We start from the raw sequence: 1,141,053 nt of genomic DNA on the forward strand, positions 1-1,141,053 counted from the left end.
GAGCGGGAAGCTTGCCATCTTCCCTTGGCTGACAAACAAGTTCTCAGTATCTGCCTGCTTTCACCTCCCCTGTCCCCCACTCTAGGGTCACAGGATGTGCAGTCAGGCATGGCTTTTTGTGGGCTGGAGATTCAAATTCAGATCCAAATGCTTGCGGAGGGAGCACGCAATCTTATCCAACAAACCACTGCCCCAGTGCCAGGTTTGTTTGCTTTGTTTGTTTTTAATATTAATAAAGTTTTCAAACAGGTTCAAGCTGATAGCCACCCTCCAGTGAAAGGCCCTGCCGAAAGTCTAGTAGAGCCCCACTCCAAGAAATGTGAACTCTAATGGACACAAAATATGTTATTTATTGTCAATTTCTGCAAAGACACATTTAAGCAACAAAATATACATTTTCAACCTTTTAGAATTTGTTTTATACATTAACAAATACAATGTGCTACCATAGCAATAAATTAGATGTACACTATTTACATCACATAGGCAGTCAGGATCTACAAATCACCCCCCTCACTGAGAGGAAGCAAAGAAAAGTCATCGTCACAGGGGTCACTTTCAAACTACACCTCTTAGGTTCTACCACATGGGCATCTCTTCACATGGCAACCCCGGCACCCTGGGAGCTGGAGATCAGGCGGGGACATCACAAGTTGGCATAGACGCTAAGGAGTGGGAAGGGGAATTTCACCCTTTCAAGTGGAAATGTCACAGAACCAAAGACAATGGCAACTGATTCCAGTCTTGCAGCCAAGCGCACTATCCGCTGGGGGTGTTAAGGCCCAGGTCAAAGCCACTGCCCCAGCTACTACTCACTGCAGACGGCCCTTGGCTCTGGGCATCCAAAGAAGCACATAGCCTGGCTGCAAAGAGACACGGGATTGGTGTGGGCAAGCGGCTGGTGGCAAAACAGACACCAGAGTTTCGTAGGATGCCTCAGAAGCCCTCCACCGAGTGGGCGGCAGGATCAGCCTTGTTCATTGTGCCAACCTGTCTTTGTCTTTGATTGAGGGGTAACTAGAAGCTGGGGAGGGAACATGGGGTTCCAGAGTATGGCTAACTAACCTGGTTGCTGCTGGCCCAGAAGCCATATGTTCTATCGGAACCCCAGGACCCAACACACGTACACACAACACAGCTGTCTTTGCAGACCAAGAAACAAAGGACAAAAGGTGATGTTTGAGTTGGCACCATAAAGGGTCAAAGAAAAGAAAATGACACTGGCTGTGCCCTGCCTGGTCACCTGAGCTGGGCTTTTATTACCCATCTCCATTTTAAAACCTGGAGAGGCCTGGGCCTAGACTCAGCGGCAGAGCCCTCACTCAGCATGAGCAAGGCCTTGGGGACGTTCCCAGCACCACCAAAAAATGAGGAAGGGAGGGATGGAGAGAGGGAGGAAGAAAAGATATATCAGAGAATTAGTTCATTTTATCATCTTCTGTCCTGATTTCGAACAAAGAAGTCAAGGGTAGCTAATGCATTTTGTCCAGATGACTTTGTCCCAGTCACTGAAAACCCAAAGAAGCACTTGACTGCAATCCCTCCTCCTCCATTTCCCAAGCCCCCGGGTCCTCACTGATCGAAGCTTGTCATGCTGGAAAAGAGCAGAGGCAGAGGCCCTATCAATACCTCGGACCTCAGCACCTGCCCGCCAGTGCAGAGACCCCAGCTACCAGGCTTCCTCAAAACCCAGGCTCCAGGAAATGCAACTGCTTGCTGTGCCAACAGTAAGTACAGTTGGTATGCAGGAACGGGCTCAAGGCGGCTGTGTGGCCTCAGGCAAGTTCTTTCTGTTCATCTGGAGGATGACATGGTCTGTTGAGATGCAAACAGGGCCTAGGAGGCTTGAGTATCAAAAAGGGCCCACAAAACTGAAGTCCAGATGGTTTTCCAAGAAACACCATTTGACATTCATTATCACAGAGAGAGAAACTCTGGCTAAGGCCTTCTATCTGGAGCCCTCCCACATCTGCTTTAGTGTATCAACAGAGCTGGGGGCATCTGGATGCCTATTAACACCTGCAAAATATAGTTTCCAGAGTTGTGACCAGGAGAACCCCTTGTGGAAGTAACAGTGGAAATGTCCCCCCACATCCAAGCAGAAGTATCGGCTACAGAGGCTCAGTCACATGAAGGGGCCTCAGCAAGGCTCGGAGCCCTAAGACTTGGTACAGCCATGAAAGGAAAGACTGGATCAGAGTGTGGAGGAACAGCCTCCAGCCCAGAGGGCTGAGAGGAGACTGGGCCCTGCCATTATTCTACTCCCGTTAAGCAGAGAACTTGAGCTGGGCTGGCGGTACCTACTCTGGAAGCCACAGGATGACCTATTAGATAGAGAGAGGCATGAGCAGAGGGCAGGGGCATCTCATATCCTGCCCAGAGTACCTCAGCAGCAAACCAAGGGTGAGGACCACAGCCAGGGCCTCTCAGTTCCTCAGCACACAGTCATCCAGCCCAGAGGTAATGCCTGCAGGCAGAGTAGCCAAAGCAGTGGGGACGAGGCTTATAAGGTTTCCAGACAGCGTGGGACAACCTGAAAGCCCCTGAAGAGCCCCAGACCACAATACAACATAGCACAATCACCAAGTGGGGAAAACTGCCCAACACAGAGAAGGGAGCCAGAGTCCTGTAATAGTTTCAAAGAAAACACGGTTTGACCTTTCAAGTTCAAGCAGAAACCTGCCAGCAGAACACTGCCAGAATCCACCCGCCTTCTTCCAGCCCCGGCTGCCGCTACGCTGGCTTTTAATAAAAGATAAACAGATATTCTGTTGACCTTCTAACTAGAACAAATCTTACCAGACTAGTATTTCACGTAAGCAGGTTTCCTAAGTGGAGTGAGGGATGAGCTCCCCCTCCCCTGGCTGCACGCAAGTGCGTGGGGGATGAAGGACCAAAACTGTGCTCAGATGACAAAGGCAGCAGAAACAGTTACTATACCAGCCCCAAAGGCTGTTCCACCCTTCTGTACTTTGGCTTGGGAATAGGAGCCTCTGCAGGCAAAGCACTTGGTTGGAAATTCTTGTCATCTGCTCGATGACACAGGAGCCCAGAACCAAGCAGCCCTGTGCCACAGACCCATGTGTACTTAATGAGGTGGGATCTTCAAGTGCCTGCTGTGTAGAGCCAGCGTTTAGCCTGTTGGATGCTCTATTCTACACCCAGCAGCAGAACCTTCCTGCAAACCTGGAAGACTGAGGAGCCAAAGACAGCTTCTCAGTCTTCAGGATGGGCTGGCTCACCCAGAGAAGGCAGCCATGACAAGGAGTACAGATGGCCTGTGGCTTAAAGCGCAGGCTCGTGGGGTCTGGGCTTCCAGGGGCCCTGAAGATGGGACAATGGCCTAAAAACCTGCAGTTGGAGATGGAAGGATGAAGACTAGGGGACTGAGCCTAGAATCAGTCCCTGGGCAGTACTGGTCCCCTCACGGGTAACAGGACCTCAGAGGTGGAAGAACACTGTATTGATTCCAACACTAAATTCAACCACCACACACTTGGCTGACCAAAAACTGCCAAGACACTCTCCACTACATCTCCCCCCTCTCTCACCTAAGACATGGCTTAAACTATGTCTTTTCCAAATTCTCACACAAGTGGAGACCTGAACCCCTAATGAGCCTTCTCACCCAGAGGCTCCTGCACTGGCCTTGTGTTCACCTTGGACTCCACACTCCTGGATGCCCACTACCAGGGCTCCTCCAACCACATAGATAATCAGCAGCTTGTGTAGAATTAGAAAGGAAAAAACCTTGAGACTACAGTCAAGGGAGCATGCAGCCGGGTTCTAGAACACCTAGCTCTGACTGGGAGCGTCCACCAGCCTGAGCCTCTTGAGGGGGCCCTGGCAGAAGTGACAGAGCTCCCTAGGCCTGGGCTGGCAGATGTGTCGGAAATACAGTAAGATTCAACCCAGAGGATACTGGGATATTCCTGGAAAAGCAGTCCAGGAAGGCACTGCACTGCGACCCAAGACAGACAGTACCCACCCACCATTCTGCAGTTACCTCTGCTCCCCACCACACAACCCTCTCTGTCCCTGGGGCAGACGAGCTCCCTAGCTTCTCGCTGAGCCCCCTGGGACTCAGAGTCCCCCTTGCCCAGATCTTTTCCTGCATGTAAAACAAGATGCTAGTTGACTCAGATAGCCGGTCACATCAGGAGGTCAGAAGCACAGGTTGGGGCTTTCAGGTCTGGAGAAGGATCTGGCAAGGTCATGGCCAGGTCAGGACGTGGAACAGACAGCTGGTGCGCTGGGCAGGTGGCCAGTGAGACAGCAGGCCTAAACGGTCAGAGTAGTGGATGGCACCCCCAAACTGCTGGAATTAGGAGCCTTCTGTAGGCCAGAATCCACACTTCCCTGGGAAGATAAGGAAGGGGGGATGGAGAACAAGCATTAGGTCAAAGAGAGATGAAAACACACTGGAGCCAAAGTAGGGAAGCCACTCAGGGCAAGGAGGCTGCCAAGTGTAAGGGGCCTGGACTCAGTCCCAGAAGCCGTGTGTAAGCATTGTACACCAGAAGCATCCACAGTCCCACACAGGTAGTGGAGGCCAACATCACACTCCCGTTTCCTCTTCTGTTTTCTCAGACATGGGTTAAACATAAAGTGAGCTTAACTCTACCCTCCCTCTTGGTCCCAACTCACTCACACTCCAGGGAGACCTCACTGAGCAGGTGGGGCCAATGGGTCTCAGGTGACCTCACTTTCAGGAGTTCACTGGTATATCATGACAGGAACAGAGACCACCCTGGGGTTGTCCCTCAAAACAACGCTTGGGTAGGGGCATCTCATGTCATATTGGGGAAGACAGATACCAGCCTGGAGCCTTGGCCAAAATACAAGGAGAGAGACTGACTGTAACGGGGAAAGGAAGGGGTAAACGGGGAATTCCTCCCAGGGAAACAAGTGAACTCTTCCGCTACTTCCCCTCCTAACTACTACAACCAGCTCCATCTAGTGTGGGGGTCTACCACAATAACACTGGACAACCCTTCCTGGCCACTGTTCTCAGCCCCGCCCCCCACAAAGGCCTGGAGATGTCCATCAACAGTAGTCCTCCATGTTCCTCAGCTGACTTTCTCTGGCCATTCTCAGGCCATAAAGCCATAGACACTCTGACCTCAAGGGAATAGTCCCCTCTCATGGCCACAGTAAGACACTCACCTTGGATAAGGGAAGGTCTTCACTTTCACATTAGTGACCCTGTATAAGAAACACACAAGATTTTTTTTTTCAAACCACCAGACAACGGCCTCCACCTGCAGCTTTGGTGCACTTGGCTCTTGGCAATCAGAGTTCAGGAAGGGACTTGGGCTTCCAGGGGCCAGCAGAACCCATCTCACCTCTGGGGATGGCTGTGTGCAAGAATGAGGCGCTACTGTAGGATGGAGTGGCAAAGGTGGCTGGAGAGCTCCCAGCCTGGTCTGCACCAAGTAAGGACAGAAACCGTCACCCCCAGATCTGGCAGAGCACGCATCTCTGCCTGCTTCAGGAGACACCCCCACACACACCCCATGGGCACTCTCTAGGTGTTCTCTCTCTCTGGAAAAAGTCTGGCTAGGAGGGGTGCTGGAATGTGGGGTGTAGGGCTCATAGGGCCCTTCCTTAGATGCCCACACCATCCTTACCGCACTGGAGCTAGCATGGCTGAGTTTATCAAAGCGGAATTTCAGGTTGGACCTCGGGGAGTTTCTGCTTTTGGCATCTAAGAAAAGAAAAAGGTTATGGAGCTTAAGGGGTTATTCTAGCAAAGTCAGAGTACTGGATAGGGAAAGAGGCCTCAACCTCTCCCCAAAAGCATGCTCCCTAACAGGTACCCACCCATCAGAAGCAGTACTCGGACTTGGAGAACTGCTGCACCCTACTTATTAAACACAGGTCACTTCAATATTTTCAAAATTAAGTTATGGAATCTCATAAGTAAACAAGCCATATTCAAGGAAGATAATGGATATTCAAAATTTGTCATTTCCTCATTATATTGTGGTGTTTTTGCTTTAATCTGTGTTGTTACATCAGCTGCATTCTTCTATAAGAAATTGGTTAAGGTGGTAGGCTATGCATCTCTCCCCAACACCAAGCCCAGGGATGTAGTGGTGGTGGCTTGAGGTCAGTCTCAATGGAAGCATTAAGACTACTGAAGTTGGCCTATAAATCTGGGCTTGGTTTATGGTTTTGTTCCCTAGATTTAAGAAACTAATGGAAGGGCTGGCAAGATAGCTCAGGGGTTAAAAGCACTGGCTGCTCTTCCAGAGGTCCTGAGTTCAATTCCCAGCAACCACATGATGGCTCACAACCATCTGTAATAAGATACAATGCCTTCTTCTGATATGCAGACATACATGTAGGCCAAACACTGCATACGTAATAAATAAATACATAAATGAAACTTAAAAATAAGAAAGAAACTAATGGAAAGTAATAATAAAGGAACTAAACTTAAAAGCAGGTTGTACCCGGCTGCCGCTACATTGTGAAGACCAGCGTGGGAGACACCTGCTCCCCAGTGTTGAAAAACTACCACCAAATTCAACAAAGAGGTTGTTTGCATCCCTGACAAATAAATGCTGTCTTTCTAGTGCAAAATGTCAATGTAGGCAGTAATATCCATCAACACCCACATGGTAACCAGATTTGACTGTCATCTGCAGCCTTGTACTGGCTACAGGCACCAGAATTAAGTATCACTAAAACTGTCCTATGAGCATCTTATAGACAGAGGACTCAGAGTAAAAGCTACTGAATATTTTGACATTATTTTCAAACTGTGTTTCAGCTGGTAATGATGGTAATGTTGGTAAAGTTGACCATGTCCATGTCTCTCTCTCTCTCACAAACACACACACACACACACACACACACACACACACACGTGCATACATGTACACACACATGCTATTAGACCTCCCTAAGTAACCTGATGATTGATTTCCTCTGTGTCCCCAGAAGCCCAAGTATGAATAGCCAATGACCAGGCATCTGCAATTACAGAAGACTCCTGGGCCATCCCTCTCCTCAACCTGCCTCTCCCGACACTCCCTGGAACAGCTGGAAACAGGTTTCTAGACCCCCAAGTCCATGTTACATGAGGTTAGAGGTCGAAAGCAGAAAATCAGGGTTAAATACAGCCTGGGGGAAGATGCACTTGCTGGGGGTGTAGTTAGCACTGGGAAAGATTGCACGCCTGTTCCATATTTCCTCCTGCCCTGAGTGATCTCAAACCAGTCAGTTGCAGACACTCCTAAGGCCTCCCCTTCACTCAGACCTTGTCCCAGAGATCATTCCTTTTGATTATTTATTTAGTGCCACAAAGGACATGGCTGAGGCAGAAGTGCCGTAGAGGTTGGAGGCAGTGGCTTTCGTGATCCATCTCAGGACAGCTGTAGGGCTGCTGGGTATACACTGGCCATGCTCACCCAGTTTCTCTCCTCAGAGCAGCCAGCCATCCACAACCTCTATCCACCAATATTTATTCTATCCACCAATATTTAACCAAACTTTTTTTAAGTCAGCAAATGTATAGGGCTACTCTATTTTACAAACAGGGAAACTGAGGGTTGGGAGGTGAGCCAGTCAGTGCCACAGCTGAGGTTAGAGTCCAACCTAAGAGCTGCCTGACCATAGAAGAGGGAGCTGTGAACTGACTGTTAGCTGGAAAGCTGTCCACAAAGAGCCATTTGCTTTTTCTCTGGTCTCTGCTCTATCTCATGACATCCTCCTTTTGACATCATTTGGTCTCTACCGCGTGATGACCAGTAGATCACCACCCCCACTCCAGCCACTGTGGAAAAACCAAAAATAACAGTTGATATTGCCGAAGTCCCTTGGGGAGTGAGATTACCCCTGGCTGAAAACTGGCCAGTCCCACAAGACACATTTAGGTTAATGGTTGTATGATTTTTATAGTGTATGCTCATCAAATCTTTATAGGGAGCCTTGAAAGTCCTGAGAGAATGTGTTTTGTGGACCCAGACAGCTATGTCAAGGACCCAATGCCTTAGACCATAGAAATGGCAAAGCCTCCCCTATCACGGTAAAGCTTTGGGCCTCCTCTGGTCAAGAGTGTGAATGTTGACAGTGCATGGAAGTACAAGTGTTTAAAAGAGATTGACCAGTGTGTGCAAAACCCAGCCACTGCCCTTCCTCTTCCAGTCTGTTTACAGCCTAAGACTGCTTGCCTACAAATGCCTCCCACTGAGACTAGCTCACCCTTCCCCCACAGTGCCCACCTGGGTGAAAATCTGTCACATTGGGTACTAGATTGCCCCTGAGAGCCAACCCATTTCCTTTTTCTCCAACCTGGTACTTCCTACTCAGCTCACCTGTAGGTATCCGTAGAGACCCAGGCCCCTATACTCTCCCTAAGCCTGCACTATCAAACCAGTAAGCTCTATACCAGAGCACGCTCTGCCATGACCCTGCCTCCCCTAGGTGCCCACTGTGCCTCTGCAGGTGCCTCCTCCCCAGCTTCCACCGATTCTTTCTATACTCAGCATGCAGCTGCCAAATGGTCTTCCTCAGTGCCAGGCAGCTCTTCCAGAACCTTCCGTGGCATTTACCAACAATGCCCGAGTCCTCCCCAGGCCTCCTGGCAGGCCAGTCATGGTCCCCATAACCCCTGTCCTTTCTCACCTCTCCATCTCCATGACCCCACTGCCCTAAACCTCACACACACACACACAGAACACAGTCTCTCATTCCTCCAGCCCCCTCCACTGCCATTTCCTCTCACTGTCGGGTGCTCAGAATCACTGCTGTGGTAGCACTGGCCCTCGGTGGTAACAGGGTAGAGCAAGAAGTCAGTAGAGTGTACAGCCTTCTTAACTTCTCTACCGTGGGATCAACATGAAATCATTCAATCCTCTGAGCCTCTGTCTCCCCATATATACGAAGATAAGAAGATGATAGGAAGATGGGGTACCCTAGTGGAGGTAACGGGCCTGACAGCTTAGAAAAGGAGAAGTTGGCCCATCAAGCGTGCCTGGGGAACATGCCCTTAGGACTGCAGTCAGGACACAGCTCTGCCCTTCTAACTACATCACGCAGATCCTCACATGCTACTGACCTGTGGGACTCCGGCTCATGATGATGGGCGTGGCGGCAGCCCCCAGGCTGGGGCTCTCGCTGCTCGGGGATGGGCTGTAGGCAAACACCTCCTGCTTGAAGGGCGAGGTTGTGGATGGCTGGCTGCTCTGAGGAGAGAAACTGGGTGAGCATGGCCAGTGTATACCCAGCAGCCCTACAGCTGTCTTGAGATGGATCACGAAAGCCACTGCCTCCAACCTCTACGGCTCTTCTGCATCAGCCATGACTTCAGCCTTTCCCTGACCTCTTTCCTTTCGAGTTGGTGTCCCCCTGGCATAAGCAACCTCCACCACAGCTCTCAAGCATTCTGCTGAGACTCACTGCTCTCTGCTGAGACTCACTGCTCTCTGCTGAGACTCAGTGCTCTTCTTGGTAGCAACAGCTGCAGAGGCCACTCCTTCTCCATGGTATTCTTTTAAAGCAGAGTATGACCAGCTAGGCCCCTGTACTGGGTGTTTTGTGTGGCATTTTCTCATTAGTGATCAAGGGTGGGAGGGCCCCTTGTGGGTGGTGCCATCCCTGGGATGGTAGCCTTGGGTTCTATAAGAAAACAAGCTGAGCAAGCCAGGGGAAGCAAGCAGGTAAGTAAAATCCTTCTGTGGCCTCTGTATCAGCTCCTGCTTCCTGACCTGCTTGAGTTCCAGTCCTGACTTCCTTTGGTGATGAACAGCAATGCGGAAAGTGTAAGCTGAATAAACCCTTTCCTCCCCAACTTGCTTCTTGGTCCTGATGTTTGTGCAGGAATAGAAACCCTGACTAAGACAGCCTCAGAGTGCTGTTCTCTGGTTGACTGAGACTCGCTTACCCCACTGTCACACTCCTCCATGGCCTCGCCCTCCCCTGCTGTGCTGCTGAAGCTGCTGGTGCTGGAGGAGGAGCGGGAGATGTTGGCACGGCCATTCTCCTTCAACTTGATGAAGGGCCTGCAGAGAATTGGAGGCAAGGCAGATGGAGAGAGAGGCAGGTCCACCAGAAAACTGCGCTTGCCCAAGACAGCTCCCCCAGCCTCTGCTTGGTGGTCTTTGTGTTCCAGAGACTTCCAAAGTCAAGAACTGCCACCCCACCCCACCCCACCCCACCTGCCCCCCCCCCCCGCCAGCCTGCCTTTCCCAAAACCCAACTCCCTTACTTCTCTTTGTTGGGACAAATTTCTGGAGAGCTGGGATTTGACGAGGTCTCAGACTTTATCTCCTGAGAAGAGTGTCCGCCATCTGGGGTTTTGGGGGTGCTGGAGGCACTGTCACTGGGGAAGGAGAATAAAGAGAAGTGAAGCTGGAGGCCAGGAGCCTGCCCTTGTCCACCCTTGGCCTCAGTCAGAGCTCAGGCTGCGGGGGCCAGTACACAGAGGGTAGCCGCCTCTTCCCTCCAGACCTGAGCCTCTGAGATTACATAAGACAGCAGAGGTTTCTGCTCCCTACAACAAAGGCCAATTTGAATTCATGGTGACAGTCCAAGGCCACCAAACAGAGCTCCTGATGGCCTCCAGCCAAGTCTATCCCTCTCCCATGCTGCCCATCCCCCCCGGGCAGAGCTATGAATGGAGAGCCGGTCCCATAGTGAACTGAGCGGGGCCATTCAGAAATCAATGCAGTACCCTTGGATTCCTGAGAGGGACTGGGTAGGAGGGGGGGGGAGGGGGGGAGGGGGGACACATGCTGTAATGACCCTTGAGAAGATCCTACATATGACAAGCATCCCTGGGTGCTGGGAAGTGAAGGGATTCCCTAAGCCCAAGGATCCAAAAGCTTCCTTCTCCTGCCATTCAGCAAAGATCACAATTTACCCTGTACCAGGACCAGGACAGCTCTGTCCTCAATTCGCTTGTTTCTTCATTAGTATTTCTGAGCCCCAGGACCACTGATCTCTTTTTCTCTTTAAGCCTTGTTTGTGTACTTATTTATTGTCTATGTGTGTTCGCCTGCGTGTGTGTATGTGCACCACAGTGTACTCATGGGTCTGTAGCCAGCACTGGATCCCCTGGAACTAGAATTACACATGGTTGTGAGCCTCTGTGTGGATGCTAGGAACTGAACCACTGTCCTCTGCAAGAGCAGCCAGTGCTCTTAACTGCTGAGCCCTCTCGCCAGCCCTTCCGTGCACTTCTTGTAATAGCAGCATTAATGAGGCATAATGTACATGTCACATTTTTTAAGTGTTCATGGAATTGTGCAGCCATTGCCACAGTCTAATTTTAGAACATTTTAAGGCCTTTTAAAAAAAAGACTCTGGCTCATCTGCAATCACTGCCCACCCCCACCCCCACCCCTAACCTATTTATTTCTGTCTCTATGAACTCTGCCTAGTCTGGACATTCCACAGAAATGGGACTTGACAGCATACATGGTCTTCGCATCTGGATTCCACTACCTTAACACTTTCAAAGTCTTCCCTGGGCTGTAGCCTGCATCGGCATCTCAGTGCTTGTTATTTGTACATTTTGTGGGTATACTCAGCTCATCTTGCTTATCTAGTCATCGGATGACAGGCCCTTCGATTGTTCCCACTACGAGCTACCGTGAATAATGCTACAATTAATAAATATGTGTTGGTGTTGTGGGCAACTGCTTTCAATTCTCATGGTCTCGTACGTACATACCAACGGGTGGGATTGCGGGGTCTGATGGGAACTCTATGTTTAGCCCTTGGAGGGCTGCCACACTGGTTTCAGAGCAGATGCACTATCTCACATCCCCACCAGCAATGTACAAATGTGCCAGTATCTCCGCATCCTCCATAACACGTGCTATCTACCTTTGCAATCACAGGCACCCTAGAGGTGTCGATGACCTATATAAACTCTGTGTGTGTGTGTGTGTGTGTGTGTGTGTGTAGGTGTGGAGTGGGGGGGAAGGCCTATGCATGTGTGCACAGTGCTTTCAACTGCCTGTGCCTATGGAGGTCAGAAGTCACCACGAGGTGTGCCCGCCACAGCTTTCCTCCTCATTTTCTAAGGCAATCCCTCACTGACCCTTGAACTCACTGATTAACCAGAAAGCCCCAGGGACTCTCCTGTCACCACACCTGGCTTTTTATAAGGATGCTAGGGATCCAAACCCAAGTCCTCATACATGACCAGCAACATTAACCACTGAGCCACTTTCCCATCCCTCCATGCACTTTAGTGAGGTGACTAGTGACCTCCTGACCGTCAAACCACAGGGTTGGGTCACTACAATGAACTTCCCTCCTAGCTTTGGAAACCCCACACACACACACACACACACCATGCAGTCTTCCCAATTGTGCTTGCCAGGAGACCTTCTACTTGTCTGAGTACACTGGGGCTCTGTGCACTCTCTCTGAGCAGTCATAGAAATCTATTCAGTTTCTTTGCATCAGAAACTCTGATCGCTGCCCAGTCAGGACCTCTCTCCTAAACACAAGGAACAGGACATGCAGGCACCTGAAGTGAGGCCGAGGTTCAGGGGAAGCCTGACACTAGGAAAACCTGTGCCCATGCGTGGGCACCTGACAGTTATCAAGGAGAAGAGAGCTGACTGGCCTCACAGCTGGGCTGGCATCCAGGACCTGACAGTTACCATCGTGTCCGGCTGTCTCCCTGGCCTTCAGAGCCCGAGTGCAGGCGGGGGAAGAGTCCCGACCGCCGCTTGATGGGGCTCCGTGACTGGTTCTTCGCGGTTGCTGCGGCCACTGGAGGCTGACGATAAAACCGCCACAGTGAGTGCACACGCCCACCCGGTTCTTCCCACCCCTTCTCTGATCTTCACATGAATCCTTGTCTTGTGAGACCGGAGAAACCAGCAAAGAGCTCAGACCCCGGCACTTGGGCCACTCACGGCCTCTTTCCTGCTCTTAAACCAAGCCTGTGCCGGCAGGTAATGGTCCAACAGAGCCTAGAGCACTTGAAGGATCACCATAGTGGGGCCAGATGCTGAGCTGGTTGAGATGATTTAAATCACAGATTGAAACATCTAGAGGTCCCCTGGATAGTCCAGCGTCAACCTTTCACCTCACTAATTAGAAAGCCGAGGACCAGGAGACAGGGATGTGTCAAGGTCAGCTAGCAATAAGGACCCAGGGCTCCTGAGTTTCCATCATTGCTCGTGAATAAATGGGTATCAATGGACCCAGGCAGGAGTTACAGCAACAGACCAATGAGAGCAGCTGAGCTGAGTCCGGATGCACTGATGGGCAGTCTCCGGTCTCCGGGGAGGAGGGGGACACAGAGGTGAAGGTCTGAGCAAGAAGCCATGGAGCCTGCTAGGTTTCTAACCCCAGCCTCAATGCCCATTATGTGCTGTGCCACTCTGGGAGAATGGTCAGACTCTCTGGGCCTCAGTTTCCCCATCCTCTGCCGCTAACATGACCTTCTGGGAGAAACAAGGTGATATATGTGAAAATATTAGGTAAATCAAGCCATTGCTCAAAAGGCTGTTTATAATAGAAGTCAACACCTTGGTGAGTCTATTCTGTTACTTAATTTTTTTTTCAAAGAAAATTCCACTCTATACAAATCAAAAGCCACTTGCCTTATTAATGGCTGACTATGTGGTTCCCTCCCCTTGTGTGAGTCAAGAGGCCTGAGCTCACAGACCCACAAGGCTGGCTCTCCCCAAGAACTGAACACACAGTAATGAAGAGGCTAAGTTTTCTATCAGGAGGTCCTGCATTCAAAACCCAGACCTTCATCTTAGCTGGGTGACTTTTAGTCAGTTACCTAACCTCTCTGAGCCTCCTTTTCCTAAAGTCAGGAACAGAGAGTGCTCCTGTGTCTACACAGACAACCGTGACAGGGATCAGGTAGGATCTTGGATATCAGTCGCCAGCTCAGTGCCTGGTACAGAGCAAGCTGGTGTGGTCACTGTTACCATCATCAATAATTAGGGTCTACCTCATGAGTCCCCAAGCTCAGTTCTTAAGAAAACTCAGAGAACAATTCATGGTACAAGCCAACCCCAGGGGCGACCTGGCCTAGAAGTACCACAGAGCCACTGTCATCAAGCAGAGGTTGGCTCACCTCCTCAGCAGCTTCAGTGTTCCCCAGCCCATCAACCAGCTTGCCCTGCTAAAGTTGCCTAGCCCAAACCTGGCATGGGATACACCCTTCCTCCCTCCTCCTCTTCCCCCACATGCTGGCTCAGTGTGAAAACACTCACCGAGAAGGTGGTCTTGGTGACCTCCATGCTGTTGTGGACAATGCCCCCGCTGAGGCTGCCAGGGAGGTTCCCGCCATGCAGCTTCCTCTGGCTACCCACCATGGTCTCCATGGAATGGCTGCGCACACGGATGGCCCTCTGTGAAGTGTGAGAAAGGTCTGAAAGTCAGAACCTGGTACTACTGGATGACACTCTGCCCTGGGCTCAAGTGTACACGCATGCACACACACACGAGCAATGAATGTACACACTGTTACAGAAGTCCACGCCTCAGTAATTGGTGTCTACAGAGATCTCTAAATTCTCTCAAGGCAGGGTCTGAGGGCTCAGTGCTGCAAGGTGGGCCAACCTGCTATCCTCGTCTTATGGGGAGAGGAAGCAAGTCCTGCAGCTCAGCAAACCTCAATGACACTGTCCAGTGAGCAACTCTACCTCTCTGAGTTATGGCTTCATTGTCTATAAAATGGGTGTGTCACAATTCCATAAAGGATGGGGGCTAAACACAGGTGCTGAACACTAACTCCTTTTTATTCTGGTGTGTGTGTGTGTGTGTGTGTGTGTGTGTGTGTGTGTGTTGTCTGTCACTGAGGAAAAGACCTAAGATCTCGTTCATGCTGGGTAAGAGCTCTACCACTGAGCTACCACGTCCTCAACCACACATCAGCTCTGTGTTCACAAAGCTAAGCTTCCTCCTAAGTGTGTACTGGACTTCCCTCCCCACTGTGACCACAGGTGTGACTTGTGCAGCTCCATCCACCCTTGATGTAGAACCCTGTAACAAGTTCCTGCTCATCTCTGACCCAAAGCTGCAACTTACCATCCCTTGGACTTAGAGAGCTGAAGTTATACTTTCCAGATCAACACTACAGATCTGCATGGCTGTTCAAAGAGGTATGTGCTCAGACTGGGCACACAAAGGAGCTCCTATGGGTACAGAACCTTGTGTTCACTTATAGCTTGCAAAAAAGCAAAATGTGGGGCAGGTTGGGTGGGTACTGGCCAGCTGTTAAGTGTCTGGCCAATGACAACCAGGACAGTCAGGTTTGTCATGGTGCATGAGAAAATGAGAATAACTGAGCCATAGAAACGGTGACTGGACCCCTAGAAGAGCTGGACCTGGGGTGACAATCCCTCCTCAGACTTCTCTAGAGTGCAATACTGCTTCTGATGCTTAGAACTCAGCTCCAACTACGGCAGGACTTCCAACCAACAAAGTGCTCCAGGATCCTGGCTCCCTGGGATAACACTCTGTTTTGCTTCCATAGTGTTTGAAGTGTAAGTACATTTCAGAGGTTTTCTCCAGTGGCCCCAAGCCCTTACATCATTGCCCTCTGGTCATCTATCTAGTTTCTCAATAAGATGGCTGGACAACACAACTTAGTGGTAGAAAGCACAAAAGTGTTAGACGCTGCTGCCAGGAGTCATGCCTGGGCTCCCTGCTGTGCCCCGTTAGCTGAGAACCCTGCAGGTTGCTAAGCTTCTTTGAGACTTATGTGCAATGGGACAGGGTGTGTCAACACAAGGAGTAGCCTTGAGAGCCTATAAAGCTCTTAAAGGAGAGGCCAGCACATCACACGTGCAGCATCTCATGGTATTGATATTAAGCACAGTGTGCTTGCTGTGTGCTCAGCACCACGCCAGGAACAAGAACTGCAGTACTGAGGCCAAAGGGGTAATGCATCCAAGAGTGCTCAAAACACACTTCTAAGAGGAGGCTAATAATGCAAGACCCAGGGTCTATGATGACGGTCTCTTTGTATCAGTTGTTCTGGGGCCTAAAGAGCAAAGGCTCCTGGATACCTGTACTATTAGTGACTCAAGTACAGGTACCAAACTCCAACTGGCAGATCTCTTGCTGGCAGGACCAACATGCATTCCAATGTCTCCTCCTCCTCCTCCTCCTCCTCCTCCTCCTCCTCCTCCTCCCTGGGATACAAAGTACTCAGGCTCAATCTAAAGCACTAATTTAACTTATCCCTTACTAGAGAAGCTGGAGGGATGTCTGCTGATGGCTTTGGGGAAAGCATCTGAAAGCACTGAAGCCATCGGGGAGACCAAACCTGATGACAAAGCTGGAGAGGCCAGTACCACATGGAAGGAAAAGGGAAAGAACACACGTGCTTTGACCAGCTGTGCCAGAGTCACCTGGACTTCTTGCTACAGCAATTAGTAGATTTTCCTCACCATGGTGTGAGCCTGTCAAGACAGAGTAGTCTCAGAACTTGGCACCAGCCAACATATATGGACTAAGCTGAAGCCGGTGTACCCTTACAGCTGGACTCAGGCCTGTGCATTACCCCTAAGGAATGTCTCTGGAGGAAGAGCGAAGCCCCTTGCTTCCCTTGAGACATCCAGGAAGAGCTTCCACATACATCCATGCAAATACTATTCTTCAGGACCCCAGGGACACCTTAGACACCTTGGAATGGTGAAAGGCCTCATCCTGCCTGCCATTCCACCTGACATGGGACAGAGACTCAGAAAGGCTGCTGGTAGATGCCACAGCCCTCAAGACAAGCCACGAATGAGATGTAGGACTACCACCCTCCAATCAACATCATGTAGCCTCTATTGTCTGCATCAAAGATGCCCCATGAGGGATGAGACCTCTCCCCTCTCGGAACCACAGAAGAGTTGCCTAGCAACAGTGTTCCTGGGACACTGGTTGCTAGAGCCAGAATATTTGATTCATTCTACCACCCAAGCGTCAGAGACTCCCTGGACTCATTGAAACCTGAGGATATGTGCCTGGATGGGAAGAAAGGCTCCTTACATGACACAAATGCTTTGGTAAATGCCAGCACCTTTTTATATGGTTGTTCCCCCTGGCCTGTCACCACCACTGTCACCACCACTTCAAACTCTTCATTTGTGTTCTGATCTAGTCCTCAGTCTCTCATGCTCTGAAAGGATCCAAGTATGAATAACAAGCCCTGTGTAACGTGTCCAGTCTAAGGAGCTTCATACACACAATCTAATGAATCCTTGCAAGGCTGAGGTATAGAGAGAATAGAAAATCTCTCAAGCGACAAATAACTGTCACACACCACTAAGAGACAGAGCTGGGATTCAAAGATAGGATCCCAGACCCCAAGATTGAAAACACAGAGCTGGATATGGGAGTGTGTGCCTGTAATCCATACAACTTGGAAGACTTGAGAAGTCAAGGTTAGCCTGAGCTGTAGAGTGAGACCCTATCTCCAAAAGAAATGGGAGAGGAAGGGAAGGGGTGAAGGAGGATGGAGGGAGAGGAGGGGGTGGCAGGGCAGGGGGAGGAGAGGGAAGGGACGGAGAGATACAGGAAGAGGACGGAGAGATACAGGAAGAGGGAGAAGTGGAGAGAGGTGGGAGAAGGAAAGGATGTGGAGATGGGATAGAGATGAAGGCCAAGATGGAGCAATTCACTGGCTGATGAATTAAAGATGACAGGAAAGCAGGAGGTCTGGGGATCCGACTCTCATAAAAATGTCAAAGGCCAATGTCAGGGAGGACAGTGTCTTCAGATGCCCATGTGCCACTGTCAAAGTCAACAGAAAGAATCTGAGGACCCAATGAACTGACAGAATTCCAGGGCTTGGCAGGGTGTCAGTCACCTGCTCTCCTGCCCTTGGCAACAGGAAGGGTGAAGCCCTGGTTCTCCCATGGTCCCTGGCAGGAAGAGCTGTCACAAAGATGAAATGAGACAGTGTTTGTGTCCAACCCCTGGGATGACATCTGCCCACTCGGGTCAGCTCTCCTGCCCCCATTTTAGTGTGAAGACAAGTGATGGTCATCGCTAAGACCCAAAACAATGCTTGATTTGAATGAAACTGTCCAGTGACATCTAAATAATTTTTCCATATTATGGTCCAATGGGCAACTGAATGGAAGTGCCATCCCTGTCAATCTAGGCAACAGAATCAGAAGACGGGGGGGTGAGTGTGGGGGAACGAAAAGGGGAAGAGGGACGGAGAGGAGAACGGGGTAGTGATAGCATGAGGAAGGCAGTGGGAAGGGCGGTCATGGAAGCCTTTGTATTAGCTTCAGGAGGCTGGGGCACCTGTGCTTGACAAAGCTCACCTGACCCCTGCTTGAGTTCTCCATTCCAGCTCATTCCAGCAGTGGGTGCCCTGACCCTCAGAAAGTCCTGTGTGCAGAGCAGGAATCTCGCCTATATTTCCAACCATGCCATCTTGTGCTGGCCATTTCCCGTGACTGTCCCTTGCCGTCCTCCCGGCCGATCACCTCTAGCTGCACCGATCTCCCTCAGTCCCTGTGGCCCCCAGCCCTCAGCCCACCCCACTGCTGCCTTCCATCCAGCTCTGCTGTGAGGTGACAGAGAAAGAATGTACTGCTTTCTCATTACCCACGAGTGTCACCTCACTGCCCGGCCACCAGCACCACAGCCTCCTTACAAGAGGTTTCTATGAGTTCTTTCAACTTAACAAACTCAACATCAGAGACAAAAATCAAGGAGATTAGCACAGGGTGGGGGTTGGGGGAGAGTGGAAATGCCCATCCAAACCCCAAGAGAAGTAACAGAGGCAGGGCCTCTGACACAAAGATACTACTAGTCTCCTGCCTGCTGAGATGGCTTCAGTCAAGGTCTTCTGTTCTTCCAGCAGGAACATGCTGGTAGCTCACTTAAAGACTATGGCTCCAACCCATAAGCTGAGCAGAGCCAGGCCAAGGCCTGAGCACCCCACTCCTCTCTCTCTCTCTTTCTCTCTCTCTCTCTCTCTCTCTCTCTCTCTCTCTCTCTCTCTCTCTCTCTCTCCTCTCACTCCTTCCCTTCCCCCCTCTCATTGCAATCCATCCCTGGTACCATGACTTCCCCTTCCATGAGCAAAAGGAGTGGCAGAGATGTCAAAGGCTGGGGACTGTGTCTGCCCCATCACAATCCCCCATCCACCATTACTGGTGTCACGCAGGCCTGTAGCTACAGGACCCCCAAAAAGACTTTGCCAGAGATGTCTGTTGGCCTCTCCTGCCACTAGAGGTCAGGTGAGACCAATGCACTACCTACACCAGTTCCTCAAAGGGTGAGAGAAATTAGCCTGCTGCCTCCCTGCTCCCTGTGGTTCCAATTCTGTCCCACTGTCTTCTACCCCTGCCTCCATATTATGAGGACAGTAGAGAGTTGAGCCAGTCCAGTGTTTCTCAAACGAGGGTCCATATGTGCTATACCCATACCACACGGACAAATCAACTGTCATTTTTTTTCTTTTTACTTCATTATAGGTGATCTAGAGATAAATACCTTCCAAAAGGAAGTGATACACAGCTTCTTCATCAGATAAAAACAAAACAAAACAAAACAAAACCTGTGAGGTTCCCAAGAACATGGCCACAGCCACCCCCTTGAGCCACAGAAACATCTTTCATTCAACGCAACACTGCAAAAGATGAGTCTTTTCCATTAGAAATGTGTAGATTCTCAGATTGTCATCTACATGAAAACGAAAACTTCCGAGTGTCAGTAGGCCTGACAGGTCCTGAGATCCCTCCAAGCAGCTTGGTTTCCAAGCAAATCTAGGTGTCCACAAAGCAACCAGTGCGTGTCTCCTGAAGGGGAAGCTTCCACTCACAGCCAGAACTAAAGTGAGGTATGAGTGAACCGTCCGTCCCCATGGGGCGCGCACACAACCCAAGGCCACAGAGGCCACAGCTGGGCCCTCTAGGGAAGACCAGTCTGAAGGGGATAGGAAGTGGGTGTCACTCATCCCTGCGCATCCTTAGCTAGTGCCTGCCTGTGAGAGAACTTTCGAGCCACGCATTTTCTTCCTGAAATCATTGCAAATAACCCTTTATCCTGGAGACATCCCACAGAGGTCTAGGGTTAATCCCCAAAAAAATCAGTAATCCTGACACCACAGTCCTGACTAAGGCACTAGACACAGACTCTTGAACTGGGCCAGGACCATGCCTGCCCCTTGCCCAGGCTTCTCCACATGGGAGACCTGAATCAACAACACTGAAGGGGTTGACAAGAAAAGCCAAGGTCTCCTTCTAGGAAAAGAGAAACTCACTGGCCATGGTCATCAGTGCTCCAGAGGCTCACTCTGTGTGCCTGACCCTCATGGCCCCTTCTATCTATCCCCACAACTTCACAACCTCAAAGGTAGGTATGAAATCTGAATGGAAAAAACGGGTCTGCCTTCAACCACAGAGTTAAAAAACAAGTCCCTGCTATACTGGCTTATAGGCCAGTCATAAAAGAGTCTTGCAGCATGCCCTCGAGTGAAAGCCCCTCTAGGAATACCTCAGACACCTTGAAGTGAAACAAACCAATGGCCACTCCTAACAGATGCAAAAGACTGAGCAAACTGTCCTGGAGCCACCATCCTTCGGCTGTTGAGCCACCTCATCCAGTGGACCCATGGGCAGAATGTCCAGAGCCGACATACAATGTTACAGAAACATTTGAAACCTTAAAAAAATATATAGCTCCTACATACAAAAGAAAACCTGTAGGACTCAAAGCAACCAATGTTCATAGAATGTCTGCAAAGCACAGCATCTTACTAGCTTGTCAACCGCGGCTCGGCACTGATCATGCTACGTAAATTAATTTACTGTGGGAGGGGAGCGGGACACTTTGATAGGTGTGATACGAGGTGGGGCAGAGCCCCTGGAGCCTCAGGAGGACACTAAGTGGCCGCTCCTCTACCTTCCCTTGGCCCAAGCCTGCCTCCTATTACCTTGCCTCATGCTGACCCTCCTCTTGGCAAGACAATCTGTCCACCGTGGCTCCCTCTTCCTTCTCCATTCCTTTCCCCCTCTGTCCTCCACTTTTCTCAAAATCCAACAGAAATAAAGAAGAATCTCACTGTGTAACCCAAGCTGTCCTTGAACTCATCATGTTCCTGCCTTGGCTTCCCAAATGTTGGCCATACAGGCAGGCTCCTCCACACCCAGCTCCTCTTGCATCTAGATTCACCCGGCTTTGGCTTCTCCTCTTCTCACAGCCTCTTCAATCAAGACTATACCAGAAACCCTAAGAATCTCCTAACAGCCTGGACAAGCACCTCGGCTCCTCCCACCCTCAGGAGGAATCTCAGCAGCTGGTTCTAGCTAGGGCCAGCAGAGCTCTGCCTGTTCTCAGCTGTCAGCTGGGCAGTGAACAACTGACCCAGACCTGCCCAGGCCTGGCCAGTATGGGTGGAATCTTCATGGTCAGAAACTGGGAGGGAGTAGTATCATGTAGCTGTTAGGAATTTGGGAGACCTGAATTCAACTCTGTCTCCAGGGTGACCTAAGACTAATTATTTAGTGTTTGTGTCTTTGTTTCCTCACATGTAAAACTATACTTACAATTACTAAAATTGAGTGTGAATTATTATGCCAAAATTATTATAGCCACAATTCCAGCCTTCCACATGGAGCTCTAATGACAGTTGGGAAGTTTAAGTCTTATATGCAACCTACACAGCACAGATAATGGGTGCCCTATTACCACAGCTAAAAGTATTTACTGTGTCATAGGCAATCTGCAATTTCTGGGCATTATTCCAATGAACTCGCACAACAAGGTGACAGAGGTCCAATTTATTATCTCTGGTTCCTTAACAAGAAAACTGAACCTTACGAACTTTAAAGATCTTTCCCAGTATCCTGTAGCTGGGTACTTTTAAAAGCGCATATAACCCCAATCCTAATACCTCAAAATGTCATGTTTATGAATCTCTCTCTAGTGGAAAACCTGGCAGAAACGTAAGCTTAGAGTCAGAAAATCTAGGTGTGAACCTCTGAGGTGCAGGGTCCTAAGACCCCACGGCCTCTTGTAGCCTGCCCTCCAGCACTCACCCACACCCCTCTGTGTTAAAGGAGATATCCAGAAATCACTATCCAAATGTACATGACTATATGTAGTCAGGATCAAATCAGATGCCAATATAAGTGCCGTGTGGACCAACAAGCTTGCAGCCAAGACATGATAATGGAGCCACCTGTGCCCCTCACTGGTTCTGTGGTTATCTGAGTCCTTCTGGGGACAGGAAGCTCATTCTAGGTAAAACTTTTCTTTTTCAAAGCTGGAGAGACTCGCCTGTGGCTCCACCCACTCATCCACCGCCAACCGGGCCCCAGCACCTGCCAGCAAGGAAGAACCACGCAGCAGCAACCGACCTAGCTACTAAATACCCCAAGGCTTGTGACCTCAGAGATTCCTGGGCTAAAGATGGGAGAGAGCATGGAGATACCCCACGCTCTGGAATCAACACTGGCTGCTCCAATCTCACACACCATGCCCCAGCCCTTTAAAAAGTCCCACCCCATCCTGTCACTTCTGACTAGTCCTTGGGTTCTCAGGCTGGATCCCCAATAACGTAGCCATTTTCTTTCTTTGCCCTCTTCCATAGCAACCCAAACTCAGCCTGCGTCCATACCTTAAAAGATTCCAGGAATCCTCCATGGCCCCCATTCTCGAACTTGTCCTCCTCCGGGCCCATGCCTAGCATGACCTGAGTGTGTGTGTGGAGTTCATCATGAAGGTTGTCCAGGAGAGCAGCCCGGGTCCGGTCCTAGAAAGGAGTGGTATATACAGGTGTACAGACACCGACAGCAGAGAGAGACGTGTCCTTTCTTCTCTGGCCCGGATGCCTGGTCTGAGGGCTGCTATTCTGTCACCAGCTCCTGGCCACGGTAGGATTTAGGAGGAGAATGGGCTTCATGCTCACTAATGCTGCAGTTAGCACAAATGTTCCAGGCCTGCCCCCCCCCCACTCTCCCTGCCATACCAGCTCTTCCAAGGCTTACCCTGGGGACCCCCTACCCCAGATCTCAGACCAGGATCTATACGCACAACCCCTCTGCCCATGGTTCTGTAACAGCCAGGTAGCAACCTCCAGGGGGACTCCAGACACAACAGACTGGACAAGCCCTTTCTGCAGGCCACAGTCCTAACAAAGCTCCTCTCCCAACTGTCCCCGCCGAGCCTGAGCTGAAAGACTGAGTCACCCCACAATTCCACTTTCCCTGCCCTTATTTATTTCTAGGAGTCCATCATGTCTTCCCAGTCCAACCTTCTGACAGTGTGATACAATGCCAATCTATAAGAACTTCACAGGCAGTTACCAGGGGAAACGTTCATAATGTTTTATACCTACTGGTCTATGATTTTTGCTTGGACCACACTCATAGCTACCCTGAGGCACATGTGGGTTGCAGGCCTCTGGTTGGACACGCCTACCTGCAGTTTAGCCCAGTGCCTCCTGTGAAGGGTTCACCTTTGTTGAGCCTCTTAGACTCTTTAATCATTTCTAACTGGCCAGTTCCTTTTCTATCTCCCCTTCAACCTCTCCTCCTCCAACTCTAACACCTGCTGGCTAATGATGTCTCTAACATGCGAATCAAACACTTTTAAAAATTTCATAGCGCCTACCACTTGCAAGCCACAACCCTGCGCCATTCAATGCAGCCAACCATCTGCAGTCCCGTCTTCCAGCCACAGGAGGCTGTCATCTGGCCACACCCCCTCCCAACAATGTCTGATTCTATTGGACCTTTGACTGTTCCCTGAGTCTTGAATGACTTTCCAGACTCTCTTCATGCAAAAGCTTTATCAGATGTCAAGATTCATCAGCTCAAAAGCAACCTCCTCCAGGAAGCCTTCCCTGAACACACCCTCCATTATCCCTAGCAGAAGCAGTCACTACCCACTGGCTCCATCATGGCCCATAGTATAATACAGTAAATACACTCTATTATAAATCTTAGCTTCTCTTCTGTAAAGGTCCCTCTACCAGCATGGGCACTACATAGTACAGAAGTGATATCTCACTTATCCTTGGTAACAGAGCAAGACCTGGACATACTACATGTTCAAAAAAAAAAACCTGATGATTGGCAGGTAAGTCCTAGAATCTAGATGAGTTCCTACCAAGGGAAAAAAAAATGTTCCCAAAGCAACAGAGAGCTGAGGGCTTAGGATGAAGCAAACAAGCCCAGAGGAGACTTTCCGTGTGGCCCTCTCACCTCCAGCTTGGCGAACTTGTCCGACTTGCAGCAAGCATTCTCTGCGTTCGTGAGCTTGGTGAGCAGAAACTCCCGGAATTCTGCGCCCTGAAACAGGTGAAAGAGGTTCAGAACTCTCCTGGCCTCTGCTGTCAATCAAACGCCTCCAACCACAGTGACAAAAAGGCAGGAGAACCCCTGCGTTAGCCCTCTCATATCCGGTCATTTCCAGCCAAGGCCAGGCCTGCCTGCTAATGTACCAACTTGAAAGCCAGCTTCCCCAGCGCTGGGAAACCCACCCTCCATAGGGCACCTTGGTCACTGGAGGCAATGCTTGAGGCTGGCTCCTGGGTCTAGAGCACAGTATAAAAGTCCTTCTAAAAACAGGAGGACAACCCTGGCATCAAACTCCCAACAAGGGCCACATTGACCTCAAAGGGTGAGGTGGGAGATATCCAGAAAGGAGATACCCCCAAAGCTATAACAGGATCTCCCCACAATGTTCCCAGTCTACATTCAAGCCCATTCCAACTACTGACACATGGGTACAGAGATCTGGGGTCTGGGATGGGACAAGTATAAAAGAAAAGGTTCTTACCTTCTGGAAAACAGGCGGGCTTGGCAGAGGGGGACCAAAGGCAGGCACATCTTCCCTAGCAGTGACTGATACCTGAATGAAACAATTTCATGTGGACTAAGACAGACTAGGAGTCCCACACCTTACAGAAGACCAACATACCCCTTCCCTCCTTCCCAGAACACAGAACGTCTATGTGAGCATCACCCACGAGCCCCATACGATGCTCCTCTAGTGGGTTGGATGGGATGGAATCCGGCATCCTTCCCTCTGCCTTCCTAAGGGCCAGAAGCAAGTTGGCCAGATGATGCCCTGGGCTGGGGAACCACTGAGACCCTAAGTACAGACAGTGCAGGTGGTGGCCAGGAGGTTTGCCTCCCTACCCCATTACAGCATCCATCCCAGAGAAAGCAACTGAGAACTACTGCTCATTTTACTGATGAGGAAACAGATGGCTAAGACATGGAACAAGCACCCTAAAACCAGAGAAAGGGGCACAGAGAATCCAGACTGCTCCAACCCAACTCTGACTCCCCATTAACCTAGCCATAAATCAAACTCAGAGTGTTTAAAAGGTAACTACTGGACCACAGAAATGGCTCCACAGATTAAAAAAACAAAAACCTGACACACAAGCTTGGTAAGTCCCTAGATTGTCTCTTCTCTCAGTACTTGTGTGTCTGTGTCCCCCCTCCCAACATAACAAGTACACATGTGCACATGCACGCTCATGCACACACATACACATACATACACACACACGCCACCAGTAGCAAAATCAACAACAAATAATTTTTTTAAAGAAACAAGTAAATACTGGTTGCAAGGAAAGCTTGGGGCTCTGCAAGTTGACACAGGCAGTGACCCAGGTCTGAAGCCTGGCTCTACATGTGGAGCCAGTCATTCTGGCTGAGGCTTGGGCACAGAGATACCAAGGGCATTGACTGGGAAAGAGGATGGGGGACATCCAGGCTCTGGCCAGATGCTGAGGCTGGACTGTAAGACCATCCAGAGACTCCAGCACAAGGGTGGTCCTGCAGCAGGTGGCTTCCACTCCTCACCTCCTCTCTTGTGCAAGTACCTAGGTTTCACCTGCTGTTAGCCCCTGAGGCTACAGGGCTCTTGGGAGGCTGCCCTATCCCTTCACTAGCAGTGGCTGACGTGAAGGCCCTGGCAGGCTGCCAACCACTCTGTCCTGTGAAGTAGGGCAGATGCAAGAGTCTGCCAGACTGGGTGAGCAGGCAGCTTGGGGCCCTGCCAGGTCCAGCGGGGAGAAGCAGAGCTTTGGTCAATGGGGCCTTCTTCTTACAAGCTCAAGGCCATTTACATGGCCCAAACTGAGGTACTCAGAGTCTCAAGAAATGGTTTTGTGTTCACTGACAAGATTTCTGGCTGAGCCCCAGCTGCTAGACACAGCCCACCCCCACCCCCAGCCACCAACCATGCACTGGTGGCCCAAGTCTAGTGCACATGTGTACTTGTTATGTTGGGAAGGGGGACACAGACACACAGGTATTGAGGACAGAGACAATCTGGGGACTTATCAAGCTTGTGTGTCAGGTTTTTGGTTTTTGTTTTGTTTTGTTCCATCTCAGAAGAAGAATCTGGCTGCCCACTCTGGGTATCTGGGACATGTGGGACAAAGCACAGATGCCTGCAGGCCCAGCTGTTTCCCTAGCCCGGCCCCTCCTCCTCAGGCCTGCATTAAAGTAGTCTATTCTGACAGGGTAAGGGTCTTAGGAATGCCTTTAAATCCACAGGGCAGCAGGGCAGGGCCCAAGACCTTTCTGGTAATGTCCATCCACGTCCCATCCGTATCCTAGCTCCTCCTCTGACCTCGGTCTCCCCCTCCTCTCGGCTTACAACCAGATGCCCAGGGGAGCTTAGAGAGGGAAGGCTAGAGACCCAACAAAACCCCCATGTCCAGGGATGGCCTGCCACCCAGAAGACTGGCAGGGCTGCTCAGAGGGAGTCAGGATAGGCAAGGGAAGGCCCTCCCCAGCTGCCTGTTTCACAGCCAAGTCTTGAAACCTTGGCAGAACTCCAGGAGTGAGGTGGACTGGCCCCTGCAGGGAGGGATGGGGGAATCCTATTGATTGCTGAGCTGGAATCTCTTTCCAACCTGGAGTGAATGGGAATGAGATAGCCCTACCTGAGAAGTGATTCAATTCCAGCCACACTTCACACACACCCACGGGGCCGGTTTCTCACATGCCCCAGAGGCTCCTGGGAAGACTTCCAGCTCCCGGCTCCCTGGCTCTGCGGCCTCAGCTCTAAGTGCCCTCAGCATCAATCAGCTTCAATCTCTTCCCTATGAGCAGACTAATGGGCCTTGTTAGACTTCAAGAAGACTATCCGAGGGGCTAGAAAGACGGCTCTGTGGCTAAAGGCACTTGCCACCAAACCTAACAACCTGGGTTCAATCCCTAGGAGCCACATAGTGGAAGGAGAGAACTGACTCCTGCAAGTTGGCCTCTGATTTCCATATGCACACGCATGCACACACACACACACACACACACACACACACACACACACAAATGTAGAAGACGAAGAAGACTGCTGTAATGCAAAGCCTGGCCCAGAGCAGAAGCCACCATCAATCACTCAGGTTTTTTGTCTTTACTTTCCCTGTCGACCTACATGTACAAAAGGTCACCTTCATCACAGAGTTCCCCAAACCATCCGGCAGCCCATACCCCATCCTGCCTGTCTCTGCTCCCATAAGTAGCCATGGCTAGAAGGACCCTGAGGCTTTAAAATCCAGATTTCCTGTTTTGCAAAGATAGAAACAAAGGCCCAGAGAGGGAAGGAACTGACTTGCAGTCACACATCAACAAAGAGACAGAAGCAGAGACCCCAGGCTGCTCGGTCATTCTGTCTTCTGGGGTCCCTCCCGCCTTTACTCTCCTTTTTCATTGTTGGCCCTCCTACTTCAGGGTTCAGCTAAGGCCCAGTGTCAGCCAGGGGGCCCTGAGGGAGCTAACCCAGTTCTCCTCACAGTTTATGCATCACCCATAGTGCCTGGGGGGGAGGGGTGCTCTGGGGAGCACCTTAGAAGACACGGGCATCTTTCCAAATTCAAACCCGCCTCAGTAGTGGGAAGGGGTCTTAAGATGCTGGTACCCAGTGTTCTGTGATGCAGGGGACCCTGTGGGAACTGAACTCTGATCTCTCTTCCCAGGAAACAAACAAACAAACAAAAAACAAACAGAAACCAGCACTTGGTTTTACTCACAAGATCTCTGTGGGCTTGGAGACTACCTAGCCCTACCCTAAAATCCCCAGCTCAGCCTATCTCCTATGAGTCCTAGGCCCCTCAAACCAATGGACTACAGAGATGTGCTGCCCTGGGGGGTTATGAGAAAGAAGGGAGGTGAAGAAGCAGCCAGTGAAGAGGACAAAGGAGTGTGTCCTATTTCTGTCTGATGCTGAGGGCTGGGAGCCGAAACAGTCTACTATATCCCATACACCTCCTCCTGTTACAGCAGGTGACCCTTTTCTTTCTCTTTCTCTCTTTCTTTCTCTCTCTCTCTCTCTTTCTTTCTTTCTCTTTTTTAAATAGCGTGTGCTAATTATACATATTAATGGAGTTTAATGTACTATTTACACACTTGCATGCAGCATACCTGACTAAAATCGAACTTCCTTTAATCTCTCTCATCTCCCACGCCCTCCACATCCTCTTTTTATTTATTTATTTTTAACAGGGTCTCAACTATGTAGGCCAGGCTAGCTTGAAACTCCTGACTCCCCTGCCCCCGCCCTCACATCTGCCAGGATTTGGGGATTACAGGCATGTGTCACCAGCAGTGACCAGGATAACATTTTTAGCTTTCATCTTAGAAAGAAAGAAAAGTCCCCGGTCATGAGTCTCACCCAGGTCTTGCATTCTCACCAAAATCTTCCAATTAAATTTGTTTATTTGTCCACACCATCCTGATGCAGAGACCAGGGTCTGTGAGGCCTCTCTAGCCTTCATCTTCTCTTGTCTTCCTCTCCCCTTTCTCTGCACCTCTCCTTCTCCTCCTCCCCTCCTCCTCCCTTCCTCCCACCTTCTTCTCCCCTCCTCCCCCTTCTACTTCTTCCCTCCTCCTCCCCTCCTGATTTTATCCTCCTCCTCCCGTCCTCTTCCCTTTCCCCCTCCTCCTCCCCTCTTCCTCCTTTGGCTTACTCTAGCTAATGCTATCACAGTGGCCAGTGCTCAGGGCTTCTTCACTGTTGTATGAGAAGCTGAAAAGCTACCAGCAGCAGATGGAGACCTCAGAGGGCACTCTCCACCCAGAGCCAGGCTCCAAATCCCAGAAGCTGGGCCAACCATGGGGACTGCAATACTGGTAATGAACTGGTGTCTCTTGCTGTCACTGAGCCCTCCAACCCTAGGAATGTACATGGGCCCATGACTACCCCAATGGAGGCTTTTTCCTTACCTTGTAGGATGGGGTCTCTGTGCCGGGGTTATCAGCCTGAACGACAATGTAGGCATGTAAGAAGTTTGATGCGATCATATCTGGGACAAACGGTGTATTTTCTTCTTGAAAGATGATGGCCACGATATCATTCCCAATATGCCGCTTTCTCTGCAGCTAAACAGAAAGTGCCTCATTGGTACAGAAAATACCTCCTAGTTACGAGAGTTAACAAAACAGGAGAGAGCTCAACAGCAAATTCCTCTTTATCCCACTGTCCATAAACCCTGAATTCTAAGGCTAACTCTTTGGGGAGCTGTTTCTCTCAGTCTGTGGGAATTACCAAAAGGAGAATTGAGAAAGACAGCCATGTTGTTAGGTAACAGCTGGCCTGAGTGCTATAAACAACAGTGTACAGAGCCTGGACTCGGAACCCTGGAGAGAATGGAGGTCTGTCCCTGAGACAACCATAACTGATCCAGAAGAAAGGCAACCACAGGAGAAGTCACCTAAAAAACCCACTAAGCAGTCTGTCAGCCGTGGCTATGTCAGTTGCTCCCTGGCAGGTGACAGCTTTAGGAGCAGAAGCAGTGGCAACACAGCAGAGGGCTCAACAGTTACCCACAAAGGCGTCCTGAAAACACAGGCAGGGTGGTCAGAAGATGTACACAGAGGAGGCAGATCATTTCACCAGAGGTGAGGACAGAGAGCAGCGCAGGTCAGCAAGCTAGAGGAGAACCGATGGACCGGCAGTGCCGGGCGCTTTGCCATGCGCTCTAGGTCACAAGCCCCTACTGTGTGCCATGAAGTGTGAACTGCTATTCATACAGATGATTACCAATATCAATGTCTTCCTGCACGCCAGATCCTGCCTGTGTGTTTGGTCCTTTATTAAACGTATCCTGAAAGCAGGACTTGTGCTCAGCCCTTTCTAATTGATTTTCTCATTTACAGGGTATCTATTAATCTCTGAACTCGGTACTGGAGGCTTTTATGCAAACAACCTCACTTGTTACATACAAGCACACACACACACACACACACACACACACACACACACACACACACACACACACACACCTGAGTTCCCATTTCACAAAAAGAATGAAAGAACTATCATTAATTTGGTCCCTGCCAAGAGTCAAGCTCTGTAGCACATGCCAGGGCGAGATGACCCTGAGGTAAGAAGCCTCGGAGACCTGCTGTGAGAGGGACTGCAAAAAAACAAAAACAAAAACAAAAAAAACAGGGACCAAAGATGAAATCACCAGGGAAAACCCACTCTGGCTACACAACAAATCTCACAGCCATTTGTTTCTGGAACATCCAGTTATTTGGGAGCCAAATCATAATTCGCTTGCCAATTTCTTTTACTCCCAAGGAGCCATGAACATTGTTTATGATTTCACATCCCTGCTCCTAGGCAGAAACAAACAGGTCAAGAGGCCCTCCCGTGTTCCCTGAGATAGGAAGGAGGAAAGAAGCAGGATGGGGTCACTGCTGTCACAACAATCAGGATCAGTTGCCAAAGCCAGACCCACCCCAGGGATGTGCAGCTCAAAGCAGCAAGCCTGGAGAAGGTTGGCTAATGCTGGAGCCACAGGTTAGGGACAGGCAATGAGGCTGAGAGGCTACTCATGCAAGCTTCACAGTCATAGGGCAGCAAAGACCCAGAAGGGCTGAAGGGCCAGGATAGGGGACAGAGGTTCCACAAGAAGCAGGCACATGCCAGGTGTAGATCTCTCAGGAGCCCACTGTTCGGAAACCTAGAGAATATCACAGCAGTGACACAGACACTACTCAAAAGCCACATTCTGAAGCCACTAAGTTGCTGAGAGTAAAGCACTCAGCTTGTTCTACCGGCTTCCAGCTCCCATCTACAGATCTGCTATGCAGCCTTATCAACCTTATTTGCTTTGCCCCCAGCTTGACCCTTCATTGACTTCCCAGGGGAAGTTCTTGGCGTTGATACTAGAGATAGAGCCCAGGGCCTCCTGCCTGCTAGTCAAGTACTGTCCCACTGAGCCTCGAGGAAGTGTTTTAACCGGGTGTGATGTCCATATCTGGCAACTGGGAGGGACCTGTAGCTTGACCCTGCCTTCCTGTGCTGGTTACCTGCTGGGTGTCACCATCCGTAAAGGGCAGCTTGGTAGACACATGGAACATGATCTCCCGGTCCCGGAAAGTGGTGTACACCGACTCCACCCCTGTCTGTCCGTGGGTCACATCCAGGCCTCCTCGGAAACTGGCATAAAACAGAGCAGGAGGGAAGGAGTGAGGTGGGGTGGCATCTTGGTGACACTATGGATGAATAGCAGATAGGTGGGTGAGAAGAGATGAGCTGAGGGCCAACAAGGGTATAAGACAGGGAGGTGTGGAGATCTGTTCTTTTGAACAGCCTAGCCCAGTGTTCCACCATCTGTCATCCATATGAAAGACAAAGTCCAGCCTTGTGGCCTCATGTTGGTAAGCCTAGCACTTTGGAGATCAAAACAAGATGATCCTGAGTATGAGGTCAGCCTGGGCTACAGAGTAAGACTTTGTCTTACAACACAACCAAATTAACTAACTAGTAAATTAAGACAACAAACAGAGCCTCAACTTCAAGACTTTGTTATGCATCCTCCATGGGGTGGTTCAAGTGGGATGACCATCCATTCACAACCCCACACAAACACTTGGCCTAGCTTCCCAAAGCTCCCAAGGCTGAGCCTTTGTTCTGTCCAAGTCATCGGTTAAGAGCCAGGGCAGAGAGTCACTCCACTGGATGTGGGTGAACCCACAGGAGACTGGGAGACCACAGAAGAAGGGACAGATGACTGGCTTTAAGCAGCCAGCTCCTGTAGAGACCAAACCCCTCCATGTTTGTATCATCCCAGGCAGGAAGGAGAAGTTAGGGAGGAACTGATGGCCTTCCAGGAGCCAGCCCTTCCCCCTTCACAGAGATGTGGCTGCCAGCCTAGAACCAGTCTTCAGCAACTGGGAGGGGAAAAAAACAACAAACCCAGATGCATCTCAGACCCAAAGGGCCAAAAGGACGCAGCCAGGCACTCAGCTTCCAACCCTGCTTTGTCTGCACTATCTATTCTAATTCCCCGTGACCTTGGAGGTGCTATAGTGTTATATTTATCTCACTTTCTTATAGATAAGGAACTGGGATCTTCTCCAGGTAAAGTCACCGGCCCGACATCTTAGGGCTTGTGGCGAGGTGGGACTCTAAGCCTGTTGTAGACTGACTCCAGCAACAGTAGTGACTTCAAAACTAAGGAAAACATGGAGCGAAGAGGTAGAAAAAAAGGGAGAAGGAAGCTAAGGAAGACAGTAATTATTTGAACGCCTACTGCAACTGGACTAAGTGTTTTTACACAAGATGTTAGGTGCTGGTTTTGGCTCCTGGGCAGGGGCTGTCTTAGGACTCTCAGCCATATGCCAGCAACTAAAATATTCTGAAATGTTGCCTTTCCTTAGGAAAATCAAAACCAGAGACTTCCAAACAATAGTCCCAATATTCTAGCTTTCTGTCCATTTAATGACCATACACGGTTGTGTGGATTTCTGCCAAGAGGGTTATTATGTTTGCGTGAAGTCTTAATTATCTGTTCTTTGAGCGCTGTCCAAATCGGGTCGTTTCCTTCCAAACGGCCCAGGGTTCTCTTCCGCCTGCCAGGTGAGTGGTAGGGAAGGTGGATTCGTGTTGCTGCCAGTCTGAGCTGAACGTAATTAGAAAGACAAACCGCAGCAGGAGCGAGCTCATCACGCTGCTGAGGCCACTGCCTTTCAGCCAACCTGTCACTCTGGGTTATTCCTAGGACCACTGAGTCTTCAGGAATTCAGGCAGGTACATGAGCAAGGGATCAGAAGATGAAAATGTCCCAGAGTTCCCCTAGGACAGAATGCCCCCTCACCCCCACCAAGGCCCTCAACCGTATATGTTGTGGGCCCTTGACAGAACTCACCCTTTGAAATCCTGCAGTGTGATGGTGTCTCCCAGGAGATCCAAAAACTCCTTGAAAGCTGGGCTCTCCTCATTATTCCCAAATAGCTCCTCCTCCAGGGTCTGGAAGAAACACAGGCCAGAGAAGGAATGAGAAGAGTCGGCTGAGTGTGGAGTGGAAGGGTTGTCCACACTCCAGGTCCCTTTCTCCTTTCATTCTTGTCTAGTACATTTGCTGTAACTGTCCTAAGGTAGAGGATGGGTTAATGGAGGAGGACTCTGCAGGGCTGGGTGCTGGCCCCGAGTAAGGAGGCCTTGGAGTCCAGCAGAGGTCAGAGCAAAGAGCTCTTAGACTTGACACCAAAATCATGACCCAAAGTGAACAACCAATCACGGGCTTCCAAAAGGGCTCTAGAAAGAACTCTCAAAACTCTAAAGTAGGGCTCAGCTGGTAGCACGATCCTTTAATCCCTGCACTCAGAAGGCAGAGGTAGGCAGAGCTCTGTGAATTCGAGGCCAGTTGGGTCTACAGAGCAAATTCTAGGGTAGCTGGGGCTACGCAGTGAGACTCTGTCTCAAAACAAAAGTGTTTATTAATCAAAACTACAATAAGACCTCACTTCACAACCACTAGGATGGGTCTGATGACAAGACCAAGTATGAGTGAAGTTACAGAGAACTCAGGACCAGTGTTCATGGCTCCTTGTGAACAGGGAAGATAACTGTCAACAGTCTGTCAGTTCACCAAAAGGCTAACCACTGAGCAATTCCATCCTGGGTATATATCTACGAGACATCAAAACGTATACACACACACACACACACACATACACACACACACACACACAAACCCACATGTTCATGAATATCAAGAGCAGTACTGTATGTAACCCACAGGTGGAAACAACTCAGATATCTGTCAACCAACAAACAGATTTCTTTTAAATGTGGTATATCTATTCAACGGAACATGATTTGACCATAAATAAAGGGGGAGATACATGTTACAACATAGATGAACCCTGAAAACATTTATCTAAGTGAAAGAAACCAGTCAAAAATGTCACACATAAAATATTCTTCCACTTGTAGTGTTATATATTAGACAAATCCAGAGAACCAGTAAGCAGGTTATTTGGCCTTGAATTTGGTATCTTCCAGGAACTGAAGGAAACACAACAGAGACTGTGCATGGGTGTAGGGTTTCTTTGAAGGGCGGTGAGCACACCCTGCAATTAGATCATTATTGCTGTGGCACTGTGACCACACCACAGCCACCTGTGGACATAATTCTTACTGTTGTAAAGTACACAGTGTTAAGAAATATAGATCAGTAAAGCTGAAATAAAAACCTAGCAGTATGAAAAATCACTATTAGAAAATGGTCAAAAGACATTGGCAGGCATTTCACCAAAGTGGATACACAGATGACAACCAAACACACAGAAAGGTGCTCAGCACCATTAAGGCGGCAGGGAAGTGGAGACTGGACAATGATGTGGTACACCACGCATGCACCAAGAGGGCTAAACTCAAAGCCAGCAGCACTGAATCTGGCTTGGATGCAGAAAAGCTGGATCGCCCACACACTGATGGGAAGACAATCACTCCAGAAAATGGTCTGGCAGCCACACATGCAATTTACCATGAGACCAGAATTTATACTGCTAGGCCATTATCCCAGAGAAATGAAACCATAGTTCCAAAAACCCAAAGCCTACGCAACAGTGTTTACAGAGGCTCTAGTCATAATTCCCCAAAGCTGGAAACCACCCTGACTGATGTCTTAGTGAATGGATAGCTAAACAGAGTGTGTGCGGCCAGACCATGAACTACTTACTACTCAGCAATCAAAACAGTGCCTAAGCCAGGCAGGGTGACATACACCTGCAATCCTAGCACTCGGGAAGGCACCAAGTTCAAGGCTAGCCTGAGCCATACAGTGAGACTCTATCTTATATTAATAGAAGGAGAGAGGAAATAAACAGGGAAGAGGGACAGAAGAAGGGAAAAGAAAGAAGAAACAGAAGGAGAGGGACAAGAAAAAAAGAAAGTCATGACACACTTGAGAAGTTGGATAATCTGCTGAGCAGAACAGCCCCAAAGGTTTTTAACTAAAAAGTTGATAACTTAATAAAGATATGGTATGCCATATCGGTGCAGTGCTATCACACTGTAAAATAAAAACGGAGAACAAATAAATGGTTGCCAACAGCTAGGAACTGGAGGGAAGAGCAGAGGTGGGGGAGCAGAAGACAGGTGTAACTATAAATGTAGGGGGCCTCATAGTAAGAATCTGTTTCTTGACTATGGAACCTACAAATGGATAAAACAGCATAGAACAACATACACACAAACACATACAATATGCATGACACACATATATACATACATACACCACATACAATTAAATCCATGTAAGGGGCCTGTACAATGGCTCAGCAGGTAAGGGCACTTGCTGCCAACCCTGAAGACCTAAATTTAACTCCTAGACCCATGTAGTATATAGGGGACTGACTTCTGAAAGTCATCCTCTGACTTCTGAATGCATATAGCCGAGGGATGTTAGATAGATAGACAGATAGATAGATAGATAGATAGATAGATAGATAGATAGATAGATAGACAGACAGACAGATGATAGATGGATGGATGGATGGATGGATGGATGGATGGATGATAGGTAGACAGACAGACAGGTCCACATGAATTGGGGAAACCAGAGTAATATTTAGATTGGTCAGCAATTGTAGTTGTCACACACACACACACACACACATATACACACATAAACTGCCTTCATTTCATAACAAGGGACAGTGACAATGGCTTTGTAGATAGAGTAGCATTCTAGAATTTCCTTTCAAAATAAAAGCCCCTAGGGGTTTGGAACATGGTAAAACACTTGCCTAGCACATGTAAAACTCTCTGGGTTTGATTCCCAGCACCACAAAAATAAACAAGTCAATGAATACACTTACAGTTTAAAATGTGTTTAGGAAAATGGGAGATAATCGTTCAGCAGTGCAAAGCCTGTGGCACAAAGCCCGAGTGAGGTCTGTAAGTGTGTGTAGTATATAGGGGACTGACTTCTGAAAGTCATCCTCTGACTTCTGAATGCATATAGCCGAGGGATGTTAGATAGATAGACAGATAGATAGATAGATAGATAGATAGATAGATAGATAGATAGATAGATAGATAGATAGATAGACAGATGATAGATGGATGGATGGATGGATGGATGGATGGATGATAGGTAGACAGACAGACAGGTCCACATGAATTGGGGAAACCAGAGTGCATGGACACTGCTGTTCAACAGGAGGGAGGCAGCTAACACTAGCCTGGGAGCCAAGGCTAGCCTGTTTCCTCTCTTCCTAGATAGTTTTATTAGCACACAACCAGCCCAGCTCTTTACATATGTGTGAGTGGCTGCTTCTGCAAGCCAAGTGGAGTGGTTGTGGCAGAGCTTCCGAGGCTCATAGTCTGAAGAGTCTACTACCCTGCAGTTTACTGAGATTACCAATCCTGATCTTCAGCATGCCAGAAAGGTGTTGTCACTCCAGGCTGTGTGGGAGAGCAGCTGCTTCCAGGCAAGCTACATCTCCACTAGGAGACAATCTAGTGTGCCTTCTGGGGCTGGCACCGCTCTCCCAGGATTCACACCCAGCATGGCTAGTATCGTTGTCTTTGTTTATGTACAGCCCTTGAGCTTGACCATACGCTCAGGGAGGAGGCCTTAGTCATCACTGTATCACCCATGGTGCTTAGCACAGTTCATGACAAACAGGACATTTTAGGTGAGGCTTATTAATATCCAAAGTCCAGGGTAGAGCTTTTATGCAACAAATGTTCATATTAAATGTCCCCCAGCTGTTGGTTTGCAAAGCAACAAGCTGCCTGGCATTTTTTTTTTTAAGTATGTTGACTTCCTGGCTTCTCCCCTGCAGCAGCAAAGCACTGGGCACACAAACAATACACAAGCTCCTTATCAGAGGTGGATGGTTAATATTCAATAATTATAACGTTTGCTGAAACACTAGATTGTAATCACCTTGTAAGATATGTTTTGGTAAATTTCACAAGCAAAGAACTTTAATTACAGGGGTTATAGTAGCTGAGATGTATGAAATAAAGATGTTACTTTGTGGAAATCATTACAGTGGCAGCCTGAATCGTCTCCCTTAAATTGTGAGATGCATCTGCGCCAGCCTTTCAGCTCTGAAACTCTCCACCCAATTAGTGCTTTGAAGCAGACCTGTGTCTTCTGTGGTCTGATAGCTCAGACAAAGAAACCAGCTAACCAAGAAAGAGATGGCCATGTAAAAACCCCACAGGACTTCAATGACCAGCCATTAGCAGAGCCTGGGCACTTGAATACCAAGGGGGAATGAGGATGGAATCTCCTCACAAATGAGGAAGACAGTGGTACCTTCAGTTGGCCATCCTGCTTGGGATGTTAGTAAATGCTCATTGTCGAAAACAGGTAGGGGAGACGGAAAGTTTGTGGCCAAATGTGAAAACCACCAAGTTCAACCAAGGTACAAATAGGTCTTTGCCTGTTTAGAATGTTTCTCTGCAACAGTCACCACACACAAGATTTTGCTCAAAAATACTTCACTAGATTGCATGCCCTAGAATCCCACTTTAAGAAAGATGATTTTAGCCAAATAACTCCAAAGAAGCACGTGAGGTGCTACGAGAGACAGAGACAGGCAGCAGTGGGGTGCAGGTGAAACTTTCATCCTTAACTGGCTTTCACAACTGATGTTCCAAGGGAGCAAAGGAAGCCTTGTCCCTTCTAATCTCCATGATGCAAATATCTCCAGCATGGCTGACTTCAACCTGCCAACACCCCACTGAATGAGATGCTTATTCCCCTCGGGGAGAAGGTGGGAAGAGAGTAGCTTAGGCTAACCCATTCATTCCCTCTCTCTTGTTTGAGTTTGCTTGTGGCTGACAGCTCACAGATAAATATAAGATGAAGGAGTGAGGAAGCACTAGGCTATACTGTGTAGAATTAATCACCATCTACGAAACTCCTGGGCCTCTTTGCAAAGTTGCCTCCCTTGAACATTCAGCTCCCTCCAATCCAATTCATGCTTTAAACGTGACAACTGTATTCAGAACATTTAATAACTGCAGAGATACTTACACACCCACGTCTATAACCACACTGCTCACAATAGCCAGGAAATGAAACCAGCCTAGATGTCTATCAACAGATGAATGGGTAAATATCACACAATGGGATTTTATGCAGCGGTAAAGAAAACTGAAATTATGACATTTGCAGGAAAATGGATGCAACAGAAAATCACATGTTAAATAATCCAGACTCAGGAAGACAAATGTTGCAGATGTGCCACCTGAATTTTAAAAATTACGTGTATCTGCCAGGCATGGTAGTTGGTGCACACCTTTAATCCCAGCACTCCCAAGGTAAGAGAGGTAGGCAGATCTCTGAGTTTAAGGCCAGCCTGGTCTATATAGTAAGTTTCAGGCCAGCCAAGGCATAGTGAAACCCTGTCTAAACTAAAAAAATAAAATAAAATTACATGTATGTGTAGACTCATATAGGTGTGTGCTCATATATATGTGTGTGATCATATATGTGTGTGTGTACTCATGTATCTGTGTGTTCATAGTCTTGGAAGAAGAAGCGATCTCAATGAAGGCGGGAAACAGTGGATAATGGAGGATGTGTAACAAGATGGCAGAAGGAAGGCCTGACTGGGAGGTAAGGGAACCAGCTGAAGCCCAGGAGAGCAGAGGGGGACAGAAATGAAGAACAAAATAGAATGACATAGGTATGACAATATCAAGATTAGTTTAGCCTGCTAAGCTAAAATAAAAAATGCATTAAGTGTTTTCATTGAAAAGGGAGAGATGGGTCTGGAGAGATGGTTCTGTGGTTGCTGCGCTTGCAGAGGAATTTAGTTCCCAGCACCCACATCAGATGTTCGCATCATAACTCCAGTTCCTGAGAATGCAACTTCCTCTTCTGGACCCCATGGGCACGTGCACTCACATGTGCACATATCCATACACACACACACACACACACATATGTATACACTCTGAATTAAAAAATAAAACAAACCTTAAAAAAGAAAAGAAAAAGAGAATCTATCTCAGGACTCCTACACTTGGGGTGGGGAGGTAACGCGGTCACAAACAAGAGGCTTCAATGACCAATGTGAACGATGGAACTTACCTGCCTGGCTTTTTGATAAATGACCCCAAACTTGAAAGTATTGTTGACATCATGCTCATCATAGGACACAATCATCTGGGAGGCCTAAAAAAAAAAAAAATAGAAAGAAAAACCCAAGATTGAAGTCAACAGGAAGCAAGGGAAGACAGGAGAGTGTGCCTGCTTCGGCAGAGTGGACCCAGACAAGAGACAGCCACACACGCAGAGGAGGAGAAGCAAAGAGCTCATCTGTGTCAGGATGCTGCTCCAAGACCCTATCCCACTCCCAACACCTCAGCTTCCTCAGCAGTAGCCAACCTCCCATTCGGATCCCATCCAGATGTGCCAGCCACAGCTGAGACATAAGGAATTCACTTTACCCCGCAGTTCTATTTATGCTGAATAATAATAATAATAACAATAAAGCTAAATTCCTATGCAAACAGCCAGTGAGGATGGCTCTGCTCTAATTCAAAATCTTTTCAGAAATGAAAGTTTGAGCAAGTCATTGTTCCTACCCAGGGGTCAGCCCATAAAATGAATGCACTCTGAGAAGATGTTAAAAGGGAAAGAAGAAGAAGGAAGGAGGGACGGAGGGACGGAGGGATAGACAGAGGGAGGGACAAAGGGAGGGAGTTAGGAAGAGAGAGAGAGAGAGAGAGAGAGAGAGAGAGAGCAAGCGCCTGGTCACAGGTTCTAGCTATACTTCCATTTTCCCTCACAAAACTGGTACCTGAGGTCAGAAAACACTGAAGTGTAATTCTGAACCCACTGCTGGGACTATGTAGTATTCAGTGAGCAGCCAACCTCTCTATGCCTCAGCACCTTCCTCTGTCAAAGGCAGATGTGAACTTTCAGAGATGTAAGGAGACCAGGCACAAATACAGTGGCAAGCACCCAGCTGTCACTGTCTTACCTAATCTATGATGGGAATAGCAGAGCTGAAGCCATAGCAGAGAAGACTGCCTGAGTGCTATGGTGGAACCTCTACAACACAAAGAAGGAATTGCCTGTGTGCCATGCTAGAGGAAGAAGCCTGGCTTGGATTGGCTTGGCTTGGCTTGGCTGGAATATGTGGCCCCAGATAGGATGTCATTACTCTTTACTGCTGCAAAGGCCTCAGCTATCTGAGGAAAGGGGTGCTCCTCAGCTTTCCCAGTGCTGCCTGGGTGAGTCAAAGAAGGAAGCAGCAGGGCTGACTGCTTGTCCAGAGGTCCTGAGTTCAATTCCCAGCAACCACATGGTGGCTCACAGTCATCTGAAATGGGATCTAATACCCTCTTCTGGTGTCTGAAGACAGCAACAATATACTCACATACATGAAATAAATAAACCTTTAAAAAAAAAAAAAGGAGGGGTGGGAACAGCTGCCCTGCAGGGAAAAAGCAGTGGGCCATGGAGACCCTCCAAGGAACACTGTAAACTCTGCACATGTGAACACACACATCACACACATGATTCACATTGCAGCTGGACATCAGGCAGACAGCATGACGTATACAGTTGCTCTTCCGTTACCACCAGGCCCCTCGGGTGGTGGTAACGGAAGAGGTATAAATGAGCTCCCTGATGATTGTGACGAGGACCGCCAAACCTGAGTTCAGTTAGGCCCCTTTGATGGGGTTTTATTGGCTGATAAACTAATTCAGCTTTGATTACAAAGGTAGGTCAGCCTGAACGACAGAAATCATTCTCTGGAGTGCAGCCCCTTGCTGGCGTCTACCAGATGCTAAAATGACTGCAAAGAGTCATCTGAGAGAAATGTTCTGTGCAGCAATGGACTCCACCACCAGCTCACCTCCCCCCACCCCCGGCAGACACACAGATGATTCTGAGAGTGTGGTGCCCAGTCGCTGCAATTTAAGATGTGGTCAAGAGTGTTCTGAATGTTGAAGGAGGGTGAAGGTTTTGCTTCCCGACCAGAAATTTCATCTCCACGTTTCCTGGTTGTCAGAGCTGAGACTTGGGAGATAGACAGACCTGACCCCCAGCTGCAGCAGTGTTGACCACAGCAGAAGTCATAGTGGAAGCACATCTCTGCTTCCATTTTTCTCCCCGAGCCTCTGCTAGCTTATGAAGCACCAGTCAGTACTCAAGGTCTTTTCCTATGGGCAATTTCAAGCAATTCTCCACTGCGGGTGATTTAAGCACTGTCACGCTGTAATTGCTGTGGACTGCATTTGTTGGTTTGTTTTGTTATTATTGCTTCTCCCTGTGCTCATCCCCATACTAGAACTGGGGTCAAGATCAGGCCAGTCGTAGGAGGGTGAATATCAGAGAACAGCCGGCTTATTAACTAAGGCCAGCAAGGCTTAGGGGACCTCAGAGCTGTAGTAATATAGGCAATGGGGATCCAAGGTTTGGCCTCTAACTTCCTAATGTGTTTCTTTCTGAGTTCTGTACCCCATACCTCCAAGATGTCAGGGTGACTGGCTCCCCAGGAATAGACAGAATATACCCAAGCCCAACACTGGCCTCAGAGAAGTACATCTGGGGAGAGGCAGAAACTTCAAAGTTACTACCCTCCCCCACCAACCTTCACAGCAGGCCAGGAACCTACTCAGTGGGGCTGAAGCCCAGGAATGGCTGGGTATGATTCCCAGGGTACCAGTTTGTGGGTGGAAAAGAAAGAAATGAGGAAGACATAGGAGACCATCATAGAGATCCCACATGACCCCACCATGATACAAGGAACTCCCCCCACCATGGAGTCCCAGATCTAAGCCAAGCTAAAGAGCTTCGGACAACTGCCCCACAAGCACAAACTACTCACCTTGGGGTACAAAACAGGGTTGAATTTCAGCCCCACTGCATCATCACAGAAAGCCTGAGAAGGTAGAAAAACACACAAGTCAAGAACCATGTCTATAAAGCACACACAGGCTCCTCTGCCCATAGAGAAAGCATCACAAAGCACACAGGGTTCAAATTCTGTTGCTCATTAATATGGACCCAGGACAGTCTACTAGCCTTTCTAGGCTCTCATGATAAAGTAAAGGGCACAAAATGAAGCCTAAGAAACATTTCTATTCTGACTAGAAGACAATACCAAGAAACTGTCACCCTGCCCCCATTCCTATTCTGAGTGGGGCCAGCCAGCCTCCCTTCTGACTCCGTTGTGCTGACTCCATTCCCAAGTTCCCAGTAACGCATGTAGTGGCATGCACCTCTGCCCTGTGACAGTCCCTTACTCTTGGCAGGGCAGGATCTGGATCATGCCATGCCCAGCCCAGCCCCCACTCCTCAGTGAAGGCTCCTTGGCCAGCCCTGCCTTCCTACTTCTCCTGTCTCCCAGGTGGAGTAGGCTGTTCCCTAAGCAGCTTCAGGTGAAAGGATGAGATAGAGACAGGGAGGGAAGATGGAGGCAACTGCTAAGAGCCATCTCACCCCATCTAGGCAAAGACAAAGTATCCTTCCCAAAGTAGAGCCTACACTCCCTCCCCAGAGCTAGCCCTAAGGGGATAGAGAAAGCCACCTTCCTTCCCTTAAATTTTGGCTTTTACCTTGGCAATCTGAGGGACACTGGGCAACTTGCTCAATCCAGCCAAGGGGATTCTCTCATGCACCGTCTTCAGTTTGGACCTGTGTATAGATAAGGGTAAGAAGGGGGCATCCATGAAAGAGTCGGTGGATGAAGTGGCTGAGGTCACACCAGACAGGGCTCCTTGCTTCCATCTCCCTGGGAACAGATCTGCCTCTCCAGTCAGGAGTCCCAGTTCATGAAAACAGATACCACACTGAAGATGAGAAAATGAACTCCTTACTGTGTGCACCAGGGGTTGTAGACACCTAAAGATCACATGGGGGAAATGGCTGATGCAATTAGTTGTTTGCAAGGCCACCATTACTCTTTGGTTTATAAGGTTTTTGTTTTGTTTTGTTTTTAATTCTCCCAGTGCACTGGGCTCAGTTTCTAGATATATTTAGATTTTGACATGCAAATGAACCTGTATGAAAGATAATCTAATATTTGAAAATCTGGATTTACTCAAAATATAAATGGGATGGAATCTGCTTTAGAATGGGATTCAACATAAGACTCTAAATTTAGCCTGTTCCCTGATTCATTTAGCACATTATCAAAGCGCTGAATTTCACGGAACACTTTCTACATCTGCTTAGATCATCATATGATTTTTTAATCCGTTAACCTTGTGGGCTGTAACTCTGTTAAGCCATCTTTTCGTACCATGGGTGAAACTCTGAGTGTTTCTGGTGTATAAATTTTTAATATTCTCCTGAATTTAATTGGTTGTTTATTTAGATCATCACATCTATGCTCCGAAACAATGCTGGCCGCTGCCACCTCCTCCTCCTTTTCCTCCTCCTCCTTCTTCTTCCTCCTCCTCCTCTTCTTCCTCCTCCTCCCCCTTCCTCCTCCTTCCCCTTCTTCATACACCTCCCTTGCCAGGATTCCATAACAAGGAAACAAAATAACAGGATAGCTTCCTGTCCTTTAAATGGTGTGTATGATGCATGAATTATATTTTTTTTCCTTATTCTGTTTGCTAAAGGTGTGCTACACTGTTTGTGTGAACTTTCTTGGACACCTATCCTCTATAAGAGACCCCTTTACAGTGGTAAACATAGAGATTTCAACTCTTTATTGAATCAATTTGGATAATTTAAGTTTTTTCATCCAAGTGTTCATGACATGCATTGATATGAAGTTGTCTTATGATCTCAGGCTTTATTGTTAGCAGCTGCATCCCTCTCACATAGCGATAACCTTGTCTAATCACAGGTAGTTTTCCACTTCATTCTGCAGTGCCATGAGGCTGGACCCAAGCTCTTAGACATGTTAAGTCAGCACTCTGGCAACCAGGCTACACCCATCACCCACCTACTGTCTGTTCTTAGCTGAGCTTTACCCGTTTCAGCCTTATCACCTTTACTACACATGCTTTCTGCTCCCATCTTTCTGACCTCATCTTTCTCATCCCCTTCTTTCTCTTCCCTGCCGTTATTTTTTTTCCTGGCTTACCAGCCTGCATATGTATTCATTTTGTCTTTCTTCTTTCTTACAAACACATCTGCAACTCTGCGTCTGTGTGTAAGCCCGCTTCAGCTGCATCCCACACGCTTTGATAGGTAGTGTTTTTATTGCCATCTTGTTCCAAATATTTTGTCAGTTCTTTTGTTGATTTCCTTTTCAGCCTACGGGTTATTTAAAGGGGCTTTTAAAAAAATTCCAAATACAAGATTATTTTCCCCTCTAGTGTTTTATTGTTGGTTTATAAATTAATTGTCATATTCGAGGAGCATAGTCTATATTGTATTATTTTAAATTTGCAAACAATACAGAGGTCTTTTTATTCTCCTTTCTTATAGTCCATGTGGGTTCATTCGAAAAGGATGTATTTTTTTTCTTTTGTTGAGAGCAAACATACAAGATTGAATCTATTTATTGTAGTGTTCAAATCTTTTATAGGCCTTGCAATTTTGTTCTGTCTTAGCCATTATTTTCTGAGAGATTTTTTATCAGAATTTTCTACTAAACTGGGGTTTTTGTCTACTCCTCCCTAAATGTCTTTCAATTCTTGCTTTGGAGTTTTTGTTGTTGTTTTGTTTTCTTGCAAGGGGCTTTGCACATGCTAAGCAAGGCTTCTATCATGAAGCACCACTGCAGCCCAGGTTCCTCCTTTTTAAAGTTAAGACTACCTTACCAAGTACACAGCCACAACAATTAGTACTCAGGGACCTGTCCTCTTTTTTATATTATATATATATATACTAAATGGGTGTTTGGCCTGTCTTTATGTCCATGCATCAAATGCATATAGTAGCAACAGAGTCCAGAAGGAGATGCCAGATCCCCTTGAACTTGAGTTACAGATGATTTTGAGCTGCCATGTGGGTGCTGGGAATCGAACCCAGGTCCTCTTAACCACTGAGCCATCTCTCCAGCCTCCTGTCCTCTTAACTAAAAGGTAGCAAATAGCATCATTCCGTACTCTATCCTGAAGAAACTCAAAACAAACATAGTAAGCAGGAAGACTAGACAGTGAGGCACTGAAATCATTCCTCTGTTGCTGACAAACACCTAGTGAGAACACACAGTTCAGTGTGACCATGAAACAGACTTAGCCAAGTCTCAGAAACTACCTACATCACAGGTACAGTGAGGCAGGGCCAAGACTCCTCCTGTGGAGGCTCAGGAGAAAACTCCATGAGGAAAGGGGAGAAGGAACATAGCTGTACATCAAGTTCTTGCTCCAGAACAAAGCTATGTGAAACAGGGGAAAGAACCGGGAGAGCCAGGAGTGCAACACAGCAGTGTTCCTACTACACAGTGGAAAACCCTGGGAGTGGGGAAGAAACATTCCCAGGTGACATAGGCATGCTTCTTTATGCCTGGTGCTTTTTAAGTAGACTCTATACTGCCTTGTTTTAATAGTGCCATGCCACCTTTCTTAGTTATTATTTCCCTAGTGTGTCTTTACCCATTCCCTTACTCTAAGCCTTTTCATGCCATTGTTTTCTCAATGTCTCTTAGAACAAACTATAGCTACGTTCTTAATCCAATCTGATTTTCTAATATTTTAGTGGCTAGCTTAATCTCTTTGTATTTATGGTAATCACTAACATGTTTGGAATCGCTTTGAGTCTGTCCTTTTATATTTTCTGTGGGTTATTTTCTTATTTCTCCTCTCTAGCATTCCACTGAATGAATGAGGCCCTGGTGTTTGTGGGTTTGTTTGCTTGATTTGGTTTTACTATTCTTTTTATCCCTCTGTATCCTGCATCTCCAGGTATAATACGTGTTAACCTCCCCTCCCTGCACCCCCACCCTCTGCAGCCTCTGGAACTTTGTTGCCTGTAAGCTTCATCCACTGCCGCCTTCCCTCCTGACAGCCTTTCTACTTTTGTTATAAATAAAGTTCAGCCTTCCTTTTAAACTTGCCAAAGCCACTGCTTTGTGCTAGTCAGCAACTGGACTCATCAATACTATTTACCTATTTCTCGTTACTTTTTAATTGCACCTCTGCTTCCAGGTTCTCTTTTCTCCTGGCTAAAGTGTATCCTTTGGTAACTCTTCCTGGGAGACTCTGAGAAGCACACTGCTCAAATAACTTTTAATGTTTGAAAAGTTTCATTTTATCTTTAATGATAAATGATAACATGGGTTAAAAGAGTTCTTGTTTGCTGTTGCAACACTTTAAAGATGGTATCCCAGTGCCCAACAACTATTAAGGGCCAAGGGGAAATCTGTTCTCCACCTAGATGCCAGCACCTCAGAGATGCCAGCACCTCAGAGATGGCAGCGCCTCAGAGACTGCCTTTAACTAAGTAGCATCACCTTAGACTAAGCTTTGATTTCTGTTGTTTCATTTAAACATGTCTACTGGTATTGCTATATTTTTGAAACCATGATCTGCAGTATATCTGTGAGCTTTCTCCAGCTCTCACATAGTCACAGCACTGACTTCTGGGTAATTATTCACGACCGTGTCTACTCTTCCCTCAGGAACTCCCAAGACAAATGCAGAGAGCTCCCAGCCTGATGTCCAGTCTTCTCTTCTTTTGTTACATTTAATCTCTTCATCTGCGCTGGATCCTGGGTGGATTCTGTGGGACTCCCTCCCAGCTCACTCTCTGAACAGATTAGATTTTATCCTGTGCGTTACGATTATGTCAACAACTGCTTTTCGCTCTGATAATTCTAATTGTTCTCTAGATACACCCATGCCATCCTGATTCAATTCTCCCAGCAGCAGTTTATGGCCCAGTTGAAAGACGCTCTTTATTCTTTGCCTTCTTTTAAGGCCTTAAATGTGTTTAAGTCATTCTGAAAGCACACCGTTATTTGCATTTCATCAGCAGTAAATCCCTTTCCCATTTGTTGACATTTTGGCTGTCTCTTAATGTCAGTTCTCCCACGTGTTTGAAACTACCCACCCACTTTTCTCTATTCTCAGCACAAGCTACCATGGCTTGGTTCCCACCACGGCTGCCAGTCTGTACAGCTCTGGAGGAGGCCACTCGTATTGTACAATGGTAGCCTGGATCATAACCTGCACTTATCCAGCTCTGCTCAACTTAGCAGCCTCCTGACCCACCTCCCTGCTGGGGTCTTTCCTTTGTCCCAAACCATTCTCCTCATCTTAGCCAGTTCATTCATTCTACATACCTGATCATGATATGCTCATTCATTCTATATACTTGATCATGGTATACTCATTCATTCTACATACCTGATCATGGTATATTCATTCATTCTACATACCTGATCATGGTATACTCATTCATTCTACATGCCTAATCATGATATACTCATTCATTCTACATGCCTGACCATGATATACTCATTCATTCCACATGCCTGATCATGGAATACTCATTCATTCTACATACCTGATCATGGTATACTCATTCATTCTACATACCTGATCATGATATACTCATTCATTCTATATGCCTGATCATGACATACTCTCCTCTATAGTCTGGAGATTAAGAAGACAAACAAGCTTCCAAAATTTACACATAATCTAGATTGCCTCTACTCTCTAGGACAATCTTTTGATCCTACATCCACTCTGACACACATCACACGGGCTTTGAACTATTATCACTAGCTATCTTTTATGCCACCCCAAGAAACCTATGAAGATCTGAGTCCACAGAAAGGAGATGAGTAGGATTGAGAGGAATAAGAATATTCAAAGCAAGCGCTGCAAGTGAAGTTCAATGGCAGAGTGCTCGCCTAGCATGCACAGGCCATGGGGTTAATCCCCAGTACTCTGGCACATACCAAATGCTGATGAAACAGGCATTGAATGAATAATGCTATAACTATATAGCATATAGCACAGTAACCATTCTTTACATTGCTAAGTAATTCTTTCTTGACCATCATAAGTATTCTTTATATTCTGCAAAGATTTGGGTTTCTCTGACCAATGCTTTGCTTAAAATATTCTTTTGTATTCATAAACATTGGACCCTATTTTTTTTTCATTTTTATAAATTGGCCTTTCACTTGCCTGTTTGTTTGAGGATCTTCTAAGCATTAACAAGTTAGCTGAGAAGCCTTCCATATTTTTCTATTTTCTTGAACAGTTCAAATAACACAAATCTGTTCCCTTAAAGTTTAAAATATCTACCTGTAAAATCTTCTAGAGCCAGAAACATCTGGAGAGAGAGAGATCTCTGAGAACTTTCCTAACTTACACCACAGTTGTTGGCACATTTGGATTTTTCATCTCATGGTCTTGAGAAGACACTGGATCCCATGAGGCTGGATGGTTGCAAGCTGCCACATGGGTGCTGGGAATCCCAAATCTTCTGGAAGAGAAGCCAGCTCTTCTTACCACTGAGCCGTCTCTCTGGCCCCAACTATGTCTCCTTTAGGTCTCATTTTGTTTACTTTCATATAATATAATATAAATCTACATATTATTTACATTGAAATATTTTGAATGTTTTTATCTCTCTGTGTGTGTGTGTGTGTGTGTGTGTGTGTTGTGTATTTTATCTATATGGAGAATGAGATACAGTCCTTATGTATCCCAGGCTGGTCTCCAACTCCACTCATTATAGGCAAGAGTAAGCTTGAACTCCTAGTTTTCCTGACTTTACCTCCCAAATGCTGGGATAACAAATATGTACTACCATGCCTGGCATCTTTGTCTCTATAATTGTCCAGATATTCATCTATCTTGTTTTGCTTTCCCTGGTAGAAGCTGCGATTTGATAACCAAGACTTACATTCTTCCCATTCTAATTATTTTTTCCACATTAATCTTTGTTCATCCCTTCCTACTGCCTTCTTTAGATAACAGTATTGATAATCAGGAGGCCAGCTATCATTATCATGAAGCTATAATATGTGGGGCCCAGACTCACTAGTGCACATAAGTACTCAATTATTTTAATAATTTCCTCATGCATAAGGGGCCTGAAACACCAAGAAGTTGCTAATAACAACTCTCTAGTCACTTGCAATTATCATTTTTTATTCGGCAATAAGCTGAGTACAGCAATATATTTTCTTCTAACTATGGCTTTGAATACAACTTATATCCCAATATTATAAATGGCATTTCTTTTTTTTTTTTAATGTGTCTGCGTGTTTTGCTTGTGTGTATGGCTGTGCACCATGTGCATGCCTGGGACCTTGGAGGCCAAAAGAATGTGTTAGAAGGTCTGGAACTAGAGTTATAGGCAATTGAGAGCCACCATATGGGTACTGAGAATTGAACCGGGATCCTCTTGAAGAACAGCCAGTGCTCTTAACCTCTAAACTATTACAACCATTAAATATCATTACTTTATACATATTCCACTACCTTGTGGCTTTGACTTCCTCTCTGGTCTAAAAAATACTTAGAAATTTATTGAGATTATTCCTAAATGGGTAAGTGAATTTTCAAAGGCATTATTTTGTTATGAATTTCTAGTTTTATTGTCAGAATCTAAGTGAATGTGTGCAGCAGAGAGCTCACATTTTGAAACCCATTTAGACTTACTCTATACTTGTCAGAACTGCTTACAAGACTTTTAAAATAGGAATGTCAAGCTATAACCTAATTTAAAAATGAACAAGCCTTATGAACAGAACTCATAGCAAATAAATACAGGTGGTCCTTTAAATACGAGAAGAGATGCCTGTGATGGGTGGGTAGCTCCACAATAGACAGAGGCTGTCAGCATGCTTGTCTCATATTTTAGGCTGGAGAGCTGGTTGCTAAAAATTCCAGACACCAAATGAAATAATCCAGAGGTCTACGCTGGGACAGTCGTCACTGCCAGCAAGGGAATGTCACCCCTGCCTAAGTCCTTCTCTGTGTCCAGTGAAGCTGCTAAGCCATGAAGCCAATTTTTCCTGCCTAGCTTCCAACTGGCCTGGCAATTAGTCCAGGTCCATGCTGCGACTGTCCAGCTTCCTGGCTGGTGTGAAGCTTCTCATTGCCTTTCTACCCACTGACTTTCTGTGGGAGAGCCACATTTCTGTTTCCTGGGTTCCTGGAGTTACTGGTTTCAAATGCTATAGGCTTAAAACAAAAATAATTCTACGGAGAAAGATATCTGGCTATTTGTCCCTAAAGAGCACCAGATTCTTCTAGAATCTCCTATGGAGACTCACTATGTAGCCCAGACCGGCCTCAAACTCTTGGCCTATGAAGTGCTGTGATTACAGGCATGAGCCACCAGGGCCCAACTCAGAGTCTCTAATTATATCTGTTCCATTCCATTGCTTTCTGAGAAAGGAAAATCAAGATTCAACTCTATCTCACCCACATTTTGGTCCTAACTGTCCTGTAGGATATACCTTTTAAAAAATTGTGTGTGTGTGTGTGTGTGTGTGTGTGTGTGTGTGTGCCCAACACCTTTCTCTACCTTCTGTCCCTGGTAAATATTTCATCTGGGATATATGGGATATAACACTAGAAAACAGAGCTTTGGAGAGCTAAGCAAGGTGGTTCACATCTCAACACTCAGGAGCTTGAGGCAGGAGGATTGTGAGTTAGAAGCTAGTCTTGACTACACTGTGAGCTCCAGGCCAGTCTGGACTACAAACCTTGCTTCAAAAAAAAAAAAAAAAAAAAAAGTCAGGAAAGAAAGAAAAATTAAAAGGTCCTTATAATCAGTTGTCGCCTCAGAAACCCCATGAAATCTTGGGGTTTTGACAGAAGCTCATCTAAATGGAGATCCTGTTTAGAGACCAGGATCCAGGAACTGCCCACTCGTGAAATTCTAACTGACTCTTCCATGCCTTGCAAAGCTGTTGTCTACCCAGGTCAACACGTGCATAGACAATGGCTTCCTTTCCAAATAAGTAAATAAGGTCCTGCTTAGTTGGCAAAGAACGGGCCTCAGGTGTCCAGCCCCAGGGGCTCGTTCCCCAGCATCACCAAGATGCAAACAGAAGCTGGGCATATGCTAACAACTTCCCCAAATATCTCCTCCAAAGCAGGGTTATATATTTCCTTGTATGTTCCCATATTGAGAGCTTAAATTTTGAGAGGAAAAAAAAAAGAATCAAAATGTTATTTCTGGGGCTGAGGAGATGGCTCAGTCTGTAAAGTACTTGCCACTCAAGCAATATGAAGCTGATTTCAGATTCCCAGCACCTGAATAAAAACCTCGGCATGGTGGTACGTGCCTGTATCCTGGTGCCAGGGAGGATCCCTGTGGCTTACAGGTCAGCTAGACCTGATGTGGTGAGCAGATTCAGTAAGACCCTATCTCCAAAACAAAGCGGTCAAGAAATACAGGAAGATAAGCTGGGGGCAGTGGTGGCGCACGCCTTTAATCCCAGCACTTGGGAGGCAGAGGCAGGCAGATTTCTGAGTTCAAGGCTAGCCTGGTCTACAGAGTGAGTTCCAGGACAGCCAGGGCTACCCAGAGAAACTCTGTCTCGAGAAAAGAGAGAGAGAGAGAGAGAGAGAGAGAGAGAGAGAGAGAGAGAGAGAGAAAGGGGTAGAGGAAGGCACCCAACATTAACCACAGGCTGCACGTACACATGTGCACACACACATGTACACCCATACACAACAAGCACCCAGAAAAGAAGGCTGTTACCCCTACCTTCAAATACCCCCAAGTGTTTCTAATTACACTCAACACAGTTCTTCCCAACTTCACCACAGGGACAGAGATAAACACACAGATGCATCCGGGCTCCTATAGCATCCTATGCAAATGACCAGAATAACACTTGTGACATATATTAAAATTCTGTTTCTCTCTTGTGAGACTGTAAGCCTCTGTAGAACAGGAACCAAGACTCAGGCATGGCTGTGCCTAGCACTATTCACAGCTTCTGGTTCAAAGGAACTTAGCAAACTGTATTAATTGAACGAAATGAAAACCAGTTCTAGTTCTCTCACTTGAGATTCAGAAGGAAGGACCCCAGCTTCAGTATTCCTGCTGTGGACAGCACTCCAGCCCAAGGACAAGAGCACACACAACCTTCCCTAGGTGGATAGCAGGCCCTGGCCAACTCTCTCCCAGAACATGGGGCTGTGACCCACCCTGATGAACCACACTGAGCTATCCCTATTCTGTCCTTCATCTCCTCAGAGTCACAGCTCTCCTAAGAAAGACAGGAAAGCTCCAGAAGTTCTGGCCTAGGTGACCCTGAGGCTCAGACAGGAACACAGCCAGCAATCTCCTGCTGCCTGACAATATCACAGCTCCCAGGATTCCAGCAGGTCTGGCCCTCCTGTACAACCAGATCAGACTGGTCAGTCTGGTATTTCTCTCCCCTCCCCCACAACCCTCATCTTCCTTTATGCCAGCTCTGCCTGGGAGAGGCATGGTCTCTGCTAGTGTTGCTGCCCTACCTGAGGATGATCCGAAGGTACTCCATGCCCTCAGCTTCCTCGCATTTGATGGACAGGATCAAATTCCCCAGGCTGCTGCCAGTACAGTAAAAGTTTAGATGATCCTAGAAACAGAAATTGGATGTGAGCCTCCAGACATGGCCCCCATATCACCTCCTTCACCAGATGGGAGAAGTCCCACAGAAAGGAGGAAAAGAGGGATGCTACTGCTACAGCCATGGTGACAATGATGGTGACAGTGATGGTGACGGTGATGGTGAAGATATGATGATGATGAAGATAACATTAATAGTTGCCAACTACCAAGTCCTCAAGATGTGCCAGGCACAATCTCATGACCTTAGTACCCATTATCCTCCTTAATCCTAACCACAGCTTTGTGTAGGAGACAATGTTACCATCCCCATTCCAACCACACAGCCAGTCGCTGACAGAGCCAGGCTCAACCCCACATCTGGCTGGACTCTCAAGTTCTCTTCACCGCCTGATGCTGAGTTCACTTTTTCACCCAGAGGACAACCCTAGCCAGTCAAAACTGTGGAAGAAACTGAGGAGGAATCCATGCAGAATGCAGAATGACAGTCCCTCTTCACAAGGGGGGGGGCTCTCACTGGCTTCCAGGAGCCCACCTCCCAGGCCCTCCACATTCACAATAAGGCCATGGGAGTTGCACTTAAACTGCATTCCCTCACGTGCAGTGAGGTTCGGATACAACCTCTTTCGTGTGAGACTGCAAAGCTATCTTAGGCTAGAGATCTCCAAAAGCTTCCCTTGGGACTGTGGGGAATGTATCAAGTCTGAACAACAAGAGCGTGTTAAAGAAAATGTCACTTTGTCCTTGTTGAACAATCAGTCTCACAGGACACCATCCAATCTGAGTACTCAAGAGACCACCCTGAAGAGAGCCTGAGAGATGGGCCCTGTGCAAATATAAACAGAGCCATTCAAGCAAGGAGGGCATAGTTTGCCATGAGCGGTTAAAACTCTGTCACATCCTCCTGCACCCCCAGTACAACCCATCCCATCACCTCATAAAGCATTTACTGGAGGTGGTCTCCAAAAGGGCCCCTCACTGGGACTCTCCCATTCATATGACTCTAAGTAACACAGGTACGCAGTGAGTAGGAGAGAACTTGGGAAGAGAAGACCGAGGAGCCCTGGAACAGAGATCCATGTCCCCCTCCCCAAGGCAGGGCCAACTCTGCAAGGGTCCCTAGGCTCACCTTGCCTAGAAAGTGCCTGCGGTAGGCCCTGGCTTCACCCCTGCACTCGAGCTTGTAGCCGAATGTGTTGGGGCTCAGGCTGTCCTCTTCCTCCTCCTCATAGACGCTGCTGCCCAGTGACGTTGGAGTACCCACGTTCTCTGGGTCCTCAATCCAGTAGCCTCCAAACTGAGGCAGGATGATCAGAGGGTATGGGCCTCCCTTCTCCACAACCTGGGGGCAGAGGGAAGTTCTTGCCATGAGGCATAACCTGGCCTGCAGTCGAGAGGAACCCCACCCACCTCCAAACTGTTCCAAGAGGGAGGCCCTCTATCTCAGGTCAAGGGCATCTCTAGCTTCACTGGGACTCTGGGTTTTACAAGGGGACCCCCAAGTTAAACCTCAGAAAAGTCACAAGGCAAAGACAGGAAGGGCATTAGGTCCTCGAGTCTTAGGCCTCAGATCTCCCATGTGGGGCCTCAGGAAGGGATCCCTGAGCAGGATGTAGTAGAGTCAGAGAGTTCCTACCTCATCAATGCTGGGGTACGGGATATAGTCATCCTGCAAGAGAAAGCACAGGACAGTGCCATTAGCTCCACACGTGGCCATGACAGTCCCACTTCTGCTTGCATTTGCTCACCCAGGTCTAGTGAAGGGATGAGTTAGGGGGACCTAGTAAGATGCACCAGGATTTCAAGGGAAGCTGAGTCAGAGAAACTTCTGGCCACAACTTGAAGGACTCAGCATCCCGTGCCCACTGAACAGTAGACCTGAAGGCAAACCCAGCCAACAAAAGATGTAGCACACAAAAGGGAGGCCCTGGTCACCGCCAAGACACTAGCTTGTCATCCCATGGGGCTAAGACAGAAAGAGAGCTGGGCGAGTCGGCACACAATCTCAGCACTCTGGGGGCAGATCAAGATTGAGGTCATCCTTAACCACCCAACAAAAGACAAAAAAAAAAAATATCCTAGTCCCTCTCCTCTCTGTCCCTCCCCACATCCTCTTCAAGTTGACTAGGCTGTAGACACAGAACTTGAAGCTAAGACCTGGTGGCCCATCAGAATCCAGAGCCTAGCAACCCTCAACACCGTGTAGGTGCACAGAAAGAACAGGAAGGAGCCAATCCGGGCCTCCGATCCTTCGGTCTCACCTGAGGTCTCCACTAGCCTGATGGGAAGCAGCCCTAAGACACCGAGCCAGGGTCCCTTGGCCACCCACCAGACATGAGTGTAACAAGAGTTCAGTCATTAATTGGCTCCTAGTACAAAGCGGAGTTGGTGTGCATACGAGGAGAGTCCAACACGCTCCCTGATCCTCCTGCCCTCTTCCTACACTGGCCCCTCTACTGCCTATCCCACCTTGTTCTTCTGGGGTCCTGGCCTCTGCTCTTCAAGCTTGATTCCCTGCGGAAACAAGGAAGAGAGGATCCGCATAAGCATAGGTCACCGCTCATGGGTAGGAGCATCTGGGCACTTAGCCATCTGATGGGTACTGGAGCCTCTCGACTCCCACACTTAGCAGTTGTCAGTCCCAACACCAACCTCAGATAAGGGTGTGGGGGTGGCCAGTTAAGACTATAAATAGACTTGAGCCATGTCACCTGGGCTCAAATCCCAACATTGCCACTTCCTAGACTGGTGACCTGGAACAAGCCACAGATTCCTCTGTGTGACTCCTGTTGTCAGCTGTAAAGTGGAGAAGGTGACAGTGGCTTCCATCACAGCCCAGGTTAAAGGCTGGTGATGGGCTATGCATTTCAAATGCCAATGGTGTACACTAAAGGCTGTGCGTAGAATTAGTGAAAATGAGTAGTATTAGCATCTCTGTGTCTAAACCCCTTCCTGAAAGCCATAGGGCAGTGAATGGGAAAGATGAACACCCACATCTGCAAGTGTCAGAGCCAGCACATCGGTCCTCCTGCCTTCTAGCTCCACCTTTTTCCTTGAAGGAAGAGTGTTTGATTGACAGGCAGGAACTACGGTCCTTCAGGTCCTCATTCCACTTCCTATTTGTAACCAGGAAGTCTCCCTGGCTACATATGTAGAAGGAGGATTAGACCTCAACCCAACACCTGCATCTTCCAGATTCAAGGACCAGGGTTGGAACAAAGGGCTTTGCCTACAGTTGCTGAGAATTCACTTCTGGGAATAACCCCCTTGTCCAGCAACCCTGGTTGGGTTCTGGCTTAACTGGACTGTGCAAAAGGAAGGAAACACACAGCCTTTTCAAGACTGGATGCATTGGGTGATAGCATGAACCCGGAGGGCGTCTGGGAATTGCATCCGAAGCTGGGTTTATAATAAACACCCTGCTCCCCGGACAGCAGGGCTCCTGCTAACTGGGTGGAATCTGAAACAGCTTCTCTGGACTGCTGGACTGAGTCATGCTCCCAACATTGTTCAGGAGGGCGTGGGAAGGTCCCTCCCACTGACAGGTGCTTCTCACAAACGCCCGAAGGAAGCTGCCTGGGTGGCCCTGCAGACCCCGTCCAGGTTGGCACACTGGGTGGGTGGGGGAGTGATGTCAGAGTTTGTTTTGTTTGTCCTGCATTAGTCATCCTGGTCTGGGAACAGTCCTCAGGGCAGGAGTGCAACCTTGCCCCAGCCTCACTGACTGACACTCCACCCCCACCCCCCACCAGGGAGCCCCATCCTCAGCCGGGTCCTCCCTCCACCAAGCATTACCCTCTGCAGAAGGTACTGTCTTCCCTTCTCCCCGTCTCCAAGAAGAAATGGAAGTTCAGAGGGGGAAATGACTTGACCAAGGGCACTCAGCTAGAGGACATTCAGTTCAGATCTGTATCTGGGCCGGGAGTCTCCAAAGCATGTGTCCCCAAAGCATGCCTGGCTTCAAATTCCTACACTAGGACTGGGACCGGAGATCTTGGATCCCAGTTTTGGTGCTTCAGAACTAGCAATGTGGCCCAACCACATAACTGCTCCAAGACACAGTTTCCACAATGGCAAAATGGAGAGAGAGGAAACCCACGCCTGAGGATGGAATCCAGCCACATCGTGCAACATTCTTTCTCTGCTCCCTATACGCAAGCTCCAACCAGGAAACTGAGTCCACTAGTATGCCTGGAGCACACATGAGTGCATCTTACACACCACAATTTTGCTCCCCGCCATTTCTACTGAGGTTCATTTGGGAAGCCGTGATGGGAATCACTGTCTTTGACATAACGAGAGACTAAAGACAGAGTGGCTGGGAGGGCAAATTCAGACAAGCAGAGGGGTCCAAGAGTCAGTCCACAGGGCTGGGTTCTATGGAAGGAGGCAGGGACTTAAGCTGCAGGTGAGGATGGGCGGGCTGAGGAGCAATCACAGGGAAGGCAGAGGGAGCCACCAGTCTCTCCCAGTGAGCTGAGATCTCATTGGCTAGCAGGAAAGTTCCCCAGCTTTGCTCTGCTGTTGAACACTTAATGATACCCTGTCTCCCGCTACGCTGCGGTGCCATAGCTTGTTTCCGCAGCTAGATTATGAGTTCCCCCTAAATGCGAATAAAATGAGTTTATAGTCCACAAACTGCTGGGCGCAGAGGAGAACTGAACAGTTTATTTGTAGTAATGGCACGACTACTAACAATTACTCTCCCTTAATGCACCCTTCCCTTCCTTCCCTATCCTCAGGGAAACCTGGCAGTACCTTCTGCTCTGAATAACAGGACCACCCTGGACCCTTTCTCTGCCCCACCTCCCAAAGCTGACAGCCCCTTATTTCAAACCTTCCTTCTGAAATAAGAATAGAAAGAAGAAACTAAACCAGACTCTTCCTCCTCTGGAGCAGAAACGAGCATCATGCTTCCCAGTGCTCTTGCTGGGTGCTGTCCCCTGTGGCATGGGGCTGGGAGGGCAATGGGATATGTAGCTCTGAAGTCCTCATAAGGACAAGACAGCCCCTGTCAATCTATGATCCCAGAGAAGCGCCTGGAATATGTATGCCATTATCAACTGCTCCATCACAATCCTGTCACCAAGCCCGGACCTCAGCTGACCCCAGTGTGGACAACAGAACAGCTTCTACCTGTGAACCCAGGGTGGGAGACACTGGCTCCAGAGGCACATGGATAGGAACAACCCTGGACACTCAGTTCTCTATGTTCAGTGGCACGGTGCCTGCACAGAGCATGCTCACATCCTGCTGTGTCCTCCGTGCCATCGCTAGGTGACTTACAATCCCTAACATGATAAATAGTGTTGCTGCCTTGTCCAGGGAAGAATGGCAAAGACAATGTCTATACATGCTAGGTACAGCTGTTATAGTGCCTCAGTGATTACATCCACAGTTGTCTTAACCCACAGAGCTGGATCTGTAGATACAGACTGTGACTACAATAGGGCCCTCACATCCACTCCAAACATTGACTTTCGTGGGGTGCCCCCCCCATCATTTCCATATAGGATCTCATTTCCTCTCCAACACTGTATCAATGGGTATTTTTTTCTCTTATTTGGTTTTGGTGACTTGGGCAATGGCCAGCAGGTTGTACTAGTAAGTGGCAAATGTAGGATTTGAACTCAGATCTGCATCTTACTTGTGGCTCTGTCTCCCTGACTCCACATAACTTGCCCCTAGGTGGGGCTTGCTTTTTCAACTCCTTCCAAAATCAACAGCTTTACTGAGCTGTCCCCGTATCCCAAGGGTTAATGGTACTGGGCTAGCCCTCCATGTTTCAAGGCAGGAGTCTACCCAAGAACTCAGTGCCACTCACTCAACAGCAAAGTGACCTAAGTTGTTGGGGCTAAGGGTCCCTTCCCTCTGAGCCACCTCCTGGTATTGAGATCCACAACCCTGCAGCCTCCACGCCCGAGGGCGGGCTACTGCACCATTTAGGGTACTCACCTGCATTTTCTCCAGCATCTCGAAGAACTCCGCAGACTGAAAGATATAAAGGGGTTGGGTGTTCAGTAGGGAGGGCTGCTGGGAATCTCTCCCTTAGGAACCCTCTAGAAACTGAGTCCCGGCCTTCCTTCCCCAGGGACAAGATTCATTTGGGTCAAGAGAGATGATAATGTGATTTTTGCCTTTGCAGGCCTGCAGAGCCAGAGCATTCCAATCAATCAAAGAAATAAAACAGGCCCGGGGTTAACAATCGGTCCTGCAGAGTGCGGCCTTGCAGGAGGAGGGTATGTGGTCCCCTGGAGAAGACCCAAGTCACCCCAAATGCCTGGGCAGACCCACACTCCAGAAGAATCGGTGTTTCCAGCCATCAGCAGTGCTGACATCACCAACACTCATAGTTGTCTGCCATATGTAACATCATGGTCTTTTCTGTCTCCTATAAAATCTCACTCAGGACCTGACAGAGAGAGAGCCAGCAAACACACAGCTGCTCTAGCCTGGGCCTGATGTGGCCCTATGTCCCCAGCTGTGCTCTGAGGCACAGCTTTGAGACCTACAGCAAGTTGGTGAGGCAAAGCTCCAAACGTCCTGGGCCTCCAGGTCCAAGGATGAATTATTTTTCAATGCTCCAACAGCACCAGTCTAGACCTTTAACCTACTTTGGTATCACCTGTAAGCTCGGGAGGGGGGTGGGAGCATCAAGGAAGTCAGCAAGACTGCTAAGGACACAAAGACTTCTCATACATCCCCCAACACCACTGCCCATGTCTGAACTCTGGCATCTGTAAGTCAGCGAGTGCCCAGAGCAGACACGCCCTTCATGAGAAAGGGCTGCAGTGATGAGTAAGAACACGGCTCACCACCCAACACTCTCCAGGCTCTGCAGACACCAGTGAGCTAGAGCAGCCTGTGGCCCTACTGCCCTTAGAATCCTTCAGAAGGGAACTACCAATGGGAAGGACTTTTGGCAAGTCACCTGGAGAGGCTCATTCCTGCTTCAGGTGCCAATCATCTGGCAAACTATAAAGCAGGCCTGCTAAAGAGGCAGAAAGCCTGAGACCTATATTAATCTAGGACGTACCGTCTGAAACCCGACATAGCAGGTACAGGAGGAGGCCTGAAGCATCCACATCCAGCACCCATGGCCACAGGAGCCACCAAACATCCAGACTCCAAACCTGGCCTTTCTACACACTTTAAGTGCACGCTACACAGTGCTCTTTCCACCTCAGTCTTCAGGGCACTGGGACGGCCAGACACAGAACTTACACAGATCAATAAAGACAGGGACAAGAGGACAGAGAGAGCCATTGTTCATTTAAATAGACTCCTGATCCAACAGCTACACCCTAGCAATCTATATCCTAACACATGTACACTATATCAAGCACTCGTAAAAATGCTTATCACTGCACCGATTATTACAGTAAAAAACAAAACAGCTCCAATGCTGATCTATAAAAATGTTTCAACTAAGTTACAGCCATAGAACAAGAATGCAAATACTGTATACAATTGTATGACAATTTAATAACTTACATGAAATGGGAAAATTCACAGGAAACCACAAACTATGAAAACTGACTCAGAAAGAAACAGAAAGTCTAAAAAAGAAAATCAAAACAAATAATGATTTAAAAATTACCCACAAAGAAAGCCCCAGGGCCAGATGGCTTCAACTGTACATTCTACCAAATATTTAAATAAGAATGAATACTAATCTTCATGATCACTGTGAAAACACGGCCCACAGACTAAGACTGTTTGCAAGCCATGTATCTGATAAGAGATTGTATATAGACTATGTAAAGAATGCTAACAATCCAGTAATAAAAAAGACAAATAGTTCCATTTAAAAATAGCAAACGTGGGGCTGGGAAGATGGCTCAGCAGGTAAAGGGCTTGCTGTGCACGTGTGAGGATCGGACTTTAGATTTCCAGAACCCGTCTAAAAGCCCAGTTGAGCAGAGACCTATCAGTAATCCTGGGACACAAGACCAAGACAGAGAATCCAGAGCCAGCTAGACTAATTGGATCATTGGTGAGCTCTGAGTTCAGTGGAAGACCCTTCCTCAATATATAAAGTAGGGAGCAATTAATGAAGATTCTGGATATCAGCCTTGGGACTCCATTTTCCTTTGTGCAAGCATGTGAACATGGACACACACCACATACATATATGCCATACATGGACATGCATCACATACATATATGCCAAAAAGCACAAATGCCTGTATAGACACGCCCCGACCCTGAGACACAGATGACTCGCTGTGTCATTATCAGGAAACAGAGCAAACCCACAATGGGACTCCATTCACATTGTTCAGATGTCAAAAACAAAAGATGAGGGAGGGGAAATCTGAGAGGACTTAGGGGGAGGAGCAGGGCTGGTCAGAGTCCAAATACACTGTATGAAATTCTCAGAGTTCATTATTTTTAAAAAGAACGACAGAAGGGGAGGTAAGGACACAACGACACTGGGGTTCTGTGATCTGCTGGCAGGATGTAAAACAGCACACACACTGTGGAAAGCAACTTTTAATTCCTAAAAACAAATACTAAACATGAAACCAAGTAAAGTGGCTCATGCCTTTAATCCCAGCACTGGAGAGGCAGAGGCAGGAGGATAGCTGTTAGTGTAAGGTCAATGGAGTCTACATGACAAGTCCAGGCCAGCCAGAACTATACAGTGAAAGCCCATCTTAAGAAAGAAAAATTACTATATGAAAAAAATCTATTTTCAATAAAAAAGAAAAAGATTAAACATAGAGATGTTACCTGACCTGGAAATTCTATTCTGATGTATACACCCTAAAGAACTGAAAATGGGTACTCAAATATTTACACACAAGTAGCATACCAGCATTTTTTCACACTTGCCAATAGGTAAGAAACCCCAAACATCCACCTGGGTAAATAAAATATGACCTATAGATACAATGGAATAGTATTCAGCCATAAAAAGGAAAGAAGTATTGATTTGTACTATCATATGTATCACTGGTTCTCAACCTTCCTAATGCTATGACCTTTTAAAACAGTCCCTTATGTCGTGGTGACCCCCAGCCATAAAATTATTTCGTTGCTTCTTCGTAACTGTAGTTTTGCTGCCGTTGTGACCCTCGCCATGGATGAGGCTTGAAAGCTACCGTAAGTACAAAAAGGCAAACACAAAAGGCTACATAGGAAGTGGCTCCGTCTATGAGCTTATGAAGTGTCCAGAATACAAGTGTCTGCACACTCAGAAAGTAGGTCAGTAGTTGCTGAAGGAGGAAGGGTCAGGAGACTGGAGGGTGATGGGCAAAGACCATGTGCTTCTCTCTGAATGAATACGTAGAACTTCTCTCCTATCACTGCTGCAGCAATGGCTGCACAACTCTGTGGCTATATCCAAGACATTAATTTGTATCGCAATAGATATATTTTTATACCCTGCACAACAATTCAAAAATAAAAACAGTTTATACTGTTCAGGAAAGAACACAAGTCAGAGGACATCACATTGAAAATGTTCTCATGCAGCAAACACACATCATTTGTACAAATCATTTTTTGCGAGGAAAACAGAAAAATGCACAAAGGATATGGAGCATCCACTAAAGGAGAAATAGAACTGACCACGGAGCAGACAGACGAACATCCGGTTTCCTAGACATTAAAGGAACAGAACTATGAATAAGACGACATCATTCATCTAACGAGTTGTCCAGTATTGACAAGGATATGGGGTGATGGGCACATGATCCGTAGGAATGTGTGTAACTGCGGTGTTCTTTCTGAAGGACATTTTGGTGCTCAGTGTCCAAGGTATTAAAAACGTTCACAGGTTTTGGTCCAATAAAACTGCTCAGGGAAACTGACCCTAAAAGAATATGTGAGCAACTGCACATGGACAGGCGTGCACACAGCCTAAACAGTTTAAAAAAAAAAAAACACGGAGATGGTAAGCATACACAGACTAGAGAGGGGAGGAGCAAATAATGAGAAGGGCGTGCCCATACAATAGCAGCCCACAAGGGCTGGGCAAAGCACAGCACTCAGGAGGCTGAAGCAGGAAGACCAGGAATTCAAGGTCATCCTTGACTACATACTGAGCACAAGGCCAGCCTGAGACACAAAAAAGAAAGAGTCCCACAAGAGAAAACCATGGGAGTTCTGTCCACACAGATTCACAGTGCAGGGCTAGCTGAGGAGAGAGCAATGGAAACAAAACAGGAAGGTGGGACCCTGCCATAGCCCTGGCTGTCCTAGAACTCACTCTGTAGACCAGGCTGGCCTCAAACTCAGAAATCTGCCTGCCTCTGCCTCCCGAGTGCTGGGATTAAAGGCATGCACCACCACTGCCCTGCTCTTCAGAATTTTTATAAATTGCTTTTAATGTGTAATCAACATTTTAAAGATTTTGACATATATGTGGGGGCTCTGGCAGACCTTTTTTTTTTTCTTTCTTTCCCTAAACCCAGCTTCAAGTCCAACCCACAGCTTCACATCAGGGAGCTGCCAGGACACAGGTCACACAGTCTTTGGCACCTACAGAAAGCTCTAGATTCAAGCCAACTTACTCTCAAGTACACACTTAGCTCTGTGTATCATTGACTAGGATGCTTCCCTGAGTCACCCATAAACCCAGCTTACTCCCAGCTGCTCATCTGCCTGGTAGCCAAAACCTCTTCAACAGTTCCCTCTTATGGATCACTGAACCCCAACTGATAAAACACTTTGGAGATGTGAACAGGACGCTAGAAATACCAGGAAGGGTCCAACTGCCCAGGAACCCGATCTTAACTGTGAGACAAAGCTACGCAGGGTTATGCTGATATGACCAGTTCACATTGCTCAGAGGACACGTGAGGCACTTCTTACCACGATCCCAAATGTGCTCCTCTCTTCCTGTGTAACAAATCACTCCAGAACCTAGTGGTTCTAAACCATTTATACAGTGTGCATTCAGGAGTCAAAAAAGATAGTTACCCGAACAGCCACGCTCACAATAAGAGGAAGCAATGCAAGAGAGGGCACACACAGAAAAGGCAGTATCATACTGCTCTATTCAATCTGAAATCATACACCATCATGTCCACATTATCCTATTATTGGAAGTAATAAATAGGAAATCCAGCCTACACTTGACAGACAGGCAGCTGATTTCTACCTCTTAAGTTGAGAACTATGAAAGATCATGTGGCTGTAAGCCAGGCAAGGTGGTTCAATCAGTTAACCGCTTCCCCCACAAACACGTGGACCTGGATTCAAATCCTAAGCATCCATGTAAAATGTGAGGTGCTGCAGCAATGTGCCATAATCCAGGCACTGGGGAGATCGCAATGTGTATTCCAGAGGCACACTGGACGGCTAGCTAGCCAATCGCAGAGCTCTAGGTTTAGTGAGCTATCCTGTCTCAAAAACAAAAACAAAACAACAACAAGAAAAAAAAAAGCAAGGTAGAGAAGCAACTGAAAAAGACATACCTGATATAGAACTCTGGCCTAAACACCTAAACACACACACACACACACACACACACACACACACACATGCAGTGCGTATGTGTAAATAGAAATTAAAACCAGTGGTGGCGCACGCCTTTAATCCCAGCACTTGGGAGGCAGAGGCAGGTGGATTTCTGAGTTCAAGGCCAGCCTGGTCTACAGAGTGAGTTCCAGGACAGCCAGGGCTATAAAGAGAAACTCTATCTTGAAAAAAAAAAGAAAGAAAGAAAGAAAGAAAGAAAGAAAGAAAGAAAAGAAAAGAAAAGAAGAAAAGAAAAGAAAAGAAAAGAAAAGAAAAGAAAAGAAAAGAAAAGAAAAGAAAAGAAAAGAAAAGAAAAGAAAAGAAAAGAAAAGAAAAGAAAAGAAAAGAAAAGAAAGCGGGCGGGCGGAGGGGGAGGGGGAGGGGGAGGGGAGGGGGAGGGGAGGGGAGGGGGAGGGGAGGGGAGGGGAGGAGAGGAATCAAACATTTTAAGGTTGAATGGAAAGGACAGCTGGGATATAGACCTGAGAGACTTTGAACCCCAGAACTCAGGCTTCTTCTTCAAACGGTTGGTTGCAGCAGGAGGATAGCAGCAGAGCTCAAGGTTGGGGACCAGCCATCCTGCTACTACCCAGCTATGTGGTAAAAGTGTATGCTACACTCTCGATTTCCTCCACTGAAAACTGAATCAAATAATCCTTGGCTTCCAAGGGTCTTACACAGATTAAGTAAAAGGCACCCAGCTAGCGCCTGCTCCACAGCAAATGCTAAGCAGACAGCAGCCACAGGCAGACAGGGGCAGAAAGCTGCCAGAACACTCCTTTGCCTTGCTGAGAGATGCTCTAGCGGCTTTAGAATATTCTGCTATTTGTGACTCCAGTAGCCTCCCTACAGATGGTGTTTCTGGATGACTATTGCAAGTGAGTGTCCCATGGCCCTGAAGCTGGCATGGAAGGTAAAAGGAGCCATGATTCATCCTCAGCTGTGAGTAACACACCAGGTGGAAGATTCCTTTGTGGACGGTGCCGCGGATCAGAAACTAGCCAATGCAAGCTGGACTCCACTGGGCTGGCCCGACTTGTCAGTGACTCGCTGAACTTTCCAATGGGACAATTCCACCCTTGGCAAAGAGTAGGTCTCCTTTCCACCCAGAAGCAAGGTGACTCAGGCCAGCCTAGAACTACACTGTGGACATTTGGACCCACCCTCATCTCTCTGAGAATATTCCACCCAGCCAAGGACATACAATGCCATAAAGGCTCACTGACTCCCTACATTTTCCCATATACAGTACACATATATGTGTGTGTGTGTATACATATATATATATATATATATATACACACACATACATATACTGTAGGATACAAGAAAGCCACGGCCAAGGCATCCTTAGGAAGGGGATCTCCTTCCACTGAGAAACCAGGCCCCTGGATTTCACTGAGGAATGTGATCCAATAGCAGTGTAAGCTCAGCTGTGTATTTTATTATTAGCAACAACTGTTGCCACCCAAATGGGAGCAGTGGCCAGCATTTCCCCCTGGGCCCTGCTTTCACAGTCAGTCAACTAGGCCATGAAATAATCACAGAACCAGCCCAGCCGGGAAAGTCACAGGCTGGGCCCCAGGGTTCCATCCATTCAATCCCTGTCCTCTTCACCTCCCAATATAGAACCCGTCTGGTCTTCCCTCTGGAGGCCCAAGCGAGCCCTTGGGGAAGGTAATGCTGGAGGAGGTCAGAGGAAGCAGGAACAGGCATAGGCAGGGATTGTGGGGAACTGTTTGGGTTTAGGAGATCATGCCTGAGTTTTTCCCTGCCAGCTCCCCACTGCCCAGGGAGTGAAATGAATGGAAGATAGCATTTGTATGAGACAGTTGTACCCTGGTGTCTGGACAGGATTGGTTCCAGGACGGTCTGCATATACCAAAATCCACCGATGTTCAGGGTTCTTATATAAACTGTCATAGTATTTACATATAATCTACATGCGTCTTCCCATGTACTTTAAATCCTTTCTATTTTATAATATCTAAGGCAATGTAAATGTTTTGTAAGTGGAAAGGGATATATGTATGTTACCAATAGAGACATATGTTTTTGCTCTCTTGTTCACTTGCTCTTTGTGTGTGTGTGTGTGTGTGTGTGTGTGTGCGCGCGCGCACTAGCATCTACACATAGAGCCTTGCATATGCTAAGCATGCTCTCTATCACTAAACTCTATCCCCAGCTTTTAATGGGTTTTAAGACAGGTTCTCACTAGATTGCCCAAGCTAACCTTGAACTCATTCTGTAGCTTGACTTGGTGAACCTCCTGCCTCTGCCTCCTGAGCAGCCAGGATTACAGGCATGCACTACCAGATCCAGCCAGACATACATTTAATTTGAATGCTCTTGATCGAAGGTGAGTCAAATCTGTGGCTGCAGGTCCTGTGGGTCTAACTGTAGAAGATAATCAATGACAGCCACTTCACCCCTCAGTGCCCTTCCCATCTGCCTGCCTCCCTCTGGCCCAGGGAAGCCCTACATTGGCATGGCTTCTCTGTGCAAACAGTCTATTTTTCTTTTTCATGCTCCCTAGCCCATGGAACGTCTACCAGCATCCTTCCTCCTCACTTCTGCTCCTGTTATACTTGGAGAAATGATACCCACTGCTGCCCACCTACCTGCTCAGCATGTCCTACTGAGCCACCTGCCCCAGTTCTGGGCCCTGCTCCACACTCCTCTACTTGAGGAGGGGTATTTGAGAATCCTTGCGATCGTTAACTCTCAGGAGTGCATTCATACACACACACACACACACACACACACACACACACACACGGACACACACGGACACGGACAGTTCACAGAGCAGGACCCTGTACTTCAGAATGGGGCTGGTCAGAACCACATGAGCTAGTGTGTGCACAGCAGAGCCCAGCACCAACACAGACTCAGTGCCCAGCAGCACAGGCCTCTGTAGCCCTGCCCTCTCTATCCAGGCGCAATCTGCAGGGACAAAGTCATGGTCAGTAGCAAAGAAAGGATGTGTGAAGAAATGTTTTTATCTACCCCAATCCTGCAAAAGTAAAGTGGAAATGCTGGACGCACAGTGCTCAGGAGGCGGAAACCCAGGGTCAGAGCAGGACTCTGATCTTCAAAGGGATGGACATTTTAAAAAACAAACAAAAAAGCGAGCTGGGGAGATTATGACTCAATGGGTAAAAGTGCTTGCCACACAAGTGTGAGGACAGGAGTTCAGCTCCCCAGAGCCCATGTAAATGCTGAGTGGGCACAGCGGTCTGTCTGTAACCCCAAACACACGGGAAGCAGAGACAGGATTCTCAAAGCAAGCAGGTGAGTTCAGTGTTCAAGTGAAAGACTCAGCCCAAATACATACTGTAGAGAACTACTGAAGAGGACACTTGACTTCAATTTCTGGTCCCTGAATGTGCGCGCGCACGCACGCGCGCGCGCACACACACACACACACACACACACACACACACACATACAACATACACATAAAATTAAATACTCTCAGAATTTTGACAGTGGGTTTATATAAATCTGGTAGAGCTGGACACCAGAACACACACACTCCCAAAGCATCAGATGTGCCCCCACGGTATCAAGTATATCATGCCATCCTGGTCTACTGCTTCTTCATCAGTGCCCATCCACAGGATGGTCAGGATAGACAACCAGGGCTGATGGCCTGGTTTCCTGGGCCTAAATATCAGGTGCTCAATCAAGCAGCATGAACTGAAGGCTCTTCTGACAAAGGCAAAACTGAAGCAAACTGTGGAACCTGAGTCCTAGGCCTTGGAGTGGCCAGGACTGACTCCTTGGAATGCCTAGATTAATCTGGATTGATCTAGATTCTAGATAGCCCAGAGCTCCTGTCCCACAGAGCTGTGTGTTCTCTGACATATAACTGCACTCCTCCCCAGAGAAAGGCCAACTCTATCGCCTTGTAGAACAAAGTCTTGTTCCCCCACACACACCATCGTCACCACCCCCCACTAAGACACCTCCATTCCTGCTTCTCTTTCCTGTCCTTGATCCTCTACGGCACCCCACACTGGGGCCAGCCCCTCTGCCCTTGTATGCACTCCTTCACTCTGTCACCTGAAGTCTAGAGCCTACAGATCTCTGGGAGTTTTGTCAAAACTTGGAAGATCTGCTAAGATGCAGCTTCCTTCCATCCACCCCTGGGCATTTCTGATCCTTACCCAGATGATCTGCATTTCTAACAAGGTCTCAGGTGGTCTCAGACCTATGGGTTGTATCTAAGGAGGAAAGTACATAGTCGGGAGCATTGCTGAACAGTGAGACTGCAGCAGAAATGGAACAAGATCCAGAGGGTGGGAAGATGATGCGGTTTCATATAGAGAACATGCTAAGGGTTAGGCAGACATGTTAAATCCCTGGGACATGACTTAAAGATGCAAAAGCCTGCCAGGGTAGCAGCCAGGCCATGGAGGAGTAAATGGTAAGAAGCAAAGAGGCTGAATCAAAAATTTAAGAACAAGGAAGTCCAGACTCCATAGTGAATTCTACCAACCACTTAAAGAGGAGTCCACACCAATCTCCTGAAACGCTTTCCAAAATAAAAGAGAGGGGAATGCCTCCTCCCCACTCCCTGAGACCTGAATTACTAACATCAGATAAAAGAAAATCACAGACCAATAACCCTAATGGACACAGAAGCAAAAATCCTCAGCAAAATACAAGCAGACCAAATCTAACAGCATATTAATTATATACCATGTTGGTCCCATTCCAGAAATGCAAACTTGGTTCGACATAAGAAAATTTATGCAGTATATGACATTAATAAAAGAGGGAAAAATAACTATTTCATTTGATGCAGAAGTGTTTGACAAAAAAAAAAAAAAAAAAACCAATCCTTTTCATGATGAAAAATGTTCAGGGACCCAGAGATCCCCCAAACAGCACAGGCTACTGTCATTATTATTGGCTGACCACCTACTGCTTGAAGACATAACACACTATGGTTTCAAGACAGAGAAATCAATCTTGAACTGGTCTGGACAGCCACCTTCCTGCCGGAAATTTTCATAGTGGTGGAAGGGATTATGTCACTCCCAGGGAGGATGGGGGAGTCATCATTGGACTTACCTGGAAGTGAACCCTACATACTATAATACTGAACTAAGCAGCAAGGTATGCCTAGTGATGCCACAGTCGCTATTAGAGGGGTGACCAACACCTCTCAGCTTGGATTTGAGGTCTGTTCCACAGAAAGGAATTCAGACCTTGAAATGTATGCCTCATCAAACACACATGTCTGGGGAGGTCATAAGCCATGGGGGTTGGGGGTGGGGTTCTGCTGCTGTTGTCATTTTACTCTACAGACATGTTATCAAACTGACTCCTAAATCTTTGTTTATACCTATGCTCTCAACCTTGGTCAAAGAAACTTCTTTTTGCTGTGGGCATCAGAGACTCAGAACAGCTCAGAGTGCTGAGAATAAGTGATACCAGTGTTCAACTCTAAATGGGACATTTATGTCAATTCCTCCCATGAGCTCAGGGGACACTGAAGAAGAAGGGGTGGAAAGAATGGAACAGCTGGAAGATGGGGGAGCCAGGCTGAGAAATGTGGCCTCTGGATGTGACATGGTTGCTGTTATGAACCAGGAGCAGCTCTGGCTCCCTGCACACGATTTGTACAAGATGAAGCCAGTCTACACCCTAGCATGGATATGAGAGGCTTCAGATGCTGTATCCCCACGGAAGTGCCAGTCACTCGGGGAAAGGGAGTCATTTTTCTGCACAAGTGTGACTGCTGTAGGTTGCTGGTGGATGGCTCCGGACCCATGCTCACGTGGGCAGCACTAACTGGAAAGCGCGTGGGTCTAAGAATGATCCCCTTAAACTGAAGTAAACAAAGCCAGACATGGAATCCCAGTGCCACGGAGACAGACAGACTAATCCTCGGGGAGCCCGGGCCAGCAAGTTCAGACGACTCTAAGTTCCAGGCCAATGAGAGATGCTGTCTCAACAAACAGGATAGACTGTGACTGAAAGACAGCTGAGCTTGTCCTCCAGCCTCCACGAGCATGTGCTCAGAAAACTAAGGAGGGAGAACATCCTCAATGTGACAGAGGGCATTGCTTTTTCACAAACCAAGGGCCACACCCAAGCTTGCTGGCCAGTGTGCAAGCCTTCTTCTCACTGAGATCAGGAACAAGGCGCATAGGCCTGCCTGCGTCGCCACCACTGTTCAGAATGCTGAAGGCTGTAGCCCAGAGCCAGGAAAGAAGCAGCTTCCACAGTGCAGAAAGAAATGAAACGAGTTACATTAGGACATAGTACAGATCCTACACAGGCAACCAAAATAAAGAGAAAGAAGGGGAGGGGAGGGCCTCTGGAGCTAATGAACAAAACCAGTAAAACTGCAGGGGGCAAAAAAAAAAAAAATCAGTTGTGTTTTTCTACACCAGCAATGAACACACTGAAGAGGGAAACATAAAAAGCAGTTCCAACGGTGGCCACATAAAAAAGAATAATGCATGTGGGAACAAATGTAACCAAAAGACGTGGGACTAGAAACTATAAAGCACAGCTGAAAGAAACCGCGGCACAATACACTAATGGAGTGATATCCCATGTTCGTGGATGGGAAGACTTGATACTGTTAACATGTATGACTGAGTCTCGAATGTCCCTTAGAGGTTCACATATTAAATACCTGTATCCCAGATGTGCGGCTATTTTGAAGGTTGTGGGTCCTTTAAGAGGTGGGGCCTGGCTGTCACAAGGTCAGGATAGACAACTTGACCTGCCTGTGAAGTTTACACCTGCTTCTGGTTCCATCCTGTTTTTTCTGCTTCCTGGTCTATGGCTGGTGAAGAGCCTTCTGCCACAGGCTCTTGCCACCATGCCTACCTTGCCACAGTGAACTTAAATCCCTCCGAGACCATGCGCCAAGATAAACCATTCCGCTCTTTAAATTCCATCTGTTAGAAAAGGAGCCACCTACAGCCGGCAACCGTGAACAAAGTAGTGTGCATATTTAGCACAGTCCCTAGAAGAATGCCAGCCGCTGTAGAAGCTAAGAGTCTGACCCTAAATTTAATTTACACGGGTTCTGAGGGTCAAACTCAAGATCATTCAATATTGAAACAGCTCCCTCTTTTTTTTTTCTTTTTTTTTAAGTCTCCCGAGTGACCTCCACACTGTTTTCCACAGTAGCTACTCCGTTTCACACTCCCACCAGGAGGGTGACAGGAGTCCCAGCTTACCTGATCTCAGCAAGACTTATCTTTGTGCATGTGGAGGAGAGGTATCTAGCTCTTCTAAGGGGTGGAAGGTGAAATTTCTGTAGTTCAGTTTGTGTTTCTCTGACTGTTCTGATTTGCTTGAATACCTTTCACATGCTTGTTGGCCATTTAAATGTCTTCCTTGGAGGAATGTCTGAAAATCTTTCTCAGTCTATTCCTCATGCACGTACATTAGTCCAGTATCTTCTTTTAACTAGTGTGGTATGTGTGTGTGCATGCGTGCCACATGGTGTATGGGTGACTGCAGAGGCCAGAAGAGGGCATCAGATTCTCTGGAGCTTTGGTTACAGGTGGTTGTGAGCTGTCTGACGTGGGTGCCGGGAATGGAACTCTGGTTCTCTGTAAAAGCAGATTGCCCACCCACCCCCAGGTATTTAGCCAGGTATCTCTCCAGCCCCCATAGCCCCCCTATCTTTTATGCACTTTGTAAATATTTTCCCCACTCCACAGTGTGCCTTTTTCCTCTGTTGTTTCTTTTGCTATACAGAAACTTGATTACTGCATTCCTATAAAATATCTAGAAAGCCAACAGACTGGTGGTTGCCAGCGGCTGGGGGTGGAGGGTGGCGGAGGTGGAGAATAGCTGTTAAGGGGAGTTTATTTGAGGGTGGTGAAAATAAAATATTTTGGAACTAGATAAAGATGATGGTTCTACAATATTATGCCCTTGTGAAATGCCAACAATTTGTTTACTTTAAAATGATTAATATCATGTTATATAAATCTCACCTCAGTTTTTTTTTTTTTTTGAAAATGGAATGGATGAGTAAGATGACGTTAAGTTATCAAAAGAGACAGCCACTACCTCTCTCTAGAGAAGCTGCCAAATAGAAACACAGGCTCAGTGTGGCTAGAGTTCTCAAGATAAGCCAGAAATCCAAATTTTTATGTAAGCTATCTCGATTTTTATACAGTGGCCATCAACTCATTATTAATCAACTAAGTGTTTAAAAAACATCTCTGCATGGGTGGAACTCGCTAAAGTTAGAATCCAAATCAGCCTATGAGACATAGGATGTTCTGGACAATATAAAGCTGAATATTCCCAACTTGAAGACTTAGATGATGTACGGGATCTTAGGGTGTCTCCTTTTGGGGATCCTGAAATGTGTCAGCACTGAGTACTGATCAGGCACTTCACAAATGCCACCCACCCTCCTCCTCCTCCACCCTCCTCCTCCTCCCCCTCCCCCTCCCCCTCCTCCTCCTCCTCCTGCCACTGCGGCTGCTGCTGCTCACCCGATGGTAGGGAGGGGGCTGCTACAGAGCTAGAGACATGGAGGAATCAAACGACTTTCCAAAAAGGCAGAAGCAGCAGGATCAAGACAAGATCCATCTAGATTTGCCAAGTCACCATTTCACCCGCATGCCTTATAGGGGTCTCAAACTTAATAAGGCCAGAATGGAGTGCTCCTTAAATCTTCCCTTAAGATACTTTCATCTATCAGTCTCACCATCACAATGAGTAGTAACAAGACCCTAGGAGTCACTCTTGATCCCACGTTAGCTCATCCCCCCACCCCACCCTACCCCACCCCCAACACTCCAACCCTGCAAATCCATGGCCAGTTCTTACAGGTCTAATGGCATCTCAGCTTCCCCCACTCCTGGGGCCCCTACGCCCCACCCCCACCCCACCGCCTTCATCATTTTGTCTTCCCTGTGGCTATTCATGGGCCTCCTCATTGGACTCTAGGCCTCCCTGACACCCCCTTCTCACAGCTCCCCCACAGCAGCCACATGATCTTTTAAAAACAATGCACCGGGTGACATCAGTTCCAACTACCACTACCTGTCCCTGCATGGTACAGGGGACTCGAACCATCTGATTGATAATACTGAGATGGGTCCCTCAGCACTTAACTTGTAGCCTGAGATTGGAGAACGGTATCCCCAAACTGTACCCCCATCATTCCTCATACTCATCTTACCCTGCCACCCTCAGCACCCTCAAGATGAGAGACAGCATAGCCAAGAAGGGAAAGAAAGCAAGCTAGTCTCTGGCCAGCAGGTGTGTGCACAGGAAACCTAGCAGTCCTGGCCGGGTTGTGTTAGCTAGGGCTATCCAAGTCTACCAGGAGGGGCACAGAAGCCCTGGACCAAGTAAGAGTCCATCAGACCTCCAGGGCAGCATCGGGCATGGCTCCCTCAGTCTCCAGCCCAAATCCCACATCAACCACATCTGAGAATCCTAGGCTAAGCTGAAATCCAGCAGATTCCCTCCCAAATACGTTCTAGAAATGCCAACCTGAAATATGGCTTTGGGTGGGCAAGAAGGCATCTGAGGCCCTGACACAAACCAAGAAGCCTTCTCAGAAAAGCACGTAGGTGAGACCCAGCTGCAGGCCAGGATTCTGCCTCAGATCCAGGCTAGGCAGGAAAGGTCTGGTCTCTGACTCCAACACCTTTCCTCCTCCTACCTCTTCCCCAAAACAACAACAACAAAACAACAACAACACACACCACACCACAAAATAAAGGCTGTCACTAACTTCTGCCCCTCCTTCCCCTGAGTGACAGGAAGCCTCTATGCCTGGAATAGACAAACAGCCTCTCAGGGCTCCCTGCCAAGTGGGGTTCTACCCACAGCCCCTCCAGCAGCAGGGTATGGATAGGATCCCTTCTTCCCAGCCAGGGACACTCACCACGAAACTCTTTAAGAATTCCATCATCGTCTTGGTGCCCGTCCCCCGAAAGGTAGGACCTTTGCTTTAGAAGCACTGCCCGGGCTGCTACCTGCTGTTGCTGCCACCAAGGTGGCGGCAGCTGCTGACGTTGGACAACTTCCTTAAGATCAAACAAGGAACTGCAGGATTTGGGTGTCTGCCCGCCCAGAGCTGTTAGTCCACATTGACTAGCCATGACCTTTGACCCTTCCTGCTGCTTCAGCTGCTTCTCTGGGTAACCCGGGGCTTGGCAGAGTCAACTCTATGTATGTCATAGGGTGAGAAGTCACTCCCAAGGAGCGCCATGACGGAGGAATGTACCTGGGGCCCAGGACAATCAAAAGCAGGCTCCCTTTCCACTCCTGCCTTGAAAACAGGGCTAGACCGAAGAATGCCAGAGGGCTGGAGGACAATGAGGACAAGTGCACCGGGCAATGTAGGACTCAAGACCTGTGAGTTAGGAAGCCCTGCATGCAAGGAAAACGCAAAGTAAAAGACAGCAGACACCTACATCCCTGAGAACAAGAGTCTAAAACACCATTGCCCAAAGCCGGAGACGCAGCTAAAACAGCAAGCAGTCAGTTGCTGGGAAGTGGGGGACTCGTGGGAAGGGGTGCAGAGGCATGGGGAGCTATTTTCTATCAGGAACAGCCTGGATTACTTTGGTCATTGCTTTCGTTTTTTTTAAAAATAATTTTTAATGCACTTTAAAGACAGCAGTTGCTTCGTGCCTTAAGAAACCCAAAAGGAATTTTTTAAAGAAACACAGCAAAAGGCCTGAGGAGACTCACACACATTTCAAGCTCAGAGGTGCCAACATGCTGAGTTGGAAGAAGGGGGGCGGGGGTTGAGACTCTTCTGAGTTTCTGGGTCTCTTTCCCAATATAAGCATGTCAGACTCCATGCCTATCCAGCACCTTCACCAGAATCAGCTCTGGAAAAGGCAGAGAGCCCAGCTCAGAAGTGAAGGCATGAATTATTAAATTCCTTCAAAAGAGGGTTGCAGTGCACACGAGACAGCCATAGATTTGGTGTGTGGCGGGCACACTTCCAACCCATGCTGCTAGGGAGCTGTGAGGCTAATTGTTCAGCCTTCGAGTCTCAGTTTCCATATCTGTAAAATAGAGAAAGATGGCCACTTAGCCTGGTGTAGGTACTTAAGTCTACGGCAAGATGAAGCATGGAAACCAATCTGTAAATGCCTGCATGATGATCAGCTGGTTCTCCCCACTCCAGCTCCCAAGACAGCTTGAGAAGCGACCCACCCAGAAGGCTCCTCTCTGCCTCTCCAGTCCTGTTCCCTGGCTGCCAGACACATCCCCGCCTGGCCTGTATCTGCTGTAGTGGCCCTAAGAGTATCCCACAGGAGACAGAAAGGTCAGATGCCCTTGGGAGCTAGGGGAGGGCATGGCTCAATAGAGGACTTGGCATGGGTCTATCCCTGAGGTTAAAATAACATGGGAAATCAGAATGGGTGAGAAAGAGAGTCTGGGCCACCACACTTGCAAGTGCCACGTGGGAGAGGGAACTACAGCTCTAGAGAAGGCTGGCAATGTCCCTTCCAAATCCTGAAACACTTGATGGAGCATAGTGTTGAAGAAGCCATGGGGTGATTCTCTGCCCCTGCTGAGCCCAAAGACCAAGTGTGGGGCTCCTGTGTCCCTGACCCTCCCACACCTGCTTCTGGCTTCTCTCTGTTCCTGCTTAGGGTCCCAAGAGCCTTTTTGTAGAGCCCCCACCTGGCCCTGCCATTCCTGCAGTCCCAGGGGCATGGTAGGCTCTAATTAGCAAGACACGCCATACCCAGTAAGCTTCCGCTACCTGTCTGCTCACAGTATGCTCACGGTCCAGATTCCTTCTGCAATACAGGGATGCAGTAATAGGAAGTGAGGAGGCAGGAGAGAGAGGAAGCTCTAACTTATTGATTTCTGGACACTGCTAAAGATGGGGACTCCAGGAAGATCATGCTCAGTCCCTCTCCTACTCACCCCACTTCATCCAGGCCTGGGATGAGCCCCTGCCGCATCTCATGTGGCCCCCAGGGCTATCAAGGAAAAGTGTAACTACAGTTCAGAGAGGTTACTTGGCCTGCTGAAGGTCACACAGCCTGCTAGAAGCAGAGCCACGTGAGGGTGAGCTGGGGAGGATATCAAGGAAGAGAAGGAAAAGGCAGGGAAGGACTGAATGAGCTTATGATTAATTCTGGGGTCAGTATGGACTGTCTTAGCTAGCCAAGGAAGCCTGGAGCTCTGGTAGTGTCATAAGCAGAGTGTGGCCATAGTGCCAGTCCAGGGCGCAGGCATCTCAAGCACTTCCAAGGAGGAGGAGGAGGAAGAGCAGAGGCCAGAGAGACAAATAACCATCCTGTGATGCAAAACCAACCACTGTCCATGGAAATGGAGGGTGTGGAGAATAACGCCCATGCATATTCCTGCTTGGTTTAATGAGACTCTCATCTGTGTCCAAGAACCCCTGCCTTACCCCTACACCAGCTCTCTTCCAAACCAGAAGCCCCATCACGCAGGACACCCAGTGATATTGATGTGATAAAGCACCATGAGCCTTGTGAGCCCCCAACCAGCCAGACTTCCTTTCTGGCCTCAATCTTTCCCCAGCAGCTGCGGTCCAGGGGAAAGACCCACTGACAGTCAGAGAGACTGGCATCCAAGCCACAGCAGGCCACCAGCCAGGCCTATGACTTCCAACTTCGTTTTCTTGGCTTAAAAAAATAGACTAATGATCCTACCCCACACCCTGGGTGTTTCCCAGGATGAGCCGAGATCACAAATGCAGAAGCGCCTACCGCACACAGCAGCCGTCAATAAATGCCGCTGGACTGACAGAATTTACTCTGGGGAGAGGTGCCAACATGTACCGAGTTCTCACTGCCTGTGCCAGACCCCAACTAAACACTTCTCACTTGTTCTCCTACATAGGCCTCAGCACCACCAGTACCACAGGCATGCTGGCCCTGCCCACTCTGTAGATGAAGAAACTGAGGCTGAGAGGTGAATAACTTGATCAACAGACAGCCTTGCAAACCACAGCCATCCTTCAGGGTTCAAACTTTACATCAGCACACCAATGTGGCTTGGATACACATTGGTAAGACCCAAATACCACTTGTCCTCCTGAAAGTCAGTCAGCCAGTCTCTCTCTCTCTCTCCCTGTGTCTCTCTCTGTGTCTGTCTCTCTGTCTGTTTCTGTCTCTGTCTCTGTCTCTCTCTCTTTCTCCCTCTCTCCCTCTCTCGTTAATGATGGAGTGTGTGCATACTAATCCCTGGGCTGCATCCACAGCTCCTCAAGCCACTGGAAAGCTCTCAACCAACGTCCCCACAGAACTGGGCTTGGTTTGCATACTTGTGTAGGTATCAAAACACAGTTAATGGCTAGGTCTGATTGTTCCTCTCAACTGGAAAGCCCTGGTGGCAGAAGCTGTGACTACACACACCAGATTTTCTCCCATCTACAGCAGTGCCCATGATAAGATAATGTGTTACTGTGTGCACCACATATAGCGTGTAACACAAATAGAACATTGGCAATGGCAAACCCTGGATACTGTGGCTCATGAGATGCTCCTGACTTCAGAGAACTTAAACCAAAAGGGGACGTATGTCTCTGGAGCAGTGCTTCCAGCAGCAGAGGCTTAGTAAGTTTTGAGGCAGGGGGTGGTTTGGTTTGGTTTTTATTTGTTTGTTTCCTTCTTCCTTTCTTCCCTTCTTCCTTTCTTCCTTTCTCCCTTCTCTTCCCTTCCCTTCCTTTCTCTCTCTCTCTCTCTCTCTCTCTCTCTCTCTCTCTCTCTCTCTCCCCCCCCTCTCTCCCTCCCTCCCTCCCTCTCCCTCTCTCCCTCTCCCGCTCCCTCTCTCCCTCTCTCCCCACCCTCTCTCCTGAGACTTGCTCTGTGTTGTGTCCGGCCAGCAGACCACAACCTGGGTTCTAGCCTGGAAAGGCATTTTGGAAACCTGGAAGAGAAGAGGGGCTAGGTGGTGAGAGAAAGAAATGTAGCCAAGACAGTCATTCTGATCAAAGCTCAATTTTACTAGTTCCGACATTTCAGTTATAAAGGAAGGGGAAGGGAACCCGATTCCCGCCGAATAATCTCGGGTCCAGTAGTAGGGTGAGCACGTGTGTGGCTCCGAACAGCAAAGAGGCAGGTTCCAGCAGTGGGCGTGGCAGAACAAATGAGCAGGAAGCTCCACCCCGGAGCAAGCAGGTTTCAGGCTGGGGGAGGGGAGACTACAGCTCTGTAGACCAGGCTGGCCTCGGTTTCATACAGATCCCCCTACCTCTGCCTCCTGATTACTTCTTGGGATTGAGGCAAGAACATGAAGCTTGGAATCACAAGACTCACGCTTGTGTCCTTGATGCCCAGTGAAGGGAAATGTTTCATTTACTTCCCCGAGCCTCAATTTCCCTACCTATAAAATGGGAGAATAACAGTTCTCTTACGGCTATAAGAACCAGAAGCGTTTAGGAAAGTGGCTTGTACATCATAAAGCACTGCACCAACTCAAAGCCTAAAAAAAGAAGAGGGACAGAGACCCAGCAGAGGGAGGATGTGGACTGACTGTGTGCCCCAGGGTTCCTGTGTAGAAAAAGTTGATCTCCACTATGAAGTCCTAAAAGGCAGAGGTTTAAACAATCACTTGCTCAAGTTGAGGGTCTTGGAAACTGCTCAGGATGGGATAGGCCACGGGGTGAAGCCCCATTATTGCATACAGTAGCTCCATAAGAGAGGATCCAGCAGAGGTGCACATGGGCTCCCTGGCTCTAAACCTGCCATCATGATCATCACCAGATACTGGCCCTCCACCTTGGACTTCCAGGATCGTGAGCCAAAATTATCATTTTCGTTCTAACGCTATGTAGCCTCAGAAATTTTGCTATAGTATATATGAAATAAGATAAACCCATAAACCTACCGCAGTGGTTGGAAAGATGGTTCAATGACTAAGAGCACACTATTCAGTTCTGGAAAGAGGTCCAGAGTTCGGTTCCCAGCACCCATGTGGGGCAGCTCACAACCACCTTGAACTCCAGGCCCCTGAGCATCTGATGCCTCTGGCCTCTGTGGGCACCTGCACTCATCCACACATACCCATACAGACACACACACACAATAAAAAAACATAAAAATAACAGACCCCACCGGTCAAGAGAGGCCACACATGCCTTCAAAGGGTGCAGGAGAACACGGCTGCCTTGAAGGAACAGCCCCACTTTTCAGGATGCAGCTGGGTTCCAGTTACCAAGCCGCCCAGTGCTGGTTGAGGTGCAGGCATCAGCACTGTAGAGAGTCTCCTGGCCTTGATGTCCTCTGGCAGAGCCCTTGGTCTTGATCTAGTGTGTGGCCTGAAATTTCCAGTTTTCCCCACATGAAACTCAGCTTCAAGAAAAACAGCTATAAAGATCCCTTGAGGTCACTGGAGACAAACCTTGTTGAGTCTCTGTCAGCGGGGGAACTGGTGGGTTCAGCAGACAGGGAGATAAAGAGGGACACGTGTGACTTTGACCTCACAGAGACCTCAGGGTTGCATGAGGCTTCCTGCTGAAAGGAAGAAGAGAGGGAACAGACCCCAGAGATGAAAGGGTGAAGCCACGGGCCTTCCAGAAAAGCTTCCTTGGCCCTGGAAGACACAGATGGCAAGGGCTGCCTCCTGACAGCCTGGTGGGGAGTCCAGTCATGTGACAGGCCTGCCTTCACACTTCCCTCTCCCATTCCTTCTCTGTCCCTGACCCCTGCTCACTTTCTGGTTGGCACTTCCTGCATGGCACACTTGGGACTCTGGAGTAGGAACCAGTCAGCAAGACTTTCTGTCTAGCATCCATTCTCTCCCATTCACAGACAAGTTTGGGACCACAGGTGCTGACCATGATGGTTCAGTATGAGCCCCCTCCTCCCCAGCACTGGCCTGGACTTGTGCCCAGAGAGAAATGAAGAGAATTCTGTGTATTGTCACCCAGACCGAACTCACCACGGTGAGATGTGGCACCTGGCCTGACCCAGAGCTCCTGTTTCCCTCTCACTAGCTAGCTGTCCCTGCCTGAACATCCTTCCATCTCCTGCCCCTGAGGAGTCTTCTTGGGGAACTAGGAATTTGGCTACCTACCAGAGAGGATTTCTGAGTCCTGCCAGTAACTTGGCTGTGAACCCCAGCTCGGCACACTAGTCCCCAGCATGCGGGGTCTTCTAGACCATCGCATAACTCATGGCCAGGGTTGCCAAAAAGGACCCAACCTCACACTGGTCAAATGTTAGGAACTGAATCTCCAGACTGCTGCCTACATTCCCTGGTGGACCTCTGCTCTCCAGTGCCTCACTTCCCACTCTCCTGCAGGGAAGCTGTTGTTGTCCCCTGAGGGACCATTAGGTGCCTGTCACCAGCAGCAGACCAGTACTGCCCAGCACCATCCTGCCTTGGTGACCTCTGCTGCCCAGCCTCTGCTTCAAAGTGAAGAACAAGGCACCTATCCACTACCCGGGCCAGCACCGTCAGTCAGTAGTGAGTGCAGGTTTGAGGATAGTTCTGGAAGAATCTCAATGATCTAGGCTCTTCTTCTGAACACCTTCCTGCACCTGGGACAACAGAGTCCTGGGATTTTACCGGAGCTTGGTTCTCACCATGCACACAGTAGGTGCACAACAAACGTGCTGCTGGGGCTGAACACTGAGTTGATTGATTGGTTTTGCAGCCGCAGGTTGAGATATCAGATATCCCGCATATCAGCTTGTTACATTACAATTTATAACAGTGGCAAAATCACACTTATGAAGTAGAAATGGAAATAATTTCACGGTTGGAGGTCACCACAACATGAGGAACTGTTTTAAAGGGTCACAGCAATAGGAAGGTTGAGAAGCAATGGTTTAGAGCAAAGAGGGAGAGTGGGAAAAGGCTCATTTAAAAAAGGGGTGGGGTGCATGACTCTTCTGATGTGCACAGGACATGTCATCTGAGTCATCCCCACCGGTCCTGGCCACCATTAAAAGATTCCCCAGCCTTCTGTCACCAGAGAGCCATGGCAGAGGGAGGCTGGGGTGGGGGTGGGGGTTGGGGGGGGCCTCAGCCTCCCCACCAGCTGGGAGCTTCGCTTCAGGTTAACCTGCAGGAAGGGAGAACATCTGCAAATTGCATGTTCGCTTCTTTTCCATGTTCTAGTTAATGATTACCTAAATAAGTACTTCAGTCCCTCAGCTCCAGCAGACTAATTATACATGTACAGTACATGGAGACTTTGACGCTAGACAGCTCTCCCTTCCATAAACCATATGTCAAATAACATGAGTGCCTTCCCTGGTTTTCCAGCTGGGGCTGATAAATGGGGTGCTGGGGCAAATGAAGACCCCAACTTGGTTTATGGGAGGAACGGTGGACTGTCCATTCCAGGCCCAGAGGTCCCTGTTTGGGGAAATCATTTGGCTGAAAAATGCATTCACAGTGCAGAGTCCCAGGATATCCACCCCCAGACGCCCCAAACACTGGGCTGGCATAACAGAGTGCTACCCAAAACATTTGCATTCAAGTCCACCCCCACGCCCCACACACGCAGTAAACACTCACTCATTGCAAACACACACCCAGTCCCTCTGAGGTTTATGGGCCCCAAAGACAAGGAAAAAGAGATCAGCTGCACACGCCTGCCCATCATAAACAGTTGTCATCCGCATCAGTTCCACTCTGTCTCCCCAGATGACCCAGGCTCAGGATCACGGACAACAGAGGAGGGTCTCAGAGCAAGGGAACATGAAGGCAGTCCCTTATCCTTTTGCTCACAACCCAACACCTTGCTAACCAAAGTAATGGCTGTATCCAGCTCATGTGTCAGAGATGTTAAGGAGCCCTGGTCCTAAGGGTGTAAGCCACCTTGCGGATCTGGGACTCAAGGTTTTCAAGCAGGGCTAGACTGAAACAGTGGACCAGCCAGCAAAGCAAAGCAAAAAGTGAGGCCCATCAGACATCCTTGCCCTGACTGAGGAAGCTGTGTTGGCTCAGGTATGGTATAAGAGAGCTGAATAGTGAGTCTGGAGTGGGTCTACCCAGCCGACACAGTACGCAGCTGAGCAGCTCAGGACCTCTCCCCTAGCCACAAAACTACCTTGTCGTTGATGGTGTTGGCTACAAGGGGGAGTCACAGGGAAGAAGCAACCCACAGGTCAAAGAAGTTCCAGGTCACCTCCTAGCCATTCAGCATGTGAGGCCCAGACAGTGGATTGCCCAGCACCCAGCAAGCAGATCCATCCAAGTGTTCCAGCTTTCCTCAATCTTACCTGTGTTCCCAGGGCCTTTAGGCTCCCTAAGGAGCAGGTGCCCTGGACCCAAGGCACAGACCCAACTTCATTGCTTTTGTTTGTTCTTTAGATTTTGTTTTGTTTTGTTTTGTTTTTAAACAGTGTCATTCTGGAGCCCAGACTGGCCTTGAACTTCCAATCCTCCTGCCTCAGTCTCCCAAGTACAGGCATTACAGGTGAATACCACCATCCTGAGCCATTTTCATTAAATCAAAGAGTCCTTTGACAAGTGGTACCCTGTGAGTAACTAGTCCGACAGGACCACCAGGAATGTGAACACCTTGACTTTGTTCTCAAAGGCCTAAAGGTGGGGATGTGGTTGCTAGGGCAGGGAGGGATACAGGTGAGCTCAGCAGGGCACACGGTGAAATCTACAGAGCGCCATCTCCTGGAGCTGGCAGGCAGCGCAAGTCAAACACCTCTAGAAAGCAGAGCACCTGGGTGCCAAGGGAGCCCTCTGTCTTCAGCGGGCAGAGCAGGCACTGGGCTTGGCACTTGGGAGACACACTTCCTTTTAGGGTGGGTGGAGTCTCAGGCCTGGCCACCTCGGTGGAATTCCACACACCTCACACCTTCTGTGACAACCTTCCTGTCTCCTTTGGCCGACCCATCTAGCTCTCTCCCTCCCCCTCACCTGCCACCAGCCCATTCCATTGACTTGACCTCTCTAACATAACGACCATCCACTCCTTCTTGACACCTCCACTGACTGCACAGGTCCAAGGTCCTGGATTCTAGTGGCAGCTTCTCACGAAGCCTTCCTCCTCCCACATCTGCGGATCGATAATTCATTCTGCACACACGGCTGCCAGATGTAGATCACATCTCTCTGTTAATTAAACTCAAACCCCTGGCCCAGGGAGACGGCTCAGCCTGTAAAGACTTGCAACCAAGCCTGATGACCTGAGTTCCATCTCTAAGCCCCACACGATAGGAGAGAGCCAGTCCCACAAGCTGTGCTCTGACGGCAACACACACACACACAAAATATTAACCAAAACATATTTCTTAAGAATCCAAACTCAAACCCCTGGCCCAGGGAGACGGCTCAGCGGTTAAGAGCACTGTGTGCTCTTCCAGAGAGTCTGGATTCAATTCCCAGCACCCACATGGCAGCTCACAACTGTCTGTAACTCCGTTTCCAGGGGATTCAACACCCTCACACAGACATGCATGCAGTCAGACCACCAGTATACATAAAAGAAATAAATTATTTTTTAAAATATCCAAACCTACTCCCAGGATCCACATGTGTGCTGCCGCCTCTCCACCCTCCCCTGTGTAGTACACCCCTGCAGCCATGATTCCTGTCTGCTCCTGGGGAGCAGGCGCTTGCCTGTCCACGTACTTTGCATTTATTATCCCCAGGATCTAGACATACTCTTCCTGCCCTTCACAAAGCCCTTCCTTCTCTGCTAGGCACAGCTTGCCTGTCACCTTCCTGTAGACTCTTCCCAAGCCCCAAACACATTTGCCTTTCCCATTTGTGCTGGTTAGATTTTGTCAACTTGATTCAATCCTAGAGTCATTTTGGAAGAGGGAATCTCAGTTGAAAAAAATATCCTCCACCACCAGATTGCCCCGTGGGCAAGCCTATGGTACCTCTCCTTGATTGATGACTGATGTGGTAGGGCCCAATTCACTGAGTGGTGTCCTGGGTGCGAGATAAGAAAGCAGGCTGAGCAAGCCATGAGAAGCAGACCAGTAAGCAGCACTCCTCTATGGCCTCAGCTCCTGCCTCCAGGTTCCTGCCCTGTGTGAGTTCTGCACTGACTTCCTTCAGTGATGGTTTGTTACTGGGAGTGTGAGACAACATGAGTCCTTTCCTCCCCCCAGGTTGCTTTTAGTCACAGTATTTTATCACAGCAATAGAAACCCTAATATGCCACTCTTAAAGTCATCCATTCCAAAATACAATGCATGGCTCTCCATCAGAGCACGGAGGAGCAGCAACAGGTGCCGGCTTTCTGTTCACAGTGTCTCTCTGTCTAGGAGTCGGGCATATGGGGATAAGAACTGTATCTGCTCTGTTTCCTGCTGTGTGTGTCCCCAGGCCCTAGGCAGAACTCACCCGTGAGAAACATTCGACGACACTGTAAAGTGAATTTGGGGATCCTCCTAACACCCTGTGGTGTGTGAGGAGCTGAAACCGCACTAGAGGCGTGCATGGAATGCTGGGTAGGGGGAGCAGCTTCCCAGCTGTGCCTGGAGAAGGGCTATGGGTGGGGAGAAGATTCTGAGCCACGGGTAAGAGGCTTGTACGAGCAAGAAAAAAAAAAAAAATCACACGACTTGCTCCTGACCTCCAGTGCTGGATCCATGTGATCCCTTCCTGTCAGGAAGACCTAACGGGCCAGGTGCTTCTTAGACACCCGAAGCGGCTGTGTGAACCTGTGGAAGAGGTGGCCTACTTTCCCACTGCACATATGGACTGCCTGCTCACTCCCTAACTCTTCTATCAGGACCCCAGCTTTGAGGAACCCTTGAACTACCTCAGAAAGAAATGAGGCTGCAGGGAAGCCAGCCATATTACACCTGGAATCCCACCTTCAAATTGAGATTCAACCAATTTAGTGAAAAGTCTCCATTTACAGGAGGTCCCATGGAAAGAGTCATGGGTGCCCTTTGAGTGACCTAGGAAAGGGCTCTTCTCTGAAAAGGAGCCTTTCCTCTCAAATGGACACCACCTGTGACAGGACATGGCCTTGCTAGGTTTTCATCCTCTGGAATACCCTCTGAAGGACAGGTCTGCACCAGCCAGCCCAGGCCTCCCAGGAATCTGCTCAGAATGATCCAAGATAGTGACAAGCCCACCCCCACCCTGTCCCTCACAACAGCTGACAGGCAATTCCCAGAAGAGACCATCTGGGTCTCAGGGCAGAGCCCCGCCCGCAAGGAGTGGGGAGAATTAGAGATTATCAGTGGGCTGGAAGGCCCCGCTGGAGTGTTTGCCAGGACACAATATTGAATTTTAAACATGTGTGCCTGTTCTCTCTCCCCACTGGAGCCTCCGGTAGCCTGGCAACGCTATCTGACCTGGAGGACCAGGAGGGGGAGTTTCCACACCAGGCAGGTCACCTGGGGTTATCTACGCACAATGAGTTGCCTCCCACCCTCAGCCTAATGACCCCAGGCCCACACACAGATGCCCACTCCACTAACATAGAGATGACAAGGGTCTAGGAAGCACATTTGTGCTGTGGTTAGAATAAGGCAGAAAACAGATTTATAGGGGATTAGGTGTCATTATCTACCTATGAGCAGACTGCTAAATTGTAAGACAGTGATCTGAATGTGCAGCAAGAAAAATTCAAGCTAGATCAGAGGAGGATGACAGTGTGTGACTGGAGGCAAGCAATGGCACTTTAAAGAAAAGGTTAGACAAAGGCTGGGGTTGCTTATAATCCCAGCATCCAAGAAGCTAAGAAGGAATAACCATGAGTTTCAGGCTAGCTTGGGCAATAAGCAAAATCCAGGCCAGCCTCCAAAATATGACAAGACAGAAGAAAGAAGAAAGAGGAGGAAGGAGAGGGGGAGGGGGAAGGAGGAGGAGGAGGGGAAGGGGAAGAAGGGGAAGAAGAGGAAGGGGAAGAAGGGGAAAAGGGGGGAGAAGGGGAAAAGGTGGAAGAAGGGGAAGGGGAGGAAGGGGAAGAAGGGGAAGGGAAAGAAGAAGAAGAGGAGGAGGAGGAAGAAATAATGAGGAAGGGGTACAGCTCTTTTTAGTGAGGGCTTGGCTAGCACTCCTCAAGCCCTGGGTTCAATGTCCAGGAACTCCAGTGGCACATAGCCAGACATGATAGTGCACATCTGTAATCCCAGCACTTGAGAGGCAAGTTTGAGGCCAGGCTAGGCTACATGAAACTGTCTCCCCAAAATGTCCATTCATAGTGAATGATTTTAATCCCAGCACTTAGGAGACAGAGATAGGCAGATCTATAAGTTTGAGTCCAGTCTGAGCTACATATTGAGTTCCAGGCTAACCAGTGCTACATAGTGAAAGCCTGTTTCAAAAAAAAAAACAAAAACAAAAACAAAAACAAAATCTAAACAAATGAAAAAATTTGACAAGCCTCTGTTATAGCTGAGGAAATAAAGCATTCTCATCCTCTCTCTCTCTCTCTCTCTCTCTCTCTCTCTCTCTCTCTCTCTGTGTGTGTGTGTGTGTGTGTGTGTGTGTGTGTCTGTGTCTGTGTGTCTGTGTGTGTGTATGTGTGTGTGTGTCTGTGTGATTTGCAAGTTTGCTAACTGAACATTACAAAGCAATCATAGGACTGGAAAATGGCTCTGTGGTTAAGAGCGCTTTGTGCTTTTGCAGAGGACTTGGGTTTGATTCCCAGCACCCACAAGATGACTCCCAATCACCTGTAACTCAGGTTTCAGGGGATCCAACCAATGCCCTCTTCTGACTTCTTTGGGCACCAGAAATGTACATGGTATATGGACATATATGCAGGCAAAACACTCATACACATAAATTAAAATAAATAAATATTCAAACGCTATTTTTAAATGGGGGTCATGTCTCAACTCTAACATGACAACAGGTTATGTAGCCTTCTTTCCTCTGTAGAAAAACATGGAGAACATTCAATGAACCTCCAACCCCAAGGCTATACAATCAAGGTAAGGGCATGTGAGAACTCACCAGTTACAGGTTCACAAAATAATGAAACCCGAATGGAGGCGCCTCAGTCACAAGGCCATGGAATCTTTCAGAGTCATAAGCTGGTGTGGTTCCCTGTCTTACATATGAGGAGGCAAGGCCTGAACAAGACCTGGCCTCCACCTTTGAACCATAAGAACAACCCATCTGTTCCTCAGAGATGCCCTCATCCTGATTCCCAGAACTACAGATGTGTAAGCTCACACCGCCATGAGTGTTGCTGTCACAGATAGGTTCCAGGCTGCTGTGACTGACCCTGACATGGGAGGAGAAGCAGCGTGACCCAGGTGGGCACAACGTCATCAGGAAAGGAAACCAGCAGGGGCAGGGTAGTAGCATGAGAAGAAGGAATTGGCTCAGAGTCACTAGCTCTGGAAACAAAGCAAGGGAGATACCAAGGCACAGAGGCGGCCTACCAAAAGCTGGATGGGGCTAGGACATGGGTCCTCTCAAAACCACCACGGGGAATGCAACTTCCAGTAATAACCAGGGGATAGGGTGTTTTAGAAATAGGGAGTGACAAACCTGTGCTGTCTTCAGACCCTGAGCCGTGGCCACTTGTTACAGCAGCCAGAAGAAGCTGACAGGCCTGACAGGTCCAGTTTGGATCCGTGGGGGAGAAACTGAGGCATCCTGGAACTGTCTCTATTAACCATTCACTGCTCCTCGAAACTGAAATGCCAGACCAGACAGGGTGGCACACACCTGTAATTTCAGCACTCAGAGGTGGAGATAGAAGGGTCAGGAGTTCAAGGTCACCCTCAATTACATATCGAGTTTGAGGTCAGTCTGGGTGTGATGGTTAGGTTGCCAACTTGACTATATCTGGAATTAAGTAAAACCCAAGCTGTGAGGGATTTTTTTTTCTTACTTAAATCACTTAAGTGGGAAGAGAAACTTTTAATCAAGATCTGCAGAGATGACAAGATCCACCTTTAGTCCAGATCTTTTGAGGTGGGAAGATCTACCTTTAATCTAGGCCACACTTTCTGCAGGCAGCCTAGATAGAGGACATGGAAGAAGGATGCTTTCTGACTTTGCCTGCTTATTCTGGCTCTCACTGACAACAAGTTCATTCCTTCACTGGTATTGCAGCCTACTTCTTAAGGATTCTGGCATATATTGAAGACCAGCTGAGACATCCAGCATTGTGAACTAAACAACTGTTGAATTCTTACTACTTCTATTGGTAGGCAGCCATTGTTGGACTAGCTGGACCAGAACCTGTAAGCCATTCTTATAAATTGTCTTGATAGATGGATGGATGGATGGATGGGTGGGTGGGTGGATGAATGGATGGATAGATGATAGATAGATAGATAGATAGATAGATAGATAGATAGATAGATAGATAGATAGATAGGTAGATAGATAGATAGATAGATAGATAGATAGATAGATAGATAGATAGATAGATTGGCAGATGACAGATAGATAGACAGACAGACAGGAAGGAAGGTGTGTAGATTGATTCATTCTTTAAGTTCTGTTCCTCTAGAGAACCCTAATACACTGGGCTGTGTGAGACTGTCTCAAAAACAGCCTGCTACGATACCTGATGGCTTGAGTTCATTCCCTAAGACCCACATGGTAAAAGAAGAAAATTAATTTCTGAACGTTGTCCTCTGACTTCCTCATGTACACCGTGGCATGTGTGCACCCACACACATGTGTACAAATATACATGCGCACACATAAATAAATTAAACAAATAAGTAAAGAAGAAGAAATGTTGAAGTGAACATCTGAACTGCTGCACAGAGCCTGGCTGCCTGGTCCCCACTTCTACCACCATCCCTACCCTCAGGTGCCTCTGAATTCCCCTGTGACAGGTCCCTAGCCCTCCCTAGGCACTGACCTGTTTTCTGCTTTACAAAATGCTTTGAAAGTCAGTTAGCATGAAAGTCCCCCAACCAGGTAGCCTTCTTGGGAAGTAGGAGTGTGGGGGATCACTGTCTAGGGGTTTCCTAACTTTATTTTTTATTTTATTTATTTGTTTGTTTGTTTGTTTGTTTGTTTAGCTTATCCAGGCCCCTCTTCCCTCAAAACCCAGCAATGGACCATGAGTTATCTTATGTTGACTTCAAAGGGCCTTCTCTGTGGTTCTACCCTTCCTACAGATCACATCTTCCCAGTTCAATTAGGAGTCACTAAGCCTTAGGCCCTCCCTAAACCCGCCCCAGCTTCTGTCTCCTGTCCCTCATAGCCCAGGTCTGTTGACCATGCAAGGAATACCCCCAAAGAACATACCAGAGCTCTTTCTGGACACCTACAGTGGGACAAGGCCCTGAGTGCATCTGACCTGGTTCTCATCCTGAGCCTCCAGGTCATCTCTGAGAGAAGATCAATTCTAGTCACTTCAGAGACCAGGTCATCACCAGGACCAGACCCTGGGAAGAAAGGGCTGGAGAAACACAGCAGGTCATGCTGCAAAGGACTGCAGGGTGCATCCCTCTGAACAGCACTGAGAGTTCCATCAGGTGGCCAAAGCCTGTCAGAGTGTAAATCCAGTCTAGTCCTGAAGCGCATGTTCCTTGCTGCTGCAGGCCAGACTCACCTCACCTCTCCTCTCCCTCCCCTCCTGATCACGGCCTCCAGCCTCTGTCCTTCCACTTTCCCTCCCTCCTTCAACCTGCTTTCTTCTTCTCCCCCTTCCCACTTCCTTTCTCGTACATCCCTCCTGGACAACAGATGACGCTGCCCAGCTACTTCTGGCTCCCACTGTAGAGCCTGCCAGCCATCGTATTAACATCTGACATTTCGGAAACTCCTTGACCGCACCGCCAAATCAAATTAGCTCAGCCCATGCTATTCCCTCCCAAACCACATTCGTTCCTGAGATAGGTTCAGCAGAGTGTTTGCTGCGTGTGTTGAAGCTCCAAGCTCTGGAAGGCTTCGTCCATGCAGTTGAAGAGACAAAGCCACCACCCACAGCCATTCCCCCTCAAAAGGAGAATACTCTTCAAGGGGCCAAGTTCATAGGCAGCACTGTCTTCCCTCTAAAACCCACCTGATTCTCACATTCCAAAGCAGAGAGCCAGTCACAACACAGAGGGGCACTATGGGTTCATTATTAATCATTGCCAGCTTTTTGTTTTTGAGACAAGGTCACTGTAGCCCAGGTGGACCTCAAACTCACTCTATGGCCAAGGATAATCTGGAACTCAGATCCTCACGTCTGTACCTCCCAAGTTCTGGGACTGCAGGTATGCACCATCGTCCCTGGCTTGCTTCATTTTAACAATGATCTTTCTCAAAACCTTTAGAGAACCCATGAAAAATATTGTCTCTTCTAGAGAGGAAATCTCTCTCTACACTCCAGCAATTCCTTCCGAGCCACTTGGGGTTTTGCCTCATTGAATAAATGCAAGGAAAATTGAATTAGACTCTTTTTATTACAAAGGAGCATAAACAGAGTGATCTCATTTATGCATGGCTCTCTATCTGTCTGTATGATGCCAAGCTATCTGGATGCTTAGCAAGTGGTAATACTGGATATTTCTGGATAACAGGATCATTAAGGCATTATTAATATTTTAACAACGTACTTCTTTGTGCTTAGCATTGCTTAAACATTTCACAATAAGCACACATTCATTAAAAGTAGTTGTGTGAAGCTGGGTTTTGTTGATACTGTCTACTTGCAAGAGAGACAAGTCTTATTAGAAATTCTCTAGAATACTGGGCTTTTCACGCACATCCACATTCTAATATATGGACCAATCAAGAGGTTTCATCCATCACTTACAGGTGAGTATTTATTGAGCATCAACTGTGTACTCCGTGCACACTGGGTTCTATGGTAGCAGTAGGAACAGACAGTGACTGTGTGAGCTTTGGCTGCAGAAGGCCAGGTCTTCCCAACCCTGTCACACTCTTCCCCTATGCAGGCAAATACAATCACATCTGCTAACAACTACACAAGTGGAGAGAGTGTCAACCAGGCTCTGGGCCTCACCATGTTCCCACAGGAGCTCTCAGGATAGAACAGTCCAGACCCTATATCAGGTCAAATACTACCCCCATCCAAAAGACATGTGCATGTCACAAGTCTGTGGATGGGACCTTGCAGTAAGTGGCCCATAGGGTGCACACTAGCAGATCCCAGAGTGTGAATGCGCATCCCTCCAAATTCATGTGCTACAAGGGAATAGCATCAGAAGGTGGAGCCTTTGGGAGATGATTGCCTCATGAGGGTTTTAACCCCGCAAAAGGAATCAGTGCCTTATAAAAGGACTGGAGGGGACTATACAGACAAATGTAGTCATATGTACAAGGGCCACATGTGGGAGTACACAGCAAGGTGCCATCTTGGAAGCAGAAAGCAAGCCTCTCCAGATGCTAAATCCACCAGCCCCTTGAGTGTGAATGTCCCATCCTCCAGCGTGATGGGAAACAAATGTCTGGTGTTTATAACTCACCCTGTCCCAAGGCACAGATGCACAGTGCAACTGAAACAGCTCTCAAGATGCAATCACCATCCTGGACTAACTACCCAGAGGGCTCTATCAGATGACAAGTGTCCAGACACATCAAGCAGACACACCCAGGGAGACAAGCAGCCACAGAATCACAGAGGCAGAGGAAGGCAAGGAGTAATGGCTAGAGCTACCTGGAGCTGGAAGAACAAGCAAGATCTCCCTCACAGACTTTGGTGGGAGCAAGGCCCTGCTGACACCCTGATTTCAGACTTCTGGCCGGAAGAGCCGTGGGAGAATACGTTGCTGTTATTTTAAGCCACCCACTGAGTTTGTGGTAATTGTTACAGAGGCTCTAGAAACAGACACCCCAACACTCAAAACTCTAGCTCCACAACTCAGCCAAGAGCAGGGAGTCTGCAGGAGGTCAGGGCCAGAGTGGTGGGAGACTACAGGTAGGAGGCATGTACCATCTACTGGGGCTTAGAGGGAGACACAAGCTATTAAGGCTTGGAACTATACCTGTGGCAATGCTTCAAGAAGAAAAGAATCCACCAACCACTGGTTCCCAGGGCCCCAAACACTAGGCTTAAGGAACTGGTCGATGACACTTGTGCAAGGGGCAGGAGTAGGCTAGGGACAGAATCTGGTAGCTCCGGCTGCCAAGTGGTCTCAGCATAGCATATGCCAGTTAAAAGAGAAACATGGGTTTGTCATTAAAGTCACCCTACAGGTGTTTGGTTCGATGACCATGACGACAACAGCTAATCTTTAAAGAAACTGAAATATACCACCTATACGATGTCCAGACCTTCACAAAGCCCTTGCCAGCCCATGTCCTCTTTAAGCCATACAGTGGCCCAATGGACCTATGTTAGAGCTGAGGTTCATAGGGCCTTGCTGATCTGCACAGAGTGGCACTGTTGGTTATTAAACTCTAAGATCAAGGGCAAGTAATATGACCCAGGAGATAAAGGTGCTTGCTACTGAGCCTGGTAACCTGAGTTTGATTCCTGGGACCCACATGATGGTGGAAGCAAGCAAACTCCTATAGGCTGTCCTCCAATAGGGGAGGCGGGGGTGGGGAGAGAGGGAGAGAGAGAGAGAGAGAGAGAGAGAGAGATTGATTGATTGATTGATTGATTTTGAAAACCAAAGTCCAAGTTCAGGACCAAGACTCTGTGCCAGACCCAGCCAGACCCAGCACTTACTAGAGGAGGTCATAGGACCAGGTACTAAGTTCTAAGGCAGGATGAATGGTCAGGCCTTCAAAAGCACATGTCATAATTAGGAATGCAAAGCCCAGAGAGCATTCCCAGGGAGACACCCTGAATATTAAGTATTCCATCAAGGTCTTCGGAATGAGTAAGGCACGCCAGACTGAGCCTTGACTCACCTTCTCCAGGCACCCAATACTCAGACAATAGATAGCTCAGGCTGAGTTCTGCACTCCAAGCTGCACCTCACACTGCTTCCCAGAGCTTTGATGCCCTACCCTCAGCCTTCCAATGTTCCCCCACACGTCAGCATCTGTCCAGAAACAGGCTTATTTCAACACCAGCTGCAGAAGAGGAAACCAGCCGTGGGAAATTCTTGGTAGGCACCAATAGATCAGAAAATGTTCCAAGGCCTGTCTCAGAGCTCCCCATAGTCCTGAATCATCCAGGTCTCTGTGAAATCCCCTTCCAAAGGCCTCTATGAAGAAGGTGGCCTTGTAGGCCCTTCCTGTCCCCATAGAAACCACTTGGAGTGCAACCCTTGCTTATGTCAGAGTAGACTTTGGAGAATTCAAGAGTCCAGTTAGATGCTTCCAGAGCAGCACTCCTCCAGGCCTGCCTGGTAGGCTGAGATGTCTTACTGTTATCCTTTTTCAAGCATCCTGTGGATATCTGAAACTAACAAGTAACAATTTATGTCTGAGACAGAGGCCCCCACAGTATCGGCTCCTCTGCTGTGGATGCCTGGCAAGGCAGAGAGGACAGGAAGTCCTCAGAAGAAACATAGTAGCAACAGAAGAAAGGATGTTTGAATCCTCCCTAAGCCCAGCCCTAACCCTAACCTTAACTCTAACCTTAGCCCTAAGCACCGCTATCTTAGAAACAAAGTATCATCTTGAAGAAAGTTTTTATTTTTGAGGGACAATACTGACACTGAAGCAGCACAAGCCACACATGTCTGTGCTGAATGAAAATGTCAACTAATTTCAACTAAGGACAACCTCCTGACAGCATCAGCCACCTGGGAACTCTTCCTGTGCCTGCTCTACAAATGAGGAAGCTTAGTAAGGCTCAGAATAGTCACACAGCTAAGAAGCCCCTTCATCCCTGGCAGACTGGCTCCAGAAACTGAGATGTTTACCGCTTTATATGGGTTAACTAGTTTGAAGAAGCCCCTTAGGGACCAGGTTACGGGGACTATATTGGTATCCACACCAGTAGGGGATCATGGGATCGGTGTGAAGGTTCAGAAAGGGGGCTGCAGAATCAAATGACAGAGGAAAGAGGTTTCCAGAGAGACAATTCAAGGAGCCCCCACGGTCCTGATCCACCCACTCAGAGGAGAAAGTGGACAAGGTTCTGGAAGCCTGGAGACCTCAGAAAAAGTCAGTGACTGTCTCAGTACTAGCAGGGTTTTTTTTGGTTTTTGGTTGGTTGGTAGGTTGGTTGGGTTGTTTGTTTGTTTGTTTGTTTGTTGTTTGTGTTTTGGGGGTTTTTTTGGTTTTGGGTTGTTTTTTTTTTTTTTTTTTGGTTTTAATTTGGTTTTTTGTTAGTTTGACACTGCAGTCATTCAGAAAGAGAACCTCAATTGAGAAAATGCCCCCACCAGACTGCTTTCTGATGCCCTGCTCACTGTAGTTTGTACCACCCCTTGGCTGGTGGTCCTGGGTGCTAGAAGGAAGCAGGCTGAGCAAGCCATGAGGACCAAGCTAGTAAGCAGCACCTTCCATGGCCTCTGCATCAGCTCCTGCCTCCAGTCCCGGTACTATTTGAGGTTCTGCCCTGACTTCCCTCAGTGAGAGACTGTGGTGTGGAAGTGTAAGATGAAGCAAATCCTTTCCTCCCCAAGTTACTTTTGGACCCCAGACAGCTTTCTCTGATGGCGTCTACAAAGCAGGGCTCATCTCTAGGGCCACCCATCAGAAGACCAAGGGTCCAAAGGTAATGGAAATAGGCAAAGCTTACCCAGGCTAAGCCTGGGTTCTCTAAAGAGAAGCAGTCATGATCTGTTCCCCAGAGATAACAACATCATTGTCACTGTCCTCAATCACCATCCTAGGAGCCCATGACAGAGCACCTGCTGCGTCATGGATTACATCATAGTTGTTCAAACTGTTCCTGTGGTGTGTTGTCCCCATCACAGAGGGGAAGAGACAGGAGTCAGGGTGCCTGTGCCCTTGCTGAGAAGATGCCCTACCAGCCTGTGCGATAGTGGCTAGGGTAGTATAGGGTAATGATTAGAACACTGGCTCCGGCACACACCACAGGCTTGCCACTAAGCAGCTGTAGGACCTTCAACAAACAGCACAACCTTCCTGTGACTATTTCAGGCAGAGGAGCCAAAAGTGATTCCTGTCAAATGACATCTCCAAATGACTACCAGGAGCTTTCCACAGAGCTTGGTGGGACAGGATTCTGGTCATGTGGGAGCTCTTGGGAAAGACCACGACAGCCAATGCCTACTATATACACAGGGAAGAAGATGGAGTCGTGTTTTCAGCTCCTCAGCTAGAGAGGTGCCAGAACTGGCAGAGATGCTATACAGTGCATGGGAGCACATCTACAGCCAGCAGGTTCCTTGGCTAAGACATCTAAGCAATGCAATGGAGGAAGAACTCTTCTCCAGATGATGGAACACTGGATGCTTATGCGAGGATAAATGAGCCGGGTCCTGACAGCAAACCTCACACAAAGTAAGTAGACATGAATCTCCCTTGGGCTCAGCATCATCGGTCATTAGAAAAAAAGGCAAATTAAACACAGTGAGCTGCCAAGCATACACCCACTGAGGTGTATATTACTAAAACACTAAAAATTGACAGTGGTCAATGTCAGTAAAAAGACAGAGCAGCCAGGACCTAATGGCATTGCTGGTGCCATGCAAAATGGTCTCAAATGACGTTTAAGATTTAGGGTGGAGGATGTAGCTCAGAGATACACTTGCCTAGCATGCACATGCACTGCAAGAAAAAATAATAACAAAATAAAGATTTTTACCATGCCGAGCATGATGGCACATGCCTGTAACTTCAGCACTCAAGAGACTAAGGGAGAAAGATACTTGCAAGGTTAAGACCAGACTAGTTTATAGAATGAGACTCAGGTCTCCTAAAAAGAAACAACAAAAAGCTCACTACTCTTTAATGTAGTGATTCTATTCCTTGATAATCCAAGAGAAGGGAAGATACAAGTCCAAACAGATAATACGACAGCAGTCATAGCTTTTGGCTATGAGTACAGCCCAAACCAAAAAAAAAAAAAAAAAAAAAAAAACCAAAAAACCAAAAAACAAAAAAACTCAGTTGTACCTCAACTGGAACACAAGCAAACCAACTGTGATGTCTTCATGTGACAGAGTATTGCTCAGTAATAAGGGGAGGTAGAGGGGTGGGGCTGGCATCAGGAAGAAAGTAAAGAGATGGACTGGCCATGGGTCCGTGTGACAGGTTAAGGAGGGAGGTAGTACATGGGCAAGCAGTAATCCTAGGGGGAAAAGGTGAGCTGAGCCTCAACCCAGAGGGATGCAGCAACGCTCATCAGATGTCTGCTTCCGTCTTGCATACGAAGGTTGTTCAGCTGCCTCGCCTATGACTGTGGTTAAGTGGGAGGAGGGATCAGTGGCCCTGGGGGACAAAGCCCTGAAGGACCAACATAGGAATAGACAGTCTGCACCTTTCTCAGGAGAACCCTAGCCTCCACTACCTTCTCCAAAGGAGACCATATGACTCAGAGTGCCCCAGGGTTTCATGAGGTCTTTAGAAACTAAACGAGGGTCACAGGCCAGCTACCAGCCTATTCGGGACTCCAAGAACAACTCTGCCATTTCGGGTCATAGCCATCCCATGCCCTAGAGAAATCAGTGTCTAGGAGATGCCTTGACAGAAGAGAATCTGATGGCCATTGGCCCTAATTCCTTCCCCTCCTCAGTACAGAGAGGTCTGCTCTACAGCCCCAGCGGGCAGCCCAACCTTGCTTCCTAACCTTGCTTCCTATGGCCTCTTCTGACTCCCTCTTCTTCTCCACCACCTCCCTCCTCCCCACTAAGAAGCCACTTTTAATCTGTGAGCTTGTCACATGCTGAACCATCTGGCTTCCTCTGCTAAGTTAAGGTCCCCTGTAGAGGCTCTTTGAGGGTCAAGGACCAGTGCTTCTGGGTGTTCTCAGGGGAACCCACACAAAGCCAGTCAAGTACACTGTAGAGTCTGCTAAATGCCTACTGGTTCTTGTGAACATGAAAAGCAAACTCATGAAGACTAAAACCCTGGCAGCAATCCAGTGCACATCCAGGCAGCCAGCCCCCAACCCCACTCCCATCCTACCCTGCCCATCCTCAGCCTGGGAACTGGGCTCCCGTTTCAGCCCATCTGCTCAGCTTTTTCTCAGCTTCATATTGGGGGTAGGCAATCCCCTAGGAAAACAAGCTGCACAGAGGGAAAGGAGGACTGGACTATATCTGTCTATAAAGGAAATGGATCGTCAATCCCGGATCCAAAGGAGCATTCTGCACCGGGGTCACACTACCAAGGGAACAGATGAGCCCTTCTCTTGCCAGGTACCTGCTCAGGTGGCAGGAAAAAAAATATTCAAGGGGCTGAAGAGATGGTTCTGACAGTAAAATACTTGCCAGGTAAGTATAAAGACTTGAATTCAATCCCCAGAACACATTAAAATGCCAGGCATGGGGCCAACAAATATGGTTCAGCAGGTAAAGGCACTTGCTGCCAGACCTAATGACTTGAACTCCATACCTGAGACACATAGGATGGAATGAAAGAATCAACTCCTACAAGATGCTCTCTGACCTCCAAACTTGAGATGTGGTACATGCACATACATACACACTCACGCACACACGTGCACACATACTCACTCACAAATACACACACACAATTAAATAAACAAATTTAAAGCCAGGTTCAGTACTATTAACCTTAACTCTGGAGAGACAAAGACAGACTACTGGATAGATATGATACCCTGGGGCTTTGGGGCTTGCTGGCCAGCCAACCTGGCTTACTTGGCAAGCTCTCAGCCAGTGAGAGACCTCGTCTCAAAAAAATATCATGGAATTTGTATAGAAATATCAAGGGACTTGTAAAGAAAAGAGGCTCAGTAGGCATGCAAGGGTGAGGACAAGAAAGGGTAATGAAGTGTGATTATCAAATATCGTGTGTGTGTGTGTGTGTGTGTGTCTGTGTGTGTATGTGTGTGTGTCTGTGTGTCTCTGTGTGTGCATATGAAATTATCAAAGCATAAAATATTCAAAATAAAAATACGATTGTCTGATATCACCCTGGAAACAGAAACAAAAACAGGGATATGAGGAGAGATGGGGGGGGGGCAAGCTGGAGAGACGGCTCAGTGGTTTAGAGCACTGACTGCCCTTCCAAAGGACCTGAGTTCAATTCCCAATACCTACATGGCTACTTACAACCATCTATAATTCCAGTTCCAAGTGAGTAGGGAACCCTCTTCTGCCCTCCACAAACATTGCACACACAAAGTACACTGATATACATTCAGGCAAAGTACCTATACACATTTAATAAAATAAATCTTAATCTTAAAAGGAGGGGGAGACCCAGACACTCCTTCAACCTAGAGATCTCAAGTTGTCCACAACAACTCAACCACCCTAAGCCAGCGGTCAAGAGCCCCAAAGACCAAGAAAGGGTCACCCCAGGAGCCCTGTGTCAGGAAGGATGAACAAACCCACAAGGATCGGCAGCGCTGATGGCTGAGCACGCCATGGGACTCTCTGTCCGTGCTGAACAAGTGTGCTGAACAATGGTGAACAATAGTGACATTCCTTAGCCGTAGAGTCAAACCCTAGCCACAAACCATGACAGACACAGAGAGACAAGATATAACAGACCCCACACCGGCTACACACAAGGTCTCCACCCAGAATCTTAAGGGCAGGGCCAGTTCCCTCCGTTCCTAGCTCTCTCTATCTAACCCTGCCTCTGGAGTCTGAACACAGAAGTCACAGGCTGGGGACTTCCTGCGCTGAGTTCAAAGCATTTTTTAAAAGACAGAGTCTGGAGCTGGGGATGCCTTCTGATCGTGAGTCACAGAGTTCACCAAGGATGGATGAGGGTCTGCCTGAGGCTCCTGAAACACCTGCTCCCCTCATTTCAATAAATCTCATGGGGACTGTCTACATCCTCTGACTCTCAGTGTCTCCACTCCTCAGCACTGCCCTCTGCTGTCACCTCACCTCTCCAGACAGGTCTCAGTCATATCCCAGAATACACCAGGCCTCTCCACCCCGCGCTCCTCTGCACAGTCCACACCATACTTGGCCTCTCCCAGCAGCTGGACCAGCTGGCCATCCCTCCCTGTGAAGCTCCTTCCCTCTGTGTCTATGCCCAACTTCTTCCATAATACCATCCTAAGAACGTCCCTCTTCCGACTCCACCTCCTCCCTAGACAGCTGCCTTGGGCCTGAAAACACCACACAAACAACCTGACCCTTCTCTTCCTGCTGGGCTACCCCACCTCAGAAAATGTTTGCACCAAGTAATGTTGCTCCAGACTTTGAGACAATTCTTGCCTCTTCTCTTGAAATCACCTTGTCTCGTCAACCTACCACCTGAGAACTCTGAGCTCTGTTTCCAAATAAGCCTGCTGATGCCCTGGGCAAGATCACATGCTCTTCCCTGGTACTCCGACAGTGGCATCTGGTACATCTGCTGATTCCCACTCTGTTCTAGTTCAGGCATCCTTCTCACAGCCATTAGGGTGGACGCTCACAGTCCCCAACTCAGCCAGGGGCAGTGGAAGCTGAAGGATCAAGAGTCCAAGTTACATGGTAAGATTTTGTATAAAACAAAACAAAAACAAAACTGCACCTTTCCAATGCCCTTAACTTGGAACATTTGTTAAATCTTCAGCCTGTCTTCAGGCCCAGACTCTCCCACCCTAAGTCAGGATGGTCCGGTGCTTCTAGTCTTTCCCAGTTCCTCTCCTTCCACCTCATCTCTGGGATCCCCAAGCTGTTCTGTGCTTCTGGTCATCTGAGATACCAGTAAGATCCAGATCCCACTGGGCAGTCTGAAGGGGGGCACAGACACTTAGAGTGTGGCTGGTTCCTTTACCTCACTTTGAAGAGCAAGAGTCTTGAAGACCACCCTGACTCTACCTTAGTGCAAGTCCTCCTCAACTCTCAGGACTCAGCTGAAATAGCATTTCCTCAAAGAAGCCCCATCAGTCCCTCGCCAAGGTCTCCTCAAGTTCCATGACCTTCTCCTTCCTGAGTGATACAGAGCTTACCCTGCAAATATTCACCTTCCCTAGCTGTCCCTCATTCTTGCCGCTCCCTTTTCAACTTCTGGCCCGATGGGTGAACAGTGAACCCCAGGGAAAAAGAGACCTCAGTCTCCAGTCCACTCCTGAGTCACTAAGCATCCAGCACTGAGCCTATGGGCTCACCAGTCCCTGTAGTGGGTCCTGTCTACTCTGAGTCTGTTTCCCCCTCCCTAAAGCAGTGCTTCAATTTTCCTTCCTGGAGCCACCTCATTCCTTCTCTCAGCCTCCCTGGTGTAGGTCATGAGACTCAGACCTGTCCAATCACAGCATTCCATTTTCTCTAGCCAATGACACTTCCTCCCTGGGACTCTATCAGAACTACTGACAAAAAAAAAAAAAAAAATGCTATTCTTTTTCCATGAGAGCTACTTATCCCATAGGGTAAGCTGCCATCACAAAGAATAAAACCATCACAGAAGAAAGTGGGAGAGAGGTCGACTCCCCCAGATGCAGCCATGCCTGGGAAAGTTCCTAGGCTGAAGTGAGTAGTGCTTCTGTCACTCAAGAGTCCTGACTAATGCAATATTCACGTAAACACTGGGTGTTGAATGAATTAAATAGTCATGCGAGTGAAGCCTGCCAAGAAAACTCTCTGACTCTTCGTAGGCTTCCTCACTCTCTCTATAAACTCTTGATGATGTCCGTGAGCAGAGGCCATCTTCCCACCACCAACTCTGCAAACCAGAAGGCTGAAACTCAGGCTGGCCACATACTCCTAAATATTACTCCACGCCAGCCAACCACCCTGAAGTTGGGTCACATACTATGCTGAGGGCTTTGGATGCCCAGGCATCCCCACCAAGAAAAGAAAAGGAGACTTGTACTACCATCTTGTACACTAGCCCACACACTGCCCATCTCTGAATGCCCAATGAGGGCTCTGCTGCCATCGTGGCTCAGTGTGAGATAGACGTATGCCATGCAGTGATGTTTATCTGTTGCCTCTGGGATGCCATGGGAAAGGGGAGCCACACAGAGCAGCAGGGAAGAGAAGCCAAATTGTTTCTTGTGAGTCATCTCAGAACAGAGCCTCAGGCAGGACTAAGATACCAACAGGCCTTGAGGCCTGTTGAGGACTTGGGAGGCAGGAGACTTCCTCAGATCTAGTCTTTACCCGATGAAGTGTGAAGGAGGAAGTTGGGGGTGTATGGCTGATCTAACAGCCGTTCCCGAGGACTAGCCTAGGACAGGGTGGTCATCCCATGGACGTTGGAGGGAGAGACTGAACACAGAAAGGAATAGAAGAAGAGCTCAGTGCCCTTTCTAGGAAGGGTGGGGGTCCTAATCAAAGATGGGGTTCTCTCCAAAAGAGATCTCTTTCTGACCGAAGCCCCAGAACAATTCTCTCACAGAGACCGAAGCCATAGGCAACTTCCCCACAGAGACCGGGGTAACAAAGCCAGCCTAGAGGGGCTGATCAAATGCTATCCAAGTCCTAGGAGGGTCTGCTTAGTCCCTTCCTGTCTTGGATGGCAGCTCCTTCAAACACCCAGCTTCCTTCCTCCAATATGGACTCCTTGATCTCAGTCCCACCATTCCACATGGCTTCTCACTAATCTAAGCATGCTGCCAATCCTACCGCCACCCATCTGTTTCTTCACTGCCCCTTGTCACAGACACCCAGGCCTCAGTCATACTTCCCCCTCACTCTACCAGATTTAACAGGACACTGACTCCTGAAGTGTTGGGCCCTCCATGGCCACCATAGAACAGAAGCAGCTGGACCGGAAGCTAAAACAGCAGCGAGGCTTCACGATGCTCCCAGCATTCCCATCCTCCCACCTCTTGACTTTTGAGCCTCTTACCTTCATGGTCGGGGGAGCAGTGAGAGGAGGGGACAGTGGCCGATCTGGGAGGGTCACATCCGAGCTGTTGGCCAGCTCCTGCTTCCTGCAAAGAGACCAAAGGGGACAGAAGCTGTAAGCAAGGGCTTTCTTGAGCCTTCCCTCTGTGATCTAAGAGTGGCTGAGCTTAAAGACTCGGAAAGACACAGGAAACTAAAGTTGACTGCATCTCTTCATAGGGATATACTAACAGTGAAAGCAGTACAGCGCAAGACCCTGGTCCATCAGCATCCCCTAAGGACATGTAAGCCCCCAGATGCATACCAGAATCTCCAAGGATGGAACCCGAGAATATGCTTCACCCAGTTTCCCATGTGATCCTGATGCACCCAAGGTCTCAGAACCACTAGTTCTAAAAGACACAGGTCTAGGGACAGAGGGAGACGGAAAGAGGTTACCTTTCCCATGGGTGTCTCTGTCCACTTGGACACATGTTCTCTAGCTCTCTCCCTCTCTCCCTCCCCCTCCCACACATACACGCACAGGGTGCACGCAGGGTGGGGGAGCAGGCATAGACCCACCTTGGGAGGACAGGGCTGCCTGCTGTAAAAGCCACAGGTAAAACTTATTTTAGTCCATGTAGGGTAGGACCAGGTTTGAGGCAGCTAAACAGAGTTGTGTTGCCATAGAAACGCTGCTCTCACACACTCCCCACTTCCCATCTGGCCCTTGCTGGTGACCAGGGAGAGCTTGTTTGCTGTCCCATCACCAACCAGACTGCTTAAGTTGGGAGAAACTTCCACAGCAAGTTATGCAACAGGACCATCTGGGCAGAGATGGGGGATTCCCCCTCCCAGTGGGTCAGGAACCTGATGTGCCCTGGGGGTAGAGTGGGAAGGATGGAAAGCCAAGACAATAGTACTGAGAACTGACAGAGATCACAATTGAGCAGCTAAAACCCCTAGCTTCACAGGAGCCCCATCCTGAAGCACCTACCAGTCAGCCTGTGTCTATGTTAAAGTGACCAAGACCCACCACTCCCCACTGGAGAGAACGCTCACTCTTCTTCTTCTTCCTGGCCCATGTCCTAGTAGTGACAGCCCCAACCCAGGCTGCTTCATGAGGTAAGCCCACATTCCCTAGAGCCACGCTCCCCAGCTTTCCAAAGAGAAAACCCAGCCCTGGAGCCTGGAGCCCAGATACAGTCTCATAGCGGCTGCCCAAGATCACAGGCTAGGACAGTCTAACACCTCTTGAGAAACCAGGCTAGAGACACGGCCATCCTGTCTAGCACAGAGCCCCTTGCTTCCCTTGCAGTCGGCCACCCGTTCTGTTCTCTAAGCAGTAGGACAGAGAGGCTGGTGGACATCTAGTTTAGCTCCACCCTGGCCAGCTCCCTTCCTCTCCTCCATCTGCCTCTGTCCTTACTTCTTCCTGCACCTTGGTAACAGGACTTAGGATAGCTGGAGTGGAAGAGGTCTCTTCTCTATTGATTGAGACTGCTATTGGTCCAAGAACTAGAAAGGACAAGATTCAGACACACACAAGCTACCAACCTCCCTTTCCATATATCAACTTAGCTGTGGCTACTGCTATGCCCTCACCTGCCTCCCAAAGCTGGCCCAGCACAGCCTCTGCCCTCTGCCTTCTCCCTCTTCCACTCAGCCCTCTTTCAAGCAGCCACTGCTTCTCCTGATGAGTCTATCCCTAGAAAGTCAGAAGGTTGATCAAGGGTGGGAAATGGCACCCTCGGGTACCCTAGGGCAAAGGTAAGGGCACCTCCTTTGGGAACTGGGAGGCTGGCAGAGAACAGAGAAGAGGCAAATTTTCCATGAGAGAAGATAAGATTCTCTGGGCTCAATTGAAAACTTCCACCCATGCCTCTGGAGATGACTTATGGAGATGACTTAGACCTTAACCGGCAGCAGTCCTGAATCTCCAGGAACAACCCTGGGGATGAAGGAGAATGATGTGATGAGATTTTCACGCCACCCATTGGTGGACTCAATGCATAGTCATGCTATCTAGTCCCATGTCCACACCCATGGTGCCAGAGTAAATGCAATTACTATCCAAGATCTAGGAATCCCTAACCTTTTCCCACACACCTGCTTCCCCTGGATGCTGGATGCTGGATCAGCAACCAGGACCAGGAAATGATTAGGACCACACAAGGTAGCTTCCAGTCAGAAGGATTTCCCAAGTGATAGTAGGGCAGGAAAGAACACTCATGGCCAACGGTTTCCTTATAACTCCCAAGGTGGGTCTAGGAGTCCAGAGGGAATGGGAGATGGACACAAGGATGGCTACTACCCTGCAAAAGACTCAGGGTACACATGGGCCTTGACTCATGCAGTAGAACCCCCCTTGCCTTGGTATCTTGATAACATCAAGTATACCTATAACAGAGGCACACTCATGGTTCCTCTTGGCACACTCTTGCTTCCATCCTTACCTCCTATTTAAGAGCTAAATGCCTATTGTTGGTTAAAGTGTGTCCCCTCAAAAAAATATGTTGACATCTCAACCTGTAGCACCTATGAATAGGGCCTTATCTGAAAGTAGAGTCTCTGCAGATGTGATAGAGGTTCAGATGAGGCTGTGAGCAAGGACATTAACATGCCCAGTGCCCATGTAAGAAGAGAAGGCACTGTAAGCTTGCAGGCCCACATCACACAGTGGCATGATAGACTTAAGAGTGATGTAGCTGCAAATGGAGAGAATGCTAAGTCATCATGCCAAATGCCAGCAAATAGAAGAAACAGGAAGGACCCTTCCCCCAGTGGGGGGTGGGGGGGGGGGACAATCAAGCCACTGTGTTTCCATTGACATCTAATTGGATGTCAGAACTGAGAAAAGAAATGTCTGTTGTCTCAAGCCAGTTCTAGTACTTGGTAAGAGCTACCCTGGGAAAGCAATACACCAGTTCTCACATCTACCCTTAGCCTTGTGATTGAGAGACCAGAATGAAGAAGGTGAAACTACAGCTTCTACCTCAACCCCACTGCCCACACTCTGATCTGCTGAGCCTGACCTTGTCCTGCACTAGCCCTCTTGATAATGACATTTACATATGAGCCAAGGCCTCCCCCAGGACACCAGGGCCAGATCCAGTCACCAGCTGACACAAAGATAAGGTGAGAGCCCCCTGCTCCGTGGAGTTCCTGCTCTTTCTTTCTCACTCAGCAAACACATCACACATGCGTAGGTGAAATTGATGTGATTCTATCCAGGGACAACCTTGAACACTCTCATTTGTTATAAGCAAAAGGTAAATCATTACCAGAAGTAATGAGTTTCTTGGGAGCCACAGTGTCACGAACCTGAGATTGGAAACTGCCCTCCCACTAGCCCAGACAAACAGGAACATATGCTGTAAAGTCACATGGCCCCATATTTACCCAGGGGCCCTTGGAAACACATAAGGAAAGGTGCTGATAATAAGGACAGGTGGTGGAGAGGAGGAGGGAAGAGGAAGATGGAGAGAATGCAGAAGGGAGGAGGAAGGTTTTACTCTCGGCTGAAATAGAGAGGCATGCAGGCACTGAATGAGTGGGTCCTCCAGGGGTTCCTGGAATTGCAGCCCACTCAGCATCCTGGCTACTGCAGAGCCAAGTGAGTTAACGTTCTACTGGGAGATTGGCTTTTTGAAGCACAGGAGATCCCAGGGCAGAGAGGAAGGTGCTAGGTGGCCAGAAGAGCCTCCACCAAGATTTAGCAAAATGCAGTCTTAACGATGAAGGACAAAGGGGCCTGGAGTAGAAGCTGGGCAGAGTCCTTGGGAGGTCCCTGTGACACCATTTAAGCATCCAGGGTCCATGTCTCTACCCTCAAAGACTGTGACCTGGGCCCCTTGCAACAGCACATTGTCTTTTGCACATCACTATAGAGAATGCCCTACAGTTAGAATCAAGTGATTCCTGGGTTCAAGTTTGACTCTTCCTGTTACTCTGTCATGTGACCTAACCTCTGTGCCCTGACGCAAATGCAGGAGTAGTAATGTTCTATGGGATTAAAAGCAATACTGTGGAATAAAACTATGAAGCTCTGTACTAACATAGACTAGAGCAATGACAACATTGCCAATAGGATTCATAAAATGTCCATCTGAGACGAGCAGGGTGGCTCAGTGGGTAAATCCACAAAGTCTGATGACCTAGGTTCAACTTCCAACAGCCCCACATGGTAGAATGGAAGAACTGATTCCCCACAAGTTGCCCTTTGACCTCCACCTGTAAACCATGGCATGAGGGTACCCGAACGCACATATGCACACACAGAGGTGTGTGCACAGGTGTGCACTTAATTAAAAAAAAAGATACCAGTAAAGTAAATTAAAAAAAAAAAAAAGAGGTGATCTATCTCTGAGTGCAGAAAGAGAAGCAAGGACCTCGGCTGTTTAAATGTCTGGGAAAACACTTCATCATCTCAAATACAGCAACAGTCCTTGCCCCTGGAGATTTGTTCTTAGGATCATGACCACCCACTGGTTAATAATCAACAACAGGAAAATACCCACCTAGTAACAGATGGCCCAGGGGCCAGGTGCAAGGCCTCCCTCTGACAGAGAGCTCTCACAAACCTTTATCCCTACCACCCCGGCTCCCCAGCCACCCCACGGGCACTTACACTTGCTTTCCAAATTAGCCAACCTAGGGGCATACAGGCAGCTGTATGCACTGAGTAGCTTCTCGAGAAAACCAAACAAAAGGGGACACCAAGCATGAGTCACAGGAGCAAAGGACAGAAATGACCCCAATGTCCCAGACGATGAACTGATAGCCCAAACGCAAGTAGTCTGTAAAATGGAATATTGTTTCACCACAAACGGGAATGATGCATGGATTGCACTATCATCGGTAAACCCTGAAAGTGTAATGCTAAATGAAAACAGCCAGTAGCAGATGGACACATACTAGATCAGTGGTTCTCAACTGGGACCCTTTCACAGGGGTCGCCTAAGGTCATCAGAAAGCATGGATATTTACATTAATGACTCACAACAGTAGCAAAATTACAGTTATGAAGTAGCAACGAAACAATTTTATGACTGGGGTCATCACAACATGGGGAACTGAATTAAAGGGCCACAGTGTTGGGAAGGTTGAGAACTACAGCTCTAGATGGTTCTGAGAGGTCCAGAACCAGCATATCCAAAGTCAGAATGCAGATCAGTAGTTGCCAAGACCTTGAAGGAGGAGGCAAAGAGAGCATGGCTAATGGGTGGCCAAAATGTAGAGCTAGACCGTCATGGTGGCTGTACAACCCTGTGCATGTACTGAAGCCTGGAGAATGCCACATACTTTCAAAGAACGAGCTTCATGGTATACGAATTCTATCTCAATTTTTGAAAAAGGACCAAGGGACGTGGGACTGAAGGTTCCCACTGCTAATCTCCTCTCCAACTGCCTTCTGATCCCCTAGGCCCCAACTGATGAGCGTGTCCCTGCTTTGCAGCAGAGGCAGTGAACATGCACGGAGCCAAGGGGGGCTTCCTTGCCACTGCCACTGTTAAAGGGCCCTCTCTGCCCCACACCCAGCACTCATAAGCACAGCAGCTCAGTTGTGAGTTAGGAAAAATGTTACTGAGTTCTACCTTTTCACAAGGCCCACCCTACAGAGCCGACTAGAGCTGAAATGGTGGCCTAGAAACTAGAACAAAACCAAACGCTCCAAAAGGACTCAGCCTGAGGCACAGGGGGAGGAGAGGTAGCTTGGAAGCCAGGCTGAGCTCTGGCCCAGATGAATGGACCCTCTACTTCTTGGTGTCTCTGCTTGATCCTCTGCAGAGAAGACAGAATGGATGAGTTGACTCTTAACTCCTGTTCCCTCTACAGAACTAGTCTCCATAGGAGCATAGAATCGTGTGTCACTGGATAAGCTATGAGGAGCACAGACAGAAGGGACTTGGCAGTGAAGGCTTCATCCTCAAAGAAGTCTACCAGAAGCCAGGTGTGGTGATGCACGCCTTTAATCCCTGCACTCAGAAGGCAGAGGCAGGCAGATCTCCGTGAGGTCCAGGCACTGATCCCCAAAACAAGTTCCAGGACAGCCAGGGCTACACAGAGAAATCATATCTCAAAAAAACTAAGAGAAGGAGGAGGAGGAGGAGGAAGAAGAGGAGGAGGAAGAAGAAGAGGAGGATGAGAAGGAAGGAGAAGAAGAGGAGGAAGAGGAGGAGGAGGAGAAAGAAGAGGAAGAAGAAAAATTAGAATTGAAGAACAAGAAGAAGAATAAGAAGAATTATTAGAAGCAGCAGCAGCCCACCAGGCCACCCAGTCCTTATTCTAGTATCCAGATTTGCTGGGATGTCATCTTGTCTGCAAATGTCTGTCCATGCTAACTGGACATGTTAGAGAGCCGAGCGCCAGCCTGAGGGAGGGAGACAGACTTACAAGAGCACCAGTGTGAGTGTCTGACAGGCCTGAACTTCACTCCCAGCATCAACCCTGACTAGCTATGTGGTCAGGCTATTTCCCCTCTCTGCCTGTCAGCTTCCGCATCTGAAGTGGTATCAGTCTCCCTACCCTGCCATTTTGAGAAAGGCATGGAAAGTCCTCAAAACAGTGTCTGGGTACATACAGAGACACAACAGATGATCCCCACAGCTATGGCGGTGATTGCTGTTGTCCCAACCAAAAGAAGTAAGTCTGATGGAGAAGGAGCAGGAAGCCAGTCAGAGAACAGAGGTGGACAGCGATAAGAACAGATATAAAATCTGGATAACCTGGATGTGGGTGCTCCCAAGTCTAGGAGGCTGTATGTGAGAACCCCCACTGCATCCCTGGGGCACACAGGGACGCACAGACGCCACAAGTGTACATAGGAGCGGGGTCACTAACATCCATCCTGCCATGCTGGGGCCAATGTGGAAGGAGGGCAGGATCCCTGCAGAACTGACAGGAATGAGAGGCTACGGTGCTGGAAGCGGGCAGATTCTGCCCCCCTTGATGAGCCCTACAGGATGGAGCACGTATTGCTCACATATGGATACCCAGCAGGGTTGACTGACCTAGGTATTCCATCCCACCCTCATGTATAGTCCAAGGTCACCACAGAGATTCAGAGCATATAATGCTGAGCCTTCAGTGACTTGAATCTCCCCCAAACAACAACCCACCCCACCCCAATTCAATTCCATGGTTCATGGATACAGAGACCAGCAGCACCTGGGAGAAACCCGGGAGATGTTATCTGATAGCCTAATTATAAAGCCATTGAATAACGGATGCCTCTCTCCTCAGAAGTCAGCTCAGACTGACCATGCCAGAAATGAGCAGCCACAACCCCACAAGAATATGTCAGGAAGGGCTACACATTTATAGACAGACATTCACAAAGCACTTACTGAATGGTGGGACCCTATGTAAAGGAAGAGAAGAAGAGGGAGCTATTGGAGTTTATAGGTTCCCATAAGTGCATAAACAGCAGAGGCCCATGTATCGGGTAGAGGGGTGGGGGTGGGGAAGGTTTCACAGAAGATCATTAGCTATGCTAGGCATGGACTCTACTAAAACCCACACTCAGGTAGCAAGAGACATATGCACCTGGGAACCTGGGAAAACTTGCTCAAGGCTAGATGGCTGCAGCATCTCCTGAGATGTGTGGTTACAGATAGCTCTGCCCTTCCCTGGAGAACCTTGAAGCCCTAAACTAGGTCAAGGGTAGGAGAAAGAGCAGTCAGAAAGCACGAGGCACAATAAGGCCGCTGAGCCATGGAGAGACAGCTGTGAACCCCGGGTCACCCCTAGTGAGGTACCCACACAGGCAAGTCATCACTCCCTAAGAAGATGAGTCTTTGCTAAGCAAGCACCTTTCAGGACAGACCAAAGCATTACAGCTCATGCATGAGCAGGTGGTAGCTCCGGGCAGTCCAATGAGGGCCTCAAGACCCAGCATGGGAATGAGAGAGGATGGGTTTGCACCTATCTAACCAGATCTCTGACACCAATTCTACTGGTCTTTCTCTTTACCATGAGAAATGCATCTTTGCCTGGTCTGTGTATCACTGCAGGGTGAAAGCTTGTGTCTTCTCCAGCCCTCTAAGCTTGAGTTTGGCAATCATGGCAAACTGTCTCTGCATAGAAACAAAGAGATAGACTTATGGAAGTACCGTGAGGCCCAGAGAAAAGAGAGCCTGCCCTACTGGGAGACAAGCTAAAGTATCAGAGAGAATGTGGCAGCTGTCCTTCAAAGGCTGACCACAGCAATCCACAAGGCCTTCTCATTAACTACTCACCAACATCCCATGGGTGAAATATTATTGGTCTCATTGTGCTGATGGGGAAACTGAGGCTCAGACATGGTAAGTAACGCCCAAAGTCATGTTACTGGCAAGTAGCAGAGTAAGCCTTGAACTAGGGTAATCTAGTTCCAGAGTTTATGACCCTGACCACCTCCAGCAAAAGGGGGACTTCCATGCTGTACTGCTTCGCTGCATGGGGTGCATGCAACCCAGCTGGCTCCCGAGATGGTGTGGGACAATCTGCATTGCAACACTCCAGCTTTGACAGGAACCTAATCAGAGCAGGCCATGCCAATTGTCCTTTTATGGTAATGGCTCAAAGTTGCCTTCAAGAGCGAGTCCATTAAAGCAAAACAGAGCCAGTTAAAGGGAACCTTTGAATAATATGACAGGAGCGAGGAGGTGGGTTGAGGATAGCAAAATAGAGGAACACAGGTACTTAGCAATCTTAACTCTACCTGGCTGGTCTCCAAAGCAGGGTCGGGGTGCTCTGCCTGTCTCCAAGAAGTGAACGTGAGGGCAGCAGAGAAGGCTGGAGGCAGAGAGAGGAAGGAAATGGGAGGAGCGGACAGTGCTCATGGCCAAGGAAACGAAAGAATCGGACTCTCAAGGCATTAAGGGGCAAAGCTGAGAGGGCTTGGTTGCAGAGGAGGGAGACGGTTAAACAGCAAAAGGTCCAGTTTTTAGAAATATGTGTGGCAGATGTTTTGACCATAATGCAGACAGGGAAAAACTGAGTTTGCAAAAGGCAGATGATAAAGACTCAGACACAGTGGGACGAGGAAAGCTCTAACCAGAAACAGATTCCAAGGGCACCGAGGTAATCGGTGGTGACCAGAAAGGTGGCCCCAGCAGAGCTGGTAGGGCTATAAAAGCAAACACAGCAGGAGAGAAGGTGAAGTACCCAAAGGAGGGAGGGCATAGCAGGCAAGTCACCTGCTAGACCAGAGATCCACTTCCCCAGCACTTAAGACATCCCTACCCGGCTGCACCTGTGCCCTGCTACCCTCACCACATCATCTGCAAACTGCCAACCGAGCAGCCCTTCTCACGTGGTCAGAGCCTCTGCTCGACACTACCTGGCCTCAGCTGAGAACTACATCACGGTCAGAGCAAAGGCAGCCAGCTCCCAAGGTCACGGACAGTCTCAGACTCAAACACAAAAGCACAAAGTCACAAAGGCACAGGATATCGGCACTTGCCCTAGCTGACAAGCATTTCTTAACCTGGACTGCAAAGGTGTGAGTGTTCACTTTGTGATTTGCTCAGCTTGGACATACGACATTTATCACACTGAAGCATCGCTTGCAATGAGTGATAAGTATGTTCCTTTGCTTCCTTTAGGAAGTAGAGACAGAGATATCGTGAGCTCAGACTTCTGTGATGGACATGTCAGGCTGACCACATGCATTTATCACTCACCCTGAAAATAAAAGTGGGGAAAAGGTCTGAATTGCTGTAACAAATGTAACAGAGGAAGAGGTGGCCCGTGAAAGGGTGCTCAGAAGACAGGCAACGGATACGAGATGGGAACTGCCCGTGACATCGTTGAGAAAGATGTAACCGAAAAGAGGATGCTTCACCCTAGAGAGCCTAGGAGGGCACCAGAAATATAGAATAAAAGATAAGGTGGAAATAGATACTAGGAAGGCTGAGCCTTTGGAGCACCTCCCCCACCCACCTCCCCACTAGCTGGATGATACCCCTCAATCCCTATCACCCTGGGAAACTGAATCATTGAGAAAAGCTAACACCTAGATGATTCTAATGGGAAAATCAGCCTGCTAATAACCACTATCACCCCCATTACTTTGAAGCCCAGAGGCAGCAAGCCAATGTCCCCCACTAAACTCGCAATGGACTGCTTAGTGTCTCACTCTTGAACACAGAGGGAAAGCCTGAGGAAATCTCTAACATGGCACCAAAATAAACAAGAGGAACCTTAAGAATGCAAACAATGGGCTGGGCAGTGGTGGCGCATGCCTATAATCCCAGCATTTGGGAGGCAGAGGCAGGTGGATTTCTGAGTTCGAGGCCAGCCTGATCTACAGAGTGAGTTCCAGGATAGCCAGGGCTACACAGAGAGACCCTGTCTTGAAAAACCAAAAATAAAGTAAAATAAAAAGGAAGGAAGGAAGCCAGCCAGCGTGTGAGGGCTGACTGGTGAGACTGCTATGCTGTGCCACTCTACCCAGAGAGGTTGTATGGAAGGAGAAAGACACACAGCTGATTCCCAAGTGATCCAACTCTGGGACCAAACCACAGTCCTTGGCATGTAAAGAAACCATCTTGGACATTTCATGCCAAGCAGAGAACTTGGGAACTGAGCCAGAGCCAATGAGTGACCTTTGCATATATCACCAGTGGGGCACCCCAGCCACTTCCAGCATCTGAGCCAGCAATATCAGGTCCCAGATACAGTGAAAGTAGAGATGGGCAGCTGGGTGGTGGTGGCACACACCTGTAATCCCAGCATTCGTGAAGCAAAGGCAGGTGGATTTCTGTGAGTTTAAGGCCAGCCTGGTCTACAGAGCAAGTTCTAGGACTACCAGGTCTACATAGAGAAACCCTGTCTCAGGGGTATATAATAATAATAATAATAATAATAATAATAATAATAATAATAGAAAGAGAGGAAGGAAAGAAAGAGAAAGAGAGGAAGGAAGGAAGGAAGGAAGGGAGGGAGGGAGGGAGGAAGGTACCAGCATGTCTCTTCAATGTGCCCTAGCTGAATCCCCAGTCCACAGAAAATGAGCACAGTAAAATGATTATTGTACCATAACAGGAGAAAATTATCATAGAAACAAAACAAGAACACTTCCCATACTTTAGGATCCTGAGCCTCTCAGTACAAAAACTCAGGATAATAAATGACACAAGATCTACCCAAAGCCTCAGGACTCACAAATAAATAAAAATTCAGTGGCCCCTGGAATATATATGCCAAGGAATATGAATATGCATCAGCAGATTTTTGCATGACAACTCTGGAATGCAAGGATTTAAAACTCTTCAAAATAATTTTAATCTATAATTTTATACCCAGACTAACTATCATCCAAATATGGAAGCTGAATCCCAATATTCTAAAATATCTTTTTTGGAACAAGAGCTCTGAAAACTGCTTTTCCTTTTACATACTTTCTTGGGAGGCTGCTATTGAAAGGGAGCCATCCCTTCAAGGATAGAAGGTTCTAGATATAAGGTCTCTTGCTAGAAAAAAAAAAGACATAGAATATATGTTAAGTGCAAGCTTTCAGGGGGAAAAACTATTGGGGGGATTATAGTTGAATAAATTACAATGTTAAAACAAATAAAGGCAGGCACATAGAAACCTGTGTTAACTTTGGAAACCCAGAAACATGAATTAATCCATAATTCTAGGAAAAATAGTTACTTACCCAGGAAAGAAACTTTAGTTGTAGTTTGTTCCATGGTTTGCTAATGATATTTACGCTATGATAAATATACATTGACTATCGGATGGACCAATAGATGTTGTCACTGAGACTCTGTGTGTTGAGGAATCTGTGTCTTAGTCACTTCATAACTTCACTGCACTCTAAAACCATCTTCCAAACCTTAGCTCTTCTGAACAAGCCGGCACTGACATTTCAGAGAAGGGGTTTCCATCTCTGGTTGAAACTAAGTAACTGTCCTGGTGGTGATGACTCAGCACCTCAAGGTAACTGTGTCTGGTCTAGCCAATTGACAAGTTACTCCTTATCTGTGACTGTTTCACTCATTAGAGGGACAGACACTTAAGCTGTTTCTCCACCCTGAGACAGAGCATAAGGCCAAAGCTCATGCCTGCCTTTCTTTGCTTATGGCCATGGTATATAACTGGACAATAAATGTCATACGCAAAGAGCTCCACCTGTGACGGAACAACCAAGCTCAGAAAACTCAGTCCATAGTGACCAGAAGTGCCACCTCAGGTTAATAACATGCTCAGAGGCACCACCAATGAGTCAAATCCAGGGACAGCAAAGCCCTGCCTCCTCCCAGGGCTCTGACCTCTTTCTGTCTAAGGAAGGAATGATTGGAGCCAGCAGAGGATCTAGCGGCTCTTGACAGACACTGTGGCTGGAAGGTTAAGGGAAAGGGTAGAAGACTAGACTACCATTGGATAAGCAAGACTCAAGATGATAAGCAAAAAGCCCCATCCCCAGAGGCCCCTACCTTGCCCTTGGGCCTTGCCCTCCATCGGGTCTGTCAAGAGGATCCCACCCTCTGTCTGACCCTAGCAGGATGCCTGGTACTGAATGAACTGGGAGCAGCTCCCAGACCATGACAGCTAAGGGACTAAGCTGAATCTAACCTCCACTGCAAACGGTCTGCTCACTACCTCTGCCAACCTCAGCTCTCTGGTCAACAGCCTGAGGCAGGGTTCACCCACTTCCCTGCCAGTGTGAACTGTTATTAACCTCTTGCTCCTCCTTAGCTTCCTCCTCTCCATAACCAACTGCAGCGATAACAGAAGTATTGTCACTATCCGTCAACTAACATTTGCATGTTTGTGTTAAATGCTTTGGGTATAGTATTTCATTTGATCTTTGCAGTGGTCTATGGCATAGATAGATGATAATTCTCCCATTTTACAGAAGAAACCAGGGCTCACAGAGCCTAACCATAACTAGGGGACAGGTCTAGGATTTGAAAGGACACTGGAAGATGGGCTTTAGTGGACTGCCCTGGCCTGCTGAAACCCTGGGGTCATTTGTTATCCCCTCTGTTGGAAGAAGGGTAGCTCAGATGCTCTGGGGACACCTTCCTAGACAAGCCTGAGATCCAAAGCAATGCTATCTGGGAAAGGACCTGGGATGGGAAGCACCCTTTTCATCTGTTTCTTCCTTTCTACAGGGTCTCACTATGTAGACTAGGTTGGCCTGGAACTCACGGGGATCCACCTGTCTCTGCCTCTGCCTCCATGAGCTGGGATAAATTACAGACATGTGCACCACATCCATTTTCTTGTTTTACAAGAATATTTATTTTTAATTACATTATTATTATGCATATGAGTGTTTTGCCTGCATGGATGTATGAGCACAAGGTGGCTTCCTGGTGCCTGTGGAAGTCAAAAGATACAGATGGTTGTGACCTGCCATGTGGGTGCTGAGAATCAAACGTGGATCCTCTATAAGAGCAGCAGTGCTCTTAACCACTTGAGCCAACTCGACAGCCTGAGAATGTTATCCCCCCCCCTTACTGGTTAACCAACTACCAAAAGTCTCTTCAAGCCTGTAACCCCTGCACTTCACTTAGGAGACAATATCTGGACACAGTTCAAGTATAAGAACATGCAATTAATATCTGGAATATTATGAGTTTGAGTTTAACCTGGGATATGTGTATGTAATTCATACATACGTGCATATTTGTCTCAAAACCACAAGAGCAGAGAATGTAAGTGTGTAGCAGAGCAGCGGTTCTCAACCTGTGGATCACAACCCCTTTGAGAGTTAACTGACCCTTGCACCAGAGTTGCAAATCAGATATCCTGCATATCAGATATTTATATTACACTTCATTACAGTAGCAAGATTACAGTTAGGAAGTAAGAATAAAAAGTAGTTTTATGGTTGGGGTTCACTACAACATGTGGAACAGCATTAAAGGGTCACAGCACTAGGAAGGTTGAAAACCACTGTAGTAACCTCTTAGGGTAAGGCCTTGATTGCTATAATTCTATTTCTGATATTTATGTTTTCTTTTAATTGTTTGTTTACATGTATTTACTGTAGAGGAGGGGGTACATGTGGGAGTAAAAGGGCATTGTGTGAGAGTCAGCTCTCATTTCATCCTGTGGGTCCCCAACCATCCTGTGGGTCCCCAATCATCCTGTGGGTCCCCAACCATCCTGTGGGTACCTGGACACAGACTCGGGTCCTCAGATTTGACAGCGAACATCTTTACCTACTGAGCCCTCCCTCTTGCCAGCCCCTTGATCTTCACATTTCTGTTGTAAATATTAATACAGAACCCTAAGGGAAATGTTTTCAGAGAATCCAGGGGCATCTAATGAAGTGGCCTAGGTGGGGGTAGAAGCCCTGCCACATCTGCTTTCTGTCTTTCTGAAGTGACATGTCAAACTACAGTGTCAGGCCCCAGAGAGCAGACCCAGCACCTGCCACAGGGAATCAGGGCTGAGAAAAGACTGGCATCTTGGGCCTTTCTGCTGAATCATTTCTAGCTGCCCCGGTCACTTAAGTGACAAGATGATACATCAACTTCAGTATCGCTGAAGGGTCTGCCCTGGAGGCAGAGCTCTTCTCCCTCGGGGGTACTAAAGCCAGTCTCAGCAGCAGCTGGAGCCACTGAGAATGAAGGATCCCTGCCCAGGGTCGCCATCTCCCCCTCCCAGATTCACTCTGTGCCCCAGTTTGCAAGACCAAATGATGGCAGGAAGAGGCCACTCCTAAGCCAGCCAAAAAGTTATCCAAGCAAGCAGACACAGCTTAATCCCCCTCATCACGGAACTGGTACAAGCACAGGAGAGAACCACTGAGCCTCTCCCCACTAGAGGAGCCAATCACAGCTACAGGACTCTGAGAGGGTCATGGCCGAGGCCCTGCTGGCCTCTGGCATGCTCCCAGACACTGGTTCAGCCCCACAAGTCACCTGGTCCCTCTCAACATCTGGAGACTATTTGTGGAAAGAAGAGCTCCTGATCTGTGCCCGCCCGAGGGGAAGCTTGAAGAAGCCTTCCAGGCAGATCCTGCCAGCGATGGGCCTATTTACATAGCAGGCTATGGGCACTCAGAGCAGGAACTGCCTGCCGCACATCTCTGTCTTGCTTCCAGGGTGCATGCCTATGCTACAGGCCCTCAAAACACTATCTGCTTGTTTGCATAGATCCTACACACAGCCTCTCCTCCACTTTGTTTTTTTATGTGTGTGGGTGTTTTGCCTTTATGTGTGTCTAAGAACCACGTGTATGCATGATGCTAGGGGCAGGGGGGCGGGGGACAGTGCACAAGAGGGCATTCAATCCCCTGAAATTAGTGTTATAGACAGTTATGATCTTTCAAATGAGTACCAGGAATCAACCCCATCTCCTCTAGAGGAACAACCAATCTTCTTTACCACTGAGCCATCTTCCTAGCCCCTTCCCATACACTTTAAGATGTCTCTACCTATAATGCCTAACCCAGGAAAAATGTATGGAGTTGTTATGTTGTTTAAGGAATAGTGGGAAGAAAGGTCTACACATATTCAGTGAAAGTGTGTGTGTGTGTGTGTGTGTGGTAAGTGTGGTATGGGTGGTATGGGTGTATGTGTGGGGATATGTATGGGGGTACTTATTGTGGGAGTGTGTGTGTGTGTGTGTGTGTGTGTGTATGTCAAATATTTTGAATCTATGGTTGATTGAACTCAGGAATGTGGTCCCTGGGACTATGGAGGGCCAAGCCATAACAATCTTCAGTGGCTGTGTTTATGTGTTTACTACGGTCACCTTCCATGTCAAACACAGTTCTGTGAGGCTGCTCAGGATGAAGCATGAAGTTTCCTCTCATCTAGGAAGGAGTCGGCTCTGGCTCGGGAGAAGCTGAATGCTAGCTAAAGAAACTGAACCACCTGTGCATGCTGGATGAAAGGAAGGGGAGGAGGAACGAACGGAAGGACCATACAGTCCCTGAGCCCTGTGTTCTCGCTGCATGCTCCCCTGCTCTGTGTTCCCCCAGCCCAAAGCAAGACACGGACTGCATTACACTCAGTGCCCTCTGACACCCGCGGCCCTAACAAAAGAAAGTAGAGTCTACTTGTAATTCAAAGGAGAAGCTTCCAGGGATGGTACCCTGTGCTCCTCAGACCTACAGGCACACACCTCAACAGTACTGAACAAGCAGTTCCTGACTGGCCCAGCAAAGGGCTCATCTCTCTGGGGAGAGGAATTAAGAAGCTGTGCCTGCCAGAAGTCCACTGTCCACCAACACAGAGAAGTGGCCGCTGCTTCCTGTCCAGTTCTTTGTGTGTCTCAGAGGCTGGCTGAAGTCTCCAACCTCCTGTGCACTTCCTGGATCTCTCTGGACAAGAGGGCAATGAGGGAAGAAAGGCGAGTGACTATTTACCCACCTATCAGAGCTTCAGAGACAAGAGTAGCAAGAACCCCAGCCTCACGCAACCACCCAGATTTTATGCCAATTGCCCTACAGCCAGCAGGAACAAGGCCAACAAATGCCCAAAGCTTGAAATCCAGCACTGAAGCAAAACATCTCTATCCTGCTCTGAGCTACAGATGGGACAGATAAGTAAGATTCATAAAAATGTGCCTGTTTTAGAAATTTATGGAACACAGGAGAGGGAAGGAGGAGAGAATAAGAACCAGGAGGATTGTGAGCAGGGTAGAAAGAGGAGAGACAGAAGACTGGAAAGCTGCCTATAGGTCATCAGACCACACAAAAGGTCATTTTCTCCAGCCCCTGGCCCTGCCCACATGTCCCTTCAAGAACTGAGGGACCTTGAAATAAGGACAGAATGGAAGTTACAGTGATAGGGAATCTGCTATCATGAACAAGAGCCCAGTTCATACCAAGCACCATGAAAAGGAGGGGAAAGGGGCTGGAGAGGGACTCAGCAGTAATGAGCACTGGCTGCTCTTCCAGAGGACCTGCGTTCCATTCCCAGCACCCACATGGCAGCTTGCATGGTGACTCCAGCCCCAGGGGATCCAACATCCTCATCTGGCCTCCTGGGGCATCAGGCACATACATGGTATACAGATGTTCATGCAGACAAAATATATAAGTGTGTGAGTGTGAGTGTGTGTGTGTGTGTGTGTGTGTGTGTGTGTGTGTGTGTGTATAATATTTTTTTCTTTTCCAGATAAGGAATGAAAGATGGGGTAATCCTTACAGCTTTTGACTATCCAGGCCCAAGGTCACCCTGCAGTCTCCTGCATTATACAGACTGACAAAAATCACTCCTAAGTTCTCTTCTCTGACAACAAGGACACTATTGAAAACAGGCCTGGGAGGTGCCATAGGATAGACCAAAGAGTATTCCTTCTCCTTGGGTAGCTAGCATTTGTTCTGTGGAATAAAGCACCCACTATGTGCCTGCACTGGCCTAATCTCTGGGGACATGACATAAATAGGTCATTCCAGAACCTCTGCTTCCCTCCCAATGGGCCTGTGATATCACCTCATCCCCAGCCACCTCCTAGACTGCTCCATGTCCCTACCCTATTATCATTATTACATCATCATCTCTCACCCAGGCAACAGCTGCCACATTCTAACCTAGCTCCATCCCTTCTCCCCTAACCCAATCCATTCTTCAGTGATCCTTCCTAAAGGAAAAGCTGGTGACACCCAATAGGATGGCCATAGCTTAAAACAAAACAAAACAAAACAAAAAAAAGCACAGAAAATAATAAGTGTTGGCAAAAAGATACCGATAAACAGGAACGCATACGAGGTTGAGGGAATATGAAATGGTACATCCTCTTTGAAACCAGTTTGGCAGCTCCTCCAAAGTTAAACATAGAGTGACCATGTGACCCAGAAGTTCCATGCACGCCAAAAGAATTGAAAACAGGTGTTCAAACAAAAAACGTGCACACGAATGTTCATAGCAACACTATAAACAGCGGCTAAAGTGTGGGAACAGCCCAAATGTACATGCATGGTCAGATGAATAAATAAAATGTGGTATAGCCACACAACAGGCTATTATTCAGTCTTCAACCGGACATAAAGTAGCAATATAGGTCATGGCATGGTGAACCACAAAAATGTTCCACTAAGTGAGAGAAGCCAGCCACAGAAGACCACAAATCATATGATCGCATTTACTATGAGATGCCCCGATCAGGCAAAGCCATTGAGTCAGGCATTAAAGAGGTGACTGCCAGGGGCAGGAGGGAAGAGGGATGGAGAGTGCCCTGGAAGCAGGGAGAGTTCTGGAGAAAGATGTAGGGGATAGTTATAAAATATCTAAGATAAACAACGCTACACAGCAATGTCTATCAACAGACACCTAAAATGAAGCATTGTATGTGGCATGAACTTTTACCAGGATAGACTGAGAACTTGCCTGGCATCCCAGCACTCAAGAAGCAGAGAGAGGAAGCTCCTGAGTTCAAGGCCTATCTGGGTCAAGTGTTGAATTCAAGGCTAACCTAAGCTGTATAGCAAGACCCCATCTCAAAAGAACAAAAGGAGAGAAATAAAAGCAAAGTCAATTATTGTTCTCCCTCCAATGGTTCCCTCCTCTCTGACACCCTCAGTGCCCCCCATCCTGCTACACTCCCCACCCCCTCCTGCCTGCCCCCCTCACCCACCCAGGCTGAATGACCAACGATTCCTCCAGCTGATCATTCTCACATTCATATCAGTCTGCAGAACATGCCCCTCCCCCTCCCACAGCCACAATTCCCCCAGATTTTGTCTACCTATGTCCTGTTCACCCCTGGGCCTCCGTTCTATGTCCCTTCCTTAAGATGTCACACAGGGTGTCTTCTGGGCCCGAGTGTTCTCTATTGCTGTTGTCTCCCCACCTTGTAATAGCCAATTCAGCACCTGTCTTCCACATTGGACTATAAGTACCAGGCATAGAGTAATCTGCCTCATTCCCTCCAGGGCCTCCTCACACGATAGCTTCTAGCGTGTCAAGCCAAGAAGAAGGACCATGGAGGAGCAGAACCCTTGGCTGTAAGAAGGGCATGGAGACCAGGCCAAACCATGTGCTGGAGAAAGGGAAGAGAGGGAGGGAGCCAAGCCAGTGCATGGCTGAATGTGTCTGATAAGCAGAGATGGTTAATAAATGCTGTGCATGTGTGTATGTGACACAGACAGACAGACAGACAGACAAGTGTGTGCCTGCACATACACAGATACAAAAAAATAAATATGAAACAGTCATAGCATAAACCATCTTAGCCATTTTAACATATATTCTATGTCATACAGAATGGTGGGGCCCCGTCCCAACGGACAGATTTACAAAACACTCCCACACCTAAGGAACATGGAAGAAGAGGAGGTGGAAAGACCGTAAAAACCCGAGTAACAGGGAGTTTGCTGTGAGACTGTGTCCCCTAGAAAATCCAGAAGCTACATCCATAAAGTGTCAACAATATGGCTGCCTAAACATGACCTGAACAAGGAGGACGCCAAGAGACATGCTAACGTAGAAGGAGGGACGCTCACAAGGCCTCAACCCTACATAAGAACTGCAGGCAACTAAGGAATGTGGGGGGACAAAGTCTTACCCGTGGAAGAGCACACCAACTATTTGTCTAACACCAAATGGGCAGCCCCGAAAACATACACACAAGTAGCAGTACATAGGCTGAGCAGGCTCTATTTAGAAATATAAGTATATACATATTCATATATGTATGTGATAACAATTAATAATAAAAAGAGGCCTTGGTAAAGAGATAAAGGAGGGGCATATGGGAGGGTGGAGGGAGGAAAGGGATGGGAGAGATGATGTAATTATAGTATAATCTCAAAAATAAAAAATACGTGCTTAAATGTTAAATGAGTATATATATATATTTAATGTCTATGGTGTTCAAGCAACCAACTATGGTCTAATTCCAGAACTGCCCACCCATCATTCTGGAAAAAAAAGCTGATCTGTTCCTATATGAATAGCTAATACACTGTGCGGTTCAAAATTAAAAGAAAAAAATCAGAAAATCTACTTTATCTTCTCTTTTTATCATTATTCTGTGTGTATGCATGTATGTCTGTGTACCACATGCATGCCTAGTGCCCATGAAAGCCAGAAGAGGTGTCAAGTACCCTGGAACCAGAGTTATAGGTAATTGTGAGCCACCGTGTGTGCTGTGAATCGAACCCTGGTCCTCTGGAAAGATAGCCGGTGCTCTTAACCACTGAGCTAGCTTCCAAAGCCCCCACTTTGCCTTATCTTTGTTCCAATCTATCCAATTCCTGGTTGGCCCCTGAAATGTCTTTTACACAACCATTTGAAGTTTCTTTATGCAAACATACCATAGAGAGAAACCCCTCTGTAGCTGTGGGAGTCGATTATCACCACCTCAACCACCAGCTGAAGCCTCACTTACTAAAATCTGAGGGTACACTAAGTCCCTGTACAGAATGTCATAGTACTTCCACATAACATACGCAATCCTTCCCCAACTCAAAATTGTCTCTCGATGACTCTTGACGCCTAAAAATGATGGCAACGGTTTGAAAACAGCGCCACGCAGCTCATTTAGAGAGCAGAGAGCAGTGAGAAGAAAAACTGTCTGCGCATGCTCAGTACAAGAACACTTCCTTTTCAAATAATTGTGGTCAAGTTTGGTTGAACCCATGCGGACAGACCCTGAGGATGGAGAGGGCCAACTGTACAAGCCAGCACAAACACAAAGTCTGGCTTCAAATTTTTTTTCATACAAAGGCATGCATCTGCTACATTCTATTCTGCACCTCGCTTTCATTATGTGAAGTTTTTTGGGAACCATGAGATCATCACCCAAACCGCTTCTCCATTCTTCAAGTGCGGGAGACAGTCTGCGGCATGCATGCGAAATGACCAATGAGACCAGTTCCCTCTGCACAGGCATCTGGCTGCTTTCAGTATTCTGCTACTTCAAATAATTCTCAGAAAATACCAGTCAATGAGCTGGTATGACACTCCGACGTCTGAGAAACTGCCAAAGGGATTCACTGGGTCAAAAAAATACACGTTTTCACCTTCTGGGGTGTGTGTGTGTGTGTGTGTGTGTGTGTGTGTGTGTGTGTGTGCACATGCGCAGTACACATGTGGGGAGAGGTCAGAGGACAGCCTCAGCTATCATCCTCAGGCACTGTCCACCTCCTCTGAGACAGAGTCTCTCACTGGGCTGCAGCTCATCAGTTAGGCTAGGGTGGCTAACCTGTGAGCCCAGGGACACTCCTGCCCCTACCACACAGCGCTGAGATCACCCACACGCACCACCATGACTAGCTTTTTATGCCAGTTCTGAGAACTGAACTCAGGTCCCCAAGCTGTTGAGACGTCCCCTCAGTCCCACTGAAAGGGCTCTTACACTACACAGTCTACGCTCTGGCTCCCAGAACAAGCACCCTCCCCATGCTGGCTTAGAAATAAACGTAGACTGGTATCCAATCCCAAACCCCTCCTTAGAATTCGCCTCAATTGAGCTGTTGAAAAGCAGCTTTCATTCCTCTCTGGAGGTCAAGAAGCTAAAACTTCTTGTCCATAGTGAACTACAACTGTGAACCTAATATCACAGAGACAGATGACCCAGGAGGATAAAGCCAATCCAAAGACAGACACTAAGTCAAGAGACAGAGAGGGACAATGCAGATGGCCCTGGAGCCAGCTGTTCCTGACTAAGGTCCTTGCACACATGGGAATGCCTGCCGACAACCTGCTCTGTTTGGCTAACGAGGCTTTCTGGCTCTCAAGAGGCCTGATTAGAGTGCACTGTACAGAAAGGAGAATCCCAATTTGGTTATAATTGGAGAAATGCGTAAAGATGCAGATGTGACTCTGTGGAGTCTGGATGATGAACAGACCGGAAAAGAGAACACAGTACAGATGAACAGTGGTCGCCCCGAGTCTCTGTCCCAAGCTGCGGTTACCTATGTATTTTACTTTACTCTCTGCAACTTTTCGGCTTTTGCTAAATTTTCTGCAAGGAACATGGATTTTAAAATATATTACAGTTAAAAATACTAACAATAACCTCAGGTTGGTAGGAAGCAGCCCAGAATGAATTGAGAGAAAGGCTCCAAGCCCTGCAGGGGTCAAATCAGCCCCAAAGCCCAGACTGCAGGCTGCTCAGGCCATCCGCACATGAGCAGATGCTGCCCCTCAAAGGATGGGCTGGAAGGTCACATCTACTGTGTCACTGAATCCAAGCCTTCACTGGAATGGTCCAGACTCTTCCGTCCACACTCCTCTCAGGCCCCATGCTGCCTCTGGAAACAGCAGAGTCCCACCCGGCACTGTCTGTGAACCCAGCAGAGGGGAGTGCCTGGAGAACAAAGGGGCCCAAGACTTCCTCAGCTAGAGTCTCACCTTACCCATCAGGAGGGTGAGGTCACTAAGGACCTTTAACTTCTCCATATGGAATGTTCAAGAAGAGAAGACTTTGGCTTGCCTGAGGTCCCCAAAGCTCATGGGCTCTAAACATACCTCAGTGCTCAGAGGCGAGGCTAAGGCGCCTGTGCCCAGCACATCTTCAGCTAGAATCAGACACCCTCTCATTTTGCCTTCCACATGGACGGTCTGGACAGTCTGTTTGGATTCTTTGTTTTCACTATTTCAAACAATTGTGCTTAAGAACCGTTGCCTAGAACTTTCCATCACCCCAACTAAAAACTCTATATCCACAAAACAAAGGCTCACCACTCTAGGCCCTGGAAATCTATATCCTACTTTCTGGCTCTAAGTTTGCATAGGCCCAGCATCTGAAGAGTATGCCACAGACTAAACGGCTAGGTACTCCCAAAATCCATTATGCAGGGCTACTTCCTACCTCTCCCATGAAGTGATAGCCTTGGGAGGTGATCAGGTTGGTAGGGCAGGACTATCGCGAGTGGGGTTTATTCCCTTATAAAGGAGGTCTCACCAAACTCCCCTGTATCTTCCTCTGTGAAGACATAGTAAAAACATGGCTGTCAGGACTGGTAAGACAACTCAACCATTAAGAGCATTTGCTGCTCTTGTTAAGACGTTGAATCTGACCCCCAGTGTCCACATGGCTCAGAGCTATCTGTAACTCCAGTTCCAGGGAATGTGACACCCTCTTCTGGCTTCCACAGCTGCTAGGCATGCATATGGAACAGATAAACAAACAGGCAAAACACACATACACACAAAATCTTTTTTGAAAAGGAGGAGGAGGTGGTGGAGGCACCACGGGACAGGAAGCAGCCTTCACCGGGTGCTGCATCAGTCAGAGCCTGGACTATGCAATTCTCAGCCCCTGGATGGTAAAGAAATAAATGTCTGTGGCTTAAACCATCAGGTTTCTGATAGCTTGTAACAGCAACTGGAACAAAGTAAGGCAGAATGGAACCCCAGGGACCTGTCTCTTTGTGTCTGGCCCATTTCACTTACCATAATGTCTTGATTTCCTCCCTGTTGTGAGATGATTCCCTTCCATTTGTAGCTGAATAGTACTCCGCTGTATGGATCTACCACATTCTGCTCATCCATCCATTGTTGGAGGACACTTGTGTTGCCTCCACACAGGGCTGTTCTAACTAGTAACTAGATTAATTCTTACATCCTAAGAGTAGACTTGCAGAATAAAACTTCTGATTGCAGCAGTAATCCCACTCAGGAACAAGTAGAAAGGGTCCATTAGTCTTATCCCCATCTCTCAGCAAGGAAAACTGAGGGCTACGGCCCGAACGCTGTAGACATTCTGGATTATTACATATCTATGGCCTCCCTGGGTTTTCTGTGAGGTTTCAGGCTGCCCCTCTGCCCTTCTGCAGTTCTGCTTTTTGCTATCCAAGGGTCTCTACCTCTCAGACTCTGAAATTACTGCAGGGCCTGGTCCTCCAGCAGGGGAGTGAATCACACAGAAGCAACTCCACTCTCACAGCCAGGGCCCTGTGAACAAAAGTGCTCTCAGCCAGGGGCTAGAAGAACTGCAAACAGACTGAACCCAAGAGATGCTGGCTTTCCTGGGTGATGGATAACTGGGTCCCATAATGAATTAGCAGAAGGGGATAGAAAGCATTGCCACATGCTCCACTATCTTCATAGCAGCCTTATTTATAATAGCCAGAAGCTGGAAAGAACCCAGATGCCCCTCAACAGAGGAATGGATACAGAAAATGTGGTACATCTACACAATGGAGTACTACTCAGCTATTAAAAAGAATGAATTTATGAAATTCCTAGCCAAATGGATGGACCTGGAGGGCATCATCCTGAGTGAGGTAACACATTCACAAAGGAACTCACACAATATGTACTCACTGATAAGTGGATATTAGCCCAAAACCTAGGATACCCAAGATATAAGATACAATTTGCTAAACACATGAAACTCAAGAAGAATGAAGACTGAAGTGTGGACACTATGCCCCTCCTTAGAAGTGGGAACAAAACACCCATGGAAGGAGCTACAGAGACAAAGTTTGGAGCTGAGATGAAAGGATGGACCATGTAGAGACTGCCATATCCAGGGATCCACCCCATAATCAGCATCCAAACGCTGACACCATTGCATACACTAGCAAGATTTTATCGAAAGGACCCAGATGTAGCTGTCTCTTGTGAGACTATGTCGGGGCCTAGCAAACACAGAAGTGGATGCTCACAGTCAGCTAATGGATGGATCACAGGGCTCCCAATGGAGGAGCTAGAGAAAGAACCCAAGGAGCTAAAGGGATCTGCAACCCTATAGGTGGAACAACATTATGAACTAACCAGTACCCCGGAGCTCTTGACTCTAGCTGCATATGTATCAAAAGATGGCTTAGTCAGCCATCACTGGAAAGAGAGGCCCATTGGACATGCAAACTTTATATGCCCCAGTACAGGGAACGCCAGGGCCAAAAAGGGGGAGTGAGTGGGTAGGGGAGTGGGGGTGGGTGGGTATGGGGGACTTTTGGTATAGCATTGGAAATGTAAATGAGCTAAATACCTAATAAAAAAATGGAAAAAAAAAAGAAAGCATTGCCCAGTCCTAGAGCTGAGGATTCAACGCAGGGCTAACCTGTTCTCTCGGACAAGGTCTGACAGGCTCACCACTCAAGACAGGCTCAAGAAAAGGAGTCCCAGAAGTGAGCATACTGCTGGAGACAAGAGACCCCAGCTGCTGGACCTACCAGAAAAAGCCTCACCCAGCACAGCCACGGCACCCTGAATCTGGCTCAGCAGCTGAGCGTCCAGCCATATCAAGACTTAACTAACCCAGCCAGCCAGGAAACAGCCACTGCTGGGGTTGCTACCTGCCCACTGCCAACAGCACAACTTCCTCAGGCCACCCTTCCCTTGTTCTCAGCCAAGCATCTCCTCTCCCAGAACCAGGAATGGCCACAAAACCCTGACTCCTGAAACCAGATGCAGCCTATCCCCCTAGCCGAAGATCAAAGGTGGGGATTTTTTTCTTTTAGTATGTGAGTGTTTCGCCTGGATGGATGGATATGCACCACATGTACACCCAGTACCCAAGGAGCCAGGGAGGGTGTTGGATCCTCTGGAACTGGAGTTACAGACCATAGTGAGGTGCCATGTGGATGCTGGTAACCAAACCCAAGTGTTCGGCAAGAGCAGCAAGAACTCTTAACCCCTGAGTGGTCTCCCTGGCCCCAATCCCTGATTACTTCAGATAAATTACCAATCAGAATTGGGTATGGTGGCTCACACCTATAATCCCAGAACTAGGGAATCTAAAGCAGGATTGCACAAGCATGAGGTCAAACTAAGCTGTAGAGTGTGGCCCTATCCCCAAAGTCCAAACAAATAAAAACAACTAGAAGCAGAGTTATTTGGGGTGAACCCCCTGCCATTCCTCTAAGGCACAAACTATCTGGCCTCTGCTTAATAGGACTGCAGTGGGACACACAGTACAGAACAGAGTTTTAGGTGCCACACGGCTGATCCTGCTCTGGGATGTGACAAGGCCTGGAGGCTGGGGGAGGTGGACGGGGCAAGCCTTCCACTGCCTAACCTGGCCTTCTTTCCCTGACATTCAAAACCAGCCTCTGGCACTGCCCTCAGGCCACCCTGACAACCTCATTTCCACCACTGCCCAGGTGAAATCCACACTACAGTCAACCCAGCTTGAGGTGACCCTGTGCCTTTCCCGCCTCCATTCCTTTGTTAGTGATCTCTAGCTAGAAAGCAGTTCGCCATCACTCTTTCCTCACAAAAATCCTGTCCAGTCATGGGCCATCTAGCCAACAACTGCGTGATGTCTTTCATGAGGGTTACCCCTGACTTCTGACCTCTCAAATACCACTTCAGAACCCACACTTTTTTGCCTTGGGTCCTCCCCTGACCTAACAGGTTTCTCTTGCTTGAGTCAAGAAGAGGGTCTTGTCACCCTGACTCTGTCACATGGTCCCTAGCACACACCTGCACCCCATATACACCAATAGAGAACACAGGAGTTGGATATTCAGAGCATACCTACTTCCACAAATGGCTGCAACTTACATTTGTATTTAAGAGCGTGATCAGGACTGGTGGCACAGTGCAGGCTAAAGCACTTTCCAGAAGTGGGGTACAGAGAGGCAGTGATGTGGACCCAGGTGCCTCTGTTCCCACCCCTTCCTCCACAGCCTGTGTCCAGCCTCCACATGGCCATGCCCTTGGGAGACTTTCTTGGCTACCAAGGTTTGCCTTTGTTTGATGTCACACTCAGAAGCCTTGCCCAGAACATGCTCGGGTCTACTTTCCAGATAGCATGGTTTTGTTACCTTTATAGTTTCTACTTTTGCATCTTGGGTTAAATATTTTATTAAAATATGTGTCCTATTAAAATACAGAGCATGTGGGTAACCGTGGCTGCAGCCAGGCCCTGCAATTCCTGTCTAATTAGTGAGGACAGCTGCCAGGCAGCCAGAATGCCCTTTAGCTTTTCTGAGGCCTAATATGACAGACACTCTTCCCCAGCGTGATGCTCCTTCACCCCTCAGCTTAGACCAAGAATTCAGAAGGAGCCCAAGTGCTCCAGACACCTGTCCTGTCCCTCCCATACATGTGTGTGCATGAGTGTGTGTATGTGTGTGTGCATGCATGTGTGCATGAGTGTGTGTATGCATGAGTATGTGCACATGTATATGTGCATGAGTGTGTATATGCATGAGTATGTGCACATGTGTGTGTGCATGAGTGTGCGCATATGTGTGTACATGCATGTGTGCATGAGTGTGTGTATGCATAAGTGTGTGTACACCTGTGTGTGTGGAGCGTGCTCAGGTGCCACAGGTTTTATGTTTGGAGTTTTGTTCCGAGCCTAGCCTTTCCTGAGTACTGAAAAGCAAGCACAACTAGCTAAGTACTTTGACCAGGGTCACCATATACTGAGTAGGAGGGGGAAAGAGATGAAATTGGGCATCAGATTGTCCCAGAGCTGTTACACAAGCTGGGTGACAGGAGACACTATGAAAAACAGACTGAATGAAAATAATTGACATTACAGGAAATAAAATTAAGTGAGGCCCAGGCAGCATCCCAGAGTGAGGCCAGAGTAGACTCCATCTGGACTCCCAGACTAGCGCATGCCCAGAGCGGGGCTCCATGCATGTTCCTTCCCTGCCCAGTGCTTGCCCAGGGTGGTGCTACAGGCATGCTCCTCACCCAGTGCATACCCAAAGTGAGGCACCATGCATGCCCCCAGCCCAGCGCATACCCAGAATGAGTCTCCACCCATGCTCTGACCCCACCCCCTTTCTATATTTTCTTAAGCTTATGTAATACATAATTTCTGTCCCTTTCTATGAGGGTCATTCCAGGGGCAAGGGAAGAGGGATATCGAAGGCAGGTCCACAGCACCGTTTCCACCAGCTCCTACAGGGAGCCCAGCTCAGCGGCACGGCTCCTTGAACCGATGATCACAATGCACCTATCCCAAACCAGCGGAGCCAAGGCAGAGGCAAGGCTGGGCGTACCCTGACAGCTCCTCACACCAGGCCTCAAGCCTCTCACATCCGGTGCATCAAGGCTGAGGCAGATAACACTATGGGCAGGTGTAGACACGTAGAGAGGGTCAGCGAACAGGTGGCCAGCATTTTAGGGAGAGCCCCAGTAACTTTGCCAGAGCTACTAGTTTCTCCGGGGAAGGCTGAAAAACAGTTAAAACACGGAATCTACAATCTTAAAATGTAAACTTAAGGGAAAAAAAAAATAAAGACAGGAGAAGCTCCATGACTTCAAGGCTAGCCTGGTCTACATAGCAAGTTCCAGGTGAGCCAAAGCTACACAATGAGACCATGTCTCAAAAAAAAAAAAAAAAAAAAGTGGCAGAAAAATGGCTCAGTTGTCAGGCTGCTCTTTCAGAGGACCCGAGTTTGATGTCCAGCACCCAAATAGCAGCTAACAATCATCTATAACATCAACTCTGGGGACATCCAATGCCCTCCTCTCACTTCTGTGGCACCAGGCGTGCTACAAAGATTCTATTATTTATTTCTCCATGTACATCTTTGTGTGTATTTGTGTGCTCTTAATGCGCATGCCATGGTGTTCACATAGAGGTCAGAGGTCAGCTCTGTGGAGTTGGTTACCTCCTTCCACCATGGAACGTCTCAGTAAACAAGGAAGGTCATCACTCTTGGTGGCACGCACCTCTACCTGATGAACCTTTTCTCTGGCCCTCGTTCTCATTTTTAAAAATTATTCATCTTATGTGTATATGTGTACGTGTGTGTTTGTGTACACCTGTGCATGTGTGGGCCTGTCTTCTTCATTACTTTCTCCTTTACTGAGACAGATAGGTCTCTTGCTGAGCCAAGTAGCTCACCAATTGCTGCTAGGCTAACTTACCAGCTTGGCTGGGAAGTCCCAAGACTTTGCTTTCCAAGTGCTGGGATTGCGATGCTGTGGCTGCCCAGCTTTGACATGGGTCCTGAGGATCTGAACTCTGGCCTTCATGCTTGCAGAGTAAGGGCTTTACCCACGGAGTCACCTTCACCAGCCCTAAACCAATACATTTTGTAGCTTTCTATTTGTTAGTCCCTGAGCTTATGTGTACATCTTTATGAATTCTGATAGTTTTTTTTTCTTTTCTATTTTGGTTTGCAGTGGGATGGATAGGGACTAAACTCAGGGCCCCTGATTGAGTAATAGCCAATGTAATCGAGAGGCTGTGTAGTGTCTCTTGCTGTCATTTGCTTTGAGATGGGGTCTTGCTGTATAGCCTGGAAACTATGATCTGTTATCTTCACCTCCCCAATCCTGGGACTGCAAGGGTCCATCCCCACACTCTGTGTAGCCGTCCCGTGCTCCTGATGTAACCACCTCAGTCAGTTTTTGTTGCTGTGCCTGAGAGAAACAGCATAAAGGATGAAAGGTGTATTTTAATTCCCAATTCCAGGTGTGAGCCAGTGGTCAGCCACCGCCATTGTCCAGAACCTGCGAAGGGGCGGAGCATCCTGGCAGAGAGGGTGTCGTGGGGAGGGATGGTGAGGTAGGAGTACAGTTGTTCACCTTGTCTCAGTAGTGGGAAGCAGACAGATGAAGAGGAAGGGTCAGGGACAAGGTACCCTTGCCAAAAGCATGCCTTCAGTTGCCTATGTTCTCTCACTACGCCCCACCCCCTAGGTCCATTCAGCTACCAGTAGTAGGTCAGCAGACTGACCCATCCGTGATGTCAGAGTTCTCTTGTTCCAGTAACCCCTCAGGAGCCCGTCAGTTGGGCTTAATCAAACCCTTAATAAACACGCAAGCCTTAACACCTGGGACGTTTAAAAAGATTTATTTACTTTTCCGTTATGTATGTGTGTGTGTTTTGCTCACATGTATGCATGTGTGTAACATGTGTGCCTGGTGCCTGTGGAGGTCAGGAGATGGTGTCAGGTCTCCCGGAACTGGAGTTGTGGGCGGTTGTGAGCCATCTCTAGTCCCCAGGGGCATTTGAAGATTCAAGCCACAGCAAGGGTTCATTCAGAGCCTAAGATAAGCACTTTGCAGTGCCTGGCTGGATACAAGCTCTCTCTGAGTGCTGTGGCTTCTGTTACTAATGCATGGAAGTGTTGTGTACAGGATAAGGGTGCACTTCTTAAGGAGAGAGAGCAAGAGCTCTACATGCACATTGGCCTGTGTAGACACCACCCAGATAAAACAGATTTTTTTCTCCCTAAAAGCTTGGTCTTTATTTGTACCCCAGGCTTTACTTGGAACTTATATATAGCCCCAGGCTAGCCTGAACTCATGATCCTTCAACCCTGTCCCCAAGGACTGGAATTACAGTTGTGTGCCACTGTACTCAGCTTAACATAGGGGTGTGTGAATGGGAGCCCTGGGTCTTCTCTCAAGAGGATGGTGTGAGGGAACAATGACTGGTTTCTAGGGCTGAGTGAACTTGGTTTGACCTTCTCTTCTTCCAGACATAGTGAGAACCTGGAGCCAATTCTGTGATTATTCACTGCCCTTGGAGCAAGGGTGCTTTTAAAAATGTCACTTGCTTTTAAGCTTATCAGCTGTGAACACACTGTTTCATGAAGGCTGGTGCCTTAGCCAAGTCCTGTCTGGAGCCCTCCAGGAGCTGCGCACCTCTCTGGAGACACACTGGCCACATGAGTGCTCTGAGATAGCTGGTTCTGCGGAGCCTTGGAGTTAGCCTACTTCTCTGTAGGAAGAAGGGTCAGGCCTTTTGGTGAGAGTCTCCCTCCCTTGTCTCTTTTCCTGCCTTTGCACCGGATCCAGTTCCAGGGGGGCACGCTGGTTCATCAACAGATGGGAGTCCCAGAGCAGAGTGGGAGTGGCTGCAGGGGTCCCCCATCTTTCACTGTTCTGGAAGAGCCATCCCTGCCACCTAGGAACTTGTACCCTGAGGCAGAGGTCAGAAAGTGGCTCCTGCAGGCTCCTCAGGTCCTTAGCGAACCTTGCAGTACACACTGTGGTAGGCCCCAGGGGTATGGAATGGATGGCAGAGAATCACTCCTGTTTGTGGAGCTGTCATCTGCTAGAGTTCATGCTAAGTCACAGATCAGGTCTCCTGGTTCTTTTTGGGGGTTTTGTGTTTTTTTTTTTAGATCTATTTATCTTTATTTTATGTGTATGAGTGTTTTGCCTGCATGCATACCTGTGTGCCCTCATCTGCCCTCAGCAGTCCTGGGACACTGGTGTTTTGTGGTCCATTTTAGTCTATAAGAAACTCCCCAAATCTCAGACATTCACACCACCTCCCCGATTTTCCCCAAATCCTAATACCACCTGACAATGACTTCCTTAACACTTTTCTTTAAATTGACTTGCAATTTTTGACTTAAACAAATTTGCTTTTTTAAAATGTTATGTAACTTCCACGCATGGAAAACCAGCATAGCTTGCCAGAATTCATTTTTCAAAATAGCTATTAAAATAAAAAGCATTTGTCCACCTGAAAACATCTTGCCTACCTCAGTTGCTTTTTTATGGATTGGGTAGACAAGAACCTCGGTTGGCAGGAGGAGGGGCTGTGGTTGGAGGGAGGCCTCATCTGAAAATGACTTATGCTCTTCCTGGGCCCTTGGGCAGCTCTGGTGTGCACAGAAGTGACTTTTGTTGGTTGAACCGAGCAGGCCTGGCAAGCCCTCTATTTGGCAACACCATGGTAGGGAGCCATCTGTGCGCCATGCAGACTCCAAAGACATAAAACTGTGTTTAGAGAGAAAGATATATTAGCTAATAGCAATTGTTCACTAATTCAGACGCCCACTGGCCTCTCTGCCATAATGAAGAGAATCTGCCTTTGCCTCTCATGAAGCAGCTCGGGGATGGGAGCTCTCAGAATCCAGGGCCGAGGACAGCCCAAGTGCCCTGCCCAGCCTAGGGACAGTCAGGGCTGATCCCAGTTTCTCATGCCTATAGGTCCCAACATGATACACAGGCAGGAAAGGAACCGGAAGAATTACGAGAAGATAAATGAGCCATGCTTTGCCTTTCTCCTTGAGATCTCACAGAATGGCCTCAGATGAGAAGAGGGTACCTTGAAGCCCACCTCAAAATGGTACTGCACGATCGACAGGCTGTTGGAGACCCAGGCTATGAGCACATTTTACTTGGGGAGACAACCGCCTTTTAGCATCCCTCCACTCATTCAACAAGTATTCCACTGAACATCTCCTGTTCCAGACAATGGAGATTCAGATGTGGCATTGGCAAAGCCACTGGTCTCCATTCACATCCTAGAGAAAGTAACCGCAAATACAACTTTTATTGCATGAACTTGGTATCACTTCACATGAGCATGACAAAATAAGTAAATCATAGCAAAGCAAGAGCAACTGAAGTGAAGGCTTCGACTACCTGGCCATGGGAGCTGTGGCGGGAGATGGTTCAGGAGTACAGTGGAGAAAGTAACAGTCAATTAAGTCACGAACAGCAGGTGCAAAGGGCCTGGGGCAAGAACATGCTGGTACGTTCCAGGGACAGAATGAAGGACTCTGCAGCAGAAAAAGGATCATGGGACATGGTGGGAGGAGGTTAGGCTGCTGTTGGCTTTCCTCTGAGAACCCATGAAAAACCATGGGGACACAGGGCTTTTCACTATGGGTAAAAGGCTTGATTTTCCGTGACTCTTTCAAACTCCCAGATATGAACTAGAAGCAAGGACACAAAATGGGACAGAAAACGAATTGCTCCCAAGCTTGTGGTGGTGATGCACACACTTAATATCAATATTCAAGAGCCTGAGGCAGGAGGGTTGAGAGTTCAAACCACCCTAGGCTACAGAGTGAGACTCCGTCTCAAAACTAAACAGTAGCTCAAGAGAAATCAAATCAATTCATTTATGCCTTGGGTTCTGTCCACTAGACTCCAAGGGCCTGACTCTCAAGCGCTCTGAGAAACTAATCATGGGAAATTGGTTAAAAGGAGATCTTTGTTCTTTGAAACAAGAACAGCTAACCAAGCAGGTGGCATCTAAACCTCAGATGTAAAGAAGCAGGAGACCGGCCCTCCAGAAGCAGAAGGCCCCAGCCACATCCCAGGACAAGAACAAGCTTCCATATCTTCAGGGCTTCCTGCCCTGTACCTCTTCCAGCTTGGGAACACTGGGGCTGGGAGGCCCAGGCTCCTGGACACCTCACAGGATCAGACCTTACATCAGCCAGTTCCTCACAGGGCTGTGTCCAAATCAAGTCTCCTCCTGGACACCAGGTCCAAAGCTCAGGAACCCATAGCTGCTAGCTCACCAAAATAGATAGCAGATACCTCCAGCGGTTCAGTCAGGCAAGCGCCTCAGGGTTCACCAAACTGAACCCAGACAGAGTCTGTAGCCTAGATCTGTATGATAACTCACTGATAACCCGTCAGGTGGGAGAGCTCAGCAAACAACACCAGGATTACAGACCACAAAGCCCTCACTGTGGGAACTGTCACAAACAAGCCAAGCAAGGTTATGGTTCTATGGTAAAGCACCTGCTTAGTGTAGGCAAGGCCCTGTGGTGGCAGACAAAGGAGGCAGAAAAGGCTCGTTCCTTCAATAAATAAGTTGTAATAAAAAGAATTCGGAAAAAAATGTAGATTTGAGAAGTACATCCGTCTCACCTGATTGTCTGAATCTCGACTCAGAAAACCTTTTATGAGGCTGGAGAAATTAGAATATTGACTCGATAGATGATAGAATTGTACTGTGGGGCTGGGAAGATGGCCCAGTGGTTCAAAGCACATGCAGAGGATGTGAGTTCGATTCCCAGCCTGGGGTCTGTGTGTCCCCCACACTCACACACATGCTAAGCAAGTGTCCCACCACTGAACTGCATCTTCAGGCCTCGGTTCACTTGGCTTTGAAACAGGGTCTGCCTAAATTGTCCAGACTGGTCTTGAACTCACTCTGTAGCCCAGGCAGGTTTTGGACTTTTGATTCTTCTGCCTTGGCTTCCTAAATAGCTGGGGTTGCAGGCCTGTGTGAAAAGGCACAGCTTCCCATAACCCTTACATCCTACAAAAAGGTGCTCTGGGCCTCACCCCCATCTACTGGTGTAAAAGAAAGCAGGCTCCTCTCCATCAACAGACATTGAAGGAATTTCTTACACTGTGACTTCAAGCTACGGTGTCAGAGAATATGTCAGACCCATGCCCCCCTCAAACCCGGCACTGACTTGGCCAGCTGCTCCCCTATGCCAGAAACCTTGCAGATAGTCAAAAGGAGACAGAACCTCCAGGCTGTTCCAAACTCTGGAAGAGGTCTGCTAAGACTGATGAGACAGGCTGGAGCCATAGCTCAGAGGATAAGTGCCTCTGCCAGCAAGATTGAGGGCCAGAGTTCAATCCCCAAAGCCCACATGGTAGAAGGACAAAACTGACCCCAGCAAGCTGTCCTCTGAACTCTATATCTATCTTCTCCAAGGCACACACATACACACACACAATAAGTAAGTAAAATAATTTTTAAGACTGATGAATCCATGCACATTTCTAAAATGGGTAAATTGACGTTGGAGCTTTGAGCACATCTCTTAGGACCTACCAAGAGACCCTGGAAGAATCTCCTGACCTCTGGCCCATAAGGCACCTATCCCAAGACCATTTTCTCTGGCACATCTGTTAGCACTTTAGTGTATACTACCTCCAAGCAGCACAGAAAAGAGATAGCAAGGACCACCAGAACATCAGTACCAGCTACACGTGACCATTTCAGCCCTGAAGGCAAAGAGCCCAGAGTCTTCTCTGCATATGCCTGTCAATTAGGTGCTGGGAAGATCGATGGATGGATCAAGCCTTCCGGAAGGATGGGGAGGGGCCTGAGTCTGAGCTGACCCCATGATGAGAGGAAATGGAAGGAAGAACTCTGCGAATTTAATACCCAGCATGTAGTTTGGGGAAGGCTTAGCAAGAGCCAGCAGCTGCCACCAGCCCCTAGACTCCCCATGGCCAGTGGGCACCCACAGAGCGAGGGTCAATAGTGTGCGCCACACTGATTCCAGACACTTAAAGTCACAAAACCTCCAGAGTAAAGCAAGAGAAGAAAACAAAAGCCACTTCACACTAAGATAAAGCCAATCTCCTCTGTGAAGAGGGCAAGTGTGTGGCTAGAGGCATCGGGCTATAACAACAGAAGCACCAGATGAAGCCACGGGTGAAGGAAGACTGTTGACTGCCTGCCTGGCTGGCAGTCAACAGCTGAGAGCATCCAGAAAGGGCAGATCACCATGAGACATCCTTACCCCAGCAGACCTCTCCCCCGCAGACACCCCCCAAGTCTGCTGTTACCTCATTGTAGACCCCCAACCTATGCCCATCTCTCTGCCTCCTCTGCCTGTCCACGCTATGCCTTGACCACTACTGGTAAGGTTGTCATCCACCAGACATCTTTCCTTAGTCATCAAGGGCACAGGGCTAGTGAGAAATGGGAGCCATTCAAGCCACACCCCCTTCATCGTCAAGAGCACTGGAGACTTTTCAGCTATATCTTCACCACACAGTAGCACTAAGCAAGCCCTTGGTGTACATTCAGAATGTGATACCCTAAGAACTGAAAGCTAGACCACTGTCAATAGGTGAGGCAAGGCTCAAAGCTCTGTGTTGTACACGGGGCTTTCTACCCCACCACACATTCTGTCTTTGGTCAGGAGCTGGTTGGATGCATCTGCCTTCCACCTCCTAAACTCCTACTCAGGATGGAACCTATGGCTCTACTCGCATTAGGAAAGTGTTCTACTGCCGAGCCACATTCCCAACCTTCCCTTTTTTTTTTTTTTTTTTTTTTTTTTTTTTTTTTTTTTGAGACAAAGGTTTACTAAGTTTCCCAGGCTTGTCCTGAATTCACTCTGAAGCCCAGATAGGCCTTAAACCTGTGATCCTCCAGCCTCAGCCTCCTGAGTAAGGTGGCATCACTAGCCTTGGCCATCAAGTCCAGCTAAATTTGCATTTTTATGGAGCACATTTTCCTTTTCTTTCCCCAGGGCAGGACCTAAGACTAGCCACTCATCCATCCTTCTAGTGCCAGGGGGTTGGTCCATTGGTGCCTCCTCTACAGAGTGTGTGGAAAGAGGAAAGGAATCCGGGCTCAAGGGCAAAGGGTCCCAAACCCAGAGCACTGGGCTCCTGGTTCTCCTGGCAGCCTTTCTAGTGGACACTGGTGTTCTCAAAATCAGACACCCTCGGTACACCTGAAGGATCTCTGCCACGTTCAGTGCCACTTACTCTTTTTTTAAGATTCTATTTTATTTTTATATGTGTGTCTATGTTAGGGGGATGCACATGTGAATGAAGGTTCCCTGAGAGGCCAGAAGGTTTCAGATCCCCTGGAGCTAGACTTATAGGCATCTGAGTGAGAGACAACCCCCATCCCTCGCCCTCCCTACACATGGGTGCTGGGAACTGAACTAGGGTTCTGAGGAAGAACAGGATGTGCTTTTAACCACTGAGCCATCTCTCCAGCCTCAACACTTAGATTTTTTTTTATTACAGCCATTTCAATTGAACAGATGCATTCTGGGGACTGCCTATCGTTAAGTAATGCCTTACATTATTGCCACAAATGGAAAGATGAGTCCCACTAATGCTAACTAGGAAGGACTCCTCAAAACAAAATGATCTCCCCTCTGGACAGATCCTCTCTCCCACACTTAAAGAGCCTGAGCCAGCCCAGCCAGCCCTGGGTTACAAAAGGAACATAAGCAAGAGTCTTAAAGGTGTTAGGCCAGACTGCCACCATGCAGAGGCTTTTTCTTTGAAGGAATCGTGAGGATGGGGAGAGAACTGGAAAGAACTTTCTTACCAAGTGACTCAATGTTATTTCATACTCAACCATCTTAATCATTTCCCTGGCGTCTCAGCCGCTGCTGTGGGAAACATCTCATTAATCCACATTTTGGGGAAATGGGAACAAGAAGGACCAGACATGACCTAGACCATATTCTTAAAAGCCCTCTTCCTCGATGCCCAGCACTCTCAGACACAGTCACCACCCAGGCGTCATCTGTGACTGTAATGCCCTTGGGGGGCTATGAGGAAGTGCAAGAATACCCACCCCAAAACTCCTCAAGCAGGGCCCCTATAAGTCAGGCAGTGGGTTTCAACGTCCTCAGTCGCTAGGACCTTAGCAGAAATGGTAGGTTATGGCCATAACCTACAAGAGCAGCCCTGGGGTCTAATGGTTGTCAAATCTGCATCTGGAGGCTGGAGCCCAGGCAGCTGCCTCAATCTCTACTCCCTGCATCCCCACCACCACCATCAACTCCATAAGTTCCCCCCCCCGCACCTCCCCCCACGCAGATGTCCAGGGTGTCCCTGAAATAGCCTAGAAAACAATCTTCAACGCCCAGTAGCAAACTGAAGATCGAACAATCTCAAGAAAAGAGTCAAGGAGGGGAACACCCAAAAACAGATACGGCGGGGAGGCGGGGGCTGAGCCACCTCCAAACTTGGTCCTTGCCTGCCGGCACCCAAGCACAGAGCACGCGGTGCCAGAAAGGCAGCCCGCGGGCTCAGCCAAGTTACAGAGAAGCTTGGGCTGAGCCAGGGACAGTAGCGCAAGTCTCTTCGCTCTGCAGGCTTCGGGATGGGTACCAGGATCCGTAAATGTCAGGTCTGGGGGCCCCTCCGACTCCGCTAGTGTCCCGTCAGAGCCAGCCAGGCTTTTTTCCTATCCAACAAGGAGCCAAAAGGAAAAAGTCCACCCGAAAGACAACTGGAATTCACCGCGAGCGAGGACAGGGGATCGGGCGCAGCCAGCTTTACCTTTTCTCTTTATTCTGTTTTCGAGATTTGTGCAGGAGTCCGATGAGTACCACGGCGGCTCGGATCCCCGCCTTTCGGCAATGCATCCTCCCGGCCGGCTGGGACATGGCGAGGCCGCCGGCGGTGCCCAGCCGCGCCCTCGCCCGCCGCGCGTCCCCGCCGCCCCAGCCCCGCGCGCTCCGCGCTGCCCGCGCCCCGGCCCCTGCTGCCCGCCTCGCATGGGCCCCGCCCCGCCTAGGTGCGCCCGAGGGTCAGGTGACTGGGCGCTCACTTCCTGACGACCTTCAGCTTCTCCCTGGGGCCCGCGGGGCGGCCGGTGTCCGCTCCCCCAGCGCGGGCATTTCCGAGGCTCGCTCCGGGCGCAGCGGGCCAGCGGCTCCGGGCCTCCCGCTCCGACGCACCGCCCGCCCCGGCCCCGCCCCGGTCCCGCCTCCCGCGCTGGGGCTGCTGACTCCCACAGCAGGCTGAGACCCTAGGGAGTACAGGCGACCCGACCCGCGAAGCAACCTTAGGGAACTCGACCAGAGAACTCGGGAGAGCAGGGGACCTGACCCAAGGGGGCGCAGGCAACTCGACCTTAGTGAGCTCAGGCGTCAGAACTAGGGAAGAGCAAGGTATCGGATAGCGAACTAAAGAAAGCGACTGGATCGCGCCGGGCGCTGCGGGGCTTCGACGATCCGATTCGCACTCTTCTCTGAGCGCGCCGTTCCCGGCCTTTTCTCCCCTGTGCCCGGTGTCTGGATCCCTGTCCTCGCGCCCGGGCCCCGGACCCCGCTGGCAGTCTCAGGCTCCCTCCCAAGCTGACAAGCTCTCATGCCAGCCCGCCGGGATACTTCTCTGATGCTGTCACTGGCTTTATTGCAAGAGGAGAAAAACACACTCGGAGAAGAAACGCGCGTCCACCACCACCTTCCCTCCGTCCCAGATAAACCGCCTTTTCGAGTGGCCAGCGCCAAGGCCTCCAGCCCTGGGATCCCACTTTAGGCGGTCCCGAGACCAGTCGAGAATGGGGCGGGGGTACTTGAGGGCGATCAGGAAAGATGCTACCTCCCCTTCCACCACCTGGAATCCGCGAAAGGATTGTCTTGAGTGGTGCTGGAAGGATCAGCTGCGGTCAGCTCCCATTAACATTTCTTTTCCCGGCCTCGGAATTTAACCACACGGGGTTGGTAATCAACTTCACCCGGGCTTGCCTCTTCTTAAAGGACCAGGTTAGCCAGCGAGCCTCCAGTTCTGAGCTCGCACCCACCCGCTCAGACCCTCAGGTCCCCAGCACAGCACGTGCGAGCTTCATCCAGACTTGAACACAGAATGCCTCAGATCTTAGCTAAGGAAGAGGCAGTGGCCTGAGTCATAACAGAACCAGCACTGGGCCTCGCTCTAGAGTCCCCTCCTTCATCACTTCCATTTGCCATGGGGCCTCCCAGCGCCCTTAGCCCTTGAAGCGTAACTAACTGCCTTGCCCCCTTGGGGGAAAGGAATCAGGCATGAAGGGGTGGGGGTAAAAGGAATTAAAACAAACCAATTAGCCCATCTTTGGAAACAGCCCTGGTGGGGCCAAGAGGTCCCTTAGCAATTTGCCTTGTTTTTTACACAGTCTGGGGTTCAAGCAAACAGAAAATACGGGGGGGTGTGGGGGAGGACTGTATCAAAGAGCAGAGGGGGCTGCAAATGAACTCCAGTACCCTGGACTTCTGGTGAGCTCAGCTCCTAGCTACCACTAGAGCTAGGGCAGAAAGAAGCAGCCCCAAGGTGATTCCAAAATGCACCTGGTCTATTTATGAAGCATCCATTAGCAATGGCCTTGGGCCCTGGTGAGCCTCCTGAGTGGTGGGGGATCACAGATACAGCCATGGACTTCTATTTATAACCGGACAGGAGTGACCCACCCCCCAAAGCCCCACCCATGGGTTAGGCAGCTAGGCAGCTGCGAGGATTTCATCAGGGGTGACTTCAGAATCTGCCTGGGGGAAAGAATGGGAAGTGAGTGTTCTCAAATGGGGAAACAAAAATAGCTTTGGCCCAGGGTGCAGGGCCTCTGGAGCCCCTGGGAGCACTTAGCACCTCCAGGATAATTGATGGACAGCTTCAGCTACAGGGGGCAGGGAGGGTGGCCCAGCATGGGGTATATTTTATTCACGAACAGGGAAAGGTAAAATCTGAATGGAAAGTCTGCCTGCAGCTGGTGAGCAGTGTAAACAGCTCCCACCCATCCCCCACTGCCCAGGAGTTAGTTCAGGTCAAGTGCACAGCAGGTACAGAGGCATTAGAAGAAGGTGCAAAATCTCTCCACCATTATACATTCTTGTTTTGGGATTCTAGGCTCTCTCAGCTCCCCCAAAGTCCCAAGGTGGCAAAAAAAAAAAAAAAAAAAAAAACACCAAGTTTCTCCAAAACATCAGCAACTTTCTCCAAACACCAGAACGTGAGCCCTGTTTCTTTCCACCGTCACCAAGCCTGTCACCAACTCGATTCTGCCTGGCGTCACCCATAGCCCGCAGCCATGTACCCAACCCAGGAAACACAAAGGGGCAAGGAAATCAATGTCAAGTTCCTCACACCCGTCTCTTCTAGGCTTGGTGCTCTACCAACATCTATTAAACAAGATGAATCCAGTCTTGCAAGAGACAACTGAGGACAGACAAGGAAGGCTATCCTCAGTCTATCGTTATCCAACCAGGTCATTTCTAACTGCAAAGAGCTAACACACACCTCATTGCAAATAAGCCCATGTCCAACAAACACATAAAGTGTGGCCCAGACAGTTGCGTCCCAGCATTGGCCAGCCTGTGCCACCTTCTCAACCTTTAGTCTTAAGGTCGAACTGTCAATTATTTACTTCTACATTTGTGGTCCTTGCATCAGCTTGCGTTTTTACCGACATTGAAACATTGGTATCAGTGTAGTGAAAACAAGCACGCTCATTAGACCGACCTCCATACTGATCTCACTCATTCAGAAAAACAGGTGACTTGGAAGTTTCAGTCAGGCATTTGCACCAAACCAAGGCATGGTCTTTGAAAAAACCAAAAATCACAGTTTGAAAGAGAAGTGGAAAGGGGACATTTTTCACATGAGTGACTGGAAAATATTCTCAGGTCACTTTTTAGTAGACCGAGACATGGTCAAGGCCATAGGGACTAAAGATACGGAAGACAGGGGTGGTCACAGAGGGGATCTCTTTCTGGGTCCCATCCCATACCTTACCCCAGCAGTATCCTCATTTACCATCCTTAAAGCCCACAGTCCTCAAAAACAAAGTGCCAGGCAGCCGCCCCCCCCCCATATCCCCACCCCCACACCCCACCCCCGTGTAGGGGAAACTCAAAGACTGGTGGAGCCTAGGAGGAGGAATGCAAGCAAGTTAATCATGAACAGAGGACAGACAGCTGCACCGTCACGCTCAGGGCCGGACACACAGACACGCATGCCTACTCCTAAAGAAAAGGGCTTTCTGAGTCTGTAAACTGGCTGCAGAAACGCATTCACATGAAGGCCAGAAGGTAGTCAGCACGCCTGGTCTCAGAGACAGTCCCCAGCTGACAACTCCCACCTTAGGCTGGCACTGCTCTGAAACAAAGCAAATAAGAAAGATTCGGGCACCTGGAGCTTTTGAAGCCAGGGTACAGCCAGATGCAGTGCTCCTCCCTTTCTGCAGGAATAGAGTCTCCAGCTAACCTCTGCATCATCAACCCTTTAAGGAAAAGCAGCAGTTTAAAAAAAGAAGAAGAAGAAGAAGAAGAAGAAGAAGAAGAAGAAAGAAAGAAAGAAAGAAAGAAAGAAAGAAAGAAAGAAAGAAAGAAAGAAAGAAAGAAAGAAAGAAAGAAAGAAAGAAAGAAAGAAAGAAAGAAAGAAAAAACCTCAGGGACTGGAGAGATGGCTCAGCGTTTAAGAGCCTTGTCTGATGCTCCTTCCGAGGTCATGAGTTCAATTCCCAGCAACCACATTGGTGGCTCACAAACTATACTAGGATCTGATGCCCTCTTCTGGCAATCACGTGTATAGGTAGAGCACACATGTATGATAGATAGATAGATAGATAGATAGATAGATAGATAGATAGATAGATAGATAGATGATAGATAGATAGGAAAAAGATTCTAGCTTTAAAAGAAATATCTCAAACAGCATAGTACATCACCACCACACCCTTCTACTTTGAGGGACATGTATGTACACACATTCTTGGAGAAACCACTCCTCAGCCTCCCTCTGGCACCTTACACCTCACACCTGTGCCCTAGGAACCGCACTGCCTTCTTTCTTGGCAGGTATACCAGCGCCCCCTCCTGGGCAGCAACACAGTTACACTATCAGACAAGAAAAAAGAAAACTCGTGAGGGAGACAGGAAGGCAGACGGAGGGTGGGAAGAGGGAAAGACTGAGAAGGTCATTCGAGGTGGGAGAGCAGTTTCCATTTTGAAAGGAGAGAGAGGAAGAGTCTTTGCCAGCACACCAACTCTCCTCTCGACAGCTAACAGCTCCTCCCAGGGCTGGCAACAGCCCCTAAAAGGGCCCATACCCACAGTGACAGCTACAGGAAGCCATCCACAGGCAAGACGCTAAACAAGCCTTAGGAACCTTATAGGAACCGCTGCCCAACCCCATGCTCCCAGAAACACACACCCCGAAAGCAGCGGTCCTGCAGGAAGCCAGCCAACCAAGCAGAGGCCCCGCCCCAAGCCAGCTCGAATTTTTGGAAACAGGTCTAGGAAAGCGTGTGGCATTTCCGAACTCCCAGGGAAGGAAACCACACGGAGGAAACCCACGGAGCCTGCTCCAGCTGGGCATCCAGCCCTTCACATCCCTTGGGTGCCCAGAGTCTAGGGAAAGCACTCCAGGTGTGATTTCAATCAGAACTTCCCAGATATCTACTCAGGGGATCAAAAGAGTGTTTAGAAGGAAGAGAGGAATGCTTAAAATACTGCTTGAGTTTCTCAAAATACTTAAAATTCATGTTCTCTCTCTCCCTCCCTTGCAGATTTCCTGATTTTTGCTAAGCTGTGTGACTGATTTTTTTCCCCACACTGGGAACATTTGAATGAAATTCTTTGGAGTACCCAGACTCTGAGGAACGTTAGACAGTGCTTTTTTAGCATGGAGGTTTCCCAGGACTCATTCCAGGAAACAAAGAGCTTGTTTGGCCAAGTAACCTACAGTGCTACCTTTCCTCCCAGGGTCCCCTGGCCCCCATCTTAATCGTCACAAAACTCTCAGTGGCTGCTACCTGTTAAGCCCTTTGCAACCACAGAAGTCTCCACGGCTGAGGCAAGTCTCAGGGAAGCTGTCTCTCCATAATATTAGTAACATTGCTTAGCAACAACACCCTTCGAAGCAAGAACCGGCAGACTCTCCAAAAACCTTCTCTGCCTGGCTCTACAAAGAACGGAGTGGATTCTAAGACATGTATTATTTATATACTATCTCACATGCCCAGTCACAGTCTGGGCTTGACTGTCTGGGAGATGAAGAATTATACCGATGTGACTTTGTGCTTGTTTGCTTGCTGTTACTGTAACGACCTTGGTTACACATTTCTTTTAAATGCCTTATGGTGTTGTCCTTTTCAAAGGCAATCTCACATAACCTTTCCATGGCAATTCAAAACCATTCGTATCAATATCAGCTTCTATGGTAATACAGCTAGCTAGGTGCAGTTGTGGGCAGACAGCCATTGAGATGAACAGCCATTTGGCCCTACATTTTGTGGCCCCCAAATAACATTACGATACTACAGCCTGAGAATCAACAGACCCCCCCCCACACACACACACACACATACAGAGATATCTGAATTGGGATTAGAAACTCGCCTCCAGTTTTTACTAGCTGCATATCTCAGGCTAAAAACGAATTCTGTGCCTCTATCACTTCATCCCCATGAATGAAGGTTGCCACAAGGCCATCCTAAGTCTATGGCGAGGATTCAGAGATCACGACAGGAATCTCACAAAGACTTCTATGAAAATGCATAAAGCAAATTTTATTCCAAATAGTCAAGTCTGGAAATGGCAAATGTATCAATCAATAAATGTTGATACATCCACCCAGTGAAATGTCCCTCAGTAACACAAAGGAACAAAAGCCCAATAGGTGTGACTGCTTGGGTTCAAAACCATCAGGCTAGGTACAAAAGATGCACACCCTTCATGGTTTCATTCATAAGAAAATTTAAAACGCAGGGCAGTGGTGGCGCACGCCTTTAATCCCAGCACTGCGGAGGGAGAAGCAAGTGGATCTCTGTGAGTTTGAGACCAGCCTGATCTACAGAGTGAGTTCTAGGACAGCCAGGGCTACACAGAGAAACCCTGTCTCAAAAAAAAAAAAAACCAGAGATGATGATGATGATGATAATGATGCAATTACATCATTTCTCCCTTTCCTTTCCTCCTTCCAAACCCTCTCAAGGACCACTCTCCTTTTGCTCTACTTCAGATGCATGGCTTCTTATTATTGTTACTGGTATGCCTATGTGTGTGTGTGTGTGTGTGTGTGTGTCCCTAAACATACGAATACAATCTGCTCAGTTTGTATAATGTTACTTGTGTATGCGTATGTTTTCAGGGCTGACCATTTGGTATTACACAAACAATTGGTGTGCTCTCCCCTAGGGAAGACACTTTCCCCGACAGCTCTCAGAATTCCTGACTTGCCTGTAGGTCTTTGTGTAGGGCTGAAGCCTGCTGGCATCCTCCGGGCATGTTTCGACAGCCAGGACAGTGTAACTTTATAGGTGTAACTTCTGAGTTTTCTAGGAGCATCTCCTAACAGTAACATTCCTTGTTCCTCTGACTCTGACAGTTACCAAGCCCCGCCCCCTGAGCCTTAGGTGCAGCAGTTGCACCGTGGATGTATCTGCTGGGAGTGGACTCCACACTGCCACACTTTGATTGGTTGTAGTTTCAGATCAAACTATTCTGTATCAAGATAGGACAAAGTGTCAGTTAGACCAAAACATGGGATTACAATTAATTTGTTCATGCTCTTTGGGAGAGAGCAGAAGTGAATAGCAATAAGCAGAGAAGTGTAGAATGAATCCAGGGATAAACAAAATATAAAGGCCGGAATGATTCTGGGGAAACGGACCCACGAGTAAAGTGCTGGCACACGGGATGAGGACCTGAGTTCGGATCCCCAGCATCCATGTAAAAAGCAGGACACAGCAGTGTGAGCCCACAGCTCAGAGAATAGAGGCAGGATCCCTGGAAGCTCTCTGGCAGGAAGCCTAGCTCAATCGATGAGCTCTGGGTTTATTGAGATACCCTGTTTCAAAAAAAGTAATGTAGGAAGTAATTGAAGAAGACAGCAGACATTGACCTCTGGCCTCTACCTGATTTACATCACAGAGAGAGGACACACACACACACACGCACACGCACACGCATATGCACACACATACATTTTTTTTAATTAAATTTAGCAGGATAGCAGAATTTGTGAGATCACCCAGGAATCTGAGGCAGAAGAACTGTGAACTGACACCAGGGCAAGCTATGAAAGGAAAGAGAAACTGAAGGCAGAAGACTCAGAAGAGCACTGGCTGCTCTTCCAGGAGGTCTAAGCTCAATTCCTAGCAGCCTCACTTGGCAACTCCGTAACTCCAGCGGAGGGGATCTGATGCCCTCTTCTGGTCTCTGTAGGCAGTGCATGTACATGGTGCAGATACGCATGCAGACAAGACATTCACACAAAAGAAAAATAAATTAACCTTTAAAAGGGGGGGGGGTGAGGGATAAAGGAGAGATGGTGGGAGGAGGGAAGAAAGAATAGGAGGAAGACGGATATGAACAGGTAATTACTGAAGTGAGGAGAGGGCCTGGGAGTTGATGACATGACTCTGCTTTGTGTTGCTGGACAAGTTCACAATTAAAAAAAAAAAAAAAAATTAAGAGCCAGGTGTAGTGACACCTGCCTTTAATCCCAGTACTAGAGAGGCAGGGACAGGTGGATCTCAGTGAATTCAAGGCCAACCTTGAACACTACACAGGACAGCCAGGGCTAAGCAGGGAGACCTTGTCCCAACAAAATGCTGTAGTGGGGAAAACGGCCAGTAGCTGTTATCTCAGGAACTATGACTTCCATTGTTTCCTTTGTAGCTTCCTTTGATTGCCAACTTTTATGTAAAGACTATACATGAGTTTTTCAAATCAAACATGGCTGTGGCTAGAGGCACAGGGCTTGCCCAGCACGCACCCCGTTAAGAATGAATAAATATCAAAGAGTTAGATGAGAATGCACTCGGAGGCCTCTTGCCTGTAATTCCCGAGTTCCTGCTGCATAGGTGAGCAACGTACTTGTCTCTACTGCTCATGCGCAACCCAAGGCAGGCACCCTCATCCCCGCCCCACCCCGTAATACCTCTCTGCCTCCCTTTTGTCCTCCTGCCTGGGACAGGTCTTTGCAACCTTCAAAAACTTTAGGGAAGGCTGGCATGTGGCGATCCATGTCTCCTAAGTCGGAGCACACAGAGGACACGCAGAAACAGGCGCAGGGCAGACGGTACAAGCCAGGATCGATCACAGCGGGTCCACTAGCCACCTTTGATTAAACCTTATAGCCAGACACAGGTTCTGCCAGCAAATCCACAGGCTGGTACTACATCCACCCAGTTCCTGCTGGATTCTAGTTATTTCCCAGTGTCTGAACTACTCTTTTTCTCCAACTGGTCCCCAAGAAGGTTGGGGCTGGGTGTGCCTTTCCTGGAGGAATTGTCCCATATTCGTGGGTGGAATCAAAGCCCTTCTGCTAAAGCACAAGTTTCCTCCCCCACGGACTTCGGACTCCGACTCACTGATGTGTTGATAGATCCTTCACACCCTGACATTAAATCCTTTTAGCCTAAAAGACCAACACAAAGCTCATCTTTGGTGCTTTGCCAGTGTGGGCTGAATGGAGACCGGCTCTGAGCAGCTGCACCTTGCACTAAGTTTTCTCGCAAGCCTGTTTTCCCAGGCCCTTCAGGTTCCTCCAGCTGTCTAACCTGCGTCACCCCTGCTGTAACCAAAGCTCTCTTTTTTGTTAGCAACACTTTTCTTTCCCTTGGGGGTTAGCTGCTTCTAGTTGTTTCTTCACTGACCCTCTCCACGTCAGGAGCCCTCAGAATCTGTGCGTGCTGGCTGCTTTCCTTTGACTTGGAAGCCCCCACGCTCTTAGCGCCCGTCCATTCTCTGCAATACCCACTTCACGCTATCACCAGATAGGTTCAAGGACTATACAAAAAAATTAAAATACCCCCTCCAAAACAGATCTGGGGTGGGGGGCTAATTCAAGAGTATCTCCAAGAAACAATAAACCACTGCTGACAGAAAAGTGGCTCTCAGGTTTCCCTTTTGGAAAAGGAGTAGGGGGAGGGGTAATCCATTCATGAGTTAACAGCCGGCTACATTGGTAAACTGCAGATACAGGCAGAGGCTTCTCTTGATGTGCCTTTCTGCTTAGGGATGGGCCTCCCAAGCAAGAAGAAAATGGATGTGGGGGAGGGGGGACCTGACACCTGGCCTAGGCCACAGGTATCTGTCATCTTATCTACCCAGAAAGATCACCGAGTACTCCAGCATACACACAAACCAGCAGCTGCCACCCCCTTTGCATCTTGTCCTTTGTATCTTTCTGCCTATGTGACCACAGTGCCTAGGGGCCAGTAAGACTTGAAAGCTCTGCTTCCTACTGTCTGTCGTCCATTTTGTTTGGTAGAAGCTCTACAGAGAGACAGAGACAAAGACAGACAGTCACACAGACAGAGACAGAGAAAGACATGAAGACCATTTAAATCTTCCCTCCAGAGCGAGGTATAGCGGCACTCACTGGTACTTAGAAAGCAGAGGCAAACTGATCTTTGTGAATTCAAGGCTACCGTGATCTACATAGTGAGACCCTGTCTCAAATAAAAATAAACAAACAACTAAAACATTTTTCTCTCCAGGCACATGGGGTCACAAAGGATGAGTCCAGGCACAAAGATAACAAAAGGTCTAAGGTCTCCTGAGACTCCCCTTATGAACACATTAAATCCGTGTCAGGGTTGAGAGGAGCTGGGCTGGTGATGATAGTCTGCTCACACTCTCCGTCCAACATTTCATCAGGAGAATATTCTAAAGACAGTGCCCAGGCAAGGCCAGCAGTGGCCTTCATGTGACCTCACATCCATTATGAGAGCACAGTTCCTCAATGCTGAGGAAGCAAAACCTCTGCTTTTCATAAAGAATCAGGACCTGAGACAGCCTGAGCCTCACACTGAACCCCCAAGGCGGAGGTCCCGTGAAGGGTACAGCCAAGCAGCCAGTCCACAAGTGGGGACAAAAAGAAACATCCAGTGAATGAAATGGAGGGTTTTTTGCTTCCTGTCTCATCTTTTGAGAGACTCACACATCCCAGACTGTTCTCAACTGGCTACATAGCTGAAGCTGGCCTTGAACTCCTGATCCTGCTAACTCCACTTCCAAAGAGCTGGGATCACAGGCACCTGACGTCAATCCCTTTCTGTTGTTTTTGCTATGCAGCCCTGACTGGCTTGAATATAAACTCTTCTTGCCCGTCTTTCCCACCAGTTGGAATTTCAGGGGCAAGCTACGAAGCTAGCTCAGAAATAGCATGCTTCTTCTAGATTCTAGAAAGTAGGAACATATCTTCTTTAAAATATTTTTTTAGCAAAATAGAACACTAAGGGTCTGACTCAACATTGTTAAGAGTGTTACTTAGAATGCTGGAGGCCCTGGGTTCTATCCCCAGCACAAGGGGAAGGAAGGAAATGGGGGAACTAATTTGTTTCTCAGTCACAAGTGGCAGGCCAAATCTGCTTCTTGTCCAGGCAGGTGCTAACCAGCTGGCTGATGTGGGTCTCTTCCCCTTATGAGGAAATGAAAAGTCACTGAAAAAACCCAGGGTTGGGGGGTAAACCATACAACACATATGGGACGGCTCTGCACAGAGCGTTCACTGACCTCCCAACCTTCAAGGACAGGGAAATGAGAGGTTAGACCTTTGCTGGCCAGGGTTTTTGTCAATTTGAAACAAACTCTAGTCACCTGGGAGGAGGGAACCTCAACTAAGAAAAATGTCAGCTTGTTTCTGTCCACTTCTGTCTGTCCATCTGTCTGTCTGTAGGCAAGTCTACAGGGCATTTCTTGATTCATGGTTGATATGGGAGGGCCTGGACCACTCTGATTGGTGTCACCCCAGGGCAGGTGGTCCTAGATGGTATAGGAAAGCAGGCTGAGCAAGCCACAAGGCGCTAGCCAGTGAGCAGTACTCCCCCACGGCTCTGCTTCAGTTCCTGCCCTGAGCGCCTGCTCTGCCTTCCAGGAAGCCAGGATAGACTCGAACCTGTAAGGTGTAATAAACTCTTTCCTCCCCAGGTTGTTTTGGGATTTCTTTTTAAAGATTTGGGGGTGTAGGGGACATTGGAGAGATGGCTCAGCAATTAAGAGCACTGATTGCTCTTCCAGAGGTCCTGAGTTCAAGTCCCAGCAACCACATGGTGGCTCAAAACCATCTGTAATGAGATCCAATGCACCTTTCAGGTGTGTCTAAAGAAGGCTACAGTGTACTCAAACAAATCTTTAAAAAAAAAAAAAAAGATTTTGTGTATGTGTTTTGCTTGCATGTATTATGCATCACATGCATGCCTGGTACCTTGCAGAAGTCAAAAGAGGGCTTCAGCTCCTCTAGAACTGGAGTTATAAACGGCTGTGAGCCACATGCAGAGGCTGGGAACCAAACCCTGACCTTCAACAGGAGCAGTAAGAGCTCCAAACTACTGAGCCATCTCTCTGGGCATCACACACACACTCACACACACACACACTCACATGCACACATACACACACATATAGACACATACACACAGTCACATACACACAATCACACACACACTCACCATATACATACACACACAATCACACACACATACACAGATACACAGACATACAGACACATACACACAATCACACACATACACACATTCACATGCACACACAATCACACGCATACACACATGCACACACATACATACACACAGAGAGATGCACAGACACACATGTGCACACACACACATGCACACATGGGCTCATGGTTTGAGTGACAGACTAGCTTGTGCCAACATTTTGAAGTCTATGGAACTTTTTAAAGGAAGCCGCGGGCGGGCCTCTGGAGGTGACACGGACTGTGGTTCTGAGCTGTTTTCTAGCTTATCTCCTCATGTGACCAGCCACCACCACAAGCTCCTGCTGCCAGAGACTGAGCTGCCCCTGCCACCATGACCTCCACCGTGAAGGACTGTGCCCTCAGCAAAGTCCTTCATTCCCTAAGTGGCTTCTCTCAGGTATCCTGTTACAGTGATGCGATAAATGCCTGATACAAAAATGTCCACATGTCTATCAATCTCACTGACTTAGTATTTTTCCTATACAGACTTAAATTTCCAATTAAATGTTTTTAGAAGATTTCATAGTAACCTTACAAATTGGGGGCAGGTGATAGGACTTAATGAGTACAGGCGCTTGCCACCAAGCCTGACCACCTGAGTTCAAGCCCCAGGACCCACAGAGTGAGAAAAGAGAATAAGTCTTGCAAATTGTTCTTTGACCACCATATCACATGCTATGATGTGCGCGCGCGCGCGTGTGTGTGTATGAGTGTGTGTGTGTGCGCGCGCGGGCGCCTAAGAATACAAGATGACAGAATATAACATAAGGGCCAAATGGGATCCCGGAACAGAAAAACTAGAGTCAGAATAAACTACATCATCATCATTATCATAATAATAATAATAATAAATACATCAGTAGCACTTCAGTAATTGTAGCAAACACACTATAGTAAGCTAGGACCCAGGGGAAGCTGCTTTCCACAGAGCGGAGAATGCCAGTATGCACTTAATTTTTCTCTAAATCTTAAACTGTTCTAAATAACTAGGTCCAGTAAAATAATAAATATAATGAAAATTAAACCATGTTATTATATTCTGGCAAACTATACAGCATTTTCTGACCAAGGTCTGCCGGAGTCTCCGACTGCTCTCTATTGAAAGGGGAAATAAAAGGAGAGATACAGCTCAGTTGGTAAAGTATGAGTCACACAAGCATGAGGACCTGAGTTCAATTCCCAGGACTTACAGAGTGGCAAGCACGTGTAATCCCAGTGCTGGGGGGACAGAGACAAGATCCCTCACACCTACCAGCCAGATAGCTCAGTCCAATCAGCAATCTCCAAATCCCAGTGAGAGACCTTGTCTCAAAAAGCAATCAGAAAAACACTGTAGGGCATGGTGGTGTACCAGCAAGTGGGCCTCTGATTTCAAAGCCAGCCCGTCTCCAGAGCCATATAGAGAGAACCTATCTAAAGTAAAAAACATCAGATGGACGATGCTTGAGAAATAAAGACACTCCTGCTTATCCTCCAGCCTCTGTTCATACATGTACATGCACATAGAAACACACATGAGCATGAAAGGAACAGAGTAAAACAGGTTTGGAGGCACAGGCCTAAAACCCAGAGGCTCACAAGGCTGAGGCCGGGGGATTATAGGTTCAAGACCAGCTTGGGGAATTTAGTGTGAACCTGTCTCAGAATTTAAATTTTTTAAAAAATTAAGTCAAAAAAAGGAGGGAGGAGGAAAATTAACCAGTGTTGTTTGAGGAGGTGCTAGAGGTAGATCAGTACATCTGGCCATGCTCCTCAAGGTCAAAGCAGGAATAAATAACTTTTCCTGGCCATCAATCAGACGACGCTGACTCCTGGTGTCACCTGAGGCCACCTCTCCAATTTGCACATTGTTACATCAGCTCAACTAACTCCACCTTTTTCTCCTCTTCAGAGCCCAGAGCATAAACAAAGGGCTCGGACAGTCCCTGTGGGACAGGATGCTACCCTGTTCCAAGGTCACTTGTGCAGAGACCACCTGACACATCCTCATGGCTCCACAGGCCAGCACAGGTCTCTATCCCAAAGGCCTAGGTGCAACTCCAAGAGCAGGCCCTGCCTATTCGGAAGCCACGCCCACCTGCAGCTGAGTAAACTGAAACCCGGCAAGGTCATTCTTCTGAGCAGGACCACACAGCTGCAAAGCCGAGCGAAGCCAGAGCAGGCAGAGTGGAGACCCAAACCCTCCCGCAAAATCCAAGTGAAAGGGACGGGGAACCCCAGGAGGCAAGGAACTCACTAAGCCAGTCACATGATTATAATGTCTGTCTATCATCAGTGGAACTGGGCAGGGAGTGATCGGACTACTGGGGGCCCCATCTGCGGGGTTGGGGAGCGGCACCCAGACATCACCATCATCAACCTTTGTGTTTGTGTGTCTATACCTCTCAGCCTGCCCATCCTCAGCTTTGTAGTGGGAACCAGTCAAGCCTGACTGATTTATACATTCTGTTTTCCAAACCCATAAACCTGGCTGTGGAAACGGAGCAAACACCTACCTTATCGTCACTAGCACCGCAGGAAGACACTTAATAAAACCTACTGAGGTTTTTTTTCAAAGTGACAGACCGCAGCTGTGGAAAGGTAACAACTATCTTATGAGAAGGAAGAGGAGCCTGTAAGGACAGTCGAATCAAGAGATAGAGAAAGGGCCGTATAGCTCAGTGGGGAGGGCACCTGACTAGCATGCTCAGCGCCCTGGGTTTGAGCCCAAGCAGCTCACACACTAGGCACGTGGCTCACCCCTGTAATCCCAGCACCAAAGAGGTGGAGGCAGGAGGATCAAAACTTCCAGGTCATCTTGTGCTGTCTATCAAGTTTGAGACCAGCCTGGGATACATAAAACCACTGTTCAGATAAATCAGGGGGAAGGCCAGCATGGGCCATAATAAATTATGGCCCCAAACTGGGTCCAGCCATTCCCAAAGCTGAATTTCTTCAACTTATCTATTACGAGGGTAAAGCATTGTCTTGGATCTCACTTTTTTGGAACGTTTTTCCTAAGCTAGTGTGAGCTAAGTTTGTCAGCAGAGAATAAAGTAAAGGGATATAGAAAAAGACCTTATGTTTGCTCAGTGGGGTAAGCATACACGCAAGGGGACTGTGAGCAAATATGCCCAGGACGAGCCCCCAAAACAGCTTCCCCAATACAAAGCACAGGCAGATGCACTAAAGCATTGACAGCGAAAGACTCAGGGACAGATCACAGAGCATTATCAGTCCAACCCCAGGGAAGGCAGCAATGCCACAACTCTCTCTGTGTCTGTGGATAAAACAGCAGCAAAACCTCAGGCAGGCTTAGTGGTGGGCACCTGCAATCCTAGCACTGAGAAGGCTGAAGCAGGGGTATCTGAGTTCAAGACTGTCCATCAGAACTCAGAGGTCCATCTGAACACGGCACAATCTTGCCCCCAGAAAACAAAACAACAGCAATAACAAAAACTGTGGTAGGGAGACGGTTCAGGTAAAAAACTTGCTCTACAAACACGAGGGCCGGGCCGGAGTCTGTTTGGCCTTTATGACTTTGGTTGGTTGGTTGGCTGGTTGGTTGGTTTTGTTGGTTTGGTTTTGGTTTTGATACAGGGTCTCACTACTTAGCTCACTGCATACCGGCTTACCTGGAACTCTTTATTTAGACCAGGCTGGCCTTGAACTCAGAGGTCCATCTGATCTGCCTCCCAATTGCTGTGATTAATGATATATACCACTATTTGGAGCTCTGGCACCCATATAAAGAGTTGGACATGCAGCACACACCTGTGATCCCCACATCGGGGAGAGAGAAATGATTAAAACTAGTTTGAAGCTTACTGGCCAAGAAGTTCGGCCAAAGCTACAAATTCAACTCAATAAGAGAATCAAAGCTGAGGTGAAGGAGAAGGAGGAGGAGGGGGAGGGGGAGGGGGAGGAGGAGGAGGAGGAGGAGGAGGAGGAGGAGGAGGAGGAGGAGGAGAAGGAGAAGGAGAAGGAGAAGGAGAAGGAGAAGGAGAAGGAGAAGGAGAAGGAGAAGGAGAAGGAGAAGGAGAAGGAGAAGAGAAGGAGAAGAAGAAGAGGAGGAGGAGGAGGTACTGAAGATGTCTACCTCTTGCCTCTGGCCTCCACATGCATGTGTTTACATATATATATGTGCATACACACAAGAGCACATACATGCACATAATACTTACACATACTTCATTTTAATCTAGCAAAGTCTTATACCTAGAACACCAGCACTCAAGAGGCTGAGGAAGCAGAATCATAAGTTCCAGGCCAGACTGGGTTGTATAGTGAATCTTAGGCAGTCTGTGCTACACAGAAACGCCTTATCTTATAAAGCCAAAAATAAATAAGGCGTTTCTGTGTACTTGCCCTGAGATCTGCCCATGAGTTATGTTCCTGAAAAGGGTCAGGCATAATACACAGGAGCAGACATGCAGTGTGAGAAGATCCTCGAGCTGCGTTTCTGCTCAAGATGCAAAACTGTGTGTGCTATGTGGACTTGTATATTTATATTTTATATCAATATGTGCTGGGAACAGCCTCATAAATCAGCTTGAGAGGGTGGGGTTGACTAGAATAAAAGTGACTCTTCCCACCATATCTATCTTTATATCACTTTGGGTTTGAACCATATAAATACATCTACTGTTCAGAGTAAGCTATAAATAAGTAAACAGCCTCAGTCAGCACGATGACAATGCTCTCAATGGCATTGTGGGTATATTTAGCAGGAATCTTAAAGACATAAATCCAAATTCTTTAGGCCAGTTCTTTCACCCCTGGCACGTGTCCTTACTGAAATAAGTCTTTGCCAAACACCACTCGGTGGCCATTGCAGAGTTGCTCCTGGGGGTAAGAAGTACAAGTGACCTAAGCGCCCACGGAGAGAAGACCATCTCATCACCCACGGCTGGAGAAAGACGAGGTGGTGATCTATGAGTTCAAGGGTCCTCCGTGCCAGTCCCTCACACAGTCAAACCTGATCTCAGGACAAGAGCGATGTCCTTCAGGTGTGTAGGAAGAGTGATGCCAGATGAGACCCACCAACATGCAGGGTTTCCAGCCACCAACCACGATGAGGGTTGCAGGCCCTCCAAATTCCAATTCAGTTCAGAGCAAAGCCCGGGAACCTGAATTTTCACAAGTGACCACCGTTCCCCTTGGGTACTCGGGACAGAATGTGGATGAGTACAAACTTGCAAATGGTTCTTGGGTGAAGGAGTGAGGTCTATGGCAAGGGCTGTTTAGCCCACTTTATCCTTCTGGCTGGGGCACAGCCTGACCCACATGGCCAGTGTTTGTTTTTTGTTTTGTTTTGTTTTGTTTTGTTTTGTTTTGTTTTGTTTTACACAGCACTGAAGTGGGAAGATGAATTCTGCTGGAATTGACAGTCTTGGGCCTGTTTTCTAGACAGACCAACAAGCTGCATTAGACAATGACAGTCACATGTAACTAGAGTCCAACTCTTCTATGCCATGCCATGTTATAAATATATTAGGGCTAGAGAGATGGCCCAATACACTAAGTGCTTGGTGTGCAAGCGTAGGGACCTAAGTTTAGATCCCCGCTGCCTGCGTCAGAACCAGGCATGGCAGCGTGTTCTGCAGTGCCAGCTCTGAGGGTTGGAGACAGACAGATCCTGGGAGGTCTCTGGCCAGTGATTGTGGCTTAATCAGCAGACCCCAGGCCAATGAAGGATCCTGCTTCAAAAAACAACGTAGAGAGTGGTAGAGGAGGACACCTGACGTCAACTTCTGGCTCCAAACACACCAACCAGCATGGGTGAGCATACCTGCACACACCCACATATACCCCATGTGCCCGCACACACACACAAATAATAATGGTGATAATAGTAAAAAGTAATGTTGATGATGTGTTGGGAGCCGCCCCCACATTCGCCGTTACAAGATGGCGCTGACATCCTGTGTTCTAAGTGGTAAACAAATAATCTGCGCATGTGCCAAGGGTATCTTATGACTACTTGTGCTCTGCCTTCCCCGTGACGTCAACTCGGCCGATGGGCTGCAGCCAATCAAGGAGTGACACGTCCGAGGCGAAGGAGAATGCTCCTTAAGAGGGACGGGGTTTTCGTTTTCTCTCTCTCTTGCTTTTCTCTCTCTCTTGCTTTTTCGCTCTCTTGCTTTTCTCTCTCTCTTGCTTCTTGCTCTCCTTTCCTGAAGATGTAAGAATAAAGCTTTGCCGCAGAAGATTCTGGTCTGTGGTGTTCTTCCTGGCCGGTCGTGAGAACGCGTCGAATAACAATTGGTGCCGAATTCCGGGACGAGAAAAAACTCCGGACTGGCGCAGGGAAGATCCCTCATTCCGGAACCAGAACTGCGGATCACGTTTATAAAGGTTCCCGTAACACAGACTGTTGAGAAGGATTCAACTGCCGAATTCAGAACTCATCAGCTGGGGAACGACGGTGATAAAGGTTCCCGTAAAGCAGACTGTTAAGAAGGATTCAACTGTATGAATTCAGAACTTTTCAGCTGGGGAACGAGAGTACCAGTGAGTATGTTTGGCCTTGAATTTTTTCTGGTGTTAGGAGCCCTTTTGTTCCTTTTCACATGTTATATAGTGCTTAAGGCAGGGCTAAAAATTCTAGAGGAAATTCAGGACAGTCTATCAGAAGTAAAGCGGAGAGAGAGAGTAGGAACAAGGAGAAACGGTAAGTATACAGGCCTTTCCAAGGGTCTTGAACCCGAGGAAAAGTTAAGGTTAGGTAGGAATACCTGGAGAGAGATTAGAAGAAAAAGAGGAAAAAGGGAGAAGAAAAAAGATCAATTAGCGGAGGTCTCTAGGAGAAGGAGCCTGTGCTCTGAAGAAACAGACTGGGAGAAAAAAGCGGCTCATTATGAAAGAAAAGGATACCAGCCGCCAAGTAAAGTGCTAACTAGTCATTTAAGGAAAAAGCCAAAAGCGGCTGGCGAAGGGCAGTTTGCTAATTGGCCTCAGGGCAATCGGCTACCAGGTGCACTCCCGCCCTATGCGGAGTCCCCGCCCTGCGTAGTGCGTCAGCCCGTAGTGCGTCAGCAATGCGCAGAGAGGCAGTGCGCAGAGAGGCAGTGCGCAGACTCATTCATTCCCCGAGAGGAGCGGGGGAAAATACAACAGGCATTTCCAGTCTTTGAAGGAGCCGAGGGTGGGCGTGTCCACGCTCCGGTAGAATATGTGCAGATTAAATATGGAATCAATGCTAATTTTACCTTGGTGCAGTTAGACAGGCTTGCCAGCATGGCACTAACTCCTGCCGACTGGCAAATGATTGCAAAAGCCGCTCTCCCTAGTATGGCCAAATATGTGGAATGGCGAGCTCTGTGGCAGGAGGCGGCACAGGCGCAGGCCCGAGCAAACGCTGCTGCTTTAACTCCAGAGCAGAGAGATTGGACTTTTGACTTGTTAACGGGTCAGGGAGCTTATTCTGCTGAACCTGATAAGAGGTATCAATGGAAGGTCTTACCACAGGGGATGTCCAATAGTCCTACAATGTGCCAACTTTATGTGCAAGAAGCTCTTTTGCCAGTGAGGAAACAGTTCCCCTCTTTAATTTTGCTCCTTTACATGGATGACATCCTCCTGTGCCATAAAGACCTTACCATGCTACAAAAGGCATATCCTTTTCTACTTAAAACTTTAAGTCAGTGGGGTTTACAGATAGCCACAGAAAAGGTCCAAATTTCTGATACAGGACAATTCTTGGGCTCTGTGGTGTCCCCAGATAAGATTGTGCCCCAAAAGGTAGAGATAAGAAGAGATCACCTCCATACCTTAAATGATTTTCAAAAGCTGTTGGGAGATATTAATTGGCTCAGACCCTTTTTAAAGATTCCTTCTGCTGAGTTAAGGCCTTTGTTTAGTATTTTAGAAGGAGATCCTCATATCTCCTCCCCTAGGACTCTTACTCTAGCTGCTAACCAGGCCTTACAAAAAGTGGAAAAAGCCTTACAGAATGCACAATTACAACGTATTGAGGATTCGCAGCCTTTCAGTTTGTGTGTCTTTAAGACAGCACAATTGCCAACTGCAGTTTTGCGGCAAAATGGGCCATTGTTGTGGATCCATCCAAACGTATCCCCAGCTAAAATAATAGATTGGTATCCTGATGCAATTGCACAGCTTGCCCTTAAAGGCCTAAAAGCAGCAATCACCCACTTTGGGCAAAGTCCATATCTTTTAATTGTACCTTATACCGCTGCACAGGTTCAAACCTTGGCAGCCGCATCTAATGATTGGGCAGTTTTAGTTACCTCCTTTTCAGGAAAAATAGATAACCATTATCCAAAACATCCAATCTTACAGTTTGCCCAAAATCAATCTGTTGTGTTTCCACAAATAACAGTAAGAAACCCACTTAAAAATGGGATTGTGGTATATACTGATGGATCAAAAACTGGCATAGGTGCCTATGTGGCTAATGGTAAAGTGGTATCCAAACAATATAATGAAAATTCACCTCAAGTGGTAGAATGTTTAGTGGTCTTAGAAGTTTTAAAAACCTTTTTAAAACCCCTTAATATTGTGTCAGATTCCTGTTATGTGGTAAATGCAGTAAATCTTTTAGAAGTGGCTGGAGTGATTAAGCCTTCCAGTAGAGTTGCCAATATTTTTCAGCAGATACAATTAGTTTTGTTATCTAGAAGATCTCCTGTTTATATTACTCATGTTAGAGCCCATTCAGGCCTACCTGGCCCCATGGCTCTGGGAAATGATTTGGCAGATAAGGCCACTAAAGTGGTGGCTGCTGCCCTATCATCCCCGGTAGAGGCTGCAAGAAATTTTCATAACAATTTTCATGTGACGGCTGAAACATTACGCAGTCGTTTCTCCTTGACAAGAAAAGAAGCCCGTGACATTGTTACTCAATGTCAAAGCTGCTGTGAGTTCTTGCCAGTTCCTCATGTGGGAATTAACCCACGCGGTATTCGACCTCTACAGGTCTGGCAAATGGATGTTACACATGTTTCTTCCTTTGGAAAACTTCAATATCTCCATGTGTCCATTGACACATGTTCTGGCATCATGTTTGCTTCTCCGTTAACTGGAGAAAAAGCCTCACATGTGATTCAACATTGTCTTGAGGCATGGAGTGCTTGGGGGAAACCCAGACTCCTTAAGACTGATAATGGACCAGCTTATACGTCTCAAAAATTCCAACAGTTCTGCCGTCAGATGGACGTAACCCACCTGACTGGACTTCCATACAACCCTCAAGGACAGGGTATTGTTGAGCGTGCGCATCGCACCCTCAAAGCCTATCTTATAAAACAGAAGAGGGGAACTTTTGAGGAGACTGTACCCCGAGCACCAAGAGTGTCGGTGTCTTTGGCACTCTTTACACTCAATTTTTTAAATATTGATGCTCATGGCCATACTGCGGCTGAACGTCATTGTTCAGAGCCAGATAGGCCCAATGAGATGGTTAAATGGAAAAATGTCCTTGATGATAAATGGTATGGCCCGGATCCTATCTTGATAGGATCCAGGGGAGCTATCTGTGTTTTCCCACAGAATGAAGACAACCCATTTTGGTTACCAGAAAGACTCACCCGAAAAATCCAGACTGACCAAGGGAATACTAATGTCCCTCGTCTTGGTGATGTCCAGGGCGTCAATAATAAAGAGAGAGCAGCGTTGGGGGATAATGTCGACATTTCCACTCCCAATGACGGTGATGTATAATGCTCAAGTATTCTCCTGCTTTTTTACCACTAACTAGGAACTGGGTTTGGCCTTAATTCAGACAGCCTTGGCTCTGTCTGGACAGGTCCAGATGACTGACACCATTAACACTTTGTCAGCCTCAGTGACTACAGTCATAGATGAACAGGCCTCAGCTAATGTCAAGATACAGAGAGGTCTCATGCTGGTTAATCAACTCATAGATCTTGTCCAGATACAACTAGATGTATTATGACAAATAACTCAGCAGGGATGTGAACAAAAGTTTCCGGGATTGTGTGTTATTTCCATTCAGTATGTTAAATTTACTAGGGCAGCTAATTTGTCAAAAAGTCTTTTTCAGTATATGTTACAGAATTGGATGGCTGAATTTGAACAGACCCTTCGAGGCTTGCCATCATTCAGGTCAACTCCACGCGCTTGGACCTGTCCCTGACCAAAGGATTACCCAATTGGATCTCCTCAGCATTTTCTTTCTTTAAAAAATGGGTGGGATTAATATTATTTGGAGATACACTTTGCTGTGGATTAGTGTTGCTTCTTTGATTGGTCTGTAAGCTTAAGGCCCAAACTAGGAGAGACAAGGTGGTTATTGCCCAGGCGCTTGCAGGACTAGAACATGGAGCTCCCCCTGATATATGGTTATCTATGCTTAGGCAATAGGTCGCTGGCCACTCAGCTCTTATATCCCATGAGGCTAGACTCATTGCACGGGATAGAGTGAGTGTGCTTCAGCAGCCCGAGAGAGTTGCAAGGCTAAGCACTGCAATGGAAAGGCTCTGCGGCATATATGAGCCTATTCTAGGGAGACATGTCATCTTTCATGAAGGTTCAGTGTCCTAGTTCCCTTCCCCCAGGCAAAACGACACGGGAGCAGGTCAGGGTTGCTCTGGGTAAAAGCCTGTAAGCCTAAGAGCTAATCCTGTACATGGCTCCTTTACCTACACACTGGGGATTTGACCTCTATCTCCACTCTCATTAATATGGGTGGCCTATTTGCTCTTATTAAAAGAAAAAGGGGGAGATGTTGGGAGCCGCCCCCACATTCGCCGTTACAAGATGGCGCTGACATCCTGTGTTCTAAGTGGTAAACAAATAATCTGCGCATGTGCCAAGGGTATCTTATGACTACTTGTGCTCTGCCTTCCCCGTGACGTCAACTCGGCCGATGGGCTGCAGCCAATCAAGGAGTGACACGTCCGAGGCGAAGGAGAATGCTCCTTAAGAGGGACGGGGTTTTCGTTTTCTCTCTCTCTTGCTTTTCTCTCTCTCTTGCTTTTTCGCTCTCTTGCTTTTCTCTCTCTCTTGCTTCTTGCTCTCCTTTCCTGAAGATGTAAGAATAAAGCTTTGCCGCAGAAGATTCTGGTCTGTGGTGTTCTTCCTGGCCGGTCGTGAGAACGCGTCGAATAACAATGATGCATTGCTATTATGCTGCTACAATACAGTAAATTAATATTTCATAAATATAAGTATATTATAGCTAGGCATGGTGATAAATGCCTTTTTAATCTCAGCACTTAGAAAGCCGAGGCAGGTGGATCTTTGTGAGTTCGAACCCAGCCTGGTCTATAGAACGTGTTCTAAGACAGCCAGGACTACACAGATGATAGGAAATAAATAAATAAATAAATAAATAAATAAATAAATAAATAAATGGAGTTTTATCACCTGCTCTATCAGGTATAGCTGAAGCACTTTCGAACAGCCCAACCCATGTAAAATTATCATTACCATCCCCATTTTGCAAATGAAGGTGAGAAAAAAAAATCTAACCAATGATCTCAAAGTCTGTGGCGAGATAAGGAGTTGAACTTCCCACTCAGGAGGAGGCTCTAAGGGCATGGCAGGCATGGTGGCACAGACCTGTAATTCCAACCAGTCAAAAGGCAAGAGAATTATTACATGTCCTGGAGCTGCCTGGGCAACTCAGGGAGGCACTGTCTCAAAATAAAAAGTAAAAAGATACCTGGTGATTGGTGCCACAGCTCAATGGGAAAAGACTTGCCTAAGATGCAGGAGACTCTGAGAGACGGAGTGGGGCAAGAGCTGGAGAGATAGCTGAGTTGGTAAACTGCTTGCTACAAATGCACGAGGGCCTGAGTTCAATTCCCAACACCCACACAAAAAGCCAGACATGGTGGTGCACATTCGGAATCTGGCGGGGGGTTGGGGGGGGGGGCAGAAACAGGTGAATTCCAAAAGCTCACAAGCTAGACACCTAGCTTAATTGTCAAGTTCCAGGTTCCAGTGAGACACTATCTTTAATAAATCATGATGGAACCTGGAGAGATGGCTCAGCAGTTAAGAGCAATGGCTGGTCTTCTGGAGTACCCAGGTTAGACTCCCACAACTCCAGATCCAGGGAAGCTGATGCCCTCTTCTGGTCTCCTTAGGCACTACATGAACGTGGTGTACAGACAGAGGCAGAAAAAACACCGACCCACAGAAAATTAAAAAATAAGTCTTAGCTGGGCAGGGGTGGTGCACACCTTTAAACCCAGCACTTGGGAGGCAGAGGCAGGCGGATTTCTGAGTTCGAGGCCAGCCTGGTCTACAGAGTGAGTTCCAGGACAGCCAGGGCTACACAGAGAAACCCTGTCTCAAAAAACCAAAAAAAGAAAAAAGGAAAGGAAAGGAAAGGAAAGGAAAGGAAAGGAAAGGAAAGGAAGAAAGAAAGAAAAAATAAATCTATTTTTAAAAGTTGAAGTACACAGCTCTTCAGTAACAACACCTGAGATTGACCTATGACCTATACCTAACACACTCGTGACACACACCAAGAAAAGAAACTAACTTATAGTCAAGAATAAATGGGTACTGTTATCAACTAGGATGGCAGATCTCATGTTAAGCATTCTTGCCACAATAAAATAAAACTCAGATGTTGAGGGTGAGGTTACATCCCAGTTTAAAAAATTAAAATAAAAAAAAATTTTTTAAAGAGCTTACGGTAGAGAAGTTTTATCTCTGTAGGCTGAAGTGGCCCCTCACAGCAGAGCCGTGATGCTGTCTCCTGTCTCTGCCTGATTATTGGGTTTCTCTCCCTTTGCAGCACGAGCTCTGGCTGCCTCTATCAAAGGCAGCAGGAACTTGCTGGAGTGCTGGAGGAGAGAGCTGCGTGTGACAGTAGGAGGAAGGGAAGTGGGTATTCTCAGTCGGGGGAGGGGTCACGACCTCAGTCAGCCTCAGCCTTTCACTGAGAACCGAAGCTCCTGGGAGGAGGGGCAGGCACTGCGGTAAGGAACAGTCCCCGTTATCTAAGAGGCACCGGAAAGCAAGTAATTATCTTTGAGATGGAAGCCAGCTGCACCAGCGAGCAATGAAGAGAGGGAGCAGAGACAGAAGGCAGGGAGCAGGGCAAAGAAGCAGAGAAGGGAAGTGGGGGTCGGGGGAGGCAGGCAAGGCATGTCATGAACAAGATCTATGGCATGCTCACCTACCCTAGTCAGAACTTTCATATTTGCCACTTCTTGTGACAGAATAAAACCTATGACGGCTCAGGTTCCTACTCACAAAGCTGTCTAGTTCTATACATCCCCTCCGACCACTAAATGAGCAGGCAGTCCTGGGACAACACTGCCACCTTCTGGAAGTAAGGAGAACTGTCGTTATTTCCAGCTTACCCACCACCAAGAGTGTTCTTCACCTCACCTTCACTGCTGCCTAGTGGTTCCCACCCCAAGGCCTTTGTACTAGCGGTTCCCAGCCCTCCAGTCCCAGGAGGGCTCCTCTACCTCCAGATATTCTCACACTCAGTCTTTCTTTGCCTCTGGTCCTCTCAGTTGTCACTTCTATGAAGAGGCTGTTTGCTGACCACTCGTCTAATGTAACCCCAGGTCTGGCATGGTGATACACACTTATAATCTCAGCACTTGGAAGGTAGAGGCAAAAGGATAGGTCAAGGCTCATCCTTGGCTACATAGAAACCCAACGTGAGACTGAAAAAGCCCTAAAATAAATAAATTAGAAGGCCCTATCCTCACTGTTTCCTTCCCACAGGCCATTGTCTGGAAGCACATAGTCCCGGGCTCTCACCACAAGAAAATACTACAACACCTGTCCATTTGTGCAACTACACTCAATAAACTTAGACTGCTAGCATTGCTGGCTATGAGACTCTTCATTCATCCAGGGTAAGCCATCCTGAGCTCAAGGACCCAAGTTCAAAGGCCACGGGGATGAATTGCAGATTTCCATTCGTTCTATGTCTATGTCAAGGGCGTCACACTCCCCCACACACCGGCTTGACCTCACATACACAGCAGACCCGCTTTGCAAATCCCCCAAGCACGAGACCCCAGTTTCCATGGAACTCCTTTCACACTCTGAGGTGTTGTCTGAGATGGACCGCTAGTGTAGCCTGCAGCCCTGAGTCACCATGAGATTCAGCCCCACGCTCCTCAGTAACACATTCATGGTGCTTTGGCCTCCCTATGCCAGTCTCCAGGGAAGCAGCTCACTTCACCTGTCACCTTAGCCCCACATTCAGTGAACGCCCTGAACAGACTTTCCCATACCCCTACAATACATCCTTCCACAGTCTCCCACTGGGTCGTGGAGAAGGACACACTGCTTAGGAAACAGCTCCTTACACTTCCTGACCCCGAGTCCTGGATGTTCTCTCTGTTCCAAACTCCTAGAGAATTCTCTTTTCGGCTGTCATGTGCTGTCCCTCCAAAAGGAAGTTCCCACTCCTCCCAAATCTTTACAGGGATTACCTCATGCTTTGGGGTGACTACTAAGTCTCTACAGCCTGAACTCTTTGCAGGCGAGACCATTTGCAACTGACTCCTCGTTATCTTCTGTAATAGGACTGAGCAAAGGGATATACTGAGTGCCTTTTGTATCGCCTTTAGTGTGTTAGCTTATTTCATCCTAAACATCCCCGTGAGACAGAGAATCTTGTCATCTGCACCTTCAGGGTCAGGAGGTCAGGGCTCTGCCCTCACATGACCGCATCAATGACTAACCGAGCCAGGATTCAACAAAGGAATCCCAGCCCCTGAAGCAGGGCGGGCTTAAAGTGGGTGCTCATTGAATATTCATGAGACATGGACAACCTACATTCCTCCTGCCTCTGTCTGACCTTGGCACTGACAGCTCCATCAAAGGCACAGAGCACTGGTGTGCTTGCTTCCCCAGCTCCAGTTCTGACCCAGTTGTCGCAGACAAGTTTCTTCCCCTCCCTTCCTCCTGCCCAAACCTTGAACAGAAAATGATCCAGCTGGGACCAGCAGAAGAGATGCTCTTGGCAAGCCTGAGATTTCTGTTCTGTTCGTTTGTTTTCAGAACACAAGTCTCTTTAGAGCACAGCCTGGGGGGCAGGCTCTACAGTAACAAGAGTACTGCCCTCCTCTTTTTTGTTCTTCTTTCTGATTAGTTTTTTGAGTGAGGGTCTTATTATGTAGCTCAGAATGCCCTTAGACTTACGGTAATCCTCCTGCCTCTGCCTCTGGAGTACCAGGATTACAGGCATGCATCGAGCTCACAAGCCTAGATGTGGATGGGAAGGTGGCATGGTAAGTTTGTAACTGAGACTAGACACTGGACAGAGGCACCTCTGGAAGATTCAGAAGTGCGGGTACCTCAGCCCACTTCCTTCTGGTTGTCTTCCTCCTCTCTGTGACCAGTGCACTATTTCTAATTCATTGCCACTGTGTCTCCACTCTGTTTGCTCAAAACACGGTTATCTTTGCACTCTTCCTGATGCCCCACTGACGACAGGGCCTCTCGGAAGCACGGCCACCACCTCTTTTCACCTTGACTGGGTTTGTGTGAGCATCCTGAACTAAAAATACAGAAGGGCATACAGGCACAGGTCCCTGAGGTCTGAAAGCCCACACCAGTGTGTATCCCCAGGACCCCTGCCTGCAAACAGTGGTACACACTCAACACTCACAGAGACTAAGAAAGAAAAGACAAAGGTAAAATGGTTCTCTCTCTCTCTCTCTCTCTCTCTCTCTCTCTCTTCCCCCCCCCCCCATCCTTCTTAAAGTATCTAAGTGTTTTGCCACCATATATTACATACCTAGTCCCTAAGAAGAGGGTGTTGAGTCCCCTGGAGCTGGAGTTACAGATGGTTGTGAGATATGTGATGTGGGTGCTGGAAACTGAACTCAGGTCCTCTGAAAGAGTGGTGCTTACTCTACTCTAAACTGCTGAAGTGTCTCTCCAGCCCAGCAAGATGGTTTCAACAGAATTAGAATCCTAGTAAATTCCTGAGCTCATACCATGTGGGTAAAACCCTTAGGCTCCCCCTTAACAAGACCAGATGCCATCCCATTCCAGTGAGTTAGCCCTAGATCCACAGACAACACAGGGGCACATCTCTGAACACAGCCTTCCCATTGTCTGGAAACTAGCATGCTCCCAAGGGAAGACGGGTGTGCATCAATTCCCAAGGTGATGGGGCTTCCGTCAGGAACTTGGGATTCTGGGGGGGGGGGGGGGGTCCAACCAGATGTCACAATACTCAAGAGCTGAGGCAGGAGAATCACCACAAGTTCAAGGCTAGCCTGAACTACAAAATGAAACCATGCCTCAAAAATAAAATGATATAGGGGTGGGATAGGAGGAATGAGAAGAGCCAGCTCCCAGGACTAGAGAGGACGGGAGGGGACGTGGCAAGCTCTGAGACATCACGGCTGGTTTTGTCCAGCTGTAGTGGGATGTGGTACTAGGAGTGTTTGTGTGTATGTGACCTTGAGTGACCTTATAGAGTCAAGTCTGGAGTGTGTGTGTTCAGGATATGCCAGGACCCTGACATGTTACAGTGAAGCTGAATGCTAGCCAAACGTTAGGACTCTGCTATGGTGACAGCTCTCTGCGTTTGTCCCAGGCCTCAAGAGGCAGGGCTCTGAGAGCTACCAGCTGCACCATACCAGTTTGTGGCTGCCTCCTTGGTGCCATCTAGTGTCACTGGATTTGCACACCTCTGATACCTGTCCTTGGAGGTGAAGACAGGTCACAGACTGGGTACAATGTCTGGGCTTGTCTGGCTCTTGGAAGCTGACCTGGGAGCCTGGCCTTCAGTCTCAGCCAGTGTTGCCTAACAGAACTGTCTGCAATGGTGAATATGTTCGCAAGTGTTCTATGTGTCTGTCTAAACGGGTCAGCCCTGAGCACTCTGTCCCAGGAAGCAAAATGTACTTTGTTTGTTTATTCTGATACTAGGGCCTTGCATATTTAAGGCAAATATTCAAACAAAGGAAGGAAGGAAGGAAGGAAGGAAGGAAGGAAGGAAGGAAGGAAGGAAGGACAGAAGGAAGGAAGGAAGGAAGGAAGGATTCACCTTTACTAGTAATTGGCCAAAGGAAATAGTCAAAAACACATTAACAAAAAATTATATACAGATCCTTTGTATAATTTGTTATAGCCAAAACTAAAAGCATTAAAGTCTAGAAATAAAGCAATACCTAAATTAATTATGGGACCCCATGGTCACAGGGTAAGTAGTATTTTAAATCACGGTGGGGGTGTACATTGTTTGATTTGGGGTTCTGTTTTGTTTGTGTTTTGCTCTGGTATTAAGACAGAGTCCCGTTTAGCCCAGATTGACCTCACTTCCGCCATGCAGCAGAGGATAACCTCGAATTTCTGGTCCTCCCGCATCCACCTTCTAGATTACAAGATTACGGGAATACACCACCATCCCTGGTTTTATGTGGTGCTAAGGATCAAACCCAGACCTTCACATATGCTTGGCAGGCATTGTGCCAACTGAGCCACACCCCAAGCCCTGAGTCACCTTTTAAAAGATCACTCAGTGTTGAAATGACATTACATAACACGTTTTTAAAACCAAAAAAAAAAAAAAAAAAAAAAAAAAAGACTATTAGGAAACACTAAAACAGTAACGTGTAGAGGGGACATTGCTTGGTGGCTTGGCAGTGGCTCTGCAGGCATGAACCCCTGGATTCGATCCCCAGCACCATAAATAAGAAGAACAATTTCTTTTGGGTGGTGGGTTATGGGTTATTCTTATTTTTTTCACTTCAACATTTGTACATATTTTTTAAACCTCTCACAGTGAGCATGTACTATTTTTATAATCAAGAAAACACTATTTTTAAAGATGGGGAAGGGCTGTACCAGTATGGGAAAATATTTTTGAACCAGCTTTTAAAATGAGAGAGAGAGAATATATAAGAACACACCCAGACCTACAGGGAGGAACTCAAAGGAGGCAGACATTGTGATCTGAGGGTTGCAGAAAGAGAATTTCCATTCATTTATCCAGAGTTCTATTAGTGCCCTCGGAATAAGTAAATGTGATTTTGCCAATCAGATTTGGGCTTGCACAACTGTGAGGGCGTGGGCAGTAGAGACACAGTGGGTGGTTAAAATCCCTCTGGCACTACCACAGAGATCTGAGGACCATGGCATCCCTTCTTACCCTTGCCACGGGCATCTCTCACAAATACACAGAGGGTCCAATGGGGACAGCCACTGAAACAGTGTCTGAGAGATCAAAACATAAAAATGACCAAGGGATCCAGGCATGCAGGATGCAAAATGTACAAACAGACTCTGACTGGCAATTAAAAAGAAGGAACTACAAGTTGTCCTTAGAATTTCCAGAATCCCCGAGGAAGGGCACACTCAGAGCTATAATAGCATCAGCCACATACACATGTACACATCTGATGGACTCTATGCTCCTGCACTATTCTTAGCAATGGACATATGCAAACTTACTTCATGCCCTAAACAACACTTTTGTGCTTTACAAATAAGGAAGCTGAGGCATAGATAAATTAAATAACCTGTCCAAGGACTTACGACTGGTAAAAGGCAGGGCCTAGCTCCGAACCCAGACAACCTGGCCAATAGGGCACCATGGGAAAAAGTCAAAAGGATGTCACATGCATGACTTATTTTTTTGATACAGGGCATCTCTACTATGTAGCTCTGGCTGTCTCGGAACTCACTAGTAGAGCAGGCTGGCCTCGAACTCATGGAGATCCATCTGCCTCTGCCTACAGAGTACTGAGATTAAAGGTATGCATCTGTAAGGATGGCACATGTGTGAGTTTTTAATAGTAGTCTCAAAGGACAGGATCAACTCCAACAGATGTCAGGATCCAAAGATGCTGAAGTCTCTTATCCAGAATGGACTGGTACCCACATGGAGTCCACACATCCTCCTGTATGAAGCCCATCTTCTCTGGATTACTTATGATGTCTAACACTCTGCAACACTGTGTAAGCAAAAGTTACCCTGTGTCATCCCAGGAATAAGAGCAAGCAAAGGGGCCTGCACCTGTGCAATGCAGGTACGGTTTGAAACATATGTATTGCTGGGCATGATGGTGTATGTCTTTAAGCCCAGCACTCAAAAGACAGGAGCAGGTGGATCTCTATGAATCCTAGGCTAGCCGGATCTACAGAGCAAGACCCAGGCCAGCAAGGACTACATGGTGAGGCTCTGTCCAAAACTATGTGTATTTTCAATCCAAGGTAGGTTGAATCTGGATATGAAACCCAGAAAGGTCAATTACATACACAAAACCCACAGATTACTTCTAATCGTATGAAACTGAAGAGATGGCCCAGTCTATAAAGTGCTTGCCAAACAAGCATGAGGACTTGGGTTCAATCCCCATCCATGTGATATGTGTGTGTGTGTGTGTGTGTGTGTGACTGGAGTGCACACCTGTAATCCCAGTCCTGAGGAGCCACAGACAGAGGTCCCTGTGGTTCGCTGACTAAACAATCTAGCAGAAGTGGCAAGCCAATAAGAGAGTGTCTCAAAACTAAGGGGAACAAAAGGAATAAATGAGCTGGAGAGTAGTCGAGTGGAGAGCAGCTGAGAAAGACACCAAACATCAACCCCTGGTCTCCATACACATGGGAACATATACATTCTTACTACCCCTGGCCTCCACACACACAGGAACATATTCATCTATACTACCCTGGCCTCCATACACAGGGGAACACATACATCTATACCACCCTGGCCCCATACACACAGAGACACAGACGTCTATACTACCCTGGTCCCCATACACACAGGAACATACCATACATACACACACAAAATAAATTCTGACATATGCTGCAACACCAATGGATCTGGAAGCCTCTATAGTAAGTGGCCATGGGAAAGAAGATGATAGGGAATGAAGAGCTATTATGGAGTGGGTGCAGAGATCCATTTACGATAATAAAGTGCACACTGATGCACAGCAAGGCTCGAGCGCCTAATACCACTGAGCGATGCACCTAAGGGGCTAACAAGGTATGTTTTGGAAATGTAGCTCCTAGCATGGACACCCACTCTGCATAAACCATGCATGGTGGCGTAAGCCTGTAATCCCAGCATTTGGGACGTGGAGGCAAGAAGAGGGTTAGAAGTTCAAGGTTTTTCTTAGCTACATAATGAGTTTAAGGTCAGACTGGGCTAGGTGAGACTCTGTCAGAAGGGAGAAGAGAGAGAGGGAGTCAGAGAGGGAGGGAAGAAGGAAGGAAGGGAGGGAAGGAGAAAGGGAGGGAGGAAACTTTTTCTATTATATATATTATATTAAAATGAAAAGAGTTGGTGAATGTTAGATTAAAATGATAGCTGTCAGCTGAGGGTGTCGCTCAGCCCTGGAGCACCTGCCTGGCATGCACGAGGCCAGGTTTAAGTTCCAGATCCACATCAGAACTGTTAGCAATGGTCCATCCGTTTTGGGCCTCAAGTATCCAGATGCCTAGCACAGCACTACCTAAGGCAGGGAGGGAGGGAGGAGAGAAGGAAGGGGAAGTCCTGAGTTTAGAGGAGACAAGGAAGCCAGCTCAGAAGGCAGGAAGGCCCTGGAAGCCTGCAGCGCAGGCTTTCCATCTTCCCTCCCCCTCATTCTCCTGTTTGCCACACAGTGGTTGCTATGGAAACAAGGGGCACCTTGGGCTCCTAGAGCTCAGCCCAGGTGCTGCTACTCTGGGAATAATACCAGCATGTAAGAGAAAGGCCCAGTCCTCAGGGCTTTGTGTACACACACACACACACACACACACACACACACACACACAGACACACACACACTCGTCTACCCCCAGCGCCTCCTGTCTGTCTAGTGACCTCTGTCGTCATCGGGTAGACGTGAGTGGATGCGCACATCAATCCAGCTTGCTCTGGTGGGTCCGTGGGGGTGTTTACAGTCCTGTGGGCATGTCGTGCGGTTCTGTATGCGATCACACAGCCCAGGACTATTGTACACCACCAGAAGCACTATGATTAGACACCGTGCTCCACGCTTCTCCTGAGCTATCACGCTCAAAGCTCACAGCAGCACCGTGTGTAGCACTATTAATATTCACTGGTAAGGAAACTGGAGCACAGGAAGGTTGTGTGGTTTCCCTAAGTACACCCAGAGCATGTGAACCTGACCACTGGATCTGCACTGTGGGAACAGAGCTTAAAATATATATATGTATTTGCTTATTTTAGCCAAGGTGTACCCTTTAATCCCAGCACTTGGAAGGCAGAGGCATGCAGAGCACTATGAGTTCGAGGCCAGCCTGGTTTACAGGGTGAGTTCCAGGACAGCCAGGGCTACAGAGAGAAACCCTCAAAAGAGAAAAAAAAACAAACAAAAAAAATGTATTTTTACTTTATGTATATTAGTGTTTGCCTGCATGTATGTCTGTGTACCACATGCATACCTGAAACCTGGAGAGGCCAGGAAAGGACACTAGATCTCCTGGAACTGGAGTTACAGAGGGTTGTAAACTGCCATGTAGATGCTGGGAATTGAACCCTGGTCCTTTGCCAGAGTATCCGGTGCTCTTAACCCCTGAGTCATCTTCCCCAGACCCAAAGGTGAAAGCCCTTTAAACAAACTAGATCCCAAGCAGCTGTGGCCTACCTCACCTCAAGGACCACGTCCTGCCGTGGTAACAAACACCAAGGCTTCTTGAGCCCCACCCAAGGGTGATAAAGAGGAGTCCCTCAGATGGGGCCCAAGGAGCTGCCTTTTAACCCAGCCCCTGGACTGATCTGCCTGGCCAGCAGAGTAACCAGCCACTGATTCAACCTACACTGGTCATAGCAGAATGGAGGTGGGGCTGTACCTCCTGAATCCAGCTCCTGAGCTCAGTAACTAACAGGCCTGTGAAACTCCTCCTGCAGCCGCAGCTCCTGTCTACCACAGGCATCTAAAGGCAGCCAAGCACCCAGGCCAAGCCAGCTGCTGTCAGCATCCTCCTCCCCAAGGGCAGGGCCCCGCAAGTCAGTTATGTGGCTTTGTGGCCTGCCAGGCGCGGATTTCCGCCCACTCCACCCTCTCAGAATGAGTTGGGTGTGGGGCGGAGGCTCACACAGTGGGTAGCCTGCCTATTCACAGATCAGCCAGAGGCAGGGAGGCAAGCCACCTGGCCAGGGCAACAAACACTGCAGAAAGCTCCTGCTGGCTCTGACCTCGGGGAATAAGAGCAGACAGAAGCCATATAGAGACAGCATTCACTGTGCCCCTGACCAGAGAAACTCTCTCTGCTCCGGGAGGCTGAGGAAGCAGTGGCTGTGTACACCAGGAGTGAAGGAAGCTAAATCAGGAAAGGAAGGGTGGAGGCATATTTGCAAGAAAGCAAATCCAGAAACTGACAGAGGTGAGATTTGAACCTGAGATTACTAAATTGCTTCAGGTCATCCAGCAGGTGGAGACAGGATTTAAACCCAGACTGCCTGCCTCCGAAATCTACAAAGTAACCCACTGGTTGGTAGACCCTGTTCTGCACACATGCTTATGGATGGTAGGGAGGCTATGACCTCAAAAGTTCAGTTAAACCTGGAGATGGTTTTCCTTGCCACAGCTAGAAGGTGTGTGGTATTGGCAATAGGTGGGTAGAGATCCGGAGATTTTGTTAGACATCCTACAGGGACCAGGACAGACACCGCCCCCGTACCCCACCCCACCCCCAGGGACCATCCAGACCACTGTGAAGAGTGGAGCCCTGGATTAGTGTGACAGACCCACCTGGAGCCCCCACCTGACCCATGGGCCACCATCATGCTTGTCAGTCCCTGGAGAGAGGGGTTCTCAAACTTCACTGCCTACAAATGTCATTCATGAGTCCTGAGAAGGTGCAGGTGCCAGGTTCCTCCAGAAGCCTCTGATTTCATTGACATTGACTTTATTGTTTATTGTCTGTTTGTTTCCCAGAAACTAGGCCTTTCTTTGTAATCCAAGCTGGCCTTGAACTCAGATCCTCCTGCTTCAGCCTCTGAGAGCTGGGAGGACAGGCTTGTAGCGCCCACCACGCCTGGCTGGTGATTAGAATTTTCAGTCACCAGATGACAATCTCCAGATGCACAGACAGTTGGAGGTCACTACCTTGTGGAAAGCAAGCAAGGATCTTACTACTGGCGGTGAACCTAAGACAGTTGATGAGCATTCCACAAAGAGAAGGCCCAGCAAGCTCCACAGGACCATGACTACCAACCTCACCCCTACCAGAGATGGGGGTCGACCCCACAACAGCTCCTGGAGACAAGCGCTAAAGGAGTCTGCATACCTGCATCTGACTCCCCAGACCAGGACAGTTCAGTGGCTTTTGAGTTGAGGACTTGATCACGCTGGCAGAGACAGGGGGGAGGAGATTAACTTCCCGGCTGCCATCACTGTCTGGGCAGGAGATAATGGGCCTGAATTAGGAGACAGGAGGACCAGCCCTACATGAGTCAGAGGCTTCTCAGCCCGGAGAGGGAGGAAGCACTGGATATGAAAAAGAGAAAGGTTAATTGGGAAGGAGCCAGCCTGGGAACAGAGCCGGAAATGATCAGGCAGTCACTGAGGGGACAAGAACTGGAAAGGGGAAAGGGTTGGGGAATCAGCTGCAGAAGCAAAAGCAGAGGCTAGGGCTTAGCACATCAAGGCCAAGGTCAGCCACAGGTAAACCCAAAGCCTGCCCATGCTCTTTCTTAGCTCAGAAGTTACTTGTCCTGACTTTGCCCAAACTCCAGACCTCCAGCAAGGTAGCAGTGAGATTAACAAGACCAGTCTGGGCACGCCAGAGGCTGCAGCAAGGGGGTCGCAACTTCAAGGCCAGCCTGGGCAGCTTACCAAAATCATGCCTCGTATCTGTGGGGCTGATACAGGCTGCCGAGAAAGCTTCCAACAAAATGCAGTACAGGCACTGAGAAAGCCTACACAGAGAAGGGTCCAGGCTGGTCACCCAGGAGAGGAGAGACAAGTCAAAGGAGCGAGCCTTCTGGGCACTTGGAGAGCTCTCAGGAGAAAGGGGGATTGGCTTCGTTGTGGAGGAGGGTTATGACTGGTTATGCAATGGCAGTTTCAGAGATTCGGGGTGAAATTAATGGGAAAACAGTGAGCAAGCAGAACTCTATCGTAATAAACCAGGCACCCTTAAAGATGTCATGAGCTCCCTGACACTGGAGACAACCAAGCGTAAGCTAACAGACTGGCTTCTGAAGCAGAGGGAGTTGCCTTGCTTGTTTCAAGTCCTCAGCCTCCAGGAAGCTGAGAGCTAGGGTCTCTCCTGATGACTTCGTTCTTCTCTCAGGACTCCCAGGACTGGTGCACCGGAATCTGCTTCCCATGGAGGCTGAGACAAAGCACACTTCCTTCCTATTCCTTCCATAGGATCCAGAGCCTCCCGTCTAGGCCTTGCAGAGCTGAGGGTCTGAGAGACCCGTGGAGATCCCCAAAGCTTCCAGAAAGTGAGTGGGGTAAAGAAGGGAGAATTGAGCCTAGAGTGGCAGGCCACAGGCAAGCAATCCCATCCCGCTGCACTCCTGTCCTCATCTTCCTCACTGACACAGTTAGCTATGTCCATCCCACTCCACGACTCCACCAGCCACATAGAAGACACCCTCCCCGGGATCCAGGGATCAGCTGAATCTTGCTTAGAGTTAGCTGTCTCACACCCACCTGAGAAGGTGCCCCAGTCCCCAGAACTTAATGCCATCAGTAACCACCCACCACCTAGAAATCAGAACATGGACTCACCAAAGCTTCCTGGGCATGATGGGACTGGTCAGGGTGAGATTAGGAGCACATAGGTCCCTAGAGTTTGTAGAACTTGCCACCTAGCAAATGGCACCTCCGGGTACATCCCCAGTGCCTGGCAATAAAATCAGGACACAGCCCAATTGCCAGCTAAGCACCCGCCTGCCTTGCTTCTCCTGGTAGCCACTCACACCGCCCCAGACTCAGATCCCAAAACAGACATGTTCGTGGTTACCATAGGAACTTGCTAAAGCCAAAAAAGGCACCACACAGGCACCCACATGGGCCCTCTAAGCTCATGTCCACTTACATTGGTGATCATACACACACACACACACACACACACATACACACACACACACACACACACACACTCACACTAACACTATTCGTGTTCAGGACCCATCCTAAAGAAATTAACGGCCCAGGTTCTGATACTGGACATAGAAATAAAGAACTCTCCTATGGCTCCCCTTTGCAACATTGGGCACCAACTGCCAGGCACAAGGAGCTCACTGGAGCTCACCCACTGAAGGCACACCAGAAGCTGAGTTAGGTTGGGGGGCCAGAGTAAACATAACCCCACTGTGCCTGCAGGGCCACAGAAAGGGCATTGCCCTCTGACTCCCTGCCACATACCAGCTCCTCTAGCCCTCCACCCCCTCCTTCTCTATTCCCTTCTGCTTGCTGGCATGTATAACTTCCTGGACCCCAAACACAGGATAAAGAATAGGAAAGACAGAGAGGTCTTATACTCAGAGCCCTGTTGCCTCCCTGAAACTGACCCGATTCCTGAGTTCCCCATCTCTACCAAGGGGACCCACCCTACTACCCCACTCTGGTCTACATGCTGTGAAGTATCTGAACCTGACCACTGACACCCCTTCAGAAAGCCCTCTCCTTGTGGCCAAGCTCTCCCACAGCCCAGCCACACTCCTACAGGCAGCCCAACCAGCCAGTCTCCTGTCTGGCAAGAACAACAGCTCCTAGGTCCTCCCACCTACGCTGCCTCACACCTCAGTGCCTTCAAGATGCAGTGATGCAGCACCAAGCCTCTCTTCCCCCGCTGGACCACTGACCTCACACACTCTTAGAGACAGCCTAGGCCTATTGTCTCCAGAAGAGGAGAGGGCCCTTGCTACATCCCCACGGCAACTGTCTGTGCTCTCCCTATTGGGCCAAAGGCTGCCATGGGCAGACTGTCTTCCCACCCCACTTCTCACCCCCTCACCATCCCCAGCCTGACAGGGGCTTTAGAATGAAGGTGCCAAGAGATGTTGGTTGGACTGACTCAACCATCTCCCCACAAAACATTAAGCTCCCCATGTCTTTGGCAAGCCCAGGAAACCCTCTGCAAGTATCCTAGGTGTGTAGGACTGGAGCTAGGATGAGTCAACTGCAAAAAGTTCTAGAACATCCTTGTGGTGACCGAAAGATTCTTGTAACCCACGGTAAATAAAGATCTGCCAGCCAGTGGAGAAATGAACTGCTGATCATGACCTTTGACTCAGAGCCTTATTGTCTCCCTGCAATAAATCCATGCAGACCAGAGTAGGGTTGTAGGACTAGAGGGAGGGAGCCCCGGGTGGATGTGGGTCCCCTTTGTAGAGGTGGGGAACTCAGGAATTGGTTCAGTTTCAGGGAGGCAATAAGGCTCTGAGTATGAGAAGAGCCATTAAGTAGGGATCAATGATGGGCTGCAGAGAAATGGGCTCTCTGGAGAGTCTGGGAACACACACTGGTACCCAGACAATCAAGGCCTGGCTCCACTAGCTCTCCCCTCTGATGACATTGTCACGGGCTGGCACCAAGAGAACCAAGAGAGCAGATGTCTGCAGAGATAATCACCTAGGTTGTACATTGCTCTTACAGGCTGGCACGCAAGTCTTGGTGGAAAAAAAACAAAAACAAAAGCAACAACAACTGGTATGGAGGTGCACACCTTTAACCTCAGCACTCAGAAAGCAGAGAAAGGCAAAGTTGTGATCTTGAGTCAGCCTGGTCTATACAGTGAGTTTCAGGCTAACCAAGGTCACATGGTGAGACGCTGTTTCCAAAAAGGGAGGATCGTGTAGAGAGCTGTGACAAAGCAAAAAGCACTTCCAACAGCTGGTATGCGCTATCCTGCACAGTGCCTATAGCGGCTGCGCTCAGGGGTGCTGGTGACCAGGGGTAGCTGCACTGAACACTGAACACTGCCTGTTCCCATCTGCGTACCTATCTTTTTTCTAACAGAATTTGAACCCTTAGCTGCGTCATCAACTCAGAATATCAATGGCTGCTTAAGGCCAAACCACAGCATGCTCACCCCAAGTCAGACCTCTGCTTCCCTCCCTCAAGGAAGAAATCCAAAGACAAATTTGCACTTGACCCATTATGTGCTGTCTGTCTGCCTAAGAGATCATTTCAAGGGGTCAAGAGCGAATGAGCCATCAAGTATGCAGTTGGGCTCCATTTTTTTTTAAGATTAATTTATTTTATTCTGTGTAAAAAATATGTGTTGCCAGTGTGTATATATGCACACTCATGTGCCTGGTGCCTGAGGAGGCCAGAAGAGGGCACAGGATCCCCTGGAACTGGAGTTATGGATGGTTGTAAGGCACCGTGTGGGTGCTGGGAACGGAACTAGGGTTATCTAGAAGAGCAGCCAGTGCTCTTAACTGCTGGGCCATCTCTCTCTCCAACTTCCAGTTAGGTGTTTTCTCCTACGAGATAATAGACTCAGATTTGGGCACTTGAGCTTGATATTTCCCTGCAGTAGAGGCGATTAGTCCTCACCCATGTTCATTTGGTCACTGTGGCTCTCCCTGGCCACAAAAGTTGTCTCAGGTGACTGGAGCCATGCATCAGACACACAGACACACACAGAGTGAGGGGCACTCCTTCCAGGGAGTAAGTAGGCCAACTATGATTTAGTTACTAGGTCTTTGTCCTAAGCCAGCCCCCAAAGCAGACTGAAGGTGTGGGACTCCTACATGCTGACCACTTTACCTGTATCCATACTCCTACCTCTATGTCTCCTCCTCCACCTGCATCCCCCCCCCCCGCCTGCCTCTGCATCCCCTCCATCTCCATCCCTCCACCTGCATCCCTCTGCCTGCCTCTGCCTCCCCTCCGTCTCCATCCCTCCACCTGCACCCCTCTGCCTGCCTCTGCCTCCCCTCCATCTCCACTCCTCCACCTGCATCCCTCTGCCTGCCTCTGCCTTTTTTATTTCTATCTAGGATCCTACTTCCTTGTGATGGGATAAGCATATAACCCACGGTTTCTTCGCTCAGTGAACCTGTACTGAGAATCTCCTTTAGTGCCTGCCCAATGTTCAGTCTTGGGGATCCAAACATGAAGGGCATAGTCTTTAAAGCTTGCATATTTACTTGCTCAGCAGGGAGCATCTGCCATCATTCTGATTCTCCTCCCCTTGCCCCTGAAATACCAAAGGGCATAAAGGACATAAGGCAAGACTGGAATGTGGTCTAGTGGTTGAGAACTTGCCCTGCACGTACAGGTCCTGGGAGTGATCCTCACCATTGAAAGGGGGCGGGCATAGGCCATGCGTATAGCTAGCATGTTAAAGCTAGGAAGGAAGAGGCCATTCTGGTCCAGCTTTCCCATTTTATAGACCCAGAGAAGTTACTGACTTGCCCATCTGTTAGCCCAGGTCTAGAACCTGGACCTGCCAACCCACAACTCAAGCTGTTTCTCCTGCGTGGTACCGCCGTCACCCCCTTTCCATGTTCCTGTGTAGCCCCATGTTCCTTGCATCCCCAACAATAGTTAAGTCCTAACCTCTGGGGTGAGGGTGGGGTCCTCCTCATGCAGGCTTCCTAGGCCCCTCTCAGTCTGGGCATCTGGCAGGAAGCTAGGCACCAGGAGGTCAGGGATGGAAGGCAGAGTATTTTGTGGCTAAGGGCCCTAGACACATGACCCCTGATCAGGAGATATGGGCTGAGAACACACAGCTCTACCCTCATGGAGCAAAACACAAGATTCAAACTCCACCTTCACAACTGACCTTTGCTGATGACCTTGAACAAGATTCCCGACCTCTCCAAGTGCCTATTTCCCCATCTCTCAAATGCCAGTAGCAAAGGTCCCTTCTCCACACAGTGGCTGGAAAGCCTCTGGACAGCAAGCGATAACATCTCAACACTGCTCAGTGTCCACGGGGCAGACCTCATCTTCAGAACCACCTGCCTCAGGGACACCTCCAGGGCTATCTCAGTCTCAGTGACACCAGGTCCCTGAGGAGGGAGCCAAGGAGATCAAGGTGCACAAACCACGGGCTAGGAGTGTCTGCTGCTGAGCAGAAAACAGGCTCCAGGAGGAAGGCTGCTTCAGCCAGCAGAGGCAGAAGGAGAAAGCCTTAGACCCTGGAGCATGGATCTTTTTAGTCCCACAGCAAGTAAGGAGTGGACCTGACCTCTTCTAGCATCTTCCTGTCTTTCTATCCTGAGAACATCCCCCCCTCACCTAGAAAAATAGCCATCTCTTCATCCAAACTGATTGGACAGTGGCTATATAACCCTTAAAGGGTTAGGCTAATTAAGTCCTCTTTTTTTTTAAAGCATTATTGATAAAATGGGCATGTGGCACACACTGTAATCCCAGGACTGGGGAGGTAAAGGCAGGAGGGTCAGGAGTTCAAGGCCAGCTCTGGCTAATGTAGGCATAATGTTTTTGTATACTGTGTAAAGTTTATGCTTGTATTATTCAAATGCTGATTTCTCTGTCCTCACATTTTGTTTCAATCTGGACTTGGCATTGTAGTGCTTATTCCAAGAATCTCCTGTCTCAAGTGTGTGTAAACAATTCTTACCATTTATTCTCTGCCTTGTCAGTAAATGCTGATCACCCAATGGCTGGACAGTATAGAGAATAGGGCGGGATGTCTGCCAACCAGAGGGAGGAGAGAGGGAGAAAAGGAGATTCAGATCATTGAGGAGGATGAAGGATTTAGAGCCATGAGGAAGGGGTCCAGAGAGAGAGATCATGGAAACACACCTGAAGCCCAAAGAGCCAGATCTATAATAATATGCAAGTATCAAGGGATGGTCTGGGAGGTCCGATTACCATCGAAGGCTAAGGTAGACCATTTAACTGCTCAGCTATTGGGGTGCAGTTTTAGATAAATCTTGGCTTCTCTGTGTAGTTATTGGGGACCAGCATGAGGTAAAGAAATACAGGCACCGTTTTAATTCTCTGTTTACATCTATGTTAAGAATAATTCATTTACAGGCTACACAGGGAGTTTGAGGTCAGACCGAACTGCATGAGACCCTGTCTCAAAAGACAACAAAAGTTTATTGAGGCAAACTCCATATACCATTTTAGGTATACTTCAGTGCTTCTCAGTCACAAACTTGTGTCACAGTTACCACTATCAACATCATACTAGCCATTCCTTGGCCAGAATCTATTATCTTCTAAATTTCACTCTCAGCAACAGATCCCCAAATCCTCAGAAACCATTAACTTGTCCAGTTTCTAGGGACTTGCCTATTCTAGACATATCGCATAAGCAAAAGGGTATAAGATGTGTTTTGTTCAGTGTCTGTCTTCTTTTACATAGCTTGTTTTTTACTTAAGTCTAGAATCATGCCACCTATAGCTTTGTGGTAAATTTTAATAACTAAAGTACAATCTTCCAACTTTGTTCTCTCTTTAAGATTCTATTTGAACTTCCCTGGACCTGATTCAGCCGGTCCTGAGCATCTCTTGGGTTCCTTAAGGCACATTGAATGGGATCCTTTTCCATCTTTAGCCTAACTGGATTACACCCTAAAGCTCTTGTTGGCCTGTTTCTTTATTGAGGCAGGTGTATTTGTCTCCTGTGCCCCAGACGACACCTGAGGATGGCCTTGAGCTCCAGAACCTCCCCATCAACTCCAAATCTTCCTGCCTCCTCCTCCCAAGTGATGGGATCACAGGTGTGTGCCATCCCACTCAGTTCAAAGGGTCCTACACCCCACAGGTCACCATCAATGCCATGTTCCTATGCCTGAGCTCTAACTGGCCCCCATATATTCAGAGACCCTACTGAGATCCCACTCTCAGCACTGGCCCATCCTTCCCACCCCTGCCAGCTATTCACACAACCCTATACCTCCCTCCTTTATGGGTTACAAATAGATGTACCTAGAACAAACAGCACCTCTGTAAACCACTGCAGTGGTTGCACTAAAGGGCTCAAGGCAGCCCTCCAAAAACACTTCTCCACTCCACATCCCACAGCAGCCCTGCTTACCATCTCACACCTCATTCACTATACAGATATACCCTTGGGAAGCTCTGGGAAAAGTCAGACATGCTGCCAAAAAAATAAAGGTATAGACCTGTAACTCAGGCTACTGAGGAGGTTGAGGCAGAAAGATTACAGACTCAAGGTGTTGCTCTCTCTGAACTCCAGACCCCTGACCATGGCTACCATAATATCTCTGATTATCTACGGGAGACACTCACAAGATTGGGCTAACAAGCACTCTATCATAAAGGGGAGAAAGGTCTAGGAAGCAGTGGACGATCTGCAATACATGCCCTCCCCCAGAAAGATAAACAAGCAACTCACAGTTGCTCGAGAAGGAGGACCCTTCTCAGGCAGCATCAGGATCAGTAAGTTGTCCCCACTCTGTGTAACCCTTCAGCCATGATCCTGTGAGTCACCCCAACTCATCGGTCCACCAAGCTCCACTTGCGTGAAGCCATTTCTTCAGTCTGTCATTGGTGCCTTACCTGGGGTAAACAGACCTCTGCTCACAATTCCCCAAGAAAGATTAATGCAATACAAGGCCAGTCTGGGCAACTTAATGAAATACTGTGTCACATTTTTAAAAGTAAAAAGAACAGAGTTGGAGATGCAGCATCTTGATTAAGAGCACTGGCTGCTCTTCTAAAGGACCTGAATTCATTCGATTCCCAGCACCCACAATGGGCAATTCACAACCATTTATAACTCCAGGACCAGGAGATCCTATGCCTTCTTCTGGCCTCTGCACGCGCGCGCGCGCGCACACACACACACACCACACAATTAAAATATTTTTGAAGTAAAATCAGGTCTATCAAGATTGCTCATGGCTAAAGGCACTCGTTGCTACACCTGATGAAAGGACACACACACATGGTGAAAGGACAGCTTGGCTCCAGCAGGTTGTCCTCTGACCACCACAGGAGTGCTGTGGCGTGTGCCCCTTTTCCCCCACCTACAAAATAAAGGATTAAAAATGGCTGGATAGAGCTCAGTGGGAGAGCACTTCCCTAGCATGGGGGAGCACTTGCACAAGCTTCTGAGTTCAATTCCCAGCACCACCAACAAAATAAAGCAAAACAAAAGGAAATGAAATTGAAGCCCAGACTTCCGTGTACCACCTAAACAACCTGCCCTAAACGGGGCTGCACCGGCACACACACCATGCTACACAGCGGCCTCATCATCCTGCCCAGCTTTAGAAACCAAGAATGCTTCATGGCCTTTCAGGCCTCAACCCCGTGGAGAGTCTAAAATCTAGCCCCAAGCCCTGCCACCCTCCAGGGCCCAGGCCTGAGACATGGGGTGTGAAAGCCTCAGGGAGTTCCCAGGCTGGGCTCACCAGGATGACCAGACAGTTACAGATGACTCAATGGCCAGCTATTCCCACACACATGCCAGTGATGTTTAAAGAGGTTCTAGAGGCTGCAGAGAAGGCGCAGTGGTTTAGAGCACTTGTTGCTCTTCCAGAAGACCCAAGTTGGAGTCCCAAAACCACATGATGCCCCATAACTGTCCAAAACTCCAGTACCAGGGAACTCTACACCTCTGCAAGCACCAGGAACACATGTGGTGCACAGACACACATTCAGGCAAAATGCCCATACACATTGAGTAAAATAGTAATAATCTGAAAAAGAGGTGCTAGGACATCATATCATAGTTTTTCAAATAGATGGATAATGTCAGAAAGATGCCCTCTAGGCATTGGGGCTTCACATAAAAATTTAAATAGTAGAAAATACATCTTTCTTATCAATAAGTGTGTGGCTTAAAGGTCATAGCCACTAGACACATTCCCACCATCCTTGTCCCTGATTCTATCAATCACGCCTCTGCCTTTCCCTGGGCATCCCAGGACTCAAGAGGCCCATGTAGTCTCCTCCAGTGAAGAAGCCCCTTCAGCCAAGCCTGGAATCTGACAGTACACAGCATCCAACTGTTAAACGCAACCTGGACAGAGCGAGCCTCAGGGTGCAAGGAACCCTGCTCTGTTGTCATCTCTGACCTCTAAAGAATAGGAAGAGGCTACTTACTTGACCTTCAGACCCGCCAGCATGGTCTTGTCAATCCTGCCAAGAGAAATGCAAGGGTTTCAGTCAGTGTGAGGATGCAGGCTCCCTTCTGCATCTGTCCTACAGGGAACGCGGCTACAAGACAAATCTCCAAACCAGGAAAGGAAGTCTCAGTTCCATGAAGAACTGGGCCACACATACTTCTTTGGGAAGCTTTCCTGGATGGACTTTCACTGTCAACCTGATACCATCGGAAACTATCTAGAAAGAGAATCTCAGCAGAGGAATTCTTTAGATCAGCTTGGCCTGTGAGCATGTCTCTGAGAAATTGCCTTGATTGATAACTGATGTAGGAGGCACCAGCCCACTGTGGGCAGCACCATTACCTAGGCAGGTGGTCCTGAATTGGTAAGGAAGTTAGCTGAGGACTGGAAAGATGCACTCAGAAGTTAAGCACACATGTTGTTCTTCCAGAGAACCCACGTTTAATTCCCAGAGCCTACACTTGGGTGCTTACAACCATCTGAACCTCCAGTTCCAAGAACATCTAACAGTCTTAGCCTCTGTGGGCACTTGCATTCATACACACATACCCCCACATAGGCACATACATATAATTAAAAATAAGGAACTGTCGGGCATGGTGGCACACGCCTTTAATCCCAGCACTCAGGAGGCAGAGGCAGGCGGATTTCTGAGTTCGAGGCTAGCATGGTCTACAAAGTGAGTTCCAGGACAGCCAGGGCTGTACAGAGAAACCCTGTCTCAAAAACGCTCCCCCCCCCAAAAAAAAAAATAAGTATGCCTATGCCTATGCCTGTCTGCCTGCCTGCCTGCCTGGCCAGCCAGAAAGCAGCATCCTGGTTCCTGTCATGCTTCTTTGACTGTGAAATGAGCTCCTTGGTCAGAGATAATGCTGTGTGCAATAGCAAGCTGGCCTGTCTTCGTGTTCCTGCCTTGACTCCTCTCAGTGACCCTTTCTCCCCTAAAGGTGCTCTTCTCAGGGTGTTGTCACGGCAGCAAAAATGAAACTGGAACAGAAAGAGACCAGAACACTCTGCTTAGAGATGGAGAGTAGGCTTCAAAGAAGTGAATCTCTGGTCGGGTCTGACTCTAGACCAATGGTGACCCCCAGCCATAAAATTATCTTCACTGCTACTTCTTAACTGTAATTTTCCTACTGTTGGGAATCATAGTGTGAATATTTTTGGAGATGGAGGTTTGCCAAAGGGATCTCAACCCATGTGTTGAGAACCGGTGCTCTAGAACTTCCAATACTCTGTGTGGATGCCACGGGAGATAACAGTACCCCGGCCACAGGAATGCTCCATCAGGCAGGTCAGAAGCCAACAGCAGACTCCAAGGAGAGCTGCAGGTTGGTTCAAGCTGGGAGCAGGGAAGAGCACATTGGCTGCAGATGCACAGCATCACTCCCCGCCCCTGCCTGCACCACCTTCTCTGGCAAAGGAGGCAGTGTGTGAGGTTCTATTTTTACCCCCACATATGCCAGCCCTTATGGCTGGAAACGGAGGTCCCTCCCCCCATCAGAGACACAGTGGGCAATGGTCTCCCTGCATAAGTCTTTTATTGACCAGAGGTCACTTCACCCATGTCACCATTGTGACTGGTGCCAGCACCATCCCTTAATGGTCACCACCACCCGAATCACTTCCATAGCCAGTGTCATCACTGTCACTCACAGTGTCCTTACCACCATGTCTCCATCACACTGGTGTCAGCATCATCATTAACAGTCAACACCATGACAGCATTAATCACCCCAGTCACTACTGGTGTCATCACCCACTTCATATCATACTTCAAGTCACCACCATTACAATGTCATCCATCATGTCACCATCATGACCAGTTTCACCACTACCACTATGTCTTTATCTGTGTCACCACTGATATCAGTGTCTCCCCAGAGCCACCACTACCTTCAATGTCACTGTCACCGCCATTGTCTCCACCACCACTAGTGTTGCTATCATCAGTGCCACCAGCACCTCAAAGAAGCTTGGCACCCTGAAAGTTCACTCAGGCCTCAGTTTTCCCAGTTCCTTCCCATAGGCAGGCTCTCAGGGAAAAGAGGGCAGAGGCGTAAGGGGTCCACACGGCAAGTGCACAGATGCCCAGACATTCCAGGCTGGCATTAAGCTCTGAGCTGTGCTAGAGCTTCCCAGTAGAGAGTAGGATCCCCTTTCTCTGAGGATCCTCCAGCACCTCATCTCAGTCCCTAACAGCAAAACCAGATACAACACCAGGGCATGTGGCCTCTGTTCCTCTCTGTCTCTTCCTCAGCCCTACCTGGGCTCTTTCCTTAAGGTTTCCACACTGAAGACAGACCCTCCTGCCTTCCTATTCAACCTAACAGAGCCCCATATCTATGCCGTTGTTAGAACCCCACCACCACTACCACCACACTCATAGCCAGAGCCATCCGATGAAAACAAGCCCACGCATCCTACATCTTCCCTAGGAATTTCTCTTAATTATTCTAGCAGCCCTCTGCTACAGCAGGGGTCCCCACTGACACATGGTGAAAGTGAGGCCCGGGAGGAAAGCTGTAGTTTGGGCAAGGCTGTGAGGTGGGGGCTGGTCCTTTCAGAAATCCAAGTCCCCAGCTTTTCTGTTTCCTGAAGCACCTCACTCATTTTACCATGACAGAATGCATTGACAACAAACGGAGCCTTTGGAACTCCATCTGAGGTCAACTTCCGCTGTCTGGGAGGATCTGGGATCCAGGATTCCACAGCTCCAATCAGCTGCATCCCCTCCCAGCTGCCAGCTGTGCCCAGATGACTGCTACACTGCAGTCCAGACCTCTTTCCTAATTTAACGCTATGAAAAGTCCTTTGCGTCACTCCAGACTCAATGGGTCTCACCCTATCGTTGCATTGGAAACAACCCAGTTATCCCAATAGCATCTACTGAGCATATGTTCAACATGCCAGGAAGGTCCTTGCTCCCATGGTGAGCCAGATAGAATCAGGCCTGTCACCCTAGAACCTAGTTTAGAGGACAATGTGGCTAACATATAAAGAGAGTCCCTTGGACATAGGTCATTCTCCCCACTGCTGTCTTTGCCTCTGACAGCTGTGGGTGACACACTATGCCCCCTGCCTTACCTGGCCAGGTTTAAACCATCAGCCGGTTTTGCTTGGGAGCGCTGAAGCAATCTGATGCACAGAATTGCTACTTGTAGGGGCTGGACAAAAAATAGATCAAAACAGTAGTGACTGGGAAGAGAGTTCAGTCATTAAAGTAACTACTTTGCAAGCTGAATATCTGAGCTGGAGCCCTGGACGACACATTAAAAATATATATATATAAGCCAGGGATGAGGGCACACACTATTAACCCCATGCTGGGGAGGCAGACAAGAGGGGAACTCCTGGGCTCTCTGGCCAGCCAGTCTAGGCTAATCAATGAGAAGCAAACCGATGAGAGAGCCTGTCTCAAAAGTAAATGAATAAATAAGTGGGCTCCTTCCTGCTTGGCTGCTAGAAGAGCACTGCCATCACAAATGACACGGAACTACCCAGAGCAGGAAACCCACGGCCAACCATCTACTTCAGAGGCTGCCCTTTACCCTAGGGAGGCAACAGCCCCTAAGACAGAAATCCAGGGAAAACTAGCCAAAATGTACAAGAGCGCACCAGATGTCTTCTTTGTATTTGGATTCAGACCCTGTTTGGGTGATGGTGAGACAACTGGTTTAGGCAGGATTCGTGATTCCCTGGGTTATGCAAACAAAAAAGAAAAAAAAGTGAGCCCAGACAGAGACTTGCAAGACAAGGGGGTGGGGAAGAGCTTTAGAAAACAGAGGGAGTGTGCAAGAGGAAGGTCGGGGAGACTGCAAAGGCCAGAACTGGTGTCCCAGACAAAGGGAACCAGATCGTGGACAATAGCTAAAGGAGCAGAGAGTCTGTGGTGACTCAACCTGCCATGGTCATGAACATCTCTACAGGAAGAACTAACAGACTAACAACTTTAACAATGAATAAACAAACTAAGGAATGACACCTGAAGGTGTCTTTTGATCTGGACATATATGATCACTCTCACACATGTGCCTGCACACACAAACCTGAATAAATCAAACACTGGATAAATTAAAACAGACTAAGACCTAAGCCTTGCAAAGCAAGCTCTCTGATGGCGGGCCCTTGGCATAAGCCACACTTCACAGGTGGGTCTGGGAGAACAAGATCCCATTACCTAAGCTCTGGCCTGCAGTGATCCCAGGCTGACGTCACACACCCCTCCCAGAGCAGGAAGCAGACTATGTGACTCAAACCCAGACCCTCCATCAGGACAATAGGCCTTATCCCAGGACTGGGGATGGCCAATGAGCAGACACCACCCAACCCTGCCCCCCTAGCATCCTCTTCTCTTTACTGTCCCATCTGCCAAGCAGAGTGACCAGAATCCCTTCCTGCAAGAGAGTGGATGGCAAAGGGTTCTCAAAGAGGGGCAAAAGAAAAAGGCAAACCAGGAGACAATCAGTGAGCGGAAAAACAGAGCCCATCCCCTCCCAACCCTTCTGTGTCTCCCCAACCTTCCTGCCAGCCCCACCAATGCCAGCCATCATTCCAGCCAGGACCCCAGACACCCTCAGTGTGACAATGCCCTAGGCCCAGAAGCTGAGTGGAGACTGATAAGGTGAGCCATTAGGCTGCACTCCCCGCTGACCTGCATACAGCTGGTAAGGTGAGACAAGCCTTTGACTTCAGACCCTACTTTTAGCATCTAGGAAGACAGACAGCTTAGAAGCAAAAGGGGCCTAAGAGCAAAAGGCTGGACGCAGGGCTGAATGGAGCAAAAGAGGGTCAGAGAGAATGGCAGACTTGAAGACAGGTCTACTCCTCCTCTCACAACCCACCCAGAGTGGAGGCAATGCACGGGTATCCTGCCATAGACTCATGACAGCCTAGTAGGAGCAAACATGGACACAAGACACCAGGGGAACAAGGTAGGTACTTGCTCTGAAACAGAGGACACATGTGGTCACAGCCAGGCACACAGCACACACGGTCAGATAGCTTACAGTCAGTCACATCGAACCTACACACATATACACATGAATAACCCCACATATGCATACACATACAGGAGCACACTAGCACAGACATACACACCCGACTGCAGGTGCTCACTCACGCCCACACTCCCAACCACCCTGACCTTCTGGATCTCGTGCAGACCTTGCTTCTGACAGGGAGGCAGAGCTTGGCCTCCGATGGCCCCCCTCAGGATCCTCCAGGGCTACCTGGCGTCTGAAAGTGCTTCTCACAGACTCAGGTCTCAGGCACAACCTGAGCCCTGCTCCCCAGCTACCCAGTGAGACCCCTTCTCCAAGTCCTCCCTCATCTCTGCCGTAACCCCTCCTGTAACCCACCATCCAAAGCCCCCAAAGGAGACGCTGCGCTTCCTGCCAAACATGGTCGCAGCTGAATAGCTGTAGAGCCCTGGGTCCCAGAGAAAGTCCCTGGGGCTTGTTAGAGAAAGATTTGAGAAGCAAGCAGCAGAGCCAAAGCCACAGGGTGGGGCACCAGGCAGGGCACCTCCCTTTTTGCCTGTCCCCCAAGTTGAGCTTCCTGTGGGTGAGGCTCCATGGCCTAGAGGTGTGTCCTGCACTCCAGGAGGCACCACAGCAGGCAGGGAGGTCACAAAGGGCAGCTTCCCCACACCCAGAGGAACCCACAACTCCGGAAGGGGCTCAGCCAGCAGATTGCACCATAGCCCCATTTGGCAGCTGGCCCTACACAGCCCCAGCTTCCTGGAAACCAAAGGAGGCCCAAGGATTCCCATACCCTTGTCTAGGAGAGAAGAAGAGACCCATCTGAAAGTCTCAAGAGACCCTTCACAACAACTCCCAGATGCCCGGAACAGAGAACTTGCTCTTCCCCAATGCTCAATACATACTCAAAAAAAAAAAAAAAAACAAAACAAAAAACCCACACAGAAATAACTGCATGCATCTGTATACACAGACACACAGACACACATGTAGGCACAGAGAAAGCACACATAGGCACCTGCACATGTACACATACATATACACACCAAGGACACATAGGTCTACTCAGGCATGGGGATGCTCACATTCAAATCATTAGAGACACTCACATGTGCACTGTGCAAGTAGAGTAACCCAGACTTTTACAGAAGTGAGAGCACACCTCTCGTTTACCTCCAGATGCCCATCTAGACACATGAACATGCATGGACGCAGGTGGGTATTCGTGAGTGCCCAGGACCATACATATCTCACTCATACACTCAGAATGCTCATGTACCTGGAACTGTTTATTTCATCACATGTACACACACACATAGAAGGAGTCTCAACTGCACTTCTTGGCCTCTTAAGGGTCTAGACCAAGCTGGGAACCTGATTCCTGTAGGCAGAAGTGGGGAGGAAAACAAGCAAATTCATCCTTCCAGTGGGGAACATGCACTCGTTCTCATAGCCGCCCGCACAGCGCTAACGCAGTGGTGGTCTCTGGTAACAGCCCTTTGATCACAGACTCTGCAGAGACGGCAGGTTGGGGGTTCCTAGGCAACAAGCAATGCAGAAGGACATGAAGCTGCTCTAGTTGCCTCCAGTGACCTCTGACCAAAGACCACTGTGGCTCCCAGCACAATCCTGAACGTCCTTGGTTGAAGCTATCCCTCATGCTCATTTGCAGCCCAGAAAGGAAGGTTTAGCCTGATACGTTCAGACCTTGCTGGCTTCCTACCGGACAGTTACTGCAGCAAGCTACTCCTGCTGTTTATCCCTGTACCCACCTCACACCAGGAGATTCCCAACAGGGACCAAGGACATCCTGGGGGCCCCACCTGCCCTGTTTTCCTTTAATCCCCCTCAGAGAGAAAAATATGTGTGCTCAATGAGTCCCATGGTCAGGGGTGATTCCTTTCAATCTGAGTCTGGCCAGCCCAGCATCTACTCAACTGGCCCCAGCAGCAGACTCAGATACCTAAGGAGACTCTAAGACCCAACCCACAGATGCCCCCATCTCCCTCTGCATCATGTCCTAAACTACAGGACAGAAGACTAGGGCTATGAAGAGTATAGGACACTGAAGCCCACCTGCAGGAAGATGGCAGAGAAAGCGGGCCAACAGAGATCAAGTTTATTTTTTTAATTCTGTCTGTCTGTGTGTGTGTGTGTGTGTGTGTGTGTGTGTGTGCGTGTGTGTGTGTGTACACACTAGTGAGAGAACATATGTGTGTGGAGGTCAGAAGGTGAGTATCAACCTCAGAAATACTGTTGTCCTCTCATTGGCCTGAAGCTTACCAATTATGCTAAGCGTGCTGGCTAGCAAGCCCCAGGTATCCATCCCCCTGTTCCTATCTCCTTAGGGTTAAGAATATAAATGCACACCATTATGCCTGGCTTTTCACACATGCACATCGCCAGTGCCAGAGACTGAACTCGGGTCCTCAAGTTTGCAAGGCAAGCGCTTTGCCTACTGAGTCATCTCCCCAGCACAGGAATCAAGTTTTAAGAGCATTGTCTGAGTTCCTATCCAGGTAGGTCAGAACCCAATGACCCAGTATGAACTGGATCTTTCTTCTCCTCTCCTCTTCCCTCCTCTGTCTCACCACTGGGAATGTCCTAAGAAAACGCCTTAATGAGCAAGACAACAAACAGCCAATCTATCAGCTCTGCTTATTTAGCCAAGTCTGAGACTTCAGGCAGGCCGCCAAGCAACCTCACTGGGTAAAAAGCTCCAGGGTGAGCTACATGTTTTCCCGAGGGTGGTTGAGGTAGATATCACATGAGTCTACTAAGAACAGAATACCTTGTGCAAACTTCTCCCTTCTCATCAGTTAGCAGGAGCTGAAAGTGAGGCTGTCTCTGAAGCATACATCCATATGTTTTCATGTATGTATTAAAGAAAGTTGGCGTGACAGTTGCACCAGACTTGGGCACACCCCACCACCCACATGCACCATGTGTGAACACTGCCCATCACACCTATTCAGGGGGAAGAGACAGTTGACAGTTGCTCTTATCATAGGCCTCCAGGTCCAAGGAGACATGAAAGCTTGAGGCCACCTGTACCAAGTGTTCCAGGACACAGGTCCAGGCCCAAACACCTGCAGAGTATTAGGAAAGCAATGGGGTGGATTTCAGGCTTGAGGCCAGGCTAATCTCTGTCTCCAGAGTCTCCAACTCCTGGAAGTCACAAAGGGCACTGATAGGGCCCAGCCATCCCTCCAAGAAGCAACAGCAGCCTGGGGCACTGGTAGGAAGGAGACAGGAGTATCCTACATTCCTCAAGAACATCTGGATCCAGGGATGTTGTATCCTACATTCCTCAAGAACATCTGGATCCAGGGATGTTGTACCCTACATTCCTCAAGAACATCTGGATCCAGGGATGTTGTACCCTACATTCCTCAAGAACATCTGGATCCAGGGATGTTGGAGAGGCCAGAAAAACCTAAAGTCCTTTCATCCCCATGGTAAAAGCTAGACAAATGGAAGCTCCTGTGTGACTGACTCCATTTCAGTACCTGAGCTCTGGAGGCAGGTGAGAGCCATTCTAGAGCCATATGTGCTAGCCCCTGCTGAGCTCTGAAGACAGGTGACCTCAGCCAATTCACTTAACCTCTCTGGTCTCAAGTTATTTTCTGTCATACAGGAAGGATGCTGCCAACCTCACACTGTTACGGATGAACAAAAATGCTTGGCACAGGCTATGGGAACCATTATAATTACCACCTATGGTGACTCCGCCCCCTGCCTCAGTCCCTTTCAGCTTCCGGGGGCCCCCACTTATTCTGCCCTTTTTTGTTCCTCTTCTGTGGGGTGGGCAGAAGGAGGCCACCCAGCTCTCTGGGAAAGATTGTGAGCCAAGCGAAAAGGGAAGCACTATGTGAGCTTGCCCAGTCTGCCTGCCCCCACCCACTCACCCACCACAGCCTCCACTGATGAGCATGGACCAGAGCCAAGGGAACACCCATTTATGGGAGATCACTATAAGCCAGCACTGATCCAACCACCTAGCTTAATTCAGCCAAATACCAGCCACTGAGAAAGAGACTGGAATGCAGAATTTATGCAGCAACCATTGTACAGAATGAAAGACTAAGGCCTTGAAAGCAATGTATGGCTCATGATAGAACAATTATGATGTGGGAGAGAGCAAGTGCTAAGTACTCCTAGTTCCTGCCCAAATGGGCCCCATCCCTCCCTAGCAGGCGTACACACACACACACACACACACAGAGGCCTACTTCGGGTCACATGTCACAAGGTTCAGCATCCCTGGTGGAGCCTGTGGGAATTCCTGGGAGACCATCCTAGAAGACAAGACTTGTCAGGGCCCCAGCTTTGGGCAGAGCTCCAAGGAACTCACCCACCCATAGGCGTTCGTGTAGATGGAACTGGTTGGCTGGCTGAGACTAGATGACAACCCAGAGGCCTGTCAGTAGCAGGCCCTCCCTCCACTGTGTCCCCAGGGTCCCCAGGACAGGGGGTAAGGAAGAGGCAGTGGAGTTTCATCTGTCCTGGAACTCACTCTGTAGACCAGGCTGGCCTCAAACTCAGAAATCTGCCTGCCTCTGTCTCCCAAGTGCTGGGATTAACTATTGTTATTTTAAAATGAGGACTGAACAATGAGACAAGCTCCTTCCCAGGGCACAGAGATGGGCAGTCACGGAAAGTTCCCAGAAATGGGTGCCCCTAAAGAAGAATCTGTAAACGGACCAAGCATTCTGTCCCGACCCACATCATGAGATGGCAGAAGGCTGAGCTAGGCAGCTCAGATCTCATCTCCCTCTTCCACTGTAAGCAAGTTATTCCTTCCTCTGGGGCATCCCTTTACCCTCCTCAAACTGCCCTCTACTCCCTTCTCAGGTCAGCTGAAGACAAGGACAGAGGCAGAGTATGGCATAGATCTCTGGGGGAATGTAGGTCACTTCCCTGTGTGCCTTTCTTGGGGCCAGGGCTGCATGTCCCGTTGCACAAGTTCAGAAAAAGCAAGATGATGACAGAGACAACTGCAAGGGGCCACTTGTGAAAACGGGGCTACAAGAGCAAGACTCATACACACTTTGATTGCACAACTCCTTCTTATCTGTTCAGCACAGCTGACCTGCCGAGGGAGTCACCATAGTGGTTGGCTGTGGCCTACAGAAGTGAGGGATCCTACCACAAACATTTCAAAATAACAATAAGGCAACATTTTTGCCAATTGGATAATAATTACTTTTAAAACAAGTTAATAAAAAAAAGCAATCAAAAAATTTTTTTAAAAAGCATGATTGGCTAGCCTTGTACTCACAGCTGTCCAATTTAGAGGCTGGGGCTGTAGTTTGTCAGCAGAGCACTTTCATGACCATGCCTTGGGTTCTAGGTCCATAAATTAGAAACAATAGGATCTTGATTTTAAGGCCAGCCTGAGCTACATAGTGAGACTGTAAAGCTAGACCTGTAATTTCGTTGCTTACAAGGCTAAGACAGAAGGACAGCTGTGAGTACAAGGCTAGCCAAGCTATAGAGGGAGACCCTGTCTCAAAGATAAAAATAAAATATTAATGATAAAGTGCATTCTTATAATCACAGAAGTTAGGAGGTGGAGACAGGGGAATCAGACTTTTATGGACATCCTCAACTACATAGTGAGATTGGGGCCAGCCTAGGCTACATGGGACTCTATCACAAAATAAGTAAGTAAATAAAGTTACAAAAAAGGGCTGGTGAGATGGCTCAGCAGTTAAGAGCGCTGACTGCTCTTCCAAAGGTCCTGAGTTCAAATCCCAGCAACCACATGGTGGCTCACAACCATCCATAACGAAATATGATGCCCTCTTCTGGTGTGTCTGAAGTTAGGGTGTGTCTGAAGTCAGCTACAGTGTACTTATATATAATAAATATATAACTAACTAACTAAATAAATATTTTTTAAAAAAAGAAAGAAAGTTACCAAAAAAGCTCACTATAATAGGATATATGTATGTGTGTGTATGTGTGTGTGTGTATATATATATATGTATGTATATATATATATATATATAGAGAGAGAGAGAGAGAGGATATATATAAATACACAAAAATACTTTCTTTATGAAACAGGGTTTCTTTGTATAACATCCTCACCTGTTTGTAGACCAGGCTGGCCTCAAACTCACAAAAATCAATCCCACTGCCTCTGCCTTCTGAGTATTGGGATTAAAAGTGTACACCCAACTAGGTATGCAGAGTTTTATAGCTCCCTAGACAATTTCTGGAAGGAGCCATAAGTAATGATCCAAGAGTGGTTACTTCAAAGAATGGGAATGGAATTGTCTGTCTAGATTCTAGAGGGTGCAGACTCACTACACAGTCTTCTGTGCTGTTATATTGTTAATGTTGCTTAAACCATTAACTCATTTTTTAAGAAAAATGTTAAATAGATAGGGTGTGTGTGTGTGTGTGTGTGTGTGTGTGTGTGTGTGTGTGATTCAAAAGCATGCATACACAGGTTTGTATGTATATGGGTATCTGGGAGGGGCAGTGACTGTGGAAGCCAAAAGTGTCTCCTTTAATCAGTTTCCACTTTATTCCTTTAGGTTGGGTCTAGCTAACCAGCTTGCCCTGAAGATCACCTGTCTCTGCCTCCTAAGTGCTAGAGTTATAGGCAGCCACCATGGTGGTTCTAGGGATGGGAATTCTGGAAACTTCCATGGTAAGTACTTTATCTACTGAGCCATCTGTCTGGCTCTTGCTCTGTTTTTTGAAACTGGGTCTTTGACTATCACTCAAACTGGTCTGGAATTGACAGCAATCCTACTGCCTCAGTCCCCTGACTGCTAGGATCACAAAGATGAGGAGAGGGAGGAAGAGGTTGTCGTTATGAATAGGGTATTTTTTTTCAAGCCTCTTGAATTCAAGTTTTAGAGTTCAAATGATCACTGACCCTGGTGCTGGTTCCAACCTTTCTAAAGGAGTCTGTCTTCACAAAGAAGAGGTAGGACCAGGATCCCTCATGCCTCGACTCCAAGTGGTACTGTCATCTGGTCTTCTTAGATAAGAAAATATAAAGGAGCCTGGAACATAGGTTTTCTAGAAGGAATTTGAAATTATGAATACAAATCCTTTAAAAAAAAAACTGTACATGCCAAGCACAGTGTGGTGCTAGAGACCTACAATCACAGCTGCTAGAGAGGCTGAGGCAGGAGGATTGCTTAAATCAGGAGTTCAAGGACTAACCTGGGCAACATACTAAAATCTCAAATCAAAAAAAAAGGAAGCTACTGGGTGTGGTAACTTTTTCCAGGTGTCCATTACATAAAATATACACCTTTAATCTCAGCACTCGAGAGTCTGAGGCAGGAGGATTTCTGTATGTTCAAGACCAGTCTAGTATAAGTAGCAAGTTCTAGGCCAGCCAGAACTATATAGTGAGAATCAGTCTCGAAAGAAAGAAAGAAAGAAAGAAAGAAAGAGAGAGAGAGAGAGAGAGAGAGAGAGAGAGAGGCAGACAGACAGACAAAACATGGCACTGGGACTTGTAAAACACCAGTTAGTATCCCGGTTTGGTGTCTGGATGCTGGCTTTATAAGTGTATGCTGAATTGGTAGGAACTTATCCAGGTGTAGGCTTAAAAAGTGTGCACTGCTATGGAGGTATATTGTGCTTCAATAGAAAGTTTTCTCTTTTTTTTTTTTCAAAATATGCATGCCCTTTGACCTAGCAGCTCCATCTTCTCTTCTGCTCTCTCCCATGCTCAGAGGTGGATGCCCAGTTGTTCTTTCCAGGTCTCCATCACATAAGTGTCAACCCCATTAGGTGCTGGAAACAATAGGAGTCTCCAACCGGGTGGGGAGGGGGTAAGCACCTCCTGTCAACAGGGTACAGGCCAGCCAACACAGTGCACCAGGACACAGCACTCACAGTGGCAGGCAAAGTCAAGGTCAGCTTCAGGGTGGATTAAAGAGAGCACAATCCAATCGTCCTCTAGAGCAGAGTGTTTGGTGGGAGGGCATGGGGCAGGAGTTTCTCCCCCCTGTGCTTTCCTAAGTGTCCTTACAACTAGGAGGCCTTATTTTTATAACTGGGGGAAAAAATAGTAGATACTCTTTAAAGGAAGCCTAAAGAGGCAAGTCCACATGTGCTCAGCATTCAGAAAGCCCTGGCGTCCATCACCCAGCACCAACCCATCCATCATTCATGTCTCAAAGGTACTAGTATGAGGATTCTTTGCACTTAAGGAGCCTGGATTCAAACCCCAGCCCCATGGCTTGTCAGTAATGTGGGCTTAGGCAAGGTTCTTAACTGGCCTTCAACAGGTTTGCAGCTCAGACACAACTTCTGTAAAGTAGAGATTATAGTGCCTTCTTCAGGGCTGGAGAGATGGCTCAGCAGGAAGAGCACTAACTACTCTTCCAAAGGTCCTGAGTTCAATTCCCAGCAATCCATGGTGGCTCACAACCACCCATAATGAGATCTGATGCCCTCTTCTGGTGCAATTGAAGACAGCTACAGTGTATTTACATTTTATAATAAATAAATCTTTTTAAAAAAAATAGTGCCTTCTTCTTAGGGCCATTGGGGGTCAAAATGAGATCACACATGTTAAACCTTCAAGGTCATGCCTGCCACAGTCCTGTAGACTTGTCAATTAATGTGCCTGCTCAAATTCTTCCCTATTGCCAGGCAAGGTGCCCCATGTCTATGATACCAGCTACTATGGAAGCTGAGGCAGGAGGATTGTGACTTTGAGTTAAAAGCCAGCTTGGATTAAGTGCTGAGCCAAACTGGACTATGTAGCAATACCATGGCTCAAGAAAGAAAGGGCTATCAGGTCTACCATTCAGAAGTAGGGCCAGGGAATTGCCCCCAGATGACTCTGATCCAGTAAAAAATTCTGGAGTGACACTCACTAGAGCATTTCCATCATCAGTGATGGCCCTATTGGCTCTCGGTAGACTTGGATACTAGGGGCTGCCCCGAAGGGCCTTCTCACTAAAGAAGATCACACTTAGCTGGATGTGGTGGCGCACGCCTTTAATCCCAGCACTTGGGAGGCAGAGGCAGGCAGATTTCTGAGTTCAAGGCCAGCCTGGTCTACAGAGTGAGTTCCAGGACAGCCAGGGCTATACAGTGAAACCCTGTCTCAAAAAAAAAAAAAAGAAAAAAGAAAAAGAAAAAGAAAAAGAAAAAGAGGAAGAAAAAGAAAAAGAAAAAGAAAAAGAAAAAGAAAAAGAAAAAGAAAAAGAAAAAGAAAATCACACTTCTAGGTCTTTGTCTTCCATTTGTTTGCTCCATCCAGCTGAGCCCTCCCCCAAGTCTCTTCTAGCATCTGAATACACTGCTCACCAGAGTGCGGCACAAGGTACACACTTGCGCCCTCTATGTACAATTTCTGGTAGTGCGAGGAGAGCACGGGATGTCTTGGGTTTTTTTGTTTGTTTGTTTGTTTGTTTGTTTGTTTGTTTTTGTTTTTTTTTAAAGATTTATTTATTTATTATATGTAAGTACACTGTAGCTGTCTTCAGACACACCAGAAGAGGGAATCTGATCTTGTTACAGATGGTTGTGAGCCACCATGTGGTTGCTGGGATTTGAACTAAGGACCTTTGGAAGAGCAGTCGGGTGCTCTTACCTGCTGAGCCATCTCACCAGCCCTGTTTGTTTGTTTTGTTTTGTTTCTAGGAAGGCAGCCCCATTGCCTTTGGCAAAAAGGAGAGAGGGATAGAGAGAAAGAACCCTCAGTGTTGCAACAAGGACACCATGTGAGGGCGAGTGGTCCCAGCCTGGGTTCCGACATTAAATGTAGCCATGGAGGAAACACTTCAACTCTCCCAACCTGAGCCTTTCAGCTATACAGAATAAGAATAAATTTAGTTCATTCTTTCTTTCCTTCATTCTTTCTTACCTTTTTCTTTTGAGACAGATCCTTGCTAAGTTGACCAGGCTAATGATGAACCTGCAATTCTCAGCCCCACCAAGTAGCTAACCAGGCCCAGTTTGTTCCATGTTTGAAACAGAATCTCATTATGTAGGCCAGGCTGGCCTGCCCTGGCGATCCTCCTGCCTTCAGCCTCCTGAGTGATGAAATCAAGGTGTGTGCTAACACATCTGCCAGTATAAATCATTTCTTGAGCACTTCTGGTGAACTAGGAAAGCCCAAATTTCTTTTTCCCATTCAATCCTTATTAGAACCATATGTACTTTCCTAATAGTTCATTAGAACCTTGAAGTTAAGAAGTTAAGGCCCAGGGCTGCTGGGTAGCAATGGCAGAATTCAAACCAGAGCCTTCTCTCTGCTATTCTTACACACTCTTACATACCAGTCTCCAAATGAGTATAGTGTTGAATGTGAAATGCCAACAGGCTGGACTTAAATCTCAAGATTCTCCCCAGAGTACCTGAGAATGCCTGGCAGAGAAGCCTCACCATCCTGGGCCAGAATAGGCAAGCTGGGCAGAAGGACCATTTCCCTGGCAGGTGAACATGAACTCCAGTGAAGGCAGGTGGCTGAGACAGAAGGAGAGCCAGGGAGCTTGCCCAGACACTAACCGAGGTGGGAGCTGCAGCTCAAAAACAGCACATTCATGATCCAGTCGCTTGCATAAAGATGGAGGTGCTGTTGGGGCTCAACGCACACCCAGGCCCAGAGTGTATCTCAAGCCCCACCCTCATGGCATGACCACCAGCCACACATAGAAGAGAATGAGGCTAACCTGGAATGATAAAACAAGCCAAGACAGAAAAGATCTTTTCCAGGCCAGGAATGCAGCTCAGTTGGTGGAGTCCTTGCCTAGCACACAGGAAGGTCTAGAGTTGTCTCTCAGCACCACAAAAACTGTATGTGATTGTGTGTGCAAGAGGATCAGAAGTTTAAGGTTATCTTCAGCTACATAGTAATCTTGAGATCAGCCTAGGTTTAAACAAGACCTTGTCTCAAAGAAGAGGAGGAGGAGGAGGGGAGAGGGAGAAAATAGGGAGGAGGGAGAAAAAGGAGCAGGGAGGGAAAGTGGCTAGGTAGAAGGAGAGGAAGGGAAAGAGAGGAGGAAGAGGAGGAGTCCACACATGTGTATATAGCTGCAGGTACACTCACACATCTTGTGTACCTGTACACTCATGAACATGCATGTGTGCACAAAAAAAGACACAAAGAAAAAATGCCTTGTCCATTCAAGTTTCTCCTCTTCCCTCTACACGCCCCACCTTTAGAAAGCTCTACACGGTGTCCACACTTAGCAGATGGGGAAACTGGGGCACAGAGAGACTTAGTCATATGCTCAAGGTCAAGAGCTGTGGCAAATAAATGTGTGTGTGACTCTGTACCTTGGAAATCATGCTGTACCACTCCCAAGGTTGGGTAGGAAAAGCAAGATATCTTCCTCATGGTTTTCTTGGGTTGCTTGCCTCTTCACTCAACCAGTATGCTGGGCAAAAGCCTAAACTAGCACCCAAAAAGAAGGCATAAATATACATGAGGAGAGGAGCCATGTGTGACAATAAGCCAAGTGCCAGACATGAGCAATGAAGCCAGCATGTAATTCACCCCTAAAGCTTAAATCACCCGGATGACACTAGGTAGAGAAGATATAAGTGTTCCCTGCTGAGCCCTGTCCAAACTGCAGATTCATGGGCAAAATAAATGCCAGCATTACTGTAAGCCATACACCTCTGGCGGCTAATATGCCATATTAGATCAGTAGAGAAGCAGCAGAGTCTGAATTTTAACCAGTCAAGCTGGCTCTGGAGGTGTTTCTGCAGCATGCCCTGCTGTGCAAGAGGCTGCGCAGAGGAAGGGGCTAGAGACAGAGGCAGAGGGCAGAGGCACGCCTCACCAGTCATTAGCCCATTAGTCATCAAATGCTTCTAAGGTTTATTGTTGATTTGGTTGGTTTTGGGTGTGTGTGGTTCTGTTTATCTGTTTGGTTGGTTGGTCGGTTTGTTGGTTGGTTATCTTTGGCTTGTTTTCCAGTCCTTACTGTGTTCTGGGCTCTGCTAGTTCTGAGAAAATTTGGGGAAATAGATTGACACACCCGTGCTCCAATGGGCAGTGAGGAGGCGGGACAACTCAGGCAGGTGTGTATAGTAAATGGATATGATTCACGGGTACCAGCTGGCCAGGGAGCCCTGCTTCAGTGGAGTAACCCTGAAGGCCCTACCTGAGGGTGAAATGAAAGGGATGAGGTGGACAAGGAATGAAAGACATAGGAAGCAGTGTCAAGAACAAACCCGGGTGGGCGCAGGTTCCAGCTCCACCCCTTCCTACCTTTGATCAGGGGGAAGTGACCTCCACAAGGGAACAGCAATGAGATGTTACTTCTTAGGACTGTCATCCCCACAGGTAAGGCTTGTTTCAGGGAGTAACTGAGCTAACACACACGGAGCATGTAGCCAGCACAGGAAGACCTATTCTGCAGAGACCAAGACCCCAGCAGGAAGTCCAAAGTCTCAGAGACCACTTTGTCTCCTGTCACTGAACCATACTAACCAAAAATATTACAGAAGAGTATACACAGGGGTCAGAGAGCCTGCCACCTGCAGCGTAGGTGACAAGAACTAGAGTAGGTCAGAGGGTGAAAGGAGGAACATGCCTCACCAGAAGAAGCCAATACACAGACCCTTCCACCTACTCCTGCAGCCATTCTGAGTCATCGCCTTCACCCAAACCTCTCCCCCCCTCCCCCTCCCCCACCCCTACTCCCGGCAGAGTTCAAGAGGATGGGGTTGGAGGCTGGACTCTCACTCTCCAGGCGACACCCTAAAGGCATTGGACACCCACACATCCCAACAGGGGGAAGCAGCTGTCTCAAGGCAGGGAGGAGGGCAAGGTAAGGAAAGTCAGTGAGAGGGCAAAACTAGGTGGGGGAGGAGGGAGACACAGGGAGCTTCAAGAAGGGCAGAAACCCAGCTGGTGTAAAATATCACCTGCCATCACACTCTCTAGGACCTTGGAGAGCGCCCAGCGGGTGGGTGGCTGACATACATCCAAAGGTACCCAGGACAAGCAGAGTGCATGCAAAGACATGCCAGGAGCCACAGGGATGTCTATACATTGATCCAAAAGCAAGGCCTCCAGGACACACAATGGCACCTAGCATGGGTGTGTATACACACACACACACACACATACACACACCTCAGTCCTCTTGACTGCCTGCCACTCTCCTGTTCAGGTTCAATTCCAGCCACTTACCCTGGATGTACCAAGGTCCTGCAGGTGACTATGCCTGGTGCCATCTGCTGATCCAGACCTCATAAATCCCAGCCAGCCTAGCGTGACACGGGAAGAAAACTATCTATTCTGTGTCTACATCAGAGAGTGGAGGAGAAGTGACCTGGTCTTAAGAGAAAGGTGCAAATCAGAGCCTGGGCAAAGCAGAAAGGGTCAGCCCAGCCTTTGCCATAGACTGAGGCCTCCAGGTCTGAGCAGGCTTTGGCATTCCACATGCCTTCGAAGCCATGGCTGCTTTGCAACGTGAACAGATGGGCAGGAAAACCCTTAGCCATATCTGGATGCCCCAAAGAGTGATAGCAAACAAAGAAAGCGCGCGCGCACATACACGCGCACACATGCATGTGTGCACACACACACACACAGAATGGCAGGAAAGATCAGGCATGAAATAAAACTTCCCTCTGGAAAGACATCAAAGCACTGACAAGGATGAGGAGAGAATGGGTATGGCAGCATCAGTTTTCGCTTTTGTTTTTGTTTTTAAACTAAGCTTATTAGGACAAAAGCCACCCTCCACTGCAGAAGTCAGACTTGTCTCTAAATGACTGCTGAACCTCATCAGCCTGTGTGGGGTGTGACCTTGCCTGTAGACAGAGAGATGGAGGCAGTGACCTTTGCAATGCCAGCCTGAGCTGTCTGTGCACGGGTGGGAGGCAGCTGGATACTTCCCTACAGCATGACCTCTCCTAGAGGGAGCGCCACGTTGCTTAGAGATGGGAAAGGGTAAGGTGGTCAGGGCCACCTGATACCATGGCAACAGGCCCTGGCTAAGGCACATCCACAACTTCCTTAGCAGATCATGACAGGACCTAAGTGTTTGAAGATGGCACCACCCCTGTCAAAGAGGGTGTATAGCCCAGAAGGAGCAGTGAGCGCATGGGAGAGAAAAGCGAGGAGGCTGGAGGGGCCGGACCCTGACATATGAAGTCTGCTTGGCTCATCTTCTAGGACTCCCCGAGTAACTTTCAACAGCTCCTTTCCTTCCTCTGCTGCCACCATCCCTCTCCCTCAGGACCAACCTATACTACATCCCAGACACCTCTAACTCCGGGTACCAAGGCTGACTACTCACCGCCCAGCCTTGTGCTCCAGCGTTTTGGCCACCTCCTGCCAGTCTGCTCCATCTCCTGTCTTGTCTGCAGTTTCTCTAGGCTTCCCCCACCCCCTGCCCTGTCCTTTCCTGACTACAGCCCAGACCAGTGCCCACGACCATCTGCCATCTGCAAATGCAAGCATCCACTCCTCCTTCAAGCACCTGCTTCCAAGCAACTGCTCTCTCGTCCTTCCCTGCCCACTTTGGGGCTCCTGCACCCTCCTGGGTATCATTGGCTCCAATTATCAGACTGTGAACCAAATCTAGTCCAACCTGGGGAACTGGGCCACAGCCCCAGAGGCACCAACAAGAACAGAAGTCTGGCCCTCGAGCCTCAGATTTCACAACTAGGAAGGGTCTTAGCGGGGGTTGTCTACCTGGTCTCATCCACAGAAGTGGATGAGAATCTGTACCACTAGACCCTGCTGCCTTCCCAGCTGCTCAGAACTATTCCATCAGTAATGCCCTTAGCCAGATACCCAAAAATCTAATCAAAAGCCAGACATACTGGTGTGTGCCTAAAATCCCAGCCCTTGGGCGGTGGAAGTAGAAGGATCCAGAATTCAAGGTTAGACTGGTTTACATGAGACTGCCTCAAAAAAAATTTTTTTTCCACCAAAGGCTAGCACAGAGATGTCTACCTATAATCACAGCTACTTGGGCAGCTGAGGCATGAAGATCTTGGAGCTACACAGCAAGATCTTGTCTCAAAAAAAGAAATCAAGTCAGACATGGTAGCAAATGCCTTTAATTCCAGTACTTGGGAAGCAGAGGCAGATGGAGCTCTGTCTGGTTTACAAAGTGAGTTCCAGGACAACCCAATTTACACAGAGAAACTCTTTTTTTTTTTTTTTTTTTTTTTTTTGAGACAGGGTTTCTCTGTATAGCCCTGGCTGTCCTGGAACTCACTCTGTAGACCAGGCTGGCCTCGAACTCAGAAATCCACCTGCCTCTGCCTCCCAAGTGCTGGGATTAAAGGCGTGTGCCACCACTGCCCACCTACAGAGAAACTCTTATCTCAAAAATCTCAAAAATAAATAGATAGATAGATAGATAGATAGATAGATAGATAGATAGATAGATAATTTGAAATATCCAGATAAGAAAACCGAAGCTCAAAAAGCTCAAACTTGCCCCAGGTCAGTGTGTGGGATGCCTCAGAGTGTCACTGCCAAACCTCTTACCCTGCCTCCTACTCCAGCCACCTCCATAATGACCAGTCACTGCCCTTCACCCTAGATTGGAAGTAGCACATTCTACGTGCCACGCATCAGAACTGAATGAGGTCACACCAGGCCCTCTCTGCAGAAGTGGTGTGGGTCCCCATAGAAAACCATTTGAACTTCACTTGTGCATCATCTAAAAGCAGAAGGGAGTTAATGACCATGGAGGGACCCTTGGGGGAAGGGGAACTGCTAATGGTTTCTTTCCCCAACAGAGCAGTTCTGAAATGTAGCCCTTAGGCTCCTCGGGAGATCCTCAGGAGAGGAGCAGCAGATGGTAAGGGAAGCCTCTGGGCACTGCCTGCCTTTCTCATCCGTGTACCCTCTGCCCCACTGCCCTCTATCCACTTCCCAAGTAAGGCTGGGGGCCAGCCCTTCGCCCAGGCATGCCTAGAGTAGGGAGTGAGGGTGAGCACACAGAGAGCTGGGGATGGAGCAGCACTTCACATCCAGGTCTCAGTGCCAACCACTTATCACCAACAATGTCACCAAAGATAGTAGTTAAGCCTTCATGCTCAGCCAATGTGCCACTCTGTCACCGCCATCCATACCAGAGCCCTTTTCCTTTAAAGTTCAAATCATTCTGACCCCCTGTGACTCTGTCACACTTGATCAGATTTGCTTGCTTCCTTGCTTGCTTGCTTGCTTGTTTGTTGCTTTGGAAATCTCTAGTTTGAGTTTGAGTTTGTGTTTGTGGCTTCTGAGACGGGGTCTAACTTTGCAGCCCAGGGTTGCCTTGAACTTGTGGCAATCCTCCTGTCTCAGCCTTTCAAGTACTGGGATTACAGGTATAAGCCACCATACCTCAAAGGGGGTCTTAGGAAAGAGAGAGTGAAAAGCTATGGAGGTGTCACTCACAAGAGGACCTTCTGGAACAGGGACCACTTCCTGTTGAGCTAGGATGCCCTGACCCTTGCCAAGGTGAACATCTGCCCCTGCCCCAAAACAGCGACCACAAAGGGTCTTGGCTTCAACATGCCATCCCATCCCAGGCCCCAACCTTCCCCTGCTCCTTAGCATCTAGTGAGGGAGGAGGGGCCTGAGTCAGCTTCCAGACACCTGAGCAGACACATCCAGCAGTTACCCACCCTTAGTGCTGGGCAGCCCAGAACCCTTGCTTAGAGGTAGGTGATGCACAACCTCTCCCAAGTCCTGAGGGAAATCACTGCCCAAGACCTCACAGGCCCTGAGTCACTCCCAGCCTCCAGGTAGCTGTGCAAGCTTTTCTGTTTATTCTTCGCCCACAGCAGGAGGAGCAGAGGGGATGAGAGCTTTCTTCACCAAGGGAAACTGAGACCTATGAGGCTCAAAGGATAGCATGCCCTGATACAGGTCCAGGACAATTCTAGTAATACCTTTAGAGGCGACCCTGATGGGAGCCATTCAGAGGCTGATCCATGAATTTCGAGCACAAACCCTGGTAACATGTAAATGCCCTTCAGATTCAGTAAGGGTGAAAGAAAGCTACAGCGGAAAGCAGTGTGCCCCTTACCAGCTCCCAAGTCAGACATAACAAGTATAGGCAAAACCAAAGTGCAATCTATAGAGTCCCTCTGTCCTGTAAACAGGACCCCCACCCTTGACTGTCACTGCCACACCCACCCAAGGCCTCTAGAAATGAGCATCAGGCTGCAAAGCTGGCCTTGCCCCGCAGGTCCATGAAAGTCTCTGGACCGATTACTCCAATTCTACTGCCTCTCCCTGGAACAGGCACAAGCTGGCTTGGGGACAGACAGGCTGGGGCTTCTGATCTTGCCAATAAAAACAAGTCCTCCCTCCCCAACCTAGCAGCCTAGCTTCAGCATCCTCTTGGGGTTCCTGGCTTCTTTCCTTTACTGCCACCTGTAAACACCCACGTCTGACCTCCATCTCGGTCAGCGTCTTTCACCAGACTCCAACAGGGAGCTGACCAACATCACATGCACACACACGCGCGCGCGAGCCCGCGCACACACACACACACACACACACACACACACACACACACGCCCCTCTTCATGGTGTGTATGCTGTGTCGCATCCGCGCACCCGGCAGGGATTTCTGTGGACTGTCACCCTACCTCCCAGTGAGCCCAACTGCTTGGTGCGATGGGCGCGCGGAGCTCACCGGGGCCATCAGTGCTTTGCCAACACACACATCCACTCTCACAGCATCCTCTCCAATTCCACGCTCAGTCACACCCAGGACTCGCGTCCAGATGCACGCCGGCTGTGAAATTACAACCTAGCCCAGAGCCACTGACCTTCCCACACTCCCGACGTGGACAGAATGTCAATAGTCAGTCCTGCCGGCTCACCCAACGCGCGCGCTGGTCGGCGCGGCGCCCACAGCTCTCCATCAGGACCGAGCCCCCTCCTCCTCAACGCGGGGTTCCCTCGCAGCCCGCCCAGCCGCGTGCACCGTCACCGCGGCGCGCACACGCGCACACCGGCCGGCACAAAGCTGCGCCCTGCCACCCGCCGGCGGCCGCTCGCACACCTGGCGGGCGCGCCCCCGGCCTACGGAGCGCGCACACGCAGTCTCTGCCCTAGTCCGCTAGATCCCGCACTCCCGTCCCTCGGGGCTTTTCGGAGCTGGGTCCCAGCGGCGCCCACCGCGCAGCAGCGGGAGACCGGGCTGGGTTTGGGATACGGCGGTACTAATCGTCGAACGCCCTGAGGGATGCTCGTGTCCGCGCTGTCAGGGTATTGCCCCGGGGCGGCTCCTCCTGAACAAAGGCGCAGGGTGGGGCAGGTCCTGGGGATCCCAGAGAATGAAGGGAGAAGCCCACCTGCCCGCAAAGGTTCCTGAATCATAGGGCGCACGACACTGGGGGACTGAGAAGCTGAAAGATTCCTGGATTCCTGGTGGGACTCTCCTGAAAGTGTGCTATTGGAACTTGGAAGTAGGAGATCAGGGACTGCCGAAAACCCTGACGCTGACCCCTGACTGGGACGCGACAACCTACAGCTTTGATTCATTCCCTCCGAAGACTCCATCCCATCTTCCACCAAACCAAAGATGCTCCTGAACTTGAAGATGTTGAGGGACCGATGTTCCAGACATTCTCCGTAACCCCCACAGCAGGCAGCCTCTGATGCGCCTCCATTAATGGGAAGCTCATTCCCTGGAGGCAGCACTCCGGCAGCTTAAGCCCGAAAACATCTTTTATTTGCACGGAAATCTTCCTCAGTCCTAACCGTTGGACATAGCTCATTCTGTTCTGGCCACGATGTTCTGCGTCTAGAACATACCTCACACTTACTGTTTTCTTTGCAGAGATATAGTCTTACATCGGTGTCCTGCGCTCCCCTCCCCTAGCTAACGCTCTCATCACCACGGTCTCTGTATGGCTGCCCCTTTGTGTGGTCCAAGACCTCTTTCCATGCAAGTCACTTATCTGCGTGCCCTATTTTAGACTTCTGAGCAATCTTATCGGCTTGACAAACTATCTCCATGTTTGCATACTGATGGTTGGCCTTTCACACTCCAGTGTGTGTCCTATGTCAGGCAGAACCCTTGCCTGGACCACTCTAACCCCAGAACCTGGCCCAGAGCACAGTCACAATGCTCAGTGTTAGAAGGAAGTAAGGAAGGCAGGGACGGTGGACAGACCACAGTCTGGATCCTGAAATGCTAAGTACCGGGCATTGGAGGTTCTGGCTTGGGATCCAGTAGGGGAAAGGAGCTGTCAAGTGCCCACGGAACCAACAGACAGACAGCTTTACAATAGAGAGAACATCTCCTTCCCTTTGGATCCTATCCTGAGCACTTGAACCCCAAGATTCCAGGGCTGGTCAGCAGAGACAGTTCAGGAAGTCCAAGCTAACCCTAACCACCTGAGTTTGATGCTCAGGACACACGTGGTGCAAGGAGAGAATTGAGTCCTGAATGTTGTCCTCAGAACTACTCAGGCGTGCCATGACGCACATGCATACCATTACACACACAGACACACACACCATAAATGTATGTCTTAAAGAATAATAAAATTGAAAATAAAAAACTACAACAAAAAAGAAAGAAAGAAAAAGAAAAAGATGAGTGCTTACTTTGGTCAGTGTCTGAAACAAGCCACCGAGTCAGAACCCTTCAGGAAGCCATTTGCCTTGCTCAGGTGCCTGGGTGCAGACAGGATTAGAGGCCAGCTTTGATTTTACCTTACCCCTGTCATACTATCCACAGTCATCCCTCTATCCTCCAGAAATATTACAAGCCCTCAGTCCCAGTGACTCCTGAAACCAAGTTCAGTACCAAACTCTAAATGTACTGTGTTTTCTGTGTTTTCCTATGAAGATGTCTTAGAGGCCTTTAATCCCAGCACTCAGGAGAACACAAATCTCAAGTTCAAGGCCAGCTTGGTCTACATAGTGAATTCCAGGTCAGCAGGAGTACCTAATGAGACCTTGGTGGGGGGGGGGGTGGGGGTGACTTAATAGCTTAGAGCACTGGCTGCTTTTGCAGAGAACCTCGGTTTGGTTCCCAGCACCCATGTGGGATCCATGTAACTCCAGTTCCAAGGGACCTGACCCCCTCTTCTAGCCTCCACCAGCACCAATCAAACAAACACATGGTGCATGCATATGAGGTATACTCATACACATAAAATACAAATAAATAAATGCTAATAATAACAGACCTCCCAGACTTAAAATGGCTTTAATTACAAGTTGTTGACTTTGGGATTGTGTGAAAGGAAGAAGACTTTTGGTCTTTCTCCAGGCTGGAGGTCTGCCATAGAAACTCTCCAGAGATGCTGGACAGCAGCCATGAGCTCCAACTCTCAGCTACACTTCACAAGGGTAAACAGCTGATACTACATGCACAGGGCTGCCAGCATCTTTGGAAAACAGATATTGATAGTTACTGGACATAATCAACACGGTATTGTAAAGTAGGCTAAGCTGTAGTTAATGTTCAGTAGACCCGTTGTTATGTTAAACGCACTTAATATTTTCACCTTACGGTGAATCTGGTGGAATACGGCCCCATTGTACGTTGAGCATCTGAACACACAAAGCAATAAAAAGTTGAGATTTTCATCCTTTTCCCATAAAGGAAGCACTTTAAAACTCTTAACTGACAGCATCAAAATTGTCAGCATCATTAGTCTGGCACCTTGGGAGCCATTAAGCAAAAGACGACTTATCTGAACTCAAGCACTCAGATACCAGGGCCATGGGCAAGGCTAAGTGGCCAAAGGTGGGAAGCATATATAGTGTGGCAGAGTGATGAGCCACACCCCAGGTGGGACAAACCAAGAAGGGACAAGATTTCACTGGCTACTCAGAGCAGGCATCTCAGAAGAACACACAGCTTTAACCTTATGAGTGCTTCTGGAGCTTTCCATACGCTCCTTTCAGATCGTGTTTAACTACGGGCAACTGAAACTATAGAAAGTTAAACCTCAGATAAGAAGAGCTCACTGCTAGGTTTGCACCTACACTCCAGCATCCACAGCTTGGGTCCCATTGAGGCCATCTTGCCTACTGACATAATGCCTAGGATCCTGCTGTCAGCAATGCCATCCACATCCGTCCGAGAAACATCCACGGCTGAGCACAGCTCCAGTAACAGCAGCCCACTCATCTGCTTCTTAACTGCTATCCCCCTGCCCATGTTCCTCTGTGTCACCCGAAAGGCTCTTACGGGAAATGAGAATACTTTCTTGAAAAAACGAACATCCGCTGTCTCACACTTCACCACCTGGAATGCAATTTCTAGTCTAGAAAAACGAATCAGATAAACAATCCTTCCCAGGCGGGGTGAGTTCTCGGGGAATTCATTCTGTAATGATAATCATCCGATTCTTCCCTAAGTTTCCCCAAGCCAATTTCTTTAATAACAGACTCTGAAACTTGAATGAGGACGATGTTCACCCTGTTAATGTGAAGTTTCTCTGTGGCACAGTTTTCCCTCTTTGCAGAGATAGAAATCACCCTCCCGGCCCCCAGCCTTTGGGCGTGTGCCTTGCGCGAGAGAGTCGGTGAGCACAGAGGTCACCAGCCCTCTCTCTCACTGCTGTTACTGACATCTAGGCCTCAGCTCCTCCAACAATGAGGAAGGATAGCAATACCCAGATTATCGCCTTGCTGTGGAGACTGGATCGGTTCATTCCCACAGAGCATTTAAATGATGCTCAATAAGCATAGAAATAATAAAAAAAAATACCTGGGTGTGGTACCTGGGTGTGGTGGTATATAATTGTAATTCTGGCATTTGTGGAGACTGAGGCAGGAGGATTGGGCATCCTAGGCTGACCTAAACCTAGGCTCCAAAAAATGAGATTCTGTCTCAAAACTAAAAGAGTAATAGAGCTGGAGATGTAGTTTAGCGGTAAGTACTCACCTGGCACATGCAAAGCCCTGTGGGATCCCCAACACTACACAAACCGGACATCTTTTGAGTATAAGTATTCAGTAAGGCTCGTGGTCATCTGAGCACTGGAAAGGTGGAGGCAGAAGGAATACGAGTTCAAGGTAATCATCTGCTACTTACTGAACCTGAGGCCAGCCTGGGCGGCATGAGATCCTGTCTTAAGGAAAATTAATAATAATAATAATAGTAATAATAATAATAATGATGATGATGATGAAAATATTCTATCACACACATAACTGTGGTCAATGAGCTGTAGCATACTTCTCTTCAAGGCCCCTGAACTGTAGAAGTCTGAGGGCGGAATCTGGAATTATTTCAAATTGTTCTGTTTTGTCGTGTGGTTGCCCTTCCTCTTCCAGGGAGCCTGCCTGTCTTGCTCCTGTGACCCTGAAGCACATCCTTTTCTCTGACTCCAAATGCAGAGCAGTTGCATTCCCTCAGGTCACTGGAAGGAATCCTGGCTCCCAGCTCCCAGCTTAACATTTTTGAGATGCCACCTTAGTCTCAGAGTTTACCTCCTCCCAGCCTCTCCATGAGTTCAGAGCCAATTTTACGTTCCTCTATGAACCACTCGTTAGCTATTGAATGAGCTCCTTCCTTGAGCCACTTGTGGTTCTAGGAGACAGAGAAGAATAAGGTGGAAAGGCCCCTGTCCTCCACCCCAGAGCACTTACAATGCAGCAAGGGATGAATACATGGATAGACAGACAGACAGACAGAGACCAATTAGACATTTCACACGGCAGTGAGAGCTCAGAAGGAAAGGAAATAAGCCACATTATGTCAGATGGCAGGTGGCATGCAAGGGGACTTGAAGATGGTCTGAAACTAAATCACAGTATGTCCTTCATGACCATATCTTGTCAGAACGACAGTTCCCCATAACAGACTACATCTTCATAAGCAGTCACAATCACACACTTGGTTTTCAGGGTAGGAGCGGATATTGTTTTATGTGTATGAGTGTTTTATCTGAATGTATGTCTGTGCGCCACATGACTGCCTGGTGGCCACAGATTCCAGAAGAGGGCATCAGATCCATTGGCATTGCCGGTAGTTGTCAGCCATCATGTGGGTGCTGAGAATTGAACCTGGGTCCCTGGAAAAGCAGTGTGCTCTTAAATATAGAGCCAGCTCTCCAGCCCTATTTTCTACTGTTGAAAAGCTTTGTGTTTGGGGGGGGTGGGGCTTGAGAGTTAAGGGGACCAACTACTCCTCCAAAGGTCCTGGATTCAATTCAATCCCCCCCATCACTCACATGATGGCTCACAACCATCTCTAACTATAGTCTATAACCAACTATATGTATATATATATATACATATATATATACATATAACTACATATATAACTATATAACATATATAACTATAGTCCTAAGGGATCCAATACCCTCTTCTGGTGTGCAGACATATATGGAGACAAAACACCCATATACATAAAATATGTAAATGATTAAATCTTAAGAAAAGTAGATTTTGTGTGTGTATGTGTTGTGTCATAGTGTGTGTGAAGTATGTGTGTATGCATGTGTAGTGTGTGTGTACAGTGTATGTGTATACAGTGTGTGTGTGAGTGTGTGTATGTGCAGTGTGTGTGTGTGAGTATGTGTATGTGCAGTGTGTGTATGTGTGTGTGAGTGTGTGTATGTGTAGTGTGTGTGTGAGTGTGTGTATGTGCAGTGTGTGTGTGTGTGAGTGTGTGTATGTGCAGTGTGTGTATGTGCAGTGTGTGTGTGTGTGTGTGTGTGTGTGAGTGTGTGTGTGTGAGTGTGTGTATGTGCAGTGTGTGTGTGTGTGAGTGTGTGTATGTGCAGTGTGTGTATGTGCAGTGTGTGTGTGTGTGTGTGTGTGTGTGTGTGAGTGTGTGTGTGAGTGTGTGTATGTGCAGTGTGTGTGTGTGTGAGTGTGTGTATGTGCAGTGTGTGTATGTGCAGTGTGTGTGTGTGTGTGTGTGTGTGTGTGTGTGTGTGTGTGTAGCTGCCTAAGGAGAGTAGAGCTGGTGAATCTTCCTGCCACTGGAGTTACAGGCAGTGTGAGACACCCGATGTGATAGCAGGGAGCCACACTCAGGTCCTCTGGAAGAACAGTACTCATTCTGAGCTATTTCTCCAGCCCTTGACTTTCTATTTTGAGACAAGGTCTCACTGAGCTGTATGTGCATTCAGCCATGTGCATGGAGAAATCATAGACAACCCTCAGGAGTCAGTTAGCTCCTCCCACCAAGAGCAGGGTTCAGGGATCAAACTCAAGTCATCAGCATAGTGTGACAAGTGCTTTTAACCACTGAGCCATCCTGCCAACCCCATCCTCCCTTTTAAAGAACCAGTTGATCTCCAAGCCTGAGAAATCTCCCCTGGCACCATATTCTGAAGATTCATGATATCCTGAAAGGAGGGGAAATAAATACACACCCATTTTACAGAGGAGAAAGCAGAGACAGTGAATTAATTTCCACTCACTCTGTGCATCATTCCAGGTGATAAACTCTTTCCAGTACCCCAGGAGACCTTGTCATCGTGGAGAGCCAAATTTCCCACTGTGGATTTATAAACCAGTGTGAGCTAGCTGTAGAGGCACCAGCAGGAAGCATAAACCCATATGAAGAACGAGGAGAAGGCTGGGCATGGTGGCACATGCTTTTAATTCCAGAACTCAGGAATTGGAAGCAAGCAGATCTCTGTGTGTTCAAGGCCAGCCTAATCCACATAGCAAGTTACAGGCCAGTCAGGGCTACACAGTAAGACTGTGTCTAAGAAAAGAAATGAGTGGGTGGGAGAAGGGACAAGCAGAAGTTTCCTTTACCTGGAAGGGGACTCGAGGTCAGCTCTGCTGAGGATTCTGTGCTGCTGAGGACTATAGAGCCACTGGAAGGCTGTCAGCGTTCTCTCTTCTATTCGGAAGCGCCCTTCCTGTATGTACCTGTGGGAAAAACTGTCAAGTTAGGAGCAGACTCTGCTAAGCTTGCTCCTTTAGACAAGAGACACCTATAGCCACATAACCCTGCTTGTCTGCCAGAAAAGCCCCATCTGTTCGGCCACAGTAAACAGCTCTGCTGAGGCAGGAATAAAGAGGAGCAAGTTTCAACTCAATCAGTAGAAAAGCTTTCTCGTAGTCAGCTGCTTGGAGTTGGAGAAGAGTCACTTGGAAGTGATGAGGTTTCTGTCACTGGAAGTGTCGGGAAAACGTCTATCCTGTAATCCCACAGGGCTAAGGGTGTGTGTGAGTGTGTTCATGCACACATCTGTGCATGTGTGTGCACTGACCCACACATGCACATGTAGAGACCAGTGGTGTATGCCAGCTATCACATGAGCCCTGAGCAGAGTATGGCAGTTTTCCTTGAACCTTGGAGCTCAGCTCCACCTGCACCACCAGGGTGTCCCTAGAAAATTCCTTCCCTGAGCTGATGGTCTGGGCTCTGCTGAGTAATAGCATAGCAGCTGCACAGTATTTACCTCATAGCACTTTGCCTAGTTGTAAACACACACACACACTAACACACACACACATGCACACACACATAAAACACACGCACACACACAACACACACACTAACACACACAACACACACACACAACACACACACACAAACTTTTTAAGGATAGGGAATAGCTCTTCCCTCTGAGACGTTATTGATATAGGATCACTTTCCCATGGCCTCACCCACCCTAGTCCACACCCACTCCAGGAAGTAACATTTATTACATTCTACACCTTCAGGGTTTGTATACTTAAGATAAGCAATCCTCTTTTAACATCAACTATCCCTAATGCTCTGCACGTGATTTCTCAGCCCCACCCTGGTCTCCTAGCAATGAGTCTTGGAGATGGCATGATAGCAAACATGGACACCTTCATTCGAAACTTTTTTTTTTTACAGCTTCACATGGTTTTACTGTACAGACACACCATAATTTATTTAACTAGTCCTTACTGGCAGTGGGTGAGTGGATTCAGTCCTCAGGCTTTTGGTGTTCTTAAGAAAAAGATTTATTTATTTTCACTTCATGTGTATGAATATTTTGCTTGCATGTATGTGTATTGTGTGCATGCAGTACTTGCAGAGGCCAGAAGATGGCTCTGTACCCTCTGTAAGTAGAGTTAACTGATTGCTGTTAGCTGCCATATGAGTGCTGGAAATCCAGCCTGGGTCCTCTGAAAGAACAACAAGTGCTCTTAACTTCTGAGACATCTCTCCAGCACTGGTCTTTTGCTTATTAGCATCCTACAACTATCCTGATCTGCACTTATCTGTAGATGAAGTCTCCAGAGGACTAACCCCTAGCTAGTGGGGAAATGCATTTACAATTAAACAGGTATCAAGCTGTTTCAGAGGGCTGGAGACAATTGGCTCTCTGGTGGCAGTACAGCAGAATGCTGTAGTAATGATGGATTGGTCGTTTGCTTAATTTTTTGCCATTTTGAGACAGGATCACACTGTATAGCCTTCTCTGTCTTGGAACACAGGCTGTCCTTGAACTTGTGGTGATCCTCCTGCCTCTGCCTCCCAAGTGCTGGGATTACAGCAGTGCAGTACTATGTTTGGATCATGACATTTATTTCTGTGGTTTCTGGATACATATTCACAGGCCTGAAAGCCCTGGAGTGATATGTATCGACTTCTCACAGTCCTGCAGTGCAGAATCATGGCACTATGTCTGGCAAAGGTCTCTTCCTGGTTGGCAAACGGCCTTTTTCCCATCATCACGAGGCAGAGAGAAAGGCCCCATCCCCAATGCTTCTCTCTCTAAAACAGTGTCTCAGGTCATCAGGATGACTCCCTAGGTAAAGGACCTTGCTGCACAAACCTGAGACTTGAGTTCGATCCCTAGAGCCCCTGTAAAGACAGTAGGAGAGGACCAACTCTGCAAAGTTGTCCTTGGACCTACACCATGTGTGTCATGACACTTGGAGGTGTGTGCAAGCATCCGCACGTACATGTGCTGGAATGTGCTCAAGCTCAGGCATAAACACACACACAAACACACACACACAATTTTCTAAGTTAAAAAAAAAAGCTGGGTGTCTTAGTCAGGGTTTCTATTCCTGCACAAACATCATGACCAAGAAGCAAGATGGGGAGGAAAGGATTTATTCAGCTTACACTTCCATAGTGCTGTTCATCACCAAAGGAAGTCAGGACTGGAACTCAAGCAGGTCAGAAAGCAGGAGCTGATGCAGAGGCCATAGAGGGATGTTACTTACTGGCTTACTTCCCCTGGCTTGCTCAGCCTGCTCTCTTATACAACCAAGACTACCAGCCCAGAGATGGCCCCACCCACAAGAGGCCTTTCCCCCTTGATCACTAATTGGGAAAATGTCTTACAGTTGTATCTCATGGAGGCATTTCCTCAACTGAAGCTCCTTTCTCTGTGATAACTCCAGCTGTGTCAAGTTGACACAAAACTAGCCAATACACTGGGCATGGTGTTGCATGCTTTTAATCCCAGCATCAGAAGGCAGAGGGCAAGTAGATGTTTGGTTCAAGGCCAGTCTGGTCCAGAATAGGTTCCAGGACAGCCAGGGCTACACAGAGAAACCATGTCTCCAAAATCAAAAACCAATCAAAAAATAACAACAAGAAGACAGGATCTCATATATCCCAGGCTGGCCGCAAACTCATTAAGTATCTGAGGAAGACCTTAAACTTCTGATCATCCTATCTCCACTTCCCAAATACTAGAATTGCAGGTATGAGCCACCACCGCTGGTTTTACGAGGTTTGGAGGATTGAACCCAGGGCTTCATAAATGCTAAGCAAGCACTGTACCAACTGAGCCACATCCCAGCTTCATGTCTCTCCTTATAAGGACATTAATCCCATTCATACGGACTCCAGTTAGTTCGCTCCCACAGCACTCACCCACCTGCTATCTCCATCACTCTGGAAGGTTGGGGTTTGAACCTATGAATCTAGGGGGACACAGACACCGAGTCTGTGGCAAGGATTTGCAAGGAGAGAGGACAGGGTGTAAGAGCCTCAGCAGAGGGATCTGCTGGGACAAAGCTAGAGATAGAAAGAATGAGGTGCCTTTGAGGCTCTGGAAGAAGCCAGGGAACTGAGAGCAGAGGACTGCCATTGCTCCTGTGTTCTCCCAAATAGAGCTTCTGGCCCTCCAGTGTCTTCTCCGTCACCCAATGGGCTTTCAGGAAGAAGGTCCTAGCTGCTGGGTGGAAATGGCACCAGGGCCATGTCTCAGATGGGACAGTGCTGGAGTTGGGCAGACAACAGTAGAAGGACTTGCCCTTTAGCTAAGAGGGTAAGGTGGCAAGACCTGTTCCTGGGGTAGGCATGGGCAGGGTTCATGGGCAAGACAGGTTCCTGGTTTATCCAGCAGGCTGGCTATGTTGCTACTCACTCCAAATGAGAGAAGTTTTGGGAAGGAAACTCTGATTGGGGCGTAAACTTTACTGTGTGTAACCTTCTTCCTGTCCCCAAGGTGATTTCCCTCTACCTTGCTTTAAATGCTACCTCCTCCGGGAAAGCCACATTGAATTACCCATACTATCTTGACATCAATTCTCTCTGCCTTCCCCCATCCTTAGACTCCTCAAATTGACCCAGAGTGACACGACATGCTTCTGCCATGTCCGTGGGGAAACCAATCACACCAATAAACTAGTGAAGAGAACAGAGTGGCTGGGGACCATGGATGGGTAGCCCTGCATGGGGAGCACTGTACAGGGAACATTGTGTGGGAGAGCCCTGAATGGGGAGCACCATATGGGGAGCACTGTATGGGGAACAATGTGTGGGGAGCCCTGCATGTGGAGCACCATATGGGGAGCACTGTGTGGGGAACACTGTGTGGGGAGCCCTGGATGTGGAGCACCATATGGGGAACACTGTGTGGAGAGCCCAGCATGGGGAGCACCATATGGGGAGCACTGTATGGGGAACACTGTGTGGAGAGACCTGTATGGGGAATAGTATCTGGAGAACATTATGATGACCTTGGTGCCATTGGAGTGTGAATCATGTGATAATATTATGTTTTCAAAAAGTGAGTAATCTATTTTTAACATAAGTTCTCTTCTGTCCCAGGTGATAAAGGCCAGAAGTGTCCCAAGAGGCCATCTATCTGGTCTAACGACTGTGTCATAGATGAGGGTGTAGGGTGCAGCAAAGGCACAAGACAACTCCCCAGCTTCCAGGCCACACATCAAGCTATCCTCGATCCCAGGAGGCACCTATAGCCTCAGGCTGAGAGGGGCCACTCAGCAGCCATCCTCCATTCTACCCCTCTGCTCAGACATCCCTTCCTCTTCCTTGTACCCATCCTCTGGATGCATGGCTGGAAGGGACTGCCCTCCACTCAGTCAAGCAGCTTTGAGGCACCTCAACCTAGGTTCCAGCTGTGAGTGAGGAGCTTTCCTTGTGAGCCCGAGACTTCTCACACTAACTGTGAGTGCACCCGTCATATGAACTTCCAGGGACCATTGTGAGGTTGTGGGGTCTATTTGGGGGTGTTTATTATGGTTTTAGTTGGCTGTTTGGTTTTTTAAGACTAGGTTTCTTTATGTTGCCTTGGCTGTAGCACTAGTTGTATAGACCAGGCTGGACTCAAACTTACAGAGATCCTCCCCTCTCTGCCTCCTGAGTGCTGGGACTAAAGGCATGCACCATCACCACCAGACCAGGTGATGGTTTGGTTTGGTTTGGTTTTTTGTTTGTTTGTTTGTTTGTTCGTTTTTTGAGATAAAGTCTCATATAAACTAAGCTGACCTCCAGATGATGACTAAGTGGCCCAAGCAGGCAGTGAAGATTTTATTCTGTCTTCTTCCTTAAAAGGCGCTGGGGTTTCAGGCCTGCTTCACCACCTCATCCCTCTTGTTTCTGTGTCAGCCTTCCCTTTCGCTGTATGCTGCATTCAAGCACACAGAACCTGGGGACCTTGATTCCTTTGTTTGATTCCTTTGCTTTCTCAAACATACCCTGCCTCTCCTCACCTGGGAGTGCCTCTAGCTGAACTACCCTCCCTCCATGTTTGCCCAGTCTCCCAGCCAGAGTCCAAGTCAGAGCGAAGATTCTGGGAGGTATCACCTAACCTGAGTCACAGCATCGCGATGGCTCAACCTGCCCAAGACTGAATTATTTACACCATGCCTCTCAATCTCCCCACTGGAGTGTGGTCCAGCTCTGAGATCCTGCAACGTGTTTCCACACACACACACCCCCACACACAGCTTCTGATATTCAAGTCAGCCTGCTGTAGAAATCACAGTAACAAAGGTAGTTGGCTCATCACTGCCTTGGGAATGCTCTGCCACATTAGATTTTCATTAATGAATTCAATTTACTAACTTAGGAAATGTGTTTTACCAAACTGGATCTCATGGAATGTAAGGAAAAAAATGGACCATCGGCAAATATCTTCCTGACCACCCTGCTGTGTGTCTGAAATTCCACTGAACAGTCCTTGCATGGAAATTAGCTACTGCCCTACTGCCCAGGGTTTTGTTTTACTGTTGGTTTGGTTTTGGTTTGGTTTGGCTGTGTCTTAGTTAGGGTTTTACTGCTGTGAGCAGATACCATGACATTTAATTTGGGCTGGCTTACAGGTTCAGAGGTTCAACCCATTATCATCAAGGCAGGAGCATGACAGCATCTAGGCAGGCATGGTGCAGGCAGAGCTGAGAGTTCTACATCTTCATCTGAAGGCTGCTAGAAAACTGACTTCCAGGCAGCTAGGATGAGGGTCTTAAGCCCATGCTCACAGTGACACACCCACTCCAACAAGGCCATACCTCCTACTAGCGCCACGCCCTGAGCCAAGCATATATAAACCATCACAGGGTGTCTGTCTGTCTGTCTGTCTGTCTCTCTGGCTCTCTGGCTCTGTCTGTGTGTGTGAGAGAGAGACAGAGAAAGAGACTAGAGATTAAAATCAGACTTTGCACTTGATAGGTGCTCTACCACAGAGCTATAGTCTTAGCCTAAAGGCTAACTTTTCAATCCACTGTTAAACACTAAAACTTGAGCAATGGGGTGCTGGAAAAATGTGCAGCAGTTAAGAGTGCTTGCTGCTCTTGTAGAGGTTCCTACTTGAGGTCCCAGCACCTACATCAGATGGCTTACAATCACCTATAACTCCAGTTCTAGGAACCTAACATCTTCTGGCCTCTATGAGCACATAACACAGAGACACACGGAGATACATACACACTGAGATACATACACACAGATAGATAGATAGATAGATAGATAGATAGATAGATAGATAGATAGATAGACTTTTTAAAAAAATAAATGGCTGGGTATTAGTAAAGGTATTAGCCTTTAATCCAGCACTCTAGAGGCAGAGGCAGGAAGATCTCTGTGAGTTTGAGACCAGCCTGGTCTACAGAGCTAGCTCAGGACAGCAGAGCTACACAGAGAAACCCTGTCTCAAAAAACAATAGATAGGTAGGTTAATAAAATTAAGCCATAAGAGGTCTCAGTGAGTAAAGGCTCTTGCTGCCAAGCCTGATAACCCCAGTATGACATGGTGGAAAGACAGAACAGGCTCCCACCAAGTGACACACATGTACTCACCTCACAAATTAATTACGTTTAATTAATTAATCGATTTAACACCTTTTAGCAAGAACTAGTGTCTTGAGCCCTGGAAGAACTGAAGTTGAGACCCGTTGCTACGGTCTGAACATGTCTCCCTAAATTCTTATGTTGAATCCTAACCTCGGGCTTGACGTCAGAAGGTCGAACCTTACAGCAAGTCAGGCAGTCTAGAGGGCTGAGCCCTCATGAATGGGGTTAGCTGCCTTCTGCAAGAGACCCCGGAGGGCTAGCTGCCCCATTACCACAAGAAGACACAGTAGGAGGGTTCCATCTATCAGGAAGTGGACCTCCACCAGATACTAAATAATCAGTTGGTACTTTGACCTTAAGCATCTTGGTCTGCAAGACTGTGAGAAATGTTTCCTGTGTATAAGCTTCCGACCCACAGTGTTTTATTACAGCAGCCTGGACAGACTAAGACACCTGGCACAGCGAGTGACATTTGGGTGGGCATACAGATGATGGTGACCCCTAGAAGGGATCAGGAAGACATCATGTGCCTTTAAAATAGCTGAGGAAACCAAGACTTCGCCACATCCAAAAGTAACTGGGTTGGGACCACAGAACCCTCGAGACAGGTCAGGACTCCAGCTCCCAGGGCAGTACTCTTTCCAGAACACACTCTACAACTGACAAGCAAGCGTCAGCCAAGAAGCTCCCAACAAAAGTAGCGGTGACCCAAGGTTCCAGCAACTGTGACATATACCTTGTGAAGTCGAAACTATATTCAGGTCAGTCTCTGGAGTGAGCCATGTTTGAAGCCATCACTCCCAGGGAAGCTCAGGAAAATAAATCAAAGTATATTTGGTGTGGGTGTTGGTTGGTTGGTTGGTTAGTTGGTTGGTTGGTTGGTTGGTTGGTTGGTTGGTTAGTTGGTTAGTTAGTTAGTTGGTTGGTTGGTTGGTTGGTTGGTTGGTTTGTCTTAGCCACTTTGTATTCAGGGCTTTGTTTTGTTTTGTTTTCTCTTATAAATGATATACTTAGAACTTGGGTCTAGGAGATGGATCAGCAGGCAAACACTCTAGCACACAACCTAACATCCAGAGTTCAATCACTGGGACCCATGTTAAAGTCCGGTTCTCCTATGGTGAGAAGGAAGGCAAGAATAAAACAACCAGCTGGCTGCTCCTGGGTCAGCCAGCCCGGACGACTCAGCACAGTGTAGCAACAGAGACAAGTGGGACTTGCCCCCAACAAGGCTCAAGGTGAGGACAGACTACTGGAGCTGTCCTCTGACCTCCACATGAGCATTGTCCTTAAGGTCAATGTCCAGTTAAATAGCACAGCTGCTAGTAGAAGTTAAAAGGTTTCTTGCTGAGCTGGGCATGGTAAGGGACTCCTTTAATCTCAGCGCTAGGGAGGCAGAGGCAGGCAGATCTCTGAGATCAAGACCAACTTGGTCTCCAGGGTGAGTTCCAGGACAGACAGAACTACAGAAAAAAAAAAAAAAAAAACCTTGTCTTGAAAAAGAAAGAAAGGAGGGGGTTGGTGAGATGGCTCAGCAGGTAAGAGCACTAACTGCTCTTCGGAAAGTCCTGAGTTCAAATCCCAGCAACCACATGTTGGCTCACAACCACCCGTAATGAGATCTGACGCCCTCTTCTGGTGCATATGAAGTCAGCTACAGTGTACTTATGTATAATAATAAATAAATCTTGCTTTGTAAGAAAGAAAGAAAGAAAGAAAGAAAGAAAGAAAGAAAGAAAGAAAGAGAGAGAGAAAGAAAGAAAGAAAGAAAGAAAGAAAGAAAGAAAGAGAGAGAGAGAGAGAGAGAGAGAGAGAGAGAGAGAGGGAGGGAGGGAGGGAGGGAGGAAGGAAGGAAGGAAGGAAGGAAGGAAGGGAAGAGAAAAAAGAAAAAAAGTTCCTTGTTACCCACAACCATACTGATTGCTGAGGGCTCTTCCGAACATGCCTGGTTTCTGCTTGCATGATGGCCAGCACTGCACACAAACACGTCAGTACTCAAGAACACTCAGTGACTCTCATTGCTCAAATATGAATTCTGGCTGGGAATCAAGCCCTACTGCTGCCCCCTGGCTCCTCTGTCTCAAGTCCAGCTCCCCTCTCTCCTCTTGCTAAAATCTCATCCCACAGCAATCCCAACAGCAATGCTGGCACAAAGTTCCCTGTATTTCCCTGTGTCTCCTCCTTCCTCCCTATCCCCACCTGAAAAACACTCTCTGTCATCTACATGGTTGATCGTTTCACTTGTTTGTTTCTTTTAGACAGGCTCTCACTATGTAGTCCCAGATAGCCTGGAATCTGCTATGTAGACCAGGCTGGCTTCAAACTCCTGGGCATCTGCCTGCCTCTGCCTCCCAAGTGCTGGGATTAAATGCATGGGCCACCATACCAGGCCAAATGGTTTCTAAGCAAAATATGTGTTTGTTCATGTATTTGTGCATCATATTCTGAATATCCACATACAAGAGCAGAAGATATACCCCTCATACACCATACACAATTTTTTCTTCCTTCCTTCCTTTTTTTCTTTTCTTTTCCTTCTTTTCTTTCTTTCTTTCTTTCTTTCTTTCTTTCTTTCTTTCTTTCTTTCTGGTACTTTGAGTCAGGGTTTCTCTGTGTAACCCTTGCTGTCCTGGAACTCATTCTGTAAACCAAGTTGGCCTCACATTCTTAGATCCACCAGCCTCTGCCTCCTTCTGAGTGCTGGGATTAAAGACATGCACCACCATGCTCATCCCATACAGCACAAATTGTAATTTAAGAAGACTACAGCCTTAAGTGTAAGGGCTAGAGCATTATAAAACCCTTAAAGGTTGAGCTTGAGGCAAGCATGGTGGAATAAATCCATAGACCCAGAGCAGGGGACATAAAGGCAGGAAAATCTGGAGTTCAAGAAACTTTGTCTCTGGGCAAGAGAGATGGCTCACCAGTTTAGAGCACTGTTGCTTTTGCAGAACCCAGATTCAATTCCCAGCACCGCCATGGTGACTCACAACCAAATGTAACTCTGCTCCTAGGGAATTCGCCCCCCACCTCTGACTAGGTACACACACGGTGCAAATATGTAAGCAAAACATTCATACAAATAAAAATTTTAAAAATTTAAAGGAACCTTGTCTCAAAAAAGTCATGGTGACTCATGCCTTTAATCCCAGGATTCTGGAGGCAAAGGAAGGTGGATGTCTGTGAATTCAAGGCCAGCCAGGTCTACATAGTGAGTTTCAGGACATCTTGGGCTACATAGTGAGATCCTTTTCCAAAATTTTTTTTATTAATGATGGTAAAAGCTGAAGAAAGCCGGGTGGTGGTGGTGCACGCCTTTAATCCCAGCACTTGGGGGGCAGAGGCAGGTGGATTTCTGAGTTCGAGGCCAGCCTGGTCTACAGAGTGAGTTCCAGGACAGCCAGGGCTACACAGAGAAACCCTGTCTCAAAAAACCAAAAAAAAAAAAAAAAAAAAAAAAAAGCTGAAGAAAATTAATAAGTTGGGTATCATCAAAATCTAAATTGGGGCTAGAGAGAGGTTCTAAATTCAATTCCCAGCAACCACAAGGCAATTCAGAGAATATGAGTTCTGATGCCCTCTTCTGGCATGCAGGTGTATATGTAAATACAGCACTCATATACATTAAGTAATTGAATAAAATAATCTAAAGCCTTTAAGGCTGGGGAGATTGCTTGCATAAGTAAAGTGCTTGCACACAAACGTAAGGACCTGAGTTTGGATCCTGAGCACCCATGTAAAGAGCAGAGCCTGGGAGGCCGAGACAGGAGGATCTCTGGGGATGGCTGGATAACCAGTCTAGCCAATAGGTGAGCTATAGTGTTTATGAGAGATACTGTCAAAAAATAAAGGGAAGTGATTGAAAAAGACACTCAATATTGATGTGTGCATGTCTGTCTGTCTGTCTGTCTGTCTATTCGTACTTTGTACTACAAAGGATACAGGCAAGAAAGAAAAGAAAGCAAGGCACAGTGGCACACCTTGCAGTCTCAGTTACTGAGGAAGCTGAGACAGGAGGGTTGTCTTAGGGTTTTACTGCTGTGAACAGACACCATGACCAAGCAAGTCTTATAAAAAAACAAAAACAAAAACATTTCTTGGGGCTGGCTTACAGGTTCAGAGGTTCAGTCCATTATCATCAAGGTGGAAGCATGGCAGTATCCAGGCAGGCATGGCGCAGGCAGAGCTGAGAGTTCTATGTCTTCATCCAAAGGCTGCTAGTGGAAGACTGACTAACAGGCAACTAGGGTGAGGATCTTAAGCCCACATCCACAGTGACACACCTACTCCAACCAGGTCACACCTATTCCAACAAGGCCACACCTCCAAATGGTGCCACTCCCTGGCCCAAGAATATACAAACCATCACAAGGGTCTTTTGAGCCCCTGGGGTTCAAGGACAACCTACACAGACAGAGTGAAGAGGATCAGGAGTTCAAGAATAGCCTTAGCTGCCTAGTGAGTTGTAGGTATGCCTGAGCTTCAACAGACCCTGTCCCCATATGGGAAGCTGACTCAGAAAAGTGTTTGCCAGACCTCACTTTGATCCCTAGAGCCCACATAAAAAAAAACCAAGAGCATAATCCCAGTTCTGAGGAGGTAGAGGCAGGCAGGTCCTTAAGGCTTGCTGGCCTGCCAGTTTAGCATATTCAGTGAGCTACCCTGTGTCAAAAAGCAAGTTAAGGGCCTGGGATCCTCCATTCTGGGAGATCCAACACCCTCTTCTGGTCTCCATGAGCCTCAGGTTTGCATATGGTACTTAGACAGGCATGTAGGCAAGTCACCCACACACATAAAATAAAAATAAATAAACCTAAAAAATACTTTTGAAAAGTAGGGTGTCTTAGTTAGGGTTTCTATTCCTGCACAAACATCATGACCAAGAAGCAAGTTGGGGAGGAAAGGGTTTATTTAGCTTACACTTCCATACTGCTGTTCATCACCAAAGGAAGTCAGGACTGGAACTCAAGCAGGTCAGAAAGCAGGAGCTGATGCAGAAGCCATGGAGGGATGTTCTTCACTGGCTTGCTCAGCTTGCTCTCTTATAGAATCAAGACTACCAGCCCAGAGATGGTCCCACCCACAAAGGGCCTTTCCCCCTTGATCACTAATTGAGAAAATGCCTTACAGTTGTATCTCATGGAGGCATTTTCTCAACTGAAGCTCCTTTCTCTGTGATAACTCCAGCTGTGTCAAGTTGACACAAAACTAGCCAGTACATAGGTTGAACAGTGCCTGAGAAACAGCATCAGAGGTTGTCCTTGCACTCAGAAGCCTCATTCTCACATGCACAGCTGTACACACACACACACACACACACACACACACACACACAATGGACAAATGAAAAAAAAACATCAAGGGTGACAAGAACAATTATTTGGGGCAGATAAGATTGTTCAGCGGGCAGAGGCACTTGCCACCAAGCCTAAAGACCTGAATTCAATCACCAAGACCTGTGTGTTAGAAAGAATAGACTGCTGAAAGTTGTCCTCAGACCTCCATACTGTGCCTCGGCACACACATGCACACAGACACACACAATAAATAAATGTAATAATTTTAAAGCATTACTGCAAAACAGAACTCTATGCTATATCAGGAGCAACCTCACAAGTGTTTGCTCTGTGTGTGTGTGTGTGTGTGTGTGTGTGTGTGTGTGTGTAAGAGAGATGAGCGTGCAGATACCCAAGAAAGTCAAAAGAGGGTGAAAGATCCCATTGAGCTGGGATTACAGATGGTTTTGAGCCATCTCAGTCCTTCTCAGTGAATTTGAATGGCCGGCCAGGCTGAGGTGGAGGGACAGTCCAAAAGCTAAACAAACAAAAAGAATAAAACACTTGAGTAAGACCCAAGTTCCAATCCTCACTTCAACATGTGTTTGTGTGTTTTCTTCCTTTCTTTCTCTCTTCTCTCTCTCTCTTTCCTTTGTGTGTGTGTGTGTGTGTGTGTTCTCTGTGTAGCCCTGGCTGTCCTGGAACTTACTCTGTAGACCAGGCTGGCCTCGAACTCAGAAATCAGCTTATCTCTGCCACCCAAGTGCTGGGATTAAAGGCATGGGATACCATTGCCCGGCACTCTCTTTCTTTCTTTCTTTCTTTCTTTCTTTCTTTCTTTCTTTCTTAAAAGATTTATTTATTTTATGTATATGAGTGCCTGTAGCTGTCTTCGGACATTCAGAAGAGGGCATTGTATCCTGTTACAGATGGTTGTGAGCCACCATGTGGTTGCTGGGAATTTAACTCAGGACCTCTAGAAGAGCAGTCAGTGCTCTTAACCGCTGAGCCATCTCTCCAGGCCCCAATGTGTGTCTTCTGTGTGACCTTGAGGTGTGCTAACTAACTTCCCCTGAGTCTTAGTGAATAATTGAGTCAACCGCAATACCTGAGTTCTGATTACTGCAGAGTCGTGGGAAGTGCTCTGAATGCTGCTGTCAGAATCCTAACACTTGGAGTCCCACCAAACAGAGACCAGGCCCTTGGCAGCCCTGAGCATTCAGACATAAGGATACATACGAGGGACGTGGTTCCAAGGGCCACCAGGTTCGGGTGACAGTGAAGGGGCTACAACACATAGAACCCTCTCAGCCAGCACTCTGGTAACCTGACACTTGACTGAGAACCGAGGTGGGGGAAGGGGTAAGTGTCCAATCTGATCTACACTTGAATCCCTTCCCATTCCCATACATCCTAGGCCTATTCCTCTGAGCCCGGGTCCAAGGACTCATCCCACTGAACCTTTTGGAGGTGAGCTGGGTCATCTCTTTGAAGAGAAAGGTGGGGCCATGGCTGGTGTCTTCTTGGAACTCCAGTTCTAGACTCTACCTCAGGCAGCAGGACTGCAGGTAAGCATGTACCCCCATGATTCAAATGGGAAAGCTGATGTGAGGTGAAAGGCGAGGGAACGAGAGAACCCCACCCGTGTGCCTGTGGAAGGGACTGCAGCCCCTCCAAAGCTCGGAGTAACCAGCAGGGTCTGACTTTCCTTTGAATCTTTAAGTCCTACTGCGGCTACCCCGCAAGCCTGAGCCAGGTATCCGCTGCTTTCCCTAAGCATCCAGACACGGGATACTGGGGAACATGGGTTCCGGGGCCCGACTCTAAAAGCACCTGGGATGCTGCACGGAGACGCTGAGTGGCTTTGAGCTGGCAGCTCAGCTCCTCTGTTAACCCGTCCCTATGCCTCTCCGATCGGAAAGAAACTTTGGGCCGGCGTCCCCGCTCCCGGGCCTCGCGGAGCCCACTCACCAGCGCACCAGCTGCCAGCGGTTCTCCCCGGGCGCCCGGCGGCCCGCCATGCCTGCTCCGGCCGCTCCCTGCGCTGCGGAGGCAGCTCCAGCTGCAGCAGGACCAGTGCCCAGCGCGCTAGCAGCCGTGGGGACACCGCGGGACCCAGTGGCGCTCATCTTTCGGGCGGCCGTGTGCCCCACCCTCAGCCGATCCGCCGGGTCACCGCGCTTCTCTGCTGCAGCGCGCCGGACCGCCCTATCTCCCTAGCCTCTTTGCCGGCCCATGGCCTCACCCTGCCAAATATCTGGGTTTCTTTGGAGCATCGAGCCGAGAGTCAGGTTCTCAGAGTCCCTTAGCCCCGTTGTGCTTTGCCCCTTTAAACAGTGTGTTCTACTTACCATAAACATTAGGCATTTAAAAACAAAACAAAATGAAACAACAACAACAAAACAACCCAAATTCTCTCAAATGCCTAAAATAAAAGCAAATGTGCCATATGAACGATTAAAATATTATAATACAGAGGTAATTAAAACAGTACGATGCCATCAGGGTAGACACTGTCCACCCTAGCCCAGCCCCATCCAAGCAGTCACCCTTCCATCTACCCCAGATTCAATTCGTTGCTGGAGAAGTTCCGAGACTAGCCTGGCTGACCGGATCAGAAGCTCCAGGCAACCCAAACCCGGTTTAAAGGAGCTCAGTTAGAAATGTCTGTAGAGCCAGGCATTGTAGGTTTTTTTTCCCCTGTAACTGCAGGGCTCAGGAGGCAGAGGCAGAAAGGTCAGTAGTTCAAGGTCACCCTTATCTACATAGCCGGATGAAGGCCAGCTTGGTTTACCTAAGACCTGTAAAGGAAGGAAGGAACAACCCCACCCCCACCCCCACCCCAATCAAAGAGGAGGAGGAAAAGAAGGAGGGGGGAATGCTTATAGAGACTGCACGTTCCGGGAGTCCTCCCATATTAGCACAAAATCTGTTTTCCTTTGTTTTGTGTTTCTAAATGGTATCTTATTATATAGGCTGCCCTCAAACTTTTGGCAGTCCTCCTGCCTCAGTCTCCAAGTGCTGGGATTGCAAGAGTGCACCATCACACTGGGAAACCCTTTGACTTTACAGGGGAGAAACTATACAGCGGGAAGCACAAAGTCTGGTTCCCCTGTGAGATCCTGGAGCTAACATCTAGTGCAAACATGCTTTAGAGAGAGAGAGAATGTCCAAAGAGGAGCGAGCAGAGAGGATGGAGCTGAGAAGTCTTTGCCTAGCATCTGCAAAGCCAGCTCTCCAGCTGGCAGGGCACACCTACAATCCCAGCACCCAGGGGGTAGAGGCAGGAGGCTCAGAAACCCATGATCACCCTCAGCTACATTGCAAGGTCTAAGGTGAAGCCAGCCTGGAATATGTAGAAGGCGGGGCAGAGCAAGGGAGGAGGAAGGGAGAGGGGAGGAGGGGGGAGGAGGAGGAGGAGGAGGAGGAGGGGGAGGAGGAGGAGGAGGAGGAAGAGGAAGAGGAGGAGGAGGAGGAGGAGGAGGAAGAAGAAGAAATTTCCAGGGAAAGACCGGCATAGTGGCTCATGATTTTAATCTCAGAATGCAGAGACAGGGGGATCACTGTGAGTTCCAGACCAGCCTGGTCTATATAGTAAGACCCTATTTCAAACAAACAAATAAAAATGTTTCCAGGGATTGACCTGCTTGCTACTGACCTTTGCCATTCTGTCCATAGGTTCCACCTCCACTATACGTTAAAAACCAAGATTACAAATGTGGGTCCGATGGCATGCATCTGCACTCCTGGGTACTTACAAGACTGAGACAGAATAGCTTAAGCCCAGAACTTCAAAGCCAGTCTGGACGATAGTTAAGAGGTTTTTATTTTCTTAATATCAAGGGTCCATAAATCCTAAGGATCCCCACCCAGGATCCCCACAGCATCTCAAGTAAACAGTGGCAGGAAGATACACATACCCACATGTCAGCACTGCAGGAATACCATCCAAGGGAAAGAAAGAAAGAAAGAAAGAAAGAAAGAAAGAGAGAGAGAGAGAGAGAGAGAGAGAGAGAGAGAGAGAGAGAGAAAGAAAGAAAGAAAGAGAAACAAGCACAGTGGTTTGGAAGCAGAGTGTCTAGCATAGGGGCTGACAATTTCTTCTAAGCATCTTTTCTTTAATCTTGTCCAGTGAAATTAACCTGTAGACTAAAGAAACCAAAAAGAAAGTCTAAGATCAGTGGGTGAAAGTATGTCGAGTGTGTATGTGGTTGTCCTGTAATCTCAGCACTAGCAAGGCTGAGGTTGAATTGTCTTGAGTTTGAGGTTAGCCTGAGCTACTTTTGTGAGTTCTAGGTCATCCTGGGCTATGGTGAGAGACCCTGTGTCAAACGGAAAGGGCTAGAGGTGTAGTTCAGTTTGGCAGAGTTCTTGTCTAACATGCACTAAGCATATTAGACAAATCTAGCACTGCATAAAACAAGGCCTCGTGGCTCATGCATGTAATCCCAGCATCTGGGAAGTGGGGGGCAGGGTGATCAGAAACTCAAGATTATTCTCAGCTACGTGGTGAGTTGGAGGCTAGCCTGGAATGCCAGAAACCCAGAGTTAAAAAGAAGGCAGGAGGGACAAACATTAAAGATGGGGGAAGGGGAATTATAGTTTTAATTATGAGTACATCCTACTCTAAGATGTCCTAGCCTGGGAGCATGAGGACCTGAGTTCAAATTTTCAGAATCCACTTACAAAGCTGGGTGTGGCTGCACGCACCTGTAACCCGATGCTTGGGATAGGGTGCAGAGTCGGGATGGAGGCTGTGACTTGCTGGCTGCCAACTCAGCTGCAGATTGTGTAGGAGCCCTCCCTCAGGGGAGTCAGGCAGAAAGGGATAGAATGGAAAACACCCAGCTTCCTCCACCCAATGCACATGTGCACACAGGAATACAAAGAAACAGGCACGCAAAATAATTATCTACAATATGTACACAATCACACCTGTTACCTGGATGGTGAAATTACAGCAAACCCTATATTCTTTGTTAAAGATGTACAAAAAAAAAACCAAACAACCAAACAAAAAAACAGCAAAAAATGAGCTCCAGGTTCAATGAAAAGACTTTTCCTCAAAAAGACAAGGTGGAGTCCTGAAGAAGAGATGGCTCAGTGATTAGCATTGCTAGCTGCTCTTCCAGACATCCTGAGTTCAAATCCCAGCAACCACATGGTGATTCACAACCATCTGTAATGGGATCTGATGCCCTTTTCTCACATACAAGTATACATGCAGATAGAGCACTCATATGCATTAGTTAAATAAATAAATAAATAAATAAATAAATAGGTAAATCTCTTAAGAAAACTACAAGGTGGAGAGAAGACTAAGGGAAGCATCCTGACAACTTCTGGTCTCCACATGTGCTCCTCAAACAAGCACACTCTCCCACTCCTCACACATTTATGCCCCCTCATGCATAAGTGTGTAACAGTTGTCATGAAGAGGTTGCAGGATTGCAAGACTTCTCCAGTGAAGGTATTTAAAAAAAAAAAAAATTCTCCTCACCCTAGAGAGGACACCAACAGACCAAAGAAGTAATCCCACCTAAGTCTAGCTTAGTGAACCAATGAATGTCCCAGGGCTCTTTAGGTGACCATAAGGGAGGAGTTACTTACAGGTGCGTGGGTCACAACTTATGAAAACTCACCTGAAATGCCCTGCACCACTTGCAAACAGCTTGGCTAATGGGAGAGTTTTCTTGCCGAGGCAATTGTTACTGCTTCAACAACCTTAAGGAGAGGTTTTGTGAATCTTGTAAGTTTCAGGAACTTCCAGGAACTCTTAAATTTCTTTAGCTTCTTCCATATTATAAGCCTCCCTTCTGAAGGGAATGCTTCCACAATAGTATAGATGCATAAACAAAAGTCATAGTAAAACTTGAAAATGTCGTACTATGAAAATTATGTAAACCATCATGTTCATGAAAACCCTAGAAGAGGGGTCACATGTGCAGCTCAATGGTAGAGTGTTTGCTTTGCATGCCCAAGGCCCTAGGGCTGGTCCCCAGCACCCCAAAAAAAGAAAAGAAAGGCGAAACTTGACAATACACAAAAGTAATACTCTAGTAGCTTTATTTTTGTTGCTGTGCCTTTTAATCTGTCAGGGTAGAATTAGTAGCTATACCTTTTCATCACAGCACTGAGGAGGCAGAGGTGGGCAGGCAAGCCAGTGCTGCATAGAGAAACCTCCATCTCAAAAGACATTAAAAAAAATGGAAGTAAGAAGTGGTATACCTAAGGGAAGAGATACATTATGTGTAATGAAGCTAGTGAAAATTGGGAAAAGAAAGAAAGAAGACCATGTTTATACTAGAGCACCAAGAATTTGGGAATCAGTTGTCCAAGAGCAAAGATACTGACCTAAAATTGAGTGATTCCAGGCATAGGCAGGTGGACACCGTGGGATTCTTTAAATAGAGCTCAGTCAAGTGAACACCAGGTTGTGGGGTGGGAGGTGAATAAAAAACATAGAAAAATGATATGCATGTGTAAGAATGGGAAAAGGTACGGTGGAAGCTCCTGATCCACCTGCCCTGAATGGAGGAGTTCATGGACAGGGTTGAAGTCAAAGGGATGAGTCTGAGACTCAACTCTGATCTAGAACACATATCTCCATCATTATCATCACCATCATTATCATTGTCATCATCACAGTCTCCACCATCACCACCATCATCACCATCATGATCACCACCACTACTGCCATCTCCTCTTGACGAGCTAGTGGTGGGCCAGGATGGATCAGAGACTCAAGAAAGTTAGAGCTGAAGGCATTCAAGTCCTTGCACACTTTGCCCATCACCACTATGGTGCTTTCAACCACAGCCGGGTTCATATCTCCGGGAGGCCCGATGCTGCTGCTGCAGGTTAAGCTTTCTTACCACTAGGTGGACTAGGGCTGTAACCCAGGCTCTGCTGTTTCCCCAATGTGATGTTTTGGGTAATCTCCTTTCAGATTCCTTTTCTCCATCTGCAGATAGGAATTGCCTTTGCCATAGGAATCTTCCAAAGTTTAGAGGAACCTGCATAGATAAAGTGCCTCGCTCAGAATACTTTCTATTCTAAGGTGGCTTATACACTTCTGTGTGCTTTTTCTTTCACTTTGCTATGAACTTAACTTCAAAAGCAGGAAATTTTTAAGTATTTAACAGATTCTCTGGCACACACATATTGCTCTGTAAATGTTCATTGTTGTCACTGTTGCTGTGGGCACAGTCATCGCAGAATGACCTCCTCGATGTCTCTAGGCCTCCTCCAACCTCACCCTGCTGTGCACACAGCTTTGCTCCTATTACTGTGTAGCAGCTGATGGGTTCTACAGCTCCTCCAAGGAAACGGCTCTAAGAAACCCAGCCCTAGAGCCCAGGTCCTGGCTCTTTCATGGTGGTCTCCTGCTCCTGACTTCAGTTTCTTTGATGGGCTGTTCATTGCTTGGGTGCTCTTATATGTTATTTAGGACTTTGCAGGCAAATGTGTTGTGAGTTTCTATAGGGCAGCTGTAGAGGACTCTCATATCCAGTGGGTCCTGGTTGAACCTGGTTAGATGCAAGGACTCTGTAAGCAACACATTTTGTCTCATGGTTGCAGCCTGGATGGAATAGGGTTACCACTCAAACAAGTCCCTATGGCTGTTTGCTTTAGCTGCTAAAAGCCAGAGTCCCAGGACTCATCTTTATCCAGGGCAAGGAGAACATCTGGGAGTTGGTCATAGCAATCCTTTCCACATATCTCTCTCTCTCTCTCATTCTCTCTCTCTCTCTCTCTCTCTCTCTCTCACACACACACACACACACACACACTACATTTGAACTTCACCTCACAACATTTTGAAATTTCTGTTTTTTATTTCATTTTATGTGTATAGGTGTTTTGCCCAAGAGTGTCTGTCTGTCTGTCTGTCTGTGTATCACTTGCATGCCTGGTGCCCGTGATATCCAAAAGAGGGTGTCAGTTTCCTTAAAACTGGAGTTACAGATGGCTGTGAGCTGCCGTGTAAGTGCTGGGAACTGAACCTGGGACCTCTGGATGAGCAGCCAGTGCTCTTTACCATTGAGCCATTTTCCAGCCCCTTATATTTTTATTTTTATTTTAAGCATATACGTGTTTTACCTGTACAAATGTCTACGCACTATGTGCATGTCTGGTGCCTGGGGATACCAGAGGAAGGCATCAGATCCCCTGGAGTTGGAGTTACAGATGATTGTAAACTGCCATGTGGGTGCTAAACCAGGGTCCTCTGGAAAAGCAGCCTGTGCTCCTAACCACTGAGACATTTCTCCAGCCATCCCTTGAGATACTTTTTGAGATTGGGGGGGGGGGTTGTTTTGTTTTGTTTTTTATTTTGGAGACAGGGTTTCTCTGTGTAGCCCTGGCTATCCTGGAACTCACTCTGTAGACCAGGCTGGCCTCGAACTCAGAAATTCACCTGCCTCTGGCTCCCAAGTGCTGGGATTAAAGGTGTACGCCACCACCGCCTGGCTTGAGAATCCTGTTGATAGATGTTGTCCTTCCCAGCTTATTGAAGAAGTGTGATTCTAAGGGTTCGGGGGTACAGTGGCTTATGCCTATAATTCCAGCAATCCAGAGTTGAGTCGAGATTACCACAAGTTCAAGAACAATTTAGCTTCTGGGTCAGACTCTGTCTCAAAAACAAAACAAAATGAACAAGCAAAAAGAACAGGAGGAAAAGGAAGAGAAGAAGGGGGAGCTCAGAGAAGCTAAGAGTTTTCTAGAATTTTCTAGAATTATTCAGCTGCTAGAGGTAGTATAGCTAATATCAGAGTTTCAGATTCTTTCATACCATGTCTTTTGGAGACGGAAAACATTTTTTAAAGTTCTGATACCTCATACAATTGAGTGCATTAGTTAGTTTATCATAATCTGTATCCCCACAGGAGACCCTCACAGCTTAGGAATGCTGTCCTGTAAGGGCAGGAAGGAATTGAGAACAGGACCCACTGGCCTTCCCAACCAGAAATTACTTACGCATGCTGAAAACCAGCCTAGAGCAGAGCTACAAACTACAGATCATGTGAGGTTCGAACAAAACACAAGCACCTATTAAATACAAAGTGCCAGTCAAAACAGCTAAGACTTTCAATTCTGCCATGAGAAGCTAAAGTTTTTATTCATTGACACCCAAGTCCACTTAAGCCTAAGAGATTTACAAGAGAGCTGAGTGTGGTGGTGTATGCATGTAATGCCAGCACTCAGGAGGCTAAAACAGGAGGATCTGGAGCTTAAGGTCAGCCCAGGCTACAAAATGAGTTCAAGGCCAGTTAGGACTAAGTGACACCTTATTTAAAAGAAGAAGAGGAAGAGGAAGGAAGAAGAGAAAATAATCTTGAGATGGTAATGCACACCCTTATACTCAGAACTCAGGAAACAGGCATGAGGATCTCTGTGAATTCAAGGCCAGCCTGGTCTATGAAGCAATAGAGTTCCAGGCCAGCAAGAGCTACACACATAGTTTTTTTTTTGTTTGTTTGTTTTTTTTGGTTTTTCGAGACAGGGTTTCTCTGTATAGCCCTGGCTGTCCTGGAACTCACTCTGTAGACCAGGCTGGCCTTGAACTCAGAAATCCGCCTGCCTCTGCCTCCCGAGTGCTGGGATTAAAGGCGTGCGCCACCACGCCCGGCTAGCTACACACATAGTAACGCCTTGTTTAAAAGCAAAATTAAGGCCTTGTAGAAATTTGGCTCAACAAGAAAGTAAATATTTGGCTTGTAATGGAGTGAGGTATTCCAGACCAAACTTTAGGTCTGAGTCCTTAAAGACCACCTCTCCCTTCAGCATGATAAGGTAGGATTGGAAATGTGTTGCCTTTGGGAACTCCGAGCCTCCTGAACCCCTGTCATCAACCATCATGTGTACAGGTGTCTAGTGAGCCCCCACACTATAGTGAGCACTGTACAGGTATTAACTCATTTAATTCTCACAACAACCCAATGGTGCACTCCATACACCACCATCTCTCCAGAGAAGAGAAAGATGCTGATGGTGCCAGAACTCTAAGATGAGCAGAGTAACTCTAGAAATCTGTTTACAGAAGAAAGGAAAAGGAGGAGGAGGAGAAGAAGGAAGAGGAGGAGGAGAAGGAGGAGGAGGAGGAGGAGGAGGAGGAGGAGGAGGAGGAGGAGGAGGAGGAGGAGGAGGAGGAGGAAGAGACCCGGCTCAACACCAATAGTGCCTTATGCGCCTTATACTTTTTACGGACTTTGGAATTTATAAAAGATCTTTTCTTGATTCTGGGTACCATCATATAAGAGGTGAGGTGATTCACCCAAGGTCACAAAACTAGTGAGACATCTGGCACAGCTTTGCTGCTGCCTCTACCAGGAACACATTTTCAGACTATCCAGCAGCTCTCGAATACCCCAGCTCGTGGGTACCCCAGCAGGCAGCGGGCGCTGCCTCACTTAGAGAGGCGGAGCGGATCCTGGCCTGTGGGCCTGGGCGCTGTCCGCGGTGCTGATCGGTCGCCGCGTCCCTGCTCGCCTAGTCGTCTGTGGTGTCTCGGGCTCCCTCCTCAGCTCCCAGCCAGGGCCGGATCCGAGGATTCTGCTGCTCGCGGGGTGCGAAGGCCCGGATCCTGGGGCTCCCCGAGGTCCCAGGGTTCCCCTCCCCCGCCCCAGCCTCCCCTCCCCCCGCCCCGCCCACGGCCCCTCCCCGAGCGCCCCAGGTCCCTCCCTTCCCCCTTATCTCTCCCACCCCCCGCCCCCTCCAGCTCGTTCGCCAGTTCCGGTCACGTTGCTGGGTGTTTACGCCCGAAGCCTGCCCTAGGCCCCCCACCTCTGCGCCCCGGAGCCCCCCAGAGCCCTGGAGTCCGCACCCCACAGCCTCGCAGCAGTTGATGGCGCCGCAGCCGGGCCGCGCTCTGCGGATCCATGAGCGCAGCTAGCGCGGGAGAAGAGCTCTTCCAGAGACCCAGCGAGGCCCGGGCCGGGCCCGGCGGCTCTCTCGGGTCCGCAGGTGAGCAGGCCGGCGGTGGGTGTAGAGGGTGGGCGCTGGCTGGGTGATCAGGGTGATGAAGAGAGCCCCTGAGCTCCGGCTCCGCCTGGAGGGCTGCGCGGGGTCTGGCACCGCAGCGCGCGAGAGGCGGGCAGGACGCGGGCTGCTGGCAGAAGTTGTCCTCCGCCGCCAGACCCGAGCCCTTCCCGGCATTGGCAGGGGGTCCAAAGCAGTCCAGACCACCACTCGCACCGTTCTGCCTGCTCTTCGTATCCTGGCTGGTTCCTCTCTTCCCTATACCCTGTGGTATCCATAACCCTCAACCCTGCCCCCCACCCTGCAGACCCCCTAGTTCTGGGTGTCAAATTCGAGGCATAAACTACAGAGCATCAAGATTGAAAGGTGGGTCAAGTTTTTCCCGACACCCCACTCCCATGTACCTGAATCCTCAGCAATGCTGAGGTTGGGGTTGTGGGATCTTCAGTGGAGCGGGGAGCCAGAGTTGAGGGGTGTCTGGGAGGAGGGACTCTGTAGTGCGGAGGATCACAGGTCCTTAGAGAATGTCTCTGCTACCAGCCCCCACCTTGCAGACAGAGTCCCAGACACTTGTCAAAGGCCAGATCTTGGTTCCAGACTCGTCCTCAGGAGAGCCAAGGACTTAGAGGGGGTGGCAGAGTAATTATTTTTTAATACGTGTACTCACTTGCCCTGGTGATTCCCAGTAAGACTCAATTCATTCTCTCGGCTTCACTCTTGGCTGTGTGGTTTGTTTCTTGCAAGGAATTCCCAGAGTCCAAACTGCCCGCAAGAAGGCTCTAAAATGCAAAGGAGAAGTCAGATTTCAGGAGACAGAAACTGGGTGGAGTGTAGGAAGCTAGGGCATGGCTGTACAGGGAGAGAGTTTATCTGGAGAGCAAGAGGTAGAATCCAAAAAACAACAACAAAAAAGAGGTTTAGCCAGCAGATGTAAAGTGTGGCTGCCTTCTGAGGAGCTATGTGTTACAGGGTGAGTGCCTCAAAGTGTCTCCTAGGTGTCAGCACAGTTGTGCATGTCCGGCAAAGGGCTTTACCTCTCTGGGGTCCTGTTTCTTCATCTCTGGAGTGGATGTACTAGTAGGACCATCAGTGTACAGATGAGTTAGTGTGTATGGAGCTGAGGACGGTACTGAGAGTTAGTGTGTGCTAGCATTTGTGCCTGGGTCTTCAGGCCTGGACCTAGGAAGGCTTCTGAGATCTGTGCTCCTCTTGCCATGGGCTTCTGAGTCAGATGATGAAGAGGAATAATGACTAAGAAAAATAAAGAACATATAGATTCGTTTATCCACTCATCCATAACTCAGCCTCTCCCAGCTCATAGATCTACTTTGGCTTTAGGAAACAACAAAAAAATTAGCATTTACCTAGAAACAAGGAGCCAAGGAGATATGCATTCTTAAAGAACATCAAGAATGGTATAGAGATATTCGTTGACCGGACAGATGTTTTTGGCTCCAAAGAGGAAAAGAAGCAGTCAGAGTGAAATTGAAACTGGGACAAGACATCAGTCAAGGCATAAGACGGGGCACATGGAAACTCCGTGGGATACGAGAGCAGGAGGCTCCCAGGGGCCAGGCTGATCCTCTCCCACATGCTACGCTGGCTTGAAGGAAGGATGGGGCAGAAAAGAACTGGGGAGCAAGGAACAAGCTGAAAGGTGGAGGGGCTAAGGAGAAGTGTAAACATCTCAGGGAAATTGAAAATTCACTGGGGTATGGTTGGCATATGCCTGCAGTCTCAGCGTTAAGGATGCTGAGGCAGGAAGATTGCTATGAGTTGGAGGCCAGCCTGGGTTATATAGCAGGTTCTTGTCCATCGTGGACTACAGAGTGAGGCCATTTTAACAACAATAACAGCTATACGTAAGTAGTTAATAAAAATAGTTTCAGACTTTTACTTAGCGGGCATCTTTTCTTACTTAAAAGTTTATCATAGTAAGGACCACTAAAGGGAACTAGAGAGCTAGCTCAGCATATAATTCAGAAGACAGTCTGAGTTTAATCCCAGATCCCAAAATGGCATGAGATAACTAACCCCCCAAAATTGTCCTTTCACCTCTCCATGTTCACAGTAGCATGAGGGGACCTGTGCCCCCACCCACCCACACACACAGAGTACACCTATGAGAATATGTGCAGTACATTTTTTTTTTCAAAATAAAAGATCACTAAAAGTGAAGCCAGCTGTGTTGTCACATACAAACAGGCTTTTAATGGCAGCGCTCAGGAAACAGAGATAAGCAGATCTCTGTGAGTTAGAGGTCAGCCTGGTCTATATAGATAAACCCTGTCTCGAGGGAAGAAAAACAGAGAGAGAACAGAGCCACTATCCCTACCCTCTGGCTTCTGGACCCCTCCCTTTTCGATGCTGAATTCTAGAGCTCTGTAGAGCAAAAGTTGAAAATCATTGGCAGAAATGACTCAAGTCTAGGGTGGTAAGATTCTGCGCTTCCTGTGGTAAATTGAACCCAAATAACTGTAAGAACTGAGGAGGAGAGACATTGAGTTCGCTATGCTCCATGACAGTTATGGGCAAATGGGAAGGGAACCGGAAACCCAGAGACTAGCAGGAGCTGACTTACTCACCACGAGCAGGAGGCAGGGCCTCAGAGAGACAGAATGGTTGGGACCAGTAAGATGGCTTAGCAGGTAAGGGCACTTTCTGCCCAGCCTGATGGTCTGAATTCCATCTCTAGGACTCATGTAGTAGACAGTATGAATGGATCCCCTCAGTTGTCCTCTGATATCTCCTTTTGTATGCTGTGGCGTGCATGAGCTTGACACATACATACATACATGTAATTTTTTTTTTAATTTAAATCAGAATTGTGCCAGCATCAGAAGGTTCCTGTGCCAGTTGCTTTGCTGATGGCTGAGGCCTTTTCTGCCAGCTTTCCCAAAGGGAAGAGATATCTGTACCTTTCAGACCCAAGAGATATGTGTCAACAGTGTTTGGAATTAACTATAAAGTTTGCACCTTGTATCACATCCATTTTACTCTTGGTGATTTTTTTCTGTTTGGTTGGTTGGTTGGTTGTTTTTTGTTTTTTTGCGGGTTTTGTTTTTGTTTTGGGGTGTTTGTTTGGTTTGGTTTTGATTTTAGTTTGGTTTGGTTTGGGCTTTGTTTTGTTTTGTTTTATTGAGACGTGTTTTTTCTGTTGCCCAGGCTGCCCCAGAACTCTATCTGTAGACCTGGCTGACCTTGAACTCAGATCTACCTGCCTCTGCCTCCTGAGTGCTGGGATTAAAGTTGTGTGCAATCGCCGACCTCAGTGACTTTTTACATCTTGTTGTATTTATTCTGCGTGCAGGGGGTAAGTGGGAGTGCAAACATGACATGCAATGACATGCCTGGGAAGGTCAGAGGTCAGCTCGTGGAAGTGGGTTCTCTCCTTCCACCATGCTGACTCCAGGTCTTACACTCATGCCATCGAGGTGGGTAGCAAGCACCTTTACACACTGAGCCATCTTTCCAGCCCTTAGGTGACCTCTTGTTGTTGTTGCTGCTGTTGTTGTTGTTTTGTCCAGCTGTAAAATTAACATGAGAAAGAACTAGGGACACCAGGAGTGGAAATGTAGAAGCAACACAGACCTTGCAGTTGCCAGGACCGTAGACAGAGAAAGGCAGAGGATGTGAGGCTCAGCTGGGTTCAGGGAGAAGACCGAGCTGGCACCACCAACCCTTCAGCTGCTGCTGCCTGCTTAGACTACATCTAGGACACAAGCTTCCTCTGATGCCCAGCGGTTCTAGGACCGCACATATGTCATGGAGACCTGCTATTTTCCTGTCCCCTTTCCGACGGACTTGCAGCTCCTCTACTACAGAGTTCCAGCTGTTCCTAGTTCCCTCTCCCCACTCTACCTCCTCCCCTCCCCCAAACAATCCACACAGTAATGCCTAAAAATGAAGACTTGCCAAGATTGATTGTGACCCAGATTTCTGCCCTAAGAAGAAAGAGCAGCCTGCCTTGTTGGAAGTGAATGGTCGAGGCCATCCAGGAAAGAACAACTGGCTGGCTCCGCCTCCTTGGGCCAGCTTCCAGGCTCCAGGGCTATCTGGAAAGGACTTTCACCCTTCACAGTTGTCTGTGTGGTAGTGAGCGGGAACAGACATTTTCTCTCTTCCTCCTAGGGTAGGCCCCCACACCTCCATCCCGCAGGTCTGCACGCAGCACCCACACAGATGTGAGAAGTTAAGAAACCTGGAATGCTGTTCTGTGATAGAGCGTGTGTGCGGCCCTAGAATCACGGGTTCTTACCCACGTGTGCGTGTGCACTCCTTGAGGTGCACACAAGCCCATTCTTCCCACTCCAGACATACAGTTTCAGAAGCATATAACTCACCTGGTTCTCCTGCGTCAGCACCCAGAGTATGAGGTAGTCTACCTAGAGGCAGGTGGATTTCCGAGTTCGAGGCCAGCCTGGTCTATAGAGTAAGTTCCAGGACAGCCAGGGCTATACAGAGAAACCTTGTCTTGGGGTGGGGGAGGCAGGAATGAAGTCCTACCTGACATCTATTTCTTCCCTGAGGGCCCTAGGGGATGTCAAACGTAATTGTGTCTGTCTTCATCTGCACTGCCATCAGTCTATGAACTCCCCCAGATCTACACACTTGTGCACTCTGCACCATTTACCGAGTGATTCCTATTTGCTACATACTGGGCTAGGCACTGGGGAGCTGGGGAAAACAAAACAAGAGTCCTTCATTTTCTGTTGCTAACAGTCTGGCAAGGGAAACAGACTGTCAACAAACGTCCCGGACACTCGTGTGCCGGGGAGTTCAGGAAAGAGTAGTACAAGGGACAGGGGTGGGAAATGACAGAAGTCTCTTTATTTTGAGTCATTGGAGAAGGGAGGGAATGGGACAGGAGGTGAGACTGGTAAAAGGCATTCTGCCTGAGAAGACAGTTTATACAAAGAACCCCAGGCGAGTAGGCTTAGGCCAGCAAAGATGCCAGCAGTGGGAGACCAAGAGACAGGAGCAGCTGACCAGAGGCAGATAGTGCAGGGTTTGATTAGGACTTGGGTTTTTGCCCCACTCTGCACTGCCTCAAACCCCAAAAGCCTAAGATCAGTCCCTGGGATCCTCACGGTGGAACAAGAACACCCATGCTGTAGCATGTATAATCAGTAAATGAATGGAGTCTGTAAAGGAAAGAGTTGGTGGTGGTGGCACACATCCTTAATCCCAGCACCCAGAGGTAGAGGCAAATGGATCTCTGAGTTCGAAGCCAGTCTCGTCTACAGAGCAAGTTCCAGGATAGCCAGGGCTACACAGAGAAACCCTGCCTTGGAGACAAAACAAAACAATACATACCCACAAAAAGGATGCCAAAGAGATGGCTCAGCTATAAAAGGTGTATGTAAACAGGTTTAGTTCCCAGCACCTGCATATGAGCTCAACTGACAGCATTAGCTTTAGGGCAACTAGCAACTTCTTCTGGACTCCACAAAGACACATGCGGATGCACATAGTTAAATTTAAGTTTGGGGTTGGTGTGTAATGAGTTTTGAGTTGAGGACAGAAAGTTATGGCAGCCTTAGGTCTGTGGACAGGAAGATATGACAGCCTTAGGTCTGTGGACAGGAAGTTATGGCAGCCTTAGGTCTGTGGACAGGAAGTTATGGCAGCCTTAGGACTGTGGACAGGAAGATATGGTAGCCTTAGGTCTGTTGTCAGGAAGTTATGACAGCCTTGGGTCTGTGGACAGGAAGTTATGACAGCCTTGGGTCTGTGGACAGGAAGTTATGGCAGCCCTAGGTCTGTGGACAGGAAGATATGACAGCCTTAAGTTTGCTGAAGGGGCTGTGGCTCCTTGGTGAAAAAGAATGGGGCAGGGCAGAAGCAAGAAGCCAGGTACTGCATTGTACCAGAGGGAAGCTGGTGACTTGGACTAGGGAGATAATGTAATAGATCTAGGATAATTTTATTGTGTGGCTCAGGCTTGAAATCAACTCAAGAACTCCCTACCTTAGACTCCTAAATGTTGTGGTTATAGACATGTGCTGCCACTGGCAGCCAGAGTGATAGGGTTTTTTTGAACGTCAAGGTCCTACCCCTAGATGAAGAGCAACAGTCAATCAATGGCTGCCAAGAGAGGGAGAATCAATCTTCTCTTGGGATGAACCCCATGATAAATTATCCAGTCCCAAGTGATCAGCTCGAAACGCATATACATAAGAGCAATACTAAATGCGCTCAGTAAATTTTTGTTTGTTTGAGTTGGGGTGGAAATGATGTAATACAGTACTCAAGCATGAAATTATAAAATATAAAAACACTTAATTTTAAAAAAACAAAACAAAACCTGTATTTCAGGCCTTTAATCTCAGTACTTGGGTGGCAGGTAGATCTCTGTGAGTTCAGGTCCAACCTGGTCTACATATCAAGTTCCAGGATATCCAGGGCTATGTAAAGAGAGACTTGTCTCAAAAAAACAAAACAAAACAAAACAAAACAATGGACCAGTGGTAGAGGCACACGCTTTTAATCCCAGCACTTGGAAGGCAGAGGCAGGCGGATTTCTGAGTTTGGGGCCATCCTGGTCTACAGAGTGAGTTCCAGGACAGCCAGGGCTATACAGAGAAACCATGACTCAAAAAAGAGGATGAAAAGGGATAGAGTGGCAAGATGGCCCAACAAGTTAGGGCAATGGCCACCAAGCCTGACAGCATGACTTCCATTCCAGAACCCAGAGAGGTAGGAGAGAACCAGCTTCCATAAGTTATCCCAGCCTCCCCTGTACAAACACACAAAATGAAAGAATGCAAAAGATACTTCTTTTTTTTTTAAGATTATTTATTATTATATGTAAGTACACTGTAGCTGTCTTCAGACACACCAGAAGAGGGCATCAGATCTCATTACAAATGGTTGTGAACCACCATGTTGTGGCTGCTGGGATTTGAACTCAGGACCTTTTTGGAAGAGCAGTCAGTGCTCTTAACCGCTGAGCCATCTCACCAGCCCTCAAAAGATATTTCTTAAAGAGTAAATAAAGTTATTAACTCACTGTTTCTAAGGAACAGGAGTCTGGTGGTTTTTAACTAGGTTTTCCTTTCTGAGTTAATTTGAATGGCTCATCTGATACGTCACGTCATATCCATAATTGTAATTAGTTCAAAGTCAGTTGAGTAGGAAATGTGATTATATCTGCAAAATCCTTCCATCTTATTTCTTACTGTTTTGTCTTGTTGAGGTTTCTCCTACCATCTTTTTGGGTTCTGGTGTTTTGAGACAGGGTTTCTCTGTGTAGCCCTGGCTGTCCTAGAACTCACTAAGATTCAACTCCCTCTGCCTCTGAGTGCTGGGATCAAAGGTGTGCACCACCACTGCTCAGCTGCAGGGACTTTTTTATGTCTATCCCTATGTCCTCTTCCCAGACTAATGCTTAGCAACAGTAGACGGACGGACGGACGGACGGACGGACGGACGGACGGATGGATGGATTAAAATAGTCGACCAAGAGCCGGGCGTGGTGGTGCAAGCCTTTAATCCCAGCACTCGGGAGGCAGAGGCAGGCGGATTTCTGAGTTCGAGGCCAGCCTGGTCTACAAAGTGAGTTCCAGGACAGCCAGGGCTACACAGAGAAACCCTGTCTCAAAAAACCAAAAAAAAAAAAAAAAAAATAGTCGAAAAAAAAAATAGTCGACCAAGTTAAGACAGCCTACTCACACAGAGATAGACAGAGAAAGAAAAACAAAAGAATATAATACTGAGTTATTTTTATCCTTTTGGCTTGTCTTGTTTGTTTGTGAGGTGTTGTCTTGTGTAGTCCAAACTAGCCATGAGCTCTTTGTGTAGCCCAAGATGACCTTGAACTTCTGACCCTCCTACCTCTGCCTCCCTGAGTCTAGGATTACAGTGGTCATGCACTACTACTAGTACTTCACATTTCTTGTCTCCTTTAATTCTCACAGGTATTCTAGGACTGCTAGTACATTTACTCACTAAGACATTTTAATTTTATTTTGCCTGCATGTATGTCTGTGTACTCTTGAGCTGCCGTGTAGGTGCTGGGAAGTGAAGGAATCCAGGTGCCCTGGAAGAACAGCAGATGCTGTAAACCACTAAGCCATCTCTCCAGTCCTTTCAACCTCCATTTGACATTAGGAAAATAATATCTCCCGGAGAGTAGCTTTCATTCTCAGAACCAACACAGAGGTTAACTAAAAGAGCCAGGATTCAAACTCAGGCCTGTTTCCAGTGTAAACATGGGTATTTTCTTTGAATTGAAGAACCCGGACATCTGTATTCCCAGCTACCTGGGAGAGAGAGGCTGTAGGATCACATCAGCTTATAAAGTTGAGACCTCCCGGTATCATATAACAAGACGCCATCTCAAAAATCAAAACCAAATCCCTGGTTTCCTGTCTCAGAAACAAGCAAACAAAGGAAGACTTGGCTGGAGAGCTAGGTGTGCCCCACCTCTGAGCTCAGGAGACGGCCTGATCGCCTCAGTGTTAGTAGTTTGAATGTCTATAGGGCTGACTGGGAAAGTGATTGGCAAAAGCGGGATCATGTGTCATTTCTTGAACATACACTTGATAAGTAAGCATGGCGTGTTCTCCATAGGCCAAAGGGCCACCCTGTGCTGAAATAAAAAGACTGGTATGTTGGGTTAGTGGGGCCAGGGGTGCCAGGGAAGAGGGCCCAGACAGGAGCCTAGGGAATTGAGGTTCTAAGAAGGACCTGCTTGGAGTAACCTTACCAATGAAAACTCCACACAGAAGAGATGTCTGTTTTACTGCCTCCGCCCTCTCACCATCCATGGAAATCCCCAGAGTGAGTGGAGTGAGGTCCTTCAGAAGTTCAAGGAAAGCCCAGCATAGTGATGTATGCTTTAATCCCAGCACTTGGAAGACAGAGACAGGGAGAATCTCTATGAGTTCGAGGCCTGCTTGTTGAGTTCTGAGATAGCCGGAGCTATATAGTGAGACCTTGTCTCTCCCTTTAGGAGGAGAGACTTGTGATGTAATTTCATAGTATAGTGTTTGTCTAGCAGGTACATGGTGCCCTGCGAAGTCTCCAGCTCAGCAAAAAAATAAGTAAACAAACAAACAAACAAAAAAACCAACTGTAAAATTTTGGGGAGGGCCACGCACTTGTAGTCTCAGCTGCTCAGGAAGCTGAGGCAAGAGGATCATTGGAGCCAGCCTGGGTTTCATAATATAAGCTTGATTACCCAGAAGTAAATACACAGCTTAGGGAATGGCTGGCAGACAAGAAATGGGCTCTTAGTCCTGGCCCCAGAGCTCTTCCTTCCACCTTTGCTTTTCTGGGATGCTAGGCCCCACTGCACAGTCGCTGGGAAGATAAGGCAGGGGGAATGGGGAGGCAGGGCCTACAAGCCTGGTCATGAGTAGGATTTGGGTGCATGCTTTCCTGTCCCCAGGTTTCCTTGGGGATCCACAGTTTGAGGCTTCTGATCTTAGCCCCTGTTCCTCTCTATAGACTGACTCCACCTCCCGCTTTCAGCCCACAGAGGCAAGTCAGTAAACACTTCTCCCTTCAGCTCCCCCTCCCCTCTCTAGCCAGGCACAGCAATGCATACCTGTAACCAAAGCGCTCCAAAGGCAGAGATGACGAGATCGTGGAGAATTCAAGGCTGACCTGGCCTGCCTATCAGGCCCCTGTCTCCCTGTGAATTGAAGGAGCCTCATGACTTAGATGCATGCGGGCATCATTACTGGAACAGATTTCAGGGTCAGCTCCCTTATTTTACCTATGGAAAGCCAAGACCTCAGAGAGGGAGAAGGCTGGCCCTGCAGGACATATCTAGATAGTAAAGGCTATCAAGTCATCTACCTGTCTTTGCCAATTTCTGCTCCATTTGTCTGTCTGTCTGAGAAGCAGAAGAGTTAGGAAAATGTAGCCAGCACTGCCACCTCTGCGCACCTCTGCTTTTAAATGGGAGTAACAACCTCCCTGACCGGCATGCTCACTCAGTGTCCGAGAAAGCAAGTAGAGAAACCTAAGAGTGGCGGAATCCTCTCCCTAGAGACCAGAGGACCTAGTGTGAAGGACACCACAAGATCTGAAGGTGGGGCAAGACAAATAGCCTCTGAAGATGTGCTTTCACATTGTCTTCCACCCAGGTGGGGCCCAGGCCTGGGTTGCCATGGATACCGTGTCCCTGGAGCATCAGATCCAGAGCGTGCAACGCCACATCAGCTTCCTGAAAAAGGAGCAGATGGCCCTGCTTCGAGACCTGCACCTGGAGATCCTGAGGCTGCAGAAACGCTGCTCAGGTGAGGGAATACTGGCCGCTGGGTGACTGGAGTAAGGAGAGGGTCACCATCACCAGTTTTGCTAGTGGGATGCTCTCCTTAAGTCCCTGTGAGCCTAACACCAGTTCTGTCTTGTCTCTTTCTGGATGAGAATTAAGACTTGGGGTAGAGAGCTGGAGAGACGGCTCAGTGGTTGAAAGCACTGACTGCTCTTCCAGAGGTCTTGAGTTCAATTCCCAGCAGCCACATGGTGGCTCACAACCATCTGTAATGGGATCCGATGCCCTCTTCTGGTGTGTCTGAAGACAGCAACAGTGTACTCACATACATTAAATAAGTTAATAAATAAATAATACTAAAAAAAAATGACTTGGGGTGGAGTGAATTCTAGGGATGAGGTGAATATGGTAGTACTTGACTGTAACCCCAGTACCAAGGAAGTAGAATTAGGTCTCAGCTCCATACTGATTTCTAGGCTAGCCTGGGCTATGTAGCCCTGTCCCTCACCCTCTCCTGCTCACCACAGCTAAACATTTTAAGGCTGAGGTAGTGGCTCAGACTTCCAGGAACCAATTCTAGGGGACGCCTGTCCTTTTTGAGTTCATTAAGCACCCGTCGTCCTTCATGAATCCCAGGCTGGGAAACACATGGACCAGTGGATATTAGTGAGATAGGGCAGAGTATAGCTCAGTGTTGGAGCACTTGCCTAGCATATTCACAAGGCCCTGAATTCCATGCCAGGCATCACAAACATAAAATAATCATATATCTAGCTGGACATGATGGGGCACACCTTTAATCCCAGCACAAGGGAGGCAGAGGCAGGCAGATCTCTGTGAGTTCTAGACCACCTTGGTCTACAAACGGAGTTCTAGGACAGTCAGTACTATTACTCAGAGAAACTCTTTCTCAAAAAAAAAATCAAAAATAAAATAAAATAATAAACTAAGTATACTTCAGAAAATAAGAGGGCCGTTGAAAGTCCAGGATGCTAATCCAGTTTGAGCAGGATGATGGAGATTGAGCACCTCCATGCCAGGAGGGAACTTGTCATCTCTTTGGAGGTTGAGTAGAATGCAGACATCCTGACAGGTGATGGGAGAAAAGAAGTGAAGAAACCATTCCGTATATGGGCCAGCACAGCAAAACCAGGAGGTAGCACAAAGCTATGCTTAGAAGAGACTATGAGAAGTCCGGCTAGAGCCAGATCCTGGAGACCCTGACAAGTACGTCATGAGTTTGGCTCGTTCCCTTGGTCAGTGGAGAATCGGTGAATGAGATTTGGAGCAGATGGGTGCTTCTTCAGCAGCAGCTCAGCAGCAGCAGAGGTGAATTGTGTCAGAGGGAGTCTGGATATGTGTGGCAGAGAGGTCCTGGGGAGTAGTGGGAAATAGCTTGGGGGAAAGGTCCCTCTGATTACATCTGTGAGCAGAGAAGAGGCAGGCAAAGAATGACTGGAAAGTCCAGGCTTGAACCTATAGCCTCTAGTACCCAGGCCTTTCAGAGGCACCACTGTGACCCAAGTGCTCATGTGTCTACAAATGCAGGCCTTGTGGGTGTTTGTTGATTTTTTTTTTCTTTTCTTTTTTTTTTTTTTTTTGTTTTTGTTTTTTTTTTTTTAATTTTGTTTTGTTTTGTTTTTTTGAGACAGGATTTCTCTGTGTTGTCCTGGCAGTCCTGGAACTCACTTTGTAGACCAGGCTGGCCTCGAACTCAGAAATCCACCTGCCTCTGCCTCCCAAGTGCTCTGATTAAAAGATTGCACCCCAGACCCAGTTTTTGATTATGAAAGTGATAAACCAAGACCCAGGGGGAAAACATCATACAATACATGTTAGTGCCACAGCCAGGATTAAAACCAGCACTGTGCCACTTTCTGATTGTGCTCTATCTGTCCTTTGCCCAGAGGCCTAGAAGGCTTCAGGGACCCCACTGGCTTCTCATGGTAACACAGAACATAAGCAGCCTGGCCTCAGCCTCTTTGCACATGCAGATCCCGTTGCCGTATTCTAAGATAGGCTCCTGGCCATCTGACCACCCAGTGACAGGATGGCCCTATAGGCCGCTCTTTCATCACAGTGACAGTATCAGAGGAAAACAGACTAAAAATCTTACTGCAGATCCTCTCTTTTCTTCTCAACTTTCCCTGATTCTAAGAACCTGGTCCTTCCGTTCTGGACACAGGATAGTTCCCATGACAACATAACAGGCGGGATCAGAGGGCCTTACAGTCCCCCCAACTGTCAAGTGAGTCTAGGCTCAAGCCTCCTGGTTATTGATTAAGGAGATAAAAATAACTCTGGTCTTGTCTGGAACTGCCACTCTGGGGGCTGAGATGACCGAATCAGGCCCTCCTTCTAGTAGGGAGGGGCAGGGAAAGCAGGGGAATTGGGGACAGAGACTGAAGGAGGACCCAGGAGGCCAGGCTGCCTGGAAAACAAGTAAAGATAAAGAAGATGGAGCCAGGTGGTGATGGTGCATCCCTTTAATCCCAGCACTTGGGAGGTAGAGGCAGGCAGTCTTTAAATCTGGTTTACAAAGCAAGTTCCAAGACAGCCAGGGCTACCCAGAGAAACCCTGTCTCAAACAAACAAAACAAAAAAAGATAAAGAACGTGAGATTTGGAGGTAAGAGTAAGTTCCATGGGCTGTGGGGACAGCCTGGACAATGATAAGTGCCCTGTGCTTTAATTGCTGGTCTAGCCCTGGCTAAATCCTCTATTTCTTTTCTTCTCATTGCATTCTGGCACCAGTCCCATGTAAGAGAGATGCTGTTTTGCTCCCATTTTCCAAAAGAAAAAACTAAGGTTCAGAGGAGTATCCTTGCTGGCCAGGGTCCTACCATGAATTGCTTTCATAGAGTATTCATAGAATCTACAAGGACTCACATTAGAAGATGGATGGAGAAAGGTGGGAGAAACCAGTGTGGTGGCTCACACCCTTCCTCTCAGCATTCAGAAGGCAGAGGCTGGATGAACTCTGTGAGTTTGAGGCTGGACTGGTCTATACAGTGAGTTCCAGAACAGCCACGGCTATGCAATAAGATCCCATCTTAGCCGGGCAGTGGTGGCGCACGCCTTAATCCCAGCACTCGGGAGGCGGATTTCTGAGTTCGAGGCCAGCCTGGTCTACAGAGTGAGTTCCAGGACAGTCAGGGCTGCCAGAGAAACCCTGCCTCAAAAAAACAAACAAACAAACAAACAAAAAAATCCCATCTTGTCTTAGTTAGGGTTTTACTGCTGTGAAAACACCCCATGACCAAGGCAAATCTTACAAAGGACATTTAATTTGGGCTAGCTTACAGGTTCTGAGGTTAAGTCCATTATCATCAAGGTGGGAACATGGCAGCATCCAGACAGGCATGATACAGGAGGCGCTGAGAGTTCTTCATCTTCATCTGAAGGCTGCTAGCAGAATACTGACCTCCAAGCAGCTAGGATGAGGGTCTTAAAGCCCACACCCACAGTGACACACCTACCTCAACATGGCCACACCTACTCCAACAAGGCCACTCCCTGGGCAAAGCATATTCAAACCATAACACATCTCAAAAAAAGAAAAAAAATGGGGGAGTGGGTCCTACTTGGGGTTCTGTCTCCAAATCTTAAGCCCTGTGGTTAATGGTTGAAAGAAAACCGCCCTAGAGAAGTTAGTGGCAAAGCCAAGGTCCCTTAGGCCATTTCATAGGCCTTGGAGGAAGGGCAAGTTGGTCCCCAAGAGTCCTAAGGGTAGAGGCATCAGAGGGCTCCCAGTGGCCCCAGGGAGAAGGTTCAGGCTCCGGCCATAGCTAAGGTACTCTCTTGTGTCCCAGCAACAAGTGGCCTCCCCAGAGAATACAGTTCTAGCAAACTCTGGTCCCTAAGAGCATTTTGAGGATAGAGGAAGGGTAGGCCAAGGGCACAAGCCTGACTGTAGGTATGCTGGGCACTACTCCCAGAGATGTGCCACTTTCTTCGGGCTCGAAACTTTATCCCTGGGGGGCTGGAGAAATGGCTCAGCAGTTAAGAGCACTGATTGCTCTTCCAGAGGTCCTGAGTTCAATTCCCAGCAACCACATGGTGACTCACAACCATCTGTAATGAAATCTGATACCCTCTTCTGGTGTGTCTGAAGACAGCTACAGTTTATTCATCACATAAAATAAATAATTCTTTAAAAAAAAAAAAAAAAAAAAAAACACCTTTATCCCTGAAGGTACATGCAAGTGCTCCTAGTAGGCCCTCTTGACTCCCGGCTCCCTGCTGTCCTTTTCCCTGCATACTATCCCCAGTCATGTCCAAACTGGAACCCAGAGCAGAAGTTCTAAGCATCTGTCTGTCACTGAGCTGTAAACCCCTGAACCCTTGTTGTTCTAAGCTCTGGGAGTTGGGGCTGAAAATTGCTATCACACAGTTGCTCTGAGAGATGAGGCATTGGGGGCACCAAAGAATAAGTATAAGGAAAATAAGTTCTTTTTGGGTGCCCAGGAAGAACTTGTTCCTATGCCAGAGACCTTGGTGATGGCATTCCTTAGCTTGGTGCCCCTGAGGAGCCCCTCCCCTGCAACACCAAACCAAAGGCTGGTATATTGTCCACCACTAGATGGCACTGTTCTCCTTGAGCCCTTCTTGCCTGGTGGTCAAATGGGGTTTGGGAAACTACAGAGATCTTCAGGCGGTAATACAAGTACAATCCTGGCCATGAAATTAGTGTCACATGAATAGCTCCTGCCTATTTCTGTTGCCTCCTAAGCATTTCTTGGCATTGTGGCATTCATCAGTCAACTAAGCTTGCATGAGCCACGACCCTGTGTTTACAAGAGTCCTCCACAACCATCTAAACTGGCGTCATATCATCCCTTAAAACAGGCAAATACTCCCTCATCCCCAAAACAAGACAGGCTCTTCTGTCCACAGAGGTGGTCTCTGTTCCCCATCCTAGGAACAAAACCTTTGCTGGAAAGATCCCTGGGCCTAGAAACCCAGGCCTAGGCTCTGCCTTTAGTAGGGCTCTTTCCCTGGCTGGGATGTAAGGTAGTTGTTGTAGGTAGTTGTAGGCGGTGGTGTAGTTGATGCCTATGGATCTGTTCTTCTTTAATGGAGTTCTGATTTTTTTATCTGACATGCACACCTACTTGTGCACACACAAACTCCTCTATTCTCTCTTCCCTAGAGCTGACCCACGACCTGGAGATGAGAGAGGTCCAGTCTCACCAACAAGGTAAGAAAAATAGCTCTGGGCTGTGGCGGGAGGCACAGAAGGTTGAGTTTCTGCAAGCACTCTTTTTTTTTTTTTAAGATTTATTTATTTATATGTAAGTACACTGTAGCTGTCTTCAGACACTCCAGAAGAAGGAGTCAGATCTCATTAGAATGGTTGTGAGCCACCATGTGGTTGCTGGGATTTGAACTCCAGACCTTCGGAGAGCAGTCGGGTGCTCTTACTCACTGAGCCATCTCACCAGCCCTCTCCAAGCACTCTTAAAATGTCTTATATATTAGTATGGAATGGGACACATGGAAGCCTGAGAGTTTCTGGGAGTCAGTCAGCTCTCTGCTTCTAACAGTTGGGTCCCAGGGATCAAACTCAGGTCTTCAGACTTGACAGCAAGCACCTTTACCTGCTGAGCCCTCTTGCTGGACCACATTTGACTACTCACTATGTTGTCAAGGATGGCCTTGAACTCTGCAACTTCCTGCCTTTGCCTCCAAGAGCAAAAAAGGAAGCTGCCCAACACTGACCTCTGGCTTCCACAGTGACACAACAAACATAAACATATACACACACTGCACACACATACAAACACATAAATGACATAATGAAATTTTAAAAGATTTTTAAGTCTCACTTGGGCCGGGCATGTGCTACACATCTTTAATCCCAGCACTCAGGAGGCAGAGGCAGACAGATCTGTAAATTGTAGGCCAGCCTGGTTTACGAAATAAATTCCAATATATCCGGGGCTACATAAAAGACCCTGTCTCAAAACAAAAATGAGGAGGTGCTGTAGCAGTACTGAGTGACAAGATTAGGTCCAGATTTAATGTAGGAAAGAAGAACGTCAGCTGGGAGACCTGGAGCTGGGTCGTCGGGCTACCTCCATGTTCTAGCAGTCTTCAGAGGACTCTGGTAGAATCGCTCAAGAGAGGCAGAGGGGTGCCTGAGGCTTCAAACAGTTTCTTCATCATACTATATCAAATTCAAGGCCAGCCTCAACTACCCAATGACACCCTGGGACCATCTGTTTTGTGTTGAGATACTGCCTCACTCTGGAGTCCCAAATGGCCTAGAAATTACTGTGTAGAGCAGGTTAGCTTCAAGTTCATGACCATTCTCCGGCCTCAGCCTCCCAAGTGCTGATATTACAATCATAAACCACTATGTGGGTGCCAGAAGAATTCATAAGAATTAACAGAAACCTGGACATGAGGGTGCACGCCTTTAGTCCCAGCAGGTCACCGGAAGAGACAAGAGGATCTAGGTGAGCTCCAGGCTAGCCTGGTTTATATAGCAAGTTCCAGGCCAGCCAGTGCTTTATAGTGAAGTCATTGTTTCAGGAGGGAGGAGGGAAGGAAGGGAGAAAGGGAGGGACAGAGGGAGGGAGGGAGGGAGGGAGGGAGGGAGGGAGGGAGGGAGGGAGGGAAAAACATACCGATGTGTTAAGGTTCTTACACATCAAGAGCAAGGAAGGCTGTGAATTTTTTTCTTTTTTTTTTTTTTGTTTTTTGTTTTTGTTTTTTTTTTTTGAGACAGGGTTTCTCTGTATAGCTCTGGCTGTCCTGGAACTCACTCTGTAGACCAGGCTGGCCTCGAACTCAGAAATCCGCCTGCCTCTGCCTCCCGAGTGCTGGGATTAAAGGCGTGCGCCACCATGCCCGGCTTCTTTTTTTTTTTTTTTTTTTTTTTTGGTTTTGGTTTTTTCGAGACAAAGTTTCTCTGTGTAGCCCTGGCTGTCCTGGAACTCACTCTGTAGACCAGGCTGGCCTCGAACTCAGAAATCCGCCTGCCTCTGCCTCCCAAGTGCTGGGATTAAAGAATCCCTAAGCTAAAATGTTGTAAATCCTATAGATTGCTTCGTGAAGCTGAAGATAAGCTAGGGTACATGGGAACTCTTAGACTTGAATGGATTCTGCCTGCTTCTTCATATAGCACTCATGGGACACTTCTTGGTGTCTCTGTGCTTGAAGGAAGGGGGCACACACTCACAAGGAGGTACATGACTTAATACTAGCTTTCCTCTGGAAAGGTTTTTGGGGTCACCAGAGCTCAAGCCACTGCTGTATAAGGAACATATTCCCCTTTGCCTCTGAAATCCCAGGGTATAGATGGGGAGTAAAGTTCAGAAGGGGAGGGGTCCTCATCTCTGATTCTGCATGATCACCTAGGGATGCCTCAGCAGTGCCATTTCTAGGACCAATTCCAGAGGTTCTGGGTTAGACCGGTCAGCAAAAAAACTCCCAAAATGGCATCTGTGCTTTGTGGAGGAAAGAGCACAGCCACCCACTACCTCCTGAGCACACCTTCTGCTACTCAGCCCCTGCTGTTACCATGTCTTCCGATCACAAGGCTTTTGCACAAGCCGCTCTCCCTCCAGGAGTACCCTTCTCCAGTGGAGGGTCTGTTCATCCTAGCTCTCAAGCCCCTCTTGCCCTGAAGCCTTCGCTGATGGCATCACCTCCACCCTTAGAATCAGAATATTAATTTGTCTTTCTGACACATGTCACACTGGAGACCTGACATTTGTTTATGATTATTTACTACGCTGCGCCGTATGCTTCATGAAAACATATGAATGTTTGAGGCGGAAGAGCAGGAATGGCCTCTGGGCCAGCTGGGATATGTTTCACGCCTTTGAGAGCACCATCGCCTTATTTTTCCCTTCTCCACAGAAGAGGCGTCCCGAGAGCTGGAGGACAAGTGCCGCGCGCTAGAGTCGCAGCTGGAGGCACGGGCGGCGGCCAACGAGGAGCTGCGGCGGGAGGTGGCACAGCGGGAGGCGCTGGTGTCCGCGCTGCGCTGCAGCCTGCGCTCGGAGGAGCGCCGCTTTCTGGAGGAGCTGCGGCGCCGCAGCCATCGCGCCACGGTGCTGGGCACCGAGCTGCAGAAGCACACCGAAGCGGCCGCCTACCTCTCCTGCCAGCTGCACGCCGCGCGCCAGAGACTGCAGGGCCCCCGCTCTGGCGCCGCGGCCGCGGAGCCCCGGGTCCGCCGGCGTGCACAACGGGCCCGCCGCCCTCCGGAGGCGGCTGCCAAGGGTCCGAGCCGGGACTGGGCGACCTGGGAAGACGCCGATCCCATGCCGGACCCCGCGCTCTTTCTCTACCCACGGAGGCCGCCGCGGCCCGGCGCCCGTGGTCCTCGCCCTCTGCTACGCCAGGAGATGCCGGACCAAGATGCCCCGCACCCCGTGCCACACCAGGAGCCCCTGTACCAAGGCGACCCGCACCCTGGGCCCAGCGAGAGCGCAGTCGCCACGCCCAGCGCCCCAGGGGATCCTGAGTAGGCGCTGGGCAGGCCTTGGCAACAGGGAAAGCAGGCCGGGCCAGGCTGGATCAGGGATGGGGCGGAGTCCAGCCGGCCGATCCGCCCCAGCTCGGCCACTCACTAGAGCCGCCCCCGCTTGTGTGTTTCCAGAGATGAATTGTCTTCTCCGGAGAGGGAGCTCCTTTGCAGAGGGAACGCCAAAGCAATGCACCTTTTTTGTGGTGGACTGGCAGTAATGACCCTAATCTGTGTGTGTGTGTGTCCCCACTCCCCTGCGGGGGGTGGAGTGGAGTCCTGTCTGTCCTTGGAAAGCTGACAATCCCTTGTAGGGCGGGAGAAGTCTAAGTCTGCCTACTGGAAGGAACACGGTGGCACTTGGCACTGCTAGGCCCTCAAGCTCCCCTTCCCTGCTTTCTCCACCTCCCACTACCCCCCACCCCCCAGCCCTGCCCAGCCTTTTGCTCGGGAGAGGCAAGCTTAGGAGCTGGCTCGCGTACTCAGAAGTAGCTACTCCCCACCCCACTGATAAGTCCTTGAAGGTGAGCACGGAACACTTTAGAATCTATTTTAGAAGTCACGCCCTCTCAGAGCTGAGGTGTTCCTGGTGGCAGTGATTACAGAGAACAGCAAGGCTAGACCCTTGAAGCCAGTCGTGGAAGAGGACCTGATTGGTTCTTCCCAGGTTTGTCATGCAGGGGTGCAGGAGATTGGAGATAGGCAAGCTGGGGCACAGATTTGTCTTGGCAAGGGTAGAAGGGCCTCTTACCCTTCTGTTCCTGAGGCCACCTTAGAGACTTCCCAGTCCTGTTAGAGGTGCTAATCTTGCCCAGCTTTCCAAACAGCTGGCTGCACCCAGAGGCAGGAAGGAGAGCCCGGCTTCTTGGAAGTGGCAGCTATTCATAGAAACTTGATTTTTCTGGGGAACAAAGTAAAGTGGTTAGTCCTTGGTGGTACCCATCCCTGGAAAGGCCCCTAAGCCTGTAGAACCTGCTGATAATGGGGTGCTCCTCTGCTGTTGGGAGTGGTAAACAGAATGGTGACCCCTTCCCCTTCCCAATTCCCCTCACTACCAAAGGCAGGAAGCTTCTGTCCAGCTCATGATTGAGCCCCATATCAGAGCCCCAGAACCCCACTCCACCACTCTTGGTTTGACCTGCTTTGAGTCCTAAGTGCCTGTGAGGTCTTTCCTGGGGCTGCTGAGAGAAGTTGCCTCTCTTCACTCAGACACTGGACCCCTAGCAGGTCCTGGCCCTGGCTGAGGTACCACATTTGTGTGTGTCACCCAAGCCTTGAGGTGAGCAGTATGTCTCTGTAGCTGACTTCTTCAGTCATGGCCACCGGGAAGAAAAAGAAATCCTGACTCATGTCCTCCACTTTGTAAGAGGAAGCAGGAATTTGGCAGGAAGCAAAAGACAGTGAGCACACTCTAACCTGATCCTGCACACAGACCCCTCCCCTGAAGGGCAGCTGAGGCCATTGAGCAGTAGCTAGGCCTGGGCTGACCTGTCTAGCTTTTGAGAGCTGGATGGTAGAAGCAGATCCCCTGGGGTCCCTACTAGGGCTCCAACCTCTACCCCTTCAGCCCAGCTGCAATACCTGTCCCACCTGTCACTCCCTGCTCTGTCCACCGGGAACCTGCCTGTGTGAGGGACTCCTGCTCCCTTGGAGGTGCCTGAAGGACAATAGGAAAGGAAAGCTTCCTTCTTGGGTCACCTGCACAGACCTACATCTCTTGCAAACCATATTTTTGGGGTGAACAGGGTGACTTTGTTAGGTTGACTTTTCTAGGGAGAGAGCTCTTTTCTTATCCATCCACCCACTAAAAGCCATAGTTATCCCCAACTAGTTTCCCTTAAACTATAGCAATAGCCCTCTTCCTTTTCTCTTCTGGGCACCCAGGGTGTTCAGCTGGCTCTATCCAACCCCATCCCCAGGATCAGACAGTAGTACTCTGCCTCCCTTTCCTCAAATGACCCTGTCGTACCTCCCAAATCCTGTTCCTCGGCTGACAGCGGAGATAATGATATCTGTTTGTGAGGTGTTTGAAGAGCTTCCAGATGAAAGGGTCTAAGGGCATCTGGGTACCAGTGGAGATCCTGGGGTGGGAGTTGGATAATGCAACTCTTCCACAAGTGAGAGAGTGACAGAAAGGCCTGGTCAGACACAGGATTCTGGTGTTAGCAGAATACCCTTTCCCTCTTGTGGAAATAATGAAAGATTCCCTTCATTGGTCAACAGGCGAGGACTCCCTCAGGCTCTCGCCCTGGGACAGGACCTGCCCTTCACTTCCACCTCTTCCCTTCCTAGATATTGGCTATAGGAATCCACCTACTGGAAGGAAAAGTCCCAGCCACAGCCCAGGAATGACTCGGTGGCCAAGAAGGGAAAGGGCTGTTTCTCTTGGTTGTACACATCCCCAGGGAGAGACTGAGAAGGTTCACGTGGACACTCAGGGTTCTTAGGGGAGAGTCCCACAGTGCAAGTGTAGACAGACCCGGAAGGAAGAACTGCAATGGAGTCCTACATTCTAGAAGCCACCCAGGGACAAGTGAGCAATGCAGCTCAAGGTTCTGCACCCTCATCACTATATCCTCGCCAAGGCAACCTGTTCTCTGGGGGACCAGTTCTGGGGCCAAGATGGGGAAGCCCATCCCTATACAAGCAGCAGGATAGAGTCATCCTGGATGGAGGTGGAAGGGAAGGAGGCCAGAGGGTGTGAAGCGTCTTATCATTTGGGAGCCAGGGTCTCCTGAGCACCCTTTCACACTGACGTGCCAGCCTTGAGTGGGAGACATACAGGGCAGTCAGATCCTGCTCCAAATTCTCTGTTGGCTGCGCTTTTTAATCCAATGCTTTTTCAGAGTGTATTCACTCACCTACAGAAATAGAGCCCTGTGCTTTAGGGGTGACTGTCATATGCCTTATTCTTAATAAAATGTTTGGAAAACATGGAGTCCATTCTCACGATGAGAGTGCCGTTGCCTCTGTTGCAGCAGATGTAGGGTAAGGAGGTACAGATGTGAGAGAGAGAGTAGCTTGGAAATCAGTAGGTAGAGTGAACCAAATGTCTGAGACCCAACCACTCCCCAACCCCACTCCCAGACACACCATATGCTCTTTGGGGCATAAGGTGCTTGCTAAAGTGATCTCATCTGCTGCCAAGGCCTGCCAGTCTCTCTCTGCATCCCCCCCCAACCTGAACAAATATTGAATGAATGGAATCTTAGATGAGAGGTTTCTGAGTAGGCTAGAGAGGGATCGTTGAAAGGATCCCAGACCTGGTTTTGGCCTGTTTGACTACACTGTCCCCCATCTGATGGAGCTGCAAGGAGCCCAGTATCCCAGAGACAAGCCCTTCCCATCGACTGCTAATGGGAGTCATTCTGTGAGCACAGCTTCAGGAGTTCCGCCCACTGTCAATGTACATCTACGCTGTGGACAGCCAGAATCCGCTCTGCATCCTGAGCATGAAAAGGACCTTGTTTCTATGTACAACCCACCCCACCCCCATAATTGGAGCCATTTCAGTCTATCTGGGGAACGGGAAGGGAAAGGGGCTGATCCCATCATGTGGCAAAAGTAAGGTAGGTTGCATTCAATGGGTTGAAGATGGCCACAGGAGTCACTCCAAGACAATGAGTCAATCATGGGACTTTTGTTGAAGCTGTATATTCAACATTCCATCTTAGGCACTAAGGCTGTAGCAGTGAAGCACATAGGACTGTTGGCAAACTCCTGCGCAGCTAAAATGTTCGTCCGTGAACTTGGAGGTATAGTGTGTCATTTGCCACCACAAGGGGTAAGGTATCCAGAAAAATGAGCATGTAGATTGGGGATATGGCTCAGCTTGTCGGTTGCTTGCCTAGCAAGCACAAAGCCCCAGCACTGTGTAAACTGGACATGGTGGTACATGCCAATAGGCTTAGTATCCAGGAGGTAAAGCAAATGATCACAAGTTGAAGCTCGTCTTTCAGTGCACAGTGAGTTTAAAACCCTCTACTATACACAAGGTCCTGCCTTTAAAAGGGGGTTGGGGAGCTAGAGAGATGGCTCAGCAGTTCAAGTCAAGTACTGCTCTTCCAGAGGACCTGAATTTGAGTTCCAGCATCCATGTCTCTGGTAACTCCAGCTCCAGAGGCTCTGACACCTTTTTCTGGCCTCTGCAAGCACAGCATACACACACACAGTCACACACATGAATAAAGATAAATAGTACAAATACTTTTTAAAAGGTGGAATGAGGAAATAGCTGATAACAAAGTCTGTATCCACAGATTCACAGGTCTCTGAATTCCCCTACACAGTAAGGCCTCTCCCTCTCTACATAGCCTTAGAACGCACTATGTAGTCCAGGCTGGCTTTGAACTCACAGAGATCTGGCAGCCCCTAACTCCCCAGTGCTGGGATTAAAGGTATAACCCACCATCCCCAGCTCACATTTGCTTTTATGTAATCAAGATTGATTTGTGTTTCTTTCTCCTCTTCCTCTTCTTTATCTTTTGTGGAACTGGGGATTGAATCTAGAGCCTGGCATAGGTGCTCTACTATTGAGCTATAGTCTCAGGCCATTTTAATTTAAAATTTTTATTTTTATTAATTTTTCATTAGCATTTATTTGGTGGTGGATTTGTTTGTTTTCTATTTGTTTTGTTTTTGTCTTGTGGCTGGGTGTCACTGTGAAGCCCAGGCCTCTGTTTATTCCTGGTACCTAATCTCTTGGAAGGGTGTGGTCTAAGGAAGAGAAGATTCAACTCATGATAAACACCTGCCCAAGACTGGGCATCAGGTAGAGTTTGAGAAAATCAGAAAGAGAAAAGGGGGAGAAGGGGGCTGGCTTTGGGTTGACACCTGGTACTACCACGTGCCAGGGCTGCTTGGTTAAATCCAGTTCAGAGCCTTGGTGTGAGGTAGAGATGTGAAAAGTCAACATCAGATAATGTTCAGATATCATTCTATAAAATGTAACCTCATTTTACAGATGGGAAAACTGAGGCCCAGGACTTTTCCCTACCAACATCCCAGTTTCCTGGCAGTTCTTCATCTTTTCTTCTTGATCCCCAAGTTCAGAACCAGAGTTTAGGAGGCTCATCCTGCAGTCCAGGGACTCTGGGGTCTAACCTCACCTCTCTAGCTGCCTGGGGAACTCCACTGGGAAAGAAGGGGGGAAGTGGGTGGGACCAGCTGAGTAGATGCATCCATCATAACAATAATTAGGAGGCTTTGAGAAGACTAATTATGTGGGCCAGGCTGTAGCCTAGATAAACCTCCATGTGTATTTCTTTTCTTTTTTTTTTTTTTCCTTCGAGACATGGTTTCTCTGTATAGCCCTGGCTGTCCTGGAACTCACGTTGTAGACCAGGCTGGCCTCGAACTTAGAAATCCACCTGCCTCTGCCTCCCGAGTGCTTCCATCTGTATTTTTACAGCATCTTTGTGTGGGCCCCCAAAACAGGGAAACTGAGGAGCCCAGGCATCCTTAAGGCAACCTAAAGAATGGAGTGGTACATTAGGACTGAAAAGGACAAGCAAGGACATGTGGTGGATCCTAGGCTGCTGACCAGTAGGCCCTACAGACGCTGGCCATGAGAAGGCTAGGGGAAGGGCTGCTGCCACTGCTTCCTCCTCCTCCTTCCCCTCCTCCTTCCCCTCCTCCTCTTCTTCCTCTTCCTCCTCTTCTTCCTCCTGTTCCTCCTCCTCTCCCTCCTCCTCTCCCTCCTCTTCTTCCTCCTGTTCCTCCTCCTCTTTCCTTCTATTTCTGAAACAGCATCTCTTGTAGCCAAGGCTGGTCTATCTTGACCTGATCTCCTACCTCCACGTCCCAAGTGCTAGGATCTCAGGTGTGCACACCTGAACACTGGGGTTAGGAAGGGAATTTCTGTTGGAAGTCTGTGTGGACTCAGGCTGGTGGGCCTCAATCAGGCATTATGAAAATGATCCAAAGCTCTGGTCAAAGGCCAATAACGCTACAACACACAGAGGAAATAGCTGCAAGGAAAGCCAGGTATTATAAACAGTGGCGGAGATCAAAGGTGGCACTCTGAGCCAACAGCAGAACTCCCTCCCCTCTGGGAGTCTTGTAGAGCCCCAGAAGAACTGCTTGGCATTCCCTACACCTGGTCCATCCACTTTGCCAACAACATGTTAAGCACCTAACTTGCATCAGACTCGGGGAAGATGCTGGGGATACTCAGAGGCTATCCTGTGCTGTACCACAAGATCCTGTCTCCAAGGTGGGGTGTGTCTGTACAAGTATGCTATGGAATCCCCTGGTTTAGGACTAGAGAAACAGTTCAAAGGCTTTTTTTATAGGACCCAGGTTGGATTTCCAGCACCAACATGATGGCTCAAAACCATCTGTAACTTCAGTTCCAGAGAATCAGACAGCAATTCTAATCTCCTCTGGCTCCTGCAAGCATGTGATATACAGAAAGGACATACATACAGGTAAAATACGCACACACATAAAATAAATAAATTACAAAACAAATAGTTAAAAAAACTAAATCCCCTGTTTTCTTCTCTCAGGAGTCATGCCAGTTTGGCCAAGCCAGTTTCAGCTTATGCCTTTGGTCCCAAAGTTATCACTATTATTATTGTTACTAGTTTGAGATAGTCCAGGCTGGCCTCAAACTTTCTATATGGTGAGTTCTGACTCTTGGTGTTATGAATGTGGGCTTCCAACCACAGTTGTATTGTATAGTTACAGTTCTTCAAAATTCTAGAATGTCCTGGGAATGAACCAAGTACTCCTCAGAGGTTGGTTAAAAGAACTGTAATATAAACTCCACACTGGGCTATTACTTAGCATAAAATGGGTCAAGAAATCTCTTTGCAAACTGATATGTAGCAATCTTCATATTATTGCTAGATTAAAAAAAAATCAGGGTGGGGCTGGCAAGCTGGCTCAGTGGGTAAAGTGTTTGCCACCAAGCCTGATGACCTGAATTTGACCTCCCGGATCTGTATGGTGGAAGGAGAGAACACACGCCTATAATTTGTTCTCTAACATCCACTAGTGCCCCACAATAATAAATAAATGTATCTTTTTTAAAAAAAATCAGAGTAGAGATAATGACATATGTTTATCTAATAAAAAAAAGTTGGGGTGTGGAAAAGATGGTTCAGCAGTTAAGGGTACTAGCTGCCCCTGTTTTGAGACAAGGTCTCGGCATGTAGCTTTGGATGCCTTCAGAGATCCATATGTCTCTGTCTGCCTAGTCCTGGGAGCAAAGGCATATGCCACCAGGCCTGATTGCACTGGCTGTCTTGCAGAGGACTGGGTTTCTTGCCCCCTATGGTGGTTCACAACTGTTTATAAGACCAGCCCAGGCAAAATACCCAAACACATAAAAAGCAATAAGTAAATAAATACTCTAAGTAGCCCGGTAGTGGTGGAGTACACCTTTAATCCCAGCACTCCAGAGACACAGGCAGGTGGATCGATCTCTGTGAGTTCAAAGTCAGTTTGGTCTACAGAGTTAGTTCCAGGACTGCCAAGGCTACACAGAGAGACCCTGTCTTGAAAATCCCAAACAAATAAAAATATAAAATAATATAAAACAAACTCTTAAAATTAAGAAAGAGAATAGAATATAGAAAAAAGAAAATATACATGCACATTTATGCATAAATACTTTATATGCTATATCTCTAGTAAGGTATAAGAATTGGTAACTTGGTTGGGGTGGTAGTACCTCATCCCTTTAATCCCAGCACTTGGGAGGCAGAGGCAGGAGGATCTCAGAGTTTGAGGCCAGCCTGGTCTACGAAGTGAGTTCCAGGACAGCCAAGGCTACACAGAGAAACCCTGTCTCAAAAAACAAAAACAAAAACAAAACAAAACAAAACAAACAAAAAACAAAACAAAACAAAAAAACCCAAACCAAACCAAACCAGAACAAAAAAAATAGTAAGTTGGGCTGTTTGGATGGGCATGAACAAGGGAGGGAGGGAAGGAGGGTAGGAGAAGCTGGCGAGATGGCTCAGTGGTTAAGAGCACTGACTGTTCTTCCAGAGGTCCTGAGTTCAATTCCCAGCAAACATAAGGTGGCTCACAACCATCTGTAATGGGACCCAATGTCCTCTACTGGTGTGTCTGGAGAGACAGAGTGGCAGGGCACTCGCATACTAAAAAAAAAAATCTTAAAAAAAAAAAAAAAGAAAAGAAAAGAAAGAAAGAAAGAAAAAGAGGAAGGAAGGAGACAGACGAAAGAAGACAGACAAAAATTTCCCCTCTTGATTCTCTTGCCTTTACCTCTCAAGTGCTGGGGTTTCAGGTGTTCACCACCATGCCTGACTGTGTGGTGCTTATTTCTTATTTATTTATTTTTAGAAAAGTTCTCAGGCTGGTCTCTAACACACTATGTAGTTGAATTTCTGATCCCCCTGCCTCTGGGATTACAGACTTCTGCCACTCTGCTAGCTGCTCAGTCCAGGAGCAGGCGGGGGGGGGGGGGGCGGGGGGGGGGGTCAGGCTACCTGCTGAGCAGGATTCCTGACACTCTATGTCCTTTTTACTTGTCGGATTTGGAACAATGTGAATTTATTATCTGTGCAAATTTTTAAGTAAAGTTGGCTGTGATGGTGCATCCCTGTAATTTATGTCGTGAATTCCAAGCCAGCCTAAACTATAGAATAAGACCCCTTTCTCAAACAAGCAACCAAAGAATAGTCTCCACCCAGAAGCACTCAAGGTGTGCCCTGAACACTCAGACAGTCTTGCAGCCTTGCACAGGACATTGCTTGGAGCTTTCCAGGTCAGCAACTGCACACACACACACACACACACACACACACACACACACATACTCACTCACTCACTCACTCACTCACTCACTCATATACACATGTGCGTACATGCCATATATACATACATATAATTAAAAGTAAAAACAAAAGCACAGGGCTCAGTTAGTAAAGTACAAAGCCAGGCATAAGGATAGTCCCCTACAATTCCAGCACCCAAGATGGAAACTGGAGAATTCCTCAGATTTGTTAGCTAGCCAGCCAGCTTAGCTAACTGCTGAGCTCCAAGTTCAGTGAGAGTGTGAGAGAGACCTTACTTTAAGAAATAAGGTGAGGTGAAGGACATGCACTCACTCACACACACACACACACACACACACACACACACACACACACACACAATAAAAATGTAGTAAAGGCAAGAACACACAAACATGTATCTACACACAGCAAAACACCTGAGATTCAGCAAGATGATAGTGATTTGCTCAAGTTCACTACAAGAGACAGGTACGGGTTCCTAGGGACTGACTTCCAGTCCACTTCGATGTCAGGTCCACACACACCTTGCTTGCCTGCCTTTTGTTTGTTTGTTTGTTTGTCTGTTTGTTTGTTGTGTGTTTTCTTGAGACTGGGTCTAGCCAGGAAGCCCAGGCTAACCTTAAACCCTTTATATTCTCTCCTTGCCTTCTGAGTGCTGGGATGACGGATGGAAACACTGAGCCAGGTTCCTGCTGCCTGATTTCTATGTGCACCCAGCAATAAGGTCTTGGTCATTCTTCCAACTTCCTTGTGCAATAGCCTGAAATCACTTCTCCTTAGTCCTGCTCAGTTCTCCTTTGCCCTCACATAACAGTCAAGAGGATCTTTCTGACACATACATTTCTCTCCTCCCTCTCCCTTCAATGGAGGGTTCCTTCTTCTTTTGGCTTCAGTTCTCATCATCACATGTGCTCTAGGGGCAAACTGAACTTCCTATGTATTCTATTCTGACAGTGTGTTACTATGTAGCCCAAGCTGGTCTCCAAATTCAGGTCCTCCAGCCTTTACCTATCAAGAACTGGGATTGCAGGCCCTTGTGGTCACACTAGATCTCTAAAAGGAAAGCAGATTTAACTTTCCTTTGCAATGTATACAAGGGTGTATGTAGACCGCTCCCATCTCAGCCTCAGATTGCCAGGGTCCATTAAATCCTAGCAAGTGTAAAGACTGTGTTTAGTGTTTCACAAAGGGCTTTTCCACCTGTGCATGGAAGGCTTACCCTGTCCCCTCTCTGCCTGAACATAACTGTCTGGATAGACCTGGTTTCAATATCACCTGAGACTAGGGTTGTCTCTCAGCAGTAGACACCTTTACCATGCCAGAGGTCCTGAATTTAATACTCAGTAGGGCACACACAAGAAAAGTACCCCCCCTCCCCCAGCAATCATGGACCTCACTCCTTATTCCCCACCCAACCAAAAGAACTGAAAAATAGATAACAACTATAGTAAGGATCTATTTATTGGTCTAAATCTGAACTTGTTCTGTGACTTTGGCCCTCATTGTCCTTCACTGTAAACCAAGATAGTGGCCTGGAAGTGAGTGAGTGTGTGTGTGTTTTACACAGATAGGGGAGGAGCCCATGGTGCTGAGTCCAAGTTTTCATAGTCTGTTTCTGACACTTTATGCATATTTGCAACCTGCACACCTTCCTCAATAATCCACACTTGATCTTAGCCAAAAGGCCTAGAAGCGATCTTCCTCAATAATCCAAATACACTCTAGACCCTTCCCTTCAGTAGGAAAGAGCCCACTCGGTGAGGAGGATACAGAGGGTCGTGATAACAAAGCTGCTTTAGAACGACGCGGTCTTTTGGCAGATGCTCAATAAGAAGCAGAGGGTCATTGGGGGAGGGGGAATAGGGAGCGAAGGCAGTCCTAGACAAGTCTCCACCCAAGGTCACGGCGCCCGCCCAACGGGCGGCGAACCTAGGAAACGTCTCCCGGAAGCCCCGCCTCACCAGGGGGCCGAGGCCTCTCCCCTTTGAGCCCGGACGCGTTGCCTTTAAGGCTTTGAAAGAGTCACTGAATCTGTGAACTGACTACGGAGTGCTCGGTGTTTTGTCCCTCGTCGTCTGCCGTGGGCAGGCCGGGCGCGAGGGCGGGGTAGGGGAGCGGCGGCGGGGTCAAAGGCTAAAGCGCGCACCACGTGGGCCGGTGACTCCGTCCTTCCCGCAGCGGCCGTGGCGCGCAGGGCACTTGGGTTAGTGGCGCGGCGTGCGGCGCGGACAGGCGAGCCGGACGCCTGCTCCCGCCATGGTCATCAAGACGGACGAGTTGCCGGCGGCCGCCCCGGCCGACAGCGCCCGGGAGCACGGCTCGCAGGCCGGCGGCAAGGGGCGGCCGAACGCGGCTGGTGAGTGAGTGGGCCGGGGGCAGGGACAGCTGGGCTAGAGCCCGGGCCGAGTCCGGCCGGAGGGCTCGGGACTCGGTGGGAACAACCGTCTTCCCTCCGCGTCAGTGTGGGCGGTGCACTGGGCCGCCCCCGCCCTGAAGGTCACCTTCAGTGGCACCCCCGGCTACGGCCTGGACTTCGCACGTGGGGACCGTGGAAGGGCATCCACGGCGGACACACTCGCGCAAGATCGCGGGGACACGTGCGCGCACACGCGGTTTGGTTTCAGGGTGCGCCGCCGCCGCAGACCGATGGAATCGGCGGCCCCACCCCCTCCGCGCCCCTGCTTGGGGAGCTCTTGGGGCTGGGGGCAGTGACACTTGCGGCCCTGCCACCTTCTGGTTCTCTTGTCCTAGACGTTCCTGTGCGGCAGAGCTGCAGCACTGTGAGTGAGGCTCAGTTTGGAGCTGCCCAAACTTGGACTATGGGAAGAGCGCAAGTTGGGGTGTGTGTGTGTGTGTGTTATTGGGGTGGGTTGTCTCTGGTACATTCTTAGAGACAAGGGCTTAACCCCAAGTCATCAGGCTGTGGTCTCAATTCTTTTAGTTACTGGCCTCCACTTGATCAGGGGTTTGGGGTCCTGCCTGTGTGTGGGCAAAGCCTAGCTGTTTGTCAGGGGGAGGTGTTTGTGCCTGAACTTGATCATTAACCTGCCTTATTGCGAAAAGTGGGTCAGACTAGAGCTGCTGTTTTTTTAAGGCAAAGGTCATTAGTGTGGAGTGGAGCGCCCAGCTCTCCCCCGTGGGGGCTGTGTGGTGGTGGCTTTGGGAGTGGCAGAGGCTTGTCTAGGGGTGGGGCCTACTTCTCTTGTACTTAGCCTGTGCCCTTTCTGTTAGTTTTTTACCAAGTCTCAGGCTCCAGCCTTGAAACTGGAAACCCCTTCCTAGGGCCTCCTCACTTTTCCTCAGAGCCAGCCTGGTCCTTTCTACCCAGGATGCCAGTGAGTGCAGACCCTCTTTATCTCTCTTTTCCTCAGCTCATCTCCTTATTCTTCCCAGCTCCGGTGAGCAGACTAAGGCTAACACGGGAGTAAGGATGGCCCTAATGGGCCTAGCACTTGCTAGACTGTTATCCATCACAGTGGACTTACCTTGCCCAAGACAAGGCCTGAGTTGTACCCAAGCACAAGAAGTGCTGAAAAATGTCGTGGCTCTGAATCCATGGGCAGGCTGGGTAAGAGAAGGTTAGAGCTGCCTGTTTCCCCTCCATCAAAGAGATCTGAAGAGATATGAAGCAGCTTGTCCAAGGTCATAGTGATTTCATTGTCCAGGGAAGCATTTGGATTTCCAGTTTACGGCTAGCATGCCAAGTCTACCCCAGCCCAGCCTAGAGGAAGCTGAGGTGGGCATGCTGGGTTATTATGTATGTGATTCAGGGGATTTAGGAACTGGAATGGTAGTGGAGGATTTTTGATGAATGAAGCTCCCTTAACTATATGCTAAGGGACTCTTGGGTGTGTGTGTGTGTCAGGGGGTGCTGGGTTGGGGTCAGAGCATAGTTCTTCATCTTGGGGACACACAGGACTTTCTACTTGGTAGGATCTTGGCTTCTGTGTCCCAGAAAACTGGTATAGATAACAGACTATCCGGCCATCTTGGATCTGTTCAAAAGAAGAAAGACATAAATGGAGCCTGTGTCGTGTTTGTCCTGCTCCCCCTGCCCTCCCCCACCCATCTGCTATCCCATGGTAAGGTTTCTGCATGGGTATCAAAGTGTAGCCCCTGACCCACAGCCCCTCTTTCTAGAGCTCTCCAGTACCTTTGAGGAGGCGATCGAGGCAGGCCAGGGACAGTTACCTTAAGAATAAAGTAACTTTTAGGGGTTAAGAGAACAGGCAGGTTTTTCAAGTTCACAGTGGTGTGTCAGGTTCCTTCTGTACAGGGGAGGGCTCCCTGAGTTGGGCGTGGAAACTGAAGGGGACTTGGCAGACGAGGGGAGAATTTAGGGGCTTATAAGCTCTCCAGCAGGATCTTAAAGCTCTTTTTGGGTGGTGTCTGAGAAGACACTTGGACCTTGAAGACCTATTTCTGGTCTGGGGAAACAGGAAGGAGGCAAGCAGGATCTTCCATAAGCTGTCTCTCTGCCTCTGTCCTCTTGTCTTGAAGCCCTGGGTTCAAGGATGGGGCAGTGTATCTTTTGGAGTTCGACTTCCTGTTCTGCCCCTACCTGCTGATTCCTTAGCTAGGGTGTGGCCTGGCCCTGGCATAGTCTCTGAAGATGCTGTCAGACTGGAGTGGCATACAGAGACTACTTGTGGTTACTCAGACCCCTTTGTAACTCCTGCCTGTGACCATCTCTGGCTAGGGGAGTGCTGTCTAGGCCTAGGAAGGCTGTGTGTTGTCTTTCCGCTCGGATCTCTCCTAGAGACTGTAGGTGGAGGTTAGCAGTGTACTAAGTGCCATTTAGGCAGTTAGTCCCATTCTGCAGAGGATTGCCTTTTTATTTCACTTCCCTAAAACCTAGGTCTTCAAAGACCTCTAGGATCTGAGTGCAAGGGAGTAGAGACTTGGGTCATCTATGGCCTCATGCACCACCTGGACTGAGTCCTTAGGCTTCCAGGGGAAGGCACTGCTGTAGCCTGGTCTCTTGGGGAGAATGGCAATAGACCTTACTCTAAAAGTAGCGTGCAGAGGTTGGGTTTGGAACTTCGACACACATCCCTTTTCCTAGACTTAGCTTCACAGCCTTTTGCCTCTGTGACCTTGGACAGCTCACTTATAAGCTGTGTGGAGCTTTAGTTTCCTTGAATGAGATGGGATAGTTGATTTGAATATGGTCCTTCTGGGGAGATGGCCTCAAGTGAGCACTGGCTTAACGTTAACTTGAGTGAGACTCCTTTAGCATTGTTACCAGGCTGCCTGCTCCCCTCCCAGGATTAGGGTGTGTTTGAAGAGGGGGTTAAAAGGGATGGAGCTCTATCTGGATCTGACCCTTCTTGCCTCAGGTCATAGTGTGAGGCTCAGAACCTGTTAGGGCTGAAGAGAAGCCAACGGTCTGCTTAGCTGTCCCTGGGAATGGAGGGCCCTGGAGTGAGAGCCTTGTCCCCCTTTCCACCCCCATGCTGGTTAGTATGGATGCCAGAGCAATTCTCACTGGGCCCTGGCAACAAGTCAGAGGCCCTGCGAATGCGCTCTGGCGAGGCTGGGCATGCTGCTTCTCCACAGTGTGATGGCCTTCAGCCTCTTGCTGGCAGCTCTGTTTTTCCCCAGGGGAGACATTTGGTTTTCTCCTGGTGGCGCACAGGCTGCTGGGAAGAGAAGAGGTAGTCTGCCAGCTTCTTGGTGCAGCTTGAAGTCCTGAGGCTTGGGTGCAGTTGTCCTCTGGGAGATTGGGAGCCCATCCCCCTCTCACTAGAACCAGTGACTCTCAGGAAGAGGCCAGCTGCCAGGTCACCTGCAAGAGACAACAGGAGCCAGAGGCCCCAGCCAGTCCTTTGACCTAAGAGGAAAGCAGGGTGCTCTGTCGGTAGCTGGTGGACCAGGGGTGGCTATCTGATGGCCTGGGCCCGGGTCTGTGCCAGCTGTTGTCAGCAGCTGGCTGAAGCAGTCCTGCCTACCACTGGTGTAGATGGAGCTGAGGAGAGGACCCCCTTGCTGAGCTCTGCTCCTGCCAGCCTGCCCCCTATGCCTTCTGTCCACAGGGGCTCAGGTACCCCAAGTGCTGGGTTCCTATGTTCCCCTAATGGCTTTGCTAGCAGTGGTTCCATTTCTGAGGTATGTGGGGAGGTGGGCCTAAGTACTAGTAGTAGTTCTTTCCAAGGTCCTGAAGCCAGTGGGGCCGCCTGGCCCTCAGTTGTCCTTCTGCCCGACCTTGAACAGAATGAGAGGCAGGGGGAATGTGCCCTTCCCGGGGCTGCCCCGGCAGGCCTGGCCCCACTGAAACCTGAAGCCAGCTGGAGCTTCAGCCCTGAGCCGACCAGCTGCATTACCACAAGGATAGAAGCAGAGACTGGAACAAGGGACAGAGGCAGAAATGGGCCTGGGCCTGGTCAGGGGAGCTGGCTGCCTTACTGCCATGGCAGTCCTGAGACTTCAGAGCCAAGAAGAGCGCAGCTACTCACTGTACCAGGTGGGCTGTGGGGCTGTGTGGTCCCAGTGACTAACCAGATAAATCACTTGTCACAAATCCTGTGCTGGAGAGACTTTCAGGTCCCCATGGAGGAAAGAAGAAAGCCAGGATTGGCTGTCGTGGAGGAGAGGAAGCCCCTGGGGAGCATGGTCTTAAATCTGACTGTACCAGAGTCCAGGTTCCTAGGCTTAGGAAAAAAGCCTGGGGTTCACTTTGCCTTCGCTCTCTAACTCCCTTGTCCTCTACTGCAAACGTGCGGAACATGGGCTGTCTATTAGGGTTCAGGTTTAAGTGCCTACCTACCGTGTACCTTCAGTGATTACAACTGGGTTTCTGTATTGAGTGAGGGCCTTTCTAGCTTCTGCCTCCATTCTAGGAGATTGCCAACCTGGAAAGTCATCTCCAGGGATCCAGTGAGGGGAAGATCTTCCATGTGCACCCTAGGTTGCTTTTAGCATGGCCTTCCCCTTGTCTGCTCTGTCTTTAGAGCCAGACCAGGGTTCATTTCGGGTGGGTTGTTCATTTCTTTTCTCCACGTAGTCCTGGTTGTCCAGGAACTTGCTTTGTAAACCAGGCTGGCCTCAAACTTGGATCCACCTGCCTCTTCTGCCTTCCGAGTGCTGGGATTAAAGGCATGCCCCCACTGCTATGCTATTCATTTTTTAAGGGCTGAGGCCTCCCCACCTGGGGCTGCTGGGTCACTGAAAGGGATATTCTGTGTGTCCTGTGGTTCTTGGATGGTACTCCTGGTTTGGAGATGGTATGATGTGTTACAGATAGCATTATTGGAGGCCCATAGTAGCTAGTGGCATGAGCTGGTGAACCTGGGGTTCACTTTAAATCTTTCTAAACCTCAGTTACCCTTTTTTGGGGGATTAATGAATTGGTACTATATCTGAAATCCTAAAGGTCCTGTTTACCCACTATTAAGTTTAGGGGTACAGGAAAAGGGCTGAGGCTTCTCCCCATGACCCCGGTGTTGCCCATCTATTTTGAGTCAGTCTACATCCTTGAGGCCCTTGATTTCGGCCTTTGGGCTCTTGTACCCTATTACCACTCCTGATGGCAGGGTAGGAAAGGGACCCTGGGGGCTGGATGGGCTGGACTGACATCTAGAGCTGGGCTGTTCTGTCTGGAACAGTCCTGTTCATAGCTGGGGTGGTGGGACTACAAGCCAAGGGGACCATTCTGGCTGACAGGTGCTAGGGCCAAGCTCTCTGTTTGCCAAGTGGATATCCAGGCAGACCTATGTTTAGCTGGAGGGTTTCTGAGAGGAGGTCCTTGGCTTCCTAAAGGTGGAGGGACATCTCTTTTGTTCCCCTTAGCGCTGGTGTTGGGGTAGGGAAGTAGGGTTGTCACCTGCTTCTCTCTTCATACAGCATACTAAGTTAGGTGCACACAAGTATTGGGCTCGAATGTAGACTAGCATTAATTAATTTGATATCTTTTCATTGAGCTAGAGTAAGGCAGAATGTAGAACAGTGAGCTGCTGATGTGAACAGTACAGAGTGGCTGCTCCTGGAGGTGGTGATGGGGCTGGTACTTCTGCCAGCCCAGGTCATTTGGGAAGGCTCTGGGGAAAGTTTATGTACCTGGAACTTAATGAGTTGGAAGGGCCAGGTGCAGGCAGGCAAATCTCTGTGAGTTCAAGGCCAGCCTGGTCTACATATTGACTCCAGGATAGCCAGGGCTACACAGAGAAACCATGTCTTGAAAAACAAAACAAAACAAAACAAAAAAAATTGGCGTTTGCCCAGTGGATCAGTATATCGTGGCTGATAGAATGATCCAGCAGAAGCTATAGATAGTTCAACAGGGAAGTGTGTGTGTGTGTGTGTGTGTGTGTGTGTGTGTGTGTGTGTGTAGAGGGAGTGCATAATCAGGAGCACAGAGGTGAGAGGAAGGTAGCTAGCAGAGTAGAGACTGGTTTTAGGTGTTCTCAAATGCTGGCCACACTTGAGTCATCAGTGCTTTATCAGAAGGGTTCAGAAATTATGCTTTTGATGTTGGAAAACTACCAAGGCCATGTCTGCAGAGCCCCAACACCTAGGAGTTGGTTGCAGATTTAGGGTAAGCTACAAAGTACCAGGGAGAGAACAGGGACTGATTTGTCCAGGATAATAGACTCTATTCTGACAAAATGAGCCTTTGGTGATAAGTAAAGGGAAGTTATGTGTTGATGGTGGTCGACTTGGTTGAGAAGCTTAAACCAGGCTAGCACTGGCATCTGAGCTCACAGATGGAGAGTTTTGACTCCATTTGAGAAATGAGGTAGGAGGGGCTGAGGTCGGTCTATAGCTCAGGATCACTGGAGAGAATGAGTCATTGGATAGAAGAGAAAGAGATGGGCAGAGGCTTTGCTGCTGGAGAGGGTTGGTGTATGTCGTTGTGGCCCTGGAGAAGGGTGTATGCTGTTGTGGCCCTGGAGAGGAATCCTGACTGCTGTGGTGAGGAACAGGGCATAGAAAGGGAGGGCACAGCATGTGGAAAGGAGATGGCAGTGCTTTACATGGATGCCAGGTGGTGGGGGGACTGGTCTCTTTACTCCCAACTGGATGTGTGAGATAGGAAGTCCCGCCTGCCCAGCTAGGCCCATCTGACTCAACTCTCACCTTTCCCAGATCTCCCCTCGGTCATGCTGTTGAATGGTGACTGCTCAGAGAATTTGAAGAAGGAAGAAGGGACATCTGAGCCACCTAGGGAAAATGGGCTAGATGAGGGTGAGCCTGGAGATGAGACCACTGGACAGGAAGTCATTGTCATTCAGGACACAGGCTTTTCTGTGAAGATTCTGGCCCCTGGCATCGAGCCCTTTTCCCTGCAGGTAAGATGGAGGAAGGTGTGCTGGGGACCAGGCTTGAGTCTGCTGCTGGAGAGGAGGAGGTTTGGAAGTCAAGCCTTGTCTTTGCATGTGCTGGACCTGTGGGCAGGAAGCTGAGTCCTGCTTTTGCCCAGGGTCTGGGCTAGCACACTAGATGAGGCTAAGTTCAAGTCATTGCCTTATGACTAGAGGACAAGCACCAGCAGCCACTGGCAAGACCAGGGCCATTTGCTCTAGAGGCCTTATTGTTGCTTCTCCTGCTTTTTCCATCCTCTAGTTAAGGAATTTCTCTTGGTTCCTATACATAGTTAGTCCTGGGCCAAGTTCTTTCTAGTAAGTTCATATAGTACAAGTATGTATATAAACACAGATGCAGATGAATATGGTATTCCTGGATAGGGCTGGAATTGAAAAATTTAAAACCTAAAAAGTAGCAAACTGGAGGATTTATTCTAAGAACCCAGGTACTTGGCCTGGTAGCAAGGAGGCATGCTCTTGCACCTACCCATATAGTTTCTTACTAGAGTGACCTTTCTCCCTGGCAGGTGTCCCCCCAGGAGATGGTGCAGGAGATCCACCAGGTGCTCATGGACCGTGAGGATACTTGTCATCGTACCTGCTTCTCACTACACTTGGATGGCAATATGCTGGACCACTTTTCAGAGCTACGCAGTGTGGAGGGGCTGCAGGAGGGCTCGGTGCTCCGAGTTGTGGAAGGTTAGTCTAGACTGAGCTGGTGGCTGCCAGAGGAGGGCCCCAGAGTTAGGCCAGATATCCTAACAGACACTGTCCCTGTTGTCCCTGTGCTCCCTCTGGGCACATGAAGGTGCTGCTTAGGCTACTTAGGCTGTCACACCCTTTCTTTCTACTTTATGGTCCACAGTTTAAACACAGTTTTAAAAATCCAGCCAGTTCCAAACTAGAATTGAAATAAGCCTATCAAATTCTGAAAAGATAAGTGTTGCCTCTTTCATAACTGAAGAAGTTTTTTAGCTCTCTTTTTTGTTGTTTGCTTTTTTGTTTTATGTTTTGAGACAAGGTCTCTATGTTGCCCTAGCTGTCCTGGAACTAACTTTCTAGATCAGGGTAGCACTGAACTTACAGAGACCCGCCTTCCTGTGCCTCCCAAGTGCAGGGACTTTTCCTCGTGTTGATGAGGATGTCAGTGTCGGGTTTGCGGGTCTCTGCGCTGGGACAGGGAGACGGTTGTGGGAAAGCAGCTCCTGGAGCAGCTCATTAAGAGCAGATACAGAAACAGAGCACAGCTTATGCTTGTGCCTGTCATCTCAGCATTTGGGCAGCTGAGGCAGGAGGATTGCTGTGAACTGGAGGTTCACCTGGGCTACAGAATAAAACCCTGCCTCAAAAAACCAAAAGGGAAAATAAAGGAGTGACGTCTAGGCAAGTCTCAGTCGATCGGAGCCCCAGCTTGTCCTTGTAGAAATTGTTAAAATTCACAAAGCACAGACTGTAGGGCAGTGTTGACTCTGGGGTTTTGGAATGCCATCCTTAGGCCATCCCTGCGGAGCTCGAGGTTGAGGCTCCACAGGGCTGGAGGTATCTGAACAAAGAGCCTACGGCTTGAATGGGTTTTCCAGGGGCCTGAGTAGGCTTCAAGAGGCAGGTGGTAGAATGTTCTTTGCAAACAAGGATCTCACTAACGTGTGTGTGTGTGTGTGTGTGTGTGTGTGTGTGTGTGTGTGTGTGTGTGTGTGTAAATCAGAAACCCGCTTAGGTGTTTATCTTTGGGAATTTTGGGATTTTTTTGGTGACAGTATAAGACTGGTTTTCAACTTGATATATAGATGAACTCTTGCTCCTCCACCACAGCGGTTGGGAGTCTAGTGAGGTTCCACCACAGCTGGCTAACAGGAGAATCAAAAATGGGAACCCTAATTGGAAAATTCAGGGTTTGGGAGTGTGGCTCAGCAGTTAAGGGCATTTCCTCTTCCAGTGGACCTGGATTCAGTTCCCAGCACCTACATCAGGCAGTTCACAACAACCATAAGTCTAGTTTCAGAGGTTCCGATGCCCTCTTCTGGCCTCCATGGGCACTCCACTCCCCACATGGTATACAGTAATACAGAAACATACAGATATGCCCACACTTAAATTAAAAATAAAAACTTGAACGGGCATGGTGATCTATGTCTACTATTGGCACTTAGAGGCTGAGACTTGAGGGTCACTGTTACACCTAGGCTAGCCAGGGCCATATAACCCACTCTTAAGCTTTGTCACTTTGTCCCCACCCTGGAAAAAAAATGGAAGTTTTAAGCTACCCCAGCAGCTGTAGATTCACCTTAATTCTACACCTTTCCACCACCCCAGCATTGACATGGCTCTCTGCCTGTGATCTCAGTAACCTGGGGACTGAGGCAGCCATAGCACTGAATTGCAGGGCAGTCTATGTTACATAACTCTAAGGTAGCAGGAACTATAGAGATCTTGTCTTCTACTTTCAAACAACCAACCCTCTCACCCCCATGAAAACACTGAAAATCTCATTGCAAGCCAGGTTATTCCAACAGGGCTATAGTAATGCTTTTCCTTCCTCTGGCAGAGCCTTACACGGTGCGTGAGGCCCGAATCCATGTGCGTCATGTCAGAGACCTCCTCAAGAGCTTGGACCCATCTGATGCCTTCAATGGAGTTGACTGTAACTCCTTGTCCTTCCTGAGTGTCTTCACTGATGGTGACTTAGGAGGTGCGGGAAAAATTGGCACTTGGACTTGTGCAGAGGGACAAAGGCCTGAAGGGCTGGGGGCTGGGGGTTTGCTGAAGTTAAGACAAGCCAGAGATACATTAAGTAACAGAAATAGTTGGTTCCTGGCTGACCACCAAGCCTTGGGTTCCTCAGACAGTGGGAAGCGGAAGAAAGGCTTGGAGATGGACCCCATCGACTGCACCCCACCTGAGTATATCCTGCCGGGGAGCCGGGAGCGGCCTCTCTGTCCCCTGCAGCCCCAGAACCGTGACTGGAAGGTAAGACTTTAGAAGCATCAAGGAAGTAAGACCCTGGTGGGAGGATCCCAAAAGTCCTGTCTCCTCATGTTTGGCCATTTGTGCAGCCCCTGCAGTGTCTGAAAGTACTTACCATGAGTGGCTGGAACCCACCTCCTGGGAACCGCAAGATGCATGGGGACCTCATGTACCTGTTTGTGATCACTGCTGAGGACCGGCAAGTCAGCATCACTGCATCGACGAGGGGCTTCTACCTGAATCAGTAAGTCTTTCCTAGTCTTCCACGTGCCATGGCGTGTCCCCGTGTTCTGAGTCTAATGACAAATACTTACGGCACCTGCTTTGTGACCCTCTCCTTACAGGTCCACGGCCTACCACTTCAACCCCAAGCCTGCCAGCCCCCGCTTCCTCAGCCATTCCCTAGTAGAGCTGCTCAACCAGATCAGCCCAACCTTCAAAAAGAACTTTGCTGTGCTGCAGAAGAAAAGGTAGCGCCTCTGCCACCATGCCCTGCCCTGCCTCCAGTCACAGGCTGGACCCCACAGCAGCACCTCTGCCTGAAGAAATGGTGTCCCAGTGCCTGAGAGTCCCTAGTCCAAGGGGGCAACAGCCTTGGGAGAGGTGCCCATTTGCTCTATTTGACTTCTGGTTGGCATCCATGGGTAGGAGATGCCAGAACAGTGAGGGCCTCAGAGAAGAGACACTCACAACTAGGCTCTAAGCTTGGAGGGGTGTTCCACCTTTCCATTCCCCTGCCTGCCACAGGGTCCAGCGCCACCCATTCGAGAGGATCGCCACCCCGTTCCAGGTATACAGCTGGACAGCCCCCCAGGCAGAGCATGCCATGGACTGTGTGCGTGCGGAGGACGCCTACACCTCGAGGCTGGGCTACGAGGAGCACATTCCTGGACAGGTGCTACCCAGACCCGCCCTTCCTGCCAGGCTCATATGCACCTCCCAGTAGGCTCCCTCTGTTCTCTAGGGGCCTATCCACAGGGAAGTGGAAGAAGGGGATAACCCAGAGCAGGTCAGCAGACATAGGCTGAGCCTGCCTCTGCCTCCCTGGTCCCTCCACAGACCCGGGACTGGAATGAAGAGCTGCAGACAACAAGGGAGCTGCCCCGCAAGAACCTGCCTGAGCGGTTGCTCCGAGAACGAGCCATATTCAAGGTGACTACAGCCTTAAGCTTCCCTGTAGCTGGGCTTATGGGTAAAGAAAACTAGAGGCTGTCACTAGCTTACCTTTGTTGGCAACACTGGAGATGGACTTGCAGGTTATGTCAGCCTCCTACCACCTAAGGTCTTTGCTATGGCTTCACTGAGATTCTTGAGACCATAGAATGGGGAGTAACCTATCTTTCTTGGCCATCTTCATGTCCTGCCATGATCACATGGTGCTCTTACTGAGCCACAGGTGCAGTAGCACACTGATAGAATGTGTGTGCACATGTGTAGTGGGTATCGGGCAGGGCAATCAGTGGGAGACAGGTCTCTCCTCTTACTGTAGGTAGGTCCAGGGATTGAAGTGATGTAGTCAGACTTGGTGGCAAGGACCCTTACCTGCTGAACCATATCATTTGGCCCTGCATACTCCCTTTTGTTCCTGATTGTTTTTTTTTTTTTTTTCAGTAGAATTGTTGAGGTCTCAAAATGATTTTAAGAAATGGTGCTGTTCCCATTTCTAAATATGAAGAAACTGAGGCTAGGGTTCCCTGGTGTCCAGGGCCTGGCTGCCTTTACCATCTAGGTGACCTGGGCCAGAATAGGATGTACCTTGGTGCTCTCACCCTCCCAACCTTGGCCTTCCCAGGTGCACAGTGATTTCACAGCGGCAGCCACAAGGGGTGCCATGGCAGTTATTGATGGCAATGTGATGGCCATCAACCCCAGTGAGGAGACCAAGATGCAGATGTTCATCTGGAACAACATCTTCTTCAGCCTGGGCTTTGATGTCCGGGACCACTACAAAGACTTTGGTGGGGATGTGGCAGCCTACGTGGCACCCACCAATGACCTGAATGGTGTTCGCACATACAATGCCGTGGATGTAGAGGGACTGTACACACTGGGTACAGTGGTAGTGGATTACCGTGGCTACCGGGTCACAGCTCAGTCCATCATCCCTGGCATCCTGGAACGAGACCAGGAGCAGAGTGTCATCTATGGCTCCATTGACTTTGGCAAGACGGTGGTGTCTCACCCACGCTATCTGGAGCTGTTGGAGCGCACCAGCCGGCCCCTCAAGATCCTTCGTCACCGAGTACTCAATGACCGAGACGAGGAGGTGGAGCTCTGCTCCTCGGTCGAGTGTAAGGGCATCATTGGCAATGATGGGCGCCACTACATCCTTGACCTACTGCGCACCTTCCCACCAGACCTCAACTTCCTTCCTGTGCCTGGTGAGGAGCTACCCGAGGAGTGCTCTCGAGCTGGCTTCCCCCGAACCCATCGACACAAGCTGTGCTGTTTGCGCCAGGAGCTAGTGGATGCTTTTGTGGAGCACAGGTGAGGAATGGCTGCTGTTGAACTAGACTGACAGGGAAGCTGGCTCAGGATCATCTGTTCTGAGGGAAATCCTGGAAGGGAGAAACCCAGCCTGCTTCCTAGAGCCTAAATATAAACCTCAGCCTTTGCCTGCCTCAGATCTCCAGATGCAGGAACATAGGGCCTCTGTCAATTGTAGACTAGCAAGTGGCTAACCAGTATTCCAGCAGAGTGGTCCTGGGCTTTTAAGGAAATTCCAGTCAGTGCAGATGTGGAGTTGGGAGGGGCTCAGTGAGGGGGTGCTTACGATGGAAACATGAGGACTTGGATTCAGATCCCCGAAGCATCAGAGTACAAGCTTGAGTCATGAGCTGTGTCTAACCCCACCACTGCGGGGAGAGGACAGGCAAAAGATCCTCATAGGCGCTTGCAAGGTGCTATGTAGTGCAAGTTCAGTGACAGGTCCTGTCTCGAGGGAGTAAGGTAGCGGTAATATAGCAGGACAGCTGATGGCTTCCTGTGGCTTCCATGTGCACATACACACACCCACATAAAGACACAAAGGCAGGCGTGGTGGGGCACACCTTTAATCCCAGAACGCAGGAGGTAGAAGCAGGTGGATCTCTAAGTTAGAGGCCAAGACTGGTCTACATAAAAATATATATCTGTCTCTGATAAATAAATGTTTTAGTATAGTATAATGACAGGAAGAACACCACAGTACAGGGCTGGGAAGTGGGGCTTCAGAGTGCTGGGCTGCTGGCACTGACCGCACCCATTTGCTGTCTCACACCACGATGAACTCTTTCCAGATGCCATTGACATCCCTCTTCCTCACTGCTGAGAGCCCTGCTCTAGAGTCTCTCCCTCCCCCAGAGACGTGGACTCTGGGCCTGCCTTTTTATTTTTGGGGTTTTTTTGTTTTTGTTTTTCGAGACAAGGCTTCTCTGGAACTCATTCCAAAGACAGGCTGGCCTTGAACTCAGAGATCTGTCTGCCTCTACCTCTGCTTCCCCAGGTCTGAGATTATAGATGGTGACACTTGCCTGGCTTGCTTTTGAAGAGTTTATTGCTATAGTTGTTTGTATGACTCTTGCCTACATCTGTGTGGACCACATGCATGCCCACATTTCCTGTAAAGGTTACAAGAGGGCATTGGACTCTCTGGAACTGAAGTACAGATGGTTGGGAGTCACTATGTCAGTACAGGAAAGCGAATCTGTAAAAATAGCAAGTACTCTTAACCACTGGACAGCCTGGCTACAGTCTACAGCCCCTTGCTTCATCATGCCTGCTTTGCTGCTCTTAGGTACCTTCTCTTCATGAAGCTGGCTGCCTTACAGTTGATGCAACAGAAGGCCAGCAAGGTGGAGACCACCACCTCCCTGGAGAATGGTGGCCTTCCCTCCTCAGCAGAGACCAAATCTGAAGATTCAATAGGACCTGAAGCAGGATGTGAGGAGGAGGGCAGCAGTGTGAGTGGCCTCGCCAAGGTGAAGGAGCTGGCAGAGACCATCGCCTCAGATGATGGCACAGGTGGGGTTCCTTGCTTGTTTGGAGAGCCCAAGCTGGTCCTGGCAGCTTAGCCATGGGGGGTGGGGGTGGTGGTGTCATGATCTCTGAGAGAGGCAGGCAGATATCCCTAGAGTGGGTTGGGTGAGAGGCTCACGGTGCACAGCTCTACCTACCATCCTTGCCCGCCTGTCTCCACAGTAGACCCTCGAAGCCGAGAGGTGATCCGAAATGCCTGCAAGGCTGTTGGCTCCATCAGCAGCACGGCCTTTGATATTCGCTTCAATCCTGACATCTTCTCCCCAGGCAAGTAAGAATGGATAATCAGTGAGTGAACCCTGCAACTGAGGGCAAAGCATCATGGGATGGGCTTGGGCTCTTCAGCAGCAGAAAGCTTCTCCCCTGATGTCATCTGCCTAGCTCAAGCCTTCCTGCTCTACCTTCCCAGGGGTTCGATTTCCTGAGTCCTGCCAGGATGAAGTTCGGGACCAGAAGCAGCTGTTGAAAGATGCTGCTGCTTTCCTGCTCTCCTGCCAGATCCCCGGTTTGGTGAGGGAGGGGCTGAAAGGTTGGGTTGGGGCTGCTGAAAGGGGCTGTTGCCCCTTGGTGCCTCCTGTTCCTTGGTTTCTTGATCACATAGAAAACCTTCTTGTAACTTCTGCATTGGCCTCTCCTAGCCTGGCACACTGGCAGTGCCCAATAAGTCAAAGGAGGCGTCAGATATAGATAGGCTGTGCCCTGCCAAAGCTGAGATTCTGGTCCTTTAAGGCACAAATAACAGAGGCCTAGTGTTTCCTGTCCAACTGATTCCACTAGCTTTTTGCCTAGGCTCCTGAGTGACAGGCTTACTTCCTCTTATCCCTGGGTTGGGTGCCATTTTTGCCTCAGGTTGTGAGTCTCTCACGCTGTGGTTTCTTCTCACATGACCAGATGACCCTGTGCCACCCGTGGGACTTGGGTCTTTACCCAAGAGGTCAGGCTGCTTCCCAATGGCAGGATCACTCTTCTTGTTCCCTTTGCTCATCTAGAAGGCAGGGGGGATAGCTTCCTGTGCCTTTTTTACACCTTGGGCCCTCTCTTCCTCATGGAAGCCAGGGCTTCAGTTCTGTCCTTCCGTTAGGGCTCTAGGGAAGACCCAGAGGGGTAGGGGCAAAGGGCTAGGGCTGGTCTTGACCTGATGCAGCCCCACAGGTAAAGGATTGCACAGAGTATGCTGTGCTGCCCATGGATGGGGCCACACTGGCCGAGGTGATGCGCCAGCGTGGCATCAACATGCGATACCTGGGCAAGGTGCTGGATCTGGTGCTGCGGAGCCCAGCCCGAGACCAGCTGGACCACATTTATGTGAGTGGGGCTTGGCCTGGGAGGTGGTGGCAGCTGGAGGCCTGGGACCTGCCCGAGACTTCCTTCTTTGACTCCCCCAGAAAATCGGCATCGGAGAGCTCATCACCCGCTCCGCCAAGCACATCTTCAAGACATATCTACAGGTGCCGCCCTCTTCCCCAACTTAGTGGGACCTCCCCGGGTGGCATGGGGCCTGGAGAAGAGCCCTGGGTGGGGGCTTAGGGCCATCCTGACTTCAACCAAAAATTGGCTCAGGGAGTGGAGCTCTCAGGCCTCTCAGCTGCCATCAGCCACTTCCTGAACTGTTTCCTGAGCTCTTACCCCAACCCCGTGGCCCACCTGCCTGCTGATGAGCTGCTCTCCAAGAAAAGGAACAAGAGGAGGAAAAACAGGCCCCCAGGAGCTGCAGACAACACTGCCTGGGCTGTGATGACCCCCCAAGAGCTCTGGAAGAACATATGCCATGAGGCCAAAAACTACTTTGACTTCACCCTTGAGTGGTATGGGCACAGGGCACAGGGGTCACCACAGTGTAGGAGACTGGGGGTGGGGTTGAAGCAGCATCTAGGGCCTGTGGTCTAAGGGCAGTAGAGTGAAGACAGCAGGCAAACAGGCTTAGTTATGTGGGACCAGCGTGGGGAAGTGGGGCTGGCTGTGAGGGTTTATGCTAAGCAGTAGATAGCATTGATTATGGACTATGGAGTTGAGCAGCTGTCCAGAGTGGCAGGTGGGTGCAGGGCTGCTCAGCCCCTGCTCCTGCCCCTAGTGATTCTGTGGACCAGGCTGTGGAGACCTACGGGCTGCAGAAGATAACACTGCTGCGGGAGATCTCACTGAAAACCGGGATCCAGGTGGGCCCTCCTTTCCAGCCTGGCCCACAAAACAAGGGGACGGGAGCTTTCTTGGGATGGTAGTCTCTGGACATGTGATGGGAGGCTGGGAGGTGCTGCTCTTGTGTCCACGGCTGAGACTTTGGATGTTGGGCCCTGTCCCCAGATTCTGCTGAAGGAATACAGCTTTGATAGCCGCCACAAGCCTGCCTTCACTGAGGAAGATGTGCTCAATATCTTCCCTGTGGTCAAGCATGTCAACCCCAAGGCGTCGGATGCCTTCCACTTCTTCCAGAGTGGACAGGCCAAAGTACAGCAGGGTGCGTGGCACTGTGGGCTGGGGGAAGCGGGAGTGTCTCTTGCCCAGTCCTGACCTTGCCACCCCGGCTGCCTCGTAGGCTTCCTGAAAGAGGGCTGTGAGCTCATCAACGAGGCTCTGAACCTGTTCAACAATGTCTACGGAGCCATGCACGTGGAGATCTGTGCCTGTCTGCGTCTTCTGGCCCGCCTCCACTACATCATGGGTGATTATGCTGAGGTGTGTAGGCTGTGGCACTTCTGGCTGTCACGTATTAGTTGGGACTGCATGAAAGAAAGGTCTGGGGACCCCACCATCACCCCCTGTTAAAACAGGGAGAATGGGTTTCCATGTAGGGAGGTCCAAAGTTCTTGTTCCGTGAGCTCATCAGCTCTTGTTGCTGTCCTTGGGAGAACTCAGTAGCTGCCTGTGCTCTGCAAGGTGAACATGACACCGCTCAGGGACACAGGCAAGAGAGCCAGTGAGTAAGAGCTGCGACACAATACCTGGCCTTTGAGTGACCATGGGAAGACCAGCCGATGGTCTCTTGTTTTCTTTGGTGTTCTGTGGCATTCCAGCTATTTTGCTGGTCTTCAGGCTCTCGGTATGCTTTGGGCCCCCTGCTCTCTCAACCAGAGGCTGTCCTAGGAAAGCTTTTTAAAAATTAATGCATTTTCAGATGTTGGTTTTTGCATAGGCTTTGTTAGGGAAGAAGATGTAGAATGATAAGTTTCGGATGGTCTCTGTGGCGAAGACCTCCTCAGTCAAAGCAGCCATTATCCTTCTGCCTGTGTGCAAAGGATAGAAACTGCAGGCTAGCCCGTGCTGGGTGGGGCTGCTCAGTTGGGGAGCAGTGCTCACCTGAGATGGATACCATCTCTTTCCAGGCCCTCAGCAATCAACAGAAGGCCGTGCTGATGAGTGAGCGGGTGATGGGCATTGAGCACCCCAACACCATTCAGGAATATGTGAGTAGCCAGGCTGGGGTTGGCTTGTAGGTGTAGGTGCCTGAGGCTACCCTGACCCACCGTGACCCCACCCACAGATGCACCTGGCCCTGTACTGCTTCGCCAGCAGCCAGCTGTCCACAGCCCTGAGCCTCCTGTACCGTGCCCGCTACCTCATGCTGCTTGTGTTTGGGGAGGATCACCCTGAGATGGCATTGTTGGATGTGAGTGTTGGCGAGGAGAATGTGGGTGACCAGACCGTGGATGGACTTTGTACAGGGGAGGAACTGACTTGGTTTCTTCCTTCTCCCCCAGAACAACATCGGGCTGGTGCTGCATGGAGTAATGGAGTATGACCTGTCCCTGCGCTTCTTGGAGAACGCACTGGCTGTCACTACAAAGTACCATGGGCCCAAGGCCCTTAAGGTGGCTCTCAGGTGAGGCAGTGCTGGCTAAGAACCAGGCAAACTCTTGGAGACACAGAGAGTGGTTGGGAAGGGACCCAGTTTTGTCTACACAATTGAGAAAAGTTCTTGGAAGCTCTACCTCTGCTCAGGGCCCTCTCCTTGAGTGGTTCCCCGGGAGCTCGTGAGGGGATCTAGTCCTCAGGTGGAGACAATCCACCTCTTGTCTCTCTTTTGCCCCATATAATCTGCTCCTCCCAGCCACCACCTTGTCGCGCGGGTTTATGAGAGCAAAGCTGAGTTCCGGTCGGCCCTCCAGCATGAGAAGGAGGGTTACACCATCTACAAGACGCAGGTGGGCCTCGCGGGGCTGAGAAGGTTGTGCCTGTGGCTGTCCATGCAGTCCTGATCTCCCTTCCCTTTGGCTCTTGTCCTTTATAGCTCGGTGAGGACCATGAGAAAACCAAGGAGAGCTCTGAGTACCTCAAGTGCCTGACCCAGCAGGCTGTGGCCCTGCAGCGCACCATGAATGAGATCTACCGTAATGGCTCCAGTGCCAATATCCCACCCCTCAAGGTATAGACCTGGGCTGAGCGGGGTGGGTGCAGTGCCTTAGCCTCTGGCAAGGCCACGCTAACCTGGCCTTCCACACCACCCTCAGTTCACAGCTCCCAGCATGACCAGTGTCCTGGAGCAGCTCAATGTCATCAATGGCATCCTCTTCATTCCTCTCAGGTGAGAGCCTCCACCCAGCCCTGGCAGTGTCAGCCTTAGGGTCTGTTTAAGTTACATGAGCAAGACTTTAAAAGCATATAGCCTGTAGTAAGGTTCTTTGTGATTCTTCCCAGACACCATGTAGTCCAAGAAAGACATAGCTAGGGTTTTATTTTCCTTTATTTTTGTTATTTTTAGTTTTGTTGTTGTCTGTTTTGCGTGGTGGCACATGCCTTTAATCCCAGCACTCGGGAGGCAGAGGCAGGCAGATTTCTGAGTTTGAGGCCAGCTTGGTCTACAGAGTGAGTTCCAGGATAGCCAGGGCTATACAGAGAAACCCTGTCTTGGAAAAAAAAAGAGAGAGAAAGAGAGACAGTTTCTCTATGTATGTAACAGCTTTGGTTGTTCTGGAACTCACTCTGCAGAACAGGCTGGTTTTGAACTCAAAAAAATCCACCTGCCTCTGTCGTCTTCCAAGTGCTGGGATTAAAGGCATGTGCCACCACAGCCTGACCATTTATTTTGTGACAGAGTTCCAAGCTAACCATGACCTCATGATGTAGCCCAGGCCAGCCTCAAATTAGTAGCCATCCTGCTTCCGTCTTCTGGGTGCTGGGGTTGGAGTGAGCTGGCCTCAAGCCCGTGACCCTCTGGCCTCAGTTCTTCAAGCATTGAGATCACAGTTGACTTGTGGACTACTACCTGACTTCCTTTACGTTTTTAGCATACTTCGTTCAAATTTCTTCTTTTTCTGGTTTTGTTTTAGACAAGGTCTCATGTAGCCCGTGTTTACCTTAACACTGGCCATGTAGCTGAGAATGGCCTTAAGCTCCTGGTTATGTTTCCTGGCTGGCCCTCTGTTTCCCATTGTATCTCGGTGATCTTTCACTTCCAGTCCATATGATGTGACTGTAGCTGTCTGCTTCTCTAGTGCAGAACTGTGCCTTGTCAGCTAGTTTTTTGACAACTCTCCCACAATTCTTGCAGACTGCTTTGAAAGTACCTCCTTCTTGGATGTAGGAGATGCTGTTGGTGGGCCAGCTGGTAATGGGAGGGAGCACCCTTGTCCTGTTTGCTGCCTCTGGTCTGCTGTAGAAGGCAGAGGTTGAGAGCAGATTGACCTTGGTGTAGGGATGGCACACTCTCACCACATGCTGTCAGGTGTAGTCAGCACTCCCATTTCTAGGAGTGCCCGTTCATACATCTCCACTGTCCTGAGTGGCAGTGTCCTGAAAGCTGCAGGGTGCCAGGGGGTCCAGGCTACTCTGACTTCACCTTCGCCTCCTAATGTTCAGCCAAAAAGACTTGGAAAACCTGAAGGCAGAGGTGGCACGGCGACACCAGCTCCAAGAGGCCAACAGAAACAGGGATAAGGCTGAAGAACAACCCATGGCCCCCGAGCCTGAGCCTGAGCCAGAGAGAGCCGTGGAGGACATGGGCTCCCCTCAGACTGCCAAGGAAGGTCCTTCTTCCCTGAACTTACAGGGATAAAAAAAGAAAGAAAGATGGACAGTCCAGCAGCCCCATTACCCGGCGATGCAGACAGATTCCAGGAGAATTCTGGGGGCGTGCCCTGCAGATTGGGAGAGGAAGCTAGTCCTCAACTTTATACCCCCACCTCACCCCACCATCTGCCTGGGGCCCTGCCCTGGTTTGCCTGCCCCTAAAAGATGGTTTTGCACTGGTTCAATGAATATTCAATGCAGAGGCCTAATTGAAGACACGAAAGTAAAGTGTGTAGGCATCAGCTCCAGCTGAGGGGGCAAGTGCCTCCCCAGCATCAAGCAGATGTGTGTGTGTGTCCATGCCTGTGGATGTCTTGCTCCGTCCTTCCTGATGTACATAGCCCAGTCAGTTCTGAGTGGATGACGTGCAGATGCAATTTCTCAGGTCATTTATATGTTTGACATTATGGCTGCTGCTTTTGTTGCCACTACCCCTGGGTCCAGCCTGGCTTAAAGTCCAGGTTTCAGCCAAAAAAGATGGGGGCTTTCGTGTGTCCTGGGAGGGGGAGCCAGATGTCTTCTGGTAGGGTGCAAGGTGAGACCTGCAGTGGCTTTACTGTGATTGGGCCTGGCCTACCTGTAGCCTCAGGGTGAAGGGAAGGGGCCAGCAGTGGTAGACCCCACACATCCATGTGCCTGGCCTTGGCCAAGCAGGAGAGGAGGTCCTGCTACAGGCTTTGACTTGCCTCCCTGCTCCCTGTACCCCAGGTGAGCATAACCTTGGGGGCCAACAGTCTGAATGTATCTTTCTCCCCATTTAAACCTGAGCTGCCTAATGCACAGTTGGGTAAGGGGTGGGGACCCAGGGCTGAATTGTGGATCCCAGGGAAAGTGCTATGCACAGGAGTGATTTGTCACCTCTGGAGCCTGGCTCCTCCTTGGTCTTTGCCATATAAGCACTTATACAAAGAAGCTCTGGGGTGTTGGGGCTCCTACTGCCTTGGCTGCCCTCTCTCTCCCCTCCCTGCCTGTGTCGCTTCTCTTTGTCTGCTGTCCCTGAAGGAGATGGCCACCCTTTGAGCTTAAGGGAGCTGTTTTAGGCAGAGCCTCTGCTTGGGGCTTTTCTGGAGCTGCTGATGGATAGTATCTGTCCAGGGACCTTGTTTCAAAGGGAATGGGCATGGGCCAGCAAGGCACCCCCACAGCTATCAAGAACGTTTTCTTGTTTTTAAACCATCACGTCTTCATTTCACATTGGAATAAAGTGAGTTTTTGAAACCTGCTGCCCCAGCCTTTCCTGTGTGCTCTGTGGAACTTGTTCCTATTGCTTGAGTGAGGCTCAGAAGTACTGCTGGGAGGTAATTGTGTATATATTATGTCAAACTCAACGTTATGTTCAAGTCACTGAAGTGGAAGGGGTGCGACTTCAGTTGTTAGGCTGGGCCCTACACAAGAAAAAAAAATGTAGTGAAAGATGTGTTTCCGGAAGAGGGATTGATGGCAAGCTTCTGATTCTTTTGTAGTCTTTTGAACATCTCACTGGCTAGGCTTGTGCCTTATTCCCTTCCCTTGTACCTGGTAGATAGGGTTTGGCAAGTAGAAAAGAGGAGTGCTGGTTTTTTAAGAGTGTAAAGCCAGCTTATGTAGGGCTAGTGGAGTGGAGAGAAGAGGTGGCCAACCAGTAGACTTGTCACAGTAGTGGTCCTAACCAGTCAGCAAGCCTCAGACATGCTTGAACAAGCTTTCTGGCTTCATGATGCTCAGGGATTCAAAAGTCCTAGTTACATTTTATGACTTTATGAAAAATACCAGCCCTAATTTGTGATCCTTTTTTCCTAAGCCAGTGGGAGAAAGATGTTTCTGATCTTGATACTAAGTAACATCCGTTAAGTACTTACCAATGATTTTGACCATTTAAGCCTACTGTGTATGTTCCCTTTATAATTTGGTGATTTGAAGCAAGGTCTCTTAGAGCCAAGACTGGCCTCAAAATCCCTTTTAAGCTGAGTGTGACTTTGAGTTCCTGGTTACCGGTGTGCACATGACACCTGGTTCATTTTGTCGTAAATGTGTTTGTTGACTTGTTGGACTCCCCACTTCTGGAAAGGGACATCACACAAAGTTGAGGCTGCTCTGCATGAGCTTAATAGTTTAATCAGATGCTTACAAGTCACCCTAGAAGCCCATTTTTCTTGGTTGGTTCCCTTAAGCATATTAGTGTTATTAAATTCCTTTGTAAAATATTGTGGGGTGCGAGAAAGGGCTCAGATGTTAAGAACTTTGGCTGTTCTCCAGAACAACCCAACGACCCAGGTTTAGTTGCCAGCTCCCATATGGGAGTTTACAATGGTTCATAACTCCAGTTAAAGGGATCTTCTGCCCGCTAGATACTAGGGACATACATAGTACACATATGTACACACGTGCAGGCAAAATACCCGAACATGTAAAGATCTTAAAAATTATGTGTAGATATGAGTGCAGGTAGCGTGTATATGAACCCAGAACATGACTTGAGAGATGATTCTTTCCACAGTGGGTTCTGGGATGGAATTCAGACTGTGAATTTAGGGCTTGTGCAGCAAGCACTTCTATCTGCTTAGACATCTCACTAGCCAATTAGATCTTTTGACAACTCAACAGGAAACTCAGTTGAGGGCCACAGGACAACCTGAGGAATCCCTATATATTCTATGGCTGAGAAGTATCCTGAAGTGGCTCAGAGCAGCTTTAATGCAAGAAGGTATTCAACTGTTGGGGCTATTAACTGATGCCGCTGACAGTTATCAGGAAGCTGGAAGTGGTGGTATATGCTGAGGCAGGGCTATTGATGGAATTCAAGGATAGCCTGAGCTAGATACTGACCCGGTTTCAAGACTCCCAAAATGAAGGGCTATCTTACTGGCCTCTTCATACTGAGGAACTAATATAAAGTAGCCAAGTATGGTGGATGCCTTTTAGTCCCAGCACTTGGGAAGCAGACAGGTGGATCTCTGTGAGTTCCAGGCCAACCAGAGCTTACATAGTGAGACCCTGCATTTAAAATAAATAAATTTCCAACTACTGTCAGTGAAATGGTTCAGTAGAAAAAGGTACTTATTGTCAAATCTGACTCCACTTTCAATGGTAGAACGCATTCCCAAATAATCTCTGGCCTTACACTGTAGCATAAACACATGCACATAGTAATTTTAAAATTTAAAAACCAACTACTCTTTTTTTTTTTTTTTTTTGTCTTTCAAGACAGGGTTTCTCTGTGTAGCCCTGGCTGTCCTGGAACTCACATTGTAGACCAGGCTGGCCTCGAACTCGGAAATCCTCCTGTCTCTGCCTTCCAAGTGCTGGGATTAAAGGTGTGTGCCACGACAACCGGCCCAAAAGCCAACTATTTTCAGTGTTCATTGAGATGAGTGGGCAGTGACCACATGGGAAAGCAAAGACTGGGAATGTGGCTCCCTGATAGAAACCCCCCCTCCCCGACCCTGCCAGCACAGGAAGGGGTCAAAGGAGTATATATGTGTGGGGAGAAGGGGTTTGAATTCCAAGTCCTGCTCTGAGACATTTGACCTGGAGACACTTATCTTCAGCCTTGTTAGGCTAATCTGGAGGACATGTTCAAAAGGCTGCCTGTACTGGCTATTAGTATGTCTTGAGGTGGGGGGCTAGAATATACATGTCTAACGAGGATATGTTGACTCAGAAGCAGAAAATTGCTGCTAGCAGTTGAATTCATGTCTGCACAAGTTCTCACCAGACTAACCAGGAAGGAAGGATGCAGCCGGCATCCTGCACAGAGCTATCTCCCTGCCTTCAGGACAGAGGCCAACATGTGATCCACAACCAGTTTCCAAATTCACAACAGGATATGATATTTAAGTTAGAACTCCACCAGAGGGAAATCGGTCAGGTCTAGTAGAAAAACTGGCCAAGTACAGCCCTGCTTCTTTTGGTTGGGAAGACACCTTCCAACAGGAGGCACCAGCACGAGACAGAGCACCTAGAACAAAGTGAAGACTTACTCTGGTATATTTCATAAAACCTGACATTAAGGATGTTTATCTCCAAGGTAAGAGATGATAAATACAAAATGGGCAGGGCCCTCATCTCTGGAATTGAGTCTGTATCTCTAAGAGACAGTAAGTGTGCTTAGCTGTGCAGTGCAGTCAGTAGTTCTAGTTAGGCTCAAGCCTATGGCTACGAGAGACCTACCTACATGCTGCTCCCTCCAGATAAGGGGTAGACAACAGCAAAAGGCAGTGGTAGCACAGCTCTGTTGCTTATGGCCAACTAACATTCTTTCTGTTGCTGGTGCCCAAGTCTCACTTCCTGCCAAGATCAACACAACCTCACCCCCAATGACCATTGAAAAAAACCCCACCAGATCTAGTTTTATAGGCATTTAATAGTTTACCAATTGGTACAATAAGATTTTTAATATGCAGAAAACATGGATAAATTTTGTTTTACACAGTCTGAGAGCAACAAATCTTACTGTAAAACACAAGAGCAATATTATATACATTCCTTTACTGATTTTTAAAATTTTGTCGATATCTTCGGTGAACTCTTAACAATCTGGGAACTGTTTTCTCCAATGACCACCTCTGCAACGTTCATATGAAATCAATGTTTGCCTTCATGTCAGTGTCAGGACCGGCTTCTAACTCGTAGAGTTTGTGTTTATTTCTAACGTCTTCAGAGTGAGCTTTGGGGATGCCTGAAGGATAAGCAGGCAAGAAAGCAGCTACTTACATGATACAGTGAAAGGATAAAAAGGCCCGTCCAGTCGTGACTTGTGAGTCCAGCTTACCCCATCCCACCCAACCCAGCCCACTGGAAAAAACCCAAAACCTTTCTTGCAATTTTGCCCATGTTGCTTGTCTACCATGACATTCCTTTTTGCACCATCTAGATTAATCAACACACTGGGTTTATATACAGCTGGACAGGAAGAGTAACCTTTTCAAGTGCCTTTTCCTTCTATTTCAACTTGTTGCTTAAGGATTATCAAGCCACCACTGTCAACAAACAAAATGTCCTTATTTTTAAATAGTTTTTTTCTTTTAAATTAAAAAACAAACAACAAAAAAATAAACTTTAGTGAGTGGTATTATCTGGAAGTTCACAAAGAACAGAAAGAGGCAAACAGGAGACTGGGCTTGGTGAGCCTAAAGCCAAAGCTTCCAAAGGACTAATAGTGCATCACGGCCCGGGACGGCTTGCTAATACTAGTGATTGTGGGTAGTGCTCTGAGCACACCATTGGTCACACCACATGCAGACAGAACAGGACGGTCTTAGTCTCCTAAAGTGCAAGATGTCATGTGAAAAGCAACTATTCTTCAGGTCATGTCTACACAAACCAACCTGCAGCTTGCACTCTCCATGCGGTTAGGACTTCTTGGGCACGCTGTGCTATAGGTGGCACTGGAATGTCTGTTTACACACACAATCAACAACCATCCGAGTACACAATTCTATCAGCTTTTTATTTAGTAAGCAGCCAATCTGACTCAAGAAAGTAACAAAGCAGCAGTGAACCGCTAACCAATTCATAAAGTCCTCTACTTACAACCCAAACCAGTAACTTTATCATTGTCCTTATCCCAGGCAAGGCACAGGGTTAGACAGCAGACAGAGAAAACAGTAACATAAGAGTAAGGGCATCAACAGGGCAGTGTCAAACAACAGTGTGAGAAACCTTTGCAAATCCGATGCCAGATGTGGATGTTGCCCCGCCACCCTTCATTATTCAAACAGGGCTCGTTAAGTTTGGATCCAGCTGTGGACCATCCCTGAGATTCAATGTTTTCTGCTGCTTAAATGGATGATGTCTGGTAACTCAGCTAAGCAGCAGGCTGTGGCATTCTCCCAAGTAAGGACAGCTTTGTTACAGAGCACTCTCTCCTCCGTTGTCAGTGAGTCACTGCTGCAGGGGAGGAAACCCAGCAGCTTTGCTCCTCTACATTGGTACCATTCTTTATTGTTTCTATGAATGATGTCTAGATGTTGTGGCTTACCCTTAAACAATTCATGTTGCTACATGCTAAAACTGAATTAAAAAACAAGACATTTTAACACATACAAACAAATGTTAAGATGCACCATTTCTATGTATTTATATTCTTGAAATAGGACAGGAAATAGCAGCAAATGAGAACGAAGGTATTTTCTATAGCTTTTGGAGAAAAATCCAGTCAGAACAGCTAGGAGAAAAAGACTTCTTAATGTAAGCAGGGCTGTGAGGCAATGTTGTCCTAAAAGCCAACCTACAGTGTTGTTTATGGGAGTCACGATGGAGTTTTTGTCCTCAAAAATAACCACTTAATTCTCAAAACACTTTTCCTTTCTAGAGAAATCTCTGAGGAATATTAAGAACAAACAAGTGAACAAACAAAAGCACACAAGCTAGACAGTGAGCTTCTGTCAGAGCCTAATCTCTTGTGTATATCTACAGGACATTAATTCTCACCCTTTGTCCTTTCAGGAACCAAATTTCCATTCAATACTTAAAGGGATTTTTAAAAAATCTATTATACAAACGAATAAAATGCAGTCCAGAAAAAAAAAATTATCATTGTTAGACTGTCACTGTTATGTCATTGTTTCTGTTAACCTTTCAAATTGATTTTCTTAAAAAGAAAAAAAAGTTGATTAGCTAGGTGATAAATTCTTTATTAAAAATTGACAATGGAATAGTGTTCCAAAAGTCATGGGCAAAATTCTCTTAAACCTACTGTAGAAACTCTGGATCAAAATATACAGCCTATGAGGAATGCGTAACATGGTGACTGGCCACATTAGAGGGGAGAACAAAGGAAGTGACTTTCTCTTAGAAAAGCTCCTCAGAGTCAGAAACAGCAGAAGAGTTTAGCATGGCTGTGGTTGGTGTTCCCCAGCAAGATTTACTCTATGCGTAAGTTTTAGCACTTCTTCAAAAACTTAAGACCCAACAACATGGAGGTTATATGTGTGTGATATACATATATAGACATATCCACTTACAGATAGGCCCATATACTTATAAACATTTACATATAAACAAAACATGAGAAAAAAAAAACCCAGTATATTCTATGCACGCTTCATTACACCCTGTCACTTTTTTTTATAGCTTGTAAGTGAAACAGTTCGAATTGTTATCAGGGTCATGTTGGAAACTGTTCCTTCCACTCCTTTAAAATGCGCACCCAGCTTTGTCAGCATTCATAATTCTGACATGCACATTGCACATCCCTAAAAACATCATAAACACATAGTGATCTGTACCATAACACTCAATGGGAAGATCAAATTCTACTGGGGAGTCACATCACTACACAGTCCAACAGTCTGGAGAATACAACTCGCATGTCTAGTGTGAAGAGAAGCCTAAAGTAGGACAGTGCTTCCTGACCTGTTTACAAAGCAGTAAGACCCAAATGAAAAAGGATTCACTATTAGCTGCTGAGATTTTTCTTGAGAATTACGATCATTTTCTTACATAAATAAACCACTAGCCTTTGCTTGATAGGCTGCCAAAACAAACATATCCTATTGATTTGGCAAAGGGGTCATGACAAAAACTTCATGTGTAATCCCCATTACACAGATGGAGCAAAGATTCTGAATTGCAGTCTTATTATCTAACACCCTTAAAGATTTAGTAAGCACACTTAAGTGATGTTACATAGATACACATTTCAGAAAAAGCCCTAATAACCACCACTTTCCCCAAAATGAGGCCATCAAGTCAGGCACCAACAGATAGCAGGAAGAAAAACAGTAATTAATAATCCAACATAAAATGACACTGTCAACTATTCAGTTTAGTGCCCTAGTTCAATTTATTTAACTTCTGCCCTTGTAGGCCTGGTGTGACCAATGCCAGCCCAGGTTTTTAAACCCTATGGTACTTCTAGACAACATATGTAAATTTACAGTATACAATTTGGATTCACCATGCATGAATACTTTGTGTGTAACATTTAATAAGTTCAATCTACATCCAGAATAATTTACATGAAAGGACAATATTTATTTAAACAGAGCTCAAATGGGGTAACCATGGTATCATCAGAGTGCATCCAGAGGAAAAAAGGGAGGAAGAACCAAATGTGACTCAATCAACGGCACTCCCACACCTTTACTGTTTGATCTACACTGCCAGTAACCACATAGGGTGCCGTCTTATGGAAATCTGAAAGAGAAAAGAAAAGGCTTGTTTTCAAACCATACTAAGCCAGACAGAATGCTTTGCTTGCTTTTTGAGCAGTATATTTTATATAAGCCCAGCAGGCCTTGTACTTGATTCCCTCCAGGTCAGCTTCCCAAGCTCTGGGAGTCTATGAACCTCTGCCTCCACACTTGAATACAATGTCCACGATTTTCTCCATATACATACCCATCCATATCTCTAAAATTACTGAGCTTACCAACTGGATTAGGAATGTTGAAACTCAATTATTAAATTCCACTCGATGTCACTAGTATCATCCCAAACAATGCTCAAACCTACTAACAAGTGCATATTCACCCAGCATATTGATTTACTGAATGTTGTGCTTCAGGCTTAGTACTAATGCAACACTCCTGCCCAATTTACCAAGGGCTTTATTGTCACCATAAGGTCCATCCATCATACCCTAGTACATTACAATTTACTGAATTCACTGTTATCAACTCCAGATGATACTGAGGACATGACGTTTATACAATTCCCTAAGTACATGGTGATGGTGGTATATAGTGGATAGTGCATTTTTTTTTCCTTTCTTTCTTAAACAATAATGTCCTGCCATGTATCTCTTGCTATGTACATCAAGCTGGACAAAATTTGGGGCATAATCATCCTGCTCTGCCACCCAAATTGGGGAATGTGTCACCATGCCTCCAGATATTTTGTCTGCCTGTCTCTGTGTGTGTGTATAAGTATACATACAGGCTCAAGTACAGAAAGGTCAGAGGACAACTCTCAGGAGCCATGTGGGATGTGGAGATTAAGCATGGGTTTTCAGGCCTGTCCAAAAGCACTTCTACCAGCTGAACCATCTTGCTAGCCCTATTTCTTTTTCTCCCCCCTCCAAACAGGATCTTCTATGTAGCCCAGGTTATTATTTAAGATTCCATTTGTTCTTCTTCTACAGTATCAGGGATTGACACTAACATCTCAGTCAAGTTTCACTAGCTGGTATACTGCAGTATCAGGGATTGACACTAACATCTCAGTCAAGCTTCACTAGCTGGTATACCACTGAACAACATCCATAGCACTTAAGCCTTTAATACATCCTCATGGTGTGGTGACTGCCAACTATAAAATTACTTCACTGCTACTTCATGGCTGCAATTTTGCTAGTTATGAATCATAATGTAAAAATTTGATATGCAACCTCAAAGGGGCCTCAATCTACAGGTTGAAAACTTTTTTTTTAAAGATTTCTTTTAGAGAGATGGTTCAGCAGTTAAGAGCACTGACTGCGCTTCTGAAGGTCCTCCTGAGTTCAAATCCCAGCAACCACATGGTAGCTCACAACCATCAGTAATGAGATCTGACACCCTCTTCTGGAGTGTCTGAAGACAGCTACAATGTATTCACATATATTAAATAAATAAATCTTTAAAAAAAGAAAATTACAAGTTAATAGGAAAGAAAAATACCAGCCAGTCAATAGGAGTGATCATTAAGTATCCTTTCCAAGTCGTTTCCAAACCCAATGCACAACAGAGGAAACAATATTTTAACTATAAGCTTAATTCTAAAGAGAGAAGCTTAAAGCCACTGGCAGGAACCCATAATGTTGAAACAGGCCTTTTGGTCACTTCTTACCTGGAAAAGTCGACAAGGTTACATAAAACTGCTACATCTGGCACTCCAAAATTCAAATGTTCAGAAACCTCACAATGTGTACATACCCAAGGAGGTAACAAAGTGTTCATGCGCATTGAGGGTCTTCATGCATCGCTTGTTCTTATAATCCCATACACGGAGGGTCTTGTCATCAGCACAACTCAAAATAAACTTCCCCCCAGAATGGAACAGAACTCCACGTACCCAGTTATCATGACCCACCTTAAAGACAAAAAAGTATTTGACTTAAGTAACATTTAGGATAGAACACATTTTAATACTAAAACCAGTCCTTTTTTTTCTTTTTTCTTGACAAGGCCTTATAACCTTGAACTTCAGGCAGGCACTACCACACTCAAGTTTATGTAGTACTGGGAACTAAACCCAGGGTTTTTATGCCTGTAAATACCTTTTCTATCAAGAGAGGCACATCCCAGAAACCTGCCCCATGCAAACAGGGCCCCATGTAGCTCAGAGCTGCCTAAACTCACTGACCTTGAGATGATGACCCTCTTTGCTTCCACCTTGGATGCCGGAATCATAGATATATACTACCATGTCTGATCTTGTGCCATGCTGAGGTTTTAACCCAGAGCTCTATGTATGCTATGCCAGGCAGGCACTCAACTAACTGAGCTATACTCTTAAGATAGACTAGTATTCTTCCAAATTTTCACTATTTTTTAAGTATTATGTGCATGGGTGTTGTGCCTATATGTGTGCCTGTACGACACGCTGAATGCAGTGCTCTCAGCAGCCCAAGACGGGATTGGATCCCCTGGAACTGGAGTTGTAAGCTGTAACATGGGTGCTAGAAATCAATGCCAGACATTTTGGAAGAGCTTTTAACTACTGCTAGTGCTTTTACCCACTGAGCCATCTCTCCAGACCCTTGATATTATCTTTTTAAAATGTTAGTAATTAATAATAATTAAAAATTATGGAGCCAAAGAGATGACTGAGCAATTAAGAGCATTTTAGGGATCCATAAATTAGTGGTATACACACCCTTAATCCCAGCACTCAAGAAGCAGAGGCAGGTGGCCTAATCTAGAGAGAGAATTCCAGTACACAGAGAGACCTTGTCCAAAAACAAAACAACAAAAAGAGCACACCGGGGAGTAGAGGCGCTGACTGAGCAGTTAAGATAAGGTAATGGCTTTTAGAGGAGTGGAGTTGGGTTCCCAGCATTCAATACAGTCACTCACAACTGCCTGTAACTCCTGCTTCAGAAGCCAATGTTTCTGGCCTACTCAGGGGCTGGCACAAACATAAATACAAAATTACGTTAAAAAAAACACACACACACAATAAAAAATGAATTGAACATGGTTGTACACATTCAGTACTTGGGAGGCAGAGGCAGGCTGAATCAATCTGAGTTTGTGGCCAAGCTGGTCTACCTAGTTAAGTTACTTACAGGCCAGACAGGAATATGTCATAAAACCCTGTCTCAAAAACAAAACACAAACCAAACAAACAAAAAATAGGGCAGCAACAACAACAAATCCTCATATATTTTTGTGGCCACACCAAAAGGAAGCAGGAAAAAGCATCCCACTAGCCCAACAGTAGGAAGCAGAAACCTAGGAAAAATGGCTACCTTAAAGATCCATTTTTTCAACATGGTACAAACGAACCTAGAATACAATAGTTTTTTTTCTGAGAGATGGGGTCTTGACTATGAAGTCCTGGCTGACCTGGATTCTATATAGACCATACTGTCCTCAAACTAACAGAGATCCTCCTGCGTCTGCCTCTTGAGTATTGGGAATTTTTTTTCCGTGTTTGTTCTTGTTTTTCCAGACAGGGTCATGCTGTGTAGCTCCGGCCTTTCCTCAAATTCAAGAGATCTGCCTGCCTCTATGAAGATTAAAGGTATGTGCTGCTGCTGCTACCACCACTTCCGACTGGGCGGCCCTTCTTTTATCTTTAAATTAGTTTACAGTAATCGCTTTTCTTTCAGCATTCTCATATTTACTTATGTAGTTTTGGTTGATCCTTCTTGTTCCTTCTCCCAAATTTCTCCTCCCATTTCCCCACTGTACTCTTCCTGCATCCAATATTCCCTTCTCAATTAATCCTGTAGTATACTTTAAGGCGTTGCTAACATTCTATATGCAGATCTCATCAGCACTTACGTAGTTTCTAAAACTATGATGTTATATTCTAAGACCTGCTACTAGCTTAACAATAGCCAGTTAGAGCTTCTTAGGCAAACCAGAAAGAATGTCTAATAGCCACCTCCCTCTTACATTGAATCTCCAAAACTGCTAAAATTACTCAACTCATTAGAGTTAATTTCACAATAGGAAAACACAAGAGGAAAATAAACTAAGTAAGAAATGTCAACAAAGAGATGATAGCTGAAAAGAGAAGAAAACATCTTTAAAAAGTACTGGTGAGATGGCTCAGTGGTTGAGTTTTGTTTGCTTTTCCAGAGAACCAGGGTTCAATTCCCCACACCCAAATGGCAACTCACACCAGTCTGTATGTAACTCTATCTAGTTCTAGAGGATCTGACACCCTCACATACAGTCAAAACACCAATGCACATAAAATATCTTTTAAAAGTAAACAAGTCTGTAAGAGCTTTCTCCTCCAGAGTAGCTATTAACATAGTGAACTAAGACCCTACCCCCCAGCACTGACTGGTTTTTATAGATTTATTTTCTATAACAATGCATTCTATAAATTAGCACTTCATAAAACTTTAAAAAGTTTATAAATGTATAGTTATTTTAAGGTCCCAGAACTGATAAGAAAGCACAAGTCTATCTGATTCAAAAAGGTAAATGCGCAATGAAGATGCCAAAGAAATAATACGATTATGCAAACTTACAAGAGTCATAAGGCACATGCCAGTACTGACGTCCCACATCTTAATAGTTTTGTCTCTGGAACCAGATAGCAAGAAAGGTCCAGGCTTGCCACTTTTTTTAGTCTATTAAAAAAAAAAAAAACATAAAAATTATTTTTCCCATACAAAAAATAAGGACTTAAAATAACTTCTCTAAAATAATGACATTTACTTGAAATCTTGCAAAAAAAAAGCTGTTTTCATTTATTGAAATATATAGATAGCTGTACCTAGCCTAGAAAGAAAGATAGGCTCTGCCTAGGTTACACCAACAATGACTTTAGCAATGAGGTTAGGTATATATAGCTAAGTGATGTATTTGTCTCCTAGCATGAAAAAAGGCCCTGATCAATATCAGTATCAAACCTAGGATTAAAAAAGATTTTTAAACCAATCAGTACTTTTTATATAAATTTAGCATCAAACTTATTACATATTATATATAACAACCATCAGAGGGTACTACAAAGAATTTTATTTAGAATTTTTAATAGTTGAACTTTAAATAGAGCTTGTAATTTATAATGAACAAACAAAAGATTAATTTAGAGCCAGATCTTTAGGAGTTCAAGGCCAGCCAGGTCTACATAGAGAGTTTGAGGATAACCAGAGCTACCAAATGAGGCCCTGTCTCAAAAATAATAAATAAATAAATAGATGGATAGGTAAATAAAATAAAAATAAATTAAAAAATCCCAAAACTTTAAAAAAATTATTTAGAGCTTTATTAATATGTAGGGGGTTTTATGGAGGAGGGGTCTGATTATGAATCATCTCAGGGCCATCAGACCTGGATTTAAATGATCCAGTCTGCCTTTAGTAGATGATCTCCAACTTATAACAAATCAAGGATGAGCTATTTTGTTTATCTTTGTATGTGTACTCCATTCTTGCCATGGCATGCAGACAGACATCAAAGGACTACTTGAGGGAATTGGTTCCCACCTCCTACCATGTAGGTTCAGGAATCAAACTCAAGTCACCAAGCTTGGCGGCAAGTGTCTTTACCTATTGAGCCATCTTACTAGCCCAATAATAACTGACAACTACAAAGAGCAAACAAAAAGCCTCAAAACTCAGAATTCTAGGCTACAGTTTTAGTTGTATCCAGAGACCTTAGACTGAAAATCACACAAGTTACCTAAGGCTCTGCCCTATGACACAGTAACAAAATCATAAAAAGACATGCAATCAATCGTACAGTACCTCAGATCCTGTTGCTTCAGAGATGGAAGAATATGAACTTTCTGGAGCCCAGGAAATGCATTCCACCACATGTTCATGTTCTCGGAGCTCAGCCTTGCATTCCTTTGTTGCTACAACCCACACACGCACAGTCTGGTCATTGGAACAGCTGGCTATCAGAGTGCCATCCTGATTTGGCCGCACCATACGTACCCATTCTCTGTGTCCTGTGAATGTCTTCACACAGTAGCTGTCAATTTAAGAAGTGTACATTGTGAATAAATGGTAACCACTAGAACACTTTCCAAAAGTGACACAAATTGAGATGAAGAGATATCATTAGTTAGAGAAATTACACTACATCAAAAAAAGAAAAGTAAAAGTAATAAAAAATGGGCACTAACCTGAAGTAAAACAACACTAGGTAAAATAAGCTGACAAGAAACACCACTAAACACAATAAAACTTTAAAACCTCAAGTCTAATAAATGCATACCAGCAGCATATACATTATTTAAATTCTAATTTAAACCCAGATAAGAAAAACAAAACAAAAAAAAAATAACAACAACAAAAATAAACCACACAGAGAAGAAAGAAAGTAGATATCTCACAGAACTGGCTTTCAAAAATTCTTCCTACAGTGCATTCATGTTCACAGTGCATACAGTGCAGTGTGTGTATGAATGGATGGATGAATGTATGTATGTATGTATGTATGTATGTATGTATGTATGTATGTATGTATGTAAAATTTATTTTGGTGCTAAGGTTGGAAGCTAGGGCCTTGTGCATTATTAAAACAAGTGTTCTACCACTATGCTAAATTTCCAAGTCCTCAAATATATGTGTGTTTGTCAGTCATAGTGATCATTCTAGATTAAAGATAAAATTACTATTTATAAAACAATTTTTGTTTTGTTTTTATAATCTTTTTTGGCTGATGCTTTCCAACTAAATCTACTTACCCAGTTTGCACTTCCCACATCTTTATAGTTTTATCCCTTGAGGCAGACACTATATGATCTCCATTAGGCATGATGGCTACTGAAGAGACATTGTGATCGTGACCTAAAACACAAAATATAGCAAAGTATTCAACAGTTTACTGTGGGTTTTTACTATGGTATTTAAAAAACTATAGAAAGCACTCTTACACTGGGCTTTATCTAAATGACAAGATCATTAAAAGTAGTAAAGGAAAAAGAGATAAGAGGCAAATTTTGATCCTCTATTTAAAAGTCTATCTTTGATGATGATCACAGGAGAAAATGCATTAGTAGTTCATAAATACCATTCACATTCCAAATTAGCTGTTTTCTGGAAAAAAAAAAACTCATATTTTTAAGAAATAGACAATGACTGCAAGCAACTTTTCTGTCTTTTAAATGATTTCAGAGCCCAAACTGGCCTAAAACACTTGATAGACCTGCCTCAGACCTTAATTGGGTGAACAAACACAAACTTCAACCATATACTCAACGTAACAATAAATCTAACTGTGTGCTAAATACCAGATAATCGTTTTGTTTTGCTTCTTTCCCTTTCCTTTTTCCCCTCCTTTCCTTTCCGTATTTTTTGGCTGTCCTGAAACTCACTCTGTAGACCAGGCTGGTCTCGAACCACCTGGCTCTGCTTCCCAAGTGCTGGGATTAAAGGCAACACCAAAACTGTCAGGACTGTTTTGATTTCTTGAGACCGGTGTACTAGGCAGCCCAGTTGAGCTGGAATTTGCCTTAAACCTGTGATCCTCCCACAAAGGACTCCTGCCTGCTAAGATTATGTACATGCACCAATTCACCTGGCTTGTTTTAAAATCGCTAACACAGCATTTGTTCTTACACATATCTAAACAACCATATTCCATCATCTTTTAAGAAAACAGAGCCAGGTGTGATACCTTTGACCTCAGCACTTGAGGGAAGTAAAAGCAAGCAGATCTCTGAGTTCGGGCCAGACATTGTGAGAACCCGTCCCAGAAATCTAAAAACCAAAGTCACTATCTCTTATCGACCAGATGGTTTAAGTATGAGTCATTTTATCTTTATAATTCTATGCCATAGGCATTATCCTCTTTATTCTCCAGATTAAATAACCTATGGACACTTAGATACTGCAGCACCGAACTCTGGCTTCTAGCTTCCATATTGCCTGCTCTCTTGATAAATAAAATAAAAAAGAAACTATCTTCTTAGTAAATTAATTGTCCATTTCTCTTGGACTAATTCACGTGACCTGTCAGTTTTTCTTATCCAAATATACTTGAGAATATAAATTATTATGTCGTACAAACCTTAAATGCTCCTAACAAAAACCTCTACCACTAAAGCTTGTTCATCAAGCTTGCACATCAAAGCAGACAACTAGGAATTAAATGTAGGGTACCTAAACATGACTAGCAAATTATTTCTTCTCTTAAATGCCCTGTCTGAAATTAAAGTACTGTCCTCTACCTTACCGTGCATGGTTCTGATGCATTCAAAACCCTGAAAATCCCATAATTTAATCGTCATATCTGCTGAACAGGAAGCCAGAAGCTTGCCACTGTGGTCAAAGGAAATGTCCTGTACAGAGTCTGTATGGCCCTTGAGAGTTCGCTCAAAATCTCCAGTCTCATAATCCCACACCTGTCAAGTGAATAAAAAAAAAAAATGGTTAACACCAATCCATCACTTCCTCATTTCACAATTGACTAATTTCCAAAATAACAAATAATCTATGTTAGAAATATCAAATCTTCAAGTACAAAGTGGCTTTTCTCTACAGAGAAAAATTGATGCTCCAACTATTCAAGAAAACCTTCAGTATTACATTTGTTAAGTATCTACCACTTAATTATACTAATGAGAAGTTACAGAAAGTCAGCATACACTAGTTGATAGTACTAGGCATACATGCAAAAAGATGTGTTAGGAGCATTGTATGTAGAACAGTGGACTGACTTAAGGTCTCAATTTTACTAGAGTATTAAGAGTTCAGATACTAAGAGGACTAAGGAGAAATCATAAACTATAAACTATCCCTGAATCAAGTGCTCATGATTAACCAAAACACCTTTTCCAAGACAGGATTCCTCTGTGTAGCCTTGGCTGTCCTGGAATGAACTTTGAAGACCAGGCTGGCCTATAACTGAGAAATTCACCTGCCTCTACCTATGGAGTGCTAGGATTAAAGGTGTGTGCTACCACACCCAGCTTTAAAAAGTCTCATTCTTAGAAGACATTTTTTTTCCTTTTCCATTTTTTATTAGGTATTTAGCTCATTTACATTTCCAATGCTATACCAAAAGTCCCCCATACCCACCCACCCCCACTCCCCTACCCACCCACTCCCCCTTTTTGGCCCTGCCGTCCCCCTGTACTGGGGCCTTAGAAGACATTTTTAGTAAAACAGAAATTATGAATTAACATGAATGAATATTACAGATATCACTCAGGAATACTCTTTGCTCTGGTGGCCAAATCATAGTCTGTTATAAATAATTTTTAAAAATAATGATTTTTGCACTTGTTTCACATGCAACAAGTATTAGGTTCAATTCAATCTCTAACAACTCAGGAAAACATTAAAAATCCAAACAAAAACAACAGCCACAAACAGAAATAGAAAGAAAAAAAATTGAATACTGATTCCGTGCTCTAAACTCAGTTTAGACCACTCTACCTACAGTGGGCACAATTTTAAATGTCATAGGGAATACACACACACACACACACACACACACACAAAAATTTGGAGAAATAGATAATATTTTAAAAAAATGCCTAGGCAATACATTAAAGAGCCACCATAAAGGATCTGAGAACCAAACACTGATCCTCTGTAAGAACAGCAAGTGCTTTTAATGGCTAAGCCATCTTCTCCAGCCCACATTTTAAAAACTTAATCTAAATAGTCAACGTAAGACTGATTAACTAGGCCTGGTGGTTCATGCCTTTAATCCCAGGACTCAGGAGTCAGAGGTAGGCAGGTAGACTGCTTTGAGATCTAAGTCAGCTTGGTGTACAAAGAAAATCCAAGACAGCCAGGGCTTGTTACAGAGAAACCATGTCTCAAAAAAATGAAACCAAAATAAACAGATCCCAGAAGACAAAAAATATATATATAAATAAATGAAACCAAAATAAAAAAATTGAAAGAACTGATGAGCAAATATAAAAACTATAAGTAAATTCTAGTATGTATACAATATGAAAGATACAGATTTATCTTTTTTTGGGGGGGTTATTTTTTATTTTTTTATTTTTTGGTTTTTCGAGACAGGGTTTCTCTGTATAGCCCTGGCTGTCCTGGAACTAACTTTGTAGACCAGGCTGGCCTCAAACTCAGAAATCCAACCTGCTGCCTGCCCCTGCCTTCCAAGTGCTGGGATTAAAGGCGTGCGCCACCACGCCTGGCCCAGATTTATATCTTTTTTTTTTTTTTTTTTAAAAGATTTATTTATTATTATTATATCTAAGTACACTGTAGCTGTCTTCAGATACACCAGAAGAGGGCATCAGATCTCATTACAGATGGTTGTGAGCCACCATGTGGTTGCTGGGATTTGAACTCAGGACCTTCGGAAGAGAAGTCGGTGCTCTTAACCACTGAGCCATCTCTCCAGCCCCAGATTTATATCTTATACCACAACAATGTAAAGTATTTTTCTTAATTTTATTTTTGTTGTTTTGAGACAAAGTCTCATTATCTAGATCATGTTGGCCTTAAACTGAGATGTTTGCCTCTGCCTCATAAGAGATAGAACTAAAGGTGTACAGTATGTGCCCAGCCAGAATTTTTTTTTGTTTTTTGTTTTTTGTTTTTTTTTAAAGCAGTCTTGCTAGTAGCTTAAGCTATTTCATGAACCATCTGTTTCACTTTGGAGTGCTGGGCACATTATCACGATAAGCTCTAAACAAATAAAACCTTTAACTTCAATCATATATTCAAGCATATCTACATGAAAGCGATAACTGTGTGTTTAATTCTGTGCTTGCTTAGCTAGATTTATCCCGAAGTATATCAGGGGGTTATTTTTATTTTATGAGACAGGGCTTCAGGTAGCCTAGGCTAACCTCAAATTTGCTATATAGCTGCTAATGAACTTGAATTCATTCTTTCTTATTTATTTAGTTATTTATTTAATGTATAGGAGTACAACATTGCTCTCTTCAGACACACCAGAAAAGGGCATCAGATCCCATTACAGATATAGTTGTGAGCCACCATGTGCTTGCTGGGAATTGAACTCAGGACCACTGGAAGAACAGTCTGTGCTCTTAACCACTGAGCCACCTCCTTATTTTCAAAATTTTCAAAATCTTTTCTGTCACCTAACTTACATCAAGTCTGCCTTTCAGAGAAATTTACCTTACTTTAATCACATCATTTACTAGGCAAAGGTAGGAGAATTTCTCTGAGTTCAAAGTCAGTCTGACAGTCAAGACTACATAGAAAAAAAGATCATGTCTCTCAAAACAAAACAAAATTAAAACAAAAACCAAAAAAACAAAAACCACAAAACAAAAAGCAAAATGAACAAATGAAAAGAACTTGCCTTAATTGTAGCATCCTCTGAAGCAGAGACCATAACACTGAACACAGGATGGAAAATGACTCGAGTAACTGGACTCCTATGACCACTCAATGCGTATTTCTCAGGTGGACGGGGAATCCATTCTTTTGGGTCCCGTTTCTGACCAAGAGGACCACCCGACGTAAATTCTTCTTTTGCTTCATTTAGTTTTGATTCTAATTCCATTACCTTGAGAGGGAACATGAAGTTAAACAAAGTTGTGTTTTATAATATATTTGGGTTTTTTTCCCTTTTAGGTAGGCTGTGACTATGAAGCTTACGGTAGTCCAGAACTTAGGATCTTCCTGTCTCAGTTCCCACAGGCTGGAGTTACTATGCCCAGCTGGAACTAATCCACCCAGACAACTTTCATTTACATTTATTAATAAAGATGATCATAACACTTACCTTGCTTGATTTACGCCTGTAATTTTTAGAGTTTTTTCCCCTATACCACAGTTTATTATTTATCCTACAGGTAGTAATATTCACAACAAAAGCTAATATTTACTGAGCATCTACTAGGTGTTAGTTCTTGTCCACAAGCTTGGTATAGTTGGGCTCACATTAGAACAATGTTGTCTACTCTAACTTTGTCTGTGAAGAGTATTTTAGAAATGGAATAGTATGTTACTTTCATCTTATATATTAAAGAAACAAACAAACAAACAAAAAACAAACCAAAAACCTCAGAGATGAGACTGACTCATGTAAGACACATAGTGATCTTTTTTCAGTTACAACTAAGTTATAACTTCCGAGGCATTGGTTCTCAACCTTTCTAACACTTTGACCATACACATCCTTGTATTGTGGTGACCCCCAATTATAAAATTACTTTTGTTGCTACTTCATAAGTGTAATTTTCCTACTGTTAATGAATTATAATGTAAATATCTGATAATACAAAAAGTATCTAATGTTTAACCCCAAAGGGGTGCAGTGCAACACACAATGAGAAGCACTGTTCTAAGAACATAAATGATGTCTTAAGTATCAACTTCTTAGTAAAGACAATGCAGGTCTAATCTCTAGGCAGTATAACCTATGTGCACCAATAATGAACTTAAAACCAATGTTTTCATGAAGCAAAAGAAAATGTTTTGTTTCCCCAAGATCAAACATGAGTATCAGCAGATTAGCAATTTATGGCAATATTTTCAGAAAATTTGTTAAGTACACATTGAATAAACTGACTTAAGAAGACCTAGTTACCTTTTTTTGTAATCTAATAACAGATGTCCATTTTTTTTCCAAAAGACCAGCATACTTCTTATCTAATTCTTCATTCTAGGAGAAAAAGTAAGATTTAAAAAAAAAAAAAATGGCTTAACCATGACATCTTTAAAACATTATTAAATATTTGATTATATAAAAAAGTGGGAAAATTAAGCTCAAAACTAAGTAAATCACAACAAATGGCAAAATTCGAATAGCTGAATTGACCTAACTACTGAACCTTAAGTAAAACTTAACCCATTTACTATACTATGAATAATTAGAAGACTGATAATTATAAAGTCAAGCATACCATATCTAGTTCAGCTTCCTTTTTAAAAACGGAATATGCCTCTTCATAGCCATTTGAACGAAGATAATCTGCTATAGCTCGATTTCTGAAAGAAAAAATTCAAGTGAGTCCTAAACATATCTCATTTCTATTTGAGGAACTACACTTATTAAAATCTTTAGGGGGGGGGTAGTGGTGGTCCAAGACAGTTTCTCTGTGTAACCCTGGCTGCCCTGGAACTCACTATGTAAACCAGGCTAACCTCAAACTCAAGAGATCCACCTGCCTTTGCCTCCTGAGGTGTGTGGTGATGCATGCCTTTAATCCCAGCACTTGGGAGGCAGAGGCAGAGGCAGGCGAATTTCTAAGTTCAAGGCTAGCCTGGTCTACAGAGTGAGTTCCAGGACAGCCAGGGGTACACAGAGAAACCCTGTCTTGAACCACCCCCCCAAAAAAGAGTAGTAAATTATATAAATATTTCTGGAAATAAGATGGACACACTTCCAAAACTTCAAAAACATTTAGGTATTGTCATAATTTATCTGTTTTATTTTTGAGCATCTTTTCTCTTTTCTTATTTTCAGAGATGCAAGGGGCTGAACTCAGAACACTGTACATGCTAGGTAAGTAACCCATCTCTAAACTCTAGTCCCAGCCTCTGACATTTTATAAGTTTCTCACTTACTTTAATCCCGAGTGCTGGGATTAAAGGCGTGCGCCACCACTGCCCAGCTCTAGATATATTTCTTTTTTTTTTTTAAAGATTTATTTATTTATTACATGTAAGTACACTGTAGCTGTCTTCAGACACACCAGAAGAGGGCGTCAGATCTCGTTACAGATGGTTGTGAGCCACCATGTGGTTGCTGGGATTTGAACTCTGGACCTTTGGAAGAGCAGTCGGGTGCTCTTACCCACTGAGCCATCTCACCAGCCCTCTAGATATATTTCTATACCTAGATATCAATTGGTTAAAGTAACCATCAGTTTTTCTAGTGTTGACATTCACCTTCTCTTAATAGTTAGTTGATAAACATACTCAAACATCGGAGATTAGAACTGAGTTTTGCATAGAAATGTTTTAAATAAAACTCTACTAAGAATACAAAGAGAAGACTCAGTGGTTATCATCTCCTTGCTGTACAAGCATATAAGTTGGAGTTTCTGTCCCAGCACTCAGGTAAAGGCTGAGTGTCCTATGTCAAGTCTGTACATCATTTAGCATAAGGGAGGTGGAAAGTGCCTGTCTGAGGCTTGCTGGCTTCCTGACTAGCTAAAATATTCTAGCTCAAGGTTCAGAAAGTAACCTTGCTATTCAAAAGGAACAGGTAGAGTGTTGTCTCCAGGCAGATACTCACACATGCACCATAAAAATATATCTCAGGCCCATCACTCCCCACCCCAAAGAAAACCTATAGTAAATATTTTAGTATTAGAAATGCAGTGGTGGTGCATGCCTTTAAATCCTAGCACTAAAGAGGCTAAGACAGGATGATCTGGAGTTTAAGGCCACCCCAGGCTACATAGTGAGTTCAAAGCCAGTTTGAACCAAAGACCTTATTTTAAAAAGATGCCAGGCAATGGAGGTACATGCTTTTAGTCCCAGGACTCAGGAAGCAGAAACATGCAGATCTCCGAGTTTGAGGCCAGCTTGATATACAGAGTGAGTCCTAGGACAGCTAGGGCTAAAGAGAAACTGCTTTGAGACCCTGCCTCCCCAAAACAAACAAAAGAAATAACGTCTTAGAATGACATTTAGAATTATACTTTAAAGGCAGCAAAGCTGAAGTGGCTTGAAATGTATTTTTATACTTCTCTTTCATTCTGTCATAACAATATTGGCAAGCATCCCTGCTCTCCTATTTCAACATTTCCCAATTACTCTGAGCCTTTCTTTATTCACAGTTATAGAAAAGGTTGATTTAGGATTCCTCTGTAAGACTTTAAACTAACTTGAGTAATTTAAAAGCTTAAACCATGAGTTAAATAAAACTTAAATATACATACAATAACAGTATCATTACATCCTTTAGCCAATTTTATTTTTTCTTTTCTTTTGAAAAACAGTCTTTGTGTCTTGGCCAGCCTTGAATTTACAGAGATATGGCCACCCTGCCATATCTCTGAGCGTTGGGATTAAAGACATGTGCAACCATGCCTGGCCCTCTCTGCTTTTATAAGCCAGGGTTTTGTAAATCCCAGGTTGGTCAGAAACTACTTAAGTAGGACGGTCGTACCTTGAACTTCTGATCCTAGAGGCATGAGCCACCATACCTAGCCAATGTAAGGCACTAGAAATCAAATCCAAGGATTTGTGTATGATACTGCCCTAGCCCTACTCAATAGGGCCATATGTGCCACTGATCTCCAATATTTTAACATAGGCAATCACTATTGTGACTTACATGTTTTCAGAGATAATCCACCTAAAACCTATAATGTTTTTAGATTCTGTTTTTGTTTTTTTCCTTTCTTTTTCTGAGACAAGGTCAAACTACAAAGTCCTTGTTGGCTTGGAACAACTCATTTAGTTTTAAATTCTATTTCCATAAGAGACAACATGAAGTCAAATGAAGAATCATTCTATAAAATAATTGCTTCTTTTTTCCTTTTAAAACAGGAGCTCACTATGAAGCTTAGAGTTACCCAGTACTTATGATCCTGTCCCAGCCTGCCAAGTACTGGGGTTACTATACTGAAATTTAACTATTCCACTCAAAGACAATTTCCATACATTTCCTAACAGAGATGAAGAGTAATAAAGTTATTTCATGTATTATCCTTGTCTGTGTATGTGGGGTAAGGTCAGGTGGGTGAAAGTAAAAAGACAATTTTTGGGGACCTGGATCTGAACTCCCAACATTTTGGTGCAGCAGGCACTTTTACCCACTGAATCACTGAGCCAGACCTCCAATAAGAATGGGACAGCACAGGTAGGACAAGTTCCAGTCCAATGTGGCAGGGCCTATGAAATCTAACAAAGAGTTATATGATCACCCCTCATGATCAAATGTCATCATAATTAATCATAATTCAAAAAGGTGGTTCACAATTCAACTATGAGTGAGTCTTCAGTTAGAGAAAGGGTGCCACTGAACCTCAGAACCTGTAAGCCAGCCCCAACTAAATGTCCTTTACAAGAGTTGCCTTGGTCATGGTGTCTCTTTACAGTATTAGAAGCCCCAATTAATATAGGCAAGCTGCAGTGAGATCCAGATTCAGTTAAAAGATCCTGTGTCTCACAAAATAGAAATGGCTTAGTGGGGAAGAACACTTGTGCAAATATGAAGAGCTGAGTTTGAATTCTCTGCACCCAATAAAAAGTAGGCATGGCTACATGTGTGCTTGTAATCACATTGTTTTGGGACAGAGATGGGCAGATCCCAGGAGTGAGCTAGCCAGTGAGAGAGGGAAACACGTGATATTCTATTCTATTCTATGTGAAGATATATGAATGCAAAATATACACATACACTAAAAAGTAAAAGGAAAAAAACCTGGAAAATGATTAAGAAAGACACCTAACAATTCACCTCTGGCTTCCACATACATAATAGAAAAAAATAAATAAAAATGACAAAATGGGGGTAGGGTGAGGTAAAGAGAGGACCCAGATTAGATTCTCAGCACCTACATGGTAACACACAATTTGTCCCATAAAAACCTGACAACCTTTCTGATAATCTATAGGTACAATGCATGTACACAATGCACAGTCATACACATAAGACAAAATACTTATACACATATTAAAAAAAGATTAAAAATATGTTCTCTGCTAATAAAAATCAAATTTTAAACAGTAAAACATTATAAAGAACATCAAAAGTAAAAAAATTTTTAAAAAAGGAAGTTTAATAAAAGTAATAGGGTTTTTTTAGTTTGGTTTTTGAAGACAGGGTTTCTCTGTGTAACATGTCTTGGCAGTCCTGAACTCCCTTTAACAGACCAAGCTGACCTCAAACTCAGAGATCTGCTTGCCTCTGCCTCCAAAGTGCTGGGATTAAAAATTGTGTACCACCACACCCAGTGAAAGTATGTTTTTAGAAGATTCATTATCAGAAGTATACAGGCATAACTAAACACAGGAAGATTTTGACAGCACAATTAAGCTATAAATAAAGGAAAGATCATTTTAGGACTCGAAGACTTCAAGTCATATCCCATCCCCCTTTTTTGAGACAGGGTTTCTTTGTATAGCCCTGGCACTCAATTCCTGCTTCTACCTCAGAATGCTGGGATTAAAGGTGTGTACCACCACAGCTTGGAACATCTTCTAAATATAGGTTCCATTTGTTGACAGAACTGGTTTTTTGTTGCTCTGTTTTATCAGTGATAGTTTTGTTTCTGAGACAAGCCCTGGCTGTTTTGGAACTCACTATACAAACCAGGTTAGCCTCGGACTCAACAGTATTCCTGACTCCTGAGCACTGAATATAAGGGTGTGTGCCACCAGGTTTGACCTTCTGAATTTTCTTGAACCTATTAATTTTCCTTACAGAAGCCAGTCGATGGTGGCGCATGCCTTTAATCCCAGCACTTGGGAGGCAGAGACAGGCAGATTTCTGAGTTTGAGGCCAGCCTGGTCTACAGAGTGAGTTCCAGGGCAGCCAGGGCTACACAGAGAAACCCTGTCTCGAAAAACCAAAAAAAATAAGTTTCCTTACAGAGTGTCACAATGCTTAACTAATTGAACAATTTTTACCCCGAATGAACACGATACATGTTCAGTATCATCTATAACACAAGTTAAAACTGACACACACTTTAAGACTGGTCGAGACACAAAATATGGTTGCTGTAGGGTTATCTGAGCAATCATTTGTGCAATGTGATTGCTAGAAATGGAACTCGGAGCAGCCAGTGCTCTTAACCACTGAGCTATCTCTCTAGCCAGTAAGGCACTTCTGAAGGATGACTCTTAAAGAAACATGGGAAGAGCATAGCTTTCACCCAGATGCTGCAGTCTGGCCTCCACAGGGACCAGGTACACACACCTATGCGCGCGCGCACATGCACGCACACGCGCACGCACACACACACAGAGTACGTAGCATACACACAGGCACCAATACCCATACACATAAAATATAAATAAACACACATACACAAAACCTAAGCAGACCTCCAATGATACAAAAATACATATACATAGAGCTAGTTATTATAACATTACTTTTAATGTCCCAAAAATGGATGACTGGTTAAAAAAAACAAAAGCAAACCAAAACCCTAAGCTATATATACAATAGAATATTATGTTCATCTCTTTACATACATACACATATACACATAAACATGCATACACACATACATGCAGGGAACATGAAATCTCTTTGAACTGATATGAAGTAGTTCTAGAACATGTTAAGTGAAAAAAAGGGAAGCCTAAAAAAGCACATACATATAAGGGGCTTAGTGGTTTTAAGTATACACTGTTCCTTCAGAAGAGAGTCCAGTTCCCAGTACCTATCAGTTCTCTCTAATAACCCCAGCTCCAAGAACATGATTGTACCCAGAACTACTCTCAACCAACAAACAAAACAAAACAAAATGGAGCTGGAAACACAGCACAGCAGCTAAGAATATTAACAAAGGAACCTGGTTCCATGCTCAGCACCCAGATGGCAGTCACAACCTTCCGTATTTCCACTTTTGGGGAATCTAAGTCCCTGCTGGGCATGAGGCATACACATAGTACACAAATACAAAAACTCCATATACATAAAATTTTAAAAATAAGCAAAGCAAAAAAAAAAAACAAAAACAAAACCAAAACACAGGCACACGAAATATGTTTAATAAAGGAATATGGAAATACACTAGTTTCTCTGACTGCTCTTCCAGAGGTCCTGAGTTCAAATACCAGCAACCACATGGTGGCTCACAACCATCTGTAACGAGATCTGACGCCCTCTTTCTGGTGTGTCTGAAGACAGCTACAGTGTACTTACATATAATTAATAAATAAATCTTTAAAAAATAAAAAGAAAGAAGGAACCATGTACATACAGGATGGAATTATAAGAACCATGATATCCTGAATTATAAAAGATGTTTATGTGTGCATATACCTGTCAGTGTTTTGTTGTTTTATTTTTGTCTTTTTTTAATGTGTGAGTGTTCCAAATGTATGTATGCCTGCATGCCAACAGAGAGATCAGATCCCATTAGAGATGGTTGTGAGCCATCATGTGGTTGCTGGGAATTGAACTCAGGACCTCTGGAAGATGTGCTTGCTCTCAACCGCTGAGACATCTCTCCAGCCCCTTATCATTGTTTTTTTGTTTCTTTTTTGTTTTTTTTAAAGATTAATTGATTGATTATATGTAAGTACACTGTAGCTGTCTTCAGATACTCCAGAAGAGGGCATCAGATTTTTTGTTACGGATGGTTGTGAGCCACCATGTGGTTGCTGGGATTTTAACTCAGGAACCTTCAGAAGAGCAGTCCGCACTTTTAACCACTGAGCCATCCTTCCAGCCCCTATCAGTGATTTTTAACCACTGGGCATTGGCAATATCCAGACACTTTTGTTGTGGCACATAATAGGTAGCAGATAGATATGCTGCCCAGTGTCTTTCTCAATCATATATACCAAGAATTTTTTGTTTGTTTTCCTTTTTTTTTTTTTCCCCCCCCCGGGACAGGGTTTCTCTGTGTAGCCCTGACAGTCCTGCTGGAACTCACTCTGTAGACCAGGCTTGCCTCCAACTCAAGAAATCCACCTGCCTCTGCCTCCCAAGTACTGTTTTCCAAGACAGGGTTTCTCTGTGTGTAACATTACTCGCTGTCCTAGAACTCACTTCATAGACCAAGCTGGTCTCGAACTCAAGAGATCCACCTGGCTCTGCCTTCCAAATTAAAGGTGTGTGTGCTTCTGATGTTAGAGGCATTGGATCCTCTGGAGTTGGAATTACAATGAGTTGTAAGCCACACCACTTGGATTTTAGGGACACAGGTCCTTAGCAAGAATAAACACTTCACACTCAGTAACCACTGAGCCAACTCTCTTACCCCCTTTTTCTTTTTTAATAAAAGACTTTCTTGGTTTGGATTTATCTATTCTTTCTTCTTGATTTGTGTAAGTGGGACATTTAGGAACATGCATATATTTCTTGTTCCTTATCGACAGTTCCCCCTAGATTTAATGTCCAATGACGATTCTTCGCTTAAACCATTCTTTACTGATAAACGATAAAGAGACACTATGGCAAAGTAAAGGATTATTTTTTAATAACATCCTAGATTAAAACAAACAAGCTAGGGAGATAGCTCAGTGAGAAAACTGCTTGCCATCCAAGTCTTAGGACCTGAGTTCAGATCCCCTACACTTATATACAAGATCTAGATTTGGGGGGCTGTAGAGATGGCTCAACCATCTGCTCCTCTGAAGGTCGTGAGTTCAAATCCCAGCAACCACATGATGGCTCACAACCATTTGTAATGAGATCCGATGCCCTCTTCTGGGATGTCTGAAGACAGCTACAGTGTACTTAAATATAATAAATAAATAAATCTAAAAAACAAAACAAAACCCAAAGAAATAAAGAGCTAGATTTGGTGGCAGTGTTGAGATGCCTAGCCAGCCAGCCTTGTCGAATTGCTCAGTAATAGTAATAAGATACTATCTCAAAAAATAAAATTGCAGAATAACAGTGGCATAACTATGCAACCCCCCCACACACACATGCACACAAATATGTATACATGCACACATCATATAATTACATAAAATTAAGTAATTACTCTACTGTTCTGCTTTTTTGAGATAGTGTAGCTCTGGATAGCCTGGAACTCACTATGTAGACCAGGTTGACCTCAAATTCAGTGACCCACATATCTCTGTTTCTTTTTGTTTGTTTGTTTGTTTTTTGAGACAGGCTTTCTCTGTATAGCCCTGGCTGTCCTGGAACTCACTTTGTAGACCAGGCTGGCCTCAAACTCAGAAATCTGCCTGCCTCTGCCTCCCAAGTGCTGGGATTAAAGGCGTGCGCCATCACGCCCTGCTCATATCTCTGTTTCTTGAATTCTAGGATTAAAGATCTATACAAACCATACCTGGTAAAACTGACTTTTTTTTTTAAATTAGAAGAGCTACCTATAGCAGTGCGTATCTTCCTTTGAGTATAATAAATCTTAAGAGAATTTTAAAAGGGATAAAACTTACCAACTAATCAGTCACTTTGCTTTAAAATCAAACATGACAAATAATTCCTTGCTGGGGCTGGAGAGATAGCTCAGCAGTAAAGAGCACTGACTGCTCTTTCAAAGATCCTGACTTCAACTCCCATCAACCACACACACACACACGTATGCATGTATGTATGTATGAAGTAATTCCTTGCTAAAAGACAGTCCAAATTTGAAGGCAAGACAGTGTCAACAATAATATAGCAGATGCTGGTAAAAATACTTTAAACTTGGGACTTCCCAAGACTGCATTGTATTTTGCTACTGCTGGGCACTGGTGACACGCGCCTTTAATCCCAGCATTTGAGAGACAGAGGCAGGCAGATTTCTGAGTTCGAGGCCAGCCGGGTCTACAGAGTGAGTTTCAGGACAGCCAGAGTTACACAGAGAAACCCTGTCTCCAAAAACCAAACAAACAAACAAAAACAAAAACCAGTTTCGTTCCCACCCTGGTTTTTCTCCCATCTTTTGTGATAAGATTTCAGGTAGCCCAGGACTAGCCATGAACTTCCAAGGCTGAAGATGATGGATGGGCTTGTCTTTACCACCCTAAGCCTAGTTAATCATGCCTAGTTTATAAGAGGTTTCTAAATAGCAGAAAACAGAAACTTACAGTTCATCTCGTTGTCTCTGGGACAGCACCATTTTGGCTGTAATGTCAAGCTTATTTGATATAGTGGTATGTCCCTCCAGAAAAATCAAAAGTTGTGATCCCTGGATTTGAATTAAATATGCCACTATGTGGCTTCCACAGAGGGAAAAATGATTCTTTTTTTCAAGTGAATCCAATCAGCAACCAGTCAACAAGTAAGGTTCATTCCACCTAAAAAGAAAGAAAAAAATAAAATTATTCCCCTCACTTAAAATTTTATTATTTCTAAACTATTAATTGTAGAACATATTTGCATTATAATGCTAATTAATGTGTATATTAGATGATATAGTCAACCTACAGTTTAAAAAACAAATTAGTCAATGCTAAAGTAAGTCCCTATCTCAAAAAAAAAAAAAAAAAAAAAAAACCCAAACCAACCAAACCAAAAAAACCCAAAAACTGCTATGTAGAACAGGCATCCTCCTGGCCCCGTAAGTGTTTCAGACATAGGTAGTATCCCCAAACCCAGCCATATTTTACGTAGTTAAAACTACTACTTTCAATGATCTAATGATGCAAAACAGTACTTTTGTTGCTGTTTTTGAGCTGGGGGGTCTAACAAGGTAGCCCTGGTTGCCTAACATGCTTAACAATCCTCCTGCCTCAGCTTCTAATACTAGGTTTACAGACATGCACCAACACACCCAGCAACATAGCAATAATTTAAATTTAACAAATTTACCTGTCTACTTTCTATTATTAATATATAGCTGCTGTAGAAAATTCCAATTCTACTTAAAGATTAAAATTTCTTTTAATTTATTTTATTTTTGGAGTCAGGGTCTCATTACATCATAGCCCTGGTTGACCTAAACAATAGCAATCCTCCTACTGAGGATGGAACATCTTTACAGTTCAAAAAGAATCACAGACATGCTTTTCAGAAATATTACTGAACAATGAATGAACCTATAGGAAATAGGCAGTAATGAGAGATAGCTCAGTAGAAAAGGCACTTTGCTGCAAGGCCTAACAACCTAAATCCCTGGGAGCCACATGGTAGATAATCAAATTTCTGCAAGTTTTCTGATCTTCAGAGGTTGAGTACACACAAGCATTCAATTTAATTAAAAAATAAAATTAGATCTTTAGATTTAACATAGTTAAACTGCTTATCTAGCCTAGACAAGGCTCTGAATTCAATAGCTAGCTAGAATGGGAGAGAGGAAGAAAGGCGAACTGTGTCTAGTATGTGTAACTGCTCAAGTGAGTATATGAGTAAGTATGCCATGTCTATTTGAGTGACAATCCAAATATAGAGTGTCTATGTGTATAAGAGACAGTTATATGAAAGTACATGGTGGGGGCTGGAGAGATGGCTCAGCAGCTAAGAGCATCAACTGCTCTTCCAGAGGACCTGAGTTCAATTCCCATCAACCACATGGTGGCTCACATCTGTAATGGGATCTAAAGCCCTCTTCTGAAGAGGGCAGTGGTGGTATATAAGTATACAGTGTCTGCATGTGTGAGTATATAAGAATATATGGGCATTGTGGAAGGGTGATGACTACAAGTGAGGATGAGAAAAAGCAATTAAGGAAGTAAAAGCAAAGGAACATCACAGACACCAAAATAGTTGGCTGCATTCAGCATGAAGTTCACTGATAACCTTGTTGAGAATGGTTTTGGTCAAATGTTAAAAAAATGGCTTAACACGACAGTATTAATATTAAAAAAAACAACAAAAACAAAATAGAAAATAGAGCCCAAGCTGGCCTGGCAACCCTTCCACCTCAGCCTACCAGGTACTGGATTACAGGAATACATCAACATGCCTGGCTAGAAAACAATGTTTAAATGGATAAGAAAGAGTAAAGATGATACCATAAAAATTTTATAGGTAAATATAAGCATTTGTTTTCTCTGCCAGTTAAGATGACTAAACATTGATGTGAAAAAATAGACACAAAAGAAACAACAACAACAACAAAATTATAAAGAATTTTTTGTTTGTTAGAGACAAGATATGTAGTCCTAACTGTCCTGGAACTCACTATGTAGACCAGCCTGGCCTCACAGAGATATGCCTGCCTCTGCATCCCAACTGCCAAGATTAAAGGCGTGCACTACCACTACCTGGCTAGTTTTAAAGAATTTTAATTTCAATATAAGCAAAATACTCCCAGCTTTAATTGTAGATACTCTAAAAAAGGGCTACTATAATAACAGACAAACAGGATGTACAATTACACCTATATATTTTATACTAGTGTAGTGAAGAATACTGAAATATTGTTACTATAAAATCAATCTGATCAAGTCTCTGACTCTATCAACTTGTAGTAAGTAGAGGGCAGGGGAACAAATAGCCTTAGAAAGCAAATTACTTAGCTTCTTCAAGAAAAGAAAGATAGAAAAGGAACCTGAGGATTCAAAGACAAGTTGACTCAAACCTCCAATCACAGTATTCAAGAGGTTAAGAAAAGAATATCTTCACTAGCTGAAGTTAACTCCTGGCTAAATTATGAGTTTCAAGGCCAGTCTGGGTTGTCTCAAAAATAAATAAATCAAATAAAAGATAAAGAGATATTCACCAACTGCATTTTATGAACAATGTTTAGATCTCAATCCAAACAAACTATAAAATAAAGCAATGAGCGGACGCTTGGAAAAATCTGAATACTGATTAGAAAACTGATTATTAAAAAATTACAAAATTCACTAACTATTCTCTTAGTTTTATCTGATTAGGTATTTTGCATATAAAGTCTTTTAAAAGTACAACTGTGATGTAGCTCCATGGCAGACAAATCTTATGGCAGACAAATCTCTCTCTCTCTCTCTCTCTCTCTCTCACACACACACACACACACACACACACACACACACACACACACACACACACATAAAGTTCTTACCACCACAAATATATCAGAAGAGTAATAGAGGAAAGAAAGGGAATGAGATTTAGATGCAATAAAAATGGTTAGACATGATCATTATTGGTATATAATTCTAAAACACAGAACTCATTAATATATACTACCACTCAGAGTACAGGTGTATTTCTAAATAAGCCATTTTATCCAATTACCTTCACACAGACTTAGGTTACATGGGAGAATATGGATTTAAGGCCAGCCTGGGTTTTTTCCCTCCACCAAGAATCACTTCTACCATTCTCAAGTGTAGTAGCTCCCAAATTAAAGCAAAGAGCTGAAAGTAGAAGTGCTATAGATTTGATTATCAAAGTAGGTTTTGGGCTTTAGATCAAACAGACTTACATTCAAAATTTTAAGTCCAAACTAGACATCCATTGCTTTCTGGTATTATCAATCACTTGATGTGACCTTTCACTAAAAAACATGCATTCTATTATACTCCCTGTGTTTTGTGTGTCAGCTTGGCTAAGAAAGTCTTAGTACTCAAATATTTGGCCACACATTAATGTAGCTGTTGACTGTAGGTATTTTAGATAGGATTACTATTTAAATCAACACACCCCAAAAAAAGGTCAGCATACCCTGAGTAAGGCCAATTACTCTTTATAATACAGATGGGTCTTAAGCTAGCAGTAGATCTATGAGAAAAGATTTTTCCATATCTTCACACCAGAACAGCAATTCTTCCCTTTGTAGTCTGTCAGCCTTCACTTTTAATTTCTTAAATTCAAGTAGGTGAATGCAAATCCTGCCCGTTATAGTTACTGTAACATATATCCCATTTGATTATAGGGGTTTAGACTATCCTAAAGAGTACAGGATAGTTGGACACAATAGCTCATGCCTTAGGCAGGCAGAAGCAAGCAGATCTGTGTGAGTTTGAGGCCAGCGTAGGCTAGTGAGTTCCAGAACAGCCAAAGCTGCAGAAGGAGACACTGTCTCATCAAGAAAGGATACTGGAATACGCACTCTCATATTGCTTAACTTTACAATGGAAGAGAATATATACAAAGGAAACCTAAGTATCACAGAGGCCTGATTTGAAGAACTGTATTTTCCCCCCTGGTTTTTCAGAAACAAGGTTTCTTTGTAGTCCTGGAACTTGATCTGTAGACCAGCTTGGCTTCAAACTCAGAGATCTGCCTGCCTCAGCTTACCAAGTACTGGGAGGCCATGCATAACTACCAACTAGCCAAAGATCTGTATTCGTAAATAAAAGAAGTACACTGGATTTTTCTAAAAAGCTACTAATAGTTTACTGGGGGAGTTTAGCTGCTATTCCCTTGGTATTCTCTGTGAAAACTAATATCCCTTTGAGGGATAGGAAAAGTAAAAAACCTTAGCTAGGTACCCTAGTACATACATTCCCTTTGGAGGCACAGGCAGGTAGGGATCTATGAGTTCAAGGCCAACCTGAACTACAAAGCAAGTTCCAAGCCAGCCAAAGCTACACTTTATCTCCTCCACCACTGTGCCACACACAGGTTTGAATACTTGCACCCACATGGCGGCTCACAAGCACCTGTAACTCCAGTCTAATATCTTCAGTCCTCCAAGGTACTAACTGAATGTGACACAGACTTGCATGTAGGCAAAAATATCCATATACATAAAAATATTTTTAAGTTAAAAAGCCTTTTTCAAACATACAACAAACTAGAAAATAGTGTTCTTTTTCAACAAAGATTATTCATAGCTCCCAAATGTAAAAAGGGTGTTTGCTTTAACTTCATAAGTCATTTTGAACCTCTGACAGTTTTAAAGAAACTAAGAATTGTTAGGACTTTATTATAGACAGCTCCTCAGCCCAGAAAATAAAACCTCAGATGCCGTTTTTGTGATACATGTCTATAGTCAGAGAAAGTATTTTTAAAAAAAGAAGACAAATACTTATTTTAAGGTCACATTTTTTTTTAATTTACTTTAGTGTTAGTCTACACTTACATAACTGCAAACGCATAGCTAGGCATTGCAAAGTTCATGTACAGGCACGCTTGGCACACTGCTTTAAACACTCTGGAATATGAAGACATGCTATTTCCTAATAAAGTTTCCCAGTAAGTATACTCTATTCTACTAAATCCACAACTTTTCAAGTTTTTGAAATTTTATGTGTATGAATGGTTTCCCTAAATGTTTGTGTGCATATCATGTGAGTGTCTGGGGCCAGAGGAGGTCAGAAGAGGATGTCAGATGCCCTGGATTGGAGTAAAATAGTATGAGCCAACATGTGGCTTCTGGGAATCAAACACGAGTCCTAAGCAGGAGCAAATAATGCTCTTAAAAGCTGAGCCAACTCTCCAGCACTAAATCCACTAGTTCTTTGTGTGTGTGTGTGTGTGTGTTTGTTTTTTGTTTTTCAAGACAGGGTTTCTCTGTGTAGCCCTGGCTGTCCTCGAACTCAGAAATCCGCCTGCCTCTGCCTCCCAAGTGCTGGGATTAAAGGCGTGCGCCACCACTGCCCAGTCACTATTTCTTGACTTACTGAAATTCTATGATGGCAAGGAATTACTACATAATATGAAAACTACTACACTAAATTATACTCCTGCACTGTAGCATAACTTTCAACTTGGGAGTCTATTATTCTATTAACTGAAAGCTGTCATGGGAGAACACATACCAGTTTAAGTAAATAAAGCAATAATTCTTTATACTAGAAAGCACTACAGAGAAAGAATAATAAATGGGACATACACTGTTTTCTAAAAATAATTTTGCTATAGTTAACTATTTAAATACAGATTAGAATTGTTCATCAGAATCACCTAAGAAACTCTGAAAACAATAGCTAGGCCTCATTCTCAAAAATTCAGAAGCACATATATTTTAATTTTATTCAACAGATAAAACGTAATCCATATGACTTTGATGCACACCCCCAATAAAGAGCCAGACAGTAGTGCACACCTTTAATCCCAGCACTCAAAAGACAGAAGCAGGTGGATTATCTGTGAGTCTGAAGCCAGTCTGGTCTACAGAGAAACCCTGTCTTGAAAACAAAACAAAACAAAACAAAAACAAAAAAGGAGGAGGGGGGGAGAAGGAGGAGGAAGAGGAAGAGGAGAGAGAGAAAGAAGGATGGATGGAAGTTAGGAAGGAAAGAGAAAGAACGAACGTACGAACGACCCAGACAGTAAATAGGAAGCAGTGGAAGAGCCTATAATCCTAGCATTCCAGAGGTCAAGGCAGACTTGTTTCAGGTTCAAGGTCAACCCTGACTACAACAAATTATATAGTAAGAGCCAAATCCTACCACTACCATAAAAATAAATTAACAGAAAGCAGTATAAAGGCTAGCTAGTATTAAAAGATCAAAAGCAAAATTACAAAAGAAAAAAATTGAATACTAACATTGTCAGCAAATCTTATGGGTGCTACTGGAGTACGGCTCACTGTTTGATCCTCAGCAGCATAAATTAATACACACCCAGTTTCTAGTTTTTTGTTTTGACCCATACAATGAAAAAGAACAGACTCAGCAAGTTGTTTTCTGACCTCCATGTATGTGATGTGGTATGTGTGCATGCACACCCCTCCCCCATACACACAAAATAAAACAAATGTGATAGTGGTTTTTTTTTAAGATTATTATTAAGGTCATGTCCTGTAAAACTTCAAATTTTTATTTACAAGTTCAATTTAATACTAATGAATATTTAATTAATATTACCAAAACTTTCAGCAGCTACCATAAAAGCAGACCCTGAGTTTTATTCACTTTTACATGTTTTTATATGAAACAGTTAAGCAAAGTAGCTCCTGCGTTTGCCTAGTACCTTCCTTGCATACACACATTTAAGACCTCTCACTGCACTGGAATTGTATGCTATGATAGCTCAACAATCATTCTATCTCTAAAATAAATTCACAGTAATTAGCACACAAATAGGCAATCTTTTGTTCCCTAATTACCCTACGAATCAGTAAAACTAAGACCAATTTGTAATGTGGTCTTAGAAAGCAAATACACTACATCACTTCAGTCTCTTTTCTCTCTTAAAAAGCCAAACAAATAAATTCTAAAATCTAGTCAGTTAGATTCATCAAAGTTCAGTACTTGGGGTTGAGTTGGATGTAAATTTGGGTTTTTTTTTTAAAGATTTATTTATTGATTATAAATATTATATATTATTCAGACACTCCAGAAGTCAGATCTTGTTACGGATGGTTGTGAGCCACCATGTGGTTGCTGGGATTTGAACTCTGGACCTTCGGAAGAGCAGTCGGGTGCTCTTACGCACTGAGCCATCTCACCAGCCCTTTTTTTTTTTTTTTTTTTTTTTTGAGACAGGGTTTCTGTTTAATCCTAGAACTCACTTTGTAGACCAAGCAGGCCTCAAATTCAAGGATCCCCTTGCCTTTGCGCCCCTTCCCCCATGTTTTGATTCTAGGCTTGCGGCACCACACCCAACAAACCTTTTTTCTTTCAAAACACTGGCATGTATCAGAACAATACAGTGATTGTAAAAATCCTACAGAAAAAAAAAAAAATCGACAAGCTGCCTCAAAACTAAAACTTCAACTTTTTATTACCTTTAGCATGTACATTGCTGTTCTGGGTTCTTCTAACATTTTCACGAGACACTAAGACAAACTCAACTAGAATGGTCTATAATTATGATCTTTAAAAAAAAATTAAACCCAAATAGATTATTGTTGGTGAATGTGTTAGCCCAGCATCCAAGAGGTAGAAAGCAGAGTCATCCTTAGCTACAGAGCAAGTGTGAGGCCAGCCTGGGATATAGAAACCTTTAAAAAACAAAAGTAACCTCAAAACAGAAGAGAAAAAAGCTTAGGCATGAACAATAGAAAACATCCACGTAAGGGGCTGTGGAGATGGCCCAGAGGTTAAGAATGCATCCTGCTCTTCCAGAAAACTCAGTTGTATTTCCCAGCACCCATGCTAGCCAGCTCTTAACTGCCTGTACCACTAGCTCCAGGGGATCTGATGCTATGCCATCTTTTGGGGCCTCTACAAGTGGACACACACACAAATTAACATAGACTCTGACATAAGCACAGACACACACACAGACACACACACACACACAGACACACAGACACACACACACACACAACTGGTGTACCTTTATCTTTTGTTTTATTCAAGATAGGGTTTCTCTGTGTAGCCCTGGCTGTCCTGGAACTCACTCTGTAGACTAGGCTAGCCTCAAAAATTCAGAGATCAGCCTGCCTCTGCCTCTGCCTCTGCCGGCACCCCCATCCCCAACACCATGTCTTTTTAACTACAATGCTGCAGGATATTTGATCACACTGTATGTAAAACACAACATTGTGAACTAGAAAACCCTTGTGTGGCTCAGCCCTGGAAGACACCATTAATCCAAAGTGGTTCTGTAAAACAAAATTAACGAAGTGAACCATAGGTCAAGAGGTGGAGTAAGTAACCAGTTGAGAGGGAGAGAACCTAAGGAATAGAAAGGAGGGCACCGAGTTGAAGGGTGTTTGTATCAGTGGAGTAGGAAGGGTCTTTAAACAAGTCTGGTATTTGTTCTTGGTTTTGAAGATAGTATTCTCTTTTTCTGTATGTTACTGCAAGAGGCTGGGGCTGACATTAGTTTCCTCTATCACTTTCTACCTTATATTTTTTTTATATTTTTAAGTAAGGTCTCACTTGGCCCCTAGAATTTACCAATTAGCTACTGTCTGGCCAGTGAGCTCCCAGAATGGGCATTTCTCTCTGCCTCACCCCAAGAGCTGGGTTTAGACACACCCTGCATCATCATCTCTCTCTCCCCCTCCCTGTCTCCCCCACAGAGAGAGAGGGGGGGGGAAGGTTTTGTTTTTGGTTTTGTTTTTTTGTTTTTGGTTTTTCGAGACAGGGTTTCTCTTTATAGCCCTGGCTGTCCTGGAACTCACTTTGTAGACCAGGCTGGCCTCGAACTCAGAAATCTGCCTGCCTCTGCCTCCCGAGTGCTTCGATTAAAGGTGTGCGCCACCACGCCCGGCAAGAGAGAGACATCTTATGTAGATGTTGAGGATACAAACTCAAGTTGTTATGGTTATGCCACAATAAGCACACTACCCCCTGAAATATGTCCCCAGCCCCAAGATGTTTTCTCTAGGGTATGATCTTGATCCTATAGGCTGATCTCACAGCAACTGCTCATAAGTTATAAAAGTAGTATTCCTCAACTGGTTTCTAACTATTATCCACACTTATGTTTGTCTCCATTTGTACAAATAACTTAGAAATGGAGCTAGCAAGATAGCTCTGCAGGTAAAGGTGCTCACCATCAAACCTAATGATCTGCATTCCACGCATCCCACAGAGTGGAAGGGGAAATCCAACTCCTGAAAACTGCTCTCTGACCTCCATACAGGAGCTAGGGCACACAAGCAAATGTACATGCAAAAAACACACAATTATAAAAAAATGTTAGTAGTGACTGCCCTTAAGAAACTTACCAAATAACTGAAGATGTGAGCTAAATGTATTTATTATGTCTTGACAGGCTCTATACTGTAACATAAAGCTTAACAAAATACAATCCACTAAAGGGACACACAATACAGTTAAAAGATAGAAGGCTAGGGATAGGAAGGCAGGGTAAAAACACTAACAGAACTGTTGTTATAACTGACCATGTCAGCATTATAAACTAAAAGATTTTAAAAAGAGATAAAATTGGCTGACAATTCTTTGAGGCAGGTTTTGGAAAAGGAAATAATGTGGAAAAAATAAAGTGCAAATTTTGAGTAGTTAGGAAATACAGCCTTACTATAAAGGCTAAAGATAGCAAACAGCTGGGAAAGGCAGTCACCAGTGTTATCTGTACTCTAATAAATTCCAGAAGGTGAGAAGTGACAAAGACATGTTAACTCTCATACGGTCAAAGAAAACAAATAAATACTTCTAAATAAAGGTGAATTGTGTTTGAGAAAAAGGCAAAGCTGTATTTATTACAGGAATTAGTAAAACCCATAACACTAAGAAGGTGCAGTAGAACACACCCCAGCTCTTGGAGGCTGAGATCAAAGTTTGAACTGGGCTACACAGCAAAACAAATCACCAAAACAACAACAAAACTTTTTCCCTATATTTATTTTACGCTGAAATCTGAATCCTGGTTTGTAGGAACTGTATTCTGTCAAAGCAATTTATTTCTAGCAGTTTATCTGAGTTTCTCTTATACTCTACACCAAGCAGGATGGCACACATGTTTAATCAATCCCAGTACTCCAGAGGCAGATCTCTGCAAATTCAAGGCCAGCCTGGTCTTGTATCAAGTTCCAAGCCAGTCAGGGGTACACAGTGAGCAGGATTATACCAATTTTAAATTCTGCTTAAAGTCTTTCTAGAATCTGAGGGTATAAAACACTATCTGGCATTTTGCACAGAACCCCATGATTTATATAGTTTTAGGTCTTGTTAATAATCATTCAACTGCACTGTGGGGTGGTCCTCAATAATCTGGATACAAAAAAGGTATGAATCATAAACTAATTTCTATAGAGAACAATACAAGTTATAAACTTTTTTTTTAGTTTTTTTTATAATTCACTTTTATTTTATGTACATTGGTAGTTTGCCTACGTGCATGTCTTGTCTCTGTGTGAGGGTGTTGGATCCACTGGAACAGGAGTTAACTGTCATTATAAACTGCCATGTGGGGCTGGTGAGATGGCTCAGTGGGTAAGAGCACCCGACTGCTCTTCCGAAGGTCAGGAGTTCAAATCCCAGCAACCACATGGTGGCTCACAACCATCCGTAACAAGATCTGACTCCCTCTTCTGGAGTGTCTGAGGACAGCTACAGTGTGCTTTACATGTAATAAAGAAATAAAGAAAGAAATAAATCTTTAAAAAAAAAAATAAAATAAAATAAACTGCCATGTGGGTGCTGGGAATTGAACCCAAGTTCAACTGAGGAACAGCCAATGCTCTTACCCATTAAGCCATTATTATTATTATTATTATTATTATTATTATTATTGAGACAGGGTCTTACTGTGTAGACCCTGAACCTAGATATCTTTCCTTATCCTTACTGCTAAGATTAACAGTTGAGCTTTGTTCACATGGTGTTCAGGTTGATCTGAAAGGAGACCATACAAATATAAATATAGGTTAAAAACTTTTTTAAAAAATTTATTTATTTTATATGTGAATACACTACACTATAGCTGTTTTCAGACACACCAGAAGAGGGCATTGGATCCCATTATAGATGGTTGTGAGCCACCATGTAGTTACTGGGAATTGAATTCAAGACCTCTGGAAGAGCAGTCAGTACTCAAGCTCTGAGCCATCTCTCCAGCCCTTTTTTTTTTTAAACTCAGGGTTTTTTTTTTTTTTTCTAGATTTATTTTATTTTATGTACATGAGTACACTTTTTACTCTCTTCAGACAGATCAGAAGAGAGCATCGGTTGTGAGCCGCCATGTGGTTGCTGGGAGTTGAACTCAGGACCTCTGGAAGAGCTATCAGTGCTCTTAACCACTGAGCCATCTATCCTTCCCCTAAAAACTTTTTAGTTATACAAAGCCAAAAAAAATATATTTACAAACTTAGCTGTAGCAGGATTTTCCCTGTCCAGTTAATTTAAATATTACTGAAGCAGGAGGCCTGTGATTGGACAGGGAAAAGGGAGGTGGAGCTAAGAGTTGCAGGGACAGAGGGCGGACTTGGAAGAGAGAAGAGGAAGCAAGATGGAGGCCAACAAACAAGATGATTCAGATTCAGCATGGCTTTAAATAGCCACAGGTACATATAATTTCACATTGGGATAAAATAATAGGAGTAGATTGTCTAATGAAGGTGGGCAGCTTGTATCATTATCAATTGGCCCTGAAATTATTGGGTGGGCATCTTGTGAATTGAGAACTTATTGTTATATATATATATGACTAGTTAATTATAAGCTTCAAGAGTTTTGATTTTACCATGTTACTGGGTATTGTGATATCTAACCCCAAGGTGGGCGATGATTGCATGGGGTTGGCATGACAATGGCCCGCCAAGGGAAATTACTGAGTCAGGTAGAGACATCTTGAGAGCCCTGGGCCAGAGAGTGCTGAGACGAGAACGCCCTGCTGGAGCCAGGTGGCCCACCGGTGCACAGAGTAGCACAGGAATACATCATTTTCTTTTTATTATTTCCTGCAAAACTTAGTCTGACTTGAAACCTCTAGCTAAGTAAATGAATAAACTCAGGTTTTCAAGGTCAGGAAATGAGGGGGGGAAAGGAGAAAGTTCAGGGATTTATAATCTGAAATTGATGCTAACAATTTTAATTATTCTATATTTAAATCCAAATCATAAAAATTACTAAGAGAAAAACATTTTAATTAATCTAAGGATGAATTCTGCATGCAAAAACAATCTCATCTGCAAATACTTTACCCATATTCACACCAGCATTCTAAACAGTGCAATGTTAAAACAGTAACAGTTGTTTTCTGAGAACTATCTTTAAAATACTCAGGCTGGAACAATGGCTCAGTGGTAAAGAGCACCGACTGCTCTTCTGGAGGTGCTGAGTTCAAATCCCAACAACCACATGGTGGCCCACAACCATCCGTAACAAGACCTGATTCCCTCTTCTGGTGTGTCTGAAGAAAACTACAGTGTACTTACATACAATATATTAAAAAAACACACACACTCTCTACTAGGTGAAGTATCACTCACACTGTTTCCTGATATGCACTTAATATAAAAAACCAGGACAAGAGAGATGGCTCAGCAGGTGAAAGAAGCTCATCACCTCAATCTTGACCACCTTATCTCTAATCTCAGGACTCACAGGTAGAAGGAAAGAAACAACTAGAAGTTAAGTTTTTCTGTAAATATTACACACACACTTACTTTTTGCTTTGGGTTTTTGTTTTATTTTGTTTTAAGGCATATATAGCCAGGTGTGGTAGGTAGCACATACCTTTAATTCTACCACTCAGGAGTCAGAAGCATGCAGATTTTTGAGTCTGAGGCCAACCTAGTCTACAAAGAAATTTCCAGGACAGGCAGGGTTATAAAATGAGATCCTGTCTCAAACAAAGAAACAAAAAAGGAATATAAACAAACAGGAGGCATGTAGCTAAGAAGAAACAAGACAGGATTGAGAATAGGTACAAAAGGGATATATATAATTGCAACTGTAATACTTTATTCTTTTAAAGCTTTGATAGTAGTTACATAGGCATTTTGTTACATAATTTTTTCTGTATGCATAATGTATTATATAATAAAAAACAAAATGATGTTAGCAATAGAGCAGGTAAAAACCACTACCTGTTCTATCAGAGGACCCAAAGTTGATTCCCAACAACCATATCATAGAGCTCACAACACCTGTCTTTCAGTTCCAGAGGACAGTTCCTACTCCAGCCTCTGTGGACTCCTGCATTCACATGTATAAATCCAAACACAGACACATAATTTAAAAATAAAGCTTAGATAAGCATTGTAGTGCATATTTTAAATCCCAACATTCAGGAGGCAGAGGCAGGCAGATGTCTAAATTCAAAGCCAGCCTGATCTACAGGTTTACATAGATAGTGAGTTCCAGTAAATCCAGGGCTATGTAAAAAGACCCTGTTTCCAAACAAACAAAAAAATCCAAACAAAACAAGGTAAATAAAAATAAAACTTAACTTAATAAATTTTAAGAATACTTATGACTGTACATAGGTCCTTTACAGGCAGAATTAAGTTAGTCCCATGTTTTGTGTTGCTTATTTTGGTTTGGTTTATAAAACAAGGTCCTGAATGTGTTGCCCAGGCTGGCCCTGACCTTGTTTGTGATAAGGTCAGCTTCTGTAGAAACTGGGATTACAAACACCACCATTTCTGACCAGTCCTACATTTCAATGTCTTAATGAATAGAATTTTGGAGTCATGCAACAAAAGTTTAAATATCATCATACTGGCTGGTTTTGTGTGACAACTTGACACAAGCTGGAGTTATCATAGAGAAACATCCCTTGAGAAAATGCCTCCAGGAGATCCAGCTGTAAGATCCAGTTTCTCAATTAGCAATCAAAGGAAGGAGGGCCCATTGTGGGTGATGCCATCCCTGGGCTGGTAGGTTCTATAAGAAAGCAAGCTTAGCAAGCCAGGGGATTCAATCCAGTAAGCATCACCCCTCCATGACCTCTGCATCAGCTTCCACCTCCAAGTTCCTGCCCTGTGTGAGTTCCTGTCCTGACTTCCTTTGGCGATGAACAGCAATATGGAGGTATATACATGCTGAATAAACCCTTTCCTCCCCAACTTACTTCTTGGTTATGATGTTTTGTGCAGGAATACAAACCCTGAGACAATCACTTTGGTGCCTAGAGGCATAGGTCAGTGGCAGTTCTGTACAGCCTGGATTTCTAGTTGCCAGGAAAAATGCAAATAATCTGATCTTTTTGAATCAATTAGTCATTCACAAACTGGGAAGACTTGGCTCAGTAGTTAAAAGCACTTCCTGGTCTTCCAGAGAACCTGTTTGATCTCCAGCAAGCCACAAATTTTCTTAACTCCAGTTCCAGAAGATCCAATACCCTCTTCTGGACTCCTCCAGTAACAAGCACAAACATGGTACACACATACAAATTCAGGCAAAACACCCACATACATAAAATTTAAAAAAAGAAAAAAAAAAAAGAAAACGAGGGAGGAAAGGACTTAAAAACTGTGGTTTAAGAATTATCAAGGAGGCCGGGTGTGGTGGAGCACGCCTTTAATCCCAGCACTCCGGAGACAGGCAGATTTCTGAGTTCGAGGCCAGCCTGGTCTACAGAGTGAGTTCCAGGACAGCCAAGGCCACACAAAGAAACCCCGTCTCGGAAAAAAAAAAAAAAAAAAAGGAGAGAGAGAATTATCAAGGAGAGAGGGTGGATGGGATAGGGGTTTGGGGGGGGGGGGACTGGAAAAGGGGATAACATTTGAAATGTAAATAAAGAAAATATCCAATTTAAAAGAAAAGAAAGAAAATTTATCTAACAGCTTTATTTACTATCCTATTCAACTCTTCTTATTCGGTAAGTTGTTTCTCAATTCCATTTTCTCACTCAAGCTACTATCTATACTTTCCTCTTCCCACTGCACTTAGTATTCACAATTCTACTTCAATCGTCCAGTCAATAATCTTCATTGCCATATTTCAAACAGTAATCATTTCATTCTTTTCTGAAAAACTGTGACCTTCACACTGCAATCTATCATCTTTGTTGCCACCCATATAAAATATGTGATACACAATTAATCAGAATGCTTGCCTTTGCTAGAACTTGTTTAATGACTTCTAAATTACCTACTAGCTATATAGAACATACAAATTATATCAGTTTAGCTCATATAATTTTCCATCCTCATAACCCACAATCTCCCCTCCCAAACTCAACCAGTATACATGTAAGGAGTTTCCATGCTCTTGTACCAATATATTGTTGTTTCAACCAAGATGCTCTTCCCCAGTGTCTGCTCCAATTACTTAAAAGAGTCATTTCAAAATTCATTTTTCAAAAAACTGCCTGTAACTCCAATTGAAGGAATCCTACCTCTCTTCGACTTTTGAGAGATCTTTAACACATATGGTATAAAAAAAAATACTCAGTTTCTAATTAGTCAAAATACTTTTTTATTAATTTAACTGAAGTACTTCAATCTTATTTGGGGGCAGATATAATGGTACATATTGTAATTCTAATCTTAGGAGGCTGAGGCAAAAGGATTACTTTAGTGAAGAAATTGCAGGCTTAAACTAGACCACATTACAAGGTAGCATGATTTTAATCCCAGGACTCAGGCGGCTGATGGATCTCTCCAAGTTCCAGGCCAGGCAAAGATACATACATAGTGAGACCCTGTCAACTGTCTCCCCCCCCTACCCATAAAACCACAAGGCCCTACTTCTAAAAAATAAAGAGAATTTTTTTTAAACTAAGCTAAAGATACTGGTACAGTAACAGAGCACTTTGCCTAGAATATTAGGCAAAGGTTTCAGGTTCAATTCCCAGTATCACAAACAAACAAACAAACCAAAAAAAAAAAAAAAAAAAGAAAACCCAACCATCTGTCATAAATCATGTTTCAATAATCTACAGTGTATAAATCATAAAACTGTTTTACTATTGTGTGTCTGCCTACAAGAATGATGTGTGAGCCAGGCGTGGTGGCGCATGTCTTTAATCCCAGCACTCGGGAGGCAGAGGCAGGAGGATTTCTGAGTTCGAGGCCAGCCTGGTCTACAAAGTGAGTTCCAGGACAGCCAGGGCTACACAGAGAAACCCTGTCTCGAAAAACCAAAAAAAAGAAAAAGAAAAAGAAAAAGAAAAAGAATGATGTGTGTATGTGGGACCATATATATGCCTTGGTGCACCTGCAGAAAATAGTGTGGAACGATTCTATCCTTGTATATGGGTTCTGGGGATCCAACTCAGGTCACTAGGCTTTCAGGTCACTAATGCCTTTAGTAGCTGAGCCACCTTGATGACTCCAAACATAAGACTTTTTACAATACTTCAAAAGTTAAAATATTTGTCCTGAGGAGTACAGCTCTGTGTTAAAAGCACATATATAAGGCCCTAGGTTTTAAGCCAACACTTAAAATATTTTTAATTTTTAAATTTCCCAAGTTTCAATATTTTCAGCAAACTGTCAAAAAATTTCCTAGTCGGAGTTAACTGCCAATTCTTGTCAATGTAAGACCAAATTAACAAAATGTATCCTTAATTTATCTAGTTAATGCATTCTGTAAAAGTATGTGATCCTGTTCTTTGAGACACTAACCTTCTATAGAAGAACTAGCCCCACCTGACTCTCATACCTTACCTCTAAATATTTTTGTTCTATTTACAAAGAACATTAGGCCTCTTCCTTACACTTACCTATGGAGCCAGGTTGTGCCTATGACCCTGCTCTGCTACTGAGTCACACTCCTAGTCTTTTTTAATCACATTTCACACAAGTCTGAATTCAATCAAGTGTAAAGTATTAAAATAATTTTTATTGTTTTTTTTGGGACAGGCTTTCTTTCTCTGTGTAACCCTGGCTTCTTGGAACTTGCTCTGTAGACCAAGCTGGCCTACAAATGAGGTTGGCCTGCCTCCCAGTGCTGGAATTAAAGGCATATACTACCACTGCCCACTAAAATAGTATTTTTAAAGCAATGTTAAGGGCTGGAGAGACGGCTCAGTGCTAAGAGCACTGACTGCTCTTCCAAAGATCCTGAGTTCAAATTCCAGCAACCACATGGTGGCTCACAACAACCTGTAATGAGATCTGACGCCCTCTTCTGATGCGTCTGAAGATAGCCACAGTGTACTTAGATATAATAATAAATAAATCTTTGTGCCAGAGCTAGCTGGGACTGACCAGAGCGAGCAGAGGTAGGTCCTAAATTCAATTCCCAACAACCACATGTAGGCTCACAACCATCTGTACAGCTACAGTATACTCATATACATAAAATAAATAAATATTTTTTAAAAGGCAATGTTAGATATTGTCTGACAACCCCTACTCAAATGCCTAAAGCCTTATACCTGTAAAATATCCAATGCAAGAACAAAGGTAACATGCCAAATTAAACAATACAGGCAATAAATGCTACAGTCACCATTTTCAAAATTAAGATAAAAAAGGTTAAAGAAAAGAAAGCAGAGAAACAAGTTTACACACTTGATCTCATTCTCATCATATGCTGCACTGGCAAAGTGATGATGCCGCAAGGTCTGAGCTGGACAGGAGTGTCCCACGCCTTCCATAGAGAGACCTTGTCTTGAAAAACAAATCAAAAAGGTGTCTCACCAGATTCTGGCACCTTGATGCTTGACTTGCCAGCCTCCAGAGCTTTGTTTTCTTCAAGGCTTATTTTTTAAAAAGTAAAGAAGCAAAACACTAACATCTGAGCTTGCTCAGTGAAAGTTAGTGCAATATCCCATCCGAAATGAAAACATTTCAAATTATACCCTTGAGCCATGACTGGTTTGAAAGAGAATAAACAAACAAAACATTTAAGGGCTGGCAAGATAGCTTAGAGGAAAAGCTGTCTACTGACAAGTTTTGAGTACCCGAGTTTAATCTCTGGGACCCAAATGGTTTTAAAGAAAACAGAATCTCCAAAGTTGTCCTCTGACTTTTGCAACTCAGAATGTGGTATGTGCTCCCACACCCACAACTAAAATAAAATGTAAATTGTTTAAATATTTAAAGGAGAGCCTGTGAGAATTTTCAAATATAAAAATGTTCACCTCTTAAACAGCTGCTCTGTAGTTGTTTTGATCATAGACCCTTAATATTTGTGCTTTGTGGTATAAACATGTGAAAACTAAGTATTTGTAAATTTTTTTTTCAAAAGGAGTTAATCACTATAGAAAAGAAGTATTTGACCACGTAAGCTAGCACCCAGGTGGCACTCCAGCTACTACTTCCCAAGTGACTTCAGGAGAAGAAATTTGTAGAATTTTGAATCTCAAAGTTCAAACTCAGGTTGGACAGGCTTGCAAGCAAGCACCTTTACTTTCTAAATACCCATCTACTTAAAACAAAAGAGAAAAATTGAAATTGCTACCAAATTCAGTAGCGACAAGCTAGACAATGTTTGACCCAGCTAAATGATAATATTGAGAGCCAGGCAGTGGTGGCGCATGCCTTTCTTTAATCCCAGCACTTGGGAGGCAGAGGCAGGCGGATTTCTGAGTTCGAGGCCAGCCTGGTCTACAGAGTGAGTTCCAGGACAGCCAGGGCTACATAGAGAAACCCTGTCTCAAAAAACAAAAAACAAAAAACTATTGAGAGAATTTCTATAGAATCCCTGACAGATTAGTCCTGTTTTAACCAACAGTCACCAATTTTTTTTTTTTCATAAGATCTTTTCCTCTTTCTTTTATTCTTTCTTTTTTTTTTTTTTTTTTTTATTATTATATGTAAGTACATTGTAGCTGTCTTCAGACACACCAGAAGAGGGAGTCAGATCTTGTTACGGATGGTTGTGAGCCACCATGTGGTTGCTGGGATTTGAACTCTGGACCTTCGGAAGAGCAGTAAGAGCAGTCGGGTGCTCTTACCCACTGAGCCATCTCACCAGCCCCAGTCACCAATTTTTAAAAAGAAGCAACCAAAATAAGTATTTATGATGACTGTTCCCAGCAAGTATAAAGCACGGGTAGCAATTAAAAACTAACTCTTGGGCTGGAGAGATGGCTCAGTGGTGAAGAGCACTGACTGCTCTTTGGAGGTCCTGAGTTCATATCCCAGCAACCACATGGTGGCTCACAACCATCTATAATGAGATCTGATGCCCTCTTCTGGTGTGTCTGAAGTCAGCTACAGTGTACTTATGTATAATAAATAAATCTTAAAAAAAAAACACAAACTACCTCTTGTGCCAATGACAAAAAAGTTAAAGTTCTATTTAAGTGAATGTGTAATGTGCAAATTATCATACCAAACCAGTAACATTGTTGAAACAATGCAAGAAGATGTCAGTGAAGTTAATAATCATGTTTACACATATGTTGTATAGAGCATCTTTTTTCTTGAAATGCCTTTTTTTTTTTGAGGTTGCAAGATAAGAAGTTAAAGGGCAGCTAAGTTATATAGAATTCAAAACCTAGGCTATGTGAGACCCCCATATCAGAAAAAAGAAAAGACATACACATTTCCCAAAATGGCTTTTAAAACTAGGACTCACACTCTACAGCTAAGCATCTTCAAAATATAAGTAAATTTGCTTTTCTCTTCAGTTTTTCATTGTTTAAAAAAAAAAAAAATCAAGCCTAATAATGGTAGCAGTGGCTTATGCCTTAAATCAAGTGCTCAGGAGTCGAGATTCAGAGCCAGACTGAGCTACAGAGTTCCAGGACAGACAGACAAGGCTACACAGAGAATCCAAATCTCAAAAAACCAACCAACCAAACAAACAAACAAAAACCCCAAAGATGAATACCCCCAAGTTTTTCAAGTCAGGTTTTCTCTGTGTAACCCTGGTTGTAGACCAGGCAGGCTGGCCTCAAATTCTGAGATCCACCTGCCTCTGCCTCCCAACTCTTGGATCAAAAGCTTATGATACCACAAGGCTTAGTTTTATTTTAAATACACTTATCAACCAAAAAAGTAATGATTATATTGCACAAGACAAAAAACAGTAAAAAAGAATTTTCACTTCAAATGATTCCTTCTAAAGTCTATAAAAGTAGGCTACCAGTCATTATAAAATACTTTTATAACAGACTTCTATTAGAAGCAATTAAAAATTCTGTCCAGGGCTAGTTCAGTGATGGGTAACACCCAAGAGGCAAGCCTGAGTTCCATCCCCAGCACCCCACCCCAGTCTCTTCATAGGACCACAAGCTAGTGCAGCCATACAACCAACTAAGTATGCAAGCTAACTTCTTAAGTTTTGGGGCAAAAAACAAAACAAACAACCAAAAAAAAAAAAAAAAACCCTATATCACAGCCTTAGAACTGAACATTCGATTTGTATTGTATTTTGCTTTGGGCTTGTTTTTTATTTTTATTTAGTTTTTGGTTTTGTTTTGGGGGTTCAAGGGAAAGGCATATTTTTGTTTGTTTGAAGCAGGTTGGCTTGGACCTCACAAAGATCCACCTCTGCCTCCTGGGTACTGGAAGGGGCTTGTTTAAAATGGGCAATATGGCTCAGAAAGTAAAGGTGCTTGCTTGCAAGCCTGTCCAACCTGAGTTTGAACTTTGAGATTCAAGAGTGGAAAGAGTACCCCTAAATTTGTACCCTGACCTAATTCACACAAAGAACACACACACACACACACAAATATAAGTAATGTAAAATAATATTAGTCTGGAGGGAGAGTTCAGTGGTTAAGAGCATTTACTGTTCTCACAGAGGACCAGAGTTTAGTCCCAGCAACCATGATCACAACCACCTGTCTTCAGAGGATCCAATATGTGCACTGTACTCACACTTACAACTAGCCACACACACTCATGTACTCCAACTAGAAAGTGCTACCTTAGTAATGACATGGTCTACAATTACTATAGTTCACTTACTGAGATGACAATTGTGAATAATAATATGAACCATATACAAACAAAAAGGTCCCTTTTTCCTACATACTTAAAATACAAGCATTAAGTCATTTACACCCATGCACATCCAGATATCCAGATAGCTTCGCATATAATCTAAGAGCCAGCAACATTTACTTTCCCTTTTTACCATTATGTGTATGTGTCAGTCAGAGGACAAATTGTGGGGCTTGGATCTGTCCACCATGTGGACACTGGGGATCAAACTCATACTGATAAGCTTAGCAGCAAGTGGTAAATAAACCATCTCACCAGCCCCACTTTCCTTTTCTTAAATAAAACAGACCTGTAACGTGGATGTTCTAAACTAGAAAACCAACAATTATAAGATACTGAGTTTTCATTCCCAGAAACAAATCCTTTCATAATATGGATATTTTATTCAGAAAGTTATGTATATAACAGGGCTTAAAAATATACACTACTAAAAGTGTGGTATGTTGACACACATCTGCTTTACAGCACTCAGGCGGCCTCTAAGGTAGAAAAAAGGCAGTTAGAGGACTGCTTAGGATACATAAGGAGAGAGAATTAAGCCAGGCAAGAGTGTCTGTAACTATCAAGAGCTCAAGGTCAGGACTAGCTCCACAGCAAATTCAAGGACAGCCTGGGCTATACATAACAATAAGACATCATCTCAAAAGGAGCAAGAGAGAGAGGTGGTGAAACCACTCAGTGGATAAAGATGTGTGCCACTAAATCTGACTTGATTGAGTCCAATCCACAGGACCTACATGGTGACAGGAAAGCTGTAATCCTTGTAAGTTGATGCACAAACACATAAAAATGAACAAGTGAAAAAAAAAAAAAAAAGAAATTCAAACAGACTTCATTAAACTTTTAAAAATATAGAATTGTGGGCCGGGCGCACGCCTTTAGTCCCAGCACTTGGAGGGGCAGAGGCAGGCGGATTTCTGAGTTCCAGGCCAGTCTGGTCTACAAAGTGAGTTCCAGGACAGCCAGGGATACACAGAGAAACCCTGCCTCCAAAAAAAAAAAAAAAAAATTGTGATTTTTAAAATTGATTCCATCAAATTAAGTAAGATTCAGAGAAAGTACCAGGAATGAAAGCACATTTGTACTCTCCATCAAATTATCAGTAAGCTCCTGGGTGGCCGTGGGCTTGGGGTGGAGGCTCACCACTCTTAACTAGGAAGAGTAGGGCTAAAGATATTTGAGACACAATATAGTAATGTTCTCATCCATCACCATAATAGCCTTTCTACTTCATAATGGACATGGAAAAATAGCAAAAAATGTAAATACAAAGTTACAACACTCATAAGGTTCATTAGAATTACATTGTCATATTTACAATTCTTTACAAGAAACTAAAGTGAGCTATGCTCTTTATCACAGAAAAGGTCCTATGCAAGAAGCAACACAAGAGAAAAGGTCTATTTAAAGAGCTCTTAATACAAAATAACCACTGTCTATTTTCTCATCTTTGATGTTCATCAAGAGAAAAAAAAAAAACTATTTTAGTGAAAACTAGTATTCTTAACTAGATTTTTTTTTTCACTATACCATGCTTTTTGTAGCCAAATATCCCTAGCATTCATTAATTTAACACCCATTTGGCTAGAATAATTAAAAAAAAAAAACTAGCCAGAGCATATGTGGAGTTTTTTTAATACATGCACACACATGGACAGTAAGTACTTGTTTCAGAGCAAGGATACTGCCTTTATTCCAATTACTCAATGCCCTTCTTGAAGAAGAAAAAAAAAAGGTAGAAAAACTGAGATTCTAAGATCCACTATAGAGAAATGCCTTAATTGTCCCTACAATTAATACTGAATAACCTTACAATCATTAAGGATGAGAAAAAAACCCAGTGAAAGGGCAACTGAGCATTTCACAGCTTTGCTGGCGCACCCTTACTCCACCCAGTCCTCTCGGCTCAATGGCTGCTTATAGCAGCCACAAATATTAGCCCATTTTTAAGGGGGTGGGAGGATGTACCAAAACAGGGTATGCTCTGTCAAAACCAACATATGCACAAATATTTTGCGAAAAAACTGGTTTCCTTTCTGACTCTTAAAATTATATATACCAGCAGCTTTAAATATATTACAGAAAATCCTTCCCTCTGAAATCAAACAATGATCTTTTAAATAGACCGTGAAGGAGTAAATTACTCTAAATTCATATTCTGTGTTAATAAAAAAACACAATTTGTAACTGCCAATTATTTGCACAACTATGTCCTGAAAGACACATATTAGAAATAAAAGCTTGCTAAAGCCTTAATACCAAATCAAATTTTAAAGTTAAAGCTTTTAATGTAAATTCAGCATAGTATTACTAGCATATCCAACTAAGAATATTCCTAATTAAGGGATTGAATCCTGCAGCAATCAAGCTCTACTGCAGGGGGAAACACAGCAAACAACTGCTGTGGCAAAATGAAGAGAGAAGACAATATTACTGGCATGAGGCCCAAACAAAGTCTCCACCATCCCACCCCCAGAAAAGAAATTTCACACAAAACAAGCCAACCCAACAAAAAGAGAATTGCTAAAATGACCTTTATGTTACTGGATCTTTTAAAGGTTGTGAATCTTTAGGAGGGTGTGTTTGAAATTAAAGGTAAGAAAAGCAGTAATTTTATTTTCTCCCAATTGTCTCTTAAAGGGGGGGGGGGGTGAGGAGGAGGTATCCTTGACATGACATCGCCCATTGAGAATGAGACCACAAATCTGGTACTCTTCAAAGGCACAATTTCTTAGCCAAAAATACTGATAGGAATTACACCCAAACCCAACCTCAACAGAAAATTTCCTGCGCTCCTCCCAAGGAGTTTCTTGCTAAGTCACTGGAAAAAGCAGGCAGGATAACAAATAAAGCCAGGCACCTTGCTTTCTCCTATCTCAAGACTGAAATTCTTTCCTCTTGGGAGACGAAATCAGCCCACCGTCTCAAAAAAACATTTTCTCACCTGGGAGGCTAGAGAGGGTAAATAGTCACAGCGTTTCCTAATGGAGTGGAGAGATGGGATGAAGGGAATGATCGAGAACCTGGGAGCTCAGTGTTAGCAACGTCAAAAGACAACTCCCGTGCGAGGAGTCAGTAGCAAAAAGGAAAATCCTGCCCGATTCGGTGGGTGGATGCTGCAGATCTTTACTGAATGCAGAGGCTGGACCACCACCGCACCGGGGGGCCGAGGGCCTGAGCGGCGGGCCATCCTCCCCGGGTCCACCCTCAACCTAAGGACAAGCGGAGAACCCGACGCCTGGAAGGCCTGGTAGCTGCTGGAGCCCCGGCGGCGAGTCGCCAGCCAAGGAGGGGTGGGGACTGCGGGTTCGCTTCCGCGGCCCAGGAGGGCTGAGCCCTTTCCCCAAGATCAGAGAGCGACCTGCTATCCACGCCCTTCCCACCCAAGAATACTTTTCTTGCTAAGTCACGGCGGCAGGAGGGCGATGCCGCCCGAGAGGCCACGGCTTGAACCCTCAGCAGCCTGAGTAGCCCACTGCCAGGGTCGGAGGAACCGGAGCCAGGGCAGCGCCCTCCCAGGCCAGGGCCCCCTCCTCGGTGCCTCTCACTCAACGGCCGTCGCGGCCGCCATTTTGAGAGCGAGGAGAGGAGAAGAAGAAGGAGGAGGCAGCGGCGGCAGGGGGAGGGGAGAATGGGAGGGAGGGGACCGGCGCAGCCACATCGTCAGGCCGCCGGCCCGGCCCGCAGCCACCCGAGCGCGATGGAAGAGACAGAGGGGAGGGCGCAGAGCGTCGCCGCCTTACCGGAGCGCTGCACCACCGCCTCCGCAGGGCCTCTTCCGTCCTTCACTCCCATCCACCAGCGGGGGAGGGGGAGGGAGAGGGAAGGGAGGAAGGAGGGAGGGAGGGAGGGAGGGGGAGGATGGCGCGCTGGGCCCGGTCCCGGGGAGGGGGAGGGGAGGGCCGCGGGCGGGCTCCTCGGCCGTTCCGGGGCTCGAGCCCTAGCCCAGCGTTCGCTCGTCCTCTCGCTCGCGCCTGAGCGCTCCCCTCCGGGTCCTCCTCGCTCCCTGGACTCTCGGCTCGCTGCTCCTTCGCTCCCTCACTCGCTATCTCGGCCGCCGGACTCCGCCGCCGCCCCGCCGCTCCAGCTCCGTCTGTCACAGGAGCTGCCCCAACGCCCTGACGTCACCGCGCCGCCGCCGCCCCAGACCCGCCAGGAAGAGGGAGGGGAGCGGAGGGCCCGCGGCGCATGCGCGGGCCGGGCCTGGGCCTGGGCCTGGGCCTGGGCCGCGCGCCCTTCCGCAGGGTGAGCTGGCGGCTGTACCCGAGCCGACCGGCGAGCTTGCGTCCCGTCCGCGGCTTTTCTCGCTTCTGCCCCCTGATCCCTTGGGAAGCTTCCCTTTTGCTCTAAACTGCCTGACGGCTGGCGTCCATCACGACTCTTGCTCTGCCTCAGCGGTCACTGCGCTGTCCCGGCGGACCGCGGGTACCCGGTGCACTGGCATTTCGGCCCCTGCTGGCTAGAGCAGGAGCCAAGCCAGGATGCTTCCTTTCTGCCTTAGCCTGTGGGATTATTCCCCATCCCCCACCTACCCACCCACCCAAAAGGACCAAAGTAAATTGGTGGGCTTGGGCAGAAGAGCTGTTGAGGTTAAAAGGCAGATGGATTGCCTTGTGTTCCTTTCTGGTACAGATTTTTAATCGGAAGGAATCGCCTGTAGATGTGATTCAGCTATTCTTTTCCTTAGTCACATGTATTCATCAGAGATTCTGGAAACTGAAATCCACAGAAAGACCTGGAACTTTATTCTCTACAAGACATGTCTGTGTTTTATTATATTATGAATTGTATATTGATGACAAATCTGGGGGGATTTGATGTCAATTTATTCCACAAAGAGACACTTGATTTTTGAAAGGGAAGGTTTGGGGCTCTGAATTATTCAATATAGGATATTTAAGTATTGAATGAGATTACTTCATTATCCACTTGTGTTTTCCAGCACTGAGGCTTAACTGATTCTATTGCGTCCCTCGATGAAGGTAAATACTGTAAAAATCACTTGGGAAGCTGCAGAGTTAATGTCTCCAGTATGAATCCTGGTGTCACCACTGGGAATGTGACCTTGACTAAATTATCATATCTCTTTTTGGCCTCAGTATCAGTATAAAATAAACCCAGTAGCCAAACAAAGTGGCACATGGCACGTAGCCCAAGCTACTCAGGAGGCAGGAGACCAGCAAGAGCCCAGAAGTTCTCTGCAAGCCTCAGGAGCATCCTTTTTATAAAAAACAAAAAACAATGATGATAGTAATAAACAAGCTAGGGTGACTCACATCTGTAATGCTAACACTGAGGAGACGGAGGCAGGAGACTTGCCACGAGTTTGAAGCCAGCATGGTGTATATAGTAAGACCCTATCTTAAAATAATGATTTAAAGCTGGACATGGTGTTTTAATATCAGCACTTTGGAGGCAGAGACAGGTGGATCTTTCCAAGTTCAAGAGCCTTCTCTACCCAGTGAATTCCAGGACAGACAACTACATAGAGAAACCCTGTCTCCAAGAATAAATAATAATGGAGCAAACCTTGGGTGGAAGGAAGCACACATCCCTTATTCCAGCATGGAATGGCTGAAGAATGAGGATCACAAGTTTAAGGGCTACCTGGAAAACTCAAATGTTTTTAAATTTATCACTTTTAAAAGGGTGAAGAGACAGCTCAGTAGGAGAGTACTTGCTGAGAGAAAGAAAAGAAAACATTATAGAATTGACATAGCTGTGAGGCTTTGTGAGATTAGATGTTGCATGGGTTAAGGCCTGAGGTTTGATGTGTAACTCATGTAACCATTACTATCTAGTACCAAAGCCAGGCTCTTTGTATTGGGATGGGCTATCTTTATCCCTAGAAATTTTTTTAAAAAACATAAACCAATGACCTTAAGGGATTAGTTCTTTTTTTTTTTTTCTTCATCAACACAAGAAACTAAATCAAATAATCTTTAAAAGGTTATGTCCAGAGTTTCAGTTTTTGGATTCTATAGTCAAAACTATGGACAGCATGAGACAGAGGCTTGATCCTATCACTTATATCCAAAAGCAGCCAAGAAACATTCATTAAATTAAATTGTCCCTGATTCTCCCTGATTCTAAGAATTCACCCACCTCTCATATTTTATCTTTTGAAATATTTAATATTGCCTGGTATCTTGTTTAATATTTAATCAGATGAGTGAATAAGTTCTTTTGGGTTTTTTTTTTTTAATGAATGCTCTAAAAGTCAACAAAATTGCTTGGAAGCACATTGATAAACACCAACTTAATACAAGTAGGTAGCCTTAACTCGCATAAGCCTTGAGATCACATGCTTTTATGTATAGAAAAAAATGTAAGACCTAGATTGTACAATTATGTCCTAAAATAAGTAAAGATTTTATTTTTGTAGCAATCCTTCAAAAAAGCAGTAAGTCTCCTTTGGGGGAAGATATAACATTTTTCTCCCTGGATTATAATTTTTCTGAACAGATTATATGCTTAAGTTGACATGAAGCAAGTGTGTTACAGTTCTGTGCGTTTTCAGTTAGTTGCTAACACTGTATATCCACTTTGACAAATACTTGTCTAATGAAAATGGAGAATTAAGACATCTGTGCCATCAATCATAGTTCATAAGTCCTTCTGTAGAACCTAGGTCTCCTCAGGAGAAATTTACTAATGGATGTCTTGAGTAGTGTTTATATTTTCTTGTGGAAAAAATAAACATTTCATTTTTTTTCCTAAGAACAATCTAACAATCCCTCCATTCATTTGAATTACAAATCTTTATTTTTCCAGTAGACATTTTCAAAATGGAAACATTTGTTTCAATTGCTGCAGCAAAATTAGTGTTACTTAAAACAATTCTGCAAATAAGCTGACTGGAAGAAACAGTCCAAAAATATTGCTACTGGGGAGAGAACAAAATGTCTTCTATAAGTATGGCCAAAGGAAAAATGTTAAAACTTTGTTCTAAGGAGCTAGAGAGATTGCTCTGTAGGTAAAGTGCTTGCTCCTCAAACATCAGGACCTGAGTTTGATGCCCAGCATGCTGGTAAAAGTCGTGGGTGTCAACCACCACACACATGTGCAAGCAAATTCCCACATATGAACATAAACACACAAAAGAAAAATCACTCATCAAAAAAAAAAAAAACCAAAAAACAATTTTTTTGAAAGTTCAACTGGCCTCTGTAGTTTACAGGAAAATGTCCAATGTCATGTGTGAAAATAATAGAGAAATAAACTAACAAATGGTAAGAAGGAAGCTTGGGGGAATGCAAGTTATATAAGTTAAAGTCCATCCAGAAGAGAACCATGACCCAACTGACCAGGCACTGACTCTAGGAGAGTTTCACTCATTAACTTGGGTACTTGAAATTCCACAAGGCATAGATATGTCAGTGTGGGCAGATCCAACTAGACCAGTCATTCTTCTCAGCATCGTGACATCCGGATGTGTCATGAAATTGCGAGCACATAAAAGCAAATGAAAGGGAATCCACAGAGTCAAACTCTCAGCTTAGTAGAACAAGGAGGAGCCAGAGGGAACCTTTATAATCCAAAACCTTTAAATAGACATGAAATATACATAGGAAAAAAAACCTATGGGGGGGGGGGGGGAATGGGTGAGCAGGTAGAAGCATTTGATGAGACAACACGAGTTCCATCATCCAGATCCACTGATAAGATGAGAAAACTGAATTCAACAAGTTGTCCTATGACCTACATGCACACTCTGTGGCACACTCATGTCCACACCGACATGTGCACAATGATAATAAAGAAAATTTAAAGTACTAATATAAACAATACAAAATGATGTATGCTGTTCAGCAGGATGTCACTGCAGAGAAGGAGCATAGGGTCTTTGTCTTCATGCCTGTTGCTGTGTTCTTAGCGGATAAAGGGTTAACTTGTTTTTTTAAAAGATTTATATATATATGTGTGTGTGTACACTATTGCTGTCTTCAGACACACCAGAAGAGGGCATATGATCCCATTACAGATGGTTGAGAGCCAACATGTGGTTGCTGGGAATTGAACTCAGGACCTCTGGAAGAGCAGCCAATGCTCTTAAACACTAAGCCATCTCTCCAGCAGAGGGTAACTATTATTTGGAGAACTTAAAGAAGTCTTTGTGAAAGAGGTGGTTTTTTAATTGAATTTTGGTACTCATTTCAGCAACACATATAGAACAATTGAAAGGACATTGAAAAGATGCACATAGCCCCTGTGCAATGATGACACACAAGCTCATAAAGCATTTCACACTTTAAAATAATTAAAATGAAATCAATTTCTGAAAATGGCAAAGGTGGAGCTGGGGGTGGGTGTAGTTTAGTTGATAAAAATGCTTGTCTGGAATGCTGGAAGCCCTAGGGTCAATCCCCAGCCTCAAGTAGTACTTGCCAACAGAATAGAACCCTCAGGAGGATATAAGCAGGAAAATCGTGACTTAAAGAGTACCTTAGGCTTCAGGAGACCCTGTTTCAAAACAGCAAACAATGCCGGACTGTGGTGGTGCACGCCTTTAATCCCAGCACTCGGGAGGCAGAGGCAGGCAGATTTCTGAGTTCGAGGCCAACCTGGTCTAAAAAAATCAAAACAGCAAACAAATAAATACAATAAAGAGCATGCTCATTTTGACCCTTCCTTTTGATTTTAGGAAATTTTTAAAACTCCTGTTGAGGATTGGAGAGTTGGCTCCACAGTTAAAAGAAATGGTGGCACACGCCTTTGATCCTAGCACTTGGGAGGCAGAGGCAGGCGGATTTCTGAGTTGGAGGCCAGCCTGGTCTACAAAGTAAGTTCCAGGACAGCCAGGGCTACACAGAGAAACCCTGTCTCAAACCCCCCCCCACCCCCGCCAAAAAAAAAAAACAGAGTCATAGCAGATTTTGTGTCATCTGGGTTTGCACACATTTCTCTCCATGTTATTTCACACATGTTAAATATATTAGTTTGTGTACTAGTAATTTAGTGTGTCATTTTAAGACAAAAGCAGCCTATTTGTTTATTTATTTAGGATAAGAGTGCTCTACAAACTCAAAGCTAGCCCTGAACTCACACAATCCTCCTACCTCAGACTCCTGAGTGCTGAAATTTAAAGATATTTATCATCACACCTGTTGTCTCTTTAAAAAAAATTCCTTAGATAAAAATTAAATAAAACTGGAGCTGGTGAGATGGCTCAGTGGTTAAGAGCGCCGACTGCTCTTCCAAAGGTCCCGAGTTCAAATCCCAGCAGCCACATGGTGCTCACAACCATCCATAATGAAATCTGCTGCCATCTTCTAGAGTGTCTGAAGACAGCTACAGTGTACTTACATATAATAAATAAATAAATTTTAAATAAATAAATAAATAAATAAACAAATAAATAAAACAAGCCAGGCAGTGGTGGTACACATCTTTAATCCCAGCACTTGGGAGGCAGAGACAGGTGGATCTCTGTGAGTTTGAGGCCAGCTTTATCTGTAGAGCAAGTTCCAGGACAGTCAGGACAGAGAAACCCTGCCTCAAAAAAACAAAACAAATTAATGAAAATTAATGAAAAGCACCCTACCATTATAATACTTAAAAGGTTAATAATAATTCCTCAAGGAAAATTGAAATTGCCCTTTGTTCTTTGCCCTACTGAAGGCATGGAGTGATCAGAAACTCTGGATAAACAGAACAAGCAATGCAATGAAGCAGTCCTGTATGGCAGAACTACCCTGCAGTATTTGAGAACTGATGACTATCTTCTTTCTTTAAAAATACATATAGTTTGGCCGGGCGTGATAGGACATGCCTTCAATCCCAGCACTCATGAGGCAGAGGCAGGTGAATCTCTGTGAGTTCAAGTCCAGCCTGGTCTACACAGTAATTTCCAAAACAGTCAGAGCCATGCAGAGAGACCTTAACTCAAGAAACAAAACAAAAATTAGTACAGTTGGACTTGATTGGTATCATGTGTCTGTAGTCCTAGCTGCACCCCTAGTCCTTGTTTTGAATTAATTTTTTTAAGATTTTTTAAAAAAATATTTATTTATTATATGTAAGTACACTGTAGCTGTCCTGAGACACTCCAGAAGAGAGAGTCAGATCTCGTTACGGATGGTTGTGAGCCACCATGTGGTTGCTGGGATTTGAACTCCTGACCTTCGGAAGAACAGTTGGGTGCTCTTACCCACTGAGCCATCTCACGAGCCCTTATTTATTTACTTATTTATTTATTTATTTATTTATCTATTTATTATATATAAGTGCACTGTAGCTGTCTTCAGACACTCCAGAAGAGGGTGCCAGATCTCGTTATGGATGGTTGTGAGCCACCATGTGGCTGCTGGGAATTGAACTCAGGACCTTCCGAAGAGCAGTCAGTGCTCTTATCCGCTGAGCCATCTCTCCAGCCCTTGAGTTAATTTTTTGTTGTTTTTTGGGGGTTTTTTTGTTTTGGTTTTTCGAGACAGGGTTTCTCTGTGTAGCCCAGGCTGTCCTGGAACTCGCTCTGTAGACCAGGCTGGCCTCAAACTCAGAAATCCACCTGCCTCTGCCTCCAGAGTACTGGGATTAAAGGCATGCACCACTATGCCTGGCTGAAAAAAAAAATGTTTAAAGACAGTAAAATTACCCCTGGTACGTGAATTAAACTTTTTATTAGAGAGAGGTTGATAAAAAGTGCTTACCCAGCTTGTGCAAAGGGCTGTGTTCAATATCCCAGGACCTGTAAATCAAGCATGATGACACAGGCCTGACATTCCAGTACTCAAGAAACGGAGACAGGAGGATCAGTTCAAAGTCATCCTCACGACAGCCAGAGTCAGAGACCACCCGGGACTGTGTGAGATCTTGTCTCTGAAACAAAAACAAAGGAAAGCAAGCAAAACAGGACAAAAAGTTACTGAAACAAAAATAGAAAAAGATTGGAAAGAATAACTCTACTAATAGAAATTGACCAAAAATTAGACTGGAGATTTTGCTTTGATAAATATATTTCCCCTAAACATTCACCTAAATGAGTTTATATTGATTTTGTTATTGTTGGTGGTGGTGGTGGTTTCTTTTGTTGGTTTTTGAGACTGGGTTTCTCTGTGTAGCTTTAGCTGTCCTAGAACAGGCTCTATAGACAAGACTGACTTCAAATTCAGAGATTAGCCTACCTCTGCCTCCCAAGTGCTGGGATTATAGGCATGTACCACCACCACCTGGCAACACTTTAATTTTAACTTGTAGCCTTAGCCTTTGAGATTGGGCAGTGGGTATAGGCGATTGTCTCTGCGTTCACGTTCCAAAACAGATGTAAAGATGGAGTAAGCAAAACTACTCTACAAAGTGGTCCTCCCCATCCACCCCAGGAACTGCCCCCCATCATGCACACACACAAATAGCAATAATAAATAAGTTTAAACATTTAAAAGCAAAGTTGGAGATGTACTTCAGTACTTGCCTAGGGTTATAAGGTCAAGGATTCAGTCCCTACCTCTCACTTGCACACACACCCATTAGCATACACACATGCAGAAACACTGAACCCTTTTTAACAGGCAAAAGCCAAAACCTCCTACTAATTTTATTCTACTTCCCAATAGTAAAATAATAGGAACCATATTTTTATATTCTGTGGCAACCAAACCAAAAAAAAAAAAAAAGGAAAAGTCAAACCTAGTATGGTTGGGCAAGCCTGCTCTACCAGCAAAACCAAAGCAAGGTTGGCTTAAGAGCCTGAGATAGAAAGATCATAAAGGCCGGGCGTGGTGGCGCACGCCTTTAATCCCAGCACTCGGGAGGCAGAGGCAGGCGGATTTCTGAGTTCGAGGCCAGCCTGGTCTACAAAGTGAGATTTAATTTTGAAGAGTAGAACACTCAGACAATTAAATACAAGTCCAACCTAGCCGCTGCCAGTCACCCATCACACCATTCATTGTGTGTCCTCTGTGTCCTCTGGGTGAGAAAGATGGCTCTAAGACTTTAGTCCTATCCATGCTTTCTGATCTGCAGTGTAATCTACCCTTTCTTGTGAACACGTTAGCTCCTCTGCTTCTATATCAGGAATTTCAAACCCAAATTTGTCTTTTATGGCCATAATAGTCCCTACTTGGTCCAAATTGTGTAAACCCAGGCTCTACAGAGAAAGAGAATTTACTGAGAGCTTTCTGAGTCAGGCTGGTCCTGAGTTTCAAGACATACAGCATTCTGTCCTGGAGTCCCTCTAATATCTACACAGAGAAAGCCTATCTTGAATCCCCCTCCCAAATTAAAAGGCATGGGTTAATTTTGTGTGTGTCTATATGTGGTGCACAATGACAGTGCACATGTGAAGGTCAGAGGACAGCTTTCCAGAGCTGGGGATCCAAAGAACTCAGGCCATCAGCCTTGGTAGCAAGGATCCTTACCCAATGAGCCATCTTGCTGGCCCTGCCTTTACATTTTGTGACCTCACTAAAGTCATTTAGTTCTAGAAGGAAATTGAGGAAGGGAATTGATACCAAAGTTTTATATGCACAGTCACACATATAAATACCAATCCTTTCATTTCTATTCCAATTGTTATGCTTCTTATTGTCTTGCCTTTTTTTTTTTTAAGATTTATTTTATTTATATGGGAACACTATAGCTGTCTTCAGACACACCAGAAGAGGGCATCAGATCTCATTACAGATGGTTGTGAACCACCATGTGGTTGCTGGGAATTGAACTCAGGACCTCTGGAAGAGAGTCTGTGCTTTTAACAGCTGAGCCAACTCTCCAGCCCCTGTCTTGCTTTATTTACTGGCTGGGATTCCAGTACAGTGTTAGAAAGAAGAGATGGTGGAGTGGGTGTCCTTGCTTTTCTCCAGTCTTCATTGCTGAGCCATCTCTCCAGCTCCCCCTGCCTCTGCCTCCTGAGTACTGGAATTAAAGGCATGGCACCACTCTCTTTGCTATACACAAACCAGATCTCCAGAACTTTTTCATCTTTCAAAACTTAAACTCTACATCCATTAAAACAACTCCCCCACTACCCCTATTATTACTATTTGACTTTCTGATTCCTCAAATTAAATTATTTAATTACTTTAAATATTATTTTTGATATGTTATCATTATATCCCTTTATTACCTGGCCTGGAGCTCACTAGGTAGATAAGACTGGCCTCAAACTTATAGAGATCCACCTGTCTCTGCCTCCCAAATTCTGGGATTAAAGATGTATACTTCCACACCTGGCCTTAGACTACTTTCTCCCCTCAGTAAGGTCCTCTGTATCCCAGGCCGGCCTCACATCCATAGGTAACCAAGGATGACTTTGAATCTCTCATCCTCCTCCCTCCTCTTCCCAATGCTGGGACAACTTTCCAAAGTTGGTTCCCATCTTCCACCATATGGGTTTCAGATCATCTCTATCCATTGGTAACAAGCCACTTGCTTCACCCCTGAGCCATCTCACCAGCCCGAGTTCAGGAATTGTTTTATATTCTCATTGCTGCATACTAGATCTCTAGAGCTTTTACACACGTGTGCACACGCACACACACACAATTAAAAACAAAATAAATAGAAAAATTAATAAAAGACATTATTGAGATATACATGCATATTTAAGGGCGGTACTGAGAACTAAGCACAGGGCCTTCTGTATGTTGATCTAGCACTGGACCATGGAGTTAGTTAGTTTTTAGTTTTTAGTTTTTAGTTTTTAGTTTTTTGAGACAGGGTTTCTCTGTATAGCCCTGGCTGTCCTGGAACTCACTTTGTAGACCAGGCTGGCCTCGAACTCAGAAATCTGCCTGCCTCTGCCTCTGCCTCCCAAGTGCTGGGATTAAAGGCTTTATACTCTGAACTTTAAGCTATATGTTTTTTATTAATACAGTGTGCTAAGTAACATATTATCATACTAATTCTAACATATTCTGATAATGTTACAATGAAGGATGATTTACTGTAGGAATACAGGGATTGTTCAACATGTAACTCATCATACTAACTGAACTAAAAAGAAACAACAAAACTATCATATGGTTAACCTTCTCAGTAACAACAACAAAACAAGGCTGTAATAGAATCCAATAAATAAAATAAAATATCCTAAGTTAGCATCTCCAGAGTTAGAGCACTTGCTTAACCTGAGTGAGAGTTTAGGTTCAATCCACAGGACCACAAAAATGGGGGAGGGGAGGGGACACGAGGGATCCTGGTGTAGGTTGTAACTACTGTCAAGCAGCAGGAATATGGAATATGGAAGAGTTAATGACACATTTCCTTCTACTGGTGACATGCTATAGAGGCTGTGAGTGTGCAGGCCCCATGCCCCTCTTTGACACGGGGAAACATCATACTTTCCTGTTTATGCACATGGGCACTCTATACGTATTATCTACAGCATACCTTGGCAAGGAAGTTAAGTATAGGTTGGTTTTGCCCAACCCGGCTAGAACAGTCAGGTATCCGTAGGCAGAAGGTGAACCGTGGGGGTGGGGAGACTGGTCTATTCTAAAGGTGCATTCTTGTGGAAACCCAACCAAAGCACAAATCCAAACGTGAGCTTTACCCATACACACAAGCTAAGCCAGGCAGAGTGTATGCAAATATAAAAGCCAGAGATAATCCTGGCAGAAAAAGAAATGCCTGTTCTGGGACCTTAAAATGAGGCTTCTTAATGAAGTTAGCAACTGTTTGAATAACCTCTCTCTGCTTACATACAAAGATCATAAGCTTTGTCAGGGTATCTCACGATTGTTTTAAGCTCCCCAGGGGACCCTGGGAAGCCCATATTGCCTCTCTCATTTAGATGCTTACTCAGTGGTTGGAAGAAGCCAAACAAGATGCTTTCAGCTAAACGTTGCAGTGTCCCCAGCAAAAAGTAGGGCCAGTGTTTGCTTAGCGACAATTCCCCGTTTTCCCAAGCCATGAATTAGCCCCATTGTCCCACCCAGTGCTGAGCATCGTCTATTCTGCTCACCAACTAATGGCAGAGGCAGGAACTGGCAGAGAAACGGAGACTCTGGGGCAAGGGAGGAGCACAAAGCTACAGCCTTGGTCCTGCTTTCAGTAGAGTCGGGCTTTCTCCTGGACAGCTTCAGAAAGTCCTGGGAAACTTGTCAGAAAGCTAATTTTATGGACAACGTGTAATTGATAAAATAGTATTTGGCAGTGGACTGGGATTCTTTTCATTCAAACGTAAAACAGGCTCAAATGTAAATGTTATCAACATCCCTTCTATCACAAGGGGTCCGAGTGATCAGGCTTGGTGACAAGAACTCTTATCTGCTGAATCATCTCACCAGCTCCTTAGGTTTTATTGCATTTACAATAAATAAATGAATAAATAAATAAATAAATAAATAAATAAATAAATAGCTGGGTAGTGGTGGCACACACCTTTAATCCCTGCGCTGGGAAGCAGATGCAGGCAGATCTTTGGTCTTGCAGGTTGCAAGACCAGCCTGGTCTACAGAGTAAGTTCCAGGACAGCCAGGGCTACACAGAGAAACCCTGACTTGAGGAAGAAGGAAAGAAAATACATAATGGATATTGGCAACTTTTTTTTCTCACTCTTCTTGGCATTAAAAAAAATTATATTTAGGCTGTGCACTATGGCGCATGCCTTTATTTCCAGCTCTAAGGAGGTAGAGACAATAGATCTGTATTTGAGGCCATTCTGGTCTACACAGTGAGTTCCAGGACAACATAGTGAGCCCTGTCTTGAAGAACAAGAGGAAGAGGAGGAGGAGGAGGAGGAGGAGGAGGAGGAGGAGGAAGAAAGATAAAATTGGATAGGAAGAAAGATAAAATTGGATTTTTTGTTTGTTTTTGTTTTTTCTTTTCTTTTGGTTTTATTTTTTTCATTTGTTTTGTTTTGATTTTTGATTTTTATTTTTTGTTCTTTTGAGACAGAATTTATCTGTGTAACAGTTCTGCTGTCCTGGAACTTGTTCCGTAGACCAGGCTGGCCTCAAACCCAAAGAGATCATCTGCCTCTGTCTCTTGAGTGCCAGGATAACTGCCCTGTTGGCTAACTTGGATCTTTGGAAAGATTGTTCGTTATTTATTGAAGATCAGTAATGTGTTGAGTTTGGGGATGCTCTTCATGAGCCATAAGGTTCAGTTCTCAGCACCCATATGGTGGCTCACAAACTGTAACTTCAGGTGCCCAGAATCTGGTGCCCTCTTCTGGCCTTCAATGGCATCTATACATACATGGTGAATATACATACACTCAAGCAAGATTCATACACACAATTTTGTTGTTGTTGTTGTTGTTTGTTTTTTGTTTTCAAGACAGGGTTTCTCTGTGTAGCCCTGACTGTCCTGGAACTCACTCTGTAGACCAGGCTGGCCTCGAACTCAGAAATCCGCCTGCCTCTGCCTCTCAAGTGCTGGGATTAAAGGCATGTGCCACCACTGCCCAGCTCATACACACAAATTTTAATTTTCAAATTTTTGATTTATTATTATTTTCTGTATGGATGCCATAGTATCTGTGAAGCACAGGTGCCACTGTACACATGAAACAATCAGAGAATAACTTTATAAACTTGGCTCTTCCTGGGAGATCCAGTTCAGGGATTCAGGCTGTGTACCAAGTGCCTTTACCAGCTGAACCCCTTTTGTGGACCATCTTTCTTATTTCAGAGACAAGGTGTTAAAGAGTCCGGGATGGACTCAGACCTACTCTGTAGCAAAGGATGGCCTTCCCCAACAGCCTGCATAACATCTTCTGACATTAGAAGAGCTGACCAGGAGAGAGGTGGTTTCCAGGTCATTTCCATCTTGATTTCTGTGTGCCCTGCAACGAAAATTGTACTATGTCTTCAGCAGTAGGAGTTTATCCTTTAGCTCTGGTGGGTGACCAAGGCAGAAGACAACAGTTTGTATTGTCTTAGTGGGGCTCTGGAGCCTCCCAAACCAACTTGTAGAGAGATATCCCACTTGGTTCTAGTTTAATAGTTCAGAACTTCGGGGAGCAGTATTGTCCACCCAGAAAAGCTACCTCTATTTGAACTCCCCTTTACATAGTATAGTTTTTAATTAGTTTATGGATTAGTAGGTTTCCATGGCTTTCTCAGATACCATTAGTTTTTGTTAATCCCCTCTAGCCTCCTGTTCCCTTTCCCACCTTTTGCAAAAAACAATTTGATGCAATCATTGATGCTAACTTTACTCACAATTGCTAAGTACTATAAATATACCAACTACCTGTCAGTTGATAAATGGATAAATACCTGTGATCCAGCCACATAATGAAATACGATTCCAACAAGGAGAAGCACATGCTGGCTGCATCACGGAGAGAGATTCTTTTTGTGTACATGGATGTGGTGCTGGAGGTTGAGACCAGGGTCTGTGTACACTGAGAGAGTTCTAGTATAAGAGACCACACCCAGTCCCAAATAAATGGCTCTCACTTGGATTTTTGAGACAGAGTCTCAAACAATCTAGACTGAATTTAAACTTACTCTGTGGCTAAGGATGATTCCAAATTCCTGATCTTTCTGCATCTACCTCCTCAGTGCTTAGATCACAGATGTGTTTGATGGGACTAGGGAGATGGCTTAGCAGTTCCTAATGCTTACTGATCTCCTAGGCACCCACCTCATTCCATAATTTTGTGATCTGATGCTCTCTTCTGGCCTTTGCAGTAGATAAAGCACAGGCTATCCAAGCCTTGTGTGCTAGGTTTTGTTTTGGTTTCTTAGGGTTTTTGTTTTGTTTTGTTTTGTTTTGTGTTTTGTTTTGTTGACTTGACACAGACTAGCATCATCCAGGAAGAGGGAGCTTTCATTGAGAAAATGCCTCCATCAGACAGTCTTTAGGCAAGTCTATGGGCATTTTCTTGATTAATGATTGATGTGGGAGGGCAGAGGCCATTTAGATCAGTGCCATCCCTGGGCAGGTCGTCCTGGGCTGTAGAGCAGACTGAGCGAGCCACATAGAGCAAGCAGCACTCACCTACAGCTTCCACTCCAGTTCTTGCTCCCAGGTTCCTGCCCTACTTGAGCTCTTACCCCTGATGGGCTGTGACATGGATGAAAAAACCCTCTCCTTCGCAGCTAGTTTTTGGCAGTGGTGCTTATTACCACAGTAGGAAACAAGTTAGGACTACCTCATGCATACTGCATGGATGTACATGTGTATGCAAAGTCACACATGTACATGCCATACGTAATAATAATAAATACATTTTTGAAATGTCAGTCATAAGGTTAGGTATAGAGATCAGTAGCAGAGTACTGACCTAGAATTCACAAAACTCTGGGCTCATCACAGCACTATAAAAAAAAAAAGAAAAGAAAAGGAAGAGGTTCTATCTGCCCTTTTCATTTCATCTTGGGGATTAATAACAAAATGTGGGACCCTGGCTTGCTTTTCTCAGAGTTTGATACTGGCCTGCGGCCTGCTATATGCTGTTCTCATCAAGATTGTGTTCCAGTCTGGTTTTTTTTTTTTTTTTTTTTTTTTTTTTTTTTTTTTTTAGTTGTAAGAACGACAACAACAACAACAAAAAACCAGCCAAGCAGTGGTGGCACATGCCTTTAATCCCAGCACTTGGGAGGCAGAAGCAGGCAGATTCCTGAGTTCGAGGTCAGCCTGGTCTACAGAGTGAGTTCCAGGACAGCCAGGTTTCGAGAAACCCTGTCTCGAAAAACCAAAAAACAAACAAACAAAAAAACACTGGAACACAGCTCAAATCCATAACGAATTAGGGTTAGGATAAAGAAATCTGAGAAAAGTAAGAATGAGTGCCCTGACACTTCAGGGAGAGCAGGGGACTGTCACTTTGCTTGGAAAACCTCTTCCTCTGGCCAGGTCTCTGTGCTGTCCATGTGCAGTGCTCAGCTCTTTTCTCTTGCTCCTCCCAGCCGGCTTGCTCCAGGTCTTCTCCACCAGGACCTGATCAGTATTCCGGTGGAAACCAGCTGCCCCATCTTTGCACTGCTGTGATTTGAGCCTTGGTCTGGGGACTTCTGTGTCTATGGAGCATGCTAAGCGCAGTTTGGTCCCTCAAACTGCATGCAGCCTCACCGTTAGACTCCCGGCAGTAAGCTCTCTGTTTTCTGTCCAGCCAGTCTAAGCCACTCTGTTCTATTTCCTCTTCTGGTAGTGGCTTACTGATCAAGGGCTGATGATGGGAATGAATTCAGTGACAAAAGGAGGTATGTGAATCACCATTCCAAATTACGGTCAGTACAAATAAACATTATGTCCAGCATGGTATTGCACGCCTTTAATCCCAGCACTCGAGAGTGAGAGGCTGGAGGATTTCTGTGAGTTCAAGGCCAGCTTGGTCTACAGAGTGAGCTCCAGGACAGCCAGGGCTTCACAAAAATCCCTGTGTCCAAAATAAATAAATAAATAAAATAAGCAAACAAACATAAATACTATCTTAAATAAGTGTTGTGATTATCTGATCTGATACAGTGGGATATCATTTTAATGTTTGTAATGCTAGGCATCAAATCCACAGTCTCATGCACGCTAGACAGGTGTGCTACCACTTAGATATGGCTCCAGGCTGGGAATTTCATTGAAAAAAGAACGTCTTTTGGGGCTGGAGAAAGGGTTCAGCCATTAAGAGCACTTAAAAATTGCTTTTGTAGAGAACCTGGCTCACAACAGTAACTCTAGCTCCAGGGTACCAGAACTCACTCTCTGTGAGTTCAAAGCTAGCCTGGTCTACAGAGTAAGTTCCAAGACAGCCAAGGCTATACAGAGAAACCTTGTCTTGAAAAAAAAAAAGTTTCTACGTTTAAGCTTTTTTCCCCTCAGAACTATTATCTTTTCCTACATCTTTTCTTAGGATCATATTTAGAAAGTCCCTTTGCTCTCCAACATCATGACAATTCTCATTTCCCTTATAGAATGTTGATATCTTCATTTTGCACCATTTCCCATGTTCTACAGAGTAGAATTACAATAGCTAGCTTTTATGAATCACATCCTGTGTTAGACACACAGTCTTTATTTTCATCACGTCAATCATCTCTCTTAATCGTCACAAGCGTGAGAGGCAGTCACTTTTGTTTTAACCTTGCTTTTTATATGAAGAGATTAGAGTGGTCGAGTGTCTCACTTGCAGCTACACAAACTAATCAGAGGCAAAGCTGGCATTCACATTCCGAGTCTGTCCACTTTTTTTTTTTTTTTTTTTTTTTTGGTAATTTGGTAGAAAAACAAAGTTTTTTGGCTTTTTTTTTTTTTTTTTAATTCAGGAAAATGTCATTTGCATACCCGTGGAGGTCAAAGGGCAACCTTTGGGAGTCATGGCAAATCTTTTACCTGCTGAGCCATCTCCACGAGAACACCTGTTCTTGACATGGAGTCTCATGTAACTCAGGTAGGCATGAACTCTTAATCTTCCTGCCTCAGCCTCCCAGCATGTACCTCGATGCCCCCTGCCCAGCTGAAGTCTACTTTCAAAGGTCTTAGTCTTGCTCTGTGTTTGCCTAGCTTCCCATGAAACTTAGTATTGTTTGTCAAATCCAGTCTTTCACCCACTGATCAAAATGCTACTCTAATCCATCCAGTGCCTTTTGATAAATCCTTGTGTCTACCTCTGTTCTTTCTTTGTTCTATTGCATCTCTTGTATCTTCCTATACCAATCATGCAACGCTCTAGAGCCTACTGTGTTACTCGCCTGTCCTCATATCTGCAGGCCAGCTCACGTGCTATCTTTTTAAAGTTTTACTTGAAAGTCCTTAAGAAATTCCATTGGGGTGTTTTCCAAAACTGCATTAAAAAAAGTTGAGGGCCAGGCATGGTGGTGCATGATTTTAATTCCAGCACTAAGGAAGCAGACACAGGCAGATCTCTATGAGTTTGAGACCAGTTTGAGGTCTACAGTGTGAGTTCCAGAACAGCCAGAGCTACGTAGTGAGACCCTGTCTCAAAACTATAGAGAGAAGGCAGGGCCTCTCTGGTGTATTGAGAGTTGATTATCAGATTCTGAGGTCTAGAGTGCACATAGTCTGTACATGATCCTTTACTTTAACATTTCCTGTGTGTGTGTGTGTGTGTGTGTGTGTGAGAGAGAGAGAGAGAGAGAGACAGAGAGAGAGACAGAGAGAGGGAGGGAGAGAGAGAGAGACAGAGACAGAGAGCAGAGAGCATCAGATCCTATTACAGATGGTTATGAGCATCATGTATTTGCTGGGAATTGAACTTGGGACCTCTGGAAGAGCAGTCCGTGCCATCTCTCCAGCCCCATCCCATCTTCTACTTTTGTCCTGTTGTCACTTGCATGTCCCTGGGTGGGGATTACACCCTGATGTCTCGACTATTTTTCTAATGGATTTCCTGGCTTTTCTGTGTTCTTTCATCTTTCAAATACGCACATCATTCTTCTATAGTGCAGACTAAAATAATGAAGCTCTCCTGCTCCTTTTGTAATTCTATAACAAAATCCTTTAGACTGAGCCACTTATAAATAATAGAAACTTACCTCTCTCTGTTCTAGAGGCAGGGAAGTCTGAGATCAAGAATCCAGTACATTCTTTCTCCCGTGCAGGCCAATCTGCTTCCAAGAAGGCGCTGTGACTAAAGCATCCTCTCACAGTGGACAACAGAAGAGCAAGGAAGACCAGACACTGCATGAGCCTTGTTTTATAATTGTCCTCAGAAACTACTAATCTCTTAAAGGCCTGACCTCTCCATGCTATTTTGGAGGAGAGTTTTTTTGTGGAGAGAGAGAGAAAAAAAAAGAACACGTTGATGGGAATCACACTCCATTCTTCTCCAGTTTTCCTGATGCCATCAGCTGAATCCCATGGCCTGCCCTTATTGATTTGTAGTGTCATCTCCATCTAAGGTCAGGTTTCTATAGTTGCTATAAATGTATCCACCCATCTCTGAGTGCTCTGTGCTGTTCCTTGGAATATCCATTCTGGCTTGCTTAAAACTTTAGAGGATTGTATCAAATCAGATCTGCTATTCTCCTGATGTCATTCCTTGTTTAGAAAAAAAAAAATCTTAAAGGCATTTGGTTGAAAATCCAATCAATTTTACATAACTTTTTGGAAAACTGACTTATTTTCCCATCTCCTTCCTTTGTTTGAAACAGGCCCTTGCTTCACAGCCTAGACTGGCCCAGACTTGATATCCTGCCTCAGCCTCCAGAATGATGGGATTACAGGCATGTGCTAGCAGGCTTGGTGAGATCTTACTTTTAATGTCATAAGCATCTGTGCATTATTTCATAGCTACTGTAATCTCGGTTGGAACCTTTTAATTAGATTATGTTGTGAATGTGTTTGTCCATTGCTGAAATATTTTATTTTATTATTTTTTTATTTTTATTTTATTTATTTATTTATCTATTTTGGTTTTTCGAGACAGGGTTTCTCTGTGTAGCCCTGGCTGTCCTGGAACTCACTCTGTAGACCAGGCTGACCTTGAACTCAGAAATCCTCCTGCCTCTGCCTCCCAAATGCTGGGATTAAAGGCGTGCACCACCATGCCCAGCTGCTGAAATGTTTTAAAAGTGACTTATTTAGTTGAGTGACAGCATAACTTTATGGTCATATCAAACTACTGTTTACAAAGCAAAAAAAAAAAAAGTAATGCAGTACACAAACTTAAAAATATAGGGCTGAAGGTATAGCTCAGTGGTAGAGCATGTGGCCAAGTATCTGGTTCACGTATTAGCATTGAAAAAAAGAGGCCTGGAGAGACGACTCAGCAGTTGAGAGCACAGGCTGCTCTTCCAAGGACCTGGATTTGACCCCCAGGATCCACACTGTCAACTCGTAACTGTTTTAACTCTAGTCCCAGGGGATCTGTCTGACATCCTCTTCTGGTCTCCATGGAAACTAGGCATACAGGTGGTGCACACATGCATGTAAACAAAAGACTCAACATACAAAATAAAATATTTTTAAGTAAAAGAAGGAAAGAAAGAAAGAAAGAAAGAAAGAAAGAAAGAAAGAAAGGAAGGAAGGAAGGAAGGAAGGAAGGAAGGAAGAAAGAAAGAAAGAAAGAAAGAAAGAAAGAAAGAAAGAAAGAAAGAAAGAAAGAAAGAAAGAGAGAAATTTTAGATTTTAGGATCTGGAGACGGTGCAGTGAAGCAAGGTTCTTGCTGCACACTAGCCCTCAGAACCCATATAAAAGTTCTGGTAAGAACTCTACAACATTGTGTTTCTGCATGTAAGCTGCAACACACAAACCTACATAAAATATCGTGCCTCTGCATGTGAGCTGCAGCACGCATACTCACACACATATCATGCTCATGCACACACAATATTTTTTAAGATTTTTTTATTATTTTGAATTATGCGCCTGTGTATGTGTACACGAATGTAGGTGCCCACAAAGGCCAGAGATGCGGGCAGAGGAGCGGGTTCCCCATGAAGATGGAGTTACAGGTATTTGTAAACTGCCAGAGGTGGGTGCTGGGGATCAAGGGCATTATGGACCCTTCACCCCTGAGCCATTTTTCCAGCCCATTAGGTAAAAAATAAAATAAAATATAATATAATATAATAAAATAGGAAATTTTACACAGTAAGACTTGTCTTCTATAGGGAGGGTGACAACTATTTGATTAAATGATTCACAAAAAATCAGTACCTGTAGAACTTTCCTCTTATGTGGTCAATTCCAGACCAGATGTTGGGGCAAGTAATAATCCTAGCAGTCAGAGCTGCGAAGACGAAGGGAGGCACCTGAGTTATTAGTGCATAGACCATGAGTGTATCAACTGGCACGGTCTCTCCTTCCTTCCTTCCTTCCTTCCTTCCTTCCTTCCTTCCCTCTTTCCTTCCTTCCTTCCTTCCTTCCTTCCTTCCTTCCTTCCTTCCTTCCTTCCCTCTTTCCTTCCTTCCTTTCTTCCTTAGATCCTTCAGTCCTTCCTCCCTTCCTTTGTTTTGCTTTGTTTTGTTTCTAAAACATGGTTTGTTTGATTTTTATAGCCTTGGCTATCCTGGAACTTACTTTGTAGACCAGGCTAACCTCACAGAGATCTGTCTGCCTGTCTGCCTGCCTCTGTCTTCCTGAGTGCTGCAATTAAAGGTGTGCATCACCCTCCGCCTGATTTCTTTTGTCAGACTTCCATTTTCCCTTCTTGTCTTCTTCACTCCCACTAACCCGCCTCTCTCCTGCTCTCATGGCCTGTGTGTACGACCTAGTGAGTTTTGTTAGTGTTATTCGTTAAGAGCATGGGCTGGAGTTTGTTTACAGGAGCATAGAGACCTGAAGAAACTGTCTCTTCCTTCCTATTAACCATTATCTGCATATAAACCTCCAGGGAGATGGAGGAATCAGCCCCTCCCTTTTCCATCACTGGGTATTGGCAGGCCCAGTCCTGTGGAGATTTTGCAGCCAAGATCTTTTATAAGGTCGAGAGTGAAACAGCTATGTCATACTGGAAGTCAGTGCTCCACACCATTCTCCCATCGACTTCAGGTAGCTCTTATATTCTTTGTGCCCCTTTTCCTGGATGTACCCTGGGCCTCAGCTGTCATGCTTGACCCAAATCCACCGATGAGGGTTTGGGGTTTTGTTTGTTTATTTGTTTAAGATAAGTTCTCATGGTGATCCTCCTGCCTCAGCATCCTAAGTAGCCAGGACCTCCGGAGGATACAACTGTTACCTAGCTCTAATTTTAAGTTTTTGCAATTTAAAAAAAATTCCTTTTATGATTTATTAATTTTTATTTTTCATGTGCATTGGTGTTTTGCCTGCATGTGTGTCTGTATGAAGGCACTGAATCCCCCCCTGGAGCTGGAGTTCCACACAGTTGGAAGCCGCCACATGGGTTCTGGGAACAGAATCCGGGTCCTTTGGAAGAGCAGACCCTGTTCCTACCTGCTGAGCCATCTCAGTGAACTTTTGTTTTATTTTGTTTTGTTTTGTTTTTCTGAGACAGGGTTTCTCTGTGTAGCTCTGGCTGTCCTGGAACTCACTCTGTAGACCAGCTGGCCTCGAAGTCAGAAATACACCTGCCTCTGCCTCCCAAGTGCTGGGACCAATGCCCGGCTTTGTTTTGTTTTGCTTTGTTTTGTTTTGTTTTTTGCAATTTTTTTTGTTTGGTTGTTTTTTTTTTTCTTTTAAACAAAATATCCAGAAACATAGTTAAACAAGTTTGTGTCCTTCCACAGTGTAACAATGTATTGGGAAATAAATTGAGCTATTTCAATGGCAGAAGTTTGTCATCTAACCTCACCTGTCTTGGTCATCTGCCTGCAGTGAATACAGGTTCTTTTTTTTTTAATTATCATTATTTTTTAGTTTTTAGTTTTTATTTTATGTGCATTGGTATTCTGCCTGCCAGTATGCCTGGGTGAAGCTGTCAGATATTACAGGCAGTTGTGAGCTGTCATGTGGGTGCTGGGAATTTAACCCAGGTCCTCTGGAAGAGCATTTAGTGCTCTTAACCGTGGAGCCATCTCTCCAGCCCCTTAAATTCTTCTATTCCAATCTTACTAATATTAATTCACATATCATATATCACACAGACAGACAGTAACTGTATCTGCATATCTATCTATGTGTCTGTGGCTTCCAGAGTCGGTACACATCAGGAATGCTGCAGTGAACCTCCAAAGGTCTCTGCACTAGGCTGAGGGAGAGTTTGTATAAGATAATGAATCAACCAGATAATGCTGGGACACACCTTGAATTCTAGCACTCAGGAGGCAGAAGCAGGTGGATCTCTGAGTTCGAGGCCAGCCTAGTCTACAGAGTGAGTTCCAGGCCAGCCTGGGCAATACAGAGAAACTATGTGTCAAAAAAAACCAACCAACCAACCAAACAAACAAAAACAAAACAAATGATATGGCAGATGTGGAGACATGGAGAGAATCCACATGGAAGAGCTGTCCCTTCTAAAGTGCTTCTATGCCTGTAACAAATCACCAACCTTCGAGGCTTGTTCATAGTTCTGTGGGTCAGTAATTTAGGTGGTGTCATCTGGCTGACTTCTGCTTCTGATCTCTCCTAGAATCATCAACATGTCTGAGATCATCTAGTGTCGCCATTGGGACTGGGTAGTCATGAACAACTTTATGGCCAGTTGGGCATAAGTGGGCGGCTGGCTGCACTGTCCTCCTGCAGAAGTCTTTCTACTGCTCTAGCTCAGTCTTTTTCACACTTTTTAAGCCTCTTCCTACACCCAAGATCCCATGGGCTACAAAGTGAGACTGTTTCTCAAAACAAAGCAATAACAACAACAAACTAATAACAAGGATAAAATTCTAATAGTGGTTCATAGTATACAGTTGGTGCTCTATAAATGACTGTTGAATCTTTTTTTAACTTATTTACCTTTATTTTCTATGCATTAGTGTTTTGCCTTCATGTATGTCTATGTGAGAGTATCAGATCGTGGAGTTACAGGTAGTTGTGAGCTGACAAATGGGTGCTGGGATTTGAACCCAGGTCCTCTGGAAGCGCATTCAGTGCCCTTAACCGCTGAGCCATCTGTTGAATGTTTTTAAGATGTATGCTGAGGCTATGACTCAGTGGTAGAGCATGTGCCTAGCATGTGTGAAACTCAAGGTTCAATCCCCAGCACTGAAAAAAATATAATAATGATTATAATAACAGAAAGTGCATGGAAAGAAGAGATCACCCAACTTCCACATGGTCACTGGAGATGCAGAAAGATTAGAGCCTCCTGTACTTCTTCTACATTTGAATACTTTTGTGTCTTTTAAAAATGTTTTTATTTTATGTGTATGATTGTTTTGCTTACATGTATGTATGTGTACCACATGTAAACCTGGTACCTGTAGAGGCCAGAAGAGAGCATCAGATTCTCTGGAACTGGAGTTTCAGATGGTCATAAGTTGCCATGTGGGTACTGGGAATATGATATAGGTCCTTTTTCTTTTTCATACAGACAGGCTTTCTCTGCGTAGCCCTGGCTGGCCTGGAACTCACTCTGTGGTCCAAGCTGGCTCCACCTTCCTCTGCCTCCTGAAAGCTGGGATCAAAGGTGTGTGTCACCACTGCCCAAAACCATGTCTTTAACTGCCAGTGACCTTAACTGTTGAGCCATTTCTCTGGCCCCTTGTTAAAACATTTTCCTCAGTCAGTGTTACTTTTGTGAACTGACATCTTTGAGGAAGGATGGGGCGATGGCACATTGGTCAAGAATGTTTGCTGCTCTTGTAGAGGACCTGAGTTCAGTTCCAGAACCTGTGTCAGCTGGCTCACAGCTCCAAGGCCAGGGGATCCAACACTACCTTCTGGCTTCTGAGAGCACTCATGCACACACACACACACACACACACACACACACACACACACACGCAGACTTAACAAGTATTTAAAACTTGAAAATCTTTGAGCAAAACTGAAAGTCAGGCCTTTACATCTGTTGCTGCTGCTGCACCCTGCCCTGACTCTTGGTGAAGCCTCTACGTGCTCGGCACTTTATGAGAATTTATTACACAATTACACCTTATAGTAACTCTATGAGTTGCCTACAATTATTATTATCATTATTTTTTTTACAGATTAGGAAACTGAGACCCAGCTAAGTTACATAATTTGCCCAAGGAGAAAGGTCAGAGCACTGACTCCAGGCTATTTGGTCTTGGCATCTACTCATAATCTTTGCATCCCACCAAAATACTCCCATAGCTGTTGGCAAGAGAAAGGGACTCATCCTCCCAGCAGTGAGTGAGACCTGAGAGTGAGTGAGGCCCAAAGCAGCAAAGCCAACCTCTTCAAAATCTCAAGCTTTTCCCTTACAAGTCCTCACAATTCTCCTATCACATAAGACGTGTGCATTTATTTGGAAATAAAATAACACTAATTGTTTCCCACCAAGCCAACAAGTGCTTCAAAAGATTGTCCTGTTTATCCTAGGGTGTCATGGGTATGCACTTACAGACAGAAACCTGTTTGCCCTAAGCTGTGAAACAAACCAGTTAAGTCATCACTGGAATTCCCTGGCAGGTGAAAGATACCGGAATGTTTTCCTAACCGCTTTCAGCAGTCAGACATCAGCCCGCTCTGGTTGCTACCCTGGGTCCAGTTCAGGGGCTAATTCTTTCCTTAAGTAAGCATACCAAATAGACTATCTTGTGACAGCTGACAGATCCCCAGAGTTGCTGGCTGGCATGTGGCATTCCTTAGTCTGTCCCAGCTGTCTTTGACCGGGTCACTCCTCCTCAAAGCCCACAGCTAGCTCACTTTCTAGGAACATACACAGTGACAGTTGCAGGGACCCACTGCATTCTACCACCTAGCTGTAAAGGCATAGTAAGTGCAACAATGCATCCACACACACAAAAGTAAGTGGAAGTCTGGCTGGAGGTGCGGCTCACTTGGCAGGATGCTTTTCCTACAGCACAGGAAGCCACGGGTTCAGGCCAAAACACTGCCTCAAACCGTTAGGCATAGTGGTCCATGTCTATACTCCCAGCTCTTGGGAGATGGAGTCAGGAAGATCAGAAGTTCAGAGTTATTCTTAGCTCTGCAATGAATTCAAAACCCACCTAGGAGCTGGGCCATAGTGGTACATGCCTTTAACCCAGCACTTGGAAGGCAGAGGTAAGCAGTTGGATGTCTGAGAGTTCGAGGCCAGCCTGGTCTACGTAGTGAGTTCCAAGACAGCCAGGACTACACAGAGAAGCCCCATACAAAACAAAACAAAACAAAACAAAACAAAACAAAACAAAACAAAACAAAAACAACAACCTCTCAACCAACCAACCAACAACAACAACAACCCCACTTGGGGTACATGTGACCCTGTCTCAGAAAAGTTAAAAACAAACAAACAAAAACCCTGAAGTTTAAAAAAAAAACCCAAAACTGGACGTAAGTATGGGCTGGTGCTATACTCAGTTGGAAGAGTGCTTGCCTAGAATGCATGAGGTCGTTGGCTTAGTCCCCAGCACGATATAAACCCAGGGGGTGGTACATGCCTGTAATTCCAGCACTCACACGGGGTTGGAAACCAGAGGGTTAGGAGCTCAAGGTCATCGACATCTGCACAGCAAGGTAGTGCCTGGGATAAATCAGTTCCTGTTCCCAAAAGGACAGACAGACAGAAAATAAATTACACACTGCCAGGTGTGGTGGAACATGCCTATAAAACCAGCATTTGCAAGGTAAAGTTGTAAGTCCAAGTCAATGTGAGCTGCCATGAGAGACCCTTGTTACACACGCGCACACGTACATGCACGCACACTCTCGAGCGCACGCACAGGCACATGGGAACGGGACGGGGCTGCAGAATGAGAATCCTGTGCCTGCTCTGTAGCAGACATTGTCCCTGACCTTGGAGTACTTCTGCTAGGGCAGTCACTGCACTGACTTGGGAGGAGGAAGCTGTGATTCAGAGCTCAGGCTAACGCTTTGCTTAAGGCTCTGACTCTGAAGTCCGACCCAATAACCATCCGTCAAGTCTGTTGCAGGCCTACGCTGCAAGGTAGTAAATTTCATTTCTCTTCATCCTGTCTAATGGTCTCAGGCTAGCTCACCATCTCTCACTGTTAACTCAGTCTAATTCAACTTAGTCTACCATTATAAGGAGACCAGAACCAGGCCAAGAACAAAACACTACGCTGGGGGGTGAGGAGGGGTGTGGGGGTGTGGGGGGACCAATGCAACAACTGTGCTCACATTTGTCGGGATAGCTAATACTGTAAAAACAATAGAAGCAAGTGTCACAGCAAGGCTCGGGGGCTCACACCTGGAGTCTAAATCACTAAGGCAGAAGGTTTGAAAGTTCAAGGCCAATCAAGAAGGAAAAGATGGAGGGAAGAAGCAATGGACGGACAAGGGGAGGTGACATCAGTTTACAGATCTGAATTTACAGATCTGAAGTGGGGGGGGGGTACAGGACAAATTCCCAGCATTCCTCCCGGAAGATCCAGGCTCTTCTCCCCCAACAACCCATCGGAGGCCGAGAGCCTAAGGTATCTATCTAGGTGTACTCCCTCTTCTCTGTTACCTTGTCCCCAGAAGCCCAGAAGTGCCCTAGGAAAACCTGTCTCGTGTGTGTGTGTGTGTGTGTGTGTGTGTGTGTGTGTGTGTGTGTGTTCCCTGGATGGCTTGGAAGGGAGTCTGGTCTGCTAACCACCAGGCCCTGTCTGTCTCTCATGATATTTTCTGTCCTCTGGTAATTGGCACACTTCATGGCCCTAGTGAAACACAGGGGGCTAGGGCAAGGTAAAACCTGGGTTTGCCTGGGAGAATTGAACTCGGGTCATCAGACTTGGCAACCCCCACCCACTTACTGTCTTGCAGGACCAAACACAAAGTTTTGTTTTGTTTAAGCAAATAGAAGAGACAGGTTTAAAGGAAGACCATCTGCTCCTCCAGTTTCTCATTCTTCTTCTTTGTTGGGGATGGGGACTGGGGAGGGGGGCAGGGGAAAGGGTGGGGTTGAGACAAGGTTTCTCTGTGTAGCCCTGGCTGGCCTAGAACTGTCTCTGTAGACCAGGCTGACCTCAAACTCAGAGATCTGCCTGCCTCTGCCTTTGGGATTAAAAGTGCGAACTACATCACTGACCAGCCTTAATTCTCTATTCTGACTCAAGTGAGGAAGTACACGTGATGTGGCTAGTAGGATCAACATAGAACATCTATTATTCTTTAACAAAGATCAAATAAAATGTGTCCAGGTCCTATCAAACTAAGCAAGAAGATTAGTAAGACTGTGGCCTCTGGGCCCGGATGCTGGAGTTGAAATTCTGCCCTGTTCTTCGTTGTCCTTGTGACTTTGGTCTTTGGTTACTCCGCCTATAAAGTGAGATAATGACAGTGATGATGTCACAGGTTGTTACATGCGTCTGATCATTAGTATCCACAAAGGGCTCAGGAATGTTTCCAACAAACTCACAAGAAGCATGTAGAAAAAACACTAAGTTAACTTGTTAGCTATTAACAAATGAAGTTATAGTTAAATTGCAAATAATAATATAGGTGGTTACTCCCTGTACCCAAAACTTTGCAGGCTTGTTCCTTGTCTGGTGGGTCTAATCACTGAGATAATTGGATCATAATGGCTCTGACTTACCCAGAGAATGGATTACCTCACCTACGTAGTCATAACTGGATGGCAGTATTGGGCAGTAAAGGAAAAGTTCAGAGGTGGAGTTTAGCCGGAGGGAGTAGGTAACTGGGGCTATGTCCTTGGGTGCTGCATCTTGCTTGAGGCCCCTCTCCCTCCTCTCCCTGCTTCCTGATGCCAGGAAGTGAACATCTCCACCAGGATTCTCCACCATTAGGGCCCTCCTCTCAGCAGGCCCAGAAACAAAGAGGCTAGTCAAGCATCTCCCAGCACCCCGGAAACAGTGACCCACATCAGTCCTTCCTCCTCCCCTCAGTTGAAATTCTCAGGCACTTGACACAGCAACAGAACACTGACTGACTAGATTTCTGGCTTTTTCTTTTCTTTTCCTCCCTTTTTACAAGGCCTGGCAGCCCTGGCTTACATCCCCACAATGCTGTGATTAACTAGGCCTGAATAGTGGCCTCTGAGGGAAGACGGGGGGGCACAGACTTGCCAGTTGCCAAATGCTCTTTGTGGGGTTGCACCAGCCCCCTCAGAGCAAGCACCTTTTTCTCACGTGCACAGTAACCCAGTAAGGGTTGAAGGCTACCCTGGGGGTGGGGGTGGGGAGCAAACCCCTGCACAGGAATCGGGAGACTAGCTGGTGATCAATTCAGACAGTGCTAGCTCATGTCCAACCGTGAGCCATAATCTAGACTGTAGGCTGCTGTTGTCTCCTGCCTCAAAGCTCCAGGGAAAGCTGTTGCATGTACAGGGTGTATTGTTCTGGGTACAGTGTTTCGGGGGCAGGAGAATTAAGAAATGCAGGAGCGCCCTGTGAACAAAAGCCACTGAGGAAAGCAGGAGGTGAAAACGGAGAATTAAAAACCCCATTAGCCCCTTGAAACATCGGAGGCTTTTTTTTTTTTTTTTTTTTTTTTAATAAAGTGAACTGGAGGCTGGAGTCATTGTACGTAAATAATCAGGAAAAGTTGAAGCTAGAATTAGTGGCTGCTCTCAGGCAAACACTGACGCATATAGATTGGAGCAGGAAGAGAGAGATGCAGGCACATGCACATTTGTGATTTCCTTTGAATTTCCATGTCATTATTCACATTCTCTATTTTTCTTTTTTCTTTCTTTCTTCCTTTCCTCCTTCCTTCCTTCCTTCCTTCCTTCCTTCCTTCCTTCCTTCCTTCCTTTCTCTCTCTCTCTTTTTTTTTTTTTGTGAAACTGAGGCTCAAACCCAGTGCTTTGACTCTGGTAAACCATGTTTCCATGGCTCCATGATTTCTTGCCAGGTGGTGGTGGTGGCCCATGCCTTTAATGCCAGCACTTGGGAGGCAGAGGCAGGCAGATTTCTGAGTTCAAGGCCAGCCTGGTCTATAGAGTGAGTTCCAGGACAGCCAGGGCTATACAGAGAAACCCTGTCTCAGAAAAAAAAAAAAAAATGCAACAAACCAAAATGAAACAAAACAAAAACAGAAAAGGAAAGGAAAGAAAGAAAAGAAAATTATCAGCAAGCCACTCCAGCCAGAGCAGACAAGAGCCCAGCATAACAGTCAGCAAAGAGACTTTATCCAGCAACTGGTGGGAGCTTGTGTTTTGCTTTGTTTTGTTTTGAGACACGGTTTCTCTTTGTAGCCCTTGACCTCTGTGGAAGAGGGCCAAGAAGGATTGTAGGAGCCAGAGAGGTCAAGAACACCACAAGAAAACCCACAGAATCAGCTAACCAGGGCTCACATGGGGGCTCGCAGGGAGCTAGGTCCTGTGTCTGACCTAGGCCTCTGCATATATTTTGTGGGTGTGTGGCTTTGTGGTCTTGTGAGATGCCCGGCAGTAGGAGCCCGGTTGTCTCTGGCTCTTTTGCTTGCCCTTCTGGGACCCCTTTCCTCTAGCTGTGCTGCCTCAGCCAATCTTAACACGGAGGGGATGGGCCTGGTCTTCTTGTGGCTTAGTGTGCTGTGTTTGGTGGATGCCCCTGGGAGGCCTGCCCTTTTCTAGAGGAGGGAATTGTAGCAGGGGAGTGGATCTGGACAGGAGAAGTGGGGGCAAGGAAGACTTGAGAGGAGGGGGAAGGAGGGGAGGCTGCAGTCAGAATGTAACATGTGAGAGAAGAATAAATTTAAAAAAAATGAGGGTCTGGAGAGATGGCTCAGTGGTCTGGCTGCTCTTCCAGAAGACCCGGATTCAATAGCCAGCACCACATGGGAGCTCACAACTGTCTATAACAGTTCCAGAAGACCCAACACCCTCACACAGACATACATGCAGGCAAAACACCAATGCACATGAAATAAAAATAAATAAATTATTAAGAAAAAAAAGAAAACAATTCTCATCTGGCAGTGGTGGCACACGCCTTTAATCCCAGTACTTGGGAGGCAGAGGCAGGTGGATCTCTGAACTCGAGGCCAGCCTGGTCTATAGAGTAAGATCCAGGAAGGTCAAGAGCTACACAGAAAAACTGTGTCTCAAAACAAAACAAAACAAAAGCGAAAAACAAACCAAACAAACAAATACATTGCAGTTAGAGAGAAGCATCAGGCCACATTCTCTGTATCCAGCCCCCTCCCTACATCTGCTGGTTATGAGACAGGGTCCTTTGTAGCTCAGGCAGGCCTTGAGCTGGCTATTTAGCCAATGATGACCTTGGAGTCCTGATCCTTTTGCCTCTACCTCCCTAGTGTTCGAATTCCAGTCTTGAGCTTTCAATACTTTATTTAGAAAATACAGCTGGGCGGTGGTGGCACACACCTTTAATCCCAGCACTTGGGAGGCAGAGGCAGGTGGATTTCTGAGTTCAAGGCCAGCCTGGTCTACAGAGTGAGTTCCAGGACAGCCAGGGCTATACAGAGAAACCCTGTCTCGAAAAACCAAACCAACCAACCAACCAACCAACCAACCAACCAAACAAACAAAAACCAGTGTCAGCCTTACTCTCTAGGCTTTCCCTAACACACAAACACATGCATACACACACAGACTCACACAGACACAAACACATACGTACAGAGATACACACACACACAAAGATACATACCGACACAAACATACACAGATACACACACACAGACTCACACAGACTCAAACACATACACACAGAGATACACACACACAGACATACACAGACATACACAGACACACACAGACACACATAGAGAGGGACAAAGACACACAGATACACACAGACTCACACACACACACAGATACACACAGACTCACACACACATATACACACACACACACTTGCTTATACATTTCTGGGTCTCACTTTCTTTCTTACCAGGCTGGGATCTCTACCTGTCAACACCACCACTCTCAGAAACTGGGTCCCCTGACTTGCTTCTCCAGGGACTGAACACACAAACACTGAAGTCATGAAGACAGAATGGCAGGGAAAACTACTGGCTGATGAAGTCTGATGACTATTCCACATGAAAAGCCAAGGTTACCCTTTAGAATGTTCAGCATACCTGGGCCTGGCAGGGTGCTGAGGAAACAGACCAGAAACTTGGCTCAAGCTGGATAGCCAAGTGTGCCTGGTAATCGTTCCGGCTCAGGTATGAAGTAAATGGATTAGATCTGCATGTCTTCTAGATTTGGTGGTAGCAGACATAGGCTAGGTCAATGTTAATTTGACAGTAAGATGACTCAGACACAGTTTATATTGATTGATTGACTGAGACAGAGCCTCACTTTGTAGCCTAGGCAGGCCGTAAACTCATGGAAATTCTCCTGCCTCAACCTCCCTATTTTTGGAATGTGAGTCACTATACCTGTCTTAAGACAATTTATTTTAGAAATATCTTACCTGAGACTAGTGAGATCATTGAGTATTCATCTTAGTTGGAGTTTCTTTGTTTTTTTTTTTAAAGATTTATTTATTATTATGCATAAGTACACTGTAGCTGACTTCAGACACATCAGAAAAGGGTGTCAGATCTCATTACGGGTGGTTGCTGGTATTTGAACTCAGGACCTTGGGAGGAGCAGTCGGTGCTCTTACCTGCTGAGCCATCTCCCCAGCCCCTTAGTTAGAGTTTCTTTCTTTCTTTCTTTCTTTCTTTCTTTCTTTCTTTCTTTCTTTCTTCCTTCCTTCCTTCCTTCCTTCCTTCCTTTCTTTCTTTCTTTCTTTCTTTCTTTCTTTTGTTTTTGTTTTTTTGAGACAGAGTTTCTCTGTATAGCCTTGGCTGTCCTGGAACTCACTTTGTAGACCTGGCTGGCCTCGAACTCAGAAATCTGCCTGCCTCTGCCTCACAAGTGTTGGGATTAAAGACGTACACCACCACCGTCCAGATTAGTTGGAGTTTCTATTGCAGTGATTAAATACCATGACCAAGAGCAACTTGGGGAGGGAAGGGTTTCTTCCAGTTATAACTCTCAGGTCACACTCCATTGCTGAGGGAAGTTAGGACAGGAACTCAAACAGGCCAGGAGCCTGGAGTCAGGAGCTGAAACAGAGGCTTTGAAGGGGTGCTGCTCACTGGCTTGCTCTTTGACCTCTACACAATTCGTTTGTTTGTTTTTGTTTAAGACATTGTCTCACCATGTAGCCCAGACTGTCCTAGAACTCTCTGTACACCATGCTGGCTCTTCAATCTTCCTATCTCCATCAATGCTGGGCTTAAAAACTGTCCCACCCTGTCCAGCTGGGTTTTTGTTTGTTTGGTTGGTTGGGTTTTTTTTTTTTTTTTTTTTTTTTTTTGGTTTTTTGAGACAGGGTTTCTCTGTATAGCCCTGGCTGTCCTGGAACTCACTTTGTAGACCAGGCTGGCCTCGAACTTCACTTGCCTCTACTTCCCGAATGCTGGGATTAAAGGCGTGCGCCACCACCGCCCGGCCCATGTCCAGCTGTTAATGAGAAGTTTTTTGTCTTTTTGTTTAAAGAAGTATCCTATATGGCTCAGAGTGTTGGCACAAGCCTGTAACCCTAGTACTCAGGAGGCAGAGGAAGGAGGATGGAATGGTTCAGAGAGGATCTAGAGAGATAGCTCAGCAGTAAAGAACACCGGCTGCTCTTCCTGGAGACCTAAATACAACTCTCAGAATCCACACAGTGGCTCACAACTTTCTATAACTCTAGTTCTAGGGGAATCCCACATCCTTTTCTGACCTCCACGGACAACAGGCACACACGTAGTGCACAGACATTCCTGTAAGCAAACATCCATCCACATAAAATAAATTATTAAAAACATTTTAAAAATTGTTAAAAGAAAGATAGTTCAAGGCCAAGAACTCTCTAGTCGGGAAACTTGTATTGTGACGTGCCATCCAATGAGCATCCTTGGGCTGGTAGTTCAACCTCCGTGCCTCAAAGCATGGTGTTAAATGATCTCTGACAGCATTCCAGCCAGAGCCCCTCATGAACCCATGAGCCAAAGTCATCAAGAGGATGTCAGCCCCAGTGCTTGTCTGTGCAACTAAGTAAGAAAGGAACATGATGTTCTCTGTAAGTCCAAGGGCGGCAGGTCAGAGATGCCTCCTGAGTTCATAGGGCTTCTCCCAGCCTTGTCCCTCACATCCTAGCTCTCAAACTCTCATGTCTGTATTCCACAGCTGGAGCTGCCACGTCTGAGGCCAGCAGCCAGAGAGGTGAGTAGGACCTTGAGTTCTGAGACTCCTCCCACAGCTGGAGTCCAACAGTTGAAGCCCAGACTTTTATCAGAGTCCATTAGTGACTGGCCCAGCCCAGGTGACGACTTGGCATTGGACTTTGTTAAGTGTCCTGAAGTGCCACTTGGGCTGGCACTTTTAGCCATGGTAGGCCTCATGCCTCCAAGGACCTGTTTCTAGTCTTGCTGAAGGTCAGGGAAGGACCTTCTAAGGAATTTTCTAGGGACAGGGATATGCTAGGAGGACCAGGCAGCAAGGCCCACTTTTGAAAAGAGGTAAATTTGAAGGACAAAGGAAGTGTGGTCAGCAAGATGAGGTGAGAGGAGACTGGAGTGGGAGAGTTACCTCAGAGGAAAAGCAAGGCTTGAACTGAGAGCAGAGAAACCAGGCATCAAGGCTTACCTGATTTGTTTGGGTGTAGGCAGATCTCTACAGGAGTCAAAGATTTTAAAATGTGTGAGTTATCAAAACATTATGTGCACATGTGCATTATTCAATTACCTATTTTTTTGTCCATCAACATTCTATACAATATAATTTAAAATAATGTGGGATTAGAAAAACCACTTAATGATGGCCACTCGTGGTGGTGCACGCCTTTGATCTCAGTGCTTGTGAGGCAGAGGCTAGCCTGGTCTAAAAATAGAGTCCAGGACAGCCAGGGCAATCACACAGAGAAACCCTGTTTTAAAAAACCAAACCAAACAACCAGACAAACAACTATGACAACAACAAAAACAAAACAAAACAAAAAACCCACAACAAAACAATAGATTATTTTTCAAATTGAGTACAAAAGTCAGGTTTGGTGGCACACACATCCCAGTACTCAAGAAGATGAGGCAAGGGGCTGGAGAGATGGCTCAGTGGGTAAGATCACTGACTGTTCTTTCAAAGGTCATGAGTTCAAATCCCAGCAACCACATGGTGGCTCACAACCATCCTTAGTGAGATCTGACACCCTCTTCTGGTGTGTCTGAAGACAGCTACAGTGTGCTTAGATATAATAATAAATAAATCTTAAAAAAAAAAAGAAGATGAGGCAAAAGGATTCTGAGTTCAAGGCCATCCTGGGCTACACAGTGAGATATTGTCTCAGAACAAAGGAAAAAAAAGCAAAAGACTAACTGCTGAAAAAGTAAATTGTGTTATATATTTGATAAAGGCATGTAGTTCTATCCATGAATTCAATAAAACATAGAATAATAAACACTTCTAAGCAATCTGATCCTGTACACTGTCTTTCATTTTTTTCTGTTTTCTTCATGATTTTGCACATAATATTTGGAAGTTAACAAAAAAGTAATGTAATATTAGACTAAAAATAGAGATGGAATAAAAAGTAAAGATGGAGCCAGGCATGGCACACACCTTTAACCCCAGTGCTTGGGAGGCAGAGACAGGTGGATCTCTGTGAGTTCAAGGTCAGCTTGGTGTACTTGGTGAGTTCCAGGATAGTCAGGGCTCTTACACAAAGAAACTATCTCAAAAAAACAGAGAGAGAGAGAGAGGGAGAGGGAGAGGGAGAGGGAGAGGGAGAGGGAGAACCAGGTGTGGTGATGTGGTGGTACACACTTATAATCTCAGTATTTGGGAGGTAGAGACAGGAGGACTAGCAGGTCACGGTCATTCTTGGATATATGAGTATGAGGATATACTTATATATGAGGCTCTGTCTCAAAAAAGCAAAACAAAAACAAAAACCAAAAAAAAAAAAAAGGAGAAAGGTACGAAAATAAATATGGACCAGATAGTGCTGGCACACACCTTTAGTCCCAGCACTCAGCAGGCAGAGGAAGGCAGATCTCTGAGTTCAATTCCAGCCTTGTCTACAGAGCGAGTTCCAACATAGAGAAACCCTGTTTCAAAAAGGCTAAGAAAAAATATGGAAGAGAATAATTAAGAAAATAGAAACCAAGCCAGGCAGTGGTGGTGCATGCCTTTAATCCCAGCACTTAGGAGGCAGAGGCAGGCGAATTTCTGAGTTCAAGGCCAGCCTGGTCTACAAAGTGAGTTCCAGGACAGCCAGGGCTATACAGAGAAACCCTGTCTCAAAAAAAAAAAAAAGAAAGAAAAGAGAAAAAGGAAAAAAAAAGAAAACAAAACAGAAAGCAGCCACGGTCTTATCACCTACTAACAACTATTTTTTTTAAAGATTTATTTTGATTACTTCTAAGTATGGGTTGATGTATACATGAGCACAGGTCTCTTCACAGGCTGCAGACCCTGGGTCTCCTGAGAGCTAGAGCTACAGGTTTTTGTAAGCTGAGTCCTTTGGAAGAACAGCATGCACTCCTAAGTGATGAGCCATCTCTCCAGCACCAATTTCTGGTCTTTTATTTTATTCATAGGTATAAAATAGAATGTTGAAAGGGATAATATTGATAGTATTGATAGTATTGTGTGTGCACTCTTTTTTTTTTTTTTTTTTTTGGTTTTTCAACACAGGGTTTCTCTGTGTAGCTCTGGCTGTCCTTGATCTCACTTTGTTGATCAGGCTGGCCTCGAACTCAGAAATTCGCCTGCCTCTGCCTCCCAAGTGCGTGTGTGCACTCTTCACATCTGGTTTTTCTACCAAATCCTATATCATGAATATTTTCTCTCTCTCTCTCTCTCTCTCTTAAAGATTTATTTATTATTATAAATAAGTATACTGTAGCTGACTTCAGACACACCAGAAGAGGGCATCTGATCTCGTTACGAGTGGTTATGAGCCACCATGTTACCGGTTGCTGGGATTTGAACTCAGGACCTTCAGAAGAGCAGTCAGTGCTCTTACCCACTGAGCCATGTCACCAGCCCAAATATTTATTTTCTCTTTTATTTTTATTGTTTATTATTGTTTTTCTCCTCCTCCTCCTCCATCACCATCACCAACACCAACAACATTACAATGCTGAACACAAACCAGGGCCTTGAACATAAAAGGCCAATGCTCTTGTCCTCTGTTTTGAAGAAGTCTCTTCTGTACCCCAGCTGGCCTTAAAATCTTAGTCTTCTTTCCTCAACTTCCTGAGTCTGATTACAGGTATGGGCTACCACCTCTGGTTGTATCCTCAACTCTTAATAAATATGCTTCTTTGAATCACTGAAGAATATATATATATATATATATATATATATATATATATATATATACATATATATACATATATACACACATATATATACATATATATGTGTATATATATATGTACACACACACACACATATATATATACACATACATACACACACACACATATATATATACACATACATACACATACACACATATATATATTCTCTGTCCAGTTATCTCCCATCTAGTCCTTTCCTTCTGATAAATTCTCAAATATGAATGTAATGGGTCAATTTGTTGTGTGTGTGTGTGTGTGTGTGTTTTTAGACAGGGTTTCTCTGTGTAGCCCTGGCTGGCCTGGAACTCAGAAATCCTCCTGCCTCTGCCTCTGCTTCTGCCTCCCAAGTGCTGAGATTAAAGGCATGTGCCACCAATCACCAATGCCCGGCATATGTGTGTATTCTTGAATACACGTTGACATACTGAGAACTTTCCCTGACAAAAGATTATATTAGTTGATTTCAAACAGCAATGTCTGATGCGTGGTCACCTTTATTAACAGTTTGAAGTTGTTGAAGTTATTTTTGTTTTTGTTTTCTCATGGATCATGGATGCAGGGCTGGGAAGATGGCTCAGCAGATAAGAACACTCATTTCTCTTAGCAGAGGACTCTGGTTTGGTTCCCAGCAAGCATTTAATACTTGAAAGCCATCTGTAATGCTAATTCCAGGGATCTCATGCCTTCTTCTGGTCTCCATGGGCACCAGGCAAAGTGTGGTGCACAGACAGACAAGCAAGCAAGATGCTAATACACATAAAATAAATTAATATAATTAAAAAAAAATAAAGGATCCGCCAGGCATGGTGTCCCTTGCCTTTAATCCCAGCACTCAGGAGGCAGAGGCAGGCAAATTTCTGAGTTCGAGGCCAGCCTGGTCTACAAAGTGAGTTCCAAGACAGCCAGGGCTACACAGAGAAACCCTGTCTCAAAAACACCAAAAAAAAAGAAAAAGAAAAATCATTGAACTTGTGTGTTTTGTCCTTTGTCTCAGTAGTTCCAATTGTAAGAATTTTTTAAATATCCAAATTCCACACAGCTTATGCTGACTGACCGGTATATAGTAGATTTCTGCTGCTGTTGTCTGAGTAAGCCCGCCTGCTTTAAGCAGCCGCTCCTATGTCCTTGGCAAAGGCACCTTGAACTGTGGCAGAAGCATCCCACCTCTCTGTACTGAGAGAGGAGGGACAGAAGGTAATTGAGAGTTCTTGATGATGTCACTGCTGCTTAGCCACCATCACTGTCTTCTCTTTTGAAGGGGAACCACTTGCTTCTAGCACTTTCTACCGTCAGCCCTTAGACTCTCACTTCACCTTCCTCGGGGACAGCAGACCTTGGGTTAGGCACAGCTGTTTGCCCCGCCCTGACTGTTAAAGGCCCGTGGTGATCTGTGCCCAAGCACCTAAGGCGCAGGGAGATGTCTTAACGTGATAGTGATGTTTCCACTCGCTCACAAGCCCTCCATTGTTTCAGGAAGAGGGCTTGAGACAATGTCTCAAGGATCCTATGCTGCTAGGGCTGACAGAGACCTTGAACTCCTGATCTTTTGGCCTCCATCTCAAGGGCCGGATTGTAGTTGTATGGTTCACCTCCCTTTTTGGGACAGCGTCTCATTACATAATCCAGACTGGCCCTTGCCTCTACCTTCTGAACTCTGGAATTACAGAAATGAGTCCCACGCCTGACTGCCAGGTGAGATCTTTAAGAAATTAGGCTGTGAGAGGACTCTACTCTCACAAGGAGATTAATCTGTCACCGTGGAAGTGGGTTCATTATCATCGGCACTGGGTTTGTTACAAAAGGATGAATATAGCCACCCCCAACCCTGTTTTAAAAATCTCTTTGGTCCTTCTGCTTTCCGCTGTGAGATGATACATTAAGAAATGGCTTAGGGATAAAAGCACTTGAGGCTCTTGTAGAGGACCCAGGTTTAGTTTCAAGAATCCACATGGCTGCTCATAACTGTTTGTAACTTTAGTTCCAAGGCATCTGAGCTGACCCCTTCTCCTGGCCTCTATCAGCTCCTGCATGCACACGGTGCTTTTGAACTCATACAGGCACACACACACACATACACACACACACACACAAACACACAAACACACACACACAAACACACACACACACAAACACACACACACAAACACACACACACACTTTTTTTTCTAAAGATTTATTCATTTATTTCATATACGTGAGTACACTGCAGCTTGTCCTCAGACACACCAGAAGAGGGCATCTGATCCCATTACAGATGGTTGTGAGCTACCATGCAGTTGCTGGGAATTGAACTCAGGACCTCTGGGAAGAGCAGACAGTACTCTTAACTGCTGAGCCATCTCTCCAGTCCACAAACACATTTTTGATGTTTTTTTGAGATGTAGTTCTGGATGTCCTGGAACTTGTTGTGTAGACTAGGCTGGCCTCCAAGTCACAGAGGGATTAAAGGTGTGTGCCACCACAGCTGGCTTTATTTTTGTTTTTTGAGGGAGACACTGTAACAGATCTCTGGACTTTAGTAGGCCCTCAGAATTTAGCACAATGGATTCCATGATGGAAGTACCATTCAGGCCATAAAACTCAGTATGTAGCACCACTGCCAAAACTAAAACAAAGGCCTAATCCATCAAAGTCCATATTGTTCTGGGAAAGTCTCAAAATGTACTAACCTTGCTTGTTAGCTTTTGTAGTTCCAATTCTAACTGCTAGTTAACTGAAGAATGTCAACCCATAACATGGGTTTTGTGCTTAAACACTCGCCCTGAGAAAGGCTCAGTGCTACATTGGGATCCCAAACACCAAGTGTAATAGCAGGCTGGCTAATAAACACTTTCTATTGACTTAAACCTTAAATTTATGTCTGAGGAGTCTTCTCTGGTGAATACCACACAACATACTACAGGCTGATGTCAAACTTTCTTTGTAGTCAAGAATGATGTAAATTTCTTGATTTTTCTGCTTGTGTGGATTCGTGTTCCACCCCGCTGCTGGGGTGTGAGAAATGCCGCCAGGCAGATGAAATGCTGAGTTTATGCTACACTGCTGTTGTCAGGAGCTGGGTCTGTGGTCTCAGGTGGATGCCTGGGTGCCAGGGTCTTGCGCCCACTCAACCTTACTAGGTTTCCTGGCATGGTCCACTGTCCCACATGCCTGTACCTCCCAAATGTCACAACTACAGCTGTTTCCACCACATATTTTCTTTTTTTGTTTGTTTTTGTTTTTGTTTTTTGAGACAGGGTTTCTCTGTATAGCCCTGGCTGTCCTGGAACTCACTCTGTAGACTAGGCTGGCTTTGAACTCAGAAATCCGCCTGCCTCTGCCTCCCAAGTGCTGGGACTAAAGACGTGTGCCACCACCGCCTGGCCACCACATATTTTCTAAAAAACAATTCGAGGGTTTTTTTTTTTTTTTTTTTTTTTTTTTGGATATGGTTGTGTATGCACTCCTGAGAATTTGAGACAGGGTTCTGTTGTATAGCACTGTCCAGACTAGGACTCTCTATATACATCAGGCTGGGCTGGAACCTGTAGCTGATTTTTGTGCCTCTGCGCTTCTACTGAGATTACAAGGGCTAAGTACCCACCTGGCTTAGTAAACCCCTCTTTAGTGGAAGATCAGCATGGACTTGATTCCTAGGCAACAGCTAGGCAGGCAGCAAACTGCACAGGCAAATATCTCATCACCTCAGTGTAGGAGATCCAAGCAGACACAGCAGCTTGGCATGTCAAGGCTTGATCTCAGATCCTCTCAACCTTTCCACTCCAGCCTCCTAGAGAGGAAGGGATTTCACGGCTGAGCTAGGTTGTCAGCATTGCAGGGGACCCTTCCTGCCTCTCAGTCACGCATGACATTGCCCCATTTCTGTTTCCTTCCACCCCAGCCTGAGTCTAAGGGATGCTCATCTGCCTCTCCTGGAGCAGGAGGGCACCAACAACGATCCTGTACGGGTGGTCCCTTCAGTCCTTTCTCCTTGGTGATATTTACAGAACGCTCTCAGCATCTGAGAGGTAAAGGACTGGGAAGAATCTGACTCTGGTTTTGACTGAGTTGAAAGTCATGATTTTTGCTTGTAGTGAGACTCTAGGGCATAAGAAAGAAAATCATGCAGCTATAGAAAACCAGAACACTACTTTTGAGTTCATGCAAGTTTAAAAAAAAAAAAAAGGACACTTTTGTTCCTTTGAGAACAACTATGTATTCCAAGATGACCTTGAACTTCTGACCCTCCTGTCTCCACCTCCAAAGGCCTGGGGTTTTAGGCACGTGCTACCACTCCTGGGTTATGTGGTGCTGAGGATGGAACTCCGTCTCTCCCGTACTATCAACCGAGCTACAGTCCCAGCCCCAGAAATGTGTGCATTACTTTAAGGATGGTTTGACCCATGACCTGAAGAGACTGGAGAGAAAGGAGAACGTACACAGGATTGTACAGGCCCCTGCTTAACTCTGTCCTCTGAGGCTCTAAGTTAGTCACCAGTTAGCTCATTCTTCCCGCCTGGCAGGTAAACAATGGGTGACATCATGGACATGGTGAGCCAAGTGATGGTGGACCTGATGAATGTGAGGCTTTGTCTATGGGGAAGAGAGGGATCCTCTGTAGCTGAGTAAGTCATCAGTTCTCAAAGTGCGATTCTGGGATCAGCAAATCTCACCACTGCTTGCTAAGAATGCAGTTTGGCTGGGTGCGGCTTTGATCCCAGCACTCTGGCGGTAGTGAGTTCGAGGCCAGCCAGAGTTACATAATAAGACATGCCTCACTCCCACACAAAAACAAAAAACAAAAAAGAAGGAATTTGACTTGTTTGATCCTACCCCAGAGGTCCTGCAATAACATCTGAGACCAGGGCTGACACGGGGTGCTTCAGCAAACCTGACAGGGTTAAGCTCAAATCTGATGACTGTACTCTTTTGTGTACTTTATTTATTATGTGTTTAACTTGATTGCAACTTTGTGTATGTGTGTCTATGTGTGCGTGCATGAGCACACATGCATGTGTTAGGGGTAGGTAGCTAAGGTGAGTATAGGGAGGTCAGAAAACAACTTGGTGCAGATAGTTCTGCCTCCTTCCACCCTTACATGGGCTTCAGGCTTTTACAGCAAATACTTTACTTTCCTGGGCTTGGCTATCCTCTAAGCCAAGTAACCACCATCTTTGGGAGCTCATCTGTGCCCCCTGCAGGATTCTCCCAGCTGGGCTTGTTCATAGTCGTACACCTCCACCTGGAAGGATGGGGAAGGGTCATGATACCCTGGCTTGAGTCTCCTCAAGACCTCCCTGTCACTTGTATGCAACAAGTGATGGTTGTGCCTTATTGTGTGTGGGCTCTAGGAGAAGCCGGGACACTGTGGGTGGAGGATGCTCCATTTTTTCCTTATGAGACAGTGCTTGGGGATGGAGAGATGGCTCAGAGGTTAAGAGCACTGACTGCTCTTCTGGAGGTCCTGAGTTCAATTCCCAGCAACCACATGGTGGCTCACAACCATTACAGGAGGGGTCTGATGCCCTCTTCTGGTGTGTCTGATAGCAACAGTGTACTCACATACCTGAGACAGCGCTCATCCTTGGGATGAGATGCTCCCTGTAATTCAGGGTTGTCATGAATTCACTATGCAGCCCTGGCTGACCTTGAACTTGAGACTTTCCTGCCTCTGCCTCCAGAATTCTGGGATTACAGGTATGAACCATTGAGCCTGTCTTAAAGATACTTTTTAAAAAGATTTATTCACTTCTTTTATATATATGAGTATCCCATTGCTCTCTTCAGACACACCAGAAGATGGCATTAGACAGATGGTTGTGAGCCACCATGTGGTTGGTGGGAATTGAACTCAGGTCCTCTGGAAGAGCAGTCGGTGCTCTTAACTGCTGAGCCATCGCTCTAGCCTGAAGACGATTTTTTTAAATTACATTTATTTATTTATTACTTACTTACTTACTTATTTGGGGGAGGGGAACGTACTACAGTACTATAGAACTACAGCGCAAGTGTGTAGGTCAGAGGACAACTTCTAGGAATCCATTCTCTTTTTCCCCCATGTCAGTCCTGGGGACTGAACTCAAGTTGTCAGGCTGGATTGCAAGGGCCTCAACCCTTTGAGCCATCTTGCTTGGCTCTTGGGACAAGTTTTTAATTAATTAATTAATTAATTAAATTATTTATTGAGACAGGTTTTCTCTGTATAGCCCTGGCTGTGCTGGGATTAAAGGTGTGTGCCACCACTACCCTGCTCCAGATGAGTTTTTAAATTTTCTGTTGTCCCATATTTTATCTCCTTGTCTCTAAATGCCTATTAGACAACAAGATGAAGTACAGAGTTCAGTACTCTAGTGGGTGCAGGAAAAGCACCTGAGACCAAAGCAGCCTTTCTTGCTTTTTTAAAAAATACTGAAATATGTAGCCCAAAGGATACATGATATGTATGCATAGATCATAGGCCGATTAACAGACAGCTATAAGGCTAATACTGAAGACCATGAACACAACCAATACTCTAGAGCCCTTGTTCCCTGCCTTAAACACCATTTGGAATTGGTCCCATAACTTTTGCTTTTCTTTATATTTTTCACACATACACACAGATTCCCAAGCAGTACGTTTTTCTACTTTGCTCATCTTGTAATTTAACATAAATGAATTTATTGTAGAATTTGTTTCTAAGGTTTATCCATGTAGTATGTATGTATTCATTCATTTGAGCATTCTATTGTTCTGTTGTACCACAATTTATCTACCTGTCCAAAGGTATGAGTATTCTTTATGGATTTTTTTTTTTTAGCTTGATAAGTAGTGCTAAGAGCATCCTGGATGTTTGGGCTTCCCTGAGCCCATGGGTAAGAGTTGTCTCTCAGCCAGGCGTGGTGTGGTGGTGCACGCCTTTAATCCCAGCACTCGGGAGGCAGAGGCAGGCAGATTTCTGAGTTTGAGGCCAGCCTGGTCTACAAAGTGAGTTCCAGGACAGCCAGGCTATACAGAGAAACCCTGTCTCAAAAAAACAAAAATAAATAAAAAAAAGAAAAAAAAAAGAAAAAAAAAAGAGTTGTCTCTCTGGTACACACACACACACACACACACACACACACACTCATGTATATACCCTGGAATGGGATTATGGGGGGGGGGGTAATTACTTTTCAGAGATGATGGACTGATGTTCCCAGCAATGTTCCTGTTGCAACATTTACTCCTACGGTCTTAGTGTCCCTTCCACCTCCCACAGCATCCCTAGTTTTGGTTATCTCTGCTGGTGACCCTGGGGCAGCTCTTTCTCAGTCAGAGCCTCGACCTTTAAATGCCCTATTGAATCGGTAGAGGTGGTTTTCTGTGCCCCAGTATCCCTAACTGAACAAAAGTAAGTACCCGGGACAGAAGGGAATGCCAGTCATGAGGTCTTCTCATGTGACCATCAGAGCTACAGGATCCTCCTGTGGATTTGGTACTTCTGCTCCACCCCAGAGTGCACCCCAAAGCCTTGTCTCCTGCTCCACCCCAGAGTGCACCCCAAAGCCTTGTCTCCTGGGCTGACAGAGGATAGCTAATTAACTTTTCCCCCATCCTCGTCCCTCCCCAGGGCCTTTCCTGCTTCTCAAGTGATCACAGTTGCCTCTACTCTCTGTCTGTTTCTTGAAGTGTGGTCTACATGACAGAAACAGTTACCCAGAGAGTGTAGCTCTGTCAGAGTCTCATAGGGTGCTGGGAGCAGAGCACATTCTCAGATGCTCTCATACTGACTCAGGACTCTCAGGGCTGCTGCTCTGGAGATTTCTGCATAATGAGTTCCCCAGGTGACACGCGCAGGCGCACATTCCGATTTGGGAGCTGCTGCTCTGGGGATTGTTAGAACAGAAGCCAGGCCAAGGTCATCTCCAGGCAGTTTCAGTCACCCTTCCAACAGCTCTTCCAAGAATGAGACAACCTCTATCTACTGCTGTTGCCTCTCCTAGGGCAATAAGGACAGAGAAACTGAAAAGACCTGATTGTCAATACAAGCCTGTTCAGTTATAAAGTGGGAACATTTCCCAATGGAATACATTTTTTTTTCTCCTGAGACAGGGTTTCTCCCTGTGTGTAGCCCTGGTTGTTGTCCTGGAACTTGCTCAGTTGACCAGGCTGTCCTTGAACTCACAGAGATCCATCTACCTTTGCTTCCCAAGTGTTGGTATTATGTGTGCTACCATTGCCTAACTTATTTCTCTTTCAAATCTTTTTAAAAATTTATTTTAGGGGCTGAAGAGATGCTCGGCAGTGAAGAGCACTGACTGCTTTTCTAGAGAACTCCAGGTTCAATTTTTAGCACCTGAATTGCAGTTTGCAACTGTCTGTAACGCTAGTTCCAAGGCGGATCCCACACCCTCTTCTGGCCTTCAGGAGTATTGCATGCATGCGGCGTACAGACAAATGCAGCAAACACCCATACATACAAAAGTAATAGACAAAATACTCAAAAATATTCTTTTAAAGTTATCATTTTCTTTCTCTTTTTTTTTTTTTTTTTTTTTGGTTTTTCGAGACAGGGTTTCTCTGTGTAGCTCTGGCTGTTCTGGAACTCACTTTGTAGACCAGGCTGGCCTCGAACTCAGAAATCTACCTGTCTCTGCCTCTCAAGTGCTGGGACTAAAGGTGTGTGCCACCACGCCCAGCTTATCATTTTCATTTATGTGTGCAGGTGTTTTGGCTGCATGTATTTCTGTGCATCACTTGTGTGCCAGAGACAATGGGTCCCCTGCAGCTGGAATTACAGACAGGTCTGAGCTGTCCCATGGGTCCTGGAAATTGACTCTGGGTCCTTTGGAAGAGCAGACAGCGCTCATAACTGTGGAGCCACCTCTGCAGCCCCATTTTTCTAAAATATCTATTTTATTTTGAATTATATGTGTGTCTCTGTGTTCTGGTATATGCATGTGAGTATGGTGTCTGAGGAGGCAAGAAGAGGGTGTCAGACACCCTGGAGTGTCAGATACCGTGGAATGTGAGTTATAGGTGACTGTGAGCCACCTACCCACATCCACAAATCTATCAGGGTTTTTTTTTTCAAATCTTCAGTTACAAAAATCTTTAAACACTAATTTGTGTGAGTGTATGGCATAGGCGTGCATGTACACATTTGTGGAAACCAGAAGAGGCCATTGAATGGCCTCTATCGTTGTCTCCCTACTCCTTTGAGGCAAAGTCTGTCTGTGAGCGTGCAGCTTATACTTTTCTTTTCTTTAACGAATAAGCCCCAGGTGTGCCTTGCTCCTTATGTGGAGACTGGGGTCCAAATTCTGGTCTTCATGATTGTCCATCAAGTGTCTCGACAGCCCACATTTTATGGCTATGCTAATTTATCTACCCATAAATCTACACATCTATCTACCCATAAATCTATACATCTATCATAAATCTATACATCTATCTATCTATCTATCTATCCATAAATCTATACATCTATCTACCCATAAATCAATCTATCTATCTATCTATCTATCTATCTATCTATCTATCTATCTATCTATCTATCTATCTCTTCTTTGTGGTGTTAGTTTACACAGGCCTTTGCATTCTACCACTGATCTAGTGGTACACTGCCGCTTTGGCTTTTTGAGCAAGGTCTCATGTAGACCAGGGTGGCCTGGAACTTGATAGACAGTATAGGATGAACTCATACTCCAGCTTCAATATCCCAAATGCTTGGATTTACAGGCCTATAACACCATACTTAGGGTTAAATGAAGGAAAAATTGGGGGTAGGGCAATTGGGGGGGTATTAGCATAGCTAATAAAGTAGCCAAGGTCAGTGTGGTCTTGGTCCTGTTCTGCTTGGTCTGCAAGGTGGAGGGAAGCAACTGGGCTCCCTGAAGACAACTGTTCCTTCTGCAGCACATAGCTTCGTCTATGCAGGTAATTGCCCTCAGTGAGTACAGAGGAGGCATTCCCGTCCTTTGAGGCCTAGCATTGCTCTATAAAAGTATTTCTTGATCAGTCCTACTGTTCCAGGAATTCCAGGTGACTGACACAGACAATCTGAAAACACCCTTTGGCCAATCTGGAACAGAACATCGTACAAAACTGACAACGAAATGCCTATTGGTGGGGAGGCAGAGGCATTTCTGAGTTCAGATTTCTGAGTTCAAGGCCAGCCTGGTCTACAAAGTGAGTGCCAGGACAGCCAGGGCTACACAGAGAAACCCTGTCTCGAGCAAACAAACAAACAAACAAACGCACGCCAGGATTTTATCCTTTTGCTTCGTGAGTCCAGATTCAATGCTTTTTTTAGCCAAATCAGTTTCTTTAAAAAAAAAAAATAGAATTTAAAAAGAGGTTTACCTTTATGTGTATGGCTGTTTGCCTCCATGTTTGTGCACCACGTGCACGTGTGCCTTCCAGAGGGCACTTAGGGACTAGAGTTACAGCTGGTTTCGAGTCACCATATTGGGGCTGGGACTCGAACCTGGGTCTTTTGTTAGGGTAGCCATTTCCCCGTCCCCTATCCCACCCAAAACAGTTTCTAAGTACCAGTTATTTACCCATCTCACAGGTTTATCTGTAACTACTGTGTCATCACACAGATTTGCTGTGCACTTAAGTGTTAATTGCCATCAAACCCATCTAGCCTTCCTATTTCCTGTCCAAGACTAGATTTAGTACTATTTAGTAAGGCTGGGGAGAGCTGAAGAAAGCTACATTCAAAACAAAGGAAAACAAACGTTTACAACTTGGTGGGGTAGCCCATCCCTGTAATCCCAGCACCCAGAAAGGCCAGGGGAGGAGGGTAGTTCCAAGTTCCTGGCCGGGCTCCATCACATAGCTGCATGCCAGCGGACTAGTGAGGTCTTCTCCATCCGCTAACCTAAGAAGACTCCCGGCCGACCACACCCCCAAACCTGGGTGAAAACTCACCGCCGTCTCCAAGTATCGCGATAGTTCCTTCTTTCTTTAGGCTAAGTCAAAAGTCTCGCGAGAGTAGTCTGTCCAGTCACGGCGCGGATTGGCTGCGCAAGATGGCGGCGCGCTTGGAGCGTAGCATCTGCGTTTCCAGGAGCTTGGCTGTGTGAGTGGTGTGGGCTTGGTGATTGCGGGCCTGTCCGCACTCCGTCCGCCTGCTCCATTGGCCTGCGAGGTGCGTGGTTCAAAAATCTCTTATCCGGTTGCGCACAAGGATCGCCTAAGAAGCGGCTCACCTGCTTTTCTCCTCCGGTTCTCGGATCCTTGGGGGCTTACCGCTGGGTCAGAAGCCGGGGACCCGGGCGGGTGTGCGCGAAGGCCGGCGGTAGGTGGGAGGAGCTGGAGGAGAGATGGCCTCGTCCCTCGCCTAGGCCAATGCTTAGAGAGCGCTGAAACCCAGGGGAAGAAGGTGTGGATGAGCCGGGGAAGTGGCGGAGGAGAAGTCAAGTTTGTGAGGTGGGGGCGTGAAGAGAAAACGGAAGTGTTGGGGTCTAGGTGGGAGACATCTGTTGAGTTTTCTGTTCCTCCTAAAAACTTAAAAAAAACAAACCCACAAAACAGTTTGTAGGTGTAGGTGTTTTGCCAGCCTGGACGTCTGTGCAGCACGTGCACAGTGCAGGCAGAGGCCAGAAGAGGGTTGTGTCATGGCACTAGGTGAGCAGCCATACGGGTGCTGGGAATCGAGCCCTGGTCCTTTGGAAGACCAGCTGGTGCTCTTGAACGCTGGTCTGTCTCTATTGCCTCCATAGTTTGACATCATAAAAGCCAAATTTAGAGTATCCTATAAGCTTCAGTTTTAGAAGAAATGATGTGTGAAGAGATAAAGGCCAAGAGAAACCCAGGAAACATGAAGTTTTAAAGAGGAAAGAAGGCTGGCCTAGAGGTCTTTTGGGTTTTGGACTCGCTCCGATGAGCCTTTTTTTGTTATTGTTGAGACTCAACTGGGCTGCCCATTCAGAAAGAGAATGCTGTGTGTGTCTCACACAGATGGAAAGTATTTCATAGTTATTTCCTTTATTTTCTTTGGTGTTGATGACTGAGCCCAGGCCTTGCACGTGCTAGACACATGCTCTGTCACTCGGAGCTAGATCTCCTGGTGACTTCATATTCTTCCCAGTCAACCAACAGTTGAGTGCCTCCCCTTACAGGCCCTATTTTGAGTATTGGGGTACAGCAGGGAACAAATATGTTCCCTCATGAAGTTTACTGGTAGGGAAGGTTTTTTTTTTAATTAAAGCAAATGTGTGGGGAATGCCAAGTGAGTAAATTTCAAAGACAGAAGGTGGGCGGGAGGCTGGAGAGATGGCTCAGTGGTTAAGAGCACTGACTCTTCTTCCTGAGGTCCTGAGTTCAATTCCCAGCACCCACATGGTGGCTCATGACCATCTGTAATGGGGTCTTATGCCCTCTTCTGCTGTGTCTGAAGACAGCTACAGTGTACTCATATACAAAAAATAAATAAAAGCTTAAAAAAAAGAAAAATAAAGTGTGCGTTCCAGTCACTGAATGTTTTAGTGACTTGCTCAAGAAGATATAAATAAGATGGCATTTGACCAAAGGCTTAAAGGTGGGGATATGTTCAGTGTCTGTACACTTCACTGGGGAGTGTAAGCCATGCCACCTGAGCGGCAGCAAGTGCCAGTCCAGTGTGGTGGTGCAAGCTGGAATCACAGCACTCAGAGGACATGGGATTCTAGACTACTAGCCTTGCCTACAGAGTGGGTTCCCAGTGAGCCTGGGCTACTGGAGACCTTGTCTAACAGCAAGAACAAAAAGACAAGTACAGCTAGTCCTGAGGCACTTGATTGGGCAATGGCTCTTAGGCCAGTGTGGGAGGAACAGAGTAAACTGGTGCTAGCAGACATTCACTTAACTTTGAGGAATGGGGTGGATAGGCAGATAGAAATCCAGAAGTTAGTCATCTCGGGTGTAGCAGTCCTTGATAGAGCACATGTGAGATACTGTGTTAAATTCCCAGTTGAAAAAAATTTTTTTAACAAAAGTTAAAGAATCAAACGGAGTGACTTTGTTGAGTATGTCTGTTATGACCTGAATGGATAGTGTAGAAAAATGAACGGAATTGGCCAAGGTTGTAATTGAACTTGGGTCACATGTTCAGAGTACGTGCCTGTAAACTCTGTCCTCTTTAATGTGCTGCAGAGTCCTAGTGCATCAGTATCTCTTGGACTTGTTAGAGAAGGGCCTACTTTTTGTCCGGCATTACATGGAAGAAAACCATTACCCTCTGATATTCTTGGGGCCTGGGGACTGCCCTTGGTTTATGCTTTTTACTCCTATGTCTGTAAGGGGCATTTGAATATTAGGGAATTAAAACTGCTATATAGTGAGCGTCTACCATTTTGTATGTGTGTGTGTGTAATCCTGGAGACTGAACCCAGGGCCTTGAGCATTGTGGGCAAGTGCTCTGCTAATAGCAATATCCCCTTAAGGGGTGGGCCAGCAAACTGGACTTACTTTGCTGCTATTTGTGTGTGTTTGTTTCTGAGGCAGGGTCTCGCATTGTAGCCAGACTGGCTGTGTAACCCAGACTTGTTACAAGCTTCTGCTGATCCTGCCTCTGCTTCTCCAGTACCGGTGTTACCAGCATGAGTGTTTTCCCCCAGCGCGGCCCCCCCTCCCCTGTGCTTTTGGCACTAAATATGCTGGTTTCCTCTTTATCTTTCTTACATCTCTTCTTCCCTCTCTTTAAAGATGGCTCTAAGCAAATCAATGCATGCAAGAAATAGATACAAGGACAAACCACCTGACTTCGCATATCTGGCATCTAAATATCCAGATTTTAAGCAGCATATTCAGATAAATCTGAATGGGAGAGTAAGGTAGGTAACTCCTTAGTTATTAATCTGTGTCATTCGAGTATGGTCTGGATGGATGTGATGTGGCAGGAGGCAAGCTGAAGTAGCAGAAGACCTGAATGTAGCCATATACATCTCATGAGAAGTCTCACGTGACTTTGGACAAATGGATTATCCACCTTGGGGGTCGATATTTTACATCTAACAAATGAGAAAATTGGAAAGTCTCTTAATGGCTAACTTCCTGCTTCTGCAACAGAGACGCCAGTGTAACCCAGGCTAGGACTGTGCTTTGTGTGATTCAATGCTTGGTGAATGTCACAGTCACCGACATTGAGGACAGTGCTAACCAGAATGCTAAAACTTCTGCCAAGGATGTAGCTTAGTTGATGCAGTTGACCTGGCATTTATGGAGCCCTATCTATAGCCATGAATAAACCAGGTGTGGTGGAGCACACAGCTGTGATGCCAGCCCTTGGGAGGTGGAGGCAGGAGGATCAGTTCAAGGGAATCCTTGGCTACATACTGAGTTTGAGTCTATCCTGGGTTATTTGAGACTTTCAAAACCAAAGAAGGCAGAAATTATGATAATATAAGAATGTGAGAAAATAAGTGTTATACCTGAGATTACAGATGCACATAAGACCATGCCAGGCTTGTCAACAAGTAATCTTAACCCACCCCAACATCTTTCTTCAGTCTTTTGCTTCAGTTGTGTATCAGCTGACTTCCTGCTACTGTAGCAAATAGCAATCATCTTAGGAAGAGAGAAGGCTGCACTGGCTCAGAGTGTTGGCGATTGTGCTCTAAGAGAAAGTGACTTTGTTGCTGAGGTAGTGTATCCTGACTAGAAGTGTCTCAGGAACAGTTCATAACTTAGGCATGGGGAACCAGAAGAGAAGGGACAGAATCCTAGCCCCTTTGGAGGCATGCCCTTAATGACTGAAAACACAAGGTCCTAATGCTTCCTAATTGTGCGAAGCTGGGGACTAAACCTTTGTTTTTTTCAATCTTTTGAGTTCAAGGCCAGCTTGGTCTACAGAGTGAGTTCCATGACATAGCTTCATGAATGCTGTACTGAAACCCTATCTCAAAAAAATAAAAACAAAAAAGCAAACAAACAAAAAAGCAATTCATAGTTCTGAGTGTTTATATTGGGGTTCTGGCATCAGCAGTTATTTATGTATTTAAATTTGGTATTTATGACTAAAGAAGAGTCCTCAGGAGCTGGAGAGATGGTTCAATGGTTGGAGCACTGGCTGCTTTTTCCAGAAGACCTGGGTTGGAATCCCAACACCTGTATGTTGGTTCACAATTGTCTGTAAACCCACCTCTGGCACTGCATGGGTGTAGTTTAGACATACATGCAGACAAAATGTCCATACATAAAATAAAGGAATAGTCCTGTGTCAGGGAAAGTTATTCTTGCATTTATCTGTATGTTGGTGGTGAGTAGGCTTTGTGCTTGCCATATTGAAGTCAGAGGACAACTTGCCAGAAGTTGGTCTCTCCTTCCACTTGGCTTCCTGGCATGGAACTGAGATCTTTTTGGTCAGGTTTGGTGGCAAACTCCTTTATCTTTCTGCCACCTTAAAATTCAGTCTTTTATTTTATTTTATTTTTTAAAATATTTTTATATGGATGGGTGTTTTGCTTACAAATATGTCTGCACCACATGTGTGTCTGGCACCCATGGCAGTCAGAAGAGCATCTGGCATCAGATCCTCTTAACTAGAGTTTCAGACAGTTGTGAGCTGCCATGTGGGTGCTAAGAGTTGAACCAGGGTCCCTCTGGAGGAGAAGCCAATGCTCTTTTTTTTTTTAAATAGATTTATTTATTATTATATATACATACACTGTTGCTGTCTTCAGACACACCAGAAGGGTTGTCAGATCTCATTATGGGTGGTTGTGAGCCACCATGTGGTTGTGCTGGGATTTGAACCCAGGACCTTCAGTAGAGCAGTCAGTGCTCTTACCTGCTGAGCCATCTCGCCAGCCTCGAAGCCAATGCTCTTAACCACTGAGCCATTTCTCCAGCCCCCCTTAATGGTTTGTATGATTTTACCCGTTTTTAATGCTATTGTGAATAGAGCTTATTATATGTATTAGTAAAGCTTACTTTTGGGTGGCAACTGCATTGTTTTCTATGTATAAGCCCCTCTCTTATCTGCCGTCATTAGGCTACCTCAGTAGCTGTCCATTTGACACCAAATGGAGAAAATCACTGACATACATGACTTTTACTGCTTTGTATAACTGTTTGTTTTAGAGTTGATTATTAAGTGTGTATATATGATGGAAGTTGTATGTGGAAGTTCAGAGGACAGCTTGGTGGAATTGGTTCTCTCCTTCCATCTTTGTGTGTACTGGGGAGCAAACCCAGGTCGTCAGGTACTTCACCCAAGGAGTTGTTTTCTGGCCCCAGATCTTTTAAGTTAGCTGTGTCTGTGTCATTTTTCCCTTCTCTCATGAGACAAAGTCTCTGTGTACCCCTGGCTGTCCTGAAACTTAGTACAAACTGTAGACCAGGCTGGCTTCCAACTCAGAGATCTTCCTGCCTCTGCCTCCTGAGTGCTAGATTAAAGGAATGTGCCACCATTACCTGGCTAGCTTGCCATTTAATTGTGTTAAAGAAAGTGTGCCTTTGATGAGGCTGGTATTCCTTTTAGCACCTCTAATAACGACAGACTTCACACCAGTGCTGTTGTCTCTTACGAGCACTTAAAATTCAAAATTAGTAGCTTTGCTTTCCAAATTTCTTCCTATGGATTTTCCAGTTTCAGTTCTTCAAAACTGATTATAGAAAAAGCCTCCCACCTCCATTAGGCAGGTGGTGACAGAGGCAGGCAAATCTCTGAGTTCAAGATCAGCCTGGTCTACAGAACGAGTTTTAGGACAGCCAGGGCTACACAGAGAAACACTGTCTTCAAAAGCCAAAAAAGGGAAGGAAGGAAGGCAGCCCTCCTTCTTCATAGGATAGTGTATCGATCATGGGCTCCTTATATTGCTTAATAAACTCAGTAGATGGCTTTAATTTTTTTTTTTGCCTTAAATATGCTCCCACATAACTAGTTTTTACAATTGAATCTGGGTTGAAAAGAATGTTTTTTTCATTTCTTCAGATTCTGCCCTGACAACATCAACATACATAGTCATGTATGTATAATGTATACAAATCCCCTCCAAACTAATCAGAGTGAGTGCCTTACTATTTGCCTCACTGTGTGTGTGTGTGTGTGTGTGTGTGTGTGTGTGTGTGTGTGTGTGTGAGAGAGTCTTCTTTACTTCGTAAATCTTTTTCACTCTGTATGGGGGAAGAGGAGAAGGGGCGTTTGGACTTGCTGTGTAGCCCAGGCTAGTATTAAACTAGCAATTATTCTGCCCCAGTGTCTTGGATCCTGAAATTACATATGTATCTGTCCATTCTTACTCATTTATTCACTCACTCATTCATTCACTTATTTATTTTAGCCCTGACTGGTTTCAAATTCACAGAGACCTGCCTGCCTCTGCCATTGCCTCCTAAGTAGTGGATTAAAAGTATGTGCCATCATGCCCAGCTTACCCTCTGTACATAAGCAAATCATATGGTCAGAATTGAATTTAAAGAGATAACATTTTCTTTTTCATTTGTTTTATGTGTGCACGTGCCTGACCTTACTGTACATGTGTGTGCTATGTGTGTGCAGGAGCCTCAAAGGTCAGAATAGGGCATTGGATCCCTAGGTACTGGAGTAAGTTATAGATGATTGTGAGCCACCAGCATGGAATTGAACCTGGGTCCTCTACAAGGAGAGCTAGTGCTCTTAACTGCTGAGCCATCTCTCTAGGTCATAAACAGATACCTTCTAAGAACATTGTAGAGAATGGATTGCAGAGTATTAAGGTAACTAGACAAAATGATTTTAGTATCCCAGATTAAGTATATTAGTGGGCTATCTAGGTGAAGGCAATAAATGAAACTCACAGAGATTCCCAAGTACAACTAGCTATATGTGGTAGAAATTAGGAAGAGAAGAGCCAGGTGTGGAGCTTGAGGGAAGGTGGTAGTGCCATTAACAAGAGTATAGACCAAGGGATAAGCTGATTTTAGGAAGATATTTTCAGTTGGGCATATAGGATCTGAGGGCCTTGGACTACCTGTGTAGAATATTTAATAGGCAGTGGACAATGAGTTCAAAGAAAGAGGCACAGTGATTGTGGGATCGTTGTTTCTGAAGGCGGAAGAGAAGTGAAGCAGGAGTACAGTGTATAGGAAACGGATGCAGTGGGTATGGAGAACTGTGCAGAGATGTGGATATATCTGAGAGTAATTGAGAAGTAACAGACAGAAAGAAAGGAAAGACAGCAAAGAACATTGAGGGGCCGGAGAGTTGACTGGTGGATAAAGGGGCCTGAGGACCTGAGTGTGATTGCCAGTGTTCCACATGGTGGAAGGAGAGTAAGCTCCCAAGCTCCCACAGATTGCCTTTTGACCTCCACATGAACACTGTGGCACATGCACACAATCAATATTTAAAAGCATTATGTAGCATTTTAATTATTTATACATGTAATTCTTCATATTGAGGAGCCTGAAAACAGTTGCTTAATTTGTGATGTAGGCTTAAATTATAAAGGGTTTTATGCTTGTGAGGCAAGCATTCTGCCACTGAGCTATTCCCCAATCCTGGGGAACATACCTCTGTGTGTGTGTGTGTGTGTGTGTGTGTGTGTGTGTGTGTGTGTGAGAGAGAGAGAGAGAGAGAGAGAGAGAGAGAGAGAATATTTTAGGTGTTTTGTTTTCAAGATAGAATTTCCGGTGTGCATTGTTGTTCTGTGCTGCAGCTCCCTCAAAGTCAAGCAGTGTGAAGTACTGACAGTGAGTGTTTCACATTTTCTCATGGAAATCTGTCCGTTTGTATTACACTTTGAATTGGACTTTTAGTTTTTTCTTCCTTTTTGGAGACTGATTTTCTCTGTGTAGCCCTGGCTGTTCTTGAACCCCGTCTGCAGAGACCTGGTTCAAGACCTTCTTATGCTTTCTGAGTGCTGGGCCTAAAGGCATGCAACACCACCACCTGGCTCAAAGTTGATCTAAAAGTAAATTATTTATGGGACTGGAGAGTTTGCTTCAGTGGTTAAGAGCACTTTACTGCTCTTACAGAGGACTTGGATTTGGTTCCCAGCACCTACTTGGTAGCTTACAACAGTCTAACTAATTTCAGATGATCTAATACCCCCTTTTGGTGTCTGAGGGCACTGTATACATGTGGTACAGTCATGCCTGCAGGAAAACACCCATACACACAAAACAAAAAAAATTTTGTAAACTAAGAGTATTTATTATCTTTAATCATTTGTGTGTGTGCCTGTACTTGAGTGCAGTCAGGTGCCATGGGATGTGTGAAGATCAGACAGGAACTAGTGGGAGTCTGTTTACCCTTTCTAGCATGTGGGTTCTGGGGTTCAAACTCAAATTCTTAGGCTTGGCAGCACCTGACTTTATATACTGAGCCATCTTGCCAGTCGTAGTGTTTATTTTACAATAGATATAAAGAACGTCCTCCCTGGCAGTGGGCAGAGAGACACCTTGTTGGTGGTGTTGCTCTTACCAGTCAGCGGCAGGACAGACAGTGGTCCTTCACTCTTCCTAGCTTGATGCCTCACTTGGTGGCCAAGCTGTTTCATGCCTGGGGCACATAAATTAAAAAAAAAAAAAACTTTCACAGAGGAAAGCAAATATGCGTGTAAAAAGAAGACATGGCTGTTGTTAACGTTTTTTCTTAAGTTTATATACTGTTGTATATGAGTGTGTATGTGTGTGTGGCATGGTGCATATGTGTAGGTCACAGAACTTTGAGGAGTTGACCAACTCCTCTGTGGCATCCAGGGATTGGATCAGGCTTGTGTGGCCAGCTTTTACTCTATCTCCGGTGAATGGGGAGCTGAGGATAGGGCACTCAGGGAAACTGTTTTCTCTAAAAATAACCATATTTGCTTTTGGTTATCTGATATATTTACTTACCGTTTTAATTTTTATTAGTGTACATGTGTGTGATGTGTGAGTGTTTGCAGGGGATTCTGTGGCATGGACACATTTATCTATTTATCTATCTATCTATCTATCTATCTATCTATCTATCTATCTATTTATTTAGGTTTTTTTGAGACAGGGTTTCTCTGTGTAGCCCTGGCTGTCCTGGAACTCACTTTGTAGACCAGGCTGGCCTTGAACTCAGAAATCCACCTGCCTCTACCTCCCGAGTGCTGGGACTAAAGGCATGCGCCACCATGCCTGGCGGACGGACACTTTTTTTAAAGGCAAGAGGATAAACACATACACTGGAGACAGGCTTGCTTTTTAAATGTCTACTACCTTTGTAAATTTTTGTTTAATTTTATTTTTTATGCTTATACCTGTGTGTATGTCTCTATGCCACATGTGTTCTGGTGTCACTGGAGGACAGAAGAGAGCTCAGATCTCCTGGAACTGGAGTTTCAGACAGTTGTGAACTGCCATCTGGGTGCTGGGACTCAAACCCAGGTGCTTGGAAGAGCATCCAGTGCTCTTAGCTACTGAGCTGTCTCCAGCCCCTCCAGAGGACAGCAGATGAGGGTCAGTTCTTTTCCCCCCCATCACTGATTGTGTGAAATTGAACTAGGTCATCAGGCTTGTGTGACAGATGCTTTCACCTGCTGAGCTATCTTGCTGGACAGTTTTTACAGGAAAAAGAACACACAGTTTATTATATGCTTCATGCGTAGGACTGTCAGTTTGGCCTATGCAGAAGGGATCTGCTATGTGTAGGTATAGGGCTGAGATGGCCACTGTTGACGATATGATCCTTGTCTCTGCTCTTTCCTATATCCCTCACTGCTTTGTTATAATGATATCAGACTGCTGCAATTTAATTTTAGGTTTTGTTTTTCATAGTACCCAACTCCATAGCAACAGCCTGCTGTTTGTGTGAGCTCTGTTAGTTGATCTTGAACATAGGTGAGATTAAAAACAAATTTTTGTTTTTAAACCAAAGACTGACAGTGAAGGTGGGTTGTAACTGGTCACCAGTGTTCTAGCATCTCGTCGATGATCCAGTGATGGAGAACAGTGTTGCAGCAGGGCTGACAGCTTTGATGTTCATTGACACATTTGAGCTCAGCTTCTTTGGTATTAGAATTATTGTTAGGTCATCCTTGTAGAGTGGAAATGCGTATTCTCAAACTCATTTCTAGAGATGATAACAAATAAAGTACTGTAGCCAGGTAGGAATCATTCTGGGGAAGCCAGGAGCCCGTTGACAATAGGCTGTTTTGTGAAGCTGCATGTGTTAAAGAAACAAGAAAGACTGGTGGGATGAATAAATGCTAATTTTCACGTGAGAGCTAATTTTAGTTCCTGGGCCTCCCTGTGATCTTGGAGATGAGAATAAAAAAGAACTTGCCTGTGCTCAGGATTTGCAGTGTCCCAGGGTGCTAACGTGACCTAGATATTTAAGCAGTGAAGTTGTGTGACTCGACTTTGCCCTACAAAATATTTCCAACACTTGGACTAATGTCTGCCTTTTCTTAGAACTAAAAAAGGAACACTCAGTTTTGTTAATAGAGTCTTAGAGTCAGCTTTCATAGTTTCCACTTACTCCCTTCACTAGTCTTCTCTCTGCTTCATATACAGTGATTTTGGTGATAGGTTCTGTGCTTTCATTTATTAGACTGGGGGTGGGGGGGGGGAGAGAGAGAGAGAGAGAGAGAGAGAGAGAGAGAGAGAGAGAGAGTGTGTGTGTGTGTGTGTGTGTGTGTGTGTATAGGATTGCTGTTGGAGGCAGTCTTGCTCTATACCTCTCCCTGCTTCACATTCACCCTGAAGTTCTGGATGGCTTTGACCTGGCAAAGATCTTTCTGTCTCTGACTCATAATTGAGAAAGCAGGTATATCCTTCCATGCCTGACAGTAGATTTTGTGCAGTTGAAGATCAAACCCAGCGTTCCTGTGCACACTCCGTGAACGCTGTACCATGGAGCTATACATACCTAACCCAGCATATTTGTATTGCAGGGGGAGGTCAGAGAGACAGGGGCACTTTTTAATAATTTAATTTTTTTGAAATTATATAAAATATCATCATTTCCCTCTTTCCTTTCCCATGCACCTCTTGTTCTCCCGCAACTTCATGGCTTCTTTCTCTTTAATAGTGGTTGATGTTGTTTTTGGTGGTGGTGGTGGTGGTGGTGGTGTGGTGGTGGATGTGTGTGTGGTATTTTTGAGACAGAACTTCATGGACTTCTGATCCTCCTGCCTTCTCCTCCCAAGTGCTTAGATTATGGGGATTCACCACCATGCCCAATTTAATGTGGTCCTAGGAGTCAGTCTAACCCAGGGTTTTGTACATAATATTTTCACTTCTACTTTTTTTTTCCTTTGCAACAGGCAGGGTCTCACTATGTAGCTTTGCCTGGCCTGTACCTTACTATGGATCAGGTTGACCTCAAACTCAAGAGATCTGCCCACCTCTGCCTCCCCAGTTGATGGGATTAAAGGTATGTGCCACTGTGCCTGTTAGAAAATGGAAAATTTTAAATACACCATTTAGACGTCTTAGTGGGAAAAATTACAGAAAGTCATCAGTTCTAGATAGTATAATGGTCATATGGCCTGTGTGGAAAAAGGGTGGGATTGAGAAGCTAGGCCAGTCAGTAAAGTGCTTGCTGCACAAACATGGTGACCTTAGTTTCCTTCCCAGTACCATTGTGAAAGCCTGGTGCACTGGTGTATTCCTATAATCCTAGTGCTGGAGAGGCAGAGAGGGAAGATTCCTGGTGCTTGAACTCTAGGTTTCTGGTGAACCTGGAAGAGTGGTAGCCATAGCTCTATATATGGCATAGTGCTATATCAGAGCATGGTCCCTTACTGGCTGCTCAGCCATGAACTAAGTTTGTTTCTGTCCACAGATATAAAGACCTTGTGTCATTTGATTATTTAATGTTTCTTTCCCTGAATTGTTATTTTGAAAGCTATTCCTGGTAAATTCCCTAGATTTGTAACTCTGGATTTTCACAACTGGGCTGCAGGTATCATTGAGAAGTTGTAAGGCAGTAATTAAGTTACTGTTTATGCTCTTGAGAAAATGCTTTCAAACTTTGTTTTGGGAGGAGCTTCTAGGTTATTAGGTTCCTTTAATTTCTAAACTTCTACATTTGAGAATTTAAGACTTTACACATAGTATGATAGGATATTAGATTAGGCAATGTATTGGAATAGGATATGAATGTTTATTATTTTACTTGAATATAGATTTCTTTGGTGTGTAGGATTGAATTTTATTTTTATTTTTGGTTTTTCAAGACAGGGTTTTTTTTCTGAGACAGGGTTTCTCTGTGTAGCTCTGCCTGTCCTGGATCCCACTCTGTAGACCAGGCTGGCCTTGAACTCAGAAATCCGCCTGCCTCTGCCTCCCGAGTACTGGGACTAAAGGTGTGTGTCACTACTCCCCAATTGTATTTCTGTCATTGAAGACGATGACATTAGCCCACCCTTTTAATGAACTTGGTTGGTTCCATAGGAGTAAAATAGAATATTTTGTTAAGTTTTTTTTGTTTTTGTTTTTAGAGATAAGGTCTCTTTTACATGCTCTGGCTGGGCTCTGGAACTCAGTATGTAGACCAGGCTGGCCTCAAACCTAACAGGCCTGTTTCTGCCTCCTAAGTAGGGAGAGTAAAGGTGTGTGCCACCACGCTTGGCTGTTACTATTCCTGAACACTATTATGCTGGTTTTGTTGTTGTTTTTTTTTTTTTTTTTAAGGCAGTTTCCCTGTGTACTTTTGACTGTACTGGAATTCACTCTGTAGACCAGGCTGGCCTCGAACTCAGAGATTCACCTGCCTCTGCCTCCCAAGTGCTGGAATCAAAGGTGTTCCCAAAATGACCTGGCCATTTCTTCCCCCATTTTTGAGTGTGTTTTTGAAGAATATGTTAGTGTCAATGATGTTGATGATAGCTTTAAAAAAAAAAAGCAAACCAGCATTTGTAAAACACTTAATATGTATCAAGAGCTGCATTCTTTTCAGAGTCTCTTACATGGCACTGATGTTGGAACTCCTGCCTTAACAGCTGAGAAAAGTGCCAGCCAGGTCATGGCTTGTCCAGAGTTTAGCTAAGACAGAGACCAGACAGGACTTGGAGCAGAGGCCCTCTTAACCCCTGTGCTGCATGTACAGATGCAGTCTTTCTGGTTGATAACTACACTGCTTCTCATAGGCTGTGAAGTCTCAGGTACCCCTGTGTATCTGCTGTTGTGCTGAATGTTAAATGTCACTTTACATGCGTGATTTCTTTAGGAAATTCAAATGGGCATTGGGTCCTTGGTGTAACTGCTTGATATGGCAAAAGTGCTAGCTAGTGTACCTAGTGGTGTATATTAATCAGTTTTGTGTTCTTTTTCTCTACTCCTCAGTCTTAATTTTAAAGACCCCGAAGCAGTCAGAGCTCTGACTTGTACTCTCCTGAGAGAGGACTTTGGACTTTCTATTGATATTCCTTTGGAGAGACTAATTCCCACAGTCCCCTTGAGACTTAACTATATTCACTGGGTAGAAGATTTGATTGGTCACCAGGATTCGGACAAAACTACTCTCCGAAGAGGAATTGACATAGGTAGGTGGTTCTTACTTCCATAGGTTTTGCATTCTCAACTCTCCCTAAGCTCTTCTAGCATTAACTGGGAAAGCAGCTTTTATTTGGTGCACATGGAAGTTTCTGTCATTGGTTTCTTTTGAGAGGGGATGTCCAGGTAAGTTAGGGAGCAAGGAGGTTAGAGAAGCGTGGAAGGAAGAAAAGGTCCTGGTTTACTTAGCTTTCAACTTTTTACCTTAGCATCTGTGTTGGTTGGGCATTGTCTACTCTGTTATTAAACAACTTTTAATTAAACAACAACTTCTTGTTGTTGTTATTATGTTTTGAGACTTTGTAGCCATGCAACTAGCTCTGTAGATCAGAGCTGGCTTCAAACACACAGAGATCTTGCCTCTCTGCCTACTGAGTGCTAGGATTATAGGATTTAAAGGCATGCACATCATACCCAGTTCTAAGGCGCACCTCCCCACACTGTTTTATTTATTTATTTACTTATTTACTTTTAATTTATTTTTTGTTTTTTTTGAGACAGGGTTTCTCTGTGTAGCCCTGGCTGTACTGGAACTCACTTTGTAGACCAGGCTGGCCTCGAACTCAGAAATCCACTTGCCTCTGCCTCCCAAGTGCTGGGATTAAAAGGCGTGTGCCACCATTGCCTGGCTATGTTGTTGTTGCTGTTTTTTTTAAAGATTTAGTTATATATTTTATGTATATGAATACACTATAGCTGTATAGATGGTTGTGAGCCTTCATGTGGTTGTTGGGATTTGAACTTGGAAGAGCAGTCTTACCTGCTGAACCATATCACCAGCCCTTCTGGTTTTTTTTTTTGTTTGTTTGTTTTTTTGTCTTTTTTTTTTTTGAGACATCCTGACTGTCCTGGAACTAGCTGTGTAGAGTAGGCCATTGCTCTGCCTCTGCTCCCAAATGCTGGGATTACAGGTGCATGACAGCTTGCTTTGTCATAAATACTTAAAGTCTTGGCTTGGCCTAACAGAGTTTCCATTGTCTGGTCTTTACCCTGCTCTCTAAGCCCTACTTATGTGTTGTTGTTTCTTTTGTTTTCCACACTTGTCTTGTAGACCACCAGGCCTTTTTGTATGTTATTTCCCATGTTTCAAGCTTCTTTCATCTTGATCTTGTTTGTTCCCATTAATACTACACTTGTCATGGCAAGTCTGCTTTCTCTGACCTTAAAACCTAAGAAAGGTTACTTTCTTAGTTATGATACATGGTTAATATTTTTTAATTTGTCACTAGACTACAAACTATAATTACAATAGTCTCTCCAGGCCTAGCAAAGTTGTTGGATAAATTCATTATTTATATAATATATACTGTAGCTGTCTTCAGACACACCAGAAGAGGGCATCATATCTCATTACAGATGGTTGTGGGCCACCATGTGGTTGCTGGGAATTGAACTCAAAAGCTCTGGAAGAGCAGTCAGTGATCTTAACCACTGAGCCATCTCGCCAGCCTCAAGGCATTATTCTTTTTAACATTCAAATCTAAATACTTGGTGTGAGTTAAGCACTGGCCACCTGATGGAGTTCAGTTAAAGCCCTTACCTTTATATTCATGGTGGAAGATGGCCGATGTGTCCTAGGAAGGCAGATGCCAACTTGACCAGTGTGGTGGCAGGTGTTTGTGACCCTGGAACTTGCGTTATGGCAGTGGGAGGATAGCAGGTTGTAGGCCAGTGCTGGCCTGGGCTATGCAGTGAGATCAGAACTAGGGAAGGAGGTGGGGGAAAGGGACTCTAGACTATTAGGTACTAATTGCATTTTAATTATGCCCCAAACCCACTAAAGTAGCACTTGGGGATACACGAGGTTAATGGATTTTAGTTCTTCACAAGGGGCAAAGCTTGCTGAAATCATAGTCTTTCTAATTAGGGTTCTATATAAATTCTTCCCCCAGACTCTCATCAGGTTGCTCTAATTCTGTGACTATGCTTTCCATTTTTATTTATCATTATAAGGATTATTACCCACTTAACATGTCATTTGGCTTTCTGAAGATATCAGAATTTCAGAAATCAAGTTTTTGTCTTTAGAATTGAGGGACAGTGTTAGAAGGGTAAGAGATGGGTCTTTGACCTGGATATTTTCCCTTTGCAATAAGGAAGGGTTTGTTGTTGTTGTTGTTGTTGTTGTTGTTAATTTTCCAAAGCACTCTAAATGACTCTAGTTTCCTGGAATGCCCAGGCCCAAATAATTGTGACTCTTGGGGAGCTGGCTATCCTCTTCCTTCCGCGCACCTCCCAAATCCCCAATGGAATGTTTGCATGACAGCATCAGGGCCAGGAGACAATGCCATGGCTGGCAAAGAGGTTAAGTAATGCAGTGTTTACTTTGGTCTCTGTTTCTTGTTGAGAGTAGGTCATGAGGAAGTGATGGGGCCTGAGGGCTTCAGGAAGCCCCTCCAGATCCTGCAGAGCCACAACGGAATCAGGAGAAGCAGCCAGGAGAAACCCTGGCTTTCCTTCCCTTGGATGTACTCACTGGAATCTAATTGATCCAGATTTGTTAGTGATTGTGAAAGCATCATCTGGGGCTGGAGCGAGGCAGACAAGTCCACGGTTAGGGGCTCGACATGCAGATTTAGGAACAAATGCTGGCTGTTGAAGCTGATTTTTTTTCCCCTCCATGAAGCATTGACTTCTCAGTATGTCTTTTGTACCTGTGCTAGGGCTGGTTAGTGTTTGACATGACTGACATTCTCCACAACCACAGGGAACTGGGGACACGCACGCACGCACGCACGCACGCACGCACGCACGCACGCACGCACGCATGCCTGTTTAGCTTTTTGAAACTGAACTGTGTCTGTCTGCATGTTTTGTTTGTTTTCCCCCTTGAAACAGGGTCTCACAATCAGTCTTGCTGCCTCTGCTTCCCAAGTGTTAGAATTACAGGTGTGGGCCACTACATTGATTTGCTGTGGAACACTGGTGTTTTAACAGGTACCATTGTATTGAAGAAATTACATCTTACATGGGATGTAAAGACTTTTATGAGTAAATTAAATTTTAGAAAATAAAGTGTTTTGGCCACTTTGGGTTAATATCCTGTTTTCCTGGGCCTTCAGTTATCCACACTTCATTTTACACACAGCATACAAGAGTAGGTGATAAAGGTTTCTGTCCTCTAGGAAAGTTGTTCTCTGAGTTATGTGTGAAATGGGCAGTGAGCCCAGCAGCCGCTTGTGAGTTAAGCTGTGGAAACCTGAAAGAATTCTTATGAAGAAAAGGGGTTTTTATTGTTCTCACCTTCCCCTCTCATATGGGATGTGCTCTGAATTTTTATTTTCTAGGTACTGGGGCATCCTGCATCTATCCCTTACTTGGAGCAACCTTAAATGGCTGGTATTTCCTGGCAACAGAAGTGGATGATATGTGTTTCAATTATGCCAAGAAAAATGTAGAGCAGAATAACCTATCTGATCTCATTAAAGGTTGGTTCCTCTAAATAAATAGTCCTTCAAGCTTCATTATTAAAAGGTCTTTAATAGCTAGGTGGTGGTGGCGCACGCCTTTAATTCCAGCACTTGAGAGGCAGAGGCAGGCAGATTTCTGAGTTCCAGGACAGCCAGGGCTACACAGAGAAACCTTGTCTTGAAAATCAAAAAACAAAAACAAAAACAAAACCTGTCTTTAATATAACATGCATTGCTATTATTATCATCTTCTGTGGGACTTTTTGTTTGTTTGAGACAGAGTCTCACTTTCTAGGCCAGGTTGACCATGAACTCATAGAGATCCACCTGCCTCTTCTTCCCAAGTAATGGGATTAAATGTGTGTACCACCATGGCCCAGCCTCAGACATTTTTTTTCAAATGCAGTTTTTCTCTCTAATCTATGCCATGAAGTATAGATTGCCCTGAGATTTGGGATTCTTGCATAAATCATGTGGCTGAGTTCTTTGCTCCATCTAGATAGAAGTCATTGGTAGATAAGGTTATTGTTAGGCAAGGAGGATCAGGCTGTGAGTTGGGCAGCTTTTGTTTGCCTCCCAAGTTTGGCAGTAGTGAAGGGGAGCAGTAGGTATGTCCTCTAGTGTCCCTCTCAGGTTCTTCAGCTGGCTTTCAGAGATCCTTAGTCTATCCTCACCAGCCATTGTGACAAGTCATAGTCCAGTGGTCTGCTGACAGCGTAACACGACTTGACAGCTCTCTAGAACTTGCAGACCAGGGCTTGCTTGCATTTGCATTTTTATGTAACCTAGAGTCACATAAAAATTTCTCAGGCACCGGTGGTCATGAGTGGTAAAATCCTAAGAAATCTGGCCTAGATTTCATCAAGGATGGTGGTAGCACAATACATGTCTGATATAAATTGTTTTAACCAGCTCTGCCTGTGGCTATGCCTGCAGAGCTGAGGCAACTACTGATAGTTGTAATTTTGTCAATGCATCAGTGGAACACAGTTCAGGGTGGCTGGTGCTGATTAAGTCATCATGGTAACTAGGGAGAGCCAGTAGCTGTTACTTGAGTTACATTATCTTATTTCCTGACCTCTTTGGTTGTTTGCTGGAAAATGAACAACAGGAAGGTAACTGTCTGCATAAATTTAAGGTAGGTCTAGTGTAGTGGCACAGGTTATCTTGGCCACTTGGGAAACTGCGGTATGAGAATCTATAAAGTTCACCAGGTCTATGACTTGAGTTCAAAATCAGTTTGTGCACTTAGTGAGACCCTGCCTCAAAATTAAAAGGGCTAGGGATTTAGTTCCTTGGTAGAGCACTTGCCTTGCATTTGTGAGGTTCAATCCGAAGTACTACAAACAAAACAGAAGTTTTAATGACTTAGTAGCACTAATACTGACTTTAAACTATGTTTTAACAGTACATCACATCTGTCCATTGTGCTAGAGAGGGAGAGTTCCCTTCCTGTCTCATTCAACCAGGAACTCCATCTAAACTTTAGAATCAGCTTGTTAGTAGCTAAAATTTGGGAGTGGTTTTTATGTCTTGTCTTGGTTTGGTTTTCTTTCTCTTTTTCCTTTCATCAGTTCCTTTGTGTTAGGGAGGCTGGGCACACAGCTGCAATAGTGTGTGTGTAGAGGTTAGAGAACTCATAGAAGTGGTCCTCTCTCCACCAGAGGGATGGGTTAGTCCTCTGGTTTGTGTTTCCAGGTGAGGTTGACACTCTGCAATCTGCCTCCATGGTGTTTGCATTCTGAACACCTCTTGTGTTTTTTGTTTTTGTTTTTGTTTTTGTTCTTTGTTTGTTTTTTTCTTTTTTTCCTAGTGCTCATTCACTGAGTGCATTTTTATGATAACCCTAAACAGTGCTGAATCTTGTGATAGAGACAGTACATTTCACTTAGATGAGTTTCAGTGAGTTAGCAGTATCTTTGAATTTTCAATAAAAGCACTGTGTATGTATTGGTATTTAACCTGCATTTATGTATGTACCACATGTGTACCTAGTGTCCAAGGAGGCCAGAAGATTGGGTCAGATCTCCTACAGACAGTAGTGCTTTGCCATGGGGGTGCTGGGAATTGAACTCTAACCCTCTGGAAAAACAGCCAGTGTTCTTAACCTAGGCACACCCCCCCCAATTATTTATTTATTTATTTATTTTGAGACATGTTTCATTGTGTAGCCTTAGCTAGCCTGGGAATATCTGTGTGGACCTGGCTAGTTTCAAACTTGAGAGATCTGTCTTGATTAGAGGCTTGTGCCACTACACCTGACCAATAATGTATATTAAATCAATTAAGCCAAACACACCAAAGATGAGGTTATATGTCCAAGAGGCTTGCAGAAGTTGTACTTGTTCTTTACTTCCCATAGGAATTTGTCTTTGCTAGTTCAGTGTTCATGGCAACTTTATAGACCATCGCTACCATGAATAATGAAAAATAGGTATTGGCAAAGTTTTGTGTCTGAGAGTGGGTGCACATGTGCATGTGCCTTTGGAAGCCTCCAGAAGTCTGCATCAGAGTGTTCTTCAATCATTTTCTACGTTATTATTTTAAAATAGTTTATGTGTGAGTGTATGTCTCTGCACCCCCTAGCAGAGGCCAAAAGAAGGTGCCAGTCAGGGCTGGAGAGATGGCTCAGCAGATAAGAGCACTGACTGCTCTTCCAGAGGTTCTGAATTCAAATCCCAGCAACCACATGGTGGCTCACAACCACCTGTTATGAGATCTGATGCCCTCTTCTGGTGCGTCTGAAGTCAGTTACGGTGTACTTATGTATGATAAATAAATCTTTTAAAAAAAGAAGAAGAAGAAGAAGAAGAAGGTGCCAGTCAGTTCCCCTGTGATTGAAGTTATTGGTGGGTGTTAGCTGAATTAATTCTCTTAACCATTAAGACATATCTTCAGTTCCTTCATTGTATTTTTTGAGACGGGGTCTTACTGTGAACCTGGAGCTCAAATGATTCAGCAGGATTGCCTGGCCAGCAAGCCTCAGGGGGATCCTTTCTTTCTCTGTTTCCCTAGTGTTGAGGTTACAGGGGTATGCTATCATGCCCAGGTTTTATGTAGGTGCTAGGGCTCAAATTCAAGGCCTTAGGGTTATATGTCAAGCACTTGACTGACTCGAGTCATGGCCCAAATCTCTGGGCACAAATTTTTTTTGGGAGGCACCTTTCTATTCTTTATTTTAAAAAAATAACATATAGCTAGCTAGCTGGGGTGGTGGTATACTCCTTTAATCCCAGCTCTAGGGCAGCAGAGACAAGTAGATCTCTGCCAGTTTGAGGCCAGCCTGCTTTACAGAGTGAGACTGTCTCAAAGAAAGAAAAGAAAAGAAAGGAAAGGAAAAGAAGAGAAAAGAAAAGAAACCAACAATAACAACAACAAAAAAAATAGGGTCTAGGGAGCTGGAGAGATGGCTCAGCAGTTAAGAGCACTGATTCCTCTTCTAGAGCTCCTGAGTTCAATTCCCAGCAACCACATGGTGGCTCATAACCATCTTTAATAGATTCTGATGCCCTCTTTGGTGTGTCTGAAGACATCAACCGTGTACTCATATAAATTAAGTAAATAAAGCTTTAAAAAAAAAATATAGGGTCTAAGTCTGTAATTCAGGCTGGTCTTGATTTCTCTATCTTGCTTCCTCCTATGAGTGCTCAGATTATAGCTACGTGCCACCACTACCTGCTAAATTATAATATTTCAATTTTAGTGTATAGATATATGGTAGAACTAGTCCAACTCTCCTTCATGGTTTATGGCCATCCAATATTAACAGTTTTTAATTTTGTAAAAAAAATTTTTATGTCAATGAGTATTTTGCCTGCATATGTGTCTGTGCACCACATACATACCTGGTGCCTTCAGATGTCAGAAGGAGGTATTGGCATTTTTTGGAACTGCAGTTTCAGATGGTTGTGAACCATCATGTAGGTACAGTGAGCTTAACATGGGTCCTGGAAGAGCAACATGTGCTCTTCTGCTCCCTAGCTCCTTGTAAGTGATGTTTTTGTTTTTGTTTTCGAGACAGGGTTTCTCCGTATAGCCCTGGCTGTCCTGGAACTCACTCTGTGGACCAGGCTGGCCTCGAACTCAGAAATCCGCCTGCCTCTGCCTCCCAAGTGCTGGGATTAAAGGCGTGCGCCACCATGCCCAACATAGTGATTTTTTAAAAGTTGGATTATTTTAGTTTTTAGCAGAATGAACATAAATTTATTGTAGAAAAGTTAGAACTCTCAAGAGTAGGAGGAATTTCAGGAGAGAAACCTCTTGTTTTATTAAGCTGCATTTTACTATGGCTCTTTAGGAAAGAGCTAACACTTTTTCCAGCAGTGTTAGCACAAGTTGTTCAGAGCAGCACTGATAAACTTGATGCGTCTCCATTGCTGCAGGTCTGCCTCTCACTGGGAAGGAGTGAAGGAATTTTACACACAGGCTTGCCGTCATTTTCCTTCTTGGTTGTGTATTGTTTTGTGCACTTATTTAAAGACATTACAAAATAAGTAGTAACTAACAGGCCTTGTCATCTCCCTAGTGGTGAAAGTGCCGCAGAAGACACTCCTGATGGATGCGCTTAAGGAAGAGTCTGAGATAGTCTATGACTTCTGTATGTGCAACCCTCCCTTTTTTGCCAACCAATTGGAAGCCAAGGTACAGTACCTTTAAAGTTACCAAATGCTTAGCTAGCTTTTACATCATTGCAGAGATAAGAACAAAAGGCAGGGTTTTTGTTTTTTTTTTTTTTAGAGTCTGTATAATTTAAAATGCTGTTGGTTTGAGGCATTTGTGAATCCAGTACAGATAGACTTCCCAGTTCAACAGTTAATTTCTGTAGCTGAGAAGTTCAGTTATTAAGGCTTCCGGAGCAATGTGGTTAAGGAATTTATACTATCATAAAAGCCTAGGCTTTTGTTTTTAATTTCCTCTGGTCTAATTGTCTTTTTCTTTTCTTTTTAAATTTATTATATGTGAGTACACTGTAGCTGTCTTCAGACACACCAGAAGAGGGCATCAGATCCCATTACAGATGGTTGTGAGCCACCATGTGGGTGCTGGGAACTGAACTCAGGACCTCTGGAAGAGCAGTCGGTGCTCTTAACCTTTGAGCCATCTCGCCAGCCCCTCTAATTTCCTCTTGGCTCTAGCCTGCCCCTCTGCTATTTTTTCTTAGGCTTAAAACTTTTTTTTGAGACAGGATTTCTCTGTGTATCCCTTGTTGTCCTAGAGCTCACTCTGTAGATCAGGCTGGGTAGGACTTGTGCTACCACTGCCCAGCTAAAACCATTTTTAAACTTTAAATTTATTATTTATGTGTCTGAGTGTTTTGCCCGAGTGAATGTTTGTACACATCATGTGCCAGGAACCTTCAGGGACTAGCCCTTGGGTCTCATGGCTGTGAGCCACCATATGGGTGCTGGGAGTGGAACCCGGGTTCTTTGGAAGGGCAGCCTGTATTCTTAACTACTGAGGCATCTCTCCAGCGTCTAAACTTTGAACTTTTAAACTTGGACTGAGCTTGTTAGTCTAGGAACAAAAATTGGTATTTTTTGTCACTTAATAGTAAATAAATAGCTGAGTGTCGAAAATGTTTTTCTGGGGCTGGAGAGATGTCTCAGTGGTTAAGAGCACTGACTGCTCTTCCAGAGGTCCTGACTTCAGTTCTCAGCAACCACATGGTGGCTCACTATCTGTAATGGAATCCAATGTCTGAAGAGAGTGACAGTGTATTCACATGCATAAAATAAGTAAATCTAATTGAAAATGTATTTGCCTTTAGATAATGAACAAAATCTATTGGATAAAATAAACTGGTGTGGAGACCTGTAATTCCCAGTACATTGGAGGGTGAGGCAGAAGGATTGCAAATCCTAGACTATTTCGAATTTAGTAAGTTTAAACCTGTCTGAAGCAACTTAGTGAGACCCTGTCTCAGAATTTGAAAGAGAAGGCCAGGAATGTATCTCAGTGGTAGAGTGTTTGCCTAGTATGTGAACGGCCCTAGCTTCAAACCTTAGCACTGTAACACCCAAAACATAATATATTTAAAAATTCAGTGTGGAGACTAGCAAGATGCCTCAGCAGTGAAGGCAGAGGATGTGGGTTCTGTTCCCAGCACTCACATGGCAGCTCACAGCCTGTTTATCACATCAGTTCCAGGGAGTCTGACCCCCTCTTCTGGCCTCTGGGCATCAGTGGTGCACATATGTGAGTGCAAACACTTACACACATAACATGTTTTTTAGAAAGTTACTAATTTTTTTATGCAGGGTCTCACAATTCAGGCTGCTGAAATTCACAGAATTTTTTTTCTTTTCTTCTTCTTCTTCTTTTTTTTTTTTTTTTTGGTTTTTCGAGACAGGGTTTCTCTGTATAGCCCTGGCTGTCCTGGAACTCTCTTTGTAGACCAAGCTGGCCTCGAACTCAGAAATCCGCCTGTCTCTGCCTCCCAAGTGCTGGGATTAAAGGTGTGTGCCACTACTGCCTAGCTCATAAAATTTCAAGTACTGTGATTATGCCATCATGCTCATCCCCAAATAAATAAATCTTCAAAATAAATTTATTTTGACAAAGCCAGGAATTTGAGCAGCAATTTATTGGAAATACTAACATTCCTTATTAGAAAATTATTTAACAATTTAAATAATTGAAAAGTTAGCTTTTGTGTAAATTTATGAAAAAATAACCCTGTCTACAGTAACATTTTATTTATTTATTTATTTATTTATTTATTTATTTATTTACTGTAAGTACACTGTAGCTGACTTCAGACAATCCAGAAGAGGGCGTCAGATCTTGTTACAGATGGTTGTGAGCCACCATGTGGTTGCTGGGATTTTGAACTCCAGACCTTCGGAAGAGCAGTCGGGTGCTCTTACCCACTGAGCCATCTCACCAGCCCTACAGTAACATTTATTAAAAATGTTGTTTGCCTCCATTCAAAAGATATGGATAGGGCTTTGGCTTCTTAAAGTGCCTGTCTGACATGCCAGACATTTTCTACATTGGCTGCTGCTTCTGCTCCAGCTCCAGTGTGAGTTCCTGAGCACTTCTCAGCATCTGCAGCTGAGCTGTGCTACCCTAGTGAGTGTGCAGTGTGTTTCAGACACTCCAGGCTGTGCTGCTGAGCATCTTTCCTTGTGCACACTTAGTGGCCCTTTGCCCGTTTTCCATGGGATGATTTCATTCCGTTACCTTGCCTCACTTTTCCCCTTTCTGGGTAAGGGTCCAGTCAGCTCCTTACAGTTCTACACTGAGCTAATTACCAGCCTGGGACCTTGCACATTCTGGGTAAGCCCTGTGCCACTCACCCTCCACTTTGCCAATTTTTAAATTGCGTTATTTTAGCCGGGCGTGGTGGCGCACGCCTTTAATCCCAGCACTAGGGAGGCAGAGGCACGTGGATTTCTGAATTCAAGGCCAGCCTGGTCTACAAAGTGAGTTCCAGGACTGCCAGGGCTATACAGAGAAACCCTGTCTGGAAAAACAAAAACAAAACAAACAAACATAAATTGGGTTATTTTTCTTCCTACTAAGTTTCAAGGACCACCTCCCCTACCCCCAATCCCTGGCTGTCCTGGAACTCTCTGTAGATCAGGCTGCCCAAAAACTTACAGAGATCCTCTTTCCTCTACCTCTAAGTCCTGGGATTAACGGCATGCACCACCATTGCCTGGCTATTTTAAAGATTCTCTATATTCATATCCTAGACCCAAGTCCCTTTAATTGTAATGATTTGCAAACATTTTCTCATCCTGTGGTTTATCTACAGTTTTCCATGGTTTATCCTTTATAATGAAACTGTTTTTAGTTTTGATGAAATACAATTTATCTATTTTGTGTTATGCTTTTTGGTGTTATATCTAAGAAACCATGGGCTAATCCAAGTTAATGAAAATTTACTTTTATGTTTTCTTCTTGAGAGTTTTATAGATTAAGCTCTTAGATTTAGGTCATTGATGCATTGGAGTTAATTTTTTTTTATATGAAGTGATGTAAGGATGGATTAAATACTTAAATATGAGAAAGAGAACCATATAAGTATTAGAAGAAAACATAAGTAAATATTTATCTAATCTTTGGGTAGATTTCCTGGCCATGGTATCAAGACAGAAAGCATAAAGGAAAAGCAACAGATTGGGCTATATAAAAGGTAAATGTTTTTATATTTAATCCCCAGGGCCTTGCGCATGCTAGGCAAGTGCTTTGTCACCAAGCTACAGCTCCCACTGGCTGTGTGTTCTTTTAAATCTTTAGTGTAGCACAATAACAAATAGATTACATTCAAAGACAGTGGCTTTTGTTGTTGTTGTTCAGGGTGTAAATTCCCGGAATTCTCGAAGACCTCCACCTAGTTCTGTAAACACCGGGGGCATCACAGAGATTATGGCAGAAGGAGGTGAGCTAGAATTTGTCAAAAGGATCATCCATGACAGTTTACAGCTCAAAAAAAGGTTACGGTAAGTACGAATTTTGTCTCATGTGATCCTAAAGAAATGATGTTGCTTTAAGGAAAAGTAATCACTGTAATTGAAAAATAAGTAGATAACATCCAAAGACTGTACAGATAAAAGGGAGACAGAGCCCAGATGGGCATATTGCTCCCATTAGTGTGGCCTGTGATGGAACAAAATCCACTCAAATATGGCTTTTGATTAGAAAACAGATGGATTTGAATCTGTCCCATGAACCAGAACCCGTTTGCTGCCTAGTCCTTGGAGCAGTTGAGGTTCTTGGACTCTGTTTCCTGAACCATGACAGACGTGAGGACATTGAGCTGTCAGGAACTTCATGACGAGAAACAGACTACCAGCCATCTCAGAAAACGGCTAGGGCTGTTCTGTTTTAAAAGCTAATTATTTTGGACAACACACCTGTCATTAAAGAGTGTTAGATTCTCACACAGGACAGCTTGTCTCTTGTAACTTTCCACTCTGCCACATGCTGTTAATATTGTAGATAATGTGTGTGGTAATTAAAATATAAAGAGTGCTCAACCCTAGGATTGAGTTTTATGAAACAGAAAGTGTTTTATTTTTGTGTGTCATAAAAGCATAATAAAATTTACTATCCAATAATTGTAGAAGGTTTATATCAGGAAGAGGCCATGTTGTGGGGAATGAGCTCAAGGCCTCACTATGGCAGGCACAGCACATATTGAGTTACCTCACAGCCTCATATTAGCCCATTTTTTTAAACTTGTAGGTATATTTTGCCTGTACGTGTATATATGTGTACCAAATAAGTGTCTGGTGCCTGAGGAGGACAGAAAAGATTGTTGGATCCCTTGGAGTAGAGTAGAGTTACAAATGCTGTGAGCTCATGTGGGTGCTGGAAATTGAACCCTGATCCTCTAGAAGAGCAGTCAGTGCTCTCAAACACTGCCCCAGCAGATTAGCAAGTTTTTTGTTTTTGTTTTTGTTTTTGTTTTGTTTTGTTAAATATTTATTTATTACATGTACACTGTAGCTGTCTTCAGACACTCCAGAAGAGGTCGTCAGATCTCGTTACGGATGGTTGTGAGCCACCATGTGGTTGCTGAGATTTGAACTCAGGACCTTTGGAAGAGCAGTTAGTGTTCTTAACTGCTGAGCCATCTCTCCAGTCCCCAGATTATCAAGTTTTAAAGTCTATAGTTTAGTAGTGCTAAGGATGTTCACATCTTCAGACCTCTCAGTAGTTTTGTTTTCATTGTTTGTTTTGAGTCAGAGTCTCTCTCTATAGCCCTGGCTGTCCTGGAACTTACTATGTAGACCAGGCTGGCCTCTAACTCATAAGGGATCTGCCTGCCTCTGCCTCCCAAATGATGAGATCAGCATAGTTCTCCACTATACAGGGCCAGAACCCTTGGTTTTCCAAGGCTGTACCTGCACCTCTTAAGCAGTCCCTGTTCCCTCCCTCATACAGCTCCAGCCACTGTCAGGTAACTCATCTGCATGAAGCCGGGCAGTGCTTGTCTTTTCTGGCTGGCTTCTTTCACTTAGCATGTTTTCATGCTTCATCCATCTTGTAACATCTGTTCTCTTCCTTTTGAAAAAAGGCAAATATTTTTGTGTAATTTTTGTTGCTGTATTCTGTTTTTGTTTGTTTGCGACAAGCACTTTATGTAGATCTCTGACTGGTACTTGCTGGTTTACAGCCTAGCAAGTAAGCACCAACTGCCCAGTTCAGGGAGAGAGCCTTCCTCAGGTCTAGTGGAGTATGACAGAGGACACTGCACGCATCTCCTCTTCTGACTCCTTCATGGGTGCCTAGGAACCCACCTCCAGGCTTGCACAAATACAAACATGAGTCAGTCTCTAAAAAGAAATGTTCTGCCTCTCACACATCACAGAAGCCCTTGTCTTAACATTAATGTTTTGCTTCAATTGATTTCATTAAAGACATATTAGAGTATATTGAAAGAGAAAGGCTCAGGCTAAACAGCCTTGAGGAAAGTCTTGAAGAAGTAAATTTAAAGAAAGTCAGCAGAGCATGTTTGAAGAAGAAATAAATATATGAGCGTTGTGCTCTAGCTGTGGCATGTAACCATATCACCATTTCATCACCTGCTGGCTTTTGTTTCTTCTCTCTCTTTTTCAGAAATTGTATCTCATTTATGTAGTTTTTGGCTGCCCTGGAGTTTGCTGTCTAGACCAAGCTGGCCTCTAATTTACAGAGATCTGACTGCCTCTTCCTTATCAGTATTAGGAGTGGAGTCATCTACCACCATGTCTGGCCATGTGTTGACTTTTGGGAGATTGGGCCAACCAGGAAAAAGGGGGAAACTGGAGATGGTTCTCTTAGGCTACAATTTAATGGGGAGGAAGCTGTTACTTTTTCAGGAGACCTTTAAATTATACATTTATCTCCACAGACTTTCATCTGAACTACAAAAATAAGTTTTAGGCAGTGACGTACAGGCCACAGGCATGTGTTTCATAAGTCTGGGTTTTCTGACTCGTTCTTCTCTGAGCTTTTGCTGAGGTTGACTAAGGGTTACTGGGGGTGCGGGGGGGGGGGGCGTGGCCTTTTAAGCCAATGAAACTGTCTTTGAGTTTTAAAACAAATTTTAAAGGAACATTCTAAGGAGTAGAAAGCTATTTATTATATTCTAGGTCTGCTTATATCTGGCTCTACTGCAGCCCCAAAGTTGAATAAGATGTGTAAAATTGGCTGAGAAAAGCCATTGTGTCTCTGGATAGTTGGCCATTTGGGAAAATATTACCACTTACAATTGATGTAGAAAGTGTTCAGTTCTCTGCAGTTAGGACTTAGGCAGAGTTGTCACCATCATCGTTGTCATCATCGTTATGTTAAATCACTAGTGACTCAGCTTTTAGACTGCTGCAAAAGGTGTGTATTCTGAGGCTCTATGAAAATATGAGATTGAAGACAGGTATCTTAGCTAGTTGTGGGGTACATGCCTTGTAATCCCAGCATTTGGAAAGCAGAGGGAAAAGGATCAGGGGTTCAAGGCCTTACTACATGAGACTCTACCTTGAAAGAAAAAAAAGAGAGAGAAAGAAAAATCTCTTACATATCTTCCCTTGTATGCATCTAAAGCATTTTTTTTCTTAAGTTGGGCTTAATGTTGAAAGCGTTTGTTCCTCCTTTAGAAGACTCAGGGTCATCCCAGCACCCACCTGGTGGCTCGCAACCTTCGGTAACTCCAGAAAGACACCAGGCATGTACGTGATGCACATAATAGTCAGGCAAAACACCTGTACTTAAGATCGTTTAAAATTTTAAATGTTATTGTTTTTCTTCTTATTTCTGAAGACATACAGAAATTCAGAAGGCTAAAGTCATGCTCAGTAACAATTTAGTTGGAGCCACCATATTTTGTTCTGCAGTTGAGGAACTTGAAGGGTAAAGTTAAACAGTGCGTTTTACTTCCAAGGCAAATTTTCTGATACATTTTAGTGGCCTGTACTGCAGTTCTGTTTCAGAACTGACAACAGTTGCAGCATGTAGCCATCCTGGGCTGCTTCATATTGGAAGGGGGAATATAAGAGTTTATTTTTAGCCATGACAATTTAGAATTGATGTCAGCTTAGTGATGGAGTTTGAGATAAAGCAGATCTCGGCTGCTCTGGTGACTGGAGGCCATTGCTCCAGCACTCTACTCATGTGCACTAAGGGGTTACACTCAGCCATTTTCATTCCAAGCCTTTGCTTGTAACATTCTTTTTTTATTATAACTTAAGTTTAAAAATTGGCTTAAATTTCTAACTATCCTTTCTCCATTGAAATGAGTCACAGTTCTTCAAATTTCTTACTGTTTTTCCATGGGTCAGTCTTTAAAATGACAGCATTTTTTTCAAATAATTGATTACAGAGTGGGTCAAAATAAACACAAGGCTATAATATCTTGCAAAGTAAGAATGAATGTCCCCAAATGACATATATTAGAAGGACATAAGACCTAATCCAAGCCAAATTATGTTCTAATGAATAACTCCATAAACAGTGAAGCTAGGAAGGTCATCGTTTTGTAGTTGTCACAGTAATAATTGATCTCTGGGAGAAACCAACATTGGGAAATTTGAAGAGCTGGGTATTGCCTGGGGACTCTAGCTCAGTGGTATAGTAAGTATGAAGCATCTTTTGTACATAGGTTTAATCCTAAGCATTGAAAAACAGCAAAGAACAGGGTATTTACATAGTATCTCTCCTTAGAGTACTGACTTTCAAAGAGTGGGAAATTTAAAGTGCAGAAGCCACAAGGACTGTCCCCACCCATGAGCTCCTGGTCTGATATCCCTAGAAGGACACAGGAGAACCTGTGTTTCCCTCACAACAAAAACAGGTACTCCAAAACTAATTCACTTCCTGACATGAAAGTAATGCATGATCAAGGAACCATTTCAGATTAAAGAGACTAAGGAGACATGACAGACAACTGAAATGCACAGCCACGCACTGGAGTGTGTATACAGGGAAGATTGGGGTAATATTCCAGGCCAGGTCATAATATCATGGGAATATTATATTTTCTCTAGTTTTGATCTTTGCTCTGTGTTGTTACCAAAAGGAAAGTCCGTTATCTGTAAACTGTACATGCCAAAATGTACAGTTCAGCAATGTTTCAAAGCCACCTCCCAAATAGGTTAGAAAAGATACAGAGCATGGGGACTTGTTAGTGGGTGAACCTGGGTGAAGGGTGTAGGAGAGTCACTTGTATTAATCTTGCAACTCTAACCGGCCAGAAATTATTTCAAAATAGTTTTTCTTGAAACTTGGCGTCTCAGAGGAATTGGGAAATGCTGTAATGAGCAGAGCACTGCTCCATGATTAAAAGCTGTAATGGGTTCATGGTCTCTCGGGGGGCCAGAGCTTCCTTTGTTCCTTTTTGTTCCACTTGCATTTTGATGAGTTGTCACAGGGTATCTCTTGAGGTTATAGCAGCATTTAGTGGTTAGGCTCGTTTACATATGAAGCTAGAAAGGGGTGGTTATATGTGTCTTTGAGACAATTTTCAAGTATCAGGGCAGCTTTTGAACTCATTATTTAGTGGATGATTACTTTGAATTTCTGATTCTCCTGCCTCTACCTCCCAAGGTATGCACCATTTTGTCCATGGCTTTGTTTGTGCTACGCAAGCACCTTCCCCTGTGCCCCCTTTTTTTGAGACAGACTCATATAATCTATGATTGAGACTGACTTGATTCTGATGCTACCCTTCCTGAGTGCTGGGGGTAATTTATAGCTTTGCACCATACCCAGCCTGTACATCTTCTTCTTTTTTTTTATGGATCTTTTTTTTTTTTTAAAGATTTATTTATTTACTATATGTAAGTACATTGTACCTGTCTTCAGACACTCCAGAAGAGGGAGTCAGATCTCGTTACAGATGGTTGTGAGCCACCATGTGGTTGCTGGGATTTGAACTCTGGACCTTCGGAAGAGCAGTTGGGTGCTCTTACCCACTGAGCCATCTCACCAGCCCTGTACTTCTTCTTTAAATGTACTTAATAAAAGAACTTGGGCTGGGAAGAGATTGAGTTTAAACTTGGCTTTAGTTGGTACAAGAACCATTTGAGTCACCTACTTCTAGAGTTTAAGAAGTGTCTTCTGAAGAATTTGTATCTAGTTATGAGATTGTATAGTAAAAGTTGTTTTTAAATATTTTTTGTAGTGCCGGGCTTGGTGGCGCACGCCTTTAATCCCAGCATTTGGGAGGCAGAGGCAGGTGGATTTCTAAGTTTGAGGCCAGCCTGGTCTACAAAGTGAGTTCCCGGACAGCCAGGACTATACAGAGAAACCCTGTCTCGAAAAAAAAAAAAAATTGTATTCAGGCTAGGGATGTGGGTAAATTGATAGAGTGTTTGTCTGGCATGCAAAAATTTGTGGGCTCAGTCCCAACCCACAAGCACTGAACATACCCAGCATAGTGGTACCTGCTTGTAATCCTAACACTGGGGTGAGATGGGGGTGAGGCAGAGGGTCAGAAGTTCAAAGTCATCCAGGCTACACAGAAAGATGGAGGGTAGCCGGAACTAGACTCTCAATCTCTCTTGCTTCTCACCCACTTCCCCACTTCTGTGTTTCCCTTTCATGTCTATATATTCTGTGATGACTTAACTCTTTCATACATCCTTTTTTTTTTGGTTGATTTTTTTTCTTTTCTTTTTTTAAAGAATTTTTTATTTTATGTATATGAGTACACTGTAGCTGTCTTCAGACACACCAGAAGAGGGCATTGGATCCCATTACAGATGGTTGTGAGCTACCATGTGGTTGCTGGAAATTGAACTCAGGACCTTATGAAGAACAGTTAGTGCTTTTACCTGCTGAGCCATCTCTCCAGGCTTCATTGATTTTTTTTTTTTTTAATCTAATATTATTTCTTTTCTTTTTGAATTTTATTTTTTAATTTGCTTTTCGGATCTTGACTGCTTTGTCTTTTGTTTGTTTGTTTGTTTTTGATATTTTTCGAGACAGGGTTTCTCTGTATAGCCCTGGCTGTCCTGGAACTCACTTTGTAGATCAGGCTGGCTTCGAACAAAGAAATCTGCCTGCCTCTGCCTCCCGAGTGCTGGGATTAAAGGCGTGCACCACCACGCCCGGCTGACTGCTTTTGTCTTAACTCTCATCTCTGTCCTATAAAATCAGCAGAATTGTTGGGCTATATTTGAATATCCCTTCCCTATACTGCAGTTGGAAATACGCTTGGAGCAGTAAGCTCTGACAGCCATGGTTGTAGGACTTACCTTCTATAATTTCTTTCCTTCATTTGTACACAGAGTTTCGTCACTTTCAACAAAAGAGGCAGTTGCCATGCTGTCCACTCCTTTATTGGCTGAAGTGCAGTCTTATATCCTTTCTGTATTTCCCAGACTATTTAGAATAATCATATCTTTCAGGTGAGAAAATCTCACCTGTTTTTCTCTACATGCCTTCAGGGTCTATGTTAGAGACCCTGTTAGAGCAGTTCAGAACACAAGTTCTGGAAGGATTCTATGTTTTCTTAATGTAGTGCCTAGGGTATTTATATTCCTTTTAGTTATATTTCAGAGATTTATTTATTTTTATTTTGAGTTTTTGCCTGTGTATATGTGTGTATACCATGTGTGTGCAGTGCCTGTGAAAACCAGAATAAGGAGTCACTGAATTGGGAGTTATAGATGGTTGTGAGCTACCATTTGGGAGCTGGAATACTGATCCTGGGTCCTCTGCAAGACCAAATGTAGTAAGCACTGGAGAACTGAGCTGCTTATTTATTTATTTATTTATTTATTTAGATGACTAGGTTTCACTGTGCACCATTGGCTAACCTGGTCTACATTGTGAGTTCCAGGACAGCCAGGGTGATTAAGGGCAAACATTGACCCAAAAAACAATCTGAAAACAAAAAAAGGATGTGTGCTATTCATATCCCACCTATAAGTAGTTTGTTTTTTATTAATTTTTTTTAATCCTTTGTGCACACATGTGGTGCCATGGTGAGTGTGTGAAAGTCAGTCTCTCTTTCCACCATGGCATCCGGTTATTGAATGCAAGTCTTTTTTTATGGGGCCATTTTGCCAGTCAACATAGGTTTTAAAGTTGCCTTGGGTTCCCCCTGTGCCCATATTTGTCTAATTTGTGCAATTTTTGTTATTTGTAACTTAAACTCAATATTTGTTTACTTCTGTTCTCAACGCTTATAACCAGTCTCCATTTGTTTTGCTGCTTTTTCAAGGTGGTATAGCTGTATGCTGGGAAAGAAATGCAGTCTGGCTCCACTGAAGGAAGAGCTTAGAATCCAAGGGGTAAGGCCATGTCATTACCATTCAGATGTGTCCTCTTAGGTCGAAATTTGGGTATAGCAGCTTTCTTTATACCCTAAAGCTAAATGTGTTTTAAATTTTTTTACATGTTTTTTTTTTTTTGTATGAATGTATCGTCTACAGGTAAGTGTGCACCTTCAAAGGTCAGAAGAGGCCAAGCCCTCTTCTGGAGCTATGGATAGTTGTGATCTACCCTGTGAGCTCTGTGAATCAGGCTGGGTCCTCTACAAGAGCAAGAATTGCTCCTAATTGCTGAGCCATCTCTCTCTGGCCAATATTTCTTGTTAAGGATATTAAAAGCTACAAAGTAATCCCTATTTCTTTATGAAATCTAGTACTGAAAGTTGCTTTTGGCAGGACTTTGGTTGGCTCTTGTCCTTAAAAAAGTAATTAAAGGCCAGGCGTGGTGTATTTTATATGCCTTTAATCCCAGCACTCAGGAAGCAGAGCAGGTGGTTTGTGTTTGAGGCCATCCTGATATCCATAGCAAGTTCCAGACAAGCCAGGGCTAAAAATGAGATTGTATCTCAAAACAACAGTAAACAAAGGCTTCCGAGTGGTGAATACTTGTCTGACGTGCTTGAGGTTGGGGCTGTTTACATGTGTGACCCCAGCACTTGGTAGAGAAAAGCAAGAGAGCCACAAGTTGGAGGCCAGTTTGGGGCCACATAGCCAGCCAAGTCCTCTGTCAAAGAAATAAAGAGGGGCTGGAGAGATGGCTCAGCAGTTAAGAGCACTGACTGCTCTTCCAAGGTCCCGAGTTCAAATCCCAGCAACCCCATAGTGGCTCACAGCCATCTGTAATGAGATCTGATGCCCTCTTCTGGTGTGTCTGAAGACAGCTACAGTGTACTTACATATAATAAATAAACAAACAAACAAACAAACAAACAAACGTCTGAAGACAGCTACAGTGTTCTTACATATAATCAATCAATCAATCTTAAAAAAAAAAAACAAAAGAAAGAAAACTACTTAAATAATTTTATACTGTCTCCAGAAAACTGTTTATTGTTTGAATTTATCTATAAATTTTAATATTTTATGAGAGGTAAAAGTTCTGTAAAGAGATTATGTGTTACCAGGCAGCTATATATACTGCATTTAAAAAAAAAAATAACGTTTGTTAACAAAAGAGCAACAGGAGTTAGCAGCCAGAAACACGAGTAGAGAGGCTTTAGTGTGAAGATGGGTGTGGTGTCATCCATTAGTATTGTCAGTACTCAGGAGGTTGAGGCGGGAATATCGGGAGTTCAGGGCATCCTTAGCTACCTGAGACCTTCTCTTAAACCAAACAGAACTTCCATGTAAGATGCTGTGTTTGCTGGTTTCAGGTTCCTAAAGTCACCTTCACAGAGTTTTGTCAGGGTCGGACAATGAGATGGGCCTTAGCTTGGAGTTTTTATGATGATGTCACAGTACCGGTAAGTAAAGATTTGCCTTGGCGTTTCCATATGCCTGTTGTGTGATAAGCTTCGGTAGACCATACATACAGTCTGATTCTGTGGTGTTCTGTTTTCCTCAAGTTTTATCCAGATGTTTATGGTAAATGAAAAGTATTTGTAAATAAGAGTAATCCTAGCATTTATTAGTTAGAAGTTAATCATTGTCTTAGTTTGGGTTTTACTGTTGTAAACAGACACCATGATCAAGGCTACTTTTATAAGGACAACATTTAATTGGGGCTGGCTTATAGATAGGTTCAGAGGTTCAGTCCGTTATCATCAAGGTGGGAGCATAGCAATGCCCAGGCAGGCATGGTGCAGCAGTTGCTGAGAGTTCAACATCTTGTTCCAAAGGCAGTCAGAAGAAGACTGACTTCCAGGCAGCCCAGACGAGGGTACCCATGTCCACAGTAACACACTCAATCTTGATAGTGCCTCTTGATAGTGCCACTTCCTGGGCCAAGCATATTCAAACCATCATAGTCCCACTCCTTGGCCCCCATAGATGCTTTCAAACATGAGTCTATGGGGGCTATACCTAGCATAATGCAAAATACATTTAACCCAACTTCAAAATGTTTCCATAGTTTGTAACAGTCTGAACAATGTTAAAATTTCAAAGCCTCTTCTGAGAGCCATCCAATCACTTAACTGTAATCCCCAAAGAAAGATGGGAAACCAGCTGGGCTGTTGTCAGACTCCAAACTCTGCATCTCCATGTCTGATCTCCTAGTCTTGTTTCATCTTTGTTTTCTTCTTTTTTTGGGGGGTGGGTGGGGTTGAGACAGGGTTTCTCTATATAGTCCTGGCTGTCCTGGAACTCACTTTGTAGACCAGGCTGGCCTCGAACTCAGAAATCTGCCTGCCTCTGCCTCCTGAGTGCTGGGATTAAAGGCGTGCTCCACCATGCCTGGCCTGTTGTAACTTTTTTATTGGGGGGGCTTGAACCCAGTGTCTCGATCATAGTGGGCAAATGCTGTACCCTTACGCTATACTCCCAGCTCTGTGGCTATGTCCTTTTCGTGTGTAACACTTTGGGATTGTGCTAATCTCAGTAAAAGGCTCTGGTTCATGTTTCATAATTACCATTAGAAAGTGTATGTAGGTAGCATGTGCCAGTAGTCCCAAGGAGCCAGCCTCAGACAGAGAGAGCAGCTGGGATTGTGGCTCAGTAGGTAAGAGTGCTTTCTGCTTTTCCAGAGTGGAGTTCAGATCTTAAACCCCACATCTGACAGGTCACAACACCAGAAACTACAGCTCCAGGGGCTCCAGTACCCTCCTGGTCTCCATATGTACCTGCCTGAGTGTGTGCATGTGCACAGATGAGTGCATGTGTGTATGCTCACATGTGCACATGCACACACACAAACACACACAAAAGCCACTCATTTTTAAGATTTATTTAGTTTATGTATATGAGTGGACTATCTGCATGAACACCTGCATGCCAGAAGAGGGCATCATATTCCATTATAGATGGTCATGAGTTACCATGTGGTTGCTGGGAATTGAACTCAGGACCTCTGGAAGAGCAGTCAGTGCTCCTAAATGTTTAGCCATCTCTCCAGCTCAAAAGCCACATCTTTATTTATTATTTATTTTATAAGATTGGTTCCCAAATTTCTCTCTCTCTCTCTCTCTCTCTCTCTCTCTCTCTCTCTCACACACACACACGCACACGCACACGCACACGCACACAGACTGAGTGGTTTCTGAGCCTCCCTGGGAAGTGATGGTAAGCAGCACCTGTCTGTTCTTATATGTCCCTGCAAGAGTGGTCTGCTTTTTGTTGCCTGGAGCCACACATTCTAACCTTTGCTCAGCTATTCAGCTCTTCTCATGGTGTGTATGGAGGCTAGTAGGGGTTCTTGCAGGTCTCTATCCGGGTCTGTATAGCAGGCTTGTTTTGGGAGTGTCTCTTCTAAGGATTTGGCCATTCTTGTCTTCAGAGGTATCCAAAATGTTGTTGTCTTTGAGATTCTGTTGCTATAGACAAAGAGGTAGATGTGTGTGGGAGCACAGAGGGACGATTTGCATATGCTTCCATGTTTCTGAACATATGAAGTGCGATTTGAAGCTGAGCCAACAACTAGTTGTACTGCAGGATTGAAATTGCTCCTATAGAGTGTCCTTTCTATGGAAGCCTGGGTTTGCTTCCAGATTTTTGGCAGGGCACCTAAAGCTTAGTGTTTGATTTGATCACTAATTAAAAAGATGCCTCTGCTTTCCATAGCTCCACCCTCCTTCAAATATTATCCTATTGTTTTCTAGACTACTAGGATCTGAACAGCAGATGGTTCAAATCATTAGCAGTGCCCCAAACTGTCCCCATACAGACACAAACAGCTGTGGGAAATCGAAGCAGCACCTGCTTCCAAGAGTGTCTGCATTTTTTTTTTTTCAGAGACAGGGCTTCTCTGTATAGCCTTGGCTGTCCTGGAACTCACTTTGTAGACCAGGCTGGCCTCGAACTTAGAAATCCGCCTGCCTCTGCCTCCCAAGTTCTGGGATTAAAGGTGTGCTCCACCATCACCCAGCGAGAGTGTCTGCTTAACCTGCAGCCCACATTTTTGACACAGCTGGAACAAGCTCAAAATGGGCTCTGATACTCCCCGAAGCAGCTCAGGGACATATTCCTTTGCCCTCTTTGATTGAGGGAGTCATCACAGATGCTAGTGTTGAAGGGCAAGTGTCTTTTTGCAAAGTCAGCGTCTATCTATCTATCTATCTATCTATCTATCTATCTATCTATCATCTGTCTGTCTGCTTGCTTAGAAAAGGAAACCATGAACAGCCTTTCTCCTTTTCATGGTATCTTATAGCCTTGCAGTTTCTAGCCATCAAAGAATGCCACTCAATAAAGGCCTGAGATTCCTTCCTTGCTACACAGTATTTTTCCCTCCACACCACTGCCATCACCCCTAAGCTGCTAATAATGCATTCCCCAGTGTTCTATTAGATGCACTGAAACTGCTGGGTGTCTATGTGTGGCAGTTTCTGATTTGTAGTAACCCAGCAACAGTTTCTCAGCACTGGCGCTCATGATCAACGATGGCCTTTCCCCAGGGTAGATCCAGGTTACTCAGGAGATTTCGGGTTGACCTTCCTCTTGGTTCCCCTGCCTTGTGGGAAGCTCACCTGACACTCCTTTCTTGATCTTGTTAGGGAGCGGGCAGGAGGAGAATGCTCTTTCAGTCTGGAGAGGAAGACATGGAGTAGACCTGGTTAAGCAGAAACACTGACCTACTTCCCCATCTCCAGCCTGCCGTTTAGCGTGATGTGCAAGTTCCTATGGTAACTTGTGATTTCTCTTATCTTAGGCCTCTTAACTTGTTTCTGTTGGTGCTGAATGCTGAAAATTCTAATTCAAGCAATTCAAGTGCTAACACTAAGCCCACTGCTGTTGTCTGGACTCATTTTAGCAACAAAAAGACAGTGCTAATGTTGGTAGAATTTTTGTGTCAACATTTCTGACTGATGAGGACATGGGGAAGCAGTGTAAGGCTGTTCTCCATAGAATGGCTGACAAGTCCCTTTTAGAGCCCCTTTCCCCAGGTCTCTAATTCTGCAAGGTGGGGCATTAGCTCTATTTTGCCTTCAGGAAGTTTGATGTTGGTGAAGGATACGGTAGAGAGTGACACATAGTTGTAGTAAACTGTGTACTGTTGATATGAACATTGCCCAGGAAGCAATACTGGTTTATAAAGTATTCACAGGGCTGGGGGAGTCAAGTGCTCAGTGGTTGCAAGTGCTTATTGTTCTCTCAGAGGACCTGGGTTAGGTTCCCAGCACCCATGTAACAGCTCACAAACACCTGTACGTTTCATTGTAGGGAAACCCACACCTTTTAGTCGCCATGGGCACCAGCATGCATATAGAAAGAAGTACATGCATACATGCAAGGCATTTCCCTTAGCCTGGGCTACCCCATATAGCTTATTAACAAGGCTTTTATGATTAGATGGAATGATTTAAAATAAAAATTTGTGGGTTTTTTTTTTGTGTTTTCTGGCTATACTCTATAGATTTTGTTTTGTTTTAGGATTTATTTTTAACTATGTGTGTTGGGAGTTATGTGTACAAAAGGGAATGTGCCCACAAAGGCCAGAGGAATCAGATACCCAGGAGCAGGGGTTACAGGCAGTTGTGAGCCTTTTAAGGTAGGGAGTTGAACTCCTCAGAAAGAGTAGCATCTCCTCTTAACTCCTCAGCCATCTCTACAGCCCTGGTGGTTTTGGTTTTTAGGTTTGTTTTTGTTTTTTAATTGAGACATAGTCTCACTATGCAGCCTCGGATGGCCTGGCTTGCTATGTTAAACAGGCTGACCTTGCCTCCTGAGTGCTAGGATTAAAGGCATACACCAAGTTCGCTTTAGATTTTCTTTCTTAGAAAAATGTTTTTATTTATTGAGATTAGAGAGGTAGCTCAGCAGTTAACACCACGACTGTTTTTCCCAAGATTTGACTCCTAACATCCAAATGAGGCGGCTCACAACTGTCTTTATAATTCCATTTTCTAATGCTCTGACATCCTCTGGCCCCAAAGCACCTGCATACATGTGGTAACACATAAATTCACATAGACATACCCACACAAATCTTTAACATTATATATGTGTGTGTGTATACATATGTATATATATTGTTGGTGAGCACATGCATGTATATGTATATGGGGTCAGAGGAAAACTTGTTGGAGCCAGTCCTCTCTTCCAACTTGAGCTCCCCCCCCCCTTTACCCCATAGTCAGGCTTGTGGAGCGCTACCTGTACTTGCTGAATCAACTAGACAGGCCCCTTCATAGATTTTCTTTTTTAATGGATTATGGTTCTTGTGGTCTCACAGCTCACACCACTGAGAACACATCCTTTCTATGTCTCTTTTTTAGAAATATTATTTAATATATATAAATACAATGTAGCTGTCTTCAGATATACCAGAAGAGGGCATCAGATCCCTCTTCTGATACAGATGGTGAGCCACCATGTGGTTTCTGGGAATTGAACTCAGGACCTCTGGAAGAGCAGCTACTGCTCTTAACCACTGAACCATCTCTCCAACTCCTTCCCCCTCTTTTAAATAATTTATTTAATTTTATTTTATGTGCATTGGTGTAAGATTGTCAGATCTCTTGGAACTAGAGTTACAATCAGTTGCCATGTGGTTGCTGGGAATTGATCCTGGCTCCTCTGAAAGGGAACACAGTCCTCTTAGCTGCTGAGCCATCTTGCCCAGCCCCTTCATAGATTTTTCAAGACAGATATTTGAAGGATTCTAAGCACATGTCTCAGGGTTGACAGCTGGAATTTGGGGGTGAACATCAATTTGGGAGCTGGAGAGATGGATCAGCAGTTAAGAGCACTGACTAGAGGAGCTAGAGAAAGTAGCCAAGGAGCTAAAGGGATCTGCAACCCTATAGGTGGAACAACATTATGAACTAACCAGTACCCCGGAGCTCTTGACTCTAGCTGCATATGTATCAAAAGATGGCCTAATCGGCCATCACTGGAAAGAGAGGCCCATTGGACACGCAAACTTTATATGCCCCAGTACAGGGGAACGCCAGGGCCAAAAAGGGGGAGTGGGTGGGTAGGGGAGTGGGGGTGGGTGGGTATGGGGGACTTTTGGTATAGCATTGGAAATGTAAATGAGCTAAATACCTAATAAAAAATGGGAAAAAAAAAAAAAAAAGCACTGACTACTCTTCCAGAAGTCCTGAGTTCAATTCCCAGCAACCACATGATTGTGGGGCATTGGGCTAATACACAGACAGGCTGGTATCCATCCAGTCAAGCTGAGATGTTGAACTCCGGGACCCGGTGGTGATAATTCACCTACATGGGACAGAAGGAGTTCTCTCATGTCTCCTGGACCCTGGCTCCTGTCAAAGTTACCGCCCCCTCAGCCCCCACAAGAGAAGAGTGGTCATTAGTCATGTAGGCAATGCCCCAAGCTTCTGACCTTCAGGCTAGACTCCTCCCCAGTTACCTAGCAACAGAAAAGATAGCAGCATACTTTAAGAGGAGCTGTTTGGCTCCTCCTCACTCTCACTCCTCTCCTCTTTGTCTTCTCCTCTCCTCTCTCTTCCTCTCTCTCCCTCTTACTCTGTAGCTTTTCTTCTCTCTTTCTCTTTCCCCCTTCTCTCCTCTTGGCCATGGCTGGTCTCTCTCTCTTTTACCTTTTCTCTTTCCCCCATCTTTCTATAATAAAGTTCTAAAACCATAGACAGTCTCTGCTCATCAAGGCCCGCTGCACAGACTCTCTCCTGTGTGGGAACCTCTCTCCCTCAGCCCTCTCTCCCATAACCCAGGGGCAACAGGGTGTTCCCCCCAACCCCCCGTTAAGGGCTGCCCCTTGTCCACCCCCTGTCGAGTAGGGTCAGTGACTTAGATGCCCACCCATGGCCCAGTGTAAAGTGTCCGGCAGCCCTCCCGTGTCTGCCTGCCCAGAGCATAGGTGGAACTCTGGCCAGATGTGGGCTATCCTCCCTCCTCCTCTTTCCCCTGCCCCTACTTTTTAGTTCCCACACATGGTAACTCATACCATCTGTAATGGGATTTGATGCCCTCTTCTGGTGTGTCTGAAGATAGCTATAGTGTACTCATATAAATAAAATAAATTAATAAATCTTTAAATAAAAACATCAATTTGGTATTTTATGCTTCATTTTTAAAAATTTATTTATTTATTATATGTGAGTACACTGTAGCTGTCTTCAGACACACCAGAAGAGGGCGTCAGATTTCATTACAGATGGTTGTGAACCGCCATGTGGTTGCTGGGATTTGAACTCAGGTCCTCTGGAAGAGCAGTCAGTGCTTTTAACGGCTGAGCCATCTCTCCAGCCCAGGTTTCATTTTTTTTATATGTGGTTTTTGTTTTGTTTTTGTTTTTGTTTGTTTTAAAATCAGATTTTAGCTATGAAATTTATTGATGGAATATTGTTGTTAAGAAATAGTTTGGGAAGTGATTGTACGCTTTAGTGTTTATATGTAAGGGTTGGGTTTTTTTTATTTCTTGTTTGGTTTTTACCTATTTATTTAAGGGTAGGAGTCTCATTGTTGTTGATCTGGCTGGCCTGGATCGGGTGTGGTGTTTCTCCTTCCTCTCCTTGGTTCTGAGATTCCGGCATGTGCTTCCACACCAAACGTTAAAATGGTTTGTGATCTCGAACCGTACCAGGCTCCATAATAGGCTATAAAACAGATGGAATGGTTAGGGAACTGAGCAAAGAAATCAGAACCTTTTTAGTTCCTTTTAGGTTTGTGGCGGAGTACAACAAACCTGAGACAGTGCCTGTAAGGACTGTCTAGGCATAAGTGCTGAGGTGACTGATAGGGGTAAGAGCATTCAGAAAGACACAGGGAAGACTAATCTGCTCAGACATCACTTCAGAGAGGAAGATTCGCCCATCTGTTTCTTTGTCAGTTTGTCCTAAGGAAGACGTTGTTGAATGTTTAATGGAACAGCTTAAGACATACATCGAGGCCTTGCCCTGTGTGTAGCACATCGCATGGTTTTGGAAGGTTTGCGGTGCTGCATATAGTTTTTATTTAAATACACGTAGCATCCTCTTTTTATTAAACCAGGAAACAGTTCTATGGAGAGTGGTACCAGTACCTGGAGGCTGCACAAAGTCAAACCACAGTCTAATTTTCTAGCCCAAACCTTAAGCACTTGGATATTTTACTTACCTAGATTCTTGCCTTTTCCTGAGCCTCCTGTGCCATAACCTCCCTGGGCAGCCTTTAGTCAGAGTCTTGCTTAGGAATATTCCAGTAGTCTCTCCTCTGAGAGAATCAGAGTCACCCTAAGTCTAACATTCTGATCAGAGCTCCTGAGCAGGCCATGTACACATGTTCAGTGATAGAATGCTTTCCTAGCATGACGGAATCTGGGTTCCACCCCTCACATCACTGTAGTAATAATAACAACAACGACTATTATTATTATTACTTCTATAGATATGAAATTCAGGATATAGGTACAGAATTTATGGAGTAGATACAGAAGAGTTTATATTTGCTATAGTAGAGCAGAGTGGAACAGTTTGGCCCTGTCTCAGCCTCCTTGTAAGGTCCCAATTTTCTCTTTCTCATAGTAGTTGCCTCTGTGGAGGTTTTGTTTTTGTTTTTGTTTTGTTTTGTTTTTTTAATTAGCATATACCTCATGGCCCCTTAATTGATTGATGCTGTCTAATAAGGTAGTCAGGAGAATTGAGAATTTGAGACCAGTCTGGGCTATGTGAGATCCTGCTTCAGAAACAGCAACAACAAAATCATTTCATTTGGGAAAATAACTTTTTTTTATTAGTTTCTTTTAAAAAGGTATAAAATTGCAGGGCAGTGGTGGCGCACTCTAATCCCAGCACTCAGGAGGCAGAGGCAGGCGGATTTTTAGTTCAAGGCCAGCATGGTCTACAGAGTGAGTTCCAGGTTAGCCAGGGCTACACAAAGAAACCCTCTGTGGGGTGTGTGTGTGAAATTTTCTTAGTGCCAGAGACCTATGAGGTTGAGTTTAACTATCAATTTCTTTTTTCTTTTTTGTTTTTCAAGACAGGGTTTCTCTGTGTAGCCCTGGCTATCCTAGAGCTCACTCTGTAAACCAGACTGGCCTCGAACTCAGAAATCCACCTGCTTTTGCCTCCAAAGTGCTTGGGACTAACGGTGTGTGCCACCACATTTGGGTGGAACTTAATCTCTTTCAATTTCTAAGAATAATGGAGTTCACTCTTAGCGTTCAAAGAGTTAGAGCAGAGCAGCTCCCCTATAGCAGAGGAGAAATGGCAGGATCTTCACGTAAGATCACTTAGGACAAAAGATATCTGTCTGAAAAGATGGTATATGGCTGTCCTTTTTGCCATTCTCGTTGTGTGTTGAGTAGGCTGTTAGGATGCCGTGAAGTACAGTGGAAAATCCCACTTTTGTCCCTCATCATCCCATGTGCCACTGTCTTTCTTCTCCCCGGCTTACTAGAAACCTTGTTTCAAGTTCCTTGTGTGCTTGGCTCTTAGTATCCAGTAGGAACCCTCCCTGTCTCTTCTGCTGGGTAATGGAGTGACAGTGTTGCTGTCTTCATGCTGCTATGAACTCCCCTCATCTTGTCTGAAACCTAAAGGACTAGGGATCAGCCTCTTAGTCTACTGTTTCTCAAGGGTAGTTTCTTCTACACGGGTTCAGCCATTTGGGGTTTTTCTTCTTTGTGCTGCTTTTGTTTTTATTTTGAGACAGGATTCAAGGTATATAGTTCTGGCCAGCCTAAAACTTGTGATTTTGTCTCATCTTCCTGAGGCTTCCATTCCAGGTGCATTTGAGTATTTTTGTTACTGCCTCCCCCATCTCTACTTCATCCCCCTGAAGCCTGCCTCCCCCGCCCCCCCCTCTGTCTCTCTCTGGGGTATGTGTAGTTTTTGGAAACAGGGCTTTTCTGTGTATCCCTGGCTGTCCTGAAACACACTCCGTAGACCAAACTGGACTCGAACTCAGAAGTCCCCTGCCCTTGCTTCTGCAATGCTGGAATTAAAGACATGTGCCACCACCACCGAGCTTATCTGAAACCTTGCATTAGTTTATTCTAGTATAGAGAAGTAACAGCTCTGGGGATATTGTTCAGTAATAGGGTACATACATATGCAAGGCCCTGGGTTTGATCCATAGTACTTGTCTGTCCCCAATTGCCAAAAAAGAAATTGAAAGATTGTTTCTTAGAAAAATGTTTCTAACATCACCTTACATGCTTCCTAGCATAGAAGCCACTGGCTATTTTTGAGTGTCTTTGGTGTGGGGTCACTGGTTAATGTGACAAAGCTTCACCAAGTACTTGGGTGTATGTACAGGGCCTGTTGGTGTTGCCAGGGAGAACTGGAGCTGGGGCCAGCACAGTTCCCAGGGGCTCTGGATCACAGGGAAAGGCCTTCCACCTGCTTCTCTCTTTGAACTTCCCCTTAGTATCCTCTCCTGGTCACTCTGTACCTTTCTTAATTTTTAAATGTTTTTACTTTATTGATTAGCACAAATCTGTATGTTAAAAATATGTCTGGCAACCACCCCCAGTCTTTAATTAGGGAAGACAGGCAGTTGGATCTCTGTGAGTTCTAGGCCAGCCAAAACAACATAGTAAAACAACACTGCCCTCTCCCCCCAAAAAAGGGATATTAGATATTTTCTTTATTTACATTTCAAATGTTGTCCCCTTTCCCAGTTTCTCTCTGAAAATCCCCTATTCCCTTCCCGCTCCCTTTCTCCCCCTCCCCCTGCTCCACAACCCACCCACTCCTGCTTCCTGGCCCTGGCATTCCCCTATACTGGGGCATAGAACCTTCACAAGACCAAGGGCCTCTCTTCCCATTGATGGCCGACTAGGCCATCCTCTGCTGCATATGCATCTAGAGACACAAGTCCCACCATGTGTTTTCTTTGATTGGTGGTTTGGTCCCAGGGAGCTCTGGGGGTTCTGGTTGGTTCATATTGTTGTTCTTCCTATTGGGCTGCAAACCCTTTCAGCTCCATGTGTGTATTCTTAGCTAAATGTAACTTAAGAGTACCATGTAGGAAATTTTAACTTTAAAGAAATAATTTAATTACTGTAGTGTCACTTCTGATATTTTAAGTGGAACTTGAGTCCCTCTAGTGGGTGGATTTTAATCTGCTTAAGCCCTAGGTAGAAAGTTTGAAGGTGCTTTGGATTCCCATGGCCCTAACTTTCTTTCTTTTTTTTTTTTTTTTCTTTCTTGGTTTTTGTTTTTGGTTTTGGTTTTTTTTTTTTTTTTTGGGTTTTTTGAGACAGGGTTTCTCTGTGTAGCCCTGGCTGTCCTGGAACTCACTCTTTAGACCAGGCTGGCCTCGGACTCAGAAATCTGCCTGCCTCTGCCTCCTAAGTGCTGGGATTAAAGGCATGCGTCATCACCACTTGGCTGGCCCTAGCTTTCAAGTGTAATGTTCTCATTGGTACTGGTATCCTTCGTGCCCAGCTTACAGGCAGTACATGGTCTGGACCCAACTTCTTCCACTCATCTGATTCCCATCATTCTTGGCCTGTGTGGTTTTTTTGTTTTTGTTTGTTTTAAAGAGGATTCTTGGGATTCAGGTGTGCATCTTAAGGCTTGTATTACCTACATTTTACAAACTGGGCTATCACCCTTGCCTGTGTGTAGTTCATTAGGGACATGCTTGGGGCACCACAGCTAGAAAAGGTGATTTAGTGTGGAGAATGTCTATACTGATAACTGGAATATAGCAAAGGTGATAGGTTTTGGAGTTTGAATCCCAACCTGCCATTATTAATGGTGCGACTCTGAGCTATAATGACATAGCTTGCCTTTTTTTGTAAAGTGCAGGAAGTGGTAAAGTTTTCTCCCAGAGCTGGCTTCAGCATCAGAAAGAACATGTACATAGGCCTTTGTGTTTCACACCCTGTGGTTGGGAACAGAAACCCGAAATGTCCCTGCTCACGTCCACGGTAGTGCACTTTATTAATTGTTGGGATAACTTTCTTCTTTTTTCTTTCAGTCACCTCCAAGTAAACGAAGAAAATTAGAAAAGCCAAGGAAACCCATTACTTTTGTAGTGTTGGAGTCTGTGATGAAAGAATTGTCTCTCAAAGCTTCATCTTTGGGCTCCGAGACAGCGGAAGGCATAGTGGTTGTAACAACATGGATAGAAAAGATCCTGACTGATCTGAAGGTGCGTGGCCTTTACCATCGTGATGGGGGGGAGGGGTATTTGTTTTTTATTGAAGGAATTTATTAAGTAGTGACAGGTGATTTCCTATAAAATTCTGGTTTTTCTTCCACATAAGGTGCAACATAAGCGAATTCCCTGTGGAAGAGAAGAAGTTAGCCTTTTCCTGACAGCCATAGAAAACTCTTGGATTCATTTAAGGCGGAAGAGAAGAGAGCGAGTGAGGCAGCTGCGGGAGGTGCCTCGGGCTCCTGAGGACGTCATCTTAGCCTTGGAAGAGAGAAAGTCCACTCCCAAAGAGCTGAGTAGTGGCCAAGACGTGGCCCACAGCCCCCAAGAGAGTGCCCTGTGTGGGCTTGATGTGCCGGGCGGCGAGGCTGCTGCTGATGGAGGCCATTGCCTCAGCCAGAAGTTACTGTGCCAGGAGGAGACTCCCGAGGCCACGGAGGATGAAAGGGATGAGGAAAGGGGAGGGATGGAGGCCATGGAAAGTTGTAAAGGCTCCAGCAATGGAGCCCAGGACGGAGAGGCTTCTGAGAAGGGGGATCGCCTGGATGGGGCGGCCGGACGCTACCTGTTTAAGTGTTTAGTCAACATTAAGAAGGAAGCTGGCGATGCCGTGGTTGAAATGCATTGGGTTGAGGGCCAGAATAGGGATTTGATGAACCAGCTTTGCACTTACGTACGTAACCAAATTTTGAGGCTTGTTGCTAGTTAATTCTTAATTTCTTCCTCAGTTAGAAAAGTGATGTATGGGGCTAGGGATATGATGCAATGACCTTATGTGCTTAGTATCCAGAAGTTACCCTGTGTTGAGTCCCTTACATCTAACATCATTACAAGGAAAAAAAAAACCCATATTATAAAATAGCTTGCTTTGGAGGTAGAGCCTATTGGGAGGCCAGCAGAATTTCACCACTGGTCCATGAGTGACACCATGTGGAATCTTCTTTAAAAAACACAAATTTAGTTGGATGTGCTCTGTGGCACTTGTAACCCCACTACTTGGAGGCAAAGGCAGGAAGATGGCTATGGGTGTAAGGGCAGCCTGTGCTACAGAGACAGACACTCGTCTAAATAAAAAGAAGGAAAAAGGAAAGCAGCAGTGGATCCATTTTTAACCCTTGCCCTCTTCACAGCAGCTAAACCTAGGAGGAGCAGATCATCGCAGCCAAAGGCCAGAGGGGCTCTGGTGGCATCTGGTGTGGGTCAGGGCTGCCTAGAAAGTGTCTGTCACCAAGGGTTGCTTGGTGACAAGGGCAACAGTGTTCTCCAGTGGAGGTCCTGCTCATGGCTGCCTTCAAGATATCTGCTTTCTCAAGGAAACAGAATTGAGCGAGCTGGTTCCCAGAAAGGAGCTAGCCTGTTGATAGGTGACGAGAGTGTCAGGGAGAGTCATCTTAGTCGAGCCAAGGAGAGGGCCTGTCTGGGGAACACACAGGAAGCTGCACGTTCATCGCCCACCACTATTCTGACATTGCCTATTTCAGAACCAGAGTTGAATAAGCAAAACTCTGAGATGTAGCTGAGGCACAATAAAGTGTACCCACCAACCCACCGACAGCATTGTTTTGTAACAATTGTACTGCCTTTTTTTTTAAATGTGAAATGGAATCTTTTGGTTTTTAATATAAGACTTAATAATTGAAAACTATTGATCCTGTTTGAATCCTGGAATTGGGGAAATACTTTCTTGGGTTTAAGTTGGGTAGATGGTTGATGTGACAAATGAGGAACTAAGTAAGGTCTATGTGTACTAGGTGGGGTGTAGGGGGTCACTGGTAGAACGTTCATCAATGTTTGTAGGCCCCGAGTTCCATCCTCAGAACAATAGAAAACAGGTATTGGTGTGGTGTAGACTGGAATCTTCTATGTTGACAGTTAATTGTTGACCAAATCCTGCTTTTTTGGTGGCTGCCCTTGTCACTCTCTTACTGCTCATCTGCTAACATTGGACAATACTGTGCCCAGAGTAACCATATGTGAAACACATTTCTAATGGGAATGCCAGGGTTCTGCAGATCTCTTTGGAGAAGTCTCAGCTTTGTTCTTCTGTGTCTCAGAAACAGTCTGTTGTACTGGATTCTTGACTTGCTGCCTAGGGTTCATAGGGACAAACTGGTATCGCTCCTGATACAGTGCCTGAGCTCTTCGGCATCCATAAAGTAGTTAAGCTCCATTTTCAGAGGTGGCTATACTTTTTGGCAAAGGTATAAGGAAATGTAAATAGTGCAGTGGGGTTGAAAGCTGGGAAAGAACATTTTAGCCATGGTCTTCCAGAGATGCTAGGAGCATGTTTTCTTCCCACAACCCTTCCCCCTGGAGATCTGATCTATGACATTGTGATCAGAAACCAACTTAGGAAAAAAACACTGTTCTAGACAATTTATCCATCCATTGGACAGCATGAAGAAACCAATATCATAAACTGTTCCAAGATTGAATTCACGGCCTTAGATTGCCTACATCCAGTAATTATGTCTATTTGGGAGTATGTGTATGTGAGTGCAGGTGCTTGCAGAGGCATCAGATCCCCTGGAGCTGAAGTTCCAGGCAACTGTGAGCTACCTGGTATGGGTGCTGGGAACCAAACTTGGGTCTCTGCAAGAATAATTCATACTCTTAGCCAACTAGCCATCTCCCTAGCCCCTGTTGTTGCTTTTGAGACAGGGTCTCATGTATCCTCAGACATGATGTGTATCTGAGGTTGAATTTAACATCCTTTTCTTCCAGTATCTGTATCCTTTGTGCTGGAATTACAAGTCAGAGTTATGTGGTACTAATGCTCCAGTGAACCTGGGACTTCTGTGTGCTAGGCAAATGTTCTCCCAACTGAGCTGCATCCTCAGTCGTCAAATCTAGTTTCCTTAATGAAATCCTGGGATCTCTGAGCTCAGTGGCAGTTAAGTGCCAGAGAACCTGGCAGATATTTAATAAATAATAAATGTTTGTTTCATCATAGGTTAGCAGATGTTCAATGATTTTGAAACAGAAATGGCTAGAGGTGCAATTGTAGTAGAACATTTGCCTAGCATGCACAGGGCCCTGAATTCAATCCTTAGCACTGCAGAACACACAAGTTACCTAGGAGATTGGCCTTCTAGCGGCTAATAGTATTTTCATGTTTTCTCCTGGTCTTTCTGTAGGTGTATGTGGTTATTTTGAGTTGTATTATTTTGTTTAATTTTCTGTTGTACTTTTTGTTTAGCTTAGATTTTTTTCATGTTTTTATAATTATGTATTTTTTTTACACATTTTGCCCATTTAAAATGCCCTTCCAGCACAGTATTGACTTTTGATTATGTCTAGTTGTTAGAGAACACTCTTTGTTACTGGAGTTAGATAAGTTGAATCTGCATCTGTGTTTCGTTCCTAGGGTTGAGACTCTAATGGAGAAGGCTGTATAGATGCTAAGATAATGTTCCTAGAATTTGAAAACGTTTGACAAGAGCAGTATCGCTATGGTCTTTAAAAAAAACTAGAGCTATGAGTATCTTTGCATTTTTGATTGCCTTTTTTTCTTACATTGTCTAATGAGATGACATTGTTTTGTTTCATTTCTCAAGACAAGCTTTCTCTGTAGCCTTGACTCTCCTGAAACTCACTCTGTAGACTAGGCTGGCCTTGAACTCACAGACATCTCAGTGCTGGAATTAAAGGTATGTGCCGCCACCACCTGGCAACATTGAAGACATTTTAAAGGGACATCTGAGGGTCTGGTCATATATGTGCTTTATAATTGAAGAGAAGTTTTTTAAAGAAATGAGTTAAGTGCTGTGGTATAGAATGACTCTCTGCTTAAGTGTCTAGAGTCAAGTTTGTGTTGGTGCTGGTGGATTGATATGAAATTAAATCTTTGTGGTATTATCTTAAATTCTATTCTGGTCCCTGGAATTGGCTTCTGATCTCCTGATAGCTAAAGTGGGAACAGAAGCTGAACTTGTTTTCCAGTGAGAACTAAAGTGCTTTTGTTTAGAATCTGCTGGGTTTTGTCAGTGTGGTTCCTTCACCCCATCTGTGCTCAGTTGTTCCTACATTAGAGCTTTGCTGTACTTTGAGACCAAGTTGGCAACTCTGAGGAGGACTTTGTGCTAACCTTAAGTGTTCAGGTCGATTAGTTAATTTTAGAAAACAAACCCTTCCATTTCATGATGGAAATCAAAGCTGCTGTGGTCCAATAGGAGTAACTGGCCAGGTGTGGAAAGATGTGAAAGTCCCATGCAAAGGCAGCCCAAGGCCATTTTGTTTTATTTTGTTTGGGTTTTGAAACAGGGTCTCATTCATTCAGGCTGGCCTCGAACTTTTGAGGTAGCCAAGGCAGGCACTTAACTCCTGGTTCTCCTGCCACCACTTGCGCAGTTTCTGGGCTTACAGATGTTGCCATCTTATGTGGTTTTATGTGGTTCTGGGGATTTAACCCATGCCTTTGTTAGTGTAGGGCAAGTCCTGTACAGCCTGAGCCTCATCCCTTATCAGAGAAGGGAGTAAATGCTGGCTGTGATGACCTCCTTGTAAGCTCAGCATGTGGGGAGTGGAAGGCAGGCTGAGGTCAGAGTTGCTCTTGCCTCCATTGTGAGTTCAGGGCAGAGGGAGTTGTGTGAGAGAGATGCTGTCTGTCTTCATAGCTTTCTTAACTTGCAGCACTTTTCTTCTGGAACCACACGGGGGCACCTTCAGATCCTTTAATCATGATCCTGAACTTTACTGTGAGAGTGGATCAAGTTATATCCATATCTGTGGAATTTTCTTTAAATATCCAGTTGTATCCAGAGAAGTACTTATGTAAGCAGGTATATTTTCACACAAAAAAAATTTAAATGGGAGTATAAGGAAGAATAACAGTTACTCCCTGCAGTCTTTATTTGGCCTGATTCCTTTTAAATGTTCTGTGTTTTTAGTCTCGCCTGAGCAGTTTTTCTCTTTTACACCCCTGTTGACTCTAGAATATACTCAGATTGGACCTGTCTTTTGGATCCATTTCTTTTCTTCTTTTTTATTTTTTTTAAAAGATTTATTTATTTATTATATGAGTACACTATAGCTGTCTTCAGACACTCCGGAAGAGGGCGTTAGATCTTGTTACGGATGGCTGTGAGCCACCATGTGGTTGCTGGGATTTGAACTCGGGACCTTCGGAAGAGTAGTTGGTGCTCTTAACTGCTGAACCATCTCACTAGCCCTGGATCTATTTCTTAAATTGTTGTGGGGTTAATGAGGATCCTGGGGAAGGGGTGGTAGTAACTGGTCAAAAGCTCAATGCTCCAGGACTGGTAAGATAGATCTCCTAGAGAAATGAGTTTCCATCTTGCTCTGAGTGTGATCTTATTGGCAGGCTAACATGCATGTGAGAAGTTACTCGTAGGAAGAGTGGTGTGGGTTCTCTGTTGTTTGTTTCTATAAACTAGCTGGGCCTTTTTTTCTTAAGGATGTTTCTGTATAGGTTAGAACGTGCATATGACTAGCCCTGTATGGTTGTAGGCTCAAGGAGAAACTCTTTGTCTCTTTATGGTACAAGGTCAGGGTCAGCAGTGACCCTTGCATGCTGTTTACAAACTTTAGTTACTGCTCCTTGAGTATGGAGGCGTCTTGGGCACCATCGGGAGTGCCCTGAGGAAGGGGAGAAGGGGATGTGTTTACATTGTTTTTAGGGAGTTTGTTGCTCTGAAGATTTCATTTGCTGAATGGCCATCTCCTCAGTAAAGTCTTGTCATGTTCATTAATAGAACAATTGGCCTTTGCCTCTTAAAGGAAGCATTAATGGTTTTGAAAGGTGCTAATCATCCCATGTGCCTTGTGTGGGTACCACTGTAGTGTTAAAATGCCTGGCTCAGGGTACTCAGAGCAATAGAGCTTACACATGCCTAAGATCCTGTTCTGTTCTGGAAAGATCTGCTGTGACTCACTCAAATGACTAAAACAGTGGTTCGTTTCTTTAATTGCTGGTTGGAGCAACTAATGCTGCCTTTGTGAATCTGTGCTTTTACCCTGGGAAACTATGTTGTGACTGAGTGAAGACCTCGTATGTCTTTGGGATATAGGCTATCTGGCTGTCTGAGTCCAAGCAAGAAAGCTCAGGGCCTCTAGGCTCTCCTTGGGAGATAGAAGATCATGGGTGTTCCTTAGCAACAGGGAAAGTGAACAGGAGAGCAAGGTACAGGGCTGAAGTTCAGCTGCACTTGGCAGAAGTGGCTTGGAAGTAAGCTCAGAGGAGGGCAAGCTTGTACTCCAGGTACTGTTCACCCAGGGCAGGGAGCAGTGGGAGAGCGCAGCTTGGCAGCCTCTCAGCACTGGGTTAGCAGTGCTGTTCCACTCCTTATATAGGGCACCAGTTTGACTGGGCTTCGGCCTCTGGAGAGTGAGACGTGAGAGCGCCCTGCCTGCGGGAGGACTCAACAGCAGGGGACTTCAGACACAGCAGGGGACTTCAGAAACAGCAGGGGACTTCAGAAACAGCAGGGACTTGAGACACAGCAGGGACTTCAGACACGATGACATTTCAACTTGTGTCCTCTCCTCACTGTGTGGAGAGTCGTAGAGCTTTGTCAGAAACTCTCCTGCTGTTGGTCTCAGGTGAGAAGGTTAAGACCTTGATTAAACCTTTAAGGGTAGGTAGGCAGCTGTAGAGTACTGCTTATGGACCAAGAGCAAAGCCACCTTGTGTGTCATGAAATGATCAGGAACTGACCATTGGTAGTACATCTTCCATAGAGATTGTCTCATGTAGTCACCCTATTAGGTGTTGTCGTATCCCTGCGTGGCTGCTGAAAGCAACAGAAGCTTCAAGACCTTCCGTAACTTACCCTAATGTTATTGACTGAGCCAAGGCACAGAAGCAGGATTTGAACTCAGGTCCAAGAAGCTAAAGGCTGGGCTCTAGCACCAAATATAGAAATGCTATGACAAATAATTCATATAAGGAAAAAATGCATTTTTAAGTCTGTTTCCTCCACCTCTACGTTATTACATGGCACAGGGAAGCCAGAACAAACACGGTTTTCCCACCCTCACAGTTCAGCACTTAAAGTAGTATCATTTACTTGCCTATGTCAGTGAGTGAGATCTAGTAAGTGAAATTAGTTACTTCTTAACTTATGCCACCAAATCTTCACAGAGCCTTGTATTTGGCAGTAATGTAGATAATTAAGTAGCTAATGAAACCATAAAATCAGTGTCTGGTGAAAGCACGTTGGACCAGAATCAATGTGAAATAAGTGATAATTAGGTAATGCCTCTTCAACAGTACATAATTATATAATAATAGAAGGAGGTTTTGTTCTGTTTTAAACACTATAGTTCCAAATATTTTACTATGGAGCTACACAAAACCCATACATATGCTTTGTAAGCTTGCCATTGAAGGTAGGATTGACACAAGATCATCAAGTTCTTTTCCTAGGAAGGCAAGAGAAACTGTAGGTTTGAGAGCCACAGGGGCCTTGGAGTCTAGAAGGAAAGCCAGGTATTCCCAGCTGGGGGACTTGGCTAGATGCTGTAGCTACTAGACCCCCAGAGGAGGTGACAGCTTGTTTTGCTAATTGTTCAAAAGAGCAGCCTACCTGGAGAGCGGGACCCTCTAGGGATGGTAGTTTCCTGATGATGCAGAAAGAGCAGGTGTAGACACAACACAACAAGAGAACCTGTATGGGGCTGTTTTCAGAAGAAGGTAGAGTGGAAAATGGTGCCATCAGCAGTTCAGGGGAGATTAAACAATGATACCTCAGAGAACAAAGCAGAGGCAACCTTCCCCTCCAAGACACTTCCTCCAAGACTGGCCACCACATCTCCAGCCTTTCACTTATCAAGTTTTCATATTTAAGATTTAGGAAATGAGTAAGCTACAATTCCATCACTCAAGTGAAATTTCATTTCGTTGTGTTTGTATGCATATGCATTTTAAACAACTGTGGGATCAGTCATTGTACAGTATACTTCTATAACATATTTAGCAGTATATTGTAATGTCTCCCCCCCCCCCCTTTCTGAGTATAAGGCTAATAGTCTGTTTTAGGAAAGCTGTGGAAATCAGAATGACCAGTACCCACCCTGCCCGAGGCCAGCCACTGCCACTTCTGTCCCAGCAAAAAGCCTGCTCGTTATATGCTCCAGTGTGTTTTGAACACACCGCACTAAGCTGGTTGTTCCTAGTTGGAAATGTTGATTGTCATGAAAAAGGATTTCCTTGTTGTAAAAAAACATTTTACCATATGTCCTTGAAAGTTTTAATGTAGTTTTTTGAGGGTTAAATTTGCCTGGAGTTTCCAAGGCAGAGAGTTCCACCCCCTTACTTTGCCCACTGGAAAGGGTCTGGGGTAACATACACTTCCATGAACGATTGGCTGGTTTTGCCATACCTTTGATAGTGATAGGATGCTGATTTTTAATTTCAGTTGGGCCTGACTGTCTGCATCTGTAAGTGTTAGTGCCCTTGGAGGCCGGAAATGGAATGAGCTGCAGGACATGCATGCTAGGAACTAAACTCAGTCCTGTGCAAAAGTAGCTCTCTCTGCACCATCTCTCCAGCCCCAGAGAGCTATTCTAAAAAGATTATCAATTGGAAAAAAAAAATGTGTCATGTTTGAATCTTATTATGGAACTGACCAGTGTCGTCTTCAGCTGTGTCTGTTGTTATTTCACGGATAGATCTTAAAATGTTAGCTTTATGTCTGTTAACTATTGAAAATGTCTTTTGCAAGGATTCCTTCCACTTGTGATTTCTTCCCCCTCCTCTTTGTAATGATGGTTTCATTTTTACAGTTAAGATTTTCTAGGGATAATCAAATCCATCAAACTGTGTCTTTATATTTGCTTTTGTGAGTAGAATCCTCCATTGCTCTGGAGTAGAAAAATGTTTGCCTATTTTCCATTATAGGGGTTTTATCCTTTCTTTATACAACATTTGACAATCTATAGGATAATGGTATTTATTTTAAGGATCTGTTTAATAGTGCAGTTATCACAGAGTGTCTTCAGAAATGGCCAATAAAGTGCCATGTAAAGCCACCAGTGGGGACGGGCACAGGACAGGCAGGGGATAGATATGTACACTGTATTCTTTGACTCCCTCCCCTGCCCATTCCCAACCTGGAAGTGGAACCTCAAGGTAGCTTGTGGCCGATAAGCCCTGAAGAGTGGCGCCAGCACTGCCCACGGGAGGCTGTTCTATTGCCTGTTAGGTATGAACCCCATAGTAGGCCTTTCGAGAGCACTGACATTGTTTCAGCCCTCTGCCTTGAGAGGACCTTCCCTATCTCAGCACATCTCCACCCCTGAGTGATCCAGCTGCCTCTTGAGTCACACTGTGTGACTCCGCCTCTCTTTACTCACAGCTCTGCCAGGACCCACTCCCTTGACCTGAATTAATTGACTCCGGAAGCCACATCCTTTTTCCTTCAAAGGCAAGTCTGAAGTCCTCATGCTTCCCTATGCCTTAACAATGGATCAGCTTCTTTCACCCCCTGGCACCCACAGCTTCCACTCCAGAGAAGACAGCAAGGTGCTTAGAGAAACCGAGGCAAAGGCTCTTCCTTTCTTGTTTCTGAGCTCCCCTTCTTTCTCTTCCTTTTTTTTTTTTTGTTTGTTTGTTTGTTTGTTTTTGTTTTTGTTTTTCAAGACAGGGTTTCTCTGTGTAGCCCTGGCTGTCCTGAAACTCACTCTGTAGACCAGGCTGGCCTGGAGCCTGAGCTCCGTCTCTGTATTACTCAGTACTCATACCCAGGATGGGTGCCTGGATAAAGCTCTACCCTTCACCTCTGTCACTGGTCAGGCTCAGTCAGAGCTTCTTCCAAGGCAAACCATTCACAGACTAAACCTGCATATGGAACGACACTAAGCAGAGTTAATGATTATCTGTTTTTAGCAATGGTGTGTGCGTACGCATGTGTGCTTTCTTTCCTTGTCCACTCACTTCCGGGAGACTTGCAGGGACTCTGGACCCCATACAGATAGTACTTGCCCAGATTTGACTAGCCCAGATAGAAAAGAGGATCAGGCCAGTTTTCAACTTGACAGCTTGGTGACCTTTGATAAGATCACCTTTTCTTGGGATCTTAGACCTTGTAATCACGCTCTTCCAGCGGTGACATGCAGTGAGGAAGTGCAGGGAAGTAGGTTAGACAGGAGGAGGACGTAAGCTGTACCAGTTTGGGAAGGGGAAGTATAGACTCTGGGGAGCCTTCTTCACTGATGACTGGACAGATGGCCTCACAAGGGTACCTCTGCCAGCATAACTTACGATTATCCTGATGCCTTTAAGACTTGGGTTCAGGGTAGCCCAGCCCCAAACACACTTCATTTCTTCGATGTTGTTTGGTGTGTTTTGGAAACGGTCTCATTTTGTAGTCCAAGCAGGCCTCAAAAGCTGGGAAGCCATCCCTCTGCGTGAGCCCAGGTTTTGAGGTGGTAAGGTGTGAGCCACCATGCCTGGTTGGAGGAAATTGAGATCTAGGAGCCCGACTTAAACTTAGTATTTCATAGCCTGCAGTGCCTGGAGTAGTTGCATTGTCTCTTGCTGTATCCAATATGGAGAACAACAAAATGAATTCTTCCTGATGTGAGTGTACAAGCCAATGCTACCGTCTCACTAAAGATCACCTGGTCTTACCTATAAACATACTTAGCCAGTTGTCTGGCATGTGCTTGTTAAATGAATGTTACCTAGTGTATCCCTGAGCATAGCTGTCTAATGTCCCTTATTTATAGATGGCTCTTTCCCTTTGGCCTTGTTTTAATTATGACTGGTGAAAAGTTACCTAAAACTAATCAAGATACCAAGTCAAGGCTAAAAGGATGGGGCGTCTCCTAGAATAGTATGAATAGTGTGAATATGTGTGTATTGAGCTCCACACCCGTTCCCACATCCCATTGTGGTCAGGGAAGTCATTTCCTAGAGCACTGGAGCTGTAAGTGTGTGGCTCTGTCGGGATGAATGGTACGAGGACAGGAACTCAGCACAGACAAGGGAGGAAGGCTTGCTATGGAATGAGCAGTAGGCATTGAGGAATAGCACAAGACAGAAGGAAGGCGTTGGAAATCTGCATGAAAAAGTGATAGAAGATCCTGTTGCCCTCCTGACCCAGACATCCTCAGCAGCTAGAAAAGACACAACAGGACTTGAGTACGTTTTAGAAGATGGCTGGCTCTGGGATCATTCTCCAACCCAGCGAAGCTTTTGCTGAAACATCAAACTAGACTTTCCCTTGAGTGAATGTGCTTGCCAACTTATGCCCTGGCTCCACCCATTGGAACAGGAAACTAAAACAGCCCTCCCATTCATTTCCCTCTTCTGTGCCTCCCTCTAGGTGTCTCACCTCCCCACTGTCCACTCCTGAACTTCCAGAAACCTTGGTTGATGAGAAAAATCTGGTGGCCATTTTTAGGCTCCTAAAGGCAATAACAGGCCTTGCAAATGCCTTTCTAAATCCTTGGTTTTGCCTAACATCTCCTGACTGCTGTCCCCATGTGACCTAAATAAACATGATCATGTGAAGCCTGTAAGGCTGTTTGTTTTAAATAGCAAGCATCTCTGCTAAGCCCTGAAGCAGATGGGGTACTGGGGGCAAGGGAAAGGCCAGCATTCAAGTGTGCCTTCATTCCACTTTCACTTCCTCTCCCTGAGAGAAGGGAGATGCTTTCAAAATACTGCTCAGAAAAGTAATTTCTTTTTTGTCACAGAACTGGTCCTTCACAAGATTAGAAGCACTTGGCTTTGTATGATTGCTGTGGGCCACTTGAGGGAGACAGGACAAGCTGGACAGTTTGAGTGAATGGTGTTGGCTTCCATGCAAAACAACAACAAAAAGGCCGGTAGCGCCACCTCTGGCATCTCCATGTTCTGTAGTATGTGTAGGTCAGGTGCAATAACACCCAAAGCAAGTAGACACCAGGATGGAAAGGCAGAGCCTGCACCCCTGTAGGCTTCTAAGAAAAGGCTGCTTAACCTGTAGACAACTGGGCTCTCAAGAGTCTACCTTCTCACTAAAGATCACCTGGTCTTACCTATAAACATACTTAGCCAGTTGTCTGGCATGTGCTTGTTAAATGAATGTTACCTAGTATATCCCTAGTATTTTCCTTTGCTTTAGCTTCTTAGTGACACTGGACATTTGCATAAGAGTTATTCATGCTCAGGTTCACACGCTACAGTTCAATACATCAAGATCAAAGACTCCATTCAGCTGTGCCGGGTGTCTTTCTCTAGGATAAACCTGAAGGGGAAGGGAGACCCGCCACCCTCTTTTGTTCTGTGTTCCTGGCAGCTCCTGAAGTAGGCAGGTAATGTTGGATAGGTTGGATTGTCACGGTGGCCCGCTCTACGATCTTATGGTTGGGTTTCCGGTGCTGTGCGATGGAGCCCAAGATCCTGAAAGCACCGACTGGCATGTCTCCATTTCCCTTGCATTGGCTACCATGGAGGTTGAAGCATTAACAGGTAACTGACTATCCCTAGCACTGAGAGTAATTGCATCGGCTTCGTTGTGCCCATAATATTCTAGTGCTTTTCAATGCTAACTGTACGAATGGAGATTGTATGGCTTTCCACCAAAGAGAGTTCCAGATGTAGGATATTTTTGTTGTCCTAATCAAGAAGATGTAAGTGCTCAGCCCCCTTCCTGAACTGCAGTTTGATAGTTCTTCACTTTTGCGAGGACCCGAGGTGGTAAGAGGCAGCTGGCGGTTGAGAGAGGTCTGACTAGACTACGAGTTGCTCAATGAACAAGGAGCAGTTGGAGTAGTCCCTTCACTTGGGCCTCAGTTTTCTTACCTGCAAAGTGCAATGATTTGGGCAAGCTGACTTCAAAGATCTTTCTGACTGTACCTAGGGACAGTCCTAAGCCCTGCAGCCAAGATAAAGACTGACTGGCGAGCTTAGGAGAGTGCGCGGTTCCAACCCAACACAGTGAGCGACCCCGCCCCGCGCCCAGCGGGCCGCTAGGGTAGCGCGCGGCTTCCGCCCTCCACGTTGTTGTTCCTGATTTAGGCCACGCCTCCTCGGCCTGGGCTTTGGACGCTTCTCCTTTTGATTACTGGTGCCGGGGCCCAACAACGAGGTGCCCTCTAGAGTGGCACACTTTTAGTCCCCACCCATATCAGAAACCGGTGGACAAAGAATTTAGGAGAAGGGAAGTAAGCCCTGGTTTTGAATGGGAGGGTAATGTAAAGCAGGGGATGGACTGCGGAATTCCCCTGTAGGTGTCTCACCCTTCCGTCACCCGGTGGCCCTATCCGCACCCGCTAATACGACCCTGTAGACACTGTCCCTTTAAACCGAAGGCTGGCGGCGCGGGGTGTCCATGTGGAGCTGCTCCATGCCGTGTTGTCCTGCCCGCCCATTGGCGGGCGGCCTGGTGATGTAGCCTAATAGGATGCGAACGCACTGCGGGGGGAGGAACAGAGACAAAATCCGGAACGGGATCAGCTCTCCCGTCCCTCTGTCAGGACTCTAGCAGCCTGCTGTCAGCTCCGCCCAGGGGCGGATCCCGGGGGGAATTGCGACAGACCGGACGGCTGCGGGATTTAGGTCGTGTCTACGTGGGGCGAAGAGACCTAGGGGTCAGACTATAGGTCTCCCTGACCTGTGTCACCGCTGTCTCAGCTAACCGAAGCCTTGGGCTTCCCATTCTCTCAGCAAGGCAGATCCCGCCGTGAATGCCCTAAGCACGCAAACCCCGTTTAACTTGTGGCTGGCCACGGAGAGGAGGGGCAAGTAGGGAAAGCGGAAACAGCGAGGAAGCCTGGTTCCATCTTCTCACCCCCACCCAAGCCACGTGTGCGCGCGCGGTGGGCGGGGCCATCCCTGGCGCGGCCCCGCCCTCAGTGAGACGCCGCGGCCCTGCGGGCGGGGGCTCCGGTCCGGGCTTTGGCTGCGGCCCCGGTGTAGTAGCGGGGGCGGCGGCCGGGGGCAGCGCGGCTCCTTCCCTTGTTGTGTGTGTCGGTGCCTCCTCGCCATCTTGTTGCAAAGCCCTTTCTTGTCGGCGGGACTCCGGGGGCCGCGGGGCGGGAGGCATCGGAAGGGAGGAAGAGGAAGAAGGAAGGAAGAAGGCAGTGCCGCCTTTTTTATTTTTTGCATCAAAATTTTTTTAATTTGCAAATTTTTATTTTGCAAATATTTTGGGAGACATTGATTTTTCTCCCCGTGCTCCCCCGTTCTTTTCTGAGGAGTGCGCTGCGCCGCCCAGCCCTGTCGCCCCCCGGAGGTGATCCCTCCCTCCTGCCGGCCCGCCAGCCTGACCTGTGCTTGGCTCGCGGGCCGCAGCCTCGGCCCCGGCGCGCCCCCGGCTGCTCTCGCCGCGATGAGCATAGAGACGCTACTGGAGGCGGCCCGCTTCCTGGAATGGCAAGCGCAGCAACAACAGAGAGCACGTGGTGAGCGGCCCGGCTGGGCCCCTGGGGCACTGGGCAGAAGGGGAGGCCAGTGACCCCGATCCCTGAACCCACTGGAAATCGCAGGGAGGCCCCTCTATGGCGCGACCTAAAAAGCCGGGCACAAACTCCCCGCAAGAGCTGCCGTCCGGGAGGAGTGATGCGAACGTTGAAAATAATTAATGAATTCATTAACATGCAAAGAAGGACCCAGTTTCTGCGGGTACCACCCTAGCTGACTGGCACCCCCGTACACCTTCAGTGGGGGGCCCCTTAGTTGTGGGCGGGCGGCGCCCTCGCTACCATTGAGGATGTGTGAACCGGGGGATGGGGAGAGGGATGTTGATGTGTGGGGGTGGCAGACCCGCGTGTGCTTGCGTGTGAGCACCAAGATGATGTGTGATGGGAACCGGGGAAGAGCGGATGAACGGACCTGTACACGGGTGTGTTTGTACAGCACACGAGTGGGCGTGTGCGTAACTGAGTGGGGGTGGGGAATACTCTACGCCGAGCTGCTCTTCGGATTCCCTGGCCTGGGCTGGAGGGTGCGGGGAGCGCTCCCGGCAGATCTACGCGCTGCTTGGGGCGGAGGCGGCCTTTGCAGAATGAAATGACATCGCGTGTCTTATGATCCTGGCCAGCCCCGCCTGACCCCGCCTCCCAGAGCTGGGCTGGGTCGCACGTCTAGCTTTGGCTGAGAGCTGCGCTGATTGGGTGCATGTGAGTGTCCCGCGGGTCGCTGGGGGCAGCCCTAGGCCCCCCTGCCTTGCCCTGCTTTAGCCGGTGTGGAATGTGGCGTGTCTGCGCGTTTCAAACCCGCTCTTGGCTGGAATGTTGCGTGTGCCTGCGTCCCAAGCCCGTTGGTTACCCGGACTGCTGACGTAGTCAGGCCCCGCCCCCGACCACGTGCACGGGGGACACTCCCGCTGGGGACTGTGCGGCCCGGCCCCTCCTCACCGCCTCGCGGTTGCCTAGGGGCGGGGTCTGGGCGGGGCTGGCGAGGGGCCTGGAGTCGGGTTGGCCTCCAGCTCTGGTTGCTGGCCATCTCCCAGGGAGAGCCTTTGCCCTGGGTAGGAGGAGCTATGTTCACCTAGGCTCTTGCTGGATCCTCCTGTTTTTGATCCTGTAGCGAGGGAATCCTCAGAATCTCAGGGTGACATCTATAAGTAACATCTCACTGACCCACTAACAGTGTCCCTAAGCCCTTCTGGCAACAACCCGGCCACATTGTTATAAGCTCGCCTAAGAAGGGTAAACTTTGGCGCGCCCTCAGAGGCTAAAAGAGGGTTTATGAGACTGTCATCCACCCGCTTTGGCTATGGTCCCTAGCCTTCGAGTGCTGCTTAAATAGGGGCCGAAGGGAAAAGACCCCCGCTTTCCAGCCTCTTGTGAGGGCCTCAGTTCTGAAGCAGTGTGTGTGCAGTTCCTAGGGATTCCTGGTTCCCCTACCCCCTCAGAACCCTTCAGTCGGTAGTGTTGTGGTGGAGTTCTTCGCCCTCCTTCCCTTTCTTTCTGCCTATTGTTGCTTCAGTGATGAGTCATGCAGGAGGTAGTAGTGTGTGTGTTGTGTGCCCGCGCACAAAGGCGCGCGCGCGCCTGCAGCTTGTTCCGCGCGGTGGGGCGGGAGGAGTGGTAGCCCGCAAGGGGCGGAGGAGCTGCAGGTTCGCAGGCCTTGTCAGACCGAGTAGCCACTCAAGGTCAGGAGTCACTGGAGATTTGCAAGACCCAAGTGCTTAGGTTTTTTGCAGAATGGATGGCTGGGGTATCTGTCCACATGTCCCTCCCCTTTGTGTTTTGAGTCCAGAGCAGGGTCAAGCAAGTGCTGGTGGTTAACCAGAGCGACTAGTATACCCCTCTCAGCGGCGGATGTGGGGAGGGGGAAAATTGAAGAGTTTGAGAGGAAGAGTCATCTGCTGCTACCGTCAACACAATGCAGATCAGGAATACCAATCATACCCCCCCCCCCCCATGTAATCAGGCAGTCTTGGAGAGAGGAACAGGATTGACCCTACTGTTGCCTCTGGGGAACTCTTATTTCACCTTCCAAGCCATATAGAAAAAGGGTGAAGCCCCCCCCCCCCCTTCTGCTGTGCTCTGTTAAGCCTACCTGTAAGGGCATGTGGGTTGGTGGATGCGCCTCTGCAGAGGAACCTGGGAAAAGCCCCCTTAAGAAATCACACAGCCCTTCCCCCAAATAGTGAGAGGTGGGGAGAAGCAGAGTTCAGCACTCAGGTCACAGCTAGCTGGTGTTGGACCAAAGGGTCTTAAAGGATAGATAGGTGGGGACTGGTGAGCCAAATCTACTCCAAGAACTCAAGACCAGATGTGGTTCCCACGGGCTAAAACCTCCACAGGTGATACCAACTTGCCGACCAGAACTGCTCATGCTCTGAGATACTTACTTCAGATGTCCAGCTCTGAGCAGGGTTCTCTTGTCCTCTCCATTCCCACCTACAAGGTCAAGCCTGCCGTGGACCAGCTTGGTCACGTGATGAACCCGGGGGTGTGATGCACATTTAAGCAAGGATGACAGAGAGGAAAGGCCAAGGCCGTGCTAGTGCCCAGAGGAGGGTTGAGCCTGGGTTTTGCCAGCATTTGTGGAGATGACTTGAATTATTCTCTTCTGGTTTGGAGGGAGCTTGCTGTTGTGTGCAGAAGTGCCTGCCTTATGTGCCAAGCTCTGGTAGCTAGCATACAGGAAGGGAGAATTCCTGTACACAGAAGGCTTCAGTAGTTTAGAAAGGTTGCAGTCAGCAGGAGTTCAGTGCTTACCCTCCACCCACCCCACCCCAGATGGTCTTGCTGACTTCACTGGGGTGCAAAACCTGGAGGAGGTGTGAGTCTTCCTGTATGAGAGTGAGTGTAGTACACCTGTGGGCTGGAACATTCTGTAAATCGGCCTAAACACAGATTGTACCTACAGGAGACCCCGGCACCACCAGTGTGCTTGGCCCTCCAGTGTACTCAGAGGAGCCTGTGGGTGGGAAATGAGGCAGAGGCAGAGCTAGGGGCAGGAGCAGGAAACAGTAGTGGACTGGTGCAGTCCTACAGCAGCCTCTGCTGTCCAGTCAGGGGTGACAGTGCTGGGCCAGGTGTGGTCGAGCTTCATTCAATGTGTCCTTCCTAGTATGGGAAGCATGCCTTCCTGGTGGCTCTGCAAGTGGTCCTCTGGCCTGTGTACACCCTCACTAACACAGAAAATGTAATTGAAAAGTAAATGAGACTGCTCAAAGGAGCTGTGTTCAGCCCTGAGTTGGAGGTGTTTCAGGCCCAGCTGAAGAAAGGCTCCGAAGTTGGAATTCCACGGGCTTCTTTGCCACTGTGGTTTGTGGGAAGCTGGAGCAGGGGCTGGAACCTAAGTCAGTGCTGACAGGGAGAGCAAGGCCTCCTCATTGGAGCAAGCTTGCCCTCCACTTCCTGAAGGGCAGGAGAGGTGGGAAGAGGCCAGCCATGGCAGCCCTGAACTCTCCCTGCTGGAAAACAGTTTACTATTCCTTCCAGACATTTCCTCTCCACTTCCTCCTCAGCTCCTTCCTTGTCTTGGGCTGGAGATGGGCCTGCTTCTCTCAAAGCTTTGAGTGCCCATGAGGCCATGGGGCCATGAAGCTGAGAAGACCTGAGGTGGGACTATACCCCTCCTTCTTACAGAGGACGTAGACCCAGTCCCACATCACATGACCTGTTTGGGGTGTGTCATCCCTTTGTTGTCAACAGTTTTGAACACCGTGGGCAGAAAAGCCTGGGCCTTTACCTGGGGGATGGTGATCCAGCCCTGTTCAAAAGCCATAGCCAGGGAATCTAATGGTGAGGCCTAAGAGAAAAGACCCTTTCCTGGGTGTGGTCCCAGTCCCGTCTAGTTCTTGAGTAGGTCTCACTTTTCTACTGGACTTTCAGAAGAGATGCCGAAGGTCATGATAATAAAAGTTGCCTGGGGGGCTGGAGAGATAGCTTAGAGGTTAAGAGCACTGACTGCTCTTCCTGAGTTCAAATCCCAGCAACCACCTGGTGGCTCACAACCATCTGTAATAAGATCCGACGCCCTCTTCTGGAGTGTCTGAAGACAGCTACAGTGTACTTACATATAATAATAAATCTTTTAAAAATAATTAAAAATAAAAGTTGCCTGGGTCCAGTGGCCCTGCCTCTGGACTCCTAGTAGCTAAACTGCTCTAACTTTCTGCCTGCCTCTTACCTTTCTAAATTGTGCTGTGCCTGCTATAGATGCTGTTGTACAAGGGACACAGACAATAGACAAGGCTTGAGAAATGGGTTGTAACAGTTTGGAAGAAGAGACTACTGCGTTCATTGCTCTCTGGGAAAATTTGAGGCCTTGGACTTAGCCTGGGAGCAGGAGTCCAGGGCCCTTTTCTCATGCAGTGACATGATGTTTGCCCAGTAACCTGGGGCTGAGGATGGGCGAGGATACCTTGTGAGCTTACAAGTGTAGGGCATCTGGCTGGGTGTCAGACTCGCTGTGTCTGACACGCTCTCTCCAACGGGTGCTTGGTGAATTCTGTGGAAGGTCTCTGCTCTCCTGTGGTGATCTGGGCTATCGCCAGCTCTAAGACTTCATCTGTCCCTGTGCACACTTTAGCTCTGTGCCCTCTAGGTACCCCTGCTGGTCATCTGTCAATCTGTCCATCCAGCTCCAGGTTTTCAGGCCTACAGCACCCCCTCCCCTCACTGGCCCTGCTCACCTCTTCATGAAACCCTGTCTCCCCCAACCCAGCCCACCACTCCTGGCACCCCTATCTTTTTCCCCCCACTTCTTGCCCCAGGCTGTGAGTTCCCCAGTGGTGGGGACTAGGCCTTTGCTTTTGCTACCTTGGCTGGGTGTGCTTGGCTGTATCTGGTGTCTCAGGCTAGGCAGAACGTCGTTGGGTCCAGGCTGGGACAAAGTTAGGGTTGGAGGGTAGGGGCCCAGGATCGCAAGTTCTGCTAAGACCCTTGTGTGTTCTGTTTAGAGGAGCAGGAGCGCCTTCGCCTGGAGCGGGAACGTGAGAGAGAGCAGGAGCAGAAGAGGGCAAGTAACTTGGCCAGGTTGGCCCATGCCCTGCCTGTGGAGGAACCCCGAATCGAGGCTCCACCACTGCCTTTGTCTCCACCGGCACCACCACCCGCACCACCACCACCACTTGCCACCCCTGCTCCACTGACTGTCATTCCTATTCCTGTAGTGACCAATTCCCCGCAGTCTCTACCCCCACCTCCACCTCTACCCCCCGCAGCCCAGCCTCTTCCCCTGGCACCTCGTCAGCCAGCCCTGGTCAGCACCCCTGGACTCAGCATTAAGGAGCCAGTCACCCTGCCCACCAGACCACAGGTGCCCACCCCTGCTCCCCTCCTGCCTGATGCGAAGACCACAGTTGCGCCCACTGGCAGCCCCAAGCCTTTGCAGCCCCTCCCTGCGCCCATCCTGACCATTGCACCACACCCTGGAGTCCAGCCGCAGCTGGCTCCCCAGCAACCACCCCCGCCCACGCTTGGGACCCTGAAGTTGGCACCGGCTGAAGAAGCCAAATCCAGTGAACAGAAGAAAAGGCCTGGAGGGTGAGTGGGGTACCCCAGAGGGGTCTGGTGGGATGGGAGACGACTGTCAATCTTGGGCTGGGAATGCAAGAGAAGATACCCTGGCCAGCTAGCCCCTTTTAGGAAGGTCTCATGCCACTTAGAAGTACCTCTCATAGTAAACCCCTATCCTGCCAATTGTTGTTCTTAGCTTTTCCTGTTGTCGGACCTCAGCAACACTGGAGATTATGGCGGGCATTTCTGGACCTTTGCATAAAGATTCTAGAACGCCCACCCGATCCCTTGTGTCTCTTAGTTGGACCAGTGGGATGGAGGGTTCCAGAGGCTATAAGTTAGGAGCATTGAGGTACCCTCCAAAGGTTGGATGGGCTCAACACAGGACCAGCACTTTTAATTTATAGAAAACGTTAGGGACACCTGGTCAGTGGTGGTATGGGTGATGTGGGTCCAGAAGGCCTAATTTGGGCCTTCCTCCCTGAGCCTCCTATCTGTCTGGGTTTCAGGATCGGAACCAGAGAAGTCCACAACAAATTGGAGAAGAACAGGTGTGTGCGCGCGCACTTACAAGTGTGACTCTGGGCCCGTCCTTCCTGGTTCCCCAAAAGCGTCATTGGGTTTGTCCCTGCCTCCAGCTCCTGTATATACCCAGGCGTTGGCTAACCAGTGTTCACCCCCTTTCCCCAGGAGGGCCCATCTGAAGGAATGTTTTGAGACCCTGAAGCGCAACATCCCCAACGTGGACGACAAGAAGACTTCGAATCTGAGCGTGCTGCGGACGGCGCTGCGGTACATCCAGGTATGGGGAAGGGAGGCAGGGCTGGGCGGTGCCTGGACGGCCACAGCGCCAGCTTCCTCCTGCTACCGGCAGGTTCCCCCGCCCGTCTCCACGCGGGTGCTAAGCACATGGCCTAGCTGACGTCAGTGGGGCTCCCACCCCGGGAGGGGGCGGGCAGGAGGGCGCCTGCGCGAGAGGGCGTCGGCGCTGCACTCTTTGGCCTTCCCCTCCCCCAGGCACCCTGTCTGCTCAGCCGGCAGTTTGGCAAGGGGACATAGGGAGTCCAGCACTTTGCTATCCGCAGTACCCGGGCGAGACCCGGACTCAGGCCAAGAGGGGTTACTGAAGGGGTTGGGGGTAAATCAATGGAGAGGGACAGTGTGTCTGCGTTCACCTGGCAGTGCTTAGGATTACTATCGGGTGGGGCACTGAGGCAACCGGAGTGACAGCGCGAGGCTACCGAGCCTTAACTATTTCCATTCCGCGAATGCTGGGAAGGGATCCCCACTGGCGGTATCTCCTCTCTTCGTGGACACTGACTGCCCTCTGCTGCAGTGCGAAGTTACTGTCGCCCTGGAAACCGCATAGGGTTCTGCGTGCCCGGGAGGCGGTGGGGGGATGGGCGCGGCCAGGCTTGGCTGCGCGGGAGACCAAACCGTTGGGGAATGGGAGGGATCAAGCGGTCTGGGCCGCGCGCGGGGGGGCGGGGGGGAGGGCAAACATCGGGGTTTCCGCCCGCCCACTCGGGATGCTAGGGGTGCGCGGCTGTATCACAGCTTCCGTGGGAGGGGTTCCCGCACTCCCGCAGGGGTTCAGCAGCCAGGTCACAACCCGGAGGTAACCGGACCCGGGGCTTGAATCCCTAGGCCACACCTCCAAGCCGCCAGCCGAAGCGCGCCTTTCCGCCCGCCTCCCGGCGCTTCCCGGCAGCTGGGGGCGGGGCCAGCCGCCCGTGGTGACGCAGCGGACAGGTCCGCGTGGGTGCGCGCGTGCTCTGAAAGGGCGGGGTCTCGCTTGCGGGCCAAGGGGCCCGAGAGAGGCTGTGCGACGTCCTGTAGCTTATTTCCGTGATAATTTTACTGACTGTAGGCTTGGGCATAATTCACTTGTTTTTATCAATGCAGACTCTTGGCAAATCTCTACGGCTATTCCACGATATTTTCTTTGAATATCAGTTTTCTAATTTGATAAGTAGAATAGGTAGTACCGAAGAAATGGTAGAATTGAAATGTATGTAAAAATTTTGCAGTCTTTAAACATTAATAGAAATTGTGACTGCGAAGTAGGAGCTGGAGCAAGTCAAGTGCCTTTTTATAGATGTGTACTTGGGGGAAAGGAGCCTTGCATAATGTGTGGATTTGAAAATAGCTCAGAAACAGCCAAAGGAAGTTCCCTAGGATCAGGCCTGATCTGACGAGGAAGTGGGAGGAGCCTCAGCCTGTCGCTGAGAATGCTTGCTTGGTCATAGAAGTAGAAACAAGTCACAAGATTCCGGAACGCCTCCTTGGCACCCACTCATTTATTTCGTTAAATATTTTTAGTCATGCCCTGGGTCTGCATCTGAAAACCAGAGACCAAAGAAAAGGAATGAAATGTGTTCTTGTAGTACTTCAAAACTGAACATGCAAGGACTGCCTTTAGGGGTGATGGGATCATTGGGGGGAGTGGGCGTTGGGGAAGAAAATTTGCAGGTTATATAGAGGTGAACAAGGCAAACGGAAGACAGAGTGGTTGTTTCTTCAGGAGGGAGAGAGAGAATGACGGTGGGATGGCTTGTCTTGCATAGAGGCAGCAGGCACTAGGTGAGAGGATATCGTTGGTCCTGGAGAGAGCAAGGGAGTCCTGACCTAGGGCCGTGGTAGTGTGTCCAGCGGAGAAAGGCTGAGGCCATCTGCCGTTAGTCTCAGCACTCTGAACGGAGGGGCAGGTGGATCTGAGTTACCTTGTCTTTTTTAAGGACGGCTGGGGGCGGGGGTGGTATTGTAGGAGGGTGTTGAGGTCCCAGGTGGTCTCCAGAATTGTGTGCAGGCAGTGAAGTACTTGAAGAAAGCCACAGTGAAGTGGAGAGAGACAAGAGGGGATGCATATCTAGATCGACACCAAAAATCAGTGGGTTTAAAACAAGGACTCTTGGGCTGGGAGCTTTAGCTTGAGAGAGTACTTGCCTAGCACTCCTGAGGCTGTGAACCCCATCACAGTACCACAAGGCAAGCATAGGTGAAGACGCAGTGTGAACTAACCTTTGACTTTGGAGAAACTGCAAGGGTCGTCTAGGTCCACGGGATGAACTATGGAAAGAGGGGGTTTTGGCCCCTGACGCTTTGTCTCCCTGACCCAAAATGGAGCCCTCCCTGCAAGCAGTGGGTAGAGCTCAGGATGGTACTCAAGGTTCAAGTGAGGGCTGAGTCACCAAGGGCCAGTGGTTGATGTGGCCTCCTCTGATGTCATATGCAGCCCTAAAGGACAGAGCCAGGTGAGAGGACACAAGGGTGCCATGTGTCATTGCGTGTGTAGGGTGAAGCAAGGGTCTCTCCCACGGATTCTAGGAGCAATGTGGAGAGAAGCAGCTTGAAGTCAAGTCAGGCTGTAGACGGGGGACCGCGGTATGGAACTAACTCTAGGCAGGTCGAGGCCAGCGTGCCGGCCCTGGGTCTCAAGTCGTGGGCATTGACAGTTGGAAGCTTTTGTTCACGGTATCAGGAATGTCCAGGGGGGTGGCTGGAGGAATGTTGGTACGTGGGATCTAGTGGTATGGGGGTTGGATGCTTTGCCGTGTCGGTCAGGAGAAGCCACTAAGGCATGGAAGGAAGCAGGGGACACTGAATCTGCCAGGGTCCCTTCCACGAGGCTCTGCCATCCTACCTGATAGCAGGGTGGCAGGCTCCTAGATCCTATGGAACCTGAGGAAGCACACTTTTGGCCACTGGTGAGGTCAAGAGAGTAAACTGACTGGAACAGCCCTCACAGGTTGGACAGGGTGCATGTGTGGTGAATCGGTGGTCATGTGAGCTAGGGCTATAACCTCCTAGGAGCACTGGGGAAGGCTGAGGCAGGAGGGTATGCGCAGGGGCCTCAGGCCACATGTCAGATGTGCTCTACACTGCAGAAGTTGAACAAAACTTAGAAGTTGTCTATGCCTTGCACTGTAGTGCGCCTCTCCTTCCCCTGTAAGTCAGTGTCTTTGAGAAAGAGAGGGACTAGACAGACCAGCTCCCCCCAGGGATAAAGGTAGGGGGAATCCCGTATGTGAACAGCAAGGTAGACGGAGACAAGCCTGCGCGTGGAGTGCATGGTCTTTGCACCTGGAGGTGACCCCATGCTTTAGAAGTTAGACATTCAGAAGCCCGTTGAGAAGTGGCCTCTGGACAATTAGCAAGGGTGGGAGGGTCTGCGTTGACTTAGGGATGCAGCAGGGCTGACAGATGTAGGCTTAAGTGTCCGCCCTGGAGGTCATGGAAGCACTCCATTACAGAAGGCAGCAGAAAACTGATAATATGAGCCGGCCTTTTAGAACAGCTCTTAAGCCACCTAGTGAGGAAGACCCTCGTGTGTTCTGAGGGAGGCAGGGATATCTGTGGTGAGCAAGGTGGTGTGGACCTTGTGCAGTCAGATTTGGGGTGCTGGGGAGCTCCCCAGATCCTTTGTTGTTGGGCAGTGGGGCACACTGTAGATTTCTCAACATCCCTGTGAGGTCTGGAGGGTTGGAGGCAGGGTCCTGGGTGGGGAGCCAGCTGTAAATTGCAAGCTAGAGAGGAAGCGTAGGTGGGCTAAGGTGCCGCTGAGCCAGGCCAGATTGGAGCCAGTGCTGCTGCCAGGAAGACAGAAGTCAGTGAGGGAGACTGCACCGTCACAGTCTAGCGAGTAACCCTCCAAGGACAAAGGCAGCAAGCAGACACGTGAGCTCTCTGTGGGAGGGTGTACTAAGAAGAGTCACTGTAGCTCCAGGGATTGAGTGAGGTGAGGAGTCCTACAGACCGAAATCCCTCGGGAGTCAGTCCGGGAGCCAGTCGAGGCAGTGTGGGCAAGGGCCCCAGACTCTGATCTGTGCTAGCCTTTAATGGTGCCTGCGCGGGGACTCAGAATGACCCAGATACTGGTCCTTACTGGGCAGAATAATGGAGTAGGAGGCAGGTGTGGCCTCCCACTTGCTCTGATCACTGCAGATTGTCCAGAGCAGTGGTTCTCAACCTGTGGGTACTGATCCCTTTGGGGGTGGCATATCAAGATATCCTGCATATTAGATGTTTCCATTACAGGTTATAACAGTAGCAGCATTACAGTTACAAAGTAGCAATGAAGTCATTTTATGGGGGATGACCACAACATGTGGAAACGGCCTGAAACTAAACTGGTTGTAACATTAAGAAAGTTGAGAACCACTGGTCTAGAGGTTTTGAGGGTCATAGAGCCTGTGGTCGTTGCTAAGGACACCCTGCTGTCCCCTTGCCCTGTCCCCAGTCCCTGAAGAGGAAGGAGAAAGAGTATGAGCATGAGATGGAGCGCCTTGCGCGGGAGAAGATCGCCACCCAGCAGCGGCTGGCAGAGCTCAAGCATGAGCTGAGTCAGTGGATGGACGTGCTGGAGATAGATCGTGTGCTCCGGCAGACAGGCCAGCCTGAGGACGACCAGGCGTCCACCTCCACAGCCTCCGGTGAGCCTCGGCCCCTGTGCTCTTCCTGCCACTCTCAGATGTTCTTTTGGGCTTCTCTGAATAGGTTCTTCCCTGCTAGAAAAGAGGCCACCTGTCCTAGTCCCGACGTGTTCCCAGACTCCCAAGCACCCGTATGCCTCCAGCCAATTGTTTTCCAACCTCTTTTGACTTAGTCCTTGCCCTGTGCTCCCTGACAGAGGGCGAGGACAACGTTGACGAGGAGATGGAGGGAGACCGGGCAGGCCTGGGCCCACCTAAGCTGAACCATCGTCCCCAGCCGGAGCTGCTGAAATCCGCCCTGCCAACCCCCAGCACCGCCCCTGCGCCTCTGCCTACCCATCCGCACCCTCACCCCCACCCAGTGGCCCTGTCTCCTGCCCACCTTCCTGTGCAGCAGCAGCAGCCACCACAGCAAAAGACCCCTCTGCCAGCCCCTCCTCCCCCACCTGCCACCCCAACCCAGACGCTAGTGCCAGCTCCGGCCCATCTGGTGGCCACGGCTGGGGGCGGCTCCACGGTCATTGCCCACACAGCCACGACCCATGCCTCAGTCATCCAGACTGTGAACCATGTTCTGCAGGGGCCGGGGGGCAAGCATATCGCCCACATCGCCCCCTCCGCCCCCAGCCCTGCTGTGCAGCTGGCACCCGCCACACCCCCCATCGGCCACATCACAGTGCACCCTGCCACCCTCAACCATGTGGCCCACCTTGGCTCCCAGTTGCCCTTGTACCCACAGCCTGTGGCCGTGAGCCAGCCAGTGGCCGTGAGCCACATCGCCCACACCCTGTCGCACCAGCAAGTAAATGGCACAGCCGGGCTGGGGCCCCCAGCCACTGTCATGGCAAAGCCAGCTGTGGGGGCCCAGGTGGTGCACCACCCCCAGCTGGTGGGCCAAACAGTGCTCAACCCTGTGACTATGGTCACCATGCCCTCCTTTCCGGTCAGCACACTCAAGCTGGCTTGAGAATGAGGCCACTTAGGCCCCCAGTGGGGGCAGGGAAGGGGACCTGACTGCCCCTAATCCCACCCACCAGCTCCACACATTCCAGCCAGGCCCAGGCCCGCCCCACCCACACCACCCCCAGGCCTCCTTAGGGGAAGGGGGTGCAGAGACTCTGAGCCAGGGGAAGGGAGGGGCCCCCAGGGAGTTGGCTGCAGGCAGGAAGTCCTGCTGCAGGAGGACTTGGCAGACAGGAGGATGCTTTTGGTGGACATTCTTGCCTACCCAGCCTGGTGCCAGTTCTGGTGCCGCTCCATCTCCCTGTTTTGTCCCCTGGAAGTCTGCACTGTGGCTTACGTTCTCTGCCTTCCCCTTCCCTGGCCTGCCTTCCTGTGCTGTTGCTGCTATTGCTCTGTCTGGGGAGGTGGCTGAGCTCTCCGGCTTCCCCTCCCCAGCCTCAGAGTCCTGTGGGACCTCTGGATAGGAAACAGGGAGCCCCAGAAAGATGGGAGATGGGTGGGGAGGGGCCCACCTCTGAGTGCAGGTGACAGATCCTAAGATCTGGAGTCAGGTTAGGACAAGTGAAGGCCTGGGCCTGGGCCACTCTGACCCACCTGTGGTCACTGTGATTGGCTACAGTAGAAACTGTTCAGAATGAGTCCCAACCAACAATAAACGAGGTCCTGGCTGTTGTCAAGGTTCCCGAGCCTGCCCCTGGGGTGGGGCTTCCCTAGTGCTTCCCCCGGCCCTGGTTTAGGTACTGCCTGCAGCTTGGGAGGTGTGGACCAGCAAGGGCTCTAGGAGCTAAGGTACACTGTGGAGGTATCCCGGGGCTCTTCCCATTCTCCCTCCCTCTCGGTGCCAGTGTTGAGACCCCTCCCTTCCTGGTGGGGCTGCAGTGTCTATGGTGGAAAGGGCCTTTGCTGGGGAAGACAAGGCACAGCATGTGTTTGATGGAGAGCGGGGGTGCTGTGCTTCGGGGGTGCTGTGTCTCCTGCCTCTGCTTCTGCAGACCGCTTTGGCTTCTCTTTTTAAGTGGATATTTATTACAAGTGGCCTTGTGTCAGACACTCAGTTACTCGCGTGCGCATTCAGGCCCTCACTGGACACTCACCAATGGCCTTTCCGTGTGGGGCAGGAAGCAAGTGCCCCTAAGGTGCGAAGTTTGCACTGGGGGCTTAGGCAGTCCAGGGGCCAGAGGGGAGGACTCAGGGTCCTTCAGATGACATTGTGAGCAGACACTGAGGCCAGCGAAGGTCCTGAATACATTCTCCCTTGAAATAATGACTCCTCAGGTGCCTCAGAGCTCACAGGTCCTCCTGGCCCTGGAAACCTCCCAGGGCACTTTATTATTATTATTTGTCTCCTGGGGTAGGGAATGGTAGCTAGGACCAGGTCTCAACCCCAGCACAGGAATCCCAACAAACTGGCTGCCTTCCTGTGGCTGCTGCCAGCCACCTCTACCCACATTCTGACTCTGGGGGCCACCTCCACTCTCTGCTCTGTGTTGTGACAAGGGGCAGAGTCTGGTGCTGGCTGGGTCAGACCACTTGTCCCATTAACCCTTCTCTGTGTCTCGAGGCCAGTTGCAGAGTTGACAGCATCGTGTTGGCCCCCAGGCCTGCACAGATACCTCATCATCCACCCAGCCCTCCCCCCATCCCCCCGGCAGGGGTTCCTCCAGATCTAGTGCCGAATGACTATGTCCAGATTGGTGGTGATGGGTGTTGTCGCTGTTTTTGTTGTTTGTGACTGCTGTGTGCCCAAGTGGGCAGCCACCTCCCAGCCCTTTCTTGGGCATCTCCCCTTTGAGAGCTGTTAGGACCACATCTGTCCTCACGCTGTGGGACCGCCTGGCCCTTCCCTTCCTATCCCTTCCAGCCTGGGACACACACACACATACACACACCTTACCTCTCATGCGTGTTTTACCTGTGCTGTTTGGAGTGGCTCACTGCCTGGGATCTTTACCTCGGGGAGGAAAAGGGGAGAGTGGTTCCCTTGGGGCCAAAGAAGGGCAGGGGATACCTGGAGGGGAGTTGGGTCACCACAGTCTCTCTCTAGGAACAGCTGCTTCTCCCCCCACCCCAATCCCAGGGTCCCACTCCCAATCCCCAAAGAGGTGGCCCTTGTTTACAGTGAGGACTTGGTCACTGTGTCTCTGTTTCCTGAAATATGAATTGTAGCGACCCCAGACTGTAGAGATTTTTATGTGTTTGGGTACATCTGCTGTGTGGGAAAAAAAAAAAACTACAAAAACCCTAATTTTGTACATATTGTATTTTTACTATTGAACTGTACTCTAGTGGCTGTTCATGCTCTGAGTTTAGGTATTGAGACATGAATACTATCCATGTAATAAGCACTTGCCTGGAATAAAATATAAAACTGAAATAAATCTGCACTGAAACCTGAGACGGAGCTCCCAAGCCTGCAGCATCTGGGTCATTTCATTTCAAGAGGCAGGGACCCACAGGGAAGCAGCAAGAGGTGGCACCCTGAAGGCTGCTGAAGGGTGAGGTTGGGTGATGGCCTGAGTAATTAAAACCCTGGTAATAGGGTTCCAGAGCTGGCTCAGCAGCCAGACCATGTGGTGCTCTTATACCATGAACCCAGGTTGGGTCTCCAGCACCCACATCAAGTAGCTAACTGCTCGAGGCTCCAGTTGCAGGGCTCTTGACTCCCTCTTGTGGTTCCCATGAGCATTTGCATGCATGTGATGCAGGCACATGTAAATAAGAAAATTAACAGCCTGTTAAGGCCCGGGAAGATGGCTCAGCACTGGCTGCTCTTTTGGAGGACCTGAGTTTGATCACCAGCTCCCAAATAGTGGCTCACACTGTTAACTCCAATTCCAGGATATCCTATACCCGTCTCTGAATTCTACAGGGATCAGAACGTGAGGTACAAATATGTATTCGTGCAAACCCCATTCCCCACACCTTAACAAAACAGAGATCAGGCAATGGTGGTGTATGTCTTTAGTCCCAGCACTCAGGAAGCAGAGACAGGTGACTCTCTGAATTTGAGTCCAGCCTGGTTTACAGAATGAGTTCCAAGATAGGCAGAGAGCTACAGTGGAAAAACTGTCTGAGCAGGGAGGCCGGGGGCAGGTCAGTGGGAAGCAGTCTGGGTATGGTATGGTGTACACCTCTAGTCCCAGAAAGAGGCATACACACAGAGGCAAGTGGATCTCTGAGTTTGAAGCCAGCCTGGTCTAAAAGATGAGTTTGATCCAGTCAGGGCTACATAGACCCTGTCTTAGAAAACGAAACAAAAACATCAGGGATAGCCTGCCTTTACCCTGGGTCAATGAAGGATCTGGCCTCACAACTGTGACCCAACACAAGGCTGTATAGGTCCTCATCGTTTCAAAACATGATCTTATTTCATTAAACAGCCAGTGAAGGGGGCTGGAGAGATGGCTCAGTGGTTAAGAGCACTGACTGCACTTCCAGAGGTCCTGAGTTCAAATCCCAGCAACCACATGGTGGCTCACAACCATCTGTAATGAGATCTGATGACCTCTTCTGGTGTGTCTGAAGACAGCTACAGTGCACTTAGATATAATAATAAATCTTTTTTTTTTTTTTTTTGGTTTTTCGAGACAAGGTTTCTCTATGTAGCCCTGGCTGTCCTGAAACTTACTTTGTAGACCAGGCTGGCCTCCAACTCAGAAATCCGCCTGCCTCTGCCTCCCGAGTGCTGGTGTTAAAGGCGTGCGCCACCACGCCCGGCTATAAATCTTAAAAAAAAAAAAAAAAAAAAAAAAAAAAAAGCCGGTTAAATAAGGCAAGAGGTAGTCCTTTTGAGCAAATCAGAAATGGCCAATGACTTGCTAAAGTCATACCGTTGCACCTTGTTGGTTAAGACTACAAAACTAGCCGGTGTGGTGGTGCACGCCTTTAACACCAGCACTCGGGAGGCAGAGGCAGGCGGATTTCTGAGTTGGAGGCCAGCCTGGTCTACAAAGTGAGTTCCAGGACAGTCAGGGCTATAAAGAGAAACCCTGTCTCGAAAAATAAAAGAAAACAAAAAAAGACTACAAAACTTAGTCCTTTGCTTGCTCACTTCAGTATATCTTTCCTTAGCATTAGGCACTTCTGACCTGGCCTTCTGGGGATAGATAACAGAGGCTAGCCCCCAGGACCTGGGGACAGATGGTAAGGGGTTTCGCAAAGCCACTTTGGGTCCTAACTCTGTTCCACTCTATGGAGCTGAATGAGGTTGGGGGTCAGGATCTAGAAAGTGGAGACCTAGGCCGGGCGTGGTGGCGCACGCCTTTAATCCCAGCACTCGGGAGGCAGAGGCAGGCGGATTTCTGAGTTCGAGGCCAGCCTGGTCTACAAAGTGAGTTCCAGGACAGCCAGGGCTACACAGAGAAACCCTGTCTCGAAAAAACCAAAAAAAAAAAAAAAAAAAGTGGAGACCTTGGCTGGGTCCAGAGGACTTCTGACCAAGTAGCTCTGAGCAGGGCTGTCTTGGAGGCAAGTGGTGGGGAACAAGACCAAGGATCCTGTTAACTGTGTCTAGTGTGGGTTAGGTGGGTGTTTTCTGGTTGTATATAACCCTCAGTCCCTTTGCTAGGAGTGGGGTGGGGTGGGGCCGTCATTACCCTCAGGAAAGAAGTGCTGGCCGTAAATAGCCTGGACTCTTATTTTCTGGGGTCCCCTGCTGATTGTCAGTTCCAATCTCCCACATGAGCAATTCTGACTCATGAGGTGTGAGCGCTCTCTGCTGGTCGCATCAGGAAAAGCTTTGTCCTGTCTGCTGGTGCCGCAGGTGAAGGCTAGGGTTAATAATACTCCTCAGAGGGTGCTCACTCAGCGCCTAGCACTGCGAATAGAATGAAGCCCCTGCCCTGGGAAGACCACCCGAGACTTGGGCCATCCATCTTTGGGATGAGCAACAAGCCACTCCTTCCCTGTGCTTAGAGCTCCTGAATACTCACCAACGCCTGTGTCCATGAAGCCCAATGCTAGCCCAGCCCTCTGGAGACCTCTGTTGGCTGTGGGATCCCCTGTAGTGTCTACATAGCCTGCTAGCATGTAGAGTAGGGAGGCGGAGCAGAGAGGATAGACGGGGCGGGGACAGGGGCGGGGCAGGTTCCTCCCAGGTTGATTTGCCCAGACCTTTGGCGAATGTGGTCACAGCAGGATTCAACAATCACCCAGGTTACAGAACCTGCTGGGGAGGCAGGGAGGTGGGGAGTGTTTCCCTAAAGGGCATATCCAGGCCTTGGCTTCCTGTGTCCCAGTTTTCCCTGGCCAGCTCTGGTCACTGGCCTGTATTCTGTTATAGTTGCTGGTGCCAGACTGTCAGGACTGTGGACTAGAACACTCAGCTTTTGGGAAACTGCTCAGAAAGCAGGAGTTAAAGGAAGCTGCTAAAGATATGACCAGAAACACTCTAGGGTAGGGAAGGTCGAGGCAGTTATAAGCAGGCCCTTTCCACACCTTCCCAGCAGCTGCACCCTCTAGCTCCTTCCCCCAGACTGATCCAGGTATCTCAGAAATGTGCTCAGTGGTAGTGAGGGGCTCAGAGGGCAGGTCTTCTGGTGGCCTTCTGAGAGCTGGGGCCTCATGGCATTCCTCGCTGAGATCATGCCTCACTTTGTTCACTGGGGGTGGAGAGGTGTAGTAAGCTGGGGGGAGGGAGCACAGAAGCGGGAAGGACTTCCTCTCAACTGTAGTCTAGAGGCCCTACAAGTTAAGCCAGTATAAGACCACTGTTCTGTGGTACCCGACTTCCTAACTAGCCCATGCCACAGAGCCCCACAACTGGTGGCTCTTCACTAGGAAAAACTTTGGTTCTCTTACACCATTCTTGGTTTTATGTCTTTGTTGTTTTTTGTTTTGTATTTATAAGCTGTCGCCCTTTACTGTTGTATGTTGGAATGTACCGAACTATCTAACACATGAGCTACTGCATCCAGCCAGTCCCACAAATAGCCATCAGAGCCTCAGGCATTGCCAAATGCATTTTATTAGTCTGTTACATTGAAGAGTATAGTTTCTGAGCAAAACAAAAACCAACCAACCAAATGAACAAACAAACAAAACTCAAAACCCCATACACTCTGCTCCTCACAAAACCAGAGTCACTAAGGCAGGCACACATTGGCCACCCGTGCTTGGTGGAGACTGAGGAGTCAGGAACAAGGGTGGGCAATGGGGTAAGCTGGCCCCACACAGGCTGTGCAGTACCCGGGTTGGGGTAGGGGACAGGGAAGGCTGTGCTATGTGCAGAATGCGGCTGGTCCTTTCTCGTGTTTTTCAGCTGCAGCAAGTCTGTGGACCTTGGTGACTTCTAGGCAGGAGCCAGGCCAGGTGTGGGCTTCAGGGCCCAGACTTGGCTTACATGTGCTCAGATGGTGGGGACATGGGGGGGGTGACAGAACAAAGAAACAGCATGCCTAGACCTCAGGTCAAGGGTTGGACCTTTATCGACAACCCTGTAAACTCTTCCAGAGACCCTTCTGGGTCTTCAGGCTTCTCAGAACCCTGAAAAGCCTATGGAAAGTGGAGCTGGCCTTGCCTCTCCCTGGGGATGAACTGGGACTATCCAGGCACTCCCACCTCCCTCAGCCCCAGGTACTCAGATGTCTGGAATAGGTAACAGGTACCCCGGAACTCACAGGCCTGTCCTTGGAGGAAGGTTGTGATAGGACTGTCTTCCTACACTTTCTGGGGTGGTTCTGGAGGGCAAGCGCAGTCACTGCCCTCCACACCACACAGCGGGCGGCGAGTGTGTTGCTTATGTGCAGTCCTAGGGATTTCTAGTGCAGAAAGCAAGGGCAGGGTGCAGAGAGTGACACTGTACACACGAGTGGGTGGGTCACTGTGTACTGTGGGGAGATCATGGGGTTAATCTCTGGCCAGAGGCTGTGGCAGTGCTGCTGAGGTGGGCCACTCTCACCCAGGGCCCACATCTGACTGCCCCAGAGTCTTAGGAGAGCCTGGGAGGTAGCCAAGGTCTCCTGCCCCTAGGACACATGCCTGAACAGGCAGCTAGTTGAGACCATAGAAGGCCTCAGGAGAGATATGGCACAGAGCCCCTGGTCCTATGCAACTCTTGTTAGATGAGGCGCGGGCCACTGTAGACCCCACTAACCATACAGGGCCCCAGGTTGACAGGAAAGAGGCTTTGGGAAACAGTCCAGGCTGAGGCTGCAGGCGGCACTGGGGCTATTCTAAGTTGTTTGAGAGGGGAACACAGAAAGGGGTCCCCCAAGGCAGCCAGTCTCCTGAGGCCGACCCCTCCTACCCAGCTGTGATCTGCAGGCATCCTGACCCCAACTTGCCCTGCAGGGCCAGCACTGCCCACACTCACATCCCAGGCTCAGTCACTTTGTTAGGTTACACAGCTGAGTGGGTGGGGTTGGCAGGGGTGAGGGTGGGGTAAGGGATCGGGAGAGGCAGTTTGGGCTATGATGGCCTCTGCCTCTCCCTGCTGGAGCTCAGGGGCCTGGTACCTGGGCTCTGCACTTTGCCACCCCCAGCTGCAGCCGTCACTTGTTGTCTATGAGCATCTGCACCTTGTGGACCAAGTCCCGGGCAATCCGCAGGATCTCCTGGGCATCATGCCGCTCAGCCCGCTCTGGGGAAAACATGGAGAATTATGGGAGGTTGAGAGGAGCCCTGGCTGAAACCTCTGCTTAGTTTCCACCTGCTGTGCTCTTGATACCTCCTATGCGAAGTGATCCTAGAATTCTTGAGAACCCTCCAACTCTGCCCAGTCCAGGACTTGAGGCCCCATGCCCCCTTCTAGGGCACATCGAGAATGGCTGGATCAGCTCATACCGTTGAAGAATTTGATGATGTCGGTGAAGTCCATGTTGTTGTCACGGATAATCTCTCTGTAGGCCTCCACCAGGGCCAGGGCGATGAACAGGACAAAGTGCTCTGAGGAGATGCGCCTGGCTGCCCAGATCACTTCCCACACTGCAAACACGTCCTCATACAGCAGCTCTGGGAACAGGAAGGAGCTGCCACTTGATCCAGGCACGGGGCTTGATGGGGACACATGGCCTCAGGCTCCAGCAGCTACATTCTCCCTCCGGCACCCAACCTGGCCCAGCCTGGCTCCAGAATGGGGGAATCCATCCCAAGACCAAGACCCCACCCCCTTCTTTGGCTATCTCTGCAGATGCTCCTCATTCTTAGTGCTCAGGGGAGCTGGAGTTTGGACAAGGCTCCAAAGACCATCGCCTGTGACATAACGAGCAGAACAGTGGTGTGGAAAGGCCTTTCGAGCGTGTGAGCACATACATGTGCAAGTACATACATGCAGCAATTGATTTGGGGCTCTCCCGTTCCCCTGACCCCAGTCCCAAGTCCCACTTTTTTTTTTTTTAATTCTTTAAAAGACAGGGTCTTGCTAGCTGAGACTGGTCTTGAATTTCTAGACTGGGCTCTGATGCCTAGATACACCCACTTCTTACCTCTTTTAAAATCCAGCAGGAACCAGCGATAACAGAAATAGAAGTGGGTATAGTCTCCATTTTGATGCATCAGCTCAAATAGCTCTGAGTCCAAGATCTCATGAGAGAGGGGGAGAAACACTGACCTGAGCTGCTTATGTGCAGCCCTCATGCTCCCTCCCTCCCCCCCCCTCCCTCCCTTGGCTGTAGCCTTTCTGCAGCAACTCCAGTTTCTGGGCATTTGATTTAATCACTAACTTCACTTCTCACCAAAACAGGCTCAGGCATGTGGGCACACTGCTCCTCAGTGTGTGACACGGATAACTGTATCTTTCTGTGTGGTGCCGGGAGTGAAACCCAGGGCTTTTCATGTGTAGGCAAGCACTTTACCTGAACTAGAGCCTTTGTTTTTAAACATTTAAATTGATTCATTTTTTAATGCTTTATTTTTAGTTTATGTGCTTTGCCTGAATGTTCGTCTGTGTGAGGGTGTTCTGTCCCCTGGAACTGGAGCTACAGACAGTTGTGAGCTGCCATGTGGGTGCTGGGAAGTGAACCCAGATCCTCTGGAAGCCCCCAGCTAACTCAGTGTTTGCATATTTGTGCCTACATGTACTTGTAGGTGACCATGGGCATGTGGGCACACTGTGTGCTGGCCAGGGGACGACCTCAGGTGTCATTCACTGCTGCTCTCCACCTTTTGTCATTCTTTTTTTTTTTGTTTTGTTTTGTTTTCAAGACAGGGTTTCTCTGTGTAGCCCTGGCTGTGCTGGAACTCACTCTGAAGACCAGGCTGGCCTCGAACTCAGCAATCTGCCTGCTCTGCTAGGATTAAAGTGTGTTTGTTATTCTTTGTCATTCGCTGGCCTTGAACTCAAGTAGGTTGTCTGGCCAGAGAAGCCAGGGATCTGACTGGCTTCCCCTTCCCAGGGTCATAAACTACTATGTGGCTTTAAAAACAAAACAAAACTACAGGAGTCAAACTCAGTTCCTAGACTAAGGTATTTCTCCAGTCCTTTTGACTTGACAGGTTCTCGCTCTGTAGCCCAGGTGCACCTTGAATTCATAGCAATCCTGATCTCCCTGCCTCGAAATCCCAAGTGCTGGGATTACAAGCATGAGCCTGGCAGTAATGTTTTGTTTTGTTTTAAGTGAAGGAAATTCAGGGATGGCTGGTGGTGCATGCCAGTATCCCAGCAGTCACGGAAGCCAGGCAAGATTGCTGCAAATTCAAGACCAGCCCCTTGGTAAATAGATATGTGAAATAAAAAGTTTCCATATAAGGACACTTCTGGCCCAACCTCTAGCCTCCCCATGGCCGATGGGCACGCCTAGCCATGCCCAGCCCCCACTTACCTGGATGAGGGAGCGCATGTTGGCAAAGTGGCTGTCCATGGCACCCCCACTGGGGAAGTTCTGGCCCATCCTCTTCATGAGGTGGCTGAAGCAGCTGTAGGCCAGCTGGTCTACGAGGAGACGGGAAGGAGACTCCCATGACACCCAGAGGGCAGACTGGCTAATATTCTCCCCGCTTCCAGACTCTTTCTCCCATTTTGTCACACTGAACCCAGTTCCACTTTGGGATGCCTCACACCCCATCCCTTACCATTGTCAAGGATGACCAGGAGAGGTGCCAGGAGATCACACATGCCCTGCACGTAGCCCATATCCAGGTGCTCCCACACGTAGCTGAAATGCCAGGGATGGTCACTGTCGCCAAGTCAGTCACTTTCTTGGGGACTGCCATGAACATGGCCCCTACAACATTCTGTTTCCCACAAGTCAGCCTTTCTTTCCACAACCCTGATATATTTACTATAGCTCTACCCTAGGAGGCAGTAGGAACTACCCATGGCCCTTGTGCCTAGTGAGGGAAACCAAAGGCCACCACCATCTGATGTGAAGGGCAGTGGAGTGAAAGACCCCGGGGATGCAGTGGGGTGGGGGGCTGGCCCTGTGGGGACAGTGCTCTAGACAAGATGCAGGGAGACCTGACACAAAACAATAGGTAAAACCCATGGCCCAGGCTGGGTCCCCAGGTCTCCCACTGCTTGCCCCCAATGGTACCTGCACATGATGTCTCTGAGCCTCTCGAGGTTGGAGGTCGTGAAGTACCAGTAGTTGCGGTCACATCTCTGCACATCCTTGTCTATGCGGTGCAGATTTAAGGCCACGGTGTCCAGTAATTCTATCTGGAAAAGGGGTGTCCCTCAGAGGTAAGGCTGGCCAGCCCCTCCCAGGTTAGGGCAGGAGATGATACCCAAACAAAGAAAACTCAGCCAACAAGGACCCAGAACTCTAGTGATGCTCGGAGAGCTCTTTCAGGACAGACACACCATCCTCTCTCCCCTCTCGGTCAGTCCCCAGATTGAGTGTGTCACTGACGGCAGGATCAGGGAGCATCACGTACAGTATAGGCTGCGGCGCACACAGCTGCGAGCTCCTGGCCTGCTTCAAGCTCACTGGCAGGTGCAAGCGTCTCCTGGCCTGGATCGTGGGGTCCCGGGAAAGTGTGGGCTGCAGTGGCTGGACCCTCGGAGCCATCTTCTCCAGCACCGTCGTCTTCAAAGCCCACACTCTGTGCCTCATCTAGGCTGGACTGGATGCCTGAGGCCACAGAGTAGTTGCGGGAGGAAGGCAGCCCTGAGTCTGGAGAGTCAAACTCCACAGACTGCTGCTCTGCAGCTGCTATGCCCGGGGTCCCAGCTCCTGGCTCCTGTTCCCGCTTTGGTTTGGAATCTTCCAGGTCCTGAGGTCCAGAGGGCTCAAGATCATCCACAGAGATAAATACCTGGTGGGGATAAACAGGTGGCTCCATCCAACACTTCAGGATCTCCCCAGTTAGCATGGAGCTGGGAAGAATTTCCTTCACCCCCTCCCCAAAACTCCCAACACTGCATCCCCTGGGTGCCAAACTGGTTTCTGACCCAGCCAACCAAGAGAAGAACAAGGCTTTGGGCAAAAAACTAGACCGGCCGTGCTTGCTCCATGTCCTCCACAGCTCCAGGAGACTGCTATAGGAAGGGAGACAGAGGCCCCTAGGTTTTTTGGTTTTGTTTTTCCCAAGACAGGGTTTCTCTGTGTAGCCCTGGCTGTCCTGGAACTCACTCTGCAAGCCAGGGCTGGCCTCAAACTCAGAGATCCACCTGCGTCTGCTTCCCAAGTTCTGGGATTAAAGATGTGCATCACCACCACCCATATTTTTTAAAAGATTCAATTTTTATTTTTAAAAAATGCGTTTGGTGGATGTACTTGAGTGCAGGGACCTCCTGAGGCCAGAACCGCCAGGAACTGAACTCAGGTCCTCTGCAAAAGCAGTATGTGGGGGCTGGTAAGATGGCTCAGTGGGTAAGAGCACCCGACTGCTCTTCCGAAGGTCCAAAGTTCAAATCCCAGCAACCACATGGTGGCTCACAACCACCTGTAATGAGATCTGATGCCCTCTTCTGGTGCATCTGAAGACAGGTACAGTGTACTTACATACAATAGATAAACAAATAAATAAATAAATCTTTAAAAAAAAAGCAGTATGTGATCTTAACAGCTGGGCTATCTTCAGCCTCTAGGCCCTATAACCCCTAGGCCCCACCTCTTGGTAGCCAGTAAGAACTCTGTGTCATTCTACAAAGACCTGAAGTCACAAAGGAGCCCAGGAGCCCTGCCCTAGTGTCTTGGTGTGGCAGGGAAAAGAAGATGCACGTTTTAGGAAAAGCAAGTTCTTTATTCTTGGTTTTGGATGTTGAACAGACAAGACAGGAAACCTCTGCAACAATAGTCTGTCACCTTAGTCTTCAGACAAAGGCCAGAAGAAGGATACAATGTAAGAAGCCCACCAGAGTGAACAAACCCCAGGGGAGAGGTCACGCCCTTGCACTGCCTTAGTCTTTTCTTTTTCTAACTGGATATGGTATCAAAAGGATGCTACAAGCTTTCACTCTGGGTGGAACCTGAAACACTGAGGAAAGCCACGCTTATGGGACTCTGTAGGCCAGGGTGGCCTCAGCCTTCTCTCACTCAGCTATCAAGGATTCAGACTGCTAGACAACAGCACCACAACAGGTCAGGCTTGTTTTTATATATCTGTCATCAGAGAGAGAGAGAGAGAGAGAGAGAGAGAGAGAGAGAGAGAGAGAGAGAGAGAGAGAGAGAGAGAGAGAGAGAGAGAATGGAGGGGGGAAGAAGAGCAGTTGGTGCTCTTAAACTCTGAGCCATCTCTCCAGCCCTGAAAATACTTATTATTTTCTATATATGGGTGTTTTGCCTGCATTTATGTCGGTGCAGCGCATATGGACATGTGACATACAGGGCCCGTGGAGGTCAAGAGAGGGCACTGTGTGTCCTAGAATTGGAGTTACCAATTGGTCATGAGCAGCGATGTGGGTGCTGGGATTTGAACCCAGAACCTCTAGACGAGCAGCCAGTGCTCTTGTTTGCTCAGTGCAGCCATCTCTCTGGCCAGGCTATATTTTCTGTTAACATTCATGATTAATAAAGTATCAAGATCAAACTTTACCTAAAGAGGCCTTTTGCCCCCCCCCCCTTTTTTTTGGAAATAGGGACTACGGGCTGGAGAGATGGCTCAGTGTTTAAGAGCACCGAAGGTCCTGAGTTCAAATCCCAGCAACCATATGGTGGCTCACAACCATCGGTAATGAGATCTGATGCCCTCTTCTGGTGTGCGTCTGAAATAGGGACTACATAGCCCAGAGTGGCTCTGACCCTGCTATGTAGCTAAGGCTAGCCTTGAGTTCCAGGTCTTCCTACTTCTCCCTCCAGGATACTGGGATTTCAGATGTGAGACACTAAGCCTGGTTTTTACTTTTTTTTTTTTTTTTTTTTTTGGTTTTTCGAGACAGGGTTTCTCTGTGTAGCCCTGGCTGTCCTGGAACTCACTTTGTAGACCAAAACAAAACACCCATACATATAAAAATAAATAAAAATAAAAATAAATAAACCTTAAAAAGGAAACCATCTGTGGGCTGGGCATGATTGTACACAACTTTAATACTAATATTTGGGAAGCAGAGGCAGGGGGATCTCTGTGAGTTCAAGGCTACCCTGGTCTACATAGTGAATTTCTACAGGGTCTACAACGGGAGATCCTGTCTCAAAAACAAGCGACCATAAAAATAAAAACAATGTATGCCACGTAAGTATTTAGAGTGTGCCTGTAATCCCAACGTTTGCAATGGGAAGGCTGAAGCAGGATGAGAGGGAAGACCAGCTTAAGACAGAAGGGGCTGGGGAGGAAAGAAGGAAGGAGGGAAAAAGAAAAAAAAAAAAAAGACTCCAAAACCAAAACAGAAACCCAGGTATGGGTGAGGCGGCAGCAGCAGGCAGCCATGGTTATAAGCTCTGTTCTCAGGGTAGAGTGGCAGCAGGGCCATCCGAAGGGCTCTACCTACCTCTGCAGTCTCTTCTACAAGGTGACAGAAAACTGCAGAGAAAGGATGCAGCCAGGGCAAAGCAACGCCTCTGTTCTTTGTCCAACAGCTTTCCATAAAGCCTCTTGAATTCGAGGCAGGGGAATGGAGAAGTTTGGTGACTGGGGCCAGACACCGGACAGCCTTGCTCAAAGACACTGATCTCGCCAGGAAGTCCTGGGACCCATGGGCACCCTTGATCACCTCACATGCTCGTCACGGGGGGGGGGGGGGGGGGGGAAGCTTCCCTACATTCCAAAAGATTCATGAAACCCAGCACAAAGCAGTGACTTGTTTTTGTGAAAGTACCAGAAGTTGCCCATTCTTCAACTGAAATTTTTAGACACAACACATATAGCCTCAGTCCAGGACCCAACTGCCAGGACTGGAGGCTGGCCTCATGCTTGGGACTCATGCTTGAGCCTAAGAGATTAGTGGGTCCCCCCTCCCCCCAGCCCTCCCCCAGTCTGGCTCACATCATTGCTGATGGTGGAATCCCGGTGCACGAGGCGCTGCACGTGGCTATCGATGCTGCTGCCCGAGGAGAACTTGGTGAGCGTGGCTGGGTGAGCCTCCCGCTCCCGCTGCCTCACCACCACCTCGCAGGCCTTCCACTCTGCCAACACCTGCTGGTACCTTGCTGCCACTGCTGTATCCACCTGTGCACAGACCATACCAGGACCGTGAGGAGAGGGTGCCCAGGGCCGCCTCCTCAAAGCACTGGAACTTCAGCCTAGAGGGGACGCAGGAGTTGAGATGGCTGACCTAGCGCTCATGAGGACCAGGAGGCTGCCCTGTCTTCTGTGCTATTTCTAGCTGGGAGGGGCTAAGGCTTCCAGCCCCTCCCCCTGCCCAGGGTCACTTATCCAGCTGCCATTTCCTTGGCTCTGTAGGAGCAGGCTCCCTTACCTGCTCCATCTCCTTCTTGCTCATGCCAAACTTGTAGTGGCCAAGTAGGAAGGGCCAGACGTCCTTGCGAATCTCGTGTTCCACGCCTCCATAGTACACCTGCCGCAGCAGCTCCAGCTCCTTGTAGTTCTGAGTGGCCCAGAGGGTAAAGGCCATGCAGCCTCCGGTTACTGTGGCAGCCCAGTAGCCAGGCCACATCCCAGGGAGAGCTAAGCCTGGGCTTTAGTGGCTGTACTGAGCCTAGGCATACCCTGCTTGGGGCAGCCATAGTCTCCTGTTCCCTGGTTATAGCTTCAAGAGATCTTGTCATATCTTGTCATGCAGGGAACAGAGCTCTAACAGGCAAGCATCTGTCAGTTCTCAGATCAATATGGAAGTAGACTGGATTCCAGGCCCAGACCCCTTCCTTCCCATGCAGATCTATGATGCGGGTCACCCCCTGGCATCAGTCTAGTTTGTCTACTCAACTCCCTACATTGTTGCACCCCAAATGAACAGTTTAGAGCAGGCAGCTACATAGAACTGTTGCCTCCCAAGTCCCCACTTATGGCCTTTGCCTTGGGAGGCCCAGTTTGCACCTTTTCGTCCTTCTGATACTTGCTCCACACATCCTTGGTGAGGCCACCTGAGGCCCCCGGGGGCCTGTCTGGTGGAATGATGTTGTGATGCACCAATGCAGACAGGTGTGTCCTCACTGTGGACAGGTGGCGACAGTAGGCTAGCCCTACAGTGGATCAGGAAGCAGCTGTGACTGAGGTGTTTCCCCACCCCCAGCCCCTCAGAGCCCGCCCCACCTCACCACATACTCACAGCCGTAGAAGGCCCGGGACACAATCTGCCTCTTCATGCTCTCACACAGCAGCCGGAGGGGCAACCTGTGGAAACATCCGAGCTCAGAGGCGGGGATTGCAGCCCGCTGGCAAGAAGGGCTGACATTGTAGCTTCAGGGTGGAGAGGCAGGTAAGATGCTGGGGGCTGTGTGGAGAGGGGATGCATACAATTGTGGCCCCCACCCTACTAGTTATCCTTGATGCTGCTGTTGGGGGCCCAGCTTTAACTGTGCTACAGTGAACCTTGATTTCTTTATGTAGAAATTGAGACATTTTAGGATCACCAGAAATGGCAGGCCAAAAATGAAGTGACAGGTGAAGGAGAATTCAGTCAATGAGCCCAAACTATTCCCATGTTGCCTCCATATATGGTAGTGCTAAGTGTTCTCAGACACACAGCCTGACAGTGGGACTGCATCTGTAATGGGAATGTAAGCAGAGTGCTGTTATCTACAATGTGGAAGCACAAACCTGGGCATTCACATGGTCCTCACCTGCCTTAAGGAAGGAGGTGGTGTCGCCCCATTTTGCAGGGGAGAAAAGTGAGGTTTGAAAACACAGAAGTGCTAGGCCTTTAATCCCAGCACTTGGGAGGCAGAGGCAGGCAGATGTCTGTGAGTTGGAGGCCAGCCTGGTCTACATAGAGAGTTCTAGGCCAGCCAGAGCTACATGGTGAGACCCTGTCTCAAAACAAAAAGGAAAGACTGAAGCTGAGATAATGTAGGTAGCATAAATGAAATTTGAATCTCGATCTGTCCAACTTAAAGAGGGCTTCCTGCCATGCCAGTGGCACAGGATGTAAGGACAGAAGGTTCACACATGGATCGATGCAGCAACAGCAGGCTCTTCTGTCCTCCCCACTCACCTGTCAGGAATGCAGCTGCAGTGACTGGGGGTTGCATATGGGGAGCTACTGGAGGAACAGGAAAGGCAGGAGGAGCCCTGGCTACACAGGGGCTCTAGGTGCCAGGCTGTTAGGCTGGGTCCGAAACCCTGCATCTCAATCATGTCGCCAGCATCTGAGGGTAGGAAGGAGCCAAGGTCAATGCCCACGTAGGCTCTCTCCCCCAGGTGCCCTGCAGCGTGCCCATCTCTGCCCAGAGCTGCAGACGAAATCACATTGGTGGAAATTACTAAGGTGGTGCCTGCCTGGTTGAGAACCCAGAGATGGAGAGTGGGAGGGTGCCTAACACTGCCCAGCTTCCCCTGAGCCTGGAGAAGATGGCAGCCTTTTCTGTGGTAGGATACGTGTACTGAGTTGTGGGCGATTCGTCACCCATCTCCATCAGTGCCAGAGAATACACGAGGAAAGAATAACAAAGGCCTCTGCTCCCCAAAACACTGCCAGGTAGCCTGGGCTGTAAAGGCTCTTGGTCTGCTTCTTCCTGAGACACTCAGGAATGTGTGTGGACGCCCCTCAGTTGGTGATCAAGATCCTTGAGGCTGCCTCAAGCTATGTCTCACTAGCCTCTGGCTTCCCAAGATCTGCAACAGTGCTTCCTGCCCAAACCGGACATCCTGAAGCCTGCATACTTAGCACGGTAGCTCTTGTGTGAGCTGGAATGGAGGGAGATTCCCAGGGCTGGAGGGTGGGAGCGGTGTCTGGGCACGCAGACCCAATGATCCAATACACCGGTCATAGCTGACCATGCCAGTGTGAAGCATCAGAAGACAGACCCTTGGACATGGCTGTACTTCTGTAGATGAAGCTGTCTCAACCATCCCTACTGATCTAAATTAGAACTGAGTCAAGATTCTTTAGAGTTTCTAGGGCCTGCATTGGGCAGAACACTGTTCAGGGTGAACACTGGCTGGGAGCCACAGAGATGGGAGGCAGTGAAGGACTCAGTGGTATCACGGGGTCGAAGTGTGGAAAGAGTGAAGATCAAGGAGAGCTGTGTGTGCTGAGGTCTTCACTAATGGTTTTCTAGGTAAATCTAGCAAGAGACCCTGACTCCCCACAGTCTGGAGGCCAAGGACTGGTGTTTTTAGATAGCCAGACTCCAGCTCTGGGTGTGCCTTGGTGGTGAGGGCGAGCTGATTTCCCTCTAGTCCCTTCAAGGGCTGCCCTGTCTTGTCCCACCAGACCCATGGGTAGGATTGTGTCAGTATCTGGACCTTCAGCTCCACCAGGAGGTCAATTAAGGGGATATGTTTGGTAGGGGGGCTGCGGCTCTGGGAGTGAGGGGTTGCAAGCCATGCCGAAGACTCTGGGAACAGAGAGGGTAAGTGCAGGTGGTGGGGGGTTTAGAGCCTACCCCTGCAGCAGGCAGAAGGCCAGGTGTGGGAGGAGCCAGGGTAGGGACAGAGGTGGGTGGGGAGGAGTCAGCCCAGCCAGGCAGGCAGCAGGCAGCAGGCAGGGATGGTAACAGGTGCAGGGGGTGGAGGATGGGCACAGAGGGAAACAAGCTCAGTGCCCAGAAAGTTGGGCCCAACCAAGGCACATCTCCTGGGTGAATGCTCTTCACCTTAATTCTCCAGGAAGGAGCTGAACCAGCCAGCACTGCACACTCTCTACACTGTGACAGCCCAGTGTAGACAGCTGGAGCTCTGAAGTGACTGGGTGAGTGACTGGTGAGGCAGCAGGCTGGACAGGGGTCTGCTGGGTCAGCTTTGACTCTGACTCTCTCCTCTGAGCATGAGGAAAGTCTAAAGTGAACCATCAAGGTGGGTGAACCACACAGCTCCTAGGACTCCGAGTGAAAGGTGCCTGGCCTGGAGCAGAATTAGAGTGAACAGCATCTCTGCTCTGTGGGGGGTGGGGTGGGGGGACAGCAGGAAACGGGGCGGGGGAGGGAAGAGACCTGGACACCCCGCCACTTAATCACATGCACAAGTCAAGCATGTTGCAGGCCTGAAAAAGCCATGGCTGCAGAACTCAACAGTGTTGTCATTATGGACTGGAGTGCACAGGGGGCTCCACCCCATCCCTTCTTCCCACTTCCCTCGAGATTTTCTTCTCATACTGCTACCCCTCCCCCAAGTGCTGGGGTCACAGGGGCTACCCAGTGGGTTGGTCTAATTCCCAAACTCGACAAAAGGCTATCCAAACTACTCCCAAGGCCGCTGGACCCTCTGGGCCTAGAAATTCGTCTGATTTCGAGGCCTCAGTCCTAATATTAGCTAGTGGGCTTGCTTTTTTCTTCTGAGATCTCAAGTAGCCTGGGCTAGCTTCAAGCTCCCTATGTAGCTAAGGCTCATCCTGACCTTCTGACCCTCTTCCTTCCACCCCCAAAGTGCTGGGATTACAGGAGTGTGTGCCATTCCCCCCAGCAGTCAGTGGTGTCACTACTGCCAAGATGCCGGTTTGAAGGATGATGAGGTCAACCTTCCCGCATTCCTCAAGGCCAGCTAACCTGCAAACAGTGTTGTCCAAGCCTGTGGTGCAGACAGCTAGATGGCAAGTGTGTGTGTCAGCAACCTAGTAAGTGGGGTATCCCAGGGCCTACAGAACTGAAAAGGAAGGGGCAGAACTGTGGCAGGGACAAGAGCAGCTGGCAGAGCTGCCTGATGGGTACTGGGTGTGTTCTGAGCCACGGGCCTGGCTGGCAGGAGTAGGAGTCATTGCAAGCTGAGTGACTCGCTGAGGACACTGTGGCCTTTAGAAGAACTCTACAGAAGTGTAAGGAGAGACACCGCATCAACAGCATCTCCGTAAGGAGTATAATGTAGTAGATTCCCTTTGTAAAAGCAAGATCAGTTAAAACTCTGTGGCACAGATATGGTGGGGATTGGAAAATTCTAGCACCTAAGATCTAGTCTATCCTCAGCGTCTCTGTCCAGCCTTTCCTGGAGCCCCTCCCTGGTTGATGTTTCTCCAAAGAGGGCTCCTTCTCACTGAAACAGCTCTATGTTAAAAAAAAAAAAAGAATCCAGTGCACAGAGGCATGCTGAGGGGCCGCGACTACTGTCCTGTGTTGTCTCCAGAGAAGGAGATCCTAGCCACCGTGGAAGTTGAGGTCCTAGAGTATGGGTCACCTGGGTAACACCAGTGGCACAGCACTGAGCACCAGTGAGAAAACCAAGTCTGGAGATGTTAAAGTACTTGCTCAGCTCCACACAGTGAGCCAGGGGCCTGTGGGCAGGAATTCCCACTGCTGCTGGGAGCCTAGACTGTTCCTGGACACTCTGTGGTAAGCATTTTTAGCTTCATGCCAAAGTACCAGGCCATATACTACAGGCCTCCCATGGGAAGACCAATCCTTAGAGCCAGCCTCTTCTGGGGACTCTATCCAGTCCCTCCTCTGCCCCTGTCTTCTTAAGTCACAGTCAGAAGCACAAGGCTGTAGGCTGGCTTTCCTGTCAGCAGACAGAATGAAAGAGACCACAACCTGGCATTTGTCAACATGATTGGCAGGAACAGGGAGAGGCTCTGAGAGCCATTCCAGTCCCCAAGAGGCCATCAGGTGGCCAGCCCTCCTCCTCAGTGGCTCTCTCTCTCAGCATAGAGCCTCCTTTCCTCACTCAGAACCATTTGCTCTGCACATCCCCTCTTCTTGCCAGTACTGATCTTGGCTCCTTGTGTCCTCAACTGATCTGCCTCTGACAGAGGAAATGGCCCTGCGCATAAGTCCCCTAATGCCAACACTGCTGTTTGAGCCCCTGCAGTGGGTGGCAAGTGAGCCCAGAGGGGTTAGGGTGGAGGATGAGGTGAGTCAGGGACAGGGAGGGATAAAAACCTTTCATCGGATTGGGAGCTGTGAGGTTCCGCGAGCAGATCATTGAGAGCATCGCGTGTAGTTTATCCTCCTCTTCCTCATCATCGTCCACCGAGGCCGCTCGGCTGGCCGCTAGGTGGTGGTAGTTAATAGTGACTGCTCAAAGAGAATAGCGAGAGAGGCAGAGGCATGAGGGCCCTAGTCCCTGAGCAGGAGACTGCCCTCCTGGAGGTGGATGGCTGGAGACTGAGATCACCTTGAACCTGCAAGGTATAGTGGGAACAGGGTAGGGGGCTAAGAACCTTCTGTAGTTATTAGGAGAGGGTGGAAGGTGTGTGTGTGTGTGTGTGTGTGTGTGTGTGTGTGTATCTAGGAGACCAACTCTAACTAAGGTTAGTTGGGACTGGCCAGATGGATCTAAAATGGATCTAAATTTTTATTTAGCTGCTATCACAGTTGGGCTGCATTTAACCTAGAGATGACCCCAAGCCCTCATTTTAAGTGTATAAATTCAACCTTCTTCTTTCAGGGTCCTCTCAGAACCACTTGGAAAAGCAGGAGTCACTTAGCTCAGTTTCAGGTCTTGATGCCTGGCTCGCCCTCTAGGAAGGTAAGAGGTCGTCACAGTGATGTGAACAGAATGGAATGTGTCACAGACTGAAGAAGGGAAGCCAAGCCAAGCCTGAAGTGAAATGCCAGTCTACAGCGTTTTGGCTGTAGCTGTCTCTTATCTGGTCCATCTGAGAGGAACAGAGTCCCCCAAGCACGGGTCCTCCAAGCCTATTTGGATCGTTTACGCTGTAGCTCCTGTGTAAAGTCTGGGTCACTTGCCCATCAACAGAGACACACTATGGATAACTTTTTGGCACAAGTTAGGAAATGCAGGGACGGATAGATAGGTGGTCTGGTTGGCAGTCATCACAGTGGGCTGGCAGATTCCCTGGACTAATCTTCAAGAACTGCAAGTCTAGTGCAGAGAAACCCATGGGTAGCAGCATCATTGAGCAGAATGGGCGGGTATTTCTTGACAGACTCCCCACCCCAACCCTGAGGCCAGCGGCCTCAGGCCACAGCCCTCACCAGGCAAGCTTCAGGTTTCGTCCTCTCAGAGGACGCTCTGTGCCAGAGGCTTGAGGAGGACATTGGCTCAGGAAGTGAACATGCACTGTCCAAAAAGCAGAGCTCTTGTGCCCGGCTGCCTGGGCGAGGCCGGAGGTGGGACTGAAGACGGGAGGGGAGTTTGCTACCTTTTATTTTAGGCCCAAGAGGAATGGAAAGTTTTCCACCTCCTATTAATATTTCCAGTCTCTCCCTTTTTTCTGAATCATAGCATGAAATATTACTAAGAATCGTGTCTAGTGATGCCTGGGCCTGCTGAGCTGGGCCTCAGGGTGACTGGGGGATGACATCTAGGGAGTGATGACCTGTGAGTGAAAGGTTCAGTGGGGAGGCTCTGAGTGATGAACCTCTTGTCTCCAGCTGGCCTGACTCCACAGTGCTCTCAGACACCCTGAGCATCCTTCACAGGGGACACGGGGACACTCACTATGCTCGTGCCTATGTCCGGGGTAGATGATCCGGAACACGTAGTCCGTTGCCCGTCCGACACCCAGCTCCTCTACATCAATGGACCGAATGCTGCTGCGTTTCCGTAGCTTGGGGAAAACCTTGCCCTGCGGAGGAAGCAAATGGTCAGGCTGTCCAGTGTGCAGTCCCACCCAAAGTTCCACCCAAAGCTGTTCCTGAGAACGCTGTGTGGAAAGGAAGAGAGGAGGCCTTCCTTCACCCAGCCCTGCACCCAGAGCCTCCCCGGCCAAGATACCTTTCCCTGCTGGGTCCACAGCGGGGGCTCAAGCTGTCCACGAGGCAGCAGCCCATTCTCCAGACATGACAGGAAGGACAGCAGGTGTCCTCCCTGTGGGAAGTGTAGTGGCGGCCTCTGGATGCCATCCTGGCTCACCAGCACAAGCGTGCCACCGCTCTCTGGTGGGGGTGAATGCCCACGAGTGAGGAGTGAGGCTGGGGTCCTTCTTGAGACCTCCCGACCCATCACCCTGGCCCAACAGGTGAGATTTCCCAGGCTAGGAAGGAGGGTGGACAGGCTAGAACATGCCTTGGATGCTTCATTAACAGGAACAGTGGAGGGCTGGCAAGATGGCTCAGCAGGTTAAGGTGACTGCTGAAGAACCTAACAATTTGAGTTTCATCCCCATCCCTGGAACCCACATGTTGGGAGGAGAGAAATTACTTCTGCAAATCAAATGTCCTGAGGTCTCCATGTGTACTGTGGTACAGGTGTGAATGTGTGTAGTCACACACATACTCTAAACACACACACACACACACACACATACACACACACACACACACACACACACACAATGAAGCTGAAAAGTTTGGTTCAGCAGTTAAGAGCACTTGTTGCTCTTGCAGAAGAGCCAGGTTCAATTCCCAGCACCCACATGGCAGCTCACAACTGTCTGTAATTTTAGTTCTGGGGATCTGATGTCTCATTTTGGCTTACATGGGCACCACACACATGATACTCATGATTATATATATATATATATATATATATATATATATTGTGTGTGTGTGTGTGTTTATGTGTATGTATCTATATGAAGGTGAAACAACCATACACATAAAATTTTTTGTTTGTTTTTCAAGACAGGGTTTCTCTGTGTAGCCCTGACTGTCCTGGAATTCACTTTGTAGACCAGGCTGGGCCTTGAACTCAGAGATTTGCCTTCCTCTGCCTCCTGAGTGCTGGGATTAAAGGTGTGCACCACCACAGCCCAGCTTGGCTATAGAATTTTTTAAAAATAATTAAAAAAAATAATAAAAAGGAACAGGCTGGGTGCATGCCTCAGTAGGAGAACATATGCCTAGCATGTACAATGACCTGATTCCTGACACTGAAAAATAAGGACATTAGGAGGGACACAAAAGTCTGACAGGCCCCATGCACAATGCACAACAGGAAGACAGTGTTGGCCCCACCTCTGGACCTCAGACAAGCAGACTCACTTTGCTGGTGGCAGTGGATGCAGACGATCTGACTGAAGGGCACCACCAAGGCATAGTCCCAGTAAACACTAAAAAGGAACCATATGGTGTCACTATGTCCTAGGACCCGCCTCTGTCAACTGGTCCTATCATCCCCTGAAACTGCTGAAGATAGGAGAGCCATAGCCAAGCAATGACCCAGGCCAGCCCTGTTCCTCTGTGTCTCATGCTGTTCCTGGCACGGAGTCTGGCAGTCTTAGCTATCCAGCACTTGGCTTGTGCAGATCCCTCCACAGCCAGGCGTGGCTCAGTTTCGGAGGGCTTGGGAATCACTCCAGGCAGCCAGCCTCTCCCTCTAACTCTTGGCACTGGGATAAGGAGTAAGTCTTGTCCCTTGGAGTCTGCTGTGTATCTCCACTCCCTGCCCTGGGCCAAGCCTCCACTCCCTGCCCTGCTTCCTTAGAGTAAGTGTAAAACCCCCACCTCTTCTCTAGCTCAGAGTCCCCGAGAGTCCCGTTCATGAGTTGGTTGGGAGTCCACTTCAGGGTTAGGTTCTCTGCAGACTGGTGCAGGGAGAGGTAGCCAGGGACTGCCTCCATGTCCTCCTTCTATAGGAAAGAGACACACCAGAAGACAGGGACAATATGGGCCCAAGACAGTCCATGCAAATGAGCCCAAGAGACCAGGCCAGGCCAGCAATGGAGTCCTGGGGATAGAAGCTGGGCACAGCCAGGAGAACCTGAAGCTAGATCTGGGTAGTTCTTCCTAGTCGGCTCAGTGCCATTGGCTCTGTCCTGTCTGCCTGGGTGCCAGGTGTACCACTGGCCAGCCACACCCATACTGGGCATTCAGTCTGCCAGCTGGCTGCCCTCCTAGCCCTGGACAGCCTGGATTTCAGCTAGCCAGGGTAGATGTCATCTCTGTCTCCTGCCAACTCCAAGCTGGGCATGAGTCACATGACAATGATATGGGTAGGAAGGGATCTACGTCTCTCTGGTCAAGTACTGTAGCAAAGAAGCTGGCTTCTGGTCCTGGGACCTTCTACAGAGGGAAGCACTCCTACCGGCTGCACCAACACGTTGTTCTTGCCATAGAGCAGGCGTGTTCTTGAGTTCTGGTGCAGAGACTCCACGTACTCACGGGCGCAGGCGGCAAGCCGGTCTTCTGAGGCACTCCCACTAGAGTGGCGCTTCCGGATCTGCCAGGAGAGTCACAGCTCAGGCCCCCGCCCTGGGAAGCTGCCTTAGGATGTAACCTTCCAGCTCCTATGCTGGCCCTCTCTAGCTTCACCACCCTTGCTCTGTAATCAACAGCAGGCACAGGCTACTGGCATGTATGCAAGATTTACGTAGACAGAGGTTCTCTTGGGTGCTTCTTGGGGCTCATGTGTATAATCTGAATAAATGAGCACAAGAGGCATGGAGGATACTAACCCCCAGGGCAGGGCGCTTTGCCGGGGAGTCCTGACGGTTAGGGGGACCCCGGATACGGTGCCTCTGAACCAGCTCATCAGCAGAGGGGTCAGTCCAGTAGTGATCAGCTGTCTTGAGCTTCGTGTATTCCAAGGCACAGGGTCCCACTATGGAGACAGGGATGGTGAATTTAGCTGGGGCTCTTTCATCACCATCCCTCACCCCACTGACCCGACACAGGCCTTCAAAAGTTTCCGAGCTCACCTAGGAGACATGCCAGGATTGGGCCAAACACAGGATCTGCCAATAATGCTTCCTTCTCGTAATACTTGCTGCCAAGAGGGGACAGACAGGGTGACTACCAAGGCTCCTGGACTCAGGCCAGCGTGGTCAAGCTCGCTCAGGAGAAGCATGGCCAGAGACCAGATTCATATCAGTCACCAAAAAAGAATGAGTCCATAGGATGAAGTGCTGTAGGGCTCTTGGCGCTGTCTATATTCTTGGGGTGCCAAAGGAGGGCTGGAGGCATGCCTACAGACTGCCATGGATTATTAACCATATAGAGGGATGAGGCTGAGGTGGGCCAAGGAGAGGACCAATGGGGGGCGGGCAGTCACCTGCAGTTTTCGGCCAGGTACTGTACAACCCTGTCCAGAACTTTCTCCATGAGTGCTGTGCGTACCCATATGTGTTTCAAGGCCTGTGGGCTGAGAGCTGGGGCCTTCCCACCGGTAGAGCCCTGTTTCCGAAGGGCTTCTTGGCTGCCTCCCGAGGGTTTCCTGCAATGAGAACAAGGGACAACTTCCGATTCAGAAGTCCAGGCCCCCCGGGTTGGCGGCACTGAAGCGAGAGCTGGAGCCCAGAGTGCCTAGGCTGAGAGAAGGAGCCGAAGGAGGGAGACAAGACAAGACATGGGAGGGAGCTGCAAAGGGCTAGCCCACCCCACCCTCATGCTGGCCCCTCGAAGGAAGCCACCTTTAGCCGGGCTGTTTTGACAACCTTAAATGTCACGAGAGAGCAAAAGTGACGCCGGGAGGGGCTGGCTCGGCCCTTACCTGCCCTCTGCCTGTTGCTGCAACTCCTGCACCTTGTGGCAGATATCTTCAGCCACGGGGCATGTCTTCCCCACTTTGGTGAACAGGGCCGCCATCTTGTCACTTCGCAGAAAGCCAGCAGCACGGCGTCTTAGCTGATGCAGGAGGCAAGCCTCCACAGCACCTGGCCATAGAGTAAAACAGGACCTAGGTCATCAGTCACCGCACCTGGCCTTACCCGGCTTCTCAGCAGCCTCTCAGCTGAAGGATGAGTTCTCCTGAGAGCTGGCTGAGGCAGTGCACAGATGTTATCACTAGGAACGAATATTAATGGAAGCTCAGACATCAGACCCAGCCCCCTGTTTGTTCTGAATTCCTTCTGGTAAACTCAGGTAAGGTACTAACCCATCTAAGGAAGGAGAAATTCCTCTTGCCTTGAAACTACAGCACACCTGTAGACAGGCAGGGACCAGGGCAAGCCCTGAGCTGTGCTGGAACGAGGGGTAGGCCAGAGAAATAGATCCTGACCTCCTTCCAAATCTTTCCATCTTGTCCTTCTGCCCTCAGGCCCACGGTGAACTCATGAGAGCTGTCATGGGCCAAGCTGCTCCTCTCCCTTGCCTGGTGCACACACACCTCCTGTATGGGCTGAGGAGCAAATCTGCTCACTAGAGTTGACATGAAAATCTCTGCCTGACCACAAGGACAGAGACAGCACCTATAGAAGAGGGGGCAGAGAGCACAGGGCCCAGCAGCCCTTCTGGAGAGCATGGTGACACGGTTGCTAAGGAACACGGCTCTGGAGATGCTGAAATATTGATGAAGCCTCACAGAGACCAGCCCTGACTGTAGCCTCTGGATTATTTATGAGCACAGCAGCTGAGAGAGAGAGATTTCTCCTTCCGCACCGCACAGGGAGGGCTTCCCTTGCTTCATTCATGGCTTCAGGGGCCACGCCTAACCTCTTCTTCTGGGTCCTGCTTACCACCGAGACCCCACAAAAAGGAAAGAAGGCTTGGCAGGGAAAAGCAGAGTTGCCCTTGTGTGGTAGGAAGTGCCTGGCCACTGCCGAGGCCAGATTAATCAATGCTAGGGGCAGGGAGGTAGGCACCCAGGATTGGTCAGTGACTCCACGCTTCTGGGAAACCTGGTGAGGGAGTTCAGGCTCTAAGCCTCAGCTTGGCTCCCTCTGCATTGGGGGAGACTGGTGTGACGTCACATTGGATGGCATGTGAAACCCCTCGCTTACCCAGGTTCCGACTCTGGGGAGGCACAAGGCCCATGCCTATTCCTGGCTCCTCACTCTCCCTGTCCAAAGACTGGTAGGCAGTCAGCAAGAGCCAGTGTGCTAGGACCTGCATGCATCAGAGGATCATGGCCACCCCACAGGTGGGTAAAAGTGATGTTTTCTTTGGTATAGGAGAGCTGAGCTTTCTTTCTTTCTTTCTTTCCTTCTTTCTTTCTCTTCCTTCCTTTTCTCCTTCCTTCCTTCCTTCTTTGAGTTATTTAGTTTGAACATGTAGCTGTGTAAAGAGACGTGTATACTGTGTTAAAGCCCTAAGATGATGGGTGTCCTCCTTCCTCATCCTTCACCTATTCCTTTGAGACAGGGTCTCTCCCTTAACTCGAAGCTCGTGTTTTCTAGACTAGGCTCAGTGCTGTTCTCCTGACTCCCTTGTCCTCAGATGGGTTCAGGCACATTCAGAATGCCTGGCTTGCTCCACAGGGGCTGCAATCCAAACTCTAAACCTCGTGACTGCACACCAAGTGCTCTTAACTGCTTGAGCCATCTATCCAGCCCCGAGATAAGTTTCCACTAGCACAGTCAGGATATGAAACATGGACTCAGGAAGTAACTACTAATTTATTTTAAAGCCAAAGTCTCATGAAGCCCAGTCATCTCAGATTTGCTATGTAGCACAGCCTGTCTTTGAACTCTTGAGAGCTTCCTGCTTTCTGAGGGCCTTATGTAGCCCTGGAGTGTCCAGCTGAGTGACTCTCTTGCCACAGTCTTTCAGTCTGGGGCTGCTGCAGGTCTGTCTTTGTGGGAGGGTGATCGCCATTACTGATGTTGAATCCTCAACGGATAGAGGGAAAAGAAACCACACTGAACAAAACCGGAGTGGCAGCAGGTGGCAGCAGCCCTGCGGGGACCACAAGCCTCAGTGATGTGATTCATTGCAACAGTAATGACTCATTAGGCGTCCCACCTTCCCCCAGCCACTGCAAAGGAGCTGGGCTGGGATCTGGGGAGCAGCCACCCAATTTGGCCTCACCTGCCCTGCCAGCAGCCTCAGCACAGGAACAGGTTCTCCTGAGGGCCGGCAGAGGCAGAGGCAGAGCTCAGCAATTATCACCAGGAGGGATTGCTGGGGGAAGCCCAAACATCACTCCCATCGCTGCTGGTTCGCACAGCGACTCCTGGGAAATTCAGGCAGAGTGCCAAGCTGTATCTGCGGAAGGAGGAATCCCTTTCACCCTGCCAGTCTTCAGGGACCTGTGAGGCCAGGTGTTCTTGGCCTAGTTCCACACCCTCCCAGAGCAGCGATTCTCAAAGCCACAGGATCCTTCCCTGATCCCACTGCAGAGATGAGAATGTGATTGTGTGCGGTGTGGAGATAAAATAATAATGACCATAACAGAGAAGTGCTGCCTGAAGGGACTAGTGGGTGGGCTTCTTGGGCTCCAAAACTACATTAAAAGTATGTGTATTATGTATGTGTATCTATGTGAATTTCTGTTCTGTGTTACAATGCTCAAGTACCCTCCTGCCCACAGTAAAGAATCAATTGCTTCCAACTCTTAAAAGAGGGTCAGACTCCAAAAAGATTAAGAACCTTTGTTCTGGTTAATCATGTCCAACATGGTGGTACATGCTTTAATCCCAGCATTCAAGAAGCCAAGGCAGGCAAAAATCCCTGACTAAAGACCAGCCTAGTCTACATACTGAGTTCAAGGCCAGCCAGGGCTAAGTAGCAAGAACCTGTCTCCAAAAAATTTTTATTTTTACACGTATTTACTATGTGTGGAGGTCAGAGGTCAACTTGCAGGAGTCAGACTCAAACTTGGCAGCAAGTCCCTTTATCTGCTGAGCCATCTCGCTGGCCCCATGCTCTGAGTGATTTGAGTTGAGAGGAAACCCAAACATGACCCTAACTTGTTCTGAATTTGCCCCCCCAGAGAAGGCCTTTTACAGACAGACTGAGTAGGGCACTGTGAGGCCTCATTCCTCAGGGCAAGTCCAGGGAAAGACCTGTGTGACCTCCTCAGACCCAAGGACACCTGGTAACTCCAGGGCCTCACTATCTGAAATTGGCTACCAGAGCACTACACTGCTGCAGAGGCTATGCAGGTAACCACAGGACAGAAGCACCAAGTTGTATGACCATTCCCCTTCCAAGTGAGCTGTCTGAGCCCTGGGCATTCAACCATGGAGGCTGCAGGGCCCTCTGCCTCAGTGAATCTTGCTACCATGTGGATCTACCATTAGGGGACAACCCTGACATCTTTTGGCTTATTTCATATGAGAAAAACATATCCTAGTCAACAAATCTCAATATAGAAAGGCTTTGACAAGTACATTAAAACAGAGCTGGAAAAACAACCTAGGAAAAAAAATGACAAGATAAAAAAGGACAGAAGCACCGGGCGTGATGGCACATGCCTTTAATCCCAGCACTCGGGAGGCAGAGGCAGGCGGATTTCTGACTTCGAGGCCAGCCTGGTCTACAAAGTGAGTTCCAGGACAGCGAGGGCTACACAGAGAAACCCTGTCGTGAAAAACCAAAAAAAAAAAAAAAAAAAAAAAAAAAAAAAAGACAGAAGCAGAGTTACTGAGACAGGACTTAACAGGTGTGACCCCACCCCCCACCCCACGAGACACCCACACACACCCCAGCCCCGTCTATCATCATTTTCTGGCGTCTCTTAGGGTTTGGTCAAATGATCCCAGAGAGCCTTCTCCACTGTCATCCATCCCATCACACTGACAGGAAAGCTCTGAGAGGCAGAAGCATGGCTAAATTTAACTCTAGCACCTTGCTATGAACACCCACTGAAGACTGATAACCGTCCTCCTACTTGAAAGCTGATGACCACAGGAGAGACCAGCCTGAGTGGCTCCTCGAGCTCTTCAAAGTTATAAAGCTTAGCAAATGCTACCTGGGGCTACAGCCTACCAGTCTTGGTCTTAATCCATCACACACTGATTAAACCACTGAAGTGATCATTTAGAATGGAGACGTTGGATCAGATCTGGTGGCACCAGCCTGTAATCTCTGCTGCCTAAGGGACTACATTATACTAAGGTTTCTATTCTACATCATAGCCCAGGCAGAAGTGTTGAAAGTTTACCCTGCCTGGGCTATGATGTAGAATAGAAACCTTGAAGGACAAAGATGGAGAGATACAGGAAGTCAGGTTTACTGCTATTATGTTGCTGGTGGGAGGGTTAGTGACATCATTCCTATTTAGCAATTTGGTATTTTCAATGAAAGGTGCAGAAAACCTTTGGCCCAGCAATCCTTCTTCTGGGATTTTTTCCTAGTGGTGTAAGTGCACAATTAGTTATACTAGTAAAGAACTAGAAACCACCCATGTGTCCATCAGCAGGGGTCAGGCCAAATAAATATGGTTTGTTCACACAGGAGAGTAGCATTCAGCTCTAAGAAACAATGAGATGCTCTCTAGGAACCAACAGGGGAAACTTAAAAAAGCAAGGTACAGGATGGTGTCACTGCATGGCACCTTCTGCTTACAAAGAGTGGGCAGAGCCAGGTGTGGTGGCTTATGCCTGTAAAGTCTGGTACTCCTGGGCTACACAGTGAGTCTCTGTGTGAATCATTTTAAAATAAAGGAGGCAGCATGGGCCCGAGACAGGCTCTCATGTGGCCTAGAGATCTCTAAGCTTCTAACCCTCTGCTTCTCCCTCCGGAGTACTGAGATGACAGGTGTGTGCCGCCATGTTTACTCACATCTTTATTGGGTTTTAAAAACAGTAACAATAGGCTAGAGAGATGCCTCAGCCATTAAAAGCTGGGCTCACAACCAAAACTAGTGACATAACCAACCCTCTAACTGGGTACCCACGCAAAGGTGCTGTGTGTTGGGGAGGGGGGGCGTGAATGCTGCAGGGAAAGGGGTGCTACTTTCATATAGCTTTGATTTCAGAAGCAGGTAAATAAGTTACCAGCTCAAGATGATACTAACAATAGAGTAGGTGACCACCAACGGTTCCCAGGGTGAGGTGATGCTGGAGACCCTCTCCAGTCTTGGGGAGAATCAACCCCAGATGCTTGCTCTGGCCGTAGCACCTACCCACTCTCTCCCCAGCTCCTGCAGCAAATGGTTTCCATCCTCACGCTTAGCCAGTACCTGCTAAAATCTGCAGCAGGTAACCTGAGCCTGGCAGGGAGAGAAACAGTTCTACGTGCTATGACAAGCCTGAGTCTCAGGCACTCACAAAAATGGACGGAAGCTAATACAGTGGTTGGGAAGGGCCCTCAGAAACAGGGAAGACGTCAGGAAGGTCTATGAGATGAGTCCACCTTGTGACTCAGGCGCATATACATTTGTATTTCCATCTCTGCTCAGCAATTAAAAGTCCTGGCAACTGTGGCACTTACTAAATGGCCTTCAGAGGACTACCCAGTTGTGCTAGGAGAGGGATCCAGCACTCACAATTAGCACAGCACCGCAGGAAGCTGGCCTAAGGACCAAGAGGAGTTGAGGAAGGTAAGCGTGGAGAGAAGCAGGCACACTACCTCTGGCTCAGTTTCACCTTTCTCCCCAATGCCATCTGTGCAGTGGGGGAGTTGGGTTGTAGTTGCCATGGAGAACCTGAGGGAGGAGAGTGTGGGTGGAGCAGTCATCCACAACCTGGTCCTGGAGCTGTGGGGGCAACACCCAGAGCAGAGTTTTGCTGTACTGGTCCAGGCTGGTGACAGTGGAGACAGGCGGAGCTGGCTGGCTGGCAGGGGAGGGGATGGAAGGAGTGGAGCAAGCTCCCAGTGGAACTCTGAAACTGCCACAAGTTGGAGCTTGGCTGCAGGTGGAGCAGGAGCCGCAGAAAGGCTGCCCTCAGGCACCACGGGCCTCTCTTCCCCCAGCTCCCTCTCTTTCCACACCTCAGATCTCTGATTACCCATTTCTGCCCTGGGTTTGGTAATGACAGCCTGCACTCACAGTGGACATCCTCCCTCTGTTTGGGACACATTTTCTCTCATCCTACAAGGTGATACTGACTTTACTTCAACTCTGGGGCCCTCAGCTTTGCTCAACTCCCCAGATAAGACAACAACATTCCCCTATAGATTTGCTGAGGAGGAGAAAGAATTGGTCTGGCTTTCTGGAATAGAGGTGAGAAATGAGAACCAGGCCACAGGCGCTCATTTGCCTTGCCCTAAAGGGACAATGTGACAAGAGACACAGCCTTCCTCTGTGCAAAAGCTGACCACATTTCCGCAGTGGCAAGAGTCCCACTATCTCCTAGAGTCTTTGGTCACCATGTGCCCTGTCAGATGACTGTGGCTGTGATACTACTCTACAATGTCCCTGTTCCTCTAGACTCCGTTCCTGGGTAGACCCCAGAGGCCAGCAACCAATCTGTGTAGCACAAACTTTTGGATCAAGACAGCCCCTGAGAGCTGCATGTCCCAGCTTATCCTTCTCCTTAAAACTCATTTGGTTGAGGGAGATTTCAAGCATACACAAAAGTAAGGCTCTCCCATAGACCTACTGCTCAATTTAAAATAGCTAACAGGTATCAGTTGAATTTTATTTCAGCTAAACCACATGTAACTAGTTTTTATTTATTAAGATAGGTTTTTTTTTTAATTGATTGATTGAGATAAGGGTTCTCTGTGTTATCCTAGCTAGCTGTCCTGGAATTCACTCTGTGGACCAGGCTGGCTTTGAACTCAGAGAGATGCACCTGCCTCTGCCTCCTGAGTGCTGGGATTAAAGGTGTGAGCCACCATGGCCAGCTTTATTTTTGGATTATTTGAGGTAACTTTTAGACTCTTGACCCAACTAATATACATACCTTTACTGAACAACAATAACGACTTTTCCCCCTTTTTTGGAACCAGTCTTGCTGTATTACTTTGGCTAACCTAGAACTCATGTTGACCAGGATGGCCTCAAATTCACAGTAGTTCTCCTGTTTATACCTCCCCAATCTGGGTGCTAGGATTATAAGTGGATCATAATGTCCAACCCTAATATCAATTACTCGATATGATTCATTTCCTTCCCGATTGTGTGCCCAGATTTCAGATTTCCCCAGGTAGCCAGAACATGGACTCCTAGGAACCCCGGGTTATTTCTGAGGAAGGTTTCCGGCGACGGTTCGAGAACAAGGTGTCCCTGGATACCACGTTACATGCTTTGCTTACATGGCTCTTTTTGAGTTTTTTTATCTCCAGAGCCTGATCACTGAGCTAACCACCCACCCCTAGCCCCGAGGAGCTCTTCCAGTGCTGGAATTTATCTTCTGGGGACAGGCTCAGGGGAGAAAATAAACAACTAACTGGCTATGAGTTAGACATGAACAGCATGCAAACCTTGGTCCGTCTGACTCCAAAATCTCATCACTGGACCAAACCACATGACCTTGGCTAAGTTCTAGCACAGGAGGAAAGAAACCAGTTGCTTTGGACATCTGCCTTCCTTCCTTACCATAGCTGAAGAGCTACTTAACTTGTTCATTTCTGGATGGAAAGCAGAAGACAGTCTGAGAATAAGCTATTCACTGGATGCAGGAGGGAAAGAGTCCCTTTTGCTGAAAAGAGTCAGGCTAGCTAGCAACCGCCTGGAGTCTGAATCACAAAACGTGCAGAAGCATCTCTGGCTGCAGTATCTATCCCAGGTGGGATGCAACCTCCTGCAGCAGCTGCTGCTCTCCCGACTTATTAGTATCTCTTTGCCATTCCCCGAAGGAGCTCACTCGCGGCAGGGGAGATCTAACTGGCTAATGACAGCTGCTTAGCAACAGGGAGCTGGCTAATAAAGCCCTGTGTTATTCCCAGTTCCAGGCTCCACCCCCACTTCCCATTACGACTCAGCCTCAGTCTCAAGCAACCCTCAGGTCGGCCTAGGAAAGCAGCTGATTGAGAAGACAGGCTGGCCCGGCCCCACCCACAATGCAGCTGGTGTGAGACCTGCTCTTCAAAGTCAAAATCCTCTCTCAGCCACCTAAGGTTAAGTAAGATTCACAGGGCTGAGGGTAGAGCTCTAGGGTAGATGCTTGTCTAGCCTGCTTCAAGATCAAGGTTCAACCCCCAGCTACACAGACACACAGACAACAGACAGACAGACAGACAGACACACACACACACACACACACACACACACACACACACACCATACACCAAAAAAAAAAAAACCCCAGAAACAACTCTAGAGCCAGGCATGGTGGTGCACACCTTTTATTCCAGGCAGAAGCAGGCAGATCTCTGACTTTAAAGTTAGCCTAGTCTATATATTGAGTTTCAGGCCAGCCATGGATACTCAGTGGGGCCTTGTTTGTTTGTTTGTTTTAAATCCTAGTACTCAACTAGAAAGATACTGTTGTAGAGGGAGGTCAGGTTCAGAGAAACATATAGTTTCAAGGGTTGGTGCTTCAATGACCTCAAATCAGTTGATGGTAAGAGAAGAACTATGCATATAAGCACATTATTATTTCAGATGTAGGTTCAAGGCACAACTTGAGATAACTTGCTATTTGCTGCTGACTCTGAGTGCTCTGTTTATACATACTACGAGCACCTTCCTCCCACCATGGAAGGAGGTGGCAGGAGATACCAATCAATGGGGGTAAAGGCTGGGAGGTGGAAGAAATGTTGGCAAAGCCACAGAGAAAATACAAAAAAAAAGCGTTATTTGTTTCAACTAGCGATTGGACCCAGAATCTCAGATATGCTAAGCAAGTATACTCTGAGCTCCAGCCCAGCAGGAAGTCTTTTGTTTGTTTGAGATGGGGTCTCTCTGTGTAACCATAGCTGTCCTAGAATTCTCTCTGTAGACCAGGCTGGCCTTGAACTCAGAGAAGCCTGCCTGCCTCTATCTCCTGAGTGCTGGGACTAAAGGCATGTGCCACAACCACTTGGCTTTAAAATGTTTTAAATCACTTATTTAGTGTGTGTGTGTGAACATGCATGTATACCAACGTGCACATGTACAATCTACCATGTGGGGCCAGGGGCAGTGGAGGTGGTCATTTCCTTCGACCATGTGTGTTCTAGGGATACAACTTAGGTCATAAGGTTTGGCAGTAAGCAGTTTTACCCACTAAGCCATCTTCCAGTCAGGCTTGTCAGGCTTTAAACTCTTTTTTTTTTTTTTTGGTTTTTCAAGACAGGGTTTCTCTGTATAGCCCTGGCTGTCCTGGAGCTCACTTTGTAGACCAGGCTGGCCTCGAACTCAGAAATCCGCCTGCCTCTGCCTCCCGAGTGCTGGGAGTAAAGGCATGCGCCACCACGCCCGGCCTAAACTCTTTTTAAAAAAAAATTAAATTAAATGTGTGTGTGTGTTGTGCGCGCAAGCATGTATGAAGGTCAGAGGACAGCCTTGTAAGCCCAGTTCTCACCCCTTTCCTGGGGATTGAACTCACATCCTTGAGTGGCAAGTGTTTTTACCTGCGGAGCCATCTCCATACCCCTTCTTTTTAAAAAGATTATTCTTTTTAATTATGTGCATATGTGTGTGCACGCATCTGAACATGTGCATGTGACAGGCCAGAAGAGGGGGTTGGATCCCTTGGAACTGGAGCTACACGTGGTTTGTGAACCACCTGACCTGATGTGGGTGTTGGGAATAAAACTACAAGAGCAGCCAATGCTTGGGAGCTAGTGAGATGGCTCAGCGGTTAAGAGCACTGACTGCTCTCCCAGAGGTCCTGAGTTCAATTCCCAGCAACCACATAGTGGCTCACAAACATCTGTAATGAGATCCAAAGCCTTCTCTGTGTCTGAAGACAGCTGTAGTGTATTCATATTAAATAAATAAATAAATAAATAAATAAATCGAGAGAGAGAGAGAGCGCAGCCACTACGCCCAGCTCCTAAATTTTTAAAAAAAATTTTAAGGATTATTTTATTTTATGTGCATTGGTGTTTTGCCTACATGTAAGTCTGTGTGAGGGTGTCAGATCACCTGGAACTGGAGTTAAAGAAAGTTGTGAGCTGCCATGTGGGTGCTGGGAATTGAACCCAGGTCCTCTAGGAAGAGCAGCCAATACTCTTAGCCACTGAGCCATCTCTCCTACAGCAACCCTAAGCTGGGTGCTCCTTTGTCACACTGTGGACCTCAGCTCCTAAATGTGCTGTGGCAGATTTTTAATCTGTAAACTGTGAGACGTAACCTCCTGTGGGCTGCGTGAGGGATGTGACCTTGTGTGGGGTGCGTGAATGAATGTGGGAGGGTGTCACAAAACCTCTGGGAATAATAAAACATGTAATGATCAAAATTAATTCAAAAACTAAATGTTCTGGGTTGTAAGATGGCTCATAGGCAAGGGTGCTTACGCCAGCCGATCGCAGTTTGATCCCCAGGCCTCACACGGTAGAAAAAAAGAACTGACTTCCACAAGTTGCTCTCTGTCCAACCGTGATGACTGCTCTTTTTTTATTTTTCAGATTTATTTATTTATTATATGTAAGTACACTCTAGCTGTCTTCAGACACACCAGAAGAGGGCGTCAGATCTCATTACGGATGGTTGTGAGCCACCATGTGGTTGCTGGGATTTGAACTCTGGACCTTTGGAAGAGCAGTCGGGTACTTTTACTCACTAAGCCATCTCACCAACCCGTGATGACTGCTCTTGGTTGTGAACTTGACTATATCTGGGATTAACTAAAACCCAAGTGGCTAGGTACACCTGTGAGGGATTGTTTTCTTTTCTTCTCCCCCACCCCTCCACATTGTTTTCTTTTTTTTTTTTTTGGTTTGTTTTTTTCGAGACAGGGTTTCTCTGTGTAGCCCTGGCTGTCCTGGAACTCACTTTGTAGACCAGGCTGGCCTCGAACTCAGAAATCCACCTGCCTCTGCCTCCCAAGTGCTGGGATTAAAGGCATGTACACATTGGTATTTATAGACAGGGTTTCTCTGTGTAGCCTTAGCTGACCTTGAACTCATTCTGTACATTCTGTACAGCAGGCCCACTACCACCTGGCTGGAAGACTGCTGTTTAATCTAGACCTTCAGAGGTAGGAAGATCCACCTTTAATCTGAGCCACACCTTCTGGTGGCTCTATAGAGGGCATGGAAGAAGAAAGCTTTTGCTCTTTGCCTGCCTGCTCTTAGTGTCCCTGGCAAGTCCAGTCCTTCACTGACACTGGAGCCTGCTTCTTTGGGATTCTGAAGACCAGTTGAGATATCCAGCCCCATGGACCTACTAGGCTCTTGGACTTTCTGCTAATAGACAGCTATTGTTGGACATAGCCAGTAGCCACTCTAGTAAATGCCCCCATCCCTATCCTTCTATCCATCCATCCATCTTCATACTCACACACACACACACACAAATACAACCAAGCATATAAGGAATCCTGGTTGTTTCTGGTGGCATTCAGGGGTGCTGCAGCCACCATTCCACCACAGCTTTGGTTCTGAACAGCCTTGTGCACACATCATACCATACCAGCCATGCTGCCTGTGGTACTGAATTTCAGATCTAAGATTCCTTGTGTTATGAACCTCCTTGTTTGTACTGTACAATGTTTTCTGCTCTTTTTTTTTTTTTTTTTTTTTTTTTTTTTTTGTGGTTTTTCGAGACGGGGTTTCTCTGTATAGCCCTGGCTGTCCTGGAACTCACTCTATAGACCAGGCTGGCCTCGAACTCAGAAATCCACCTGCCTCTGCCTCCCGAGTGCTGGGATTAAAGGCGTGCGCCACCATGCCCGGCCCTGTTTTCTGCTCTTACAGAGACATAACAGTTTAATTACAGAAAACAAGGACTTCTTGTAATTTCTTACTTTCATTCCTCAGCATGTATCCAACTAGTATATCTCTGTGTTGTATTCTCAGAATGTTGAATTTCGTTTTTCGTAGGTCACACTTATTTATTATTTTGTGTATATGTGACGTTTGAGTGTGAGCACATGCATGTCACACACTGTGCGGGGGATCAGAGGACAACTACAGTCACTTCTCCCCTCCCACCAGGTTCTGACTGCTGAACACAGGTCATCAGCTTTACACGGCAAGACTGAGTCATCATGCCAGCTCAGGATGCTTGATTTTAAAATACGGAATCTGGGTTGCTGATGTGAATTTCATAACAAGCCACTAAATACAATGGTTGTGCTGGTCCATGCAATTAGTTCCAGCACTTGGGAGGCAGAAGCGGAAAAGAATTAGTCAGTTTGAGGCTAGTCTTCGCTGTGAGATTCAGGCCAGCGAGGGCTCCATAGTGAAGGCCTATCTCAAAAACAAACAAATAACCACCCTCCCCCACCATGCATGCACACACAAATCTCCAAAATACAAGACAGAGAGAGGAAGGGAAGCCCGGATCCAGCTGGGGAGATGGCTCCATCTGGGGTCTGCTGGCCAGCCAACCTAGCTTCATCGGTAAACTCTGGGTCCTGGTGAAGAGACCCGGTCCCCCACAAACAAGATGGGTGGCCCCGAAGAACAGCTTGATCTGAGGTGATCTCTGCCCTCCACCCACTCCTACAAACAACCACACCCACAAAAAACGCTAACACACCAATACACACAAAACCCCAGACTTCTTGGAGGCCAGGCAAAGCCTGGGCCTGAATTCCTGTGGCAACTCAATCAGGGCTGGCACTTCACACAGACTTCAGCCCCTGACACCGCTGCCTCACATCTGGGCAGCTTCTCTTGCAAACATTTTCTCTGATCCCTCGGCATTTGTGTTTGCATTCGTGACTCTTAGGAACCTCGGAGGACCAGCAGATCACGAGCCCTCCCGCTCCTGGACCCTGTTTAAAACCCCGGACACTTGAAGGCTTTGTTTTGCCTACGACAATAACTGAAATGGCTCGAAGGAAGCCTGTTCTTCTTTAGTGCGGTCTGCCCTGATGAAAGAGCTCTGAGCTTTGACAGGAGATCCACGGCCCCCAGAGGGCTGTGCGTCCCAGGCGGGTGCTTCTCACCTCAAGAGCCTGAATGTGGACTACTCAACGCTCTCCTCCTCCTGGCCTCCCGCCAGCCCTCTTCCCTTCATTTTCCCCTGGCTACCCACACACAGCACCCATGCACAAGCCGTTCTCACTATGCGCTCGGTAGCTTTCCTCAGTGGGCGCTTCGATAAAGCCCAGCACGGAGCCAGAATTCTAATATGCTTCTAGGCTAATGACACTGGGAGCTTTTTCTTTTTTCTCTCCCAGAGCATGGGTTCTATGAAAAAGAAGAGGTAAAAGCAGGCTGCAGATGGATGGATCAGGGCATTGTAGGAGAGAATGGGGAAACTCACCCAAAAGGGAGACGGACGGTGGGATTGCAAAGACAGCCTCGCCTCAGCCTTGACACCCGAAGGACAAGGATATTTTCTGCTCTTAGACTCTAGCCATGCTTACAGACATAAACTCCATCCCAACAAAAATTTCAGATGGAGACCACTGCTGTAATTTTATTTAACTTTTTTATTTTCTGGTTTTCGAGGCAGGGTTTCTCTATCCTGGAGTCACTTGTAGATCAGGCTAGCCTCAAAACTCTGAGATATACACTTGACTCTTCCTCTCCAGCACTAGGTTAAAGGCACATGCCATCATGCCCAGGAACGCTGCTCTAATTTTAAAAGAGCATACTAGGGGAAACATCAAACTAGTGACGGAGGGGCATGGCGTGCTGGGGCATGCTTGCGGGACTGGTAATTGTAAGGCTGAGGCAGGAGAATCAAGAACCTGAGGGAGTTCAAGACTAGCCAAGGATAGGTAGAGGAAGAGGGAGGCAAAGAGAGTTGGGGTTGGGGGGTATAGAGGGTTTGAAGAGAGGAAGGGAGGGAGAGAGAGAGAGAACATTTAAGTATTATGTAGAATGCTACCTTTCAAAGCCCTGTGTCAAACAGCCTCTGCCTACAGGCTGCCTCTCCCAACCACTATAACTCCCTCTAGAATGTTTTTTTCCCTTCATAGATCTTTTATTACGTATTATCATGATAAATCTTTTTTCAGAGTTTTTTTTTTTTTTCCCCTGTCTGCCTGCCTCTTAGCAGGATTTATGTTTCTGGGGCAAAGACCGTCTACCTTGTCCCTGCCACGTATTCTGCATAGAGAATACCAGCTGGCGTGGGGCCGAACCTATGGGAAAGGCAGCTCTGTCTCACTGTTGCCAAAAGCAGGGCCAGTGAGAGGCTTGATGCCAAGCCTGGCAACCTAGTGTCAATGGTTGATCACACAGTGGAAAGAGACACCAGACTCCCGACAACTGTCCTCAGCACACATAGTCCATCCATGTGCATACACATACCACACGAAATATAACGTAAAAACAAAATAAAACATAAGGCATTTCTTCGGAGTGTGCGACTACTAGCACACGCTAGGCTCTGGGGCCCTTCCCACCTTAGGGGTCGTTAGCTTTTTCTTACAAAGGCAAAGGCCGGGGCCTCCCCATCATGCAGCCCGGTTCCACAGCCTGAGGTTCTGCTGTTCTTCCTTGCTATGCTCATGCTCTTTTGCATCTAACCAAGTGCATGGGTAATTAGGAGAATGGAGCAACCAGAAAGATGTGGCAGCCAAAAAGCACAGGAAGTCATCCCAAAGGGCCAATCCTTGCCCAGAGGGAAAGGGACAGATAAGATGAGTGGTTCCGAAATCCAAAGCACCCAAGGCAAGGTTCTCAACATGGCGTCCTGGGACGCAAGCTTCCTCTGTGAGCACGGAGGAAATCCAGTCTCAGGCCAGTCCAGACCTACCGGAACCTGAAACCCCTTGGCAGGGGCTAGGTAGGTTCTGTTCTGTGATGCTGGGCAGGGGCTAGGTAGGTTCTGTTCTGTGATGCCGAGACTTCACAAGGGGGTGTTGGATCCTCTGCACTCTGCTGTCACAGACTGTTGTGGGCAACCTCGTATGTGGGGATCAAACCCAGGTCCTCTGGAAGAGCAGCCAGGATTTTCTGTTTTGTTTTTTTGAGACAGGGTTTGTCTGTGGAGCCCTGGCTGTTCTGGAACTTGCTCTGTAGACCAGGCTGCCCTCAAACTCCTAAAGATCCCTTGCCTCTGCCTCCTGAGTGCCAGGACACCCTGCTGAGCAGCCAGGCTTCTTAACTGCTGGGCCATCTCTTTAGCCACCTCTCTTTATTGTATTTTTTTATTTGAGGCAAGGTCTCACTGAGTTGTCCAGGCTAACCCTGGACACTCCACAGATAAGGCAAGCCTTGAACTTATGATCTTCCAGCCTCAGCCTTTTAAATAGCCAGGATCACGGGCTTGGGATACCAGGTACAATGTGGGAAGCCGCCCCCACATTCGCCGTCACAAGATGGCGCTGACATCCTGTGTTCTAAGTTGGTAAACAAATAATCTGCGCATGAGCCAAGGGTATTTACGACTACTTGTACTCTGTTTTTCCCGTGAACGTCAGCTCGGCCATGGGCTGCAGCCAATCAGGGAGTGATGCGTCCGAGGCAATTGTTGTTCTCTTTAAAGAGGAAAGGGGTTTCGTTTTCTCTCTCTCTTGCTTCTTACACTCTGGCCCGATAAAGATGTAAGCAATAAAGCTTTGCCGCAGAAGATTCTGGTTGTTGTGTTCTTCCTGGCCGGTCGTGAGAACGCGTCGAATAACAATTGGTGCCGAAAACCCGAGACGAGAAAAAACTCCGGACTGGCGCAGGAGGGATACTTCATTTCAGAACCAGAACTGCGGATCACGTTTATAAAGGTTCCCGTAACACAGACTGTTGAGAAGGATTCAACTGCCGAATTCAGAACTCATCAGCTGGGGAACGACGGTGATAAAGGTTCCCGTAAAGCAGACTGTTAAGAAGGATTCAACTGTATGAATTCAGAACTTTTCAGCTGGGGAACGAGAGTACCAGTGAGTATGTTTGGCCTTGAATTTTTTCTGGTGTTAGGAGCCCTTTTGTTCTTTTTCACATGTTATCAAGTGATTAAGATAGGGCTGAAAATTCTAGAGGAAATTCAGGACAAGCTATCAGAAGTAAAGCGGGAAGAAAGAGTAGGAACAAAGAGGAAGTATGGTACACAAAATAAGTATACAGGCCTTTCCAAGGGTCTTGAACCCGAGGAAAAGTTAAGGTTAGGTAGGAATACCTGGAGAGAGATTAGAAGAAAAAGAGGAAAAAGGGAGAAGAAAAAAGATCGATTAGCGGAGGTCTCTAGGAGATACTCGTCACTAGATGAGCTCAGGAAGCCAGCTCTTAGTAGCTCTGAAGCAAGTGAAGAATCCTCCTCTGAGGAAACAGACTGGGAGGAAGAAGCAGCCCATTACCAGCCAGCTAATTGGTCAAGAAAAAAGCCAAAAGCGGCTGGCGAAAGTCAGCGTACTGTTCAACCTCCCGGCAGTCGGTTTCAAGGTCCGCCCTATGCGGAGCCCCCGCCCTGCGTAGTGCGTCAGCAATGCGCAGAGAGGCAATGCGCAGAGAGATGCGCAGAGAGGCAGTGCGCAGAGAGGCAGTGCGCAGAGAGGCAGTGCGCAGACTCATTCATTCCCCGAGAGGAACAAAAGAAAATACAACAGGCATTTCCAGTCTTTGAAGGAGCCGAGGGTGGGCGTGTCCACGCTCCGGTAGAATACGTACAGATTAAGGAAATTGCCGAGTCGGTTCGTAAATACGGAACCAATGCTAATTTTACCTTGGCGCAGTTAGACAGGCTCGCTGGCATGGCACTAACTCCTGCCGACTGGCAAACGGTTGTAAAAGCCGCTCTCCCTAGTATGGGCAAATATATGGAATGGAAAGCGCTTTGGCACGAAGCTGCACAGGCGCAGGCCCGAGCAAACGCAGCTGCTTTGACTCCAGAGCAGAGAGATTGGACTTTTGACTTGTTAACGGGTCAGGGAGCTTATTCTGCTGATCAGACAAACTACCATTGGGGAGCTTATGCCCAGATTTCTTCCACGGCTATTAGGGCCTGGAAGGCGCTCTCTCGAGCAGGTGAAACCACTGGTCAGTTAACAAAAATAATCCAGGGACCTCAGGAATCTTTCTCAGATTTTGTGGCCAGAATGACAGAGGCAGCAGAGCGTATTTTTGGAGAGTCAGAGCAAGCTGCGCCTCTCATAGAACAGCTAATCTACGAGCAAGCCACAAAGGAGTGCCGAGCGGCCATAGCCCCAAGAAAGAACAAAGGCTTACAAGACTGGCTCAGGGTCTGTCGAGAGCTTGGGGGACCTCTCAGCAATGCAGGTTTAGCGGCTGCCATCCTTCAATCTCAGAACCGCTCCATGAGCAGAAATAATCAGAGGACATGTTTTAATTGCGGAAAGCCTGGGCATTTTAAGAAAGATTGCAGAGCTCCAGATAAACAGGGAGGGACTCTCACTCTTTGCTCTAAGTGTGGCAAGGGTTATCATAGAGCTGACCAGTGTCGCTCTGTGAGGGATATAAAGGGCAGAGTCCTTCCCCCACCTGATAGTCAATCAACTGATGTGCCAAAAAACGGGTCATCGGGCCCTCGGTCCCAGGGCCCTCAAAGATATGGGAACCGGTTTGTCAGGACCCAGGAAGCAGTCAGAGAGACGACCCAGGAAGACCCACAAGGGTGGACCTGCGTGCCGCCTCCGACTTCCTACTAATGCCTCAAATGAGTATTCAGCCGGTGCCGGTGGAGCCTATACCATCCTTGCCCCCGGGAACCATGGGCCTTATTCTCGGCCGAGGTTCACTCACCTTGCAGGGCTTAGTAGTCCACCCTGGAGTTATGGATTGTCAACATTCCCCTGAAATACAGGTCCTGTGCTCAAGCCCTAAAGGCGTTTTTTCTATTAGTAAAGGAGATAGGATAGCTCAGCTGCTGCTCCTCCCTGATAATACCAGGGAGAAATCTGCAGGACCTGAGATAAAGAAAATGGGCTCCTCAGGAAATGATTCTGCCTATTTGGTTGTATCTTTAAATGATAGACCTAAGCTCCGCCTTAAGATTAACGGAAAAGAGTTTGAAGGCATCCTTGATACCGGAGCAGATAAAAGTATAATTTCTACACATTGGTGGCCCAAAGCATGGCCCACCACAGAGTCATCTCATTCATTACAGGGCCTAGGATATCAATCATGTCCCACTATAAGCTCCGTTGCCTTGACGTGGGAATCCTCTGAAGGGCAGCAAGGGAAATTCATACCTTATGTGCTCCCACTCCCGGTTAACCTCTGGGGAAGGGATATTATGCAGCATTTGGGCCTTATTTTGTCCAATGAAAACGCCCCATCAGGAGGGTATTCAGCTAAAGCAAAAAATATCATGGCAAAGATGGGTTATAAAGAAGGAAAAGGGTTAGGACATCAAGAACAGGGAAGGATAGAGCCCATCTCACCTAATGGAAACCAAGACAGACAGGGTCTGGGTTTTCCTTAGCGGCCATTGGGGCAGCACGACCCATACCATGGAAAACAGGGGACCCAGTGTGGGTTCCTCAATGGCACCTATCCTCTGAAAAACTAGAAGCTGTGATTCAACTGGTAGAGGAACAATTAAAACTAGGCCATATTGAACCCTCTACCTCACCTTGGAATACTCCAATTTTTGTAATTAAGAAAAGGTCAGGAAAGTGGAGACTGCTCCATGACCTCAGAGCCATTAATGAGCAAATGAACTTATTTGGCCCAGTACAGAGGGGTCTCCCTGTACTTTCCGCCTTACCACGTGGCTGGAATTTAATCATTATAGATATTAAAGATTGTTTCTTTTCTATACCTTTGTGTCCAAGGGATAGGCCCAGATTTGCCTTTACCATCCCCTCTATTAATCACATGGAACCTGATAAGAGGTATCAATGGAAGGTCTTACCACAGGGAATGTCCAATAGTCCTACAATGTGTCAACTTTATGTACAAGAAGCTCTTTTGCCAGTGAGGGAACAATTCCCCTCTTTAATTTTGCTCCTTTACATGGATGACATCCTCCTGTGCCATAAAGACCTTACCATGCTACAAAAGGCATATCCTTTTCTACTTAAAACTTTAAGTCAGTGGGGTCTACAGATAGCCACAGAAAAGGTCCAAATTTCTGATACAGGACAATTCTTGGGCTCTGTGGTGTCCCCAGATAAGATTGTGCCCCAAAAGGTAGAGATAAGAAGAGATCACCTCCATACCTTAAATGATTTTCAAAAGCTGTTGGGAGATATTAATTGGCTCAGACCTTTTTTAAAGATTCCTTCCGCTGAGTTAAGGCCTTTGTTTAGTATTTTAGAAGGAGATCCTCATATCTCCTCCCCTAGGACTCTTACTCTAGCTGCTAACCAGGCCTTACAAAAGGTGGAAAAAGCCTTACAGAATGCACAATTACAACGTATTGAGGATTCGCAGCCTTTCAGTTTGTGTGTCTTTAAGACAGCACAATTGCCAACTGCAGTTTTGTGGCAGAATGGGCCATTGTTGTGGATCCATCCAAACGTATCCCCAGCTAAAATAATAGATTGGTATCCTGATGCAATTGCACAGCTTGCCCTTAAAGGCCTAAAAGCAGCAATCACCCACTTTGGGCAAAGTCCATATCTTTTAATTGTACCTTATACCGCTGCACAGGTTCAAACCTTGGCAGCCGCATCTAATGATTGGGCAGTTTTAGTTACCTCCTTTTCAGGAAAAATAGATAACCATTATCCAAAACATCCAATCTTACAGTTTGCCCAAAATCAATCTGTTGTGTTTCCACAAATAACAGTAAGAAACCCACTTAAAAATGGGATTGTGGTATATACTGATGGATCAAAAACTGGCATAGGTGCCTATGTGGCTAATGGTAAAGTGGTAGCCAAACAATATAATGAAAATTCACCGCAAGTGGTAGAATGTTTAGTGGTCTTAGAAGTTTTAAAAACCTTTTTAGAACCCCTTAATATTGTGTCAGATTCCTGTTATGTGGTAAATGCAGTAAATCTTTTAGAAGTGGCTGGAGTGATTAAGCCTTCCAGTAGAGTTGCCAATATTTTTCAGCAGATACAATTAGTTTTGTTATCTAGAAGATCTCCTGTTTATATTACTCATGTTAGAGCCCATTCAGGCCTACCTGGCCCCATGGCTCTGGGAAATGATTTGGCAGATAAGGCCACTAAAGTGGTGGCTGCTGCCCTATCATCCCCGGTAGAGGCTGCAAGAAATTTTCATAATAATTTTCATGTGACGGCTGAAACATTACGCAGTCGTTTCTCCTTGACAAGAAAAGAAGCCCGTGACATTGTTACTCAATGTCAAAGCTGCTGTGAGTTCTTGCCAGTTCCTCATGTGGGAATTAACCCACGCGGTATTCGACCTCTACAGGTCTGGCAAATGGATGTTACACATGTTTCTTCCTTTGGAAAACTTCAATATCTCCATGTGTCCATTGACACATGTTCTGGCATCATGTTTGCTTCTCCGTTAACTGGAGAAAAAGCCTCACATGTGATTCAACATTGTCTTGAGGCATGGAGTGCTTGGGGGAAACCCAGACTCCTTAAGACTGATAATGGACCAGCTTATACGTCTCAAAAATTCCAGCAGTTCTGCCGTCAGATGGACGTAACCCACCTGACTGGACTTCCATACAACCCTCAAGGACAGGGTATTGTTGAGCGTGCGCATCGCACCCTCAAAGCCTATCTTATAAAACAGAAGAGGGGAACTTTTGAGGAGACTGTACCCCGAGCACCAAGAGTGTCGGTGTCTTTGGCACTCTTTACACTCAATTTTTTAAATATTGATGCTCATGGCCATACTGCGGCTGAACGTCATTGTTCAGAGCCAGATAGGCCCAATGAGATGGTTAAATGGAAAAATGTCCTTGATAATAAATGGTATGGCCCGGATCCTATCTTGATAAGATCCAGGGGAGCTATCTGTGTTTTCCCACAGAATGAAGACAACCCATTTTGGGTACCAGAAAGACTCACCCGAAAAATCCAGGCTGACCAAGGGAATACTAATGTCCCTCGTCTTGGTGATGTCCAGGGCGTCAATAATAAAGAGAGAGCAGCGTTGGGGGATAATGTCGACATTTCCACTCCCAATGACGGTGATGTATAATGCTCAAGTATTCTCCTGCTTTTTTACCACTAACTGGGAACTGGGTTTGGCCTTAATTCAGACAGCCTTGGTTCTGTCTGGACAGGTCCAGATGACTGACACCATTAACACTTTGTCAGCCTCAGTGACTACAGTCATAGATGAACAGGCCTCAGCTAATGTCAAGATACAGAGAGGTCTCATGCTGGTTAATCAACTCATAGATCTTGTCCAGAAACACCTAGATGTATTATGACAAATAACTCAGCAGGGATGTGAACAAAAGTTTCCGGGATTGTGTGTTATTTCCATTCAGTATGTTAAATTTACTAGGGCAGCTAATTTGTCAAAAAGTCTTTTTCAGTATATGTTACAGAATTGGATGGCTGAATTTGAACAGATCCTTCGAGAATTGAGACTTCAGGTCAACTCCACGCGCTTGGACCTGTCCCTGACCAAAGGATTACCCAATTGGATCTCCTCAGCATTTTCTTTCTTTAAAAAATTGGGTGGGATTAATATTATTTGGAGATACACTTTGCTGTGGATTAGTGTTGCTTCTTTGATTGGTCTGTAAGCTTAAGGCCCAAACTAAGAGAGACAAGGTGGTTATTGCCCAGGCGCTTGCAGGACTAGAACATGGAGCTTCCCCTGATATATCTATGCTTAGGCAATAGGTCGCTGGCCACTCAGCTCTTATATCTCACGAGGCTAGTCTCATTGCACGAGATAGAGTGAGTGTGCTTCAGCAGCCCGAGAGAGTTGCAAGGCTAAGCACTGCAATGGAAAGGCTCTGCGGCATATATGAGCCTATTCTAGGGAGACATGTCATCTTTCATGAAGGTTCAGTGTCCTAGTTCCCTTCCCCCAGGAAAAACGACACGGGAGCAGGTCAGGGTTGCTCTGGGTAAAAGCCTGTGAGCCTAAGAGCTAATCCTGTACATGGTTCCTTTACCTACACACTGGGGATTTGACCTCTATCTCCACTCTCATTAATATGGGTGGCCTATTTGCTCTTATTAATAGAAAAGGGGGAACTGTGGGAAGCCGCCCCCACATTCGCCGTCACAAGATGGCGCTGACATCCTGTGTTCTAAGTTGGTAAACAAATAATCTGCGCATGAGCCAAGGGTATTTACGACTACTTGTACTCTGTTTTTCCCGTGAACGTCAGCTCGGCCATGGGCTGCAGCCAATCAGGGAGTGATGCGTCCGAGGCAATTGTTGTTCTCTTTAAAGAGGAAAGGGGTTTCGTTTTCTCTCTCTCTTGCTTCTTACACTCTGGCCCGATAAAGATGTAAGCAATAAAGCTTTGCCGCAGAAGATTCTGGTTGTTGTGTTCTTCCTGGCCGGTCGTGAGAACGCGTCGAATAACAGTACAACATAACTATAAATGTTTTAAACATACTTTCAGGTGAATTCCGGTGCTGCTGAAATTTGGAAACTGTTGTCCTAGGATACTAAAATACACAGATTCTTGCAACCTAAAGCCTCTGATTCAGTAGGTCTGGGGTGGGGCTCACATAGACTTCAAGGTTTGGATTGGTTGGGCCTTGCATTCATATTTGACACTTACTACACCAGGAGACTCATCTTTTCTTTTCTTTCTTTCTCTCTTTTTTTTCTTTTTTTCTTTTTTTTCTTTTTTTGGTTTTTCGAGACAGGGTGTCTCTGTGTAGCCCTGGCTGTCCTGGAACTCACTTTGTAGACCAGGCTGGCCTCGAACTCAGAAATCTGCCTGCCTCTGTCTCCAGAGTGCTGGGATTAAAGGAGTGCGCCACCATGCCCGGCAGACTCATCTTTTCTGCGTCCCGGGACCAAGCGCTCAATCCCAAGCCATAACCCATCACTTCAAAGCATTTACTCACCACACAGAGCAATGATGTGGCTGCTATCTTCATGCACGAATTTCCTGGTGACAGCCTCCTCCATGATTTGTTTCACCTGTGAATAAATGGGAATCTCCATTATTTTAATTTATTCTTGCTGGACTATTGCTTAAACTCAGGGCAAACCCTCTGACACTGGGTTACACTCTCGGGCTAGCATTATTATTTAAAATTTTTCTCCTTAGCATTTTTAATCATGAGGTTTGAGGGTACAGCTCAGTGGTCAGGCATGTTATGGATATGTAAGGCTCTAGATTCAATTCACAGCACCAAAAGAAAAAAAGAATTCAGCAACAGAACAGGTCTAGGGAAAGGTAAATAGCTTGGTTTTGACCTTGGTTTTTAGATACTTGCAGAGATGACAAAGATGGAAGTGGGGTGGGGAGACAAATGTTCCTTAGCATCATCTGCCCAAGTTTTTTGGAGAGAAAACTAAGAGATGTCAAATCCACCAGCCAATCAGTGTGGAAGGTCCGGTTCAGACAAAAGGGTCCTCCGGCCTAGAAACTAAGGATGGAGGGTATTTGTTCATCCATACTCTGCTGGAAAAGGGCTTCTGGTGACATACTCTCCTTCAGGACAATCTCAGTACAACTGGTCCCTCCTTTTCTGAGGTTAGGGGTGGTCCATCCATGTCTCACCGACTCTCATTTGCTGTAGCTAGGTCCTAAAACTCTGATGTTTTAGGGTTTCAATGAGAGGCTAACCTGAGCTACACAGTGTGTGACAGAGCCTGAACTACAGAGTGAGACCTTTTCAACTCCCAAAAGCCACTTAGAGGATGGGATATCATTCTACAGTTGAGTGCTTGACTGACATTCAAGGTCCTCAGGTTTAATCGCTAGGGCCACAAGAGAGGTGTTCTTACTGTTTATTATTATTCCTTAATCATATAAAAAAGAGCTTCTGTGATCGTCTCACAGGCTTGGTGAGTTCTTACACACTGGACCCTTTTAGAGCAGGAAACAACACAAGTGTCAGATGTGGTAGCACATGCCTGATCCCAAGTCTTGGGAGATGGAGGCAAGAGGATCAAGAGTTCAAGGCCCAGGTTGGTAAAAGTTCTTTTGAGCAAGCCTGATGACCAGAGTTCGATTCCCAGAACCCAAATAAAAGAGGAAAAAGAGACTAGACTCTACAAAATGTCCTCGGGCCCACAGAAGTATGCGTAGGGGCATGTGCAGTCAAGCATGCAAGCACGTGGGCATGCGTGTGTGCGCGCACATGCGCACGCACACACATACACACACACACACACACACACACACACACACACACACACACCATGTGCATCCCCCCACCCCCATTAAAGTTAAAAGAAGGGTTCAAGGCCAAGGCCAGTCTAGGCTACACAGCAAATACAAGGCTAGTTTGGACTAGGCCGCTCTGTCTTAAACAACAAATGAAATAGAATATAGAACCTGTTTGCCCAAGTACCTTGTTTTATTATCCCCCCCCCCCAGTCTCCACTTTTTCTGAGAGTACTCAAGCACCCACTATCTTTTTTTCCCTTCTTTTTTTTTTTTTTTTTTTTTTTTGGTTTTTTGAGACAGGGTTTCTCTGTAGCCCTGGCTGGCTGTCCTGGAACTCACTCTGTAGACCAGGCTGGCCTCAAACTCAGAAATCCGCCTGCCTCTGCCTCCTGAGTGCTGGGATTAAAGGTGTGCACCACCACGCCCGGCCTTTTTCTTTTTGTAGTGGTAGCTGAACTAAGGGCCTTGTGCATGCTGGGCCAGAAAGCAAAACTATTTTTCTATTTTTTTTTTTCAGACCTTTTTGTTATCGTTGTTTTGAGGCAGGGTCTCACAATGTAGCCTTGGTTGGTCTAGAACTCACTATCTAGACAAGGCTAGTCTGGAACTCAGAGATCTGCCTCCCTCTGCCTCTTGATTGCTGTGTTCAAAGGCATGAGCCACCAAGACCTCTTCTATTTTTTGAGATAGGATTTTACTAAATTCCCTAAGATGACCTGGAATTTACTCTATAACCCATTCATTCCTCTTACGTCTGCTTTCTGAGGTGCTGAGAGTATAGGCCTATGCCGCCAGGCCCAACCTCTGGTTTCTTATGTTAGTTTTGCACTTAAAAAAAGAATTAATGGAATAACAGTAAAGGGGTGTTTTGTGAGTTGTTTCTTTTGCTTGCTTGACTGATTGTGAGATTTGTTTCTGTTGTGTCTGTTGGGAATGTAGATTGTTCATTCCCAATTGCGTGACAATACCACAATTAACTGGCATTTAGGGCCTTTCCAGCTTGGGGTTGTTATGAATCATATGAACATCTGGACATATCTTCTGGTGAACATATGTGCTGGCTTTCAAAAATTTATATTTCTAGGCAAGGAATTTCTGATGCACATATTCTGCTTTAGTGTCTAGTAATACTGCCAAAATGTTCTCCAAGTGGCTATAGCAATTTGCACTTCCATCAACAGAACGAGGTTCTAGTTGCTCTTAACACTTGTGCCAGATTCCATGGGGGAATCTGCCAGGAGGCAGATAATACCAGTGGGAGTCAGAGATGGCTTTCCTCAACCCCAGTATAAAATCCTACAGAATAAGCCACGAGCAGAGACAGTCCTTACCTTTTAAAGGATTTATTTATCTTTATTTTATGTGAATGGATATTTTTGTTGCATGGATGTCTGTGCACGACATTTATGGGATACCTGCAGAAGCAAGAAAAGCACACTGGCTCCCTTGGAACTAGAGCTAACAGTTGTTAGCTGTCATGTGACTTCTGGGAATCAGACTTGGAAGAGCAGCCAGAGCAGGCTCTCCAGTGCTTTCTCTTTTATTTTTTGAAATTAGGCATTTGCTCCACATTAACCTTTGGCTGTCATCCTTTGGACAGGATGCAGTGTCCTGATGACACCTTGGCTCCCAGTCAGTTTTGTCTTCTTTCACCTAATTACCTATTTATTTACTTTCAAGGTCCGTCTAATTATATAACGCTGGTTGGCCTGGGTATCGTAGGGACCCAGAGGGATTAAACATATACACCACCACACCAGGCCAAGGTCATCTCTTAACATGAAGAGTGGCAGAGCACCTAAGGGCTAGGGAGGAAGGACCTGGAAGGTTCTCCCTGCTGGAAGGAAGGGCTCATGGTTAGTGGTTAGGTAAATGAAGATCCGATTGGATCGATTCTTGCACTCCAAGCTGTTAAAAGCTTCCTCGATTACTTCCCAGGGAGTCTTTGCAGGAACCCACAGCTAAGGATCAACAGGATGTATCTGAAGCAGCTGGAGAGGTGGGGAGGACCTACTTATGATTTTAGGATTAGTCCAGAGGTCCTCTGTGAGGAGAGTCTTGCCTCTAGTTCTCAACTGTCTCTTATAGCATTTTCTGTAAACCAAGCACTAAAAGGGGAGCTAGGTGGAGTTCAGAGCAGGTCAGCCTTTGCCAGGCAGATACATCATTGCAGCACAAATTCAGTTTTCCAAGGAACCATTCTTGAAACAGAGTCTTTGAATAGTGGGAAGAAAATCATGTTCTCAAAAGTATTTCCTTACATACCCAATCAATGATCAAATCTGGGTCTTAAATAACGTTAACAACATGCCCATAGTTCCTATTCGCCTGGCCTAAGAAACCCTCACTTGGCCACTTCACAGCAAAAGCACAGTGAAGCTGTTCATGCAAGCTGGAAAGGTGATGTCAAGAAGGAAGGGAACAGTTAGGGCACACGAGCCAGGTCAGGGTTAATGCAGAGAGTCCAGAGTCTTCTCAAACCACCGTCAAACTCCAAGGGTGCATGAAAAAATATGATACATTTATGTATGTGAGAGAAACAGTATTATCCTATTTTAAAAAGAAACTAGGAAACCAAGACTTGAGTTTAAGTAACTTTACTCAAGTTCACAAGTAAAGCTCAAGTAAGTCTGGACAACTCAAGACTATCTCACCAAACCTCAGTTTCCAGGATCAGCAGCTATATTTATTAGAGTGCCTACCAGTGTGCCAGGCTCTGGAAACAAAACAGTGAACAAGCAGACAGGTTTTTTGTTTTGTTTTGTTTTGTTTTTGCCTTCCATAGTTCACACCTGGTAGACCCAGCTAGAGAGGCAGGCTGAGGAGGGAGGCCTCACTCATCTCATCTACACTGCAGGCTCTTTCACAAGCTGGTGAGTCATTCGTATGAGCAGCCCCCCCCTCCCAACCCCCGAAATTGAAATGAGCTTCTAAGCAGCGTCAAGGTAAAGGGAATTAGTGGAGAGAAACTCTTGTTTCTGAAGGATTTCCCTCAAAAGGGCAAAAATAATCTGAGTCTTAAAAACCATTCTTAAAAATACCCGAGTTCCTGGGTAAGGAGGTGGGCGTGGAGGGAGAAACGGTGAGGTGTGCAGCGAACCCTCTGCTAGCCACGACTCACTTGCCAGGGGAACACAAGAGGGCGGTGTGTTGGACACCCGAGGGCGAAGCCCCTGGAACTGTGGCTCGCAGCCTCCAGGAGGCCCGTGGGGACCCCGCCCCCTCCCCGGGCAGTACCCGCAATGAATGGGCAACTCGGGTTCTCCAGCAATCGCCGCCACCCCTCCCCCGATCGCGGTCTCCCCGCGCTGCTGCCGTCACTGGGCGGGGAACGGGAGCACCGTGGAGCAAACAAGCCCCAGGGCGCAAGCCTGACCCTGGCCGAGGGCGCTGCCCGGGACATGCAGAGAGGGGCGTGGGGCGCGGCCCGCCCAGGACCCCGCCCCCGCCTGGCACGGTGGGCTGGCAGCCGCGCGCGTGGGTGCCTCCACCTCTCTGCTCCCGAGCCAGCGCGGGAGGGGTGCGAGCCCCTTGAGACCTTGCCCCGGACCGTACCTCCTTCTTCACGTTCCACAGCAGCTTTTCTTTGACCGCGTCCTCTGCGCTGCCCATGGTGCGGCAGGTGGCGGGCAGGTGGCACCGAGTGGCCCCCCGAGCCCCCGGTGCGCCCTCACCGCCTCCGCGCCTCCCGACTCAGCGCCCCACACGCGAGGCGGAGTCCCCGCCCGCTGCGCTCCCCGCCTGCAGCCGCCGCAGCCACTGCCCGGTGCTCAGCTCCGCAGCCATCTTCCGAGCCCCGCAGACGTCAGGCAGCAGGCCCGGCCCCTTCCCACTGCCGGCAGGGAGGGGGTGTGTGCGCCGCAACTGGGGAGGTGGGGGGGGGGGTCAAGGGCGGGTGCGGACGCCTGGGGGCGTCGGGGCCGGGCGCGCGCCGCAGGGACGGTTGTCATGGCGACTGGCCGGCTCCCGCCCCGAGGGCGCGAACCCGCATTGTGAGCGCTGGGAAGTCAGCCGCTCCGGCCTGCGCCGCGCAGCGGGCGGACTTTGGGAATGTGCTTGTGTCTGGGCAAACCTCAACCACCGTGACCGCTCCCGACTTCTGGCCCCTGGGAGAGGAGCTATACGGAGCCAGGGTCTCGGCTCTGCGTCACTGTGGTTCGAACCTGGTCCTGTCACTCCTCCGGATCCTGTGGAGTGTTCATATATTACTTGCAGCTCAGTCGCAAAGCTTGCAGGAGGAAAGCAAGGACCCGACTGTGAGCTCCTAAGAACAGGTGCCCGAGCGCAAGGGGAAGTCTTCGCCCTCCTCCGGGTCGCCGACATCCGCTTTGGTTCATCTTGCAGATTTGTGGGAAGAGGGGGGCGCGAGTTGGAATAAGAGACATTCCAGAGCCGGTGACACGAGCCCCTTCTAAGTGCTTCGCGTTGGAAATTAGAGTAATAGAGGAAAGGAAAGGCCACTCAGGTACAAATGTCACCCCTTTGTACAGTTCACTGGGACCGCAGAGAGCGGCGTGCAATAGTCTACGTGAAAAGACTTTTATTTCTTCCCACGTGATGCAACTGAAGCGTGCAAAAATGGAAAGATGGGCGCAAAATTGACCTCCTAATCCAGAGCCGGAGCCGGGAGACTCCTGCCGGCATCCTCCATCTCTCAGCAGAGGACTGCAGCGTGGGAAAAGGCACCACGACGTCTCTGCGGACACTCAGGGCGCTGCGCTTGCAGGCTGGCGGCAAAAAACCTCGCGAGAGGTCGCGGAAGTGCTAAGCCTGAAGTCCGTCCCCAGGGCCGGAAACGCTCGGGTCCGCCCGGAAGTAGAGTTCACTTGGTGCACACGTGGACTGCAGAATGGCGGCTCACCGCTCCGGGCCGCTGAAGCAGCAGAATAAAGCTCATAAAGGCGGGCGGCATCACGGCGGTGGGTCCGCACAACGGGACAGCAAAGGTGAGTAGACAGGAGGGAGAGGGGCTGCTTAGCCGGTACCCGTGCCCACACCGAGACTAGACTTGGGACCCTTGCCCAAGGCTCTTAAGCGGCGCAGGAAGGTTCTTGTTGGTTGATTTGACTGAGAGGAGAAGAGCAGCCACTTCCGATCTGCCTTCCAGGCCGGGTAGGACCGAAAATCCTCTGCAAGAAGCTGAAGAGGCAGCTCAGCCGAATAGACCAGAGGCATCGCGCCAGCCAGCTCCGAAAGCAAAAGAGGGAGTCGGTGAGTAGAAGCGGGGGTGGGGAAGCTTATGGTTTGAGATTGGTAAAGTCTCAAACTAGAAAATGGGACACGGAAATGGGCCGAAAACGGAGGTAAACCCAGAGTACCTTCAGGCAGTGTTCATTTTAGAACGAGGCCCTGCCAAACTCCTTGACAGCACATCCATACACGTGGCTTTTTACGAGAGAATGCTTGGTCCTTCCTCATCTTTATTTATACGGGCTTGCTCTTTTGCAAATCATGATTATTTTAAACAAAGGGTCTCACTGTGTAGCCCAGGCTGGCCTAGAACTCAGATCCTCCTACCTCTGCCTTCTGAGTGTTAAGTTAAAAGGCTTGGGCCACCACACCTGGCTCCTCTGATGTTTTCTTTTTTCTTTTCTTTTTTTTTTTTTTTGGGGGGGGGTGGTGGTGTTTCCGAGACAGGGTTTCTCTGTGTAGCCCTGGCTGTCCCGGAACTCACTCTGTAGACCAGGCTGGCCTCAAACTCAGAAATGAGTGCTGGGATTAAAGGCGTGCGCCAGCTCCGCCCGGCCTGCTCTGATCTTTTCTAATGTTTTACGTTACATAAAATTACCTTGGTACTTTTACAAAGCAACAGAAAGGGGAGTAGTTCTGCCCTGGGGTTACAGCACCTGTATATTTGAAGATAGAATAGTGAAGCAAATGATTGAGGTATTCTTGGATCTTTGTGTTGCTAGGTTCTGGCCGAGAAGAGGCAGCTGGGCAGCAAGGATGGTCCTCCACATCAGGTGCTGGTGGTGCCTCTGCACAGCAGGATTTCCCTTCCAGAGGCATTTAAACTGCTTCAGAATGAAGACTTGGGAACGGTGTATTTGAGTGAACGGGGAAGCACCCAGAGTTTTATGCTTCTGTGCCCTAGCTTGAAACATCGATGGTTTTTCACATATGCAAGACCAGGTTAGAGTGTCCGATACTTTTCTCTCATTGTGTTTAAGTAGTTGTCTCTCTTGAATATAGTGTGCTAACTATCTTTTTTTTTTTTTTATGGTGTCTTTTGTATACAGGGGATCTGCATACTCTGTTAGACATGGCTAAAGTCGCTGATACCATTCTGTTCCTCCTGGACCCACTAGAAGGCTGGGACAGTACGGGGGATTATTGCCTGTCTTGCCTTTTTGCTCAGGGCCTTCCCACCTATAGTAAGTGTGCTGTATTGGATACCAGCAAAGAAAACAGCTCTGGTCTAGTCATGCAGGCACAGTGTTTAAGATTAAGTTTAGGAGTAAATCAATGGGTTGTATTCTGCTGGTGTGGGCTATACTTGGTAAACATTTTCATATATTTTACTCTTTTTATTTATTTATTTATTTGAGACAACAAGAGTTTCTTTTGGGCGGCCCTGACTATCCTAGAACTGGTCCTGTAGACCAGATTGGCCCTGATCTTTCAGGGATCCGCCCGCCCCCGTCTTCTGTGCACCGCCCAGTTGGTTTTATATTATTAAAGTGAGTTTTTCTTCCTGGGCTGTCGTGTGCCCGGTGGGGGAATAGAAAGTTAACACTCACGGTGACATTTCGTTGTTGGCTCAGTGTTGCGTTTCCCAGTGATCTCTGGGACCACGGCAGAGCTGACCGCTGGGTTGTCTGGGAACTGGAAAGGATTTTCAAGTGGTCAAACAATGACTTCCTGCGCTCTTCTCTCCTTTCAGCACTAGCTGTCCAGGGCCTTTCTGGCTTCCCACCAAAGAAACAAATAGATGCCCGAAAGAAGCTAAGTAAAATGGTGGAGAAACGCTTCCCTGAAGACAAACTTCTGCTCCTAGACACGCAGCAGGAATCAGGAATGCTACTTAGACAGTTGGCTAACCAGAAGCAACGGCATCTTGCTTTTCGGGATCGGCGAGCTTACTTGTTTGCCCATGTTGCTGACTTCGTGCCTAGTGAGGAGAGTGACTTAGTGGGCACCTTGAAAATCTCAGGCTATGTTCGTGGGAGGACTCTGAATGTAAATAGCTTGCTGCATATCGTTGGACACGGTGATTTCCAAATGAATCAAATAGATGCTCCTGTGGATCCGTTCCCTTTAAATCCTAGAGTGATTAAATCCCAGAAGAAACCAAACATGGCAATGGAGGTAAGATTGGGGTTTTCATTTCTGGGAGTCGAACCCCGGCCAAGCCAGCCCTCCACTACTTGCCTACATTTCTTGCCCGCGATTGTTTTCAACTTTTTTACTGAATTTATTTTGGTATGCTGGAGAGTGGTACATCACTGGTGTTCAAGGTCTGGTTCTCTCCTACCTTGTGGACCCACCCTGGTTTTTAAATTTCAAAGCAGATAGTTTGCATGCTGAGGCCAGTGAGGAGACTACTGCTAGTTTGAAATGTCAGGCAGTAGACATTCAGACACATGCTGGTTAAGTGTATTTATCTGGTATTTCTACATACTTTGCACAGTTGGCAGATGTGGCCTCTTGTCTCAGAACTTAATTTGAATTAGGAAAAAAAATTCAAATACTTGTGAATTTAAAAATTACAGTAGTTAAGGTTCAGACCTGCTGTGGAAATTCAGAGGACACTAGCTGGTTGCACAGGAGAGATCAGAGTTAGCCAAGTGTGTGGAAGGTTTGAATGACTTAGTTCAGCAGAGCTGAAGGGATTATGTTGGGACTTAGATCCTACATCTAGTCATAGAGTGGAGCAGTGTCCACCACACTTGGACTTCTGGCTTTCTTTGAACTTTTAAAAGGCTGGACCTCACTATGTAGCAGTGGCTTAGACCAGGCTTGCTTCAAATTTTACAGAGGTCAGCCTTCCTCTCCAGTTGAGTGTTGATAAAAGGCGTTGCCCACTCTTCTGAAGAGAGCACCTTGATTGAACGGTGGTGTAGTAAACAGGAGAGTGTCAGGATTAGTAACAACCTCCCAGGTTAGTAGGAGAGCAGAGCAAGTGCTAGGCGATGGCCGTTTGGAAAGTGATTGTCTGGTTAACTGGTGGGTCTTTCAGATGAGTGTCTGATAGGCTCTTACCTGCTTTTGGGTCTTAGGTTTGTGTTACAGATGCTGCTCCTGACATGGAAGAAGACCTTAAGGTTCTGATGAAGGCAGACCCTGATCACCAGGAGTCTTTACAAACAGAGGCTATTCCAGATCCTATGGAAGGAGAGCAGACCTGGCCCACTGAGGAAGAGCTGGATGAGGCAGATGGTCAGTGACAGCAAGCTCGTCACCTTCCTGACTTTAATTCTGTATGCTCTTTACCTGGTCGACGGTCACATGCTTCTAGGGCTGGATGAGGAAGTGACTGAAGTTTAAATACCGAATGGCTGCACTAAGCAAACACTGAGTACAGCTCTGTTTCCTCTAGAAATCACCCCAGGCTTGTCTCTTTACATAATAAATGACATTAGGCCCACTGCAGGGTTTATTTAGCTGTGTCTTTGTCTTAAATGTGAGGCGGCTGGGTTAAAATTGGAAGAAGTCTATGTTCTCGTGTAGCTGCTGTCTTTCATGTTGGTAGCAGTGCCTGCATAGGTAAGAATACTAAAAATTGTTTGTACTTTTCAGACTTACTGAAGCAACGGTCCAGAGTGGTAAAGAAGGTCCCTAAAGGAACATCCAGTTACCAGGCTGAGTGGATTCTGGATGAAGGTGATGAAAGTGATGGGGAAGGTGGTGAATATGATGATATACAACACGAAGGTTTCATGGAAGAGGAGTCTCAGGTAAGAAAATTGGCCACTGGGCCACTTATGTATATGGCTCCAAAACCAAGGCTGTACTGTAAAGTCAGCTGCTGTAACTAAGGGGGAAAATGTGTATCATTTGAGGTTGGGAAAATGGCACATTGGGTAAAGAGCACTTGCCACATAAGCTTTAGGACTTGCATTTGAATCCCCAGGACCCATAAGAAGCCAGAAGTCGTGGTGTAATTCTGTGAACTCGGGCTCTGTGGCAAGATTTGTAGTAGAGGCAGGATATCTGGAACACTGAGGCCAAGTTAACAAACAAGATCCAGGCAGTGGTGGCGCACGCCTTTAATCCCAGTACTTGGGAGGCAGAGGATTTCTGAGTTCAAGGCCAGCCTGGGCTACACAGAAAAACCCTGTCTCAAAAAACAAAATAAAAGATCCTGTCTGAAGGCAGAAGGTGAGGAAAGACAACCAGAGTTGAGCTTTGACCTCTACAGGCGTGCCTGTACTCAAATAAACATAGTCTCGCCCTACATTTTTATATTTATATTGGTTGCAGATAGGTGGCTAAAAAAATTTATTAGATCTTTGTTTAATTCCTTTTGGGGCAGAAATCAGTGGATTCTGCTGATTTTTTTTTTTTTTTAAATTTTAAAGAAGATGAACTTACTAGCCCATACGTGACCTTGTACTCATAGCAATCCTTCTAATCTTTCCAGAACTAGGATCATTTGTGACACCAAGCCTGATTGCTATTTTGTTTAGCTTTTAATTTTATTTTATTTTTTTTAAATGTTGGGACATTTTATTACTGTTGCATAGGTTTTTTTGTTTGTTTGTTTTTATTCTTTTCATGCACCCACTGTATTAACTCTTGAGCTCACTGTGTAGCAGAGAAGGACCTTGAATTACTTACTCTCTTGCCTCTACCTCCCCAGTGCTTGGATTATAGAGGTACTCTAGCGTACTTAGTTTTGGAAGTGGTGCTAGGAATGCATCGACTCCCAGGGCTTCTTCACAAATGTCTGGTGAGCATATCACCAGCTGAACCACGCTCCCACACACATTGTTTTTAGGTATTGGGGGGGGGCTTTTTGAGGGAGGTGTTTGAGACTGGGTCACATGTTGCTCTTTGAACTCTCTCACACACCCCCAGCCTCCCAAATGCTGTGATGAGAGATGCCTATCATTATGCCCATCTTGCATGCTTGCTTGTGTCTATATGTGTGGTAGTCAGGAAGCTTACTGGAGTCATTTCTCCCTTTCCACTATTTGAATTTCATGGATATAATTCGGGTTTAGAAATAGATTATCAGGGTTGGAAACAAGCATCCTTACGTTTTCAGCCATCTTATAGGTGCTATGATTTTCATTTTTGGGGACGTAGTCTTTTATGTATCTCAGGGTGACCTTGAACCCAGCTGTTGATGCTGTAGGCATGTGAAGTCTGCCCAGCTTTAGGCTCTAACCAAGAGCTTCATGTGTGCTAGCTAGGAAAGCACTCTTAACAATTGGCTACATTCCCTGCCCTTTTGGGGTTTTTTTCTTTCTTTCTTTTTTTTTTTTTGAGACCATCTTAGTCTCACCCAAGCTGCTATCAAACTCATAGTGAATCACCTGCCTTAGCTTCCTCAATGTTAAATAAGTATGTTTCATATTGCACATTTTTAATTCTCCATTTTACAGGATGGGAGTGGTGAGGAAGAGGAGGAAGAATGTGAAACTATGACTCTCGGGGAGTCTGTGCGTGACGATCTATACGATGAGAAAGTAGATGCAGAGGACGAGGAGAGAATGTTGGAGAAATATAAACAAGAAAGACTGGAAGAAATGTTTCCAGATGAAATGGATACCCCCCGTGATGTAGCTGCTAGAATTCGGTTAGTCAACAAGTGATTTCAAACAAGTTTTATTTAAAACCAATAACAGAAGTCTGTGAGCAGAAAGCAAATAGAGAAAAACACTGTTCTTGTCCTTGAAGGAAGGACTAACATGCTATATGAGAAGTAGCAACATACTATCAAGGTTTAGAATTGTTCAGAGGGCCCTAGAAAGAGAGACATGAAGGTTAATTAGCAGATAATCCTTGTGGGAGTAAATGCGCAGAAAAAATTCTTTTGGAAAGTAAGAGTGTATATTTTGAAAGAAAGCTTGTAAAAGCAAGAAAATGTAAGGCTCTAATGTAAGGCAGGTTGAAGAGCCATATTCCTGACAGGTACTTGTAAGTACTTGTCACCTTTGAAAAGCCTGGGTTGATTCTGAAATACTTGTTAGAAGCTGTTGTAGAACATGGTTTTTGCTAAAGCTATTAGTCTGGAGATTGTGTGAAGGATAGGCTCTCATGCAGACCAGGCCAGCCTTGATCCTTTGCCACTATGTTTCAAGAGCTGAGAATGTAGGTGTGCCTTTCCATGCCCAGTTCTAGCCTATTAGACCATTTTGGTGCCTTAGTTTCTTGAGACAGTTTAGGCTGATGTGGAACCATGATCCTGCCCCGGCATCCCCAGTGCTTAGTTGTGCTATGCTGGGGATTGAACCCTGGGCCCACGTGCATACTAGATAAGCATTATACCAGTGAGTTACATCCCTAGTAAGAGTACTTTGAAAAACCTAGAGCCTTAACTAACCATTTTACAAGTGAGGTGAGTTTTATGTAGTACTAAACCTCTTGCTTTCTTTAAAACTTCCGTTCTAGATTTCAGAAATATAGAGGCCTCAAGAGTTTCCGGACATCTCCTTGGGATCCTAAAGAAAACCTTCCTAGAGATTATGCTCGGATATTTCAGTTTCAGAATTTTGTTAATACTAGAAAAAGAATTTTTAAAGAGATTGAGGAAAAAGAAGCTGAAGGAGCTGAGGTACCTGCCTTCTGCCCACCTTCTAAGTTGTTCTTGTTTGGTATCATGCTGCTTGTTTGGGAGTATGGAGCAGTCAGAGATGAGTAGCCGAGGTTGAATCTGGGTGGTTGATGCGTCTATGAGTGTCAGTCTTGAGAGATGAGGCTTAGCACATACCTGGAGAAAGGTTTCATCATTATCGGCACCCTGTGACTATTGTGCTTTCTCCTGGCAGGTGGGCTGGTATGTCACACTCCATGTTTCTGATGTCCCTGTCTCAGTGGTTGAGTATTTCAGGCAAGGAGCGCCCTTGATTGCATTTTCTTTGCTACCTTATGAACAGAAGGTAAATCAGTGTTTTATGGGAAATGGAGAGGTACAAATACCTTTCCCAAGTGTACAACACTTTGCTCATTGGGATGAGAGCCTACCTTTTTGATTGAGGAATTAAGATAGAGAAGTCAATGATGGTCATGCCCAAGATGTCTGAACCTGTCTGAAGCATCTTTTTGATGTAGTCTATGTGGTTCTGAGACTTCTCTAAATGTGTTTTTCAGATCAAAATGGGGGTTAGCAGTTGTAAATGTCTATGCCCATGTATAGATCTCTTCTCTAGGTAGCCTATAGTCATGTATACTGGGAGTGGGAAGGCTGGCATAAAGGTTGAAGAAGCTTGAATGGTTGTGGCTGGGAGGGTATGTGGTGGTGAGGTGGCTCTTTAATATTACTATGGAACAGTGCTGACACATGTGCACGGAAGCACCGATGAGGCCTAAATCACCATGATGTCAGTTGGTGGATACAAAGGACTTGTTAGTAGCATGGTCAGTTCTTAGAGTGACTGATGTTGGCTTGCTTTGCCTTTCAGGTTAGGCTGTTGTATGCCTAGACTGTGAAGTTTTTTCTTGTTTGGTCCTCAGATGTCTGTATTGAACATGGTGGTGAGCCGGAACCCTGGCAACACGGAACCTGTGAAGGCGAAAGAAGAATTGATCTTCCACTGTGGGTTCAGGCGCTTCCGAGCTTCGCCTTTGTTCTCTCAGCACACAGCAGGTAAGCACAGACAGCTGCTGGAGCCTTGCCACCTCTTCTTTGTGGTCGAAAGTCTCTGAGATTAGAAATATTTTGAGTACTCTGACTTAGGAGCCAATAATGTTTTTATTCAAAATGTCTGAACCTGTCTGAAGCATCCCAGTGATGCAAAATGTTGTACTGAGGCTTCTCTGCTATGAGTATTGTTCCAGAGTAGGTATTAAATCCCAGTGTAGCTTCAGGAGTAGGAATATGTGTTGCCTGCTCACTTGGGGCTTTTGCCTTTCAGTGACAGGAGACAAGATGGTGACAGCTTCACTGGTGCTCTGGGTACATTCTCTTACCATCGTGTGTTTGTAAACAAAAGTTTTATTGAAGAGATGGCGTATCTTGTTGCACTGAGCTGGGTCCTCCCACCTTCCCCTCTTAGTGTTACTGTTATTACTTGCTTGTTTAAGTAACTTGTGTGTAGCTGTCTTGTTTTACTTTCTATTTTTATTTTATTTGGTAATTGAGAGACTAGGTCTTAATATGTTGCCCAAGCTGGCCTTGACCTTCAGAATGCTTGGGGTATTGAGGTGGAGGGGGGGGGGTACACTACCATGCCCAGCTGGCAACTTTGTTACAGAGGCACACTGACATACCTGAGTGAGTGAAATATAAAGTAACATGGACTAGTTGCTGAACCTGAGGACCTACAGTCAGCGAGTGCCCTGACCCCCATGGTGGAGCAGAGAACTGTCCTCTGACTTCTATGCATATATGCCCCCACACCCCCAAATAAATGAGATGTATTACAAGGCTTTTTATTGTTTTGAGAAAGTAAGGTGAACAGTTTCCCTACTAGCTTACTCTCCTACACCCAGCACAGAAGCAGTCATCTCACAGCCATGTTCACTGACACGGAAAAAGCCCGAGAGTTAGTAGTATAGAGAAACCAAAAATGAACTGGGAACTTTAGCCCTTGATGGCAGAAGGTACACAGCAACTTCAAGGCCAGCATGCAGTACTGAGCTCCTCTCAAAACTAAGCAGACAGGAGCCTGTAGAGGACCCAGGTTGGATTCCCAGCATCCACATTGTCAATGTGGAGAGAGGCACCTGCATTCAGATGCATACACATTAATAAAAATACAAACACTGAGGATATGCTGTGGGTCTATGGCAGAGCACTTAGTGTGGACACAGCCCTGGGTTTCATCTCCATTGCTGAAAGTTTAAAGGGTGGGGCCACATGTTGCAGCAGTACAGCTTTTGACACTTGCATTGCTTATGGTATCTCACAAGGCCTTTTGCTTTTCTATTTACTTATTTTGCACCCTTATTATGGAAGCTGATAAACATAAATTTCAAAGATTCCTGACTGCTGATGCTGCCTTCGTGGTGACAGTGTTTGCGCCAATCACGTTCCCTCCTGCATCTGTGCTGCTTTTCAAGCAGAGAAGAAATGGTATGTTGGATTTGGGATGTAAATACCGAACATACAAGTACCCACTAGCACCATAACTCTTCTGTACTTAGGCATGGGGTCTTGCTGTATTAAGGAATACTGGTGTTTTGTTTGTTTTAAATACCAGTTTTAGCCTCATTGAGGGTGTAAGCCCAGAGTGATACATCAGTTGTTACCTGTTGGCATACTTAAGTACACACTAATCAATATATTCAATATATGTAAGGTGGGTGTGAGGGACTGGCTCATTATAAATGTCTTTTAGTGGTCTTCCTTTGCCTCGGGAAAGTAGCATAGTAGTGGATGGATGGGCCCTTAAAGTAGACTAGAGCTACGGACTTGGCCTTAGATTGACAGTGCTCTCTTTCTCAGGAATGCACAGCCTCATCGCTACAGGCCATCTGTTTTCAGTGGACCCAGACAGGATGGTCATAAAGAGAGTGGTTCTAAGTGGTCATCCTTTTAAAATATTTACCAAGATGGCAGTAGTGCGGTACATGTTCTTCAACAGAGGTAGGTGTGAGAAGGAGAGTGGTGGGAAGATGGCCTTGCGGCTGTGTGGGCAAATGTTTGACTTTGTTTTTCCATTCTAAGAGGATGTGATGTGGTTTAAGCCTGTGGAACTGAGAACCAAGTGGGGCCGCCGGGGACATATCAAAGAGCCTCTAGGTAAGAGCCTGGGATTCCCAGGGGTTGGCTATCGGAGACTGTGGGCTGTAAGTTCACTGCTTGGACGTGTCCACTTTATTTTGACCAATTATCTGTTTAACTTTTAGGTACCCATGGCCATATGAAGTGCAGTTTTGATGGGAAGCTGAAATCTCAGGACACAGTATTAATGAATCTCTATAAGCGAGTATTTCCCAAGTGGACTTATGACCCATATGTACCAGAGCCAGTACCTTGGGTTAAAAGTGACATCTCTTCAACAGTGTCTGAAGTAGACATGGAGTAAGAGACTCAGTTGGGTTCTGTCTCTACTGCAACCAACCAAAACTCCAGTGTTGGAGTCTGGGTTGTGACCAGGCAGCTTGTGCTCTGTATTTCAGTTGTCCATGTCTCTGCTAAGTACAGAATTTACATGATTACTTACACTTTCTTCATTAGGATTTTGAACATAATTTTTAAAGGGAAGATGGAAACAAAATTTTCATCTAGAGACAATCTTGCCTGAATTTAAACAGAAACCGTCTGGTAAGGAGCTGGCCGTTCAGCCTGCCCCACCCAGTTCAGGGAGGTTAGGTCTACATTCCCCCCACTGAGTACAATGCAGACGTTCTTTACTTCTGGAGAGACTGTTTGGAAATGCTGAGACAGCACTGCAGCCAGTGCCACGCCAGCAGTCGGCTCAATGAGCAGTTTCATTCTCCCCCACACCAGCTGGGTTGCATACTGTTGGCACAGAAAGGAGCAAGGGTTAATGAAACAAGAAACGGAGCCGGAGTCTAGTAGGTTACATTCGAAAAATGAAGTAGACATTTGGGTTTGTTGTGATAAGTATGTGATCTACTGTCAGGGTTCTGTTAACAATGCCTGAGTCTTACCTTGATTTCATCTTCGGTGACAGTGAAGACATCATCCACAAGGTCTCTTATAATAGGCCAGGTATTCAAGCCAATGCTGGATTTGACACCATCTGCTATGGTTTCTGGAGGATGAAGATTGGGGGTCAGTTCTCCTTTCAGTTTAGACTGGTAGCAGTCATCTGCATTCGAGGGCTCAGCAGCGTATACCTTCACACTAGGTTTCAGGGCCTGGGGAAGGAAGGCACATGTTACAATACAGCCTTTGTCTACGTAAAGGAGGCAGAGAGTTAAAGATGTGTTACCCTTGGTGATCAGAATGGAAACAAGACCTTGAAGCACTTTAATAAAAGTTGTATCTGATAACTGGCTTGTCTGGATTCTAGTAATTGGGAAGGGCCATAGCTTTGTGAGGTGGACTTGAGGAGTAAGGATGCCACCATTGTAACTGTTAACTGCTTCTATAGCAGCATAGAGCAAAAGGACAGTGGGCAAAGAAGGCTATGAGAGGTGATGGTCCTATACCTAGTCTAGGAAGTCTAGAAGGTGTTTTTGTCCCCAACCCCCATACAGGGTTTCTCTGTATAGCTCTAGCTGTCCTGGAACTCATTTTGTAGACCAGGCTGACCTTGAACTCAAATTCTGCCTCTGCCTCCCAAGTGCTGGCATTAAAGGCATGCACCACCACCGCCCAGTGAGGCTGTTTTTTTTTTTTTTACCTTAATTGTAATGGCTATTCCAGCAACCATTCCTCCTCCTCCTACTGGTACCACCAGTGCATCTACCAAGGGAACCTGTAGTAATAATGTAAATAGGCCAATTAATAAACCTTTATGTGGGCTGGAGAGATGACTCAATGATAAGAGCACTGACTGCTCTTTTAGGGTTCAATTCCCAGCAACCACATGGTGGCTCAACAATCTGTAATGGGATCAGATGCTCTCTCTGGTGTGTCTGAAGAAAGCAATGGTGTACTCATATATATAAAATCATTTTTTTCTTCCGAGACAGGGTTTCTCTGTGTAGCCCTAGCTGTCCTGGAACTCACTCTGTAGACCAGGCTCAAACTCAGAAATTCGCCTGCCTCTGCCTTCCAAGTGCTGGGATTAAAGTTGTGTACCACCACTGCCCGGCAAAATAAATCTTTTAAAAACAAAGCCTCATGTGTACATACAGTCCACAGCAAACCACTTTACTAATAGCTACATAGAATTATGCCATCTTACCTGGTTCAGCACTTCCAGGGCAATTGTTCCTTGTCCAGCTATCACTGCAGGCTCCTGGTTGGGATGGACCAAGATGCCTTCTGTTTCTTGCATAATTCTTTGAGTGACCTTTTCTCTGGACTAAAAAGGTAGCATTAATGTAGCTTACTTGACTTAAAGTGAGTTTAGTTCCGCAAAAGTTTTATTCTTAATACTTAAAAGACAGATTTTTTTTACATTTCTATAAATAAACATGGTGTGCTGGAGTACTTGTGAGAAAAATGCATTTTTTATTGAGTGACAGAGGAGCTTCACGTGACATAAGCTATTTTTATATTTTATTTATTTATTTATTTATTTATTTAGAGACAGGGTTTCTCTGTATAGCCCTGGCTGTCCTGGAACTCACTGTAGACCAGGCTGACCTCAGAACTGAACTCAGAAATCTGCCTGCCTCTGTCTCCCAAGTGCTGGGATTAAAGGCGTGCGCCACCACGCCCGGCAAGGTATTTTTAAAAGGATGTTTGAAGTTAAGTGCAAAGTATACAAGGTTAGAAATTGGCCTTTCTGAAGAACTGTTTTGGGAGAGGATATTGCAGTATATTAGATAGGAAGGTGGAATGGCTAGTTCATCTAGGCTGAACTTGCCATTCTGTCTCAAACTCCTGAGTGCTAGAATAGGCATGTCCTATCAAGCCTGGCTTTAGTCATATTAAGCTGAGACTAATGATATCCAGTAAAGGTAGATGAGAGAGAGAGAGAGAGAGGTATAATAGTCTGGCCATACTAAGAGAAGAGGAGGCATAAGAGGCAGACCGTCAGTCATGTGAAGATGCTAAGTTGCTGAGCACTGCTTTCTGTACCTCGTCACTTGGGTCACAGTATACTATCGATGCTCCATAGGCTTGGATTGCCAGTTTCTTGCAGTTGGGAGCTGTTTGGGGAACCACAATGTAAGCAGGAATTCCTGGGAGGGGAAGAACATGACAGATATGAGGGCTGTCTAGGATAGAAACTTAGATCATTTTGCTTACACTCAAACGGGCAGCTCTGTACTACTTTCGACACTACCCTGAGAAAGTTATGTACCTTCCAGTTTAGCAGCATAGGTGAGAGCTTGGCCATGGTTTCCGCTGCTGTGAGTAACTACGGCTTTGGGCTTCTCTTCTGGCGTGTCAGGAATTAAGCCTCTGATGGCATTAAGGGCACCTCGAATCTGGACGAGATAGTAAATTATAAATGGTGCATTTCTAACAATGGGAACATGTTCAGAGACATGCATTCACTTGTTTATTATACAAACTGTAGAGAGTATTTACACAAACAGCCTGCTATACACTTGAGGCTACATGATAGACACTATTGCTTGAAAGCAATAAACTCAAGCATGTAAAAATAATGAGAAATAATAGTACAGGCAATTATAATACAATGGCATATACAAAAGGTTAAAATGGTATTACACAGCACATTTTTCTCCTTTTTATTACTTTTATGTGTGTGAAAGTTTTGTCTTTAAGCATGCTTATGCATCACGTGGGAACCTGCTGGATTCTCTGGAGTGAGCATTATTGTTTGTCTGGGTTTTTTTTTTTTTTTTTTGGTTTTTCGAGACAGGGTTTCTCTGTGTAGCCCTGGCTGTACTGGACCTCACTTTGTAGACCAGGCTGGTCTCAAACTCAGAAATCCACCTGCCTCTGTCTCCTGAGTACTGTGATTGCAGTGAGCATTACTGAAATCCAGGTCCACTCCAAGGGCAAGTGACCTTCAATGCTGGGCCACCCTGGTCACCAGCCCTGCTCCTGAGTTGAGACTGAGTCTTACTCTGTGGCCTAGAACTTAGCTACATAGTCCAGGGCAGCTTTGAACTCAGGGAAATCATCTTGCCTCAATCTCCCATGTGTTAGATTACAGGGGTGAGTGGCCACACCTAGCTCTAAAGGACTTCTAGTGTGCTTTGCAGGACAGAAGGCAGATCTGGGAAGATCTAATGTCACTGTGATATATATATAGTTCTATAACTAAACATTGTACACTTACACTACACTAAGTATAAACTATTTTTCTTGGGCTACAAAGAGCCCAACAGTTGAGAGGCCCTGGGTTCACTTCCCAGTACGCAGTACACATGGCAGTTCACAACTCTATAACTCCAGTTCCAGGGTATGTGACACATTCACACAAATATGCATGCAGGCAAAATACCAATACACATACAATTTAAAAAGTTAGAAAACATTTTTGTGATGATTCCTTTTTACTTTTTATGTGCATTGGCGTTTTACTTACAGTTGTGAGCTGCCATGCTGGTGTTTAGAATTGAACCAGCATCCTCTGGAAGAACAGCCAGTGTTAACCTCTGAGCTGTTTGCCAGCCCCAAGTATTATTCATAATAGTAAATTAGCTTATAACCGCTTTACTTTGTAAACAAACAAAAAAGGTGTCTTGTGGCTCAGGCTGGCATTGAATTTGCTATGTAACCATGGGCAACCTTATCCCTGATCCTTCTGCTAAGATATGAAAAAATGCACAGCTGTACAACACAGCCGGGTGTGGTGCTTCACACCATTAGTTTTTTAGACACGATTCATGGGACCACAGTTATAATGGATTTTAGGTTGTGTGAAAGTGGCATAGCAATGTTGTAAACCTGGGTACCCTCATCTTCAAAATTGTGCAACCTCTTGTTTCCAGCTGCAAAAAGTTGTTTATTTACCGGTAGTGGACAGAATAATAAAGCCAATCGATTTGGAAAACATATATAATAAAACTGATTTTTACCTTAAAAGACCCAGTTTTCTGGAAGAGCTCACATTTGAAGAAAAGATTGCGCCCTGCTATTTGATTCAAAATGGAGCTTGTTAGCACTGGGGTGAGGTGGATAGAGTCTTGAATGTTGATATGAGCTTTTTCAACATCAGCAAAGGAGATGCAGTACTGAGCACACATGGTTCTGAAACCCAGGAACAAGGCAAGGCATCAGAGCACAGTCCAAACAATGATTCTTTAAAACGCTGAAACAGGACAATGGCCCTGGGATGGGGGCAGGGGCTACAGTGCTGCTGCAACTGCTCCCATTACCAGTGTTTGGTTCAGAGAGGAACATCCTTGGATCTGAAGTTTTCAGCCCCCGCCCCCACTGCCCCCCTACACACACACCTCTTGGCACTGGTACAGGTATGGACCTTTTCATCATTGTATAGCCAGGCTGGCCTTTACAATTTACAGAGATCTACCTGCCTCTGCCTCCTAAGTACTGGGAGTAAAGGCTTGAACCTCTACCTGTTGTTTTGTTTGTTTTGTGAATCTCAAGTTTCTTTATGTCATCCAGGCTGGTATAAGGGATCCTTTTGTCACAGCCTTCTGATTCCTGGGACTATTCCTGTGTGCCATTGTACCCGACTTATATATATATATATTTTTTTTTTTAATTTATTTATTTATTTATTTTTGGTTTTTCGAGACAGGGTTTCTCTGTATAGCCCTGGCTGTCCTGGAACTCACTTTGTAGACCAGGCTGGCCTCGAACTCAGAAATCCGCCTGCCTCTGCCTCCCAAGTGCTGGGATTAAAGGCGTGTGCCACCACTCCCGGCTCTGACTTACATTTTTATTTTAAGAATTAACACATACTGTGACAGGCAAGGTAGCTCAGCAGCTCAAGGCACATAAGGTCGTAATGACCTAAGTTTGGTCTCCAGGACCCATATGATGGAAGAAGAGAAGCAACCCCCAAGTTGTCCTGACCTCCATACATATGCCTTGGCATACATGGTTAACTAACACATACACACACACACACACACACACACACACACACACACACACACACACACACACACACACACACCCCACTCACATTAATGTATCCAGGAGTGATGGGCAGACCTTTAATCCCAGCACTCTGGAAGCAGAGACAGATGGATCTTTCTGTGTCCAACACTAGCTTAGTCAACATAGTAAGTTTCAGGTTAGCTAGGGTTACACAGTTGAGAGTCTGACTACATAAATGAACAAAAGTTATTTTGGAAAGAAAGAAAGTGGGCTATTTTTTTCCCCTTTGTTTTTCCAGAAACCAAGGTTTCTCTCTGTGTGTAGCCCTGGCTGTCTTGTAACTCAATTTGTAGACCAGGCTGTCCTCAAACTTAGAGATCCACCTGCCTCTGTCTTCTGAGTGCTGGGATTAAAGGCTCATGCCACCACTGTCTGGTTAAATGTTGTATGTGTGTATAGCATGTGTATGTATGAATGAGCCCTGGAGCTGTCTGTTTTACTTTTTAGAGGATTCTGCCATGTAAAACAGGCTCAATGCCATATAAAACAATCCTCCTGCTTCCAACTCCTGACTGCCAGAATTACAGCCATGTGCCAACATTTCTGGTTTGTAGGTTCTGTTTTCTTTTGAGACAGGGTCCCATGTAGCTCCGGGTGGCCTTCAACTTATGTAGCCAAGGATAGGCTTGAATTCCTTCTGCCTCCATCTTTCAAATGCTAGGATTACAGATGTGTGACACGAAGCCTGGGTGCATTGTTAATTTTTATTCTTTTGGGAAAGGGTCTGGCTTCTGTAGCTGAGGCTGGCTTGGAACTTATTGTGTAGACTAGGTAGTACTCGGGGTGGGGCAGTCTTCTTGTTGGCCTCCCAATCCTTGGGATTACAGTATGAGTCACCATACTTGGACCAGTCTTACCCTTTTTAGTTCTAAGTGCTGAGATTTCAGACCTACACCACTGTGTCTGGCTTTAGTACCATTTTAATAAGTCATTATCTGTTTCCAAAACATCCATCCATCACATGACTGTTAAACATTTTCTTGCTCTTTTAGGGGGCTCAGTTTTCTACGTTTTCACAATTGTATCTAAAGGCACACACAGTCCTAAGACATCTTAAGCGTCACGTTGGTGCGGTGATGTCAGTCTTGTAACGTTTGATAGACACTGCCAAGCTGATTATCAGTCTAAGAGAAAATATCTAAAGGATGCTTGTTCACTTCTGCCATGCACTGCTTTATCACTGTTTGCTTTTTTGGGACAGGGTTTCTCTGTGTAGCCCTGGCTGTCCTGGAACTCACTTTGTAGACCAGGCTGGCCTCTAACTGAACTCAGAAATCTGCCTGCCTCTGCCTCCCAAGTGCTGGGATTAAAGGCGTGCACCACCCTGCCCGGCACTATATTGCTTTTTATAACATTTTCTTTTTCCTGTGTCTTGGGGTGGGTACCCACTATGACATCAGAGAAAAGCTTTGGGAGTTGGCTCTTCTAACATGTGTGTCCTGGGGATCATACTTGGGTTGTCGGGCTCGAATCCAAGTGTCTTTACCCACTGAGCCAGCACTTTGACCTGCTATATAATTTTTAAAAAAACTTTTTTTTCTAGATTGATGTGAATGAGTGTTTTGTCTTGGTGTATGTATGTGTGTATACCATGAGCATGCCTGATGCCCATGGAGGCCAGAAGGAATCAGATCTTCTGGAACTGGAGTTCCAGGTGACTGTGAGGTGCCACGTGGATGCTAAGGCTCAAACCTGGGTCCTCTGGAAGAGCAGCTATTGTTTTTAACTCCTGAGCCAATTCTCCAGCTCCTACCATGACATTCTAAGAATAATTATTGATAATATAAATGAAGACTAAGGTTTTTGTGGATTCATCATGTTACTAAATTATCTTGTTAGCTTTTAAAGTATGTCCCTACTACTGTCTTGGATGGGATCCAAGGACTCAGGGTAAATGCTCTACCAGTGAGCTTTACTCACAGTCCCAGCTGGCTTCTTTTTAAAAAGATTTATTATTTTTATTTATGTGTCTGGGCATGCCCATGTGAGCTTTGTGCACCACATAAATCCTGGACCTTGAGTTACAGGTGATGCAGCCACTGGGCCCCCTGTGTTTCGCCAGGCTAGCTGCTTTATAGCTGATGCCCTTTAATCTTTTATTTTTCTAATTTCAGATATGGCTTAAGGTAGTTTTCCTTTTTTATATTTTGAAATAGGGTTCCCCTGTGTATCCCTGGCTATCTTTGAACTCACTCTGTAGACCAGGCTGTACTTGAACTCAGAGCTCTGCCTGCCCCTGCCTCTCTACCTCCCAAGTGCTGGGATTAAAGGTGTGTGCCATCACTACCTGGTATGGTTTAAGGTAGCTTTTCAAGTAGTATCTTTAAAACAAACTGCTCTTCAGTTCTCAGATCTTACTTTGGCTGTGCTATTTTTAGCTTCCACAGGGATCTGAATTTTTTTTTAGGGAAAGGCTTGGGTAGGGAATTGCAGAAGCAGCAAGGAAAGCTATATGTCTAGGTCTTTGTCATGAGTTCCAGGCTCTAGCCAACTCCAGGTCTGAATTCACACAGATGTGGGGCCTCTTAAACCACACTGAACCTTAGAGGGCTTTCATGTCAGACCCTTTAGGGAAACTCGAAACTGCAAAGACAAACATCATTCATACAGTAATTCCTCTGGATTTTCTTCACATTTAGAAAGTAAGCTATCAAAACCACCCAGAAAAAAAGAGCAGGGGCTCTCAGATGGGTCTGTAGTTGAGAGCAGCAGCTGCTTTAGTAGAGGTTCTCAGTTTGGTTCCTAGCACCCACATGGTGACTCACAACCACCTGTAACTGCAGGTCCAGGAGATCCAAGACCCTTTTCTGACTTTGCCAGCCACTAGGCATACTTGTAGTGTACAATCATATATGTAGCCACAATACTCATATAAATGAAATAAAATAAGAAAACTACACTTGGTGTGGTTGCACACACATTTACTCTCAGTACTGGGGAGGCAGAGAGAAGCCAGACTGCTCTACAGAGAAAGCTCCAGGCCAGTCAGAATTAGAGTGAGACCTCAAGAGGTGGGGAAGGGGGAGGGAAGAGAAAGTAAAGATTTCTGAGCCCTCTCATGCAGGTAGCAGGCCCACCCATCCCAAGACAAATCATGCCCTTGAAACATATCCTGTTGTGGGACAATGCTATTATTTAAGGCACTCTTTCTTGCTTTTTCCTTTTTTTTTTTTTTTTAAGACAGCGTCTTGGATAGCCTACAATGGCCTGAAACTTGGTATGTAGTAGCACAAAGATGTTCTTGGCCTTCTGATGATCCTGCCTCTACTACTCTTTCTTCTTCTTCTTCTTCTTCTTCTTCTTCTTCTTCTTCTTCTTCTTCCTCTTCCTCTTCCTCTTCCTCTTCCTCTTCTTCTTCTTCTTCTTTCTTCTTCTTCTGGAACTCATTTTGTGGACCAGGCTGGCCTCGAACTCAGAAATCTGCCTGCCTCTGCCTCCCAAGTGCTGGGATTAAAGGCGTGCACCACCACACCCGGCTAGCTGCCTGTACTTCTTAAGTATCATGATTTCTGGTACATGTTATTATGTTCAACTTTCAATTTTTTAAGAGTAGTATAATGCGAGTAAGCGCTGATCAGGTAAGCGCCATGTTAGAATACATACACACAAATATGTAAAATTTTGTGATTTTGGATTCAGGTTTTTAGTATGTATATGAACCTGGCTTTGACTTTGAACTATATGGTCATTTTGCTTTCTTCTCCCGAGGGATGGGGTGATGGGGATACACCACCATTTTTAGAAAACTACTCTGACTACATTACAGTGAATAAAAAGGAAAGGCCAAATACGTAACCAGGGAGCCCAATTCAGAGGCATTTCAGTACATGTGAGGGACAATGGGGGCTTGAATGGCAAAGGAGATAGAAAAACATCACTTATGATACTTTTATCAAAACAGAAACTTTTAAGGGACTAAAGACGTCCTTCAGATAGAAGTAGCCCTGGGTTTGATCTCCAACTCTGCATAAAATAAGCTGGATGATACAGGTTGGTACCAGGTGGAGGCAGGAAGATAAGTTCAAGGTCATCTTTGGGCTACACAGCTAGTTCCAGACCAGTCCATGCTACAGGAGACCCTGTATCAAAACATACAAAAACTCTCCAAAAACATGAAATCTCCCTAGGTAAGATACATAAATGGCCAATGAGCACATGGAATATTCCCAGATTCATCAATCACTAGAAAAATGAAATCAAAACTACACGGGACCCCACCTTGTCACCATGAGCATTAGACCAGGATAGAGCGGAATGGGAGCCTAATGGACTGCTGGGCAGAATCTGAAGCAGGGAGGCGCCATGGGAAACACTATGCTAGTTCCTAAAAATAATGGCCCCAGGGTTAGCACCTGAGTCAGCAAGTCTAGCCCTAGAGCATATCAAAAGAACCAAAAACATTTCTATATCCCATGTTCATAGCTGCATTATTCACAATAACCAGAAGAAGCCAGTGGACACTGACAGACAATGTTTATACATATATAATATGCACACAAAATGGAAGATTCACTTAACAGGAGGAAATTCTAACATGTTGTAAAATAGATGAACACTGAGGACATTATGCTAAGGGAAATAAGCCATCTGAAAAGATACCTACTCCATGATTCCAACCATATGGGATACCTCTAGTAATCAAATTCAAGGAAAGATGACTAGCTGACAGGGGCTGGGCTTAGGGCAGTGCAGTGATGTTTAATGCATATAATAAATGGGTTTGGGTATACGACAGAATTTATTAAACAACAAAAAGCATACACTTAAAAACGATTAAATGATACATTTATGTGTATTTTACCACAGCTGAAAGGAGCAAAAAAGGATAATAGTTATAATTAGGCCTATATGTCATATGATGACTACTCTCCCTTGGTAACTTGGGTTTCCTTGATTTGACCACTTGAGGGGAAGACAACCTACCCTGAATCTGGGTCACAGTTTTCGTGGCAGCCCACAGAAGACATGAAAGAAGGAAGCTTCTGCTTCTTGCCTGCTTGCCCTTACTCTTGCTGGTAAGTTCATCTACCTTGCTGCTGAGGCAATCCTTCACTGGAATTAGAACCAACATCTTCGGGATTCCAACATAGCGTGGACTGAGCATTACAGGATTCTTGGCTTTTCTGCCAAGAAACAACCATTGTGGGACTAGCCACTATAGCCTGTAAGGCACTCTGACACAAACCCTTTATTTATATACATATAATCCTATCAATTCTGTCCCTGTAGAGAGCCCTAGGTAATAGAGTTTGTAAGTGGTAGGGCCTCAATTTGAAGTAATGTAGGCCAAGGATGAGTGTGTCCAGGTTCTCTGGCTCACTGAATCCAAGGAAGGGTTGAACAAACCACGGAGGGGAGGTGGAGCTTCAGCAACAACTGCACCACGGGCTGGGGAGCTTCCGTGACTGTCACTCAGTTTCTCACCTCTGCTGCCTCTGGCACGGCGGCTTCCTTCTCACAGCAGACCAGCTGGCTCCGTACTGCAGGACACATGGCTGCTGACAGCTCCTGTGTTTTACATTTTATGGCTTCCATACTGAAGAGGGATTCTCTCTCAATTTCAGTTCAAAAAATTCTGGGTAAGGACTTTGATTGGCCCATCTTGGCCCAGGACCAGTGTGGCAAAGGGTGTAAGGTCATTTAGGAAATACTACATAATAGAAGTAGTTATGGAAACATGAAAAAGAAACAGAATGAGATCTATAGCACAGTATCAATTATGTACATTTACAATACATACATAAAACATTATACGTTATGCAAAGATACATGTATATTTAAGGACATATGTCCAGCACATTAAAGCCACTAAGTAGTGATGGAGCATGACTGGGAATTGAAATGAGAAAGGCCTTGTTAACGACATCGTGAACACAACAGCATGATTACCTCAGCTCTCTGCTTCTGTAGGGAAACAGCAGCAGAAGGGGAAACGAAGGAGGGGAAAAAACAAAACGAATCTTCCGTGTAGTAGTGAGAGGCAGTTTTCAGAAGACAAAGGATGAGAGTTGGGGCAATGGCCCAGCTGGTAAAGTCCCCTGCCGCCAAGTTTGACAATCTAAGTTCCATTCCCAGGACCCATATGGTAGAGGGAAACACCTGACTCCTGCCTGTTGTCTTCTGACCCCCACATGTGAGCTCACACACATTCAATAGAGTAATTAACACTGTGCTGAGACAGTAGGCCTGGGATACCTTAGAACCCATTATATAGAGGAGGCTGGCCTCAAACTCAGAGATCCACCTGCTTCTGCCTTCCAAAGGTACACAACCATGCCTAGCTCCTTTCTCCTCTCTATGTGTTTGTGTCTGTGTGTTTGTGTGTCTGTGTGTAGGTGCCTGAAGAGGTCAGAAGAGGGTGACTTATTCACTAGGAACTGGAGTTACAAATAGTTGTGAGTCCCCTTATGTGTGCACTATGAACTGAACTGAAGTCCTCTGGAGAGCAGAAGTGCTCTTAACCTCTGAGCCATTCTTCAAGCCCAATTTTGGGTTTTTAAAAAAGATTATTTTTGTTCACAGGTGTCCATAGGTGTACATGTGTGCACATGAGTGTGAGTGAACCCTGGCTGAAGGTGTTATCTCTCAGGAGCTATTCACTTTGGATTATAGATTGTTTTTTATGTTTTTACAGTAGTCTTTCACTGGGAACTGGGGCTTACTGATTAAAGCTGGCTGGCCAGTGGACCTCAGAGATTTATCTGTCTGTATCTCCCTGGAACTTGCATTACAAACCCATGACACCATTCCTAACTCTTCAAGTGGGTGCTGGGATCGAACTCAGGCCCTTATGCGCTTTTATAGTAAGTACTTTACTGATTGAACCATCTCTGTAGATATTTACTTCATTTAATTAGTTAAGTGTATTGGGACAGGGCCTAGCCTTAAACTACATAACGGGATAACTTTCAATTCCTGATTCTCCTGCTTTGACCTCCCTAGTGCTGTGTTATAGGCATGCATCACCGTGTTCAGTCTATGTGATGTCTGGGATCATGTATACTATTTGCAGAACAATATATATGTTATGGTTTGGTGTGTGACAAAAAAATTATGCTTATGTAAATTTCTAGGCAAGCATTTTACCATCTGATGTACATCCCCAGTCTTTATTTTTTTGTTTTGTTTTGTTTTTTTTTGTTTGTTTGTTTTTTGAGACAGGGTTTTTCTGTGTAGCCCTGGCTGTCCTGGCACTCACTCTGTAGACCAGGCTGGCCTCGAACTCAGATTCGCCTACCTCTGCCTCCCAAGTGCTGGGATTAAAGGCTTGTGCCACCATGCCCGGCTGAACTTGGGTCCTCCTAAGAGCAGCCAGTGTTCTTAACTGCTAACTCCAGCACCTAAGTAATTTGTTTAAATTTTTTCATTCATTTTTATTTTATGTGTATAAATATTTTGCCTGTATAAATGGAGTGTTTGTGTACCATGTGTTTGCCTGGTGCCCTGGAACCAGAGTTCTGGACAGTTATAATCATAAATGTAGGTGCTGGGAATTGAACCCAGGTCTTCTAGAAAAGCACTTAGTGCTCTTATCTGCCGAATCTTCTATTTAGCCTCTAACTTCTTTTTGAGATGAGCTCTTGCTATGCTTTTCAGGCAGTACTTGGAAACAGACCAACTGTTTTCTACTTTTGAACATTTGGTGTAAATTCCACCTTTTTTTTTTTGATGAATTCATATAGAAATTTCCATAAAAATTTTGCCACTGTAGGTTAGGGTGGCTGGCTTCAAGCTCACAAAGATCTGCCTGCCTCACTAGTGCTGGGACTAAAGCCATGTATACACCTGGCTAGCCTCCTCCTCGTCTTCCTCCTCCTCCTTTTTTTTTTAAATTGCATTTTGAGCCATGGTCTTCCTAATCTTCCTAAGTTGTTAGCTTTGAGGCTGGAGTTCTCTTACGTAATATCCTGGGTTGCTGGGATTACAGTCATTTACCACCAAGCTGAAGTCTTTTTCATTGTTTTACTTAGTTCTTCATGAGTACTTTAAATCTAAAAATTCAAAATTTCCCTCATCAATTTAGTAGCTTTCTAGCTGGGTGGTGGAGGCCCATACCTTTAATCCCAGCACTAGGGAGAGGCAGGCGGATCTCTGAGTTCGAGGCCAGCCTGGTCTACAGAGTGAGTGCCAGGACAGCCAGGGCTACACAGAAAAACCCTGTCTCGAAAAACCAAATAAGTAGCTTTTTTCCCTGTAACTTGCCTGTTGCTCCTCTTCAGTCAGCTGCCAATGTTTAGAACTTGTATTATCTCTCTTCCTTATGTATTTATTGTGTTTCCGAGTTCTGTTTTAATACTTAGAGGCTCTCTGGTCTGATCACTGTCAGCATTGAATTAAGTTGGCCATGACTGTCCTAGGGGAGTTTTCTTGTTTAAAATTATTTTTCCTTCTTTTAAAAAAATGAAAGTTAGCCAGGCGTGGTGGCACATGCCTTTAATCCCAGCACTTGGGAAGCAGAGGCAAGCGGATTTCTGAGTTCGAGGCCAGCCTGGTCTACAGAGTGAGTTCAGGACAGCCAGGGCTACACAGAAAAACCCTGTCTTGAAAAAACAAAAAAACAAAAAAATGAAAGTCACGGGGCTGGAGAGATTGCTCAGATTAAGAGCAAGCACAGCACGCTCTGGGAGAGAACAGGAATTCAGTTCCCACATCAGGTGGCTCATAACTGCCTCGAACTCTAGCTCCAGGGGGAATTCAATGCCTTTTGGTTTCCACAGGCACCTGCACTCATGTGTATGTATGCATACACAGACTCATACATATAATTAAAAATGAGACAAGTTATTAAAAAATGACAGACTGGGAAATAAACAAAGGAATAAATAAATAAAAGTTGGGGCTAGAGACACAACTCATTCAATAGGGTGCTTGTCCAGCATATTCAATCTTTGCATTCAATCCCCAGCAAAAACTTCAACCTGGCACATCAGGATAGATCCACATCTGTAATGCCATCATTTAGGAGATGGAGGCAAGAGCATTACAAGTTCAAAGTTATCCTTGGTTACATAATGACTTCAAAACCAGTCTGGATACAACAGACTTTTAAGCTCAACAAAAGAAAACAAAATGAAACCAGGTCTTCAACTGGATATGTAACCAAGGATACCCTTGAATTTCTAATTCTTCCCCTTGTACTTTGCAAGGGCTGGGATTACAGGCTTCTGCCACCATAACGACCCAGTGTATGTGGTGCTGGGGACCCTTTTTTTTTTTTTTTTTTTTTTTTGGAGAAAGGGTCTCATGCAATCCAGATTGGCTTGGAACATAGCCAAGGATGACCTTAACCTCTCAATTCTTGATTTTCTTGCTTCATTTCCCAAGTGTTGCCTGCACTCCTTGTATGTACAGCAAGGCTAACTGGGAACTCTTGTATCTTCTTGCCTTAGCATCCAGAGTCATGGGGTTAGGGATGTTTGATACCATACCCAGCTTCAAGTTAGGGTTTAAAAAAAAAAATCCGGGGGCTGGAGAGATGGCTTAGCGGGTAAGAGCACTGATTGCTCTTCCCAAGGTCCTGAGTTCAAATCCCAGCAACCACATGGTGGCTCACAACCATCCACAATGAGATCTGACGCCCTCTTCTGGTGTGTCTGAAGACAGATACAGTGTACTTATGTATAATAATAAATAAATCTTTAAAAAAATGTAAAAAATCCTATTGTTGGGCTGGAGAGATGGCTCAGCAGTTAAGAGCACTGACTGCTCTTCCAGAGGTCCTGAGTTCAATTCCCAGCAATCACAAGGTGGCTCACAACCATCTGTAATGGGATCTGATGCCCTCTTCTTGTGTGTCTGAAGACAGCAACAGTGTACTATACATTAATGTACAGTGTATATACATTAAATGAACAAATAAATTTTAAAAAACCCTGTTGTTAGTGTTTTTTAGACAGGTGTTACTATATAGCTCTAGTTGGCCTGGAACTCACTATGTAGACCAAACTGTCCTCTTGCCTGTGTATTTTTGGTGCTGGGCATGTGCTACCATGTCTGGCTTATGTTTTGGAGATAGAGTCTACATGTTCTTTGGTTTAGCTTTAAACTCAATGGACTCAATGGTGGAACACAGCCTTAAAGTTTGATCTTCCTCCCAAGTGCTAGAGTTACAGCATGTGCTATCATGCCAGGAGCACAAAGCAGGTTTTTTTTGTTTTGTTTTGTTTTTAAAGATTTATTTATTTACTGTATGTGGGTACACTGTAGCTGTAGGTTCTGAGCCTTCATGTGGTTGCTGGGAATTTTAGGACCTTTGGATCAACTCTGCTTGCTCTGGTAGGACCAGCTCTCTCTAGTCAACTCCTCTCACTCCAGACGCACCAGAAGAGGGCGCCAGATCTCATTACAGATGGTTGTGAGCCACGTGGTTTCTGGAATTTGAACTCAGGACCTTTGGTCCTGAGCAGGTCAGTGCTCTTACCCGCTGAGTCATCTTGCCAGCCCCAGCAAAGCAGTTTTTATATTTCCTATTCCTCTCAAATCTTTTGACAAAAACTGCCATTTGTTCTGGCCACTCTAATTAATTATACCCATTCATTTGAGCTGTTGACTATTTCTCAGTCATTGTCTTTCTCTCTCTCTCTCTCTCTCTTTTTTGGTTTTTCGAGACAGGGTTTTTCTGTATAGCCCTGGCTGTCCTGGAACTCACTTTGTAGACCAGGATGGCCTCGAACTCAGAAATCCGCCTGCCTCTGCCGGCCCCTCCTCCCCCAGTGCGGGATTAAAGGCGTGCGCCCGGCATTTTTCTCTTTTGATGGTGAAATATCTGTCACATAACAGGAACTGTATGAGTACTATCAAATATTTTATACTATGATCAAGGCATAACTGGTTATTACTTTTTGAGGTCTAAAGGGTCAATGACTGTGTGAGACAGGGAAGAAGGAAAGACTGGAGAAAGGCAGTCTTTGGATAGGAAGTTTCTCCACCCCACCGTTTCTAATAGGAGTTAATGGTCAATGAGCTTAAAGTACCCATCTTCTAGTCTAATTAACTTTTTGCTTCCTTTTTGGGGGACAAGGTCTTCTAATATGTTGCCTTGATTAGCCTCAAATGTGCTATGTTGCCCAGGCTTGAACTTGCAATGCTCCCACCACAGCCTTTGAAGTACCGTGAATATAAGAATGAGCTATTTTTACCAGCATCAGTAAAAATTTAAAGATGTAAAGATGGGAGAATTGACTTGAGTACTAAAAAAGTAATTTTAAAAAATTCTCAATGCTAACAGTAATTCCCAGATCGAATAATTTCCTTCTTTTTTTACCTCCACACAACGACCTCCAGCAAGTCTTAGGGATGAACTGTCATAGACTTTAGTACTCTGGTACAATCAAACGATACACGGAGCAATTTACTTCTTCCACTCTCTGAGATTCCGTTTACCAGTAATGGGGATAATAATAAAAGATATTTAAACTCCACAATCCAGGCCTACGGTAAGGAGACTTCGGCCTAAAATGATCGGAGGAGGCCGGGTTGTAGGATGTCTCCGTCAATCCGAGCCCCAGATCAAAAGCAGTGTCCTCGGTGGTCACCGCAGCAATACTGGCATCCCTAGACCCGAATGCCCACCTGACATGGGCGAGTCACACCTGGCTGCGCCTCACCTCGCCTCCAGAGCGCTGCGCCTCCACCTCCGAGCCTCGGCGGACCGTCCTAGCTTTACACCTCTGCGCACGCGCACACGCCGTCTCCGCGGCCGATTCGCCCGCTCCGGCAAGGCCCTAGTTGAACGTGCTGAATGCTTTTGCTCCCAGTGCGGCCACCGTCGTTTGGGGAGGGCAGGCAGGAGGGGGGCGGGGAAAAGGGTGGGAGTGGGTGAGCGCGCGCCGCCCGTCCGTCGTGGTTTCCTGGCTGCGCGCGGCGGTGGCCGAGTCGCCGCAGCTGTAGCAGCCGCCGCGAAGATGGCGGAGGGGTTGGAGCGTGTGCGGATCTCCGCATCGGAACTGCGAGGGATCCTGGCCACTCTGGCTCCGCAGGCCGGGAGCAGAGGTGAGTTGCGCCGCCCAGCTGCTGGGCCGGGCCTGCCCGCCCCGCCTCCCTCTCCTCTGCCTCCTCCCCGCCCCGTCCGCGGCGCTCCGAACCCCCGCCCCTTCCCCAACAGTGCGCCCGGGCCTGCGGCGGCCCCTGGGAGACAGCGAGGCTGTCGCTCCGCTCCCTCGGGCCCTCGGGGCAGAGCCCAAGCGCGAGTTTCAGCCTCCGCCCTCTTGCTCGGCGCGGCGCCGTGGTTGTTCTCCGGTGCCCTAACCCTCTCACGCCAGCGCCTGAGTTCCAGTCCGGAGGAGACACGAACTGGCTTGGGTGCTAGGGTCCGGTAGAGGCCCCGAGACGTATTGTTCCCAAAAGAATAGTCTGTGTATGTGTACCTTTCCGTAGTCCTCCGTTCCGCGTCGGAGAGGAGGAGCTGGGGAAATTGAGGAGAAAGGCTTAACAGGCTAGGACTTCCTTTGCTGAACTTACCCCCCCCCCCCACCCCCCAAGGCTGGTTTCTAGTGCTAGGCCACTGGAGGGATCCAGGACCTCAGAGAGCTGACTCGGTTTTGTTTTGGTCTTGGCGTGTGTGGGAGCAGTTGTGATCAGAGAGAATGCTTAATTTGCCAGTCTCCATTCGCATCAGAAAAGCGCGAGAAATATTTTGGTGTCTGGTCTCCTTCATTAGCCAGTGTTGCTTAGGATGACAGTTACAGAAGATACCTTCTCTAGGATTGTGGCTAGAATTTGTGAGGTTGGTTTTTATTGGCCAACTGAATTGGATTAACCAGGCTGTTTTCTCTCTCTCCTCTGGAAAATAGTAGTCACCACCTCTCCTGGCTCCGCCCCAAAACTAAGTTTAAAAGTTTACTCAGGGTGCTGAGGTTAAACGGCTTTATCTTGGTTCACATTTGGTGGAGAAGCTAAACTTTTGCCAAGGCAGCAGTATCTTTTATTTTGTGTTTGTTTTTCTTTTGAGACAAAGTCTCACCTTGTAGCCAATACTGGCCTTGAATTTACTGTGTAACCCAACCTGGCCTTGAGTTTGGATACTTTTCCTGACTGAAGCCTTCAGAGTGCTGGAATTATATGCATATGCCACCATACCCAACTTTCAAGTCAGAAACCTAAAATTTTAGTTTCGCCCCCACCCCATCCCCCAAACAAAAGTGGGTATAGATGCAGGTGTATAAATACTTGGCTACCAGCTTGTTTGCATTTGTATATACATTATAATTCTGTACTAGGATTTTATATAACTTGAGTACTGGATAATATTCTCACTAGTTCCTGTCACTTATGAACTGTTTAGTAGGTATTTTTAGTAGTCTCTCCACTGTAAGCAACAGATACTTACAAAAAAAAAGCTGTTTGCTACTCAGTGGAGCTTGGAGAGTGGTTTATAAAGTCCTCTCCTCCTCCTCCTCTTCCTCTTTTCCTTTGTTGAGACAGAGTCTCATATAGTCCAAGTAAGCTTCAAACTCTGTGGCCTTGAACTCTTGATCTTGCTGTCACTCCCCAAGTGCTGGGATTTGGAGGCATGGATTTGGCTGGGCTCTACTGTTCTTGAGTCCTTTGGTCCTTTGAGAGCGTGTCACAATTCGCCCATTGGTGCCTAGGAAAAGCTCCTCTAGTGGAACTTTTTTTTTTCTTCTTATATTCTATCATCATAGTAGCAGTTAGTCTCAGTATTCTAATGACATAGTCTAGGCAGTATTTTCATGAAATGATTCTGTTGGTTGTTGTTAGAGAGTTGGTGAGGATGAATGGTGTTGAAGATTGTAAAAGGAATTGCTTAATATTTGATTCAGTAGGAGGTATGTGATTGGGGTGTTGGTATCCTAAAGTTGTAGATTTGTTGTGATCAAGTTCACACACTGAAGTTGAAGATAGTTTCCCAGAGATATCTAGGACTGAGGCTTGCTATGCATGCCACTCTAATATGTGTATGTATGTGTAGATATATGTTTACATATGTAATATAATAAGTAAATAATGGTGTAATATACGATACATATATACCAGTAAATATGTTTATGCGATGCTGGGGGCTGCCCCTAGTGGCCTCCTATATATGAGACAGATACACTGGGCTACATTTCTTTCTCCTAATATGATAACCTAGAAATATTACAGACAGGAGAAATGCTAACCAGATGTGATATACACTCTTGTAATCCAGAACTTGGATGGCTGAGGCAGGAGGACTGAATTTGAGGTCTCTCTGGAATATCTATGGTGAGACTGTGACTCAAGAAAGGAAGGAAGGAAGGAAGAGGGGCTCAGCAGGTAAGAGCACTGACTGCTCTTTTGGAAGTCCTGAGCTCAATTCCCAGCAACCACATGATGGCTCACAACCATCTGTAATGAGATCCAAAGCCCTCTTCTGGTGTGTCTGAAGACAGCTACAGTGTGTTCATATACATAAAATAAAAGAGAAGAAAAGAAAGAAGGGGTAGACTTACAGGTTGTGTAGACAGAATAATTTAATGCCTGAACATGTTAGAGATCTTTGATTCTGAAATAATGAACTAGTTTGGGGTCTTTAAGATCTGAATAGGAGCCGGGTGTGGTGGCGCACGCCTTTAATCCCAGCACTCGGGAGGCAGAGGCAGGCGGATCTCTGAGTTCGAGGCCAGCCTGGTCTACAGAGTGAGTTCCAGGACAGCCAAGGCTACACAGAGAAACCCTGTCTTGAAAAAAACAAACAAACAAAAAAGATCTGAATAGGAACATGACTTGGATACAAGAGAATACAACTCCCCTCTATTTCCATAACTCAAGTAAGTACGTGTAACTCTAACATAGTTAAATTCTTAACCTCACTGCTTACTAAACACTATAACTCCAAATTTCTGCCTTTGTAGAAACGTTCTTTCCTGATCACCAATATTATCATTTGTATTTGTATTTTTTTTGTTGTTGTTATGTAACTAGAATGACAACTTTCCTTCCCTCTCTTCTCCATTATTCTTTTCTTCTGTGTTGTTTCCTCTTATCAACATAATAGAAAACATGAAGGAACTAAAGGAACCCAGACAGCGCAAAGATAATAGGCGTCCAGATTTGGAAATCTATAAGCCTGGACTTTCTCGACTAAGGAACAGACCTAAAACTAAGGAGGCTTCTGGGAATGAGGAATTTAAGGATGAGATAGTAAATGACAGAGATTCTTCTGCTGTTGGGAATGATACACAGCTTATTCAAGTTTGCAAGGAATTGGACAGCCAACAGCAAAATGGCCCTATAGATGCAGAAAATAGTCAGGCACAGGAAACTTTTCCAAAGACTGTTGGACTAGAGGACCGAAGTCTAAAGATCATCAAAAGAAGCAAGAAACCAGACCTGCAGATCTACCAGCCTGGAAGGCGGTTGCAGACCATTACCAAAGAGTCAGCAGGCAGGGCAGATGAAGAAGAGATCCTCAACCAAGTGGAGCAGTTGAGGATAGAGGAGGATGAGTGTAAGGGAGAAGCTATAAAAGAAGAAGTTAATAACAAACCGGATAAAACCGAGATAGAAAAGCACCAAAGTAATGACCGTGTAAGAACTGCCAAGGGAGAAAAGGGAAAAAAGATTGAAAAGGGGGAGGGGTCAAAGAAGGTGGCTGATGACTCTGTCCCAGGAAAGCCTGGCTCTGTAAAGAGATACTCGAGATCAGACAAGAGAAGGAATCGCTACCGCACTTGCAGTACCAGCTCAGCTGGTAGCAACAACAGTGCTGAGGGAGCTGGCCTGACCGATAATGGATGTCGCCGGCGGCGCCAGGATCGGGCCAAGGAGAGGCCACGACTGAAGAAGCAGGTATCTTTGTCCTCAACTGATTCCTTAGATGAGGACAGAGTTGATGAGCCTGATGTCCTAGGGTCCAGGAGGAGCTCAGAAAGGAAGAAGCATTTAGAAAGAAATTGGTCTGGCTGTGGTGAGGGTGAACAGAAAAGCAATGGTAAAGAAAACCGAAGTGCCCTTCGTGTCACTTTTGATGCAGAAACCATGAGTAAAGACTCCCCTGTGGTGAGGTCAGTCAAAGATAATGTGGATAGAATGAAGTCTGACAAAGGCCCAAGCAGTGGGGGTAAGGGCTCTGAGAAGCAGGAGCTCAGACACCCGAGACAAGAACTTCGAGATCGTGGTCGTGGTATCCTGATTCTGCCTGCCCACACTGCCCTATCTGTCAGTTCATCAGGTTCTCCGGAGTCTACACCTTTGGGACCTCGACTTTTATTTGGATCTGGTAGTAAGGGATCTCGGAGTTGGGGCCGTGGAGGCACTACCCGCCGACTATGGGACCCAAACAATCCTGACCAGAAGCCTGCCCTAAAAAGCCAGACACCTCAGCTACATTTCTTGGACACTGATGATGAAATTAGCCCTACATCTTGGGGTGATTCACGTCAGGCCCAAGCATCTTACTATAAATTTCAAAACTCTGATAACCCCTATTATTACCCTCGGACACCAGGCCCTGCCTCTCAGTATCCCTATGCAGGCTATAGCCCTCTGCAGTACCCAGTAGGCCCTACAAATGGTATGTATCCAGGGGCTTACTACCCGGGCTATCCTGCCCCCTCAGGACAATATGTGTGTAGCCCTCTCCCTGCTAGCACCATGAGTCCTGAGGAAATAGAACAGCACGTGCGGAACATGCAGCAACAGGAGCTCCATCGGCTTCTCCGAGTGGCTGACAACCAGGAACTGCAGCTCAGCAACCTGCTTTCCAGGGACCGCATCAGCACTGAGGGCATGGAGAAGATGGCTCAGCTCAGGTACTGAGTGTTCTTTCCTACTGTCTTGCTTAGAGAGAAATGGACGCTGTAGGGCTCCTGTGGCTGAGGAAGGTAGAGGATTTTTAGATAAGCCACTGAGTGTTACCTGCCTTTCACATGAATCCCTACCCCCCAACAACCCCTCGTGGGCATGGACATCAAGTCTGGAGTCTTGTGCATCTTGTATTAAGTGCCCTACCACTGAGCCACACTTGAATCCCCTTTACATTGATTTTTTTTCTTTTTTCTTTTAAATTATTTATTTATTTATTTAATGTATATGAGTACACTATTGCTCTCTTCAGACATGCCAGAAGAGGGCATCAGACCCCATTGTAAATGGTTGTGAACCACCATGTGGTTGCTGGGAATTGAACTCAGGACCTCTGGAAGAGCAGTCAGTGCTTTTAACAGCTGAGCCATCTCTCCACCCTTCATTAATTATTATTATTTTTTTTTATAAGCAACAGGCAGTTGGGAAAATAAGTTTTAATTCTAGTCTTAAAGCTGAATATACTTTTTACTTTAAGGGGAAAAAATGTCTTTAAGGGAACATATAATTTTCAGAATGCCAATTTCAGCTTGCACCAAAGAGCTGCTTTCAGCTCTTCAATGTAGGTGTACACATATAGCAATATGGTATTTTCCTAGATGTATGTTTGTAAGACATTCTGCTGTGCAGAATAGGACCCATTATGAGTAGGATGCCTGGTCACATTTCAGAGTTCTTGTCAGGAAGGAGGTGGCTGGTTTGCAGGAGATTCAGATCTTGGGTGTGGCCTTGCCTGTGATGTATTGAAGCTAGACTTTACATGAATTTTATTCCAGAACTGAACTACTGCAGCTGTACGAGCGCTGTATTCTATTAGATATTGAATTCTCCGACAGTCAGAATGTAGATCAGATCCTGTGGAAGAACGCTTTCTATCAGGTGATTGAGAAGTTCAGGCAGCTTCTCAAGGATCCAAACAGTGAGAACCCAGAGCAGATTCGGAACAGACTCTTGGAGCTCTTAGATGAGGTAAGCATTGTTATTATCATCATTATTGTTGTTGTTATTGTTATAGCCTCAGGATAAAGTCTGCAGCATCTTTTTGTTTGTTTTTTCTACTGGAGATGTTATAGAACAGAATATTGCCAAAACCCTTCTATTTTTCTTGCATTTAGATCTGGTCTCCCTGTACTGCTTCCTTTGGACTATACACACAGACAGCTGGAGTTAACTTTTTTTCCAGTGCTCAGCTACTGAGTTACATCTCCAGACCCAGAATTACATTTGACCTTGAAAGCTTTCTGAATGAGAGGGGTGGGCGGGAGTGGGGTGGGGAAGGAATGAGAGCTGAAAGAGGTGGGGAGTGGTAAATGAATTATATTTTTTAAAACATGAGAGGCTTACTATAAACTGTTGCTGAGATTATCCGATGGCCTCTAACCAATTACTTATGGTAAGTACCTTATATCTAGGATTTCTGGACATTGATAGATTGTGAAAGGGTTGTTTGGCCAAGGATTTGGTAAGTAGATTACAAAAACTGATTGACTTAGTTTTGTTTTCTGGTTTTGTTTGTTTGTTTGTTTTGTTTTCTTTATAGGGCAGTGACTTCTTTGATAGTTTGCTTCAGAAACTACAGGTTACTTACAAGTTCAAACTGGAGGACTACATGGATGGGCTTGCCATTCGAAGCAAGCCTTTACGAAAAACAGTAAGCCAGTTTCTTTCTTTAGTTTAAATTTATTCATCTAGGTCTAGATCAGTGGTGCACAGTGATTTATTTATTTCGTGTATGTGAGTACAGTTGTCTTCAGACACACCAGAAGAGGACATCAGATCCCATTACAGATGGCTGTGAGCCACCATGTGGTTGCTGAGAATTGAACTCAGGGCCTCTGGAAGAGCAGTCAGTGCTCTTACCTGCTGAGCCGTCTCTCCAGCCCTGTGGTGCACACTTTTGATCCCAGTACTTAGGAGGCAGAGACAGATCTCAGTGAGTTTGAGGACAGCCAGCCAAGACTATTTGGAAGTCCTCAAACAAACAAAATTTCTTCATCTATTTAGTAAGCATTTATCTAGTACCAGTTATGGCCTAGGCAACATTCTGGGAGTTGAGTGGACGATATAGTGTAGTAGAGGAACAAATAGATAAAACTAACAAGCCGGGTGTGGTGGCGCATGCCTTTAATCTCAGCACTCGGGAGGCAGAGCCAGGCGGATTTCCGAGTTTGAGGACAGCCAGAGCTACACAGAGAAATCCTGTCTCGAAAAACCAAAAAAAAAAAAAACCCAAAAAACCAAACAACTAATAGTCATAAGCAGGACACTGGTATATGTCAGTAATCCTGGATCAGGAGTTCAAAGGCCAGCCTTGCTACATCATGAATTCTAAGCATGCCTGGGCTATACAAAATTCTATTTCACAAACAAAAACCAAATTGTAATGTCATTCACATGATGCATTTCACACTTGTAATCTAAGCACTTGAGAAAATGAAGCAGGAGGATTGCCATGAGTTTGAAACCAGTCTTGGGTACATAGTGAGTTCTAGGGTAGGTAATCTGGACTTCAGAGTGAGATCATGTCTCAAAAGAAAACAAGGAGGCTGTAAGATGACTCAGTTATTAAGAGCAGTTGTTGCTCCTAGCAGAAGACCTGGGTTTTGTTCCTAGCATCCACATGGCTACTTACAACCACTTGTAACTGCAGTTCCAGGGGATCCAGTGCTGCCTTCTGACTTCTGCAGGTGCCACTCATGTAAGCGATGCACAATAAATACATATGGACAAAACACTAAACACAAAATAAAACATTTTTGTAAAAGATTTATTTTATGTATATAAGTACACTGTAGCTGTCTTCAGACACACCAGAAGGAGGCATTGGATCTGATTACAGATGGTTGTGAGCCACCATGTGGTTGCTGGAAATTGAACTCAGGACCTTCTGAAGAGCAGTCAGTGCTCTTAACCACTGAGCTATCTCTCCAGCCTCCAACTTTTTGGTTTTTTAGATGTTTTTGAGGCAGAATCTCAATATATAGATCAAATACCCTGGAATTCATTGTATAGTTCTGACTGGTTTTGAAATCAAGATCTTCAGAGTGAAGATTATAGGTGTGTTTTAAACCCAGCACTTGAGAGGCAGAGGCAGGCGGATTTCTGAGTTCGAGGCCAGCCTGGTCTACAAAGTGAGTTCTAGGACAGCCAGAGCTACACAGAGAAACCCTGTCTTGGAAAAAACAAAACAAAAAAATGATTATACTTGTGTGCCCCCATGCCTTATGGGGTGATCTTTTGTTTCGATTTTATTATTTTTTAGTGTGTGGTATGTCACTGACTATGGAGCTTTGGCTAGACTGGCTGGCTGGCAAGTTCCAGCAAACCTCTGGGTCTCTTTCTCTCTACCTATAGCAGTAGGCACATGGGGCCAGGCTTAGCCTTAATGTGGGTGCTGGGAATCTAGACTCCCGTCCTCGTGCTTGTGCAGCAAGTATTTTACCTGTGGTCTATATCTCTAGCCCCTAGAATAAATATTCTGAGAATTTGGTTTTATTTTTATTTTATGTGAATGAGTGTTTTGGCTACATGTATGTCTGTGCACCATGTGTGTGCCTGATTTCCACTGAAGTCAAAACAGGACATCAGAGTGCCTGGAACTGGTTTTGAGCCACCATGTGGGTTCTGGGAACTGAACCCTGGTCTCCTGCAAAAGCAAGAAGTGCTCTTAGCATCTCGGCCATTTCTCTAGTCCCTGAATGTGTATTTTTAAACACGGACAAGGAAACCTAGTTCCAGGCATTCCAACGGCTTCCTTGAGATCTCGGAGATTGCTTGACTCACAGTTTTAGAATGTACTTTTCCATTTGTGTGGGATTCAGAGTAGGACTTTCCACTCTTTTTTTCTTTTTTTCTTTTTTTTTGAGACAGGGTTTCTCTGTGTATCCCTGGCTGTACTGGAACTCACTTTGTAGACCAGGCTGGCCTGGAACTCAGAAATCCACCTGCCTCTGCCTCCTGTGTGCTGGGATTAAAGGCGTGCACCACCACACCCAGCAGTAATTTCCACTCTTGAATGCTGTGTTTATTCTTTGTATCATGTTGTTGGCTGTATTTCAGTGTTCAGGGTTAGGTTGAGAACTTGACTTTTTTGAAGTCTGTACCTTGTCATTGTGCTATTGGATCCCACTCATTTTTTTCTGGTATTGAATTGTGTTTCTTGGGTTCTGTACTAACCAGTTGTCTCTTCTGTAGGTGAAATATGCCTTGATCAGTGCTCAACGAAGTATGATTTGCCAAGGAGATATCTCTAGGTATCGGGAGCAAGCCAACGATACAGCAAACTATGGGAAGGCTCGCAGGTACTTTTTACCTCTCAACTCATGATGCCTCTCCCTGTGTGGCATTATATGAATCCCAGCAAGGCATCTATCTGGCCAATTGAGGTGCCTCTCATAGGGGATGTCTTACAGTTGTCCTTAATTGGTCCCTTGTGCTTGACCACCCAAGGGCTACATCTAGTTAACTTTCTAGTCTGTGACTTAAGTAGAAGTACTATGGGGATGGACTGGGAAAGAGTTGAAAGGAGTTAGCATTTCATTCTGTTTTTCTATTCTAGTTGGTATCTGAAGGCTCAGCACATTGCTCCCAAGAATGGGCGCCCCTATAACCAGTTGGCTCTACTGGCAGTGTATACGGTAAGAAATCCCGTGGATAAGGGAGTTATTTCCTAAGCAGTTCCTTATCTTTGAGCTAGAGTTTGTTTCACTATATACCCCAGGCTTCAGATTTGTTATCCTTGCTTTAGTCTCCCAAGTGCGGAGATCAGATCAAAGGCATGTTCCACCACACCACAAACAAGTTGCTTAAGATACTCATTTAATTTGTATTATTACATTTATCTCTTTGTTGGTTTATTAAATGTGTGAAGGTATGCATGTAGAGATCAGAAGACTTTGAGATCTGCTTTCTTTCCATGAACGTCTCAGAGATTGTACATAAACGGGCACCTTTGCAGCAAGCACCTTTACATGCTGAGCCTCTTGCTAGCCTCTGAATTTATTCATTTACTTCTTTATTAATTTATTTGCTTTGGTTGGTTGGTTGGTTAGGGTGTTTTTTTTTTGTTGTTTTGTTTTTTGTTTTGTTTTGTTTTGTTTTTTTCGAGATAGGGTTTCTCTGTGTAGCCCTGGCTGTCCTGGAACTCATTTTGTAGACCAGGTTGGCCTTGAACTCAGAGATCCCCCTGCCTCTGCCTCCCAAGTACTGGGATTAATGGGTGCACCACAATGTCCAGCTTTATTTTTATTCTGTTACTTTAAAAAATATGGAATGATTCATTCTTGTACAGGGACCATGCTAATGTTCTCTCTAGTGTTCCAATTTTAGTGTATGACTTACCAAAATGAGCACTGGATTTATTTATTTCCTCATTTATTGGTTTTCTTTCTTTTTTCTTCCTTCCTTCCTTCCTTTCTTTTTTTTTTTTTTTTTTTTGAGACAGGATTTCTCTATGTAGTCCTGGCTGTCCTGGAACTCACTCTGTAGACTAGGATGGCCTGCAGAAATACACCTGCCTCTGCCTCCTGTGTGCTGGGATTGAAGGTTTGCGCCACTACTGCCCTACACTGGATTTATTTATTTATTTATTTAAATTTATTTTATTTATGTGAGTACACTGTCACTGTCTTCAGACATACCAGAAGAGGGCATCAGATCCCATTACAGATGGTTGTGAGCCACCATGTGGTTGCTGGGAATTGAACTCAGGACCTCTGGAAGAGCAGTCAGTGCTCTTAACCACTGAGCCATCTCTCCAACCTCTGGATTTATTTTTAAACAGGTACTTATTTTGTAGCCCAGACTGACCTTGAAGTTGCATTTCTTTCAAATACTGGGCTGGATATCTAGCTTAAAATAGGGAATTATTTTTCATATATATATACATACATACATACATACATATACACATACATACATATACACACACACACACACACATATATATATATGAATCAGTGTTTTGCCTTTTTGTGTCTGTGCTCTGTGTGTGTACAGTGCTCTCAGACACCAGAAGAAGGTATTAAATATTCTGGGACTGGTGTTACAAACTGGTGAACTGCCATGTGGGTGTTGGGAATTGAAAGTTGGTATTCTGCAAGATTAGCCATTACTCTTAATTGATGAGCCATCTTTCTAGCCCTATAAATTCAATTTTGATGACCTCAACTCCAAGACTTATTCTTCTTATCCTTGTAGGCCAAAAACCAGACCTTTCAGTCTTTCATTCTCAAACTCCTTTTGTTTCTCTCTCCTTTTTTAATGTCTATGTATTTATTGTGTAATGTGTGTATGCACATGTGCATTCATGCCAGCCCCTGTTTGAATATGAGGATCACAGGACAACTTGAAGTAATGCTTTCTCTCCTACCACCGTGTGGGTTCAAAGGTTTAAATTTGGGTCATTACGGTTGGTGGCAAGTGTTATCCACTGAGCTATCTCTTCAGACCCTGCTTCTGTTACACTGAGGTGAGTTGTCAGGGGACCCACACTTCGGTTGCCTTAATTCATACCTTCACTTGGCTGCATTTAGTTTTCCTAATTCTCCAGCAAACAACAGTTTGTTACTCTGCATCTTGTTTCCTTTTCTTCCCCTAGGCTACTCTAGAAAGAAGGTAAGAGCCCTTTACCTCTCTCCCTTAAGGGTTTCCCTCAGCCCTCAGCATTCAGATCTTCTTTCCCCAGATGTCTTGTCTTTTTTTTTTTTTTTTAAGATTTTTATTTATTTATTATATGTAAGTACACTGTAGCTGTCTTCAGACACTCCAGAAGAGGGAGTCAGATCTCATTACGGATGGTTGTGAGCCACCATGTGGTTGCTGGGATTTGAACTCAGGACCTTTGGAAGAGCAGTTGGGTGCTCTTACCCACTGAGCCATCTCACCAGCCCTCTTTTTTTTTTTTTTTTAAAGATTTATTTATTTTATGTATATGAGTACACTGTAGCTGTACAGATAAGGTTGTGAGCCTTCATGTGGTTGTTGGGAATTGAATTTAGGACCTCTGCTTGCTCTGGTCGATCCTGCTCACTCTGGCCCAAAGGTTTATTTATTATAAGCAAGTACACTGTAGCTGTCTTCAGATGCACCAGAAGAGGTCATTAGATCTCATTACAGGTGGTTGTGAGCCACCATGTGGTTACTGGTATTTGAACTCAAGACCTTCGGAAGAGCAGTCAGTGCTCTTACCCGCTGAGCCATCTCGCCAGCCCCTCAGATGTCTTTTTTTGAGACAGAGTCTCATTGAGTAGCTCTAGACTAGTAGGTGCTCTGGCTGGCTGGGAACTCAATTTATAGACCAGGTTAGCTCCAAACTCAGAGACTGCCTTCCCAATGCTGGATTAAAGGCTGAGCCACCATGCTGTGCTTGCCCAGGTCTCTTGATACTCCTTTTTTGTCTAAAGTGGCTACTTATCAGATACACAGCAAACATTTGATCAAACCTCTCTAGATTTCACCAACTCCTTTTGAATGTGGTTCTAATCAGAAGAAATGGGCCTTGGGAACTGAGAGGACTCTAGGCTGGAAGCTGAAAGAAGAGAAAAAGATGTAGGTGGGGCAGTCGTAGTTACTAAGGTATCAAGAATAAGAAACAGCTAATGTGATTATCAGCAAAGAGAAGAGTCAGTCCATCTCTCCCTTCCTTCTCTGTCTCTCCTGCCTCCACCTCCTTTCTGCCTAATTTTCTGTCTTTTTCTTTTCTTGACAGGATTTTGCTGTATTGCTTAGGCTGTTAGTCCTTTCCTAAGCCTCTCAAGTGCTGGGATTGCAAGCCATATACCACTGTACCAGGCTATTGTATTTGTTTTTGTGTTGGCTTTGTTGTTGTTATTAAACAGGGTTTCACATAAACCAGGCTAGCCATGAACTTGCCATATAGCTGAGGATGACACTAACTCCAGTCTTCTGCCTCTGCTTTCCCAGTGCTGTGATTACAGGCATGTGTTCCCATGCCCATTTTTTATCTGGTGCTACAGATCAAACCCAGGGCTTTTTGCATGATAAATAAATAAGTACCTACCAACTAAACTGTATCCAGCCCCTATGACGGATGCTTAACAGCTTCTAAAATCATTGTCCAAGCACACAATATTTGAATTTTATTTATATTCTCCTCTTGTTCATAATAGAGTTTTTAAAGATTTATTTATTATTATATCTAAGTACACTGTAGCTGTCATCAGACACACCAGAGGAGGGCATCAGATCTCATTACAGATGGTTGTGAGTCACCATGTGGTTGCTAGGATTTGAACTCAGGACCTTCAGAAGAGCAGTAGGTGCTCTTAACCACTGAGCCATCTCTCCAGCTCATAATAGAGTTTTTAAAAAGAAAATTTTGCTTATGGATTAAAATAGTTGATTAAATGTATTAACATTTACTGAAGCAGCTCTTCTTCTTCTTTTTTTTTTTTTTCCCCTTCAGTTTTTTGAGACAGGGTTTCTCTGTGTAGCCCTGGCTGTACTGGAACTCACTCTGTAGACCAGGCTGGCCTGAACTCAGAAATCCACCTGCCTCTGCCTCCCAAGTGCTGGGATTAAAGGTGTGCACCACCACTGCCCTGCTGAAGCTCCTCTTTAACCTATAGAGTCATCTTTTTGAGTCATCTTTTAGGGATCAAACCAACTTCTCATTCTTTTTTGTTTTCTGGTGATTAAAAAAAAATACTTTATTTGCCTGTGTGTATGTATAGTGCATTTGTGATTCGTTTGTGTTATGGAGGTAGAGAACAACCTTTGGGAGTTAGTTCTATTCCTCCATCCTGTTGAGAAAGGATCTCTCTTGTTTCTGCAAGCCAATCCACAGGCTTCTGGGTACTTCAGCTCATGTCTCCCATCTCACTGAAATTAGAGATGAATGCCACTCCATTGTGGTTTTTGTAAATTTTAGAGATCAAACACAGGTTATCAGGCTATGTGGTGAGTACTTTTACCTACTGAGCCATTTTATCAGCCCCTTTTTTGGTGTGGGTTCTTGTTTTGTTTTGTTTTTTGAGACAGGTTCTCACTTTGAGCCCAGACTGGCCTGAAAATCACTATGTGGTCTAGGCTGACCTTGATTTGAGGCAGTATTCCTGCTTCTGTGGTGCTTACAATTGTGGATTTGAACCTCTGTGCCAAACCTTTTGTCTGTTGGCTCCTCTTTTCAACTAGTCCACCTTCTGTTTTCATAAATTATTTTTGTTTTGTTTTTGTGATGCATTGAGTTTCTTTAGGGTTGTTTACAAGAACATGGCTATCTTTTTTTTTTTTTTTTTTTTTTTTTTTGGTTTTTTGAGACAGGGTTTCTCTGTGTAGCCCTGGCTGTCCTGGAACTCACTCTGTAGACCAGGCTGTCCTGGAACTCAGAAATCCACCTGCCTCTGTCTCCCAAGTGCTGGGATTAAAGGCGTGCGCCACCACTACCCAGCTGAACATGGCTATCTTACAAATGTCTAATCTGAAAAAAGTCCCCATCTACTAACTGCATGTAAATCCTTGGGAAATTGCCTTATAAATGGTAGGACAACATTCTTCCATTAAACTGTGTATACCTAATCTTTTAAATACTTTAAATTCTTTTTTATGTGCTCATTGGCCATTTACATTTTATTAGAGAAATGTCTGTTGAAATAATTTGTCATCTGAAAATTGAGTTAATCAGGCTGGAGAAATGGCTCTGTGGTTAAGAGTAGTGGCTGCTTTTCTACAAGACCCAGGTTCAATTCCCAAACCCATATAACAGCTCAGAGCCATCTGTAATTGCAGTTCCAGAGAATCTGAAGTCCTCTTATGTCATCCATGGATACTAGGCACATGATACACAGGTACATATGCAGGCAAAACACCCATACAAATAAAATAAAACTTGGTGATATTTAAGGTCTTAGACATAATGAGAAGCACCCGAAGGGAAGAAGGATTTATTTTGACTCGTAGTCGAGGGTATAGCCCAGAGAAGGTATGGCATGCATTGCTTACCTCCTACCCCCAGTCAGGGGCACAGGAGGATGAATGTTGGTACTTGGCTGGTTTGATCCTTTTTACGTTTGGTTTGGGGACACTTTTACCCCCTTCCACGGAATGTTGCCACCTACATACAGGCTGGTTCTTACCGCGGTTAAACGTGGCAGGACACATCCTCACAGATGTAACCAGACGTTATTCTAAATCTCATCAAGTTGACAGCAAGATTAACCATTAACATGTCCTTTCAGGGCCTTGCACGGGTATTCTTTTACAGAGCTACATTTCCGTTGTTAAAGACACTATTCAAAAAAAAAAAAAAGACACTATTCTATTTTCTTATAGTATTGTTAGGACTTTTTGTAGGCAGAGCAGCCTTTGAGACAGGGCCTCATGTATCCCAGTTGGCCTGCAACTTAGCATTTAACTGAGGATGATTTTGAATGTTTTATCCTTTTGTCTCCTTTCCCAGGTCTGAGATTACAAGGGTTTTAACACAGGTTGAAAACTAACTGATGCATGGCTTTATTTCTAAATTGTCAGCTCTTTCTAATGTTCCATGTCTGCTTTATGCCAGTACAGCTCCTTTATCTGTTGTAGGTCTGATAAAAGTATGAAAACGATAGCCTTCTAGTGCTTCTCTTTCGAGATTGTTTTTACTGTGTGGGGTTTCTTAGAGTTTTGTATGGATTTTAGGACTAGCTTTTTGTATTTGTATTCAATTTGTGTTTTTACTATAGCAGTCATTAGAATTTTGGTTAAGTAATGAACTAATAGGTTTCTTTGGGAAGCTCTTTTATCTCCTAACAGCCTAACAAGATGCATCTTTGTTTACTTAGGTCTTTAAAATTGTTTAGCACTGTTTTTTAGTATTCTTTAGAGTATAGTTATCAGCCTTCTTCCTTGATTAAATTTATTCCTAAACAGATAATTTTTCCTGATACTGTTGATAAAAAAATTATGTGCCCTCCACTTCCTTTCCAGATTACTTGTTGCTCAGCATCTTTGCCACACTTCCTGCGTGGGCTCTGCCATTCTGGTCAGATTGTTGTTTTTCTTTTTTCTTTTTCTTTTTAAAATCTATTTATTTATTTATTTATTTATTTATTTATTTATTTATTTATTATATGTAAGTACACTGTAGCTGTCCTCAGACACTCCAGAAGAGGGAGTCAGATCTCATTACAGATGGTTGTGAGCCACCATGTGGTTGCTGGGATTTGAACTCCTGACCTTCGGAAGAACAGTCGGGTACTCTTACCCACTGAGCCATCTCACCAGCCCGATTGTTGTTTTTCTTTCAGAGACTTGGGACCCAGATCAGTGAGCGCTCCCTTTGAGTTTTTTCTTCCTTTGTTTTGCTCACATTTTCACCGTCTCTTAAACGTTTTCAACTTTTGTCTCGTCCAATCAGTTACTCAGTGAGCTTCATGTGTTCAGAACATGCTTGTGTGTAATGCTTTTCAGGGTGCTGTGAGTGATAACATAGATGATGTGGTTTCTTCCTTAAAACAAACTTCATTTATTGTTAGATACACAACTATTTTGTGTCCAACTTAAAAAAAATACTGCAAATTAAGCTACATTTGGCAAGGGACAAGAGAGATGGTCTTGAGCAGTGGTTCTCAACCTTCCTAATCTTTGACCCTTTAATACAGTTCCCCATGTTGTAGTGACTTTCCCAACCACAAAATTATTTTCACTGTTACTTCATAACTAATTTTGTTACTGTTACGAATCACAAAATATGTTATGCACGATATCTGATATGCAACCCCAGTGAAAGGGTCGTTAGACTTCCAAAGGGGTCATGACTCAAAGGTTGAAAGAAGGGAAACAAAGTCAGTATGCCACAGAGATAGGGTTTTTTTGAGATAAGATCTTGTTTGTTTTTGAGGTAGTGTTTCTCTGTGTAGCCTTGGCTGTCTTGAACCAGACTCTCTAGACCAGGTTGGCTTTGACTCAGAGATCCAAATATGTCTGCCTTCCTAGTGCTGGGATTAAAGGTGTGTGCCACCATAGCTCTGTAAGATGATCTTATGTAGGGCTGGAGAGATGGCTCAGTGGTTAAGAGCACGGACTGCTCTTCCAGAGGTCCTGAGTTCAAATCCCAGCAACCACATGGTGGCTCACAACCATCTGTAATGAGATCTGATGCCCTCTTCTGGGGTGTCTGAAGACAGCTACAGTGTACTTACATATAATAATAATAATAATAATAATAATAATAATAATAATAATAAATGATCTTATGTAGCCCAAGCTAGTCTTGAAGTTTCTATGTAGTCATAGATGATCCTGGACAATTCTGATCTTCCCAAATTCTTGGCATCTGGGTCACTATTTTCAGCCACAGTTGTAGATATTGATTTCAAGTTGTATCTCAGTTTTAAAAATGCTTAAATGTAAAAGGTAGAGTTGATAAAATAGTTTGAAATGAAGTGAATTGGTGTAAGCAGAGATTAGTATGAATTGGGATGATACTATCTGAATAGTATCTGAATATAATTTTGTTTCAGATATGCTGGCTATCTGTATGAATTATGGAATTTCATATTCACAGGAACTACATGTGTGCAGATATTAGTAATTTGCAAATAAGGAGACCTCTCTTGGTAAACCATATTTAATAAATATGGACCAAATTCAAACTCAGACATTTGACCTTAAAACCTGGGTCAATAGCCATAGCTAGGTAAATATTAGGTTACAAACTTTGAAGAGTGAACAGATGTTGAGAGAAAAGATTTTTTTAGTGTTTTGAGACATTACTGGGGCACAGTGAACATGTATATGATGTAGGAGAGACACTACAATGCCCTGCTATTCTCCTTTGCGCTTTCACTGTTGTCAGCTTGCCTGCCTGTCTGCATATTGTCCTTCTTTCTATCCATCTGTCTGTCCTCTACATCTCTTACTACATTCCTTCCAGGTGGAACTGAATCCAGAAACTCTGTCCTGAGCTATACTCTGAGCCACTCCCACTGCCTGTTCTCTGAAGTGTATATGGTCTGGGTATGATACCAGGGCTAGCCTTGAGCAACTGGGCTTAATGAGTCCTCAATTTCTGCATCTAGAGTGGCTGGGATATAGGTCCATGCTGCTATGCTCAGCTTTCTTTATTCTTTTTTTTTTTTTGGATGATACGCTCTCTCTATATAGATAGCTCTTGCCTGTCCTGGAATTTGTTATATAGGCTAGGCTGGTCACAGTTCATAGTGTCATAGTGATCCACCTGTCTCTGCTGGGATTAAAAACATGTGCCACCCACTTGGCAGCTTCCTTTATTCTTTTCCTCATAAAATAGTCACAAAGTGTTAATATGATAAATTTATTTAATAATGTCCATAGAATATTCAGTATACCTAGACAGTAAACAACTGGCCTCATTAAATACAGCTAAGCTCAAGGCAAGTGATCACTATCACATCATAGGTAATAGGTACTATTTCTAAATCTAAAGATACTCTTCAAGGATACTAATATTCCTGTATTAAAAGTGAGCATGGGCCAGCAGAGTGGCTCCACAGATAACAGTTTACCTGCCAGCCTGATTACCTAAATTCAGTCCTTAGGAACGACATGGTGGAAGGATAGAACTGACTCCTGAAAATTGTCTCTGACCTCCACACATATACTAAAGCATATACTTGTGGCTTAGGCATGTCCCCTACCCCAGTAAAGAAATATATAGAATAACATTTTTTTCAGGTTGGGCATGTTGGCTCATGCCTTTAATCCCAGTACCCAGGAGGCAGAGGCAGGCTGATCTATGTGACTTCGAGGCCAGCCAGGGCTACATAGTTAGACCCTGTCTTAAAAAAAACAAAATAAAAAAAAAGAGGATAGGAGATCTTAGGAAAATTGTTACCTAAAGTCTCAGTCAAATCCTGGATGAGCTAGTGTTTGAATCTGGGTCTGTCTAGTTGAGGATTTCATTATAGCATACTGAGTAATGAATGACAATAGCCAATGTGAAGAGAGTTGGACATTCTCTAAAAAACAAAACATAATTGCGTTTATATTTTAAGGGATTTCTTTGTTCTCTTTTCTTCCATATGAATATTTGATTCTTAGAGTACCTCTGCATATAAGATGAAGAACCATACTGGCCGTGGAAACCTCCCTGGTGTGATTACCTTAGCTTTTTGAGTGGATTGCTTTCTGCTTCTTGCTGGAGTCCTTTACAGTTGGAGGGACAGGGCAGGAGAGATAAAGTGTTTCTTGTATCAGCTGGGTATTCTGGTGTCAGAAAGAAAGCTGAGCTTGGCCAGGTGGTACAAGTGGATATCCAGCTACTGGGTCACAAGTTCAAGGCCTGCTTGGATTACAGAAGTTCCTGGCTACCAGATTGATAGTTTAGTGAGACCCTGCCTCAAAGTAAACTTTTTAAAAAGACTAGGACTATAGTTCATGGTAGGGCATATGCATCGTATGTACATTGTATGTACACATTCCTAAGTTCAATCACCAGTACTTTTTTTATAAAAGGGAGAAAAATGGGCTGGAGAGATGGCTCAGTGGTTAAGAGCACCGACTGCTCTTCCAGAGGTCCTGAGTTCAAATCCCAGCAACCACTTGGTGGCTCATAACCATCTCTAATGAACTCTTAACTCCCTCTTCTGGAGTGTCTGAAGATAGCTACAGTGTACTTACATATAGTAAATAAATAAATCTAAAAAAAAAATTTTTTTAAAGGGAGAAAAAAAACCTAACCAACCAACCAACCAACCAACCAAAACAAAACAGTTGACCAAGTATCTCTTCTTTCTACAGAGGAGGAAGCTTGATGCTGTATATTACTATATGCGCAGTTTAGCAGCCAGCAACCCTATCCTGACTGCCAAGGAGAGTCTCATGAGTTTATTTGAAGAGACTAAACGAAAGGTAAGTAAGAGTGCACGTGGGCTTATCCTTCCTAGGAGAATGCATGTCCTCTGGGCTGAAGTGTGAGGAGATGATGAAACACATCTTCACATAGACCCTCTGGGCTTCACTGACGGGTTATCAGTTGGCCCCTGCAAAGAACGGATATTGAAATCAATCTTCAGGAGGGCTTGCAGGGCCTTTAGAGCGTACCTGTTCCACAGCACCTAGTTCACAGAATTAATGATCTATATGGCAGCAGAGGTGGTCTCTGCTACTTTGGTACTGTAGCAGAATCCTTAGATTTTTATAGTCTTTAGCCTGCAGACACAGATGATAGAGGAATTTTTCATTGGCTGACTGGGAGAGTCTGAGCTTGTGTGTCTGTTGTATAGGCTGAACAGATGGAAAAGAAGCAGCATGAGGAATTTGATATGAGCCCTGATAAGTGGCGAAAAGGAAAGAAGTCTACTTTCCGGCATGTTGGGGATGACACTACTCGCCTGGAGATTTGGATTCATCCATCACATTCTCGGTCTGCCCAGGGCACTGAGTCTGGGAAGGATTCTGAGCAGGAGAATGGTCTGGGCAGCCTGAGTCCCAGTGATGTAAGTTCCTGAGAATGATGCAGTGAGCCAGACTAGAGTCTGGCTGCCTCAGGTCGTGCAAGCTGGGGCTGAGGCATAGACAGGTCCCAGCTTTAAGACATTTATCGATTTATTTAAAGAAAAAGGATCTTGTTCTCTATACCGGGTAAGCCTGGAACTTACGGTGTAGCCCAGACTGGCCTCTAACTTGTGACAATCCTCTTATCTGACTTGCTCATATAGGGGTGAGCCACCATGCCTAGCACCCCCACTTACTCTGGAGAGTACGACCCACTAACTTTAGGTTCCCTTATGCCTCCTTGGTTCTCACAGATCCCTTTATCTTTGGCATGTGCTTCCCTTATTTACCACTATGTGGCACTGTAGAATTTAGTAAATGTAGAGTTAGAAATTGTTTTACTGTTTTGAGTTGGGCATCACCAATTTGTATGAGAATTTGCTGAGATTTTGTACTTTGCTGAGATAATGTATTTAATCTTGAATAGCTTTCTATTTGGAGTATGAACTAAAGCAACATGGGTAGGATGATTAATCTGTTTTGTGATTTATTATTTATTTATTTAGATTTGTTTATTTTTTATGCATGAATGTTTTGCTTGCATTATGTATATGCACTACATAAGAGTCTATGGAGGGGGTCAGATGGGGTCAGATCCCTTGTTATCTGGAGTTAAAGAGGTTTTTGAGCCAATGTATAGGTGCTGGGAATTGCAAGAATAGCCATTGCTCTTACCCTCTGAGCCATCTCACCATCTCCAAGCCTTTTATGAGGTAACCTCTTATGACTTAGAGTGTGCCAGGCTAATGATTCAGAAAATAGCATCTTCCCTTGTTTTCAAGGTAGCATTTTAATAGAGTGAGCAGGTAGTTAGGCTTAAGTGTGCTGGACTTTGTTTAGGGGTATGTACCTGATTTTCTGCGATCACAGTAGTCATTTGTCAGTTTAAGTGTGAAGAATGAATGGAAGTTTAGCTAGAGAGGAAGGAAGTAGAATGGACTAGCCATCTCAGATTCCGGAGCTTAGGGAGAAAGAACATGGGAAAAAAGGTTCAGTGACAGGAATTCAAATTAGTTATAGAAGGATTTGAATCAATAAGTGGTTTCAGAGATGGAAAGATATGTGTCCAAAGAGCTTGGTTAGATGGGGGGAGCTCAGAGAGAAGAGAGTCAAGAGTAGCACCTAGGTTTCTGGTTTAGAAATTGAAGGGGTGGCGCTAGAGAGATGACTCAGAGGTTAAGGGCACTGACTGCTCTTCTGAAGGTCCTTAGTTCAAATCCCAGTAACCACATGGTGGCTCACAACCATCCATAATGAGATCTGACTCCCTCTTCTGGTGCATCTGAAGACAGCTAGAGTGTACTTACATATAATAAATAAATCTTAAAAAAAAAAAAAAAAAGAAAGAAAGAAAGAAATTGAAGGGGTATTGCCAAGTGACCATACCTGTAAGCCTTGTCCTTGGGCAGCTGTGCAGGGGGATTAAGCACAAATATAAGGCTATACTGTTACCTAGTAAGTTCTAGGCTATTATGAGCTATTGTATGAGATCCTCTCAAACAACATTAACAACAAAACCCTACAGGACTGTTCCCCTAAGCAAAACAAAACCAAGTAGTTAGTGGTCAGTTTCATAAGGTGGACTATAATGGTAGACCAAGTTTTAGGGCAATGATAATGAGTTTAATTTTAGAGCTGTTGCATTTGTCATTGTGTAGGACATTGAAGTAATGATACTCAGATGATAACAGGTGACTGAAATTGAGGAGAGTGGTTTGGATCAAGGAATATTTCTTGTTTGGGGGCTGGAGATGGAATCCAAGGGTATGTGCTTGGTAGGCAAATACTATCTATTATTAAACTGCATTCCTAGTCCTGAAAGGGACTAATTTTGAAAGCATCTTGCTAGATAATAATGATACCATGAGAGTTGAATCATTTCTTCCAAGTTAAGAACAGATAGTTGGCATGATGGCTCAGTGGGTAAAGGTGCCTAGAGCCCAATCTTGTAATTTGAGTTTGATTCCTGGGACCCACATAGTGGAAGGAGAGAACTGACCCTCATTAGTTGTCTTCAGACGTCCACACATGTATCATGGTGTACATTCATTCATTCATTTTCTTTTTTTTATTGTTTTTGAGACAGCATCTCATACTGTAGCCCCCTGGCCTTTAATTCATGACAACCCTTCTGCCTCTGACTTCTGGGTACCAAATTACAGGTATGAGTTATTATGTCTAATTCTTTTGGGTTTAATTTAAAATTTCCATTTGTCTTCCTATTTCCTTCCTATTCTGTAACTGTCTTTGTGGATGACTTGGGAAGTAATAATTGATAATGAAACCTCCCACTTCTGGTGTGTGCCTTAGTGTACATGGGGGCCCCGTGTGTTAATGTGTGTTCTAGCAATTTGTTTTGATTCCTGCAGTTAGTATCCCTCACTGTTGCTTTGGCTGCTTTGGATATTACAGTCTAAACTGAAAGCCTGTTTAACTAACAAACATGTTGTCTTTCTGGGTAGGACTATATTGTTTAATTTTTTTCACTTTATTTATTATTGTGTCTATATGTATCCATACAAGATATCTGTGGGCCCACATACCATGGCCTTCAAATGGCAGTCAGGGCAAATTGTGGACTCAGTTCTCTCTTCCCACCCACCCTTAGGTGGGTTCCAGGAATTAAAACCAGCTTGCACAGCAAGGCCCTTTACTCACTGAGCCATCCCACCAGCTCTCAAGTATTTTTAAAATGAAAGCAAAAGACAGTTTGAAAAAAGATTTTGTGGCTTTCTTTGATTTTTGGCCTCATAATTGGGGGACATATCTTATACAGATATAACTAATCTTTTGTAGAAATGTCTTTTGTTTGGTAGAACACTTACCTACATACATAGTCACTTACTTGAAACTCAGTTCTGCCACTGAAAATGAGGAGTAGTAGTTATGCAACTCTGGTTTTATAATGTACGTCTCAGTGAATAAATCTTCAGCAAGTAAGCTGTCACGGATTCTATTGCTTTATTAGTCTTTATGTGTGTATATTTATGCAAGGTGTCTGTACGTGTCTGTGTCTGAGTCTGTGTGCTTGAGTGTACCCTGAGAAGGTGTCTTTCTAGCATGCTTTGCCTTGTTCCATTGAGGCAGGGTTTCTTGCTGAACCTGGAGCTCATATTATTCATCAAAGCTGATGGGCAGTCAACTCCAGTGAGCCTCCTGTCTCTGCTTCTCTCAGTGCCAGGGCTGTGGGCACGTGTGGGGTCACACCTGACCTTTACATGCATGCATGCTGCACAGCAGTGTCTGTAGCCACAGAGCCCTCTTTCCTGTCCATTTAGAGTGTGCATATGCATGGTGCATGTGTGGTCAGAAGAGAAACTCTGGGAGTCAGTTCTTTTCACCATGTGGTGCCTGGGACTGAATTTGGGTTGTCAGGCTTGATGGCAAGCATATTTACCCAGTGAACCATCTCATTTGCCCTAATTTTACTTAGTTTTCATGTGTGTGTACTCATGCCGTGGTTAGCTTGTGGAGGTCATAGGTCAACTTCTAAGAGTTGGCCCTCAACTTCTGCTTTGTTGAGGCAGTCTCTGTCACTTTTTTTTTTAAGATTTATTTATTTTATTTATATGAGTACACTGTAGCTGTCTTCACACACATCAGAAGAGGGCATCAGATCCCATTACAGATGGTTGTGAGAACCATGTGGTTGCTGGGAATTGAACTCGGGACCCCTGGAAGAGCAGTCGGTACTCTTAACCGCTGAGCCATCTCTCTAGCCCCCGTCCCTGTCACTCTTTTCTGCCAAGGCATAGTATACTCCAGGCTAACTTTTTCAAGCTTCCAGACATTTCTTCTGCCTTTGTATCCTATGTCATAATATTAGTGCTAGGACTGCAGATGTGTACCACCACATAGGCTTAAATATTTTAAATTTTTAAATTTGTATAATAAATTATATGTATCAGATCAGAGAACAACCTGCGTGAGTTAGTTCTCTTCTTCAACTATTTATTTAGGATACAGGAATTTAAATCTTTTTTTTTTCCCTTTGGTTTTTTGAGATAAGGTTTCTCTGTATAGCCCTAGCTGTCCTGGAACTTACTCTGTAGACCAGGCTGGCCTCAAACTCAGAAATCCTTCTGCCTCTGCCTCCCAAGTGCTGGGATTAAAGGAATGCACCACCACCGCCCGGCAGGAATTTAATTCTTGTTGTCAGACTTGGCAGCAAGCCGTTTTACCCTCTGAACCATCTTGTCAGCCTTGAACTTTTGATCCTCCTGTCTTTGCATCTCAAGTATAGGCAACAGATGTGGGCCACCACTTCCAGTGTTTAAATAGTGCTTGGGATCATACTTGGAGCATTGTACATTATAGGCAAGCATTCTGCCCACAAAGCTATGCTCCTAGCCTTTTGTTTTTATAGAGTATCATAGCTTAGACTGACCTCAAACTCCTTATGTAGATAAGCATGATATTCAACTCCTATACATCTTGAGTTGCTGGCATTATAGTCATAACTACCACATCCAGCTGTTAGTTATATTAATAGGGTGGGTGTGTATATGGGTGTTTCTAGGATTGAACCCAGGTCCTTGAGCATGCTAGACAAATATTTTACTACTGAGCTACATCCCAAGGCCCAATTCTTTTAATTATTCCAATACATGAGTATATTCCAAAGTAAAAAATTCAAATAATTGCAGGAATACATAGAATAAAATGTGACAGTTGTGTAGCTATTTTTCTGGTTTTAGCCTATATGTTATCCTCAGTAAACAATTTTTAAAATTATTATTATTTTTGTTTTTTTGTTTTGTTTTGTTTTTCGAGACAGGGTTTCTCTGCATAGCCCTGGCTGTCCTGGAACTCACTCTGTAGACCAGGCTGGCCTCAAACTCAGAAATCCTCCTGCCTCTGCCTCCCAAGTGCTGGGATTAAAGGTGTGCGCCACCATCGCCCGGCTATTACTATTTTTTAAAAAATTTTTTTTATTAGATATTTTCTTCATTTACATTTCAAATCCTATCCTGAAAGTCCCCTATAACCTCCCCTACCCTGTTCCCCAACCCACCCATTCCTGCTTCCTGGCATTCTCCTGTCCTGGGGCATATGATCTTCCCAAGATCAAGGGCCTCTCCTCCCTTTGATGGTTGACTAGGCCATCCTCTGCTACATATGCAGCTAGAGACACAGTTCTGTGGGGGTGCTGTTTAGTTCATATTGTTGTTCCTTCTATAGGGTTGCTGACCCCTTTAGCTCCTTGGGTATTTTCTCTAGCTCCCTCTTTAGGGCCCTGTGTTCCATCTTATAGATCATTGTGAGCATCCACTTCTGTATTTGCCAGGCACTGACATAGCCTCACAAGAGATAGCTATATCAGGGTCCTGTCAGCAAAATCTTGCTGGCATATGCAATAGTGTCTGGGTTTGGTGGTTGTTTATGGGATGGCTCCCCGGGTGGGGCAGTCTCTGGATGGTCCTTCCTTCCATCTCAGCTCCGAACTTTAGGATATCATCCTGAGTGAGGTAACCCAATTACAAAAGAACAGAAATTATATGCACTCACTGATAAGTGGATATTAACCCAGAAACTTAGACTACTTAAGATACAATTTGTAAAACATATGAAACTCAAGAAGAAGGAAGATCAAAGTGTGGATACTTCGTTCTTTCTTAGAATGGGGAACAAAATACCCATGGAAATTATTTTTTTAAGATTTATTTATTCTATTTACACGAGTACACTGTAGCTGTCTTCAGACACACCAAAAGAGGATGTTGGATCCCATTGCAGATGGTTGTGAGCCACCATGTGGTTGCTGGAATTTGAACTCAGGACTTTTGAAAGAACAGTCTGTGCTCTTAACCACTGAGCCCCCTACCATATGTTCTTAATTTGGGTATATATTTTATTACAAATTTTTGTATTTTGTTTGTTTTTTGAGACAAAATGTAACCCTGGGCTGCCCTGGAACTTGCTTTGCACCAAGCTGACCTGAACTCAGATCTATCTGCCTTCCCTGCCTCCCCAGTGTTGGGATTAAATGCTTGCCTCACTGTGCCCTGCCATATGTCATATATTTAACTTATATCATGTCAATTTTTTTCTGTGCATTGGTCGTTCATATTAGCTGTTCAGTTTTGAATATTAGAAGCCCTAATAGGATAGTCTCCTTTGATCATTTCTAGAATTTCCAGCATAAATGATTAGAAATTCATGAATAAACAGGAAGTTTTGTCGCCCGAGCTAGTATCTCGCCGGCAAGAATTCACTTGGTCAACCGGATCCTTCTACGGCAAAGCTTTTATTGCTTACTTCTCAGGAAGACCCCACCCCGGAAAATGGCGTTGCTTATATAGCCCTCAGCCATGGCGTTTCAGCACCTGATGTGGCGTGTCAGCTCCTGATTCGTTGCTTGCCCATCACCCCATTACTATGCCCTGAGATGGGCAGTGACTAGGCGTGAGTTCACTCTTGCACCTGCGTACAAGGCTTGTTTACTAGTTAGGCACAGCAGAGGCCAGCGCCATCTTATAATGGCGATTGCTAGCGGCACGGCTCTCCACAAAGTTTGACTTACTGTGGTTATTAGTAATGATAATGATGTCCCAACCAGTTTGTTCTGAGTCTGCCAGGTGTGGGCTTTGATTTTCTCCTCTCTGAATGGTTGAGGGAGGGTTAGGTTGTGGGTTGTTGTTTTTAAGTCTTGAGACATGGTGTGGGTTGAACATTCAGCTTGGCAGGACGGCCAATACAAGTGGTGTCCTGTTAAGAGTCCCATTTAAAATCCTATTAAAAACCCCTCTGCCAAGTAAACTGTTGAGTCGGTGTTAAGAGAGCTCTGGGCATTTGTGGCCGCTCTTCCTGTGCTGTCTCAGGCTATAGAGTACTTACTATCTGAACAGTGGATTGTTGCTATCAGTGAATTAATCAAGGACATTAAATTACAGCACCAGAAATAATTTTCATACTTAAAGGCAAAGGTCTGTGATGCAACTGTTAAGATATAAAACAAAAACAACCTTTTTCAGATTTATTTACTTTTTAAGATTTTTTTTTTGTATGTGTATGAATGTTTTGCCTGCATATATGTGTATACCTCATGCATTCCTGGTGTCTGAGGAAGTCAGAAGAGGATGTCAGATCATCTGGGACTGGAATTACAGAGAGGTGTGACTCACCTTGTGGATGCTGGGAATTGAACCCAGATCCTCTATAAGAGCAACAAGTGCTTTTAACCACTGAACTGATTCTCCAGCACCACCCCCACCCTTTTCTTTTTATTAGGTTGTGTGATACTATGTTTTTTATTGGCTATTTTATTTATTTACATTTCAAATGTTGTTCCCTTCCCAGTCTCCCACCTCCACAAACCTCCCACCCTATCTCCCCCTTCCCTCCAGCCCCATTTTTTGAATCATCTGGTTCCTCTGAGTTTAGCATCCTGTATAGACCATAGTACCTGTTATGTGTATGGGAGGAAGAAGTGCTGATACAGTTTGTCCCTGAAATTTTAGTAGCCTGTGCTCCACAACCATCTACCCTGTCTACTGTTCCCAGTTTTTTCCCCATACACGAGTGTGGAGGTCAGAGGATAGCTTGGTGGAGTTTGTTCTGTTCTTCCACCTCTCTGTGGATCCCAGGGTTGTCCTTACTGGCTGAGACATCTGGTCAGCCCCAGTTTTGGTGTTTTGTTCTGTTATGTTTTTGTTATTGTTTGTTTTGAGACAGTGTCTCACTATATAGACCAGGCTGACTTGGAACTCTTGGGAGATCCTCTTGCCCCTACCTCCCAATTGTTAGAATCAAAGTTCTGTGCTCTTAAGCCAAGTTCGGTGCTGTTATTTTTCAGACTGGTTTGTATCTAGTTGTGTGAATCAGTAAACTTTGCCCATGGAAGGCTACATAAATGTTGTAGGCTTTGTAGCTCTCGTCTCTTGTTACTATGCCTTTGTGGTGTTATATGAACATGGTTGTGGTGCAGTAAAACTTTATTGGCTAAGACAGGTGATGATGGGCTAGGTTGATTTGACTTTAGGCCTAGTTTGGCATCTTCTCCTCTGATGGACCAGCATCCAGGTTTCAGTGTGTAGATAGATGTTTTGTTTTTGAGACAGTAGAATGCCATGTGGACTGGCTTCAAACTTGCCTTGTAGATCTCCTAATTTGCCTGTTTCCACCTACTGAGTCCTGAGATTAAAAGATGTGTGCCACCATTCCTGGCTTGTAGGTGATTCTTGTTATTTGGATAAATATGGTCTATAGATGAATCACAGCTGTCTTGCACTTAGGAACACTAGATACCGTTATGCCTATGGTCATTTTAAACAGGAAAATAACTAACAGAAAGCAAACAAAACAAAACAAACAAAACCAAAAAAACAAATAACCAAAACAACAACAACAAAAATGTGGAAGCTAAGGCAGAGGCAGGTGGATTTCTGAGTTCGAGACCAGCCTGGTATACAAGTATACAAAGTGAGTTCCAGGACAGCCAGGGCTATACAGAAAAACCCTGTCTTGAAAAAAAAATATGTGGAAGCTAAGGTGCTAGTTAGAAACAAAGGGCACATATTTAAATTAAATTCTGAAACCTGAGGTCAAAGAATTGCCTCCTTAGTCCTAGCTGAGAACATATATGGAGTTAATCACATTTGCTCTGTTTTATACATGTCTCGGATGACTACAAAACCACCTCAAGTCCTGCTGGCAGTAGAGAGAGGTGACCTTTGGTCTAGACCTGGCAGACATGGTTTGGGTGTACAAAGGGAAGTGGAATCCAAAGGCTTCTGGAAGAACTTAACCAGGCAGACTCAAAAAGGATATTCCAGGAACAGAAACCACAGAAGGTGTGGCACAGCAGGGACAGAAACCACAGCAGGTGTGGCACAGCAGGGCCTGCAGGTTTACTTGCCTCTGCTCAGTTGAGGGCAGTGTGAAATGTGGGAATGGTGGGGCTGAGGCTGAGCCTTCTCCTACAGCCCTGTTCTCAGTTGGTGCTGTGGTATTGTGGGAGGAAGTCAATGGGCTGAGGTGTCACTTTTGTCACTGTGAAAAATACCTGAACCTGAGAGAACTAAAGGGAGGGAAGATTTTTTGGTCATGGTTTTTGAGGTTTCAGCTTCTAGTTAGTTGGCTGGAATCATTGCTTTGGGCCGAGTGAGACCAGGTAGAGTATCATGGCCAGAGCACAAAGCAGATCTGCCCTCACCTCACTGTGGGTGGCCAGGGTTTAGAGGGAAAGATGCCTGTGTTAGCTGGCTTCCTCTTCCTCTCTCATTTATCTGTCTAACAGTGCTGTCTACTCTCAGGGCAATTTCTCCTCCTTAGCTAATCCTCTGTGTGCCCATGTGCCACCCAGAAATGTACATTAGTGATCTACAGGATCAAGTGACAGGACCAACCATCATAGCTGGTCTCCCCTAATATTTCTGGATTCTGGAAATGTTTCTCAAGTTTGTTGTTTACTTGTCATGTCCGCATTGTTGATCCCATGAAATTTGCATGTCATTCATTAAATTTCATGGGTTGGATGCAGTCTGAGTCTTTTTTTTTTTTTTTTTTTTTTTTTTGGTTTTTCGAGACAGGGTTTCTCTGTGTAGCCCTGGCTGTCCTGGAACTCACTCTGTAGACCAGGCTGGCCTCGAACTCAGAAATCCGCCTGCCTCTGCCTCCCAAGGGCTGGGATTAAAGGCGTGCACCACCACGCCCGGCTAGAGTCTTCTTTATCGCAGTTTAATGGTTGATGACAGTGAAGGGCCATTCTTTTTTTCTTTTTTTTTTCCCACTGTTGCTGTCTTCAGACACATCAGAAGAGGGTATCAGATCCCATTACATATAGTTGTGAGCCACTGTGTAGTTGCTGGGAATTGAACCCAGGTCCTCTGGAAGAGCAGTCAGTGCTCTTAACCACTGAACCATCTCTCCAGCCCATAAGGGCCACTCTTACACAAAGTTTTCTGGTCTGGACAGGTCTGGTCTGATCTGGTCTGGTCTGGTTTGGTTTGGTTTGAGACAGGGTCTCTATTGCTCTGACAGGCTTAGAACAACATCCTATGTAAACCAGGCTGAACACACATAGTGTGTTCTGCTCTTCCACAAAGTTGGGATTAAAGGAGAGCACACCACAGCTAGCCTGACAAAAGTTTTCTGAATTTAAACATAACTTGTATCTTTTTCTGCCAATTGTTCAAGAAAGTTGCCAATAGCTTGGAATTATTAGGACAAAGCTTTTTTCCCCCTCATTAAGATTTTTGTTGTTGTTTTAAATTTTTTTAAGGTTATGAGCCAGGCCTGGTGGCTCCCATCTCTAATCCTTGTAAACTCAGGAGGCTCAGGCAACAGTAAGGTCACTGCAGTGTTGAGGTCAGCCTGGTTACAGTGTGATGCCTCTTTCACAAAACAACCCCCCCCCCCCAAACTCCCAAACCAAGTCAGTAAATGAATGTTGTGGATGATAATTTTTTTTTTTTTTCCGAGACAGGGTTTCTCTGTGTAGCCCTGTTGGCTGTCCTGGAACTTACTTTGTAGACCAGGCTGGCCTCGAACTCAGAAATCGGCCTACCTCTGCCTCCTGAGTGCTGGGATTAAAGGTGTGCACCACCACTGCCCTGCCCAGCGTGGATCATAAATTTTAACCACCCAGAGGGAACCATTATTTTTATTTATTTGTTTACTTGCTTATTTGTTTGTTTTGTTTTTGGAGACAGGGTTTCTCTTTGGATCCCCAGCGGTCCTGGAACTCATCCTATAGACTAGACTGGCCTTGAAACTCATAAAGATCTGTCTGCCCCTGCCTTCTAATTGCTGGGATTAAAAGCTACCATTGCTGGGAGAGAACCATTATTTTTAAAAGTTATTTTAAGTTATGTATCTGTCTCTGTTGTTCCTATGTGTACATGAATATAGGTGCCTGTCTAGGCCAAAAGAGGATGTTGGATCCCCTGGAGCTGGAGTTACAGGAAGTTGTGAGCTGCCTAACATGGGTACTAGTAATTGAACCCATGTCCTCTGGTAGATCAAGCAAGCTCTTTTAACTTTGAACCAAATCTCCAGTCCCCCATGCCTAAATGTTAACAGTCTGATTGGGAAACTGGTATTCCCATTTCCTTAGATTGGCCCAGTTATCACTTTTTTCCAGCTTTATCAAGCAGAAGTATAAAGTGCCACAGTTAATGTTCCGGGGGAAGAGCATCCTTCCTGTCATGGAAGAGAAACTTCTCCAGCCACACAATAGGAAAGCATAAGTCCAGGCAAGGTCAGCCATATAAGAGGTCAGTTGTCATAGAAGGTTATGTACTGTGATTCATAGCTGTAATCCAACTGTTTAGGAGGATTCTTCTTAGTGTGAGGTAAGCTGGAGTATGTACATAGCGTAAAATCTCACTCAACGTAAAATTAAAATGCTTGCCTTGCATATTGATAGAAAACAGTTGAGTTTTATTTGCCTATCTCATGAGGAAGCATCTTGAACTAACATAGTATTATAATTAGTATGACATGGATTAATTTGAGGCCTGTTCTGCATGACTCTGGCTTTGGTTTGGAAGCTGGGTTCTAAGTGGAGAGGAGACCTCTTTAGACTCCTACAGAGTTCTGACCTCCATTTGTTTGCTTTTGATGCTTAGTCCAAACCAGTTGCGAGTCAGAGGCCTTGTCTCCTAACCATGTGCTTTATTGCTGAGCTGACCCAGCTGCCTTAATCTCTTAAAATATCTTAATCAAAATGTATGGCTTCTGTAGTACATAGACTAAAATTGGAGTGATGCTGAGATTAGCATGATGCCTGTGCAAATATACCAATTTCATGAATTTCATAATATAATTTTAATATTGTGGCTTTTAAGTCTTTCAGAATTTCATTCATGTGTGCAACATATTTTGACTATATTCTCCCTCTATTCTCTTTCTCCAAGTCCCAGGGTTCCTCCCAGGGTTCTCCCTTTATATCTCCCCCCAATTTCATGTCTTCTTTTTTTAATTTTATTGAGTCTAATTAGTACTACCCATAGGTGCATAGCTGTGAGCTATCTATTGGTGAATAGACCACCAGCCACAGTCCCAAAGAACTCTCCCAGTAGCCACAGTTCCATATTTATTAAAATAAGTAAGTAGGTAATATATTATATATACATATACAATTTTTAGTCACCTTCCTTTCTCCTCCTCTTGTTATCACTAAACTTGGGAGAGCTTTCTGTGAATAATTTCTTTCAAATCAAGTGTATCTCTCAAGAGCCTGGTTTTTTAGTAACTTTGATTAATTTTCTTTAGTATCTTACATGTCAAAGTCAGGTAATATAGAGGTTATTTAAGAGTCTGGGCTTTGAAAATCTCTGATTTTAAGTCCTAATTTTATTAGCTGTTATCTCTGAGGTCTGAGGCCCAGTCCATAACTGGCTGAACTTCAGCCTCCTCATCTGAAACATGGCAGTAATGATAATGTCACTTCCCAAGGTTTGAAAGTAATAGTTTTTGCTTGAAAATTTGCGGATCTGGCTTGGATGTTTTGTGCTTTTTAAAGAACCAGCCATAGTACAGAGTTCTGAATTTATTTTCTTTCTTTCTTTCTCTCTTTCTCTCTTTCTTTCTTTCTTTCTTTCTTTCTTTCTTTCTTTCTTTCTTTCTTTCTTTCTTTCTCTTTTTTGTTTTTTGAGACAGGGTTTCTCTGTGTAGCCCTGGCCGTCCTGGAACTCACTCTGTAGACCAGGCTGGCCTCGAACTCAGAAATCCTCTGCCTCCCAAATGCTGGGATTAAAGGTGTGGGCCACCATGCCTGGCTGAATTTTCTTGTTTTTAAATTTTTAAAAAATTATACAGATGACATTTTTTCTTCAGACCCATCATTTCTCTCACTTTTCAGTGTCCCTTGTACAGTTGTGTGCTAAACTGCTGCTGCCGCTGCTGCCACTGCCATAATGTTAAAGAAAGCTGCTGTGTGGGTGGCACACAGGCATTGCCCTCCCCCTCCCAGCCACCCAGGACAACTATAGGTCAGAGCCTTAGGTTTGAAGCCTGGTCATATGGTACATCAGGTCATATGGTACATTTTGGAGTGCATTCTAGTTGTTGGGCATAGATCATGGTAAATTAAGTTTGCAGTTTCAGAACTCCTGTCAGGATGAAGGAGCAGAACCAGTGTTTACCCTCATTTCCTCTGGACAGTGTAGAATGTTAGAGAAAAATTTCATCTCTGGGTTTGCTAGTAAGCAGATGTTTCATGTCTGATAACCCAGTTTCTTTGTTGCTCTGTAATTATGTGATCCTGGTAGAGAAAGACGAATTGTTGGTTTCCTGGGTGTAAGGATTGCATGTTTGGTTGGCTTTGGTCCTTTTGTTTGTTTTGTTTTATTTTCATCAGGGTTGCCGTGAGTTGATTTCATGTCAGTTCCCATTTCACTTTTCTAGTTTGTAGTGTGAACCTCATGTTCTACTCCTTCACCTCAGAATCAAGTTTTAAAGTTGCTTCATGAGTGGAGATTAGGCAATAAGCCTGCGAGAGTTCATGGCAGCCTCCTTCCTATAGGACAAGGCTGCAGGTTGGCTCTGCTTTTCATAGGCTCTAGGAACAGTTCAGCTAGACTGCTGTTAAAGTTATAAGCAGGATTGGAGGTTTTCAAAGGATATAAACTGCTTTGTGTGGAGCAGCTCCTAACAAATCAGGCCTAAAGGCAGCCTCCTAGACTGTTGGACTGTGGGGCTGAGGTCTTTGTTTCTGTGGTTGACTGCAGTGAAGTTTCTCAGAGCATACTGGCCCTACCTTCAGACCTGTGGCAGCCCTTATGACCTCGGTCACCAAACCACTTCAGGGCTTTATTTTTATCCTGGCCTTTGGTTTTAAGATAGGAGGTTGGTTTTTTTCCTCTAAAGTTCTCTGGGGAAGAAACAGTGCCAGGGTGCAGTAGAGGCTGGTTAAACACCAAAACCACACTCTTCGTGTTTCTGGGCTTGAGACGTGACATAAGCTGTGCCACAAACACCAGCTTCCACGCTATGAAGAAGCTTCCGTTCATTCGCTTGTTTTGTACTTTTAGACAAGTAAAATGGTGTAGGAGGCAAATGTGCCCCTTCCCAGACACCACTAGATAGAATGCTAAGAGGGGACATTTTAAAAATCCAGCATTTTCCAACTTTAGTTTTTTCATCTTCTCCAAGGGTAATGGTGAGAACTCTCACAACTTACTAGGTCTCAGGAAGCCAGATTACCAACATATCCTGTTCGCGTGCATGTGTGTGTTCTGTTACCCACAGGCCACTTTCCACCCCACATGACCTTCAGTTACCATCCGGAAAGTCGGACCCAGATACCAGTCAGAATTTCCAAGCTTTGGTTTAATTTAGACATTTTAGAAATAGTAATGACAGTAATTGTAAAGAGAAGTCACTTGAGTAACATACAGAACAAGTATAAACAATACATCCTGAAGGAGGAAGGAGTGAGGTGGTGCGCTTTTCCAGTAATGTGCTTAAAAGTTAGCATTCAGGCCGGGTGGTACGCACGCCTTTAATCCCAGCACTCGGGAGGCAGAGGCAGGCGGATTTCTAAGTTCGAGGCCAGCCTGGTCTACAGAGTGAGTTCCAGGACAGCCAGGGCTACATAGAGAAACCCTGTCTCGAAAACCAAAAAAAAAAAAAAAAAGAATAAAAGAAAAAAAAAGCATTCAGAAGAAAACATGAAGCAGCTAAAATGTTCAGAGGAAGAGAAAGTAATCAGAGAACAATTTGGTTACAAATCAAACACATTTTTAAATTTTGGGGTCTTAATTTAAATTACTTTTTTATTTTTCCATTTCGTGTGTGTGTGTGCTCGCGTGCCTATGGAGGTCCAAGAACATCTTCTGGGAGTTGGTCTCTCTTTTTGTCACGTGGGTCCCAGGGATTGAACTCAGGTTGTCAGGCTTAGGGCAAGCCTTTGTCTGCTAACCTGTCTTCCCAGCCCCAATTCTTAGGTATTTAAACTTTTGTTATTTAAAAAGTATTTTTAGAGATTTAAAAAAATTATTTGTAGTTGTGCATATATGGGTATGGATATATATATATATATATATATATATATGTATATATATACATATATGTACACACACACACACACACACACACACACACACACACACGATGAGTCCAGATGCTGGCGAGGCCAAGAGGTATCAACGATCCTGGAACTGGAGGTGTAGGAAGTTATTAACTGCCAAATATGGGTGCTGGGAACCAAATTTGGGTCTTAACATCTGAGCCATTTCTCTAGTCCCATTAAATATTTTTAAATGAATTTTATGTGTATGGGCATTTTGTTTGAATGGCCAGAATAGGGCATCAGAGTGTCTGGAACTGGAATTACACACTCGTGTGAGCCACCAAGTGGATGATAGGATCTAAACCTAGGTTGTCAATAGCCAGTAGTCTTAAGTGTGAAACCAGTTATTATATATATTATTGACAGATCATGGTCACACATGCCTTTAATTTTGCCAATACAGAGGCAGAAGCAGGCAGATCTTTATGAGTTCAAGGCCAGCCTGGTCTTTGTATCAAGTTCCAGGCCATCCAAGTATACACGATGAGACCCTGTTTCAACAAAGAAATACACATTATATTATGTATATTATTTTATCGAAGTTGTTCATAACATAGTACTATACTTTATTTTACTTTTTTAAAGATTATTTGAACACAGAGATCTGCCACCATGCCCAACACATCTTTATTATTAATTTGTATGTGTGAGTAGCATAGGGGTGTGTGTTTGTGTGTGTGTATTTGCAAGGGTGCTACTTGTCCTGCCACTTTCCATCTTAATCTTTTATGGTTTCTCTGTAAACATGAAGCCCATATTTTATTAGTCAGCAAGCCCTAGTGCCCTCCTGTTTTCTTTCTTTCTATCACTTGGGCTACAGACATTTACAGGCTCATGCTCAGCATGTTATGTGGGTACAGACATGAGTGTGACCTTTGGTCCTTAGACTTTACAGGAAACACTTTTACCCAGTGAGTCTTCTCTTATCTCATTGCTTGATCCAGATGAAGTTGTTTATGCTGTCCATGCTAGTTTTAAATTAGTTTAAAATTCAGGCTTCCCCCAACCACCAATTCTTTCCTCACTGTCCTAGAAGCTGGGAGGGATCAAAGCAGTTAAGGTTGAGGGCCTTCTTATAAGACACTGCTAATGAAGGTTTTCGCACTCTTGTGATCACATAATCCTGTGTGTTTGCCACTTCAGGATCCATATCATTCCTGGCACTACCAGCTAAGTGCCATTAGTGATCCCCTCATATTTTCAAACACTCTCTGGGAGGAAGAGTGCTATTCCACTTAAGAATTATGAATTTGGGGGCTTGATGATATTAAAAAAAAACAAAACCCACCTTGTTAGATTTCTTCCATCATTTCCTCTTAGAGAAACTGCCTTGTGGTTTGATCTTCATAGAATAAGTCAACAATAGGGAGAATTAGAGTATCTGGTAGAAAAGGGAACATGCCTAGTAGAGTTTTAAGGAAACCATTTATTGAGTGCATTGTCCAGTTGCCTATTTTAGAGTCAGTGAGACTGATTTATAACTTATGAAAAGTTTGTTTTGATGTTACTCATACTTTAAAAAGCTTGTTCCTCTCTATGTGAGAAGTTGCTGTCTTTGGCCTTAGTGTCCAGATGATGTTGAAGATTGTGGGAATTTGTATGGTATATTTGAGAGAGTTGTTCAAAGCCAATGTAAAGATATAGTTTTGGCATCTCATGAATAACCTGATATCCTGACTTAAGCCAGAACTCTGGCATTAGAGAATTTCCAGCATGGGAGAATTGACTACGAAAAGTCCTCCTCTGGCTCCTTACCAAGTTAGACAAGGGAGCAATCAGCTGCTGAGTTGCAGCCAGCTGGCATGTTTGTGAGGGTGTACTATAAATTGTCCCTTAGGATCTAGTTTTTGAAGAGCCTTCCAATAAGAGTGAGTCCTGTACATTGGACCTGTGAGTCTGCAGCTGTGATGTAGGAAGGACTATACAGTAACACTGGCTGTTGTGTGGGTAGGAAACTGCACCAACCTTCATGTGTCCCGTGTGGCCTTTCTCATGGTTTCCTATACTGGTTTTGTTTCTGCCCTTTCTCTTGGGGGGGATATATCCATAGTTCTCTTGTTCTGCATTCTTTCCCTTCTCTTAAACATTGCAGAACTTCATCTGTCTACTTTGTTTTCACTGTTTTGGATATGATGTTTCAGCTAAGATGAAGACTATGAAATAGTTGTTTTCTTGGCTCATATTCTTTCTCCAGTCTGTGGACTGTTTTTGGCTCCTGAGGGATACTCTGGGTTTTTCCCATTTTGGAAGCTTTTTATTTTACTCATAAATATTTAATATTGAAGTTACTGCTCCGTTTTATCCTCCTGAGAATTAGTGTATAGACTCTAGATCAGAAGGAATTAAAAAGATCCAGATCTGATGCATTATAAAGTATTATTAACAACACTTCTATTTTTAAGTGTCTCCATGATTTTTAAATTGTTTTTTATCGTGGATCTAAATGTATTAAGCATCTAATATAGGAACCATTAGACATCTGTCTGTCATTTATGCCTATAATTGCCATATTGTATGTAACTGATACAGCTATGTAACTGACATATTATATTGGTCACTGGTAGTATTACTTACTCATTTGTATTTGGTATACACTCACCTTACATTAAAACGAATAATGATTTTTGTGCTACATGATGCCACCTGTGGAAATTATGGTAGAAATTTTTCATGTTTTCAGTGCTATAAAATTAGCTAAGTGCATTTATGAACTTATTTATAGAGTAATTTTTTAATTGTAGAGAGGTTATAGCTCAACTAAACTGGTAACTTCCTCTAATAACTATAAAGAACTTGCTGGAATGTATTTTGGGTGGTAACTTTACTACTGATGACCTCTTTATCCTCCCACTCCAACTCCTCTTCCTTTTCTAAAATCTATTTTGTCTTCTGGCACACCTTTCTATGTTGCCTTAAATAACTGCCTTTATAATTTTATATTGGCATTTTTCTTTTTTTCCTTTTTGACCTATTTATCTAGTTATAAAAACTATTTTAGGGTTAATTAATATTTTCTGAGAGATTCAAATTTTCCTCCTTGTTCAGATAATCTCTACAGATTTTTTTTGGGGGGGGGGTTCGAGACAGGGTTTCTCTGTGTAGCCCTGACTGTCCTGGAACTCACTCTGTAGACCAGGCTGGCCTTGAACTCAGAAATCTGCCTGCCTCTGCCTCCCGAGTGCTGGGATTAAAGGCGAGCGCCACCATGCCCGGCTCTTTCTACAGATATTAAGCTAGTAATTTTTTCAAGGTGTTGTATGTAGGGAAGTAAATGATGTTGGTCCTTACCTCAGAGGTACATTATAGTCAGAGAAATGGATCTATAAGTACTTAAAATGAAGTATTGCATAGGTATAGTGTTATAAAGGGGAGAAGGAAATTAAGGGTGATCAGAGAAAAATAGCAGAAAGATAATCTGAGTCCTTAATTTTGAAGAGTGGAAGAGGTTCTGTAGGTAGATATGGGGGCTGGAGGTACAGGCTCAGCAGTTTAGAGCTTATACTATTGTAAAGAACCCAAGTTCAGTTTCTAGAACACATGGTGGCTCATAACCACCAATTCTAGCTCCAGAGGAACCTGATACCCATGGCCTGAGGGTACTGCATTCATATGCACATATTCATAAACACACTTTTAAAAAAAAGCAGATATGGACAGCAAGGAACAATGTAGATAAAAACATGGTATAATTAAAAACTTCATGGAATCCTAGCATTACAGTCTTTTTTTTTTTTTTTTTTTTTTTTTTTTTTTATTGAGACAGGGTTTCTCTGTATAGCCCTGGCTGTCCTGGAACTCACTCTGTAAACCAGGCTGTTCTTGAACTCAAAAATCCGCCTGCCTCTGCCTCCCAAGTGCTGGGATTAAAGGCGTGCGTACCATGCCCGGCCCTGGCATTACAGTCTGTATGTACCAGCTCTTCAGGAAGCTGAGGCATGAGGGTTGCAGTTTCGTTATCAGACAATTAAATATTAAGACTCCCATCTTAAAAATATAACGAAACAAAACAGGGCATGTCAGGGGCACATACTTTTAATTGCAGAATTTAGGAGACAGAGGTAGACAAATCTCTGTAAGTTTGAGGCTAGTCTGGTGTACATAGTGGGACTCTATCTCAAAAACAAACGGAAAAGTTGACCAAGTAGTTTAGTGATTGCCTAGTATGCATGAGGCCCTTTGCTCCAGTATACCTACTCCCCACAAAATAAACAAACAAATAATAAGGAAAAGAAATCAAGGAAACCTGTTAGGGATGGCCATCCCTTGGATTGCTAGCCGAGAGTCTTGTTACTGGAATATCTGGGTCACGTTACATATGTCCACATTGATGAAGTCTAACCACATGTTTGGAACTCAGGATTCATCACAGAGTGGACTGATTTGGCCCAGTCTTAGAAATGAATCCTTTAAATAGTTCTCTGCTTTATTTTGTGCTTTAGCTAAGGTTGACTCACCCTGAAGTCATGCCTTCCATTATTCTGGGAAGCTTTCAGAGTCAAACCCTGCTTGGCTTAGGAATAAGTTATGCTTTGTGTTGGAACCATCGACAGTAAAACCTCTTCTTGCTTACATGAGTAGTAGGACAGCATCTACTATAGCTTAAGAGAAAAGGCAGTTGGGATAAGGCTTTCGGTGGATTTGCGTTTTTCTGGAGTGTTCCTTTCTGGCTTAAGTTGATAATGAAATTTTGACCTGACATGTGCCACAAATCCCTGAGATTCTAGGTCCTAATTTGTATAGCAAACTGTGTTGAGGCTGTTGACATTCTCTCTGAGGAATTTCTTTGGCAGGCTTCCCTTTAGACTTCTGGACAGATCTGTAAAAAGTATGGCTTTTAAAGTCCTTATAAGTGACATATGTCAGAAGACTGAAAAAGGCACTGATAAATACTCTTTGTGCCAGTGTGCACAACGAGTCAGGCTTTTCTAAATTTCTTCTGTTTCCACAAGCAAATTTCTTTTTTTCTTTCTTTTTTTTGGGGGGGTGGGTTTCGAGACAGGGTTTCTCTATATAGCCCTGGCTGTCCTGGAGCTCACTTTGTAGACCAGGCTGGCCTCAAATTCAGAAATCCGCCTGCCTCTGCCTCCAGAGTGCTGGGATTAAAGCCGTGCGCCACCACGCCCGGCGCAAATTTCTTTATGTCTTTCCTAGATTCGTGTCTGAAATAGGGAGAGGTTTGGTATTTAACACTAGAACAGCTTTTAAAGATCTATTTAGTTTGTGTTTGAGTGTTTGTTTCTACCTGCATGTATGTTTGTGTACCATATGTGTGCAGGAGCCTGTGGAGGCTGGAAGAGGGCACCAGACTCCTTGGAACTGGAATTATAGACAACTATTAGCTGCAAGTTTGTACTAGGAACTGAACCCAGGTCTTCTGCAGGAACAGCAAGTGTTTTAACTGATGAGTCATCTATCCAGATCTACCAGTGCATCTTTTTGCTTCAAAGGGAGCTCCAAACTTTTAGCATAATCACCTTCTTTTCTACTGCTTCATAATTAGAAATCTTGGTGAGGGTTAGGACATATGGGAGTATTAGAATAAAAACTTATAATTTTTCAAAATTATTTTATTTACGTGTATGTGGTACCTGTGTGAGTATATGCGTACTACCACCTGCATGCAGGTGCCTGTTAAGGCCTGAGGGGTGTTGAACACCCTGGAACTGGAATTACAGGTGCTTGTGACCTGCTTGATGTTGATGCTGGGAACCAAATCCAGGTATTCTGCAAGTGCAGCACCCACTCTTACCCAACAAGCCAGCTTTCCAATCCACAGAACAGAGGCTCTTGGCTGAACAGTAAATAAAAGGTTGCAGACTTAAAAATTATATGTATTGTAGTGTATAGCAGAAAAGTGTCACATTTATGAGTGTTACACAGGTTGGCAAGTTGTTATAACATGTTCTTGTGGTTTTATACTAATACCACTTTCACTCCTTCCTTTTTAGCTTCAAATTTAAATATTTCTTATATTTTTAATAGTGACAGTGAATGGGCATTGCAAATAAAGCAAGAAACAGCTGATGTCTGTTCTTTTTTTTTTTTGGTTTTTGGAGACAGGGTTTCTCTGTGTAGCCCTGGCTTCTCTGGAACTCACTCTGTAGACCAGGCTGACCTTGAACTCAGAAATCCACCTGCCTCTGCCTCCCAAATGCCTCTACCACCGCCCGGCTTCATATTTCTTAACAACCAATCTTAAAACATTCTTATCAAAAAGTACAGACAGCCAGGCTGTGGTGGTGCACGCCTTTAATCCCAGCATTTGGGAGGCAGAGGCAGGTGAATTTCTGAATTCAAGGACAGCCTGGTCTACAAAGTGAATTCCAGGACAACGGGGCTACACAGAGAAACCCTGACTCGAAAAACCAAAAAAAAAAAAAAAAAAAAAAAAAAGAAATATGAAGACTGCCGGGCAGAGGTGGTGCACACCTTTAATCCCAGCACTTGGGAGGCAGAGGCAGGTGGGTGTCCGAATTCGAGGCCAGCCTGGTCTACAGAGTGAGTTTCAGGACAGCCAGGGCTATACAGAGAAACCCTGTCTCAAAAAAAAAAGAGAGAGATATGAAGAATGGGTGGCTGGAGACATGGCTCAGTGATTAAAAGCACTGGCTTCTCTTCTAGAGGACCCAGATTCAATTCCCAGCACCCACAAGGCAACTCACCACTGTCTCTAATTCCAGTTCCAGGGCTTTGGGCACTATCACACAAACATGGAGGTAAAATACCAATGGATATAAAAATAAATCTTTTAAAAAAATGATAAAAAGAGAGATATGGAGGGAGACAGAAAGATGGTTCAGTGGATAAAAGGGATAGCCACATGCTTAAATAGCCCAAGTCCAGTCCCCTCGAACCCATGTAAAATGTTGGATTCAGTGGTACTCGCCTATAATCCCAACATTGCTACAGCAAGATGGATGGTAAAAACAGAATTGTTTAGACATCTGAGGGTCATCTTGCCTGGAGGAGTAGTATAGCAGCAGAAAAAAAGATAGTGGATAGCAGGAACCAACCAACTAACCAACCAACCAACCAACCAACCAACCGACTTACCGACTAACTAAATGATGGAAAACTTAGAAGAGATAGAATTAAACCAAAGATAAGATCAGGACTGAGGTAGTATGATGGTAGAATGCTTGCCTAGTATATTCATAAGGCCCTGGCTTCAGTGTCCATTGCAGACAGATATGTGTGTGCACTCATGTGCACACACACATATGGGGGAGGAGGGTGGGGGGGAAAGGGAATGATTGAAGGTGTTCTCTTGAATTGATAGTTTTGGTCTGGTAACAGCACAGAAAAATTAAGAACTCAAGCCCATAAACCAACAAAGAACCCTCAGTGAAAATAGGCCTAAATTCTAGTTACAGTGCAACTGGGTCTCACACCAACACTGCTGTGTTTTTTTCACCTTATTCCTGAACTGTGGCTGAGGGTTGAGAGTAGGAGGTGGGACTTCAGGACAGGTGGGGTCTAAGTTCGGCATTGGCATATTTGTAGCTTTGGCTTTGATGGCAGGCAAATGACAGGCCGCATCAGGCCCCATGGTTATCCTGTGTGATCCATTTTGGTTCTAAGTTCTCTCTTTGTGCTGTTAGCTGCCCGAAAGGTAGAGTGGCCTCTGTTGATAAAGAGCAGATACAGAAGTTCACATCCAAACCTGGATAGCCATTTTTAACTTGAAACACTTTTCCTAGAGTTGATGCAGCAGAATCCTTCCCTTATTTGGTGCCTTGCTTAAATCTGAGGCTTGCACGAGGTTGCCAGCGCTCCCTGCATGCTGGTTACTTGCTTTTTGGTGCCCATGGCAGAGCAGTTAATAAAATCATCTTTGTAATCATCTCTGTTCCATCCTGGGGCTTCATTCTCCCTTGGTTCTTAGGTACCTTCCCCTCCCTTTCATGAGAGGTTCAGGGGTTTTCAGGTGTTTTGGTAGGTGCGTGGGCAGAGGTTGTGTTTACAGATGTTTTCTATGAGTTGTGTACAGTCCCTTGGTGATAACATGTGTGTATACTTACTTTCTTTGACTCTTGAAGAATACTGTCCTTATTAATCATCAGATTGTGAATTTTTTCAGGAAAAATTTTGAGTTTTAAAAATTCATTTCATTGTTGCTGCAGTTTTATTCCTACAGAAAATGGTATTTTCCCCCCTCTTCCGCTTCCTCCTTTTTTTTGATTCTTCAAGACAGGGTTTCTCTGTATAGCCCTGGCTGTCCTTGTCCTGGAACTCACTCTGTAGACCAGGCTGGCCTCGAACTCAGAAATCCGCCTGTCTCTGCCTCCTGAGTGCTGGGATTAAAGGCATGTGCCACCACGCCTGGCTTCTTCCTCCTTTTTAATAGGGGTTGGGGGAGGCTATTATGTACCCCAGGCTGATTCTCAGCTTCTTGATCCTCCTGCCTCAGGCACTGGTATTACAGACATTACCTCCATACCTGTATGGCATTTTCTTAGTGTGCACTTGAGTGCTTCCAGCAACCAGTATAATATTATCTGGACTGTAAAAATGCTGCAAAATTTCTCAATTAGTTTATTCTGATGGGCACAGAGAGTGGCATCTGAGAGTACTAGGGGATTGTAGTTGACGTTTCTATTGGATTTTGTTTTTTACATCAACATCTATGGTGTCTTCTTCTGCTGAAGATTAACAGTACAAATTTTGGAGCAGACTGTTTGCATTTTCCTTGGGCAATTACCTAACCTCTGTGCTTAATTTCCCCATCTGTAACATGAAAAATAGTACTAACCTCACTGAATGATTCAAAGTTAAATGAATAGTGCATATGAAGTGCTTAGAACATTACCTTATATATTGAAGATTCTATAGAACTTATTGTCGTCGACGTCATCTTCATGATCATGATCATCATTATCTTTATGGTGATTGAGTATGACATACATGCTTTGTTTGGCTAGGAAAACTTGAGCCACTAATGTCTAAGTATCTTTTGGTATTTTTAAGAATCAGCCTTGTAAATCCAATGTGTGCTTAGGTTGAAGGCCATGCCCAACTATCTAATAGTGAATCAGGCATTAGCACGCACTGCTTTATGGCTTAAGGAGCTGGGCAGAGTACTAGGTTGGGTAGAAGCCTTTCAGTCCTTTGTACTGAGCCGTGTTTGAATCCTCAGTGTTTCATTGCTCTTGCCATGTGGTAACCAGGAATGATAGAGAAATACTAATCTTTTTTTAAATATTTATTTATTTATTATATGAAAGTACACTGTAGCTGTCTTCAGACACTCCTGAAGAGGACATCAGATTTTTGTTACGGATGGTTGTGAGCCACCATGTGGTTGCTGGGATTTAAACTAGGGACCTTTGGAAGAGCAGTCGGCACTCTTAACAGCTGAGCCATCTCACTAGCCCCCCAATACTAATCTTTTGAGCTAACTATTTTCGTCCATTTCTCCATTTGCTCACATATCACCTGAAAACTGCTTCATCCTGGCTTAAGAAAAAATGAATTCTTCAGTAAAGGAACAATTCATTCTAGAGCTATGGATTGCAACCTTCGTAATGCCATAACCTTTTAATCCAGTTCTTCATGTTGTGGGGACCTCCAACCATAAAATTAATTTAATTTTGCTACTATTATGAATCATAATATAAATATCTGTATTTTCCGATGGTCTTAGGCAATCCCTGTGAAAGGTTATTTACTCCTGGGGGTCGAGACGCACAGTTGAGAGCTTTTGGTCTAGAGTCATGTTTGTCCTCAAGTATAATAGCTGTTTTAATTAATAACAAAGAAATAAAATAAAAATCACTTCCCCAGTCACACTGGCCATCTGTAAAGTGTTACTACCCGCCCCCCATGTAGTTAGAACGTACATGATGGGGTTGGTGTGTGTGTGATGCACTGTGGAGGCCGAGGATACCTCTGTGGAGTCACTTTGCTCTTCCCACCTTTACATGGGTTTGGGGATGAACTCATGTTGCCAGGCTTGTATTCAAGTGCCTTCACTTACTGAGCCCTCTCTCAGGTTGGGATTTTATTCTCATGTTAATTGTGGATATTTTTTAAAGTTCCTTCATTTGGACCGGGGCAGAGTAGATGAAATTGTCACTATAGATCAGAATCCTAAAATCTGCATGGAACTCTTTTCTTTTAAATATCTTTCTCTGTGTTCTGTCTAATTACCTTCTGCTAAGATGATTTGCGTTCGCAGAGATGGTTACAGACAATGGTAAGTGTGTGCTTTCCCTGCATTGTTAATATTAACAGTGTACTGTTTATTATTGTAGTCTTGTATGTTCGCCCATCTGTGTATAATATGTGGACAACATATTTAATCTTTTAAATCTATAATAGGTTTTTAGCAGCCACTTAATACATGTAATTTAAGAGCTAAGAACCATTCTAGGCCATGTCCATTCAAAGGACTTTTGAAAGAGGAGCTGAGTGTTGGTGTTGCACCACCCCCCCCCCCCCCCATCAGCACTTGGGAGGCAGAGGCAGGGAGAGCTCTTGAGATTGAGAGTAGCCTGGTCTACAAAATGAGTTTTGGGACAGGCAGGGCTACACAGAGAAACCCTGTCTGGGAAAACAAACAAACAAACAAACAAACAAACAAGACAAGACATTGAAAAGGGGGCTGGAGAGATGAATACAAACACTTGCTGCTCTTCCAGAGGACCTGCGTTCAGTTCCCAGCACCCACATAGTTGCTTACAACAGTCTGTACATAACTCCAATTTCAGGGGATCTGATGCCCTTTTCTGGTATCCTTGGGCACCAGGCATGTGTGTAATGTACATATATGCACACAAGCAAAATATTAATGCACGTAAAATAAAACAAAGCTTGAGGAAAAACATTGAAAGGAAATAATTCCTAATTTATCTCTTAAAATGAATTCAGTGTTTCATTTAGCTTACCTTTTTTTTTTTTTTAAAGATTTATTTATTATATGTAAGTACACTGTAGCTGTCTTCAGACACTGCAGAATAGGGCATCAGATCTTGTTACAGATGGTTGTGAGCCACCATGTGGTTGCTGGGATTTGAACTCCGGACCTTTGGAAGAGCAGTCGGGTGCTCTTACCCACTGAGCCATCTCACCAGCCCTAGCTTACCTTTTTTAGGATTTCTCCCTGGCTCTGGACTTCTGCTGGTGGTTACATGCAACTACACTGGACGTACAAATAGGGGTCATGCTTGTCTTTGTATGGAGTGATCATCCAAAGTCCTTCCTGTCTTTTCACTTACCTCTCGGACTCCATTGTCTTTGAGTGAATGTGGGAACAACTTAGCCTCTTGCCTTTAACCCTCATCCAGTCCTCCAGACTCCTAAATTTTCTAATAGCCAGAGTGACCTTTAGAAATACAGCTTTGCTCATGTCACTGACATGTTCAAGACCCTTCATGGGCCTTAAGATCAAACTCTGTCAAAGGCTTTTGCAGCACGTCCTTGCCTGCCAAACCGCCCTGTAGAATTGCTCACCCTGCCATGGCAGCCTGCAATATGTTTCTCTTGTGAACATCACTTATGCTGTTTTCTTTGTTTATGACCAAGACCTCTAATCTCCTCCTATACCAACTACTTTTCTCAGACATCAAATTTCATCTCTCCATATCTTTTTTTTAAAAAGATTTATTTATTTATTATATGTAAGTACACTGTAGCTGTCTTTAGACACACCAGAAGAGGGCATCAGATTTCGTTAAGGATGGTTGTGAGCCATCATGTGGTTGCTGGGTTTTGAACGTAGGACCTTTGGAAGAGCAGTTGGCTCTCTTAACCACTGAGCCATCTCGACAGCCCATCTCTCCATATCTTCTGAGACAATTTTTTTTTAATGCTTCTGCTCTTTATTTCCACAGTGTCCTGTTCTTCCCTAGTCCTGATTTCTACCTTGTTGGCAGTTTGTATGTAGTGTTTAGTACACAGAAGGTACCTGGTGAGTTGCTGTTGAGGGATGAGTGAAGAGATTAATGAACATGTTGACAGTATGAGAAGGATCCCAACACCTTTCTCACACTCGTCAGTATCTTCACTGACAAGATTTTGTGACAAAGTTTGTGTATGCGCTCACGAGAACCTTTTGTCTGCCTCCCTGCCTGAAGACAGCCAAGACAGAAGGGGTTTCGGCTCCCCTACTATTTGAGTAAATGGGCATGAGAGTTCCCAGACGTTGAGAAGGATGAGTCAGAAAGAAAATTCATTCAGAAAGTAAGCCAGTCAGAGCAACAGTGTTGCCCTTTGGCTGAACTTTCTCTCTCTTTTTCTAGATACCTTGAGATTCTATGCTTGGTGGCATTTTTGAGCAGTTTGCTACAGATTGTCAAACCAAAGTGTAACGACTCATGAATCTTAGTCTGATTCTTTCCCTTGCTTAGGGATGCTTTTGAGATGGTCAGGAGGCATCTAGCCTAAGTGTCTTCTTTTTCCACCCTGCCACTTAACTTGATAAGTATTTCTTCCTGCAGAGATCCATCTCATTGGTCCAGAAAAGGTAGTTTTAGAATGCCTATTTTTAAAATTTAAATTCATATGGCTCAGGTCCAGCTGTCTCAAGATCTCTCTATGAAACTAATGCTCACTTACAGCTCATTGAGCTGCTGTGCCCAAATCAGATCGGCAGTAATGGTGTATCAGAATCCTTGCTCGTCCTCAGCACTGCTGTGGCTCTTTGCTTCAAATAAGGAATACATGTGTTGGTTTAAAAATCAATCTACCTACCTACTGTGTGTGTGTGTGTATGTGAAAGAGAGAGAGAGACAGAGACAGAGACAGAGAGATGGGGGGGAACAACTTGTAGGAACTGGTTCTTGGTTCTTTCCACTCACCATGTTGGTCCTGGAGATTGAACTCAGGTTCCATTCTAAATATTTGTTAAGGTTTATTTTTACTTTATAAAGTGTGTGTGCATGTGTGTATCGTTGCAGGTACCTATGGAGAAGTTTTACAGTGACTTCTGATATGGGTACTGGGAATTGAACTGTGATCCTCTGGAAGAGCAGTATATGCATACCACTGAGCTGTCTTTCAGCCTACGTTGGTTTTTTTATTTTTATTTATTTATTTATTTATTTATTTATTTATTTATTTATTTATTTATTTATTTATTTATTTATTTTTTGGTTTTTTTTTTCGAGACAGGGTTTTTCTGTATAGCCCTGGCTGTCCTGGAACTCACTGTAGACCAGGCTGGCCTGAACTCAGAAATCTGCTTGCCTCTGCCTCCCGAGTGTGGGATTAAAGGCGTGCGCCGACATGCCTGGCTGTTTTTTTAAATTTTTTATTCTGTAGGTATTTAAGTCATTGATTAGCTCACCTGAGCTTTTTTTCTTATCTGTATTCTAGAGAGGATGTTGAAGATAGGCTGGTTGTAGCAGGGCAAACCTTTAATCTCAGCACTTGGAAGTTAGGAGGAGGCATATCACTGAGTTTCATCCAAGCCAGTCTTTAAAAAAAAAAAAAAGAAAAGAAAAAAGAAATCTGAAATACTACTTACTACTAAATAGTTTTTTCTTTTTTAAACTAATGATTGCTGTCCTACAGAGTGCTGTCCTACTGTGTGCCAGACTCTTCCTCTCTTTATCATTACTTCCTTAGATCTCACTTCCTCTCAGACTTTCCTTCCCTGTCTAAGCAAGCATGGAAATCCCAATGCCTCCTGGCAACTTCAGAGTTGGTAGCCCTTGTTTTAGATGTAAAACATGCCTGGGGTTAGAAGTTGGTTTATCTTCTTGGCCTCTAAACCTCTTGTTTGGCCGAACAAGAAGCACAGTGCTGAGGGAGACAGACAGACAGCATTTTGTGTCCCTGTGAGCTCAACCTATACAGAGGTATAGGAATGACCTTTGATTGACTACTCGGAAAGTCCTGGGCATTTTACTTAAGGTACTCTTGAAACTTGATTTACACCAGTGCTGTCTCATCTCTAAGGATAGAACCCCCTTTCCAATAGCAGATAAGTTGACCTCTGTTGAAATGTTCAAAATAAGAAAACGATAATGTATGCTCCTCCAAAAGTGTTTTAAAATACACCAGTTCTGAATACTTCTACTGTCCTTAAAAAGATTTGTTTTTCAGAAATTTGATTTTCTACACAGTTGTGGAATTAGAATGGGGTACATCTTAGACTCTCCTATTCGTGGCATTGTTTTGCTGCCACCAAGCAGGTGTTCTTTGTCAGTCCAGGGATAACAAAGTACTTAGGTGTAGTTTCAAGGAGTATTCTGTATGATTTGGATAAAACATTTACTTTTTTGTTTTTGTTCTTTTGAGACACAGTTTCTCTGTATAGTCCTGGCTGTCCTGGAACTCACTCTGTAGACCAGGCTGGCCTCAAACTCAGAAATCCGCCTGCCTCTTCTGCCTCTCAAGTTCAGGGATTAAAGGCGTGCGCCACCACTGCCTGGCAACATTTACTTCTTTTTTTTTTTTAAAGATTTATTTATTATATGTAAGTACACTGTAGCTGTCTTCAGACACACCAGAAGAGGGCGTCAGATCTCATTAGGGATGGTTGTGAGCCACCATGTGGTTGCTGGGATTTGAACTCTGGACCTTTGGAAGAGCAGTCGGGTACTCTTACCCACTGAGCCATCTCACCAGCCCACAACATTTACTTCTTATGAAAAAAAAAAAATTTTTTTTTTTTTGAGACATACTAACCCAGGTTGGCCTCAAACTCATTATCAAAGGCTGGTATCACATCCATGATGGCCTTCTTTTCTCACCCTGGCAAGTGCTGGGATTATAGGTGTGAACCTTCAGACTCAGCCTAAGTTTTTTGTTTGGTTGTTTTTTGAGACATAGTCTAAACCCAGGCTAGCTTTAAACTTGTTATGTAGCTGAGGATAACTTTGATGCTGGTACAAGGACTAGTTAGTAAGTAATCTTTGGTTCTGGAATTCACAGGTAAAAACAAGGGGACAGTTCTGTGATTTTTGTTTTGTTTTCTTGCTGTGTAGCCCTGACTGTCCTGGAACTCTCTATGTATGTAGAAACAGACTGGCCTCAGACTCACATTGATCTACTTGTCTCTTCATCCTAAGTGCTGAGATTAAAGGCATGGACTACTACTCCTAACTAAGGAGACAGTTTTCAAAGTACTAGTTCAACTTCGTTTTCTTGGTGAGATTTCTTTGTTGTGTTTAACATGGGTTTCATGTAACCAAACTGGCCGCAGGTTTGCTATGTAGCCAAAGATAACCTTGAACTCATGATCTTCCTGCTTCTACTTATGAAGTGCAAGGACTTCAGGTATATATCATCATGGTTTCCTGGCTTCAGAATCCTTTTATTTGTATTTTAATCTTTTCATTTATGAGCTAGGTAATTTTTTCTAGTAGAAACTCCCATTTCTCTCTCTCTCTCTCTCTCTCTCTCTCTCTCTCTCTCTCTCTCTGTGTGTGTGTGTGTGTGTGTGTTGGTCGTGACACTACTAACAAAATATACTTGAGGCTACAATTACAAAAAGTTTTAATAGTAATGATCTTAGCCGGGGCAGGGGTGGTGCACACCTTTACTCCCAGCAAAGGCAGGTGGATTTCTGAGTTTGAGGGCAGCCTGGTCTACAGAGTGAGTTCCAGGACGCCAGGGCTATACAGAGAAATCCTGTCTTGAAAAAACAAAACAAACAAACAAACAAACAAACAAAAAAATCAATGGCAGACTTCATTCTGTACTCATGCAACTAATATCCTTAGTATCTGTTTAGAGTCTACGATGAGTTGGCTTTAGTCCTGAATTGAAAAGACAGTCACCACCTCTTTCAGCACTGTCTCTAGGGACTCTACCCACTAAGCATTTTTAGTTTCTGGTGAATAGTAGGTACGTGTACAACAATGATCTAGAGGCAGTTGGTCTCACATTTCTTTCTCTACTTGAGTGAGACTATCTAGGTGTGTATTAAAAATAAGTTGCAAAGGGCATGGTGGTGCACTCCTTTAATCCCAGCACTTAGGAGGCAGGGATGGACAAATCTCTGTGAGTTCAAGGCCAGCCCATTCTACATATCAAGTTCTAGGTCAGCCAGGGTTACATACTAAGACCCTGCCTTGAAAAAATGGGCAGGGGAGGAGGGCTGTAGAAATGGCTCTTTGGTCTTCATAGTGAGTTTCAGAGTGCTTGGCTCTTTTGCATAGGGCTTCAGTTCAGTTCCCAGAACCCATGTCAGTGAGCTCACACATGGCTGTTACTCTAGCTGGCCTCCTAAGGCACCTGCATATGCTTACACAGACATATACACATAAATAAAAATAAGTTGCAGAAATGGAAATCAGTCTGAGGTAATATGTTGGAGAGAAAAGCTCATACTAAAGTTTTTCTGACTCAGAAAAACTTAGTTTCAGTTATGAATTCTTAAGGGCCACCCATAATCTTATTCTTGCAGAGTTTGAGGCCAGTCTTAGCTACTACCTAATGAGACTCTGTCTCACATGTCTAAGGGCCAGGAATGCAGTTCAGTAGGAGGCTACTTGCCTCCCATGTTCTTCTGTGTTTTTATTTGTTTTTGGAGTTCTCCAAAGATCCTGCTTCAGAGTTAGCTAACTTCATATTGTCCCTTGTGAATATAAGACTTCATTTTGATAAATGTGTAACAGATCTGCTCCCTCTGGGTCGAATGCTTTATACCTCTATAGTACGCCCACATTTTTACTTCCTTTCCTAATTAAAGTGGTTTTGGTGATAACAAAGTAGAACAAAGTTAGGGTAACAGATACTTTAGATAGAAAATAAAGCATTAGTTCTCAACATCAGGGAGAAAGTGTATATACTTTCAAATTAAAGTTTTCTTTGAAAAAATGTGCATGTGGTACACACTTTTAATCCCAGAGCTCCTGGCAGAGGCAGAGAGGCAGAGGCAAATGGATCTCTGTGAGTTCCAAGACAGCTACATAGTGAGACTCCGTCTCAAAACTAAACAAATAGAAAACCCAAAAAACTAGATTCTGTTAAAATATATAATAGTAGCAAATGTAGATGCAAGTGACTCTAAAAGAAAACTAGATGTAGTTAAAATATAATAGTAGCAAACATGGATTAGGTAGACTTAATTTGTCTCTCCAGGACAGTCCTTTAGGAAGTATGGGTAATGCCAGGATGCTCCATACCCTTGGGATTTCACTTTCGGGCTCAGTGGTTCCTATCCTTTCCATAAAGAAAACTTAAAAGCATGATTGAATTGCTTTACAGTTGTTCTCACTTATTCCCCATTGCATCAATTAACATGTTCTGTTTCTGAGGTTAAGAGAAGGAAAATTATGCATAAGGTCTGAAGGCCTGCATTAAACTGCTAGCTCTGGTTTAAAGTAGGTTACATGTTGGGGTTGACTTTAGCCTTGAATTAGATGAATTACTAACAGTTCTTTTTATCTTTTTTACACTCCATATCTTATTCCCTGTCTCATCCACCATCTGACTGCTTGACATCCCACACCTCCTCCCCACCCCACCCCATCTCCACGTGGATACCCCCACTTCTCACCCCACCTGAGCTCTAAACTCCCTGGGGCCTCCAGTCTCTTGAGGGTTAGGTGCTTCATCTCTGAATGAACACAGACCTGGAAGTCCTCTACTGTATGTGTGTTGGGGGCCTCATATCAGCTGGTGTGTGTAGTCTGTTTGGTGGTCTAGTGTTTGAGAGATCTCAGGGGTCCAGATTAATTGAGACTGCTGGATTGCCCTCCTCCTCAGCTTCTTTCAGCCTTCTCTAATTAAACAACAGGAGTCAGCTGCTTTTGTCCATTGCTTGGGTGCAAATACCAGCATCTGACTCTTTCAGCTGCTTGTTGGGTCTTTTGGAGGGCAGTCGTGATAGGTCCCTTTTTGTGAGCTCTCCATAGCCTCAGTGATAGTGTCAGGCCTTGGGACCTCCCCTTGAGCTGGATCCCACTTTGGGCCTGTCGCTGGACCTTCTTTTCCTCAGGCTCCCCTCCATTTCCATCCCTGTAATTCTTTGAGACAGGAACAATTATGGGTCAGAGATGTGACTGTGGGATGGCAACCCCATCCCTCACTTGATGTACTGTCTTCTTGCTAGAAACAATTTTTTTCTTACTAAAATATCCTTTACATGTAAATATAAGCAACTTATAGAGGATTTCTTCTATTTATGGACTAACCTGTGTGATTGATAGCTGTGAGAAGTGAAATAACTAGGTTAAAATAGGAATAGATAATGTATACCTTTCTATCTGAAATTATTTCATATCTATGGAAAAGTTGTAAGCAACAGGGTGTGTGTGGTGTTTGCCTAGAATCCCAGCAATGAGGAGGTAGGTGGATGTGGGACAATTGCAAATTCAAGGCCAGTCTGGGCTACAGCAAGAGCAGGTCTGAAGGGATGGGGAAAGAACTTAGGGAGGCTGGGACAGTTGCCAGAGATAGACTATACCAGGTAAATTATCTGTGTGTAATTAGATGCCAGTCTGTTTGATGGGAAGCCAGTCTGTTCACACCATTCTAGTCTACTGCAGACTCTTAAGAGCTATTCTCTGGTCAAGGTTTTGCTACTAATTTTGGTAAAAGCTGTTGGTAAAACCTTTCCCACTATCCCTGACCTTGATAAAGCATGCTGTAACTAGCTTGAGCTTTTAAACTACATGTACATCATTTAGCTCTTTAATTGCTGTTCAGTGTAATTAATGCACTAAAGGCAAAAATAAAAATGGAAGCTTTATTCACCAAGTTTGATGTTGAAATCATTGCTGCATCTCATTTCTGTATAAAAGATAGAGAACTGCCATAATTTTATTGGTGGTGTGTTCTGCAGACTGATGACCCAGTAGTTTTTATTCTTTGGGGGTATACTACCCAGGGCTATTGAATTTGTTCCTTATTCTAATAGTTTTATCCTCTTTGCTTTTATTTTTTTACATTTATTTATCTGTTTGTTTAGTCCATGTATGTGTGTGGGCTCGAGTGTACATCTGGAGATCAGAGAGGAACATGTGGGAGTTGCTCCTCCTCTTCTACCATGTGGGTCTTGGAGATTGAACTCGGATTGCCAGGCTTGGAGTCAAGTGCCTTTACCTGCAAGCCATCTTGCTGATCCACTAGTTAATTCCCCACTTGAAATAAAAATTTCTTTAAAATTTTAAAAAAAGTCTTGAGGCAAGGTCTCACTGTGTAGCCCTGCTTCTCCTGGAGCTCTCTATAGAATAAGCTTGCCTTCGCCTCCGAGATCCACCTGCCTCCCACGGCCTGCTGGGTTGTGTGCAGCACCACTCTCAGCAGCAGGCAACAACTTCAGCCCTCCCTCCTGGCAGACCACAGGGTACTGTTTCTAGGACATCGGGGAGATAGTGATATTGAGTCTTGAAATTTCCCTGCTTGGGGCTGCAGAGATGGCTCAGTATCGACTGCTCTTCAGAGGCCCTGAGTTCAATTCCCAGCAACCACTTGATGACTCACAACCATCTGTAATGGGATCCACCGCCCTCTTCTGGTGTGTGTGAAGACAGCTACAGCATACTCATATACATAATGCAAATAAATCTTTTTTTTTAATTGTCTCTTCTTCCTTTGGAGTTCAATTTTACTCCCCAGCCCTCTCTTTATTTTCCCAAAGGAATTATCTCAGTTTAGATTGAGAAAGATTTTGTAGAATCTTTGATTCAAGATTGCAAACTGGTGGCTCATAGGCTACATGTGGCTAACAATTGAATTCGGAACTTAGCTAATGTTAAATATTTTTTATTTGTATCTAGTACTTAAAAAGCCAGAGCGGGCTGGTGAGATGGCTCAGCGGTTAAGAGCACTGACTGCTCCTCTAAAGGTCCTGAGTTCAAATCCCAGCAACCACATGGTGGCTCATCCATAATTGACAGCTACAATGTACTTACATATAATAAATAAATAAATCTTTAAAAAAAAAAAGCCAGAGCACTTTACATTAAAAACAAAACAAAACAAAACAAAACAACAACCCATATTTCATTTCCCAGCTTGGTTCTACATAGAACATTTGTTGGGACTAGAGAGTAACAGTCAGAGGTTCCTGTTGTCACCACCAACCTACTTTATGCCTGTCCTCTGTAGATACCCTAATCTTCAGCTCCAGATTCAGAACTGAACTCCAATTTCAAGTCAGTAAAGTATTGGAAGAGCCGCCTTAGTGATAAATACCTTAACCTTAGCTGTCAGAGGCCTGCTTTCCTACATAGGTAGAAAAACAGTTCATAAGTACGATCAGGAATTTCTCTAAAGTTGTTGTTACTCTATCTCTGTCAGAATTTAATTTCAGTTATTACGGAGCCAGGAGTGGCTTCTCATCCTATAGAGAGGAAGAGACATCACCCTCTGTAAACCTGCTCAGTTCAGATTCACGGCTTCCATGTCTGCACAAGGGTGCCACTGCCAGCAGAGGGTGCTGTCCACTCACTGAGTCTTGTGTTATCCTGGCTCAGCTGGAAGGCAGCTGTTGGGCATGTGCCCTGGGTCTGTGTGAGAGTTTGGGCATGTCCATTTGGTTCCCATCCCCAGTGCCCACCCCTTTAGACCCTGGCCAGGTTATTGTGTCACTGGGGACTGTATTCAGTAACAGGAAACTGGGGAAAGTTAATTGTTTTCTCCTCTCCCTTTTTCCCATGCAGCTGAACAAAAGGTTCATCCTCAGTTTTCTCCATGCCCATGGGAAGCTGTTTACCCGGATTGGGTAAGTGTGCAGGATGTTTATTTTATTTCCCTACATTACAAGTCATTTTGGAATTTAATATTGTTAGCAACTAGCCTGTGTTTGTAACTGAGGGCACAGGGTGTGAATTCTTAGAGGCCTCCACCTTCTCTTCATTCTCTTTCCTACTGTGTTCATAAAATTTGAGATATATCACTATCTTTGTCTTTCCTTTTTTTCCCTTTCTTTTCTAAAGCCATTCTTTTAGGACAGTCTTTCCCAGTCCCCTCTTCTTGTCCTCCTGGGTTCTGTTGACTCTGTCTTCCTGCTTAACTCCCAGGAAGTCTGAGATAGTCGTGCTACATCCTTGGGTGCAGCTTCCAGGGGTCCTCCTTGGGGAAAAATTATCTCCTAATCTTTCCTCAATAACAGAGTAACATTTTCCTTCCTCTGTGTTCTTCTGACCCATCCAACTTCCTATGCACTCAGTCCCTTGTGCCACATTGCTGATCTCAGTAAATCTCTGTAAGCCCCAGGGAAGGCAGTGTGTGCAAAGCCTTAGGGCTTTCTCCCTTGAGTTCCTGGGAAGAGTTTGAATGTTCCTCTTGGGCATCAGAAGAGTTTTCCTGGCAATATAAAAGCTGCACAGTGCCTTCAGTGTCAGAGGAGATGTGTGCTGAGTGTCTCTGTGCAGGGCCTCCTTGGGTAAGGGACATCAATGTGAAGAAGCAGCATCCCTTCTATAAAGGTGCACTGCTCAATTGGCTTTGGGTTTTTGAGACAAGGTCTCTTCTGTGTAGCCCAGGCTGGGTTAGAACTTGGCAACTTTCCTGCCTCAGCTTTCCAAGTGCTGGAATTCCCAAGAGTACCACTGTGCTTGGGTTCCTGTTGGCTTTCAATCTTTTTTGAATATTGGTTTTATTGTGAGCTGCCCTTAGAGGTGATTGGCTTCACATTGCAAATCTCCTGTTATGGCATTTTCCTTTTTCTTCAATGCCATGAACTTGTAAGGTTCCCTGTAATTATATAGGTTTTCTGCAGGGAGACAGGAGTCAGGTCGGCTTCCATATACTTTGTGTTTACTTTTTTAAGATGATGGAAGACTTTGTGTCCTGCTTGAAAAGCCATTGCCCTGTTGATTGTGAGTGAAAGTGTGCTTCACATTATATTCCTCTGGCATCATTTTGGGCAAGAGTGATACTCAGGGCCATTTTAAGGATATTTTAGATTCTGAAGTGACTTGGGATCATCGGAGAAGTGCCAAAAGATAAAAATCTCTACCATCTGAAATAAGTGTGGAGTAATTTATTTGGGAAAAATAAACTGTGTATGTTAGTTGCTTCTAAGTTCTCCCTAGCACCATCAGCATATGCTCCAGTGGAAGAAGCTTTGTCTAACTCAGCTGCATCCTGAGTGCTCATTTAACAGTTGTGTGGATGAAAAAATAAACATTCTAAGAAAAAGACAGATTGGAAATGGCCAGAGAAAAGTAACTGGTATTCCAAAAGGTTCCAGTAGACTTCAGCTGGTCATCAGTGAGTGCAGAGCTGCAGTAATGGTGGTAGCCGACATGTTCAGTATAGACTGGTGAGAGAACAGGAAGTACTAAATGCACAATTAAAATAAGCTGGTGCCTCCCTGTTAGCTAGCTTCTATGGTTGCCAGTTTTCACCTTTCTCTTCCTACCTTGCACTCAACTCTGAAACTCCTGTTTCCTTCTTTGTTCCTCCTTTCCTTTCCCCTGCCCCACCCCTGTCCCCATCATGTAGCTCAGGCTATGTGTGAAGTTCTGATCCTTCTTGTGGCCACCTCCTAAATGCCAGGCTTATACTCACACTCACATACCCATACCTGCTTTCCCCTTTCCTCTTGTGCTTGCTTGTCATTTAGACTTCCCTAGATCTTTTTTTTTTTTTTTTTTTTTTTTTTTTGGGTTTTCGAGACAGGGTTTCTCTGTGTAGCTCTGGCTGTCCTGGAACTCACTCTATAGACCAGGCTGGCCTCGAGCTCAGAAATCCGCCTGCCTCTGCCTCCCGAGTGCTGGGATTAAAGGCTTGCGCCACCACTGCCCGGCGTTCCCTAGACCATTTTGTCAGTGTCCAAGTTCACCAACTTCCAAACTATTGACATTTTGAGCTTTTGAGAGCCTGTATGTTTGTAGCACATTTCTATACATGACAGTCACATACTCTACTCCCAAGTTGTGATTAGAACTGTCTCCAGGCAAATGTTCCTTGGGGGGCAGAGTGCCCCTTGTGGATACCTATGGTTTTAAATGTGTCGTCTTCATCAGAAACATGGAAGTGAAAAGCTGTTATAAGTCTTACTTCAGAATGTATGATAAAAATATACATCATATATATATTCTTTAATATATATATTTTTAAAATCATTAATGTTAATTATATTTTATTTCTCTTTTAAAATTCTCATATTTAAGCACAGATACTTTGGAACAAATCTGGGGGAAAGCTACAGTAGTGGTTAAACACCTGGAAAAAGAGGACTAGGGATGTAGTTCAGTTGGTTTTTTTACTTGCCTAGGGTTCAGGAAGGCCCAAGTTTAATCTTCAGCACCAATAAAAACTGGGTGTGGTGGCATTCCTGTAATTCTACCCCTCAGATGGTAGAGGCAGAAGGATGAGGAGTTCAAAATCCATCACTGGCAAGGGATACATATGAGAGGGGAAGGGGGAGGGGGGAGGGGAGGAGGGGGAGACAGAGAGAAAATGAATGAATGAATTTCATTTACTCTGGTCTAGATTAATTTTCTGGATCTCTAATGTTCTTGAATATAACATCAGTTGTCAAAAAGTTAATCCAGGGTTAGTGAGGTGGCTCATTGGATAAAGGTGTTTGCCATAAGACTGATGACCTGAGTTCCATCAACAGGTAGAGAGAACCAACTCCTGCAATTTATCCTCTGATCTCTATCCATGCATTGAGGCACATGTGCTCCAACACACATTCTCTGTCTCTGTCTCTGTCTCTGTCTCTGTCTGTCTCTGTCTCTCTCTCTTTCTTAAAAAAAGAAAAAGAGATGATCCAGTTTTTGTCTTTATGAAAGGTGAGACATGGTCCTTTTCAATAAAGAAAACGTCTATCAGTTGTAGACATACTTCAGTCTCTGAATGGGTATTCCTCAAGTAACATTCCTATTGTTAAAAAAGGTGGAAGGGGGCTGAAAAGATGGCTTAATGAGTATAGAGAGTTCTTGAAAGAGATGCTGGCTTTATTCCTGGTACCCATGTTGGTATTATACTCCTGTACAGTACCCTGTAACCCCAATTTCAGAGGATTGGGTGTCCTTTTCTAACCTTTATGGGCACCTGCACACATATGGCGCGCATGCACACACACATACACGCACATAAGAAAAAAAAGTAAATATTTTTTAAAATATTTATTTATTTATATTTATATGAATACACTGTAGCTGTCTTCAGACACACCAGAAGAGTACATTGAATCTCATTATAAACGGTTGTGAGCCACCATGTGGTTGCTGGGAATTAAACTCAGGACCTCTGGAAGAGCAGTCAGTGCTCTTAACTGCTGAGCCATCTCTCCAGCCCTCTTAAATAGATTGTTGCTGAGGCTCATTCTAGTCCCTGTGTTCTATAGCAATATTGTGTTTTCTCTCATCACCCTGTGACATGGTTTAATTAAAAAAAATTTTTTTTTGTTGTTCCTGTGATGTTTTAAGTTATTAAAGAGTTAAGAAGTTGAGAAAAGTTAGGAATCCTGGTTCATTTCTGCAGAAAGTGTTGTCTAGCCCAGCTGTGTCCTCACCATCTGAGGGATTGGGCCTGCCCTGTTTGTTAGTCACTGTCTGAGGCATTCTTGAGTCTGGGTCCCAGTATTGTCTGAAAGATTGGTCTCTTGAAATTGCAATCCGAACAAGACAAGTTGTCCCTAGAGATCACAAGTAAGCCATGTAAGTCAGTAAAGTATATGCTCTGAAAATGATCAGTCTTCTTAGATTTGAAAGAATAGGAGCTGAGTCCTTGGACTCTAGAAGAGGATAGTCAGGGTTGCTGGAGGCCTTGATAGATGCTGTCCTGTGAGTTGGGTGAGACCTGCACTTGGCCTCAACTGAGAGAGGTCAGAAGCTGGCAACTGGTAGCATAAACTCTTGAATTATGACAACTAAAATAATTTTGCTTCCTCTTACTGCCTTGGTTAAAGTCACCACTCGAGTTTGTGCTTGCTTGCCTCAGCATGCTATTTGTACAGCTTCAAGACCTTGGAATGTAAAGACCTATGTATTTATTTTAGACTTGAGTTCTTTAAAAATCAAGTATTTGTATTTTAATTTATTTGTAAAATTGCTAAATGTCTTTAAATACCAAACTCAGAAGTATTTATGGTAGAGGAACTTTTTTATATTATACAATGTACATTGTAAAATATTTAGAAAACTTAGCAAAAAGAAAAAAAGTGGGCTGGTGAGATGGCTCAGTGGGTAAGAGCACCCGACTGCTCTTCCGAAGGTCCAGAGTTCAAATCCCAGCAACCACATGGTGGCTCACAACCATCCGTAACAAGATCTGACTCCCTCTTCTGGTGTGTCTGAAGACAGCTACAGTGTACTTACATATAATAATAAATAAATCTAAAAAAAAAAAAAAAGAAAAAGAAAAAAAGTTACTCATATTCATTTGTTTGGTTTTTGTTGATACTACATAGCTCTGAGGCATGAGCTACTATACCCAACGAAGTTGCTCATATTTTTAATAGCCAGAGATAACTGAATACCTTTAATGCTTAGTGTACATTTTAGGGTCATTTTGTGTGTGTGTGTGTGTGAATGCATGAATGTATGAAAGTAATGATATTAAACTGCTTTACAGTTGTTCACTGGATCTATGTTGAGGTTTCTTACATGTGAGTATAAATCAGTGGCAACTTTATAGGTAGTGCTGTTGGAGGTGCTTTTTGTTGGTTTTGGTTTTTTGTTTGTTTTTTCATTTATTTGTTTGTCTCACACTATAATCCAGCTGTTCTTGAACTCCATAGCTAGCCCAGGCTGGCCTTGAATTCACAACAGTCCTCCAATCTCAGTTTATAAGTTCCCAGGTGCTGTATGCCACCATACCTGTCTCTGCAATGTCTGAGCCTGTTTGGTGCTTCTGACAGTTTCTGTTTTCCTCCTCTTTTCCCTTTATTATTGTTGCTCGTGCTTTTTCTTCTTGTCTTAAATTTTATAATTATTTTATAAGTAACACCCAGAAACTCTTAGAAAATACAAAGCTATAGTTAAGGTTAATACTTCTCTCCACCCTGCCCCCAAGCTCATCCGTATCTCCATCCTTTGCTCTCCGAAGAAAGCACATTAGACATTGAGTTATATGTCCTTCTAGGCCTTTTTGCGTGCTTACGTATGTATTTGTGAAAACATAGTTTTGTGGATCCCCTCCACTTTTGTTTTTTGTTTATTTTGTTTCAAGACAGGATCTCACTATGTAATAGCCCAGGCTGGCCTCAAATTCAACTATCCTCCTGTTTTGGCCTTCTCATTGCTAACATTACAGGCGTATGCCACCATGTACAACTTTGGGTTTTGAATTTGTGTGTACTTGTACATAGACAATGTACTTTAAATATATGTAAATTATATACCATGATTGTATTAGTTTTATTATAAATTTTTTTGTAATATGTAGGTAAGGTACAAAGATACTTCTCAAAGAAAAGTACATGAAACTACTTACAGTTTCAAACCAAAATAAGAAAGAATTTTGGTTATAAATCTTTGAAACAGATTTGTATTCATTATTGAATCCTGAAAAGATGACATTTTGTTTGTTGTAGGTTTTATTTGTTTGTTTGTTTTGAGACAGGGTCTCTTCTCTCTCTTATAGTCCTGGCTGTCCTGGAACTCACTGTAGACCATGCTGGCCTCAAACTCACAGATTTATCTTCCTTCCTTTGCAAAGGTGACTTTTAACTGTACTTTTTCCATTTGTTGCTTAAGAACACTTGATTTTGTCTAACTCTCCTCTACTACCACCCAACAGATTGTCAGTTTCTCTTTTTAAGACAGAGTCTCCTTCAGTGGCCCTGGCTGGGCTAGAACTTGTTCTGTAGATAAGACCAGCCTCAAACTCACAGAGATCTGCCTGCCTATGCCTCCTGAGTTCTAGGAATGAGCCATATTCTCTTAGATTTGATGTGTGAGGCTAATCTACATTCTTAACCATTGATTCTTTAATTATGTTGTGCTAACCCAAGGAAGCTTTTTTTGGGGGGGGGGTTGTTTTAAGTTTCTGAAAAAAAGAATGAGCATTTGACTTGTGCTCATTTGAGACTTTAGTCTGACCATGGAGTGTTAATGGATCTGTTTCAGTTCCTACCCCGGGGAAGAGGCTTCCTCAGACACATGTCCCATGTGACACTTCTGTCCTGTCATTCTGTGCTGGCGCTTTACTGCCTTTCAACACGGAGACACATGGCTCTGAAACTTGCCCAGCATGGCTGCTTTTCTTGCAGAGTGAACTCTGCTCTTCTTGTAATGAGAAGTACTCGCCCCCTCCCCACCTCCATCTAGAGAGAGTGCTGCACAGTGTCAGGATTGAAAATGAAACCTTTGTTAGAGCCCACGGGGAAAAATGGATCCAATCCAGCCACAAACATCACTCCCTGCCATTCCTAGTCTATCAAGAGTTTTAGCAGCTCTGAAGATTTTTAGAGGGAAACAATTTTTGCTTTGTTTTGTTTTGCTTTGTTTTGATTTGGGGCAGGCACTTAAAATGGCATAGGGGTCTCGGAAAGTAAACGCATGGCATGTTTTGGGCCAGTAAAAATGAGGACACTTAAGCAGAGGCAGACTAGAGTAAACTGTGATTGGCTTGTAGCTGAGCCATGACTTCTGGGCACCAGAGGGTCAGCAGTACAAGTTACCATCCAAAGGAAAGGTATAAAGATTGCCAAGGTTTGATAAAGCTCTGAGGTTTTCTTATCAGGGAAGGATGCTATTTAACGATAAAGATTAAGGTTGGAGCAAAACTCACACCACCTTTTCCCAGGATTTGAGAAGGATTGTCTGCCTTGACTTTCCAGAAGCTATTTATTAATCCAGCCTAGAGCTGTTCCCCACTGCACCCCTCAGAGTACCACAAGCAATTTGATGGGGTAGGGTGGGGGGTGGTAAAAGATATTTTGCTGACCACGAATTGTTCAGCATAGCCCTAAGGCCTGTGTGCCTGGTTTCTCTCTGTAGCACCAAGTTTGAGTTTGCTTTTTATTTCAGAGGATTTCAGCTGTGGTTTACTCCTTGTTGCCAAAGGAGCTCCAGGCATGCACCACTGTTTAGGATCCAGTGGCCACATTTGGCAAGCACTGGTTTGAATGACCTCTCCTTAGAAGCCCTAGGTCACTGGCTGGATTTCTGCCTCCCTACATTACAGGCTCTTCCTGTATTGGGAGTGGCAGTTGGCCAGGGCATTGTATTTCCACTGGTCTGAAAACATACAGACCCGATGAGCAGAGGCTTGTGAAAGGGAGGAGAGCAGCCCAGGAAAGGCTAGAAACAGACCATTGGGAACCCTAGGTTAGGCGTCCTTCAAGGGAGAGTTTGGGACCCATGGGTAGGCAGTGAGTGTGATAGTGCCTAAGAAGGCAGAGCATTGCTCTTTCCTTTTCGTTCTTTTTGTTTTTAAATTTTAGACAAGCTATTGCTGTGTATCTTTGGCTAATTGAACTTGAGATCCTCCTGCCTCAGCCATTCAAGTGCTGGGTTTACAGGCATGATCTACCATGTCTTGTTTCTGAAGTAATTCTTTAAGTAAAGAAAGTTTTTTTGTGATTAGATTCCTTTTACGGAGCACAGTTTTCATAAAGGAGACTTAGGGATGGTGTAGGTACTAAAATTTAAAGGAAATATTCTCACTGTCTAGAAAATCTGTTTCAAACAGAAACTCTTATCAGTTTGAATCCATTTAATATGGGGGGTGGGCTGTGCTAAGAAATAGCCTGCTAAATAAAGTATAATAACTTACAACAGCTATTTATCCAGTAATTGAGTTGTTTTTATCTCTAAGCTTTGAATATTTTTCTTTTTTCTTCTATATGTGCAAAACTGTGGAATAAGTAGGAAAGAAACTTCCTAGGTATTAGTTGTGTGCTTGGGAGAGGGGAATTGTTCTTCTGAGTGCCTTTAAGAATGTGCCTCAATAATGGAATCCCCATATTTGTAGGATGGAGACATTCCCTGCAGTGGCTGAGAAGGTCCTTAAGGAGTTCCAAGTATTGCTGCAGCATAGCCCATCTCCTATTGGAAGTACCCGTATGCTGCAGCTTATGACCATCAACATGTTTGCCGTGCATAACTCCCAGTTGAAAGGTAAGGGAAATCTAATTTCTCCATCTAGACAGAGTTGAATTTAGTATCTTTGCTACCTTATCACTAACCCCATCTCCACACACACAGACACACAACACACAACACACAACACACACACACACACACACACCTCTCCCTTCTATTGCTTCTTAGATCTTTATTTTAGTCTCTAAATTCTGTAAGACTCTATAGTGCTTGGTTGGGATATTAAGGAGAGATTTGTAAATATAAAGTTTAATTTAAAAATCCAGAGATGCTTTTGCACATCTGGCTATGCTAATGGCAGCAGCAAGGCCTCTTAGAGGCTGCATACCCAGGACTTCTCCCAAGAGAGAGGCATTGCTGAAATGTTTCATTCCAGAGACCGTATGCTTGGCAGGGATTAGGCATTGCTGTTTCTGGACTCGTGTACCCTGTTTGTTCAATATGGAAAAGTCTAGTTCCCTATGGGATATCCCTTATGGGACCCTGCCAGAGAGTAAGAACAGAGAATTGATGAGCTTTGGTGACTCAAATCTGGAAGCACAAAACCCACCAGGCCCAGAATCTGGCCAGTGTACTGGTATGCGTTCTGAAGTGTTTTTCTGAACACTTCTCCCCACACCCCCGTATGAGGCGGGAGGCCAGGAGGGAAGGGCAGATTGGCAGAATTTTAAAATGTTCTGATGACCATGCTGCATTTGAAGGATGTTTCTAGGATCCCTTCCCCTCCCTCTTCCTCACTTAGGTAAGGCTGATGTGGTTTGACTTGGTAGAAATATGTAGTCTGAGTGACATTATTTTGTGTTTCTTTACACCATGTTGCCAAGGAGTCATTCCAGAGCATCAACAGGGAATGTTTGCTCAGATTCTTATCTGCAGTGCCAGGAAGTAGGAATTGCCCCATGGAGACTGTGTCACAAAGCAGATGTAATGTCTCTGGACAGTGCCACTGGCTCTTCAGTTCACCTTTTCTCAGAAATTTCTCCTCTCACCTGCACTTGATCTGCTTCCCTTCCTGTCCATATTAGGATCTATGTTCAACTTGCTGCTGCTAGGGAACTTCCGTAATGAGTGAGCCTGCCGAACTTTCCCTATGGACAGGGCTTCTCTTGGGATTTGAGGAGCTTCTTAGCTGGTCTGCCTGGGTTTTCAATCATATCAGTCCTGGAAGACATTTCCTCATCAGGTTGACTTATACAGCATCCAAAATGTTCAGCAATGGGCAAGATACAGAGGCTTAGGAGCCTTCACAACTTAGCCAATTTTTTGCTGAGGTGGCTGTTTGCTGAGGTGGGGTTGCCAGAGGCCTGGAGCCTTAAGGGACAGCACTGATTTCTAAGGAGAAGGAAATAAATAAGTTTGTAAAATGCTGCCCTAGTGAGGCTGTGCAGTCCTAAAGGGAGGGAAATTTTGCTACCAAGAATGAAGCTCTCAGGGTGTGGTGGCACATGCCTTTAATTTTGGTCTACTTATCGAGTTCCTGACTAGCCAGAACTACATAGTAACACTGTCTGCTCAATGGGCTCTGTAAGTAGGGCCTCCAGTTGCCCCTGTATTCATTTTCTGCTTTCCTACCCAAGCCACCACTGCCGTGTGAGCTGGAGAGCTGGGACACACAGTTCAGCAACAACTGACATATGGTCTCTATAGATGTGAATATAAAGAACCTGGTTTCAACACTTTTGGTGGAAAGGAGTACCCTAGACTTTCATAGACCACCAGTGAGTCTTTTTCTTGTAGCTGTTAAGTAAAGGTTAAGAAAATAAGGGTGTTTGATATCAGTGGGAGGAACAGCCCTTGGGCCTGAGGGGGTTCGATATCCCAGTGTAGGGGAATGCCAGGGCGGAAAGGTGGGAGTTGGTGGGTGGGTAGGGGAGCACCCTTATAGAGGCAGGGGGGAGAGAGAATGGGATAGGAGATTTCTAGGGGGCAGGGGGAGACCTAGGAAGGGGGTAAAATTTGAAATATAAATAAAGAAAATATCCAATAAAAGAAAAAAAGAAAGAAAATATGGGTGAAAGGAAGATAAAGGATAGAGGACTCTTGCGTATTTGAGGCCAAGATACTTTTGTAGCACTTTTCTGTAGTTGGTCATGAGGTGGATCCTCTAGTCAGGAATGACAAGTAAAGGCCTATAGCCCCACTCCCTGTACTGCCCTTGCCCTGGCTCTCACCTCCATGAGGCAAGAGGAGCCTGAGCTGAGGTGGTCACAGGCTCCAAGGGTGGTTCAGGGAAAAACAACCCAGGCCACAGGATATAACACTCAACTGGGACACAGAGCTCTGCGGACGTGCTGCCAAGTACCCGGTGTGCAGCTGAGGCGGCCATCCAGACCCCACTGTGTGGGCTGCCATTGGGATAGGGGTGAACAGAGCACTCAGCAGGGCTGGTTGGTGGGAAGATGCACTTTTCCATTTCCCAGCACATGAGTCATCTTCTCTGGGCCCCTGTGCTGTGCTTGCACGGACAGTGGCAAGAAGGGGGTGTTGTGGCTGAGTAGCAGCATCTGTGCCGGGGGTGGAGAGAGAAGAGGGCTGGGGAGAGGGTAACGATTTAAGTCCTTCACTAATCAGCAGCACTTTGAATCACATTTTTATGAGTAAGGAAGTGATAAATCAAGCTCTGTGTGTTCAGCCCCCAAGTTCTGTCAGCTGGTGCCCTTCTAACGGGTTCTCTCCCATCTAGTCTGCAGGCTGTCACAGTCACCACCTAGCCACAGGACCCTGGCTGTCTGAAACCAGGAAGTAAGGCCTGACACAGCCTGGCCTCCCAGGTGCTTTGGGTCCACGGTGATTTGGCAGTCATTGCAAGTTACAGAACATCTGGACCATCATTTTTCTTTCCATTCCCTCTTGGATATGTCCTTCTGGGTGGGTGTTTACATATGTCAGTTCCTGGATTCTCTGGAGAAGAGCATTCCAGCCTGAAGCAGAGGTGATCTTGTAGCCCAGAAAGATGTTAGATCCTTTGTCCTTGTCAGAGCCATTTCCATAGATGTGGGGTCAGAATTATGATTTGGAGAGCAACAGAGCTTCCTTAAAAAGTGTGTTCTTTGCTGATGGCCCCCAGTCCTGCAGTACTATCATAGGTCATTCTTGTGTTTTGTGTTCCCTTTTCAAGAACTACCTTCTACTACAGTAGGCCAGGGTATACATAATGTGCTTGCTAACATTTTATGGTATTTACTTTTTAAATAAGCTTTTATTGTAGACTTGAAATATTTACAAGCTTTGGATATGGTAGGAGACAAAGTAGGGGGGCAAAACTGTGGTAGAGAGAATGGTGTCCTCCCCTGCATTAGGTTTTGGAGATACTAACTTCCTTGATCATGAGCCCTATGCAAGATCCTACCCCTGTGGTATTAGAGTCAGCTTGGAATCCTAGCACTCTCTACGAGATGATTGGAGACAGCTACATTTGAGGTCAGGATGGGATATTTGGGGGTCCTTAGGCTGGTATTCATTAGACACAGGTATTTATTGAATGCATGTATGTTGAATGCAAGAAGTTGAAGGCCATGGCTCTAGGAAAGCTGTGTGCCTTGCTTGGCTAATCTTCAAAGTTGGTAGCTAAATGGCTGGTTCCTCGAGTGATGTCACAATGTCTGTAGCATTCAGAGCCTAAAAGGAGAAAAGGCCTTCTTCCTGTATCTCAGTATTTAATACTTCAGTAGCCATTTGGGTAGCTGGTAAGAAGCTAAAAGGTAAATTGTTGAATTTAACCACAAGTACTTCAAGAACTTTAATTTAAAAAAAAAATGTAACTTAAGGAAATAAAACTAGTTTCTCGAGGACAAGTAACTGAAGCAACATTTGTGGTAGGGCATCATGGAAACCTCTTTGCATCCCCCATCTGTGCCCAATTTATTCCAATCTGGACTTCCACTCGGTGCCCCCACTCTTTTTAAAAATATGATTTATAATTTTTGAAATCAAAACCATCTCAGGCACACTGTTTTATTTTACTATATTATTGGATTATATTTCCTATAAATCACTGGATATTACTCATTGGCCACCATTGGAATAACTTCCCTTTTCTGTGCCCTGGCCTTTTCTTTTCCCTTCTCTATTTGTTCATAGAGTATGACTCCATTTCAGTCCTGCGGAAGAGCCCTAGTAGCAGCAAGAGGGCACCCAAGAGACACTTTGTGAGTGTGTGTGTGTTCATGTTGCTTGCTCTAAGGGAACATCTAGGAGTTAGAATTGGGCAGAGTCAGACTGGCTTTCATTTCATGATCCTTCATGTTTGCTTTTGGTTTGGTTTGGTTTCTGTTTTTTGAGACTGCATCTCATTCTGTAGCCCAGGCTTGTTTCAAGAAATACTCCTACACCACCTCCTGAGTACTAGGATGACAGGTATGGACCACTATACCTAGCATATACATACTTTATGTTATTAATATTCCCGAATTGCAGGAAATAGAGGAAGTGACACCTAGGTGTCTTGGGGGAATTGAGAACTACAGCTGTCTACCTGGCACTAACAGTTTAACCTATAGGCATGAGCTTCTTCATGCCATTAATAATATATGGGAGGTGACTATGGTTGAGAAGTTCTAAGACTTTTGGGAAGAACAATTTGTTCTCTCGTCCAAGTTACTTTTAAGTCTTTTACTCAAGCAGAATGTATGACGTGGCAGACCCTCTGCTTGACAGAACAGTTGTACAAAGGAAATCCACCTTTCATAAGGGCTAGACTTGGGGAGGCAGGCTGTTTAGCCAGACTCCTTTCCCTTGGCAACCTGAATATGGCTGTTGCTGAAGTTTCTGGAAAAGAAGAGTGACAGAAGTAGAGGGGTCAGGGACTCACCTTTTTTTCCAGTTCTGAGTTCCAGTGTCTCTCTTGTTTTCAGAATGAATCTACTGCTTTAGGCTGAGGAAAGAGAAACTGTAGTGAAAAGTTAAATGAGGAAGTTCAGTCATGCCAATAAAATTAAGCTTACTCTTAGCATCTCTATTAAGGAGATGCTCTTTGTTTACCTGAAGATAACAGTGTGTCTTAGTGCCCATAGCTGGTTGGTATCATGAAGAGTGCAATATCCCATTGGCAGACAAGATTATGCTAAGTCTGCATTTAGTTTAAGTTGCCATTTAATTCTCAATTTGGCATCTTTTTCTCTGCCAAAGACTTACACTAAAGGAGAAATACTGTTTAGGGAAATTTTGGAAGCAAGGTTTGCAGCCACCTTTTCCATTGTTTTTCCTCAATTTATTTACTTAACTTGTTCTTCAGTGTTGGCACTCAATTCAGGTCCTAGCACATCTAGGTAAACTCTTTATCATTGAGCCAAATTCCTAGCCCCAAATATATATTTAAAGCTTGGTTTGTTAGACTTTTTAATGGGGCTTTTTTGTTTGTTAAAAGTATATGGGGCTGGAGAAATGGCTCAGAGATTAAGAGCACTGGGTGCTCTTCTAGAGGACTTAGGTTCAATTCCTAGCACCACATGGCAGCTCACAATTATATATAACTCGAATTCCAGGGGACCCATGGCACCAGGGATATATATGGTGCACATATGTATGCATGAAGGCAAAATACCTATACATATAAAATAAAAATAATTACATCTTTTAAAAAAGAAATAAAGGCCTATTTCAAGAGGAAAAAATTATTTACAAAGTTTAAATTTATATAAGAACTATATATCAAATACTATATTTTGTATATTTCATATACTATATTTTGATCATATTTACCCCCACTCTTCCTGTTTCTATTCTCTACCTTCGTATTCCCCCAACTTTGTATCTTTTGTTGTTGTTTGCAATTTGAGACAGTGTTTCTTTGTGTATCCTTTGCTGTCCTGGAACTAGCTCTTGCTAGCTTTGAATTTACAGAAATCAGACTCCTAAATCCTAGGAGTGCTGTACCATTGAGTCTGGTTCACCTACCAAACACCACACCTTTAAAGAAAATTGAGTCTTTATCCCACAGAAGCTGTCAGTAGTCCATGGCTCCTTGATAATTAGGGGTTGGTTTGTAAACCCCTTTTCTCTTTATGTTAGACTGTCGACTGCCTTGATTGTTTATAAATCTTGTGCAGTTACACACAGCTGTTGTGAGTTCATGAGTGCAGTAGTTCTGTAATGTCCAGAAGATGCTGTTTTGCTGTTGTCCTCTCTGACAGCTTATTTAAATCTTGCCCCTTGTATCTTGACAGAGGGTGTAATATAGATGTCTTATTTGTGACGGAACACTCCACTCACATATATTCTCTCCACTTTGACCCCATGTAAGTTTCTTTGTAACCCTCCAGTGCACAAAGAAACTTCTCTAATGAGGTATGAGATGTACACTAATCTATGTCTGTGGGTATAGACATAAGAATTTAGAGAGCAGTTTAATACTATGTCCATTTAGTTGAGAAACAGTAGTAGGTTTACCCTTGGGGCCTGTGATTTCCCCAGCTATGAGTTGTTGACCAGTTTTACCGTATCATGCATGTGTTTCCTCCTGTGGACTTACTAAGTGCAATCAGGAAGTGATTGGTAACCTTAGAGTATTCTTGTCACTGTCACACCAGTGGCACATCTTGCCATGCCTCTTTAATTGTAGGCCAATAGGCTTGTGACTAGTTAAAGCTGTTGATCACTTCCCCCACCCCCACCCCCACCCCCACAGCAGAATATATAATACCTTCTAGTACCAAAGCTAGCCAGCAGGAAGGGAGTTTTCTAGTCAATACCAATTTTATTTCTCTATGTTCTGTGACCAATGTGTGTAGTGTCTTTACCAGTAGGGCCTCATATTCAGCTATGGTGACCAAACAAGAGCAATGGCAATAACTTGAATTATTCTGGGGGCCTCCAGGACACCTCTGATCAACCCAAGAGGAGGTATCCCATCCCTGACAGCCTCTGGCTTCTGTGATGAGCATAATCTGCTCTGTAGGGTCACTCCAGGGACTTTATGTGAAAGAGAGAGAGGGAGGAGAGAGAGAGGGGAGAGAGAGAGAACACAGAAGAGAATGAATATGAATGTGCTTCCATATCTCTTTTTCAAAGATCCTTAGTGTTAGTTATTCCTCCCCAGCCTTATTCTTTGTCATACTCTCCAGTCCTCCTCTCACCTTACCGCCCCCACCCCCCGTGATTCCCCCCCTTCTCCTTCATCTGGCCTGTGTTCTGCTATTCCCCCCTCTTTTAAGATTTTTTTTCTCCCTCTCCACTAATAATTTCTTTCTAGCTTCCTGGATTCTACAGGTATTCCAAAGTTAAACAAACAAATCTAATATTCAAAGCTAAGACCCATATGTGAGTAAGAACATGAACATTTGTCTTTTTGGGTTGGGTTTCCTCAGAGTATAATGTTTCTAAGCTCCATTAATTTACATGGAAGTTTTGTGATTTCTTTTTTCTTTTAAAGATTTTACACACACACACACACACACACACACACACACACACACTGTAGCTGTCTTCAGACACACCAGAATAGGGCATCAGATCCCATTACAGATGGTTGTGAGCCACCATGTGGTTGCTGTGAACTGAACTCAGGACCTCTGGAAGAGCAGTCAGTGCTCTTAACCGCTGAGCCATCTCTCTAGCCCAATTTCATTTTTCTTTACAGCTGAATAAAATTCCACTGTATGTAGGTACCACATTTTCATTATCAGTTCATCAGCTAATGAGCATTTAAGCCTGTCCTAACTATTATGAATAAAAGAGTGATAAATATGGATGAAAATGTGTCTCTGTAGTAGGAAAAAAAAGAGTCCTTTGGTTATGTGCCCAGGAGTGGTATGCCTGTATATGGTAGGTCTATATCTAGTTTTTTGAGGAACGTCCATACTGATTTCCACAAAGGCTGTACCAGTTTCCACTTCTAGTAATAGTGCATTCATTAGGCTCTCCATCCCTCATATCCCTGCCAACATTTATTGTCTTTATTTTGATCTTTGAGACAGGATCTCACTGTGTTATCCTGGCTGACCTGGAACTCATTATGTAGACTAAGCTGGCCTCGAACCAAGCGTTTTGTTCTGCCTTTGCCTCTCCAGTGGTAGGGTTAAAAGTTTGGGCTACTGTGCTCACCTGATTTTTTTTCTTTCTTCCTTTTTAATATTTTTTAAAGAATTATTTATTTTATGTTTATGAGTACACTGTAGCTGTCTTCAGACATACCAGAAGAGGGCATCAGATCCCATTACAGATGGTTGTGAGCCACCATGTGGTTGCTGGGAATTGAACTCAGGACCTTTGGAAAAGCAGCCAGTGCTCTTAACTGCTGAGCCATCTCTTTACCACCGCTGTCCTACCCCCATCCCCCAAATTGTTGTTGAGCCCATCTGCTCATCTCTACCTCTGGCCCTGGGCAACCTCTGATTTGCTTTCTTTTGTTGTAGTTAGCTCTGTCTTTTCTAGAGTTTCACATAAATGGAATCATACAATGCTTGCTTTTTTGTGTCAGACTCAGTAGATTGCTTTTATGGTTTATACATGGTCTATTTTGTTGGTATTTTATTCTTTTATATTACCAGATAGTACTCTGTTGCAAAGAAACACTGCATCTAAACCTTTGATTTACTGTTGTCCTGTATATGATCCATGAGTGAGGGCATGAATGTGCTACAGCTCTGTGGAGTGGCTTCTCTTTATGGATGGGTTCTGGGTGTCAAACTCAAAGATTGTCAGGCTTGTATGACAACCATGTTTACCAACGTAACCATCTTCCAGACCTGCTTTTTTCATTTTGTTTTGTTTTTTAATTCTAATATCTGTTAACATTTGGATTGTTTCTAGTTTTGAGCCATTATGAATTAAACTGCCATAAACATTTATATATGCCTTTGAGTGGAAATACTTTCATTTCTCTTATGTGAATTCCTAGACTTGGATTTGCTAGATCCACAAAGGTCTATATTTAATTCCATAGAAACTGCTCTGTTTTCCATGGTTGTTAGATACTTAACACTCACCAAAGTCTTTGAGAGGTCCACTTTATATCTTTGCCAAAAGTATCTGATATTGTCTGTTTGGGGGATTTTGTTTGTTTGGTTGGTTTAGAGGTTTTTTTTGTTTTGTTTTGTTTTTGTTTTTCCCCCCAAGACAGGGTTTCTCTTGTGTAGCCCAGGCTGTCCTAGAACTCACTCTGTAGACCAGGCTGGCCATGAACTCAGAGATCTGCTTGCTCTGCTCCCAGAATTCGAGGATTAAAGACATGAGTCACCACTACCCAGCTGTTAATTTCTGTTTTAACTGTTCTAGCACTTTTTCATGTTGGTAATAAATTATATTTCCCTAATTAATGATTTTTCATGTGTGTATCTTGCTTGACAATTTAGATCTCTTGCCCATTTTAAAAACCAAGTTGTTATTATTCAAGCTCTCTGCAGAATCTGTAGTTTGACAATTGCTTTGTCCCAATGATTCCAATTATGTTTCTTCTTTCTTACCTGTGTTTCTTTGTTTTATGGTGAGAATCCAGAACTTTGTGTGTCTAGGGAAACACTGTTACACTCAGCTCTTTCCACAGCCTCTCTTAGTTTCTTTTGGATAGATTTGTTTTGTTTACTACATTTCATGACGCTCCTCTAGGTTTCCATTTGGGGAGGTGCCTATGTGAGGAACTATACTATATATAGTTACCTTCCTTCCCAGGAAGAAACGGTAAGTAGCACGTGGCTGTTCAACCACCTGAGGCCCAAGATCTGTGCGGCCACACTACCTTTATTTAATCTTTAAAAGAGACTGCTTTAGGACTAGCAAGATGGCTCATCACATGAAGACAGTTATTATCAAGCCTGACAACCCAAATTTAATCCTCAGGTCCCACAGAGATGGTGAAAGGGGAGAACTAACTCCCCAAAGTTGTCCTCTGAGCACCAGACCTCCCCTAACACACACATCATAAATCAATGTCATAAAAAGTTTTGTTCTTTTTTTTTTTTTTTTTCAAAAGATTCTCATGGTGTTTTTTGAGACAGAGTTTCTCTGTGTAGCTCTGGCTATTTGTAACTCACTCTGTAGACCAGACTGGCCTCAAACTCAAGAGATCCATCTGTTTTTGTGTTCCAAGTGGTGGGGTTAAAGGTGTGCTCCCTTGTGCTGGCCATCATCAGTGCCTTAAGATTTTAAAAGTATGTTTTCCTGAATAGTTTGTTGTGTTTCTGAGTGGTTCTGTGTATTTAGTTTACCAGAGAAAATGCTGTGGTTTTTCTCTTCTCTTCTCTTCTCTTCTCTTCTCTTCTCTTCTCTTCTCTTCTCTTCTCTTCTCTTCTCTCTTCTCTCTTCTCTCTTCTCTCTTCTCTCTTCTCTCTTCTCTCTTCTCTCTTCTCTCTTTCTCTTCTCTCCTCTCTCTCTCCCCTCTCTCTCCCCCCCCTCTCTCCTCTCTCTCCTCTCCCTCTCTCTCCTCTCTCTCTCCTCTCTCTCTCTCTCTCTCACTCACTATTTTATTTATCACAAGTCCCGACTGTAGCACAGGCTGGTCAAGAACTCAGCCTACCGAGTGTTGGGATGACAGGCATCAACTCTACACCTAGCTCTTTTTTGTTTAACTTCATTATGACTAGAGCACCCATATGCAGAGAGGCAAGGACATTTAGTTTCCTCTGTCCTTTTCCAGTTTCTGCCCATTTATATTCTTGTGATATGACAATGAAATGATCAGGTTCATAATTGTCAGTTTTCCCCAGAAGTGTTTCGTGTACAGTACACTTGCTCTGAGAGCTAATTGGGTGAGAGAAAAAGGTACTGACTAGAAAGCAAGGAAGAGGAGAAGCCTGCAGCTGAAGTGATGGATATCATTTATTTTCAAGAGAGTGTGAGCTAGTGATCTGGAAAAGAGGGCTCTCTTGTTTCAGCCACATTACATTACATATCTGGTGAACCCTATTGGCCCATAAAATCCTTTCCATTAGTCAGGGTACTCTGTGCTTTTGTTCTTGACTGCTGCTGTTCTTAGAGCTGTTTGGTTGCTTGCATGTCTCAATTTCCTCTTTAGATGGCAGACAGTCATGTGTTTTGGAATGTATTTACGGTAATTGGAGCTTTTTAGCTTGGTTAAGTCCTCCTTCAGATCTAAGACTCCCCATTTTAAAGCTTATGTTCGGAAAATGCCCGTGTGATCCCTTGTCCCAAGTGCCAGCGGCAGATGCAGCAGTTGACACGCTGCTGGGAGTCCAACTGCTGGGTAGCTTTCTAAAATCCAGACGCGTGCTGTTCACACTCTGACTTCTGAGGGAAGGAGCAGTGGTTAAGAGAGAGGAGGGGTTGGCTGGGGGCCGGAGGGAAAAAGCTCTCATAATGCCTGCCCAAGGCTGAAGGGCTGTATCGGCTTTCTTCCTCTCTTCTCCAGCTGGCGTTGGTAGGGAGAGTAAATCACCATAGAGTGATTGTGAGCTGAATCCACTGGAGACTTCTGTGAGACACATCTGTGACATCACCTTGTTATCACTGTCTGTTCTGCATAACCTCTTTTCACCTCTCCCCTGAGAGAGGGTGATGCCCAGAATTAATGTCAGGGCAGTGAGCACAGGAAAATGTGTGGTAACTTATTTTTGAGATGCCTGCTAAAAGTACACACTCAGGTCATTGCCACATTTCTTCAAGACTCCTCAGTGGAAGAAAAACCTTCCATGAACACAAAGCCCGATCATCCATTGTTGCTAAATCTTCAAGTGTGGGAGGGACAAAAATCTAGAAAGTTTTGAAACCTTTTAAAGAATATTTTTATCTATATTTTATGCATGAGTGCTTTTGCTTGTATGTATGTATGTATGTGCACTATTTGTGTTCCTGGTGCAGGTGGAGGTCAGAAGAAGGCATCAGACCTTTTGGAACAGGAGATGGCTCTGAGTCACAATGTGGATGCTGGGAACAGAACTGAGAACTCTGGAAAAGTAGCTAGTACTCTTAATCATTGAGCCATCTTTCCAGACCAGTTTTGAAATTTCTTTTTTTTTTTTAAATTGGATATTTTCTTTATTCACATTTCAAACGTTATTCCCTTTCCCACCATCCCCCCCTCAAGGGAATTCCCCCATCCCACTCCCCCTCCTGGAACTGCAAACTGCAGTTTGTTAAACTTCCTAGATTGTTAAATTAAATTATAATAAACTGTTAATTTTTTTCAGAATATTAAAAAAAAAATAGCTGGCCGGGCATGGTGGTGCACGCCTTTAATCCCAGCACTTGGGAGGCAGAGGCAGGCAGACTTCTGAGTTTGAGGCCAGCCTGGTCTACAAAGTGAGTTCCAGGACAACCAGGGCTATACAGAGAAACCCTGACTAGAAAAAAACAAAAAACAAAAAACAAAAAAACCGAACAAACTAAAAAACAAACAAAAAAATTGCTGGGTCCTCAGGTAATACTATGTTCAATTTTCTAAGGAACCACCAGACTGATTTCCAGAGTGGTTGTACCAGCTTGCAATCTCACCAACAGTGGAGGAGTGTTCTTCTTTCTCCACATCCTCCCCAGCATCTGCTGTCACCTGAGTTTTTGATCTTTGCCATTCTGACTGGTGTGAGGTGGAATCTTAGGGTTGTTTTGATTTACATTTTTCTGATGACTAAGGATGTTGAACATTTCATTAGGTGTTTCTCAGCCATTCAAGTTTCCTCAGTTGAGAATTCTTTGTTTAGCTCTGTACCCCATTTTTAATAGGGTTATTTGATTCTCTAGAGTCTAACTTCTTGAGTTCTTTGTATATATTGGATAGTAGCCCTCTATCAGATTGGTAAAGATCTTTTCCCAATCTGTTGATTGCTGTTTTGTCCTAGTGACAGTGTCCTTTGACTTATAGAAGCTTTGCACTTTTATGAGGTCCCATTTGTCTATTGTTGATCTTAGAGCATAAGCCATTGATGTTTTGTTCAGGAAAACTACCCCTGTGCCCGTGTTCAAGGCTCTTCCCCACTTCTGTCAGTTTCATTCTATCTGTTTTTTTGTGGAGGTCCTTGATCCACTTGGACTTGAGCTTTGTACAAGAAGATAAGAATGGATCCATATGCATTCTTCTCCATGTTGACTGCCATTTAAACTGGCACCATTTGTTGAAAATGCTGTCTTTTTTCCACTGGGTGGATTTAGCTCCTTTGTCAAAGATCAAGTGACCATAGGTGTGTGGGTTCAAGTGATCCCTCATTGTTCCTTTTGCTTACTTATTTAAGAAAAAACATTTTATGTCTGTGGGTGTTTTGCTTTTATGTATATATGTGCACCATTTATGTGCCTGGTGCAAGTGGAGGTCAGAAGAGAGCTTCAAATCCCCTGAAACTGAAATTATAGATGGTTATGAACGGCTATGTGAGTTCTAGGAGTGAAATCCAAGTCTTCTGGAAGAGCAACCAGTGCCCATAACACCTGAGCCATCTTTTCAGCCCCTAAAAAGTTTGATTGATTGATTGATCGATTGTACATGTATGCGTGTGTGCATGTACATGCTTAAATTTACTATAGCACATACAGAGAACAGAAAACAACTTGTAGGAGTCAGTTCTCTCTTACTATGTGGGCTCAGGGGTTCAAACTTAGGTCCTCAAGGCTTGGTTTCAGGCATCTTCCTCCAACCACTTACTGGTGCTCCCTTTTTTTCTAAACGTAGGCACACAACCTGTACACATACATGCATACACACAAAAACCTCTCTTTGTCAAGCTGGATTCTTTTTAAAAATATCAAATCATGTCACTCCTCTGTTCAGAATCTCTACTAGCTTTCTATTTATTTTATTTATAGTAGCAACATACTAACAAGAACTTCCTGTGAGGACTTCCCTTCACATTTTTTTCTTTTTTTTACCCTATTCACTTGTTTTCTCCCATCTTATTCACTCTGCTCTAGCCATATTGGTCTTCTTGCAAGTCCTATGATAAGCTCTTCAACCTTTGGGCTTTTTCAGTACTGTTTTTATTACTTGGAATATTATATTTAGCCAAGTGGTGAACTTCTCATCATCTGTATTCTGTTTAATGTAGTCTCTGTGAAGCCTGACCCAACCATACTATTTAATACTGTTGTTTTTTGCTTCCACACTACACTCTGATCTCATTGCTCTGCTCTCTTAGGTGCCAGATGGTAAGGCATATGCAGCTTACTATGCATATGTTTATTATTTAATTCTCTCTACTACTATGAAAGAACATAAGTGTCCTGCAGATAGTTGTTTTTGTTTTGTTTTAATAGTGTGTATATGGGTGTTTTGCCTGCATGCATGATTGTGTACCACATGTGTGCCTGGTAACCATGGAAGCCAGAAGAGGGTGTTGGATTTCTTGGGATTGGAGATACACATGATTGTAAGCCATAGGTAGAGGATAGGAATCAAACCTGGGTCATTTGAAGAGCAGCTAGTGCTCTTCACCACTAAGCCATCTCTCCAGCTCCCTGTTCACTGGGCTATTACTATCACACTATTACTGTTTTTCATGATTTTTATTAAGGTTATTTTCTGGAAAATATAATTTCCAGTTATATGTTTTTACATCTTGCCATTAGATCAAAATACATTAAGTGTGCTTTGGTATTTGCCACTAATCATGGAGCCAGTATCTTTAGATTTGGAAGTGAAATTTCTTCAGAAAAGTGTATGTCCTTTCTCATCTAGTCTCCTAAGATTTTAATCTTTTAGTATCATCTTTACCTGCCTGATACTTTTATTTCTTCTTCTGTATCCAGTTACCATATTTCTACTGCCACCTTAGAGCATTTCTATCCTGTTAGATAAACTAAGTAATTTTTAAAATTCTTCAGTGGACTAATAAAAAGGTAACAAGGTGGAAGAAGATGCTTCTAAGCCACCTTCCTGTCAGTGAAGTTCTTTTGGTTTCTTTATGTGTATTCAAGCATTTCCACACAGTTAAAAAATATAAGATGTTTGGTTGTGCTATATTTTACTAATTAGTATTCAGGGTGTAAATTCTTCATTTGTGATATTGTTTGTTTATTGGAGGCAAGGTCACTCTATGTAGTGTAGTCTGGCTTTGGATTTCTTCTTAGCTGCTTAAGTGCTGAGATTATAGGCATGTGCCTTCATGCACAGAATTGTAATTAAAAACTTTATCCATAAAGTTTGGGTTTGCATTTCTTATTTTATTAGTCTATCTATCTATCTATCTATCTATCTATCGATCATCAGTCTATTTTTAGATGCAGGATCTTACTATACATGCCCTTGCTGTCCTGCAACTCACCATGTAGACCAGGCTGGCCTCACAAAAGATGCACCTGTCTCTGCCTTCCTAGAATTATGATTAAAGGCGTGACCAACCATGTCTGGTCAGAATATTCTTTTATTTATTTATTTATTTATTTATTTATTTTGGTTTTTTGAGACAGGGTTTCTCTATATAGCTCTGGCTGTCCTGGAACTCACTCTGTAGACCAGGCTGGCCTCGAACTCAGAAATCCGCCTGCCTCTGCCTCCCAAGTGCTGGGATTAAAGGCATGCGCCACCACTGCCCGGCCTATTCTTTGATTTATAATGCTTGTGTTTTCCACAGAACTTTATTTTGCATGTTTTTTAGGATTTAACTATATCATTATCTTCAAAATTAAAGCAGTATTATTCCCCTCTATTCACTTAAAATTTTTTTTCATAATATATTTTGGTCATGGTTTCTCAACTCCTCCCAGATCCTCCTATCCAAACAACTTCCTGTATGTTCTCTCTCTCTCAAAAACAAATAAAAAAAAGTAAGAAAAAAACAAAAACAAAAAAAAAACCCCAAAAAACAAAAAGCTCACAAGAAAATCTGAGTTTGTTTTGTGTTAGCCAGCTACTCTTAGGCTTGGGCCTTCCTTAGAGTGTGATTGGTACACCACAGATTTTCCATTTGCTGTCAGATATCAATTGCAAATAGCTTCCTAATTAGAGGTGGGGTCCTATGTCCACTTCCTTCTCTCACTGCTAGGTCTTTTATCTGGCTTGAACCTGAGCAGGTCTGTGCCTGTTGTCACAGTTTCTGTGAATTCACATGTGCACCACTCCTGTTGTATCTAGAAGGTACTGTTTTCTTAGAGTTATCCACTATCTCTGACTCTTAAAAATCTACCTGCCTGTTCTTGCATGCAGATCCCTGAGCCTTGAGGGAGAGGACTTTGATAAAGACATTCCATTTAATATTGAAGGCTCCAGTCTCTCACTTATCACTCTCTGCATATTGTCCAGTTTTGGGTCTCTGTTTTAATAACTATGTACTGCAAAAAAGCTGTTTCTCTGATAAGGGTTGAGCAAAGCACTGATCTGTGGGTATAGTAATATATCGTTAGGAGTCGTTTTATGGCTACTTTCCTTTAGCCATAATAAATAGTATTAGGCTTTCTTCTAGGTCCATAGCCTAGCCAGTCTCAGGTTATTGGCCACATCAGCAGTGTCAGATATGGGTTTCATGTCATAGAGTGGGCTTTAAATCCAATTTCTAAAAAAGTACTTGGTTACTCCTGTAATGTTTATGTCACTGTTACATAGTGTATCTTGTAGGCAAGTCACTCTTGTAGGTTATAGGGCTTGTTATTGGATGATTACCTTTCTCTTTTGGGATTGTGGCGAATACCTTCCAGCACCATGAATGCCACCTAGATTGTAGGGCTAAACTTCTAGTTGAATACCAGCTCAACTTCTCCATGTTTAATATCATAAGTATCTTCAGTAATAGGGCTTTACCAACAGATTTTGGAGATCAACCAATAACCTTAGCAATAGCCTGTCGTATTTTATAGGACCCCCTTTGGCCAATAACTCAACAAGATGTAACCCATTCAAGGCACTTGAGGTTTTGTTTGGTAGCATCAGATGTCTAGTTGGGTCATTGATTCCCCCATTATATGGTGACTTCTTTAAATTCCTTTCGTACATGCATATATTTAAAGAAGTTTCTACAGCAGATTAGTATATATGATTTTTTTCAGAAAGCCTTTAGTGTTAGTTCTCTCTCCATAATCCTTTGCCTTGCTCTCCTTTCCCCCTCCCTATATTAATCCTCTTATTCTAGTTTCCTCTTTATCTCTCCCTTTCCTGGGAGACTCCCAACCCCCCTTGCTAGGTACCTAACCTGTAGTTATTCTGATTGTAGTACACGTATTAAAAGCTTAAAAGCTAACATCCACATACTAGAGAAAACCTGAAATATTTGCCTTTTGGATTTGGGTTTCCTCACTTAGGATGGTTTTTGTTTTTGTTGTTTTTGTTTTCCTACCTCTATCCATTTACCTTTGAATTTCATCTTTCTTAAAAGCTGAGTAATATTCCATTGTTTAAATGTACCATATTTTTATTATCCATTTGCCAGTTGATAAACATCTAGACTGTTTCCAATGTCTGGCTATTATGAAAAGAGTAGCTGTGAACATGGATAAGCAAGTATCAATACAGTAGGGTATAGAGCCATTTGGGTAGATGCCCAAGAGCAATATAGCTGGACCTTGTAGTAGATGGATTCTCAGCTTCCCAAGGAACCTCACAGTGATTTCCATACGAAACAGGGTCTCACTCTATTCTCACATTATGGAATTCCAGGTGTGACCCACCACATCCAATACATTTTTAGACGTTTAGTTGTTGGGTTAAAATTTTTGAAGTTTGTCAACATTTCTGATAAGTGATGCTAGATTACTTTCTTAGAAGCAATACTAGTTTAACTCTTTTGGAGGATGAAATAGTAGAGAATGACCCTAGGGCCTTTTATGTGTTGAGCATAATTTAACTTATAACTTAAATTATATAACTTATAACTTAAGTTATATTTAACACATAAAAGTTGTAGTATGTAGCGGGCTGGAGAGATGGCTCAGTGGTTCAGAGCACTGGCTGTTCTTCCAGAGGTCCTGAGTTCAATTCCTAGCTCACAACCATCTGTAATGAGAGCTGATGCCCTCTGCTGGTGTGCAGGTGTCCATGCAGATAGAGCACTCATACACAAAATAATTGAATAAATTTTTAAAAAGAAATTGTAACTAAACTATAAATTGTGTAAGTATACTATAAGTTATAGGAAATACACTATTGAACTATATTCCTAGCCCTTTTCTTTTTCTTTTTTTTGGGGGGTGGTGGTGGTGGTTTCAATACAGGGTTTCTCTGTGTAGCCCTGGCTATCCTGGAACTCATTCTGTAGACCAGGCTGGGCACAAACTCAGAAATCCGCTTCCCTCTGGCTCCCAAGTGCTGGGATTAAAGGTGTGAGCCACCACTGCCTGGCTCCTAGCCCTTTTCAAAAGTTCTCTAACTTGCCTAGCTTGACTTAGAACTTGTGATTCTCTTGCCTGGTTTCCTGAGTAGCTGGGATTGCAGATTGCACTATCACACCTGGTCAGTTTCCATTTTTATCTTTTGAGAGGATGATCTCATACAGCTTTGGCTGGTTCCCAATGCTGTGTAACTGAGGTGAGGTATAAGCCACTATGCCTAGTTTTGTGCAGTGCTGGGGACTGAGCTTCATGCTTGTTAGGCATGCACTCTGCTAACTGATCACCTCCAGCACCAGGAGATTCCTTTTCGTTTTGTTTTGGTGACAGGGTCTTATGTTTCCCTGGCTGCCTGGACTTCTCTGTGTAGACAAGGATGACCTTGTCCTCCTGATTGTCCTGGGGTTTGCTCTTGCTTTGTGCTGTCCTGGGGATTGAACTCAGAGCCTCATGCATACTAGACAGGCACTCTTACAAATAAGTTACATTTGCTCCCAGTTTGTATTTTATTTTATTTTACTTTATTGTAATTTATTCTGTGTATGAGTGCTTTGCCTGCATGTGGATGTGCATAATGGAAGAGGATTCCCCAGCACTCGAGGTAAGGATGATTTTGAGCTACCACGTGGGTTCTGGAACAGTGCTCTTTACCAAGCCATTTTCAGCCCTCAGTTTTACATTTTTAACAGCAATGTTTAAGGATGTCCAAAAAGGACTACAAGGTTTCTCTATGTAACCCTGGCTGTCCTGGAACTCTTGGGACCAGGCTGACCACAAACTCAGAGATCTACCTGCTTCTGCCTCCCATGTGGTGAGATCAAAGTTGTGTGCTACCTCCACCTGGCTCAAAGACTGCTTTCTTATGGATAGTGAGCATTTTAATTTTTATGGTGTTTTTCTTTTTTTCTTTTTTCTTTTTGGTCTCATAATATTTATTGAGAATTGATGAATAGAATTCTTTTTTTCTTTTTCTAATTAGATATTTTCTTTATTTACATTTCAAATGTTATTCCCTTTCCTAGTTTCCCCTCCAAAAATCTCCTATCCCCTCCCCCTTCCCCCTGCTCCCCAACGCACCCACTCCCATTCTTGGCCCTGGCATTCCCCTATACTGGGGCATAGAGCCTTCACGGGACCAAGGGCCTCTCCTCCCATTGATGACTGACTAGGCCATCTTCTGCTACATATATAGTTAGAGCCACAAGTTCCACCATGTGTTTTCTTTGATTGATGGTATAGTTCCAAGGAGCTCAGGGGTACTGGTTAGTTCGTATTGATGTTTCTCCTAGGAGGCTTCAGACCCCTTCAGCTCCCTGGGTACTTTCTCTGGCTCCTTCACTGGGGACCCTATGCTCCGTCCAATGGATGACTGTGAGCATCCACTTCTGTATTTGCCAGGCTTTGGCAGAGCCTCACAGTAGACAGCTATATCAGGCTCCTGTCAGCAGGCTTTTGTTGGCATCTGCCTAGTGACTGGGTTTGGTGGTTGTTTATGGGGTGGATCCTCAAGTAGGGCAGTCTCTGGATGGTCATTCCATCAGTCTCTGCAACTCCCTCCATGGGTATTTTGTTCCCCATTCTAAGAAGGAACAAAGTATCCACACTTTGGTCTTCCTTCTTCTTGATTTTCTTGTGTTTTGCAAATTGTATCTTGGGTACTCTGAGCTTCTGGGCTAATATCCACTTATTAGTGAGTGCATATCATGTGTGTTCTTTTGTGATTGGGTTACCTCACTCAGGATGATATCCTCCAGATCCATCCATTTGCCTAAGAATTTCATAAATTCATTGTTTTTAATAGCAGAGTAGTACTCCATTGTGTAAATGTACCACATTTTCTGTATCCATTCTTCTGTTGAGGGTTATGGTGTTTTTCTAATGTAGGCCTTCATATATTTGTTGCAACAGAATATAGGAAAACATAACCTTTCTTTAAGTCAGAACTTTTGTTAGTTTCTAGTTCATAGCAAAATTGAATACAAGATATAGAAACTTCTCATATTATCCATTTTCCCTTTCTACAATCTCCTCTACTATTAAACACCCACACCAAAGATTATGTGTAGTCACTTTTAGTAAGCATGGCACCTCAAATGTGTAGTTTACATTTTTATTCACTTATGTACATTTTATGTTAGTTTTCATTTGGGTCTTGACATATATACAGTGACATATATCTATTATTACCATGGCTATGAGTTTGTTTTGCTATCCTTAAAAATCCTCATATACTGTCTTAGCATCTATTTCTTTATTTTGACTCCTAGGCTACCACTAATCTTTTTACCATATATCTCTCTATCATTTCCATATTGTCATATAGTTGGAATCATGGACTATTCCACCCTTTCATGCTGCCTTCTTTCAGTTGCTGATATGCCCTCATGTTTGGTTTGGTTTGGTTTGAGACAGGGTCTCACTATGTAGTCTTGGTCAGCCTGGAACTCTCTTGTGTAAACCAGCGTGGTCTTAAAGTCATAGACTGCCTGTCTCTGTCTCTTGAGTGCTGGAATTAAATTTGTGAACCACCATATTTGGCTATGTAATTGTTTTGCTTGCTTATACTGTGTGTGTACCTAAGTGTCTATAGAAATCAAAAGAGGGTTATTGTATCCCCTAGATCCCCCATGTTGGATCTGGGAACCAAACCTGGGTCCCCTGCAAGAGGATCAAGTACTCTTAACCACTGAGCATTCTCTTCAGCCCATGATGAAGATTCTGTTGTCTGGCTATCCTATACTTTATTAATTTACATTACTGGAATGCATTTTGATTGTTTCCAAGTACTAGCCGGTCTAAGTATGATTGTTTAAAACATCTCTATATAGGTGATTATTGCAGACTTAAGTTTTTTGCTATTTGATTGAATATTTGGCAACCTGATAGCTGGTCCATATATTTAGAGTACCTTAGTTTTTTATTTTGGGCTCTTTTTAGAGTGGTGTGTGTGTGTGTGTGTGTGTGTGTGTGTGTGTGTGTGTGTGTGTGTGTCTAGCTGTAGCATACACTTGGAGAGGCTAGAATGATCAGTGGGTATGTATGCTCCTTTGTGACTGACTCACTACCCTGAGATGGGATCTTCAGCGAATGAGAAGCTCTCCATTTTTGCAAGAGCTCAGATTGTCCCTACCCCTGAATGCTGGGTTACAGGCATGACAGCTTTGTCCAGTGATGTATGTAGTTGCTGGAGATTTGAACTGAGGTCCTCGTGCTTGCATCGTAAGAGGTCTTGCCTACTGAGTCATCTACCTCCCCACTCTAGTTTTGTTGAGACACTGTCTCACTGTAGTTCAGGCTGGCCTTGAAAATCTGATCCCCTGCTTCAGCAGTCTCGAGTGCTGGGATTACAGACACATAATTGCCATCCCCAGCAGATACTACATTTTGTAAGAAACTACAAAGCTGTCTTCAAACCTGTCTTATTGTAAATTGCATTTTGTTGACTATTAGGAAGAATGACATTTTCCCCCAAGTTTTATTAGCCATTAAAGGTTCTCTATATAGCCTTATCTATAGCCTTGTAGACCTTACATCGGTTTACTTGAGCAGACAGTAAGTATAACAAGAGCTTGCTATACTCATTGGTTGGTTTTCATTTATTAGTATGGGGGAGTGTGTGACATTGATGTACAGGTGGGGGGACAACTTTGGAGGGGATTCTGTCCTCCCACTTTCATGTGGGCTCTGGGAATTGGTTGGTTTTCATATATTATTATGGGGGAGTGTGTGACATTGATGTACAGGGGTCAGGCTTGCATCACAAGAACCTTTATCCTCTGAGCCATCTTTGCTGACCTCATATTGGTAATTTCTTGTTTGTATTTGCATTTTTAAAATTATTTACTCCTACCTCCAGCATGATTACAGAGACAGATGAACTGAAGTGGTGAGGGAGTGAAGAAAAGATAGACATATAGACACATGTACAGGAAAGCTGGGGTAAGGTGGTCCTGGGTATTTCTGATGGAGAAATCACAGCACCCAGAAGTTATCGTGCATATATAGATTTGAATGGGGAGGTTGGGTTATTATGTACAGCTGAACAAGGCCATTACACAGAGATAAACCAGGAGGCAGGGTTTACGGTATACAAATAGATCAAGGAGACATGATTAGCCAATCTTGGTAGGAACAGGTATCTTTGTAGGTAGGGGAGCAGTCATCAATCAGGCTGTAAACATCACAGGAAGGGAGCTCTGGTGAACAGTTTCTGCAGCTGATATAAGTATCCACATTCAGACCCCTGAGGAAGGCTTTGCTATTTCCCTCTGACCTTCACCTTCAGCTCCTGCCCTTGGGAGTGGGGGAATTTACCATATTCTAATTAGTCTGAGGTCTTTGACATAGCCAGTTTATGTCAACAATACAACATTCTTAGGGTTTCTTCTACTCTCCACAATTTATTTATTTATTTATTTATTTATTTGTGTGTGAATATATATGCATGTGTGGAAACCAGAAGATACTGGATCTTCAGAGGTGGAGTTACCGTAGTTTTTGGGTCACCTGGTTTGTTATGTAGTGTTGGGCTCTGAGATCCAGTCTCATGATTCCCAGTGCTCTTTAACCCAGTCTGATCTGTTGGGGGGACTGGAGCAGATCTTGCCTTGGTGATATCTGTTCTCAGCATTTTGACCTTCTTCTTGTCCCCTAAAGACAGCAGTGTGTTACTGAGAGAGGGAAATACGTCTGTGTGCTAGTCCTTTAAGAGAAAACCTAGCGGAAGTGATGTGCAGAGAACATCTGCACTTGGGGCTGAGTGGGGAAAGCGAGATGCGCTGCAGCTGGTGTAAGGCCCTGGCAGGCTGAGGCGCTGCTGTCTGTTGGGGTTTACTTCTGTCTACATTGAAACATGGCTTGGGAGGGGGTGGTGGCCTGCCGCCAGCCTCAGTTAGCCTGCCCTCCTCTTTCCTCCTCACCCACTTCCCCCAGCCTCCCCTCCCTCATGCTTTAAAGTCACATTTCCAGGCCAGACGTAGAATTAATCTCTGGGCACTTCACATTGCTGGCAGCTGAAAGCAGGATGTGGGATTTTTTTTTCTTTCTTTCTTTTTTTTTTCCTCTCTCTTTCTCTCTGTGTCTTGGCTGACTTTTTTACCTCTCGAAGAATTTGGAAGGCCGTGAGATTCCCCCCCCCCCCCCAAAGTACTGTGGAGTTTTTCAGCTTGCTGATCACCCTGCTGCGGCTTCACCCTAATAGACTTCATATGTTGATGCAGTTGACATCAGTATCAAACTATTTTACATGTGATCTGGTGTATTTCCTGAGGAAATCTGCAAGATATTTATTAAGAACTAATAAAATAAACCTCTCCATGAGTTTTTAGGTAGTTTTCAATTTTTCATGTCGCTCTCGTTTCCTCTTATCAATGAGTTGCTATTTTCTCTCTCTACTCTGACCATTGCAAAAGGAAACAAAAATAAATGTTTTAAACTGTTCCTGAAGGGACAGGAGAGAATAGTTCTGCCATGATGTATCAGCTAGGGCTGTATTTTTAGTGCAGCATTGTAGAAACTAAAAATATCCTGTTATAGTGGATCCTTTTTATAGGTCTCTTTTGCTCTGTCTCGTTCTCTGTGTGTGTGTGTATGTGTGTGTTTATAATGTTGTAAGCACAAGTGCCTTTGTGCATCAGCAGCCGCTCTTCTCATTACAGCTGGACTCCATTAGTCCTTGAAAATTAATGTAATCCTAGTTAAGAAAAAAATTAATTACTCTACCAGAGCTGTGTTTCATCCAAAGCTAGTGTTAGCTCCCTAGCTGGCAGCTTAGTTTGAGAGGCTCCAGGGACCCATGGAGTTGTGGCTTTGGTATCATAGCATTTGCTGCTGTGTTTTTCCTGTTGAGAGCATTCCTCACTTCTTAAGGGTTACACATGTGGCATGCAGAGTGACTGCAGACCCCTCTGCCTCTGTGAATTACTGTTCCCGTCTGGTCATCCCCAGAAGGAATGTCCACCACAGGCTTAACTCACCTGCCTCTGCTGGTTTTCTTCCTGGGTTTCTTTATGACAGAGTTGTTTTCTCATGTGCCCTGCAGAAGAAAAAAACCTTTGTGAAAGTCTTAAGAGGTGGGCAAAATCTGCCAAGGAGAAGTCTGTGTGGATGATTAAGAATGACAGTCACAGGCTGAAGAAGTGGCTCAGTGGTGGATCAATTGCCTAGTATGCCTGAGGCCCTAGGTTCAGTCGCGCGCGCGCGTGCGTGCGTGCGTGTGTGTGTGTGTGTGTGTGTGTGTGTGTTTAAAGCAAAGTAAGGATGACAGTCATGATTTGTTAAAGGTTTGGGCAAGTTTGTTTAATGCATACCTTTTATTATAAATGAGCATGTTAGAGTTGACTGCCAGTTTCTAATCAGACTTCTTAGCACCAGCCCTGAGGAGGGATGGACTGGCTCATCCTGTGAGTAATATTTCCAGCATTGTGATAAGTGATCTGGGATGTGGTATGGGGCACAGTCCAGAACTGACTGTAGTCTGCTTGCCTTCACAACATAGATCTTGTATAATTGTCTGCTTCTGATGACCTTTGTTTTGCCTCTCTGGGGACCTGGTAGGGTTTGGGGCATGGAGAAGAAGATGTGTTATTTGTCTCCTTAACTGGTCAGACTCTCCAGGCCCTCTGCTGAGTGGTCAGGCAGGATCCATCTGTCTTGGACGACACTTTTCTTTTTGTGCGGAGCTTGGGCATGAACAGCTTAGGCCTGGGTAAGTCACGCCAGGCCTCCCAGTGTGCCGTTATGGCATGAATTCTTGTGGAGCTGGTCAGAACAAAAACAGGGTTAGTGCCCTTTTGTTTCTTTTGGGCATGGGCTCTTGAGGCTTGTATTGGGACCTAATGTTCTTTCCTGCTGCTAACTGTAGGTCTTCTTTGGCTCCTCCTTCTTACCCTGTAGCTTCTTACCCTGGTTGAGCCTTCAGCTTCCGGTATTTGATCCCTAAGCACTATAGTTCAGTAAAAGTAATAATTAGGCATTTTACACATGTATTTTATTAGTGAAGAGAGCTGGTGTGTGATGGGCTGTAATTCTAATGCATTCAGTTTCCAGATTTAAAAAATGTAAAAAGAACAGTTTTTAACAGAGGCAATGGGCCTGTTATTTAGAGTTCTCAGCTAAGCCGAAATCAGAGCAGCGTGGGACCTGTAGAGAGCTGTGCTGCTGAGAAGATGCATAGCCACGTTCCTTGTTGTTACAGTCTGTGCAGTGCCCGTCCTTGAGGGTGTTTGACGCTGGCATTGGAAAAAAGGAACCCTTGTTTTCCAAGAACTCTGCTCTCTCTCAGCTTGATAAGCATTTAAAAATAAAAGCTGCACAATTGAAATTGGCAGTGCATCCTCATTCTTTTGTCTCTCTGTTTATTTTTTTCCCTCATCCCTCAACATGTGTGCTACAGCCCATGGTTATTACACCCTCAAGAATGATGTCCTGGAACTCAGCGAGCTTGCACCAAGGTCTGCCCGCCCTACACTGTTTGAAGCTGGCTGAGGCGTAAGTGGCCTAGCACTGGGAGGCTGCAGATTAGCCCCAACAGCTCCATCTGTGGCACATTTCCCCTTTCTCCTGGAGCTGTTGCCTGGAATTTTGAGTTCTAGAATCCCAATTGTCAGCTCAATCTTGTTAGTTTTTGTAGTTAACTTAATTGATTTGTTTACCTCTCCATTGGAGGAGCTCAAAAAGAAAGTACTTTGGCACTGATAAGGAGCAGTTCTGTTCTTCCTTTCAAAATAGATTCTTGTGAGCTAAGATTTCATATCAAAAAGCTACAGTGGCTTAGGATAGGGAAAAAATTCTAGTTTTCCCAGAGAGCAGTCCTGTTTCTAAAAGATTACTAGTGCCACATTCTTCCATTTTCAGAACTATCTTGGTTTAGCTGATCAGTTTTATACTCTAGCCAGAGGAATTTAGGGATGTTGGAGGGAACAAAGAATTCTCCATAGAAACTGTGGTGTGTGTGTGTGTGTGTGTGTGTGTGTGTGTGTGTGTGTGATGACTTTGTGAGGCAGCACCAGACTGTTCTAAACATCGTATGCAGATTCCACTGGAGTCATACACATATATATGAATGACCTCAACAAGAATTACTTGATCGATAGCAGTGAGGACTGGCTTTCCCATTTGAGTGTGTTCTGGTTAAAGCAACTTCCAAACAACATGTCACTTGTTCTAGCATTTCTGGTTATCGTTGCCACTTGGTTGAGTCAGAACCTGGAATGAGTTTGGTTAGGGTGTAGTTTCAGGTTTGCAAACTTCCTTCCTAGTTGATGCTAGCAAAGTGTGAGTGCCTAATGTAACTGGATAGTGCCTGATGTAACTGGATAGGGTGTTACTGCAGGTTAGGAATCCTTGCTTCTGCTGGCTGCTTAGACTGAACTTGGTATTACTGCTTCCCAAAGAATAGTTTTGGTTTGAAAACTGAAGGTCAGCAGTTCGAAAGTACTGAGCTTGAAGCCAATTCTGTGGTTTGTCTTAAGCCACTGGGCCAGCAGCACTGTAGTCCTGATCGATTGATCCTCAACAATATGAAACCACGAACAGCAACTGCCAGACGAAACTCCATCTCACTCCATTCCCTTCTCCGACATGTCTTTCTGCCTAGGTCCCCTTTCTTTCTCCTCGATTGCTTGTCTTCTCCTTGGTTATATATTTTACTTTTGGGGGTTTATCTTTTTCCATCTCTCTGTCTCTTTCCATAACAGTTTTTAATAATGTTTTAGTTAGTTCCAGCCTTTTCCCTGAATGGATCCCATTGGAAAATGCATTTGAAAGGAAACAGTTATACACTTCCCCTCCTTTGAAACTGTTTGGCACCTTTTCCAGTGCAGTAAACCATACAACATGTATTTTCAAAGTTTCCAAACACAGACATGCTGGCGTTAAATTTATGAAAAATATTTTACTCAGCTGTATGGTAACTGTGACTTTCAGAGATCCTGATCACATTTGAAAATTGGTGGCGACTTTTGGAACCTCAACAGGTTTTTAGATCTCTATAGGAAACATAGCCAAACTGGCTCTTGGGAAGTCTATGGCACTTTGAGCTTTGGCCTTGATTTGCTTGTTGGGCAGGCCAAATTGAGGCAGATGTAGATGTGGGAATTCTCAGTCACACCCAGAAGCTAAAGGGAAAGTCTGTAAGCCACTGAAGGATAATGCATTGCTATGCTGGGCCTGGGGACAGGAGAGCAGTCCTCCTCCTGTTGAATGCGACCAAGGGGAGCAGTAAAGTAACCCTGACTGTGTGGCTCAGGCTTTGCTTTTGAGACTGGGTCTCTGGTGGCTAAAGCTGGCTTTGAGCTTGCTGTGTACTCAAGGATGACCTTGAGCATCTACTTTTGTTTTTTCTGTCTCCTGGGTGCTAGGATTACAGGCATGTGGCACCAGGACCAGTTTTATTTCCTTTGCAATGTCATTGATAAGAAGAGCTCATTATTGGCATTCAAAGCACGTGATACTGCTAATGTTATAAATACTTACCTAGCTTTCCCCTTTTAAACCTGTGGTTTAGTTAAAATTGTATTAGAGGCAGGTTTAGGTATTTGACTGAGGTTAGAGTTTGGTCAGTAAAGGCAGGGATTCTTCTCAAGGATCCGAGCAGTTGATTTAGATTAGGAATACTGTTTAAGTAAGAAGCCTTTTAGAACAGGGTTCTTCAAATTGCTCAAACAGCTGCATCACATCTTGGCTCACGTAGCTTTATGTACTACACCATTTTCAGCTTTTCTTTGCCTATCAGCTTGACAGGGGTGAGTTCTGCCTTAGAGCATTGAGCTAAATTCTGCACTGCCTTCTTAGGCCAAAAGCTGCTTAAAACACCTTACAGAACCTGGGTATCCTGCAGGCCATTTGTCTTACTCAGTCCAATTAACAAGAGTTTATGTAGGAATTGGGGGAGGGGAGAACATGATCAAATACTCCTGTCTCTTCTTCCCCAAATGCTGGGATCACAGGATTTTAAAACTACTCACAAAGCAGAAGCAGGAAGATGGTGAACTAGAGACCAGTCTTAGCTACAGTGTAAGTTCAAGACCAGTCCTAGCTACAGTGTGAGTTAGAGACCAGGTGGGCAACTTGGTCTCAAAATCAAAAATCAAAATGGAGGGCTGGAGAGATGTTTCAGAGGTTAAAAACACTGACTGCTCTTGCAGAGGACTTGGGTTCAATTCCCAGTACCCACATGGCACCACACAATTGTCTGTAACTCCAGTTCCAGGGGATCCAACACCCTCACATAGACAAATGTGCAGGCCTAACACCTGTACATAAATAAATAACTGTTTTTAAAAAGTAAAAAAGAGGTGGTAATGTGTTTTTAGCATATCTGGAGCCTACTCCCTAGTACTGAAAAACTCCAGCAGTGTTTATAGCAGGGATTCTGTAGTTACTGTTGACTGTATTAGCTTTCTGTTATACCAGATACTAAGAAAGTCAGTTTAATAGGGGACATTTATTTTAGCTGTCATTTCCACAGGTTTCAGTCCATGGTTGGCTGACATTGTCATTTTAGGGCCTGTAATGAGGTAGTACATAATAATAGGAAGTAAATGGCAGAGCAAAGCCCCTTGGCTCAGGTGTAAAAGGAGAGAAGGAAAGGACCAAGGTGAGCTCCAGTGCAGCTTCCCATGAGGCTCCACCTTTTAAAGCTTCTCCTATCTCCTGATAGCACCAAGGTGAGGAATAAGCCCAAATATAGATAGAACTGACAAGTTTGCCCCCACAAATACAAATTTGGAATACCTGGCAAAGGCAGAGTGTCCATTCTAGATTCTTTAGGTCAATAGGCTTACTGGCACCTTGCTGGGTTGCTAGTTACTTTCATCTTTTGCTGCTTCCTCACTTTCTTCCTTGGCATCATTGTTTTATTTTGCAGTTATTCTCTTGACCTCATTTGGACTTTAAAGCTAGAGGTTCCACAGTGTTGGTATTGGATGAAGTCATCACATATACCAGCTTGGGTATTGATTTTGGACTGTGAAATGTAGGACCTCACCTTCAAACATTTTATCCTTATGTCTTAGTCTTCTTTTGCCATGAATAAACATCATTACCAAGACAATCTTTGTAATAGTGTTACAGTGTCAGAGGTTTAGTCCATTGTCCTCATGTAAGGGAGCATGGCAGCATGCAGGGAAGTGTTGGCATAGTAACTGAGAGCTACATCCTGATCTGAAGGTGGGGAGTGCGGGGTGGGATGGAGTTGGCACATGCTCTTGAAACCTCAAAGCCCACCCCCACTAACATACCTCTTCCAACATGCCACAGTTCCTAATCTTTTCAAATAGTTCCATTCCTTGGTGATTAAGCATTTAAATATATGAGCATACAGGGCAGGGGAGGGGGCATTCTTATTCCAACCACAGCACCTACCTACCTTCCCCCCCCTGCCCCCCCCCCTCTCTCTCTCTCTCGCCTTCCTGCCTTCGTGCCTTCCTGCCTTCCTTCCAAGACAGGGCCTCACTGTGTGGCCTTGGCTGTCTTCAAACTCAGAGATCCACCTGCTTCTCCCTCCCAAGTGCTCATATTAAAGGAAAGCATGATCCACTGCTGTCCTTCCATTCTTCATTTTTAATGCTGGATGGAGAGATAGATGGATGGATGCCTTGATGCATGTGCGTGTGAATGCATTTATGTATGTACTTATTTGTTTGTTTACTTACTTATTGATTTTTCAAGACAGCCCTAGCTGTCCTGGAGCTCACTTTGTAGACCAAACTGGCTTTGAACTTAGAGATCCTCCTGCCTGATTATTAAATACAAATGCTGGGATTAAAGGCATTATACAGCTTCCACCTGGCTTAATTCCCCTTTTTTATGTTTTTAAAGTTATTTTTTACATCGTGTGGTGTGTGTATGTGTGTTTGTAGTGTGTGGTGTGTGTGCATGTCTGCCCACCATGATGCACCCTGAAAGTCAGAGGGCAACTTTGGAGGTGCATTCTATACTTTTAATCTTTTTAAAAGATTTATTTCTTTTATGTATATGAGTACACTATATGCTTTCTTCACACACATGAGGAAAGGGCATCAGATTCCATACAGATGGTTTTAAGACACCATGTAGTTGCTGGGAATTGAACTGAGGACCTCTGGAAGAGCAGCTAGTGCTCTTAACCGCAGAGCCATCTTTCCAGCATCGAATTCTCTCCTTCTCCCATGTAGGTTTCAAGGATCTAACTCAGGTTCTCAGGCTTGGTGGCAAAGTGTCCTTATCAACTGAGCCATCTCAGCAGCCCATCTTTTTAATACTTTTATTAAAATATAATTAGTATGTGTTAGGCTGAATATATTTAATGTGCAGTTGTCCTTGAACTTATGATCTTTCTGCCTCAACCTCCAGATTAGCTGGGATTATAGGCCTACATCATCATACCACCTTAGATAAATTTTACATAAATGGAACTTGATGCTGTATACTCTTTACATGATTATTTGAACATACTTTGTGCTGTGGAACGATGCATTACTTTTTCTTTATTGTTAAATTATATGGGTATACCGTATTATTTTTATCTATTCACTTGCTGATAGACATTTCTTCCCTCCCCCACCCCCATTGATAGGAACAATCCTGGTACGAGCATTCCAGTGTAGGTCTTTGTATGGACATAGGCTTTCATTTCTCTGGGTCAATGCCTAAAAATGTGATAGCATGTTCATTTGGTATTTTTTATTCTTTTAGAAACCACAACTGTTTTCCAAACTGGTTGTATTGGTTTTTTTCCCACTAATTTTTTAATTTATTCACTTTACATCCCAGTCGCAGCCTATTCTCCTCCCAGTCCCCAACTCACACAGCCCCTCCTCCCCTCCTCCCCTCCCTATGCCCCCTTCTCCTCTGAGAAGGGGGAGGCCTCACCTGGGTACCAACTCACCCTGGCATATCAAGTAATTACAGGACTAGGCACATCCTGTCCTACTGAGGCCAGAGAATACAGCCTAATTAGGGGAACAGGATCCATAGGCAGGCAGTAGAATCAGAAACAGCACCCCTCTACCCCATGCCCCCACCCCACTCCAATTATTGGGGGGCCCACATGAAGGCCAAGCTGCACATCTGTTCCATATGTGTGAGTGGCCTAGGTCCAGCTCATGTACACTCTTTGGTGGTGGTTCAGTTTCTGGGAGCCCCCAAGGGTCTAGGATAGTTGACACTGATGATCTTCTTGTAGAGTTCCTATCTCTTCCAGGTCCCTTAATCCTTCCCCCAATTTTTCCACAAGACCCCTTGAGCTCCATCTAATGTTTGGTTGTGAGTCTCTGTATCTGTTTCTGTCAGCTGCTGGGTGGAGCCTCTCAGAGGATAGTTATGCTAGGCTCTTATCTGCAAGCATAACAGAGTATTGTCAGGGATTAGTTCTTGCCTATGGGATGGGTTTCAAGTTGGGCCAGTCACTGGTTGTACACCCCCTCAATCTCTGCTCCATCTTTGTTCCTGCACTTCTTGTAGGAAGGACAGATTTTGGGTTGAAGGTTTTGTGGTTAGGTTGATGTTCTTATTTGCCCACTGGGAGTTCTGCCTGGCTACAGGAGGAGGTGGTCACTTCAGGCTCCATATTCTCCACTGCTAAGAGTCACAGTTTGAGTCCCCCTCATAGACTCCCTGGAACCTTCCCTGTTCTAGGTTTCTCAAATGTCCTAGAGATACCCCTTCACTCTCCTGCCCACCCCCGCTCTCCCTACACTTGATTCTCCCTCCTCCCCTCTCCTCTTCCCTCTCCCACACAGTTCCCTCCCTTGAACCACCTCTGATGTCTATTTTATTTTCCCTTCTGTGTGAGATTCAAGCATCCACCCTCGGGCCCTCCTTGTTATTTAGATTCTTTGGGTCTGTGGACTATAGCATGGGTATCCAGTGCTTTATGGCTAATGTCCATTTATAAGTAAGTACATACCATGCTTGCCCTTTTGGGTCTGGGTTACCTCACTCAAGATATTTTCTAGTTTCATTCATTTGCCTGCAAATTTCATGCTGTCCTTGTTTTTAATAGTTGAATAGTATATTCCATTGTGTAAATGAACCACATTTTCTTTATCCATTCTTTGAATGAGGGACATCTAGGTTGTTTTCAATTTCTGGCTATTAAGAATAAAGCTGAGCCCGGCGTGGTAGAGCACGCCTTTAATCCCAGCACTGGGAGGCAGAGGCAGGCGGATTTCTGAGTTTGAGGCCAGCCTGGTCTACAAAGTGAGTTCCAGGATAGCCAGGGCTATACAGAGAAACCCTGACTAGAAAAACAAACAAAAAAACAAACAAAAAAATTGCTGGGTTCTCAGGTAATACTGTGTTCAATTTTCTAAGGAACCACCAGACTCGAAAAAAAACAAAAAAGAAAAAAAAAAAAAGAATAAAAAAGAATAAAGCTGCTATGAGCATAGTAGAGCACGTGTCCTTGTGGTATGATGGAGCTTCTTTTGGGTATATGCCCAGGAGTGGTATAGTGGTTTTTTGAGGTAAAAATATTCCCAATTTTCTGAGAAACAAACAAATTGATTTCAGAGTGGTTGTACAAGTTTGTGCTCCCATCAGCAATGGAGGATTTGCACTTCCCTGATGACTAAAGGTGTTGAACATTTGTTTCTTAGCCATTAGAAATTCCTCTGTTGTAAATTCTCCATTTAACTTTGTAATCCTGCCCCCACCCCTGCTTCTTAAAGTTTCACTTATATGAGTACACTGTAGCTATCTTCAGACATATCAGAAGAAGGTATCAGACCCCATTACAGATGGTTGTGAGCCACCATGTGGTTGCAGGGAATTGAACTCAGGACCTCTGGAAGAGCAGTCAATGCTCTTAACCACTGAGCTATCTCTTCAGCCCTATGTACCCCATTTTTTAAAAATTAATTTTATTTGTAATTCATTTTTTATACTCCATATTCCATTACCCACCCCTCCCCATTCACCATCTGACTTCTCCCCACCCCACCCCATCTCCACGTGGATGTCCCCACACCCCACCCCACCTGATTTCTAAACTCCCTGGGGCCTCCAGTCTCTTGAGGGTTAGGTGTTTCATCTCTGAATGAACACAGACCTGGAAGTCCTCTACTGTATATGTGTTGGGGGCCTCATATCAGCTGGTGTGTGCAGTCTGTTTGGTGGTCCAGTGTTTGAGAGATCTCAGGGGTCCAGATTAATTGAGACTGCTGGTCCTCTTACAAGATCACCCTCCTCCTCAGCTTCTTCCCTAATTCAACAACAGGGGTCAGCTACTTCTGTCCATTGGTTGGGTGCAAATAACTGCATCTGACTCTTAGAGCTGCTTGTTGGGTCTTTTGATAGATCCCTTTCTGTGAGCGCTCCATAGCCTCAGTAATAGTGTCAGGCTTTGGGACCTCCCCTTGAGCTGGATCCCACGTTGGGCCTGTCACTGTGTACCCCATTTTTTAATTGGATTATTTGGTTTGTTGATATCTAACTTCTTGAATTCTTTATATATTTTGGAATCCTGGCTCTCTGTTAGATGTAGGATTGGTGAAGATGTTTTTTTCCCATTCTACAGGCTCCCATTTTGTCCTATTGATGGTGTCCTTTGCCTTACAGAAGCTTTTGGTTTCCTATTTATTTATTTGTTTAAATTTATGTTATATATGTGAGTACACTGTTGCTCTCTCAGACACACCAGAAGAGGGTATTGGATCCCATTACAGATGGTTGTGAACCTCCATGTGGTTGCTAGGAATTGAACCCAGGACTTCTGGAACAGCAGTTTTTAAAGTTTTTTATTTTATTTTTTTAAAGATTTATTTATTTATTTTATGTATATGAGTACACTGTAGCTGTACAGATGGTTGTGAGCCTTCATGTGGATGTTGGGTATTGAATTTTTAGGACCTCTGCTTGCTCCAGTCAACTCCGCTCACTCAGTCCCTGCTCATTCCGGCCCAAAGATATATTTATTACTATACATAAGTACACGGTAGCTGTCTTCAGACTCACCAGAAGAGGGTGTTAGATCTCATTACAGGTGGTTGTGAGCCAAAATGTGGTCGTTGGGATTTGAACTCAGGACCTTCATAAGAGCAGTCAGTGCTCTTACTCACTGAGACATCTTGCCAGCCTCAACTTGTCATTTATTAATTGTTGATCTCTGTGCCTGAGCTTTTGATATTCAGTTCAATAAGTTGTCTCCTGAACCAATACATTGAAGGCTGTTCCCCACTTTCTCTTACATTACTGGATTTAGTATATCTGGTTTTATGTTGAGGTCTTTGATCCACTTGGACTTGAGTTCTGTGCAAGATCTATTTGCATTCCTCTATATCCAGGTAAACCAGCACCATTTGTTGAAGATGCTTTCTTTTTTCCATTGTATGGTTTTGGCTTCTTTGTCAAAAAGTCAAGTGTCTGTAGGTGTGTGGGATTCTTTCTGGGTCTTCAATTTGATTTTATTCCACCCATCTGTTTCTATACAAATACCATGCAGTTTTTATTACTATTGCTCTATAGTACAGCTTAAAGTCAGGAATGGTGATATCTCCAGAGATTCTTTTATTATATAGGATTCTTCTAGTTATCATGGGCTTTTTATTTCCCATATGAAGTTGAGAATTGTTCTTCTAAGGTCTGTGTCTTAGTTCGGGTTTTACTGCTGTGAACAGACACCATGACCAAGGCAACTCTTATAAGGATAATATTTAATTCGGGCTGGCTTATAGATTCAGAGGTTCAGTTCATAATCATCAAGGCAGGAGAATGGCAGCATCTATGCAGGCATGGTACAGGAGGAGCTGAGAGTTCTACATCATCATCTGAAGGCTGCTAGCACAATACTGGCTTCCAGGTAGCTAGGATGAGGGTCTTATATCACAAACCCACAGTGACACACCTACTTCAACAGGGCCACACCTCTGGGCTGAACATATACAAACCATAACAATCTGTAAAGCATGACCTTGGAATTTTTATGGGAATTACATTGAATCTGTAGATGGCTTTTGGTAAATGACCATTTTTACTATGTTAATCATACCAGTCCATGAGCATGGGAGATCTTTCCATCTTCTGATATATTCTTTAATTTCTTTCTTCAGAGACTTGAAGTTCTTGTCATACAGTACACGTCTTTCACTTGCTTGGTTAGAGTTACATTTACACCAAGTTATATTATTTGTGACTATTGTGAAGGGTGTTATTTCCCCGATTTCTTTCTCAGCCCATTTATGTTTAGTATAAAGGAGGCCTACTGATTTCTTTCAGTTAATTTTGTTTCCAGCCACTTTGCTGAAGGTGTTTATCAGCTGTATGGGTTCTCTGGTAGAATTTTGGGGTCACTTATATTACCTGACTTCTTTTTTCCAGTTTGTATCCCCTTGATCTCCTTTAGTTGTCTTACTGCTCTAGCTAGAGTTTTATGTACTTTATTCATGAGATATGGAAAGAGTAGACAGCCTTGTCTTGACCCTGATTTTAGTTGAATTGCATTGTTTCTCGCCATTTAATTTGATGTTGGCTTCCTGTTAAAACTGAGTGTTTTACTGGATGGTGGCACACACCTTTAATCTCAGCACTTGGGTGGCAGAAGCAGATGGATCTCTGAGTTCTAGGCTAGCCTGGCCTACAAAGGGAGTTCCAGGACAGCCGGGGCTACACAAAGAAACTTTGTTTGGGGAGCGAGGGGAGACTAAAAACTTCTAAGAATTTCAGGTGTTGGACAAACTGGCCAGCACTTGTCCATCTTTTATATATTATAGCCAGCCAGATGGTTGCACAGTTGTATTTTATGCCTTGTTTTACATTTTCCTTGTTTAAAAAAAAATGAGAACATTTTCATCTATTTATTTGGCAATCATGTATTTATTTGCTCAAATTTCCATTTATTATTTAAGCTAAAAGAATTTTTGGGTCTGGAAAAATAACTCAGTGGGTAAAATGCTTGATAGGTATGGATGAGGATCTGAGTTCTACCTCTTGGAACCCTTGTAAAAGTCAAATGTAGTGGCATATATCTATAACTGTGCTGCTAGAGAGCGGAGACAGGCCTAGCCCTCCCAGAGGGATTACTGGCTAGAAAGTATTGGCAAAACTGCAAGCTCCAGGTTCAGTGAGTAACCTTGTCTTAGAAAATTAGGTGTAGAGCAATAGAGAAAAGACATCTGACACTGATCGAGGTTCCGTATGCACTAGGAAACATATGCACATACACATACTATCTATCTATCTGTCTATCTATTTATATATATATATTTATATACATATGCATTTATATTTATATATACATGTATATAAATATATATGTATATTTACATGTATATAATCTCAGAAATTTTATACAAAATTTTTGGGACAGTATATGTCCTGAAACTCACTGTAGACCACCAGGCTGGGCTGTAAGTCACAGAGTTCTGCCTGCCTCTGCCCCTTGAATGCTGAGATTAAAGCTCAGCTTCTCGTGAGAACATTTTTCTTTGTCTTTTCATTTTTGTCTTTTGAAAACAAGCATTTTATCTTTTGATGAAAACCCATTTAGTTTTTTGTTTGTCTTTAAGTTTAATGTTACAGATATAGTGCCAATTGCTATTCTTAAAGGATTGCAGCTGAGCTACCAATTTTTTAAAAATGCATCTCAGTATGTGTCTGAGTAATGATACAAAGATGCAATAAAAATGTACAAGCAATTTTTATTTATGAAGAAAACATTGCTAAGACTCCAGTTTTAATCAACTTTTTTTTTCTTTGACTGCCTTTTCTTGAAAAATACATATACCATTGGCTTGAGATTTGCCCTTTTGCTTGTTTTTTGAGAGTCAAGGCATGGTTGCACAGTTCACTTAGTGTTTCCTACTGGCTGTCCTTGTCATCTTTCTTCCCTTTCTCACTAGCTTCTCCTCGTGCTGCTGTCCGTGCACTGTACCTATCTGATGAGTCATAGTCTTGCTGAAGGAACTGTCTTGTTTTAGTCCCTGCCCATCAGGTGCAGGGTCTATCTTCAGTGAACCTTTCCTTTATCTTATTTTTTTTCTGTTGCACCTGACATTCTTTTGCTTGGGCCATAGGATACCTGGACATCGCCTTCATGTCAGGCTGCACATCACAAAAATTATAACCAGGCAGCATCTGGACAGGGTTACCAACCACTGCTCATTGAGAAGCTGCCCTCCAAATCTGTAAATTACCTTTTTATATTTCTAAAATTAGTTTCTGACATCCTGTAACAAAATCTTTTAGGGGGTTTTCCTTTTGTTGTTTTCTTATTTTAAATTTTTTAGTTGGAAATAATCATAGATTCATAGGAAGTTATTTTAAAATGTACAAAAAATTGGGCATAGTTGTAGTCGTCTATTAATGTACACCTTTAATCCCAGCACTGAGAGATAAGAGAGACAAGCAGCACCTGTGAATTGGAAGCTACTCAGGGCTACACAGCAAGACCATGCATCTAAAACACAATTCAAGGCATGGAGAGATGGCTCAGCAGTTAAGATCATTAGCTGTTCTTACAAGAGGACCAGGATTTAATTCCCAGTGTCTACGTGGTGACTCACAGCCACGCCCAGTCCCAGGGGCTCTTTCTCCCTCTTCTAGCCTCTATGGGTTATGCATTTTGGTGGTTTACAGACATTGAGGCAGCATACCCATATACATTAAATTTAAAAAACAAGAGGAAAAATACAAAGCCTAAATAGGATTGTCCACATCTTTAATTCCAGTTTTTAGGAGACAGAGGCAGGTGAAATTTGGTGAGTTTAAGGCCAGCCAAGCTGCATACAATAAAGTAAACAGAACAAGAGCAACAGAACGAAAGCCTACTAAGAGATCCTGTGTACTGACGACCCCTTGTCCCAGTGTGTCCTGAGTAACTTGAGTTTATATCAGATCATAGCACAGTCTGCAGCTTTTACCTCGCTTATGTGTGTTTCTGTACATACAGGCTCATGAATATATGTGTGGATAGTTTGTGTGTTTTCTTATCACAATTGTAGTTTCATGAACTATTCCAAAATTGATGTACAAAACTGTTCTATAATTATAAAGCTCCTCATTGTTTCTGTTTAGAATTTTTCTCTTTCTTCTGTCCTTAATTATTAACTCTTTCCAGCCATGAATCTCTTTTCACCCCAATAATTAGATTATTTAATAGTATATAAATTGAATTACATAATGTATAGCCATCTTTTTTTTTTTTTTTTTAAGTCAAGGCCTTATCTAGCATAGGCTGGCCTTGAGCTTGCTATGTGTCTGAGGATAACATTGAACTTTTACTCTTCCTGCCTTCACCAAGTGCTGGGATTACAAGCATGTACCAACTCACACTCAGTTCTAGTGTGTAACCTTTTCAAGTTGGATCTATCTGAGCTTGATTTTCTGAAGGTGTGTACATCATACTGCATTTACCAGTTGCTTATTTCTTTTTATTGCTAAGCGTACTTTGGGTCATGAATGTTACACAGTTTCTTGAATTCTTCACCTGTACAGGAACATTTGGGTTATTTCCAGTAAGGCTGTTATGAATAAAAAGTGTTATACATTTTGTAAACAAGTTTTCATTTCTCTAGATTTATCGGGAGTTAAATTGCTAGATATTATATCGTAAGGACTATTTTAGAAGAAACTGCCCAACCATGTTTTAGAATAGTAGCATGATTTCTTTTACATTCTTGTCCATAACATATTCTCAGCATTTAACAGTTTGGTGTTATTATTCTCTTTATTATTTCAACCATTTGGATAAATATACTAATCTCATTGTTTTTGTTTTCATTTCCCTAATGTCTAATATTTAACATGTTTTCATGTGCTTATTTTCCATTTAGTAGGCAATATGAAATGCCTACTCATGTAATTTGTTCATTTTATAAATGCACTGTTTGTTTTCTTGTTATGTTTGTAAGTTCTTTATATAGTCCAGGTACTTCCTAGTCTAGTGGTTGGTGTTTGATAGATGATATAGTTTGTAATTTCTAATCTTTCTCTATAACTTGCCATTTCATTTTCTTCATAGGGTTTTTTGTAGAGCAAAAGGTTTTCACCTCTTAAATTACTTATGTACCTTTTATTTTTATATGTATGTGTGTGATTGCATAAGCTGATATGCCTCACATACACGCAGAATCTTGTGGAGTAGAGGGCATCAGAATCCCTGGAATTGGAGTCACAAACAATGGTAAGCTGTGGGTGCTGAGCCAGGGTCCTCTGGAAATTCAGAAAGTGCTCTTAATCGCTGAGCCATCCCTCCAGCACCATAGTGGTAGTCTTCATCTTCCTCCTCCTCCTCCTCTTCCTCCTCTTCATTTATTTTTATGTATATTAATGTTTCACCTGCATGTTTGTGTATTTTTCTATGTAGTGTGTATGTGCCTGGTGCCCAAAGAAGCCAGAAGAGGGTGTCGCACCCTAAAACTGAGTTACAGACTGATGTGAATGAACCACCACATTGATGCAGTAAACCAAGCATGGGTCCCTGCAAAAGCAGCAAGTCTTCTTAACCTAGTTAGTTAGTTAGTCAGTCATCCTTTTTGAGACAAGGTTTCTCTGTGTAGCCCAGGCTGTCCTGGAACTCAGAGATCCACATGCTTCCACCTTCCAAGTGCTACAATTAAAGGCGTGTGCTACCATGTCTCGCAAGATTTTTATTTTTATATGCTAAATCTATCAGCTGTTCCTCTTCTGAATTGGGACTTTAATTTTAAAGTCTTAGAAACCCACACCTTTAATCACAGCACTTAGGAGGCAGAGGCAGAGAGGCAATAGGACCTGTTTAAGTTTCTGGCCAGTCAGGGATATATAGTGAGACCTTAATTTAAAACAAAAAAAAAAGGAGGAGGAGGAAGAAGAGAAGAAGCAAGAGGAAGAGGAGGAGGGAAAAAAAAGACAAGCTGAAGAATGTTTCCATGCTTAAGAGCACTTACTGTTCTTCTACAGTAGAGTCTCTTCTAGCTTCCATAGGCACTAAGCAGTAACATAGTGCATAGACATGCATACATGCAAAAAAAAAACAAACCCTATATTAATTAACTAAAAAAATATTTTTTAAAAAAGATTTAGCTGGGCGTGGTGGTGCATGCCTCTAATCCCAGCACTTGGGAGGCAGAGGCAGGTGGATTTCTGAGTTCGAGGCCAGCCTGGTCTACAAAGTGAGTTCCAGGACAGCCAGGGCTATACAGAGAAACCCTGTCTCAAAAAACCAAAAATAAATAAATAAATAAATAAGTTTGTTTATTTATTATTTATATGTAAGTACACTGTAGCTGTCTTCAGACACATCAGTAGAAAGAAAGACTTTCTGGTCTTAAAAAATAATTTCTAAAGGAAAAAAGAAATATATATTTTTTTAAAAGATAGAGGAGGAAGAGCAGGAATAGAAAAACTATCTTTACTTTGAGCTGGCACCAGCCATCACTCCTCTTCCCTTTTGATTTGCTCTTCTGTGAAACTTTTTTTTTTTTTTTTGCCCATTTCTTTAGATGTCAGTATAGGAGTGATGCCTCCCATAAAATACTCAGTAATGTTTTGAGATAACATATTTAAATGTTGTGCACCTAACTTTTACCTCACTATGTCTTAGATGCTCTGATACAGACCTCATGTGTTGTGCATACACATCACATGTAGCTGTGGTAGACTCGTACTGTGCATAGTTAAGCCCACAGGTGAGACAGGCATGTATCTACTTGAGATGAGCAGTACAGTTCTTGAGCTTCCTCATGGTTCTGATTATCAAGGGTGTAATAATTTAATGTTACTTTGTCCTCAAGGAGCTTATAATCTCATTGGTAAAACATGCCACATACATAAAATACTAGGGTAAGGTATTGTCTGTTAGTGTGCATCAGAGTACATTGTCTTCCACATTTTTCTGCCCTTTGTATTATGTGCATTGAGCAGCTTCTGGGTGTTGTTGATAGAGAATGTGTGAGGGTAAAGGGGGCTATACAGAGACTTAGGAGAAAAGAGTCATGTGGGGATATGTAATTAATTTTTATACTTTCCCCAGTAAACCATCGACCCTTTTTATGATGTCATGAGGGATTCCTTAATTTTGCAGCTGCTTCCTGATTACGTCAGAGAGGAACCTCTCACCCTACAGCCTAGAGCTGTACTCCTCCAAGAATTGGAAACAAATGAAGTGCTGAATATCTAATAGCTTCCACAGGGATAGCCAGTTCAGACTTCCCAGGCCTACTCCAGCAACTCTTCCCCAAGTATTTCTGACCCCCTGAAGTGTCTTTGTTCTGGGAAGACAGGATTTGGCCCAAAGCCAAGTATGTGTGTTTGGCAGGGAGGTGGTGGCTGGGGACTTCTTGAGACACACTACTTCCCTGTCTCCAGGTGTTCTGCAATCCTGGGTCTCTGCCCCTTTCCTGCATCTCCTTTGATGGAGGTTATCTTTCTTGAGTTTTCCAGACTTCTGGAACTAGAAGACGGTCCCCTTTCCCAGTTGTTACCTCTTTCTTGCCCTCCCCATGTCATTTGTTTTCACTTTCTCCCACCCTCCTCCTAGCGGACTTCTCACACTTGCATGTCACTTATTTGCTGTTATAAGGGTTATGAAATGGTCTTTATACAAAGTTTCTTTATTGGTGTTTTTAGAGACAGTGTGTCTTGGAGCCTTGGAGCCTGGGTTGGCTCATGTAGCTGAAATGTAACCTGAAGTTACTGATCCTATTGTTTGTAACTCCCAAATGCTGGCATTATGACCATGTTCGCCTATGCTCTGTCCACATAGTTATGTACTTCCTCTTCATTCAGACGCATTTGTGCTCGGTTAGCTTTTCTAACTGCCCCTACTCCATTACCCTTTTCTAGCTGCCCTAACCTATTGTGGTGTTACTAGGTTAATGGTGTGAGTATGAACGTGTCTGCAATTGAATCCAGGGCCTCACGCTTGGCAAGTAGTCCTCTACTGAGCGATTATACCATCAACTCTTAACTAGATCAGTCTTCACAAAATGTCCAACATAGCTTCATTCATGAAGCTTAAGTGAGTGCTCTCTTTCTGTCTGTTGAGGTCAAGTTTCTTTCAGCATTGTAGGCTCTGTAGTTTTTGGCTCTTGTTATGCTATAGGCAGACTTCATTGAGTGTTTTGAGCATTCCAGCATGCATCCCCGGGGTAATGTACACAGTCCCTCCTGTGCCATCCATTTCTTTCAGTGTTCATATCTTACAGCTCAACCTAGAAATGGTCTCTTTCATTTAAAATCTTTGATAGATAGTAGATGAAAATATTTTCATTCTTTTCAGAGACAAAAGGTGTCTATTTCCCTGCTCCCCTATGAGTTGTCTTCTTCCTTAGATTATCACCTTCCTGTGGGCAGAATCCTATTGAAATTTCTGTTTCCTCCAATTGCACACCTAGATAAGTATTTTTTTCAAATAATGGGAGAGGTTATTTTGGTAGGAATTTTAAATGCTCTTTTCCTACACATCTACTACTTTGAAAAGAACTTTTACAAAAAAAGAAGATGAAGAAGAAGACATTGCCTGTGACAGTTTTACAGTCTTGTAAGACTCAACTGAAGCATCAGGTGTTTCAATTAAGGTTCATCATAAGGAAACTTTCTCCGTCCCTCTGTCTGACCTCTTGACTATACCCTGTTTATGGGATGTGTCACAGCTTGTCTTAGACTGTGTTAATCGAACTCTTCCACCATTGTCATTGTATGTAGCTTGGGTCTATCAGTGTTCCATTCTTCTGACTCATTGATTCCACGCTTAAGGGAATCAAATGCCCAAGGGCAAGAACATCTTTGCTTTTGATCTGAGATCTTACTGCTTCCTTCTACCTCCTCCTTAGCTAGCCACTGTCACAGAGAACTCTGTGGCTCAAGCAACAGCAGAAAGACACTCTCTCTGCCCACTTCCTGTAGACAGGGAGCTTTGGGTGGGCTGCACAGGAACTATGCCAGCCCTGCATCTAACTGGTGACTGACGCATGAGAGAAACAGCCTGATGTTTGAAAGATACAAAAGAGCCAACAAATTACCTCCAGGTGGTGCTGGCTTGGAGGTGGCTAGCTATTCATTTTCTCTGAGAGTAGATGGGGGTGGGGAATCAGTGAAGAAGTGGTTGACTGAATTTTTCTTTAGTTATTATTAGTAATGTAGCCAATGCACTAGTTGCTTGTCTGTGATAGAATGGGTGGTGGATCCAGTGTCCTCTGAATCCTTCCCACTGCTTTCAGGGTAGCGAACTTACATATCACTCACCCTGAGCCAGTCTTTCATTACTGTTCCCATCCACTTGTCAGGAACTGGCTATGTGTACTAAGAATTCTGCTGGTTTCACTGTTGGCAGGCTTTTGTCTGTCACCAGCCAAACCCCATCCAACTACTAGGGTTTTCTCCAAATCTCTCCCATACAACGACTTGGTACCTTATCCCAGGAGTTGATCAAAACCAGTAATTCTGAGTCACTGTCTCTTGGCTGGGCTTACAGGTCCAAGCAGGTGGGCCTGCCTCTCTTCTGCTCCCCTCCTATTCCCTCCCCACCTCTCTGCCTCACTCCCATTTCCTGCAGGAGGATGCTTTGCCATCCTGGAGCCATCAGGCACAGCTTTGCTTTGGCAGCACCATTGCACACACACACTGGTGGGAGAGGGGACGTGTTTATCACTTTTCCTGGAGATTATCTGTTTAAGCACTTCTCTGACAGTTACAATAACAAGGGCAGTGTGTTGTGTTTCCAGCAGAAGGACACTTGCTGTTGAAAGATGTATAGCACTAATTAGAAATACATAACATCCGGCCACATGGCAGCCTTCTCCCGGCCGCCCCATTTCCTGATTTCATACAACTTTGACGACAGTTGGTTTATGTTTTCCATGAATATGTTCTCAAAAAATAAAAAATGAGAACGTCTCCCTGTTACATAGGAGCAAGAAGAACATTTCTGCCTGAGAGCAGGTATTTGGCCACAGGAACACTGGGAAGTATGGTCACTTGCCCACTTGTAGGAGGGACCAAAACCAATTTTAGACCTCAGCGGACTTTCTTGGTAAGAAATATTTCCGGCTGACATCCCTAGCCAAAACCATCCCCCTAAATCCTTAAGAAAGCCTGCTTTTGGAAAGAAGGGGAAAGGCTATTTCACAATGTTAATGAGTTCTTCAGCTCATGTCAGCCTCTGCTACCTGACACAAAGCCAGAGGAACCATGCAAATATCAAGGCAAACAATGCCTTTTCCTCCCCACCCACATCACTTGCTGGTCTGAGTGCCAGCACAACTTCAGATATACATACATACATACATACATACAGACAGACAGACAGACAGACAGATAGAGATATAGATATGGATATATGGATATATAGATATATAGATATGGATGTTCATTAGACTAGACCTAGATTCCTAAATCTAGTCCTAAAGTAAGTGGGCTCTGGACCGTCTAGATGTTGTTTTCCTACCTACTTTCATAAATGAATACTCTCAGGGAGTGGTATCTTGACATTTCTAGCTCATAATGCCTGTATGAGGCCAAGAACATCCTGAATATACTACACACTCAATACATTTTTTTTCACTTGAAATGTATTGGGTCCATGGTTATCATAGTTACTTGGGTAAATGGTAATTCTAGTCAACCTACTAAAAGATCCTTTAGTTACAAAACCCACAATTTATTTGTAGCTATGTTCTCTACTGAATTTAGCATATCAAAGATGCTCTGTATGTGCTTGTCTTATGACCAAGCCATGGACACAGGCCTTTTGTTAATGGTTGCCAGATAGCAAGGCCAGTCTAGGGATGACCAAGACCCACACATTCTTAGATAGCTTGGGATATGTCTACCTGCTTAGTTAGGGAAGAACACCCCTTATTTGTACCTTTTCTTCACCTAGAGCACCCATATAAGCAGGCAGTGTGCTCTGGAGCCTTTGCCTAAGAGAACATGGTGATAGAGAGGTTAAAATAACCATGCAAGGCAGCTGCAAAACTGCCTTCAGACTGATGTCCATTTTTATACCAGAGGCTCCTGTTTTTACAGAGCTTCCATACCTGATAGCAGTACCCAACCCATACTGTTTTGGTTTTTCGAGACAGGGTTTCTCTGTGTTCCCCTGGCTGTCCTGGAACTCACTCTGTAGACCAGGCTGGCCTTGAACTCAGAAATCTGCCTGCCTCTGGGCATGCGCCACCACGCCCGGCTCCAACCCATACTCTTGAGAAGACACAGATACCATTGCTTGTAAGCAGTTCATTCTTGTTGTGCACTAGCTCCCACCCTGAACTCTGAGAAATAATGTAGCTGTTTATTATAAAACTTAAGATGAGCTTGGAGAAAGTCCTCACCCTCTGCCAGTTATGTTGCTAACGAGAATGAACTTTATACCCAGTTTGTGGAACAAAGACTTCTTCCTCCATCTCTGTAGCCTTTGCAGGTAACTTCTGCCTAAAATGTCCAATTGATCAGTGGATGTTAATTTTATCAAGTGTTTCAAGCTACCAGAATGTGGCCTCTACTCATCCTCTCAGCTTCCTCTCTCCTGGCCTTATTCCTTCACTTTGGACTTTGTTGCTTCGTAAAGGCACACTACAGTAGTGGCCTGCAGGAACCCACATTTAGATAGAATGGGATTAACAGTGCTGCTGCCTATGGCTTAGGGAGCAGGGAGACACTACACCTTTCCTTGGGATGAGTTACAGGTCTTCCTCTCTCTGCTCATATCCTTTCTCCTCTTGATGCTTACATGCTTGTTATCTTTGTCTCTTTTTTAAAAAAAAAATATTGTGTGTGTGTGTGTGCTTGCACTTGCATGCAGGCGCAAGCCTATGGGTTCACATATTATAATGCAGGTGTTGGAGCCAGAGAAAACTTTCCAGATTCAGTTCCCTCTTTCCACTACAAGGGTTCCAGGAATGTAACTCATGTTGTAGGGCTTAGTGGCAAGTGCCCCTACCCATTGAGCCATCTCACCTACTCTCTTGTTTCCTATCTCTTTAAACAATGGCTTATCTTAGCATAAGACTAGGAGTGATGACTTACTTATTCTAATCTCATGGATTGTTACGACTTCCTTACAGCCTGTCACAGTTATATTTATTGTAAAGGGTGACATTTGGGACCATTGGGCATCTGGAAAGATGATGGAAAGACCACAATTGAAGGATTGCTCCCCTTATGCTATTCATATGTTGAGCCCTTCTAAGCAGCACCTGGCTTCTCACATCCAGCACTTTGCAAGTGCTTTGGAGTAGGCATTGTGTTCTTCAGTCATTCTTGCTCCTGTGGTGTGAAGACTTAGGAATAGCCATGGTTGTGTAGTGTCTCCTGGAGTAACTTGTTTAGGTCCTTGGCAAACTAGTAAGCTGGCAGGTCAAACAAAATGCAGGCAGGGACAGAGATCAAATGTGTGGATAATTATCCTTTTAACACTAGGAGCTTGAGTTTTCCTGTGAAGGGGATCATCAGATTAGCTGCTGCCAAAGCTGGTGAGTTTGGCCGGCCACTGTGTCCATCTCCCTGTGTGTGCTGGGTGTCTCCCCTCTGAGGCTGAGGCTGAGGCTGGACTGCTGCTCCTGGCATGTTGTTATTGCCTCATAACTGGATGGGATGGCAGTGAAGAGATCACTGAGAGTATGTAGGTAAAGGCAGGGATGTGGAAGTATTATGAAGACTAACTCTGCCCATCAACAAAGTGGCTCCTCTCAGTGACCTAAAACTAGGTGGAAGTTAAAGCCAGGAAGTAAGAGTGAGAAACCAGGGTGCTGGCGTTAGAAGCCAGATTTACTTTTTAACCCGCTGTTGAGGGGCGGGGGAAACTAACACTGATCTAGTACATTATGTAATAAGCATTGTTTTTGACAAAGGTAATTCTCTCAGCAAAAATAAGTTAATGTGTTTTTGTGTCTCATGTGTGCTGTCTTAGGATGAGGAATATAGAGGGCCTAGGCCTGAAACCAAAGTTGGTGATCTAAGAAGATAAATTGTAAATGTGTTATTGACTGTGTTCCTGCTAATGAAATAAGGTTTTGGTACTATAGCTTTATATTATCAATAGCTAACTAAAACAGACTCTGCAACTCCAGCTTATTTTGTGCACTTTGAGGTAATAGGACTTAGGGGAAGTGATGTGATAAAGAATTTATAGAGGTGGTGAAGGAATCATTTTTCATCGGTGTATAACCTATGATGAGCTGCTTATGCTCCACTAAATAATAACCTATACCCATGCTCACACTAGCTACTTTAATAATAACCTATACCCATGCTCACACTAGCTACTTTAATAATAACCTATACCCATGCTCACACTAGCTACTTTAATAATAACCTATACCCATGCTCACACTAGCTACTTTAATTAATCTTGGTGGGTCACTGAAAAAATGGAGGGCGGAGTAGGGAGGTGCACATGATCTAAATGCACTCATATATGGTTACCAAAGAATAAATAATGTTTTTTGAAGAAATGGCAGGGGCTGGAGTTTGGGTTTGGAGGCTCACAGTGTCCGTAACTCCCAGAGGACCTGTCTGGCATCCCCAAGCCCTAGCCATGCACATCGTCTGCACATTCACATGCAAGTGAGGCACACATAAAATACAAAGAAATCTCTAAAGCAAAAAAATTAAAAATAAAAGATAGGAAAATAAGAGGGGGACTTGTTGGGAACTACAAGGGGTTCAGAGGGACTAGCAAGGGGTAAGAGAGGGTAAAGAGTGAATATACTCAAACTACATTATGTACATGTATAAAATTATTTTAAAGATAAAATTTAAAACAAGATACAATTGAGTTATGTAAGATTTCACCTTTTTCCAATGATCTAACGTTGAGCATTCTAGAAAAGAAAGTGACTTTGTGGTATTGCCTTCTTACATACACTCTCTTTGCTAGAAATTTCTCACACCGTGTAATCTAGAAGAACCTAGGGGTTGGAGAGGTTGCTCAGTGGTTAAGAGCACTGGCTGCTATTCCCAAGGACCTGAGTTTAATTCCCAGCCCCCACTTGGCCGTTCACAACTGTCTATAACTGTCTAGTTCTGAGGTATCTGACACCATCACACCATTGTATATAAAATTAAAATATGTATATGGGAGAGACTAAAATGGAATTGTGTTAAATTTTATGTAATGAGTGGTACATTTTTAATTAAAAATAATAAATTAAAAATTTAAAAGACTTGCATAGGGGATCTTGTGATATCAAGCATCCTTCTGTGTGCAGGGCATGCTGGCAAGTGCTATATATATAATATAAAGTCATAAATCTACTTCAAGAGAGCTTACAACCACCACCTGTCATTTTAGGGAAAGAAAACAAAGCTGAGCACTGTGGTCAGGGAGCAGAGTAGCACTTGGCCCCTAGAGTGTGATGGAGTTTCCTTTGCTTCTTTGCAGACTGCTTCTCAGAGGAGTGTCGTTCTGTGATCCAGGAACAAGCTGCATCCTTGGGCTTGGCTATGTTTTCTCTACTGGTCCAGCGCTGCACATGCCTACTTAAGGACTCTGCTAAAGGTAAGCAGGAGGACCCCTGGCCACTGGGTTTTCCAGTTGCCCAGCCCTGTCCAGATGAACCTTAGAGTGCTGGTGCTCAGTCTTCTCTCAGCTCTTCGGTCTGTTTCCTTCCAGCATGTTCTTCTCCCTTTTGTTACATTAACCAGCCCATCTATGCCTATAGTCTGATGGCCTGTCAGGTCCTCTTTCTTCTTTATGACTCTCTTCATTTCCTTCTTTACTTTAGTAGTTAGGAATTTCATCCTGCCTGTGGGCTGTTATGTGAGATCTTTGTTTATTGGCTTTGTTTTCATTCATTCATTCATTCATTCATTCATTCATTTATAGACAGTCTCTCTTAATGTGTAATCCTTGTTGACCTGGAACTCTCTATGTAGACCAGGCTGGCCTCAAACTCACAGATCTGTCTGCCTCTGCTTCTGGGATTAAAGGCGTGCACCACCACACCTGAATTTTTATATGTTCTTTTATCTTTAAAAAGACCTGAAGAGGTTGGGCAATGGTGGCGCATGCCTTTAATCCCAGCACTTGGGAGGCAGAGGATTTCTGAGTTCAAGGCCAGCCTGGTCTACAGAGTAAGTTCCAGGACAGCCAGGGCTACACAGAGAAACCTTGCCTGGAAAAAAAAAAAAAAGACCTGAAGAGGGACTGGAGAAATGGCTCGGTGGTTAAGAACACTGGCTGTTCTTTCAGAGGATCCAGATTTGATTCTCAACACTGATGTTAGCTAACAGCCATCAGTAACTTGAATTGCAGGGGATCTGATGCTGTCTTCTGCCCTCTGAGAACCAGGAATGCAAGTGGAGTAGACATATATGTAGGAAAAACACCTACACACATTACATATAAAAACAAATACAAAGGTCTGAAGACTACTTATGAGTCTTCACTTTTTTTTTTTTTTTTTTTCTTTCGAGACAGGGTTTCTCTGTATAGCCCTGGCTGTCCTGGAACTCACTTTGTAGACCAGACTGGCCTCGAACTCAGAAATGTGCCTGCTTCTGCCTAGTGTTGGGATTAAAGGTGTGCACCACCACGCCCGGCGAGTCTTCACTTTCATTTTCCTATCTCCCCAGTGCAAGGGACTGAACAAGTTTCTTTATGTTTTCACAATTTTATTGTTTTGTTTTGTTTTGTTTTGTTTGTGTTTCAAGACAGGGTTTCTCTGTGTAGCCCTGACTGTCCTGGAACTCACTCTGTAGACCAGGCTGGCCTCAGACTTAGAAATCCACCTGCCTCTGCCTCCCAAGTGCTGGGATTAAAGGCGTGCACCACCACTGCCCGGCAATTTTCTGTTTTTATGCTTTTTTATTTCTGTCTTTTTGGTATGTGGTAGCTGCTGTACCCACCGTGGACTAGCTATCTTGAGCTCACTGAACTAAGCAGGTGCTACTAGCCCTCGCCTTGAGGTATCATACCAGATCCTTTATATTTTACCCTAGAATTCTACCTTATATCATTGTAGCCAAGAAAGGTAGTAGTAAAAGCATACCTTCCTTTTGGTTTCTGTATCAGTATTTGCAAGCAACAAGACTCTTCCCTCTGTTGTCTCACTACACCAGTGTTGTGAATGCCTCCTGCTTCTAGAGTTGCCTTTTATTCAAAGGTAGGAACAATTTATGTTGAAACGACTTCATATTTACAAAACAGTTGAGTTTAGTGGCTTATTACCATAAACCCAGTGACTCAGGAAATCTTAAGAATTCCAGGTCACTCCTGGCTATATAGAGAGGGAGTTTGAGGTCAGACTGGACTACATGATACCCTCAAAAACACAAAAATAGGGCCAGCAATATGGCTTGGTAGGTCATAAACACACACACACACACACACACACACACACACGCACACACACAGAGTAATAATAAAATTCAAATGGATAATGTAAAACATTATCTAGACTCCCAGCTTTTTCTAGACTCCCAGGTAGTTAATATTTTACTATGTCTTTAAACATGCACATGTACGCTTATTGTTTTTGTTCTGAACCATTGATCTTAGGCTGAAAGCATGATGGCCCTTTGGCTCTAAATACTTACTTTGTATTTCTTCACACTAAGGATGAAATCTTAACAGTACCAGAATCTGGGAGCTAAGGATGTATTCAGTGGTAGAGTATTTGCCTAGCATTTACAGACCTAGGTTATATCCTTAGCAAAACAATAAGCAAAAAAGAACAGTTGCCAAATCAGGGGTTGGAGCTAGAGCAATGGCTCAGCGGCTAAAAGCACATATTACTGTCAAAGCAGAGAACATAAGTTTTGGTCCCAGAACTCACATTCTTCACAGCTGCCTGTAACTCCAGCTCCAGGACATCCAAATGTCCTTCTGGCTTCCAGAGGCACCTGCATTCATGTATGGATGCCCACATATAGATATATGCAAGTACACATAATTAAAAATAAAATCAATTTAAAAAACAAAAATAGAAAATCAGTGCTGATACAGTAATATCATTGAATATATAGGCGTAATTCAATTTGTACTTATTTCCCCGATAATGTTCTTTGTTGAGAAAGAGGCATTTAAAGTCACTCTGTAGCCCAGTCTGACTTCAAGCTCAAAAATTCTCCTGGCTCAGCCTCCTGAATACTAGACTCAACAGGCATATGCTATCATGCCCAACTCTGACAATATTATTTGGGCTGCAGGGTCAAGGGGTGGAGTGTTCTACCCTAGGCTCTAATTTAGGATCACACACTGCATTTAAGTCTCTTTAGTCTCCTTCAACCTATCTCTCTTTGTCCTTCATAACCTTGACATTATTGAAATACAAGCCTTTTATTTTGTAGAATATTCCACCATTTGGGTTTTTCTGATGTTTCCTTCTGATTAAGTTCAAGTTTTGCAGTTGTGGCAGGAACTCTGATGCCATCTTGGCGCTGTGCTAAAGGGATTCTAAAACGGTGAACTGGAGGCCAGAGTGAAGACTTAATGCTGGAGCCCAGGAGAAAGACAGCTTGCTGGTTCTCTCTCTGTCCCACTTTCAGAGTCCCTGAGGGGCTGGTGCATGGCCTCACCTTTGAGTCCTACTCTCCTATGAACTCACTCTCCCTCTGCTAAGAGGTTGCTGCTGTCTCAGCATGCTAGTCTTCACTCAGCACACATAGGCCCCGTTCTCATGCCTTGTCTCTGCAGCTCAGCTGTCCTCTCCTGAGGACCAAGAGGACCAAGATGACATCAAGGTATCTTCCTTCGTCCCGGACCTGAAGGAGCTGCTCCCCAGTGTGAAAGTCTGGTCTGATTGGATGCTTGGCTACCCAGACACCTGGAATCCTCCACCCACATCTTTGGATCTGCCCTTGCAGTAAGTTGGCCTGCCAATTCTTCCACACCGTGACAGTGGTTTTAGTGTTCCTAACCCCCCCCACACACACACACAAACACACACCACCACCACACACCCCTCTATGCCTAGTCCTAAGTCACTGTCTGCTTCCTTTTAACCATTAAAGTTTCCTTCTCTCATCCTCATTTGAAGCTTGAGTTTTCCATTCCCTTGTCACCTGTCTTGTCCCTGATGTTGTGGGTTATTTTGGCCTATTGTCTAATCCTTTCCTTTACCTTGACATCTCCCCTTTTCTCTTGCTCTATGGCTGTGTCTTGTTTGTCCTGTTCTTACTTTCTCACCTCACTTCATCCTGTTCTTTTTGTTGATGTTCATACTGCTGACGTGTGTGTGAGACTTCACCTCTCTGCCTACACTTCAGTTTTTCTTTGCTAACTGGTCTCACTTCTTCATCTTCACTTGTGGCATTTACTGTGTGCTGGGGATGAGTGGGTACATAAGCTCTCTTCCTCTTCAGTTCACTCATTCCCTGTCTTCTCACCTTGCCCTCTGTGTAGTGTCTCTCAGGGTATCTGTTGGGGTAAGGTGTATTGATCTGAGGATATATGATATTTGCATAGGTGGTCTATATAGATCTGTGTACTTGTAGGGCAGCGATTTTGTGGGGCTTATTGATGTTTCAGAATAATAGTAAAACATACAATGGAATTTGCCATTGTAACAATTTTAATGTTTATGATTTGTTGCCATAGATTACATCCAGAGTTTTATATAACCAGGTGTGTTCTTTCTTTGTCTGTGTTTGGATTCAGTCTTCTAGCTCTGCCAGTCAGAGTACTATTTGTACTTGTGTGTCTGTGGATCTATGTATCTTAGTGTCTATCTGCACCAAGTATTAAGTTCTGTGTTTTTACTTCTGTGTGGTTGTCTGTCTAAGGACAATTCAGAATGCCTATCAGTGACTGCCTATGTGGCTGTATGTGTTACATCTGTATGATATGTTTTTTGTTTGAGCCTATGTCCATTTGCATCTGTGGTTTTTGTGTCCTTAAGTTTGTGTTTAGGTTCATACATCCATCCTCGTAGCAGTCTATTCTGGTGTCTGAATCTATGGCAATACCTTTTTTTTTTTTTCCTTTTTATATTTATTTATTCATTCATTTGTTTATTTTGTGTGTGTGAATGTTTTGCACACATGGTATATCTATGCACTACATGTATACTTGGTAACCATAGAGGTTAGAAGAGGGGATTGGATCTCCTAGAATTGTAGTTGTGGACAGTTATGAACTGCCATGTGGGGCATTGAAAATTGAACCTATGTCTTCTGCTTGAACAGTAAGTGCTTAGCTACTAAGCCATCACCTTTTCAACACCTAAATACGTTTTCAAAAGTCCATGCCTTTGCCCAAATTTATATATTGATATGATGTGTTTGTTGATTTAATCGTTTTTGTGAGCTAATATTTGTCTCTGTTGGATGAGGAGTCTGTGTGTGAGGACTTGTCTGTGTCTTCCTGTCTGTCTCAGCTTGTCTCAGCTTGTTTCTACTTGCCTTTTTTTGTCTCCCTTTATTAGGGAGACAAACTGCCCTACTACCCAAGAATGATACACATTTTAAATGGCTTGAAAAAAAAATCACAAGAATACTAATTCAAACTTAAGAAAATTACATGCAAGTCAGAGTTCAGTAATGTTGTATGTGAGCACAGCCAGGTTGTTTATTTTTGGTCTATGGCTGTTTTATTTTATATCACAGCAACAGAGCTGAGTTTTTGCCATAGAGACTGTACAGCCCACAAAGCCTACATCAATGACTCCACAAAGAAGACCTGACCCTCGATCTCTCATTCTTTCAGTTCATATTAGCACAGTTATATCTGCATGTAGGTATCATCTCTATTAGTTCTTTCTCTCCACCCCCCCTCCTTTCTTTCTCTTTTCCTTCGTCTTTCCCACTATCTCTGGATCTTTCTTTATGTCATTGATTTTTCTCTCTGATCCACTCACCACTCAGTCTCTGACTTTTCTCTTCCCATAGGTGTATGCAGTGAACACTGTTTTAGGTTTTGCAGGCTATGTAGCTGTGTGATTTGTGTTTTGGAACAAGCATAGGTACCTAATATTTCATCATACATGTCCAGGGCTCTTCTCTGGTAGAAGCAAACACTAGAGGGTAGAATGTGAACACCTTAGCTGCTGCTGGGAAATGAGGAAGGGAGTTTGTCTGGGTTGGCTGCCAGGCATGTATATCTCCTAAACTCATGGGTGACCCACAGAGGGAAGGCTGCAGCAGAGATTTCTGGTCAGTAGTTTCTGAGCTCCCTGTGTGGGCTGTGTAGTCTTGACTCTTCGCCTGCTTTCCTTTTAAATTGTTTCCTTGTACCTCACCCCAAGAGGCACCCCTGGACTCCCGCTTTCTCTGGTTCCTCCCTAGCTCTAGCTTTGTAACTGTATGGACAGTCCTCCCAGCATCAGACAGCTCACACACTTCCTGTGAGCCTTCCTAGGTTTCCAGAATTTGTTCCAGACTGGAAGTCTCATGAGCAGGGTTGAACCCTGAGTTGGGCAGCTGGAGTCTCACAAAAGAGCTAACAGACCTGCTGGCCAGGGGCAGCTGTTTCCCAGCAGTGATCCCTGAAGAGTTAGCATGTACAGTCTCAAGTTTTTAGGCTATTAGTCTGTAATGTGGGCGAGAAAATTTGCAATTTGGGGGGAAAATAGCTAGGAAAAGACAACTTTCTAAGTATCTACACCACTGCTTCTGATATGGGAAGGGCCCTTGAGTAGTCTTTTCTTCTGTCAGGGACAGGGAAGCAGACCATCTGTCCCTAGAGCTTGAGTCTTTCTGGGTTACCTTAGCCCACATGCATAGGTCCCTTAGCTCTGGTCCACCCGTCTTGGGCCGTCAGGTTGTTAATCCTTCTGTAGCTCTTCTCCCCTCATCTTTTCACCTCCTCCCCTCTTTGGCTTTTGTTTGGCTTTGGAAATGCAGAGCTTATACAGGAAATATCGGGCTTCATTTGCTTGAGGTGCTGAGCCTGTTTCCCCTTTGGATGTTGGAGCTGACTCTGTGTGCCCATCTTTTTTGGTTTTACGAGACAGGGTTTCTCTGTGTAGCCTTGGCTGTCCTGGAACTCACTTTGTAGACCAGGCTGGCCTCGAACTCAGAGATCCACCTGCCTCTGCTTCCCGAGTGCTGGGATTAAAGACGTGCGCCACCATGCCCAGCTGAGCCCATCTTTTGACAAGGACTCAATCTATAGCTGGACACATGAACTAGAAGGGCATGGGACACATGAATCCTACTTGCTTCATTTATTCAGACTTCTTCACAGGAAAAAACCAAGTCTGGCCCATTACTATATTGAATTTGCCTTCCCAGTAAAGATTTGTAGCTTAAGACTCTTGTGAATCTAGGCAGGAGATATGTCAGTGTGGTTAGGATTTAGGTTCCCTTGTTCCTGTCTTCTCCTTCCTCCCCTCCCCCTCCCATCATCTCCCCTTCTCTCTTTTCCTCTCCCCTCCCTCCTCTGCCACTCATCATGATCAGCAGCTGACTGTCTCCAGAATGCAAGTTTAAGTGTCAAGCAGCAGTTGCTATCCTTGGGCCTGACCCCAAGGCATGGTCATATAAGGACTAAGTTCAGCAGAGCAAACCTTGTGTGACTAACACTAGGGGTAGCTCCATTTTCTAGCCTTAAGATCTGAGCATTAGAAAGGTGGATTCACAGTTTTAATTTTCCTCTTTCCTAATTTTTTCCTATAACTGGCTACCTAAGTACTCCCAGTAAATACCATGTTTGATATCATTGGCAAGCTTTGGTGGCTCTGTCCCTTTCAAACTTGTGTCTTATAGTCATCCATCCAATCTATGGACACCTTTGGTTATTGAAACAAGGTTTTTCTCTATAACCTGGCTGATCTGGAACTCACTTTGTAGTCCAGACTGGCTTCAGATTTGTGGCAATCCTGCCTAACCTTGAAGTACTGGTATTACCGGTGTGAGTCACCAGACATGGCTTTTATGACGTCTTCTTTTGAGGCTATAGGGAATGGCATACCCTAGTTAGTTCTATAGAGGTCAGAACCATAATACCCCTGACACTAGAAAGTTCCTTCTTGCAGATCTTCATTTTGAAAGATTTAGGAATGCTCTCCAGGGAGTACGAAGGAAATGGCTTACACTTACTGCCGGCCCCTTTTTGTGCTTTCATTGGTCCTTGCCTGCATTTCTTCTCTGATCTTAAGATAAGGTAGCTAGATAATCTATACTTTTCTCTTGCATTTCCTCTATGGAATCCACTTCCAGATGATCCCTCTGACCTGTTGGAACCTTACTTCATCCTGACTCCTTCATTTGTGCCTTCTCTCCTTGGATGGTTAGTCATGGCACACAATCCTTCACTGTCCAATGTTCACCATTAGCTTTCTTGGTTCTCTCCTCTTTGTCTTTTCTTTCTAGTCAGATCTACTGTTCCTAGGTAGGAACATATGGAACCCTTATGGTGATGGTGACAGGATCTCATTACTCTTGAAGAGCTGACAAGGGAAGATTTGCAGAGCTATTTGTTCCTTTCCCCACAGTGGCATTTAGTGGGTCTGGAGTCAGCATATAGGTAAGAAGACTGCACTTGGCTCTGTTAGGAGATGTGATAGAATGGCTTCGTGTGCCAGGAGATTGTAGTGGGCTGTGGCAAGTGGCTTCCTTGTCCACTGTAAAAGACAGTATAGAGGGGTTTGGTCATTTTAGAACAGACTTCAGCGTTTGGAGGGACCACCCACGTGACTGTCAACTAGCACAATTTCTTAGTTCTTCTACACCAGGGCTTTTTTGAGGCAGGAAAAGCAGGCAGCTGCTTTCTACTTCACTAAGTGACCATGAGGAAAGGTGTTAATGTCAGCTGATGGAAGAAAAGCTCAACAGCAGTCTTCCATGAACCCAGACATAGGAACTCCTTGTATCCCAGGACCTTGGGCAGAGCCAGGGCAGTGGGACAACCTACCTCATTTCACAGTCTCTGCCGAAGCCAAATCTTCCCTCATCTTGATCTCTAGTTCTCAGTAAGTGAAAGAGTCAGGGGACTCTGAGAACATCCAAACCTAGCCCAGCTGTGGCAGTTGGTTTATTGCTTTCAGCTGGTACTTGAACCCAGGTCCTGGTCTTGGAGGCTTTCCCAGGTTTAATCCCCAGAGCTTTCTCTGCAGCTGTATGACACTGTGCTGACCCCGAATGAGGATAGGAAAATAGAACCAGTGCCAAGCCAGAGTCTCTTTTTCATTTGGAGTCTGGCTGTCTGCCCATGACCAGGGTTACATAATGGGAAACATAGCTGGGGCTCTGGAGAGCCCGCGTTTCACCAGGCTGCCCAGACCTTCGCATTCTGACGCTATATATCTTCCTAATTGTAGCTCGGATGCATTTATCACAGTGTTGGATTGGAGTACTGTATTTTTTTTTTTTTAAATCTAGAAATTCCTGGACTTGCTGCTTTTCCATTGCTTCTCCTATATAGTCTGCAGATCATACATGAAAAAAAAAAACTTATAGGGAGCCTTCTGAGGCTCCCTCATCAGAGAGAAAAGGGGTGTGTCCTCAGGGAGCTCACATATGTTGGCCTTGTAGCTGAGATAGGAATTCTTGAGTTAAAGAAACAGCTAGTTCGTGCACCTCATAGGCAACTCTGAATGAGAACTAATCCCAAATCTAATCGGCAGCCTTTCAAGGACGCTTAATCGTCTTCCCAAAGAGCATTTTAGGAGGTCACTAAGTAATAGTCCATCAGCACTTCCCTGAAGGAAGTGCTGGTGACTGTGGGAAGCCCCTTTGCTACCCTGGCTCCCCACCCAGTCTCCCTGGCTCCACTTTGGGGCGTCAGCACTGCAGCCTGGCACCAAGGGGTTCCTCTTCCTCCAAGTGCTGAGCATGGGGCACACATGATCTCTCCCATGGCAGGAGCCTCTGTCTTCTCCCCACTCCTCCCACAGGACTCCTTGTGAAAGAAAGGGGTGTTGGTCTAAGGCTTTAGTCTGACCTTTCAGGGTACAACAGCTGACCCCAGGGAGAGACTTTCCAGCACTGGACTAAGGTTATTTGGGTCCAGTATATGCTAAACTGAAAAGACGTGTTGGAGTGGTTACAGCTAAAAGTTTGCAGAGGCAGGAACCGTGAGAATCCGCACCAGGGAGGCCGCCAAGGGCTCCTCTGCTCAGACCATGGAGATGTCAGAATCCCCTAGGGGCTGTTTTTCCCAAACCCAGTGCTGATGGGTTTAACACACCATAGTGATGTTACAGAGACTATACATAAGAGAATGACTTGAGAGAACTGAAATCAAAAAGAGACTGTGACCTAGAGTGGGTTTGGGGAGGTGACATAGGAGAAACACTTTGGCACCTGAGAAATCCTACAGAGATTACAGTGATCTGTTACTGACTGTAGGGCTCTTGCTACACTGCCTAGCAACTTGGAGGAGCTTGTGTCCTTGCTGTAGTACAGCTTCAGAATCTGATTTGCTCTGCTAGACAGAACTGATTAGGGCTGAATACTTTCTTTCACAAAGGACCTAGTTGACTTGCTTTTATATGAACTATGACTGTTGAAGGGATAATCTTCAACTAGGTTACCTAGTAGGCATCTCGTATTCGTGAAGCAAGGTATCTTGCTACTTGCCTTACCTCCTAGAATACTGATCTCTTTGTGTTGTGGCAGCATCTAAAACACAGATTTTGTGGTTCCTGTATCTCAGTGAGAGAGCTGCATCTCCACCCTTATAGCCTATTATAGTTCTTGTCACTGAAGTTCCAGAACTGTGGACTCATCCCACTACAAACAGGCTTTGGGCAGGACTTACTAACATTTTATGCCTAAGATATTATTCTTGTAGCACCACTAGACTTGTTAGGTTTAGAACCATTTCTGCAACTAGCTGCTTATACCCTGCCATTTTCCTGCAGTTAAGTAAGAAATGTTCCAGGGCAACCAGGGATTAATGTTGTCTATAGATCCAGAGAGTTGGGTTCCCAAAGGGAAATACATTTTTTTAAGCAGATAATATATGCCATTGAACATTTGTTTGATTGTTTTTTGCCTTTCCCATGAATTTGTGCTCACTGGGCTTTTAGCTTCCTTGTACCTACTTTCTATACCACCTTGGCTGTTTCCAGATTTCTTCACCCCAGGAACCCAAAACCCAACTTGTTTCCCATCTGTACAACCTCTCTGATCTTCCATAGCTCTGAAACACAATGCAGGGCTTCTTCTCACTCACCTCTTTCCGGGTTTGTTCTGCAGCTGTGGAGTTTGAATGTTAGTGTTTAAACAAGCTGGTATTACACAGGAAACGGCCACCTCCACAGGCCCCTGCAGGCTTGTAACATGGGGTCATTGTACTTGATATTAATCACCAGTCAGCCTATTCCCCCAGTAAAAATATGAAGAAGTGTGTGAATGCTTAGTCTTCCTTGGTCTTTCTAGAAAGACAGACTGAGCCCTGGTCAGACCATTCCAACCTTTTGCCATTCCTTAATCCTGTCTGTTGGAGCTCTGGAAACAGTTCTACCTGACTTTCCCTGGCAGATAGCAGACCTTTCTCTCTTTCCGCATTTCAGACAAGGAGATGATGACTGTGGTATACCATGTCTCATATGTTCCACACCTCAGTCTTGCAGGGCACATAGCTGTATAGCATCACCTGTGAGAACTATAGAAACACAAAAAACTGTGGGCTCACTAGAGAACAAGCTTCTCAATTCCCTGGACTGAATAGCTTTCTAATGCTATTTGCAGAACTAACCCTAGCCTGAAGGGTTAATCTGATTCCCCAAGTCAATATCCTCCAAACAACCAGCCAAGAGTGTGTGTTGGTTCATTTCTGTGAAATGTGTTTCCCCAGTCACCTGGGCTGGCCTGGGCTGCATTGTATCGGCCAGCAGCTGCACTGCACTCAAACTGACAGCTACATTAAACCTTGGAATTCTGAGGCAATAAAAAGTAAATTAACTCTTCCCCCACCCCACCCCTTGCTGGTGGAGTAAGTGAATGCATGTCTGTAGTGAACCTTGGTACTGAGTGCATACCTCTAACTAGTCATTGCTGGTCTGTCTCAGGCTAGGATCTGGCATTCAGACTACAGCCAGAGCTCTGCTTTCCTAGTGTGTGGTGTGTTCTTCGAGGTTGGGCTAGTGGGTCACTTTGCAACTGCTGATCCCTGAACACTAATCACACCCCAGCTTCTGAGAGACTTCATTGTCGCCATTCTGGGAGCCATAAATGGGTTTATTGAATACAGTTTCATATTCTCAGGCTGATTTGTGTCTGCTTGGTGAAGAGTGTACCCTAACTTTAGTGAGATTTTGTAGGCTCTGGTACATTCTTCAAATACAAGTTGAACCAGAAGAAGCCAGAAGGATTTGTCTAAGCCAAGCATAGGACCATATACCTGTGATCCCAGCAGTCAGGATCACTGAGGCTTTGAAGCCAGTCAGGGCTACATGGTGAGTTCCAAGGCAGCCTGGACTACAGAGTGAGGCTCTTCATACCCTTCTACCCACCTATAACCTTCGGTCTCCTCAGCAAAAAGCTAGATAGGAATGGGTGGCAGAGGGGCTTGACTGAACCCCACATGTTCTCAAGTATCTTCAAGCTCTTCATAGCCACAAGGATTTTACTTTGTGCCCTTCCATCAACCTGGACTCCTAAGGCTTCAAGGGCTGCTATGAGGTGAAGGTTAAATGGCGCTTCTTATTAGGATAAGAAAGAAACATGGGGAAAAAATTCAAGACGTCCCCCTTCTGCTTAAACAGGAAACTGTTCACGCATGGAATTGACCTCTCAACCCTTACATCATCCTCTCGCAGATATTAGCTTTTCAGTTCAGGCCTCTCACCTGGGTTTTTGGAGAACATCTCTTTCTCCTCCTCCTCCTCCTCCTCCTCCTCCTCCTCCTCCTCCTCCTCCTCCTCCTCCTCCTCCTCCTCGTCATCATCGTCGTCGTCGTTAGTTTCTTGATTCTTATTTCCCATACCTTTGTCACAGGTTGGCCCATGGGTACCAACAAGATCAGGCTGACCTGATTGGAGTGACTTTTCATTGAAGCATTTTTTATATCTCCTTGATTCTGATCAGTCTAGCTTGACCCTTGGACTGCTTTTATTTATATTTCTGACTTGGGAACTCAGGGCACTTCCCATGTCTTTTGGCCCCAGCTGCTGTCTTACAAAATCAACAGGGTAAGAACTCTCATCTACCTTATCACTGCAGTGTGTCATAAGGTTTTGGCACAAGGTGAGTAGTAATGGGCAAAAGATAGAGGTGGGCAGGAGTCCCTAGTGATGAGCAGCAGTCTCTGGGAGGAGTCAGTTTGCTTTATCTGAGCCTTAGGGGACAGGAGAGCATGGTAATGAGAACCACATGGTACCACATATTTCTTCTTCTTGGATCCAAGATGGTAAGGGTGGGAGGATGAGAGGGATGTGGGGCCTCCCACTGAGGAAACTGTGGGTGATTTTCTGCCGCCTCTCTCTGGCTGGGGATACTACTGCCTACACCCTCATCCCTAACTATGTCCTCAAGCAGCCTTGACCTGTTTAGCACCAACCATGACCTCCAAGCCAAGAATTCAGATGGGAGACTTTTCACCTTCTTCCTTCTTACTGGCGTTTTTCCTGTTTATTTTCCAAATTGCTGCTCTGCAGCCAAGCAGTGCCTGTTGGCCAAAGCTCACCACGCTGTGGGATCAGACTCAGGCAGTGGGCTCAAGTGGCCAGCAGGGCACTGGGGGAGGAAGCAGGGAACTGGAAGAGCCTCCCTGTGTGTCTCCCATGGGCAGCACTAACCTCAGAGGCAGCCCTGAGCAGCCCTATCACATCCGGTGCTTGTCTCTGCAGCCGGACCGGAGGATAAACTATCAGAGCTGTGGGGCAGTGCATCATTCCTCTTATTATTTTCTTCTCTGCAGATGGGGTCGTGGAAAGTTCAGTTCCTTTTAACCCTCAAAGTTCTGTTTATTCTACAGCTGGTAGCCTGAGTGCCGCGTTTCCCATTACATCACAGAGGAGCCCAGGCAGATTTCTGCACAGAAAAACGTGTTGCAACTGTTTATTTTTTTCCATATTTAAACATTTCTGACAGCCAAACTCAGCTGAGCCAAAAGATGGAGCTTTGTGAATGAGTCTGGTTGTTGGTGTCCATGCAGAGGGCTTTAGAAAACCTGCATCCCCCTGGTGATTCTTCCCAAACGTGTTCTTCTTGCTAGGCAAAGCCTGGGAAGTGACTTGGTTCTGCAGTACACGTGTGTTGATTATGTGCCGTTGTATGATTAATGGGACCATGTTCCGCCTGGTTCCCAGGACGCTCTTGAAAACAAGATGTTTCATTTCATTGCCTTTTCCTAGTGTAGTGATCTCAGTAAATAAACCACCTCAGCCTCCTTCCACCTGGAGCTGGTGAGGGAGGGAGTCCCCATGGCTCTCAGTGGCAATTCCTGGAATGCCCTCTTTCCTGTCATCTTGGAATGGGAGTTGGGGGTTTAATGGCATAGGTCTCAGCCTACCCTGTAGGCTCATGGACAGTACCCCTGGGAGATTTCAGGGGACCCTTAGAACTTATTGGCATAGAGTTTCTTCGTACTCAGTCTTTCCTGTGGAGTTTTCTTGTTGTTTTGTTTTCTATTTGTTTTTTATAGTATTTCTAACATCTTAGCATCTAGAGGGTAGATGCTATTCCATCTCCTGGGTTAGAAGCTTTTCTGGAGGAGAAAATCAAGTCTGTAAACTTGGCAACCATTGGATACAATTACAATTGAGGTTCACTTAGGCAGGCAAAGTTTAGGTGATGTTTAGCACCCACCAAACAGTCTGAGCCACAATAGGTGATGGTATGAACTAAATGAACCTTCTTTCTATAATTCTACCTTGGAGTTTTAAGTAGAGAGAGAGATTTTGTAGTTTTAGTTTTCTTCTCAGGTTTATCCAGAACCCGATGATGTGGGACTGGCTGACCAAGCATCCTGGTCTGTGTTGGACTAGGGGACTTAAGAGATGTGAAAATTTTAGTGCTAAAACTTGGACAGTCCCAGGATGGTTAGTCATCCTGTGTCTAATGTACAAGTGAGAGAAGGAAGAAGGCGTGGGACAGCCAAGATAGCATTGAAATGAGCAAGAAGCTTTCCCTTCCAGAGCAGACTTTGGCAAGACAGGAAGGGGGATTTTCTTGGACATGTATTCATTTTACTGCTTACATATAGAGAATTACTTTATAAAGTATTTCTAAGAGGGAAGCCTACGTGACTACACAGTGTGACTACTCCCTGTGTGCCTGTGGCTGAAGGAGAGAGGCTAGTGCCCAGTTTCTGTCTGTGTGGTATATACTTGACTATGCAAGAGCAGGGACTTCTGAGAGCTGCCGTAGGCACTGGGTATCTAGACTGTTTAAAGTGTCTCATCATACTGTCTGGAAAGGTGACAGAACCAGCATTAGGCAACTGGTTCTCCAAATTCTTTTTCTTTCTCTCTGGTTAGGATTAAAAGTCCCCCGATCAATTTCACCTTTACATAGAGAGTACACACACATAGATGGTAGCTATGGGCACAACTTAATATTACATTTTTGATAATATTTCTTGGGAGCTGCCAGCCAGCCTTACAGCTTTTGTTGCAAGTCCCTTTCCATTCCCAGAGCAGGAAGAACACTTTCACCGACCTCTTTAGAACCGTTCTTCTTTTCTTGTCTTGTTTCTCACAGGGTTGCTGTGGATGTCTGGTCAACACTAGCTGATTTCTGTAACATACTGACTGCAGTCAATCAGTCTGAGGTGCCACTGTACAAGGACCCAGATGATGACCTCACCCTGCTTATCCTGGAAGAGGATCGGCTTCTCTCTGGCTTTGTCCCCTTGCTGGCTGCCCCTCAGGACCCCTGCTACGTGGAGAAAACCTCGGATAAGGTCAGCTGCAGGCCAAACATCCCTTCCCATTTACCCACTCTCTTAATTCTCCAGACTTTATTCTTGGGAAGTTTTCTGTGCAAACGGAACATGATTAAGTCATTGAGAAGGGTGTTAAGGGAAAATATCGACCTTTTAGCCGCTGACATCCAGTTCTGTGTCCTGAAAAAAAATCCCTCTCAACTTCCTTTGGGGGGGGGGGTGTCTCCTGTGTATGTGTATGAGAGAGAGAAATGAAGGGGGGGAAGGAAAGGAGGGAGGGAGGGAGGGAGGAAGAGGGGGGTGGAGGAGAGAGAGCGCAGAGCTCCTGGCATGTTGTATATACGATCATTTCCTCACATGTTTAAATAGTGCAGCTTGTGTTGGCAGTGCTCTTACTCAGCTCCAAATGGTTTGCATCATGCTTAAAGCACCCTCCTTCCTTCCCTCTCCCTCCTTCCCCAGCCACAGAACTCTGCACTAGGAAAACAGCCAGGGCTTTTTCCCTTCTCTAAGGAGGAGAGTGATAAATAGGTGACTAGAGAGAAGCAGACACCATGTGTTAACGTACAAAAAAAGCTTTTAGGAATATGAAGCATTCCTCGCTGCCTGGTTTCTATTTTCCTTCCTCTAAGGAGTGTTTTAACTTGACTTTTTTCTTGTCTGTTTATAGAAAACAAAAGCCATTCCCTGTTACCCTGGTGGGGACTGTGGAGAGTCTAGTTTAACAGTTGGGTCTTTAGCCAGTGGAGAGTAGGGCATTCTGGGTTGTTCCATCACACTCGTGGGGAATTAACAGTCTCCTGTGCTAAGGCACTTTTCAGAGAGTCTGTGGCATCCTACTCCCAAGAGGAGAGCCCTTTGGGGAGTAGTCCATGATTGGCTTCTCAAGAGGAAGTCTTTTTTTTTTTAGATGAATGTTATTTTAAAGTTTTGTTGTTTTGCGGAAGTGTCTCACATATACCCAGGCTGACCCCAGAATGGCTGTGTAGCAGAGGCTGGCCTTAAACTTCTAGTCCTCCTGTCTCAATCTCCCAAGTGCTAAGATAAGGTATGTGTCACTACAAAAAGGAGGAAGAACTCTTCAATCAAGATGAAATGCATAATAGATACAGAAGTGATTTTGTTAAGTCAGTAACTGACGTTCGGGGTTGGGATCTGACCAGGATGGAGTACTTGCCTAGCCTAGCACTTTCATGGCAGCTCACAACTGTCTATAACCTCACTTCCATGGGACCCAACACCCTCACACAGACAATGTCCAGGTAAAACACCAGTGAACACAAAATTAAAAAAAATAAAAAATTGTTTTAAGCCTTGAGTTCAATTTTCCACACCAAGACAGAAAGTAAAAACTGAATTCTAAACATGACCTATAAATATGGGGTTGCTTTGTTTGTTTGTTTGTTTGTTTGTTTGTTTGTTTTTGAGATAGGGCCTCAATATATAGCCCTGGCTGGCATAGAATCCAAAGAGACACTCTACCTCTGCCTTTTGAGTGCTACGATTAAAGATATGTGCCACCATGTCTGGCCTATAAGAGATGTTACTACTGTGCTGCCTAAGTCTCTATATTTATGCATTAATATAATTTATACATAAACAGTCCTTTAGAAAACAAACCAGAACAACTAAGTTGTCTACCAACCACAAGATTCTAGGTTTGATCCTCACAGTACAAACATAAATATAGAGCAAAAAATTAAAACCCTGGGGTCATATACATACTATTGTCTCTTTTCACATATTTCAATATGTCCTTATATGGAAATTGTTATGTGGTGCTGAGAATCAAATATGTAATAATTTTTATGATTACTTAGGGTTTTGTTCTGTTTTGGGGGGTTACCTTTTACCTTTTTTTTTAAAGATATTTTCTTTATTTACATTTCAAATGTTATTCCCTTTCCTAGTTTCCCCTCCAAAAATCCCCTCCCTCTTTCCCCTTCCCCCTCCTCCCCAACCCACCCACTCCCATTCCTGGCCCTGGCATTCCCCTATACTGGGGCATAGAACCTTCACAGGACCAAGGGCCTCTCTTCCCTTTGATGACTGACTAGGCCATCCTCTGCTACATATGCAGCTAGAGCCACAAGTTCCACCATGTGTTTTCTTTGGTTGGTGTTATAGTTCCAAGGAGCTCTGGAGTACTGGTTAGTTCATATTGATGTTCCTCAGACCCCTTCATCTCCCTGGGTACTTTCTCTAAACCTTCATTGAGGACCCTGTGCTCCATCCAATGGATGACTGTGAGCATCACTTCTGTATTAGCCAGGCATTGGCAGAGCCTCACAGGAGACAGCTATATCAGGCTCCTGTCAGCAGGCTCTTGTTGGCATTTGCCATAGTGTTTGGGTTTGGTGGTTGTTTATGGGATGGATCTCCATGTGGGGCAGTCTCTAGATGGTCGTTCCTTCAGACTCTGCTCTGAACTTTGTCTCTGTAACTCCTTCCATGGGTATTTTGTTCCCCCTTCTAAAAAGGATTCTGAGCTTCTGGGCTAATATCCACTTATCAGTGAGGGCATATCATGTATGTTCTTTTGTGATTGGGTTACCTCACTCAAGATGATATCCTCCAGATCCATCCATTTGTCTAAGAATTTGATAAATTCATTGTTTTTAATAGCTGTGTAGTACTCCATTGTGTAAATGTACCACATTTTCTGTATCCATTCCTCTGTTGAGGGGCATCTGGGTTCTTTCCAGCTACTGGCTATTATAAGTAAGGCTGCTATGAACATAGTGGAACATGTGTTCTTATTACATGTTGGAGCATCTTCTGGGTAGGATCCAGGAGTGATACTGCTGGATCTTGCAGTAGAACTATGTCCAATTTTCTGAGGAACCGCCAAACTAATTTCCAGAGTGGCTGTACCAACTTGCAGTCCCACCAGCAATGGAGGAATGTTCCTCTTTCTCTATATCCTCACCAGCATCTGCTGTCACCTGAATTTTTTGATCTTAGTCATTCTGACTGGTATGAGGTGGAATCTCAGGGTTGTTTTGATTTGCATTTCCCTGATGATTAAGGATGTTGAACATTTTTTTTAGGCGCTTCTCAGCCATTCGGTATTCCTCAGTTGAGAATTCTTTGTTTAGCTCTGTACCCTGTTTTTTTAAATAGGGTTATTTGATTTTCTAGAGTCCACCTTCTTGAGTTCTTTATACATATTGGACATTATCCCCCTATCGGATTTAGGATTGGTAAAGATCTTTTCCCAATCTGTTAGTTGCCTTTGGTCTTACTGACAGTGTCCTTTGCCTTACAGAAGCTTTGCAATTTTATGAGGTCCCATTTGTCGATTCTTTATCTTACAGCACAAGCCATTGGTGTTATGTTCAGGAATCTTTTCCCTGTGCCCATATCTTCGAGGCTCTTCCCCACTTGAGACAAGGTTTCTCTGTGTAGCCCTGGCTGTCCTGGAACTCACTCTGTAGACCAGGCTGGCCTCCAACTCAGGAATCTGCCTGCCTCTGCCTCCCAAGTGCTGGGATTAACAGGCCACCATTGCCCGGCTTATTATAAACAGTGAATTTATGCCTTTTAGCAGAATTTGAGCATGTCTTCCCTGTAGTTAAATTTTTTTTTAAGTAGAGAAATGTTCTAGGGCTTGGGCTTATCAAAAGCCTATATCCAACTGCCCAGTGGCGACCTTTGTACTCCCTTGATTACTTGAGCATTGGTAGCAGTAGTAAGGAGTCAAGTCATGCTCAGCCGTATAAACTAGTTCAAGGTCAGCCAAGACAATATGAGAGAGTCCCTGTCTCAAAAAACAAAACAAATAAGCCCTGGGGACAGAGCATTAAAATTGGAAACTTACCTAGATTGTGCAAGGGCCCAGGGCTCAGTCCTTAGCACTGAAAATAAAAGAAAATTTGTAAATAGAAATAAAAACCAAAGGCTGGAAAAATGTTCCATGGTTAAGAACATTTGCTGCTTTTCCAGGAGACCCAGGTTTGGTTCCCAACATCCACATCCCATCACAACAGTCACTAACTCTGCTTCTAAGGAATTCGGTGCCCTCTCTGGTTTTGGTGGGTACCTAAACACAGATAGGCATGCACCAAAACACTTAGGCATATAAAATGAAAATCTTTGAAAACTCATACTCTTGAGATTTGTTTAATAACTAATGGCTCTTGGAAGACCCTTTCTTTCCCAGGAGGAATACTTGTTTTACGCCTTCGCAGAATTAAAGAGAGTAAAATTCTGTTCTGCTTGTCTGATCTCAGAAGTGAGTAATAATGTGGGTATGTATAGTAGGAGGCTGAAGACAACTAAGAATTGTTTACCTTGCTGAGGAAGATGTTGAGAAACTAAGTATGAATATCTTGGGTTAGTGCACCCTGATAATCAATCAATCCATCTATCTTTTTTACTCTCTCTTCTAACCTTTGTTGATACTAGGTGGACTTGATCCCAGAAAATCATTCTGGGAGATACTGTCACTTAGTGCAGAACAAGGGAGGAGTCCTAACCAGCTTTAGGGCTTCCTTACCCTCATTTTTATCAGCTCATCAGTATTCCCAGCTGTAATGTTGGATACCAAATCTATGGCCTAGATGGAGAAGAATGAGGTCGTCTGTATACCCTCACCTTTTGGAAGCTGCTTAGGTGGCAGTAGCAACCAGTTTGAAGTGGTTCCACTTCCAAGACTGTGAGAGGGTATTTCAGAATTAGCGTCCCTACGTCTCACCTTACCCACTCTTCAATTTGTCTTCATTCCTTCTCATCCTGCTCATTTCAAAATCTTAGAGTTCTTGGCTTTTGTTTTTATCAAACCTTCATATGTAAACCATAAGCAAATTTGTTTCTTCTTTGCTTTTAAAATACATCCAAGTTTTTAAAAAGCATGTAGATATGATTCATATCCACACCTTTATTCCATTCATTGAAGTACCTTCTAACTATTCCTCTGGTCCCTAGTCTGTTTCTCAGCATCAGTGCTGAGTCTGCTGGTGCAAGCCTGTAATCCTAGCTACTCAAGAAGTGAAGGCAGGAGTATTATAAATTCAAGACCTTCCAGGGCAAACTTGGGGCTGACTAGATAACTTAGTGATACTATCTCAACGTGAAAAAAACTAGCTTTCCTAGTATGCAGAAGGTCCTGGGCTCAGTCTCTAGTAACAAGCTCCCACACCCCTAAAATTAATAAAATCTATAAATCATACTAATTTTTACTTCTAAACATTATGATTAGAACATTTTCTACTTGGAGTAAAATGCCAACATTTTAATAATGGGCTTCTGTACCATCTCTGATCTGACAATACCTTCCCCTGTTATCTCTGACCTCAGCTCCTCAGCTCTTACTGTCCTCCTCGTTCCCCCTATGCTCTCTGGACACATTGCATATCGGTCATCTTCGCCATTCCTCATGCAGTACAAGCACTCATGCCTTTGCAGTTACTCTTATCCTAATCTGGAAATGCTCTGGATCAGAGCGGTGTGTAGCTAGATCACGTCTGTGTTGTTGTCACCTTGTTGGAATTGGAACAGGCTTCCTATATAAAAATGCTACCTTTTCCTTTGGCTCTAAGCTATTGTTTTCCATGACGAGGAAAAATCAATCATCTGTCATGCATTGGGCCCTAACCTAGACTTTTCTGTCTAGTAATTCCTCTCAATAAACCTGTCTAAGCATTTATAAAAGAGGGGCCAGAAGCTCAAGAGAGTAATAAAGATAATGCTAAATTCACATAGGTCATGTCAATGGCTAACCCAGAAGATGTGTATTAATGTGTCAAAAAGAATCTTTAGGAAGTCCTGACCTTTTTAGCAATATGATAGGCATTTTCTCAGTCCCCTACTGGCTATTAGTAAAAAATTTAAAATATCTCAAGGACTTAGTTACAGCACTACTGGTGACTTCATTAATAGTTGAGATTAGTCATGTTTGGTCCAACTTGTATGCTCAGTCATCAGAAACTCATTGAGCATGTAACTATGTATGTAACCACACAGTGTAGGTGCTCCAAACATATAGGGTAAATATTCCACTTTGGGGAACCATTTGTGGGGTATATAGATGTAAATGGCTATATACATTTCTTGAAGCCTGTAAGACATTAGTAACTCTTACTGTTTTCCTGAGATGCTAATAGTCCTGTGAATGCATTGCCTTATGAGCACTGCCTTGGTGTGAACATTCCCAAGTCCTGTGGAATTCTAGGTTTCTTTTATTTTGTTTTGTTATTGTTGTTTTGGGGAATCGTGAATTGTAGATTAAAATACAAGTTTTGTGGGCAGGAGAGATGACTCAGCAGTTAATAATTGTTACTCTTGCAGAGGACCTGGGTCCAGATCCCACATGGTGGCTCGCAATCATTTATAACTCCAGATCCTTCATTCCTGGACATCTGGTACTCTTTGTGGGCACCAGTCACACACTTACATATATGCAAGCAGAACACTCATACACATAAAAATAAAATAAATCAATCAAAAATGAAAGCTTTTTCAATCAAATAAACAGAGTACATCACTGAGTGGCTTGTATCTTTTATATTTTAAAATATGTTGCAGGGATAGATAGCCTTTGCAAAGTTTTCAAGCTGACTTCACTCTTGGTCTTCTTTAGATTTACTTTATGCATGTATGTGTATGGATGGCACCCATGTGCAAGTGACCATGGAGGCCAGAAGATGATCCCCAGGAGCTACAGCCATAGACAGTTTTTAGCTGCCAGAAACGAGTACTGGAAAGCAAACTTGGGTACTCTTAGCTACTAAGCCATTCCTCCAGACCAACCCTTAGCTTTTTGAGTATGTTGAACATCTTGAAGGGTCAGTATTCTGCCTGAAATAAAGAAGCCATGGTAGAAAGTTCAGGTACAGACAAGCATGGTGACTCATTCCCTCAGGAGAAGGGAGAAGGGAAGATAGTGATGAGGCAGGAAGAGACCTATCTAGAACCAACCACCAGGGGAAAGAGAAGATTGACCTTACATTCACTGAGTGACTGGTAGGCACTTGAATCCAGAGGTTATGTAGCTAACCTCTGCAAACCAAAGCAAAGCAACTAGTAAAGAATTGTAAAATTGTAGCTGTGTGTAGTGGCACATGCCTTTAACCTCAGCAATCAGGAAACAAAGATGGGTGGATCTCTGTAAGTTCTAGTCTAGTCTGGTCTACATAGTGAATTCTTGGACCGCCAGAGCTATTATAGTGAGACCCTGTCTCAAAAAAAAAAAAAAAAAGACAAAACAAAATATAATTTAAAAATTAAAACTGTTGTTTCAATATTTCAAGCCCCATTAGTGAACCATAGTATTCTTGGGGAATAGGGGAAAGGAAGATCTGTGTACTAAGTTCCAGTCTAGCCTGTGCTACTGTTGCAAAAAATAAAAACAAACTCCATGTTCTGAGATATATATATATATACATACATGTACATACATACATACACACACACACACATATAGATAGATAGAGAGAGAGAGAGAGAGAGAGAGAAAGAGAGAGAGAGACCTTTAAATCATAGCACTCAAAGGCTGAGACAAGAGAATTGAGAGATCAAGGCCAGCCTGTACTCTGGAGACATGTACATCTTTAATCCCAGCACTAAGGAGGCAAAGGCAGTCAGATATCTGCGTTCAAGGCCAGCCTGGTCTACTAATTGAATTTTGAGACAGCCAGAACTACACAGGGGAACCCTGTCTCAAAAAAAAAAAAAAAAAAAAAAAAAATCTCTAATGTATAATAGGATTTACTTCAAAATTATCTGGGTGACTGGAGATAGGTGGGACTATAAATGGGAAAGAGAAGCTAAATGCTGAGCCTGTTGACCCTGAATAATGGATATGTTGAATCCATTACAGCATTCTACTTTCGTATGTATATAAAATTTCCATTATAAGCTTTAGAAATAATACCCAGGATCTTAAATATAGTCAGTGAGTGCTTGAATGCTGGCAATAGTCGTCCATACAGATGCACATACTCCATAACATGCATGGGAAGTTAGAGGGCCACTGTTAGGGTTCAGTTCTCTCCTTCCACCACACAGGTCCTAGGAATTGAACTCAAGTTGTCAGCTTGGGTGACCCATACCTTTACCTGCCAAGCCATCTTGAAAGCAAATAAACACTGTCATATTATATTGTTCAAGATAAGGGACAAGTAATGAAGCCATAAAGTTGATAGTTTTTCAGTCACTGATTGTGTTCTAGATAGTATGGTGCTACGGTCTTCACATGTATCTCCTCACCAAAATCCCAGCAGCTTTATAGGTAGAACCTGGTGGGGAGTGATGAGAAGGACAACATTAGAAAAAAGATACAGAGTGCAAGTTGTAGTTTGAATATAAGAAGTTTAATAGAAATTAATGCAGCCTGCTAGCAGACCTGAGACAGGAGTGTCAGTTGAGCCCAGGAGTTCAAGGCATGCTTTGATAACATAAGGAAAACCCTACTTCAAAATGCCAAACCAGTAAACATAAAGTTTAATTATCTCCTGTAAAATAAATGCATGTAATTGTATAGTTTATATCACAAATATCATAAATTTTTGTTTAGTCCCTTAGTCATTTATTTTTGAGGAAGTTACCGGTTTTTGTTTTATCAATAATGTCATTATCAAGCAGCATTATACATACTTTGATGTTTCTTCATTAATTTACAAGGATAAACTTTGCGAGTAGAATTGCTAGACTATAGAGATTGTACCAAATTTTAGGGTTTTTCATGTATAAAACCAACTGTAGTGCCGGGCGTGGTGGCACGTGCCTTTAATCCCAGAGGCAGAGGCAGGCGGATTTCTGAGTTCGAGGCCAGCCTGGTTTACAGAGTGAGTTCCAGGACAGCCAGGGCTACACAGAGAAACCCTGTCTCAGAAAAAAAAAAAACAAAAAAACAAAACCAACTGTAGAATCTGAGAGTATCTGCTTTCCAACTTCCTCACAGTCCTGAATGAGTTAGCTTTTTTGTAACTTTTTCTGAGATGGACAAGAGTGACTTCTGCCTCCCATGTGCTGAGACTACAGGTGTGCCACTGTACTCGGCATCTTTGCTTTAGTCTTGTGGAGCTATTTTGTTTTTATATTGAGTGAGATGAGAATTTGGGGGACTCTTGAAGGAAAAGGTGCAGTATTTTTTTCTATATAGGCAATAAGAAATATTCCCATTGCAGATGTAGTTCAGTTGGAGAGTACTTGCCTGGCATGCATAAAGTCCTAGGTTGATCCCCAGTAACATAAAACTGGGCATGGTGGTCTAAGCTTGTGATTCTAGACGGAGGCAGGAGGACCAGGTCAGTTCATCCTCAGCTAGACCAGCCCTGGGGCACATGAACTCTTGTCTCAAAAAAAGAAATGCTTTAAGCTGGAGAGATGCTTCAGCAAAGGGGGAGGGGGGGGGCGGTGAGGGAGAAAGAACACACCAGGGAGCATCAGATATGGTGGTGCATGCCTTTAATCCTAGTACTCAGGATGCAGAAACATGCAGATCTCTGTCAGTTTGAAGCCAGCCTGGTCTATATAATGAGTTCCATGACAGTCAGGGCTACATAGAGAAATCCTGTCTCAAAAAAAAAAAAAGCTTTATATGCCCCAGTACAGGAGAACGCCAGGGCCAAGAAGTGGGAGTGAGTGGGTAGGGGAGCAGGGTGTGTGTGTGTGTGGGGGGGGGGGTATAGGGGACTTTTGGGATAGCATTTGAAATGTAAATGAAGAAAATATCTAATAAAAAATTTTTTTAATTAAAAAAAACAGGAAGGGAAAGAAAAACAGAACAGGAAGGAGAAAGGAAAGGAAAAAAGGAAGAGAAGAAAGAAAATATGTTTTGTTTGTCACACAATACTAGTTAAGATCTTTTGTTTTTACCCTTTGAGATGATTTCTCTTATACCATTCTATCGGCCATAGGAATCTACAGAAAAAATAATTTTAGCCAAATTTTAGAAACAAACTATGATCTATATGTTTCCTTCTCTGCTTTGCCTGTTTGATCCAGAGTCTTTGTAAACTTATATAGTGTTTTGAAAAGTCCCCTGGCTTATAGCAAAGAGACATTACAAGTTCAGATTTAAATTTTTGTTTGTTTTGTCTTTTCTCACTATATAGATGAGGAACTTTTCATTATCCATTTCACAAATGTGTTTCTGGAACTGACCTTCATTCTTTTTTGTTTGTTTGTTTTTGGTTTTTCGAGACAGGGTTTCTCTGTATAGCCCTGGCTGTCCTGGAACTCACTCTGTAGACCAGGCTGGCCCCAAGCTCAGAAATCTGCCTGCCTCTGCCTCCCAAGTGCTGGGATTAAAGGCGTGTGCCACCATGCCTGGCTCTGACCTTCATTCTTATGTTTTATTTATTTCGTGTGGAAGGTGCACTTGTCACAGCATAGGCGTGGAAGTCAGAGGGTGTCTGACCATGTGGGTCCTGAGAATAGAACTCAGGTCATCTGGGACAGTGGAAGGTAGCTTTACCCCCTGAGCTGTCTTGCTGGCCATAACCATTTTATTGTATATCTCTCTCTTTGTGCCTTTTTGTTAATCTTATCTTTTTTGTGGTTTCCTGCCATTACCTTGATGTACTCCAGTACTTCCATATTGTATCAGTTATTGCTTAATATGTCAATCTAATTTCTTAGATTCTGGACTCTGATATTTTGTCTGGTTTGGGGTCTTTTTTTTTCCTTTTCTTTTAGATTTATTTTTTTCTATGTGAATGAGTATTTTGCATGTATGTATATGTGTCTGGTGCTCACAGAGCAGGTATCATCAGATGCTTTGGAACTAGAATCACAAATGATTGTGATCCACATTGTGGGGGCTAGGAATCTGTATTTTTGTGAGAGCAATAAGAGTTCTTAACCTCTGAGCCATCTCTCCAGCCTTAAAGACTGTTTCTCTGTCCATGTCTTTGGCAGGTGAAGTATCTAGGTATTCTTTTTTGTTCTAGCCTGATAAGTCTCACATGTTAGCATTCATTAAAACCATATTGCCAGCTTTGTTAAAACACAGTTTCTGGGTTTCACATGAATGTTACTCATTGTGGGGAGGAGTTGACTAAAATTGTATTTCTAACACATTCTTAGGCCACACTAGTGTTAAATCTTCTACATATTGAGAACAACTGCTTTTAGAGACTTGATAGTTGGTCAAATTGTAGTTACAAGGAAAAATTTTCAGACCTGGTAAGAATAAAGATTCCAGGGATATTTGGAAAATTTAACAGGAAGGTTATGAGAGGTAGTTACCAATTCTGGCTTTAACTTTTGAATGTGGAAAATATTACCTGAGAGCTCACATACATACCTCACCTCTTGTTGCCTCTTGAGCTCACTTTCTGAGCTCTAGAAAAAAGCAATTATCCTCAAATTATAATGAGCAATCTCTCTTGAATGAAAATGAAGACACTGGTCTGGGTAATCTTTCCTAAAAGGACTCTGAGGCATACAGCTAACAACACTTCATGCTTATTGTGTATTTACTGCTGTCCTAGGCCCTACATTATTTCATTTAGGTTTCCCAGAAGCCCTGGAATAATGTTAAGCCTTAAAACTGTGCCAAGGGGGACTGGAGAGATGACTCAGCAGTTAAGAGCACTGACTGCTCTTCTGGAGGTCCTGAGTTCAAATCCCAGCAACCACATTGTGGCTCACAACCATCTGTAATGGCATCTGATGCCCTCTTCTGGTGTGTCTGAAGACAGTGACAATATACTCACCTACATTTAATTAATTAATTAATTAATTTCAAAACAAAATAAAAAACTGTGCCCAGGATGGCATGACTAAGCATGATGGATTCAAACTCTGGCCATCTAAGTGTCATGCATGCTCAGAGAAGTGTAGTAGGTGTGTGATGGGACAAATAGTTATTTGGTGCTTCCAGTCCTTGAGACCTTGCACACCCACTCAAACATACACATAGACTCAAATTGATGAAATTGGTAGTCATTCATGGTGTTGTACACTTATAATCCTTTTTTTTTTCCATTTTAAACAAGAAGTTTATTTAAACAACAAGACGCTTGACTTGAAGGGAAAACTATCTAGGATCATTTTGTTCAAGAGTAATTTATCCCTACTTAAAGACAGATTGCCCTACATGTAACAGCTACGTACAAAAAAGTTATAAAATTGTCCTTGGTTTTACAATGATAAATGAAAAACATTAAAGTTCTCCAATCGAACAAGGTATGCAAGGATTTGGTGTTGTTGGGTTCTTTTGTTAAAACAATGAGAGCAAAATAATTTACTGGAATATAAAGATAAGAGCTGAATGAGCATGCCACTAGTGGAGAAGGGGGTATTTTCACAAACCCAGTATTTTTCCCCAGACCATCTCCATCTCATGTCAACCAGAACAGGTCATTTAGTTTAAAAAAGGAAAAGAAAGAGAGAGCACTATGCGTGTGCACATACACCAGTTACTTTATGTACAATAAAGAAATGGGGACAGGGAAATGAAAGAAGAGAGAAAACTATACTGTAGTAGTCAGGATGTGGTGGGACCAAATTGTGGCTTTCTAATTGAGAATGTATTCTTGGTCTATAACAAAATTCTGGAGTAAAGTAGCAGGCTCCCTTTTTAGTAGACACCTCCAGTCTGCTGCTGGAACACATCAGTCGTATCTTCATCCTCCATTTCCAACTGTGCAGGTGTGTCTGTTTCGTTGATTGGCTGCCCATCAAACCGGAATCTGATCTGCCTCATTGACAAACCCTGCCGTTCACAATGGGCTTTCATTAGTTTACTAAGTGGTGTTTGCCTCTTAATCTTAAACTGCACCACAGAACCATCCTGTCCCGCCACCTTCAAATTAATATGATCGTTGTTCTCAGTCTTGACTCCTTCCTTGGGTTTCTCGTCGGCCATGGCGAGCGCCGGAGTCTCCTCAGCTGCCGCTTCACAAAAGAGGCACTGGGTCCGCACTGAGGGAGCGCACAAGCAGCACCAGGAGCCCACTTATAATCCTAGTATATTTAGGAGGCAGAAGCACGAGGAGTGGGCAAATTCTGATTTTACTAATAGTTCACACTACAGATTCTCAACTCAGAATCGAGTTATGTCCCCCCAAAAACATTATAAATTGGAAATAGTGCTGGAGAGATGGCTCTGTGGTTAAGAGCACTGACTGCTCTTCCAGAGGTCTTGAGTTCAAATCCCAGCAACCATTTGGTGGCTCACAACCATCTGTAATGGGATCTGATGCCCTCGTCTGGTGTGTCTGAAGACAGCATCAGTGCACTCATACAAATAAAATAAGTAAATCTTTGGACTGGTGAGATGGCTCAGTGAGTAAGAGCACTGACTACTCTTCCGAAGGTCCTGAATTGTGGCTCACAACCATCTGTAATGAGATCTGACTCCCTCTTTGGGAGCATCTGAAAACAGCTACAGTGTACTTAGATATAATAAATAAATCTTTTTAAAAAATAAATTGGAAATATTCTAATCCAAATGCACTTGATATACCTAAAATAAAAAAATCATAAAAATGCTGAAGACTATGTATAGTCTGTAGTATAAACTGTCTCTAAAATCATGAACGCATTCTTTTTTTTTTTTTTTTTTGGTTTTTGGAGACAGGGTTTCTCTGTATAGCCCGGGCTGACCTGGAACTCACTTTGTAGACCAGGCTGGCCTCAAACTCAGAAATCTGCTTGCCTCTGCCTCCCAAGTGCTGAGATTAAAGGCATATGCCACCACGCCCGGCTTCTACTGGCTCTTTATAAACACTATTTGTTGTTCTCTTTTTAGTTGTGTTGTACAAGTTCTTTATATATTTTGAATATAAATTCTTATCAGTTATACCTTGTGAATATTTCAATTCATAATTGTGTTCTCTCTGTTACTTTGTTTATATAGCTGAAATAGCAATTTTTTTATTCTTAATAAAGTTCAGTTTTTTAAAATTTTTCTTTTACAGTTTAATAGCTTTTTGCCTTAGAAATTTTTCCTTATCGCTGGCGTTATAGGCAACCATCACCAGGTCTAGATAGTCTTTGTTTAAAAATAATATTTTTTTGTTTGTTTCTCATTTAAATTTTTCTGCTTCACCAGGCTGGAAAGATGACTCAGTGGTTAAGAATACTTGCTGCTCTTGCAGAGGATCTCGGTTCAGGGGGCTTACAATTACCTCTAATTTCATGTTAGGTATTTGTATCTGATACTCTCTTCTGGTCTCTGTGGTCACCTGCACATATGGTACACATACACACACACACACACACACACACACACACACATTATTTTATGGCTTTTTATTCAATTAGAAATATAATTACTGATTAAAGTTTTTTTTTTCCTTACTGCACATTTTTGAGATATGATTGTAGGGCTCAGCCATTAAAGTCTAATTTACCACCAAAAATATAAGATGTGACTATATTATCATCTTACTTCCACTGGCTTTTCATAAGGAGTTAGCCCTCTTTGTGATGTTTTGTTTTGGCTCTTTTGGTTTTTTTCTTTGTTTTGTGTTCCTGTTGGGTATCCGTAAGTTGAAGTCAGAGGATAATAACTCAGGTGTTCTCTTTTTTCCCTCCTTGAGACAAGCTCTCTTGTTAGCCTGGAGCTTGCTAGTTAGGCTAGACTAGCTGACCAGCAAGCCCAAGGACCCCCTGGTTCTGCCTTCCCAGGTTTAGAATTAAAAGCACATGCCACCACACCTAGCATTTTTACATCAGTGTGGGGGGTTTGGGGGGGGGTGGAGCTCAGGTCCTCATGTTTGCAAAATAAGCACTCTTACTGACCAAGTTACCAACTCAGCTCTGACGTTTTTCATTTTAACTTCAGTTTTAGAAGTTTGAGATATGTATCAGGAGGTTTTATTTTGCTTGAGTTTTTTTACTGGTACTCTTAGACTGGTAGGCTTATGGTTTTTCATCAAATTTGGAGCATCTTTTGGATATTCTTTTTTTTTTAAAGATTTACTTATTTATTATATGTAAGCACTCTGTAGCTGACTTCAGACACTCCAGAAGAGGGTGTCAGATCTCATTACGGATGGTTGTGAGCCATCATGTGATTGCTGGGATTTGAACTCAGAACCTTTGGAAGAACAGTCAGTGCTTTTACCTGCTAAGCCATCTCGCCAGCCCGTGAATATTCTTTTTTTCTGTGCCAGTTCTCCCATTTTGGAATTCTGTATGTATATGTCCAGACTCTAGGTAAGGTTCCATAGATTGGTGAAGCTCCTGTTTTCTTCAGTTTTTGTCTTCAAATTCATTGACTGTTTTTCTGAGCCTCCCTTCCTCCACCCCATTGTTATGGTTTTTGTTTATGCTTTTTTTGGATTTTTTTTTTTTTTAAATAAAGTCTCACTATATAGTCCTGGCTGGCCTGGAACTCACATTAAGCCAGGCATCCAGAGGTGGGAATATTTGTTAGAATGGCTTTTAGGCAGTGGTCCAGCTAGTTTAACAATGGCTGTCTACCAGTGGAAGTTCCAAGAATCCAATAGTTGTTCAGTCCACAAGGCTGAATGTTTCAGCAAGTCTTCCAAAAAGTAGGCTTTAAACAGTGAAGGAATAGAGTTGTTAGGGAGAGCTAGCAGGCAAAGAGAGAGAGCAAGCTTCCTTTGTCCAAGTACTTTCTATAGGCTGCCAGCAGAAGGTGTGGCCCAGATTAACGGCAGATCTTCCCATTTTAGGTGTCTCTTTCTACTTCAAAGATTCAGATTAAAAGTGAGTCTTCCCATGTCAAATGCCTTTAAAAAAAAAAAAAAAAAAAAAAAGTCCCGCATAGATGTGCTCAGCCATTGGATTTTAGTTAATTCAGATGTAGTCACATTGACAACCAAGAGTAGCTATCATACCCAGCTTAGGTTTTTTTATGGGGGAGAGCTGTTTTGTTTGTTGTTGGGTTTTTTGTTTTCTTTTGTTTTGTTTTTTTGAGACAAGCTCTCATTCTGTAACTCATGTTGGCCTCAGATTCACTATGTAGGACAGGGTGGCCTCAGACTTAAGGCAATCCTCTTGCTTCAGTGTCCCAAGCACTAGGAATAACAGGTGTAAGCCATTATAACTGATTTCTTTTTTTAGAATATTATGTTTGATATCTATGCATACTCAGCAGGCACTGAGATGGATGCTCAGCCTCTTTTCCTATTTCAGTCTGCTCTTAAACTCATCTAGGAAATTTATTTCATTACCTTGTTTTTTAGTTCATGAATTTCCATTTTGTTCTTATAATTTCCTTTTCTGTCTGTTCACCCATTAAGGCTATATTTCTATGCTCAATATGTTGTAACCAGCACTTGAAAGTCTGAGTTAGGAGATAATGCAAGTACAAGGCCACCCTGAACTATTCCCCCACCCCCACCCCAGTCTCAAGGGGGAAAGCTATCCTTTTCTTAAAGTCTTTAAAGTCCTGGCTAATTCTAGCATCCATGCCATCTCACATTTGATTTCTATCATATATGCATTGTACTTTGCTCTTCTTTATGTCTAGTGATGTTTGTTTAATCAGTGGACATTGTGTCCACAAGTCCAAATAGACTCTGTATTTTGTTAATGTCCCCTGGAGAGTGTTGAATGTTTTTGTGATTTTAGTTGGTAGGTAAAGTTCTGTCTGGTTGTACCTTACTTCAGTAAGCTTGGTTTGGAGAAGAAGGTTATTGTTTGATTGCTTGTTTGTTTGTTTGTTTGTTTGTTTTTGAGACAGGATCTCACTGTGTAGCCAGGCTTGCCTTGAACTCTCAAAGATCTATGTGCTTGTCTCTGATTCCCAAGTGTTGAGATTAAAAGGTGTTGGACACCACTCTCACCTACCTATACACTGTTAATGATCTAGGAAGTCGGTGCATGTGCAGCCCCAGTCATATGAGCAGACACTACTCATATATTCACAGATGACATGTATGTCTCTCCACTTTTTTGCTATAGGCAGGGTTTTAGGTTTTTTTTTTTTCTCCAAAATTTATTTATTTCTTGCACTTGAAGTATTCCTCTATGACCTCCTTGGCCTGAGATTCTTTGCCATAGTCCTTAATCACTAACGCAACTGCAACCAACCACCTTCCGTGGTTTCCCCTCTCGATCAATTTTACAGAGGCCTACCCATTCCCCTAGTTTCTTGTTGTCATCAGCCTTTATCAGGTTGATTTGGTGCTCAGCACAAAGTGCCTCCACCAGCTTGACATACATGGGCTCATCACAGTTGGATGCAAGCACACAGAGATGGGCTTGGCGCTTGTCTAAGGCTTTGGCAGCTTCGCGTATGCCACGTGCTAGGCCATCGTGGATGAGGGCGGTCTTCAGCACCTCTTGTAGAGCAGTGATGACGTCCATTACACCTCCAGCAGCTATGCCTTCCTCTGCCATGGCGGTGAATCACGGGTGACGCTGAATCTTGAACGCACCTGAGCTTCCGCCTCCGCGCAAGTCGGCGGCGGCGGCAGGGGAAAAGCAGGGTTTTAGTTTTTTGAGGCAGAGGTACTATATAATGCAGACTGTCCTGGAACTCTTGCCTCAGCTGGGATTATAGAGGTGAACCTCCGTGTCTGGCTCTAGGCTTATTTTAGGCTCCGTTAGTGTTTCAGGGTTGGAGAGAGAAGCTCAGTCAGCTCACTGAAGACCCAGGTTGGATTTCCTCACTCATGTGGCGGGTCTCAACTTGCTGTAACTCCAGTTCCCTTTTCCAGCCTAATCAGGCACTAGGCATGCATGTAGTACACAGATATACATGCAGACTCACTACCACTGGGGGGTGTGTGTGTGTGTGTGTGTGTGTGTGAATATTAGTGAATTAGTTCTAACTTAACTGTAAGTGTTGTCTTTACTCCTCAAGTATAGCTGCTTGCAATGAGTGTTAACAGTATTACCATTTCTTTCTCTGGCAGCTCAGACTTTAGTTCTCTTATCCCTAGGCATTAGTCTTTATTTGGCTTACATACACATCTTTAACTGCCATGTATTTACTAGTGCAATAAAAGATCTACTATCTATTTATATATCTTCCTTGCATGTTTATGGCCTTGCTTATTTTTATATCATTATCATCATCATTACTGATATGCAAATTCCTTATATATTGTTTATAGTTATGTTTCATGTATTAAAAATGTTTTCTCCTGTTTAGTGATGTTTATATAAACTTATTTATTCTTTTAATGGGGCTGGAGAGATGACTTGGTAGTTGAGAGCACTGATTGCTCTTCCAGAGGACCTAGGTCATTTCCTAAAATCCACATGGCTGCTCACAACTGTCTGTAAATCATGCATGTGGTGCACGGATATATGCAGGAAAAACACCAATACACATTAAATAAATAAGCAAGCAAACAAACAAATAAATAACGTGTGTGTATAATTTTACAATGTACAAATTTAGATTTTTATATAGGCAAATGTGTCTGTTTTCTGTGTGTCTACTTGGATTTTTAATCATGCTTCTCTCTTAGTACACTTATTTTGTACACCTGTTTAATTAGATACAGTTCAGCAGTTAAGAGCACTGGCTGCTCTTCTAGAGGTCCTTAGTTCAATTCCCAGCAACCACATGGTAGGTAGCTCACAACCATCTGTTGTGGGATCTGATGCTCTCTTCTGGCATGTAGGTATACATGCAGATAGAGCACTAATATACATTAAACAAATAAATCTTTTTTTAAAAGTTTGTGATTAACAGAGTATGTTATTCATGTATGATTCATGTATGATTGACATGATACAGTCAGGCTTCTGCCATTTTTGACTGCAGAAGAAATTCTAGTATAAGTCATCGTCTAGAACAAAGGCTGTTAGAGTCTGGTGTTGTTTGGGCTGTGATGTGTGTGTATGTGTGTTTCCATGATCATTAGTGACAGAAAATATTAATCTTTAGCTGCCAGGATAAAAGCTAAATGTTTTTAACTAGCAGTTAACTTAGAAATCGTAGATGAAATCATACATGAGCCCTATTTGTAGTAGTGCTTATCTAGCAAGACTTTTTCCGTTTGCACTCCCATAACTAAAGAAAAGGAAAAACGAGAAACTGTTCTTAATTCTAGACTGCAAAGGAAAACGTGGTTTGCATGTGTGTAGCAAAAAGCTTTGGAAGGTTGGAATTGCACAATGAATGTAGGTTGAGCAATTGCTTAACAAAGCATGGGGGGGTCTCCTTTAAAAAATTTTATTACACTTATCTGGTGGGGGAAGGGGCTCATGCCATAGCATGATGTGAGGGTCAGAGGACAACTTGCAAGAGTCTTTGCCTCCTTCCACCATGTGGGTTCTAGGGATCAAACTCAGGTCAGCAGGGTTGATGGTGAGTGGGCTTTACCCTCAAAGCCATCTCCCTGGCCTGGAATGTCTTGCTCTTGTGAAATTGGGGAACTCTAATGCTGCCAGAATAGGGGTTTTCCTTTTGATTTCTTACGTGCCATTTACTTTCACACTTTTTTTTCACTGTTTGTCTTTTCATTCTTTTCTTGAAGTCTTCTTGTGGGTTTTTCTTCCTAGACTTTCTTTAAAGCATCCATGTGCCCACACTTCAGTTTTAACTTGAGATGGGCAGAACACAGTTCCCTCGTGGCCTCAGTTTGTGGTGCAGCTGCTTCTTACAAGTGCATGCTGGATTGCTTCTGAGTGTTTGAAGCCTGGTTACCAAGCAGCCTGAATTCCCTGATGTTTTAGTACTAGAACTTTGCAGATTTTATAATCAGTGTACTGAGGGGTTTTGCCTGTTTTGCTTTTAATATTGGTCAACACCTCTTGATGAAGATCAGCTGCAGACTTTACTGAAAAGTAAAATCAAACCTTAAGCTTGAAGTATGAGTGACAACCAGTAAGATCCAGACAGGACTTGTTTCAGCAAAAGGGAATGTTCTTGTTTCTCCCTGGGCTGAGTGTTGCTCCTCACATTTGTGATTCCTAGGCCTGCTTGTGATTCTCTCCACTTACCTGTGCTGGGGATCCTGGAGTCTGTTCCTCCTCATCTCTGCTCTGTTTCTGAGGAACAGGAGAAGTTGTTGGGACAGGCTGCCAAAAAAGCAAAAGTTAAGTATGTGGATTTCATAGCCGCATATATGAGTGTTTGTGGGGCAGAGAACTTCTAATGAAAAACATTTGTGTTGCATCGAAAACAGAGGGAGGCCTGGTTAGAGTCTGTCTGCTTTGTCTGTCAGTCTGTTCCCTACCAACACTAGCACTGTTCTCCTGGGAGGCTCAGGCATATTGTGGTTTCTTCTGCCCTTTCCATCCCCTAATCTTGCCAGAGTTTTTGTGTCCCGATGGCCCCACGTGTATTTTGGAGTGAGTCTACAAGGGTGGTGACTGGCTTTGGAGGTACTCAAGCACACATATGGGCATTGGGACCCTCTGTGGGGCTACTCTGAAGAGGGGGAAGGGTCTCCACACACTGAGAAAACCATATTTGACTATACACACAGGTTTTGGACCCTCCTTTTACTGCTAGCAAAGCACAAAGCAGAAGCAAGCAAGCCCGCTGTTCAGGCTTGCCATTTGATGTGTAAGTGCTTGAAAGGGATACACCTGGGTGCCCAAGCTTGCATCTGACAGGCTGATGTCTGTCAGGTTGTTTGGCAGGATCCCCTTTGGGAAATGCAGAAGAGAAAGTGCAAATTTCCCTGAGGATAGTGTCACTCCAAGATATGAAAAGACGTGTAACTTGAGCTTTCCCAACTTGAACCCCCTCCCTCACCCCCCCCCCCCAGTTCCTCTGAAATTCACATTTGTTCATCATTGGGTGGGGGTAGGGAGTGAGAACAAAAAAAGCAGCAACTTTACTCACATTTTTCTCGGTCTCCAAGAAGGTACTTCACCAATGTGGTTTTCACATTTTCAGGGTTTTGGCTGGTGAATAAGATTGAGCAGAAATGCTCCTTCCCCTGATAACAATACATTCAGATGCAGGATCAGGAGCATATGGATTAAAACCAGACGGTGGATGATTAATACTTTTGCTTATAGAGGTAGACATGGCAACTTCCTCAATTTAAATGAAAAAGCCTTTTCTCTGCATGTGTATATAAGCCAGTGCTTAGGCTACATGCTTGTTGCCTTAAAGGTGTGTGCTAAGTTTCTACCTTAGTTACAGTTTCCAAGTATTCCTTTTCTCTCTTGAAGCACCCAAGACATACTTGAAGGCTTATGCTGAGAGACAAAGGTGTGGAGATCAACCACAACTGTAGGAATGGGGAATATGTTCTCCATCTTGAGCCACGGCTTTCTCAGCTCTCCAGTACTGATGACTCTAAACACACATCTTTATCGATACTACTTACTTGGTTCCTTTGGTTGTATGCCCTCACTGTAAACAGTATATTTTTCTTTCAAACTATTGAATTTGGGCTGCTTATTCCCATCATTTCATAGACCAATGATATGAATAACTTTGGTATATATAGAATCAAGTTTGGTGGTGCTTACCTGTAGTCCCACCACTTGGGAGGTGGAGGTAGACCAGCTTCTGCTATGTAGTGAGTTTAAGACCAGCCTTAATTTTGTGAAACTTTGGTGAACAAAACAAAAAACAAAAACAACCTGTCATTGCAGATACTTTGTTTCACTTCCTAAAAAACATGGTATTTCTTCAAGTATACATTTAATTATTACTTAACAGGTGTTTGTTTATTAAATATGTGTGAGATTTGTTTTTATTAGGTTCTGTACACATTAGACCATTCAAGGCTAGGCCTCTGACTTCCCTGGTGATTTCTGCTTACACATAACTGTTGTTTGCAGAAGCAGAGACTGCTGCCCAAAAGAAACAGGAAATGAAGGAGGACGATCAGACTGGGACTTAGTATCTTTTTATCTCCATAGTGGAGGTTGTTTTCTCTCTGTAACAATGAAAATTAAGGAGCATAACATTCCTTTTATTTTAATAGAAAGCTGATTCTGGTTTACTACTCCCTTTACTCTCAGGGTGTAGCAGTTACACTAGCTCTGTAAGCTGCTGGTGCATATCCTCAGAATGTACACCCTCAGAATGGAGTCACCTCCTTAGTTTATCCCTTTCCCCCAGGGACCAAATTGTTAGTCACAGTTGTAGGGTTTTTGTTTTGTTCCCTCTTCTTCCAATTCAGTTTTTTTTTTTTTTTTTTTTTTTTGGTTTTTCGAGACAGGGTTTCTCTGTATAGTTCTGGCTATCCTGGAACTCACTTTGTAGACCAGGCTGGCCTTGAACTCAGAAATTCGCCTGCCTCTGCCTCCCAAGTGCTGGGATTAAAGGCGTGCGCCACCACGACCGGCTCAATTTTAATTTTGCATTTTAATTCATGCATTCTTGCATACATATGTGTGTGCTTACGTGTTTGTGTCAAAAGACAACTTCAGGAGTCAGTCAGTTCGCTCCTTTCGCCATGGGTTCTGGGATGGAACTCTGAGGTCCTGAGGCTTGCACATCAAGTACTTTGACCTGCTGAACTGTCTTGCTAGCCCTGATTTATAGTTTGACAAACACCCATGGTTGTGTAACTATCACAACATAAATATAAAGTGTTTTATATCACCCCAAAAAATTCCCTCATGCATGCAACCCTGGTCCTTGCATCCTGCCCCCAGGCAATTTTTCTGCTTTTTTTCCTTATTACTCTGCCTTTTCTAGACTGTCGTTAAGCAAGATCATAACAATATATGGCTTTGAGTCTGGCTTCTTACATATGATATATAATGCATTTGAGATTCATCCAGGTCGCTACCTTTGTCTGTAACTCTTTCTGTTATTGCCAAGCATTGTATAGATATACCACAGTTTGTTTATCCATTCACCAATTAGTGAATATTTGGGCTGTATGTAGTTTTCAGTAATCATGGATAGAACAACTGTAAGTATTTATGAGTAAGTTTTAAGTTTTCATTTCTCTTAAATGAATACCTAGCAATGGAACCGGTGGTTAATGTAACTGTTCAACTCTTTTCCAAAGTGGCTATACTATTCTATAACCAGATAGATAGATAGATAGATAGATAGATAGATCCATATATATGCAGTGTGGTTCTGTGTCATCATCAGGACTTGGCACCATCAGGTTATTTGAAGGGTTTTGTTGTTTTGTTGTTGTTTCGTTTTTCTTCAAATCATTGTGATAGGTATCTCATACATGGTTTTAATTTGCACTTTTCTCATGGCTAAGGATATTGAGCATTGTTTCATGTGTTTATTTGCTGCTTGTATGTCTTCTTTGCTGAATTGTCTGATTACATCTTTTGCCTATTCTTTAAATAGATTGTTGGTGGTTGGTCTTAGTGGCACACAACTATAACATCAGTACTTGGGAGACAGAGGCAGGAAGATGAGGAGTTAAAGGTGGTTGATTTGTTTACGAAGTCTGTTTTGAGGAATGATCTAATGTAGCTAAGACTGTCCTGGAACTTACAATGTAGCCAAGGTTGACCATGAATTTCTGATCCTTTTGCTTCTACTTCCCAAGTGCTAGAACTAAAGTCATGTGCTACAGTGTCTGGTGTATGCAGTACTGGGGATCAAATCCAGAGTTCCCTGTATGCTAAGCAAGTGTTACAAACCCAGCCCTCTTACTAAGATGTAAAGATTCTTCATATGTTTTAGATAAAGGTCTTTTGTCACATAAATATGTATTGTAAATATTATCTCATGCTCTGGTATGTCCTTTACTTCAGAGATTGTTTAGACTGACTCAATCTTGAGACATGGAGGTAGAGGAAAGTAAGGAGATTGAGACCTTAGTCAGCAGATGTGTGCAAGGAGCACCCCTTTGGAAAGAGTTTACAACTTTTAGAGTTACAATTTTAGGGGAGAAGGGAGGTTGAGATTGAGTTGTACAGACCAGACCCCTGAAGCTTTCAACCACTCCCTAGTTCCTGCCCCTACTTCTGATGTTGATTCTGGACTCTTAACTGAGTTCAGCCTGGCTCTGTTGCCATCAACTCCAGACCCACTGAGGCCTTGGCAGTTTTAGAAAACAGAACGGACGGGCAGTCTTCTTGTTTGAGTATGTCCCAGAATGAAGTTGTTTGTGGTAGTCATCACTCCTAAGCCCTAAAGTGACACTTTCAGGGAGCCACCTGCTTTGTGGAGGGGAAACAAGCATCAGCTGAGCTTAGTCCGGACACTGCCACATGGGCTTTGTAAGAGAACAAATGGCAGTACTAGAAAGCCCCTGAGGCAGCTGAGTTCAGTTCTCAGAATGTACATTAAATGTGGATGCAATATTTACCAGAGATTCTTTCATGTTCCTTGAAAGTCTTTCCACAGAGCAACCCATTTAGGTTTGGCATAGAAAAACGTATTCTGCCCATAGAACAAAAGAGAAGGGAAGATGCTATGTGAAATTTTGTTGCTTTTTTGTTTGTCCAGGCTGGTTTCAACTTATGATCCTCTCACCTTATAGCTTCCTGAGGATTACAGGTGTGTGCTATAACTACAGGTGAATCCTGTCACTTTTTAATTGCTGGTCCCTGTTGACAAATTTTTCTAACACAGCACTTGCCTCTAGCAGAATTTCTTTTCCCTTTTTGTGTATGAAGTGGGTCACTGACACAGCCTGCCTAAGAACCCAGAGGACTGTTCCTTTCTCCAGGGTAATGTTGTTTGGTCAAGGCTCTCTGGCCTTTGACTTCAGTAGAAATGATGTACACAGAGAAGAATTTCTGACCCTTCACTAATCTGAGTTATTTAGAATGCCTTTTAGTAAACAAGGCATCTGCTTCTGGGCAGCTCTGAGCTTTCTTTTTCTTCTTTTGAAGGCACAATTTCCTCTTTTTACTAAGAACAAATAAATTCAATAGAAGAAAACTGCAACATGGAGTAATCACCTTGTTTTAAAAAACATAGGGAGGGTTAAAAACAAATTGTGCAGTAAATCTGCAAGTGTGAAATCTGAGGGAAACGATCCCATCTGGAACACCCTACCAGGGGTACCCTGGCTGGGTTGTGGAACAGTGCAGATTGAGGAGGGAAGAAACAAAACCTGTAGTCTTGAAAGATGACAGGCTCATTAATTGATGTCCATTTCAGCTGGTGCTGTGCCAGCTTATGTTGGCTCCACTCCAGCGTTCCTGTAATTTGGGAGCCAGGTGTGAAGCATTTTTGTTCCATCTTGTTCCCCAGCATCTACAGAAGCCTTACACATCTCACTTGAGGGAGAAGCCCTCTGGAGGAAACAAATGTTCAGGTAAAGGTGGAAGGCAAGTATCATAGCTGCGTTATAGATATCTAAAAGAAAACAAAAACAAAAACTTCTACACTCGAGTGAGATCTGGGCTTGAGAATTGAGGGAACAGATATTAAGTGGCTTCAAAATAATTATTCTAATCAGACCAGTCATTTTGAATCTTTTTAAAGGTAGGTATTCATTTGTGTGTACACATGCTTGCATGCACATGCGTGTGTGTGTGTGTGTGTGTGTGCTCTGATTCTGTGCCACAAGTGTGAGGTACCCATAGACACCAGCAGAGGGCGGGCATCAAGACCCCTTGGAGTTAGAGTTGGATGCAGTTGTGAGCCTCCTGGCATGAAGCTGGAAATTGAACTCGGGTCCTCTGAAAGAGCTGTACATATTCTTAACCACTCAGCCGTCTCTCCAGCTCCCTCTACCCCTTTTCTTTATTTTTTTAAAACATGTCTTACTAGACATACAGGGAAACATCTTTCATATTCGCCTTTGTGTGATTCAGAGAGCAGCAATATAAGGAATGACGGAAGATAGCCATCAGAGTTGTAGGTGATCACTTCCACCTGTGTTTCAAAGACCACAGTAATAGAAGCAGCTGAGAGATTAATTACGAGCCCCTGACTGCAGTGTTTCTTTATTGGGGGGACGGGGCTTTTTTCTTTTCCTTTTTTTCTTTTCCCTTTCCTTCCTTTCTTCCTTCCCTCCCTCCCTTTCTCCCCCTCACCCCCCCACACTTCTCTTATTTTCTCTCTTCCCTGTGTATATGCATGTGTGCATGCCCGAACTCATGCATGCATGCAAAGGCCAGAAGTCAACTAGTGTGGTGTTCACCTTATTTTTTGAGACAAGAGCTCTCACCTGGGACCTGGGGCTGGCTGGCCCACAAGCTTGAGGGCCTCTCTCTGCCTCCCCAGTGCTGAGACTGAGAACACTTGCCACTGTACCAGGCTTTAGACGTGAGTGTTTGGGATTAAACGCTGGTCCCAATGATTGTGTGGCAGTCTCTTTACAAACTGATCCATCTCCCTGGGTTTTTTGTTTTTTGTTTTTTAGTTTTTGTTTTATTGATATCAATGAACACAGTAGAAATCATCAAGCAGTAGCCATCCAGCACTTTGATATTAGACCCTTAGTACAGTAGGCCAAAGAAGACATTCCTGTCACAATCCAATCTATATCCTTCCAAGTCTTCAAACTAAATTGAATATTAAAGAAAAGAGAGTTCGTGTTAGATGAGGTAACATATACCTTTAGTCCCAGCATTCAGGAGGCAGAAGCATGTGGATCTCTGTGAGTTCAAGGCAGTCTGGTCTATATGAATTCCACAGTGAGACCTTTTCTCAAAACAAAACAAAAAACAGGTAGTTCTGGGTATGCCTGGGTCATCTCTGAGAACATTAAAAGCCAGTTGATGTTTTACCATTGGCTTACATTTTTATATAAGGCCATTTCTAGTCTTCCAAAAGAGCTGTTTCCTACAGCATTCCTATAGACTGACAACTGAAAGAGCCCCTTATGGTTCCTCCCTTTAACTCTGGGTCTTATGCAAACAGAGCTGACCTTTGACATTGAGAATCAGACCACATTATCCAGGAGAACCCACAAGCCTGTTTCCAAGGCTTCAGATGTCCTAGACTCATAGGGAATCCCATGTTCATTGATGGCTTGCTTGCTTGGTTTGTTTGTTTGTTTGTTTTAAATCAATACTGGAAGCTGTGAAATGCCTGTACCAGACAGTTCAAGAGGCTAAGGAGCTAAAAGAAAGATTTCCTGTAATTATTCTAATTCTTTGTTTATTGCTTAGTTGGGTTTTTGTTTGTTTGTTTGTTTGGTCTCACTCTGTAGCCTTGGCTAGCCTGGAACTCTCTATGTAGACCAGGCCAGCCTTGAACTCATAGAGATCCTCTTACCTCTACACCCCGAGTGCTGGGATTAAGCATATATGTCACCACATCTGGTTAGTCTAGTTCTTCAAAGTATGTCCATCTTGTTTTATTTATTTGTGGTAAAACATATATAACATTAAATGTAGCATTTTAACCATTTTTAAAACCTGAGGTTCTGCAGCATTAAGTATGTTTTCATTGTTGGACATTATCGCCATCATCTCCAGGACCTTTTCATCTTTTCCATTGGCATCTCTGCACCCATTCCTCATCCCCTCAACTTCCTGCCCTTGGAAACTACCCTTCTACATTTTTCTCTCCTTAAATTTGACTATGCTATGAACTCTAGATTTCTCTTTTTGTGACTGGCTTATTTCACTTAGTATGTTTTCAGGATTAATCCTCATTGTGGAATATGTAAGAATTTCCTAATTTTTTTTTTTTATTTTTTCAAGACAGGGTTTCTCTGTGTAGCCCTGGCTGTCCTGGAACTCACTCTGTAGACCAGGATGGCCTCGAACTCAGAAATCTGCCTGCCTCTGCCTCCCAAGTGCTGGGATTAAAGGCGTGCGCCACCACGCCCGGCCATTCTTAACTTTTTTAAAGACCAAATTACTTCATTATAGGTATGTACCACACTTTGTTTAGCTGTTCACCTGTTGGTCAACACAGGGTAGATAGATTTATTTGTTTGTATGTTTGTTTGTTTGTTTTATGTGTTCTACCTGTGTATATGTATGTGCACCACATATGTACCTGGTGCCTATGGAGGTCAAAAGAGCGCATTGGATACCCTGGAACTGGAGTTAAGGATGGTTGTGAGCCATTATGTAGGTTCATGTATTTTTGTGTGCTTCCTATAAATCAAGCAGGGCCTAGCATATGTTAAATTAATGCTTTCCTACCAAGCTATACCTCTAGCCCTTGTTTAATATATCTGAAGCCAGAAAGATGGCTAAATAGTTAGGAGCAATTACTTCTCTTGCACAGAACCATTTGTTCCCAGCACCCATATATAGGGCAGCTTACAACCACCTGTAAATCCAGCTCTAGAGAACATGACGCCCTCTTCTGGCCTCTTTTGGGCACCAGCACACTCATGCATATAAACATGCACATGGGTATGTAATTTAAAATAAAATAAATCTTTCTCATTTGATTGGCCTTGGATTATCTGAACATTTCCCCCCTCTGAAGTAAAGTGCAAGTATGACTTTCAATCAACTCCTACTATAGGCAACTTGTGTGGCTTCAGGCAATTCATATAGCCTCTTTGGACTCCTTTATCTTTTTCAGTGAAACAAGAAAAGTTATAGTGGTCCTACCCAACTCAAATAGCTCTCTGTATGGATAAAAGAAGATCAGATTTGTGAAAATACCTTGTAAACATTGATGAAAATGCTATAGATAATAGATAATATCATTCTGGCCCTTTAAGTCCACTGTTAATAGAACACCTTATCGGAGCTGAAGCAAGGTCTCTTCAGTAGGTGAGGAAAGCAGAGCACAGCTGATGTACATCTTCCTATCTCTTCATCACCCAGTGTAGAGTTGTCTCCCCTGAGCTCAGTCAAGGGTCACATCCTTGATAGAGTTTTCCCCTGCAGTATAACCACAGAGTCAGAGCAGCTTTGGTTAGAGGTGTAGATAGCATGGACTTGGACATGAAGTGAATATTTTATACCGTTTTCATGCTTTTCACACACTTCACCGGGTTTCAGTGACATGTAACTTTGTTGGTTTGGAACTGTGTGCTTCCACACACATTGTTTTTCTTAGTTATATATTCTGTACTCATTTAGTTATATATTCTGCACTCATTTATACTACTGTTTCTTTGCATCAAATATATATGTAGGGAGGGAGAGAGGATATAAGTAACTAAAAGACATGAAACACAGTAAAGATTTGGATGAGCATCATTCACCTCAGGAACAGATGCAGAAAGTTAGAATCTGTACTGGTTCAAATTCAAGGTGAGTCTCCACTCCATAACTCACAGTGTCCATACGGACGCCTAGTTGAGCTGAGAATGGATAGCGAGGAATGACACTTCTTTATATGGCTGCTGGTCCAAAGTCTATCTATATTTTTCTTTGGAAAATTTTGGAGGAAAATGGGGGCTTCATTAAGACTTTATCATAGAGATTTCCTTTCTTTCTTATATCAAACAATGGGTTAATGGGTTTGGGTTTCGTTTTGCTTGAGTTTTTTTATGGGGGAAGGGGAGTATTTTGTTGTTGTTTTGCTTTTGTCACTTTGAGGCAGTCTCATACAGCCCCTACTGGCCTTTTATAGACTGATGATTACCTTGGACTGTTAATCCTCCTGCATCTACTTAACAAGGACTTGGATTGCCAGCATGTACCACCATGCCTGGCTAAGCAATGTTCTCAATGCAGAGAACAAATTATCTGTGTGTGCATGGCCTATTTTTGGAACTACATGAGTACTCTTAGGTAAATTCAAGTGCTGCCACCAAAAGGGAAAACAGGTATCTCCTTTGCATTTGATTTATTAAACATAAATTTAAATTTTTTTATGCATTATTTGTGTGAGAGTGAGAGTGAGGTACACATTGGCTGTCAGAGACTGGCCTTCAGGGGTCAGTTCCGAGGCAGAGAACTTTTGCTTCTGTGGCTGAGCTGCATACTTCAGAAGATGTGACCTGTGACCTTGCACAGTTCTCCTGTCTCTGCCTCCCAACCCACAGCACAGCTGGGGCATAGCACCAGAGCTCAGTTGGCTTCTATACCCCCTGAGCCATCTCCCAGTCCATCCCACCCCCCACATCATAGTTCCTTGCCTCTTCTGGGTTACTTTCAAGTGGGATACTGATTTTTGAAAAACTGCAAAGGTCTTTGTACTTTTTTTATTTTTTTGACTTTCTGAATTTTCCTAAAAGCTTATTTAAGGAAACACATAATGCAAACCCTCTAGTTTTCTTGGCTCATGAGCATTTTCAGTGATGGTGATGATAGTAGTGCTAGTAATAATAATAGCCACGGTGAGATTATATCTTCACTATGTTCTACCTTCCTTCTTAAACACCTTGATGATTTTTTTTTTTTTTTTTTTTTTTTTGGTTTTTCGAGACAGGGTTTCTCTTTATAGCCCTGGCTGTCCTGGAACTCACTTTGTAGACCAGGCTGGCCTCGAACTCAGAAATCCGCCTGCCTCTGCCTCCCGAGTGCTGGGATTAAAGGCGTGCGCCACCACGCCCGGCCGATGATTTTTTTTCTCTGCTTTTCTGGTTTGTTTTGAGACAAGAGCTTACCATGTAACCTAAACTGGTAGTAAACTCACGAACCTCTTTCCTGCCTTAGCCTCCTGTGTTCTAGGATTGCAAGCTTGTGCCACAGAGACTCAGCTTCCTTTTTACTTCCCATCAGTGATGGTGGGATCTAGAACCCCAAGTACACAAGTGGGTTCTGCTACTGAGCTGTATGTACCCTTAGCCCCAAATTGTTTCCTTTTGCCTGGGAAGAGGTGACATCATTATCTCCATTTATGGAGTGAGGAAACTAAAGCTTATAAAGTGACCTGTGCAAGCTACACATCTACTGAGGAACAGTATTGGAATTTCAATACAGGTCTATATGATCTACAACTATAATCTAATCCTACCAGGTTTGTTTATTATTATTATTATTATTATTACTGTTTGGTTAGGTTTGGGTTGGGGGAAGTTGTTTTGTTAATTTTGAGACAGAATCTCACTTGTAACCCTGCTTGTTAGAAATCACTACATAGACCAGGCTGGCCTTGAACTCACAGAGAAATACATCTGCCTCTGAGTGCTAAGATTATGTGTGTGCTACCACACTCTTTTCTAATTCCTCCACATTTTTTTGTTTGTTTGTTTTTGTTTTTCGAGACAGGGTTTCTCTGTGTAGCCCTGGCTGTCCTGGCACTCACTTTGTAGACCAGGCTGGCCTCGAACTCAGAAATCAGCCTGCCTCTGCCTCCCAAGTGCTGTGATTAAAGGCATGCGTCACCACCGCCTGGCAATTCCTCCACTTTTATGTGAGGAGTTTAAGATACAAAATGCTTAATGATGTCTTTTGCCTTTGTACTATGGTAGGATACTTTGGTTGGTTGGTTGGTTGGTTGGTTGGTTGGTTGGTTGGTTTGATGTGTTTTTAAATATTTTTATTATTAATAAAAGTGTATGTGTATATGTGCATGTATCCAAAGTTAGGAGCATCCTTTGGATGCTCGAGTTACAAGCAGTTGTAAGCTGCCTGATGTGGGTGCTGGGAGTTGAACTCTGGTCCTCTGTAAGGACAGTACATGTTCTTACCCACTGAGCCATCTCTCTAGCCCCGTAGGATACTTTGAAGGATTGTCTTTATTGACACAGCCAAAGTACTGACTATAACGTCATGCTTCCTGAGCTGGCATGATAACAAGAGTCTACAGATCCTGTTTTGTTTTCTTAAGACCAAAGTGGGCTTGTAATTTACTGTTTATCCAAAGCTGGGTTTGAACTGGTGCTGATCCCACAGACTAAATGAAAAGAGGTTCTTAGGTGTTTCTGAGTGCCCAAGCAAGCTGGTACTGGCCCTGGTAATTTCTATCAATTGCTAAAAATCTGGCTCTTTCACTTTAAAAGCTTTATAGGGGTAAGAAGAGCAGGTGGCAAAGCATGGAGTCATCTCAGGAGGATTCACACGCTAGTCTACTCACAACTAGTCCTAGAGCCTCACTGTGGGGACAAAGGAATAAACCTCACAGGGAGAGTTAGTGACCATGAGCCAACCCTAGATGAGCTCTGAGTCTCAATACTGCCTTTGTATTCTGAAAAGACTTCAACACATAGTTTAAGGTGACCTCTAGCTAGTATCTCAGACTGGCAGAAGAAAAAAAAAAAAAACTTTTCGCTATTGGAAATAGATCTTCATATCAGGCCACAAAGATTTTCATAAAAGACTAGAAGTCAACCCATACTCTCTAATATGCTGAGAGAACTTAACCTGTCATTCCCAGCAAATCTATCCTTTAGAGCAAAGGTAGCAAGAAAAACATAAACCCTGTGTCTACACAAAGACTTAGACATAAACATTGATGCTGATCATTTTCATTATCGTTTCATTATGATTTGTGTGTGTACATGTGGACCTTTTGGGAGTCAGAGGACAATTTTAAGCATTTTTCCTCTTTTCAACTAGTTTTGAGGTGGGGTCTTTTTTGTCTCTGCCATACTTTGTACTTGAGGCTAGCTAGCCCAAGAACTTCCCGGGTGACTTTCCTATCTCTACATCCCATCTCCCATAAGGGTGCTGAAATTACAGATGCGTGCTGCTGCGGCTTCATCCAGACTCCAGAGATCAAACTCAGGTTGTCAAGCTTGCAGAGCAAGAACTTTTACCTACTGAACATCTCATCTGTCTCTACGCTAAGATTTTATTATCACATTTATTTATTCGGTGTATGTGAGTGTGGAGTTAGAGGAGAGCTTTGTGGCGTTTTCTCTACAGCCATCCACGGGTTTCAGAGGTTAAACCAAGGTCATCAGCAGGCTTGGAAGCAGACAGTCTGATTTCCTGAGCCATCTTAAGGACTCTTGCTTATTTTTTAACCTTCAAAAAAATTACATGTATTAATTTTTGTGTACAGTTGTAGGTGTGCATGCTACAGTGTGTGTATAAGGTCTGAGGATAACTTTGAAGTGCCAGTTCTCGACCTCCACCATATTGAGGAATAATTTGCAGTCCTTTGCCTAGTGGTCATGGAGCATATCTTTAGTCCCAGCACTCAGGAGCCAGAGGCAGGTGGATCTCTGTCAGTTTGAAGATACCCAAGGCTACAGAGAAACCCTTTCTTAAAACAAAACAAAATAGGGAGTTGGAGAGTTGGCTCAGCGAGTAAGAGCACTGGGTGTTCTTCCAGAGGTCCTGAGTTCAATTCCCAGCAACCACACAGTGGCTCACAACCATCTACAGTGGGATCTGATGCCCTCTTCTGGTATGAAGACAGCAATAGTGCACTAATATAGATAAAATAAATAAATCTTTTTTTGAAAAAAATCATACTTTCAAATTTTACAGTTCAATCATTTTTGTACATTCATAGAGTATTACAACTATCACTATCTAATTTCATTGATTTTTGTCTTTTTAATCACTTCAAAGAAAATATATCCATCATTACTTCCCTGTCTCTTCTAACCACTGATTTGCTTTCATTCTCCAGAGCCTTGCCTAGTCTGGATGGCTCACGTGCTTTCTCTCTGTTCCGTGCACCACACACACACACACACACACACACACACACACACACCCATCCCAGCTTGCTTTTTCTCTCCTTTCTGAATAGGTCTCATGTAACCCACGCGTGCTTCCAACTCTGAGTGTAGCACAGGATGATCTTCAGCTTCTGGCCCCTTTGCATCTGTCTCCCAGGACTGAGGGCACATGCTACTACCCCTAGTGCATCTCCCAGGACTGAGGGCACATGCTACTACCCCTAGTGCATCTCCCAGGACTGAGGGCACATGCTACTACCCCTAGTGCATCTCCCAGGACTGAGGGCACATGCTACTACCCCTAGTGCATCTCCCAGGACTGAGGGCACATGCTACTACCCCTAGTGCATCTCCCAGGACTGAGGGCACATGCTACTACCCCTAGTGCATCTCCCAGGACTGAGGGCACATGCTACTACCCCTAGTGCATCTCCCAGGACTGAGGGCACATGCTACTACCCCTAGTGCATCTCCCAGGACTGAGGGCACATGCTACTACCCCTAGTGCATCTCCCAGGACTGAGGGCACATGCTACTACCCCTAGTGCATCTCCCAGGACTGAGGGCACATGCTACTACCCCTAGTGCATCTCCCAGGACTGAGGGCACATGCTACTACCCCTAGTGCATCTCCCAGGACTGAGGGCACATGCTACTACCCCTAGTGCATCTCCCAGGACTGAGGGCACATGCTACTACCCCTAGTGCATCTCCCAGGACTGAGGGCACATGCTACTACCCCTAGTGCATCTCCCAGGACTGAGGGCACATGCTACTACCCCTAGTGCATCTCCCAGGACTGAGGGCACATGCTACTACCCCTAGTGCATCTCCCAGGACTGAGGGCACATGCTACTACCCCTAGTGCATCTCCCAGGACTGAGGGCACATGCTACTACCCCTAGTGCATCTCCCAGGACTGAGGGCACATGCTACTACCCCTAGTGCATCTCCCAGGACTGAGGGCACATGCTACTACCCCTAGTGCATCTCCCAGGACTGAGGGCACATGCTACTACCCCTAGTGCATCTCCCAGGACTGAGGGCACATGCTACTACCCCTAGTGCATCTCCCAGGACTGAGGGCACATGCTACTACCCCTAGTGCATCTCCCAGGACTGAGGGCACATGCTACTACCCCTAGTGCATCTCCCAGGACTGAGGGCACATGCTACTACCCCTAGTGCATCTCCCAGGACTGAGGGCACATGCTACTACCCCTAGTGCATCTCCCAGGACTGAGGGCACATGCTACTACCCCTAGTGCATCTCCCAGGACTGAGGGCACATGCTACTACCCCTAGTGCATCTCCCAGGACTGAGGGCACATGCTACTACCCCTAGTGCATCTCCCAGGACTGAGGGCACATGCTACTACCCCTAGTGCATCTCCCAGGACTGAGGGCACATGCTACTACCCCTAGTGCATCTCCCAGGACTGAGGGCACATGCTACTACCCCTAGTGCATCTCCCAGGACTGAGGGCACATGCTACTACCCCTAGTGCATCTCCCAGGACTGAGGGCACATGCTACTACCCCTAGTGCATCTCCCAGGACTAAGGGCACATGCTACTACCCCTAGTGCATCTCCCAGGACTAAGGGCACATGCTACTACCCCTAGTGCAGCAGTGCTGGGGATTAAACCGAGGGCGTCATGGATTCCTAGGTAGGCAGTCTACCAACTGACCACAAACCCCAGCCTTCCTCTGCATATTTCATGTGTCGGGAATTGGTCTGTTGTCCTTCACTGTGATGCTTTCAAGGTTCATGTTTCAAGGTGATGAGTATCAAAATTCTGATCTTCTCTATGGTTGAATAATCCATGGTATGGAAATTCCATGCCTTATTTGTTCATTAGTTCATGGACATTTGAGTTAATTTTACTTTTTGACTATTACTGGTAATGTTGCTATGAGCATTTAGTTACAAGTTTTTGTATAGGCATATTTTATATTTTGTATAAGCATAGTTTTTCTTGGGTACATACCTAAAAGTGAAATTGTTTAGTCATATGAAAACTTCGTGTTTAACTTCCGAGCTAGACTGTTCCCCAAAGCCATTGTGAAATGTTATACTCTGATTAGCAACAACTATGTAGGGTACATTTTTCCTGTCTTCACCAACACTTGCTGTCACTTACCTTTTTTATTGTAGCTATCCTTGTACAAGTGATGTGGTGTCTCATTGTATGTGAGGAGTTTTTTATAACAGGTTTATTATTATGCATATTCTGACTACATGTATGTCTGTATACCACATTATATGTAGCCATTGTGAACCTGACGCTGGAGTTACAGGCGGTTATGAGCTGCCATGTGCATGCTGGGAACTAAACCTGGATCCTCAGCAAATAACAAGTGCTCTTAACCAATTGTGCCATCTTTACAGCCCTTCATTGTTTTTATTTTATTTATTTTGCCTGCAGTGCATGTTTGTGCACCACATGCATGACAAAGTCTCTCTATGAAGTTCTGGCTGTGCTGGAACTTGATATATAGAACAAGCGAATCTCTAACTCACAGGGATCTATCCTACCTCTGCTTTCCCACTGCAGGGATTTAAGGTGTGCACCACCATGCCAAGCCCCTTACTAGCCTCTTTAAAAATATTTTTATTATAGTTACTTCTTAAGTTTCTTATTACTATGATATATATATTAAATGTTATATATATATATATAGTATATTATTTATATATACATATGTAGTTTATTATGACATTTGCATACATGTATACAGTGTACCCTTATCATCTTCACCCTGTTTCCTTTTCTTTTTCTTTTTTTTGGGGGGGTTATATATCTATTATATGTAATTACACTGTAGCTGTCTTCAGACACCCCAGAAGACGGCATCAGATCTCATTACAGATGGTTGTGAGCCACCATGTGGTTGCTGGGAATTGAACTCAGGACCTTCTGAAGAGCAGTCAGTGCTCTTAACTGCTGAGCCATCTCTCCAGCACCTGTTACCTTTTCTTGTTCCTTCCCGTTCATGCTGATCCTCTTTCTCTTTCCAGTTGTTTTTCAGAGACAGGTCTCACCCCTGGCTGACCTGGAAAACTCTCTGTAGACCAAGCTGGCCTGAAGCATAAGAGCTAGATTTAAAGTGTGTGCCATCACATGTGGCATCATGTTCTGGCAAGGACATTGCTATTTTGTTTTATTTTATTTTGTTTTTTTAATGATACTATGAATTTGGTTGGGGTTGATGATTGGAGAATAAATGAGACATTATGTACAGGAACATGGGCACCTTAACCACTGAGAAAAACATCTCACCCCTTCCTCTTCCTCTCCCTCCTCCTCCTCCCCCTTCTTCTCATTCTCTGCTCCTCCTCCTGCCTCTCCTCCTTTTCTTTCCCCTCCTCCTCCTCCTTCTCCTCCTCCTCCTTTTGTGCTCCTTCTCCTGTCCCTCTTCCTCCTCCTCTTGTCCTCCTCCTCCTCTTCCTCTACCTCTTCGTCCCTTCTCTCTAATCCTTTCTTCTTTTTTTTTTTTTTTTGTTAGTTTGTTTTGTTTTTAGTTTTTCGAGACATGGTTTCTCTGTGTAGCCCTGGTTGTCCTGGAACTCACTGTGTAGACCAGGGTGGATCCAAACTCACAAAGATCCTCCTTCCTTTGCCTCCTGAGTGCTAGGATTAAAGGTGTGAGCCATCTTAGCATGTGCTCACATATCTTCTTGACCAATCCTGTGAAGCAGAACTTTCTGTGGCAATGGAATTGTTCTATTCCTACATCATCCCATATAGCAGCCATTAATAATCTGTAACACTGAGTACTAGAAATATGGCTAATACAACAGAGAAACAAAAACAATTTCTAGTATTGCCATTCTAGATAATTCTCTTACTCTGATTCCCATCTTCTCGGTATCTCTATTTTTCATAGTATGCCACCCAGTACCATCAGGGTCAGCTACCTGTGAGAACTTGTTCTGTTTTAGACTCTATCACACCCCTCCAAATCAGAAAATTTTGGGCTCATAACCCAGCAATCTAGTTTGACAAACTTATCTGTTGATTCCCATGTCCTGACACTTGAAAGCCAGTTCTTAGTCTTCAAGCCTTCTGTTAAAAGTCATACTCAGGCATGAAATGATATGATGAGTTTTACCAGAAGTTATTTGCTAACACACTAACTGCATATTTTAAAACAACAACAGTATGATTATAGAGGACTTTCAAAAATAAAGTGCCAGGACCAGTGAGATGACGTAGCAGGTAAAGGCCTTACCAACAAGCCTTAGGACGTGAACTTGATCACCAGGACCCACGTGATTGAAGGAAAGAACCTTCTCATACAAGTTGTCCCCATCTCCTTGGATGCTTGGCACATATGCATACACACTCAGATAGATGATTGATTGGTTGATGATTGATTGATTGATTGATTGATTGATAGATGATTGATACAGACAGATGAGAGATACACATATATACATAGATGATAGATAGATAGATAGACAGACAGACAAGACAGACAGACAAGACAGACAGACACAGATAGATAGATGAGAGATAAGCAGACAGATTAGAAATAGACAGACAAATAAAGGATAAATAAATAGACAGACAGACAGCTATAGTTAAAAAACACAACAATGGGACTGGAGAGATGGCTTAGCAGTTAAGAGCACTGACTGTTCTTCCTGAGGTCCTGAGTTCGATTCCCAGCAACCACATGGTGGCTCACAACCATCTGTAATGTGATCTGATGTCCTCTTCTGGTGTGTCTGAAGACAGCTACAGTGACAGTGTACTCACATATGTAGAATAAATAAATCTTTAAAAAAAAAAAAACCAACACAGTGATGGGAACTATTCCACTAAATGTCAAGCATAGCCCTACAGTGTTTGAATTAGAGCCGAGGGTTTGATGCCCACTGTGGTGTACTTCCCATATATCAGGATGTTTGTGAAATAAGCTGCTCTGGCTTTTTTGTCGATTGGTTTGTTTGCTGGCTTTGTATCTCCCAGAAGAGAAAAATCTGCTTCTTTGGCGTGTGTTTCACCCTATCCTTTTTTGAGGAGGAGGTACCCTACCTTTTCTTTCACTACTTCATTTTACTAGGGTGCATCTTTCATCACACTCAACGAGTGCCTTGAGAATACTTCCTCCTTTTTAGGGTTTAGCAGACTTCACATGTGTAGCTATCTTCTTTTAATATGATTTCTGTCCTCTTCTGCTTGAAACCTAGAAGAGAAGTTGGCTTGCTGTCTCACTGGCCGTGAGCCAGATGTCATAACTTCAGGCAGTGCCACGCTGCATATCTCCAGCAGTTTGAAATGGAGAACAGAGTTAGAGATAAGATCAGCAGCTTTAGGTGATGGCATTGTTTCAAATAAACCATGCATGACCCAAAGCTTCCACTTCAAATGGGGAATGAAATTGCTTCATCCTTTGACAGCTTGCTCCATGAAAGAAATTTATCTTCACTTAATTGCTTTAGATCCCAGAAGGCTACATAGAGTAATTTCTAGGAGATAATTATTTCAAATTTTGAAAATATGTGTCTGTGGACGTGAATTTGCAACTGCCGTGGAGAGGCTGGAGGGTACCAAAGGTCTTACTGAACTTGCTCATAGGCTTCCGTTCTCATTCTGGGAATCCCCTGGAGTCCTAGACCACTTACTCTCGGAATTTGATGGGCCAGTGGTACAGCCCTGTGTGGCTAGGGTTAAAGCATCTGGTCTACTACTCTTGTAGTCGGGTAGCCTTTTGCTCAGACTCCTGAAGTAGGGAGGGGTGAAGCTGGCTGGCTGGCTTCCGGCTGCATGTCTTCATCTAGTCTGACTGGGCACAGATTGCCTGTACTGTGGGCCAGAGCCACTGGGGGTTCCAGTCAGTGGCAGCTGAAAACCAGCAAACTTGTTGATTTTAAAACATGACTATTTAGATGTCAGGGATAAACTTCCTGTAGATGGGAACAAGTTCCCTAATCTAGGCATGTCTGACTTTCTAGTTCTTGTCTCCTTGGCCTTTATATTTAAAACATCTAAGCTTCCATTCTGATTTTATTCATCTCAGCCACTGCCAGCCTTTAATTAGTCTCTTCTGAAAGTCCATCTTTTTTATTCTGTACCTCCTGCATTTACCTGTTGTGTCCCAAGATCTTTACAAGAGTGAACAGAGACCCTGAGACTTGGAATTGACATCCTGAGTGTCTGGTGTTACAGGTTGTTCATTAGGCATGTGAGTGAGAAACAGTGAGGTGCGGCTGAGTGACACGATTTACAGACATTCCAAAAGAAAGACACTGGAGAGCTGACTTAGGGACAAGGGATTTTTGTATTCTCCTTAAAAATCAGTGAATACCTAAGCCAGTGTGTAGTGGGACTGTACCAAAATTCATCACTGTGTTCAGATACCAGCAGAGACTCTGTAAAGCTTAATTAAGACTTACATTTTCTACTAGAGTCTATCTGAATTGAATCCTTGGAATTTTAAACTCACAGGGGTCATTCTTTTTTTTTTTTAAAGATTTATTTATTTATTATATGTGAGTACACTGTAGCTGTCTTCAGACACTCCAGAAGAGGGGGTCAGATCTCCTTATGGATGGTTGTGAGCCACCATGTGGTTGCTGGGATTTGAACTCCAGACCTTCGGAAGAGCATTCGGGTGCTCTTACCCACTGAGCCATCTCTCCAGCCCACAGGGGTCATTCTTTAAGGTGTTCTTTAGCCCTTCCTTTTCAATCAGGGTTGGTCACAGGCCATGGCACAGTCAGGAGGGAGTGTTGCCTTTTCTTTCAAACTCTTACCCAAGAAACTCAACAGCTATACTGAGTGAGTCTTATTTACATTTAAAAAGGTTATACTAATGTGTCTTTGAGGGAAATCTGCAGCAAGTGCTGTCACATCATTTTTTGGAGTCACGTCATTTGAAGGAATCACTTTTGCTCCCGAGAGCATCTAAAAGATAGTCTAGAGAGCAGTCAGGCCAGGGTATTTATCCTTTGAGCAAGAAAACATTTCTGTTCTCACCACTTCTGTGACCTCATCTGAAGTAGTTTTTATCTTGCCCACCAGTCTGTCAGTCTAAGAGTAGAAAACTAAAAGAAGTTGCCCAGCCAAGAATTATAGCATATCCCATTAATTCCAGTACTTGGAAGGTGGAAGCAAGATCATCAGTTCAAGGCCAGCCTCAAGGCTTTATGAGATCCTGTCTTAAAAAGCCAGAGTGCTGGGGGTGGTGTTTAATGGCCACTCCTGAGTTAAATACACAGATTCTAATTCAGTGTCTGGAGTTGTCCAGCATATGAAACTGAGCCACTAGTGAGAGATGTCCATCTTGTGTACTTCCTGAGATTTGGCTGAGAAGTAACAGCTCTTTCCTAGGATGCAAATTACCTTCATCATAAGCCTAACTTACCTTGTTAGTGGGGAGCTTATTTTATTGGGGTGTGGGGGGGGGAGGAGAAAGAGAAAGACAGAGACAGAGACAGAGACAAAGAGAGACAGAGGCTGAGAGACAGAGAGAGAGAGACGGGTCTCACTGCAGAGCCCAGAACTTAAGATCCTCCTGTGTCAGTCTTCTAACTGCTGGAATTACAGGTGTATGTGAGCACCCCAGACTAGGTTGCTTACTTAAACAGCCTTATTTTCTATGCCCTAGAGCTCCCATGATCACTTAACATAATTTAAGCCATTTCTTTTAGATTTGATCTCCCAAAAGTAGAACACAATTCCTTTCTTATTTAATTAAAAAGACTCATAAAGTTTGTATTGGATACATAGTGCTTTATCAAAAAGGATAACATTGCGTTATCCTTTATAGTATTCAGCTATAAAGTAATCCCAGCATATGGAAGGTAGGAGGATCCTCAGTTACACAGCAAATTTGTGAGCAGCCAAAAATGGTGCTGGACTTTTCAAGAATTAAGTGACTTTTTTTAAATGCATTTTTCAGTGTGGTCCATAAATCCTGTTATACTGATGCTTTCTTTATACTGATGTCTGTTCCTTTGGAAAGAAGTACATCAGATTCTAAACAAGGAAAATAAATTTCAAGGACTTAGTGTCATATCAGGAATAGGCAAGAAAGAAGCAGTTTGGCTTACAATATTTCAAAGAAGAGATACCTAAGAATGAAGACATACATATAATTTGCTTCTCTCTCTTAATGCTTCCTCTGTTGCCGACTGTGAGTAACCAATAATAACCATTAACCAATTTTGATTGTTTAAAATTAATTATTCTGGGAATGTAGTACAGTGGAACAACACTTGCCTAACAAGCATAAAGTCAGCTGGTCTTTGACTCCAGCATTTGTGAGGCAGGGGCAGGTGGATCTCTGTGAGTTCAAAGCCAGCCTGATCTACAGAGTGAGACCTGTCCCCTGCCTCCCCCCAAAAAGCTTATTAGGTCCTGAGTTCCATCTCTAACATCACTAGAAAACAACAAAACTCAAGTGAAATTTAAATTTTAATTCTTTAATCATAATAGCCACATTCAAGTGGTCAGTCAATCACTTCATGAGTTGAAGGCCTGTGCTGTCAAGCTTAGGTATTGAAAATGTCCCTCCTTGTCAGTTCTCTTGGGACATCACTACTTTGTGATAAAAGTCAAGGAGTTGACTTGGTTACTGAGAGTAGGGGCTGAGGGAAGTACAAGAGAAAGTTTCAGAAAGGAGCCTGCAAGATGGCTGGGCAGGTGATTGTTGGAGAACATGCTGGCCTCAGCAGTTAAGAGCACTGACTGTTCTTCCAGAGGTCCTGAGTTCAATTCCCAGCAGCCACATGGTGGCTCACAACCATCTCTAATAGGATCTGATGCCCTTTTCTGGTGTGTCTGAAGACAGCTACAGTGTGCTCATATAAATAAATCTTTTTAAAAAATGAATCTAAAGTATTTTTTTAAACAATCAAATAGAGTTTGATTGACAGTGGGGTAGTACACACCTTTAATTCCAACACTCAGAGACAGAGGCAGGTATATCTCTGAGTTTGAGGCCAGCATGTTCTCCAGTTCTAGAATGGCCAAGAACACAGAGATTCTGTCTTGAAAAACAAAAATAAACAAAAAAATTAAGTGGTAAAATAGGATGTATTATTTATGATTTAGTTAAAAAGATTTGATCATTCTAGTATATGTGTATGCATTTCATATTGTAGCACTGTGAAGAAAGAAGACAACTTTGTGGTGTTAGCTCTCTCGGACTACATGTAGGTTCCAGGAAACAAACTAAGGCCATCAGGTTTCCATGACAAGTGCTGTGCCCTCTGAGCCAGTGTTGTCTGTCTGTTTGCTAGCTTTCTGTTTATTTTCTTGTAGTGCTCTGCATTCCTGTGAGCCAGTATGCCATGGTACACATGCAAAAGTCACAGGACAACCTTGTGCCATGTATGTCCTAGGTATTGAAGTAGGTTCTCAGGCTCAGCAGTAATCTTCTTTACCTGATGGGCTATCTCAAGTTCCCACCCCTGGCATTGCTTAATTAAAAATAACACTTGTAAATAATTGCATGGAGGCTATGAGGAGAGATATGAAGAGGAGATTTGAATGTCAAAAATCAGTTCATTAGGAGTAAGTCAGCATCAGAAGCAGTAGATGTCAAAGAGTAAATGATAGATGCTAATTAAGTTACTAGTGAATATTCCAGTATGTTGGATATTATCTTTCCAAAGTGATTGATTTCATGATCTTCTATGAGGTTTTTTTTTTTAACTCTTTTAATCACTCTTTAATCACCTCTTTCCATTGTTTTTATTACACGCATGGTCACTCTAGTCCATTGTTTTTATTACACACATGAGTGTTCTGTCTGCATGCTCTTTATGTACCATGTGCATGCAGTACCCAATGAGACCAAAAGAAAGCTATCAGATCCGCTGGGACTGGAGTTATAGATGGTTGTGAACTGCCATGTGGGTCCAGGGAATTGAAGCCAGATCCTCTGGAAAAGTACATCTTTCAAACCCCTCCTCCTCTCCTTGGAAAGCCACCAGGGTCTACTGAGGCTCTTCATTTTCAGGAGTCAGTTCTTGGGCTCTAGTGATTGACAGCTATAGTCACCTTTTCCCACTGAGCAATTTCAGTAGTTCATCAGAAAAGGATCCTTAAAGAAACAGAATAGTCAATAAACATTTAGGTTCTACCTAGCTTTAAAAGAAATAATACTTTCTAAATAAAGTCAAAACTGCTTTCTGTTACCACTGTTTCTATTTTTCCTTTCCTAGTAGTATTAATATTATAAATCCACTACATCTGTGTGTATATTCACAAGCAGTGTGTATTCCTTTACCTGTTTATACTATCTACATGTCACACTTTCTGTCCTGATTTGCTTTACTCTTCGTACTGAGTCTGACAATTTTTAGATTTGTCATGTATAGTTGTGCATCTTTCTCACTTCGATTTTATATATTATTGCCTAGTTATATGAATATATATAATTTGTTATCTGTTCTCTTACAGATACATAATTGTTAACCATTATCAGCAATACTTGAATGTATTTGTACTAATATGTGCATTCATTTAAGAGGAGGGGAATTGGAAAATAGCTCAGTAAGTAAAATGTTTACTGTACATGCTCAGGGACCTGAGTTTGAAGCTCTAGAACACAGATAAAAGCTGGCCATGGTGTACACTCCTGCAACACTAGTACTGGAGAGGCAGAGACAAGAGAATCCCAGCCAGTCTATAGATTGGTGGGTGCCAGGTTCTGTAAGAGATCATATCTCCAACAACAAGGTGGAGGGACTGGAAAGATGCCTTAGCAGCTGAGTACAGGCCTCCAGAAATCCCAGGTTCAGTTGACAGCACTGAAATGGTGAGTCACAACACCAGTAAGTCTAGTCTCAGTGGATGCAACACCCTCTTCTGGCCTCTGCAGGCACCAGATGTGTAACAGGCAAAACATTCCTATGCAGGGCTGGAGAGCTGGCTCAGTGGTTAAGAGCACTGACTTGTCTTCCAGAGGTCCTCAGTTTGATTCCCAGCAACCACATGGTGGCTCACGACCATCTGTAGTGGGATCCAATGCCCTCTTCTGGTGTGTCTGAAGACAGCTGCAGTATACTCACATAAATAATACATCTGTCTTTAAAAACTGACCTCCTCATTTACTTCACGGTACGTGTACCCATATATATGAAATGTGTATACACACACATGCACGCTTTAAAAAAAAAAAAAAGACATCTTGGTGGGCACCTGTAGTCCCAACTTCCTGGGAATGGTAAAAATAACATTTTGGCCTAGGAATTTTTGATTGGCTTGGGCAGTATAAGGAAACAGTGTCTATGAGTAAGGGAAGGAAGGTACTGAGAAAAAAGGGTTGGTAGGTTGTATGTACGCGTATCAGAAATTTCTTAGCTTTTTTTAGTGACCATGCCCAGTTAGAGCTTGCTACCTACAAATGCATGAAATCCCATGTTCCTTGTACTTTAAAAGGGTAGGAGTGATGGCTCGTGGTTACAATTACAGCACTGGAGAGCCAGAGACAAGAGGTTTCCTGCTCAACCAGTCCATTCTACATATAGAGCTGCAGACCAATGAGAGAACTTGTTTCAAAGAAATTGGGAAGTGTTCCTCAAATAGAGAATATTGGTCCAATGTTAGATTACTGATCTAACATACAAGTTCCTAGATTTGATTCCCAGTACTGCCAAAAACAAAACAAAATAATACAAATTCATTCATTAATTGTGTTTATTATCAGTCCATCTGTTTGAGTATGTTAGAAATTTTCTGTGAGAAGACAATTTTGTTTTGTTGGTGAGAGGGATTGTTTGTTTGGCTGGCTTTTGGAATGATTGGTTGGTTGGTTGGTTGGTTGGTTGGTTGGTTGGTTGATTGGTTAATTTGGTTTGGTTTGCTTGTTTTTCAAGCTAAGGTTTCTGTGTATAGCCCTGGCTGTCCTGGGACTTGCCCTGTAGACTAAGCTGGTCTCGAATTCACAGAGATCTACCTGCTAAGACCTGGAATTAAATGCATGGGCCACCACTGCCCTCCTAAGAAGACAATTTTAATTAAAACAAGGCCAATGAAATATAGTCATTGCAAATATGTTTAAATTTATATTGTATAGAAAAAAAACAGTTACCCTGATAAGCCTAAGCCTATAATTTTATGGTTTATCTCTGCCCTACACTTTCTGACCTTTTTATTTTTTGGTTGGTTGGTTGTGGTAGTTGTTTGGGGTTTGATTTTTGTGTGTGTGTGTGTGTGTGTGTGTGTGTGTGTTTGTTTGGCTTTGTTTTTGTTTTTAAGATAGAGCCTCCAGAAACCCTGGCTGGCCTCTAACTTGTTATGTCACTGAAGATGAGTAAACTCTGAACCCCTCACCTCCACCTTCCAAGTTACAGGTTCCATGGTTATAGGCTCGAGCCACAATGGCTGGCTTGATTTTTTGTTTTTTAATTCATTTAAATCTTTTTTGGTTTGTTTTAAAATTTTACTGTTTTAATTTTATATGTATAAATATTTTGGCTACATGTATGTCTGTATACCACATGTATGCTGGTACCAGAGAAGTCAGAAGAGGGCTTTAGAGCCCCTAGTACTGGAGGTATAGATGTTTGTGATCAACCATGTGGGAGCTGAGAATCAAACCTGGGTTCTCTGGAAGGGCAGCCAGAGCTCTTAACCACTGAGCTGTTTCTCCAGCGCTGTGCCCTTTAATCACTTTGCTGTTAGGTTAAGATATTATCAAGGATAATTACAGTTTCATATGGGACAAAAAGAAGCCTTACCAGATCTGAAGTCATAAGGAAGCACGTTTGTCTGCTAAAACTTGTAGTTTTAACTGAGAATGCCAGGGCTGGTGAGATGACTCAGTGGGTAAGAGCACTAACTTGTTCTTCTAAAGGTCCTGAGTTCAAATCCCAGCAACCACATGGTGGCTCACAACCACCTGTAATGAGAGCTGATGCCCTCTTCTGGTGTGTCTGAAGATAGCTACAGTGTACTTATTTTTAAAAAAACAAAAACAAAAAAAAAACAACTGAGGATGCCAGTTCAGTGGTAAAGTGCTTTGCTTGCCTAGCACATGCAATGTGTTCCATCCCTAGCACCTCCAAAACTAAAGGAAGTAAAAGTTTTACTATATACATTCATATCTGTTTCATTTGGAATTGTTTTGTAAATTAGATGTTCCTACATGTGGGTTAGTTTCTTAGTTTTCAGTTGTATTTCACTGATAAGTGCCACCATCCTAGTTCTGAAGTCTTTCAAACAAGTAAGGCAGTCAAGCAAAGTGGTGTAATGTGTGTACCTACAACCCCAGCAGTCAGAAGCCTGGGGCAAGAAGATTGTGAGTCCAATGGCTTCCTAAGAAGGTTCAGGCTGGGCTACATAGTAAGTCTAATACAACACAAAGTCTAGTAGGACAAATGTCCTCTTCTTTTCTTGATGTTTTATAGAAGTTGCTCATGGCTTTTTCTAGCCTCTTTTCATATAAAATTACTTTTTAAAGCCAACAGTAGTGGCATACACCTTTAACTTCAGCATTAGGAGGCAAAAGCAGGCAGATCTCTAGGTTTTAGGCCAACCTGGTCTACAGGATGAGTTTTAGGGCAGGTAGGGTATACACAGAGAAACCCTGTCTTGGAAAAAAAAAAAGTGGCCATACATATACATATGAGGGTTTATCTCTGAGACCCCTGCTTCACTGCTTATATGTCATCGGGTAGTGTATATAGTAGTTTATTGTAGCTAGTCCATTTCAAAATTAGGAAGCTTCAGCCTCCAGCTTGTGTTATTTTTCAAGATTATTTGGGGTCCCTTGAGATCACACATGAACTTTAGAAAATACTGTTTTTCTTTGGTAAACACTGACATTGTAGCCAGGCCTGGTGGGACTTACCTTTAGTCATACTTAGCATGTAGAAGGTTGAGGCAGAGGGATTGCCAAGGATTCACAACCAGCTTGATCTGCATATCAGCACAGTGATAACTTTAAGGCAGTGCTAATTAGTGAGATCCTCTCTGTCAAGGGTTGGAGTGGCATTCATTGTGGTTTGAGTAAGGCTAAATTAAAAATATAGATTACATTGGATAGATTTGTCATCTTAACAGTATTAAGTCTTCCAGTCTGTTTCAAGCCTCTGTCTCAAAAAAAAAAAAAGCAATAAAAATTGCAACAACAAAAAGAAAAGGCTAGGTATGCAGCTCAGCAGCAGAGCATTTGCCTTGCATGCAAGGCCCTGGGCTCAGTTCAGTCCCTGGTATCACACACACACAAAAGGCTTGAACAGTAGCTTGAAAGAGCTGTCCCTTTCCAGGTCTTACAGCAGTGTCCCAACCACACCTCTCCCAAGCAAGTCCCACTCCTAGGGGAGAACTATCCATGTTCTCAAGAGAGTAAACAGGAAAACTAACCAGTGCCCAAAGGCTATCAAACACAGCAGGAAGAAGGTGCTTTCAAAAGGCCTTGGATAGCCAGAAGCAGTGGGTTTGTTGTGTGTTCCACCTATGCTTTCTTCTAACTGCTGCAAAGAAGTCCTCCTTCCAGTTTAGACAGTAGTGGGACTCCTGTGTTCTGTCTCCCATAACCACATGCATCTGCTTCTCCTGTAAAGAAACTGAATGTTATCCAGCTTGGTGGCTCAAATCTTTAATGCCAGCTTTCAGAAGACAGGTAGATGGATCTCTGAGTTAGAGGCCAGTCTGGTCTACATAACAAGTTCCAAGACAGCCAGGGCTACACAGAGAAACCCTGTCTCCATACAAACAAACAAACCAAAATCCAGAACAAATAAAACAAAGAAAATGAATGTCCTATGTATTTCCAGCCTGACAGCTAGCCAGGTCCCTAAAAGATGACTTCACCTTGCCACCCTAGCATCTGTAAACCCACCTTCTCTCTCCATATGCAGAGATAGCTTTTTTTATTATAGCATTTAGCTTTTCCCACACTGAAGTTCATCTGTCGCCACGTTACCAAAATGCCTATGCTACCACTTGGGTGTTCTGGTGTGAGACCTTACAAGTGTCCCAACCACTCCACCCCAGCTACTCAGCTCTCCCCTCCCGGGCGATTGTGTTGGAATAATACTCCTCTTGGGTTTTAGCATGTGTAGTCTGCTATGGGTGGAGCCTTGAGCTGTTCACAGGAGTGCTAGTAATGTCTGGCCTTCAGGGCTGCCAAAGGCAAGAGGATGGCCTCTTCTTGGTTTAAAGCACATATTTGGATTGTTTGGGGGTAGACTTAGATGGAGGGTGGAGTGAGTAAATACCACTCTCTTCCTACTGTGTTCTCAGGAAATGATTATAAAGCAACTATAAGTGTGAATAAAGTTAAAAAATGGATTGGCACACCCACCTCAACAAAATAAAACAACAGATAGACTCCATCCAAGACCTACACCCTTATTTTTCTGCTGGCTTAACTTTGGTACTGTTTCAGAGCAGAGAACGGTTGTTAAAACTATTGCTATGCTCCTCTGTGGAGGAGCGCTGAGAGCAGTACTCAGCTGAGTAAGAGGGGAACTTCTCCCTCTAGACAAATGCTGGGCTGTTTCCCTGTCTGCTCCACTTCCAAGAAGACTATGAGCAGAATTAGAGGTAGGAGGAAGAGCCAGTGCCAAAATGCAGTCCCTCAGTTGGGGAGTAAGTATGTTTCAGACCAGTAGTCACTTGTCAATCAACTCATGTCCGATCCTTTCAGCTGCCTCCTTTACTCTCACAGCTTTCTAAGTGGTACTTCCCTGAGTTCTTGAGGATGTTATCAGTCTCCTGATGTGGGTGATGTGCTGCACAGTGCACAGCACCACTGAGTGTGTTCTCCCTTCGCAGCAGCTGTTTGCCACTGGTAGAGGTGGCGACTGAATCTGTGTGTGTGGCCACAGTCAGTGATGAGCCACCCACCCAGGCCTGGGGAAGCCCTCAGCCAATGTGGTTCCTGTGGCAGCAGCTAAACATGCCAGAGCTCCGCATACCTTCAGGGCTGTGGTGTAACAGCCAGCTTTATGCGGTGGCATTGTTTAGTGTTGGTTGACTTGATTTCTCTATCCCCACCCTCTGTGTTTAAGCCAGGGATTTTGGCCATCACCCAGTAGGAAAAAAGCTGGCACTTGCTGAGAATAGCTTCCTGCTGCCTCTCTTGTGGTAGAAGCCAGGACCACCTTCCATCTCTGCCTCCTCCCCATGTGGCAAAAATGAAGGGCCCCGTCTGTGCTCAGTATCCTGCTAAGATCAGGGTGAGGCTATCTGCCAGGTTATCTGCCCAGATAAACATTTATTGTGTAATGGATGCTTTTCAAGTGCTCTGACTGGTCCCACTGGTAAAATTGTCTAGTTTCTCTGGGTTTTTAGCTAATATGTGGGGGTTGATATCCACATACAGAACTCCTGGAGCCTGAGCTGTGACTGCCATTTGAGTTAGCTTTGACGTTGCCCCTCCCCACCCTCTGCCTCAGCCATTTTGTATCTGTTGTCTTGTCCTGCCTCAAGGGCACTGAACTCGCCTCTCAGGTGTGCAGTATCTCTAGCCTTTAGACGGCAGATTAACAGAAGCCACAGGGTTAGGAGTCAGCAACTGACAGCTGCGTCCAGATGACAAAGCCGGCATTCTAATACTGTTTTCCTTGACAACTAGTGAACCTGGAGGTGTTTTAATGAAGGTTGTAAGAATAGAGGCAGATTTTCTGTTTCTAATCCAGTCATGCTCAGTGTATCTGGTCATTGTCCAATTATTAATGCTATAATTGATTTTCCAACATTTTATTATGTAGCAAATTTGAAAGAATTTTCTAGCAAGCTTAGTTATATTAGACACAATTATTCTGTCAAGATATTTTCACTGCCTTTGCCTTACCTGTTATTAGTCCTTTGTCCATCCTTTTTTTTTTTTTTTTTCCCTATATTTGTCATCAGGATACTTTTTCTTTTTCTTTTTCTTTCTGGTTTTTCAACACAGGATTTTCTTGTATAGCCCTGGCTGACCTGTGGACTAGGTTAGCCTAAAACTCACAGAGATCTGCCTGTCTCTGCCTCTGGAGTGCTAAACTAAAAACTTGAGCCATTATACCAAGCTTAGTATACTTTTTCTTAATCCTTCCATGTACACATGTTTTGTTGAATTCAGTATTTTTAGTGTTTAGAGCAAAATACACTGCAAAGAAATGCATAAATATTAAGTGTATCTTTGCTGAGTTCTAATAGTGCATGTACCTAAGTAACCCAGAAATCTATCAAATATACATTTGTACATTTCAGTTGGGATTGCATTCCCTAGAAAAAATATAAACTTGAGAGTTGGGGCTGTAGCTCAGTGGTAGAGCCTAGCATATGTGAGGTCCTAAATTCTATCCCAGTAATCCCCACTTTAAAAATGTACATAAATAAATAAAAGGAAAATCTTTGGAGTTTGGGAGATGGCTTGGATGGTAAAATGCTCGTTGTGTAAACAAGGGGACCTGAGTTTGAGTCTCGGCACTCATGTAAAAGCTGGGTATAGCAGTAGACTCCTGTAATTCCACTGTAGATGGAGGAGTGGAAGCAGGGAGCTCCCTGGGGTTGCTAATCTAGCCAAGTCTCAAAAGAAAAAGGTGAGGCCTAGAAAGATGGCTCAGTGGTTAATAGTGCTTGCTGCTCTTCAGAGGGGAGCCTGAATTCACTTGCCAGCACCCATGTCAAGTGACTCGCAAATGCCTGTAACGCCAACTCCAGGGCACCCAGCACCCTCCTCTGCCCTCAGCACTGGTACCTGTGGCATATGTTCTCATGAGCACACATACATAAATAGAAATTAACTAATTTTAAAAGGTGGAAAGGGGGCTGGCGAGATGGCTCAGTGGATAAGAGCACTGACTGCTCTTCCGAAGCTCCTGAGTTCAAATCCCAGCAACCACATGGTGGCTCACAACCACCCATAATGAGATCTGACACCCTCTTCTGGTGCATCTGAAGACAGCTACAGTGTACTAATGTATAATAATAAATAAATCTTAAAAAAAAAAAAAAAGGTGGAACGAAGCCAGGCATGGTATGCACCGTTAATCCCAGCATTCAGGAGGCAGAGGCAAGTGAGTCTCTGAGTTCAAGTCTAGCCCAGTTCATGAAGTGAGTGCAGGACAGCCAGGGCTCCTGTTACACAGAAACCGTGTCTCTAAAAAAAGTTGAGAGCAGTTGAAAAAGACACCTGTCCTCACCTCTAGCCTCCAGACACATGTGAACACACAGATCCCCAGAGAGAGGGAGAGATTAGATTTTCTTATTAGAACACAGTAGTCTTTGTGTATCCATATGTTCATATTTTATGTCACATTTTTCATTAATTTTCTTACTATAGTGAATGGAACTTTTAATTGGGAAAATCTAAGTGATTTATTAAAACCAGCTATCACATCAAACTTTTAATTTTTTTAGCTATTCTCTGGATTTGTGGGTTTTCTATGAATGTTGACTTCATACACTGACAACATTTTCTTTCTTGGATTTTCTTTTTTTTTTTTTTTTTTGGTTTTTCAAGACAGGGTTTCTCTGTGTAGCCCTGGCTGTCCTGGAACTTACTCTGTAGACCAGGCTGGCCTCGAACTCAGAAATCTGCCTGCCTCTGCCTCCCAAGTGCTGGGATTAAAGGCATGCGCCACCACCGACCGGCGGATTTTCTTTTTTTAAGACAAGGTTTCACTGTGTCACCCTGGTCTCGAACTTGATATGTCTACCAGACTGGTTGAAATCACAGAAAGATACCTGTATGCTGGAATTAAAGGCATGTGATGTCACACGCAGGCTCTTTTTTGGATTATTTATTTTTAGTGTTTTGAGACAAGGTCTTAATATATAGCCCTGGCTGGCCTGGAACTCACTATGTAGACCAGACTGGCCTCTGCTCTATGAGTGCTGGGACTAACAGTATGTACTACTCTGCTATGGTCTTTTTTGGATTTTTGAAACAGTATCTCACTAAGTTGTGCAGGAAGTTCTAGAACTAGCCCTGTTGCTCGTGTTGTTCTTGAACTCAAAAATTTTCCTGTCTCTATCAATCCCCGATCTCTAGGACTGTGAGTCTTCACTACTGTGTCTGTCCAGTTTTCTCTTTTTAAACCATGTATCAGAAACTTTATGTTAAATAATATTAATAGTCATTCTTGTATTTTTGGTAGAGTGCTTTAGGATTTTAAACACAGGCATAAGGCCTTGTTTTAGAGACAACATTTAGCATATTAAGAAAGTATCTTTATATGTTAATTTATTGATTCTTAGTTTAGAGAAATATACTTTGAGAGTTCAGTGTGGCTTTCCAGCAGCTATCTCATTTGTTTTCTTTAATGTCTTTTTCCTAATGTCGTTTTTTGGGAGTTGGTATAATTGTGTTTTAACAGTCTTCAAGTTACTTTACTTATGGTGCATCCATTTCCATATCTAGAAGTAATCTTTCTGCTTTGCTCTTTTTAATTTGGGTACCAGAACTTTGTCTTGATGAGAACAGAGAACAGGTTTCTATTTCTGTGTCCTAGACTTACACATCCTACTGTCAGCCTTGCACAGTACTCTCACTGGCTTTGATGTGTATACAGAATCCTTTCTGGTCAGCAAGGCTATTTTCTTCTGTAGCTTTGTTCTCATTGTTTCCCCCTTCAATCTAGTCCCAAAACTACAGCCAGAGTAAGATGTAAATTAGAACATTGAATGCCTTTACTCCGTACGCTTAGAGGATTTCATATTACTCAGGAGAAAGAATACCAAGTCCCTACCCAGCCTTACTTCCTCTCTGGTCACATCCGCTTCTCAGTTCTCTCTGGCCTACTTACTCTTTAGTCATGACAGCTCATGCTGCTGGACCGTTGCACTTCTGTTCTCTGTCCCATTCACTGTTATTCCACTGCATGGTCTGCTTTCTAACTTCCATCAGATACCTATCAGAGGTCAACTTACCAGGAGTTACTTCCGGGATGACTTATCTGAGTGCTCTGCACAGACACTGGCTCTTAAGAACTGGGGTTAATTTTTATTCTTAGCACTTGCCATCAACTGAATGGTAAAACATTTATTTTCCTTATTTATTATCCCTTTGTGAATATATTTATTAAAAGTTTTTATTTACAATTCTAATCCCAGGCACTTAGAGCATAAACCTCATCCTTGCCATTCCTAAATGTTAATTAAATGAATAAATAAATGAATTGAAGTAACTCACCAATAAAGGCTACTCCGAAAACAATTTTAAATAGAAAAATTTTTTTTTAATTTTTTATTTATATATATATATATGTATGCCTGAGTGTATTTATGTGTATCTCATGCAGGCAGGAAGCCAGTGAGGTTAGAAAAGACCATTGGGTCCCCTGAAAGAAAAGTTACAGGGAACTGTAAAGCACCATGTGGGTGCTAAGAACTGAACCTGGGTCTTCTGCAAGAGCAACAAGTGCTTGTAACTGCTGAGCCAGCTCTCACTTCCTTTTCCTGGTTCTTTCTTTATTACTGAACATTTCAAGGGCTTAGGTTTTATATCTTGGGGCTTGGTTTATTTTTTTAAGGCTAGTGTACACTATGTCTCTTCATGGCATCCTCCCATGAGCAGTTATTATACTGACGCCTCTGGTCACCATTCTTCTCCAGTGCTCTCTCCTATCCTCTGGTAGGAGCAATGCTCGGGCCTCCTCTACATGCTAGGCAACCTTTTACCACTAAAGAGATAACCCCAGCTCAGGTTTATTAGTTCTGATGTCAAGTCTTTGTTATCATAGCCTTGACTGGCCTGAAATTCAATATATAGACCAGAATAGTCTCAAACTTCTAGAGATCTGCCTGCCTCTGCCCCCTGAGTGCTGAGATTAAAGGTGTGTACCACCTCACCTAGCATTGGGAGGTTTTTGTTGTTGTTTTAATATTTCTACTTTGGAATATCTTAGCTAATAAGTAAGGACAGAATTTAGAATGGTGCTCCCAGAAATCCTGGTACTCAGAAAACTAAGGCAGGAGAATATAGCACTTCCAGCCAGTGTGGGCTACATAGTGAGATCATGTCATAGTCGAAAATGTTAAGAATGGCTGGTTAGAGACCCTTTTTATTCCTAATTTTATTTATATTTCTCCTTTTTCTTAAATTTATAGCAACATTGCATCTTATTTTTTCAAAACATTCCCTTACATCAGTATTCATTAATTTTTGTTTTCCTTTCTTTTTTTTTTTTTTTTTTTTTAAAGATTTATTTATTTATTTATTTATTATATGTAAGTACACTGTAGCTGTCCTCAGACACTCCAGAAGAGGGAGTCAGATCTCGTTACAGATGGTTGTGAGCCACCATGTGGTTGCTGGGATTTGAACTCCTGACCTTCGGAAGAGCAGTCGGGTGCTCTTACCCACTGAGCCATCTCACCAGCCCTGTTTTCCTTTCTTTTCTTCCCTTTTCCTTACAACTGTTTTTCCTATTTGTGATCCATCTTCCATGCTCATTTTCTATTAGTTTATATATGTCTAGGTTTTATGGTTTTGAATATGCCATCACTAGTACTTTGGCTGCATTCTAACCCATTTAAAAATGTATTATTCTACTGATCCTTTTCTAAACAATTTTTATCTTGCAGGGTTTTTTTTTTCTTTAATTATTTCCACATTAGATTTTTTTAAGTGTGCCCTAATAACACTTAGTCTTTTATTTATTTTTTTTAATTATTTTTTTTCCAAGCAGTCAGTGTAGTTTGAGCAAGCAGAGAGCAGGAACATCTCGTGTAGAACAGAGCAGGCATGCTGGGCATGATTAACTACACTAAAAATGCCTTAATTTTATTTTGTGTATGTGTGTGCAGTGTGGCGGACACGGGCACGCCACACTGCACGCACTGTCACAACCCTCGAGAGGTCGTCCTTTACTTCCACCTGAGTCCCAGGGCTCAGAATGAGGTCAGCAGGCTTGCTTAGCAAGGGCTTTTCTTTTACCTGCTCAGCTACACTTTACCTTTCCACACTTAATCTTTTTTAAAGTCTTTTGAATTTTAAAAAAGAAGTTGATTTATAAAACTTAGCCTTTAGGCCTAGGGAGATTGCTCTGCCCACAAGATGACACATGCTTGTAACAACAGCACTGGGGAACTGGAGACAGGAAGCCTGCTGCTTGGTGATCCCAAGGCCAGTGACAGATTTTTTTTCATGTTTCTTGTGTGTCACTGTTTGCCTATCTCTTGGAGTGGTTTCTCTTTCCATCATTTATTAGGATTCTTTCTCTATCAGCAACTTTGTCTTGAGGGCTCCACCTCTGGTACTTTTCAGGACAGAGAAAATGAACCATCAGCACCAAGCATGGAAAAGGGAAAGAATGTGAAATAAAATTGAGACAACATCTAATTAAAATTTTGTTTTAAACAAAAGATTTAGTCAGACTACAAAATAAAGACCATGGGCCCATAAGATGATTTAGCAGGTAAAGGCACTTCAGGACCTGAGCGGTACCCCTAAGACCACTGAGTGGGTAAAGAGAACTGACTACCACAAGTTGTCCTCTGACCACCATACATACCGTGGTATGCTTGCACCCACACACACCTATAAAATGTTATTAAAAATTACCTTTTACTTTTTAAAAAATGTAGCTCTGTTGGTAGTCATTGCCTAACAGCCACAGAACCCCAGCATTGCACACAAGTGAGTGTGGTGGCATTCTTCTGTAATCCCAGCACACTTCTATGGCGCAGGGTCATCCAGAACTCTGGAAAATCTTCATCCAGCATCGATTATGGAGTTCCTGTATTAGATGTTACCCAGATTTAGGGTGGTTGTCTCACTTCAAATGATCCAGTCAGATCACTCACAGGTATGCCTAGCTGCTTGGGGTTTGGTTGGTTCCAGATATAGTCAAGTTGACAACCAAGATGAGGAGCCATCAAGTCCCCTTCTAGCCTTCTCCAACCTCTGACTGCTCCCTGAGACTCTGAGCAGTTAGGGCAAACTTGCAAATGGCTTGCAAAGGGCAGGCTAGAGTCCATTGATTCTCGCACACCCTCCTTCTAGGAGGCTGTGTCAACAGTCCACAGTTGGGATCCTTCAGCCATCGTAAGCACACCAAGCAGAGCTCATAAAGATGCAACAGTTGTGACTTGTATGCCCCAGTGAACTCCCCAAGCCCCTATTCCATGGGTCAGAGAGTTGAGGTAGCAAACACAATGTTGAGTTCTGCACCGAGGGAGGAAAACCAAGAGCACCAGGCAGTTCTCTGCTGGTTTTAACACTGACACTTTTAGACCCCACCCAGTAATAAACCATATATATATCTGCCAGGAGAGATCAGTGCTCTCATTATCCCTTGCAGCAACCACTTGGCTCTAGAGGCCAAGCAGTCCCCTGTATACCAGCTCAGAGTTCTCTATTGATGCAGTCACTCACAGGTATTAGGGTGCGTTCCTTTCTATGGAGAGTAGAGCACCAACAGCTGTACCCCTGTGCCTTTCATAGCTGGCACTTAACTCATATGGTCATCATCTGACCCCACTCTCTCCTGACTGTTTCCAACCTAGACATTGTTGCAGGGTGGTTTTCAGATCCCCAGGGTATCTCCAATCCAAACAAAACTTTCAGAGTGACATGTGGCTATATTGCTCTGAGCTGTGGGGGGAAATATAGATTCATCCTCTAGTGCTAGTATACCAGATTGAACTAAGCCATACCAAACCCAGTACTACATTTAGAACTTTGCAGAACCCTGGGTTTCTCTTGGAGCTTTGGCTGCCCATCAGTAGATGTATAGGCAGTGCTACCTGCCTGCCTCTGTTGTGGCATGGGTTCTTTCTCCTTAGCGCCCAGAGTAGGAACTACCGACTGTTTCTTCTGAGTCACCTTTCTACTACTTCATACTTTTTAGCTCTGTCCTATCACCTTCTTGATTCCCATTGCTCTTGCCATCTTTCTCTCCTCCAAATATCATCTTCCCTTTGTAATCCTGACACACCTCATTTGTACAGTCACATAGAAGAAATGTCTGTTCCCCTTTTTAAAAATTTGCTTCATTATGTTCATCTCTATTTTTTTCCTTCTGTAGGAAAAGCTCCAAAAAAATCATTTATTTGACTAATTCAGTTTTCCTGTTCTAGTTAACTGCTATTTGCTGCATTTCCTGAGGTTGTTTTTTTTAATTGTTTTTCTCTGTATAACTGCCTACTACGGATTGAAATGCAATCAGTTTGATTTTTAACCTTTTTTTATTGAAGCCATAACTGTCATAGAGTAATATAGTAAATTTAAGGTCAGTTAATTGATTGCCTGATTGGTTGATTGACTCATAGTATGTGCTACCCAGGATATCTTCAAACTCCTGCAGTTCTGCCCTGGGTTCCCAAGTTCTTGGGGTTACATGTAAACATCACCACCTGGTATCCTCAGCTTTTATATCATTCTCTTCATGCTAACTGCTACCATGATCAAGATCAGAATGTGTCTCACATCCGGGGGGTTCCCTTATGCCACTTCTCATTGGTTCTCTTAACATTATTCTACCTCATTCACTGCCTCTTAGTTGTATCTGGTTTTGGGCTGCATATTAGTTGAATCATAATGTACATGTACTTTATAGTTGTTCTTTCATCCAACAGTCTATGAGAGTTTCATTCATTTTTATTGCATGTAATGTTAATATTCATTGTTCATTGGTGTATAATATTTTAATAGTATCCTATTATTATGTTGAACATTTGTTTGTATTAACGTTTAGGGCCTATTATGAATAACGCTACCATGAACGCTTTTCTGTTTGTATCTTTGTTAACTATATGCTCTTTTCTTTGAAAAAGGTCATAAAGTATACATAGGCTAGGCTAAGGACTGTAGCTTAGGAGTGTGACGTTGCTGCTTGAGAGGCCAAAGCAGAAGGATGAGAAGGCCAAGGCCAGCTTGGATCCTGTCTTAAAACTCAAATCATAAAAATGTAAAAGGAAGGGCATTTTTAAAAAAAAAGAAAGAAAAAGTCAGGCTATGGTAGTGTGTGCCTTTAATCCCAGCACGCAGGAGACAGAGGCAGGTGGATCTCTGTGAGTTCAAGGCCAGCTTGGTCTACAAAGTGAGTTCCAGGACAGCCAGGGCTATATGTACAGAGACCCTGTCTTGAAAAACCAAGGAGGGGGGGGTGTGGAAGGGAAGATACTGGGGTCTGGAGAGATGACTCAGTAATTAAGAGCACATGCTGCTCTTCGCTGAGGACCTGATTTCATTTTCAAGCACCCATGTCAAGTAGCTCACAGCCACATGTTATACTAGTACTTGGCTTCTGTGGGCTCCTGTGCTCACATATGCCTACACATAATTACAGACATACACAATATGATCATAAACATTGTATACATTTATCAAAATTTCAAAGAACTAATAAAAATTTTGCATCTTTTTTATCTTTTTTTTTTTTTTTTTTTTTTGGTTTTTCGAGACAGGGTTTCTCTGTGTAGCCCTGGCTGTCCTGGAACTCACTTTGTAGACCAGGCTGTCCTCGAACTCAGAAATCTGCCTCAGAAATCCACCTGCCTCTGCCTCCCAAGTGCTGGGATTAAAGGCGTGCGCCACCACGCCCGGCTCTAAAAATTTTGCATCTTAACATTAAAAAGAAGGCTGGATTATAACTCAGTAGTACATTTGAAAGAACCTATGCTTAGTTCCCAATACCACCCCAAAAACAAACAAACAAAGAAAAAATGAGGCCTAACTAAAGTAGGCTCTGCTACACAGATTGCAGAGTGGTTGCACAGTGTCTCAGACAGGCTCCAATGTTTGAGAGTTTTAACTATACATCTTTGCAATCTTTATTATTTGATTTGATTTGATTTTTTCTAGTGGGTTTATAGAAGAATCTCTTTGATGTTTTTAGTGTGTGTATTTGAGTGCTTTCTACATGTCTGGGTGATGTCTGAAGCCAGAAGAGGAAGTTAGATATCCCCAGGAGCTGGAGTTACAGGCATTTAAGCCAACTGATGTGGGTGCTAGGAATCAAACGACTCTCTGGAGGAGCAGCAGATGCCTTTAACCACTGAGCCATCTCCCCATCCCTGAATCTCATGATTTAAACTTGCATTTCCCTGATGAATGGTGATAATTGAGTTCTCTCATGGTGCTGCAAGCCAAATCACTAATTCTCTGTGGTAAACCTGTTTCTGATTCCATGTTTTAACTTGTTGTCTTTTTCTTATTGGTTTGTATATTTGCCTTTAAAATGATCTTTTTTGTGGTTATGTTTGCTTTTGGTTTTTGATACAGGGTCTCTGTGTATTCTTGACTATCCTGAACTCACACTGTAGACCACACTGGTATGGAACTCACAGAGATCCGTCTGCCTCTGCTTCCCAGGTGCTCGGATGACCCAGTTTAGTTTAGTGTTCTTAGTCTCTCATTTATTTGTTTGTTGCCTCATGGAAAGCCTCAGTTTTGTCTTCTGATAGCTAATACAAATCCAGCTAACTGTATCACATAACTGCATAACCTTGGCTCTTGGCCTACTTGTTCCAGATTAAGGGTCTTATTAGGAGGTTGCTGCTGCTAAGGCCTCATGAGCGTTCTTCTCAAGCCTTTGGTGGGCTGAACTTACTGGTCCTTTTCCTCATTCCGTCTCCTCTGCAGTTTCTCTTGTAGCATATTCCTGCCTGTGGTGTATACTTACCTTTTCATCAGACATTTCAGTAGAAAACAGGAAGGGAGATAAGGTGAAGAGGCATTGGACCATTCTAATTACAGCTCAGTGCTGGTTCCTATGGATGTAACTTAGTGTAGAGTCTTTGCCTAAAATGCTTAAATGTCCTGAGTTCCACCCCCAGGACAAGAGGGAGGTATTTCTTTATTTTTTGTTGTTAGTAAAATATTTCCCTGGGGGTTGGAGAGATGGCTCAGTGGTTAAGAGCACTGACTGCTCTTCCAAAGGTCCTGAGTTCAGTTCCCAGCAATCACATGGTGGCTCACCACCATCTGCAATGTGATCTGATACCCTCTTCTGGTGTCTGAAGACAACTACAGTGTACTCATATACATTAAAATAAATAAAATCGGGCTGGTGAGATGGCTCAGTGGGTAAGAGCACCCGACTGCTCTTCTGAAGGTCCAGAGTTCAAATCCCAGCAACCACATGGTGGCTCACAACCATCCGTAACGAAATCTGACTCCCTCTTCTGGAGTGTCTGAAGACAGCGACAGTGTGCTTACATATAATAAATAAATAAATAAAAAATAAATAAATAAATAAATAAATAAATAAATAAATAAATAAATAAAATCATCTTTAAAAAAAGAAAACAACAAGCTTATGGATATATAAAATATATAATATATCCATATATTATATATATATTATATAGAGATAAATATTATATATATAAAATTTGTTGACCACCACTCTCCTGATGTAAAAAATGGCATCAACAGTGTGCAGTGGAATGACCAGCTTGTTAAATACAGGGAATATATCATCAAAATTGCCACCCCTAGAATAGGCAGGCTCCATACTCTCTTCAATGATTCCAGAAAGTTCTCTGGATATGGATCGGTGTTGAATCTGTTCAGCAGTGTTGACAATCTGATCAGAAGTGATATCTCCTACAAGGCTTAAATCTCAGCACTCAGGAGGCTGAGGCAAGAGCACCATGAATTCAAAGCTGCATAGCTAGAGCCTTTCTCACAAAAACAGACAGACGACTCTGCTTTTTAGTATTTAACATTTTTCCTCTTGTTTTCCTCCTCTCCTAGTGGTACCTTGTGAGCCCCAGTAATCAGGAAAAAGGCAGAAGGTGCTACCTCAGTCTGAGCCTGTCTGTTCTGAATGGTTCCACAGTCTTCTGCAGACCTATCTTGTCTCTGGTTGTCTTGACGATCCATCTTGGGGCAGACCAGTAAGAGGTGTAGGACTGACTTACTATCTGCCACCTCACATTAAAAACTTGAAGTCAAGTTTGGTAAGCATGGCAAAAGTATCCGGTGACTCTGGGTGGCCAAAGGTTGTGCCTTAGCTTCTTCCAAGTCAGAAGCAGAAAAATTAATTCCTAGGTTTCCAGTTTAAATATCTTATGGTGGCTGCTCATTTTATTAAGATGGGTATTTCACTTAGAATGTATTTGTATGGCCTAAAAACACTTTGCCAACAAGCTCCAGCAACCCTCCTAACCCTCCCGTCCAGAGTCCTTGAATTACATGAATCTGTAGCATGTCCATGAGTGCTGGGAATTTGAACTCTGGCCCTCAGTCTTACATAGTAAGTGCTATTCCCTGAGCCATCCCCATAGTTGCCTAATATGGATTTATATGTATAGGCTTGTTACTTTATAACAAGTATATCTGCTATGCTCCCTTAAAACTCAGGAAAGGAAATGAGCCAGGCATAGTAGAGTACACCTTTAATCCCAGCACTCAGGAGGCAGAGGCAGGTGGATCTCTGAGTTTAAGCCCAGCCTGGTTTACAAAGTGAGTTCCAGGACAGCCAGGGCCACACAGAGAAACCCTGTCTCAAAAAACAAACAAACAAAAACTCAGGAGGGAAAAACCCAATGATTCATGAAGATGTCTCCCTTAAGTCTTTCTATGTTGGATATAAATGTTGTTACTTGGTATACACACACACACACACACACACACACACACACACACACAGAGGCACACAGGCTATGAGTGAGGACAAAAGCTCAAAGGCTCAGGAAGACAAAGGAAGAACTGGACAGAGACAGATGCCTAAAGTGAAGTAAGGGGCCATTGCTTTCCACTCCATTTAAGATGACCTACCTGCTGCCTTCATTTGATAAAAATGCCACATGCCCCTTTTGGCAGCTATATAACTGACCCTGGAATTAGGAATAATAACTCAAGGAACAATTTGAGAATTTTATGGTCTTATAGTGCCAAAGACAGCTTGTCAAAGGCTGAGCAGGAAAGCAGGGGCTGTTTCCTATGTTCTTTCAGTTTTCATGTGGGTCATAATTGTCAGGAACTAGTATGAGAATAAAGCGGAGTTTAGAAGTTTGAGGCTCATTATGCCTTATATTTCCTGCTTATTGTTTCCTGTTTGTTGCTTTTTGGTGTAAGTAAGGATTTGTTTACTTAACAAGGCATAATGCTCCTATTTGTAGTCCTAACACTCAGGAGACCAAAGCAGGAAGTGTCAACTTCAAGGCCAGCCTAGGTTACAAATTAAGATCCTGTCCTTTTTTTTTTTTTAATTAGAAAAGTTCTTTAAGTTTTATTCTCAACTCTAGTGGGAAAAAGTTTAAATAACTTTTATTCTTGCATTATAATACAAAACATAGACTTGGAATGGACTCTTTACTAACGTTTAAAAAGAAATGCAGTAATAAAAATTTAACTAAGAATGCCCTGAATGTTACTTGTAAAGACATCCTCTTCCCCCAAGGACCAACCTGATTGGGGCTCTCTAGACCGGTGCAGAGAGGTGAAGTCCAGCTAACGACATCGCCACTTGTGTAAGAGATTAAATAGAAGGCAGACATATAGAGATTTGTAAATATATACTTGGTGCCAGCAAAACCACAAAAGATGCTGTATTTGTGGTCTAGGGAAGTTTAAATAGTTGTGGTCAAACTTAAAATTCAACATAGACTTCTCCTCTGTGATGGAAGCCTTCCAGAAGCTGCGTGGTGGGTGTGTGAGCTGCATAGACTCTTCTTACGGAGCTGGGCTGGAAAAGACCGTTTCCTTCTTTCATGTATGCACCTACCAGTGTGACTTCCTGATACTCCAGTGACCTGCTTAGAGAGGACACTCAGAGGTCCTTTCTGCTCTGTGGCTCACTTGTGCAATTCTGATCAATAGCATCTCATCTCAGAACCTCTCCGTGCCCATCTTACATTGATGCTAGCACATTCTCACGGTGTTGTCTTTCTTATAGTAAGTCCCACCTCTCTCTACACTTGATTCTTAGTCTATGAAAGAAGAACATTGTTTTGTCCACTGGTGGGGTCCTGGTGCCTAAAATAGCAACTGTCATACCACACCAGGTGTGTAACACATATTCAATAAATGTACTCAGTGAAGTGCTTTAGAGTGTTTGGGGAGTGTAGTCTAAAGAGGGTCTCGTGTGGCAGACCCTAGGACTATGAAATCAGCCTGAAACACTTCAAATATCTTTATTTTTTCCTTTTTTGGGGGGTGGGGATGGGATGGGGTGTAGTTTTTTGACAGCTGGGCTGTCCTGGAACTCGGTAGACCCGCTGACCTCAAGCTCACAGAGATCTGCCTTCCTCTGACTCCTAAGTGCTGGGAATAAAGGCATGCACCACCACCACTGTACTTTCTATGCTGTGGAAACTGTGGAGTCCTTGAGACAGGCACTACAGCTTTCAGATGCACAGATACCTGACTTACACAAAGTTAAAGTTTCATTTTCACAGGAAAAAAAAATGCACTGTTTCTGGCTTTTGAAATGGTTGAAAATCCATTGGTATGGGATGTTTGTTGAATCGGTATGGGAGCTCTTTCTAGGCAGTATGCAGGCTGGAGCACATACACACTAGTTACATGCTTTTCTGATATGTAAATACAATCCTTTGTGCCCAGCCTTTGATCCTTCAACACCCTACCGGGCTGAGGAGTTTGTTGCAACTGACCACTCCTAGGCTTTGGATTTGAGCACATCTTTCTCCTATCTGCTTTCTTTGCTGCCTTTAGTAGGGTATCTTACCCGTCCTCCTCTGTTGCAATAAACATGTTAGGTTTTTCTGGGTGTGCTCCAGAGCCTCACTGCTGATGATCTGGAGCATTCAGTAGGACGTGTACTTCACAAATGATTTTGATAATCTCTGTGACTCTGTTAAGTATATGTATTATGTATGTATAAATATATGGCATTTATATAAGTATATTTATAAGGTTAAATAGAGAGCTCAAATGAGTCACATATGGCAATGGCTCTAAAGTAGACACCAGAAATTGGCCACAGGGCTAAGGAACAAAAGATCTAGAAACCTAAGGTAAGATATAATGTGCATTTTTATAATGTATAGTGTATTTTTCAGCTATACATTACTCAGCAGCTTGGGTTTGACCTGATTGGAACTGGAGTGCCACCAGATCGTGAGAAGGTCTCACATTGAATATCTAGACTGTGTTGTTAGAAGCAAGGGTGGCTTCAGCTTACACGACAGCTGTTAGTTCTGTCTTGTTGATTTTAAAAACTCAGACTGTGTAGGAGTTCCCTATACAGACTGATAGAGTTTTACTCTTTCTGTCCTATCAGTATGTAGCACCAAACCGACACTGAAAAATGTTTAGTTAGAGATGCGCATGTCCTTCTCATGTGCTTCTCAAACTGAACATGCACCACTCATTGTGGGTTGCTATAGCAAAGCCTGCTCTCACCCTGCCAACAGCACAGATTGAATAAAGAAACAGCAGTGGATCAAGGTTGAGCTCCATGGAAGCTGCTGAGTGTCCTCATTGGGCTCCACCAAATGAGCTTCCCAACATAGCTGAGCAGTGGCTTGCTACTTGTCTGTCCCTCTGCAGAGTTTCTCTGTGTAGAAAACATCAGAAGCTGGGGTCTGTAAAGTAAACCATCTCCAGACCCTTCACTGGTGCTTCCTTCAGAAAGACAAGACTGAGGGAGCCCAGAGGCTAGGGAGCTGGGGTCTTTGACATGGACAGAGTGAAATGCAAGATGATAGCACTGCAAGGCTGCTGAGAAAGCTGTGCACTTGAAAATTCTGCCCAAGGTCAAAGTGTTCCTCAACTCCTCACAAGTTTGGTGTTCTGAGTTTCTTGCCAAAAACCCAATTAAACAACTGATGTTTGTTTGTTTGTTTGTTTACTCAAGACCATCCTTGAGTAAGTTAAGTTCCAGGCCAGCCTGGCTACATAAGAAAACCCTACCCCAAAGTAAAGATGAAGGTGACAGTGGTTAATCTATAAAATTTCATTAAGGATTAAATGAGAAAATAGGTGGAGATGTTTAGGTTTAAAAATACAGGTCTTTCTCAATATGTGTTCTTATGTGAGAAAATATTTCATTTAGAATTATAACAGCTTTTGGGGGTTCCCTTAATAGCAGTCTTTCCTTAAAAAGCTGTTACAATCCTGCCATACAACAGGACCCATGTATCTTCCCAGATCATCATGAAATTCTAGTTCCTGTTTTCTGTAATTCTATCCTTTCCATGATACATTTCCACACTTTCCCCATTTGCTGTTGCCATTGCCTGTGTCTTTGCTGTCAAACCTGTTAAAGTCACTCTATAGTCTAACATTCAAGCCTAGCACAAAAGTGAGCTATGTGTAGGTGACTTTTCAGAAGGCACAGCAGGTATGCTCACAGGCACAACACCCCAGGATTTTCCTAGAAGCGGAAACCAAGCCAGGGTCTGCAGCCCTTGCAGCAACACAACCCCACTTTGGAAAAGAGACCATGATGTGGGCGTTCCTGCCTTTCTCTTGCTGGCCTCCTTTCCACACCATTCCTTCTGCAGTCCCACCCCACTCAGCCTTGGCACACAGTCCCATGAACATGCCACCTGCCTTCTCTCTCTGGCCCCATCCTTTGGCTGCCTGGTTTATTTTTTCCACATCCTCACCCTCTTCCAGCTCCAAGTTAAATAACCTTCACAGATGGCTTGTTCCATCAGAGCTGTTCAAGAACACAGCACAATAAAGTAGGGTCCAGAAGAAGCTGCCAGAGTCTGAGACTGCTCTTGCTGTGGTGGTTCAAGATGATTTTGTCATCTTCCCTAGAAGTCCACAGACTGGGAGCAGAGGGCTTGCAAGAGATGAAGAACAGAGAGAGGGATCCTCAGTACTGTAAGCCTATGGCAACGAGCAGCTACTTCTCAGTTAGATTAACAAGTCAGTCTGGACTGGCTATACCACATGCTCCATTTTCCACAGAAGACAATGAGAGCTCTTTGTAGTTGGCAATTCTCCCCTACTTTTTATGGCATAGAAACCCAACAGGAAATGGCAGTCCTGTTTGTTTGGGCTAGTGGTTTGAGTCTTGACTGAACATCTTCATGAACTCCTCTAAGAGGTCTAGATCCCTGACTTGTGTAACCTTGAAGGGCAGTATTCCCAACTGTCAGCACGCCCTAGGGGAGGGGTTGGGCGCTGGATGCCTATTGGAAATCCTGTGGAGAGACAAGACCCAGAATCTCACTCTTCCCTTGACATGACCATGGAGGCTTTCTGTCTGCCCTGTCATCATCTTCTTATTGCTGTCTCTGACACTCAGCCTCTGTCGTGCCTGCAGTGGTCTGCAGAAGTTTACCTTTCCCATTTCTCCACTCTCCTTCCTTCTGTTATAATCACACGTCCATTTAATTTTGTCCTCACACTGAGTTAGTTTTTCCTGTGGGACTTGAGACCTCCAGAGGCTCTCTGTTTCTTTTCCTTTCCACTCTTTTGAGCTACAGCCTTTGTAAGTAGATTCCTCTGAAGTCTCCAGAGAAAGGGTAGTGTGAGCTGTTGATGGTTAAGGTCTCTCTTACTTAGTTAACAGAGTGCTCCTGAAGGACCTCCCTCCCTCCCTCCCTCTGTCCTCCAGTAAAGAGCATGCTGGCAGCTGATCTTTTTGAAAGCTAGCATGACAGGGCAGAGACCAGAATATGTGCCATGATCAGATGTGTTATGCAAAGACCTTCAAGAAGAAACCTGTGTTAGGACTTAGCTTAGCATAAAGCTAAGCTATTTCTTAGATCCATGCAACTCACTGTCTGGTGAACTAAGTCTTACCATATTTTGTCTAGGAAATAAAAAGAATCTGAATGACAAAACCAGACCAGGTACCCTGAGAAGTTTTTGATCTTTGTTTACTTTGTGTTCTTACCTGCATAGTGGTAGTACTGTAAGACAACTCAGTGAGTCCAAATCCAGCTGAGTACATGTTCATTTCCTCCGCCATTCCGCTTCCTTTTCTGACCTCCCGGGATTGCTGTGATGATCAAAGAAAAGTACTTACAGTGCTTAGCTGCTGCACTCACTACTTTACCTACATCGCAGCATTTCCAGTAAATTGGGATATTGCAACCACCAAGAAAGTATGACCAGTGAAAAGTGCAGGTAGGTGAGGTAAAATGCTGGCTGGCTGCACTTAACCCCTCCCCTCAACCTCCACTGTAGACGAGCTTCACATTCAGTACCAGGCTTTCAGAGCTCCATGATCGTTGTCCTGGAGGGCAAACCTGTTTCCTCTCTGCTGCTGGAAGTGTTGCTGGTACATACAGAGATGTGAACCGGTTGCCAGAGATTGCTTTGCCTCTTTGCATCTCTGCTCTTCTTAAAGGATCCCTCCTGTTATCAGATCTGATGAGAAGTTAGATTAAAAGCCTACCCAGTCTCCTGTGGACTCTTTGGTTTACACTCTCTGTGGCCCAGAGAGGGGTTTAGGGGATGTTGGAGACAGCCACGGGAAAGAAACAGCTCACCCAGTACACAGTGTGTGAGCCAGCAGCTCCCTTCTGTCTGCTGCAACAAGCTCAGTGACCACTGACAAGTCTCCAGAACACTAAACAGGTGATTAAAACACAAGTGTAAGTCTTTCCAAGCCTCATAGAAAGCCAGCTGACACCAATAGAAAGTTTCCATTCTACAGCTGTATACACTGGTCTGCCATTTCTTCTTCTGTTCTGACCAGAGAAAAACTTTATGCTAATGTTGCCTTCATTCCACATCTTCTTTAGCAGCTTATGATATGAGAAGAATCTGAACCATCTTTTTCCACCAGAGACATCTCCAGCCTCTTGCTATCAAATTAAATTGTGAGCCTTTAATTCTGCCAGAGGAACAAGCCTAGCTCTTGGCACTATACCCTAATAGCTGAGTTCCAGCATCAAAACTCAGTAGCAAACTGTCTAAATATCAGTTTGTTCAAAAGATGCCTTCCTTCCCATGTTCACTACAGCTTTATTCACAGATACGAAGTTACAGAATCATCAGTAGATGGATAAAGAAAATGTAGCGTTAAGTGGAGCACAGTAGAGAAGGATACCCAGAGTCAACCTCTGACCTCTGTGTGTGTACACATGATGTACATACATAGCAGAATATCATCCAGCCTTTAAAAGAAAAGAAAAAAATGCTCTCATTTACTATTTCTACAAAGGTAGAACTGCATGGGAGAACTTTACACATGAAATTAGTCAGGCACAGAAAGACAGATTGCATATTGTCACACGCACATATGGACTATAAAACAGTAGAGATGAGCTGGGATATGGACCACTTGTCTAGCAGACACAGGGCCAGAGATTCAAACCTTGCACCATTAAAACAACAACAAAAGACAGAAGCAAAGAATACAATAGTGGTTATCAGGCTGGGGCTGGGAAGTATGGGAAGTTGGTGGCCAAAGGGTACAAAGCCTCAGGGAAGGGGAATTTGAAGCACAGGGGTTTGAGTTAATTGAGTTTTTCTTGTTTTTGTTTTTGAAATCCACATATCGTGAGTGGAGGTAGAAGAGGTGGGGTAGTAATACAGGTGTGCTAGAGAATGAATGTAAAGCTTCTGACTATAAGAAAGAAAATGGTGCCGGGCATGGTGGCGCACATCTTTAATCCCAGCACTCGGGAGGCAGAGGCAGGCGGATTTCTGAGTTCGAGGCTATTTCGAAAAACCAAAAAAAAAAAAAAAAAAAAAAAGGAAAAAAAAAAAAACAAAGAAAGAAAGAAAATGGCTTTGACATGGTGAATATGTTAATTAGCTTGATTAAATTACTTTGTGTTCATAAATCATAACAGTACTCTGTACCATATAAGTATAAACAGTTACAAATTGCCAATTTTATTTTAAATTATTTATTATTTTTATTTTCTATACACTGGTGTTTTGACTGTATGTATGTCTGTGTGGAGTTGTCAGATTTCCTGAAACAGGAATTACAGAAGGGTGTAGGTACCTGTCTTATGGATACTGGGAATTAAACGTGAGTCCTCTGGAAGAGTGCTCTTAACCACTGAGTCATCTCTCCAGCCCCAATCACTTATTTGCATTGGTGTTTTGCCTGCATGTATGTATGTATGTATGTATGAGGGTGTCAGATCCCCTGGAACTGAAATTACAGACATTTGTGAGCTGCCATGTGGGTGCTGGAAATTGAATCTGGATCATTTGGAAGAGCAAACAGTGTTGTTAACTACTGAGCCATCTCTCCAGCCCCAATTTTTTTTTTTTTTAAAGATTTATTTATTTATTATATGTAAGTACACTGTAGCTGTCTTCAGACACTCCAGAAGAGGGAGTCAGATCTTGTTACGGATGGTTGTGAGCCACCATGTGGTTGCTGGGATTTGAACTCTGGACCTTCGGAAGAGCAGTCGGGTGCTCTAACCCACTGAGCCATCTCACCAGCCCCCAATTTTTTTTTTAACGTAGGTATATATGTTGTACCTGAGTGAGGTTCTGTGTACCATGTGAGTGCAGGTACCCGCAGACATCAAAAGAGAGCATCAGATTCCCAGGACCTGGTCTTGTATACTGCTTTAAGCTGCCCAGTGTGAGTGTTAGGAACCAAACTCAGGACCTCTGCAAGAGCAATAGGAGCTCTTAATTGCTAAGCCATCTTTCGAGCTCCCATGTTGGTTTTTGAGACAAGGTCTTACTCTGTAGCCCAGGCTGGCCTAGAACTCATAGTGTTCCTCTTTCCAGCTTAGAACTACCATGCCCACGAACAAGAAGCAGAGTTGGTTTTTTGTTTTGTTTTTTGTTTTTGTTTTTTCAAGACAAGGTTTCTCTGTGTAGCCCTGGCTGTCCTGGAACTCACTCTGTAGACCAGGCTGGCCTCAAATTCAGAAATCAGCCTGCCTCTGCCTCCCGAGTGCTGGGATTAAAGGCATGCGCCACCACTGCCCGGCAGAAGCAGAGTTTTTTAGTAAAGGGTTCTGGAGAGAGCTTTGGCACCATCAGCATTTCTCAGGCAAGGGTTAGTAATTTGCCTAGATTCATAGAGTATGATGTGGTCTTCCCTAGACCTCCTCTGGCATGTCAGCTGCACAAGTGGAATGCACCAGGAATTAATGCTTCAAGAAACCTTCGAGCCGGGTGTGGTGGCTCACGCCTTTACTCCCAGCACTCGGGAGGCAGAGGCAGGCAGATTTCTGAGTTCGATGACAGCCTGGTCTACAAAGTGAGTTCCAGGACAGCCAGGGCTACACAGAGAAACCCTATCTCGAAAAACCAAAAAAAAAAAAAAAAAGGAAGAAAGAAAGAAAGAAATCTGCAACAAGAGCTAGAGAGATGGCTGAGGTTAAAGTGTTTGTTGTTTAGTGTGAAAACTGGAGTTTGGCTCCCCAGAACTTATGTGAATACCAGGTGGACATGGTCACCCACAAGTAATTCCATGCTCAGAAAGCAGAGACTGGGAGTCCTCAGAGCAAGCTGGCTAGCCAGAGTAGCTGAGGATTTCCAAGATCATAAAAGTGCCATGAAAAATGCCAGGTATAGGGAGCTGCCCTTCCAGAGGACTCAGGTTCAATTCGCAGCACCCACATGGCAGCTCTGTAATTGTAGTTCCAGGGGATCCCACACGCTCTCACAGACTAACATGCAGGCAAAGCAACAAAAGAAAATAAAAGATAAATACATCACTTTTGAACAAAAAAAGAAAAAAAAATGCAAAGTATGAACTGGATACAGTGGTACATACCTGTTATCTCAGCTATGCAGGAGACTAGCACAGGGTGAAGGAGGGGGAAAGGAGGGGGAAGGGAGAGAAGAAGGGAGAATAACAAAAGCCCAGCCATAAATACCTTTGAGACAAAAACTTGATAACCAAGTTCAATTACCAGATCCTACTTGAAAGAAGGAAACTGACTTCTGAAACTCCACATGTACATTGTCCTCTGCCCTCCACATGTACACTGTGGCCTCATACACAACAATAATAATAAATTAAATTGAAAAATAGTAAGGTGTGAGCTAGGCATGGAGCTCTGTGCCAAGCAAGGTGTTTGCCTCCCATAACTTAAGTCTAGGTTCTGTTCCTAGTCCATAAAAAGAAGAAAGTAATTTAAGGTCATATACACCTTAGCTTAAATAGAGTTGTATTTTGAAAGACTAAAATTTTGTGTTTATTTTCACATAATCTTCTAACCTCTGTTTCCTCATTTAATTATTTTGTTGTTGGTTTTGTTTTGAGACATGGTCTCAATATGTAGTCTAGGATGGCCTCATATCCATAGTGATTCTCCTGCCTCAGCCTTCCAAGATCTGGGATTACAGGAATAAGCCACCATGCTTCGCTAACCTTCTAGCCTTTAAAACAGTAATTTTGAACTAGTCTAGTTAAATCTGTACATTCTTTGTTCAGTGAAAGACCAGTTTCCAAAATTAAGTCAGAGAGAGTAGAGAGATTGTATAGTATGTAAGAGCATTTGCTGCACAAATATAAGCACTTATTTGAATCCCGATGACACATATGAAAAACCAGAGCTGCAGGGAGCAGAAGGATTGCTGGGCAGCCTAAAAGGCTCAGTGAAGGACCCCATTTCAAAGGAATAAGGGTAAAAGAGCAAGATGCCCGAAGCCATCCTCTGTCTTTTATAAGACTACATACACACATACACACACACACACACACACACACACACACCACTGTAACATGAAGAGCCATTGAGGAAAATGACCAGTATCCTTTGGCCTCCATACACATGTGTACAATCATGTGCCCACATATGCACAGACACATACAAACATAATCTCAACATTTGGGAGTTCATCTTTGATCCATATAACAAATTCAAAACCAGGCTGGGATACGAGACCTTGTTTTTAAAAATAAGTAGAAAGATGTTTGAGTTGGTAAAGTGCCTACCTTACAAACATGAAAGCCTGAGTTTAGAGCCTCAGCATCCAAATAAAAGCCAAATGACTTAAATATCTATAACCCTAGTGTGGGGGATGGAACAGAGACCAATGGAGCCCAAACCTCATTAAATAGCCAGTCTAGCCAATCATTGAGCTCTATGTTCAGTGGGAGACCCTGCCTTTAGGGAAACAGAAAAAGTGCAATAGAAGACATGAAATATCTACTCTAACCTCCATATGCAGAAACACACACTATACATACACAAGATGAAAATAATGTTTTAAAGTATTCTTAAAAGGAGGAAGAGAGATGACTCAGTGATCAAGAGTGGGTATTACTCTTCCAGAGGACCCAAGTTTGGTTCCCAACACCCATGTGAGGTGACTCACAACTGCCTATAACTCCAGCTCCAGGATATCTGCCTTAGAGGGTGCCTTCACTCACTTATACATATACGATTAAAAATAAAATAAGCTGGGGTTGGAGAGAGAACTCAGTGGTTAAAAGTACTAGCTCTTAACCTGGCTTGCTCATGGCAGCTCACAGCTGTCTGTAACTCCACTTCCAGGGGAATCCAACACTCTCACATAGACACGCATGTCAGCAAAACACCAGTGTATAGAAAATAAAATTAATCAGGTGGTGTTGCACACCTTTAATCCCAGCATTTGGGAGACACATGTGAATTCAAAGCCAGCCCGGTGTACATAGCAAGTGTACATGCAGGAAAAATAGCCATATATGCAATAAAAATAAATGTTTTCATGTGCATATTCTGGCGTTGGAGAGATGTCTCAGCAGCTAGAAGTGCTTACTATTCTTACAGAAGATCCTGACTTGGTCCATATGACTATTCATAACCATCTGTATCTCCAATTCCAAGAGATCCAATGCTCTCTTCTAGCATTGTCAGGTACCAAGGCACATGTGTGGCGGGTATATACCTGCCATCCAAACACTCATACACATAAAATAAAAAAATAAATACAGTTCATAAAAAGTGCATATTCCAAGATCTTTACTTCAGGAATACTAATTAATTTAGTGTTGTGTAGACCAGGCTGGCCCCAAACTCACAGAGATCTGTCTGTCTCAGTTTCCCAAGCACATATGCTACCACACCTGGCTACCTCGTTTATACCTTATCCCAAATTTTTTTGTTGTTTTTTTTCGAGACAGGGTTTCTCTGTGAAGCCCTGGCTGTCCTGGAACCCACTTTGTAGACCAGGCTGGCCCAGAAATCCGCCTGCCTCTGCCTCTCAAGTGCTGAGATTAAAGGCGTATGCCACCACCACTCGACTTTATCCCAAATTATTGACAGACATTTTTTTAGCATAGTGTATCTTCTTTCTAATTGCAAGACATAATAGATCATATTAGAATCAGGACTGAACTTAATATTGACCCAATTTAAAATGGCTTACTACCTCAGCACTAATCTCAGGAAACTTCTCTGTCTTTTTTCTTTCTTTTTTTCTTTTGAGACAGGGTTTCTCTGTGTAGCCCTGGCTGTCCTGGAACTCACTTTCTAGACCAGGCTGGCCTCGAACTCAGAAATCTGCCTGCCTCTGCCTCCCAAGTGCTGGGATTAAAGGCATGCGCCACCACGCCCGGCTCCCTGTCCATATTTTTAAATGTGTTATGGAATATCTTCAGATAGTGCTGGGGTTCCGTTGGTTGGTTGGCTTTCTTTTCAATGCATAACACTGAACACTAGGAATATAGCATAGTAGCAGAGCATGGCATGTGGTACACATGGCATGTGGTACATGCGGTGAGTGGTACTTCGCATGTGTCTGGTCATGAATCCAATCCCAATCCCAGTACTAAAAAGGAAAAGGGAAAAGATGCCTGTCGTAAGTGCTCTGGAGAGCATTAAGTCTCACCTTTCATCTCAATGCATTGTGTGTCATGTCTTGCCCTGGAGCAGCAGCCTCCAGTTAAGACAAGGTAAGATGTGCCCAGAGAGCTCTGCTTCTTGAGGGCTCTTTCACATTAGAACCTCTGTAGGCTGCCTATCAGAGGGCGCCTGTCACTCATTGAGACTGCACTTCCTCCAGAAGCAGCACCCTAGCAGAAGAGCACCTCTGCGTAGGCCAGTAGTCTGTATCTCATAACCTTAGGGTACGTGTGTAAAGTGTGGCTGGCACCCTCTCCTGTATGACTTCTGGAATTATCCTAAGGCTGCCTGCCACCTGCATGCCATGATTAGTCGTCCATGTTGCCAAAGTACCCACAGGTTGTGTTAGATACTACAGGTAGATTTTATTTTATATATATACATATACACATACATGTCCTCAAGAATCTTAGGAGAAAATAATCAGGGCATCATAATGAGAAATACTGAAAAGTATCTGTAAGGCCAAGTTTATGGATGGTGTTAACTTGAGAGAGATTAGATTTTTCTAAAAAATCTAAATTTTTTAGATACATTTCCATCTAAAAAATAGTCAGCTAGCTATAGTAGAAGTAGCATATGATGAAAGTAAGCCAGATATGCTGCAGTGTATGCCTGTTGTCCCAGCTATTCAAACTGAGGCAGGAGAATTGGAAGTTTATGACCTTCAACAAGATAGCAGGTTTAAGGCCACCTTGGTTAGCTTAACAACTAACTGTCCTAAAATCAGAAAATAATTTTTAAAGGGGCCAGATATGGTGGCATATAACTTTCAGCACTCAAAAGTTAGATGGATTGCTATGAGTTCTTAGTATGACTTGCTCTTAAAAAGTTTAAAGACAATTTTTTTAAAGAACAAAGTAATTCCATCTCATCTGTTGAGAGAACTAAAGTTGATGTGGTGGTACATACATGTAATCCTAATGCTGGATTAGCTGAGACAGGAGGATAGAGAATTTGAGGTCTATGTTTCATAGCAAGGACTTGTCTAAAAAGTAATTGTCATCTCTTGGTGGTGGCATACACTTTAATCCCAGTACTTGGAAGGCAGAGGCAAGTAGATCTCTTGAATTTGAGACCAGCCTGGTCTAGAGAATGAGTTCTAGGACAGCTAGAGCTACACAGAGAAACCCTGTCTCAAAAAAGAAAACAAAACAAAAAATACTTGTCACCAAGTAAAGGTAGGTAGCTGCCACCAAGGCTGACAACCTGAGTTTGATCTCTAGGAACCACATGACTGGAGGAGAGAAGTGACTCATGCCCGTTCACCTCTGACCTCCACTCATGTGCGCCATGACACACACACTACACATACACACATATGTACACACGTGCACACAAACGCACTATATGCACACACACTCACACACACAAAACAGAATTCAGATATCCAGGTCAGAATGAAGAAGGTAAGAATTGTTCTGTGCTCTCTATGTCCAGGACATATGTGGTGCTTACACACTTTCCCTTTTTTAAAGATATATTTTGTGTGTATGAGTTTCATGGGGCATGTTTTTATGCATCACTTGTGTGCCTGGAGAAATTGATCAGAATTAGATCCCCTAGAACTGGAGTTATAAATAGTTGTGCGTGTTAGAAACTGAATCCAGGTTCTCTGTAAGAACAGCAAGTGCTCTCAACCACAGACTTGTCTCTTTAGCATACATTTGACTCTTTTTTTTTTTTTTTTTTTTTTTTGGTTTTTTGAGACAGGGTTTCTCTGTGTAGCCTTGGCTGTCCTGGAACTCACTCTGTAGACCAGGCTGGCCTCGAACTCAGAAATCCGCCTGCCTCTGCCTCCCAATTGCTGGGAGTAAAGGCATGCGCCACCACCGCCCAGCTTGACTCTCTTTTTTTTAATCACTCACATAATTCTTTATTGTTACCATTATCAACTATATAAACTATCACTGGACATTTTAAGAAGTAAGTTTACACCAAGCAGTGGTGGCGCATGCCTTTAATCCCAGCACTTGGGAGGCAGAGGCAGATTAGGTAACTTTACAGGCTGGCAAGATGGCTCAGTGGGTAATAGCACGGACTGCTTCTTCCAAAAGTCCTAAGTTCAAATCCCAGCAACCACATGGTGGTTCACAACCACCCATAATGAGATTCTTCTGGTACGTCTGAAGTCAGCTTCAGTGTACTTATGTATAATAATAAATAAACCTTTGGGCCTGAATGAGTAGAGTGAGCGGAGCCCACTGGAGTAAGCAGAGGTCCTAAAATTTCAATTCCGAACAACCACATGAAGGCTCATAACCATCTGTACAGCTATAGTGTACTTACATACATTAAATAAATAAATAAATAAATAAATAATTTTTTTTTAAAAATTGAGTTTACTTGACACCTTAAAAAAATATCACTGAGAGGGCTGGAGAGATGACTCAGTGGTTAAGAGCAGTGACTGCTCTTCCAGAGGTCCTGAGTTCAATTCCCAGCAACCGCATGGTGGTTCACAACCATCTGTAATGAGATCTGATGCCCTCTTCTGGTGTGACTGAAGACAGCGAGAGTATACTCACATACATAAAATAAGTAAATAAATAAATCTTGAAAAAAAAATCACTGAACATTTAAATGCTCTGTGACACATCAATCTTTTACTGTCAGACCAACCTATTTTACAATTATTTAATAGATGAGCATAATTATCTAATTATTGATGATATAAAAATTCTGGCCGGGCGTGGTGGCGCACGCCTTTAATCCCAGCACTTGGGAGGCAGAGGCAGGCGGATTTCAGAGTTCGAGGCCAGCCTGGTCTACATAGCGAGTTCCAGGACAACCAGGACCACACAGAGAAACCCTGTCTCAAAAAACCAAAAAAAAAAAAAAAATTCTTATTTAAGTCTTATGAATAAAAATGTATATTTATAGTCTTTTTGGCTTATATTCTGCCTTCCAGAGTGCTTTACATAGCACAGCAAGGCATGTATTTTTCTCTTGATCTGACTACTATGAATATAACCACACACATACACTAAAACAGAGACTCTGTGGTCTCTGTTGAATTTCAGGTAGCCTTAGCAGTGGTTCTCAGCCTGTGGGTCACAACTCTAATAGGAGTCACATCAGATATTAACATTACATACAGTTTATAACAGCAAAATTACAGTTAATACATTAAAAAAAAACACATAAAACAAAACAAAAAAACCAGCCACACAGTGGTGGCATGTGCCATTAATTCCACCACGGGGGAAGTAGAGGCAGGTGGATCTTTATGAGTTCAAGGCCAGCCTGGCTATGTAGAAAGACCCTATCTCCAAAAACAGAACAAAAAAATTAAAAAATAAAAAGTATTGTAAGTAGGACCAGAAAAGAGAAAGAAGCATTGGCCTGTAGGCAGTGAAGGACAGCACATACCTATTAGTTGTCTGTAGGACCTCTGCTACAATGAAAGTCTTGTGAAATCAAAGTTGTTGTTCACCTTGTTCTGTGTAAGGAACTCAGGATGTCTAGCGTAGCTCCTGTCATGAGATCTAAGACTTTCAGGAAGATTTATAGGTAGCAGCAGGGCAGGATAGATACAGACCTATTGGCTTCTTGTGAAGAAAGACTTTAAAATCAAGCAGGTACTTCAGAGACTGAGCCAGGAGAATCATGAACATGAGACCAAATTGTATTACATAGTAAAACTATCTCAAAGTGAGGAGCGGAAGGAAGGAGTAGGGAAGGAATGAAGGAAGTTACTTTTACCAAGCTTAAAGGAAAATGAAGGAATGAAGTGATTGCATAAAGGCAAAGTCATTATAGCCTGGAGAATCAACTGTAAAATTTGCCAAGTCACAGAGGAGCAAATGGCGGTTGAGGGAGGGGTCATTGCCTGGAGCCTGGAGTCAAGGGTTAGGAAGTACTAGAAGTACAGCAGTGGTGATCTGTGTGGAAGTCACGAATGCACAGAAGAGGGAAGCAGTGAGAGGTTAGAATTTGTTTTATAGCTAAGGGAGGTCTCTCTCCTAGCTTTTTCATGACCCATCAGCCTGAAAGGTATAAAGCATCAGTGTATTAGGTCGCTGTATCTATAAGGCATATATCCTCTTTTGAGGAAAGAGGATTAAGAATTCTACCTACCAGAATGCTATAAGTAATTAAATCTCTTCTTCTACCTAGTATAAATGTGACTCTTAGCCCCACTGGACCAGGGACTTTTGATGCTTGGATATACAGTAGATACTTAATAAATATTTGATGACTAAATGTTGCTTGTATTGTCAAATGCTGCAAAGGACACTCTCTCCCCACACAGAATAAATAAAGCTAGTGACAGTTTTGGTTTAGGAGCCTGAACACAAACTTAAAGGGCAAGCTCCTATGCATGGCTATCTGGAAGGAAAATAAGAATGTCACTCAGAGCAACTGTATCAGTGGTTCTCAACCTTCCTAATGCTGTGGCCCCTTAATACGGTTCCTTGTGTTATAGTGACCCCTCAACCATAAAATTATTTTTGTTGCTATTTCATAGCTATAGTTTTGCTACTGTTAAGAATCATAATGTAAATATCTGATATGCAGATGGTCTTAGGTAACCCCTGTGAAAGGGTAGTTTGACCCCCCCCCCCAAGGGGGCCACAATCCACAGGTTGAGAACCACTCTACTAGATCCTGAGATGCTGTGATTTTAGCCCAGAACTCACAGTCAGTGTGGAAACAGATTAAGACAGATGAAGACTTTCATCCCCAGGGGCTAAGCTTGCAGCCTCCCCTGCTGGTTCAGTAAGTGAGGGCCCAGCGCCTGTGTTCCAGGTTTCAGACCAACTGAAGCCAGCCAGACCTGAAAGGCTTGTGTTGGCAGTGCCAGTTTCCGCTGCAACCCCTGCCAATGTGGGTGGTTGCTCTGGAGTGCTCTGCAGGGGAAACAGGATTGGACTGTAGCCCAAGCTACTGCTGCCTATAGCCTGCCGTCGACAGTGCCCTAGCTGATCAGAGTATACCTTGCCTGGAACAGCGGAGCTCAGAGCTCTGAGAGGAGAGAATAGTTTCTTTCTCTGAGGAAACAGTTCATGAAGAGCAAGCTGTATTCTGCCCTGAGAAGATCAGGCTCCTAGCTGAAAAGATCAGGAAATTCAGGTGGGTTGAAAATTCCATAAAGGGTGTTGCTCATCATTATTTTTCTATCAGGATACCTGGGGCAAGTGTCTTACTGAGCCTTATTCAAGGCAAATCTACACTATGAAGAGGCCAGGATTTTGATTTAAGGCAGGATTTTATTTCTGATAGTTGGTATTACTAGTGGCATGCTTGCAAAGGTCCTTAGGTCCACCCCAGAGTCTTGTAGAATGCATGTATTCTCCTGATTAGCCCAGGTCTCTGGTGAATAGGAAGAAAGGACTGCTAAAGAGAGACCAGGCCTTCTCTACCATCTGATCTGCTCAGTGACTTGAGGCTAGCACCTAAGTTGTGGGTGAATACCTACAGCAGTGTCAATAGCCAGGTGAGCATGCTGGTCTATGCTCCAGCCTTGTCTCTGCCTTGCCTGAGCCTAGCTTCTAAACATCTCAGTGGTGTAAGACCCCTCTGAAAAGAGTGAAGCAGAGAGGAAGAAAAGCAATAACAAGTACTCATCTATTAAATATGTCTGGGCCAGGCACCTTGAAATGTTTGCACTGCATTATACCTTCTACACCTCAGAAACAACTTGAGCAAACAGAGACTTGGAGAAATGAACTTGTCCTTGGAGGCACAGCTAAGATGTAGCCGTTAGGATCTCTTTTCCAGTGATCAGGTTCCCATACCTTTTAGCATCATCAGTAACCTTATTGCTATGAAGTACTCCAACCCAACTGTTTTCCACTTCTCACCTGTCAGCCTTTAGGAGACATTCCTCCTGCGTGCGTGTATGTGCGCATGTGGTAAGCATGGGTGTGGAGAACAGGCATCTGTGCCTGCTGAGTGCTGACAATTCTGTTGCCATCTCTGAAGAAACAGGGATGGGAGCCAGGTCATAGAAGCCTGTGGGTTGACCAGTGCTCTTAGCACTTTGTCTTGTTACCTATCGACCCCTTCTTTAGCCTACACAGGTCAGCTGAAGGATCTAGGGAGAAACAGATCTAGGTATTGGAATCAGAGGTAGCCAAAAAGTGGCCTATGCTTGGCATAGTGCATAGAGACGAAGCTGTTGTTGTGGCAGTGATCAGGAAAGGGAGGCTGCTTCAGTTGATCCCTCGGACACTGTATGCCCCAAGTCATCAGAGATGTCATCCGGTACAGGACTCATGCTTTTTCTCCATCTCATCTTGGTCACTCAGCTCAAGTGCAGCTTCTTCTCTCACTTCACTGACCCCTGAGCCTCTCTCCATTTTATACCTGTTTGTTCTGACTCAGGCTGTGAGTCTGTATCTTCTCCTAAACTGTCTTCAGAGTGATTGTGTACCCTGTGGCCAGTTTCCCTCCTGCCTCTAAGAGCCTGCTCCTTGCCAGGAAGCCCCTCCCCCTAGGAATGTGAATACACCATTTCCTCTGTCCATGTCCTCCCGGCTCCAGAGGATTCCCTGTGTGGGATTCGTTATTTCTTCTGTCTGAATTTTCATTGGCAGACCCACCCTTGGCTGCTACAGAAGTGTGCTTTCCACCCTTTGTCTCTAGTAAGGGTGAGTTTCACATTGCTCCAGTCCCTGCTTTTTGAAAACACATTAATGTGAGTTCATTTTCTTGTAGCCAATCCTGTAGCCTTGGCTCATTAAAGATGATAATTAACCCATCGCTAATTGACCTCAGAAGCCAGCCAAGCAGCCTATATTTTACCAGCCTTGGTGGTAGATTTGGAGTCTATTTTAAGGTTTCTTAATAATCTCAGCAAGACTTCACTTTTCCTGTCTGCATCTTATTTGCTCTAAGGACATTTTGTAAAATTAACAAGCTATAAAGCTTGATTGAAGGTTTCAACAAATGTGAGAATAATTGGCTCCATTTAGAGAAACAAGAAAAACAACCTGTAAACTTGAGTTTGCAGGGGGAAAACCCATGTAATTTTTTTCTCTCTCTCTTTTTAACCAGAGGAGCAGTAGCAAGCTGGACTTTCAAGACTGGGCACGTGGGGGTGGAGGGGTGTTGGGGCTGGTGGTGCAAGTTCTGATTCCCCAAAACGAAACATTTAGTGTTTAGTGAAAGAAATGTTGCAGAGTAACTAGCTGTGGTGCGCACTGAACCTCTCTTTCGAAGTCTGCTCTAGAGGCCTGTCAGCATTCCAGCCCTTTCTCCTGTTTCCTGGCTGTCCGAGGGTTTCTCCCTTCCCCAGGGCTGCTATGAGGTGTACTCAGCTTACATCAGTCTATGATGGCTGGTGCTTGATCCCCTTTCTCTCTTGCTGTCCCCACTTTCCATAAAGTGGCATCACTTTTTCTGTTCTTCTGTTGGCCTCTGCTCAGTTTTCACCATTCTTGATTGTCTACCTCCCCACCTAAGATAACCTAGACAGTAGACCAATCCTCCTATGTCGGTCTAAAGGTTTCTTCTGCTTTTCTCAGAACCTGCCTCTTAGCCCCTGCCCCTACCTCATTACCTGCTCACGTTCTCTCTCTCTAAGGAACTGAGCTGGGACGGAACAGGCACACATCACCTCTCCACAGCAAGCTTTCCGTTTTCCTTTCTGCTTGGTTCTGTGTGGACCTGATGAGCTGATAGCTAGCTCAAGCCCTGAAGCTTAGGGTTTTGTTCCTGCTGCTGATGGGGAGCTGCTTCAGATGACCTTCACGGAGGGAGACAGAACCAGGCTTTCTTAGGGTGCTTTTCTTTCAGCTCTTCCTGATCAAGCCTCACTTTTCTGTTAGAAGCAGGAATGATTCATGTGAGACATTTTGTTCATTAACCCTGGAGTTCTTGGCAGTTGGCTACACAGTATCCTCCAGGGCAAGGACTGCCCCTGCAAAGGCACACCAAGAAGGTTCAAAGTCTAGCAGCCCTTCACCCATTCTCAGCCCCAGTCCAGCGCTGTTGTAATAACCCAAAGGGACTGTATCATGCCCAGCTTTCGCCTCAGAAACAAGGAGAGTTTGCCAATAAGGCAGTGGGCATACCATTTACATCCTCTGCCTTAGAAATTGATACAAAATGGAAAAATATGGTCGAGAAGGGGTTACTGTGAAGATTACATCCTAAATTTCATAGGTACTCTCTCCTTTCCAGAGAATATATGACCCCTTTACCCTTTAACCCCAGAGACTTTACTGCTACGTGGAGATCGTCTTGGAGTTTGCTTTTTAAAGGAGTTGGTTTGAAAGTCTTTCTCCATCCTTTTTTAAAGATTGATTATATGTATGTATATGTATAGATGTATGCGCGCACACACACATACATGAAGAGTACACTGTAGCTGACATCAGACACACCAGAAGAGGGCATCTGATTCCATTACAGATGATTGTGAGCTACCATGTGGCTGCTGGGAACTGAACTCAGGACCTTTGGAAGAACAGTCGATGCTCTTAATCGCTGAGCCATCTCCAGCCTGTCTTTCTCTATTTTGATATATCCCTTACCATATTAAACTGTTGTTTTGTCCCTCTCTGACTCAACTCCTAGAGCCCCTTTGTATGGGAGAATATTCCCAAGAGCCTCCGGTAGAACCCCAGAGTCAAGAGAGCTGTGTTTTTCTCTCCACCAGGCTTATTCCTCTCACACCATGGCAGAATACTCTCACAACCAGCCCAACAAACTGGAAACAGGATTCCATGTGTCTTTGAGCAAGCCCTATACATTACGCCTGTCATGTTCCCAGTTTACTAAATACCTTGAATTCATTTCTCACTGCCACGCTGTAGTTTAGAAACTTAAGAATACTGCATCCAGCCTTAGTTGGTCTCCCTGCTAGTTGGACTACAATGAAGAGAAGACAAAGTCTGGGTAAATTGTCTATGTAAACAGAGTCCTTTTTGGACCTCTTAGATATCCCAGTGAAGCAGAACTCTTACCAATCACAGTAAGTGACATTCCTCTTAAAGGCAAGAATGAATGACCATAGCAGACAAAACTCAGGGAAACTGGGTTCATTCTAAAAGGTGTGCAAATGAAAACTGGAGCAGGGTGGGAGTTCCTTGTCTTTCTTCATGATAGTTCCCACTGAACCTCTAAGGATGTGCTACAGGCAGGCTCAGGATGTCTGCACCCCAGGCTCCTGCTGTGCCCTGGAAATCCCCACCTCCAGGAGTCCCACGTCCACACATGTGGCCTTTCTCCCTCTTGGCCAGGAATCACACTGCTTCCTGAGCCATCTACTCACCCAGGGCCTGCCTTAATGACAACGGTGTTTCTTCCTACTTGTCCAAACATATAACCATGAGACACTGTCTTCTCCTGTGCAGGTTTCTGCTATAGATTGAACTGGGGCTCCTGTAGCCCTTTCACCATCCAGGTGTGCCAAGGACCATTGCAAAATCCTCTCTCCTCTCCTTACTCCTTTTCCTCCTCCCCCAACCCATTCAGTGGCAGCAGTCTCATGCCAAAAAGGAAAGTCCTGGATCCATTACATAATTCTCTATAGTGCGAGCAGTAGCTGGGGCATAAGGTCAGAGGTCATAGTAGGGTCAGGTGGCTGACACACACTGTAACGACAAGGTGGTTAAAATTAGACCACAGAGAGGAAACTGGCAGTCTTGTGGAAATGCAGAAGTTTCCTCTGCAAGTGAGAGACTGGGGATGCAGGGAGGCCACTGTGCGTGCTGCCTGCCAGGCTATTACTCATTTCAGCTCTGTTCTTTAATGCCTTTTAGCCCCTGCTTCTGTATTTCTAACCTTCCTCATCACATGCTTGAATACACAGGATGGAGCCAAGGCTACCTGTCCTTACCCCTTCAGAGATCCAGGAGCAGCCCCCTTAAGCTCTAGAGGCTCTAAGCCTCTTCAGGGAAGCCTCTTAGACGGTGGTGGTCAGATACTTAGCCTAATATTTTACCTTCCGGTGGCAATAGCCATAGGTAAGTACCATCTGGGCAGGGTAAAAGATGGCAGAGAATGAAATTGTGGCACAGATGTCTGGTATGTATGCACTCTCCCTGGCAGAGTGGTGACTCGTTGCACCTTGTCTTAGAAGACGTGGCTCATCCTGTACCACCTGTTGCTGTGGTCCTAGTGAGTTTCTCTCCACCTACCAGTCTTTTCCATGAGCCTGTAGTGTGTCACTTGATTCTTACAGCACCTTGCTAGGGAAATACAAGATGTGATCTTTGGCACTAGAGGGCTTGCCTTCTGCATGGAGGAGTTAGCTGTACAACAGTGGAATGATGAGCCCTGACAGTCCAGCGTCCACATCAGTCCTTCACCTGCCCTTCGCAGTCAGAAATGAGGCTGGAAAGTGGCTCTGAGGGTGATTGGGTAGGGCTAGAGATATGACTTACCAGGTAAGAACACTAGCTGCTCTTCCAGAAAACCCGGGTTCCATTCCCAGCATCCACAGCTCACAACCATCCGTAACTCCAGTTCCAGGGGATCTGATGATATGTTCTGGATTCCTTGTGTACCAGGCATATTGATGGTACACAAACATACATGCAGGCAAAACACCCATGCACATAAAATAAAAATTTACAATGAGTCTTGGTCATTTAACATGTCTTGGAATCACTGATGATTAAAGGGCTGTTCTGTGTCATATCTGGCCAATATGGTGTAGAAAATGTCCTCTGCTTCTTAGATGCACATCAAGCAGGGACCTCCTCGTTGACAACCATCCAGTCAATAGGCATGATAGGGCCCCAGAATCCAACGAATAAGAGAAGGGTACAGATAGCAAGGAAGAGGACAATGCACACATGGGCACAAATAGAGGTGACGGCATGCATATGTGGTCTTGTGGAGAGGATTCCAGTCTAGGTGACTGAGGACACATCATCTGAGACCCTGACAGACTTGACAGCTGATCAGGATAATACTTCATATAACAGCTAAATCAGCACTGTATATGTGCTGCTGTAGCAACATGGGAGCAACTAGTGTGAACTGTGGAGGGCAGAGCTTTGGTGAACTCACCTGCTCTGCCCCATCCTCTCAGCCTGATAATTTCCTGCCCATTCTCAGGTGAGGCAGGAACCATCCAGAGAAGTTCAGAATGACTTAGCTAAGATGAAACAGGCAAGAAAGCTTATCTTTCAGTCTGCAGACTGTCCTGGAGGGAGTCTGGGAACAGGGTGCCAGGGGTGCTAGAAAGCAGTACTTTGTGGTAGCCAACCTGCTGCCATGCATTCCTCGTCCTCTTACTTATATTCCAAACTTAGAAGAAATTATTTTCTGGGTTTTGTTTTTCATAATAGGACTTTAATAAAAGAAAAGTACAAGCCCTGAGGGCACCTGGCATTGGTCCTGAGGTGTCTGCTGCCCCAGGGATGACCTAAAGCAAGGCCTGGCGACTTCCTTCCTTCAGAAGACCTTGGTCTTTGCTTTCCTCCATACACTCTTGTTGCTCATACTACCTCCCTCCCCAGTAACTTTGACACAATTCTCATGTGCCCTGCAGCTAGCAATGTCTCTCGTCTTCATCCTCCCTCTCAGAAAATGCTGTTTTTCTTCTCTCCCTCTCGCCCTGTAGGTTATTGCAGCTGACTGCAAAAGGGTCACAGTGCTGAAGTATTTTCTGGAAGCCCTTTGTGGACAAGAAGAGCCTCTGCTGGCATTCAAGGGTGGAAAATATGTGTCAGTGGCACCCGTCCCAGACACCATGGGAAAGGAAATGGGAAGCCAAGAGGGAAAACAACTGGAAGATGAGGTACTATTCGGGAAGAGCCGCTATGGCAGAGGGAAAGCTCCCCTTCCCCCGTGCCCTGCTGCCCAGGCTGGAGCTTCCCCTTGAGATGATTTATAACCTCTCGCTTAGTTCAGTGTGTGTTGAGGTGACAGCAACCTCTCAAGAGTGCACTCTGCTGGTGCCCCTCCTGCCAGTCCACCCCAGTGCCTCCATCTACGAGTTCCAGATGCTTCTTTTTAATGTTGCATTGGAGGAAAGAGTTTAATAATATTCAGCTCTGGAGGCTTAGGAAAGAGAGTAGAGTGAGGGGTGTTAGGGTTCAGGCTAAGGATCAAGTTTATAGATGTGCGGAGCTCAGCACAGCACAGACCTGAACTCCAGCCTCCAGCTCACGTACAGGAAGAGCTGACATTGCTGGCCCCGTGTGGAAAATCACCCCTCCCCCAGCCTGCTCTCTCTCTCTTACTCCCTCCCTCCTGCACATCCTGATGTGATTAAGGAATTCTCCTCTTGTTTGTTTGCCCTTGATTGTTCCTGTAGCCCTTGCTTCACTCCAGTCTTTCTCTCTCCCTCCCTCCCTCCCTCCATTGCTCATGCCTGTGTGTATGTGTGTGTGTGTGTGTGTGTGTGTGTGTGTGTGTGTGTGTGTGTGTGTGTGAGAGAGAGAGAGAGAGAGAGAGAGACCGAGAGAGAGAGCGCGTATGTGTGCACGCCCATGTTCGCAAGCATGTTTGCCTGTGTACACATCCATGTATCCCTGCTGACCTCCTTAGCAGTTCCCCTGTTGTGCATCTATGTCTTTCTGGGATGATCTCTGATGATCATCTGTATGTGCCCAGTTTGTCAGTTGAAATGAACATTGCTGTCCACACCCCTGAGGCGCCTGTGGACTGAGCGTCATTGTGACTGTGTGGTAGAAATGGAGCATATGTACATATGGCAGCCTCCTTGCTGCTTTTCTGGGTGTGGGTAACTATCTGGGAGTATATACATGTCTCACTTTTGCCTGAAGGTTGGCTCTTTTCTTCTCTTTACTCCATAGTATTAAAGATGAGGGTCCTAGATAGAAAGAAACATAGGATGGAGGGAAGGGACGGAAGCAATTCTAGCCAGAGGCCAGGTCACCCATAGGCCAACACAGTCATTTGGCCCACAGCAGTCTCAAGCGCCCAGTGGAGCAGGGCGGGGTACAAGGATGAAATCAGCAACAGGCCAAGGAAGCCAGATGTCAGCTGGAAGCTGTCGTTTAGGATCTCAGGCAGTGATAGAGTGGCCACCTTTGGAACAGAGTCTTCAGAGAAGCAGTCTTGGCCTGGCTTCGTTAGGATAGCTGGAGAACTCCACCCCATGCCTGATGACACAGGACTCAGCTTCCAGGACAGAGGTGGTTCCAGGGCCATAGCTAAGCCCATGATTCCAGACTCTCTAGATGAAACCTGGGCAGAGAATAAAGGGAAAGAATGAGCTGTCAGCATGGGAGGAGACAGTGGAGTTACCAGAGCCATTGGGGTGTCCAACTTTAGCAAGCAGAACAGTGCTCCTGCAGCTCTAGACGGTGTGGGAAACAGGCCCATGATGTCTATACATCTCCTTTATCTCTCCCATACTAAAAGACTAAAAAAGTAGGCAGTGGAGGATGAGCAAAGCCAGCTCTCCAGCGTGGTTATAAGAGATGCCTCTGAACATCTAGGACTGGCAGCACAAGCATAGCTAGGCAAAGAGGTTGTCCTCCCACCCTAGAAGGGGTGGGCTACCTCTGGTGCCTGATCTGGTTGTACTCTCCTTCTGAGGCTTACTGACCAGGCAAAGGTTCGTGACCCACACCAGGCTGCCCACTTCTTCCTTTTCCCACGAGTCTCCTGGGTTCTTTTATGTTAGTGGTCCCTGGGAAATCCTACTTACCCTGTTCTGTGTAATTTCATAACCCTGCACTTCCTTGTTTGCTATGAGAGCTGAACAAACCTCAGACAAGCTTCTCTGACCCTCCTTTGACCTCAGTCCTGTTCACTCCAAACCAATGCTAACTAACTGTCCATCCCTGGTCAGAGCAGGCAAGGACACTCTTCCTCCGTGAGCCAACAAGCATCTTGTTGCACTTGCTCTTGTCCAGGCTAACCCTGTGAGCAACAAAATAAATGTGAATTTTTCTTCCTCCTCATAGCCAGATATTGATAAGTAAGTGATGCTTGTGGACAGCACCCTAAACCCCCTAGAACCTCTCAGGACAGTTACAGTTATTTTATCCTTACCTGCCATCTCCCAAGACTGGTCTATCTAAATAGGTCCAGGCCTGATAAAGCTGAGCTACCAAGGGCCGTGTCTGGGCTTGCTCTCTCAATTCACAACCCCAGTCCTGCAGTTTTGTTCGTTGTGATTGGTTAGAGCAGGCACAGGAGTCAGACTCACTTGATTTTGAATGCCTGCTCTGCTTCCTGCCACCTCTGTGACTGAACAGGCTATTTTATTCTAAGCCCCTTATTTATAAAGTGCAGATGGTAATAGCTATTGTGCAGGCCCTTGTGAGAATTAAAAGAGTTAATGTATGAAAAACACATAGCTGGGTACACAGCCCATAAAAAGCCCTGAGTAGCTAGTAGCTGTCAGTGTAGTCATCATTCTGTTAGAATTACAAGAATCTTCCTTCTCCTGTTGAATCACTCCCCTACTAGCCCCATCCCCTCAGGCAGCTGTATGTTCTCTCCTGACCAAGGCCAAAAGTGAGAGAGTGAGGAGTGGAGCTAGGACCACCCGGGGAGCAGTGGCTGCTGAGAACTGAGTCTGCAAGTGAGGAAGTGCCATCCCTGGGGAAGGCTCCATCAGCCTGGCAAGAAGGCTCCATAAGCTAGCCAGCCACCTCCTACTTACTCTGCCTAGGCCCTTGGAGGGCAGCTGAGCAAGGCCATGTTATGTGAATTTTTTAATGGGGCCCAGAAGTCTCCACACTACCAGGCTGTGGTCTTAAAAGGAAATCAGGGTAAAGTCTGTAGAGCTACAGCATCTGCTCTTGATACTGTCTGGGGCAAGGGAACTTCCTTGCCTAACTCCCAGATGTTGGCCAGAGTTGATTCCTATCAGATTATTAGCGCGAATTAGATTTAAATTGAGCAGTTCAAGTTTCTCTATTGTTTACTCTTTGAATCATTTGTAATTTCAAAATGAAACCAGGTCCAAAGTTTGTGTTGAATGTGTGCAAGAGAGAACAAGGACTGTAAACACAAGCATGCATGTGAATATATTGATTATAAGTAACACAGATATGAGTATGTAAGAAAAGCTCTAGCATGTAGGTACAGTTTCGGGGGGCGGGGGAAGGTGGGAAGAGTCACTGCTCCTACCAACACACTCCAGGCTAAATACCAGACATGGCTCATGATCTCTTTGTTCTCCTTTCTGTGTCTTTATCCCAAGGAAGAAGATGTGGTGATTGAAGACTTTGAGGAAGATTCAGAGGCTGAAGGCAGTGGGGGTGAGGATGACATCAGGGAACTTCGGGCCAAGAAGCTGGCTCTAGCAAGGAAGATAGCTGAGCAGCAGCGTCGCCAGGAAAAGATCCAGGTAAAGCCTCACTGGAGAAGCTGATCCCCACTGAGGAATGTGGCTGTGCATGAGGGTGTGGCTATGCAGGGCATAGAATGGTGTGAGCAGAAGTGGCAGGGGACCCTGTTGTTACAGTCAGGGTGTGAGTTCTAAGGCAGTGCAGGGCAGCACTTTTCCTGTGAAACTCTGTTAACACCACACATGCAGCCGTTGATACAATTTAAGGGACTCATATCTTTCACCATATGTAGGTATTCATGGAACACACTCCTTCTTGTGGGATTAGAATGCCATAGCCACAGGCTACTTATCTGGGTTGCCAAGATATTGGGAGAACTCACTTTGGGCAGAGTACTCTCCATATCTTCCCAGGTAGATCTTCACAGTTACCTCACTGTCAGTCCTCTTGGACGCCCAAACCTTCATTTCCAGCAAGTTTTTCTCTTTGGCTGTCCAAGATGTGTTTCCTTATACTAAGTACTTATTTCTCCAAGCAAGTTAAGCTCCCTTTATAGACTCTGTACATGAGGAGCATTGAGCCTCACTCTGCCTCTCTAAGCATGTGTCTTTAGGCCTCTCTCTAGGCATGTGTATCTTTAGGTCTGTCTTCATATGTTCCTCTCATCTCCCTCCTACCCCTCTCTTTCCCATCCATTCCTTTTTCATACCACTCACCCCACCCCCACCCCCTAATACCCCCAATACCAATACCCCAATACCCAATATTTTGAGACAAGGTCTGTGTAGCCTTGGCTGGCCTGGAACGGAACTCACTATATATACCAGGATGGCCTTAAATTCATGGAGTTCACTTGCCTCTGCATCCAAAGTGCCTCCAAAGGCAGGTATTACCATTCCTGGAATGTTGTTCTCCTCTTGAACATATGGTTTAGTGCAGAAAGCCAAGCAAATTTGATATAATTCAAGTTTTGACACTTATCTAGTCTTAAAGCACTAAGCAAATTATTTAACTTTAAAGAGCCTATTTCTTCATCTACAAAGCGGGTTGGTAGTATTTCCCTTTTACTATCCCCAGAGGCTTACACGAGACACTTCCACAAAAGTTCTTAGCCTACAAGTATTCCCTTTGTCTGATATTAGTCTCATCCCAGCCCCAGGAGAGCAATGCTAACGGTTGGAATTGGTCTTTTAGACATACCCATGTCCTACTGCTACTAGGATCCAGCATGCAATACCTCTACATGCCTGTCTGTTGTAATGTGGCTGCCTGCACACACCTCTCATGAGTCTGACTGTAAACCTCTTTGTGGCCCAAAGAACAGCATCATCTTGATGTTTTTCTTCCTGCCCTTTTCTTTCTCGCCATCAGTCCTCACAAAAGTCCCATCTCAAGTCCTTACCTCCACATCCTGACATTCAGTCCAGCTGTTAAAGAAAGTGCTACCAGGGGCTGGGGTGGGAGGTGGGGAAATATATATGAAACTACTGCCAGAATTACCTAGGACCTGTTTTTACCAAACTTGGTCCTGCTGTGCATGGTAGTGTAAAGCCTGTAATCCCAGCACTAGGGATGTGGAGGTAAAATTTCAAAGCCATCCTCAACTACAAAGCAAGTTCAAAGCTAGCCTGAGCTACATGAAACCACTCTAAAAAAACAAAAACAAAAAAAAAAAAACAAACAAACAAAAAACCCTTGAGTCCCCATTATAGTTAACTTCTTTATAGCTTTGGTTTTATGCCTGTCTCCTCCAGACTACCATTCACACAGTAAGTACACTGTTGTCTTCTCTGCTACTCAGAGCTACTTTCCCAGACTTCTACCACTATTTTTCAACTCCTCCATCCTTCCAGTTGTCTTTTAGTCTAGCAAGCTGAATTGGTAGTTAACAGAAATTTTTGGTTGACTTTTTTTGATGATAGCAAGTAGAACATCATTTTAAATTCTACCATGGCCTTTTACAAACCCTGCTGTCGGGCTGGGGAGATGGCTCAGTGGTTAAGAGCACTGACTGTTCTTCCAGAGGTCCTGAGTTCAGGTCCCAGCAACCACATGGTGGCTCACAACCATCTGTAATGGAATCTGATGCCCTCTTCTGGTGTGTCTGAAGACAGCTATAGTGTACTCACACACATTGAATAAATAAATAAATAAATAAATAAATAAATAAATAAATAAATAAATATTTCAAACAAACAAACAAAACCCCTGCTGTCTGATTTCTTATCCTGTCCTGTCTGTTCCTTCACCCTTCCTCTCCTTCTAGCTATCACTGCACTCCACCCTAGTTCAGGAACATGTTGAGCCATAACAACTAGGCTTCTGCATTGTATAGCTCCAGAGAGCGCCACTGACTTTATAATCTGGGAATGGCCCCTCTTGGGCTTACATAGTACACAACCTGGCCACCAGGTTCACTCACACCATGAACCCACAATCCCATAGAGAGCCATTCCTCTGCTCAGAAATTATCACCGCCTAGCTTGACTAGTAAATTAAAGCTTAATTCCTTCTAATAACACCTTAGGCTTCTGATCTACTCCAAGTATGCTTTTCCTACTTTGTTTCCCATTAACATACTCCCTGTGAGCTATTATTAGCTAACAATTGGACACTGGGCAAAGTGGTCAACTTCTGTGAGCCTGTTTCTAAGTCTGTAAAGTAAACTCAGCACAGCACCTGCCTCATAGTTGCTGTGCGTCCTTAGGACGAGTGTATAAAGTGTCTGTCCAGCCATCAAGACTCCTGCCCAGACAGTGACAGTGACAGTAACCTTCCTCTCTACTCACTGCCTTACGCTCTGCCCTTTCCTACTTTTAGATCTTTGTCCAGTCTGTCTCTCAATCCAAAGGACTCTTTTTTTGCTCCACATTTCCTGTTACCTGTTGAAATTCTATTTTCCCTGAATTCCCCAATGAAACTCCATCTCCCCAGTGAAGCCTTCCCTGATTTCTCCCAGGAGGAATTTGTCTCTGTGCTCTAGGGTTCCTGCAGAGTTGATTTATATCTCATTTGTAGGACTGCTATCATGTCTCACATTACAGTTATTTGTGGGCCTTTTCCCCCACAGTACCATGAATTCCTAGGAATCTGGGACCATGTTCTCAGTTCAGTTTAGCAAGATACTGAGCATCGACTCTCCTAATGGCTGGGTTGTACAAACCTTGGGAGTCAAAGGACACGGGGAGGTGACATTTCACAGCAGGCCATACAGTATAGAAACTATTCTTTTGTTTGTTTATTCTTTTGCTTGCTTGCTTGCTTTTTTTTTTTTTTTTTTTTTTTTTTTGAGACAGGGTTTCTCTGTGTAGCCCTGGCTGTCCTGGAACTCACTCTGTAGGCCAAGCTGGCCTTGAACTCAGAGATGCTTCTGTCTCTACCTGTCTCTACTGAGAGCTTGACTTAAAGGTATATGCCTACAGCTGCCCTATGAGAAGCTATTATTGAACAAATGATTTGGCATGTTAATGAGGTCTTTTAAAAGATCAAGTATTAACTGGGTATAGTGACAAATGCCTTTAATTCTAGCACTCAGGAGGCAAAAGCAAACAGATATCTGTAAGTCTGAGACCAGCTTAGTCTGCATAGCAAATTCCAAGACATACAGAGCTACATAGTGAAATCTTGTCTCAAAAAACAAAAAAGATCAAGTATAGGGCTAGCAAGATGGCTTAGCAGGTAAAGGCACTTACCACCCACCAAGTTTGATAATCTGAGTTCAAGGACCCATATGTAAGAAGGAGAGAACTGACTCCTGAAAGTTGTCCTATGATACATGCTATGACACATGCACTTACTCCCTCCACCACACATGATAGATAGATAGATAGATAGATAGATAGATAGATAGATAGATAGATAGATAGATAGGTAGGTAGGTAGGTAGGTAGATAGATAGATAGATAGATAGATAGATAGATAGATAGATAGATAGATAGATAGATAGATAGATAGAAAATTGTTTTTAAAAGATGAGATACAAACAAGCCTGGGTAATACCATATATATTGAAGCTCAAGAGGCTTAGGCAGGAAGGTTATAAGTTCAAGGCCAGAGCTAGACTGTACAATGATTTTGAAGTATGTAGGTTGGGCTACATAGACCCTCCTGAGATGGGAAACGAATGCTGTGAGAACACATGCCATAGCAGCTCCATCTTCTGCCAGAGTACACTGTCCAGGTTGGCCATGCAAGCAATAAGCAGTCCTGATAACTGGAGGCCCAATATAAGACCTAACTGCAGGGCCACTGACTATCTGTGTCCCTCAGATCTGTTCAGAGGAGGATGCTGTGGCCCCTTTAAGAACAGGCCCCACATGCACTGCTGTTGGCGGCCCTGCCTCCTGTCAGCCTCCTTCCTCCAGCCCCATAGCCACAGGAGGATTTCTCAGCAGAGGAAAAATTCCCCCTTTTACCTCCCCCTTCTCTTTAATGCCCGGGGCCCTTCACTTCCATAATTCTTCATTTTCCAGCCTTGAACGTAAGCCAGACACATCTGTCTGGCCATATGCGTGAACCCTGGAGTCTGTGCCGAGGTAGCTGTAAAACAGGGCCGGTGAAGGCCCTTCTGGGAGAGCACACACATGTGTGTGCCCTCAGGCCATTGGCTCCCTGCCCAGAACCACGGGGCCTCGGTGCTTCAAACCCGTGTTAACCTTCTCTATTTTTCCTCTTTTTGTTTAATTTAAGGGGGAAAATCCCAAGGAAAAGGTATAAATTGTCCTGGGAGTAGGGGAGAGGCTCCTAGCTAGAAAGACCATTATTGTTGGCAGGTACCTGGGTCACACTAATACAATAAGGAAGAAAGGAGCATCCAGTGAATTAAGATTGGAGAGATGGGCTGTAAATTACACTGCTCTGAACTCCATCAGTCTCTAGGGTGTTAACCGAGAGGTGTAAGGCAGGTCCCCAGCTCCCAGCGCCTTTTACAGATGCAGCAAAACAGGAACCACACATGTTTGGGGAAGGGGATATGAAGATGGGGTTGAACAAAAGCCCCCTTGCCCCAGGATGGCTATAAAGTCCAAGTGAGATCTGGGGCTGTAGCCACACCTCCACTTCCCTGCTCCTACATAGACCCTTGGGCCTCAGGCTCATCTGTGGAGATGGGGGAGGTGAGGCCTGGCCTCCTTCTGCAGCCTGTCCCTCCCTGCTTCCGGGACTGCACAGAGGCTGGTGAGTGGGGCCGACTAGAGGTCAGAAAAGGGGTGTGGGGAGTTCTCAGGGCCTGTGCAGCTGGAACTGCAGAGCCCAGCTAGGCCCCTAGATATGAGGGGTGCCAAGTCCACCCACCCAGGGCTTTGAGACCACACGCTCTGGCATAGCCCAGGCCTTGCCTTGTTGCCTAAGATGGCACTTCCTACTGTATCTATCAGTCCTGTCTACCTCACTGCTTTCTTCCTGTGTTTTTATTTGTATTGCCATTCATGGGAGAGGTCCAGAGTCCATAGCAAGTTACATGATTTCTCTGGGAAGTTGTTCAGAAGGGTTTCATTTCTAACCAAGCACCCAGACCCAAACAGTCACTAAAAATCCTCCTCCAGGCACTCAGGAGGCATGGCCTGTTGGTACCTCATACTGTCCTGGCCCTGTAAATCTCCTGTCTCCTCCCCTGACTCCATGAGGCTCTCCGGTGATTTGTGCTGCTGTTGGGCGAGGTCAGGTTTCCTGAGCAGTTGCAAACATCCCACCTGAAACATAACAGGCTCTTCCTCTGGCCACAGCTATTGTTTCCCTCTGCATTATGGCCACAGTCTTGCTCTGTAGCCAGCAATGACATGTGTTCTGAAAATAGCTTCACTCCACTGTCCCCTTCCCACCCACCCACCCTCCTGAAGATGTAGTCACTCCTTTGTGGGAGCCCCAGGAGTTTCACTCTAAATATAGCCACAGTCCATTCACACTGCCACCCAGCCTGGGACGGGGTTGGGGGGGCATTGTGGAACAATGGGGTATACACAGAACAACCCCCCCCCCCCCCGCCATACACACACACACACACACACACCTGTATGGAAGGAAGCTAGCGGAAGGCAGACACTCAACCCTGGCTCCTAGCTGTCGGAGACATTGTGGGGGGCCGGTACGCTACCACTCCAGGGGCACGTTCACCTTTGATGGAAAGCACATCAGTCCACAGAGCTGGGCACCGCCCAGGCTGCCCCAGCCTCTCTGTGTACCATGGCGCTAGACCTACCTCTAAATGACTCCAACCACCGCTGCCTCGTTGGCTCCCACTGCATCCACAGGGTTCTGTCTTACCCCTGGATCCCAGAATGGTCAAGCCTTTGGACTGAAACACCTTTTAGATTGATGCTTGTAGCAAGCTCAGAAGTGTTATGCTTAGCCCTTCATTCTTCATGAAAGAGAGTATGTACTCCTTTCTAAGCTTTTTCAGATCAAGAGTTACTTTTTAACTTTCGGGATCTAGAGCAATAGTTCAACAGTTAAGAGAACTGGCTGCTTTTCTAGAGGACCTGAGTTTTATTCCTAGCACCCCCATGGCATCTCATAATTGTTTATAACTCCAGTCCCAGAGGATTTGACACCCTGTGATAGCCTTCATGGGCACTGCACAAGCACGTGGTACACAACCCATACTTGCAGGCAGACAATTTATGCATAGTACAAATTTTCATTTAAAACTTTTTTAACTCATCTGGGTTTTCCTTAAAGTATTATCTAGTGGATGAGCCTATGTGATTGAGTTCATTGAGCTCCTGTAATAGTTAGGCCCTAGAGCCCTATTTAAAGGCCTGATGTGCCTGTAATCCCAGCTATTCTGAGGCTCAAGTGGGAAAATAACTTGAATTCAAGATTTCACAACCAGCCTAAGCAAGAGAGGAACTGTTTGTTTGTTTGTTTGTAAATGGGGTCTCAGTATGTAGCCTTGTGTAGGCTAGAACTTGCTGTATAGTCCAGGCTGACCTTGGGTTTGCATAGCCTGTTTCTGCACTTGAGTGCTGGGGTTAAAGATGTGGGCCACTACATCTTGCAGAGATCCTGTCATTGGGGAGGGTGCAAGCAAAAGTCATTGTAATTTTTTTAAAGCAAATGTGCTTCTCTTTTCTCTTTGGTTTCTTGTGTTTTTGTTTTCTGAGACAGACTAGCCTCAAGCTCAAGACAGTCCTCATATACTCTTTCCCGTTCCAAGTGCTGGATTGTGAGCATGTACCACACCTGGCTTAGCATCTGCTCATTACTGTGATGCCTTTGGACATCCAGAAAAGGTTCTCTCAAGACCTTCTCAGGGGAAGCTCTCAGCAGCCCACGCTCTGTCTGCTCCCTTGGTTCCTGCAGTGACCATCTTGCTGCTCTTACCTTTTGTCTTCTCCCTTTTCTTTCATTTACAAGTCAGGTAGTTTTGAGAAATAGGTAGTACTGTCAGGCACAGTTGTGTGCTTATAATTCCTACTACTCAGGGAGCTGAGGTGAGAGATCATATGGATGAGGCAAACCTGAGCAATATAATGAAGCCCTATCAAAAAATAAATAAAGATTGTTCAGCAATTAAGAGACCTGCTTAAGGGACTGGAGAGATGACTCAGCAGTTAATAGCACCATAGGTTCTTCCAGAGGTCCTGAGTTCAATTCCCAGCAACCACATGGTGGATTACAATCATCTGTAATGAGTTCTGATGCCCTCTTCTGGCATGGAGGTAGAACATTCATATATGTAAAATAAATAAATTCTTTTTTTTTTTTTAAAGTATTGCTCAAGCCGTGTGGTGGTGGTGACTACAGGCTTTTAATCCCAGCATTTGGGAGGCAGAAGTAGATGAATATCTTGAATTTCAGGCCAGCCTGGTATATAGAGGGAGTTCCAGGACACCCAAGGCTACACAAAAAAGTCCTGTATCAAAAAGAACAAAACAAAAAAATTAAAAACTAATGAAAATGAGAAATATCATTTTTCTCTTAAAAGACAAGGTTGGTTGGGCCTGGGGAGCTCCTCACTGGGTACAGCACTCACTCCTCAAGCATACTGAGTCAGAGTTCCCAGCATCCACATAAAAAGCAGAACATGTCTACAGAATGCCTGTAACCCTAGCCTGAGGGGAAGGGCAGATCAGGTGGACCCTGGAAGTCCTCTAGCCAGCTAGCCTTCCTGAAACACCAGGTTTCCACTTTAGAGAGACCCTGTATCTGACAAAGTGGAAAACCATGGAGAAAGATACCTGGATGTCTTGCTGTAGCCTTTGTATATGAATGCTTGGGCACATGTATCCCTAAACTCACATATCTAACATGTGCACCAAAAATGAGAGTTCCAATCTGCTGTCCAGTCTGGCCTCAAACTCAGATGAATTCAAGTGATCCTCTTGACTGAGTCTCCCAGGTAAGTTAAGATTGCATAGATCTGTGCCCAGCTACTGTTAGTCTCACAATAAAAATTAATACTCCTGGGACTAAAGAGATGGCTCAGCAGTTAAGATCATATAACTGTACTTCCAGAGTATCCATGTTCAGTTCCAGCAACCATAGGCTCACAACCGCCAGCAGCCCCAAAACCTGTGGCCCCCGTAGGTACCTACACACATGTGCACACACATGTATACACATAAATAATAAATAATAAAAAAATAAGTTCTTAAAAAGCAGTAAATATTCCTGCCCCTCCTTCTTCCTATTTCTCGTTCCTGATGTCTGTGATGCCTACTTAGATGCACAGAATGTAAGAGAGAGTTGTACAAGAGAGAGTAGAAATTGTCATTGTCATTACTAATTTGTGTCAGGCACAAAGTTAGGTACTCTGTGACATGCAAGGTGATTGTGAAAGTTTGCCATGTTATAAAACCTCTCATTTGTGGTAATGATATTACTGTCTCCAGAATAATAAGGAATACAGACCCTGGGTGAGTCCATCCCCTTTGAAGGGAGGAAGCAACCACACTGTGTATGGGTCTTCTAAGCAGAAGAAAGATTTAAAGCCTCTACTTGGTGTGGTGGCCCTGTTTCATGATCTGCTGTGCACCATCTGTGTCAGCCAATTGCATTGCATTTTTGTCTGTGTAATTTTGTGTCTCTGTTTTCAGTGGGTTGGCATTGTAAAATCATCCCCTTTAACTTGTAAAAGAACCTTCCTAGAGACACAACCCATCAGCTACCTCAGCTACTGCATACCATGTCTCTTTCCCAGTTGTCTGTCAGTTTGCTCCTGTTGCTCAGAGATAACTGGACACTTAGCACTTTTCCTAAACTGGAGTTATTTCTCTCTTGCACACTTGATGGTCCTCATTGCTGCAAGTCTGATTTGGAGTATCTACTCTTTTTCTTTATTTTTAAGTCTTTTTTGTGCTTGCTCGTGTGTTTGCTTATTTTGGGGTTTGGTTTTGTTTTCTTTTTTTTTTTTTATTAGTTATTTTCCTCGTTTACATTTTCAATGCTATCCCAAAGGTTCCCCATACCCACCCCCCCAATCCCCTACCCACCCACTCCCCCTTTTTGGCCCTGGCGTTCCCCTGTACTGGGGCATATAAAGTTTGCAACTCCAATGGGCCTCTCTTTGCAGTGATGGCCGACTAGGCCATCTTTTGATACATATGCAGCTAAAGACAAGAGCTCCCGGGTACTGGTTAGTTCATATTGTTGTTCCACCTATAGGGTTGCAGTTCCCTTTAGCTCCTTGGGTAATTTCTCTAGCTCCTCCATTAGGGGCCGTGTGACCCATCCAATAGCTGACTGTGAGCATCCACTTCTGTGTTTGCTAGGCCCCGTGGTTTTGTTTTCTTGAGACAAGGTCTTGCCGAGGATGATCATGAGCCCCTGGTGCTCACCTCACACCACTCTGCCCTAGGACTGTGTCCCACCTCCCACCTCTCTGCCCTAGGAGTGCCTACACTTTCCCAGGGTGGCCCAGGCTGAGCTACAGTGGAGGGCTCCTGTGGAACTCTCCTTCCGGGTCAGTACATTTGAGTCCAGGCCAGGGCTGATCTGTCTGAATCTTAGCATTCCAGTTCCCCCCCTCACTCCCACCAGAGGCTTCTGCAGCTTTTTACTCGTACAAACAAAAATAAATGACACTACCGGCCTCTGAACTCCACAGCAGCATGCTTCCCCTTCTCCCTGAGCGTCCCATGGCTGTGAGTGGGGACTTGGCACTCTCCCCATCTACATCACTTTTTCACTCCCTGCGCATCCTGTGTCCTTCTCTCACCGTGCGACCCAGAGATCAGAATGGGACGTGACGGCCGGCACAGGCGCCGTGCACAGCTGCCAGGAATCTGACGGGTAAAATCTGGAAAAGTTGGGAGGGCAAATGCTAAACACACACAGCGCCACTCAGAAAGGGCCGGAAACACAGACACCCATCACAGAAAGCCTGACTCCTAAGCTCTTCTTGATCTGTCATTGTTTTTATTGGTACTGAACTAATCTTGTGACCCAGGTATTAATCCCCTTACCTGCTAAGCCCACTGGCACCCCAAAAGAAGAGAGAGCAACTTTGTCTAATCTCCTGAGACTCCATGAGGGCATGTGGGGAACAGGAAGCAGTTGTGTGGTGACTCACTGGGCAGAGCCAGGTTAGGGGAAGTTGTCTGCAGGCGTCCCTGAGACCGGATGAGGGCAGCCCAGCTCTGACCACCACACGCAGCTTGGCCCTGTCCCATTCCCAGGGAACCATCTGCTACCTCTTTGAGAGGCTATGGCCAGTTCACCTTTCTGGCCACAGACCATAGCTCTAGGTACCCAAGGAAATCAAGCTTCCCCAAACCTTACTCTAGGTTTTACATCTATCCTGTCTTCAAACGCCATGCTGCTCCCCAGCCTGCCTTGGCTGTCTGACTTACCACTAGCATATAAGGTGGCATGAGCCTGGTCTTAGGAACCCATTGTTCATCCAAGGTGAAAAACGACAGTTATCAGCATTCTTAATGGAAGTCTAACCAGGACTGCATGTCATTTCTCCAAGTAGGAAAACAGATGTAAGAGAGAGAGAGGTGGTGCTTCCTTAATTAAGACTATGGTTCCTGTCACTATAGGTGCTCATGTCTCCTGTCATCCACCAGTCATGTGGCAGAACTTATTATGTCCTCTCTCCCACAAAAACAACAACAACAACAACAACAACAAAAAACATATTTGAACAGGGCTTCAGAAAGAGCATTCTGGTCGATTTGTATGGAGGACAGAAGCCTGGGGGAGGGGAGCTACTTCTTGGCATAAAGGGCAGCAGAGTATCTGCTGGACCTGAGCAGGACATTTTCCTGTTCTTCTCAATGCCCCCACCAAGATTAGTAGAATGTGTGTTACTGTCCTTTTGCCAGTGCTCTGGGAATGACAGTGACCGAAAGCCCCTGGGAAGGTGGCTGACACTTTCCCCTTGTGAGGTGAGAACAGTTGGAGGGTTTCAGCAGACAGGGCCTCTTGGCCAAAACTTCTCATGCTGCCACTGTCCCGTGGCCTGTGTCTTCACCAACTGTGGTGGCAGTGGCAGCAACAACTTACTCATAGGGAAAGGTCTCTGGTAGGTCACCGAGAAGCCACCCCCATCCTTTGAAGGCATGCCCTTTCAGTTTTACTGTCACCCTAGTGAAGCCTAAGCAACCTTCTTGCTAACTGTTGGTGGCCAGGCCCAGCACCGTGGGCCCCATCTCAGTTGGCACGCACATACACTTCCTCTGTACTGTTTCTGGGTCTGTCTCCTTGTGGTTGCTATGTTTCAGAAGACCATAAGAGGGAGTGAGGGGACTGAGACTGACCCACCTGCTTTTCTGGATTCCCCTTGGTACCGGCTAGCTCCCTACATAGTCTGCCAGAGCAGATAAATTTCAGCCAGTCAATTTGCTTTCTGGCTATGATCCTCAGAGGAAATAGCACAATAATAAATATACTCTGTAGAGACAGATATACCCTAAACCTGTCCCATCAGGTCACTGCTACCCATGTAAGATTGCCAGACCAGAAGACACTGGGTGCTGCAAATGTTCACAGAATTCCACAGAAATGGAAAAGCCTATAACACAGATAGTCCCTGGCTTGTGGGCTTCTGGGGCTGACAGAGGTTGGTACACAGGCCTGCTGGTGGTAATTGGGGTAACTGTTGAATAATATGAGGTGGAGTGCTTTAAATTTTCATTATGGCACTTCAGTTTGTACTGGGATACAGCACAATTATGAAATCCTTAGTATCCTAGAGGACTTTCCTGAAGAGCCTAAGACAAAAAGCCCTGATGCCAAAGGGAAAATGAAGGTAGGACAGTGTTACTTGTTCAGAGTTCTTGTGGTAAAGAGTTAAAAGTAGAGCAAAAAAGCTGGGGGTGGTATGCCTTTAATCTCAGCAGAAGGTAGTGGCAGGCAAATCTCTGTGAGTTCAAGGCCAGCCTATGTACATATCAAGTTCCAGGACAGCCATAACTACATTTAGGAAATGCTGTGCAAAGCAAGGACAGGTGGTATAGCTATGATCTGATTGTTGTTCTCTGTGGGCTGGGCCATAACTTCCTTCTTTATGGATTTCTGCTGTAGAAAATGATAAGTAGCATTCTGCTAATACCCAGTTTTTAAAAATGTTTTTTACATTGTATGTGTGCACATGTATATTTGTAGGAGTCGAATCTTGTCAGTTCTTCTTTTTTTAAAGACAGGATCTCACTATGTAGTTCTGGCTAGTCTGGAACTCACAGAAATGAGTGTTTCCTCTTTCTGAGTGTTGGAACTTTAATTCCAACACTCTGCCATGTGTATATACTTTTAAAATTCAGATTTTATGTTAATTTCATTAGGATTGGAGTAGGTGGATGGTTGAAATGCACAATGAAGTGAGTTGGAATCACAAATTCTAGGGTTGTAGGTAGAGTGCTAACGTACTGAAGCCCTGGATTTGATACTCAGTACTGCATAGAACCAAGTATGAGTCTGGGCCAGCTTATGAGACCCTGTCTCATTTTAGACAGGGATAAGGAGGAAAGGAGGGAGGGGGAGGGAGGACTCTGATCTGAGTATTCAAGTGTTCGGATTGAGAACTACCCTGTAAGTGCTGCCTGTAATATGTGACTCTCCTTTCCTGGCCTAGTTACTTCCTCCCTTCTTACCTTTATGATCCTCTCAGAAACATGTTTTTAATATCATCAGTCTCCTTTCTCACTGACAGCTAGCATTTAGTGAGACTTCAGGCCTGGGCCATTTGGTCTGTGTGGATTTTGATTATACTGCTTAGCTCAGCCTGAAGGTCTGTCCCTCAGGCCTAAGGGGTGGCTGTGCCTCTGGAGGGGGAAGAGATGTGTGGGGGCAGGATGCTTACACACTGTTGAGTCAGGGGCCTGGCTCATCCGCCTGCTCACTCTCTTGCTCCCTCATATTCTGTGTCCCTGTAGGCTGTTTTGGAAGACCAGAGTCAGATGAGGCAGATGGAGCTGGAGATCAGACCCTTGTTCCTCGTACCAGATACCAACGGCTTCATTGACCACCTGGCCAGTCTGGCTCGGCTGCTGGAGAGCAGGAAGTACATCCTGGTGGTGCCCCTCATCGGTGAGCTGGGCGGGAGGACAGAGCAACCCTAGACATGCACAGCAGCCCCCTCTATACATGCCCAGAGCCAGGCAGGCTGACCTGGCTGTGCATGTGTAAGACAGGATTTGCAGAGAATGCGTGGGGCAAGGAAAATTGTTTAATAATCAGAGTAGTTCAAATTATTATGGCTGATCCATGGCTTAAACTGCTTGAGCAAATGGACTCCTGTGTCCCAGCAACCAGCGGCTGCATGAGCCCAGCCCTTGTTTTTTCCTTATAAAGCTTGCAGTAAAACAGCAAAGCTGGTTCCCGTTATTGGTAAACACTCAGCCCTGGCAGATAACGGCAGTGCTGCTGGGTGGTCTGGCAGGGAGGCTGGGAGGATTTTGAAGTGGTTAGATGCCTTTGGTCTGATTGTCTTGTAGCTTTTCATGATCATTCTGTTGGTTCGAGGTAACATTCTTCTGGCCAATGTCACCCTAAGGCCAGACTGACAGGAACCCTTTAGAGCAAGACCTTTGGCTCACGTCTTTCAGTTCCTACCACTTGGGCCATTGGTACTGGTTAGCATCTTGAAGTCCAGCAAGCCTGCTTTTCCTAGCTGAGTGCTCATGGGAGATTACTGGGTACCCCTAGTTCTTAAGCTGAATGGTAGGTCAGCCTCTGGTTGTGCTTTGATCTCTGAGTACCTGTCAAATACAGCTAATGTAGCTACTGCAGCTGATGGCTGTCCTATGGGGGGAAGGGGTGTGTACGATGATTGCAAAGACAAGGATCTTTAGTATCCCTCTGCCAGCAGCCATTTGAAGTAAGTTCGAGAACACTATTCTCTGAAAAAGGCACTAGACTGGCAGTCTGCCTGACAGGCCACCTCTGACATCCATGCCAAGATGTTCCATTGGGCCTTCCCTCCCAGTCCCAAGTGTCTTAGTGCCAGATGGGGGTGGAAACAAAGGGCAGGAAACATCCGCCCCTGCAGAGCCTGTAGAACCCTGGGGGGTTGTGGGAAACACGTTAGCACCACCTGAGAATGTTGGCACTGAAGCAGTCCTCCTCCCTCCCTGTCTTCCTTCCCCCTCCCCATGTGGCCTGGACAGAAGCTCTTAAACCCAGGCCCTTAGACCTAAGGGAAGGTTTGCTCCACTTCAAAAGAAGAGCAGCTTCTGTCATAAGGCCGAGCACCAGAGCCACACAGTGCCCTGAGCTTTCCACTGCCCTTCTGAGTGAACTGACTTACAGGCCATAGCACTGCACCTTCCTCCTAGGAGGTTTTTAGTTAGGAAAAAGAAAGTCGATTGGTCACTTTTGTTAGCTGGTCTGCACTTGGTATAACTGAGAAAGCTCACTGGTGTCTCAAGGAGGCACCTGCGAGTGGGAACATCCCTCTTCTGCCTTCCTATGCTAGCAGTCACCGGCGCTGCCCTGCTCCTCGTGTGCGCTTAGTCTCTTCGTTCCTAATAATTACAGGAAAAAGTCAGATCTGTGGCCCTTGGCCCTAAAGAGCTTAAGTTTGATAAAGAAATTTAGATTTGGTAGGAAAGGGATAAATGCTAGAGGATATATTTCAGAACATAGTGAGCCTAAGGGTACTAGCAACCGACCGATGCATTGCAGCCACACAGACTAGACACTGACCCTGTATCAGCTGGGCAGATCCCTATATTTCAAGGATGTAAGCAGAGCTCCTGTTCACTCATACTTTCCTTGGTGGACTCCTGCTTTCTGGCCAGAACAACAAAGGGTTAAGTGGAAAGCCTTCCCTGCTTGTGTCTTGTGCTCTTTAACCTGCTCTGTGCTCTTTAGGTCTGACCCCAGCATTGAGAAGTCCCGCCTGGTGCAGAAGCACAAACAAGCGTCCCCTTTGAAGCCTGTTTAGTTTGGAAGCAGGAAAGCAGATTTGGGGATAGAATACCAGTTTTTCCTGTTTGATGTTCTGTTTGCTGTACCATAACTGCTACACATTATCTGGACCTTTCAGCTTCATGGTGCTAAAAGCATGGGGGTGTGTCTGTGTGTGTGTGTGTGTGTGCACATGCGCACGTGTGTGTGTGTGTGTGTGTGTGTGTGTGTGTGTGTGTGTGTGTGTGTGTTCCCATATGGGCCCTTTCCAGAAAATGTTTCTGAATACCCAGACAATGAGTGCCAGGCTCACCATGGAACAGCATGCTCATGCCGACTCCCCAAGCCATGAATCATTGCACTAAGGAGAGGCCTCAGACCCCAAACTCTCTCTAAGCCCCCAAGGAGTGCATATTTCCCACTTGACCTCAGGCTTTTGGCTGGAATTTTGGAAAGAATCTTCACCAGAAAATGAAGCCATGTCCCAGACACATAGACAAGCAGACAGGCGCGTGCACGCTCGCGCGCGCGCGCGCGCACACACACACACACACACACACACACACGTAGATTCAAGGAAGTAATGTGTGCCAAGGTTATGGTTTTACGAAATACCAGGGCCCTTGCAACTCAGTGTGGCTGTCCTTCTTCCTTGTGGCTTCCCTGTACTCTGCCAGACAGGGCAGTAGAACCCTGCCTCCTTTTAGACTGCTACGGCTCAGACCCGAGTAGCTGAAGAAGAGCACCCCACTCACCTTGTGCTCCTATGTTTTCATTGATCTATACTATAAGGAATGCCAGCTCCAGATAATCCTATAAATTCCCCCTGGGAGGAAGATGGAGCTCAGAGGAAGAGGCAGAAAGGAGCTAGAGCTCACCAAAAGTCTTAGATCCCCTCTTATACCCACAAGTATCTATCCTACCAGATTCATTGGAAAACTTGTATGGGAAGGTGGCCTCTGTTGCCTGAGAAAGGAACTGGGCAGAGAGCAGAGGACGCAGACAGGCATAATTGCTCATTATAAACTCTGTCCCGTCAGTGATCAATGAGCTGGACGGCCTCGCCAAAGGGCAGGAGACAGACCACCGGGCTGGGGGCTATGCCCGTGTGGTGCAAGAAAAGGCCCGAAAATCCATTGAGTTCCTCGAACGGAGATTTGAGAGTCGGGACTCCTGCCTGCGGGCCTTGACCAGCCGTGGCAATGAACTTGAATCTATCGCCTTCCGAAGTGAGGACATTACTGGACAGCTGGTGAGACCCCCCAGAGAGAAGTCCATTATTAGAAATGTTCCTGAGCTGGGTAGTGATGGCACACACCTTTAATCCCAGAACTCATGGGAGGCAGAGGCAGGTGGATCTCTGTGAGCTCAAGGCTAGCCTGATCTACAGAGCTAGTTCTAGGACAGCCAGGGCTACACAGAGAAACCCTGTCTTGTGGGGTGGGGGAGAAGGTGTTCCCAAAAGGAAGAAGTAAAAGAAGCCCTTTGAACCTGGGCAGCTAAAGGGTAGCCAACATCAAGGCCCAGGAGGGGAGAGTTCCTTGCTCTTTGAATCACTGAAGACAGACTCAGCCAAGCAGAGCCAAAGCATGTCTGAATAGGACTCTAGGACATAGCCCTGGAAGTACCTCTGCCTCTGCATGGCGCCCCCTCCTGCCCAGTGGTGCTTTTCACACTGTCTTTCTCCAGGGTAACAACGATGACCTGATCCTCTCTTGCTGCCTGCACTACTGCAAAGACAAGGCTAAGGATTACATGCCCACCAGCAAAGGTACAGCTTGGCCTCTCCTTGAGCCATCCATCCCTCTGCCCTGATTTCTCCTACCCATCCACAGTCCCTAAGAAGAGTCTCTGCTGACTTTGGCCTGATAAGTCTATATAAGCCTATACAAGCCTGAGAGCATCTTATTCACCTTCCCAGAGGTTAGACCGACTATCAAAGCTTCCCTGGCCCTAGAGAATGTTATATGATCTAGAGCCAACTAGGAATGAGCCTCTCTAGCCCAGGAAACCCTGCTCTAGGCTGTAAGCTTTCCCACTCAGTCTGCATCTATTTCCTTTCTTGGGTGAGTTCCTTTGACAGCAAGAATGTCTTTATGATTCAGTATAGCTTGTTCAGGCCATGGTCTCCTGCGTCCAGCTTTCTGCAGCCCTGAGCAGTGGGCACACTTTTTTTCCTTTGGCCATGTTCTCCTCCCTACCCATATCAGGGTATTTCTTGAACGTCAACCTGCATCAGACCTGCAGTGGAGGTTCTCCCAAGTCAAGAATAGGCCTTTCTTCCTGATCTCTATTGCAGCGAGCTGTAGCATTTCACAGGCTAACTGGAACTGGAGGTGGGAGAGTTTTAAAGACTGAGCTTGTGTCTGAGTTTTAAACTGTTTTGGTGAGCACAATCCCATTTCTGGGTCACCCTAAAACTCTCAAGTGTCTGACCACCTCAGCCCTGAATGCCTGTACACAGGACCACAGGGCCAGTGACATGTAGGAGCTCCTGATTCCCAAGACTCTGGCATTTCTTTTTGTGGAAAGGAATCCTACCCCTTCCTAGCTCTAAGTCATGTGCTGATCTAGTAATATCAATGGGTCTCTGTGGACCTATGTAGCCTCATGACTTTCTTTGTGTGACCCTCTGCCGCCCTGTATCCATGCCCTCCGTCTTGGCTTGCTGGCCTCTCCCGGTTTCTTCCATTGCTTAGCACAGCCCTCGCGTGTGCTGGTATTTCTATACCAGGGGCAGTCAGGAGTGCAGCACATATCCTCTCCCTGAGGACCAGACCTAGAATGTTCAACTGACAAATTCGAATCCTGGCTGATGCAGACAGAGGAGCTTGTGCCCTATCCTAGAGCACAAGCTCTAAACACGTTCCTTCTAAGAGGGAAGCAAGGTTGCAAAGGTCCTGTGGAGACGTGTGCTTCCAGTACTCCTCAGCCACCAGAGCTCTGTTCTTAGCCCAGATGCATTTGAACTTGTCCTACCACCCCAGGAATTACTCCCAAACAGAATCCCACTGCCATCATGGGGACCGCCCCTATCAAAATTACATCAGCAACGGCTGGTGTAATCAAACCCCATTTGTCAGTGTGAATTCTTAGCAGATTAACTTGTCAGATTCACAGAGAAACCGTCACCAAATGTTTATGTGTAAACGATGTTGAATTTTAAAATCATGTGGATTATGGCGGATGGGGCCTGACAAGATGACAGTCTCTGGTTTCTAACAAAGTGAAGTTACCAGTGTCAAAACAGAGGATGTTTATTGTTAAAAATGTCTCAAAGTATCCACAGAAACCCCTGCAGACCCCTGCCAGCAATGCTGGGCCTTTGTTGGCTGACCTAAGGCCTAGGACTCTTCTGGTGTGAAGCCCAGAGCAGGAATGGTGGAGTTGCAGACAGACTCAGACAACAGCTGGGAACCCCATGTAGCACCCCACACCACTACCCCACCACACACTCACATTCCAGGCCCAGGCAACAGAAGGAAGGCTCTTAGACCTCCCTTAATCACGAGGCGTGTTCTTCACCCTCTACACACAGCCCTGTCTGTCGTCCTCTTCTCCCTTTCCTCACCACCATCAGCCCCCTGAGCCTCTCCCTCTTCATCCCCAGATTCCTCCCTAGGCTGAAAGCCAACTCTCAGCCTCCCTGCCTGGAGCTGGCAAGGCCAGCATTACTCAGGTCAGACATGGATGTTTGCAATCCCCCAGCCCGCCAACCCTAGCCATCCCCAAACACCACAGGACATTTCCTGTGCCTTTGCTTTCTGCCAGACCTCCACCAGGAAATGCCAGGGCAGGGCTGAGAGATAGACCTGCCACCCAAGCAGTCATGCCCAGGGCCTAGAGTGTCACTTGAGTGATTCCTGGGCCCCATTTTAAGTTTTCTCCTGTACATTAGTCAGACACAGGAAAAATCTGCTGTAAGAATTATCTAAAAAGATGAAGGCTATCTGTACTGGTACAGAAAAATGTTGTAAGTATATAAAATATGAGTAAAGAAGGGGTGGCTAATGTGATCTCAGTGTTACCGGAGGAAGCTAGCCTATGTACGTGAGTGTATTTACAAAAGTGCGTAAGGAACTCAAGAAGGCACAGAGCTACATGGAGCATGAGACAGCTGCAGGACAGTCCCCTCTGCTGCTCGTTACCCTGTGTACTGATAGATGCTCACAGATCACTCTTTTAATAGATCCTTTGACCATAGCCACAGGCCCCTTTAGCAAGCCTCTCCTGAGAGCATCCCAGAGCTAACCCCTTCCCCCACATTCGTAAGATCTGTTCCTACTTTCTATTCACCTTTGTATTTTTTAACCTTTGGATACATAAAACATTAACACACACATCCCACCTTTAGAAGGAGAGACTTTGTTAGAATGAGGGTGAGGGCAGTTAATAGGAATCTAGGGCCAGGGGTATAGTTAGGAGTCTGCTTCCTATTAGTTCTGAGTCTTTGGAAGACAGGTCTGCAGTTTGAGTACTCTCAGGCACCAGGCACAAGAGTCCCGTGTGAGGAGTTCATAGCCCCAGCACAGCTCCTACCTAGCTTGACCCTCTAAGCATCAGGGGAATGGTGCTCTGAGCCTGGAAAGAACTTGCCCCTCCACAACCACATTCTCCCCAAGACAGGAGATTGTATTTGACACTTCTATCCTCAGCTGAGCCCATCTGATTTCTGTGCCAACAGAGGAGCCAATCCGCCTGTTACGGGAGGTGGTGTTGCTGACCGATGATCGGAACCTTCGTGTAAAGGCGCTGACAAGGAATGTGCCTGTGAGGGACATCCCAGCCTTCCTTACGTGGGCCCAGGTGGGCTGAGGGGACCACACTGGGGCCCACCCCCATGGAGCCATTCCTGAGAGGCCGCCAGGCGCCCAGTGTAACACGGAAGATGTCCACGTGCCTGAGCTACCAATCCACCCAGACAATAAACCATCCTCTTCCAACCTCACGCCGTGGCCGTGCTGTGGGGGAGCCGCTCCTCACAGAGCCCTCCCAAGGGTCAGGCGGAAACTGCTGGGACCCTCCTGGGCTGCCAAGATTTAGCAGGGAGGTGACTGGCTACAGTGACAACAGGTGGACAAGCCGAGTAGGCCACCAAGCTCCCACCCTTTTTCCCTCTATCTGGTCCCAGGGCTGGAGGGAGGCCTACTCACCCCGAGGACCCAGCCACTCTGTAGTGGTAAGGGGCAGAGATTCTAAAGTTTCCATTAGATGCAAGGAAACTGATCAACCCCTCAGTCTGCACAGTCTCTGTCCTGAATGTCTGAGAGGCTTCAGCTGTCAGGAAGGGTGCCCAGGTGTCTCCATCTCCCTGAGGCCCAGATGCCCTGTGGACCCACGCTGACTTCTGTCTGTAACAGCAACAGCAGCCCTCGCCCTTCAACACACACGCACGCACTCACACAGCACATGTGCACATGTTTCTCTTCCTGTCCACATCTTGCACTTTGCCCTTGTTTTCCTTTTGGGCAGTCATGGGCCTAAGGGAAGGGCCATCTGGTCTTGGGCCCGTGCGTCCTGAGTGGCCCTCCACCAGCACATGCTCCCATCCTTGGCCTTCCTTTCACTGCAGTACCCTCTTGGGGAAATTTCCTCAGACTCTTCTTTGCTGCCTTCCTTTTCTAGTTGGCCCCTTTCATCACCCCAAACCCCCTAAACTTCCTCCCCTCAGTTCCTTGTGGGACTTCTCGTTCTGAATCTTACCCCTACCACCTGTGACAGGAACCAAATAAAGCCTTCCCAGCTGTCCTTCCTTCCCAACCCGTCACACCTCTGAGAAGTCTCCTAGCTGGGAGAGCTGAACCCCAAGGTAGAGGTGCCAGGGTGTTGAGCCCGTTTCTGGCTTTGTCATTGTACTTCTTTACCCAGAAGAGGGGACATGGGGCCCTTTAGCCTTTGAGGGTTTTGGTTCTTTTAGGTTTTTTGTTTTTGTTTTTTGCTGCCTCTGTTTACAACCTCACTTGGAGGCTCCCGACCAGGAATGAATTCCTTCAGTCTAGCAAAGAGGTAGAGGAGGATTGAGAAGGCTGTCTCAGGCTAAGCAGGGGATCACACAACCCACCTCAGGAGGAGCAGTGCTTCACCAAGGGTGCTCTGCCCTTCTCAGGCCCAGGACAGTGCCCAGGACTCAGCTCAGAAGCTCTCTTGATTGTAAGGCGCAGGCAGGCTACTTCCTTTGAGGTCCCCTCCTCTGGCTGTGAGGGTCATTGGCTGGGGGTTGGGGGATTGGGAATGGAAGAATACCTTTCTTCTTTCTGTCCCACTTGGAACCCTGGTTTTGTTTCCTTAATAAATTTTTAGTTATGAAATATAATTGACCTCTGCTGGTCTATTTTTTGGGACTGGGGAGGGGCGGCTGGTTTGGGCCTGTACACCTATGTTGGGGCCTTGCCACCCACCGTGGTGCAGGGGCAGAAGAGAGCCACAGGATTATAGGGACCTTGGTTACTGCTTTATTGCTGTTTGGTTGAGTATAGAAAATGGAAGCGGCTCTGGAAGAGCCTGTGTACAGAGTAGAGAATATACAAAGGGACAGAACGGGAACCAAGGAAGGAGACCTCTCTCCAGCCCAGCTAAAGTTGGGCTCAGGATAGGGGTCACCTAGGGCGCATGCAATAAATATATGGTCCGGGGACCCCAGGAAGAGGAGGGGACACCTCGGAAGCAGAGACAGATGGGTCAGGGTTGTCATCCCTGGCGCCAGAGCTGCCCACCCTGGTGGTGAGGAAAGGAAGGGTTGGCCCTGGGGCTAGTGCCACTTGTGCAAAATGAGGAACTTCACATTATCAGTCCCGGGCTGGGCAGGAGCAGGGGACGGGGAGGCCCTCCGGCCGGCTCAGTCCCCTCCCCTCTCTCCAACTGTGCCCAATGCTCCGACCCCAGCAGGGAGATTCACAGTGAGAATGGGTGTGGTCGCAAGGGCCGGAGGTAGGGCTGGGAGCGTCCGTCCGAATAATGGCATCCTTCCCCCAAGAGCAGCACGGAGCCGGGGGAGAGGGCCAATGAGCCACAGGGAGAGGCAGGGTTCTCCTTTGGTCAAAGCTGATATCAAAAATATAAATCTCCCTTCCCCTATCCCACCCCCGACCCGGGGTTTTCCCCCACTGACTTCCCCAGGCTAAGGCACTAAACAGTGAGGCCAGGTGAGGTGTAGAAAGGTGGGGCCACCACTGCGGCGCTGCCGCTGCTACCAGTTATCCCCGGGCTGTCAGGCAGCGCCGGGCGCACCTAGGAGGGACGGCGCTCTAGGTGGGAGAGAAACGGTCGATGGTTCGGCTGTCCGGTCCTGCGGCCAAGTGCGCACCCTGGCTCAGCACCTCTGCCGCCTTGTCTGGGCTGAGTCCTAGCTCAGCAGTGAATTTAGCCAGCGGGTAGAGGCTCTCCAGCGCCACCTTGGGGTCGTGCAGGAAGTGCGTGGTCTGCGCCAGCAGCTCGGCAGCAGCTGCCTTGTCCTGCTGCTTCAGACTCAGCTGTTCAGCTGTGAGGCGGGCCACAGCAAAGACACCCTCAGGGAAGTCGAGCTTGCCCTTGCCGTCAGGGCCAGGGACGCCAGGTAGTCCCCCCAGGCCAGCCAGCGCCCCGGCCGCGCCGGCCGCGCCACCTACAGCGTGCATCTTCATATGGCTGATGAGGTTGCGCTGTTGAGCAAACTTGCCACCGCACACCTGGCACTCGTAGGGCTTCTCTCCAGAGTGGATGCGCATGTGCTCCGTGAGGCGATACTGGCGGGTGAAGCGCATGCCGCACGCGTCGCACGCAAAGGGCTTCAGGCCCAAGTGGCTGCGCATATGGCGTGTCATGGTTCCGCGTTGCGTGAACTTCTTTCCGCAGATGGTACACGGATAGGGCCTTGTCAGCCAGTGTGTCTTCTCGTGCTGCCTCAGCGTGGCCGGGTCCTTGTAGCTCTTGTCGCAGGACGCGCAGCGGTATGGCCGCAGCAGCTCTCCTAGTCCGCCCGGCGCCCCAGTGACCTTGTCCCCACCGCCACCAAAGGGGGGCCCAAGGCCGGCGGCCCCAGCAGCCACCTCAGCAGCCTCTGCCCTGCCATATAACGCCTCTTCTTCCTCTACGTGAGCCTCCACGTGTGCATTCAGCTGTTCCGAGCTGGGGAAGCCTTTGCCACATGGGATGCACACGTACAGGTTGTCACCAAAGCTCTCAGGCTCACCATAAGCCAAGTGCGGGCATGGGTAGCCCTCCAGGTGGCCGCCGGGTGGGCTGGGGTCTTCGCTGCTACCGGTCTCCTCGCTGCTGCTCTTATAGTCGTCGCCGTCTGCTCCTGTGCCTGGCCCGTCCAGGCTCCCGGGGTAGCGTGGCGGGGGTACCAGGCCCAGCGGGGGGCCCCCGGGTGAGGCGGCAGGATCCCCACCGCGCTCCTCCAGGCGCTCACCCGGGGAGCCTCGATCCCGGACCAGTTCATCGCCATAACTACCCAGGCCTGGCTCGTGCTTCATCCAGCGGTAGAGGAGGCTGGAGCCGTCGGGGCGGCCGGGGGGCTCGGGTCCCGGACTGCCACCGCTTCCTCGAAACGGGTCTGGAGTCGGTACGGCCTCCTCCAGCTTTTGGAAGGGCAAAGGCGGCAGCGGGGGCAGGGCGAGTGATGGCTCCTTGTAGACTGCGGGCCCCGCACCGGGAGGGCTATCCGGGCGTGGAGGCAGTTCGCGCTCACTAAGCGGTCGCTCGGGGACCGAGGAACCTGGCGGGCTCTTCTTGGACAGATCCAGGCCGCAAAGCGGGGAGCAGCGACGCTCCGGGGCGCAGAGTGAGGCTGCTGGGCCCGGGCCTGAAGCATATAGCTCAGCGCAGTGGGTGTTGACGGCTGCATCGGGGCCCGACGGCGGCTCGGCGGCAGGCGGCGGCGGTGGCCCGGCCGGGGACGAGTAGCAAGCCTGGATGACGGGCGTGGCAGCCCTCAAGCCCCGGCCGGGCCGCCCGTAAGGAGCGTAGCCGCCGCCGCCGCTGCCTCCTCCCCGCAGGTGGCAGTACTTGCCGTGGCGTTTGAGGCGCTTCTTGCACAGAGCCACGAGGTCAGGGATCTGCAGGTAGCTGGCAGCAGCCAGCACAGCGCCCAGGCTCGGCTCCGCGCCCGGGGCCACCGCTGCTGCTGCTGCGGCCTCAACACTGTCAGTCAGGCGGCCGGTGTAGATGAAGTCCAGCACCAGGCGGAACACGGCCGGGCTCACCATGTCATGGTCCAGGTTTAGCAGGTTGTCATGCACCACCAGGGACTTGAGGTAGGCGCTGCTGGCCGCCAGCACGTTCTTGTGCGCGCGGAAGAGGGCATTCTGCACCACGATGATCACGTCGCACAAGAAGCCCTTGGTGCGCTGATTGTTGAGCTGCAGCAGTAGCTGCCTCGAATGGCCAGGCGCCTCCATCGTGTCCAGCATCGTCTGCCCAGCACACTCTCCTGCGGGAGACACACACCAGCTGGGTAAGAGCTACGCAGTGCGGTGCCCTGGCCTCTTGTACCCAACCCAGTCGGTTCCCCTCCGCTTCCCCTTCCCCTCAGCTGATCAGGGGCATGGAGCACCACGGCCTGAACAGTAGCCGAGGAGGATCAGCGGCCTCCGGGAGTGGAAGCCTAGGCCCGCCGGCCCCAGACAGAAGGTGCAGGAGGAGAAAGGCTGTGGATGGAGAGTAGGCCAGGTTAGCCTATCTGTTCCAGCCCCAGATGCTCCTGGGCACTCAGGCTGGGTCCTGGGAACTTCCAGGGAGAAATCTGTTTAGGGCGAAATGACCCTTTCGGAGACAATTACCCGATTTAAGTAAAATGTCCGCTTCAGGAAAAGTCATTCAGGGCCGAGAAGTTTGCCCAAGTGGGGAGACAAGGAGCCGAGTTAGAAGCGCCTCCCGCCTCGAAAGAAGTTGCCCCGGTTAGGGGAAGTGATAAGGAAGACGGGAGCAAGATGCCCATCGAGGCACCGCCCTGGCCCGGGGCTGTCAGGCCTTCGTTAGGGCCGGCCGGCCCGGCCCGGGGAGCGGAGACAGTGGCTGCGGTGGCGGGCAGAGCGCGAAGGCCGGGCCCCGGCGCGGGGAGGGCGTTATATCGGGGCAGGAGGCTGAGGCAGGAAGCAGGTGGGGGGGAGGGGGGAGCCACGCAGCTCCCAGGGGAGGGAGGGGGCAGCGCCCCGGGCGGGCACGGCGCACAGCCGGCTGCGGCCCTGACCCTGGCCTGCGCCCCACCCGCGTTCTGGACCCAGCCGGGGCCTCGGCTCCACATCTCTTCCCCAGCTCCCCTCCGCCCCGTCTCCCCCGAAACTCTGCCGCCTCAAACTTCGGGGAAAACTTTCCCAACTTCAGACAGGGCGGGAGGAGCGCGCCGGCCCCAGCCCCCCTCCCTGGCCCCCAGTTCCTCCTCTGGGCCCCCAATTTCAGCAGCCTGGTGGCAGTGGGGACCCACACCAAATCTAAAGCCGCCCTGCCCTCCGGCGAGCACGCCCGCCCCTGTTCCCCGCCTGGCCCGCAGGGCCTCGCCGGCCCGTTACCTGCGGCGGCCGCCCAGCCCGGCTTCCCTCCCTGAGGCGGTGGCAGCTCCTAGCCTGCGCCCCACCCGCCCCGCTGCCAGGCGCCGAGCTGTGCCAGGGCAGCGCCCCTGCCAGCCCCGCCCGCCGGCTCCCCTTGCCTTCCCCTCTCCTCCCCAGCCCATGTGCGGGCAGAGCCGGCCCCGGGCCGCTGACCCCGCCGTGAACCCGGCGCCGAGCAGCGGCCCAGCCGTCCCGAGTCCTCTAGGGAAGACACTTAGAGCCCCAAACGCCAGCCGCGACCCGGGCGCCCACGCCTGAGGATGCTCCCGAGGTAGCCGGCGCACGAGGACCAGATTGTCCCGGGTCCCTTGCCCTTCCCTGTCGCCAACTCGAGGACCCACCTGGGGGGCATGTCGGAAGCCCCGGGCCCGGCTGCCGGCGGATCCAGGGGGGGACGTGGCTGCAGTGCGCTGCCCTCCGCCCGCCGGGCCCCCGGTCGGTCTGTCTTGCCGGTCCGTCCTCCCCGCGTCCTGGTCGCGTCTCAGCCCCTCCGCGCTTTCCGCACACTCTTATCTGGAGCGGCCCGAACCGGCAGACGCTGCCGCGGCCATGGCGCCACCTCGCGGCCACGCGGGGACTGTGTGCGGCTGGGCTGCGACCTCTGGCGCACACCTGGGCCAAGAGGCTTGCAGATGCGGAGCTGAGCAGATCTTGCAGGTTCGCGCGCTTCCAGATGTGCCCACCTGGAGACTCAGATATCGGACCTGGGAGTCCCATAAACCTGGGGGTTTTGTGCTGAGTGCTCCCGAGTACATATTTATATGTTATATCGCGCCAATTCGGGGGGGGGGAGGGGAAGGTTCTGTCTTCAAATGAGGAACTCTTAAGCCAGGGATGGTGGCGCATTCTTGTAATCATCCTAGCATAGCACCCAGGAGTTGGAAGCAAGAGGACCAGGAGTTCAAGGTCAGCCTCTACTACCTGAGACCCTATCTTAGAAAAGGGGTTGGGGTGGAACACTACGAACAGTATTCTGTGAGAGGGCGAGCTTAGAAATCCTAAGTGAGATGAAGGTACATACGTTCGGAGCAGGAGCGGGGCGGCTTTTATTAGACATTTCTGAACACCATTATTCACTTGGACTCAGTGGAGAGAGACACATTCCAACTCTCCCTCAGACACATGTTATCAGTATGCACATCATAAACCGTCCACACTCAAACTCTGTCCAAGCAGTGACAAGGGCGCGCCATGTTTACACAGACCGCCCACCCCCTCCCGGAGTCCCAACTTCTTGGGCTACTGCGGAGGCTACTACGTGAAACGGGGTAGAGGTCCTACCAAAGAGCCCTCCCCGAACTTGCGGGTCTCCAGAAGGACCCTAGAGCCCTCCATTGGAAATAGCTGGACAGAGCCCCCTTGCGACGTGCCCCTCAAGTCCCCAATCCCCCATCTAAGCAGTTTTGAGGGATCTTAGTTTGCCCCCCCCCAATACACCATTCGAGAGATATCACGAGAACGGGCGGCTTGAGACCCCCTCAAAAAAAGATCCTACACGCCACACAAGGGAGAGCTCATTCATGTTGGTGACTCCTCTTTTAGGAGGGAGGGGAGCGTGCACCAGCTCTTGGGTGCTCACCGGAAATGTCCCTGCATAGCGGGGCGGAGGCATAAGCACCGTTGCAAGCACCGCGCCTCCGTGGCCCACGCTCCGCCTCTTCCCCGCACCTCCTGACCCCCGCCCACGCTATAGGGGGGGTCCCCCCAAACCGCCCACAGCTTCTTATTGGCTGCGCCATCCTCCGTGGCCAAGCCGGAGAGGCTGGGGCTCAGAGTTACTATGGTAACCAATGAGGTTCCCGGGATCTCATCTCTCAGAGGCCTTGGAGAGCTTAGCAACCGCGCGGGGCGCAGGGCGGGTGGGGGCTACGCTCGCCGCACCCCACGCTGTCTTCGAGCCCCCACTCCCCCGCTTGAGGTAGTGGCTGAGTCACTCGCCCGGGGCAGCCGGCCGGGCCTCTAGCTGTACCAGTGAGACACCAAGGTCTTGGGCGCCTCCTAGAGGCTGCGTTTCTTTGGCAGGAGACTTCTATGCCTGGCCTAGGCTTCTGGTCCAAAGAGTCTTCAAGGCTCACCAGGTTTCCGCGACAGTGTGCTCCGCCTCCATCTAATCCACTTACTACTTCGTATCTCCGTACAGTGTCCATACAAGACAAACACTGCAGTCCCACGGTGGACTCCACAATTTCTGAGCTCTAGGAGAAGTGAAGAGGTACCTTGGTATCTCTGTCGAGGGATACGCCTTGGGGCTGAAGCGGAAGTGTAACGGAGCGTTTGAGGATAAGAAGGCTCCCCAGAAGTGCTCTTAGGGATGAGTTTTGACAACTCTGAGTTCTCCCACAAGCAAGGGTGTCTCTGATGTCTCTGTTTTAAATGTTTTCTCCTTTTAATGGGGTTAGATCGTGCGAGTCTGGAGAGAAAGCTCTGTATGTGTTTTACACAATGGAGTTTATCCGCTGGTTGACCCATAAGGAGGTCGGCTGGGTCTTCAGTTCCTTCTTGTTCTATCCCTCTCCACCGACTCAAGCCCTTGTTGTATCGCTATGGGGCCAACCACATAAACCTTGCCCAAGTTTCACTGTGTACTCCCCTCCCCTCCCCTCCCCTTCTCTCCTCTCCTCTCCTCCACGCCCCACCACCACCACCACCACAGTTTCAAGTCTACGGCTAGCCTCGAACTCACAAAGGCGTCTACTTCCCACGTACAAGGATGCGCACCACCATGCCCCTCCTCTTAACTTTGCTTTCCCCTTCTTCCTGAGCTCCTCTGGTCATCCTGGTGCAGCTTCCTCCTCTCCGTGAACGCATGACGACCCCATTTAGAGCCCGGAGACAGAATCGGGCTGTTTTGGAGGACCTGTTCCATATCGTATTTGCCTTTAGTCTATTCTGACTCCTTTAGAAAGGAGTCCCAGCTACACACACCCTCTGCCAAGCTATTGAGCCCCCTTAGTCTCATTTTCTCTCTTACAGGCTCTGCCTATGCCTATTCCACCCCACTGAGGTGGCCCCCTCGTGCCCCCTGGGGCACTGCCAAGTTGGCTCTCCAGTACTTGTCAGGCTAGCCCTTCCTTTTGTGGATACTCCGTACAGGGATTTTCCAAACTCTTACAGAAGATCTTCTGCTCATTTCTAAAGTCCAGACCACTCTCCTTAGACTCCCTGATCTTCTCTGCGGTTTCCACCATCTGACCGGTACCTTTCCTCCTGTGACCCAGTCAAGAAGCCTTCCAAAACTCCCAGGCTTCTCCACCCCTCTTTCCCCAGCTCCTAGATGTCAAAGTCCGAGGTGCACTCTACTCCCCTCCTAAACCGGTCCAGTTTCTTGCCTCACCCCCCACCCCCCCCCCACACACACACCAGGAGAGAGCGAGGATACCACGGTGGCCAAATGGGAGTGATACCATCGCGGGGCATCTTCTGGCGTCAGAGGACTGTAGGGTCTAGGGAATGAGCAGTGTGGTTTGGGGCTGCCAAGGGAGGACCCCTGCGGTCCAGGAGAAAAGAACTGAGATCCTAGGACTCGCAAAGCCCCGGAAGGGGAGAGTGAATAAACACAGAACGGGGCCTCACCCTCCCTGCACTATTCTCCCCCAGCCCGTCGCCTGCAGTTCCGGAAAGTTAACCCCTTGGAGGCCAAGCCTGGGGTTACGTACTCCCCTACCCAACCCTGCTTCCGCGTGCGCACCCTCCTCCCGCTCCAACTCCCTGTCGCTTCGTCCCGCCCTCCCCTACGCCCCCCCTCCCCGCTTGCCACTATAAATAGCCTCTTTTCCCGTTTCCTAAATTCTCTGCTGACGTCGGCAGCGCGTCAGTGTGTAGGAGCCGCGGCCGCATGAATGAGCCGCCGCACGAGTACTACGCGCGCCTATAAAAGCGGCGGCGCCGGCCGGGCTGCGGGAGGCAAGCCGGCACTGGTGCGACGCGGCCCGACAGGTAAGGACCACCAACAGTCGGAGATGGGCAGATGCGCGGACGCCATGGGAAGGCGAGGAGGGGACCGGAGGGGCGGCGGGTTGGAGGGGGACTCCGGAGTGAGGATGGGGGGCAGAGTGGGAGGGACGAAGGTTCCTTTCAGCTTGGTGGACCAGGGGCCGGCGGCTGACCCAACCCTATGCAGCACCTGCCGGCACCCAAATGCAGACGCAGACACTATGGAGAAACATCAAGCGGAGAGCCGAGCCCCCGACCCCATTTCCCGAGGCTGAGCAGCTCCTGCGCCATCCTTTCAAGAAAGTGGGGAGAAGGTGCTGGCGTCTCAGGAGACGCGCCCCCTCATTTCTCCCCTGTCCGCAGAGCGGTGACTCAGCCTAGATGGCCCCGACTGACTGAGCCAGGGCGCCCACGACAGACAGACGCACACCTCGGCCCTGCGGCTTTCTTGGGACCCCCGTCCTGCATGCTCCACACACGCCCCTTCCCTGTCCCGTCCCTTCCCGTCCGGTCCCGTCCCGTCCCATCGGACTGTCCCACTGAGCTCAGGACTTCCCGCCTCTGCAAGCGGAGCTGTCCTCTCAGGACCAGGCGGGGGCGGGGCTTCGATCAGGCCGCCCCGCCCTACCCCCACCGCTCCCCACCGCCGGAAATGCCTCCCCGCTGGGACATCTTTGACGTCACAGGACTCTGACGTCACGGTCGCGTGTCTGTCCGCGCGCGCTTGGGAGGAGGTGGGGGGGCCTGAGAAGCAGCAGCACTCTCAACTGCGGGCGACGGGATATCCCCGCCCGGGCAGCGCGCCGGCACCTTGGCTCTAGACTGCTTACTGCCCGGGCCGCCTTCAGTAACAGTCTCCAGTCACGGCCACCGACGCCTGGCCCCGCCCCAGGACCGCCGACCCCCGGCCCCTCCACGCCTCCCTGCGCCGCTGTCCGCGGTGCTGATGCAGTGCAAGCGCCTCCCTCGGGCACGCCTGTTCAAGGTCCCTGTGGGTTGCGGTGGGCGCAGGCCCCGCAGACACTCGCGCCACCCCCGCCGCCCGCGGTGCTGACGTCAGCCTGCAAGCCCCGCCCCCGCGTCTCCAGGGCAACCGTGGCTTTCGATTGTTACTGTGGGAACCGGAGGTAACAGTCTACAGCCATGGTCGCCCCGCAGCACGCCCACGCTCCCCACCACTCCCGAGTTCTGCCAGCCTGGGTTTGGGCAGATACAGAGCAAGAGGAGGCGGGGCGGCGACGCAACATTCGATGTGTCTGCGGAGGTGGCAAGAGGTGTGCTCAGAAAGGCGGCCTTTCAGGCTGCTGTGCATCTACCTCGGTGCAGAAGCAAGATCCGCGGAGTGTCTGAACATCCTCCTCAGAGACTCTCCTGTCTTCCTAGTCGAGGTATCGCTGCCTAAGGTGGCGAGAAAATGGGTGGTTCTGCGATAAGGATTCTTATCTCATGAGTGGTGAACCGATGGGATCAGGAGTCCTGTGAGAAGGAAGAAGTCACTTTTGCCAGCAGAAAGCTGAAGGGGGAGGAGAAGGAAGTTTTATCACACCTTTCTTCCAGAAAACCCTAGGTGAGCAGGTAGAGGGGAAAGGGCAAAGAATCCCTTTCCTGATAGAGCCATAACTCTGTCCCCCAACTTTCTCCTGGGCCATCATTAAAAGGGTCCTTAACACAGCAAGAAGCTGGCAGGCTAGTGAAATTCACCTGGCCCCTAATTCATTGTCTGAAGGTATCAGCCAGCAGTCTTCCCTCAACTGGTCTGTAAGTAATGCATCCCAACTTGAGATCTTCAAACGTGCCCCCAAAAGGAGTACAACCACAGAGACTGCACGTAAATACTCTCTGTGGCTAGGGCTGTTGAGAGACTCTGTCTGATAGGGTAGAAATCCTGAGTGTAATCAAGATGCAGAAAACAAATAGCAGGGATAATTTGAAAAGAGGACAGCCGGACAGTGGTGGCGCACGCCTTTATTCCCAGCACTCGGGAGGCAGAGACAGGCAGATTTCTGAGTTCGAGGCCAGCCTGGTCTACAAAGTGAGTTCCAGGACAGCCAGGGCTATACAGAGAAGCCCTGTCGTCTCGAAAAAAACCAAAAAAAAAAAAAAAAAAAAAAAAAAAAAAAAAAAGAAAAAAGAAAAAAAGAAAAGAGGACCTTTTGCAGATGGAACCCATCAGAAGATGTGGTTAGAAGGTTGACTATATAATGCTTTGAGTGTTCGTTGTCCTAGAAAACATTTAGTGTAAACCATGCCTTCTTTCCCAACTTTACACATTAGAAAGCAGAAGCCCAGGTTGGGCATTTAGCCTATAGAGAGCGGTAGTTTTTGCTTGCTTTTTACTGGACAGCAGAAAGACCAACCAAAACCAGGAGCTGCAGTGTATACCTGCAGTCCCAGTTGCTCAGGAGCCTAGACAATAAATATGAGATAAATATGAGATTCGTGTCTCAAAGGGGGGGGGGATGATGACAACAGACAAGAATATGGGGCTTTTGAGTCTGAATCATCCAATTTTGAGTAAGGTACTTAGCCTTTCTGTGCCTGTTTCCTCAATTGTAAGACTCAGTTATTAGGTTAATGACAGTACTTTTTCATGAAATTAGACAATGGGGGGGGGGGGGGACAGGGGTGCTGGGCATAGAGCTCAGTAGTAGGTCTGTGCTTAGCATGCCTAAGGTCCTGGGTTTGATCCCAGCACCAAAAATAAATGAGTTAGGCTATGGTAGAGCATGCTCTGAATACCAGATCTTGGGAGACAGAGATAAGTGGATTTCTGTGAGTTCAAGGATAACCAGAACTTCCGTGAGACCCCCGTCTCAAAAATAAGTTAGATGACAGGCTTCTATTTGTCTCATTGTCTGGTATAGTTAATTCTCAATAAATGTTATTTCTACCTCTGGACCTTATCCGCCTGGGCTGTACATAAATGTTAGAGCATTGATTCCTCGGGGGGAGGGGGCTTCTTTTTCTCCCCAGAGGGTTTTGAGTCCCACTAGAGGCTCTTTCCTAATACCACATATTTACCAGAGACTTAAAATTCTACCCAAGACTGTAGTTTGCAAATAGCTACATCAGGAATGACCAGGGGCAGACAAATAGGTCTATAGTTTTCTCTAGGAACTCCAGGTTTAACAAGTGTTCCTTGTGTAGGTGGCCCCCAGGGATGTGCATGTGGTAGTTCATTCCGCATGGTGGGAAGTAACTCTCCACTTGTTGGGACTCGGAACTGTTCTGATTCTTGGGAGGGCTCTTCACTTCAGACATGGGCCCTTCTGTGTGTTCCACCTAATAGAGCTCTGCTTGAACCCTCTCCTCCCTTTTTCCTGGTAGAGCCAGGGCCTACAGACCACTCACATGAACCTTTGCCTTTATTTATAGGGCTACCAAGTACAGGTCATCCTGTCCCCCAGCTTGGAGCTGACACAGGGGGCTGCCTATGACTGCCAGTGGTCTGAGTACTAACTTGCAAACCCACCAATTAGTTACAGAAAAGCAAATAGACCAAAGGGTTTATAAAATTCCACGTGTTCAATCTCCTTTTGTCAAGGAAGCAATCACTGTAAGGCAAGAACAAGGCACAGAGACCAATCCCCCACCCAAGCTGTTAAAAAGGGATCTCAAATCAGTACATGGGACTTTGGGGTATAATTCCAGTCTATCCTTTCGTGAAATTTTAAAATGTTTAGTGTGTATGAGATGGCATGTGTTAGCTAGCAGTCAGTGCCTTTAACCTGCTGAGCCATCTCACTGTCTTTTGGTGGAAATCTTGAGCCCTAAAGAAGCCAGAGGCCTTTGTAACTGAGTCAGACTTCTATGTAAGTGGAGTTCGGGGCAAGAGAATACATGGCAAGGCTCTGCCTTGGTCATCTAACAGAGGTTACAGAGAGCGTTCCTGTGTAGCCCTCTCTGTCCTGGAACTCCATCTGTAGACTAGGATAAGCTCAGTCTCAGATCTGCCTGTCTCTGCCAGTGCTGGGATGAAAGGCACGTGCCACCACTAACTGGTTGTTTTTAGACTAGACTGTCCTCTACCTCTGCCTGCATGTACCACCATGGCCATTGGGTCATTGACTTTTTAAACACATATCATGTACAACCCTGGGACCTGGGACTAGAGCCTCTGGAACTAAGAGCTATAGATGTTTGTGAGCTACATTGTGGATGCTGGAGCCCGAACCTGGGTCCTTTGAAAAAGCAGCCCATGTCCTTAACCACAGAACCATTTCTCTGATGTATACCTTGAAACACTTGTGTGTCAAGAACATATAACTCTGGGTATAAGAATGACTTGGGAGTAACTGGCCAACTCCAACTCCTGCTCAGTGACTAAGCTCCCTAGAAGATATTGTGGTGTGGGACTAGGTAAGTACCTTGTGATATCTTGGAAAAACTGTCTTTCAGAGGCAGAAGTCAGAAAGCAGCGTGCCTATGTGTGTGGCAAGATTGGGCACTGGAAGTGAGAAGAAAAATGGCAAGAAGTTAAGCTGAGCAGGCTACTTAAGCTTTGGCTTTCTCAACATATCAATAATTAGCATCATCAATTATGAATAGCAGTAATCTCAGAAACCCTGAAGATGGCTTCATTAGGAAAAGGCAGGTTACTCTGTGCTGTCTTTGGCCTCTACCCAACATATGGTACTACCCAAGTCTTCAAGCTCAGAGTTCAGAGGGGGATGGAACAGTTATGGAAGAGAAAGCAATGGCCAAGCCAGGGACCAGGATGTAGGAAACCTAAAAGCAGATGGAGCCAAGCAGAGCCTTGCCAAGTGTTTTCTTTCCCCAAACTCCTCAAACGTAAAACTTTCTGATTCTAAGTGACCAAGATATCTAGCTTCTTCAGTCTGGGACTTAAACTTCCACAAAAGGATGGTGACATGGCTCAGCAGGTAGAGGCATGACTTGCCAAGTCAAATGATCAGAGCTCAGAAAGAACCCACATGGTTGAATCAACTCCCCGCACTTATCCTCTGATCTCCACAAGTCTGCACCCATACACACAATAAGCCGAATTTAAAGATACAAAACAATAAATGACTTCCACCAAAAATGTGTCCTTGGGTTTGGTTTGGTGCTGCCCCAGGATCGGGGCAGCAGGAGAAAGGCATTCAACATCTAAAGCATCGCTTTATTGTCTGTCAGTCACAGGGGTGCCAGCCCCTGCCTGCCCACCCCTGTCTTCTCACAGGCTCTCTGGGCTTATGTGTGTCCTGAGAACTGACAGTTGTCTTAACTAGCCATGGTGAGGAGACAGGGGAGAGCTGCTGGACAAAGTGGGAGCAGTGCGGAGACATTTGTCCATCCTTCATTCTGCAAACTGGTCCAAGAACTTAAGGTAGGCCTGACGCTGAGATGCAGCTGCTGGAATGAAGTGACCACCGGAGTGGGTGAGGGTGACGGCTCCAAGGAATCGGCTAGCCAATTGCATACTCTCCTGAGAAGGGATGACTCGATCAGTATCCCCAAAAACATGAAGTGAAGGCAGTGACATGGGGCTCTGCAAGATAGGTTCCTTAAGGCCTCGGGGACAGAACCCCGACACAAGTATAATAAATCTTGGCAAGGGGAAGCGAGGATCGCCTGCCTGGCCCAGGGCACACACATAAGCTGCTAGTGCAGCCCCCTGGCTGAAGCCAAGAAGTCCATCAAACGGCCCCAGCGTGTCAAGGGCCCGTGCCACCGTTTCCAGGGCCTCCTGCAGACCCCTGCACACTGTGGACTCTTCCAGAGCAGAGAAAACATCGGCTTCCTCCTCAGAAAACCACCAGCCTCGAGGCTGCTCCTCCGGAGAACAGGGCCCTAGAAGCAGATGGGAGAAGAGCACAGGCCCAGGGTTAGAGATGGTGAGAAGAAAAAGGCAGAGCTTGGGAAAGTGCAGCCAGGGGACTTGGGGGGCGGGAGGGACCTGGAATGGCCTGGACACAGATAAAGGAGGAAACCTGGGAGCTCAGACTAGAGCCGGAGTTAAAGGCGCTAGGTGAGAACTGAGGTCCAGGTGTGCGAAGGGGTCCAGCAAGTCTCACCCGAGTCTGGACACGAACCCTCGGGAGCCGCTGCCTCGGGGACCGGGTGAGGTCCGCTGAGGCACACAAGCTCTGCCCGACCCCGCAGCGTCTTCCTCAGCGCTCCGGTCTTCTCACGGAAGCCCCGCTCGCTCTGCCGGAAGCCGGCTAGACACAGCACTCGCAGGGTCTGCCGTGCCGCCATACTGCAGACCGACCGGAAGCAGGCCTTCCCAGGCGGAAGTAGAACCGGCAAGGGGGCAGGGCCCGTGCGGGGAACACCCCTAAGGCGGGGCTCTCCTAAAACAAAAAGGTGGGGCGTGGCTGCAAATACCTGCTGCTCTGGCCCTCTCAGGGAGCCGGCGAAGTAGCCTTCTGGTCTGCGCAGTTGCAACTCTCACAGGCTGGGGCTGGAGAGCCGCCTCTGGACCCTTGCTGCACCTGAGGTAGCAGATAGATTCAAGTCTCTCTACTGCAACCTCCACCCGGCTCCCTTGCATTTCCCCCGCTGTCCTCAGGGCGGCGGCGGTGGACCACGTCACGCCTGTAGGCTGCCTCTCAGCCCTGCTTAAAGTGGGCTACCTTGTCAGATGCAGGCTGGCAGAGACCCCGAGGTGCTCGGTCCCGACCGTAGTTCACTGTCCATGGCCCTAAGGAGCTGCCAGAGTAGAAGTCCATGGGGTAGGGTTGCTGCCAAGAAATGTCCTTCAGGGCCACAGCTGCCTAGGGGAGAAAAGACAATGATATTCTTTCTCTCTCTTTCTTCTTTCTCCCTTCCTTCCTTCCTCTCTCTCTCTCTCTCTCTCTCTCTCTCTCTCTCTCTCTCTCTCTCTCTCTCTCTCTCTCTTTCTTTCTTTTTTTGTCCCTGCATTAGCAAATTTGACCAGGGTCTATGAAGGGAGTGTATTATCATCCTTCAGAAAGGAAGAGTGAAGTGAAGAGAGTCGCAGCTACACAGCGAGTCAGGTGTGTTGGCTCACATCTCCCAGCAACTCTTAAATATAAACAAAAACTACACAGCAAGATGGTGGCTCGATCTCAGAACCTGCAACCCTACGTGCTGCTTACCCATGCCAGCCATCTCACAACCCTCCCTCAACAGGAAATACAAAGATTTTCAAAATGTGGCTGTTACCTCGTACGGTGTCAGCAGTGGCTTGGGAAAGGCTGAACCCCAGTCAATGGAGAGGCGTGGACATGCCACCTGCACCCACCTAGGGAGATAAGTCAGTTAAGATGTGACATGAAGGTCACCTCTCTCTGGGGTACCACACTGAAGAACATAACGGTGTCTCAGTATCTCAGTATGTCCACTTGTCAACAGATTGCACTGATCCAACTATATACTGTTGGGAAGGTAACTCTGATTGCCCTGTAAGCCTAGGACTTGACCTTAACTCCCAAAACCATTGCATTAAAAGCAAAAGTGGAGCTGGACACACAGCTTAGTGGTTGAGGGAGCTGGCTACTCTTGCAGAGGATTCAAGTTCAATTCCCAACACCCACATAGTAGCTCACAACCTTCTAAAGTAAGAGGCAAAATTTGTGTGTGTGGTATATGATATACACTTGTACTCCAGCACTGACGAGATCCAGACAGGTGGATTGCTTCAGGGGAAAAGAGAAGGGGGGGGGGGTGGACACCAAAGCTTCACACAAACTAACACACATGCAAAAGAAAAAAAAATCCACCTTAATGGAATCAAACACAGCAAGGGGCATGTCATCAGCCCTTCACTCCATAAGCCAACTTCTGGGGACAGTTCAGTTGTAACTACCCATCTAGAACCAAGGTTTGTACACAGTGCTCTTACACTCATTCCCACCAGACTATGATGGCTAGACAATGCAGGCGGCCCATGGTCAAGGGTGGCCCCTGCTAGATAAGTTCTTGATCTGTGCTGGCCAGAACCTGTTTTCTAAGCTCCCGTTAGCTGGTCACCATACATGGGTAAGGTGGGGAAACTCACACATCCACCTCAGGAAGTAGACTGAGCTTGCTGGGGAAGATCTCAGAGAGCAACAGCCTCACGAAAGGAAGTCCCAAGTTTCTGAGCTGAGATTCCAAGTGCTGCCGAGAGAGGGAGGCCAGGCAGGAGCTTCTGAGATGAAGTGGCCAAAGCTAGACACCTCAGCCTACTGGTTTCTCCAGCTACTTTCCTGTCAGCCCCCTCCTCTTGATGCCCAGGCCTCTCACCTCCAGGATCTTGGGACTGCCCTGGCGGCCCAAGGTTCCCAGAATAAGGCCCCAGGATTTGGCTGAGCGTGCAGCAGCAATGGCTTCCTGGCGAGTGGCCTGCATGCGCTGATGGTCATAGTATTCTCTGGATAGGACTTTGCCATATGGGTCATACCTGGAAAAGTTGTCAGGATCACGGTGACAGCCCAGAGTCAGCTAAGTGGTCCCTGACACAAGATCTAAAGAGGGATTTAGGAAATCTGGCCCTAGTTGGAAACAAGGATTATTACTGAGATCAGTAACCATAGAGATCAGCCCTCCAGCTAGGGCAGGCAAGAGCAAGGGAGTGTTTTAAGAGCTTGGGGGTGACTCCCGGGTAGGCAACAGCATTCCTGGGTCTAAATTCCAGATGTGCCCCAGTCATTTAGTGACCAGGGAATGAAGGGGTAGTTCAGCCTAATGAGGGCCTCCAGGGCAGAGGCTCTCATCCTGCCATACATGGTCAGCCCTCCCCAGCCCATACCGGTAAGCAGGTATATTAGGGTTGGCAATCATGACAGACTCCAGATGAAAGCGGCCATCTCCAAGATACCTGCAGGGTGGGAAGAGTGTGTAAGTGCAGTAATGGAATAGCAAAGGGGGTGCCCTGGCTTACAGGTCCGGAGACTGAGTTCTCAGCCACCCATGCTGCTGAGTCAGGGAGACTGATGTCAGTTCATCTCTTCAGGCCTCTTGTATGTCCAGCAAGGACCGGACAGAGACATCTAAGAGACAGCTGTGTGATGCAGCAGCTTCCATGGCAAGTGCCAAGGCCAAAGAAAGGCCACCTGGGCCCAAGAGCACTATTCGAAAGCTGAGGGAGAGTTTCTCTTTTATTCAGCTCAACATAGACATAGAGGTTGTGTTTAAGATGTCTGCTCAGGGCTGGAGAGACAGACGGCTCAGTGGTTAAGAGCACTGGTTGCTCTTTCAGAGGACCTGGGTTTAATTCCCAGCACCTACACAGTGGCTCACAGCCACTGGTAACTCCTAGAGAATATGATGCACTTTTCTGACCTCCAAAATGGACCAGGCACACATGTGGCAGACATACATGAAGGCAAAACATTCATGCAATAAAGAGTGGTGGGTCTCTGAATCTGAGGCCAGCCTGGTCTACAGATGAACTCTAGGATGGCCAGGGCTACACAGGGAAGCCCTGTCTAGGAAATCCAAAATGGGCTATATAGGCTGTAGAAGAGGTTCCAGGGTACACACTGGCTGTTCTTGGACCACACCCAGCACTGATACAGTACAAAGTTATACTTTCAAAGTCCCTAAAACACCTATGCTATTGCCATCGTACAGGAGGTAAACCCAAGCTTCAAAGACTTTAATACATTGCTCAAGCTAGACATATTGGCTTATGTCTTTAATCCCAGCAGTTGAGGGGCAGAGGCAAGGGAATCTCTATGAAGTTGAGGCCAGCCTGGGCTATACAGTGAGTTCCAGAACAGCAAAGGCTACAAAGTAAGACAAAAGAAAACCCACTTGCTCAAAGCTCAAAAGCTATCAAGCCATGTATTTGAGATTGGGTACCAGGTTTTACCACCAGGCCACATAGAACATACCCTCAGAGATACCCTCACTCACAGTACTGTCATAGGACCTGCAGAGTCCGGGGCCTATAAGATAAGACATCCATAGCATCTGCTTCTTTCTCTCTTGGAGAGCATAATGGAGGCCAACACTCAACCTCCCTCAACACGCACCTTGAGGCCTCAGAGGATGGGTATCCATTATGCTGGCACAAGTACATGGGGCATGGCCCTCAGGGAGCAGGGCTGCCAGGCCTGGGCTGTGGAAGTCCTATGTGTGGGCCTAAGGGCAGGAGTATCCTATGTGGGTGTAGCCAAACCTGTGGGACCAGTCCCCAAAGCTGCCAGTGGTGGGGCTGAATCACAGCGCCCCTCCTTCCCTTCTTGCCACTAGCTAGGAAAGGACTCCCATCCCCGGTCCCAGCCGAAGAAGCTGTCGAAGAAGCTGTCGGCTGTGAGGCTGGCTGCATTCACACAACATTAAGCATTTCCATTACCTAAAATAATTAGGCGGCAGGAGACACGCTGCTCCTGCTTGTTAGCTGTCCGGATGCTAAATTAATGGGGCTGCAGCCTGGGCGTGCCCATCCATCTTCTCCAATTACATTCTCTCCATTTCTACCCACCCTGATCCCCCCATCAGGCCCTCTGAGTTCTGTCTCCACCCTCAGCACGGCTTTCTAGATGAAGGATGGACAGCTGGAGAGTGCAAGTAAACTTGAAGTGTGGTCCCCATATACGGCCCATCTTCCAAGGTGACCTTGAGCACACAGGTTTGGAACTTTAGACTAGCCTCTTTCCCTGAGGATACATCTTTTGAATGTGTCTACAAACTGGCCCCCATGTTTCACTTACACAACAGCTTCCACTTCCTTGGATAGCCGAGGGGATGTGCAGCCTAGGATCTCCCCAGGGGACAGGGGCTTGCACTGTGGGACACTGATGTGATAATCAGCTTTCAGCTCCTGTGCAGCTGCCTGTATTGATAATGAAGGAAAGGGAGCTGGGAGAAAGTCAGGGCCAGAGGAACAGCCCAGAGCACCAGGCACGGGAGCCAGGAGCAGCCCTCTACTACCCTGGAGTAGCCGCTCCAGCCCACACAATGCTAGCTGATCTACTTACCTGTAAGGTTGACACAAACTGAATGGTGCTGACCAGAGCGAGTGAGCTGCCTGGGGTAAAGGTGAGGCGGACCGAGTCCAGAAGGTGGGCAGTGTCTATCCGGATATCCACGAAGACATACAAGACTCGGAAGTCTTGAACGGAGGTGTCCATGGGGACTACAGAGAAGAGTTCAAAACAAGTGTTCTGAAAGGCAGGAGGAGCGAGGATCCTGGCCCAGGCCCACTCTTAAAAGCAGCCAGGGCATTAGCTTCAGCTTGCGAGGGATTACGGGAGAGGGGAGGATCTCCATTCTCATCCTAGCTGGGTACCCAGCCTGTTCTCCCAGTAACAGCCTTTCACACACCTGTATCTGCCGGGTGTGCTTACCCACACCTATAAGCCAGCAGCTGGGAGGCTGAAACAGGAGCGCAGCTGTTAGGTTCCAGGCCTCCCTGGGCTAGAGAGTTAGACTGTCTCAAAATCCAGCCCAACCCAAACAAACAAAAACATCAAACATGCACATCTGAGACAGTAGCAGGATTCCCAAGGCAGCCAAATCCAAAGGAAAGGGCAAACTGCAAAGCAGAAAGACCAAGGCCACCCTGGGAACCAGGAGGGACTGTGTGCTTGCAAGTACAACAAGAGAAACACACGGTAGAGAAGACCAGCCTGCAGCCTGCCTCCCTGCCAGTATTCTGGTGTCCCAGCCCACCATACCTAGACAGCTGTGACCATAGTGCACCAGGAAGTCAACTCCCAAGGCCCTTGCAGTGAAGTCATCCACACAGCAAGCCCCATAGGTGACATCACCCATCACCATCACCTCAGCCTCTGTGAACCTGTAGGGGTGGGGTTGGGGAACAGTGGAACAGAGACACAGTGTGAGATGGGAGACAGTCCTCACTCTGGAGGTGTTTCAGGACCCAGATCTCCTTGACTTGGCAGCTGCCAACCAAGAGTAGGAGGGGTACATCTGCCACCTCCCTCAGCCCTGGCAGCAGCTCCTGGAACAGTTGCTATGTGAGGATATGTCGGCAGCACCCTGTCCAGCCTTAGACTGCAAGACCCCCTAGCCCTCAGAAGTACATGTGAATAGTCCAGACAGACCCCTGAGACTGTGACTTAGCGTACCCAGGGCACGTAAAGATTCCCCCTGACAAACTCTGGCATTATTGTATGTGGAGCTGTGGATGTGTGTGGAGGCGTGGTCTCCCCTTGCCCAGACCTCACCAGCTCCCCACCCAGAGGTAAGGCCATGGGTGCCCAGGATTGGGAGGACCCATGCGCAGCTTCCCCACAGCACATGGTGCTGCCCACACTCCTCATGCAATCAGGAAGAGTGGGCTCTGGACAGCACATTGTTTTGAGATCTGCTGCCAGGACTGAATCACTGGGGGACAGGGTGGTAGAAAAGACCCTGCACCCCCAAAATCACCGCTGGGACAGAGCAGGAAGGAGGCTTAGCTCTACTTGGAAGACACTGTACCTGGGCATAGATGTTGGCTCTGTGGCTGGATCCCCCATTCTTGCTCTGGGGTGCAGTGGAGGGGGAAGCTGAACCGCTGCCAGTCTGCCCCCTCCTCCACCCCCTTCCCCAAATCAGGCTGTGCACAGAAGCAGATTATTCAGCTCCTTAGAATGCAGCCCAGGCTCTGAGTCAGCCAGAGCACTTAATTTTTTATAGATTAAAATGTATGCAAATTGGCCTGAGCCCCAGAGAGCATCCCCAAGGGGCAAGAGGGTGGGAGCAGGGAAGTGGGTCTATGGTGGTGGGGAGGGAGAAGGGTGAGGGCAGCAGCAGGGAAGTAGGAGGTTCCCAGCATGAGATGACCTCCCCTTTCTGCATTCCCCCTCCCTGCGCTCATGCTGGCTCCAGATGGCTGAGCACTGCTCCCCCCACCCCCCAGCAATGGTTCATTGTCAGGAAGAAACTTAGAAGGAGGGGGCAGAGGAACTGAGTATCTTTCCCTAGGCATCTCTCACCTCTGCCACCCACCTGCTCCCACCCTCTTCAACTCCCCAGCCTCTCATCCCTCCACTCTGCCCCAACCCTTGACAGCCAGACCCTCACCCATTTAGGGTTAGCTTTTTTAGGTTCCTCCCAGATGCTACCATCTGCTCTGGCCTAGAAACAGAAATTAACTTCTTTGCCCTTGCTCAGACTATATAAGGGAAGGGAAATGGACAAGCCAAGTTCTCAGCAACCTGGGAATTTTGTTTTGAGTTTTTCCCTTTTGTGTGTATATAACATGCTTGTAGGGTTAGGGTTTAGCCAGTGGTCCAGGAGAGAAAAATTATGCCAACAGACATTGCTCTCCAGTGACCAAGCCTCACCTTTCCAAGATATCCACAATAGTGCAGGCAAAGAGGAGGAGGCCTTCTGGCATTTGTAAGGCCACTGCAAGACAAACAGATGAAAGGCAGAGAGCTAAAGGAGCTGGGACAGGACTAGCCCCACTTCTGGGCAGGCAACCTTTCCAACCTTGTCACAGCTCCACCCTTGAGGGCTCACCCTTCTTGGCCTGGGCCTGCTGGATTCTCCAGATGGTTTTGGGGATCTCAAAGTTGTAGTTAGAAGGCAGAACTTGGACAGCAGCCTGTAACTGGGGGTTGTTCAGGACCTCAGGGGGGATCTGATTGGCCAGTCGCCCCCGAGAGATGCGACCTAGAAAAAACATTAAAGCCTGAGTCTGCATCTGCCCTAGACCACAGGCAGCCAGAGCCTCTTAATCTGTTAACTCTAAATTGAAGGCCCAGATTCCACACACAAAGGATATCCACCCAGCTTTTGCCCTAACTGAATTCATCCTACAGATAGAGACAGCCCATAAACCAGGGGGGAAATCTGCATGATTAATTTCTATGCTGTGAGGTTACTAGCAGTCATAAATGGGGGTATGACTCACCCCTCAGGACTAGAGATGACACAAAAAAGACTAAAAAGCAAAGGAGTCACACAACTCAAGTCCCACTGATTTGGCCCAAGTTGCTTAATCCATACTTTTGTCCCTCTCCTCATTTAAAAGAATAATAAAGCCAGGCATGGTATGTACATCTATGATCCCAGCATTCAAGAAGCTGAGGCAGAAGGATCAAGATGTCAAGACCAGTAAAGTCAACAAGACCTTATTCTCCCCTCCTCCCCCACCCCACCCCCCAAAAATCTGGGCTGGGGAGATGGCTCAGCAGTTAAGAGCACTCACTGGCTGCTCTTCCAGATGCTGAATTCAATTTGCAAAACCTACATAGTGGCTGACAACCATCTATAGTGGGATCTGATACCCTCTTCTGTCCACAGGCATACACGCAAACAGTACACTGGTAAACATAAAGCTTTTTTTGGGGGGGGGGGGGTTTGGTTTTTTGAGACAGGGTTTCTCTGTGTAGCCCTGGCTGTCCTGGAACTCACTCTGTAGAACAGGCTGGCCTCGAACTCAGAAATCTGCCTGCCTCTGCCTCCCAAGTGCTGGGATTAAAGGTGTGCGCCACCACACCACCACCCAGCTTAAAGCTTTAAAACAAAAAAAAATTCTGAGTTTGAGGCTAACCAGGTCTACATAGTGATTTCCAGGCCACTCAGAGTTACATAATGAGATGCTATCAAAAAAAAAAAAAAAAAAAAGAAAAAGAAAAAAGAAAAAAAATTCCCCACAAAAATCGGAGGTGAAGAAAGAAAAGGTAAAAGTGCTTGTCACACAAGCATGAGGACCTAAGTTCAGATCTCCAGCACCCATGCAATGAGCTCCAGTTTCAGTGACAGACTGGAGAGATGGCTCAGCGTTACAAGCACTTGTCACTGACAGCAACCTGCAACTCCAGCTCCAGGGGATCGAATACCAGGTACTTGCACACACACGTGTGCATGCATGGAAACACACAAATAAAAAGTAAGTTTTAGCCGGGCGTGCTAGCACACGCCTTTAATCCCAGCACTTGGGAGGCAGAGGCAGGCGGATTTCTGAGTTCGAGGCCAGCCTGGTCTACAGAGTGAGTTCCAGGACAGCCAGGGCTACACAGAGAAACCCTGTCTCGAAAAACCTAAAAAAAAAAAAAAAAAAAAAAAAAAAAAAGTAAGTCTTAAAAAGAAAATGGAGGACTGGAAAGAGGACTAGGGGTACAGGTGCCTGCCTTGGAGCCTGAGGACCTGAGCTCAATCCCCTGAATCCATATGATAAAGGGACTCATGGTCTCCACACGTGTCACCACACAGGCATGCACGCACACAGGAGGACACATATACATGCAAGTGGGTGCACACACGCACACACAGACTTACAGACACAGACACCCCCCACCAAATGTTTATTTTTTTCTTAAAGACAAGTTCTCTCTGTGTAGCTCTGGTTGGTCTGGAACTCACTATATAGACCAGACAGGCCTTTGCCTCCTGAGTGCTGGAATTAAAGGTATACCACCATGCCTGGCTTAAAAACTTTTTTTTTTTTTTTTTTTGGTTTCTCAGTGTAGCCCTGGCTATCCTAGAACTCACTCTGTAGACCAGGCTGCCCTCGAACTCAGAAATCCGCCTGCCTCTGCCTCCCAAGTGCTGGGATTAAAGGCGTGCGCCACCACCGCCCCGCAAAATCTTTTTAAAAAAATTTTTTTTTAAAAAAGTGGAGAACAGGGGCTGGTGAGATGGCTCAGTGGGTAAGAGTACCCGACTGCTCTTCCAAAGGTCCAGTGTTCAAGTCCCAGCAACCACATGGTGGCTCACAACCATCCGTAACAAGATCTGATGCCCTCTTTTGGTGTGTCTGAAGACAGCTACAGTGTACTTACATATAATAAATAAATAAATCTTAAAAAAAAAAAAAGTGGAGAAGATACCTGACATAGACCTCTGGCTTCTACACACAAACACACACACACAAACATGCTCACACAGACACACAGAGTCACACACATACACACAATTTAGTCGGGCATGATACAATAAGACTGTATCAAAGTGAAAAGTAAAGATATAGCACACACTACTTGCTTAGCATGGACAAGGCCCTGGGTTCAATCCCCACTGTGTGTGTGTGTGTGTGTGTGTGCGCCACGTCAGTGAGAGTGCATGCATGCATGTGTGTACATGTGTGTGTGTGTGTGTATGTATGTGTGTGTGTGTAATTTTGAAATTTTGGTGGTGGTCATGGTGGATGTCTAGGCCACCATGTTTGAGACCCTGTCTCAAAACAGCCACAATTGGTGGTGGAGCAGTTCAGTCCTATAGAACTTGCTCCTTTTCTAGAGAGCCAGAGTTTGATTTCCAGCACCCACATTGGGTAGCTGTAACTCCAGCTCCCGAGGGATCAGATACACTCTTCCAACGGCTTCTAGTACACACACAGGTGTCACACACACATAAATGCTAAAACAAACAAGTAAGTCCCCTGGTCCTTAGTTCTTACGTTCATCCTAGGAAGGCCAGAAAGAACACACTTTAGTGTGTCAGTGGACAAACAGCTTACACCTTAGGAGTTAACACTCTAGCCTGAGCAGAGATATACAAATGAGCCCTTGAACAGAAAAAAATACTGAAACCAGAGGGACAGCTTAATGGGTAAAGGTGCCAGGCCTCAGGACCTATGCTCCAACCCTGTGCATCCATCCACATGGAAGAAACTCCCTCCACTAGTTACTCTATGACTTCCACAGGCACTGTGACACATAATGTAAAATAAATGAATGTTAATGTTTTTCTAATTCTTTTTTTTTTTTTTTTTTTTTTGGTTTAAAAAAAAAATACGGAGTCGGGCAGTGGTGGCATACACCTTTGATCCCAGGACTCAGGAAGCAGAAGCAAGCGGTTCTCTGCGAATTTGAGCCCGACCTGATCGGCAGAGTGAGTTCCAAGACTACATACTACTTAGAAAAACCCTGTCTCAAAAACCAAAAACATGCCGGGCTACTACAAAGAAAAACCCTGTCTCAAAAAACAAAAACATGCCAGGCAGTGGTGGCCCACACCTTTAATCCCAGCACTTGGGAAGTAGAGGCAGGCGGATTTCTGCGTTCGAGGCCAGCCTGGTCTACAGAGTGAGTTCCGGGAAAGCCAGAGCTACCCAGAGAAACCCTGTCTCGGAAAAACAAAAACCGAGGCTGTTCAGCAAGGTCTTATCCTGAACTTCCCACTCTAGGAGCCAAAACGTTTGGAAAAGACAAGTTTAGTCATCCCATAGCTCAGAACCTGTATTGTGTACCAGAACTACTTGCTAGGGCCCCTATGAATGGGAGGGATCCTCCCAGACCTGTGCTTTTCTCTACTGTGGTAGAAGAGTGTGTTGAACTCCATAGCCTGGAAGGCTGGGGCTCTGACATCGCGTTTGAATATTACCACTGTTAGAGCGCTGGGTCAGTTTCATGGCCTTGGACAATGAGCCTGGGCTCGTTGGCTTCCCTACAGAATCTCTTCGGCCAGGTCCAATCTCTTATGGGCTTTTGGGCACAGCAGGTGCTAGTACGGAGAGCAGTAGGCACCTCCCCCTTTATCAAGGTTGTCACGTTTGAATTTGTATTCCCCCGCCCCTCCAGTTGAGTAGAGATCAGGGTCAGGGTAATACTCTAGTCCCTACACCTAGCACAAGGCTGGCAATTACTGGGCGCCGGCTAATGCCTGGTAAAGACACCAAACTCCTCTTCGCATAAATAAAAGTATATCCTCCGAGTCCACCTTAAAAGGAAGCGCACCGTGGTCCCTTCCCTCCCGTCGGATCTGTCCTGTACCTTCACTTTTCCGGGTCTGTCTGCTAGCTGGGATAGGGCGTAGTTTCGCCTTGTGGAAAATAAACTCCCAGGAGGGGCAGTCCCAGGGTCCCTGGGTCTGGTGATGAGAGCTCAGAAGTTTTAACAGCATGACACTCTCCGGTCTCAAGGGGAAAGGTGTCACCTCCCGCCCTGTCCCTGACCTGGGGGTCCCACCAGAGATGCGAGGTCTGAAGGTCACAGCGTTGCTGCACCCACCTCTGCCAGGGCCGACTCGGCTTCCTGGCTCCGCAGTCTCGGACACAACCAGCGCCGCCATCACCCAAGAGCCCACGTGGGAAACAAAAAGACAGCGCTGGAAGAGCGCGGAGAGTGCAGGTAACACAATCGACCGCCGAGCCGCCGAGCCGAGGGCGGAGATTCTAGCAGGGCGGTGACTAAAAGGAGAAGAGGGCGGTGCTGCAATGGGCACCGGTTGGTACAAAAGGTCTGGACTCTCAAGCCTCTCAGCGTCTCCTAGTGGTCCCCCTTGCTCTCACGCTCTTCTCTAACCTAGTTCAAAGCTGTTACTCCCGGATGAGTGTGCCTAAAGGTGTTCTGCGACCTACCAGGCCTTCCTGTTGCACCCCGTTTCTTTCCTTGTAAAGTGTAGTCTGTCAGCTCACATGGGCACATTCTCTACCTCAGAGACCTCTGCTGTCCCAGCAAGATGGGGCCTTAACGCCTACCAGCCCAGCTACCAAGCTGAGAGCTTAGTGTGAATTTCTATGTACCCAGAGTGTAAAGGGTCGACATGGAGGATGCCGGTACTCAAGGGAAAAGCTGGAAACTGAAAAGGCTTTCTTGGAAGGATAGGGCAGCCTAAGGCCTCAATTCCCTAAACCTCCTGGGTCTTGCCCTCTCTAGTCTGTCCTTCAGGCTATAGCCTTTTTCCTGATCAGTGGACAGCACTCCTGGGACCCCCAAAGAGAAGGCAGAGCAGTCAACAAGACAGCCTTGACCTTTGGCAGAACAAAGCACCTGCGGGCTTACCCTCAGCCTTCTGCAGCATGGTCACCAGCACTCTGAACCCCCACTCCCATCCTCCTCTTTCTGCAGTGGTGAGCACAGCTGTCCCTTTAAGACAGCTCTGTGGCCTCAGGCTCCCCTGGAGGCCCTCCCTGCTTGGAAACCCCTAATTAAGGTGCTGAGAGATGTAAAAACAAGCAGCCAGGTACCTGCCTTGCCTGGGAGGCTGCTCAGAGGAGAGAGGAAGGCAGACTGGGAGTGAGCAGCCAAGGGAAGCGATGGAAAGGGTCGATGCCCCTTCAGTCTCTGCAACTCTTAAGACAGATATAGCTTGACCCAGAGTGTGCTCATCAAGGAACAATGGTTCACCTTAATAAGAGTCCAGCCTGGGCTTCCTGTGTCTCCCAGCCTCTCTAGACATCCCTACCCCTCAGTGCATTCTGGAGCCCACTCTGCCACCTCAGCATACCAAAGCCTAGTCTGTCCGTGGGCACCTTCTGTTCTAGCTTTCACTTCAAGTTCTATAGTGGAAAGATTGGTGCCAATGGCCCAATGGCTTCTCCCCAGCAGCCCTCTCATCTCCTGGGGCCTTTACCTGATCAGAGGTATGCACCACCGTCTCCCAACATTGCTGTATAGCTTCTGTCACATGTGAGCAGCCCTGCCCCCACTTAGGAAACCAGATGATACAGGATAAAGGCTGCAGTGCAAAACCATCGTGACTGTGTCCCTAAGACCTTGCCGAGCAGGACAGTGGTAACTGTCAATCAGCTTGGGCTGAGGACACTTCCATCTGTCCAGTGAGGGTCCCCCTTCCTGAGTTACTCAGCAGTCTGAGTAATTACTGCCTGATGAGAAGGCAGGCTCAATGCAACCCCCTCCCCCATTACACCACAACACCCACCAACAGCCACCCCCATTCCCTGGCTGGACTCCAAGTCAACATCCAGCCCTCCTAAATCCCAAAATAACTGCTTCTCACACTCACACCGCCCAAGTCTGCCCAATACATTGGAGTCGATGGGGCAAGGGGTTCATGGGGAGGCGGCACGGGAAGGTGGGAAAGTGAATAGCAAAGCCCTCATCCTGGCCCACAGTTTAGTACTGATTACTGGATGCTGCTGAGCAAGTCAGCTAGCCTCTCTGGGCCTTAGTTTTGTGTCTCCACAGCTCTGTTCTAAGAGTTTAGTTTGCCAGGGCTCAGGTGGTGCAGGTTCCTGCAGCTGGCAGGAACTAAGGAATACCTCACTTTGTGTTCCCAACCCTAGAAGGACCAAGCTGAAGAATGTTCTAAACAAGGTTACTTCAAACATTTGTGCAGTCTTTCCTTTCCAGGTGTCCTCTCTGCTCCACCTGTTGAACCCAGACTTTCTGAGGGAGAATCAGGTCTGATTCTCCCTCACACTCAGCTCAAACCAGGGGCCGGGACCTTAGGGTTCTGAGTATCTGTATTCGTGCCAGTGATAATGGCCTTGCTTCTGACTTCTGATCACCCCTCCAAGTTTACTCCACAGAGAACTTAGATCTCTGGTTAGATGGCAGCTGTCACATTAGCTCCACTTCCACCCCATCCCCCACTCGCATCCCGGATCAGCTCCAGAGCAACACCCTCTTTGTCTTTCTTCCAGACACTTCCATCATCTGAACTTTTCTCTTTTTGTCCTATTAGAGTATAAACTCAAGGAGGACAGGGACCTTCTCTTTTTCACTGGCTGAATTTCCACATAGTGTAATACATAAAACTCTAATATGTTCAACGAGTGACCTGGCCCAGTCTTTTTCCTCTTAGGGAGTCCTTCTTATCCCGGGCCAGTAGGGGGTGCCGGCCTCCACCTAGGATCTCTGCTGGCTTGAACCTTCTCCACACTTGGCCCAAAGGGCCCTTGCAGGACCGACCGGCTTTTCAGGCGGTACCTCCTCCCTGTTTGGAGAATCCTCTCATGGGTGGGGTCTGTGTAGGACTAAAGGGGACCGGGGAGGCCTTCCAGCCAGAGATAGCCCACCTGAACTCCCATAGTTCTTTATACGATTTTCAACTGGACATCCCCAAATGCTAGCTGTCCCGCACATCTCCCCCCAAAGAACAGTGTCTTGGAACTCTGGATGGGCGGGCGGGGTGGGGGGAAGGCTATGTCGCCGGAGCAGTTCTGGGCAGGGAAGAGCCGTCGAGCCTCACAGGAAGGAAGGGACGCGGGTCAGAGAGGAGACGGGGCAAGGGTGTTGGACTTGTCATCGGGGCTCAGGGCCGGTACACTGTTCCAGCCGCTTCTCTTGATGACCTCCAGCAGCGAAGGGCAAACAGGCGGGGGCTGGGCTGCGGGTGCGTGCTCGGAGAAGCCTGCGGGGCCGGGGAGGGCGATTACAGTGGCCGGACGACCCGCGGATGACTGGGGCAGGTACTTGGACGGACGCGGGCCGAGGATCATCCCCGGGGGCAGGTGCAGCGAAAACACCTTGGAAGGCGGCGCCGCACGGCTGAGCGCCGCTGCCCTGGGAATAGGACGGCGCTCCGCACCGCGAGCTGAGAGCACTTTCATAAATTTTGTATGGGAGGCGCTCCGTGAGCGGGGGCGGGGAACGGAGCGGGAGGGAGGGAGCTGAAGAGCGAGGGAGGGAGGGAGGAGGAAGAGAGGTGGGGGAAGCCGGGGGGAGGAAGGGAGGCGCCCCGCTCGGCGGATCGCTCGGTCCTGCAAACGCGCGCCGGGCGCTTTCCCGGAGCTAGGCTGTGCGTACGAGCGCCCTTTTGCAGCAGCCGCTGCCCGAGGGGGCGGGGAAGAGGGGACATCGGCTGGCCGGCTAGGGGGCGGCGTCCCCCCTCAAAACCGCCTGCAAAGTGTTTGGGGCGGCAGAATCAGGCCGCCGGCTCGGCGGAGCAAGCCACTCGCCCGGGGCTGAGCGAGCGCACCGCGTTGGTTGGCAGCGCCGCGGTTGCTAGCAGGCGCCGGTGCCCTGAGCACCGGGTTTGGGCTCACCATGCCCCTGCGGGACCGGGCCGCCGGGCACAAGCGGATTCCCGGCTTGCCCCCGCCTCGACGCGCTCGGATTAGCTGCAGCTGGCGCCCAGGGATTTGAATCTGGACCCCAGGAGGGAGCGCGCCTAGGCCGACCTCGGAGCGGCGGCCCCGCGGCCAACATGCTTCGCAAAGGTGAGTTGGAACCTCAGGGGCAAGTTGGAGTTGCATGGAACCGGGCCGAGCAACAAGCCCCGGGAGCCGTCGAACGCCAGGGAAATGGGTCCCGGAAGCAGCCCCCTGCTAGATGGCTGGCTTTTGTCACAGGCACCCGCCGTGCGCCTGCTGCTGGAGCTGAGCTCCCGTTGGTGGCCTGTTGAGAGACATGGGGTTTGTTCATGGGGTTTGTTCATGGATCGAGTGGCCAGGCCTCAGGGATCTGTCTTGAGGGTTCAGAGACCAGAGTGAGAAACCTTTGATAAAAAGGGAGCTGTCCTCCTGGGACCTTTGCCTCTCCATTATAAAGTTTTGCACTTGCAGGCTCCATCCCCTGCGCAGGCACCCGCCCCTGCTTCTGCTGCTTCAGCACTGAGTACAACCCGCGCTTGGGTGCAGGCAGCGGTCAGTCACCGCGCGGCCCCGGCGTTCACCACCGTTCCTAACTCCGGAGGCGCGCCGGAACGCAGGCATCTTCCCAGCATCCTACCCTTATCCCCGGGGACCAGCCCTGAGCATTTAGCGACCGAGGGTGGGGAGTGTCAAGTGCCAGAAGTCCGGTTCCTTAAACTTTCCTAATGCCTGGATCAGAGGGACGCAACCGCCAAGGCCATGTTGGCAGTGTGCGCGGCCAGAGCCAGGTTCAACTTAACGGGCGCTGGCTCGGTGACCACCTCGCCAGACTCCCCGGCAGCAGGAGCGGAGCAAAGTTGGCGCGGGTGCCGGGGAAGTCCTGCCGCGCCCCCACGTGGTTGCCGTTCTAGGTGCTGTCCCTCCGGCCCAGAAAGGGCAGGTGACCACACGTGAGCCCGCGGACCCGTTACCCTCTGCTCCCCTCCTCTGCGTGTCTCTTTGCTCTGAGGTCCCAGTGTACTAGCTGTGGCGCCCCGCTGGGATTCCCCTGTCCCTTGCCTCGGCCCGGCGGCTGCTGAGCCTTGGTGCCTGATGCTAGCTGCTCCCGCCCTGCGGGAACCAGCTGAGGCGGGAGCTCAGGTAGCGGAGGGGCCTGATCCCTGCGCTCCAGCCTTAATCCGCCCCTGTTTCCATGGCAACAGACCGAGGTGTCGTAAGCACAGGATTCTGACCTCACAGCAGGATGGGGAAGGAGAAAGCGGGCAGGGGGTGGTGGCAGAGGTGGGGGGAGCGAAGCCCTGAGATGGGCGGAGAGAAGCAGATACCGGGAGATGAGAGACCCAGATAAGCAGGTCAGACAGGTGGGTGAAAAGCCACGCCTTCGTTATGAGTCGAAAAGACTGAGTGGTGGTCCAGCCTCAGGCAACCACGGAGGTTTGGTTGCCTCACCGTGTAAGAACAATCACAAACTTGTGTGACTTGTGCCCTCCACGTGGGTCGGTACAGTAAGAAGATGGGGGGTTGGGGGGGGACACGACACATTGCCTCTTTTTCGTTGTGGTGTGGGGCAAGTCTCTGCAGTAGTTAGAAGAACCGCTTTACTGTTTAACACCCCAGTTCCTTTTCCTACAGAAAGACACGGAAAGTCACTTCAGCAACTCAGCAGTGCTGGAGTGCAGGCCAGTGTGTGTGCACAGGGAAGGTGATTTTTACTGAGCTGGAGACAGTGGAGTCTGAGAAGCCTGGGCATGGACCATGTAGACTTGCTCTAGTGGGGAAAGCTTCCCAGACAATTTTGAAAAGGCTGCCATGTCTGGGCTGCAGGTCTGTGATGGAGATAATGGGGAAGAACTGACATCTCATTTCCCTTTTGGTCTTTTGTCTTTTGGCAGTTTACAGTTAAGAATGAGCCACAAAGCAGCCCACACACTTTATTTATATGGCTTAGGTGCCCGGGGAGGCTCCAGCAGTCTCCAGTAGCTCTTTGGTATCCTTGCTAGCCAGAAGCCCAGCTCTAGACAAGTCCAGTGCATTCTGGGGGGATGCTGCCCGGGAGGGAGAAGGATCCTTTCCCTGCTCGAGAGGTGGCCACTGGAGGCTTTGGGCTCTTTCTCCCCGCACAGATGAGGTTGGCTATTGAGATTCCATCAATTGAGCTTCACACCTGGGTTGGCTTGAGGGAAACAGAGCAGAGAAGCCCTTGCCAAGGCTGGGCGGGGCGTGGGTGGCCTGGAGCCTGCTCCTGGGACACTGTGTGAGCAAATGACTTTTGTTTTGGTCCTTTCCTGGTCAATTTCCTCTTTGGGGCGCTGATCCAATACCCTGGATTTGTCTTTTCTGCACACATGTGGAGGAAGCTCAGATTCTTTGTGTGGAATCTAGGTGTGTGCCCGAAAGCCAAAACATGCCTCAGGCTAAGGCCACAGGAGGTGGCCATTGAAGTTTCCGTTTGTAGATTTGTTCCCAAAAGCTCCAAACAGCTAGGTTTATAGGTTGGTTTGAGAGATAGTTGCCTAGCAGATGCAGGGATCCTAAACTAGAGTGAGTTTAATGGTTTATGAATTGGAAGGTGGGGGCGGGGGGTTAAAGGAAGAGAAAAGGGACTCTTCCTAGAGAAGAGGGAACAAATAAGCCCCAGACCATCAGAGTCATAGATCTGATTTCTGATTGTCCTAGTAAAGCTATCCCTGTGAGATCTTTTGGGGGTCTGGGGGAGATATCTTTATCTCTTAATAAAAGGACTCCACTGGCCACCACCTCTGGAGTGAAATCTAGTTGCCGACAGTGCTGAATGCTTCGGCGGCTGCTGTGCCAGTATTTCCAGCTCATAGCCTACCCTGACAGAACCTGAGATATAAAAAGCAAGCCTCTGGTCAAGAGAGATGAGAGGCATCAGGGCAAGCAAGGCCCCGAGCCATCCAGCATTCTCCAGGAAGGAAGAGCGGCCTGCTGGGGGCTTTGCTGTGCCAGAGTTGCCTGCTTAAGGTCAGGATCTATGGTTTTCATTTTTAGAGCGATAAAAACAGAATGCAAATCAAGAGCCTCTGGGCTAATACAGAGCCCTTTCCTTAAAGTTTTTGTCTTGTTAAGCAAGGAAATAGAGTGCCAAATAAGCTTTGTTAAGTGGCAGTCTAATTAATAATTTAAAATCGTGTAGTTGTCTTTCATTAGGATTTATCTGTACATCAACCACAAAATCAGTCAAACACACTCATTTATAAGTTAATGCCATCCCTAAATAATTCAGTAAGTGCTAGATTAAGGCCTGCAACCCAGTAAGATGCATTGTGTTCTCCTGGTGTCCATACCCAGATGGGCTGGCTGGGTAGCTCAGTGAGCTGCTCCACTGTGGGGGTGGGGTGGGGGGAGAGCGGCAGAGGGAGAAAACAGTGCGGTGCTGTCAGGTGGCTGGCGGATTCCACAGAGTTCCCTTGGTGATGTGAGAGTCTCCCCAAGGAGGTGCTCATCTGTGTCTGCGTCTCTCTGAGAACAGTGAGGACCCAGAACTGTGGCAACTTGGGTTTTCTTAGCCCCAATGGAGAGAGAAAATGGACGGCATGGATGACCAAGACGCTCTTTCCTGCAGGGGAAAGATGTGGAGGAGACATAAGAGCTCTTTTCTAGCGAGAACTGAGAGAGTTGGCCTCTTTAATCCAAATCTAGGCACAGGCACGGAATCAGAATTTCAATGTCCCCAACCTGTTTCATCTCAATGTAGGGATGCAGCCTGGTGCAACCAACTTCACCAAAATTCTTCCTTCATAATTGGCCTGCCGGGGACTGTGCCTCTCTCCTCATAGCTCCTGGTCCTTACTCCAGAAAAGAAAAGCTAAAAGGAGTTATTTTAGAGGCACTCTAGAAGAGAGGAAAAGGCGAAGGAGATGCTAAATGAAGTCAGGGAGGCGTGTCTCTGAGGTCAGGGAGGCGTGTCTCTGAGGTCAGGGAGGCGTGTCTCTGAGGTCAGGGAGGCGGGCCTCTGAAGTCGGGGAGGCGGGTCTGTAGCTGGAAGGAAGATGCACAGTTTTTGTTTTGTGTTGTATTGTGTTGTTTTGAGGCAGGATCTCACTGTGTAGCCCTGGCTGTTCTGGAACTCTCTATGTACAACAGGCTGACCTTGAACTCACAGAAACCTCCTTGCCCCAGTCAAAGGCAAGTGCCACCACACCCAGAGAGAAGGGAGGAAAGGACAGAAGTGAGCCTGGATGAGGTAGACAGTGTTTGATCCAGTTCTTGTCATGACAGCTTGGGGTTAATTCCTTGATACTGAACCTTTAGGTCTGTTTTCTATATGGAAATTGTTTAGGACCCAAATTTCCAACATGAGTACTGTTCCTTCATTGTAGGAAAGAGCCCCAGATCATCTGGGCTCTGTTCCACCTGCTAGCCCCCAGCCCTTCAGAGGACTCAGCACAACTATGGGGAGCCTGGTAGGGAACCATAGCAGATGTGTGTTTAGGGCCAGGAGATGTTCTTGGCTAAGTCCAATAAGAGGAAGTCTCATTAGGAAAAGGCAGGAAAGGGAAGGGTAAGGGGTTGGGCCTCCTAACCTGGGGTAGGATTGCCAACAGATAGGGCACAAATAATGGGAACCTGTGGGGTAAGTCCACCTCCAAGCTCTAGACACATCTTTGGATGGGACCCGAGAAAGGACAGAGCCATTTGTGCCAATGAGCTGAGAAGGAGGGAGCAGGCACCATGAAGGATGTCAAGAACGGGTCTGTGTGGTACCATCTGCAGTGAAGTAGTGGCTAAGGTTAAAGCAGAGAGGAGATGACAGGGAGGGAACAGATGGCCAAGGAAGCAAAATAGCTGGCAAACGGGAACAGAGTCTCCAGGGACAGCAGGAGGCAGGACCTCAGCACTGAGTGCCGGAAGCAGCCCTTTCCTTGGAGTGTGATGGCCAGGCTACTCTGGGTAGAAGGGAGTCAGGGAGCTAGCTGGGTATGGTGGCACATGGCTATAATCTGGCACCTAGGAGGCTGATGCAGGAGGATTGAAGAGTTAAGGGCCAGTATGGACTATACAGTAAGACACATACACATCATACACACACACACACACACACATGCACACACACACACAGAGAGAGAGAGAGAGAGAGAGAGAGAGAGAGAGAGAGAAAAGAAGTGGCTCAGTAGTAGAGCATTTGTCTAGTACTATGTACAAGACACTGGGTCTATCACCAGCAATATGGGAGTAAAAACTGAAACAGAAAAGGTGAGTCATGGATTGGAGGGAGGGAGGGAGGGACCTTTCATGCTGGAGTACCTAGGCTAGAGCCCCTTCCGTGGAGGTGCCTTCTTGGGTATTGATGAGCTGCGTGAGGAGGCACGACTGGGTGAGGCACACTTGAAGGAGAGAGCTGGGGAGGGACTCATGTCATCAGGAGATGGACAGCAGGGGATGGCTCCACTTGTGCCAGTCGGTGCCCTCCCATTAGCAAAAGCTGTTCATACCTGCTTAACACTTAACTGTGGGCTAAGCTACATGCCTGTCACTATGCCATCTGCAGCAAGACCCAAGAACACTCATTCTCACTTTAAAGATGAGGAAACTGGGGTGAGATGAGATTCTGCCACTGAGAGTGCTCACTGCTTTTGCAGAGGACCGGAGCTCAGTTCTCAGCACCCCGACTAGGGAGCTCACAACCACCTGTAGCTCTCCAGCCTCAGGGAATCTGACATCTTCTGGCCTCCGTGGACACCAGTATGCAATACACACACTCCCACACACATAATTAAAATAAGAACAAAACAGAAAAACGGAAGCACAGGGAGAATCATGTGGTCCTTGGGTCCGAGCCTCCCAGCTAGCCTCCCGCTGTATCTGGCTTGGTCCAAGCCTCTGCAAAGAGCCCACACTCTTCTCGCCCTCTCAACCCCTAAGCTCCACGGGCTCACATGCCCATCTGTCTTGATTTCTATGACATTTGTTTTGTGGGGTGCTGATGAGTCATTTGTGCCCTGGTTAGTTTTCCCCAGAAAGTTTCTTGGCTGGAGTCCAGAGCCTTGAACCACTGTCTCTTGTATCTTCTACTTGATGTCCCCCTCTGAGTCTTGGGGACACATCCCTTCCCCTTGCTCTTGCTCTGGTGTCTTTATTGCCAGCACATGGGACCGTAGGCCAGGAGCTCTCCTGCCTGCATCAAATTCCTGAGAAAAGCCCAAGTCCATGGCTTATTTGAGCTGGTCATATACTCTCAGCCCTCCTCAGAGGCCATTCTCTTCCCCCCAGGCTAAAAGATTGAGCAACACAGCCACACCCACACTGGTGGGTGGGTGATCTCTAGAGAACCATGCAGGTCAGGGTAGGTGGCAGCTGATAGGCTGGTTGAGACAAATGATTCCACCTGTACTGGCTTTTCTCTTGCTGTGGTCCAGCCATAGCCTACCAGCCAGGAATGCACCTTCGGACTCAGGGATGGCTCTGTCTGTACCTTTCCAGTCACAGCAAAGTCCCACACGATGCAAAGTAGAGTCAGTCAATCTGAATCTTGAGGTGTGGAAGAGCAAAATCCCTCCTCAGAGGGGAGGCTTCCCTCCACTCGAGGCATCTGACCTAACTGATACAATGGGCGCTTCTGAGCCTGTGGTTACTGCCGCATCAGTCAGTGAAGGCTGGAGATGTAACTGCAAACAGCCCCGACTATCGGATTCATGAGAGTTACTCCGGGGGCTTCTGTGTTGGCACAGTAAGAGGACTGGAACAATGCAGTGCCTATAAGTGTGTGTGTGTGTGTGTGTGTGTGTGTGTGTGTGTGTGTGCACGTGAGCAAGTGTAAGCATGCACACACCTGGTGAGCATTCAACAGGCTTCTGGAGCGTTCATGTCGGCTGTTGCAAAGCAGCACACCCCAAGTGCACTGGCGCAGATGTTGGCACCCACGCTCCCATCCACTAGCATGGCTCGGCGCCACGGCAGGATGGTGAGACACTCATTTGGGGGGCCTAGGAGTGGGTGGGCTAGTGTGGTTGTGTGCCACATGTTGGGGACAAAGCTTGGCGAGTGGGTGTGTGGCTCACCCTCTAAGGGTGTGGGTGGGCACGACTCACCGCTCGCCTGCCAGGGGACAGAGCCACTGCAGCCCCCAGAGACAGAGCCTCTTGTCAGTTTACTGGCTTTTTTCCAGAGGGTGCAAGCATCATGGTGACAATTTTATTAGTCTACAGGAAGCAGAGCAAAAGTCTTCCTTGAGTCAGTAGAAAAGCTGGGCTCCGAACTCGAAAGCCATGGTATATAAGTGGCATCTGCCTCCAGATGATCAGGGCTCTCTCTGGACTCGTGACCAGCTGATTGTGAAGGAGGCCTTTACATAGGCTTATGTAGAGAGATTCATGAGGCCCTTGGGGGGAAATTGGCATTCTTCTTACGATGATTTATTTATAGGGCGATTGGATGATGGGATATGGAGGCCAAGGTGCCTCCATTAGCAAGAAGCACACAAGGCAGGAAGCCTTGCTCTGCGTTTGACATTTAGTGGGGCGACTCCTACCAGGGAGCTGCTTTTTCTGTTAGAAGGTTTTTCCTTTAATGTTCTATTCATGGACTTGTCTGGGCAGGCTGAGGGAAAGAAGGAACATGTGGTGAGACGGGCCAGGGACTGAAGCTGGCCAGTCTCAGGGGAGATGGAGCCTGAGGAGGTCACTTAGTGGCCAGTGTGGAGACAGCCTGGATGCTGGAGGAGAGACGCTCTGCTCACACTGCAGGCAGAGTCGCTGACCTGCTACCTCTCGTCATGGGCCGCATGCCACACAATGTGTGTTTATTTTTCTGTCTTCCTGTTTCTTTCTCCCCACAAGCTGATTGCAGCCCTCTGGCAACCCTGGCCTGGGCCTGGGTGACACCGTTTTTCTTTCTGGGAACTGTGGAATCATGCGAAGAAGAACCTCAGAGTTGGAGTCCTGGGACTGAGAAAGGGTCTATCTCTGTGACCGAGTCACTAGGATCCTGGGCATATCTCTTCCTCTTTAAGCCTCAGTTTACCCACTTCTAATATGACTGGATTGATAGTCTTCAGGATGCTTTTCAGCAGTAGAACAGTGTCTTCAATGTTCCTCAGTGTCAGAGTCAGGAATACACAACACAAGAGTGGGGTCCTTGCCACAGCTAAGGGAGGAACCTTCTCCTTCCACGGCCCTGCCTCCCTGCCTGCTTCTCCAGTTTAGAGGTTTGTGGATCTGCTAGGATCTCTCCTAGCAAGGCTCTGCACACTGGACAGCCACCAGTATCCTAATAGGGAGAATATTCCTTCTCCTTGGAGCATGGGGCTTGAGAGCAGGCTCTGCAGGGAGGGGCCTGTTTCCTGTGTTTCAGTTTGCACCCTATGATAACTTGCCTCTGGCTCCCCCATCCTGGTGTCCAGGGAGGGGTTATCTGTACCAGCAGCCTCCATGTTCCCACGCCCCCATCATTCCCCAAGCTAGACTTCTCACTTTGCCACCGTGACCCTTGACTCTGTTGGCTGTCCTGTCTCCCCTGACTTCCATCATGGCCACTTCCCTGGTCTCTCCCGGTCACTTCTTGCTGCTGTGCTGCTTCTCAACTTGATCCTCCCAGCTTCATCTTCTTTGCCACTCTTCACGAAGGCACTTCCCTGGGAAGCGCCTCCCTCCTCGCTGCTCTGGAGGGCTTTCTGACCACCCCATCTGCCTGTCTCAGAGAATATGCTGCTTTTGATGGCCCACGGCCATCAGTCAACTGACCCTCTGATGTCCCCATAAGTTACCCACCTGGTACCTCAAAATCTTGCATCCCTGGAGCTATATTTGCCCCTGCCCCTGTTTCTCAGCAAGCATACACACACACACACACACACACACACACACACACACACACACACACGTCTTGGCATCTGGCACCATCTTTTTCCCATGTACCGCTTCCTAAGAATTGGAAGTCCCGGGTGATGCACGACCCTGCCTCCTCCCCAGGGCCATCCTGGAGTGGGGTCCTGGGGTCCCTTCACTAATCCCCCTCCTCTGCTACTGTCCTAGCCTCAGCCCAGCCCAGCTGCGCCTCTGCCTCCTCCACTGCCTTGACCCACTGTGGGCTTTGCACTGTGGCAAGATTCCACAGTGCTACGTGCTCTCCTCACTCTTGCTAGTTTATTTTTTTTTTCCATAGGCACAGTAAGATCGTACATATTTATGGGGTACCATGTGATGCCCTGTCACTCACTTGCTTAAAACCCCTCAGTGGTTTTCTCCTTCAGAGGATGGCCCAGACTTCCTAGCCTGGCTGTCAAGGCCTCCCACCTCCGCCTACCCACACTGAGGCTTCCTCTCCCCTCTCCCTACTTTGAACTCTTAGCTCCAGGTCTACTCAATGATTCTCCATCCCACTGAATCATGGTTCTTCCTCACCTCTAAGGAATTGCACAAATAAATCTGCCTAGAATACTTCTTGCTGCTGCTTTCCCCTGCACTCCTGTTCTGTAGATGACACTGACCCCCCCTGCCTGCCTCCTGGGAACTCATCCCTGGACTTGAGAAGGGTGCCTGCATCTCCCTGTGCTGGCATCTACACCCCAGTTTGTAGCAGTAACTTTTCTATTGTCTCTTCCCGGTGGTCAGTTCAGTTCCGTGAGAACGCTGGCTGCCACCTTCCCTGCTGTCCTTTTAAACTCACTCAGGACCCTACTGTCTGCCCCACAAGGGCAGCTTGTCCAGGCTCAACAATGCATGTCTGTTCAAGTGGAGGCGAGCTACCATGACTTCTCTGTACCCCACATGAAAAGTCACCCACAGGTTTTCCCCAGAAGTACAGGCAGCAAGGATTCAAGCAGGTAGCTTATGTGGGAAGTGACCCTGGGAAATGCCAGGACCAAGTGGTGAGCTGACAGAGTGAAGGCAAGGAGCCAAAACAACACCTTATTACACAGCTCCCCACTGCGCTAGCCAGAACGTAAACTCACCCGGGAAACTTTGGGGTACAGTCTAAAAAAGCATACATCTCCTTTATCTCACCCTGAGAGGAAATCAGAGAAGCCTGGTGGATTTATATGCCACCCCCCAAGCAGTCAGGAGCCAACCTTCTGGAGAGGTATTAATGTCCAGGCGCTTTCAACCTGCTCCAGGGCTGACCAAAACCAGCTCCATTGCTGGACAAAGCAGTGGTGTGTGTTTGTCTCATGGGTGTCTGTGACACATGACACACACACTCTCACTCCAAAAAGTTTAGGCTTGGATTTGGAAGATTTTTTTTTTTTTTGGAACAAAATTTGCACTATTGATTCTGTGGCCAGTGAAAATCTCTGGCGGACACTGTGGGCTTCTGAGATCTGAACTGTTTAAATGAGGCTGCACCGAACTGGAGGAGGTGAGACTGCTAACCGAAGCTGAGCGCAGGAGGTGCCTGGGGTGAGAGGCTGCTCATTTTTAGTCTTCTCTCCCGTCTGTGAAAATGACTTGCTCCTTTGAACCCGCCCTCTCCTCTGCTCACAGGAGGCCTCGGGGTTGTTGCCCAGGCCTGTGGTTTCAATAGAAGATCCAAGCAGAGGAAGAAAGGCGGGTAGCCCTGCACAGGGTCAGACAGAGGGAGGCTGCTGAGGGGTACACTTTATCACCCAATCAGGTGGTGGGCAGAGGCTGGCCAGGGGCTGGCTGCAGGTGGTGGTGGTTTTCTTCTTCCTATAATTGGCCTACTGCCCCTGGTGGGCCAGCGAGTCTGCCTGGAGGACACATTTGATTGCAGAATCAACGCTTGTTGGAAATGGACGAATGTTGCAGGATCATGCTTCCCAAGCCTCCAGGAAGGAGACGGCTCACACAAGCCTCTCTGCAGTTCCCCTCCTGGCCTCTCCCCTGCCCAGCCAGCTCCGGCTCCTTTACCCTGCTTTTGACTTCCCTGGATTGTCATCTTGCCCATGGCTTGATAAGGTTTACTACTCTTTAAGTGGGCCTTTCTGCTTCCCCTCCCACAATGCACTGCTTCACGCTCTGTTCTTAGTGTTACCAGTTGTATTTACCAGAAGAGAGCCTCGGATGGAGCCAGCCAGGTCATGGCTCTTGTCAGGACATGTAAATGGGTTATGACTACCTTCAGATTTTTCTCTTCACAGGGTGAGGCAAGATGAGAGGGGTCTCTGCCATTTCACAAAGATGGATGTTACGATTGTTGGGATTTTAGTTTTTGTTTCGAGGCATGGTCAGTCTCTGTAATTCAGACTAGCTTCAAAAATTACTCTGTAGCCCAGGATGGCTTTGAACTCACTACAGTCCTCCTGTGTTTATCTCCCAAATGCTGTGATTACATAAGCCATTGTATCTGGCTGGGTGTAGTGGCTTGTTGACTGGTGGCCTATTGCTCTCTGGGCAGGGGATGATGCAATGACTAAACAAAGCCCCCTGCTTTTATGCAGCATACACTATAGTTGGGGGGTGGGAAAGTAGGTGATAAACCACTGATTATAATCTCTCCAGTAAGGCCAAGTGCTTAGCAGAAAATCTGCAGAGTTAATTAAAGGATAGAAGGTAACCAGAGAGCTTTTGATTTAGAGAGATTGGCTGTGAAGCCTTTCTGATAAGGCGATATTGGAACTGGGGCCTAAGCAGAGGGAAAGCGGGAGCTCTGTAGGTGATCAGAACCACTTCAGCCTGGGAAGAGGTCTCCCTACAGAGAAGTACAAAGGCCCCAAGGCCCAGGTGTGCCTGTCGGTTTAGCTGACTGCTCTTGGGATTGGAGAAGGACCAGCGTTCTGAGGTGTGCCCTAGAGTTAGCTTCACATTCCCCTGGAGGGGACAAGGGCTTGGGGCTCCATCCCAACCTCAGAGACCAAGGCATCTGCCGTGATGGAGTCGGGAAGGTTTGGTGGGTCTGCTGAACCCCTTTACACACCAGCATTAGATTTGTTTCTTGGCTATTTCTGTGGCCCCAGCAACAGTCCGAGACGTGGTCAAGGGTTGGGTTCCACTGCCCTTCTTTTATACTGCAAAGCACATGCATGGAGCTGAGTTCCCATGCAGTCTTGTCTGTTCGCTTGCTGCCTCCCACCCCATCCTTCTGTCTCTGTTGACCATCGGTGTTAGCTAGGCCTGAGCCCCAGTCTGTTGTCATCATTTCCTACTTAGCTTTGTTTGGTTTTGGTTTGGGCCATGCCAGGGATCAAACCCAAGTCCCCCGTCGTGTCATGTGCCCCCCCCCCCCGAATGCTAAGCCAATTCTCTGCCACTGGCATCACCTCCTGCCATTTCCTGGGTAACTGAATTTCACTGTGGTACAGAAGGGAGCAGGTGGTCATCTAAGTGGAGTCTCTGCTCTCAGGAAACTCAGCCTGATGGGGGAAACGCCCTGTTAGGGAGAAGCCATGGCTGGAGAGAAGGGAAATGAAACTGCAGGTGTCAGGGCAGGTGGTTTCAATTCCTTGGGAGAGGGGGTTGGGGGGAGGGCAGGTGGCGGGGTCAGGAGAAGTTCCTCCTCTCCAGCTCACCTGGCTGGACTTTGAGACAAGGAGCCTTTGAAGAAGAGGTTGGAGAAGCTGGAAGGGCTGGGTGAGCGGCCTAAGCAGTCCCTGCTGTCTGTGTCACCAGTGGCAGATCGGTGGTGGCAGATTAGTGGTCAGGTAGATTGGCAGGACTTTATTATTGCAGAACCTTAATTATCAAGGAGGAGGAGGGTTGGTCAGCTCAAGAGCCACAGTCTTTTTTTTTTTTTTTTTTTTTTTAACTTGCCAAATAGTCTATACCTATGGTAGAAAACCACAGGCTTTCAAAAGGAGAAAAATCACTGAAATCTCAAAACCCAAGGAGTTCACGGAAGCGCAGCCGGCTGTGTGGGGAGGGGGGGCGGGGGGGGGGTTGGTGCCTCCTCCAGCGGTTCCTTCCTCCAGCCTGTAAATGTGTCCTAGCTTCCCTAGTCCCATCCTGAGCACCTTTCTTTTCTTTTTTTTTTTTTTTTTAAGATGTATTTATTACATGTAAGTACACTGTAGCTGTCCTCAGACATTCCAGAACAGGGCATCAGATCTCATTACGGATGGTTGTGAGCCACCATGTGGTTGCTGGGATTTGAACTCAGGACCTTCCGAAGAGCAGTCGGGTGCTCTTACCCCCTGAGCCGTCTCTCCAGCCCCTGAGCACCTTTCTTTTTCAGGAGTTTCATTATGTAGCCCAGGCTGGCCTGGACTCTGATGATTCTTCTGCTTTCTGAGAGTGGCAGAGACCCCAGGCCTCCGTCACTGTGTCCACTTAGCCCAGTTACCCCAGACATGGTTCTACTCTGTAGTCCTGGCAGGCCTAGAATTCACTATATCGAACAGACTGGCCTTGAACTCAGAGAAACCCTCTTGTCTCTGCCTCCTGAGTGCTAGGATTAAAGGTGCGCCCCACCACAATTGGCCAAAGTCAAGGTAATAATTCTTGTTTTGTTTTGTTTTGTTTTTTTTTTTTTTGAGACAGGGTTTCTCTGTGTAGCCCTGGCTGTCCTGGAACTAACTCTGTAGACCAGGCTGGTCTTGAACTCAGAAATCTGCCTGCCTCTGCCTCCCAAGTGCTGGGATTAAAGGCGTGTGCCACCACCACCTGGCTTGGTTTTTTTTTTTTGTTTTTTTTTTTTTTGTTGTTGTTGTTGTTTGTTTTTTGGAGGTAATAATTCTTGTGAAGGCTCTATGATATGCCATGCAAAGTCCCCTTTAGAATCCACATTATGGCTAACAGCTGACAGATTTGGCTCTGTGCTTATTGAGAAAAGAGGTGAGGCCTTGCAGGAAACTGGGTGGGTGGAAGCCATCATGGGAGGTGAGGAGAGACATCCATTGTGACTCATGAGCATCCAGTTACAACCCAAAGCAAGAATCAGAAAGGAGGTCTCTCTCTCTCTCTCTCTCTGTCTCTCTCTCTCTCTCAGTGTGTGTGTGTGTGTGTGTGTGTGTGTGTGTGTGTGTGTATACTGTGAACATGCCCTTAGCACTGAGTGAACAAGGTTGTTGCTGGGGCACCCAAGAGGCAGATTTACAGCGGCATGTGTTTTCTTTGATGCTGGGTGGTTTGTGACTATAGAAGAGTTTTGAGGATAGGGATGAAGAGGAATATGCCTCTTGCTCCTGACTCGTGCTGGGGAGTCGATGGATTTTTAGATTCCTTGACTGAGGGGGTAGTTCAGTTGCCTGGCAAGCATAAGGTCCTGTGTTCCATATGCCTTTCATCCCAGCTCTTGGCAAGTAGAGGTAATAGGGTCAGAAGTTCAGATCATCCTTCACTACATAGCAAGTTCGAGGTCATCCTGGATACGTGGAGGGGAGGGGGATTGTAAATTCTTTGAAATTTGATGCTAAAGCATTCTGATCCCTCAACTGAGGAAACAGGCTCAGAGAGTTAGAACGATTTTCCCCGCTGTCACACAGCATTGAAAATAGTCAGCTTCAGGGCTAAGGGGGATGGTTCAATGGTTAAAAGCACTTGATCCTCTTCCAGCTCACAACTCAGCTCACAATTGCCTGTGACTCTAGTTCTAGGGGGAATGGCCTTTTATGGGCCTCTCTGAACACTGGACATTCACACGATGCACATACATACCACAGGCAAAAGACTCACCCATAAAATAAAATAAATCTTAAGGAAAAGATCATAGTTGGCTAGTGGATTACAAAGATTATTCAAACCAATTGGCAATACACCCTCCTCTCCAGTGCCTCATCACTAACTTCTCTCTGCAGAGCCTCGCCTCCCTGGCTTGGTTTGCTAGTGGCTGACCCTTAGCTGAAGCTTTCTCTCCATCGCAGGAAGGTTTGGGAGGGCCAAGCCTGCCACCTGGGGGTGGGGGTGGGGTTAGTGATTAAACCCTGGGATCTGGGCAAACCCAGACTCAAATCCTGGGAGTTACTTTATTTCTTGAACTTGAGTTCCTTCCATCCATGAAATGGGGTTGTAGTAGTACCCACCTCATGGAGTTAAAAAGAGTAAAGAAGATGTCTCAGACAAAGCTCTTGGCACTTTGCTGTGGCCTGACCCAGAATAGGCACTCTGTGAACACAGTCATCAATGTGAATAGTAGCAGCAGTAACTTCCTTCCCCGGAGAAGTCCTGCATTGTCTTCCTCCTGCCCACCCCTGGCAGCTCTTTGAAGTTTAACTGCCTGTCATCCAAAGCTGAGACTTGAGTGTAGCCATGACTGGAATCTCAGGGCCAGCACAGATGGGCTACCTAGCATGGAGGGTATAGATGTTTGGAATGAGTCTTTTCATTCTGATAATCTGAACTCTTTGCCCTGTCCATTAGGGATGCGGAGATGTTGTGGACACATCCTTGGACTGTTTATTGGCCAGGAAGCCACAAGGTGGGGGTGGGGCCTAGCTACCAACCACTTCTACAAACCGCTGCCCACTCTGACTTCTCATCTGTCTCTTCTCTCAGAAAACAGGACCATGATCAGAAAAGCAAACTCAGCCCCAGCCTTGCACCTTGGTCTTGTGGCTGTGAAGCAGACAGAGCTTCCTGCCTGGCTCCTCTGGCCTTATGACTGGCCTGCTAGGTTCCCCTTGTAGCCTCTGCAGATTAGGCTAAGCAGACAGAGTAGAAACACTGTGGAACCAGAAACTTACCACTGGTCTAACCGTGACCAAATGCTTTTAACTCTCAGGGGCTCAGTACTCCCTCCGTTGTGTTGTGGAGGCAGGAGGACCCGGATTTCAAAACTAGGTTTGGCTACAAAGCAAGTTCAAGACCAGCCTATGTTACACTAGACAGGCTCAAGCAAATTGAAACAAAAACATAGGTTAATGCCCTCTGCCTGTTGGGATCCGTGTAACCTTGGTGCTGTTCTCTGTATTGCCTTTGAATTATTCAGAAGCCCTGTACTGAGGCCCTACTGTGTGTGGTGAGCCCAGCTCCTCTCTCTGTGCTTCCTTCTCCTGCTGTTTTTTTCCTCTTCGTTTTGCAGGGCCTGCCTTGCCCTCCATCCATCTTGCTATAGGATCTACAACAAAGAGCCTGCTAGCCTCCAGGATCAGGCTGCCTCAATGGGCTTCAGGTCCCTTATGGGGGGTGCTCACGTCTTTGAGCTTGTGGCCTGCCTTCTTAGCAGGGAAATAGATTTCTGAAGGAGAAAGGTGTGTCCTAGGAGCTGTCAGTGCCCCCCCCCCCCAGTGAAGCTCTCTGCAGCTTGGGTGGAGAGCTATCGCCTTCTAGGCAAACGAAGCTGGGAGCCATTGATTTGTCTCTTATCACCCCTTAGAAAAGAAGAGCTACCCTGTGGGAAGGCTGTTTACTGTGGAGGGTTTGTCCCAGAGAGCAGTGGGGACACCAAAATGAGGGCACAGGTCCCCTCCTGTGCCACCCTCTCTCTTTGCTGAGTTGAAGCCTGTGCCTTCCCTATACCAGGAATATGGGCGCTCCGAGGTCACCGGTCCTGTGTGCCTCACTGCAGTGACCTCTCCGCCCGACTGGGACTGGCCGGATGTTCTTACTAATAAGCAAACTGCATTACCATCTCGACAGAATTAACCAAAAAAAAAAAAAAGAAAAAGAAAAAGGAAAGAAAAATGGTCCTTGAACAAATGCTGCTGGTGTCTACCAGGACCTAAGATCTGGTACTATCTGTTTTTTAATAATTGAGGGTAATAAATATGTATTTCTTTCTCCTCCCTACCCCCATCCTCCGAGCTTGTCAGCTCCCTGCGTCTCTCCTCTGATCAGACCAAGTCTTCCCCAAGCAAAAAAAAAAAAAAAAAATCCTTTAAGCAAAAAAGGATTAAAGCCTTGAAAGTAGGTCTGCCTGCACGCTTTCCTCCCCTCCCCCCAGGCCTGGCGTGGAGAGGCCCCTCAGGAAACCAGGGACTGGGGGTTGGGGGTGTGGATGGAGACCACAGGTCTTGGGGAAGAGCTCAGTGGGGAAGGAGGACCCCTGTAGTGCTCTCTCCCTGCAGCCTACCTAGCCTGGGCTAACCTGGAAGTAGCAACAGTGCAGCCGAAGTTTCCATTGGTACCTGAGGGCTAGCCTGAGACTAGGTCCACTCTGGTCTCTGCTGCAGTTGCGCTTTGTCACCCTGGTTCAGCGTTTTGGAAATCTGTGTGCCCTGAGAATAGGCCTCTGATTCTGTCTTCTTGTCTATAAAATGGAAAAATAAACAGAACCAGCCTCACAGAGGCCCAAGCATGGAGAAGACAGCCCAGTGCCTGGCACATGGTAATGCTGAGTAAATGAACTATTACTGTTTTAATGGATATAGATATAGAGGGCAGTCTGTCATCTCCCCCATCCACAACCCACCAGAGCTCCCAAGGGCCTGCGTTGGTCTTGCTTGACTTCATTCTTAACAGCCCTCCAAGAGGGGGTTGAGATTAGAAGGTGTAGAAGTTTAGAAGTTCCCTAAGACTGGCAGAAGTATATCTCACCCTCCTGGCCTGACTTTCTTTTCCTTTAGACAAGGTCTTACAGGGTAGCCTTAACGAGCCGGCACTCACAGTGTAGACCAGACTGGCCTCAAACTTGCAGGCCCATCTGTTTCTGCCTCCTCGGGTGTGTTGGATTTAAAGGCTGAGCCACCACATCTGGCTCTGGCACTCTTTCTTGTGCCCATGTTACTTTTTTTTTTTGTTTTTCAGACAGGGTCTCGTTCAGACTCACTATGTAGCCAAGGCTGGCTTTGACCACCTCATCTCCAGCCAGTCTCACGTCCCAAGTGATGGATTTATTTTATGTTTGAATGTTATGTCTGCATCTATGTATGCATGTGCACCACGTGTGTGCCTGGTGCCCTTATAGGTCAGAAGGTGGCACCAGATCCTCTGGAACTGGTTATGGATGGTTGTGAGACACCATGTGGGTGCTGGGACCCCCAAGTGTTGAAATTACAGGTGTGCTTATACCCACCCCCACCCCGTGACTCATGACAGTTCTCCATCCAAATACTAGGATTACAGACATACACTACCATGCCCAGCCCCACTCCATCTTCTGACAAGAACCCAGAGTCGCTCTCAGGAGCCTCGTAGGAACCTAACCAAGGAAAGGTCTGGCCTGGCCAGGAAGGCGGCACCAGGGCAGCAGTGCCTCTGCTTGGCTCCTGCCTTCCCACCAGCAGCTGGCAGCCTTACAGTTCTGCTGATGCAGCAGCCCTGGCCACAGCCTCCCTCCCCCTGTGCTGGGCTTAGGCACCCTGGGTTGGCTGCAGGTGGCCTAGAGCTGTGGCCCTGCACCCACCGAGGTCCTAAGCCCTTGGTCTGGTCCATTGCTCAGTGGTTGGCCAAGTGGCCTCTGGGGCCCCTGCTGCCCACCCCCCCTTACCCCCAGGCCTGCCCTGGCTACTCTGGGCCCAAGGCTGGAGAGAAGAGGCAAGGCTCGGCCTGAGGGCAGGAAAAGCAGGAGGGAGGTGGCTATTTATAGCTGGCTTTGCTTTTGTTCCTTTTCCAGCAATGCTTCTCTTTAAATAGGAGCAGGGCTGGAGGCTGCAGCTCTTCCCCAGCCGCCCGCAGTCACTGTGCGCAAGTGTGTGTGTGTGTGTGTGTGTGTGTGTGTGTGTGTGTGTGTGTTATAGATACATGGCATGTATAGGGATGTGGTAGGGATACACATGTCAGTGCATGGGTGTGTATATGTGTACAAGTGTATAAGAAAAGGATGGGGAAGGAGGTGTGTGTGTCTGTGTGTACCATTGCAGGGTTTATGTGTAATGCTGTGTCCTTCCATATATTCATAGAGACATAGAGATGGATTGGGGCAATTCTGATTATGAACAGGTTTCTTGGCTTTTGGTTTTGAGACAAGGTCTAGATAAAACTCCCAATCCTTCTGCCTCTGTCTCCTGAGTATTAGAACTACAATGTGAACTCCAGGCATGTATATCTAAATGGATACACATCACGGGATGATGCAGCCACTCCTCTGTGTGTGTGTGTGTGTGTGTGTGTGTGTGTGTGTGTGTGTGTAGAGATGGGGCCAAGGTTGGGCCTAATGTGCTGCCCACTGTTTTGCAGGGTGTTCGGTCTTTCCACCTAGTGCAGCTAATGCCCACGGTGCCAGGAGGGGGAAGGGTCAGGCAGCTTGACTGCACCCAGTGAGGCTTGGGTTCTCTTTCTCATGCCAAGTGTTGACTGGATGGAGGGGGGGAAGAGAGAGGGAGGGAGGGAGGGAGGGAGGGAGGGAGGGAGGGAGGGAGGGAGGGAGAGAGAGAGAGAGAGAGAAGAGGAGAGGAGAGAGAGAGAGAGAGAGAGAGAGAGAGAGAGAGAGAGAGAGAGAGGAGAGAGAGAGAGAGAGAGTGTAAAGGGCCCCTGGGAGCCTATCTGAGTACACACCCAGCAGGTGCAGGTGTTTTTAGCACACTCACAGAGCCCGGTGGGAACAAGGACACTCCCCTTTCCATTTCTCTGCTGCAAACCCGGCCTAGTGGGGCAGAGCGCACCAGGCAAACTCGCAGCGCTGCCTCGCTGCCTCGGATAGGAAAGTGCCAGGGCGACCTTAGTGACCAGATCCCTGGAGGTCGCACAGCACGTGCCTAGTCCACATCTGTAAAAAGGGGAGCGTGACACTGTTCAGGCTGCTGTTAAACAGCTTGTGAGGTGGCTTAGGATGTCCTGAGCTGGATAGGGGCGCAAGAACTGGGATGGGACTTCGGATTCTAGTGCCTGCTGAGGCTCCCAGTGACCAAGTAGCTCAGCAACCCAGATCTGTCAGCGCGGCTGGTGGCCTGGGGGTAGGGGGGCTGCCACTTCAGGAGCATCGCTTCTGGGCACGGGGCCTGGCATCGCCCTCGCCCTTTGCCCGGCCCGGCAGCTACAGATCGATGCGACAGCCCTCCCTGCCCCTCCCCCAACGGCCAAACAAAACATAGTAAATATTTAATCCGGGCCAGGGAGCCAAAGAGGCCTCCCCGCCCCCTCCACAGCCGTCTGGCTCCTCTGCCAGCCCGGGCTGCTCTCTGCGGTAATGAGGCCGGGAACGGCAGGGATCGATCGCGGCCTGGGGCGGGGTGGGGGGTGGGGTGGGACTCCCTGTGCCCTCGGGGTGGCATCTCTATCCACCCCAAGCACCGGATTAGGGAGCCTATTCAATGCACACCCGCATCCTCGCTTTTCCAAGAAGGTCGATGGGAGGGGCGGTGAGTCCCTCACTGGGTACACCCCTGCTTAGAGGCCAAATGTGAGCAAGCCGGTTGGGGGGGGGGGGGAGGGGGGCTATGAGGGAGTAGGAGTCCTGTGCCTGGCTCATACCTGAGCTTGTGCCCCAAGACCGGACCTGATTTTTCAGGCCTAACGTCTGGGGCTAAGGGTGGGGGGAGGCAGGGCAGACAGAGAGACCCCTAGAGAGAAACCAAGCCAGTGGGTTTCCTGGCTTCTAGTTACACTGTACTGGCTTAGAGGATACCTAAGGGAACTGATGACGTCTTTGCTGCTCTATTTACATAGTAATCTCTGAACACCTACTGTGCGCTGAGCCACTAGCTGCCAGCCTAGAAACACACAGGCCCAAGTTGCAGACAGATTGCATTTCGAAGAAGAGGATTGATAACTAAACCCAAAAGATGATTTCAGCTAGTGGTTGTAATTTGATACTGTGCTTGGCTAGGGAAAGAACTTTAGCTGAGGTGGGCAGGATGACTGTGGGTTGGGTTAAATCATCCCAGACAAATTTTAGAGCAGGTGCAAAGGCCCAGGGGCAGGGACAAAACCGGCCTGCTCCAGGACTGGGAGGAAGGGCCTACAAGGTTGAATGCAGGGAGCAGGAGGAAGTAGTAGGATCCAAGGATCTTGTAGGCTGAGGGAGGAGTTTGCATTTTGTTCTAAGTGCTGTGTGATGGCAGAGATTTCAAGCAAAGGAATGACATGTCTGATTTACCTGTTTTAAAAGCTTCCGCTGGCAGGGGGTGGGCAGAGAAAGGAAGGCGGAGAGTTAAGAGAAGGGCACGGGTTGGTGGGAGGTGGTTTAATGGTAGCCAGGAGGAAGGCTGGTGCCTTCCTGTAAATGGCCGTTTATACTCCAGCAGGTGAACGGGCCCAGCCAGAAACAGCCTGCTCTTGGTGCACCACCCATGGGGGTCTGAGCAGAGACCAAAACTGAGGTGGCCACTGTTCTGTCTCCCTGACCCAAACCCCATGGTGGGCAGTCCAGGAAATCTTTTTTTTTTTCCCCTTTCCAGGAGCATTAGAAAATGTTGACATATTTTTTTGAAACAATTTCAGATCTGATATCTCCGCCAGATTGAGTTTGTAACCAGCTTTATTGTTTAAGCCTGCTGGGATTTCATCAAAGGCGTCGTCTGTTTACTCAGAGCTATTTCATTGGAGAAAACAGCCAACAGACCTGCATTTCTATCTGATTTCACTTTTTCTCTTCTCTCATGAATTTAAGTGCTTGTGAAAAGCCCAGCTGATAAGGCGAAGCAGCAAGGATCAAGCCTGAGGAGGGGGCTCAGGGTCTTAGCTAAGGCTTATTAACAGACCTAGAAAAGCTGGGGGTGGCTGTCGGACCCCCTGGGGGGCTGGGAGGCATTCCTGGCTACCTGTCAGTCTTCCCCAGGGGCAACACTGGGGAGAGCCGCTGTTCCCCATACTCCAGCAAGATTTTCCAGAATGTTCTGGTGTCTGTAACAGGTTTCCACTTCAGAGACTGATAACAAGGAGACTGAACATCAGCTCCCATGTGGAAGGAGAAGCACCCCAGCCACAGAGATGGGTTCGATGAGGCTGACTCTGGCTTTCCTGGGAAAACAGCTGAGGGGTAGACAGAGCAGAAGGCAAGTGGAAGCCAGCTAGCTCACAGGAGTGCCAGGAAGGTTGCCTGACTGCTCCCCTGCCTGCCCTGGGACTCAGCCCCTCTCTCTGCCTGTGACTGCCTGAGCCAGCACAGAGCTAGGAGACTCTTGTCACAGCCTGAGCACTCACTCTGCCTCCCCAAGGAATCTACCCTATTGTTATCTCCACAGTCTCAGAGGACCTGTGACCTTTAAACGGGACCGTTGTCCCAGCAGATATTTCATACCACTGATGGAGATGTGACTGTGAAACCCATCAGAGGCGTTCTGAGAAATTTGGGTTCATGCATCTCGTTCAGTTGCTTGAATGGCAGCTAGTTAACCGCATGGGTTGCCTGGCACGCAGGTCGACTCTTACCAGTCATACATTAGACCCACTTGTAAGGTCAATCGATGTGAACCAATTAGCCAAGGATAAGGACTTGTCTGGAGCCGACTGGATCTTACAGCAAGCATTCCTAGAGAGGGACCGTAGTACACATGGGGATTCCTCAGCGCTGGGAGTTCCATTGTGTTTTATTTCCTTCCCACAGGTGGGACCTGCAGCAGTCAGAGCCCCTTACCCACCCGTGTGCTGCAGGGGGAAGAGTGAGGGAAGGCCAAAGGTCTTGTCCCCAAGAGCCAGTTCTAGGTCCTCCCAGTAGCTGGTTCCCTTTATACCTGCTGCCTTCGAGATAAAAGCTTTACTGCTGTCAGGCTCCAGGGCTCCCTCCGTCCCTGCAAGCTTGGAGGAGTAACTGTCAGGCTTCCTTCAGGAACAGTAGAGTCACATGCCTTGGGAATGTTGGTTGCCATCTTTAAATGTTTATCTTTTTTTTTTTTTTTTGTATGTGTGTGTGGTGGAGGTGGGGTGCCTGCCACGTAGCACTTGTTGGGGTAACCGATGGATAGCTTTATGGAGTTGGTTCTCTCATCTTCCTAAGTGCTCCAGGCATCAAACTCTGCTTGTCAGGCTTGTGCAGCAAGTGCTTTTGTGTGCTGAGCCTTCTTGGGGGGGGGGGGTACCTTCATCAAATTTTTCCATCCGTATGTCATGGTTCAACTCCATTGTCAAATTGGCCAGAACTGGACTCACCTTGGAGATACACCTTGGGCTTGTACCGAAGACCCACCCGGAATGGGGGTGGTGTCATCCTATGAGCTAGCGTCCCAGACACGATGAAGGTGGAGGAAGGGGGAGAGCTAGCTGGACACCATTGTCCCCCTCTCTCTAATCCCTAGATTGACAATGTGATACGCCCAGCAGCACAGGGTCTCCTTATGCAGTCTGAGGTCCATGAACTGGGGGTTGTTTCTATTGATGACGGCAGTGATTTTGTTTTGTTTTTAGCAGGGTCTCCTATAGCTCAGGATAGCTTAGAGCTGACCTTGAACTCCTAATCCTCCTGCCTCTACCCAGGACCTAGGATTACAGGTCTGTGCCACTGTATCTGGTTGAGCCCAGGAGTAAATCTAGCCTGGATGATTTTGGAGCCTGGGATCTCTTTACTTGGCCTCAGGGAAGCCAGGTTTTGTTTTGTTTTGTTTTGTTTTGTTTTGTTTTGTTTTGTTTTGTTTTGTTTTGTTTTGTTTTAAGAAGTTAGGTAGGGTCAGGAACTTCTCCCAGATTGGGGCTGGAAGAAAACAAGATCCCAAGGTATCTGGGATGGTGGGATGGGCCCTTGGGCATTCTGAGGTAAGGCCACTTGCTCCCTGACTGGGCCAGTGACCTCTGTGGAAGCATTTCAGGTCCTGTTATCACACCGTTATAAAACTGGGAGGCTGAAGCAGGAGAATCACTTAAGCTCTGGGATTTGAAGTCAGCCAGATAAAACAGCAGTTCTCAGTGAAAACAGTGGAATCAGGCACAGAGGAGACCCAAGGTATCCATCTTTGATCCCAAAACTCCAAACTCCTTTCTGACCATTCCCATAAAAGGAGGGATAGCCACTCCATCCTCCATCTCTGGCCACCACTTTCCTCTGGGCATGTTGTCCTTGAGCCTACTATCTGAGAATTCCCCTGGAGCCCACAGTGCTCAGACCCAACAGACTCTGCTCTTACTCCTGAGGCTAAGGACTAGACTCAGGCCGTGGACTGATGAGTGCTGAGGTATAGTTGCCCGTTGAGAAGGCCCAATGCAAATGTCTCAAGGAATGGGCTGGCTTAAGAGGGAGGGAGTGTATCTGTGTGTGTTTGTGTGTATGTATGTGTGCCTGTATGTGTTCTTTGTTTGAGACAAGGTTTCTTTGTGTAGCTCTGACTGTCCTGGAATTAGATCTGTAGACCAGGCTGGCCTTGAACTTAGAGATCTGCCTGCCTTTGCCTCCTGAATGCTGGGATTAAAAACATGCGCCACCAAGCCTGGCTGCCTGTATTTGTGTTTGTGTGTATATGTGTGAATGTACTTGGGTGACAATATTTATATGTGTATATGTGTGTAAGTCTGTGTATGTGTATTTTGTGTGTATATGCATGTTTGTGTATATATGCATGTGTGAGAGTGTGAATCTGTATCTATGTGTGTTTGTGAGTGTATGTTTATATGTGCATGTGTGTGCACATGTGTGTGTGTGTGTGTGTGTGTGTGTGTGTGTGTATTCATGTGGGCGTGCACATGTGGGCTTTTCTTTCAGTTCTGCCATGCTTCCTCAGAAAAGCTGACTCTAACACTGCCTCAGATTTTCAGCGTTTTCCTCTTATAGCACTGACTGTCGAATCCTTGACCTTTGAGGGTGGGTTTGATTTTTTTTTTGGAAAAGGCCAAAAGTAATTTGAAGCTGTGTTGTGCATAAAGGGGATGAGGGATTTCCAGAATGTGAGCTGCATGTGTTGTTGGGATTAAAAAAAAATTGTTTGGACTCAAAATGAGATGGAACCCTAAAGAGTTGGGCCAGGTTCCTCCCATGGAAGTTCTAAGAGTGTTTCCCTCGAGATGGGGACTCTGTTCTGGAAATGACCACTCTCAGGAGAGCAGCGGAAGGAGAGTGACGCTTTATTGAGCCGCTGCTATGTGCCAGGCTCTCTACATACATTACGGCGGCTGACTGAGGTCATTTTTGGAGTAAGGCCCATCTATTAAAAATTTCTTAAATAATTAATTCATTATCCTTCTGACTCTTCACTCTATCCCTATTAGAACAGGCTCTTAGCCCACTTCACAGGTGATAGAATTAAGACTGAAGGGAGTTAAGTGACTTCCCAAGGTCGGAGAGTTATGCCAGGCCCAGGATTTGAACTCAGGTCTGATTGACCCCCAAAATGAAGACAGTGCATTTATTATTCACGGATTCATTGAGAGAGTCTCATTATATCTCTGTTTCCCTAGTGCTGTGATTAGACTACCATATTCAGGCTAATTTTTTATATAATTTTTTTTCGAGACAGGGTTTCTCTGTATAGCCCTGGCTGCCCTGGAACTCACTTTGTAGACCAGGCTGGCCTCGGACTCAGAAATCCGCCTGCCTCTGCCTCTGCCTCCTGAGTGCTGGGATTAAAGGCGTGCGCCGCCGCTGCCGCCACCACCACCTGGCTTTTTTATATAATTTTTATATGTTTACCCTCACCTCTAACTCGAAACTGTGGTTTTATTATGTCACAGTGACATCATTCAGGCTGAATTGTCTTAAGGAAAACAAACAAACAAACAAAACAAACCAGGTCATAAAAAGTGAAATGCTGACTGTGTGCAGTGGCAGCCATCGTCAGCGGGCATCAGGGGATGCGTGGGTGACAGCGGCAAAGCATGAAGTATGGTGTTTATTAGGTACTGGCAAAGGCCTGGGAGTTCCAGATGCCAAGCCATGATAAGTGGGAACTGCCTGTCTCAGCTCTCGTCCAGTTCCAAGAGCTGAGGAGGCTCCCAGTTCGGTGCCTTTAAAGCAACTTGATGCACAGACCAGACCCACACCGGGAGCTTTCTCTGCCATTGGCAAGGTGGGGCTCTCCCTGCATCACGATGGCAATAATAGTACCTGATGAAGCCCGAGCTGATAGAGCATGTGCGATAGCCAGGCATTGATTGCATCATTAAACTTTGATCTCTCTCTTTGCTCTTAGCCCACAACTTGAGGATGCTACAGACTGATAGCCCTAGCGGGACCCCCAACTACACAAATTGACTCTCTAAATTCAGAAAAAAGATTCTCTTCCTTTGCTGTGATGTGGTCACATATCACTCGGGAACTGAGCATGCAAGGAAGGGAGTTGAGACTTGTCTTGGAGAGACATCTCTAAGAGAACTTCCAGCTGTTCACAGCTGGAGCCTTCTCAATGTAGCAGGCCCTTACCTGGGAGCTTGTCTCCTGGACACCCTCAAGCCAGTGAGCAGAGATTTGAATAAGAAAGTATGAGGGATACCGCCACCCATAATATCAGGCACGGGAAACAGGCTAAACGCCCATCAGTGGGAGGACTGATTGGTAAGAAATGTAGCACCCTGAACACTGCAATTCTGCGATCCAAGGGATGGGTGAGTCTGCTCTGCTGCGGGCTGAGTGCCAAGCTGTACTGCCGAGTGCAGGAGCAGTGCTAATACACTGTGATAACATTTGGATTTTAAAAGAGAAAGATTTGCTTGTACGTGATAGACGTTTTCTGGAAAGACACAAAAGAAACAGTTAGCAGTGGGATGCCTCTGAAGAAAGGTCCTGGGGACTGGAGGTCTGAGAGACGAAAGGAGACTTACTTTTCACTGGGTATCCTTTTGTGTTAATTTTTTTCTATGTGAATGCATTTTTTTTTCTGTTTAAAAAGAAAGTGGTGGGGGACTTAAGGGAGAGAAAAGTGCTCAGGTTTTATCTGACTTCTCTGTCCACTTTCTCATGTCTGTGTTCAGCCAGGTTGTGCTATCCTGACTCATAGGTCATTTCCCAGCCCTCTCACCCTCCGCCTCAGCCCATGCCCCACCCTGCCCAAGGCATCCATTACTGCCCCTTAAAGGTACTTAAAACTTACCTTTTTTTTGCCTTGAAATACAAATAACTCCAATCTGCAGAGAGGAGCTTCATTGCACTCACAGAGCAGACAGAAATCAGCTGGCACCGGGGTGCTCGATAAATGTTTGCAGATCCAATTGAATCTGTGACTCGGTTGGTTACACTGAGCAAGGGACTAATTGGCCAAGGTCAGGCATCCAAAACCCACATGGGTCAGCACTCTTGGAACTTAGAGAGGAACTTTCTTCTCAAATGCAGTCTGCCCCTTGCTCCATTGTGGCCGCATGTCACAAGGAGGGAGTTCTGTCTACACAAGGAAGGAGAATGGGGGCGGGGGGGGGGGGGGAGGGGGGAGGGGCACCATTCCTGGAGACACAGCTCAGAGCCACTTGAGCAAGCAAGACAGAGTAACAGTGTGACAGAAAGCAAGACAGTAACAATGTGACAGAAAGCAAGACAGAGTAACAGTGTGACAGAAAGCAAGACAGAGTAACAATGTGACAGAAAGCAAGACAGAGTAACAGTGTGACAGAAAGCAAGACAGAGTAACAGTGTGACAGATCGAAAGGCCCACCTTTGGAAGCATTGTGACTCAGAAGAGTATCTGAAACCAGGCAGAAAGGCTTAGCACTGGGAAGGTGGAGGCAGGGGGACAGCTGAGTCTGAAGCCAGCCTGGCCTACTGAGTGAGCTGTTATCTCAGATGCTCCTGTCTCTAACCCTGCCCATCTCTTCCTCTTCCTCTCCATTCTTTTATTCTGGATATTAGGAGGTTTAATATTATCCCCAGAACTTGGAACTGGACGTATAGACTTCTCCACTAAATATGGCAGTGATTTGAAATATTTATCACATGTATTCAGCAAGACCAAAAATTAAGTATTTAGCCTCTCCACCACCCCCAACACCTTAGTCCTGGACTCTACAAATAGCTACGACATTCCCAGTATCTCTGTCTGTCTGCCTCTCTGTCTGTCTGTCTGACTATCTCTCTGTGTTTTGTATATATGTGAGTAAGGGCACTGCATTTGGTAGTCAAACCTTTTTAACTGTGGGCTGCAAAGATCAAACTCAGTTTGTCAGGCTTGTATGGAAACTAGTTTTACCCACTGAGCCATCTTACTGGTTCATTTTTTAAAAGTTAAATTTTATTTTTATTTTAAAGATTTATTATTATTTATGTATAGGAGTACACTGTAGTTGTCTTCAGACAAGCCAGAAGAGGGTATTGGACCCCATTACAGATGGTTGTGAGCCACCATGTGGTGGCTGGGAATTGAACTCAGGACCTCTGGAAGAGCAGTCAGTGCTCTTAACTGCTGAGCTATCTCTCCAGTCCTTTTTTTGTTTTGTTTTGTTTTGTTTTTCGAGACAGGGTTTCTCTATGTAGCCCTGGCTGTCCTGGAACTCACTTTGTAGACCAGGCTGGCCTCTAACTCAAGAGATCCGCCTTCCTTTGCCTCCCAAGTGCTGGGATTAAAGGCGTGCGCCACCACGCCCAGCTAGTTTTACTGTTTTTTTTTTTTTTTTTTAAAGATTTATTTATTTACTATATGTAAGTACAATGTAGCTGTCTTCAGACACACCAGAAGAGGGCATCAGATCTTGTTACGGATGGTTGTCAGCCACCATGTGGTTGCTGGGATTTGAACTCAGGACCTTTGGAAGAGCAGTCAGTGCTCTTAACCACTGAGCCGTCTCACCAGCCCTAGTTTTACTGTTTTTAATTATGGGTCTGTGTGTGGATTTGCATATGAGCACAGGTGCCTGCAGGAGTCAGAGGCATTGTATCTCCTGGAGCTGGAGTCCTGGATAGTTGTGAGTCATGTGATATGAGTGCAGAGAATCAAAGAGTCAAACTCTAGTCCTCTGGAAGTATATGCTCTGAACCTGTGAACCACTTCTTGAACCTGAAAGTCTTGTTTTGTTTTGTTGTTTTTGTTCTATATTTGTTTGTTTTCTAATAGGGTCTCATGTTGCCCAGGCTGGCCTTGAACTTGGTATGTAGCCAATAATAACCTTGACCTTTTATCTACCTCTCAAGAGTTACTTGTTTCTCCTTTTTGAATCTTAGAAGTTCACTAGCATAAGTCTGTTGAGTTAGCCCATGTCTATAATCCTACCACTACAGTACTCGGAAGCCTGACGCGGGAGAATTGTCGAGGGAGAATTGTCATGAGCTCAAAGCTCTTTGAGATTACATTCTGAGTTACAAAAAAGCCTGGACTACAGAGAACCCCATCTTTGAGAAAGGAGTGGGGGATTAAGACCACTTGTTCTTCTTGCAGAGGTTCCAGGTTCAGTTCCCAGCACTCACATGGCAGCTCATAATCGCCTCTAACTCCAGTTTTAGGGGATCTTCTGGCCTCTGAGGGCACCAGGCACACACATGATGTATGCATATGGAACCGTTCATATAATCACATTTTTAAAGGGAGGACCACTGGAGAGATGGCTCAGTGATTAAGAACACTTTTATCTTTCTGAGACAGGGTCTCTCTACATATCCCTGGCTGTTCTGGAACTCAATATGTAGATCAAGCTGGCCTTGAACTCAGAGATCCACCTGCCTCCACCTCCCCAGTTCCCGGAGTAAAGGTGAGCACTAACACATCTATAGCTGGCTGTTCTTTTAGAGGACCTGGGTTCAGTTCCCATCACCCACATGGTGGCTCACCACCATCTGTAGCACCAGTTCCAAGGAATCTGACCCCCTCATGTGAGGGCACCCTCTAATGGCAGCAGGCGTGCACCTGGTGGACAGGCATGCATGCAGGTAAAGCACAGATACATAAAAGTAACCCTTAAAAAGATAGTTGGGAAAAGTGGTATATACCTTTAATCCCAGCATTTAGGTGGCAGAGGTATGTCAGTCTCTGTGAGTTCCAGTTCAGCTAGGGCTACATAATGAGACCCTGTCTCAGGACGGAAGGAAGGAAGGAAGGAAGGAAGGAAGGAAGGAAGGAAGGAAGGAAGGAAAAGGAGGAAGGAAGGAAGGAAGGAAGGAAGGAAGGAAGGAAGAGGAGGAAGGAAGGAAGGAAGGAAGGAAGGAAGGAAGGAAGGAAGGAAGGAAGGAAGGGAAAGAGATAATGGGAAAATGGGGTGAGGGGAAAGACAGGACTCATTAGAAGAAGAGGTACCTGGCAGCATGGCCAACGACCACCTTGTCCTTTTTAAAATAAACCCTTTCCAGGTTCTCTGGCCTTAGTTTGCATGCAATGTCTCTGAACTCATTTCTCGAATCTGCAAGGAAGCCTTGGCTTGCGCTCCAGGCTCTTCCTGCCTGCTCCCTCGCTTGCAGAAGAGACTTCTTGTCCCAGTAAGAGTTATTATGATGAGGAAGCATTTGCCTGGGAGCACAGTGAGTCAGAAAGTTTGATGTGCCTTCTCCCCCCAAAAAAGCATCTATAATTTTTGACCACATTAATAGAAGTGTCCAAATCTAGGACGGGGAGGGATCTAGTTGCTCCTGTGGGGTGCTTACTGACTCATGCCACGACCGTCGTCATCGTCCACCATAGGCGACCGAGTCCACCTCCTTCTGTGCACATCCCCTGCAACCGCCTGCTAAAACCCAGACTGCAGCTCCTGCTCGGAACACGGCAGGAGACTCCTAATTGGTGTTTTTCGGTTTCTTGTCTCCAGTCTCCTCACGGCAGTTGTGGTATTAGGAAAGACAATCTGACCATAATATTCCGATGTGTTACCATCTTCCGGTGGCTTCTCTCAGTTCTTAGAATCCACCTTTCCTTTCTTTCCCTTACACTTTTGTTTTAACATTTATGTATTTTATGTACGTATATGCGCACACTCAGCCACGTATGCCATGGCACACAAGTGAAAGTCATGACAATTTGTGGCAGTCAGTCTTGTCCATTTACCACTGGATCCTGGGGTTGAAATTCAGGCCTGAGGCTTGAGAGCAAGTGCCTTTATCCACTGTTCTCTCTTTACTGAAGGACTAGGGAATGGCTCAGTGGTAAAGAACACTGGCTGTTCTTCCAGAGATCCAGAGTTCAGTTCTCAGCACTTACATGACAGCTCTCACAACCATCTGTAATGGGATCTGATGTTCTCTTCTGATATGGAGACATACATTCAGACAGAGCACTCATACATAAAATCCATAAGATTAACAGTTGGGCAGTAGTGTCACATGCTTTTAATCCCAGAACTCTGGAGGCAAAGACAAGTGGATCTCTGAGTTTGAGGCCAGCCTTGAAGTGACAGAGCAAGTCCCAGGAAGGTCAGTCAGAGCTACACAGAGAAACCCTGTCTTGAAAAGCCAAAAGTGAGCTGGGCGTGGTGGCGCATGCCTTTAATTCCACCACTTGGGAAGCAGGGGCAGGAGGATTTCTGAGTTCGAAGCCAGCCTGGTCTACAGAGTGAGTTCCAGGACAGCCAGGGCTACACAGAGATACCTTTTCTCGAAAAACCAAAAAAGAAAAAAAAGAAAGAGAAAAACCAAAGGCCCCTGTCTTCCCTCCATCATCATTTCACAGCCCCCTTTCCTCCTGATTCTCTGTTTACACATGGGTCAGTCTCTTCCCACCCCACCCCCATGTATACAACACACTGGCTATGCTGCACTGAGCCTTGCCTCGTCTCTCACCTCGATCACTCTCTTCCTTGAGTCTGCTTCCAAGGATGCTTCTTTGGGCAGTGGCCCTGAGCCCTCCAGACTAGGTCAGGTTATCAGTGAGGATGACATTTCACATTGACTCAGTCAGCAAACATTTAACGACTCCAGCAGGGTGCCAGGTACACTCCTCTGTGCTGAAGCCTTACTGATGAGCGAGCCAGCTGCCTCTTGAGGGAACTGATCGCACATTGTGGAGAGGCCTTAATTACGCCTTAATTACCTCTGGTCAGAGACGTTGGGGGAAGTTCTTCATGAAAGAACATGTGTGTGCATGTTTGGAAACTCACATCTGTGTTCCTGGTACCTACATTTTCTGGCCTTGAAAGTTATACAGTTTCGTGGGGTTAGAGAGGTGGCCTGGTAGTTAAGGACATTCATTGCTCTTGCAGAGGACCTGGGTCACATGGTGGCTCCACAACCATCCTTAACTCTAGTGCCAAGGGATCCGATGCCCTCTTCTGGCCTTTTGGACACCTGACACATAACATCGTATATACACACACACACACACAAAATGTACACATTAAAAAAAATTTTTTTTTAATGTCCCTGAATGGCTAGGCATGCAGCTGCATATCTATTACATCAGCACCCAGGACGATAAGGCAGGAGGATCTCTGTGAGTTTGAGGTCAGCCTGGTCTACATAGCAAATTCCAGTACAGCCATGTCTCAACAGTGAAATCCTGCCTGAGACCTAAAGGTTGAGATACTGGTGAGGGAAGGAAGGGATGGGGGTGGGGGGAGAAGAAACTCAAACGGCTGGGACACAAAGGAACTTTCAGGCTGGGGAGGTGGCTCAGTGGGCAAAGCACTGGATCTTCCAAACCCAGGTAAAGGCAGTGGTCAGTCAGGCAGGGACGGGAAGAGCCTAAGTGAATGCGCTTCGGGTTCATCAAGAGACCTTACCTCAACAAAGTGGAGAGCGATTAAGGAAGACACTCATGTCAACTTTGAGCCCCTAAAATGCAGATTCACAGATATGTACGTGCACATGAGAAAATGCACACAAATGGACTCATGGTTTGCTAGATTTTTTCATAAATGCATACCCCTCCAACCTTCCAACCCACACACCCACACACCTCACACAGAGGCAATGTTACTACGACCTGGTTATTTTTGTTGTGGTTTAACACAGAGTCTTGCTGTGTATTCTAGGGTTGCCTCATACTTACTGGTAGCCTCCACTGGCCTCCAGCTTGTGGTGGCAATTCTCTCTCCTCAGTCGCCTGAGCACTGTGTTTGTTTGTTTTTTTGTTTTTCAAGACAGGGTTTCTCTGTATATCCCTAGCTGTCCTGGAACTCACTTTGTAGACCAGGCTGGCCTCCAACTCAGAAATCTGCCTGCCCCTGCCTTCCGAGGGCTAGGATCAAAGGGTGTGCGCCACCATGCCAGACTGTTTTTGTTTGTTTGTTTGTTTGTTTGTTTGTTTGTTTTTTAAGATACAGCCCACCAGACAGTGATGGCATATGCCTGCCTTTAATCCCAGCACAGGCAGAGGCAGTTGGATCTCTGAGAGTTCAAGGCCAGCCTGATCTACATAGTAAGTTCCAGGACAGTCAGAACTACATAGTGAAGCGCTCTCTCTCTCTGTCTCTGTCTCTGTCTCTCTCTCTCTCTCTCTCTCTCACACACACACACACACACACACACACACACACACACACACACACACCTGCATGCACGCACAAACCAAGACAATGCATACAAGGTTGGCCTGGCACCCAAGATCATCTCTGGAAACTGTTACTGTCCCAGGTTGCTACTTCTTCCTTCTCACTGGAAGAACCTCTCTTCCTCTGTTAGTCTGAGTCCAAGTTGCAAGCGTGAAGTCACTGGTTCATGCTGGACGTTACAGCAGCCCTTGAGACGTGGACGTGTGAGTGAATGTGGTGCCAGCCCACTCTAAGGGGGCTTCATCAAAGCATGGGGTGATGGGTTCAGAAGTCAGTACTGAATGGAAAGCAGATTTCGGGGCTGGCAAGATGGCTCAGCGAGTAAAGGTTCTTGCTGCTAAGCCTGATGACCTGAGTTTGATCCTTGGAACTCACAGGGTGTGGGAGAGAACCAACTTACATACAAACAGTATGACCCACGGGCAAGGTACATACAGGAAAAGTAAAAGATTTTGGTGGTGGTGGTGATGATGATGGTGATGCTGCTGCTGCTGCTGATGATGATAAAGCGTGGTTGGACCTGCCACCATAAGGCAGAGAAGTTACACTGAACCTATGCCCCCAGCAGGTCATAATCTCAGGCAGTTTTCTAAGCCTTTCTTTTCCACTCCATATTGCCCAGAACTCCTTGCAGCTGGTGTCACAGCCCCCGAGACACACCACTGACTTTGCCTGACTGAGGAAGCTGAGGTCACAGAGGCAGCAGGATGGAGCCTGGGCTTCTGCCCTGGCAGAGTCACATGGCAAGCAGAGCCTGAGTCTGGGGTCAGCCTGCCAGAGCCTGGCACTGCCATTTGTCAGCTGTGGGATTCTAGCAGTTTCCTACGGCTGCTGTAAATTACCACAAACTCGGTGGTTTAAAACCACAGAGATTTATTCTTTCACAGCTCTGGAGGCCAGACATGTGAAATCAAGATGTCTTCAGGGCTATGCCCCCTCTGGAGATGCCGGGGACAATCTGTTCTTGCCTTTTCCAGCTCTGGTGGCTGTTCACAGTTTCTGTGGCTGTCACTTCTGTCTCAGTCCTCACATGCTTCTTCTTCTGTCTTTAATAGGGGCATTTGCCATTAAATTTAGGACCCGTCTGGGTAATCCAGGATCATCTCTTCTCAAGATCCCTCACTTAATTACATCTGCACAGGCCCTTTTTCTAAATACGGTCACAGTCACAGGATTCAGGGATTTGGATGTGGACATATCTTTTGGGACACACCACTTTCCAAATCTGTCCAGGGACCTCCATCACGACATTTATCCTCTTTCAACTTCCAGTTTTTCATCTGTAAGGTCAGAGCTGGGTGTGATGGCATAAGCCTGTAATCCCGGATATTGAGAGCCAGGAATTCAAGGTCATCCTCAGCTACATTCCAAGTTTGAGGCCAGCCTGGGCTACATGGCTCCCTATCTTAAAAAAGTCAGACAGGGGCTGGTGAGATGGCTCAGGGGGAAAGGGAGCCTGCCACCAAACCTGAGGACTTGAGTTCAATCTCTGGAATACACACGGTTGGAGAGAGCCAACTCCTTAAAGTTGTGTTCTGACCTTTGCCCTAGAGCCCACCCTCTCCCCGAGAAGGGAGTATAAAACAAAATAATCAAAAGTGGGTAATTGTGTGTGCGTGCGTGCATGTGCGCGTGTGTGTAATGTGTGGTATGTGCAAATGTGTGTGTGTGTGTGTGTGAATGTGAGTGGACAGATGTGTGTGCTCATGCAGAGGCCAGAGCAAGACATTAGGTGTCTTCCTCTGTTACCCTGCCCAAATAGCCTCGAGATAGGATCTCTCACTGAAAGTGCCATGTTTCATGGAGGCTGGCCGGCCTGTGAGCTTTTAGAATTCACCTGTCTCCACCCCTGAGATTACAGGCACACGAAGCCATGTCATGTTTTCCATGAGGGTGCCAGGGATTCAAACTCAAGTTCTCAGGCTTGCAAATTAAGCTCTCTCACCCACGGAGCCATGTCTGTAGCCCCAAGGGCTGCTTTATAAGGTTGTCCTGAGGATTAGTACAAAATGATCCCACGGCGTACCTCACAGAGCAGTGAGCACTTAGTAAGTACTCAATAAATGTTGATTACTATGACCACACATGGTCTCGCTGTGGCCGTCTAGATGGCTTTTTTTCCATAGGTAAAGCCTGGTTCCCGTTAGCTAGTAGTGGTAGAGAGAGACAAGACAGGGGTGGTTGGTGTCTCTTGAGCAGAGACAGAGTTGTCAAGGTTCTACTCAAGGGACCATCTGCTTGTTCCTCACCTGGGGATTTCTTATTATCCTGTCAGGCTTGGAGTTCCCTGCAGTCTGAGAGGCAGGACACCCCGAGGAGGTCTCCAGCCAATCATGTCCTCCCTCACCCTGGCTGCAGGAGGCTGGCCTGGGAACGCTATGATTTACAGTGATGAAATGTAAATTGCAGAGATTCCTGGCTTCCTGTGCAGCCAGGATCCCATCAGCATCTCATTCCCCTTACCTGGGGCTCCTCCCGGTCTCATTTGGCAGATTCTGTTGGCGGAGAGCCTCCTCAGGACCAGAGCGGCTTGCTTCCTACATCTATCACACCTGCGCTGTGACAATGTAATTTTTATCTCTGGTTGTTTATTTCTCAGATGGAACTACTTGTAAATTCCAAGAAGAAAATATATCCCTGTGTGTGACAGAGCCAGCCCAGGGCGATTAATCTGGGCTTTTAAGCTGGGAACACACACCAGGTTTATGCTGCTCCATGCATAAGTGTCCCGTAATCAACCATAACCATTAATTGTTCACTGATGGAGCAGTGGCCCCAGAAGGGGCTGGGATCCATGGGACTTGATCTAGATGGATGGGACAAGAGTCTTCATTTCCCATCAGCCAGGTGGTTAGCAGACCCTTGGGACAAAGTGGGAGGCTTGTGGCTTCTGGCCAACAGGTACAAAGGTGGTGGCAGAGACCCATGTCATTTTTTAAGACCGAGTTGACAGTGGGTGTGAGAAGGAGGGGCCGTGACTGTGGAGTAGACATACAGGTGAATGAGTGTCTGATGGTAAAAAAGTCTTACTTGCTTAGTCCAACAGACTCAGGTTCAAAGCCAGGTCCCACCACTTACCCTGAACCTTCGCCAAAGGAGAAAGGGTCTGGAACTGTAAAAGAGAAAAGAGTAACTTGGCCCAGCGGCCTCTGGGAGAGTTGAGAAGCAAGTCTGACAGACTGACACACACACTGCCCTCAGGTCCATGGGCCTGAGGGAGACTTCGGACCATAGAAGATGAAGGCCACGGGAATTATCAGGACTCCTGAGTTGGGAGGAACTCAGAAGACTCCTAATGAAAAAACCCAGTACAGGTTTAGAAAAGTGAACGGACTTAGAAGCTGGGAAAGTCCCTCTCTTGACTGTCAATGGTGCCACCGAAACCAGGCCTTGACCTTGGTCTTGATTCTGTGACGCCCACAAGCCCAGATGATCTATCTCAGGAGTCCATAGTTCCCTAGAACCAACTGAGGTGGTGCACACAGTAGGCAGACACTGAGAAACAGGAATCAGGGACCAGCCTGGGATACACCATTACTGGGTGTGGCGGCACATGCTTAACCATCAGTACTTTGGAAGTAAAGGCACAAGGCCCAGGGGTTTAAGGTCACCCTTGGCTACATGTCAAGTTTATAGCCAGCCCAAGCTATAAGAGACCTTGTCAAAACCAACCAACCAACAAACAAACAAACAAAAAACCCAAAAAACAACTAAAATAAACCAAATATGATGGCTTTAGTCCCAGAAGTTGGGAGACGGAGGCAGGCAGATTTTTGTGAGTTTAAGAACAGCCTCGTCAAGCCGGGCATGGTGGCGCACGCCTTTAATCCCAGCACTCGGGAGGCAGAGGCAGGCAGATTTCTGAGTTCGAGGCCAATCCTGGTCTACAAAGTGAGTTCCAGGACAGCCAGGGCTACACAGAGAAACCCTGTCTCAAGAAACAAACAAACAAACAAAGAACAGCCTTGTCTACACAGCAAGTTCCACGTTAGCCAGGGTTATACAGTGAGACTCAAATTCAAGTCAATCAAAGAAGTATAGAGCCCTAGAACTCTGTTCTGAGTGCAGGTATACTGTAGAAACCACAGCCTTCAGGCTCTCAAAGGGTCCACTGTCAGGGGTGGGGAGCCGCCTCCCATGCCCTCTTACCTCCTGGCTGAAACACATGATCTGGATTTCCTTGGTTTTAGGGTCTCCTGACAACCCTTATTCTAACCCAATTCTTGCTGCTCTGTCCAGAGAACAGAGCTCACAACCACCATCCAGGGAATGGGAGGGTGTGGGCCTCTATTTGGAAAAGGAATTTCCAGATCTGGGCATTTTGGCCAGATCCAGATTTCATGAAGTCTAAAAATGGTGCGCGTGTGGGGTGGTGGTGGTGGTGGTGAATATGTGTGTGTGTGTGTGTGTGTGTATGTGTGTGTGTGTGTGTGTGTGTGTGTGTGTGTGTGTTGCTTTTATGAAAGAGCCTAGTAAACCATGAGTCCTGAGTTAGGTAAAAGGCCTTGGGAAGAACAATGTAATCGTTTTATAACGTGACATTACTGAACAAAGACTCTATGGGTACATGGGGTCTCAGTATAGCTCTCACCAAATGGCCTCACGGGGCTTACTGTGTCATCCCCATTAGATGTTTGCCCAGTTTTCTGGTTGCAGGCTGTTTGGAGATTGAGACAGAACTGTGGAAAATCCCCACCCCCACCCTCCGCCTCTCCCCCAAGGAGCTCACAAAGGGGACCTGGTGCTGACCTCTCCCTGAGGTTTGTCTCTGATTCCTGTTAATATACCCTCTTTCCCGTTCCTCCCGCTCAACTATTGGCTATACTCATCTACTTTCAGGGCTGCCCCGGGAGCTGTATCCACCTCTGTGCAAGAGGAGGTGAGCGCCCCCTACAGGGCATCCAAAGTAGGGCCATGTATTTGAGACAACTGCTGTCCCAAAACTCCCCCGCCAGGCTTTGGACAAATTCCCTGGGAGATGGAGGCTAGAGGGCGTGGAGGCTGTGGACTGCCCATCTACCTGCCTTCCTCCTCCTCTTCCTCCTCCTGGTATTTGTTGGGTTGCAGCTATGTGCCAGGCGAGAAAAACACTATTGGGAGCAAGAAGCTGAGACAAAGGATTTGATCTAGCTCTGTGGGGTTGCCACTTCCTGATTGCAGGCACCTGTGGCTTCGAGTTTGCTGGCTAGAAAATGGTGGTGACAAGCACTTGCTGGGCTCTTGAGTTTGGGGTCCTACAGGCGTGGTGCAGGGCACAAAGCTGGCCCTGGGGTCGGCACTGCAAAGCTTTACTCTTATTATCTTGAAAGGTTTCTCCAGCCTCTTTTCTGGCATCTTGAGTCTCCTTTCTGGAAGCATGGTCAGGATAAGACGTAATAGAGTTTTCAGGATGGGCTCTGGTTAGTCACCATGCAGGTGAGACAGCAGGAGATGACCCGGGACCATCCTATCTGCTAACAAAGAGAAATCACCAAAACAGAATCTGATTCATCACTCGCCCTTGTAAGTTCTGGTCTGTGCCCTGGATGGAAGATTCCCAGGGAGCTGGAGTGGCTCCAGAAAGCAGCTAGGGAAGGAGGAGCCATCCACCCCACCCCTCACCAGGGAACCTATGTAATTAGCTAACCCACTAATTAATCTTTTGTTTATATTTATTTTCACTTTGCTGTTTGAGACACGCTCATGCATTCCAGGCTGGCCTCAAACTTGTGTAGCTGCTGAGAATAATCCAGAACTTCTTTTATTAATTTTTGTTTTATGTGCATGGGTAGTGTTTTGTCTGCATGTATGTCTGTGCACCATATGTGTGCCTGGGGCCTGCAGAGGCCAGAAAGGGGCACTGGATTCTCCTGGAACAGAAGTCACTTATGAGCCACAAGCCACATATGTGTGCTAGAAACGGAACTTGGGTCCTCTGGAAGAGCAGTCAGTACTTTTAACTTCTGAGCCATCTCTCCAGCCCCTAATCTAGAACTTCCAATCCTCCTGCCTCCACCTCCTAAATGCTTATAAGTATGTGCTGCCACGTCTGCTTTATGCTAGAGATTGAAACCTGGGCTTTGTGTGTGCTTGATAAGCCCCCCACCAGCCAAGCTACATACACAGCCTGGTGTGGATTTTTGTTTTGTTTTTGACACCCTGTCTCTCTCTATAGTCCAGGCTTTCCTGGAACTCACCGCAATTCTTCTGTCTCAGTCTTCTAAATTCTGAAGTTATAGTTGTAAACCATCATGTCTGGCTTTTTACTTTGTGCGTGTGTCTGTGTGTCTGTGTGTGTATTTGTGACGTGTGTACATGTGTCTGGAGGTAGAGTCTAAGGAGGGAACTCAGGTCATCAAGTGTGGTGGCAAGCCCCTTTGCCCACTGAGCCATCTCATCCCTTCCCCCTCCCTTTTTTGGAAACAGGGCCTCAGGAAGCTTAGATGTCCTCACTGCTATGTAGCTGAGGACGGTCTGATCCCCCTGCCTCCACTTAGGAGTGCTAGGAATTTTTTTTCACTTATTTATTCATGTATTACTTGTTTATTATTAGATTTATTTTATTTTCTGTGAATGAGTACCTTGCCTGAATTGTATGCCTATGGACCATACATGACTGGTGCCTGGTGGAAATGTTGAGCCTCCATGTGGGTCCTGGGACTCAAACCCAGATCCTTTGCAAGAATGACAAGTGTTCTTAACCACTGAGCCGACCCTCCAGCCCCTGAGTGCTAGATTTACAGGGGCATGCTACTATGCCCACTTTTATGCTGAAGATACAACCCAGGGCTTCCTGCATACCAGACAATCATTCTACTGACTGAACTACATCCTCAGCCATGTTTGAGATGTGTCTTGCTCCATAGCCCAGGATGGCCTGAAATTCTAATTCTCCTCCTCTCAAGTGCTGGCGCACACAGGTCCACACCACCACACTCAGTTTCACTGTTTCTTTTGTATAGTTTTGCATGTGCTGGGAGGCAGAAACTACACCCGTTAGCTGGGCACCCATAGGGGAGGTCAGTAGCTCATTCTTCATTGGGGCCTCTGTCTGAGAGCCTGCTGGATGCTTCAGATACACGGTTGTCTGAGTGGGAGTCTCTCCAGCTATTGTGTGGCTTGTGCCATGGCCACAGCTTCCACATCCCAGTGGAACTGTTTGGTTTTCTGTCATGAATCAAGGGCTCAATGTTGGGTAAGCTCGGTGCTAAGTGTTCTATGTGCATGGCTGCACTAGGTCGTCACAGCAGCCCCATAAAGTGGGCCCTGCTTTCCCCCCATTTTATGGATGAGCAGATTGAGAGGTTAAGGGACGAGTTCAAGGTTATACGGCCAGTTAGTCCCGGTTGGAATCCTTAGGCAGGTCTAATTTGAAGCTTGAGCTCCGAGCTCCGAGCAGCTATTCGTGGCTGCTGTTGCGGGGAGGCTCCAGGCAGAACCCACCTGGATGCTTCCGCTTGGATGGCGATTGCGGGAGTCCACCAGATATCTCCCCCAAGGCTATGCTCCATTAGCTACTCCTCTGGGGACAGGAAAGAGTACATCAACATGCTAAAGAGAGCCTAGGTCCCAGGGAGGAATGTGTCACTTGTCTTCATTCTCAGGGTGCTCCGCAGTATGGGTTTGAGCGGGAGTGGGTGAGAGCTAGATGCACTAGGTCAAGTTCCTCAGCCCCTAATTTCATAGCCCTTGAGCGGACGCCTGAAGGAGGCAGAGGAGGCAGGGGCACGGTGAGACTAAACGCAGCTCAGCAAGGCTTGGTAAACCTCCCCTATCTGGACCTCCAGAAGCAATGTCTGTTCCATCTAGGAGGGGCAGCAAGGTCGTGGGGTGCGCGTGCTGATAAGGGTTGCAGGATGCAGGCCAACGCCCCCGCGCCAGCTCCCACCTGGGCCGGCCCCGCAGGCGCTGGTTGGCTCCCTGGGAACGCTATTTGTCCTATCGTGCACCTGCATGGTTGCCAGGCAACTGGGACTGAGTTGTAACACCTTGGCGAGAGCCAGGAGGGTGTTTTTATTTCCTAGCTGCTGAGTCTTTCCTTAGAAGTTGTACAAGGATAGCATTTGCTTTCCCTCCCTAGAAACCCCACCTCATGTAGTCCTTGGTCTTCAGTCTCCAGTCCCTAGTTCCCATCCCAGCCGGGATTCAGGCCAGATCAGCCTGGGGATCTGAGGAGTTTCTTTTACTTGAGGGGTCTCAGGCAGGCAAGGGTCTTGGAGGGCTATGCACAACTCTCTGGGTTTGGAAAAGTCACCCTGAGAGGAGTTACGGTCTTCGGCCAGAGTCCAGATAGTGAATCTAGGAAGAACCCTCAAAGATGGGGAAAGGCGGGCTCCAAGGTCACTGTCACAGTTGCTGGCTTTGGGACAACCTTGTTTGTGGCAGTGGGAGAGTGGGGTACATCCTGGGTCTGCCTGCCTCCTGGCTTTTTACAGGTTATCTGGGGGCTTCCCGAAATTGAGGTTCCTGCTCACACCTTCCCAGTGGCTCACCCATCTGTGTACCACCTGCAGTACATTTTTCCCTTTCTTTTTTTTTTCCTTCTGTTAGATTGACCCACTTTAGCTTAAATAAATGTATCCAAAAAGGAAACTTGATAACACTTCTGTAAATGGAGACTCAGTATCACTTGCCATAAATAGAAAGAAGCTGTAAAAATAAATACAAAGAAGCAAAACCTTATTAAATTTTAGCACATGGAGGCTGATCTAAGGGAGCTATAAATGATAACAAAATAATTGCTTATTACTCACTGACACTTACGATGGGCCAGGCACTAGCTAAGCATTTTGCATGCGGTGGATATCATATCCTTAGTGTTCCCATTTCACAGATGAGGAAGTGGAATAGTCAGAGATTCTAAGGGCTATGGTGAAGGGCAGGTAGACACTAAATGACCAAATTCAAAGTTGAGTCCTACCCAAAGGTTGGGCTGTCTGTCAGCCATGACCTGTGCTGTCTCCATACATGGTGTCAGCCCTTAGTGTTGGTGGGAAGGGGTGGGGGCAATCTGCAGTTGGTACACGGACTTGAACCCCAGCTGCTGTGTTTGTGCTTGGCCTCAGGGAACTATAACCTACTGTGTACTCTCGCAGCAAACCCACACAGCTTCCTGGCAGCCCTGGGTTACTCTCATCTTATAGCTTAGGAACTGAGGTTTGGGAAGGCTCAGCTAGCTCTCCAGAGTCCCACTGCTGCCGTGGTAAGACTGGGGTGTGGGCCTCATGTCCCTCTGCAACGCTAGCACGCTACATTCGCTTATGCCTCTCTGTAGCTCATTCAGCCTCATGCAGAGAGGAGAACCTTTTATTCTTAGCAAATCTTACAGCGGAACTGAGCCCTTCTCCTTCTTGCAGGGAACCAAATCTCCACCTGGGGAGAGTGGGATTTGTTGAACTCAGCCCAGGCTGTGGCCAAATACCTCTTTAGAACCGAGTTTAACCATGGGCCTTCTCCCAGTGGGCAAAGACCCCCTTGCTCTCCCCACATTTCCGCAAGGTGCCTGTACCGCTGACCAGGGATGTTGGTTTAGTTTTATTGTCTGCCCTCCTCGAGACATAGTCCACCATCCCTTATCAAAATGAGTGACTGCCTTTCTCACCCTGGAGCTGGCTTCATTCTTACCTGGAAAAGAAAGAACAAGGGTGCATTTGGAGAGGGAGGAAAATCATATGTTATTTTTAAAAGGCATTTTGAGTGAGTGCTGAATAGAGTTCAAGAAAATTGCCTTAAAGACCTGTTCTCTGCAGGGTTGACGTTTCTCATGGCTCCCAAGTATTTGGAAACTTAATTGCACATTTGTACGGGCTACTGTTTTTATTTCTTTCTGGTCTCAGAGGTGGGCTTTGAAGATTGCGAGCTCTCTCTCTCTCTCTCTCCCTCTCTCTCTCTCTCTCTCTCTCTAATGGTTTTTCTTTATCTCAAATAAATTCTGCACACCTGCAAGGTAGAGTTGCCTGAAAGAAACTGTGTCAGAATTGGCTCTCGATTGAATAAATCTGCAAATGGCGAAGGGGCTGCTGAGATGATGTGGTGTTAGCTCTCTGAGCTCTTGTCACAGGGGCGCAGCCTAATCCCCGTGCCCCCGAGGGAGCTGTGCTCTCTCGGCTGCTCTGAACTTCAGGGTGAGCATCAGCCCACATCTCTGCTGAAACCCTTTTTCCACCCTAAGCTGGAAGCCGTGCTGGAGAAGGGAGACTGATTTCTGTGTGGGTGTGTGGGGCCTTTTAGGCCAAGATGCTAATAAGAGGCTTTTAGGTTAATTGTACAACCACAGCTCCCCACTGTTGGGGACTTCCTTCGCTTCCCACACTGTGTCTTCTCAAAGAATTGGCAAGTCTATTTGGTGCTCAGAACTATACAGTAAGGGTAGAAGTCAGCCCCAGTTTGGGGCTGGAAGCATGTGTCAACCCTCAGGCTTGTGGGGGAGCCCAGGTGTGTTAGTAACTTCCCTCATCCTGCAGCCAAACACTCAACAAAACGCAGCTTGAGGGGGAAAGGGCTTGTTTTGCCCCACAGTTGAGAGGGAAACAGTCCCTCAAGCCAGGAAGGTCCGGTGGCAGGAGTGGCTCGGTCTGAGGAAGCAAAGGAAGGCATGTGCCAGCCTTCAGCTGGCTTTTCCCCCTTTCTCATTTTTTATTTAGCCAGAGACCTCCAACTTATGGGGTCCTCTCCCCTTCAGTTAAAGCTCTTTGGAAACTCTGACAGTGGTGGCACCCGCCTTTAATCCCAGCACTCTGGAGGCAGAGGCAGGCGGATTTCTAAGTTTGAGGCCAACCTGGCCTACAGAGTGAGTTCCAGGACAGCCAGGGCTACAGAAAGACATGTTGTGTTGAAAAACCAAACAACAACAACAACAACAAAACTCTTTGGGGGTCTTCCTCTATAGCCCAGGCTGCTCTGAATCTCACTGTGTAGCCCAGCCTGGCCTTGAATGTTTCATCTTCCTGCCTCAGCCTCCCTAGTGCTGAGATTACAGGTTTATGCCATTACCCCAGACTACTGGGCAGTTTGCTTTGTGGTAGTATTGAGAGCTAAACTTAACATCACTTACAGAGTACATACTTGAACCAAGGCCTGCAGGACAGCAATGGCGACCCTCAAGTTGACCCTGAGGGGCTAAGGACCTCTGTCCTTGGAACTATGGCATTTCTTGCCTAACTTGTTGCTTTCTGGGCATGAGGTTGGCACAGCTGATGGGTGGCCTGGTTTAGACTGACACCAGGGAAATGCTTTTGTGAGACTCCAGAAGGTGGTGTTTGGCCAGCTGTGTTAGCACAAACCTGCAAGTCTGCAGCCAACTTGAGTCCCATACAGATTGACAAGATATCCCGCTTAGCAGCAGATGAAATGAGGCCCAAGGCTGGAAAGATGGCTCAGCTGTTAGGAACACTTGCTGCTCTTGCTGAGGACCTGCGTTCTGTTCCCAGCACCAACTTGGTGGCTCACAAGCACCTGTAACTCCAACTCTGACACACTCTCTTCTAACCTCTTTGGGCACCAGGCACACATGTGGCACACCATATACAAGTGTGCAAGCAGAATGCTCAAACATATAAAATAAATGTTTAAAAATTAAAAACAAAATAAAACCAAACAAGCCCTATCTTAGTTTTCTGCATGAAGGGGACGTGTCCAGTCCTGTCAGCCCCACTGTACCCTGTGAACTCCCATTCCACCTTGGCCTTGAAGGACTCAGACATCTGAAGATCAGCATAGTAGAAGCAAGTTCCCACACTAATAGTATGGATGCCAGACTGCCTGGGAGTCAGGTGAGAAAGTCATGGGGGTGGATCTTTGTTCCTGTAGGGTCCACAGCTAAGGCTGTGAGATAACACTTGCTTAGGAGAGGAGAAAGCCCTCAACAGGAGAGGAGCAAGCAGGAGCCACTGTGAGGTAGTTCAAGGCTAGGGAGAGCTCTAGGGAGAATGAAGCAGTGACCTAGAGAAGGGGGAGCACTTCAGAGGAGGAGTCATAGTGAGGAGGCCAGGTGAAGAAGTAGTGCTGTGCTTCCAGGACAGCAGGGCTGCAAGCATGGGAAGGAAGGGTCAGGTGGCTCTCGGGGCTGTCCAGTCACCTGCCTCAGTTGCCCAGGTGCTAGGATTACAGGCATAAACTACTATGTCCGATTTCCTCTGATTCATTTGATTATTTGTTTGTTTGAGACAAGGTCTCTCTATGTAATCTTGATTAGCCTGCAACTCAATGTGTAGACCAGGCTGCCCTTGAACTCAGAGAGGTCTGCCTGCCTCTGCCTCCCCTGAGCTACGATTAAAGAAGTGCACCATCCCTCCTGGTAACAGCAGTAAGTGCTTTTACCTACCTAGCCATCTCTTCAGCCCTGAGAAGTAATTCTTTTTGTTTGGTTGGGTTTTTTGGAGACAGAGTTTCTCTGTGTAGTCCCAACTATCCTGGAATTTACTCTGTATACTGGGCTGACTTCAAACTCAGAAATCCACCTGACTCTGCCTCTGAGAGCTGAGACTAAGAGTGTGCACCACTATGGAATGGCTGGAGAAAGAATTCCTGACCCGAGGCTCATAGTTCAGAGGATTCCCAAGTTTCTGAAATTGTGTGGTGCTATGCTCGGGAACATCTGGACTTTACCATCAAACCTGTCTTCTCCGAATCCAGGTTCTGCCACTCTCTAATAATCACTCTTCCCTCCTCATCATTATGTTTTTCTGGCTGGCCTTGAACTTACAGAGCTGCTCCTGCCTGTTTCCCAAGTGCTGGCATTAAGGTGTGTGCTACCACATCTAGTCTCTTTAACCTCTTCAGCATCATCTTTCCTGCCTAAAGAATGATGCCCTCGCCGGGCATGGTGGCGCATGCCTTTAATCCCAGCACTTGGGAGGCAGAGGCAGGCGGATCTCTGAGTTCGAGGCCAGCCTGCTCTACAGAGTGAGTTCCAGAACAGCCAGGGCTACACAGAGAAACCATGTCTCGAAAAACCAAAAAAAAAAAAAAAAAAGAATGATGCCAAGGGCTAAAGAGATGACTCAATGGTTAAGAGCACTGACTGCTCTTCAGAGGTCCCGAGTTTAATTCCCAGCACCCACATGGTGACTCACAACCATTTGTAATGGGGATCCAAATGCCCTCTTCTGGTGTGTCTGAAGACAGCACACATACATGAAATAAATAAATAAATAAATAAATAAATAAATAAATAAATAAATAAATATGGGGGGCGGGAATGGTGCCAAGATGGAAATTTGGAACCTGAAGTACATGGTAGTATCAAATGGATAGTGGAGACTTTCCCTTCACTGTGAGCCTCTTGGTGGGGGCTCAGTAAAGGGCATCTGTCATTAACCTGTTCCAGAGCTACGAGTGACTGTGCTGTCACTTCCTTAGGGAGGGGTCTCCTACAGCTGCAGTATGATTGCTTAAGGGGTCCCTGATTCAAAAAATGTTAAGCACCTCTCACTGCTTGAGAGGTTTAAAAATAGAGGCGCGTTCAACGGTAAAGAGCAGTGTTTATGTGAACTAAACGTGGTGGTGGGGCCTGCAGGCAGGGAAGCCTGCATGGAGCCCTTCTGTCCATCTGTTGGCTCTGCCATCTCTCATTCCTTCCCACAGCTTTCGAGCATTGCTGAGAGGCAGCTCGCTCAGGCCTCCTGCCAGGCGTGGAGGGCAGAGTCAAGAACAGCAGTGTCAATGGAGAAGGAACATGTGCCAATCTCCAAAGAGGGCCCCACCCTGTGGCCACTCGAGCCTGCGTGAGGTCCCTTCCTGTGTCGAATCTGGGCTGAGTCTGCTGCCTAGTTTATTTTGGTTTGTGTGTGTTTGGTTGGTTGGTTAGTTGACTTTTTGGTGTTTGGTTTTTGAGACAGGGTTTTATGCAACCCAAGGTTCGCCTTGAACTTCTGATTCCTGCCTCCAGTTTTCAAGTGGTATAAAAACAGGAGTGTGTGATCATGAATATCTCCCTCTCTTTTAAATTAAGTGTGTGTGTGTGTGTGTGTGTGTGGTATATTATGCTGTGTATTCATGCATACATATGCTTGTGCACATGGAAACCACAGGAGAAGGTGAGGTGTCTGCTCCAATACTCTCTGCCTTATTCCTTTGACATGGGATTTGTCATTGGCCTTAGAGCTCATCTGTTCATCTAGACATACTGGCCGGAAAGCCCTCAGGGTGCACTTGTGTTGCCCATGACAACACTGGGATAACAGGCACTTGTATGTGCACAGCCACACCCAGCTTCTAATGTGGGTGCTGAGAATTGAACTCAAGTCCTGAGGCTTGCACAGACCCTGTTCTTTGAGACATGGGTTTGCTTTCTAGCCCAGGCTGATGTAAACTCCTAATCTTCATACCTAAGTCCCCCACATTCTGGGCTTACTGGTAAGCACCACCACACCTGATCCTGTGACTTGATTTAGCTCATAAATAAAGTGAAAATGAAACTACAACAGGTACCTGTTGCCTTAAGAAGGCTTAAACCAAGCCGGGCGTGGTGGCGCACGCCTTTAATCCCAGCAGCCGGGAGGCAGAGGCAGGCAGATTTCTGAGTTCGAGGCCAGCCTGGTCTACAGAGTGAGTTCCAGGACAGCCGGGCTACACAGACCCTGTCTCGAAAAACCAAAATAAAATAAAATAAAATAAAATAAAAAACTAAATAAAACCACATGATGGCTCACAACCATCTGTAATAGGATCCAATGTGCTCTTCCGGGGTGTCTGAAGACAGCTACAGTGTACTCATATACATAAAATATCAGCCAGGCATTGGGACACACACTTCTAATTCTAGCACTCAGGAGGTGGAGGCAGGAGGATCCAGAGTTCAAGGCCAGCCTTGGCTACATAGCAAGTTTAAGGACAACCTGGACTATGTGAGACCCTGTCCCAAAAAAAGAATCAGACCTACCTGGGCGGATCTCTGAGTTTGAGGCTAGCCTGGTCTACATTGTCAGTTCTAAGACAACCAGGGGTATGTAGAAAGAGCCTGTCTCAGAAAAACAAAACTAAAACAAAACAAGATGAATAGAAACAGCCTAACGTGTGTTTTGGGGCACTGAGAATCCCAGTAAAGAGGCCAGTGTGAGAGAGAGAACTTTGAGAAGAGAAACCCACAGGAAGAAACAGGCTCAGGTGTCCGGCATGTTAGTTCAGTCCCCAGATGACTTCAGGATCTGCTACCGTCTGACTACAGCCACATGGGACGCTCCCAGTGGGAATGGCTGTCCTGCTGAGTCTATTTAAGATAATGGATTAGTTTTGTTGCAAGCCCTGTCTTAGTCCATTTTCTGTTTCTCTAACAGACTACTGGTTGATACATGAAAGAAACTGTTTCTTTTGGCTCATGATTCTGGAGGCTGGGAAGTCCAAGACACTGACTTCTTGTCGGTTTTTGGAGAAAGTCTCTTGATGCTTCGACCCATGGTGGAAGGGCGGTGGGTGGGTGGGGAGGCACATTTGAAGGAACATGAGAGCCCACCTTGCTTTATTACATCTTGTGCTTGTGGAACCCAACCCAGTCCTAAAGCAAGAGCCCAGCTGTAGAAAAAAGGTGTTAGCCCATCCTGGAGAGGAGACTTCTGCCTTCATGACCCGAACTATTCCTATTACAGACTGCCTCCAACATTGGGGACCAGGTCTCACCATGGGTTTTGGTGGATACAAGCTGTATTCAAAGCCTCACAAACCGTTACCTTCAGCAATGCTTGTTACATGTATGGTAATAAATGAAGAATAACAAATCAAAGAATAAAGGCTTTCTATTCAAAGCGGGTTATAGCCAGGGGGCGGCTGCCGTCACTTGCATTTTATCAGAGCCAAAGGCAGACAGAGGACTGGGAAAGGCATTAGTAAGCTCTCTTTGGAGGCAGCTAACATGGAAAGCTGTAGGTAGGCGAAGTTGCAGCCAGAAACCCAAATGTAATTGGCTAGTGCTAAGTGTTTGGTTTCTCTAGCTATCCCAAGTTGGAAGCTGGAACAGAATGAAGTTAGTCAAGATCTGGCTGGTTTTTACCCCAAGGTAAAAGGCTGAGTTTTGCCATACAGTGGTACTCTAATTTATAGCTACCAAGCCGGCCTCGTAGGCTGGTTACAGCAGAGAACTAGGCCGGTCTCCTTGCTTGGGTGCCACAGACTGTGGGTCCGAGTGTTATTTTTATCCATGGTCTGGCAGTATTCCTCTATTTAGTCTCTCACTTGCCTATAGATACCTCCATGAAAACAGACACCTTGAGGCCATGTTGAATGAACACAGTGTTCTGGGTAGGCTCAAAGGGAAGAGAAAGCATTTGGCCTGGGCCAAGTTTAAAAGGAGAGTTATTCAAAGCTGGGCATGGTGGTGCACGCCTTTAATCCCAGCACTCAAGAGGCAAAGGCAGGTGGATCTCTGACATCCTGGTCTTCAGAGTGAGTTCCAGGACAGCCAGGGCTACACAGAGAAACCCTGTCTTTAAGACAACAAACAACAAAAGAATATTTAGATGGGTGAGGGCTAAGAGGGGTGTCCCAGATGGAGGAGACAGCATGACCCAAGGCTGGAGATAGGAGAGAGCTCAGCGCGCACCAGGAGTTGCAACAGCCTCCTGTTGAGGTGTTGGCACGATGCGAATGTTGGCTGAGTCCAGGGTACTGAGCAGAGTTAGACATATTCCTGAAGAGAGGGTCACAGATATCGAGTGATGTCATCAGATCCAACTTTCAGAGGCACTAAGAGAAGGGTGCAGGAGAATGGGACGCTCGCAGGAGACAGGTAGGAAGCCGCTGAGCAGTCAGGAGAAAGCACCGGAAGTACAAGCTAAAGCACCGGAAGTTCAGAAGTAGGAGCTACAGGACTTGGTAGACTGGATCCAAGTGACCAAGAGAACGCAGAGTCCCAGCTTCCTGGAAGCCTGAGCTGCTTGTGCTTTCTAGAAAGTGACAGGGTGGTGGAGGGACAGGTTTAGGAGAGGGGCAAGGCATGGAGACCCCAACAGGACACACATGCAAACCATTTGGCACTGATCTAGAGTTAGGAGAGTAAGAGGGAAATCGTGGTTACAGAGGATGTGCGCCGCCCTGCCCCCACCCTACCCCACCCATGGTAAAATGACATATGAGAGATGCCTGTGACCGGGGCTGAGAAATAAGAAGGGTGCCTGAGACAGGGACCGACTGGAATGTCCAGAAAGATCGGAGCAGTTCTAGGAGAGAGTTCTGCAGAGGAATTTGGGGAGGAGGAGATTTTTAAGGCGGCTCTGACCTCAGGGGCACCTGAGGCAAGGTGGAAAGGGGGAACTGGGATTTCGGTATAACCGGGCGTTGGTGCATGAGAAGGAGGCTCTGTCCCCGGGTACAGGGCTTGAAGAGGTGGGAAGGGGAGTCATCTTGCTTCCGGTGAAGGGATGGGAAAGGCAGTTGCTTCGTTTCTACATGGTTTTGTTCAATGGGAACAACTGAAACAGGCCTGCAGCAAGGGAGCCATGGAGTGGGGCTTGGCGGGGAGGAAAGTACTCTCCTTGTGAGTACACAGTTCTGGCAGCTGTTGGCAACCATGGCCTCAGGCAGAATCCAGGCTACAGGTGGAGTGGTGTTTGCCCACACACTGGTTCTTGTCTGCTTTATTTTTCAAATACGGGTGTTAACCAATTGCAGGTACAAATCTGGAAACGCTACCCTCTGGCAAACCCAAAGACATGACAACCAGAGCCCTACTCCCACACCTTCCGAGGCAGCGGTGGCTGGAACCCAGGGCCTTGGTTGGGCCTGGCTGCCACCTGTACCCTCTTACCTGCCCACGTCATCCTTTGTTTTCTTGCTCCGTTCCATCTGTCAGCATAGGAGAGTGGTTTGGGGGGAGGGGGGCAGAGAGCTTGAGGCTCTGAAAGAGATGGGTGTGGGAAAGGCCACTGAGCATTACAGGAGAAACAGTGAAGAGTATTGGCATGGGCAGCGACTCTGCTTTCCATTTTTGGGAGATAGAACAGGAGCCAGGACCATTCTCACCCTGCATCACTGTCCCTTGTCTTGAGCAGAGAGATAATGAAGTATCCAGGCCTCAGGGCCACTAAAGATAAAACCGTGTACTTCCCATTACCAAGGATGCCTTAGGGATGGGACACACTGAGGCACTCCTCTTAGCATGGGGAAGGAGTCCTGTCTAGGAGCCCCTGCACAGTTTGGATGTACCTTCAAGACCCTGACTTCCAGACCATCAGAGTCCCCTCCTGTCTCTGTGACAGGCCTTCCCATACCCCCCCCCCCCGCCCCCTGCCACTTCTCTTTGCAGTGACTTCTGTCCACACATACTTCCGTAGCTACCCAGGTGGGGTTGTCTGCTTCTGACAGAAGAGGGGGCTCTCATCTGGGGCTCTCCCCAGGAAATCGCTCCACACACACTTCAAGATTAACACATCCCCATTCACACCCTCTGTGGGAACAGTCTCAGGCTTATTGGGAATCGTGTGTGGATTGGACACATGTCACCGTCTCACGTTGAGCTGGAATGTAATTAGGTGATGGCGGAAAAAATTCCATCCGTCTCCTGGGAATGCTGCAATAATGAGCCATCAAGACGGGACCCGGGAAGCTGGCAGGGTCTGCTGACCTGAGCCCAAGTGCGGATCATTCATTAGCTTCGGAGATGCCCGTGATCTGGGCTGCATAACTGAGCAGGCCTGTTCCTAAGGGGGGGGGGAGGCAGGAGCCAGAGTGAAGAGCTTGAAAGCCTGCCTCTAGCTTTAAAGTAGAAAAGCAAGCAAGCCATCTATCTCTTCCTGGGCTGGGCCACAGGAAGCCAGGGCCTTCTTCTGAGGCTTGGGCTCGATAACTAAGCCACGCCCAGGTGAGAAAAACCACTCCTTGGTCAGACACTCAAACTTACCTGTGAAGCAGGGCTGAGGGCAGGACCAGGCCAGGGGAGCAGGGAGCAGCCAGAGGGCCTCTCTGGGAAGGTTACCTCCAAGACCAGCCATGGGAGCTCAGGCCTGGACTGCCCTGAGCCAATGCCCCATGGGTCCTTGAGGGTCACCCAGGCTTCCTTAAGGTCCTCTACCTCCCTACCCTCCCACGGAGGTATGAAAAGCTCCAACCTGGCCTGCCCAGCAGTCCAAGGACACCTCCTCCTTTCCCAGCAGATCCCCATTGTTAGCATTCTGTCTAAGCTCTGCCCACAGTTACCTGGCAACAGCCAGGTAGGCCTGACCCACTCTAAAAAGGGCTGCTTGCCCCCTCCTCGATCTCTTGCCCTCTTGTCTTCTTGCTTCCACTCTGTCTCCTCGCCCCTTTCCCCTCTCTCTCTCTTTCTGAGTGCTCATGGCCGGCCTCTACTCCTCTACTCTCTCTCTGCCTTTCTCTGCCTCTACTACCCTCTTAACTCCCCTTCCCATGCCCTGAATAAACCCTATTCTATACTATACCGTCATGTGGATGCTCCCTCAGGGGGAAGGGACTTCTCTGCTGAGACACCCCTTTTCCCCACACCTCATCACACCTCCATAGAATATAACCCTCTCTCTTCTATCCTTTTATAAACACTTCAACTGTTTTACCCCAATAGCCCTACCCAAAGCCCGCCACTACAGCACAAGCTGTTTCCCGTACACCTTGTCCTCACTTCCGGTGGGCATCCTTTCACCTCATCAGGTCTGGCCCCGCCTCAGGCACTGTCCGTTTTTGCACCCTCTCTTCTCCTCTACCAGGGCTAGAACCCAGGGCTTTTCTAATGTAGACAAGTCATCTACCACTGAACCGCGTCCTCGCCCTGTCGTCCTTTCCCCCACTTTTGCCTTGCTTGGCTCTGGGGCACTCCTGGGCACTATTCCAGCTATTTCAGGAATTCCACTTGCTCTCCAATCAAGAGTTGCATCCTGGTTTGGCTTGGTTTTTTTTTTTCAAGATAGAGTTTCTCTCTGTACCCCTGGCTTTCCTGGAACTCACTCTGTAGACTAGGCTAACCTCAGACTCACAGAGATCCACCTGCCTCTGCCTCTGAGTGCTGGGATTCAAAGTATGAGCCACCTGAGCCACCGCCGCTCCGCTTGCATCCTGGATTCCTTTTTTTTTCCAAGACAGGGTTTCTCTGTATAGCTCTGGCTGTCCTGGGAACTCACGTTGTAGACTAGGCTGGCCACGAACTCAGAAATCCGCCTGGCCCTGCCTCCTGAGTGCTGGGATTAAAGGCGTGCGCCACCACGCCCAGCTTCGCAGGCTCGCATCCTGGATTCTTAAACATTTGAACAGGATCTTTTCTTGCTGCTTTCCACAACAGTGTAAGCCACTGAAGTAGTCAGAGGGACTCCACAATGGCCAGGGGTCAAGGTCTACGCTAGAGGAAGGAGGGAGGGACTACAAGGCCCTTCCTCTACAAGCCACGCCCCTTTCTTTCTCTGGAACCTTCTGGACAGTTCCTCCACTGGGGAGCTACTGGCTTTCTAGTGTGTATATGGGGATTTTTGAGGGGGCCTCAGGACTGGCTTCCTCCAAGTAGCACCCCTCAGAGTTCTCCCTGCCAGACATTTTATTACTCTTTATCAGACACCAGACTCTGGCCTCTATGCACAGACACACATGTCCCCTCCCCCAATGCACACATATAACACACACACTCACACAAAACAAAAGGTAATAGGAGATAGTTTCATACAGGTATAAAACATAAGAAAAATAAGGCAATAAGCCTCAGGCCAAGCCAGTGGCTTCGCTTTACACCAATTCTGTCCAATAGAAGGCAGGCTGATGGACTTGAAGCTTTCTAGTAGGCAAAGGCTAAGAACAGAGCTGGAGATATGGCTCCGTGGTTAAGAGCACCGACTACTCTTCCAGAGGTCTTGAGTTCAAATCCCAGCAACCACATGGTTGGCACACAACCATCTGTAATGGGAGCCGATGCCCTCTTCTGGTGTGTCTAAAGAGAATGACAGTGTATATCTGTATGAGTACAGTGTATTCATATACATAAGATAAGTAAATCTTTAGATGCCTGCCCTCTGCCTCATCCTAGGATTAAAGGTGTGTGCCAACACTGCCTGGCTTTTAAAAATGTTTTTATTTAATTCAATATATTAAAATGTTTCCTCTTTCTTGGGGCTGGAACGATGGCTCAGCTGTTCAGAGTATTTGTTGCTCTTGCAGAGGATCCAGGTTCAGCCCCGGCTCTCATATGGTAGCTCACAACCATCTATAACCCTAGTCATGCACAGTAAATAAATCTAAAAGTTAAAAAAAAAATATCTCCATAAATCAATATAAAAGCTATTCATGAAATAATCTACAAGTTTTTTTTTTATTGTGAATCTTTGAAATGCCATATTTCTTTCTTTCCTTTTTTGTTTGTTTATTTGTTTGTTTTGAGACAAAGTTTCTCCGTGTAGCCCCGACTGTCCTGGAACTCACACTGTAGACCATGCTGGTCTCAAATTCAGAGATCTGCCTGCCTCTGCCTCCCAAATCAGTGATGGGATTAAAGATGTGTGCACCACCACCCAGCTGAAATAGCTGTATTTCAGTGATTTCTAGAGACCACAGCTTTAGATCATGTGCTGGGTACTTGAGATCCCAGAATTCTGTATTCAGATGGTCCCTTGCATCTTCAGCCCCTTGCCCATGAGATGCACCAGCCACTTTCCCATGGGCTTGTTGTCCTCGTTAGCTTAAACTCCATTCTGGTGCTCAGGACCCCAGTGATGAGAATCGTGAACAGAGAGAAGAGAGAGGAGGGGCACAGCTGAGGAGGAGGTGGGCTAGGATTCCATAGAAGCAGAAGGGAGGACTGCATAGGCCCTGCTGGCAGAAGGAAGTAGGGGATGCAGTAAGGGGTGCCTCAGTCCACAGACAGGTTAATGGTGCCTGCCTTGTACACAATTGAATTTGCTCTTCTGAGCCTTCTGGCTTTGGGGAAGGGCCTCTTCTCCTGGGAGCCCAGCTGGACTCCTAGAGCCACAGGGCCTGGACCATCTGGGCTTGATTCAATCAGGAGAAATGAAGAACAGTGGCTTCACAGACATCTTTGTGCCCAGAGGAGCTGGGAGCTCAGCTAGGAAAGATAAGGAGAGCTGATGGGGTGGGGGTGGGCTGGTCCCAGGCCTATCCTGGCCCTCTATATCTCCTAAAGAGAGCAAGTCGAAGGGCAGACCCCTCCCTGACTCCTGGAGTAAGCTGCGGTTGCCTGTAATGCATCCTCCCCCGCCCATCTCCCCATGTTTCTAAAAGCTGTTTGTACAATGATGTAAAAGCAGCTGGGACCTAGTTGGTTCTCTCTGCCGATGAAACAGTGAACGTGCTAGGACCTGGGGGGTAGGGAGGATGCTGTGGTGGGAAAGAAACAGACAAACAAAAGAGACTCCATCCTCTCCACTGTACTTTCTATGTTGTATCAGCCCCAACTCTGAGGCCTGGGATGTCTCCTCTGTGCAGGCTCGTGAAACAATAGGACAGGTTGAAAACTGTCTACAGCTCCTAACTGGCATGTTCCTCCAGCCTCTGGACTTGCCCAAGTACTTTCGTCTATTTCAAAAGCTGTCTCCGATCCTCTGTGCTAGCTGCCGCCGAGGCTGACCTTCCCTCTGAGATTTCCCTCCTCGCTCCTCCATGCGCCTCACCTGGGTTTCTGTAGCAAGCTAGATGGCTCTGTGTAGAGCAATAGATAGCGCGTTGGTTCTTTCAGACCACCAATAATTGTTGAGGGCCCAGCACTGTCCTGGGGACAGGGAACACATAAGCAAATAATTAAACCAGGTACTAGAGGAGTGCAGGGAGGGGAATAAATGGAGTAGGGTTCTTATGAAATCAACAGTGGCTGGGGGCAGGGGGAGGGTGTTCTAAAACAGGGAGGTGATGTCTGATCTGAGACCTGACAGCCAAAACAGAGATAGCCCTACAAAGGCCCTGCCTGGGATACGCGGCCTTGTAGAAACAGCCAGTGTTCAAACTCCGAAGCAAACGTTATGTGATTCTGAATCTATGAACGATTCAGAACAGGCAGGTCCAGAGAGACTTAAAGGAGATTTGTGGCTGCCAGGGGCTGGGGGAGGGAGTATGGGGGTGACTGCTAATGGACATGTGGTCTCCCTTTGGGGTGAGGGAAATATTCCGGAACTAGATAATGGTGGAGGCTGGCACAATGCTGTGAGTGCACACCACACATGCAACTGAACTGTGAGCTTTCAAATGGCGAAGTGTGTGGTGCTCACATGTAGGAAGGATGTGTGGAGTTTACCATAAAGCAAAGCCAAAACTCCAAGGCAGCAGAGCTTGCTCTGACCTAGCTGGTACAGCGTGGTGCTAGAGAGGTCAGCGCCATCGTGAGGGCGGGCACGGTGGGCTGGTGAGAGGCTGAATTTCATTGTGGTGCATGGAGATTTCAAACAGGAGAGTAACAGAGTGATAGCGTTCGTTTTGCTTTGATTTGTTCTGTTTTGTGGTGTTTGTGTGGTAGCACAGGCAAGGCCAATGCTGTACCACTGAGCCGCATCCCTCCCGGTCCTGTACTTACTATTCTCGAAAATATTTCTGGCCGTGGTGTGGAGTGTGGAGATGATGGGACAAAAATAAAAAGACCCAGGAAGGAGGCCATCGTAGGGTCTGGGGGGCAGAGGACAGTGGCGGAGGAGACAGAGTAAAGTGTGATGGGGAAGTCGGGGATGTAGGGAATCAAAGGAGAAGAGGATAAAAGAAAGGGAGACAGGGAAACAGCCTCTGCACTTTCAACCTGAGCAACCAAAAGAACAGCTCCCTCAGCCACGGGGATGGGGAAGCCTGTTAGGAGACACGCTGAGGATGCGGTGAGCCTGACCTGTTTATTAGGTACCCACACGGTGACGTCAGTGGACGGTCTAGTGGACTACATGCTGTCTTTAAGGATGACCATCAGACCCCATGAAAACGGGTGCTGAGCATGTTCTTGTGAGTTTCCCCGGGGACAGGTGTGACCAAGTGGGAGCTGGAGCTCAGTCCTAGAGAACAGGGATGCATGGAGATGAGGCTAAGCCAGAGTGAGGAGCTACAGCCAGCCAGAGAGATGGAAATGGCCAAGTCCTGCTTCTGAACTTGGAAGTGTTTCCAGAAGGGACAAGGGGCCTCTTGACTTTAAGGGCAACCTGGACTACGAGAGATCCTGTCTCATACAAATGAAGACCAGGGAGCAAATGAGGTCATAGTTGCCATTGGGTATTGCCTTAGGATTACAGGCCTGCCTTCCCAGTGAGCTTGGGCAATGCTCACACTAGCTGTCATTAAAGGCTGAAGTAGGAGAAGGCTGTGTTCTGCCCTTTGTGGCAAAGGCCAAACAGAGCGTGGGGGCTTGGGTTAGGAATCTGAGATTGAAGGAAGTGGCCAAGGTTCTGGGCCACCCAGAAAATAAATGTTATCATCGATGGAACGTAGCCTTGGGAAAGGAGCCCAGGACTTGGCATATTCTAAGAGGACCTTACCCTCCCCCTGATCCCCTTTGCCTCTCAGGGGGTGATTCATATTCCAATGTATTCCAGCTGAAAAGGGGTCCCACTCAGAGCAGGTGGGAAGCCAGTACATGGAAATTTGATATATTTTGACTAATGCATTTTGAAATTTGAAAACTGCAGACAATTTTATTCAGGATCCATTTTTATACCAACTCATTACTGGGAGAAAAAGGCAAGATTTCAGGTTTCCTGTGAACCTCTGGACCTGTCACTGCTAGGCCCCTCTAAGCAGGCTTGACCTGGTCAGGTCAGCTTTGCATGCAGCCACTGACTGCCTCAACCACCGAGTCCCTGCCGGAAACTCTTTCTTTAGCAACCTCTTTCAAGTATCCCTCTGGGGGTTACTAGTCCAATTTAATCTGACCTTCAGCCCCACCTCTGTCATGCTAACTCCGGCAAATCCGCAGGGCTGGCACTTAAGACAAGTTTTGTGATACAGATGAGGGTTTACACAGAATTTCCACTTCCTTCCCCATCTGCCTTGTCCTTTCTCAGGCCTCCTGAGCCTGAAGCCTAAGGAGTGGAAGTAAATAACAGAGACTGGGGAGGAGGGAGACTGTCCACCGGGGAGCAAGAGATGGTCTCGGAGTGAGCGGTTCTCCTTAAGAGCCAGGGGTCCTCCCATCATGGCTGCCAGCTCCATCTTGTTTGAATCACAGTGGTTACCATCCTGGGCAAATGGCTGTCGTGTGTTGAGCTTCTGTTGTTCTCACTGGTAGAATGGGGGTGTGAATTTGTAATGATTTGGGGGAGCTATTCAAGAAATAAACGTGAGTATCCCTAGGATGCAGGCAGAGCTGGTTTAACACATGCTTCCATCCACTGTCTCCAAGTTCTGGTCTCCTTTGAGTGAGTAGCTCCCAGTTTGGATGGAAAGACAGCAAAGGAAAGGGCTGCCTCTCTAAAAGCCCCGTGGCTGGGGGTCTGCTTGTGTGGCTTTTAAAGCTAAAGGCTGTGACGCTAAACTTCCTAGAAGGTAACTTGTCAGTGTTCATCAAGGCAGCCTGATCTCAATGAAATTGGTCTAAAGAAAGATCAGGAATTTAGACAAAGATGTTTTCGGTGTTATTTAATTTAATTTAACTGACCTTAAAGAATTAATAGATACATTGACACAGTAATAAATCAAAAGTCCCTGGCATATAGAGAGGGGAGTTTCCTTCACCCCAGTCCCACAGTTTCCTGTCAGCCTTGCCTCCTAGGAGACAACAAATATCACCAACTTCTGCCATCATTCTTTTGTCTTGTTTTAATTTTTTGTTTTGTTTTGTTTTGTTTTGTTTTTCGAGACAGGGTTTCTTTGTGAAGCCCTGGCTGTCCTGGAACTCACTCTGTAGACCAGGCTGGCCTCGTACTCAGAAATCCGCCTGCCTCTGCCTCCCGAGTGCTGGGATTAAAGGCATGTACCACCACCGCCCGGGCGTGTTTTAATTTGAAACAGGATCTCACATAGTCCATGCTGGCCTGGGCCTCCTAAGTACTGGAGAACTACAGGCCTGAGTCACCATTCTGCCATAACTTTGTTGGCTTTTTGTTTTAGTTTAAAATTTTTTGGTTTTGTTTTTCCAGACAGGGTTTCTCTAGGTAGTTAGTCCAGGCTATCCTGGAATTCACTCTGTAAACCAGGCTGGCCTTGAACTCAGAGAACCGTGTGCCTCTGCCTCTAAAGTGCTGGGATTAAAGCATGTACCACCACAACCCAGCTAGTTTAAATGTTTCTTATTTTTTTGTTTATGGGTCTTTTACCTGTATGTATGTGTGTGCACCATGTGGATGCATGGTGCCCTTAGAGTCCAGAAGAGGGTATCAGATCCCCTGGAACTGGAGTGACAGAGGGTTGTGAGCTGGGACTTGAACCTAGGACTTCTAAAAGAGCAGCAGGTGCTCTTAATAGCTGAGCCTTATCTCCAGGCCGTCCCATGGATTTGGGGGGCTTTGTTTCATTTTATTTTGTTTTGAGACAGGGTGTGTAGCTCATGCTTGAATTTACTATGAAGCCCTGACTCCCCTCAAAGTAAAGATCCTCCTGCCTCTGTCTACAGCTGCTAGGATTCGAGGTCTTGTACCACATGCTCAGCACAGCCATGATTCATAACAATAAAAAAAGAAAGAGAGACCTAAATGGCCTTAGAGATAAATAAATTATTTTTTTTTTAAAGATTTATTTATTTATTTATTACATGTAATGCACACTGTAGCTGTCTTCAGACCCCCCAGAAGAGGGAGTCAGATCTCATTACAGATGGTTGTGAGCCACCATGTGGTTGCTGGGATTTGAACTTCGGACCTTCGGAAGAGCAGTCGGGTGCTCTTACCCACTGAGCCATCTCACCAGCCCCGAGATAAATAAATTATAATGTATGCGTAAGGTGGGATCATCTCAGTCTCCGGGAATCTTGCCTGTTACTCCTTCGCTCTCCCTTCTATTCATGCTTGGGTAACTGGCCCTGGCTGATTGATGAGAGCTGATTTCCCCACTGCCCTGTGGCAGGGACCACTGCGCCCACAGGGCTCCCTCAGGATCCTCAGTACAGAGCTGCACAGCTGGGTGGAAGTAGAGGGCTGCATATATAACACGATCTCAACTTTATTTCTTTAAATAAAAATTTTATTTAAATTTTATACAGCTCTATATAAACGAAGGAACTATTGAAGGTTCAGCAAGGACCTGCCAACGGTTGTCAAGGGTAATGGCGATGTAGTGATTTTTTTTCCCCCTTCCATTTTACTTCCATACTTTCTACATTACCCCACAACTGGCAAGTATTATTTTAAAATGAAAGTAAATAGTGACAGATGACTTTGAAGGAAAATTGAATCGGTAAAAAGAAAGCTGAGAGACCACCCGGGAAGCCCAGGCTAAATGTAATCTGGGTCAGGCCTCCCAGGCCTGGGGTCTCAAGATGGTCAGCTGAGGGACCCTGGTGACCCTCTTGGGCCAGCAGGGACGGGGAGGAGCCGGAAGCTGAGTACCCAAAGTGCTCCTCTGGGCTCCAAGGGCTGCACAGAGACTGTGTGGGAATCAAAGGATACAGGCATGAGGACTGAGGCCTGACGAACCCAGCTATCATTCGTCCTAGAACAGGAGGCAGAGCACCAAGAGTCCAACAAGAGGCAGGAAGCTTTGGGACCGAGGATGGGCGATGGGATTAGAAAGGCATGTTTGCAAATACTTTCAAATTTACGATGCACACTCACTGGAAACCCCACCCCTGGGTGTCCCTTCCCTGCCTCTTGCCACACCCAATAGCTGACATCACTGGAGAAAGTCCCAAGACCAGGCTGGCTGGAGCTCCTGATAGGTTCCACCCTCCTGCAGAGGGCCCTCGAAGACTAGCTTGCTCGCCCACACCGCCAGATGTCTGTGTCTTTCTCTCTTTTGCCTCCCACCCTCGTCTCTTCCTCCAACCTCAGTGGAGGGTCCCCTGCTTCCTGGGGAAAGTAGAACTTGCCAGTGCTCACTGTAATGTCGTCCCTGTAGGTGTCATGGTCCCCCATTACTGGGAGCAGGTATGCCTCAGATCTCCCTCTATTCGCTGCCCTTTCAGGCTGTCTCAGTTTCTCTCTGACAGTTCCTCTCCTCCTGAATCCTGCTTGTTGGCATGCGAACAGGCTCAATATCTTCCATCTCAAAAAACAAACACTGGGAAGGTGTTGAGAGACAGAGAGCATGGGTAATGGGTGCCCCAGCTTGGCTGGGAAGGGGTAACTTACAATGCTCTACTGCCCAGTAGGGTAGCTGCAGTTGTCAATTAATTGTAAATTTCAAAATAGCTAGTAGAGAGGATTTTAGATGTTCCCAATCCCAACACAAAGAAATGATAAACATTCAAGGCGATGGGTATGCTAATTGCTCTGATCTGATCACCGCACATTGTATACATGTTTTTGAAATGTCAGGCTGTACCCCATAAATATGTACAATTACCGTGCAGTGATTCAAGATAAAAACTATAATTTTAAAAAGCTAAAAACAGAAGGAAATAGCTGCCCTTGACCCCCCCACCCCCACAAGGTCCTTCCTGTTTGTCCAGCCACTTAATGTCAGAGCTTCCTGTGGGAGGGTGGTTTTGGTGTACACAGACACTCCTTCCTCCCTCCTTCCCCATAAGAGGAGTCACCCCTGTCCCACGATGCCATGCAGGGCCACATGCGTGATATTAACCAGTAAGATGTGAGCAGGGATGATACCTGTCTCTTATAACAAACGGAAAAAAAACCACACCAAACCAAAAACAAACAAACAAACAAACAAACAAAAACAGGGTTGGTCTGTCCCTGTGTCTTTTCCCACATAAAGTTAAGCACACAAAGTAGCCACCATTTATTTATTTGTCCCCTCCCCCACCCCTCCCCGAGACAATGTTTCTCTGTATAACAGCCCTAGCTGTCTTGGAACTCATTTTGTAGACCAGGCTGGCCTGGAACTCACAGAGACACAGAGATTCACCTGCCTCTGCCTCCCAAATGCAGGGATTAAAAGCATGAGCCACGAACTAACCAGTACCCCAGAGCTCTTGACTCTAGCTGCATACGTATCAAAAGATGACCTAGTTGGCCATCACTGGAAAGAGAGGCCCATTGGACACGCAAACTGTATATGCCTCAGTACAGGGGAACGCCAGGGCCAAAAAAATGGGAATGGGTGGGTAGGGAAGTGGGGGGGAGGGTATGGGGGACTTTTGGGATAGCATTGGAAATGTAATTGAGGAAAATATGTAATAAAAATATTAAAATAAATAAATAAATAAATAAAATTAAATTAAAAGGAAAAAAAAAAAAGCATGAGCCAGTCCCCCCATACCCTCCCTCCCCACTCTTTCATCCAAACCTTTGGGCTTCTAAGACTTACACTTGGTCTTCTATGCAGGCCTGGTTCTTTGTGTTCTACTCCCTCTTCCCATAATGAAGGAGCCATGAGTGAAGGAGCTGTGTCTCCTAATGTTGCCAAGATAACCATGAGCCCACCCTCTCCCTAAAATGGAGGGGAGTGGAGGGACAGGTGCAGAACCGGGGTGATCAGCAGGTAGAGGCTACACTCATAGCCTGGGTATCAGTCCTGAATGCCATTCACTGACAGCCAGGGATGGATGGGTGGTTCTGTGGAGCTGGAAACAAGGGCTGCTGGCAGAGAGCTGCTGCTTCTCCTTTCATTGGCTGCTCAGGTTGGCAGCATCCCCCCTCACAGCACCCTCTCCTTCATGTCCCTCAACCTCCCCATACAGGCATCTCCATAGATAGTTGTCATCCCTTCAAAGGTCCCCTGCCCTGCCACACACACCCAGCATAGTGGCACTTACCCATCAGGTTCCAGGTGCACTCAATTTGCTATCGTTTGTGGGGAGTGGCAGTTGGCTTCACAAGGCTCCTAGGCTGGAGGCAAGTCTGGAAAAGCTCCTGGGAAGGATGGATGCTCAGAAACCTGCATCCCTGTTTGCAGGGCGTGGCAGCACATGCCTGTATTCCAGAACGTGGTGGCAGGAGGATCAGGAGTCCCAAAGCTTAGGGCCTTTCCTGGCTACATGAGGTTCTGTTAAAAAGAGGAGGAGGAGGAGGAGGAGGAGGAAGAGGAGGAGGAGGAAGAGGAGGAGGAGGAAGAGGAGGAAGAGGAGGAAGAGGATTAGTGGTGGTGGTAAAAGGGAGGGACAGATGGAGGGAAACCCACAGCCTCAACCTGGGGCCCTCAAACCTAGCAGAAGATTTGAGTAACATGAGGGCACACAGTGAGCTGGGGTGCGGGCATGGGATGCTGGGAGAAGTAGAGAGCTCATACGCCTCATGTTTTCCACAGAGAGCTGTTAGGCACAGATGGGGATGACAGACTGGGACAGAGGACAGAGTAGAAAGCCAAGAAACCGTCCAAGGAAGGGTCTTAGCCCTGGGTTAAGTGCCTCTCAGCATCTGCTCTCTTAAGAGCTCTGGATTCTGGACCATCCTGAGTTGGGGTGAAAGCCAAGATGTCTTGGCAGTCTGGAACCACAGTGACACAATCTCCCGTGCAGGCTGCTCAGGTCTCAGGTGCCCAGCCAGGCTCACTATGCTCTCCTTACCTATTCCCATACCTACCCTTATTGGAGAGATTTTTGTGCCCATCTGGAGTTGCCTAGGTGAAATGACTCCCACTGGCATGGGTCATAGCTTGGGGGAGTGCCTCAATACAGAGCTATACAGGGTAGGCTCCATCCCTGCCCCTACAGCACACCCCTGCAGGCAAGGTTAGGCCTAATGGGCAGGATGTGCTGCCCAAATTGCTCTCAGGAGAAACTGTCAGTCCAATTAGCATGGGGCTGCCAACCCCAGACAGACAAAAGCCAAAATGGTAGCTACCCATTCCTCAGCTGAGGGGAATCCTGGTACTGGGAGAACCTGCACAGGGTGTTTGATTCCGAGTGTGAGGAGAGCAGGTGCTGAAAGCAATGAGGGTAAGGACCAAGATAAGAGGCCTCAGAGACATTCCCTATCTTCAGTATGTGCTGCCTCCATGTGGGATACTGTGCCTGGGGTGCTGTCCCTGGGATACTGGGCCTGGGGTGCTGTCCCTGGGATACTGGGCCTGGGGTGCTGTCCCTGGGATACTGGGCCTGGGGTGCTGTCCCTGGGATGCTGGACCTGGGATGCTGGGCCTGGGGTGCTGTCCCTGGGATGCTGGGCCTGGGATGCTGGGCCTGGGGTGCTGTCCCTGGGATGCTGGGCCTTGGATGCTGGGCCTGGGGTGCTGGGCCTGGGATGCTGGGTCGGGGTGCTGGGCATTGAGTGCTTGGACCTGGGGTGCTGGGCCTGGGATGCTGGGTCGGGGTGCTGGGCCTGGGATGCTGGGCCTGGGGTGCTGGGTCTGGGGTGCTGGGCCTGGGATGCTGGGTCTGGGGTGCTGGGCCTGGGATGCTGGGCGTGGGATGCTGGGCCTGGGGTGCTGGGTCTGGAGTGCTGGGCCTGGGATGCTGGGTCGGGGTGCTGGGCCTGGGGTGCTGCAGGATAAAAGGGCCCTGGGTTGTCACTCTCAGTCTCCAGAGGTAGATGTGAGTTTATGTGCATGAACTCAGACACATGCAAATGCCTAGCAAACACAACCATGTCTCCATCCATATGCAACAGGCCAACACCTGTGTACACATAAACACCTCAGGTACACATCTACACAGACATGCACATAAATACAGAGCTCAAATATCCACTAGCACACACTAACACTCTGAGTTCAGCCCTCATTCCTGGACTGCAGGCACAGAGCCATAGTATGATATTATACTAACGTGTGTGTGTGTGTGTGTGTGTGTGTGTGTGTGTGTGTTTCCTCCTTGACTGCTCCCCCACTAAGATTTTTAATTTGGGTGGCAAGTCAAGTGGGTTTCTCTATGTAGCCTTGGCTGTCCTAGAACTCACTTTGTAGAATAGGCTGGCCTCAAACTCACAGAGCTCCATCTGTCTTTGCCTCCCAAGCACCTGGATTAAAGATGTGCCCCACCATATCTGGCTTCCTCTCTTCATAAACCCAGACATTTCTGTTTGAAAGGTTTTGGTCCTGGCCCCTTTTAGAGTGACTAACTTTTTTTTTTCTTTAGCATTATTCCAGTTTAGTGCTGAAAATCCCATACCTTGGGAAACTCCCCAGTCCCAGTCTATTTCCCCTTGCCCAGGAAAGGACTGGTATTGGGTCCTTCTCAGAGTGCTCATCCAACAAACGGTCACTTCCTTGATGGGCCTAAGGAGTCTTGATGTGAGCCAAGTTCAGGTGTCTGTTCTCCTGAAGGCTCTGAGTCTCCCAGGACTAATTACAACCAACATTTATCGAGCACCTACTATGATCCAGGCCCCAGGCTTGAGCCTAGGGCTTCCTGAGTGTCATCATTCAATTCTCCAGAGACTTGAGAAGGTAATTCCCTCCCCCAGAACTGTTAATGAGCACCTACTGTGTGCAGGGAGCACACTCATCAGAACAAAGTGGCAGCGGACATAAAGGAAACAAGTGACTTATGTCGTGCTGTCCAAGAGGTCGCGTGCTGTAGAGTAAAATGTCCCAGGAAAGAAGCTCCTTGCAAATCGCTGCTCAAGAGTGGCTTCTCTGGGAAGCAGCCCTGCAGACACACTGGGAACCGGTCCAGGTAGATGGAACAGCATGGACAAAGGCAGGAGGGAGGCTGAGGGCTGGCATGTGGGAGGGACGGCAGCAAGGTCTGTGTAGCCAGGGAGAGGCAGGGCCTCTGGGCTGGGAGAAAGACCTGGGGCAGCTTCTAGTTAGATGGGCACTCTGGAGGATGCAGACTAAGGAGCAGCCCTTCCTGACTCACTTTCCCTGGACTACCCTAGTTCCTGTTGAAGGAGGTGTAGGGGTGAGGAGGCAGGGCTTGCGGGGGGGGGGGGAGGGCATCCAGGAGGCTACTGGGTGAATGGTAGCAATAGCGAGTATGATAAGTGGATAGATACTGGATACATTCTAAAATCTAGCCAGCAGAATTTCCCCAGAGTGAGCCACGGTGATTCTGAGGTGTTCCTCCCAGGCAGCTGATGTAAAGGGACCATCTTTACCCAAGATGGAGAAGTTGTGAACGGAGGAGGCCGGAGAGGAAGAGAAGAGCTTGGTTTGGATGGTTTCAGTTAGACAGATGGAGATGTGGGAAGGGCAGGTGGGTACCAGTATCTGTGGGCTGGAGGACTGGCTGAGCTTCCAATGACTGCCCCATTTTGCAGGTGAGGAAAACGAGGCTCCTGCAAGCATTAAAAGGAGCAGCCAGGATTCAACTTAGGCCTCTGGCTCCACAGCCCTGTTCTACTCACAGCCATGGATAGGAGGCTGCCGGCCGCTCTGCACAGCAGTGGAGGCTGAGATGGGAGCCCAGCTGTTCCCTGGCCAGCTTTCTTGTCTTCAGGGCCGAGCCAGGAAGGAGCCTGTGTTTAGAACACAAGTGGCACAAGTGCCAAGTGGCCTGAGGCGCCAGCAGCCCCAGGAGTGCAGCTGGCCTGGCCTGAGGCCGCCATCCCCACAGCAAGAGAGCATTCGGTTAACATCGATTGCTCAGAGAAGAGCAGCTGGCCAGGCTGGGGGCAGGGAGGGAGGACTGAAGGCCAGAGAGATTGGCTACATGGCCAAGAAGCAGCCTACAAAGCTTCAGAGAGACCCACTGACCTGCCCAGGGGCCATGGGGATGCCTCTACTTAGGGGTAGAGGGGCAGCCCCTTGGGTGCTAAGCTGCAGCAGCTGTCCTGACACTTTGGAGCCTGAGAAAGCTGACCAGCCCTATTCGAGGCTGCTCTACCTACTCCAGGCATCAGGGAGCTGGCTAGAGCCCCAGCCTGAAGGCAGGGTAGCTTGGTAGGACCTGTCCCCCTGCTGTGTTCTCCAGCTGCAACCAGCCACTGATGCTCTGGGCACCTCATTTTCTTCTGTGCAAATGTGGCTTCCGGAAGGGCTTTTCATTAAAGACATATTCCCAGCGTCAGATCTTCCTCGTTAGTTCTGGTGGCCAGGGTGCTACAGGGCCCCTACTAAACTGGCTTGTGAGGTCTGGGTTTAGCAGACAGGCCCTGTTGATGCTGGTTCTGGTGCCAAGCTCTCTGGCCACCCGAGCCCAGCTGAGCTGAGGTTACAGTATTCCTTGGAGGCTCTGCACCATTAGAGGGGGTGAGAAGCACAGGCCCTTTCCCACCCCAGTGCCTTTGCACATGCTATTCCGCTGCCTTAGCCTTGCCACCTATCCTACCAGGTCTGGTCCCATGGGACCATGGTGAGGTGGCTTTTCATGCTCAGCTTGGCAGGAAGAGTTTGGGGCTTGCCAGCTGACCCAAGGCCACTGCTAGCTCCCTTGCTTGCATGCCTTCTGTTGAGTGTGTGCTGAGGTCTGAGCAGATTCCCCTCCCAGCCAAGGCAGCTGAACAGAGCAGACCCTTCTCAGCCCTAGTTCAAAGGTCAAAAACTCTGGCAGGTTGCAGAAGGGCTGGTGTTACAGAGGGGATCAGTGACCAAGCAATGCTGACTGGTAGCCCAGGGATAGCAGAGGCTTTCCTTAGGCCCCTCTCTTAATTTCCCCTATACTCTCCTGGTACCCACCAGGGTATTGCCACCGCATATGCAAATGGGGCATGATGCTCATTGTCAAGCCCTTCCCACACTGTCTTCCATGGCTCTCCTAGACTAGGGGGCAAGTATGAATGGAAGAAGGAATGACGGAGGCTGTAGAGCCCCTTGGGAGCTCACGTGCGTGGGAGGCCGGAGGCTTGAGAGTAACGAAGCAGAACACGATGAAGGGCACCTCCTGGAGGGGAAGGAGAGTGGAACTGGGTCTTCTCCCTTCCGCCCCCTCAAGTAGAAGGCAGCCCTGCCCAAGAGGCGCTTGATGAGTCTGGCAGAAGAGGTGCAGGGCCCCTCCACAGAGACTTGGATTCCTGCTAATTTGCAATGTTAAAATGCATGGCAAAGGCTCCATCCTCATTGTTGGTACATTAATCAGGCAATCAGTGGGGCGGGGCTCCCAAGGGCCTCATAGAGGGGGCATAGAAGGCGCCATGGTGATACAGTGCTTGCCTCCCTAGGAAGAAACCTGCTGGTGACAATCCTAGGATTGGCACCTACTGACTCAGGCAAGGAGTCCAGAAGTGGCCAGGGCTGACTAGGACAGCTTGCTCAGGGTCCTGGAGTAATACCACTGGCTTTCAAAGACATGGATGCAGAGTGGCTGAGCCCCTCAACACCCCCCCCCCATTAGAAGAGATGGAGGCTTGGAAGGTTAACATCCCTGGCATGTGGAAAAATACTAAAGGACAGAGACCAGCTGTCCTGAGCCTACATCCTATTAGTATGCTTCCAGAAGAGCACTTCACTGCAGGAAGTGACTGTCCTACAAGGACAAGGTCCTTGTGGTCCATTGCCTTAGGCCTCCTAGTGATGATAGCCTTGAGATAACAGGGGAACTGAGCCTGGTTCTGCATCAGGTCTTGGCTAGAGTCCCTTTGTCCCCCCATTGCCCTTTTAGAGGGAAAACCCCAGTCCTACCTTCATGCCGTTCTGCCGCCTGCCTCCTCCACTTGCCACGGTATGTTTATAAACTGGTTACTAAGTCCACACCTGAGGTTTGGTTCAGTTTGATTTTTTTTTTCCTAAATAGAGCTGTAGCCTGTATTCCTTGGAGGCCCCTATGTAAGGGGGGTAATCTCCCCAAGGGACTTCCAGATTCTTTTGGGGTGCACAGAGACAGAGCAGCCACAGTAGGTGGGAGAACACAGGGGAAGTTGAGGGTACAACAAAAGCCCTCTGTAAACTCCGATGAGCTGTACAAATGTCGAATGGTATTAGTGATAAGCCCACTGCAACCCCTACCTGCCTGCAGCTGCAGGCCGGGGAAGAAAAGCTTTCATTTTCACAGGACCCCCCAGTGAAGAAGGCTCTGCTGTGTCTCATCCAGCATAAAATGTGGGGCAAGCATCATGAATGTCCTTGAACCTAGAGTCCAGGCTTTCCCAGGGGACCGTTGGGAAAGGTTCTGGCAAGAATGGCCTTCCTGGAAGAGAGGGTGCAAGCCAAGCAGGGAGGTTGGAGCTGTGGGTCTGTGGACTGTGCAGCCAGTGTGAGTGCTGGTGGCACAGGGCAGGCTCCCCTCCCTCCGACTGTGCCTCCCTCTGCAGCACAGGATCCCTAGGACAGAGGCTGGCAGGCTGGAGGCCACACCCAGGATGCTGAGGAGGAAGATCGACAGAGTAACATCTAGACACGTTTTGGAGCAGGAAATTGAGGCAGAGATGGTTATAGCCTGCATGCTGTCTAAGGGCCGGTGGGCAGAAAGCACTGCAGAGGGCCTGCAGGGCATGGCCCGGCCCAGAAAGGGGTCCTATGCTGTGCCACCCCTGCTGCTGAGGTCATAATTGCTCTGAAATCACAACTGAACCCAATTATGCAAAAACTAAATTATATGCGATGATTTTTATGTGCTAGAAACATTCTAGCTGAAGCCGGGTGATTACAGGGACGAGAAGCAGCTGCCACTCTCTGGGAGCCCATAACTCCCAACAGCTGGGAGCTGTCAACTTACGATGCTGTTTCTGTTGGGAATGGGGGGGGGCGTCAGAAGTCAAGGTGGCAACCTACTCTGCCAGGGGCCTGGGCAGTCCCTGGGCCTGGGACCCCAAGTGGGAAGCCTGGTCAGAAGGTCCCTGCTCCTTCCACTTGCTCTGAGCACAGCTAGCAGCAAGAAGATTCAGCTCAGCTCATATTCCCCCAGGGGCCCTGGCTCTCCCAAGAGTCCCAGCTGAACAAGCTGGAAAAGAAGGGGCAAGAGGCCAACTGAGGCGACATAGGTCGTGGCTGCCTGGCCCTTCAGGGTGGGCGCCCGTAGGCCTGGAGCCTGTCCCCATCTTCCTGACGCGCCTGCTGGGCCACTTGGGGCAGCTGTGACCCTGGAAAAAGGCAGGTAATGACAATCGTCCATAATGAGGCGGCTTCCATAATGAGCATAGGCCTATTACCCGACCACAGGCTGGACACATCCGAAAATAATTATTTTAAGGATCCATTAACGAATGCCTAATTAATGCCCAATTAGAGGGAAGCTACAGAGGAAATGCTCTGGACAGTCAAGAGGCAAGGCCCGGTTTTACAGCCACAGCCTGGCAATCTCCAGCACAGGAGGGGGGGGTGTGAATGGGGGAGAGGAGCATGCAGCCTCGATCTGGCAGTACTGTGAACCCCAAGGGAAGCCTCGTGCGTCAGCCCTGGTGTCACTCACAGCCCCTCACAGAAATGTGCCTTGTCTGTACACACAGCCCTGTGAACTGTGTTTAACTCATGAGGAAACAGCCATGGAGGAGTTGTAGGTTTGAAGTTTTTGTACCACAGTGTGAAAGAGGCGCTTATTGAGGCATGCTTTGGTACCATGGACTCAATGCTTTCTTTATTTTGAGGAATTATTTAAATAAAGTGATCATTCAGGACTCCAGATTTGCTTTGTTAGAGTCATTCCTTGCTAAGGCAGCTAACAGTGAGCGAGTGGCAGAGCCGGACCCAGAGCCGGAGGCCGACTCGCCTGTGTTCACAAGTGTGTTCCACCCTGCGGTGGGGCTGACAGTCTGAAGAAGTGTTCGGATGGAATTAGAGACTTTAGGGACAGAGCTAAAGAGGTGAGGAGATAATGTGGGCCTTGGCCCCAAATGCCCTGTCCAAGGGACCCCTGCATACAATACAGAGGACAGAACCTCTGTGAGCCAACAGAGTCATTTGCCAGTCCCCCATTCCACCCTCTGTTCCCCATCTATCTCCACCTCCTCTGGGCAGCCCCTCACTGCTGTTCTGTCTCTCCCCACCAGGGTGCTGTGTGGAATTGCTGCTGTTGCTGCTCGCTGGAGAGCTACCTCTGGGTGGTGGTTGTCCTCGAGACTGTGTGTGCTACCCTGCGCCCATGACTGTCAGCTGCCAGGCACACAACTTTGCTGCCATCCCGGAGGGCATCCCAGAGGACAGTGAGCGCATCTTCCTGCAGAACAATCGCATCACCTTCCTCCAGCAGGGCCACTTCAGCCCCGCCATGGTCACCCTCTGGATCTACTCCAACAACATCACTTTCATTGCTCCCAACACCTTCGAGGGCTTTGTGCATCTGGAGGAGCTAGACCTTGGAGACAACCGACAGCTGCGAACGCTGGCACCCGAGACCTTCCAAGGCCTGGTGAAGCTTCACGCCCTCTACCTCTATAAGTGTGGACTGAGCGCCCTGCCCGCAGGCATCTTTGGTGGCCTGCACAGCCTGCAGTATCTCTACTTGCAGGACAACCATATCGAGTACCTCCAAGATGACATCTTTGTGGACCTGGTCAATCTCAGTCACTTGTTTCTCCATGGTAACAAGCTATGGAGCCTGGGCCAAGGCATCTTCCGGGGCCTGGTGAACCTGGACCGGTTGCTGCTGCATGAGAACCAGCTACAGTGGGTTCACCACAAGGCTTTCCATGACCTCCACAGGCTAACCACCCTCTTTCTCTTCAACAACAGCCTCACTGAGCTGCAGGGTGACTGTCTGGCCCCCCTGGTGGCCTTGGAGTTCCTTCGCCTCAATGGGAATGCTTGGGACTGTGGCTGCCGGGCACGTTCCCTGTGGGAATGGCTGCGAAGGTTCCGTGGCTCTAGCTCTGCTGTCCCCTGCGCGACCCCCGAGCTGCGGCAAGGCCAGGATCTGAAGCTGCTGAGGGTGGAGGACTTCCGGAACTGCACAGGACCAGTGTCTCCTCACCAGATCAAGTCTCACACGCTTACCACCTCTGACAGGGCTGCCCGCAAGGAGCACCATCCGTCCCATGGGGCCTCCAGGGACAAAGGCCACCCACATGGCCATCCGCCTGGCTCCAGGTCAGGTTACAAGAAGGCAGGCAAGAACTGCACCAGCCACAGGAACCGGAACCAGATCTCTAAGGTGAGCTCTGGGAAAGAGCTTACCGAACTGCAGGACTATGCCCCCGACTATCAGCACAAGTTCAGCTTTGACATCATGCCCACCGCACGACCCAAGAGGAAGGGCAAGTGTGCTCGCAGGACCCCCATCCGTGCCCCCAGTGGGGTGCAGCAGGCATCCTCAGGCACGGCCCTTGGGGCCCCACTCCTGGCCTGGATACTGGGGCTGGCAGTCACTCTCCGCTGAGGACCCAGGGCTCCGTCACCCAGCACTGCCACATGTCCAGCAAGGAACAGAATTTTTTTCTTCTTTTCTTTCTTTCTTTCTTTTTTTTTTCCTAAGTGGAAGATCTGCTGGGTTTCAGGAAAAGGCTGCTGAAGCCTTCAGCCACCGTCTGGACCCTTCCTGGTGGATTATAAGCCCAAAATGTACAGCCGTAGACGGGAAGGGTATCACGTCTCACTCGGCTGTCCTGACCGAGCGCCTCTGGACCGTATCCACTCCAGCACAGTGGTCAAAGGCACGCAAAGTGAGTCATTAGTGGTGTCGGGACATGCGCCCCTTGAAGAAGCTGGGCTCTGCGGAAGCCTGGTCATTTGGAGAGAAGGGCTGAAGGACCCTGCTGGTTTTGGAAGGAGCAGGACTCAGAACAAGGCTCTCCCAGAGCCAGCTGGGGCAACCAGCAATCTCAGAGCACTCTTGGCTCTTGTCTGAGATCACTTAGTTAACCTGCCCTGTCCAACCCTATGCCACCCTCAGTCCCTATCCATGGGGGTAATGCCTCTCATTCCTGACGTCTCAGGCAGCCCCCGGCAGACCTGCTGGGGTCCAAGAACCAATCACCAAAGGAGAGATCGCCAGTGGATGACATTTAGAACTGTACTCGCAATGAGAGTCACACAGAAGGTGCAGTTTTATACCTATGTCCACTTATATATATCCTCACTCTGCCCACACACCCACATAATATATATATATATATAAATATATAAATGCACAGGTCCCCCAACCCACTCCTTACCAAACTGTATGTCTTATCATGTTTATAAACTATACGGGAACCTATATTTGCTCAATTAAGGACTGTATCGGTAACTTCTAGCAAGAAAAAAAAAAACAAAAAACTGCGGCAATTTTGTTCAGAACCCCAGCCAGCAACAATAGTCCCTGGGCTTGCTGGGGGCAAAGGTGTCAGTGGGAAGAGTCGGGAAGGAAGAGAAGCAGCAAGAATCACTTCAGGGGACCAACATTCTTAGATACTTAGAACATCACCTCGTTTTTATATGCAACACACGCCTGTCTGGCACCCCGGAGCACCCCGTCACCCCTACTGTAGAAGCTGCAGACATTAGCGAGAGAAGTGGATGTCAGGGTGCTGGAGGCAAGCTAGGCGGAGCTGGGGAAGAGGTTTCTGGGGTTTTCAAGCTGGCAGACAAGGCAGCGTCTACAGTGTTAGTCCAATGGGTTGGATGGACAATGTCCTTCTTAGCACTTTGTGCAGGCCAGGGAGGCTCTGAGCTCTGGCCTCAGGAGAGGCTTTAGCTGCAGTTTTAACATCTAGGCTCTTTGGCCAGTGACCTACTGAGGGCCCTGAGTAGTCTGGCAGTGGGAAAAAAATCTAGTGGCCTTAGCAGATGAGGGTGTTTCAGTAGCCATCTCAGGAACCCTGTATCACAGTGGTCCTGCTCCTCCTGGATGACCCCAGGACGGGCAGAGGTCAGAGGGCCAGACTCAGGGGTCAGCCCAGAAGGCAGCCTGCAGGCAAGCCCAGTCAGGGAATAGGGCTGTTGGCCCAAGGGTTTCTGGCAAGCACAGTCTCTTGTGCTCTGCATAGACAGACCTGAATTCCCTACCAGAGAGGATACCTGAGGAGTAAGAAATGCTGAATCCAATTAAGAGAGAAAAATAATAATAAAAATTCTCTTGGACAAGAACCCTGTTTTTTATTTCCTAACCCCGCATTCCTAATGGGGTGGCAGATCCTGGGCTTTGGTGGGGTGGGCGAGCCTGGCCAAGCTTGACTCTGAGAACACAGCATGCTTTTTGGCAGGAGGAGCCAAAGGGAGCACTGACTCACAGGAACACACAAGAACATGCACTCTCCCTTTCTGTCTCTGTCACACACACACACACACACACACACACACACACACACACACACACACGGCACTTCCCTCACCCACATAGACACAATTTACTTCCCACATCCTGGCTACCCAGCTCAGTGCCATCTCCTTGTCTTTCCCCTGCAGAAGGAGAAGGAACGAGCTACTTCCAAGCTTGCCCAAGAGCCGCAGCTGCTGAATAGCTGCTGGTTCTGGCGTCAGCACAAAGGCAACAGCGGCCAGTTCTTGAGCTTCAAGCTTCTCCCAGGAGTCCAGGAACTGACCGGGAGAGCAGAGGGCAAGGGCCCGGAAGCTATGTGTGCCTCTCTCGTATCTCTGCAGATCGAGAGCAGAGGGCTGTTTTTAGTACAAGATTTGGTGCTTTAATGAAAGGGGGCCTTGTGCCCCAAAACACATCACTGCCATCCTGCCTCTGAGCCTGACGGTTTGCTTACTCTTGCCCAGGCCAATGCTCGTGTCCCTTAAAATTCAAGCAAGTTGTTATGTTGTTGATTTCATTTCCAACCCCAGGCAGCAAGGCCCTCAGTGGGAAAATCACAAGTCTGAGCTCTTTATTAAATTTTTAAAAAAAGACTTAGCAAGTCCTATATGGAAGAAGTGATGGCCAGCAGAAGGACAGTAATGTCTCCTAACGGCTCTGCCGCTGTGTGCCAGCACAATCCCCAAGGCTGAGCTTTGTCCAGGCTGGACAGTGTGGCCCAGGACATTGGGTGTATTTTTGGAGCTTCCTCCCCCAGGGGGTAGAAGGATCGGAGGCTGATGACATCATCTGTCACTCAGCAGCTCATATGCTACTCGCAGTTAGGATGACACCATTGTCCCAAAACATCAGAACGGTTGGTTCTCAGGAGCTAAATGGAGCCTCTCTTAAGCAAGACCAGCTACTTCTGCCACCAGCCATTCAGGGTAGGGTGCTGTGGAGTCTTGCTCCCCTAAAGGATGGTGTCATCCCTTCTTGTCCCTGATTTTCAAAAACAAAGCAAAACAGTCCTTCTGACGTGTTTTTAAGTTCGTGAAAATTTTTTTTTCTTTTCTTTTCTTTTTTTCTCTTTTTTTCTTTTTTGAGACAGGACCTTGAGCTCACTATGTAGACAAATGTGCCCTTGAACTCCTGATCTTCCTGCCTCTACTTCCCAAAGTAGTACTGACTCTTGATCTATGGACTTTTAAAAAAAATGTTATATATATATATATATATATATGTATATATATATATATATATATATATATATATATATATATCTCAGTTGGTCAAGTGCTGTTTGAGCAGGAGGCTCTGCTTGCCTGCAGGTGCCCAGCATTCCTGTAAAACCACTAAGCACTGTGTCCTCCTGTGACCCCGACACTGGGGAGGCAGGAACAGGAGGGTCCTTGGGACTTGCTGTCCAGGCAACTCAGGAAGTTCCATGTTCAATGCAAAAAATAAGGTTGAAGGCCAGCAAGGTGGCTCGGCAGATAAAGACACTAGCTTTGCAAACCTGACTACCAGAGTTCCATCCACAGAACCCACACGAACATGGTAAGAGAGCATCCTCAGACCACAGACATCCTCTGATTGCCGTGAGGGCTTAACACACCCACACACATCACACCACACACTAATAGTAATAATTATAATTTAAATGAAAATAAGGCAGAGAGGGATTGAGGAGGAGACCTTTGGCCCCCACACATATGCACAGCTTACATCTTGCACCCACACATGTATACATTGCATAATGAACCCCAAAGCTTTTATAGAAGTGTATTCTGCATGTTAAACACACCACACACCTATGCCCTCCCCCTTCATGCCCCTCCCACTTCCCCTCAGTCCCTTTTGTCTCCTTAGAGAGTTTTACTTCCAATTTCTTTTTTTAAAAATTATTTATTTTATGTGCATTGGTGTTTATGTGCGTGGATATCTGTGTGAGGGTGCCAGATCCCCTGAGACTGGAATTACAGACAGTTGTGAGCTGCCATGTGGGTGCTAGGAATTGAACCCAGGTTCTTTGAAAGAGCATCCAAGTGCTCTCAACTGCTGAGCCATCTCTCCAGCCCCCTACTTTCATATCATACAAACATACATGCATATATACATGACTTGATAGGCCTTTATAGAATGTAAAAAAAAATGAAAGAAGATACATGCTACTTGCTTTTTGAGATGGATTTACTTTACGTAATACTCCTCTTGCCAGTTGGCCTTCTGCTGCTTTGTTGTTGTTTGTTGGAGACAAAGTCTCACATAGCCCAGGCTGGTCTCAAGCTAGCTATGTAGCTGAGGATGGCCTTGAACTTCTGCTCTTCCTGACTGTACCTCCTGAATGTTGAGAATACCAGCATGAACCACCACGCCTGGGTTCTGTAGTGCTGGGGATGGAACCCAGGCCCTTCCTTGCACATGCTAGGCAAGTACTCTAGCAACAGAGTTACCTCCCAGCCCATTCTGCCATTTTCCGCTCAGCACTGTGTGGGAACCCCAGGGGAGACCATCCCTTTCCTTATCTCACCTCCCACCAGGCAGTCTTCTGTACTACAGTGACAGAGAACATTGCCAGCCTAGTGGAGACATGGGGTGGCCCCTGGCATCCTCAGATAAGCTTACAAATGGACCAGCCATTGTCTAGGCTTTGGGGACAGGAAAATGAGAAAACAGGCTCTCTAAGGAGCTGAGAGAGCCGTGAGTGTTCTCAACCAGTGTAGAACTGAGCCTGTGTTACTGTGTTACTGAGCTGCAGAACAAGGGGCTCAGCTGGGGTTGGAGAGTCGGAGAGGGCTTCACACACACTCCCAACCCGTCCCCGCCACTATCACAGTCTCAGAAGAAAGAGGGGCAGCTAGAGAAGACAGTGGGGGAGGGTTAGGCTGATGGTTAGTGGCACACAGTAGCTCAGCCTTTGAGGTCTCTATAAACCTCAAATTATGGATGGGATTTTGTTTGCTGGGGTGCCGGGAGACTGGTTAGGTAAGGGGAGACCCAGGGAGCCCCACTCAGGGACTCTGCCTCTGCCTGGAACTCGAGGGGATGTGTGGCTTCCCTGCATGGGCTCTTCTTCACACCCCAGCCTCTTCATGAGCACATGGGCTCCCATGGCACCCTTACCCGCTGTTCCTCAACTGCGGGTTTCATTATCACCACTTGCCTCTTGGGCTCAGCCAGCTTGTTCCTTGTGCCAAAAAACTGGAGTGCTCACTGGAAATCTGCCTGGGCCACAGGCCCGTTCCCAGACACCTGCTGCTTCCAAGCTTAGACTGCCTCCCATATTGCTTAGCATCCACAGCCTCTGTTCCATGCTCTCCCATTTGCGTGCCATGGCTCCTTCTTCAGCTGGCCAGACACCCCAGCTGCAGGGAGCCACGGGCAACCCCAGGACTCCCCCCTCCAAGCTCCGCCCTCCTGCTAGGCATGTCTATTACCAAAGAGCCAAGAACCCCACGTGGGCAAATGTTGCCCAACATTAGCAAATCACCTAGCACTCCACAGGTGTGGGGGGGGGCCCAGGAGCCTGGGAGCCAATGCCCCCGCATTGGTGAGGGAGCCAGGAAGGCTTCTCTGTGGATCAGGACAGGCTGTAGAGTTGAGTTTGCTGGACACTGCGTTGGGAAAGCTCCGTTATTGCCTCCTCCGCTGCCTCAGTTCAGCCCCCACTGGACTGGGAAGGACCTGGCTACAAAGGGGCCAGACCCTCCTCTCACACTGACGTGGAAGAAGCCAGCCTTTCTTTTCTTGAAACAATCTTATGTTTTTCTTCCTCCTCTTTTTCTAATCTGTGCATGTGTGCACAACATAGTGTAGGCACATGCCCCAGCATTCATATAGAGATCATAGAACAGCTCTGTGGAGTTGGCTCTTGCCTTCTACCTTGGGTCCCAGGCTTTGAGCTCAGGTCATGGGGTCTGAATAGCAAGCGCCTTTAATTGCTGAGCCATCTGAAGGCCCCTTTCTTTGTGTTTCTCTCTGTCTGTCTGTCTGTCTGTCTGTCTCTGGGGGGGGGGGGGAGGGGATAGGATCAGGACTGCATACAGCTCAGCCTGATCTTGAATTCCTTTTCTTTCTGCCCTGCCTCAGTCCTCTAAGTGCTGGGACTATAAATGTATACCATCATGCCTGGCTATGTTTTTTTTTTTTTTTTTTGCTTATGTATTTTTTGAGACAAGGTCTCACCCAAGTTGACCTTGAACTCATGATACTCTCACTGTAGCCCCCCCCAACCCCACCTGAGTGCCAGGACTACAGGCCTGTGTTTCCACATGAAGCTCATCTCTGTGCCTTTTATTTAGCTTCTTACCTTTCTTCTTCTTCCCTCCCCTGCCCCACCCTCTTTCTTCTTTTTTTAAAGATTTATTTATTTATTTTATGTATATGAGTGCACTGTAATTGTACAGATGGTTGTGAGCCATCATGTGGTTGCTGGGAATTAAACTCAGGACCTCTACTTGCTCTGGCCCCCTCACTCCAGAATTTATTTATTATTATATGTAAGTACATTGTAGCTGACTTTAAACACACCAGAAGAGGGCGTAGATCTCCTTATGGATGGTTGTGAGCCACCATGTGGTTGTTGGGATTTGAACTCAGAACCTTCGGAAGAGCAGTCAGCGCTCTTAACCGCTGAACTAACTCACTAGCCCCTTTCTTTTTTTAAAAAAAATGTTTTATTTATTTACATTCCAAATGTTGCCCTCCCCACCCCCACTTCCTTTTGTTGTTATTTTGAAACTGGGTGTTGCTATGCAGTCCAGGCTGGGCATACACTCATGGTGATCCTCCTGCCTCAGCCTCCTAAGTACTAGAATAACAACCACTTGCCACCACGCCTAGCTATAGGTGCATCCTTTGTCAAGGAAAGGCCAGTGCACACTTTAGTGGGGTCCTTCCAACCCTGGGCCTCATGACCCAGCTATGGCCACACTCTGGCTCATCGGATCCTGGTCTGTGTCCCTCCCTTCTCACCTTCTTTCAAGCAGGAGTTCCGCCTGGGCCATTGCTCCATCCAGTGTCAGCTTCTAATGGGACAATTTTTTTTTTTTTTTACCTTCTGCTTCCTTGGAAAATACCTGAAGCACCTTTGATTGGATGTTACAAAACCCTTTACAAGTCTGTGTTCCGTATCTCTTTCTGCTCTCTTAATTGCCCCCCTTAACTCACTGCACTTCCTATATAAATCTCCGTCTCTCTCCTTTCAGGCTGTTAATAAATACGGGTTCTAAAAAAATACATAAACATCTATTGTTGGCTAAATAACTCACAGTGCAGTCAAAAAGCCAGAAAAGAGGGCTCTTTGTGATGAATGCATGCTCTCTCGATCTCTTTCCCTCTCTCCCCTCCCTTTTCCTTTCCTCCTCCCCTCCCTCCCTCCTTCCTGATCTCTACCTCCTGTCATCCCCTAACGTAAGAGGGCTTCTAGGACCAGGGTGGTTTACAGCTCTAAAAAGTGGGTGCTGGGCTTGAGGCTGCCCCAGAGGAGAAGAAAAAGAAGAAAAAAAGAAAGAAGCGTGGGGCTGAGGTATGGGGACAAAGGAGATCTAGTGTTGGGAGTGGTGGCTAATTTAAGTGACATTTCAGTGGGCCCCTTACCTCTACGAGAAGTGGGTCAGCCTCCTCCAACACGCAGTGCCAGCCTGCGCTGCTGTGGCCCGCCCCCGTCTCTCTCCTTTCAGCTCTCATTTCTCATTAGAGCCGTTAGTTCCTAAGCACCAGGAGGGTGGAGAAGGCTGTGCCTTTGTGTCACTGGTTTCTGTGTGGCAGCGTGCACATCAATGGCATGCCTGAACGGCAGAATTTGACATTACTGCTGCAAAATGTGCTTGGGTCACAGTGCTTTCCAAATTGGCTAAGGCTCCATGCTACCCCCTGCTCCTTTGCCCAGGCAGCTTAGAGCCCCTGCCAGCCCTGGTTTCTGCTGCTCCCTCTGGGGGGTTCCCGAAAAGAGAGGCAGCGAGACATGTATTAAACTCTTCAATCTCTGTAAGTGCCATTTCCTGGGAGACCTGCTTGGAAGAAGAAAGCAAAGCCAGTGCACAAGACCTACACGTGTAGAAGATGTTGTGTCCCGGTGCCTGGGGGTGGGGGGTCACATCCTCCTGCCCACCATTCTGGAGAGCAGTCGTGGGCAAGACAATGATGTCGGGGCTGGTGAGATGGCTCAGTGAGTAAGAGCACCCGACTGCTCTTCCGAAGGTCTGGAGTTCAAATCCCAGCAACCACATGGTGGCTCACAACCATCCTAACGAGATCTGACTCCCTCTTCTGGAGTGTCTGAAGACAGCTACAGTGTACTTACATATAAATAAATCTTTAAAAAAAAAAAAAAAAAAAAAAAAAGACAATGATGTCTGTGTTCTAGCCAGACAACCCAAGGACAGACAGAAGACTTTCTCAGTGACAGGGGGCTAGCAGGACAAACCCACAGAGGAAAGGCACTGAATGAAGGACACACCCATACAGAGGTCCTTGGAAAGAGAAAGGACAATTGTGCAGCCATTGAACAAGAGGCAGACAGACAGGAGGGCTCCAGAGAGAGGCGTTTTACACACACAGAGACACACACACACTCACACACCAGGCATAACATCCTGTCATTCTGCCTTGTGCAACCAAGTGTGGGACGTTCATGTAGTCAACATCTCTGAGTCCCAATGATGTGCAAAGCCCCAGCCAGCCCCATGGGGTCTCAGGGTGAGCAAGGCAGGCTCCCCACATGCAGAGTACATTTCTATCAGCATAAAGGAAGCTGACAGAAACCCGAGTTCCCCTCTATTGGATTGCAAGGGTTGTTATCATCAGGAGAAGGACACAGGGATCTGCCATATAGGTGTCACTTGGGTTAAGCAGAGAATGAGGCTTTGTCCCAGGATGGTAACCATCCTCAAGGGATTTTTGTATGTGTGTGATAAGGTGGCAGATCAGGGACTCGGCTTGAGCAAGGCGTGTCCACTAATCCTGGGCGGAAAGGGGTTTATTGGGACAAGGCAGCAGCAGTAGACTCATAACTAGCACAGGCCTTGAGGCTTGCGCTCCAGCAGCTAGCTGGGCCACATTGGCATTCTCCCTCTGCACGAGGGGGTCACAGGGGTCTCCGTGGTGTTTTTATTCTTTATCCTGGTGTCTGAGCCTCAGAGGCGCTGAGGTCCCTGACCCATCATCTTGCCTGCCACCAGGAGAGTCTCTCACTGTTTTATCTGAGGCATTTAAAGTGTCACGGAGCGTCTGGCACTTTGCTAGTGGAGGGTACAGACTTTCCGATGTCCTCACCAGCCTCTTTTACAAGATCTGCCCCACCCCCAACTCTGACTGGCTGTGACCAGAGCTGGGGGTGGAGGGGGGGTGGAGGGGGGTGCAAAGGAGACTGAAATCCACCCTGTGTGGGTTTTACTCTGCACGGAGCGGAACAGGGATTTAGTGGAGCCAGAGAATTCTGGGAGTTACTGTGTACTCTACCTAGCTGTACACTGCTGGGGCCCAGCCCTACAGGCTGCCCCCCTCAACCCCAAATTTTTCCTGTTACCATCACTCTCTGTCCCCTCTACACCATACTGCAGATGAATGTAGCCCCTCTCTGCCCAACAGATGACAGTGGGTCTCACTCCTCCCCCCTCTTCCTCCCCTCCAGCCTCGCACAGGGTCCCTCTCCGGCTTCTGTCTCCATCTCCTCGGGGGCTCTCCCTCTGCCGTGTTCCTTCTTTGGCCCCTCTCACTCAGAAATAGCTTCATTTCTCAGAGTCGCTGACCCTCTTCAGACTCAGAGAAAGCCTGCAGCCAGGCCATGGCCCTGTCTTTCTGCAACTCTGTTTTCCTCAGCCATTTCCTCACCAAGAGGCTACTGGCAAGGAAAAATGAGAAAGCCACTTGGAGTTGGATGATGTGTCAAGACTTGGAAGGACCATGCACATACACTTAATACAACCTGGTATCAGGACCCCGGGGAGGGGGGGAGATTTGATTATGCCCCAACACCCTTTGCAGATATAAAGACTCAGGTCTACTGGCTACTCGGACCTGTGTTCTCTTTCTCCACACCAAGGCTACCACTAAGTGACCCCATCTAAGTGACCCAGGGTAAGACAGAAGCTCACTGGGGACACAGTGAGTACTTCCTCTCAGACTCACAACTTTGAGAATGGAAGCGTGTCGGGTACACAAAGGAAAAATAAAATGGCTGAGCACAGGGCCTGGCAGACCTGCTTCAGTAAGATTCATTTCTAGGACTTCCCTCCAAGGGCTCCTGCTTGTGTGTGTGCATGCACGTGCCACAGCGGGTCTGGAGGTCAGAGGATAATGTTTCCGGCATTGCTCTTCTCCTTCTACCATAGGGTCAGGAATTGAACTCAGGGTGTGAGGCTTGATTGACTTCTACCTACTAAGCTAACTTTTCCTCTTCTCTCTTCTTTCAACAACTCTTTGTGCTTCAAGCATTTTTTAAAAATCCATTTTTAGTCTCCTTCCAAAGTTTTTGTGAATCCTGTGACTGTTCTAGGAACTTTTTGATTTTCTTTTTATTTATTTGAAAAATGAGCCAGGTGTGGTAGCATAGGTCTATAATCCCAGTGTTTGGGAAGCTGAAGTAGGAGGACAGCTGTGAGTTCAAAGCCAGCCTGAGCTACATCACAAGTTCAAGGCTAGCTTGGGATGCAGAGAAAAGACCTGTTTCAAAAAGAAAGAAAAGAAGGAACGAAGAAATGAAGGAAGGGAAGGGAGAAGAGCAGTAAGGGGAGAGGCTTGGCAGAGTGTTTGTTGGGCATGGACACTCCTCTAGATTTGGTCCTGGGTTGGGGGAAAGAACACTTAATGGGAGTCAGGATGGGGCTGGGAAAATGACTTGGTTGGTTAAGCGCTTGTCCTGTAAACATCAAAGTACACATTTGTGTCCCCAGAACCCATGGAAGATGCTGGGCCATGGGGTCATAAATGGCTCAGTGGGTAAACATGCTTGCTACCAAGCCTAACAATTCAAGTTTGATCCAAGGATTAGAGAAAGCCAACTTCTGAGGGTTACTTATTGACTACCACACAGGCTCTGGGGAATGTACACACAGACACACACAGATAAATTTTAGATAGATAGATAGATGATAGATAGATAGATAGATAGATAGATAGATAGATAGATAGATGAAAGGGGCCAGGTAAGGTGGTGTATACCTTTAATCTCAGCACTTGGAAGGCAGAGACAAGAGATCTCTGTGAGTTCAAGGACAGCCTGAGCTACATAGTAAGATTCTCTAAAAAAAAACAAAATCAAACCAAACCAAACCAAATCTAAACACACACACAAACAAAAACAACAACAGCAAAACAGAGCCAGGCACTGGTGGTATAGTGGTGTAGTATGGCACATGTCTTTTGTTTTATTTTGTTTTTTGTTTTTGTTTTTGTTTTTTTTTTTGAGACAGGGTTTCTCTGTGTAGCCCTGGCTGTCCTGGAACTCGCTCTGTAGACCAGGCTGGCCTCAAACTCAGAAATCCCCCTGCCTCTGCTTCCCAAGTGCTGGGATTAAAGGCTTGTGCCATCACTGCCTGGAGGTGCATGTCTTTAGTCTCAAAATTTGGGAAGCAGAGGCAGGGGGATTTCTGAGTTTGAGGCTAGCCTGATCTAAGAAAGAAAGAAGGGAGGGAGGGAGGGAGAGAGGGGGAGGAAGAGGCAAACATGGTGGAACACTTGTAATCCCAGTCCTGGGTAGCAGAAACTCAGGATAAGTGGCACTCACTGGCCAGAGAGTCCAGCCAGTTGGTGAGTTCCAGACTCAGTGGGAGATCCTGTCTCACAAAGTAAGGTGGAGAGTGACTGAAGAAGACGACTGACATCAACATATGTCCTCTGCACACATGTGCGCAAGCACACACACACACAGACACACCCACATCCACATCCACACATACACACATACATAGACACACACAGACACACATAAATATACATATACATACACACAGACACAGACACATACACAGACATATACACATACACATACACATACACATACATATACATACACACACACAGACACATACACAGACATATACATACACACATATATACATACACACAGACACATACACAGACATATACATACACACATATATACATATACACAAACACACACATACACACATATACATACACACAGACAGACATAGACACACAGAGAGACACACAGACACATAGACAGACACACACACTCAAATTAAATATAGCTCTAACTGCTGTTAAATTCACACTCCTTCACATCCCCACGCTAGGACTCTAAGGAGGCACCAGCAAGGCCCAGGTCCAGCTTGACTTAGAGCAAAGCATCCTCCCCCCTCCACACAATGGAAACGGACGGAAAGGGGCATGGAAGCAGAACCAGACAACAGCAGCCTAGCCAAGCCCAGGACTCTGCTCCTTCCCCCCATGCCTGCCGTGCAACTGGGGAGGCAAAGCCCCAGCCGGTGCTTTCTGACCGCTTAGCGGAAGACAAGGGGAGCCTGTGATTATGATTTCTGCTGATTTGCAATGAAACACTAATGCAGTGGGCTTTTCATTAAGCCAGATTTATTCAATCTAAAGATTTTATTTCCTTTATGTAGAAAGTGCATCTTTATATGTTGTTGGAGGAGCAGAGATGTGATAAAAAGAAATTTCTCTTATGAACTAATAGCACTGATACATAGTGGTAGCTATGCCTTGGCCTCTCTCTCTCTCTCTCTCTCTGTCTCCTGTGCATGTGTGTGTGTGTGTGTGTGTGTGTGTATGAATGCACACAAAGTAGCCCCCCCCCATATTATTTCTTCTGTGGGATCTCCAGACTCAGCAAATGGTGGTGACTGGGAAGTCTGGCCATGCAATTCTTGCCTTTTCTCTTGCCAGCCCAATCCCTTTGCATTCAAACCCGGGCTGCTTGCTGTGGCCAGCCCTTTCACCTGGAGTCCTTCCTCCTCCTTACCTGTCTTCCCATCCTTTGCAGACAATTATCCTCAATAACTAGCCAATTACCCTTAAGGACAATTATACTCTTCCATCAGCAAACACGGGTGTTCTTTCCTTGAGTCTTTTGATGAAGTCGATATTAAAGAGATGCTTTATTTACATAAAGTCAAATAGCTCCCTTTTAGAAGGGTTTGGGTTCGATGTCAAAGTTTTAAAATCTTAACTAGAGGATGGGTGTAGAGGGCTTTTGGCTAGGGTAGAAAAGAGATGGAGATACTTATTCTGATGTTGCTTTAAAAGGTAGGATGCCCAGAGAAGGTGGAAGGATGGGGGAGGGAGGGTCCCTCCTCAAGCTAATGAATCTAAAAGCAGGGATGAGCTGGGCGCTAGGAGTGGAACCAGTCAGAAGTGTCTGCCTTTGACTGACCACAGCTCCTGCCCTCCCCTCCCCCAGTCTCTCTGTGAACCGCCAGCATTAGGAGCTAATCGCTTCAGAAAGCCAGATTGGAATGTGTTGCTCACCCTCCACTGCTCAGAAAACCTTTATTCCAGGCAAGGACTGACCCAAACCGATCATGGCATCTGCCAATCAGGAGGCCAAAGGTGCCGGCAGGGCGGGACCTAGCTGTGCAGAAACAGCTCCGTTATGGCGCGCAGAAAAAGCTGGGGGGAAAGGCTACCGTTTTATCTCTTGGCAGATGGCTTCTCTCTTTGATGCTTTGGGCCTTACCTGTTACTGCCTGCACTTGACTTGACCTAGGCAAAAATAGCAGCGAGATACAGGTTCTCGAAGTTAGAAGGAAAAAAAAAAAGCCCCAAACCACAACACAACCCGGAAGTGTGCCCCCGCTGTGTTTCTAAAGAGCTGTTTTCTTCCCAAGCTCTACAGCGTGGTGGCTCTAATCGGAAATTTCTTTTTAATCATAGCAGGAGTCCCAATTAGCGTGTTGGGTAATCTTTCAAGTAGAGTGGGAGTTCCGTGGCCACAGAGAGCAGAGGCAATATTCAGCATAAAGCCCTAGAGAAAGAGGTGTTGTGGGCCTGTGCACACATGTGTGTCAACGCACATGTGGCTTGTGGAGGCTGGCTTCCCACTCTCAAGATGAGGTGTGTGCACCCCAGGCCTTTTGATTCTCAAAGCTTTATTAGGACCAGAGGGACTGTGTGTGTGGAGGGGTGTTGCTCACAGTGCAGAAACCCAAACCTGGCTTCTCCAGGAGCCCACATGCCAACAAACAGGCTGCACACTCTTGCTAGTACATCCCCTAAAGGTATGGGGATGAGGGACCAAGTGCTTTGCAAGACAGCAGGCACAGAGTTCTGGGACGCTCCTGTACCCCAGACTCAGCCGCCACCCAGGGCCAGCTCTGATCTGGCTTGACCTACTTTCTTCTGTTGTTGTTTTTGGAAGTGCTGATGTCAATGCAGAATTCAGCAGAGTGGCTGAGTGAGAAAAAAGAGGAGAGGGAGGAAAAGGGGGGGGGGACGGGACGGGCCGAGGCCAACAGGAAAGGGCAGGCAACAAGACAATGACCACAAGGTCCCTGTAACTACACTAACTGCTTACCTTTCCTGACCCCCAGGGCTTAGCCAATATAGCTGAGACCCAGTCTTGGTGCTGTGGCTTCAGGCTAAGTAAACAGGGAAGAGTTGGACATGGGTCTCCATTCTCTCTCCTCATCCAACAAGGGGAGGAGGCAGTGGCCAGGCAGCCATGCCCACCGATGCCATCCTTCTGGGAGGAGCCAGACATTTCAGGCACCTCTCCTTCCCTGGGTGCCTAGAGGTGCTGTGTCTGCATCCATCTGCCATGCCTGCCATCTGAGAGAGGCCACTGGGACTTGGTAGAGAGGTTCTCCACACATGCTGGCCTGGAGGAAATTGGTCTTTAGGGACACTGAAGGCAGTTTCCTCTGTTCAGTGGCTCCTTGGAAACCCACGTGACAGAGCTCGCATGACAACTTGCCGGCTCTCAACTCCCATTCTTAGCTGCCTCAAGCACTGTAAGGTTTAGGAGAGCCCCAGATGTAAGTATGGATGGGAAGACCCTCCAGGGAGTCATTGCCTACCCTTCTGAACTCTAACATGGTCCAGCTTTTCCATTCCACAATTGAGGAGACGCCAGACCTGGCAGGGGAGCAAGCCTTTGTTTCTGACCCATTTGCAAACCCCAGCCACTGAGGAACTTGCATACAAGAAACTGCCTCTGGGCCTCTCCTGGACTGAGCCCTGCCTCCCAGGGGACAACTGGGCAACAGATCCTTCCAGGTGGCTGCAGTGACAGATCCATGCTTTTATGACATAGAAAGGCCTCAGTCTCAGGATTTCACACACTGTATTTCCCTCATCCTGGGGACCAGGGAAGGCGAGCATCTTCTGCTCCCCCCAAACAAGTGTGGGAATGATTAAAATCATTTTTTTTTTCTGCTCCATGAACTCATACAGTTTTCAGATACCGAGGAGACAAAGCCCTCCTGTGCTGAAATTAGACCCCGAAAAATAGGTTAGCTGACAATTACTTGTTTCTAAGTGGAGTGTGATGTAGTGGCAGGAGCGCAGGATGGGCTGCCAGGGCTGCAGTCTCCCCCCCCCCAAACTTACTGTCTCTTAACCTCTCGAGTCCCTGGGTTTCTTGCCGGGATGATAATTCTCCCCATCTCCCTCCTCTGGTGGGCTGGTGGAAAGCGTAATGAATCAACGCTTGAAGCACGCTGAAGAGGCCAGACTCGGGATGCCATGTAAGTACACAGCATCGCCAGCCACCTCTCAAGTCTACACGGAGCTGATTTATTTACCTCCCGTGAAAGAGACAACAATCATCATATTTACACTTCATGCCGCAGCTTCCTGCGTGGCACGGCAGCACCCCCTCCCTCTCCGCTGCTGAGGACTCCATCAAGCACGCTGCCTTGCCAGGATGACAGCAGCCCACTCTCAGCCTCTCCCTGGCCTCCTTACAGATCATGACCTCCTGCCCCGTGAGGTCTGTCACCCGAAAACCACGGTACACCGGGGGCTGCAGCCTCTCTATGGGGGAGGCTGAGGAAATGAATTCCGTAGGTAAAAGGCTTCCTAGGAAATCAGACGCTGCTAGTAATTAAGGAGCGAAGCATAGGTGCGTGAAAGGTAAATGGATGTTATTTAAATGTTGCGTCATTTAAAGAGTGTCCTGGTGCTTCAGTTCCTTGTTACCATGCAGGGCTGTGGACGGGTGGCAATTAGGCTGGCACGGGTAGAGCTCACCTGCTGAGCTGAGGGAGGGTGGGGACACACCTTCCGGTAATTGCTGCTGGGCAGCTCTGGGTCTCCCCACCCCCGCCCCCGCCCTCACTCCCCACCCCCCACTTCTTTCCTGACAGCTCTTTCATTTGCAGCAGCTTACAGGGCTTGTTGCCCTTACCCAGAAAATCACGTTGGAAGAAATATAAGAAAAAGAGGAATGAAAGAGAAAGCCAGAAAAGTTCATATTAGGTTCGGATCTGCGGCCAAACCTGGCCGAGAGAATCCATGACGGTCCGCGCGCATATAACCCTGTGGCAACAGGGCCCGGCACAACAGGGCCCGCCACAAGAGCTTCTTGAGTTGCCACCTGCCAGGAGACAGGATGAATGAATGGATCATCTGTCCTTAGAGCACAAGCCAGGCCTGATTCTCCAATATTGATGTGTGAGGGAGATGTCAACAGAGGTTCCCTAAAGAATGATGCTTCTATTTCCATGCTAATCCTGGGGCGTCAGCTTCAGTCGGAACAGCCGGACCGTTACCTTAGCTCTGCTGTTCTCCTGTCTGTAACCCGCAGAGGGAAGGGCGGGGTCACCCAGCATTGCCACTCCCCCCACCCTCACGTGGTCCAGACCCCTCTTGGGTTGATCTGCTCCTGAAAAACAGTGTTGGCTCAAGTTTGCCTCTGAAGGTATGTCACCGCTGGCTCAGCCAGCTTATCTCCCCGGTGCTTTCAAGATCAAAACACCCAAACGAAAGAAAAACTTTGTTTCAAGAGCAGAGTGTGGTGCCAACTCTGATCAAAGTGTTTTTCAGCATGACAACTCACTGCCCGTGACAACCAGTACTTGGCTGTTGTGGCTCAGAGTGAGATGCGGAGGGAAGTGGATGACAACAGCTGTATCCAGGTCCAAACAGAGTAGATTCACGGCTGGCAGAAAATGGCTGAGAGCCTTGGGCTGCATCCCTCCTCCCCTCCTGCCTCTCTCTCTTTTCAAGGTGGTTTTTGGAAATGTCCTTCCTGTGGGTTGTGTGCCTTTTCCATGTAGGACCTGGGGCCTGTGCAGATGGCCCTGTGTTCCTGGTGCTGCTGTTGAGATGTGAACGAGTGATAGGAACCCAGGCACTAAACACACAATGTGGTTGTATCTGACTAGAAGCAAGGCAAGAGCAGGAGGCATTTGAGGGTAAAGGAGTGTAAGGACTGTGTAAAGAGATGAGGGTTCTATCTGGGAGGCAGGAGTCCCAATGCCAGCAAATACAATGGACTCTCCTGGTCGACCCAACCAGAGAGAATTCAAGATGGCAGAGGGACAGGCTGTCTGAGTTTCCTATGGCTGCACCGATAAATGGTCATAAGCAGAGTAGAGGAAAACCACAGACAGAAATTCATGCCATTGAGACTAGAAATCTAGCTCAAGGTTGTGTGTGGCAGGGTTGGTTCCTGGGTGTTCAACCTTTTCACACTGTGACATGATGCTGTGGTCTGCAGATGTGTTGGGCTGCATCCATAGCTACCCTGGGACACATTCATGGACCGCAGGTTACACATGCTATTTAAAAACTCCAAGGGAAGGGCTAGAGAAATGGCCTGGTAGTTAAGTATGCTTGCTGATCTTCCAGAAGACCTGAGCTCTGTTCCTAGCAGCCATGTTGGGCAGCTTACAACTAACTATGACTTCTGAGCTCCAAAGCTCTCTTCTAATACATACATACATACATACATACATACATACATACATACATACATACATACGTACACACACACACACACACACACACACACACACACACTTTAAAGAAAAAAATTCTGGGTTGGAGAGGTGGCTCAGCAATTAAGAGCACTGACTGCTCTTACAGAGGTGCTGAGTTCAACTCTCAACCACATGGTGGCTCACAACCATCTGTAATGGGATCTGATGCCCTCTTCTGGTGTGCGCTGAAGACAGATACAATGTACTCATATACATTAAATAAATAAATAAGAAAGAAAGAAAGAAAGAAAGAAAGAAAGAAAGAAAGTGTAAACGAGGAAAATTCCTAATTAAAAAAGAAAGAAAGAAAGAAAGAAAGAAAGAAAGAAAGAAGGAAAGGAATTCTGAGGGAGAATCTGCCCCTTTTCCTAACTTCCAGGGCTATAGGCAACCTGTGGCCTGGGGAAGCTGTAGACAACCTGTGGCCTGGGGAAGCTGTAGACAACCTGTGGCCTGGGGAAGCTGTAGACAACCTGTGGCCTGGGGAAGCTGTAGACAACCTGTGGCCTGGGGAAGCTGTAGACAACCTGTGGCCTGTGGCAGCATCATGTCAACGCCTCACCCTCTGTGCCCAATTTCCTGTTCTCTAAGGACACATGCCATCAAATGCATAGGACACTCTACATCAAGATGATCTTGTCTCAAGATGTTTAACAAAATTACATCTGCAAAGACCTATCTTTACATGTGAGGTCACTCCACAGGTTCTAGACATATTTTTGAGGAGCCACCATCCAACTCACTATGTGACAGAGTCATCTAGAGATTTGTGTCCAGGACAGACTGGCTGTATCTGCTCTGAGAGTCCCCTGCCTGCCCGTGGGAACTCCCCAGTGGTCCTTAAGGGCCCTGAGGACTTTGGATCTGCAAAGCCACATCTTCCAAAACCATTTTCCTCTTTTGGAGAGCTACTCTACCCTGAAACCCTTTTCTCTGAGGTGGCTTTTAGAGAGGCAGGTCTCAGCAGGGCACTGTGCCCACAAGAAGTCCCGGGGAGAAGGGACCCAAGGGCCAGTGCTGAACTATCGCTGAGACTGAGAACATTGTGTCTCACCTAAAATCGGTGGTCGCAAGGACCAAGCAGGCTCTATAAATGTCTTACTGCCTTTATTCCTTTTCCTCCGCTCCATCTTACTCCTCATTTTTGTTTGTTTGTGTGTTTGTTTGTTTTCTTCTGAGATGTAGCCCAGGCTGGCCTTCAGCTCACTATGTAACTAAGGATGACTTTAAACTTCTGATCCTTTCTTCCCTCCACTTCCAGAGTCCTGGGGCAGGTGTGTGCCACCGTACCCCAGCTTTATTTGAGACTATGATTCAGGCTCCATACTTCATGCATATTAGGTAAGCATGCTACCAACTTGGCTATATTCCCAGCCTTTCTTTCTTTCTTCTTTGAGACAATGTCTTTTTTTTTTTAATTATATGAGTACACTGTATCTGTTTTCAGACACACCAGAAGAAGGCATTGGATCCTATTAGAGATGGTTGTGAGCCACCATGTGGTTGTTGGGATTTGAACTCAGGACCTCTGGAAGAGCAGTCAGTGCTTTTAACCGCTGAGCCATCTCGCCAGTCCTTGAGACAATGTCTTGCTATATGGCACATATTGGCCTCAAACTCAGAATCCTTCCGCTTCAGCCTCCTAAATACTGGGATTACATGTGAGCCATGGTGTTTGGCTTCTAGCCTTTCTTCCTTCCCTTTCCCTTCCCTTTTCCCTTCCCTTTCCCTTTTCCCTTTCCTTTCCTTCCCTTCCCTTCCCTTCCCTTCCCTTCCCTTCCCTTCCCTTCCCTTCCCTTCCCTTCCCTTCCCTTCCTTTCCCTCTCTCTCTCTCTCCCCCTCTTTCTTTTCTTTCAGAGAGTTTCTCTGTGTAATCCTGGCTGTCTTGGAACTTGCTCTGTAGACCAGGCTGGCTTGAGCTCACAGAGAGCTCTAGCCTTTTCTAAATGGATAGCCATTATAATCTAAAGCAACCTACTAAGACAGGTGTGGTAGCATATACCCATGATCCCAGCACCTGGGATACTGAAGAAGAAACCAAAGTCAGCCTGGATTATATACAGTAAGGGTCTCTCTCTGTCTCTCTCTCTTTCACACACACACACAGAGAGAGAGAGAGAGAGAGAGCCTATTATGTCGTTGGTTGCTTCTAATCATTAGAAAACCACTCTCTTAGGCTGAGTCAGAACTAGCCTAGCTGAGACACTGTCCACCCACTGTCCCAGAGCAAGGCCATCGCTGTCCCAGATTTGCCTTTGGGGGCCCTTGAAATGAAAGTCACCAGCAGGCTCCGGAAGCTGCCTCATGCTAATCAGTTGAGGTTGTGAAAATAGCCCTGCAGTGGTTCCTGGGCCTGCAGCTGGGCCAGAGCCACTAAGGGGAGTCTGGTCCTTTGGAGCAGAGTTAACAGTCATCAGTGCTTTTTTTTTTTTTTTAAATGTTCCCTGCTTTAGGCTCAGTGCTGTGCGCTACTTCTAATCCTTGCAATAGGCTGCAAGACAGGCAAGAATATCATCCCTGTTTTGCCCTCAGGCAAATTCTGAAGTCTGGCAAATGAAAGATGTGGGATTTGAACACAGACTTGTTTGGCCAAAGAATTCTCACTCTACTTCTGCCTGTGCCACCTTCCTCTCATGCACGGGGAGGGGAGGGGAGCCCACCTCCCATGCTCAGGGGCTAGGAAGTGGGGAGAAGATGGATGTCCTCAAAGCAGGGTGAGAATGAAGTAGAAGCCAGCTTCAAATCTAAACTAAGCAATGTTTTATTTCCATTTCCCTGAACATAAAGTTCAGTTACATTTGGTTTAAAAAAAAAAATCCCTACACAACTGGTTCTTGAGAAATGTCAAGTGCTACAATTCAGTGGATGTGGATGAAACAATCAAAATGTTGAACACCCCCAAACAGATACAAACCTTCATCAAAGTCTCTTCCAAAGGCTGGGTCTGAAAAGAGCGACTCATGTTCCAGCCCAGTTGGCTCCTTCTCATGTGAGCTCCGACTTCCAAAGACTGCTTGCACCAGGAGGAAATATAATAGATGTCCTTTTTAAGGGGGGTGGGGTCTGTCTGACAACCTCCCACAGTGACTGTGGATACAGCCCAGTTAGTAGAGTTCTCGCCTAGCAAGCGTGCGGCCCTGGGCTTGAGATCTAGCACCCTAAGGCATAGTGGTACATGCCCATGACCACAGCACTTGGGACGTAGAGGCAGAAGGATCAGTTCAAGGTCAGATGAGGGGTGGGGAGGCATTCCTTTAATGCCAGCATTTGAGAGGCAGAAACAGATGAATTTGTGAGTTCAAGGCCAGCCTGGTCTACAGACTGAGTTCCAAGACAGCCAAGGCTACACAGAGAAACCCTGTCTTGTCAGGAAAAAAGATAGTGGGAGAGAATTCAAGGTTATCTTGGACTGCATAAGACTTTGATTCCAAAATAAACAAAAATGGAGCATGAATGCTTGCAACTGTGGACAATATTGGGTTCATACATATTCTGTTTTGTCACCTACATACCAATTATACAAATCAGATTCAGCTGGGCCCACTGGTGCATGTTTGTTCCCAGCATCTGGGAGGTAGAGATGGGCAGAGCTCTATGACTTTAAGGCTAGCCTGGTCTACAAAGTAAGTTCTAGGACAGCCAACCCTACAGAGAGATACACTACTTCTAAATCAATCAATCAATCCATCAGTCAATCATGGGCTGGAGAGATAGCTCAGTGATCAATAGTGCCATTCTTCCAGAGGACCTGGGTTTGATTCCCAGCACCCACATGGCAGCTCACAGATGTCTGTAACTCCAATCCCAAGGGACATGACAACTTCTACTGGTCTCTTTGGTCAACAGGCATGCACGCAGCATACAATATATATATGGGTAAAATGCTATATATATAAAAATCAGATTCACAAATCAAGTACAGAAAGAGATCAACTATAATGAAACAACCATAACACATACTGTTTTAAAAGCTACCTTTCCTGTCTGACATCTGACTTCTTGCGTGACCCAGTGCCTCCACAATGAGACAAGCAGATGGTGTAGTCCCTGTGACCCAGGATTAGGCAACCACTGCCCCTGGGAAGCCATTCCTAGTAACAGGATCAAATCCCACAGTGCTCCACTGTACCCCGCCAGAGGACGTGAAGCCTCCCTTCCCCGGCTGTCTGTGCAGCACCGCCCAGATGCTTGGTGTCACTGAGTGACCATCGGAGCCCAACTGAGGAGTGCCTCAGTGCTCCTCAGGGCAGTGTGCAATTGAAACTTGCATGTGATTTCTGGAATTTGTCATTTGATATTTCCAGACTCCAGCTGACCTTGGATAACAGCACAGAGGGCAGAACTGCAGAGGAAAAGGGGCACTACTGTGACTGTTATCCCCTGCATGATTATAGAAGGGTCTGTGCTTTCTCTTACAAATCATTGCGGCCTCTCTTCACTTCCCTCCTTTGAAGTCGAAAAAAATAGATGCATCCTCACAGTACAGGATGGCAGGTACGAGGCGGGTTCCGGGACTGAGGCAGGACTCATCATGCAGCCTCTTTCCCTCAACTACACCGCCGCCCCTGCAGAGTTCCCTCTGATCAAATCAGTTTCAGGCCTGGAAAGAAACGGCCACTCAGGCTGGGGATGTGGTTCCATTAGAGGCCTGCATGCACGAAGCTCTGGATTTGATCTTCAGCACGGGCATAAGCCCAGTATGGTAGTATCTGTTTAGCATGGTGTGGAGGTATACCTATCTCTGCACAGGGAGACCAGAAGTTCAGAGTTATCCTTGCACTTACAGTAAGTTCAAAGCTAGCTTGGGCAACATGAAGTTTTGTCTTAACAAAACGAAACAAGAGGGGCCGGGGAGATGCTTCGCTGTGCTGAGTCATTTGCTGCCAAGTTTGATGACCTGAGTTTGGTCCCTTGAGCTTATGGTGGAAGGAGAGAAATGACGCTTGAACTCCACGCACATGCCACAGCCCACGCATGAATGTGTATACACACACACACTAAGTGGATAAATGTTAAAAATAAATAAATCAAAGGAATGGCCACTCAAAATCTACCATCGTTGGGAAGGGAGGGGAAAAGGCAGGCGAGGGAGATAGATAACCCTGATATGAACACGGAAAGAGCCAGTGTGCCACCAAAGCTGCCCAGTGTGCCACCAAAGCTGCCCAGTGTGCCACCAAAGCTGCCCAGTGTGCCACCAAAGCTGCCCAGACTTGATTACAGATTTGGCCAGGGACACAGGAGGCCAGCAGGAGCAGCCAGGTTCCACCTCAGAGGTGGAGCCACAAACCTGGAAATGAAACGTCTTTCCCTTTCTTCAGACCACAGCAGTGACAGCTGTCCTGCAGAGTCTGGAGGGCTGGCAGGGCTCATCCACTCTAGTGTGCCTGTGGCCAGAACAGGCCTCAGTCACAGGTGCTTTTCCAAGGTCTTAGTGTCTAATTAAGGTTAGCAGCCAAATTGGAGAGAGAAGGGTGCTGGACTTTACTCTGCTGTAAGGACTTTGGGCATTGTTCCATTCCGTGATCAAATACCACTGGCTCTGCCAACCACCATGTCAGTGGGTCTTCAGAGGTAGAAGAACTCATCCTTTTTTGAGAGGTTTGGTCTGGTCCTTGTCTAATGCAAAATGCCTGGGGCACCAGGTTAATGTCAACTCAAAGGCAAGTGCTGGTCCAGCATGTGTGGAATCCTAAGTTCAATACCCATCAGAGCCCCAAGCCCTAGAGGACAGACATGCTTTAAAAAAAAGTCATGCTTTAAAAAAATTCTGTTGAGGGGGCTGGAGAAATAGCTCAGCAGTTAAGAGCACTAGCTGCTCTTTCAGAGGACCCAGATTCCGTTCCTAACATTTTCATGGTGGCTCAAAGCTGTCTATAATTCAAGTCCTAGAGGGGAATCTGTTGCCCTCTCTGGTTTTCTCAGGCACCAAGAACACATGTGGTGCAAACATACACGCAGGCAAAACACTCATACATATGAAACATTTTTTATAAACCTGCTCGGATGTGGTGGCTCATGCCAGCGATGCTCTCAGCACTCAGATGGCAGAGGCAGGGGGATTTTGTGTTGAGCCCAGCCTGAGCTATAGAATGAGATGCTGTCTCAAAAAGAAAAAAAAAACAAAAAAAAACAAAAAACAAAAACAAATCTGTGGGCTTAATCATTCCTAGCCAGAAGGAGCTGGCTCCAGCAACAATGGATCCCTAGAGCTCTGCTTTGCCCCCTGGTCTGGAGAGCTTGCTCTAGAAAGGAATTCTCCATAGACCACATTTCTATTTTGGGGACCACTCTGGGCCTGCACATGGAAAAATGGAGAGTTGAGGTTTACATGGTCATTTTTTTTGTTGTTACAGTAATGAGAGCTTTGAAATGATCACAAAAGGAAAATAGGAAAATATGCCTCCTAAAAAGAGCCGAGGCAAATTATTATAGCAACCGAATCCTAAAAGGAATGTTCAAGTAAAAAAAAAAAAATATGGCTCATGCGAAGTTGTTATGGCAACTGACATTTAAAAGTAACAGGATTTGGGCAAGTTTCTTTCTCCACCCTCTCTGCAAAGTCTTGCAGGAACTTCATGCTAAAATTATGCTTTAATTTTAATTAGCCAAATAGGTCATAAATATAGCTTATTCCCAAATCCTTAGAATTTCTACCCTGCAAGGAGCTGAACTACTAATGAGGAAATATTTCCACAAAAACCCACTTACCATTAAGAACCCCCATCCGATATTTTTCTAATATAATTTATCAATTTAAACACATTGCATAATGTGCCACTCTGTAGCATTCCATTAAAATGATAAATAGCAATAGTGGTGAGGGGTGGGGGGCAAAAACCAGGAGATTAAACATATCCAAAGCAGTGTAGCTATATTTAAATACCTCAATCCATTGTAGAGGAAAACACACTGTTCTCATCCGCAGATACAGTCTAGACTCAGAGCAGCATATCCTTGACTGTAAGGGTATTAATAGGACAGACGAAGGGGGGCAATAAGAAATGACAGGAAACTTCAGAAGAAATAAAATTTCTATTAGGCTTTGTTATAAGATTACATCAAAGCAGTTCATATGTTTTAATCTGGGGAGGAAAAAAAGCAACTACTTGGGGTTTGCGCCTGGGGGCTGCCTCTGTGTACTGAACCAGACAGTTTGCATAATGAACAATTTTCATTCAATCAGGATCTCAGCAGAGATAGCTCCTACTCAAAGGAACCCGGCACAGGCTCATAGTTTTTATCTCCCAGCTCCACCTGCTGGAGAAACCTTGTATTGCAGGGAGAGAAAGCAGTCGGGAGGCATTGTCCTAGTGGCTGTGTACCTAAAGTTACAGACCTGACTTTAAACAGTTTCTCTCTGGAGGTTGAAAGGGGCTCTGTAAGATACCAGAGTGGATTGCTCTCAAAGACTCTCGGACTCCTGTTACAGGCAAGTAAGGTCCTAGCAGATGGTAGCATGGATCTCCGGCCCTTCTCACTGCTTTCTTGAATCAGGGATTTAGAAATTGCTATTTGCATACCAGGAGGACTGAAGTTTGGCTCCCGGTGACCAGAGGACAAGGTCATTGTTTAAAACCACCCAAACTCATTTCCGACTTGGTTGGTCAAATTTTCAAGTTTCCCAGCAGTCTAAGGATTCATAAAATAAGGCAGAGGCAGAGAAACGGAGGGTGTGTGTGTGTGTGTGTGTGTGTACCCAAAATGGAACTGCATTTTCATGCACAATAGAAAACTTAAAGACTGAACCAATCATTTTGGAAAACTGGCACAGCTGACATTGGCTAGAGGAAGGAACGGCCAGGGCGAGCCAGCTGCACCAAGACCCAGGGCTGAGGCCTAATCCGCCTTTATCCGAGGGTTTAGTGAGGCTCCCGCCGCTCACCAATCCCGGCTGGAGCCGCAGAAGAGCTCTCTTCACTTGGCTCAGTCCCAGCACAGTCGCACTATGCTCTCCCGTGGGGAGGCCGCTCCGGGAGGGGGAGCGACATCAAGCTTTGTGAAACTGTTTTCGAAAACCTGGGATGATCATTTAAATGTTTAAAATATGCACATGGTAATTCAAAACTAATTACCCTGAGCACATTTGAAACATTTATGCCATCATCTTGGATCCTGCCTACTGATTGTGCGCTGCAGCTCACTCTGGTGTTTCTATAAACTGCTTCAGCGATTTTAACTTCCAGGCTAAATCAGGCAGCCACAGGCGCTGCCTCCAGCCCTGGGTTGGTGGAGAGACCCCCATCCCTGACTTCCAGGCGAGGAGGCGGCCCGTTTCTCCAGAGAGCCGTTTGTCAGGGTCTTGTAGTTCTGGCTGCCGAATTATTGCTCTTATCCGTGTTCATAATTCTCATCTGCATTATTTAATTTAGGCTAGAATGACCTCTTTCCCTCCCGAGTCTTCCTCCCTCATTCCCATTTCCTCTTCTTCAATTCGTGGCCCCCATTTTCTGATTGGTCCAAATATATAGACAAATATCCTTGATCGTCCCACCCCACTTGGCTACATCTTCATCTGGGAGCCAATGTGGTGAGTTTTCTGGGTTTGCAAGGTGGTCAGGTCCACCAGTCATCCTAAGGTGTGTGAGAGAGGTAGACCAACATGAGCGGCGCACAGCCGCCATCACTGAGAGAGCACGTGCCCTGCAGCTCAGGCACAGGCATGCACACACCGGCAGACATGTGCACATGCGCTTTCCCCAGCAAACCCTGCTTGCAGAGTAATTAGGCCTAGGCAGTTCCTGAAGCAAATTCATTTCCCCCTTTTCCAGAATAAAATGAGTTCTCTTCCTTTGGGGGTGCTAAACCAGCATGCCAGTGGCTAGAAGCCTGAGATGGGTGATGTGGCTGAAACCATTTCTGCAGCCAAGCCTGTGGGCAGAAGCTAACCTTGGGCTGGGGAGCTGCAGTCGGAAGAGGCACAATTCTGGGATCAAGAAATGAGCACTGGTTTATAGGTACACTCCCAGAAATAGACAGATGAGGGCTGCCTCCTTATTAGCGCTTTGAAGATGCCCATGGCGGGTTTTTAGACATTTAGGAATATAAAAGTAGGTTGGATTCCCACAGTCAGCTGAAGTTTGACAGAGTGATATTACCGGGTTTAACTAGAGCCATTAAGAGACTCTTCATTATCCCACACCACCGCCACCCAAGTTATCACATGAGCCATAATGCAAGAGAATTTTCATTCCATCAACAAGAGAGGGAGCCGGTCTATCTTTGTCCAAAGGAAATGAGCAGCCCAGCGTGAAGCTTGTGAGGAATTGAGTGTACAACACTCCAATAACATCCCCTGCAGGATTGCCTCTGCGATTTAGTCGGTGAAGCAGGGGTAACTGCGCTCGAGCAGTCTGCCTGTGTACCTGGCTTGCAAGAACACCAGCTCGAGGAACACCAAAAAGGCCGATTAATGACAAAGGACACTCATAGAGGCCCGAATTCCACAGGGCTTAAGTATTAAGCCCCAAAGAAATCAAGGTCTAGGCCATTCTCCTGGCGCTCAGCAATCTCATTTATTATTTCTCTACAAAGATCCAACACTCAATTTCCCAGGTATCCCCTGTATCTGACTCACATTCTCCTGCTCAGTAAGCCATCCTGGTTTGAAACGGGCCTCCCCTCCTCCTGCCTATGCATGCTTTGCGTCTTCACAACGACAGCTGGTAATTTGCAAGACCCCCTCCACTGGACTCTCTCACCCCACATACTTGGAACTACTCCTTGGAACTACTTGTTTATCAAGTGTTCTGTTGGTGAGCCTTCTCTTGCATTAAAGCTGTGAGAAGGAACCACAGTTTCTATTTCCTTTACATTTCTTGTAGCGTCTCACATGGGAGACACCCAGGTTAGATATACTGAGGGTCCTGGTAGTTTTAGAGTTGGAGTTAGATGACCCAGCAACATGCCTTCCCCCACCACGCACCAAGCAAAAATTGCACCCACCCTTCCCTCAGATGTTCCTGGCATCTTATAACTCGCCCAAAGCCAGATTTATTGCTCCTGCTGTAAAGTGTATCTTCTCTAAGCCTCACTTAAAAGCTACCACTTGGCAGAAGATCAAGTCAGAAGTGCAGGCTAGCAGGTGACGGTGAGGACAGGGCGGGATGGGGCGGGTAGGGTGGAGCGAATAATTGAAGCTCCAAGAGTTACCAGCTCAATATTTAACCTAACTGGTAATTTGCTGTGACAATTACGCCATGAAGGGAACGCTGCGACTATGCAAGAATGTTGCTCTCTAATTAAGAGGGCTCTGCATTTCCTAGTCACCCGCACTTTAATAACACACAGAATGAGCCTTGGCTCCGGGAGCTAAAGGTTCCATTAGGAGCACGGGCAGCATATGGCTGTGCACATAGGCCGTGAGTGATGCAGCCCAGTTAAGCCCGCTAACACCTTCAATTCGTCCTCAGATAGAGCCCAGAGAGCGCGGCTCAGGCCCTCACGCCACGAGCCCCATTTGACTGACAGGCATCTTCCCGGAAAGCCTGCGCGTGCCTACACTGCAAATGGACCTGCTTCCCACAGCCCGGCTTTCAACCAGGAAGGCTTGGCGTGGGTCTGATCCTTCAAGAGTAACTTTAATAAGGATTTTCTCACAGAAAGAAAAGTCCATGGGAACAAATCCTCCTCTTAAGAGCGTGAGACAGGAATGGGGACACAAGCCAACACCCCAATTGCTAGGCTAACTCTGATATGAGACAAAAGAATATTAATATCTTGGCTATGAAGGAGGATGGTGCCATCTTCTGAATTGATGGGAGTTTTGAGGCATGGCTAAGCTGGGCAAACCATTTTCTTTTTTTTCTCTTCTTAATTAGTGGTTCATTTATGGAGGGCTTGCTGCCCGGAGAGCCCATCAGAAGAGAGCTCGCTTTATGGAGATGTAGCTTATAAAACTACTCAGATTTTAAACAAACAGTGCAGGAGGCCAGAGGTAGAAGTGGTGGGGGTGGGGTGGGGCAAGAGAACAATTGCATCTGCAGAAGGCTAGCCCTGCACCCCAAGCCTATGTTTAGGGTTGATCAGCTTCCCGAGGCAAGCCCAGAAGCCTCTAAAATTTTAGGCCAATAGAAATGACCTCTGCACCACGGCTGACTGAAGCTATAAATAAGCCTCGAGTTGAGCAGTGGTGTCAACGGAGAGAGCAGAGGAAAGTCCAATCAGAGCTTCATTTTTTTTTTTTAAAGTCCACTTGCTTGGGACTCACCTGAAGGCAGGGCATTGAGTAGAGCCTTGGCTCCCTGCAGCGAGAGGCTCCAGTTTTCCCAGGCACCAGCCCATCGGTTGGTTACCTAACCACCGAAAGGGAACTGCACAGCACACAAGTTAAATATAGGCTGGGTTATCTGCATTTTACAAGCTCTGAGCAAGCTATCTGAAGAAGCTGTCATTTTTAATGACGGCACAAACTTCCAATTACCGACTGGGTAATCCACTAGGGAGCAGGTAGTTTTGGAAGAACAGTTCACCATTATTAAAAGTTTACACAATCACTTTTGAGTTGACTATAAGTATTTCACACGAGGCAGGTGGGATTAGGGACTTTTTGGGTGGTTTACTCGAGGCTGCAACCAACAATGAGTGTTTTCTCAAGAATTATACATTGAGATTTGTCAACTGCTGGGGAGTAGTGGAGGGTCCTGGTAATGCAGAAAGGTTATGAAATGGCCAGGTAAGGTTGGGTGCTTCCAAGTCTCAAATATACTCCTAAGGCCAGCTCCAAGTCATAAGCTCAAACAAGTCTTCAAGGGGCCTGGAGAGTTAAGACAAATAAGGATCACTTAGGCTACCCACGGACAAGCACTTCTCATACAAGGACCGGCTACCTCCAACACCATCTTCCCAACATGGCTTCTATGTTGCTTCAACAACCAGGGCAGGGTGAATTAGGGGTGGGTCTCTCCAATGTGGACTCAAATCATGACTACAGCTTGTGTTTTTTTTTTTTTTTTTTTTTTTTTTTTTTTTTGGTTTTTCGAGACAGGGTTTCTCCATATAGCCCTGGCTGTCCTGGAACTCACTTTGTAGACCAGGCTGGCCTCGGACTCAGAAACCCGCCTGCCTCTGCCTCTGCCTCCTGAGTGCTGGAATTAAAGGTGTATGCTACCACGCCCGGCCGAGTCCGTCTTGATAATGAAGTTCCCAGTGACCTGGATGTCAACTGAAGTTGGATTTTACTGTGATGACTACTGAGTCCGGCTCAGAATTTTGGGGGGACAAGGTACCTTGATTTAACTGGGCACTACACGACTGTAACCCCCACATTGGGAGAGGCAGAGGCAGAGGCAGAGGCAGAAAGTTGGTTGGAGGCTAGGCAAGGCTACACAGCAAGAAGCTGTCTCAAAACCAAAGACATCTTTCTTGATCCAAATCCTGTCGGAGGGTGTGAGGCCTTGGGGGCCAGAACAAGGTGGTCAAGGAAGACCACTGACTCTGTCCTTTGCTCCATTACTTAATCAGAATCGCCATCACAGATATAGCTAGGAGATTTTAAGCCTTGGTGGCTGCAATCTGCATTTAAGAGCTAAGTGGGATAAACTCAGGGGTGGGCCCAATGCCTCCCTCCCCACCCTCCCTGCATCCCTCCATTTACCTGTTTCCAGGGATCTGCTTAATTTACCTGCCAGCCTTTGGTGGGACACAGGCTTAGTGGCTTAGCGCTGCTCGGGGCACCAGAGACCCTCACAGAAGCACCTGAATGTACTTTCAGCGCTGCAGAGCACGCACGGCTCAGGCCCATCAGAAGAACCCAGGCTTATGCTAAGGAGCCAGAAAGTAGAAGCAGCTGGCAAGAGTGATTCAGCCCCATAAATTTACACATCCGTACAGCCAAACCCACTTGAAGTGATCCAGAGCCACTTTTATTGAAATAGAAAAGATGCCTATTCTGGAGTGCTAAGTGGTACAGGAGGGTGGGTATATAAGAGATAATCCCATGTTGTCTTTGATGTGGTGCTAGGGAGATAACCCAGGACCTCACGCCTGCCTGCAAGGTAGCCACCAAGCCACACCCACAACCTCTATTTATACACACACTAAGTGTGGAGGTATGGATAAAAAAAAATGTCCCAAGACCTCACGAATCTGCAAACATGGTGCCTGGTTGGTGGCACCGTTTGGGGAGGCAGTGGACCATTTGGTCTTGCAGGAGGAAGTTATGTCACTGGGTATGGGCTTTGAGAGTTTGTAGCTTTGCTCCCCTTCCAGTTAACTCTGCTCTCGTAAGGTTCCTGCCACCATGTTTCCTCTGCCATTATGGACACCTGGTCCTCTAGAACTGTAAGCCACTTACTCTCAGGTCTCTTTCAGTCCTGGAGTCTTATCATAGCAATGAAAAGTAACTTGTGTGGCAGCCAGCTAAGCAAGGGCTGTGGCCGACTGCTTGGGATTATGGTTGTGTCTGTCTGTCTGTCTGTCATTCCATTTATATAGTCCTGAGAATTGAACCACTTTACCACTGACATGTCTCAGTCCTCTTGGTATCATATATTCACTTAAGACAAGATCTCATTAAGTCATTCAGACTGGTTTTGAGCTTGCAATCCTCCTGCCTCTGCCTCAAGGCGATAGGATCCCTAGGGTACTCGACCAGACTGGGAGTAGCAGGTTCTGTTCTCTTAGCTTTCTACAGTGATTGTGGATTATTTGTGTATAAAGATCTGATGGCCCGACCGACTCCCTTCCCTTTAAGTGAACATCAACAGTATTTAGCATCAACTTAATAAACTCATTTGGTAAAGCCATCTCCCCACCTCTTGAACAAATGAAAATCAAACAGCAGTACCTGTTCTCCTAGAGCAGCGGCTCTCAGCCTTCCGGCCTTTTAATACAGTTCCTCGTGTTGCGGTGACCCCCCCCCCCCCCAGCCGTAGAATTATTTCATTGCTTAACCAGAGTTAACTGGAAGGGTTAATAATAAAACCAGTCTGGGAGACTAAGGTTACCCAACCACGCTAGGAAGGAGAGGAAAGGGCCACTCGCACAAACCTGTCTTTGAGATGAAGAACAATCAACATAACAGGGACAGAGCAGTCCTTGTAACAAGTGCAAAGGAGAGAGAGAGGCTGAGTTTCTACTTCTATAAATAAACCCTTGGCAGGCGGATCACTAAAGGAACACAAGTCAATATAAACCTTTAGACATGGGGCTGCCAAACTTCACTTTTCGACAGTATATTAATTATGTAGTCAATAGCCATGGGTTTCATTAGCGTATTAAATACCACGATCAATATTATTTATACTTTTCGAAGACAAGCCACTCAGGGAAAAAATGGTGGGGGGAGGAGGAGGAACAATTTGACCCTGTAGTTCAAAAAAAGTCAGAACAGCACACTAGAGATTAGCAAGGGTTTAATGGAAGGCATAAAACACTGGAAATATGGACAGAAATCAGATCCCTGCCTTCATTTTTCTGCCTTTTACAAAGAGACTGGAGGGAATTCAGAAACTATTTAAAATAAAGGCAAAATGATTAGAGCCCCTCCCTCCCCTCAGCTGCTTAACACTGGGGTTGTGGTGGACGCAAAATAAGCATTGAGCTCTAAGTGATAGATGAGAATCAGAACAGGAACAGTGTTTTTGAGGCAAAATATGTCCAAGAGAATTCAAAGAACTGTGGGCCAGAATCTACTTAGGCAGTCCTCTGGGACCCGAATCCCTCACAGGCGTTAACAGTGGAACCAATTTCCAAGGCAGCCCTGCTGGTGATCTGATTTTTGAGTAGGGAAATCTGTTAAACATCGTCCCACGAGGGAGCCCAGCTCTTTCACTCCCCACGGGTTTCTACATGCAGCTGTGCTAGATCTGCTGAAGTGGCCGGTGAGGAGGTGTGGGGATTGGTTCAGCGACCTCAGAGGACATTCTTGTTCACTAGCCCTCGTGCACTGGGGCGATGACCGAATGCTGTGAGCAGGAGATATCAAAGGCCGGCTACTGGACTGAAAACTAGATCACCATCTCTAACCTGCAATTTGTCAATCTCAGACAGCAATGAAGACTGTGATTTTCTAGTCAACGCTTTGTAAGCAAGGTCAGATAGAGGCTCCATAAAAATTGTTCAGGGTTCAGGCAGAGAATCAAGTGTAACTCAATCCCTATCTCCTGAGATTAGGGAAGGGAAGGAAGGCTGTGTCTACTAAACCAGTGAGCCTCAAGCAAAGCCTGTCTGTTCTCAGCAAGGTGAGCCACCCACCAAAGATGCCAACAGCTAAGGGCCAGGGATGTAGTGCAGGGTGCTGTGATATCAACAGCTGGGAGACAGAAACAGGAGGATCAGGACTTCAAGGTAGTTTGGGCTATAAAATATAAGCTTGAAGCTACCCACTTGAAGACTGTCCCCAACAAAACAAACAAGCTGGGTATGGTGGTCGATGCTTGTATTTCTAGTGTATGAGACGAAGGAAGAAAGCTCAAGCCCGAGACCTGCTTGGGTTACATAGGGAAGATGGTGCCTCAAAAACAGGACAGCCGAGGAGCAGACAGACAGGGCAGACAGGGTGCATCGATCTAAATCCACATACCTGGATTTAAAGTAATATCTGGGAGACTGGTCTGTGAGGGCCGTTCCAGAGATTTAATAAAGACCCACCCTGACTGAGTATGGGCAACACCCATGGGTGGCCCAGGGGTCCAGACTGAATAAAGGGAAAATGGGAGGAAGTTCAGCTGGTAGTGTTTCCAAGTATTAGGACCACAGCCTGGCCCCTGGCATGTGCTGGCCAGCTAGTCTAGCTCCAGTATCAAGCTTCAGGCCAGCGGCAGGGCACTGGACAGTTCCCACACACGACACACACACACACAGAGCACTAGCATTCACCTCCTGGTCTCTTCTTGACAACAGATAAAATGTAACTGGCTGCCACAGTGAGAGTCCCCTACCTTCCTCACCGTTAAGGATGGTACAAACTGTGAGCCAGCAGCAGCCATTTCTCCAGTAACTTGCTTTCCACAGATACTGTTATAGCACTAAGAAAAGCAACTGAAACATGGGGTGCTGTGACCCCTTGGCACCACAAAGCCATGGCAAGCTGAAGTGCACACATCACAGGCCAGGCCTGAAGATGCTGGGGGACTGCAATGCTGCCTGGATTCTGGCAGAGATGTGCAGCAGATGCCAAGAGGTGGGCTGCAGCAACCAGAGATAATTAATATGATTAGGAACACACTGAGCAGGCATGCTCTTGCCGAATGAAAAGCCTCGCAGTGTAATGACTGTTTTCTTCCTCGATCACGGTCTCCACGTTTCAGAGTTGGCTTGGTGTTAGGCTGCCGCGTAAACATCAATCCAACCCCGAGGGGCCAGATCATCGGTGTTCCTGGGCTCAATCGCCTTTCCTTTTGTGTTTTCATTCATTTAAAGATGCATTCCAGGGTTGCAAACATTAGTGAGAATCATCTCCAGGCCTCAGTCTAATCTCTGAGTCTGTAATGAGTTAACATCTTTCCCTAGTGAATATTTATTATGAAGGCTAATTAATTGCTTTCCAGTTACAAGAATCCTTTACAGTCAAAGAAAGTAGGATCCACAAAGATATACTGTTTATTCAAACAAAGCAAAGGAAACAAAGCTTCTTTCTTAAATTCTATTTAACATAGCTTTAATAAAGGTACACAGGTCCGCCTGGCAACCGAACGGTAACTGATGCAAACTGAAGCCATGCTCTGTAGCAGCCTGGATGTCCCAGTGCCACCTCTGTCTGCAGGCTTTGTCGGATTTACTAAGATTCTGTTATCTTCAAACAGGGATTGTGTCTCAAGTAACTGACCCCACTATGTGGATAATGAAGTAAATTATGCAATTTGGGGGTTTGCTTTTCCCCAAGGGGACAGCAAGCCAGTGCTTATCAGCCGTCCTCAGAGGAGACAATTCTGATTAATATCAGAGTCATCTGACTCAGTCTATTAAACCTATCAAACCCTGAAGGAAGGATATTCAGATATTAACGATAGGCCTTTGATTAATAATTCTACCTTGTTGCCATTCTAAGCATTAACAACCATGCAGTAACTCTGCAAAACAGACCCTTTGATTCCAGGCAGACGCACCCTCTGAACACCTGGGTTCTCCCCTACTCTTCTCCCCCCAGGAGGAACTCAAGACAAAAAGGTGCCACCACTGGAAAAGCACACTCCAGGTTACATAATTTGCCTCATTATCCAGAGTGGGGTTAATGACTTGTGACATAATTTCTGTTTGAAGATAACAAAATTTCATGAAATCCGACAAAGCCGGAAGGCAGGAGGAGGGGACTGCTGCCACACTACCGGTGGCTGAGAACTGGAGCGGAAGGTTCACACACAGCCCTCTGAGCTCACTGTCTTTGCTTATCAGTGAGTCCCAAGAGGGGCCCAGATGGGTTGCCAGCCTCCCCTAGAGGATCTTCATTGTGGAGCTGTCCCATGGGGCGGGAAGGAAGCCATTCTATTTCTGTTCTTCTCTCTTCCGTTCTGGCCACCAGTGGTACTTGCTCCCATCACATGTTCTTCCTGATGTTCGCGATCAGCCGTCTGCCATAGTCTCTGAAGTCCACGGGCTTCACGTCCATCACAGTGGCCTTAATTCGAGATTCATCCTTTAGAAAAGAGAGAAGCTGTTTGTGAGTGGCAGAGCCTGGCGTGCAGCGGAAGAGAGAACTTTCTTTGCTTCAGTGGCTTCAATGAGTCCAGCAGGAAGAAGGAAAGTTTACAAGTCTCAGAGAGAAAGTGCTGTGACTTCCTGGAGTTGGGCCAGATCCTCTTCCACAGACCCTTTCCCCATCCTAGGTGCCCTGTGCTCAGACCTAGCATCCTCCCGGAGAAGCCTCTGTCTTTCTATGGGTGCAGTGGGGGCCCAGAGCAGACAGGTAACTCACCCTAAAGCATCACTTTCATCTAGAGGAGCTCTGTGGTAGTAGGGACTGAGGCTTCTGCTCCAGCTCTGGGCAAGGTTACTTCTCTGCTCTTCACCATTCCTGTCCATCCCAGGAAGACAGAAAATCCCTACACTCTCCCTTGATCTACCCGACTTTCTGACACCAGCCTACCTATGTTCATTTAATACAACAACTAAAATATCTATTCACAGGCACTAAGCTGGTGATAACGCAGAATGCACAAACTCTGCGGCTGCAGGGGAGACGGCAGAGTTCCTCCTCCACTTGTCTCCTTGAACTAAACAGTGTCTTTGAGGCAGAACAGGGTGACACCTAGGGACACACAAGTCTAGCTGGGGGCCTTCATGCTTCCATGTGCTTAGTAATTAATTACTACATGCACCGCTGTTTACAAGTATGGTTAGGAGCCCGACTGCCTGGGTTGGCCTCTCGCCTCTGCCACTCCATGGCTTTAGGTTCAGAGTCATTCTCTGCATGCCTCTGCCTGTCTCTCCGTTGGTAAAGCTTGCAACAACAGCTCCAACACAGAAAGTGCTGTGAGGGTCGACAGTGGATAGATGGCTAGATAGATGGGGCAGGACGGACTGTCCAGTAAGCAGGGTTCATCATGGCTATGCAGCTCTGGACATCAGGATTAGTTTAAACACTTGTCAGGTGGGGCACTTTTACCAGCACGTGCTATTTGTTTAATATTCTGAGTTTTAGAACCTAAACTGTGGGAAACAAGAGTCCACACATAACATTTTCGGAAAGTACACAGAAAACAAAGGTCTCTGAAGGCTGTAACAGAGAAGGCTGTAGACGATCTCCTCCCTAAGTCGGCTTCCACACAAGAGCTGGCAGTGCGAACACCCGCCGCAACTCTCACCCCGTGGGTAAGTCCCGGAAACTGAGCTGAAATGCCGCAGTGTACAACAAACAGCAACTTCCCATCACAGCCCTCGGCCCCAGGAACCTTACTTACATTGTAGGTCTCCAGCTTGACCCTGATTCTGAACGTAAATGACCGGAAGTTGGCATTCTGGAAAACCTCTTCAAACGCCTGCTCGTTCTGCAAAAAACAAGACATGGGAACTACTGGAAAACACCCATTAGACTGCTGAAGAGACTGAGAAATTGTCATCTTGAAGGGTTGAAATCACTGAGGAATGGCTAATGACAAAACTGCTTAAGGAGAATTTTATTAAAAAACAAAACTCCTTCTGGAGGAGTACTGTGCTCCCTTCAGCATTAACTACTGTGCCAGGGAACCCACTGCCAGCAGACACCCAACTTCAAGGATAATCAAGCTTGCTACGTAACATGGCTGCTTACGCAGACACCACACACACTTCCTGTATGCTGGGCATCACCTCTAGCTTACTTATAATATCAAACATAAGTACCATGTGAGCGCTACAGGGCCTGGCCAATGAACAGCGATGGGAAAAATAACCTGCACATGGTCAGTAATGGGCAATCCACTCCCCAGACACTTCTAACCTCAGCTGCAGACTTGTGGGTACTGAGAACGGACGTGACTAAGTCAATTCACAGAAGCAGAGCCCTGTGCCTGTGCCAGGGAACGGAGGACGCTGCTCAATGGGCAGAGCTTCAGGGCGGGAAGAGATGGAAAGTGGAGCTAGGGCCCGATGACGTGAATATGGCTAATGCCATATTGTGTGTGTGTGTGTGTGTGTGTGTGTATGTATGTGTATGTGGTGTGTATGTATGTGTGTGCATGTGTGTGTGTGTGTATGTATGTATGTGTGTGTATCCAAAATGGTTATAAAAATCCCATACAATGGCTATGCTTATGTGTCTTTTACCACAAGTAAAAAATTTTAAGTAATCTTAGGAACACATTTCTAAAATTTGGAATACTTGTTGGGGAAGCTATCTGAGCCCCAGCATGAATCAGGAAATGGGTAGGAGAGGCAGGAGAGATGGCTTAGTGGTTAACACACACATGGTGGCCCTTTCCTGGCACCAACTAGGTCACTCACAACCAGGATCTGACAGCCTCTCCTGGCCTCCTCAGGCACCAGGCAGGAAAGCGGCCCCACATCCCTGCAGGTAAAACATTTGTACTGAAACTAAATAAAAACGGAGCAGAAGCTGGGCCTGGAAGTCCTTTACCTCCAGCACCGGGAAGCAGGTGGATATTTTGTGAGTTCCGGGTCTACATAGTAAAAACTTGTCGCCAAGTAAAACAAAACAAAAACTGGGGGCTGGTGAGATGGCTCAGTGGGTAAGAGCACCCGACTGCTCTTCCAAAGGTCCAAAGTTCAAATCCCAGCAACCACATGGTGGCTCACAACCATCCGCAACAAGATCCTCTTCTGGAGTGTCTGAAGACAGCAACAGTGTACTTACATATATTAATAAATAAATCTTTAAAAAAAATACCTTTAAAAAAACAAAACAAAAACTCCCACTAAAATAATTGGAAAAGTCCAGGGAAAGCCACACTCGATGGCGCAAGCGTGTGATCACAGTATTCTGTAGGTAAGGCAAGAGGATCACAGCGGGACGGAGGCCAGCCTCAGCTACACAGGCCGGTCTGGGCTACAGTGTGAGACCCCGGTCTCAAAACAAAACAAAACAAAAAAAGCGTTCACATTATCATATACTCAAGGCCACAAAACACCTTCTTCTTCCCAATCCTTGAATGCTATCGAATTTGGTTACTTTTTTTTGGTAATTTTTTGTTTGCTTTTCAAGGCAGGGTTTCTCTGTGTAGCCCTGGCTATCCTGGAACTCACTCTGTAGACCAGGCTGGCCTCTAACTCACAGAGATGTAATTCTTTTTCAAAGCTGGATTTTGATTTGGGGGTGTGTGGGTGATACCACAGGGACACTTGGGCCCCAAACCAAACCAAAGAAAAAACACCCCCCCCCCAAAGTATGAACATCAACTGTATATAAAACTAACAGTTCATATAAGCTAAGTAGCCTGCAGGTACATGGTTATGGAAACAGCTTTATCATACAGACTTCTTTCAGTAGATGCCATTTGAGAAAAAAAAAAAAACAAAACATTCTTTGGATTTTCAACATGTAAACGAAAATATGTTAAATCTTAAAAAACCTTAAAGCAGACGCCACTGCTCTTTGGGGTCAGGGAAGCACGGCTGCAGGCCCCCAGAGCAGCACATTCCCTGAGGGAAGCCTTGTGCGTCCTCACCAGCACCAAGAACAGCCAACTATAATAAGCTCATAAAAAATCCTGAAAGGCTGCCCAAGCCTGAAAATCTGATATGAAAACAGAGGGCAAGACAGATAAAAGGCAAACTATACTTTAAAAGTCAATTCCAGCTATCTGTGTGGAAGGACTTCTCGGGACGGACTATCTGCTAAGACCTTGTGGGTGATTTAAACAGCGTGGAGGGCAGAAAAAGAAAGGAAAGTGCAGGAAACAATGGCAAAAGCTCCTCCTCCGTGGCCTCTACACGCATCCAAGCGATATGGAGGGAGGAGGGAAGGACACTATACACAGGTACCAATCCCCACGAACTAGAAAACACAGCTTTTACTAACTAGTCTATTTTTTTTTTTACCTTAGCTAGTGTCTTTCTTATGTTTGGCATAATTTCTGCTCTGCATTAAATAAACCTAGTGTATAAGAAGGCAAATGAGTAAAGGTAAAGTCAGTTAATGTTCATTTGTTTTGACTGTGTGGTGTGCATGCCAGGCGCATTCGTGGAGGTCAGAGGACAACCGCATGGAGCAGGTCTTCTCCTTCCACCACCCCAGGGGTCGCAGGGGTCCCAGGGATGGAACTCGGGTGGTCAGATTTGCTTGGCAAGGGCTTCACTCACTGAGGCCCCCCAAGGGTCCCAATTCACCTGTTTACTCTAATGTATATATTTTTGAGACAGGGTCTTGCTATGTAGTCCAGGCTAGCTTTGAACTCACTGTGGACACTAGCTGGCCTGGAGGTCTGAGTGAACCTCCTGTTTCCACCCAAGTGCTGGGACAACAGACAGCAACCATCAAGGCAAAATGAAGTCTTCCCTTCACACCAAAGTGGCTTCCTATGACCTTCTCCTGACAACCCCAAACAGCAAGTGCCCGGATATGCACTTGCGTTTCTCTTTTTTTACTTCAAGCTTTGACTCCACTTTCCTAAAAGGTGTTTACTAGGCTGAAGCACACTTCAGGAGACACCCTGTAGCTCTGGAGTGACCGGAAACACACCAGCTCTGATGCAAAAACAAAAAACAGCGATGGGGATGGGGCAAAGGTGGCTTGTGCTTCTGTGCAATGGCATTCCCTGACGCATTACCTCACACCAGATACATACAGAAAAGACAAAGGTAAGTCCTCACTCAGTGCGCGCATCCACCACACCCAAAGCAAGCATTCAACAGCTCAGTGGCATAAGGCCAGCATTATCACAGCGCGGACAAACACAAAGCCAACCTTCTCTTTGAGTTCCCCAAGGTACATAGTGTTCTGTCCAAGGATGGCCTCTGCAGACTCCTGGAAACACGTCACCCACTGGTTCTCTTGAAAATCTGCAATATTTGCCTAAAAAACACAACTCTATTATTTCAGCGAATAAATAACAAAAGGAAGACACCCCAAGGACGAGGGAAGATTATCTTTTCCTACTTAAAGTAACTTCCAAGGGAGAAATGACATTGCCGCCACACACAGCCCCCGACTCTTTGGTTAACGGTTCCCCCTTATGAGGAAGTATTCACTTCTGGTCACCCCGTGTTTCACTTTTAGTACAGTATCTAATGAATTACAGGAGCCACTCAATACCTTTATCATAAAGTGGGCTTTGTGTTAGGTGATTCTGACCAAGCGTAGGCTATGCAAATGCTCTGAGCACACTTAGGGGAGGCTGGGCCGTGCTAGCCCTGCTACATGCAGGTAATGCTACGCCAGTCTTACGCCACAGGAAGAAGCTTAAAATGTGGTCGAACTCAATCTGCTAGAGGTGTGAGTTTAGACCTCGGGAGACGGGCCAAGTAAACTTCCGCAGATGTCGGAGCATCAGACAGAGCTGTCCCCTCCTGATGCAAAAGGCTTCGCACGGCAAGTTTTTAATGAGCCTCCATGGTAATAGTGGGTTCCTCTCTCTCCTCCTCCCTTATCAATATGCTTGACATCTTTTAGTTTTTTGAGACAGCAAATAACGTAGCCCAATCTGCCCGCATACTTACTGGGCAGCCACAGCTGGCCCTGAACTCCTCCTGCGTCTCCTTTACCCCGTAACAAGTGCTGGGGTTACAGACATATGCCGCCATGTTCAGTGTAAGTGACCGCTGCCCAGCAGGGCAAAGTCTTCCTTATTTACAAAGCAGCAGCCAAGCCCTGCAGCCCAGGCCTATCTGATTTCCTCAGCACACCCCCAAGGGTCTCACCGATGGCAGTCAGTCCATGAACACCGTAGGCTTCTCACAATCCACACTACTCACCGATAAGATCATGCGGTATTTGAAATTGGGAAATTCCCGGTCACACTTCTCACAGCGGTACAACCCATTCTGCTGGTCAATCACTTTCTTATTGCAGTCCTGGGTTGGGCAGGCCTGGTACATACAGTTCTCTTTGCGGAGAAACACCACCGCTGCCACAGTGCTGAAATAGTCCGCCTGCAGGCGAAAGGAAGACCGCCATCAGCAAGCAACACAGGTCTGGAACAGGCAACTCAAAGCTGCTCTTCCTTGCAAGTGGTGAGCGCGTGTACATCCTAGCTCCCACGCTCACGAGCGATATGCAGAATCACTAACTCTGGTTTCAGAAATCACACGTGCTACACGCAGAACCCAAAGAAGTAACAAACCGGCACTCACGCACCTCACTTTTTCCATTTTGGAGACGGCGGCTCACTAGCTAGCCTTGAACTCAGAGTTTGGTCTGCCTCTGTCTCTATAGAGTGCCTGGCTACCACACCTGGGCACTTTGTTTTCGAGACAGGGTTTCTCCGGAACTCACTCTGTAGACCAGGCTGGCCTCAAACTCAGAAATCCACCTGCCTCTGCCTCCCAAGCGCTAGGATTAAAGGCATGTGCCATCAGCGCCTGACCCAATTCTTTTTATTTATAGTTATTATTTGTTACATATGTGTATCAGTGTGTATGACGTCCATATGTATATGACTGTGTGCAGTGTGCACATGTGTGCAGGTCAGAGGACAACTCTCAGGAGTCAGTTCTCTCCTCCTACTGTGGCGTTTGGGGAACTCAGGTTCCAAGATAGCAGGAAAAGTGCCTTTAACAGCTGAGTTATCTCGACACTGACATGTAATGATTCAGTGTGCACACAGTGGTTTTGCATGTAGTCATATAAACCACAGCGTGCATGTGCAGGCTAGGAAACAACCTGTGGGAGTTGGTGATCTCCCCTCACCATGTGAGTGAGGGAGAGGAACTCAGGCTGTCAGGCTCGGTGGCAGTGCCTTTACTCACTGAGTTCCCTTGCTGGCCAAGCATTATTTATAAGATGGTGATGTCTACCCTTATCTTTAGGGATCAGTAAGTTTTTCCCCAAGACAAGCCAGAAAAACCTTTTAGGCCCAATGAGCCATTCAGTCAGTCTCTACTGCCACTCCTCAACCTGTCTGTGGGGCAGGACAAGCCACAGACAACCTGAAGACGGAAGGTGAGCCAATAAAATCTTACTGACAGTAACAGCCAGCCAGCTCACAGGCTTGACAGGCAATTCTTGGACTGAATGCGTTTAAGAGAATGCAGAATTACCCATGACTAAGATCTTCTAAATGGAAAAATGTCTGGTTAAGTAACCCAGCAAGGAGCTAAGTCACGCAAGCGGTGGATACCTGCTTTGCCTCTGAACCCTGCACAGGTTTTGGTTTATGTTCAATCATGTCAAGTACCTACAAAATCCAGATCTAGCCTGAATTCAAAGATAGGCTACCTACCCTGCCCCCGGACCCCCACCCGGGGTCTCACTGTGTAGTCCTGGCTGTCGTAGCGCTCTCTATACAGACCAGCTGTTATCAAATTCAGAGACCCACTTGCCTCCCAAGTGTTGGGATTAAAGGCATTTGCCACTATGCCTGGCTCTCACTGGTTGTACCAGAGGAGCAAAACAATGTGGCCATTTAAAGAGACGAAGCTAGAAACCAGTTTAGACAGCTTTGGGGCTGTGGGTGTAGCTCAGTGGAAGAGCTTGCTTAGCATGCACAAGCTGTTGGTTTTAACCCTCAGCGTGACAGAACCGAATACATAAGAAGGCTTAGAGGAGGGGGTGGTGGTGGAGAGATGGGTTAGAGGTTAAGAGCTGGTTGCTTAATTTCCCAGTCCCCACATGGTGGCTCACAACATCCATAACTGCAGTTCCAGGGGATCTGATGTCCTCTTCTGACCTCCTTGGGGACATGCGACTCATTTGGCTCACATGCAGGATGCCTCGGGCCACTATGCTGGCTCAGGGGTGAAGGTGCTTGCTGCCAAGCTGGGTGGATTTGAGTTTGGTCCCTGGGACCCACAAGGAAGAGTTTGACTTCTATACACTGAGGTGGAACATGCATGCTCTACCCGCAAATTAAAAACTTAAAATTTAAAGAGGAAGCTGTAGAGAAATAGCTTTTAGGAGGATGCCTAAGGAACTTCTCTGCGTTTTCAGGTGAGATTCAGACTCAAAGCCCAATTTAAAAGTTTGAGTGCTGTCACGTGTTCTGTATGCCCAGTTCTGGCTGTCCGTTGTCTGTCTTTAGTTTAAGAGAGCAACTGGGTGAGAAGAAACTGAGAGTCTAGCCGATGTTTAATTCTCAAGATGTCCTGTGATAGCATTATAAGTTGCTGTGGATGACAGTGATGGATCGAGCACACAGTGAAATGAGACAGTGAGGAAGAAAACCTATATTGTATACGAGGACAATAATGGAGCAGTGGCGAGCGATATTTTGGGAATACAATAGAAATAAATGATTCAAATATCCAAGAGAACGCAGGTTAGACCAAGGTAGGAAGAGGATCACTGGGCTGGAGAGATGGCTCAGTGGTTAAGAGCACTGACTGCTCTTCTGAAGGTCATGAGTTCAAATCCCAGCAACCACGTGGTGGCTCACAACCATCCGTAATAATATCTGATGCCCTCTTCTGGAGTGTCTGAAGACGGCTACAGTGTACTTACATATAATAAATAAATAAATCTTTAATTAAAAAAAAAAAAAAAAAGGAAGAGGACCACTGAGCACACATTGAAATGGAAGATGCAACTGAAATGCAATACCAGAGCCAGTCTGTGGCATGGCAGCAGGAATTACAGTCTGTTCAAAACCCAGCACGGACCTGAGGCTACATTATGTCCCTCTACACTGGCCGTGACTGAAAAGCAGCAACGTGGTACCCTGGAGCAGGCCTGAGGTCCCAGGTAAGGACACAGCCCTGACCTGGCACTAGGAAACAGGTGTAAAAACTCAAGCCCCTGCCGTTCTCTGGGTGTCTGGAGCGAGGGGTGCGAGGTACCTTGTCTCCCTGGCCCAGGTTCTCAGATTTAGCCTCATGCAAAGTTTTCCAGTTGGTGTTGCCCCCTCCGGCCCCTCCACTCCTGTGGTCAGAGATGGAAACACCATCTAAGGCTTGTCCTTCTGAGTCAAACCTAGGGGAGAAAGAAACAAACGTACTGCTGACAGGAACTTCACATCCTTCTCAAATGTGCTGTGAATGCACCAGCCCCGAGCTGCGCCCCCTCGGCTCTCACCTAGGTCTCAGCACACCTAGTCCACTCAAGAAATGCAATGCCGTTGCTCCTTCCATCTCGTGTCCTTCAATGCCCCTCCTCCTCCACCCGCAAGGTCAGACAAACTGCCAAAGTACCACAGACCCTTTCCCTAAACTGGGCTCACATTGACAGCAGCCATGAACAAAGGCAGCAACAGCAAGCCACACTGGCACCCCTCCCCCCACCCTCGGCCTCAAGCCTTCACCCCAATCACCAAAATGAACCAGATGAAAAGGGACATTTTTGTTTCATGAGTCTGCCAAAAATGTTTTCATGGGAGAAAATCTTTTAAGCCCAATCAGTTATAGAACTCAATCAGAAGGCATTATCTGCTGTGTTAGAGATTTGCATTCTCAGTGAGAATTTGTTTATGGAAATATCAAGGTTAAATTCATTTATATGAAATTATTATTAAAATTGACTATACTTCTTGACCATCTATTGGCTAATCTGAAGGAAAAGAGGCCAGGGAGAAGGTAGCAAGGACAGGCTAGTGGCAGAGGACAGTGAGCCTGAGATGAAAACACCTCAACTACACGATTGGTGGTAACTAAAGCTGCCCCCACACAGGACTGACTCCCTAAGGAGACTCCCAACAGAGTAGCGGTGGCCCAAGGCAAGCAGTCACATCCGTCAGAGGACAAGGTCCATAAATCCGTCTCACCACTACTAGCCGCTCAAGTTTAACTTCACACAGGCATCGGCAACCAAAGACGGCTCATCAGGAGTGAACAGAGCCAGGAGACAGGCAGCCTCTCTTATAGTAAAAGGTCCACTCTTAGAGCCAAGATCTAAAGATCGCTAATCCTTGCCTGGGTAGGGGGGGTATACTGAACTTGTAGATCAATGACAGTATTTTGTTCGGGGGACAGACATGCCTGTTTGTGATTTCTGTGATCACAGTTACTGACAGTGAAATATGAACACCTTAATGTAGACACACAATTAACCTGGGGTTGTGCTCAGAGTCTGGGAGAAAAACCAACCAACAAACCAGACCAATGCCATGGCTGTCTCTGGTCAGACTTCTGTCCTACAATGCAACGCTAGCTATCAGCACAGTTACACAGCCAGACCCACACCACTGAGGATGCCTTAAGTGACAGACACCCCAGATGGATGCTCTAAGTAGTAAATATTGTTATTGGTTTACATCAGACTCAAAACAAAAATGAGGAGCGTGAAATATGAGCTGTTTTTCTTGAGTCTCTTAAATTCTACGACACAGCTGGAAACCACACATGCCCACCCTGGTACTACAGCTATTCAATTTCCTTAAGCTTGGGCTAGGTAAAGTATTTTCTTTGACCACCTCAATCCTTCTACACAACACCCTCAGGATGAAGTGCTCTTCCAAGGCAGAGTTTAATGCCTTAAAAAGCTAGATATGGTGTGGAGGTTCTAACAAGCTCTCCTCATCTCCTGAGTGCTTTGGGAATGACAATGTACAGGCAACAAAGAGTCCATTGTTCTCACTGTACTTTACCGAGTCCAGTGACAACACAACAGAAGATGTGACCAGCTCCAGAGACTCAGCAGAGTAAGAAAGTACATTCTACCCCCACATCAGCTGCCCACAGTGCAAACTGAAGATGCTCTCAGCACTGTTCTTCAGCGCGCAGCTGTTAAAGCCTTGCCGTACCTGGCGGGATCAAGGTCAGCACTTAGATTCTAATTGCTTTCTCTGGCTCTCTATGTTCATCAGGGGATCGTGGGTTTGTTGGTTTAAGAGGGCTTTCAGGCCACCATCTCAGAAGACATAATGCCTCGAAGAAGTATAGGAACCACTCCACTCAATAGCAAAGGCTTGGCAAAACAGCTTGGCAGCAGTCCACATGCTGACAGTGTCCAGCTCTGGTTTACCAGAGCCCGAGCACAGATAACCCCTGAGCTGAGTTGCACAAAACCTACCAGCCACGAAGCTTATAGGCCTCTGGGATGTCAGGATTCACAATGACAGTGCTGGATGAGAGGACCGAGAGGCTCCGTCCACCGAAGTCAGAGACTCGGGCTCCTTTGATGGCCATCACGGGCTGCCGAGAGCCGTCAAACTTGTCAGCCTGCAAATCAAACGCACGCACACATCACTGACAAGAAGAATGTACAGGATGGTTTTATGGAGAAGAGTCAGTCAATGTCTGTGGACTCTAAGACAGACCTCCCACTCGGGAAGGAGCATTGCACTACAAGAAGCTGCAATAACCGATCATCTCACACAGCGAAGGTCTTCAAATACTTACTGGATAGCACAACTCCCTGAGCTAAAGCCCCACCCTCAGGACTCGGCTCAGTGCAAGGACTCACATCTTCTCCCCACAGAGTTGTGGTCACCACCTTCCCTGACATGTCCATCAAATAGATATTTCTCTTAGCAACTTCTCTGTTGTTCGACTTCACTGTGATTTTAATCGAATCTTCATAGCTCTTGCAGATTCCAATGATGTCTGAAACAAAGAACACTTTGTAAGAGCTCCCATCAAGGCTCCTCTTTAAAACACGGCAGGGACGAAAGGCAAGCACGCTAGTCACGCATCACCCCAAACACTGGAGACAAAAATCACCACTCTTTGCCCTCAACCCTGGACGCACCTACTAGTGCGTCTTTAGCCTTGCTCTCTAGGTCACCGATCCCTGTGAAATCAAACTGAACTGTGGGTAAGTGATGGCCATCTTCACAGGGAAGGACAGAAGTCTCATTATTGAAGGTCATCTCATAGTCATTTTTAACAGCGGAGAACTGTTTGTTAGCGATCTTCAGGGCGCCCTTTGAGAAGTAATACACCTGCAAAAGAGGCCAAGTCAGGGCAAGCTACTCAGTCCATCAAAGCCCGCCCCACAATGCAGCCTTCCAAACTGTGCTCATGGCTCTCACAGTTCAGCCTGTCAGCTCTGACTCAACACCGTCTTCTTACCTTGTTCACTTCAATAAGGGGAAAGAACTTGTCCACTTGCTCATTGAAAGCAGTAGCTCTGATTTCACCCTGCAGAAGCAAGGGAGAGCACATTAGAACTGCGCTGCTAGGCCCTCGCTCTCAACAGCGAGAGCAGGCCATTTTGACAGTTAGACACCATCCTCGGAGCAACAGTCCAAGTGTAAAGAGACCCTCACAGGGCTGCAGACATTGCAGAATCCCACATATACAGTTACATTTTCAAGCTATCAGCTCTGGTAAAACAAAAGCAGCTCAGCCACCCGAGCCTACAGTTGTAAGTTAACACATAAAACGAGGGAGCCTCGAGATGATCTGGAAGACAAAGGTGTTTCCTGTGCCAACCTGGCCACCCTAGTTTAATCCCGGAACCCTCGGGATGGAGAAGACAATCGCCCCACCAAGTTATTCTCCAGCCTTTGCACACGTGTGCATGCATACACACGAAAATAATTCTTACATCTTATCAAAACATTTTTAGAAGGAATAGCTTAATATTCCGATAATGAAACCTAATATTCTGGGTCCCGAGTGATGGGCTGGAAGCCCACAGGAAGGCGTGCTGAACTCCAATGATTCAGCACTCTTCCTCACGCCCGCAACCTAAGTGACGGCTTACTTCACAGTCAGGAGCTGGTGCCAAAAATGTTCCAACAAGTCATGCTTTCAAGCTGACTGCACTGTTACTTTTCTGTCAGGCAATATGTTACAGATGGATAAGAAACTTAACTAAATGGCTAAAACCTTACCCAGACAAGCTGCAGGAAATTAGTTTCTGATACTGAATCTGCCATCACAGTTAAGATATCTGCTGTGCTACACCGTGACAAGAGGAAGAAGAGGGGGAGAGAGCCCCAAAGCTTTGCCCTTCCCGGTATCATGGCTTATTTTACGTGTGTGGGTGTTTTACCAGCATGTATGTGTGAGCATCACTGAGTGTCTGATGCCTGAGGTGACCAGGAGAGGTACTGGATCACTGACACGGGAGTCACAGATGGTTATGTGCTACTCTGTTGGTGCTGAGAATTGAGCCCAAGTCCTCTCAAAGAACAGCGAGTGCTCTTAAATGCTGAGCAGTCTCTCTGGCCCCTGCATTTTGCTTTAAGTAAAGCCTAGTGAGTATAAATGATCAGAAGCCCTCCCCGCAGACTAGTTAAAGCTGAGTAGCTGCTGCTCCTTCTGCTGGAGGCAAACCCGCCCTGCTCGGCAGGTATCACCCCAGGGCTTCAACTGTGCCCCTAGCAATGTAATTAGAGCGCTGCAGTCTCTGCAGACGGAGACTATTTACAGTCCACCAATCTGTATTGCTACAGACGCGTCCCTTTAGGAGCACTTTATCTCATGTCTGACCCTGTGCCCCAGATAGCATCAAAGGTCTCCAACAGAAGGAAAGCCACAATGACCGCCATGTTCCTCGGAGCTGAGCCCCACCCGAGTCAAGGAGGTCAGCAGCTTCCCGAATGGAATGGCGCATACTCAATGGCGCATACTCACGCTTTCATCCACAAGTTCTAGAGAGAAAAGCTTTCCTTCCCCCCGGGAATTACTCCAGGTGCGGATCTGACTTTTGTTGGTGACACGGGCACAAATAGTCCACCTAAAAAACCAAACAGGTAACATTAGTGTTTGGAGTCTCTCTCACTTGGAATAAAGATAAGCAGGAAATCATCTTCCGAGGCCTTTCTTCTCTCTTCTGCAGTCTGTCAATGCTAGCTGTATTTTAATCCAGCTAATTAAAACCCCAAGATGACAAACAGGTTTGACAGTTTACAGAATAAGCAAACAGTAAAATATACCAGGTAGTTTAACACTAACTCAGTCTCCTGTCAAATAAGTAAATCTATAAGCCCTCTCCCTTCCTCAAAAAACATCACCAAGGCAACAATATCCCTTTAATGAAAGGTTCCAAGGGAAAAACTGCAGTTATACTAGCAATTATAGTTTGCCACTATTTTCAATTACAGGAGCCGACACAATCACTATACAATGTCTGTCACATTTCTAATGCATCCCAAACATAAACTCAAGGCTACAAAGCATGGCATTTATTCATGGGCCACCAAAAGAAAGACCCCCAAATGGTCTGACCTGAGAGAGCGCCTACCATAAAAGGAGTTCCCAGACCCAAAACCCTGGCCTGGCGTCTCTCCTCAAAGTTGGATATACTGGTTTCTTTACTTACAATTTGACAGGGGAAATTATCTCCCCTATTTTACCAAGCATTGCAGGATAAATAAGAACATAGCTTAAAGAATTCTAGAGAAAAAAAAAAAAGTCCACTAATGTTCAATGTTTTAATTAATTTTTAATGGGAAAAAGTAATATCAAAGAAATCCATGTCTACGGCATATTAATGTGGTTAATGCAAACAGGACAGATTATCTTGGCCAAATTAAACCACAGTAACACGTTTTGAACTAAAAGTCATCTATTTATACGAGATGAAATGTGAATTAGCGTGCGCGCGCAGGTGCACACATGCACACATACAAACAGAGTCTTTTTATTCTTAAGCCTACCAAATAACTCTTTAAGCAGTAAATAATTTTAAGCTCTAAAATTTAAAAAATAGTGAAACCCCTTCAGGCTATGACAGAATGCTGCTTTTGCCATTCTTTCTGATAAAAGTCCCAAAGGGTGTCATAATCTGTATCCTTCTTAGAAAAGTAAGGAGCACATCCTATGAGCTGGTGACCTGAGTTTTACACCCAAGTCACACGTCAGCACACAGCAATGTCCTGGACCATTTGTGAGGAGCCCCACGCTGGTCCTGAGCAACAACTCACTTGGACTGGTACGGGGTGAGGCTGGCGATGGGCACCACTTTGGACTGTGTCCCACCTGAAGGCTGCAGCAGGCCAGTTCCGGCAGGTTTTCCAAATGGCTTTGAGGCACCATAAGCCTTAGCTGCAGTGGAACCTATGCAAACACACAGGAAAAGGGCAGTCATTCCCGTTTTATTTCTCGAAGTGAATGTACAGGCACCATGGCACGCATCTGGAGGTCAGATGATAATCTCAAAAAAATCCAACTTTTGTGAGACAGGCTCCCTTCATTGTCTTCCCACCACACTTGCCAGGTTAGGGGCACAAGCTCCCAAGGAGTATCTGCTCTCCTAAGGGCACTGCCATCAGAGACACTCTGACTACTACACCTGGCTTTTAGGTGGGTTCTGAGGATTTGAACGCAGATCATCATGGTTGTATAGCAAATTTTTATTCACCAAGCCAGACAACCGTTTTTTAACTTTTTTTAAAAAAAGATTTATTTTTATGAGTACAGTGTGGCTGTCTTCAGACACACCAGAAGAAGACATCAGATCCCATTACAGATGGTTGTGAGCCACCATGTGGTTGCTGGGAATTGAACTCAGGACCTTTGGAAGAGCAGTCAGTGCTCTTAACCGCTGAGCCATCTCTCCAGCCCTTATTTAACTTTTAAAAGTTTAAAATTAATTCTCATTATGCACGTGCCACAGGGAAGTGTAACATAAGCACATGTGTTTGAAGTATATATGGGGATGTAGTTATGTGACGGCCAGAGGACAACTCTGTGAAGTTGATTCTTTCCTTTCACTGTGGGTCCTCGGAGCGTCAATAGGGTCAGCAGGCATTTTACCAGCTGAGCTATCTTGTGGGCCACCAAACTTATTTTTAAAAAGCTAGAAGTTGGTTAAAGAGAAGGAATTCATGTAATTGAAATAGAAAAGCAGAGTTGAAGAGGGAGGAGAGGAGGTGAGTATGATATGGTAAGAAAAACCAAGAAAAAACCTCTACAAGTAAATCTAGTCGTGTTCCACAGATCACTATGTTCAAGGATGGTGTCCCAGAAAAGGGTCCTAAAACAAAGCCCAGGAAGTAATCAAAATGATCCCATCCAGACCTGCTACAGAGAAGCTGGGGGGAAGGAGGGAGAGGCCCTGTAACCTCAAGTCCCCGGGCAGCACAGCAGAGCTGTGCCCAATGATCTCCGTGATACAGGACAACAGGATATCTGAGAAGGAGTCCCAGTGAGCGTGTAGCAGAAGCCAGAGGCCTCGAACAAAACCAACAACTTCACCATGATGAACATCATGAAGATGTGTGGACAAAAGGGTGCACTCTGGGACACAGTGTCACACACTACAGCTTCCACCTGGGACAAAAAGTCACACACTACAGCTTCCACCTGGGACACAATGTCACACACTACAGCTTCCACAGTCAGATTATTTTTCTTCTAGCGGAGAGGCTGCAAGGGTGGAGGGCAGGTACAAGGGAACAGGGGTGAGTGGGATCGGGGTGCATGATGTGAAACTTACAAAGAACCAATAAGTTAGGAAAGAGAGATGAAGACATAGAAGCCATGGCCAACAACCCCAGCACTCTGGAGGCAGGCAGGAGGGTCTCCATGCCAAAGGTAATGAATGCTATGTCTAAAGAGATGATAAAGTCCCATGAGAGTTACAAAGTCAGAGGAGAAACTTGGACAGAAAAGCCAAATGTAACAAATGCATGGTAGGTGGGGAAAGGTGGGGATTTAAAAGAAATTTCACAAAAAGGCACAGAATGTAAGGTGAAAGCGAGCGACTACCAGATAAAGCATCAACTAAGAGGAGTCAGGAACAGTGTATTTTAACTACCTTTATAAAAAAAATACTCGGGCTGGTGAGATGGCTCAGCGGTTAAGAGCACCGACTGCTCTTCCAATGGTCCTGAGTTCAAATCCCAACAACCACATGGTGGCTCACAACCATCCATAACAAAATCTGATACGGTCTTCTGGAGTGTCTGAAGGCAGCTACAAGTGTACTTACATATAATAAGTAAATAAATAAATAAGTATTAAAAAATATGCAATAATTGGAATTATTCTTTGCAATTCTACTATGAATGGAGTTTTTGTTCCTGTTGTTTGTTTTCCGAGCCTGTTTCATGTAATCCAAACTGGCCTGGAACCTGCTAAATAGTGGAAGATGACCTTGAACTTCTGATTCCCCTGTCTCCACCTCCCAAGTGCTGGCCTAGGCTACTCTGCCTGACTCAGGCTCAGTGAATTTTCAAACACTGCTTCAACCTTGACCCCTAACTTCCATCTCTTGGGTCCCATCTTACCCATTCCCAGACTCCCATTCTGTGGCTGGGGCTTGCTGGCTGGTGGTGTCGCTGCAGAGGCTGGGGAAGGGACTGCTTGCTGCTGCTGCTGCTGCTGCTGCTGCTGCTGCTGCCCATATCCTGGAGATCAAAACAGGCCAATTCAGTGCAAACCCAGTCAAGAGATTTCAACACCAGCAGTAAATACCTTAGGAAAACCCACCTTTGGCTCTTAGAGGAGCAGACTGCACCACGCTGCACACCCTGTGTCTGCAAAGGGCTCACTTTTTTGTCTGCGCATAGTAAAGACTGGTTCCATTTCCCTTTCAACTGTTTAGAATTGACAGCTTTCAGTTTTAATGAGGTTCTCCCTGAAGCCTTGCCCATTTCTCCTTCAAGAACCTGCAGTAAAGTCACTGGGCTCAATCTGTGATACTACCACTATTTCCATAGCAACAAATCGATGTCATCAACAGGACGGTGTGTTCGTGGCAGGATCCATTAGAAGAGAAAGCAGGGTGGTAAGGAAAACCTAAAAGCAGTTCAATTGTCTCTCAAGTGCTTTGGCTTCAAAGGAAAAGGAGACGTTTACAAAGGGTTCTACCCTTTCCCCCAAACAAAGCAACCTTATTTTGCAACTGACAGCTGGTGGAAAATATGAGTTGAAAGAGTCTCAGGTACCGTGAAGTGCTAGTGAACTGTCACAGCAGGGAGAGATGAGAACAGAGTTCAGAAGCAGCCGTGTCAAGGCAACAGGGAGATAAAAAGGAGGGGGACCGAGCACGCTTCTAAAGCAGCAAATAAGACGCGCCACCCTGTCGGAGTGTGTATTTGCCCTTCACCCTTTATACAAATGTTTACCAAGTTGAAGAATGTTAACATTGTAAATTGCCTACCACTATTTCTAAAATAACGAGTTTATGGGGTTTGATTTTACTTCTGTGATTGGCTCTGAAGGCTGAAGCCAGCCTCGTTTAGGCTGCTCACCTGGAGTGCTTGTAGATGACAAAGGCAGCTAAAAAAAAAAAAATGTCCCAGAGCTCCTGAAACACTAAAACTGGTGCGCACAGGCAGGAAGTCTCCCTTGCCACTGAGGCTCTCCCTTCTCCAACTGTAAGTTCTAACTCCTGCTGGGCCTCCTGAGGTCCCAACTCACCGGGCATGCTACATGCCCATGGAATTCATTTTTGGCAAAATTACTCTTAAGTAGCTCAAGGAATGAGACGTAATTGTGTTGCTGGAGACAAATACATTCAGCACAAAGTTGAGAAGATTAAATAGAATTGATTATGCTTTAGTTCATCCTACAGAGAGAAAAAGTGAGACACCTATTTACATAGGAGAGGGGCCCAGGCTACTGACAATGAGCCCTTCCTTTACAGCTCAGCCTTCCCATTATCACTCAACTCAGACACCCAGCCCAGTTCAGTCTATGTGAAGCATTTTTAAAATCAGCAAGAGAAAGGTGAGTTGCTCAGTAGTACACTGAAGGAAAGTAGAAATGAGCACACAGTGACCTGCTGCATAAGACACAGTTTAAAAGGTGACCTATCTTCCAGCGAAGTTCTTGCCTTCTTTAAAAAGAATGTGGTATTTGCTGGTATGTGCACCTCACGAAGGTGCTTGCAGCTATGTGGAGGGCAGAGACCATCCTGAGGGAATCGGGTCTCCTTCCACCAGAGTCCTAGGGATGGCACAAAGGCACCGGGCTTGACAGATGCCTTTACCTGCTGAGCCCTTTCCCCAGCCTCTCCTTTTCTACAGTCTCCAAATTACCTGAGGTAGGAGCCTCATTCTCAGAACCATTTCTGCTGCGCATGTCTGACTGAACTGGATATGGTCACTCGACTCAATTTCTATAAAAAGATAACTGAGGAGCCGGCTTGGTTGGTAGAGAAAACATAAAGACCCGAGTTTTGTTCCCACATGGGGCGTGCGTGCTAGAGAGGTGAGGACGGACTAGGCAGGGAGCAGAGGTAGGCAGATCCCAGGCCTCAATAGCCAGGCAGCCCAACCTGAGCTCTAAGTTCAGTAAGGGAGCCTGTAACCACAGAAGACACTGTGCCGTGTAACCACGGCAAGCGGCCCGCTGCAGTGGCATCTGCTCATAGCCACAGCTACCCAGGAGGCTGAGCCACAAGACTCATTGAAGCTGGAGGTCAAGGCCAGCATAGGTACCATAGGTAGACCCCCATCTCAAAGTTGAACAGTAAACATATATTTTACTACAATTAAAAAAACAAGGCCGGGTGTGGTGGCGCATACCTTTAATCCCAGCACTCGGGAGGCAGAGGCAGGCGGATTTCTGAGTTCGAGGCCAGCCTGGTCTACAAAGTGAGTTCCAGGACAGCCAGGGCTACACAGAGAAACCCTGTCTCGAAAAACCAAAAAAAAAAAAAAAAAAAAAAAAAACCAAAAACCCAACACATGTACCTATTCTAACATAGAATTTTCATTTTTTATAAGAATTACAGTTATAATTTTTAGTTGAACATAATACAATGATAAGTCTCCAACTGATAATCTGAGGCTGGGGGTGTAGCTCATTTAGTAGAGTACCTGCCTAGCAGTCGCTAAGTCCGGGTAGTCCCTTGCCTGTATCCCAGTGCTTGGGGAACAGGCAGAAAGAGGACCAGAAGTTCAAGGTGCTCCTCCTCTTCAGGTAATGAGGAGTCTGAGCCAGCCTGGGATGCGTGAGACACACCAGTAACAGCAACTACTGCCTGGAGTGCTCACTCTGGACCAGGAACAAGAGTTAAGTGCGTTACTCCCGTAACTGTCTGCACAATGATGGAGACAGTACGTCATCTTTAACATCTTTGGCTGAGAAGAGAAAACCTGGTATTCCTCAGCTCGTTCTGGCTAAGTTCATGTACTTCATCATCATGCAGTTAATTTGTAAACAACCAATCCTGGCAGCAATAACTCTAATTATATAGAACATAAGATGTGGTAATTAGGAAAAGCTACTAATCCACTTAATAGAGTAACCTTTATCTCTTGCAAATCTGGTACAAGAGACAGTCCCAAATCAAATGATGGCAAGAATTCCAGAGCATTGTAAATAGCAGCAATTGCCCTTCAATTAACGCATTGTAACGCAGCAGCTGCCCACAAGACCTCAAATCAATCAGTCTATAGCTAAGGAAAAATCTTTCTAAAGCCAAAACCATTCTACAAAGCAGTAACGTAGGCTCCGTTTATAATAACCTGTTTTGGGCCACCTGCAAATCAAGCTATCCCAGGAAGCCAGATCGTAATTCTTAGGCTCTGCTGGCTACACACTGGTCCCAAGCCATGAGGGAACTAGATTACAGCAGGCTCCGCCCTCGGTGACCTGCTCATAGCTATCATTCTTACAGTCTATTATGGCAAGTGAGCTCTGGGCAGAGAAAAATTCACAAACAAACCCACCAACTTCCCAAGCAAGCATTTTCTTAACAAACACAAAGAATAAATAAATAGAGCCTGCCATGGTAGTGCACACCTGTAATCTCAGCATGTGGGAGGCAGAGGCAGGCAGATCTCTGCCAGGAGTTCCATGCCAGCCTGGTCTAGACAGTTGCAAGATCAACAACGCTATATGGTGAGGCCCTGTCTCAACTCCCAAACCACTGAAAACAAGTAAGACGATATGGATCAATGCAATATTTCTCAGTTCCTACTGACAGAAAATGGACACAATTAGGCTGGGTATAATTCCAATATGAATAATAAGTATATTATACAGTACCTAGTTTAAGTCTGAGCAAGATATTATCGCCAACAGCACAGATACAGGACACACACACAGCTGCAAGCGTGAAGGATTTAAAGGCACCCATCCCTACAGTATATGCAGCATTGACTGTCTAGTTTTATTTCGCACACTTTGAATCATCCATCCATTTTTGCTCAATATGGCAGCAGTAATAAAATGTATATTTGCATTTTGATGCATGGTGGAATTCTTACTAGCCTGGGCTGTGTTTGCTCACTAACTCCAGTGGACTTCTGACGTAAGAGGCGCTGGACTAGCTTCCAGAGGATGTAAATCTAACTTTGGTTCTCGGCCTCCCCTGAAGCCTTTGCTGTGGTGAAAGGTGCTGTTTCTGAAGCCACGACAGTCCCATGGTGGTTTGAGTAACAATACTCCTGGCTTGGTAACAATGCCAAAAAATACCAAAAAAACCAAAACCAAAACCAAAAAAAGCACAGAGCTCACATCTGAGCCAAAAAAACCGACACTCCCTATTTTTTGAAGAACTCACAGAAATCAAGAAGAAAAACAAGCAAACAAACAGCACATAACAGGCTAACAACAACAACAAGTCCACTTCAGAGGCCAAAAACCAAAAGGCAAAGGGGCTCTTAAACATTTACAAGGACAGACCTCACTCAGAACACAAGCTATAGCCATGATACTGCTCTTCATCCATCAATTCTTAAAGACACAGAAGATGGGCTGCTGGCATGACTGGGAAGAGACCAGTGTGCTCACTCATTGCTGGGGTACGCTGTAACAAGCAGAGGAGAATGTCTAACTGTGTCTGCCAATCACAGGCACATTCCCAGTTAACCCAGCAATCACTTCTGGCAAAAAAAGCCCACTCTGCCCGCACACTGGTGTACCCAGGAGGTAATTCACTGCGGCTTCTGGTGGATCTTTTTTCCTTCTTGCAGTGCTTGGGTTCAAATTAGGATCAAGCACACTTTTATAGTCAGAGCACGGAGACAAAAGGATCTAACCACAGAGTTGGTTAAATAAACAACAGAACAGCCACACCAGAACTGCTGGGGGGCGGGGGGAGGGGGGGGAGGGAAGGGGGAGAAGCTAGAATCCCAGCATTCAGGATGCAGAGGTTGGTAAACAAGTTTCAGGCTCAGTCGGGGTATAAGGTAAGACTTTATTTCACAAAAATAAATAATTTTTTTAAAGAGGACAGAAAAAAGACAGCGTAGAGAACTAGCTATCTTTTATGTAAACCATGTGGGGTACAGGAGCAGCATTTGCATTTGGTTACTTGGCGAATAGCCCTGGTAGGATAAAGAAACCTTAAACTGTGTTATCTATAAAGGGCAGCAGTGGGTGCACAATGCAGTGGGTAGGAGCCCACCCATTGCACGCCATAGTTTTGATTACAAAGTCACGCAGCTCTACTCAAAAATTAAAACAAACATTAATGCTTGTTAAAGAAACAGGGCTGCAGAGATGATGGCTCAGTGGTTAAGAGCACAGCGCCCATATGGAGGCTCTCAGCCATCTGCTTCTCCAATTCCAGGGGAAGCTAACGCCCTCTTTTGGCCTTCAAGAGCACTGCATGCACATGGTACGCTTACCTACATGCCCGCAAACATTCAAAGAAAAATACAAACTGCTATAAAACCCATATATGACCATCTTAAGATTCTTTCATTTTTTTGAGACAGGGTTTCTCTGTGTAGCCCTGGCTGTTCCAGAACTTGCTCTGCAGACCAGGCTGGCCTCCAACCCAGAGATCTGCCTGCCTCTGCCTCCACAGTGCTGGAATTAAAGGTATTTAACACACACATTATACATATCTTCCTTCTTCTTCTTCTTTTTTTAAAGCGTTTTGTTGTTTTTTGTTAAGTTTCAATTAAAAAACTACATAGTTTTATAGGCAAACATAATTAAAAATGCCAATGTGAAATAAATAATATATACATATATAACATTCTGTAATAGATTCACTCACACAACTTATATACTTAAATACAATTTTCACAATAATGAAAAGCTTTGAAATGAAGACTTCTGGATACATTAGAAACGTACCCTGAAAATCGCAAATGACGGTTTTCATTTCTTTGTGTCAGACATTAGTGTGAGTGTCTAAACTTGCATAAAGGCTCTCTTCTCTATCACTTCCTACCTATTGCAGTGGTTCTCGCTAAACCTGGAACCTGGGGCTCCTGTTCCTTGGCTGGACTACAAGGCAGCAAGTCCCAGCAATCCTCCTGTCTCACCTTTCTTGGAACCAATGTTATAAGTGTGTGTGGGCACTAGCCTTGTTACATGGCTGCTGGGACTAGAACTCTGGTCTTCAATATTAGGCATCAAGAGCTCTTAACTGCTAAGCCATCTTTCTACCCTGATTAGAATTTCTTGAAGCAAAAGAAACTCACAGATGGTCAGAGTATACACACACACACACACACACACACACATACACACACACACACACTCACACACCAAGGCTTAGTGACCACTGTGAAAAGGGAAGTGCGGTGAGGAACTGTAAAAATAAGGTGTCAGGAAAGCTCTGCACAAAATGGTGTCCTCTGGACAAGCCAGGGCCTCTGCCCTCATCAGCTCTTAGTAACTATGGTTGCCTACAGCAAACCATGCCAGGGACCACTCTAACATGGAGCTGGGATGGGCTCGAGAGGCCCTGTTATTAAAGGAGAAGCTGTAGAGAGTTGATTTGATGGATTCTAAAGTAGGGGGAATCGATTTCCTTTATCGATATGGGTCAGCCATGCTCTAGTGAGTGGCCCCACACCCACCCATGAGTATGTGTGGACAGCACACACCGGACCTGGCAAGTCAATAAAACAAAAACAAAAACAAACAAATAAACGTTCTGGTCCACCATAGTGGCTGCTCGTGGTTGGGAGCTGTCCCGCACTTATGGCAGGAAGACAGTGGCTGCAAAGAGGACAAAAGTCTCTGGAACTGATCAACTCTAGAGTCTGCTTGTTATGAGAACTGGGAAGTACCCGCTGGGACAGAAGCAGACTCTGAAGGTGATCAGGACAGAGATCACAGAAGGAGAGACTGGTTATCGGAGGAAATCTGAAACATAACTCGACGCATACTGGTCCAAACTGGTGCCCATCACTACAACAGCAGTAATTGAATTGGGCACAACATTCAGAAAACAGAAAAAGACTACAGAGTACGCACCCTGGCTATCATCAACCCAGGCGATTCTGGCACTATTGGAAGCAAGCCAGACTGGAGAAAAGGAAACAAAAAGTTATTTAACAAAACTTCCCAGAGCATGTTAAAAAAAAAAAAAAGAAAGCCAGACATGGGGGTGCACGTTTTTAACCCTAGCACTCAGGAGGCAGAGGCAGGTGAGGCAGGAGGATCCATGAGTTCGAGGCCAGCCTGGTCTGTACAGTGGGTTCCAGGAAAGCCAGGCAACAAAGAAACCCTGTCTCAAAAATCACTGACTGGGGAGAGAGGAAGTGGATCCAAGAGCAAGAGAGAGAGAGCAGAGAGAGTGGGGGTTTGGATGTCAGCGTTATTAAATGACAGCAGAAAAGATGGGCCCGACCAATGACATCCCAGAAATGGCAAAGATGAAAAAATAAACACAAGTTCTAAATATCATTTTAATAATGGCTGTGTGTCTGCTGGCTCATTCTTGTTATCCAAACAAACTAAAGCAGGGGTGGCCGGGATTTACGGCCAGCCAGGACTAGAGTGAGACACTGCTTTAAAAAAGCAATAGATGCACGCTAACCATTAATCAGCGTAACTGGAGTTTGAGGGAGGGAGTGGGCCCGGGAAGCCTGTGCCTATAAACCCAACCTGCGAGGCCTGAAGCCCGAAGGTTGAACTGAGAACATCTCAAGACAAAGCACAGGCACAATCTCTTACAAACAGTTTAAACACAATACCAGCAATAAATTGTCAGCTTTATGACAGATAGGCTGACAGGCATACCACAAAGATCGGGAAGAAGAAACGGGATTCTTGCACAACATTTTACAAATCGACACAGCTGAGCCTAGTGACAGGCCGTGATAAGCTCAAAACATGCACACTGCAAACACCACAGCATGGCCAGAGTGACAGGGTCACAGCAATACAGCAACAGAGACAGTAAGAAACATTGGAAAAGGGAAGAAGGCAAAGAGCACCACGAGAGAAAAGTTAACCCGCGATTCCATATGAGGGCCCAGCATCCCTCTCCCACCTGACAGAGAAAACCAGGAGGACGCAGCTGAAACACTGTACAACTATAAATACTCCTTCCTAGTGTAGACAGAGTTTACCAAAGGGTATCGTAATCTGAAGCACAAACATAACACTGTAAGTTACCAGAAGTTTAGACACGTTGAGAATTTAATAGAAGTTGAGACATCAAACACACGTTTGATCCTAGGGGAATTAAATTATTGGTAACAGAAAAGCTCTTTACAAAGTCTCCACATTTATAAACCAAATACACTTGTATCAGAATTGTTGTCTGAGCCAGAGGCGGCGGCACAATGGTGGCTGAGGCAGCAGGATCAAGTCTGGAGAAGCCCCTGGGTCCAGGGAGCACTAGTGAATTCAAGTAAACATTAAACATTAAATAAGAAAGACGGATTCTACAGGAGCCTAGACACCCTGTAAGGTCAGTACTACTAAGATACCAAAACCAAACTGACTCAGGGGGCTGATGAGATGGCTCAGTGGCTAAGGGCATGCACTGCTCTTGCAGAGGACCTGAGTTCAGTTCCCAGAACCCGTATCAGGCAGTTCGCCCACCTGTAATGTACCAGAGACCCTAAACATTTCTATCCTCCAAGCACAGACACACATAAACATAATTAAAAATAAATCTTAAAAAAAAATCTCTCGTGGACAGACAGCAAAAAATACTGAACGAAATCTAATCAGGTAGACTCAGCAAAGCAAATCCAAATATGCGAAAAGGATAATACAATGCAAATCCAGACTTATCCCAGAAACCCCAGGTCGCTTTAGCATCCAAAAAATTCAATCATCATAATTCACCGTATTAGCTAACCGAAACAGAAAAGGCATTTGATTATTAATAAATACAGGGAAAGCATTTGACAACATTGACCATTCACTCTTAATAAAAATGTTACCAAACAGGAGAAAGAAGTAAAATCTCCTCAACCCGATGAACAGGAACACAAACTGGCTGGGCACAGTGGCACATCCTGAAACCCCAGCACCCAGATAGCTGCCAGACTGGGCTGGCATGAGAACCAAGGGTAAGAGGCACCCAAACACTTAATGATCCAAGGTGCTGCCTCCCCCCCCCCCCTGTGTCACTTAAATCCGTAATTAAATTTCTGGGAGGAGGGGTTTGACACAGGGTCTCACTCTGTGGCACAGGCTAGCCTGAATGGAGTCAATGCTGGCCTCAAAACTCTTCTGCCTCAGTTCCAGAGTGAGGGGAAACAATCATGAGCCACCTCACCCAGTTTTAATGCCATTTAACAGTACAAGGTTAAACGCTGCCTGAAAAGAACAAGACAAAGAAAGATCACACAGACAAACATCACACAGGTGCTGTTTGAGACTAGGTCTCTAGTGATGTAGGCTGGTCTCAAACTTGCACAAGAAAAGAATACTTTTGCCATCAAGATCAAGGTTGCTATCACCCATGGTGGCATTTCGGAAGCAGAGGCAGGAAGATCAGTAGTACAAGGTCATCCTCAGCTACCATGGGTGTGAGGCCAGCCAAGGCAGCACGTGAGCCAGCTGTGGAAGCACACATCTGTAACCCCACCACTCAGGAGGCTGAAGCAGGAAGTTCAAGGCCAACAAGAGCCACTTAAAAATAAATAAAAACATAAATAAGGTTGGAGAGATGGCTCAGCGGTTAAGAGCCCTGACTGCTCTTCTGAAGGTCCTGAGTTCAAATCCCAGCAACCACGTGGTAGCTCACAACCATCCGTAATAAGATCTGATGCCCTCTTCTGGGGTGTCTAAAGACAGCTACAGTATACTTACAGATAATGAATAAATAAATCTTAAAACAAAACAAAACAAAAATAAACCAAACCAGTAAACAAAATCCTGTAAGATAAAGCCTAAGACAAGACACTTCCTGGGGCTGGGGAGTTGCTTAGACCATAAGGAGTTCATAATCCAGGCGTGAGAGCCCGAGTTCAGGTCCCTGGGCTTCCAAGTCAGGAGGAGACCAAGGAATCAACAAGTCTCGACTTTGGTCTCTAGTCCCATGCACACACACGCGTGTAAATACGTAGATGTTCACTCACACACAGAAGACTGCACCTGGCTCTCTCACATCTCAGCCAACATATAAAGCCTGCATTATCAGAACATTCTAGGTTCTAGTTTCAGTCAACTCTTACACAGAATGGCCATCATACTCCGTCTACAACTTCTCCTGATCTACCCACGTGTCATTGCTTCAGTATTAACAAAACCCAGAATAACCAGCTGCGTAGATCCTCCCTGATGCCCCAGTCATTGTCTTACTGAGACTACTAAGTCACAAGGTAGCACTCTGGATCCAAAAAGCAATATCCAATTGAGAGTTACAACCTATAAGGAGGAGTTTACCTTCATTATAGGGCACTGGATTCCCAATCTTTAATCCAACGTCTTCAGCAGATTTCATAACTTCCAAGTCCATCAAAACAACTACTTTCCTACAAAGACAGACACAAGTTAGAATTAAGAACTCTGCAGCCTTTCAGATGAGTTACTAAGAAGCTTACTTTAGTAGTTGTCTGGCTAAAACTGTATCCTTTACCAACCTTTTCTCATTCTGGACTAACTTGAGAAGTATTAATTCCTAAGTAAATACTTCACTTATTCTTTCCCCACATCTCCAATGTTTTTGTCTTTAATTTATTATAGGGCAATTCATTTCCTATCTAGTTCCCTGATTAAAACAGTAGACCTTGCTGCATGCCATTATCCTCATGGAGGCACTGATACAATTTAGATTATTAAATACAAAACCCTAAAACACAAAAAGATGATTTTTTTTTAAAACAAGATTTTAAAAAAAGCATGTGCTACGCTTCCTTCTGCCACTAAGCCTACACATGGTCCTCTGACTGAATTTTTCCCCTCATTCTGCTTCATCTAATATGTGCTTTTCAAACCTGGAATTGAACCAGGGACTTATTCATGCTAGGCAAATGCTCTACCATAGAGCTATACCCCTCCAACTCCCATCTCAAATATCATTTCCAAAGACATTTTCTTGGTCTCTTATTTAGATCAGGTTTCTTTGTCCTCCTGCAGCTATGACTTCATTCCTTCAGAACACTCGTCTTAGCTTTAAGTTCTGTATTAATTAGTGATTGTTTTCATTCTCTCTGCTAGAATGCACTTTCAATAAAGGCAGGTAGCCAGCCACAGTGCTTAATTAAGCAACAGCCCAACGATGTCATTCACTACATACTGGGACAAGATGCCTAACATCATCTGCAGATAAAGACGAACTACTGGTGTCAGGAGACAGCTAAGGGGTCCAGGGCTTGGGCACGCTGAGTGTGAGCACTGGAGTCCGGGTGCCCAGAAACGCACATAAATGCAATATGGATGTGGCAATCTACCTCTAATTCCTTCTTTAAGACAGTGGCTCTCCAGAGCAAGCTGGCTAGCAAGACAAGCCATATCAGTGAGCTCTGGGCTTGACCAAGACCCTGCCTCCAGGTGTAACTCCCAAGCAAAAGGATGATGGCTCACAAATCTCAGGCTATCATGTTCATGTACAAATGTCAACCGGCATACACACATGCACACACATGAAAACTGGGAGAAAATAAGAAGAATTGCAACCAAAAAATGTAATTTGAGGACACATAATTGCAGGCGGGGAGTGGGGGGATGACAGAAGGTGAACTGAGTGGACCGAGGGAAAGCTGTGCTAGCGGCAATGAGAAGAAGGGTGGGGCAGTCTGAGCAAGGGTTCAGCAATCACCACGCTTTACTGTCTGCACAGCCTGGCTGTAGAATGCTGGGCTTTATCACACAGAATTATTCAGTATGTGCTATCTTTACAGTAAAGTTATTCTATCAGGCTATGCTACTTCAATAGAACAAGCCTGAAAAAGTGGTCTGCTGCTGAGAACCTGACAAAGATGACCTGTTAGAACTGTCTGCCAAGTGTGGAATTCCAGCACTGGGGACCAGGAGCTCGAGGGTCACCCCAGATGCAGGGAGTTAGAGGCCAGCCTTGGCAACATAACATCATGCTTCAGAAATTAAAAACAAAACTAAACTAAACAAAAAAAGAAACATTAAATAACAAAACAATTCCAGCAGTGGTGGCACACGCCTTTAATCCCAGCACTTGGGTGGCAGAGACAGGCGGATTTCTGAGTTCAAGGCTAGCCTGGTCTACAGAGTGAGTTCCAGGACAGCCAGGGCTACAGAGAAACACTGTCTCGAAAAACCAAAACAAACAAACACAAACAAACCAGCTAGGGCTAGAGAGACTGCCCAGCAGTTAAGAGTGCACACTGTTGTATGCACTCTTGAGTTTGGTTCCCAGCACCAATATTTAGCAGCTCACAATTGCCTTTAACCCCAACTCCAGGAGATATGATATCTCTGGCTTCAAAAGGTACCTCAGTCCCTACCAATATACACACATGTGCATAACTACAGAGACATGTACACATAATAAAAATAATTTAATAATAATAATAATAACGTCTTCTAAAATTTCATCTTGGCGCCTGGATTTGGTTTCCAGGTCCCACATGGTGGCTTACAACCACCTGCAATTCCAGTTCCAGAATATGTGACACTTTCTTCTGAGTTCTGTGGACACTAGACACACAAGGTGCAATATACTTAGGCAAAACATTCATAAGCATAAAATTAAAATAATTTTAATCTATCTTGTAATATATACATATATTGAATGAAATATAGCAAGATGAGGATGATAGCATATTGAAATAACACGGCAAAGCCATTTTACAGAGAACACAGGTGACTACTACAAGGCTACCATCAGCAAAAGAGAGAGGATGGGAAACTAACACTTAGAGACAAATGACCTGCTGTCGTAGAAACAAACAGGGGAAAAGGTACGAGGAGAAAAAGACAGCTGCGAGCAGGCTTCCAGACCATCAACCCACTACTATCCAAGTTTACGTTGGATCCTGACTCAACTTTGAATGTATACACAAATATACAGACACATACAGATATAAGCATTTACAACCCATACATATGAGTGGTTGGAAACCGAACACGGAGGTGTAAATGGTACCTGTTTTTTCATTTTCTGAGTGTTGAGGTGTGCAGTATATGAATGAGTACATGTTTGTGTGTGTCTGAGTACAATTGTATGTGGGTGTATGCACTACACATGTGTATGTGTACAAGCCAGAGGTCAAGACACCAGCAAGCCGGTGTCCTCTTCTGTTACTCTCCAGCATATATTTTTTAAGTCTGTCTCTCTTTCTTCCTTCCTTCTATTCATTCATTCATAAACAGCTACTTTCTAGGTAGCCCTGGCTGCCTTGAAATTCCTTATGTAGGCTAAGCTGGTCTCAAACTCAAGAGATCCACCCGCTTCTTCCTCCCAATGCTGGGTTTAAAGGCCAGTGCCACTACGTCATGTTTTTTACATTCACTTACTTAGTGTGTGTGTCTGCATACACTTGTGCTCTGCTGGAGGTCTGAGAAGAACTTGGAGGAGTTGGTTCTACAGTGTGGGGTCCAGGGTCAAACTCGGGGCTTCAGGCTTAGTGATAAGTGCCTTTACCTTCTAAGCCATCTTACCAGCTCCTTCATCTCAATTTTTTAAAAAACTTATTTCTGAGACAGTCTCAGTAGGTGGTGGCTCTGGCTGTCCTGCAACTTGACATGTAGGCCAGGCTGCTGGTCACAGAGACTGGCCTGCCCCTGCCTCTCAAGCACTACCACGAAAGGTGTGTGCCGCTGCGCCTCGCCCTTCATCTTTTTCCTATATAGGATGTCTGAGCCCAGAGCTTACCTACTGGGCAGATTTGTTGCCAGTAAGCTCTGCCGATCTACCTGCCTCCCCAGCTTTCATCCAGCACCAGGGCTACAGGTCAATGCCACTATGCCCAGCTTTTTATGCGGTTGGTGGGGATCTCAACTCTGGTTGTCATGCTTGTGCGGTTAAACACATAACTAACTGTGCTGTCTTCCCAGCCCAGTACTTGTTTTGTTAAAGGGAGTTCATTACATACATACATACATACATACATACATATATGTATGTATGTGTACACACACACAATAACACATCCCTGTGAGAAAACAGAGACAAAACAGGACCTATTATCAGGCAATAATCTGAAGCTATGTGCACAGCTATATGGGGACTTGGTTCTACTGTGTTGTCTGCCTACTTTTATAAATGTTCAAAATCATGCAAAAATATAAAACAAATTTGAAAATAGAGAAAGGAAGCTAAGAGGATTATTTTTTAAGGCAGGATTTATTATGTAAGAATGAAAGAACAGTTCAATATTAATCTGTTAAAATAAGTCATACTATTTAAAGGATTAAAAATAATGATTATATCAAGTTGTAGTAAAATCTTTTCAAAAAACCCAAGAGCCTTTCCCATAAAACCCAAGCAACTTAAGGACCTAAAAAACGTTGTGAGCAAAGATCAAGTCCATGCACTTCACAAGAGAAACTGCGTTCACACACCAAAGGCACTTACTTCTCTTACTAGCCAGGTAGAGAAAGGTACTTGCTGATTGTCAACATTGTTGTAATGGTGCTAATTGATTCAGACCCATAAAAAACAAAGAAGCAGGCCTGGTGCGATGGCGCACTGGGCATAAGCGCTCAGTACACACTTGAGTTTGATCCCTGAAAGCTATAGAGGGAGGAAAGAACTAACTCCTGAAAGATGTCCTCTGATTTCCACACATACACGGTACATGCAGCACACACACACCCTCCCAATGATAAAAATAAAAAAATTAAGTTAAATTACATTATAGTCCGTGTGCCTGCACGAATAAATCTACACATGTAAAAAGAAATTCAAAGAAACAAATGCCAAATAAATACACATATTGTAATAAAGAGATAATTGTCTAAAAAACTCAAGGCTTTAAATGGTAAGATATCATATTCTTGGATGAAAAGATCTAATGTCAAAATATATCAATTTAATGCAATTATGTATATTCAGGAGATCTCTGGTTGGCTTTTGAACTTGATAGCACTCTTATAATTCACATAGAAGAAAAAAAACCATGAAAACTGCCAAACATTATTAGAATACTCCACAGATGGTATTTTGGCAGCACATACATCGAAGGGCTGTGAAAGATGTGTAGATCATCCACGCCTTGCTAGGGAGAGGGCGGGTGTGTGTGGGGGGTATAGCTGTTTGGGAAAATAACCTGGTAATTCCTCATTAGTTAAATCATAGTCAGAACCTGGACTAGCAACTTCTCTCTAAAATACATTCACCCTCAGCATCTGCATTGCCAGGAAACCACTCCTAGCAGGATCTGTACGTGGATCAAGGTAGTAGCATCTGCATTTAATTGACATTCTCCTAAATGCTTTAAATTATCTCTAGATTACTTATAGTAGCCAAGATGATGCAAATTATGTTACACTGTATTATCTGGGGCGTAACAAGAAAATGTCTCTACTCAGGTTCATTCAGGTGCAGTACTTCCCCTGAATACTTCTGAATACACGGATCAAGAAGCCACAGAAAGAGGGCTAACCATATACAAGCATATAGTACACTAATAACCATGTACAACCATATAGTACACTAATATTCAGTGCATTACTCAAAATGCAAACAGATGGAAACAATCCAACAGCCTGTAAGCTGAAAAACAAGATAAGCAAAATGTGCTGGGCCTAGAGGCCCAGGTCTATAATTCCAACTAAGGTCGAGGCAGGAGGATCTCAAGTTCAAGGCCAGCCTAGACAACTTAGCAAGACCTTGTCTCAAAACAAAAAGTAAAGAGGCTGAGGATATAGCTCAGTATAGAGCATCTGCTTAGCATGTGCACTGACAGCCGTATCACAGAGGAAAAAAAAAAATAAGCAAAATGTGATCTGTCTGCACAACAGGATATCACAGCCCCCTACCACAGGGGAACGACACAGTAACACAACAAAAACTTAGCCCTGAAAATACTATGGTAAATAAAGAAGTGTCACTGAGGATCAGGAAATGCATGACTCCATTTACATTATATAGAAATGAGAAGATCAGTGAGCCTCTAGGACTCAAGAGATTTGGGATTGGCAGCTAAAGGGTACTGGGTTTCTTTATGGGGGTAAGAAAACATTCTAAACTTAACTGTGAGAATGACTACTCAACAATGTCAAGTGTTCAAAAATCATACTTTTTTTTTTTTTTGGTTTTTCAAGACAGGGTTTCTCTGTGCAGTCCTGGAACTCACTCTGTAGACCAGGCTGGCCTCGAATTCAGAGATTCACCTGCCTCTGCCTCCCAAGTGCTGGGATTACAGGCATGCGCCACCATTGTCCGGCTCAAAATCATACTTTTAAAAATTGCCCAGTGACTCATGAATACAATCAGAGGCGGGAGAGGACAGTGGCAAACTCAGGATACCAGTGTCTTTTATGTCTGCTGCCCAACTATCAATTTCCCATAGTTACCAGAGAACTTTTTGGTTTGTTTCATCTTATTTGTTGCTTTTGGTAGAATCTCAATATAGTAAGATACAAGGCTGGCCTCATACTATATAGCTGAGGACGACTTTGAACTTCTAATCCTCCTGCTTCCATCTCCCAAGTGGTGGGATTACAGGGGTGTACCGCTATGCCCAGCAAGCACAAAGCCATTTGAACCACACCCCAGCCTTTTCAGAGAAACCTGTACAAGCCTTAGTGCCTTAGCATATTAAGGCAACAAAAGACATAATGCGTGGCTACCATAGAGTGTTTGCCTACCATGTGTGAGGCTCTAGGCTAAATGTCCAGCACTTATAAAAAAGAGTTAAAAACACTCATGACTCAAGGATGACTATGCAGTCTTGTGTACAAAGCCCCGCATTCAATCCCCAGCACCGTGCACATCAGGCAGGCTCTGTAGAGGACCCAGCTTAAGGTCATCCTTAGGTAAGTTAGAGGCCTTAGATGGCTACATTAGATGAGACCCTTTCTCATAAACAGAATAAATAATTTAAAGCTCCTGATCAAACACTATGCCTTCCCATCACACTCAGAATAAAGCACTCTACTGGCCCTTTAAGGACTGCCCATCTGGAAGAGAAACCTAAGTTACATTCCTTGCTTGTGTCATATGTGATAACAAACTCACTGGAAATACGAAAATACAGTCTTAAGCTTGGTCAGAAAGCTTCCCCAGCAACATGATTCAGAGGACATAATGCAGAAAGTGGACAAATGCAAACAGATTTATACCACAAAATACCATATATAAACAAAGCTAGAATGAATAAATACGTAAAACGGACACCAGAGTTAATACGCCTGCTTTACTAAGAGCGTCTGTAAATAAAAAAAACAAAAAACAAAAAACAAAGTATCTTGGCTAGAGAGTTGGCTCAGAGGTTAAGAGCACTGGCTGCTCTTCCAGAGGACCAGGTTTGATTCCCAGAATCCACATAATGACTCCTAATTCCAGTTCCAGAGGATCCAATGTCTTCTTGTGCAGTCTATGGATACCAGGCACACACATGGTACACAGACATATATGTAGCAGACAAATCCCCCATATACATAAAACTTAAAAAAAAATGCATCTCAAATGTTTTTTAAAGAACAAAGTGGGGGCTGGGGCGACAGCTCAGTGATTGAGAGTACCTGTGTAAGCATGAGTTCGGATCCCCAGCACGTCTGAAAAGTTAACTAATTGGTGGTGCCTTTCTCTTACCCAGTCTAGAAGGGCTGGAGGCAGGGTGGATGGGGCACTTTGAACTCCCACCTAGGCAAAAAACCCAGTGATCTCTGGGCCAGTGAGAAGTTTGCAAGGGAATAAGGTAGAGAGCCACAGAGGAAGACATTGGGGGTTCTATGAGTATGTGAAGGGGTGCACACACCACACACACACATTTTTTTTGTTTTAAATTTACAAACATTAAAATAGGCTGTAATGTGGCTCAGTGGGTAGAAAAACCTGCTGTCTAAGCCTGGTACGAGTTCAATCCCTGACAAGCTGGAAGGAGACAACCAACCACAACTGCTAGCAGCCAGAAGCACTGCTTGCTAACACTCAAGAGAGCCTGGAGTGGAAGACACTGGATCCCCAGCAGGCAAGCCTGCAAGAAGATGTGCCTTGCCTAGACAACGGCAGAACAAACATCAAGGCTGGCAGAGCTGTCCAGGACTGTTCATATTAATCATGTATAGATAAGAGGGAATGGCACAGACAGAACAATTCAACACACGGGGTATGAAAGGAAAGGAACAAGGCACACAAAGGACAAAGAACCTAGCATACAAGAAAGCCTAAGCAGAGAGTGGCACTTCCCAGAAGGGAGTCATAAAATAGACTGAATTCATTAAAACAAGAGCCAAAGATAAACGGCTCAAAAAACTCACGGAAAACAGGTCAAAATAACGTCACCCATCTGACAGTTGATACTGTCAACTTAACCGTATCTAGAACTCCAGCAGGCACATCTCCAGGCATGCCCCTGAAGGGGTCTTTGGACTAGGTTAACTGACGTGGGAGTGACACCATCTATGGACCGAAGCCTCAGACAGAATAAAAAGGAGCCAGTGAGCTGAGCGTCAGTGCTCATTGCTTCTGGCTTCCTGTCTGTGGCTGCAGCGAGACACGGTGCTTCCTGCTTTAGCTGCCATGACAGACCACACCCTCAAACCGTGAACCAAAATAACCTCCTCTCTACATTGCTTTTACCAGGCATTTGGTCACACCAATGAGAAAGGTTAACTAATACAGCACTCAATACTTAAAAACATAAACACCAACCTTGTTTGCATGTGTGAGACTTTGAAGCTCACGGGCCAGTTATGCCCAATGCCAGGTCTGCTGGCTAAGGGTGAGAGTGCACACCTATAATCCCAGCTGCTGTGGAATCAGCAAAAGCGCTACAGATGGAAGGCAGCCAGGGCAGCTGAGACTGACTCAAACTGATAGAGGTGGGAGGCATAGAGAAAACCAGATTAATAGAGTGTTCCCCACTATGCAAGAAGCCCTGGGTTTCAGGACGAGAGAACTAAGAATACAGAAGTCTACTGTGTAGAAGCACTGCTAGGTCACACAGAAACATCACTCAAGTGTCTCTGGATGCTACACGGAGGGCGTGTGAAGTATTGCTTCCTGATGATCTGTATCTACTACAGCACTGCTGTTTTAGTATGCGCTCCTCCACTACAGCTCCTCACCACACCAAGAGGCCACACTGAGTTCCTGCAAGGAACTGACCTAACCATACAGTTCTCAGAAGGACCACAAGGAACACACAATGGTAACTATGAATGGGAAATTCTCAAAGTATACTGGTTTCAGGTTCTTTTGTCGGGGAGCAGATGCGGGTGTCTGTGTGTTTGTGCAGGACATGTGTTTGCGCACATGCATGTGGAGGCCAGAGGTCAGCTTCAGGTGACAGTGCTCGGGAGCCGTCCTCCTTGATTTTTCCTTTGTTTTGAGACAAAGTCTCATGTAGCCGAGGCTGGCTTAGAGTTTGCTAACTCTATACGAAGATGACCTCGCTTTTCATTTCCTACTGACGACCAGAGAATACTGGGATTACAAACATACACCTGGTTTTTGGTGCTGCCGACCACACCTGGAGCAGCATGAACAAGAGGAAAGCATGTCACCAAAGGAGGTGCATTACCAACCCCCTGCCGGTCTTCCTTTTAAGCATTATCCATTCCCTGTGTGAACATGGACATGCATGCACAAAGTTGAGAGGACCACTTCTGGAGAGCTGGCTCTCTTCTCCCTCCAGTTGGGTCACAGAGATTGAACAAGGACCTCTCTCAGCTTGCAGAAAGCATCGTTCACTGAAACCTGGCTATTCCCAATTGGGCTACGCTGACAAACCAGGAAACCCCAGGGACCCACCCATCCCTGATTCCTGCCCCTACTAGGATTATGGACTCTTTGGCCTCTGTACCCGGCTTTTTGGATCAAACTCAGATTTTCACACTTGCCTGGCAAGCAATTTATCATCAGAGCTATTGTTATCTTCAGCCCGCTAACAATCAGAGTTTAACATTCCAAAATTTCCCTGTAAGAATTGCTAAAAGATGCTTGTAAAAGATTTTTTAATTAGTGCAAGGAGACAGAGACAGTCAAATCTTTGTGAGTTCTAGACCAGGCTACCCACTGAAGAAAGATGAGATGAGATGAGAAGAGAAGAGAAAGAAAAAGAAAGAGGGGAGGCATAGACATAAACAGGAAGTATAGCCAAAGAGACAAAGGCAGGCTATAAACAGCGTGTAGGTGGCCTGAGTAAAGAGTGATTATAAAGAATGACATGAGGGCTGGGGTGGAGCTCAGTAGTGCACTGCTTGCCTAGAGATCCTGGCTACCCTCAGCTCTTTAACAAAAAATGTCAGTTCATGACAAACAGAAGAAACCAAAGCAAAATAAGACACAGTAAATAAGACACACGCATGTTGCACATGCGCGCGCGCGCACACACACACACACACACACACACACACACACACACACACACACACACACACACAGAGGCATGGAGAAGAGATGGCTCGGTGGCTAAGAGCATTTGCTGCTCTTGCAAAACTGCTCACCACTACCCCTTTTAATTCCAGCACTCAGAAGGCAGAAACAGGCAGATCTGTTAAGAGGCCAGCCTGCTCTAAATAGTGAGTTCCAGCTAGCCAGGGTTACACAGTGAGATCTTGCCTCAAAAATAAAATAAAGTAAAAAATTTAAAGATTAACACCAAGTGTAAACTTACCAATCAAAAAAGAAAAAAAATTTTTTTTTCAGTTTTTTGAGACAGGGTTTCTCTGTGTAGCCCTGGCTGTCCTCGAACTCAGAGATCTGCCTGCCTCTGCCTCCCAAGTGCTGGGATTAAAGGCGTGCACCACCACGCCCGGCTACCAATCATATCTTAAACTCAATTTTATAAAAGATATTCAAAATTGACAGTAGTAAGGCTAAATGTTAAAATTAGAATACAGACGTAACAAGTTAATATGAAAAGAAAAAAGTGTTTCAAAGTATTCAGGTAATAGGGCTGGAGAGAGAGCTCAATGGTTAGGAGCACTGGATGCTCTTCCAAAGGTCTCCAGTTCAATTCCCAGCATCACCATGGCAGCTCACAACTGTCTGCAATTCCAGTTCCAGGGGATTCAACACTCAGAAACATAAGTGTAGGCAATCTACGTAACATAAAAATAAATAAATGAGCTGGAAAAGAAAACATGTTTCAAAATATACAAGTAATGGGGCTGGAGGAGATGTCTCAATGGGTAAGATCATTGGCTGCTCTTTTGGAGGTTCTGGGTTCAATTCCCACCACCCACATGACAGCTCACAACTGTCTGTAACTTTGGTCCTGTGGGAGCTGATGCCCTCTTCTGGTGTGCAGACATACATGTAGACAAAACACCTGCATACATAAAATAAGTTTTTAAAAAAGTTACACATACACCCGTGTGTAATATAACACACACTGGCTTAACTTCCTCAGCACTGACTGTTCACCATACGGATTCCCATGAGGTTTTGGTTGCATTCTATCACCGAAAAAAAAAAAAAAAAATTAGAAGAAAGTATATACATATAAACCTCTCCCTAAAATAAAGTTTTCTTTTCTAAAAGTACATCCTTATTTTTTTATTTTTTTTTTTTTTTAAGAAATGGGAACAACAGTTCTGCTCACACTGTATTTCTAGCATGTAACATCTTGCAAGTACTTAACCGTATTCTATATCAGCTCAACACACTTACTACCGAAGACTCAAGATCACAAAAAAAAAAAAAGGACCCAGACTGGATAATTAAACGTTTCTTTTGTTGTAGTAAGCGACCTCTTCCTTAGAAGATACTACAGTAATGCTGAAGAAATGACACATCTACTGTAATCTGTTCTCTGGGATTCCAACTTGTTTCCTCTGCTACTCCTCCCTTGGCGGCAATGTTCGTCTGCATCCGGCTGAGCTCCTCGCTGCCTTGTTAAACCTCCTTCCTGAACTTCCGACCTGTAGTTCCCGCTCTACAGTGCAAGCGAGTGGATAAGGAAGCGCATACCTGCCGTCTTTCAGGGTGTTGACGATGAACTTGTGGACCTGGCAGACACAGTTGCTGGCCAGCTGCCCTCCCTCGACCAGGGTGTTCAGCTGCGTGGCCAGCATGAACGCTGCAAAAGCAGAGAGAGAGGGGCTCAGTCTCCAAGCCTTTCCTTAACCCGAAAGCTCATCACAAGGAGAACCATTAAATACAGCTGTTTAAAACTCCTCCGCCCTGCAGAGAGGAAAGCAGCATCAATCCGCCCCATGTAAAAGTCTGAGGCTCTTCCTAAATGGTATCTGTTTCTCACAGTCTCCAAATCATTTTTACTGTAATTCTAGTTTCTGGGGAAAGACCTTTCTCGGTCTTTAGCCCCGTGACTAGAGACAACAGGCAAATATTCCAGAAAGGCCCCCATTTTCTTTTTAAAGCTTCTAGGACAGAAATAAAACTCCTGAAAAGGAAGGACAGGACAGCTCACCCATCCCACGAAATGTCAATACTATCCTCAGGGAAATTAATCAAAGAAAACACACACCACCAGTTAGAGAAAGTTAATCAGGCCGAATGGCGGCTTTCCACTGTATCCAGGCTACCGTCAGGACGGCTCACTGCCACTGGCAACTCTGCCTGAACAAAGCCCGCAGCCAACGTGGGCTTCAGGGGCTCTAAACACTGCAATCAAAGGTTGTGTGTGGGGGTGGGGGTGCTGCTGCTATTCAAGGATTCCCAAAGCTTAGATGTATTCATCATACTCACAGGAAAGCGTGTTCAACCCATCACTCATGAGCAGTCGGTACCGGGGTGACCTATTCCCTGTAGAAATGGGACGGATGTTCTGGAAAAGTTGACAGAAAAGTTGATTCATTAGGCAGGCTCTTTGCCCAAGCCCTGAGGGTAAGCAAAGCTAACTGGCAGGAGACTAGGTTTGCCATTAATCTGAGACAAGATGAACCACTTGCCCATCCTCCTGACACCTAAATACTAATGAAAGAACAATGGATTGAGCTGGCATTATTAAAAACGATAGAAACAGAAGTATCAATAGTCATGTGTTCTTTCTCCCATATGTCAAAACAATGTGTAAGATGGCATCGAACACATGCAGAAACTGTTTAGGGAACATGCTGAAAATATGAAGTAAAATTAAAATTGGAAAGAAAGACAATTTGCCTAAAGCAGCTCAGAGCTGGAGAAGGGACCGAGGCAGAGATAACAGCAACGTGTGGACATACGGATCTGGGGCAGAGCAGTCACGGACTCAGCCGGAAAGGGTGGGGCAGCCTCTGAAGGAAGTTAAGGTAAATAGAGCCACAAGGTGATTGGCCCAGGAGTGGTGCCACCTTCACCTCCTGCCTCAAAGTCTGAAGGAATGATCCTGGAGTCTCCCATCTATTGATATATGAAATTCACAGTATGTTTTAGAACCCACTGAATGATGGGTAGATTAACTAAAAGAAATTTAAGCGGGGTGGTGCAGGTCTTTTAATCCCAGCACTTGGGAGGCAGAGGCAGGTGGATCTCTGTGAGTTCGAGGCCAGCCTGGTTCCAGGACAGCCAGAGATACATAGAGAAACCCTGACTCGAAAAAACAAAATTAAAAGCTCATCAAAACAACAACAACAACAAAAAAAACAAAAAAACAAAACAAAACAACAAAACACCCTATAGTACCTGTTGGTGAGTTTGAGTGAGTGAGTGAGTGTGTGTTAGAGAGAGGGGCGGGGAAAGTGTGTTCTGGAAATGGGAGAAAGAGAATGTGCATGTGTGTTTCTGGGATGTAGACAAAACTACATGTCTTCCATCAAATGCAATGTTTAATTATCTATGAGTTGAACCATCTTCATTCTGCTAAACACACATGCCGGTACTTACAATGACCTGCAGGATGGGCTTTATGGATGTATTTTCCTGCTGTATCATGACCTGAGAAAGAAAAACAGAGTCTTATAAAAATTCTTAAAAACTTAATAAGCTACAGCTAACACTGTCCTAAGAGCTTGCCTAGCCAGGGCCTGAGTTTGACTCCAGGAGCTGTGGAGGAGAGAGTGAAAAGACTCTAGAAAGCTGCCTTCTGTGTGCACAAGCACACCACACTAACAATGAGATAAAATTAAACTAAATTTAAAAGAGCCTCTTCAGAGGCACTCAGTAGAAAAGTCTTAATTAAATCATTTCTCCAATGACAAGTCACAAAAATGCCAGCCTTCAAAGAAAGCACCTATTTGTTGCCAAAAGTAACCCTGTTTTCTTGTGGAAACAGGACTATGTGAACACTCACATTCACTTCCTCCAGCTTTTTTTTTTTTTCCTTTCAATTTGTTTTCTGGTTTAAAAACAGGGTCCCACAGCGCCCAAGCTGGCCTCAAGTCTGCTAAGTTCCTAAAGATGACCTTGAACTTCAGATCCTCCTGCTTTTAGTCCCCAATACTTAAGACTTTTCTCCTGAAGTCAGTGATGATATTAACCTAACCGAGTGGGGCCCCGCCTGCTATGCATCTCTAGGTTGACCTTGAGATCCTCCTGTCTCAGCCTCTGGTGCTGGAATTACTTTGGATTAAATAAAACATATCAAACATGGAAGACCTGTAAAGTGTCATGAGCCAACGTTTTTCAAATGACTAATGCATGCTAAAACACACAGCCGAGCATGGTCACACAGCCTGTCCATCTCAATAATCCTCAATAATCGTGAGGTTGAGGCAAGATCATGAGTTCAAGACCAGACTAAGCTATAACAGAAGATTCCAGAAAAAAAGACCTACATACTCAACTAATTTTGTCAAACTTGACAAAATACCTCAGTGGAACAAAAGTGGTTTGACAAATCACCACACAGACAAACAGTAAACTCAAGGGCTGGGCTATGGCTTGGCAAAGCTTAGTGACTGAGTTTGACACAGTGGCACATGCTTATAACCACAGTGCTGGGGAGGTAAGGACAAGCAGAAACCTGGTGCTCACTGGTGGACCTGCGAGCCTGAGGCCAGCCAGGGCTATATAGGGAGAGCCTGCCTCAGAGCAGGGGAAGGGGCCATTAAAAGATGAAGCCAATGAGATGGCTTAGGGGTAAAGGTGCTTGCTGCCAAGCCAGGTCACCTGAATTTGAAACCTGGGGCCCACTTGGTAGGAGAGAAACAATTCCTCCACGTAGCCCCCTGACCTCTCCCCATGTTTGGTGGCCACTGATACAATTTAAAAAATAGCAGAAAGGCAAGTTGGGGGTGTAGCTCAGTGGTTGAGTGGTAGTCTGGCATGGAGTCTCTGTGCCTGATCCTTAAAAACTTAAATAAAAAGGCAACACTGTTTATGAGAAGATAATGGAGGTATTTATATTTAACAGAAGACAAAAAAATTCTTCTAGTTCATTAATGCTGCAACCAAAGTTTCTGTTCTCCAGGACCTGCTCCAGCTCTGCAGCTAATGCCAGCCTGGAGTTCCTGACCCCTCTGCTGCTCCAAGCACTGGAGTGACAGTCACATGCTACCACGTCCCAGAAGAAACCCAAATTCGAGGGACCAAAAGATGTGGACACTTCACAAGATGTACAAATAAAGACACTGAAGGATGTTCAGTGTCCTTCCTAATCAAGGAAACACAAATAGAAGCCCAGCGGTGAGCTAGCCTTGCACGTACACACCCACCGGCATAGTTAAAACCAGAAAGGGACGACACAGAGCACTGGCAAGCAGAGTTCTCATAAACACTTTGGAAAAGCTGGCGATTTCTTATCAAATTAAGCATTCAGTTTCCATATGACCTAGCAATTGCACTCTCAGATATTTATCTGTAAATATCTGGATTACTTTGCATGTACAAGAAATTTAATACATATTACATAATTTATGTATATATTATGAATAATTTATATGCAATATATTTAAATATTTATATGCATAAAGATCTGTATATAAATGTTCAAAGCATCTTCATTTATAATAGCCAAATATATATTTATATATAAAGCCTGTAGTCCCAGCTACTTGGCAGGCAGAAACAGGAAATGACTGAGGCCAGAAGTTCAAAGCCAATCTGTGTAGCGTGACAGTGCTTTTAAAAAAAAAAAAAAAAAAAAAAAAAAAGCAAACCACCAACCAAAGCAAACCCAATGAACTCACTATGTAGCTAAGTATCAACCCCTCTACTGCTACCTCTCAAGTTGGGACATCACTGATCTGGACCAACCATCAAATTACTTTTGTGCGGTGCTGGGGATTAAGTTAGGCAAACTAAGTAATACTCTACCAACTGAGCTATAGCCTTGGACTTTTTTTTATCAGTTTCCTTTTTTCTTACTACATAGTGTCAACTTTCAAATTCTGCCTTAAGAGTTCTTTGTTTATGGGAATTTATGGGAATGTTCCACAGAACCCATCCAGCGGAGTTCTGGCTGTTGTTTTTTAATCTTTATTCATCTTGCGTGTGTGTGTGTGTGTGTGTGTGTGTATGCGCGCGTGCTCAACTTGCAAAATTGCAAAATTCAGTCTCCTCTTTCCACCCTGTAGGTCCTGGGGATCAGACTCTGTTAGGCTTGGTGGTAGGTGCTTTACTGAGCCATCTTACAGGCCCCCCATGGACAACTTTTTCTTTGAAAAGTTGTTTCTGGCTTGGGTGTGATAGCTCACACCTGTGACCCTACCACCACTCAGGAGGAAGAGGTAGGAGGACTAACAGAATTGGAAGCCAGCCTGGACTACACAGTGAGTAAAGGCTATCTATATACTCACCACATGGCAAGACCCCGTTTTAAAACACTGGGCAAGGTGAAACAAAAGTCAATTAATTTCACATAAAGTCAATAGCTTCATTAACGGCCTAGTTATCTTTAAAACTGTATGCAGGTTAGTACTTGGTTTCAATTTTATTACTTTTTCTCTGGAACATTTAAAAGTACTTTAGGGGCTGGAGAGTCAGTTAAGAACAGTGGCTGCTGCCAAAGGACTGGAGTTCACTCCCAAGCACCCAGGTGGCAATCACAACTGTCTGTCATCTAATTCTAGGGGATCTGACACCCTCACAGACTCACAGGCAGTGGAACACCAATGTACATAAAATAATAATTAAAAAAATGAAATAAAATACCAGGCAAGGTGGCACACGCCTTTAACCCCAGCACTCAGGAGGCAGAGGCAGGCAGATTTCTGAATTCGAAGGCAGCCTGGTCTACAGAGTGAGTTCCAGGACAGCCAGGGCTATACAGAGAAACCCTGTCTCAAAAAAAAAAAAAAAAAAGGACTTTAAATTGGGCTGGAGAGATGGATTAAAAGCATTGGCTGCTCTTCCCAGAGGTCCTGGGTTCAATTCCCAGCACTCAAATGGTGGCTCACAACTGTCTATATCAACGCAATCTAACACCCTCTTCAGGCATGCAGGTTACATGTAGACAAAACATCCATATGCATAAAATACATAAGTAAATGAGTCTTTTAATGTATACTAGAAGCTGGGTGGTGGTGCATGCCTTTAATCCCAGCACTTGGGAGGCAGAGGCAGGTGGATCTCTGAGTTGGAGGCCAGCCTGGTCTGAGTAAATAGAGCCTTGTACTTCTACTTATCACTACAGTTACATTTTATAACTTTGGGCCCTAGTGCTTCCATTTTCCACTGTTTGCTTAACCACTGGGGCCTGAAGCTTTTGTGCTGACACTTTTGTTCGCTAATCATCAGGCAACCAATGGTCTCTACACTCCATCACCATCAACACAAACAAAACAAAACACAACACTACGGATCCTGGCATGGTGGAACATCTTTAGCCCCAGTACGTGGGCTTGAGTTCAAGGCCGGCCTGGTCTACATAGCAAGTTCTAGGATAGTAGGGATAGTCTTTAAAACAAAACACTATTTTATTTATGAACAAAACATGTAAAGAAAGAAAAAAAACTGCAAATTTATCTATGAATGAAGTCTAAGTAATACTTCAATATTGGAAATAGCTTTCTAAAATATTTTTATTTAAAGAAAACTCAGCAAATTATTCAAACAACCTTATAAACGTTCGTTATAAAAGTAAAGAATTATTTGCAATTGCCTTAAGGGTCCAAGGTGGCAGCCTCTTAAAATTCAGAACAATCCAAGCTTCACATTCCAGTTCAACATTTCTACAGCCCTAACGTATTCAAATACCTCCATTCTGACAACTGTTTCCCCTCTTCTTTTCTTCTAAGCTGCTTAGATGTCTGTCCCAGGCTTTTCATGATTTTAGTCATTCACACAACTAGCAAACATTATCTAGGGACTAAAACTTGCCAGATACTGGGATATCACCCTAAAGGGGGACTGAAAGTAGCTGCAGGCTACAGTCTCTACAATCTCCTGAATGAAATACAAAGTAGCTAATATTTACCAAATAAACATGTACACCTGTGATGATTGCTAGCTGTACTAGCAGAAGCTAAACACTAAATCTAGAAACTCAGTCCTCCAACTAGCCCCTTGCTCGGCTTCAGCCTCATTTTTACAAACAAGGGAAAGAGTTTGGAATGTTGCCCAAAGCCATACATAAGTGAACAAAAAGGAGTTGGAGTCTCCAAATGCATGGATTTGGGCTAGTTACTTTGCCAACCAACTCAGTAACAACTGAGCTGAACAGGAACACTGTGGTAGCAAAAGAAACTGGAACTATCAATGGCCTCTAGAGCAAAAATATATTTAAAAAGAAAAAAACAAACAAGGCCTGGCAAGGAGACTGTGAGAAGAGTGTGCTGACTGAAATTGACTAGTTCAGCCAACAAAAGACTATTCCAGGGCTGGTGAGATGGCTCAGTGGGTAAGAGCACCCGACTGCTCTTCCGAAGGTCAGGAGTTCAAATCCCAGCAACCACATGGTGGCTCACAACCATCCGTAACAAGATCTGACTCCCTCTTCTGGAGTGTATGAAGACAGCTACAGTGTACTTACATATAATCAATAAATAAATCTTTAAAAAAAAAAAAGACTATTCCAGTGGGGATGGAAAAGTTAAGTGTGGAGTTAAAATATACTTCAACTGGTGATGGACTAGGTGTCCAGAGTCGGGCAAAAGGATGCTCTGTGGTAGAGGTGCCTGCTGTGTAAGCCCAGCTACCTGAGCTCAATCCACAGAATCCACAGCGGAGTGGGAAGAGAAACAACGTCCCAGAGTTGTCCTCTGGCATCCGACGCACATTCGCCATCCCCAAGATGTCATACATATGTGTACATACTACACACTGGCGCACGCGCACACACACTCTTTTTTAAAATTCAGACTTAGAGGGACATAAAGGATTTGCTCTGATATATGTTCAATTGAAAATGACTTTGAAGATAGAGGGCAGATCGAAGGAAGCTCAGCAGGAAAGAATTAATAACATGCAGGTGAAGGGCTATAAACTAGTCTGCAGAGGGCCTTGGCTCGACAAAAAAATCTATGGGGTTTGCCGGTAAAATAAGGAAAAAGTTGTCAACATGAAACACAGAACACTAGCAAGAGAGGAGTGTTAGCAGAAAGAAGCCAACAAGCTCAAACAATTAGGTCGGCTGAAAAATTTTAAAATGTCTTCTGATTTGGCTACTGGGAAGCCACTGGTGACTTCGGTCAGCGTTTTCTCTCTCGTGACCAGAGAGATGTCTAGTAGCAATAATGAGTTAGGAGGATGTAAAAGAAGTAAAACAGCCGAAAACAAGTCCAAAAAGTTTGGGGTGATGGAGAAAGGGAGGAAACAGAGGCCGCCGAAGATAGACAGCGGCATGTTTATTTGTCTTGTTTTCTTAGATGTAAACAAACTAAAAAAACTCGTGAGTTCTTCTGCCAGTACCGGGTTGCCTCCAGCATCCTCTGATGGTCTTAGAGACCCCGGGATGCTCCCCCGCGGCCGTATAATTTCCTCCCTGACGCTCTCCCGATCGACAGCGGCTCCCTCCCCGGGTCCTCTTTGCACCGCTCCAAGGCCGCGCTGCTAGGGCCATCGAGCCCGCTCAGGGTCGTCTCCTTACCTCGATGGCCCCCTCGCTCAGGTGTCCCACCATGGCTGCACCGCTAACTCCCGCGCTCGCGCTCTTGCACCGCCTGAGCTTCTCTGCCGGGGTCCCGCGGGCTGCTCAACGATTGGCTAGAGCAACTGTGCGTGCCGATCCGCCCCCAGCGTGAGCGCGGTGCGAGGGGCGGGCCTAGACGCCGATAGCCACCGCATTGGCTACCGCGCGGCAGGCAGAGCACGTGACTCTTCCGAGGCCGGGTTCGAGGCCTAGTGGCGGGATGGCGGGACGTGAGGGCGGGGCGCTGGGTCGCAGTGCGCCTGTGTCAGCGCGGTGCTACTGAGTTGTTCCCCCGCCAGCTGTCGGAACTTTGCCCGCCCAGTCCTTTGGCGGACAGACAGAATGGCAACCCAGGGAACAGTCGGAGCTCTCCCCTGGTAACTGCTGCTAAATATAGTCAAAGCAGTGACCTGGGTACTTCTTCACGCAGTGCGTGCCCGGCGCCGGTGCCAGGCCCAGAGCTTGGCACTGTGGGATAAACAAGGTAAATCAGACTCAGTCTCCGCCCTCTTGAGTTCCACCTGAGAGTTGTGGCCGCAAGGAACCCAGCCTCAAGGATGGTAGACGCGATATGGGCCACACATGTGGAGCTCCAGAGTGGGGGTCAAAAATCAATCAGGCTTTCGAGAGGCGATGCGGTTTGAACTGAGTTAAAGTGTGTGTAGAAATTTGTCAGGTGGATTCCAGTGAGGATAGTGATGTTCCTAAAAGCCCAAATGGCCTATGCAAAAGTATTGGAGAGCCTGGCGTGCTGGCTGGCTCTGATCTGTTTGTAATCCCAGCCTTTGGGATGTAGAAGCAGCAAAAGTTCAAGGTCACCCTTAACACCGTTGAGTTCGAGGTCAACCTGAACTAAATGAGACCCTGAAAAATCAAAATTTGGGACCCAGGCGTGGTGGCATTCGAGGTAAAAGCAGGCAGATCTCTGAGTTCGAAGCCAGCCAGGCTAACATAAGATCCGGTCTCAAAAAAAAAAAGTAATAAAAATAAAAAGGGAGAGAGGCTATATGAACTGAAAGAAAGACCTGGAGATCAAAACAGAAAACTGAGCCGTCTAAGAAATGAAAATATTTAACTTCATAGTTGCTGGAGTAAGAAGTCTGGAAAACTTTGGGCAACTAAGGTAAACAGGTCTAGAAAGACTGGAATAGTAGCCATCTACTGGTATTTTGATCTCTGTTTGTACAACCACAACCTACTATAGTTTCTCAAACAGTTCCAAAGAATATGTCTGGGTGAATTGGTACCACACCACAGATTAACTCTCCTTCAGCATATCAACAGCTATAGAAAACCCCAGAAGAAATGATTTTGGTTGCGTGTCACTTGGTAGGATGAAATCTCGATTTTCTAGAACTATGCATTAATAGAAAGCTGAATCTTCATGTTCTGACTTTACAGAGCTGCGGCAGCATGGATCTACCGGTGGATGAATGGAAGTCCTACCTACTTAAGAAGTGGGCTTCACTCCCGAAGTCTGTGCAGGACACAATTTCTACAGCAGAGACTTTGAGCGACATCTTCCTTCCTTCTTCTTCCCTTCTTCAGTAAGTGAATGGAAACTTCAGGGAAATTTTGGTCTGGAAAATGTTCTGCCTTGTCATTTGGTCTGAATATCTCTTTTTTATAGGAGAGAGTAGCTTTATATTTTTTATAGTATGGGGCATTTAGCAGTTACTGTTGGTTTTCACGTTTCTCCCTAGTCTGTGATTATAGAATGGGTAGGCATAACTGCTTTCCTCTTTTGGTATGTGTTATACTTAAGTAATTTAGTATCTTGCTGTCGTCCCAGTGCTGTCACTCAAAGGATATGGTGCAGGTTGTGTAGCTGCCCATAGAAGCTCATTCAGTACTAATAGTGAGAAAGAACCCTAGCAATTGTTTAGTTGAGACCCAGAAATTTTCAAATTCTATGGACTGCATTCACTGGTGAGATAGACATTTTATATCACAACCTAGTAAATGTATACATAGGTAGAAGTCTCATTTACTCAGCAAATCTTATTTTTTAATTTTTAATTATCTGAAATTAAAATATAATTACATCATTTCCCTACTTCCTGCCTCCAACCTTCCCATGTACCCCTTCCCACTTTGCTTTGCTCTCTCTTAAATTCATGGCCTCTCTTTTTAAGTTGTGTGTGTGTATGTGTGTATTCCTAAATGCAATCTGCCCATCCATATGATGTTACTTGTGCGTATATGGCTTCAGGACTGACCAGTTTGTTTTGGATAACCAGCTTGGGTGGGGCTTGAAGGGTAGAGGAGTGTTCCCTGGGGAAGACTACCCCCCCCCCAACATTCCTTAGTTGCTTAGAGTTCTTTGTCTAACGTTGGACCCCTGTAAGAATTTTTTCCCCTTTCAGGTTAACCTATATAAATAAGACTTTCAGGCCTTGTTCTTGAGACTTCAGAGGTCTAGAAATGTCCCTGACATTTCTAGGAGATGCAGTCTCACCTCTGACTTTCTTCTTCCTCTGGTTCTTGGAATCTTTCCACCCCCTCTTCCTCCATGTTCCCCGAGCCTTGGGTGCAAGAGTGCTGAGCACCACATGATCACATGTTCAGTAAATATTAGTGCTCTGTGGCAGTCAAGAACATTAATCCCTGCAGTCTGGAGGCAGAGGCAAAAAGATTGTTTCAGCAGCACATATACTAAAAATTGGAACAAAACCAGTCAAAGAACCACACTCACCAGGAAAGGATGTGAATGTGGATGCACCGAGCAGGGTCAGGCAATAGCAGCGAGGTAGCCACGCCCGCTTAGGCTTCTGACCCACCGGACTGTGAGGATCATAACTGGCTGTTGTTTGGAGCTGCTCAGCTTGGGTAGTTTGTTGAACAGAAGTAGAAAACTCGTTGGCAGAGGCTTGAGTGTGATGTGAGCTGATTATATCTTCAAAGAGAGATGATCAAACTAAGCCTGCAGGATAAAGCCATCCAACTGTATGTTTTTCTCCTAGGACCACAGCTAAGGATGGCTTTTTACCAGATAAAAGTTTGCAGTTGATTTTAAGATAAAGAGCACTGGCCATGAACCCTAATTAAACAAAAAAGGACTTTTTTTTTCTTTTTTTAAACAAAGAAGGCCAGTGAGCTGGCACAGGAAGTAAAATGCTTGCCTTCCAAAGATACAAGCCTGACCACCTACTGTGTAAGCCTGACCACCTACTGTGCAAGCTTGATGACTTGAGTTCAATCTCTAGGACCCACACAAAGGTGGAAGCAGAAATCCAATTCCACACACATGCTGTGGAATATGAATAAACACAAAAACACTAATAATTAATAAAAATAATAACAATAATCTAAAAAAGAAACTAATCCCACTGCTGCCATTAGTAAACTTACATTACAAAAAAAATACACTCTGTTATATTTTTTAGTTTTGTCAAAAGGTTTTAGAAATCTCTGCTATAATGAATAACTATAATTAATATCCACTTCTTGGCTTTCAAAGCCTAAGTACTCTAGTTTTCTACACGGAAAGTTTGCTGAGCCCTGATTTTTCTTTTTAATGATTTTCAATTTAAATCTCTTTTTACTTCTGTGTATGTGTGTGTACCATGTGCATGCATGTACATGTGCAGTTTACACATGGTGGTCAGAGGACGGCTTTGGAGAGTAGGTCCTTTGCTTCTACCTCGTGGGTTCTAGGCTTAACCTTAGATCATCAGTCATGGCAGGAAGTGCCACCAGAGCCGATCAGTCTCACTGGTCCTGAGCCCTGCTTTAAAGAACTGCTTGTCTGCTGTGTCAAGGATAGGCAGCAGAAGGAGCCAGGGTAGAAGCAGAGAAGCAGTAACCTCAATAAGAAAATGGACTCAGGCCAGCGTGAGTGTAGTCAGGGGAGGAAGAAGCATTTGGACTCTGAGGTACATTTAATGGCAATTCTTTTTTTTTTTTTTTTTAGATTTATTTATTTAATATATGTGAGTACACTGTAGCTGTCTTCAGACACACCAGAAGAGGTAATCAGATCCCATTACAGATGGTTGTGAGCCACCATGTGGTTGCTGGGATTTGAACTCAGAACCTTCAGAAGAGCAGTCGGTGCTCTTAACCTCTGAGCCATCTCACCAGCCCTAATGGCAATTCTTGAGATGAGAGGTGTTGTGTTGTGGAGTGTGAGAGGTAAAACTGACCCTAGGGAGAAGGGAGGAGGGTGACATTGCCAAATCTGGGAACCGCAGATGGGGAAAGGAGTCACACTCCGTGTTTGAGTTGCACGTGCCCCAATGGTAATGTCTAACTATGTTTGGAATTTAAGAGAGAGGCCTAGGATAGAGAAACAAACCTGGGGCGTTTAGAGCCAGAAACTGACTAAGCCTCCAAGCAAGAGTGTGTGGCTGCTTACCGCATGTGCTGTGCTGTGACAATATGCCCTCTGCTTGCCTCATTTTGAAATGCTAATCAGAACCCACTAAATTAATTTCATGACCCACTGAATCATGACCTGCAACTTGAAAAAAGCTGAAAAATGTCTAAAGCGGTCTACAGCATCTGTGGATTCCCCTCACAGAATTCCAAAAATGGTTGGGAACTGATGAAAATATGGCTAATAGGCAGACTTTGGCTAGATAAGTTATTCTGGTTTACTAACAGAAACATGTGGTAAATAAACAGGAATCAATTGACTATTTGGTACATTGGCAGGAACAGTTAATTAAAGAGGGGTGTTAATGTGTAATAGACGAGTTCCTAGCCTGGTGTGGTGGCACACGCCTTTAATCCCAGCACTTGGGAAGCAGAGGCAGGCAGATTTCTTAGTTCGAGGCCAGCCTGGTCTACAAAGTGAGTTCCAGGACAGTCAGGGCTACACAGAGAAACCCTGTCTCAAAAAACCAACCAAACAAACAAGCAAACAAAAAATAGAGGAGTTCCTTCAGATTCTAGCCTGGGCTTTCTTCCCTGTACTCTTTGTATTTTCAGCTGAGGCACTTACATTCAGAACAATGACATCAGTTTTCTCTGGAATGTCTCTAAAACGGAATTCAAGTCCTAACTTCTTTTCTGAGTCTCAAATTGATAAATCTATCATATCCAGAAACAAACACATGATTTTACCATCAAAATCAGATTCACTTCCAGTGGTCCCTATCCTAGTGAATTATAACAGCCTTAGGTTCAGTTCCAAAGCTGGCAGTTATGGGCCTGTTCTAAGTTTCATTTCTATTGCTGCGATAAAATATCTTAGCATAAAGCAACTTGGAAGAGGAAAAGGTTTGTTTGCCTTGCAATTCCAGGGTGCAGTTCATGTTTCCCAGGAAGCCAAGACAGCCATCACATCTACGGTCAAGAACAGACAGAGAATAAACACGTGGATCCTGGCTTGCTTGCCTGCTTGCTCTCATCAAGCTTTCTCCTCTTATACTTCAGAAGACTTCTGTTCAGGGCGTGTTGCTGCTCACAATGGACTTGATCTTTCCATGTCAATTAACAATCAGGATAATCCCTTATGAGCATGCCCTTAGCCCACCCAGTCACTGAGACTCTTCCTCAGACGATTCTTGGTTATGTCAAGTTGATGATTGAAGTTAATCATCACAGAGCTATTCTGTATTGAAAAACCAAATGTGTGAGCCAGGCCTGGTGGCACATGCTTACATTGCCAGCGTGCAGAAGGATCAGAAGTTCAAGGTGATTTACAGTGGTGAGTTTGAGACCATAGACTACATGAGACCTTGTAAGGAAAGGAAAGGGAAGGAAAGAGAAAAAAAAAAGCAAACTAACTCATTATGTTCCCACCCCCAGCCATTTTGTAGAACCTCTTCATGAACTGTACCAACATTTGTCCAGTTACAATTCTGAAACTGGCTGATTTTTTTCTTTTCCCTTGCACTCTGTAATAAATCTATTTTTTTATTATTTATTTACACTTTTTGCAGTGGGTATTGATGCCATATTTCTTCACATTTGGTAAATGGGACGTCTGCTTCCTGATAGAATATGATAGGTGACAGCAAGCAATACTCCTAAGGCAACTCAAAATATTCTACCATAACAAACACATTTTAAAGACTTCAGACTGCAGCAAGGTCTAGATAGACTAAAATTTCTGGAAGGAAAGACTGCTTCTTAGCAGTCGTTAGCCATTTTCTTTCCTGGGGATAAACTGCAGGCCAAGGATGAGGATGAGCCCAGCAAAGTGACCACCCTAGAGAAAACAAAAGTCAGCAGAACTCTTGGCAGTTGGTTAGGTCTGGTGTGATGGATTGACAAATGGACAAATTCAAAGCCCAAATACAAAGTCAGTTTTCCCCAGTTCTCAGGAATGAAAAGTCAACTAAAAAGGCAGAATAGATCTGCAGTCCTGCAGTGGTGAGGAGCAAAATCTCACAGCCAGAAGGGACACTGCAGCAAACACAAGTGATCTCCTTTGTCAAGACATTTGCCAGATGTTGAATGTCTGTGATATGACAGCTACAGATCCAAGTCCAGAACCTCTTAAGACCAAAACCTGGAGACCTAAAGAAAAAAAGAGTTCTTTGTAGGCTCTCAAAGGAAAGCTCAGGAGGACCATTTGCAAGGAGCAGTAAAGAACCGGCTGTACCTGCCTCAGCTTCACTAGGCTAGCAGAAGGAAACTTGCTACGTAAACATGAAGACTTTGAGTTCAACCCCTGGTACCCACATGTATTAGAATTCTCTAAGGAAATAGAGCTGATAGAATGAATTTACGGTTTTGGTTTTGTTGAAACAGGTTTTCTCTGTGTAGCCCTGGCTGGCCTGGAATTCACTCTATAGACCAGGCCTCGAAATCAGAGATCTGCCTGCCTCTGCCTCTTGCGTGCTGGGAGTAGAGGTGTGTGCCACACACCCAGATGAATATGTGTATTAAAATGGGATTGGCTTACATAGTATTGTCTGGGTAGTCCAACAGTGGCTTGTCTGAATAGGTTGCGAATCTAGTAGCGGCTGAGTCCATGAGGCTCAATGTCCCAGCTGGGCCAGTCTGCATTGAGGACTCCTGGAGAGCTGCTGGTCTTCAGTCTAGGATGGAAGCTTGAAGAATTTGCTTGTATTATCAGCAAAGGAATACCTCACCAACAGATTTATAATCCAAACACAGGCTGAGACAGGACCATCAAGAGTTCAAGGCCATGGGCTGGTGCGATGGCTCAGCATTTTACATTATGAGATGGCCAGAAGTCTTTGGGGATTAGGGTGGAATACCATTATTTGAATATAATTTATCACCCCAAAGGCACTTGGTGCATCCAACCTTTAAGAGGTGACTGGATCAGGAACTTGGTGGAAACTTTCATGATGCTATAACTCTTGAATTCTGCATAACTACAAAACCAGTCACAAAATGATAATGCCAAGTACCACAGCCATGCTGAGCAGTAGTTTAGCCTTTTTAGACATTGGCTACTACAGAAGTGACCTCTGAATGCCTGAGCAGTTAGGAAGGCTGAAATGAATCCAGGATAAACAACTTTCTGGGCAGCTCTGAGAGCAGTGTACCCTGGTGCTCATTTCTCCAGGGGAAGTTTTCTAAGTATTTATACATCCCTGAGCACTCGGAAGGCTATTGCTGATTCCAGAACTGTCCTTAAAGGAACATTTTTGGTATTGTCCTTACTACAAAGTACTCTTTTGGGTTTTTGTTGTGGTTGTTACTGTTATTGTTGCTTAATTGATTTTTGTGTTTTAAGGCAGGTTTACACTATGTAGCCCTGTCTAGCCTACTGCTTGCTATGCGATCTCAAACTAATAATCCTCCTGCCTCAGCCTCTGGAGTGCTGGATTATAGGCATGCATGACCATGTGCAGCTGTAGACTTCTTTCTTTTTATTATATATATTTTCTTATTTGTGGGAGGCATATGTGTGGAGGTCAGAGGGTAACTTGTAGAAATTGGTCCTCTCCCATTATGTGTGTCCCCAGAGATAAGCTACAGTTGTCAATATTTTTGGGAAGGACTTTCATATGTTGAGCCATCTCACTAGCTCCAATTTTGCAGTTTGGTTTGGACTGAGGAGAGCTGTTTGGCTATTTGAGGTCATGGGGATTAAACCCAAAGCCTCAGAAATGCTTTTTTATGGTTTGGTTTTGTTTGTTTTGAAACAGGCTCCTACGATGTAGCTCTGGCTAATCTAGAATTGTATAGCCCAGGCTTGCCTTGAACTCACAGAGATGAACCTGCTTCCCTCTTACGAGTGATGGAATTAAAGGTGTGCAGCTCTCCTGGCCAGCGTTAAGCTTTTAAACAACTGTGTTCTCCTTGTCCACATCCTGGAACACACTCCTATTGAGATGTGTTCCTTGTATTTTTATCCCCTACAAACTGGTGGTTTGATACTTGGTTCCTATCTGGTAGTGTTCTTTTAATAAACTGTAGATCCTTTAAGATGTAGGGCCTGACGGACAGAGGTAGGTCAGTGGTGGTAGGCCTGTAAGACTGTAGGCAGCTCTCTGTTTCCTGTCCACCACACAATGAACACTTGTCCTTTCCCACACCCTCCTGCCAGCAGGTTGAGCTGTTCCATCTTGTCTTCCCTGAATTTGCTGAGGGAAACCCCCTGAACCCATGAGGCAGAATACATTTTTCCTCTGAAGTAGTTTTGAAAGACCCCCGAAGGGAGACCCTCACTCAAGCACTCAAGCCCCGGGACAGCCGCGGACCCAAGAAGACACTGAGACCGTACTCAAAATGTAGAAGGCAAGATTTAATAGAACAACAGCAAGAAAGCACATGGAACATAGACCAGAGCTCTGGGGTCGAAACTCATGCACCTAGTGGTGTAGAGGAGAATCGACGACCAGCCAAATTTTTTACAGGCTTATATAGTAAAACTCAAGGGGGGAGAGCTGGGCAGGGAAAGTACAAGTTTACATCACTAGGGGGTTCTGTCAGGGGACAAGGGGTTCTGCCAAGGGAATCTACGTAACTAAGGGGTCATGTCCTATTATTTGGCAATGTACCCGGTTCATTTTGCGGTTGTTTTAGGAGGCCCTTATCTCAAAAATGTTCTAGGAACAGTTTTTAGTTGGGAGGGTTCGAACTCTAGGGTGAGGAGTTCAGGAATGCATTCTGGGGTGAAGAGTTCAGGAGTGTTCCGGGAACAATCTCTAGATGGGAGGGGTCGGGTTCTGGGGTGAAGAAGAGTTCAGTAAAAATTTTTATTCTTCATTCCCCACTTCTTTTAGGAGATAGCTCTAATCTTAGAGCGAGTTTTCAACCTCCTGAAGGACCCGATATTGTTGCCTTAGTACCATAACCTGGACTGCGTTTATCCTTTTTCTAATAAAAGCTACTAACTTATTAAGGATGCAGGGCCCAAAAGTAAGCAAAAGCATAAGTGTAATTAAAGGTCCTGCTATAGTGGAGAGGAGAGTGGTGAGCCAAGGGGACTTATTAAACCAGCTTTCAAACCATCTTTGTTGGCTTTTTCTTTCTCTTTTACGTATATCTAGGCGTTCTCTAAGTTTAGCCATAGAATCTTTGATTACTCCTGAATGGTCAACATAAAAACAACATTCTTCTTTTAAGGCAGCACAGAGTCCTCTTTTTTTAAGGAATAATAAGTCTAATTCCCTTCTATTTTGCAGCACCACTTCGGACAGGGAAGTTAAAGATTCTTCTAATTTGGTTATAGACTGTTCTATAGTTCTAAGATCAATATCCATAACTGCACGTAGTTCTTCATAGTATTGGGGGGGTCTTAATTAAGGCAGCGGTTCCTGTACCTACTCCAGCTGCTACTCCCAATCCTAATAGAACTGCCAAAGTTAAGGTAACGGGTTCTCTTTTTCAGCGGACCCGATGTTCAAATTTATCTAAAAAAGAACTATTATCATGATACAAGAGTCTGGGAATAAGCTGAACCAAAATGCAGAAATCTTTGGAACTATTAAAAACAGACATAGACACACAAGGAGTGAGACCGGTATTGCAAGCCCACACTGTGTCTAGGGGAGGCACCAGATACTGACCGCTTTTGCTAGACTGGATGTTCTGGGTCTGATTACAGAGGTGCCCTTTATCCTGAGGTACCCGGCCCAGACAAAGCCCTCTTCCTGAAACTGCTGCTAGAGTCAACTTTCTGTTTTTTCCCCAAAGGCATTGAGAATGATCTGAAGTAGTATTATAAGTCCTGATCTGAGCTATTCCTTTATAATAAGGGGGGCTAGAGGCATAGCATAACCAGCATGATTGAGTCATATTAGGGTTAGTTCTATTTAGAACTAAAAAAGCTCCTTGGACTAGACTGACCAGACGGTCCTCTGTTCCTAGGGGCGGTGGGGAAGCCAAGGTAGGCTTTATGAGGAGAGTATTAGTTCCTAGGGAGGGTACCACTGTGTTGGGCTGTGGAGTTGGTGGAGCTGGTACAGTCGGGACCTTTGGGGGAGCCAGTACGACTGGGGGGCCCTGTTTTATAAGGACCTTGTTGGGCCCTACGAGTGTCACTGCCGGGTCTCTCACTGTCAATCTGATCGTGAAAATGAACCCAGGATCTCTTAGTGGAATGTATACTCGCCAACCCCACCTATTTCCTTTAAGCCAACTTAGACGGTGTTGTTTTCCGTTCTCGGTGAACCTTATACGTAGGGGGTTACAGTATTTATCTTTGCATGGTCCTGAGGGTGCTCTGTTTTTAAAAGCGCACCCACTCTCTTGATATTTATAGGGGTTTCTTTCTCCTTCGTTTGACTTATCATAGCCACTACCTCGTTTTACCGTGATTAGGTCCCATTTAGAGGAGGGCTTCCAGTAAGCATCTCCTGTCGTTTCACATGTCCATTTACCACAAAAGTAATCTGATGCCCCCCCGCATTTTTGTTGAAGCCTTTTGCTCTGACCCTGACCAGGGCAAACATAAAAATGTGCAGCTCTAAGATTAGCTCGGTAGAACTGCCCCGAACACCCATATGTGCTCCCTATCCCATTTGGGACACACCGCTCCTCAGGGGGTGGGTTGCTAAGATCAGTATGATCTGAGAGGTCCCAATTGGGGGATCCTGCCGCTAACTTACAGATGTCAGGCGTGAGATCAGGCCACCAAATCCAGAGGGGATGGACTGCAGTGGTTGCCCATACAATGTTTTCCTTTTCATTAAGCACCTCCCAGGACTGTTGAATTGGAGCATGAGGGTTAAGGTTCCCTAGGTCTAGAGTGGCGCCTGCGGCGCAGACGAAGCTTAAGAGGATTGTCAGTGACTGCCACTGTCCAATTGTCGTCGTGGTTTTCTTCATCTTGACTGGCGGCCCTCTTGACGTGGGAGGCGTGGATCCAGGAGGCGATTCCGTCAACTTTTACCGCAGTAGGGGTTGTCAGTAACACCAAATAGGGTCCCTTCCACCGTGGCTCAAGGCTACCGGTTCGATGCCGTCTGACCAAGACTTTGTCTCCAACTCGGAACCCGTGGGGTACTGCGGTGGTCCCTGGGGTATAGGCTGCTTTCAGTTGGTCCCAAATCTGGGTCCTAATCACTTTTAGGGCCTTTAAATGAATAAGCAAAGAGGAGGGTAAGACAGGGTCAGAGTCGGAAACTAATGTTCCACCAGCTTCCATTAAGGGGGGAGGTCCTCCATACAGAACTTCAAAAGGAGTGAGCCCGAAACGACCAGGGGTGTTTGAGCGCAAGAGGAAGGAGAGCCACCCAGTCTTTTCTGCCGGTCTCAATGGCTAATTTAGTCAAGGTCTCTTTTAAGGTCCTATTTATCTTCTCTACCTGTCCTGAGCTTTGAGGGCGGTAAGCACAGTGTAATTTCCAATCGATGCCCAACTGAGTGGCCAAGCCCTGACTTACCTGGGCAACAAAGGCTGGTCCATTGTCGGACCCGATTACCTTAGGGATTTCAAATCTTGGCAGGATTTCTTCAAGGATCTTCTTGGCCACAATCTGGGCAGTCTCTGTTTTAGTGGGAAATGCCTCAACCCATCCTGAAAAGGTGTCTACAAATACTAACAGATACTTGTTACCATACATTTCAGGTTTAACTTCAGTAAAGTCTACCTCCCAATACACTCCAGGATGGTCTCCCCGTTGTCTCTTTCCAGGTTCTCTGTAGGCTTTAGTTGCATTAGTGAATGCACATGGTTTGCAGGAGTCTATAATCTTTTGAGCCACTGACTTCAGGTTGGGGACTTGGTATCGGGAATTTTTAATTAGTCTCATCATTTTTTCAACTCCCAGGTGGGTGAATTGGTGTAGTCCTTTTACAAATTTTATTCCTTCTTCGGGAGTTAATTCTATTTTTCTTTCAAAAAAAGTATGGGAGGGGATCACTGGTCTACCATAGCTCTTTTATGTTATACCTCCCATCCTCAGGGCTTTTGGGCGGATCACCTTTTTCAGTTAAGATCATGGCCCCTTGAGCAACTTGTTTTGCCACTAAGTCTGCCATTCGGTTGCCCTTGGCCACCAAGTTTTCTCCTTTTTGGTGGCCGGGGCAGTGGATGATGGCTACCTTTTTAGGTGCATGTATGGCTTCTAACAGGGCCAGAATTTTTTCTTTGTTTTTAATGTCTTTACCAGCCGAGGTCAATAGCCCTCGCTGCCTGTAGATGGCCCCATGGATGTGTGCGGTAGCAAAAGCATATCGGCTGTCAGTGTAGATATTAACGATCTTACCTTTAGCCTCTCGGAGGGCTTGTATAAGCGCTATAAGTTCAGCCTTTTGTGCCGATGTTCCTTCAGGCAAAGCGCTTGCCCAAATTACCTTTTTCCCGTCTACCACCGCAGCTCCAGCCTTTTGCTTCCCCTCTATCAGGAAACTGCTGCCGTCCGTGTACCAACTGGGAGCTCTAGGCCAGGGTTGGTCAGTCAGGTCACTTCTGGTCCCAGTTTCTTCAGCGAGGATGTCCATACATTGATGTACTGGGACGGAATCATTTGTTAGAGGGAGAAGGGTAGCTGGGTTGAGGATGGCAGGGGGCGCAAAGGTTACACGCTCATTTAGCAGCAGGCTCTGATAGTGTGTCATTCGGGCATTTGTCATCTTATCTGTCAGGTGGCTGTCGCACGATACTTTCTAAGGCATGAGGGGCTACAACGGTCACCTGCTGTCCCATTGTCAGTTTGTCAGCATCTTTGATCAGCAGGGCTACTGCTGCAATAGCTTTCAGACATGTGGGCCATCCACTAGCAACAGGATCTAATTTTTTTGACAAATAGGCTACAGGTCTTTTTCAGGGTCCCAGTGCTTGTGTCAATACTCCCCTGGCTACACCCGCTCTCTCGTCCACATATAGGACGAAAGGCTTAGTCAAGTCTGGTAATGCTAGCGTGGGGGCAGTCATTAGAGACGACTTGATAGCCTCAAAAGCTCTTTGGTGTTCTTCTTTCCACTTGAAAGGAACCCCTTCCTTAGTCAAAGGATATAGAGGTGCTGCTAGGGTTGCAAAGCCTGGAATCCAGAGTCTACAAAAGCCAGCAGTCCCCAGAAACTCACGTACCTGCCGTGGGGTAGTTGGCGATGGGATCATCATAACAGTCTTTTTCCGGGCCTCTGTGAGCCATCTTTTGCCCCCTCGGAGGGTATACCCCAGGAAGGTTACCTCAGTTTGACAGATTTGTGCCTTTTTAGCCGAAACTCGATACCCCAAGTCACTCAGTTCTGTGAGGAGCCTCTCAGTTCCCTGGTGACACAGCTCCTTCGAGGCCGCCGCGACCAAGAGATCATCTACATACTGTAGTAGGGTAAGCTGAGGGTTTCGAGCGCGAAAAGGCGCAAGATCCCGATGGAGGGCCTCGTCAAACAGGGTGGGGGAATTTTTGAACCCCTGTGGTAGCCTAGTCCAAGTTAGTTGACCAGTCTGTCCGCCCTCTGGGTCCCTCCATTTAAAAGCAAACAGGAGCTGACTCTTAGGGTGCAAACGCAGGCAAAAGAAGGCATCTTTTAAGTCTAGGACTGTATACCATGTTCTCTCAGGTGGGAGAGAGCTTAATAAATTGTACGGGTTCGGGACTGTGGGGTGAATGTCCAGGACCCTTTTGTTAACCTCCCGGAGGTCTTGTACCGGGCGATAGTCATTGGTCCCTGGTTTTTGAACCGGCAGAAGTGGTGTATTCCAGGGGGACTGACAGGCCACTAAAACTCCTTGGCCCAGCAACCTCTGGATATGAGGCCGGATGCCTTTTCTAGCTTCCTTGCTCATGGGGTATTGTTTTACCGAAATGGGGGTGGCATCAGCTTTAAGTTCTACCACAACCGGAGGCACTTGTTTAGCCAACCCCATTCCTGCTTGTTCTGCCCAGACATTGGGGAACGCAGTTAGCCAACCTGAAGAGACTGCATTTTTGGGTTGTTCTTCATGCAACCGGTACTCTTTTTCTGTGTTGAGGACAAGGCAGGCAACAGGGGCCTTTCCCCAGCTTACTTGTGGGCCTTCTGAAGTAAATTGGACTTGAGCCTTTAGTTTGGTTAGCAGATCGCGCCCCAAGAGGGGAGCAGGGCACTCAGGTATCACCAGAAAGGAGTGGGTCACTATATTTTTGTCTATCTGAAGAGCTCGTTTGGTCGTCCAGGGGTAAAATTTACTACCAGTGGCTCCAATTACCATGGTCTTTTTGGAGCCTAGCTTGCCTAGGGGGTTAGTGAGTACTGAATGTTCTGCTCCGGTGTCTATCAGGAAGTTGACGGGAGTCCCCTCCACGGACAAAGTTACCCTAGGCTCAGGGAGGGGGTCTGAGCCCCGACTTCCCTAATCATCTTCTAGGGTTAGGACCTTGGATCGCTCCCGCTTTTTAGGGCAATCTCTAGCCCAGTGTCCTTTCTCTTTGCAATAGGCGCATTGGTCTTTTTCCAGTGGTATCTTTTTGCCACCTTGCGGTTTCACTGCCCTGTTGCCCAGGAGCCCTATTTTACCTTTTCCTGACTGTCTATCATTCACAACTGCGGCCAAAATTTTACTCAGATTTCTCTCCTGACGGCGATCCCGTCTATTTTCCCTCTCCTCTATTTCTTTCTTCTCTCTCTCCTGCCTCTCTTCTTCTGTTTCCCTCTTATGATAGACTTTTTCTGCTTCTTTTACTAAATCTTGGAGCGTATGATCTTGGAGCCCCTCCAGCCTTTGCAGCTTTTTCTTAATGTCGGGAGCGGACTGACCAATGAAGGCCATGGCTACAGCGGCTCTCTGCCCCTCTGACAAGGGGTCAAAAGGGGTGTATCTCCTATATGCCTCCATTAGACGCTCAAGGAAGACTGAGGGTGGTTCAGTCTGCCCCTGCAAGACCTCTCTTACCTTAGCCAAATTGGTGGGCCGTCTAGCGGCTCCTCTGAGACCTGCCACTAGAGTCCGGCGATAGACAAGGAGGCGTCCCCTACCTTCCGCGGTGTTGTAGTCCCAGTTGGGGCGGTTCAAGGGGAAAGCCTCGTCCACGAGGTTAGGGAGGGCAGTGGGTGTGCCGTCCTCTCCCAGAACATTTTTTCTCGCCTCTATGAGGATTCTTTTTCTTTCTTCTGTTGTAAAAAGAACCTGCAAAAGCTGCTGACAATCATCCCAAGTGGGTTGATGGGAGAACATAAGTGACTCAAGGAGCCCAGTAAGTCCAGAGGGGTTCTCTGAGAAGGGAGGGTGGTTAGTTTTTCAATTATATAAATCAGAAGAGGAAAAAGGCCAGTACTGTAAAGGAATGAGATCATTAGGTCCTGGTGCTGGCCCTCTCACATGTGCTCTGAGTGGCAAGGCAACTGTTGAGTCTGGCCCCCCTTCCTCCCCGGGGCTTCGGCCTCGGCGACTCCGAGTCTCCCCCGCCGGTCCCTGAGCCCCTCTCGCTATTGGTCCCTGTGGTGGGGCAGCTGCAGGTGGCTGTTGGGGCAGGGGGTAAGGGGGAGGTTGGGAGTCTATCCAGAGGAGGTCGTCAATCTCTGGATAGATCTTGGGGGGTGCTGATGGGCCAGACTTTCCGGCTGCATCAGACTGGGCAACCGCGACCGTCAGTTTCGAAGAGTTTGGGGTCCAAGGCTTGACCCACGGAGGTGGGAATTGGACGAGATTCTGCCAGGTCACAATGTAGGGGATCTGATCAGGGTGACCCCCTTCCTCCTGAAAAACAATTCGCCTGACGGCAGCGATTAGTGACAAGTCAAAAGCACCCTCAGGTGGCCAGCCTACTCTAAACGTTGGCCACTCGGAGGCGCAAAAGGTCTGCCACGGACCCTTTCTGACTTCCACCGACTGGTTGTGGGCTCTGACCCGCACCTCCTTCCAATGCTCCAGAGTCAGAGAAAGGGGAGTGGACACAGATTGTCCCATTTCTAGAAAAACAGTAGACACAACAAGAGCGGACACGAGACTAAGACAAAAAAGAAACCAGAAACGGCGGCGACTCTGCGTCGACCACAAGCAACTCAAAGAATCAGATGGCCTTTCTAAGGCCGGCCGATTGAGACCCTCTGCACGAGGTGGGACTCGAACCCACGATCTCGTGACCAAACGCGAGGTGGGACTTGAACCCACGGTCTCGCAACAAAACGCGAGGTGGGACTCGAACCCACGATCTCGCAACTGGGCACGAGGTGGGACTCAAACCCACGATCTCGCAACCCCAAATGGTCTCTTGGCCTCCAAAGGGGTCCACCAGGCGTCCCTGGTCCTCCCCTGTTTTTCCTGGGACGTCTCCCAGGGTGAACGGACGGTGGACACCTGGACACGTCTATCCTTATCCACCCCGCGTTCCCTCTCGGAGCGCGGTCTCACTGAGCATCCGCAAAACCGAAACTGCGATCGCACCAAACTTAGAAACAGAACACAAACATCAGACCAAAACAGAACAAAGAACCTTACCTCTAAGTGGGTCTAGGACCTCTGGGTGGTCGCGCTGTTTCCCGGCCAATGCACCAAAATGAAAGACCCCCGAAGGGAGACCCTCACTCAAGCACTCAAGCCCCGGGACAGCCGCGGACCCAAGAAGACACTGAGACCGTACTCAAAATGTAGAAGGCAAGATTTAATAGAACAACAGCAAGAAAGCACATGGAACATAGACCAGAGCTCTGGGGTCGAAACTCATGCACCTAGTGGTGTAGAGGAGAATCGACGACCAGCCAAATTTTTCATAGGCTTATATAGTAAAACTCAAGGGGGGAGAGCTGGGCAGGGAAAGTACAAGTTTACATCACTAGGGGGTTCTGTCAAGGGACAAGGGGTTCTGCCAAGGGAATCTACGTAACTAAGGGGTCATGTCCTATTATTTGGCAATGTACCCGGTTCATTTTGAGGTTGTTTTAGGAGGCCCTTATCTCAAAAATGTTCTTGGAACAGTTTTTAGTTGGGAGGGTTCGAACTCTAGGGTGAGGAGTTCAGGAAAGCATTCTGGGGTGAAGAGTTCAGGAGTGTTCCGGGAACAATCTCTAGATGGGAGGGGTCGGGTTCTGGGGTGAAGAAGAGTTCAGTAAAAATTTTTATTCTTCAGTTTCCATAAGGTATTTTGGTCATAGCAACATAAAAAGCTAACTATAAAAACTAAGTTGTATATGAAGAAACCTCCTTCTGCCAAAACTGTCCTTTCTACTCTGCTTTTTTGTTCCCAATTCTTAATATAAATCCAGCTAAACGTAGCTAGTAACAGTCCAACCACAGCCTTGGCTGCCTTAAAATTCACTCCAGTGTATTAATCCATCGCTCAGCCCTCCACAGTCTCAAGGCATGGCAAAATGTAGTCGAGTCCTTTGTCACAGTGTCACAGGAATGACTCTAATCCAACTCCCAAGAAAATGCTTATTCCCATCTGAAACCTCAAGAGCACATCCTTAACTCTCTGCATTCTCTTCACCACATGGCAGCCAGCTGTCTCAGGATATTTGATCGTATTGTGAACCCTAAGATTCTGTTATTTATGGAGAAAAAGAAACTATTTCTAGCTAGAGTTGGCTCAGCCTTATTAGCACACATCTTTACTCTCACTGGCTGAAAAAGAGACACACCCTTAGTACTCACCTTTAATTTGAAACAATGAAGGTAAAGTTGGTTTGTAGAGGAGGCACTCCTGCTTGAAAGTGATGTCTAATTGAGTGGCAGACAAAGTGAAGAATCAGAGAAAGGTTTGACAGGATAGGATCTGCCCAACCCTCAGGAGAAGAGAGAGGAAAGGGAAGCTACGTAAGGGAGACACAGGTGGTACCGGAGAAGAGAGTGCAGCACAGGATACAGGAGAGCTGTGGAGAGCAGTGCAGTAGAGCTGAGAGGGAGAGTAGAGCGGCACAGAGGGGGAGGAGGAGGCAGGTTTACCGGGAGAGCTTTACAGAGAAGGATGGAAGAGAGAACAAACTAGACACAGTAAAGACAGAACAAGCAAGAGAGTGTGAAGGAGACAAGAGATTAGAAAAGATTGCTAGAGTTAGTTTGAGACCAAGCAGAGCAATTCAGAGGCCAAGAGAAAAGACAGATTGTGAATAAAATCATCGGGGAGAGGAGTTTGAGCCGGAACAGGGGGACTGAATCAGCCAGCTAGAGTTCAGAAAGAACAGGAAACGGTGATCTCAGCAGCAAGTCCTAAAGGCTGGAACATTCTAGGCTTGGATTAGATTGTATGGAAGCTAGAAGCTTCCAGGGCTAGGCCTAGGTTAGCTGATGGAGCCAGTAAGCCTCCAAGATGACAGTTACATCAGTCAAATAAATACTTTTACAGCCAGGAAGCGGAGAAAGGGAAGGATCAAGGATGAGGTAGCCTCTCCAAGGACATGCCTCTGGTGACAAACTTCCTCCAGTTAGGCCTCACCTTGTTTCTGCCTCCTGGAAGTGTTGCCTTCAGATTATTAATCTATCAGTTGGTCAATCCATTGATTAGATCAGAGCATTCCTGATTTAGTTACTTCCTAAGAGTATGAACTCTGCATTGAACCTCCAACTCAGGAATTTTGGGGGAACTTTTCATTTATAAACCATAGCACTCTGCTGGTTCTTTTCAAAGATATACAGTCAAAGAGTTTTCTATTCTTTTTATGTGTTTATGTATGTTTTACATAAATACACTATATATTTTTTTCTTTATTCTCTATTCAATTTCATTGTGTGCGTTGTTCTGCAGGGGCTTTTCATCCTCACACCTTAATCTTCTTAATAGTCGTGTGATAGAACGAGAATAGTATAAATGTGTCCCAATTTGTTGTTCTTTTTCCTACTGATGAGCTATTAAGTACTTTTTGTTGTTGTTTGGTTTTGTTTCACTGTTGCAAATACTGCTTCAGTAAACAATCTTTATGTGTGTTTTTGAGCACATGCTTAAGAAGTTCAGACAGACTCTTAGAGAATTGCTCCACCCATGGTTATAGGCATCTTAAGATGAATAGATACTACCATATGCATTCAGAAAGCCTTTGTCAGCTTAGCATAAGCAATGCCTGAGAGGTCTCCAACATTCCAAGCAGCTGTCCTTCCTTGGGTTCAGTCCCCAGAACCACTAAATATGAAAAACAAAGGCAAAAAGGGCTGGGGTTTAATCTATAGCTTTCTGATCACAAGGGAAATAGTATTCCTTTTCTGTCATTACAGCTCATTTGTGTTTCCTCTGTAAGTTCAATTTGCGTCCTTTGTCCATTTTGTTAGTGGTTCATCTTACATCTACCTATAAGTCTGGCTGTTTGAATATTTGATATACTGTACTATGTATGCTACTGATCTTTCTGGTTTTTAAAAATCTTTTAAGATTTAATGGTGTCTTTCATTATACAGTCATATGTATATGTATACATCCATATCCACAGGTTCTGCAAACCTAGATTCATTTGACCTTAGATGAAAAATATTAATCAGGGAAAAGAATCCCGGCAACTCCTCAGAAGCTAAACTTGAATTGCATCACACTGTACTGAGTCCATGTGTAGGCACACCGTTATAACTTCCTGCTTGACACACATGCTCTATCCAGCACTCTGTGTCGTCTGAGCATTATTCTCTGCATCTGATTTTGTTTTTAATTTTTTGTGTCTGAATATTTTATCTGCATATGTTGTTATGTACCGTGTGTATCAGGTATCCATGGGGGCTGGGGAAAGTTGACAGATCACCCAGGACTGGAGTTACAGAGTATTGTGAGCCACAACATGGGGCTTGGGAATTGAACCTAGGTGCTCTTAACCCCCTTATTCTCTACATTTATTACAGCATTTGTGATACATGTAAGTAGCCCTAAAATGCATCTGTACTAGACATGTAAGCTCTTTTGTCTTGTCCTTAGGCACTGAACCATATGACATAACAACTACGTATATGGTATTTATGTTACCTTAGGTATTATAAGTAACATATAGGGCCAATGGTAGAGATCTCACCTAACATATGTAAAAGCCTGGTCTTAGTCTCTAGCACCATCACCCCCCCACACACACACATGTTGTATAGACATGTTGTAAAGAATAAACAAGGATGTACATATTACATGCAAATACTAAACCATATTTTATAGGGACTTAAGCACTGGCAAATTGTGTGTGTGTGTTTGTGTGAATTCACACAAGCATATCTGTTATTTGGGCTGGGTTGTGTTTTTTTAGTGTATTTTTTAGATTTATTTTATGTATGTCTGTGTATCACATGTGTGTCTGGTGCCCACAGATGCCAGAAAAGGACTTTAGACCCCCTGGAACTGGAGTTACAGATTATTGTGGGTACCAGGAACTGAACCCAGGTCCTCTGCAAGAGGAACAACTGCTCTTAACTGATCGGTCTTTCTAGTCTCTTGGTTGGTTGGTTGGTTGGTTGGTTGGCTGGGTTTTTGTTTGTCTGTGCTTGTGTTTGTTTTTTGTTTTTGTTTTCTATGTAAACCTGTTCCAGAACTTGCTATGTAAAACAGGCTGAGCTTGAAGCCATAGTCATCCTGCCTCTCCCTCTCTAGTACATAAACTATATGTAGGTATATATCACCATACCCACCTTCCGCGTTTGTTTAAGATAAGGTTTTGCTATATAGTCCTTGCTGGTCTAGTATTTGTCATTTAGCCCAGGCTGACCTCAAACTCATAGCCATCCTCCTCCCTCAGCCTCAAACACTGGGATTACTAGTGTGCACCACATGGCTGGCTTGTCATTTTCCCTTATTGTTAGCATTCTGTTGAAGCTTTGCCTCACAGTTACCTGGCAACAGCCAGGCATGCTTGACTCACTATAAAAGGGCCTGCTTGCCCCCTCCTCTCTCTCTGTTCCTCTCTTGCTTTTGCCTTCCCACTCCTGCTCTGTCCTCTTGTCCCTCCCCCCCCCCCCACCACATGCTTATGGCTGGCCTATACTCATCTACTGTTCTACTCTCTTTCTCTGCCTTTCTCTGTTTCTACTACCCTCTTAACTTCCCTCCCCAGACCCTTAGTAAACTCTATTTTATACTATACCATTGTGTGGCTGGTCCCTCGGGGAAAGGATGCCTCAGCATGGGCCCACCGAGGCACCCCCTTCCCCACACCTCAGCTCACCTCCATATAACATATCCCCCCTCTATTTATCTTTTTATAAACACATCGCTTACAGCTTCTGAATTATATGTCTTGCTTATTAGATCTATTCTACATCAAGATTATAGAAGTGTATTTTCTTCTAATGCTTTTGGATAGTTTTATACTTTCAACTTTTTAATCCATCCAAAATGTTTTCTAGCTTATTAACATATAATTAATAGATTAAAATTAAGTATATCTAAGGTGTTATCTTAGTCAATGTTCTACTGCTTTAATGAGACACCATGGACAAGGCAACCCTTATTTATAAAAGAAAACATTTATCTGCGGCTTGCTTACAGTTTTAGAGGCTTTAGTCCATTATCATCATGGCAGGGAGTGTGGTGGCATGAAGGCAAGCATGGTGCCAGAGAAGGAGCTGAGAACTTTACATCCTGACCCACAGCAGGGGAGGGAGGGAGGGAGGGAGGGAGGGAGGGAGGGAGGGAGGGAGGGAGAGAGGGAGAGAGGGAGGGAGAGAGAGAGAGAAAGAGAGAGAGAGAGAGAGAGACTCCTTCAACAAGGCTCCACCTCCTAATCCTTCTCAAACAGTTCCATTCCCTGGTGACTAAGTAGTGAAGTCCATTCTCTCTCAAACCACAATGTGATATTACAATATGCATACACATCTGAAATTAGTATTTATATGATTGGTCAGTTTTTGTCAACTTGACACATACCTAGACATACGAGAGATGTAATCTGAATTGAGGAATTGCCTTTATCAGATGAAATGTGGGGCCATTTTCTTGATTCTGTTGCTGTAAGAGAGCCTATACCTAGGCAGGTGATCCTAAGTATAAGAAAGGTAGCTGTCTAAGCCTGGGCATAAGCCTGTAGGCCACCTTCCTCCATGTTCCTGCTCCAGTTCCTGCCTCCAGATTCCAGCTTAATGAACTCCTATCATGACTTCACTCAATGATATACATTTATCAGGACTCGTAAGGCAAATAACTCTTTCCTCCCCAGGTTGCTTTTATCACTGTTTTATTACAACAACAGAGAACAAACTAGGATGGTAATTTACCTTTTATTTATTTATTTTTGAGCCAGACAATTTTCTACAGTGTTTATTAAACGACCCATCTTCTTCCCAGATGCCGTTCTTACTGAAAATTAAGTTACTGCTTACTTTTTAAATTTGTTTCTAGATTCTGTGTGCCAAAACAAAGAGTTTTAATTACTATGACTTCATTCATTTTATAATTCTTGGAGTTTCAGGTTAACAGAAACCCACCTCAAATTTGAAATTTGTAACTATGAAAATACTAACATTTTTAAAAGCAGATATGTATTTGGAGGCTTGGAGTATGCCGGGAAACTTCATATTTCTTCAACAACCAACAGACTTTGCATTTGGTAATGCTATACCCATTCTTAGCCCAGGATACATTCATAGATTACTAACCCCATAGAAGGAGACCTTCCTTCTGGAGAGTTTCATTGAAAAGTTCGAGGAAGTCTTTATTTTCTTTTTCAAGAGAGGGTAACACTATGTAGCTAGCCCTGGCTGTTCTGGAACTCACTCTGTAGATCTGGCTGACCTTGAACTCATGGAGGTCTTCCTGCTTCTGTCTCCTGAGTGCCTGGGTGGGGGGTGGGGTGGGGGAGGTAAAGCTGTTGGCCACTATGTCCAGCCTTGGGAATAGAGTAGCCTAACCTTGATCTCCCTCATAGCCCTTTGGTCAAAGATCCTCAGTTTCGACTTTGATTACCCAGACTTCCTGTTTCTCTCATGGAACAGTTTCCCCCTGAGATTTACTAGTGGAAGAAAGGCACTCAAAAAGCAGGGAGCCCTCGTACAAATGAGACTTCCTAGCTATATAATTAGGCCGAGATGCACACATCCACAGTCATTACCCTTCTTCAGAGCCTTTGTCATGTCAAGTGTATTTCGCCCATGTGAACTTTAGAACTGGCTTGTTGTGTTTCATAAAAAGTGTAGTTGGGCTCTTGATTGGGATTGTGTTAAATTTATAGATTCATTTAGGGAGAGCTGACAACTTTACAGTATTAAATGTTTTCATCCGCGGAAAAGGTTGTCTTGCCACTTACTTGGGCTTTCTTTTATGCCCTTAAGTAAAGGTTTATAGTTTTCTTTATATCAGTCTTGCACATTTCCTGTTAGATTTATTTTTGCTTGTAAGGTTTCCTTGGTTGGTATTGTGTATAAACATTTTCTCCCAATTACATACCATAATTGATGGTTAGGAGTATAAATAAAAGGTAGAATTTTAAAATTGCTGTATGAATGACTGCTTTGCTATAATTCAACATCTTTTCATTTTTATGCCAATCTACTTGACATGTTTAGGTTAAATGATGATATCTGTACAGAGTAATCCTCTGATCCAGTATTTGCACATCTTACTTTCTAACGTCCATAGCATAGATACACATCTTATACTGTTGAGTACATATATATTTAAGGTATTTACCATAGTCTTATAATATGCAGCGTGCTTTGGTTCAAGACAGTTGCCCTGTGTTCCTCAACATTAACATTTTTTTCATCACAAATACACATTGACCTTTATCAAATTTTTAAAACTATCTTGAGAGAAATGACCATTTTTCTTAATCTGTTAATGTAAAATTTTTATAAAAATAGTTATAAATAATATTAGCCTACATATTTCTTCTGTTCTCTTTTTCAACTCTTAGAATCAGAGTATGGTAGTCTCAGACTAAACCAGGAGCTTCCTATCTGTTTCTCTGTTCTTAAGTCACTTATATAATGTAAGGATGCTGTGTATATCTGCCAGCTAGGCCTTATATACAAAAGGCACCCATCACAACCTTCTAAAACAGTCTTACCACTTAGAGACCATGTTCAAACATATGGGCCTTTGAGGTAATTGCCACATTCAAGCTATAATATTGTTATCTAAGGGAATATCTTCACTTCTAGCAGATGCCTAAAAATATCTAAAGGTAAACACTGGTAATTGCTGTGTTTGTTGATGCTGCTCTTCCTCCTCCTCCTCCTCCTCTTCCTCCTCTTCTTCCTCCTCCTCTTCTTCCTCCTCCTGCTTCTCCTTTTCTTCATCCTCCTTTCTTTTCTTATTTTTGAGGCATGATTTCACCATGTAGCCCTAGGTAACCCGTAACTTACTATGTATGTAGACCAGGCTAGCCTCTGTCTCCTGAGTGCTCATATTAAAGGTGTGTATCACCATATCCAGCAACACTTGCTTTGAGATGGTTAGAGGAAAAAAAAATATACGTAAATAAAGATGGATGCCAATTACTAAATTGTTACTTCCAGTCAAACTTTGTACCTAGTCTAAGGCCAAAATAGGGATTTTTTTTCTACTTTGCAAGTTGGCTCCATTAAGAGGCTTTTCTTCTCTTGGTCTCACTAGATAGGAAGGAGAGAGAGGAGGGAAGGAGAGAAAGCGGTTGAGGAGTGGGAGGTAGTGTGACCGAGAATACCCAGTAGGCTCATATATTTAAATATTTGGTCCCTAGTTGATAGAACTGTTTAGAAAGATTAGGAAGCATGTCTTAGGGGCTTTGAGGTTTCAAAATTTAATGCTAGACCCAGTCTTTCAAGGGAGGGGGCGGTCTGTCTCTCTCTGCCTGCTGCATGCAGAGCTCTCAGCTACTACTCTAGTGTCAAGCCTGTGTGCTTCCTGCCTCAATGATCATAAATTAACTGTAAGCAAGCCTCCAATTAAATGCTTTCTTTTATAGTTACCGTGATCATGGTGTCTCTTCACAGAAATAGTAACCTGTGGTGATTTTAATATGCCTGGACCAGGGAGTGGCACTTTTAGGAGGAATGGCCTTGTTAAGAGGAAGTGTGTCTCTGTGGGGGTGGGCAATGAGACCCTCGTCCTAACCATGTGAGAACCACTCTTCTCCTATTGGCCTTCAGATGAAGATGTAGAACTCTCAGATCCACCTGCACCATGTCTGCCTGGAAGCTGCCTTTGTTCCCACCTTGCTGCCCCAATTAAATGTTGTACTTATAAGAATTGTTTTTGGGGGGCTGGAGAGATGGCTCAGCAGTTAAGAGTACTGACTGCTCTTCCAGAGGTCCTGAGTTCAATTCCCAGCAACCACATGGTGGCTCACAACCATCTGTAATGGGATCTGATGCCACCTTCTGGTGTGTCAGAAGACAGGACAGTATACCCACATACATTAAATAAATAAATAAATAAATAAATAAATTCTTTTTAAAAAAGAATTGCTTTGGTCATGGTGTCTGTTCACAGCAGTAAAACCCTAACATAACCCTGACTAAGACAACAAGTGAGGAAGGGTGTTGTGTGACACTCTGGATCTCTGAAAGCTCACCTCAGCATGAAGCTTGTGAAAGCGAGAAACCTAGAGTCACTGCACAACCTCCAGGCAGCTCAGTGGGCTGGAGAATGAATGCCTCTTGGAGCCAGGCCAGTGGGTCTGAGCCTCTTCCGTGCAGCAGCTGAGCTGACCTGACAGTATCTCTTCCCAATCCTTACAGCTTCTATATGCGTAGGGAAGGAGGGACCTAGTGCCTCCAGTCAGTTTCACTCACTTACTAGAGCTGCTGAGTATGTACTTCCTGTGTTTAACAAGCTTCCCTGTAGGATGAACTATTTCACCTCCATGGAGCATCCTATGTTTAAGGAACTTCCCACCATGTTTTCCTCTGAAGAAATTGCTACACATCAGAGGTTGAGACTCAAGGAAAGAGAAATTTAGCTCTTCGTATACTAGTAGCAAGCCATATAGAAAAGAATGAAGTTAGACTTTTGTACACTATACAAAATTAAGTGAAACAGACATGACAAACTTAAAGAGCTAAAACTATAAATCTCTTGAAAGAAACTCTTCATGACTGGATTTGGCAGTGATTACGGGATGTGTCAATAGCATGGCCATTAAAAGAAGAAATAAACTGAATTTTAGTCAGATTAAACTGTTGAGAATCAAAAGAGTATCAAAAGAATAAAAACAGCCCAGAATGGAAGCCCCCAAAATGGAAGCAAATACTTGTTAATCATTTTCATCAGGGTATTAATATGCAGAGCTAATGAAGAACTCCCACAACTCAACAACAATTTTTTAAAACTCCAATTAAAAAAACAAGCAAATAACTTGAATCAACATCGCCAAAGAAGATGATACACAAACAGCCAATAAACATATGAAACGATGCCTTCCCACATTAATGATCAGAGAAATGCAAATCAACACTGAGATAAGATACCACTTCACAGTCATTAGGCAGCTGTTACTCAAAAACAAAAACAGAAATGGTGGTGAAGATGTGTAGAAGTGGGAACCCTTCTCGTAGCCAGTGGGAATGTAAAATGATACAACCATTGTGGAAAATTGCTTGAAAGTTAGAGAATTATTGTATGGTGCAGTAATCCCACTTCTGGGTTTATACCCCAAAGAATTGAAAGCAGGATGTGAGCAGATACTTGCACACCAGTGTTCATAGCAGCATTTTCCACAGTAATCAGAAGTGGAAAACACATTTTCTTGGTGTCTTATTGCTGTGAAGAGACACCATGACCATGGCAACTCTTAAAACTCTCATTTCAATGGGGCTGACTTCCAGTTTCAGAAAGTTAGTTCATTGTCGTCATTGGTGGCATGCAGGGCCAGAGCAGCCTCTGGCTGAGGAATGAGCTGAGGTGAAACAGAGTTGGATGAAGACTAAAGACTGATGATCCCTGGCCTTGTAATCTTACTGCTTATGTGTTAAGTTGCTTAGTTCTCTAGCTCAAGGACATCTTGCTGGCCAAGCAAGAGGCCTAGGACTTGCTAACGCTTTGTGAACCAGAGAGAAAAGAAAAAGAAGAAAGGATGAATTCAAGCACACACATAGACATACAGGCACACACATTCTGTCTGGGGGGCCCAACCTCTCACTTGTCTCATCAACTTCCCAAGTGTTCATGCATACTTATATACATACACATATACCTACCTACACATGTATGTATATACATACATATAGATAAACATACATACATACATACACACACACACATATTTATTTGGGTGGATGGAGCAGAGCCCAGATGCCACACCTTATTTCTTTCTCTCTGTCCTTCTATACCTTTATAGACACAAGTTCTTTAGAAAATTATCTCATAGATAAAATTTATAAAAAGGAAAGTTACAGTAGAATGTTGATAGTTAATTTCAAAGCAGTGTTTTATTCTTTAAGCTCAAAACAACAGTTTATCCATGGTCTTGTTCATCATATCACACACTTGTGGCTTCATCCTTGGACCTGATCTAGAATGAATATTTTTCCTTGATCACAAATTTGTCCCAAGCATGTCTCTTTTTGGTGTAGTTGTGAAAGCTCATTGTATTCTTTATTATGCAGCCTTTACTTACTTTTCTTTTTGTTTTGTTTTTCAAGACAGGGTTTCTCTGTGTAGCCCTGGCTGTCCTGGAACTCACTCTGTAGACCAGGCTGTCCTCGAACTCAGAAATCCGCCTATCTCTGCCTCCGAAGTGCTAGGATTAAAGGCATCTGCCACCACTGCCCAGCCACATTCTATTCTTGATTCTGACGTTATTACATCTTTCTGGCAAACCAACTAAACTATCTCCTAAAGCTTTCTTCCTAAAATTATTTAAATCAAATCAGGAATTTTATAAAATCATTTATTCATCTAAACAGCATTAATTTGTGAAAGTTCATCTTTATGTTGATCTGCAGGAAATATGCCCAATAGGATGGGCTAAAGCTCAGGAGTCATTATACTAAATAACAGTGACAAGAAAAGGCATGTCGTAATTAAGCAGCAATCCTGGGATGAAGTCTCTTGGAACCTTCCCTCTCAGAGCTCGCCTCTCAAAAGCCATGCAAAAAACAGTGGACCATCTCTGGAAAAGTTGCTTGCCTGCCCTTAGCCTTTCCTAGATGACTCCTAACAATGCAGACAGGCATGACGCTGGAGAAGTGGCTGAGAGGTTCATATCCATGTCTGTACATAGTCTTCTGTATTAACTGTTGTCTCCAAGGCTTATTACTCTCTCCGTCTGCTAACCTAGGCCTAGCCCTGGAAGCGTCTAGCCTCCATGCAGTCTAATCTAGGTCTAAGATGTTTTTAGCCTCTGAGATTTGCTGCTGAGTAAGCTCATCTTTTCTAGTTCTTTCTGGATTCTGTTGGCTAGTTTAACTCAGCTGTTGCTGCTCAAACTCCTTTCCAAGCTAACTGATTCAATTTGACTTCTCTCAGTTTCTGACTAAAATGCTCTGCTTAGCCTATTAACATTGGCAATCTGTCCTAATCTCCTGGCTCCTTCTCATTCTCTGGCTTGTTCTGTCTTCACCTGTTCTAGCTCTGCAACCTGTCTCTGTACAAATGCCCTGGTGAAAACCCCTCCTCCCTCTCCCTCTGCCATGCTCCCTCTTATGCTGCCTCTCTTTCCTCTCTGCTCTGTGACAGCAGATCTTTCTCTAATTCATCACTCTTAATTAAACGTCACTTTCAAACATGGGTGCTTCTTTTTATAAACTAACTTTACCTTCATTGTTTGGGATTAAAGGTGTGTATTAAGGGCATGTCTGAATTCCAGCCAGATCACATAGACCTAGAATGTCTTTGGATGTGATCAGAGCAACCTTGTTGCTGGGACCTCAAAGTGACACAATTCCTGCAACAAGGCCACTCCTACTCCAATAAGGCCACACCTTCAATTCCCTCTCTAGTACTGCTACTCAATGACTAAGCATTCAACTGTAGAAGCCTATGGGGGCTATTTTTATTTAAACCACTACACACATGAATGCCTACAAATACGTGAATGGATAGTGAAATATTATTCAGCCATTTTTTTAAACAGTGAAATTCTGTGACATGCAATAAATTAAACCTCAAAAACTTTTTGTTGTTGTTGTTTTTTGGTTTTTGGTTTGGTTTTTTTTTTGGGGGGGGTTGGATTTTTGGCTTTTTGTTTGTTTGTTTGTTTGTTTTGTTTTGGTTTTTTTTGGTTTTTTGAGACAGGGTTTCTCTGTATAGCCCTGGCTGTCCTGGAACTCACTTTGTAGACCAGGCTGGCATCGAACTCAGAAATTTGCCTGCCTCTGCCTCCCGAGTGCTGGGACTAAAGGCGTGTGCCACCACACCTGGCCCTCCTTGAAAACTTTTTATCAAGTGAAATAAGCCAAACAGACAAATATGCTCTATCCAGCAAGGCTTGGTTCTGGAAACGTGAAGAAAGCAGACATGTGTACTGTTAGGCTAGGCTGTGCTCTCACTGATGGACAGTGTCTACTGTGCTGTAACCTGGAAACTCAGCTCATTCATTGTGTACAGCTTAAGTAGGCAGGGTAGCTTGGTGGACAGTCTCTGAAGAGGAACAATCTGGGGTTACAGTCATCCAGAGGAGAAAGCTGTGATCTCTAGTTTTTAGACAGACTATCAGCATCCTCACAGGACCAGAGGAAGGCTTTGCCAATTCCCATGGGTCTGAAGTACAGACATGTCAACAGAACACATTCGTTCAGGACTTCATCCACTCCCCCACAATATTATATGGTCCTTTTGTTTTTTGAGGTTTATTTTTTGTTTGGTTTTTGCCCGGCATATGATCTTTTTATATAAGGACCTATAGTAGGGCCAGCAGGATGGCTCTGTGGTAAAGGCACTTGCCATGCAAGTCTAACAACCTGAGCTTGGTTCCTAGAACCCACAGTGGGAGGAAAGAACTAACTCCTGAAAGTTGTCCTCTGACCTCCACATGCATACCATGGCATACGTTACATGCTTATACACACATGCATGCACGAAATAAATAACTGTTAAAAAAAAAAAAAAGACAGCAGTGATAGCCAGAGGTGGTGGTGCACACATTTGTTTTCAGCACTTGGGAGGCAGAGGCAGGCAGATCATTGAGTTCAAGACCAGCCTGGTCTACAGAGTGAGTTCCAGAACAACACAGAAACCGGGCCTCAAAAGAACAAAACAAAACAAAACGACAGCAGTGATGGTTGCACGATATGATAAATGTGCATAATCATGTACTTATAAGTTGATTAATATGTATCATATAATAAAACTTGATTGTTCCATGTTACTAGTAAGAATTATTTTGGGCTGGAGAGATGCTCAGCAGTTAAGAGCACTGATTGCTCTTCCAAAGGTCCTGAGTTCACAACCATCTGTCATGAGATCTGACACCCTCTTCTGGTGTGTCTGAAGACAGCTACAGTGTACTTAGATATAATAAATAAATAAATAAATAAATCTTTTTTTAAAAGGAAAAGAATTCTTTCTGCGTGTGTGTGTGTGTGTGTGTGTGTGTGTGTGTATGTGTGTGTGTGAGGTGCATGCAGATGTGTATGCTTGCATGTGCATGTAACATGGAAGCTAGTGGAGGATGTCAGGTTCTCTGCCTTCTTTCTTTCTTTCTTTCTCTTTCTTTTTTTTTTTTTTTTTTTTTTTTTTTTTTTTTTTTTTTTTTGAGACAGGGTTTCTCTGTGTAGCCCTTGGCTGTCCTAGAACTCACTCTGTAGACCAGCTTCACATTAAATTTTATACTTTAAGGGGCTCAGCGGTTAAGATTTTCCATAGGAAAAGCGTCTGCTTTTCCATAGGTCCTGAGTTCAATTTCCAGCAACTACATGGCAGCTTACAAATGTCTGTAACTCAAGTTCCTGGGAATCTGACACCCTCAAACACTAATGCACATAAAATAAAAATAAATAATTTTAAAAATGTATACTTTTGCCGGGCGTGGTGGCGCACGCCTTTAATCCCAGCACTCAAGAGGCAGAGGCAGGCGGATTTCTGAGTTCGAGGCTAGCCTGGTCTACAAAGTGAGCTCCAGGACAGCCAGGGCTGTACAGAGAAACCCTGTCTCGAAAAACCAAAAAAAAAAAAAAAAAATTATACTTTCATGCTCACTACTTCAGCAACACACATTAAAATTTACACTCTCAGCCACAGTGATAGGGAATGATATTTGTTCTAAGACTCAGGCAGAGACAGGAGGATCTCTCTGAGTTTGAAGCCACCCTGCTCTACTTAGTGAGATTCAACTAAGTAAAACATCTGTGGGACTGAAGAGAGGCTCGGCCGCTAAGAGGCTTTGCTGTTCTTCTTTCTTCTTTTTTAGGGGGTGGGGTGGGGATGGGTGTTGAGACAGGGTATCTCTGTGTAGTATTGGCTGTCATAGACTTGCTTTGTAAACCATGCTGGCCTCAAACTCACAAAAATCTTTTCGTCTCTGCTTCCCAAGCACTGGGAACTACAGGCGTGTGTTGCCACCGCCACCTGCTTTTGCTGCTCTCCTGTAAAACTGGAGTTCACCTCCAGCACCCATGACAGTTGGATCACAAACACCCGTAACTCCAGCTCCAGGAAACCCAGCATCCTCTTCTAATCTCCATGGAAACTTGCACACATGTGATGCACATATATGCATATAGGTACACATTAAAAAAATTAAAAATTAAAAAAATCTTTATTAGCATTTAGGAGGCTGAGGAAGGAAGGGTGTAGGTATGAGGCCTGTAGGGCTGGAGAGGTGGCTCAGTGGTTAAGAACACTGACTGCTCTTCCAGAGGTCCTGAGTTCAATTCCCAGCAACCACATGGTGGCTCACAACCATCTGTAAAGGGATCTGATGCCCTCTTCTGGTGTGTCTGAAGACAGCTACAGTGAACTCCTATACAGGGAAAAAAAAAAAGGTTGAGTGCTGGAGGTGAACTCCAGTTTTACAGGAGAGCAGCAAAAGCAGGTGGCGGTGGCAACACACGCCTGTAGTTCCCAGTGCTTGGGAAGCAGAGACGAAAAGATTTTTGTGAGTTTGAGGCCAGCATGGTTTACAAAGCAAGTCTATGACAGCCAATACTACACAGACAAAGACATGTTGAGAAAAAAACAATTAAAGCTGAGAGTAGTAGCACTGCCTTTTAAGTTGGCAACACTCCCTGGGTGGGTTACAGGACAGCGAGTGGTAATGTGGACAGAGAGAGGTGTTCGCCCTTATACAGTCTTAGATGTCACACAGGAATTCCTGTGCTGCATTTGCAGAAAGTTATTTCAAGCTAAGAAGGGTTTTATTGCACTTCATTTTTTAAATTTATCTTTATTTTATGTGTATGAGTGTTTTGTCTACATGTATGTGTGTTCACTGTGTATATACCTGGTGCCTGTGGAAACCAGGAGAAGGGTATTGGATCCCTTGGGACTAGAGGTATAGCTGGTGGTAGGCTTCTGTGTTGGTGCTGGGAACCAAACCACTGAGCTATCTCTCCAGCCCCCATCTATCTATTTATTGTGAGACAAGATATCACTGTGTATCCCTGGCTGTTATGGAATTTACTATGTAGATAAGAGTGGCCTCAAACTCACACAGATGCCCCTGTTTCTCCCACATCCTGGGGTTAAAGGTGTGTACCACCCCACTCAGCAAGTTTTTTTTTTCAATTATTTGATTTTTTTTTGTGGTTATGTGTATACACATTGATGTAAAAATCAGAAGACAGCTAGTAGGAGTCCTTTCCTACCATCATCTGGATGCCAGGGTCAAATTCAGGTTGCAAGTTTGCTAACAAGTGCCTTTGTGAGTTGCTCCTACACACACACACACACACACACACACACACATACACTTTTAACATCCTTAGTGTCGTGTGGTGGTGGTGGTGGTGTGGTATGTGTGTGTGTGTTTGTGTGTGTGTGTGTGTTATGTGCCTATGAGTTTGGAGAAAAAAAACCTTAGTGTCTTGCTCAGGTTACCGTCTCACTGGTGGTGATCCTATTGCTTCAGTCTCGTGATAGCTGGCATTATCACGGCTGTGCCATGCCAGATCCTCACTTTTTAAAAAATATTTTTATTTATTATGTATAGATATAGATATCTCTATATATGAATGAGTATCCTGTAGTTATCTTCAGACACACCAGAAGAGGGCATCAAATCCCATTTACAGGTGGTGGTGAGCCATCATGTAATTGCTGGGAATTAAACTCAGGACCTCTAGAAGAGCAATCAGTGCTCTTAACCCCTGAGCCCCCTCCCTTTTTTTTTTTTTTTTTGGCAGCTTATTTTTAATTGTTTTAAATCACGTATATGTTTCTGTATGTAGCTATGTTCACATAAGCGCAGGCACTCATAGAGGTCAGAGATGTAAGATGCCTTTGGAGCTGGACTTAAACATGGTTGTGAGCCATCTGATATGAGCACCAAGTGGACTTGGGTCCTCTGGACCGCCTTGCTGCCTTCCACCTAGAATTACAGTATATGCAATTAGCTGCTCAGCCACCCCCTCAGTCCTCCTTAGTACTTTCAACATAGTGTAAATCGGAGAGCACTCCTTGGTGCAAAGATTCTGTGTGTTCTATCATTCTCTACACCCAGGCTTCATTGGGACGTGTGATGCCAGCGATGATTCATTGGCGTGAAGTATGAGTTAGAGTCAGACAATCAGTGCTCTCTGCTCTGAGTGGGTCTCCCTGCCCCTGTGTCTCTGAGACAGGGGAGGATTCTCCTGTTGGATCACATAGTGCATAGAGCCCTGTGTGCACAGCGCTCTCAACCATTTGTTGCCATTTCAAATACAGTGACTTCAGAGTCTTCCTTGAAATAACAGATTTCTCCATTTTGTTTGTTCCCTTCTTTCGTCACAAAGACCTGAGGATGAGATGTTTTTGAAGGAACTTTCTAGTAGTTACTCGGTGGAAAAGGACAATGATGCTCCCCTCTTCTACAGAGAAGAAGGAAACAGGAAATTCCAAGAAAAGGAGTACACAGATGCTGCAGTGCTGTACTCTAAGGTAACGTGCGTCCAACCAGCAGTTGAACAAGGCGGAAGATAGAGGCAAAGTGCAGACTCATAACCAGTCCATTGTTTTGCTTTGGTTAGTTGGGTTGGTTGGTTTGTTTGTTTGTTTGTTTCTTCTTCTTTATTAGTCGGATTGGATTTGGGAAAAATGTAGTAGAATTCTATTGTTGATTATATTCACAAACAAAAGACTGTTTATATGTCCTGAATTTTGGCAAGATTCTTCCCATATTCCTTCAGACCCATAGCAGCAGCAAGCTTAGTGGCCCTTTGCCAGGTATTCTCACTGAGCTGTACAGCATTTGTCTGAAGAACTGATGAACATTTTAGCTTATGCTCCTATGTTAGTAAATAGCTAGGTTTTTAGCTAGCCACCTTGCTAGCTTACAACTAGAATGCCTCTGGCTGAGTTTGGTGGCACTTGCCTTTAGTTCCAGCACTCAGGAGGCAGAAGCAGGTGAATCTCTGAGTTCAAGGCAGCCTGGTCTACATAACAAGTTCCAGCCTGGCCAGGGATATGTAGTAAGACTCTGTCTCAATAAAGTAAACAGCCAGAATGACTTAAATATTGCTAAAAAAGAAAGAAAGAAAGAAAGAAAGAAAGAAAGAAAGAAAGAAAGAAAGAAAGAAAGAAAGAAAGAAGAAAATGAGTGGATTTGCCATAGCCTAGTCAAACTAGATTTTCTTGGTTATATGTTAACATACTACTATTAACAACAACAAATACTTTACACTAACCATGACAAGCTATATTTTTAAATTATTATTTTATATGTATGGTGTGGGAAGCTGTTGCAGAGTGGCAGTTGGCTACTGCTGGCCACCACACATACATAGGCAGTGAAGGTTCTTTTGCCAAGACAAGTTAACCAATCAGATGTGAGACACGCCTCTCCTAGGCCTATGTAAGCAGCACCAGTTCTGGGCTCAGGGTCTCTTCGCCTCTACAATCAAGCTCTCCCAATAAACGTGTGCAGAAGGATCCTGTTGCAGCGTCGTTCTTCCTGGCCAGTTGAGCGCGCACAAGAGTATGGGTTTTCACCTACATTTATGTGAACTGCATGTGCACTTGGTACCCAGGGAGCCCAGAAGAGGGCATCATATCCCCTGGAACTAGAGTCACAGGTTATGTATGGGTTCTAGGAATCAAACCCATGTCCTCTGGAAGAACAGCCAGTGTTCTGGATTTAACTGCTGAGTCATCTCTCCAGCCCCACCATGATGGATTTAACTGCTGAGTCATCTCTCCAGCCCCACCAAGCTGGATTTAACTGCTGAGTCATCTCTCCAGCCCCACCACGCTGGATTTAACTGCTGAGTCATCTCTCCAGCCCCACCACGCTGGATTTAACTGCTGAGTCATCTCTCCAGCCCCACCACGCTGGATTTGGAAGCAGAACTGAGGCTTTGAACACTGTGTTATTCTAACTCTTGCTTCCTTGGAACCCTGAGAAAATTCCTTCTATTGGCTTTTCAGAGATCTGTATGGGCTTAAAACAAGAATATGTCCAACTCTTGATCTCTGATTTTATATATTAAAAGAATAGAGTGAGCCTAGGAGTTTGGCACACTCCTATGTTCCAAGCTTCAGGAAGGGAAGAAGGTCAGGAGTTGAAGGCTAGTCAGTCTTAGCTTTGTGACAAGTTTGAGGCTAACGTGAGCTCTATGAGACCCTGTCTAGGAGAGGAGAAAGAAAGGGGTAAAGTGAGGTGTGGCTCCACGCTACCACTTGCCTAACACGCATGACGCCCAAGGTTTCCGTTCCCAGCCCTGGGGTTCAGAGTATTGTGCACACCCTGTATCTTTAAAAGTCAATAGTCAACCCTTGGAATTAACTTTCCGAAAAATATTAAAGCTACATCATCCACTCTACAAACTTGTAAAAGCCCTTCTTTGTAATGGTGTAAGAAAGTATTTGGCTTCAGTTTTATGGCCTTTGCATCCTAAATGTTACCCCATGGAAAGTTGCTTAATGAAAACAGGTAAAAATAAGACAGGAGGGACTGCAAAGATGCTCAGGCTCACGAGTGCTTACTGCCCTTGCAGAGACCATGGCAGGCAGTGGGTCTCCCTACTGCAGGGAATCCAAAACCCTCTTTTGGCCTCTGCAGGCAACCACATTAACACATGCACACATACACATAATTTTAAAAATAAAATAAATCTTTTAAAATGAGCTCTAGAACGAGTTTGACATCAGTCTAGGCTACACAAGACCTTGTCTCAAGAAGAAAGAAATGAAGGTTTGCTGTGGATGGAGAGGGAGATGCACTTCCTATTCCATGAAGCTGCTATTTTGGTGATTATGGTACTTTGCAATTTTATAGAGAGCTGCTATTTTCTTTCTTTTAAAGTAATGCTTGTTGTTTTGACTGTAAAAGTAATAAATGTTACTTTGGAAAATATAGAGAAGTATAAAGAGTAAAAAAAAAAGTCATAACCAGTGAAGTACCGTTAACATTTCTGCTTCTATCCGGCCAGCCAGAGTTTTTCCTGTGAGAATGTGTTTTTCTTTTACAAAATTGGGATAATGCTGCACTTACTGTTTTGTAGCCCACTCTTTCCCTTCACGATTTATTGTACCCATTTTCTCACAGTATTAAATTTTCAGCTCCAAGTAATTTTCCATAGCTAACTCTGTGTTCTGTTACAGAGAAGAAATGTACTTAATTTAAGATCTAATATTGGCATAATATTTGGCATTATGATGCTATAATAAGCATCTTTCTGTATAAATATTTTTATGTACAGCCAGTGTTTTGTTTGGGATGAATTAGCACAAGAGTAAAGTGTGGGGTCAAGCCTCTGAGTGACGCTGAATTGTTCTCAGGAAAGGACTAGTTAACATCCATTCTGAAAGAATGTGGGAATGCTCATTTCTTAAGCAACACTGGTTATTATTACATACTATTATTTTGTTAGTATTATACATTTATTTAGGGGGATAGGAAATATGCTCATATAGTTCAATTTCAAGAGTTGCAAAAATATATGGTGTGGTTTCTTTTCCTGTCCCCTAGTTTAGTCTCACTTCCAGCCCCATAATCTACCTTGTTAAATATACTGTATATAAGGCATATGTAGGTGAATAAAAAACAGCCTAGTATGGTGGCGTTAACCTCGGGTTACTTGAGAACTGCTCTTGCAGAGAACATGACTTTGGCTCCGAAAGCCTTCCTGGAATTCCAGCTCCAAGGGATGCAGTGCCTCTGGCATCCTTGGGTACGTCACTCATGTGCACACATACACATTTGGTTTTTAATCTTAGGAACTCCAAGTGGGCCAATGAGATGGCTCCATGTATAAAGGCAGTTATGCAAAGGTCTGGATGACATGAGTTCAGTCTTCAGATTCTGCAAGATAACAGGAGAGGACCAACCCCTGCGAGTTGTCCTCTGACCTCAGTACACATGTCATGGTACGTGTGTAGTATGCACATGCACAGAAGTCCCAGCACTCGGGAGGCAGAGGCAGGAGGATCTCTGAGTTTTAGGCCAGCCTGGTCTACAAAACGATTTACAGTTATATAAAGAAACTCTGTTTTGAAAAACAAAACAGGGGTTGGGGATTTAGCTCAGTGGTAGAGCGCTTGCCTAGCAAGCGCAAGGCCCTGGGTTCAGTCCTCAACTCTGGAAGAGAGAGAGAGAGAGGGAGAGGGAAAGGGAGAGGGAGAGGGAGGAGAGGGAAAGGAAGGAAGGAAGGAAGGAAGGAAGGAAGGAAGGAAGAAAGAAAGAAAGAAAGAAAGGGAAAGAAAGAAAGAAAGAAAGAGAGAAAGAAAGAAAGGGAAAGAAAGAAAGGGGAAGGAAGAAAGAAAGAAAGACAAAGCAAAGCAAAACTAAATAAAATACATACAATATATTAAATTTTAAGACTTGAGGGCATAGATCAGTGTTATAATGCTTACCTAGCATGCGTAAAACTCTTGGCTTCTAAACCTAGCACCCTACCGCAAAATATTTGCTCTGTCTTGCTAAATTATATTGCTAGTTGTCAGACTACTGTGTACTTTCACTAGCAACATAATGAGAATGTTCACTATCCCACTCCTCTGTCAAGTAATCTGTTCTTGGTTTTATTTTTCTTTGCCAAATTGATGGGTGAACAAGTATTTCAGCTAGCCTAGAACACACAGAGAACTCTCTTTATGAACTCAAGTTTCTTATCCTTTTATGATCTCCAGAGGTTTGTTTTTGTGGGTTTATTAGTGTTTTTTGTTTGGTTGGTTGTTTGTTTGTTTGGTTGGTTGGTTGGTTTTGCTTTACTTTTTCTTATTCATTTTTTTATTTCTTTATTTTTTTGTTTTTAATTTAATGGACTGGTTCCATGTGGCCAAGGATAGCCTCAACTTTGTAGCAGAAACTGGCTTTGAACTTCTGGTCTTCCTTCATCTACCTCCCAAGTGATGGGATTAAGGCACGTGCCACCACATCTAACAATATCTGGGTTTCTTTATTGGAGTTTGAAAGGGATTCCTCCAGCATTACTTTGACTCTTCATAGTTTCTTCCAGAGTTATTACACTTTCATTTGTTACATTAAGAGTTTGATCCAGGGCTGGAGAGATGGCTCAGTGGCTAAGAGCACCAACTGCTCTTCCAGAGGTCCTGAGTTCAATTCCCAGCAACCACATGGTGGCTCACAATCGTCTGTAATGGGATCTGATGCCCTCTTCTGGTGTGTCTGAAGACAGCTACAGTGTAATCATATAAATAAAATAAATAATTCTTTAAAAAAAAAGAGTTTGATCCATTTACACTGGACTTCTTGAGGCAGCAGGATCATAAATTCAAGGTGAGCCTGGGTGAACTGGCAGAAGTGGCAGAAGCTGTGTCTCACACTGCTGTATTCATTTCCTCATTGATCTTCAGAGGTTTGCTAACGGGAAGTAAGTGGAACAGAAGGTTCAGTATTCTTTTTTTCCCAATTCTATTCAGTCTTTAGTAGTAGATCCCTCATTATCTGAGATGCAGAGTCCCCTTTATTCCTGTGACCATCTCGTTGTTTTTCAGGGAGTGTCTCATTCAAGGCCTAACACTGAGGACATTTCACTGTGCTATGCCAATCGCTCTGCAGCGCTCTTCCATCTGGGTCAGTATGAAGTGAGTATTGAAGAACCTGGTGTCCTGCCTGTGGCTGCAGTGGAAAATGAGCTCCTCTCTGTTCTTCTGCACACATTGAAATCAACTAGCTTGCAAACACTGACATCCACCCAGACCCATTCTCTCTTCTGACTCATGTCACCTCTCATAGGTGACCACAAACAATATGTAGTTGACAAGAAGTAGCTATGTCATTGTCCACAGTGCATGGATTTGTTCCAATAGGCCAGCACTTCTGTGTCCATATCAGCTAGATGTGCTGCTGATAGTATTTTAGATTCCAAAATGTGTCCAGATATTACCTCCTTCGTTTGTTTCTTCTAAATAAGCCAGGCACAAAGACTTGAAAGATGGCTTGATGGCTCTTCCAGAGGCTGGGTTTGATTCCCAGCCCCAACATAGCAGCTCACAATAGGCTATAACGTCATTTCCAAGGGGTCTGACTTCCTGTTCTGGCCTCTACAGGCAGAAAGCACAGACATACATGCAGGCAAAACACATAAACATAATTGAAAGAAGATATTAAATAATAGCCCACGCTTGAGCTTATTCCTCTGATGATACAGCTCTCCTGAAGTCATCATGGGCAGTGTAAAAGTAAAGGTGCCCCGCCCTGCCCAGGGGCATCAGTGAGGTAGCTGACTGTGAGTGGCTTTCTTCTCATCCCCTAACTGCTGCAACATCATCAACTGTGGAGCATTATATCCGTGGATTTTAAGTTAGGAAATGACAAAGATTAGATCTATGGCCAGGCACTAGTGCACGCCTTTAATCCCAGCACTCAGGAAGCAGAAGTAGGTGGATCTCTGTCAGTTTGAGTTTACAGAGAGTGTCTAGGCAGCCAGGGCTATATAGAGAAATTCTATCTGGAAAGAATAAACAAATCAGATCTGTATTTCAGGAAGATGCCTATGAGCTGTTTGACATGTGTGATAGAGGTCCTTAAGGACAGGAAAGTATTCCACATGTGTGCATTTTACAGAAATTGGTTATACACTGGAGTTAAGGACTGTTGGAATAGTTGAATGTTCACACTCAGTGTTCTTCAAATCAAATAGAAGAACAAGAATCTATCTGGGCATGGTGATGCACAACTGTATTCCTAACATGTAGAAGACTGAGGCATGCTATGTGTTTGTGGCTAACCTGGGCTACATAGTCAATATTGGACAGTCAGAGCTGCTACTAAAACCTAAAAAACAAAAATCTAATAATCTGGGATTTTATATTTTCCTTTTTTTAAAAAAAGAGTGGGCAGAATGTCTCTGATTTTGTTCAGATGGCCACAGAACCTAGAAAAACTGCTGCTGCTGCTGCTGCTGCATAGCACACAGCTAATATTTGACTATACGTATATAAATTTTGTTGTATACTTTAGCTGTGCTGTCAACTTTGGAAAAAAAGTATCCCAGTTTATCATTTTAAATTGGCACTGTACAGAAATTAACAGCCATATTAGTCTAGACACATTAAACTTCATTTTTCCATTTATACAGAAGCAATGTACTGTATTAAATATTCAGTCTTATCTACAGGGGTTTGATTACAGAAACTATCAAAGTATTCTCTAAATGATGAAAAAAGATTCAAGAATCTGACTGTAGATCCAAAGGACAAGTGGAGAAAAACTTAGGAAGAATTTTCCCTTTATCCCCTCCCTATATTGATCATCTCTTTTACTTCTAATAATAGTGGCCATTTATTGAACATACCCAGGAGTTCCTTTCATCACTTTAGATATATAATTTATCTCATCCTAAAATGACCTGTTGATGAGTCATCTCTCTTTCAGATGAGAAACAAAGACATTGAAAAATCTAACTTGCCTGCATAAGATCACACCTAGCCTCTTACTCACTCCATGAATATTCCTTTTTTTTTTTTCCTTTGAGACAGAATCTCACTATGTAGTTCTGGTTGTCCTAGAACTCAATATATAGACCAGGCTAGCCTCAAACTCACAGAGATCTGATAGCCTCTGCCTGCCGAGTGCTAGGGTTAAATGGATGTGTCACCAAGCCCAGCAAAATTTACCTTCTTAATTTTCTAAGACGTTTCTCCTCTTAAAAAATGGAACTATTGAGCCAGTCATGGTGAGACAGGCTTAATCTTTAATCTCAGCACTTAGGAGGCAAAGACAGGCCTATGGGTTCGGGGCAGCCTGATCTATAGAGAGAGTTCTATGGGTTAAAGTTTAGGGTTAAAGTTTTGAGACAAAACTTTGTGTCAAAAACAAACAAACAAAGCCAGACTGCTTAATAAGACAAATCAGACATAATATTATAAACAAGTATTAGTGTCACTCAATTAAAAAGTCACTCAGGAGGTGAGATCAATCCCCAGCATAATGAGGGGAGGAGGGGAGAGAAGGAAATGAATGGGAGGGGAGGAGGAAGGAAGAGAGAAAAAGGAAAGATCTCAAAGCAGAACACAGGATGTAATTTAAGGCCTAAGCTCTCGACTGAAGTTGTCCACTTTTAATGACCCTTTTCATGCTCATGGTTTTCTGTCTTCGGTACATAGTGAAGAGTGGAAACCAAGGGTCATCCTGGAATTTCCTTTTGTTTTCAGGCATGTCTTAAAGACATAGTGGAAGCAGGTATGCATGGGTATCCTGAAAGACTGCAGCCCAAGATGATGGTGCGTAAGACAGAATGCCTGGTGAACCTGGGGAGACTCCAGGAGGCAAGACAGACCATCAGTGATCTCGAAAGCAGCCTCACTGCCAAGCCAACCCTGGTGCTTTCCTCTTACCAGATTCTGCAAAGGAATGTCCAGCATCTGAAAATAAAGATCCAAGAAAAGGAGACTCTCCCAGAACCCATCCCTGCAGCTCTCACCAATGCCTTCGAGGATATAGCCCTGGGGGAAGAGAACACACAGATTTCTGGGGCCTCCCTCTCTGTCAGCTTATGCACACACCCTTTGAAAGGCCGCCATCTAGTTGCCACAAAAGACATTCTCCCAGGAGAACTGCTGGTGAAGGAAGATGCTTTTGTAAGTGTCCTTATCCCAGGAGAAATGCCACGACCTCATCATTGCCTTGAGAACAAGTGGGATACCAGAGTTACCAGTGGAGACCTCTACTGTCACCGATGTCTGAAGCACACTTTGGCCACAGTACCTTGTGGCAGCTGCAGCTATGCCAAGTATTGCAGCCAGGAATGTATGCAGCAGGCATGGGACCTCTACCATAGCACAGAGTGTTCTCTTGGGGGGCTGCTCCTCACACTCGGGGTCTTCTGCCATGTTGCCCTGAGAATGACTCTTTTAGCCAGATTTGAAGATGTTGATAGAGTTGTAAGGATGCTTTGTGACGAGGTTGGTAGCACAGACACCTGTTTACCTGAAAGCAAGAATCTGGTCAAGGCATTTGATTACACAAGTCAGGGAGAGAGTGAAGAGAAGAGCAAGATAGGTGAACCCCCAATTCCTGGATGCAATGTCAATGGAAAGTATGGAAGTAATTATAATGCTATCTTCAGCCTTTTGCCCCATACTGAAAAGCATAGCCCAGAACACAGATTCATCTGTGCCATCAGTGTCTCCGCACTGTGCAGACAACTCAAAGCTGACAGCGTGCAGGCCCAAACCTTAAAGTCCCCTAAGCTGAAAGCAGTGACCCCAGGGCTGTGTGCAGATTTGACTGTTTGGGGAGCAGCCATGCTGCGACACATGCTACAGCTGCAGTGTAATGCCCAGGCAATAACATCCATATGTCACACAGGTAAGTCAGAAATGGTTTTTACTTACATTATTGGTATTTCAAGAGCTAATGTTTAAGGAGAAAAACACTATAAAGGAAGCCTGGCATCAAATAAATCAGTGACCTAAAAGGAAAACACAGCCGTCTTATATATCATTATGCTATTGAGAAGCTTTGAGCACATTTCTGTGAACCCAGAGCTTGGGAGGTGGAGATAGGATGATTAGGAGTCTAAGACAGCTTTAGCTATACAGCACGTTTGAGGTCAGCCTGAACTACATGAGAACTTGTCTCTTAAAAACTTGAGCCAGAGCCAGGTGGTGGTGGCACATGCATTTAATTCTAGTACTCAAGAGGCAAAGGCAGGCAGATCCCTGAATCCAGCCTCGTCTATATAGTGAGATCCCCACCAGGCTACATAGTAAGATCCTGTTTCAAATAAATAAATATAACAAAAACAGCAATAATAACAATAGCAACAAATTAATTTTTTAGATGTATTTATTTATTTTATGTATGAGTACACCATTGCTTTTTTCAGACACACCAGAAGAGGGCATTGGATCCCATTACAGATGGTTGTGAGCCACCATGTATGTGGTTGCTGGGAATTGAACTCAACACCTCTGGAAGAGCAGTCGGTGCTCTTAGCCACTGAGCCATCTCTCCAGTCCATTAATTAAAAATTTAAAACTAGAGTATTTTTAAACATTTATTCATTTTGTGTGTGGTATACATACTATAATACAGGTTCATAAGTCAATTCTCTTCTACCATGTGTGTCTTGGAGATCAAACTCAGGTTCTTAGGCATGGGAGCAAGTATTTACTTCCTGAACCATCTCCCTAGCCATTTCTAGTATTCTTTTCTTTTGTCTTGAAAGATTTATTTATTATATGTAAGTACACTGTAGCTGCCTTCAAATACCGGAAAGGGGAATCAGGTCTTGTTAGAGATGATTGTGAGTCACCATGTGGTTGCTGGGATTTGAACTCAGGCCCTCCAGAAGAGCAGTCAGTGCTCTTAACTGCTGAGCTATCTCCAGCCCCATTTTTAGTATTCTTATTAAGTGGTTTCCATTTTATCCAAAGATGCCTTTAAGGGCCTGGGAAGATGGCTCAGTGGGCATTGAACTTGGTGTGTGAGCATGAAGACCAGAGTTCAGATCCCTAGCACCCAGGCAGATGCTGAATGATGGTGGCCTGCCTGAGATTCCAGGACAACGGAGACAGACAGGGGCCCTAGCTAACCATACTACACACTAGCTGAGCTGTGTGCTCAAGAGAGCAGCCCTGGCTTACTGTGCAGGATGGAGAGTGATCATCTCCACAGGCAAGCACACACCTGAGCACACAGACATGCACAAAGGAAAGAAAAGTCCTTTTAAGGTGGTGGTGGTGTTGTTGTTTGGGGGTCTTTTGTTTTGTTTTTTTCTCCCCCTCCCTCATTGTGATGGCACATTCCTTTAATCTCACATCTGGGACAAAGAGGCCGGAGGATCTTTGTGAACTGGAGGTCAGCCTGTTCTACATAGCAAGCCCATTTCAGCCAGGACGACATAGATATACCCTGTCTCAAACAGACAAAAATTATTTATTTTATATATTTGAATGTTTTGCCTGCATGTATGTCTATGCACATTATGTCTGGTGCCCATGAAAGCCAGAAGAGGGCATCAGATCTCTCAGAACTGGAATTTCAGACACTTATCAAGTACTGCCTGAGTGCTAGGAATCAAACCAAGGTCTTCTGGAAGAGCAGCAAGTAGTCTTTTTTTTTTTTAATATTTTTTTATTACATATTTTCCTCAATTACATTTCCAATGCTATCCCAAAAGTCCCCCATACCCTCCCCCCCCCCCCCCGAGCAGCAAGTATTCTTCATTGCTGGGCCATCTCCCCATCTCCTTTTCTAGTTAATTAAGCTGAAAGGGAGGGAGGTAGATGTTGCCCAAACTTAGGATTTATTGACAGATTAATACTCTGTTAGCCTAACTACACTATAGAAGCTTATTCTTTAGACTTTCACATTACACTGTCCAGATTTTGCCATCCTTTTTGTGTGTATATGTCTACAGATCTTAATTCAGCTGCCAATTTATACAGTGTTTATAGGTATTCTTTGTGACGTGGATCTTTTACCCATCTTAAAGCAGTAGGATTTGAAAGCTGACATTTATGTGGCCTATGGTCCTGTTAAATCACATTTCAAGTTAGTCTCTGTGGTACACATTTTGGGGTCTATCTGCGGTTCCGCATCTCACACTTTTCCCTCTCAGGGTGTCCAGAAGCTGCTGCACACTGGGCTGGAAGGATGAAGTGGAGTCCAGAGTGAGTGGAATTCTGCAGCATCCCGGTCCAGCTGGGAGTGAATGCTGGGGTCAGGAGGAGATGGGTGAGAGGGCCTTCTCCAAGGGCCTTCTTAGTGTTACAGCTCTAGGCAAAGGCCTTCTCTGACAATCTTAGCCTGTGCATAGTTTTTTATTCGAGATGAGCTTGTATGCATACACTTTATTGGCAGTAAATCAGAGGTTATCCACTCTTAGGGAAGGAGATAGGAATACCCAAGGTGGACAGAGGTCATTGGCTGAAGGATAACGTACTGAGATGCTCATTAGCACGGGGAGGCATCCCAGGAATCTCAGGTGCTTGCTGACTGGGTTTCTTAGGGGGTTGAGAGGGTAGCAGTGATTTCACCAAGGTTATGTATGGCAGAGGGTATAGGGGTTTCAGGCTCCCCAGACAAAGAAGGAGAAGGAGAAGCCCTGCTGATAAGGGAAGTCCCCCATTTTGAGCCACTTCAGAAGGCTATCAAGACACTGATAGACTTTGTCCTTAATTAGCAGGGCCCAACAAGTGTCTGTTTTCTTTTCTGCCTTCATTGGCTCTTTGAGCCACTGCTACAAAATATCCAAATCTGGGCCAGGAAGCTGGCTCGGCTAGTAAAGGTGTTTGCCTCTAAGCCTGAAGGCCTGAGTTTTCACTTGATTTGGTTTGGTTTTTGTTTTTTTGAGACAAGGTTTCTCAGCATAGCCCTGGGTATTCTGGAACTCACTCTGTAGATCAGGCTCAACTTGAATTCAGAGATCTGCCTGCTTCTACATCCCGAGTGCTTAGATTAAAGTTGTGCGCCAACACTGCCCACCTAAAAAAAATATGAGGGGCTGGTGAGATGGCTCAGTGGGTAAGAGCACCCGACTGCTCTTCCGAAGGTCCGAAGTTCAAATCCCAGCAACCACATGGTGGCTCACAACCACCTGTGATGAGATCTGATGCCCTCTTCTGGTGCATCTGAAGACAGCTACGGGTGTACTTACATATAATAATAAATAAATCTTAAAAAAAAAAAAAAAGAACACTATTCACAAGGTACAACAACAGTGTACTAGGAAACTTTAAAATAGCCCATCATTCATTCTAGGGGAAAAATCTTTTTAAACTTTAGTGTGTAAGAAAGAGAGAGGGGCTGTAGAAAGGCCACAGCACGTGTATCCAGGTTAGGAGTCAACTTTTCAGAAGCGGAGTCTCCCCTTCTACCTGTTTTTGAGGCAGTCTCTTGTTTCTGCCCTACACTTTGTACATGAACTTCAAGATGGTTGTTCTATTTCTGCCTCTCATGTTGCCCTATGCATGCTGAGCTTACTGATGCCAGCCACCACATAAGCATGGCACCAGCACTGAGCCAAGGGCAGGCATCTGGCTCACATGGAGAGTTACCCATCAAGCCATCTTGCTAGCCCCAGAAAATGTATTTTTGACAGGTGTGGTGGTGCACATATTTAATCCCAGCACTCAGGAGGCAGAGGCAGGCAGATCTCTGTGTCTGAAGCCAGCCCAGTTTACAAATCAAGTCCCAGAATAGCCAAGGCTACATAGAGAAACCCTGTTTTGAAAAACAAACATCCTTCTGTGTTCCAGTCACAATGACTGCTGTAACAATAATATGAGGATTTGGGCGTGTCAAAAATCACAAGTAGCAAGGTGTAATGGGCAGGCCTTTAGTCTCAGCACTTGGGAGGCAGAGGCAGGAGGATCTCTGTGAGTTTAGCACAGCCAGGGCTGTTACACAGAGAAACCCTGTCTCAAAAAAACCAAGCAAAAATAGAATTACAAGTTAACCAGGGTATTGGTGTTAATATGAAATAGCAGAACTCAAGATAGCTAATGAAACAAAGGATTCTATTTTATAAAGGAGACATTCCATACTGAAATATATGCAGAGCCTGATGCTTGCCTAGCAACTGAACTACACCCACACCCTCTTCATGAAACTTAATAAATGCACACTATCAAACACATTATCATGACAAAAATGATAGTCTATATCCTCTCTCTAAAAGTTAAATAAAGATATATATATTTGTCTATGAGATTGGCAGTATCATTTTGTTGATATCATGATTAGTTTTTGTTAACCTGTTACAAACCTAGGCATGTCTTGGAAAAAGGAATCTTAAATTAGAAGATGCCTTCATAAGATTGGCATGTAGGTATGTCTCACTAATGATTGATGTGGAAAGTCACCGAGGATGGTGTCACCCTGGGCAGATGGCCTGGGGTATATAAAAACACAGGCTGAACAAACCACAAAGCAGTAGTCCTCAATGGCTTCTGCTTTAGTTTCTGTCTCAGGTTCCTACCTTGACTTCCCTCAGTGAAGGCATGTCACATGAGAGTTGTAAGAGGAAATAAACCCTTTCCTCCCCACATAGTTTTTGGTTATGATGTTATATGTCAACAACAGAAACTATAACTAATATAGTTGGTTTTCTTTTTTTGTTTGTTTTGTTTTGTTTTGAGACAGGGTTTCTCTGTATGGCCCTGGCTGTCCTGGAACTCACTTTGTAGACCAGGCTGGCCTCGAACTCAGAAATCCACCTGCCTCTGCCTCTGCCTCCCAAGTGGTGGGATTAAAGGCATGCGCCACCATTGCCTGGCTGGTTTTCTTTTTTTTTTAATACATTTATAATGCATTTTAGATTTAAAAAAAAAAATGGCCATGGCATATAATATAAAAAGAAGTGCTTACAAATCACCATGTGCCCTTGCCATAAATTATGTAAAAATTTCCATATGGACATCAGTCTCAAGCTTACAATCTCAGCACTCATGAGCCTGAGGCAGAGGCAGGAGGATGGTGAGCTCAAGGCCAGCTTAGTCTACATAACAAGATCCTGTCCAAATAATAACAACAGTAATAATTTCATACATAGAACTAGAAGGGGCCACTGCAAAGACAGTATGACAAAACCACTGGCCCTGCCTAATTGTATTTTAAATAACTGTCCTCCTCTCTGTAATTTTCAGTTTCTAATTTTTACATAACTACCATGTATTCTTTTTGTAATTTTAATTAGTTTTTTAATAATAGAAACAAGCTAAGTGCTAAGAATATTTTCATATGAACATTTTCAAGGCACTTGATACATACCTCAGATTTGCCCTCCAGGTGAGCAGTACCAATTACGTGCCACCAGCAATGTTAGCTTCCTTTTTTCCCTACCATCTGATTCTGTTTCAGTCTATTCGTAGTTCTGATCTTGTTATATCCCTTTTTATTGTTTCCCTGGGTTCCAACACCTCCCAGTTGAGTGTTCTCATTGAATTTCATTAGCAGCTGTTTCATTAATGGCACAGAAGAAGGATTACAGTGTTAACTAGGATAGACTTTGACAAAGAACTATGAGAACATATCTTATTATCTTTGCATAAATTCTTTTTAATCAAAGTTCCTCAAAAGCCTCTCTCTGTTCCCATCTCAGGGAGTAGGTCTGGCCACTGATGAGTGTCCAGGCCACAGTACAGGTGTGCGTGGTTCTGTCCCTGTGGGAAGGGCACATCTGTGTTGTAACAGGATTCCTGTCTTAACAAGCCTTGCTCAGGCTCTAAGTGGTCCTGAGCTAGCTAACTGCCCTTGGCTTTCCCTTGATTACCAGATAACTATTCACTCTTCTCATTTTGCAGAGCACTTACCAGGTAGCTATGTCCTGGAAGTACGAATGAGTCCTTCTATTGTTTTTCTTTTACTTAAATCCCATTTGAAATGCGCCAGGGACACTTCAATCCAAGGTACACTTTTGCTAAAGAATCACTCATTTTTATATGCAAAATGTCACCTATTAACTGCAGCTGATATGGTACATACATATTCTCTCTTCCTATTATCCACTAATAGGTGACTAATGCGAAATATTGAGTAATTTTTAAAAATCAATACTCAATTTTTTAGAAATAATTAGAGAGACATTCAACTCTGACACCAGCACCCTACTCAGTTCCTGAGCCTTCCTCTGCCGGAGGAGAATCTATAAATAACTCACGAAGCTGACATTACTCACTGTGTTGCAGTCATTTTTTTCTGAGAAAATTTTAGCAACTGTTCTAATAGAGCCTGCCAGTTATCAGTAGTTGAGAATGCAAGTCAACTTTTAATTATGCAGACGCTGATTATTCAGACGACAAATTGTTGGTGCCTGCACGGCTCCTTCCTGCTGCCTACCTTTAACCGTTCTCAGTGCTCATTAGCACATGTTCCAGAAGGTAGGCTTTGGAGGGGCGGACAGGCACTCAAACCAGCTAAGCACTTAGAGAAGCTCTGATGAAAGATGTTAATGCAGTTTGTAGAATTATTGACTAAAATTGAGTCATTTGGATTCCCTGTGAATTGTATTTACATGCCCTGTCCCTGTCCCCCATAGCAACAGATAATAGGATTGTCTGCAGAGAGACAACATAGTTCTTATATTTAATTTTTTCCTTTGTCGAACATTTTCACATGATGGTTCGTGGTGTTTCCTTTGTTCATTACATTTGTATCCAGACTAGTTACTTCTGATAAGCGGTTAGTTAGGATTCCTGGCACGCGGACAGTGACACCACAGTTGTCTGATCGTTTCCCACTTTTTTACAAAACCGTTTGCCTTTAAGAGTCAGTGTTTTGCACATTTCACCCAGATTATTGGAAATATTATTTCCCTCCTGCTTAAACCGAAGCTGTGATCATAATTTAAGCCTTTCTAGGTAGCCGATCTTACATGTATCATACCTATTTCTGGCATATGTTTGTCTATTACAAAGACCTCGTAGGTATGCAGTTAGAAGCCTCTAGTTAAATGAAATGTTGCGTGTGTGATGAACCTGGAGTGGGGATGGCCTTTTGTGTGCCCCAAGGCTGTTGTGTTTCACACAGTTGTTTTCTGCCTCCTCTGGTCTATCACTATCCTGCCACTGCCAGAAAACCCTGCTGTGTGTTCCCCGCGTGGAGGATCTCTGCTTCTGAACTTCTTTGGCCTGAGAAACTCCATAACCAAATCAGTTAGCATTTTGTTTAAAGAGCAGGTAGGCTGTTAGAGCTTGGGTCTTACATGTCTCCCAGGTCCACTTGCCAGCGCCTTGACCACTGTTAACTTTTGTTAACCAACTCATCTTTTGCTGCCTGTTTTTTGGGGGGTTTTTTTGGTTTTGTTTAAGCCAAGATCAGTTATATGGCCCAGGCTGAGCCTCTCTTCCCAGCCTCTCAAATGTTAGAATTACAAGCATGCATCCCTCAGCATACCTTTCCTTTGCTTTTTTTAAAATAGAGTTTTGCCATAGCAACAGAAATCTAACCTAACTAAGCATAGCCGTGCACATGGTATGAGGAACTCACATATGTGTGAATGGAAGTTCATAGAGACCGGCATCACTGCCTAGAGGCCCCTTTCTTCCTTCCTTGCAGTTGTCGTGCTAGCTGACTGTACTACAAAAGAGGTTGTCTGAGGCATAAGACTACCTTCAATAAAACATGCACAGACAGTTTGCTTCTCTGAGATTTCAGAGCAGTGACTACCTTCAATAAAACATGGACAGACGGTTTGCTTACCTGAGACTGCAGAGCAGTTTCCAAAAATTTTAGACAAAGGGTAGGATGAAGAAGGCTGCGGGGTTTTGCACACACTTAAGGTGCGTAAGTAAATAAACTGAGCTACACTGACAGGATGCTCGTTCTAGTAGCCAACCAAAGAGCAGTTGAACCAAAGCACCTAGACTTCAAACATCGTGGGGAGATAATCTTAGGAGTGCTATGCTTCTGCGTCCTACAAGTATTATGAAACTGTCTAGAAAGCACCCCACTGGTAATCCCTTTTTGATTATTTTTTTTATAAATTCTAGTCTTGGGGTTTTGAGTGGCACACAGACATAATGGTTAGGCTTCGGTGTGTGCTCATTCACTTTGCTTCCTGGGGACCAGAGTTTGCGATGAGTCATGTTCCATCTGATTTCTGTCGGATCCGGCTGCAGAGCCATGACTCAGATGGGCTTCAGGCCCAGCTGCTCAGTTCATCTTCTGGGGAATAGATGACAAGGACGGGACAAATGTCCTGACGCACATTTCCTTCTGTTCTTGCACTTCCAGGGTCTAACGAGAGCATCATTACCAACAGCAGGCAGATACGCCTTGCCACAGGCATCTTCCCTGTTGTCAGCCTCCTGAACCACTCCTGCAGGCCCAACACCAGTGTGTCCTTCACTGGCACTGTCGCCACCGTCCGGGCAGCACAGAGGATCGCAAAAGGACAGGAGATTCTGCACTGCTATGGTGAGCCAGCCTTTCTTTCCACTACCCTGCTGTGCCTCACACCTCACATGAAAAGGATAAGGGGACAGGAATCAGCAGATATGGGCCCAGTGCCTCTACTCATCCTCTGAGTCTTTCCTGGAAAGGGCAATGCATCCTTGGGCCAATAAAAAAGGTCTTCTGGCTGTAATAAAAAAGCCCGTTGAGGGCAGTGAGCCATATCCCTCCATGCCTTGTAGACAGCCTATCCTGAAAATGAGCGAGGAGCACTTTCTTGGCTTCTTTCTTCCTGCCCCAGCAGCTTGGAAACGTATCCACTTTCACCCGTGTTTTGTTGTTTTTTCTGAGATGATAGGGCAGAGTACCCAACCTCATATAGGCTAGGCTAGTGTCTATCACTGAGCCAGGACCCCAACCCAGCACCACCATGCCAGTCACGTGATGACTAGGCCAGCCCCTCGGTAGAGTAGGCATTGACTCTCTTGGTGTGACTAGGAACTGTGGGTAATCTCTCTCCAGGGCCTCACGAGAGCCGGATGGGCGTTGCTGAGAGGCAGCAGAGGCTGAGTTCTCAGTACTTCTTTGACTGCCGCTGTGGGGCCTGTCACGCTGAGACACTGAGAGCAGCTGCAGCTCCCAGATGGGAAGCCTTCTGTTGTAAGACTTGCAGAGCGCTCATGCAGGTAAATCTCTGCTGTTCCCAGGGGCAGGGCTCCAGCTAAAGGTTGTCAGTCGCCAGGAGAACCATTCCTGCTTCCCTTCTTGTAACTCCTCCCTACATGTCGCCCGGTCCTGCAGAAAACACAGGTTGTATTTCCTAATATTTTCCCTATAAGTGACACAAAATCTTAAATTACACAAAGGGACCAAAAAAAAAAAAAAAAAAAAAGCCCTAGAAATTTACTTGCTCAAATAAGTCATCAAAAGTTGTGCATCAGGCCTAGCACTTGGGTACTGGTAACCCTAGCACTCAGGAGGCTGAGGAAGAAGGATCTCAAGTCGGAGGCCAGTCTCAAGTGACACCCCATCTAAGAGATCACCATTCCAAGGAGCTATTTCAGAGATGGTTTAATCTGGGGACCCAGATTGTGGATTTTCTGTCTGTTCAATTCCATCTCTCTGTGCTGGCCTCATCAGACACACTCTGTAGTAACTGTGGGAAAATCCGACCCACATAGTTTTCCCTCAGCCTTTGACCCAGAGGGAAGAGCCACAGTGGAGAGCATGAGAGCAGACCCTTGGGTGCTACTGCCAGGTAATGGTGTAGACACTGGAGTCTTCAACATTCATGCCCCAATGCAAAATGGTCTCCACACCAGAGCATGGCATTCTCATTAGAAATAAGTAAATGGAATTGGCTGTGTTGAAAATTGTAAAGCCAAGGGTCAAGAATGAAGCCTTCCCCAGCATGTTTTGTTTTGTTTTGTGTTTTAGGCAGCGTCTCTCTGTGTAGCCTTGGCTCCTGCCCTCTGCTACCTCTCCCAGGTGTGCCACCATGCTGGGCCTAAGCGCCCTGTGCATTAGTGCTCCCTCGATCCTGCTCACTCTTGAGACAGTCTTCCTTCTACTCTGTATCCCCAGATAACCTAGAGTTCACTTCAGAGCCCAGGCTGGCCTCAAACTTGAGATCCTCGTGTCCCAGCTTCTCAAATGCAGTGATATTTACAGGCCTATACCTGGCTTTCCCTGATAGATTCCTAGTAAGATGATTATCCTTTGAGCCATATCTCTCTTCTGCTTCTTCCTCTCTTCCTGCAGGGTTGATCTAGAATTTATTCTAAAGCTGACTGGCCTCAGAATTGCCATCCTACTGCCTTTAGTTTCCAAGTGCCACTTTACTGCAATGTGTCACCACATCCAGAGTTCTGTGTTTGTTTATTTGTCTGTTTTTGAGACAGGGTTTCTCTGTGTAGCCCTGGCTGTCCTGGAACTCACTCTGTAGACCAGGCTACCCTCAAATTCACTGAGATCTGCCTGCCTCTGCCTCCAGAGTGCTGCTGTACACTACCACCACCCATCCAGCTTTCTATATTGGTTTTCCTATGGCGTTTTAAAATAGCCATTATACGTGTGTTTATCATCTAAAGTCCTGGTCCCAAAAGGAGATGAGAGGGGCTGCTAAGGTGAAAAGGATTACAAACGCTTATCAATTCTGTTCAAAAATTAAACCTCAGAGTGGGATTAGCTGCTTCTTTCATTAGAATTGCTATCAGAATTCACTCAGGCCTTGTTTGCGTGTGTTATTGAAGAAGTCTCTTCCTCATCAGGTCAGTGACTCCTTAGCTCAAGTACATGCAATATGCAGTATTGATAACTGTTCTCGCTTAGGAATAAAAATAGAACTGACTTCCACAGGGAAATGATGTGCTGAGCTGTAGCAACGAATCTTGCACAAACTCTGTCAGCAGGGACCAGCTAGTCTCTCGCCTGCAGGACCTTCAGCAACAGGTCTGCATGGCCCAGAAGCTTCTCCGAACCGGTAAACCAGGTGAGATTGGCTCCCTCGCCCTAGGCCTCAGCCCTTCCCTTGTTTATTTTGGTATCACCTTGCCTTACTGAGCAGTCCTCAATAAATGACTGAGGACTTGAATTTAATTATCCCAGCACCAGCCACAAGATGGCTATGTAGGCCAGTGAGACCAGACTGTGACCAGCTGTTACTCTGGTGCCCTTGAAAGTCTTCCTGATGGTTTAAGCTGTGTCTGCTGCGCCAGATAGTTCTAGCAGCTCGAGCACCAGAAAGGCTGTCTGACTTCCATGGGCTTTGTGTGGCTCCAGAGGTCCAATGCCATCATCTGATTCCCAGCTTAAGGACCTAAGCTCCGAGAAGGTTGCTCTGCCCTCAGCAGCAGCAGCAAGTCCTGAGTGCTGCCTGGGCTCGTGGTGTGACTCAGGAGTAGAGCTCGGTAGCTAGCCTGAGCTGAGAGCTGAGAGAAAGAAAGGACTCCTCTCTTTTCAGAAAGGGATTTGCAGAACTCGATGTTAGACCCTGACATGGTAGGAATCTGTTTTGACTATTCTAGCCTAGATTCTGAAGTTGACCTTTAGCCTAGAGTCAAGAAAACTAATGATTACAGGAGGAATGTAGAGTTGGTTGTTAAATGTTGGTTGGAAAATGGATGTTAGAAGCCCAGGGTAAATGTGAGGAAGCCTCATCTAACACCTCTTTTACTGAAAGAGAAAACATAAGCAACCAACAGCTTCCCTGGAATGCCCGGCTGTTGACTCCGTGAGATAAAGAGGCATTTTCACTTTGACCTAACCGATAGAGACCTTGCAACGTGGTCTCTCGTGTCCAGGACTAGATCTGTATCTGTTGTGAGGCATTTTTCCTTTGAATCCATAGAGCAAGCCATTCAGCAGTTGTTGCGGTGCCGGGAGGCTGCTGAGAGCTTCTTGTCAGCAGAGCACACCGTACTGGGGGAAATTGAAGATGGCCTGGCCCAGGCCCATGCTACCTTAGGTATGCTACCTTAGGTATAGCCGGAGTTCTCCTTCCCTGCCGTGTGTTCAGTGCGGCCCTTGCCTTGTCTGTTTGGTTCTCTCTTGCCATCTGAATTGACGCTCTTCTCCCTCCCATTCTGCATTCCTTGCCCCCAGAGCCTTAGGCTAATGGTGTTTCTTTTCCGGAATGAGACATTTCTCTTCTCACAGGGAACTGGCTAAAGTCTGCTGCCCATGTACAGAAGAGTCTCCAGGTGGTTGAAACTCGCCATGGGCCATCCAGTGTTGAAATTGGCCATGAGCTCTTCAAACTGGCCCAAGTCCTATTCAATGGGTAGGCCTTTCTTTTTCCTAGTGTTTGGCCAGGGCACACAGTGCTCTGTGTTTTCCTAGGTGCTTCTGTGTATGGCTTTTTGCTACAGTGCTTTAAAGCATGTTGAAACTCTTTTATTTCCTCTTTAGGACAGATATTTGCCCTCTGCTTCACTGATAGACTTTAAGCTTTGAATTCCTTCCTGAGGATGTGGAGAAAGCCATTAGGTCTGCATGGAGCTTCCCAGGGAGGATTTGGAGGCAGCCTCACCCGCCTCTAGCATTCCTGTCTGCTTAATCACACCTCCCTTGGCTGCCTCAGTCCCTGCTCTCTCAACTCCAGGGCTCGGCCCTTTCCCTGGTTTGCCTCTTATTCCTTTTAAAGCAGTGGTTTTCAACTAGAAGGGATTGCAAATGGCATTTGGCAGTGTTTAGAGACAGTTTTGATTGTTATGGCTGCCAGCATCTAGTAAAGGCTAAACCTACAGTGCACAGGACCGCCTCCACAGTGGAGAGACCCAAGTTAGCTATGTGAAGGCTGAGAATCCCTGCTTTGGAGATTAAAAAAGGAAGCTGAGGGAACCACTCAGTTGGAAGCACCCTTGGTGGCATGCACAAGGCCCTGGTTCTGTCCCTAGCTCTGCACAAAAAATAGAATACAAGGAAGAGTAACCCTAATGAGCTGGTCCCTCACCCAGTGTGCCACTGAGGTCACTTGAAGGGAAGTCTAGCCCCAATTTAGTATTTTTTGTGGCTGCCATACCTCCAGCCTTGATCAAATCTCATGGTATACATTGGTAAGAAAAAGGGTTTGAAACATAGACCTGATACTCGGACATGGAAACAGTATGTTTGGTCAGAGAGAGCGAAGGACCTGATAGACGAGGGCAATATCAGAGAGAGGGCATCAGTCGGGTTAGACACGAGCATTCCACAGTGAGCAGCTCTGGATAAGCTTTTATAAATGCTGGTTAAGGTTTTGAATTTGCCCAATTTTGTCAGGATCCCAGAGTCTATCACAAACATACACAGTTTTCTCAAATCTGCTTTGCAGTATGCCCGTGAATGTCTCTTATCTATACTTTCAGATGGTAAGACCCTGAGGGCAGAGGAACTCAGACCCTTTGTGCCCCCTGTAAGACCCTGGGGGATGCAGTGGACCCGACTTTGTGTTCTCTGCACAGAAAGGAGTCCACTTTCGTTGAGACTAAGGAAGGGAACTGACAAGCTTCCCTTTCTGGCTTCAGGTTGGCAGTGCCTGAAGCTCTGAGTGCCATCTGGAAGGCAGAAAGGATCCTGTTGGTGCACTGTGGCCCTGAGAGTGAGGAGGTCCGGGAGCTCCGGGAAATGAGGTCCTGCTTACTGGACTCGTCATTCGTCCCTGTGGGGCCCTTGGTGTAGAGCAATCATCCTCACCCTCAAGAAGGAGCTCTGGTGATGACTGAGATGTTCTGTTGGCTTGGAGCTCTCATCAGAGAGGACGGGACCTTCCCACCTGACCTGAGCCTAGTGTCTGGCACAGAGAGCACTTGAAAACAGATTGAGACACTCACCTGCCATGCTGGCTGCTGCTTGCAAGAGCTAACTGCCCTCTGATGGAAACCCCATGCCCAGAAAAGACTAAATCCAGTATCTAAAGGCTGCTTTAAAGGGTTGTCACTGCAGCCGGGCTTGGTGGCACACGCCTTTAATCCCAGCACTCGGGAGGCAGGCGGATTTCTGAGTTCAAGGCCAGCCTGGTCTACAAAGTGAGTTCTAGGACAGCCAGGGCTACAGAGAAACCCTGTCTTGAAAAACCAAAAAAATAAAAAATAAAAATAAGTAAAAAATAAATAAATAAATAAATAAAGGGTTGTCACTGATCTGCAGGCAGCTCATGCTAGCCTAGGCTTTTGGCTCGATTTCATCTCACTAAACGATGAATCTGTTTCCCTGGAACATTCCTATGGTTTCTAGTAGTAATGAAGTGCTGTGTTCCACTCCAGTGAGAACTTCAATTCTTAGTCTTGTATTATAATTGAAAAATAATATATAGCAAGAAATCAGTATGACTGCTTACCTCAAGAGACATACAATTCCACTTACAATATCCTGCTTCCTTAAATTTTTCATTAAGACTGGTGATATATAATTTGTGAATGGAGAAATAAATACGTCTTACTGTTGGCAGTTTCTTCCTGGGATGGCAACTCTGTATTGGTTTCCTACCAGTGTCCTAATTCTTACTCAGTGGCTTTCATTGAGTGTTCTTGGCACTCACTGTCCAAGCACTGATGCAAGGCAACCCTGTAGCATGACTTCATAGCACAGGCCTCCTTGTTAGCACACCTGAAAGCAGACCACTCTGGCTGTTTCACTTGCAGACAGAATCTTACTCTGTAAGCCAGTCTAGCCTCAAACAACATCCTCCTGCCTCAGCCTTCCAAGTTCTAGGTTTATAGGAAAAGGCCACCTTGCCCAGCTTGAGACTGCTTCTTACTGCCATGTCTCTTCAGGCTCACACATGAAGTCCAGGGCACTCCAGGAGGAGCCGTGAGTCTGTCTGCAGGGCACTCCAGGGGGAGCCATGAGTCTGTCTGCAGGGCACTCCAGGAGGAGCCGTGAGTCTGTCTGCAGGGCACTCCAGGGGAAGCCGTGAGTCTGTCTGCAGGGCACTCCAGGGGGAGCCATGAGTCTGTCTGCAGGGCACTCCAGGGGGAGCCATGAGTCTGTCTGCAAGGCATTCCAAGAGCAGCCATGGGCGTCACTCATTGGTAGACTGTGAGGCTACATCTCCAGATGCCCCGAGTGCTGTGGTTGTGAGCACTGCTGCTCATGGTTTCCAACTGAGACAGAGGGAAGGACTTTGCCCCTTTCCCTAAGGATGGGTAGTAATAGTCCAGACCACAAGGGACAGATAGCTATGGGGTTTTCTGACTCATCCTTAGTACATTATTGCTGATGACCAGTTTGTTTGGATGAGTTAGTGGGAAAGAAGACCCAAGTCCATACACTCTGCTTTTTAGAACTTGCTCATCCTAGCCATGCCCAAGGAGCAGCCGTTGACTGTCATGGCATTACAGTGAGGAAATAAACAGTCCTGAAGGTGCCTGGCAGCAGCTTTTCAAGAAGCTGGTGTTAAAAGACAGTATTCAAACATTTGCGGACTGGGAACTGGGCAGCATTTGAGTCTCCTGCTGTCTGTTAATTTACCCTGACAAGGAGGTGACTTGAAAGGTTTGTTTTGTTTGGGGTAGAGCTTTTTCAGGAAAAAAGTTTAGTCCTACAGACAACTCTATAGTTATTCTAGTCCAAACTCATGCCTTGTGTTTTATTCCTAAAAGCCCTGTCACACTTTGTAAAATAGGTGCTCTTCCTCAAAGGATATATTTAACGTTTTATATATCAGGCCTTATTCTGTGCATGGAAGCTTTTTTTAGATGCTTTGTAAGATGGCTCAGTGGTTAAGAGCATGTACTGCTCTTCTGGAAGTCCTGGGTTTGATTCTCAGCAGCTAACACCAGCTGTTATTCCAGTTCCTGGGATCTGATGCCCTCTTCTGGCCTATGTGAGCACTGCATGTGCGTAGTGCACAGACAAATGCAGGCAAAGCACTCATACATAAAACTAAATTCAAAAAACTCTTTCATTGTCTCATGTGACCTAGCTTGAGAATACCTGTGCTTATATTATAATCTAGTATGAGCCAGCCACGGTAGCAACACACCTATTATCTCAGCACTCAGAAGATTGAGACTAGATGGTCAAGAGCTAGAGTCTGGGTTACAAAACACCTGTCTCAAAAGTAAAAGGGCTGAAAAAGTGTCTCAGCAGCTAAGAGCACACACTGCTTCTCCAGAGGGCCTCATTTCAGTTCCTAATACCCACACCGAGTGACTCAACCACCTGTAACTCCAGGTCCATGAGATCCAACACCTCTGGTCGTCTGCATAAGCTCCTACACTCAATTATACAGAGAGAGAGAGAGAGAGAGAGAGAGAGAGAGAGAGAGAGAGAGAGAGAGAGAGAGAGAGAATTTTAAGAAAATCTTTCAAAGTAAATTAAAAAAAAAAAAGGATAAAACAAAACTATGCATTTAAGTTCGGTAAGGTGGTGCACACTTTTAATCCCAGCATTCAGGAGGCAGAGGCAGGCAAATCTCTGTGAGTCCTGGGCTTGCCTAGTCTACATAAATGAGTTCCAGGGCAGCCAGGGTTTCATAGTGAGACCCTGACTGTGGGTGGGTGGGTGGGTGGGTGGGTGGGTGGGTGGGTGGATGGATGGATGGATAGGTAGGTAGATAGATAGATAGATAGATAGATAGATAGATAGATAGATAGATAGATAGGCAGTCTAGAGAGGTGGCAGTTAAGCATATACTGGTCTTACAAGAAATCCAAGTTCAGTTCCTAGCCTCAGTGACAAGCAGCTCAAACCACCAGTAACTCCTACGCCAAGGAGATCTGATGCTCTGACCTCTGCAAGCACTATACTCATGCTATACTCATGCATGTGCCCACACTCGGACACATATGTATGCACATAACTAAAAATAAAACTTTGCCAGGTATAATGGCACATGCCTATAATCCTAGCATGTGGGAAGTAGAGGCTGGAGGAGCAGGAGTTCAATGCCATTCTGAGCTATATGAGACCCTGTCTCAGAAAATAGGGACTGAATGTCAGGCATGGTGGTGCATGCCTTTAATCCTAGAACTCAGGAGGCAAAGCAGATGGACATCTGAATTTGAGGCCCGCATTGTCTACATAGCAAGTTCTAGGCTAGCCAGGTACATCATAAGAACCTTTCTCAAAAAATAAATAGGGCCAGTTGGCAAAATTTAGCTTGCCCTCCTAACACAAGAACCCAAAGTCAACCCCAGCAACCATGTAAAAAGAAGCAAGGTGTGGTGGCACTTGCTTGTGATCCAGCATTGTCAAGGTGGAGACAGACGGATCCATGGGGCTCACTGGCCAGCCAGCTAGCTGGTCTACTTAGTATGCTCCCAGCCAGTGAGAGACTGAAAAATAAATAAATAAATAAGGGGTTAGGAAGAGGTAACATGGTGGCTCAGTGAGAAAAGATACTTGTCATACAAGCCTAGCAACCCTCAATTTTCAGTGGCCACTAAAGGTGGAAGGAGAGAACCAACTCCAAAGAATTGTCTCCTGACAGTTTTATGCTGTGGTACACACACACGCACACACACACTTGTTACATGCATATGCATACAATTAATAATTTAAAATGTTATGTGTATGGGTGTTTTGCCTACATGCATATCTTTCTGTGCACCACATGTGTGCAATGCCTGTGAAGGCTAGAAGAGGACATCAGATCCCCTCGGAGTTACACAGGGTTGTTAGCTACCATGTGGATTCTGGGAACAAAACCATGGGTTTTCCAAAAGAGGCTCTTAATCACTGAGCCATCTCTCCATCCCCTCAATAGTATATATTTCTGGGGCTGGAGAGATGGCTCAGAGGTTAAGAGTATTGACTGCTCTTCCAGAGGTTCTGAGTTCAATTCCCAGCAACCACATGGTGGCTCACAACCATCTGTAATGGAATCTGATGCCCTCTTCTGCTGTGTCTGAAGACAGCTGCAGTGTACTCATATACATAAAGTAAATAAATAAACCTTTTTTTTTTTTGTTTTGTTTTTTTTGTTTTTCGAGACAGGGAGACAGGGTTTCTCTGTATAGCCCTGGCTGTCCTGAAACTCGCTCTGTAGACCAGGCTGGCCTTGAACTCAGAAATCCGCCTGCCTCTGCCTCCCAAGTGCTGGGATTCAGGGTTTGCGCCACCGCCACCACCTCCAAGGCTGCTGCTGCGGCCACCACCACCCCACCACCACACTACCTGACTATTTAACTTTTAAAGGCAGCCATCTCATGGAAAATGACACCTAGCATTGTCCTCTGGTCCCTACATGACCCCATGTGCAAACACATACCTGCATAAACACACATAAATACATAAGTAAACTTAGTCTGGTTGTTTTGGAAATGTGCTATGGTTTGGATTGTGTCCCCCCAAGGGAAAAATTGGGTCCCAGAGTAGTACTATTGGAAGAGAGTAGAACTGTTAGGGTTTAGGCCTGGTGGGAAGTGGCCATGGCTAGAGAGACATGCCAACCAAGGGGAATCTCTGGCTTCATCTTTTCCCTTTGCTTTCAGGTCCTAAGACAGTCACAAGGCTGCTTCACCACATGCCCAGAAGCAAGGGGAGCAGTCATGGCTGGGACCGCTAATGCAGCTGTTGATTTCCCCAGATATTTGTAGTAGTAAGAGACAGGTGAGGAACCCCACAGCAAGTGTTAGTAATTGTGTGTGGAGGTGCCCTCCGGGGACGGGGGCCCTCCTGGGGCAGGACGTTCCTCTTCCTCATCCACCTGCACTCCGAGAACAGGAAATGGTGACTTTGGCAGAGCTTAAGCAGAGCCCGTTCATGTTACAAGTATGTAAATTCATAAGGACCAGTTTCTCTCCATATGAAACAGCTTCAAACAGGAGAAGGAAGAAGCAAACATTAAGGAAAAGCTCTTTTATTGCAGAGGCTACACTGAAGCTACCGGCCGCCTTCCTGGAATGTATAATCAGCTTCCCTCTGGGGGTTCTGTAGAGCACTGAGACATTAAGTACTACTGGGGTCCAGGATTCTGCCTATGAAGAGGAGGGCCCCCGTGTCCGTGTCCCTCAGAACAAAGAGGAAAGGTTGGTTAAGGTGATAGTCTAGCGGGAAGGTGAGGCGGACGGGCTGGAGGCCTGGGCTGGGGCTGCTTCCTGCCCCCTCTTCATTCCACTCGAAAGCAGCCCTGTGTTCCACTTGGGTGAGCTTCACGGGTTTGCCAGTAATCTTGCTGAAGTCGGGTGATTCAAACAACGACTGTAGCTCTGTGGAGATTCAGAGATTCCATTAACACCACACACACACACACACACACACACACACACACACTCCCTGTTTGTGTAGGCTGATTTTCAAGAAAGCAAGCTAGAAGTGGAGTACCTCACAGTGACTTGTGAGCTATGAGGCACTCTGTGACAGGCTCAGTGACCTACCTGAGAACTTATAGCCAAGATGGCTGAAGCCAGACCTGGCCTGAGAGAATGTTTTGGGCTGTTATAGGACACATAGAGATACACACACACACAACACACACACACACCAAGGACTGAGTCTAATGGGAGGTGGTTCTTCATTCCCCTCCCCTGTAATGGTGTCACATGTTCCCTGAGCCACCCTACAAAGAAAGCCACAGGACTCAGTTCTGTCAGCAAGGTGGCAGGCTCCAAGACTCAGCCCCGAGCGCAAAGTGGCCTTGCAAACATACTCATGTCCTGCAGAGACTTGGTAAGTTCGCCTTCGAAGCTCAGCTTCAGCTTGGGGACAGTCAGCACAGCTTGGATAGTCTTCAGTTCTCGGTCGATGTCATGAATGAACTCAGAGGTGAGGCTCTCTTCTATCATGGTCAAGTTCTGGGTCACGGTCAGGGGCAGGAAGAAGATGATGCTCATACTTCCTGTCAAGGGCAGCTGGGCAATCTAACCCAACAGAGATGCGCACAGGTTAGTTGTGAGCCAGAAAAAACAAAACAAACAAACAAAAAAACACCAACAGCTGCCTTCCCCTCTGCTGTAACGGGGCCCCAGCCTTGTGCTCCCCAGCCTCAGCCTGGGCTGTAGGCTACTGGTTACTGGCAGTCCTTCCATGAGTAGGGAGTTTTCTTCTCAGCCTAAAACCCACAGAAGTTTAATGAACACACGTTTGTTTGTGGTTCCGCTACGGTTTCTATTGTGATAAAACATGACTGAAAGCAACTTGGAGAGGAAAGGGTTTATTTCATCTGACAATTCGCAGGGTGTCTTCTCATCACTAAGGGGACTCAGGGCAGGAACTGAAGCGGAAGCCGTGGAGGAACGCTGCTTTCTGGCTTGCTCCCCGTGGCTTCTTAGCCTGCTTTTTTATGCTATCCAGAACCACTTGCCCAGGAGTGACACTGCCCATTGTGGGCTGGGCCCCCCCACATCAATCACTAATCTAGAAAATGACCCACGGGTTTGCCCAGAGGCCAGTCTGGTGGGGGCATTTTATCAATTGAGTTTCACCCTTCCAAATGACTCTAACTTGTGTCAAGTTGACCACACGAATCAGGGCCTGGTTCTTAGGAGCTGAAGTGGAATGTCCCCCAGAGACTGCCTGCCAGCACTGCTGACCATTTGCTTTGTATAGAGCATTGAACCAGAAATGAACAATAAAATGGATCCTTTGAACAGATGTGTTGATCCTAGGGCCTGTGGACACAGCGACTGGGCTTCCCAGAGCCCCCATGGAATCATAAACAGAAATGTCACTTCTCTAGAGTGTTTCAGGTTTTTTTTGTTTTTTTTTTTTTTGAGACAAGGTCTCTCTATTATGCTGCCTGGAACTTTCTATGTAGACCAGGCTGGACTCAAACTTATAGTGATCCACTACTTCTGCCTCTCAGTACTGGTATTGAAGGCATGTGTCACCACACCCCACTACTTCAAGATCTTAGATTTCCAAAGAAGCCGTAGCCTAGAAAAGGTTAATAAGTACTGATTTAAAACAGAAAGAAATCAGGTACACTTAGAGCTGTAGAATGTCAGCATGTGACATTTGTGACAAGTTGTCAAAACTTTGCTCTTAATTCTAAAGAGAGAAGCTGTCAAAAGACTTGAACTGGGGCTGTAGCCAACTTGGTCGAGCCCTTGCATGAAGCTGTGTGTTTACTCCCCAGCACTGTGGGGTTTGAATTGATTTGAACCCAGTAGATTCGTATATTTGAATGTTTACCTCATGGGGAATGACATATTACAAGGTGTGGCCTTGTTGGAGGAATTGTCAATTTGGGGGTGAGCTTTGAGGTCTCTCTGCTCAAGCTCTGCCCAGGGTAGAAAGGGAGCCTCCTCCTGGCTGTCTACAGAGGACATAGTCTCCTGGCTGCCTTCAGATCAAGATGTAGAACTCTTGGCTCCTCCAGCACCAAGTCTGCCTGCACAATGCCATGCTTCCTACCATGATGATAATGAACTGAACCTCTGAAACTGTAAGCCAGCCCCAATTAAATGTTTGTCTTTATAAGAGTTGCCTTGGTCATGGTGTCTCTTCATAACAATAAAAGCCTAACTAAAACACATTCCTGCTGGGCAGTGGTGGTGCACGCCTTTAATCCCAGCACTTGGGAGGCAGAGGCAGGAGGATTTCTGAGTTCGAGGCCAGCCTGGTCTACAGAGTGAGTTCCAGAACAGCCAGGGCTACACAGAGAAACCCTGTCTCAAAAAAAAAACAAAAACAAACAAGCAAACAAATGCCAGCATTTGGGAGGTAGAGTTAAGAAGATTGGGAGTACAAAGTCGTCTCAGCTAGTATGTTTGAGGCCAGCATGGACCACATGAGACGTTCTCAAAACGAAAGAAACGAATGAATAGATAAACATTTGAGTGTCCAGTTTTTTCCTTTCTTTCTTGCTTTGTTTTTGGCGGTGCTGAGGATTAAACCCAGGACCTTGTTCATACTAGGCAAGCATTCTCCACTGAGGAACACCCTGGCGAGTGCCTAGTCTGTCTGTCTGCCTGCCTGCCTGCCTGCCTGCCTGCTTGTTATGTGTATGAGTGGTAACCTGCATGTCTGTCTGTATACCACAGACATGCCTGGTATCTGCAGAGGCCAGAAGAGGATGTTGGATCGCCTGGAACTGGGATTACAAATGGTTGTAAGCTGCCATGTAGGTATTCAGAATTGAACCTGGTGCTCTGAAAGAGCAGCCAGTGCTCTTGTTGTTGGTTTTATTGGGGGCAGGAGGTAGTTATTTGGTTGGTTGGTTGGTTGGTTGGTTGGTTGGTTTTCTTGAGACAGGGTTTCTCTATGTAGCCTTGGCTGTCCTGGAACTTGCTCTGTAGGCTCAAACTCAGAGATCTGCCTGCCCCTGCCTCCCGAGTGCTGGGATAAAGTCATGTGCCACCAACTCCAGACAAGCAGCCAGTACTCTTAACCACTGAGCCATCATTCCAGCCCTTCTTTGTGTTTTGAGATGGTCACAAAGTACAACTCAGACTGAGCTCTTGATCACCCTCCCTCAGCCTCCTGACTGCTGGGGGTTACAGGTGTGTCACTGTCCTCAATTCTGAGTGTCAGATCTTGAAAACCCATTCTCGTGACCTTGATCCTTAAAACAAACCCTGGGAGAATGAGTTCTGATAACTATTTCTCACTCCTCTTCAAGAAAAGGAAAGCCAGAGAAAGGGGGGGGGGCAAGCCCCAGAAACATTGATAACTTGCCCAAAGTTACACAGCAAAATTCAGACAGCCTGCACATCTCAGTGGCCATCTGTGCCATATCCACCCTGCCCTTCTCTGACCTCCCCACCTCCATCCCTACAGACCTTGCAGTTGAGATCAGAGTCCAAGCCGTATCGTAAGATGGCCTTAGGATCTGACATCATGGGGACTCTCACGGTCCTGTCCTCGTCCAAATGAAAATCCTGGAGGGTCGTCTTTCTCGAGTCAAACTTGGTTACCCACTGCCCTGGAAGGAAACAGATGGAGCATCCTGAGCCACTGTCCCCAGAAAGGCCACAGGTCCACGCTGTGCGTCCACTGGCCAAAGCAACCTGAGCTGTCAGCAGCAAGAACACAGGAGCCGCTGGGTCCCAGCATGTGTGGCACAGACCATAGGCTCCATGCACCACGGGTTCTGGCTATCCTCCTGTAGTAAACTCAGAAATAAGTGGGTGTTCTCTCTCTGACTTGGATCACCACGCTCCTTCTGTTTAAAGTGGCCTTTAATATGCTGGTGTGTGGTACGTGCCTGCTCTCCTGTCCCCTGGGGACTTGGAGTAGGAAGCCCCAGGGCTTTCCTCTAAGTTAGGATCCACTCTTGCTACTACTCCATAAGATGGTCACAAAGCAACGTAAAATGGAAATTAATCAAACCATTCCTGCCACAAGAATAAAACAGATCTCAGGGGAGGCCTGTGGAAGGGTCTCCTGAGGCCTTACCACTGTCTAGAAGGAAGTTGACAGCAGTTCTTGAGCAGGGGTGCGACTCCAGGAGTTGGGGGCTGCTCTGAGAGCAGGACAGCATGTATTGTAGAGTGTCTGGGAGGGAGCTGTGTTATCCTTACCGTGAAGATGAGGACACGGGCTCATGGGGGCAGAGCCAGGATTAAACCTGGTCTGATTCAAAAAGCCAGAGATCTGTGCCCAGCCCCACGCAGCCATTTCACTGGTCAACTAATTCAGAAACACTTGGTCTGATATGCTCATATGCTACAAGCACTGTGGCCTTCAGATCTCCCTCTGGCCTGGTACCTGCATTCAGGTTCACCACCATCACCACACACACACACACACACACACACACACACTCGGCCAGAGACAAGTGGGGAAGCCCTCACCCTTGAAGTAAGCCACGCCAAGGAGAAGGATGCTGAGGGCACTGGGCATTTCCCTCGTGGACCGGGCAATCTTCCCTTTCATCTGGGCCTGCACCCAGTTGTTAATCTCCTGAAGGTCTACTCGAGGGTTGCCCGTGAGGATCCGGGGCCTGGTCCCATAGGACTTCTCCAGAGGGGCAACAAAGCTGGATTTGACTCGAAGTTCTTGAGAGGAAACAGATCAAAGATGAGAGCTGAATCAGCACCCTCACTTTGAAAGCATGCCAGACCCCAGCTTCCTGCTCAGCATCTTCCTTTGACTTGCTGGGGCATCTGCCGGCTTGCCCAGACCCTGGCTAGGGAACAGTGGATTCCACCGTTTGCATTCCCCGTCCCAGGCCCTCCTGCTGTCTCCCAGAGCCCACTTCCTCTTTCTGTTCCTCTGTGGTCTCACTGGCTCTTTCCTGCCCACCAGTGCCAGGCCTCGCCTGAGCACACACAGCCTATTGTTTAGACATCATGGAAGCATACAGACAACCCAGGCCAATGAAGCAACTTCACGCCAGGCATAATGGGGCGTGCCTGCCCTTCAGAAGCAGAGGCAGCTTTATGAGTTGGGGGACCAGCTGAGACTCTATAGACTTTGAGAGGTGGGGTGGGGGTGGGGCTACTGACTCCTCTCAAACACAATTCTGGAAGCACTCTTGAGGTTCTTCTCAGGGGCAGTAACAGAGGCAAGGAGCTCCTTGTAGGTGCTGTGGATGTCAGGGTTGGTGATCAGGTCGTAGTAGAGAGCCCGGTGAATGACAGACTCTGTTCGATGTTCAGCTCCTGCCAGAGAGAAAAGGATGCCAAGCTTCATAACTGCCCGTGAGGCCCGCATCAGGATAGGGACGTTAGACATCAATCCTTTTGTCCTCTGAGAGCCCGAGGAGGCCGATATTGCAGATGTTTTAGCTGGACAAGATCTTCAGGGCGTGGAAAGAAATAATGACCGCCTTGCTAGGAAGAGCTCTAAGACAGGGCAAGGTTATCAGAGCTACAGAGAGAAGAGTGGGATGTGGTCCTGAAGTTCTCCCATCGTAACCTACCCTGTTCTGAGGAGGAGCCAGCTCTGCTCACGGCAGCTGTACCCCTAGAACCTGGTTAAATGACTAAAACACGATAGGAGGCCACTTAAGGAACCAAGGTCGAGTGCCACTTACAAAGTGGTAGGGATTGTGTGTGTGGCCCCCACCGCCCCTTTCCTGTTCCTCTGACGGCGGCAGCATGGAAACTCTGAGTGGGGGAAATTCAGGTCCACCTGCAGCCTTCTTCAGTTGACACTCACCCAGAGAAAGGGCAGAGAGGGCCGTGGCCACGCTGAGTGGAGACAGCAGGACGTTGCCCGTTGGGCTGGCACTGGATCTCAGGCGGTACAGATCGTAGCCGAAGTTGGAGACAGCTGCTGCCAGCTTGTTCACAGGGACCTTGAAGAAGGGGTCCTCCTCCTCCACGGGCTCGCCCGTGCTGTCCGGGACTGGGGAGCCCTGGGTTAGAATACAAGGACCAGTAGGGAGGCACAGTGAGTACATCACCTCCTGGTTGGGTTGGTCCTCTAGTCCCTGGGGCCATGAGTCTGAGGTCAGAATGAGTGTGTGCTCTCTGACTCCACAACCTGTGTGCTGGGAGGTGGGGAGTGGGAAGGGCAACACAAAAGGGCTTGCCAGACCTGAACTGTGGTCTGAGAACCTGAAGCCTGGCCCACTTTAAAATAAAACTTGTAGGGCTGGGGAGATAGCACAGTAGATAAAGTACCAGCATGCAAGTTCAAGGACCTGGGTTCAGTCCCCAGAGCTGGGCACGGGGGTGCATGCTTATAATCCCAACACTGGGGAGGCAGAGATGGGCAGGTCCTGGGGCTCATTGGCCAATCAGCCTGAACTAATCAGCGTATTCCATCTCAGTGAGGGGTCCTGTTTCAGAGGGCCTGAGGAATGACTCTGGGTTGACTACTAGCCTACTCTGTGTCTGTTTCTGTCTGTCTGTCTGTCTGTCTGTCTGTCTCCACCCCTCTCTGTCCCCTTCCCTCTGCAGGGAACTTCCTCACCACCACCAACCCCCAAAGAAACCCACCCTCAGACCAGTCTTCCCTATTCAGCTTGCTGGCTGGTCCTAGTCTGCCTAGGTTCTGCTGTGACGCCCTCCCTGTCTTTCCTGACAAGCCATCCCCTCTGACTAGACCCGAGAGGAATTTGTCGTTTTCTGACCTGTTTTCAGTGTCAGCCTCTTCCTTATGAGACTTTCTGCTTTTTTGTTTTGTTCCCAGGGCTTTGGATCAAAGCTGGGCTCTTACATACGTTAGGCAAATGCTTGGCCACCCAGCTGTACCTCCCGTCCCTGTTGCTTTTCGGTTTGGAGGACTTTTTTTTTAGTTTTCTGTTTGGTTTTTGGTTTTGATTTTTTGTTGTTTGTTTGTTTGTTTTGAGACAGGATTTCGCTATGTGACTCTAGCTGTCCTGGGACTCACTATGTAGACCAGGCTGGCCTTAGATTCAGAGATCCACCTGCCTCTGCCTCCTAAGTGCTGGGATTTTTAGATTTTAATCTGTACCTACCAACCTCAAAGGAAGTGTCCATGGATAGAGTTCAGTACTACATCATGTGTGTAACATGTGTGAGGGCCTGGGCTTCACCCCCAACAGAGAAGGGGGAGTTAGTAGGTGAGGAATAAGTGACTGGCTAGTGGCAAGACAGTATTGTCTAAGGTCACTAAGCCTTAAGCCACACTTAAAGCCCACAATCCAGGTCTAATATGCCCATCTGCCTTGTCCTTGTGTGACATGACCCCACCCCTACTTCCTCCGTATAGTGGCAGCTCCTCTGGATCCTGAAAGGAGAGGGAAGATATTCTTGTCTCGATGTTAAAGTAACCAAGGCCTAGAAGAGTGAAGGCCAAAGCCCACCCTGGATCCAGGGCTGCCTCCCTGCACTGTCTCTTCTGCTGTCCCACCTACCCACCCTACTGACCTCAGAGCTGCTGGGGACGTTCTGGCTGCTGCCGTGCCCGAGCAGGGCTCCAGTCCAGAGGAGTAGCACCAGGGCCTGCATCCCGGAACTACAAGAGAAACAAGAGAGCAAACGACTCCCCTCACCCACACCCTCCCCTGCCACTGCACATTGCACACTGCACAGGGACAAGAGTCAGGCAGAGTGAGCCCTTCCCCTCCCTCCAGCTCTCAGCCCCAAGTGGACCCTTGACTTGAGGTCTTCCGTCCCTGACCTGCCCCTGCACTTCTCCTTGAGCTGTGCCCCCATGTTGGTTCCTATCAGGAGACCCACCTTCCCATCTAAGCTCCAGCACAGGGAAGACCCAGCAGCAGGCTCTTCAGGCCCCAAGACAATGCTCTAGCACAAACACACACCAAGGCTTTTCCGTGGAGGCACACGGCCAGCTCCTTTGGTAGGATTTGGAACCCTGTCTCAGGATGGGAGCAGAGCCCAGGTCATAGACTTACAGAACATCTGGTCTGGTCCTGCTATCCACCAATAGTTCTCTGACCAAAGCCTATGTTAAAGACACACACACACTTTCTTCTAGGTAGGTTCTTGTGTATGTAGCCCAGGCTAGCCTTGAAGTTGCAGCTACCCTACTTCATTTGCCTCCTGAGTACTACAATGCCAGGTGTGAGCCATCATGCCTGACTTGACTCCCTTCTTCTATTTCAAGAGCAATTCTTAGTTAAGAGGGTATGAACCAGGGCCACACTGCCTGGGACCAAACCTTGTCTCTGGGACTTCATAGCTATCTAAAGAATAAAGCCCTACTTGTATGGTATGGTATGGTATGGTATGGTATGGTATGGTATGGTATGGTATGGTATGGTATTGTATTGTATAGTATAGTATTGTATAGTATTGTATAGTATAGTATAGTATAGTATAGTATAGTATAGTACTGTATAGTATAGTATAGTATAGTATTGTATAGTATAGTATTGTATAGTATAGTATTGTATAGTATAGTATAGTATTGTATTGTATTATATTGTATAGTATAGTATTGTATAGTATAGTATTGTATAGTATAGTATTGTATAGTATAGTATTGTATTGTATTATATTGTATAGTATTGTATAGTATAGTATAGTATTGTATAGTATAGTATTGTATTGTATAGTATAGTATAGTATAGTATTGTATTGTATAGTATAGTATAGTATTGTATAGTATTGTATTGTATAGTATAGTATAGCATAGCATAGCATAGCATAGCATAGTATAGTATTGTATAGTATTGTATAGTATAGTATTGTATTGTATAGTATAGTATAGTATTGTATATTACTGTATTGTATAGTATAGTATAGTATAATATTGTATTGTATAGTATAGTACTGTATAGTATAGTATAGTACTATATAGTATTGTATAGTATAGCATACTATTGTATAGTATAGTATAGTATTGTATAGTATAGTATAGTATAGTATAGTATTGTATTGTATTGTATTGTATTGTATTGCATTGTATAGTATTGTATTGTATTGTATTGTATTGTATAGTATTGTATGGTATAGTATAGTATAGTATTGTATGGTATTGTATAGTATTGTATAGTATAGTATTGTATAGTATAGTATTGTATTGTATAGTATAGTATTGTATAGTATTGTATAGTATTGTATGGTATAGTATAGTATAGTATTGTATGGTATTGTATAGTATTGTATAGTATAGTATTGTATAGTATAGTATTGTATTGTATAGTATAGTATTGTATAGTATAGTACTGTATAGTATTGTATTGTATAGTATAGTATATGAGTTCTCTGTATAAAGTATAGTAGTATTGACCTACTTCTATGAGGGTTACATTTTAGAACATCTCTCCTTTTTTCCTTTTTGAGACAATCTTACTATATTTAGGCTCCCCTTGAACGTGTGATCCTTCTGCCTCTGCCTCCCAAGTGCTGAGGTTACAGGCATGCACAGTCACATCTGCCTACACAATGTCTTAGCAGCCCTTAGCAGCACCAGGGGTCAGGAAGCCCTCAACTGTCCCTTTAGCTGGCTTCTCTTGTGAAGGGCTATGTCTTCTTCCCCTTCCTAGCATGGAGACGGCTCTTAGCCCCAGAGCCTTCCTTCCTTCAGGTTAAACAGCACCAGTTTTTGGTGGGACCTCCCATTTCCCTCTATCTCCCTAAGCAACGACCTTTTCTGCTCTGACTCTCATCTGGCACTTGGACCACAAGACAAAACTGCAGCCTGGGCTGTGTGTCCTCGCACATCATTCCTGTGCCCCCCTGGAGTCAGGTCTAGGGGAGGAAGACAGGGTTCACGACTCAGAAAAGACCACTGGCTGTCCTAGTGTGCCCTCACCCATCCTATAGCACGCACATGCTGATGTGCCCCCTCCGCTCCATCACCATCCTCTCATGTACACGTGCCCTCCCTCGCCAGACACATGCATCACTAACTTTTCTGACTTCCCAGAAAAATATCTGATCTGAGAAGTTAGGAGTCTGCCATCATCAGCTATGGTCCTTAAAATTAAGTCAGACAATCCATGGGACATGAAGGGCAACAACGAGAAGACTCCTCGTTCCTTGTTCACTCTGCTTTTGGCAGCACCACCAGCAGGAACCAACCTGGCTCTCCCTAATCCCTCATCTATAGCAGGTCTCCCGGTGGGAATTTTAGGGACCTCTGTGTTCTCATCCAGGGGCACTGCCACTCAGCTGCTCAGGGAGAGACCCCTTAGAACAACAAAGAAATCAATGCAGATTTAGGCTTCTTGTTTCCCTTCCCAGCCCCTCCCATCACAGGCAACAGCCTCCCTTGGCTGAGCCTCAGGAGGCTGATTTATCAGAGAGGTGCTCAGAGAGGCACCTCTGGTCCCTCTGGGTAGGTAGCAACTGAGACAGGAGGAGATGGTCACCCTGGGCATCCTCTACCAGGAAGTAAATGAGATACCCTTGCAGATGGGACCCCTGAAGTTCCTCCCGGGGGCGGGGGTGGTGGTGGTGGGAGTCTAAGTCACAGATCTTTGTTACCACGTGGTTAGACTGAGGACTGAATCTGAGGTGGGAAATCTGATGTGCATGGGGAAACACAGAGGTCCAATGCTGGCCAAGAGCTACAAGCAGGGACAGGTGCTAGGGGGATGTCTGAATGTTCCACCCCAAGCCACAGGAATAACGGAAATGGAGACTCTAAAGGGCAGAAAGTGAGGGTGTGCAGCAGGGGCTGCACAGGACACATGCAAGGCCCTGGCTGCAATAACTGGGTTGGGGAGGCAGTCATTGGCTAGCCAGGGGCACCAGGACAGTGATGCCATCCTGTCCAAAGGGCAGTGTCCAAGCCAGATTTCTAGGCTCCAGGGGGAGGAGGGTCCGGGGAGAGGGGTCAAGATTCTCCCCCTCTGAGTCAAGGTTGGCCTTCCCATGTGCCCCAAATCAGGAGGCACAGAAACTGGGATGTTGTGGTCTCACATCCAAGCTGAGAAGACAAGTGGGAGCCAGTACATGTGTTTCAGATTAAACCCAGTCGGAGACAAACATGTTGCTCCTCCTCCTCCCAGAGCCAAGCTGCCTTCAAGCCACATGGCAGTGAATATGCGGACAGTGCAGGGGAGGACACCTCTCTCTCCACTGGCTCAAGGACAGTTTCAAGGGGTTCAGGCTGGCTGGCTCATGGCTACGCCGCTCACCCCCTGGACAGTTTGGGGTTTTTCCCTCCTGAAATCTTGGAATCTGAATCAGCCTGAGATACCCCATAATTGTACCTCCCAACACCCCCAGAAAGGTCAGCCCTGCAGAACAGAACTCTTTGGTCCCCACCCATCCCCCTCAGCCCTGGAGGCTGAACTGATGGGCAGCTAAGGTCCAGACAGTGGCTGGCTCTTGGAAAGCCTGTCTCTTTCCTTTGACTCAGACCACTCCCTGCCGTGGCTTACATCAGGAGGTGCAAGGGCTGCAGGAGGGCAGCCAGACCCCACAAACCAGCTAGGCTAAATGGTGCTTATTGTTCGCAAGAGGCCATGACCTCATTTGTCTCCCAGCTCTTTTGGTAAGAGAGAATGAGAGGAAGCTGGACAGAGAACCTAGCAGGCCTCAGGCAGCCCACTGCTCCTTGCTGTAAGGGAACCAGCACCGATGGTTCTGAAAAGCAGCGATCCGAATGGAGTCAGGCTGAGCTGCAGGAAGCTCACCTTCCTTGCTCACTGCTGGTGGAAGCAACTTCAGGAAGAGCCCAGCCTATGGGACTATAGCTCCTCCGGGGTACTGCTGAGTCCAGCCCCAGAGCTTAGCTCCCTGCTTCCCACCACCCACCACCACATCCTTTCCCAACACCATTCAAAACCCCAGTCCAGCCTCTCCTACTGGTCTACAGTGAGCGGCTAATAGAGTCCTGGGCCTCTGTCCCCCCAATTCTCTCTCCCCTCTCATCTGTTCACCTTGGTTCCTAAACTGCAGGGGCTACTATAACCCTACCTCCACTTCCTTGCACCCCTCTTTTCTGCTCTCTGGGGTGCCCCTGCCACTCCCAGTCCCTCTAGCCAGGGAGCCTCTTCCATATCTGTCTTCCCCAGGCTAGACCAGGCGCTGCCTTACCTGTGGTTGCGGCAGCTTCTCTCACAGCCTGCACTCTGAGGGGCTCCAGGAAGCAGTGAGGGGAGTAGCTGCCTCTCAACCAGCGTCCAGCAGGCTTCAGATTACAGCTACTCTTTTCTTAAAGTGACCTGACTCCATTTGGAATCTGTGATTGCATCATTGTCTGGTGTTAACTTTAACCCACTGCTGCCCTTCCGCCATGTGGCTCCAAGACCACACGTTGGCCACCCTCCTCTCCCACCACATCTCCCTTGGATCTTTATCTCTCTTCATTGGGACCTTCATTGGGACATGATGGCTAACTTCAGGGGCACTTGGGCCAGCCTGGGGTAGGTCATGAGTCTGAACTTGAACATCTGAAAGGATTGGCTGAGAGGCAGGCTGCATGGAGAGACTGTGAGCCAGCCGGTATGGAGATGCTGGGTTCTTCCAGGCGCTTGGCTCTGGCTCACTGCAGGTGGGAGCAAGGTGATTCTTCTCCCCTCCTCACCTGGAAAATGAAGGAATGGGACTGTACCTGACAGCTCTGAAGGTTCCAAAGGACAGTGGGGTGGGGACTAGAGAGTTGGCCCAGTGCTTATGAGCACTGGCTGCTCTCGCAGAGGACCTGAGTTCTGTTCCCAGCTCACATAGCAAGGACTCGAAACTGCTTGGAACTCCAGCTCCAGAGAATCTGACGCTATCTCCTGGCCTCATCAGGTATCAGAGAGAGAGAGAGAGAGAGAGAGAGAGAGAGAGAGAGAGGATAAAAGGTTAGCCCAGTGGTGGTGGCACATACCTTTAATTCCAACACTTGAGAGGCAGAGGCAGGTGGAGCTCTGTGGGCCAGTTTGGTTTACAGAGTAAGTTTCAGAATAGCCAGGGCTACACAGAGAAACCCTGTCTTGAAGAGAAACACACACACACACACACACACACACACACACACACAAATAAGATCTTTAAGAAGAAAAGAAAGGATAGTGGGGAAACATCTGAGCAGAGGAAGAAATGGGGTGCGCAGGACACCCACCCTCAGAGGAGGCCCTCACTGGAGGTGTCTGCACAGGAGAACACTTGCACTCAGCTTGCCCTAGGGCGTCAGAACTCAGAATTCAGTTTCAAAGCACTGACAGGAGCAGTGACTGGGGACCCCAGGTTGAATCCCCCCTTTATCTAAAATGAGTAAGAACCAAAAAAACAAAAGTGTTTGGGATTTGGAATCTGGGTTATTTGCATCTACAAAAGAGGTCTTGGGGAGGAAACCCAGTTCTACCCCTGGAATTCATCAGTTTCCTATACCGCTGACTACACAGGGGCTGAAGGTAATCTCAATGTTTTCATAACTGGTGTGGTGCTACTTGCTCATGATCCCAACACTTGGAAGGTAGGTCAGAAGTTCAAGAGCAGTCTTGACTACTCAGTGAATTTGAGGCTAGCCTGGGCTACATGAAAACTCATAAAACAATAAAAGAAAAGAAAAGGTGGCGAGTGAGGTGGCCCATCAGGTAAAAGTGCCAACCACCTCGCCTGAAAGCCTCCACACGGAAGGGGAAAGCCAGCTTCTACATGTGGTCCTCTGCCCTCCGCATGCACCATGGCTCGTGCACCCCCACACCCACCCACCCACCCACCCACATGACATAAATACTTGTAATGATTAGTTTCTGAAGAACAATATTTTCGTTGATCTTGTTTAGGGAACAAAGTTCGTGCACATTGACCTGTCGACCGTGTAGTACGGGATCCGCTCCAGGAAGCTAAAGATTTTGGGATGCTTCATGTTGCAGCTACTCTGATGAACAGTGTTGCTTTCTGGGCCAGGTAATGGTGGCATATACCTTTGATCCCAGCACTTGGGAGGCAGAAGCATGTAGATCTCTGTGAGTTCGAGATCAGCCTGGTCTACAGAGTGAGTTCCAGGATATCCAAGGCTATACAGAAAAACCCCTGTCTCTAAAAATCACTAATTTAAAAAAAAATTCCTTTCTAAACCTATATAACAAATGTTTTGTAGGCTGCCTTAACAAAGCCCAATGGCCATTCAGAGAAGGCTCAAAAGAGAAAGTTTAGGGGACTCTACAAGCATCCTCAGGAAGGCCACAGAAAGCAGAGCCTGGGCCAGTGAGACTTTGCAGTGGGCAAGGTTCAGCTCTTTATGTAGGAAGAAGAGAGTCAACAGTCAGAGTCCAGCTTTCCATAAAACCTGTGCAGGGCCTCTAGGCAAAGCCCTGTGTTAGGGGCAAAGGCATTTGCAGTCTAAGCCCGGTGACATGAGCTCAATCCTTGGAACCCAGGTGGAAGGAGTGTGCTGACTCCACAAATTTGTCCTCTGATCTATACATGTATGCACGTGCACGCACACTCACATACATGTCCACATGCACACATGCATATACATGCGCATGCGTGCACCCACACACAGGGTCAAAAGCAGCAAGAGATGCCCTGTGAAAAACGTCTCATTCAGTCTCCCATCATCCAGTGCCACACTCTGAGCACAGGTGGTACTGATATCGTTCCTGATTGATCGATCAGTTGATTTGAGACCCCGCCTCACTATGTAGCCCAGGCTGGCCTGGAACTCACAGTGATCCTCTTGCTTCTGCAAGATGAGCCCATCATGCCCACCATGTTATTGAAGCAATACCATGCTCTATAAAGCAAACCTAGGCAGGCAGGATGGTGGACTCCTGTAATCTCAGGACTTGAAAAGTAGAAGGGAGATGAGGAGTTCACATCAATCTCCCGTATGCGTTGGAGGCTGGAGTGGCTGTTCCCTGGGCGCTTCTGCCAGCACCTGACCAATGCAGATGCAGATGCTCACAGCCAACCATCAGACTGAGCTCGGGACCCCAGTGAGGGTGCTGGGGGGAGGACTGGAGGAGCTGAGACGGGATTGCAAGCCCATAGGAAGAACAATGTCAGCTGGCCAAACCACCCAGAGCTCCCAGGGACTAGACCACGAACCGAGGACTGCACATGAAGGGATCCATGGCTCCAGATGCATATGCAGCAGAGGACAGCCTTGTCTGACAGCATGGGAGGGGAGGCCATTGGTCCTGTGGAGGTTTGATGCCCCAGTGTTGGAGGATGCTGGAGCGGTGGGGCAGGAGTGGGTGGGTAGGTGGGGAGCACCTTCATAGAGGCAAAAGGGATGGGGGAGAAGGCAGATGGGATGGGGGGGTTGTGGAGGGGTAAGAAAGAAAAAAGATGTCTCTGAAAGTAAAAAGTACTTGTCACTAAGCATGAGGATATGAGTCAACCCCCAAGCCCCACAGGGTGGAAGGAGAGAAATGAGTCCCACAAGTTATTTTCTGATCTATACGTGCAATCCATGGCATACGCAGAAACGCAAAGACAGACAATGAGTTGGGTGTGGTGGTGCACATGTAATTCCATCATTCAGGAGACAGAAGCAGCAGAGTTGTTGGAAATCTAAGGCCAACCTAAAGACCTACACCCAAAGAAGGACAAACTATAAGGAAAAAGGTGGTCGACCAATGTAACATTAAAGTTAGAAATCTCTCTTCACACTGTGTAGATACTGTACAAGGAAGAGAAAAGGCAGCCACATCAAAACAGTGTAAATCAACGAGAAAACCAGAAACAACTCAAGAGAAGGCTGCAGGGGCCTGAATTCTGTTCTCAGAACCTGCATCAAGCCAAGAGAATCAAAACTGTCTGTAACTCCAGCTCCCTGGGATCCAACACCCATTTCTGGCCTCCATCAGCATCACTCACAGGTGTGCACACATACACATCAATAAAAATCAAAACCAGGGATGAAGGGGTAGGGAGGTGCATGTGGATCTGGGAGGAGCTGAGAGGCACTGGGTGAATACAATAAAAAATTTGGTGCATGGTGGTGCACGCCTTTAATCCCAGCACTTGGGAGGCAGAGGCAGGCGAATTTCTGAGTTCAAGACCAGCCTGGTCTACAGAGTTAGTTCCAGGACAGCCAGGTCTACACAGAGAAACCCTGTCTCAAAAAAACAAAACAGCCGGGCGGTGGTGGCACACGCCTTTAATCCCAGCACTTGGGAGGCAGAGGCAGGTGGATTTCTGAGTTCGAGGCCAGCCTGGTCTACAAAGTGAGTTCCAGGACAGCCAGGGCTACACAGAGAAACCCTGTCTTGAAATAAATAAGCATTTGTTGCTGTTACAGAAAACTCCAGCCCAGTTTCCAGCACACACAGGGTGACTCACAACATCATAACTCCACTTCCAGGGGATCCAATGCCTTCTTCTGACCTCTGTGGGCACCAGGATTGCATACAGTGCACAGACATGCACATAGGCAAAACACTCACAAAATAAAATAAATCTAGCAAAAAAAATTTTAACTAATAATTTAAAGAAAAAAATAAGGAAGCCGGGGGTGGTGTCGCACGCCTTTAATCCTAGCACTTGGGAGACAGAGGCAGGCGGATTTCTGAGTTCGAGGCCAGCCTGGTCTACAAAAGTGAGTTCCAGGACAGCCAGGGCTACACAGAGAAACCCTGTCTTGAAATAAATAAATAAATAAAAAATAAGGCCAAGTAATTCTTGGAAGAATCCCAAGGGGACACTAAGTGTATATAAAGGCGTTCCATAGGGCTAGGAATGAGGCTTAGCGAGAGCAACTTCGCTGGTGTATGAAAGTCCCTCAGCTGCATGTGGTACCTTTAATCTAGGCTCTCCCGAAGCAGAGGCAGAAGGATTTCTGTGAGTTCAAGGCCAGCCTGGTCTACATAGCTAGTTCCAGGACAGCCAGGGCGATATAATAGAAACATCCTACCTAAAGCCCTGCCAAAAAAAGGGGAGACCTGAGACCAGAGAGATGACTCAGTGGCTAAGAGCATTGACTGCTCTTCCAGAAGTCCTGAGTTCAATTCCCAGCTAAAAATTTATTTAAATGTTTATTACTTGTATTATTATTTAAATTTAAATAAATAAGTAAATGGGAGCCTAGGTTTGAGTCCCCAAATCACCAAGAAAAAATGTTATCATTGCTAATAATCAAATTAAGAGCATAAGAACTTCTTTTTAAAGAATTCTTATTTATTTTATGTATGTAAGAACACTGTAGCTGTCTTCAGACACACCAGAAGAGGGCATTGGATCCCATTACAGATGGTTGTGAGCCACCATGTAGTTGCTGGGAATTGACCTCAGGACCTCTAGAAGAGCAGTCTGTGCTCTTAAGTACTGAGCCATCTCTACAGCTCTTATCAGGTTGATAAAATTTAATCTCGTGGAGCGCTGAGACCAAGAACTAAAGCTGGGAGATTGAAAAATGCAGACCACCAAGGCCCTGCTCATTTCTCCAGTTCTGATCAGCTCCCGTACCAGGGGTCTAACCAGGCCTGTGTCTGCTTCCCTGAGTAGACCAGAGGCCCCATCTAAACAGCCTGCCTGCAGCAGCTCCTCTCTCTAGGTGGACAGATGGGAATTTCAGACCAATGTCATTTCCCAGGACATCAACACAGCAGCCAAATTTATTGGTGCTGTGGCTGCCACAGTTGGTGTGGCAGGATCAGGGGCTGGCATTGGCACAGTGCTTGATTATTGGCTATGCCAGGAACCAGTCTCTCAAGCAGCAGCTCTTCTCCTATGCCATGCTGGGGTTTGCCCTGTCTGAGGCCATGGGACTCTTCTGTTTGATGGTCGCCTTCCTCATCCTCTTCGCCATGTGAGGCTCCCTGGGGTCACCCAGCCGTCCCTGCTGCCTTGACTCCATGCCAGTCCTGGTGCTGGAGTCTACTGAGATTTACCATTAAACAGCAACGTTTCTCTAAAATACTATTAATTAATTAATTAATCACGTGACAACCCCAGCGTCCATATGGGTGTGGAAAATGAGGAACTCTACCCATCATACATGGCGACTATGAAGAACAATGTGACAGAAAATGCTAACATCATGTGTGACCGCATGCATCAGCCCTGACTGCTAAAAGTGGACAAGCCCGAAGCGAAAGCCCAATGTTCTACTTCTAAATGCATGCACCAAACGCCTCCCACAGGACCAGAGGTGCAGCTCTGATAGGGTCCTTGCCTGGCATGCATGAAGCTGTGGACACGAGGCATTATTCGCAAGAACATTCTAGCTGTCTGGAGGGCCCTCAATCCACTGTGTTCGCGCTGTTCCAGCACCAGTGCCTCCTGGGGCTGCACCTGAAAAAGGGGACTGCTTAAGAGGGCTCCTACCAAGCCTACTGCCACAGATGCATGATGGGAAAGCCTTCTGGAAGCAACTGGCTGCCAAAGGCTCTGGACAAGAGATCACCCTCTACTGGAAAGGTGGTTTCAGTCTAGGTTCTGTGGGATTCCAGGAAATTAGACAACACTGGCAGTCCAACAGACAGACGATCTAAACTTCCAAGGCACAGCTGGTAGAACTTGCTGCGGAACCAGACAACAAGGTACGAGCTACTCCCATACAACATACAAAAAAGCAGAGAGAGAGTCAGAGACAGAGACACACAGAGAGAGACAGAGAGAGAGTCTAAAGAGAGTCAGGGTCTCAGGACTGAGGGTATAGTCTACTGTAGAGCATTTCCCCAGCATATACAAGACCCTGGATTCAATCTGAACACAGGAAAAAAGGGGGGGGGGACTTCGATTATCTCAAATTCTCCTTTTTGTGACACACCCCTAAAGTCACTGCCTACTTCCCTCACCGCCATGAAGTAAAGAGCTGTTTGCGCTTATGTCTACACAGTCTCGGCTCCCACTTCCTCCTCCCCTCTGCTTCTGTGCTCATCTCCTCTGAAACCACTGCAGCAAGTGACTTGTGTTGACTGCCACACGGAAACTCTCCTCAGTAGCAGGCAGCAGAGCAGAGCTCTGTCTTCTCGGAGCTTCTTCTCTCTTGTCGCCATTTTCTCCCACCCTTAAGTACCCTATCTTCTCTGTCTCTGCTTGTTGATCCTTGGACCCTTTTCCTTTCTATGAACAAAATATCTCCTTAAAGGATCTCTTCTAGTTCAGGGTCCCCCCGCCCCCACTGTGGAGAAAACCCAGGGCCTTGCACATGCTCAGCAGGAGCTCCATCCAGTCTCTAGCTCCATGACTTAAAGCATCTCTGTGCTGTCAAATATACACTTCCAGCCCTTACCAAAATATTCAGTCAACTCCTTGCCATTCAAAATGGATGACCTCAAAGCCAGAGTCAGCGGTGCTATGACTCCCAGATCCATCCACTTGGTAGCCCAGGAATGAACTCATGGGACACTTCCAACAGCAAGACTGGATGCTACTAATTAGCTCAAGTGACAGAAATAACTCTAATTTTTCCCAGGCAAAATGGGGCGTGTGATTGTCCTGTATCAGAGGGACATTGCCATTATAACATGTTTAAAGAGCAAATCTCCCAACCACCCTACAATTGTTCTGCTTCCTGGCTCGGTCAAAGGCACCACCCCTACCCATTTCTCACAGGAACTTGGAAATTAAAAGGACAAATGCCATCATCCTTGAGTCTGTCGTTCTCTTATCCCCTGTGGTCTAGCCGCAAATTCTATGACTTTGATCTGCACCCTGGGTAGGCAAACTAACCAGCCTTCTTTTTTTTTTTTTTTTTTTTTCGTTTTTGTTTTTATTTTTGTTTTTTGAGACAGGGTTTCTCTGTATAGCCCTGGCTGTCCTGGAACTCACTTTGTAGACCAGGCTGGCCTCGAACTCAGAAATTCGCCTGCCTCTGCCTCCCAAATGCTGGGATTAAAGGCGTGTGCCACCGCCGCCCGGCCATACTTAGACATAATTAAAACTAAAATTAAAATCTTTTAAAAAAAAAGTCAGGGAATGCCTGGCAGCGGTGGCACACGTCTTTGATCCTAGCACTTGGGAGGCAGAGGCAGGTGGATCTCTGTGAGTTCAAGAGCAGCCTGGTGTACAAAGGAGGTCCAAGACAGCTAGGGTTACACAGAGAAACCCTGTCTACAAAAAAACAAAAGGAAAAGGAAAGAAGGAAGGAAGGAAGGAAGGAAGGAAGGAAGGAAGGAAGGAAGGAAGGAAGGGAGGGAGGGACGGAGGGAGGGAGGGAGGGAGGGAAGGGAGGGAGGGAGGGGGAGGAAGGGAAGGGAGGAGAGAGTGAGTGAGTGAGTGAGTGGAGAAAAGATGGCTCATCAGTTAAGAGCACTTGCTGCTCTCTCAGTGACCCAGGTTCGGTTCCCAGCACCCATATGGTATACCAGAAATCTGCAACCCCAGTTTCAGATACTCTGACGCCCTCTTCTGGTCTCCATAGCCATTGAACACGTATGACACACAAACATACATTCAGATAAAATACTTATACACACAAAATAAAAGTAGATAGCAGACCTCTTTTCTCTTTGTGTGGTCCTAGAGCTGCAGGTCCTGTACTCAGCTACTGATTCCTCCTCCTCCCTCCTCCTTCCTCCCTCCTCCCCAGCCTCATGCTCTGCTCATCTTGGACTTCTGCGCATGTCCTCAGCCCAGACCTTCTGCTCTTGCTTCTCCTCTCCCCAGCAGCCCCCCAGTTCTCTTCCTGAAACTTCTGAGGTACTCTCCATCACCTCCTTTGGCTCCTGCTCTGATTGGTGTCACCTGCTGGATAGGCTTGCTCCTGACTCCACTGTTCGTGTCTCAATTAGGGACCCTCACCCTCTGATATACCACACATTTCCCTAGTGTCTCCACCTCCCACCCCCACCCTATACGCACATACACACTTAGCTGCATCAGGATCCTACACCAGGGACTTCTTACCCTTCTAATCCTCCCCACCGGACACTGCCCAGGGACACTGGGGCTCCAGAGGGCTATTGCCACACGGACACACAGGAGATCTCATCAAGGAGATGTGCCTACCCCAGAGGGTAGCTCTCACCATTCACAAGCACACCACTTCTGCCTCCAGCTTCTACTCTCTCGCAGGAAGTAGCCAGCCCGGTGCCAAGTATCCCCAACTACATCCCCAAAATTCTCAGACACTGCCAGCCTCCAGCTGTCAGCCTGGCCCCGGCTGGCGGGCGCCTGCTCCTGGCATAGCGACTAGGGTGTAATTAGAAACCCGCTAGCTCCCTAATTGCCAGTTCTGAGCTGTCCTTGTTACCGGCTGCCCGAGGCACACATAGAGGAAAAGGCTGAGAGCTGAGCCAGGCTGGCATGGAGGTAGCCCTAGTAGACCTAGAGAGGACTGGCATGTGGCCAGGGACCAAACGTGGCACAGAGAGGGCTCAGTGCAATCTGCCCCGTGGGTGCCTCCCAGCCACATCCATTTGCCCAGAACTGTGACGTCAAACCAGCCCGGCCCATTCATTCTTTATTCAGGTGGCATAAAAATCACTACAAAAACTTTACAAAAGAGTCTTGGGAGCTAAAGGGTCCCTTCCTTGCCTCAGTCCCCAAGATTCCTGGCAGGGGAGGACAAGAGAGAGAAGAAGGAGGAAGACTCCTGGCAGTGTTGGCATCTCCAAATACCAGAGGGGTGACTTGGGTGACAGGACACAGGTTGGGGACCTGAATGTCTTCAGCAAGGGACACTCTTGTAGGGTAGGTCAGCCTCCAACCATGAAGTATAACACCAAGGCCAGTCTAAGCTTGGGAGACCAACACTTGTCTCTCCTTTTCCCACCCAGGGTGTCTGGAATATGTCTAAAGATGGCCTCTCCAGCCTCTGCTTACAAATGTGGAGGGACCCTAAGTTAGGGACTTGCCTAACCTACCTCTAGCCAAAACTGTGTCCACAAGTGCCAGCCCACAAAAGATCACCCCCTGAGCCCCTTGGGAAGAAATGAAGATTCCCCATGCCTGCCTTCCTCCAGGCCCCACCCCACCTGCTGCAAGAGAACAGCTTCTACACTGGTGATGGTCCTTCCGGTCCCACCCTATCCCACAAAGCTGGTTAGAAAGAGTCACAGGAGCTGAGAGGCTGATCCAGGTGGGGACTCAGGATGCTGCTGCCCAGGGCCCCTCCTCACTTGGGGGAGCTGAACTGGGGGTAGTCTTCCTCCATGCGGGGTGCAAGTTTCAAGTCAGGACCAAAGGTCTTGCCTCCATGGAAGTCAGCTTTGTCATTCTGGCCTATGAGCCTGTTGTCAGGGGAATCTCGCTGTTCCTGGAGCTGGGGCAGCGCGCTGGGGTTAGGGTTCCTCACACTGCCCACAAAGAGGGGCACGCCTATGGTGTCCTCCATGATGAAGAAGAGGAAGGGTCGGTTCACAGTGAAGGAGGAGAGGGACATTCGATTCATGGCTACGCTGGTAGCTGCGGCTGCCTCCACACCAGCCTCGCTGAGCTCCATGGTAGACTGATGTTGCACGCTAGACACCACCAGATTCTGCTCAGAGATCCCACGAAGGTCTGGGCCCTGGAACAATTCCTGCAGGCCTGCCCAGAACAGCAGATGACTGGTCAGTGCTGCCCCAAGGCTATGTGGATCTGTCTAGCATCCTGGCTAAAGGGAACACTTGAACCCAGCGGTTGATTGGAATCTGTTAGACCTCAGTCTAGACAACACTTCTAGAAACCTTTTTTTTTTTTTTTTTTTTTTTTTAAATCAGGATCTGCGCTAGGTACAGGACAGAAAGTCTAGAGGAGCATATCAAATGCTCCCATCCAGGAAGCAGGGCCACCTCTGGCTCAGGCACACTGGCAGCTCCCGTACTCTGCCCAGACCACCTAGGGGCACCCTATCCCCAAGCTCCTTACCCAGTTGGCTGAGGGTGGCCACCAGGTCCAGCTGCTGTTGCAGATGGAGTTTAGGCAGCCACACCTTGGTGGGCCTCTCCTGCAGCGAGGGATGGTACAGAGTATCCCAGGTCAGGTTGGCTAGTACCTCGGACACGTTCCACTCAAAATAAGTGGGCATCACGACCACAAAGCTCATGTTGTTCTTAAAGGGGAAATGAGCCACCTACAGATAAGAAAAGGAGAGAACATGAGGACCAGACAGCACCTGGACCTGTCTGGAGTCTGGGCCAAAATTACTTCTGTACTTTTGAGACAAGAGCCAGAAATTCAGGGTTAGCATGCTTTCACTTAACTGGTGAAGTGGAATAATACCACTTACCCCTTTGCAAGGTGACATGGGACCAAATGAGATAATGCTTTTACACCTCTCTGTGTGCACACATAAGCATATATGTTTGTATCGGTGTGAGTGTGTTTGCTCATGGGTATATGGAGTCAGAAGTAGGTAAACATCAGTCGTCTTCCTACATTGCTCTCCACTTTTTTTTTTTTTTTTTTGGTGTTGCCATCTTTTTGTTGTTGTTATTTCAAGACAGGCTTTCTCTGTGTAGCCCTGGCTGTCCTGGAACTCACTCTGTAAATCAGGCTGGCCTCGAACTTGCAGAGACCCACCTGCCTCTGCCTCCTGAGTGCTGGGATCTAAGATGTGTGTAACTACACATAGCTCCCTCTTTTTTGGACACAGGGTCTCATGGATCCCAAGCTGGCTTTGAAATGACTGTTTGGGGCTGGAGAGATGGCTCAGCGGCTAAGAACACTGACTGCTCTTCCAAAGGTCCTGAGTTCAAATCCCAGCAACCACATGGTGGCTCACAACCATCCGTAACAAGATCTGACTCCCTCTTCTGGAGTGTCTGAAGACAGCTAGAGTGTACTTACATGTAATAAATAAATTAATCTTTTTTAAAAAGAGAAAGAAATGATGGCTACATACTTCTCTCTCGTCTCTCTGCCCCAAGTGCTGGGATTACAGAGCTGTACAACAAGCCCAAGTTTGTTGTGTTTTAGACATGCTAATGTATCCCAGGCTGTCCTCAGACTCTCTATGTAATTCAGAACGACCTTGAACTTCTTTTAAGGTTTATTTTTATCTTATGTGTATGGGTATTTTGCCTGAGCATTTGTCTGTGTACCGTGTCCTTGCAGTACCCTCACAGTCCAGAGGAGGGCACCATTTCCCCCTGAACTGGTTGTGAGCTGCATGGTGGGTGCTGGGAATCAAACCCTGGTCCTCTGCAAGAGAAGCCAGTAAGTACTCTTAACTGCTGAGCCACTTCTCCACCTTGAGCTTTTCTTCCTCCTATCTCGATCTAAAAGTACTAGGGATGGCGGATGTGCGTTCATGTGCCTGGTTTATGTGTTGCTAAGGGTTGAACAAAGGGCTTTGTGCATGCCAGGCAAGCACTCAACAACTGAGCTACACATCCCGACAGACTTTGACTCTTCTAGTAGTAGTGTCTCCACTACAGCCTGAGTTCTCTATCTGCTGTCAGCAAGCTGTACAAACAAGCTATGGGCCTTCCTGTCCTTGCCTCTCAGTTCTCTCCGCAGGTGGGGCTACTGGCTTTCAAAATGACCCATAGAGGAGCCACAGCAAACAGTAGGAAGCTTGCCCCTCGTCTTTCACCCTCTCCCAGAGAGTCAGCTATAATTCGAGTTTTTTTTTCCTCTCTCTCTCTTTAAACAGGATCTGGTTATGTGGCCCTAACTATCTTCAACTTCAGTCTTCCTGCTTCAACCTTCTGAGTGCTGGGATTATGGTGTAAGCCACCACACTCAGCTCACACAACCTTTTTTTTTTTTTTTTTTTTTAAAGAATCCATGCAGTTAGGACAGCATGGAAATGACCAGGCTCAGGCCTCCCTGGGTACCAGCATAATGCCTGCAGGCGGGTCCTCTGCCAGTGGGGGGATGGAAAGATGGAGCCAGAGGATCTCTCCTCTCTGAACCTCAATGTCCCACAGTGAGACACTCATGTCCACTGGGAGATACTGTAGTATTCAAGGAAGAAGCAACAGGAAGGTGAGAGCTAAGTGGAGCTGAGCAGGCTCGTATCCTCTCACCACGGGCTACAGAGAAGTCTGGCTGCCCCCTCCACATGGCTCCTCCCTGCAGAACTGGCAATGCTGGGCCCGGCTTGCCCAGTCAAACTAACCAACAGAATGGATGAGCATGTGTGGTGCCACACACCTGGGACCCCAGCACTCAGACAGCTGGGGCAGAAGGGTCATGAGTCCAAAGCGAACTTGTGTAACATTGTCAGACCCTCGAACAAACAAAACTAGCCCGTCCTGTTATCTCAGCCACAGATGATGGGCCCAAGGATCAGTACTCTAGCCAAGGAGTCACGGTTAGGCTAGAAGCAAGGGAAGCCTTAGCTGAGACAGCTTGGCACGGAGCTTCATCCAATCAGAATGTTCAGAGCAATAAGCTTTGAAACCCGACTTCCATCTATGAAGCACTGTGTGGGAACTCCTCTCTTCCCTTACGAGCAGGGCCCTGGTCCTCTTGGGCTCCGCTAAAACCCCAGCACAGAGAACAGTTACCTGGCACGTGACAAAAACTCAATATATTTTCTTTGAGGAGATGAACCTCAAAGAAGCTGTGTCCTGGATAGACACAGCATAATAAACCCTTCAGGAGCTACCTACCCAGGGACCAGACTTTACCTCCCAGTACCAGGCCTCGTTTGCCAGCCAAAGGCAAAGTCCAGACTGACCTGTATCTCAGGTTGCTCCAGCAGGAACCATCGAAGAGGATATGACACCGCGTGCATCATGTCCACCGACACTGTGAACCGCTCATCCAGGTGGAAGAAATCTTTCTGGGTGAGGCTCGGGTCAAACTTGGTCCTCCAGAAACCTGCAGCCAGGCAGAGGGCAGGAGCCATGTAACATAAAATCAGCCTCCTGCCTGTCTTGCCTAGAACCTATTCCAGGAACAAGGATTAGAAGCCACGCTCCCAGAGGCGCTGGCCGGTTGACATCTAGCTGGTCTTAGGCACCTTCCCTACACTTGGATTTGCATTTCTCCATCCCTCTGTAGCCCCGGTTTTCTCTCAAAGCAGCCTGGCCTCTGCAGCTTGAGTTTCCCCTTCATGTGATCAGACAATCCCCAGTTTCATGGCCTAGCAACCTCAGAGCAAAGCTTGCAATGGCAGGGTGGGCGGGGCTGCGGGGGTGAGCGGCTTAAGAAGAACAGTGCACCGTGAAAGTGGATGGCGTTGAGGAGAAGCAGCACGGTGCTATCCGGCAGCTCAGAGAGGAAATCCTCAATCTTCCCCTCTGTGGCCTCCTTCACCCATTGGTTGATGTTCGCCAGGTCTTCCTCCTGCTTTCCAGTCAGTTTCACGGGCTTCGCACCAAAGAGCCTTTCCGATTGCTCCAGGAAATCGTCTTTGATGGGAAATCCTGCACGCAATGAGCCACAAGCTCATCCCAGGGCCTCCACATCCACCAGTGTGCTACCCGAAGCCAAGCCCCTCTCCCTCACCCTTGTGCACTAGAGGCAGGGCTCTTTCTGTGCAGCTTGCTACCACCAGCACCTACCTTTCTGCAGGTATATTCTGGCAGCCAGTCGGATTGTCCCTGGGCCTAGGTTCTGGTAGAAATGGCTCAGTAGATGCGGGAGGCAGGATCCTGTGTTCATGTGCAACACTCGATGCAAGCTGTGTAGTGTTTGGTTCTGAGCACCTGAAGGGGACCAAGCAGGCTGATGCCCAGGCCACGGGTTCTTTCTGGCCCCACTGCCCACTCCCACCCTCTGGCATCCCCATGATGAACATGGCCACAGATCACACTACTCTGCTCCTCTCCCAGATCCACGGAGCCATAGGGTCCCCAGATTCATCTCTGCAGCTAACAAGCTGGGCAGTGTCACCTCCCTCAAGGTTCCTTTCCTCTCTGAGCAGCAGTGTCTCCCACAGTGAGACACTCATGTCCACTGGAAGATATTGTAGCCATTAAATTCCTGTGCTAAAATAACTAGGGGGACTTGTCAATCACTACACTCTTAGCCCCGGACTTCTGACTCATAGAGGGTGGTGACAGCTCAGGGACCTGCATTCTACCAAATAGCCATGTGTCCCTGATGGAGGAACTGCCCCTGGACAACCTCTGCAGCAACTGAACCCTCTGTGGTCTCCTAGTTCTTCTGGACAGGTGTGACCCCAGTACCTAGTGCCAGGTGAGAGAGTGCTAGGGCCACACTAAGGGGTGACAGGACAAGGTTGGAGCTGGTAGATGTTTGGGCCACCAAAGAGAACAGGTCAGTAGTAAAAGCCATCATGGCCTGAGCCAGCCTGCGAGTCTCCTCTGCAGTTGGGACACTCTTGCAGTGTCCTGGGGACCTCTTGAGGGTAGCATGGTCACCAAAATCCTACAAGGACAGATCAGAAGTCAGTGAGGTCAAGGGAACAGCTCTAGGTTCTCTGTGTCCCTCACGGTCCTTTTTTTTTTTTTTTTTTTTTTTAAGATTTATTTATTTATTATATGTAAGTACACTGTAGCTGTCTTCAGACAGCTCCAGAAGAGGGCATCAGATTTCGTTACGGATGGTTGTGAGCCACCATGTGGTTGCTGGGATTTGAACTCAGGACCTTCGGAAGAGCAGTCGGTGCTCTTAACCACTGAGCCATCTCTCCAGCCCCCTCTCAGTCCTGATGCGACAGGGCAGCAAAGGCCTTGTCCCAGATCTGAGGAGAGTCATGCTGAAGTCCTTCCTACCCCACCCCTTCCGAACCCCTGAACATCAGCCCCATAACTACTGACTCCCCCACCCCCATTCCCTTGCTTCCACTGATCCGGTCCTCCTCTTCCCTCTGGCCCCACCCATTCTTCCCCAGCCCCACCTGATTGTACCTGGTTGTCCAACTTGAAGAGGGCAGGCAGGGGCAGCTTCTGCTGGGCCTGCTCACTCACTGGCTGTAGAAATGAGAAAGGAGATGAAGAAAAGGCCCTTCCCATGGGTCCCCATCTTGCCAAGACATAGGTGAGTCCCTTTGGCTCTTCCCCCTAAACCTCTCACTTTTGAGTACCTGCTGGCCCGGGAGATCCACGGCGCTCACCGGAGAGAACTGTTGAGAAAAGGGAGAACAGAGAACTCAGCGTTCCTCCCTCTCCACCCTTCTGGCCTCTCCCAGATTTGCCCCCGCCCCCCAGCATCTCCTTCAGCCTGACTGACCACTTCCCACTCAGACCTCAGCTCTGCCTCACCGTGAAACAGGGACCTTGCAGGCAGGACAAGCTGAGTACGAGGAGCCCCCGGAGCAGTGCCATGTTCCTGTATCCAGAACAGGGAGTGTTAGTTCCTACCTCACGCTCGAAGGCCAAGCAGTAGACTGCTATCCATGGGTTCCTTGACCGCACCAGGCTGCGGAACCTGGACTCAAAACATAGCAGCTGTGGACCTCACTCACTCTGAGAGGTGGGATTTCCATAAGCTTTTTTTTTCACCTGTACATTTAGTCTTCATTCTTTTCGTCTTACACTGTGGATCAGTCCTGGGTTCAAATTTAAAGCCCTCATCTTGCAAGAGGACCTTGCGCATCTCCCTTCATGCCTTTGGCTTTACCCTGTCTTGGTAATTCATGGCAGAAGTTCTTCCTGCTCCCATGTAGATGTTGAGGACCCAAATAAGAATCTCTGTAAATACTGAGCATGATGCCTGGCCCCCACCCTAGCAAAGCCACCTGACCTGTTGTTCATTTCATCCAGCCTTTCTCAGGCTGCCCTGGTCCTACCCAAAGGCTCTGAGAGCTAATCTGGGCTGGCAGGGCAGCCAGAAACTTCTTTGTTGACCAATGAATGACTGGCCCAGACACCTTTGGACTTACGGGAACTACAAGCCTCATCCCACTTCTGCTCCAAGTTCTGATCCAGGGTGCTTCGGGGAAGCCCAGCTGGCGGAAGGGGGGAGGCTCTCAGCCTAGAGAGCCTTCCTTTCCATCCTCAGCCCCCTACCCAGGCCTTATTTCAGGCACCAGCTCTTCTAAAAGGTCCTTCTGTTATCCCTAGACCTCCACAACTGTGTTCAAGAACCTTCAGCCAGGGCCTCATCTCCAATCTGGATATATGATTTTTCTCGCCAAGAGTAGGCCTCCAGGTTTTGGAGTTCTAGAGGTTTCTCCTGGAGCTGCCTGGACCTCTGCTCCTCACCACCCCAGGACGCTGTGAAGCTGCAGGCTCCCTGAATAAATTCATCCAGACCCCTTGCCAAGGTGCCAGCTGTCTACTTCCTCTGCTGCCCAAGCAGCAGGCTGCACCACCCCTCCATCCTACCTCTTCAGGCTTCTTAGCGCAGCACACGCAGCACACGGTGTTCTCCTGGACCAGCTTGCTCCCCACGCTCCCCCAGTGCAGCCAGCAGGGCCTAGCTCTCTCCTCCCACAGGACCTTTGCTCTCAGCCAACCCCCGTTCAGCTTGTGTTCAGTGCTGGTAAATATTGACCTGTACATCCGGTTAAACATTGATATGGGGGCCAGAAGACCCTTTCCCATCAAGGCTACCCAGAACCCTGCCTGAGCCTGGAGAAGGGGTTTACAGGAGCAGATAAGTGAGGAGGTTGGGCCTGGCAAGCCTTCTAATGATCCCTCAACATAGGGGATTATCCACAGTCAGTGAGGCTCAGAGAGGCTGTGTGGCCTGTGTAAGGGCGCAGAGTGGGCTCCAGAGTCACAGCCAAAGTCCCACCACCACCACCACCACCACCACCACCACCACCACCACTACCACCACCACCACCACCACCACCACCACCACCACCACCACCACCACTACCACCACCACCACCACCACCACCACCACCACCACCACCACCACCACCACCACCACAGCTACCCAAGGGAAGGGGAGGCTGCAGGAGCCTGTTCACCTAACTGTAGCAAGTCCAGGATCCTGGTTGGCTCCCTCCAGCCTAGGTTCCAAGGCGAGGGCTGGAGAGACCCAGCTGGAGGCCGGCCCTCCCAGGGTCCCACCTCTTCAGCAGTGTTCCCTTTCCCCAAGGGTGAACCATTCGGAAAACTGACCCAAGGCCACCCAACCCAGAAGCTCTGTATCCAAGGCAGCCAGAGGACAATGGCTGCCTCTACCCTCTTGCTGTGTTTGCAACTACCAGGTTTGGACTTTCCTGACTCTGGTGCCATCAAGGCAAACTGGTGGGCATGACTATCCATGCCTATGTATAATATCAGCACTTGGAAGGTAGAGAGAAGAGGGTAGGTAGGGAATACCAGGTCAACCTCCTCGGCTGCATATCAAGTTTGAGCTACCAGACCTTGTATCAAAAGAAGCTGGGTGTGGGGCTTAGAGATGGCTCAGTGGGTAAGAACACTGGCTGCTCTTGCAAAGGATCCAGGTTCAATCTTCAGCATCGAGATGTGGCTCATAACCATTCATTAACTTCGGTTCCAGGTGATCCCGATGCCCTCTTCTGACCTCCGCAGGGACCAGACACAAGTATGGTGTGCATATGTACAAGTGGGCAAAACAACCATACACGTATAAAAATCAATGCCTTTAAAAAATAAAAATTGGACCTGGTGGGTCATGCCTATAAGCCCACTACTCTGTTTCAAGCAGGAAGGTCATCCCAAGATCAAGGCCAACCTGAGGCACTTGAGACCATCTGAAAAAAAGCCAAGCCAAGCCATAAGCCAGGCACAGTGACATATACAGTGACATATACCAGTTCCCCAGCTCCTTGGGAGGCTGAGGCAGAGCTGCCTGAGCCCAGCCTAGGCAAAGCAAAACACAACACAGCCTCACTCAGCTCCGTGGCTCTTCCAAAGAATTTATTGACCTTATTTACATAGACTGCAACTAGTGAGAAGGCAGCAGGGGCCACATCTCAGGCTTCTCCAAACGAACACTCAAGAGATGGCAGAGTCTGCCCATCCCCTGGGCAGAACCCGAGATACAGAGATGATTCCCGCTGCCTCCTGTCCCTAGGGATGCTGGTCCCAAGGGCTGCCTCCCCGGCTGAAGGCACAAACGCTGTGGTTAGGGGTACCAAGGCAAGGCATGGATTCATTCCTGGACCAGCTGGGCCCATATAACCCCTTCCCTAGCCCTGTTCTCACATCCCCTTTTTTCTGGTCCCATACTGAAGACCTGGCTGAATGAATGCTAAAACCCCAGACCAAGCCCTGAAAGTCGTAGGTCCTGGCCAGCCCTCCTGAGCCTGGAGTCCCAGTACCATCAGAACCCTAGACAGGAGCAGTTTCCTACCCAAGGGAGAAACAGAGCTAAGGAGAGCGTGGCTAGAGGAAGCTGGCTGAGCAAAGGCCCAACTCCTTTCATTTCCTGGAGCTGCCCTGTCCCCATGTGAATCCAGAAGGCAGAACTGGGGAGCAATGGGGATCACAGTGCTTTCCTTGCCCCAATTCTTGCTGGTTAGGAACAGTATCTCCCGAGTTTCATGAAGCCACTTCAAGGCTTTGGAGATTCAGGAGCTGTGCAATCCCAGACAGCAGGCCATGTGGGTAGCCAGAGCCTGGGGCTTGCCTAGAAGAATCGGCTTCGAGATCAAGAATGAGGAGCGGGCCCTGAGAGATGTCATCTCGCCCTGCCCTCAGCCAACTCCTGGCTGGCCCTATGCCAGGAGGCGGATGATGCCATTGTCCGAGCCCAGCAGGAGGTGGCGTTTCGTGGGCAGCAAAGCCAGACTAGTGAGCGTGCCACGGAAGTTCTCGGAACTGAGCTTTGTGGTGGCCTGAGAGGGTGGCTCAAGCAGGGAACAGACACCAATCTTGTTGGCTACAGTGCCGGTGACCACCTCGCTGCCGTACAGGTCAAAGGTGTGGATTGGGTCGGACGCTGACTTGTAGTGGTGCGTGGGCTTCTGTTCCAGCTCCTTCCAAACAGTCAAGGAATGGTCGGAAGAGGAGCTGATGAGCACGCTGCCCTCTACAGCCTGCAGAGAGCGGGAGGGACAGATAGCATCAATGGAGGCTTGGGTACTCACCAAACTCCAAAACCATCCCAGAGTGCTTTTAATTTCTGAACTCGGGAGGCAGATCTCTGTGAATTCAAGGTCAGCCTGGCCTACACAGTGATTTCCAGACCAGCCACTGTCTGGGTGATATACAGTGAGAGCCTATCTCCAAAAGAAAAGCTAAATAATATTGTTATTAACAACCATCAGAGGCTGGGCAAAATAGCACAAGCCCATAAATCCAGCACTCAGAAAACAAGTTTAAAGTCAGTGTGTTCTACATAGCAAGCTCCAGGCCACCTAGGGGTTCAGAGTGAGACCTGTCTCAAAACAAATAAAACAAATGAGCCAAAAAACAAAAACAAAAAAAGAAAAGAAAAAAACAAAACAAAAAACCTGTAACTATTACTCTCATTTAAAAACAGATTCTGAGCCAGGCGTGGTGGCGCACACCTTTAATTCCAGTATTCTGAGAGCCAGAGGCAGGCGGATTTCTGAGTTCGAGGCCAGCCTGGTCTACAGAGTGAGTTCCAGGACAGCCAGGCCTATGTAGAGAAACCCTGTCTCGAAAAACAAAACAAAACAAGAACAGATTCTACTTCAGGACAGCCAGGGGGGAAAAAAACTCTAGGGGGCTGGAGATGGCTCAGAAGTACTTGTAACTCTTGCAAATGACCCAGTCCCAGCATGGTGACTCCCAACCTTCCATAACTCTAGTTCCAGGAAGAGCTGATACTCGCCTCTGACCCCTATTAGCACTGCATGAAGGTAGTGCATATATACACAAGCAGGCAAAACACCAAATCTATAAAGAAAATAGTGGGGCATGGTATAACACTACTTTAATCTCAGCACTTAGGAGGCAGAAGCAGGAGGATCTTCGTGAGTTTAAGGTGCCAGCCTGGTCTATACAGTGAGTTCCAGGACAGCCAGGGCTAATAGGGAGATCCTAGCTCAAATAAGAAGTAAGTAAATCTTTTAAATATTTTGTTTTTATTTTTTGAGAAAGAGTTTCTCTGTGTAACCTTGGCTGCCCTGAAACTTGCTCTGTAGACCAGGCTGGCCTCAAACCCATAGAGATCCACCTGCCTCTGCTCCTGAGTGTTGCGATTAATGGTGTGTACCACCACTCCTAAACCAATCTTTTAAAATTTTAAGACCAAAAAATAAATAAATAAATAAAGTCCCACAGATTCTGTGAGGCACTGCCACATCCAATCGTACTAACATGTGAGGTACAAGGTGCCGCTGTCTTCTTTTAACATTTATTTTTATTTGTGTTCGTGTGTGTGCGTGCAGGCCACATAAGAATATGTGTCCACAGAAGCCATAAAGGGTGTTGAACCCCCTGGAGCCAGAGCTAGACAGTGCTGAGAACCAAACTCAGGTCCTCTCAAAGAACACCTGGCATGTCCTTACTTCCCATAGGAAAAGAACTGGTGCTCAGAGAAGACTCCGAGAGCTGGGACTAACACCCAGGATGACCCCAGAGCCATCCTGACACTTTCTTAGAATGTTGGGATTTAGAGACACTGAGACCCAGGGTCCCCTGGGGTCCTGGATAGAGCTGGGGGCAGCCTGCCTTCCCTGTAAGCAACAGTGCCTGTCTTTCACCTCCATCTGGACGGCGGGGGAGGAGAGTTCCCACTGCAGGGAGAAATCCTCCCACAAGCAGCCCTATTTCTCCCCTCCCAGAACCTGCTGAGCTCTGAGGTCTATGATTGAATATAGGAGGCAGGAACACGATGCGCAGGCCTGCGCCTGTTCCTGCCCCCCATCAGGACAGCCCAGCAGGGGGCATGGACTCTGCTCAGTGGTCTCCAGGCAGTAAACAGCCTCCTGGCTTTATTTAACCTGAACTGGGTCACGGACAGGGCGTGACCCCTGATCCTCCAAGCAAGACAAATATGGACAAGGGTTACTCATTAGAACATCGCTGTGGAGCATCAGGGTCAGTTCTAGCCCTGATTCCTGCCCCTAGCCTGCCTCCTGTGCAGCTGGTTCCTGAGCTGGCCTACGAGGGCCATTTTCCCACCCCACTGAATGTCCCCGAGTAGTTATAAGGGACACCAGCATAAACCTGTCCTCTCCCAGACCAGGCCCTAAGTAGAAATGAAAGGATAGGACCTCAGGCAGTCAGTCACCTTGATCTGTAGAATGTCCCCTTCATGGGCTGGCCAGCCTCGTAGAACCAGGCCCGTGCGGGTATCTAGGAGCACCATGAAGCCCGAGGAGAAGCCAGCCACAACACTCCGGCCACTGGGGCTGACGGCCAACGAGCGAACAAGCCCAGGGTTCAGCCCTCCACCCAGTCGGAACTCATGCTATAGGAGGAGATTGTGTTCAAGTGCCCGTCGCCATCCATCACTGCCACCCACCCTACTGCAGCTCACCCCATTCAGGCCCACGAAACCAGTAGGCCTGACCCTCCCACTCCATCCCCGGAAGAGAAAAGCCCCATCCGTGCCAGCGCCCCACCCACACAGGGCTGCCTGTCACTGCAGCGTTCCTGGTGGAGTCCCCTGAGTGTCTTTCCTGACTGGTACCTAGAGACCCCCAGTAGCCCAGGAACTGCACCCCTCCTGACCTGCAAGCCTGGCTTCCTGCAGTCCACAAAGCGCAGAGTGGAGTCGGAGCTGGCCATGGTGATGCTGGTGTGTGGGGCAGGCATGACAGCCACAGCCGTCAGGGGCACCCGGCTGTCTGAAGGATCCACTGTGCGAAGGGTCTTTCCTGAAAAAGGACACATCTGGGGACTTAGTGGCTATCAAAGAGCCCTGGCTACTTCAAACTCCAACTCACCCCACACCTGCATCCCATTCCCCAGTGACCCTCAGAAAACACAATCTCAGGGCTTTCTCATCTTGCTGCTTCCACAGTGAAGTCAAGGGTCCAGCCCCAGAACAGTCTGCTCTCTTCACATAGCATGCTCTAACTAGCTGCGACCTCCGTCTGCCCTGACCCTCCTCCACTCGATACTTCTCTTTACAACGACGACAGGTGACGTCGTACAAGAAGCCAAAGCCATACTCGTGGAATCTTCTAAATTTTTGGTTCTTACAGGTAGAAGGCAGACGCCTGCAGCAACTGAGCCGATTGCTGGTAAGTTGGGGGAGTGGATTCAAACTTGGGTCCCACAGATTCTAAGTCCTGACTCTTCTTCTCTTCCTGCCTCACTGAATCTTCCCCGTCAAAATACGCCATTGTACGTTTCGCACTAGGTCCCGTTCCCAGAGGCCTGGCTAAGGCACAGTAAAGCAGCCGTCGAACAGGCCTCACCTGGGCCCGCTCACCTGTGAAGGGGTCCCAGACGTGCACTGCCCCATCACAGCTCACCACATACTGCGGGGCCTCAAGCTGGCCCACGTAGAAGACGCTTTTGCGGTGCTGGGCATAGATGAGGCGGGAAGCCGTCTCATTGGTCCCGTCCCCATAGTTGTACAGCGGCCAGAGGCGCACAGTCCGGTCCTTGCTGCCACTCAGAAAGAAGTCTTCACTGCTCAGGGCGGCCACGCATTTGACGGCCCCCGTGTGCCCTGGGAAGCTCTGCAGGCGGATCTGGTGGAAGTGGAAGTGGGCATCCTGCTGGCTCACACCGATCTCGTACTGCCAGTACGCCAGCCAGTTCCCGCTCAGCCCATGGGCACTCCGAGGCAGCTCCCGCTTCAGGGCGTTGTCTTCATTCCTGTTGCTGAGGCCTCCGCTACTACCCACTCCAGAGAGGGAGCCCAGTGGCCCAGGACTCTGGGGCTGAGAGTCAGGGATCTGGATGCGATTTCCAACCAGGACACTCCCAAAGGTCCCTGAGTGGCCATCGTCCTGGAGACAGCTCCCACTCTGAGGGTCCCATTCAGGGCCGGCACTAGCCATGGTGGGTTCCATGCTGGCTGGGTTTCGAGAGCTCGGGCTCATGCTTTCCAGATAGAGCCCTGCCAGCTCCCCGACCAACTCATGGTTGGGGATGATTTTCCGGATGATGTCACCTACAGGGGAGTGGGGAAAGTTCTAAGATCAGGGAAGATGGCAAGGTAGCTATCTACCCAGAGCTTAGAAACAACAGAAGCCAAGGCAAGGTACTGACTGGGCTACTCTGGGTTATTAAGTTCTCGTCTGTAAGCCTGTTTCCTCCCCCCAAAACAGCTTCCTTTATCGATACGTAGACATGAGTGCTGTCTCTATAGAGACACACACGTGTATGCCAGGCACCATTCTAGCATCAGACACACAATGAAGAATAAGACAGATGTGTCCTGCCTCTGGGAACTTACAATTCTGTAGGAGCAAAATATTCCCAACTACAGGGTGGCCCATCCTACTCAGAGAGAAGCCCAGTACAGCGCCCATCCCATAAGGGAAGCCACAAAACCCAGCAAGCTGTTCATTCCTTTGCAGGTAGCTTCTGGAGACCATCATATTCCCCTACATTCTGTTCCCCAGACTTGAATGGCCAGCTCCTGAGCCTTTCCTGCTGGAAAATGTTCAGATTCTCTTTATAAGTCACTGTCTTGGTTAGTTGTTTGGTTTGTTTGGTTTTATTGTTGTTGGTGGTGGTGGTTTGAGATTTGTTTTATCAATTTGGCATCAGCTACAGTCATTTGAGAAGAGAAACCCTCAACTGAGAAAATTCCCCCACCAGATTGGCCTATGGAGGAGTTTTCTTATTTAACAACTGATATGGGAAGGGACCAATTTACAGTGGGTAGTGCCACCCCTGGGGCAGGGGTGATGGCACCCGCCTTTAATCTTAGCACTTGAGATGCAGAGGCAGGGGGATCTCTTGAGTTTGAGGCCAGCCTAGTCTACAGAGTGAGTTCTAGGACAGCCAGGCATAAGCAGAGAAACCATTGTGGGGAGGTGGGTGGGGAGGGGGTACACCAGACTGAGCAAGCCATGAGGAACAAGCCAGAGTTCTTCCATGGCTTTTGCTTCAGCTTCTGCCTCGAGTTCCTGCCCTGACTTCCCTTGGTGACCTGAGAGTTGTCAGACAAAATAAACCTTTTCCTCCCCAAGTTGCATTTGGTAATGATGTTCCACCATGATTTTCAACAGAGATCCTAACTAAGATAGATAATCACTGTGGAAATTGGGCCCTAGGACCAAATCTGGTCACTCTGATCCTAAAATTCCTACGTTTAAATCCACTGTTAGCTGGGTGTGATAGCACACACCTGTAATCCCAGCACAGGGGAGGCAGATGCTGAGGCAGGAGGATGGTGGTTAACAAAAACAAAGCCAGGCAGGAGTGGTACACGCCTTTAATCCCAGCACTGGGAGGCAGAGGCAGGTGAATCTCTGTGAGCTCAAGGCCAGCTTGGTCTACTGAATGAGTTCCAGGATGGCCAGGCTACACAGAGAGACCCTGTCTACAAAAACAGACAAACAAACACACACATAAAAGCCCACAAAACCAAAAACTGGATCTAGAGAGATGCTCATCAGGCAAGGCATCTGCTGACCCCCCAACTGTTATTCTGTCACCTCCACACTCACACAGATATCACACACACACACAGGTCATTTAAAAATAAGAACATGAAGAAGCCTGAGCAATGCCACATGACTACAATGCCAACAGGAGACGGTGGAAGCTGGAAGGAGCTGGAGTTAAAGGTCAGCCTGGGCTAAATGAGACCCCATGTCAAAATAAAAATAAAAAGATTCCATTGCTGACTCTGGAGGTGAAAGCATCGGGGCCCACCCCAGGGAAGAGATGTAGTCACCAACTCTGTGCAAAGGAACGTGATGGGCAATACCCAACAGGCAGGAGAAAGGTACGTAGATTGTGTACGCCATTTCCAGGGTGAACACCTTCTGCAGCTCTTCCAGCAGGGTGGGGTCCACTGGTCGTCGCTGCCCATCAGAGAAGGTCGCCTCTGGCAGCTGGCCCTCAGTACAGCCCTTAGGATCCAGTGGCAGATCCTGCGGGTAGGAAGACCACAGATTCAGTGGGTCCACTGCCCTGGCCTGGCCTGGCCTGGCCTGGCCCACCCAGCCCAGAAGCTGCCTGCCTACCTGCTGCCGAAGCTCATGCAGATGAGAGAAGACTTGGAAGAAGGTGGCCACTGGCTCACTCAGGTGCTGCTGGACCATCTCCTGCCCGATGCGCAAGCAGATGAGGGCGATGAGACTGATGGTTTTCACGCATAGGACAGTCCGGGCCTGGGCCCCACTGGGGAACCTAGAATCAAAGTGCAAGAGTTCCCAGCCCTTCCCTGAAGGACTTGACCAATTTACCAGGAACTTCAAATAACAGGAGCTGCATGTAAGGCTGATCAGTCCAGACCAGGGGAGGAAACTGAGGCACAGGGAAGCAGTGTAGCTTAGTCAGAGCTACAGGTAGGAGAGAACATGAACTTTTTTGGTCTAATTTTATGTGTATGGGTGTTTTTTCTGCCTGCATGTATGTCTGTGCACATGTTTGCAGTGCCCACAGAGACCGAAGGAGGGTGGCAGGTTCCATAGAACTGCCGGATGGTTATGAGCTACCATGTGGCAGCTGGGAATCTAACCTGGATCCTCTGGAAGAGCAACCAGTGCTCTTAAACCCTGAGCTATTCTTTCCAGCCCCCATTTTTGTTTTTCTGAAGGGCTGGAACTCAAGCATAGCTCCTCCTGCATGCTGGGAAAGTGTCCCATCACCAAGCCACACCCACAACCCAGAATGAACCACGACTCTTTTCTTAAGTCAGAGTCTTACTATGGAGCCTTAGATAGCCTGGAGCTCTCTCTGTAGACCAGGCTAGTCTCAGACTCACAGAAACTTGCCCTCCTCTGGGTGCTGGAATGAAAGACCTGTGCCACTACCCCCAACATCAGAACCATGACTCAGGCCGGTATCTGCTTCTCCCTGAGCTTCCTAGCCCTTCCTGGGGGCCCCCTCAGCCAGGTGGCTCTCCCAAGCAGCAGGGGCCTACCCTGTGACGAAGGAGGTGAGGAAGCCAAGCACAGGCAGCAAGACCTCGTGGCTAATGCGGGGCAGAATGTCCATGAGGGTCGTGTCAGAGAGGTATACGATGATTTTCTGCGTCAGTGTCACCGCTGCCAGCAGCCCGGCCTCCTTGCGGCTGTTCAGTCGGCTGGGGTTTGAGTTGCTCCCTGGGGCTACCTAGAACCACAGAATAGATGAGGGAGGGACAGGTCACCCCACAGACCTCCTGGAACCCCCAAGACCTGGGGCTGGTCCTTGGATCCTTGCCCCCACCCCCAAGCCGGGGTTTGACGAACCAGGGACTGACCAGGTAGCTGATGTAGGGCAGGTACTGGTAGGTGAGAACGGGTTCTCCATACAGGTAGGCAATGTGGAGGAGGCAGCTGAGCACAGGCCCCGACACGATGTCACCTAGGACTGGCCTCTTCTGGTAGATGTTGCCGGCATTCAGTGGAGGGGTGTCATCACTGCTGACGGTGAACTGCTGTCGAGTGGGCCCTACCAAGGAAGGGCAGCAGCGTTGAGAAGCCAGTGGAGGGCAGGAGGGAAGCCGGCCTTCTGAGACTGTGGGGTGGCTTCTATTCATTCAATACTGGGCTCTTCCCCACTTACCCAAGAAAACCCAGCTTAATGGGTGAGACCCAGGCCCTGCTCAGGGAGTGCTGGGAAGTTAGGGAAGGAGTCGCCTAGAGAGGGCTAAGGATGGGCAGAAGCCTGGCTGGGGAACCTGGTCTCCAGCACTAACCACAGACCTTACCAACATAACAAGATGTCAGCAGGCGCAGCAGGTTCCGGGCCACATGGCGAGAGGCTACTGTGGGGCCAAGCTTGGCAGACAGCCAGCGGACCATCTTGCAGGCTGTATCTGCAGGGCAGGAAAAGGTCCTGAGCTCATCAGATAACTCACCCTTCCCACCCCACCCCACCCCACCCAGCCAACTCGGCTGTGGCTCTGCTAGCAAGCCTGACCATCCCATCCTGGGTCCATTCACCTAGCCATGGTCAAGGTCCCCAGAAACTGGCTCCTCGGGCAGGACCTGCAGAGAGGTCATCCTTTCGGCAATGCTCCCAAGTTCCTTCTTGTACAGACTTGTCCCTGGCTTCCACCCTTCTACACTCTTTTTTTTTTTTTTTTTTTTCGAGACAGGGTTTCTCTGTATAGCCCTGGCTGTCCTGGAACTCACTTTGTAGACCAGGCTGGCCTCGAACTCAGAAATCCGCCTGCCTCTGCCTCCTGAGTGCTGGGATTAAAGGCCTGCACCACCAAGCCCAGCCCTTCTGGACTCTCTTAAGAAAACCATTTTAGCCTTTCCCTGCCTCTCTGATGGAACCATGAGAGCCTCAGAGGTACACACACACTGTTCCCTGTCTGGAACACTCTTCCCACTTCCACCCGACTGTTCCGGCCAGTTCTGGCTCCATTCACATCTCAACCACCACTTGCTTTTATTTCTTAATACTTCTTCTGGGGCTAGAGATAAGACACCCAGGGCCCTCGAGTATACCAGACAAGTGCTCTACCACTCAACTCCACTCCCAGCCTCAGCCCAAGGTATGGCTTTTAAAGGAGCTTTCTGTCTCCTGAAAGCTAAATCTAAGCCCCACTTTCCACTCACACACAGCACTTCCACATTCCATGCACTGTGTCTGACTGTGGCTGTGCGTGCTACAGTGGATCTGGTTGGACCCACACCCAGCATATGAGAGCCTGAAGGAAAAGCACCTGACCCATGCCCCCTCAGCCCACGGGCTCACCAAGGAGGATCTTTTGTTCTTTGCCTTCTGTCTGCTCTGTCAGCGGCTCCTCTTCCTCTTCTCTGTCTCTCCCATCACCAGGAGCCACCACCGTCTCCATGGACAGCATCGTGTCAGACAGAGTGAGCTCGGATGTTCCCGTGACTTCATCCTCCTGGTCCTCCTCCAACACCACACAGCCTTCCTCCTCCTCCTCTTCCTCAGAGCCTTCGCTCTGCTTCAAGTCCTGGCTGCTGTCCCCTGACTTGACGCTGTTCTTGTCCGCAGGGGCACCGCCATCATCCCCACCCCTCTCCTCGCCCTGGGAGGCTTCGCTGGTACTGCTCTTATCACTCAGCTGGCCCAGGCTCACGGCCTCAGCCTCCTGGGGCTGTGGAGATTCAGCCACGTAGAGTCCAGCTTGGAAGTCCTCCGTGTCCGGCAGGTCGGCCTGGTCATGGAAGCTGACGCCCGACCTGTAGTCTGGGAGCCCCAGTCCTGAGGAAGCAGCCGGCTGCCCATCCATCTGAATCTCTTCCCCAAAGGCACAGGAGCCAGGCCCGGACACCGGGAGCTCACTTTCCTCATCCTCAGTGGTCCCGACCAGGCCTTTGCCCTCCTCCTGGGAAGCCTCCACCCCAGCCAGTACCTGGAGGACATGGGGCAGCAGGTGGGTGAGGAAGGCCTGCAAGCCCAGCCGCACCACCAACTGGGCCACAAAACAGTCGGTGTACAGGTAGAAGCGGCCATGCAGGCGGCAGGGGCTCTCATAGGCACCGATGAGAGGCTTCAGGAGGTACTTGTTGGCATTTTTGGGGCCCAGGGCCTTGGCAACGGGTTCAAATAGGTACCAGGCTGTGTACACAGCCGTGTGCTCCTCAGACATGAGCGACAGCACGAAAGGCAGGAGGATCTCTAAGCCCTCGGGAGTGATGTCATTTAACACCGCACCCAGCTGCTGCCACAGAGCAAACGCCAGCTCCCGACCCTGGACCTCATCCTCCACACGCCGGGCCTGATATAAAAGAATGAACTTGTGCAGTGCTGGGAAGTATGGAGGGAAGGGGACCACGGAGCTGAAGGGGCTGAGGAGCTGGGCTGGGCTGGGTGGGGGTAATCCCTGGGAAACCGGCCTATACTCAAACAGTGGGTCTAGCTTGCCCTTCTTCGACACCATGGGACTTTTGGGTCCGCTCAGCTGTAGGAGTGTGTCTAGCACAGGCTGCAGAGACACGGGGATGTCCTTGGAGTGGCGTATGCAGAGACCCCGAACAGCCTCAAAGCGTACCCACAAAGGTGCATCAGGCTGCAGTATCCGGACCCTGGTGGCAAACACCATCTCAGCCAACAGGACACCCAGGACCTGCATGTCTCGATGGAAGAGGCTCTGCAGGTGCACAGGTGGCTGGGCGTGAGGCTTTTCAGGCTCCTCCAACTGGCTCCCTAGGCCTTTGGCCAGGAAGTTACCCACTTTCTCCAGCTCTTCCAAGGCCTGTATGGGACTGAAGCCCTCTGGAAGGACAATCTTGCCCTCTTCACCCTCCCCAGGGTCCAACCCGGCAGCTTTGCTCCTACGGCCTGGTCGAGACCCCGAGGGTGCAGAAAAAGACAACAGGCCAGGTGATGCTTGACTGGAGGAAGAGCCTGGCTGGTCACCTGCTTTCCCGGGGAGGGAGATGGAATCCAGAGCTTCTGTAGCCTGTTCTAAATCATCTTCTCCTGTCCCAGGCCTATCTCTAGTCCAGCCAGTCTCACATGGAGTGGCCTCTACGACAAGCCTGCCCGCACCATTTATAAGTTGTCCTGAAATGTCCTCCTGGCCTGTGGCCTCCCGAATAGGCTGGACCAACAGCCGGGGGATGAGTGGAGGTTCAGGGGCCAGGGCAGGAGATCCAGCCAGGCGTTGGGGGTGTGGCTGATCAAATAGCTGTACCACGCCATAGCTGGTCAGATGGGTGTGAGCGTCCACCAGGTGCAGACACACATTCTTCTCCTTCACAGCTTCTTTGCCCTGGAGTTTGTAGCCAAAGGTAAGATCAATCCAGTGATGCAGGTCTTGGGACACCTCCCAGCTCTCCAGGAGGGCTCGATGGGCAGCCACAAATTCCTGGTTAGAACTGCACCAGGCCGGCACATCCAGGTCGGGCATGTCAGGGTGGATAGAGCAAAAGATAGAGGGGTCCGTGTAGAACTCGGGTATGCACTCATCCGGTGTCCAGGTCTGCATCCGCTCCATGGTGGCAGGATACTCGTGGGGTTCCCACTGCGCTCGGACATGTCCACAGAGCACCGAGCGCGGTGTGCGACGGGCCTTGTATACATAGTACGTGATGTCAGAGAGCACGTCAGAGATGTGGTGAGGAACATGGGGTGGCTCCCCACTTCCTGCACCACCTGCAACAAATGCCTGCCGGGTCATCTCATAGGTGAAGTCCAATTGCTTATCTCCCTTGTTGAGTCGGAACTTGGATTTACGAAGGTCTCGGAAGCGCCCATAAGGTGTGGTAAAGTCCACCACCCAGGGCAGCACTGGGTGATAGTTGGGATCCCCCTGCCGTCGACCTGCCAACCGATTCAGCTGCATGAGGTAGTGGAAGTTGCTGATTCGGCCATGGACCCAGTCTAGCACAAGGCCCCGAAGTTCTTTCTGGCAGGTGGGACACTCAGTTCTCCCTTCCCCCTCTTTTTCAGACTTAATGCCTGTCCCATTTTTCTCTTCAGAGCCCTCCTGGTTTTCATCCTCGGAAGGCATCTCGTAAGCGCTCAGGTCCAGCCGGAGCTCACTGCATAGCTTCTCGTCTACAGCAATGTGGTGCAAAGACAGAGCCCCACAGGCCAGCCCCTGGCGGTGACAGGCATCCATGGCCCTCAGAACACGGAAGAGAAGAAAGAGCACCTTGGCTTGGCTGTTGGTCAGCTTGGCAGGGCTGAAGGTAACTACATCATGCAGGGAGAATTGCACATAAGGGTGTACCACATAGAGCATCTCGGGCGACTCCAGCAAAGCCTCAGCTCGCAAAAGGCTGGGGCAGGCAGGGCTGCCCCGAGAGGGGCAGGGCCCATCCCTGACATTTGATAGACATGGGATGGATTCACCCACTGGCAAGAAGGTGCATCCATACACCCTCTGGAGAGCTTGTCGTATAGAGTCTAGGGCAGGTAGAGCTGAGGGGGCAGTGCTGTGGCTGTAAGGCTGTCCATAAGTGTGGTATGCATGGCGCCACAGGTTCCGGTAATTCTGGGCAGCCACCTCCTGCATGAACCGAGTGAGAGTTTCAGGGCTACAGGACCCCTCCTCAAAGGGCACGCCTCCACCCAGCGGGTAGGACAGTCTCCGTTTCCGCAGCCCATGCACCTCCACTCGAGTCCAGCCTGGGGGCAGCCTCTGTACCGAACGTTGCAGTAAAGTCCTGACTTCTGCTTCACCCAGGCCCTCAGCCCGGGGACAGGGTCCCAGTCGGCGCTCCCGGAGACTAGCCAGCCAACGCGTGGACACTAGGGCCACTACATGAGTGCCCCCCGGCGCCAGGGCCAGCTGCCGGGCATCAATGTTCAGATCTCTCTCCACGCTCCGGAGCAGCTCCTCCATGTCAGGTCCTGAGGAAGGGGACCAGCCCTCGGACCCTGCTGTAAGAACCACTTTCCGCCTTCTGCTCCCCTGGGCCATTTGGTCCTGGCCGCCTGGGGGCAGCGCAAGGCTGAGCCTGGCCACGGCCCTCCTCGCAGTGGCTTCCGGGGTGCCAGGCCGGGAAGACTGGGATGAACGAGGAGCGGGGGGTAGGGTGCAGGTGACTGCGCGAACCAGCGACAAAGGAAAGAAAGCCTGGGGGTTTTCTTACCCCTCCGCAGGGTCCTGCGCTCCGGGGCGCAGCAGGGCGGGGAGCGCGAAGCACCAGCGCTGAGCTCCACCGTGACGGGTCAGCTGATGCGGGTCATGTGATCTCCCAGACACGGAAACAACCGCACGTGTCTCTAAAGGGCCGGGCGAGATCCCGCCTCTTGCTCTTGTCCCCACCCCTGCTGAAGAGCCAAGGCTCAGTCTCTCCTACTGCCTTTAGGGGGCTTCGTCCGAGGCTCGTTTGGTTCTGGGGCTACGTGGGCAAACCAGCCGCCCTTAAATGCAGAGGAAGATCATCCTGAACAGGCCACTGGACCTTCTCCCCTCTCTGATTTCTCCTGCAGACTCTGAGACGCGGATCTAGTGAGGCTCATCTCAGAAATGCCAGCCCTTTAGCCAAGTGTCAGCTCTGCCAGCAGCAGAACCAGGCCTTTAGGCATACACCCTCTCAATGCTCCCATGCTACTCTGCAAACCAAGGAGTTTAATTTTCCAAAGCACTTGGTTAATAACTTGCCACTTGGCACACAATGTTCTGGGAAGTAGAGAAGTGGCCCAGGCACAAAAGTCTGGCGTTCTTAAAAGGAAATACTCTCCTGAGATTTCCTGTTGAAAATGTAGATGGCAGAGCACCAGCCAGCGTGGTCACAGCCTTGCAGATGCTTCTCTGCCTCTAGTCAAGATGCGACACAGGACAGAGAACAGAAACCAGAGAGCCTGTGCTCAAACTGCAGACTGCGGATCTCCCGACAAAGGTTTTGGTTCCAGCTCATACACAGGCCAGACCAGCAATAAAACCACTTGTGTGCTCAGGCATGGTCATGTGGTGTGTACGGGTGTGTACGGGTGTGTGTGTGTGTGTGTGTGTGTGTGTGTATAGTCTCCTACCTAAGAGTTTGGTGCCTTTAAAATCAGAGTTAGGGAAGAGGGAAGAGAGATGGTTCAGCGGTTAAGAACACTTCCGCTCTGGGGATCTGACACCTGGCTTCCACAAGCACCCACACACCCATACAAATACACACATTAAAAAAAAAAAAATCACTGGGCAGTGATGGCACACGCCTTTAATCCCAGCACTTGGGAGGCAGAGGCAGTCAGATTTCTGAGTTCAAGGCTAACCTGCTCTACAGAGTGAGTTCCAGAACATCCAGAGCTACACAGAGAAACCCTGTCTCAGGAAAAAACAAACAAAAAAAAACCCTTAAACTGGGCGTGGTGGCACACGCCTTTAATCCCAGCACTTGGGAGGCAGAGGCAGGCGGATTTCTGAGTTCAAGGCCAGCCTGGTCTACAGAGCGAGTTCCAGGACAGCCAGGACTACCCAGAGAAACCCTGTCTCGAAAAACAAACAAACAAAAAACCCTTAAACTCCAGGTGTGGTGGTACATAACTTTATTCCCAGCATTTGCAAGGCAGAAACAGGCAGATCTCTGTTAGTTCCAGACCAGCAAAGGCTATGTAGTGAGTCCCTATCTCAAAATGATTAAGACAGATCAGGCAGAGTATCATTGCAAGTTCAAAGCCAGTGTAGTTAAGGTAACGCCACCCAGGGCTACACAAAACCTAACTCAAAAGAGAAAGGGGTTGGGGGATGGAGAGATGGCTCAGCGGTTAAGAGCACTGACTGTTCTTCTGAAGGTCCTGAGTTCAAATCCCAGCAACCACATGATGGCTCACAACCATCCATAATGAGATCTGACAGACACCCTCTTCTGGTGTGTTTGAAGACAGCTACAGTGTACTTAGATATAATAATAAATAAATAATTTTTTAAAAGAGAAAGGGAGAGAAAAAAGAAAGGAAGGAGAAAAGAAAGACTACCCAGAGATACGACAACAATGGTTTAGATATGACAGATTGCATCTGTTTCTTCTTCAAGGACTGTTGGAGGCCCAGATGTACTCGATCACATGACCTTACATGTGGTAACTTCCCCACTTATGGAGTGTTTACCAGGAGCCAGCCACCTGCCAAGAGCTTTACATATCTTGTTTCATTTCATTCTGTGTCTCAATCCCCCCCCCCCCGGCTTGTTTGTTTGTTCACTTGCTGTTCTCACTGTGTGAGACAGTGCACTTGTGTGGGTGTGTGGGTGGCTGCAAGCATGCATCGGTACACGTGGCACTCAGAGGACATCTTCGGCAAGTTCTTTCCTTAAAGCATGTGACCAGGGAATCAGATTCAGGCTTGGGCAGCAAGCTCTTTTACCTGGTGGACTATTTCACCAACTCGAGTTCAGGGAATCTTTGGAGGTTAGTATTGCAAGCATGTGCCATCATATCCAGCTTGACACTGTGGATTTACAAAGCTATTGCTAAAGCTGTCATGGTGGCTCAAGCCTGTAACCCCAGCAGGAGGCAGAAGCAAGTTCAAGGCCAGCCTGATTTACACATTTCCAGTTCTAGGACAGCCAAGACTACATCATACCATGTCACAAAACGTCAAAGCAAAACAGTTAGGGGCTCTTTTCACACCTATTTAGAATGAGGAAGCTAACCAACCACCTTTGGTAAACTTGTTAAAGATCTCATAAGAAACTTGAATGCCATACAGCAGTGGAACATGCCTTTAGCCCAACACTCTGGAGGCAAAGGCACACAGATCTCTGGGCTTCAAGGTCAGCCTGGTGTACAGAGCTAGTTCCAGGACAGCCAAGGCTACACAGAGAAACTTGTCTCAGAAAAACAAAGAAGATGGAGGAGGAACGTGAGGAGGAGGAGGAGGAGGAGGAGGAGGAGGAGGAGGAGGAGGAGGAGAAGAAGAAGAAGAAGAAGAAGAAGAAGAAGAAGAAGACAACAACGACGACAACACCGCCGCCGCTGCCTCCACTGCCATCCACCTGAGACAGGACTCAAATCCAGACCAATTTTTAAAACCAGTGTTTCAAGCCGGTACACTGAAGTAGTAGTCCCACTTGGGATTATAGCTCCTTACTTTGTTTTGCTTTGACGTTTTGTGACATGGTGTGATGTAGTCTTGGCTGTCCTAGAACTCAATGTGTAAATTAGGCTGGCCTTGAACTTGCTTCTGCCTCCTGCTGGGATGATAGACTGATGGTGTAAAACTCCACTTAGGAGGCAGAGGTGGGAGGATCAGAAATTCAAAGTCATCCTTGGCTATGTTGTGAGTTTGAGGACCAACCTTGGCTACATGATATCCTATCTCAAAAAGAAATAAATGTATTGCCGGGCATGGTGGCACACGCCTTTAATCCCAGCACTTGGGAGGCAGAGGCAGGCAGATTTTCTGAGTTCGAAGCCAGCCTGGTCTACAGAGTGAGTTCCAGGACAGCCAGGGCTACACAGAGAAACCCTGTCTCCAAAAACAAAAAACAAACAAAAAAGTGAACCCCAACAGTACTGCCGGACAGTCTGGTGTCTTTCCTAAGTCTCCTTTCAACTCTGTTTACCCAGGTGTACCCACAAGGTGTGTGAGCAGCTCTATACCCAGAGGTGATACGGTTGTTTGAATGAGAGAAAAGTTTCCCATCAGCTCGGGTGTGTGAATACTCGGTCCCCAGTTGGCAGTATTGGCTGGAGAGGTGATGGGGAGGTGTAGCCTTCCGGTGGAGATGGGCTTTGGGAGTTTAAAGCTTCCTCCACGAAGACCACTGGGCTGATCTTGTTACCAACAGAATTGGATTGGCCTGCTCTTGGCTCCGGCCTCAGTTTATCTAAAATTTACATGTTACCTGATCAAAAACTGTTTCCTCCCCCACCCCTCTCCCTGTCTGTATTCCCTGCCCTCTAGTGGTGCTGGCTGTATACTACACTGGTGATCTTGACTGTATTTCAGTTTACCTCTTGTTCTCTCTCTGCTGACTCTAGAGATGTCCTTTCATGGCTGGGACCTGGCTCAGAAATTTCTAAGGCACTGAGCCTTCCTCCATCTGAACTTTAGGAAACTTCTTGGCTTAAAGGTGTATTTCTGACTTAGTATGCAATGAGACCTTGGAGCCTGCACTTTGTTAAGCACCCTGGGTGGTGGTGGTGGTGGTGGTGGTGGTGGTGGCAGTAGTAGAACTCTGATGAACAGTTAGTTATTCAAGGCCCATCTAGAAAAAGAAAGGCTTTGGGTGCACATGGCTATAACTCAGTGGCGAGAGACGTGCTTCCCATGAATAATAATGATGACGATGAAAATAATTCTCTGTGACTGTTCTCCCCACTTCCCTCTCTCTCACCCTAGCTCTTATCTACCGAATCCCTGCACAAGCACCCATGGGGTTTACAGAATCTGGGGCGGAACGTTAGTCACTTCCCTTCGCCTACTTCAGTATTGTGTTTCCAGAAGTACCCATTTTGGCTAGTCACTGAGGAAAACGGCAGCTGCCTGTGGGCCACCAGCCCATGCCAAGTGAGGTCAGCAAGAAAGAAGCTGACAGCAAATGTGCCAACTGTGGGTCTGCTGGATTTCTACTGTGCTAAGTGGTTTCAAGAAGTTTCTTCTTAACCCCCTACAAGAAACCACAAATTTTATTATCTACACTGTTTTGTAGATGAAGAAAACACCATTCCGAAGCTCACTGCCAGTCAGCACTGGAACTGGAATTTGTTTGGCTAATTCAGTGGTTCTCAACCAGGGTGGATTTGGACTCCCCAGGGGATATTTGGGGACACTTCTGGTCGTCATAATTGGGATCATGTGCTACTGGCACCTAGGGTAGAGGCCAGGGTGGTACTGACCTTCCTACTATGAACAGGGCAGCCATGTACATAAATTCTCTCGATCAAAACATCAACAGTGCTAAGGTTGAGAAATCTCAGGCTGAAACCCTGTCATTTGGCCTTGAGGTGGGTGGGAGGAGGTTAGAGAGTGGAATAAAATCAGAAGGGCCACCACAGAGGCCTCGAGTGAGGAGGGAACAGGGCTCCTATGCTAGGGATAATGGAGAATAGGGCAGCTTGTTGAAACTTTTCTTTCTTCCAAGCTTGGCTAGAGCCCTGCTCAATTTCCCCCAACTCTGCCAAGTCAGTCCCGGGACTTCGCACTAAGTTTGTCCTGGAGTGACCCTGACTCCAGCTTGGAGCTGGGGCAACACATTTACCTGGGTCTTCCCAGGAGTGGGTTAAAAGTCAAAGATAAGTGGCATCTGAGAAGTTAAAAGTGGGGTGAGTGGGTAAAGGCAGGAGGACCCCATCAATCAGCTGACCTAGGAAGGAAGAGAGCAACTGAAGCAGCAAAGAGCTGGTCCAGGAGACTGGATTCTGACCCACTAGGCTTATCTTCCACAGCCTTTCTTGTTTAGGCTTGGGCTCAGTTTCCCTGCATCATCCGCAGGAGCCCCTGGAGCACCCACATTCAGCCGGCCGCCAGGACAGGCTCCCCAGCAGTGGCCTCCCCACTAACTGACAGTGGTGACAGGAAATATCTCCCATTCCAATCTCCTCAGAAGTCTGAATAAGTAAGGGACAGATGTTGGGGAGAGGCGTCACTCTTGGGTTGATGAAGAAAAGATCATGAGAAGCATACATTTTACCCGCTATGGTTGGGGTTCCATTACCACCCATGGCGGGGTTGAGGGGGAAGGGCAGAAAAAAGGAGATGGAGAAGGACAGACACGTAAGAAGGAGGATGTGGTTAGGGCTGATTCGTCCCCTGGGGTCGAACAATCAGCTGTTACTGGGGCGGAAGGCAGGAAGTCTCCTTAAAGACACAATATTCTGAACGTTGAACTCAGGATTTGAAGCAAGCCCAGCAGTCACCTTAGTGGAGCCCATACTTAATTTAACACAGAAGCGGCTATCTCAGGCTTCCCTCTCATTTCTTTGTCTCAGATGCTCTCACTTAGAAAGCTTAGATGCTCTTAGAAATGACTCAAAAGTCAAGAACCCCAGGCCACAAGTTTCTCTTTGGGGGTGGGGAGGGAGTGAAGAGGTGGTCCCAGTCTTGTCCCTTTAAATAAGCAATTCAGCAGCTTTTGCCAAGTCATTGGGTTCATTTCGGTTTTTGCCCATCCCCCGCCTTTCAGACTCTGATTGGCCCCTAGGGAAGGAGCCGCCTCTTCATTGGTCTCCACCTTTGAAATCACTTCCCTAAGTAGGCCTGAGTCAGAGAAGCGTTTCGGAGGGCGGGACTGAATGGGTGTTAATCTTAGAACCGGGTTTCTGGTTGATACTACTTTGGTAAAGATCTTCCCCTAATTTTTAAAAAGACGCTTCCTCTCTAAAAGTGAGGGCGAATCCTTTGTTAAGAACGTGCCCCTTGAGAAGCCGTGGGCTCTTCAGCGACTAAGACGAGACATTCACTAGAAAAGATTTCACTAAACCCACGAGGGATAGACTAGACCTCCAGTGAAGATTGGGCCTGTGCGGGTGACATTTGTCCCTATACCCCGAAGACCTCGAGCTAGCTCTCCAGTGAAGACTGGGGCCGTGCGAGTGACAGTGGTCCCTATACCCCGAAAAAAAAAAAGTCCTATTTGTGGAAAAAAAAAAAGACTTCGGGTGTTCTGCTGCATCGGTGGCTGGCTTCCATCTTTAGTTCTACTCACTCCTGTTGCTTCGCGTGCTCCACCTTCGCTTAGCTCAGGCCTCCTGTGAATCAGTTTTGAGGCTAAAAGAAGTTCCAAGAAGGAGGGGCTGTAGCCCTTTAAGGACTTCCCCGCGACCGAGTCAGAGATCAGTTTAAAAATGCCAACTCACAGAGCGCGCTGCATTCTGGGAAGCTGAGTGTCACCGTAAGAACTTCATTGACCGGAATGCACTGCAAAAATACACGCCTATACTTCCTTCTGCTCTTTAAACTGTAGTTTGACGTAAAGCTGGTCTAAGCAAGTCGCCTAGGCCGAGGGTTAGCCACACCTTTTCAGCCATTGGCCAGTTGGTTAGTTGGTAGGCGTGGCTTAGAGAAGCTCCTCCAGGCAAGGGGGTGGCCTCCTTGCCAATCAGAGCCCAGACGCCTGAATGGGCGGGAGTAAGCAGAGGTGCTGGCGCCCCCGAGTGGGTGTGGTCACGTTGCCCAGCAATGGGCGGTGATTGGCCCTGGGTGGTTCATTCGCAGCTCGTGCGTCACGACGCCGCCAGCTGATCGGAGACTGGAGCCGGTGTGTGCTGGGCGCTGGGAAGAGACAGAGCGGTCGGCCGTGCGGACAGGTCGCAGTGATTTTGCTCCTCTGTCCACAGCAACCCCCGCACCCAGCATCAGGTGGGTGTGATCTGGGGACCCGGTCATCCCGGGGGGAACCGCGGTAACCGGGTGATGGGGAAAGTAGGGTCCTGACGGCCACACCCTGCCCTTCTGGGGGAGGGGAGAGGGGGCGGCGGGGACAGGGGCGCTCTTGGGAGAGGAGCCTGGACTCTCCCGAGTAGTGTGTCTGGACGTTTAAAGAGAGAGTCCCGGACAGGAGTCGTGGCAGAAGGTTTGGAGAAGTAACTGGGGAGGAATATGAGAGGCCAGAGGGCCGGGGGCGTCTAACCCCGACGCCCTTTGGTTTGAGGATGCCCGAGCTGACCATTTAGCCTAGGGAGGATCTGGACGAGCGAGGGGTGCGGAGGTGCATTGCCTCTACCGGCGCTGACTGGGTCAGGGCCAGTTCAAGTCCCTGGCAGGGAAGGGGTCGCTGGGCGGTCCGGCCCCTCCTCTCGTTCCCTCCCGGGGATGTTATGTAAGGGGGGAGGGGAAAGGAGTAGGGGGCGGCGGTGCGGAGGCCTTATGCAACCCAAAGGTTAGGGTTTCACCGCGGGTTGGGCGGAGGTTGGGGGGGCGGACAGGAGGAGTGCCTGGAAACTCTACCCGCACCCCCCCTCCCAGCCTAACTGGCTGTCTTGGACAGAGAGAAGGTCACCTTTGCACCTCCCCCCTAGTATGTCCGGTAGAGAGGCCCCTAGCCCGGGCTTGGCCTGACTGCCTGGGAAGCCGGCTGGCTGGGTGGGGCGCCTGGGTTAGTCATCGCTGGGCTCCCTCTCTCCCCACCTCCTGGCCAACTCTTGGCCCCTCCCCACGGCCTCCGGTTAGGCTAACGTTCCCACCTCCCTCTGGCCCTAGTTTCAGTCTCCAACTCATTTGGCCTGTCACCCTGGCTGTTAGAGTAGGCTAGAAGCTGTCATGGTGCCAGAGAGTTGATGGAGCAGCTGGTCAGAGGGTCAGTGCCCTGGGCCCACCCCGCCCCGCAGCCAAGGGCACCTGCTTGGCACAAACTCTCAGCAGCCAGTGAACCCTGTGGCCTGAACAGAGCTATCCTGGGCAGAGAGAAGTGGACAGAGACTGATCACCTAGGAGAAGGAAGATCCGACAAAGTTTATACTTCCCAAGAGGCTTTTGGAATTTGAAAGTTGCCCACCCTAGTGTAATCTTTCCACTCTCTGAAAATAGAAATCCCAAGGCAAAGTCTCCTTGGCCCTTCTATCTGGCAGTGGCCATGTCCTTGGACTGACTGTGCAGAACCACCCTCTCGGGCTCCCAGCCCTCTAGCCTGCCACGCCCCCAGCCCCCTCCCTGAGCCATGCTGTAGGGCCCCGGCTTTTACTGCTGATTCATGCGTTGGAACTGTGGGGGCGGGGCTTGGAACTTGGAACAAAGTTCAGACGTGGAGGGGCCGGCAGACAGCCTGGAATTCATACCAGATGTACCCGGAATGTGCAAGCGGAATGCCTGGCATCTCTAGTCCTGAGGAAGCTGCCCAGCCACCCTACCCATACCTCCCTCCCCTCCTGCCTTTGGTCAGCTGTCCTCCCTCAGACTCCTGAGAGCCCCTGCTGACCTTCCAACTCTAGTGCCCCTCCCATTTCTAACCCTACACAAACCCTCCTTGCTGCTGAATTCCCTAAGAACAAGTCATTTGAGTTGATCACAGAGCTCATATTTCTGAAGTACATTTTTTTTTTTAACTTGGGACTTGGGTTCTACACCCTGCCCTTTGAATGCCGAAGATGCTGGGCTCCTTAGCAGGTTGCCAAGAGTTGCCAGCTCCTAGTCTGTAAAGGGGCACAAAGCAAGTGCATTTAGAAGCCTCTTGCTTCTTATTCAAGAACCCCTCATTAGAAGGTACTGAAAGTCAGCTAGAGCCAGGTTTGGATGGCCTCTGGGTCGCTGGCCCTGTCACCCAGCTTTCCTGTTTTTTTTTTTCCTCCCCTTCCTTTTAGGAACCTGTGCCTCCCACACCCTCACCTGGCTGAGCCGCAGTAGTTCTTCAGTGGCAAGCTTTATGTCCTGACCCAGCTAAAGCTGCCAGTTGAAGAACTGTTGCCCTCTGCCCCTGGCTTCGTGGAGGAAGAGGAGAAGCAGCAGCTTTGCCTATCATCCGGAAGGTGACAGAACTGGGGTGGGAAGGTCTGGACAGCTGGGGTGATGGCTTTATGGGAGGGAAACCCTGGTCCTCTGGGGAGCCCTTACCCCCACTGGCCCAGTGAAAGATTTAGGTTAAAGGCACTGTCTATAAATTGGGGAATAGGTGACTCCACCTCCCCAAGATTAGTTGATGTCTGTGTGGCAGTGGGAAGAAATAGAAGGAAAAGTCTGTCTGTTTACTGAGACTTCCTTGTAGGCCTGCCTTTCTTATCTTCATCATCACCATGCCAACACACACACACACACACACACACACACACACACATACACACACATACACACACACACACACACACACACTTTCCTTTCCATGAGGTCCAAAAGTAAATGTACTCAGGAAGGGGGACATTGAAACTCCGTTCTAAGTAGTCATTTGTGTATTTACTTTTTTTGTTTATTTGTTTGTTTGTCTTTCGAGACAGGGTTTCTCTGTATAGCCCTGGCTGTCCTGGAACTCACTTTGTAGACTAGGCTGGCCTCGAACTCAGAAATCTGCCTGCCTCTGCCTCCCAAGTGCTGGGATTAAAGGCGTGTGCCACCACCGCCCGGCTGTATTTACATTTCTTTATTTATTTTTAGTCTGGCCCAGATTTTGGGTTTAGGGGTACTTACCCTTACACCTGTGGATTTTTCCACCTGTATAATGGGGAATCCCATAGATAAGTAGGCAGGAGGGCATTAAAAGTCCACCAGTGGTGACTCAGAGCCTGGGCTCTTCTCTTCTCGTGGATGGAAACGAAACAGCTCTTCACATGAACTGTTGTCCTTCCCCCACCCCCTGACTACTCACCCAGCTCAGGGGGATTAGGATGGAAGGAAAGGCTATGGTTAAGTCCCAGGCAAGCTCGTGGGAGGCTAGTCCTCTACTGGCTTCTCACCATGCATGGGTGGTCCAAGGCTTTCCCTCCACCTAAAGCAAAACTGTAGCTCTTGGTTGGGTTCTAGCAACCACTGCCATTTATTTTCTGCCTTTGCTTTCCAGGATAGTGAGACTCTGCTCAATACTGTGCAGGCAAGAAATTGTCAGGGGAGATGGGTTGTATGATATGAGTCCCTTCTGCTGCCTCTAGCTCCTGATTCATTCTCACGTATGGGCTTGGTCTCTGATTGTGGTTCACCTTTGGCCCAGTCTTCCTAACAGAAGATGGGTTCAGGGGGTACAGGAGGCTGTTTGTTGTATTTGACAGGAGGAGGAGTTCTAGCCTGTTCCCCATTTGTGAGAAACTGAAAGTCATAGGGGAGACTAGATCATCTAATCCAGCCCCACTGCAGTCTAAGCTGAGGGATAGGATGTGTAAGGGACTGTAGCAGACGGGCTGGGGAGGCTGAGTCGGCTCACACATTGCGACAAAGATTGCCCTTCCCTCGACCTCGCTTGCTTTCTTTCCTCCTCCCTTCCCTGGCCACAGTGTGTCCCTCCAGCACTGGGTACATGGCTCTGCTGTCCTCATCCAACATGGAGCCTCAGAGGTGAGAAAGGGCAGCCTGGAAGCAACAGAGGCAGGCACAAGACAGTGGAGGACCTGGCCTGGAACCACAAGGGCCTATCCGGACATTGGTCAGAGAGGCACGTAGAAGCCTGGAGAACACCAGGAAAGAGAGCAGCCAGCCAGCCTCAGTGAAAGACACGTGCTTCCAGCCATCTCCTCTCAGGACCTGCCTTCCTGGGAGATGAAGGGCCTCCAGGAAGTATGGTCCCATCTCTACCCTGCAGTTTCTATAAACAGCCTCAAGGAGCATGAGCCACCTCTGAAAGGAAATACACAGCAAATTCAAAAAGAGATTCAAATGTGTAACACTGTGGGAAAACATATCTATGACTGGGGTTGTAGCTCAGTTGGTAGGTTTGCTTAACATGCACCAAGCCCTGGTTCTGTCTTCTGCATTGCATAAAACTGAACAGGTTGGCCCAGGTCTGCAATCCCGGCACTCTGGAGGTGGTGGCAAAGGAGCCTACATTCAAGGTAATCCTCTGCTATACAATGAGTTCTGAGCCAGCCTGGGCTATATGAGACTGTCTCAAAAAATAAAACAAAATAAAATAAAGCATTGGTTAGTAATTCAAAGAAAGCAGATGTGGCTGAAACCGTTTTCCCTGATCATAATACAACAAGCAAATGAAAGCCAGAAGAAGGCTCCTGTGCCTTGTGTGTGGCAGTACCAACCATTGTGAGAGATGCCTTTGGACCTGGTAGTTTGCTGTCTTAGAAATGTATCCTAAAATAAGGATTTGGTTATAAAATGTTCATCTCAGGGTTGTAATAGAGAAAAATGGAACGCAGCTGTTTGTTTGGAAGTCCATTCCTTTTCTGCTGTCATGAAAATGTATAGCTAGGGCTTGCCTAAGTAAATTATATTCATCTGATGGTGGTGTTCTGTGCAGCCATCCAAAGTCTTACAGAAGAAAAATTGAGTGGAAATATAAATATTGAATACTAAAAAGATTATAAAAGTATGAGTTTGTGACTGTTTTTAAAATATGAACACATACTTGTAATATATTTTTTTAAAAACCATCCAATTGAGTGGAAATATAAATACTGAATACTAAAAAGATTATGAAAAGTATGAGTTTGTGACTGTTTTTAAAATATGAATGCATACTTGTAATATATTTTTTAAAAAAACACTGAAAGTGGATTCAAAATGTTAAGAATGGTTGTTTTTGTATGGTGGGATAGTACAATTGTGAATTTTCCCCTTGTTTTTTCTGTCTTTCTAATTTTTAAATATTGTGCATTGCTTTCATATGTTAAATAAAATACAAAAGACAAATAAATGTTTTAAAATTTTTACTCTTTTATGAGTGTTTTGCCTGTGAGTGGCAGGAATCCAACATTGTCTTCTGAAAGCAGCTAGCGCTAACTTCTGAGCCGTCTCTTCACTCCCTCTGTAATTTTTAAAAAATATATTTGTATGTTATATTATGTGTCTTTGTGCACCAGAGTGTGGGTGCACATTCTGCAGAGGCCAGAAGAGGGCATCAGATTCCCTGGAGCTGCACGCTGTTTGGATCTTCTGATGTGGATGCTCAGAATCGCACTCAGGTCCTCTAGAAGAGCAGCAAATGCTCCTAGCCACTAAAGCCATCTCTCCCTCTAGTCCTCATTGTCATGTTTAGATTTTGGAGAATTTGCTTGTAGGAGGATGGGCTACACCAAGTGCCAGGTGAAAGAAAATGTTTGCTTGGGATACCTATTGCTTCTTGAGTGTGTGTGTGCATGCTTGTGTGTGTGTGTGTATGTGTGTGTGTACACTGGAGCTAGGAATCATATCCAGGGGCCTTTTCAAGCTCCACCACACTAAAGTCAATTCTATGAACTTCATTAATTGTCTGAATCCACCTACTCTCTACACACAGGAAGCATTCCTCTGACTTTCTGACTGTCAGCCAGCTAAGGAGGTGTGGCTTAGAATAAGAAAGAAGGGAAATGCTCAAAACCTGTCACTCTTTGGGGGATTTGTGGTTGGAAAGGATATTCCTCTTAAGGCCAAAGGGGTCTAGAATCTGAAGAGTCTTATTTTTAGCTTGTTTGTTTTTCTTACTTGAGACCTGGGGAGGGGAGGTGTATGTGTCTTCCATTTGCTTCTTCTACCTAATAAAGTTTCTTGGTGATGTTTGGGGGGGGGGGAGGGGGTAGGACTCAAGAAGGGATTCTCCCATAAGCTGTTCCGTTTGGGTAGTACTATGTAAGGAAGTTACAGGTGGGCAGAGCTCGGCTCTGCCTGACTGGCGTGCTCTGAGGTAAAGGTGAGATGGTGCAAGATTTGGGCCCTCAGGAGTTGGCTCTGTTGGCCCTGTACCTTCTGGTCTGTGGGTAAGGATGACCAGTAGGTGAGAGATGAGGGAACCAGAACAGAAGGTGAAAGTTAGTGGGGCGGAGCCCCAGACTAGTCAGGTGGGGGTAAACTAGATGACTTTCTGGAACCCCAAGGGGCTCGGAGACTAGTGGTGTTGGAGAAGACCTCTAATGTGTTGTAAGGCCTCTGAACTCAGTAGCCGAACTTGATGCCAGAAAGCCCCAAACTGCTAAACCCAAGCAGGAGCGGGACGCCATCCGTTCCATGGCTTCACCCGAGGTGGCCCCATGGCTGCGCCAATCAATGAGCAGCCGAGAGATAGGGGCGTGGACAAGCCAGGAAAAGTTACAGCACGCTGGAAAGATAATACAGGCCAGGAAGCCCCAGGCACAGCAGGGTGGAAAAGCTAGATCCCGATTCTGCCGGAGGGGGGCCCCTTCGAGGTCCCGGGCACCGGGTGCCAGGATCAGAGAAACTGACTGAAACCTAGCTGACCTGCCCAGACCATGGCATCCTGGGGACTCCTTGTGGCTGGCGCTTCCTTCACGGCGTTTCGGGGACTGCACTGGGGGCTGCAGCTGCTGCCCACCCCGAAATCTGTTCGGGACCGCTGGATGTGGCGGAACATTTTCGTTTCGCTGATACACAGCCTACTCTCTGGAGTAGGGGCGCTGGTCGGGTGCGGAACTTGGGGACTGACAAAGCACTGAGGGGCGGGGGTGGAAAAGAGGGCCTGGAAGACTGAAGTTGGAACCTTTTGGAATGGAACTGGTTTGGGTTGTGGATGGGTGGGAGTACCCAGTGGGAGAATGGATCTAGGTCTGGGAGAAATTGACCTTAGCTCTTTGTCTTCTCCAGGCTGTGGCAGTTTCCTCAAATGGTCACCGACCCAATTAATGATCACCCACCGTGGGCACGGGTCCTAGTAGCAGTGTCAGTGGGTGAGTGTACAGAAAAGGCTGAATCGGGAAAGGCCTTGTTGGACCGGGAATTCTAGGTTCCTCCCCCATCTTTGGAATGGAGCAGATGTTGCTGGAGGTTTGCTGTGAGGAATTAAGGACCTGAGAAAAGTGGGACTTGAGATATCTAGGCTGTGCATCAGCTCTGAGCGAGGAGCCTCATAGTCTTCTCCGGTGCCTTCAGGTTATTTCGCTGCAGATGGAGTTGATATGCTGTGGAACCAGACATTGGCCCAGGCCTGGGACCTTCTCTGTCACCATTTGGCGGTAAGACTCTGAAGGGAGAGGCCAGGTAGTAAGGGAGCATGTCCAACTCAAGGGCCCAACCTCTCTCTTCAGTGTTCTGTCCTCTGACTTTTCCACAAAGCCCCCTGAAAACCTATCCTCTCAGACTTGGATTGAGTTGGAGGGAGGTTTTGACTGCTAGCCACTCCTGGGCACTGCCCAAGGAGTTTGGTTCTCCCCACAAACCTCCAGCTGATCATAAAAAAAAAAAAAAAAAAGCCAGGAATGAAAGCTAGGGTATGCTATGCAAATAGTGTGGCTTGGGGTAAGAGAACCTCTGGTCCAGGGCTGCTCATGCCCCCTAGATAAGGGTCAGCAGAAAGGTCAGGATTGGAGGCAGTCCTAAAAAATGCTTGGGTAATATAAAGTGAATAAATAAAAAATAAATAAATACTAATTTTTAAAAAGCTGATACCTGGAAGGATGAGGCAGAGAGTAGAAAAAACATGCGTGGGTGTCCCTAGGATAAGGAGCTGGGACTTGTTGGGCACAGGTCATGCAAAGCCTGAACCTTGAACCTTGCCTGCAGGTAGTGAGCTGCCTCAGCACCGCTGTTGTGTCTGGCCACTATGTGGGCTTCTCTATGGTATCCCTGCTTCTGGAGCTGAACTCCATCTGTTTGCATCTACGGAAGCTACTGCTGCTCTCCCATAAGGCCCCATCCTTGGCCTTCAGAGTAAGCAGTTGGGCCAGCCTGGCCACCCTGGTCCTCTTCCGCCTTCTGCCTCTGGGATGGATGAGTCTGTGGTTGTCCCGGCAGCACTACCAGCTGTCTCTTGCTCTGGTTCTGCTTTGTGTGGCTGGGCTGGTCACCGTGGGCAGCATAAGCATCTCCACAGGGATCCGAATTCTGACCAAGGATATCTTGCAGTCTCAGCCCTACCCGTTTATCCTCATGCACAAGGAAACCAAGACACGTGAGCCTGTTGCCAGGAACACTTCCACTCTCAGTCTGAAAGGTGTGGAAGTTTTCTCTTCTGTCAGCCCCCAGGGAGGTGGGGCTGGGAAGAGGAGATGGTAGCCCACTGCATAGTCTACTATGTAGCAAGGACTAGACTGTATCATCAGAGAGAGAGAGAGAGAGAGAGAGAGAGAGAGAGAGAGAGAGAGAGAGAGAACATTGTATGAGATCTCCATTACAGTCAGGAAATCAGGAGATCTAAATAACTTTAAAAGTCCCACAGTCTTTACATATTCTTAAAATTTCAATCTCTTTAAAATATCCATCTCTTTTAAAATTCAAAGTCTTTTTACAATTAAAAGTCTCAACTGTGGGCTCCACTAAAACAGTTTCTTCCTTCAAGAGGGAAAATATCAGGGCACAGTCACAATCAAAAGCAAAAGTCAATCTCCAACCGTCCAATGTCTGGGATACAACTCACGATCTTCTGGGCTCCTCCAAGGGCTTGGGTCACTTCTCCAGCCAGGCCCTTTGTAGCACACGCGTCATCCTCTAGGCTCCAGATACCTGTACTCCACTGCTGCTGCTGCTCTTGGTGGTCATCTCATGGTACTGGCATCTCCAAAACGCTGCATGACCCCTTCAGTCCTGGGCCTTCAAGAGAGAAGACTAGAGCCTGGCAAAGTGGCACATGCTGATAATGCTAGCACTTGGGAATGACAAGCAGAAGGATCAGAAGTTCAAGGCCAGCCTGGGCTACAAGAGACTCTGTTTCAACAAACAAACAAACAAACAAACCAAAGAAGAGAAAGAAAAAACTGGACATGACAGCCGGAACATTATCTGACATTCATAAGGTCCTGAGTTCAATGCCAAGTTGGCAGTGCCTAGTTTGATAAGGGTCTAGCCACTCTGGTAATACCATGGCTGACTGAACACCTTACCCAGCAACTTGCTGATAGACTCTGCCTTCCAGCAAAAGGGAGGAGCTTCGCTGAGGAGAGAACATTGAACCCTATTGTATATGAATAAATTGCTGTGCAAATGATTTCATCAGTCTCTTGTGAATGTGATTGCTTTGAGTCATTTTTCTTGGCTCCAGTGTTATCCTGGTCTGCAGTGTGGTGTGGAGTTGTGGAAGCTTTGAGTTGGGAGGGTTTCCTGTTAAGGTTTCTCTGGCTCTTTTCTTTCCTCCCGGTTTTTGTTTTGTTTGCCTGGTGGGGTTCTCTGGTGTGTGTGTGTGTGTGTGTGTGTGTGTGTGTGTGTGTGTGTGTTAGAAGTTGGCGGGGGGTGGAGGGGGCTGGAGAGATGGCTCAGCGGTTAAGAGCGCCAACTGCTCTTCCAAAGGTCCTGAGTTCAAATCCCAACAACCACATGGTGGCTCACAACCATCCGTAACAAAAAAATCTGATGCCCTCTTCTGGAGTGTCTGAAAACAGCTACAGTGTGCTTACATATAATAAATAAATAAATATTAAAAAAAAAAGAAGTTGGCATGGATGATGTAGTGAAGACTGGCATTAGATATCTCTGGATCCCCCTGCCTCTACCTCTTAGACACTGTGAGTATGGAAGTGTACCACCGCACCAGGCCAGGCTAGAACATTCTCTGATCTACAAATACCTAGAGTATTATTCCTCTATGATCAGAAAACAGACCCAGGGGGCCACAGAAATGTCTTAGTAGGTAAAAACACTTGCTTTCAGGCCTGATAACCTGCGGTTTTTTGTTTGTTCTGGGGGGCGGGAGAGGCTGGCTGGCTGGCTGGCCTGGAATTCACAGAGATCCACCTGCCTCTGCCTCCTGAGTGTCAGGTACCAGGATCACAGGTGTGTGCCACCACACTTGGCCTAACTGCCTGAGTTTGAGCATCAGTACTCACATGGTACTGAGGATAGAATAGACTCTCACCAGCTCTTCTGACTTCCACATGTGCCCTGCAGCATGGGCTCTCCTTCCCCAAAGGAAAAATAAATGTAAGAATTAAAAAAAAAAAAAAAAAGCAAACCCAGGTCTTGTGTGATGGCTCAGCATCAAAGCTACCTCCCGCCACAGCTGACCACCTGGTGATAACTTATAGCCTTGTTATGCTCTCCTTTGACCTCCACGGGCATGCTGTACACGTATGTGTGCCCACACAAACACACAATCAAGAAATAAATGCAGCCAGGCGAGGTGGCACACCCCTTTAATCCCAGCACTTGGGAGGCAGAGGCAGGTGGAATTCTGAGTTCGAGGCCAACCTGGTCTACAAAGTGAGTTCCAGGACAGCCAGAGCTACACAGAGAAACCCTGTTTCGAAATAACCAAAAAAAAACCACTTTAAATATTATTTTTATTTTGTTTTGTTTATCCTGGAACTTGGTCTGCAGACCAGGCTGGCCTTGAACTCACAGAGATCCAACTGCTTCTGCTTCCCAAGCACATTAAAGGATGTCCCACCACTGCCTGGCTAAAGATTTATTTTTTCTTTCTTTTTGTTTTGTTTTGTTTTGTTTTTTCTAAAAAATTTTTTTAAAAAGAACCATCCCTCCTAGCACTCAGGAGACTCTGAAGTCAGGGCCAGCCAGGTCTACTGAGTGAGCTCTAGGGCAGCCAGGGCTCCACAAAGAAACCCTCTCTCAACAAACAAACAAAAGAGAACAGACCCAACCAGACCTGAGGACACACACTTGTAATCTAAGCCCTTGAGAGGCTGAGAAGTTCAAGGCTAGCCACAAGTGTGTGGTGCATTCAAGAGCAGCCTGGGTGGGCTACAGAAAAAGAAAGAGGGAGAGAGAGAATGGTTAATGAAGATGACTCTGGAAAAGTGAAACTCAAGAGAAAGCCCCTCAGATTTGCTTAAGACGAGTTGAGGGTGGAGAACCGCCAAAGCGGACGAGCCAGACAGAGACTGCCAACAAAGTTCAATCGGTTCAGGTACATTACTTCCAAAACGCCATTGCCACATCAGGATGCTTCAATCAGCCAAACCAACGCAGCGACTATTGACTTCTGCATTTCAGAGACTTCCGTCTCTGTCCAGGGCAATGTCACTTTAGCTTTCCTTTGCAGAAAGGAAAAGTCCCTGCCTCTGATGTGGTAGATCCTCACACACCTTCTGCCAGATCCAGACACTGGTATGACTCAGCCTCGGGGAGCTCTATCTACAGAGATAAGGGTACAAGGCGTGTGTGTTTAAAGTATGTGTTTAAAAGTACAAAGTGAGAGTCCCTGGAAAGGGCTCCCTGCCCTCACCATCACCGAAAGCACAAACCTTAGGGTAATATCTGACATTCCTGGAAATGTATGTATGTATTCATTATGTAGCCCTGACTGTCCTGGAATGGGGTATAAACCAGGATGGCTTCACATCTCAGAGACCCATTTGCCTCTGCCTCCCAAGAACTAAGATTAGAGGCATGCACTACCATACTTGGCTCATGATTTACTTAACTTTATTTTATGTTCACGAATGTTAGCCTGCATGTATGTGTGTGCACCATGTGCATGCCTGGTGCCCCAGAGGCCAGAAGAAGGTGTTGGTTGGATTTCCTGGAGATGAAGTCCCAAACAACTGTAAGCAGTCCAATGTGTGTGCTGGAGATGAAACTTGGTTCATCCACAAGAGCAGTATGTGCTCTTAACTGTGGAGGCATATCTCCAGCCTCAGATTTCCCAGTTAATGTTTGCTTTCGCACCCAGGCCCATCTGCGCATGCGCTGGAGACCTCCTTTACCGCCTTGAGCCTCATTGGCCAATTGTGGCTGGGAGACTTGCAGATCCCAAGTGGTACAAGAGAAGAATAAACTGGTGTGCTATGAACTCACCTCTTCTCTGTAGCCATTGGCTGAGCATACTTTGCCTCAACCTACCGCCCTTCCTTCCCCTAATCCTAAATCTTTGCCCTCTCCAAATGTGCTCCTCCCCCGCAGTAATCCAGTGGTCGCTGGGGCTCTAGAGAGATGGGGGGGGGGGGAGCAACGGGTACAGCTTAAGGCAGCTGCAGCAGAACTTTTTTGCTGTATATTGAGTCTTAAAAATTCATATAAACTTTGTGTTCTGTTTCTAAATATAACCCCATCTGTTTCAACACAAAATGCAACAACAAAATGTTTCAAATTGCTATTTGGAATAATTAAAAAATTTCAATACTTGATTTAAAAATGCTTTAACTTTTTAAATAAATTTTAAATGTTATTATTTTTAAAAAGTTACAAGTTTAAAAAAAAGAAAGATAGAAATCACATAATGAAATTAACCATACGCAAGTGAGGCTCGGTGCACTGGTACACAGTTACAGTAGCCATTTGGAGTGGAGGCCATGGCGCTTCACATTGAATTTTATACTTTCTTTATAGAATATTTTTTATGCACCTATCTACTACTGATAACAAAACACCCATGAGAGAGTTAGAATTAGACATCAATTAGCTTTGATCCTCTGTCATAACTCGTGTCCACTCCCTGCCTTAGTCCTACCTCATCCCTGTCCTCTTTTCTACATCTTATACTGAATCCACACACTCAGTTGTTTACACAAACACATACATCACTGTCCAGACTCTGCGTATGGGGGAAAACACACATTTTTTTTTCCTAAGATTATGTGACCTTATAAAGTCGAAATTTCTAGTTCTTTGGAAAGTTAGTCATATCAATCAAATGATGGTTTGCTGGGGCACACAGGTGAAAGGATGTCTTGCTAAAGAAAACAGGTAAAAGAGTGTTTTCCTAAAGCAGACACAGGTGAAAGAATGTTTGGATATAGCAGACACGTGGAAGGACTCTTGATGGAGGAATATAAATATGACCCCACAGACAGTGAGGGACAAGCACTGAGCTTTGATTTGGTTTGCTCTGCCTCGCTGTTCTTCGCTAAAGACACACATGTATTGGTTTGCCTTACATAGCTTTGTTGAGCTCAACTTGTGATAACTTTGATATTGAGAGAAACTCGCTCAAGAACTGTTCAGGAGGTTTCTGTGGCAGCTTGCTGCTTCTGTGGCCTTGTCTTAGGCAGGTTGTCGAGCCTTCTTCAGGATTGCACTACAGCTGCCTGGTGTCTGCTTGCTGCAAGGACTGGACTGTAGCTGCTGGTTCGTGCCTGGTGTCTGCCTGCCTAGAGGACTGGTCTGCCGCTGCTGAGTCTTATTTGGTGTTTGCTACAGGACTGAACTGCTTCCCAAGAAGATCAAGCTCACCCCAAAGAACTATGGCTGAGCAGGTCCACTTCCCCACACCCTAATAACTTCTCTCTTCCACTACATCTGCTGGATGGTGGGCTAAAGGAGAGGTTGAACCCTTATTAAAAGTAGGTCGAAAAAAGTTTATGCATACAACTTTGCTCAATATTATACATTTCAAGTCCTTCCATGTTTCCACAAATTTTGTGATTACATTTTCCTTCAGAGCTGAATAGTATTTCATTTTACCTACAGACCAGTTCTACTCTCTCCATTTATCTGTTGAAGAACTAGGTTGGCTTTAATTATTTTTGGTCTAGTGAGTAAAACAGCAATAAATATGGCAGTGCAGATAACTCTGTGGTAGGGTGTGTTGTTCTCTGGATATAGATCCAGGAGTGAAATAGTGGGGTCAGGGCTGGAGAGATGGCTCAGTGGTTAAGAGCACTGACTGCTCTTCCACAGCTTCTGAGTTCAAATCCCAGCAACCACATGGTGGCTCACAACCATCCGTAATGAGATCTGATGCCCTCTTCTGGTGTGTCTGAAGACAGCCAGAGTGAGCGGGGCCAGAGCAAGCAGGGCAGGGCTGGAGAGAGAAGAAAAAGTGTCTGAAGACAGCTACAGTGTACTTACATATAATAATAACTAAATCTTTAAAAAGAAAAGAAATAGTGGGGTCATAAGGTAAAGACATCTCCAAACTGATTTCCACCATGGCTGTACTAATTTGCACTCCCCTTACAGTGAATAGTGGCTTCTTCTTCTCCACATCCTCTCCAACATCTGTTGTCAGATTTGTTGACGTCAGCCATTCTGACTGGGGTGAGATGCTATCTCCGAGGAGTTCGAATTTGCATCTCCCTAATGGCTGGGATATTGAACACTTTTTTTAAATATAAAAACTATTTATTTATTTATTTATTATATGTAAGTACACTGTAACTGTCTTCAGACACTCCAGAAGAGGGTGTCAGATCTCATTACAGATGGTTGTGAGCCACCATGTGATTGCTGGGATTTGAACTCAGGACCTTAGGAAGAACAGTCAGTGCTCTTAACCGCTGAGCCATCTCACCAGCCCTTGAACACTTTTAAAAATAGTTGTTGACTGTTTTGTTGTGCTTGTTGGCAGCTGTGTTTGTTTGTTTGTTTTTAGACTGTGCATTCAGCACATTTGCTCATTTACTGGTTGGAGTTTTATTTCTGTGGTATTTAGTACCTGCAGTTCTTGTCTATTAGCCCCTTGTCGGAAGTGTAGCTGATACAGATTTTCTCAGGTCCTGTGTGCTATTTGTTAACTCTGCCCATTGTTTCCTTTGCAACTTTTTATCTGCTCACTGGAGTTCAGTCTGTTGATGATGGTCACTTTCTGTGCTTCTGGTGTTCTATTCAAAAAGTTCTTGCACACCAGTATCTTGAAGGGTGTATCCCCTATGTCATCTTCTACAAGTGTCAGTGTTTCAGGTTTTAAATTAGGTTTCTGATCCATCTCAAATTGATTTTTTTTTTTTTGGTTTATTGAGATAGGGTTTCTCTGAGTATTAAACTGATTTTTAACATATCTACAAACTGTCAAGCACAGCTACCAGTACTGTGATCTAAGGAACAGTGTCATTTTATTTTGCTGTTCCAAGAGGCTTACTTCATTTTATTCTTCTTCATTCCCCCTTTCACAAATGTTTATAAAGGGCACACTCTATCCCAAGCAAACAGGGTAAAGTACAATAACAAGGAGTAAAGGAGCCAGAGCCCTGGGCTTGGGAGCTTGCAGTCAGCATTTTGTTAAACTGGATAAGAGGGAGCCACTCAGAGGATGGACTGGGAATAATGGATACAGAGACGGATGATCTGCAGGACCCATAGCCTGAGAAGGGATTGACTACATACAGAGGTAGGCTTGCTGCATCCTGACATCCAAGGGGCTGTCAAACCCTCAGTTAGTACCTTTCTAGCCTAGCCTGCACCTTTTCCAGTATCTTCCAGGCTGTGCATAGTAACTGTAATAAGCTCATTACCAAAGTTAGGAACATAGGCCTCCTCTACATATCCCACTCCCTGTAGACCCTATACACGTGCGCAGTAAATCACCCTGGTTCAAAATGGTTCTCACATCCCTCTCTCCCATTTCTGTTGTCCCATCCTCGTTTGAATAACCATCAGCTCTATCCTGGGTGACAATGACAACCTTACAAATATTTTCCACACAGTCTGTGATTGTTAAAAAGTCAATCTATCACATCTTTCTCTGCCTGAGACATCCAGTGGCCTGTGTGATTGGGAGTGCCTGTTTGTCGGAAACAGGATACCCAGAGCCTTCTAATACGTGTTCCACCACAGACATGAACCCCCGTTGTCCTCCCCCTTTCCCTAACACTTATAGAACTTGTCTTTTGTCAATTCCATTCACGTATAAAGTGCATCCTGTCTGGCTTCCTCCTTTTTTGTTTGTTTGTTTGTTTGTTTGTTTGTTTTTTGAGACAGGGTTTCTCTGTATCACCCTGGCTGTCCTGGAACTCACTCTGAAGAACAGGCTGGCCTCGAACTCAGAAATCCACCTGTCTCTGCCTCCCAAGTGCTGGGATTAAAGACATGTGTCACCATCGCCTGGCTGATTGGTTAGGTTTTTTTTTTTTTTCTTTTAAGATTTATTTATTTATTTATTTATTTATTTATTTAATGTATATGAGTACACCGTAGCTGTACAGATGGTTGTGAGCCACCATGTGGTTACTGGGATTTGAACTCAGGACCTTCGGAAGAGCAGTCAGTGCTCTTAATCTCTGAGCCATCTCTCTGGACCTGTCTGGTTTCCTCCTTACGACAAAAGAAAAGCTCAAGTGGTTTGTCTTTCTTCATGCTTGCAACTATCTACTTTACTCCTTGTATGGCTTTCTTCAGTTTATTAACTATCTCATGCTCCTTCCTTCCTTCCTTCCTTCCTTCCTTCCTTCCTCCTTTCTCCCTCCCTCCCTTCTTCCTTCCTTCTTTCCTTTTTTTTCCCACAGAGGTTCACTTTGTATCCACGCTCATCTCAAGCTTGAAATGAATCTCTTAGCTCAGTCCCCTGAGCACTGGGAGAGTTCTTCTCCAGCTTCCCATGTACTCCCGTCCATCCCGACTTCTAACATGACTAAAACTTTGATGGTATTAGTAAGTGGGCTGGGCATGTAGCTTAGTTGGTAGAGTACTTGTCTAGTGCACACTAAACCCTAGACTCCCCCACCCCCAGCACTGTGTGACTGCATAGACCAGGCCTGGTGGTACAGGGCTATGAGCCCAGCACTCGGGAAGTCGAGGCAGCAGAAGCAGACGATCAGATCATTCTCACCTCTTTGAGTTTGAAGCCAAGTAAGGTAGCATATACCTTTAATCCCAGCGCTCTGGAGGGAGGCAGAGGCAGGCAGATGCCTGTAAGGTCAAGGCCAGATGCTCTATACAGCCAGGGCTACATAGTGACACATGATTCAAGCAAAGTATGTCTGATTTGCATAATTACAGGTAGATGCAGTAGTGCCTGCTCATTACTATAAAAAAATTTATTTACTGGGGGCTGGAAAGATGGCTCAGCGGTTAAGAGCACTGACTGCTCTTCCAGAGGTCCTGAGTTCAAATCCCAGCAACCATATGGTGGCTCACAACCATCTGTAATGAGATCCGATGCCCTCTTCTGGTGTCTCTGAAGACAGTTACAATGTATTCACCACATATATAAAATAAATAAATAAAATCTTTTAAAAAATTTATTTACTTATTTTATGTGAGTACATTGTAACTGTCTTCAGATACACTGGAAGAGGGCATCAGATCCTATTACAGATGGTTGTGAGCCACCATGTGGTTGCTGGGAATTGAACTCAGGACCTCTGGAAGAGCAGCCAGTGTTCTTAACTGCTGAGCCATCTCTCCAGCCACCACCACCACCACCACCACCACCACCACCACCACCACCACCCCACCACCACCCCGCCCCACCTGCTCATTCCTGATTGGTTGGTTAGTTTAGTCTGTGAGACAGGAGCTGTCCCTTTTCTATAGTGGAAGGTGAATAAGAAACTCCTGAAAGTGAAGGCCTACAAAACAGCCACACTTATTTGTTGGAAAATACTGTAAATGTGACATGTAAATACATGCTAAAATAATTCGTTAAGTCAGTGAACAACCTTAAAACACAGTCTGTAGCCTGAATTACAGACACGACACGAGCCATGACAGAGGCTGAAATAAGACGCCTTTGCAAGGAGAAGGGCAGAAGCTTCCATCCTTGCTAGCAAATCTTTGTTCCAAGCTTTATCAGATTTTATTGCTTTCTCTTTCTGTTTTTCTTTATCATATTTGTTTATTTGTTGGGGGAAAGCCTAATCTTCATAGCCCATGTATGTGAGCACTTCAGCATATGTGTGTGAACACCAACAGCACACGTGTATGAGCACCACAGCATAGGTGTGTGAGTACCACAGCACATGTGTGTGAGTACGATAGCACGTGTATAGAGTTCAGAGGAGAACTGAGAGAGTCCGTCTTTTCCTCCTACTGTGTAGGTCTCAGGGGTGGAACTTGGGCTCAGCCTTGGTGGCAAGCTCCTTTATCCACAGAGTCATCCTGCCAGCCCAGCTTTCTCTTTTTCTCTCTGTTATGTCTATCCACTCTGTTCAAGGCTAACTCACTGACTCTGAGTTATCAGAACTGCTTGTGAGAGCAGGAGTAACTTTGGACATCTGTGCTGGTAGGAACACCATCCCCACTCGGCTTGGATGACGAAGGGGAAAAAAAGCATCACCAAGGAGTTCCACCACCTCAACCAGCAAATATTTACCTCCTATACATGGATAGGTGGGGTGGGTGAGCCTTGTGATTTATCGTTAGGATCTCATGGGAGTGATTACAGCTGGTCTACTCCATGACCAAAATGGTGACGGTGGCTGACCAAAAAGAAACAGCTACACCTGGCTCTAGTTTTCTTTCTTTCTTTTTTCTTTTTCTTTTACCCCACGGTACTAAGGATTGAACCCAGGAATGCAAGAGCTCTGCCAAGTGAGCTACATTCCCAGATCTGTTTTTCCATTTCTTTCTTTCCTTTTAGATTTTATTTCGATTTATTTGTCTATGTTTGTGTGTATGTGTGTATGCTTATGTGTACGTATCAGTATGCCATGGGTATACAGAAACCTGAGAAGGCCAGAAGAGAGTGTCTGGGTTACAGGAGTTTCGAGCTGTCCTGTGGGTTCTCAAATGCAGCAGCACCACCACCAATCACCCCCACCCCCACCCAGCCTTCGAGTTCAATTCTCATCATCACAAAAACACACACACAGACAAGGGCCTGCAAGATGGCTCAGCAGGTAACGAAGCTCGTGTCATAAGCCTGAGAACCTGAGTTCACTGTCTGGAACCCGCGTAAAGGGGGAAGGGAAGAATCAACTCTATGATGTTGTCCTCTGCTCTCCCCATGTGTGCCATGGAATGAACAGCCCTCCCAAACACACATCAAGAATAAATAAAACTAAAATTAGCTTAGTAACTTTTATGTTGAAAGTGGTTTTTACATGCGTGGGCAACAATAACACCGAGAGTAGAAAGGCAAGCATGTATGTCACTGAACAGCATTGAAGAAAAAACAAACACATTTCCTGTACATCGTTCTGGGAGTCTGAGTTAGGGTTTCTATGCTGGGATAAAAACACCCTGACAAAAATTAACCTGGGGAGGAAGCTGTTTATTTCAGCTTTTATGTCTACAACATGACCTGTCACCCAGGGAAGTCAGGGCAGAAATTCAAACAGGTCAGAAGCCTGGAGGTAGAAGCTGATACAGAAGCCATGGAGCTGCTTCTGGCTTGCTCTAGCACACAGGAGTACTAGCCTAGGGGCTGTACTGCCCACAGTGGGCTAGGCTCTCCCACAGCAATCATAAATTTAGAAAATGCACTACAGGTTTGCACACAGGCCAATCTGGTAGGGCCATTTTCTCAATTGAGGTTCCTTCTTCCAAAAGGACTTTAGCTTGCATTATGTTGACATAAAAACTAGCCAGCATATTGGGATTATAGATATTCTCATAAAAAAAAGACATTTAGATTCCCACATAACACCATATTCAGAAATTAACTCAATGTGAACCAGAAGCTCTGAAAGTAAGAGTTAAAACTATGAAAAATTCTTACAACCATCCATAACAAAAATCTGATGCCCTCTTCTGGAGTGTCTGAAGACAGCTACAGTGTACACACATATAAATAAATAAATAAATATTTAAAAAAATATATGAAAAATCAGGCTGGTGAGATGGCTCAGTGGGTAAGAGCACCCGACTGCTCTTTCGAAAGTCCAGAGTTCAAATCCCAGCAACCACATGGTGGCTCAGAACCATCCGTAATAAGATCTGACTCCCTCTTCTGGAGTGTCTGAAGACAGCTACAGTGTACTTACATATAATAAATAAATAAATCTTAAAAAAAAAAAAAACTATGAAGAACTATGAACTACAAGAAGTCAGGAATAGGGCTGGGGGTGTAACCCAACAGAAAAACACTTGCCTGGCCTGCGTTTGGTCTCTAGCACCACCAACGTAGAAAGAGAACAGCAGAGGATGAGGGCATCCTGACTTGAGTCAAGTGACAAGTGATAATCCTCGAGACACCAAAATCACAATGATAAAAGAGATCAACAAGTTGGGCTTTATCTGAATAAAGAGCTGTGTCGTTAAATACCACGCAGGAAGTGAAGAGGAGCTGAGTCTGGTAACACAGGCCTGAAATCCAAGCTACTGGGTGGACTGAGGGAGGACAACAGCTAGCTCAAGGCCCACCTGGACGCCAGAGTTAACTCAGAGAGCAGCTTGGGTAGCTTTAATGAGACTCTGCCCAGGCCAGTGCACAGGAGAGATGGCTCAGTGGTTAAGAGCATTACTCCTCTTGCAAAGGACCTGAGTTCAATTCCCAGCACCCACGTGGGCACTTACAATCATCCATAACTTTAGTTTCAGGGGATCCAATGCCCTTTTCACAGTACCAGGCATGTACACAGTGCAATTACATACATACATGCATGCATGCATACATACACAGGCAAAACTTACATAAAATACTAAGCAGATAAATCTTAAAAGAAGCCGGGCGTGGTGGCGCATGCTTTTAATCCCAGCACTTGGGAGGCAGAGGCAGGTGTATTTCTGAGTTCGAGGTCAGCATGGTCTACAGAGTGAGTTCCAGGACAGCCAGGACTACACAGAGAAACCCTGTCTTGAAGAAAATAAAAAAAAAAAAGAAAAAAATCTTAAAAGAAAAGGAGAGGACTGGAGAGATGGCTCCACAGTTAAGAACACTTGTTCTGAGGTCTACAGAGTGAGTTCCAGGACAGCCAGGACTATACAGAGAAACCCTGTTTCGAAAAACCAAAACCAAAACAACAACAACAACAACAACAAAACCACTTGTTCTTACAGAGGACTTTGGTTTGATTCTCAGAATCCACATGATGGTTCACAACCATCAGTTGCAGGGATCCAAGGTCCTGTCTTCTGTGGGCACCAGGCATATATGTGGTGTACATACATGTATACACTCATATACATAAAATAAAAAGTTTTAAAAAGGAGGCTGGGTTTGTAGCGCAGAGGTAGAGGTAAAAAGACTCTAGCTTGTTTAATGTTGACATGAAAAAAAAAAGACATTTAGATTCCTGCATCACACCATATCCAAAAATTAACTCAATGTGAATCATAAGCTCTGAAAGTAAGAATAAGCCTAGTATGCACTGTAAGGCTCTGGGTTCACTCCCCAGCACTGCAAAAGATCATGAAACCAGAAATGCAGATCCTCTGAACCACAGCATGGGAATGTAACTCAGCCGATGCAGTGCTCACCTGTCGTATACAGAGCACAGGATAAATTGATTGTGGTGGTGCATACCTATAAGCTCACTACGTGGAAAGTAGAGGCAGGACGACCAAAGGTTCAGTGACATCCTTGGTCACATAGAGAATTTGAGGCCAGTCTGGTCTGCTGGTCTATTTGGAATGCTGTCTCAATAAATAAAAGAAAGAAAGAAAAAGAAAAGAAGAAGTCCTATGATTGTCTTAACCTCTGACCTCTGTGTTCATCAAGTCTCCTCCTCAGGAACTCACTGGTCATCTTGTGAAAACCTACCCCAGAGTCTCTGTTCAGAGGACCCAGGCTCCAGCTGTGGTTACCACATAGGATTTTTATACTAGAAAAATAAAATGAATAAGTATGTATTTTTTAAAAAGGTGCAGAGCTGGATATGGTGGTGTCTAGTTATAGCATCCAGAACTGAGACAGGATAGCCATGAGGTTGAGAACAGCTAGACTATACGGTCTCAACAAACAAAAGTAAGGGATCTGAGTAGATGAGGTTTTAATTTTTTTCTTTGTGTTTGTTACCTAACGTGTATGGTTGTTTTGAATACATGCATGTCTGTGTATCACTTGTGTGCCTGAAACCCAAGGAAGCCAGAGGAGGGCATCGGGTCCCCCGGAAGTATTATTACAGAAGGTTGTGAGCAGCCATGTGGGTGCTGGGAATCAAATCTGAAAGAGCCACCTCGGGCTGGAGAGATGGCTCAGTGGTTAAGAGCACTCAATGGCTGCTCTTCCAGAGGTTTGGAGATCAAATCCCAGCAACTACATGGTGGCTCACAACCATATGTAATGGGATCCGATGCCCTCTTCTGGTGTGTCTGAAGACAGCTAAAGTGTACTCAAATAAATAGATCAAAAAAGAAAAAAGAAACAGCCACCTCTCCACTCTCCCTTTTTAAAATCCTCTTGCCTCTGTCCCTTAATGTTAATAACACAGGTATATGATACTATGCCTTGTTTATGAATAGAAAATACACGTGCTAAAGCAAGTGTGAACCTTAAATACATTATGCTGAGTAAAAGGAGTGAGTTGCACACAAGACTTTTCTGCTCAAGAGTATCTGTATGAAGTATTGAACATGTGAACTCTGAAATCGGGAGCTGAGGAAGATATGGGGAGTTCTAATGGCTACAACATTTCTTTTTGGAATGATGAGGATGTTCTAGAACTCAAAAATGGTGATAACTCAGCATATATACTAAAACTCATTGAATTGTACACTTTAAATGAATGCAATAAAACTTGTCTCAGTAATGTGGTTTAGAAGATGTACAGACATGTGTGTGTGTGTGTTAAAACATTTCTTGGCATGGCAATAAAAATACAGTTTTAGCCAGGTGGTTGTGGCTCAAAAAATAATGATAATAACAATAATAAAAATAATGAAAACAGAGGCTGGAGAGATGGCTCAGCGGTTAAGAACACTGACTGCTCTTCCAGAGGTCCTGAGTTCAGTTCCCAGTAACCACATGGTGGTTCACAGACATCTGTAATGGGATCTGATGCCCTCTTCTGATGTGTGTCTGGAAACAGCTACAGTGAAAGTCATTGCAAGGACTTTACAATAGTGACCATGATAACATTGAAGCTAGACTTGCTACTACTGCTGAGTGTGTCTGCTGGCTCTTTCTAAGGAGTAATGTTAGCTTTTTGTCCTAAATTTGTTTCCTTCCTTTCCTCTCTCCCTCTGCTGTTTTTTCTTACCCCTCTTTTACTTTGCTTTCCCCTCTCATCTCCTCTCTTAACAGAGTTGTCCTATGCAGCCCAAATGCCATCTTCCTGCCTCAGCCTCCCCAGTGTTGAAAAATACTCTTTCCACAGGTTATGTTAGGAGACTGGAGTCTGCTCAGTCGGGGAGGGAGCCTGGGTCAAGTTCTGAGCTCAATTCCTTTTCTTTCTTTCTTTCTCTCTTTCTTTCTTTCTTTCTCTCTTTCTTTCTTTCTTTCTTTCTTTCTTTCTTTCTTTCTTTCTTTCTTTCTTTTAAGACAGGGTTTCTTTGTATACCCTGGCTGTCCTGGAACTCACTTTGTAGCTGGCCTGGAATTCAGAAATCTGCCTGCCTCTGCCTCCCAAGTGCTGGGATTAAAGGTGTGCACCACCACTGCCCAGCCCTGGGCTCAATTCTTAACATTGTGGAGAGAAAAGTATTGTAGCTGTTCTGGCCACCTGGAATTACTTTGTTTCTGATCTTTTGCTGCAGTCAAATCCTTCTCATCCATCTTTCCTCGTCAGGCTATAATATAGACTCTCCTTGCAATACTTGGAAATGCTCTACAGTCAGCTACATCCTCAGTCCTGCTCCTATATTTTTTCCTAAGCTTCCTTCTAAGGTCTTTATTGGTTTATGATTTACACAGAACATTTTTTTTTCTTGTCTATAGCATGCGTTAGAGTGATCGTTGCCAGATAGAGGAAAGAGAAATGAGAGAAGAAGGTCGTTACCAGTGAAATTCCCCAGAGACATTTCTAAGTTTTCTAGGTTATCTCCTTTCCATCTCCCAAAGAAGCACGATTATTTGTTTTGATACAGTCTCTCTCTAGATCCTTGGCTGTGCTGTACTGGAACTTGCTATGTAGATTTGGCTGGCCTTGAAAACACAGAGATCACCTGCCTCTGCCTCTCAAGTTCTGGGATTACCATCATGGCTGGCAGGGTTTTTATTTTTATTCTTCAGTTAATTTTGTTGCTTGAAGCTCCAGGCATTAAATCTAGTACGTTACTTCTAATAATCAAGCATTAAGCTCAAAATCTGGCGCCCTGAAGTCAGATTACCATGCTATGCTTGCCAGTGCTCATCATGCTGTGTTACAAGAATCTTTAGGCGTTGGGAGAGACAGCTTAGGGGTTAAAAAGATTTACTGCTTTTGCAGGGGACCCAGGTTCCCAGCACCCAAGTGGTAGATCATACCTATCTCCATTCCAGGGGAGCTAATGTCTTCTTTTAATCTCCCTGGGTACCAGGCATGTCCGTGGTGGGCAGACATACATGAAGGCAAAACATTAATGATTCTTTGTTTTGTTTTGTTTTGTTTTGTTTTTGAGGTTTGGTAAACACTATATAGCCGAGGAAGAATTTGAATGTCTTTTTGAAAAAAAAATATTTTATGTATATGGGTTGTTTGGGTTGCATGTATGTATGTGCACCATGTGTGTTCTGTATCTACAGAGGGCAGAAGAGGGTTTTCAGATCCCCCTAGAATCAGAGTTTCGGACAGTCGTGAGGCACCATGTGCTGGGGATCACACCAGGTTCTCTAGAAGAACAGCTAAAGCTCTTAATCGTTTAGTCCTCTTTCCAGGACCAGACTTTGAATTTATGACTATTCTGCCTTTAACCTCCCGCCCCTCCACCCCCACCCCCCACCCCCCACCAGTGCTGAGATCCTACAGGTCTATGCATTGCCAGAAATGGAATGAACCAAGGGCCTCCTGTACAAACTGAAGTACATTCCCATCCCAGATCATCATACATTTTTGCCAGCCTTCCTTCTGCCTTGGATGGTCCAAGAGTTATTTGACTCTTTGGTACATAGTTACCACTATTAACAGTAATGTAATGAAGGAATAGAAGAACAAAGGATTCATTGAGTAGGAGTTAGTACTACATATCAGCTCTGAATTCATGAGAATAAATATAGGGGAAATGTGCAACGTACGCAAACTTATTAAAATTGTATGGCTTTGGCTTTTGAGGAACAATATCAATAGCCAATTAAATGTCAGATCTATTAGAGAGGGCTCCTAAACTGACTGGCAGAAGGCGGGGCGTGAGCCTACCCTGACCACACCCCTCGCCCTGAAATCCGCTTTTAGACCCGCCTCTCCGGCTCGGGCTGCAACGTCAATTGGAGATGTCGCTAATCCATCAGAGCATCTCGGCGTCTATTGGATGAGCTTCTGAGCCTGGTTGCGCACTTCCTGGAGTTGGGAACGCGGAGCGGACGTCGTCTTTCCGCCATTGCTCTGCGAGCCTAGCCGCTACCTGAGTGAGGGGCGACAGGTGGGTGGTGGGCGTCTGAGGCTGAGCGCAAGGTAATCGAGTGGGCCGAGCGGCCCGAGGAGCTGCGCCAGGCCCGGGTCCCGAGCGCTCAGCCCGGCTAGAGTGCAGGCCAGGGGGCTCCGGACGTGTTCCATCTGCCCCTTGTGGGCCCGGGCCTAGCTCATTAGTTTTGGCCTGCCTCTCTATCCCAGATTCTCCCGGCATGGCCGGAGTGTTTCCTTACCGAGGGCCGGGTAACCCGGTGCCCGGCCCTCTAGCCCCGCTGCCGGATTATATGTCAGAGGAGAAGCTGCAGGAGAAAGGTGAGAGGCGAACGGGAACGGCGTGCGCGGGCTCGAACGTGTAGGCGGGTTTCATTTCTTCCCTCCATAGGCAGGTCATCAGGGGTGTGCTTATTAGCAGTATTTACATTTTTAAAAATTGAGTCCAATCATTGAAAGTTTGGAAGTGCCTGTTATTTTGCAGGAGCTTATTGTGTACGTGTGTGTGTGTAAAATGCATCAATGACGATAAAACCTGTTTCCTTATAGGGTTTGCATTACTATGTAGGAATTAGACAACAACCCTCCCCAAAACATCTATAGCAAAAATATCAGGTGGTTTGGGGTAGTAAAATGGCAGGATACTTGGCAGTGAGTATTTCTCTTCACAGCATGCCGAGGGTTGCCCCAGGGCAAGAGTTAGGGATAATTAGGGTAAATGTGTGCAGCCCTTTAAGCTGAGGTGCTTTTCTAGCTCGAAAATGGCAGCAGTTGCAGGCCAAGCGATATGCAGAGAAGCGGAAATTTGGGTTTGTGGATGCTCAGAAGGAAGACATGCCACCAGAACATGTCAGGAAGATCATTCGAGACCATGGAGACATGACCAACAGGAAGTTCCGTCATGACAAAAGGGTCTATTTGGGGTGAGTAACATCCCAGGATAATATCATATGGAGTTTGACTTCTTTCCTTCCTCTGCCCCTTCATTGACAGTGCTGGATAGAGGGACTAGCATTTGGAATGTGACTTTTTAACTGAGACAGTTTCCCTGTGTGGGCATTTTTGCCCTGGATTTAGCTCTGTAGACCGGGCTGCCCTTTAACCGATAGGGATCCCCATGCCTCTGCCTCCAAAGAGCTGGGATTGAAGGCAGATGTCACCGTGTCCAGCATGGAACATGGCTCTAGGCTGTACATAGGATGACTGTAGGAGTAAGGCTAGGACCACTGGGATTCTGTGATAGTTTCCAGATCGTCTACCTATGCCATTGATTGTTTTGCTTTGCCCTGCTGGTGTTGTTGTAAAATGTCTGGTATTGTGGAACTGTTTGAAGCTCAAATTAAGACACTAGGCATTCTGGATGCCTCTTTGGTCACTATCATTCAGAGGTTTAGGATAGTTCATTCCTGGGGTCGCTCTTTTACTGTTAATTCTTCCACCTCAAGCTGCAGAGATTCTTAACATTCCATTTGGATACAAAAATTTGGCCTGTTAATTAATTGATGTGGGGGAAGCCTTGGAAGTTTTTTTGTTTTGTTTTGTTTTTGTTTTTTTTCCTTTTTAAAGATTTATTTAATTCATTTATATGAGTGTACTGTAGATGTCTTCAGACACACCAGAAGAGGGCATCAGATCCCATCACAAATGGTTGTAAGCCACCATGTGGGTGCTGGGAATTGAACTCAGGACCTTTGGAAGAGCAATCAGTGCTCTTAACTGCTGAGCCATCTTTCTAGCCCCACCTTGAGAGTTTTATTGCAAAAAATAATTTCTTAGCCAAAAAATAATTTCTTAGCCAGGCAGTGGTGGTGCACGCCTTGAATCCCAGCACTCGAGAGGCAGAAGCAGGCTGATTTCAGAGTTCAAGGCCAGCCTGGTCTACCGAGTGAGTTCCAAGACAGCCAGAGCTATATAGAGAAACTCTGTCTTGAAAAAACCATTAATAGAAATAACAATACATGATGTGAATAAAAGTACGACGGCAAAAAAAAAAAAAAAAGAAATAACAATAACAACAACTTCTTGCCGGGCAAGGTAATAGCATACGCCTGTAACCCCAGCACTTGGGAGTCTGATTACTTTGAGTTTGAGGATGGCCTGGTTTACAGAGTGAGTTCTATAACTGATAAGGCTGGACAGAGAAACTCTGTCCTAAAAAATAAAACATCAACAACAAAAATAACTTAAGCAGCCGTGGTAGTGTTTGCATGTAATCTCTGCCCTTAGCTGCAGAGGCAGGAGAATCATGGGCTTGAGGCCAGTTTGAACTACCTGGTGAGATGCTCCATCAAAAACAGCAAAGCCACGTGTGGTGGCACAGGCATTTAGTCTCTGTGCATGGGAGACAGAGATAGGTGAGACTTCTGTTCTATACAGTGAGTTTCAGGCCAGCCAGGGCTATACGGTGGGACCCTGTCTCAAACAAACAACAATAAACATTATTACTGTTATTATTGAAACTTGCTTTTGGTCTTCAGTGAATAGACCGTATTGGTCCTTTTTTTTTTTTTTTTTTTTTTTTTTTAGGAGTATAAGTTTAGTGGTATGATGGATGAGAGACAAATGGTTACCACATAGAACAGGGAAGGTATTGGAATTTACAGGAAGGGTAGAAGGAAGTTGCTTTCAAAGGGACGGGTGTTAGTTTCTACAGACTGGGTCCCGCACCAAGACATTTGAAAGGGAGAGTGGTATTAGATGAAGGTGGAGATGAGGAGGCAGGACTTGTGATCGTGTAGGACCTTAGTCCTAATTTGGGACTTTGGAGTATAAGGCAGCATTTTGTGTGGAACACGTGATAACTGGCTTGTCAGCAGGGGACAGATAACAGAACCCTTAGTTCTTTCTCATGGTCTCTCCTCCTCGTTGCAGAGCTCTTAAGTACATGCCTCATGCAGTCCTCAAGCTCCTTGAGAACATGCCCATGCCTTGGGAGCAGATCCGGGACGTGCCTGTGCTGTACCACATCACTGGAGCCATCTCCTTTGTTAACGAGATTCCCTGGGTTATCGAGCCGGTTTACATCTCCCAGTGGGGGTGAGAAGGGCTGGAGTATGGTGGGAGGTGTTGGGCGCTGGGGTGGGGTGTTGCAGCTGAGATCAGTGGACATGATGCTCTTGCATTTTAGGTCAATGTGGATCATGATGCGTAGAGAAAAAAGAGACAGGAGGCATTTCAAGAGGATGCGTTTCCCCCCTTTCGATGACGAGGAACCGCCCCTGGATTATGCCGACAACATCTTAGATGTTGAGCCACTGGAAGCCATTCAGCTAGAGCTGGACCCAGAGGAGGATGCCCCTGTGTTGGACTGGTTCTATGACCACCAGCCTTTGAGAGACAGTAGGAAGTGAGTGGAACTAATTTCTGTGAGAGTTCTGCAAACAGGAGCTGTGGGGAGGCAGTAGGTAAGCGACTGGGCTCAAAACCTACTTGATGGGGGCCCTCCATCTTTTCCCTAGGTACGTTAATGGTTCCACCTACCAACGCTGGCAGTTCACATTGCCTATGATGTCCACACTCTACCGACTGGCCAATCAGCTTCTGACTGACCTTGTAGATGACAACTACTTCTATCTCTTTGATCTGAAGGCCTTTTTTACCTCTAAGGCACTCAACATGGCCATTCCTGGGGGACCCAAATTTGAGCCTCTTGTTCGAGACATCAACTTACAGTAAGTTGGGAGGCACCTTGTGTGTGTTAAAATTTAATATTTATCTTAAGATCCTGTCTAACAGTGGAACTAGACAACTCACTTGACTTTCTGTCCTAGGGATGAAGACTGGAATGAATTTAACGATATTAATAAGATCATCATCCGTCAGCCTATTCGTACTGAGTACAAGATTGCTTTTCCTTACCTGTATAACAACCTTCCACACCACGTCCACCTGACCTGGTAAGACGCTTGCAGCATGGCAGTTAGAACGGAGAAGGCCAGAGCACGAGAATGTTGGCTGACTCTTCTTTTTGTTATAGGTACCACACTCCCAACGTTGTGTTCATCAAGACTGAGGATCCTGATCTGCCAGCTTTCTACTTTGATCCTTTGATCAACCCAATCTCCCATAGACACTCAGTCAAGGCAAGAGGGAATCACATGCTTTGGAGGGCGGCTGGGAATGAGAGTCCTGAAGATTGAGCTTGGGGCCTTATGCATGCAAGTTTCCTGCCACTCAGCAGCCTATGCCTCACCTTTTTCTTTTTGGACATATAGTGTAGGTTAACCTAAATTGGCTGGGTGGTTTCGTGTTGGTCTTACTCATGCAGTCCCTTTGTCTTAGCCTCTGCCTACATACTGGGATTTCAGGCCTCCTTTCTTGAGCTCAGGAGTTTTGGTCAGGAACTGACTGCAGTACGTACTTCCTATGGTATGGTACTAGAGCTCCTTTGGGAAGCTTTTAGTGGTAAGCCGGTGGGTTGATTTCCTGCTTAGCTCTCTTCTCTACTCCCTTGGCTCCTTTATCTAGCTCTTTAGGCTGCTCATGTCTTGTCAGGCATGTGTAGCCGCTACTGCCCATCTCAGTCCTGCACTCAGTGAGCGGGAAATGAACCCGCGAGGATTTCTTTTTCAGAGCCAAGAACCACTGCCTGATGATGATGAAGAGTTTGAACTCCCAGAGTTTGTCGAGCCCTTCCTGAAGGATACACCTCTCTATACAGACAACACAGCCAATGGCATTGCCCTGCTCTGGGCACCACGGCCCTTCAACCTACGCTCTGGTCGTACCCGCCGGGCCTTGGACATACCCCTTGTCAAGAACTGGTGAGGTTTCTCCCTAAGGGGTAGTAGAGCAGCATGCGAGAAAAGACTGTCTGCATGGGCATGCGGCCTTCCCAGAGGGTCTGGAAGGAGAAGGGGACAAGGCTCTGATGGGCTTATTTAACCAGGTATCGGGAGCACTGTCCTGCTGGGCAGCCTGTGAAGGTTCGAGTCTCTTATCAGAAGCTGCTTAAGTACTATGTGCTGAATGCCCTCAAGCACCGGCCTCCCAAAGCCCAGAAGAAGAGGTACAGCGCTGGAGGCCCCTGCTACACCTTGTGTTCCAAAATGTCACTCTGCCACTTTAACGCTCATCTCTATTTTTACCCAGGTATCTGTTCCGTTCTTTCAAAGCTACCAAATTCTTTCAGTCCACCAAGCTGGACTGGGTGGAGGTAGGGCTGCAGGTTTGCCGCCAGGGCTACAACATGCTCAACCTTCTCATTCACCGGAAGAACCTCAACTATCTGCACTTGGACTACAACTTCAACCTGAAGCCTGTCAAGACGCTCACCACCAAGGTCCTGTCTGGGATCTTGCGGCTCTGCTGGGCTTAGGGGTGGATGGGACTGTGGCACACCTCCTTCTGTGGCCACTATCATTAATGTTCTTTGTGTTCTTGGCCTTTTCAGGAAAGAAAGAAATCCCGTTTTGGGAATGCTTTCCATCTATGTCGGGAAGTACTGCGTTTAACCAAGCTGGTTGTGGACAGCCATGTGCAGTATCGCTTGGGCAATGTAGATGCCTTCCAGGTGAGGCCATGCTGCCTGGACCCCTGCCTGGATGGAGAGACAGGGTAAAGCCTGTGCTGGCTTTGGAGCTGGCTCTGGCTCTAAGTCTAATGGGTGATTTTTTTTTTTTTGCAGCTGGCAGATGGTTTGCAGTATATATTTGCCCACGTGGGACAGTTGACAGGCATGTATCGATACAAATATAAGCTGATGCGGCAGATCCGCATGTGCAAGGACTTGAAACATCTCATCTATTACCGCTTCAACACGGTGAGACCCAGCCCTCACTGCCAGCCTTCACACACCCTTGCTTTTTCTTTGCAGTTAGAGCTTTTCCCCAGGACCTTCTTAGAGAGAATCTCTTGACTATGTCCTTACTATACTCAGTGAATCACAGCACTTCCCCTCAAACCTACCACTGAATCCTTGCAGGAGCCTCAGTTTCTGCCTTGAAATTCTTACATGCATCCCTATTCTAGACTGAGGACTCAAACAACATTTACCCTGTCTCACGGCAGCCTGATTCATGTTCATCCTTCTACTTCTGCCTGGTTTTCTTTCTATCATTTCTCTAAAGGAATTGTTCATTTATGTTCATGATTTCTGCTTGACTGTAGGGTCCTGTAGGGAAAGGCCCTGGCTGTGGTTTCTGGGCTGCTGGCTGGCGGGTCTGGCTGTTCTTTATGCGTGGAATTACCCCTCTGCTAGAGCGATGGCTGGGCAACCTTCTGGCCCGACAGTTTGAAGGTAAGTGGTTTCCTCACCCAGGCTTGTGTTCCTGATGTCCTGTGTCATCTGTCCCCGCTCTGTGTTAAGTGACTCTGACCTACTCCTGTTGTGGTTCTCAGGCTGCTCTCTAGGATTTTCAGCTATCATGTGTTTGTATGTTTGTGACTGTCTAAAGTGGCTTGTCTCTTTGCCATGTGTGGGTCGCATGGACACTTGTCACTATTTACTGATTTGATCTCTGGGCTGTCTTTCACTTCTAGGCCGTCACTCAAAGGGGGTGGCAAAGACAGTAACGAAGCAGCGGGTGGAGTCGCACTTTGACCTGGAGCTCAGGGCTGCTGTGATGCACGACATTCTGGACATGATGCCTGAAGGCATCAAGCAGAACAAGGCCCGGACAATTCTGCAGCACCTCAGTGAAGCCTGGCGCTGCTGGAAGGCCAACATCCCTTGGAAGGTAGGCTCTCCTCCACCTCCAAGGAGGCCTGCCATTCATTCATCCTTCTGAGGTTAGGAGTACCACATCCTCACAGGACTGTCCACCTTCTAATACCCCTCCTTCTTGAGACAGTCTCACTGTGTTGTCCTGGCTGAGCTGGAAGTCTGCAGGCCAGGCTGGTCTCAGACTCAAGAGATCAATCTGCCTCCGCCTCCATGCTGGGGTGCAGGTGTGGAGCACTATGCTTGGGTCTTAGTACTCTTTCATTGTGTCTGTACCTGCAGGTCCCAGGACTGCCAACACCTATAGAGAATATGATTCTTCGGTACGTTAAGGCCAAGGCTGATTGGTGGACCAATACTGCCCACTACAACCGGGAACGGATCCGTCGCGGGGCTACTGTAGACAAGACTGTTTGCAAAAAGAACCTGGGCCGCCTCACTCGCCTGTATCTGAAGGCAGAGCAGGAGCGGCAGCACAATTACCTGAAGGTTGGGACAGCTAGACTGGGTGTGGGGGCTGGGTGGTGAGGTGGACTGCAGAGTGAGGATCAGGCTTTGTCCTGGTGTGGACAGTAGTGGGAGACTAACCTGACGTTCACCTTCCAGGATGGGCCTTACATCACAGCCGAGGAGGCAGTGGCCGTGTATACCACCACTGTGCACTGGCTGGAGAGCCGGAGATTCTCGCCCATCCCCTTCCCTCCACTCTCCTACAAGCATGATACCAAGCTGCTCATCTTGGCTCTGGAGCGTCTCAAGGAAGCTTATAGGTAAGGGGTGGCTGGTGGGTTCCTGTTGGGACGGTAACAGAGAGAATGGCATCGTGGTCAGAGTTCAGAGGAAGGTGTAGTTCCTTCTGGTTTAGCATCTCATTCACTTTCCTTTTGCTTTGTCAGTGTGAAGTCTAGGTTAAACCAGTCTCAGAGGGAGGAGCTGGGTCTGATTGAACAAGCCTATGACAACCCCCATGAGGCTTTGTCCCGCATCAAGCGTCACCTCCTCACACAGAGAGCCTTTAAGGAAGTGAGTAATATGTTCCCTCCGTTTTCTTTTGGTCTGTGCTCTTTATTCCTGGCAGATTATCTAGTGGGTGGCAGATTGGCTTAGGTGAATTGATGTGAACCAGGTTCCTCCTCCCACAGGTGGGCATTGAGTTTATGGATCTCTATAGCCACCTTGTACCAGTGTATGATGTGGAACCACTGGAGAAAATAACTGATGCTTACCTGGACCAGTACCTGTGGTATGAAGCAGATAAACGCCGTCTTTTCCCACCCTGGATCAAGCCTGCTGACACAGAGCCACCTCCACTGCTTGTTTACAAGTGGTGTCAAGGTACAACTTTGCTGGAGTTACTTCTGTATAAACATTCAGGCTGCATAGTCCGTTTTATTGCATAAGAGTGAGTAGTACTGCCAGATGGTGGTGGTTCTATGCGTCTTTAATCCCTGCATTCAGGAGGAAGAGGCAGGCAGATCTCTGAGTTTGAGGACCGCCTGGTCTACAGAGTGAGTTCCAGGAGAGCCAGCACTACACAGAGAGACCCTGTCTAATAAAAAGAAAGAATGAATACTACTGTTGGGATGGGTGGATGGATGGATGGATGGATGGATGGTTTTGGAATGTGTTGAGAGCTGCTGAGGTTACTAGTCCTGAAAAGAAATTTTTAATGTGCCATATCTCCGACATTTTTCTTTTGTAGGCATTAATAACCTGCAGGATGTGTGGGAGACGAGTGAGGGCGAGTGCAACGTCATGCTGGAGTCTCGGTTTGAGAAGATGTATGAGAAGATTGACCTGACCCTGCTTAACAGGCTGCTGCGACTCATTGTGGACCACAACATAGCTGACTACATGACGGCCAAGAACAACGTAGTCATCAACTATAAGGTCTGTCCTAGAGCAAGGAACAAAGGAATGTGTTGAGGGCATGTCTGACCCAGGGAGTTAGGATTTGCTGAGGGAGATTGGACCCTGAAGTGCTTGGGACACAGTCAACCCTAGTCATAGCTAAGAATTGTGGTTCTCTTTTTTCCTTTTTCCTTTCTAGGACATGAACCATACAAACTCATATGGAATCATCAGAGGCCTGCAGTTTGCCTCATTCATTGTACAGTACTATGGCTTGGTGATGGATTTGCTTGTACTGGGATTGCACCGGGCCAGTGAGATGGCTGGGCCTCCTCAGATGCCAAATGACTTTCTCAGTTTCCAGGACATAGCCACTGAGGCTGCACACCCAATCCGACTCTTCTGTAGATACATTGATCGCATCCATATTTTCTTCAGGTAATGACACACAGCTCATTTACCCAACAGGGCAGGGAGCCATGCTCTGTCTGTGCAGTGGCTCTTGTAGCTTAGTTGATTAATTGCTTTTGGGCTATAAAGTAAAATGAAGCCTAGTGGGGAATAGGGTCCCCACTGTGGAGCTAGAGTTAGTTCTCAAAGGGTCCTAGTATATTTGGAGTTCGACCGTGTACCTTGTCTTAACGTAGGTTCACAGCAGATGAGGCTCGGGATCTGATCCAGCGTTACCTGACAGAACACCCAGACCCCAACAATGAAAACATTGTTGGCTACAATAACAAGAAATGCTGGCCCCGAGATGCCCGAATGCGGCTCATGAAGCATGATGTCAACTTGTGAGTCTCAGCTGGGTTTGTGGAATCACGAGGATGTTAGTCCTCAATTAGGACTGAGGAGGTTGTGCCTTGGGGGGAAGGAATATAGGCCTGTTGGGCTATCGTCTACCTGGTCTTTGAATGTGTCTTCAACAGACTGAAGTGCCTCTGTGTTCTCTGGATAGGGGTCGGGCAGTGTTCTGGGACATCAAAAACCGGCTGCCACGATCGGTGACTACAGTACAGTGGGAGAATAGCTTTGTGTCTGTGTACAGTAAAGACAACCCCAACCTGCTATTCAACATGTGTGGCTTTGAGTGCCGCATCCTGCCTAAGTGCCGTACCAGCTATGAAGAGTTCACCCACAAGGACGGGGTCTGGAACCTACAGAATGAGGTACAGTCCAGGAAGGACATCCTTTTACGACCCCTGTAACTCTGGAGTCAATGGGTGGAGAACAGTCATAGCTTCTCATTATCATTAAGTGGGTTGGGTTTAGTCACAGTTAATCCTTGCTTGTTTAAACAGTGTCTCTGTAACACTGGCAGGCCTTGAGTTCACTTTGTAAACAAGACTGGCCCTGATTGTCTCAGATCAGCCTGCCTCTGTCTCTACCTCCCAAGAAGTGTAAGGATTAAAGGCATGTGTGCTGTTATGCTTGATTGATTGATTGATTGAAACAGGGAGGGTTCTGGGGGCTGAAGTAAGGAACTAAGGCTTGGTAAACAGCACCTTGGCCTGCTCTGAGCCATTTCACCAGCCCCTTGGGAGTTTCTGAGACAAGTTAACACTGACTTTATGGTGTAGGTTACCAAGGAGCGGACAGCTCAGTGCTTCCTGCGTGTGGATGATGAGTCAATGCAACGCTTCCATAACCGTGTGCGGCAGATTCTGATGGCCTCTGGCTCCACCACGTTCACCAAGGTATGGAGGGCTGGAAACCTCAGATTTCCTGCCAGCCTCTGTCTTAGCATCCCTTCAGCTCGTCCCTGGTTTGAGTTTCCTGTTTCCAAACTGTGCCTAGTATTCTAATCTCCATGTATTATTTTGGGACTGCATCTTAGAATGTTAGATCTATTGAGTTTATTTCTGAGGATTCCCTGCAAAAATTTAACAGGCTGCATTTGTGGGGTTTTGATGATTTTTAGATCACAGCAAAAGTGGAGTCTATAATTTGAACAAAAGTATCTATTTGCATTTTCCCTTAGGCTAAGTCAAACAGCTTATAATTTTAGGGAGTAGCATAGAATACCATTAAAATGAAGGGTCTTTTGTTTATATTTTTCCTTAAGTTGTTTCTGGGGCCCATTTAACACAGCTAAGGGAAGCTGGGGATTTGTTAGTTGTGTATATTAGGGTCTTGCAAGGCCAGATATCCCATGATGTAATTTTTTAACCATGGCTCTGAGGAATTAGCTTGTCCTTCTAGGCTGATCTCCCCATGATTGGTAACCTCTGTGCTGTAGGTATTTTGCACATACTAGATGCTAGCTACAAAGTAGAGCCCTTTCCCTTTGAGAGACAGACAGATACACAAACAAAGAACCCCTAATGTGTGATGTTTATGGAGCCATACATTATCTGGGAAGCTGAGAATAGCAGAGGTCATGAGTTCTGGTCCTGTCTGAATGTGGAAAAAGAAAGGCTTCTTCTACAAGAAACAAGGTGACGGTGTTCAGCTTTAGCAGAGGTGTGGAGATGTGCTTAATTACCATGGCGCTTGTGTAAATATAAGACGTTTAAGGTTTACTGCAGTAAGTTGTGGAGTTGGATATTTTCTAGATCCCTGGAAATAGAATTTTCAGTAAATGTAAAAATAATAAGGCATTCTCGTCTTTAATTTTGTAATTTTTTTCCAAGCCATGGTTTCTCTTCATGTAGCCCGGGCTTTCCAGGAACTTGACCTGTAGACCAGAGCTCCACTGCCTCTGCCAACCAAGTGCTGGGATTGCAAGTGTGCGTTACCACCACCAGGCAGTTTTCTGATTGTGTTGTAAAGGTTGAAAGCTCAAGGATGAGTGAGACTGTCTGGAAGAGTGGAGACAGAAGAGAATGAGGGTGATGGGAAGCTCTCAGGTGCACTGACAGGGACCAAGGCCCAGAATCAAGCAGGTGTTTAACAGCTTCAGTTGCCTGAGAACAGTTTGTTAGATAAGACTGAGTGAGACTCAGTGGGATTGGCAGTTAGGGTGTCGTCAGTGACCTTAGAGCTATTTCAGTGTTGGGATGCAAGCCAGATGGTGTGGACAGAACTTGATTGGAGGTGAGTGGAGACAGTGAGTTTGCCAGAGCTGGAGTAGATGTGGTAGGATCTCCCTTTTATAGAGGGAGCTACACACCAGAACAGGGCTTTTTGTTTTATTTGGGAGTTTTTTACTTTTACTCACTTTCTTTTCTTTCTTTTTTTTTTTGTTTTTGGGGTTTTTTTTTGTTTGTTTGTTTGGTTTTGGTTTTTCGAGACAGGGTTTCTCTGTGTAGTCTTGACTGTCCTGGAACTCACTTTGTAGACCAGGCTGGCCTCAAACTCAGAAATCCACCTGCCTCTGCCTCCCAAGTGCTGGGATTAAAGGCGTGCCATGAACGCCTGGCTCTCTTTTGTTTTTTGTGTATTTACTTGTATACAATGCATTATAACCATATCAACCTCTCGTTACCCTCTTTAATCCCCACTTCCTGTTGCCCCCTCCTTTAAAAAGATGTGTGAGAGAGACAGACAGACAGACAGACAGACAGAGACAGGGTGGGTGTGGAGTATCGTGGGGCTCCATCACCCTCTTCCTACTCTTGCTATTCTTTTGAGGCAGGGTCTCTTCTGAAGTCTGCAGCTCTAGAAGCCTATGAGCTCCAGCAATCCTCCTGTCTCAGCCTCGCTCCAAGCCTTATGGAGGAGTGATGAGAGTTGAAGGAGATGTTTCACAATCATGGTTAGACATTCATGATCTTGAGTCAGATTGCATTGTTGGGTCTGTTACTAGTTAAGACTTTGGGAGGTCCTCCACTGCATCTTCTATAAAATGAGTATAATCATATTTCTTTTCTAAAAGGGCTCTTGTGAAAATTAATGCATATAGTAGTCCAGCAAGCCATATTTTATAAAGGGCTCATATTAATTAGATCAGAGATTATGCTGAGAGCACACTGATGGATTTGGCCTTGTTTACTTTTTCTCCTCCTTTGCTTTTGTTTGTTCATTTGTTTGCTTGCTAAGACAAGCTTTATATATAATCCAGGCTGACACTGAACTCGATCCTAATTTAGCCTCTGAAGTACTGGGATTACAGATATAAGCCACCTGACACTGATGTCAGGCTTCAACATGTACATGTTCCCACACATATGTATGTATACACACGTATACTGACAATGTATGCATCATATACGGCCACACCAGAAAACCCCCCAAAACCTCCCCCCTCCCCTACCTCCCTGGTTAATAGGAGAAAAAAATCTCCAGTAAAGCTCCTTTTCTTCCTCTTGTTTATTTTTACTGTGTCTTGTAAATTTATGTATATATATATATGATTTTTTTGTAACTACTAACGATTTTTAAGATTAACCGTTACAGTAGGGATGTAAGTAATTCACTAGTAACTGCAAGGCCTGCATTGCTCATGTGAACTTTACTCCTTTCTGCTGACTTTAGATTGTGAATAAGTGGAACACAGCTCTCATCGGCCTTATGACATATTTTCGAGAGGCTGTGGTGAATACACAGGAACTCCTGGACTTATTGGTGAAGTGTGAAAACAAGATCCAGACACGTATCAAGATTGGATTGAACTCCAAGATGCCTAGCCGGTTCCCGCCTGTTGTATTCTACACCCCTAAGGAGCTGGGTGGGCTTGGCATGCTCTCGATGGGCCATGTGCTTATCCCCCAGTCTGACCTCAGGTATGGCCTGTGTGCTAGCTTCATTATTTCAACTCGGAGGGAGATGGGTGTCTGGTTATGTTTGATTTTACTTTTATCTCTTGTCTCGATTTTCCAAAACAGGTGGTCCAAGCAGACAGATGTGGGCATCACACACTTCCGTTCAGGAATGAGTCATGAAGAAGACCAACTGATTCCCAACTTGTACCGCTACATACAGCCATGGGAGAGCGAGTTCATTGACTCCCAGCGGGTCTGGGCTGAGTATGCACTCAAGAGACAAGAGGCTATTGCTCAGAACAGGTGGGCATGCAGAGAGTGTGCCAATCACACAGCTTTTGGGTCACAACATTTTGAATCTTATATAGAGGCCATGGGAAGAGTATGTGTTTAGGAGTTAAGACTGATTCTGTTTATCCTTGGCCAAAGAATGTTGAATGCTTCCTCTTTGTGAGGAAGGATGTTGACTCTGTTTTTTTCTGGCAGACGCTTGACTTTAGAAGATTTAGAAGATTCATGGGATCGAGGCATTCCCCGGATCAATACCCTCTTCCAGAAAGACCGGCACACATTGGCTTATGATAAAGGCTGGCGTGTCCGAACTGACTTTAAGCAGTACCAGGTATGTGGACTGGAGAGTAAAGCAAGTTTCTCCCAATCAGGATATTTCTGGCATCCCTGTCACTTAGAGTGGTAGACACCCAGACGCTTCACTGTACTTGCCTTACCTTGCTGTCTAGGTTTTGAAGCAGAACCCCTTTTGGTGGACACATCAGCGGCATGATGGCAAGCTTTGGAACCTCAATAACTACCGCACAGACATGATTCAGGCGCTGGGTGGTGTGGAGGGCATTCTGGAGCACACTCTCTTCAAGGGCACTTACTTCCCCACCTGGGAGGGTCTGTTCTGGTAAGGACTCTGCCCCAACTACCTGAGCCCATCACTTGTGTGCTGTAGTGGCCTGCTGCTGCTTACCCAGTGAGGGCGAAGCACCTCTGGGAGGTGGATGGGCAGCGTCTCACTTGGTTCCTCTGCTCATCAGGGAGAAAGCCAGTGGCTTTGAGGAGTCCATGAAGTGGAAGAAGCTGACCAATGCTCAGCGATCAGGATTAAACCAGATTCCTAATCGTAGATTTACCCTCTGGTGGTCCCCAACCATCAATCGAGCCAATGTGAGTGTGATTGTTCAGCAGGGGAGATGAGGGAAGGTTGTTTCTTTTGCCTTAATCTTTGTCCTAAGAAGTGGCCTGCTGTGGTCTCGGGTCTCTAAAGCCCGTCTCTTTCTTGGCAGGTCTATGTGGGCTTCCAGGTGCAGCTGGACCTGACAGGAATCTTCATGCACGGCAAGATCCCCACACTGAAGATCTCTCTCATCCAGATATTCCGAGCTCACTTGTGGCAGAAGATCCATGAGAGCATCGTGATGGACTTGTGTCAGGTGGGCTGCAGTTGAGGGGTGACTTCACAGAGTCACGTCACCTCACTGTTTTTCTAGTTTTGGAGACAGTCTATGTGGCCTTGGCCTAGAGCTCCTTATGCTGGCCTTGAACTCGGACCACCACCTACCTCTGCCTCCCACTGGCTTGGATTAAAAGCCTCACACGGCCAGCTTGCTCTTTTGAGAATGAGAAGTTTATCTTGGACATGCAAGGATTAGACTCCTCCTGCTTCATCTAACTTCTCTTAGCGCTCAGTGTAAGTGGATATCTGTAACGAGGTACAACCCTCTCGTCTTTACTCCCAGGTCTTTGACCAGGAACTGGATGCACTGGAAATTGAGACAGTGCAAAAGGAGACAATCCATCCCCGAAAGTCCTATAAGATGAACTCTTCCTGTGCGGATATACTACTCTTTGCCTCCTATAAGTGGAATGTCTCCCGGCCCTCGCTGCTGGCAGACTCCAAGTAAGTGTTTTGTGGCCCAGCTTTAGGTATTAGGAACCTTGGTGTTACTGTACTAGGCATTTTACTTAAGGGGTTAGCCCTGCCTCTTTGGTTTTGTTATTCTGGCTTAAACCTTATAATCCTATTGCCTCGGCCCCTCCAAATGCTTGCTGTACAAGGGTGGGCACCATTCCCAGCTTTTGCTGACATTCTTTCAAACTTGGAGGTAGTGTTAACCCCTGTAGCCCATCAGCAGTCAGACCTGCTCATTTCCTGGGGGTCTTGCTGATCTGTTTGTTTTGCTTGTTTTTGTTTGAGACAGGGTTTCTCTGTGTAGCTCTGCCTGTCCTGGAACTCACTCTGTAGACCAGGCTGGCCTTGAACTCAGAGATCCGCCTGCCTCTGCCTCCCGAGTACTGGGATTGAGTCAAGCACCACCACTGCATGGCTAAGGGTCTTGCTGATCTACACTGAGGAAGGGGGTGACTTTGAGATTTAGGTGCAGTGTTGGGAATTCTCATGTTTCTGAGACATTCATTGGTTATGCTGTGGTGTCCTGGAAACGTGACCTTTTTCCCCACCCTTAGGGATGTGATGGACAGCACCACCACACAGAAGTATTGGATTGACATCCAATTACGCTGGGGAGACTATGATTCCCATGATATTGAGCGCTATGCCCGGGCCAAGTTCCTGGATTACACCACAGACAACATGAGTATCTACCCTTCGCCCACAGGCGTGCTCATTGCCATTGATCTGGCCTATAATCTACACAGGTGAGTGAGGGCTCAGAAGCATGGGTTTTCCGTTAGCCCTGTACTTTGTTTTGTTTCATTTATTTGAAATAGGGTCTCATTATATAGCCTTGGCTGGCCTAGAACTCACTATATAGACCAGCTTGGCCCCAAACTCACAGAGATCCACCTGCTTCAACCTCCTGAGTGCTGGTACTAAAGGTGTGTGCTACCACAGCCTACACATTAGTCTTTACACCAAGTTTTTTTGGTTTTGTTTTGTTTTGTTTTGTTTTTTCGAGACAGGGTTTCTTTGTGTAGCCCTGGCTGTCCTGGAACTCACTCTGTAGTTCAGGCTGGCCTCAAACTCAGAAATCTGCCTGCCTCTGCCTCCCAAGTGCTGGGATTAACGGTATGCACCACCACTGCCCGGCTTTTACACCAGTTTTAACTTGCCTGGTTAAGATGAGGTTTTTGTCTTCTGGGTCACTGACTGACTCTTCTCTCTGTATGTATGTGTTAGCAGATTACTACATAAGCCTGGCCAACTGTCTTCGTCCCTTTGCTATACTAGGAGCTTTCTGCCTATGCTTAAGTTGTTGTGATTCCCTTCATTCTCACAGTGCCTATGGAAACTGGTTCCCGGGCAGCAAGCCTCTCATACAGCAGGCCATGGCCAAGATCATGAAGGCAAACCCTGCGTTGTATGTGTTACGTGAACGGATACGCAAAGGATTACAGCTGTATTCATCTGAGCCCACTGAGCCTTACCTGTCCTCTCAGAACTATGGTGAACTCTTCTCTAACCAGATTATCTGGTTTGTGGATGACACCAATGTCTATAGAGTAACTATCCACAAGGTGAGTCTCGGATGCAGTGTGGGCATGCAGGCTTCAAGTGCCTGTGAGAGTAAGACACAGTAGAGTGATTATGTCTGGACCATGCTAACCAATATAGTTGTTCTTTAGACCTTTGAGGGGAACTTGACAACTAAACCCATCAATGGGGCCATCTTCATCTTCAATCCACGAACGGGACAGCTGTTCCTCAAGATAATCCACACATCTGTATGGGCTGGACAGAAGCGTTTGGGTCAGGTAAGCAGTTTAAATGATAGTGAGGCCATAGAACCTGGCTGTCTCTCTTGGTAGAGGGCAAAGGGACATGATAAAAAAATACCAATTTCTCTACTGAGAAACAATATTTCTGGGTAGATCTTTGCAAGTTTGAAGCCAGCCTCTTTTTTTTTTTTTTTTTTTTTTGGTTTTTCGAGACAGGGTTTCTCTGTATAGCCCTGGCTGTCTTGGAACTCACTTTGTAGACCAGGCTGGCCTCGAACTCAGAAATCAGCCTGCCTCTGCCTCCTGAGTCTGGGATTAAAGGCGTGCGCCACCACGCCGGGCTGAAGCCATCCTCTTTTATATATTGAGTTCTAAGCCATCCAGGACCGCATAGTGAGATCATGTCTCTAAAAATTAAATATCGGGGGGGGGGGGGCGAGACACGACACCTACAGAAGCCAGGAGCATCAGATCTGGAACTAGAGTTACAGGCAGTTGTAAGCTGCCTGGTGTGGATGTTGGGTACCACATCCTCACGTCTTCTGTAAGGGCATGATCTTAATCTGATGCCAGTAGCTCTGGCGCCTGTCTTACTTCACTGTTTCTGAACAACTATAATTCATCATTAAACATGTAGGCATCTTTTTCTGATTACTAAGTTTAGCATCCATGTTCGTCGTTATAGAAACAGTTTATTTCAAGATTTTTTTTTTTCTAGATAATTGAGGAAGGTAGACTCAGTTTGTTTTGTTCCTTTTTGGTTATTAGTTGGCCAAGTGGAAGACTGCTGAGGAAGTGGCTGCCCTGATCCGATCTCTGCCTGTGGAGGAACAGCCTAAACAGATCATTGTCACTCGGAAGGGCATGCTGGATCCTCTGGAGGTGAGAGGTGGACACAGTAGAAGGAGGTAGGCCCACGCCCTCTGGGCTGTGTCTCTGACCTCGGGCTTTCCTTTAGGTCCACTTACTGGATTTCCCCAATATTGTGATCAAAGGATCGGAGCTCCAGCTGCCCTTCCAGGCTTGTCTCAAGGTGGAGAAGTTTGGGGATCTCATCCTTAAAGCCACCGAGCCCCAGATGGTCCTTTTCAACCTCTATGATGACTGGCTCAAGACTATCTCCTCCTACACGGTAATTAGATGCTTAGGAAGAGGGCCTCTCTGGGGTGAATGTGGAGTCAGGAGAGGAGCCTGTGTGCCTCAGGGTTCTCCAGAAGCCACTTGATGAGGTCAGTTTAAAATCTGAACCTATGTATACAAAGAGCAGGAACTCTTGCAGAGGGGTTGGCACCTTAAGCAACTGGGGACAGTGAGGCTGTGAGGCTAGGGTAAAGGAGGAGAGAGCCTCACAAAACTGATGTCATGCTTTGCACGTCTTTTCCCAGGCTTTCTCCCGTCTCATTCTGATTCTGCGGGCTTTGCATGTGAACAATGATAGAGCAAAGGTGATCCTGAAGCCAGACAAGACTACTGTTACGGAACCCCACCACATCTGGCCCACGCTGACTGACGAGGAATGGATCAAGGTGGAGGTACAGCTCAAGGATCTGATCTTGGCTGACTACGGCAAGAAAAACAAGTGAGTAGGGGCCAGGTGTCCCAGTGCAGCGAGGGGAAGCCTGGCTCAGGACATAGGCTCTGGAGTTTGGAAACATTTAGGCTTATCAGTTTCTCAGATATTTTACCTGTGTTTGGTAATGCATGCCTATAATCCCAGCACTCGGGAGGCAGAGGCAGGTGGATTTCTGAGTTCGAGGCCAGCCTGGTCTACAAAGTGAGTTCCAGGACATCCAGGGCTACACAGAGAAACCCTGTCTTGAAAAACCAAAAAAAAAAAAAAAAAAAGAAAAAAAAGAAAAAGAAAAATAACATCTTGGAAACTTAGGAAGAAACACAGATCTCAGTGAAGGCATTGAAGCCATTTTGAACAGATTCACTCTCTTTTTTTGTTCCTTCTGTCTACATTTCTCTTGTGTTTTGAGACAGGATTTCATTCTGTATCCCAGGCTGGCCTTAAAGCTTCCAACAACCCTCTTAACCTTGTAGCTGCTGAAATATCAGTATGTCTCACTACACCCAATTTGGGGTTTCCGTTTTTGAGAGTTGTCCTGTGTCAGGACAGTTTCTGTGGGAAAAGCTACAGCGGTGAAGTAGCTTAAGGTCGTGTGCATTAGTGTGGTGCTGCTTGGCTGTAGGGAGTCTCCACAGTGTGACAGCGTCTTCAGGTCCAGGGGTACAGGTGCTTGCTATCAGGAGTTCAATCTCTAGAACCCACAGGAGGAGGAGAAACCTTCTCTAACTTTGACCTCTGCATTTGCAATGTGATACATGGCTTCCTCCTCCAGAGCAGATACATTTAAAAATTAAAAAGAAATGTTACCGGCTGGAGAGCCATCTGTAACGAGATCTGACTCCCTCTTCTGGAGTGTCTGAAGACAGCTACAGTGTACTTATATAAATAAAATAAATAAATCTTTAAACAACAAAAAAAGAAATCTTACTTGAGGATTATCTTGGCAGAGTATACCCACTGTCTCCCCAAGTCTACTTTGTCATCAGGACAAAAGGGACTTGTGGGAAGGAAGAGCTCCTTCTCTTTTAACTCTCAGTGTCCCCACAGCGTGAATGTGGCGTCACTGACACAGTCAGAAATTCGAGACATCATCCTGGGAATGGAGATCTCGGCGCCATCGCAGCAGCGGCAGCAGATAGCTGAGATTGAAAAGCAGACCAAGGAACAGTCCCAGCTCACTGCTACACAGACTCGAACTGTCAACAAGCACGGTGACGAGATTATCACTTCAACCACTAGCAACTATGAGACCCAGACCTTCTCATCAAAGACTGAATGGAGAGTCAGGTACCGTGGAGGCATGAAGGTGGGATGGGCAGGCCTGTTGATGTTGCTGCATGGGCTTGCGCTGAGATGCTGGCATTCCCTGTCTGTCCTTTAGGGCCATCTCTGCTGCCAACCTGCATCTGCGGACCAATCATATTTATGTTTCATCTGATGACATTAAGGAGACTGGTTATACGTACATTCTTCCGAAAAACGTGCTTAAGAAGTTCATCTGCATATCTGATCTTCGTGCCCAAGTGAGTAGCTATGGCACACACCTGGACCACAGTGTGAGCCCACTTAGTCTGCGTCTGAAATTCACTTGAGAGTTCCAGAACCTTTGAGGTGCTTCTTTCTTTCTTTTTCTTTTTCTTTTTCTTTTTTCTTTCTTTTTTTTTTTTTTTTTGTTTTTTGTTTTTTTTTTTTTTTTTTTTGAGACAGGGTTTCTCTGTATAGCCCTGGCTGTCTTGGAACTCACTCTGTAGACCAGGCTGGTCTTGAACTCAGAGATCTGCCTGCCTCTGCCTCCCAAGTGCTGGGATTAAAAGCATGCGCCACCACGCCCGGTTTTTTTTTGAGGTGCTTATTTCAAAATTTATGGATGAATGAATAACTTTAAAAAGACAGCACAAAGGGGTATCAAAACATTTTGTAAAACTAGGACCTGATGCCCTCTTCTGCTGTGTCTGAAGACAGTGACAGTATACCCACATACATAAAGGAAATTAATATATATTTTTTTAAAGAAAAGTTCTTTTATAACAGAGTTCTATGTGAGTTCGAGGCCAACTTGGTCTACATAGTGAGTTCCAAGACAGCCAGAGCTACATAGCGAGACCCTGTTTCAGAGAGAGAGAGAGAGAGACAGAGAGAGAGAGACAGAGAGACAGATGGCTCAGTGGTTAAGAGCACTGACTGCCCTTCCAGAGGTGCTGAGTTCAAATCCCAGCAACCACATGGTGGCTCACAACCATCTGCAGTGAGATCTGACACCCTCTTCTGGAGTGTCTGAAGATAGCTACAGTGTACTTACATATAATAAATAAATAAATCTTTAAAAAAAAAAAAAAGGCTACAGATATAGAGAAAGCTCAACCACAGAATGCTTACCCGGGATGCATTACCTATGCACACCTGGGTTTGGTTTCTTGAGAAGAAAAAAACCCTGAGGCCGCTGAGGTGGCTCAGTGGGTGAAGCACTTCTCACAGGAGCCGGACAAGCTGAGTTTGATGCTCCAGAACCCCTGTATAGGTGAAAGGAGAGCCTGTCCCATAGAATTTTCCTCTGACCTTCACATACACTCAGTGCCATACAGAATAATAATACATTAAAAACATTTTTGTTTTTGAGACAGGGTTTCTCTGTGTAGCCCTGGCTGTCCTGGAACTCGCTTTGTAGACCAGGCGGGTCTCGAACTCAGAAATCCACCTGCCTCTGCCTCCCAAGTGCTGGGATTAAAGGTGTGTGACACCACGCCCGGCTAAAAATATTTTTGTATGTAGGAGTTTTTTCTGTACACCATATTCAGGCAGTACCTGTAGAGAGCAAAAGAAGGTCCTAAAACTGGAGTTGCAGACAGTTGTAGGCCACCATGTGGCAGGTCCTCTGGAAGAGCAACCAGTACTCTTAACCAGTGAGCCATCTCTCCAGCCCCAACAATAAAATTTTAAAAACTTCTGGCATTCTGGGTTGGTACTAAGAATACCTTCTGATCTCATCTCTAGATTGCAGGATACCTGTATGGGGTGAGCCCTCCAGATAACCCTCAGGTGAAGGAGATCCGTTGTATTGTGATGGTGCCGCAGTGGGGCACGCACCAGACTGTGCACCTGCCCAGCCAGCTGCCCCAGCATGAGTACCTCAAGGTTAGTGGTGGTGGAGCCTGGGAGTGCACTCACTGTCGTGCTACCCTAATGGGGGACATTTGTCTGCAGATGGGTTGAACATCTCTTTATTGCTGTTTGCCTACAGGAGATGGAACCCTTAGGTTGGATCCACACTCAGCCCAATGAATCCCCCCAGCTATCACCCCAAGATGTCACCACTCATGCCAAAATCATGGCTGACAACCCATCTTGGGATGGGGAGAAGACTATTATCATCACGTGCAGGTTGGTGTGGGCCTCTTGGGTGGAAATATTATAGAGCAGGCATTGCAGGCCAGGACCTGGATTGGTGGCTTGAGCGCTTACCCTGTCCCTGTCCCCCCCACCCCAGCTTCACACCAGGCTCCTGCACACTGACAGCCTACAAGCTGACACCCAGTGGGTATGAGTGGGGCCGGCAGAACACAGACAAAGGCAACAACCCCAAAGGCTACCTACCCTCGCACTACGAGAGGGTTCAGATGCTCCTGTCTGACCGATTCCTCGGCTTCTTCATGGTCCCCGCCCAGTCCTCCTGGAACTACAACTTTATGGGTACGTGGTTGTGTGTGCCTAGGAAGTGTGGGGTAGAGACAGGTGACCAGCATGCTTGGTCATCTTGTCATCTTGAGGTCTGGCTGCCTTGGAAACGGTCCAGGGGCCCAGGCTGGGTGAGGCAGGCAGAACCTTATTAACTTCTGATGTTTCCCCTCCCATTAGGTGTTCGACATGATCCCAACATGAAATACGAGCTGCAGCTGGCAAACCCCAAGGAATTCTACCATGAGGTCCACAGGCCCTCCCACTTCCTCAACTTCGCCCTTCTGCAGGAGGGTGAGGTCTACTCTGCAGACAGAGAGGACCTCTATGCCTAGTTACTTCCTTCTGCTTCAGATCCCCAAAGCCTGGAGCCTCTTGAACGCCCTCCCCAGACAAGCTGCTGACATTCAGCAGTCAGCCCCTTTGCGTTCTGTGCTTGTGTTGTTGATAGATTGTAATCCTGAACAAAATGTAATAAATTTTATAAATAGTGCTTTTGTTTTCTTGCTGTTATGAGGTCAAATTCTGGGCATAGGCGTTTGAGGATTGGGGACTAGCTTGGGCAGTTGACAGCAAGGTACTGGGCCCTGCCTTCAGAGCCTTGAGGCCTTCTCCGCTGGAGGCTTAGAGGCTCCCTAGACTCAGGGAGCTGAGTTGGGGCTGGCTTATTACTTTGAGCATATTTGCTGGTTTCTCTGTAAAAGTACTTGGAGTCTACCTATTTTCAACATCACTTCTTGGACTGTGTGGTCCTCCTATAGCTGTAGTGCCCGGTCTCGTTCATTTTTGTAAACTGTGTGGTTCCTAGTGGGGGAACATACTTAAGTGACTGTCCCTGCAGTCCAGTAGAGGCTGTTTGCTGACCTTCAGTCTTTCACCTCTTGGCAGCCAAGTCCAGGGGTGGAGCCCGGGTCAGGCGCTATGGGGAGGGCTTGCCTGAAGTGACCACTTACAGCTCTAGTCCTCAACTCTTGGATACCTGCCTGGAAGTTGGCCGACCTGTATCCAGTGACCTTGTAGGGCACAGGGAGCCCAGAGCACTCTCCCACTCCAGGGCCTTTTTCCCTATTTGTTCCTCCCGGGTTGCTTCTACCCCGCCCCTTATGGCCCTAAACTTCCTGGGCCGGAACTGTTAAGCTTTTTCCTGCACCAGTTAAGGGTGTGGGTGGCTTTTGACCTTAAGAGAGGAAAAAATGGAGCCCAGGAGGGCAGCGCCCAGGCTACCCAGTCAGGCCTCTTCTTCAGTGGGCGCAGGGTCAGCCGCCGAGCTCGTGTACCATCTAGCGGGGGCTCTGGGCACTGAGCTACAGGGGCTGGCACGCCGCTTCGGACCCGACGCGGCGGCTGGGCTGGTGCCACTAGTCGTGCGGGCGCTGGAGCTCTTGGAAAAGGCCGCCGTGGGGCCGGCTCCGGACTCGGTGAGTCACCGGCTCCTCCTTTTACCCCTGAGAGCCGGCAGGCCTAACCCTGAGACCCCTGGCTCCCCCAGCTGCAGGTGTCCGCACAGCAGGCAGAAGTGGAGCTGCGGCGGCTGCGCGAGGAGAACCAACGCCTCCGCCAGGAGCTAGGCTCCGGGCCGCAGGGTGAGTGAGGGTCCCACCGGAGCAGAGCGAGCTGGGGGCAGCCGGGGCCTGCGTACCCCAGAGATCGGTAGTGCTAAAGACACCCCTTCCTCAGAGGAGCGCGCGCTGCTCCGACAGCTCAAGGAGGTGACAGACAGACAGCGGGATGAGCTTCGGGCACACAACCGAGATCTGCAGCGCCGAAGCCAAGAGACCGAAGCGGTGAGGGCGGGGCCAGGCGGAGTGGGGTGGGGCCGCTACGGCCCTCGGAGCCCCGCCCCTAGCTCTCTCGCTCCACCCCCTAGCTGCAGGAACAGCTACAGCGCCTCCTGCTGATCAACTCTGAGCTGCGGCACAAGCTGGCTGCAGTGCAGACCCAGTTGAGGGCCGCCCAGGACCGGGAGAGGGAGCGCCAGATAGCTCAGGATGGCTCCAGCCAGCTGGCTAAAGAACAGAGCTTGGAACCTGATGCGGCAACCTCAGATGACCCGGTAAGAGACGGAGCGAAGTCAAAATACATCCCAGAGCTCACAGCATTCAGCAGTTGATGACCCAGCCTGGGTTTACCTGGCATGGATGTACCATGCAGTATAGAAGGTACCCAGGAAGTTGGAAGGTAGCAACAGCAGTTGTGTGCTATGTACACCTATGTAGCAGCAACTTTGTCCTCTAAGTTTTCCCAGCAGACACTTCCCATAATATTATTGTGAGCGCTGGGACTTAGGGAAGAGCTAAGACAGACTGCTCTCTGACCATTCCTGACCTTGTACAGGTGGATACTCAGAAGCAGCCAGGGAACCTTCCAGAAGCTGTCCAGTGTGGATTCAGCAGGGAAGAGCTTAAGCAAATCCTTCAGGAGCGGAATGAGCTCAAAGCCAACGTGTTCTTGCTCAAGGAGGAGTTGGCGTACTTCCAGCGGTGAGGGACTGGAAGCCAGGATGCCTGTTCCTGGTCACCCCACCTTATTTTTTGGATCGTTTATAGATCAGCAGTGACAATTGCCAGGGTCCTGCTCAGGCACTGGGAAGAAGTAACTTCCACAGTCCTTGCCCTTCTGGAACCTCACTCAAACAGGGCAGCACCAGGGGTCACCAAACTGAAGCAGCAAGCCTTATCCTTAGGAGGGGCCATCTAAGCTCATTTCAGAGGTGTTGGCGGTATAGAGCTTTCACGGGTTTCCAGGGGAAACAGTGAGCAGAGCTCAGGTACTTGATTGACACCTCCTGTTGGCCTTCCCACTTTCTTCCCTTCCTGCTTCTCTAGAGAGCTGCTCACAGATCACCGTGTTCCTGGGCTTCTGCTTGAAGCCATGAAGGTGGCAGTCAAGAAACAGAGGAGGAAGATCAAGGCCAAGATGTTAGGGACACCTGAAGAAGCAGAGAGCAGGTAAGATCCTGCCTCTGTGCTCACCAAACGAACCCCTTGGCCTGCTGCAGTTCTGCTGTGCCCAGTGATACAACTTAGCTGTGCCTGGCACCTCACTCAGCCTGCTCTCCAGCTGCCGTCCTTTCCTCTGGAATCCACTGCTCCCGCTTGCCCCGGCTGCTATGCCTCCTGCTGAAGAAACTGTCCATGCTACTTCTCCAGACTCATGTTTCCTTCCTTGGCTGGATCTCTTTACTAAAGGAAGCTATGCAGTCTTGTGAGGGGCTGTTGTCTGCCTGGTTATAAAGAGTCCCTGATCCCCTCACTGTCCCCTCTCCAGCCCTGAGGCCTCTGTAGTCACTCCATCCTCCCCTGATGTTCCTGAAAGTCCTTCAGGAGGTTCCACACAAGCTGGACTCATAGTATCCCTTAGGCCCTGATATACAGCCCTTTCATTTCTTTATCCTAGTGAGGATGAGGATGGCTCGTGGCTCCTGCTCTCCAACGACAAGGAAGATGTTCCCCTAGTTCCTGAGTCCAGAATCCAGAATTTGTATGTTGGAGGAGGGGAGGGAGGAAGGTGAAGGAGGGGCCTGCCTGGATCTTCTCCACTCTTTCTTTCCACTCCACTGCCTTTCACGCTGTTCTAAGATCTGTCTTCCCACCTGCTTCTCTGTCCTCTGTGCCTTCATTTCCCTGTGACCTATGCTGTCCTCTTTCCTCCAGAACCCCCTTTTCACCTTTCTGGACCCTCGGCCTGCATCCTTGACATCTCTGCCTCCCCGGCTCAATGCACCTCTCTTGGCTTCCCTTCCAGCTTTGGCTTATGGTATCGGGGTGAAACTGAGGCCCCTGAAGCCGAGACCAGCAACCCAGCTTCCAGCAGCCTACAGAAAGGAGAAGAGACCCCACAGCAACCCCACCTGCAGCCTGTGAACAGCCCTCCAGCCCCCAACTCCTGACTAGTCCCCTGCTTTCAATGAACATCTTGGTCTGAGGGCTTCAGCTATGCAGGAGGCTTAACTCTGGATTCCAGCTAACTGTGTGTGGATGTGTGACCTCAAATGAGGATGTGGCTCCCCACTTAAACCTCGCCTGTACTAGCTATGGTGGAACGTCAGCCTGTCTCCCATTCTTGACATCTCTGTACCACACTTTACAGACATAAAGGGATCTCTGAGCTCTGCTTTTCCCCATTGTGAGACAGAGGACTGCCTGCCTGCCTGCCTGCCTCGCTGGGGCTTGTGCAGGTGACCAGTGCAATAAATAACCATAATACCCCTAAAATGTTCTCAGTCTGTCTGTCTGTCTGTCGGTGGTCCATGTTAGGTCCCAGCCCTGCCAGGAACAATGGTGATGTTTCTTTAGAAGGTCTCCTCTGCTCCTCACTGAGGATAAGGAACGTCTCCTTATTTGGGGGGTATGGCTCCTACCCCCACCCTATTCCTTTGCCTATCTCTAGTGTTTCAGGGACCTGTGGCTTCAATCTTTTGGCCCTCTCCTGCCTAAATCCACTCAGTTTTCACCATCAGCCCTATTTTCCCTTTCGTTTCTATGTGCTAAGCTGCCTGCCCTCTCGGGGAGGTGCCTCGTAGCAGCCCGCCCCTCTATCCTGGCTTCCTCAGGAAAAGCCTTGGGAGGAAGCAGGGAGGGGGTTGGGAGCTGTGGGGACCAGATCAAACCAGGCCCTCCTACCATGCTGGCCGCCATGGGACTAGAGCTGGTGTTCTCACTGTTGCTGCTCTGGACTCAGGGGACCCAGGGATCCACGCTAGACCCTGCTGGTCAGCACGTCTGTAAAGGCAGCAGGTGGGTCTTCTGGGAGTCCGGCTGGTATGGTGGCTGACTAGTGTTGGGTATTTTGGAAAATAAAGAGGTGGGTGGGAGGGTCATGGGCCTCAAGAAAGGGACTTTGAGAGGCAGCCTGGCAGATGATAGATGGTCACGCAGATGGTGGGAAGGTCAGGGAAGGGAAAAAGGAGGGTTGGGGACATGGATACTGTGACTCATGGCCTGTGACACCGGGCTAGATTTCCTAAGTGGAGCTGGGGAAGACTCCCACATCTCAGCCAGCATCAGTGACCCACGCTATGGGGCTCTGCTGCCCCATTTCTACCCCACAGCCCCTCTGAGCTCCAGTGTTGTCCCGGCTGGAGGCAGAAAGATCAAGAATGCACCATCCGTGAGTAGCCAGGACAGTCCCCTTAGCCAAGGAAAAGGAAGGATGTGACCCAATGACAACCTTTCTACTCTATCTCCCCTCCTGAGCCCTGGAAACAGTGTCTATCCTGTGGCACATCACCCCTTAGTCTGGCACTAAGGATGGCTTTGAAGGGAGCAGAATCCCAGGGATGGGTGAGAGGGCCAAGGGTGTCCCTTACTTCTTTGTCCCCCAGTCCTTTCAAGCCCGGGTGGGGTGTTTTTCAGCCATCTGTGAGGGGCCTGATGCCTGCAGGAAAGAAGAGGTGTGCGTGAAGCCGGGCCTCTGTCGGTGTAAACCTGGATTCTTCGGAGCCCAGTGCAGCTCCCGTGAGTTTTAACGACTGAGTGGCGTTTCTGGGCAGAACTGGGTAAGGGGCAGGAAGTAGGCAGGGCTTGTAAAGATGTGAACATAAAATGGTAAGGCCCAAAATTACCCAAGCTTTGCTTAGAAAATGGGCTCAGAAATGAGAAGTGATCCTGGGAATGGCCCTGGGCTTTAACCTACAGCCAGAGAGCCCTGCTTATCCGGCACCTTCACTTTTAACTTCTTGGTGAAGACAAATAGATGCGAGGGCGTGGACCTGTGGTTCTCTACTAACTATACCTCATACTTGAATGGCAGGTAGAAGAAGGTGCCTGGAACCAGGCTCTCAAGGGCTGAGTGGCAGGCGCCAAGAATCCCTGGGTTGGAAAGGGCTATATGTACCTTCCTGCCACCCTGGTAGCCATCTTCTACCTAAAATTCAGATGCCAGCAATGGCCAAGGACAGGGGGACACCTTAGCAGAGAGAGGGAGGGGACATGAATGACATCCCATCCACCTGTGAGCTTGGGCACATCGATGTCCAAACTCAAGCTCTGTGTTCTGGAATGTGAAATAGAGGCTAAGCCAAGACTAAGGGTTTTGTCATCTGAATCTGGGGCCGGAAATAAGCTGAGTCCCAGGAGAGGCTGCCAGATGTTCTCAGGGTCTGTCCTTGGCTCTTGAGGAGCAAGACTGTGTCCTCTTCCTTGAGGAAGGGTCAGGACAAGGACCTGTGCCCAGACCTGAATCCGATTGTCTCCCATTCCTAACCTCACAGGCTGTCCAGGACAGTACTGGGGCCACGACTGTCGTGAGACCTGCCCCTGTCATCCACGTGGCCAGTGCGAACCGGCCACGGGTGATTGCCAATGCCAGCCTAACTACTGGGGCAGGCTCTGTGAGTTCCCCTGCACCTGCGGCCCCCACGGACAGTGCGACCCAAAGACAGGCTTGTGCCACTGTGACCCTGGCTGGTGGTCACCCACGTGTCGTCGCCCATGCCAGTGCAACCCAGCCTCACGCTGTGACCAGGCCACTGGAACCTGTGTATGCCCGCCGGGCTGGTGGGGCCGCCGCTGCAGCTTCAGTTGCAACTGCCACACCTCGCCCTGCATGCAGGACTCCGGCCGCTGCGTCTGCCTGCCGGGCTGGTGGGGTCCGGAGTGCAGTCGTAAGTGCCAGTGTGTGCGAGGCCAATGCAGCGTTACTTCTGGCCACTGTTCCTGCCCTCCTGGCTTCCATGGAATCCGCTGTGAGCTGCCTTGCAACCCTGGCCACTATGGGGCACAGTGCAAAGAAAGGTGAGCCACCCAACAGGGTAAGGGGTGAGCAAGAAATCCGACAAAGCCGGGGCGTGGTGGCACACGCCTTTAATCCCAGCACTCGGGAGGCAGAGGCAGGTGGATTTCTGAGTTCGAGGCCAGCCTGGTCTACAAAGTGAGTTCCAGGACAGCCAGAGCTATATAGAGAAACCCTGTTTCGAAAAAGCAAAAAAAAAAAAAAAAAGAAAGAAAGAAAGAAAGAAAGAAAGAAAGAAAGAAAGAAAGAAGACAAGAGTACTGAGGGGCAATCTCCAAAAATATATACAAGGCAAGGATAAAAGAAAAAATACCACACCCATGCATCTCGGAGTATTTATGCCTACTTCTCTTAGCCTATCAATGTTAAAAAGTCTTAAGACTTGATTGTGCTGCTCTTTCAGAGGGCCTGAGTAGTGTTCTTAGTTGTTCTCAGGACCCACATCTGTTGCCCTCTGCTGACCTGTAACTGTACTCATGTGTACATATCCCCACAAACACACACATATTCTTTTTTTTTTTTTTTAAGGTTTTTCGAGACAGGGTTTCTCTGTGTAGCCCTGGCTGTCCTGGAACTCACTTTGTAGACCAGGCTGGCCTCGAACTCAGAAATCCACCTGCTTCTGCCTCCCGAGTGCTGGGATTAAAGGCGTGCACCACCACGCCCGGCTCTTTTTTTTTTTTTTTTCTGAGCATAGTAGCATATGCCTTTAATCCCAGCTCTGGTGAGTAGAGGCAGATAAATTTCTGTGTGTTTTGAGGCCAGCCTAATTTACGTAGTTCTAGAACATCCAGAACTACATAGTGAAATTCTGTCTCAAAAAAAAATGTGTGTGTATGTGTGAGATATATATATATCCCCTGTAATCCCAGCACTCAGGGGGCTGAAGCAAGAGTGAAACTCTCAATAAAACGTTGCTGTCCAGCCTGTTGGGGCTGGGTAGGTCTCTAATGTCAGCATGTGGAAGGCAGAAGAAACATAAGATCACACATTAGACGTCAGCCCGTGTCACACACTGAGGTAGCAAGGCTGTGTGTAGGATCAATAGTAACAAAGCAGGGTGGAGGCAGGAGGATCACAACACAGCAAGTCTGAGGCTAGCCTGGGCTACATGGAGGCACTGTCAGTGATCCCCCTCCCACACAAAGTAGCAACAGGCTCTGTTTAGAAGAGAGAATGGGTCTGGGGATGCAGATCAGTAATAGAGAGCTGGCCGGGCAGGCACTAAGCCCTAGGTTCGGTTTCTAACACCAGAAAGGTCAGGGGGCAAAATGTAGAGCAAGACATTATATCCCATAATTCATAGTGAGTATTTGAAACAACCTAAGTCAAAGTATAAGCAAGACAACACAGACTAGGCCTTAATAAGGATTTATTTATTTATTTATTCATTATAAGTACACTGTAGCCCTTTTCAGACACTCCAGAAGAGGGAGTCAGATCTCATTAGGAATGGTTGTGAGCCACCATGTGGTTGCTGGGACTTAAACTCAGGACCTTCGGAAGAGCAGTCAGTGCTCTTAACCACTGAGCCATCTCTCCAGCCCCTTCCTTGTTTTCTTGCTTGCCTTGTTTTCTTTCTTTCTTTTGTTTTGTTTGGTTTGGTTTTGGTGTGGGTTCCAATCTCTTGTGGCTTAGGCTGACCTCAAACTCCTGATCCTCCTGCCTCCACCTCCCAAGCCCACATACCGCAGCAGCCACACAGCTCCTCCCCACCCCTTTTCTTTGATATTTTTGAGACAGGTCTCATTCTATAGCCCAGACAGGCCTGGGACTCACTATATAACCCAGGCAATCTTTCCTCCTCTATTTCCTGAGTGCTGAGATTCCAGGTCCAAGCTGCAACTCCCAGTTTGTAGTAACCACCCTCCCCTACACCCCACCGCCAATGCTATTCAGAATCAGAAAAACTGCTTTTTTTTTTTTTAAGACAAGGTCTTTTTGTGTATCTCAGGCCACTGTTCACTTTGCAGAGGTCTTCCTACCTCTGCTTCCATCCAGAGTGCTGGAATTGTGAACATGGACCACCACACCCAGCTCAGCTAAACTGATTTTGTGATTATCCTTTCTCCCTGATAATGGATCCCAGAAGATCAACTATCAGCAGAGAGGAATCAAGTTCCTATTAGCATCACTGGAAAATCAAGATGAATTACTCCTGAAACTAACCATCATGATGAAATAATTTCTATTTTCTTTATCTTTTCATTTATTTATTTTTTGAAATTTAAAAAAAAATCCTTATTTTTATTTTACACATGTGAGTGTTTTTCCATCATGTATGTCTGAACACTAAATGCATGTAGATTCCAGAGGGGGACACGAGGTCCCCTAGAGTTGGAGTTATATACAGCTGTAAGTCACCATGTGGGTGCTGGAAACTGAACCCTATACCAACGATGATTTTCAACCTTACTAAAGCTTCCACCCTTTGATACAGTTCCTCATGATGTGGTGACCCATCCAGCCATGGAATTATCCTCATTGCTACTTCATAACTGTAATTTTACTACCATTATGAATTGTGATGTAAATATCTGGTGTGCAGGATATCTGATAAGTGACCCTTGTGAAAGGGTCTATCAGCCGGGCTTGGTGGCACACACCTTTAATCCCAGCACTAGGGAGACAGAGGCAGGCGGATTTCTGAGTTTGAGGCCAGCCTGGTCTACAAAGTGAGTTCCAGGATAGCCAGGACTATACAGAGAAACCCTGTCTGGACAAAAACAAATAAACAAAAAAAAAACAAAAAACAAAAAAAAAAAAAAAAGAAAGAAAGAAAGAAAAGAAAAGAAGAGAAGAGAAGAGAAGAGAAGAGAAAAGAAAAGAAAAGAAAAGAAAAGAAAAGAAAAGAAAAGAAAAGAAAAGAAAAGAAAAGAAAAGAGAAAAGAAAAGGGTCTATAAATGCCCTTAGAGGGGTCGTGACTCACAGGCTGAGAACCGCTGTTGCTCTACAAGGACAGCAACTGTTTCTAACTATTGAGCCATCCCTCCAGCACCTATATGTTTCTTTTTGAGACAAGATCTCTATATAGATCAGGTTGACTTCAAACTCAGAGATCTGCCTGCTTCTGCCTCTGCCCTGTTACATGATTTTTCTGGTGCTGGAATTAAAGGCCTGTACCGTAACTGCCAGCATTATTTGGCTCTTAAAAAGACAGAATCTGGCTGGAGAGATGGCTCAGCGGTTAAGAGCACTGATTGTTCTTCCAGAGGTCCTGAGTTCAATTCCCAGCAACCACATGGTGGCTCACAACCATCTGTAATGGGATCTGATGCCCTCTTCTGGTGTGTCTGAAGACTGTTACAGTGTACTCCGATACATAAAATAAATAAATCTTTAAAAAAGAAAGAAAGAGGCAGGCTTGGTGGTGCATGCCTTTAATCCCAGCACTTGGGAGGCAGAGGCAGGCAGATCTCTGAGCTTGAGGCCAGCCTGGTCTACAGAGTGAGTTCCAGGACAGCCGGGCCACACAGAGAAACCCTGTCTTGAAAAAACCAAAACCAAACCAAAACAAACCAAACCAAAACAAAACCAAACAAAAAGAAGGAAAGAAGACAGAAGCTTGGATGGCTGGAAAGATGGCTCAGCAAAGAAGAGCACTGGCTGCTCTGCAGAGAACCAGGGTTTGAGTCTCAGCACACACATGATGGCTTGAAATCATCTGGAACTCCAGTTTCAGAAGAGCTGAAGCTCTCTTCCTGCTTCCTTGGTCACCAGGCACTCAAGTGCTGTACATACATATACGCAAGCAAATTACCCATACACATTTAAAAAAAGAAGGAGGAGGCAGAGGAGGAAGAAGAGGAAGAGGAGGGTTTCTACTGGCTTCAAAAGCTGTACCGTGTGTGTGTTCAAGAAGACTGTAGACTTTTTCATTATAGTTAAACTAATTTACCCTTAAAAATTAAATAAAAAGGGAAAGGGTCTCTGTAGATTCCCCAAGCTAGTCTCAAACTCCTGTGCTCTAGTGGCTTTCCTCTTACAGCCTCCTGAGCGGTTTCTTTTTTTGTTTGGTTGGTCGTTTTTGTTTTTTGAGACAGGGTTTCTCTGTGTAACCCTGGCTGTCCTGGAACTCACTCTGTAGACCAGGCTGGCCTTGAACTCAGAAATCCACCTGCCTCTGCCTCCCAAGTACTGGGATTAAAGGCGTGCGCCATCACCGCCTGGCACCTGAGCAGTTTTTTATATGACATTGTGTCTCTGTCCCTAGCCACTCGGTCCTAAACTCAGAGATTGTGTGGTATGGGAAACAGAGCAGAGAAAGGGGGACAAGAGGGCTGAGTGGGAGGGAAGTGAGGGGTGGGAGGGAACATGGCTGCTCTGGCTGAGCTGGTGGCTCCCAGCATCCTTTGTGAACCCAGGGAAGGATGAGTCACAGAGCAGGGAGTCAGGAGTAAGCTAGAGACCTGGAATTCCCTCAGAGACCATCTGCCCAGCCTTTCCAGTGTACAACACAGAGAAACTGAGGTTTTAGCTTGAGTGGTCCATCTGCGACCCAGATTTCTCCAGTGCCCCGAGATCTGACAATGTGGGCCATTCACAGGCTGGAAGGTATGGCTCTCCGTCTGATCCCAGGGCTCCCATGATCTCTTTCTCTTGCCAGCTGTGGCCACTGTGAGCTGAATGCCACATGCTCTCCAGTCACCGGCAACTGTGAGTCCTGCAAGCCAGGCTGGAACGGTACTCAGTGCAAGCAGCCATGTCCTGCAGGCACCTTTGGTGAGAGGTGCACTGGGCAGTGCCCCCGCTGCCGGCTTGGGGAGCCCTGTCAAGCGGAAACTGGGCACTGCCAGCACTGCGACCCCGGTTGGCTGGGGCACAGGTGAGGGAGGGGCTACCTTGCTCTGAGCACATTTTTCTCCTCCACCCCTCCTCCCAGATGTTCTTCCCCGGAGGACCTTCACTTCTATAAAGTTTACATTCACCCAGCTCAGGGACTGCCTCCTGGCCAGGCTGAAGAGGAAAGGAGGTTCTGGAGGGGCTCTGAGAAGGGTGTACATCTAGCTGCCTCCTCCTTAGTCCTTTCCTTATCCCTCAGGAACCTGTAGTTTGTCACCCACTTGGGTTTGGCTCTAGCTTCAAGGCCATGTGCACTTGATCTTTGCGGCAGGGGAATGGACCTTTCGGGACCCCATGTCCAAGAAGATGGGAATTGTTGTAGGACCTTCCTGCCCTCCCAATTCTGAGTCGTGCTTCCCTCGTGTAACCTCAGGTGTGAGAACCCTTGTCCCCTTGGCACCTTTGGGAAGGGCTGCAGCTCAACCTGCCCTGCCTGTGCTCAGGGGACTTGCGATGCCGTGACTGGGGAATGTGTCTGCAGTGCTGGCTACTGGGGGACCAGGTAAGGACAAGGCCTTGGGGGGACACAGGATTATGGGAGATGAGGTCAGACCTCTGTGTAATGTTTCTTAAATGTCCCCCACTGAGTCTCTCCACTTCCCAGAAACCCTCTCTCCCACCCTGTAATGAGGGTGTTAGTTCTGTCGTGTGGGGTGGCACCTTCTGAGGAAACTCGGGCGCTAATCTAAAAGGACTAGAAAATAAATGAAACTTTTTAAAAGGAAAGAAAAAATAATAATAATTTTAAAAAGTATTTGTTTGTTTATTTATTTATTTATTTATTTATTTATTTATTTTATGTATATGTGTCTCTTCAGACACACCAGAAGAGGGCATCAGACCCTACTGAAGATGGTTGTGAGCCACCATGTGGTTGCTGGGAATTGAACTCAGGACCTCTGGAAGAGCAGTCAGTGCTCTTAACCACAGAGCCATCTCTCTAGCCCCCTAAAAATAATTTTTAAAGGGAAAGAAAAATATCTGAAGAAAAAAATGAGTTGGTGCCTCATTCAGATGAAGATTTGCTTAGGGGTGGGACCCAGATCCCACTGACGCCCCTCTCTAGTTCTTCGGGTATCAAGCAGTCAGCGACCCCAGGCAGATGTCTATGTAAAGAACAGCACATAGGGTCATGTGAAGAAGACCTGTTTTACAAAGAAAGCGATGGAGGTCCAGGGAGTTAGGGGCAGGGCTGGTCTTGATGCAAGGCATCTTGCTTCTCCCACATTAAGGCTGAGGGCTGAGGGCTGTCACCCAAAGTCTCTCCAGTGAAGCACTCTCAACACTAAAGGGCCACTTAGGATGTGACTTAGAAGTCAGAAAGGTCTCCTGACAGAACCCAGGAACAGCATCCAGAAATTACCTTACCTTCCCCTCTGCGGTGCCATTCTTTAGCCTGCCTTTCCTGTTATGTATCCCTAGCTGCAACAGTTCCTGCCCAGCTGGCTTCCACGGAAACAACTGCTCTATGCCCTGCCAATGCCCAGAGGGGCTCTGCCACCCTGTGTCTGGGACCTGCCAGCTGGGTAAGTGGGGAGAGCACGGAGGAACATTTGGTCATTTCCACGGGCTGCAGGGAAGGAGCGGGCACACTCCAGAGACAGGAGCCTCAAAGGCCCTAAACATGTCACCATCTCCCGTGTCCCTAGGCCGTCATGGTAAGAACGCCCTCATTGTGGGCATCCTGGTACCTCTGCTGCTGCTCCTCATGGGCATCGTCTGCTGTGCCTACTGCTGCTCAGGAACCCGACTGGACCCCAAGGACAGGTAAACACTGGCCGTTATGCATGTTCCTTTGGGGGTGGGGGGGGAAGGGCTGAACTTTTCACTCTTCAGGGAGTGACACAGACTAAAGCCTGGAACTGCATGTCTTTCTGACAAGGAAGTGTCTGCGTCACATGGATATGAGCAGGGGTACTGGGTGGCAGGAGACTCAGAGTCAAACCTGTGGCAGAAGGCTGAGCTCATGATAGCGCTGCGAGGGCTGGGACAGAGGAGAACCCACACAGCTCAGCAGAGAAGGGAAGAAACAAGATTTCAAACCGTCATGAAAGGGAGGGACAGAGAGGTCCGAGCCGTGGTTTTGCAGAGGGAAAGACCTGAGGAATAGATTATGGAGGAAGGGCCAGTGAGGCCCAGGAGTTCATCCTCGCATCTCTTGGTCCCTTGGGCCTACCACATCATGGGAGTCTGGAACAGGGAATGTGGTGATGGAGGGTTCATTTCTTCAATTTACAAAGATGCTCAGGCTCATGGGGTCTCAGCTGCTTTGGGCTCACACGGAGGCCCTGCCTGGCTTTTTGGATTCTCTGCCCAGTGTTCTTTCTCCTCCATCATGCTAGGAATGAGAGCTGGGGCTTGCTCATGCTAAGCAAGTGCTCTACCACTGAGCTTACCTGCAGTCTTGTTTGTTTGCTTGCTTTGTGATAAAATACCTTACTCTGTAGCTCAGGCTGTCATGAAGTGGATACCTTCATTCCTCAGCCCCTGGAGTGCTAGGAGTCTAGGAATGTGTCACCATATTAGACCCTGATCCTTGATTTGGTCCGCTGTGCTGTAAGGCATTCATAATGAGCATATTGGCCTACCCCCTACCCTCCAGAAGAAGATGAGGACCTATCCAAAGGCTGTCAGAGAACTCTGACAAACTGTCACTCCAGTTTGGAGATGCAGTAGAGTGGGTGGTGAAGAGTAGTATTCGGCCAGGATGAGAGTCCTAAGAGCTACATTTCTGAGAAACCACTGCAGGTATTTAGTCTTAGTACTTGGTTCTGGGCCGTGCCAAACCCTCTGTCAGATTTACAACGGAGGCCAAGAAAAGTGAAATCAGAGCCGACATGGATACCCAGACCTGCCTGTCTCTATCTAGAGCAGTGGTTCTCAACCTTCCTAATGCTGTGTGACTCTTTGATACAGTTCCTCTTGTTGTGGTGACACTCTCTGCCCCAACCGTAAAATGATTTTCATTGCCATTTCACAACTGTAATTTTGCTACTCCTTTTGAATCATAATGCAAATATTTGGAGATAGAAGTTTGCCAAAGGGATCGCGGCCTACAGGTCCAGTGATCTGGAGCTGTGTTGCCTTCTGTGACTTAGATTTTGGACTCCATGTTTTGGATTTTATTCTGTCATCAATATGCAAAGCCGCCGAAGTAGATGTGGGCACCTGAAACATCCTGCCAGTCTGACATGGATTCCCTTAGGTCTTGTACACTGATCACCCTCTCTTTGCCACACTCTCAGGCCTGAGAGAAATGGGGCTGCCTTTTTCAGAATGAAGCAGCAGGTATGGGGGGCCCTCACCAACTTGGGCTCGGCACTGCCCTGTGGCTCCCTCAGTAACTACAAGCTACCCTGGGTGACAGGTAAGTGGGCACTGGGAATCAGGGACAGGAGTCTAGGGCTAAGGTGGGACAAGGCTTCCCATGAGGCCCCATGCCTGACCTGAACCCCCTGCAGTTTCTCATCACGATCCAGAGGTCCCCTTCAACCATAGCTTCATCGAGCCCCCCTCTGCCGGCTGGGCCTCTGACGACTCCTTCTCTTCTGATCCTGACTCTGGAGAAGAGGACGAAGCTCATGCCTACTTCGTGCCGCCTCGAGAAGGTAGCCTTGCCCACCACGGTGGCACCTTCTGTGTTCCTTTGGCAGATGTCTGTCCGCGCTTATTTTCT

At 46.3% G+C, this 1,141,053-nt stretch overlaps 23 protein-coding genes, 8 long non-coding RNA genes, 7 other non-coding genes and 4 pseudogenes across 124 annotated transcripts in view; 22 read left to right on the forward strand and 20 right to left on the reverse strand.

Moving 5' to 3' along the window:
- Positions 1-203: 203 nt before the first annotated feature.
- Rap1gap2 (RAP1 GTPase activating protein 2) lies at positions 204-227,763 on the reverse strand. Of its 14 annotated transcripts, none has more exons than NR_157089.1 (26): positions 227,701-227,763; positions 213,730-213,846; positions 184,064-184,099; positions 101,735-101,819; positions 58,598-58,633; positions 55,112-55,156; positions 54,279-54,311; positions 53,772-53,984; positions 52,549-52,652; positions 42,760-42,838; positions 42,030-42,083; positions 39,278-39,361; positions 33,080-33,180; positions 31,239-31,368; positions 29,145-29,300; positions 24,736-24,807; positions 24,159-24,245; positions 22,571-22,705; positions 14,205-14,342; positions 12,627-12,745; positions 10,217-10,330; positions 9,893-10,010; positions 9,068-9,189; positions 5,631-5,707; positions 5,167-5,205; positions 204-4,359 (listed from the first exon to the last, which is right to left on the reverse strand). NR_157089.1 is itself a non-coding variant. In XM_006533622.3 (26 exons), exons 1-25 carry the CDS (start codon positions 227,748-227,750, stop codon positions 5,197-5,199), a joined length of 2,319 nt encoding a protein of 772 aa, XP_006533685.2. In that variant the 5' UTR covers positions 227,751-227,758; the 3' UTR covers positions 392-4,359; positions 5,167-5,196. The 14 variants fall into 14 exon arrangements, 12 of the variants coding, with proteins under 12 accessions (NP_001015046.1, NP_001351061.1, NP_001351060.1 ...); XM_006533622.3 differs by having other exon boundaries at positions 392-4,359; positions 9,068-9,194; positions 227,701-227,758; NM_001015046.3 differs by lacking the exons at positions 213,730-213,846; positions 227,701-227,763 and adding an exon at positions 206,808-207,034 and having other exon boundaries at positions 9,068-9,194.
- A 5,719-nt stretch (positions 227,764-233,482) lies between these two features.
- Positions 233,483-237,962, reverse strand: Gm50590. Of its 2 annotated transcripts, none has more exons than XR_001780261.2 (3): positions 237,377-237,707; positions 237,114-237,256; positions 233,483-234,361 (listed from the first exon to the last, which is right to left on the reverse strand). It is a non-coding gene; the product is annotated as a predicted gene, 50590 (long non-coding RNA). The 2 variants fall into 2 exon arrangements; XR_001780260.2 differs by lacking the exon at positions 233,483-234,361 and adding an exon at positions 237,744-237,962 and having other exon boundaries at positions 236,686-237,256; positions 237,377-237,488.
- Ccdc92b (coiled-coil domain containing 92B) lies at positions 236,442-258,364 on the forward strand. Of its 3 annotated transcripts, none has more exons than XM_030246111.1 (5): positions 236,442-236,694; positions 244,092-244,266; positions 246,807-246,959; positions 252,089-252,136; positions 254,806-258,353. In XM_030246111.1, the coding sequence occupies exons 3-5, from the start codon at positions 246,830-246,832 to the stop codon at positions 255,417-255,419; spliced, it is 792 nt and encodes a 263-aa protein (XP_030101971.1). In that variant the 5' UTR covers positions 236,442-236,694; positions 244,092-244,266; positions 246,807-246,829; the 3' UTR covers positions 255,420-258,353. The 3 variants fall into 3 exon arrangements, with proteins under 3 accessions (XP_030101971.1, NP_001013806.1, XP_006533722.1); XM_006533659.4 differs by lacking the exon at positions 244,092-244,266 and adding an exon at positions 239,875-240,022 and having other exon boundaries at positions 236,615-236,694; NM_001013784.1 differs by lacking the exon at positions 244,092-244,266 and having other exon boundaries at positions 236,453-236,694; positions 254,806-258,364.
- Positions 258,365-265,728: 7,364 nt separating this feature from the next.
- Positions 265,729-287,702, forward strand: Cluh (clustered mitochondria (cluA/CLU1) homolog). 4 transcript variants are annotated; one of them, NM_001368711.1, is made up of 27 exons: positions 266,352-266,542; positions 266,938-267,026; positions 273,271-273,473; positions 274,016-274,187; positions 276,034-276,177; positions 276,331-276,455; positions 276,542-276,696; positions 276,797-276,922; positions 277,200-277,347; positions 277,512-277,604; positions 278,245-278,939; positions 280,228-280,454; positions 280,632-280,736; positions 280,879-280,979; positions 281,622-281,774; positions 281,855-281,917; positions 282,030-282,274; positions 282,541-282,625; positions 282,771-282,924; positions 283,003-283,142; positions 283,790-283,870; positions 283,948-284,073; positions 284,165-284,286; positions 284,515-284,608; positions 284,695-284,829; positions 284,915-284,988; positions 286,263-287,702. In NM_001368711.1, the coding sequence occupies exons 3-27, from the start codon at positions 273,285-273,287 to the stop codon at positions 286,456-286,458; spliced, it is 3,948 nt and encodes a 1,315-aa protein (NP_001355640.1). In that variant the 5' UTR covers positions 266,352-266,542; positions 266,938-267,026; positions 273,271-273,284; the 3' UTR covers positions 286,459-287,702. The 4 variants fall into 4 exon arrangements, with proteins under 4 accessions (XP_017170294.1, NP_001355640.1, NP_001074627.1 ...); XM_006534353.3 differs by having other exon boundaries at positions 266,456-266,542; positions 266,938-266,966; positions 286,263-287,695; XM_017314805.2 differs by lacking the exon at positions 266,938-267,026 and having other exon boundaries at positions 265,729-266,542; positions 280,635-280,736; positions 286,263-287,690.
- Positions 287,703-290,796: 3,094 nt separating this feature from the next.
- Pafah1b1 (platelet-activating factor acetylhydrolase, isoform 1b, subunit 1) lies at positions 290,797-341,232 on the reverse strand. 2 transcript variants are annotated; one of them, NR_037610.2, is made up of 11 exons: positions 340,048-340,706; positions 316,159-316,368; positions 307,374-307,458; positions 307,058-307,132; positions 305,825-306,031; positions 302,744-302,912; positions 301,254-301,356; positions 300,307-300,535; positions 299,083-299,184; positions 296,306-296,462; positions 290,797-294,590 (listed from the first exon to the last, which is right to left on the reverse strand). NR_037610.2 is itself a non-coding variant. In NM_013625.4 (11 exons), exons 2-11 carry the CDS (start codon positions 316,188-316,190, stop codon positions 294,517-294,519), a joined length of 1,233 nt encoding a protein of 410 aa, NP_038653.1. In that variant the 5' UTR covers positions 316,191-316,368; positions 340,847-341,232; the 3' UTR covers positions 290,797-294,516. The 2 variants fall into 2 exon arrangements, 1 of the variants encoding a protein (NP_038653.1); NM_013625.4 differs by lacking the exon at positions 340,048-340,706 and adding an exon at positions 340,847-341,232.
- A 4,018-nt stretch (positions 341,233-345,250) lies between these two features.
- Gm24211 lies at positions 345,251-345,357 on the forward strand. Its single transcript, XR_003949894.1, has one exon. It is a non-coding gene; the product is annotated as a U6 spliceosomal RNA (small nuclear RNA).
- Positions 345,358-347,626: 2,269 nt separating this feature from the next.
- Gm40198 lies at positions 347,627-355,194 on the reverse strand. Its single transcript, XR_001780262.2, has 3 exons — positions 354,269-355,194; positions 353,719-353,832; positions 347,627-347,921 (listed from the first exon to the last, which is right to left on the reverse strand). It is a non-coding gene; the product is annotated as a predicted gene, 40198 (long non-coding RNA).
- A 32,468-nt stretch (positions 355,195-387,662) lies between these two features.
- Mettl16 (methyltransferase like 16) lies at positions 387,663-443,703 on the forward strand. 7 transcript variants are annotated; one of them, XM_006534001.3, is made up of 11 exons: positions 387,664-387,832; positions 390,370-390,497; positions 400,906-401,105; positions 404,403-404,543; positions 409,051-409,166; positions 412,600-412,665; positions 412,830-412,972; positions 420,679-420,748; positions 422,101-422,190; positions 433,718-433,891; positions 434,007-443,703. In XM_006534001.3, exons 7-11 carry the CDS (start codon positions 412,899-412,901, stop codon positions 434,604-434,606), a joined length of 1,008 nt encoding a protein of 335 aa, XP_006534064.1. In that variant the 5' UTR covers positions 387,664-387,832; positions 390,370-390,497; positions 400,906-401,105; positions 404,403-404,543; positions 409,051-409,166; positions 412,600-412,665; positions 412,830-412,898; the 3' UTR covers positions 434,607-443,703. The 7 variants fall into 7 exon arrangements, with proteins under 7 accessions (XP_017170208.1, XP_006534064.1, XP_006534061.1 ...); XM_006533998.4 differs by lacking the exon at positions 412,600-412,665 and having other exon boundaries at positions 387,664-388,113; XM_006533999.3 differs by lacking the exon at positions 412,600-412,665 and having other exon boundaries at positions 387,664-387,982.
- LOC115487898 lies at positions 396,021-396,161 on the forward strand. The gene has a single exon (XR_003949926.1). It is a non-coding gene; the product is annotated as a small nucleolar RNA SNORA48 (small nucleolar RNA).
- Positions 443,704-447,653: 3,950 nt separating the features above from the next.
- Mnt (max binding protein) lies at positions 447,654-462,573 on the forward strand. Of its 3 annotated transcripts, NM_010813.3 has the most exons (6): positions 447,772-448,249; positions 453,211-453,796; positions 454,279-454,320; positions 454,460-454,571; positions 459,009-459,201; positions 459,399-462,573. In NM_010813.3, the coding sequence occupies exons 1-6, from the start codon at positions 448,177-448,179 to the stop codon at positions 460,166-460,168; spliced, it is 1,776 nt and encodes a 591-aa protein (NP_034943.3). In that variant the 5' UTR covers positions 447,772-448,176; the 3' UTR covers positions 460,169-462,573. The 3 variants fall into 3 exon arrangements, with proteins under 3 accessions (XP_006532465.1, NP_034943.3, XP_006532466.1); XM_006532402.4 differs by lacking the exon at positions 454,279-454,320 and having other exon boundaries at positions 447,654-448,249; XM_006532403.3 differs by lacking the exons at positions 447,772-448,249; positions 453,211-453,796; positions 454,279-454,320; positions 454,460-454,571 and adding an exon at positions 455,255-457,023.
- Positions 462,574-466,109: 3,536 nt separating this feature from the next.
- Positions 466,110-514,059, reverse strand: Sgsm2 (small G protein signaling modulator 2). Of its 20 annotated transcripts, none has more exons than XR_388560.4 (24): positions 513,673-514,059; positions 508,844-508,919; positions 485,863-486,025; positions 485,425-485,586; positions 485,072-485,139; positions 484,829-484,974; positions 484,459-484,593; positions 483,879-484,003; positions 483,417-483,484; positions 482,209-482,369; positions 481,933-482,059; positions 480,408-480,542; positions 476,594-476,747; positions 475,709-475,773; positions 475,477-475,622; positions 474,899-475,027; positions 474,466-474,648; positions 470,977-471,357; positions 470,634-470,754; positions 470,173-470,255; positions 469,923-470,032; positions 468,588-468,684; positions 467,947-468,114; positions 466,110-467,743 (listed from the first exon to the last, which is right to left on the reverse strand). XR_388560.4 is itself a non-coding variant. In NM_001374688.1 (24 exons), exons 1-24 carry the CDS (start codon positions 513,727-513,729, stop codon positions 467,655-467,657), a joined length of 3,153 nt encoding a protein of 1,050 aa, NP_001361617.1. In that variant the 5' UTR covers positions 513,730-513,917; the 3' UTR covers positions 466,112-467,654. The 20 variants fall into 20 exon arrangements, 14 of the variants coding, with proteins under 14 accessions (NP_001361617.1, NP_922934.2, XP_030102307.1 ...); XR_001780084.2 differs by having other exon boundaries at positions 467,947-468,155; XR_001780082.2 differs by having other exon boundaries at positions 467,947-468,155; positions 470,634-470,758.
- On the reverse strand, positions 484,975-485,042 carry Mir6926 (microRNA 6926). Its single transcript, NR_105891.1, has one exon. It is a non-coding gene; the product is annotated as a microRNA 6926 (primary transcript).
- An 868-nt stretch (positions 514,060-514,927) lies between the features above and the next one.
- Tsr1 (TSR1 20S rRNA accumulation) lies at positions 514,928-526,188 on the forward strand. Its single transcript, NM_177325.3, has 15 exons — positions 514,928-515,063; positions 515,225-515,328; positions 516,030-516,249; positions 516,357-516,491; positions 517,001-517,425; positions 518,337-518,496; positions 518,857-519,014; positions 520,668-520,861; positions 521,677-521,839; positions 522,054-522,164; positions 522,739-522,871; positions 524,183-524,299; positions 524,672-524,812; positions 524,894-524,968; positions 525,076-526,188. Exons 1-15 carry the CDS (start codon positions 514,967-514,969, stop codon positions 525,252-525,254), a joined length of 2,412 nt encoding a protein of 803 aa, NP_796299.2. The 5' UTR covers positions 514,928-514,966; the 3' UTR covers positions 525,255-526,188.
- Positions 520,875-544,381, reverse strand: Srr (serine racemase). Of its 11 annotated transcripts, XM_017314569.2 has the most exons (11): positions 544,188-544,381; positions 543,226-543,263; positions 542,467-542,603; positions 536,285-536,510; positions 529,810-529,981; positions 528,117-528,243; positions 527,891-527,994; positions 527,049-527,168; positions 526,542-526,616; positions 525,844-526,053; positions 520,875-525,691 (listed from the first exon to the last, which is right to left on the reverse strand). In XM_017314569.2, exons 5-11 carry the CDS (start codon positions 529,975-529,977, stop codon positions 525,476-525,478), a joined length of 1,020 nt encoding a protein of 339 aa, XP_017170058.1. In that variant the 5' UTR covers positions 529,978-529,981; positions 536,285-536,510; positions 542,467-542,603; positions 543,226-543,263; positions 544,188-544,381; the 3' UTR covers positions 520,875-525,475. The 11 variants fall into 11 exon arrangements, with proteins under 11 accessions (XP_017170058.1, XP_011247359.1, NP_001349672.1 ...); XM_011249057.3 differs by having other exon boundaries at positions 520,875-522,926; positions 542,467-544,381; NM_001362743.1 differs by lacking the exons at positions 543,226-543,263; positions 544,188-544,381 and having other exon boundaries at positions 520,875-522,787; positions 542,467-542,796.
- On the forward strand, positions 522,294-522,353 carry Snord91a (small nucleolar RNA, C/D box 91A). Its single transcript, NR_028562.1, has one exon. It is a non-coding gene; the product is annotated as a small nucleolar RNA, C/D box 91A (small nucleolar RNA).
- Positions 542,702-781,296, forward strand: Smg6 (Smg-6 homolog, nonsense mediated mRNA decay factor (C. elegans)). 4 transcript variants are annotated; one of them, NM_001002764.2, is made up of 19 exons: positions 542,702-542,851; positions 545,841-547,596; positions 548,425-548,617; positions 549,189-549,299; positions 551,843-551,949; positions 552,207-552,285; positions 562,370-562,480; positions 562,855-563,067; positions 598,700-598,761; positions 606,918-607,063; positions 655,461-655,577; positions 658,716-658,884; positions 670,610-670,811; positions 756,041-756,217; positions 759,605-759,751; positions 773,009-773,162; positions 776,024-776,235; positions 776,673-776,754; positions 779,668-781,296. In NM_001002764.2, the coding sequence occupies exons 1-19, from the start codon at positions 542,764-542,766 to the stop codon at positions 779,796-779,798; spliced, it is 4,257 nt and encodes a 1,418-aa protein (NP_001002764.1). In that variant the 5' UTR covers positions 542,702-542,763; the 3' UTR covers positions 779,799-781,296. The 4 variants fall into 4 exon arrangements, with proteins under 4 accessions (NP_001002764.1, XP_011246962.1, XP_011246961.1 ...); XM_011248659.3 differs by lacking the exon at positions 542,702-542,851 and adding an exon at positions 545,183-545,613 and having other exon boundaries at positions 779,668-780,188; XM_011248660.2 differs by lacking the exons at positions 545,841-547,596; positions 548,425-548,617; positions 549,189-549,299; ... (2 more) ...; positions 562,370-562,480; positions 562,855-563,067 and having other exon boundaries at positions 779,668-780,352.
- Positions 552,909-552,998, reverse strand: Gm22733 (annotated as a pseudogene).
- On the reverse strand, positions 682,732-683,696 carry Gm12335 (predicted gene 12335; annotated as a pseudogene).
- On the reverse strand, positions 687,651-688,146 carry Rps12-ps19 (ribosomal protein S12, pseudogene 19; annotated as a pseudogene).
- On the reverse strand, positions 733,204-748,630 carry Gm51907. Its single transcript, XR_003949714.1, has 3 exons — positions 747,889-748,630; positions 737,643-737,747; positions 733,204-736,580 (listed from the first exon to the last, which is right to left on the reverse strand). It is a non-coding gene; the product is annotated as a predicted gene, 51907 (long non-coding RNA).
- On the reverse strand, positions 778,225-787,103 carry Hic1 (hypermethylated in cancer 1). 4 transcript variants are annotated; one of them, XM_017314294.2, is made up of 3 exons: positions 785,851-787,098; positions 783,918-784,392; positions 778,225-783,851 (listed from the first exon to the last, which is right to left on the reverse strand). In XM_017314294.2, the coding sequence occupies exons 1-3, from the start codon at positions 786,365-786,367 to the stop codon at positions 782,228-782,230; spliced, it is 2,616 nt and encodes an 871-aa protein (XP_017169783.1). In that variant the 5' UTR covers positions 786,368-787,098; the 3' UTR covers positions 778,225-782,227. The 4 variants fall into 4 exon arrangements, with proteins under 4 accessions (XP_017169783.1, XP_006532338.1, NP_034560.2 ...); XM_006532275.2 differs by lacking the exon at positions 785,851-787,098 and adding an exon at positions 785,471-785,494 and having other exon boundaries at positions 778,225-784,392; NM_010430.2 differs by having other exon boundaries at positions 781,413-784,392; positions 785,851-787,103.
- Positions 787,104-790,235: 3,132 nt separating this feature from the next.
- Positions 790,236-790,326, forward strand: Mir212 (microRNA 212). The gene has a single exon (NR_029794.1). It is a non-coding gene; the product is annotated as a microRNA 212 (primary transcript).
- A 203-nt stretch (positions 790,327-790,529) lies between these two features.
- Mir132 (microRNA 132) lies at positions 790,530-790,595 on the forward strand. Its single transcript, NR_029546.1, has one exon. It is a non-coding gene; the product is annotated as a microRNA 132 (primary transcript).
- A 2,195-nt stretch (positions 790,596-792,790) lies between these two features.
- Positions 792,791-795,656, reverse strand: Ovca2 (candidate tumor suppressor in ovarian cancer 2). The gene is made up of 2 exons (NM_027136.3): positions 795,460-795,656; positions 792,791-795,235 (listed from the first exon to the last, which is right to left on the reverse strand). The coding sequence occupies exons 1-2, from the start codon at positions 795,641-795,643 to the stop codon at positions 794,742-794,744; spliced, it is 678 nt and encodes a 225-aa protein (NP_081412.1). The 5' UTR covers positions 795,644-795,656; the 3' UTR covers positions 792,791-794,741.
- On the reverse strand, positions 794,491-807,331 carry Dph1 (diphthamide biosynthesis 1). The gene is made up of 13 exons (NM_144491.2): positions 807,247-807,331; positions 802,811-802,963; positions 802,633-802,696; positions 801,016-801,137; positions 800,317-800,474; positions 800,050-800,171; positions 798,141-798,209; positions 797,636-797,792; positions 797,409-797,509; positions 796,574-796,652; positions 796,021-796,161; positions 795,773-795,879; positions 794,491-795,235 (listed from the first exon to the last, which is right to left on the reverse strand). The coding sequence occupies exons 1-12, from the start codon at positions 807,305-807,307 to the stop codon at positions 795,790-795,792; spliced, it is 1,317 nt and encodes a 438-aa protein (NP_652762.2). The 5' UTR covers positions 807,308-807,331; the 3' UTR covers positions 794,491-795,235; positions 795,773-795,789.
- A 3,509-nt stretch (positions 807,332-810,840) lies between these two features.
- On the forward strand, positions 810,841-884,617 carry Rtn4rl1 (reticulon 4 receptor-like 1). Of its 2 annotated transcripts, none has more exons than NM_177708.5 (2): positions 810,841-811,142; positions 881,605-884,610. In NM_177708.5, exons 1-2 carry the CDS (start codon positions 811,130-811,132, stop codon positions 882,927-882,929), a joined length of 1,338 nt encoding a protein of 445 aa, NP_808376.1. In that variant the 5' UTR covers positions 810,841-811,129; the 3' UTR covers positions 882,930-884,610. The 2 variants fall into 2 exon arrangements, with proteins under 2 accessions (NP_808376.1, XP_006533288.1); XM_006533225.2 differs by lacking the exon at positions 810,841-811,142 and adding an exon at positions 830,859-831,045 and having other exon boundaries at positions 881,605-884,617.
- On the reverse strand, positions 860,121-863,208 carry Gm35169. Of its 3 annotated transcripts, XR_003949716.1 has the most exons (3): positions 862,743-863,208; positions 861,651-861,740; positions 860,121-860,790 (listed from the first exon to the last, which is right to left on the reverse strand). It is a non-coding gene; the product is annotated as a predicted gene, 35169 (long non-coding RNA). The 3 variants fall into 3 exon arrangements; XR_001780264.1 differs by having other exon boundaries at positions 860,121-862,542; positions 862,951-863,208; XR_001780263.1 differs by having other exon boundaries at positions 860,121-862,542.
- Positions 870,912-914,516, reverse strand: Gm35117. 3 transcript variants are annotated; one of them, XR_001780267.2, is made up of 4 exons: positions 890,370-890,998; positions 873,618-873,847; positions 871,351-871,439; positions 870,912-870,985 (listed from the first exon to the last, which is right to left on the reverse strand). It is a non-coding gene; the product is annotated as a predicted gene, 35117 (long non-coding RNA). The 3 variants fall into 3 exon arrangements; XR_001780266.2 differs by having other exon boundaries at positions 871,351-871,960; XR_003949715.1 differs by lacking the exons at positions 870,912-870,985; positions 871,351-871,439; positions 873,618-873,847; positions 890,370-890,998 and adding exons at positions 911,730-912,431; positions 913,272-913,438; positions 914,463-914,516.
- Positions 914,517-917,106: 2,590 nt separating this feature from the next.
- Positions 917,107-965,302, reverse strand: Rpa1 (replication protein A1). Of its 3 annotated transcripts, none has more exons than NM_001164223.1 (18): positions 965,074-965,231; positions 958,992-959,042; positions 957,876-957,954; positions 957,138-957,246; positions 956,561-956,623; positions 945,521-945,609; positions 935,260-935,379; positions 932,953-933,085; positions 931,661-931,763; positions 930,149-930,217; positions 929,826-930,018; positions 929,541-929,680; positions 929,148-929,296; positions 926,981-927,113; positions 923,963-924,139; positions 922,956-923,063; positions 919,516-919,602; positions 917,107-918,251 (listed from the first exon to the last, which is right to left on the reverse strand). In NM_001164223.1, exons 1-18 carry the CDS (start codon positions 965,104-965,106, stop codon positions 918,153-918,155), a joined length of 1,935 nt encoding a protein of 644 aa, NP_001157695.1. In that variant the 5' UTR covers positions 965,107-965,231; the 3' UTR covers positions 917,107-918,152. The 3 variants fall into 3 exon arrangements, with proteins under 3 accessions (NP_001157695.1, NP_080929.1, XP_006534114.1); XM_006534051.2 differs by having other exon boundaries at positions 917,196-918,251; positions 956,537-956,623; positions 965,074-965,302; NM_026653.2 differs by lacking the exon at positions 956,561-956,623.
- Positions 965,281-1,022,555, forward strand: Smyd4 (SET and MYND domain containing 4). 4 transcript variants are annotated; one of them, NM_001102611.1, is made up of 11 exons: positions 965,281-965,599; positions 966,517-966,662; positions 999,098-999,242; positions 1,004,259-1,004,348; positions 1,006,920-1,008,075; positions 1,016,449-1,016,631; positions 1,017,130-1,017,293; positions 1,018,966-1,019,098; positions 1,019,957-1,020,073; positions 1,020,265-1,020,388; positions 1,021,614-1,022,553. In NM_001102611.1, exons 2-11 carry the CDS (start codon positions 966,529-966,531, stop codon positions 1,021,765-1,021,767), a joined length of 2,400 nt encoding a protein of 799 aa, NP_001096081.1. In that variant the 5' UTR covers positions 965,281-965,599; positions 966,517-966,528; the 3' UTR covers positions 1,021,768-1,022,553. The 4 variants fall into 4 exon arrangements, with proteins under 4 accessions (NP_001096081.1, XP_006533599.1, XP_006533600.1 ...); XM_006533536.2 differs by having other exon boundaries at positions 965,297-965,599; positions 1,004,259-1,004,337; positions 1,021,614-1,022,555; XM_006533537.4 differs by lacking the exon at positions 999,098-999,242 and having other exon boundaries at positions 965,303-965,599; positions 1,021,614-1,022,555.
- A 4,321-nt stretch (positions 1,022,556-1,026,876) lies between these two features.
- Positions 1,026,877-1,039,471, reverse strand: Serpinf1 (serine (or cysteine) peptidase inhibitor, clade F, member 1). Its single transcript, NM_011340.3, has 8 exons — positions 1,039,344-1,039,471; positions 1,034,757-1,034,844; positions 1,033,078-1,033,276; positions 1,032,423-1,032,578; positions 1,031,769-1,031,972; positions 1,030,755-1,030,897; positions 1,027,682-1,027,892; positions 1,026,877-1,027,241 (listed from the first exon to the last, which is right to left on the reverse strand). The coding sequence occupies exons 2-8, from the start codon at positions 1,034,835-1,034,837 to the stop codon at positions 1,026,982-1,026,984; spliced, it is 1,254 nt and encodes a 417-aa protein (NP_035470.3). The 5' UTR covers positions 1,034,838-1,034,844; positions 1,039,344-1,039,471; the 3' UTR covers positions 1,026,877-1,026,981.
- Positions 1,039,472-1,039,485: 14 nt separating this feature from the next.
- Positions 1,039,486-1,043,220, forward strand: Gm35337. 2 transcript variants are annotated; one of them, XR_388848.3, is made up of 3 exons: positions 1,039,486-1,039,672; positions 1,041,023-1,041,146; positions 1,042,867-1,043,220. It is a non-coding gene; the product is annotated as a predicted gene, 35337 (long non-coding RNA). The 2 variants fall into 2 exon arrangements; XR_880008.2 differs by lacking the exon at positions 1,039,486-1,039,672 and adding an exon at positions 1,039,761-1,040,042.
- Gm12337 (predicted gene 12337) lies at positions 1,044,562-1,045,092 on the forward strand (annotated as a pseudogene).
- On the reverse strand, positions 1,048,584-1,056,349 carry Serpinf2 (serine (or cysteine) peptidase inhibitor, clade F, member 2). Its single transcript, NM_008878.2, has 10 exons — positions 1,056,305-1,056,349; positions 1,055,240-1,055,306; positions 1,055,062-1,055,100; positions 1,054,886-1,054,948; positions 1,054,202-1,054,403; positions 1,053,575-1,053,718; positions 1,053,233-1,053,436; positions 1,052,746-1,052,888; positions 1,049,985-1,050,189; positions 1,048,584-1,049,663 (listed from the first exon to the last, which is right to left on the reverse strand). Exons 2-10 carry the CDS (start codon positions 1,055,300-1,055,302, stop codon positions 1,049,251-1,049,253), a joined length of 1,476 nt encoding a protein of 491 aa, NP_032904.1. The 5' UTR covers positions 1,055,303-1,055,306; positions 1,056,305-1,056,349; the 3' UTR covers positions 1,048,584-1,049,250.
- On the forward strand, positions 1,054,926-1,056,238 carry Gm35391. Its single transcript, XR_388849.3, has 2 exons — positions 1,054,926-1,055,015; positions 1,056,041-1,056,238. It is a non-coding gene; the product is annotated as a predicted gene, 35391 (long non-coding RNA).
- Positions 1,056,350-1,057,790: 1,441 nt separating the features above from the next.
- Positions 1,057,791-1,071,656, reverse strand: Wdr81 (WD repeat domain 81). 10 transcript variants are annotated; one of them, XR_388371.4, is made up of 10 exons: positions 1,067,642-1,071,656; positions 1,066,644-1,066,751; positions 1,066,194-1,066,384; positions 1,065,873-1,066,063; positions 1,064,971-1,065,136; positions 1,064,767-1,064,877; positions 1,062,252-1,062,941; positions 1,061,546-1,061,691; positions 1,061,103-1,061,282; positions 1,057,791-1,058,937 (listed from the first exon to the last, which is right to left on the reverse strand). XR_388371.4 is itself a non-coding variant. In XM_006532546.4 (10 exons), exons 1-10 carry the CDS (start codon positions 1,071,285-1,071,287, stop codon positions 1,058,617-1,058,619), a joined length of 5,838 nt encoding a protein of 1,945 aa, XP_006532609.1. In that variant the 5' UTR covers positions 1,071,288-1,071,656; the 3' UTR covers positions 1,057,791-1,058,616. The 10 variants fall into 10 exon arrangements, 5 of the variants coding, with proteins under 5 accessions (XP_006532609.1, NP_620400.2, XP_006532611.1 ...); XR_003949353.1 differs by having other exon boundaries at positions 1,062,238-1,062,941; XR_879536.3 differs by having other exon boundaries at positions 1,062,238-1,062,941; positions 1,064,679-1,064,877.
- A 6,730-nt stretch (positions 1,071,657-1,078,386) lies between these two features.
- Positions 1,078,387-1,083,538, forward strand: Mir22hg (Mir22 host gene (non-protein coding)). Its single transcript, NR_030711.1, has 3 exons — positions 1,078,387-1,078,603; positions 1,080,541-1,080,705; positions 1,082,155-1,083,538. It is a non-coding gene; the product is annotated as a Mir22 host gene (non-protein coding) (long non-coding RNA).
- Positions 1,080,564-1,080,658, forward strand: Mir22 (microRNA 22). Its single transcript, NR_029739.1, has one exon. It is a non-coding gene; the product is annotated as a microRNA 22 (primary transcript).
- A 1,333-nt stretch (positions 1,083,539-1,084,871) lies between the features above and the next one.
- On the forward strand, positions 1,084,872-1,087,747 carry Tlcd2 (TLC domain containing 2). 3 transcript variants are annotated; one of them, XM_011249099.1, is made up of 6 exons: positions 1,084,872-1,085,225; positions 1,085,405-1,085,487; positions 1,085,690-1,085,772; positions 1,086,320-1,086,466; positions 1,086,662-1,086,749; positions 1,087,248-1,087,739. In XM_011249099.1, exons 1-6 carry the CDS (start codon positions 1,085,053-1,085,055, stop codon positions 1,087,409-1,087,411), a joined length of 738 nt encoding a protein of 245 aa, XP_011247401.1. In that variant the 5' UTR covers positions 1,084,872-1,085,052; the 3' UTR covers positions 1,087,412-1,087,739. The 3 variants fall into 3 exon arrangements, with proteins under 3 accessions (XP_011247401.1, NP_081525.1, NP_001278085.1); NM_027249.3 differs by having other exon boundaries at positions 1,084,898-1,085,225; positions 1,086,320-1,086,749; positions 1,087,248-1,087,747; NM_001291156.1 differs by lacking the exon at positions 1,086,662-1,086,749 and having other exon boundaries at positions 1,084,898-1,085,225; positions 1,087,248-1,087,747.
- Positions 1,087,748-1,103,624: 15,877 nt separating this feature from the next.
- Prpf8 (pre-mRNA processing factor 8) lies at positions 1,103,625-1,126,295 on the forward strand. Its single transcript, NM_138659.2, has 42 exons — positions 1,103,625-1,104,039; positions 1,104,473-1,104,641; positions 1,106,590-1,106,754; positions 1,106,846-1,107,064; positions 1,107,177-1,107,389; positions 1,107,489-1,107,614; positions 1,107,695-1,107,800; positions 1,108,291-1,108,481; positions 1,108,607-1,108,726; positions 1,108,810-1,108,999; positions 1,109,111-1,109,230; positions 1,109,345-1,109,479; positions 1,109,827-1,109,956; positions 1,110,199-1,110,395; positions 1,110,662-1,110,868; positions 1,110,986-1,111,149; positions 1,111,276-1,111,402; positions 1,111,522-1,111,714; positions 1,112,082-1,112,269; positions 1,112,430-1,112,668; positions 1,112,878-1,113,024; positions 1,113,189-1,113,399; positions 1,113,811-1,113,927; positions 1,116,647-1,116,894; positions 1,116,997-1,117,176; positions 1,117,360-1,117,495; positions 1,117,614-1,117,783; positions 1,117,917-1,118,046; positions 1,118,166-1,118,312; positions 1,118,619-1,118,779; positions 1,119,346-1,119,537; positions 1,120,119-1,120,356; positions 1,120,465-1,120,593; positions 1,121,326-1,121,439; positions 1,121,516-1,121,689; positions 1,121,943-1,122,136; positions 1,123,178-1,123,417; positions 1,123,512-1,123,653; positions 1,125,122-1,125,262; positions 1,125,369-1,125,508; positions 1,125,615-1,125,817; positions 1,125,983-1,126,295. The coding sequence occupies exons 1-42, from the start codon at positions 1,103,940-1,103,942 to the stop codon at positions 1,126,135-1,126,137; spliced, it is 7,008 nt and encodes a 2,335-aa protein (NP_619600.2). The 5' UTR covers positions 1,103,625-1,103,939; the 3' UTR covers positions 1,126,138-1,126,295.
- Positions 1,126,296-1,126,941: 646 nt separating this feature from the next.
- Rilp (Rab interacting lysosomal protein) lies at positions 1,126,942-1,130,016 on the forward strand. Its single transcript, NM_001029938.2, has 8 exons — positions 1,126,942-1,127,220; positions 1,127,292-1,127,385; positions 1,127,480-1,127,586; positions 1,127,670-1,127,855; positions 1,128,137-1,128,282; positions 1,128,628-1,128,750; positions 1,129,199-1,129,282; positions 1,129,547-1,130,016. Exons 1-8 carry the CDS (start codon positions 1,126,996-1,126,998, stop codon positions 1,129,689-1,129,691), a joined length of 1,110 nt encoding a protein of 369 aa, NP_001025109.1. The 5' UTR covers positions 1,126,942-1,126,995; the 3' UTR covers positions 1,129,692-1,130,016.
- A 320-nt stretch (positions 1,130,017-1,130,336) lies between these two features.
- Scarf1 (scavenger receptor class F, member 1) overlaps positions 1,130,337-1,141,053 on the forward strand; it is a 13,094-nt gene continuing 2,377 nt past the window's right edge. The window contains exons 1-10 of one of the 2 annotated variants that reach the window (NM_001004157.2): positions 1,130,389-1,130,538; positions 1,130,853-1,130,911; positions 1,131,157-1,131,258; positions 1,132,014-1,132,536; positions 1,137,142-1,137,360; positions 1,137,751-1,137,879; positions 1,138,800-1,138,903; positions 1,139,027-1,139,144; positions 1,140,623-1,140,744; positions 1,140,839-1,140,985. In NM_001004157.2, the coding sequence (NP_001004157.2) occupies positions 1,130,426-1,130,538; positions 1,130,853-1,130,911; positions 1,131,157-1,131,258; positions 1,132,014-1,132,536; positions 1,137,142-1,137,360; positions 1,137,751-1,137,879; positions 1,138,800-1,138,903; positions 1,139,027-1,139,144; positions 1,140,623-1,140,744; positions 1,140,839-1,140,985 (1,636 nt within the window). In that variant the 5' untranslated portion in view covers positions 1,130,389-1,130,425. Of the gene's footprint in view, positions 1,130,539-1,130,852; positions 1,130,912-1,131,156; positions 1,131,259-1,132,013; positions 1,132,537-1,137,141; positions 1,137,361-1,137,750; positions 1,137,880-1,138,799; positions 1,138,904-1,139,026; positions 1,139,145-1,140,475; positions 1,140,986-1,141,053 lie in introns of both variants that reach the window. The other variant, XR_001780022.1, reaches the window with a different exon arrangement.

Source organism: Mus musculus, chromosome 11, assembly GCF_000001635.26.
Source record: "Mus musculus strain C57BL/6J chromosome 11, GRCm38.p6 C57BL/6J".
Classification (NCBI taxonomy): domain Eukaryota; kingdom Metazoa; phylum Chordata; class Mammalia; order Rodentia; family Muridae; genus Mus; species Mus musculus.

What these genes read in the sequence shown, in the direction of transcription:
- Smyd4 (NM_001102611.1), top strand. Translation starts at nt 966,529, where the DNA reads ATGGATCTACCGGTGGATGAATGGAAGTCCTACCTACTTAAGAAGTGG. An exon ending in CCTTCTTCTTCCCTTCTTCA is followed by an intron (nt 966,663 to 999,097) that starts GTAAGTGAATGG and finishes TTCGTCACAAAG; the next exon opens with ACCTGAGGATGAGATGTTTT. An exon ending in CTTGCAGAGCGCTCATGCAG is followed by an intron (nt 1,017,294 to 1,018,965) that starts GTAAATCTCTGC and finishes TGACTTCCACAG; the next exon opens with GGAAATGATGTGCTGAGCTG.
- Rtn4rl1 (XM_006533225.2), top strand. Translation starts at nt 830,874, where the DNA reads ATGAGGCCGGGAACGGCAGGGATCGATCGCGGCCTGGGGCGGGGTGGG. An exon ending in GAAGGTCGATGGGAGGGGCG is followed by an intron (nt 831,046 to 881,604) that starts GTGAGTCCCTCA and finishes TCTCCCCACCAG; the next exon opens with GGTGCTGTGTGGAATTGCTG.
- Smg6 (NM_001002764.2), top strand. Translation starts at nt 542,764, where the DNA reads ATGGCGGAGGGGTTGGAGCGTGTGCGGATCTCCGCATCGGAACTGCGA. An exon ending in TGGAGAAAACCTCGGATAAG is followed by an intron (nt 670,812 to 756,040) that starts GTCAGCTGCAGG and finishes CTCGCCCTGTAG; the next exon opens with GTTATTGCAGCTGACTGCAA. An exon ending in AGGACATTACTGGACAGCTG is followed by an intron (nt 776,236 to 776,672) that starts GTGAGACCCCCC and finishes GTCTTTCTCCAG; the next exon opens with GGTAACAACGATGACCTGAT.
- Prpf8 (NM_138659.2), top strand. Translation starts at nt 1,103,940, where the DNA reads ATGGCCGGAGTGTTTCCTTACCGAGGGCCGGGTAACCCGGTGCCCGGC. An exon ending in CCTTTGAGAGACAGTAGGAA is followed by an intron (nt 1,107,065 to 1,107,176) that starts GTGAGTGGAACT and finishes TCTTTTCCCTAG; the next exon opens with GTACGTTAATGGTTCCACCT. An exon ending in ACCTGGGAGGGTCTGTTCTG is followed by an intron (nt 1,117,784 to 1,117,916) that starts GTAAGGACTCTG and finishes TCTGCTCATCAG; the next exon opens with GGAGAAAGCCAGTGGCTTTG.
- Cluh (NM_001081158.3), top strand. Translation starts at nt 266,443, where the DNA reads ATGGTCATCAAGACGGACGAGTTGCCGGCGGCCGCCCCGGCCGACAGC. An exon ending in GGGGCGGCCGAACGCGGCTG is followed by an intron (nt 266,543 to 273,270) that starts GTGAGTGAGTGG and finishes CACCTTTCCCAG; the next exon opens with ATCTCCCCTCGGTCATGCTG. An exon ending in TCTTCAAGACATATCTACAG is followed by an intron (nt 281,918 to 282,029) that starts GTGCCGCCCTCT and finishes AAATTGGCTCAG; the next exon opens with GGAGTGGAGCTCTCAGGCCT.
- Pafah1b1 (NM_013625.4), bottom strand. Translation starts at nt 316,190, where the DNA reads ATGGTGCTGTCCCAGAGACAACGAGATGAACT. An exon ending in ATGCATCAGAACCATGCACG is followed by an intron (nt 301,357 to 302,743) that starts GTAAGGTAGAGG and finishes TTTGTGTTTTAG; the next exon opens with GTCACGATCACAATGTCTCT. An exon ending in GCATGTGCCTTATGACTCTT is followed by an intron (nt 296,463 to 299,082) that starts GTAAGTTTGCAT and finishes TTTGTCTTTAAG; the next exon opens with GTGGGTCATGATAACTGGGT.
- Ovca2 (NM_027136.3), bottom strand. Translation starts at nt 795,643, where the DNA reads ATGGCGGCACGGCAGACCCTGCGAGTGCTGTGTCTAGCCGGCTTCCGG. An exon ending in GGGTTCGTGTCCAGACTCGG is followed by an intron (nt 795,236 to 795,459) that starts GTGAGACTTGCT and finishes ATCTGCTTCTAG; the next exon opens with GGCCCTGTTCTCCGGAGGAG.
- Tsr1 (NM_177325.3), top strand. Translation starts at nt 514,967, where the DNA reads ATGGCGGCTCACCGCTCCGGGCCGCTGAAGCAGCAGAATAAAGCTCAT. An exon ending in GAAAGCAAAAGAGGGAGTCG is followed by an intron (nt 515,329 to 516,029) that starts GTGAGTAGAAGC and finishes TTGTGTTGCTAG; the next exon opens with GTTCTGGCCGAGAAGAGGCA. An exon ending in GTACATGTTCTTCAACAGAG is followed by an intron (nt 524,813 to 524,893) that starts GTAGGTGTGAGA and finishes TTCCATTCTAAG; the next exon opens with AGGATGTGATGTGGTTTAAG.
- Mettl16 (XM_006533998.4), top strand. Translation starts at nt 390,370, where the DNA reads ATGGCTCTAAGCAAATCAATGCATGCAAGAAATAGATACAAGGACAAA. An exon ending in CCAACCAATTGGAAGCCAAG is followed by an intron (nt 409,167 to 412,829) that starts GTACAGTACCTT and finishes GTTGTTGTTCAG; the next exon opens with GGTGTAAATTCCCGGAATTC. An exon ending in AAGAGCTTAGAATCCAAGGG is followed by an intron (nt 420,749 to 422,100) that starts GTAAGGCCATGT and finishes TGCTGGTTTCAG; the next exon opens with GTTCCTAAAGTCACCTTCAC.
- Ccdc92b (NM_001013784.1), top strand. Translation starts at nt 236,610, where the DNA reads ATGAGCGCAGCTAGCGCGGGAGAAGAGCTCTTCCAGAGACCCAGCGAG. An exon ending in CGGCTCTCTCGGGTCCGCAG is followed by an intron (nt 236,695 to 246,806) that starts GTGAGCAGGCCG and finishes TCTTCCACCCAG; the next exon opens with GTGGGGCCCAGGCCTGGGTT. An exon ending in GGTCCAGTCTCACCAACAAG is followed by an intron (nt 252,137 to 254,805) that starts GTAAGAAAAATA and finishes CCTTCTCCACAG; the next exon opens with AAGAGGCGTCCCGAGAGCTG.
- Sgsm2 (NM_001374688.1), bottom strand. Translation starts at nt 513,729, where the DNA reads ATGGGCAGCGCAGAGGACGCGGTCAAAGAAAAGCTGCTGTGGAACGTG. An exon ending in AATCCTGGCATGTCTCCTAG is followed by an intron (nt 484,975 to 485,071) that starts GTGAGCTCGGAA and finishes CTGTCTCCATAG; the next exon opens with TGGGACCCTGTGCCTTGGAA. An exon ending in GTCCCGGGCCTTCTACGGCT is followed by an intron (nt 475,623 to 475,708) that starts GTGAGTATGTGG and finishes GATCCACTGTAG; the next exon opens with GGCTAGCCTACTGTCGCCAC.
- Tlcd2 (NM_027249.3), top strand. Translation starts at nt 1,085,053, where the DNA reads ATGGCATCCTGGGGACTCCTTGTGGCTGGCGCTTCCTTCACGGCGTTT. An exon ending in GGAGTAGGGGCGCTGGTCGG is followed by an intron (nt 1,085,226 to 1,085,404) that starts GTGCGGAACTTG and finishes TGTCTTCTCCAG; the next exon opens with GCTGTGGCAGTTTCCTCAAA. An exon ending in CCTAGTAGCAGTGTCAGTGG is followed by an intron (nt 1,085,488 to 1,085,689) that starts GTGAGTGTACAG and finishes CGGTGCCTTCAG; the next exon opens with GTTATTTCGCTGCAGATGGA.
- Hic1 (NM_010430.2), bottom strand. Translation starts at nt 786,367, where the DNA reads ATGATTACAAGAATGCGCCACCATCCCTGGCTTAAGAGTTCCTCATTT. An exon ending in GCTTCCGACATGCCCCCCAG is followed by an intron (nt 784,393 to 785,850) that starts GTGGGTCCTCGA and finishes TGTCTCCCGCAG; the next exon opens with GAGAGTGTGCTGGGCAGACG.
- Dph1 (NM_144491.2), bottom strand. Translation starts at nt 807,307, where the DNA reads ATGGCGGCGCTGGTTGTGTCCGAGACTGCGGAGCCAGGAAGCCGAGTC. An exon ending in ATTGTGGATATCTTGGAAAG is followed by an intron (nt 801,138 to 802,632) that starts GTGAGGCTTGGT and finishes CCACCCCTACAG; the next exon opens with GTTCACAGAGGCTGAGGTGA. An exon ending in CTATGGTCACAGCTGTCTAG is followed by an intron (nt 800,475 to 801,015) that starts GTATGGTGGGCT and finishes TCTTCTCTGTAG; the next exon opens with TCCCCATGGACACCTCCGTT.
- Mnt (NM_010813.3), top strand. Translation starts at nt 448,177, where the DNA reads ATGAGCATAGAGACGCTACTGGAGGCGGCCCGCTTCCTGGAATGGCAA. An exon ending in CAGAAGAAAAGGCCTGGAGG is followed by an intron (nt 453,797 to 454,278) that starts GTGAGTGGGGTA and finishes TCTGGGTTTCAG; the next exon opens with GATCGGAACCAGAGAAGTCC. An exon ending in CGGCGCTGCGGTACATCCAG is followed by an intron (nt 454,572 to 459,008) that starts GTATGGGGAAGG and finishes CCCTGTCCCCAG; the next exon opens with TCCCTGAAGAGGAAGGAGAA.
- Srr (XM_017314569.2), bottom strand. Translation starts at nt 529,977, where the DNA reads ATGTGTGCTCAGTACTGCATCTCCTTTGCTGATGTTGAAAAAGCTCAT. An exon ending in CTATGCTGCTAAACTGGAAG is followed by an intron (nt 527,995 to 528,116) that starts GTACATAACTTT and finishes TTCCCCTCCCAG; the next exon opens with GAATTCCTGCTTACATTGTG. An exon ending in CCCTGGAAGTGCTGAACCAG is followed by an intron (nt 526,617 to 527,048) that starts GTAAGATGGCAT and finishes TTATTACTACAG; the next exon opens with GTTCCCTTGGTAGATGCACT.
- Rilp (NM_001029938.2), top strand. Translation starts at nt 1,126,996, where the DNA reads ATGGAGCCCAGGAGGGCAGCGCCCAGGCTACCCAGTCAGGCCTCTTCT. An exon ending in CGGCAACCTCAGATGACCCG is followed by an intron (nt 1,127,856 to 1,128,136) that starts GTAAGAGACGGA and finishes GACCTTGTACAG; the next exon opens with GTGGATACTCAGAAGCAGCC. An exon ending in CCTGAAGAAGCAGAGAGCAG is followed by an intron (nt 1,128,751 to 1,129,198) that starts GTAAGATCCTGC and finishes TCTTTATCCTAG; the next exon opens with TGAGGATGAGGATGGCTCGT.
- Serpinf2 (NM_008878.2), bottom strand. Translation starts at nt 1,055,302, where the DNA reads ATGGCACTGCTCCGGGGGCTCCTCGTACTCAGCTTGTCCTGCCTGCAA. An exon ending in TGCAAGGTCCCTGTTTCACG is followed by an intron (nt 1,055,101 to 1,055,239) that starts GTGAGGCAGAGC and finishes TTTTCTCAACAG; the next exon opens with TTCTCTCCGGTGAGCGCCGT. An exon ending in TGGAGCAACCTGAGATACAG is followed by an intron (nt 1,050,190 to 1,052,745) that starts GTCAGTCTGGAC and finishes TCTTATCTGTAG; the next exon opens with GTGGCTCATTTCCCCTTTAA.
- Rap1gap2 (XM_006533624.3), bottom strand. Translation starts at nt 110,673, where the DNA reads ATGGTCAAAACATCTGCCACACATATTTCTAAAAACTGGACCTTTTGC. An exon ending in CTGCTTTGGAGACCAGCCAG is followed by an intron (nt 101,820 to 110,416) that starts GTAGAGTTAAGA and finishes GTCTCTTTGCAG; the next exon opens with GAAGCAGGAGCTGGCCAACA. An exon ending in GCAGGCACTTTCTAGGCAAG is followed by an intron (nt 52,653 to 53,771) that starts GTGAGCCTAGGG and finishes TTCTGTTTCTAG; the next exon opens with GATCATCTAAACTTTTACTG.
- Serpinf1 (NM_011340.3), bottom strand. Translation starts at nt 1,034,837, where the DNA reads ATGCAGGCCCTGGTGCTACTCCTCTGGACTGGAGCCCTGCTCGGGCAC. An exon ending in ACGTCCCCAGCAGCTCTGAG is followed by an intron (nt 1,033,277 to 1,034,756) that starts GTCAGTAGGGTG and finishes ATTCTAACCCAG; the next exon opens with GGCTCCCCAGTCCCGGACAG. An exon ending in ACTCTGATCTCAACTGCAAG is followed by an intron (nt 1,027,893 to 1,030,754) that starts GTCTGTAGGGAT and finishes CTGTTGGGTTAG; the next exon opens with ATTGCCCAGCTGCCCTTGAC.
- Rpa1 (XM_006534051.2), bottom strand. Translation starts at nt 965,106, where the DNA reads ATGGTGGGACACCTGAGCGAGGGGGCCATCGAG. An exon ending in GCCTATAAGCTTCGTGGCTG is followed by an intron (nt 927,114 to 929,147) that starts GTAGGTTTTGTG and finishes TTTCTCCCCTAG; the next exon opens with GTTTGACTCAGAAGGACAAG. An exon ending in ACCTGGGCCAGGGAGACAAG is followed by an intron (nt 924,140 to 926,980) that starts GTACCTCGCACC and finishes TTTCGCCTGCAG; the next exon opens with GCGGACTATTTCAGCACTGT.
- Wdr81 (XM_006532546.4), bottom strand. Translation starts at nt 1,071,287, where the DNA reads ATGGCCCAGGGGAGCAGAAGGCGGAAAGTGGTTCTTACAGCAGGGTCC. An exon ending in GCTGACATCTTGTTATGTTG is followed by an intron (nt 1,066,385 to 1,066,643) that starts GTAAGGTCTGTG and finishes CTTCCTTGGTAG; the next exon opens with GGCCCACTCGACAGCAGTTC. An exon ending in TGCCCTACATCAGCTACCTG is followed by an intron (nt 1,066,064 to 1,066,193) that starts GTCAGTCCCTGG and finishes CTGTGGTTCTAG; the next exon opens with GTAGCCCCAGGGAGCAACTC.